Source organism: Ranitomeya variabilis, chromosome 4 (genome assembly GCF_051348905.1).
Source record: "Ranitomeya variabilis isolate aRanVar5 chromosome 4, aRanVar5.hap1, whole genome shotgun sequence".
Classification (NCBI taxonomy): domain Eukaryota; kingdom Metazoa; phylum Chordata; class Amphibia; order Anura; family Dendrobatidae; genus Ranitomeya; species Ranitomeya variabilis.
This window is the reverse complement of record NC_135235.1, coordinates 706636806-707790238: the sequence shown is the minus strand read 5'-3', so window position 1 is coordinate 707790238 and position 1153433 is coordinate 706636806. Positions and strand designations below refer to the sequence as shown.

Here is a 1153433-nt window from a genome sequence, read left to right as displayed (position 1 = left end):
GCGACGGGGTCTGTTCCGCAAGACTGGCGCATAGCAAATGTGGTGCCATTATTCAAAAAGGGCTCTAAAAGTGAACCTGGAAATTATAGGCCAGTAAGTCTAACCTCTACTGTTGGTAAAATATTTGAAGGGTTTCTGAAGGATGTTATTCTGGATTATCTCAATGAGAATAACTGTTTAACTCCATATCAGCATGGGTTTATGAGAAATCGCTCCTGTCAAACCAATCTAATCAGTTTTTATGAAGAGGTAAGCTATAGACTGGACCACGGTGAGTCATTGGACGTGGTATATCTCGATTTTTCCAAAGCGTTTGATACCGTGCCGCACAAGAGGTTGGTACACAAAATGAGAATGCTTGGTCTGGGGGAAAATGTGTGTAAATGGGTTAGTAACTGGCTTAGTGATAGAAAGCAGAGGGTTGTTATGAATGGTATAGTCTCTAACTGGGTCGCTGTGAACAGTGGGGTACCGCAGGGGTCGGTATTGGGACCTGTTCTCTTCAACATATTTATTAATGATCTGGTAGAAGGTTTACACAGTAAAATATTGATATTTGCAGATGATACAAAACTATGTAAAGCAGTTAATACATGAAGATAGTATTCTGCTACAGATGGATCTGGATAAGTTGGAAACTTGGGCTGAAAGGTGGCAGATGAGGTTTAACAATGATAAATGTAAGGTTATACACATGGGAAGAAGAAATCAATATCACCATTACACACTGAACGGGAAACCACTGGGTAAATCTGACAGGGAGAAGGACTTGGGGATCCAAGTTAATGATAAACTTACCTGGAGCAGCCAGTGCCAGGCAGCAGCTGCCAAGGCAAACAGGTTCATGGGGTGCATTAAAAGAGGTCTAGATACACATGATGAGAGCATTATACTGCCTCTGTACAAATCCCTAGTTAGACCGCACATGGAGTACTGTGTCCTGTTTTGGGCTCCGGTGCTCAGGAAGGATATAATGGAACTAGAGAGAGTACAAAGGAGGGCAACAAAATTAATAAAGGGGATGGGAGAACTACAATACCCAGATAGATTAGCGAAATTAGGATTATTTAGTCTAGAAAAAAGATGACTGAGGGGTGATCTAATAACCATGTATAAGTATATAAGGGACAATACAAATATCTCGCTGAGGATCTGTTTATACCAAGGAAGGTGACGGGCACCAGGGGACATTCTTTGCATCTGGAGGAGAGAAGGTTTTTCCACCAACATAGAAGAGGATTCTTTACTGTTAGAGCAGTGAGAATCTGGAATTGCTTGCCTGAGGAGGTGGTGATGGCGAACTCAGTCGAGGGGTTCAAGAGAGGCCTGGATGTCTTCCTGGAGCAGAACAATATTGTATCATACAATTATTAGGTTCTGTAGAAGGACGTAGATCTGGGAATTTATTATGATGGAATATAGGCTGAACTGGATGGACAAATGTATTTTTTCGGCCTTACTAACTATGTTACTATGTTCATTGCCCTCCACATCCATGGGCGTGGAGTGCAGTGAATATTAATTTCTCTTTAGCAGTGAGCACAGGAGTTAGCCACAGCAGCCGGCTCCAGCCTCCTGTGACCCGCTGCTCCCCCGATGGCACTCACCCACCTCCCCAACACAACCAGAGTCGGTACATCCAGACTATAATACGCACTCCCCATTTTCCTCCACTTTTTTTTAGAGGAAAAAGTGCATTTTATATTCCGAAAAATACGGTAAGTATTTGATCACTTACCAACCAGCAAGAATTCTCTCTCGCAGACCTGTTAGGTTTTTCATTAAGAAGCTCTCCTACTCTGCACTCATTACCTGTATTAATTGCACCTGTTTGAAATCATGACCTGTATAGAAGACCCTTGTCCCCACACTCAATCACACTCCAAGCTCTCCACCATGTCCAAGAACAAAAAACTGTCTAAGGACACCAGGGACAAAATTGAAGACCTGCACAAGACTGGGATGGGCTCCAGGGTAGACCTGCAAAAGATTTGCATGGGTTCCAGGACAATAGGCAAGCTGCTTGGTGAGAAGGCAACAACCCTTGGTGCAATTATTAGAAAATAGAAGAAACACAAGATCATTGTCAATCTTCCTCGATTTGGCGCTCCCTGCAAGATCTCTTCTCAAGGGGTAAGTATGATTCTAAGAAAAGTCAGGAATCAGCCCAGAACTAAATGGCAGGACCTGGTCAAAGACCTGAAAAGAGCTGGGACTACAGTCTCAAACTTACTGTCCGTAACATACTATGCTGTCATAGATTAATATCCTGCAGGGCATGCAAGTTCCCCCTGCTCACTCCGGCAAAAGTCCAGGCCCGTTGGAAATCTGTCAGTGACCATGTGGATGATCCAGAGGAAGCATGGGAGAAGGTCATGTGGTCAGATGAGAACAAAATATAACTTTGTGGTATAAACTCCACTCCGTGTTTTGAGTGAGAAGGTTGAGTACATCCTGTCATGATCTCTGCAGGCAGAGATCATAGCAAGCCTATAGAGGGACAAGCTCTCGGAAGATGGAACTATACTGACCATGAACTAAGCCTGCCGCGCAACTAGAAATAGCCAGGTAGCATTTCCTATTTATCGCTAGATGCCCAGCTCTGGCCTAAGACCTAAATAGCTAGCAGAGGGAAATATAAGACCTGGCTCACCTCTAGAGAAATATTCCAAAGAAGACAGTAGCCCCCCACATATAATGACGGTGAGTTCAGATGAAACAACAAACGCAGCAGGAAAATAGTCTTAGCAAATTTGAGGTCCGCTTACTAGATAGCAGAAGACAGATAGTATACTTTCATGGTCAGCAGAAAAACACTAACAAAACACCATCCAGAGATTACCTTAAACTCTGGCATTAACTCATAACGCCAGAGTAGCAATCCCTGATCAACGAGAGCTTTCCAGACACAGTAACAAAACTTCAGCTGTGAACTGGAACAAATAGGCAAAACAAAACATGGACAAAAGTCCAACTTATCTAGTAGTTGTCTAGAAGCAGGAACAAGCACTGAGAGGCATCAGATAACATTGTTGACCGGCAAGAAACCACCAGAGAAATGAGCTTAAATAGCGACACCCACTACTGATGGAATCAGGTGAAACAGGAAAGAGGATGACAAGTCCAATTCCACAAGCGGCCACCGGGGGAGCCCAGAATCCAAATTCACAACAACATCCCAACCATGAAGCATGATCGGGGAAACCTCATGGTGCTTTTCTGCGAAAGAAATCAGATGACCACCATATTGAAGGGAGGATGAATGGGGTCATGTATCATAAGATTGTGGCCAACAACCTCTTTTCCTCAGTAAGAGCATTGAAGGTGGGTCATGGCTGGGTCTTCCAGCATGACATTGACCCCAAACACACAGTCTTGGCAACTAAAAAGTGGCTTCATAAGAAGCATTTCAAAGTCCTGGAGTGGCCTAGCCAGTCTCCAGAAAAACTTTGGAGGGAGCTGAAGCTTAATGTTGCCCGGTGACAGCCCTGAAACCTGAACTAACTGGAGATCTGTATGGAGGAGTGGGCCAAAATCCCTGCTGCAGTGTGTGTGTAAACTTGGTCAATAACTATGGGAAACGTCTGACCTCTGTAATTGCAAACAAAGGTTTCTGTACTAAATATTAAGTTCTGTTTGACATGAAATCTACTATTGACATGAAATCCTCACCAGAATGTCACACAAAAAAAAATCTCATGATGGGTAAAACCAGTGAGCTGTCTCAAGACCTTTGCAACCTTATTCTTGCAAAATATGCTCATGGGATTGGTTACAGAAACATTTATAAACTACTGAAGGTTCTAGTGAGTACTGTTGTGGCAGTAGTCTGGTAATTGAAAGAACATTATTTTACCATAAACCGGCCATGACCAGGTTTTAGACAAAAAATTTTCCAAGAGCCAAGGATTACCCGAGGAGAGCTACAGACAGACCTGGAATGAGCAGCTACAATTGTTATAAAGAAAACTGTAAGGCATGCACTCAACCTCCGTGGTCTGTATGCAGGCTCACCACTCAAGGTTCCATTGCTGAACAAAAAGCAATTTTTTTTTTACAAAATTGCTTTCTATTGATTTTTAACATCTATAATTAAATAATAAAATTATATACACTTTGTTTACAAACTCTTAGATTTAGTTTCTTTTCTTCCATTTTCAAAATGAAAGGATCCCAAACGGAGTAATTGAAAAATAAAATAAACATATAATTCCCTAACTTCCTCCCTCCACCCAGACAGGCAGGCTATACTATTTATATTTCCAGTGTTCACTTCTATCATTCTCTTGACCACAGTAACCCCTCGGATGTTGCACTTCCTTATTTAACATTATATAGAGATTCTGTTAGCCGGTATCTCTCCCCCTTTTCCCTCCACATTTGGATCAATTATATTTAAGTTCCCGAATGTTCCACAAAAGTCTTCCAGTAAATACGAACTGGTCTGGTCAATGTGCCTCATGATTTTATGAAGTTCCTCCTTTTTATAATAACTGAGTACAAAGTCTTTCCACTTTATTAGAAGCAATTTTGCATATCTCTCGTCACGTTCTGCTTTCATCCTATGGATGGATGGATGGAATATGGCCGTCACTTGGCCGAATGTCTCTTTCCAATTTGGAATGGATTCAGGAAACTAATATTGTAAGAAGCCTCTTTTGGCAATTACACAGATTGTGTGGAATATTGGGGTTAGTTTTTCCTTCTCCAGTAATGGAAAAGAAATGGTAACAGATATAGAGGAACACTCGTATTTTCCAATATACGCTTTCTAGCTTTCCAGAATTCTTGTACTTAAGGGCAACTCCACAATCCATGTAGTAAGTTGGAATAAGTTTGCATTTTGGACAATGTGTCAGAAGATTTCTCATATTTTTGGATATTGGTATATTAAAGGCCAAGATTGCTCTTTGCATGATCCTAAACTATGCGTCCCTCCAAACCTCACTGAAAATGTTCTTCTGTACTACCTTCCACCCTACTAGGATTTTTTTCCCCAATTTCCTCTCCCTCTATTTGCCTATCATATGACCTAAATACAGTAGTGTTGAAAATAATAGCAGTGTGTTTAAAAACATGAGTTAATCACAAAATCTTCATACTAGTTTTGATTTCCAGCATTGGGAACATTGCACAGAGTTTTCAAATTCAAAACATGAAGAGAAATGTATATCATTTTTAACTACTTTACAGAAAATAACAAAAATTAACATTGCAAAAGATTGCTCATGTGATCTTACTATACTTGTTCTTTCCCTCTGGTCTCTCACTAGTATGATACCTAAGGGCGATACTCACCATTGTTTACGTCACCATTGATGATATAGACACTCTAATAATATGTGAACAAATATAGATATAACAGTAGGAAGTGCTACTTGTTCCTCCACAATTTGGCGCCCAGTGGCGACATCTGTCATCATTCACGTCACTTCCGGTGACATACTGTGATGCTACTAAGGAGGTGGAGCTAGAGTGGACCTTCTGGACTGTAGAAAAGACCTACCCCCGGGCGAGCTGACCTAGTGAGACCGACCCCTATACAGGGACCATCAGGAGCAGGCCCAGAGGTCACCAGACCACAGTAGTTAATACCGAGAGGGACGGCTCAGAAGGAGGGAAGGAATGAGACCAAAAACAAAGAAAGTACTAGGAACGGCAATACTGGAACCAGGACAACAGGAACAACAGCTACGAGAAGTACACGCACAAAAGTACTGGAACACAGGGAGGCTGGAACGAAGGTGGATCTGCAGGGAGAAGGAGCGAGAGAGCGAGGATTTAGGGAAACGGACGATAGGGAATGCTAACAGAGGCAGAGGAGGGCACAAACACAAAATAGCACAGGAAGAAGTGAATAGCACAAGGATGCCAGACACTGAGAACAGAGAGGCCAGAGACACAAGCAAAAAGCGAATGACGATCAGGTGCCACCATGCAGGGGAGACGGCCTGATATACCAGAGGAGCGCGCTGGGGACTGGAAGCAGGAAGAGCAGGCACCGCTGCAGAGGCACAGAGGACAGCACGCTGGGACCCTGGAGCAGAGCGGCAAGAACGCGCGGGGAGAGCTGCCGCAGAAGAAACAGGACGAGCGCACCGAGACCCAGAGGAGGAGCGATGGTGGTGAGTGGAAGCTGCGCCGCTAACAGCGGTGCTGCTAACACATACACATGCCTGCATCATGTGACTTTACAAAACGGAAGACTCAGCGCCCTTTCACAAGCATGCCTGTGCTTCTTCCTCAGCGCGGTTTGCTCTCTGCACAGTACTATACTGGTGAATAGCTGTTTGATTCCACCTGTTTACCAAGCATTGAGCTTTGGTTTGGACAGATTCGACCTGGGCTGTGTGACTCTTAGCAATCATTATTATTCTTCAGCTTTTACAGCAACTGTTACCTGCATTGACCCACTATCTGGTAAAGTTTTGTTCTCACCGTATTTAATTCTTTTGACTCTATATGCCCTTCTTTAGTTTTGGCTATATCCTCTATGTATTTACAATGTTGACAATCGATCTGGAGTTGCACTCCTAATTAGTGTTGAGCATTCCGATACTGCAAATATCGGGTATCGGACAATATTCGCTGTATCGGAATTCCGATACCGAGTTCCGATATTTTTGCGATATCGGAAATCGGGATCCATATTCATGTAAAAAATAAAGAATAAAAAAAAAATATGGATATACTCACCCACCGACGGCCCCTGGCTCTCAGCGGTGCAACCGGCAGCCTCCGTTCCTACGAATGCAGTGAGTGTAGGACCTGCGATGACGTCACGGTCTTGTGATTGGTCGCGTGACCGCTCATGTGACCGTGACGTCATCGAAGGTCCCTCACTCACTGCATTCTTAGGAACGGAGGCTGCCGGTTTCACCGCTGAGAGCCGGGGGGGCCGTCGGAGGGGTGAGTATATCCATATTTTTTATTCTTTATTTTTTACATGAATATGGATCCCAGGGCCTGAAGGAGAGTTTCATCTCCTTCAGACCATGGGAACCATCCAGGATCGCTCCCTATTACGTTCCGATATTTGTGTCCCATTGACTTGTATTGGTATCGGGTATCGGCAATATCCGATATTTTTTGGATATCGGCCGATCCAATCCGATACCGATACTTTCAAATATTGGAAGGTATCGCTCAACACTACTCATAATCTATTTTGCCTGCTACTTTCTGCTATGTACTATATAATTATCTCCTAGGCTCTCCAATTTTTCTACCTCTATAGTATATCGTATATGAGATTAGTTTCTATGTATTATGAACTATTGTATGCACCCTTATGACCAGGGCCGTTTCTTCAACAGGGCGGGCAGGGCGGCCACATGGGGCGCCGTGGGGCCGGGGGGCGCAGGAGAGGCCTCGGGCCCCGGTGGTCCCCTGCCCGCTGCTGCTGCTGTTTAAGGGCTGTCAGGGGCGCGGATGCCGCGCTCAGTGCTGAGCGCGGGCGCGCCCTGCCCGAACTCAGCTGCAAATCTGACAGCTGAGCGGTCAGATCATCGCCTCGCGTCGCCGCGCCCCCCCCCCCCCGCACCGCACATAATGGTTGCGGCCACCTCGGCGCCGCCACTCACCCATACCTCCCAACCGTCCCGATTTCAGCGGGACAGTCCCGCTTTGGCACCGGGGTCCCGCTGTCCCGCTTCGGGCATTTAAAATCCCGAATTTGCGGCCGCCGGTGAAGCCCCGCCCACTTCCGGGACGTAGAGAGAGCCTGTTTTTTTTTTTTTTTATATAAAAGCTGCCTCCTGACCGCCCGCGCAACACCCCCCCCCCCTCCCGCCCCCTGTGCGGCGCTGCCACGCTGAAGGAGAGAGCCTGCAGCAATCAAGAAGAAAGGTCAGCGATTCACTACCTCTGGCTGTGTGTGCACGGAGCTCCGGCTTCTGCTCTTAGCTGCTATCCCGGCAGAGAAGGAGAGACGGGGGAGGTGCCGGGATAGTGCAGAGCTGTGAGCAGGAGACTGAAGACTTCAGCAGAGAGCTGCACATGGACATCAGCCGCCCCTGCATCACAGAGGAGATTGTGTGTGTGTGATGTGTGTGATGGCTGCGTGTGTGTGTGTGTGATGGCTGGGTGTGTGTGTGTGATGGCTGTGTGTGTGTGATGGCTGCGTGTGTGTGTGTGTGATGGCTGCGTGTGTGTGATGGCTGCGTGTGTGTGTGTGATGGCTGTGTGTGTGTGATGGCTGCGTGTGTGTGTGTGTGATGGCTGCGTGTGTGTGTGTGTGATGGCTGCGTGTGTGTGTGTGATGGCTGCGTGTGTGTGTGATGGCTGCGTGTGTGTGTGTGATGGCTGCGTGTGTGTGTGTGATGGCTGCGTGTGTGTGTGATGGCTGCATGTGTGATGGCTGCGCGTGTGTGTGTGTGTGTGATGGCTGCGTGTGTGTGTGTGATGGCTGTGTGTGTGATGGCTGCGTGTGTGTGTGATGGCTGCGTGTGTGTGTGTGATGGCTGCGTGTGTGTGATGGCTGCGTGTGTGTGATGGCTGCGTGTGTGTGATGGCTGCGTGTGTGTGATGGCTGCGTGTGTGTGTGATGGCTGTGTGTGTGTGATGGCTGCGTGTGTGTGATGGCTGTGTGTGTGTGATGGCTGTGTGTGTGTGATGGCTGTGTGTGTGTGATGGCTGTGTGTGTGTGATGGCTGCGTGTGTGTGATGGCTGCGTGTGTGTGTGATGGCTGCGTGTGTGTGTGTGTGTGATGGCTGCGTGTGTGATGTCTGCGTGTGTGTGTGATGGCTGCATGTGTGTGTGATGGCTGCGTGTGTGTGTGTGTGTGATGGCTGCGTGTGTGTGTGTGATGGCTGCGTGTGTGTGTGTGTGATGGCTGCGTGTGTGTGTGTGTGATGGCTGCGTGTGTGTGTGATGGCTGCGTGTGTGATGCATTTGTGTCAAAGCTGCATGTGTTTGTGAGCTGCGTGCGTGTGAGCTGCGTGCCTGTGTGTGAGCTGCGTGCCTGTATGTCATTATACAGTATGGAGCATCATGTGTGGTCATTATACAATATGGAGCATCATGTGCGGTCATTATACAGTATGGAGCATCATGTGCGGTCATTATACAGTATGGAGCATTATGTGTGGCCATTATACAGTATGGAGCATCATGTGCGGTCATTATACAGTATGGAGCATCATGTGCGGTCATTATACAATATGGAGCATCATGTGCGGTCATTGTACAGTATGGAGCATCATGTGCGGTCATTATACAGTATGGAGCATCATGTGCGGTCATTATACAGTATGGAGCATCATGTGTGGCCATTATACAGTATGGAGCATCATGTGCGGCCATTATACAGTATGGAGCATCATGTGTGGCCATTATACAGTATGGAGCATCATGTGCGGCCATTATACAGTATGGAGCATCATGTGCGGTCATTATACAGTCTGGAGCATCATGTGCGGTCATTATACAGTATGGAGCATCATTTGCGGTCATACAGTATGGAGCATCATGTGTGTTCATTATACAGTATGGAGCATCATGTGCGGCCATTATACAGTATGGAGCATCATGTGGGGTCATTATACAGTATGGAGCATCATGTGCGGTCATTATACAGTATGGAGCATCATGTGCGGTCATACAGTATGGAGCATCATGTGTGTTCATTATACAGTATGGAGCATCATGTGTGGCCATTATACAGTATGGAGCGTCATGTGTGTTCATTATACAGTATGGAGCATCATGTGTGGCCATTATACAGTATGGGGCACTGTGTGGCCATATTTTTTTGTTTATAATTATTGTATATGAAACAGTGTGATCGGCAGTGCTAAATGGGTGTGGTTGGGATGTGGATATGGGTGTGACTAATTATGAATGGGTGTGGTCAGAGGCGTGGCCTAAAATTTGCCGCGGCGCGCAAAGCGCGCCGCAAACTTTGTCCCTCTTTCCCATCTTCAAAAGTTGGGAGGTATGACTCACCTCCGCTCCGCGCTGGATGAACAGCGAGAATGAACAGCCAGGATGAGGCAGCTCGGCCACTCCCACACTGATAGCAGGGGCGCCGCGCTCTCGGCTGAGCACGGGCGCTCCCTGAGACAGTGATCAAAGAGCTAAGCACACACACTATCACTGTCAGACTAGGCTGCCTGGCTGTTGCCAATTTCAATGCTGGACAGGACAGGCTGCAGTCTAGTCTGACAGTGGTAGCAGTATAGCAAAAATGCCCACCCCCTGCCTATGGATTAGTCCTTCCCTTCCCAGCAGCCCCATTTAGCAGTCTGAGCGCGCTCAGACTCAGAGGGCAGAGGGCACTGACACACTGAACAGGTGAGGGGGTCTGAGGGATGGGATGGGTTGGGCTAGCCTTTTTTTTTGGATGGGGACCCCCACACCTGCCCCCCCCCAACCACCCTTGGGGCATGCTGATTTGGCATGCCCCACAGCATGAAACCCGGGAGGGGGCCCAGCTGACTTACCTCATCTTTGGCAGTCTGGTGGCATCCTCACCCAGGCGAGAAGTGTTGGAAAGAGTTATGGCAGTAACTGTATACCTGGCAACCAATAATTTAGCTTTTCGAGGATCGTCAAATACATTGTTTACACCAAATAATGGACATTTCCTTGGGCTTATAGAGCTTCTTGGAAAATTTGAACCAGTAATGAGAGATCATTTAAAACGAATTACTTCCCAGGAAATCCATACACATTACTGTGGAAATTTAATTCAAAATGAAATTATCTGCTTGATGGCCTCTCAGGTGAAGAAATGTATTCTAGAAAAAGCCAAAAGATCTAAGTATTTTTCAATAATGTTGGACTGCACACAAGATGCAGGTCACACTGAACAGTTGTCATACACCTTAAGATTTGTTGATATAGATGATGATCACGTAGCAATAAAGGAACATTTTATTGGCTATCGTCCTGCTACTGATACATCTGGGGAAAGTCTCGCCAATCTCCTTTTAGAAGAGATTAGTAAATGTGACCTGGAATTAGAAAATGAACTGGCAGAAAAGCTGAATTATTCGGAAGCTATTAATGCTTTTGCAGCGGCTAAATCTAGAAGAGTCAGTTTCTCATAAATCTGCAACCTACAATTTTTAGGATCTGTTTCCAAAATAATTAATAGATATTATTTACCTACAACTTTGTTCTCACCGTTAATAATTAGCATACTTGTCCCTTTTCCCCAAGTTCTATATAAGTTAAAGGCAAATTATAATTTATTAAAAAAAGGGAAGATACAAGCCTGCTCTCTATTTATTACTCAAGCCCACAAAAATAATGTTTATTATTTTCGGTGCCGGGGGGGGGGGGAGAAATTTCCTACTCTCGCCCTGTGTCATTTTTGGGCTAGAAACTGCCCTGCTTATGACATTATATATATATATATATATATATATATATATATATATATATATATATACTGTATATATAAATAATTTTATTTATCTCTTGTATTTTAGTTCTAAAGAAGGCCAGTATAGGGCGAAATGTCAATTACATAAGTAGATTACTTCTTATGTGCAATAAATTTATATGATTACAGCATCTCATGCTGGAGTGCCAAATTCCCTTTTTTCTAGTTATGGAGTGGAACCCTATTTGAGCACCCTACAAGAGTGCCACACAGCCTTCTAGCACTCATTTCTATCTTTTTCTGACAATTGTAGAATTTTCTAAATTTACTTTTATTGAAGGTGAAGCCTAAAAATCTAACACAAATTTCTAAGAGATCTAATACTTCTGACAAATCTCTCCACATCTGCCATGTAAAGTATAATGTCATCCGCAAAATATGAGGCTTTGATCCTCATGACCCCTACTTTTATCCCTTCAAGTTCCCTCTGTTGTTCCAAGTAGTGTGCCAAGGGTTCAAGTGTTAAATATAAACGTTCACAAAGGACACTCCTAGAGGTTCAGAGGTTTTAATTTTTACCGTCGGATTTTTATACGAGACTCTTACAAAGTTTCTGAAATTACTTGTCATATCTACTTTGTCTAGTACCTGTCTTATCCAGTTCCACTTTACCTTATCAAACTCCTTCTCTGTGTCTAATGCAACTATCACTCTTATTCTCTCAACTTTTTATTACATCTAAGGGTAAGTTCACACAGCAAAACCTGATCATCTTGGCAGGAAAGAAGCTACACCAAAAACGCAGGTTTAGGTGCATTTTTTTCATGCTTTTTTTTTTTTCTCTTTGCGCATGCCAATAAAGTTGAGTGCACACAGAGATAAAAAACAACTTCCTGTAGATAGAATGAATAGATAAATTAATAAAATAGAATGAAATAATAGATATAATGAGTAGATAGATTGATAGAATAGATTGATGGAATAGATAAATTACCTGCTGTATCCTTTTTCCCGGCATTTTCCCACGGTGCAGAGGTTACCTCTGGTCAGGCAGTGAGGAAGCGCACGCTCGGTGACGTCACCGCTAGTTACTAAGCCTGCGCCCGCTCTGTCTCATTCATTCCCCAGTCGCTTACAGCCGGGAGTGGTCGCATTAGAAGCGTTCCCAGTTGTAAGCTTTATCTCCCCCAGATTCTGGGTGGGACACTCGATATATTGGACTACGACGGATCAGGGAGTATACTTTTGCTTTTTTTATTTTATTTTTATTACAGAAGATCGAGGGCTTCCCTTTTTAATCACAGAGCAATAAAAATATGGTCAAAACTGTGTGTTGTTTTATTTCATTAAAATACTTGTCTTAATAATGTCTTTATTTAACCCTTTAACCGCTATAGGATTACTAATGGATAGGTGTTTTATTGACGCCTCTCCATTACTAAGCCGGCTTAATGTCACCTTTCAATAGGAAGGCGACATTAACCCCTCATTACTCAGCTTGCCACAGCTACAGGGAACTTGGGAAGAGTCGGGCAAAGCGCCAGAATTGGCATCTAATAGATGCGCCTTATCTGGGTAGCTGTGGGCTGCTATTTTTAGGCTGGGGGGTGCCAATATCCATGGCCCCTTACCAGCCTGAGACTACCAGCCCCAGCTGTGAGGTTTAGCAAGGCTGGTTGTCAAAAATGGGGATCCCATGCCGTTTTTTTTAAATTATTTATTTAATTTTTTTTTTTTTTTTTTTAAAGCGTGAGGACCACTCTATTCTTGATAACTAGCCCACACTGGTTTTTTTTAAATTATTTATAGCACAGGAGCGGCAGATGAAAACTCCCATCTGCCGCTCCTGCTCTGACTGTCATTCGTAGCTGTAGGTGTCAGTCGATGGGTTCAGTAGTCCCATCAGCTGACACCATTGATTGGAGGTGAAGTTTACACCTCCGATCACAGCTGGGCGCTCCCCGCTGTCTTCTGACAGCGGGGAGCTGCAGCTCTCTGACCGGCAGGGAGGATTTCCCCGCCGATCAGAAACTGTGTTTGCCACGCTGTCATGCATATGCAGAGTAACTCTCGACTCGGCCCTGTCCTTCAAACCCCACGTCCAAACTCTTGCCACCTCTTGCCACCTCCTGTCACCTCAAACTCAAAAATATTTCCAGAATCTGTCCCTTCCTCAGCCCTCAATCTACTAAAACTCTTGTGCATGCTTTCATCATCTCCCGCCTCGATTACTGCAACACCCTCCTCTGTGGCCTCCCCGCCAACTCTCTTGCACCACTCCAGTCTGTCCTCAACTCTACTGCCCGACTAATCCACCTCTCTACTAGCTACTCCCCTGTTTCTCCCCTCTGAAAATCCCTCCACTGGCTCCCAATTCCCCAAAGAATCCAGTTCAAATTACTAACACTGAGCTACAAAGCCATCCACAACCTGTCCTCTCCCTATATCTCTTAACTAATCTCCCAATATCTTCCCTCATGTAATCTTTGATCCTCCCAAGACCTCCTACTCTCATCCACACTTATTCGTTCCTCACACAACTGCCTCCAAGATTTTTCCCAAATATCCCCCATCCTCTGGAATTCCACCCCTCAGCACGTCCGATTATCCACCACCCTCGGATCCTTCAGACAGAACCTGAAAACCCATCTCTTCAGGATAGCTTACAGCCTACAATAACCATTCTGCCGCCTCACCACCACCCGAGCTGCCGCCTCACCACCACCAGAGCTGCTGCACCCTCGACCTTCTGTGTTATGGACCTGGTGGTTAGGAGCACCCGGAATGACCTTATGAGTAAACTAGTAATCAGAACAAGCTCTGGGAAGTGGGAACTCTGCTGACCGCAAGCCCTACTCCTATCACACACACTAGAAATAGCCGTGGAGCGTACCTAACTCTCCCTAGACGCCTCTTCACAGCCTAAGAGCTAACTACCCCTAAAGATAGAAATAGAAGCCTAACCTTGCCTCAGAGAAATTCCCCAAAGGTAAAGGCAGCCCCCACATATATTGACTGTGAGTTAAGAGGAAAGTCACAAACACAGGAATGAAACAGGTTTTAGCAAAGGAAGCCAGACTTCACTAAATAGTCAGAGGATAGAAAAGGAAACTATGCGGTCAGCACAAAAAACTACAAAAACCACGCAGAGTATGCAAAAAGACCCCCACACTGACTCACGGTGTGGAGGTGTAACACTGCACCCCAGAGCTTCCAGCTAGCAAGGAAATATCATGATAGCAATCTGGACTAGAATTTAGCAGTACTAAGAAATATATTCAGGCAGCAGTAACAACAAATGAACTAGCAGGGACTTAGCTTCTGCTGCAGTAGACAGGTCCTCAGAGAAGTCCAAGAGAGATCTGAACCAATACTGAAACATTTACAGCTGGCATGAAGTAACGATCTGAGTAGAGTTAAATAGGGAAGCCAGCATAACAATAAACGAGGGCAGCTGATAAAGCAAACCTCAGAGACCAGCAGTTTCGCTCAAAGCCACCAGAGGGAGTCCAAGAGCAGAACTAACCAAAGTACCATTTATGACCACAGGAGGGAGTCCGAGAAATGGAATTCACAACACTTCTGTCTCTTCCTCATTGTCCCATAGAGTGTAAGTCCGCAAGGACAGGGTCCTCTCCCCTCTGTACCAGTCTGTCATTGTAAATTTGTTTACTGTAAATGATATCTATAACTTTGTATGTAACCCCTTCTCATGTACAGCACCATGGAATTAATGGCGCTATATAAATAAATAATAATGTCCGTCTAACATTTGTGACCGCACTTCTTTCTTTCAGAAAGCCCACCTGAGCTGATAACACTAGAGCTAGGAGTATCCCTGCCAACCTGTTTGCCATAAGTTTGGAAATTATTTTAATATACTGGTTTATCAGAGAGATAGGTCTATAGGAAGCTGGATCCTATGCGCTTTTCCCATCTTTTGGTATCAAGCTTTTATGAGCCACATTGGTTCCCCCAACAAGTCTACACCTTGTAAGTATCTCATTATACCATTTAGTTAGAATAGGAGCTATTTGCTGGGTTATGACTTTAAAGAAATCACCTGTGAACCCATCAGGACAGTGAGCTTTTCCTTCTGGTAGACCACCAATAGTGCTCTTCATCTCTTCTTCCGTAACAGGGACATTTAGCAAAGTCAAATATGTTTCTGTGAAATTAGGCATTGTAGTTTACTCAAAAAATCTCTGCTTCTGTCATCCCCCTGTGACTCATCTTAGTATAAGTTTCCATAAAAATCCCCCAGGATTCAGTTTATCTCTTTAGGATTATCCACTACTAGACCCTCTTTATTAAGTTTTAATATATATTTTTTCCCTTTCTTCCTTTTGCCAAATTTGCTAGTAGCCTGCCCACTTTATCCCCAAACCTCCTCAACTCAATGTCCATTTGTGTCTTCCTAAATATTCCTTCTTTTCTGCTCATTCTTTAACAATTGTTTGGGCCTCCTTCCAGTTTTCTCTGGCCTTTTCAGTTTTTTTGTCATCCGAAGACTACACATTGTTCTCTGTTTATTGCTAAACTCTTCTTATTTGATTGACTTTTTTTTAATGTATGCAAATAAGCTATTCATTTCTCTCTCAAAACTATCTTTCCTGCCTCCCAATAAGTTTGTGTCTTTAAATTATCTGAAGAAATGTGAAATTATTATTCTTCCCACCATTGTTACAAAATCACTTTAACCCCTTTCTGCCATCAGATGTATTATTCCATCCATGTGACCTGGGACCTAATTCCCATTGATGGAATAGTACATCCCATGCAATCAGCTGCGCTCATGGGGGAGAGCAGCTGATCGCAGGCGGGTGTCAGATGATTATCAGAGGTGACACCCGATACTAAGTGCCAGGAGCGGTCACGGACCACTCCCTGCACTTTATCCCCTTCCTGACATTACACGTTCTATCCTGTCGAGGTGGGCCCGTATGACCACCGACAGGATAGTACGTCATATGCGATCGGCCGCACTCAAGGGGGGGGAGCGCAGCCGATCACGGCCGGGTGTCAGCTGACTATCACAGCTGACATCCGGCACTATGTGCCAGGAGCGGTAACAGACCGCCCCGGCACATTAACCCCCGGCACACTGTGATCAAACATGATCGCAGTGTTGCGGCGGTATGGGGAAGCATCGCGCAGGGAGGGGGCTCCCTGCGTGCTTCCCTGAGACCCCCGGAGCAACGCGATGTGATCACGTTGCTCCGAGGGTCTCTTACCACCTCCTCCCTGCAGCAGGCCCGGATCCAAAATGGCCGCGGCATCCGTGTCCTGCAGGGAGGTGGCTTCACAGCGCCTGCTCAGATCAGGCGCCGGGAAGCCTCCAGGAGCTGTGCACGTCACATTGCCGATCTGACACAGTGCACAGCAAAGTGTCAGTTCGGCGATCTTACACTATAACATGATGCCCCCCCACCACCACCCCCGGGGCAATGTTATAGTGTAAAAAAAAATATTCACATGTGTAAAAAATAAAATAAAAAAATCCCCCCCCCCCCAATTTTTTTCTTTTAAATATATTGTTCCTATAAATAAATTTCTTTATCTAAATACAAAAAATACAATAAAAGTACACATATTTAGTATCGACGCGTCCGTAACGACCCAACCTATAAAACTGTCCCACTAGTTAACCCCTTCAGTGAACACCGTAAAAAAAAAAAAAAGAGGCAAAAAACAACGCTTTATTATCATACCGCCAAACAAAAAGTGGAATAACACACTATCAAAAAGACGGATATAAATAACCATGGTACCGCTGAAAACGTCATCTTGTCCCGCAAAAAACGAGCCACCATACAGCATCATCAAAGAAAAAATAAAAAAGTTAAAGAATAAAGCGATGCAAAAATAATTATTTTTTCTATAAAATAGTTTTTATCGTATAAAAGTGGCAAAACATAAAAAAAGATATAAATGAGGTATCGCTGTAATCGTACTGACCCGAAGAATAAAACTGCTTTATCCATTTTACCAAACGTGGAACGGTATAAACGCCTCCCCCAAAAATTCATGAATAGCTGGTTTTTGGTCATTCTGCCTCACAAAAATCAGAATAAAAAGCGATCAAAAAATGTCACGTGCCTGAAAATGTCACCAATAAAAACGTCAACTCGTCCCGCAAAAAACAAGACCTCACATGACTCTGTGGACCAAAATATGGAAAAATTATAGCTCTCAAAATGTGGTAACGCAAAAAAATATTTTTTGCAATAAAAAGCATCTTTCAGTGTGTGACGGCTGCCAATCATAAAAATCCGCTAAAAAACCCGCTATAAAAGTAAATCAAACCCACCTTCATCACCCCTTTAGCGGAAAATTAAAAAATTTAAAAAATGTATTTCTTTCCATTTTCCCATTAGGGTTAGGGCTAGGGCTAGTGTTGTGAATTCTGTTGTGGGTTCTGCTCTTGGGCTCCCTCCGGTGGTTATAAGTGGTAGTGCTGCTGTTTGTCCTTCACAGCAGTCATCAGGTGCGTCCACTTCGGACGGGGCTATTTAGTCTGGCTTCACCCTTTAGTGAGTGCCAGTTGTTCATTGTTTCTGGAGGATTCACATCCCTTCCTGGTCGCTCCTGCTTGCAGTTCATTTCTACAAGATAAGTTCTGCTTGTTGTTCTGCGCACATGTTGTGGGCCTCATTGTTCAGTGCATTGCATGTTTTTTCTTGTCCAGCTTTATCTGTGTAAGGATTTATGCAGCCAAGCTGGCATCTCTGGAGAGGCAGATTTACCCTCCATGTCTTTAGTTAGATGTGGAGTTTTTTGTATTATCTGTGGTGGACATTTCATAGTATTTTAATACTGACCGCATAGTTCTCTGTCCTATCTTTTCTATCTAGCTAGATTGGCCTCCTTTGCTAAATTCTGTTTTCAGCCTGTGTATGTTTTTTCCTCTCCTCTCACAGTCAATATTTGTGGGGGGCTGCCTATCCTTTGGGAATTTTCTCTGAGGCAAGATAGTTTTCCCTTTTCTATCTATAGGGTTAATTAGTCCTCCGGCTGTGTCGAGGTGTCTAGGATTGGTAGGTACATCCCACGGCTACTTCTAGTTGCGGTGTTAAGTCCAGGGTCTGCGGTCAGTACAGTTACCACATTCTCCAGAGTACGTCTCATGCCGCTTCTAGGCCACCGGATCATAACAGTACAACTGGCCAACAATGAGTTAACCGCATCTCAAAAGAAGGGAAAGAAAGTGCTGAGCCATTTTTTTTTCTGTACTCTGTTGTGTTTTTTTTTCTCTCTTTACCTCTGGGTGGCTCAGGAGTTAGGCGCTGACATGGATGTTCAGGGACTTGCTTCTCGTGTAGATCAACTTGCTGCTAGAGTACAGGGTATTTCTGATTATATCGTGCAGACTCCTGTTTTAGAGCCTAGAATTCCTACCCCCGATCTGTTTTTCGGGGACAGGTCCAAATTTTTGAGCTTTAAAAATAACTGTAAATTGTTTTTTGCTCTGAAGCCCTGTTCCTCTGGTGATCCCATCCAGCAGGTAAAAATTGTCATATCTCTGTTGCGTGGCGACCCTCAGGATTGGGCATTTTCCCTGGAATCTGGGAATCCGGCCTTGCTTAATGTAGACACCTTTTTCAGGCGCTTGGGTTATTGTATGATGAACCTAATTCTGTGGATCATGCTGAGAAAACCTTTTTGGCCCTGTGTCAGGGTCAAGAAGCGGCAGAATCATATTGCCAGAAATTTAGAAAATGGTCTGTGCTTACTAAGTGGAATGAGGATGCTTTGGCGGCAATTTTCAGAAAGGGTCTTTCTGAATCTGTTAAAGATGTTATGATGGGGTTCCCCACGCCTGCAGGTCTGAGTGATTCTATGTCTCTGGCCATTCAAATTGATCGGCGCTTGCGTGAGCGCAGAGTTGTGCACACTATGGCGTTGTCTTCCGAGTGGAGTCCTGAGCCTATGCAGTGTGATAGGATTGTGTCTAGAGCTGAACGCCAAGGATTCAGACGTCAGAATAGGTTGTGCTTTTACTGCGGCGATTCTGCTCATGTTATTTGTGATTGCCCTAAGCGTGCCAAGAGAATCGCTAATTCCGTTACCATCAGTACTGTACAACCTAAATTTCTGTTATCTGTGACCCTGATCTGCTCATTATCGTCATTTTCTGTCATGGCATTTGTGGATTCAGGCGCCGCTTTAAATTTAATGGACTTAGAATTTGCCAGACGTTGTGGTTTTCCCTTACAGCCTTTGCGGAGTCCTATCCCTTTGAGGGGCATTGATGCTACACCATTGGCTAAAAATAAACCTCAGTTTTGGACACAGTTAACCATGTGCATGGCGCCAGCCCATCAGGAAGATTGTCGTTTCCTGGTGTTGCATAATTTGCATGATGCTATTGTGCTGGGGTTTCCATGGTTACAGGTACATAATCCGGTGTTGGATTGGAAATCTATGTCTGTGACTAGTTGGGGTTTTCAGGGGGTTCATGATGACGTTCCTCTGATGTCAATTTCCTCCTCCCCCTCTTCTGAAATTCCTGAGTTTCTGTCAGATTTCCAGGATGTTTTCGATGAGCCCAAGTCCAGTTCCCTTCCACCAGATAGGGACTGTGATTGTGCTATTGACTTGATTCCAGACTGTAAGTTCCCTAAGGGACGACTTTTCAACCTGTCTGTGCCTGAACATGCCGCCATGCGGAGTTATGTTAAGGAGTCTTTGGAGAAGGGGCATATTCAGCCATCTTCTCCATTGGGAGCAGGTTTTTTTTTTGTTGCCAAGAAGGATGGCTCCTTGAGACCCTGTATTGATTATCGCCTCTTGAATAAGATCACGGTCAAATTCCAATACCCTTTGCCTTTGCTTTCTGATTTGTTGGCCAGGATTAAGGGGGCTAGTTGGTTTACTAAGATTGACCTTCGAGGGGCATATAATCTTGTTCGTATTAAACAGGGTGATGAATGGAAAACTTTGTTTAATACGCCCGAGGGCCATTTTGAATATCTTGTGATGCCATTCGGACTCTCTAATGCCCCATCTGTGTTTCAGTCCTTCATGCATGATATTTTTCGGAATTATCTTGATAAATTCATGATTGTATATTTGGATGATATTTTGATTTTTTTAGATGATTGGGAGTCTCATGTGAAACAAGTCAGGATGGTATTTCAGGTCCTTCGTGATAATGCCTTGTTTGTGAAGGGGTCTAAGTGCCTCTTTGGAGTACAGAAGGTTTCTTTTTTTGGGCTTCATTTTTTCTCCATCATCTATAGAAATGGATCCGGTTAAGGTTCAGGCCATTCATGTTTGGATCCAGCCCACATCCGTGAAGAGCCTTCAGAAATTTTTGGGCTTTGCTAATTTTTATCACCGTTTCATTGCCAACTTCTCCAGTGTGGTTAAACCCCTGACCGATTTGACGAGGAAGGGCGCTGATGTAACGAATTGGTCCTCTGAGGCTGTTTCTGCCTTTCAGGAGCTTAAGCGCCGATTTACTTCTGACCCTGTGTTGCGTCAGCCGGATGTTTCTCTTCCTTTTCAGGTTGAGGTAGACGCTTCTGAGATTGGGGCAGGGGCCGTTTTGTCTCAGAGGAATTCTGATGGTTCCTTGATGAAACCGTGTGCCTTCTTTTCTCGAAAGTTTTCGCCTGCGGAACGCAATTATGATGTCGGCAATTGTGAGTTGTTGGCTATGAAGTGGGCATTTGAGGAGTGGCGACATTGGCTTGAGGAGGCCAAGCACCGTATTGTGGTCTTGACCGATCATAAGAATCTGATTTACCTCGAGTCTGCCAAATGGCTGAATCCTAGACAGGCCCGATGGTCCCTGTTTTTCTCCCGTTTTGATTTTGTTGTCTCGTATCTTCCGGGTTCTAAGAATGTTAAGGCTGATGCCCTCTCTAGGAGTTTTTTGCCTGATTCCCCTGGGGTTCTTGAGCCGGTTGGTATTCTGAAGGAGGGGGTGATTCTTTCTGCCATCTCCCCTAATTTGCGACGGGTTCTTCAGGAGTTTCAGGCTGATAAACCTGATCGCTGTCCAGCGGGGAAACTGTTTGTTCCTGACAGATGGACTAGTAAAGTGATTTCTGAGGTTCACTGTTCTGTGTTGGCTGGCCATCCTGGGATTTTTGGTACCAGAGATTTGGTTAGTAGGTCCTTTTGGTGGCCTTCTTTGTCACGGGATGTGCGTTCTTTTGTGCAGTCCTGTGGGACTTGTGCGCGGGCCAAACCTTCCTGCTCCCGCGCCAGTGGGTTGCTTTTGCCTTTGCCGGTCCCTGAGAGGCCTTGGACGCATATTTCTATGGATTTTATTTCGGATCTTCCTGTTTCCCAGAGGATGTCGGTTATCTGGGTGGTCTGTGACCGGTTTTCTAAGATGGTTCATTTGGTACCTTTGCCTAAATTGCCTTCCTCTTCTGAGTTGGTTCCGTTGTTTTTTCAGCATGTGGTTCGTTTGCATGGCATTCCGGAGAATATTGTGTCCGATAGAGGTTCCCAGTTTGTTTCTAGGTTTTGGCGGTCCTTTTGTGCTAAGCTGGGCATTGATTTGTCTTTTTCTTCCGCATTTCATCCTCAGACAAACGGCCAAACCGAGCGAACTAACCAGACTTTGGAAACTTATTTGAGATGCTTTGTGTCTGCCGATCAGGATGATTGGGTGGCTTTCTTGCCATTGGCCGAGTTTGCCCTTAATAATCGGGCTAGTTCTGCTACCTTGGTTTCACCATTCTTTTGTAATTCTGGGTTTCATCCTCGTTTTTTTTCAGGGCAGGTCGAGTCTTCTGATTGTCCTGGGGTGGACTCTGTGGTTGACAGGTTGCAGCAAATTTGGGCTCATGTTGTAGACAATTTGGTGTTGTCTCAGGAGGAGGCTCAGCGTTTTGCCAACCGTCGTCGGCATGTGGGTTCCCGGCTTCGGGTTGGGGATTTGGTCTGGTTGTCTTCTCGTCATGTTCCTATGAAGGTTTCTTCCCCGAAGTTCAAGCCTCGGTTTATTGGTCCTTATAGGATTTCTGAGATTATCAATCCAGTGTCTTTTCGTTTGGTCCTTCCAGCCTCTTTTTCCATCCATAATGTTTTTCATAGATCTTTGTTGCGGAAATATGTGGTGCCCGTGGTTCCCTCTGTTGATCCTCCTGCCCCGGTGTTGATTGATGGGGAGTTTGAGTATGTTGTGGAGAAGATCTTGGATTCTCGTTTTTCAAGATGGAGGCTTCAGTATCTTGTCAAGTGGAAGGGTTATGGCCAGGAGGATAATTCTTGGGTTGTTGCCTCCTATGTTCATGCTGACGATTTGGTTTGTGCCTTCCATTTGGCTCGTCCTGATCGGCCTGGGGGCTCTGGTGAGGGTTCGGTGACCCCTCCTCAAGGGGGGGGGGTACTGTTGTGAATTCTGTTGTGGGTTCTGCTCTTGGGCTCCCTCCGGTGGTTATAAGTGGTAGTGCTGCTGTTTGTCCTTCACAGCAGTCATCAGGTGCGTCCACTTCGGACGGGGCTATTTAGTCTGGCTTCACCCTTTAGTGAGTGCCAGTTGTTCATTGTTTCTGGAGGATTCACATCCCTTCCTGGTCGCTCCTGCTTGCAGTTCATTTCTACAAGATAAGTTCTGCTTGTTGTTCTGCCCACATGTTGTGGGCCTCATTGTTCAGTGCACTGCATGTTTTTTCTTGTCCAGCTTTATCTGTGTAAGGATTTATGCAGCCAAGCTGGCATCTCTGGAGAGGCAGATTTACCCTCCATGTCTTTCGTTAGATGTGGAGTTTTTTGTATTATCCGTGGTGGACATTTCATAGTATTTTAATACTGATGGCATAGTTCTCTGTCCTATCTTTTCTATCGAGCTAGATTGGCCTCCTTTGCTAAATTCTGTTTTCAGCCTGTGTATGTTTTTTCCTCTCCTCTCACAGTCAATATTTGTGGGGGGCTGCCTATCCTTTGGGAATTTTCTCTGAGGCAAGATAGTTTTCCCTTTTCTATCTATAGGGTTAATTAGTCCTCCGGCTGTGTCGAGGTGTCTAGGATTGGTAGGTACATCCCACGGCTACTTCTAGTTGCGGTGTTAAGTTCAGGGTCTGCGGTCAGTACAGTTACCACATTTTCCAGAGTACGTCTCATGCCGCTTCTAGGCCACCAGATCATAACAGGCTAGGGTTAGGGTTTGGGCAAGGGTTAGGGTTGGGGCTAGGGTTAAGGCTACAGTTAGGATTGGGGCTAAAGTTAGGGTTAGGGTTTGGATTACATTTACGGTTGGGAATAGGGTTGTGATTAGGGTTAGGGGTGTGTCAGGGTTAGGGGTGTGGTTAGGATTACCGTTAGGATTAGGGTTAGGGATGTGCTTGGATTAGGGTTTCAGTTATAATTGAGGGGTTTCCACTGTTTAGGCACATCAGGGGCTGTCCAAACGCGACATGGCGTCCAATCTCAATTCCAGCCAATTCTGCGTTGAAAAAGTAAAACAGTGCTCCTTCCCTTCCGAGCTCTCCCGTGCGCCCAAACAGGGGTTTACTCCAACATATGGGGTATGAGCGTACTCAGGACACATTGGACAACAACTTTTGGGGTCCAATTTCTCCTGTTACCCTTGGAAAAATACAAAACTGGGGGCTAAAAAAAAAATTTTGTGGAAAAAAAAAAAGATTTTTTATTTTCATGACTGCGTTATAAACTGTAGTGAAACACTTGGGGGTTCAAAGTTCTCACAACACATCTAGTAAGTTCCTTGGGGGGGTCTAGTTTCCAATATGGGGGGTCACTTGTGGGGGGTTTCTACTGTTTAGGTACATTAGGGGCTCTGCAAATGCAGTGTGACACCTGCAGACCAATCCATCTAAGTCTGCATTCCAAATGATGCTCCTTCCTTTCCGAGCTCTGCCATGCGCTCAAACGGTGGTTCCCAGTCACATATGGGGTATCAGCGTACTCAGGACAAATTGGACAACTTTTGGGGTCCAATTTCAACTGTTACCTTTGGAAAAATACAAAACTGGGGGCTAAAAAATAATTTTTGTGGGAAAAAAAAAATATTTTTTATTTTCATGACTCCGCATTATAAACTGTAGTGAAACACTTGGGGGTTCAAAGCTCTCACAACACATCTAGATGAGTTCCTTAGGGGGTCTACTTTCCAAAATGGTGTCACTTGTGGGGGGTTTCAATGTTTAGGCACCCCAGGGGCTCTACAAAAGCAACATGGTGTCCCATCTCAATTCCTGTCAATTTTGCATTGAAAAGTCAAACGGCGCTCCTTCCCTTCCGAGCTCTCCCATGCGCCCAAACAGTGGTTTACCCCCACATATGGGGTATCAGCGTACTCAGAACAAATTGTATAACAACTTTTGGGGTCCATTTTCTCCTGTTACCCTTGGTAAAATAAAACAAATTGGAGCTGAAGTAAATTTTTTGTGAAAAAAAGTTAAATGTTCATTTTTATTTAAACATTCCAAAAATTCCTGTGAAACACCTGAAGGGTTAATAAACTTCTTGAATATGGTTTTGAGCACCTTGAGGGGTGCAGTTTTTAGAATGGTGTCACACTTGGTTATTTTCTATCATATAGACCCCTCAAAATGACTTCAACGGAGATGTGGTCCCTAAAAAAAAATGGTGGTGTAAAAATGAGAAATTGCTGGTCAAATTTTAACCCTTATAACTCCCTAAAAAAAAAAAATTGGGGTTCCAAAATTGTGCTGATGTAAAGTAGACATGTGGGAAATGTTACTTATTAAGTATTTTGGGTGACATATCTCTGTGATTTAATTGCATAAAAATTAAAAGTTGGAAAATTGCTAAATTTTCAAAATTTTTGCCAAATTTCTGTTTTTTCACAAATAAACGCAGGTAATTTCAAATTTTTTTTACCACTATCATGAAGTACAATATGTCACGAGATAACAATGTCAGAATCACCGGGATCCGTTGAAGCGTTCCAGAGTTATAACCTCATAAAGGGACAGTGGTCAGAATTGTAAAAATTGGCCTGGTCATTAACGTGCAAACCACCCTTGGGGGTAAAGGGGTTAACCCCTGGAACACTGCGATCAAACATGACCACAGCATTCCGGAGCTGGCAGAGGGGCTGACAGACCCTCTGCCTTTGGATCGGAGATTCCACGGCATGACACGGGGTCCCGATTGCTGCCATGGAGACTAGATGTCGTCATGACGACATCCGGGTTACTACTGCTGAGAGACTTCCGGTCGTGTGCAGTGATGACCAGGAAGTCTCTCAGGTCAGTGTCCAACTCCGTGCAGCACTGAAAGCTTCTATAGCATGCAGCTCTTCATGTTATAGAAGAGATCAGCCTGCACAAAATGAGTGTCTCATAGTGAGACACAGTGTAAAACTAAGAATTAACCCCTTCATGACCCAGCCTATTTTAATGACCTGGCCATTTTTTTAAATTCTGACCAGTGTCCATTTATGAGGTAATAACTCAAGAACGCTTCAACGGATCCTAGCGATTCTGAGATTGTTTTTTCGTGACATATTGAGCTTAATGTTAGTGGTAAATTTAGGTCAATAATTTTTGCGTTTATTAGTGAAAAAAACAGAAATTTGCTGAAAATTTAGCAATTTTCAAATTTTGAATTTTTATTCTGTTAAACCAGAGAGTTATGTGACACAAAATAGTTAATAAATAACATTTCCCACATGTCTACTTTACATCAGCATAATTTTGGAAACAATTTTTTTTTTTTTGCTAGGAAGTTATACAGGTTAAAATTTGACCAGCAATTTCTCATTTTTACAACAAAATTTACAAAACCATTTTTTTTTAGGGACCACCTCACATTTGAAGTCAGTTTGAGGGGTCTATGTGGCTGAAAATACCCAAAAGTGACACTATTTTAAAAACTGCACCCCTCAAGGTGCTCAAAACCACATTCAAGAAGTTTATTAACCCTTCAGGTGTTTCACAGCAGCAGAAGCAACATGGAAGGTAAAAATTAACATTTTAACTTTTTAGTCACAAAAATGAACTTTTAGCAACAATGTTTTATTTTCCCAAAGGTAAAAGGAGAAACTGGACCCTGAAAGTTGTTGTACAATTTGTCCTGAGTACGCCAATACCCCAAATGTGGGGGGGAATCACTGTTTGGGCGCACAACAGGGCTCGGAAGGGAAGGCGCACCATTTGACTTTTTGACACCATGTTGTGTTTGGAGAGCCCCTGTGCCTAAATATTGGAGCTCCCCCACAAGTGACCCCATTTTGGAAACTAGACCCCCCAAGGAACTTATCTAGATGCATAGTGAGCACTTTCAACCCCCAGGTGCTTCACAAATTGATCCATAAAAATGAAAAGGTACTTTTTTCCAGAAAAACATTCTTTTAGCCTCAATTTCTTCATTTTTTTCATGGGCTACAGGACAAAATTGGATCTTAAAATGTTTTGGGCAGGGGGCGCATGCGCGGACTCTGATGGAGCAGGAAGTGCTCGGCTGAGCTCCGCATCCCGAGGCTTGATTCCCCCCCGTTTAGATACCGGAATCGGGACTTTTTCACGGCGGTCTGCTTCCCCTCGCCTCCGAGAGCGCCGAGGTCCGCAATGCCCAGAAAAGCTGGCGCAGGACAGCCGGCTGGCCGCCCAATATCAGAACTCTTGGCGGGCGGCGGTGCGGGTAAAATGGCCGCCGCACCTGTCCCCACTCTCTCTCACATCCCGGCGCTGCAGCTCAGTGAAGGGGCAGATGATGAGGATCTGAATAATGGAGGGGACGCTGTTATTTCAACTGCTGCACTCACCAAATCCCTCCGGGAGACCTTCCGCACAGAACTTTCTGCAGCCATGACTGCAGTCACCGCCCAGCTACAAGATATCTCCCAGCGCACAGCATGCTTAGAGGAGAAAATGGAGGCCACAGCAGAGGCCCTTAGTGAAGATCAAGAGACCCTCACACTCCATGCTGACCGCATCATGGACTTAGAGCTGCGCAGTGAAGACCTAGAGAATAGGTCCAGAAGAGGTAATATTAGAGTGCGTGGCTTACCAGAATCCTATGTGACATTAAAAGAGACAGTCACTGCTCTATTTATTGCGCTCCTGCCGCAGGCAGATCCATCCTCATTACATATCACAAGAATCCACAGGGCTCTAGGCAGAACACGTTCCACAGACATTCCCAGAGACGTGGTCCTCAAAATGCAATATGAGGAATCTAGAGATTTAATTCTTAATGCTGCAAGATCTCTATCTACACTTCCTGGACTTCCAGATTCTGTGAAATTGTTTGCGGACATAGCACCTGCCACGCTGTTTCGTAGGAGAGCCCTTAAACCAATCACTATGGCACTACAGTCAGTACAAGTGAAATATCGCTGGGGATTCCCATTCTCTTTATCTTTTACACATAAGAATGAGCAGTATATTTGTCGTACACTGGATGAAGGCAAAAAGGTTCTAGAACAAGCTGGAATTCCGCTTCCTGATGTTATGCCTCCACTTCCGCAAAGAAGACCCAGACCAGCCAAAGAATGGCAGCAGGTTCCTGCGACCAGAAGCCAACGTTCACGAATTACTTGACTGTTTCCTGGATTCTCTGGATTTAAATTTTGAGCCGTGGCTTTACATAGACCCCATCGGTTGACTGCATTGAGTTATCTTCAGTTATCTGTTAATGATCATTAGACTGATCTATATTTTCCTGATTTCGAACTTTTCTGCATACGCCCATACCAATTTACTTTTCCTATTTAACGTGTTTATTATTTTTCTACCAGTTCTCCCATCCTCTCCCTCTCTCCCCCCCTTTCCTACCTCCCTTCTTCTCCCCTCCTCTTCCCTCCCCCCTACCCCCCTCTCCCCCCCTTTTGACTGGGCTAGTAATCATAACGGGTAAGGCCTCGGGTTTATTACATGTTGCCCTATTTTGGCGATTCTCGGTCTACTTTTAATATGGTATTCCGGATCTCCATCTTTTGTGAGGCTAGAACTCACATTATTGTTCTATTAATGTTATATGTGTATGTTTTCCCTTGTTTTGTTTCTCTCCCTTTGTTTTCTAGCAGATTTACCACACATTGTTCACTTCGCAGTTTCCAACGGTGGAGATTTGGCAGGACTGGTCGAGTGTCTGAGTCTGTAAGCATTACTTGTATCTTTACTAATGTGTAGGGTTATTTCACACAATGTAAAGGGTCTTAATTCACCCATTAAACGGAGGAGAGCGTTCATAGATTATCATAAACACAAGCCAGATATCTTGTGTTTACAAGAAACCCATTTCTCCTCTTCATCTTCTCCTAAATTTTTTGACTCGAGCTATTCCCGATACTTCCTTGCCTCTTGGGACAGAAAAACCAGAGGTGTTGCTATATTACTAAAAAATTCCTTTCCCTTCCATTTGACTGAATCATACTCAGACCCGGAAGGGAGGTTTTTAATACTACAGGGAACTCTACAGGGAAAAACAATCTGTATTATCAATAGTTATCTCCCTGCAAACACCCAGATCCGGGTTTTTAAATTAATATTATCAAAGCTATCTCAAGTCTCATACCACCACCTGATTTGGAGTGGGGATTTCAACATGGTCCTTGATCCAACTCAGGACAGTAGTGCAGTACAGAGGTCCGATGTTTCCAAGAGAGATAGGAAACAAATCTTGCACTTGATGAGGGAGAATAGATTGGTGGATGTCTGGCGGGAGATTAACGGGCAGGCAAGGGGCTTCACATTTTACTCACCAGTACACAAATCGTACTCGCGCATTGACTTACAGTTAACGACTGCAAATACTCTAGTATCAGCTTTGTACTCACGACATGTCCCATCAGCTTGGTCGGATCATGATTTTGTTCTGTCGGTCTTTAAATTTGATATTACCACGTCTGGCCTTTTTAAGTGGCGCTTAAATGAATCCCTGCTTACAGACCCCACTATATCTTCTCAACTTAAAGAAGATCTTAAACTTTTCTTTCAAACTAATGTAACTAATGACTCCTCACCTGGTAACATCTGGATGGCTCATAAAAAATTCATAACTGGCTCTATAATCAAGATAGCTTCCACCAGGAAAAAAAACAGGTCAGCCCTCCAAAATAGATTGGAAACCAAGCTGTTCAAGCTCGAACAGGCTAATCAGCTATCAACGTCTCGCTATCTAATAAAACAAATCTCAGATGTCAAAAAACAGCTGACCTCATTGCTCACTGTTAAAACGGAGAAAGCCCTCGCCTGGACCAGAGCCTCCTTTTACAAGCAGGCAAACAAACCTTCCAGAATGTTAGCACGCCAACTACGCGCAAGAGAGTACTTAAACTCTATACCCTCCATAAGGGATGGCTCTGGACGTATATCAGCCCATCCAGAGGGTATTTACAAAGTCTTTTATGAATACTATCAAAAATTGTACTCCTCCCCTCAAAACATTCCCTTGAAATCTCTGAACTCTTTTTTACAAGGTGTTTCCCTTCCAAAAATTTCTGAACCTGCCATACAGCAACTTCAGTCGGAAATCCTTCCTGAGGAAATTACTATGATAATCAAAAAATTAAAGTCGGGCAAGGCTCCGGGTCCTGATGGCCTGTCAGCCCTTTATTACAAAAAATTTGGAGATCTCCTAATGCCCCACATTAAAAATTTCTGCAATGCCCTTCTTTCTGGCTCCCAAATGCCCCCTGAGTTTTATTTTGCTCACGTAACTGTCATTCCTAAACCAAAACGAGATCACTTATTAGTTAAAAACTACCGTCCTATTTCTTTATTAAACGTTGATTTAAAAATTTTCACTTCACTCATCACTGATCGACTGAACAAAATACTGCCTTCGCTTATACATAAGGATCAGGTGGGTTTTATCCCGATGAGACAAGGACCTGACAACATACGTAGAAATCTCAACATTATCCACTCAGCGAACCGTACACAGAAGCCTTTGATGGTATTAGCTCTAGATATAGAAAAGGCTTTTGATACAGTTCTTTGGCCGTATCTTTTCTCAGTGTTAGATAAATTTAATTTCCCTCAAAAGCTGATTTCCTGTCTTCAACTAATATATGACAATCCATCAGCATACCTCAAACTCCCTTCCACTAAACCGTTATCTATAAATATTCAAAGAGGTACTCGTCAGGGGTGTCCCTTGTCCCCAGCATTATTTGCTTTAGCAATGGAGCCGTTGGCCGCAGCCATAAGAGAAAATCCAAACATATTAGGACCCTCAGACATGGGTGAAAAATACAAACTGAGCCTTTTTGCAGATGATCTTCTACTCACACTGTCCAACCCCTACTCTACTCTACCCAACCTATTTTCGCTTCTGCGTACATTTGAAAAAATATCAGGTCTCAGGATAAATGTTGATAAGTCAGAGGCCCTATTCATCAACACTCCTAAGGCTGATCAAGATAATTTAATTTCACAATTCGGCTTTACGAGAAAGGAACATTCCCTATCCTACTTAGGAATTAACCTTACGACCCATAAATCTTCCCTTTTCAAGTGGAACTATTCCCCTTTAATTGCAAAATTTAGGACTGACATAGCAAAATGGTCTCGTTTAAAAATTTCATGGCTTGGCCGGTTACACACTATAAAGATGGTTACTTTGCCGAGATTCCTATACCTATTTAGATCTCTCCCTATCGCGGTCCCTTTGAAGTGTCTCCGAGAGATTCAGTCAATTATTTCCAAATTTATATGGAATGGAAAGAGACCCCGTATCAAACAAAACATAATGTATTTACACAGAAAGTATGGAGGCATGTCAATGCCTAGTCTCTTGACATATTTCAAAGCAGCCCAAATAGCTCAATTGTCCAAACTATCCCCTAACAGTAATACTCCTAGGTGGGTGCAATTGGAATCTTACTTCCTGCAGCCTTATTCACTATGTGGCCTCTTGTGGTCCACGGTGAGACTCCCACCGGACATTCAGGTCATAGCTCCCTTTTCCGCTCTCTCTCTGATCATATGGAGAAAGGAGAGATTCAAGCACAATCTTCAATCTAAATTTTCACCCCTTACATCATTGTTTCGTAATCCTATGTTTCAACCGGGGCTAGAGCCTGCACTGTTCTCCTGGTGGATCGGGAAGGGGATTACCATGCTAAAACACCTTTGCTCCCCCTTCAATATTTTACTCACTAAGCAAGAATTTATACAATGTCATAGTCCCCCAACTGGGGAGGCTATGCGTATCAATCAAGTTTTTCATTTTGCCAGTCAGCACCTGTCACGTGGGACCCCTTTCCGGCTCACTGGTTTTGAACAAAGGTATTCTGGAAACCCTATGGGTAATGGGATAATCTCACTAATATATTCCACGATGAATGCCGCTCATACATCAGAGAAACTAAATTATATGCTGCAATGGGAGAATGACTTGGAGCTCGTCCTGCCCTTGGAGACGTGGCATAAATGCAGTGAAACCCTGTCTAGAGGTAGTCATCAAACGTCTCTGACTGAAACATCACTTAAGGTGTTACATAGGGCATATTATGTACCAACCAAATTACATGCCATTTGTCCGCACATCTCTAAGGACTGCTTTAGGGGTTGTAATATCCCTGGGGATATGCTCCACATTTGGTGGAAATGTCCGATCGTTGAGAAATTATGGCAAGAAGTTAATTCAATTATTATCCAATTATTTGGTAAACCAATTATAATGGACCCCACAGTATTCCTATTGGGAAAGATGCCACATGGATTCTCGAAGAGTCTTTGGAGATTAGCGAATACATTGTGCATGGCAGCTAAAATTCATATAGCTTCTAAATGGAGAACTCAGACACTGTCCATTTCAATGGTGAGAGACAGAATGAATGAAATTTTAATGTGCGAGAGAATCCAAGCAACTAGATGTGATGACATGGATGCCTTTTTTCGAATCTGGAGCCCTTGGCTCGATCTCGACTCTAGCACCCCCCTGACTCGAACCCTCCTACTGTCTCCATAAATTTCTTACATCTTATATCTGTACATTATTAGTATATTGCGACAAATCAGCACTCACCTAATTATCAACATCTGATGACATGACATGTTGGATTTCCCCCATAATTGGTAAAACGAAGTGATGTTACCCCCCTTGTTGTTCCTATCCCTAGTCTGTCTTGTCCTGTCTTTCTAGTTTGGTTTATATGATCGACCTTTATTGATATGGTTACTTTTGCATTTTTGTCATGATGCTATACAAATAACTATATCTTTTTTTTACATGGAAGGTCGTCTTTGTTATATATTGTTATGAAAACTTTAAATAAACATATTGAAACAAAAAAAAATGTTTTGGGCAATTTCTCCTGAGTACACCGATACCTCACATGTGGTGGTAAACCACTGTTTGGGCACACGGCAAGGTTCGGAAGGGAGGAGCGTCATTTGACTTTTTGAATGAAAAATTAGCTCCAATCGTTAGCGGTCACCATGTTGCGTTTGGAGAGCCCCTGTGTGTCTAAACATTTGAACTCCCCCACAAGTGACACCATTTTGGAAACGAGACCCTCCAAGGAACTTATCTAGATGTGTGATGAGCACTTTGAACCACAAAATGCTTCACAGAAGTTTATAACGCAGAGCCATGAAAATAAAAAATCATTTTTCTTTCCTCAAAAATTATTTTTAGCCCGCAATTTTTTATTTTCACAAGGGCAACAGGAGAAATTGGACCACAAAGGTTGTTGTCCAGTTTGTCCTGAGTATGCCAATACCCCATATGTGGGGGTAAACCACTATTTGGGCGCATGGCAGAGCTCGGAAGGGAAGTAGTGATGTTTTGGAATGCAGACTTTGATGGAATGGTCTGCGGGCACCATGTTGCGTTTGCAGAGCCCCTGATGTGCCTAAACAGTAGAAACCCACCACAAGTGACCCCATTTTGGAAATTAGACCCCAAGGAGCTTATCTAGATGTGTGATGAGCACTTTGAACCCCCAAGTGCTTCACAGAATTTTATAACGCAGAGCTGTGAAAATAAAAAATAATTTTTTTCCCCACAAAAATATTTTTTTAGCCCTCAATTTTTTATTTTTCCAAGAGTAACAGGAGAAATTAGACCCCCAAAATTGTTGTACAATTCTTCCTGAGTAAGCATATGACCCATATGTTTGGGTAAACCACTGTTTAGATGCACGTCGGGGCTCGGAAGGGAGGGAGCACCATTTGACTTTTTGAATGCAAGATTGGCTGGAATCAATGGTGGCGCCATGCCGTGATTAGAGACCCCCTGATGTGCCTAAACAGTGGAAACTAGGGTTGAGCAAAACGGGTCGGCCATTTTCAGAAGTCGCCGACTTTTGGCAAAGTCGGGTTTCATGAAACCCGACCCGACCCCTGTGTGGGGTCGGCCATGAGGTCGGCGATCTTCTGAATCTGGTATCGGAATTCCGATACCGAGTTCCGATATGTTTGTGATATCGGGAATCGGTATCGGAATCCATATTTAAGTGTTAAATAAAGAATCAAAATAAAAAATATTGATATACTCACCCTCGGACGCGCCCTGGTACTAACCGGCAGGCTTCCTTCCTAAGAATGAGTGCGTGAATGACCTGCGGTGACGTCGCGGCTTGTGATTGGTCGCGAGCGGTCACATGGAGAAGCCGCGACGTCATCTAAGGTCCTTCACGCGCTCATTCTTAGGAAGGAAGGCTGCCGGAAAGAAGCAGGGCACGTCCGAGGGTGAGTATATACCTAATAGGAATATACTCACCCTCGGATGCGCATATAGAGGGCAGCGGAGCACAGAACGGAGTGGAGGAAAGACTAACAGCAGTGGAATATCGCCGCTGTCAGTCGGTGGAGGGGTCAGATTGCAGTCTCCAGCCATGGCCGATGATATTGCAGCATCGGCCATGGCTGGATTGTAATATTTCACCAAGTTTCATAGGTGAAATATTACAAATTGCTCTGATTGGCTGTTGCACTTTCAACAGCCAATCAGAGCGATCGTAGCCATGTGGGGGCAAAGCCACCCCCCCTGGGCTGAAGTACCACTCCCCCTGTCCCTGCAGATCGGGTGAAATTGGAGTTATCCCTTTCACCCGATCTGCAGGGACGCGATACCTCCATGACGCCACATAGGTGTCACAGGTCAGATTGGCACCGACTTTCATGACACCTACATGGCGTCACAGGTCGGGAAGGGGTTAAATAAAAAAATGTAAATGATTGTAAAAATTTTAAAAAATTATAAATCAGTATTTATTCAATCAATAAACAAATATTTAAATAAAAAATCTACACAATAAATGTACACATATTTAGTATTGCCTCATCCGTAACGACCCGACCTACAAAACTGTCCCACTAGTTAACCCATTTAGTGAATGCCATAAAAAAAGTTAATAAAAAATGCTTTATCATCATACCGCCGAACAAAAAGTGTAATAACACACTATCAAAAAGTGATATAAATAACCATGGTACCGCTGAAAACGTCATCTTGTCCCACAAAAAATAAGCCCCCATAGAGCATCATCATCGGAAAAATATAAAAGTTATAGCTGTCAGAATAAAGTGAGGCAAAAATAATTATTTTTTATGTAAAAGTTTTTACTGTATAAAAACGCCAAAACATAAAAAAAGATATAAATGAGGTATAGCCGTAAGTGTACTAACCCGAAGAATGCTTTATCAATGGAGGAGTTACACAATATTAAAAAGAAATCCAAAAGGACGGTCAGCAACATGAATTCTCGCTGGTGTTCCAACGATGCTTTCTTTTCGTAAGCTTGAACATTCTGGTAGACATTCGAGCAGCTTCTTGGGTAGAAAGATCTTTACATGACTGCCGTTGCGATTTCCATGATCATCTTCTGGCTTGTTATCGGCAGCCATTTCCCCTCCGCGCACCACATCCACTCCTCTTCACCCAAAACTCACTCAGCTTTAATGCGCACAAACAATAATTACAAGCAAACAGGTCACAGGTGAGGATGTTCCCTTTAGTAGCCATTCAAACCCATTTGTGTCAACTTCTGCACATGTTATCAGGCCAAAATCACCATGGTATGTAAACATTTAATGAGGGTCATTTCGTTGTTTTGGGTTGTGATTATGATTTAAAGAGAGAAAACACAATAGTTTGACAATAAATGGCTTCACCCAACCACTAACCATGAGTGGAGAAAAAGCTTTGGTGTTATCATTCATATTCTCTAAAAAAAAAAAAGGCCAAAAAAGCAAAAATTCTGTCGGGGTTTGTAAACTTTTGAGCACAACTGTAGTATGCAATTGCTAAAAAAAAAAAAAAAAAAAAAGGTTTTTTGGTCCGAATTAGGTGCATAGACATTATTTACACTCATTTCCCCTTCATTCCCTTCTAATTTAACATTATGCATCACTCTTCTATATCCCGCTCTACCTGTTTGACTTTGTATGGAAACTTTTTGTGCAATAATTAATGTTGAGCGATACCTTCCGATACTTGAAAGTATCGGTATCGGATAGTATTGTCCGATATCTGAAAAATATCGCATATCACCGATACCCGATACCAATACAAGTCAATGGGACACAAGATTTGGAAGTGATCCTGGATGGTTCCCAGGGTCTGAAGGAGAGGAAACTCTCCTTCAGGCCCTGGGATCCATATTCATGTGTAAAATAAAGAATAAAAATAAAAAATAGGGATATACTCACCCCTCCGGCGGCCCCTGGACCTTAGCGCTGTAACCGGCAGCCTCCGTTCGTAAGAATGAGCGTGTTAAGGACCTTCGATGACGTCGCGGCTTGTGATTGGTCGCGTGACCGCTCATGTGACCGCTCACGCGACCAATCACAAGCCGCAACGTCATCGAAGGTCCTTCACGGGCTCATTCTTAGGAACGGAGGCTGCCGGTTGCAGCGGTTACAACCAGGGCGCGTCCGAGGGTGAGTATATCCATATTTTTTATTTTTATTCTTTATTTGATACATGAATATGCATACCGATTCCCGATATCACAAAAATATCGGAACTCGGTATCGGAATTCCGATACCTCAAATATCGGCCGATACCCGATACTTGCGGTTTCGGAATGCTCAACACTAGCAATAATATTAACGCTCCTGATTTTCTCCCCTCTCCTTCAGATCCGTATACCTCCCCACCCACAATTTTTTCATTTCTCAAATGTGTTTCCTGTATTACGGCAATATCTGCTTTCCACTTCTTTAAATGCCTTAAGACCAGCATTCTTTTTATTGGGGCTCTGAGCTGGGTTACATATTACACACCGACACCAAATGTTTCCTATTTAATTCCCTCCAACATTGTACTGTACCAACTCACACGAATGGCATTGGTGGGCCAGATGTTCCAGGGAGTGGTCTTGGCGGTGGAAACAATGGCCCATAGGAGAAGTTTTAAACATCTGGGAATCGTTGGAGCGGCCGTAGGCACCAATATCCACCGCTATGAATTTACAATGGGCATCCGCTATGGCCATAAGCACAATAGAAAATTATTTTTTGTAATTGTAGGATTCAGATCCTGATCCTGCAGGTTTAGCAATCCGTATATGCTTGCCATCCACGGCACCCAAGCAATTTGGGAAATGTCAACGTTTTTCAAAATTATCGGCACTCTCCAGCCACATGTCCATTGTTGGATTTGGTATGAACTCCTCGTGCAAACAATCCCACAGTGCTCGGCAGGTCTGTTTCACGATGCCAGAGACTGTTGAGATCCCCAGGCAAAACTGGTAATGAAGGGACGTAAGTGATTCTCCAGTTGCAAGGAATCTGTGGAAATACAAAATTATTATTACAAACTGCAAGCAACAACATTACAGTTTTAGGCTATTTTCCCACATAGAAGAATATTATGTTTATTTTTCAAAACCTTTTTTAAAAAAAAAAACATGTTAAACGCACTGCAGATGTTTTTTTTTCATTTTTTTTGGCAGATTTAAACCGGCGTTTTTACAGCTGCGGATTCCTATTATGGAGCAGGTGTTAAACGCTGTGGAATGGGCACAAACAATTGAAATGCTGCAGAAAATACAATGCAGAGTTTCAGCGCAGTATTTTCCGCAGCATGGTCACTGCAGATCTGGTTTTCCATAGGTTTACATGGTACTGTTAACACAAGGAAAAATGCTGCAATTACGCAGCGTCAATTCGCTGCGTACCTGCAGAAAAAATACGCAACATGTGCACATAATGAACAATCATAAAACTAAATAAATTTAAAAAAAAAGGTTTACCGCAGTGTCACCATTGGAGCGCCGGTGAGATGGAAAAACGCAAATAGGTGTCCTTTCTTCGAATTAAGTCCCCAACACGTTCCACCAAGATGTCAAAGTGTTCAGGTCTCATGCGCACGTAGCTGAAAAACTTGTCTGGGTTCTGCCTCAGCTCCATGTACAGCTTTGAATACACGCCATTGTTCAATCGCTGTGCGTTGATGGGATGTATCCAAAGGTGCCAGCAATGTCGCTGATGAAGAATCCGCTCTCTTGCTGCCTCCTTTTCACGAACTATGATTGCCAACCTATTGGCCTCAAATGCAAAATCAAAATAGATAGTAACAATCTTTGCTAGAATTCCTTCCATTTCTACCACTTGCTCTAAACCCTGTCAAAGATGGGGTGTTAAAACACTCAATATATAGGTTTCCCTTATTTTCCTGTAGCCAATCACATTTGGGAGACTCCCATTTTTAGGCATGGAAAACGGATCCGTAAAAAAAACGGATGGTAAAAACAGACAAGACGGATGCAACGGATCCAGTTTTTCGACGGAACCGTCTAGTGGATCCATCGAAATACTGTATGCGTTGCATCCGTTTTCCACTAGTTTTGACGCATCCGTCGATACGTCGCACCATCGCATTATGACGGCCGCCTGCCAACAGAAGTGTGAAAGAAGCCTTACACAGTTTGCTCTCCAGGAAAGGAGGCTTTCTAGAGTCAGTCTTTAGGGATTTCTAACGGGAAAACCCTCAGGTAAAAGAAAGTATCTGTTATTTCTTGTCTCTTGTTGTTTGTTTAGGTGCTGTTAACAATTGTTTTTGTTTCATGATGAAGTACAATGATTTTCCATCATTTGTTTTGTCTGTATCTATAATAAGGGCTCCGGTCTGTCTGATTGTAACGATATCAATGTTTGTTAATACTGTAAATATTGTAATTACATTGTCTTGATTCTGCTCTGCTTGTCCTATGTTTGTTCTATTGTATCTTTTTATTCTGCTTTTGGTTAGCTACTTCTGTTAGTTCAGTTTATTGGGGCCTTGTCAGTTGTTACTTGTTAAGTAGTACTGATAGAGCTGTGCTGAACTGTTCAGATTATACTGCGGTCCTGATATATTGCTGAATCTGTGTTGTGGGGTACTGAGCAGTACTGGTGATTAGGGTTGAGCGACTTTCACTTTTTTAGGATCGAGTCGGGTTTTGCGAAACCCGACTTTGTCAAAAGTTGAGTCGAGTGAAATCGTCCGATTATCGCCTAAAGTCGGGGATCTACCGAAACATGAAACCCAATGCAAGTCAATGGGGAAGCATAAATAAGAAAAAATATCCGGCACTCAAACGTAGATGCAAATGAGTTTTATTTAGATGCAATCCTAGATTTTATGTAACGTTTCGGTAACTTAGACCTTCTTCAGACTAGAATTGAAAAAGCAAACAAACGATAAGAAACAATATACATATTAATGCCTCAACAAAGTACAAAATCATAACAAAAAGTAAAATCAACACATGATACTGGAAGAGGCTATCAATATATAAACATAATCAACTGCCATGTGAAGTTATGTCTGTGGCAATTGCATCACTGTAAAAATGAATATCATTGAGGAGATATATTAATTCCAAAAAGAAGGGATAAACAAACATAAAGTTCAATGTGAATACTGGAACATATACATATTACAGGCAAGTGTAAACCGACACAGAGTAACGGAAATCCTGAGCATATAGAATGTATATAACAAAAGAATAAAAATAAACCGGCTGCACTGCCTTTCTATGTATATTTTCTTATAAAGAGTGTATTTTGGATACACTCCTTACAAAGTATGGAACCGAAAGGATTGAACCGAGAATATGACATTATGAGTTTATAGAGCTTTTTTACTGTGTATGTATTAGTATATGCATATTAATTTTATTCCATCTCTTGCAGTTCGCCCAGTCACATAACTGATTATCCTACTAAAGGGGTATGGAGTCTTTTTTCTAGCTTATTTTACATTTTGTCCCTGCTCTATTTTTATTATTTATTTTTCATGTTTTATTTTTTATTTTCATTTTTCATTTTTTCTTTCTGTTTTTCATTACTTTCCTAATTTTTTCAGGTATATTTTCTTTTTTCCAATTTTACAGCTCTAATTTTGTATATTTTTTATTCTTATTTTTCAATTTTATTTCATTTTTCATTTTCCTTATTTTTATTTTCTAATTTTGGTTCCCTTTTTTACCAGCGCTACTTTATTTTTTATTTTTTATTTTTTCATTTTTTATTTTTTCACTTTTATTACACTTTCCCCCTATTTCCCTATTAATTTCCGTCTTTCTTCCTATTAATCATTCATTTTTTCTTTGTTTACAGTTGCTGCCACCGTTCTGCACTTCAGCGCCGTTCTGACATGCGCACTAGATCTCCGCACACAGTGCGCTCCAACAGTGCGTTCCACCTTTGGCACCGCCTACCTGTACTGGACCGGCGCACCCAGCTACACGTCCTCACACAAGGACGTCACTTTCTATGCGCTCCACACCGCGTCACTCATTGTAGTGACATGCGCACTCACTAACAGGGGACGCCGGGTTGTGCTACGTCACTTCCGCTTCCGGTTGCGCGCTTCTCTCTGCCTCTATGGACACGTTCATTTAGACACTGTATTTAAGGTCGCCACAGCTCCTCCTCCATTGGCGCCTTTTTCTACACAGGAGCACATCCTTTACTACGTGCTGCCCATTCTGTATTGGAACCACCACAGCAATCTGGTAAATTTCACTATCACCATATTTCCTTTACCCATTACTACTTATTATGTTTGCTTTTTACAGGGACACTGTCTCAGTTAGTCCCTCGTTAGTTATTGCCCTTTGGGGGCTACGTTTTTTCCATGTATTTTTCCCCTTTTTTTTTTTATATTTTAGTTTTTTATTCTTGGTCACTTCTTATTTTGCATACACCCCTATTAATCCTCTTACGATGGCTCCTTAACCCCTTCACCCCCGGAGCTTTTTCCGTTTTCGTTTTTCGCTCCCCTCCTTCCCAGAGCCATAACTTTTTTATTTTTCCGTCAATTTGGCCATGTGAGGGCTTATTTTTTGCGGGACGAGTTGTACTTTTGAACGACATCATTGGTTTTAGCATGTCGTGTACTAGAAAACGGGAAAAAAATTCCAAGTGCAGTGAAATTGCAAAAAAAGTGCAATCCCACACTTGTTTTTTGCTTGCCTATTTTGCTAGGTTCACTAAATGCTAAAACTGACCTGCCATTATGATTCTCCAGGTCACTACGAGTTCATAGACACCTAACATGACTAGGTTATTTTTCACCTAAGTGGTGAAAAAAAATTCCAAACTTTGTAAAAAACAAAACAAAATTGCGCCATTTTCCGATACTCGTAGCGTCTCCATTTTTCGTGCTCTAGGGTCAGGTGAGGGCTTATTTTTTGCATGCCGAGCTGGCGTTTTTAATGATAGCATTTTGGTGTAGATACGTTCTTTTGATCGCCCGTTATTGCATTTTAATGCAATGTCGTGGCGACCAAAAAAACGTAAATCTGGCGTTTCGAATTTTTTTCTCATTACGCCATTTAGCGATCAGGTTAATGCTTTTTTTATTGATAAATCGGGCGATTCTGAACGCGGCGATACCAAATATGTGTAGGTTGGGGTTTTTTTTTATTGATTTATTTTGATTGGGGCGAAAGGGGGGTGATTTAAACTTTTATATTTTTTTTATTTTTTTCACATTTTTAAAAACTTTTTTTTTTTACTTTTGCCATGCTTCTATAGCCTCCATGGGAGGCTAGAAGCAGGCACAGCCCGATCGGCTCTGCTACATAACAGCGATCATCAGATCGCTGTTATGTAGCTAAAATGCAGGTGTGCTGTGAGCGCCGACCACAGGGGGGCGCTCACAGCCACCGGCAATCAGTAACCATAGAGGTCTCAAGGACCTCTATGGTTACAATGGAGGAGCATCGCCGACCCCCGATCATGTGACGGGGGTTGGCGATGCGCTCATATCCGGCCGCACGGCCGGATGCGGTAGTTAAATGCCGCTGTCTGCGTTTGACAGCGGCATTTAACTAGTTAATAGCGGCGGGTGATCGCGATTTCACCCGCCGCTATTGCGCACACATGTCAGCTGTAAAAAACAGCTGACATGTCGCGACTTTGATGTGCGCTCACCGCCGGAGCGCACATCAAAGCGGGGGTCCCGACATGTGACGTACTATTCCGTCACATGTCGGGAAGGGGTTAATCTATAGTGACATTGGCCTCGCTGCATTGAGACTTTTTTCTTATTTTTGTCCATGTATTAGTAATGACTGACATGTCTGTGACTATACATCATATACTGTACAGCCATTTTTTCCAAATTGCCCTACTTTTTCTTTGATTTAGGAACCTTGAGAAAAAATTCTTTCAGTTATAAGAAAATATACATAGAAAGGCAGTGCAGCCGGTTTATTTTTATTCTTTTGTTATATACATTCTATATGCTCAGGATTTCCGTTACTCTGTGTCGGTTTACACTTGCCTGTAATATGTATATGTTCCAGTATTCACATTGAACTTTATGTTTGTTTATCCCTTCTTTTTGGAATTAATATATCTCCTCAATGATATTCATTTTTACAGTGATGCAATTGCCACAGACATAACTTCACATGGCAGTTGATTCTGTTTATATATTGATAGCCTCTTCCAGTATCATGTGTTGATTTTACTTTTTGTTATGATTTTGTACTTTGTTGAGGCATTTATATGTATATTGTTTCTTATCGTTAGTTTGCTTTTTCAATTCTAGTCTGAAGAAGGTCTAAGTTACAGACCGAAACGTTACATAAAATCTAGGATTGCATCTAAATAAAACTCATTTGCATCTACGTTTGAGTGCCGGATATTTTTTCTTATTTATGTAAGGGAGTGGTACCCCGTTCCGTGCACCTACTTTTCACTGCAGATTGACGTGTATTAACCTTTTAAATGGGGAAGCATAGTCGGCAGTGAGTGGAGGCCAGGAAAACACCTACAGTGCCCATTTTAATGGCAAAAACATCCATTCTTGTTACTGAAGCTTGTCAATCTTAATTTACTTTATAATAATAGTTAGGCATTGAAAACTGGGGGTCATTTGGCTAAAGTTATGGGGGGTAGGGCTGGTTCAAGTTTTTAGTGGGCCCAAAAAACGTGGACTACGTCACGGCGGTGGAGCAGGGAGAGGTAAGTATTTCAACGTTGCAAGTGCTGTGATCCTGAGCAAGCAGGGGGGGGCCCACTCGTTCGCATTGGCACTGGCACAGGGCCCCTCAAAGGGGCCCTGTGCCAGTGACGTCGCCAACGAGTATGCCCCCCCCCCCACCTGATGAAGGAACCTGCACTTTCATCTGCACCTTCCTCTTTGTCCCCGTTTAAGGTGGTATAGTATGCGGAAGGGCAACCTGACTTTCAGCAGGGTCAGATTCTGGCTGTGTAGTGCAAGGGGAATGTAGTGGTCTGGGGCAATGTACCAGCAGACTCATGTAGCACTGGCTGGGCAATGGGCAGGATGAGGAGGAAACACAGATATAGGCCCAAATAATAAAGTGGGCTAAATGCAGTTCAAAATTGGTAACAGGACTAACCAGGCGGCATTGCTTTGTTCAGTGGAGGACAACTGTAATGAGAGTTTGAAACAGTGAGTAGGCCCAAATAAGTAACTAGGCTAAATGCAGTTCAAAATTGGTAACAGGAGTAACCAGGCGGCATTGCTTTATTCAGTGGAGGACAACTGTAATAAGAGGCTGACACAGTGAGTAGGCCCAAATAAGTAACTAGGCTAAATGCAGTTCAAAATTGGTAACAGGACTAAACAGGCGGCATTGCTTTGTTCAGTGGAGGACAACTGTAATGAGAGGCTGACACAGTGAGTAGGCCCAAATAAGTAACTAGGCTAAATGCAGTTCAAAATTGGTAACAGGAGTAACCAGGCGGCATTGCTTTGTTCAGTGGAGGACAACTGTTATAAGAGGCTGACACAGTGAGTAGGCCCAAATAAGTAACTAGGCTAAATGCAGTTCAAAATTGGTAACAGGAGTAACCAGGTGACATTGCTTTGTTCAGTGGAGGACAACTGTAATGAGAGGCTGACACAGTGAGTAGGCCCAAATAAGTAACTAGGCTAAATGCAGTTCAAAATTGGTAACAGGACTAACCAGGCTGCATTGCTTTGTTCAGTGGAGGACAACTGTAATGAGAGGCTGACACAGTGAGTAGGCCCAAATAAGTTACTAGGCTAAATGCAGTTCAAAATTGGTAACAGGACTAACCAGGCGGCATTGCTTTGTTCAGTGGAGGACAACTGTAATGAGAGGCTGACACAGTGAATAGGCCCAAATAAGTAACTAGGCTAAATGCAGTTCAAAATTGGTAACAGGAGTAACCAGGCGGCATTGCTTTGTTCAGTGGAGGACAACTGTAATGAGGCTGACACAGTGAGTAGGCCCAAATAAGTAACTAGGCTAAATGCAGTCCAAAATTGGTAACAGTAGTAAACAGGCAGCACTGCTTTGTTCAGTGGAGAACAGCAAGGAGCGGCAGACACCGTTAGTAGGCCCACCCAAACTAGTAGCCCAAATGCAGTTTAAAATTCTAAATACAGGCCGAAAGCCTGAAGAGTGAAGCTCAGCTTTGTAAAGTGGAGGAGAACACCAAGCAGCGGCAGACACCGTTAGTAGGCCCCAACCAAAGTAGTAGGCCTAATGCAGTGTTATATTAACAACTACTTAATGAGAGCCTGAAGATTAAAGCTCAAGAAAACCAAACAGGAGAAAACCCAGGAGCGGCAGACACCGTTACTAGGCCCCAACCAAACTAGTAGGCCAACTGCAGTGTTATGTTAACAACTACTTAATGAGAGCCTGAAGATTGAAGCTCAGGCAAGTAAACCTGGAGAACACCTTGGAGCGGCAGACACCGTTACTAGGCCCACCCAATCTAGTAGGCCAAATGCAGTTTTAAATTCTAAATACAGGCCGAAAGCCTGAAGATTGAAGCTCAGCTTTTTCAGTGGAGGACAGCGGGATTGAGTGGCACAGACAGACAAAGGTAGTATGTGTTAAATAAAAAAGCAGGCTCTATGCAGTTTTAAATTGATTACAGGGGTACACAGGCAGCATTGGTGTGGTCGGCGGAGGACGATTGCAAGGATGGACCGCAGACAGACTTCCTAGGCCTAAAATAAAGAAGCAGGCTCTATGCAGTTTTAAATAGGCTACAGGGGTAAACAGGCAGCATTGGTGTGGTCGGCAGGGGACGATTGCAAGGAGGGACCGCAGACAGACTTCCTAGGCCTAAAATAAAAAAGCAGGCTCTATGCAGTTTTAATTAGGCTACAGGGGTAAACAGGCAGCATTGGTGTGGTCGGCGGAGGACGATTGCAAGGAGGGACCGCAGACAGACTTCCTAGGCCTAAAATAAAAAAGCAGGCTCTATGCAGTTTTAAATAGGCTACAGGGGTAAACAGGCAGCATTGGTGTGGTCGGCGGAGGACGATTGCAAGGACCGCAGACAGACTTCCTAGGCCTAAAATAAAAAAGCAGGCTCTATGCAGTTTTAAATAGGCTACAGGGGTAAACAGGCAGCATTGGTGTGGTCGGCGGAGGACGATTGCAAGGAGCGACCGCAGACAGACTTCCTAGGCCTAAAATAAAAAAGCAGGCTCTATGCAGTTTTAAATAGGCTACAGGGGTACACAGGCAGCATTGGTGTGGTCAGCGGAGGACGATTGCAAGGAGGGACCGCAGACAGACTTCCTAGGCCTAAAATAAAAAAGCAGGCTCTATGCAGTTTTAAATAGGCTACAGTGGTAAACAGGCAGCATTGGTGTGGTCGGCGGAGGACGATTGCAAGGAGGGACCGCAGACAGACTTCCTAGGCCTAAAATAAAAAAGCAGGCTCTATGCAGTTTTAAATAGGCTACAGGGGTACACAGGCTGCATTGGTGTGGTCGGCGGAGGACGATTGTACCGAGGGGCAAACACAGTTAGTAGGGCCAAAAAAGTAATAGGCAAAATGCAGTTAAAAATCGGTTACAGGAGTACGCAGGCGGCCTAGCTTTGTTCAGTGGAGGACAACTGTAAGGAGTGTTTGACACAGTTAGTAGGCCAAAATAATAAAGTGAGGTTAATGTCTGGCAAAAAACAATTCACAAACAGGTGGCATACCTAGGTACAGGGGTGGGCTCTTCTGCTGACTTGCAGACAGTGGTAGTTGGCGCAAAGTATTAACTGGTGTAAATGTAGGACAGGGCCCCTGAATATTTTAACTAGCTTCAGTCATGTCAACAAATTGGTATTGGCAGTGCCATTGAAGGATTTAACAGCACAGACTAAACAGTGGTGGAGCAGTGAGAGGTAATTTTGGGCGGCGGTACTGGCCCAGGGCCCCTCATGTTACGACGGTGTGTCTGATGTTGGGTGTGCACCACCACCGCCAGAGACACTTCATTGTACTATGAGGGACCCTGTGCCGTCGCCCAAAAGTGGGCACACCCACCTGTTCAGCCAAACGGTACTCGCACGGGTGCTTGCGCCAAGTGGTGCCCACGGCCCCGTGGGGGGAGTCAGCCCATTTAGGGAGGTGTAAAAATGGCCTATGTGGACATACAGCAGCTGCAAATGGAGAAATTGGAGCAGTCAGTAAGACGAGTCCAAAAGCAAGATCTTTTTACAGGAAAGCTAGGTGTCAGCAGGGGAAGGTGGGGCAAAATAATTAGAAATCCATGATTGGTTCATTTTAATCAAGGTTAGATCATCAACATTTTGGGTAGCCAGACGAGTCCTTTTTTCTGTCCGTATTGAATCAGCAGCACTGAAGACTCTTTCTGATAGTTCGTAACCATACTTGACAAATGTCTCCTGTCACTTTGAATCGAGGCAGCAGTACCTGTCGTGTCTGCAGTCATTGCGAAATCACTCCAAACCTGGTCATAAAACCCATCTGTCCAACGCCACTTCTGATTTGTGCCCCTCTAACACCTCTTGCATGTTGCCCCCTGCAGCTCGTGTGAGAACCATCACCGCCGTCGTGTGCTGGGAATGCCTGAACCAAACGGTCTACAAGAGTTGCTTCTTTGGTAGCCAATATTTGCTCAAGGTTCTCATGTGGCATGATATTTTGCAATTTCCCTTTATAGCGTGGATCCAGGAGGCAGGGGGTCCCTTTTTAGGATACGCAAGGCATAATCAGCCATGTGGGCCAATGTTCCAGGTGTCAAATCAATGCTTGTGCTGGGTTGAGGAGCACTTTCTGGCAAATCCACATCACTTGTCTCCCGCAAAAAACCTGTACCTGACCTTGCACCACCAACACTTTCTATTCCCCCCTGAGAAGCTTGCTCCTCCCATAAATAATCATCCCCATCTTCCTCCTCCTCCTCTTCATCTGCAACCTCGTCCCCGAGACTTCCCTGAGCAGACAATGGCTGACTGTCATCAAGGCTTCCCTCCTCCTCGGCTGCAGACGCCTGCTCCTTAATGTGCGTCAAACTTTGCATCAGCAGACGCATTAGTGGAATGCTCATGCTTATGATGGTGTCGTCCGCACTGACCAGCCGTGTGCATTCCTCAAAACACTGAAGGACTTGACAGAGGTCTTGGAGCTTCGACCACTGCACAGCAGACAACTCCATGTCTACCATCCAACTGCCTGCCCGTGTATGTGTATCCTCCCACAAATACATGACAGCACGACTCTGTTCACACAGCCTCTGAAGCATGTGCAGTGTAGAGTTCCACCTTGTTGCAACGTTGATTAGTAGGTGGTGCTGGGGAAGCTTCAACGATCACTGATGGTTCTGCATACGGCTGGAGTGTACGGGCGAACGGCAGATGTGCGAGCAAAGACTTCGCACCTTCAGGAGCAGGGCTGGTAACCCTGGATAACTTTTCAGGAAGCACTGCACCACCAGGTTCAAGGTGTGAGCCAGGCAAGGTATGTGTATCAGTTCTGAAAGGGCTATGGCAGCCATAAAATTCCTCCCGTTATCACTGACTACCTTGCCTACCTCAAGATGTACACTGCCCAGCCATGACTGAGTTTCTTGCTGCAAGAACTCGGCCAGAACTTCCGCGGTGTGTCTGTTGTCGCCCAAGCACTTCATTTCCAACACAGCCTGCTGACGCTTACCACTAGCTGTTTCATAATGGGACACTTCGTGTGCAACACTGGCAGCTGCGGATGCGACTGCGCTCTGTGGACGAGCTCTCGCTTCTGGAGGAGGAGGAGGGGCGAACACCTACAGCCAACTGTTTCCTAGACCGTGGGCTAGGCAGAACTGTCCCACTGTGGCTGTCCCCTGTGGACCCTGCATCCACCACATTAACCCAGTGTGCCGTGATGGATACGTAACGTCCCTGACCATGCCTACTGGTCCATGCATCAGTTGTGAGGTGCACCTTTCTACTGACTGATTGCCTCAGTGCATGGAGAATGTGGTCTTTGACATGCTGGTGGAGGGCTGGGATGTGGTACTGCGTAGACCATCAAGGCTTTGAAAGCTTCACTTTCAACCAATAGGTAGGGCATCATCTCTAACGATACAAGTCTAGCAATGTGGGCGTTCAAACCCTGTGTACATGGATGAGAGGGTGAGTACTTTCTTTTCCTAATGAGAGTCTCTTGGAGGGTGAGCTGGACTGGCGAGGTGCATATGGTGGGACTTGCGGTGGTGGTGGTGGACATGGCGGATTGAGAGAGGGTTGGTGATGGTATTCTCGATGTGGGACTACATGCTGTGTTTCCTACCAATAAACTTGTGATTCCCTGACTGCTTTTCCCTAGCGATGACACCTCCACATTTGCTGCTGTTGTTGTTCTAACCGGTGGGCTTACAGTGAGGGAAGGAATGTAGCGTTGCTGACTAGCTTCATTGTGAGCGGGTGCAACAACGTTACGGGACGTTTGGTAGCTAGTCCAGGCTTGCAAGTACATGGTGGTTAAATGTCGACGCATGCAAGTTGTATTTAAGCTTTTGACATTCTGACCTCTGCTAAATGTCCTTGAGCATTTCTTACAGATCACTTTGCACTGATCATTCGGATCTTGGTTAAAAAATTGCCAGACTGCACTCTTCCTACTATTGAATACCTTTTCAGGCATTGCACACTGTGCTACTTTAACCGGATGGCCACACTGTCCGAAAAATGGTTTTGCCGAACTTTTTTGGCCAGAGACGGGCCTGCCAGATGAATGCAAATGTGATGTAGATGGCTGCTGCCGATCCTCCTCCTCCGCTTCTGAGCTACTGCCAGCGGCACCCTCTTCCCCCAATGGCTGCCAATCTGGGTCAACAACTGGGTCATCTATCACCTCCTCTTCAATCTCATGTTCAGCTATCTCTGTGTCACCGTGTAAGGTGCTATAAGGTTCGTGAATGGGCACCATCGTCTCATCAGGGTCAGTTTCTGGCTCAGTACACTGGGAGGGCAATGTAGTGATCTGAGTCGATGGAACAGCATGACAATCTAGCTGTGGCTGTGCATCAATGCACTCCATGTCCGAATCATCTTCTAGTGGGCTGTTAACTATTTCCCTTTTTAACCCTGGCACGGTATGTGTAAAGAGCTCCATGGAGTAAACTGTTGTTTCGCCTGACGCATCCTTCACTGTTGTTTTGGGGGAAGGACACAAGGAATCAACTTGTTCCTGACCAGGAGCATCCACCGACGACTGGCTACTTTTCAATTTTGAACTATCCGAAGAGGAGGCGAAAGAGCTAGAGGCAGAGTCAGCAAGGAAAGCCAAAACTTTTTCCTGCTGCTCCGGCTTTAACAGCGGTTTTCCTACTCCCAGAAAAGGTAGCGTTCGAGGCCTTGTGTAGCCGGACGATGACGCTGGCTCAACAACTTGAGACTTAGGTGCTATTTTGATTTTCCCTCTACCACCCGATGCTCCACCAGCACAACCACCACCAGCATTACCAGATGGCAATGACCGCCCACGGCCACGACCTCTTCCACCAGCCTTCCTCATTCTTGGGAAAATTTAACCAAACTAACAACCGTTATATGGTACAGAAAAACAAGGTAGAAGGTGTATGTTAACTTGTTGTGAATATAAATCTCCCTTTTTATGTGCGGGTGAGTGCTGAATAAATCAGGCCCAATGTATGACAGTATAGTTTCTGTGGCTGAAAATGACTGACAGAGATACCACAGACAGGACTGGCACAGATGCACAGATTTGGCAATATTAATCTCCCTTTATTAATTGTTTTTTATATGGGAGACTAGTGAATAAATCAGGCCCAATGTATGACAGTATAGTTTCTGTGGCTGAAAATGACTGACAGAGATACCACAGACAGGACTGGCACAGATGCACAGATTTGGCAATATTAATCTCCCTCTTTTTTTTTTTGTAAATGGGAGACTGGCAAATAAATCAGGCCCACTGTATTACAGTATAGTTTCTGTGGCAGAAAATGACTGACAGATACCACAGACAGGACTGGCACAGATGCACTGATTGGCAATATAAATCTCCCTTTTTAGGTGTGGGACAGTGCAGAAAAATACAGGCCCACTGTTTAACACTACACAGTTTCAGGGGCAGAAAGTGGCTTGAAGATATATATAAAAAAAAAAAAAGGGACTGTACTACAATTACTATCTCCCTACAATAATCTCAGAAAAGTATGGCAGGCAGCAATAAAAAGGACTGCTGCACACAAAAAATGAGGACAAACAAACAAGATCGCTGTGCAGAAAGGAAGGAGCAGCAGGATTTGTGCTTTGAAAAAAGCTGTTGGTTTGCACAGCGGCGTACAAACAGCAATGCAGCTATCAGTGAGCCTTCTAGGGCAGCCCAATAAGCTACAGAGCTGATGAAGAAAAATCTAGCCTCCACTGTCCCTGCAAAGAAAAGGTGGTGTTGGACAGTGGAAATCGCTACAGCACAAGCGGTTTGGGGGTTAATGTACCCTGCCTAATGCTATCCCTGCTTCTGACGAAGCGACAGCTACCTCTCCCTATGCTCAGATCGGCAGCAGTAAGATGGCGGTCGGTGGGTACGCCCCTTTATAGCCCCTGTGACGCCGCAGAAAGCAAGCCAATCACTGCCATGTCCTTCTCTAAGATGGTGGGGACCGAGACCTATGTCATCACACTGCCCACACTCTGCGTCCACCTTCATTGGCTGAGAAAAGGCGCTGAAAGCGTCATACGAAATGCGACTTTGGCGCGAAGATCGCCGACCACGTGGCCGATCCCACGCTGGGATCGGGTCGGGTTTCATGAAACCCGACTTTGCCAAAAGTTGGTGACTTTTGAAATTGTTCGATCCGTTTCACTCAACCCTACTGATGATGTATGGAGACTGAATGACGTGCTCAGTGTATAAATAGCCTTCTCATTAAAAGCAGTGAGCAAGATAAAACTCCGGTTAGTTGCTACTCGGTAAAAAGCTTGAGGAAGGTCCCGGGTCAGAGTTTGTAGTGAAGTGGGAAAGATCACGTGATGACAATTTATGTGAACATAAATGCTCATTTTTGTATACAATCCCGTACTCAGATAGGAAGTGAATTAGAGGATATAGTGAACCAAGTAAGAGATTCCACAGATAGATGTGATTTATGCTTTTGTCCAGTGGCATTAGAGCATTTTGATAAGATGTGGGGACCTAGAAAGTATAGATGGACTGCATGTATGGATGTGATTGAAAAATCAGACAAATGCTTCCCATGTGTGCACCACATGCTGTGTGAAAAGTGTCTATGTTCAGTTCACCAGTTTAGGCGCAGAGAATACTCTTTTCATATAGTAACTCACCCTCATGGATTGTTCAAAAGCTGGGTAGATATATTAGACTCTAGATGGTATATGCCAAGGACGCAAGATAATATCACGCATGAATATTATCTTATTGAACCCGGATTCAGGAATAGACCTTGAATATTCAGAGACTAGTGAGGACTCAGATCTAGATGTATGAGGAGTATATAGCACTTTTGGTCGGAATTGTGTTGTTCATAGTGATCTACTTTTTCAGGACAGTGTGCATCAGCATCAAGACAGAGCAGAGAGTTGTGGTCCAGCTTATTGCTTTCAAAGCAGGATTGCTGGCTATCATAGTAGACCAGTGGGATCCAGCTTATACATAACAGGGCTGAAGATAGGGGTCGCTATCTTTGACAGCTGTTATGGGTGCTAGGCTAACCAGGTCAGGACAGATTACGGATCCGAGATATAAGATAAAGGAGCTGGTGCATCTTAAGCAGGCAAATAAAGCAGATAAGAATACCGCTAAAAGGTAGGAATGCCAAGGAATGGATGTTTGGATGCTGAGAGATGGAAGCATTTAAGTAAGAAGCATGCCACATGGATTGATAAATCTGACTATGGGATGCCAGTTGAAGCATGGAACAGAACCTCTGAACGACATGGTCCATTTTTAAATACTGAGAATAAGGAATGTGGTGAAGTTAGAATGTGAGAATGTATGTAAGGTGATCTGCAGCATTACTGCAGGCACAAGCAGCCCCCCTTCACCAAGTCAGTCTGTGCGCATCGGCTAACCCTATGGGAGAGGGAGTGAGATCGCCTCCCATTCCAGCAGCAGCCTAGCAAAGAGTGAGGCTGCATGTGAAAAGGAAGCATCTTCGGCGTCCTCTGGGTCTGCAGCCTCGTCACCAGTACAATACCCTACTTGCCTGACTCATATAGCCTTATCTCCATCCCATCACTGTCATCCCCGATTGGACTTCCAGCACCAGGGCTCTGATTTGTGCAGACTCCGTGATATACCAACAGCCAGGGGCCCCATGGGTGTCGGTCACAGGGGTGAGGACTGATCCCCATGTCTCCATAGATGCAAACTAGCTCACTTGTATATGATGTTTCCCCACTCCATTATGCTTCTGCTCCTCTATACTCATTACCATGGGTTGCCACAGGGGTCCACAGACAGTTTCTCCACTCCAGTAAGGAATAGACCGAAATACAAAATTTAATTCCTATGGTGGGGAGAAATGAGGAAAGATTTCACTTACAGACAACCCTTACCCCTCATAACTATGATTTTAAAAACCCCAGAGAAGCCAGATTTCTAAAAAAGTGTTTCTGACAGGATTGAAAGAAGATCTAAAATGAGGGTACGACCAGAATGTATATACAATCCTTTCCCATGATACGGGGGCTAGAGGATCAGATTAACAGTAGGAAAGCAAAGATGCAGCAAAAGCCGACTCCTGTTATGGTGAATATACCTTCAGATGCATTTAATAATGCTGTGAAAACTGCGATGCAGGCGGAAGGTATATATCACAGGGGAACAAAAATAGCGGTTCCCCCACGGGATGGCTATAACTATTGTAAGAGGCTGGACCAGGGCAGTAGTCAGGGCCGTACACTCTGGTATATCTGTCCGCTGGCCCTCTATTACATGAAAACATTGTCCATGACTTTGTGTACCTGTGGCTCCATTCTGTGCACCGTCAGGGTCGCCTCTGTTTCGCTGTGGGTTCCCATCAGTCGGTGTAATAAAGATTGAAGTACAGTCCTTTTCAACTTTCAAATCAAGTTTAGAAAAAAGATTTACACTGGCGCCTCTCACCCAAGGAGGGAAAGGAGCAGAAACTCAGAAGCAGCTGGTGTTCAAACAGGTTCTGTGTTGATCCCTGTAAATAGTAAAATTTGGAAAGGGTAGTAGGGTTAAGGTACCGTCACACTCAGCGACGCTGCAGCGATATAGACAATGAGCCGATTGCTGCAGCGTCACTGTTTAGGTCGCTGGGGAGCTGTCACACAAACAGCTCTCTCCAGCGACCAACAATCAGGGGAACGACTTCGGCATCGTTGAAACTGTCTTCAACGATGCCGAAGTCCCAGTGCAGCACCCGGGTAACCAGGGTAAATATCGGGTTACTAAGCGCAGGGCCGCGCTTACTAACCCGATATTTACCCTGGTTACCATTGTAAAAGTAAACAAAAAACAGTACATACTCACCTTCTGATGTCTGTCACGTCGCCCGGCGTCCACAGGGTTACACGCTGCTGCTCAGAGCTTCCTGCACTGAATGTGTCAGCGCCGGCAGTAAAGTAGAGCACAGCGGTGACGTCACCGCTGTGCTCTGCTTTACGGAGCCCTCTGGTCTGGGCAGAAATCAATGGAAGAGCAGTGCGATGCTTGATAGACACCGACTCACAAGTGACCACCATGCCTGAGAGATATTTCCGCCATCACTTTACAGAGGCGCTACAGCCCGAATGGGGCCCTGTGATCAAACTTATGGCGGCCAATCACTTGCCCATCACTTGCCCATCCCGGTCGCAGGGGTGGTATGGATGAACATAGAGGTCTGCTGAAAAGACCTCGGGAGAAGAGGAGTGGTACTGGTGGATGGAGAGGTAGCTAAAGACCATACTGTGACCCTGGGCATGAATGTGTTAAAAGACCTCGGAAGCCTTGTTTTCAACGAGTTCCCGGAACAGTTCCTGCAACAATGGAGCGACCAAACCCCCCAGAGAAGGGTCTTTCAACAACTGATACGGACCGCCCAGGTCTGGGAAGCATACAGCAACGGAAAGGAGCTTGGCAAAGTCGTCGCCCCGCCTCAGTCAATCGAGTGTTGCTCCCCTGGGCAGACGGTGCTTCCCCTGCCTGTACGAGCTGGCATCCTGGTGGAAAGGGTCGAAGTCCAAATTGAGCCCAGCAGAGCTGACCAATATTGCCGTCAGGAATATTGGTCACACGGTCCCTGGCTACAGTGCGGGATGGAACTGTCCTTGTGCGCTGCATCAATTTTGGGGAGACAGATACAAGTTTGCCCCCTAGAAACAGTCGCTCAAGTCCTGGGCCTCCCAGATGAGTTGGTCCCCACTGAGGCGGTACAGCTGACAGCAAGACCAGAAGATCCGTGGCTGGTGACCATCATAGCGGAGGCAGCAAAGGACCCCAGATTACTGCAAGAAGAGTGCCAGATGCTGGAACGCATGAGGGCGGAGCTCTCAGAACTTACTCCGCAGCAGGTACCTCAGGTGGAAGCCGTATTGGAGAAATTTCAGGATGCGTTCGCCAAAGATGAAGATGACTTTGGATGTACCACGGCCATCACCCACGAGATACCCACCGGGGATGCGGCACCAATCCGGGAACAGTACCGCCAAATACCCCCACAGATGTACCAGGAGGTGAAGGGAATGCTGTCACACATGCTGAAGAAGGGAGTTATACGTGAGAGTCAGAGCCCATGGGCTGCCCCTATAGTCTTGGTGAGAAAGAAAGACGGGTCCCTGCGATTCTGTGTGGACTATCGCCGGCTCAACGCTTGCACAGTGCGGGACTCATACCCACTGCCCAGGATAGAGGAGTCCCTGACGGCACTAGGGAATGCCAGATATTTCTCCACGTTAGACTTGGCCAGTGGCTACTGGCAGGTGCCCATGTCTGAGCGAGACCGAGCCAAGATGGCTTTCATCCTTCCGATGGGACTGTATGAGTTCAACCGGATGCCCTTCGGCCTAGCAAACGCCCCAGGAACATTTCAGCGACTCATGGAGAGATGTCTGAGAGACCTGAAGTTTGAAGCCACTTTGATCTACTTGGATGATATCATCGTCTTTGCCCCCACCTTTGAGGAGCATCTGCAGAGACTAGAGCAAGTCCTGAGTCGGCTACAGAAGTATGGCTTGAAAGTGAAACCCCAGAAATGTCACCTCTTCCGTACCGAGATTGAATACTTGGGACACGTTGTCTCCGCTGAGGGGATGAGGCCTTCCCAGGAGAAGATCGCTGTGGTACAAGAGTGGCCAACTCCAAAAACTGTGAAAGATGTGCGTGCGTTCCTGGGACTCACAGGATACTTCAGACACTTTGTAAAAGACTTTACCCGCCTTGCTAATCCACTCCAGGAGTTGTTGAGGGGAGTGCCCTCTTGCGCCAAAAACAGGAACATACAGTGGGGGAAGCATCAGGAGGAGGCATTCTTGGCTTTGAAGAAGGCTTTGACGGAGGCCCCCGTGCTGGCCTATGCTGTCTTCACACAACTGTTCATCTTGCACACTGATGGGAACCTGCAGGGCCTCGGGGCTGTACTATCGCAGATGCAGGATGGGAAAGAGCGCGTCATCGCATACGCCAGTCGGTCTTTGCATGACTCGGAAAGGAATCCAGAAAACTACAGTTCATTTAAGCTGGAGTTGTTGGCGCTGGTGTGGGCAATGACTGAGAAGTTCGCGGAATATCTGACTGGCTCAGAAGTTCATGTACGCACCGATAATAATCCGTTGGCCCATCTCGAGAATGCCAAGTTAGGTGCCCTAGAACAACATTGGGTAGCCCGAATGGCCAAGTTCCGATACAGAATTTCGTATAAAAGAGGAGCTGAGAATATTCATGCGGATGCCCTCTCCCGAGTAAACTATCACAAGCCAGCACCCAGCCAGGATGAAGAACTGGAAGATGTGGAGGTTCCAGGTTTTGGAGAGACTGCCAGGATGGTGGCAGCGGCGTGGGAAATTGTACAGGAAGAGGCCTGTGTGAATTTGCTGGAGCAGCCCCGCGATGAGTGGGTCTGAGTGCAGCAGGAGGATCCGGAGCTAGCTCAGTTGAGAAGGTGGGCCGTGTCTGAACTAATGCCCAATCGGCACGAGAGGAGGTCCATGTCACCTGAAGTACTAAAGATGCTACGCCAGTGGGAGAGGCTCCAGTTGCGGGATGGTATCCTGTACCGGAAGGTATTATTGCAAACAGAACTCAGTCTTGTATGGCAGACGGTGATTCCCTCATCCTTGATAGACCAGGTGGCTAAGGAAGCACATGAGAAAGGAGCACACTTTGGGCCAGAAAAAACTTTCCAGTGGTTACAGCGCCTATTTTATCAACCCAACTTAAGGAACATTGTGGAGAAAGAATGTCAGCAATGCAGAAGTTGTGAGCTGGTCAAACCACCAGGACAACGAGCTCCCACAGAGACGGTGAGGTCTTCTGGCCCCATAGACCTACTGGCAATAGATTACTTGACAATTGGACCAGCACACCAAGGCTATGAGCATTGTTTAGCGATGATAGACCACTTTACTAAATTTGCAGTAGTGACGCCCACGTGGAACCAGACTGCCAAGTCTGCTGCTCACGCCATCTGCAAACACTTCATACAGGTGTACGGGTGTCCCAAGCGCATCGATTCTGATCAAGGGGCCTGCTTCCTCGGAAGAGTGATGGAGAAGCTGCACCAGCTGTACAAAATCGATAAGTCCCGGACCACCCCTTATCATCCACAGGGGAATGGGGCTTGTGAAAGATTTAACCACACTCTGATTCAAATGCTGAGGACCCTTGAAGAGCACCAGAAGGCGAAGTGGACTGAGTCCATCCCTGAATTGGTGTGGGCGTATAACAATCGGAAACACAGCACCACCGCATTCACCCCCTACTCTCTGTTCTTTGGCCGACCCGGAAAGGGACTGGCAGAGCTGGCGCTGGAACCCGAGGAGGACTACCCACGGACGGGGGTGTACTCCTGGGTTCAAGAACATCATCGTCGGCTGCGGATAATTCAACATCTAGTGCAGAACCGGCTGTAAGAATTGGAGCATCCCCAGGTAGCTCCTCAAAAAGGGACAGCCCTGCGGCCTGGAGTCTTGGTGAGGGAAAAGCGCCCACACAACAAACTAGAGTACCGGTGGGAGAAAAGGCCGTACCGAGTGAAGCGGCGGCTCGGCAACGACGGTCCCGTTTATGAGGTCCAGCCTGAAACGGAAGAGGGGACTCCCACCCGCACACTGCACAGGAATATGTTGCGTCCATGTTTGTCTCGAGATCCTTAATCAGTCTAATTGGCTCCAGCGCCCCCACCGGCTGCGCCAGTGATCAATGTAGATGTGTAAGACGAGGAAGACTCCCAATCTCTCCCAGGGAACCCAGGAACAGGGCTGGTGCCTGAAACTACCAACGTATAGGAGGAAGCCTCAACTCCTCCCACAGCAGTTGACACCACCGCCCCTGCTGGTTTGAGACGCTCTGAACGTTCAACAGCTGGTGTACCCCCTGTTCGCTACAATCAGGACGAGTTCATCTGGCAGCAGATTGTGCAAGGACTGGAAGATTACCAACAGGAACTCCTGAAGATCTCGCCCGTGGAATGGCGAGCAGAAAGAGGGGGGAATGTAAGGAGGTAAAACACAAGAAGAGTCTGGGGGCGGTTACCTTCTCGGCTCTGTGCCTGGAACCATTGAGCTGTGCTGCAGGTTCCCCAAGGGGCAGACTTAGAGACTGGGACAGGAAGGAAGCAGGCAAAGAGCGGGAAAGGCATGCGTGTAGGGGACAGAGCAGCGTGAGCAGCGGTCAGAGAAGGGTACAGCTGCGGGAGAGAGAGAGCTCCCGGTCTGAGGACAAATAGAGGGAGACTACCCAGAAAGACTGCATCTTGTGAGTACATGAAAGCGGACTCTGCTGTGACTGGAGAGGGGCGTTTTGAGACTCGTGTAGAGACATTGGCCCGTGCAGAGACTTCGACCCCCTGGTCCCCGCGGTATCAGTACAGAGCTCCTAATTCCTGGTATAGAGACTTAACAGTGCAGAGCCCCTGATTCCTGGTACAGAGACTTAACAGTGCAGAGCCCCTGATTCCTGGCTGTGCTGTAAAAGCTAAAGACTCAGAGCCTGTGCATACCACATTAACTCCCGAAACCTCAGGCAGCCGGCTCCTAGAGACTGCTCAGCCCACGGACAACAGAGGGACGACAAGTGCCGCTCTTTCTCGGCGCCTACATTGGAGAAGAAGACCCTTCAAGCAAGTCATCATCAGACTGATAAGTATTCTTTTCTCAAGAAATCTTGCTTACTTCGGTTACATTGTTTCACTCCCATATTTTTTTTGCACTGTTTTATTGCTAGTTATTTTCCAATGCTTCCTCCCTGCGAGGAGAACCTGATTCCTGTTATTAAACCCCTCAACTGTTGGTCTGTCTGTTCCGTGGTGACATACTCAGTACCTGCATACTATTACATGGTCATTGGTGGTTCAGCGCAGTTGCACGCAGTAGGGGGACAGTTTAGAGCTCATTGGCTCCCACTGATCACTGTGTGCGATGTACAAGGTGCTGGGGAGGTTGTCATCTAGTTTGGCGGTGCTGCTGGGGCGTCCGCAACGAATTGCAGGACAGCTGACACTTACTTCGCGCGCTCTGTCTGGTAGCGACGCATGCGGAAGCATCCGCATACAGTGGCACGACCTGCGTACCTATCTTTAACATTAGGCCGCATGCAGAAGTAGGCGGAGGTGCGGCCAAGGGTGGGCCTTCACGGAGGAAGTCTGCAGCCCTCCGCAGCTCCTCAAAACACTAATGTGAAACCGACCTTAGCTACGGTATATGACAAAGAACTGAAAATTGACAAAGATGAGGACATTCAGCAAATGCTTGAGCAAATATGAGCTACAGTATGGATAAAGAATAAGAGAGACGTTGGTTTGGGATAACACCAGTATCCATCAAATTGAAGCCAGGAACTGTACTGATGCATATTAAACAATATCCCCTGAGCAGAGAGCAAACAGGTATGTCTAATCGAAATAGATCCCTTGCTAATCTTTGTACCACGAAGAATGTAAGGTTTCAAAAGATACAGGAAAGACATATATCATGGTACCGTCTTAGCCAGTAGATAGAAAAATATTTAGAATCAAGAGTCCTCAGTGGGTGATACCTTTTAATGGCTAACTGAAAAGATGGTAACAAATTGCAAGCTTTCAAGACAACTCAGGTCTCTTCATCAGGCATAGACTAAAAGAAATCCTGCAGAATCACATACTGTATTTATGCACAACACACCTCAGAAAAAAATGCTGTAGATGAGACAGGTGACATGAAGCAGAATTACCATGAGTGATAAACAGTTATGTCCATAAATAATGGACTAGTTCTTTGTTATGACCTGGTGGTTAAGAGGCCACACCGATATGACCTGGTGGCTAAAACGCAACATGGGATGAGCTCTGAGGAGGTGCTATCTCTACTGACCGCAATCCCTAATCCTAACAACAACACTAGTAATAGCCGTGGGATGTTCCTGACTCTCCCTAGACACCTCTTCACAGCCTAAGAATTAACTACCCCTAAAGAAGGAAATAGAAAGCTATCTTGCCTCAGAGAAAACCCCAAAAGGAAAGATAGCCCCCTGTTGTGAACTCTGTTTCCGGGCTCCCTCCTGTGGTCATGAGTGGTACTGTGTGAGTTCTCTCTTTGGGCTCCTCCTGGTGGCTCTTTTTGTTATTTTGCAGGTTTCTGGCAGGATCAGCTGTCTCGTCATCTGCTAGTTAGGTTTCCTATTTAATCCACCTGGTCCTTCATTCCTTGCCTGTTGCCGTTGTATTCAGTGCTATTCTGATTGCTCCTGTCTACATCCGTTATCAGTCTCTCCAAGAGAAGCTAAGTTTTGTTTGCTTATTTTTGCTCATCTGTGTTCAAGATGTTTCCTAGTATATGATGAGTTTTTGCCAGCTTGCTAATATGTGATTTCCCTGCTTGCTGGTGCTCTGGGGTGCTGAGTTGCTCCCCCCACATCATTAGTTGGTGTGGGGGTTCTCGCATTCTCTGCGTGGATATTTTTGCATAGGGTTTTTTACTGACCGCACAGATCCCTTGCTATTTTCTGCTATCTAGCGTTAGCGGGCCTCATTTGCTTAACCTGTTTCATCTCTGCGTTTGTCTTTTCCTCTTAACTCACCGTTATTATTTGTGGGGGGTTTCTATATCTCTGGGGGATTTCTCTGAGGCAAGTGAGGTCTTTACTTTCTCTTTAGGGGTAGTCAGTTTCTCAGGCCGTGAAGAGACGTCTAGGATTTCAGGAAACGTTCCACTGCTGCCTATAGTGTGTGCGGTTAGGATCAGGTTTGCGGTTAGTCCAGTTACCACATCCCCAGAGCTCGTCCTATTATTTTCTACTTAGCTGGTTAGATTTGTGATCCTAAGCCACTAGGATCATAACAGCCCCCCACAAATATTGGCTGTGAGTGGAGAGGGAAATGACATACACAGAAATGAAATCAGTTTTCAGCAAAGGAGGCCAATACTAAACTTGATAGACAGAGAGAAAAGGATACTGTGCGGTCAGTATTAAAAACTACAAAAATCCACGCAGAGTTTACAAAAAATGAACTCCACACCGACTCACGGTGTGGAGGGACAAATCTGCTTCCCAGAGCTTCCAGCTAGCCTGAATATGACATAGTGACAAGCTGGACAAAAAGAGACATATTTGCAAAGCAATAATGTCCAAAGCAAATGGACGAACAAGAACTAGCAGAACTTATCTTTTGCTGACAAGGACAGGCCATATGAGAAATCCAAGGAGAGAACCAAATCCAACCTAAGACATTGACAGCTGGCATGAACTAAAGCCCAGAGCAGGTTTAAATAACAAACCCAGGCAAGGCGATCAGTGATGGCAGCTGCTACAGCTACCTAACGGAGCAGCAGTTCCACTTGAAACCACCAGAGGGAGCCCAAGGGCAGAACTCACAAAAATACCATTAGCAACCACAGAAGGGAGCTCCAGAACGGAATTCACAACAGTACCCCCCCTTGAGGAGGAGTCACCGAACCCTCACCAGAGCTCCCAGGCCGATCAGGACGAGCCAAATCGGCAGCATGAACATCGGAGGCAACAACCCAAGAATTATCCTCCTGGCCATAACCCTTCCACTTGACCAGATACTGAAGCTTCCATCTCGAAAAACAAGAATCCAAAATCTTCACCACATATTCCAATTCCCCTCAACCAACACCAGAGCAGGAGGATCAACGGAGGGAACCATAGGTACCACATATCTCCGCAACAAGGATCTATGGAACACATTATGAATGGAAAAAGAAGCTGGAAGGGCCAAACGAAAAGACACCGGATTGATAATTTCAGAAATCTTATAAGGCCCAATAAAGCGAGGCTTGAACTTAGGGGAAGAAACCTTCATAGGAACATGACGAGAAGACAACCAGACCAAATCCCCCACACGAAGCCAGGGAACAACACACCGACGACGGTTAGCAAAACGTTGAGCCTTTTCCTGAGACAACGTCAAATTGTCCACCACATGAGTCCAAATTTGCTGCAACCTGTCCACCACAGAATCCACACCAGGACAGTCAGAAGGCTCAAGCTGCCCTGAAGAAAAACGAGGATGAAAACCAAAGTTACAAAAAAAAGGCGAAACCAAGGTAGCAGAACTAGCCCGATTATTAAGGGCAAACTCGGCCAACGGCAAAAAGGTCACCCAATCATCCTGATCAGCAGACACGAAGCATCTCAAATAGGTTTCCAAGGTCTGATTGGTTCGCTCCGTTTGGCCATTTGTCTGAGAATGGAATGCTGAAGAAAAAGACAAATCAATGCCCATTCTAGCACAAAAGGACCGCCAAAACCTAGAAACGAACTGGGAACCTCTGTCAGACACAATATTCTCCGGAATACCATGCAAACGGACCACATGCTGAAAAAATAATGGAACCAAATCAGAGGAGGAAGGCAACTTAGGCAACGGTACCAAATGGACCATCTTAGAAAACCGGTCACAAACCACCCAGATGACAGACATCTTCTGAGAAACAGGAAGATCAGAAATAAAATCCATGGAAATATGCGTCCAGAGCCTCTAAGGAATAGGCAAAGGCAAAAGCAACCCACTGGCACGGGAACAGCAAGGCTTAGCCCGAGCACAGGTCCCACAGGTCTGCACAAACGAACGCACATCCCGCGACAAGGAAGGCCACCAAAAAGACCTAGCCACCAAATCTCTGGTACCGAAAATCCCAGGGTGACCAGCCAACACCGAACAAAGAACCTCAGAAATTACCCTGCTAGTCCATCTATCAGGAACAAACAGTTTCCCCACTGGACAGCGGTCAGGTTTATCAGCCTGAAACTCCTGAAGTACCCGCCGCAAATCAGGGGAGATGGCAGAAAGAATCACCCCCTCCTTAAGAATCCCAGCCGGCTCAAGAACTCCCGGAGAATCAGGCAAAAAACTCCTAGAAAGGGCATCAGCCTTCACATTCTTAGATCCCGGAATATATGAGACCACAAAATCAAAACGGGAGAAAAACAGAGACCACCGAGCTTGTCTAGGATTCAACCGCTTAGCAGACTCGAGGTAAATCAAATTTTTATGATCAGTAAAGACCACCACGCGAAGCTTGGCTCCCTCAAGCCAATATCGCCACTCCTCAAATGCCCACTTCATAGCCAACAACTCCCGATTGCCGACATAATTACGCTCAGCAGGCAAAAACTTTCTGGAGAAGAAAGCACATGGTTTCATCAAAGAGCCATCAGAATTTCTCTGAGACAAAACGGCCCCTGCCCCAATCTCAGAAGCATCAACCTCAACCTGAAAAGGGAGAGAAACATCTGGCTGACGCAACACAGGGGCAGAAGTAAAACGGCGTTTAAGCTCCTGAAAGGCCTCAACAGCCGCAGAGGACCAATTCATCACATCAGCGCCTTTCTTCGTCAAATCGGTCAGAGGCTTCACCACACTAGAAAAATTAGCAATAAAGCGGCGATAAAAATTAGCAAAGCCCCAAAATTTTTGAAGGCTCTTTACAGATGTGGGTTGAGTCCAATCATGAATGGCCTGGACTTTAACAGGGTCCATTTCAATAGCCGAGGGAGAAAAAATGAAACCCAAAAAAGAAACTTTCTGAACTCCAAAGAGGCACTTAGACCCTTTCACAAACAACGCATTAGCACGAAGGACCTGAAATACCATCCTAACCTGCTTCACATGAGACTCCCAATCATCAGAAAAAAACAAAAATATCATCCAAATACACAATCATGAATTTATCCAGATAATTCCGGAAGATATCATGCATAAAGGACTGAAATACCGATGGAGCATTAGAGAGCCCGAATGGCATCACAAGATATTCAAAATGGCCTTCGGGCGTATTAAATGCTGTTTTCCATTCATCACCTTGTTTAATACGCATGAGATTATACACCCCTCGAAGGTCGATTTTAGTAAACCAACTGGCACCCTTAATCCGAGCAAACAAATCAGAAAGCAAAGGTAAAGGGTACTGGAATTTGACCGTGATCTTATTGAGAAGGTGATAATCTATACAGGGTCTCAAGGAACCATCCTTCTTGGCAACAAAAAAAAATCCCACTCCCAATGGTGACGAAGATGGACGAATATGCCCCTTCTCCAAGGACTCCTTTACATAACTCCGCATAGCGGCATGCTCTGGCACAGACAGATTGAAAAGTCGGCCCTTAGGGAACTTACAGCCAGGAATCAAATTAATGGCACAATCGCAGTCCCTATGAGGAGGCAAGGAACTGGACTTGGGCTCATCAAATATATCCTGGAAATCCGACAAAAACTCAGGAACTTCAGAAGAAGGGGACGAGGAAATGGACATCAAAGGAATATCACTATGTATCCCCTGACAACCCCAACCAGTTACAGACATAGATCTCCAATCCAGCACTGGATTATGTACCTGTAACCATGGAAAACCCAGCACAACAACATCATGCAAATTATGCAACACCAAAAAGCGAATATTTTCCTGTGTGCTGGAGCCACGTACATGGTCAACTGTGTCCAGTACTGGGGTTTATTCTTGGCCAATGGCATAGCATCAATCCCCCTTAAGGGAATAGGGCTCCGCAAAGGCTCCAAGGAAAAACCACAGCGCTTGGCAAATTCTAAGTCCATTAAGTTCAGGGCAGCGCCAGAATCCACAAATGCCATAACAGAAAAGGACGACATTGAGCAAATCAGGGTAACAGACAAAAGAAATTTAGGCTGTACAGTACTAATGGTAACAGACCTAGGGACCCTCTTAGTACGCTTAGGGCAATCAGAAATAGCATGAGCAGAATCACCACAGTAAAAACACAGGCCATTCTGACGTCTGAATTTCTGCCTTTCTGCTCTAGTCAAAATCCTATCACATTGCATAGGCTCAGGACTCTGCTCAGAGGACACTGCCATATGGTGCACAACCTTGCGCTCGCGCAGGCGCTGATCAATCTGAATGGCCAAAGACATTGACTCATTCAGACCAGCAGGCGTGGGAAACCCCACCATAACATCTTTAAGGGCTTCAGAAAGACCCTTTCTAAAAATCACTGCCAGGGCATACTCATTCCATTTTGTGAGCACAGACCACTTTCTAAATTTCTGGCAGTATACTTCTGCTGCTTCCTGACCCTGACACAGAGCCAGCAAAGTTTTTTCTGCCTGATCCACAGAATTAGGCTCGTCATACAGCAATCCGAGCGCTTGAAAAAATGCATCAATATTGAGCAATGCATCAATATTGAGCAATGGATTTCCTGGCTCAAGGGAGAATGCCCAGTCCTGCGGGTCGCCACGCAGCAAAGAAATAACAATCTTCACCTGCTGAATGGGGTCACCAGAGGAACGGGGTCTCAGAGCAAAAAACAATCTGCAATTATTTTTAAAATTCAAAAATTTAGATCTATCCCCAGAAAATAAATCAGGAATAAGAATTCTAGGCTCTAATACCGGAGTCTGGACAACATAATCTTGGATACTCTGTACCCTTGCAGCGAGTTGATCCACGCGCAAGGACAGACCCTGAACCTCCATATCAGCACCAAAATCCTGAACCACCCAGAGATTAAGGGGAAAAAAAAGACAAAACAAGCTACAAAGGAAAAAAAAATGACTCAGAACTTTCTTTTCCCTCTTTTGAGATGCATTTAGCACATTGTGGGCCAGCTGTACTGTTATGACCTGGTGGTTAAGAGGCCACACCGATATGACCTGGTGGCTAAAACGCAACATGGGACGAGCTCTGAGGAGGTGGTATCTCTACTGACCGCAATCCCTAATCCTAACAACAACACTAGTAATAGCCGTGGGATGTTCCTGACTCTCCCTAGACACCTCTTCACAGCCTAAGAATTAACTACCCCTAAAGAAGGAAATAGAAAGCTATCTTGCCTCAGAGAAAACCCCAAAAGGAAAGATAGCCCCCACAAATATTGGCTGTGAGTGGAGAGGGAAATGACATACACAGAAATGAAATCAGTTTTCAGCAAAGGAGGCCAATACTAAACTTGATAGACAGAGAGAAAAGGATACTGTGCGGTCAGTATTAAAAACTACAAAAATCCACGCAGAGTTTACAAAAAATGAACTCCACACCGACTCACGGTGTGGAGAGACAAATCTGCTTCCCAGAGCTTCCAGCTAGCCTGAATATGACATAGTGACAAGCTGGACAAAAAGAGACATATTTGCAAAGCAATAATGTCCAAAGCAAATGGACGAACAAGAACTAGCAGAACTTGTCTTTTGCTGACAAGGACAGGCCATATGAGAAATCCAAGGAGAGAACCAAATCCAACCTAAGACATTGACAGCTGGCATGAACTAAAGCCCAGAGCAGGTTTAAATAACAAACCCAGGCAAGGCGATCAGTGATGGCAGCTGCTACAGCTACCTAACGGAGCAGCAGTTCCACTCGAAACCACCAGAGGGAGCCCAAGGGCAGAACTCACAAAAATACCATTAGCAACCACAGGAGGGAGCTCCAGAACGGAATTCACAACAGTTCTTACTTCTTAGATAAGGAATGGTTTATTGTCCTCTGATTATCGTCTGGTTCTGTTGTGATGACCCCACATGGTCTGAGGGGCAAATTCCTTAGTTCCTTAGTTGATGTAAAAAGACATAAATCCATGCAACACATTCATTCCTGCACTAAGAGTGTCAAAGGTCATCATCAGTTTATATTCCCAAACTCTTCTGTCTCTCTTAGATTTGAAATGACCCTTTAATACAAGTAATATCATTTCCATAATGTTATGATTGGGGAGGCAAAAATGTATTTCCACAGGTAGATCCATTCTTTTTTCTTTTATTGTGTGGCGATGAAAGTTCATTCTTGTTCGCAGTTATTGCCCTGTCTCCCCCACATACAGACCCCCAGTTGGACATTTAGTACAAATAATTAAATACATCACATTATAAGTGATGCAGCTGAAAGTACCTGGGATCTTGTAGTCCTTATGTGAATTGGGGATCTTTATCCTGTCTGTTTTCATTATAAATGGACAGGTTTTAAATTTTTTCTGATTGCAAGGAAAGGTTCCTGCAGCTGTTGGATAGAACAGGGAGCTTTTGACAATGATGCTTCTTAGATTTAGGGGCTGCCTAAAACACAGTAGTGGGGGTCTGGAAAAATGGATTGTAAGCGGGCATCTTTTTGTAGTAAAGGTTGTAATGTCCGTGCAGCTCCCCTTAGCACCTCTAGATTTGGATTGTAGGTGACTACTAGAGGTACCCGGTTATTTTCTTCTTTAGCTTTGTAATGTAGCAGATTATTCCTTGATATTCTGGTGGCTCTTGTGATCTGGTTTTCAATTGTTCTTGGATGGTAGCTCTGATTCAAAAAGGTATCTGATGGCCTGGCTGTAGACAATAGAGTTTTTTGTGTGTTTGAGATGGAAACTGTCCCATTTAAGGTATGTTGGCTTCTGATATAGGGATGTCTTTATTTTATTGTTCTGCAGCTTAATGATGGTGTCCAAAAAGTTAATTTCAGTACAGGAGTAGTTGAGTGTCAATTTGATGGTAGGATGAAATTGATTAAACTGTTCGTGGAACGTCTTTAGCTCAGACTCCGTCCAGATGATTAAAATGTCATCAATGTAGCGGTAGTAGGCCAGGGGCCTGATGGGACATGAAGACAAAAAGTCGCTTTCAAGCTTGGCCATAAAAAGATTTCCATACTGTGGGGCCATTTTACTTCCCATCGCTGTACCAGTCTCCTGTAGATAGATCTTGTTGTCAAATTCAAAGTAATTGTGGGTGAGGAAGAATTTTATAAATTTCACCACAGAATCCGCATCAGTCCCTGTGTTTTCCAGGAAGAATTTGCAGGCATTTAATCCATCCTGGTGTGGGATATTGGAGTATAAATATTCCACATCCATGGTGGCCAGGATGGTTCCTTCTGGTAGAGGATTAGGTTTCAAAAGATAAACTGCAAATAAAGGAAAAGCACTTCACAAAGAGAACAGCTGACCACACCACCAGCTCTGCAATCTGCAAACACTCCGGCTCATCAGCGTAAGCTGGCCAGCTGATATCGGGTGCCGACTCCAGAGAAAAAGCTGCCGTAAATCACATTGAGAAGAAAGCGGCCGCACTCACCAGTTGTTAAGATTTGAATCTGCGACCCTTTGTTTGCTAGTCTGTTCCTTTGCTTGATGAGCTATTTGGAACTTGCTTGACTTCTGCCTGAAACCATATGAACTTCGTCTGGGATAGAGATCATCACCTGCCCTGCTGATTTGTCCCCACCCTGACTGAGCTTGATTGGACCTGCTATATATACCTGGCCCTGTGCAGCTTCCTGTTGCTGAGTATTTTGTGTGCTCAGTCTAACTGAGTGAAGCAATCTCTGAGCTCCTGGTTGGAAGGTGTCTTGCTGGCATCTTCCTGCTTCTTATTGATATTCTGCTGCTACTATCCTGAACTCCTGCTGCTCACACGGACCTTGTGCACGTGTGTGATCCAAGCCGGCCCTTGCTCGGGCTGGTCCTTGCATCTGCAGATATATTGAACTGCCACTGCCATATATTGCATCTCCAGAGGTCTTTCCACGGTCCGGTCACTTGTATACATCTGCTTCGGCCACTGACCTTCAGTCCTGTATCGCCAGTAATGTGACAGGATACTCAGCCACCAAAAATGGAGGCCGCTGGGGCAGAAACTATGGAGACACGTGTCAGAAAACTGCAGGGTGCAATGTCCAATCTGCACGCTGCACAGATGGACGCATTTATTATACAAAACGACCATAATGTCCAGAATCTCCAACAAACTATCCAAGATTTGCAGAATACGGTACAGGTGTTGACTGTCCGAATTACACAGCTAGAAGGACAAGCATCCGTCTCAACGTCTGACAGGCCCCCCAAATTGCCACCGTTTCGTTTTGGAGGTGATCGAGATAAATTTCGTGGACTTTTGAACCAATGCTATCTGTTCTTCGATACACATCCTAATCAGTTCCCGACCGATAGGTCAAAGGTGTTATGCATCATTATGCTGTTAACCCACAAAGCGATTGCTTGGGCTAATCCTCTGATCGAGACTTGGGACGCACGTTTAGACAATTTGAATGAGTTTATTCGGGCGATGCAGCAGATGTTTGATGACCCAAATCGTGCAGCTACAGCTGAATCAACATTGCTGGCATTACGACAAGGCAAACGTCCCGTCGCAGAATATGCTATGGAGTATAGGAGGTGGGCCGTCGACACTGAATGGAATAATGCAGCAAAAGATACAGCTGATCTGATAATTTGCAATGTTTTTCGTCTCCACGGAGTGCCGGATGAAGTCGTCTCAGATCGAGGTGTGCAATTTACATCTAAATTTTGGCGCAGTCTGTGCTCAGCACTAGACATGAAGGTACGATTGTCAACCGCTTATCATCCGCAATCTAACGGTCAAACAGAACGTACGAATCAGACACTGGAGCAGTATCTCCGTTGTTATATTTGCCATCTGCAAGACGACTGGGTAGATTTGTTGCCATTTGCGGTGTTTTCATACAACAATTCACAGAATGCCTCTACGAAACAGACGCCATTTTTTGCAAATCTTGGATATCATCCAAACATCCTTCCCAAGAATCCTGTGGTGCCATTAATACCAGCAGTCGCAGAAAGAATCTCTCTCCTAAAGAAAAATCTGAATGTCCTGAAAGACACATTAAGGGAAGCCCAGGAGAGATATAAAAAAGCTGCTGACAGGTATCGTAGACCTACTCCCACGTTTAGGATTGGAGATCGAGTGTGGTTATCCACTAAGAATTTGAAATTGAAGATTCCTTCTCCTAAATTAGGACAGAAGTTTGTGGGACCATACAAAATCAATAAGATTGTGAGTCCATTGGCTGTACGTTTACAGCTACCAAAATCAATGAAGACTCATCCCGTATTCCACGTGTCTTTGTTGAAAGCCGCTACAGCCAATCCATTCCCAGAGCGATTCCCCCGCCTCCCGATTCAATTGAAGTGGACGGACAGGAGCAGTTTGTGGTGGAGAAGATCTTGGATTCTCGAATTCATAGAAATGGTTTACAATATTTGATCAAATGGCAGGGCTACGACACAGAAGAAAATTCATGGGAACCGGTAGGCAATGTCAATGCTCCCCGTTTGATTAGACAATCAGCGGTATCCTGCAAAGCCTGGGCATATAGCGTCCAGAGGCCGCCATTAAGAGGGGAGTATTGTTAGGATTTGAACCTGCGACCCTTTGTTTGCTAGTCTGTTCCTTTGCTTGATGAGCTATTTGGAACTTGCTTGACTTCTGCCTGAAACCATATGAACTTCGTCTGGGATAGAGATCATCACCTGCCCTGCTGATTTGTTCCCACCCTGACTGAGCTTGATTGGACCTGCTATATATACCTGGCCCTGTGCAGCTTCCTGTTGCTGAGTATTTTGTGTGCTCAGTCTAACTGAGTGAAGCAATCTCTGATCTCCTGGTTGGAAGGTGTCTTGCTGGCATCTTCCTGCTTCTTATTGATATTCTGCTGCTACTATCCTGAACTCCTGCTGCTCATACGGACCTTGTGCACGTGTGTGATCCAGGCCGGCCCTTGCTCGGGCTGGTCCTTGCATCTGCGGATATATTGAACTGCCACTGCCATATATTGCATCTCCAGAGGTCTTTCCACGGTCCGGTCACTTGTATACATCTGCTTCGGCCACTGACCTTCAGTCCTGTATCGCCAGTAACGTGACACCAGTCTTTATTGCAGGTATTTCTTTATTGCATAGTTATCTTCACGGCACTGAAGATAACTATGCGCCGTAGCAGCGCGAAACGGCCATCGTTTTGCTTCCACACTCCTTTTGTGTATACACCCCCGTGCCGTGAAGATAACTATGCAATAAAGAAATACCGTATATACTCGAGTATAAGCCGAGATTTTCAGCCCAAATTTTTGGGCTGAAAGTGCCCCTCTCGGTATATATTCGAGTCATGATCGGTGGTGGGGTCGGCGGGGTGAGGACTGTCATATACTCACCTTGTTCCGGCGTTCCTGGCGCTCCCCCTGCCCGTCCCACGGTCTCCGGATGCCGCAGCCTCTTCCCCTGAGCGATCACGTGGGACCGCTCATTAGAGAAATGAATAGGCTGCTCCACCTCCCATAGGGGCGGAGCCGCCTATTCATTTCTCTAATGAAACGGTGCCAGTGACCGCTGATAGAGGAAGAGGCTGCGGCACCGAAGACCAGCTGTCCGGGGGAAGGAGCGGGACGCCGGGAGCAGGTAAGTATGTCATATTCACCTGTCCTCGTTCCACACGCCGGGCGCCGCTCCATCTTCCCGGCGTCTCTCCGCACTGACTGTGCAGGTCAGAGAGCGCGATGACGCATATAGTGTGCGCGGCGCCCTCTGCCTGATCAGTCAGTGCAGAGAGACGCCGGGACGGGACGCTGAGGAGCTGCAAGCAAGAGAGGTGAGTATGTGTTTTTTTTTTTTATTGCAGCAGCAGCAGCAATGGCACAGATTTATGTGGAGTATCTATGGGGCAACGGTGCAGAGCACTATATGGCACAGCTATGGGGCAACGGTGCAGAGCACTATATGGCACAGCTATGGGGCAACGGTGCAGAGCACTATATGGCACAGCTATGGGGCAATGGTGCAGAGCACTATATGGCACAGCTATGGGGCAACGGTGCAGAGCACTGTATGGCACAGCTATGAGGCAACGGTGCAGAGCACTATATGGCACAACTATGGGGCAACGGTGCAGAGCACTATATGGCACAGCTATGGGGCAACGGTGCAGAGCACTGTATGGCACAGCTATGGGGCAACGGTGCAGAGCACTATATGGCACAGCTGTGGGGCAATGGTGCAGAGCACTATATGGCACCGCTATGGGGCAACGGTGCAGAGCACTATATGGCACAGCTATGGGGCAACGGTGCAGAGCACTATATGGCACAGCTATGGGGCAACGGTGCAGAGCACTGTATGGCACAGCTATGGGGCAACGGTGCAGAGCACTATATGGCACAGCTATGGGGCAATGGTGCAGAGCACTATATGGCACAGCTATGGGGCAACGGTGCACAGCACTATATGGCACAGCTATGGGGCAACGGTGCAGAGCACTATATGGCACAGCTATGGGGCAACGGTGCAGAGCACTGTATGGCACAGCTATGAGGCAACGGTGCAGAGCACTATATGGCACAGCTATGGGGCAACGGTGCAGAGCACTGTATGGCACAGCTATGGGGCAACGGTGCAGAGCACTGTATGGCACAGCTATGGGGCAACGGTGCAGAGCACTATATGGCACAGCTATGGGGCAACGGTGCAGAGCACTATATGTCACAGCTATGGGGCAATGGTGCAGAGCACTATATGGCACAGCTATGGGGCAACGGTGCAGAGCACTGTATGGCACAGCTATGAGGCAATGGTGCAGAGCACTATATGGCACAGCTATGGGGCAACGGTGCAGAGCACTATATGGCACAGCTATGGGGCAACGGTGCAGAGCACTATATGGCACAGCTATGGGGCAACGGTGCAGAGCATTATATGTGGCACAGCTTTATGTGGAGCATCTATGGGGCCATAATGAACGGTATGGAGTATCTATTTTTATTTTTGAAATTCACCGGTACCTGCTGAATTTTCCACCCTAGGCTTATACTCGAGTCAATAAGTTTTCCCAGTTTTTGTGGCAAAATTAGGGGGTCGGCTTATACTCGGGTCGGCTTATACTCGAGTATATACGGTACCTGCACTGATTGGTGAGTGCGGCCGCTTTCTTCTCAATGTGAAATAAAGGAAAAGGTTGTTTTCTTAGGTCACTGCATTTCTCCTCAGCAGAAGCATATAGCACCAGAAAGGAAAGAGGCCATAAGCCAAGCAATTGTGCTCATGTCCATCAGTACAGTGAGAACATTCCTGGGGCTGATCGGCTACTGTAGAGAATGGATTTCCTCTACATCACAAATCATGTAGACATCTCTTTGATGTCTTGTCAATGTGTAACATTGCTCAGCCATACCAACTGACCACAGAACCAAAAGAGGGTGTACAAGGACCTGAAGGAAGCCATTCTCTCAGCCCCAACACTAGGAATCCCAAGTTATGACCTCCCTTTCCGTTTGTACTGTTATGAATCAGGGGGGACATGTTAAGGGTGCGCTGTTTTTAACACAGCTACTTGCCAATGTGCAAGAGACACCAATCCCTAATGCAGGTCTAGAACTTTATGTAGATGGGTCACAGTTTTTCCAAGATAAAGTACCTCATACAGGTTATGCAATAGTTGATCAACATGAGGTGGTAACAAGTAGTGTTGAGCATTCCGATACCGCAAGTATCGGGTATCGGCCGATACTTGCGGTATCGGAATTCCGATCCCGGGATTCCGATACTTGCCGCGTATCGGATACCGGAATCGGAAGTTCCAAGATTCAAAATGCAGAAATTCAGCCAATGAGAATGATTCCAAGTGTGGGCACATCCTGTTTAGCATGGAGGGCATGAAACTACTGGCAAGGCTGTGATTGGCTGCTGAAATGATGTCATGATGCAGTTTAAAAGTCGCTGGCGCCATTTTGCGATCACTCTGCTGTGAATTCAGTTAGTGACAGGACGCTGTTTGCTGACTGAGGGACAGTTTTGAGATAGCGATTTGCTTCTTTGTGCTTTCCAAAGGCTAATTTAGCAACCGCTGTGTTCACCTACTATTCACCTTGCTTTTGCCTTGTAGCGCTGTTTTCACAGCGATCTGCAAGGTCTGTGTGTGTGTGTGAGTGCAGCCCACTCTCTAGTCTGAGTGCAGCCACATAGGCCATCCATAGGTGGTTGTATTCAGTTCAGGGAGGGTGGTTCATTGCCTCATACTGTTCTTTGTTTGTTTTTTGTTTTTTTGTTTTTTGAAGTAGTGCAGGCTGCTGCACATTTTTTTAAAAAATTCCTATTAGTGTCTTTCCACCCGTCTCCAGCTAATTTGTGGAAAAACACTACATAGGATAACGTAGAGGAGGGTTTTTGGGCCTTGCAGCGCCGTTTACGGCTGTCTGCACGGTCTCCGTGTGACTGCAGCTCGCCCTGTAGTCTGTTTTCAGCCATAGCCTGGTTGTCTCCAGCTCAGGGTTGTTCACTGCGTCATACCGTTAAATCAATTTTCCTTTTCTTTTAAGTAGTGCAGGCTGCTGCACATTTTTTTCAAAAAATTCCTATTAGTGTCTTTCCACCCGTCTCCAGCTAATTTGTGGAAAAACACTACATAGGATAACGTAGAGGAGGGTTTTTGGGCCTTGCAGCGCCGTTTACGGCTGTCTGCACGGTCTCCGTGTGACTGCAGCTCGCCCTGTAGTCTGTTTTCAGCCATAGCCTGGTTGTCTCCAGCTCAGGGTTGTTCACTGCGTCATACCGTTAAATCAATTTTCCTTTTCTTTTAAGTAGTGCAGGCTGCTGCACATTTTTTTCAAAAAATTCCTATTAGTGTCTTTCCACCCGTCTCCAGCTAATTTGTGGAAAAACACTACATAGGATAACGTAGAGGAGGGTGTTTGGGCCTTGCAGCGCCGTTTACGGCTGACTGCAGCTCTCTCTTTTGCCAGTTCAGCCCCCCAAAAAATAATAAATAATAAAGTTCACCAAACACACCAGTGACACCACTTTACATTTGTGTAGGCCACATTAGCTCATATTAAAGTCTAGTCCACACTTTAGAAAATTAGTGTTTCTTATACCTGTTAGGAGTTGTTCAGGAATAAGCACACAAAGCCGTTAGTACTTTTCTGCTTATCTTTATCAGTCAACCACGATGAAGAAGGCAGTGAGTAAGGCACGTGGGCGTGGGCGCGGAGCAGGGAGGGGACGTGGGGATTCTGTGCCTGCTGCGGGCACCGGTGACTCATCAGCACCCACTTTCACAAGGGAACAGTCGTTCATGCGCAGCTTTGTCGCCGAGCGCCGTACACCGCTGCTGCGTGAAGACCAAATTGAAGCCGTTGTGGGATGGATGGCAGCTAATGCATCAACTTCCATTAGTGCCACATCCTCTCAGACACAGAGCACTGGAGAGCAGCCATCTGTCTCTTCACCACCTGCAAAATTGCCCAGGCAGACAGAGATCCCAGGACAGGAGCCGTCTCTACTTCTGTTCTCTGAATCATCTCTTGGCTTGGAAACAGGGGGCCAGCCAAGCAGCATTGGAGAAATGGAAGAAGAGGCAGGGTGCAGTGATGCCCAACAGCTTTTTCTCTCTCCCTCTGAAGAGGCGGGTGGGCCAGTGCCTCCGGTCACTACATCGCAGGCCGCATCCGCTGATGATGACACTCAGGTGCCACTTACTGGTGCGTGCTCTGCTGCTGAGACTACCCGGGAGGAGCAGTTGGGGGCAGAGGGTAGTGTAGATGATGAGGTCCTTGACCCATCTTGGCGTGAGGGACAGGAAGGTGGTGGGAGCAGCTCTGAGGAAGAGATTCCCCGTACGGCCCAAAGAGGGAGAGGGAGGGGGAAGACTGCGGATCCTGCAGCCTCCGCTTTGGCACCCGTTAGGAGCATGTCTCTTCCAAAAGCCAAAAAGGGCGCTCCCAAGACTTGCAGTGCCTGGTCCTTTTTTGACACAGTTGCAGATGACATTTGCTATGTCAGATGCAAGGTGTGTCATCAAAAAGTCAAAAGAGGTCGAAATGTCAGCAACCTCAATACCTCCAACATGTGGAAACATGTGCGCAACAGGCACCCGGTGGAGTTAGAAAAACACACTGAAGAGCTAGGCCAACCAACAGCGGCAGCTACCACCTCTTCAGCTCATGTTGCCTCTTCCTCCAGCTCACACGCAGCTGGTTCGGCTTCCTCCCAGGATCGCCGTGGAAGAACCTCTGGCCCTGTTGTCCAGAGACCTGCTGTAATTCCACCCGCAGCACCACTTTCTCAGTCATCCACACACTCCCAGCCCAGTCTACAGCCATCGGTAGTACAGGCATGGGAGAAAAGGCGGCCTTTCTCGTCAAACCACCCACGAGCACAGGCTCTGACTGCAGGCATTGCCAAACTGCTGTCACTGGAAATGCTGTCATTCAGGCTGGTGGAGACTGACAGCTTCCGTGACTTTATGTCATTGGCAGTCCCACAGTACAATGTGCCCAGCCGCTTTTATTTCAGCAGGCAAGCCGTCCCTGCCCTGCACAAGCATGTAGAGGGACACATAAAACACGCGCTACTGAACGCCGTCAGTAGCAAGGTCCACCTCACCACCGATGCGTGGACCAGTCAACATGGACAGGGGCGATACCTTTCCCTCACTGCCCATTGGGTTAATGTCGTTGAGCCGGGTACAGACCGTGCGAGTGGCGCAGGACGTGTCCTGCCCACTCCAAGGATTGCAGGAATCCATTCTGTACGCATTGACTCCTCCTCTTACACCAGTTCCTCAGAATCATCGCTGCAGGAGCCGTCACGGTCCACCACCACATGGACCCGTGATGAACGTTTACCTGTTACGACCGACATGAGCACAGCCGTGGCCAAACGTCAACAGGCCGTCTTGAAATTAATATATTTGGGGAATCGAAGCCACACAGCGCAGGAGCTCTGGAATGCCATCAAGCAGGAGAGCGATGTGTGGTTTGTGCCAGCGAATCTCCAACCAGGCATGGTAGTGTGTGATAATGGCCGAAATCTGGTGGCAGCTCTGGGCCTCGGCAACCTCACTCACATCCCATGTCTGGCACATGTGCTCAATTTGGTCGTGCAGAGTTTTTTGAGGGACTATCCGGATCTTGATGCGCTGCTGCACAAGGTCCGCCTAGAGTGTGCTCACTTGCGGCGTTCCAGCACGGCAAAAGCGCGCATTGCGGCTCTGCAGCGCCGACACCACCTGCCTGAACATCGCATCATATGTGACCTACCTACCAGGTGGAATTCCACGTTACATATGTTGGAGCGGTTGTGTGAGCAGCAGCAAGCTGTAATGGAGTACCAGCTGTATCAGGTGCAAAGAAGTCGCACTCAGCGCCGTACAGACTTCACAACCACAGAGTGGGCCACTATGAATGACGTCTGCCAGGTTTTGCGTCCCTTTGATTATTCCACGCGGATGGCGAGTGCAGATGATGCACTAGTCAGCATGACTGTCCCCCTTATCTGCCTGCTTGAAAAATCACTGCAAGCGCTAAGGGATGATGTTGTGGAAGAGGTGGAGGATGAGGATTCACCACTTCCATCATCTTCTGGACAGTCAGCGCCACGTGGTTCCTCACAAACGCGTAGGCAGGGGACAGTTTGTGAGGAGGATGAGGAGGAGTCAATGGAGGAGGAAGACATCCGTCCAGAGGAGGGAGTTACCGAATTATCCAGTACTCAGTGTGTACAGCGAGGGTGGGGTGATGACGAGCGGGCAGAGATCACGCCTCCAGCAGGGGACAGCGTTTCTTGGGCAGTTGGCAGTCTGCAGCACATGGTGGATTACATGCTGCAGTGCCTGAGAAACGACCGCCGCATCGCCCACATTCTCAACATGTCTGAGTATTGGGTGTTCACCCTCCTCGATCCTCGCTACCGGGACAACGTAGAAAGCCTCATCACACCGTTGAACCGGGAGCGAAAAATGCGGGAGTACCAAGACACACTGGTGAATTCCATCATCTTCTCCATTCCAACTGAGAGAAGTGCTGCTAGTGCATTACAAAGCAGCTCAGTGCGTCGAGGCAGTGGTGGAGGCTCTGCACAAAGAGGGAGCAGAAGCAGTGCCTCTGCCCAAGGCAAGACCAGTATGGCCCAACTGTGGCACAGTTTTCTGTCCCCGCCACAAAAGTCTACACCATCACAGACGGCTCCAGTCAGCAGGAGGCAACGGTTCCGTCAGATGGTGACAGACTACATGTCTTGCCCTCTTGCTGTACTCCCAGACGGCTCTTCCCCTTTCAAATTTTGGGTCTCAAAGCTGGATACATGGCCAGAGCTAAGCCAGTATGCATTGGAGGTGCTGGCTTGCCCTGCGGCTAGTGTATTATCGGAACGCGTCTTTAGTGCTGCAGGTGGTGTACTAACTGACCGTCGCATGCGACTATCCTCCGATAACGTTGACCGGCTTACTTTCCTGAAAATGAACAAGGCCTGGATCTCGAAGGAATTTGCCACTCCTCTTCCTGATTAAATAATTAGGTGACTGTCTACGTTATCCAGGTCTCCTGTTGTGTTCATCTTTCAACCACCTGAACTTTAATTCCTGGGCTCCAACACCGCCAGTTGAGGCTCAGAAGTGCCGTCTGCACAGTCAAAACATACGACCCAGTGTTATTGGGTTTCAGTAACGTCAGCTGATCCCCAGCTGTGTAGCCGGCAATGTGTCCTGCGACCGCCACGCTGACACAACAACTGAAATGTAAGGGAACCTGTCCCCCCCCCCCCCCAAGGCGTTTGTTACTGAAAGAGCCACCTTGTGCAGCAGTAATGCTGCACAAGGAAAAGGTAGCTATTTTCATTATGCTCCTTGCACACGCAGAACTTAACACTTATAAAATGTGTCCACTGATACCGTAAAACCGTCCCGGAGGTGGGACTTTCCTTCGTAATATGACGCAGCACAGCTGTCATTCCTACCCCCTCGGCGCCGTGCCCCGGCTCCTCAGCGTTGTTTGATTCCGTCCCGGAGCCTGCGCTGTTATGTTATCCCTTGGCCAGGCACACTTAGCGCTGCCCATCTTCTGACATCATTTGGGGTCAGGCTGGCTGCGCCTGTGCGGCCGCGCTGGCCGAGAGCCCGCCTCGCAATGTCGTCTAATGTAATCCCACCATGGGCCTGGGATCCGTGGCCATGCGCAGTGCATATCCTCGCCTCTCGCTCCACTCCCTACGGCTTCTTCAGACTGTGCGGTGTCAGCTGATCCGTAATAGCATGCCACGGCCGTGACACCGCACAGTCTGAAGAAGCCGTAGGGAGTGGAGCGAGAGGCGAGGATATGCACTGCGCATGGCCACGGATCCCAGGCCCGTGGTGGGATTACATTAGACGACATTGCGAGGCGGGCTCTCGGCCAGCGCGGCCGCACAGGCGCAGCCAGCCTGACACCAAATGATGTCAGAAGGTGGGCAGCGCTAAGTGTGCCTGGCCAAGGGATAACATAGCGCAGGCTCCGGGACGGAATCAAACAACGCTGAGGAGCCGGGGCACGGCGCCGAGGGGGTAGGAATGACAGCTGTGCTGCGTCATATTACGAAGGAAAGTCCCACCTCCGGGACAGTTTCACGGTTTCAGGGGACACATTTTATAAGTGTTTAGTTCTGTGTTTGCAAGGAGCATAATGAAAAGAGCCACCTTTTCCTTTTGCATCTTTTGAGCTGCACAAGCTGGCTCTTTCAGCTACAAACGCCTTGGGGGGGGGTTAAAGGTTCCCTTTCTCCAATCAGGCTTCGGCCTACATTGTGTTCCTCTGCGTCTCCTGCTGTCCCTGGGCTCCAACACCGCTAGTTGTTGCCTGGTAGTGCTGTACGCACAGTCAACAGTCGCTCCTCTGTTATTGGGGTTCAGTAACGTCAGCTGTTCCCCTGCTGTGTGTGTGGCAATCCCTCCTAGCTCCTCCACCTCCTCCTCCTCCTGCCCCTGGGCTCCAACACCGCTAGTTGCAGTCCTGAAGTGCTGTACGCACAGTCCCAACAGTCCCTCCTCCGTTATTGGGGTTCAGTAACGTCAGCTGTTCCCCTGCTGTGTGTGTGGCAATCCCTCCTAGCTCCTCCACCTCCTCCTCCTCCTGCCCCTGGGCTCCAACACCGCTAGTTGCAGTCCTGAAGTGCTGTACGCACAGTCCCAACAGTCCCTCCTCCGTTATTGGGGTTCAGTAACGCCTGCTGTTCCCCTGCTGTGTGTGTGGCAATCCCTCCTAGCTCCTCCACCTCCTCCTCCTCCTGTCCCTGGGCTCCAACACCGCTAGTTGCAGTCCTGAAGTGCTGTACGCACAGTCCCAACAGTCCCTCCTCCGTTATTGGGGTTCAGTAACGTCTGCTGTTCCCCTGCTGTGTGTGTGGCAATCCCTCCTAGCTCCTCCACCTCCTCCTGTCCCTGGGCTCCAACACCGCTAGTTGCAGTCCTGAAGTGCTGTACGCACAGTCCCAACAGTCCCTCCTCCGTTATTGGGGTTCAGTAACGTCAGCTGTTCCCCTGCTGTGTGTGTGGCAATCCCTCCTAGCTCCTCCACCTCCTCCTCCTCCTCCTGTCCCTGGGCTCCAACACCGCTAGTTGTTGCCTGGTAGTGCTGTACGCACAGTCCCGACAGTCCCTCCTCTGTTATTGGGGTTCAGTAACGTCAGCTGTTCCCCTGCTGTGTGTGTGGCAATCCCTCCTAGCTCCTCCACCTCCTCCTCCTCCTGTCCCTGGGCTCCAACACCGCTAGTTGCAGTCCTGAAGTGCTGTACGCACAGTCCCAACAGTCCCTCCTCCGTTATTGGGGTTCAGTAACGCCTGCTGTTCCCCTGCTGTGTGTGTGGCAATCCCTCCTAGCTCCTCCACCTCCTCCTCCTCCTGTCCCTGGGCTCCAACACCGCTAGTTGCAGTCCTGAAGTGCTGTACGCACAGTCCCAACAGTCCCTCCTCCGTTATTGGGGTTCAGTAACGCCTGCTGTTCCCCTGCTGTGTGTGTGGCAATCCCTCCTAGCTCCTCCACCTCCTCCTCCTCCTGTCCCTGGGCTCCAACACCGCTAGTTGCAGTCCTGAAGTGCTGTACGCACAGTCCCAACAGTCCCTCCTCCGTTATTGGGGTTCAGTAACGTCAGCTGTTCCCCTGCTGTGTGTGTGGCAATCCCTCCTAGCTCCTCCACCTCCTCCTCCTCCTGTCCCTGGGCTCCAACACCGCTAGTTGCAGTCCTGAAGTGCTGTACGCACAGTCCCAACAGTCCCTCCTCCGTTATTGGGGTTCAGTAACGTCAGCTGTTCCCCTGCTGTGTGTGTGGCAATCCCTCCTAGCTCCTCCACCTCCTCCTCCTCCTGTCCCTGGGCTCCAACACCGCTAGTTGCAGTCCTGAAGTGCTGTACGCACAGTCCCTCCTCCGTTATTGGGGTTCAGTAACGCCTGCTGTTCCCCTGCTGTGTGTGTGGCAATCCCTCCTAGCTCCTCCACCTCCTCCTCCTCCTGTCCCTGGGCTCCAACACCGCTAGTTGCAGTCCTGAAGTGCTGTACGCACAGTCCCAACAGTCCCTCCTCCGTTATTGGGGTTCAGTAACGTCAGCTGTTCCCCAGCTGTGTGTGTGGCAGTCCCTCCTACCTCCTCCACCTCCTCCTCCTCCACCTGTCCCTGGGCTCCAACACCGCTAGTTGCCGTCCAGAAGTGCTGTCCGCACAGAGCCAAACACCTCGCCAATGTGTTAGTGGGGTTCAGCACCGGCAGCTGTTCCCCTGCTGTGCAGCCGGCATCGTGTCCTGCAAAAGCCACGCAGACACAAGAACTGAAATTGAAGGGAACCTGTCCCCCCTCCCCCAGGCGTTTGTACGTTTTACAGCCACCTTGTACAGCGGTAATGCTGCATGTGTGCAAGGTGGCTCAGAAACGTATTCTCCTCGCACATGTGGAACTGAAAACACGTCTGAAATGTGTCCTCTGTGTGACCATTTAACCGTCCCGGAGGTGTGACTTTCCTTTGTAATGACACGCTGCAACCCCCTTGGTAGCGCCGCCCGTCTTCTGGCATCATTGTTTGGCTGGCTGCGCCTCTGCGGCCGCCCTGACCCACACAACGCCCCTCGGTGTCTTATTTATTTGGACTGCGAGGGTGTGATTGATGGTCATGAGCAGTGCCTATGTTCGCCTGTCCCTCATCTCCTTCCGCCTTCTTCAGACTGTGCAGCTTCATGGCCGTGGCATGCGATAAGGGATCAGCTGACGCCGCACAGTCTGAAGCGGGTGTAAGGACCCGAGTGTGAGAGGCGAACATATGTACTGCGCCAGGCCATGAATCCCAGCCCCGCAGTGTTTTAACTATGTAAAGACACTGCGGGGCTGGGATTCATGGTCATCGCAAAGCGCAACGGCCGACATTAAATGAGGTCAGAAGATGGGCAGCGATAACAGCGCAAGGCCAAGGGATAGCACGACAGCGCAGACTCCTGTGCACCAAATAACGATGCTCAGGAGGCCGCGCAAAGCACCAAGGTGGCATTTTTGTCAGCTGTGCTGCGTCGAATTACGAAGGGAACTCACGCCTCCAACACAGTTTGACTGTATAAAGGGCTAAATGTTATACGTGTTCCATTCCGCGTGTGCAAGGAGAAAAATTATTAGAGCAACCTTTGACTTGTGCAGCACTACTGCTGCATAAGCTGTGGCTCTTCTAGTTTGTAACCCCTGAGGGGGGGTTAAAGGTTACTTTTAAAATCGGTTCAATTAGGCTTCGGCCTACACTCTGCTCCACCTGCAGAGCCCGGGCTCCAACAACGCTAGTTGCTGTCCGGAAGTGCTGGCTGCACAGAGCCAAACACCTCGCCAAGGTGTCAGTGGGGTCCAGCAACGCCAGCTGTTCCCCTGCTGTGTAGCCGGCAACGTGTCCTGCGACCGCCACGCATGCACAACAGACCCAAAGCTGCCGCCAGTGCAGGCTTCGGCCTACACTCCCCTCCCCCTGCTCCTCCTCCTCCTCCTGCTCCTCCTCCTCCTGCTGACCCTGGGCTCTAACAAACCGCCAGTTGGGGCCCAGATGTGCTAGCTGCACAGAGAAAAACACCAGCCAATGTGTCAGTGGGGTCCAGCACCGCCAGCTGTTCCCCTGCTGTGTAGCCGGCAACGTGTCCTGTGACCGCCACGCAGACACAAGAACTGAAATTGAAGGGAACCTGTCCCCCCTCCCCCAGGTGTTTCTATGTTTTACAGCCACCTTGTACGGCAGTAATGCTGCATGTGTGCAAGGTGGCTCGGAAACTTATTCTCCTCGCCCATGGGGAACCGAACAACACGTCTAAAATGAGTCCTCTGAGACCATTAAAACGTCCCTCAGGTGTGATTTTCCTTTGTATTGACACGCAACAAGCTCCTTGGGAGCGCTGCCCATCTTCTGGCATCATTGTTTGGCTGGCTGCGCCTCTGTGGCCGCCTTGCCCCACACAACGCCCCTCGGTGTCTTATTTATTTTGACTGCGAGGGTGTGATTGACGGGCATGAACGGTGCATTTCTTCGCCTATCCCTCATCTCCTTCCGCCTTCTTCGGACTGTGCGGCTTCATGGCCGTGGCATGCGATAAGGGACCAGCTGACGCCGCACAGTCTGAAGCGGGTGTAAGGACCTGAGTGTGAGAGGCGAACATATGTACTGCGCCAGGCCATGAATCCCAGCCCCGCAGTGTTTTAACTATGTAAAGACACTGCGGGGCTGGGATTCATGGTCATCGCAAAGCGCAACGGCCGACATTAAATGAGGTCAGAAGATGGGCAGCGATAACAGCGCAAGGCCAAGGGATAACACGACAGCGCAGACTCCTGTGCACCAAATAACGATGCTCAGGAGGCCGCGCAAAGCACCAAGGTGGCATTTTTGTCAGCTGTGCTGCGTCGAATTACGAAGGGAACTCACGCCTCCAACACAGTTTGACTGTATAAAGGGCTAAATGTTATACGTGTTCCATTCCGCGTGTGCAAGGAGAAAAATTATTAGAGCAACCTTTGACTTGTGCAGCACTACTGCTGCATAAGCTGTGGCTCTTCTAGTTTGTAACCCCTGAGGGGGGGTTAAAGGTTACTTTTAAAATCGGTTCAATTAGGCTTCGGCCTACACTCTGCTCCACCTGCAGAGCCCGGGCTCCAACAACGCTAGTTGCTGTCCGGAAGTGCTGGCTGCACAGAGCCAAACACCTCGCCAAGGTGTCAGTGGGGTCCAGCAACGCCAGCTGTTCCCCTGCTGTGTAGCCGGCAACGTGTCCTGCGACCGCCACGCAGGCACAACAGACCCAAAGCTGCCGCCAGTGCAGGCTTCGGCCTACACTCCCCTCCCCCTGCTCCTCCTCCTCCTCCTCCTGCTGACCCTGGGCTCTAACAAACCGCCAGTTGGGGCCCAGATGTGCTAGCTGCACAGAGAAAAACACCAGCCAATGTGTCAGTGGGGTCCAGCACCGCCAGCTGTTCCCCTGCTGTGTAGCCGGCAACGTGTCCTGCGACCGCCACGCAGACACAAGAACTGAAATTGAAGGGAACCTGTCCCCCCTCCCCCAGGTGTTTCTATGTTTTACAGCCACCTTGTACGGCAGTAATGCTGCATGTGTGCAAGGTGGCTCGGAAACTTATTCTCCTCGCCCATGGGGAACCGAACAACACGTCTAAAATGAGTCCTCTGAGACCATTAAAACGTCCCTCAGGTGTGATTTTCCTTTGTATTGACACGCAACAAGCTCCTTGGGAGTGCTGCCCGTCTTCTGGCATCATTGTTTGGCTGGCTGCGCCTCTGCGGCCGCCTTGCCCCACACAACGCCCCTCGGTGTCTTATTTATTTTGACTGCGAGGGTGTGATTGACGGGCATGAACGGTGCATTTCTTCGCCTATCCCTCATCTCCTTCCGCCTTCTTCGGACTGTGCGGCTTCATGGCCGTGGCATGCGATAAGGGATCAGCTGATGCCGCACAGTCTGAAGCGGGTGTAAGGACCCGAGTGTGAGAGGCGAACATATGTACTGCGCCAGGCCATGAATCCCAGCCCCGCAGTGTTTTAACTATGTAAAGACACTGCGGGGCTGGGATTCATGGTCATCGCAAAGCGCAACGGCCGACATTAAATGAGGTCAGAAGATGGGCAGCGATAACAGCGCAAGGCCAAGGGATAACACGACAGCGCAGACTCCTGTGCACCAAATAACGATGCTCAGGAGGCCGCGCAAAGCACCAAGGTGGCATTTTTGTCAGCTGTGCTGCGTCAAATTACGAAGGGAACTCACGCCTCCAACACAGTTTGACTGTATAAAGGGCTAAATGTTATACGTGTTCCATTCCGCGTGTGCAAGGAGAAAAATTATTAGAGCAACCTTTGAGTTGTGCAGCACTACTGCTGCATAAGCTGTGGTTCTTCTAGTTTGTAACCCCTGAGGGGGGGTTAAAGGTTACTTTTAAAATCGGTTCAATTAGGCTTCGGCCTACACTCTGCTCCACCTGCAGAGCCCGGGCTCCAACAACGCTAGTTGCTGTCCAGAAGTGCTGGCTGCACAGAGCCAAACACCTCGCCAAGGTGTCAGTGGGGTCCAGCAACGCCAGCTGTTCCCCTGCTGTGTAGCCGGCAACGTGTCCTGCGACCGCCACGCAGGCACAACAGACCCAAAGCTGCCGCCAGTGCAGGCTTCGGCCTACACTCCCCTCCCCCTGCTCCTCCTCCTCCTCCTGCTCCTCCTCCTCCTGCTGACCCTGGGCTCTAACAAACCGCCAGTTGGGGCCCAGATGTGCTAGCTGCACAGAGAAAAACACCAGCCAATGTGTCAGTGGGGTCCAGCACCGCCAGCTGTTCCCCTGCTGTGTAGCCGGCAACGTGTCCTGCGACCGCCACGCAGACACAAGAACTGAAATTGAAGGGAACCTGTCCCCCCTCCCCCAGGTGTTTCTATGTTTTACAGCCACCTTGTACGGCAGTAATGCTGCATGTGTGCAAGGTGGCTCGGAAACTTATTCTCCTCGCCCATGGGGAACCGAACAACACGTCTAAAATGAGTCCTCTGAGACCATTAAAACGTCCCTCAGGTGTGATTTTCCTTTGTATTGACACGCAACAAGCTCCTTGGGAGCGCTGCCCGTCTTCTGGCATCATTGTTTGGCTGGCTGCGCCTCTGCGGCCGCCTTGCCCCACACAACGCCCCTCGGTGTCTTATTTATTTTGACTGCGAGGGTGTGATTGACGGGCATGAACGGTGCATTTCTTCGCCTATCCCTCATCTCCTTCCGCCTTCTTCGGACTGTGCGGCTTCATGGCCGTGGCATGCGATAAGGGATCAGCTGACGCCGCACAGTCTGAAGCGGGTGTAAGGACCCGAGTGTGAGAGGCGAACATATGTACTGCGCCAGGCCATGAATCCCAGCCCCGCAGTGTTTTAACTATGTAAAGACACTGCGGGGCTGGGATTCATGGTCATCGCAAAGCGCAACGGCCGACATTAAATGAGGTCAGAAGATGGGCAGCGATAACAGCGCAAGGCCAAGGGATAACACGACAGCGCAGACTCCTGTGCACCAAATAACGATGCTCAGGAGGCCGCGCAAAGCACCAAGGTGGCATTTTTGTCAGCTGTGCTGCGTCGAATTACGAAGGGAACTCACGCCTCCAACACAGTTTGACTGTATAAAGGGCTAAATGTTATACGTGTTCCATTCCGCGTGTGCAAGGAGAAAAATTATTAGAGCAACCTTTGACTTGTGCAGCACTACTGCTGCATAAGCTGTGGCTCTTCTAGTTTGTAACCCCTGAGGGGGGGTTAAAGGTTACTTTTAAAATCGGTTCAATTAGGCTTCGGCCTACACTCTGCTCCACCTGCAGAGCCCGGGCTCCAACAACGCTAGTTGCTGTCCAGAAGTGCTGGCTGCACAGAGCCAAACACCTCGCCAAGGTGTCAGTGGGGTCCAGCAACGCCAGCTGTTCCCCTGCTGTGTAGCCGGCAACGTGTCCTGCGACCGCCACGCAGGCACAACAGACCCAAAGCTGCCGCCAGTGCAGGCTTCGGCCTACACTCCCCTCCCCCTGCTCCTCCTCCTCCTCCTGCTCCTCCTCCTCCTGCTGACCCTGGGCTCTAACAAACCGCCAGTTGGGGCCCAGATGTGCTAGCTGCACAGAGAAAAACACCAGCCAATGTGTCAGTGGGGTCCAGCACCGCCAGCTGTTCCCCTGCTGTGTAGCCGGCAACGTGTCCTGCGACCGCCACGCAGACACAAGAACTGAAATTGAAGGGAACCTGTCCCCCCTCCCCCAGGTGTTTCTATGTTTTACAGCCACCTTGTACGGCAGTAATGCTGCATGTGTGCAAGGTGGCTCGGAAACTTATTCTCCTCGCCCATGGGGAACTGAACAACACGTCTAAAATGAGTCCTCTGAGACCATTAAAACGTCCCTCAGGTGTGATTTTCCTTTGTATTGACACGCAACAAGCTCCTTGGGAGCGCTGCCCGTCTTCTGGCATCATTGTTTGGCTGGCTGCGCCTCTGCGGCCGCCTTGCCCCACACAACGCCCCTCGGTGTCTTATTTATTTTGACTGCGAGGGTGTGATTGACGGGCATGAACGGTGCATTTCTTCGCCTATCCCTCATCTCCTTCCGCCTTCTTCGGACTGTGCGGCTTCATGGCCGTGGCATGCGATAAGGGATCAGCTGACGCCGCATAGTCTGAAGCAGGTGTAAGAACCCAAGCGAGAGGCGAACATATGTACTGCGCCAGGCCGTGAATCCCAGCCCCGCAGTGTTTAAACTATGTAAAGACACTGCGGGGCTGGGATTCATGGGTATCGCGAACCGCACCGGCCGACATCAAATGTTGTCAGAGGACGGGCAGCGCTAACAGCGCAAGGCCAAGGGATAACACGACAGCGCAGACTCCTGTGCAACAAATAATGATGCTCAGGAGGCCGCGCAAAGCACCAAGGTGGTATTTTTGTCAGCTGTGCTGCGTCGAATTATGAAGGGAACTCACGTCTCCAACACAGTTTGACTGTATAAAGGGCTAAATGTTATACGTGTTCCATTCCGCGTGTGCAAGGAGAAAAATTAAAAGAGCAACCTTTGACTTGTGCAGCACTACTGCTGCATAAGCTGTGGCTCTTCTAGTTTGTAACCCCTGAGGGGGGGTTAAAGGTTACTTTTGAAATCGGATCAATTAGGCTTCGGCCTACACTCTGCTCCACCAGCAGAGCCCGGGCTCCAACAACGCTAGTTGCTGTCCGGAAGTGCTGGCTGCACAGAGCCAAACACACCTCGCCAATGTGTCAGTGGGGTCCAGCAACGCCAGCTGTTCCCCTGCTGTGTAGCCGGCAACGTGTCCTGCGACCGCCACGCAGGCACAACAGACCCAAAGCTGCCGCCAGTGCAGGCTTCGGCCTACACTCCCCTCCCCCTGCTCCTTCTGCTGACCCTGGGCTCTAACACCGCCAGTTGGGGCTCTAGGAAGACAAGCTTGAATAGGTCCCCATCCTGGTTCCAGTACCGTCAGCTGGTTCCGGGCAGAGCCTTTGGCTTAGGTGCCTCCCTCTGGGTATCCGAGTTCCACCAACGTCAGGTGGTCCTTGGTAGTGCTTTCAGGCACGGGTACCTCCTGCTTAGTAACCGGGTTCCAGTAACGTCAGCTGGTCCTCGGTAGTTCCATTGGCTCTTGGACCTTCGGCTACTCATCCGGGTTCCAGTACCGTCAGCTGGTTCTCGGCAGTGTCTTTTGCTCTTGTACCTTCTGCTCCCCATCCTGGTTCCAGTACCGTCAGCTGGTTTCGGGCAGAGCCTTTGGCTTAGGTGCCTCCCTCTGGGTATCCGAGTTCCACCAATGTCAGGTGGTCCTTGGTAGTGCTTTCAGGCACGGGTACCTCCTGCTTAGTAACCGGGTTCCAGTAATGTCAGCTGGTCCACGGTAGTTCCATTGGCTCTTGGACCTTCGGGTAGCCATCCGAGTTCCAGTTCCATCAGCTGTTTCTCGGCATTTTCTCAGCCTTCTTGTACCTTCTGCTACATTACCAAGTTCAAGACCCTAAAGACGATGACCCGGAAGACCACCCCTAAGATGATGACGACACCAGAGACGACAACCACCGAGATGACGACGACCCTGGAGACGATGACCCTGAAGACGACCCCGATGACGACGACCCCGATGACGACGACCCCGGAGACGACGACCCTGGAGACGACGACGACAACCTGGAAGACCGAGAAGCAGAAGAACAAGAGGCTGCAGAACAAAGAGCAGAAGAACATTAAGCATAAGACTAAATATCAGAGCAAAAGATATTATCTAAATTATAAGCAGAAGAAGACTAAGCAGTGTATGGGGGTGAGTCCGTTCCTCCTCGTGGTGCCCCTGGATAAAGCCTGATGCTGCAGGCCAAACTGAACGCGGACAAATGTAACTCTTTTGTGACAGGCAGAACGGAAGGTGTAATCTTCAAACTTTTATAGATAACAACTACGGGAATGCCTGTCACAAATAAGAATATGATGAAGAAGTTGAATATAAAAAAGATAATAGTTAAATAAAAAGAATATGAACAATGAAAAAAAAAAATAAAATTCTACGTAGAAGAAGAAGAAGAAGATGAATAAGGTGAAGATAGTTGATGTCAAAGAAGCTGATGATGAGGATAATGAAGAAGAAAGTGTGGGAGAAGTAAAAAAGAAGGTGAAGGACGTGGAAGTAGTGAAACATCAATATCTGACAAAATAAAAAAAAAAATAGTCAAAATCATTCTAACGCCAAACTTAATAAAAAAAAACAAAAAAACCTGCTATTCTATTTGTTTGGGCTAAACCTCTGTGCCTTTAATGTCTCCGCCACCTACCCCAATATATCCTACATTATTCTTAGTTGTTTTCCTTCATGTAGAATTAACCTACAAGGAAAGAAAGGGTTTATTTTAATTCCGATATTTTCGTCCCATTGACTTGCATTGGGATCGGGTATCGGATTAGATCCGATATTTTGACGGTATCGGCCGATACTTTCCGATACCGATACTTTCCGATATCGGAAGGTATCGCTCAACACTAGTAACAAGTGAAGCTTTACCTTTTAGGACGTCTGCTCGGGAAGCTGAATTGAAAGCACTCGCTGAGTCCTGTATAATGGCAGAGCATTTACTGATAGAGCCACACATTCGGCATTTTCCATGATTACAGTCCCATGTGGTAGAGCAGAAAGTTTATTGGTTCTTCTGGTAAACCCGTTAAAAATGCAGACTCGGTGGCTCAACTTCAAGTTGCTATAGTTAAGGTGCAAGCTCACACTACAGAGCGCACTACAGAAGCTGAAGGTAATAACTAAGCTGACATTGAAGCAAAAGCTGAAGCTTTGCTTCATCTCCCCGCAGAGATATACACTGTGCAGATGTCCAGGGGAATGGACCTACAACTACCTCCTGAGCCTGCAAGATCAGGCCTCTGCTCCAGAAAAAGTAGGATGGCAAAGGCACTCAGGTGCTAAAGAGGATGGACTGAGGAGAGTGGACAGTAACTACTGCCTGCCTCGGGCACTATTCTTTATTATGTGTGCCCTTTATCATGGACTGACGCATCAGTCTAAGGACACAATGGTAAGTCAGGTAAAAGCTAATTGGGTAGCTGTTATGACCTGGTGGGTACGGAGCGGTACTGAGATGACCTGGTGGGCAAAACCAATCATGAACTCGCTAAGGAGCAGCACTGAAATGACCTGGTGGGTAAAACAAAAATAGGACTAGCTCTGAGGAGGTGGTAACTTTACTGACCGCAATCGCTACTCCTAACACCAACACTAGAAATAGCCGTGGAGCGTTCCTATCTCTGCCTAGACGCCTCTGCACAGCCTAAGAACTAGCTACCCCTGAAGATGGAAACGGAAAGCTATCTCGCCTCAGAGAAACCCCCAAAGGAAGATAGCCCCCCACAAATATTGACGGTGAGTGGAGAGGGAAAATGACAAACTCAGAAATGAAACTAGATTTTTTAGCAAAGGAGGCCAATACTACCTAAATAGACAGAGATAGAAAAGGCTACTGTGCGGTCAGTATAAAAACTAAAAGTCCACGCAGAGTTTACAAAAATAACCACCACACCGACTCACGGTGTGGAGGGGCAAATCTGCGACCCCAGAGCTTCCAACTAGCCGGAATATTTCATAATGACAAGCTGGACAAAGGAGACATAAATTGAACTGAACAGAAGGTCATAAGCAGGGAAACACCCAAAAAGTAGCAGACTTATCTTAAGCTGAAAATGGACTGGCCAACAGAGAACTTCCAGGAAAGGACTGAATCCACAGGAAATACATTGACAGCTGGCATCCACTAAAGCCAAAAGCCCAGTTAAATAACAAGGCCAGGAAACCGATTAGTGAACGCAGCTGCTAAGTTCCACTTGAAACCACCAGAGGGAGCCCAAGAGCAGAACTCCCAAAAATACCATTCGCAACCACAGGATGGAGCCCAAGAACGGAATTCACAACAGGTAGCCCCAGAATTCCATTGTGCTGCTGCTAGATTCGTATAGGGATGTGTAATCTGTGTATGCCTAAATGTGGAAAAAGTCCACCGCCTGACCATTGTACCTGCTTCAGCTACCTCAAATTAATTTCATACAGCTAAAGGTAGGCATCTATGAATATGTGTTGGTATGCATCAACTAGATGACATTTCTGATAGTATAACCGATTATTTATTTGATGCTCTAAATGTTGAATCAGCCTACATGAAACAGCTTATAGTTATTATTACTCAGTGTTCCATCTATCTATATAATCGTCTAAGGGTCACTTCCATCTGTTTGTCTGTCTGTCATGGAAATCCCGCGTCGCTGATTGGTCGCGGCCGTCAGCGACGGGCACAGTCCAGTCAGCGCTCACACAGGGTTAATGGCTGTGTTACACCGCGTTATGCCGTCGTGTAATGCATTCCGTTAACGCTGCTATTAACCCTGTGTGACCAACTTTTTATAGTAAAAATATCTAATATTAAAAATAATAAACAAAATAAAAAATTATTATATTCTCACCTTCCGTCACCTTTCCCGCTGCTCCTCACGACGCTCTGGTCCATGCATTGCGGTCTCGCGAGATGATGACGTAACGGTCTCGCGAGACCACAATGCATTCTTCACAATGCATTCTTGGGACTGGAGCGTCGCGAGGAGCAGCGGTAAATGCCTGGGCTGGATCCGGGGGTAGACGGAAGGTGAGTATATGACTTTTTTATTTTAATTCTTTTTTTTAACAGGGATATGGTGTCCACATTGCTATATACTATGTGGGCTGTGTTAGATACTGCATGGGCTGTGTTATATACTACGTCTCTGTGCTATATACTACGTGGCTGTGGTATATATTACATGGCTGGGCAATACACTACATCGCTGTGCTCTATACTACGTGGCCTGTGTTATATACTGCATGGGCTGTGTTATATACTACATGGCTGTGCTATATACTACATGGCTGTGCAATATACTACGTGGCTGTGCAATATATTATGTGGCTGTGCAATATATTACGTGGTTGGGCAATATACTAAATGGGCTGTGTTATATACTGCATGGGCTGTGTTATATATTGAGTGGGCTGTGTTATATACTACGTCTCTCTGCTATATACTATGTGGCTGTGGTATATATCACGTGGCTGGGCAATATGTTACATCACTGTGCTCCATACTACATGGCCTGTGTTACATACTGCATGGGCTGTGTTATATACTATGTGGCTGTGCTATATACTACGTGGCTGTGCTATATACTACGTGGCTGTGCAATATATTACGTGGCTGGGCAATATACTACTTGTCTGTGCTATATACTACTGGGGCTGTGCTATATACTACGGGGGCTGTGCTATATACTATGTGGGCTGTGTTATATACTACGTGGGCTGTTATATACTATGTGGGCTGTATGCTACTTGGCTGTGCTATATTTCTCTGCTGTATCTGTGCATCATGAATCATGGTATGTGTTAAAGAGGGGGGCCCACTGAAACCCTTTCGCCCGGGGCCCTCAAAAACCTAGAGCAGGCCCTGGCTTCACTGATTGGTCACGCCTGGCCATGAACAATCAGTGACAGGCGCAGTCAGGCCGCGAATTGGCACGGAATTTGAACCACGCTTCGCTAATTGGTCGCGCCTAGCCGTCCGAATCCGGTGTATAAATTGCATTATTCTGAAAACTTCATGAATAAACTACATACATATTCTAGAATACCCGATGCGTTAGAACCGGGCCACTGCCTATGGGGGCTGCCTTATACTACAGAGTCTAATGGCACAGTAAAAGAAAAAAAGAAGGCACTCACCATTACCAAAAGTGGAAGTCTTTATTTCATGGATAAAAAAGCATAAGCTCGGGAGTAATGCAGAGAGTGCGCACAACGGCTGTTTCACTCTCCTGCGCTTCAACGGGTCCTCATGAAGGCATGAGTGCTTCCACTTTTGGTAACAGTGAGTGCCTTCCTTTTTTCTTTTACTGTGCCATTGGACTCTATATTCATACTGGATTGAGCACCCGTTCCTTGGGGTGTGTGGCATTAATATAGTGTGTGAATGGTCTCACGGTGGTGCAGCAGTGCCGAGTTTGTTTTTCTCTGTTTTGGACTTTATACTACAGAGTCTGCCTATGAGGGCTGCCTTATACTATAGAGTCTGCCTATGGGGGCTGCCTTATACTACAGAGTCTGCCTATGGGATGCTGCCTTATACTACAGAGTCTGCCTATGGGGGGCTTTTTTGTGCTATAGAGTCTGCCTATGGGGACTGCCTTGTGCTATAGAGTCTGCCTATAGGAAGTGCATTATACTATATGAAGGCCTATGGGCAGTGCATTATACTATATGAAGGCCTATGGGGAGTGCATTAAACTATATTGAAGACTATCTGGTGCATTATACTATAATGAGGCTATCTAGGGGGCCATCATACAGTGTGGGTGATACTATACAGTGAGGGGGGCATTATACTATGTATAGGAGAGCATCATACTGTTTATAGGGGAGCTGTACAGGAGGGAGACTTGGGACATTATTAAATGTAAAGCGGGCACTTATTGTTATAGGAGAACTTAGGTGACTGTGTCTATCAAAGGGGCGCACAGAGGGCATTATTACTTTCTAGGAGGCAAAATATGGGCACTGTTTTCTAGGGTACTTGCACCTGGTATTACTATGTTATAGAGGGGTGCTTCAGAATTTAGAGGGCACAGAGAAACACACAGCAGGTGCAGTAATAGGGACACATACGGAAGCAGCGGCTCAGTATTGAGATATCATCAGGATGAGGAGTTTGTGCAGGTTGGGAATAGATGGTGACGTGCTGAAAATATGAGAAGTGAAATGTGTTTTTGTTGTATTCTCTGCAGCCGAGTTGTGACTGGAAGAAGTTGTCATGTCGGTCTGGGCCAGATGGAAAAGATGTAAAAAGTTAATGATTCCATCAGATCATCAGCGGTAGGTAAGTCATTATCTGTAACTGTGCTGTAATCTCTTACATGTTCTATAGGGCTGGTATCTACCACTGACCATATGGCGATAATATCCATGTTGGTCTTTATATAGAGATTATCTTCAGTAACAGCGCGGTCATTTGCTAAGGTTCTCCTCCACTATTAGGGTGCGTCACCCAGTTGTAATCAAGGTTACCTGGCGAGGGGCTCACTCAGAAGCTTCGCCCTCCCTGAACCAAAACCCTAGCTATGCCTCTGGAAGGAAGGTAAGTAATGTTTTTTTTTTATCTTATCTGATGGGGCCACGGATACCAGGAATAGGATGGGGACAATCATACCAGCAACGAGATGGGGCCAATCAATCATAACAGGAAGAAATGAATATTCATTGCCCACCACGCCCATGAGCGTGGAATGCAGTACATATTAATTTCTCTTTAGCAGCGGGCACAGGAGTTATCCAGAGCCGCCGGCTCTTGCCTCTGTGACCCGCTGCTCCTCCGATACCACTCCCCCACATCCCCACCACAGCCAGAGCCAATACATTTGGAGTATAAGACACTCACCCCCATTTTGGGAGGAAAAAAGTGTGTCCAAAAATTTGGTAATTCTAATTTGTTGCTGAGACTCCTGGCATTAGTATACATCACTTTATGTATATCTCTGTACCTCTATTCTTTCTTAAATTATTAACTGTTCTAACTCCACCCCATGCTACCCCCAATTTCTTTATTTGTGCCCGGGTCACTATTTGCACTTAACATCCTATAAAATGAATACCCTCCCCCCAATCCCTGGTTTAAACACTTCTCCAACCTTCTAGTCATTTTCTCCCCCAGCACAAGTGCACCTTCCCCATTGAGGTGCAGCCCGTCCCTAGCATAGAGCCTGTAGCCAACTGAGAAGTCGGCCCAGTTGTCTTGCTTTAAGCTTGCAGCCTAATTCCCTGAAATCATCTTTAAGGACCTTCCACCTAACTCTCCCAATAATCTGTCTACCCAATCAGCGATGTGTCAGACTCGAGCGCCAGGCAGACAGCATACCGTTCGGTGATCTCTATCTTTGTGACAGATTGCCTCATCTGTTCCCCTAATAATTGAGTACCCCACAACCAGCACCTGTCTGGCCTGCCCTAGTCTCCTGTTTCCTCCCTTACTGGAGCAGTCACTCCTCCGGCTTTCAGAGGACATGCCTGGCTGCAGCAGTGCTACCTGTTGTGAATTTGGATTCTGGGCTCCCCTGGTGGCTACTGGTGGAATTGAACTGGTGTCTTCATCTTCTCTGTTCACCTGTTCCCATCAAGATGTGGGAGTCGCTATATTACCTTGCTGCTCTGTTAGTTGCTTGCCGGTCAACAATGTTATCAGAAGCCTCTCTGTGCTTGTTCCTGCTCCTAGACAACTACTAGATAAGTTGGACTCTTGTCCATGTTTGTTTTTGCATTTTGTTCCAGTTCACAGCTGTAGTTTCGTTACTGTGTCTGGAAAGCTCTTGCGAACGGGAATTGCCACTCTGGTGTTATGAGTTAATGCCAGAGTTTTAAAGTAATTTCTGGATGGTGTTTTTTGATAGGGTTTTCAGCTGACCATGAAAGTGTCCTTTCTGTCTTCTGCTATGTAGTAAGTGGACCTCAAATTTGCTAAACCTATTTTCATTCTACGTTTGTTATTTCATCTCAACTCACCGCCAATACATGTGGGGGGCCTCTGTCTCCTTTCGGGGTATTTCTCTAGAGGTGAGCTAGGACTAATATTTTCCTCTGCTAGCTTTATTTAGTCCTCCGGCTGGGCTGGGCATCTAGAATCAACGTAGGCATGCTACCCGGCCACTGCTAGTTGTGCGTTAGGTTTAGTTCATGGTCAGCTCAGTTCCCATCTTCCAAGAGCTAGTTCCTATATATGCTTATGCTATGTTCTCTTGCCATTGAGATCATGACAGTTTGACCGGCCCGCAAAGTGTTAATTATTTTGGGCTGAAGCAGGAGAAAAAGAAGTGTTGAAGGGAAATTTTTTTTTTTTTCCCCTCAGAGTTTTGCTGCCTAGCCCTTAATTGCTGTCTAGCTGCTTCTTACCTCCTCTTAACCCTTGAATGGCTCTGTGTCCACCTGTTTGTAATGGATCTTCAGAGTGTAACTGCAGGTTTGAATAATCTCGCCACGAAGGTACAAAATTTGCAAGATTTTGTTTGTCATGCACCTGTATCTGAGCCGAGAATTCCTTTGCCGGAATTTTTCTCGGGGAATAGATCCGGGTTTCAGAATTTTCGAAATAATTGCAAATTATTTTTGTCTCTGAAATCTCGCTCTGCCGGAGACCCTGCACAGCAGGTCAGGATTGTGATTTCCTTGCTCCGGGGCGACCCTCAAGACTGGGCTTTTTCATTGACACCAGGGGATCCTGCGTTGCTCAATGTGGATGCGTTTTTTCTGGCCTTGGGGTTGCTTTATGACGAACCTCATTTGGAGCTTCAGGCAGAAAAAACTTTGATGTCCCTATCTCAGGGGCAAGATGAAGCGGAAATTTACTGCCAAAGATTCCGTAAATGGTCTGTGCTTACTCAGTGGAATGAGTGCGCCCTGGCGGCGACTTTCAGAGAGGGTCTCTCTGATGCCATTAAGGATGTTATGGTGGGGTTCCCTGTGCCTGCGGGTCTGAATGAGTCCATGACAATGGCTATTCAGATCGATAGGCGTTTGCGGGAGCGCAAACCAGTGCACCATCTGGCGGTGTCCACTGAGAAGTCGCCAGAGAGTATGCAGTGTGATAGAATTCTGTCCCGAAGCGAGCGGCAGAATTTTAGACGGAAAAATGGGTTGTGTTTCTATTGTGGTGATTCTACTCATGTTATATCAGCATGCTCTAAGCGCACTAAAAAGCTTGGTAAATCTGTTTCCATTTGCACCTTACCGTCTAAATTTATTCTATCTGTGACCCTGATTTGCTCTTTGTCATCTATTACCACGGACGCCTATGTCGACTCTGGCGCCGCTTTGAGTCTTATGGATTGGTCCTTTGCCAAACGCTGTGGGTATGATTTAGAGCCTTTGGAGACTCCTATTCCTCTGAAGGGGATTGACTCCACCCCATTGGCTAATAATAAACCACAATACTGGACACAAGTAACTATGCGTATTAATCCGGATCACCAGGAGATTATTCGCTTTCTGGTGCTGTATAATCTACATGATGATTTGGTGCTAGGATTGCCTTGGCTGCAATCTCACAACCCAGTCCTCGACTGGAGAGCTATGTCTGTGTTGAGCTGGGGATGTAAGGGGGCTCATGGGGATGTACCTGTGGTTTCCATTTCATCATCCATTCCCTCTGAAATTCCTGAGTTCCTGTCTGACTATCGTGACGTCTTTGAAGAATCCAAGCTTGGTTCGTTACCTCCGCACCGAGAGTGCGATTGTGCCATAGATTTAATCCCGGGTAGTAAATACCCAAAGGGTCGTTTATTTAATCTGTCTGTGCCTGAACATGCTGCTATGCGAGAATATATAAAGGAGTCCTTGGAAAAGGGACATATTCGTCCATCGTCATCTCCCTTAGGAGCCGGTTTTTTCTTTGTGTCAAAAAAAGACGGCTCTTTGAGACCATGTATTGATTATCGGCTTTTGAATAAAATCACTGTTAAATATCAATACCCATTGCCGTTGCTGACTGATTTGTTTGCTCGCATAAAGGGGGCCAAGTGGTTCTCTAAGATTGACCTTCGTGGGGCGTATAATTTGGTGCGAATCAGGCAGGGGGATGAGTGGAAAACCGCATTTAATACGCCCGAGGGCCACTTTGAGTATTTAGTGATGCCTTTTGGTCTTTCTAATGCTCCGTCAGTTTTCCAGTCCTTTATGCATGATATTTTTCGCGATTATTTGGATAAATTTATGATTGTGTATCTGGATGATATTCTGATTTTTTCGGATGACTGGGACTCTCATGTCCAGCAAGTCAGGAGGGTTTTTCAGGTTTTGCGGTCTAATTCTTTGTGTGTGAAGGGTTCTAAGTGTGTTTTTGGGGTACAGAGGATTTCCTTTTTGGGATATATTTTTTCCCCCTCTTCCATTGAAATGGATCCTGTCAAGGTTCAAGCTATTTGTGATTGGACGCAGCCCTCTTCTCTTAAGAGTCTTCAGAAATTTTTGGGCTTTGCTAACTTTTATCGTCGATTTATTGCTGGTTTTTCGGATATTGCTAAGCCATTGACCGATTTGACTAAGAAGGGTGCTGATGTTGCTGATTGGTCCCCTGATGCTGTGGAGGCCTTTCGGGAGCTTAAGCGCCGTTTTTCCTCTGCCCCTGTGTTGCGTCAGCCTGATGTTGCTCTACCTTTTCAGGTTGAGGTCGACGCTTCTGAGATCGGAGCTGGGGCAGTGTTGTCGCAGAAAAGTTCTGACTGCTCCGTGATGAGGCCTTGTGCCTTCTTTTCCCGTAAATTTTCGCCCGCTGAGCGGAATTATGATGTTGGGAATCGGGAGCTTTTGGCCATGAAGTGGGCTTTTGAGGAGTGGCGCCATTGGCTTGAGGGGGCCAGACATCAGGTGGTGGTATTGACTGACCACAAAAATTTGATTTATCTTGAGACCGCCAGGCGCCTGAATCCTAGACAGGCGCGCTGGTCATTATTTTTCTCTCGGTTTAATTTTGTGGTGTCATACCTACCGGGTTCTAAGAATGTTAAGGCGGACGCCCTTTCTAGGAGTTTTGAGCCTGACTCGCCTGGTAACTCTGAGCCCACAGGTATCCTTAAGGATGGAGTGGTATTGTCAGCCGTTTCTCCAGACCTGCGGCGGGCCTTGCAGGAGTTTCAGGCGGAGAGACCTGATCGTTGCCCACCTGATAAACTGTTTGTTCCTGATGATTGGACCAGTAGAGTCATCTCTGAGGTTCATTCTTCTGCGTTGGCAGGTCATCCTGGCATTTTTGGTACCAGGGATTTGGTGGCAAGGTCCTTCTGGTGGCCTTCCCTGTCACGAGATGTGCGAGGCTTTGTGCAGTCTTGTGACGTTTGTGCTCGGGCCAAGCCTTGTTGTTCTCGGGCTAGTGGATTATTGTTGCCCTTGCCTATTCCTAAGAGGCCTTGGACGCACATCTCGATGGATTTTATTTCAGATCTGCCTGTTTCTCAGAAGATGTCTGTCATCTGGGTGGTGTGTGACCGTTTTTCTAAGATGGTCCATTTGGTTCCTCTGCCCAAGTTACCTTCTTCTTCCGAGTTGGTTCCTCTGTTTTTTCAAAATGTTGTTCGTTTGCATGGTATTCCTGAGAATATCGTTTCTGACAGAGGGACCCAATTCGTGTCTAGATTTTGGCGGGCATTCTGTGCTAGGATGGGCATAGATTTATCTTTTTCGTCCGCTTTCCATCCTCAGACGAATGGCCAGACCGAGCGGATTAATCAGACCCTGGAGACATATCTGAGGTGTTTTGTGTCTGCTGACCAGGATGATTGGGTTGCTTTTTTGCCATTGGCGGAGTTCGCTCTCAATAATCGAGCCAGCTCTGCCACTTTGGTGTCCCCGTTTTTCTGTAATTCGGGGTTTCATCCTCGATTTTCCTCTGGTCAGGTGGAATCTTCGGATTGTCCTGGAGTGGATGCTGTGGTGGAGAGATTGCATCAGATCTGGGGGCAGGTGGTGGACAATTTGAGGTTGTCCCAGGAGAAGACTCAGCTTTTTGCCAACCGCCACCGTCGTGTTGGTCCTCGGCTTTCTGTTGGGGATTTGGTGTGGTTGTCTTCTCGTTTTGTCCCTATGAGGGTCTCTTCTCCTAAGTTTAAGCCTCGGTTTATCGGCCCGTATAAGATATTGGAGATTCTTAACCCTGTTTCCTTCCGTTTGGACCTCCCTGCATCCTTTTCTATTCATAACGTTTTTCATCGGTCATTATTGCGCAGGTATGAGGTACCGGTTGTGCCTTCCGTTGAGCCTCCTGCTCCGGTGTTGGTTGAGGGTGAGTTGGAGTACGTTGTGGAGAAAATCTTGGACTCTCGTGTTTCCAGACGGAGACTCCAGTATCTGGTCAAGTGGAAGGGATACGGCCAGGAGGATAATTCTTGGGTGAATGCATCTGATGTTCATGCCTCCGATCTGGTTCGTGCCTTTCATAGGGCCCATCCTGATCGCCCTGGTGGTTCTGGTGAGGGTTCGGTGCCCCCTCCTTGAGGGGGGGGGTACTGTTGTGAATTTGGATTCTGGGCTCCCCCGGTGGCTACTGGTGGAATTGAACTGGTGTCTTCATCTTCTCTGTTCACCTGTTCCCATCAAGATGTGGGAGTCGCTATATTACCTTGCTGCTCTGTTAGTTGCTTGCCGGTCAACAATGTTATCAGAAGCCTCTCTGTGCTTGTTCCTGCTCCTAGACAACTACTAGATAAGTTGGACTCTTGTCCATGTTTGTTTTTGCATTTTGTTCCAGTTCACAGCTGTAGTTTCGTTACTGTGTCTGGAAAGCTCTTGCGAACGGGAATTGCCACTCTGGTGTTATGAGTTAATGCCAGAGTTTTAAAGTAATTTCTGGATGGTGTTTTTTGATAGGGTTTTCAGCTGACCATGAAAGTGTCCTTTCTGTCTTCTGCTATGTAGTAAGTGGACCTCAAATTTGCTAAACCTATTTTCATTCTACGTTTGTTATTTCATCTCAACTCACCGCCAATACATGTGGGGGGCCTCTGTCTCCTTTCGGGGTATTTCTCTAGAGGTGAGCTAGGACTAATATTTTCCTCTGCTAGCTTTATTTAGTCCTCCGGCTGGGCTGGGCATCTAGAATCAACGTAGGCATGCTACCCGTCCACTGCTAGTTGTGCGTTAGGTTTAGTTCATGGTCAGCTCAGTTCCCATCTTCCAAGAGCTAGTTCCTATATATGCTTATGCTATGTTCTCTTGCCATTGAGATCATGACAGCTACCCCTGTACTGGCACCCCCCTCATCTACCAACTTATCAAACTTATTGGGGTGAGACAGATCAGGACTAGCCTCCCTGGCACTCTTCCCTCTACCCTGCCTTCTGTCACCCAGCTTGCTGCTCCACAATCCTGCAGCTGCATCCTACCATCCCCCTCATCTATCCCATTGAGCATCTGCTCAGTGAGCAGAAGACTCCTTTCCATATTGTCTATGGATCTCAGTGTTGCCAGCTGCACATTTAGATCCAGAACCTGGGCTTCCAAATGCTCAACGTGCTCACATCTCGCACAGCAGTATGCACCCTCACCCGGCTGATCAAGGACTGCATACATGTGGCCAGATGTGCACTGGGTGGCATTAACAATAGTGGAGCACATTTCCTAATGGGGATTGCACCAGACAGAAAAGATAAGTAACCGAAATGTAGAGTATTAATAAAATGCAAACAGCAATTAAGTAATTCCTCCCTTGTAAACTCCCTGAATCCAAAGTCACTAAATCACAAGTCACACACTTACTGCCGTTCACACTTACACTCCGGAGACACTCAGCTCGTTCACACAGGAAGAAGATTTAAAGAGGTTTTTTTCCCCTTTAGCAGCAATCCAACCTACAGCTCAATGACTTCTGTATACCTCATACATCCGTACACACGCGGCTCCGCTCCGTACACACACGGCTCCGCTCCGTACACCTCGTACACACGCGGCTCCATTCCATACACCTCATACAAACGCGGCACAGCTCCGTACACCTCGAACACTTGCGGCTTCGCTCTGTACACTCGTGGCTCTGCTATATCCACAATGTAAACCCCTCCTGACCCCAAACATCCAACACCATAACAACCAGCACAGCAGAGTCCTGCATACACTGAGGCCCCTGATCATGTGACCCCTGACTCCTCCCCTCCTGTGACCTCATCACAGGTCCTGTGCGCACAGAGCAGCCATACAAGTGGCGTGCGGCTCTTCGGGTGGAGGTAGGTGCTGGAGTTTCCATTATTCTCTATGTGGAGTGCGGCTCTGCGGGTGGAGGTCGGTGCTGGAGGCCCCATTATTCTCTATGTGGAGTGCGGCTCTGCGGGTGGAGGTCGGTGCTGGAGGCTCCATTATTCTCTATGTGGAGTGCGGCTCTGCGGGTGGAGGTCGGTGCTGGAGGCTCCATTATTCTCTATGTGGAGTGTGGCTCTGCGGGTGGAGGTCGGTGCTGGAGGCCCCATTATTCTCTATGTGGAGTGCGGCTCTGCAGGTGGAGGGATGTGGAGATTCCCCATTACTGGAGGCATCTAGTGGGTTTGGATCAGGGAGAACCTTCTGAGTGGCCCCATAACCAGGTAACCCTGATTACACTATGGTGGTGCCCCCTTCACTCGGGTGACACCTGTAGACTTGTATGGAGGGCGAGTGATCTGAGCCTCGCTACCAATCCCAGAGAGTAACACGGGCCGAGTGCTGTGTGAGGTGTTATCGCATACCCCACTGCTGTGTTATACAGTAATGTGACTCCGGCCTTACGATACACTTTATTGATCCCGGTGGAAATTACGGTATTACAGCAGCAATACAAACAGCAGTACATAAAATATTAGGACACATAACTTGCACAAGTATACCAACATTACATTCTTACACCTTAGTAGGATTAGACACTGCTGAATGTGCTCTTCTGCTTCAAGAACAGCTCGTATAGTGGGTGTGTGTTATTGATCATTATAGCCCTACACTTCTTCTGAATCCTATCCTCCAATACCTCCTCAAGAGTCCAGATGGAGGCCACCGCTTGCCTTCTTGATAAGTTTCTTGAGCTTATGTGCATCAGCTACTCGCACACTACTGCCCCAGCATATGATAGCAAAAAAGATGGCGCTTGCTAGTGATGAGCGAATATACTCGTTGCTCGGGTTTTCCCAAGCACGCTCGGGTGGCCTCCGAGTATTTGTGACTAGGGTTGAGCGACTTTCGTTTTCTTAAGATTGAGTCGGGTTTTGTGAAACCCGACTTTGTCCAGAGTCGAGTCGAGTGCAGTCGGCCGATTATCGCTAAAAGTCGGGGATCGACCCAAACACGAAACCCAATGCAAGTCAATGGGGAAGCATAGTCGGCAGTGAGTGGAGGCCAGGAAAACACCTACAGTGCCCATTTTAATGGCAAAAACATCCATTCTTGTTTCTGAAGCTTGTCAATCTTAATTAACTTTATAATAATAGTTGGGCATTGGAAATTGGGGGTCATTTGGCAAAAGTTGTGGGGGGTAGGGCTGGTTCAAGGTTTTAGTGGGCCCAGGAAACGTGGACTACGTCACAGCGGTGGAGCAGGGAGAGGTAAGTATGTCAAGTTTGCAAGTGCTGTGATCCTAAGCAAGCAGGGGGGGGGGGCCCTCGGCATTGGCACTGGCACAGGGCCCCTCAAAGTACAGCGGTGTGTTTGCACGGCGGGGGTGCCTCCCACCAGCAGCGACACTTTTGCGTACTCTGAGGGGACCTGTGCCAGTGACGTCGCCAACGAGTATGCCCCCCCCACCTGATGAAGGAACCTGCACTTTCATCTGCACCTTCCTCTTTGTCCCTGTGTAAGGTGGTATAACATGCGGGAAGGGGAACCTTACTTTCAGCAGGGTCAGATTCTGGCTGTGTAGAGTGCAAGGGGAATGTAGTGGTGTAGGTCAATGTACCAGCAGACTCATCTAGCAGTGGCTGGGCAATGGGCAGGATGAGGAGGAAACAGATATAGAGCCAAAGAATAAAGTAGGCAAAATGCAGTTCAAAATTGGTAACAGGACTAAACAGGCGGCATTGCTTTGTTCAGTGGAGTAGCAAACCCAGGAGCAGCAGACACTGTTTTAAGGGCCCAAACACAGTAGTAGGCCAAATGCAGTTTAATATCTGCTACTGTAGGCCAAAAGCCAGAAGGTTGAAGCTCAGCTTTATTCAGTTGAGGACAAACACCAGGCAGGGGCAGACACCGTTAGTAGGCCCTAAACACCTATTTTTTTTTTTAAAAAAAAAGCTTAATAAGAGCCAGAAGGTAGAAGCTCAGCTTTATTCAGTTGAGGACAAACACCAGGGAGCAGCAAACAGAGGTATTAGGCCCCATCCAGCAATTTAAAAAAAATAAAAATAATAATAATAATTAGAGCCAGAAGGTGGAAGCTCAGCTTTATTCAGTTGAGGACAAACACCAGGCAGGGCCAGACACCGTTAGTAGGCCCTAAACACCAATTTTTTTTTTAAAAAAAAAGCTTAATAAGAGCCAGAAGGTGGAAGCTCAGCTTTATTCAGTTGAGGACACCAGGCAGGGGCAGACACCGTTAGTAGGCCCTAAACACCTATTTTTTTTTTAAAAAAAAACAGCACTTAATGAGAGCCAGAAGGTTGAAGCTCAGATTTATTCATTTGAGGACAACTTGAATTAGGGACTGCAGACAGACTTACCAGGCTGTCCCCTGTGTGGACCATGCATCCAATACATTAACCCATTGCGCCACAAAGGACAAGTAAGCTTCCGTGGCCATGCCTACAGGTCCATGTGTCTGTTGTCAGGTGTACCTTTGGAATTACAGATTGACAGAGTGCATGGACAATGCGGTCTTTAACATGCTGGTGGAGGGGTGGGATGGCTTTTCTCGCAAAAGAATTGTCAACTGGGTAGCTCATAGCGTAGTCCATCATGGCTTTATTAATATTAAATAAAATAAAAAAATAGGCTCTATGCACTCTAAAATAGGTTCCAGGGGTAAACGGGCAGCATTGGTGTGGTCAGTGGAGGAGGATTGCAAGGAGGCACCGCAGACAGGCTTACTAGGCCTAAAATATCTAACAATAGGCTCAAGGCAGTTTTAAATAGGTTTCATGGATACACAGGCAGGCAGCATTGTGGTCAGTGGAGGAGTATTGCAAGTAGGGACCGCAGACAGGCTAACAAAGGCCTAAAATAACAACAATAGGCTCATGGCAGTTTTACAACGGTTACATGGATACACAGGCAGCTTAGTGGTCAGCGGAGGAGGAGTATTGCAAGTAGGGACCGCAGACAGGCTAACAAAGGCCTAAAATAACAAACAATAGGCTCATGGCAGTTTTACAACGGTTACATGGATACACAGGCAGCATTGTGGTCAGTGGAGAAGGATTGCAAGGAGTGTCTGACACAGTTAGTACTCACAAAAAATAAATAGATGTTAATGTCTCGCAAAATAACCCCCCCCCAAAAAAAAGTGTGGCATACTTAGGTACAGAAGTGGGCTCATCTGCTGAGTTTCTGACAAAGTAATTTGGCAGTAAATTAGTATTTACTGGTGTCAATATAGGACACTGACCCAGACTACTTTAACTAGCATCATAGATGTCAACAAATTGGCATTGTTTGACAGTGCCAGGAATTGAATGAGGTCAGCGCATAGACTAAACATTGGTGGAGCTGTGCGAGATAATTTTGCACGTGGTAGAGCACATTTTGAGCTGGGGGTGGGGGGGGGACTCTCTTGTGGCCAGCGGTACCGCCCCAGGGCCCCTCATGTTACAACGGTGTGTCTGACGTTGGGTGCGTAGAGACACTACATTGTACTATGAGGGACCCAGTGGCAGTGCCGTCGACCAAAAGCGAGCACACCCACCTCTTCTGACAAACAGCACTGTAACTAACGGGTGCTTGCGCCAAGTGGCGAGACCACGGCCCCGTGGGGGCAGTTTTCCCATTGGGGGAGGTGTAAACATGTCGTATGCTGGTCAAACAGCTGCTGCAAATTAAGAGATTGGAACACTCAGTAAGACCAGTCCACAAGCAAGACCTTTTTATAGGAAAGCTAGGTGTCAGCCGGGAAAGGTGGAGCAAAATAATTGGAAATCCAGGAGTGGTTCATTTTAATGAAGGTGAGATTATCCACATTTTGGGTAGCCAGACGAGTCCTTTTTTTCGGTTAATATTGAACCAGCAGCACTGAATACTCTTTCTGATAGCACACTAGCTGCTGGGCAAGCAAGCTCCTGCAACGTATATTCTGCCAATTCAGGCCAGGTGTCTAATTTTGATGCCCAGTAATCAAATGGGAATGACGGTTGAGGGAGAACATCGATAAGAGATGAAAAATAGTTAGTAACCATACTGGACAAATGTTGTCTCCTGTCACTTTGAATAGATGCTGCAGTACCTGTCCTGTCTGCGGTCATTGCGAAATCACTCCACAACCTGGTCAGAAAACCCCTCTGTCCAACGCCACTTCTGATCTGTGCACCTCGAACACCTCTGCCATGTAGCCACCTGCAGCTTGTGTGAGAACCGTCACCGGCGCTGTGTGCTGGGAATGCCTGAATCAAACGGTCTACCAGAGTAGCTTGTTTGGTTGCTAAGATTTGTTCGAGGTTCTCATGTGGCATAATATTTTGCAATTTGCCTTTATAGCGGGGGGCAAGGATGCAGGCCAACCAGTAATCATCATCGCTCATCATTTTAATAATGCGTGTGTCCCTTTTGAGGATACGTAAGGCATAATCCGCCATGTGGGCCAAAGTTCCAGTTGTCAAATCTGCGGTTGTGCTGGTTGGAGGGGCAGTTACAGGCAAATCTACGTCACTTGTCTCCCTTAAAAAAACAGAACCCGGCCTTGCAACTCCACTAATTTCTGTTTGCCCAGGAGAAGCTTCCTCATTCAAAAAGTACTCATCCCCATCATCCTCCTCGTCCTCCTCCTCCTCTTCGCCCGCTACCGCGTCCTCTACACGGCCCTGACCAGACAATGGCTGACTGTCATCAAGGCTTTCCTCCTCCTCGGCTGCAGACGCCTGCTCCTTTATGTGCGTCAAACTTTGCATCAGCAGACGCATTAGGGGGATGCTCATGCTTATTATGGCGTTGTCTGCACTAACCAGCCGTGTGCATTCCTCAAAACACTGAAGGACTTGACACAGGTCTTGTAGCTTCGACCACTGCACACCTGACAACTCCATGTCTGCCATCCAACTGCCTGCTTGTGTATGTGTATCCTCCCACAAAAACATAACAGAACGCCTCTGTTCGCACAGTCTCTGAAGCATGTGCAGTGTGGAGTTCCACCTTGTTGCAACGTCGATGATTAGGCGATGCTGGGGAAGGTTCAAAGACCGCTGATAGTTCTGCATACGGCTGGAGTGTACGGGCGAACGGCGGATATGCAAGCAAAGTCTGCGCACTTTGAGGAGCAGGTCGGGTAACCCCGGGTAACTTTTCAGGAAGCACTGCACCACCAGGTTTAAGGTGTGAGCCAGGCAAGGAATGTGTTTCAGTTGGGAAAGGGCTATGGCAGCCATGAAATTCCTTCCGTTATCACTCACCACCTTGCCTGCCTCAAGATGTACAGTGCCCAGCCATGAATGAGTTTCATTCTGCAAGAACTCGGACAGAACTTCCGCGGTGTGTCTGTTGTCGCCCAAACACTTCATTGCCAATACAGCCTGCTGACGCTTGCCATTTGTCCCATAATGGCACACCTGGTGTGCAACAGTGGCAGCTGCGGATGGAGTGGATGTGCGACTGCGGTCTGTGGACGAGCTCTCGCTTCTGCATGAGGAGGAGGAAGAGGAGGAGGGGGGGCGAACGCCTACAGCCAACTCTTTCCTTGACCGTGGGCTAGGCAGAAATGTCCCAATATTGCTGTCCCCTATGGACCCTGCATCCACCACATTCACCCAGTGTGCCGTGATGGACACGTAACGTCCCTGGCCATGCCTACTGGTTCATGCATCTGTTGTCAGGTGCACCTTTGTAGTCACAGACTGCCTGAGTGCATGGACGATGCGGTCTTTAACATGCTGTTGGAGGGCTGGGATGGCTTTTCTAGAAAAGAAGTGCCGACTGGGTAGCTCGTAGCGTGGTACAGCGTAGTCCATCAGCGCTGTGAAAGCTTCGCTTTCAACTAACCGGTAGGGCATCATCTCTAATGAGATTAGTCTAGCAATGTGGGTGTTCAAACCCTGTGTACGCGGATGCGAGGATGAGTACTTCCTTTTCCTAACAAGAGTCTCATGTAGGGTGAGCTGGACTGGAGACCTGAAGATCGTGGAACTAGCGGTGGTGCCGGTGGACATGGGTGAGTGAGAGAGGGTTGGAGATGGTATTCTTGCCGGTGCCCTACATGCAGTGTTTCCTACTGCAAACCTGGTGATTCCCTGACTGCTTTGGCCTGGCGACAAAAGCTGCACAGATACTGCAGGTGGAGCGGGAAATGGTGGGTTTACAGTGAGGGAAGGGATGTAGCGTTGCTGAGTAGCTTCCTGCAAGGGTCCTGCAACCTTTAGGGACGTTTGGTAGATAGTCCAGGCATGCAAATGCATGGTGGATAAATGTCTATGCATGCAACTTGTATTTAGACTTTTAAGATTCTGACCTCTGCTTAAGATAGTTGAACATTTTTGACAGATGACTTTGCGCTGATCATTTGGATGTTGTTTAAAAAAATGCCAGACTGCACTCTTTCTACTATCGGATACCTTTTCAGGCATTGCAGACTGAGCTTCTTTAACCGGATGGCCACGCTGTCCTCCAACTGGTTTTGGTTTTGCCACGCGTTTGTGGCCAGATACGGGCCCGGTAGATGGAACCTCTTGTGATGTTGATGCCTGCTGCGGCTCCTCCTCCGCTTCAGAACTACTGCCGCCTGTACCCTGTTCCCCCAATGGCTGCCAATCGGGGTCAACAACTGGGTCATCTATGACCTCCTCTTCTATGTCGTGTGCAACTTCGTCTGTGTCACCGTGTAAGCCGGTGGTATAGCGTTTGTGACGGGGCACCATAGTCTCCGCTGGGTTTGATTCTGGCTCAGTACACTGCGAGGGCAATGTTCTGGTCTTAGTCAAAGGAACAGCATAGTAATCTGGCTGTGGCTGTGCATCTGTGCACTCCATGTCCGATTCAACTTCTAATGGGCATGGCCTGTTAACTGTTTCACTGTCTAACCCAGGAACGGTATGTGTAAAGAGCTCCATGGAGTAACCTGTTGTGTCGACTGACGCATCCTTCACTGTTGTTCTGGGTGAAGGACACAAGGAAGCGACTTGTTCCTGACCGGGAGCATCCACTGACGATGCACTGCTCTGACATTTGGCACTTTCCGAGGAGGAGTCGAAAGAGCTAGAGGCAGAGTCAGCAATGAAAGCCAATACTTGTTCCTCCTGCTCCGGCTTCAAAAGTGGTTTTCCTACTCCCAGAAAAGAGAGCGTTCGAGGCCTTGTGTAGCCAGACAACGAACCTGGCTCAACAACTCGAGACTTGGGTGCTGTACTGCTTTTACCACGACCACCTGATGCTCCACCACCACTACCATCATTACCAGCTGACAATGACCGCCCACGGCCACGACCTCTTCCACTAGACTTTTTCATGGTTTGCAAAACGTAACCAAAGTAATGCTATTTGTTACTGTAAAACAACTTATAAGGTGAACTCAAACTTCTGTAGGATTTATATATACCTTTTATCGGTGCCTGACACTGAAAGGAAAATCAGGCCCAATGTTACACACTAGGTTTTCTGTGCCCCAATAATTTGAGACAGATGGCACACACAGGACTGGCACGGAGGCAGACTTGCCAATATTTATCTCCCTGCAGTTATCTCAGAAAAGTATGGCAGGCAGCTATAAAAAGGACTGCTGCACACAAAAGTGTGGACAAACACACAAGATAGCTGTGCAGAAAGGAAGGAAATACAGGATTTGTGCTTTGAAAAAAGCAGTTGGTTTGCACAGCGGCGTACACACACAGGCACAGCAACGCAGCTATCAGGCTCAGGGAGCCTTCTAGGGCAGCCCAATGAGCGACAGCGCTGAGGGAAAAAAATGTAGCTTCCACTGTCCCTGCAAACAAAAGTTGGTATTGGACAGTGGAAATCGCTACAGCACAAGCGGTTTGCAGCTTTATGTACCCTGCCTATCACTATCCCTGCTTCTGACGAAGCGGCAGCAACCTCTCCCTACGCTCAGATCAGCAGCAGTAAGATGGCGGTCGGCGGGAATGCCCCTTTATAGCCGCTGTGACGCCGCAGAAAGCAAGCCAATCACTGCAATGCGCTTCTCTAAGATGGTGGGGACTGCGATCTATGTCATCACGCTGCCCACACTCTGCGTCCACCTTCATTGGCTGAGAAATGGCGCTTTTAGCGTCATTGAAACGCGACTTTGGCGCGAAAGTCGCGTACCGCATGGCCGACCCCCACACAGGGATCGGCTCGGTTTCATGAGATGCCGACTTTGCCAAAAGTCGGCGACTTATGAAAATGAACGATCCGTTTGGCTCAACCCTATTTGTGACTGCTCAGAGATTTAGTTTTTTTCGATGTAGCTGCATGATTTACAGCTGTTAGCCAACCTGAGTACATGTGGGGGTTGCCTCGTTCTTAGGGAATCCCCACATTTAATCAAGCTGTCTCAGCTGTAACTCATTCAGCTGCGGCAAAGAAAACTAAGTCTCCGAGCACTAACAAATACTCGGAGATCACCCGAGCAACGAGTATATTCGCTCCTCACTAGCGCTTGCCACAACGGACTGGTAGAACATTTCCAGCATTTTACTGCACACATTGAACGACCCGAGCTTCCGAAGAAAGTACAGTCTGCTCATTCCCTTCTTGTAAACCTTTTCTGTATGACACCTCCAAGTTTACCGTGAAGGTGAACCCCCAAATAAATGTAGCTCTCCACCTCCTGGCCAGCAATAGTTATCGGTAAGTAATCCTCCTTTTTCCTTCTGTAACTCACCACCAACTCCTTGGTTGTCTTTACATTTAGTTCTAGACAGTTATTCCGGCACCAATCCACAAAGTCAGAAACCATCCGTCTATATTCCTCCCCCCGCTGGCCCCCCACAATGCCCCCTACAATCACTGAGTCATCTGAGAATTTTAGGAGGTAACAAAAATCTGATTTATACTGACAGTCAGCTGTATACAATGTGAAGAGGAAGGGCGACAGCACTGTACCCTGAGGGGCTCCAACACTGCTCCGTACACTGCCAGATACCACCTCCCCCATCCTAACAAACTGCAGCCTGTCTGTCAGGTAGTCGTTTATCCAGTTCACCAACCCCTCATCTACCGCCATATCAGTCAGCTTATTACGTAGTAAGGGAGGCTGTAAGGTATTGAAAGCACTTGAGAAGTCAAAGAACATGGCGGGCAATGCAGTTCCATCATTGTCCAAGAATGAATGTACTGTGTGGATGTAGTAGAACCTCAGCAGATGACTGCGCTGTTACTGAAAATAATCTCTATACAGAGACCAGCACTGATATTACCGCCATATGGTGACATATAGTGATAGATCTCAGCCCGGCAGAACATGTAGGAAATTACAGCACAGTTACAGATGGTGACTTACAGCTGACGTCTTTTCCATCTGGCCCAGACCGACATGACAACTTTTCCAGCCAGAACTCCTCTGCAGAGATTACACCAGACATATCTGACTTCTCACATTTCCAGCCTCGTCCCCATCTATTCCCAACCTGAAGAGCCTCCTAATCGTGCCAATACCCCAGTACTGAGCTGCTGCTGCCGTATGTGTCCCTATTACTGCGCCTACTATGTGTTACTGTGTGCCCTCTAGATCAGGCCTGGGCAAAGTCCGAGACAGCCGTGGGCTGTAAATCAGAGGTTCACGGGCCGCACGGTGCCTGCCCGCTCGCTGTCTCCATGTGCGGCTCTGTGCTATACCCGCCACTGATTGCTTTGGTGGAGAGGCCTCCGGCCACTTCCTCCACCAATCAGCGTGTGAGCGGAGGCAGGGAGAGAAGCAGAGCACCAGGGAACGGGACCGAGGTGAGTATGTGGTGGGTTTTTTTTTCTCGTGTGTATGGGCTGTTTGGGTGGGCATGGGGGGCTATGGGGGTGTGACATGGTGCAGTACACATGGGGCGACATGGTGCTGCATATGGAGGCGACAATGCTGCACATGTGGAGGCTATGGGAGCGACATGCAGTATATGGGGAGGCTGTGTGGGACTCATGCAGTATATGGGGAGGCTGTGTGGGGGCTCATGCAGTATATGGGGAGGCTGTGTGGGACTCATGCAGTGTATATACGGAGGCTGTGTGGGGCTCATGCCGTATATGGGGAGGCTGTGTGGGGCTCATGCCGTATATGGGGAGGCTGTGTGGGGCTCATGCTGTATATAGGGAGGCTATGTGGGGCTCATGCAGTGTATATAGGGAGGCTGTGTGGGGCTCATGCCGTATATGGGGAGGCTGTGTGGGGCTCATGCTGTGTACGGGGAGGCTGTGTGGGGCTCATGCAGTATATGGGGAGGCTGTGTGGGGCTCATGCCGTATATCGGGAGGCTGTGTGGGGCTCATGCCGTATATATAGGGAGGCTGTGTGGGGCTCATGCTGTATATAGGGAGGCTGTGTGGGGCTCATGCCGTATATATAGGGAGGCTGTGTGGGGCTCATGCCGTATATGGGGAGGCTGTGTGGGGCTTATGCTGTATATAGGGAGGCTGTGTGGGGCTCATGCTGTATATAGGGAGGCTGTGTGGGGCTCATGATATATGTATAGGGAGGCTGTGTGGGACTCATGCTGTATATAGGGAGGCTGTGTGGGGCTCATGCCGTATATGGGGAGGCTGTGTGGGGCTCATGCTGTATATAGGGAGGCTGTGTGGGGCTCATGCCGTATATGGGGAGGCTGTGTGGGGCTCATGCCGTATATATAGGGAGGCTGTGTGGGGCTCATGCTGTATATAGGGAGGCTGTGTGGGGCTCATGATATATGTATAGGGAGTCTGTGTGGGGGCCATGCCGCATATAAGGGGTTGTTGGGGGCGCTCATACGATATAAAGTGGGCCTGTGCTCGGGTTCAAACAACATATATAGGGGGATATCAGCATTCTTAATTCTGCTCAATATTAAGTTATACAATTAATATCTATATAATTATTATATTATTGATAATTATATTAATATTAAGCAGAATTAATTTCGGCCTATTGGTTTGGCCTTTTACAATGGTCGCAGTCTCTCATGTGGCCCCTCAGGAAAATGAATTGCCCACCACTGCTCTAGATGGTAAACCAAACCTTTAGAATATAGTAATGCCCTCTTCTTGCCTAGAAAGTAATAATGTTCCCTGTGTGCCCCTCTGACACAATAACCAGAGTGCCCGTATAACAATAAGTGCCCACTTAACATTTAATAATGTCCCGAGTCTCCCCCCTGTTCAGCTCCTCTCTCCACAGTATGATGCTCTCTTAGGCTGGTTTCACATTTGCGTCTGTGCGCGCAGCGTTTCATCCGCATAGATCCGCATGTGTCGTGCATATATATATATTTAACATGGTGTACACAAGGACATGCGTTTGCATACGGTCACATGCTTTGTGTATGCTTTTGCTCATGCATCGTTTCATGGTGTGCAGCAGGGCGTTGCGAGTGCAACATGTTGTATTTTTGGAGGCGTCAAATATTGAGCAATTGTCTCCATGTGGACAATTGCAGATGATTGCGTAATAAACACATTACAGTCTATGGGAACGCATTGGTACGGAAGGACATGCGTACGTATGCATTCGAAACGCAATGCGTACTTCCCACTAATCATGTCCAGGAAACGATGTTACCACCTGCAAAATCACTGATGTATAAAAGGGGATGTGGAGACAGGTAGTCGTTTACTCTCAGGAGTCTGGACAGAAGCACAAGACTCTGGACAGAAGCACAAGACTAGTTGTCTCCTGATCTATATCCCCCTTGAGGAAGCGACAGTCACGCTCGCAAAACGCGCGTCGCGGTCAGTGGTCGCCGACTGGACTGAATCGGAGATACTATTGTAGGTAATTAACTCTTTATTTATTCTATGTTTTTTTACATTTCTCTGAACAGCGCTGTATTGTGAGAGACATGTGATCTCTTTTCAGTCTAGATTAGCCTTATGACCTGACTTGAATTACGCTGTTACCTTTGTCCCACTATATGTGGGGTATGTGCTTACGATTTCCTTACGGTTAAATTTAATGGCTATATATACTGACCATTTAGACATCATCTTCAGTGCTGCATCATATGTGTCCAGGTTGGTGGCCACTTAATATTGTCACCTTTAGGATCAAATTCTTATCCATATGAATGTAATATTTAATTGAAATTGTACTTATTTATTTATATATTTTTTCATCATGTTTTTGGTACTAATAAATAATATTGTTTTTAATATATGGAGACTCATATTCTCCTACTATATGGTGGCCCGATTCTAACGCATCGGGTATTCTAGAATATGTATGTATGTATGTATGTATATAGCAGCCACATAGTATATAGCACAGGCCACGTAGTATATAGAAGCCATGTCGTATATAGCAGACAAATACTACGTGGCCTGTGCTATATACTATGTGGTTAGTACATACATGCATACATACATACATACATACATACATACATACATACATACATACAGTAGAATAGCCGATGTGTTAATACAGGCCACGCAGTATATAACACAGCCCAAACAGTATATAACACAGCCCACGTACTATATAACATAGCCCACGCAGTATATAGCAGCCACAGGCACACAGGCGACGTAGTATATAGCACAGGCCACGCAGTATATAACCCAGGGCACGTGGTATATAGCACAGCCCACGCAGTATAGAACACTGCCCATGTAGTATATAGCAGCCACGCAGTATATAACACAGCCCACGTAGTATTTAGCAGTGTGGGCACCATATCCCTGTTAAATAAATAATTAAAATAAAAAATTAAAAAAGTTATATACTCACATGCCGGGATCCAGCAAAGCTCTGGCTATGCGCGCGCATCGTGAGACCGCTAAGTCTTCTGGGTAATTTCGCAATGCATCTCTGGGAACGGAAGATGGCGGCAGGCGCAAGCGCATCGTCGGACGACGGATGGTGAGAATAGCAGGTTTTTTTTTTTTATTTTTAACATAAGATCTTTTTACTATTGATGCTGCTTAGGCAGAATCAATGGTAAAAAGTTGGGGACACACAGGGTTAATAGCAGCGGTAACGGAGTGCATTACCCGCAACATAACGCGGTCCGTTACCTCTGGCATTAACCCTGTGTGAGCGGTGACCGGAGGGGATTATGGAGCGGGCTCCGGGCACTGACTGCGGGGGAGTAGGGAGGGACTACTCGAACTGTGCCCGTCGCTGATTGGTTGCGGCAGCCATGACAGGCAGCTGGTGAGACCAATCAGCGACGCGGGATTTCTGTGACGGAAGTTGCCGACAGAAAGACGGAAGTACCCCTTAGACAATTATATATATATAGATTTTTTTCAATAGTTGTCTCCTGGTGCTGGCGTTTCTCCTGGTGCTGCCGACTCTCCTGGTGCTGTTGCCCTGGTGAGGACAACACTGGCTATGTAAGTATAGAACCTTTGAAAATGTCTGTCTCTCTTATTATTATTTTTTTTTTTTTTGTTACTGGTTGTCTCTTAGTGCTGCCATCTGTCCTGATGCTGCAGTCTCTGGTGCTGCCACCTGTTCCTGTCCTGTGCTGACTGCTGTGCTGTTGGACTACAGCCTGTAATGTAAGTATTGGTGTCCTTTTTTGGGGGGGAGGGGACTACATTGTGTTTGGCTGTTTAAATTTAGTTTTATTTTTTTTTTCTGTAGTGTTCCACTTGACTGCTGCCTGCTCTTCAACCATGTCCTCAAGTGAAGAGATGACTGCTTCCCAGGGTGGACATGACACCGGTTATGTAATCACATTTGCTATACTGATTGGTATGTATTGACTGGCAATACTATACCTGTGTTAAATCATGTAATTTCTTTATAGGTACCTCGGGCTCATGTGTCTCAGGAGCAAATACGTGGTGGAAGTATTCTTTTCATCAGAGTTGTAATTGATTTTTGTTTCAGTTTTCCTTAAAATTATTTTGTTTTATTGGATCTATAGGTTCCACAACGGGAAGAAGCCAAACAGGACATTGTAAACCAGCAACTAATTCACCTTGTGGTACACCCGTCAGCACTCTGACATTGCTGTGATCCTAAACCCAGTTATTTTTTGGTTAAATAAATGTTTATTCTCTTTGCACAATATCTGAGTTTTCTTTGTCTCTTTGACCGCCGCCGCAAACATGTGTATTGTATTATGGAGGGAACTTGTAACGGGTGTTTTACTACAGGTATTTTATTTAATTCAGCAAACATTGCAGGTACATTTAGAATTTACAGGTACATTTAAACAATACAAACGGCGCCAGCACGGGAGTTGAGTATAGGGTTTTTTATTATAATCGGGGCCAAACATATTAATCAAGAAGGGGTTGTCTTATTGGACGCTGCCTATGGCCCAGCCTAATAGACCTTCGTACATTTCAGGCCCAGACACCATTATTAGGCATGTAAGTATTGTAGTAACTAGGCCACCCCATACTATCAAGATTGCCTTGCGCAGGCGTGTACTCCGGAGGACAGAGAATGAACTTCAATCCAATATTGCGGCCAGCATGCAGCCAGCGGGTAAGGAAAGGGTGAATCAAACACCCGAAAACCCCGCCGATATGACCCAAAACTGGTCCTGCTAAATTCAGGTGACAGGTTCCCTTTAACTCCCTCTGTCGGCCCTTTCTCCAGTGTTTCGGTTTTGATTCTCTGGTTTCTGACATGGCTTGTATTCAGATTCTCTTCTGCCTCCTGACTTTGTTTTATCCGCTTCTGACCATTGCTGAAACTCCTGGCTTATTCCTCACCACGTGTATTGCTGATCCCTTTAGTTCTTCTGCCTATTGTTGTTTTTTGACTCGGCTTGTTGGACCACTCTCTTGGCACTTGGTGCCTATGCTGCTGCTCTGCAGTGCTTCTCTGTGTACGCAGTCTCACTTCCCTCTCAAGCTCCCTCTGGTGTAGGTTGTGTTATACTGCACTGTAGCAGCATGACACTTATAAAAGCCTCAGACTTCTCTGTGTGACTCCGATATGAGATCTAATGTAATAAAAGATTACAGTGCGGGGAAGACTGGAATCATTCATATAGACGGCAGGTGGTGATGGAGTCAGTGACGGACTCTGGACAAATATTTTTCTAGAGCTGTAGTAGATGATGTCGTTCTCATCAAGAAGTAGTTATTTCTCATGTCACGTAATGAATATCTCCTGCAGTATTACAGGGTCGGTAAATGAGACGAGAATTAGCGTTATGGAAGATGAGTCTATGAGAATCGTATTCAGCGTATTCAGCTGCCGACTCCGAGGAAGAAACTGCTTGTTGTCTGCGGCCTAAAATACACTGCTCAAAAAAAATAAAGGGAACACTTAAACAGATTAGAACTCCATGTAAATCCAACTTCTGTGAAATCAAACTGTCCACTTAGGAAGCAACATTGTTTGACAACCAATTTCACATGCTGTTGTGCAAATGGAATAGACAACAGCTGGAAATTATTGGCAATTATCAAGACACACTCAAAAAAGGAGTGGTTCTACAGGTGGGGACCACAGACCACATCTCGGTACCAATGCCTTCTGGCTGATGTTTTGGTCACTTTTGAATGTTGGCTGTGCTTTCACAGTAATGGTTAGAGTTGAGCGACTTTTACTTTTTTCGTATCGAGTCGGGTTTCACTGTCGGGTGAAATCGGCCGATTATTGCATAAAGTCGGAGGCCGGCTGAAACACGATACCCTATGCAAGTCAATGGGGAATCAAAGTCGGCAGAGAGTGGAGGACAGGAAAACACCTACAGAGCCCATTTTAATGCCAAAAACATCAATTCTTATTACTGAAGCTTGTCAATCTTAATTTACTTTATAATAATAGTTATGCATTGAAAACTGGGGGTCATCTGGCTAAAGTTGTGGGGGGGGGGTAGCGCTGTCTCAAGTTTTTCGTGGGCCCAGGAAACGCGGAATACGTCACGGCGGTGGAGCAGGGAGAGGTAAGTATTTCAACTTTGGAAGTGCTGTGATCCTGAGCAAGCAGGGGGCGCCCACTCGTTGGCACTGGCACAGGGCCCCTTATAGTATGGCAGTGTGTTTGACGGCGGGTGGTGCCTCCCACCGGCAGAGACACATTTGCGTACTATGAGGGGCCCTGTGCCAGTGATGTCGCCAACGAGTATGCCCCCCCATCTGATGAAGGAACCTGCACTTTCATCTGCACCTTCCTCTTTGTCCCCGTGTAAGGTGGTATAGTATGCGGGAAGGGGAACCTGACTTTCAGCAGGGTCAGATTCTGGCTGTGTAGAGTGCAAGGAGAATGTAGTGGTCTGGGTCAATGTACCAGCAGACTCATCTAGCAGTGGCTGGGCAATGGGCAGGATGAGGAGGAAACACAGATATAGGCCCAAATAATTAAGTAGGCTAAATGTAGTTCAAAATTGGTAACAGGACTAACCAGCCGGCATTGCTTTGTTCAGCGGAGGACAATTGTAAGGAGTGGCTGACACAGTGAGTAGGCCCAAATAAGTAAGTAGGCTAAATGCAGTTCAAAATTGGTAACAGGACTAAACTGGCGGCTTTGCTTTGTTCAGCGGAGGACAATTGTAAGGAGTGGCTGACACAGCCCTAATAATAAAGGAGGCTAAATGTCTGAAATAACCAGGTGCCATAGCTAGGTACAGGGGTGGGCTCTTCTGCTGAGTAGCAGACAGTGGTAGTAGGCGCAACGTATTAACTGGTCTAAATGGAGGCCAGGGCCCCTGTATATTTTAACTATCATCTATCATTTCAACAAATTTTTATTGGCAGTGCCATTGAAGGATTTAACAGCACAGACTACACAGTGGTGGAGCAGGGAGAGGTAAGTATTGCAAGTGGTAGAGCACTGTTCGAGCTGGGGGGGGGGGAACACTCACTTGTGGGCTGCGGTACTGGCACAGGGCCCCTCATATTATGACAGTGTGTCTGACGTTGGTTGTGCACCACCACCATCAGAGACACTTCATTGTACTATGAGGGACCCTGTGCCAGTGCCGTAGCCCAAGAGTGGGCACACCCACCTGTCCAGGCAAACAGCACTCGCACAGGTGCTTGCGCCAGGTGGTGACCACGGCCCTGTGGGGGGAGTCAGCCCATTTAGGGAGGTATATAAATGGCCTATGGTGGACATTCAGCAGCTGCAAATGGAGGAATTGGAGAAGTCAGTAAGAGGAGGCCAAAAGCAAGACATTTTTCAGGCAAGCTACGTGTCAGCAGGGGAAGGTGGTGCCAAATAATTTTGAAATCCATGATTGGTTCATTTTAATGAAGGTCAGATCATCAACATTTCGGGTAGCCAGACGTGTCCTCTTTTCGGTCAGTATTGAACCAGCAGCACTGAATACTCTTACTGATAGCACACTAGCAGCAGGTCATGCGAGCTCCTGTAATGCATATTCTGCAAATTCAGGCCAGGTGTCTATTTTAGATGCCCAGTAATCAAAAGGGAATGACCTGTGAGGGAGAACATCGATAAGGGCGGAAAAGTAGTTCGTGACTATACTGAAAAATGCTGTCTCCTGTCATTTTGAATCGATGCAGCAGTACCTGTCGTGTCAGCGGTCGTTGCGAAATCACTCCACAGCCTGGTCATAAAACCCCTCTGTCCAACGCCACTTCGGATTTGTGCACCTCTAACACCTCTACGATGTTGCCCACTACGGCTCGTGTGAGAACCATCACCGCCGCTGTGTGCTGTGAATGCCTGAACCAAACGGTCCACAAGAGTTGCTTGTTTGGTAGCCAATATTTGCTCAAGGTTCTCATGTGGCATGATATTTTGTAATTTTCCTTTATATCGTGGATCCAGGTGGCAATCCAACCAGTAATAGTCATCGGTGATCATTTTGATAATGCGGGGGGCCCTTTTTAGGATACGCAAGGCATACTCCGCCATGTGGGACAATGTTCCAGGTGTCAATTCACTGCTTGTGCTGGGTTGAGGAGCACTTTCTTGCAAATCAACATCACTTGTGTCCCGCAAAAACCCTGTACCTGACCTTGCAATGCCACCAGTTTCTATTGCCCCCTGAGAAGCATCCTCCTCCCATAAATATTCTTCCCCATCATCCTCCTCCTCCTCTTCGTCCGTCACCTCGTCCAGGAGAGTTCCCTGAGAAGACAATGGCTGACTGTCATCAAGGCTTCCCTCCTCGGTTGCAGACGCCTGCTCCTTAATGTGCGTCAAACTTTGCATCAGCAGACGCATTAGTGGGATGCTCATGCTTATGATGGCGTCATCTGCACTTACCAGCCGTGTGCATTCCTCAAAACACTGAAGGACTTGACAGAGGTCTTGTAGCTTCGACCACTACACAGCAGTCAACTCCATGTCTGCCATCCAAGTGCCTGCCCGTGTATGTGTATCCTCCCACAAATAAATTACAGCACGCCACAGTTTTTTGGGTTATCAGGAGTTGTAGGCCAAAATCATCAGTATTAAATCAATAAAAGACCTGACAAATTTCAGTTGGTGGATAATGAATCTATAATATATGAAAGTTTAATTGTAATCATTACATTATGGTAAATAATGAAATTTAACACTATATGCTAATTTTTTGAGAAGGACCTGTAAACTTGTTGAGAATTTAAATCTCCCTTTTTATTTTGGGGAGACTGAACCACAACTCAGGCCCAGTGTATTTTACAATGCAATGTCAGTGGCAGCAAGTGGCTGGCTGATATACGACAAACTAAGGGGACTGAGGTATATCCACTTTGCGAGAATTTTAATCTCACTTTTTTCGGGGGGAGACTAAACCCAAACTCAGGCACAGTGTATAAAACAACGCAATGTGAGTGGTAGAAAGTGGCTGGAAGATATATGAAAAAATACAAGGACTGTAGTACAATTTCAATCTCCCTACAATGATCTCAGTACAAGTATGGCAGCAATAATAAGGACTGCTGCACACAAAAGTGTGGACAAATAAACAAGATAACTGTACAGAAAGGAGCAACAGGATTTTTGCTTTTAAAAAAGGAGTTGGTTTGCACAGCAGCGTGCAAACAGCAATGCAGCTATCAGGGAGCCTTATAAGGCAGCCTAATAAGCTACAGAGCTGATGCACAAAGATATAGCCTCCACTGTCCCTGCTAAAAAAAGGTGGTGTTGGACAGTGGAAATCACTACAGCACAAGCAGTTTCGGGGTTAATCTTCCCTCCCTAACTATGTCCCTTCTTCTGACGAAGCTGCAGCAACCTCTCCCTATGCTAAGATCGGCAGAAGTTAGATGGCGGTCGGCGTGCACGCCCCTTAATAGCCCCTGTGATGCCGCAGAAAGAAGCCAATCACTGTCATGCCCTTCTCTAAGATGGTGGGGACCGAGACCTATGTCATCACGCTGCCCACACTCTGCGTCCTCCTTCATTGGCTGAGAAATGGCGCTGAATGCGTCATACGAAACACGACTTTGGCGCGAAGATCGCCGACCTCATGGCTGATCCCACACTAGGGTCAGGTTTCATGAAACTAGACTTTGCCGAAAGTCGGCGATTTTTTTTTTTTTTTTTTTTAATTATTTTTTTTATTTTTTTTTTTATTTGTCCGATCTGTTTCGCTCAACCCTAGTCGTGATAGCAAGAGACGATCTCTACAACCCACATAAGTGGCTCAGGTTGTGCAGCTCATCCAGGATTGCACATCAATGTGAGCTGTGGCAAGAAGGTTTGTTGTCTCTCAGCATAGCCTCCAGAGGCTGGAGGCTCTACCAGGAGACAGGCCAGTACACCAGGAGATGAAGAAGGGGCTCAGCCTTTGTGCAAGGAGGAACAGGAGGACCCCTGCAAAATGACCTCCAGCAGGCCACAAATGTGCATATACACTCACTGGCCACTTTATTAGGTACACCATGCTAGTAACGGGTTGGACCCCCTTTTGCCTTCAGAACTGCCTCAATTCTTCGTGGCATAGATTCAACAAGGTGCTGGAAGCATTCCTCAGAGATTTTGGTCCATATTGACATGATGGCATCACACAGTTGCCGCAGATTTGTTGGCTGCACATCCCTGATGCGAATCTCCCGTTCCACCACATCCCAAAGATGCTCCACTGGATTGAGATCTGGTGACTGAGGAGGCCATTTGAGTACAGTGAACTCATTGTCATGTTCAAGAAACCAATCTGAGATGATTTTAGCTTTATGACATGGCGCATTATCCTGCTGAAAGTAGTCATCAGATGTTGGGTACATTGTGGTCATAAAGGGATGGACATGGTCAGCAACAATACTCAGGTAGGCTGTGGCGTTGCAACGATGCTCAATTGGTACCAAGGGGCCCAAAGAGTGCCAAGAAAATATTCCCCACACCATGACACCACCACCACCAGCCTGAACTGTTGATACAAGGCAGGATGGATCCATGCTTTCATGTTGTTTACGCCAAATTCTGACCCTACCATCCGAATGTCGCAGCAGAAATCGAGACTCATCAGACCAAGCAACGTTTTTCCAATCTTCTACTGTCCAATTTCGATGAGCATGTGCAAATTGTAGCCTCAGTTTCCTGTTCTTAGCTGAAAGGAGTGGTACCCGGTGTGGTCTTCTGCTGCTGTAGCCCATCTGCCTCAAAGTTCGACGCACTGTGCGTTCAGAGATGCTCTTAGGCCTACCTTGGTTGTAACGGGTGGCGATTTGAGTCACTGTTGCCTTTCTATCAGCTCGAACCAGTCTGCCCATTCTCCTCTGACCTCTGGCATCAACAAGGCATTTCCGCCCACAGAACTGCCGCTCACTGGATTTTTTTTCTTTTTCGGACCATTCTCTGTAAACCCTAGAGATGGTTGTGCGTGAAAATCCCAGTAGATCAGCAGTTTCTGAAATACTCAGACCAGCCCTTCTGGCACCAACAACCATGCCACGTTCAAAGGCACTCAAATCACCTTTCTTCCCCATACTGATGCTCGGTTTGAACTGCAGGAGATTGTCTTGACCATGTCTACATGCCTAAATGCACTGAGTTGCCGCCATGTGATTGGCTGATTAGAAATTAAGTGTTAACAAGAAGTTGGACAGGTGTACCTAATAAAGTGGCCAGTGAGTGTATCTGCACAAACGGTTATAAACCGACTCCATGAGGATGGTCTGAGTGCCCGATGTCCACAGATAGGGGTTGTGCTCACAGAAAAAAATTCAGTGTAAAAACTGTAGTTAAAAAAAATTACCTTTTAATTACGTCTTAACACAGTAAGGTGATATTAAGGACCACTACCACCATTTAAAAGATACCAGGAGGTGCCTGTACCCACTAAACTGAACTGTTCCTACCTACCAGCGGAGGTTGGCATCCTACACTTGCGCAATGGTGCCCCCACTTCCCATCGACTGTCCCTCCTACCCCTATTCAGCCCTGTGGGATGGGGAAAGAAATAGGAGGAGAGATAATGAAATGAGTTTGTTTGGACAATATACCACAATTATAGTAGGGGATTGATGTATTACTTTTTTATCATTACTGCCAAAATTTTATTGTTGGGTAGTAAACCACGTGACGTGAGTGAAAACATATTTAGATTTTCAAGTACCCAAGATAAAGGGGGTTGTAAAAGATAATATAGACTTGGTGAGGGGCCAAAATGAATTGAAGGGACCTTACCCTTATCTATCTCCTGCCTATCAGCGGAGGTTGGCACCCTATATGATATTTACGATTTTGTTGGTGCCCCCGCTCCAGACGGCTGTCCCTCCTAACCCTAAGACCATAAGATCATTTCCATATGAGGGGCAGTGAAGGGGTGAAGTCTAACAATGATGGCAATGATATGTTAGACTCAACAGTTTACTATCCAAAATTAACATACAAGTGAGCTCAAACTAATAAATGATCAATATAGTTCCACTTCCTCTTATAGGGCAAATAGTTATACTGTCTGTGTAGGAACTAAACAGATGGCCATAGTCATATATAAATATCATAGCCTGCATAAATATTGCACGATCCCAGGACATTCACCCCTTAACCCCAAGGGTGGTGTGCATGTTAATGACCGGGCCAATTTTTACAATTCTGACCACTGTCCATTTATGAGGTTATTGCTCTGGAACGCTTCAACGGATCCCGGTGATTCTGACAGTGTTTTCCCGTGACCTATTGTACTTCATGTTAGTGGTAAAATTTCCTCAACTTTTCATGCATTTATCTGTAAAAAAAAAAAAAAAAGGAAAATTTAAATTTTTTTCCCATTTTCCAACTTTGAATTTTCATGCCCTTAAATCACAGAGATATGTCTCACACAAAATAAGTAACATTTCCCACATGTCTACTTTACATCAGCACAATTTTGGAACCAAAATTTTTTTTTGTTAGGGAGTTATAAGGGTTAAAAGTTGACCAGCAATTTCTCATTTTTACAACACCATTTTTTTTTTCTTAGGGACCACATCACATTTGAACTCACTTTGAGGGGTCTATATGATGGAAAATACCCAAGTGTGACACCATTCTAAAAAACTGCACCCCTCAAGATGCTCAAAGCCACATTCAAGAAGTTTATTAACCCTTCAGGTGTTTCACAGGAATTTTTGGAATGTTTAAAAAAATAAAATGAACATTTCACTTTTTTTCACAAAAAATTTACTTCAGATCCAATTTGTTTTATTTTACCAAGGGTAACAGCAGAAATTGAACCCGAAAAGTTGTTGTCCAATTTGTCCTAAATATGCTGCTACCCCATATGTTGGGATAAACCCCTGTTTGGGCGTACAAGAGAGCTCGGAAGGGAAGGAGCATTGTTTTACTTTTTCAACACAGAATTGTCTGGAATTGAGATCGGATGCCATGTTGCGTTTGGAGAGCCCCTGATGTGTCTAAACAGAGGAAATCTCCCAATTCTAACTCCAACCCTAACCAGGACACACCCCTAACCCCAACACACCCCTAACTCTAATCCCAACTCTAACCACACCCCTAACTCCACCACACCCCTAACCCTAATCTCAACCATAATCCTAAGCACACCTAACCATGACACACCCCTAACCCTAATCCGAACCGTAAATGTAATCCCAACCCTAACTTTAGCCCCAACCCTTACTTTAGCCCTAACCCTAATGGGAAAATAAATACTTTTTTTTATTTTATTATTTTTCCCTAACTAAGGTGGTGATAAAGGGGGGTTTCATTTACTATTTATAGCGGGTTTTTATATTTGGCAGCTGTCACACACTAAAAAATAGTTTTTGCGTCACCACATTTTGGAAGCTATAGTTTTTTCCAAATCTTGGTCCACAGACTCACGTGAGGTCTTGTTTTTTTGCTGGACGAGTTGATGTTTTTATTGGTAACATTTTCGGGCATGTGACATTTTTTTTATCGCTTTTTATTCCTATTATTGTGAGGCAACATGAACCAAAACCAGCAATTCATGAATTCCTTTTTTGGGGGAGGCGTTTATACCGTTCCGCGTTTGGAAAAATTGATAAAGCAGTTTTATTCTTCGGGTCGGTACGATTACAGTGATACCTCATTTATATAATTTTTTTATGTTTTGACGCTTTTATACAATAAAAACTTCATATAAAAAAAAATTTTTGCATCGCTTTATTTTGAGGACTATAACTTTTTATTTGTTTCGCTAATGACGCTGTATGGCGGCTCGTTTTTTTTTGCGGGACAAGATGACGTTTTATAGCGGTACTATGTTTATTTATATCTGTCTTTTTGATCGCGTGTTATTCCACTTTTTGTTCGGCGGTATGATAAAGCATTGTGTTGTGCCTCATGATTTTTTTTTTTTTTTACGGTGTTCACTGAAGGGGTTAACTAGTGGGACAGTTTTATAGGTCGGGTTGTTACAGTCGGCGATACTAGATATGTGTACTTTTATTTTATTTTTTATTTACATAAAGTAATGTATTTATTGGAACAATATTTTTTTTTTCTTTATTTAGGATTTTTTTTTATTTTTTAGATTTTTACAGTTTTTTTTTTTTTTTTACTTTACCCCAGGGGGGACATCACTATATATTATCAGATCGCTGAGGTATATAGTGTATAGCATATTGTTAACAATAACTGAGGAATAAGCGATCTAGACTTACCTCACTATATGCCATAATTGGGTTATTGTCTCTATATAGGCACTGCGCATGAAACCAGTTTGTGGATAGGAAGCATTCTGTATACTATGTAAACTGTATTTGTCAAGTGATGAATTTTTATTCTTATTTGTTTATAAATAAATTATTGTTTGAACTGAACATTCTGTGGCCTGATTAATTATCTGGCAGGCTTGTTTTGGTGTATCATAGTTTTGAATGAGTTCTATGTAAACTTTTGGACTAATATGTATAAACCTCATCAGGAGTATGCCCAGGCTTGTAGGGAGGTCATACAGGCACAAGGAGGCAACACACACACACACACACAACCGAACATCATTTCCTTGTCTTGAGGTATTTCCACTGAAGTTGGATCAGCCTGTAATTTGATTTTCCACTTTGATTTTGAGTATCATTCCAAATCCAGACCTCCATGGGATATTCATTTTGATTTACATTGATCATTTTTATGTTTTATTGTTCTCAACACATTCCACTATGTAATGAATAAAAATTTGCAACTGAAATATTTCATTCAGTGATATCTAGGATGTGGTATGTGTTCCCTTTATTTTTTTTGAGCAGTGTATATAGGTTTTATTAGTAGATGTAAAGAAGAAAACTAAATACTGTAAAATAATCACTCATGTTTCCCTTATCTCCAGTAATTGTATTATTACACAGGATTCTTATGATGTTACATCGGCTCATCTTCTCATTCAGGTCTCTACAATATCGGATCCTCTCAGTGAAGATCTTCTATATAAGAGCATTTTCCTGATTTACCCATCAAAGATGGATATGGACAGAGACAAGATGGCGGAGAGGATATTACACCTCACCCTAGAGATCCTCTTCCGGCTTACTGGAGAGGTGAGAGATTCTGATGACTAGAGATGAGCAGTGTTCGAGTCGGACTGTTCGCCAATTTCAAATTCGAGCTGCTTTGGGCGGTGTTCGAGTCATTCGACGAACCCGAACAATTTGCTTAAAATTCGGCTGTTCGAGTTTCTGTTCGATAACTGTTCGTTCACCAAAAGCCGAGCTTCATTTGCACATTAAAACTGTTTATCATTGTTAATGGACTGTTTCAGTGTATAGTGGGTGGGGGGGGGGTTAGATCTGTGCTGAAATAACGCTGACCTCCATCTTCTGTTTTTTTTTTTGTTTTTTTTTTCCTTTCCCGCATTTACAGAGGGGCGGTGCAGTCTCTCAACCTATCAGCAGTGCGCACATACACAGCAAAGTGCATGTGATGCAGACAAGCAAGGGCATGTCACTCCTTGCCCAATGAGAACCAGCCATTTGCCCCGTCATCACCATTTCCTCACTGCTGCAGCTTAGTGTTAGACGGCACCGCTGCTGCTGTGGGCGCTATACAGTCAGTCTTTTTTTGCCAGCAAATTTTCTGAGAGATAGGTTTAGGGAGTCGGGAGTTGGGACTAGTTGTAATATCAGCCCTTTTCAGGGTAGGTTACAGCAGTTCATAGCACTGTTTGCCAGGCAGGTCTGAGCCAGTGCTGTGCAAGTGTTAGGGTACTGTCACACAGTGCAATTTTGATCGCTACGACGGTACGATTCGTGACGTTCTAGCGATATCGTTACGATCAGGGACCCTGCTGAGAATCGTACGTCGTAGCAGATCGTTTGAAACTTTCTTTCGTCGCTGGATCTCCCGCTGTCATCGCTGGATCGTTGTGTGTGACAGCGATCCAGCGATGCGTTCGCTGGTAACCAGGGTAAACATCGGGTTACTAAGCGCAGGGCCGCGCTTAGTAACCCGATGTTTACCGTGGTTACCAGCGTAAAAGTAAAAAAAACAAACCGTACATACTCACCATCTGATGTCTGTCAGGTCCCTTGCAGTCTGCTTCCCGCTCTGACTGTGAGCGCCGGCCGGAAAGTGAGAGCAGATCACAGCGGTGACGTCACCGCTGCGCTCTGCTCTCACTGTACAGCTGCACTCAGTCAGAGAGGGAAGCAGACGGCAAGGGACCTGACGGACATCAGATGGTGAGTATGTACGGTTTGTTTTTTTTACTTTTACGCTGGTAACCACGGTAAACATCGGGTTACTAAGCGCGGCCCTGCGCTTAGTAACCCGATGTTTACCCTGGTTACCAGCGAACCTCGGCATCGCTACAGCGCCGTGATTGCAAAGTGTGACCGCAGTCTACGACGCTGGAGCGATACTCATACGACGCTGCGACGTCACAGATCGTGCCGTTGTAGCGACGAAAATTGCACGGTGTGACAGTACCCTTAGTCACAGCATTTGGTGTAATCTAGCTCAGCCAATCCTTTTGGGCTAGTAGCATTGTCTGATAGTCATCTGAGTAGCCCGCCTGTGAAGCTAGCTACACCGCCTGTGTATCTCAGTTTTTACGGCATCTAACCCAGTAAATTGTTTTGGGCTTAGTAGCAGGGTCATTCCATGTCAAGTGGACCAGTGGTCCCCACTCGACCGTCTCCGATTTTGCTGAACATTTATAAGGATGTACATGTATGTTTGAAAAGAGGTTCTGTAAATTTTTAGGGCCAGATCTCAAATACATTGGGCACTGTTGACCTTTCACTGGAGGTTCCACCAAGCCTGCGGCTTCAGCTAAGAGGATTTTGCTAACTTTGGCACATAGCCATTAGAGTTCTATACTGGCTATGATGCTGAAATTTGGCATACTAGCTCAACTTGTGCTGCTAAACACGATAAAATTATTACCGGCTATGACAAAACAATATTTCGGCCGCAATTTTTTGTCAAAGTAGCTTGAAAAACGTGTCGCATAAAATTTATGCCAAACTTTGCCCCTATATAACTCAAGACCAAAAACCAATAGTAACTGGTGCTTTGCCCTGTACACCAAACATCTACATGACTTTGCATTGCTGCAATATCACGGTCAAAGCATATGTATTTGTGGAAATATTCACACCCACGTATGATGAAAAACTTAAAAAAAACGAATTTTACCTATTTTTAGGTCAAATTTCCCAAAAAGGGTACCCCTAAAATATATTAATTCTGATATCATTAGAAAGAGCACATTTTTCTCTACAAGGATCATTGGTGTTTTTTTTGGAGTCTCTCCGTTTAAGAAATGAAAAATGCCACTGAACGTGGTGTTATGTATTAATACGCAATGAATGGTAACTGCACTGTTCAAACCCTTGCGTTGGTCCATGGTGGTTATACCACAACCAATTCCCTAAGAATTGGTATTATAATCCCATTAAGCATTATAATAATGCTGTCTTTTGAGAATTGGCAGCACCATCGCCTAGGAGCCATGGCCGATAGCCGTGCAAGGCGAGCCTCGGGCGGTCTCTTTATCGCAGGTTCCGAAGCCTGAGGGTGGGTGTCTTTGCCTAGGATCCCAAGCCTAATATTGGGTATCTTTTGTTGGTTCCCAAGCCATAATGTTCAGTCTAAGTGGTCTGGAATTGTTGCTGAATTTGCAACATAATCGGTTCAGAGAAGCTGTATTGTCGGCCCATTGCTGTTGCAGCTGGTGCTGGACTTATTGCAATGATTGATGGCTCGGGAATCCAGCATGTATCATTTCTCACAGGCCAGTGAAAGAAGCTAGCTGGTCCATGAGGATGCATAAAATTTATTAATGCATCATGCTCGTCGACTGAAATTTCAGAAATATTTCCAATCCACCAGTTCCTATCGTAAATGCAGGCAATGTATTGCCCTGGCTGGAGGTTTGCAATTGGCACAAAAGGAATTTCTGATCTGACAGATCTATCTACATGGGCAATGAAAGATGATGGGTCATTTGACACCCTTGAAATGCGAATCTTTTGGTCATCAATTGGCACAAACTGGTGACTTTCTCTTGTTCCAGCAATTGTATGTCCATCTTTGAACCTTTCCTCTTGAACTACCCGTATTTCGTCAATTTTTTCTTTTGGAACAAAAAAAAAAAACTTGATTCCATGCAATTGCTCGTTGCAAAAGTTGAATAAATCCACCGGGGTCAGTATTTGGTTTTTAGTTGGGCACGAGCTGCCAACCTCTTTGCTGTCCCTCCAATCCCATCACAGGGCCACTTTCCATGACTGGTACCCAAAAAAATTTCATTCAGCGCTGATATTGAAATTAGCATTGTGGTGGCACAAGTTGAGAAAAATTGTGACATTTTTGTACTGGGCTGCAGATCCATCGCTGAAGTAGTGGATATGACGAATCCCATAGATGAGTCTTGAGATACTCCACAATTACTGTTAAGAAAGTGTGGACTGCAACTGTGTCATTATCCAATAGTAGTAGGGCCGCACCCTAAAATTACATAGTCTCTATGGACATAGAGGCGCAAGTCCTTACCGGGGGGTCCATCCCAGTCCACAAATCCAAATATAAATGAAGAAACAACAGCGCCACATCAGGATGTGAAGAAAGCAACTCACATTTTAATCTGCCTCCTGCGGCAACGTTTCGGTCCGAGGACCTTTATCAAGCAAGTGCTTGATAAAGGTCCTCGGACCGAAACGTTGCCGCAGGAGGCAGATTAAAATGTGAGTTGCTTTCTTCACATCCTGATGTGGCGCTGTCTTTTCTTCATTTATATTTGCAACTGTGTCATGTCGTGAGCAATCACTGATTATGCACAAGCCGATGTTCAGCGCAGCTTCACCATTTTACTCCTTGAAGTAAATTACAAATGGGTGTACTGTAGCTTGACTATTTTCCCAGTGGAAACCTTGAATGACATCTTGAACAATAAATTAGTAATTTTCAGCAAAGTCCATAAGGATCACAAGCTCTCCAGGTCTCACATTTTCCTTCAGCGATTTCAGATAGCAACTTTGATGCTTGGCGATGTAGTGATGGCTACAAAGTTTAGAAATTTTCAAAACCAATTCTTCAATGAAATCTTCTATAGTCAGTTGTTTGGTATCAAGCGTGTCTCGATCAGTGTGAATCCATTGTTTGAACTCAATAATATCTTCAGGGTCACTGTTGACAAACACATTGACTAGAAATTCTTTTAAAACTTCAGGACCCGGGCATTTATCACAACGGCCAAGCATACAGTCCTTGGATTCAATTCCACAGACCATTTTGCATATGAGCTCTTTGTAGTCATCATTGATTGGGCATGCTGCAAGCATTAGTTTGACATTTTGGTGAATGGTACACACACAAACGGAATGTTTTCCAGCAGATCCAACGGTTATGCACCACTTTGGCCGAAGCTCACAAAACTTGGAAAATCCAATTTCAGGGCCATTCCGATCCCGATAGGCAACAAACATTTCCCTCATATTGCTCAGTAATAGTTGCTTTTAATAATAGCGACTAATAGTCGCTAAGGCTATATCAGACAAATTTCGGTGTCTCTGAACGAATGGTTAAACAAGCTCGAAAGCTTAAATGTGAACATGGGATCTTAGCCTTACCTAGAATCAAGTGTGGCAAGAAACTTTCTGAGGAAGTGAAGAAAAAGGTGCAGGCATTTTTTGAGGATGATGAATTCAGTCGAATGTGCCCTGGTAAAAAAGACTATGTATCAGTGCGAATAGCTGGAGAAAAAAAGCAGATGCAAAAGTGACTATTACTGAGATTGGAGGGACAGCAAAGAGGTTGGCAACTCGTGCCAGTCTTCAACGCCCAACTGAAAACCAAATACTGACCCCGGTGGATTTATTCAACTTTTGCAACGAGCAACTGCATGGAATCAAGTTTTTTTTGTTCCAAAAGAAAAAATTGACGAAATACGGGTAGTTCAAGAGGAAAGGTTCAAAGATGGACATACAATTGCTGGAACAAGAGAAAATCACCAGTTTGTGCCAATTGATGGCCAAAAGATTCGCATTTCAAGGGTGTCAAATGACCCATCATCTTTCATTGCCCATGTAGATAGATCTGTCAGATCAGAAATGCCTTTTGTGCAAACCTCCAGCCAGGGCAATACATTGCCTGCATTTACGATAGGAACTGGTGGATTGGAAATATTTCTGAAATTTCAGTCGACGAGCACGATGCATTAATAAATTTTATGCATCCTCATGGACCAGCTAGCTTCTTTCACTGGCCTGTGAGAAATGATACATGCTGGATTCCCGAGCCGTCAATCATTGCAATAATTCCAGCACCAGCTGCAACAGCAATGGGCCGACAATACACCTTCTCTGAACCGATTATGTTGCAAATTCAGCAACAATTCCAGACCACTTAGACTGAATATTATGGCTTGGGAACCAACAAAAGATACCCAATATTAGGCTTGGGATCCTAGGCAAAGACACCCACCCTCAGGCTTCGGAACCTGCGATAAAGAGACCGCCCGAGGCTCGCCTTGCACGGCTATCGGCCATGGCTCCTAGGCGATGGTGCTGCCAATTCTCGAAAGACAGCATTATTACAATTCTTAATAGGATTATAATACCAATTCTTAGGGAATTGGTTGTGGTATAACCACCATGGACCAACGCAAGGGTTTGAATAGTGCAGTTACCATTCATTGTGTATTAATAAATAACACCGTGTTCAGTGGCATTTTTTGTTTCTTAAACGGAGAGACTCCAAAAAAAACCCAATGATCATTGTAGAGAAAAATGTGCTCTTTCTAATGATATCAGAATTAATATATTTTAGGGGTACCCTTTTTGGGAAATTTGACCTAAAAATAGGTAAAATTCGTTTTTTTTAAGTTTTTCATCATATGTGGGTGTGAATATTTCCACAAATACATATGCTTTGACCATGATATTGCAGCAATGCAAAGTCATGTAGATGTTTGGTGTACAGGGCAAAGCACCAGTTACTATTGGTTTTTGGTCTTGAGCTATATAGGGGCAAAGTTTGGCATAAATTTTATGCGACACGTTTTTCAAGCTAATTTGACACAAAATTGCGGCCGAAATATTGTTTTGTCATAGCCGGTAATAATTTTATCGTATTTAGCAGCAAAAGTTGAGCTAGTATGCCAAATTTCAGCATCATAGCCAGTATAGAACTCTAATGGCTATGTGCCAAAGTTAGCAAAATCCTCTTAGCTGAAGCCGCAGGCTTGGTGGAACCTCCAGTGAAAGGTCAACAGTGCCCAATGTATTTGAGATCTGGCCCTAAACATTTACAGAACCTCTTTTCAAACATACATGTACATCCTTATAAATTTTCAGCAAAATCGGAGACGGTCGAGTGGGGACGATTTTTAAAACTGGTCCACTTGATGTGGAATGACCCAGCAGTGTCTGCACGTCAGCAGAGTAGCCCGCCTGTGAAGCTAGCTACACCGCCTGTGTATCTCTATTTTCACTGCATCTAATCCAGTTGATATTTTTGGGCCTAGGAGCAGTGTCTGCACGTCAGCAGAGTAGCCCGCCTGTGTAACTAACTACATCGCCTGTGTATCTCAATTTTTACTGCATCTAATCCAGTTAATAGTTTTGGGCCTAGGAGCAGTGTCTGCACTGTCCGACGAGCCCTGGTGCAATACGTTATGACGTATAGCCTGGGCCAACGAGCTCAAGAGGTGGGGCAAATCACGCTGCAGGAGTGATCTCAGATCAGGGACCTATGTACCCTTCTGCACAGTTTTGGAATAGTAACGAAGATGTTTAGTGCTGATGATGCCATTATCAGCATGACCATTCCGGTGATATACATGCTGAAAAACACCTTACACAGTGTTCAGAGTTAGGTGGTGGAACAAGAGGAGGAGGAACAGGAAGAGTCGTATGCGGAAGGGATCATATCTCCAAGGTCAAGAAGGTTGGCAGCACCAAGGCGGCTGGCATTGGAGGCTGGGGGAGAGGGATTACCGAGGGCGCATGGTAGCAGCCAAACTGTTGAGGAAGGTGCAGGAGGCGAGGAAGAAGTGGAGGGCGAACTGGCGCTGGGCATGGAAGATTCATCAGATGAGGGAGACCTTGATCAAATTTCTGTTGTGCGAGGTTGGGGGCAGAGGGCAGACGAAGGAAGCATGATTCTCACCTCGCCACCACCAAGACAACACCACCTGTATGCGCAAGACACATGAGTGTCTTCTTGCTGCACTACCTGCAACATGTCCCTCGGATTGTCAGAATCCGAATTAATGCCAACTACTGGGTTGCCACACTCTTAGATCCCCGGTACAAAAGCAAATTTGGCGAAATAATTCCTGCCATAGAAAGGGATTCACTCATGCAGGAGTATCAGCAGAGACTGTTAGATTCTATAACATCTGCTTTTCTACAAAACACCAGTGGTGCACGTAGTCAATCTGAGTTCTAACTTGCCAACCGTGGGACTATCGAGTCATCACTCTAACCGTAACAGTAACATCGTATCTGGTGGTAACAGCAATTTGTTCCAATCGTTTCAAGATTTTTTTAGACCATCCTTTGCAAGGCCACAGGAGACAAGTCTGACCCACAGCCAACGCCTAGAGAGGATGGTACAAGAGTATCTCCAAGTTAACATCGATGCCATGACTGTGGAACTGGACCCTTGCTCATTTTGCGCTTCCAATCTTGAAAAATGGCCTGAGCTCGCCACTCACGCCTTGGACATCTTGTCGTGCCCCACAGCCAGCATTCTCTGAACGTGTGTTCAGCGCTGCTCGTGGTGTGCTGACAGATAAGCGCACGCGGCTGTCCAGTGACAATGTAGACAGACTAATGTTCATCAAGATGAACAAATCATGGATCCGCAAGGACTTTTCTACCCCTGTCACGTCCAAACATAGACTAAAGGTACCGTCGCACTCAGTGACGCTGCAGCAATATAGACAACAAGCCGATCGCTGGAGCGTCGCTGTTTTGGTCGCCATAGAGACGTCAAACACAGCAGCTCCAGAACGATGCAGGAGCGATCCAGTGACGTAACGGCGACTCACTTATCGTTCTCGCTGGTTGTTAGCTCCATGTAAAACATTGCTGACATCGTTGCTTTTGATGTCAAACATGACGATACACGCTGACCTGACAACGAAATAAAGTTCTGGACTTCTAGCTCCGACCAGCGATATCACAGCGGGATCCAGATCGCTGCTGCGTGTCAAACACAACGAGATCGCTATCCAGGACACTGCAACATCACGGATTGTTGTCATTCTCGTTGCAAAGTTGCTGAGTGTGACGGTACCTTAAGTGTGAACAGGTGCTGAACCTAGAGTCACCAACTCTTATATAGTCAAGCAAATAAGGCAGCACACTGCAGCGCTGAAACATGCAAACATGAAACACGAAAATTGAACTGCATTACTGCACTAGAAATATGAAAAATGAGAGCGTTTAGCGCATAAAAATGGCCAATTTTATGTGTACCTGGTAGCCACTTTACGGCATCTCTCTTATACCAGGTCCTATGCTGTAGCTACCAGGCACACATAAAATTGGCCATTTTGGCCTGGGATTCAGAGGTCTGCTACAAAGCTTCAGTGTCTGCTAGTCAGCAGAGTAGCCCAGCCACCCACTGCCTGTTTACCTAAGTACTATTTTTAACAGCATCTGGCTCAGGAAATCCTTTGGGGCCTAGTAGAATTTGGTGCTACTCAGCAGCGTACCCCACACATGAAGCAAGCTACACCGCCTGTTTACCTAAGTACTATTTCGTAACGGCATCTAGCCCAGGAAATCCTTTTGGGCCAAGAAGCAATTTCTGCTACTCAGCAGAGTACCCCACCCATGAAGCAAGCTACACCACCTTCTTTCTTTCTCAATCTAACCCCTCGGCTCTGGGGTGTTCACTCTCCCTCCAGCTTTCTCCTTCTCACAGGTGGACTACCGCGTGTTTTCACACTGTGGCGAATCTTTTGGGCCCAGGCATAAGAAGTCGTCGAGATAATGGATAATATGTGCCGCCTTACAAACGTAGATGACGACACATTCGAGGAAGCAACTAAACGCCTCAAATAGTGAGCAGGATATGGAGCACCCCATGGGCAAACAGCGATCTATGTAGTATGCTCCTTCACAGAAGCAGCCCAATGGGAGGACACTATTCGGAGGCACAGGTAGTAACCGGAACGCCCTCTCAATGTCTGTTTGGCCAGTAGGGTGCCGTTCCCAACTTCTTGACCCACCTGATTGCCTTGTCAAAGGAGGTACAGTACATAGTACTGTACTTGGTTCCGCGTCGATGTTGTCGTTTATTGACCTGCTCCTTGGATATGACAAATGGTGGATTAGTCTGAATGTATTGGGTTCATTTTTTGGCACAACTCCCAACAGGGGTACCACTACGTCTTCTAAGGAAGGTGTTCTGAATGGACCCGCCGCCATTCTACCTAAAGATATTTCTTTTCTTTTTTTTTGGTCAAGACTTCTGGGTGTTGGTAGAGTGAGTTTAGATTTTTTACTCCAGCTTTTCTTAACTTTAGAAAGGCATGACATGCCTATATCTGTGTCTCCTCCTCCTTTTACTCCACCTCTTTTCTTTTCGCATGACTATGTGTTTGTTGTGTCTTCTGAGCAGTTTGTCAGGTTTTGGACACCTTTTAAGGTGTTTTCCATGTGTTTGTATGTGTTTGTGTTTGCCTGCCATTGGTTTCAATGGGGTTCGACGGTGTTTGTCGAACAGTTCGGCGAATATCTCCCTGTTCGATGAACCGAACCTGAACACTGGGGAAGTGGCTCATCTCTACTGATGACGTCACATTACATCATTCTTATCTATGGGAATAACAGATGGACAGAACTAGAGAGTTGAGGACTCTTCTAATATCTATAGTGAAATTTATGAATTTGTCTCTCCATAACCAGGATTACACAGTAATGAAGAAGACCTCTAGTGAACACTGTCAGGACCCTGTGTCTGAGGGATGGAGAAGACCCCTGAGCCCAGTCACGGGGCCTCCACCTCACCTGATACATGAGGACATCAATAACCAGAAGATCCTAGAACTCACCTACAAGATGATTGAGCTGCTGACTGGAGAGGTGACACGGCTGGGAATGCTGGGACATTATACAGTAATGCTATGAAGGGATCGGGGGGATGACGGTATCATTGTGTGTGTCAGGTTCCTATAAGGTGTCAGGATGTCGCCGTCTATTTGTCCATGGAGGAGTGGGAGTATTTAGCAGGACACAAAGATGTGTACAAGGAAGTCATGATGGAAGTTCCCCAGCCCCTCACATCACCAGGTAATAGATAGGACTAAATACATACTGTCTTTAATTATCTGTATGTAAATAATGAATTCAGTCCCTGTATGTGTTTCCTCCAGTTCTATCCAGTAGGAGGACAACACCAGAGAGATGTCCCTGTCCTCTTCTTCCACAGGACTGTAAACAAGAAGATCCCAATGTTCCTCAGGATCATCAGGTAGATGGAGAGAAGGTGTTATGAGATCTCCCCTATGATGAGTAGACGGATGTGAAGGTCTTGTGCTCAGTCTTGTTTTATTCACCAGTATTATATGTTTTATACTTGTGTAATGAGAACGGTGCAGATGGCAGGCAGGGCTGCCACCAGGAATTTCGGTGTCCCATACTGGCAAAACCTTCGGGCCCACTTGGGACTCTGCCCAGGCTACACCCCCCCCCAGCTCCGCCTCCAACTCTCGAACCTTCCACAGTCCCACTGCCCACTCATAGAAAAACTCTGCATCTGTATAATGCATCCCATAGTCATATATAGTTGAATAATGCATCCCCTTAGGAGTATAATGCACCTCTGTAGTACTATAGTGCACCTCATAGTATAATGCACCCCCATAGTAGTATAATGCACCTCATAGTATAATGCCCTCCCATAGTGGTATGATGCACTTCATAGTATAATGCAGCCCCATAATAGTATAATTCACCCCCATAGTAGTATAATGCAACGTCATACTGCAGCTTTAGAAAAAAAAAATTTATCCTGACCTGGTTGAGGTCCAGCGGTGTCCTCCACCTGATACATCTGAGGCGTGTACCGTCATATGTGAGTGTCATTATACGCCGGCAATGTGCCCTCTGACATCAGCTGCCAGCTTGTCATCTCCCGCAAGGCAACAGATTTTAACTTGCCATGCGTCTGACAATGCATGATCAGTTGAGCCACTGGGGCCCGTAGAGGAGAGGCGGCTTGCTGCGGGCCCCCTCTGCTCGCCAGGCCCTATTCGCCAGTAGGGGCTGTAATGCTCTGATGGCGGAACTGATGGCAGGATTAGAGCTGATCATAGATGTGACTATCTTTTCTATTCATCTGTCTGTGACATTTACAATATTTGTTTCAGGGTGAAGATCTAACCCACATTAATACTACAGAGACATATGTGAGGGGTGATGAGTGGTGTAAAGAGGAGATTCCAACATACAACTACCCAGGTAAGTAGTATCCACTAAATGCAGAGAAGTCACAGATTCTTCTCAGTCATCGGCTATGGCTGCTTTATCGGTTGTATAGCCCGGTTTTATCACAATCGGGTGTTAACCATTTTACCTCTAGACCTCAACATTCTCCTCCATCCAAACTTTGAGACATCAGCTCTAAACTGTTATAAAAAAAAGTATTTGAATGTCTAATATTTCTTCTTGAAACTGATGTGACATCTACCATTGGTCCTGATAATAGTTTAGCTTGAAAGAGCCACTGAGCCCCATACTCTAATTACCCCAGAGAGGTTTCACCACTAGTTACTCATTTATTACTGACTAGATGGTGGCCCGATTCTAACGCATTGGGTATTCTAGAATATGTATGTAGTTTATTTATGAAGTTTTCAGAATAATGCAATTTATACACAGGATTCAGCCGACCGGCTGCGACCAATTAGCGAAGCGTGGTTCAAATTCCGCAGCAATTCGCGGGCGGACTGCACCTGTCGCTGATTGGTCACGCCCAGCCGCGATCAATCAGTGAAGCCAGGGCCGGCTCCAGGTTTTTGAGGGCCCCTGGTGAAAGAAGTCTAAGTGGAGCCCCCTCTTTAACACATACCACGATTCATGATGCACAGATACAGCAGAGAAATATAGCAAAGACAAGTAGCGTACAACACAGCCCACATAGTATATAACACAGCCCACGTAGTGTGTAGCACAGCCCACGTAGTATATAGCACAGCCCACGTAGTATATAGCACAGCCCACGTAGTATATAGCACAGCCCACGTAGTATATAGCACAGCCCACGTAGTATATAGCACAGCCCACGTAGTATATAGCACAGCCCACGTAGTATATAGCACAGCCACGTAGTATATAGCACAGCCACGTAGTATATAGCACAGCCATGTAGTATATAGCACAGCCACGCAGTATATAGCACAGCCACGCAGTATATAACACAACGATGAAGTATATTTCCCAGCCACGTAATATATACCACAGCTACGTATATAGCACAGCCCATATAGTATATATCACAGAGATGTAGTATATAACACAGCCCACGTAGTATCTAACACAGCCCACGTAGTATATAGCAATGTGGGCACCATATCCCTGTTAAAAAAATAATTAAAATAAAAAATAGTTATATACTCACCTTCCGTTGGCCCCCGGATCCAGGCGAGGCCTTCCTGATGCTCCTCGTGACGCTCCGGTCCCAAGAGTGCATTGCGGTCTCGCAAGATGATTATGTAGCGGTCTCACGAGACCGCTACGTCATCACCTCGCGAGACCGCAATGCATGGACCGGTCACCGGAGCGTCCCGAGGAGTGGGAAAGGCGCCGGAATGTGAGTATATAATGATTTTTTATTTTTTTTATTATTTTTAACATTAGATCTGTTTACTATTGATGCTGCATAGGCAGCATCAATAGTAAAAATTTGGTCACACAGGGTTAATAGCAGCTTTAACGGAGTGCGTTACACCGCGGTGTAACGCTGCCATTAACCCTGTGTGAGCACTGACTGGAGGGGAGTATGGAGCCAGCACTGACGGCTGGGGAGTAGGGAGGGACTAATTCTCGGCCGGACTGTGCCCATCACTGATCAGCGACGTGGGATTTACTGGACAGACAGACGGAAGTGACCCTTAGACAATTATATAGTAGATGAAGACTGTTGAGTTTGATCATTTAAGTAGATGTGTTATTATCTTAGGTCACAGTTTTTGACTACAGTAGTTACTGCTCAAATCCTCTGACTTAACCACTTCCCGCAGTCCTTTTTTGTTCCTAATCAGGACCCAATTTTTCGAACCTGATGTGTGTCACTTTGTAGTGATAACTTTGGAATTCTTCACAAAGGATAATAGGAAACAAATGGACCTTACAAATTATTTTCCAGCTTCTCTTGAATCTGACAGTACCCTATATACAATTGTACACTACTGTCTGGGCACATGGCAGGGTTAAGAAGTTATTTAGCTATTTGACTGCAGATCTTGCAGAAATAGTTTGCAGATACGATGCATTGGGGGCACTGTTCGTGGTCACCTGGCAGCTCAAAAGATGGCCACCATGAACAGACTTGGCGCTATCTACTCCATTTTACAGATCCCAGGGATTGCCTTGTTCACTTACTTTAACCCTTCTACTTGGGTCTGATCTTAGACAGAGACCCCTAGGCTTTGGCCATGGTGTTACCTTCTGTTATGTGATGCGAGATGTAGCAAGAATAGTCAGGTAACCGGGTCAGTACCAGGAGAGCAGAGAAAATACAAAATCAGAAGACACGAGTAGTCAGTAAGCGAGCCGAGGTCACAACAGGAAACAAATAAACAAGCTGGGAGAGGAGCACAGAGGAATTAACCAGAGGAGAATGCTGTATCTGACAGCTCCCAGCAATATGCTTCCAGCTATAGGAGGGCGTGGTGCTTTCCATCTGGCTGGAGCAGGGAACTGGACAACACATATCCATACTGCCAGACTGGATGGTACTACAAATCCCAGGCACCTAATCTCAGTGGCGTTGCAGAGCCTGCGTCGCCCAGAGCTTCTGGTTTCGATGTCTCCTCCATTTACCAGTGCCACCTGTAGAGTGAATAAGGTCGTGCCTGGTAACAGAACCAAACATCACAGGAGCAGATTCCAGAGGAGATAGGACATACCATATGCAGAAGCCCTAATATGAGAAAATGGCAGAAAACCAGAGCAGTAGAAATCCCCATAAATTGACTTCATTTTGGAAATTATAACCCTCAGGGGATTAACGTATTGTAGTAGTGACTATGTTGACCCCAGAGCCACTTTCCAGAAATTAGCACGCAGTGGATGTTGGAGAGTGAAAATTGCAAATATGCCATTTTATTACCCAACACACAGTGCCCAGATTGTGGTCCAGGAGACACACGCATTGTAAGTGGGTTCTTATCACTATAGTAATGCCAAATACATTATTATTTATTATCATTATTCATTTTTATAGCGCCATTTATTCCATTGGGCTTTTACACGTGCTTTATACATGGATGCTAAATATGGTTTGGGCACACTGCAAGGTTCAGAAGCGACGGGAAAATTTTACTTTGGGAGAGCGGATATTGCTGGATTGGTGTATGGAAGCCATGGTGCTTTTCAAGAGCCTTTGAGCCACTTGTAATGTAGAAACCTGTTTTTCACTGACAGATGATGGACCTGAGTGGGGACTTGTTTTTTTGGGAGATGAGTAGAAGGTTTATTGGTATAATTTTCCTCAACATAACATTGTTTGGTGACTTTTTACTCTATATTTCGGAGGCAGAATGGACAAACAGTTGAACACCATACTCTACTAGTTCATCATATGAGGTTTTCTACTAGACTGTGAGCTGTCATTGTCTTAGGCCGGTTTCACATTTGCGGTTGTGTCTGCAGCGTTTCTTCCACAAATATCCACATGCGTTGTTTATTCCTATATTTAAGATTAGGGACGCATGCATCTGCGATCGGTTGATTTTTGCCGCATGTGACGACGCATGCGTCGTTTCGGCATCTGTGGTTTGGCGCGGTAAACACTACATGTAGTAATTTTAGAGGCGTCAATTTGCCGCCTAGAAACGTATGCGGTCGATTGCGGAAGGAATGCGCCAAAAAAACTCTTTGCTGTCTATGTGAACGCATGCGTTCACAAGCACATACGTTTGCTTGCGTTTGTGAACGCATGCGTTATTTCCCAGGAAAACGTGTCTAGACACGGATTAGCCACCCCCCACATACAAAGGTGATAAATGGAGGGAGTGGACATTTGCAGGTCACTACTCAGCAGACAGAGAACCAGGCGAGACGCCGGCTACAACCTTGGAGGAAAACAAGACACTGAACAATGTGAGTATATCCTAGCCAATTCCTATATTTTCTATTTTCTGTCTCTACATATCCTAATTTCTGCCATTTCTTTCTTTCTGCATGCATCAGAATGTCATCTTCTTCTGATGAAGATCAAACACCTGGGCCTGCACAAGCGGAAAATGTCAGCGAAGTGAGTACTCACCTCCTCAGATTGGTAAGTATTCACTGTCACATCTGACAATTTTTTTGTATGTTTTTTCAGAGCACTTCTTCCACTGCAGCAGAGGCTGAGCGGGGTCACGGTCGGGTGGCACAGCGGCAGCGTGTACGTATATGTAGCTGGCTGTTTATTGTATCCTCACTTTCCAATTCTTAAATCTTCATTTCTTTACTTTTCTCTTTCTTTACATTTTTCTTCTGGAATCCTTTTTTTTTTTTTTTTTTTTTTTACTTTCAATATTCAAGCCATTTCTCTGCTTCTGTTTTCTTTCTTCCTTATGTTAATGTCTCCAACATTAATGTCCTTTTTATTTTTGGGTTCCAGAATGGGATGAGGACCTCATAGACAATGACCACCTCATCTCCCTGGTCCATGAGCGAGTCCCATTATGGGAAACCTGGATTCCGCAGCACTCAGACAACGTGACGATCCAGTGGCTATGGAATGAGGTGGCTAAAGCGATGGGTGGGACAACGCCCCGACTCGGGTCCGAACTGCATTTGGCAAGTATTGCAATGCAGTGTGAAGCAGCAGAGACCTTGGCCGTGCTCACACAACTGTGTGTGATGAGAGAAGCTCCTGAGAGTTTCTCTCATCACACACAGTTGTGTGAGCACGGCCAAAAGACCATTGTCTAACCATTATGTTTTGTTTTTACAACAGTGGGCAGAGTCAAAACACGTTAACGTTCGATGAAGGACTGCTTCAACAAGGACCTGAGTCAAGAGAGCCGGCTTCCTAGTGGTTCTGGAGCAAGGATTAGAAAATACAAATATCACCGCATCCTTGCATTTTTGAGACCGGTCCTTCCCAGATAACGTAAGTATATTTTTGGTGGAAAAAAAGATGTTTTGTATTGCATTAGGCTGCCATCACACTAGCAGTATTTGGTCACTATTTTACATCAGTATTTGTAAGCCAAAACCAGGAGTGGGTGATAAAATGCAGAAGTGGTGCATCTGTTTCTATTATACTTTTCCTCACATTGTTCCACTCCTGGTTTTGGCTTACCAATAGTGATGTAAAATACTGAGCCTACAAAACAGATCTATACTCATCAACTCAGGTGTCAGAAATATTGAATTCATGATGCACATCTAAATGCCTCATGGATTAATTATTTCTGACACATGTCCTGGTGAGTATAGATATGCCTTGTATGACCTCAATCGTACCTTTATATTTTACATCAGTATTTGGAATCCAAAACCAGGAGTGGGTGATAAATGCAGAAGTGGTGCATCTGTTTCGATTATACTTTTCTTCGGACTGTTGTGCTCCTGGTTTTGGCTTCCAAAGTCTGATGTAAAACTCTGACCAAATACTGCTAGTGTGACCTCAGCCTTAATCTGTATGTTTATATTCCTCAGGAGTTGGCGTTTTGTAAATGTTTGGTATTATTTTTTTTTCTTATTTTTTCACAGCACATGGAGCAGCACTGTTGGCCCAGGTTCTGGAGCGGTCCTTCAGACAGCCATGGACCCGTCCCAGCCACCCTCCAGCGCTGCAGCAAGTGAGCCTGCCACACTAACTGGAGACCAGTAAGCTGGTCCGTCAGGTGTTCCCCTTCCCCAGTCCTCTGCCTCTAGCCAATTTTTTAGGGGCTCCTCCCGGTAGCGGCAGAGGGCCGCGGACAGGTCACTCATGCCCGAGTTTTTGCACTTGAGCTCAGTTTTTCATGAGGGATTCAAGGCGATGGGTGACCGACTGGATACTGCGATTAGCCATATGAGTACACGTATCTAGGAGGTTACCACAGGCCTTGCCCAAGTGAAAGCCAACCTCCAGAGGCCAGCACATCATTTTTTAATCAGATAGAACAGGGCATTTCTGAACAGGAACACCTTACTCCCGATCTCCAGATTAATGTTATGCAGGCCCGCAAAGCTGCTTACGTGCAGGCTATGCAGCAGAATCGATATTTTCAGCAGACAGTGGGGGCATTTCCACCTGTGCCCACACTGTCACGCTTTACCTCAATGCCGACCTCTGCTGCATACCACTGCACGGCCACCTCCATTCCAAGCACTGCCGGACACCACTATAGCACCACCACCATGCCGAGTGCTGTTGGACAGCCCACCGCCACCACCATGACAACTGCTCCTGCTTGGACCTCCTCCACTGCCACCACCATGCGGTAGCTGCAGGACCACTACCATGCAGCAGCTGCCGGACCCTGGCCTGGCCTTCCCCGCCACCACAACAATGCAGCTGCCGGACCCTGGCCTGGCCTTCCCCGCCACCACAACAATGCAGCTGCCGGACCCTGGCCTGGCCTTCCCCGCCACCACAACAATACCGCTGCCGGACCCTGGCCTGGCGTTCCCCGCCACCACAACAATGCCGCTGCAACGGCACACGGACCCTGACAGGTCGGCCACCACGGCCAGGCCGATACCAATAAGCCCAACGAGGCTCCCCGGACCGCAGCGCCGATCCTAGAAAGGGAAAGGCAAAAAAAAAAACTAAAGAAGATAGCTATCCCTCCCCCCTCACCTCCCAATGTGTCTATAATGTCTGGTTTGTCTCACCCTTCCAGTGTGTCTCTGCCGTCTCATGTGTCTAGCCCAATCCCCAAATTTCCAGACCCCAGTAGTTTTATTGCACCTTCTCCAGCCACCCCTGCGTCGTCCACAGTTAGCCAGCCCTCACAGCTCCACACCCCCCATTTCCGTCAATCAACCCCAAGCAGGCGCAGTTAATTTTTTTTCGGTTTTGTTAAAATAAATAATCATGTTTTTTGCTCCCAATAAGGTTTGGTTAATTGTGTATTTCGCCGCCGGCAACACACACCGTGCGCCAAATAAAAAAAATGTGCCGCACACTTTATTTTTTTGCCACCTCCCTAGCTCCAGTAGTTAGTTAGTACAACAGTGGAGCTTTGTGTTTGTTTGGAATAGAGATATGAGGTGGCCCAAAAAAATAATACTTGTATTTTCTCCATAATCTCTTCTTTCTGTTTACTCTGTGACTTTGTGTCGCAGACTGAAGAGAAAATGGTGGTAATACACAGCAGAACTATACTCAACAGGTCATGTGTTCAAAAAATCATTAGTTATTACACCTGACCTGGTGAGTAGAGAAATTCCTTGTATTACCTCCATTTTATCTTCTGTGTACATAAAATCTATTTCACACAAAGTGAAGGGACGATGGAGTTTATACAAGGCATATCTATACTCACCACGACATGTGTCAGAAATAATGAATTCATGAGCCATTTATTTGTGCATCATGAATTTATTATTTCTACTTGATGAGTATAGATCTGTTTTGTAGGCTGTCGTCACACTCTCAGTATGTGCTCAGTATTTTACATCACTATTGGTAAGCCAAAACCAGGAGTGGAACAATGTGAGGAAAAGTATAATAGAAACATATGCACCACTTCTGCATTTATCACCCACTCCTGGTTTTGGCTTACAAATACTGATGTAAAGTACTGAACAAATACTGCTAATGTGACAGCACCAAACAGCCATCGTCTCTTTAGGCTGCGTCAAATAGATACTGGTGAACCGAGTCAGGACTCAATGACGTCAACAACCTAAGCCCAAAAAAACAACGTGGTTTGTATAGGAAATACATAGGAGACATGGTCAAGATAATAAAACACGTATTTTATTAACAACTAACATTAGTAACATTTAAAACATAACTGGTACAGACCCAAAGCCAACAGGACATTTTACACAATATTGTCCTGCCATGCCACATGTCCAATCTCAGAATCAAAAAAGGCAGCAAATTGGTTCCGCATGTGGCCAACTTCAACAGTTGACCGCAGCGTGTGGTGTCGGTAATCAGGCAAAGGGTTTGCAACTTGTTCATCAAGTTCAATGGTGGGTCGCTCCTTAGCCAGAATGTAATTGTGGAGAACAACACAGGCTTTGACCACCTCATCCACTGTCTCCATTTTTAGATTTATGGCTGTTGCAAGAATGCGCCATTTTGAGAGCATAATCCCAAAGGCACACTCTACTGTTCTGCGGGCCTTGGTTAATCTGTAGTTATAGATCTGTTTTGTGTGGTTCAAGTCTCGACTTGAATATGGCTTCAGTAGATTTTCACTCATATGAAAGGCCTCATCCCCAACCATAACAAATGGCATCGGTGGACCTTGAGTGTTGGAGAGAGGTCGTGGCTGTGGAAAATTAAAATTTTTGCCATAAACACGTTGGCCCATATCCGAGTTTTTGAAAGTCTGGGAATCGTTGCCACGGCCAAAAGCATCAATGTCCACGGCGATGAAGGAACACTCCGCATCAGCTATTGCCATGAGAACTACTGAAAAATATTTTTTATAGTTGAAGAACTCTAGATCCCGTTCTGGCTGGTTTGATAATCCGGATGTGCTTTCCATCCACCACATCAAAACAGTTGGGGAAATCACTCGCAGTCCAGAATTTATCAGCAATTCCCATCCACATGTCCTCGGTGGGTATGGGTATAAATTCTTCATGGAGAACGTTCCACAAAGCCCAGCAGGTGTCCAAAACTATTCCGGACAGGGTGGAAATTCTAAGCCGGTACTGGAAGTGGAGCGATGACAAGCTCTCTGCGGTTGCCAGAAATCTGTAATAAAATAAAGAAAAAATAAATTACAATCAATTCCATTTATGGTGTTATTCTGCTAAAATATCAGAACCTCTGTCTCCACGCAACGTAGCTGGCGTTGTAAGCGCCATCCATAGCGGCGGATTTTGTGCCGGCACCCAGTACAGCCTCTTCAGGAATATAGAGGCTTTCTGCCTCTTTCCTCTTGGTCCCGGTGTAACAGGCCAAAGTAACCCCGTCCCAGATTAACCCCGGGTATAATTTGGCCTAGGCCAGAGTATACCCCGGGGTATAAACTGGCCTAGGCCAAACTATACCCAGGCATAAAATGGCCTAGGCCAAACTATACCCCGGGGTGTAAAATAGCCTAGGCCAAACTATACCCCTCCAGGCCACATTATACCCCCCAGGGTTAAAGTGGCCTAGGCTACATTTAACCCTGGGTATATTTTGGCCTAGGCCAAACTATACCTAAGGATGTAAAACAGCCTAGGCCAAACTATAACAGGCCACACTATACCCTCAGGCCAGACTATAGCCTTTTACTGGTTGCTATGGGATTTTACATGGCCACTTTATCCTAGCAACGCCCTGGATACGGTTGGAAAAGGGGTTTATCTACCTTGGGGGGCACCCTCACAGCACTGCGGGGAAGCCGGGGAACCCTTTTACTGGTTGCTATGGGATTTTACATGACCAATTTATCCTAGCAACGCCTTGTATACGCTTGGAAAAGGGGTTAATCTACCTTGGGGGCACCCTCACAGCACTGCGGGGTGGGTGGGGATCCCTTTTACTGGTTGCTATGGGATTTTACATGGCCACTTTATCCTAGCAACGCCCTGGATACGGTTGGAAAAGGGGTTTATCTACCTTGGGGGCACCCTCACAGCACTGCGGGGAAGCCGGGGAACCCTTTTACTGGTTGCTATGGGATTTTACATGACCAATTTATCCTAGCAACGCCTTGTATACGCTTGGAAAAGGGGTTAATCTACCTTGGAGGACACCCTCACAGCACTGCGGGGTGGGTGGGGATCCCTTTTACTGGTTGCTATGGGATTTTACATGGCCACTTTATCCTAGCAACGCCCTGGATACGGTTGGAAAAGGGGTTTATCTACCTTGGGGGCACCCTCACAGCACTGCGGGGAAGCCGGGGAACCCTTTTACTGGTTGCTATGGGATTTTACATGACCAATTTATCCTAGCAACGCCTTGTATACGCTTGGAAAAGGGGTTAATCTACCTTGGAGGACACCCTCACAGCACTGCGGGGTGGGTGGGGATCCCTTTTACTGGTTGCTATGGGATTTTACATGGCCACTTTATCCTAGCAACGCCCTGGATACGGTTGGAAAAGGGGTTTATCTACCTTGGGGGCACCCTCACAGCACTGCGGGGAAGCCGGGGAACCCTTTTACTGGTTGCTATGGGATTTTACATGACCAATTTATCCTAGCAACGCCTTGTATACGCTTGGAAAAGGGGTTAATCTACCTTGGAGGACACCCTCACAGCACTGCGGGGTGGGTGGGGATCCCTTTTACTGGTTGCTATGGGATTTTACATGGCCACTTTATCCTAGCAACGCCCTGGATACGGTTGGAAAAGGGGTTTATCTACCTTGGGGGCACCCTCACAGCACTGCGGGGAAGCCGGGGAACCCTTTTACTGGTTGCTATGGGATTTTACATGGCCACTTTATCCTAGCAACGCCTTGGATACGCTTGGAAAAGGGGCTTATCTACCTTGGGGGCACTGTCGCAGCATTGCATGGAGGCTGGGGAACTCTTTTCCTGGTTGCTAAGCGATTTCAAATGATCAATCTAAGGTACTTACACCATGTAAAACCCTATAGCAAGCAGGGTGCCCCCAAGGTAGATAAACCCCTTTTCCAAGCATATACAAGGCATTGCTAGGATAAAGTGGTCATGTAAAATCCCATAGCAACCAGTAAAAGGGTTCCTCGGTGTAACAGGCCAAAGTAACCCTGTCCCAGATTAACCCCGGGTATAATTTGGTCTATGCCAGAGTATACCCGGGCATAAACTGGCCTAGGCCAAACTATACCCCGGGGTGTAAAATAGCCTAGGCCAAACTATACCCCTCCAGGCCAGATTATGTAACTAATCTGGGGTTAAAGTTGCCTAGCCCAATTTATACCTCTCAGCTCATATTATACCCCAATGAAATCATTTGCATTGAGTGATATACACAAGAATTACTTAATGCTTCAACATTTTATTGAGAAACCAAACTGACAATTCTTAAAGAGTACCTCCCACTATACAAAACTTTTGCCCATGGCAAAAGTAGTTGTAAAGGGGGGTATTTGTAATGCATATGCATTACAAATACCCCCCCATTTTATAGTTACCTTAGGGGGGCTGCCCGATTACCCCCCCTCGCTAACCGCCGCTGCCCGTCTCCTGGTAGACGGGGTCCCCCTCCTGCCGCTAGGTGGCGCTGCCTCTCCATGCGCCGACGTCACAGCCAGGCGCCATAGAGGAGAGCGGCACCTGGCTAGTGCCGTTGGAGCTTGTAGAAGCAGAGCCAGCACCACCTAGCGGTGGGAGGGGGGGCAATAATTTCTCATTAGCTATAAGTCACTTATCATGCAATGCAATTATCTGGGGCAACAAATCGCCCAACAGTCATTCTGTGTATTATGACATTTAGTCTAGCATGTCCTTGCTACCAAATTAACGTTTAAAGCTAAACACTGATAACAACATTGAAATGATCGTGCTTATTTTCAAGATACAGTGCATGTTCAGTTGTTGACTGCAGATTGAAGCTTGCAGGATATGTCAACCAATCCATGGAGTCACCGACGTTTGTGTAGATTATTATGTCGCAACTCAACAGATTCGCCGTGGTCATGATCTCTGCATCAGTTGCCCAGACTCCATCACGAGAGATTCCAGAGATGTTCACATATTCATTCACATTTTGGTTCAAGTAGTCCTGTAGTTTTTTTGTCAAGTCAGTTTTCATATGGTGGATGACTTTATCTCTGAGAAGGGAATGGTTGTCCTCTGTTCCTGTCAAGATGTAGCTGATGGCCCGGAAGAAGCAGTTTCCATCACCTTTGGTTTTATATGTACGCCGTGGTTGTTCAAGGTCTCGTCTGCATCCACAGTATACAACCTTACTAAACGTAAGGCCAAGAGTGGTGCTAAGATACTTCCTTCTTGAACTTGGTAGTAGGTTGAAAGCCTTAGTTTGCTTATTTTTCTGTGTGGCAGAGTCACTGGAATAATCATCATCGGATGGTGGAGAAGCCTCTTTATCCTGGTAAATCTTTAGGTTGCTGGTGTGGTATGTGTTGCTTAATATCTTGCCAGTTTTGTTGTTCTTAAGTTTTACTCGTCCCTTGGTCAAGGATTCCACAACTAAATAAGGTCCAATCCAGCGTGGTTCCATCTTTGAACCTATGCGTTGAATACGGCGCTGATTCTTGATATAAACTATGGTACCAGCAGTGATTTCTTTGTTGCTTTTGTGTCGGCGATCAAAGGCACACTTCTGGTGTTCTTGAGCAGAGTGGATGTTGGTACTGACGTCTGAGTGCAGCTTTTTAAGAATGCTTGACAGTGTATTTAGCACATCAGGGGTGGCATGATCTGAAATGGGCATGGGATCCACCGTATCATCTTTTGAGGGATTAAGGTCCATGGGAAGCTTGGCCTTCCGTCCATACATGACCTCAAATGGAGTAACCTTGGTTGAAGCATGCACAGATGTGTGATAGGCAAACAGAACACCAGGGATGAATTGATCCCAGTTGTTTCCTTGGTCATTGACAAGCTTACTAAGAGCTTCTTTAAGTGTCCGATTATCACGTTCCCGCTGGCCATTTGTTTGTGGGTGGTATGCAGATGAAATACGGTGATCTGTTTGAAAATGTTCCATCAGGTTGTCAATGATCGAGTTTACAAACTCTCGTCCCTGGTCGCTAATCAGAGTCTCCATACAGCCAAGGCGACAGATAACGGAGTACAAAAAATTTGCCACTGACTTGGCACTCTTATCTGGGACAGCTGTTGCTTCAGTCCATTTGGAGAAATTATCAGTGGCAGCAACTATATATTTGTTGCCATTTGATGTTTCCTGAAGAGGGCCAATCATATCAATCCCAACTAAGCTCCATACTTTTCCAGGCACTGATATACTGTTGAGTGGTGGAGCTTCCTTTGTGATTTTGGGATTTATAACAAAACATTTTTGACAGGCTTTCACATACTGGTGAACGTCATTTTTCATTCCCTTCCAGTAAAACCGGTCAGAGATTTTGGCTAAAGTTTTATCTCTGCCAAAATGGCCCCCAGATATTGGGTTGTCATGACAGGCCTTCAGGATATTTGGCAGTCGACTTTTAGTAAGAACCTCCTTTTCCCTATGATAAACAATTCCTCCTTGGGCTCGATATGGCTTTGCTGTTTGTCTAAACTGGGACTTGGCATTTGCACGTTTCTCAGGAGGTAGATCGTAGGTATACTGAGGGTACCTTTGTTCTGTTGCAGTGTAGAATCTCAAAAGCTGGTCATACAATTGATCTTCCATGGTTGTCAAAATTGGAAAAGATTTGGTGTCATAGAGAGCAGAGAGGTGTCATAGAGAACATACAAAACAAGTTATCATTAACTATGCACTGACAGGACAGCGCCATCTACTGTCAGTTCAGATCTGCACACTTTTCAACAAATAAGCAATAGGGTGAGAAAAACAGTGAAGTGATAACATTATGGCCTAGAGAAATACTATAAAAACTATTTTATACCCCCTGGTATAAAGTTTATCCCCCGGGGGTATACTATGGCCTAAGTCAGCTTTTGAATTTTTGTGCTGTTTCCTTCCTCAGTAAAAGGGTTCCCCGGCTTCCCCGCAGTGCTGCGAGGGTGCCCCCATGGTAGATAAACCCATTTTTTAAGCGTATCCAAGGCGTTGCTAGGATAGAATGGCCATGTAAAATCCCATAGCAACCAGTAAAAGGGTTCCCCACCCACCCCGCAGTGCTGTGAGGGTGCCCCCAAGGTAGATTAACCCCTTTTCCAAGCGTATACAAGGCGTTGCTAGGATAAATTGGTCATGTAAAATCCCATAGCAACCAGTAAAAGGGTTCCCCGGCTTCCCCACAGTGCTGCAAGGGTGCCCCCAAGGTAGATAAACCCCTTTTCCAAGCGTATACAAGCCGTTGCTAGGATAAAGTGGTCATGTAAAATCCCATAGCAACCACCTAAGGGGTTAACCACCTATCCTTAAGTGCTGCGAGAGTGCCCCCAAGGTAGATAAACCCCTTTTTCAAGCGTATTCAAGGCGTTGCTAGGATAGAGTGATCATGTAAAATCCCATAGCAACCAGTAAAAGGTTTCCCCACCCACCCGCAGTGCTGCAATGGTGCCCCCAAGATAGATAAACCCCTTTTCCAAGCGTATCCAAGGTGTTGCTAGGATAGAGTGATCATGCTATATCCCATAGCAACCAGTAAAGGGGTTCCCCACCCACCCCTCAGTGCTCGTCAGTGCCCCCTAGGTATACAAAGCCCTTTTCCAAGCATATCCAAGGCGCCAAGACAACGAGCTGGCACGAGCAGGGCTGAAGATTTCATGTCACATGTGACTATAGGGAGGGGGTGGGGCTTAGAAAGGGAGATCCCTGGCGTCACCAGAGGTGGAGGAGCTTGAAAAGGAGCAGTGCCCGATGGGAGGGGGAGCTGTGACCTAGAAGAATGAGCAGCTTTCCCTCAGCTTACCCTGGGGGGTATAATCTGGCCTGGAGGGGTATACTTTGGCCTAGGCTATTTTATACCCCGGGGTATAGTTTGGCCTAGGCCAAAGTATACCCGGGGTATAATCTAGCCTAGGCCACTTTAACCCCGGGTATAGTCTGGCCTGGGGGTATAATCTGGCCTGTTACACCGGGTTACCCAGCTCAGGCCTATCTGGCCTTGATATATCTACGTGCATTTTTCCAGTTTGATAAAAAGGAATTTCTGATGAAGGTCTGATGTATGGATCGAAAACGTTTATTCTTTAACTGGATGCACAAATAAAATGGAATAATTCATCTTGCAAATAATCTTCTGAGTGCCAAGTTATTTTGATTATTGGATTGACGGGCTGGAAACCTGACTTGAGCACCACATAGGAATCTTGAGTGCCGTGTGCATTTTCCTTATCTACCGTTATTCTGCTAAAGACATAAAGGAAAATACAAAGAATACATGTCAGACCAACAATAATTATGACTGGCATTATGACTGGCATTTGTTTAGAATTATTACATACCTTAAGGTAACCAGGAGACGTTCCTCTGCTGGAATCGCTCTACGGAGCTGGGTGTCCTGTCTCCGGATGACTCCTTGAACACGAGCAAGCAACCCCAAAAAAGAGTCTTGCGACATCCTGGTATATTCCAGGAATTTGTTCGGGTTGGCATTAAGCTCGCCATACAGCGTGTGATATGCTCCATGGCTCTCCCGGAGTTCTATAATGGGGTGTTGCCAAAAACACCTACGCCGTGTCCTTCTGTCTTTCACGGTTTCGGTGTTGCTCCCAAGCAAACGCACATACAAGAAAAAGCTTGATGCTTAGATCCAGGTTAAAGTAAAAGCTATCCATGCAAAGATCCATCATGACACAGGATACAGTAGCACACTGGTAAGATTCAGCAATCCTAGGGTCTATATATAGATATCCCATAATGCATGCCCTCTGTAGTCCCATTGGCGGCGTCTGGTTATCTAGATTTTTCTCCTGTAAAATTTTCCACCATGCACACAAAAAAACGCAAGCGCATGAAAAGCATGGAAACGCAGCGTTTTTAAACCGCATGCGTCTAAAAACCGCTGCGTTTGTATGCGCTTCTATGCGTTTTTTCCTGTACTTGCGTTTGCGGATTAAACGCTGCAGATTCTAACGCAAATGTGAAACTATTCTTAGTGAATAATTACGTATTCAACATAACTTGTCATGTAGATAGTTTACGTACAAATGTTAAAATATGTAAAATTCAAGGATTTTTTTATGAAAACTAATTGGTTTTATTTTTAACAGATGACTGCACCAGGCGATCAGAGGGGCAGCTGACATCTTCAGTTTTTAAATCAGATAATCTTGAGATCCCACAGGATACAATTGAAGTGAATGCCATTACTCCAGGTATACCATCCTCCCTTCACAGCAAAGATCTATCATCTGATCTTTTGAAACAGGTCCTGTCTTCTGATTCATTACCGACTACTAAGGAAAATCAAAGTCACAAAATAAGCATTAAAAAACAAATTGGTCCTGAAGTAAAGAAGCCATTTTCACTGTTAGAATATGGAAATCATTTTTCCCTCCAAGAATCTTTTCTTAAGCATCAAAAAATTCACACAGCAGAGAATAGATTTTCTTGTTCCAAGTGTGGGAGATGTTTTAACCAGAAGTGGAATCTTGTTAAACACCAAAGAACACACACAGGGGAGAAGCCTTTTTCATGTTCAGAATGTGGGAAATGTTTTAACCACAAATCAAATTTGGTTAAGCACCAGAGAACTCACACAGGTGAGAAGCCTTTTTCATGTTCAGAATGTGGGAAACATTTTAATCAGAAAGCACATCTTGATAGCCACCAGAGAATCCACACAGGGGAGAAGCCTTTTTCATGTTCAGAATGTGGTAAATATTTTACACACAAATCAAATTTTCTTGAGCACCAGAGAACTCACACAGGTGAGCAGTCTTTTTCATGTTCAGAATGTGGGAAATGTTTTAATCAGAAAGCGCATCTTGATACCCACCGGAGATTACACACAGGAGAAAAGCCTTTTTCCTGTTCAGAATGTGGGAAATGTTTTAACCACAAATCAAATTTGGTTAAGCACCAGAGAACTCACACAGGTGAGAAGCCTTTTTCATGTTCAGAATGTGGGAAATGTTTTAGCCGCAAATCAAATTTGGTTAAGCACCAGAGAATCCACACAGGGGAGAAGCCGTTTTCATGTTCAGAATGTGGGAAATATTTTAACCAGAAATCAGATTTGGTTAAGCACCAGAGAACTCACACAGGTGAGAAGCCTTTTTCATGTTCAGAATGTGGGAAATGTTTTAATCTGAAAGCGCATCTTGATAGCCACGAGAGAATCCACACAGGGGAGAAGCCTTTTTCATGTTCAGAATGTGGGAAATATTTTAACCAGAAATCAAATTTGGTTAAGCACCAGAGAATCCACACAGGGGAGAAGTCTTTTTCATGTTCAGAATGTGGGAAATGTTTTAACCACAAATCAAATTTGGTTAAGCACCAGAGAACTCACACAGGTGAGAAGCCTTTTTCATGTTCAGAATGTGGGAAATGTTTTAGCCGCAAATCAAATTTGGTTAAGCACCAGAGAATCCACACAGGGGAGAAGCCGTTTTCATGTTCAGAATGTGGGAAATATTTTAACCAGAAATCAGATTTGGTTAAGCACCAGAGAACTCACACAGGTGAGAAGCCTTTTTCATGTTCAGAATGTGGGAAATGTTTTAATCTGAAAGCGCATCTTGATAGCCACGAGAGAATCCACACAGGGGAGAAGCCTTTTTCATGTTCAGAATGTGGGAAATATTTTAACCAGAAATCAAATTTGGTTCAGCACCAGAGAATCCACACAGGGGAGAAGCCTTTTTCCTGTTCAGAATGTGGGAAATGTTTTAACTGGAAAGCGCATCTTGATAGCCACGAGAGAATCCACACAGGGGAGAAGCCTTTTTCATGTTCAGAATGTGGGAAATATTTTAACCAGAAATCAGATTTGGTTAAGCACCAGAGAACTCACACAGATGAGAAGCCTTTTTCATGTTCAGAATGTGGGAAATGTTTTAACCTGAAAGCGCATCTTGATAGCCACGAGAGAATCCACACAGGGGAGAAGCCTTTTTCATGTTCAGAATGTGGGAAATATTTTAACCAGAAATCAAATTTGGTTAAGCACCAGAGAATCCACACAGGGGAGAAGCCTTTTTCATGTTCAGAATGTGGGAAATATTTTAACCTGCAAGCGCATCTTGATAGCCACCAGAGAATCCACACAGGTTAGAAGCCTTTTTCATGTTCAGAATGTGGGAAATATTGTAATCGGAAATCAGATCTTGTTAGACACCAAAGAATTCACACAGCGGAGAAGCCTTTTCCTGTTCCTAATGTGGGAAATGTTTTACATGTTTATTAAAGAGTTGAATTCCATCAGAGAAGTTGCACAGGGGAGAAGCCTTTTTCATGTTCAGAATGTTGGAAATATTTAACCAAAAATTGTAACTTCTTAAAACAGTTGTCTTACTACTAGGACAACACCTTGTCATTCCTTATTTTATGTTATGGAAAAAGGCTACCCTAGGCATGTTTTGGAAACAGCTTATCAGGGTGCAACTAATAAAAGTAGACAACAGCTACTACACAAGCATGACATCTCACGGGAAAGAACAAAGGATGTGATCAGGATCATAGGGACCTATGATGATCATCAACATCATAAAGTGAGGGAAATTATAAATAGACACTGGGACATCCTTAAAATGGATCCGGACCTCAGGGATCTGTTAGGTCCTCACCCAGATATCACCTATAGAAGAGGAAAGTCACTAAAAGATGTATTGGTTCATAGCCACTACAGTAGACCAAGAGGTGGGGGTACGTGGCTTGATAACAATCCCTGTGTAAATGGATGAAACCCAATAAAGCCTTTGTGAGCTCCTCCACAGGAAAGGTCTTCTATCAGAGGGATTTTTCTAACTGCAGGTCCTCAGGGGTGGTATACATGGCCACCTGTCCCTGTTCAAAGGACTATATTGGCAAAACTAAGAGGGAGCTTCGTAGGAGGGTAGGTGAACATATGGGGGACATCAGAAATAACAGGGAAACCACTCTAGCGAGACACACGAGACTTCAACATCTGGGTGATATGATGAATGTCAGATTTATGGCCATTGAGGTTGTAAAACCCAACCCTAGAGGGGGTAATATGGATAAAAAGAATCTTACAGAGAGAATGTGAATGGACCTTTAGAATGGACGCAATGACCCCTTAGGGTCTGAATGAACAATTGTCCTTTGCTTGTTTCCTGTGGAGGCTTTATGTAAAGTGATTGCTATTTCTGGTCATTAAAGTGTTCCCCATTTCCTGTTAGCTGGGAGGGACTTGATGTATATCTCCATGAAGAAATTCTGGCTATGCTTTTACTCTAAAATTCATCCTTTGTTAGGGTGATTCATAGATTAGTATGATAAATATAACATACAATAGAAATCCTCTGACTTATGGGTCTTCTATGTTAAAGAAACGGGCTAATCTTATATATGTTGTTAGATCGTTAGATCATGGGTAAGAGATAGGGCCACGTATAAGTATGATCTTTTTGACATTAAGTGGTATTCAGAATAGTACATTTCAAAAGAATAAGATATGCATATCTATAACATAAGCGGCGACAATTTACATTCACAGTTATGCTGCCGGCAGGCACTGAATGGCTAAAATTTGCGATGCACAACCAGGAGTCTGCACAGAAGCATCTAGTTGGTGTTTATTGGGTGGAACGCAATCGATGCGTCCAATCTAGACGCAAGCGCAATAGCACACACCAGCATCGAAAGGGTAGGTGTGTTTTGGAAGGAGCATGCGCAATACACGGTTGGGTAACGCGAGATCATGAGTGCGTCCCATGGTGATTCTTCGCGGTGTGCTGTTTCTACGCAAGGTCGCAGAGGCGGACCTCTGGCTGAACCGGAAAAGAGACGGACATAGAACCCGGGCGGCCTTTTTAAATCAGAGATAATGTATCAAAGTTCATAGCTATCTGACACCATCGGAACACATGTTCTTAAATCGGGCCTCCTGATGAGCCGGAGAGGCGAAACGCGATGAGGCGGTACTCTGGAAAGGCGGACGGCATGCTTTGGCTGGATGAGTACTTTATTAATTTGTATCCGGATGTATACTCACCAGTATACTTACCTATATTTATGACAGCATATGTGCAGCACATCATATAGGGGCATTAACCACACAATTGAGTACATATTGAGGTCTCAAATCTGAAGGGCACAAAGCCCCATTAGAATGTGGAATGAGAGCCAGCATGCCGCATTGATCGAATTACCGTCCTAGACCTTTCTACATGTTCTCCATTGTTTTTATGGCAAGGTGTGGGGATTAGAATTCCTTAGACATAGGATTGTTCTGTGTATAGTGGTCAGGGGTACCCTCAGTTATATAATTGGGTAGAGGGACCCCAGGCATCCAATAGGGTTCATCAGGGACCCTAGGGCCAGCCGTCGTGGAGTGGGGGCACCACAATGTTCCCCCTAGGGCGCCAACCCCCGCAGACAGGCAGGTACCAGTTTAGGTATTAGTGTAGGAACACCTATCCCTATACCAGTTTGTTCACGGTGTGTTTTGTTTACATGGTATTACCACAGGGTTGGTGGTATTTTAATAATTTATAAATAAAAGTGGTTTTATGGGGTATTATATGATTTAGTACATTAATGGTTACCCTGGTTTAATATTAACTATTCAACAATATATTTGTCATTCCTTATGTTTGGCCTCATTAAAACAAAAATACTCATACACAGCTCCCTTGCCAGCGCCAATTCAGCGGTGTCAGGATTCATGTGAGGTTGTTACAGTACACAAGCCCTGTGCCCAATCTGTGCCGGCTTCACTGTCCCTGCCTTCGGAAGTAATGAACATAAACAGGAAACCAGAGCTGCGACTGCTCTCCTACTTCCTCCTATTGTTTGATTTTGAAGTTGGGGACAGTGACATCAGCTCTGATTGGCCACAGGGCTCACATGACGTGACAAACTCACATGAGCTTCATGAACGCAAGTGCTGACACTGCTGGAACTGCATCGGCATGGAAGTTTTGAATAATTATTTTTATTTTAACAGGATCAAACATAAGGCTTGAGAAGGGATTGTCCCAGTAGAGAACAACCCTTTTAAACATAAAAAAATTTAAAAAATCCCACACAGCGAGAAGTCAATATCATACCTAGAGTGTAAAGAATGAATTACTTGAAAATTGTATTTTGTTGACTGTCAAAACTAGCTCTGACCTGGAGAAAATATATACAATGGGGAAAATAACTATTGGATACTATACTGATTTTTGCATGTTTTTCCAGCTACAAAGAATGAAGTCTGCAAATTTTTTTTTTTTTTTGTATGTACACGTCAACTGTAAGAGACAGAATCTAAAAATAAAAGCCAGGAAATAACATTGTATGATTTTTGCATAATTAAATTGCATTTTATTGAATGAAATAACGTATTTTTCGTACTATAAGACGCACCGGACCATAAGACTCACCTAGGTTTTAAAGGAGGAAATTAGGGAAATAAAAGCTGAAGCAAACAATGTGGTAAAGTTTGTACTTAAAATTTCTTATCCTGGTATATGGTCCTCTCATCCACATCCTGATATAGATTGTCACGATTGTCATGGTTCCCAATGGCAGGGACATAGGCAAAAACAGGACCAGCTCTAGGAAGATGGAATCTAAGCTGACCGCGATGCTGAACCTCACGCACAACTACCAGTAGCCAGGGAACGTGCCTGCATTTTATCCCTAGACGTCTCGCACCAGCCGGAGATCTAGCTACCCCTAGTAGAGGAAACACAGACCTGGCTTGCCTCCAGAGAAAACCCCAAAGTGATAGTAGCCCCCAACATATAATGACGGTTAGTTAAGAAGAAAACACATACGTAGTATGAATACAGGTTCAGCAAAGAGAGGCCCACTAACTAGATAGCAGAAAATACAAAAGTGGACTTTGCGGTCAACTCAAAACCCTACAAAATACCATCCTGAAATGACTTTAAACTCCGGTATCAACTCATGACACCGGAGTGGTAATTTCAGTTCACTAGAGCTTCCAGCAGCAAGATTCATATAAATGCACGCTGGACAAAAGATACAAATGATCCAAATGAACGCTGGACAAAACATTCACAAAAGGTACAGATGATCCAACTTATCTGAATCAGCAGACTTTGGAGCAGGTAGCAAGTAACAGAGGGACTCTGGTAACATTGATAGCCGGCAAGTAAATGACTGAGAAGCCAGACTATATAGGAAACTCCCATTTCCTGATGGGAACAGGTGCACTGGAGATAAAAGACAGAAGTCAGCCAGTACCACCAGAGGGAGCCCACAAACAGAATTCACAACACACGATAATGTGAATATGCCATGTGTGAGTCTGCCTAGCTTTATAAGACACAGGCTGTTTGCTATTCCGACCCCCCCCCTTCTTTTCTCTGCTGGTTGCCTGTGTGTGTGTGAAGAAGAATTTTTATTACCCCCGGCAAATAGCAGTTTCTGCGAAGGCTGCTCACTCCTCCCATCTAGTACTAGTTGGAACTGGTGTAAGACATAAGTTTCTTTGTGCTATAAAAGTTGAATATCACGGCACCGATTTGGGCTGGAACACTACGAATAACATGTCTATCAATGAACGACCGGAATATATAGGCCACAAGAAAGAATGAGCAACTAGACGCTACGAGTGCAAATTCTGGATTTCTCCTTAAGTAGTTCATGTAATGGCTCCGTTTTTACACTTAACAGAATGTGTCATGATCTCAATGGCAAGAGATCATAGCATAAGCATATATAGGAACTAGCTCTTGGAAGATGGGAACTGAGCTGACCATGAACTAAACCTAACACACAACTAGCAGTGGCCGGGTAGCATGCCTACGTTGATTCTAGATGCCCAGCACCAGGCGGAGGACTAAATAATGCTAGCAGAGGAAAATATTAGTCCTAGCTCACCTCTAGAGAAATACCCCAAAAGGAGACAGAGGCCCCCCACATGTATTGGCGGTGAATTAAGATGAAATAACAAACGTAGGATGAAAATAGGTTTAGCAAATTTGAGGTCCACTTACTACATAGCAGAAGACAGAAAGGACACTTTCATGGTCAGCTGAAAACCCTAATCAAAAACACCATCCAGAAATTACTTTAGAACTCTGTCATTAACTCATAACACCAGAGTGGCAATTCCTGTTCACAAGAGCTTTCCAGACACAGTAACGAAACTACAGCTGTGAACTGGAACCAAAATGCAAAAACAAACATGGACAAAAGTCCAACTTATCTAGTAGTTGTCTAGGAGCAGGAACAAGCACAGAGAGGCTTCTGATAACATTGTTGACCGGCAAGCAACTAACAGAGCAGCAAGGTTATATAGCGACTCCCACATCTTGATGGGAACAGGTGAACAGAGAAGATGAAGACACCAGTTCAATTCCACCAGTAGCCACCGGGGGAGCCCAGAATCCAAATTCACAACAGTACCCCCCCCTCAAGGAGGGGGCACCGAACCCTCACCAGAACCACCAGGGCGATCAGGATGGGCCCTATGAAAGGCACGAACCAGATCAGAGGCATGAACATCAGATGCATTAACCCAAGAATTATCCTCCTGGCCGTATCCCTTCCACTTGACCAGATACTGGAGTCTCCGTCTGGAAACACGAGAGTCTAAGATTTTCTCCACAACGTACTCCAACTCACCCTCAACCAACACCGGAGCAGGAGGCTCAACGGAAGGCACAACCGGTACCTCATACCTGCGCAACAATGACCGATGAAAAACGTTATGAATAGAAAAGGATGCAGGGAGGTCCAAACGGAAGGAAACAGGGTTAAGAATCTCCAATATCTTATACGGGCCAATGAACCGAGGCTTAAACTTAGGAGAAGAGACCCTCATAGGGACAAAACGAGAAGACAACCACACCAAATCCCCAACACAAAGCCGAGGACCAACACGACGGTGGCGGTTGGCAAAAAGCTGAGTCTTCTCCTGGGACAACCTCAAATTGTCCACCACCTGCCCCCAGATCTGATGCAATCTCTCCACCACAGCATCCACTCCAGGACAATCCGAAGATTCCACCTGACCAGAGGAAAATCGAGGATGAAACCCCGAATTACAGAAAAACGGGGACACCAAAGTGGCAGAGCTGGCCCGATTATTGAGAGCGAACTCCGCCAATGGCAAAAAAGCAACCCAATCATCCTGGTCAGCAGACACAAAACACCTCAGATATGTCTCCAGGGTCTGATTAATCCGCTCGGTCTGGCCATTCGTCTGAGGATGGAAAGCGGACGAAAAAGATAAATCTATGCCCATCCTAGCACAGAATGCCCGCCAAAATCTAGACACGAATTGGGTCCCTCTGTCAGAAACGATATTCTCAGGAATACCATGCAAACGAACAACATTTTGAAAAAACAGAGGAACCAACTCGGAAGAAGAAGGCAACTTGGGCAGAGGAACCAAATGGACCATCTTAGAGAAACGGTCACACACCACCCAGATGACAGACATCTTCTGAGAAACAGGCAGATCTGAAATAAAATCCATCGAGATGTGCGTCCAAGGCCTCTTCGGGATAGGCAAGGGTAACAACAATCCACTAGCCCGAGAACAACAAGGCTTGGCCCGAGCACAAACGTCACAAGACTGCACAAAGCCTCGCACATCTCGTGACAGGGAAGGCCACCAGAAGGACCTTGCCACCAAATCCCTGGTACCAAAAATGCCAGGATGACCTGCCAACGCAGAAGAATGAACCTCAGAGATGACTCTACTGGTCCAATCATCAGGAACAAACAGTTTATCAGGTGGGCAACGATCAGGTCTATCCGCCTGAAACTCCTGCAAGGCCCGCCGCAGGTCTGGAGAAACGGCTGACAATACCACTCCATCCTTAAGGATACCTGTGGGCTCAGAGTTACCAGGTGAGTCAGGCTCAAAACTCCTAGAAAGGGCATCCGCCTTAACATTCTTAGAACCCGGTAGGTATGACACCACAAAATTAAACCGAGAGAAAAATAATGACCAGCGCGCCTGTCTAGGATTCAGGCGCCTGGCGGTCTCAAGATAAATCAAATTTTTGTGGTCAGTCAATACCACCACCTGATGTCTGGCCCCCTCAAGCCAATGGCGCCACTCCTCAAAAGCCCACTTCATGGCCAAAAGCTCCCGATTCCCAACATCATAATTCCGCTCAGCGGGCGAAAATTTACGGGAAAAGAAGGCACAAGGCCTCATCACGGAGCAGTCAGAACTTTTCTGCGACAACACTGCCCCAGCTCCGATCTCAGAAGCGTCGACCTCAACCTGAAAAGGTAGAGCAACATCAGGCTGACGCAACACAGGGGCAGAGGAAAAACGGCGCTTAAGCTCCCGAAAGGCCTCCACAGCATCAGGGGACCAATCAGCAACATCAGCACCCTTCTTAGTCAAATCGGTCAATGGTTTAGCAATATCCGAAAAACCAGCAATAAATCGACGATAAAAGTTAGCAAAGCCCAAAAATTTCTGAAGACTCTTAAGAGAAGAGGGCTGCGTCCAATCACAAATAGCTTGAACCTTGACAGGATCCATTTCAATGGAAGAGGGGGAAAAAATATATCCCAAAAAAGAAATCCTCTGTACCCCAAAAACACACTTAGAACCCTTCACACACAAAGAATTAGACCGCAAAACCTGAAAAACCCTCCTGACTTGCTGGACATGAGAGTCCCAGTCATCCGAAAAAATCAGAATATCATCCAGATACACAATCATAAATTTATCCAAATAATCGCGAAAAATATCATGCATAAAGGACTGGAAAACTGACGGAGCATTAGAAAGACCAAAAGGCATCACTAAATACTCATTCCACTGAGTAAGCACAGACCATTTACGGAATCTTTGGCAGTAAATTTCCGCTTCATCTTGCCCCTGAGATAGGGACATCAAAGTTTTTTCTGCCTGAAGCTCCAAATGAGGTTCGTCATAAAGCAACCCCAAGGCCAGAAAAAACGCATCCACATTGAGCAACGCAGGATCCCCTGGTGTCAATGAAAAAGCCCAGTCTTGAGGGTCGCCCCGGAGCAAGGAAATCACAATCCTGACCTGCTGTGCAGGGTCTCCGGCAGAGTGAGATTTCAGGGACAAAAATAATTTGCAATTATTTCGAAAATTCTGAAACCCAGATCTATTCCCCGAGAAAAATTCCGGCAAAGGAATTCTCGGCTCAGATACAGGTGCATGACAAACAAAATCTTGCAAATTTTGTACCTTCGTGGCGAGATTATTCAAACCTGCAGTTACACTCTGAAGATCCATTACAAACAGGTGGACACAAAGCCATTCAAAGGAGAGGAAAAAAAAAAAAATATATCAGCAGACTACTTATTTCTCTCCTTTCTCAGCCAAGGATTTTAACCCTTTAGTGGGCCGGTCAAACTGTCATGATCTCAATGGCAAGAGATCATAGCATAAGCATATATAGGAACTAGCTCTTGGAAGATGAGAACTGAGCTGACCATGAACTAAACCTAACACACAACTAGCAGTGGCCGGGTAGCATGCCTACGTTGATTCTAGATGCCCAGCACCAGCCGGAGGACTAAATAATGCTAGCAGAGGAAAATATTAGTCCTAGCTCACCTCTAGAGAAATACCCCAAAAGGAGACAGAGGCCCCCCACATGTATTGGCGGTGAATTAAGATGAAATAACAAACGTAGGATGAAAATAGGTTTAGCAAATTTGAGGTCCACTTACTACATAGCAGAAGACAGAAAGGACACTTTCATGGTCAGCTGAAAACCCTAATCAAAAACACCATCCAGAAATTACTTTAAAACTCTGTCATTAACTCATAACACCAGAGTGGCAATTCCTGTTCACAAGAGCTTTCCAGACACAGTAACGAAACTACAGCTGTGAACTGGAACCAAAATGCAAAAACAAACATGGACAAAAGTCCAACTTATCTAGTAGTTGTCTAGGAGCAGGAACAAGCACAGAGAGGCTTCTGATAACATTGTTGACCGGCAAGCAACTAACAGAGCAGCAAGGTTATATAGCGACTCCCACATCTTGATGGGAACAGGTGAACAGAGAAGATGAAGACACCAGTTCAATTCCACCAGTAGCCACCGGGGGAGCCCAGAATCCAAATTCACAACAAGAATGCCCCTGACGTGGGGAACATCATGAGCATCGTGTCGTACTTATGTGAGGTTCACACAGCAAATTATGCTTAAAAAATAGTTTTCATATTGTAGGAAAAGGGGAGGTTTCAGCCCCTAAGTGATGTCACCACAGGGGGAGTGTCTGGGCTTTAGGCAGGGAATATCTGTGTAAAGCAGGATTCTTGCAGTGTCTTTTGCTGGGGATTCAGCTACGACAGGCTGTGCAATCTAATGTGAGAATAAGTGGGGAAGGTCCCCTCCCCCAGCCAGCATATAGCATACCATTGAATGATCTAAAAGAATTGTAAGTCAATTTTCAACGTTAATCCCTTTTTATTGGTAATTGCGATATACACATGATTTGTCTTCTGATTGCTACACTCATCAGGAGGGCATTAAACTAGAAGAAGAGGGGACGGGAAGAAAAACATTAGACTCGAACAAAGAAGACCCAGGAAAACATACTCAGAAGGGAGGTAAGGACATTTTTAAAACAAGCCACAGCAAGGAGATTGGAACAAAACAAAATCCTCTACACTGCATGCTCGCAAACGCCAGAAGCCTGACAAACAAGATGGAAGAACTAGAAGCAGAAATATCTACAGGTAACTTTGACATAGTGGGAATAACCGAGACATGGTTAGATGAAAGCTGTGAATGGGCAGTTAACTTACAGGGTTACAGTCTATTTAGAAAGGATCGTAAAAATCGGAGAGGAGGAGGGGTTTGTCTATGTAAAGTCTTGTCTAAAGTCCACTTTAAGGGAGGATATTAGCGAAGGGAATGAGGATGTCGAGTCCATATGGGTCGAAATTCATGGAGGGAAAAATGGTAACAAAATTCTCATTGGTGTCTGTAACAAACCCCCAAATATATTAGAAATCATGGAAAGTCTACTTCTAAAGCAGATAGATTAAGCTGCAACCCATAATGAGGTCCTGGTTATGGGGGACTTTAACTATCTGGATATTAACTGGGAAACAGAAACCTGTGAAACCCATAAAGGCAACAGGTTTCTACTAATAACCAAGAAAAATTATCTTTCACAATTGGTGCAGAATCCAACCAGAGGAGCAGCACTTTTAGACCTAATACTATCTAATAGACCTGACAGAATAACAAATCTGCAGGTGGGCGGGTGTTGTGAATTCTGTTTTTGGGCTCCCTCTGGTGGCTACTGGTGGTACTGGCTGACTTGTCTTGTGTTTCCAGTGCACCTGTTTCCATCAGGAAATTGGGAGTTCCTATTTAGTCTGGCTTCTCAGTCATTCTAGTGCCGGCAATCAATGTTACCAGAGCACCTCTGTTGCTTGCTACCTGCTCCAAGTCTGCAATTCAGCTAAGTTGAATCTTTGGCATTTTTTGTGTTTGTTTTGTCCAGCATGCATTTATATTTCTTGTGCTGCTGGAAGCTCTAGTGATCTGAAATTACTACTCCGGTGTCATGAGTTGATAACGGAGTTAAGGTAATTTCAGGATGGCTGTTTAGGGTTTTGAGGTGACCGCGAAGTCCTCTTTTGTATTTTCCGCTATCTAGTCAGAGGGCCTCATTTTGCTGAATCTATATTCATACTGCATTTGTGTTTTCCTCTTACCTAACCGTTATTATATGTGGGGGGCTACTATAACTTTTGGGGTTTCTCTGGAGGCAAGCCAGGTCTGTGTATTCCTCTACTAGGGGTAGCTAGATCTCCGGCTGGCGCGAGGTGTCTAGGGATAAACGTAGGCACACCCCCTGGCTACTTTTATTTGCGTGTTAGGTTCAGCATCGCGGTTACCTGAGATACCATCTTCCTGGAGCTAGTCCGTTTTTGCCTGAGTCCCTGCCATTGGGAATCATGACAGTATTGCCGGCCCAAATGTATTAAAGGTATTGGCTGAAGAAAGAGAGAAAAAAGAAGTTTCTGACACTTTTTTTTTTTTTTTACTCAGAAGTTCTGTCTAGCCATAATTGCAATCTGCTGCTTTTTTCTCTCCTCTTAACCCCTGAATGGCTCAGATCTCAGCTGTTGAGAAATGGATATCCAGAGTTTAGCTTCAAACCAGAATACTCTTGCTTCTAAGGTTCAAAATATCCAAGACTATGTTATACATGCTCCTATGTCTGAACCCAAGATCCCTATACCTGAGTTCTTTTCTGGAGATAGATCTCGTTTTTTGAATTTTAAGCACAATTGTAAATTGTATCTTTCTCTGAGATCTCGCTCCGCTGGAGACCCCGCTCAGCAGGTTAAAATTGTTATTTCCTTGTTGCGGGGTGACCCCCAGAATTGGGCATTTGCATTGGCACCAGGGGATCCTGCGCTGCTCAATGTGGATGCGTTTTTTCTGGCACTGGGGTTGCTCTATGAGGAACCTAATTTGGAGATTCAGGCTGAAAAGGCCTTGATAGCCCTCTCTCAAGGGCATGATGAAGCTGAAATATATTGTCAAAAATTTCGAAAATGGTCTGTGCTTACTCAGTGGAATGAGTGCGCCCTGGCGGCGAATTTCACAGAAGGTCTCTCTGACGCCGTTAAAGATGTCATGGTGGGGTTTCCTACGCCCACAGGTCTGAATGAATCCATGACTATGGCTATTCAGATTGATCGGCGTTTACGGGAGAGCAAACCTGTGCACCATTTGGCGGTGTCTTCTGAGCAGGCACCGGAGATTATGCAATGTGATAGAATTCTGTCCAGAAGTGAACGGCAGAATTAAAGGCGTAAAAATGGGTTGTGCTTCTACTGTGGTGATTCTGCTCATGTTATATCAGCATGCTCTAAACGCACAAAAAAGGTTGATAAGTCTTTTGCAATTGGCACCTTACAGTCTAAGTTTATTTTGTCTGTAACTTTGATCTGTTCTTTATCATCTATTACTGTGGATGCCTATGTGGATTCTGGCGCTTCCTTGAGTCTTATGGATTGGTCCTTTGCCAGACGCTGTGGGTTTAGCCTAGAGCCTTTGGAAGTTCCTATCCCTCTGAAGGGTATCGACTCCACACCTTTGGCTAGGAATAAACCACAATTCTGGACACAAGTGACTATGTGTATGACTCCTGACCATCGGGAGGTGATTTGCTTCCTTGTGTTGCATAACTTGCATGATGTCTTAGTGCTTGGATTGCCATGGTTGCAAACTCATAATCCAGTCCTTGACTGGAAAACAATGTCTGTGTTAAGCTGGGGATGTCAGGGGGCTCATGGGGAAGTACCTTTGGTTTCCATTGCTTCATCTACTCCCTCTGAAATTCCGGCATTTTTATCTGATTTTTGTGATGTTTTTGAGGAGCCTAAACTTAGTTCTCTTCCCCCTCACAGGGATTGTGATTGTGCTATAGACTTGATTCCTGGCATCAAGTTTCCCAAGGGTCGTTTGTTCAATCTGTCTGTGCCTGAGCATGCTGCTATGCGAGAGTATATTAAGGAGTCTTTGGAAAAGGGACATATCCGTCCATCCTCATCCCCTTTAGGAGCAGGTTTTTTTTTCGTGGGTAAAAAAGATGGCTCCCTGAGGCCCTGTATTGATTATTGCCTGTTGAATAAGATTACAGTCAAATACCAGTATCCTTTGCCACTATTGACTGATTTATTTGCTCGTATTAAAGGGGCAAAGTGGTTCTCTAAGGTTGATCTTCGGGGTGCGTATAATTTGGTGCGGATTAAGCAGGGAGATGAGTGGAAAACTGCATTTAATACTCCCGAGGGCCATTTTGAGTATTTGGTAATGCCTTTTGGTCTTTCTAATGCCCCTTCAGTCTTTCAGTCCTTTATGCACGATATTTTCCGTAAATACCTGGATAAATTTATGATTGTGTATTTGGATGATATTTTGATTTTTTTGGATGACTGGGAGTCGCATGTTCAACAGGTTAGGAAGGTTTTTCAGGTTTTGCGGTCCAATTCTTTGTTTGTAAAGGGTTCAATGTGTATTTTTGGGGTTCAGAAGATCTCCTTTTTGGGGTATATTTTTTCCCCTTCTTCTGTTGAGATGGATCCTGTCAAGGCTCGGGCTATTTGTGATTGGATGCAGCCTACTTCCCTGAAGAGTCTTCAGAAGTTCTTGGGCTTTGCTAATTTCTATCGTCGATTTATAACTGGGTTTTGAAGTGTTGCTAAACCTCTGACTGATTTGACTAAGAAGGGTGCTGATGTTGCCAATTGGTCCTCTGCGGCTGTGGAGGCCTTTTGGGAGCTTAAGCGCCGCTTTTCTTCTGCCCCTGTGTTGCGCCAGCCTGATGTTTCGCTCCCTTTTCAGGTTGAGGTTGATGCTTCCGAGATTGGAGCGGGGGCGGTTTTGTCGCAGAGAAATCCCGATTGCTCAGTGATGAGACCATGTGCATTCTTCTCTCGAAAGTTTTCGCCCGCCGAGCGAAATTATGATGTCGGTAATCGGGAGCTCTTGGCTATGAAGTGGGCATTTGAGGAGTGGCGTCATTGGCTTGAGGGTGCTAGACATCAGGTGGTGGTCTTGACTGATCACAAAAATCTGATTTACCTTGAGTCCGCCAGGCGTCTGAATCCTAGACAGGCGCGCTGGTCATTGTTTTTCTCCCGGTTTAATTTTGTGGTTTCATACTTGCCGGGCTCGAAAAATGTGAAGGCAGATGCTCTTTCTAGGAGTTTTGAGCCTGACTCCTCTGGTGATTCTGAGCCTACGGGTATCCTTAAGGATGGAGTGATTTTGTCTGCTGTCTCCCCAGACTTGCGACGTGCTTTGCAGGAGTTTCAGACTGATAGGCCTGATTGTTGTCCGCCTGGGAGATTGTTTGTTTGTTCCAGATGAATGGACCAGTAGAGTCATCTCAGAGGTTCATTCTTCTGTGTTGGCAGGCCACCCTGGAATTTTTGGTACCAGAGATTTGGTGGCCAGGTCCTTCTGGTGGCCTTCCCTGTCTCGGGATGTGCGTACCTTTGTGCAGTCTTGTGATGTTTGTGCTCGGGCCAAGCCTTGCTGTTCTCGGCCTAGTGGATTGTTGTTGTCCTTGCCTATTCCGAAGAGGCCGTGGACGCACATCTCTATGGACTTTATCTCGGATCTCCCGGTTTCTCAGAAAATGTCCGTCATTTGGGTGGTGTGTGACCGTTTTTCTAAGATGGTTCATTTGGTACCCTTGCCCAAATTGCCTTCTTCATCGGAGTTGGTTCCTTTATTTTTTCAGAATGTGGTTCGTTTACATGGTATCCTGGAAAACATCGTTTCTGACAGGGGATCTCAATTTGTGTCTAGGTTCTGGCGAGCGTTCTGTGCCAGGATGGGCATTGAATTGTCTTTTTCGTCTGCAATCCATCCTCAGACTAATGGCCAGACGGAGCAAACTAATCAGACCTTGGAGAATTATTTGAGGTGTTTTGTGTCTGCTGATCAGGATGATTGGGTCGCCTTTTTGCCGTTGGCAGAGTTTGCCCTCAATAATTGGGCCAGCTCTGCCACTCTGGTTTCTCCTTTCTTTTGCAATTCAGGGTTTCACCCTCGTTTTTCATCTGGCCAGGTGGAATCTTCGGATTGTCCTGGAGTGGACACTGTGGTGGATAGACTGCACCGGATTTGGAGTCATGTGGTGGACAATTTGAAGTTGTCTCAGGAGAAGTCTCAGCAGTTTGCTAATCGTCATCGTCGTGTGGGTCATCATCTCCGTGTTGGGGACTTGGTGTGGTTATCTTCTCGTTTTGTCCCTATGAAGGTCTCTTCTCCTAAGTTTAAACCTCGGTTCATAGGTCCTTATAAGATTTTGGAGATTCTTAATCCTGTATCTTTTCGTTTGGACCTACCAGCATCTTTCACCATTCATAATGTCTTCCATCGGTCGTTGTTGCGGAGGTACGAGGTACCGGTTGTTCCTTCTGTTGAGCCTCCTGCTCCTGTGCTGGTGGAGGGTGAATTGGAGTATGTTGTGGAGAAGATTTTGGACTCTCGCATTTCCAGACGGAGACTTCAGTATTTGGTTAAATGGAAGGGATACGGTCAGTAGGATAATTCTTGGGTGACTGCCTCTGATGTTCATGCCTCTGATTTAATTCGCGCCTTTCATAGGGCGCATCCAGATCGCCCTGGTGGTTCTCATGAGGGTTCGGTGTCCCCTCCTTAAGGGGGGGTACTGTTGTGAATTCTGTTTTTGGGCTCCCTCTGGTGGCTACTGGTGGTACTGGTTGACTTTTGTCTTGTGTTTCCAGTGCACCTGTTTCCATCAGGAAATTGGGAGTTCCTATTTAGTCTGGCTTCTCAGTCATTCTAGTGCCGGCAATCAATGTTACCAGAGCACCTCTGTTGCTTGCTACCTGCTCCAAGTCTGCAATTCAGCTAAGTTGAATCTTTGGCATTTTTTGTGTTTGTTTTGTCCAGCATGCATTTATATTTCTTGTGCTGCTGGAAGCTCTAGTGATCTGAAATTACTACTCCGGTGTCATGAGTTGATAACGGAGTTAAGGTAATTTCAGGATGGCTGTTTAGGGTTTTGAGGTGACCGCGAAGTCCTCTTTTGTATTTTCCGCTATCTAGTCAGAGGGCCTCATTTTGCTGAATCTATATTCATACTGCGTTTGTGTTTTCCTCTTACCTAACCGTTATTATATGTGGGGGGCTACTATAACTTTTGGGGTTTCTCTGGAGGCAAGCCAGGTCTGTGTATTCCTCTACTAGGGGTAGCTAGATCTCCGGCTGGCGCGAGGTGTCTAGGGATAAACGTAGGCACACCCCCTGGCTACTTTTATTTGCGTGTTAAGTTCAGCATCGCGGTTACCTGAGATACCATCTTCCTAGAGCTAGTCCGTTTTTGCCTGAGTCCCTGACAGGCGGGCATCTAGGAAATAGCGACCACAATATTGTACAGTTTCACCTGTCTTTCACTAGGGGGACTTGTCAGGGAGTCACAAAAACACTGAACTTTAGGAAGGCAAAGTTTGATCAGCTTAGAGATGCCCTTAATCTGGTAGACTGGGACAATATCCTCAGAAATAAGAATACTAAATATTAATAATATATTAAATGGAAAATATTTAAGAACATCCTAAATAGGCACTGTAAGCGGTTTATACCTTGTGGGAATAAAAGGACTAGAAATAGGAAAAACCCAATGTGGCTAAACAAAGAAGTAAGACAGGCAATTAACAGTAAAAAGAAAGCATTTGCACTACTAAAGCAGGATGGCACCATTGAAGCTCTAAAAAACTATAGGGAAAAAAATACTTTGTCTAAAAATCTAATTAAAGCTGCCAAAAAGGAAACATAGAAGCACATTGCTAAGGAGAGTAAAACTAATCCCAAACTGTTCTTCAACTATATCAATAGTAAAAGAATAAAAACTGAAAATGTAGGCCCCTTAAAAAATAGTGAGGAAAGAATGGTTGTAGATGACGAGGAAAAAGCTAACATATTAAACACCTTCTTCTCCACGGTATTCACGGTGGAAAATGAAATGCTAGGTGAAATCCCAAGAAACAATGAAAACCCTATATTAAGGGTCAACAATCTAACCCAAGAAGAGGTGCGAAACCGGCTAAATAAGATTAAAATAGATAAATCTCCGGGTCCGGATGGCATACACCCACGAGTACTAAGAGAACTAAGTAATGTAATAGATAAGCCATTATTTCTTATTTTTAGGGACTCTATAGCGACGGGGTCTGTTCCGCAGGACTGGCGCATAGCAAATGTGGTGCCAATATTCAAAAAGGGCTCTAAAAGTGAACCTGGAAATTATAGGCCAGTAAGTCTAACCTCTACTGTTGGTAAAATATTTGAAGGGTTTCTGAAGGATGTTATTCTGGATTATCTCAATGAGAATAACTGTTTAACTCCATATCAGCATGGGTTTATGAGAAATCACTCCTGTCAAACCAATCTAATCAGTTTTTATGAAGAGGTAAGCTATAGGCTGGACCACGGTGAGTCATTGGACATGGTATATCTCGATTTTTCCAAAGCGTTTGATACCGTGCCGCACAAGAGGTTGGTACACAAAATGAGAATGCTTGGTCTGGGGAAAATGTGTGCAAATGGGTAAGTAACTGGCTTAGTGGTAGAAAGCAGATGGTGGTTATAAATGGTATAGTCTCTAACTGGGTCGCTGTGACCAGTGGGGTACCGCAGGGGTCGGTATTGGGACCTATTCTCTTCAACATATTCATTAATGATCTGGTAGAAGGTTTACACAGTAAAATATTGATATTTGCAGATGATACAAAACTATGTAAAGCACTTAATACAAGAGAAGATAGTATTCTGCTACAGATGGATCTGGATAAGTTGGAAACTTGGGCTGAAAGGTGGCAGATGAGGTTTAACAATGATAAATGTAAGGTTATACACATGGGAAGAAGGAATCAATATCACCATTACACACTGAATGGGAATCCACTGGGTAAATCTGACAGGGAGAAAGACTTGGGGATCCTAGTTAATGATAAACTTACCTGGAGCAGCCAGTGCCAGGCAGCAGCTGCCAAGGCAAACAGGATCATGGAGTGCATTAAAAGAGGTCTGGATACACATGATGAGAGCATTATACTGCCTCTGTACAAATCCCTAGTTAGACCGCACATGGAGTACTGTGTCCAGTTTTGGGCACCGGTGCTCAGGAAGGATATAATGGAACTAGAGAGAGTACAAAGGAGGGCAACAAAATTAATAAAGGGGATGGGAGAACTACAATACCCAGATAGATTAGCAAAATTAGGATTATTTAGTCTAGAAACAAGACGACTGAGGGGCGATCTAATAACCATGTATAAGTATATAAGGGGACAATACAAATATCTTGCTGAGGATCTGTTTATACCAAGGAAGGTGACGGGCACCAGGGGGCATTCTTTGCGTCTGGAGGAGAGAAGGTTTTTCCACCAACATAGAAGAGGATTTGTAACGGGGTCTACTGTGCTGTAGTATCTCTTTCAGTACCACCCCGTGGGTCAGGAGGTCCACTCTGCTTTGGCTGGAGTCTGAATGAAGGACGCTGGCAGGAATTTCTTGATTACATGAGAGCATATAAAAGCTGACTGCTCCACGTATTTCTAGTCTAAGAACACACTTTATTTACAGCACACAGAATATATAACACAGATACACAGGGCCGGCCAATAGAAAAACAAGCCAGACAAACATTACAATAGCTGCAGGGGGCCGGAGCCTGCCAATATTTACTGTGGTAATTACAAAGGTGAAGGTGGGGGAGGTCAGAAGGAAAATATCTTGTCCAGGAGCGCAGCCTGTGGACTGATGCATTTCACATGGAACCTATTATACATAATATATACTGCATAACATATTCTTGGTGCTGGGGGGTTCTGTAACAGGATTCTTTACTGTTAGGGCAGTGAGAATCTAGAATTCCTTGCCTGAGGAGGTGGTGATGGCGAACTCAGTCGAGGGGTTCAAGAGAGGCCTGGATGTCTTCCTAGAGCAGAACAATATTGTATCATACAATTATTAGGTTCTGTAGAAGGATGTAGATCTGGGGATTTATTATGATGGAATATAGGCTGAACTGGAAGGACAAATGTCTTTTTTCGGCCTTTCTTACTATCTATATCTTTTTAATATTTTTGTAAATACTGCCTATCTTTTATGGAGTAAAATTTATAATTTTACTAGCTTGTCTCTTCATGCTCTATACAACTGTGCGTCCTCTTAGCTGAATAACGCTACTGATTTGGGTTGGCTCTGGACCCGTTAACCTTTGATGAAAATCGGAGCTGATTGCAGCAACCTTGTTCTGTGCAATTGGGCATATTTGCAACGACCGGCGGAATTGATAATTATTGTTCCCGGCTGAGTGGGAGTAGTTATATCGTCCTCACTGCAGTGTGCCCAATAACCAGTACATAGCAGGCAGCCTTTCTGGGGACTAATTACCCTAGGTGCAGTACCTGATCTGACTTGAGGGTAAAGGGGGAGCCCGAGAGCTGCAAGTTCCAAACCGGAACTGGAAAGTGGGATGTAGCTAAATCCCCTTCGGAAGAAACCAGGGGAAATAAAAAAACCCGCTTGTTATCAAGGTATCCGTGATGCCTGACATATTGTTGGGATCCGTGACATATTGCTGGCAGCACGGTGGGAACTGTGACACACATGGTCCCCTCATCCCTACTCTGGTAAGCATGGCCCGCTCGTCCCTATCTTGGTATGCATGGATCCCTCATCCCTATCCTGGTAGGAATGGTCCTCTTCATTCCTATCCTGGCAGGAATGATCATCCTCATTTCTATCCTGGTATGCAGGGCCCCAATCTCATCCTAGTGTGCATGGCCTAATCCCTATCCTGGTATTCAGGGCCTCTATCTTGTCCTAGTATTCATGGCCCCAATCCCTATCCTGGTATGCAGAGCCCCCACCTCATCCTATTATGTATGGCCCCACCCCTAATCTGGTATGCAGGGCCCCCATCTCATCCTAGTATGCATGTTCCCAACCTTATTCTGGTATGATTGGCCCCCATCCCGGTCCTGGTATGCATGGTCCCAGTCTATCCTTAATGCAGCACCCAGGGTTGTCCATCTAGCTAATTGGTATTCAGACGTGTCCGCTCTTCACCAGTCATTACACTGGCTGCCCATTCATTATAGAATCCAACTCAAAGTACTTGTTCTCCCCCACAAAGCTCTCCACAGTGCAGCACCCCCTTACATCTCCCTCATTTCGGTCTATCGGCCTAACTGACCACTGCGCTCTGCAAATGACTTTTGACTAACCTCTGCACTGATCCGTACCTCCCACTCCTGACTCCAAGACTTCTCCCGTGCTACGCCAATCCTCTGGAATGATCTACCTCTAGATATTAGGACCATCTACAATTTACATAGTTTTAGGCGCTCCCTCAAAACACATTTGTTCAGAGCGGCCTATCACGTTCACTAATCAGTCATTTTATGTGTGTGTGTAGCCCATTCACTACTTCCATCTATCCCCCATCCCCTGAAGATGGCTGGACCATCATTGTAAATACACACCTGTACTTTGCATCTCCCCCACCTCATTGTAGATTGTAAGCTCTCATGAGTAGGGTCGTCTTATTTTGCTTTAATTATTGTATTGTTAACATTGTTACTTATGACTGTTGTGTTTAAGACTGTTAGACTGTAAAGCACTGCGGAATATGTTGGAGCTATATAAATAAATATTATTATTATTATGATTGGCCCCACCCCCATCCTGGTATGAATGGCCCCATCAGAAAACATAAAAAAAATAAATCATTTCACTTACATTCCCTGCGCCCCCTCGCAGCATCTTGTTCCGGTGCCAGCAGCTGCTTTATGCTTGTAAGCAGCGCATGACAGGGATGTCATGCGCAGCTCATAAGCAGAGCACAGCTGCCAGAATACTCACTGCTCTGCACGCCGGGTCTGTGTGCGCATAGAGCAGTGAGAATTTATTGCTCTTCAGTAGTGCAGTGTCAGCCAGGCCTTCCTGCTGCTGCCCGTGGTCACATGTGCAGCTGCTTAAGATAAATGAATATTCATTTCTCTGGGCGAGGAGAGAGGTGAGTATTCATTTCTCTTAAGTAGTGGCACACGTGGCTGCCCGGCAGCAGCAGAAAGCCGGCGGCTGACACTGCACGCTACTGAAGAGCAATGAATACTCACTGCCCACCACACACATAGTCCCGATGTGCAGAGCAATGAGTATTACGGCAGCTACCCTTCAGCTTGCAAGCAGCGCATGATGACCCTGCCATGCGCTGCTTACAAGCATAAAGCAGCTGCTGGCATCGGAACAAAATGCTTTGAGGGAGTGCCGGGAAGGTAAGTGTAATGATTTGGTTTTTTTTAATGTTTTCTGATGGGGCCATGCATACCAAGACCGGGCTGGGGGGCCAATCATACCAGAATAAGGATGGGGCCATGCATACTAGGACAAGATGGGGGTGGGGGCCATGCTTCCAAGACCGGGGCTGGGGGCCAATCATACCAAGATACTATTAAATAAATAAATATTAATTGCCCTCCACATCCATGGGCGTGGAATGCAGTGAATATTCATTTCTCTTTAGCAGCGAGCACAGGAGTTAGACACAGCAGCCGGCTCCAGCCTCCTGTGACCCACTGCTCCCCCGATGCTACTCACCCACCTCCCCAACACAACCAGAGCCGGTACATCCAGACTATAATACGCATTCCCCATTTTCCTCCACTTTTTTAGAGGAAAAATTGCATCTTATATTCCGAAAAATACGGTAAGTATTTGATCACTTACCAACCAGCAAGAATTCTGTCTCACAGACCTGTTAGTTTTTCATTAAGAAGCTCTTCTACTCTGCACTCATTACCTGTATTAATTGCACCTGTTTGAAATCATTACTTGTATAGAAGACCCTTGTCCCCACACTCAATCACACTCCAAGCTCTCCACCATGGCCAAGAACAAAAAACTGTCTAAGGACACCAGGGACAAAATTGAAGACCTGCACAAGAATGGGATGGGCTCCAGGGTAGACCTGCACAAGACTTGCATGGGTTCCAGGACAATAGGCAAGCTGCTTGGTGAGAAGGCAACAACCCTTGGTGCAATTATTAGAAAATAGAAGAAACACAAGATCACTATCAATCTTCCTCGATTTGGGGCTCCTTGCAAGATCTCTGCTCAAGGGATAAGTATGATTCTAAGAAAAGTCAGGAATCAGCCCAGAACTAAATGGCAAGACTTTATCAAAGACCTGAAAAGAGCTGGGACAACAGTCTCAAACTTACTGTCAGTAACATACTATGCTGTCATAGATTAAAATCCTGCAGGGCACGCAAGTTCCCCTTGCTCACTCCGGTATAAGTCCAGGCCCTTTGGAAATCTGTCAGTGACCATGTGGATGATCCAGAGGAAGCATGGGAGAAGGTCATGTGGTCAGAAGAGAACAAAATATAACTTTGTGGTATAAACTCCACTCCGTGTTTTGAGTGAGAAGGTTGAGTACATCCCAACCATGAAGCATGATAGGGGAAACCTCATGGTGCTTTTCTGCTAAAGAAATCAGATGACTGCACCATATTGAAGGGAGGATGAATGGGGTCATGTATCATAAAATCTTATGGCCAACAGCCTCTTTTCCTCAGTAAGAGCATTGAAGGTGGGTCATGGCTGAGTCTTCCAGTACGACATTGACCCCAAACACACAGTCTTGGCAACTAAAAAGTGTCCTCGTAAGAAGCATTTCAAAGTCCTGGAGTGGCCTAGCCAGTCTCCAGAAAAACTTTGGAGGGAGCTAAAACTTAATGTTGCCCGGTGACAGCCCTGAAACCTGAACTAACTGGAGATCTGTATGTAGGAGTGGGCCTAAATCCCTGCTGCAGTGTGTGTGTAAACTTGGTCAATAACTATGGGAAACGTCTGACCTCTCTAATTGCAAACAAAGGTTTCTGTACTAAATATTAAGTTCTGTTTGACATTAAATCTACTATTGACATGAAATTCTCACCAGAATCTCACACAAAAAAAATCTCATGATGGGTAAAACCAGTGAGCTGTCTCAAGACCTTTGCAACCTTATTCTTGCAAAATATACTCATGGGATTGGTTACAGAAACATTTATAAACTACTGAAGGTTCTAGTGAGTACTGTTGTGGCAGTAGTCTGGTAATTGAAAGAACATTATTTTACCATAAACCGGCCATGACCAGGTTTTAGACAACATTTTTTCCAAGAGCCAAGGATTACCTGAGGAGAGCTACAGACAGACCTGGAATGAGCAGCTACAATTGTTATAAAGAAAACTGTAAGGCATGCACTCAACCTCCATGGTCTGTATGCAGGCTCACCACTCAAGGTTCCATTGCTGAACAAAAAGCAATGTTTTTTTTTACAAAATTGCTTTTTATTGATTTTTAACATCTATAATTAAATAATAAAATTATATACACTTTGTTTACAAACTCTCAGATTTAGTTTATTTTCTTCCATTTTCAAAATGAAAGGATCCCAAATGGAGTAATTGAAAAATAAAATAAACAAACAAACATATAATTCCCTAACTTCCTCACGCAACCCAGACACGCAGGCTATACTATTTATATTTCCAGTGTTCACTTCTATCATTCTCTTGACCACAGTAACCCCTCGGATGTTGCACTTCCCTATATAATCTCTATACAATGTTCTGTTAGCCGGTATCTCTCCCCCCTTTTCCCTTCACATTTGGATCAATTATATTTAAGTTCTTCAATGTTCCACAAAAGTCTTCCAGTAAATACGAACTGGTCTGGTCAATGGGCCTCATAATTTTATGAACTTCCTCCTTTTTATAATAACTGAGTACAAAGTCTTTCCACTTTATCAGAAGCAATTTTGCATATCTCTCATCTCATCTGCTTTCATCCTATGGATGGATGGGTGGAATATGGCCGTCACTTGGCCGATTGTCTCTTTCCAATTTGGAATAGATTCAGGAAACTAATATTGTAAGAAGACTCTTTTGGCAATTACACAGATTGTATGGAATATTGGGGTAACAGATATAGAGGAACACTCGTATTTTCCAATATACGCTTTATGTCTTTCCAAAATTCTTGTACTTAAGGGCAACTCCACAATCCATGTAGTAAGTCGGAATCTTTAAGTTTGCATTTTGGACAATGTGTCAGAAGATTTCTCATATTTTTGTATATTGGTATATTAAAGGCCAAGATTGCTCTATGCATGATCCTAAACTATGCGTCCCTCCAAACCTCACTGAAAATGTTCTTCTGTACTACCTTTCACCCTACAAGGATTTTTTCCCCAATTTCCTCTCCCTCTATTTGCCTATCATATGACCTCAATACAGTAGTATTGAAAAAAATAGCAGTGTTCAAAAACATGAGTTAATCACAAAATCTTCATACTAGTTTTGATTTCCAGCATTGGGAACATTGCACACTGTTTTCTAATTCAAAACATGAAGAGAAATGTATATCATTTTTAACTACTTTACAGAAACTAACAAAAATTAACATTGCGAAAGATCGCTCATGTGATCTTACTATACTTGTTCTTTCTGGTCTCTCACTAGTATGATACCTAAGGGCTATACTCACCATTGTTTAGGTCACCATTGATGATATAGACACGCTAATAATATGTGCACAAGCATAGAAACAAATATAACAGCAGGAAGTGTTACTTGTTCCTCACCAATATGGCGCCCAGTGGTGAAATCTGTCATCATTCACGTCACTTCCGGTGACATACACATGCCGGCATCATGTGACTGGACAAAACCGGAAGACTCAGCGCCCTTTCACAAGCATGGCTGTGCTTCTTCCTCAGCGCGGTTTGCTCTCTCTGCACAGGACTATATTGGTGAATGGCTGTTTGATTCCACCTGTTTACCAAGCACTGAGCTTTGGTTTGGACAGATTCGACCGGGGCTGTGTGACTCATAGCAATCATTATTATTCTTTCAGCTTTTACAGCAACTGTTACCTGCATTGACCCACTATCTGGTAAAGTTTTGTTCTCACCTTATTTAATTCTTTTGACTCTATATGCCTTTCTTTAGTTTTGGCTATATCCTCTATGTATTTACAATGTTGACGATCGATCTGGAGTTGCACTTATAATCTATATATACATACACTCACTGGCCACTTTATTAGGTACACCTGTCCAACTTCTTGTTAACACTTAATTTCTAAGCAGCCAATCACATGGCGGCAACTCAGTGCATTTAGGCATGTAGACATGGTCAAGACAATCTCCTGCAGTTCAAACCGAGCATCAGTATGGGGAAGAAAGGTGATTTGAGTGCCTTTGAACGTGGCATGGTTGTTGGTGCCAGAAGGGCTGGTCTGAGTATTTCAGAAACTGCTGATCTACTGGGATTTTCACGCACAACCATCTCTAGGGTTTACAGAGAATGGTCCGAAAAAGAAAAAAAATCCAGTGAGCGGCAGTTCTGTGGGCGGAAATGCCTTGTTGATGCCAGAGGTCAGAGGAGAATGGGCAGACTGGTTCGAGCTGATAGAAAGGCAACAGTGACTCAAATCGCCACCAGTTACAACCAAGGTAGGCCTAAGAGCATCTCTGAACGCACAGTGCGTCGAACTTTGAGGCAGATGGGCTACAGCAGCAGAAGACCACACCGGGTACCACTCCTTTCAGCTAAGAACAGGAAACTGAGGCTACAATTTGCACAAGCTCATCGAAATTGGACAGTAGAAGATTGGAAAAACGTTGCTTGGTCTGATGAGTCTCGATTTCTGCCGCGACATTCGGATGGTAGGGTCAGAATTTGGCGTAAACAACATGAAATCTTTGGGATGTGGTGGAACGGGAGATTCGCATCAGTAATGTGCAGCCGACAAATCTGCGGCAACTGTGTGATGCCATCATGTCAATATGGACCAAAATCTCTGAGGAATGCTTCCAGCACCTTGTTGAATCTATGCCACAAAGAATTGAGGCAGTTCTGAAGGCAAAAGGGGGTCCAACCCGTTACTAGCATGGTGTACCTAATAAAGTGGCCAGTGAGTGTATATCTACTATATAATTGTCTAAGGGTCACTTCCGTCTGCCCTTCTGTCTGTAACGGTTATTCGTTCGCTGATTAGTCTTGCCAGCTGCCTGTCATGGCTGCCGCGACCAATCTGCGACGGGCACAGTCCGAAGAAAATGGCCGCTCCTTACTCCCCGCACTCATTGCCCGGGGCCCGCATACTTCCCTCCGCTCACCGCTCACACAGGGTTAATGCCGGCGGTAACGGACCGCGTTATGCCGCGGGTAACGCACTTCGTTACTGCTGCTATTAACTCTGTGTGACCAAGTTTTTTTACTATTGACGCAGCCTATGCAGTGCCAATAGTAAAAACATCTAATGTTAAAAAAAAAAAAATGATTATATACTCACCTATGCCGCCTTTCCCGCTCCTCGCTATGCAACGGCACGTTCCGGTGGCACGGATCGTCTGGCAGAAGGACCTGCCGCGACATCACGGTCATGTGACCGTGACATCATCACAAGTCCTGCGCGGAAAGGACCTGCCATGACGTCACGGTCATGTGACCGCGACTTCATGACGTCATCACACCCTGGGACCGGAAGATGCCGCCTGCACCCCACACAGGCGACAGAGCTTCAACGCTAAATAACCTAAAAGAATTTTCCGTGGCCAAACTGGAATTATCCCTCTAGGCCAATCATTTGAACCAACAATTGCTCAGAAGAGCAGCAAATGGATCCTCATATAAATGGTGTTAAACAGGAGCATTACCCTGTTTATAAGACATATATGTAGTGGATCTCAGAATAATTAGAAAGGGATTTATGCAATAGATGTAAATTTTATTAAATATAAATCATACAAAGATGGGACAAAAAAGTTTTTTCAAACAGAAAATAATTGATGAAAAACAGCTAAAAGATAGCCAGTACCAATAGGATGACAAAACTGATGCTGGCAATGAGAGAAATAAACATATCCCAGTAGGAACGGCGGCACACTATATCAGAGGTAATAAACCAAAAAGACCTGGTTATAAATTTGTCATATATACTGAGACAATCCTTGCTCAATCTATTGAGCCATCCGCTGCTATATTAGTTAGACACCATTGCCCGGTGAGCTCGGCAGCTGCTATGACATTATACTGACAATAGATTAAGTACAAAATTAAATGGTCTCAGCTAGATAAAAAAGAACCTTGCTATTAGCTGGGTGAGGAGAGCTGTAGTCCACCCTAATGTTTGCGCTCCCTATTGCACATAATCACCAAATGTGGCCCAGCTTACAATAGACTGACAATTAGTTACGTCCAGAGTCTTATAGGAAAGGTAGCAAATCATATCACTTTACCTTGGGACATAATGTGCCCAGCGTTCCGCTGTATCCGTGGGATGTGCGATGCCTCGACGCGCGTTTCACCGCCTACGGCTTCGTCAGGAGGCGTGGATAAAAACTAAGAGTCATGGGTATATGTATCAAAAAGCAAATCAGCGAATCGGCGCCTTGCCGAGCATGATGCACCGCCCCGTGAAGGGGCAGCTCAGCGCGCGGCGCCAGCGATGGGAGGGAGGACTGACGTCATCTCCTCCCATCACCGAGGCAAGGCACCCAAGCCTCCTCGACATCCGGCCGGTGCAGCGCATGCTCAGAGTGTGTCTGCGCCAAGATGCATAATTGAAGAAAAAAAGATATCTGAACAAAAGAGATTAGTCTACGAATCAATATGTCAGCCCGTACCCTGCACTGCCATGTGAGGAAACAGCCTGGTGAGCGCTGGTAAGGAGGGTGATGTGATCGCTGCGTGTCGCTATAGTTACGTATCCAAGCCTTCCTCAGCATTAGACAGGTACAGCGCATGCGCAACATATAACTAAGTTTAGTCTATAATAGTGTAACGGGCTGAATAACAGAAGGGTCGCATTGAAATTACAACCTATCAAGATGAACATCACATAGCGATCATTAGATATATATATATGCACTAGAGAAAAAACAATATTAGCATTTGAAAAAAGCTCTATATATACAGGGAGGGTATAGAAGAATTTATATAGACTAACGTAAGTAAATTGCTATACCACATATATAACATAAGAGCTGTAATGATGAAATCAGATCAAGTCCATGATATTTATCACAATAGATCCATTGTCCATGTATTCTGCCTTCTTGATGGTTTCTCCAAAGATTTTCTTGCACATAATATTGCATGTAACTAATCCTCATGGGGTAGGACATGATAAATGATATCGTGTCTAAAAGATGACTAGAAAATAGAAAACAGGAATAAGTAACAAGATAAAATGCATAACAAAAAACCATGACTCAATTAACATAGCGCTTAGCTGGAATTTAAAGAAAAAGCTTGAAACTGATGGCTTCATTCAGGCCGTAAGGTACCATGGTATTAAGTGTGACAATCCATCGTGTATCCTTTTGCAGGAGCTTTTGTTTTAAGTTTCCACCACGGATACCCATGTATACGTGATCGATACCTCGGGCTACCAGACCTTTAGGGTTGCATGCATGGACGTCCAAAAAATGTTTTGGAATGGTTTTCAGGAGATGTGGTTCTAAACATTGTGCTGCATTTTTAATGTCTCTAACGTGTTCTTGAATCCGAATTTTAAATGGCCTGGTAGTCATGCCAATATATATCAGCCCACAGGGGCAACTGATATGATAAACAATTGCCTCTGTGTTACATGTGATATGATGTACGATTTTATAGGTCTTATCTCCTTTGGAATTTAAAAATTCTTTTGTCCTTATAATGCTCCAGCATGCAGAGCAGTTTCCACAAGGGAAACATCCCCAAGGTGACCTTTACTGCTCCTAGAGAAAGGATTGGTCCTAGGGGGTATATAGTGGCTCCTACAGAGTGTATCGCCCAGAGTTTGCGATTTCCGCCATGTAATGGAAGGATAGGGTGTCAGATGTTTATGTAGGTCTCTGTCCGTTAATAGGACAGGCCAATGTTTTCTAAGAATTTGGTTAATCTCAGCCCAGTTAGAATTAAATTTTGTAATAAATCTTGGGTCTGTGTCTGCAGTTGAGGTCTTTTTACGTGGGGTTTGGAGAGAAGATCAGCTCTACTCTGTTGTGAAGCACGGAGATAACCCTTCGTTATATCCTTGATTGGGTACCCTCTGTTTCTAAATCTTCGCTCTAGATCTTTAGCCTGTTTATGGAAAGTCACATCATTTGAACAGATGCGACGAGCTCACAGAAATTGTCCTACTGGAATGGAACTTTTAAGTTTAGGTGGGTGTGACGAAGAGTAATGCAATAGGGCATTTGTAGCGGTAGTTTTTCTATAAATGTCTGTGCAGACCATGCCGTTGTTGGATTTTGATATTTGTAAGTCGAGGAAAACGATTGCGGTTTGACTGTATTTCCAGGTTAGTTTAATATTAAATTGATTAACATTAAGAAGGCCAAGGAATTGTTCGAGTTGCGACGTGGAGCCCTGCCAGATGAAAAATACATTGTTGATGTACCGCAGCCACGAGACGACGGAGCTGTGACCCGCTGTGTCAAGGACCGTATCCCTCTCCCACAGCCCCAGGAACAAATTTGCATATGAGGGTGCACAAGACGCCCCCATTGCTGTTCCCTGGAGCTGTAGGAAGGGGCGGTCCTTGAACACAAAAAAATTTTGTGTTGAAATTTTTGTTAAACTGGTCAGAGAAGATATAAATAAGTTGAATCCACAAGTTACTCAGGATAATTTGTCCCATCCATTAAGGAAGGCAATCAAAACTCTGAAGGACATGAAAGATGTAGTTATCAAACGTGCCGACAAGGGGGGAAATGTAGTTATCTGGCCGGTGGGGATGTACGAGACAGAAGTATTTAAACAACTTAGTAAACACGATTACTACCGTAAACTAGATACTTTACCATCTACAATTTTTAAACATGAACTCACTCACCTTCTGGATGAGGGAGTAGAAAATAATGTCATTAACAATAAAATGAGGGAGGCCCTATTACCAGAATTTCCTGTGGTCCCCACATTTTATGTGCTTCCTAAAATTCACAAAGACCCCCGATGCCCACCTGGTAGACCCATAGTCTCAGGCATCGGGGGTCTTTGTGAACCAGCATGTAGGTTCATAGACTTTTACCTGCAGAGGTGTGTGGAGACCCTGCCGTCCTTTGTAAAGGACACTACAGATGTCCTTAGAAGATTAGATGGTCTCATTCTGGAAGAGGACATGTGGATGGTGACTTGCGACGTGGAGTCCCTGTACACATCGATTGGCCACAGCCACGGGATGCGAGCTGCCAAATTTTTCTTAATATGACCAACCTTGACCCTGAGTTGATTCAGTTCATTCTTAATCTACTGTACTTTATACTTACTCATAATTTTTTTGTGTTCAAGGACTGCCCCTTCCTACAGCTCCAGGGAACAGCAATGGGGGCGTCTTGTGCACCCTCATATGCAAATTTGTTCCTGGGGCTGTGGGAGAGGGATACGGTCCTTGACACAGCGGGTCACAGCTCGGTCGTCTCGTGGCTGCGGTACATCGACGATGTATTTTTCATCTGGCAGGGCTCCACGTCGCAACTTGAACAATTCCTTGGCCTTCTTAATGTTAATCAATTTAATATTAAACTAACCTGGAAATACAGTCAAACCGCAATCGATTTCCTCGACTTACAAATATCAAAATCCAACAACGGCATGGTCTGCACAGACATTTATAGAAAAACTACCGCTACAAATGCCCTATTGCATTACTCTTCATCACACCCACCTAAACGTAAAAGTTCCATTCCTGTAGGACAATTTCTGCGAGCTCGTCGCATCTGTTCAAATGATGTGACTTTCCATAAACAGGCTAAAGATCTAGAGCGAAGATTTAGAAACAGAGGGTACCCAATCAAGGATATAACGAAGGGTTATCTCCGTGCTTCACAACAGAGTAGAGCTGATCTTCTCTCCAAACCCCCACGTAAAAAGACCTCAACTGCAGACACAGGCCCAAGATTTATTACAAAATGTAATTCTAACTGGGCTGAGATTAACCAAATTCTTAGAAAACATTGGCCTGTCCTATTAACAGACAGAGACCTACATAAACATCTGACACCCTATCCTTCCATTACATGGCGGAAATCGCAAACTCTTGGCGATACACTCTGTAGGAGCCACTATATACCCCCTAAGACCAATCCTTTCTCTAGGAGCAGTAAAGGACCACCTTGGGGATGTTTCCCTTGTGGAAACTGCTCTGTATGCCGGAACATTATAAGGACAAAATAATTTTTAAATTCCAAAGGAGATAAGACCTATAAAATCGTACATCATATCACGTGTAACTAGTGTTGAGCGATACCGTCCGATACTTGAAAGTATCGGTATCGGAAAGTATCGGCCGATACCGGCAAAGTATCGGATCTAATCCAATACCGATACCCGATACCAATACAAGTCAATGGGACTCAAGTATCGGACGGTATCCCTGATGGTTCCCAGGGTCTGAAGGAGAGGAAACTCTCCTTCAGGCCCTGGGAACCATATTAATGTGTAAAATAAAGAATTAAAATAAAAAATATTGCTATACTCACCTCTCCGACGCGCCCTGGACTTTACCGAGGGAACCGGGAGCCTTATTTGATTAAAATGCGTGCGTTTACTGCCTTTCGTGACGTCACGGCTTGTGATTGGTCGCGTGCCGCCCATGTGACCGCGACGCGACCAATCACAACAAGCCGTGACGTAATTTCAGGTCCTGAATGCCTAATTCTAGGCATTCAGGATTTGAAAATTACGTCACGGCTTGTGATTGGTCACGTCGCGGTCACATGGGCGGCACGCGACCAATCAGAAGCCGTGACGTAATTTCAAAATGCGCGCGTTTACTGCCTCCCGTGACGTCACGGCTTGTGATTGGTCGTGTCGCCCATGTGACCGCGACGCGACCAATCACAAGCCGTGACATAATTTTCAAATCCTGAATGCCTAGAATTAGGCATTCAGGACCTGAAATTACGTCACGGCTTGTTGTGATTGGTCGCGTCGCGGTCACATGGGCAGCACGCGACCAATCACAAGCCGTGACGTCACGGAAGGCAGTAAACGCGCTCATTTTAAGCAAAGAAGGCTGCCGGTTCCCTCGGTAAGGTGCAGGCTGCGTCGAAGAGGTGAGTATAGCAATATTTTTTATTTTAATTCTTTATTTTACACATTATATCGATCCGAATACCGATTCCCGATACAACAAAAGTATCGGATCTCGGTATCAGAATTCCGATACCGCCAAGTATCGGCCGATACCCGATACTTGCGGTATCGGAATGCTCAACACTACGTGTAACACAGAGGCAATTGTTTATCAAATCAGTTGCCCCTGTGGGCTGATATATATTGGCATGACTACCAGGCCATTTAAAATTCGGATTCAAGAACACGTTAGAGACATTAAAAATGCAGCACAATGTTTAGAACCACATCTCCTGAAAACCATTCCAAAACATTTTTTGGACATCCATGCATGCAACCCTAAAGGTCTGGTAGCCCGAGGTATCGATCACGTATACATGGGTATCCGTGGTGGAAACTTAAAACAAAAGCTCCTGCAAAAGGAGACACGATGGATTGTCACACTTAATACCATGGTACCTTACGGCCTGAATGAAGCCATCAGTTTCAAGCCTTTTCTTTAAATTCCAGCTAAGCGCTATGTTAATTGAGTCATGGTTTTTTGTTATGCATTTTATCTTGTTACTTATTCCTGTTTTCTATTTTCTAGTCATCTTTTAGACACGATATCATCTGTTGTGAATTAGACTTTTTGGCTCCCTCTTGTGGTCACTAGTGACATGACACTTTGATTGTCTTTCCCCAGCTTGGTACCCACCTGGTTCGTTAGTCCAGGGGTGTTGCTATTTAAACTTCCTGGATTCTCAGTCTGGTGCCTGGCATCGTTGTAATCAGTTCCTTTCTGTTTGCTCCTGTCTGCTGGTCCTGGTTCTTTGCTAAATAAGCTAAGTCCTGCTTCCTTATTTTTTGGTTATTTGCATTGTTCTTATTTTTGTCCAGCTTGTACTAAATGTGATTCCTGATATTGCTGGAAGCTCTAGGGGGCTGATATTCTCCCCCCGTGCCGTTAGATGGTTCGGGGGTTCTTGAATATTCAGCGTGGAAATTTTGATAGGGTTTTTGCTGACCGTATAAGTCATCTTCCTATATTCTGCTTTTAGTCAGTGGGCCTCTCTTTGCTAAAACCTAGTTCATTCTTACGTTTGTCTTTTCTTCTTACCTCACCGTTATTATTTGTTGGGGGCTTGTATCCAACTTTTGGGGTCTTTTCTCTGGAGGCAAGAAAGGTCTATCTTTTCCCTTCTAGGGTTAGTTAGTTCTCAGGCTGGCGCGAGACGTCTAGAACCAACGTAGGTACGTTCCCCGGCTACTGCTATTTGTTGTGCTAAGATCAGGTATACGGTCAGCCTAGTTACCACTGCCCTATGAGCTGGTTTTTTGTGTTTGCAGACTTGGTAATAACCTCTGAGACCCTCTGCCATTGGGGTCATAACAGTATGCCAGGCCTAAAGTGAATTGTTAATGCATTGCAGAAGTGGGATTATAAGAAAGGAAATTCTGAGTTTTTTTTTTCTTTCTTCCTCCCCTTTATCTCTGAGTGGCTTGAGCTTTGCTGCAGACATGAATGTCCAGACTTTGATTACTAGTGTGGATCAGCTTGCTGCTCGTGTGCAGGGCATTCAGGATTTTGTTACTAGTAGTCCTATGTCAGAACCTAAAATACCTATTCCTGAACTGTTCTCTGGAGACCGATTTAAGTTTAGGAATTTCAGGAATAATTGTAAATTGTTTCTATCTCTGAGACCTCGTTCGTCTGGAGACTCAGCTCAGCAAGTTAAAATTGTTATCTCTTTCTTGCGGGGCGACCCTCAGGATTGGGCCTTCTCTTGAGCGCCAGGAGATCTGGCATTGGCAAATGTTGATGCGTTTTTTCTGGCGCTCGGTTTGCTTTATGAGGAGCCCAATCTTGAAATTCAGGCAGAAAAAGCTTTGCTGGCTATATCTCAGGGCCAGGATGAAGCTGAAGTGTATTGCCAAAAATTTCGGAAATGGTCCGTGCTTACTCAGTGGAATGAGTGTGCTCTGGCCGCAAATTTCAGAAATGGCCTTTCTGAAGCCATTAAGAATGTGATGGTGGGTTTCTCCATTCCTACAAGTCTGAATGATTCCATGGCGCTGGCTATTCAAATTGACCGGCGTTTGCGGGAGCGCAAAGCCGCTAATCCTCTGGTGGTGTTGTCTGAACAAACACCTGATTTAATGCAATGCGGTAGAATTCAGACTAGAAATGAACGGAAAAATCATAGACGTCAGAATGGGTTGTGTTTTTACTGTGGTGATCCTACACATGTTATATCAGCATGCTCTAAACGCTTAACAAAGGTTGTTAGTCCTGTCGCCATTGGTAATTTGCAACCTAAATTTATTTTGTCTGTGACTTTAATTTGCTCATTGTCTTCCTACCCTGTTATGGCGTTTGTGGATTCAGGTGCTGCCCTGAGTCTTATGGATTTGTCGTTTGCCAAGCGCTGTGGTTTTGTTCTTGAGCCTTTGGTAAATCCTATCCCTCTTAGAGGTATTGATGCTACGCCATTGGCGGAAAATAAGCCGCAGTTTTGGACACAGGTAACCATGTGCATGACTCCTGAACATCGGGAGGTGATTCGTTTTCTTGTTCTGCATAAAATGCATGATTTGGTCGTTTTGGGTCTGCCATGGCTACAGATCCATAATCCAGTTTTGGATTGGAAGGCAATGTCTGTGTCAAGTTGGGGCTGTCAGGGAATTCATGGCGATTCCCCGCCGGTGTCTATTGCTTCCTCTACTCCTTCAGAAGTTCCTGAGTATTTGTCTGATTATCAGGATGTATTCAGCGAGTCCAGGTCCAGTGCTCTTCCTCCTCATAGGGACTGTGACTGCGCTATAGATTTGATTCCGAGTAGTAAATTTCCTAAGGGAAGATTATTTAATCTGTCTGTACCTGAGCATACCGCAATGCGTTCGTATATCAAGGAGTCTCTGGAGAAGGGGCATATTCGTCCATCCTCTTCCCCTCTTGGTGCAGGATTCTTTTTTGTGGCCAAGAAGGAAGGATCTTTGAGACCTTGTATAGACTATCGGCTTCTGAATAAAATCACTGTTAAATTTCAGTATCCTTTGCCTCTGTTGTCGGACTTGTTTGCCCGGATTAAGGGTGCCAAGTGGTTGACCAAGATAGATCTTCGTGGTGCGTACAACCTTGTGCGCATTAAGCAGGGAGATGAATGGAAAACTGCATTTAATACGCCCGAAGGTCATTTTGAGTACTTGGTGATGCCTTTTGGGCTCTCTAATGCTCCTTCAGTGTTTCAGTCCTTTATGCATGACATCTTCCGGAAGTATCTGGATAAATTTATGATTGTTTATCTGGATGATATTCTGTTTTTTTCTGATGATTGGGACTCCCATGTAAAGCAGGTCAGGATGGTGTTTCAGGTTTTGCGTGAGAATGCTTTGTTTGTTAAGGGCTCAAAGTGTCTCTTTGGAGTGCAGAAGGTTCCCTTTTTGGGTTTTATTTTCTCCCCTTCTGCTGTGGAGATGGACCCAGTCAAGGTCCGAGCTATTCATGATTGGACTCAACCCACGTCAGTTAAGAGTCTTCAGAAGTTCTTGGATTTTGCTAACTTCTACCGTCGTTTTATCGCTAACTTTTCTAGCGTTGTTAAACCTTTGACGGATATGACCAAGAAAGGTTCTGATGTTGCTAACTGGGCTCCTGCAGCCGTGGAAGCTTTCCAAGAGCTGAAGCGCCGGTTTACTTCGGCGCCTGTTTTGTGTCAGCCTGATGTCTCACTTCCCTTTCAGGTTGAAGTGGATGCTTCTGAGATCGGTGCAGGGGCCGTTTTGTCGCAGAGAGGCCCTGGTTGCTCTGTAATGAGACCATGTGCTTTTTTTTCTAGGAAGTTTTCGCCTGCTGAGCGGAACTATGATGTTGGCAATCGGGAGTTGTTGGCCATGAAGTGGGCATTTGAGGAGTGGCGTCATTGGCTCGAGGGTGCTAAGCATCGTGTGGTGGTCTTGACTGATCACAAAAATCTGATGTATCTCGAGTCTGCTAAACGCCTGAATCCTAGACAGGCCCGTTAGTCATTGTTTTTCTCCCGTTTTGACTTTGTTGTCTCGTACCTACCTGGTTCAAAGAATGTGAAGGCTGATGCTCTTTCTAGGAGCTTTGTGCCTGACTCTCCTGGAGTCTCAGAGCCAGCTGGTATTCTTAAAGAGGGAGTAATCTTGTCGGCCATTTCTCCGGATTTGCGACGTGTGTTGCAGAGATTTCAGGCTGGTAGACCTGACTCTTGTCCACCTGACAGACTGTTTGTTCCTGATAAATGGACCAGCAGAGTCATTTCCGAGGTTCATTCCTCGGTGTTGGCAGGGCATCCGGGGATTTTTGGCACCAGAGATTTGGTGGCTAGGTCCTTTTGGTGGCCTTCCTTGTCACGGGATGTGCGGTCATTTGTGCAGTCCTGTGGGACTTGTGCTCGAGCTAAGCCTTGCTGTTCTCGTGTCAGCGGGTTGCTTTTGCCCTTGCCTGTCCCGAAGAGGCCTTGGACACACATTTCCATGGATTTCATTTCAGATCTTCCGGTGTCTCAGGGCATGTCTGTCATCTGGGTGGTATGTGATCGTTTTTCCAAGATGGTCCATTTGGTGTCCTTGCCTAAGCTGCCTTCCTCTTCCAATATGGTTCCTTTGTTCTTTCAGAATGTGGTTCGTTTGCACGGCATTCCTGAGAATATCGTGTCTGACAGAGGATCCCAGTTTGTGTCCAGATTCTAGCGATCCTTTTGTGCTAGGATGGGCATCGATTTGTCATTTTCATCTGCCTTTCATCCTCAGACTAATGGCCAAATGGAGCAAACTAATCAGACGCTGGAGGCTTATTTGAGATGTTTTGTTTCTGCGGATCAGGATGATTGGGTGACCTTCTTGCCACTGGCTGAGTTTGCCCTTAATAATCGGGCAAGTTCCGCTACTTTGGTTTCGCCATTTTTCTGCAACTCTGGTTTTCATCCGCGGTTTTCCTCGGGTCATGTTGAACCTTCTGACTGTCCTGGGGTGGATTCTGTGGTGGATAGGTTGCAGTGGATTTGGAATCTTGTGGTGGACAACTTGAAGTTGTCACAGGAGAAGGCTCAGCGCTTTGCCAACCGCCGCCGCGGTGTGGGTCCCCGACTTCGTGTTGGGGATTTGGTTTAGTTGTCTTCTCGGTATGTCCTTTTGAAGGTTTCCTCTCCTAAGTTTAAGCCTCGCTTTATTGGTCCTTATAAAATTTTGGAAGTCCTTAATCCGGTGTCGTTTCGTTTGGATCTTCCGGTGTCGTTTGCCATTCACAATGTGTTCCATAGGTCTTTGTTACGGTGGTACGTGGTGCCTATGGTTCCTGCTGTTGAGCCTCCTGCTCCGGTGTTGGTTGAGGGCGAGTTGGAGTATGTGGTGGAGAAGATCTTGGACTCTCGTCAGTATTAGAGCATAGGTATAACTTGTCAAACTCAATTTGACAGGTGGACACGCCCCTATCAAAGTGTATCAAAGTGTGTAACCCCTCCTCCCCTCCCTGTCTGCTGACAGCAGCTGTGTGCCTGCTCCCCCCTCCCTTTTTTGATATAGTTTAATTTGTTAATGCAGTGAATGTTATCCCAGTAATTGTTTTATATTAGTTGTTTATATTCTGTATTAGGAGTAGTCTTATTTGATAATCCGCTGATAGGGAGAGTGAGGCTGTGTTTCTACAGTATTATTCTGCTGTGAGCTTGAATGATTCTAGTACTATAATTGCTAACAGCTGCTAAGAGTTTCTGTGATGGAGATACAAACATTCCACTTGCTAGCAGCTGTTAAAATGTATCTGTACTGACCACTAACTAGACAGCCAGGCTTTCTGTGTTGGAGATACAAACATTCCACACAAGCAGTGTTAAATAGACATCATACGGATACCGTAGTGAGTATAAAATGTATTAAATTGATTACTGATACGATTCCAACAAATTGATAATAAACTGCTATCAAAGTGACAGCAAAGTATATTAAATAGATAACAAACCAAAATCATAGTGTATCAAAGTGTATTATTTTATTTATAGTCCCAATAATATTTATTCTCTTTTATTGACATTTTCATAAACCTATAGTCCCAATAATATTTATTTGACCAGCAGATAATTAATTAAAATCGCATAAAGTGTGATAAATAGACATCATACGGATACCGTAGTGAGTATAAAATGTATTAAATTGATTACTGATAAGATCCCAACAAATTGATAATAAATTGTTATCAAAGTGACAGCAAAGTATATTAAATAGATAACACAACAAAATCATAGTGTATCAAAGTGTATTATTTTATTTATAGTCCCAATAATATTTATTCTCTTTTATTGACATTTTCATAAACCTATAGTCCCAATAATATTTATTTGACCAGCAGATAATTAATTAAAATCGCATAAAGTGTGATAAATAGACATCATACGGATACTGTAGTGAGTATAAAATGTATTAAATTGATTACTGATACGATCCCAACAAATTGATAATAAACTGCTATCAAAGTGACAGCAAAGTATATTAAATAGATAACAAACCAAAATCATAGTGTATCAAAGTGTATTATTTTATTTATAGTCCCAATAATATTTATTCTCTTTTATTGACATTTTCATAAACCTATGGTCCCAATAATATTTATTTGACCAGCAGATAATTAATTAAAATCGCATATAGTTCACTGATAATTGTTACAGTATTTTATTTTCCTGGTGCTACTTTTGTTCGTGTATTATCGGCGTCTTCTTCAGTTGTGATTCTTACCTTTTCTATATAAATATGGGTAAATGAATTGTCCAGTGCCAGCATAATTTTTCAGCGTGGCCAGGGGTTGTGTTTAACTATCCTTTTAGAGTGTCTAGTAGTTTTATATTCTTTGTCTGATATATTTCTACACAAAGCTTCAAAACTATTTTGTAATTTATAATGTATCACAGTAGTTTCATATGAAGTTACATCTTAGGCTCTGTTCAGACTATTGTAATATCTGTAGCTTAAAATAGAGCCAAATAGCTACTTTCAAATCCGGACACACACCATTGATTTTAATGGGGTCTAAGGGGATTCTATCAAGCATTTCCACATAATAGTTATGGAAAGAATAATGCTGCAGAATTGGCCGCTCCAGTTATAAAACAAAAATGATGAAAATTATCCTTGATGATAATGTGAAAAGGCTTATGCAGTGGTGTTATGGATCTCTACAATAAACACCATGTGTAGAAATTTGGTTCTAGAACTTGTTGGATTAGTGAATATAATAACGCTTGGCATATTTTATAACATACAGCTAATGATTCTTGCTTTTAACTTGTATGTAACTGGTTAACGTTACTAATACCCTCTAACATGGGGTCATAGTTCTGCATTTTCTGAAGAGCTGAGCATCATCTCCATCTTTCTTTAATTCTATATTATTTTATCACATATTAATTTCACAGCTGTCTGTGCTGGCTATTTACACACAGCCTTCTTGACTTCAATGTTTGTAGATTTTTCTGTCATGGAAAAAAAAAAACGTGTACAAAGTTAAAACATAATTAAAATAAAGAATAATGACCTAGCTGGTTGTTTGGATGATATTGTAAAATCATTTATTGTTTCTACTACTTAGCAATTGTTACACTCTGTTATTTTTATTTATTTATTTTTTTTTTATTTTTTTTTTCCTTGGATTTTGTTAGTCATTACAATTATTTTTGCTCCCAAGATAGGGTTTTAGAGTCACCAAGTAACATAAACGTGCAGACTCCTGAATATTACAATTACAAAACATTCAAAGTTTGTTTCTCCACTTTTTGCAGATAATAAATCTTAATTTATTTATAATTTGACTTTTAGTTATAGTTTGTTTCAGCTCTTTGTCGTTCTATGTATACCGTAAATTTTGCTTCCTTTCAGTGAATTATGAGACAAATTATTTTTATTCAAAGAAATCTAACTTATGTATACTTTTAAAGCTTTGTTACATTTCTATCCAGTCTACACCATGCTGTGTAACATAAATACATGTGGTCTTGTAGTATGGTGTTTGGTTTCTCTGAACTGCCGCAAACAAAACATATAAGGTAGTATGGCACAAGATGTGAGCGTACCTGCAGCTCACTGAGCATTACCGCTGCGCTCATGGCCAATTCTCTTTGCAGCTTCTGAATGTACACTATTCTCACCCATGGAGAGTTTTCCGTATGTTGTGTGTGTTTGTTGTGTGTGTTGCATGTGTTGTGTGTGTTCTGTATGTTGTGTGTGTATGTTTGTTGGGGGTGTTGCATGTGTTGTGTGTGTTCTGTATGTTGTGTGTGTATGTTTGTTGGGGGTGTTGCATGTGTTGTGTGTGTTCTGTATGTTGTGTGTGTATGTTTGTTGTGTGTGTTGCATGTGTTGTGTGTTCTGTATGTTGTGTGTGTATGATTGTTGTGTGTGTTGCATGTGTTGTGTGTGTTCTGTATGTTGTGTGTGTATGTTTGTTGTGTGTGTTGCATGTGTTGTGTGTGTTGTGTGTGTATGTTTGTTGTGTGTGTTCTGTATGTTGTGTGTGTATGATTGTTGTGTGTGTTGCGTGTGTTGTGTGTGTTCTGTATGTTGTGTGTGTATGTTTGTTGTGTGTATTGTATGTGTTGTGTGTCCATCTCCCTTCTGCAATTCTCCTCTCTCTTTACAGAACCATAAACTTATAATGGCAAAATGTTGATGCCTCCATCAGCACAAAGATGGATTTTTGCATGGAAAATAAAATACTGTAACATATGTAAAACATTATATTCAATAATATTCATATTTTTAAAGGAAAACTCTCCATGGGTGAGAATAGTGTACATTCAGAAGCTGCAAAGAGAATTGGCCATGAGCGCAGCGGTAATGCTCAGTGAGCTGCGGGTACGCTCACATCTTGTGCCGTACTACCTTATATGTTTTGTTTGCGGCAGTTCAGAGAAACAAAAAACCATACTACAAGACCACATGTATTTATGTTACACAGCATGGTGTAGACTGGATAGAAATGTAACAAAGCTTTAAAAGTATACATAAGTTAGATTTCTTTGAATAAAAATAATTTGTCTTATATTATTCACTGAAAGGAAGCAAAATTTACAGTATACATAGAACGACAAAGAGCTGAAACAAACTATAACTAAAAGTCAAATTATAAAGAAATTAAGATTTATTATCTGCAAAAAGTGGAGAAACAAACTTTGAATGTTTTGTAATTGTAATATTCAGGAGTCTGCACGTTTATGTTACTTGGTGACTCTAAAACCCTATCTTGGGAGCAAAAATAATTGTAATGACTAACAAAATCCAAGGAAAAAAAAAAAATAAATAAATAAAAATAACAGAGTGTAACAATTGCTAAGTAGTAGAAACAATAAATGATTTTACAATATCATCCAAACAACCAGCTAGGTCATTATTCTTTATTTTAATTATGTTTTAACTTTGTACACGTTTTTTTTTTTTTCCATGACAGAAAAATCTACAAACATTGAAGTCAAGAAGGCTGTGTGTAAATAGCCAGCACAGACAGCTGTGAAATTAATGTGATAAAATAATGTAGAATTAAAGAAAGATGGAGATGATGCTCAGCTCTTCAGAAAATGCAGAACCATGACCCCATGTTAGAGGGTATTAGTAACGTTAACCAGTTACATACAAGTTAAAAGCAAGAATCATTAGCTGTATGTTATAAAATATGCCAAGCGTTATTATATTCACTAATCCAACAAGTTCTAGAACCAAATTTCTACACATGGTGTTTATTGTAGAGATCCATAAACCCACTGCATAAGCCTTTTTCACATTATCATCAAGGATAATTTTCATCATTTTTGTTTTATAACTGGAGCGGCCAATTCTGCAGCATTATTCTTTCCATAACTATTATGTGGAAATGCTTGATAGAATCCCCTTAGACCCCATTAAAATCAATGGTGTGTGTCCGGATTTGAAAGTAGCTATTTGGCTCTATTTTAAGCTACAGATATTACAATAGTCTGAACAGAGCCTAAGATGTAACTTCATATGAAACTACTGTGATACATTATAAATTACAAAATAGTTTTGAAGCTTTGTGTAGAAATATATCAGACAAAGAATATAAAACTACTAGACACTCTAAAAGGATAGTTAAACACAACCCCTGGCCACGCTGAAAAATTATGCTGGCACTGGACAATTCATTTACCCATATTTATATAGAAAAGGTAAGAATCACAACTGAAGAAGACGCCGATAATACACGAACAAAAGTAGCACCAGGAAAATAAAATACTGTAACAATTATCAGTGAACTATATGCGATTTTAATTAATTATCTGCTGGTCAAATAAATATTATTGGGACTATAGGTTTATGAAAATGTCAATAAAAGAGAATAAATATTATTGGGACTATAAATAAAATAATACACTTTGATACACTATGATTTTGTTGTGTTATCTATTTAATATACTTTGCTGTCACTTTGATAACAATTTATTATCAATTTGTTGGGATCGTATCAGTAATCAATTTAATACATTTTATACTCACTACGGTATCCGTATGATGTCTATTTAACACACTTTATGCAATTTTAATTAATTATCTGCTGGTCAAATAAATATTATTTGGACTATAGGTTTATGAAAATGTCAATAAAAGAGAATAAATATTATTGGGACTATAAATAAAATAATACACTTTGATACACTATGATTTTGGTTTGTTATCTATTTAATATACTTTGCTGTCACTTTGATAGCAGTTTATTATCAATTTGTTGGAATCGTATCAGTAATCAATTTAATACATTTTATACTCACTACAGTATCCGTATGATGTCTATTTATCACACTTTATGCGATTTTAATTAATTATCTGCTGGTCAAATAAATATTATTGGGACTATAGGTTTATGAAAATGTCAATAAAAGAGAATAAATATTATTGGGACTATAAATAAAATAATACACTTTGATACACTATGATTTTGGTTTGTTATCTATTTAATATACTTTGCTGTCACTTTGATAGCAGTTTATTATCAATTTGTTTGGATCGTATCAGTAATCAATTTAATACATTTTATACTCACTACAGTATCCGTATGATGTCTATTTATCACACTTTATGCGATTTTAATTAATTATCTGCTGGTCAAATAAATATTATTGGGACTATAGGTTTATGAAAATGTCAATAAAAGAGAATAAATATTATTGGGACTATAAATAAAATAATACACTTTGATACACTATGATTTTGTTGTGTTATCTATTTAATATACTTTGCTGTCACTTTGATAACAATTTATTATCAATTTGTTGGGATCGTATCAGTAATCAATTTAATACATTTTATGCTCACTACGGTATCCGTATGATGTCTATTTAACACACTTTATGCGATTTTAATTAATTATCTGCTGGTCAAATAAATATTATTGGGACTATAGGTTTATGAAAATGTCAATAAAAGAGAATAAATATTGTTGGGACTATAAATAAAATAATACACTTTGATACACTATGATTTTGGTTTGTTATCTATTTAACATACTTTGCTGTCACTTTGATAGCAGTTTATTATCAATTTGTTGGAATCGTATCAGTAATCAATTTAATACATTTTATACTCACTACTATATCCGTATGATGTCTATTTATCACACTTTATGCGATTTTAATTAATTATCTGCTGGTCAAATAAATATTATTGGGACTATAGGTTTATGAAAATGTCAATAAAAGAGAATAAATATTATTGGGACTATAAATAAAATAATACACTTTGATACACTATGATTTTGGTTTGTTATCTATTTAATATACTTTGCTGTCACTTTGATAGCAGTTTATTATCAATTTGTTGGAATCGTATCAGTAATCAATTTAATACATTTTATACTCACTACGGTATCCGTATGATGTCTATTTAACACTGCTTGTGTGGAATGTTTGTATCTCCAACACAGAAAGCCTGGCTGTCTAGTTAGTGGTCAGTACAGATACATTTTAACAGCTGCTAGCAAGTGGAATGTTTGTATCTCCATCACAGAAACTCTTAGCAGCTGTTAGCAATTATAGTACTAGAATCATTCAAGCTCACAGCAGAATAATACTGTAGAAACACAGCCTCACTCTCCCTATCAGCGGATTATCAAATAAGACTACTCTTAATACAGCATATAAACAACTAATATAAAACAATTACTGGGATAACATTCACTGCATTAACAAATTAAACTATATCAAAAAAGGGAAGGGGGAGCAGGCACACAGCTGCTGTCAGCAGACAGGGAGGGGAGGAGGGGTTACACACTTTGATACACTTTGATAGGGGCGTGTCCACCTGTCAAATTGAGTTTGACGAGTTATACCTATGCTCTACTACTCTCGTCTCTCTAGACGGAGGCTTCAGTATCTGGTCAAATGGAAGGGCTATGGTCAGGAGGGCAATTCCTGGGTGGTCGCCTCTGATGTTCATGCGGCCGATTTGGTTCGTGCCTTTCACGCTGCTCATCATGATCGCCCTGGTGGTCTTGGTGAGGGTTCGGTGACCCCTCCTTAAAGGGGGGGTACTGTTGTGAACTATAGTTCTTGGCTCCCTCTTGTGGTCATTAGCGGTATGGCACTTGGAGTGTCTTTCCCCAGGTTGGCAATCACCTGCTTCGTTTGGCCTGGGTGTGCCTATATAAACTTCCTGAATACTCTGTATTGTGCCTGGATTCGTTGTTATCAGACCTTGTCTGTTTTCTCCTGTCTCCTGGTCTCCTGATTTTGCAAGATAAGCTAAGTCATGCTTTCTTATTTTTGCGCATTTGAATTTCCCTTATTTTGTTCCAGCTTTGTTTAAAATGTGATTCCTGTTTTTGCTGGAAGCTCAAGGGGGGCTGTTATCCTCCCCCCACACCATTAGTCGGTGCGGGGGTTCTTGGATATACAGCGTGGATATTTTGTAGGGTTTTTTGCTGACCGTATAAGTCATCTTTCTATTTTCTGCTATTAGTCAGTGGGCCTCTCTTTGCTAAATCTAGTTCATTCTTACGTTTGTCATTTCTTCTTACCTCACCGTTATTATTTTTTGGGGGCTTGTATTTTACTTTGGGGTTCTTTCTCTTGAGGCAAGAGAGGTCTTATTTTCTCTGAAAGGGTTAGTTAGTTCTCCGGCTGGCGCGAGACGTCTAGAACCAACGTAGGTACGTTCCCCGTCTGCTGCTAGTTGTTTGTGCTAGGATCAGGTATACGGTCAGTCAAGTTACCACTTCCCTATGAGCTGGTTTTTTGTGTTTGCAGACTTAGCTGGTACTCCTGAGATCCTCTGCCATTAGGATCATAACAGACACCCCTACCAGTTTTCCACAATTCAAAAGAGTAAGGGTACTTTCACATTTGCGTTTCCCTGATCTGCGGTACGGCTGCGGACTTCCTCCATGAAGCCCCGCCCTCGGCCGCACCTCCGCCGCTAGCTCCGCCTACTTCTGCATGCGGCCTGCGTACCTATCTTTAACATTAGGTACGCAGGTCGTGCGGCTGTATGCGGAGCTGTCAATTTTACAGCTGAACTTCAAAGCCTAGGTGAACACACACACCTATCTTAGTTCAAGCAACAAATCAGAGCATCCATGGATGTGACTCTTAAGGTACCTTCACACATAACGATATCGTTAACGATATCGTTGCAACGTCACGCTTTTGGTGACATAGCAACGATCCTGCTTAACGATCTCGTTATGTGTGACATCGACCAACAATCAGGCCCCTGCTGGGAGATCGTTGGTCGTAGGGAATGATCAGGACCTTTTTTTGGTCGCTGATCACCTGCTGTCATCGCTGAATCGGCATGTGTGACGCCGATCCAGCGATGTGTTCACTTGTAACCAGGGTAAAAAAAAAAAAAGTACATACTCACATTCCGATGTCTGTCACGTCCCCCACCGTCAGCTTCCATGCACTGACTGTCAGCGCCGGCCGTAAAGCAGAGCACAGCGGTGACGTCACCGCTGTGCTCTGTTTACGGCCGGCGCTGACACAGTCAGTGCGGGAAGCTGACGGCGAGGGACGTGACAGACATCGGAATGTGAGTATGTAGTGGTTTTTTTTTTTTTTAACTTTTACAATGGTAACCAGGGTAAATATCGGGTTACTAAGCGCGGCCCTGCACTTAGTAACCCGATGTTTACCCTGGTTACCCGGGGACTTCGGCATCGTTGAAGACAGTTTCAATGATGCCGAAGTCGTTCCCCTGATCGTTGGTCGCTGGAGAGAGCTGTCTGTGTGACAGCTCCCCAACGACCACACAACGACTTACCAACGATCACGGCCAGGTCGTATCGCTGGTCGTGATCGTTGGTAAGTCGTTTAGTGTAACGGTACCTTTATTCTGTGATCTGTGTTACTCTTATCATTATGAATTCTATGGAAAACTGGAGCTAAAAAAAACAAGTACCAGTAAATAACCTCATTTACTTCACAGGGGGCCTGATAGAAAACAGCAAACAACCAACAACTAAGGGTACCGTCACACAGTGCCATTTTCATCGCTACAATGGCACGATTCGTGACGTTCTAGCGATATCGTTACGATATCGTTGTGTCTGACACGCTACTGCGATCAGACATCACGCTGAGAATCGTACGTCGTAGCAGATCGTTTGGAACTTTCTTTCGTCGCTTGATCACCCGCTGACATCGCTGGATCGTTGTGTGTGACACCGATCCAGCGATGTGTTCGCTTGTAACCAGGGTAAACATCGGGTAACTAAGCGCAGGGCCGCGCTTAGTAACCCGATGTTTACCCTGGTTACCAACGTAAACGTAAAAAAAACAAACAGTACATACTTACATTCCGGTGTCTGTCCTCCGGCGTCTCAGCTTCTCTGCACTGTGAGCGCCTGCCGGCCGGAAAGCAAGCACAGCGGTGACGTCACCGCTCTGCTTTCCGGCTATGGTGCTTACACAGTGCAGAGAAGCAGAACGCCGGGGGACAGACACCGGAATGTAAGTGCAGCGCCCCAGAGTCCTGGTCGTTGCAGTACTGTGGCTTCGCCGCTATGGGGAGCTATGGTACGTCCGATGGCACTGAAGGAGTTCCTCTGATCAGGTATCACAGACACCAATATATTTCACAGTCGGGCCTCCAGGGGGAGCTAAGGGTTCTATTCACTAGGCCACTCCTCACATACTGGTAAAACTGGGGGTCAGGCAGGAAGTTAGGAAGAGAGCTGACTGGGTTGGAACCGAGCAACACCTTGTGGCAGGAGGTGTTGCGGGAGAAGATTTGGTAGGGTCTCTGTCAGGTTTGGGACCCTGATGGAGACCTGGCTACAGGAAAGAATGTAACGGGACCGTGCCTGCACAGAGATGCGGCGGTGCCCTAAGGAAGGAACAGAAGAGAGATAGATTGTGCTGAGTGAGAAACGAGATCAACGCAAAAGGAGAATACCAGTAGGGGTGATGCTGTGAGAAGGGGGCAACATCCTACTGAGGCGCACTACCGGTGGCCGGAACGCCGAGGGAGTATTTCAATAGACAGCTTCAAGCAATACTCTAAACAGCGGCAGGACAGTCAGTCTAAGGCGGGCTGTCTCACCTAAATCACCTATGCAGTCTTGGGGGGCAACTTGTGGAGAGGGGCGACTCTAGGGTCCCGGAAGAGCTCTGAGCCTACCCGTCAAACGGGTGCCGTCCTAACCGTAACAACAGGGAGGGACGGAGGATTAGCAGAAGATCAGTTAATCGAGTTGTTGTGAGGGAACTTAAGAAACAGACACAACAGTTGTGGGGACTTTCCGTAAGCACAGCAGGGAAGGACCGCAACACGCAGCGCTAGAAGGAAGGCACAGATTTCCACCTGTAAGGAGAGCTCTGGAGGTGCCATTGGACCGGCCGGACTTGCGCAGCCTGGTGATCTGGACTCTGGACTGAGGACCCGGAGATCTTCAGTAAAGAGGTAAAGAGACTGCAACTTGGTGTCCTCATTATTGACCGCGACTTGCACCCCACAACTGCACCATTACACCACCACTCATTGATCCGGACGTCCCCCACTGACCGGCAGGGCCACGGACCGGGTCCAGCTACCGTGACAACCCCCCAGAGCAGAGACAGAAGACATAGGGGCCCGGCTCCGGGTACCCCTCGGCCCCGCGGCGGTGTGGGGGCGCTCCAATTTGGAGTCACGAACAGGATCTACTTAAGCCTGAAGAATCAGGTCATGTGTGCCTTGGAACTGTGATTTATTGTGCTTGGACTGTGCTTTATTACAAGGACTGTGTGTTGCCACTTGCCGCCAGAAGTTCCCGCCAAAACCGCCGCCATTACAGCGCTAAGGAGAGCGCAGGAGAAGAAGAAGGGCATGGAAGTGGGCGTGAACAAGCTGAAGAGCGCGAAAGACAATGGCCGCCCAGTCTAAATATCTCGGCCCTTTGAGGACGTGTCCGTCAGCAGCCGAGATCTGCCTCCTGATCCTTAATGGTGGGCAGAGACAATGAAAACGAAACCACCCACGAAGAAGAGAGCGGGAAAAGGACCAGGAAGAAGAAGCGAGCAACATGGAGGACGCCATGGCCAGCCGCCCGGAGCGTGGGGTCGGAGCCGAGGACTCCCCCAGCTACCCGGAGAGGCACCGCAGCCAGACCTCCACAGTTGACGCTGACCTCCTGCAGACCGGAGCGGACGAGCTGATCCACCAACCCCGGCGGATGCAGCTGAGCACTGAGGCCGGGTGGAAGAAGACCATCATCGGGAGCCTCACCAGACGTCTGTCGGCAGCCTCGTCTGGTCCGGAGCAAGAAAGAAGTTCCAGCGCTCCAAAGCCAGAAAGCAAGGCCCTGCCGGAAAGCGAGGTGCTGCAAGCAGAGATGACAACGTCGCAGCACAAGGCCCTGCAACCAGCGTTCCAGACCCCAGCGCAGACAGAGCAGACCGGCACCGGAGGGACCGCATCTGAAGCAGGTATGAAGGACGACCCTGCCCTGATGACTGACACCACTCCCGTGACTGCTGGTGCCACAGCTGCTGACTCCGTTCCAGTGACTGATCTTGCAGCATCCGCTGCCTCTGCTGCCGCAAATGCCCCTACTCAAGCTGCGCAGACCTCCATCGCTGTGTATGACCTAACCGTACATGAGAGACGGATTAACGGCGTTTGTCCAGCACTGGGTGCAACCTTGGACTTCACCCTTCCTGGGCCAAGAGGGGTTAAGTGCCAGGTGCAGCCCTGGAAGCCGTCCAACTAAGCCTCGGAAACCTGAAACTGTAAATAGTTAACTGTTTATTTTTCTCCTGCTAAACCCGTCCAGGGTTAATTCTTATGGATCACTTTGCTGACAAGGGATCCCTATTGTTTTGTTTATTTTTCTCAAGTTTGCACAAAGTTTACAGAACTGCCGTAATCATGAACAGTGCATGATACAAACTTCCTGTATATAGTTTGCACCTTCTTAAAGGAGCTTCCTACTGGTTTTACTTAGAAAGAGACTCTTTGCGAAGATACCGTACCGGAGCCTTTGCTGAGTAAGGACTGGTAGCCTGAGAGGATATGCTACCTCATAAAAACTTGATCCCCTCTTAAAGGGGATGTTCAGTTGCTGCACTTGAGAGGATCATATTGCTTTAAGACTGACAAGAAGCAATAATGTCGTAAGGAAGTAATGATGATGATGGTGTTTACATGTAAAGTTATATGTATTTGATTAAGTTAATTGTAACCAAAATGCTGATAATGTTCTTTAGGAGAAGGTGTGAGAGCTGGAGGAAAGGTGTAGCAGGCCCGTAGGGGGTAGACATAGTGTCTCACATAGTTGCAAGTAAGAAAGTTGATAATGTTGATAGATAATGGGGAAAGAAGGTAAACCCTGAGTCCTCCGTAGAAAACCAGTTCATTGTAAAAGAGAGAGTTAATAATGTGTTACAAAGGACAGAAAGTGAGCCCGTAGGGGTTAGTCAGTGAGTCCTTTTTGGAGCCATATAGAGGTGGCTCGGTGCTCTTAAAATGAAAGTATGTTATGTTCTATACTGTGTATAGTAGTTGAAAAGACAGAAGGCTCGGGCTGAAAGGAGCGGTCCTGTAAGAAAGGAGAGGCAGTAGGTCTGGCGCCGTTAGGACAGGCAGTCCTGCAGATTATAGAAGGAGAATGTACAAGTTAAATTACCTTATAATGTGATTATAAGTAGGTCTTTGATGGGTTTAGAGTGTACATCCTGCAAAGGCAATGTTAAATTATTGTTCACCAAGTAGAATGCCCGGTTGGGTAAGAGAAGCTATTTATAGCATGTTGCTATATGTTTAACTATGTTTGTAACGTTCAAGTGTCCTCACCTCCCATAAAGGGAAGCCTGTTCAAGTATACTTATTGTTATTTGCACTCAACAAAATTGTATGTCTTTTTGCTTAACTGTATTGTTGTTTTCTTCCCAGTCCCGGAGTACTGGATTTAACTGGGGGGGAAGTGCAGCGCCCCAGAGTCCTGGTCGTTGCAGTACTGTGGCTTCGCCGCTATGGGGAGCTATGGTACGTCCGATGGCACTGAAGGAGTTCCTCTGATCAGGTATCACAGACACCAATATATTTCACAGTCGGGCCTCCAGGGGGAGCTAAGGGTTCTATTCACTAGGCCACTCCTCACATACTGGTAAAACTGGGGGTCAGGCAGGAAGTTAGGAAGAGAGCTGACTGGGTTGGAACCGAGCAACACCTTGTGGCAGGAGGTGTTGCGGGAGAAGATTTGGTAGGGTCTCTGTCAGGTTTGGGACCCTGATGGAGACCTGGCTACAGGAAAGAATGTAACGGGACCGTGCCTGCACAGAGAAGCGGCGGTGCCCTAAGGAAGGAACAGAAGAGAGATAGATTGTGCTGAGTGAGAAACGAGATCAACGCAAAAGGAGAATACCAGTAGGGGTGATGCTGTGAGAAGGGGGCAACATCCTACTGAGGTGCACTACCGGTGGCCGGAACGCGGAGGGAGTATTTCAATAGACAGCTTCAAGCAATACTCTAAACAGCGGCAGGACAGTCAGTCTAAGGCGGGCTGTCTCACCTAAATCACCTATGCAGTCTTGGGGGGCAACTTGTGGAGAGGGGCGACTCTAGGGTCCCGGAAGAGCTCCGAGCCTACCCGTCAAACGGGTGCCGTCCTAACCGTAACAACAGGGAGGGACGGAGGATTAGCAGAAGATCAGTTAATCGAGTTGTTGTGAGGGAACTTAAGAAACAGACACAACAGTTGTGTGGACTTTCCGTAAGCACAGCAGGGAAGGACCGCAACACGCAGCGCTAGAAGGAAGGCACAGATTTCCACCTGTAAGGAGAACTCTGGAGGTGCCATTGGACCGGCCGGACTTGCGCAGCCTGGTGATATGGACTCTGGACTGAGGACCCGGAGATCTTCAGTAAAGAGGTAAAGAGACTGCAACTTGGTGTCCTCATTATTGACCGCGACTTGCACCCCACAACTGCACCATTACACCACCACTCATTGATCCGGACGTCCCCCACTGACCGGCAGGGCCACGGACCGGGTCCAGCTACCGTGACAACCCCCCAGAGCAGAGACAGAAGACATAGGGGCCCGGCTCCGGGTACCCCTCGGCCCCGCGGCGGTGTGGGGGCGCTCCATAAGTATGTACTGTTTGTTTTTTTTATGTTTACGCTGGTAACCAGGGTAAACATCGGGTTACTAATCATACGACGTTGCGACGTCACGGATCGTGCCGTCGTAGCGATGAAAATGGCACTGTGTGACGGTACCCTAAAGGTACCGTCACACTAAGCGACGCTGCAGCGATAGCGACAGCAATGCCGATCGCTGCAGCGTCGCTGTGTGGTCGCTGGAGAGCTGTCACACAGACCGCTCTCCAGCGACCAGCGATGCCGAGGTCCCCGGGTAACCATCGGGTTGCTAAGCGCAGGGCCGCGCTTAGTAACCCGATGTTTACCCTGGTTACCAGCGTAAAAGTTAAAAAAACAAACAGTACATGCTCACCTGCGCGTCCCCCAGCCTCTGCATCCTGACGCTGACTGAGCTCCGGCCCTAACAGCAGAGCGGTGACGTCACCGCTGTTGCTTTCACTTTCAGTTTAGGGCCGGCGCTTTAGTGTCAGGAAGCAGAGGCTGGGGGACGCGCAGGTGAGTATGTACTGTTTGTTTTTTTAACTTTTACGCTGGTAACCAGGGTAAACATCGGGTTACTAAGCGCGGCCCTGCGCTTAGTAACCCGATGTTTACCCTGGTTACCAGTGTAAAATATCGCTGGTATCGTCGCTTTTGCTGTCAAACACGGCGATACACGGCGACCTAGCGACCAAATAATGTGCAGACCTTCTAGCAGCGACCAGCAATTTCACAGCGGGATCCAGATCGCTGCTGCGTGTCAAATACAGCGATATCGCCATCCAGGTCGCTGCAACGTCACGGATTGCTGGCGATATCGCCTAGTGTGACGGTACCTTAACAGATCCTGTTATCATTGCAATCACATTGCACCTCAGATAAGGCCCTTCTGCCTCCTGTCTGGTCCTCACTGGTCTATCAATACATTTAACTTACAAAAGAGCAAACATAGCAAATAGAAAAAGAGTAAGGGTACCGTCACACTCAGCAACTTTCCAACGATCACGACCAGCGATACGACCTGGCCGTGATCGTTGGAAAGTCCTTGTGTGGTCGCTGGAGAGCTGTCACACAGACAGCTCTCCAGCGACCAACGATGCCGAAGTCCCCGGGTAACCAGGGTAAACATTGGGTTACTAAGCGCAGGGCTGCGCTTAGTAACCCGATGTTTACCCTGGTTACCATTGTAAATGTAAAAAAAAAAAAACACATACTCACATTCCGGTGCCTGTCACGTCCCCCGGCATCCGCTTCCCTGCACTCCTCCTGCATCCTGTGTAAGCGCGGCCGTAAAGCAGAGTGGTGATGTCACCGCTGTGCTCTGATATACGGCCGGCGCTGACACGGGATGCAGGAGGAGTGCAGGGAAGCGGACGCCCGGGGACGTGACAGGCACTGGAATGTAAGTATGTAGTGTTTTTTTACATTTACAATGGTAACCAGGGTAAACATTGGGTTACTAAGCGCGGCCCTGCGCCTAGTAACCCGATATTTACCCTGGTTACCAGTGAAGACATCGCTGCATTGGCGTCACACACGCCGATGCAGTGATGTCAGCGGGTGATCCAGCGGCGAAATAAAGTTTCAAACGATCTGCTACAACGTACGATTCTCAGCGGGGTCCCTGATCGCAGTAGCGTGTCAGACACAGCGAGATCGTAACTATATCGCTGGAACGTCCCGGATCGTGCCGTCGTAGCGACCAAAGTGCCTCTGTGAGACGGGACCCTAAAAGAAACTAAAACAAAACAGACAATCAGAAAGGCCAGAAGCCAGACTGAAACTCTGAAAACTGAGTTTACATCAAGGCCTCACTAGCCTCCCTGGTTGTAATCGGCCATTTTGAGGAGTCTGCCCATGGCTGGGCACAGACTGAGAGAAAATGCCATTATGTCTGTGTAAATGCCTGTGCTCCTTGACAATATTGCTAGGCCCCTCACAATTACTTGTGCAGTAACAGTTCCTTGCAATATGTCCAAAGTGATCACATTTAAAACACTTCACAGAATGTTTCCTCTCCTTCATTGTACCCGGCCATTTGCAGTACCTGGCTATATGGCCGGAGCCAGCACAGGCATAACATCTAACACATGCCATGCCTGATTTAGGGGCCCGGACAGAACATACTTCCTTCTGTCTGGAACTTTTAAACTCTTCCATTACTAAGGATGCACTCTTAACAATGTCACGTTTGAACTTTGTAATTTAGACAGCACATACCTGTCCTTACATTTCTTTATTTGATCAAAATTTGATAAAATATTTGATCCCTCTCCTGTTCCTTCACTCCTCCCTTTTTGCCCTGCACAGGGCACAATTGGTCGGGGATCGGACCTTGTTTTCAGAGACAAAGAGAAGGCCGGCACCATATTTGAAAAATCATTGATGATATTTTTCAGACTAGTAATCAGTTGGGAGCTAATATCCAGCTCCACACTGCACTGACTTATAATGGCATCACTAGCTGCTGCCATTTCCTTCACAGCTTTGATCTCAGCCCCAGACTGAATCAGCTGGGCTTCCATATCAACACAATTTTTCATTTTCAGCAGTTGTGATTCAAGACTGGCAATCTGCTTTTCTCTGTCCACATTGTACTGATTGTTCTCTGCCAGTTGTGACTGTAAGGCACACACACTCTGCACATTAGCCGCACACACTGGCAGTGGACATTTGGGAAATCTGCATTACACAGGGATTCCTCATACACACAGATCAGTTTGGCTAACATTTGTAGTCGTTTACTTGATTTATTCAAGACCGACCGTCTCTCTATGCACATGCTGTCATGCCCACATGCTTGTTCCAATAGGGCAGACCACAGCAATTCTGCAGATATGGGTATAGTGGGAGTTACTGGATGAAATTTACTGTGCTTTGCTAATCTTTTAAGGGTTGATAAGTCCATACTCACTCTTCCTGAAGCCATCTTGGTTGTCCTCCTTGTCCCTTCTCTGCTGCTTGAAAAGGTCCTTTTACCTCTGGAACGCCTTTCCCTGACCAGCTGGACTTTACCTTCAGAACGACTATGACTCTTTGGAAGATTGGACTGGTAAAGATCACCCCAAACTCTCAAAGATTACCAAGCAAAGGAAAAAGAAAAAATGTTAAAAATCAGAAGACTGGTTCTCTGTTATTGATTTTATTCCATGTATAGCTTGTATTGAAAATCTGCATCACCCGTCTGAGCTATCAGCGCTCTGAACACACAGAATTACACAACAGGGCCCTCACCCTGTATTAATGGAATCTGTCCACGTCCCTACGGCCTGATCAGTTCACAGACGATGACCAGAAATGCAAACAGCAAAACCTGTTAAACAAAATCTAAACAGTGGGCCTGTAGCTTGCCATTGTATAAGGGTAGGGTTACCCAGGGCCGCCATCAGGGCATTACAGCCATGACTGGCGTATGGGGCCCGGTGGGCAGAGGGGGCTCGCATCGAGCCCCGTCTCATCTGCCCACCGGGCCCCTACCGGCAGCCGCAGGCTGAACGGGGCCCTTAGCTGCGGCCGGCGCTGCAGCGCTATTGACGTGCGGGCCCGCGCCCGCACGTCAATAGTTAACAGCCGCCAGCCAATCTGAGGCTGGCAGCTGACGTCAGCCGCAGCGTGCATGTCGCCGGCGTCTGACGTCATTGTCAGTCGCCGGCGAGTGCATGCTGCAGCTGCTTGGAGAAAGCAGGAGCGCGGGAGGTAAGTAGAGCTTGGTTTTTTTTTAATTGAGAGCGGCGATCCTGGGGGAGGGGGCCAGGGCAGAGCGCTGGACACAGGGGGGCAGAGCGCTGGACACAGGGGGGCAGAGCGCTGGACACAGGGGGCAGAGCGCTGGACACGGGGGGGCAGAGCGCTGGACACGGGGGGGCAGAGCGCTGGACACGGGGGCAGAGCGCTGGACACAGGGGGGCAGAGCGCTGGACACAGGGGGGCAGAGCGCTGGACACGGGGGGTAGAAAGCTGGACACAGGGGCAGAAAGGACAGGGGCAGAGCGCTGGACACGGGGGCAGAAAGCTGGACACGGGGGCAGAGCGCTGGACACAGGGGGGCAGAGCGCTGGACACGGGGGCAGAGCACTGGACACGGGGGCAGAAAGCTGGACACAGGGGGCAGGAAGCTGGACACAGGGGTGCAGAAAGCTGGACACAGGGGGGCAGAAAGCTGGACACGGGGGGCAGAAAGCTGGACACAGGGGGGCAGAAAGCTGGACACTTGGGCAGAAAGCTGGACACTGGGGCAGAAAGCTGGACACAGGGGGGCAGAAAGCTGGACACAGGGGGGCAGAAAGCTGGACATTGGGGCAGAATGCTGGACATTGGGGCAGAATACTGGACATTGGGGCAGAATGCTGCACACAGGGGCAGAAAGCTGGGCACAGGGGCAGAAAGCTGGGCACAGGGGCAGAAAGCTGGACACGGGCAGAACGCTGTACATAGGGGCTGAAAGCTGGACACGGGGGCAGAATGCTGGACATTGATGCAGAAAGCTGGGCACAGGGGCATGAAGCTGGGCACAGGGGCATGAAGCTGGGCACAGGGGCAGAAAACTGGTCATAGGGGCAGGAAGCTGGGCACAGGGGCAGGAAGCTGGGCACAGGGGCAGGAAGCTGGACACAGGGGCAGAAAGCTGGACACGGGCAGAAAGGAGAAACGGGGCATGATTGGAGACACGGGGCAGGATGACAGACATGGCGGCATGACTGGAGACACTGGGGCATGACTGGAGACAGATGGGGCAGGAATGGAAACATATGGGGCAGAATTGAGACACAGGGGCCATGATTGCAGAAATGGGGGCATGATTGGAGATGGGGCAGAATGGTGATACGGGCATGATTGGAGACACTGGAAGCAGGATTGGAGACAGATGGGGCAGGATCATGGGGCAGGATGGATACGATGGAGACAGATGGGGCAGGATGGGGAGATCATATGGGGCAGGATGGATACTCATGAGGGCAGGATGGGAGAACATATGGCTGACGCCAGGAATGAGACACACGGGGCCAGGATGGTGAATATTATTACCATAGGGGCTAATTAAGGGATATTATTACTGCAGTGATGTATTTATTTTATTTTTTGAGTATACTGTTTTAAATGGAGGGGCGGTCCTATTACTGTGTAGAGTGACACTATGTCGCCTTCTTCATGTGGTGTAATGTAGAAGTTGGGAAAATTAAGTAATGTGTTCTGGAAGTGGAACTCGAGATAACGGTGTTATTTCCTGCAGAAACGAGTCCTGGCTGCATGAAGTGATGGTGGTCTGTGCGGGATGAAAGATGAAGGACTTCACCTAGAGACGTCACTGGTGAGTCAGTGTGTTACCTATACACTGACACTATACACTGTATACTATATGCAGAGCTCCTGTGTATAATATCACCAGTGATCACTGGATTACCTATAGACTATATACAGAGCTCCTGTGTATAATGTCACTGGTGATCAATGTATTACCTGTACACAGACACTGCATACTAAGTACAGATCTCCTGTATATAATGGCACTGATGGTGATAGTATTGTGTTTTTTTTATTATTGATCAGTATTGTAGTATTCAGTCACTATGTGGTGGTAATATGTGGTCTGGTCATGATGTTGTGGTATTTGTTCCTTGTATTTGATATTATTCGATCACTGTGGTGGTAATATGTCATATGGTCATGGTGTGGCGGTATTTGTGCCTTGTAGATAGTATTATAGGTCACTGTGGTGATATGGTGTCTGGTCATGGTGCTGTGGTATTTGTTCCTTGTATGTGGTATTATAGGTTATTTTAAAAATTGAAAAATAAAAATATACCTAAAGTGTATTGCATATTTTAACAAATATTTAATAGGTTACAGTAGAGTAGGGCCTGGCCAAAAGTGTCTACCTTGTCATTTTGGTGGCTTAAAAAATCTTTTGGCCAAAACAAAAGCTGCCGGCTATATATGTGTGATCTGGTGGTGGGAACTGTCAATGTGTGATAGGTGAGAAGTGGAGTTTTTCCAAGAGAGAGCGGTGAGACTGTGGACAGTTTGAGGGGTGGAGCGTGGAAGCGGGGCTGGGGTGGAGCCTGGGCGGAGTCTCAAGGGGGCCCCTGAAATTTTGCCAGTATGGGGCCCCGAAATTTCTAGTGGCAGCCCTGGGGTTACCCCCTAATAATACTGAAACTTATGGGTACCAAAGGAGGACCCCACCTTAACCTCTAATGAGGTCAGATATCAACTATTAACCCCTTAAGCCCCGAGGGTGGTTTGCATGTTAATGACCGGGCCAATTTTTACAATTCTGACCACTGTCCCTTTATGAGGTTATAACTCTGGAACGCTTTAACGGATCTTGGCGATTCTGATATTTTTTTCTCGTGACATATTCTACTTCATGTTAGTGGTAAAATTTATTCTATATAACTTGCGTTTATTTGTAAAAAAAATGGAAATTTGGCGAAAATTTTGAAAATTTTGCAATTTTCCAACTTTGAATTTTTATGCCCTTAAATCACAGAGATATGTCACACAAAATACTTAATAAGTAACATTTCCCACATGTCTACTTTACATTAGCACAATTTTGGAAACAAATTTTTTTTTTCTTAGGGAGTTATAAGGGTTAAAATTTGACCAGAAATTTCTCATTTTTACAACACCATTTTTTTTTAGGGACCACATCTCATTTGAAGTCATTTTGAGGGGTCTATATGATAGAAAATACCCAAGTGTGACACCATTCTAAAAACTGCACCCCTCAAGGTGCTCAAAACCACATTCAAGAAGTTTATTAACCCTTCAGGTGTTTCACAGGAATTTTTGGAATGTTTAAATAAAAATGAACATTTAACTTTTTTTCACACAAAATTTATTTCAGCTCCAATTTGTTTTATTTTACCAAGGGTAACAGGATAAATTAGACCCCAAAAGTTGTTGTCCAATTTGTCCTGAGTACGCTGATACCCCATATGTGGGGGGAACCACTGTTTGGGCGCATGACAGAGCTCGGAAGGGAAGGAGCGCCATTTGGAATGCAGACTTAAATGGATTGGTCTGCAGGCGTCACGTTGCATTTGCAGAGCCCCTGATGTACCCAAACAGTACAAACCCCCCACAAGTGACCCCATATTGGAAACTAGATCTCCCAAGGAACTTATCTAGATGTGTTGTGAGAACTTTGAACCCCCAAGTGTTTCACTACAGTTTACAACGCAGAGCCGTGAAAATAAAACATCTTTTTTTTCCCACAAAAATGATTTTTAGCCCCCCAAATTTTTATTTTCCTAAGGATAACAAGAGAACTTGGACCCCAGAAGTTGTTGTTCAATTTGTCCTGAGTACGCTGATAACCCATATGTTGGGGTAAACCCCTTTTTGGGCGCACGGGAGAGCTCGGAAGGGAAGGAGCACTGTTTTACTTTTTCAACGCAGAATTGGCTGGAATTGAGATCGGACGCCATGTCGCGTTTGGAGAGCCCCTGATGTGCCTGAACAGTGGAAACTCCCCAATTCTACCTGAAACCCTAACCCAAACACACCCCTAACTCTAATCCCAACGGTAACCCTAACCACACCCCTAGCCCTGACACACCCATAATTCTAATCCCAACCCTAATCCCAACCGTAAATGTAATCCAAACCCTAACCCTAACTTTAGCCCCAACCCTAACCCTAACTTTACCTCCAACCCTAGCCCTAACCCCAACCCTAACTTTAGCCCCAACCCTAGCCCTAATGGGAAAATGGAAATAAATACATTTTTTTAATTTTATTATTTTTCCCTAACTAAGGGGGTGATGAAGGGGGGTTTGATTTACTATTTATAGCAGGTTTTTATATCGGATTTTTATGATTGGCAGCTGTCACACACTAAAAGACGCTTTTTATAGCAAAAAAGTTTTTGCGTCTCCACATTTTGAGACCTATAATTTTTCCACATTTTGGTCCACAGAGTCATGTGAGGTCTTGTTTTTTGCGGGACGAGTTGACGTTTTTATTGGTAACATTTTCGGACACGTGACCATTTTTGATCACTTTTTATTCCGATTTTTGTGAGGCAGAATGACCAAAAACCAGCTATTCATGAATTTCTTTTGGGGAGGCGTTTATACCATTCCGCGTTTGGTAAAATTGATAAAGCAGTTTTATTCGACGGGTCAGTACGATTACAGCGATACCTCATTTATATCATTTTTTTATGTTTTGGCGCTTTTATACGATAAAAACTATTTTATAGAAAAAATAATTATTTTGGTATTGCTTTATTCTCAGGACTATAAGTTTTTTATTTTTTTTGCTGATGATTCTGTATGGTGGCTCGCTTTTTGCGGTACAAGATGAAGTTTTCAGCGGTACCATGGTTATTTATATCCGTCTTTTTGATCGCGTGTTATTCCACTTTCTGTTCGGCGGTATGGTAATAAAGCATTGTTTTTTGCCTCGTTTTTTTTTTTTTTCTTACGGTGTTTACTGAAGGGGTTAACTAGTGGGGCAGTTTTATAGGTTGGGTCGTTACGGACGCGGCGATACCAAATATGTGTACTTTTATTGTTTTTTTTTTTTATTTAGATAAAGAAATGTATGGGAATATTTTTTTATTATTATTTATTTAGGAATTTTTTTTTTTTTTACACGTGGAAATTTTTTTTTTTTTACTTTGTCCCAGGGGGGTACATCACAGATCGATGATCTGATAGTGTGCACAGCACTCTATCAGATCACCGATCTCACTGACAGGGCTGCAGGCTTACCAGCGTCTGCACTGAGCAGGCACTCGGTAAGCCACCTCCTTCCCTGCAGGACCCGGATGCCGCGGCCATCTTGGATCCGGGACCTGCAGCGAGGAAGGAGGTAGGAGACCCTCGGAGCAACGCGATCACATCGCGTTGCTCCGGGGGTCTCAGGGAAGCCCGCAGGGAGCCCCCTCCCTGCGCGATGCTTCCCTGTACCGCCGGTACAGTGCGATCATGTTTGATCGCGGTGTGCCAGGGGTTAATGTGCCGGGGGCGGTCCGTGACCACTCCTGGCACATAGGGCCGGATGTCAGCTGCGATAGGCAGCTGACACCCGGCCGCGATCGGCCGCGCTCCCCCCGTGAGCGTGGCCGATCACGTATGACATACTATCCCGTCACTGGGAATTAAGTCCCAGGTCACCTTGACGGGATAGTACGTCAGATGGGATTAAGGGGTTAACGCCAAATTGACTACTAATAATTAATGTCCACTTAATACCACAACGTTATCTTTACCCTATACTATACACTAACTGTTATCTATTCCTTATACTATATACTAACTGAGACAAAACCGTGTATCAATAAAGGGTATTTATTTCACACACACAAGTCTGCAGTCTATAACATACATATATATTTATGCATTGCATAAGAAAGAAAGGAGGGCTTGACTTTGCTTTATTAAATGTTCATTAAAACATCATGGCCGGGAGAGTAAACAAGGAGCTCCTGTGAGCAGTGTGAAGACGACAGGTGTTTCGCGCTCTCACTGCGCTTCCACGGGTCTGTATGTGGAAGGATGCCGGGAGGGAAGATCATATGCTTCGGCCACGGCATACTCCTCCCATTCCTGGTTCCTCCCACCTGGCCATGAGATACAAATCACAACAAAACACTAAAACACAATTAAAACTGTGTGGAGCACCCATAAATCTTATACATTAACTAGTATGACCAGCACAAATAATGAGAACAACAATTATTCATTTTCTATCTACCCCAATTTCAATCTTTAATCCTGCGAATGAGTCATTAGTATAAAAAAAATATATACAGTATATATGCTCCTTCGTTACCAATGTCTGACGATGCCGCTACTAAACCCCTTTTGGTAATTACAGGAAAACCGACATGTCCAACTTATCGTTGAAACCCGTCGGTCCCATTACGTTAGTGCACATTATCCACTTTGACTCACATCTGAGGAGGAGCTTATTCCAATCTCCGCCCCACGCTGGTAAGCGGACCCTTTCAATGCCTGCAAAGGAGAGAACTCCCGGATTTCCCCCATGTACCTCTCTTACGTGCGTAATCAATCTTGGCACTCCTTTGCCCGTTCTGATTGACCTGTAATGCTCCCGGAAACGCACATACATGTGCTGGTTATACATGTGATCGGTTTGTGCTGGTTATACTAGTTAATGTATAAGATTTATGGGTGCTCTACACAGTTTTAATCGTGTTTTAGTGATTTGTATCTCATGGCCAGGTGGGAGGAACCGGGAATGGGAGGAGTATGCCGTGGCCGGAGCATATGATCTTCCTTCCCGGCATCCTTCCACATACAGACCCCGTGGAAGCGCAGTGAGAGCGCGAAACAGCTGTCGTCTTCACACTGCTCACAGGAGCTCCTTGTTTACTCTCCTGGCCATGATGTTTTAATGAACATTTAATAAAGCAAAGTCAAGCTTCAGATTGGTGAGTGCCCTCCTTCCTTTCTTATGCAATGCACTGATTTTCATGTGATTTCTGGAGGAGCACCCGGTAGCTTGTGGTGGAATTTGGACCGCTTTTCTGCATGAAAGCACTTGATGTGCACAGAGGCTGAAGGTCTCCAAGTGGAAGGTAGTGCCGTCCCTCTTTTTTCTTTTTCTTTTGTCAAAGAATACATATATATTTATATCCAAGCTGGCGATTATATATATATATATATATATATATATATATATATATATATATATATATATACACTCACTGGCCACTTTATTAGGTACACCATGCTAGTAACGGGTTGGACCCCCTTTTGCCTTCAGAACTGCCTCAATTCTTCGTGGCATAGATTCAACAAGGTGCTGGAAGCATTCCTCAGAGATTTTGGTCCATATTGACATGATGGCATCACACAGTTGCCGCAGATTTGTCGGCTGCACATCCCTGATGCGAATCTCCCGTTCCACCACATCCCAAAGATTTCATGTTGTTTACGCCAAATTCTGACCCTACCATCCGAATGTCGCAGCAGAAATCGAGACTCATCAGACCAAGCAACGTTTTTCCAATCTTCTACTGTCCAATTTCGATGAGCTTGTGCAAATTGTAGCCTCAGTTTCCTGTTCTTAGCTGAAAGGAGTGGTACCCGGTGTGGTCTTCTGCTGCTGTAGCCCATCTGCCTCAAAGTTCGACGCACTGTGCGTTCAGAGATGCTCTTAGGCCTACCTTGGTTGTAACGGGTGGCGATTTGAGTCACTGTTGCCTTTCTATCAGCTCGAACCAGTCTGCCCATTCTCCTCTGACCTCTGGCATCAACAAGGCATTTCCGCCCACAGAACTGCCGCTCACTGGATTTTTTTTCTTTTTCGGACTATTCTCTGTAAACCCTAGAGATGGTTGTGCGTGAAAATCCCAGTAGATCAGCAGTTTCTGAAATACTCAGACCAGCCCTTCTGGCACCAACAACCATGCCACGTTCAAAGGCACTCAAATCACCTTTCTTCCCCATACTGATGCTCGGTTTGAACTGCAGGAGATTGTCTTGACCATGTCTACATGCCTAAATGCACTGAGTTGCCGCCATGTGATTGGCTGATTAGAAATTAAGTGTTAACAAGAAGTTGGACAGGTGTACCTAATAAAGTGGCCAGTGAGTGTATATATATATATATATACATTCACTGGCCACTTTATTAGGTACACCATGCTAGTAACGGGTTGGACCCCCTTTTGCCTTCAGAACTGCCTCAATTCTTCGTGGCATAGATTCAACAAGGTGCTGGAAGCATTCCTCAGAGATTTTGGTCCATATTGACATGATGGCATCACACAGTTGCCGCAGATTTGTCGGCTGCACATCCCTGATGCGAATCTCCCGTTCCACCACATCCCAAAGATTTCATGTTGTTTACGCCAAATTCTGACCCTACCATCCGAATGTCGCAGCAGAAATCGAGACTCATCAGACTAAGCAACGTTTTTCCAATCTTCTACTGTCCAATTTCGATGAGCTTGTGCAAATTGTAGCCTCAGTTTCCTGTTCTTAGCTGAAAGGAGTGGTACCCGGTGTGGTCTTCTGCTGCTGTAGCCCATCTGCCTCAAAGTTCGACGCACTGTGCGTTCAGAGATGCTCTTAGGCCTACCTTGGTTGTAACGGGTGGCGATTTGAGTCACTGTTGCCTTTCTATCAGCTCGAACCAGTCTGCCCATTCTCCTCTGACCTCTGGCATCAACATGGCATTTCCGCCCACAGAACTGCCGCTCACTGGATTTTTTTTCTTTTTCGGACCATTCTCTGTAAACCCTAGAGATGGTTGTGCGTGAAAATCCCAGTAGATCAGCAGTTTCTGAAATACTCAGACCAGCCCTTCTGGCACCAACAACCATGCCACGTTCAAAGGCACTCAAATCACCTTTCTTCCCCATACTGATGCTCGGTTTGAACTGCAGGAGATTGTCTTGACCATGTCTACATGCCTAAATGCACTGAGTTGCCGCCATGTGATTGGCTGATTAGAAATTAAGTGTTAACAAGAAGTTGGACAGGCGTACCTAATAAAGTGGCCAGTGAGTGTATATATATATATATATATATATATATATATATTATTATCATTATTATTTATTGTTATAGCGCCATTTATTCCATGGCGCTTTACAAGTGAGGAGGGGTATACATAATAAAAACAAGTACAATAATCTTGAACAATACAAGTCATAACTGGTACAGGAGGAGAGAGGACCCTGCCCGCGAAGGCTCACAATCTACAAGGGATGGGTGAGAATACAGTAGGTGAGGGTAGAGCTGGTCATGCAGCGGTTTGGTCGATCGGTGGTTACTGCAGGTTGTAGGCTTGTCGGAAGAGGTGGGTCTTCAGATTCTTTTTGAAGGTTTCGATGGTGGGCGAGAGTCAGATGTGTATATATATATATATAGATGAAAAAAAGAAAGACAGCACAAAATAAAATAGAAAAAAGAGGGCTTTAATGCCTGAACGGCGTGGCGACGTTTCGGATATCTTTATCCTTTTTATATATATACACACACATATATGGATACTACAGCTCTAATACAGTAATCTCACTACAGTATACAATAATATAACAATATCACACAGTAAAAACCCACCCTGAATTACCTGTCTAAATTACCCAATCACACATACAATATCAGCCCTCCCACCTATGTCTCAGCTATCGCTGAGGCCTAGTATACTCAGCCATGTGTGTAAGTCCATCCTTGTCCCAGGAATCCAGCAAGGCAAGAGAGAGAGAACCACCTGGTCTTGTCCCTTATATGTGACCAACTAAATGAGGTGTGTCCAGCCCCACGTGTGGGGGATGAGGACACGGTCTATTGTCCACTAAGATACATCCCCTCAGTCCTAAATGAAACTTGTTTTTCTAGCTCATGGCAGCTTTGTTTTACAGCAGGCTGGAAGGGGGAGGCTTTGCTCCATGTGGCATACATGTATTTTTAAATGTGTATATACATAAAACAAGCACTAAACACCTCTCTAAATAGAGATATACATTTTGGGGCATTTCCCTTCTTCTACATTTGCATCAATAATTTGTTGAAATTTCATTGAATCCATTCTTCCCCCTACTCTGGAAATGTTCCTCGTGCTACTGGCTGCAACACAACCCAAAGCATGATTGATCCACCCCATGCATGGCTGGGTAGATGTTTCTTTCCTGAAGTTCTGTGCCCTTTCTCTCCACACATACCTTTGATCATTGAGACCAAGTAGTTCTATTTTAACCTTATCGGTCTACAGAACTTGTATCCAAAATGCATCAGGCTTGTTTAGATGTTCTTTTGCATACTTCTGATGCTGAATTTTATGGTGAGGACACAGGAGAGGTTTTTTTCTGATGACTCTTCCATGAAGGCTATATTTGTGCAGGTGTCTCTGAACAGTAGAACAACGTACCACAACATCGGAGTCTGCTAAATCTTTCTGGAGGTCTTTTACAGTCAAGCGAGGTGCAGATTTGCTTTTCTAGCAATCCTACAAACAGTTCTCACTAAAATTTAGCTTGGTCTTCCAGACCGTACCTTGACCTCCATTGTTCCTGTTAAATGCCATTTCTTAATTACATTTCGAGCTGAGGAAATGGCAACTTGAAGAAAACGCTTTGCTATCTTCTAACAGCCTTCTCGTGTATTGTGAGCCTCCACCATTTTAATTTTCAGAGTGCTAGGCAGCTGCTTAGAAGAACCCAAGGCTGCTGTTTTTTGGCACAAGGTAAGAGGAAGCTGGGTTTTATAAGGCTGGGAAATTTGCATCACCTGGCCTTTCCTAATCCTAACAATGATAGTTAACAAGCCATGACCCTAACAGGCTAATTAAGGTCTGAAACCTTGATCAAAGTTATCTGAGCAGACAAATCTTCAAGGGTACCCACACCCTATAGGCATTGGTCTATTTTCCTTTTTGTAATTTTTAAAATGTAAAAAATGACAATATATAATGTATTTTTTGCCTAAAATACAAAGGAAATGTGATATCTTTAACTTTAGGCCATTTAGAGATTTAGAGATCTTTCCATCTTCAACTTGCTTAATTGTTCACAATAACTAATTTTGACCAGGGGTGTCCAAACTTTTACCTGCCACTGTAAATGCTTCATCCAGTTGGTGTTCAATATTTCATAGGGTCTTGCTATAAAACTTAATGAAAGTTCCATGATTTTCTTTGAGCTGTTATTGCAAATATTTCCCAATTATTGATGAACTCCTGTTCCTCAATAAGAGAAGAAGGTCTCACACGTATCCGCAATCCTCTCAGGGTTAGTTGTTGGGGAAGATCATTTCCAGGAAAGCTTTGTTCCTCCAGGTTTTGGTTCGTATACAGAGTAGATTGTTCTATCAAAACGTTAAAATCCTTCCTACTCTGAGCCCCAGAGCCGCCAGTTGTTGTTGGTTTGTTATTGGAAACTGGATTTACGTGTCCGAGCCAAGACCGGTCCTGGGCTTTGTAGTCCATGGTCTTTAGCAAGACCCCTTGTGCGGAGCAAAGTATAATATTAGGAGGGAAAAAGACAAAAGACGATAATACTCAGATGGGAAAAATAGAGAGGAAATATTGGAGAACAAAATATGTGATATTCAGATGGATCAAATCACTGTTTTAGACAAAATCTACTTATTAAACGAACCAAAATATTGAACAAAGCTCGGCTCCGTACACACACTGCTCCACTACATACACCTCGTAACCACACGGCTCTGCTACATACACCTCATACACATTGCTTCTCTCCGTACACCCCGTACACACGCGGCTCCACTCTATACACCCCACACACACATTGCTTCTCTCCGTACCACCTCATACACACACGGCTCTGCTCCGTACACCTCGTACACACACTGCTCCACTACATACACCTCGTAACCACACGGCTCTGCTACATACACCTCATAACCACACGGCTCTGCTACATACACCTCATAACCACACGGTTCTGCTCCATACACCTCGTACACACACGGCTCTGCTCTATAAACCTCGTACACACACAGCTCTGCTACATACACCTTGTAATGACATGGCTCTGCTCCATACACCTCATACACACACGGTTCTGCTACATACACCTCATAACCACACGGCTCCGACTACATACACCTCATAACCACACGGTTCTGCTACATACACCTCACACACACACGGCTCCACTCTATACGCCCCACACACACATTGCTTCTCTCCGTACACCTCGTTGACACACGGCTCTGCTCCGTACACCTCGTCCACCCATGGCTCTGCGCCGTACATATGCGGCTCTGCTACATACACCTCGTACACACATGGCTCAGCTCCGTACACACACGGCTCCGCTCCCTACACCTTGTACACACAGCTCTGCTCCGTACACCTCGTACAGATTCCGTAAACCTCGTACACACGCGGCTCTGCTACATCCACACTGTTAACCCCTCCTGACCCCACACATAAACTTCCCCTCATCCAGCACCATGACAACCAGCACAGCAGAGTCCTGCATACACTGAGGCCCCTGATCATGTGACCCCTGACTCCTCCCTCCTGTGACCTCATCACAGGTCCTGTGCGGCTCTGCAGGTGGAGGCTCCACACATCAGAACTGTAGCAGGTAAAGACCCCAATATCCACAGGTGTCCCTTCTAATTGGGGGGAAACTATCACCTCTAATAATCCTCGGACAGTTCTGACAAACACAGAAAAGTGCCCCTTTATGGAGGTGACAGAAGTCTGTTTAGTCCCTTTAGCTCCATAGTATCAGCTCTAATCCAATGGTGAGAGAGCGATTTACCCTGAAGGGTCACAGATTGTGGGGTTGTAGCTAAATCCCAGTCGGCTGTAGGCCCAGGTCCTTCTGTGCACTGGGATTTCGCTTTCTCACACAGAGTCGGCTATTTCCCAGTCGGCAGAGGGACCAGGTCCTTTAGCCCAGAGGTCCCCAACTCCAGTCCTCAAGGCCCACCAACAGATCATGTTTTCAGGATTTCCTTTGTGTTGCACAGGTGTTGCAATTACCACCTGGGCAGGACTAAGGAAATCCTGAAAACATGACCTGTTGGTGGGCCTTGAGGACTGGAGTTGGGGACCTCTGCTTTAGCCGACTTGGATTTCGCCTGCTCTATATAAGAATGCTAAATCCCAGCAGATAGAAGGACCCTTATTGTATACAGATATATATGAATCCTGTCATGTGATTTTTTGCAGTAATATTGAGCCGCAGACTAGATATGACATCTGATTACACATTTATTTATATGTGACAATTATACACATGAATTTTCCCCGTAATCCCAGTGTGTACAATATTCTGCGCCAATCTCATCCGCGTCCCGTTTTATTTACTGGTGATCATTTTTGTAGATCACACAACCACAGATTTTTTTCCATGCATGCACCTAGGAGTGTTTTAACCCTCGGGTGATTTTCATTTTTTTTACATTTTTTTTCCTTCCCATAACTTATTTTTCCATCCACATCGCCATTGGGATTTGTTTCTTATTTTGGCGGGACGTTCTTATTGATACCATTTTGGCACGGATACCATGTTTTCATCACCTCTTATTTCATTTTATTGCAACGTTGCGGCGACCAAAAAAGTCATTATGGCGTTTCTAGTTTTTTTCTCGTTATGCCGTTTACTGATCAGATTATTTTACATTTTGATTGGTCAGACCTTTCTGAACATGTCAATTCCATATTTTCTTTTTTCTTTAACCCCTTTCCGACCTTTGACGCATACACTGCGTCATGAAAGTCGGTGCCAATCCGACCTGTGACGCAACGTATGCGTCATGGAGGGATCGCGTCCCTGCAGATCAGGTGAAATTGGTTAACTCCAATTTCACCTGATCTGCAGGGACAGGGGGAGTTGTACTTCAGCCCAGGGGGGGTGGCTTTGCCCCCACGTGGCTACGATCGCTCTGATTGGCTGTTGAAAGTGCAACAGCCAATCAGAGCAATTTGCAATATTTCACCTATGAAAATGGTGAAATATTGCAATCCAGCCATGGCCGATGCTGCAATATCATCAGCCATGGCTGGAAATCCTGATCTGCCCCCCCCCCCACCGCCGCCGATCTCCTCCCCAGTCCTCCGTTTTATCCCGTACTCCCCTCCGTCCGCCTGTCCGGTCCCCCGTCCTCCTGTCCGCTCCCATCCACCCCCCCCTGTACTCCGATCACCCCCCCTGTGCTCCGATCCACCCCCCCACCCCTTCATACTTACCGATCCTCCCGGTGTCGGTCCGTCTTCTCCCTGGGCGCCGCCATCTTCCATGTACATTTTGCACACTGTGATAAAACCTATCACAGTGATCAAAATAAAAAAAATAGTAAAGGAACCCCCCCCTTTTATCACCCCCATAGGTAGGGACAATAATAAAATAAAGAAAATATATATTTTTTCCACTAGTGTTAGAACTAGGGTTAGGGTTAGGGTAGGGGTAGGGTTAGGGGTAGGGTTAGAACTAGGGTTACCGTTAGAATTAGGCTATGTGCACACGGTGCGGATTTGGCTGTGGATCCGCAGCGGATTGGCAGCTGCGGATTCGTAGCAGTGTTCCATCAGGTTTACAGTACCATGTAAACCTATGGAAAACCAAATCCGCTGTGCCCATGGTGCGGAAAATACAGCGCGGAAATGCTGCGTTGTATTTTCCGCAACATGTCAATTCTTTGTGCGGATTTCGCAGCGTTTTACACATGTTCCTCAATAGGAATCCGCAGGTGAAATCCGCATAAAAAACACTGGAAATCGGCAGTAAATCCGCAGGTAAAACGCAGTGCCTTTTACCTGCGGATTTTTCAAAAATGGTGCGGAAAAATCTCACACGAATCCGCAACGTGGGCACGTAGCCTTAGGGTTGGAATTAGGGCTAGGGTTGGAAATAGGGTTAAGAATAGGCTTGTGGTTAGGGTTATGGTTAGGGGTGTGTTAGGGTTAAAGTTGTGGTTAGGGTTGGGATTAGGGTTAGGGTTGGGATTAGGGGTGTGTTGGGGTTAGGGTTGTGATTAGGGTTATGGCTAGAGTTGGGAATAGGGTTAGGGGTGTATTGGGGTTAGGGTTATATCTAGAGTTGGGATTAGGGTTTGGGGTGTGTTGGGGTTAGCGTTGGAGTTAGAATTGAGGGGCTTCCACTGTTTAGGCACATCAGGGGGTCTCCAAACGCAACTTGGCGCCACCATTGAGTCCAGCCAATCTTGCGTTCAAAAAGTCAAATGGTGCTCCCTCCCTTCCGAGCCCCGACGTGCGCCCAAACAGTGGTTAACCCCCACATATGGGGTACCAGCATACTCAGGACAAACTGGGTAACAATTATTGGGGTCCAATTTCTCCTGTTACCCTTGCGAAAATAAAAATTTGCTTGCTAAAACATAATTTTAGAGGAATGAAAAATTATTTTTTATTTTCACAGCTCTGCGTTATAAACTTTTGTGAAGCACTTGGGGGTTCAAAGTGCTCACCATACATCTAGATAAGTTCCTTGGGGGGTCTAGTTTCCAAAATGGGGTCAATTGTGGGGGGTTTCTACTGTTTAGGCACATGAGGGGCTCTGCAAATGCAACGTGACACCCGCAGACCATTCTATCAAAATCTGCATTTCAAAACGTCACTGCTTCCCTTCCGAGCCCCGGCATGTGCCCAAACAGTGGTTTACCCCCACATATGGGGTACCAGCGTACTCAGGAGAAACTGGACAACAACTATTGGGGTCCAATTTCTCCTGTTACCCTTGTGAAAATAAAAAATTGCTTGCTAAAACATCATTTTTGAGGAAAGAAAAATGATTTTTTATTTTCACGGCTCTGCGTTATAAACTTCTGTGAAGCACTTGGGGGTTCAAAGTGCTCACCAAACATCTAGATTAGTTCCTTGGGAGGTCTAGTTTCCAAAATGGGGTCACTTGTGGGGGAGCTCCAATGTTTAGGCACACAGGGGCTCTCCAAACGCGACATGGTGTCCGCTAATGATTGGAGCTAATTTTCCATTCAAAAAGTCAAATGGCGTACCTTCCCTTCCGAGCCCTGCCGTGCGCCCAATCAGTGGTTTACCCCCACATATGGGGTATCATCGTACTCAGGACAAACTGGACCACAACATTTGGGGTCCAATTTCTCCTGTTACCCTAGGGAAAATAAAAAATTCTGGGCTAAAAATCATTTTTGAGGAAAGAAAAATTATTTTTTATTTTCACGGCTCTGTGTTATAAACTTCTGTAAAGCACCTGGGGGTTATAAGTGCTCACTATGCATCTAGATAAGTTCCTTGGGGGGTCTAGTTTCCAAAATGGGGTCACTTGTAGGGGAGCTCCAATGTTTAGGCACACAGGGGCTCTCCAAACGCGACATGGTGTCCGCTAACGATTGGAGCTAATTTTCCATTCAAAAAGTCAAATGGCGTGCCTTCCCTTCCGAGCCCTGCCGTGCACCCAAACAGTGGTTTACCCCCACATATGAGGTATCGGCGTACTCAGGAGAAATTGCCCAACAAATTTTAGGATCCATTTTATCCTGTTGCCCATGTGAAAATTAAAACATTGAGGCTAAAAGAAATTTTGTGTGAAAAAAAAGTACTTTTTCATTTTTACGGATCAATTTGTGAAGCACCTGAGGGTTTAAAGTGCTCACTATGCTTCTAGATAAGTTCCTTGGTGGGTCTAGTTTCCAAAATGGGCTCACTTGTGGGGGAGCTCCAATGTTTAGGCACACAGGGGCTTTAGTAAAGGCGACATGATGTCCGCTAACGATGGAGATAATTTTTCATTCAAAAAGTCAAATGGCGCTCCTTCCCTTCCGAGTCCTGCCGTGCACCCGAACAGTGGTTTACCCCCACATATGAGGTATCAACGTACTCAGGACAAATTGGACAACAACATTCCTTGTCCAGTTTCTCCTTTTACCCTTGGGAAAATAAAAAAATTGTTGCTAAAAGATCATTTTTGTGACTAAAAGTTAAATGTTCATTTTTTCCTTCCATGTTGCTTCTGCTGCTGTGAAACACCTGAAGGGTTAATAAACTTCTTGAATGTGGTTTTGAGCACCTTGAGGGGTGCAGTTTTTAGAATGGTATCACTTTTGGGTATTTTCAGCCATATAGAACCCTCAAACTGACTTCAAATGTGAGGTGGTCCCTAAAAAAAATGGTTTTGTAAATTTTGTTGTAAAAATGAGAAATCACTGGTCAAATTTTAACCCTTATAACTTCCTAGCAAAAAAAAAATGTTGTTTGCAAAACTGTGCTGATGTAAAGTAGACATGTGGGAAATGTTATTTATTAACTATTTTGTGTCACATAACTCTCTGGTTTAACAGAATAAAAATTCAAAATGTGAAAATTGCGAAATTCTCAAAATTTTGGCCAAATTTCCATTTTTTCACAAATAAACTCAGAAATTATCGACCTAAATTTACCACTATCATGAAGCCCAATATGTCACGAAAAAACAGTCTCAGAACCGCTAGGATCCGTTGAAGCGTTCCTGAGTTATTACCTCATAAAGGGACACTGGTCAGAATTGCAAAAAACAGCCAGGTCATTAAGGTCAAAATAGGCTGGGTCATGAAGGGGTTACCGTAAATGGAGCAAAAGTGATATTTTTTTCTGATATTTTTATGATATATGATGTGAAGGGGTTAATACTATAATTATTGGCCAAATGGACCAGGTCCTTCTGCCAACTTGGATTTAGCCTGCTCTCTGTGAGAAAGCTAAATCCAAGTGGGATAAAGGACCAGGTCCCTTGGAGTGGTTTAATACCAGACTTAGTAAGCTAAAACACCAGGTCCTTCTGCCCACTTAGATTTAGCTTGCTGTATATAACAAAGTCTAGTGGGCAGCGCAGTCCACCAGTGATTCACCAATCTGATGCACTGTAATGATCCCACTGGTTCACTGTCGGACTTCCGTACTGTAGTGCCCCTGTGTCACGCAGGGGGCAGTCCGGCAATCCAACCTACTACAATGTTTCCGCCAGGTTATGCGTATTGCCGGTCACTGTGCTCCTTGAGTTCACCTCAAGTGACAGTTGACAGCTCAGAGGGTACTGTGATAACCGCAAACTGTAATCTCCAGTGACCTCAAAGGTGGCGGCTTCCATGCCGCCCTTAGTGTGTACGGCGGATACGGGGAGGGGTCACGTTTTATGATGTCACTGTGGCTTCTGTATGTATTGGACCCGGGGATCGTCTTGGGACCTTGATGTGGATTACGCTGGACCTTGTGGATCTCATTGAAGCTGCAGGTGGTTTTTTTTTTTGGTAAATGGGTGAAAGAGGGTGTCTGTTTTTATATTTTAATTACCGTACATGTTTTTAATCTGTGTTTCTTTATTTTTACTTACAGTGTTAGAGAGGTGTCTATGAAACACCCCGTTTACTATTACTAACCCTGGGCTTGATGTCAGCTGTGATTTTTGACAAATCACAGTTGTAATTATACTTACAGCCCTGGCAAAAATTAAGAGACCACTGCAAAATGTCCAGTTTGTCTGATTTTTCTCTTTATAGGTATATTTTTGAGTAAAAGTAAATTGTTCTTTTATTCTATAAACTTCTGACATGTCTCAGAATTTTCAAGCAATAAATTTCGTATTTTTTTCTAACAAAGAAAAATGGTCAAAATAAAAAAAAAAACAGCGCTTTCAGACCTCAAATAATGCAAAGAAAACAAGTTCATAATCATTTAGAAACAACAGTACTAATTTTTTAACTCAGGAAGAGTTCAGAAATAGGGATGAGTGAACGTGCTTGCCACTACTCGTTATTCGCCCGAGTATCGGGGTACTCGGCGACCAGCGAGCCTTTCTGGGATTATTCGGCGGTAACTGCAGTCTCCACCCAGAAGTTTTGGCGGACTTTAGAGACCCAATCACAGTGCAGGGATTGTCTGCCAGGCCATGAAACGCGGCAGCCATCTTTGTTTTGTCGTGCAGTGATTGGCTGGGCCACACAGCATCATCCCAAGTATAAGAGACCTGGCGCCACCCTGCCCGCGGCATTCTGTTCCTGATTCACCGAGAGTAGGGAGAGCTGCTGACGAGATAGGGTCGGAATCGTGGTTTTTAGAGTTAGTGTAGGTCTGCAACTCTTACATCCACAACTCCTCAGAAACCAAAAGTCCTTTTTAGGGCTAATTCGTGGATCCCGATATTGCAGCGGTAGGCAGGCAGGGCACAGCATATCCACATCAGTGCAAGGCCTGCAGGCACTGTATGTGCATCCATTGCTCCCACTCCTTCCCTCCCAAAGCTCCATAACTGCCTGCTGATGCAGCTTATTTACTGTCTATATAACTATTTTTCCTTCTTTTTTTTTTCCAAAAATCCCCCCCCCCCCAAAAAAAAAAAAATACAGTCTGTTCTGTCAGACTGAGGCCTGTTGAAAAGTTATAGTTTGTCAGGCATACGTAGCATAGTTGTGTGTGCAACCCTCGTGCCCCTTTTTTTTGTGTGTTTTAAATTCACCGAAAAAAGCCTCATATATCTGCGCGCTTCATATTTGGGCATTGGAGGCCGGTGTACTTATTTTTTGGCTGTGTGATACTCAAATTCTATACAGCACTATTTTGCATAAATTCACTTAACAGACTGTATTGAATTTTTTTTTTTTTTTAAATCAGGCTGGGGCCTGCCTGGTGTTTGGGTTTGAAAAATCGTAGATTTGCAGTAATACTGATCACATATATTATTTCGCTACTAATAAAGACATTTGTGATGAGCATTTGAAATAGTGCAGTAGTCCATTTAAAATGGTTAAGGCAAGGGGCAAGGGATGGGGAAGTGGACGTGATGCTGATAGTGCATCCGAGGATGAGGCCGTGGGCAAGGTGAAAGCGAGCAACAACAAAGACTCACATCTTCTCGCTCGACATTCCTGTCCCACTTTCTAGGGGACCAGAGCACACCTCTATTGAAGCTAGAGCAGTGTGTAACGGTTGTTGGTTGGATAGCGGATAATGCTTCCAGTCACTTATCCACAACCACCACCTTGTCTTCCACATGGTCAAGTCTGAGTAGCCATGAGTGTGGCCAGGATATTCTTTACCCTGAGACAACTGATCCCACACTTGGACACTCTGAAGAGCTGTTTAGTTTTCCATTTCAAGATTCAGAAATCTCTCCCAGTCAACTTGAAGTGGGGAAAGATGAGATCGCATGTAGAGCTGCCCAAAGCTTTGACCAGCCCCAGTCACACGAAGGCAATGGTGGGAAAGTGTCACAAGAGGTGGACCATGATGAGACACAATTGCTAGAAAGTCAGGAGGAGCAGGGTGCGGATGTGGAAGATGAGGTGGTGGATGACATAGTAACTGACCCAACCTGGCAGGAGGACATGCGTAGCGAGGACAGCAGCAGAAATGGGGAAGGAGGCATATCCCCCCAACAGACAGGAAGAAGCAGTGTGGTGGCCACAGACAGAAGGCATGCATCCGTTCCCCGTAACACCAACATGAGAGAAGTTGCCATTCCACCTGTGAGATCTTCCCGAGTCTGGCTATTTTTTAAAGACTCTGCCGATAACCCTAAAGAGGCCATTTGCAGCACCTGCTAGGCCCGCTTCAGCAAGGGTAGCAAAACAACCAGTCTGACCACCAGCATGATCAGGCACATGCAAGCAAAGCACCCGACTTTGAGGGCCAAACCCCAGGCTCGAGGACCACTGCCTGCTGGTCACACCACTGCTTCTTCCACTGTTTTGCATAGAAGCCAAGCCCCAGTACACCGTGCATGTGAAGATGCCTCTAGCCCTGCACCTGTTGTGGCCCACAGTTAAGCAGCAACATCAGCAAGCCCGTCCACGTCCTCGTCCCAGCACAGCGTTCAGTTGTCTATAACCCAGTCTTTGGAACGCAAGCAGAAATACCCAGCCAAAGCCCCACAGGCCACAGTCCTCAATTCTAATATTTTCTCTTTTGCTGCTTTTTAGGTTTGTTGAGACGGAAGCTTTCCGCAACCTGATGGGGGCGGTCGTCCCAAGGTACTCGGTCCCCAGTCACCACTATTTCACCCGGTGTCTCATACCGGCATTACACAAGCATGTGTCCCACATTACCCGTGCCTTCAACAATGCTGTTACCGGGAAAGTCCACGTAACCACGGACACGTGGACAAGTGCTTGTGGGCAGGGACAGTACATCTCAATCACGGCACACTGGGTTAACATAGTGGAAGCCGGGAACCAGTCGGACCTTGGGATGGAACACATCCTCCCCACGCTGAGAATTGCTGGCCCTATGTCAATCAGGGTTGCCCCCACAGACTACAGCTCCTGCACCACCTCCTCCTCCTCTTGATCCTCCATCTCTGAAATCAACACATCAGTCAGAAGCTGGAAGCACTGCAGCACTGCCTCAGCCAAGCGGCAACAGGCTGTGCTGAAGCTAATCTGCATAGGTGACAAACCGCACAATGCAGAAGAGTTGTGGACAGCGCTGAAAGAGCAGTCCGATGTTTGGATAACACCGCTGAACCTACAGCCAGGCATGGTCATGTGTGACAATGGCCGTAACCTGGTGGTGACTCTGAGGCAAGGTGAGCTCACACACGTACCTTGCTTGGCCCGTGTGCTTAACCTCTTTTTCAACGTTTTCTGAAAAGCTACCCGGAGCTGCCGGATCTGCTAGTGAAAGTACGCCATCTGTCTGCCCACTTTAGAAAGTCATCTACAGCTTCAGCCTGTTGTGAACTCCGTTTTCAGGCTCCCTCTTGTGGTCACAGATGGTATTGTGTGACTTTGGTTTTTTGGCTCCCCCTGGTGGTTTGGTTTAATATCCTGCGGGTCTGCTGGATCAGCTGCCTCGTTATTCACCAGGGAGGCTCCTATTTAGCTCTGCGTCACTTCCACTTGTTGCCGGCTGTCAATGTATTCAGTGCTATTCTGATTACTCCTGATTATCTCGTTTTCTGCCTCTTCAGGATAAGCTAAGTTCTGTTTGAATATTTTTTGCTCATCTGCCTGCAATATGATTTCTGTGTATGATGAGTCTAGTCCAGCTTGCTAACATGTGATTTCTTTTTGCTGGTAAGCTCTGGGGTACGGAGTTGCTTCCCCCGCACCGTTAGTTGGTGCGGGGGCTCGAGCAATCTCTGCGTGGATATTTTGAATAGGGTTTTTTATTGACCGCACAGTTTCCTTCCTATTTTCTGTGTTGTGAATTTGGATTCTGGGCTCCCCCGGTGGCCGCTTGTGGAATTGGACTTGTCATCCTCTTTCCTGTTTCACCTGATTCCATCAGTAGTGGGTGTCGCTATTTAAGCTCATTTCTCTGGTGGTTTCTTGCCGGTCAACAATGTTATCTGATGCCTCTCAGTGCTTGTTCCTGCTTCTGACAACTACTAGATAAGTTGGACTTTTGTCCATGTTTTGTTTTGCCTATTTGTTCCAGTTCACAGCTGAAGTTTTGTTACTGTGTCTGGAAAGCTCTCGTGGATCAGGGATTGCTACTCTGGCGTTATGAGTTAATGCCAGAGTTTAAGGTAATCTCTGGATGGTGTTTTGTTAGTGTTTTTCTGCTGACCATGAAAGTATACTATCTGTCTTCTGCTATCTAGTAAGCGGACCTCAAATTTGCTAAGACTATTTCCCTGCTGCGTTTGTTGTTTCATCTGAACTCACCGTCATTATATGTGGGGGGCTACTGTCTTCTTGGGAATATTTCTCTAGAGGTGAGCCAGGTCTTATATTTCCCTCTGCTAGCTATTTAGGTCTTAGGCCAGAGCTGGGCATCTAGCGATAAATAGGAAATGCTACCTGGCTATTTCTAGTTGCGCGGCAGGCTTAGTTCATGGTCAGTATAGTTCCATCTTCCGAGAGCTTGTCCCTCTATAGGCTTGCTATGATCTCTGCCTGCAGAGATCATGACAGTTTGACCGGACCAATAAAGTGTTAAAGACCCAGGTTGAGAAAGGAGAGTGATAAGAAGTCTGCTGGAATTTTTTTTTTTCTTTTTTTTTTTTTTTTTTTCCTCCAGTCTGCCTTGCTGCAGTCTTTTTTCTCTCCCTCCTCCTAATCTCTGTATGCTCTGTGTGCACCTGACAATAATGGATCTCCAGAGTGTAACTGCGGGTTTGAATAATCTCATCACGAAAGTACAAAATTTACAAGATTTTGTGGTACATGCTCCGGTATCTGAGCCGAGAATTCCTTTGCCGGAGTTCTTCACAGGGAATAGAGCTAGCTTCCAGAATTTCCGAAATAATTGTAAGCTTTATTTGTCCCTGAAGTCTCGTTTAGCTGGAGACCCTGCTCAGCAGGTTAGGATTGTGATTTCCTTGCTCAGGGGTGACCCTCAAGATTGGGCCTTCTCATTGCCAGCAGGGGATCCTGCGTTACGCGATGTGGATGCGTTTTTTCTGGCCTTGGGCTTGCTTTATGAGGAACCTCATTTGGAACTTCAGGCAGAAAAAACTTTGATGGCACTATCTCAGGGGCAAGACGAAGCTGAAGTTTTCTGCCAAAAATTCCGTAAATGGTCTGTGCTTACTCAGTGGAATGAGTGCGCCTTGGCGGCAACTTTCAGAGAAGGTCTCTCTGATGCCGTTAAGGATGTTATGGTGGGGTTCCCTTTGCCTGCAGGTCTGAATGAGTCCATGACAATGGCTATTCAGATTGATAGGCGTCTGCGGGAGCGCAAACCGGTGCACCATCTGGCGGTGTCTATGGAAAAGACGCCAGAAAGTATGCAGTGTGATAGAATTCTGTCCAGGAGCGAGCGACAGAATTTTAGACGGAAGAATGGATTGTGTTTCTATTGTGGGGATTCTACTCATGTTATATCGGCATGCTCTAGGCGTACAAAGAAGCTTGATAAGTCTGTTTCCATTGGCACCATTCAGTCTAAGTTTATTTTGTCTGTAACCCTGATTTGCTCTTTGTCATCCATTGCCACGGACGCCTATGTTGACTCTGGCGCCGCTCTGAGTCTTATGGATTGGTCCTTTGCCAATCGTTGTGGTTTTGATTTAGAGCCTTTGGATACTCTTATTCCTCTGAAGGGGATTGACTCCACCCCATTGGCTAATAATAAACCACAATACTGGACACAAGTAACCATGCGTATCAATCCGGATCACCAGGAGATTATTCGTTTCCTGGTACTGTATAATTTACATGACGATGTGGTACTGGGATTGCCATGGTTGCAGTCTCACAACCCAGTCTTGGACTGGAGAGCAATGTCTGTGTTGAGCTGGGGATGTAAGGGTATTCATGGGGACGTACCTTTGGTTTCTATTTCGTCGTCCATTCCCTCTGAAGTCCCTGAGTTCCTTTCTGATTATCAAGACGTCTTTGACGAACCCAAGCTTGGGTCGTTACCTCCGCACCGTGAGTGCGATTGTGCCATAGATTTGATACCGGGTTGTAAATATCCAAAGGGTCGTTTGTTTAATTTGTCTGTGCCGGAACATGCTGCTATGCGGGAATATATAAAGGAGTCTTTGGAAAAGGGACATATTCGTCCATCTTCTTCTCCCTTGGGAGCTGGGTTTTTCTTTGTCTCAAAAAAAGACGGCTCTTTGAGACCATGTATTGATTATCGGCTTCTGAATAAGATCACTGTTAAGTATCAATACCCATTGCCATTGCTTACTGATTTGTTTGCTCGTATAGAGGGTGCTAAGTGGTTCTCTAAAATTGATCTTCGTGGGGCGTATAATTTGGTGCGGATCAGGCAGGGGGATGAGTGGAAGACCGCATTTAATACGCCCGAGGGCCACTTTGAGTATTTGGTCATGCCTTTTGGTCTTTCTAATGCCCCTTCAGTTTTCCAGTCTTTTATGCATGATATTTTCCGCGATTTTCTGGATAAATTTATGATAATATATCTGGATGATATTCTGATTTTTTCTGATGACTGGGACTCTCATGTCCAGCAGGTCAGGAGAGTTTTTCAGGTTCTGCGGTCTAATTCTTTATGTGTGAAGGGGTCTAAGTGCGTTTTTGGAGTCCAGAAAATTTCCTTTTTGGGGTATATTTTTTCTCCCTCTTCCATTGAGATGGATCCCGTCAAGGTGCAAGCTATTTGTGACTGGACTCAGCCCTCCTCTCTTAAGGGTCTTCAGAGATTTTTGGGCTTTGCCAACTTTTACCGCCGATTTATTGCTGGTTTTTCGGATGTCGTTAAACCACTGACTGATTTGACCAGACAAGGCGCTGATGTTGCTAATTGGTCCCCTCATGCTGTAGAGGCCTTTCAGGAGCTTAAGCGCCGTTTTGCCTCTGCCCCTGTGTTGCGTCAGCCTGATGTGAATCTGCCTTTTCAGGTTGAGGTTGACGCTTCGGAGATCGGAGCTGGGGCAGTGTTGTCGCAGAAAGGTTCCGACTGCTCCGTCATTAGGCCTTGTGCTTTCTTTTCTCGCAAATTTTCGCCCGCAGAGCGGAATTATGATGTTGGGAATCGGGAGCTTTTGGCCATGAAGTGGGCGTTTGAGGAGTGGCGCCATTGGCTCGAGGGGGCTAGGCATCAGGTGGTGGTATTGACTGACCACAAAAATTTGATTTATCTTGAGACTGCCAGACGCCTGAATCCTAGACAGGCGCGCTGGTCTTTATTTTTTTCTCGCTTTAATTTTGTGGTGTCATACCTACCGGGTTCTAAGAATGTTAAGGCAGATGCCCTTTCTAGGAGTTTTGACCCGGACTCTCCTGGTAATTCTGAACCCACAGGTATCCTTAGGGAGGGAGTAATTTTGTCGGCCGTTTCTCCTGATCTGCGGCGGTCCTTGCAAGAGTTTCAGGCGGATAGACCAGATCGTTGTCCGCCTGATAGACTGTTTGTTCCGGATGATTGGACCAGCAGAGTCATCTCTGAGGTACATTCTTCTGCATTGGCAGGTCATCCCGGAATTTTTGGTACCAGGGATTTGGTGGCAAGATCCTTCTGGTGGCCTTCTCTGTCACGAGATGTGCGAGTCTTTGTGCAGTCATGTGACGTTTGTGCTCGGGCCAAGTCTTGTAGTTCTCGGGCTAGCGGACTGTTGTTGCCCTTGCCTATTCCTAAGAGGCCTTGGACACACATCTCGATGGATTTTATTTCAGATCTGCCTGTTTCCCAGAAGATGTCTGTCATCTGGGTGGTCTGTGACCGTTTCTCTAAAATGGTCCATTTGGTTCCTCTGCCCAAGTTGCCTTCTTCTTCTGAGTTGGTTCCTCTGTTTTTTCAGAATGTTGTCCGATTGCACGGTATTCCTGAGAATATTGTTTCTGACAGAGGTACCCAATTTGTGTCTAGATTTTGGCGGGCATTCTGTGCTAGGATGGGCATAGATTTGTCTTTTTCATCTGCTTTTCACCCTCAGACTAATGGCCAGACCGAGCGGACTAATCAGACCCTTGAGACATATCTGAGGTGTTTTGTCTCTGCTGACCAGGATGATTGGGTTGCTTTTTTGCCATTGGCAGAGTTCGCCCTCAATAATCGGGCCAGTTCTTCCACCTTGGTGTCCCCGTTTTTCTGTAATTCGGGGTTTCATCCTCGATTTTCCTCCGGTCAGGTGGAATCCTCGGATTGTCCTGGAGTGGATGCGGTGGTGGAGAGATTGCATCACATCTGGGGGCAGGTTATGGACAATTTGAAGTTGTCCCAGGAGAAGACTCAGCGTTTTGCCAACCGTCATCGTCGTGTTGGTTCTCGGCTTTGTGTTGGAGATTTGGTGTGGTTGTCTTCTCGTTTTGTCCCTATGAGGGTCTCTTCTCCTAAGTTTAAACCTCGGTTCATCGGCCCTTATAGAATATTGGAGATCCTTAATCCTGTTTCTTTCCGTTTGGACCTCCCTGCGTCCTTTTCCATTCATAACGTTTTTCATCGGTCGTTATTGCGCAGGTATGAGGTACCTGTTGTACCTTCAGTTGAGCCTCCTGCTCCGGTGTTGGTTGAGGGTGAGTTGGAGTACGTTGTGGAGAAAATTTTGGACTCTCGTGTTTCCAGACGGAAACTCCAGTATCTGGTCAACTGGAAGGGTTACGGCCAGGAGGATAATTCTTGGGTCAATGCATCTGATGTTCATGCTTCTGATCTTGTTCGTGCCTTCCATAGGGCTCATCCTGGTCGCCCTGGTGGATCTGGTGAGGGTTCGGTGCCCCCTCCTTGGGGGGGGGGTACTGTTGTGAATTTGGATTCTGGGCTCCCCCGGTGGCCGCTTGTGGAATTGGACTTGTCATCCTCTTTCCTGTTTCACCTGATTCCATCAGTAGTGGGTGTCGCTATTTAAGCTCATTTCTCTGGTGGTTTCTTGCCGGTCAACAATGTTATCTGATGCCTCTCAGTGCTTGTTCCTGCTTCTGACAACTACTAGATAAGTTGGACTTTTGTCCATGTTTTGTTTTGCCTATTTGTTCCAGTTCACAGCTGAAGTTTTGTTACTGTGTCTGGAAAGCTCTCGTGGATCAGGGATTGCTACTCTGGCGTTATGAGTTAATGCCAGAGTTTAAGGTAATCTCTGGATGGTGTTTTGTTAGTGTTTTTCTGCTGACCATGAAAGTATACTATCTGTCTTCTGCTATCTAGTAAGCGGACCTCAAATTTGCTAAGACTATTTCCCTGCTGCGTTTGTTGTTTCATCTGAACTCACCGTCATTATATGTGGGGGGCTACTGTCTTCTTGGGAATATTTCTCTAGAGGTGAGCCAGGTCTTATATTTCCCTCTGCTAGCTATTTAGGTCTTAGGCCAGAGCTGGGCATCTAGCGATAAATAGGAAATGCTACCTGGCTATTTCTAGTTGCGCGGCAGGCTTAGTTCATGGTCAGTATAGTTCCATCTTCCGAGAGCTTGTCCCTCTATAGGCTTGCTATGATCTCTGCCTGCAGAGATCATGACATTTCTGCTATGTAGTATTAGCGGACCTCATTTGCTAAATCTGATTTCATCTCTGCGTTTGTGCTTTCCCCTTAACTCACCGTTAATATTTGTGGGGGGCTATTCTATATCTTTGGGGTCTTCCACTGATTCAAGTGAGGACTTACTTTCCCTCCAGGAATAGTCAGTTTCTCAGGCCGTGACGAGACGTCTAGGATTTCCAGGTAACGTTCCACGGCTACCTATAGTTGTGTGCGGATAGGATCAGGTTGCGGTCAATCTAGTTACCACTTGCCCAGAGCTAGTCGTCTGTTCAGTTACTTAGCTAGTCCGACCTGCGATCCTTGCCACTAGGATCATAACAGCTGTGATCCCGGGAGACAGCAGGAGATCTCGTCACACCCCCTTTTGTTAGGCCACGCCCCTTCCCCTTCCCCATGTTCTGAGTTTCCCAGTGTCACTGTTCAGAGAGGGAGAGAGAGGGGACTCACTGAGTCACTTCTAGTTTGAGGTACGTAACACGTAACAGCCGAACACAGCCTGGGTGCCACTGCCGGCGGCAATGTAAGCAGCAGACCAGTGTGCTGTGTGAGTGGACTGGAGCTGCTAATTATTCAATAATTAGCAGCTCCAGTCCACTCACACACTGGTCTGCTTATATTCTGTCTCCAGTCAGTGCATTGATTTGAGGAGAAGGCTGAAGCTGCAGTTTCCTGGGAGAGGGTGACTACACGATCACGACGCTATTATTGTGACTGCTATTAATACCCCACGCATAAAAAGGGCTAAGCCAAAGCCCCTGGCCTGTGACAGTCTGTCTGACACTGTATCAGATCATGTGCTATATTCTCGTACAGACGTACACACACACACACACAAGCGGCTCCGCTCAGTACACCTCGCACACACACACGCGGCTCCGCTTGGTACACCTCGCACACACGGCTCCGCTCGGTACACCTCGTACACACACACAAGCGGCTCCGCTCGGTACACCTCGTACACACACACAAGCGGCTCCGCTCGGTACACCTCGCACACACACACGCGGCTCCGCTCGGTTCACCTCGTACACACACACGCGGCTCCGCTCGGTACACCTCGTACACACACACAAGCGGCTCCGCTCGGTACACCTCGCACACACACGCGGCTCCGCTCGGTACACCTCGTACACACACACAAGCGGCTCCGCTCGGTACACCTCGCACACACACACGCGGCTCCGCTCGGTTCACCTCGTACACACACACACACGGCTCCGCTCGGTACACCACGTACACACACACACGGCTCCGCTCGGTACACCTCGTACACACACACGCGGCTCCGCTCGGTACACCTCGCACACACGTGGCTCCTCTCGGTTCACCTCGTACACACACGCGGCTCTGCTTCGTACACACACGCGGCTCCGCTCGGTACACCTCGTACACACACACACGCGGCTCCGCTCGGTACACCTCGCACACACATGGCTCCGCTCGGTTCACCTCGTACACACACATGCGGCTCCGCTTCGTACACCTCGAACAAACACGCGGCTCCGCTCTTTACACCTCGTACACACACATGCGGCTCTGCTTCGTACACCTCGTACAAACACGCGGCTCCGCTCTTTACACCTCGTACACACACACACATGTGGCTCCGCTCGGTTCACCTCGTACGCACACACGCGGCTCCGCTTCGTACACCTCGTACACACACGCGGCTCCGCTCTTTACACCTCGTACACACACACACACGCGGCTCCGCTCGGTACACCTTGTACACACACGCGGCTCCGCTCTTTACACCTCGTTCACACACACAAGCGGCTCCGCTCGGTACACTTCGCACACACACGCGGCTCCCCTCAGTACACCTCGTACACACACGCGGCTCCGCTGTATAGATCAGCTGACGTGCTCAGTTCAGTGCGGGCTCAGCGCCGGAGCCCGCACTGAAACGGGTTTTATTACCTATGTCGTACTATTACGGCATAGGTTATAAAGGAGTTAAAGAACAGCACCAGAATGGGGGGGGCATATACCAAGATAAGGGATATATATATTACCAGGATGGGGATATATATACCAAGATGAGGCCCAGTATAAGGGACATATACCAGTGTGTATATAGATAGACTGGCTATTGAACCCGTTCTACGCCCGGGTGGCGAGCATTCATATTGCTATATGGTCTCCATCCTGGTATGTACTGCTTCCATCCTGCGTCCCAATCCTGTCATTTGCTCCCATCCTGCGCCCCCATTCTGTCATGCGCTGCTCCCATCCTGCGCCCCCATTCTGTCATGCGCTGCTCCCATCCTGCGCCCCCATTCTGTCATGTACTGCTCCCATCCTGGCCCCCCATCCTGTCATGCGCTGCACCCATCCTGCGCCCCCATTCTCTCATGCGCTGCTCCCATCCTGCGCCCCCATTCTGTCATGTGCTACTCCCATCTTGCGCCCCCATTCTGTCATGTGCTGCTCTCATCCTGCGCCCCCATTCTGTCATGTGCTGCTCCCATCCATATGCCCCGTATGCTGCTCCATGAAGGTTGATGGCCCCCATAAGATGCTCCATAGCATAATATGCCCCGTATGCTGCTGCGATAAAAAAAAAAATGGTTCAGGCCCCCGACACTTTCGAAATTCACCTGTCCACGTTCCACCGCTGTGCGCCAGTCTGTCTTCCGGGTCTCTGGCTGTGACTGTTCAGTCAGATGGCGCGCACTAAGCACGTCATCGCGCCCTCTGACCTGAACGTCACAGCCAGAGGACGCGGAGGCCGTAGCCCAGTGGTTGAACGGGGACAGGGGAATATCACATACTTGCCCTCCTGGCACGTCCGTGCTTCTCCATCAGAGATCTCAGTATGCGTTCCGTGCTTACACATACCGCGATCTCCGGGGCCACAATTCCCATCCCCGGATGCATAACTCTGTGGAGTCCAGACTGCGCAGGCGCTTGCTCAGTTTATAAAGGCTTCGGACACAGTGATGCTCCCAGTGTTATAGATAGATATGATGCGGGGGTCCGGTTCAAATCTTGCACCACAACCCATCACACTCTATTCATGCCACTGTTCTCGGTTGCTCTATGTGACTGTAGACATTTGATTTGAATCTTCACAGCGTTCACATCGCACGCTGTGAGGATTCTCCAGACACGGCAGCGGGCGGTTATATGACTTTGAGTATGTGACTTCCTTACTCCTTTAAACATTCTGACTAGACATGACCAATCTCAGTCAATACTCTTGCATTGATATAGTCCGCACCCATCTAGTCAGTACCTGACTGCATGTATGTAAATCACATACTTGTGGACACATGACTGTCCGCTGCCGGCACTGGAGAATCCTCCAACATGCAGTGCAGTTGTTGTCAGGAGTAGTGATGATGAGCGAATATACTCATTGCTCGGGTTTTCCAGAGCATGCTTGGGTGATCTCCGAGTATTTATTTATGACTGCTCGGAGATTTAGTTTTCATCACCACAGCTGAATGATTTACAGCTACTAGCCAGCCTGTGTACATGTGGGCATTCCCTAGCAACCAGGCAACTCCCACATGTACTTATGCTGGCTAACAGATGTAATTCATTCAGCTGCGGCGATGAAAACTAAATCTCCGAGCACTAAAAATTACTCGGAGGACCCCCGAGCGTGCTGGGGAAAACCCGAGCAACGAGTATATTCGCTCATCACTAGTCAGGATTCAAAAGTCTGACAAAAGTATTTCCCCTTGTAAATAAAAATACTCTAAAATACTCCACTCTCTTAGTATGCAGGCACCTGGTCTCCCAAGGCTCACGTGACGTTATGCCACGTGAGCACTGCAGCCAATTAGCAGCTGCTATTAGGGTTCGCTTTCACTGACTAAAGGTACCGTCACACTCAGCGACGCTGCGGCGATATAGACAATGAGCCGACCTAAACTAGATCGCTGGAGCGTCGCTGTTTAGGTCGCTGTAGAGATGTCAAACACAGCAGCTCCACAACGATGCAGGAGCGATCCAGTGACGTAACGGCGACTCACTTATCGTTCTCGCTGGTTGTTAGCTCCATGTAAAACATTGCTGGCATCGTTGCTTTTGATGTCAAACATGATGATACACGCCGACCTGACGACTAAATAAAGTTGTGAACTTCTAGCTCCGACCAGCGATATCGCAGCTGGATCCAGATCGCTGCTGTGTGTCAAACACAACGAGATCGCTATCCAGGACGCTGCAACGTCACGGATTGTTGTCGTTCTCGTTTCAAAGTTGCTGAGTGTGACGGTACCTTAAGAGGAGCCGGCTGCTACGTCGGTTACGTCAATATTATTGTGTTTGTATTGGTGATTTGCTTGCTGATTTTAATTATAGATTTGTTTGCCCATCATTTCAGCTTCAGAAATCCATGTTTCTATTCAGTAACCGTAAGCAGATGAAGACATGCGAGCTGGATCTTCTGTAGACCTAAAGTGAGACCCAAGATTGGTAATCAGGTAAAGCCATCACTCCTTTACTCTCTTAGTATCTTGGGGGGGGCCTAAAGGCCCCGTCTCACATAGCGAGATCGCTAGCGAGATTGCTGCTGAGTCACAAGTTTTGTGACGCAACAGCGACCTCAGTAGCGATCTCGCTATGTGTGACACGTACCAGCGATCAGGCCCCTGCTGTGAGATCGCTGGTCGTGTCGGAATGGCCTGGACTTTTTTTGGTCGTTGAGGTCCCGCTGACATCGCTGAATCGGTGTGTGTGACACCGATCCAGCGATGTCTTCACTGGTAACCAGGATAAACATCGGGTTACTAAGCGCAGGGCCGCGCTTAGTAACCCGATGTTTACCCTGGTTACCAGCGTAAATGTAAAAAAAAACAAACAGTACATACTCACCATCTGATGTCCGTCAGGTCCCTTGCCGTCTGCTTCCTGCTCTGACTGAGATCCAGCCGTACAGTGAGAGCACAGCACAGCAGTGACGTCACCGCTGCACTCTGCTCTCACTGTACGGCGGCACTGTCAGAGCAGGAAGCAGACGGCAAGGGACCTGACGGACATCAGATGGTGAGTATGTACTGTTTTTTTTTTTTTTGGTAACCAGGGTAAACATCGGGTTACTAAGCGCAGCCCTGCGCTTAGTAACCCGATGTTTACCCTGGTTACCCGGGTGCTGCAGGGGGACTTCGGCATCGTTGAAGACGGTTTCAACGATGCCGAAGTCGTTCCCCTGATCGTTGGTCGCTGGAGAGAGCTGTCTGTGTGACAGCTCCCCAGCGACCACACAACGACTTACCAACGATCACGGCCAGGTCGTATCGCTGGTCGTGATCGTTGGTAAATCGCTATGTGAGACGGGGCCTTAAGCCATTGCTCTTCCAGCCACTAGGCCCATTGTGTAGGTAGACCTAGTGGTGCCGTAACCACAGGGGGTCAGACATACAGTCACAGGTGGTGGGGCTTGGCCTCACAAAAAATACCTCCACCATTGCACAATTAACTTTAGAGGGGTGAGGTGTGTCCCTGCTTGATTGAAGAGCTGCTTTTGCGATTTTGCACTTTTTCTAACCCTAAAGCCTAAGTCACACTAAACGACTTACCAACAATCACGACCAGCGATACGACCTGGCCGTGATCGTTGGTAAGTAGTGTTGAGCGATACCGTCCGATACTTGAAAGTATCGGTATCGGAAAGTATCGGCCGATACCGGCAAAGTATCGGATCCAATCCGATACCGATACCCGATACCAATACAAGTCAATGGGACTCAAGTATCGGACGGTATTCCTGATGGTTCCCAGGGTCTGAAGGAGAGGAAACTCTCCTTCAGACCCTGGGATCCATATAAATGTGTAAAATAAAGAATTAAAATAAAAAATATTGCTATACTCACCTCTCCGACGCAGCCTGGACTTCAGCGAGGGAACCGGCAGCGTTGTTTGTTTAAATTTCGCGCTTTTACTTGGTTACGTGAAGTCCCGGCTTGTGATTGGTCAGGGCGGCCATGTTGCCGGGACGCGGACCAATCACAGCAAGCCGTGACGAAATTACGTCACGGCTTGCTGTGATTGGTCCGCGCCCCGGCAACATGGCGGCCATTAAACAATCACAAGCCGTGACGTCACGGGAGGCTGGACATGCGTGATTTTAAAAAGCGCGCGTGTCCAGCCTCCAGTGACGTCCCGGCTTATGATTGGTCACGGCGCCATATTGCCGGGAGGCGGACCAATCATAGCAAGCCGTGACGAAATTACGTCACGGCTTGCTGTGATTGGTCCGCGCCCCGGCAACATGGCGGCCATTAACCAATCACAAGCCGTGACGTCACGGGAGGCTGGACATGCGCGATTTTAAAAAGCGCGCGTGTCCAGCCTCCAGTGACGTCCCGGCTTATGATTGGTCACGGCGCCATATTGCCGGGACGCGGACCAATCACAGCAAGCCGTGACGAATCACAGCGGAATCCAGATCGCTGCCGCGTGTCAAACACAACGAGATCGCTAACCAGGACACTGCAATGTCACGGATCGTTGTCGTTCTCGTTGTAAAGTTGCTGAGTGTGAAGGTACCTTTAGTTTTCGGTCCGCTTTTTCCGACCCCACTTCCCCGCACCTCACAATGGGGCAGCGGATGCGCTGGAAAAATGCATCTGCTGCCCCTGTTGTGCGGCGGAGACAACGCTAACGTCGGGAACGTCGGCCCGACGCACAGCGACGGGCCGAGCCCCACGCTAGTGTGAAAGTAGCCTTATATAACACTACAGTCATTTACTTTTTTCATCATAGTACGGTATGTTCCACCCTCATTCTCTTTATCTCACGCCCCTATGCTAGATATCCGGCGGTCTCACTCAGCCTGACACTCGCTTGTCTATCCCAGTTTTTTATCTAGATGATCTAAATACCTCTTGTCATGGATGTGACATTTTGCATTGTATAACTTTGTGGTTCGCTGAACTATGTACATATTTTCTTTGCACATTATGTTTTCTTTTATTTGTGTGTATATATTTGTAAATAGCATTTTTCTTTATGTTCACATTTGTAGTAACTGATGAAGGTCCAGATATAGGACGTTTTTGGCTACTACGATTAAAATCTCACAAGCATTAAGTTGAGTGCCAGGTTCTTTCTTCTAATATTACATGGTGTGGGAACCTACCTGGGCACCACTAGTAGTAGTGCACACGGTTTTATCTTTGATATCCACACTGTAAACCCCTCCTGACCCCAAACATCCAACACCATAACAACCAGCACAGCAGAGTCCTGCATACACTGAGGGCCCTGATCATGTGACCCCTGACTCCTCCCCTCCTGTGACCTCATCACAGGTCCTGTGCACAAAGAGCAGCCATATATGTGGAGTGCGGCTCTGCAGGTGGAGGTCGGTGCTGGAGGCTCCATTATTCTCTATGTGGAGTGCGGCTCTGCGGGTGGAGGTAGGTGCTGGAGGCTCCATTATTCTCTATGTGGAGTGCGGCTCTGCGGGTGGAGGTCGGTGCTGGAGGCTCCATTATTCTCTATGTGGAGTGCGGCTCTGCGGGTGGAGGGATGTGGAGATTCCCCATTACTGGGGGCATCTAGTGGGTTTGGATCAGGGAGAACCTTCTGAGTGGCCCCATAACCAGGTAACCCTGATTACACTATGGTGGCGCCCCCCCTTCACTCGGGTGACACCTGTAGACTTGTATGGGGGCAAGTGAGCTGAGCCTCGCTACCAATCCCAGATTTTCACTGCCCCAGAGAGTAACACGGGGCCGAGTGCTGTGTGAGATGTTATCACATACCCCTCGGCCGTGTTATACAGTAATAATAATAATCTTTATTTTTATATAGTGCTAACATATTCCGCAGCGCTTTACAGTTTGTACACATTATCATCGCTGTCCCCGATGGGGCTCACAATCTAAATTCCCTATCAGTATGTCTTTGGAATGTGGGAGGAAACCGGAGAGCCCGGAGGAAACCCACGCAAACACGGAGAGAACATACAAACTCTTTGCAGATGTTGTCCAAGGTGGGATTAGAACCCAGGAATCCAGCGCTGCAAGGCTGCTGTGCTAACCACTGCGCCACCGTGCTGCCCGTAATGTGACTCCGGCCTTACGATACACTTTATTGATCCCGGTGGAAATTACGGTATTACAGCAGCAATACAAACAGCAGTACTTACAATATTAGGACACATAACTTGCACAAGTATACCAACATTACATTCTTACACCTTAGTAGGATTAGACGGCTCCTGAATGTGCTCTTCTGCTTCAAGAACAGCTCGTATAGTGGGTGTGTTATTGATCATTATAGCCCTACACTTCTTCTGAATTCTATCCTCCAATACCTCCTCAAGAGTCCAGATGGAGGCCAACGCTTGCCTTCTTGATAATTTTCTTGAGCTTATTTGCATCAGCTACTCGCACACTACTGCCCCAGCAAATGATGGCAAAAAAGATGGCGCTTGCTAGTGATGAGTGAATATACTCGTTGCTCGGGTGTTCCCAAGCACGCTTGGGTGGTCTCCGAGTATTTGTGACTGCTCGGAGATTTAGTTTTTGTCGAAGTAGCTGCATGATTTACAGCTGTTAGCCAGCCTGAGTACATGTGAGGGTTGCCTGGTTCTTAGGGAATCCCCACATTTAATCAAGCTGTAAATCATTCACCTGTGGCAAAGAAAACTAAAGGTACCTTCACACTCAGCAACTTTACAACGAGAACGACAACGATCCGTGACATTGCAGTGTCCTGGTTAGCGATCTCGTTGTGTTTGACACGCGGCAGCGATCTGGATTCCGCTGTGATATCGCTGGTCGGAGCTAGAAGTCCAGACCTTTATTTGGTCGTCAGGTCGGCGTGTATCGTCATGTTTGACAGCAAAAGCAATGATGCCAGCAATGTTTTACATGGAGCTAAAGACCTGTGAGAACGATAAGTGAGTCACCGTTACGTCACAGGATCGCTCCTGCATCGTTGTGGAGCTGCTGTATTTGACGTCTCTACAGCGCCCTAAACAGCGACGCTCCAGCGATCGGCTCGTTGTCTATATCGCTGCAGCATCGCTAAGTGTGACGGTACCTTAAGTCTCCGAGCACTAACAAATACTCGGAGATCACCCGAGCAACGAGTATATTCGCTCCTCACTAGCGCTTGCCACAACGGACTGGTAGAACATTTCCAGCATTTTACTGCACACATTGAACGACCCGAGCTTCCGAAGAAAGTACAGTCTGCTCATTCCCTTCTTGTAAACCTTTTCTGTATGACACTTCCCATCAAGTTTACCATCAAGGTGATCTCCCAAATATATGTAGCTCTCCACCATCTCCACCTCCTGGCAAGCAATAGTGATCGGTAAGTAATCCTCCTTTTTCCTTCTGTAACTCACCACCAACTCCTTGGTTGTCTTTACATTCAGTTCTAGACAGTTAGTCTGGCACCAATTCACAAAGTCAGAAACCATCCGTCTATATTCCTCCCCCCCGGCCCCCACAATGCCCCCTACAATCACTGAGTCATCTGAGAATTTTAGGAGGTAACAAAAATCTGATTTATACTGACAGTCAGCTGTATACAATGTGAAGAGGAAGGGCGACAACACTGTACCCTGAGGCGCTCCAACACTGCTCCGTACACTGCCAGATACCACCTCCCCCATCCTAACAAACTGCGGCCTGTCCATCAGTTAGTCTTTTATCCAGTTCACCAACCCCTCATCTACAGCCATATCAGTCAGCTTATTACGTAGTAAGGGAGGCTGTAAGGTATTGAAAGCACTTGAGAAGTCAAAGAACATGGCGCGCACTGCAGTTCCATCATTGTCCCAGAATGAATGTACTGAGTGGATGTAGGAGAACCTCAGCAGATGACTGCGCTGTTACTGAAAATAATCTCTACACAGAGACCAGCACTGATATTACCGCCATATGGTGACATATAGTGATAGATCTCAGCCCTGCAGAACATACTGTATAGGAGATTACAGCACAGTTACAGATGGTGACTTACAGCTGATGTCTTTTCCATCTGGCCCAGACCGACATGACAACTTCTCCAGCCAGAACTCCTCTGCAGAGATTACACCAGACATATCTGACTTCTCACATTTCCAGCCTCGTCCCTATCTATTCCCAACCTGAAGAGCCTCCTAATCCTGCCAATACCCCAGTACTGAGCTGCTGCTGCCGTATGTGTCCCTATTACTGCGCCTACTATGTGTTACTGTGTGCCCTCTAGATCAGGCCTGGGCAAAGTCCGAGACAGCCGTGGGCTGTAAATCAGAGGTTCACGGGCCGCACGGTGCCTGTCCGCTCGCTGGCTCCATGTGCGGCTCTGTGCTATACCCGCCACTGATTGCATTGGTAGAGAGGCCTCCGGCCACTTCCTCCACCAATCAGCGTGTGAGCGGAGGCAGGGAGAGAAGCAGAGCACCAGGGTACGGGGCCGAGGTGAGTATGTGGTGGTTTGTTTTTTTTTCTCATGTGTATGGGCTGTTTGGGTGGGCATGGGTAGGCTATGGGGGTGTGACATGTGTTGTGAATTCTGTTCTTGGGCTCCCTCCATTGGTTATAAGTGGTAGCGCTGCTGTCTGTCCTTCACAGCAGTTGTCGGGTGTATCCACTCTGGACTGGGCTATTTAGCCTGGCTTCACCCTTTAGTGAGTGCCAGTTGTCCATTGTTTCTGGAGGATTCACATCCCTTCATGGTTTCTCCTGCTTCCTGGTCTTTTCACCAAGATAAGTCCTGCTTGTTTTGCAGCCCACATTTTGTGGGTCTCATTGTTCAGTGCATTTCATGTTTTTTCTTGTCCAGCTTAATCTGTGTAAGGATTTATGCAGTCAAGCTGGAATCTCTGGAGAGGCAGATATACCCTCCATGTCTTTAGTTAGATGTGGAGTTTTAGTATTTTCTGTGGTGGATATTTCCTAGTATTTTAATACTGACCGCATAGTACTCTGTCCTATCTTTCCTATTTAGCTAGATTGGCCTCCTTTGCTAAATCCTATTTTTCTATTCGCCACGACAGCACCCACTGAGAGAGGGGATCCGCCCCTGGGAACAGGAAACCTACAGAGAGATAAAAGGGGCGGCCCCCCCTCGCTCCTCAGTTGGTTTCCTGTTCCTAGACGGGAACCAACAGAGAAGACTCTATGGAGTAACTATGAAGAGGAAGGCCCGCCTGGACTGCCGCCTGTACGACTCTGCTGAGCGGCAGGGGCTCCAGAGCGGGTAGACAGAGACGGGATGATCCTGCGGGCCACCCCTCATCTGCTGATGCTGCTGCAATGCCTGGTAGTTATCAACAGTCTCCCTGCTGGGACACCGTTGTATGAGGCTACCGACCTTCCTCGTCCAGCCGGACCTGGGTCAGGTAATATACTCCGGGGGTATGTGGAGCGTCCCCCCGGTGGGTTTTTTTCCCCTCCTGGTCCCTTCGGAGTGGAGGTATTGAATTGCTGGTGGCTGCAGGTGCAGCACTTACCATGGCGTCTTCCAGCGTGCAGCAGAGATGCGGGCGCATGCGCAGTAGCATCGGCGTGCCGGAAGTGCTGGGTTGAACTTCCGGGATCGCGGGGGCAGCCTGGGCTCGACTATAGGCGCCATTGTACCGGTAATTAGTGCAAAGCGTCTGCGGCTGGAGAAGGAGACTGCGGGCCACACACCAGGGCAAATCGCTAATCTCCCCTAATAATCAGGTACTGAAAAAAAAAAAAAGAGGAAGGAGTGTTTTCTCAGCTGTGGGCAAGCGGTGCTATATAAGGCAGTTCAGAGCACTCCTGGTTGCGCAACATGTCGTCCCAGGAGGATATCGAGCGCCCACTGGAGGATTCAATCCTGCCTAGTGGTGATGCCCAAAAAGGCAGTGGACACTCAAAGAGGAGTGACTCCACTGAAAAATCGGGGAAAAAGTCAGGCCGCTCTGCACCGAAAGCTGATCGTACAACCCGGCAGACGGTATTTAACCTTACTCCTGGGTGAATGCGTAGCTGGCTTTATGGGGGCTAATGGTAGTTTCTCCTACTTCTAGCTTATAGGGTAAGCGGACGGAGAAATCTAGGCACAAGCAGTGTGCGATGTGTAATGAGCCCCTGCCGGACTCCTATATTAAGAAATTGTGTCAGAGTTGCATAGATTACACCTTACAGCAGGAAAGTTCTGTCAGGATGAAAGAAATTTGTCTCATGATTAGGGAAGAACTTCAGTCCTTGGGAGGTGGTCCGGCGGTGATTGTTGAGAAAAGAGCCAGGAAAGCGCCTTCACCTGCAGCAGACACGTCAGCAGAAAGTGGGGAGGTCAGCTCAGACGTTTCTCAGAAATCGGGCTCCTCGGATGACGAGGATTACGTCTGTTTCCCTACAGACGGTGTAAATAATCTGATTAAATCAGTGAGAGGTACTATGGGGGTATCAGAGTCTAAAGAACCTCAGACACCTCAGGACGCTATGTTTGCTGGTCTTTCGCAGAAGAAAGGCCATGTGTTTCCGGTGAATCAGGCCATCAAGGACCTGGTTAAACGGGAATGGAGTAAAGGACAAAAGGGGTTTGTGCCAGTCTCGTGTAAAAGGCGGTACCCCTTTGATGATGAGGACTTGACCACTTGGTCCAAAGTACCTAAAGTAGATGCGGCTGTGGCATCCACCTCCCGCCGCTCCTCCCTACCAGTGGAAGATGCAGGTTCCTTATCAGATCCTATGGACAGGAAATCTGACACAATACTTAAAAAGTCATGGGAGGCCTGTGTAACTGCCTTTAAACCTGCAATTGCAGCCACATCTACTAGCAGGTCTATGCTTGTTTGGCTCGAACAGCTGGACCAAAACATCAAAACTGGGGTATCCAGGGAAAAATTGCGCTCTGCTATTCCTTTAATTAAGGGGGCTGCGGCATTTATTTCTGATGCCTCTATTGACTCACTCCGTCTGGCGGCCAGAACGGCCAGTCTTACTAATACGGCTCGTAGAGCCTTATGGCTAAAAAACTGGAAAGGAGATGCCCAGTCCAGGTCCAAATTGTGTGCCATACCCTGTCAGGGTGAGTACCTCTTCGGAACAGTATTAGATGAAATACTCACTAAGGCGGGTGAAAGGAAGAAGGGGTTCCCTAATCCCTTTTTTACTCTTCGCCACGACAGCACCCTACTGGAGAGAGGGATCCGCCCCGCAGGAACAGGAAACCTATTGAGAAATAAAAGGGGGCGGTCCGCCTCTCCTCCTCAGTTTAGGTTTCCTGTTCCTGCGGGAACGACAGGACTTCTGAATGAGAAAGCATACCTGGGCTTGCATGCCGCCTGCGCAGTATCCGAGAGAACGGCAGGGGCTGCGGCTCAGAAGCAGCGTCGGGGGAGTTCCGTTAGACGGCTCCCTCCTCGTCTGATGGAGCGGGCAGACGGCCGGGTCCGGGAAAGGCCGACCGGCATCCTTCCCAGCGTGCGGTACGGCAGCAGGAGCCGGGTAAGGTGACCTTCCATTGCGGCCCGGCGTTGAATCCCGGGCCGCACATGCGCCGACCGCCGCAAATACAGGCTACCCCGGAAGTGGATCTTGGACTTCCGGGGCGCCTAGGCCGGATCCAGGGCAGGGGAGCCGGCACTGGTCTGCGCATGCGCCAAAAAAAAACAAAAAAACAACGTTTTGGCGCTCTATTTAAAGCGCTCACTAACACTGAAACGGCGATGCAGAGATGTCATCCCCAGGTGCCATGGACCCCACAACCGGAGTTCCAGTACCCCCCGCCAAAGATCACGCCAGAGGATCCTCGGACACCGCTTGTAAAAGCGACGGTTCCAGAACAGGATCTCGGCCTTCTGATCCGGTATTGTTTGCTTCACTGGGTGAGTTGTGAACTCTGCCTATTAAGCTAACGCTGTCTCCCTATCTCTCTCTTTTCCCTTTCTCTCTCTACTTACACGCTTAGAGGAAAAAACGACAAAAAAACGAAGCACAGGGAATGTGCCTTGTGTAACCAGCCCCTCCCTGACTCATACCCCAAAAAACTTTGTGAGGACTGTTTTAAAGAAACAACACAGGGAGCAGCAGTGTCCATTACGGACCTACGGGCCATTATTAGAGAAGAACTAAAAAATATGACCCAGGAAAAACCGCGTAGTTCTAAATCTAAAACACCGACACTTGTGTCAGACTCCGACAGTGACCAACCGATACTGTCAGATGCCTCCCTATCATCATGTCCAGCGTCATCATCCTCATCAGAGATTGAGGGACGCTCATGTTTTCCTTTGGACAGTGTGGACAACTTGGTAAAATCTATTCGAAATACCATGGGGTGTGAGGAGTCTAAGGGTGCGCAAACCGCGCAAGAGATAATGTTCGCGGGTTTGGCAGACAGAAAGAGGAGATGTTTTCCGGTTATACCAGCAGTGAAAACATTAATTAAAAGAGAGTGGGAGAAGCAAGATCAGAGAGGTTTTCTACCCTCAGCGTCAAAACGTAAATATCCGTTTAGTGACGAGGAGCTTCTTACTTGGACCAAAGTCCCTAAGGTCGACGCAGCTGTAGCCTCTACCTCCAAACAATCCACTCTACCTGTGGAGGATGCGGGACTATTGGTCGATCCTTTGGATCGTAAGGCTGAATCATCCCTTAAACGTTCCTGGGAAGCGGCTACAGGAATATTCAAACCTGCAGCAGCCAGCACTTGCGCGGCCCGGTCAATGATCATCTGGATTGATCAGTTAGACCAGCAAATTGAAAAGAAAAGCTCAAGGGAAAAACTAAGAGCAGCCATCCCTTTAATACGAGGAGCAGCGGCCTTTCTGGCAGACGCCTCCGCCGACTCACTCCGTTTAGCAGCAAGATCTGCGGGCCTTGTGAATAACGCAAGAAGAGCCCTATGGATGAAGAGTTGGAAAGGGGACGCGCAATCTAAATCTAAAATATGCGCAATCCCATGTGAGGGTGAGTACCTCTTTGGTAAAACCTTAGATGAGATACTCAAAAAGGCAAAGGACAGGAAGAACGCTTTTCCTGAATCCTCTATTCCCTTTTACAGGAGAGCCTTTAAGAGGAGGCCGTTTGGCAAAAGGAGGCAAACGGATAGGTCTACAACATGGACCCCTAAGGACGACAAGCAGAGAGGTACCATGTTTAGAAGACCCAACCCCCCAAAAGACAAATACTGAGGACATACCAGTTGGGGGCAGACTTAAATTTTTCACCACCCAATGGGAGAAGATAACATCTAGCTCGTGGGTTTTAAATATAGTCCGAGATGGAATTAAATTAAAATTCTCTCGTGTGCCCCACGAGTCTTATATTATAACAACTCTCAGCTCGCCTATACAGCAACAGGCTTTAGAGCTTGAAATCCAAACCCTAATATCAAAACGGGTCCTAGTCCAAGTGCCGGTGGGACAGGAGGGTAGGGGATTCTATTCTCCCCTATTCCTAATCTCTAAGCCCGACGGTTCTTTCAGAACCATCATAAACCTTAAAAAACTCAATTCATTCATTGAAAATTATACATTTAAAATGGAGTCCATTAGGTCCACCATAAAACTCCTCTTCCCAAACTGTATGATGGGGGGGCATTGATCTAAAGGATGCTTACTATCATCTCCCCATTCATAACAGATACCAAAAATTCCTCAGAGTGGCGGTAAAAATCAACAACGAGGTTCGTCACTTCCAGTATGCGGCCTTACCCTTCGGCCTCTCAACAGCGCCGAGGATCTTCACCAAGATAATGCTAGAGGTGATGGCATACCTACGCCAGAAGGAAACTTTGATTGTGCCCTATCTGGATGACTTTTTGGTAATAGGAAATTCAGTTACTCAATGTGCTGATCGTTTAGCTCACGCAATTTCCTCTCTACAGGACCTGGGCTGGATAATCAATACCGACAAATCCAGACTCACTCCGCTTTCCCGTCAGGCGTTCTTGGGGTTCCAGTTAGACTCCATATCTCAAAAGTGTCTTCTGCCGCAGGTAAAGGTTCTACTGATCAGACACAAAGTCCTAGCTGCAATAAATAATCCGCATATATCCCTAAGACAAGCTATGTCGTTATTAGGGTCCCTTATCTCTTGTATACCAGCAGTGAGATGGGCTCAACACCATACTCGTACACTACAACATCAAGTTTTACAAGAGGATAGACGGTTATTTGGGCGCCTAAATGCAAAAATAACCTTGTCTCAGGAGGTTTTAACTTCCTTAGAGTGGTGGCTAGACTCAAACCATTTGATGAGTGGGGTTCCATGGGTAATAACGCCATCTCATACCATAACCACTGACGCCAGTCCTCATGGATGGGGCGCTCATATGGGAAATGATTATTGCCAGGGGTCATGGAGCATGGAGGAAAGCGGCAGCTCCTCTAACTTTAAAGAACTGAATGCTGTAAAATACGCCTTATATCATTTCCTCCCACAGCTTCGGGGGAAAGACGTCAGAGTCCTATCCGACAACACCACCACAGTGGCGTATCTAAATCGGCAAGGAGGTACGCGATCAGAGACTCTGATGTCTTCTGCTACAGAAATCCTAAATCTAGCAGAAAGTCACCTAACATCCCTTACTGCGCTGCACATAAGAGGAGCAAGCAATCAGCAGGCGGACTTTTTAAGCCGACACACCCTGAGACAAGGAGAGTGGTGTCTAAACCAGCAAATATTTCTGGACATAATATCTCTTTGGGGCCGTCCTCAGATAGATCTTTTCGCCACAAGGAAAAACAGAAAAGTCCGGAGATTTGCTTCTCTTTCTCCAGCGGATCACCTGGACATTCTGGACGCTCTCCAAGCCCCTTGGCAGTTCAGTCTGGCGTACGCATTTCCTCCGATCATATTGCTACCTCAAGTTGTACGCAAAATCAGAGAAGAAGGGGCGAGAGTTGTACTGATAGCTCCATTCTGGCCCAAGAGACCATGGTTCTCATGGCTACGGACCATGTCGGTCTCAGATCCTTGGGTCCTCCCCTCAACGCCCAACCTTCTCTTCCAGGGTCCGTTTTTCCACCCTCAGGTGGACAATCTCCACCTGACGGCCTGGAACTTGAGAGGCAGATGCTAAGATCGAGAGGATTCTCGGGGGGTTTAATTGATACGCTTCTCCATAGTAGAAAACCCTCCACCACAAAAATCTATACAAGAGTATGGAGAAAATGTTTTCAATTCCATACATCTACCAACACATCAGAGATTCCGATACATTCTATCCTGGAGTTTCTTCAAAAAGGGAGAGAACTAGGTCTAACTGTAAACACCTTAAAGGTTCATGTTTCAGCACTAGGAGCCCTCTATGGCCATAACATTGCGGGGGATAGATGGGTATCCAGATTTATTACGGCCTGCGAAAGAATGAATCCAGTTAACATACCTAGAATTCCACCCTGGGATTTAAATTTAGTCTTACAAGCCCTAACAGACTCTCCATTCGAGCCAATAGACTCAATACCAATTAAATGTCTATCACTAAAAACGGCCCTCTTGGTAGCACTGACTTCAGCTAGGAGAATCAGTGACATCCAAGCACTCTCTATAGATCCACCTTTTTTGTTAACCTTTCAGGATAAGTTAATTCTTAAACCAGACCCTTCCTACCTACCCAAAGTAGCGAAAAAATTCCACAGGTCACAAGAAATAATCTTGCCCACTTTCTTCAGTAATCCCTCCACTCCTGAAGAACAAAAATATCACACTCTAGACGTTAAAAGAGTAGTGTTAAAATACATTGAAAAGACCAGTAGCTGGCGACAGAGTAGGGCTCTGTTTATTTCCTTCCAGGGTGTCAAGAAGGGTCATGGAGTAACAAAAAGCACCTTATCCCGGTGGATCAGAGAGGCTATCAGACTGGCTTACTCCGCGAGGAAAGAAAACCCTCCGGAAGGCATAACGGCACACTCTACCAGAGCGATGGCATCCTCCTGGGCAGAGAGGGGAGACGTCCCGATTGAAACTATATGTAAGGCGGCAACGTGGTCAAATCCTTCTACATTTTATAACCACTATAGGCTAGACCTATCGTCAACTTCTGACCTAGACTTTGGCAGGACTGTCCTCAGCACGGTGGTCCCCTCCCTAGGTGATGGTCTCTGAAAGATCTCCAGTAGGGTGCTGTCGTGGCGAAGAGTAAAAAGCCGGATTACTCACCGGTAATGCTCTTTTAGTAAGTCCACGACAGCACCCTCTTACATCCCTCCCTATGTTAATATAATGCATATTATTTGAGTAAAATCCTTTTAATCATAAGCAAATAAGTTTAAAGAATGAAATAAATGATATTTGCCTAATATTGGCGGTCCTCCGGGTACTCTGAAATCAAAACTGAGGAGGAGAGGCGGACCGCCCCCTTTTATTTCTCAATAGGTTTCCTGTTCCTGCGGGGCGGATCCCTCTCTCCAGTAGGGTACTGTCGTGGACTCACTAAAAGAGCATTACCGGTGAGTAATCCGGCTTATTCCTTCTTACAGAAGGGCGTTCAGGAAGCCACCATTCGGCAAGAAGGGAGGCTTTAAAGACCGGTGGAATAGTAATAAAGAATTTAAACAAAAAGGAAATTTGTTCAATAAACGTCCCTTTAAGCCAGCGGATAAATTCCGTTGACCCAGTTCTGCCAGTGGGGGCTAGACTTCTAGAGTTTGCAGAGCAATGGAAGGAAATAACGGCCAATCCATGGGCCATCAATTTAGTATCTTCAGGCCTCGTTTTAGACTTCATCCAAACACCTCCGGATTCCTACCTTCTTACATCCTTAAGATCTAGGCCTCAGCAGGAGGCCCTTGAAACGGAAATTAAATCCCTCATATCCAAACACGTATTAATAAAGGTGCCACCATCCCAGATAGGGAAGGGCTTCTACTCCCCCCTGTTTCTAATTTCTAAGCCCGACGGCTCTTTCAGAACCATAATCAATTTGAGAAAATTGAATTCCTTTATAAAACCCAGAACATTTAAAATGGAATCTATTCGTTCAGCTATTAAAAATTTGTTTCCAAATTGTTACATGGTAGTATTGGATCTTAAGGATGCTTACTACCATCTCCCCATACACCAGTTACACCAACAATTTCTCCGGGTTGCAGTGGTTATAGATGGGCAGGTCTGTCACCTACAATACCGGGCTATGCCATTTGGTTTATCCATGGCTCCAAGGGTTTTTACCAAGTTACTATCAGAGGTAATGTCCTTCCTACGAGTAAGGGACACACTAGTAATTCCGTATCTAGATGACCTGTTGATTGTAGGTAGAGATTCCCTACAGTGTGAGAAGAGGTTGGGGGAAGTAGTATTTTCTTTGCAAAAACTGGGCTGGATTATAAACTGGGAAAAATCCAGGCTCCAGCCAGTGACATGTCAGAAATTTCTGGGGCTCCTATTGGACTCTGTTGGCCAGATATGTAGGCTTCCTGATGAGAAAAAGACCACCATAATACATAAAGTGAGTATAGCCATCAGTAAGCGTAGTATGTCATTAAGGAATGCCATGTCTTTATTAGGTTCCCTGACTTCTTGTCTTCCCGCAGTCCAATGGGCGCAATTCCACACTAGACAGCTACAGAAATTTGTATTACAAGAGGACATTAGGAAGGAAGGAGAACTGGATGACACAGTCGTTCTAACGTCAGATGTAATACACTCCCTTGCATGGTGGTTAGATTGGGGCAATCTATCTAAGGGAGTTTTATGGGTTATCACTTCATCCTCTAATGTTACCACGGATGCTAGTCCCGATGGCTGGGGGGCACACTTTCAGGATCAGATAGCCCAGGGTCTCTGGTCTTATGCAGAGCTTGAGAATTCCTCTAATGTAAAAGAGTTGAAAGCTATATTTTATTCCCTGCTCCACTTTCTCCCTCAGCTGAGAGGCTCTCACACAAGGGTCTTCTCCGACAACACAACCGCAGTGGCCTATCTGAACCGTCAAGGAGGTACTCGGTCAGAAAATCTTATGGGAGTTGCTTCGGACATCATGGAGCTAGCCGAAGGTCACCTACTATCCTTGTCGGCAGTTCATATCAGAGGCATAGACAACCTTCGTGCAGACTTCCTCAGCCGCCACACTCTGCATCAGGGGGAATGGATGCTCAACAGGGAAGTGTTCAAGTTAATAACAGCCAAATGGGGTGTACCCCAGATATACTTGTTCTCCACACGAGCAAACCGTCAGATGAGGATGTTCGCCTCTCTATGCAGAGAGGACAATCCGGACATATTCGATGCCCTCCATATAACATGGGCATTCGACCTAGCCTATGCATTCCCTCCATGGAATCTACTGCCTGTGGTCATAAGAAAGATAAGGGAAGAAGGGGCAAGAGTTCTGCTGATAGCCCCATTCTGGCCCAAGAGGCCATGGTTTTCGTGGCTCAGAGCGATGTCAATTTCAGACCCCTGGATTCTGCCTCAGACCAAAGACCTTCTATCTCAGGGGCCGTTCCTACATCCTCAAGTAAAAGGAATGAACTTGACTGTCTGGAATTTGAGAGGCAATTACTAGAGCTTAGAGGGTTCTCTAGGGGGTTAATAAATACCCTCATGAGGAGTAGAAAGCCTTCCACTACCAGAATTTATGTTAGGATTTGGAAGAAATTTCTTGAATTCCATACTGCACAACTCTCTTCGGAAGTTCCTATATTCTCAATATTAGAATTTCTACAGAAGGGTCTGGACTTGGGACTCTCGGTTAGCACATTAAAGGTCCAAATTTCGGCTCTAGGAGCTCTGTTTAATTCTGATGTTGCAGCCAATAGATGGATATCTAGGTTTATTTCCGCTTGCGAGAGATCAAAACCTATTAAGGTACCACAGATTCCTCAGTGGGATCTGACGTTAGTCCTGGATGCATTGACACAAAGCCCTTTTGAGCCTCTTCAGACAGCCTCTCTGAAGCATGTCTCATTAAAAACGATATTACTAGTGGCATTAGTATCTGCCAGAAGGGTGAGTGATCTCCATGCCTTATCAGTAGATCCTCCATTCCTATCAGTGACTTCTGACAGAATAGTTTTAAAAACAGATCCATGTTATCTCCCTAAGGTAGCCACTAGTTTTCATAGGTCTCAGGAGATCTTGTTACCTACCTTTTATGAGAACCACTCGACTCCAGAAGAAGCTAGGCTTCATACCCTAGACGTTAAAAGAGCTATTCTAACCTATATAGAAAGAACTAGGGACTGGAGGGAGAGTAGGGCTCTCTTTGTGTCTTTCCAGGGGAAAAACAGGGGATCCAGAGTCACAAAGTGCACACTGTCGCGCTGGATCCGGGATGCTATAATCTTGGCGTACAGATCTAAGGGAAGAGATCCTCCTCTGCATATCGGAGCACACTCCACTAGGGCCGTATCGACTTCCTGGGCAGAAAAAGCGAACGTGCCAATACACCTTATATGTAAGGCTGCAACGTGGTCTTCGCCTAATACCTTCTATAAGCACTGTAGACTAGACCTATCTGCTGCTTCTGATCTAACCTTTGGGGTATCGGTTCTCGGCTCAGTTATCCCACCCAATCTATAATCTCTGTAAATCTCTCAGTGGGTGCTGTCGTGGCGAATAGAAAATACCGGATTACTCACCAGTAATGCTCTTTTATAGAGCCCACGACAGCACCCATTCGATTCCCTCCCTTTTCTTTATTTAGTTGCACGTGGTGTCTTGTAGGGAGATGTATATAATAGAGTAAGATGATATGAAGTTGTAAATATGTATATATAACTAAACCTGTTAAACTAAAAAACCTGGCGGCGGTTCCTCCTTATTCTCTGTAAAACAACTGAGGAGCGAGGGGGGGCCGCCCCTTTTATCTCTCTGTAGGTTTCCTGTTCCCAGGGGCGGATCCCCTCTCTCAGTGGGTGCTGTCGTGGGCTCTATAAAAGAGCATTACCGGTGAGTAATCCGGTATTTCAGCCTGTGTATGTTTTTTCCTCTCCTCTCACAGTCAATATTTGTGGGGGGCTGCCTATCCTTTGGGAATTTTCTCTGAGGCAAGATAGAAAAGGGAAAACTATCTATAGGGTTAATTAGTCCTCCGGCTGTGTCGAGGTGTCTAGGATCAGTAGGTACATCCCACGGCTACTTCTAGTTGCGGTGTTAAGTTCAGGGTCTGCGGTCAGTATAGATACCACCTTCTCCAGAGTACGTCTTATGCTGCTCCTAGGCCACCAGATCATAACAGACATGGTGCAGTACACATGGGGCGACATGGTGCTGCATATGGAGGCGACAATGCTGCACATGTGGAGGCTATGGGAGCGACATGCAGTGTATATGGGGAGGCTGTGTGGGGCTCATGCTGTATATAGGGAGGCTGTGTGGGGCTCATGCTGCACATGTGGAGGCTGTGTGGGGCTCATGCAGTATATATAGGGAGGCTGTGTGGGACTCTTGCCGTATGTAGGGAGGCTGTGTGCATACCTCCCAACCGTCCCGGATCCCACGGGACTGTCCTGATTTTGACAGTCAGCCCCGGGATCCCGGACGGGACATTAGTTGTCCCGCACTACGTGCCTAGGGCGGGGACAATGCAGCAGGGGGCGGCATCTGAATAAGGTTTGTGGCTGTTTTATTTAAAAAAAAAAAAAAAAAAGCTGGGTCTCACCTCCCGACCGACCCCCGCCCCCTATGTGGCGCTGCCACGCTGAGCGAGAGAGCCAGCAGCAATCAAGATGAAAGGTCAGCGACTCAGCATACCTCCTTGTGTACGGAGCTCCGGCTTCTCCTGCTCTTATCTGCTATCCCGGCAGAGAAGGAGAGATGGGGGGAGGTGCAGGGACAGTGCAGAGCTGTAAGCAGGAAAAACTGAAGAGCTGCACATGGACATCAGCCGCCCCTGCACCACAGAGGAGACTGTGTGTGTGTGTGTGTGTGTGTGAGCTGTGTGATGCTGCATATGTGTGTATGAGGTATCTGGTGTGTGTGTGCTGGCTGCGTGTGTGTGTGTGTGTGTGTGTGTGTGTGTGTGTGTGTGCTGGCTGCGTGTGTGTGTGTGTGTGTGTGTGTGCTGGCTGCGTGTGTGTGTGTGTGTGTGTGTGCTGGCTGCGTGTGTGTGTGTGTGTGTGTGCTGGCTGCGTGTGTGTGTGTGTGCTGGCTGCGTGTGTGATGCATTTGTGTCAAAGCTGCATGTTTGTGATGCTGTGTGTGTGCTGCGTGTGTGTGAGCTGTGTGTGAGCTGCATGCCTGTATGTCATTATACAGTGGGGTTGTGTGTGTGTGTCATTATACAGTGGGGCTGTACGTGTGTGTCATTATACAGTGGCGCTGTGCGTGTGTGTGTCATACAGTAGGGCTGTGCGTATGTGTCATTATACAGTGGCGCTGTGCGTGTGTGTCATACAGTAGGGCTGTGTGTATGTGTCATTATACAGTGGGGCTGAGCGTGTGCCTGTCATACAGTGTGGCTGTGTGTGTATTATACAGTGGGGCTGTACGTGTGTGAATGTCATTATACAGCGGGGCTGTGCGTGTGTGTCATTATTCAGCAGGGCTGTGCGTGCGTTACCCCGCCGTACTTATTTAATTTTTCTTTTTCCCTGCAGCCTTCACCTGTCTCGGCTCCCCAGCCTCTCCGGTTTGACGTCCGTCTTCCTGGTCCTGAGGTTCGGTCCTGCCTTCCCGATTTTCCTATTTTGTTCTCCACCCTCCTTCGGCATTTTCCCCCTCTGTTCTTGTTTCCTCTCTCTAGAGCCGCCCCTCTTCGTACGGCTACTGCGGTTTTGGCTCCTCTGGGCTTGCCCCTGACGGTTCCTGTATAGGGGTCGGGTCCATAAGGTCAGCTCGCCCAGGGGTAGGTCTTTTCCGCGGTCCAGAGGGTCCACTCTCTTCCCTACACGTTCGCGCTACAGTAAAGGAAAATCGGGAAGGCAGGACCGAACCTCAGGACTAGGAAGACGGACGTCAGACCGGAGAGGCTGGGGAGCCGAGACAGGTGAAGGCTGCAGGGAAAAAGAAATAAAGAAGAACAAAATAAGTACGGCGGGGTAACTGAAAAAAAGCAACAAACACAGGGGCGAAGCAGGCAGGACAAGGACAATAGGCTCAGACTACGCAGTACACAAAAGACAGAGCACAGGTAGAGCGAACTGGCCAGATGCACAAGCGGAGGCTATATGACAATCAGGCATCGCAAAGCAGGAAGGTCAGCCTCTTATAGGAGAAGTCTTACCCGGATTGGCTGTCACTAGAGAGCTCCGGGGAAGAAGGAATAGCAGAGGAACGCATGCGTCCTTTGATTCCAGAGCGCCTGTGCAAACACCGGATGCCCCTAACGGAGCAAGATACCGGAAGTGAAGAGACGATCTGAGGACGAGCGCACTGTGACCTGGAAGAGGAGCGGCGGGGACTCGCAGCGGCAGGAAGATGGGACATTGCACCGGAAGAGAAGCTGGCGCGCTGGAACCTGGAGGAGGAGCGGCGGCGACACGCAGTGACAGGAGCGGTAACAGGGGCTGTGCGTGTCTGCCTGTCATTATACAGTGGGGCTGTGCGTGTGTGCCTGTCATTATACAGTGGGGCTGTGTGTTTGTGCCTGTCATACAGTGGGGCTGTGCGTGTGTGTGCCTGTCATTATGCAGTGGGGCTGTGCGTGTGTCTGTCATTATACAGTGGGGCTGTGCGTGTGTGTGTGTGTGTATGTCATTGGTGCATTCACTCTGTGTCATTCTATGTGACTGCAGACTTGTGCATCTCACGTTGCTCGCAGAGCTGTGGTTATTTGGCTGGTGTCTGGCTGCAAGTTTGTGATTTGCATACATGCAGTCACATGCCGACTAGACTTGCATGGCGAATGCAAATGTATTGAACAAGGCCCAAAACAGTCTAGTCGAAATGTGGCTGGGAATATATATATTGCATGCTTGTGGTCACAAGACCACCTGTTGCCGGCACCAGAGAATCTTTACAGCGCACAGTGCACACGATATGAGGATTCACACATAGTGACTGTAGACATGTAGCATAAGATCCGACAACCCCTTTAAGGATGAGCCGATACAGTATGGAGCATCATGTGTGGCCATTATACAGTATGGAGCACTGTGTGGCCATTATACAGTATGTAGCATCATGTGTGTTCATTATACAGTATGGAGCATCATGTTCATCCAATATACAGTATGGAGCATCATGTGTGGTCATCATACAGTATGGAGCATCATGTGTGGTCATTATACAGTATGGGGCACTGGGTGGACAGATTTTTTTGTTTATAATTATTGCATATGAAACTGTGATCAGCAGTGCTAAATGGGTGTGGTTGGGACATGGATATGGGTGTGACTAATTATGAATGGGTGTGGTCAGAGGCGTGGCCTAAAATTTGCCGCGACGCACTTTGCGCGCCGCTAACTGTCCCTCTTTCGCATCTTCAAAAGTTGGGAGGTATGGCTGTGTGGTGCTCATGCCGTATATGGGGAGGCTGTGTGGGGCTCATGGTGTGTGTGTATATATAGGGATGCTGTGTGGGGCTCATGCAGTGTATATAGGGAGGCTGTGTGGGGCTCATGCAGTATATAGGGAGGCTGTGTGGGGCTCATGCTGTATATATAGGGAGGCTGTGTGGGGCTCATGCCGCATATAAGGGGCTGTTGGGGGCGCTCATACGATATACAGTGGGGCTGTGCTCGGGTTCAAACGACATATAGGGGGATATCAGCATTCTTAATTCTGCTCAATATTAAGTTATACAATTAATATTAATAAAATGATCAATAATAATTATAATATATCGATATTAATATTGAGCAGAATTAATTTCGGCCTATTGGTTCGGCCTTTCACAATGGTCGCAGTCTCTCATGTGGCCCCTCGGGAAAATGAATAGCCCACCACTGCTCTAGATGGTAAACCAAACCCTTAGAATATAGTAATGCCCTCTTCTTGCCTAGAAAGTAATTATGTTCCCTGTGTGCCCCTTTGACACAATAACCAGAGTGCCCATATAACAATAAGTGCCCACATAACATTTAATAATGTCCTGAGTCTCCCCCCTGTTCAGCTCCCCTCTCCACAGTATGATGCTCTCTTAGGCTGGTTCCATATTTGCGTCTGTGCGTTCAGCGTTTCATCCGCATAGATCCGCATGTGTCGTGCATATATATATATTTAACATGGTGTACACAAGGACATGCGTTTGCGTACGTTCACATGCTTTGTGTATGCTTTTTCGCATGCATCGTTTCGCGGTGTGCAGCGGGGCGTTACGAGTGCAACATGTTGTATTTTTGGAGGCGTCAAATATTGAGCAATCGTCTGCATGCGGACAATTGCAGATGATTGCGTAATAAACACATTACAGTCTATGGGAACGCATTGGTACGGAAGGACACGCATACGTATGCATTCGAAACGCAATGCGTACTTCACACTAATCATGTCCAGGAAACGATGTTACTACCTGCAAAATCACTGATGCATAAAAGGGGATGTGGAGACAGGTAGTCCATTACTCTCAGGACTCTGGACAGAAGCACAAGACTATTTGTCTCCTGATCTACACTGTTACAAATTATTATGCAAATTGGATTTAAGTGTCAAAGATTTAATTGTTTTGTTTTTCAAATAAACTCATGGATGGTATTGTCTCAGGGCTCAATGGATCACTGAAATCAATCTTAAACACATGTGATAATTAGTTTTCCAGGTGATTCTAATTAAAGGAAAACTACTTAAAAATGATGTTCCACATTATTAAGCAGGTCACAGTTTTCAAGTAACATGGGAAAGAAAAAGGATCTCTCTGCTGCCGAAAAGCATCAAATAGTGCAATGCCTTGGTGAAGGGATGAAAACATTAGAAATTTCCCGAAAACTTAAGCGTGATCATCATAGTGTTAAGAGATTTGTGGCTGTATCTGAGCACAGATGTGTTTATGCTGATAAAGGCATAATGAGGAAGATTTCTGCCAGGCAAGTTCATCGGATTAAGAGAGCAGCTGCTAAAAAGCCATTACAAAGCAGCAAACAGATATTTGAAGCTGCTGGTGCCTCTGGAGTCCCTCGAACTTCAAGGTGTAGGCTCCTTCAAAGGCTTGCTGTAGTGCGTAAACCTACTATTCGGCCACCCTTAAACAGTGTTCACAAGTAGAAATGGTTGCATTGGGCCCACACATACATGAAGACTAATTTCCAAACTGTCTTGTTTACTGATAAGCGTTGAGCAACCCTGGATGGTCCAGATGGATGGAGTAGTGGATGGTTGGTGGATGGCCACCATGTCCCAACAAGGCTGCAACATCAGCAAGGAGGTGGAGGAGTCATGTTTTGGGCCAGAATCATGGAGAAACAGCTGGTAGGGCCCTTTAAGGTTCCTGAAGGTGTGAAAATGACCTCTGCAAAGTATACTGTATAGAGTTTCTGACTGACAACTTTCCTCCATGGTATAAAAAGCAGAAACGTGCCTTCAGGAGCAAAATCATCTTCATGCATGACAATGAATACCACTGAGTAATTGGCTGCTATGGGCATAAAAGGAAATAAACTCATGGTGTGGCCACCATCTTCCCCTGACCTCAACCCGATAGAGAACCTTTGGAGTATCATCGAGCAAAAGATCTAGGAGGGTAGGAGGCAGTTCACATCCAAACAGCAGCTCTGGGAGGCTATTCTGACTTCATGCAAAGAAATACAAGCAGAACCTCAATGGATGCAGGAATTGTGAAGGTGATATTAAAGAAGGGGTCCTATGTTAACATGTAACTTGGCCCGCCAAGATGTTTTGGAGTTAAATAGCTTTTTTGTTTAGTGAATGTGACCTCCTAATGCTGCAAATTCCACAAATGAGCATTTTCAGTTCTTTAAAACATATCAAATGTTTAGAAATTCTACTGTGCCTAATAATTTGGAACAGTGCATTGTGAGTTTTTATTCATTTTGGAGATTATACTGTTATCATTGGGAGGTTTCTTCAATAAAAGTCGATGTATACTCTAACTGGTAATGACTTTTATTAGACTGACTGTCATTTGCACCGACAATTTAGGAAAATCGGAGGAAAATGTCAGTTGCATAATAATTTGGAAGATAGTGTATATTTCCCCCCCCTTGAGGAAGCGACAGTCACGCTCGCAAAACGCGCGTCGTGGTCAGTGGTCGCCCCCTGGACTGGACTGAATCGGAGATAGTATTATGGGTAATTAACTCTTTATTTATTCTATGTTTTTTTACATTTCTCTGAACAGCGCTGTATTGTGAGAGACATGTGATCTCTTTTCAGGCTAGATTAGCCATATGACCTGACTTGAATTACACTGTTACCTTTGTCCCACTATATGTGGGGTATGTGCTTACGATTTCCTTACGGTTAAATTTAGTGGCTATATATACTGACCATTTAGACATCATCTTCAGTGCTGCATCATATGTGTCCAGGTTGGCGACCACTTAATATTGTCACCTTTAAGATCAAATTCTTATTCATATGAATTTAATATTTTATTGAAATTGTGCTTATTTATTTATATATTTTTTTTTCATCATGTTTTTGGTACTAATAAATAATATTGTTTTTAATATATGAAGACTCATATTCTCCTCCTAGATGGTGGCCCGATTCGAACGCATTGGGTATTCTAGAATATGTATGTATATAGCAGCCACATAGTATATAGCACAGGCCACGTAGTATATAGGAGCCATGTAGTATATAGCAGACAAATACTACGTGGCCTGTGCTATATACTATGTGGCTGATATATATAATATATATACTGTAGAATAGCCGATGCTTTAATACAGGCCACGCAGTATATATCAGTGGTCAAACAGTATATAGCAATATAGCACAGCCCATGTGCTATATAACACAGCCCACGCAGCATATAGCAGCCACAGGCACACAGGCGACGTAGTATATAGCACAGGCCACGCAGTATATAACCCAGGGCATGTAGTATATAGCACAGCCCACGCAGTATATAACACTGCCCATGTAGTATATAGCAGCCACGCAGTATATAACACAGCCCACGTAGTATTTAACAGTGTGGGCACCATATCCCTGTAAAAAAAAAATTAAAATAAAAAATAGTTATACTGTATACTCACCCGCTGGGATCCAGCGAAGCTCTGGCTATGCACGCCGCCATCTTCCGTTCCCAGAATGCATTGTGAAATTACCCAGATGACTTAACGGTCTCGCGCGACCGCTAAGTCTTCTGGGTAATTTCGCAATGCATCTCTGCGAGCACATTGTCGAACTACGGAGGGTGAGAATAGCAGGTTTTTTGTTTTTTTATTTTTAACATTAGATCTTTTTACTATTGATGCTGCATAGGCAGCATCAATGGTAAAAAGTTGGGGACACACAGGGTTAATAGCAGCGGTCACGTAATGCGTTACCCGCGGCATAACGTGGTCCGTTACCGCTGGCATTAACCCTGTGTGAGCGGTGACTGGAGGGGAGTATGGAGCGGCCGCCGGGCACTGACTGCAGGGGAGTAGGGAGGGACTAATCGGACTGTGCCCGTCGCTGACTGGTCGCGGCAGCCATGACAGTCAGCTGGCGAGACCAATCAGCGACACGGGATTTCCGTGATGGAAGTTGCCGACAGAAAGACGGAAGTACCCCTTAGACAATTCTATATATAGATTTTTTTTCAATAGTTGTCTCCTGGTGCTGCCGACTCTCCTGGTGCTGCCGACTCTCCTGGTGCTGCCGACTCTCCTGGTGCTGCCGACTCTCCTGGTGCTATTGTCCTGGTGAGGACAACACTGGCTATGTAAGTATAGAACCTTTGAAAATGTCTGTCTCTTATTTTTTTTTTTTTTTTTTGTTCCTTTAGACTGGTTCTCTCCTGGTGCTGCTGCTTCTCTGTGTATGCAGTCTCACTTCCCTCTTAAGCTCCCTCTGGTGAAGGTTGCGTTATACTGCACTGTAGCAGCATGACACTTATAAAAGCCTCAAACTTCTGTGTGTGACTCCGACATAAGATCTAATGTGATAGAAGATTACAGTGCGGGGAAGACGGGAAACCTTCATATAGAGGCCGGTGGGGATGGAGTCAGTGACGGACTCTGGACAAATATGTTTCTAGAGCCGCAGTAGAAGATGAAGATGTCGTCCTCATCATGAAGTAGTTATTTCTCCTGTCACGAGTAATGAATATCTCCTGCAGTATTACTAATGCCGATTCCAGTGTCGGTAAATGAGACGAGAATTAGCGTTATGGAAGATGAGTATATGAGAAACGTATTCAGCTGCCGACTACGAGGAAGAAACTGCTTGTTGTCTGCGGCCTAAAATACACTGCTCAAAAAAATAAAGGGAACACTTAGATTATAACTCCAAGTAAATCAAACTTCTGTGAAATCAAACTGTCCACTTAGGAAGCAACACTGTTTGACAACCAATTTCACATGCTGTTGTGCAAATGGAATAGACAACAGCTGGAAATTATTGGCAATTATCAAGACACACTCAAAAAAGGAGTGGTTCTGCAGGTGGGGACCACAGACCACATCTCGGTACCAATGCTAACTGGCTGATGTTTTGGTCACTTTTGAATGTTGGTTGTGCTTTCACACTCGTGGTAGCATGAGACGGACTCTACAACCCACATAAGTGGCTCAGGTAGTGCAGCTCATCCAGGATTGCACATCAATGTGAGCTGTGGCAAGAAGGTTTGTTGTGTCTCTCAGCGTAGTGTCCAGAGGCTGGAGGCTCTACCAGGAGACAGGCCAGTACACCAGGAGATGAAGAAGGGGCTCAGCCTTTGTGCAAGGAGGAACAGGAGGAGCCCTGCAAAATGACCTCCAGCAGGCCACAAATGTGCATGTGTCTGCACAAACGGTTATAAACCGACTCCATGAGGATGGTCTGAGTGCCTGATGTCAACAGATGGGGGTTGTGCTCAGAGAAAAAAATTCACTGTGTAAAAACTGTAGTTAAAAAAAAAATTACGTCTTAACGCAGTAAGGTGATATTAAGGACCACTACCACCATTTAAAAGATACCAGGAGGCGCCTGTACCCACTAAACTAAACTGTTCCTACCTACCAGCGGAGGTTGGCATCCTACATGATATTCACGATTTTGTTGGTGCCCCCGCTCCAGACGGCTGTCCCTCCTAACCCTAAGACCATAATATCATTTCCATATGAGGGGCAGTGAAGGGGTGAAGTCTAACAATGATGGCAATGATATGTTAGACTCAACAGTTTACTATCCAAAATTAACATACAAGTGAGGTCAAACTAATAAATGATCAATATAGTTCCACTTCCTCTTATAGGGCAAATAGTTATACTGTCTGAGTAGGAACTAAACAGATGGCCAATGTCATATATAAATATCATAGAGCCTGCATAAATATTGCACGATCCCAGGGCATTCACCCCTTAACCCCAAGGGTGGTGTGCATGTTAATGACCAGGCCAATTTTTACAATTCTGACCACTGTTCATTTATGAGGTTATTACTCTGGAACGCTTCAACGGATCCCGGTGATTATGACAGCGTTTTCTCGTGACATATTGTACTTCATGTTAGTGGTAAAAGTTCCTCAACATTACTTGCATTTATCTGTGGAAAAAAATGGAAATTTTTGAAAATTTCGCAATTTTCCAACTTTGAATTTTCATGCCCTTAAATCACAGAGATATGTCTCACACAAAATAAGTAACATTTCCCACATGTCTACTTTACATCAGCACAAAATTTTTTTTGTTAGGGAGTTATAAGGGTTAAAAGTTGACCAGCAATTTCTCATTTTTACAACACCATTTTTTTTTAGGGACCACATTACATTTGAAGTCACTTTGAGGGGTCTATATAATAGAAAATACCCAAGTGTGACACCATTCTAAAAAACTGCACCCCTCAAGATGCTCAAAACCACATTCAAGAAGTTTATTAACCCTTCAGGTGTTTCACAGGAATTTTTGGAATGTTTAAAAAAATAAAATGAACATTTCACTTTTTTCACAAAAAATTTACTTCAGATCCAATTTGTTTTATTTTACCAAGGGTAACAGCAGAAATTGGACCCCAAAAGTTGTTGCACAATTTGTCCTGAGTACGCTGATACCCCATGTGTGGGGGTAAACTACTGTTGGGCGCATGGCAGAGCTCGGAAGGGAAGGAGCATCGTTTGGAATGCAGACTTTGATGGCATGGTCTGCGGGTGTCATGTTGCGTTTGCAGAGCCCCTGATGTACCTAAACAGTAGAAACCCCCCACAAGTGACCCCATATTGGAAACTAGACCCCCAAAGGAACTTATCTAGATGTGTTTTGAGAACTTTGAACCACCAAGTTTTTCACTACAGTTTATAATGCGGAGCCGTGAAAATAAGAAATCTTTTTTTCCCACAAAAATGATTTTTAGCCCCCAAATTTTTATTTTCCTAAGGGTAACAAGAGAAATTGGATCCCAATATTTGTTGTCAAATTTGTCCTGAATAGGCTGCTACCCTGTATGTTGGGATAACCCCCTGTTTGGGCATACAAGAGAGCTCGGAAGGGAAGGAGCATTGTTTTACTTTTTCAATGCAGAATTGGCAGGAATTGAGATCGGATGCCATGTTGCGTTTGGAGAGCCCCTGATGTGTCTAAACAGAGGAAACCTCCCAATTCTAACTCCAACCCTAACCAGGACACACCCCTAATCCCAACCCTAACCCCAACACACCCCTAACCCTAATCCCAACTCTAACCACACCCCTAACTCCAACATACCCCTAATCCTAATCTCAACCATAATCCTAAGCACACCTAACCCTGACACACCCCTAACCCTAATCCCAACCGTAAATGTAATCCCAACCCTAACTTTAGCCCCAACCCTTACTTTAGCCCTAACCCTAATGGGAAAATTAATACTTTTTTATTTTATTATTTTTCCCTAACTAAGGTGGTGATAAAGGGGGGTTTGATTTACTATTTATAGCGGGTTTTTATATTTGGCAGCTGTCACACTAAAAAATAGTTTTTACGTCCCCACATTTTGGAAGCTATAATCTTTCCAAATCTTGGTCCACAGAGTCACATGAGGTCTTTTTTTTTTGCTGGACGAATTGATATTTTTATTGGTAACATTTTTGGGCATGTGACATTTTTTGATCGCTTTTTATTCCGATTTGTTGTGAGGCAACATGAACAAAAACCAGCAATTCATGAATTCCGTTTTTGGGGGGGTGTTTATACCGTTCCGCGTTTGGAAAAATTGATAAAGCAGTTTTATTCTTCGGGTCAATACGATTACAGCGATACCTCATTTATATAATTTTTTTATGTTTTGGCGCTTTTATACAATAAAAACTTTCATATAAAAAATAATTTTTGCATCACTTTATTCTGAGGACTATAACTTTTTTTATTTTTGTTAATGACACTGTATGGCGGCTCGTTTTTTGTTTGCGAGACAAGATGACGTTTTATAGCGGTACTATGTTTATTTATATCCGTCTTTGATCGCGTGTTATTCCACTTTTTGTTCGGCGGTATGATGATAAAGCATTGTGTTGTGCCTTTTTTTTTTTTTTTTTTTTTACGGTGTTCACTGAAGAGGTTAACTAACTAGTGGGACAGTTTTATAGGTTGGGTCGTTACAGTCGGCGATACTAGATATGTGTACTTTTATTTACATAAAGGAATGTATTTATTGGAAATGTATATATATATATAATTTTTTTTTTTTTTTCTTTATTTAGGATTTTTTTTTTTTTTATATTTTTACTTTGTCCCAGGAGGGGACATCACTATATATTATCAGATCACTGATCTGACATTTTGCTCGCAAGCCAACCTCCCTGCAGGACCTGGAAGGACCCCCGCGGCCATCTTGGATCTGGGGTCTGCAGGGAGGAGAACGAAGGAGACCCTTGGAAAAATGCGATCACATCGCGTTGTTCCGAGGGTCTCGGGGAAGCACGCAGGGAGCCCCCTCCCTGCGCGATGCTTCAATATGCCACCGGAACGCTGCAATCATGTTTGATCGCAGTGTTTCGGGGGTTAAAGTGCCAGGAGCGGTCACAGTGTCGGATGTCAGCTGTGATAATCAGCTGACACCCGGCTGCGATCGGCCGCCCTCCCCCTCTGAGCGCATCTGATCTGGTATAACGTACTATCCCGTCCATGGGAATTAAGTCCCAGGTCACATGGTCGGGATAGTACGTCCGATGGCAGAAAGGGCTTAAGCAATAAGCCCAAAAATATTCAAAACCAGATAAGGCTCAGCTGCATGTTAAAGAACAGGTACATGTCATCAAATCAAGAACTTATAAAACAAAAAAACAAAAAACAAATCTAAAGAGCTCTGAAACACACTCATTTCCCCTTTCAAGGTTCATCAGGAGTGAATAAAGTATACATAGTATAAAGAGACTACTTAGCTGCTGAAGAAATTGCTGTGACCAGCACAATAGCAGGGTTCAGAGTGCAAGCACATAAGGAAACGATACCCCTTCATAGTGTGCTACATGATACGGTGCATGTTCATCCATGTTGCTATTGTGCCGGTCTTAGCCATTTCTTCAATCACTATAATTGTGGTATACTGTCCAAACAAACTCTCATTTCAATATCTCTCCTCCTATTCCTTTCCCCATCCCACAGGGCTGGATAGGGGTAGGAGGGACAGTCGACAGTGATCGGGGGATCTATTGCGCAGGTGTAGGGTGCAAACCTCCGCTGGTAGGTAGGAACAGTTCAGATTAGTGATGGGTACAGGCACCTCCTGGTATCTTTTAAATGGTGGCAGTGGTCCTCATTATCACCTTACTGCGTTAAGACGTAATTAAAGGTAATTTTTTGAGTACAGTTTTTACACGGTGAATTTCTTTGTTCAATTTTTCTGTACAGGAACAATCTTATTCTAGCTGTGATTTCCTCATGGGTTGTGCTCACAGCCCAACACTGTGCAGGACGATTGGCGTTTGCCACAGAAGACCAGGATTGGCAAATTCGGCACTTGCGCCCTGTGCTCTTCACAGATGAAAGCAGGTTCACACTGAGCACGTGTGACGGAGTCTAGAGACGCCGTAGAGAGCGATCTGCTGCCTGCAACATCCTTCAGCATGACCAGTTTGGCAGGGGGTCAGTAATGGTGTGGGGTGGCATTTCTTTGGAGGGCCACATAGCCCTCCATGTGCTCGCCAGAGGTAGCCTGACTGCCTTTAGGTACCGAGATGAGATCCTCAGACCCCTTGTGAAACCATATGCTGGTGCAGTTGGCCCTGGGTTCCTCCTAATGCAGGACAATGCCAGACCTCATGTGGCTGGAGTGTGTCAGCAGTTCCTGCAAGATGAAGGCATTGAAGCTATGGATTGGCCTGCCCGTTCCCTAGACCTGAATCCGATTGAACACATCTGGGATATCATGTCTCGCATGATCCATCAACGTCACGTTGCACAACAGACTGTTCAGGAGTTGGCGGATGCTTTAGTCCAGGTCTGGGAGGAGATCCCTCAGGAGACCATTCGCCGCCTCATCAGAAGTATGACCAGGCTTGTAGGGAGGTCATACAGGCACAAGGAGGCAACACACACACACACACACACACACAACTGAACATCATTTCCTTGTCTTGAGGCATTTCCACTGAAGTTGGATCAGCCTGTAATTTGATTTTCCACTTTGATTTTGAGTATCATTCCAAATCCAGACCTCCATGGGATATTCATTTTGATTTACATTGATAATTATGTTTTATTGTTCTCAACACATTCCACTATGCAATGAATAAAAATTTGCAACTGAAATATTTCATTCAGTGATATTTAGGATGTGGTATTTTAGTGTTCCCTTTATTTTTTTGAGCCGTGTATATTGGTTTTATTAGTAGATGTAAAGAAGAAAACAAAATACTGTAAAATAATCAATCTCTTATGCTTCCCTTATCTCCGGTAATTGTATTATTACACGGGATTTTTATGATGTTACATTGGCTCATCTTCTCATTCAGGTCTCTACAATATCGGATCCTCTCAGTGAAGATCTTCTATATAAGAGCATTTTCCTGATTTACCCATCAAAGATGGATATGGCCAGAGACAAGATGACGGAGAGGATATTACACCTCACCCTAGAGATCCTCTTCCGGCTTACTGGAGAGGTGAGAGATTCTGATGACGTCACATTACATCATTCTTATCTATGGGAATAACAGATGGACAGAACTGGAGAGGTGAGGACTCTGGAAATGTCTGTAGTGAGATTTATTATTGTCTCTCCATTACCAGGATTACATACTAGTGAAAACTACCTCTAGTGACCGCTGTCAGGACCCTATGTCTGAGGGATGGGGAAGACCCCTGAGCCCAATCACGGGGCCTCCACCTCACCTGATACATGAGGACATCAATGACCAGAAGATCCTAGAACTCACCTACAAGATGATTGAGCTGCTGACTGGAGAGGTGACACTGCTGGGAATGCTGGGACATTATACAGTAACACTGTGAAGGTTTCGGGGGATGACGGTATCATTGTATGTGTCAGGTTCCTATAAGGTGTCAGGATGTCGCCGTCTATTTCTCCATGGAGGAGTGGGAGTATTTAGCAGGACACAAAGATGTGTACAAGGAAGTCATGATGGAGGTTCCCCAGCCCCTCACATCACCAGGTAATAGACAGGACTAAATACATACGGCCTATAATTATCTGAATGTAAAGAATGAATTCAGTCTCTGTATGTGTTTCCTCCAGTTCTATCCAGTAGGAGGACCACACCAGAGAGATGTCCCAATCCTCTTCTTCCACAGGACTGTAAACAAGAAGATCCCAATGTTCCTCAGGATCATCAGGTAGATGGAGAGAAGGTGTTTTGAGATCTCCCCTATGATGTGTAGACGGCTGTGAAGGTCTTGTGCTCAGTCTTGTTTTATTCACCAGTATTATATGTTTTATACTTGTGTAATGAGAATGGTGCAGATGGCAGGCAGGGCTGCTACCAGGAATTTCGGTGTCCCAGACTGGCAAAATTTCTGGTCCACTTGGGACTCTGCCCAGAATACACCCCCCCCCCCCCCAGCTCCGTCTCCAACTTTCGAACCTACCACTGCCCACTCATAGAAAAACTCTGCATCTGTATCTGTATAATGCATCCCATAGTCATATATAGTTAAATAATGCATCCCCTTAGGAGTAAAATGCACCTCATAGTATAATGCACCCCCATAGTGGTATAATGCACCCCCATAGTAGTACAATGCACCTCTGTAGTAGTATAATGCACCTCTTAGTATAATGTCCTCCCATAGTGGTATGATGCACTTCATAGTATAATGCAGCCCCATAATAGTATAATGCACCCCCATAGTAGTATAATGCAGCGTCTTACTGCAGATTTACATAAAAAAAAGTTTATCCTGCCCTGGTGAGGTCCAGCGGTGTCCTCCACCTAATACATCTGAGGTGTGTACCATCATATGCGAGTGTCATTATACGCCGGCAATGTGCCCTCTGACATCAGCTGCCAGCTTGTGATCTCCCGCAAGGCATCAGATTTTAACTTGCCGTGCATCTGACAATGCATGATCAGTTGAGCCACTGGGGCCCGTAGAGGAGAGGCGGCCTGCTGTGGGCCCTCTGCTCACCAGGCCCTATTCGCCAGTAAGGACTGTAATGCTCTGATGGCAGAACTGATGGCAGCATTAGAGCTGATCATAGATGTGACTGTCTTTTCTTTTCATCTGTCTGTGACTTTTACAATATTTGTTTCAGGGTGAAGATCTGACCCATATTAATACTACAGAGACATATGTGAGGGGTGATGAGTGGTGTAAAGAGGAGATTCCAACATACGACTACCCAGGTAAGTAGTATCCACTAAATGCAGAGAAGTCACAGATTCTTCTCAGTCACCGGCTATGGCTGCTTTATCGGTTGTATAGCCCGGTTGTATCACAATCGGGTGTTCACCATTTTGCCTCCTAGACCTCAACATTCTCCTCCATCCAAACTTTGACACATCAGCTCTAAACTGTTATAAAAAAAAGTATTTGAAGGTCTAGTATTTCTTCTTGAAACTGATGTGACATCTACCATTGGTCCTGATAATAATGTAGCTTGAAAGAGCCACTGAGCCCCATACTCTAATTACCCCAGAGGTTTCACCACTAGTTACTCATTTATTACTGACTAGATGGTGGCCCACATTGGGTATTCTAGAATACGTATGTAGTTTATTTATGAACTTTTCAGAATAATGCAATTTATACACCGGATTCAGCCAACCGGCCGTGACCAATCAGTGAAGCCAGGGCAGGCTCCAGGTTTTTGAGGGCCCCGGGTGAAAGAAGTCTAAGTGGAGCCCCCTCTTTAACACATACCACAATTCATGATGCACAGATACAGCAGAGAAATATAGCACAGCCAAGTAGCGTATAACAAAGCCAACATAGTATATTAGTATATAATATAGTATATAACACAGCAACGTAGTATATAGCATAGAGACGTAGTATATAACACTGCCCACGCAGTACATAACACAGGCCACGTAGTATAGAGCACAGCCCATATAGTATATAGCACAGAGATGTAGTATATAACACAGCCCACGCAGTATATAGCAATATGGGCACTATATCCCTGTTAAAAAAAAAAAAAAAAGAATTAAAATAAAAAATAGTTATATACTCACCTTCCGTTGGCCCCCGGATCCAGGCGAGGCCTTTACCGATGCTCCTTGCGACGCTCCGGTCCCAAGAGTGCATTGCGGTCTCACGAGATGATGACGTAGCGGTCATCGCAGACCGCAATGCATGGACCGGTCACCGGAGCATCCCGAGGAGCGGGAAAGGCGCCGGAATGTGAGTATATAATGATTTTTTATTTTTTTTATTATTTTTAACATTAGATTTTTTTTGCTATTGATGCTGCATAGGCAGCATCAATAGTAAAAAGTTGGTCACACAGGGTTAATAGCAGCGTTAACGGAGTGCGTTACACCGCAGCATAACGCGGTGTAACGCTGCCATTAACCCTGTGTGAGCGCTGACTGGAGGGGAGTATGGAGCCGGCACTGATGGCTGGGGAGTAGGGAGGGACTAATTCTCGGCCGGACTGTGCCCATCGCTGATTGGTCGTGGCCTGGCGGCCGCGACCACTCAGCGACGCGGGATTTCCTGGACAGACAGACGGAAGTGACCCTTAGACAACTATATAGTAGATGAAGACTGTTGAGTTTGATCATTTAAGTAGATGTGTTATTATCTTAGGTCAGTTTTTGACTACAGTAGTTACTGCTCAAATCCTTTGACTTAACCACTTCCTGCAGTCCTTTTTTGTTCCTAATCAGGACCCGATTACCTCATGTGTGTCACTTTGTAGTGATAACTTTGGAATTCTTCACAAAGGATAGTAGGAAACAAATGGACCTTACAAATTATTTTCCAACTTCTCTTGAATCTGACAGTACCCTATATACAATGGTACACTACTGTCTGGGCACATGGCAGGGTTAAGAAGCTATTTAGCTATTTGACTGCAGATCTTGCAGAAATAGTTTGCAGATGCAATGCATTGGGGGCACTGTTCGTGGTCACCTGGCAGCTCAAAAGATGGCCACCATGAACAGACTTGGCGCTATCTACTCCATTTTACAGATATACAAAAACAGAGGCTGAACACCTCACGATAAGAAGCAGTCCAAAATGTATATAAAAGGTATAAATTTTATTAGAGAATACATGGTGCAAAAGAATATAGCAACAACTATGAAAATACAAAAAAGAAGGGGTTAAAAGAAACGCTCTAAGGTCGGCAGAATTAGCTATTAGCTAATGTTCCATTTTACAGATCCCAGGGATTGCCTTGTTCACTTACTTTAACCCTTCTTCTTGGGTCTGATCTTAGACAGAGAGCCCTAGGCCTTGGCCATGGTGTTACCTTCTGTTATGTGATGCGAGATGTAGCAAGAATAGTCAGGTAACCGGGTCAGTACCAGGAGAGCAGAGAAAATACAAAATCAGAAGACACAAGAGTAGTCAGTAAGCGAGCCGAGGTCACAACAGGAAACAAATAAACAAGCCGGGAGAGGAGCACAGAGGAATTAACCAGAGGAGAAGGCTGTATCTGACAGCTTCCAGCAATATGCTTCCAGCTTTAGGAGGGTGTGGTGCTTTCCAACTGGCTGGAGCAGGGAGCTGGAGAACACACATCCATACTGCCAGACTGGATGGTACTACAACTCCCAGGCACCCTAATCTCAGTGGCAGGGCAGAGCCTGCGTCGCCCAGAGCTTCTGGTTTCGATGTGTCCTCCATTTACCAGTGCCGCCTGTAGAATGAATAAGGTCGTGCCTGGTAACAGAACCAAACATCACAGGAGCAGATCCCAGAGGAGATAGGGCTTCTGCATATGGTATGTCCTAATATGAGAAAATGGCAGAAAACGAGAGCGGTAGAAATCCCCATAAATTGACTTTATTTTGGAAATTATAACCCTCAGGGGATTAATGTATTGTAGTAGTGACTATGTTGACCTCAGAGCCATTTTCCAGAAATTAGCACGCAGTGGATGTTGGAGAGTGAAAATTGCAAATATGCCATTTTATTACCCAACACACAGTGCCCAGATTGTGGTTCAGGAGACACACACATTGTAAATTAAGTGGGTTCTTATCACTATAGTAATGCCAAATACATTATTTATTATCATTATTCATTTTTATATCGCCATTTATTCCATGGCGCTTTACACGTGCTTTATACATGGATGCTAAATGTGGTTTGGGCACACTGCAAGGTTCAGAAGCGAGGGGAAAATTTGACTTTGGGAGAGTGGATATTGCTGGATTGGTGTATGGAAGCGATGGTGCTTTTCAAGAGCCTTTGAGCCACTTGTAATGTAGAAACCTGTTTTTCACTGACAGATAATGGACCTGAGTGGGGACTTGTTTTTTTGGGAGATGAGTAGAAGGTTTATTGGTGTAATTTTCCTCAACATAACATTGTTTGGTGACTTTTTACTCTATATTTCGGAGGCAGAATGGACAAACGGTTGAACCCCACACTCTACTGGTTTATCCTATGAGGTTTTCTATTAGACTGTGAGCTGTCATTGTCTTAGGCCGGTTTCACATTTGCGGTTGTGTCCGCAGCGTTTCTTCCGCAAATATCCACATGCGTTGTGTATTCCTATATTTAACATTAGGGACGCATGTGCCTGCGATCGGTTGCTTTTTGACGACGCATGCGTCGTTTCGTCGTCTGCGGATTGGCGCGGTAAATGCTACATGTAGTAATTTTAGAGGCGTCAATTTGCTGCCTAAAAACGTATGCGGTTGATTGCGGAAGGAATGCGCCAAAAAAACCATATTGCTGTCTATGTGAACGCATGCGTTCACAAGCACATGCGTTTGCTTGCGTTTGTGAACGCATGCGTTGTTTTTTCAGGAAAACATGTCTAGACACTGATTAGCCACCCCCCACATACAAAGGTGATAAATGGAGGGAGTGGACATTTGCAGGTCACTACTCAGCAGACAGAGAACCAGACGAGACGCCGGCTACAACCTTGGAGGAAAACAAGACACTGAACAATGTGAGCATATCCTAGCCAATGCCTATATTTTCTATTTTCTGTCTCTACATGTCCTAATTTCTTTCTTTCTGCATGCATCAGAATGTCATCTTCTTCTGATGAAGATCAAACGCCTGGGCCTGCACAAGCGGAAAATGTCAGCGAAGTGAGTACTCACCTCCTCAGATTGGTAAGTATTCACTGTCACATCAACACGTATGACAATGTTTTTGTTTGTTTTTTTAGAGCACTTCTTCCATTGCGGCAGAGGCTGAGCGGTGTCACGGTCGGGTGGCACAGCGGCAGCGTGTACGTATATGTGGCTGGCTGTTTATTGTATGCTCACTTTACAATTCTTGAATCTTCATTTCTTTACTTTTTCTCTTTCTTTACATTTTTCTTCTGCACTCCTTTTTTTTTTTTTTTTGACTTTCAATATTCATGCCATTTCTCTGCTTCTGTTTTCTTTCTTACTTATATTAATGTCTCCCAACATTAATGTCCTTTTTATTTTTATGTTCCAGAACGGGATGAGGACCTCATAGAAAATGACCACTTCATCTCCCTGGTCCATGAGCGAGTCCCGTTGTGGGGACGATCCGGCGGCTATGGAATGAGGTGGCCATAGCGATGTGGGATGGCTGGGACAACGCCCCGACTCGGGTCCGAACTGCATATGGTAAGTATTGCAATGCAGTGTGAAGCAGCAGAGACCTTGCATTGCTCATACAACTGTGTGTGATGAGTGAAACTCCTGAGAGTTTCTCTCATCACACACTTGTTTGAGCACGGTCAAAAGACCATTGTCTAACCATTATGTTTTGTTTTTTCAACAGTGGGCAGAGTCAAAACACGTTGGCGTTCGATGAAGGACTGCTTCAACAAGGACCTGCATCAAGAGAGCCGGCTTCCTAGTGGTTCTGGATCAAGGATCAGAAAATACAAATACCACCGCATTCTTGCATTTTTGAGACCGGTCTTGCCCAGAGAACGTAAGTATATTTTTTGGTGAAAAAAAAAAAAAAAGATGTTTTGTATTGCATTAGTCTGCCGTCACACTAGCATTTTTTGGTCACTATTTTACATCAGTATTTGGAATCCAAAACCAGGAGTGGGTGATAAATGCATCTGTTTCGATTATACTTTTCCTCGGACTGTTGTGCTCCTGGTTTTGGCTTCCAAAATCTGATGTAAAACTCGGACCAAATACTGCTAGTGTGACCTCAGCCTTAATTTGTATGTTTATATTACACATGAGTTGGTGTTTTGTAAGTATTTGGTATTAATATGTTTTCTTATTTTTTCACAGCACATGGAGCAGCACTGTTGGCCCAGGTTCTGGAGCGGTCCTTCAGACAGCCATGGACCCGTCCCATCCATCCTCCAGCTCTGCAGCAAGTGGGCCTGCCACACTAACTGGAGACCAGGAAGCTGGTCCGTCAGGTGATCCCCTTTCCCAGTCCTCTGCCTCTGACCATTTTTTTGGGTGGCTCCTCCCGGCAGCAGCAGAGGGCCGCGGACAGGTCACTCATGCCCGAGCTTTTGCACTTGAGCTCGGTTTTTCACGAGAGACTCAACAATTCAGTGACCGACTGGATACTGCCATTAGCCGTATGAGTACACGTATCCAGGAGGTTACCACAGCCCTTGCCCAAGTGAAAGCCGACCTCCAGAGGCCAGCACATCATTTTTTTTTTTAATCAAATTGAACAGGGCATGTCGGAACACCTTACTCGCGATCTCCAGATTAGTGTTATGCAGGCCTGCAATGCTGCTTATGTGCAGGCTATGCAGCAGAGTCGGTATTTTCAGCAGACAGTGGGGGCATTTCCACCTGTGCCCACACTGTCACGCTTTACCTCAATGCCGACCTCTGCTGCATACCACTGCACGGCCACCTCCATTCCAAGCATTGCCGGACACCACTATAGCACCACCACCATGCCGAGTGCTGTTGGACAGCCCACCGCCACCACCATGACAACTGCTGCTCCTGCTTGAACCTCCTCCACTGCCACCACCATGCGGCAGCCGCAGGACCCTGGCATGGCCTTCCGCAGGGCCACTACCATGCAGCAGCTGCCGGACCCTGGCCTGGCCTTCCCCGCCACCACAACAATGCCGCTGCTGGACCCTGGCCTGTCGTTACCCGCCACCACAACAATGCCGCTGCCGGACCCTGGTCTGGCGTTCTCCGCCACCACAACAATGCCGCTGCTGGACCCTGGCCTGGCGTTCCCCGCCACCACAACAATGCCGCTGCAATGGCACACGGACCCTGACAGGTCGGCCACCACGGCCAGGCCGATACCAATGAGCCCAACAAAGCTCCCCGGACTGCAGCACCGATCCCAGAAAGGGAAAGGCAAAAAAAACTAAAGAAGATAGCTATCCCTCCCCCCTCACCTCGCAATGTGTCTGTAATGTCTGGTTTGTCTCACCCTTCCAGTGTGTCTCTGCCCTCTCATGTGTCTAGCCCAATCCCCGAATTTCCAGACCCCAGTCATTTTTTTGCACCTTCTCCAGCCACCCGTGCGTCGTCCAGTTAGCCAGCCCTCACAGCTCCACACCACCCATTTCCGTCAATCAACCCCAAGCAGGCGCAGCTAATTATTATTATTTTTTTTTTGGTTTTGTTAAAATAAATAATCATGTTTTTTTGCCCCCAATAAGGTTTGGTTAATTGTGTATTTCGCCGCCGGCAACACACACTGTGCACCAAATAAAAAAATGCGCCGCACACTTTATTTTTTGTGTGTTTGTTTGGTATAGAGATACGAGGTGGCCCAAAAAAATAATACTTGTATTTTCTCCATGATCTCTTCTTTCTGTTTACTCTGACTTTGTGTCGCAGGCTGAAGAGAAAACAACAAACACTAGTAACATTTAAAACCTAACTGGTACAGACCCAAAGCCAACAGGACATTTTACAACATATTGTCCTGCCAGATGTGTCCCGTTCTGGCTGGTTTAATAATCCAGATGTGCTTTCCATCCACCGCACCCAAACAGTTGGGGAAATCACTCACAGTCCAGAATTTATCAGCAATTCCCATCCACATGTCCTCGGTGGATATGGGTATAAATTCTTCACGGAGAACGTTCCACAAAGCCCAACAGGTGTCCAAAACTATTCCGGACAGGGTGGAAATACCAAGCCGGTACTGGAAGTGGAGCAATGACAAGCTCTCTCCGGTTGCCAGAAATCTGTAATAAAATAAAGAAAAAATAATTACATTCAATTCTATTTATGGTGTTATTTTGCTAAAGACATAAAGGAAAATACAAAGAATACATGTCAGACCAACAATAATTGTGACTGGCATTTGTTTAGAATTATTACGTACCTTAAGGTAACCAGGAGATGTTCCTCTGCTGGAATCGCTCTACGGAGCTGGGTGTCCTGTCTCCGGATGACTCCTTGAACACGAGCAAGCAACTCCAAAAAAGAGTCTTGCGAAATCCTGATATATTCCGGGAATTTGTCCAGGTTGGCATTAAGCTCGCCATACAGCGTGTGATATGCTCCACGGCTTTCCCGGAGTTCTATAATAAGGTGTTGCCAAAAACACCTATGCTGTGTTTTTCTCTCTTTCACGGTTTTGGTGTTGCTCCCAAGCAAATGCACACAAGAAAAAACTTGCTGCTTAGATCCAGGTTAAAGTAAATCTATCCATGCAAAGATCCATCATGACACAGGATACAGTAGCACACTGGTAAGATTTCAGCAGTCCTAGGGTCTATATATAGATATGCCATAATACACGCCCTTTGTAGTCCCATTGGCGGTGTCTGGTTATCTAGATTTTTCTCTTGTAAAATTTTCCACCATGTGCACAAAAAACGCAAACGCATGAAAAAACGCATGAAAAGCATGGAAAGGCAGCGTTTTTAAACCGCATGCGCCTAAAAACCGCTGCATTTGTACGCGCTTCTATGCGTTTTTTCCTGTACTTGCGTTTGCGGATTAAACGCTGCGGATTCTAATGCAAATGTGAAACTAGCCTTAGTGAATAATTACGTATTCAACATAACTTGTCATGTTGTGGACAGTTTACATATAAACGATAAAATATGTAAAATTCAAGGATTTTTTTATGAAAACTAATTGGTTTGATTTTTAACAGATAACTGCACCAGGCGATCCGAGGGGCAGCTGACATCTTCAGTTTTTAAATCAGATAATCTTAAGATCCCACAGGATACAATTGAAGTGAATGCCATTACTCCAGATATACCATCATCCCTTCACAGCAAAGATCTATCGTCTGATCTTTTGAAACAGGTCCTGTCTTCTGATTCATTACCGACTACTAAGGAAAATCAAAGTCACAAAATAAGCATTAAAAAACAAATTGATCCTGAAGTAAAGAAGCCATTTACACTGTTAGAGTATGGAAATCATTTTCCCCTCCAAGAATCTTTTCTTAAGCATCAAAAAATTCACACAGCAGAGAATAGATTTTCTTGTTCCAAGTGTGGGAGATGTTTTAACCATAAGTGGAATCTTGTTACACACCAAAGAACTCACACAGGGGAGAAGCCTTTTTCATGTTCAGAATGTGGGAAATGTTTTAATCAGAAATCTGATTTGGTTAAGCACCAGAGAACTCACACAGGTGAGAAGCCTTTTTCATGTTCAGAATGTGGGAAATGTTTTAGTCAGAAATCAATTTTGGTTAATCACCAGATAACTCACACAGGTGAGAAGCCTTTTTCATGTTCAGAATGTGGGAAATGTTTTAATCAGAAATCAGTTTTGGTTAAGCACCAGAGAACTCACACAGGTGAGAAGCCTTTTTCATGTTCAGAATGTGGGAAATGTTTTAGTCAGAAATCAATTTTGGTTAATCACCAGATAACTCACACAGGTGAGAAGCCTTTTTCATGTTCAGAATGTGGGAAATTTTTTTACAAGAAATCAATTTTGGTTAATCACCAGAGAACTCACACAGGTGAGAAGCCTTTTTCATGTTCAGAATGTGGGAAATGTTTTAATCAGAAAGTGAATCTTGATAGCCACCAGAGAATCCACACAGGGGAGAAGCCTTTTTCCTGCTCAGAATGTGGGAAATGTTTTAACATGAAAGCGCATCTTGATAGCCACCAGAGAATTCACACAGGGGAGAAGCCTTTTTCCTGTTCAGTATGTGGGAAATGTTTTAACGAGAAATCAAAATTGGTTAAGCACCACAGAACTCACACAGGTGAGAAGCCTTTTTCATGTTCAGAATGTGGGAAATGTTTTTACCAGAAATCAGATTTGGTTAAGCACCAGAGAACTCACACTGGTGAGAAACCTTTTTCATGTTCAGAATGTGGGAAATGTTTTACTCGGAAATCAGATCTTGCTAGACACCAGAAAAGCCACACAGGGTAGAAGCCTTTTTCATGTTCAAAATGTGGGAAATATTTAACCAAAAATTGTAACTTCTTAAAACAGTTGTCTTACTACTAGGACAACACCTTGTCATTCCTTATGTTATGGAAAAAGGCTACCCTAGGCATGTTTTGGAAACAGCTTATCAGGGTGCAACAGCTAAAAGCTAAAAGTAGACAACAGCTACTACACAAGCATGACATCTCACGTGAAAGAACAAAGGATGTGATCAGGATCATAGGGACCTATGATGATCATCAACATCATAAAGTGAGGGAAATCATAAATAGACACTGGGACATCCTTAAAATGGATCCAGACCTCAGGGATCTGTTAGGTCCTCACCCAGATATCACCTATAGAAGAGGAAAGTCACTAAAAGATGTATTGGTTTATAGCCACTACAGTAGAGCAAGAGGTGGGGGCACGTGGCTTGATAAAAAAAAACCCTGTGGCTTCTTTCGTTGTGGAGACTGTCAGATGTGTAAATGGATGAAACCCAATAAGGCCTTTGTGAGATTCTCCACAGGAAAGGTCTTCTATCAAAGGGATTTTTCTAACTGCAGGTCCTCAGGGGTGGTATACATGGCCACCTGTCCAAAGGACTACAGTCATATGAAAAAGTTTGGGCACCCCTATTAATCTTAAGCTTAATGTTTTATAAAAATTGTTTTTTTTGCAACAGCTATTTCAGTTTCATATATCTAATAACTGTTGGACACAGTAATGTTTCTGCCTTGAAATGAGGTTTATTGTACTAACAGAAAATGTGCAATCTGCATTCAAACAAAATTTGACAGGTGCATAAGTATGGGCACCCTTATCATTTTCTTGTTTTAAATACTCCTACCTACTTTTTACTGACTTACTAAAGCACTTTTTTTGATTTTGTAACCTCATTGAGCTTTGAACTTCATAGCCAGGTGTATGCAATCATGAGAAAAGCTACTTAAAGTGGCCACTTGCAAGTTGTTCTCCTGTTTGAATCTCCTCTGAAGAGTGGCATCATGCGCTCCTCAAAACAACTGTCAAATGATCTGAAAACAAAGATTATTCAACATAGTTGTTCAGGGGAAGGATACAAAAAGCTGTCTCAGAGATTTAACCTGTCAATTTCCACTGTGAGGAACATAGTAAGGAAATGGAAGAAAACAGGTACAGTTCTTGTTAAGGCCAGAAGTGGCAGGCCAAGAAAAACATCAGAAAGGCAGAGAAGAAGAATGGTGAGATCAGTCAAGGACAATCCTCAGACCACCTCCAGAGAGCTGCAGCATCAACTTGCTGCAGATGGTGTCACTGTGCATCGGTCAACTATACAACGCACTGTGTTTTTTTGCCGCCATGCACAACGCCTTTTTGCATTACCAAACAACTCAATCTTGGTTTCATGAGTCCACAGGACCTTCTTCCAAAAAGAAATTGGCTTCTCCAAATGTGTTTTTGCATACCTCAGCCATCTCTGTTTGTGGTGTGCTTGCAGAAACGGCTTCTTTTGCATCACTCTCCCATACAGCTTCTCCTTGTGCAAAATACGTTGTATAGTTGACCGATGCACAGTGACACCATCTGCAGCAAGTTGATGCTGCAGCTCTCTGGAGGTGGTCTGAGGATTGTCCTTGACTAGTGTTGAGCGATACCGTCCGATACTTGAAAGTATCGGTATCGGAAAGTATCGGCCGATACCGGCAAAGTATCGGATCCAATCCGATACCGATACCCGATACCAATACAAGTCAATGGGACTCATGTATCGGACGGTATTCCTGATGGTTCCCAGGGTCTGAAGGAGAGGAAACTCTCCTTCAGGCCCTGGGATCCATATAAATGTGTAAAATAAAGAATTAAAATAAAAAATATTGCTATACTCACCTCTCCGACGCAGCCTGGACCTCAGCGAGGGAACCGGCAGCGTTGTTTGTTTAAAATTTGCGCTTTTACTTGGTTACGTGAAGTCCCGGCTTGTGATTGGTCAGGGCGGCCATGTTGCCGGGACGCGGACCAATCACAGCAAGCCGTGACGAAATTACGTCACGGCTTGCTGTGATTGGTCCGCGTCCCGGCAACATGGCCGCCATTAACCAATCACAAGCCGTGACGTCACGGGAGGCTGGACACGCGCGCTTTTTAAAAAGCGCGCGTGTCCAGCCTCCAGTGACGTCCCGGCTTATGATTGGTCCGCGTCCCGGCAACATGGCCGCCATTAACCAATCACAAGCCGTGACGTCACGGGAGGCTGGACACGCGCGCTTTTTAAAATGGGCGCGTGTCCAGCCTCCCGTGACGTCCCGGCTTGTGATTGGTTGCGCCGCGGTCAACCAATCACAAGCCGGGAGGCTTGTATAATACATCAGCTGAGAGGTGATACATGGGAATGTGAGACACATCCTGCAAATTCGACCAAACTTATTATGCAACAATTGATGTTTTGACAACATTGGCAGTTTCCCCTTGTTTGGTTTAGTTCATCCTCACTCATTTTGTGCGCCGCGGTCAACCAATCACAAGCCGGGAGGCTGGACACACGCGCATTTTAAAATGGGCGCGTGTCCAGCCTCCCGTGACGTCCCGGCTTGTGATTGGTTGCGCCGCGGTCAACCAATCACAAGCCGGGAGGCTGGACACGCGCGCATTTTAAAATTTTAAAATGCGCGCGTGTCCAGCCTCCCGGCTTGTGATTGGTTGATCGCGGCGCAACCAATCACAAGCCGGGACGTCACGGGAGGCTGGACACGCGCCCATTTTAAAATGCGCGCGTGTCCAGCCTCCCGTGACGTCACGGCTTGTGATTGGTTGCGTCTCCCATGTGACTGCGACGCAACCAATCACAAAGCCGGGACGCAATTTTAAAATCCTTAAGGACCTGAAATTACGTCACGGCTTGCTGTGATTGGTTGCGTCGCCCATGTGACTGCGACGCAACCAATCACAACGCCGGAACGTAATTTTAAAATCCTGAAGGACCTGAAATTACGTCACGGCTTGCTGTGATTGGTTGCGTCCCGGTCACATGGGCGGCACGCAACCAATCACAAGCCGGGACTCACGTAAAGGAAAGAAAAGCGCGAATTTTAAACAAAGAACGCTGCCGCTTCCCTCGGTAAGGTGCAGGCTGCGTCGGAGAGGTGAGTATAGCAATATTTTTTATTTTAATTCTCTCTTTTACACATTTTTACATTAATGTTGTTTCGATACCGATACCCGATATCACAAAAATATCGGATCTCGGTATCGGAATTCCGATACAGCAAGTATCGGCCGATACCCGATACTTGCAGTATCGGAATGCTCAACACTATCCTTGACTGATCTCACCATTCTTCTTCTCTGCCTTTCTGATGTTTTTCTTGGCCTGCCACTTCTGGCCTTAACAAGAACTGTACCTGTTTTCTTCCATTTCCTTACTATGTTCCTCACAGTGGAAATTGACAGGTTAAATCTCTGAGACAGCTTTTTGTATCCTTCCCCTGAACAACTATGTTGAATAATCTTTGTTTTCAGATCATTTGACAGTTGTTTTGAGGAGCCCATGATGCCACTCTTCAGAGGAGATTCAAACAGGAGAACAACTTGCCAGTGGCCACTTTAAGTAGCTTTTCTCATGATTGCATACACCTAGCTATAAAGTTCAAAGCTCAATGAGGTTACAAAATCAAAAAAAGTGCTTTAGTAAGTCAGTAAAAAGTAGGTAGGAGTATTTAAAACAAGAAAATGATAAGGGTGCCCATACTTATGCACCTGTCAAATTTTGTTTGAATGCAGATTGCACATTTTCTGTTAGTACAATAAACCTCATTTCAAGGCAGAAACATTACTGTGTCCAACAGTTATTAGATATATGAAACTGAAATAGCTGTTGCAAAAAAAACAATTTTTATAAAACATTAAGCTTAAGATTAATAGGGGTGCCCAAACTTTTTCATATGACTGTATATTGGCAAAACTAAGAGGAAGCTTCGTAGGAGGGTAGGTGAACATATTGGGGACATCAGAAATAACAGGGACACCACTCTAGCGAGACACATGAGACTTCAACATCTGGGTGATATGATGAATGTCAGATTTATGGCCATTGAGGTGGTAAAACCCAACCCTAGAGGGGGTAATATGGATAAAAAAAAAATCTTACAGAAAGAATGTGAATGGACCTTTAGAATGGATGCAATGACCCCTAAGGGGCTGAATGAAGAATTGTCCTTTGCTTGTTTCCTGTATCGTGGGGGCTTTATGTAAAGTGATTTCTTTTTCTGGTCATTAGAGTGTTCCCCATTTCTTGTTAGTTGGGAGGGACTTGATGTAAATCTCCATGAAGAAATTCTGGCTATGCTTTTACTCTAAAATTCATCCTTTGTTAGGGTGATACATAGATTAGTATGATAAATATAACATACAATAGAAATCCTCTGACTTATGGGTCTTCTATGTTAAAGAAACGGGCTAATCTTATATACGTTGTACTCCTACCGTTAGATCATGCGTAAGAGATAGGGCCACGTATAGGTATGATCTTTTTGACATTAAGCTGTATTCAGAATGGTACATTTCAAAAGAATAAGATATGTATATCTATATCATAAGCGGCGGCAATTTACATTCACCGTTATGCTGCCTGCAGGCACTGGATGGCTAACATTTGCGATACACAACCAGGAGTCTGCGCAGAAGCATCTAGTTGGTGTTTATCGGGTGGAACGCAATCGATGCGTCTCATCTAGACGCAAGCGCAATAGGCACACACCTGAATCGAAAGGGTAGGTGTGTTCTGGAAGGAGCATGTGCAATACACGGTTGGGTAAAGCGAGATCATGAGTGCGTCCCATGGTGATTCTGCGCAGTATGCTGTATCCACGCAAGGTCGCAGAGGCGGACCTCTGGCTGAACCGGAAATGAGATGGACATAGAGCCCGGGCGGCCTTTTTAAATCAGAGATGGTGTATCACAGTTCATAGCTATCTGACACCATCGGGACACATGTTCTTAAATTGGGCCTCCTGATGAGCCGGAGAGGTTAAACGCGTTGAGGCGGTACTTTGGAAAGGCGGTTGGCATGCTTTGGCTAGATGAGAACTTTATTAATTTGTATCTGGATGTATACTCACCAGTATACTTACCTATATTTATGACAGCATATGTGCAGCACATCATATAGGGGCATTAACCACACAATTGAGTACATATTGAGGTCTCAAATCTGAAGGGCATAAAGCCCCATTTAGAATGTGGAATGAGAGCCAGTGTGCTGCATTGATTGAATTACCGTCCTAAACCTTTCTACATGTTCTCCATTGTTTTTATGGCACGGTGTGGGGATTAGGATTCCTTAGACATAGGATTGTTCTGTGTATAGTGGTCAGGGGTACCCTCAGTTATATAATTGGGTAGAGGGACCCCGGGTATCCAATAGGGTTCATCAAGGACCCTAGGGCCAGCCGTCGTGGAGTGGGGGCACCACAACGTTCCCCCTAGGGCACCAACCCCCGCAGACAGGCAGGTACCAGTTTAGATATTCATGTAGGAACACCTATCCCTATACCAGTTTGTTCACAATGTGTTTTGTTTACATGGTATTACCACAGGGTTGGTGGTATTTTAATAATTTATAAATAAAAGTGGTTTTATGGGGTATTATATGATTTAGTACATTAATGGTTACCCTGGTTTAATATTAACTATTCAACAAGATATTTGTCATTCCTTATGTTTGGCCTCATTAAAACAAAAATACTCATACACAGCTCCCTTGCCAGCGCCAATTTAGCGGTGTTAGTATTCATGTGAGGTTGTTACAGTACACAATCCCTGTGCCCAATCTGTGCCGGCTTCACTGTCCCTGCCTTCGGAAGTAATGAACATAAACAGGAAACCAGAGCTGCGGCTGCTCTCTACTTCCTCCTATTGTTTGATTTGAAGTTGGGGACAGTGACATCAGCTCTGATTGGCCGCAGGGCTCACATTACGTGACAAACTCACATGAGCTTCATGAACGCAAGTGCTGACACTGCTGGAGCTGCATCAGCAAGGAAGGTTTGAATAATTATTTTTATTTTAACAGGATCAAACATAAGGCTTGAGAAGGGATTGTCCCAGTAGAGAACAACCCTTTTAAACATAAAAAAATTAAAAAAATCCCACACAGCGAGAAGTCATTATCATACCTAGAGTGTAAAGAATGAATTACTTGAAAATTGTATTTTGTTGACTGTCAAAACTAGCTCTGACCTGGAGAAAATATATACAATGGGGAAAATAACTATTGGATACAATACCGATTTTTGCAAGTTTTTCCAGCTACAAAGAATGAAGTCTGTAATTTTTTTTTTTTTTTTTTGTATGTACACTTCAACTGTAAGAGACAGAATCTAAAATAAAAGCCAGGAAATAACATTGTATGATTTTTGCATAATGAAATTGCATTTTATTGCATTTTATTGAATGAAATAAAGTATTTTTTGTACTATAAAACGCACCGGACCATAAGACTCACCTAGGTTTTAAAGGAGAAAATTAGGGAAATAAAAGCTGAAGCAAAAAATGTGGTAAATTTTGTACTTAATATTTCCTATCCTGGTATATGGTCCTCTCATCCACATCCTGATATAGATTGTCACGATAATGTGAATATGCCATGTTTTAGTCTGTCCAGCTTTATAAGACACAGGCTGCGGGCTATTCTGACCCCCCCTTTTCTCTGCTGGTTGCTTGTGTGTGAAGAAGAATTTTTATTGCCCCCAGCAAATAGCAGTTTCTGCGAAGGCTGCTCACTCCTCCCATCTAGTACTAGTTGGAACTGGTGTAAGACATAAGTTTCTTTGTGCTATTAAAGTTAAATATCACGGCACCGATTTGGGCTGGAACACTACGAATAACATGTCTTCCAATGGACGACCGGAATATATAGGCCACAAGAAAGAACGAGCAACTAGACGCAACGAGTGCAAATTCTGGATTTCTCCTTAAGCAGTTCATGTAATGGCTCCGTTTTTACACTTAACAGAATACCCCTGACGTGGGGAACATCATGAGCATCGTGTCGTACTTATGTGAGGTTCACACAGCAAATTATGCTTAAAAAATAGTTTTCATATTGTAAGAAAAGGGGAGGTTTCAGCCCCTAAGTGATGTCACCACAGGGGTAGTGCCTGGGCTTTAGCCAGGGAATATCTGTGTAAAGCAGGATTCTTGCAGTGTCTTTTGCTGGGGATTCAGCTACGACAGGCTGTGCAATCTAATGTGAGAATAAGTGGGGAAGGTCCCCTCCCCCAGCTAGCATATAGCATACCATTGAATGATATAAAAGAATTGTAAGTCAATTTTCAACATTAATCCCTTTTTATTTGTAATTGCGATATACACATGATTCATCTTCTTTATAACATCTTTTTAATATTTTTGTAAATACTGCCTATCTTTTATGGAGTAAAATTTATAATTTTACTAGCTTGACTCTTCATTTTCTATACAACTGTGCGTCCTCTTAGCTGAATAACGCTACTGATTTGGGTTGGCTCTGGACCCGTTAACCTTTGATGAAAATCGGAGCTGGTTGCAGCAACCTTGCTCTGTGCAATTGGGCGTATTTGCAACGACCGGCAGAATTGATAATTATTGTTCCCGGCTGACTGGGAGTAGTTTTATCGTCCTCGCTGCAGTGTGCCCAATAACCAGTACATAGCATGCAGCGTTTCTGGTGATTAATTACCCTTGGTGCAGTACCTGATCTGACCTGAGGGTAAAGGGGGCGCCCGAGAGCTGCAAGTTCCAAACCGGAACTGGAAAATGGGATGTAGCTAAATCCCCTTCGGAAGAAACCAGGGGAAATCAAACAACCCCCTTGTTATCAAGGTATCCGGGATGCCTGACATATTGTTGGGATCTGTGACATATTGTTGGCAGCACGGTGGGAACCGTGACACACATGGTCCCCTCATCCCTACTCTGGTATGCATGGCCCTCTCGTCCCTATCTTGGTATGCTTGGATCCCTCATCCCTATCCTGGTAGGAATGGTCCTCTTCATTCTTATCCTGGCAGGAATGATCATCCTCATTTCTATCCTGGTATGCAGGGCCCCAATCTCATCCTAGTATGCATGGCCTAATCCCTATCCTGGTATTCAGGGCCTCTATCTTGTCCTAGTATTCATGGCCCCAATCCCTATCCTGGTATGCAGAGCCCCCATCTCGTCCTATTATGTATGGCCCCACCCCTAATCTGGTATGCAGGGCCCCCATCTCATCCTAGTATGCATGTCCCCAAACTTATTCTGGTATGATTGACCCCCATACCGGTCCTGGTATGCATGGTCCCAGTCTATCCTTAATGCAGCAACCAGGGTTGTCCATCTAGCTAATCGGTATTCAGACGTGTCCGCTCTTCACCAGTCATTACACTGGCTGCCCATTCATTATAGAATCCAACTCAAAGTACTTGTTCTCACCCACAAAGCTCTCCACAGTGCAGCACCCCCTTACATCTCCTCCCTCATTTCGGTCTATCGGCCTAACTGACCTCTGCTCTGCAAACGACTTTCGACTAACCTCTGCACTGATCCGTACCTCCCACTCCTGACTCCAAGACTTCTCCCGTGCTACGCCAATCCTCTACCTCTAGATATTAGGACCATCTACAATTTGAATGGTTTTAGGCGCTCCCTCAAAACACATTTGTTAAGAGCGGCCTATCACGTTCACTAATCAGTCATTTTATGTGTGTGTGTAGCCCATTCACTACTTCCATCTATCCCCCATCCCCTGCAGATGGCTGGACCATCATTGTAAATACACACCTGTACTTTGTATCTTCCCCCACCTCATTGTAGATTGTAAGCTCTCATGAGTAGGGTCGTCTTATTTTGCTTTAATTATTGTATTGTTAACATTGTTACTTATGACTGTTGTGTTTAAAACTGATAACTGTAAAGCGCTGCGGAATATGTTGGAGCTATATAAATAAATATTAATATTATGATTGGCCCCACCCCCATCCTGGAATGAATGGCCCCATCAGAAAACATAAAAAAATAAATCATTTCACTTGCATTCCCTGCGCCCCCTCGCAGCATCTTGTTCCGGTGCCAGCAGCTGCTTTATGCTTGTAAGCAGCGCATGTCAGGGAGCTCATAAGCAGAGCACAGCTGCCAGAATACTCACTGCTCTGCACGCCGGGACTGTGTGCGCATAGAGCAGTGAGTATTTATTGCTCTTCAGTAGTGCAGTGTCAGCCGGAGCCTTCCTGCTGCTGCCCGTGGTCACATGTGCAGCTGCTTAAGATAAATGAATATTCATTTCTCTGGGCGAGGAGAGAGGTGAGTATTCATTTCTCTTAAGTAGTGGCACACATGGCTGCCCGGCAGCAGCAGAAAGCCAGCGGCTGACACTGCACGCTACTGAAGAGCAATGAATACTCGCTGCCCACCACACACAGTCCCGATGTGCAGAGCAATGAGTATTATGGCAGCCACCCTTCAGCTTGCAAGCAGCGCATGATGACCCTGCTATGCGCTGCTTACAAGCATAAAGCAGCTGCTGGCATTGGTACAAAATGCTTTGAGGGAGTGCCGGGAAGGTAAGTGTAATGATTTTTTTTTTTTTATGTTTTCTGATGGGGCCATGCATACCAGGACCGGGCTGGGGGGCCAATCATACCAGAATAAGGATGGGGCCATGCATACTAGGACAAGATGGGGGTGGGGGCCATGCTTACCAAAATCGGGGATGGGGCCAATCATACCAAGATACTATTAAAGAAATAAATATTCATTGCCCTCCACATCCATGGGTGTGGAATGCAGTGAATATTCATTTCTCTTTAGCAGCGCGCACAGGAGTTGACCACAGCAGCCGGCTCCAGCCTCCTGTGACCCGCTGCTCCCCTGATGCCACTCACCCACCTACCCAACACAACCAGAGCCGGTACATCCAGACTATAATACGCACTCCCCATTTTCCTCCACTTTTTAGAGGAAAAAGTGTATCTTATATTACGAAAAATACGGTAAGAATTTGATCACTTACCAACCAGCAAGAATTCTGTCTCTCACAGACCTGTTAGTTTTTCATTAAGAAGCTCTCCTACTCTGCACTCATTACCTGTATTAGTTGCACCTCTTTGAAATCATTACCTGTATAGAAGACCCTTGTCCCCACACTCCATCACACTCCAAGCTCTCCACCATGGCCAAGAACAAAAAACTGTCTAAGGACACCAGGGACAAAATTGAAGACCTGCACAAGACTGGGATGGGCTCCAGGGTAGACCTGCACAAGACTTGCATGGGTTCCAGGACAATAGGCAAGCTGCTTGGTGAGAAGGCAACAACCCTTGGTGCAATTATTAGAAAATAGAAGAAACACAAGATCTCTGTCAATCTTCCTCGATTTGGGGCTCCGTGCAAGATCTCTGCTCAAGGGGTAAGTATTATTCTAAGAAAAGTCAGGAATCAGCCCAGAACTAAATGGCAGGACCTGGTCAAAGACCTGAAAAGAGCTGGGACTACAGTCTCAAACTTGCTGTCAGTAACATACTATGCTGTCATAGATTAAAATCCTGCAGGGCAGGCAAGTTCCCCCTGCTCACTCCGGCAAAAGTCCATGCCCGTTGGAAATCTGTCAGTGACCATGTGGATGATCCCGAGGAAGCATGGGAGAAGGTCATGTGGTCAGATGAGAACAAAATATAACTTTGTGGTATAAACTCCACTCTGTGTTTTGAGTGAGAAGGTTGAGTACATCCCAACCATGAAGCATGATAGGCGAAACCTCATGGTGCTTTTCTGCTAAAGAAATCAGATGACTGCACCATATTGAAGGGAGGATGAATGGGGTCATGTATCATAAGATTATGGCCAACAACCTCTTTGCCTCACTAAGAGCATTGAAGGTGGGTCATGGCTGGGTCTTCCAGTACGACATTGACCCCAAACACAGAGTCTTGGCAACTAAAAATTGGCTTCATAAGAAGCATTTCAAAGTCCTGGAGTGGCCTAGCCAGTCTCCAGAAAAACTTTGGAGGGAGCTGAAACTTAATGTTGCCCGGTGACAGCCCTGAAACCTGAACTAAATGGAGATCTGTATGGAGCAGTGGGCCAAAATCCCTGCTGCAGTGTGTGTGTAAACTTGGTCAATAACTATGGGAAACATCTGACCTCTCTAATTGCAAACAAAGGTTTCTGTACTAAATATTAAGTTCTGTTTGACATGAAATCTACTATTGACATGAAATCCTCACCAGAATGTCACACACAAAAAATCTCATGATGGGTAAAACCAGTGAGCTGTCTCAAGACCTTTGCAACCTTATTCTTGCAAAATATACTCATGGGATTGGTTACAGAAACATTTATAAACTACTGAAGGTTCTAGTGAGTACTGTTGTGGCAGTAGTCTGGTAATTGAAATAACATTATTTTACCATAAACCGGCCTTGACCAGGTTTTAGACAACATTTTTTCCAAGAGCCAAGGATTACCTGAGGAGAGCTACAGACAGACCTGGAATGAGCAGCTAAAATTGTTATAAAGAAAACTGTAAGGCATGCACTCAACCTCCATGGTCTGTATGCAGGCTCACCACTCAAGGTTCCATTGCTGAACAAAAAGCAATTTTTTTTTTACAAAATTGCTTTTTATTGATTTTTAACATCTATAATTAAATAATAAAATTATATACACTTTGTTTACAAACTCTCAGATTTTGTTTCTTTTCTTCCATTTTCAAAATGAAAGGCTCCCAAACGGAGTAATTGAAAAATAAAATAAACAAACATATAATTCCCTAAAGGTACCTTCACACTAAGCGACTTTGCAGCGAGAACGACGACGATCCGTGACGTTGCAGCATCCAGGATATCGATCTCGTTGTGTTTGACACGCAGCAGCGATCTGGATCCCGCTGTGATATCGCTGGTCGGAGCTAGAAGTCCAGAACTTTTGTCGCTTGATCACCAGCTGTCATCGCTGTATCGGCGTGTGTGACACCGATACAGGGATGTGTTCACTTGTAACCAAGGTAAACATCGGGTTACTAAGTGCTGGGCCGCGCTTAGTAACCCGATATTTACCCTGGTTACCATTGTAAAAGTGAAAAAAAAAACACTACATACTCACCTTCTGATGTCTGTCACGTCCCCCGGCGTCCACAGGGTTACGCGCTGCTGCTCAGAGCTTCCTGCACTGACTGTGTCAGCGCCGGCCAGCAGTAAAGCAGAGCACAGTGGTGATGTCACCGCTGTGCTCTGCTTTACTGCCGGTGCTGAAACTGGACCCTGAAAGTTGTTGTACAATTTGTCCTGAGTACGCCGATACCCCAAATGTGGAGGGGAATCACTGTTTGGGCGCACAACAGGGCTCAGAAGGGAAGGCGCACCATTTGACTTTTTGACACCATGTCGTGTTTGGAGAGACTCTGTGCCTAAATATTGGAGCTCCCCCACAAGTGACCCCATTTTGGAAACTAGACCCCCAAGGAACTTATCTAGATACATAGTGAGCACTTTCAACCCCCAGGTGCTTCACAAATTGATCCATAAAAATGAAAAAGTACTTTTTTTCCAGAAAAAAAAACCTTTAGCCTCAATTTCTTCATTTTTTCATGGGCTACAGGATAAAATGGATCTTAAAATGTTTCGGGCATTTTCTCCTGAGTACAACGATACCTCACATGTGGGGGTAAACCACTGTTTGGGCACACGGCAAGGTTCGGAAGGGAGGAGCGTCATTTGACTTTTTTAATGAAAAATTAGCTCCAATCAATAGCGTTCACCATGTTGCGTTTGTGTCTAAACATTTGAACTCCCCCACATGTGACACCATTTTGGAAACTAGACCCTCCAAGGAACTTATCTAGATGTGTGATGAGCACTTTGAACCCCAAAGTGCTTCACAGAAGTTTATAACGCAGAGCCATGAAAATAAAAAATCATTTTTCTTACGTCAAAAATTATTTTTTAGCCTGCAATTTTTTATTTTCACAAGGGCAACAGGAGAAATTGGACCCCAAAGGTTGTTGTCTAGTTTGTCCTGAGTATGCTGATATCCCATATGTGGGGGTAAACCACTACTTGGGCACATGGCAGAGCTCGGAAGGGAAGTAGTGATGTTTTGGAATGCAGACTTTGATGGAATGGACTGCGGGCGCCATGTTGCGTTTGCAGAGCCCCTGATGTGCCTAAACAGTAGAAACCCACCACAAGTGACCCCATTTTGGAAGTTAGACCCCCCCAAGGAACTTATCTAGATGTGTGGTGAGCACTTTGAACCCCCAAGTGCTTCACAGAATTTTATAATGCAGAGTCGTGAAAATAAAAAATCCCCACAAAAATAATTTTTTAGCCCTCAAATTTTAATTTTTCCAAGAGTAATAGGAGAAATTAGACCCCCAAAATTGTTGTACAATTGTTCCTGAGTAAGCTTATGCCCCATATGTTTGGGTAAACCACTGTTTAGACGCAAGTCGGGCTCGGAAGGGAGGGAGAACCATTTGACTTTTTGAATGCAAGATTGGCTGGAATCAATGGTGGCGCCATGCCTTGATTGGAGACCCCCTGATGTTCTTAAACAGTGGAAACCCCTCAATTCTAACTCCAACACTAACCCCAACACACCTCTAATCCCAACTGTAACATAACCGTAATCACAGCCCTAACCCCAACACACTTCTAACCACAACCCTAACCCCAACACACCCCTAACCCTAATCCCAACCCTAACCACAACCCTAATCCCAAAACACAACCAACCCTAATCCCAACCCTAACCATAAACCTAACCACAAGCCTAACCCTAACCTCAACACACCCCTAACCCAAATCTTAACCCTAATTTTAACCCTAACCCTAATTCCAACCCTAACTCTAGTTCCAGCCCTAACCCTAAGGCTATGTGCCCACGTTGCGGATTCGTGTGCAGATGTTTCAGCACCGTTTTTGAAAAATCCGCAGGTAAAACGCACTGCGTTTTACTTGCGGATTTATTGCGGATTTCCAGTGTTCTTGTGTGGATTCCTATTGTGGAACAGGTGTAAAACGCTGCAGATTCCACACAAAGAATTGACATGCTGCGGAAAATACAATGCAGCATTTCCGCACGGTATTTTCCGCACCATGGGCACAGCGGATTTGGTTTTCCATGGTACTGTAAACGTGATGGAAAACTGCCATGAAGCCGCAGCAGCAAATCTGCTGTGGATCCGCAGCCAAATCTGCACCGTGTGCATATAGCCTAATTTTAACCCTAACACTAATTGCAACACTAACCCTAATTGCAACCCTATCCCAATTCTAACCCTGGCCCTAACCCTAGCCCTAACGCTAGTGGAAAAATAAAAATAAATATATTTTAATTTCATTATTTTCCCTACCTATGGGGATGATAAGGGGGGCTTTATTTACTATTTTTTTTATTTTGATCACTGTGATATAACCTATCACAGTGATCAAAATGTACCTGGAACGAATCTGCTGGCCGGCAGATTCGGCGGGCGCACTGCGCATGCGCTCGCCATTTTGGAAGATGGCGGCGCCCATCGCTGAAGACGGACGGACACTGGGAGGGACACCAGGACTTGGTAAGTATGGGGGGTGGGATCGGACAGCGGGTGGGGGGGCGGAGGCAGGCAGTGGGGAATAGAGGGCAGCGGAGCACAGAACGGAGTGGAGGAAAGACTGACAGCGGTGGCATATCGCCGCTGTCAGTCGGTGGAGGGGGCAGATTGCAGTCTCCAGCCATGGCTGATGATAATGCAGCATCGGCCATGGCTGGATTGTAATATTTCACCAAGTTTAATAGGTGAAATATTACAAATTGCTCTGATTGGTTGTTGCACTTTCAACAGCCAATCAGAGCGATCGTAGCCACGTGGGGGCAAAGCCACTCCCCCCCTGGGCTGAAGTACCACTCCCACTGTCCCTGCAGATCGGGTGAAATTGGATTTATCCTTTTCACCCGATCTGCAGGGACGCAATACCTCCATGACGCCACATAGGCGTCACAGGTCGGATTGGCACCGACTTTCATGACGCCTACATGGCGTCACAGGTCGGGAAGGGGTTAAATGAAAAAATGTAAATAATTGTAAAAATTAAAAAAAAAAATTATAAATCAGTATTTATTCAATCAATAAATAAATATTTAAATAAAAATTCTACACAATAAATGTACACATATTTAGTATTGCCTCATCCGTAACAACCCGACCTATAAAACTGTCCCACTAGTTAACCCATTTAGTGAATGCCATAAAAAAAGGTTAAAAAAAATGCTTTATCATCATACCGCCGAACAAAAAGTGTAACAACACACTATCAAAAAGACAGATATAAATAAACGTGGTACCGCTGAAAACGTCATCTTGTCCCACAAAAAAACAAGCCCCCATACAGCGTCATCACCGGAAAAATAAAAAAGTTATAGCTGTCAGAATAAAGTGAGGTAAAAATTATTATTTTTTAAGTAAAAGTTTTTATCGCATAAAAACGCCAAAACATAAAAAAAGATATAAATTAGGTATAGCTGTAATTGTACTAACCCGAAGAATGCTTCATCAATGGAGGAGTCACACAATATTAAAAAGGAATCCAAAAGGACGGTCAGCAACATGAATTCTCGCTCGTGTTCCAGGGATGCTTTCTTTTCGTAAGCTTGAACATTCTGGTAGACATTCGAGCAGCTTCTTGGGTAGAAAGATCTTTACATGACTGCCGCTGCGATTTCCATGATCATCTTCTGGCTTGTTCTCGGCAGCCATTTCCCCTCCGCGCACCACATCCTCTCCTCATCGCCCAAAACTCACTCCGCTTTAATGCGCACACACAATAATTACAAGCAAACAGGTCACAGGTGAGGATGTTACTTTTTGGAGCCATTCAAACCCATTTGTGTCAACTTCTGTGCATGTTATCAGGCCAAAATCACCAGGGTATGTAAACATTTGATGAGGGTCATTTCATTGTATTGGGTTGTCATTATGATTTAAAGAGAGAAAACACAGTAGTTTGACAATAATGGCTTCACCCAACCACTAACCATGAGCGGAGAAAAAGCTTTGGTGTTATCATTCATATTCTCTGAAAAAAAGGCCAAGAAAGCAAAAATTCTGCCGGGGTTTGTAAACTTTTGAGCACAACTGTAGTATGCAATTGCTTAAAAAAAAAAAGGTTTTTGGTCCGAATAAGGTGCATAGACATTATTTACACTCATTTCCCCTTCATTCCCTTCTAATTTAACATTATGTATCACTCTTCTATATCCCGCTCTACCTGTTTGACCTTGTATGGAAACTTTTTGTGCAATAATATTAACGCTCCTGATTTTCTCCCCTCTCCTTCAGATCCGTAAACCTCCCCACCCACAATTTTTTCATTTTGAAAATGTCTTAATTTCTCCAATGTGTTTCCTGTATTAAGGCAATATCTGCTTTCCACTTCTTTAAATGCCTTAAGACCAGCATTCTTTTTGTTGGGGCTCCGAGCTGGGTTACCTATTACACAACTGCACCAAATGTTTCCGATTTAATTCCGTCCCACATTGTACTTCGGCATGTCTTCCCCTATAGCAAACACCCCCTTGCCCAATAACAACAAAAATAACAACAACCTAATCTTCTTTTCTCTCCACTTTGTTTCTTGTGGTTTCAGCCCAGTTATTACTTTTGTGAGGGGATGAAATCTGCCGGGGCTTTGTGGAGCTCTCTTCTCGCTCTCATTTGCAGCCAGTCCAGAACAGGAAGTCAGATTATTTATTTTATATGCAACAATAGAAATAATAACACCCAGAAGTTCATCTCCTGGACTAATCCCAATAGCTGGGGTCTCATTTTTACCTCCAACACCAGCAATTCTAGTATAGACTTCCTGGACCTCACGATATTCCTCTATGAAAATCGCATTCTAACAAGAAGATTCTTTAACCCCTTCACCCGAAGTCTGTTTTCACCTTCTTAGGAGAACAAGAGAAAGAGCCATGCATATAGAGTGCACTCCCAAAATATAATCAAATTACAAAAATGCAAAATTTATTGAAAAAGACAGAGAACACAATAAAAACATGTTAAAACACAAACAACAACACTGCTGGTCCCATAATAAATCAGCATATAAAGATGACCTTAAGGCACAATAATATAGAAATGATACCACTTATATGCACAAAAAATGGCTTCTTACATGAATATACACAAGTATTGTAGGTAGTGGTCAGTTAGTTGGTCACAAGTGGTCACAGGTGTGTGATGTCAAAGGGAGAGGCATAAGCCCACAATCATACCATAAAGATCCGGAAATAGAGGATACCAGTCGGCGCACGTGCAGAATCCAAAGGGTCAATGCAGGAGAGAAGTAAAGCCACTACTTAAGACCTCATGACTCCCTCCCTTACCACTTCCCCTGACGAAGCTGCATCCTGCAGTGATACGCGTGGGGCTCCCCCCACACTGTTTTGGTCCTGGGACTATTTCCCCCTCTATCTCTTGACGGCTGACGCCACGTACTGGACCGCCTGACATGGTGATCTCTTTTCTACATACAGCCTCTCGGCTTAACCCTTTGGCATAGGTTTTTTTCCCCCCTATTCCTTCATTTGATGGCACGTGAACCCTAAGCATCTCCATACTATTTATTGGACTGATATTTCTATTATATCTGTAGCCTTGTTTCCTCACACATAGGAGTCGCTTCTTAGATGGTTTATGCTTATTTTCTGCGGTTAAATTTTTTGGGGCTTTTTGGGTCCCTATAGCTAGCATTTACCCCCTTACCTATACAGGAGTACCCCTTCACTATATGGTTTTCTGGGGACGCCCAGACTATACCTATTGCCTTATCGTACATATTCATATAAGAACAAGCCATTTTTTGTGCATATACGTGGTATCATTTATATATTATTGTGCCTTAAGGTCGTCTTTATATGCTGATTTATTATGGGACCAGCAGTGTTGTTGTTTTGTGTTTTAACATGTTTTTATTGTGTTCACTGTCTTTTTCAATAAATTTTGCATTTTTGTAATTTGAATATATTTTGGGAGGACTTTTTTTTTTTAAATTCGTTTATTAATTACAGTATAAATCATACACACATTTGCTTGTAATCATTATTATCCATTAGGTACAAAGAATTACCATACATAACCATGTCTGGAGTATTGCAAAGGTGATAAGCAATGCATGTCAGTCATTTGTTCATAACCTATTTGAATTTTAACTTCATTAACTTCTAATAAAACCTCTAAAACTAACATACTGCCGCTTGGAGGAGAGTTCTAAATAGGTTCAACCCTGTAAGTAGATAATGTCCGCATAATTGTACACCCACTTCTTATGTAAATGCTGAGTTGTTTTGACCTAAACAGTATGGTAGGAGGAGTTCCATCTTCCCCATATTTTTTCAAATTTGGCCGGATTACCTCTATTCTGGTACAATGTCCGCTCATACGGAATAATTGAGTTCACCAAGTCAACACATGCTCTAAGAGTTGGACAAGAACCACCCATCCATCTCAGAGCCAACACCTTTCGTGCCAAAAACAGGGTCTCCCTCAGAAAAATTCCCGTATGATGATCCCAAGTCTCTGCCTCCCACACTCCAAATAAGCATACCAGGGGTTCAAGTGGGACCGGGATCAATACCAATGATGTCAACAACATCGTTACCTCACTCCAGTATTGAAAGACAACAGGACATTTCCATATCATATGGATGAAATCTGCATTACTATAATGACATCTCAAGCAGTCTGATGAATGTAGACGACCCATTTTAAAAAGACGAGTCGGGGTCAGATAAGATTGGTATATAATGTATAGTTGGGTCATCCTATTATTAACTGATGGGGAGACCTTAGTTGGAGATTCCAAGATTTCATCCCATTCCTCTCCCAGTGTGTCTGGAAGAAGTTGTCCCCATTTCCCCTTAATTGAATCTATGGTAGATCCTTCACCTATGGATAACAGATAGGTATATAAGGAGGAAATGAGTCCCTGGGGACCCTGCGAATTAAGGATACCTATTAACGGTAAATCTGAAATAGCTCGACCTGCACCCACATTCCGTACATGTGACTGAAAGGCTGACCTTAATTGTAAATAGCGGAAAAATTGAGATTTCGGTATGTTGTAGGTATTTTGCAATTGTTCGAAGGAAACAAAAAAACCCTGGTTATGTAAGTTACTCACTGTAAGGACACCATACGATATCCAGAATTCAGTGGATGGATGGCCCAATAATACCGGAAAATAACTATTATTCCACAATGGCATTTCAGTTGCTATATCGGTAAATCCTATTACCTTTTTTATTTGCCTCCATACTGATCGTGCCAACCGGAGCAAAGGAAGTAGACGAGAAACAGTAATTCTCTCCATCTCCAAAAACCCCAGCGGACAATCAATTTTAGCTGAGTGTAGAATATGACTTTCAGAGTTAGGAAGGGATTTCCCGGGCATCCACATATTCAACATTTTAGCTTGACCAGCAAGGTAATATAAATAGAAGTCTGGTAGTGCCGCCCCACCCCCTTGTTTGGGTCTTTGTAGGGTGGATAACTTAAGTTTAGGCCTAGCCTTTCCCCATATGAAAGATGTAGTGAGAGAATTCAGGGTTGCAAAGAAAGATTTAGGTATTATAACCGCACTGTGTTGAAAACAGTAGCTCAGCTTTGGGAGCAATATCATTTTTATGAGGTTGATACGTCCGGCCACAGATAGCGGAAGTTTGTCCCAGGTAGCAAATTTGGATTTAATCATATCCAGTAACGGAAATATATTAAGATGCAAGTCTAGGTGACTATGCTGGGACATATGTATTCCTAGATATTTAAACTTGGAGACAATGGGTAGCAGCGAGAGGGTTTCGAGGCAGGACATTGGGGTATGGGAGAGAGGTATCAGAGCAGATTTCTCCCAGTTTATATAGAGGCCAGAAAATTTACTAAATTTATCAATCATCGTTATTACTTTTGGTAATGTGTCTTCCGTTTGATCCATAAACACCAGCATATCATCAGCATAGAGACCGATGACGTCCACTCGATCAGCGATATGTATCCCTTTAATATCTACAGAGGACCTCATTCGTATTGCCAAGGCCTCTATCGCCAAGGCAAATAAAGCTGGGGAGAGAGGGCATCCTTGTCGAGTTCCTCTGTGTAAAGAAAACGGAGCGCCATTACTCACAGGAGCTTATCCTATACCACGCGCTATGTAAGCTGATACCTTTTCCTTCACAGCAATCCGTCTGAGGAAGGTCTAAGTTATTGACCGAAACGTCATATGAATGAATTTTGAATTGCATCTGAATAAATCTTAATTGCAGACGATTTTTTTGAGTGCCGGAGTTTTTGATTATATGTAGATAACGTTGGCCTCCGGATATTTTAAGGAGAAGCCTAGAGCCATACGGAGAATTGACATGTTGGCAGGAGGGGGGTTATAAATACATAACAATACATACTCTCGTGAGTTGATGAATGCATGCACAAAAATGAAACGACCCTCGGGATCACGTCTCGCCTCCTTGGCCTCCCATCTGACCTCCTTGTGTATCAATAGAGAGACCCCTCTTGAATAACTAGTGTGAAAGGCATGTAGGGACCACTGTACCCACGGTTTTTGCATACATCGAACCGTGTCCCTTGTTAAATGTGTTTCTATTAGTGCTACGATGTGAGGGTGGTACCTTTTTATCTGTGAAAATACCTTAATTTTCTTTCTAGGGGTTTTGATACCTCGTATATTCCATGTCATACATATAATTTCAGCCCCCATGTTTACTTTTAAAGGAAGAGTTAATGCATATCATTATTATTCGGGTGCATTTCGGCAGCATCATGCAGGGTAAAGAGTTAGTATCAGCGGCAGTCTTACTTAGTAAACAATCAAAACTGGTACATAAAACCAAATTAAACGAAAAAACTTGAACCGTAGGGGAGAGTATTTTCATACTCCCACAGTCAAATTGAAAAGGGGATACCCTCACTGGATTCAGTGTCCGGTATTGTTGACATTTTCCGCACCCATACGGAAAGCTCTAGGTATGTTGCCATTGGTCAAGGAACCCAGGCTAGGAATCTTCTACATTCGGTTCCCTGTGAGACCGCAGCCACTCAACCGCCTCCGCTGGGTCTGTGAAGAACAAGAAGGAGCCCTTATGGACGACACGGAGCCGGGCTGGATAGAGCATAGAGTATATTCTTATCTCTGAGTTGCTTCTTAACATCCATAAATCATACCCGTTGCTTTTGAAGATCCACGGAAAAATCTGGAAAAATCGATATGGTGGCATTATCAAATTTAATGAGGCCTTTCTGTCGCGCCAAGCGGAGGATGGCATCCCTGTCTCTGCAGTTAAGGAGACGTGCCAGGAAAGGTCGCGGTGGGGCTCCGGGAGGGAGGGGCCTCGTTGGTACCCTATGAGCCCTCTCCACCGAAAAAGTTGAGGAGAATCCATCCCCCAGTGAGGACTTAAGCCATTCCTCTAAGAATTGTTCAGGCCGCTGACCCTCCGACCGCTCCGGAAGACCTATAATTCGGATGTTTTTGCGACGTAGTCTATTTTCCAAATCATCTGCCTTTTGCTTCCAAGCATTTACGGATCCAGTAGCTTTAGTCAGTTTAGCCTCCATAGGAGTGATAGTGTCTTCTATATGAGACACCCTCGTTTCAACCTCAGAAATACGCCCCCTCATAGCTTGCATGTCATGTCTCAGGCGGCCCACCTCAGTATGTACATCTTCTATTTTCTCCGTAAGACATGATCTAGTGAGGGAGATAGCTTGCATCAACTGCTCCGATGCCTGTTTAAGAGTCAGTTCATCCTCTTCTCCCTCCCCAGTACCATCAGAGGGGCGACCCCCTGCGCTGAGATGATGCAGGGTTATTCCTAAGGTTGCGTACATTATCATGAGAATCATCCTTGGCATATTTTTTAAGTTTGTCAGCTGCCGCCGCTCCTCTGGGATGCTGCATGGCGGGTACACACAAGGGGATCCCACAAAGCGACTTCAGAGATAATTGTAAATAAGTTGTGCTCTGATTTTATGGTTATAGATGAATCAAACTCTGACCCCAGGTCCTGTATAGTACTGGACTGTGCTTCAAGTCTCCACAAATGTAACAAGTATTGATAATGAGAATCACAGGGTGGTTGTCTGAATGATTGCTTAGGCCCTATATGATTGGGCGGGCACTCAGTCCATGGACAGAAGGGAAGCAGCAGGGAGGGGGTTAATTCCCGATATTATAGTGCTATCAATGAAGTAACTGTATGGCAGGGGGGGCACAGGGCCCAATATTTCAGGGCACACACCGCACCGCCCCTCTAGTTCCTTATATGTTGGATCACCTCCAAAGCAGCACCGCAGGTATACAAGGCGCCGCTCCCTTTGCTGTTAGGGAGCGCGCTGTATTAATGGCCGCTGCTCCCCTTGAGCACCGCTATCCCCCTCAGGCCTCCCAGCTCCTGTGCACCGGCACAGCTCTCACCGCTGCGGTCCTGTCGCCGTCGGCTCCGGTGAGAAGAGAGTCCAGCTTCAGCAGAAGATGGTGGCGCCGCGTCCTGTGTCCTGGAGCGCACGCGCCGAAGATGGCCGCCGCTGCACGTGAGTCCTCCTCCTCCTGGCGTCTCTGTCCCCGCAGCTCCTGCCGCCTCGGATCACCGCAGCAGCCGTCCGGAGGGCTCACAAGATTCCCTAGGGTGAGGGGTTCCAGCCCCTGTCGGTAACGCCCGCTGAAGTACAGTATATGTGGCAGGATTATTTAAGGATCGATGGAGCTTCCATTTAGTGCGTCTTCCTTCTTCGGCTACATAGCCACGCCCCTCCTAAGGACTTATTTTTATTTTGTCGAAAACTAGTTTTACAGGTCATCCATCACAAACCAGAAATGGCAAACAAGCTGGAGATTGAGGAAAGACAGTCTCTTCAGGATCTCCTGGATCTCCTACATGAAAATGAGGGCGGGCCAGGTAGGAGGATATTTCCTTACAAAAACAAATCTATGTTTTCTCCATCATTTTCCCTGGTTCCCGCCATCAAGATTTTCTTTGAGCTTGCTAAGAGGGACATTATGTAATTAGCTCCATCTTCAGGGGTACCCTGCAATTTTACCCCTAGTGAAAAACGAGCACTTGTCTCCCTTAAAAATAACAAAGATTTTGTCATTAAGGAAGCGGACATAGGTGGTAATGTGGTCCTTTGGCCTGTCCACCTTTATACAACAGAAGTACATCGACAACTGAACAGCAGCAAATTTTATACCAAACTTCCCTCTGACCCTACTGAAATATTTTTTGCTGCCAAATACCATTCTCTAGTATGTCAAGCTTTTGACCATGGCATTAACAACAAAAGCACTAAACCGTATCTTCAGGTTGAATTCCCGGTTATTCCCACTTTTTATTTGCTCCCCAAGGTGCATAAATATGACTACACCTCCTGGACGCCTTAAAGTGTCTAGTATAGGAAGCCTGTGTGAGAAGGCCAATGTTTATATTGACTTCTTCCTGCAACTGCTAGCCACGTCTTTGCCATCTTACATTAGGGATTCGGCTCACTTTATTTCCACATACCGTGACATAGTTTGTCCGGAACAGGCGTTTTTAGTGACTTGCGATATTGAATCTCTATATTCAAATATCAGTCACCTTGATGGATCACAGGCAGTGGGCTTTTTTTCTCAATAAACAAAGCAATCCCGATCGTTTTCATGATTCTTTCTTGATTGATCTTCTCAATTTCATTTTACACCATAACTATTTTTTTTTGATCGATCTTTTTTTTCGGCAGGTATCCGGAGTGGCCATAGGGGCGCGATGTGCGCCGGCCTATGCTAATATCTTTTTAGGCTGGTGGGAGGAAACCATTATGTACGATTCCGTTCCCTTTAAAAGACATGTCCGGCATTGGCACCGCTTCATTGATGATGTCTTCTTTTTATGGACAGGTATGGCGCAGGAGTGTCTTGATTTTCTGGATGAATTGAACCACAACAATTTAAACATCATCCTTACACAATCCTTTTCCCCTGATTCAGTGACATTTTTGGATTTGAAAGTTTCCATCCGGGACAAAGGCCTGGTTACGGATCTCTACCGCAGGTCTACTCAGGTATGACAGTTTTCACCCCCTCCACACCAGAAGGTGTATTCCTACAGGACAGTTTTTAAGGGCTCGTCGTAATTGCACCTTGGATGAGGATTTTTTCCTACAAGATTCAGGCAGCGGGGTTACCCAAAGAAAACAATCTCCCGAGCTTTCCAAAGGACTGAATCAGGACCTGCTAATTTCATCCAGTAATCGCCATCAGGACAGAAGTGTCCGATTCATCACAGACTACAATGACCAATGGAACCGGGTGAGGAGTTGTTTTAGCATCCCATTGGAATATTCTTACAACGGACGTACAGACCTCCCGCTTGGTCACTTCACGCCCTGCCTTGACAGCCAAGCTCCTAACCTAGGGGACATTTTGACTAGAAGTCACTTCTCACGCCCCTCCATTAGCCTGAAACGAGGCATACGCTTGAGGGGGTCATTCCCTTGCGGGGAATGTAGTGTCTGTCAACATGTCCCAGTCACCAGAGATTTCTTTATCAATCCATTTGACTTTGATGAAGTCTTATCGGTTGACATCTTACATTAATTGTAAGATGGCTAATGTGATTTATGCCATCATCTGCCCCTGCAATGAGGTGTATGTGGGCCAGACCTCTCAGGAGTTTAGGAAGAGGGCACAAAAACACCTGTCCACAATACACCTGGCGGCCTCAGATATCAAAAAGGGCAAGACAGTTGTCATGCAAGTGCAGTGCAGTACAGCGCAACCTTCACTAGGGGGAGCTTTATAGGGAAGCGAGACAGCACACATTGAGCAGCTGAACAGATGCCACCTAGTGGCAAGAGAGTAGTCAGAAAAAGCCGAGTCAGGGCACCAGATAACACGTCAGTACAAAAAGGATTTAAACAGAAAGGATAGTCAGGATGTAGCAAGAGATCAGTAAACCAGGACGAGCAAAATACGGTACAATAGGGACAAACCAAAACAGAGTCAATAGCCAAGCCAGGAGGTCAGAATCAGAGAATCAAGCAGGACAAACGCAGGGAAAAGGCAGACAGAGGGAGGTAACAGACACAGGACAAGTCAGGGTTCACAGCTGGACAAACCAAGGGCTTCCAGAGTCAGGTTCACAAGCTGAAGACAGAACTTTAGCTGACACTGCCAGCAAGATTCATGGGAGCTAAATAGCAAACCTGAACCCAGAATGAGGCAGAGCAAAGTTAACCCTTGACATGATCCGTCCAAAAAAGGGCAGACACTAATAAACCCTGGAACGGATCATGACAGTACGTCCTCTCAAGAGGGGCCACCGGACCCCCAGGTTTCCCAGGATAACGTGCATGAAATGCCCGGATCAATCGATCAGCATGGACAGATCGTGCCAGGACCCAAGATCAATCCTCAGGACCATAACCCCTCCAATGGACCAAATACTGAAGTGAACTATGGACCATACGAGAATCCACAATCCGTTCAACTTCAAACTCGGTCTGACCATCCACAGAGACAGGAGGCAAAGGGGATGGAGGCCCAGCGGAAGATGGTACAGAGGACTTAAGAAGGGATTTATGGAACACATTGGGGATCCGAAGTGACTGAGGAAGGAGTAAACGAAAGGCAACTGGATTGACCAGCTCAATGATCTCGTAAGGACCGATAAACCTAGGACCAAGCTTAGCAGAAGGAATCTTAAAACGAATGTTCTTCGTAGACAACCACACTTTATCTCCTACCAGAAATATAGGTCCTACAGACCATCGCTTATCAGCAGAAAAGTTTGTTTTCCCTGAGCCTTCCCAATGTTCTTCTGGACCTCCCTCCACACCTCCCCCAACCGTTGTACTGCCGTATCAGCCCCTGGACATCCTGAATCCAGCCTAGAAAATTCACCAAAATGGGGGTGAAAACCATAGTTACAGAAGAATAGAGATGTGCCTGTGGACTGGTTAATCCGATTATTAAATGCAAATTCAGCAACGGGCAATAAAGAACACCAATCATCCTGCTGAGACGTAGCAAGACACCTCAAAATCTGTTCAAGTGACTGATTGGTCCTCTCCGTCTGCCCATTGGTCTCAGGATGGTAAGTGGAGGAGAAGGTCAAACAAATGAACAATCTTTTACAAAATGCCCTCCAAAATTTGGACACAAATTGTACCCCTCTATCAGAAACCACATTCAAAGGCACACCATGCAGCCGTACTACATACTCAACAAAGAATCTAGATAGTGTCTCAGCATTAGGCAATCCTGCCAGAGGTACAAAATGCGCTTGCTTACTGAATCTGTCAACCACTACCCAGATTACAGTTTTGCCATTGGAAGGAGGGAGATCAGTGATAAAATCCATGGACACATGAGTCCAAGGTCTATCTGGAATTGGCAATGGCACCAATTCCGCCGGCCGGTTATGGGAGCTCTTAGCATGGGCACAGGTATCACAAGCAGACACAAACACAATGATATCAGAGTTCATGGAGGGCCACCAAAACAGCCTAGCAATAGCTTTCCGGGTGGCAGAGATCGCTGGGTGACCACTAAGAGCATAATCGTGGAACTCCCGGAGAATCCTCAATCGGTACTGAACTGGGACAAAAAGCTTATTGTCAGGCAAAGAGGGAGGAGCAAGAGACTGAGCCTTTCGAATCTCCTGCTCCAATTCAGAGGATAACCCCACAACCACCACCCAGTGCTGAAGAATGGAGGAAGGAGGTTCGGGGGGTGATATCGGATCAAAACTGCGAGATAAGGCATCAGCCTTGACATTCTTGGAACCAGGCCGAAAAGTGATTGAAAAATGAAAACGAGAGAAAAAAAGCGACCACCTAGCCTGTCTAGGAGTTAACCGTTTGGTGGTTTCAATATAAGACAAGTTCTTTTGGTCAGTAATCACCGTGATCCGATGAACCGCCCCCTCCAAAAAATGACTCCATTCTTCAAAAGCCAATTTTATAGCCAATAACTCCCGGTTCCCAACATCATTGTTCCTCTCAGCAGAAGAAAACTCACGGGAGAAAAAGGCACATGGTCTTAAGTTGGTCAAAGTAACTGGTCCCTGAGACAACACCGCCCCTACTCCCACCTCTGATGCGTCCACCTCTACAATGAATGGTTTAGATGGATCGGGCTGAACTAATATAGGAGCAGACATAAAACTTTTTTTAATGTAATAAATGCTTCAACTGCCAAGGATGACCAAACTTTGAGATCAGCCCCCTTGCAAGTGAGATCGGTGAGTGGCTTGACTACCTGAGAAAACCCTTTGATGAATTTCCGGTAATAATTGGCAAAACCCAGAAAACGCTGCAACCCCTTGAGGTCTCTGGGTTGCACCCAATCAACAATGGCCTGTACCTTTCCGGGATCAATCCGAAACCCATTCGCAGAAAGAATGATCCCCAGAAAAGAAAGCTCCTGGACACAAAACAAACATTTCTCTGGTTTAGCAAACAAAGAATTTCCCCGTAACCGGCAAAGAACAGCACGTAAATGAGCAATGTGAGATTCCTTATCAGGCGAGAAAACAAGTATATCATCCAGGTATACAACCATAAAGCACCCAATAAAATCAGAAAAAACATCATTCATGAAGTTCTGAAACACCGCGGGCGCGTTTGTGAGACCAAAGGGCATGACCAAATTTTCAAACAGGCCCTCGGAGGTGAGAAATGCCATTTTCCACTCATCCCCTTCCTGAATGTGGATAAGGTTATATGCTCCCCTAAGATCGAGTTTGGAAAACCACTTAGCCCCAGACAATTGGTTATAGAGATCAGGAATGAGTGGGAGAGGGTAGGTATTTCTCACCGTAATTTTATTTAGTTCCTGGAAATCGAGGCATGGGCATAAAACACCATCTTTTTTCTTGACAAAAAAAATCCCACGGCCACAGGTGAGACAGAGGGACGGATGTGACCTTTGCGTAGACTATCAGAGATATAGTTTTTCATAGCAGTACGTTCCGGGCCAGAAAGATTGTACAAATGGGCTTTGAGCAATTTAGAACCCGGAATAAGGTTGATGGTACAATCATAAAGACAATGGGGTGGTAAGACCTCAGCCTCTTTTTCGGAGAACACATCACCAAAGTCCTTTAGGTACTCCAGAATACCTTCCGAACTAATGGCGGACACAAACACAGCAGAAAGACAACCATTGGAACAATTAGGACCCCATTTAACAATATCACGAGATCCCCAGTCTATAACAGGATTATGCCTCTGTAACCAGGGGTAAGTGAAAACACCGTGTGCACAGTCACTATATGGTGCATAGACTAGGTTCCCAGACCATCAATACAAATCAAAAAAGAAGTCTAGCACTCATCTTCAGCAAACGTGGAATAGATTTATTTGTAGCACTTGAAACGTTTCAGTCCAAAGGGACTTTCATCAGTCACGTGCTAATGATAGCCAGTAGGGCTGTGTTCATAGGGAAAGAAACAGTAGCCAATCAATGTACAAAGACGCCGCCACACTATAGGGCACAAAGGATAGGAGTAATATAACTTAGGCAGAGTGCTAGTATGGTGGGGCGATCACCACCTATAAAGTAAAACACCTGCAGTCTGAGGATGATGGTAACAGGAGAAAGAGAGGCACGGCCTCCAGACACGGAATCCACCGCAAGTCTATATATGTACCCACACCCATTGGTGGCATGTTTCTGTGAACGTCCTGAAAATTTGTGTTTGTAATACATTTAGTAAATTATTGAGTTGTTATCCATATGGTCTATTTTGGATTTAAAAACCCCCTCTTCTCTTTTTTTTTTTTTTCCCCCCACTGATTTTTTGGGGTTAACCCCGTTTATTTATGTGCATTTATTCTTATTTAACTCCCTCCTTCTTCTTTTTGGGATATGTAACCCAATCTAATTTACCCTTGTATGAATACATACTTGCTTACCATACACATCCTTGCCTCTCTGATTCCTTTACGGTGGTGTACCATAGCCAGCCTTGAGCGGCTGCCTCTTTGTATTCTCCACGCCTGCGCTGTACTATGGCACCGGGCTTTATGCTCTGTGCATGCGCGAGCTTTCATTTCTCCCTGTGCATTTGCGAGGCTAGGTATTTTCTATGCCTGCGCTATACTATGCCACCGGGAATTATGCTCTGCGCACGCTCGAGCTTCTACTCCTCCCCGTGAGCCTGTGCAGCTTGTGGGTTTACTTCTCTACTGCATTGACCCTTTGGATTCTGCATGTGCGCCGACTGGTATCCTCTATTTCCGGATCTTTATGGTATGATTGCGGGCTTATGCCTCACCCTTTGACATCACACACCTGTGACCACTTGTGACCAACTAACTAACCACTACTTAAGACCTCATGACTCCCCTCCCTTACCACTTTCCCTGACGAAGCTGCATCCTGCAGCGATACGCTTCCCCCACACTGTTTTGGTCCCGGGACTATTTCCCCCTCTATCTCTTGACGGCTGACGCCACGTAATGGACAGCCTGACATGGTGATCTCTTTTCTACATACAGCCTCTCGGCTTAACCCTTTGGCATAGATTTTTTTTCCCCCTATTCTTTCATTTGATGGCATGTGAACCCTAAGCGTCTCCATACTATTTATTGGACTGATATTACTATTATATCTGTAGCCATGTTTCCTCACACATAGGAGTTGCTTCTTAGATGGTTTATGCTTATTTTCTGCGGTTAATTTTTTTTGGGCTTATTGGGTCCCTATAGCTAGCATTTACCCCCTTACTTAGCATTTGCTCCCTTACCTATACAGGAGTACCCCTTCACTATATTAAGGTTGTCTTTATATGCTGATTTATTATGGGACCAGCAGTGTTGTTGTTTGTGTTTAAGCATGTTTTTATTGTGTTCACTGACTTTTTCAATAAATTTTGCATTTTTGTAATTTGATTATATTTTGGGAGTGCACTCTATATGCATAGTTCTTTCTCTTGCTCTCCTAGTACATTTTGCTGTTGTGCATCGGGTTGCACTCCTGCTCATATTTACCTCATAGGTTGTGATTGGTTTCTTGCCCATTGGTAATGCCCCCTGGCTCTTTTTTCTCTTTGTGATTACATGTTTTCACCTTCCTGACCAGGCCAATTTTTACAATTCTGACCAGTGTCACATTATGAGGTAATAAATCTGGAACGCTTCAACAAATCCCAGTGATTCTGAGAATGATTTCTCATGACAGATTGTACTTTACGTTAGTGGTAAAAAAAATTTCGATATGACTTACTTTTATTTGTGAAAAAAAGGGAAATTTGGCAAATTTTGAAAATTTTGCAATTTTCAAACTTAATTTTTATGCCCTTAAATCAGAGACTGATATCACACAAAATGGTTAATAAATAACATTTCCCTCATGCTTACTTTACATTGGCATAACTTTGGAAACATAATTTTTTTGTTAGGAAGTTATAAGGGTTAAAAGTTGACCAGCGATTTCTCATTTTTACAACAAAATTTGCAAAACCATTTTTTTAGGGACCACATCACATTTGAAATGACTTTGAGGGGTCTATATAACAGAACATACCCAGAAATGACACCATTCTAAAAACTGCACCCCTAAGGTACTCAAAACCACATTCAATAAGTTTATTAACCCTTCAGGTGCTTCACATTAATTTTTGTAATCTGGAAGGGAAAAATAAAAATTTTTGGTTTTCTTTCACAAATATTTTCCTTTAGACCTAATTTTGTTTTACTTTTGCAAGTGTAGCAGGAAAAAATTGACAATACATTTTGTTGTGCAATTTCTCCTGAGCATGCCGATAGCCCACATGTGGGGGAAATCTACTGTTTGGGCGCACAGCAGGGCTCAGAAGGGAAGGAGCGCCGTTTCACTTTTTTTTTTTAACCAATTAACTTTTTATTAGCAATAAAGAAATAAGTACATAAGTACATATAACATCCCCCGGAGGAGAAACAAAGAGGAAAAAGGTACAAGGGGAAGGGGGGAGAATACACAATGTTCAGAATCACAGCAATTCCAACAAAGAAATACAGAATTAACCATAACATCAATCGCAGCTTACAAAAGTTACTAAATGAGAGCAAGGGCAGACGGAGGTATGTGGACTGAGGAAACCCAAGGATCCCACCAGGAGAGCACTTTCTTTTTCTTGGAGAGGCTCTGTGCCATAATTGCTTCATAGGTAAAATGCAGGTTGATCTTGGAAATCAAAATAGCCATAGATGGAATATCTGAGGATTTCCAATGACCCACTATACATTGTCTAGCAGCGATCAGAATATTAGAGATTATTGGACGGAAAGGGGAGGGGAACCCCGCAAGGGAGACACCCAAAACAGCCAGACACCCAGTTAAAACAAAAGGAACCTGAATGACCTCCGCAATCAGAGTTTCAACTTGACGCCAGAAGACTTGAATCCGCGGACAGGACCACCAAATATGAGATCCGGAACCAATAGCCCCGCATCCCCTCCAGCAGAGAGGGGAAAAAGAGGGACCAAACCTGGTTAAGCGAGCAGGGGTCAGATACCATTGCAGCTGGATCTTTTTTGATTGCTCCAAGTGGCCTACACACGAGGAATATTTAGAGGGGTGCACCAACGCGAAGCGCCAGTCCTCTAGAGATGCATCAAAACCAAGAGAGGACTCCCAAGAAATCATAAAAGGAAGCTTAGCAGGAATATCATGGGATAAGAGGGCCTTATAGATAATAGAGATGCCATGGGGCACTAAAGTGGCCGGTCTAAAGAACCGGTGTGCTGAGTCCTCCGAGAGAGGCGGGGGGGGGCACCAAACAGCCGACGTGACCTGAGAAAACTGCGGAGTTGTAGATATTGAAAGAAATCTCTACCAGAGAGAAAATCTACCTGCAAGGACCTCAAACGACATTAAGCCATCCGAGCCAAATAGGTCAGCCACCCGGTGTACCCCCCGCGCCCCCCAGGAGGAGAGAGAGGTGTGCCCAATAGCATATTCCAGGGCCCGTAGGGAAACATAGTGATACATAAATAGGAATTGAGAAGAACAAACTGATGTCCACATTTTAGAGGCAGTCTTGATAGAGCGGAGAGTAGGGCCACGAGGAAAGACCTGGAGCAACCAAAGCTCCAAAAGTAATTGGAGAGAATTTCTGGGAGCGAAATGAGATTCAATGAGCACCCAGGGTAACCGCGAGTTCCCCTCCCACCAAAGCTTAAGAGGCTCCAAGATCGCCGCCCTATAATAAAACTGGATCGAGGGAGCACCCAACCCAGTACGGAAGGGACATTATTTGGCGCTTAATCCTATGTGGCTTGTTATTCCAAATAAACCGATCTATGATCGACTGGAAAGCCGAGATAAATTTGGAAGGTATGAAGAGGGGAAGGCACCTAAATAAATAGATAATTTTTGGGAGAAATAACATTTTAACGGTTTGTATACGTGCCATCCACGAGAGCGAAGAGCTCGATAGCTGATCGATGCCCCTCCTAATTTCGGTGATAGTTTCTTCGCAATTAGAACGAACGATGTTATCCAGCTTAGTTATCCGGACGCCCAGGTACGAAAACCCCATAAGGGCCCAAATAAACGCAAATTTAGATTGAATTTGAATTTGGAGATCGGCCAGAAGGAAAAGGGGGAAAATAATGGATTTAGTCAAATTAAGTTTGTAATATGAAACCGCCGAAAATTGGGATAAAATTGAGGTGATCGCGTTCAGTGAAGTTAAGGCCGAGGTACAAGTCAACACTATGTCGTCAGCGTAAAGTCCAATTTTGTGTTCAGTCTCTCCAACCCGCACCCCCTTAATATCAGGGCACTGTCTAATTAAGGCAGCCATAGGCTCCATGATCAGAGCAAAAATAAGGGGGGAGAGGGGACAGCCCTGACGGGTCCCGTTCAAAATCGGGAATGTCCGAGATTTAAAGCCGCCCGACCAAACCGACGCGCAGGGATTCGAGTATAAAGCCATAATGGCCCTGGAAATCAGTCCTGTGAGCCCAAACTTCCCGAGGGTAAGCTCGATGTATCCCCAGTGCACCCTGTCAAACGCCTTTTTGGCATCAAATGACAGGAATACACTGTGGAGACCCTCCCCCTCCACCACATCTAAGAGATCAATCAGTCGTCTTGTGCCATCTCTGGTCTGCCTACCAGGGACAAACCCAACTTGGTCGGGGTGTATAAGGCTGGGGAGCACCGCTATCAATCTATTGGCCCAAATTTTAGCATAGATTTTAACGTCGCAATTCAGGAGGGCTATGGGGTGAAAATTTCCCGGAGACGTTGTGGGCTTCCCCGGTTTGGGGAGGGTCGCGATGGAGGCCTCCAACCCCTCCGCCCTGATGCTACCAACAGACGCCCAGTTGTTAAATAAGCGAAGGAGAAAAGGGGAGAGGACAGAGAAGAATTGTGCATAGTAAATGTAGCGCCCCCCCACCGCCGCAGGGCCGAGGGGTACCCGGAGCCGGGCCTCTGAGTCTCTGCTCTGGGGTTGTCACGGTGGCTAGGCCCGGTCCGTGACCCTGCTGCTGAGGGGCGCCCAATAAAAGGATGACAGTTCGGTGGTAGTGGTGCGGTGTAGTGCCGGTCGCAGTAAATAACGAGGACACCAGGTTGCAGTCTCTTTACCTCTTTACTGAACGTCTCTGGGTCCTCAGTCCGGAATACGGTTCACCAGGCTGCGCAAGTCCGGCCGGTCCAATGGCACCTCCAGAGTTCTCTTTGCAGGTGGAAATCTGTGCCTTCCTGCTAGCGCTATGTGTTGTGGTCCTCCCCTGCTGTGCTTACGGGATAGTCCCCACAACTGTTGTGTCTGTTTCTCGTGTTCCCTCACAACTCGATTAGATGATGTTCTGCTAATCCTCCGTCCCTCCCAGGTGTTATGGTTGGGACGCACCCGTATGACGGGTAGGCTCGGAGCTCTTCCGGGACCCTAGAGTCGCCCCTCTCCACAGGTTGCCCCCTATGTCTTCTTAGGTGATTTAGGTGAGACAGCCCGCCTATGACTGACTGTCCTGCCGTTGGTTTGAAGTATTGCCTGAAGCTATATATAGAATTACTTCCTCGGCGTTCCGGCCGCCGGTTGTGCGCCTCAGTAGGATGTTGCCTCGGTCTTACAGCACGACTCCTACTGGTATTCTCCTTCTTGCTTTGATCTCGTTTCTCACTCAGCACAATATATCTCGCTTCTGATCCTTTCTTAGGGCACCGCCGCTATGCTGAGCAGGCACGGTCCCGTGACATTCTTTCTCGTTGCCAGGCCTCTGTCAGGGTCCCAAACCTGACAGGGACCCTACCGAATCATCCCCCACAACACCCTCTGCCACAAGGTGTTGCCTGGTTCCAACCCAGTCAGCTTTCTTCCTAACTTCCTGCCTGACCCCCAGTTTTACCAGTATGTGAGGAGCGGCCTAATGAATAGTACCCTTAGCTCCCCCTGGAGGCCCGACTGTGAAATGTATTGGTGTATGTGATACCTGGTCAGATGAACTCCTTCAGTGCCATCAGACGTACCATAGCCCCCCTTAGCGGCGGAGCCACAGTACTGCAACGACCAGGACTCTGGGGCGCTGCACTCCCCCCCCGGTTAAATCCAGTACTCCTGGACTGGGAAGAAAACAACAATACATGTCAGCAAAAAGACATACAATTTTTGTGAGTGCAATAACAATAAGCATATTTGAACAGAGCTTCCCTTTATGGGAGGTGAGGACACTTGAACGTTACAAACATGGTTAAATACTTTTAAATAACCTTACTATAAATAACTTTTCTTACCCAACCGGGTATTCTACTCAGTGCAAAATTTTTGAACAATAATTTAACATTGCCTTTAAGGACGTACACTCTAAATCCACTAAAGACCTTATAACACATTATAAGACTTAAGCAACTGTGCTACATTCTCCTACTTTACGTCTGCAGGACCGCCTGTCCTAACTGCTCCAGACCTACTGCCTCTCCTTTCTGTTACAGGACCGCTCCTTTCTGCCCGAACCTACTGTCCTTCCACTACTATACACAGTATAGAACATGTTTTTCTTTCAGTTCAAGAGCACTGAGCCATCTCTATATGGCTCCTAAGAGGACTCACTACTAACCCCTACGGGTTCACTTCCTGTCCTCATTCCTCTATTAACATTATTGAACATTTCTTACAATCAACTAATTGGTTACATTTAACTTTCACATATCAACATCATCAATACTTTCTTTTCAGGACATTATTGCCATTCAACCATCTTAAGGCAACACTGTTCATAAGTGCAGGATGCGAACATCCCCTTTAAGAGGGGACCAAGTCTCTATGAGGTAGTGCAACTTCTCAAGCTGCAAGTCCGTACACAGCAAGGACTCCAGTGCAGGTTCCAAGAACCGTATCTTCGCAAAGAGTCCGTCTTTATGTAAAACCAGTAGAGAACACCTTTAAGAAGGTGCCAACTATATACAAGAAGTTTGTATCATGCATTGTTCATGATTCAGCAGTTCTTTGATAACTTGTGCAAATGTAGAAAACAAACAAAAATAAGAAACCATAGGGATCCCGGGTCAACAAAGGGATCCCTTTAAGAGTTAACGCTGGATGGGTTTAGCAGCAACGTAGCAGAAAACAAACAGTTTGAAGAACTATTTACATATTCAGAGTTTTAAGATCATACTCTTGTGGTGCAGAAGGTGGTTTCCTTCCGGGCCTCACCAGACCAAAGGGTCGCGCTGCCGATCCAAGGAGCGGTTCCTGCCCCAGCAATGACAGGATCCCTCGCCGTGATGCCCTTCTCACTGATGGACCGGCACGCCCCCAAGGTACGTGGTGGGTCCGGGTTCCCCGCTGCTCCGCCGGGACAGGTTCCCTTGCCTTTTCAGCAGGAGGTTCGTCTTCTGATGTTCCGGCAGCGGCCTGGAGTGCGACGCACCGCTGGACGCCCCGAGCTATCCAGCTGACCTCCCTCCTTCATCTGGTGTAGGTCACAGCATCACCTGGCTCCAGGTCGTGAGCGAACCTTCCTCCACAGGGCTCCACTTCCTCCCAGTCTACACGGACCTGTAGCGGCTCCCCAATCTCCTGTATAACTCCCCTTCCGTGTCGGGAGTTAAAGGACACCACTACACCCCAGTGTGACGGCGGGGTTTCTTCCACACTGGTCAGGTCAATCTGGGCTGCAGGCTGGGGCCGGCTCCGCCACGCCGTCATCAAGCGCCGCAGGTGTTCGGCCTCCAGCATGATTCTCATGCCCTGTGTCTGCAGCGTACCTTCAGCCGCGGCCGGGTTGGGAGGAGCAGGGGACACCGGAGACAGGCAGACCTCCGTGGGCTGGCCCAGCCGAGCGAGCACGCGGGCATCAGCCTCCAAGCGGCGTGCTATCTGTCGGGCCTCGGCTGCGGCCACACACTCCTCGGACATTTGCCAGTTAGGTCGACCCATCGGTGGTTCCGTGAGGGCCAGTCCCCGCAACGATGGCGTCTCCGAGGCTGTGTCCGGTGATGCGGCTCCATGCCGAGTCAGGTCATCCCCACGCGGTGCTCCCGGCGTTGCCATCTTTATCTCCTCCCCAGCGTCTTCTTCCCGCGGTCTCTTTCGTGGGCGGCCCCATCTCCATGGTCTCCACCCTCGAAACAGGATCAGGAGGCGGACCTCGGCTGTTGACGGACACGTCCTCAGGACACAGAAATATTTAGACTGGGCGGCCATTGTCCTTCGCGCTCTTCAGCTTGTCTACGCCCACTCCACGCCCCTCTTCTTCTCCTGCGCTCTCCTCAGTGCTGTAATGGCGGATTTTGGCGGTAAATGGCGCGGCACAGTCTTTGCAATAAATCACAGTCCAAGTATAATAAATCACAGTTCCAAGGCACACATGACCTGATTCTTCAGGCTTAAGTAGATCCTGTTCGTGACGCCAAGTTGTAGCGCCCCCCCCACCGCCGCAGGGCCGAGGGGTACCCGGAGCCGGGCCTCTGAGTCTCTGCTCTGGGGTTGTCACGGTGGCTAGGCCCGGTCCGTGACCCTGCTGCTGAGGGGCGCCCAATAAAAGGATGACAGTTCGGTGGTAGTGGTGCGGTGTAGTGCCGGTCGCAGTAAATAACGAGGACACCAGGTTGCAGTCTCTTTACCTCTTTACTGAACGTCTCTGGGTCCTCAGTCCGGAATACGGTTCACCAGGCTGCGCAAGTCCGGCCGGTCCAATGGCACCTCCAGAGTTCTCTTTGCAGGTGGAAATCTGTGCCTTCCTGCTAGCGCTATGTGTTGTGGTTCTCCCCTGCTGTGCTTACGGGATAGTCCCCACAACTGTTGTGTCTGTTTCTCGTGTTCCCTCACAACTCGATTAGATGATGTTCTGCTAATCCTCCGTCCCTCCCAGGTGTTATGGTTGGGACGCACCCATATGACGGGTAGGCTCGGAGCTCTTCCGGGACCCTAGAGTCGCCCCTCTCCACAGGTTGCCCCCTATGTCTTCTTAGGTGATTTAGGTGAGACAGCCCGCCTATGACTGACTGTCCTGCCGTTGGTTTGAAGTATTGCCTGAAGCTATATATAGAAATACTTCCTCGGCGTTCCGGCCGCCGGTTGTGCGCCTCAGTAGGATGTTGCCTCGGTCTTACAGCACGACTCCTACTGGTATTCTCCTTCTTGCTTTGATCTCGTTTCTCACTCAGCACAATATATCTCGCTTCTGATCCTTTCTTAGGGCACCGCCGCTATGCTGAGCAGGCACGGTCCCGTGACATTCTTTCTCGTTGCCAGGCCTCTGTCAGGGTCCCAAACCTGACAGGGACCCTACCGAATCTTCCCCCACAACACCCTCTGCCACAAGGTGTGGCCTGGTTCCAACCCAGTCAGCTTTCTTCCTAACTTCCTGCCTGACCCCCAGTTTTACCAGTATGTGAGGAGTGGCCTAATGAATAGTACCCTTAGCTCCCCCTGGAGGCCCGACTGTGAAATATATTGGTGTATGTGATACCTGGTCAGATGAACTCCTTCAGTGCCATCAGACGTACCATAGCCCCCCTTAGCAGCGGAGCCACAGTACTGCAACGACCAGGACTCTGGGGCGCTGCATAAAGAAAAGGAAAACCGTCCGGGCCTGGAGAGGAACATTTATTAGAGTCCCTGACAATTTGGGAAAGCTCAGACTCAACAATAGGAAAATTCAGAAAGGAAAGCTGTTCCGCACTGACCGAGGGAAGATTAGCTCTCTCCAAGAACGCCATAATTAACTCCGGCGAGGGCTAAGGGACTCGGGTCAGAACTAAGATCATAGAGAGAGGAGTAGTACGAAGCAAACTCCTCAGCAATATGTATGGGATTGTAAACACGGGAACCATCAGATCCAAGCAGGAATGGAATCTTGGATTGAGCCTCTCTCCTCCTGACCCGCCTGGCAAGAACAGCACCCGCTCGATCCCCCATTGCATAAAATCTGGTCTTGGTTTTCCTCATGGCATTCTCAGCTCTATGTAGAAGTAATTGGCGGACCTTCATGCGAGTTTTAGAAAGGTCAGAAAAGAGAGCCGGGTTAGGAGACATCTTATGTGCAGACTCAAGACGAGCTAGTTCATCCAGGGCCGACTGCAGGGTCAAATTATATTTCCTCTTAGCTGTTGCAGCCATTTTAATAAAGCAACCCCTAGCAACCGCCTTGTGAGCAAACCAAAGGGTATCATCCCGCACATCTGGGGTATCATTGGAGGAGAAAAATTCTTGTAAGGCTCTCTCCATAAACTGGGAATTTAGTTGATTAGTGAGAAGATGAGTATTGAGACGCCAATGTGCGGGAGGCCTGACAGCAAGAGGGTCCCTCAAAGTAAGAGACACCGGGGCGTGATCTGACCACGTGATACTACCAATTTCTGCCGAGATGCAGTGAGGAAGAGCCACATCATTCACCAGCACATAGTCAATCCTACTATAGGAACCGTGCCTGGGAGACATGAATGTGTAATCTCTCTCGCCACAATGCAGATACCTCCATATGTCGTGCAGTTTATATGAATTGATTAGTGGCCCCGCCTCCTTCCTTGACAGGGGAGCGGAAGAGCAATCCACCTTAGACATTGGCACATTAAAATCCCCAGCAATCAGTTTGTGACCATGTTGGATGTCCTGCAAAGTTTGAAAAAAACCCTCTAAGAATTTAAGTTGACCGGCATTGGGAGCATAAACTGACGCAATGGTATAGGGGGCGTTATTAATCAGACAAATGACTACAATGAACCTGCCCATCGGATCCACAATGGAACGGATCAGTTGGAAGGCATTGGCTTTGCTAAAGAAAATCGCTACTCCCGCCTTCTTTGACGGACCATTTGCAAAGAATTGATGTGGATATAAACCTGAATACATTCTAACATTGTCACATTCCAATAAATGTGTTTCTTGAAGACATATAATGTCCCGACGAGATTTACCTAGATGCCTCCAGACAATCGACCTCTTGCCCGGGGAGTTGAGACCATTTACATTAATGGAATACAACGAAACACTCATGGTAAAACAGTATAAATAGACTTAGCCCATATTGAGCATCAATGAAATATGCACAAGAGTAAACAACAAGAGAGCTGCGGATCAGAACATGTGTAGGGGGGAACCAGGAGGGTGGGAGGGGGGAGGGAAAGACAAACAGAACATACTACACGAAGATTAGGACAACAAGGTCCATTCTGGCAAATCCTGAGTCCAGAAGGTGAAAATCAGAGAAAAACAGTTCACCTATGGGGCAAAAAACTGAAATGCTGCAAACACTCCCAAAGGAGACCAATACAGCATATGAAATCAGAGAAAAAAAAAAAAAGGAAAAGATGCAAACGTCAAGAGAGGGATAAAAAAGGAAAAAAAAATACCCAAATAGTGCGGGAAATAGTCAGGAACCAAAAGTTGTAAAATTCTTCAAGCGACCTCCCAGTCTGATGCAACACGGGCCTTGGGATTACGACCACTCCCAGACCCAGAGGGACCTCTCGAGACTGGGGAACCAGGAGCCTGCAGGCCCCATCCCGCCAGTGCAGACGCCACGTGAGACGGGGTCAGGCAGGTGGTGATGGATCCATCTTTGCGGATGAGAAGCCTAGTGGGAAATCCCCAGCGATATGGAATGCCTTTTTCCCTGAGAACAGCCGTGTAGGGACCAAAAGCTTTGCGGAGAGCCAAGGTACCCAGAGAAAGGTCCGGGAAAACTGTGATGGATGCAAATCTTTCAGGCAGGGCCGGATTCTTCCTCAAAGCTTGGAGAAAGTTCTCTTTCATTTCGTAGAAGTGTATGCGGGCGAGCACATCTCTCGGGACCGAAGGCCCCAGACCAGCCGGCTTAGGGATCCGGTGTATGCGATCAATTATAATGTCCTTTGGGGCAAAATGAGGGAGAGCAGCCGCAACAAAATCCTGCAAGAAAGCTTTCAAGTCTCCCGGAAGGATAGATTCTCCAATGCCTCTAAGTTTAACATTGTTCCTTCTGGATCTATCTTCCAAATCCATAGTCTTGGCGTGGGTTTTAGAGAGTAGGTCTTGCAGAGACTCTTGAGCGCCCCATAATTCATTATGAGAGGAGATCAGCTCCACCATCTTGCGCTCCAAACGATCCGTACGGTTCCCCAGCTCCACTACCTTTCAGTTCTGTCAGCATGGTGCGGATGTCTTCCTGAATGGAGGCCCTGAGATCTCCAAGCAAATCCTTAAGTAAAGCAGCAGTTACCGGGACGTCAGGAGAATGCGACGCTGCAGCGTCGCAAACCGCACCGCTGGAGAGTGAGGAAGCGCCCGAAAGCCACGCCTGAGCGTTGCGCTGCGAGGAGCGGGAAGCTCTGGGTGAGGACGGCGCCATCTTGGGATCCTGTAGCAGCTGAGGGGAGGCTGCAAAGAAATCTATAATCCGCCTGGACGGGTCGCGTGCACCGGCTCTGGACTTCCCCATACACTCACCGCCGCACCAGGGAGCGATACCGGTATTATAGGAGACAGAGAGTCCGCCGGGAAGAAGGTATGAGCTGCTTTAAGGTTCCTGGACATGGAGCTCCCGCTCTGTGCGACCTACTCCATCTGCAGCTAGGCCACGACCCCCGCCGTTTCACTTTTTGAATGTAAAATTTGCTCACATAATTAGCAGACACCATGTCATGTCAGGGAGAGCCCGGATGTGCCTAAACAGGAAACCCCAACAAGTGACACCATTTTGGAAACTAGACCCCTTAAGGCAGTGATTTTCAACCTTTTTTGAGCCGCGGCACACTTTTTATACTTAAAAAATCCCGGGGCACACCACCAACCAAAATGGCACAAAATGACACTAAAACAGTACATATTCTACATATAGTTAATAATATAGATTCTAAATGTATTTATACTCACTCAGTGTGAATATACAGCGTTTCCGCGCTGTATTTTCCGCACCATGTTCACAGCGGATTTGGTTTTCGATAGATTTACGTGGTACTGTAAACGTGATGGAGAACTGATACGAATCCGCAGCGACCAATCCGCTGCGGATCCGCAGCCAAATCCGCACCGTGTGCACATAGCCTAATTCTAACCCTAATTCCAACCCTAACCCTAATTCTAACCCTAGCCCTAAGTGCAACCCTAGCCCTAAGTGCAACCCTAGCCCTAAGTGCAACCCTAGCCCTAAGTGCAGCCCTAAGTGCAACCCTAGCCCTAAGTGCAACCCTAGCCCTAAGTGCAACCCTAAGCGCAACCCTAACCCTAAGTGCAACCCTAAGTGCATCCCTAACCCTACCCCTAACCCTACCCCTAACCCTAATGGAAAAACAAAAATAATTATATTTTACTTATCACAGCGACCAAAATGTATAGGAACAAATCTGCCGGCCGGCAGAGTCAGCGGGCGCACTGCGCATGCGCCCACCATTTTCCAAGATGGCGGCGCCCATGGAGAAGACGGCCGGACACCGGGAGGGACATCGGAGCTACGTAAGTATGGGGGGTGGGATCGAAACACGGGGGGGGGGAGCGGAGGACCGGGGGAGCGGACAGGAGGGAGGAGGGGAGCGGACAGGAGATCGGGGCAGAAAGGAGGGGGCACCATAGTTTGGGGAACTTTCCCCGCGGCACACCCGACCATGTGTCGCGGCACACTAGTGTGCCGCGGAACACTGGTTGAAAATCACTGCCTTAAGGAACTTATCTAGATGTGTGTTGAGCACCTTGAACCCACAGGTGCTTCACAGAAGTTTATAAAGTTAAGATATGAAAATAAAAAAAATCTGATTTTTCCCAGATAAATATTTTTAGCTCCAAATTTTGCATTTTCACAGACTTTACCTGCTATGGACCTGGTGGTTAGGTGCACCAGGAATGACCTGATAGTTAAACACGGAATCGGGACGAGCTCTGGGGAAATGGGAACTCTGCTGACCGCAAACCCTACTCCTATCAACACAACTAGAAATAGCCGTGGAGCGTGCCTGACACTGCCTAGACGCCTCTTCACAGCCTAAGAGCTAACTAACCATAAAGCAAGGAAACAAAGCCTCACTTGCCTCAGAGAAATTTCCCCAAAGGTAAAAGCAGCCCCCCACAAGTATTGACTGTGAGTTAAGAGGAAATCACAAACACAGGATGAAATAGGCTTTAGCAAAGAGAGGCCAGTCTAACTAAACAGATTGAGGATAGAAAAGGGATCTTTGCGGTCAACACAACAAACTACAAAAACCACGCAGAGTGTGCAAAAAATACCCCCGCACCGACTCACGGTGCGGTGGTGCCACTCTGCACCCCCAGAGCTTCCAGCTAGCCAGGCAGTTTCATGATAGCAAGCTGGACTAGAACTTAGCAAGAAAAACCATAAGTAACAAATGAACAAGCCGGAACTTAGCTTTTGCTGGAGTAGACAGGTCCTCAGAAAGATCCAGGAGAGATCTGAACCAGTACTAGAACATTGACAGCTGGCATTGAGTCACGATCTGAGTGGAGTTAAATAGAGAATCCTAGCCTAGCCCTAAACGAGGGCAGCTGGGGAAGGAATCTCAGAACCAGCAGCTTACCTCACAGCCACCAGAGGGAGTCCAAGGACAGAACTCACCGAAGTACCATTCATGACCACAGGAGGGAGTTCGAGAACGGAATTCACAACAGTACCCCCCCTTGAGGAGGGGTCACCGAACCCTCACCAGAGCCCCCAGGCCGATCAGGACGAGCCAAATGAAAGGCACGAACTAAATCGGCAGCATGGACATCAGAGGCAACAACCCAGGAATTATCCTCCTGACCATAGCCCTTCCATTTGACCATGTACTGAAGTTTTTGTCTCGAAATACGAGAATCCAAAATCTTCTCCACCACATACTCCAACTCCCCCTCGACCAACACCGGAGCAGGAGGATCAACGGAGGGAAACATAGGCGCCACATATCTCTGCAGCAACGACCTATGGAACACATTATGGATGGCAAAAGAAGCAGGAAGGGCCAAACGAAATGATACAGGATTAAGAATTTCAGAAATCTTATAAGGACCAATGAAACGAGGCTTAAACTTAGGAGAAGAAACCTTCATAGGAACATAACGAGATGATAACCAAACCAAATCCCCAACACGAAGTCGGGGACCAACACGGCGACGGCGGTTAGCAAAACGTTGAGCCTTCTCTTGGGACAAGGTCAAATTGTCCACCACATGAGTCCAAATTTGTTGCAACCTGTCCACCACAGAATCCACACCAGGATAGTCCGAAGGCTCAACCTGCCCTGAAGAAAAACGAGGATGAAAACCAGAATTACAAAAAAAAGGCGAAACCAAAGTAGCCGAACTGGCCCGATTATTAAGGGCGAACTCAGCCAATGGCAAGAAGGTCACCTAATCATCCTGATCCGCAGAAACAAAACATCTCAGATAAGTTTACAAAGTCTGATTGGTTCGTTCGGTTTGGCCATTTGTCTGAGGATGGAAAGCCGAAGAAAAAGACAAATCAATGCCCATCTTAGCACAAAAGGACCACCAAAACCTTGAAACAAACTGGGAACCTCTGTCAGACACGATGTTCTCTGGAATGCCATGCAAACGAACCACATGTTGGAAAAATAATGGAACCAAATCAGAGGAAGAAGGCAATTTAGGCAAGGGTACCAAATGGACCATTTTAGAGAAGCGATCACAAACCACCCAGATGACCGACATCCTTTGAGAAACAGGAAGATCTGAAATAAAATCCATGGAAACATGCGTCCAGGGCCTTTTCGGGACCGGCAAGGGCAAAAGTAACCCACTGGCACGAGAACAGCAGGGCTTAGCCCAAGCACAAGTCCCACAAGACTGCACAAAAGAACGCACATCCCGCGACAAGGAAGGCCACCAAAAGGACCTAGCCACCAAATCTCTGGTACCAAAATTCCCAGGATGACCAGCCAACACCGATCAATGAACCTCAGAGATAACTCTATTAGTCCATCTATCAGGGACAAACAGTTTCTCCACTGGACAACGGTCAGGTCTATCAGCCTGGAACTCCTGCAGCACCCGCCGCAAATCAGGGGAGATGGCAGACAGAACTACCCCCTCTCTGAGAATACCAGCCGGCCCAGGAACCCCAGGAGAATCAGGCACAAAACTCCTTGAAAGGGCATCAGCCTTCACATTCTTAGAACCCGGAAGGTACGAAACCACAAAATTGAAACGGGAGAAAAACAGCGACCAACGAGCTTGTCTAGGATTCAACCGCTTGGCAGACTCGAGATAAGTCAGATTCTTGTGATCTGTCAAGACCACCACGCGATGCTTTGCTCCTTCAAGCCAATGTCGCCACTCCTCGAATGCCCACTTCATAGCCAACAACTCCCGATTGCCAACATCATAATTACGCTCAGCAGGCGAAAACTTTCTCGAAAAGAAAGCACATGGCTTCATTACAGAGCAATCAGAACTTCTCTGAGACAAAACAGCCCCTGCTCCAATTTCAGAAGCATCAACCTCGACCTGAAAAGGGAGCGAAACATCTGGTTGACACAACACAGGAGCCGAAGAGAAACGACGTTTCAACTCCTGAAAGGCCTCAACGGCCGCAGAGGACCAATTCACCACATCAGCACCCTTCTTGGTCAAATCAGTCAACGGTTTAACAACACTAGAAAAATTAGCAATGAAGCGACGGTAAAAATTGGCAAAGCCCAGAAATTTCTGAAGGCTCTTCACAGATGTAGGTCGAGTCCAATCATAAATAGCTTGAACTTTAACAGGATCCATCTCGATAGTAGAAGGGGAAAAAATGAAGCCCAAAAAGGAAACCTTCTGAACTCCAAAGAGACACTTAGATCCCTTCACAAACAAGGAATTAGCACGAAGGACCTGGAACACCATTCTGACCTGCTTCACATGGGACTCCCAATCATCCGAAAAGACCAAAATATCATCCAAATATACGATCATGAATCTATCCAGATACTTTCGGAAGATGTCATGCATAAAGGACTGAAACACAGAGGGAGCATTAGAAAGGCCGAATGGCATCACCAGGTACTCAAAATGGCCCTCGGGCATATTAAATGCTGTTTTCCATTCATCGCCCTGTTTAATACGCACGAGATTATATGCCTCTCGAAGGTCTATCTTGGTGAACCAACTAGCCCCCTTAATCCGAGCAAATAAATCAGACAGTAGAGGCAAAGGGTACTGAAATTTGACCGTGATTTTATTAAGAAGGTGATAATCTATACAAGGTCTCAGAGAACCATCCTTCTTGGCCACAAAAAAGAACCCTGCTCCCAATTGTGACGACAACGGGCGGATATGCCCTTTCTCCAAGGACTCCTTTATATAACTCCGCATAGCGGCGTGTTCTGGCACAGACAAATTGAAAAGTCGTCCCTTAGGAAACTTGCTACCAGGAATCAAATTAATAGCACAATCACAATCCCTATGAGGAGGTAGGGCACTAGACTTGGGCTCATCAAATACATCCCGGTAATCCGACAAAAACTCAGGAACTTCAGAAGGAGTGGAGGAAGAAATTGACAACAATGAAACATCCCCATGTACCCCTTGACAGCCCCAACTGGACACCGACATTGATTTCCAATCCAATACTGGATTATGGACCTGCAACCATGGCAAACCCAACACGACCACATCATGCAGATTATGCAACACCAAAAAGCGAATATCCTCCTGATGCACAGGAGCCATGCACATGGTCAACTGGGTCCAGTACTGAGGCTTATTCTTGGCCAAAGGCGTAGCATCAATTCCCCTCAAAGGAATGGGATGCTGCAAGGGCTCCAAGAAAAAACCACAGTGCCTGGCAAACTCTAAGTCCATCAAATTCAGGGCAGCGCCTGAATCCACAAATGCCATAACAGAATAGGATGACAAAGAGCAAATCAGAGTAACGGACAAAAGAAATTTAGGCTGTACAGTACCAATGGTGACAGACCTAGCGAACTGCTTAGTGCGCTTAGGACAATCAGAGATAGCATGAGTGGAGTCACCACAGTAAAAACACAGCCCATTCTGACGTCTATGTTCTTGCCGTTCAGCTCTGGTCAAAGTCCTATCACATTGCATAGGCTCAGGCCTCTGCTCAGAGGATACCGCCAAATGGTGCACAGTTTTGCGCTCACGTAAGCGCCGATCGATCTGTATGGCCAAGGACATTGATTCATTCAGACCAGCAGGCGTGGGGAACCCCACCATAATATCCTTAAGGGCTTCAGAAAGACCCTTTCTGAAAATTGCTGCCAGGGCACACTCATTCCACTGAGTAAGCACAGACCACTTTCTGAACTTCTGGCAATATACCTCCGCTTCATCCTGACCCTGACACAAAGCCAGCAAAATTTTCTCTGCCTGATCTACAGAATTCGGTTCATCATAAAATAATCCCAGAGCCAGAAAAAACACATCTACATTACGCAATGCAGGATCTCCTGGCGCCAGGGCGAATGCCCAGTCTTGAGGGTCGCCACGCAACAAAGAAATAATGATTCTCACTTACTGAATAGGGTCACCAGAAGAGCGGGGTTTCAGAGCAAGAAACAGTTTACAATTGTTTTTGAAATTCAGAAATTTAGATCTATCCCCAGAAAACAAATCAGGAATTGGAATTCTAGGCTCCAACATAGGATTCTGAACTACATAATCTTGAATGTTTTGTACCCTTGCAGCAAGTTGATCTACTCTAGAGGACAGACCTTGAATGTCCATATCCACACCTGAGTTCTGAACCACCCAGAGTTTAAGGGGAAAAGAAAGGCAAAACACACTGCAGAGAAACAAAAAATGGTCTCAGAACTTCTCTTTTCCCTCTATTGAGATGCATTAACACTTTGTGGGCCAGCTGTACTGTTATGGACCTGGTGGTTAGGTGCACCAGGAATGACCTGATAGTTAAACACGGAATCGGGACGAGCTCTGGGGAAATGGAAACTCTGCTGACCGCAAACCCTACTCCTATCAACACAACTAGAAATAGCCGTGGAGCGTGCCTGACACTGCCTAGACGCCTCTTCACAGCCTAAGAGCTAACTACCCCTAAAGAAAGGAAACAAAGCCTCACTTGCCTCAGAGAAATTTCCCCCAAAGGCAAAAGCAGCCCCCCACAAGTATTGACTGTGAGTTAAGAGGAAATCACAAACACAGGATGAAATAGGCTTTAGCAAAGAGAGGCCAGTCTAACTAAACAGATTGAGGATAGAAAAGGGATCTTTGCGGTCAACACAACAAACTACAAAAACCACGCAGAGTGTGCAAAAAATACCCCCGCACCGACTCACGGTGCGGTGGTGCCACTCTGTGCCCCCAGAGCTTCCAGCTAGCTGGGCAGTTTCATGATAGCAAGCTGGACTAGAACTTAGCAAGAAAAACCATAAGTAACAAATGAACAAGCCGGAACTTAGCTTTTGCTGGAGTAGACAGGTCCTCAGAAAGATCCAGGAGAGATCTGAACCAGTACTAGAACATTGACAGCTGGCATGGAGTAACGATCTGAGTGGAGTTAAATAGAGAATCCTAGCCTAGCCCTAAACGAGGGCAGCTGGGGAAGGAATCTCAGAACCAGCAGCTCCCCTCACAGCCACCAGAGGGAGTCCAAGGACAGAACTCACCGAAGTACCATTCATGACCACAGGAGGGAGTTCGAGAACGGAATTCACAACATTTACCATTGGGCAGTGAAGAAAAAATAATTTAAATTTTTACCACCAAGATTGTGTGTTAGCCCAAAGTTTTACATTTTCACACTGGGAAATAGGTAAAAATGGCACCAGAATTTGTTCCACAGTTTCTGCTGAATGTAGAAATACCCCGTATGTTGCTGTACAGTACTACTTTGCCATACGGCGAGACTCTGGAGGTACGAAACGTTATTTGCATCCTGGAGCGCAGATTTTCCTAGATTAGTTTGCGGATTCCATATAAAGAGCCCCTACGTGCTAGAAAAGCAGAATCCCCCCTCAAGTGACCACATTTTGGAAATTATAACCCTTTGGGAATTTATCTACAGATGTAGTGATGATTTTGACTCCATGGGTGTTTTCAATAAACAGACAGCAGTGGATCTTGCTGAGTGAAAATTGCAAACTGCCGTTGTAGTGACCAGTAACGATGTAGTGACCAGTACATTGCAGTCATCAGTACATTATGCCCAGCTCATTCTTCTGGACACGCGCTGTTAGGGTTAGCGGAACGCACCAAGTAATAGGGTGATAGATACGAGGTGCGTTCGCAGCCCTGGGTCCACCGAGCAGAGATACCTGCTGCAAGTAATAGCGCATGGACACTGAGCTCACACGAGGGTTAAACTTCACCCCGTGTGAAATGAAAGCGAGCTCTGTTGCCTCACAGAGTCGTGCTGTACACAGGGACTAAAACCCTAACTAAAAGTTGTGCTTGCTCTGGAACTCTTCTGTGCTATCCGCACACATGAAGGAACCAGATGCTAAGCCAAGGCTAATTGCCCCCAATGACGCTAGCTGCCTGAGTATACAGCCCCAAGGATGAACAGACTCACACCACTTATATACAGTGTGGCAGAGCATCCACTGGCAACTGCCAAACACAAATGATACTAGCGCATGGCCATGCGGACATGCAAACCCTTTGTAGCTGTAGCAGTTCAGGACCTTGCTAGTGGTCCAATAGGAGCTGCTACAGGACCTGAGCGTCTGACCCCCGACCTCTAATGAGAGGTCTTCCCCTGGGCATGCTCAGGAGGGGAAAAGCAGGACTTAGTCCCAGGAGTGCCTGCTCGCCGCCGAACAGCACTAGTTATAATGGCTGAACCTGGAAGGGCAGCAGTAACCAAACGTGCAGTATCTGTCCTGGCCAGGCGCTGGGACCGACGTCTCTGCTGAGCAAGCTCCACTGTGGCTGGAGAAGAATGGGAGACTGCAGCGGACATGGCTCGAGATTTCCCCTGTGCAGTGGCAGGAGCTCGACGCCTAACACATGCACCTGTAAATTAGGCGGGCTCCCATCACTACAGAAATGGCAAACATGTGGTCACTAAATGTCATTTAAGCACATTGGGGCTCAGAAGGGAGATGGGATTTGGGAATAGAGAATTTGCTGAATTTCTTTTGGCAAGTGAGGAGCCATTTCGCTTTTCCAGAGCCTTTGTGATACCGGTAATGTGGAAGCCCAATATATTTGTTAGGGCTAGCGGAACGCACCGAGTAAATATAGATGTTTATTATTATTGATGCATTCGCAGCCCGGGGTCCACTGTGCAGGGGAACCTGCTGCTAGTAAGTGGTGGCACTATTTGGTGGTATAGACTAGCTCTGTTACCTCACAGAGTAGCCAAGAAAGGAAAGCTCTGCGCCCTGTTAGACTTCACAGCAGCACAGGTTAACTGCCCATCAGAGAGCAGTCAGTAGTCATGCAAACATACAATCTCCTCACCGGAGGTGCCGGCATTCTAGGGGCTTATTTCAGCCGAGTCCCTGAACACACATAAATGACCACACTGGCGCATGCACGTAACAGATTCAATACTAGCGCATGGCCGTGCAGTCATGAGAGCCTTAAATAGCTGCAGCAAGTACAGGACCTTCCTAGAAGGACCAATGAGAGGCTGCTACAGAGCCTGAGCACCTTCAGGACCTTCCTGGAGGACTAATGGCATAGCTCCCAACCGTCCCTCATTGTGCGGGATTGTCCCGGTTTTCAGCCTCTGCCCCACACTCCCGCATGGGACGCTCTAATCCCGTGGCGCAGACAGCAGGACCGACACTCCCCCTTGTATAGTTAAGCCATGCCCCGGGCCCTTACCCTTTTGTATGGCTGCCTGCTTTCTGAGCACAGGACCTGTGATGAGGTCACAGGAGGGGAGGAGTCAGGGGTCACATGATCGGCAGATCGGGACCTCTGTGGATTGCAGGACTTGCTGCCACCTTGCCACATGGTCTTGCAGGAGGTAAGTAATGCCTTGTATGGGGTCAGGAGGTATACAGTGTGGATGTAGCAGAGCCGTGTGTGTACGAGGTGTGCGGAGCGGAGCCGTGTGTGTACGAGGTGTGCGGAGCGGAGCCGTGTGTGTACGAGGTGTGCGGAGCGGAGCCGTGTGTGTACGAGGTGTGCGGAGCGGTGTGTGTCCGAGGTGTGCGGAGCGGAGCCGTGTGTGTACGAGGTGTGCGGAGCGGAGCCGTGTGTGTACGAGGTGTGCGGAGCGGAGCCGTGTGTGTACGAGGTGTGCGGAGTGGAGCCGTGTGTGTACGAGGTGTGCGGAGCGGAGCCGTGTGTGCGAGGTGTGCGGAGCGGAGCCATGCGTGTACGAGCTGTACGGAGCGGAGCCGTGTGTGTACGAGGTGTACGGAGCGGAGCCGTGTGCAAAGTGTACGGAGCGCAGCCCTTTGTGTAGGAGTAGCTATGTGTGGCCATTCTATGGTACGAAGTATCATGTGCGGCCAATATACAGTATGGAGCATCATGTGCGGTCATTATACGGTATGGAGCATCATGTGTGGCCATTATACAGTATGGAGCATCATGTGTGGTCATCATACAGTATGGAGCATCATGTGTGGCCATTATACAGTATGGAGCATCATGTGTGGCCATTATACAGTATGGAGCGTCATGTGCGGTCATTATACAGTATGGAGCGTCATGTGCAGTCATTATACAGTATGGAGCGTCATGTGCGGTCATTATACAGTATGGAGCATCATGTGTGGCCATTATACAGTATGGAGCATCATGTGTGGCCATTATACAGTATGGAGCGTCATGTGCGGTCATTATACAGTATGGAGCGTCATGTGCGGTCATTATACAGTATGGAGCATCATGTGCGGTCATTATAGAGTATGGAGCGTCATGTGTGGTCATCATACAGTATGGAGCATCATGTGCGGTCATTATACAGTATGGAGCATCATGTGTGGCCATTATACAGTATGGAGCGTCATGTGTGGCCATTATACAGTATGGAGCGTCATGTGTGGCCATTATACAGTATGGAGCGTCATGTGTGGCCATTATACAGTATGGAGCGTCATGTGCGGCCATTATACAGTATGGAGCGTCATGTGCGGCCATTATACAGTATGGAGCGTCATGTGCGGCCATTATACAGTATGGAGCGTCATGTGCGGTCATTATACAGTATGGAGCGTCATGTGCGGTCATTATACAGTATGGAGCGTCATGTGCGGTCATTATACAGTATGGAGCATCATGTGTGGCCATTATACAGTATGGAGCGTCATGTGTGGCCATTATACAGTATGGAGCGTCATGTGCGGTCATTATACAGTATGCAGCGTCATGTGTGGTCATCATACAGTATGGAGCGTCATGTGTGGCCATTATACAGTATGGAGCATCATGTGTTATGACCCCAATGGCGAGGGTCTCAGAGATATCAGCAAGTCTGCGAAGTACAAAAATCCAGCTCATAGGGCAGTGGTAACTGGGTTGACCATATATCTACTCCTAACGCCAACACTAGAAGTAGCCGGGGAACATGCCTACGTTGGTCGCTAGATGTCTCGCGCCAGCCGGAGAGCTAACTACCCCTAGAAGAGGAAAACAAAGACCTCTCTTGCCTCCAGAGAAAAGACCCCAAAAGTAGGATACAAGCCCCCCACAAATAATAACGGTGAGGTAAGAGGAAATGACAAACACAGAGATGAACTAGGTTTAGCAAAGAGAGGCCCACTTACTAATAGCAGAATGTAGCAAGATAACTTATATGGTCAACAAAAACCCTATCAAAAATCCACGCTGGAGATTCAAGAACCCCCGAACCGTCTAACGGCCCGGGGGGAGAACACCAGCCTCCCTAGAGCTTCCAGCAAGGTCAGGAAACAGATTATATACAAGCTGGACAAAAATGCAAACAAAAACAAATAGCAAAAAGCAAGAAAGCAGACTTAGCTTAATCAAGCAGGAACCAGGATCAGTAGACAAGAGCACTACAGATTAGCTCTGATATCAACGTTGCCAGGCATTGAACTGAAGGTCCAGGGAGCTTATATAGCAACACCCCTGACCTAACGACCCAGGTGAGAATACAAGGGATGAATGACATACCCAGAGTCAAATCACTAGTAGCCACTAGAGGGAGCCAAAAGGTAAATTCACAACAGTACCCCCCCCTTAGTGAGGGGTCACCGAACCCTCACCAAGACCACCAGGGCGATCAGGATGAGCGGCGTGAAAGGCACGAACTAAATCGGCCGCATGCACATCAGAGGCGACCACCCAGGAATTATCCTCCTGACCATAGCCCTTCCACTTGACCAGGTACTGAAGCCTCCGCCTGGAGAGACGAGAATCTAAGATCTTCTCCACCACGTACTCCAACTCGCCCTCAACCAACACCGGAGCAGGAGGCTCAGCAGAAGGAACCACAGGCACAACGTACCGCCGCAACAAGGACCTATGAAATACGTTGTGAATGGCAAACGACACCGGAAGATCCAGGCGAAAGGATACAGGATTAATGATTTCCAATATCTTGTAAGGACCAATGAAGCAAGGCTTAAATTTGGGAGAGGAGACCTTCATAGGAACAAATCGAGAAGACAGCCACACCAAATCCCCAACGCGAAGTCGGGGACCCACACCGCGGCGGCAGTTGGCAAAACGCTGAGCCTTCTCCTGTGACAACTTCAAGTTGTCCACCACATGACTCCAGATCCGCTGCAACCTATCCACCACGGAATCCACCCCAGGACAGTCAGAAGGCTCCACATGTCCCGAGGAAAAACGAGGATGGAAACCAGAGTTGCAGAAAAATGGCGAAACCAAGGTGGCGGAACTAGCCCGATTATTAAGGGCAAATTCAGCCAACGGCAAGAAGGTCACCCAATCATCCTGATCAGAAGAGACAAAACACCTCAAATAAGCCTCCAGAGTCTGATTAGTTCGCTCCGTTTGTCCGTTAGTCTGGGGATGGAAAGCGGACGAAAACGACAAATCAATGCCCATCCTACCACAAAAGGATCGCCAGAACCTGGAAACAAACTGGGATCCTCTGTCCGACACAATATTCTCAGGAATGCCGTGCAAACGAACCACGTTCTGGAAGAACACAGGAACCAGATCACAAGAGGAAGGCAGCTTAGGCAAAGGAACCAGATGGACCATCTTGGAGAAACGATCACATATCACCCAGATGACAGACATGCCCTGAGACACCGGAAGATCCGAAATGAAATCCATAGAGATGTGTGTCCAAGGTCTCTTCGGGACAGGCAAGGGCAAGAGCAACCCGCTGGCACGAGAACAGCAAGGCTTAGCTCGAGCACAAGTACCACAGGACTGCACAAACGACCGCACATCCCTTGACAAGGAAGGCCACCAAAAGGACCTGGCCACCAGATCTCTGGTGCCAAAAATTCCCGGGTGGCCTGCCAACACTGAGGAATGAACCTCAGAAATGACTCTGCTGGTCCATTTAGCAGGCACAAACAATCTGTCAGGTGGACAAGAGTCAGGCCTACCAGCCTGAAAGCTCTGCAACACACGTCGCAGATCTGGAGAAATAGCAGACAAGATAACTCCTTCCTTAAGAATACCCACAGGTTCAGCGACTCCAGGAGCATCAGGCACAAAGCTCCTAGACAGAGCATCGGCCTTCACATTCTTAGAACCTGGTAAATACGAGACCACAAAGTCAAAACGGGAGAAAAACAATGACCAGCGGGCCTGTCTAGGATTCAGGCGTTTAGCAGACTCGAGATACATCAGATTTTTGTGATCAGTCAAGACCACCACACGATGCTTAGCACCCTCGAGCCAATGACGCCACTCCTCAAATGCCCACTTCATGGCCAACAACTCCCGATTACCCACATCATAATTTCGCTCTGCCGGCGAAAACTTCCTAGAGAAGAAGGCACAAGGTCTCATAGTAGAGCAACCAGGGCCTCTCTGCGACAAAACGGCCCCTGCCCCAATCTCCGAAGCGTCCACCTCAACCTGAAAGGGAAGTGAGACCTCAGGCTGGCACAAAACAGGCGCCGAAGTAAACCGGCGTTTCAACTCCTGGAAAGCCTCCACGGCAGCAGGAGCCCAATTAGCTACATCAGAGCCTTTCTTGGTCATATCCGTCAGCGGTTTAACAACGCTAGAGAAATTTGCGATAAAACGACGGTAGAAGTTAGCAAAACCCAAGAACTTCTGAAGACTCTTAACTGACGAGGGTTGAGTCCAATCATGAATAGCTCGGACCTTGACTGGATCCATCTCCACAGCAGAAGGGGAAAAAATGAACCCCAAAAAGGGAACCTTCTGTACACCAAAGAGACACTTTGAGCCTTTTACAAACAAAGAATTTTCACGCAAAATCTCAAAAACCATCCTGACCTGCTCCACATGCGAGTCCCAATCCTCAGAAAAAACCAGAATATCATCCAGATAAACAATCAAAAATGTATCCAGATACTTCCGGAAAATGTCATGCATGAAGGACTGAAAAACTGAAGGTGCATTAGAGAGCCCAAATGGCATCACCAAGTACTCAAAATGACCTTCGGGCGTATTGAATGCGGTTTTCCATTCATCGCCCTGCCTAATGCGCACAAGGTTGTACGCACCACGAAGGTCTATCTTGGTGAACCACTTGGCACCTTTAATCCGGGCAAACAAATCTGACAACAGCGGCAAAGGATACTGAAATTTGACAGTGATCTTATTTAAAAGCCGATAGTCAATACAAGGCCTCAAAGATCCGTCCTTTTTGGCCACAAAAAAGAATCCCGCACCAAGAGGGGAAGAAGAAGGACGGATATGCCCCTTCTCAAGAGACTCCTTGATATATGAACGCATCGCGGTATGTTCAGGTACCGACAGATTAAACAGTCTCCCCTTAGGAAACTTACTGCCAGGAATCAAATCTATTGCACAGTCACATTCCCTATGAGGAGGCAGTGCATTGGACTTAGACTCGCTGAAGACATCCTGATAATCAGACAAATACGCCGGAACTTCCGAAGGCGTAGAAGTAGCAATAGACACGGGCAGGGAATCTCCATGAATTCCATGACAGCCCCAACTTGACACTGACATTGCCTTCCAGTCCAAGACTGGATTATGGGTCTGTAACCATGGCAAACCCAAAACAACCAAATCATGCATTTTATGCAGAACAAGAAAACGTATTACCTCCCGATGTTCGGGAGTCATGCACATGGTAACCTGTGTCCAAAACTGCGGTTTATTTTCTGCCAATGGCGTAGAATCAATACCCCTAAGAGGGATAGGATTTTCCAATGGCTCAAGAACAAATCCGCAGCGCTTGGCAAATGACAGATCCATAAGGCTCAGGGCAGCACCTGAGTCCACAAACGCCATGACAGGATACGATGACAGTGAGCAAATCAAAGTTACAGATAGAATAAATTTAGGTTGCAAATTACCAATGGCGACCGGACTAACAACCTTAGTAAGACGTTTAGAGCATGCTGAGATAACATGTGTAGAATCACCACAGTAGTAACACAAGCCATTCTGGCGTCTATGAATTTTCCGCTCATTTCTAGTCAGGATTCTATCACATTGCATTAAATCAGGTGCCTGTTCAGATAACACCATGAGGGAATTTGCGGTTTTGCGCTCCCGCAACCGCCGGTCGATTTGAATAGCCAGGGCCATAGAATCATTCAGACCTGTGGGAATGGGAAAACCCACCATCACATTCTTAATGGCTTCAGAAAGGCCATTTCTAAAATTTGCAGCCAATGCACACTCGTTCCACTGGGTCAGTACGGACCATTTCCGAAATTTTTGGCAATACACTTCAGCCTCGTCCTGGCCCTGAGACATAGCCAGCAAGGCTTTTTCTGCCTGAATCTCAAGATTGGGTTCCTCATAAAGCAAACCGAGCGCCAGAAAAAACGCATCAATGTCAGCCAATGCCGGATCTCCTGGCGCCAGCGAGAAAGCCCAATCCTGAGGGTCGCCCCGTAAAAAAGAAATAACAATTTTTACTTGCTGAGCGGAGTCTCCAGATGAACAGGGTCTCAGAGACAAAAACAATTTACAATTATTCCTGAAATTTCTAAATTTAAATCGGTCTCCGGAAAACAGTTCAGGAATAGGTATCTTAGGTTCTGACATAGGATTTCTGGTAACATAATCTTGTATGCCCTGCACACGAGCAGCAAGCTGGTCCACACTTGTAATCAAGGTCTGAACATTCATGTCTGCAGCAAACACAAGCCACTCAGAGGTAAAGGGGAAAAGAAAAAAAAAAAAATGAGAGAGAGAAAAAAAAAACTCAGAATTTTCTTTCTTATAATCCCGCTTCTGCAATGCATTTAACATTTAATACGGGCCTGGCAAACTGTTATGACCCCAATGGCGAGGGTCTCAGAGATATCAGCAAGTCTGCGAAGTACAAAAATCCAGCTCATAGGGCAGTGGTAACTGGGTTGACCATATATCTACTCCTAACGCCAACACTAGAAGTAGCCGGGGAACATGCCTACGTTGGTCGCTAGATGTCTCGCGCCAGCCGGAGAGCTAACTACCCCTAGAAGAGGAAAACAAAGACCTCTCTTGCCTCCAGAGAAAAGACCCCAAAAGTAGGATACAAGCCCCCCACAAATAATAACGGTGAGGTAAGAGGAAATGACAAACACAGAGATGAACTAGGTTTAGCAAAGAGAGGCCCACTTACTAATAGCAGAATGTAGCAAGATAACTTATATGGTCAACAAAAACCCTATCAAAAATCCACGCTGGAGATTCAAGAACCCCCGAACCGTCTAACGGCCCGGGGGGAGAACACCAGCCTCCCTAGAGCTTCCAGCAAGGTCAGGAAACAGATTATATACAAGCTGGACAAAAATGCAAACAAAAACAAATAGCAAAAAGCAAGAAAGCAGACTTAGCTTAATCAAGCAGGAACTAGGATCAGTAGACAAGAGCACTACAGATTAGCTCTGATATCAACGTTGCCAGGCATTGAACTGAAGGTCCAGGGAGCTTATATAGCAACACCCCTGACCTAACGACCCAGGTGAGAATACAAGGGATGAATGACATACCCAGAGTCAAATCACTAGTAGCCACTAGAGGGAGCCAAAAGGTAAATTCACAACAATCATGTGCGGCCATTATACAGTATGGAGCATCATGTGCGTCCATTATACAGTATGGAGCATCATGTGTGGCCATTATACAGTATGGAGCACTGTGTGGCCATTATACAGTATGGAGCACTGTGTGGCCATAGTTTTTTTGTTTATAATTATTGTATATGAAACAGTGTGATCAGCAGTGCTGAATGGGTGTGGTTGGGACGTGGATATGGGTGTGGCTAATTATGAATGGGTGTGGTCAGAGGCGTGGCCTAAACTTTGTCCCTCTTTCCCATCTTCAAAAGTTGGGAGGTATGCTAATGGATTTAGCTGCAGTACATGTGACCCTCGATCTCCACTGAGAAATCTAACTCTGGGCATGCTCAGAATGAGAAAAGCAGGACTTAGTCCCAGAAGCGTCTGCTCGCCGCTGCCCAGCACTGACTTCAATAGCAGAAACTAAAAAAGCAGCAGTAACCCTTTGTACAGAGTCAGACTGAGCAAGACATTGGGACTGACGTCTCTGCTGAGCAGGCTCCACTGCGGCAGGAGAAGAATGGAAGACCGCAGCGGAGATGGCCCGAGATTCCCCCTGTGCAGAGGCAGGAACTCGACCCCTAACATTACCGCCCCCCCTCCTTGGGCCTCGCTACGCTTGAAGGCAGCAATGAGCTGCGGAGCCTGAATGTGCTCAGCAGGCTCCCAGGACCTGTCCTCAGGACCATAACCCTTCCAGTCCACCAAATAAATTTTTTCGCCACGTACCACCCGATGTCCCGGCAGATGACTCAGAAAACCGGGACATGTATACGGGCTTAAAGGGAACCTGTCACCTGAATTTGGCGGCGGGACCAGTTTTGGGTCATATGGGTGGGGTTTTCGTGTGTTTGGTTCACCCTTTCCTTACCCGCTGGCTGCATGCTGGCCGCAATATTGGATTGAAGTTCATTCTCTGTCCTCCGGAGTACACGCCAGCGCAAGGCAATATTGCCTTGCGAAGGCGTGTACTCCGGAGGACAGAGAATGAACTTCAATCCAATATTGCGGCCAGCATGCAGCCAGCGGGTAAGGAAAGGGTGAATCAAACACCCGAAAACCCCGCCCATATGACCCAAAACTGGTCCCGCCAAATTCAGGTGACCGGTTCCCTTTAAGGAGGGACGAAAGGTGTTGGTGATGCCTAGGCGTGGAGGAAGGGCCAGACGGTAGACCACAGGGTTAACCTGTTCGAGGACCTTGAAGGGACCCAAGTAGCGAGGTGCAAACTTAGTGGACTCAACACGCAGCCTGATGTTACGGGCGGAGAGCCAAACTAAGTCGCCAGGAGCAAAGGTCGGAGCAGGGCGCCGATGTGCATCGGCGGAGGACCTCGTTCTCTCCTTGGAGGCCCGGATGGCATCCTGAGTGCGGTCCCAAATGTCTCGTGCCTCCACTGCCCAGTCTGCCACCCTGGAGTCAGCAGAAGACACGGGCATAGGCACAGGAACCCGCGGATGCTGGACATAATTAAGGAGGAAAGGAGTTTGACCGGTGGAGTCGGCTACAGCGTTGTTAAGCGCAAACTCCACCCATGGTAGCAAGGATGCCGAGTCATCCTGCCTGGCAGAGACAAAATGTCGCAGATATGTGACCAGGGTCTGGTTTGCCCTCTCTACCAACCCATTTGTCGACAAAGCTCCCTCCAGAATCGAGACGCAAACTGGGGACCCCGGTCACTGACAATTTTGTCCGGCATACCGTGTAGATGAAATATGTGTTTGATAAACAACGCCGCCAGAGCCCGTGCAGAAGGTAGCCGTGGAAGAGGCACCAAGTGCACCATTTTGGAAAAATGGTCGGTGATCACTCAAATAATGGTGCAGCTACGAGACTTGGGTAAGCCCACCACAAATTCCATCCCGACCATCTCCCAGGGCCTATCTGCCACCGGCAGAGGGTAAAGCAACCCAGCTGGCCGTTGACGAGGAGACTTGTTCTTGGCGCAGGAGACACATGCCCGAACATAATCTGCAATGTCACGGACCATATGAGGCCACCAATATGTCCTCGCCAGTAACGCAGATGTCCTTTTGGTCCCAAAATGTCCACCCACCCTAGACGAGTGAGCCCAAGAGAGAACCTCCGGACGCAAATTGGATGGTACAAAAGTCTTGCCCAGAGGCACAGACTCTAGCGAACCCGGGGCCACAGTTCTCAGGCTCTCGGAAGAGACAATAAGCCGAGACTCCTCTTCCTCCTCCTAAGATGATACCACGGAGCGAGAGAGAGCATCGGCACGAATGTTCTTCTCCCCGGAAAGAAAATGGAGGGTGAAATGAAACCGAGAGAAGAACAAGGACCATCTGGCCTGGCGAGAATTTAGCCGCTGGGTGGTCTGTACATAAACCAAATTCTTGTGGTCTGTGAATTCTTGAAAGGTAAAGCGAGCCCCCTCCAAGAGATGTCTCCACTCAGAGAAAGCCAACTTCATGGCTAGCAACTCCCTGTCCCCGATGGAATAATTCCTCTCCGCTGGTGTGAAGGTCTTGTAGAAGAAGCAATGATGATTCCGACCTTGAGCATCCTTTTGAAAAAGGACTGCTCCAGCACCAACGGATGAGGCATCCACCTCCATGATAAATGGCTTATCTACATCGGGGCGATGTAGCATGGGAGCGCTAGCAAAATGCGACTTAGTAGAAGAGAAGGCCTTGGAGACCTCTTCAGACCACAATTCGGGATTTGCTCCCTTCTTGGTGAGGGCTACCAAAGTGGAGAAGTGGGGAATGAACTGGCGATAGTAATTAATGAACCACATAAAGCGCTGCACCGCTTTAAGAGGATGGGGTTCTTGCCAGTCTATCACAGCCTGTAGTTTGGCAGGATCCAAAGCCAATCCCTGGGTGGAGATGATATAGCCCAGGAAAGGTAAAGACTCCTGCTCAAACATACACTTTTCCAACTTTGCATAGAGGGAATTTCCCGTAAGAGGTCGAAGACTCTGCCAACATCTCTCCGGTGGGAGTCAATATCTGGAGAGTAGATGAGAATATCATCCAGATAGACAACAACAGAAGTGGAGAGCATATCCCGGAAGATATCGTTAACAAAGTCTTGGAAAACAGCTGGGGCGTTACAGAGCCCGAAGGGCATCACCAGATATTCATAGTGGCCATCCCTGGTGTTAAAAACCGTCTTCCATTCGTCCCCCTCACGGATGCGAATCAGGTTGTAAGCACCCCACAGATCTAATTTTGTGAATACCCTTGCTCCCCGAAGCCTATCAAAGAGCTCCGATATCAGGGGCAGAGGATACTTATTCTTAACGGTGATGGCGTTAACACCCCTGTAATCTATGCATGGATGTAGTTCCCCGTTCTTCTTCTGTACGAAGAAGAACCCAGCCCCTGCAGGTGACACTGACTTCCTGATGAACCCTCTTGCCAGATTCTCTTGAATGTACTGAGACATTGCCTCCGTCTTTGGGAGAGATAATGGATAGACTCGACCCCGGGGAGGCTCAGCACCAGGCAAGAGATCAATAGGACAGTCATAGGGGCGGTGGGGCGGAAGGGTCTCCGCCGCCTTTTTGGAGAACACGTCCACATAGGGCCAATATTGCTTGGGGAGAGAGGATAGATCTGCGGGTACCTCAGTAGTAGCAACCTGAACGCATTCCCTCTGACACCTACCCCCACAAGATTCACCCCATCCCAGAATTCTGCCTGAGGACCACTCGATATGAGGAGAGTGGTACCGTAGCCAAGGTATCCCCAACAGGACCTCATCAATTCCCTCAGGAATGACGAGCAGAGATATAATCTCCTGATGGGATGGCAACATGGACAGAGTAAAAGGGATGGTCTGGTGTGTAATCTGTGAGGGCAGTGTCAACCCATTCACCACTCGTACCGTCACTGGCTGAGCTAGCATCACCAGGGGTATTGCGTGACGTTGGGCGATGGCAGAAGACGCTGATGTTTCCTCGACCGCTGGGAACATCTGGTGGCAAGATGTTGTGACTGCTGGCAAACATTTCAGACCTTGTGTGCACAAGCGGTCCGGGACTTAGATCCCGCTCGTGACACTTCCATGGCCTCATGTGACTCAGGGATCAGGACCGGAGATTCCAGAGGTTTGGCGAAGGTGGGAGCCAGCCGAAACCTCTGCCTACACTGGGCTCGCTCTAACCTCCGCTCGTTAAAACGGAGGTCAATATGAGTGGAGACAGCTATTAACTCCTCCAGTGTGGCGAGAATCTCCCTAGTGGCCAGAGCGTCCTTCACGTGGTCAGCCAGCCCCCTCCAAAATATGGGGATAAGGGCTTTTTCCGACCACTCCAGCTCAGATGCATGGGTACGGAAGTGGATGGCAAAATGGCTGACCAAGGACGAACCCTGAGTCAATGCCAGCAGTTGGAGCGCCATGTCATGGGTGACTCGAGGTCCTAAAAAGACCTGTTTCAGAGTGCTCAGAAACAGCGGAGCACTCTGCACCACATGATCGCCACGCTCCCACAGCGGCGTAGCCCATTTCAGCGCCCTGTCCGACAAGAGAGACACAATAAATCCCACCTTTGCCCGCTCTGTGGGAAAACGTGCAGCCAGGAGCTCGAGGTATATAGAGCACTGACTCACAAAACCCCTACAAGATTTACTATCTCCAGAAACTTTTTCTGGCAGCGGGAGGCGCGATAATGTCGGAACAGGGGTGGCAGTGGACAAGGTTGCTGCAGCCATGCTAGCAGCCTGTACAGCTACTGCGGTAACATCCACAGCTGAGGTTGTGCTCTCAAGAGCCGCCAACCTACCCTCCAGCTGCTGGATGTACCACAAGGATTGCTGAATGTCCGCCATTTACTAGCCAGACCCTGGTGCTAGTATTCTGTTAGGGCTAGCGGAACGCACCGAGTAAATATAGATGTTTATTGTTATTGATACGTTCGCAGCCCGGGGTCCACCGTGCAGGGGAACCTGCTGCTAGTAAATGGTGGCACTATTTGGCGGTATAGACTAGCTCTGTTACCTCACAGAGTAGCCAAGAAAGGAAAGCTCTGTGCCCTGTTAGACTTCACAGGAGCACAGGTTAACTGCCCATCAGAGAGCAGTCAGTGGTCATGCAAACATACAATCTCCTCACCGGAGGAGCCGGTATTCTAGGGGCTTATTTCAGCCGGGGCCCTAAATACATGCACTCAATCTCCTCGCCGGAGGTGCCGGCATTCTAGGGGCTTATTTCAGCCAAGTCCCTGAACACCCATAAATGACCACACTGGCGCATGCACGTAACAGATTCAATACTAGCTCATGGCCGTGCAGTCATGAGAGCCTTAAATAGCTGCAGCAAGTACAGGACCTTCCTAGAAGAACCAATGAGAGGCTGCTACAGAGCCTGAGCACCTTCAGGACCTTCCTGGAGGACTAATGGATATAGCTGCAGTATGTGAACATGTGACCCTCGATCTCCACTGAGAGATCTTACTCTGCGCATGCTCAGAACGAGAAAAGCAAGACAGTCCCAGAAGCGTCTGCTCGCCGCTGCCCAGCAGTGACTTCAATGGCAGAAGCTGGAAAAGCAGCAGTAACCCTTTGTACATAGTCAGACTGAGCGAGATGCTGGGACTGACGTCTCTGCCGAGCAGGCTCCACTGCGGCAGGAGAAGAATGGGAGACCGCAGCGGAGATGGCTCGAGATTCCCCCTCTGCAGAGGCAGGAACTCGACCCCTAACAATATTTCCATTAACAGATGACAAATCTGACAGTAATGAATATGCGGCTCCACCCCTATTGGAGTGGAGTCGGTCCATATTCATTACTGTAATGAGCGGTACCATGTGACTGCTCAATACAGGAAGAAGCTGTCAGCGCCTAGAGAACCAGGGACGTGCAGGGACTGCGTCAGGAGCAGATGAGTATTATTAGACAGCTGCTGCTCCCCCTCCCCTGCCGACCCATGGTAAAGATTCGAGTATAAGCCGAGAGGGGCAATTTCAGCCTAAAAATATGGGCTGAAAATCTCGGCCTATACTCGAGTATATACGGTAAGTTTTTGGTCACCTAAAAACATGCAAGATTTATGGCTCTCACAGACCTGTAACTTCTTCTTTAAGAGGCTCCTCTGTCCTCCACTCATTACCTGTAGTAATGGGATCTTTTTGAACTTGTTATCAGTATAAAAGACACCTGTCTACAACCTGAAGCAGTCACTCTCCAAACTCCACTATGGTGAAGACAAAAGAGCTGTAGTAGGACACTAGAAACAAAATTATAGCCCTGTACGAGGCTGGAAAGACTGAATCTGCTATAGGCAAGCAGCTTGGTGTGATATAATCAACTGTGAGAGCAATAATAAGAAAATGGAAGACATACAAGACCACTGGATAGGTGTGATTGAGGCATGTTTGAAGCATAAGGGGAAAACACCATTTGTTATTGATAGGTTGAAGAAATGGGTTAGAGTTGGGCTGAAGACTGTGGTGAGGTTTTGGATGAAGTAGGATGGGATCGGGTCAAGTGCACAGGTGGTGAGATGTGATCTCGAGAGTAAGGCGGAAAGTTGGGTTTCTATAAGTATTATTATAATAATTATTATTGTTATTATTATACCACCATTTATTCCATGGTGCTTTACGTATGAATTGGATATACATTATAAAAAACAAGTACAATAATCTTAAACAAGTCACCGACTGGTACAGGAGGAGAGAGGTCTCTGCTGATGAGGGCTCACAGTCTACAAGACATTTCATATATATTTCCTCACAACCACGCTATTTATATGAATAACCATCCAATTACAATTCTTTATAGTTATGTAGAGTCCCAGTACCTTCTCCTATCTGTTGCAAAATATAGTTATCAGGTGGTTAGTTACCAAAAACCTATGTCCTGTTCTGTGGTTTATTCAATATTCAATTGTCCTATACTGCCATCTACTATCCAAAGCGTAAATGTGCAAGAGTTTTGGTCACATGACACTCTCTCAGCTGGTTTTCTGCAGAAGCCTCTAGAAGCTGCTGAGTTAAAAGTCAGACAGGAGTTCCTGTCCTTCCAATGGGGCCTGTACTGCAAGCCACAGGCTATAGAGGGGAGGGCTACATGACCAGGATGTATGCCAGGCCCTAATAGGGGTTAATCAGAAGTAAACTTAAATGGACTTTTGGTGGGGGGAGGGAGAGGGTTAGGATCTAAAATGGTGGTATAAGGGTAGGAGGAGGGGTTTAGGTCCAAAGTAGGGTGGGAGATAGTAAAAGGGGGTGTGAATGGGGCCACTTGAGGGGGGTTAATTTGGTTAAGGGGACCAGGTATATTAGATGTTTAATCTTTGTAGATTTAACAGGATATTTGAGCGCTCGCCAACAGGATTTGATGAAAAAATATTGTATATACATATCCCCAATGATCGATGTGCTGTATTTCTACAGATATAGCATGGAGATAATACTTACTAGACGTGTGACTAGTAGGGGGGAATCTTTGTTGAAGTAGTCAGATCCTAAGGATTGGCTGTCATATGCCCCAGAATACTGTATAAACCAAATGCAGATAATACCCGTAGAAGCGCTCACAAGCGCGAAACGGCCGTCGGCCGTCATCCTCCACACCCCTCCCTGCTAAGTCTGTCCATGATTTGAATAAAGGATTGGAATTTTCAAGATTGGTGAGTGCGTTCCATTTTCCTTCTCTATTGCTGTGGGCAGATAATAAGTAGTCTGTATGAAAGGTTGAATATCCCCTGCCTGCCTGCTTGCAGTGAAGTGGGTCTAATCTATATTGATGGAGGACCCACTGTATAAAGCCTGTGCATTTGCAGGTGGTATTCCTGGGCTCTGCTGATATAAATCTGCCACCAGGGCATACGTAGTGGAGATAGTAACTAACATAGTGTAAATACTAGATGTCACTTACTTGTGTGGTCATTGGTGGTGCAGCGCAGTTGCACACAGTAGGGGGACAGTTTAGAGCTAGTTGGCTCCCAATGATCGCTGTGTGCGATGTACAATGTGCTGGGGAGGTTGTCACCTAGTTTGGCGGTGCTGCTGGGGCGTCCGCAACTAATTGCAGGACAGCAGACACTTACTTTGTGCTCTCAGACTGGTAGCGACGCATGCGGAAGCATCCGCATACAGCGGCACGACCTGCGTACCTAATGTTAAAGATAGGTACGCAGGCCGCATGCAGAAGTAGGCGGAGCTAGAGGCGGAGGTGCGGCCAAGGGTGGGGCTTCACGGAAGGAAGTCTGCAGCCCTCTGCAGCTCCTCAAAACGCTAATGTGAAACCAGCCTTAGCTACGGTATATGACGAAGAACTGAAAATTGACAAAGATGAGGACATTCAGCAAATGCTTGAGCAAATATCAGCTGCAGTATGGATGAAGAATAAGAGAGACGTTGGTTTGGGATAACACCAGTATCCATCACATTGAAGCCAGGAACTGTACCGATGCATATTAAGCAATATTTCCTGAGCAGAGAGCAAACAGGTATGTCTAATCGAAATAGATCCCTTGCTAATCTTTGTACCATGAAGAATGTAAGGTTTCAAAAGATACAGGAAAGATATATATATCATGGTACCGTGTTAGCCAGTAGATAGAAAAATATTTAGAATCAAGAGTCCTCAGTGGGTGATACCTTTTAATGGCTAACTGAAAAGATGGTAACAAATTGCAAGCCTTCAAGACAACTCAGGTCTCTTCATCAGGCATAGGCTAAAAGAAATCCTGCAGAATCACATACTGTATTTATGCACAACACAGCTCAGAAAAAATGCTGTAGATGAGACAGGTGACATGAAGCAGAATTACCATGAGTGATAAACAGTTATGTCCATAAATATTGGACCAGTTCTTAGATAAGGAATGGTTTATTGTCCTCTGATTGGGGTCTGGTTCTGTTGTGATGACCCCACATGGTCTGAGGGGCAAATTGCTTAGTTCCTTAGTTGATGTAAAAAGACATAAATCCATGCGACACATTCATTCCTGCACTAAGAGTGTCAAAGGTCATCATCAGTTTATATTCCCAAACTCTTCTGTCTCTCTTGAAATGACCCTTTAATACAAGTAATTTCATGTCCATAATGTTATGATTGGGGAGACAAAAATGTATTTCCACAGGTAGATCCATTCTTTTTTCTCTTATTGTATGGCGATGAAAGTTCATTCTTGTTCTCAGTTATTGCCCTGTCTCCCCCACATACAGACCCCCAGTTGGACATTTATTACAAATAATTAAGTACATCACATTAGAAGTGACGCAGCTGAAAGTACCTGGTATCTTGCAGTCCTGATGTGAATTGAAGATCTTTATCTTGTCTGTGGTCATTATAAATGGACAGGTTTTACATTTTTTCTGATTGCAAGGAAAGGTTCCTGCAGCTGTTGGATAGAATAGGGAGCTTTTGACAATGATGCTTCTTAGATTTGGGGGCTGCCTAAAACACAATAGTGGGGGTCTGGAAAAATTATTGTAAGCGGGCATCTTTTTGTAGTAAAGGTTGTAATGTCCGTGCATCTCCCCTTAGCACCTCTAGATTTGGATTGTAGGTGACTACTAGAGGCACCCGGTTATTTTCTTCTTTAGCTTTGTAATGTAGCAGGTGATTCCTTGATATTCTGGTGGCTCTTGTGATCTGGTTTTCAATTGTTCTTGGATGGTAGCTCTGATTCAAAAAGGTCTTTCTGAGGCGACCAAGGTGTTCATCCCTATCCATTGGGTTGGAACATATACGATTGTATCTGATGGCCTGCCTGTAGACAATAGAGGTTTTTTTGTGTTTTGGATGGAAACTGTCCCATTTAAGGTATGTTGGCTTCTGATATAGAGATGTTTTTATTTTATTGTTCTGCAGCTTAATGTTGGTGTCCAAAAAGTTAATTTCAGTACAGGAGTAGTTGAGTGTCAATTTGATGGGGTTGATGAAATTGATTAAACTGTTCATGGAACGTCTTTAGCTGTGGCTCAGAGTCCGTCCAGATGATTAAAATGTCATCAATGTAGCGGTAGTAGGCCAGGGGCCTGATGGGACATGAAAACAAAAAGTCACTTTCAAGCTTGGCCATGAAAAGATTTCCATACTGTGGGGCCATTTTACTTCCCATTGCTGTGCCAGTCTCCTGTAGATAGATCTTGTTGTCAAATTCAAAGTAATTGTGGGTGAGGAAGAATTTTATAAATTTCACCACAGAATCCGCATCAGTCCCTGTGTTTTACAGGAAGAATTTGCAGGCATTTCATCCATCCTGGTGTGGGATATTGGAGTATAAAGATTCCACATCCATGGTGGCCAGGATGGTTCCTTCTGGTAGAGGATTAGGTTTCAAAAGATAAACTGCAAATAAAGGAAAAGCACTTCACAAAGAGAACAGCTGACCGCACCACCAGCTCTGCACTCTGCAAACACTCTGGCTCATCAGCGTAAGCTGGCCAGCTGATATCGGGTGCCGACTCCAGAGAAAAAGCTGACGTAAATCACATTGAGAAGAAAGCGACCGCACTCACCAATCTTCAGTGCAGGTATTTCTTTATTGCATAGTTATCTTCATGGCACTGAAGATAACTATGCGCCGTAGCAGCGCGAAACGGCCGTCGTTTTGCTTACACACTCCTTTTGTGTATACAACCCCCCGTGCCTTGAAGATAACTTTGCAATAAAGAAATACCTGCACTGAAGATTGGTGAGTGCGGCCGCTTTCTTCTCAATGTGAAATAAAGGAAAAGGTTGTTTTCTTAGGTCACTGCATTTCACCTCAGCAGAAGCACATAACACCAGAAAGGAAAGAGGCCATAAGCCAAGCAATTGTGCTCATGTCCATCAGTACAGTGAGAATATTCCTGGGGCTGATCGGCTACTGTGGAGAATGGATTTCCTCTACATCACAAATCATGTAGACATCTCTTTGATGTCTTGTCAATGTGTAACATTGCTCAGCCATACCAACTGACCACAGAACCAAAAGAGGGTGTACAAGGACCTGAAGGAAGTATAAATTGCATTATTCTGAAAACTTCATGAATAAACTACATACCTATTCTAGAATACCCGATGCGTTAGAACCGGGCCACCATCTAGTGGTATATAATTATCTAACAGCCCCTCAAGGAGAATTCTGTAAGGTGGTAGGACCTGCCTGCTGCCACTATATGGATCCTAAAGGATTAATGACAGTTACCCATGATATAGAACAATTTGAAATGATAAAGGGAAGGGGTGCGAAAAGCTACAGTAATTCATTCGATGATTTACCCCTCCCTGAATGGCTTTCATGGTTAAATCCCTTGAACCTGTTCAAAGGAATAGGAGGATGGATATCAGGTGTAATTCATTTCCTAATTCAAGCAGTTTTTGTGATACTAATCATTGCAGTGATGATAAAGTTATTTATTATGCTTTTAAAGAAAATTCTCAGTTTTAATTGCAAATATTTTCCAGGTAAGCGTAAAGCTAAAATCGATACTGACTCTGAGATAAGGCAAACTCAAGTGATGACTACCTTGATAATAAAGCAGACCCAAATGATGACTACCTTGATAACCGCACTCCAACGTGGATACATATTCTGCAACAAGCAAACTTCAGTAGATTTGGCTGATTGCATTTATTGCGGAAGACCGAAAGTCAGATAAAAGACAAAGAACCCACAGAGAACTTACAAAGACTCATTGACAATATGGACTCTATGAATTATACTAACAAATGCAAACTAAATTCTAACACATATTTTAATATATTAATAAAAATGTCTATATTATATAATACAAAAATAGATCAATGGCCACATTTGTCTGTGCTAAAAACTAAGGAAATGTTAGTTTTTAGCACAGACAAATGTGGCCATTGATCTATTTTTGTATTTGACTTTTTTTGGCTACAAATTATTTATATATATATATATTGTTCGGTCAGTTGATCTATTTTACTATATACTATTTTCTGACTTGAACGTCCCGCCCTTCTCCAGGTTTTAATTACATCTCAACACAGTTGGTTCTGAGCCTCCTATATAAGTAGGCTTTATCCTGCTATTAGCCATAGGTAAGTGTTCACATTAGGCAGTCAGCTCAGATACCATAGGTAAGTGTTCACACCAGGCAGTCAGTGTAGTTACCCATTCGATCTGAGATTACCTTGACGTTTTGGTGAATGGGCTCACAACGTTTGCAAATCTTGTGCTAAAAATCTCATGTGTTTGTTCATAAAGTTCATAAGCCAGTATGCTATTCACATTTCACATTTCCTTAGTTTTTAGCACAGACAAATGTGGCCATTGATCTATTTTTGTATTTGACTTTTTTTGGCTACAAATTATTTATATATATATATATATATATATATATATATATATATATATATATATATATATATATATATATATATATATATATATATATATTGTTCGGTCAGTTGATCTATTTTACTATATTATATAATGTCATAAAAATATATCATCCCCTCATATTAAGCCCTTGATAGAAATAGGGTTAGAAGGAACAGAAGGTCTTACCCACAAGTATAATCTGAATGGATACACAGCAAGACTGGTATCCCATGATACACATAGGATAAGCCGTGTATTTTGTGATGTAGGGTTATCTTGCAGACCTGAGTAACAGGAAGGGATTAGCTAGGGCAATGTAGACCAGATGAAAAAAAGAGGTGAGTTGTTAAAGAAGTGGTTATTTTCTGTTCTGAATAAAATAGAAGAAAATAGTATTATGCAAGAATGGCCTAGGTTCCAGTTATCATCTGTCTACGTGCGGACATTCTTATGGCCAATGGTCAGTTCCTACAATTCCCAGAAATTTCAAATACATGTTGTTGTTTTCAATATGGTCTGTAATCACCCAAGAATTCTGTTTCTTCATCCAGATTCTCTTGAGAACTATAACTTTTGAACCAGAACACATTGAAATGCTGGAAGTACCCCCACATTCTCTTATGTAATTTATCTCATATCCCAGGATGTGTTTTACAACCCATTGTATAACTCATATTTCTGCCAGATTATTGTGTAATGCCTCATTTCCCTTTGATCTTGTACTATAAGAGAACACCCTAACTCCCCCCATGAAAACAGAAACTATTTGGAAAGACAACAGGCAGTGTGTCTCTCTGATTATTGCTTCATCGCTTGAGTACCTAAGAACACCTGAGTAGGTTAGGAATCACTTCTATAACACTACAGAGTCTGCCTATGGGGGCTGCCTTATACTACAGAGTCTGCCTATGGGATGCTGCCTTATACTACAGTGTCTGCCTATGGGGGCTTCATTGTGCTATAGAGTCTGCCTATGGGGTCCGTCTTATGCTGTAGAGTCTGCATATGGGAGCTGCCTTATGCTACAGAGTCTGCCTATGGGATGCTGCCTTATACTACAGAGTTTGCCTATGGGGGGCTTCCTTGTGCTATAGAGTCTGCCTATGGGATGCTGCCTTATACTACAGAGTTTGCCTATGGGGGGCTTCCTTGTGCTATAGAGTCTGCCTATGGGGTCTGTCTTATGCTATAGAGTCTGCCTATGGGAGCTGCCTTATGCTATAGAGTCTGCCTATGGGGTCTGTCTTATGCTATAGAGTCTGCATATGGGAGCTGCCTTATGCTATAGAGTCTGCCTATGGGGTGCATTATACAATATAGAGTAGGCCTATGGGGAGTGCATTATACTATATGAAGGCCTATGGGGAGTGCCTTAAACTATATTGAAGACTATCTGGTGCATTATACTGTATGGAGGCAATCTAGGGGGCCATCATACAGTGTGGTTGATACTATACAGTGAGGGGGCATTATACTGTGTATGGGAGAGCATCATGCTGTTTATATGGGAGCTGTACAGGAGGGAGACTTGGGACATTTTTAAATGTAAAGCGGGCACTTATTGTTATAGGGGAACTCAGGTAACTGTGTCTATCAAAGGGGCGCACAGAGGGCATTATTACTTTCTAGGGGGCAAAATATTATTACTATTATTATTATTTATTTATATAGCACCATTATTTCCATGGTGCTGTACATGAGAAAGGGGTTACATACAGAGTTATAGATATCATTTACAGCAAACTAATTTACAATGACAGACTGGTACAGAGGTGAGAGGACCCTGTCCTTGCGGACTTACATTCTATGGGCACTGTTTTCTAGGGTACTTGCACCCAGTATTACTATATTATAGAGGGGTGCTTCAGAATTTAGAGGGCACAGAGAACCACACAGCAGGTGCAGTAATAGGGACACATACGGAAGCAGCGGCTCAGTATTGGGGTATCAGCAGGATGAGGAGCTTGTGCAGGTTGGGAATAGATGGTGACGTGCTGAAAATATGAGAAGTGAAATGTGTTTTTGTTGTATTCTCTGCAGCCGAGTCCTGGCTGGAAGAAGTTGTCATGTCGGTCTGTGCCAGATGGAAAAGACGTAAAAAGTGAACGATTCCATCAGATCATCAGCGGTAGGTCATTATCTGTAACTGTGCTGTAATCTTTTACATGTTCTGTAGGACCGGTATCTACCACTGACTATATGGTGGTAATATCCATGTTGGTCTTTATATAGAGATTATTTTCAGCAACAGCGCGGTCATTTGCTAAGGTTCTCCTCCACTATTAGGGTGCGTCACCCAGTTGTAATCAAGGTTACCTGGCTAGGGGCCCGCTCAGAAGCTTTGCCCTCCCTGAACCAAAACCCTAGCTATGCCTCTGGGAGGAAGGTAATGTTTTTTTTTTAATCTTTTCTGATGGGGCCACGGATACCAGGACTAGGATGGGGCCAATCATACCAGCAACGAGATGGGGCCAATCAATCATAACAGGAAGAAATGAATATTCATTGCCCACCACGCCCATGGGCGTGGAATGCAGTGCATATTCATTTCTCTTTAGCAGCGGGCACAGGAGTTAGCCAGAACCGCTGGCTCCTGCCTCTGTGACCCGCTGCTCCTCCGATACCACTCCCCTACATCCCCACCACAGCCAGAGCCAATACATTTGGACTATAAGACATATGCCCCCATTTTGCTCCACATTTTGGGAGGAAAAAAGTGTCTTATAGTCCAAAAAATACGGTAATTCTAATTTGTTGCTGAGACTCCTGGCATTAGTATACATCACTTTATGTATATCTCTGCACGTTTATTCTTTCTTAAGTTATTAACTGTTCTAACTCCACCCCATGCTACCCCCAATTTCTTTATTTGTGCCCTGGTCTCTATCTGCACTATCTTACCCTCCTATAAAATGAATAACCTCCCCCCAATCCCTGGTTTAAACACTCCTCCAACCTTCTAGCCATTTTCTCCCCCAGCACAGCTGCACCTTCCCCATTGAGGTGCAGCCCGTCCCTAGCATAGAACCTGCAGCCAACTGAGAAGTCGGCCCAGTTCTCCAGGAATCCAAACCCCTCCTTACTACACCAATTCATGAGCCACTTATTAACCTCCCTAATCTCCCATTGCCTCTTTGGCGTGGCACGTGGTACAGGCAGTATTTCAGAAAATACCACGTTGGAGGTCCTTGCTTTAAGCTTGCAGCCTAATTCCCTGAAATCATCTTTAAGGACCTTCCACCTAACTCTCCCAATAATCTGTCTACCCAATCAGCGATGTGTCAGACTCGAGCGCCAGGTAGGCAGCACACTGTTCGGTGATCTCTATCTTTGTGACAGATTGCCTTATCTGTTCCCCTAATAATTGAGTACCCCACAAAAAGTGCCTGTCTGGCCTGCCCTGCTCTCCTATTTCCCTCCTTACTGGAGCAGTCACTCCTCCGGCTTTCAGAGGACATGCCTGGCTGCAGCAGTGCTACCCCTGTACTGACACCCCCCTCATCTGCCAACTTATGAAACTTATTGGGGTGAGCCAGATCAGGACTAGCCTCCCTGGCACTCTTCCCTTTACCCTGCCTTCTGTCACCCAGCTAGCTGCCTCACTGTCCTGCAGCTCCATCCTACCATCACCCCTCAGCTATCCCATTGAACTCAGTGAGCAGAAGGCTCCTTTCCATATTGTCTATGGATCTCAGTGTTGCCAGCTGCACATTTAGATCCAGAATCTGGGCTTCCAAATGCTCAACGTGCTCACATCTCGCACAGCAGTATGCACCCTCGACCGGCTGCTCAAGGACTGCATACATGTGGCAAGATGTGCACTGGATGGCATTAACAATAGTGGAGGACATTTCCTAATGGGGATTCCACCAGACAGAAAAGATAAGTAACCGAAATGTAGAGTATTAATAAAATGCAAACAGCAATTCAGTAATTCCTCCCTTGTAAACTCCCTGAATCCAAAGTCACTAAATCACAAGTCACACTTACCGCCGTTCGCACTTAGGCTACTTTCACACTAGCGTCGGGCCGAGGTTCCCGACACTAGCGTTGTCTCCGCCGCACAACGGGGGCAGCGGATGCATTTTTCCAGCGCATCCGCTGCCCCATTGTGAGGTGCGGGGAGGTGGGGGCGGACCGTCGGGAGCAAAAAACGTTACATGTAACGTTTTTTGCTCCCGACGGTCCGCCACAGCACGACGGTTGCGACGTGTGTCATTGCGTCGCAAATGCGTCGCTAATGTTAGTCAATGCAGAAAAAACGCATCCTGCAAGCACTTTTGCAGGATGCGTTTTTTCGGCAAAACGACGCATAGCGACGTAATGCAGTTAACGCCAGTGTGAAAGTAGCCTTATGCTCCGGACACACTCAGCTCGTTCACACTCCCTAAGGAAGAAGATTTAAGGAGATTTTTTTCCCCTTTAGCAGCAATCCAACCTACAGCTCAATGACTTCTGTACACCTCATACATACGGCTCCGCTTTGTACACACTCAGGCTCTGCTCCGTACACCTCGTACACTCGCGGCTCTGCTATATCCACAATGTAAACCCCTCCTGACCCCAAACATTCAACACCATAACAACCAGCACAGCAGAGTCCTGCATACAATGAGGCCCCTGATCATGTGACCTCTGACTCCTCCCCTCCTGTGACCTCATCACAGGTCCTGTGCGCACAGAGCAGCCATATCTGTGGAGTGTGGCTCTGCAGGTGGAGGTAGGTGCTGGAGGCTCCATTATTCCATAGCTCCCAACCGTCCCTCATTGTGCGGGATTGCCCCGGATTTCATGCTGTGCCCCGCTGTCCAGCGCAGGACACTGTGGTCCCGGACACAGAGCAGGAGAAACTCCGCCACGCCCCCTTTTGTTAGGCCACGCCCCTTCCCCATGTTCCTGAGTCTCCCAGCGTCACTGTTCAGAGAGGGAGAGAGAGGGGACACTTCTAGTTTGAGGTATGTAACAGCAGAGCCTGGGTGCCGGCGGCAATGTAAGCAGCTGCCAGCAGACCAGTGTGGACTGCTGATGATGCCTGCTAGTATAAATCGTGCGTGGAATGAGTCTGGGGCTGAGCAGGGAGGGATGGACACTCACAGCCTCCCTGTTTGCCTCGGCTGCTCAGTGCTCACAGATCGATGACTCACTGACACTCCAGTCAGTGCATTTCAGAGGAGGAGAGGGTGACGACGCTATTGTGGCTGCTTTTTTTCCCCACGCATAAAAGGGCAAAGCCAAAGCCCCTGTGACAGTCTGACACTATCATCATGTGCTATAATGAGACAGCAAATCATGGCACAATTAAGGTGTGTGTGCGAGGTGTATTTACGGAGCCGTGTGTGTGTGAGGTGTACGGAGCGGAGCCGTGTGTGTATGAGGTGTACGGAGTGGAGCCGCGTGTGTGTATGAGGTGTACAGAGCGGAGCCGTGTGTGTACGAGGTGTAGGAGTGGAGCCGTGTGCTTACGAGGTGTACGGAGTGGAGCCGTGTGCGTACGAGGTGTACGGAGTGGAGCCGTGTGGGTACGAGGTGTACGGAGTGGAGCCGTGTGGGTACGAGGTGTACGGAGTGGAGCCGTGTGCGTACGAGGTGTACAGAGTGGAGCCGTGTGCGTACGAGGTGTACGGAGTGGAGCCGTGTGGGTACGAGGTGTACGGAGTGGAGCCGTGTGGGTACGAGGTGTACGGAGCGGAGCCGTGTGCGTACGAGATGTACGGAGCGGAGCCGTGTGCGTACGAGGTGTACGGAGCGGAGCCGTGTGCGTACGAGGTGTACGGAGCGGAGCCGTGTGCGTACGAGGTGTACGGAGCGGAGCCGTGTGCGTACGAGGTGTACGGAGCGGAGCCGTGTGCGTACGAGGTGTACGGAGCGGAGCCGTGTGCGTACGAGGTGTACGGAGCGGAGCCGTGTGCGTACGAGGTGTACGGAGCGGAGCCGTGTGCGTACGAGGTGTACGGAGCGGAGCCGTGTGCGTACGAGGTGTCCGGAGAGGAGCCGTGTGCGTACGAGGTGCAAGGAGCAGAGCTGTGTGTGTACGAAGTGCAAGGAGCAGAGCCGTGTGTGTACGAGGTGTATGGAGAGGAGCCGTGTGTGCAAAGTGTAAGGAGCGCAGCCGCGTGTGTAGGAGTAGCTATGTGTGGCCATTATATGGTACGAAGTATCATGTGCAGCCAATATACAGTATGGAGCATCATGTGCGGCCAATAGACAGTATGGGGCATCACGTGTGGCCATTATACAGTATGGAGCACTGTGTGGCCATATTTTTTTGTTTATAATTATTTTATATGAAACAGTGTGATCAGCAGTGCTAAATGGGTGTGGTTGGGACGTGGATATGGGTGTGACTAGTTATAAATGGGTGTGGTCAGAGGCGTGGCCTAAAATTTGCCGAGGCGCGCGTTGCACGCCGCTAACTTTCTCCCTCTTTCCCATCTTCAAAAGTTGGGAGGTATGTTATTCTCTATGTGGAGTGCGGCTCTGCGGGTGGAGGTCGGTGCTGGAGGCCCCATTATTCTCTATGTGGAGTGCGGCTCTGCGGGTGGAGGTCGGTGCCGGAGGCTCCATTATTCTCTATGTGGAGTGCGGCTCTGCGGGTGGAGGTCGGTGCCGGAGGCTCCATTATTCTCTATGTGGAGTGCGGCTCTGCGGGTGGAGGTCGGTGCTGGAGGCTCCATTCTCTATGTGGAGTGCGGCTCTGCGGGTGGAGGTCAGTGCTGGGGGCTCCATTATTCTCTATGTGGAGTGCGGCTCTGCGGGTGGAGGTCGGTGCTGGAGGCTCCATTATTCTCTATGTGGAGTGTGGCTCTGCGGGTGGAGGTCGGTGCCGGAGGCTCCATTATTCTCTATGTGGAGTGTGGCTCTGCGGGTGGAGGTCGGTGCCGGAGGCTCCATTATTCTCTATGTGGAGGGCGGCTCTGCGGGTGGAGGTCGGTGCCGGAGGCTCCATTATTCTCTATGTGGAGTGTGGCTCTGCGGGTGGAGGTCGGTGCTGGAGGCTCCATTATTCTCTATGTGGAGGGCGGCTCTGCGGGTGGAGGTCGGTGCCGGAGGCTCCATTATTCTCTATGTGGAGTGTGGCTCTGCGGGTGGAGGTCGGTGCTGGAGGCTCCATTATTCTCTATGTGGAGTGCGGCTCTGCGGGTGGAGGTCGGTGCTGGAGGCTCCATTATTCTCTATGTGGAGTGTGGCTCTGCGGGTGGAGGTCGGTGCTGGAGGCTCCATTATTCTCTATGTGGAGTGCGGCTCTGCGGGTGGAGGTCGGTGCTGGAGGCCCCATTATTCTCTATGTGGAGGGCGGCTCTGCGGGTGGAGGTCGGTGCCGGAGGCTCCATTATTCTCTATGTGGAGTGTGGCTCTGCGGGTGGAGGTCGGTGCTGGAGGCTCCATTATTCTCTATGTGGAGTGCGGCTCTGCGGGTGGAGGTCGGTGCTGGAGGCTCCATTATTCTCTATGTGGAGTGCGGCTCTGCGGGTGGAGGTCGGTGCTGGAGGCTCCATTATTCTCTATGTGGAGTGCGGCTCTGCGGGTGGAGGTCGGTGCTGGAGGCTCCATTATTCTCTGTGGAGTGCGGGTGGAGGGATGTGGAGATTCCCCATTACTGGGGGCATCTAGTGGTTTGGATCAGGGAGAACCTTCTGAGTGGCCCCCTAACCAGGTAACCCTGATTACACTATGGTGGCGCCCCCTTCACTCGGGGGACTTGTATGAGGGCGAGTGAGCTGAGCCTCGCTACCAATCCCAGATTTTCACTGCCCCAGAGAGTAAAGGTACCGTCACACTGAACGATATCGCTAGCGATCCGTGACATTGTAGCGTCCTGGCTAGCAATATCGTTGAGTTTGACAGGCAGCAGCGATCAGGATCCTGCTGTGCCATCGTTGGTCGGAGCAGAAAGGCCAGAACTTTATTTCGTCGCTGGATCTCCCGTAGACATCGCTGGATCGGTGTGTGTGACACCGATCCAGCGATGTCTTCACTGGTAACCAGGGTAAACATCGGGTTACTAAGCGCAGGGCCGCGCTTAGTAACCCGATGTTTACCCTGGTCACCAGCGTAAACGTAAAAAACCCAAACACTACATACTTACATTCCGGTGTCTGTCCCCCGGCGCTGTGCTTCTCTGCACTGTGTAAGCGCCGGCCAGCCGGAAAGCAGAGCACAGCGGTGACGTCACCGCTGTGCTTTCCGGCTGGCGCTTACACAGTGCAGAGAAGCACAGCGCCGGGGGACAGACACCGGAATGTAAGTATGTAGTGTTTGGGTTTTTTTACGTTTACGCTGGTAACCAGGGTAAACATCGGGTTACTAAGCGCGGCCCTGCGCTTAGTAACCCGATGTTTACCCTGGTTACCAGGTGACTTCGCATAGTTGGTCGCTGGAGAGCTGTCTGTGTGACAGTTCTCCAGCGACCACACAGCGACGCTGCAGCAATCGGGATCGTTGTCTAGATCGCTGCAGCGTCGCTAAATGTGACGGTACCTTTAGGCTACTTTCACACTGATCCGTTGGTACGGGCCCATCGCAATGCATCGGGTCGACGGACGCTGCAAGACGTGGGCAGCGGATGCAGTTTTACAACGCATCTGCTGCCCATTCTGCAGTCTGGGGAGGAGGGGGCGGAGTTTCGGCTGCGCATGCGTGGTCGAAAATGGCGAACGCGACGCACAAAAAAAGTTACATAGAACTTTTTTTGTGCCGACGGTCCGCCAACATACGACGCATCAGTCGTGTTTTCTCCAAAACGACGCATTGCGACATACGTCACATGACGCTAGTGTGAAAGTAGCCTTACACGGGGCCGTGTTATCCAGTAATGTGACTCCGGCCTTACGATACACTTTATTGATCCCGGTGGAAATTACGGTATTACAGCAGCAATACAAACAGCATTACATAAAATATTAGGACACATAACTTGCACAAGTATACCAACATTACATTCTTACACCTTAGTAGGATTAGACGGCTGCTGAATGTGCTCTTCTGCTTCAAGAACAGCTCGTATAGTGGGTGTGTGTTATTGATCATTATAGCCCTACACTTCTTCTGAATCCTATACTCCAATACCTCCTCAAGAGTCCAGATGGAGGCCAACTCTTGCCTTCTTGATAAGTTTCTTGAGCTTATTTGCATCAGCTACTCGCACACTACTGCCCCAGCAAATGATAGCAAAAAAGATGGCGCTTGCTAGTGATGAGTGAATATACTCGTTGCTCAGGTTTTCCCAAGCACGCTTGTGTGGTCTCCGAGTATTTGTGACTGCTCGGAGATTTAGTTTTTGTCCATGTAGCTGCATGATTTACAGCTGTTAGCCAGCCTGAGTACATGTGGGGGTTGCCTGGTTCTTAGGGAATCCCCACATTTAATCAAGCTGTCTATCAGCTGTAAATCATTCAGCTGCGGCAAAGAAAACTAAGTCTCCGAGCACTAACAAATACTCGGAGACCACCCGAGCAACGAGCATATTCACTCATCACTAGCGCTTGCCACAACGGACTGGTAGAACATTTCCAGCATTTTACTGCATACATTGAACGACCCGAGCTTCCGAAGAAAGTACAGTCTGCTCATTCCCTTCTTGTAAACCTTTTCTGTATGACATCTCCAATCAAGTTTACCATCAAGGTGAACCTCCAAATATATGTAGCTCTCCTCCATCTCCACCTCCTGGCCAACAATAGTGATCGGTAAGTAATCCTCCTTTTTCCTTCTGTAACTCACCACCAACTCCTTGGTTGTCTTTACATTTAGTTCTAGACAGTTAGTCTGGCACCAATCCACAAAGTCAGAAACCATCCATCTATATTCCCCTTCCCCCCCAGCCCCCTACAATGCCCCCTACAATGACTGAGTCATCTGAGAATTTTAGGAGGTAACAAAAATCTGATTTATACTGACAGTCAGCTGTTTACAATGTGAAGAGGAAGGGCGACAACACTGTACCCTGAGGGGCTCCAACACTGCTCCGTACACTGCCAGATACTACCTCCCCCATCCTTACAAACTGCGGCCTGTCCGTCAGGTAGTCGCTTATCCTGTTCACCATCCCCTCATCTACCGCCATATCAGTCAGCTTATTACGTAGTAAGGGAGGCTGTAAGGTATGGAAAGCACTTGAGAAGTCAAAGAACATGGTGCACACTGCAGTTCCATCATTGTCCAAGAATGAATGTACTGTGTGGATGTAGAAGAACCTCAGCAGATGACTGCGCTGTTACTGAAAATAACCTCTATACAGAGACCAGCACTGATATTACCGCCATATGGTGACATATAGTGATAGATCTCAGCCCTGCAGAACATACTGTATAGGAGATTAGAGCACAGTTACAGATGGTGACTTACAGCTGACGTCTTTTCCATCTGGCCCAGACCGACATGACAACTTCTCCAGCCAGAACTCCTCTGCAGAGATTACACCAGACATATCTGACTTCTCACATTTCCAGCCTCGTCCCCATCTATTCCCAACCTGAAGCACCTCCTAATCCTGCCAATACCCCAGTACTGAGCTGCTGCTGCCGTATGTGTCCCTATTACTGCGCCTACTATGTGTTACTGTGTGCCCTCTAGATCAGGCCTGGGCAAAGTCCGAGACAGCCGTGGGCTGTAAATCAGAGGTTCACGGGTCGCACGGTGCCTGCCCGCTCGCTGTCTCCATGTGTGGCTCTGTGCTATACCCGCCACTGATTGCTTTGGTGGAGAGGCCTCCGGCCACTTCCTCCACCAATCAGCGTGTGAGCGGAGGCAGGGAGAGAAGCAGAGCACCAGGGAACGGGACCGAGGTGAGTATGTGGTGGTTTTTGTTTTTTTTTCTCATGTATGGGCTGTTTGGGTGGGCATGGTGGCTATGGGGGTGTGACATGGTGCAGTACACATGGGGCGACATGGTGCTGCATATGGAGGCGACAATGCTGCACATGTGGAGGCTATGGGAGCGACATGCAGTGTATATAGGGAGGCTGTGTGGGGTTCATGCAGTATATGGGGAGGCTGTGTGGGGCTCATGCCGTATATGGGGAGGCTGTGTGGGGCTCATGCTGTATATAGGGAGGCTGTGTGGGGGTCATGCCATATATGGGGAGGCTGTGTGGGGCTCATGCCGTATGTAGGGAGGCTGTGTGGGGCTCATGCAGTATATGGGGAGGCTGTGTGGGGCTCATGCCGTATATGGGGAGGCTGTGTGGGGCTCATGCCGTATATGGGGAGGCTGTGTGGGGCTCCTGCCGTATATGGGGAGGCTGTGTGGGGCTCATGCCGTATGTAGGGAGGCTGTGTGGGGCTCATGCCGTATGTAGGGAGGCTGTGTGGGGCTCATGCCGTATATAGGGAGGCTGTGTGGGGCTCATGCAGTATATAGGGAGGCTGTGTGGGGCTCATGCAGTGTATATAGGGAGGCTGTGTGGGGCTCATGCTGTATATATAGGGAGGCTGTGTGGGGCCATGCCGCATATAAGGGGCTGTTGGGGGTGCTCATACGATATACAGTGGGGCTGTGCTCGGGTTCAAACGACATATAGGGGGATATCAGCATTCTTAATTCTGCTCAATATTATGTTATACAATTAATATTAATACAATTATCAATAATATAATAATTATAATATATCGATATTAATATTGAGCAGAATTAATTTCGGCCTATTGGTTCGGCCTTTCACAATGGTCGCAGTCTCTCATGTGGCCCCTCAGAAAAATGAATTGCCCACCACTGCTCTGGATGGTAAACCAAACCTTTAGAATATAGTAATGCCCTCTTCTCGCCTAGAAAGTAATAATGTTCCCTGTGTGCCCCTCTGACACAATAACCAGAGTCCCCCTATAACAATAAGCGCCCACATAACATTTAATAATGTCCTGAGTCTCCCCCCTGTTCAGCTCCTCTCTCCACAGTATGATGCTCTCTTAGGCTGGTTTCACATTTGCGTCTGTGCGTTCAGCGATTCATCCACATAGATCCGCATGTGTCGTGCATATATATATATTTAACATGGTGTACACAAGGACATGCATTTGCGTACGTTCACATGCTTTGCGTATGCTTTTTCGCATGCATCGTTTCGCGGTGTGCAGCGGGGCGTTGCGAGTGCAACATGTTGTATTTTTGGAGGCGTCAAATATTGAGCAATCGTCTGCATGCGGACAGTTGCAGATGATTGCGTAATAAACACATTACAGTCTATGGGAACGCATTGGTACGGAAGGACACGCATACGTATGCATTCGAAACGCAATGCGTACTTCACACTAATCATGTCCAGGAAACGATGTTACCACCTGCAAAATCACTGATGTATAAAAGGGGATGTGGAGACAGGTAGTCCATTACTCTCAAGACTCTGGACGAAAGCACAAGACTAGTTATCTCCTGATCTATATCCCCCCTTGAGGAAGCGACAGTCACCCTCGCAAAACGTGCGTCGCGGTCAGTGGTCGCTCCCTGGACTGGACTGAATCGGAGATACTATTATGGGTAATTAACTCTTTATTTATTCTATGTTTTTTACATTTCTCTGAACAGCGCTGTATTGTGAGAGACATGTGATCTCTTTTCAGTCTAGATTAGCCATATGACCTGACTTGAATTACGATGTTACCTTTGTCCCACTATATGTGGGGTATGTGCTTACGATTTCCTTACGGTTAAATTTAGTGGCTATATATACTGACCATTTAGACATCATCTTCAGTGCTGCATCATATGTGTCCAGGCTGGCTGCCACTTAATATTGTCACCTTTAGGATCAAATTCTTATTCATATGAATGTAATATTTTATTGAAATTGTACTTATTTATTTATATATTTTTTCATCATGTTTTTGGTACTAATAAATAATATTGTTTTTAATATATGAAGACTCATATTCTCCTACTAGATGGTGGCCCGATTCTAATGCATCGGGTATTCTAGAATACTAGATGGTGGCCCGATTCTAACGCATCGGGTATTCTAGAATATGCATGTCCACGTAGTATATTGGCCATTTACGTAGTGTATTGCCCAGCTACATAGTATACAGCACAGCGACGTAGGATATTGCGCAGCTACGTTGTATATTGCACAGAGCCACGTAGTATATTGCCCAGCCTTGTAGTATACAGCAGAGCCACGTAGGATATTGCCCAGTGACGTAGTATATTACCGAGGCACGTATGTCACAGGGCCAAAAAATAAACATACTCACCTAACGATCCGAGGGCCCCTTGTAGTATATCATACTCACCATTCTTGTCGCTGCTCCTCGGCGTCCCGTGTCTCCTCTTCCTGGGATCCTGTGCAGATGGTAGTGCTTGGCTTCAGGAAAATGGCCGCGGGATGCCGCGCATGCGCAGATCGAGATCGCGGCGGCCATTTTCCTGAAGCCGAGTTCCATTGCAAGTGCCAGGGCTGGTGGGAGCAGGACCTATGAAGACGTCGCGGTCACATGACCGTGACGTCACGGCAGGTCCTTGCCGCACACCAGCCCTGGGATGGGACCGAACCGCAAGCTGACGGTTGTAATGGAGCGGTCCGGGGAGCGTGGCGAGGAGCGAGAAAGGCGGCGGAGGGTGAGTATAGCAGGTTTTTTTTTTTTATTTATTATTTTTAACATTACATTTTGTACTATTGATGCCGCATAGGCAGCGTCAATAGTACAAAGTTGGGGAAAAACAGGGTTAATAACAGCGGTAACGGAGTGCGTTACCCGCGGCATAACGCGGTCCGTTACCGCCGGCATTAACCCTGTGTGAGCTGTGTATAATGCGGGCGCGCCGGCAGTGAGTGCGGGGAGTAAGCGGCCATTTTTTCTGGACTGTGCGCGTCGTCGCTGATTGGTCGCGGCAGCCATGACAGGCAGCTGCCGAGACCAATCAGCGAACGAATAACCGTTACAGAAGGACAGACGGAAGTACCCTTAGGCAATTATATAGTAGATGTATGTATGTATATAGCAGCCACATAGTATATAGCACAGGCCACATAGTATATAGAAGCCATGTAGTATATAGCAGACAACTACTACGTGGCCTGTGCTATATACAATGTGGCTGCTATATACATACATATTGTAGAATAGCCGATGCTTTAATACAGGCCACGCAGTATATAACAGTGGTCAAACAGTATATAACACAGCCCACGTACTATATAATACAGCTCACGCAGTATATAGCAGCCACAGACACACAGGCGACGTAGTATATAGCACAGGCCACGCAGTATATAACCCAGGGCATGTAGTATATAGCACAGCCCACGCAGTATATAACACTGCCCATGTAGTATATAGCAGCCACGCAGTATATAACACAGCCCACATAGTATTTAACAGTGTGGGCACCATATCCCTGTAAAAAAAAATAAAAAAATATTTAAAATAAAAAATAGTTATATACTCACCCACCGGGATCCAGCGAAGCTCTGGCTATGCGTGCGCGGCTGCCGCCATCTTCCATTCCCAGAATGCATTGCGAAATTACCCAGATGACTTAACGGTCTCGCGAAACCGCTAAGTCTTCTGGGTAATTTCGCAATGCATCTCTGCGAGCACATCGTCGTACGACGGATGGTGAGAATAGCAGGTTTTTTGGTTTTTTTATTTTTAACATTAGATCTTTTTACTATTGATGCTGCATAGGCATCAATGGTAAAAAGTTGGGGACACACAGGGTTAATAGCAGCGGTAACGTAGTGCGTTACCCGCGGCATATCGCGGTCCGTTACCGCTGGCATTAACCCTGTGTGAGCTGTGACCGGAGGGGAATATGGAGCGGGCGCCGGGCACTGACTGCAGGGGAGTAGGGAGGGACTAATCGGACTGTGCCCACCGCTGATTGGTCGCGGCAGTCATGACAGGCAGCTGGCGAGACCAATCAGTGACGCGGGATTTCCGTGACGAAAGTTGCCGACAGAAGGACGGAAGTACCCCTTAGACAATTATATATATAGATTTTTTTCAATAGTTGTCTCCTGGTGCTGCCGACTCTCCTGGTGCTGTTGTCCTGGTGAGGACAAAACTGGCTATGTAAGTATAGAACCTTTGAAAATGTCTGTCTCTCGTTATTTTCTTTTTTTTTCTTTTTGTTCTTTTAGACTGGTTCTCTCCTGGTGCTGCCATCTGTCCTGGTGCTGCTGTCTCTGGTGCTGCCACCTGTCCTAATGTCCCTGTCCTGTGCTGACTGCTGTGCTGTTGGACTACTGCCTGTAATGTAAGTATTGGTGTCCTTTAACAAGTTTAAATTTTGTTTTTTTTGTTTTTTCTGTAGTGTTCCACTTGACTGCTGCCTGCTCTTCAACCATGTCCTCAAGTGAAGAGGTGACTGCTTCCCAGGGTGGACATGACAACGATTATGTAATCACATTTGCTATACTGATTGGTATGTATTGACTGGCAATACTATACCTGTGTTAAATCATGTAATTTCTTTACAGGTACCTCGGGCTCTTGTGTCTCAGGAGCAAATACGTGGTGTAAGTATTCTTTTCATCAGAGTTGTAATTGATTTTTGTTTCATTTTTACTTAAAATTATTTTGTTTATTGGATCTATAGGTTCCACAACGGGAAGAAGCCAAACTGGACATTGAAAACGAGCAACTAATTCACCTTGTGGTACATCCGTGATCGTCAGCACTCCGACATTGCTGTGATCCTAAACCCAGTTATTTTTTGGTTAAATAAATGTTTATTTTCTTTGCACCATATCTGGGTTTTCTTTGTCTCTTTGAGCGCCGCCACCGTAAACACATGTGTATTGTATTATTGAGGGAACTTGTAACGGGTGTTTTACTACAGGTATTTTATTTAATTCAGCAAACAATGCAGGTACATTTAGAATTTACAGGTACATTTAAACAATACAAACGGCGCCAGCACGGGAGTTGAGTATAGGGTTTATTATTATAATCGGGGCCAAACATATTAATCAAGAAGGTGTTGTCCTATTGGACGCTGTCTATGGCCCAGCCTAATAGACCTTCATACATTTCAGGCCCAGACACCATTATTAGGCATGTAAGTAGCGTAGTAACTAGGCCGCCCCATACTATCGAGTACTTTGGGTCGGAGGGCATTCAGCCAAACTCTGGCACACCTTCTTAGATGTCATGTTTGATTTTGGCATCAGCAAGTGGTTAAACTGCCAGGGCTTTGTTGTAGCCACCCCTGTGCCATCCCTGCAGTGTAAATCTATGATCTGGGGCCCAAATGAGTAAAACAAATGTTTAACGTGTCAACAAAAATAATTTTTAGTATGTTTTTTTATTTTTCCTGGTGTTTTTCCTGTAATGTAGGAAAGCCTAAGGCCAGAAATAAATCCCATAAAACACTGTACATGGAGACTTTGGGATCAGATAATTTCTGTCCGCTTTTTGCCATGATCCGTGCCAGGGTTTAATCCTGTCTGCCCTTTTTCCGGGGGGATCATGTCAAGTTAATTTTGCTCTGCCTCATTCTGGGTTCAGGCTTGCGATTTAGCTCCCATGCATCCTGCTGGCGGTGTCAGCTATAGTTCTGCCTTTGGCGTGTGAACCTGACTCTGGTAGCTCTTGGTTTGTCCTGCTGTGATCCCTGACTTGCCCCGTGTCTGTTGACTCCCTCTGTCGGCCCTTTCTCCAGCTTTTCGGCTTTGATTCTCTGGTTTCTGACATGGCTTGTATTCAGATTCTCTTCTGCCTCCTGACTTTGTTTTATCCGCTTCTGACCGTTGCTCAAACTCCTGGCTTGTTCCTCATCACATGTATTGCTGATCCCTTTAGTACTTCTGCCTATTGTTGTTTTTTGACTCGGCTTGTTGGACCACTCTCTTGGCACTTGGTGGTGCCTATGCTGCTGCTCAGTGCTTCTCTGTGTACGCAGTCTCACTTCCCTCTCAAGCTCCCTCTGGTGGAGGTTGTGTTATACTGCACTGTAGCAGCATGACACTTATAAAAGCCTCAAACTTCTGTGTGTGACTCCGACATGAGATCTAATGTGATAGAAGATTACAGTGCAGGGAAGACGGGAATCATTCATGTAGACGGCCGGTGGTGATGGAGTCAGTGACGGACTCTGGACAAATATGTTTCTAGAGCCGTAGTAGATGATGATGATGTTCTCATCAAGAAGTAGTTATTTCTCATTTCACGTAATGAATATCTCCTGCAGTATTGCTAATGCCGATTCCAGTGTTGGTAAATGAGACGAGAATTAGCGTTATGGAAGATGAGTCTATGAGGAACGTATTCAGCTGCCGACTCCGAGGAGGAAACTGCTTGTTGTCTGCGGCCTAAAATACACTGCTCAAAATAATAAAGGGAACACTTAAACAGAATATAACTCCAAGTAAATCAAACTTCTGTGATATCAAACTGTCCACTTAGGAAGCAACATTGTTTGACAACCAATTTCACATGCTGCTGTGCAAATGGAATAGACATCAGCTGGAAATTATTGGCAATTATCAAGACACACTCAAAAAAGGAGTGGTTCTGCAGGTGGGGACCACAGACCACATCTCAGTACCAATGCTATCTGGCTGAGGTTTTGGTCAGTTGGTTGTGCTTTCACACTCGTGGTAGCATGAGACGGACTCTACAACCCTACACAAGTGGCTCAGGTAGTGCAGCTCATCCAGGATTGCACATCAATTTGAGCTGTGGCAAGAAGGTTTGTTGTGTCTCTCAGCGTAGTGTCCAGATGCTGGAGGCGCTACCAGGAGACAGGCCAGTACACCAGGAGATGTGGAGGGGGCGTAGGAGGGCAACAACCCAGCAGCAGGACTGCTACCTCAGCGTTGTGCAAGGAGGAACAGGAGGAGCACTGCCAGAGCCCCGCAAAATGACCCACAGCAGGCCACAAATATGCATGTGTCTGCACAAACGGTTATAAACTTACTCCATGAAGATGGTCTGAGTGCCCGATGTCCACAGATGGGGGTTGTGCTCACAGAAAAAAAATCACAGTGTAAAAACTGTAGTTAAAAAAATTACCTTTAATTGCGTCTTAACGCAGTAAGGTGATATTAAGGACCACTACCACCATTTAAAAGATACCAGGAGGTGCCTGTACCCACTAAACTGAACTGTTCCTACCTACCAGCGGAGGTTGGCATCCTACACTTGCGCAATGGCGCCCCCGCTCCCCATCGACTGTCCCTCCTACCCCTATTCAGCCCTGTGGGATGAGGAAAGAAATAGGAGAGATAATGAAATGAATTTGTTTGGACAGTATACCACAATTATAGTGGGGGATTGATGTATTACTTTTTTGTCATTACTGCCAAAATTTTAATGTTGGGTAGTAAACCACATGAGTGAACATATATTTAGATTTTCAAGTACACAAGATAAAGGGGGTTGTAAAAGATAATATAGACTTGGTGAGGGGCCAAAATTAATTGAAGGGACCTTACCCTTATCTATCTCCTGCCTATCAGCGGAGGTTGGCACCCTACATGATATTTACGATTTTGTTGACGGCTGTCCCTCCTAACCCTAAGGGTACCGTTACACTAAACAATTTACCAACGATCACGACCAGCGATACGACCTGGCCGTGATCGTTGGTAAGTCGTTGTGTGGTCGCTGGAGAGCTGTCACACAGACAGCTCTCCAGCGACCAATGATGCCGAAGTCCCCGGGTAACCAGGGTAAACATTGGGTTACTAAGCGCAGGGCCACGCTTAGTAACCCGATGTTTACCCTGGTTACCAGTGTAAATGTAAAAAAAAAACAAACGGGAAGCAGACGGCGGGGGACGTTACGGACACCGAAATGTAAGTATGTACTGTTTGGTTTTTTTTACATTTACAATGGTAACCAGGGTAAACATTGGGTTACTATGCGAGGCCCTGCGCTTAGTAACCCGATGTTTACCCTGGTTGCAAGCGAACACACACACCGATGCAGCGATGACAGCGGGAGATCCAGCGACGAAATAAAGTTTCAAACGATCTGCTACGACATACGATTCTCAGCGGGGTCCCTGATCGCTGCTGCGTGTCAGACACAGCGATATCGTATGTATATCGCTGCAACGTCACGGATCGTGACGTCGTAGCGATCAAAGTGCCACTGTGAGACGGTACCCTTAGACCATAAGATCATTTCCATATGAGGGGCAGTGAAGGGGTGAAGTCTAACAAGGATGGCAATGATATGTTAGACTCAACAGTTTACTATCCAAAATTAGCATACAAGTGAGCTCAAACTAATAAATGATCAATATAGTTCCATTTCCTCTTATAGGGCAAATAGTTATACTGTCTGAGTAGGAACTAAACAGATGGCCAAAGTCATATGTAAATATCATAGAGCCTGCATAATTATTGCACGATCCCAGGGCATTCACCCCTTAACCCCAAGGGTGGTTTGCATGTTAATGATTGGGCCAATTTTTACAATTCTGACCACTGTCCATTTATGAGGTTGTTGCTCTGGAACGCTTCAACGGATCCCGGTGATTCTGACAGCGTTTTCTTGTGACGTATTGTACTTCATGTTAGTGGTAAAATTTCCTCAACATTTCTTGCATTAAAATGGAAAATTTCAAAAATTTCCAACTTTTAATTTTCATGCCCTTAAATCACAGAGATATGTCTCACACAAAATAAGTAACATTTTCCACATGTCTACTTTACATCAGCACAATTTTGGAACCAAATTTTTTTTTGTTAGGGAGTTATAAGGGTTAAAAGTTGACCAGCAATTTCTCATTTTTACAACACCATTTTTTTTAGGGACCACATTACATTTGAAGTCACTTTGAGGGGTCTATATAATAGAAAATACCCAAGTGTGACACCTGTTGTGAACTCTGTTTTTGGGCTCCCTCTTGTGGCTCTTTGTGTCTTTCTGCAGCTCTGAGGCGGATCAGCTGTCTCGTTATCTGTTAGCTGCTTTCCTATTTAGCTCACCTGGACTTTCAGTGTTTGCCTGCTGTCGATGTATTCAGTGCTATCTTGATCTCTCCTGAATTCCTTCGCTATCAGTCTCTTCAAGAGAAGCTAAGTTTTCTGTTTGGTTATTTTTTGCTCATTAGTGTTCAATATGTTTCTTGGTTATTTACTTGTCCTTGTCCAGCTTGCTAATATGTGATTTCCTTGCTTGCTGGTAGCTCTAGGGGGCTGAGTTTCTCCCCTCACACCTTTAGTTGGTGTGGGGGTTCTTGTATTCTCAGCGTGGATATTTTGTATAGGGTTTTTTACTGACCGCACAGTTCCCTGCCTGTCTTCTGTGGGCCTCATTTGCTGAATCTGTTTTCATTTCTACGTTTTGTATTTTCCCCTCACCTCACCGTTAATATTTGTTGGGGGCTTACTATCTCTTTGGGGTCATTTCTCTGAGGCAAGTGAGGTCTTACTTTCTCTATAGGGGTAGCAAGTTTCTCAGGCTGCGTCGAGACGTCCAGGAATTTAGGCACGTTCACCGGCTGCCTTTAGTGTGTTTGGTTAGGATCAGGTTTTGCGGTCAGTCCAGTTACCACCTCCCTAGAGCTCGTTCTATGTTCAGTAACTTAGCTAGTTCATTCTGTGATCCTCAGCCACTAAGGATCATAACAGTACAGCAGGCCATAAAGTGTTTAATGCATCGCAGAAGTGGGATAAGAGAAGTCCTGAGTACAATTTTTTTTTTTTTTCCTCTCCCTTTGCTGCAGTCTGTCCAGCTTCTCTCATCCCCTTAATCTCTGGGTGGCTTTGAGTTCAGCTGCAGACATGTATATTCAGAGTCTGACTTCTAGTGTGGATCATCTTGCTGCAAGGGTGCAAAGCATTCAGGATTTTGTTGTTCACAGTCCTATGTCTGAGCCAAAAGTACCTATTCCTGAGTTGTTTTCTGGAGATAGATCTAGGTTTCTGAATTTTAAGAATAATTGTAAATTATTTCTTTCTTTGAGACCTCGTTCCTCTGGTGATTCCCCTCAGCAAGTTAGAATTGTTATCTCCCTGTTACGTGGCGACCCTCAAGATTGGGCTTTCTCCCTGGCGCCAGGAGATCCTGCATTGCTGAATGTGGATGCGTTTTTTCTGGCGCTTGGTTTGCTTTATGAGGAACCTAATCTTGAGAACCAGGCAGAAAAGGCCTTGCTGGCTCTCTCTCAGGGCCAGGATGAAGCTGAGGTGTATTGTCAAAAATTTCGGAAATGGTCGGTGCTTACTCAATGGAATGAGTGTGCCCTGGCTGCAAATTTCAGAGAAGGTCTTTCTGAAGCCATTAAGAATGTTATGGTGGGGTTCCCCACGCCTGCAAGTCTGAATGACTCAATGGCTTTGGCCATTCAGATTGATCGGCGTTTGCGGGAGCGCAAATCTGCGCACCATCTGGCGGTGTTTTCTGAACAGAGACCTGAGTCTATGCAATGTGACAGAATTCTGACCAGAATTGAGCGGCAAAATCATAGACGTCAAAATGGGTTGTGCTTTTACTGTGGTGATTCAACTCATGTTATCTCAGCATGCTCTAAGCGCGTAAAAAAAATCGCTAAATCTGTCACCGTTGGTACTATACAGCCTAAATTCATTTTCTCTGTTACTTTAATTTGTTCTTTGTCATCCTACTCGGTTATGGCTTTTGTGGATTCAGGTGCTGCCCTGAACCTGATGGATTTGTTGTTTGCCAGGCGCTGTGGTTTTGTTCTGGAGCCTTTAGAATTCCCTATTCCACTGAGGGGAATTGATGCTACACCATTGGCTGAGAATAAGCCTCAGTATTGGACTCAAGTGACCATGTGCATGACTCCTGTACATCAGGAGGTGATTCGCTTTCTTGTGCTGCATAATTTGCATGATGTTGTCGTTTTGGGTCTACCATGGCTGCAGGCCCATAATCCAGTTCTGGATTGGAAAGCTATGTCTGTTTCAAGTTGGGGTTGCCAGGGGATTCATGGCGATGCTCCTTTGGTGTCAATTGCTTCTTCCACTCCTTCTGAGGTTCCTGAGTTTTTGTCAGACTACCAGGATGTATTTGATGAGCCCAGATCCGGTGCCCTGCCTCCTCACAGGGATTGTGATTGTGCTATAAATTTGATTCCTGGTAGTAAGTTCCCTAAGGGACGACTTTTTAATTTGTCTGTACCAGAACATGCTGCGATGCGGAGTTATATAAAGGAGTCTTTAGAGAAGGGACATATTCGCCCGTCCTCCTCTCCTCTTGGTGCAGGATTCTTTTTTGGGGCCAAAAAGGATGGTTCTCTGAGACCTTGTATAGATTATCGTCTACTAAATAAAATCACGGTCAAATTTCAGTATCCTTTGCCATTATTATCTGATCTGTTTGCTCGGATTAAGGGGTCCAGTTGGTTCACCAAGATAGATCTTCGTGGTGCGTATAACCTTGTGCGTATTAAGCAGGGGGATGAATGGAAAACAGCATTTAATATGCCCGAAGGCCATTTTGAGTACTTGGTGATGCCTTTTGGACTCTTTAATGCTCCTTCTGTGTTCCAGTCCTTCATGCATGACATCTTCCGAGAATATCTGGATACATTTATGATTGTGTATCTGGATGACATTTTGGTCTTTTCTGAGGACTGGGAGTCCCATGTGAAGCAGGTGAGGATGGTATTTCAGGTCCTACGTGCTAATGCCTTATTTGTGAAGGGCTCAAAATGTCTCTTCGGAGTACAGAAGGTTTCCTTTTTGGGTTTTATTTTTACTCCTTCTACTATTGAGATGGACCCAGTCAAGGTCCAGGCTATTCATGACTGGACTCGGCCTACATCTGTTAAGAGTCTTCAGAAGTTCTTGGGTTTTGCTAATTTTTACCGTCGCTTCATTGCTAATTTTTCTGGCGTGGTTAAACCCTTGACGGATTTGACCAAGAAGGGTTCTGATGTGACTAATTGGTCTCCTGCGGCCGTGGAAGCCTTTCGGGAGCTGAAGCGCCGGTTTTCTTCGGCTCCAGTTTTGTGTCAGCCTGATGTCTCTCTTCCTTTTCAGGTCGAGGTTGATGCTTCTGAGATTGGAGCAGGGGAAGTTTTGTCGCAGAGAAGCTCTGATTGCTCTGTGATGAAACCTTGTGCTTTCTTTTCAAGAAAGTTTTCGCCTGCCGAGCGGAATTATGATGTTGGTAATCGGGAATTGTTGGCTATGAAGTGGGCATTTGAGGAGTGGCGACATTGGCTCGAGGGAGCTAGGCATCGTGTGGTGGTCTTAACTGATCACAAAAATCTGATTTATCTCGAGTCTGCCAAGCGGCTGAATCCTAGACAGGCTCGTTGGTCGTTGTTTTTCTCCCGTTTCGATTTCGTGGTCTCGTACCTGCCTGGTTCGAAGAACGTGAAGGCTGATGCTCTTTCTAGGAGTTTTGTGCCTGACTCTCCGGGAGTTTCAGAGGCGGCTGGTATCCTCAGAGAGGGAGTGATTTTGTCTGCCATTTCCCCAGATTTGTGACGAGTGCAGCAGAAATTTCAGGCGGATAGACCTGACCGTTGCCCACCAGAGAGACTGTTTGTCCCAGATAGATGGACCAGCAGAGTTATTTCCGAGGTTCATTCTTCGGTGTTGGCAGGCCATCCTGGGATTTTTGGTACCAGAGATTTGGTGGCTAGGTCCTTCTGGTGGCCTTCCTTGTCGCGGGATGTGCGTTCCTTTGTGCAGTCCTGTGGGATTTGTGCTCGGGCTAAGCCTTGCTGTTCTCGTGCCAGCGGTTTGCCTTTGCCTGTCCCGAAGAGGCCTTGGACGCACATTTCCATGGATTTTATTTCAGATCTTCCAGTCTCTCAGAGAATGTCTGTCATCTGGGTGGTGTGTGATCGTTTTTCCAAAATGGTCCATTTGGTGCCCTTGCCTAAGTTGCCTTCCTCCTCCGATTTGGTTCCTCTATTTTTTCAGAATGTGTTTCGCTTGCACGGCATCCCTGAAAATATTGTGTCTGACAGAGGATCCCAGTTTGTGTCCAGATTTTGGCGGATCTTTTGTGCTAAAATGGGCATTGATTTGTCTTTTTCATCGGCCTTCCATCCTCAGACGAATGGCCAAACCGAGCGAACTAATCAGACCTTGGAAACTTATTTAAGATGTTTTGTTTCTGCTGATCAGGATGATTGGGTGACTTTTTTGCCATTGGCCGAGTTTGCCCTTAATAATCAGGCTAGTTCTGCTACTTTGGTTTCGCCTTTTTTCTGCAATTCTGGTTTCCATCCTCGTTTTTCCTCGGGTCAGGTTGAGCCTTCTGACTGTCCTGGGGTGGATTCTGTGGTGGATAGGTTGCAGCAGATTTGGAACCATGTGGTGGACAATTTGAAGTTGTCACAGGAGAAGGCTCAGCGCTTTGCCAACCGCCGTCGCGGTGTGGGTCCCCGACTTCGTGTTGGGGATTTGGTATGGCTGTCTTCTCGGTATGTTCCTATGAAGGTCTCCTCTCCTAAGGTCAAGCCTCGCTTCATCGGTCCTTATAAGATTTTGGAAATCCTTAACCCGGTGTCATTTCGTTTGGACCTCCCAGCGTCGTTTGCCATTCATAACGTGTTCCATAGGTCTTTGTTGCGGAGGTATGTGGTGCCTGTGGTTCCTTCTGTTGAGCCCCCTGCCCCGGTGCTGGTTGAGGGCGAATTGGAGTACGTGGTGGAGAAGATCTTGGATTCTCGTGTTTCTAGACGGAGGCTTCAGTATTTGGTTAAGTGGAAGGGCTATGGTCAGGAGGATAATTCCAGGGTTGTCGCCTCTGATGTTCATGCGGCCGATTTGGTTCATGCCTTCCATGTGGCTCGTCCTGATTGCCCTGGGGGTTTTGATGAAGGTTCGGTGACCCCTCCTCAAGGGGGGGTACTGTTGTGAACTCTGTTTTTGGGCTCCCTCTTGTGGTCACAAGTGGTACTGTGTGAGTGCTGTCTTTGGGCTCCCTCTGGTGGCTCTTTGTGTCTTTCTGCAGCTCTGAGGCGGATCAGCTCTCTCGTTATCTGTTAGCTGCTTTCCTATTTAGCTCACCTGGACTTTCAGTGTTTGCCTGCTGTCGATGTATTCAGTGCTATCTTGATCTCTCCTGAATTCCTTCGCTATCAGTCTCTTCAAGAGAAGCTAAGTTTTCTGTTTGGTTATTTTTTGCTCATTAGTGTTCAATATGTTTCTTGGTTATTTACTTGTCCTTGTCCAGCTTGCTAATATGTGATTTTCTTGTTTGCTGGTAGCTCTAGGGGGCTGAGTTTCTCCCCTCACACCGTTAGTTGGTGTGGGGGTTCTTGTATTCTCAGCGTGGATATTTTGTATAGGGTTTTTTACTGACCGCACAGTTCCCTGCCTGTCTTCTGCTATCTAGTATTAGTGGGCCTCATTTGCTGAATCTGTTTTCATTTCTACGTTTTGTATTTTCCCCTCACCTCACCGTTAATATTTGTTGGGGGCTTACTATCTCTTTGGGGTCATTTCTCTGAGGCAAGTGAGGTCTTACTTTCTCTATAGGGGTAGCAAGTTTCTCAGGCTGCGTTGAGACGTCCAGGAATTTAGGCACGTTCACCGGCTGCCTTTAGTGTGTTTGGTTAGGATCAGGTTTTGCAGTCAGTCCAGTTACCACCTCCCTAGAGCTCGTTCTATGTTCAGTAACTTAGCTAGTTCATTCTGTGATCCTCAGCCACTAAGGATCATAACAGACACCATTCTAAAAAACTGCACCCTTCAAGATGCTCAAAACCACATTCAAAAAGTTTATTAACCCTTCAGGTGTTTCACAGGAATTTTTGGAATGTTTAAAAAAAAAAAATGAACATTTCACATTTTTCACAAAAAATTTACTTCAGATCCAATTTGTTTTATTTTACCAAGGGTAACAGCAGAAATTGGACCCCAAAAGTTGTTGTACAATTTGTCCTGAGTACGCTGATACCCCATGTGTGGGGGTAAACTACTGTTGGGCGCATGGCAGAGCTCGGAAGGGAAGGAGCGTCGTTTGGAATGCAGACTTTGATGGCATGGTCTGCGGGTGTCATGTTGCGTTTGCAGAGCCCCTGATGTACCTAAACAGTAGAAACCCCTCACAAGTGACCCCATATTGGAAACTAGACCCCCAAAGGAACTTATCTAGATGTGTTTTGAGAACTTTGAACCACCAAGTTTTTCACTACAGTTTATAATGCGGAGCCGTGAAAATAAAACTATTTTTCTCAGTCGCCCATGACAGCACTACCAGAGAGAGGGAATCCGCCCTTCAGGGACAGGAAACCTACAGGATAAAAAGGGCGGTACCTCTCTCCTGCCTCAGTTTTGTTTCCTGTCCCCTGACAGGGGAACCCTCAGGATCGGTACCTGTGATCCGGAGCCGACCAGTGGAGGTATGACGGCGGGGAGGCCCCTGTCACCGCTGGTACGGTGTCCGACGCCGCCGCTTCTGGGTCCGATGGGGCTGCAGAGCGTGCGGAGGGGAGCGCGGCTGCCTCCCCGGATTGGGGTAGGGGCTTCAGAGACTTGGCGTGCCTTTGCAGCAGAGGCCTGGTCCGGAGCGGCGGCTCGGTGTGTGAGAGCACCAAGATGGCCGCCGCACCGGATATAGACGCTGTCTACTTCCGGGTCCCGGGGAGCGCGCGTGCGCACTGGGGACCAGCCCTTCCCTGCAACGCAGCCTGGAGGAGGGGTGATTGGCGCACTATTTAAAAAACAGCTGTGAGAGCGCCCTTTGCTGCATGCAGTCCCAATATGGCGGACAGCGATCAGCAGCTCCAGCCGGCGCAGCCCTTACAGCCACTGCCGCAGCAACAGCAGCGACACCACCGGCGCAAGCCAGGCGAGACAAAGAGAAGGACCTCTGCAGGCACCCAAAGTTCCCGCTTCAGGAGCCATTCCACAACGCAGAGTAAAGCCTCCAATATGGCCAGCCAGCCGACACCTTCTACTTTGGGTCTCATACAAGATCCTGTGCCTCCTCCAGAACTGGTACCTGTAGCTGCGCAAGATGGGTGATTGATCTTCGTGAAAGTTCACCAAATAATTAGGGTCCCCTTTTCCGTTTATTTTTTAGGCAAGAAAAAAAACGGAGAAAACTAAACATAGAGACTGTCCCTTATGTGGAGAACCCCTGTTACAGAACTGGGATAAGAAATTATGCGGTTCCTGTATAGGACAAGTCCTTTGTGAAGAAACCCCTAGTTTTGCCTCTGAATTACGTTCAGTAATAAGATCAGAGGTAGAAACGGTGTTCAAATCCCTTAAAGGGGAGGGGGTTAAGGAGAGAACACCTGTCCCCCTTTCTCACTCCGATCCTTCTAGTTCTGATGAGGATATATCAGACAGGAAAGGTTCCTCTTCCTCCTCAGACTCTGAGAGTGGAGGCCGTCACTGCTTCCCCTTAGACGAAGTAGATGCCCTTGTCAAGATCTACAATGGGTGTCCTAGACCCACGTCCTGACAAAACGGTACAGGACATTATGTTTGGAGGTCTGGGCCAGAAAAAACGTAGAGTTTTTCCACTTAACGAAAACGTGCAGGCCTTAATTAAAAAGGAGTGGGAGAAACCAGAAAGAAAAAATTCATTTGTACCCTCTCTTAAAAGGAAATATCCTTTTGCGGAAGATGATTCTACACCGTGGGACAAAGCCCCTAAACTTGACGTGGCAGTAGCTAAAGCGTCAAAGAAGTTTGCACTGCCCTTTGAGGACATGGGAACACTGAAAGACCCCCTTGATAAAAGAGCCGACACCTTCCTAAAAGGGGCCTGGGAGTCAGCGGGGGGATGTTTAAGGCCCACAATAGCAGCCGCTTGTACTTCTAGATCTCTAATGATTTGGATAAACAATTTAGAGAAACAGTTAAGAGATGGAGTATCCAGACAAAAAGTAATGGAATCAATTCCCATGATTAGGGGGGCGGCAGCTTTCTTGGCCGACTCTTCGGCGGATGCTATTAAACTCACTTCAAAATCGGCAGCCCTGTCTAATGCAGCTCGTAGAACGCTGTGGCTGAAAAACTGGCCAGGCGACCTACAGACAAAACAAAAACTCTGTTCAATCCCATGTGAGGGAAAATTTATATTTGGAGAAACCCTAGATGACATTCTACAAAAAGCAGGGGATAAGAAGAAGGGATTCCCTAACCTGGCCACGCCATACGTTAGGCGGCCCTTTCGGAACAGGAAGTTTTTCCACAGACGCCCCCCCTAGAGAACAGAACAGATGGGAGAAATAGGGATAGGGGCTTCCTCTTTGGCAATTCCCCAAGAAATAAAAAAAACCCTAAGTGACACCTCTCCCAGGGTGGGAGGGAGACTGTCTCAATAACTTCCGGCCTGGGAAAAAATCTCTTCCAGTACTTGGATTTTAAACCTAATAAAGATGGGACTTCAAATAAACTTTACCACCCTTCCTCCCCAACACTATGTGGTCACTCCATTGAAACCCTCATGGCGGCAACAACAGGCTTTGGAACTAGAGATCTCAAAGCTCATAGCCAAAGATGTGATCCGAGAAGTTCCCTTACTGGAAAGGGGGAAAGGATTCTTTTCCCCACTTTTTCTTATTCCAAAACCGGACGGTTCCTTCCGCACAATAATAAATCTACGGAAATTAAACAGTTATGTAAAGAATCAGACCTTCAAAATGGAATCGATAAAATCAACAATAAAAAACCTGTTTCCAAATTGTTTCATGGTAGTGTTGGATCTCAGCGACGCGTACTATCACGTCCCCATCCACAAAAACTCACAGAAATACCTCAGACTAGCAGTAGTCATGGAGGGAGTAGTAAAAGAATACCAGTACAAGGCCCTCCCATTTGGCATTTCAGTAGCGCCCCGTGTTTTTACCAAGGTGGTAGCAGAAATGATGGCCCACATAAGGGAAAAAGACGTTATTATAATACCATATCTAGACGACTTCCTAATTGTCAGCAACTCAGCCCAACACTGCCAACAACAATGCAGCAGAGTAATAAAAACTCTAACGGAATTAGGTTGGCTCCTAAACCTCCAAAAGTCAAAACTGGAACCGACCATGGTTGCAAGAGTTTCTGGGCCTAACTCTGGACTCGGTTTTACAGGAATGTCGCCTTCCAGACCAGAAGAAACAAAAAATATTAAGTATTGTGTCTGGAGCTCGCTCAAACCCTCATATGACCTTGAGAGGAGCGATGTCACTGCTGGGGTCCCTTTCTGCTTGTCTCCCGGCAGTACAGTGGGCTCAAGTCCACACGAGAGACCTCCAGTGGGATGTCCTGAAAAATCAGGTTACACTGAGGGGACACCTAGAAAGTCACATGACTCTAAGTTCAGACACTATTCGTTCCCTAGACTGGTGGCTAGATCCCAACAATCTATCAAAGGGAGTTCCGTGGGTGATAGATGCACATTGAGTAGTTACCACAGACGCCAGTCCCATGGGGTGGGGAGCTCACCTGGGAAACAGTGTTACTCAGGGGGTATGGACAGATCAAGAATACCAGGTATCCTCAAATCAAAAAGAACTCTGTGCAGTGAGCCATGCCCTGTCAATTTTTCTTCCCAAACTACGAGGTCATCATGTCCGGGTTTTTTCTGATTTTTTCGGACAATCAGGTAGTAGTAGCCTACCTGAACCACCAGGGCGGGACCAGATCCCAAGCCCTGATGAAAACTACTTCCCAAATCTTCGCCTTAGCCGAACATCAATTCCTATCCCTCTCGGCGTTGCATATAAGGGGAGTAGTGAACAAAAAAGCAGACTTCCTAAGCCGTACCCAGCTGAAACAAGGGGAATGGGCTCTGAACCAAAGAGTCTTTGATCAGATCACCAAAGTCTGGGGGGTCCCAGTAATAGACCCATTTGCCAGTATAGAGAACAGAAAAGTAAAGGAATTTTGCTCTCTAAACCACAGGGGAAACCCCCGTGCACTGGATGCATTCTGGATCCCCTGGACTCACGGTCTGGCATATGCCTTTCCCCCTCATATACTTATTCCGGCAGTTCTACGGAAGATAAGACAGGACAGGGCGAGAATCATCCTAATAGCCCCCTTCTAGCCCAAAAGGGCCTGGTTTTCCTGGCTGAGGATTCTATCGGTCACCGATCCCTGGGTCCTTCCGGATCTTCCGGACCTCTTATCACAGGGGCCGGTGTTCCACCCTCAGTCGGCAAATCTACACTTGACAGTGTGGAACTTGAGAGGTCACTGCTAAGGGCAAGGGGCTTCTCAGATAATTTAGTGTCCACACTATTAAAAAGTAGGAAGACAATAACAACTAAAATCTATGGTAAAACCTGGAAAAAGTTTCTGTCCACCTCTGGGGTAAAAATACAAGATGGGGTTCCAGTAGTCAAAATATTAGAATTCCTACAGAAAGGCTTGGATATGGGCCTATCGGTGAGCACCTTAAAGGTACAAGTAGCGGCCTTAGGGGCGTTATACAATGATAGTATTGCCACTAACCCATGGGTAACAAGATTCATTAAAGCCGCTGTACGTTCTAGACCGATAAAAATCAAAAGTCCTCCATCTTGGGACTTAAATTTAGTACTCTCAGCTCTGACAGAACCCCCGTTTGAACCCATAGATTCGATACCACTTAAAATCTTATCTCTCAAAACGGCCCTTCTTACAGCCCTAACATCTGCCCGTAGAATTAGTGACCTCCAGGCTCTATCTGCGAACCCTCCCTTCACACAAATCATGGAGGATAGGGTAGTATTGAGAACAGACCCTGCTTATCTACCCAAAGTTGCTTCCAATTTCCATAGATCCCAGGAAATAATCCTTCCTTCCTTCTGTCCAAACCCAAAAAATCAAAAAGAGGAAAAATTCCACACCTTAGATGTGAGAAGGTGTCTAATACACTACCTAGAATCCTCCCGACAGTGTAGGAAGGAAGGCTCTCTTTTTATCTGTTTTCAGGGACCTAGGAAAGGACTCAAAGCCTCCAAAAACACTATAGCTCGCTGGGTTACTGATGCGATAGCCCTGGCATACTCGTCCACGGGAAACGCAGTGCCTGAAGAACTCAAGGCACACTCTACAAGGGCTATGGCGACCTCCTGGGCCGAAAGGTCGGAGGTACCAATAGATAAAATCTGTAAAGCGGCCACCTGGTCAACACCTTCAACCTTCTTTAGGCACTATCGCTTAGACTTAGCCTCTTCGTCGGACTTCACCTTCGGAAGAAGGGTCTTGCAGGCTGTGGTCGCTCCCTAAAGCAATAATCTCTGCAATTCTCTCTGGTAGTGCTGTCATGGGCGACTGAGAATAGTGTAGTTACTTACCGATAACGGTATTTCTCAGAGCCCATGACAGCACCTGCTTATTCCCCCCCCTTATCACGTGTGCGATGAGCACCTTATTAAATGATATGTGTGTTTGATTTAGACACGGTGTAATCTTCATAAGTATTTTGCTAAAAATATGTATATTTCTTGTTGTCACTAACCTGGAGGACCTCTGATGCTCTGTAAACCAAACTGAGGCAGGAGAGAGGTACCGCCCTTTTTATCCTGTAGGTTTCCTGTCCCTGAAGGGCGGATTCCCTCTCTCTGGTAGTGCTGTCATGGGCTCTGAGAAATACCGTTATCGGTAAGTAACTACACTATTCCCACAAAAATGATTTTTAGCCCCCAAATTTTTATTTTCCTAAGGGTAACAAGAGAAATTGGATCCCAATAGTTGTTGTCCAATTTGTCCTGAATAGGCTGCTACCCTGTATGTTGGGATAACCCCCTGTTTGGGCGTACAAGAGAGCTCGGAAGGGAAGGAGCATTGTTTTACTTTTTCAATGCAGAATTGGCTGGAATTGAGATCGGATGCCATGTTGCGTTTGGAGAACCCCTGATGTGTCTAAACAGAGGAAACCTCCTAATTCTAACTCCAACCCTAACCAGGACACACCCCTAATCCCAACCCTAACCCCAACACACCCTTAACCCCAACACACCCCTAACCCTAATCCCAACTCTAACCACACCCCTAACTCCAACACACCCCTAACCCTAATCTCAGCCATAATCCTAAGCACACCTAACCCTGATACACCCCTAACCCTAATCCCAACCGTAAATGTAATCCCAACCCTAACTTTAGCCCCAACCCTTACTTTAGCCATAACCCTAATGGGAAAATTAATACTTTTTTTAAAAAATTTTATTATTTTTCCCTAACTAAGGTGGTGATAAAGGGGGGTTTGATTTACTATTTATAGCGGGTTTTTATATTTGGCAGCTGTCACACTAAGACGCTTTTTATTGCAAAAAATAGTTTTTGTGTCACCACATTTTGGAAGCTATAATTTTTCCAAATCTTGGTCCACAGTCACGTGAGGCCTCTTTTTTTCTGCTGGACGAGTTGATGTTTTTATTGGTTCCATTTTCGGGCATGTGACATTTTTTGATCGCTTTTTATTGCGATTGTGAGGCAACATGAACAAAAACCAGCAATTCATGAATTCCTTTTTTTTTTGGGGGGGGGGGTTAATACCGTTCCGCATTTGAAAAATTGATACAGCAGTTTTATTCTTCGGGTCAGTACGATTACAGCGATACCTCATTTATATAATTTTTTATGTTTTGGCGCTTTTATTCAATAAAAACTTTCATATAAAAAATAATTTTTGCATCGCTTTATTCTGAGGACTATAACTTTTTTTTTTTTTTTTTCGCTAATGACACTGTATGGCAGCTCTTTTTTTTGCGGGACAAGATGACGTTTTATAGCGGTACTATGTTTATTTATATCCGTCTTTGATCGCGTTTTATTCCACTTTTTGTTCGGCGGTATGATGATAAAGCATTGTGTTGTGCCTCATGATTTTTTTTTTTTTTTATGGTATTCACTGAAGGGGTTAACTAGTGGGACAGTTTTATAGGTCGGGTCGTTACAGTTGGCGATACTAGATATGTCTACTTTTATTTTTTTTAATTTACATAAAGGAATGTATTTATTGGAACAATATATATATTTTTTTTCTTTATTTAGGATTTTTATTTTTATATTTTTACAGTGTAATTTTTTTTTTTTTTTTACTTTGTCCCGGGGGGGACATCACTATATATTATCAGATCGCTGATCTGACATTTTGCTCGCAAGCCAACCTCCCTGCAGGACCCGGAAGGACCCCCGCGGCCATCTTGGATCTGGGGTCTGCAGGGAGGAGAACGAAGGAGACCCTTGGAACAACGCGATCACATCGCGTTGTTCCGAGGGTCTCAGGGAAGCAGACAGGGAGCCCCCCTCCCTGTGCGATGCTTCCCTATGCCACCAGAACGCTGCGATCATGTTTGATCGCAGTGTTTCGGGTGTTAAAGTGCCAGGAGCGGTCACAGTGCCGGATGTCAGCTGTGATAATCAGCTGACACCCGGCTGCGATCAGCCGCCCCCCCCCCTGAGCGCAGCTGATTGGGTATAACGTACTATCCCATCCAAGTCCCAGGTCACATGGTCGGGATAGTACGTCCGATGGCAGAAAGGGGTTAAGCAAGAAGCCCAAAAATATTCAAAACCAGATAAGGCTCAGCTGCATGTTAAAGAACAGGTACATCATCAAATCAAGAACATATGTAAAAAATAAAAAACAAACCTAAGAGCTCTGAAACACACTCATTTCCCCTTTCAAGGTTCATCAGGAGTGAATAAAGTATACATAGTATAAAGAGACTACTTAGCTGCTGAAGAAATTGTTGTGACCGGCACAATAGCAGGGTTCAGAGTGCAAGCACATAAGGAAACGATACCCCTTCATAGTGTGCTACATGATAAAGTGCATGTTCATCCATGTTGCTATTGTGCCTTTCTTAGCAATCTCTTCAATCACTATAATTGTGGTATACTGTCCAAACAAACTCATTTCAATATCTCTCCTCCTATTCCTTTCCCCATCCCACAGGGCTGGATAGGGGTAGGAGGGACAGTCAACAGTGATCGGGGGCGCCATTGTGCAGGTGTAGGGTGCAAACCTCCGCTGGTAGGTAGGAACAGTTCAGTTTAGTGATGGGTACAGGCACCTCCTGGTATCTTTTAAATGGTGGTCCTTGTTATCACCTTACTGCGTTAATTAAAGGTAATTTTTTAAGTACAGTTTTTACACGGTGAATTTCTTTGTTCAATTTTTCTGTACAGGAACAATCTTATTCTAGCTGTGATTTCCTCATGGGTTGTGCTCACAGCCCAACACCGTGCAGGAAGATTGGCGTTTGCCACAGAAGACCAGGATTGGCAAATTCGCCACTTGCGCTCTGTGCTCTTCACAGATGAAAGCAGGTTCACACTGAGCACATGTGACGGAGTCTAGAGACGCCGTGGGAGCGATCTGCTGCCTCCAACATCCTTCAGCATGACCAGTTTGGCAGGGGGTCAGTAATGGTGTGGGGTGGCATTTCTTTGGAGGGCCACATAGCCCTCCATGTGCTCGCCAGAGGTAGCCTGACTGCCATTAGGTACCGAGATGAGATCCTCAGACCCCTTGTGAGACCATATGCTGGTGCAGTTGGCCCTGGGTTCCTCCTAATGCAGGACAATGCCAGACCTCATGTGGCTGGAGTGTGTCAGCAGTTCCTGCAAGATGAAGGCATTGAAGCTATGGATTGGCCTGCCCGTTCCCCAGACCTGAATCCGATTGAACACATCTGGGACATCATGTCTCGCATGATCCATCAACGTCACGTTGCACAACAGACTGTTCAGGAGTTGGCGGATGCTTTAGTCCAGGTCTGGGAGGAGATCCCTCAGGAGACCATTCGCCGCCTCATCAGAAGTATGACCAGGCTTGTAGGGAGGTCATACAGGCACAAGGAGGCAACACACACACAACTGAACATCATTTCCTTGTCTTGAGGCATTTCCACTGAAGTTGAATCAGCCTGTAATTTGATTTTCCACTTTGATTTTGAGTATCATTCCAAATCCAGACCTCCATGGGATATTCATTTTGATTTACATTGATAATTGTTTTATTGTTCTCAACACATTCCACTATGCAATGAATAAAAATTTGCAACTGAAATATTTCATTCAGTGATATCTAGGATGTGGTATTTTAGTGTTCCCTTTATTTTTTTGAGCGGTGTATATTGGTTTTATTAGTAGATGCAAAGAAGAAAACTAAATACTGTAAAATAATCACTCATATGTTTCCCTTATCTCCAGTAATTGTATTATTACACGGGATTTTTATGATGTTACATTGGCTTATCTTCTCATTCAGGTCTCTACAATATCGGATCCTCTCAGTGAAGATCTTCTGTATAAGAGAATTTTCCTGATTTACCCATTAAGGATGGATATGGACCGATACAAGATGGTAGAGAGGATATTACACCTCACCCTAGAGATCCTCTTCCGGCTTACTGGAGAGGTGAGAGAGAAAAATGATGTAATGTGATGTAATCAGAATCTATGGGAATAACAGGTGGACAGAACTGGAGAGGTGAGGACTCTGGAAATGTCTGTAGTGAAATTTATGAATTTGTCTCTCCGTAATCTCCAGGATTACACAGTAGTGAAGAAGACCTCTAGTGAACGCTGTCAGGACCCTGTGTCTGAAGGATTGGGAAGACTCCTAAGCCCAGTCACGGGGACTCCACCTCACCTGATACGTGAGGACATCAATGACCAGAAGATCCTAGAACTCACCTACAAGATGATTGAGCTGCTGACTGGAGAGGTGGGAATGCTGGGACATTATACAGTAACACTGTGAAGGTTTCGGGGGATGATGGTATCATTGTGTATGTCAGGTTCCTATAAGGTGTCAGGATGTCGCCGTCTATTTCTCCATGGAGGAGTGGGAGTATTTAGCAGGACACAAAGATGTGTACAAGGAAGTCATGATGGAGGTTCCCCAGCCCCTCACATCACCAGGTAATAGACAGGACTAAATACATACGGTCTTTAATTATCTGTATGTAAATAATGAATTCAGTCCCTGTATGTGTTTCCTCCAGTTCTATCCAGTAGGAGGACAACACCAGAGAGATGTCCCAATCCTCTTCTTCCACAGGACTGTAAACAAGAAGATCCCAATGTTCCTCAGGATCATCAGGTAGATGGAGAGAAGGTGTTATGAGATCTCCCCTATGATGAGTAGACGGATGGGAAGGTCTTGTGCTCAGTCTTGTTTTATTCACCAGTATTATATGTTTTATACTTGTGTAATGAGAACGGTGCAGATGGCAGGCAGGGCTGCCACCAGGAATTTCGGTGTCCCATACTGGCAAAACTTTCGGGCCCACTTGGGACTCTGCCCAGGCTACACCCCAGCTCCGCCTCCAACTCTCGAACCTTCCACAGTCCCACTGCCCACTCATAGAAAAACTCTGCATCTGTATCTGTATAATGCATCCCATAGTCATATATAGTTGAATAATGCATCCCCTTAGGAGTATAATGCACCTCTGTAGTACTATAATGCACCCCCATAGTGGTATTATGCACCCCCATAGTAGTATAATGCACCCCCCATAGTAGTACAATGCACCTCCATAGTAGTATAATGCACCTCATAGTATAATGCCCTCCCATAGTGGTATGATGCACTTCATAGTATAATGCAGCCCCTTAATACCATAATGCACCCCCATAGTAGTATAGTGCAGCGTCATACTGCAGCTTTACAAAAAAAAATTTATCCTGACCTGGTTGAGGTCCAGCGGTGTCCTCCACCTGATAAATCTGAGGCGTGTACTGTTGTGAATTCTGCTCTTGGGTTCCCTCCGGTGGTTGTTGGTGGTAGTGCAGTTGTCTCTAGGTTGCAATCCGGGGCAGGTGTTTCTGCTGATTGCAGCTCTGACTGGGGTATTTAGGTGTGCAGGATCCATTAGCCCTTGCCAGTTGTCCATTGTTCTTGGAGGATTTGCATCTCTGTCTGGTTCCTCCTGCCCTGCTGCCAATTCAGCTAAGATAAGTGTCTGTTTTTTGTCTCTGCAGCACACATGCTGTGTGCTTTACAATTCAGTGCAATTCACTGTGTTTTTTGTCCAGCTTAGACTGTGTTTGGATTTTTTCAGTCACATTGGATTCTCAGGAGATGCAGATATACATTCCATGTCTTTAGTTAGATGTGGAGTTTTTGTATTATCTGCTGTGGATATTTTTAGGGTTTTAATACTGACCGCTTAGTATTCTGTCCTATCCTTTTCTATTTAGCTAGAGGTGCCTCTTTTGCTAAATCCTGTTTTCTGCCTACGTGTGTCTTTCCTCTTATACTCACAGTCAATATTTGTGGGGGGCTGCCTATCCTTTGGGGTTCTGCTCTGAGGCAAGATAGAATTCCCATTTCCATCTATAGGGGTATTTAGTCCTCCGGCTGTGTCGAGGTGTCTAGGATGTGTTAGGTGTTATGATCCGGTGGTAGGATCACCAAACTGACCTGATAGGTAAACCAGAATATTAGGACGAGCTCTGGGGATGTGGAAACTATACTGACCGCAACACTGAACCTATCCAAAACACACTAAAGGCAGCCGTGGAGCGTTACCTAAAAACCTAGACGCCTCGTCACAGCCTGAGGAACTAACTACCCCTAGAGAGAAAGCCAAGCCTCACTTGCCTCAGAGAAATGACCCCAAAGTTTAGACAGCCCCCACAAATAATAACGGTGATTTAAGGGGAAAATACAAACGTAGTAATGAAAAACAGGTTTAAGCAAATGAGGCCTGCTAACGCTAAATAGACTGAAGATAGCAAGGGATCTGTGCGGTCAGTACAAAAACTATCAAAAACTATCCACGCAGAAAATACAAGAACCCCCACACCGACTCACGATGTGAGGGGCGCACTCTGCACCCCAGAACTTCCAGCAAGCAAAAAATCACATATAAGCAAGCTGGACTGAACTCATCATATAATGAAACATATCTTCAAGAGAAAAATGAGCAAACATGAACTAGCAAGACTTAGCTTCTCCGGATGGAGACAGGTCACACGGAAGTCCAGAGAGATCAGAACCAGTACTGAATACAATGACAGCAGGCAACAAACAAAGGTGCAGGTGGAGTTAAATAGGAACCAGCATAGCAGGAAATGAGGCAGCTGAGCCCAGCTCCAGACCTGCAGTATCGCTAAAGGCCACCAGAGGGAGCCCAGACGGAATTCACAACAGTTAGGTACACCCCACGGCTACTTCTAGTTGCGATGTCAGTTTAGGGTTTGCGGTCAGTACAGGTTCCACCTACTCCAGAGAAAGTCTCATGCAGCTCCAAGGTCACCGGATCATAACAGTGTACCGTCATATGTGAGTGTCATTATACGCCGGCAATGTGCCCTCTGACATCAGCTGCCAGCTTGTGATCTCCCGCAAGGCAACAGATTTTAACTTGCCATGCGTCTGACAATGCATGATCAGTTGAGCCACTGGGGCCCGTAGAGGAGAGGCGGCCTGCTGCTGGCCCCCTCTGCTCGCCAGGCCCTATTCGCCAGTAAGGGCTGTAATGCTCTGATGGCGGAACTGATGGCAGGATTAGAGCTGATCATAGATGTGACTATCTTTTCTATTCATCTGTCTGTGACGTTTACAATATTTGTTTCAGGGTGAAGATCTAACCCACATTAATACTACAGAGACATATGTGAGGGGTGATGAGTGGTGTAAAGAGGAGATTCCAACATACGACTACCCAGGTAAGTAGTATCCACTAAATGCAGAGAAGTCACAGATTCTTCTCAGTCACCGGCTATGGCTGCTTTATCGGTTGTATAGCCCGGTTTTATCACAATCGGGTGTTCACCATTTTGCCTCTAGACCTCAACATTCTCCTCCATCCAAACTTTGACACATCAGCTCTGAACTGTTATAAAGAAAAGTATTTGAATGTCAAATATTTCTTCTTGAAAGTGATCTGACATCTACCATTGGTCCTTATAATAGTTTAGCTTCAAAGAGCCACTGAGCCCCATACTCTAATTACCCCAGAGAGGTTTCACCACTAGTTACTCATTTATTACTGACTAGATGGTGGCCCGATTCTAACGCAATGGGTATTCTAGAATATGTATGTAGTTTATTTATGAAGTTTTCAGAATAATGCAATTTATACACAGGATTCAGCCGACCGGCCGCGACCAATCAGTGAAGCTAGGGCAGGCTCCAGGCTTTTGAGGACCCCGGGTGAAAGAAGTCTAAGTGGAGCCCCCTCTTTAACACATACCACGATTCATGATGCACAGATACAGCAGAGAAATATAGAAAAGCCAAGTAGCGTATAACACAGCCCACATAGTGTATAACACAGCCCACATAGTGTATAGCACAGCCCACGTAGTATATAGCACAGCCCACGTAGTATATAGCACAGCCCACGTAGTATATAGCACAGCCCACGTAGTATATAGCACAGCCACGTAGTATATAGCACAGCCACGTAGTATATAGCACAGCCACGTAGTATATAGCACAGCCACGTAGTATATAGCACAGCCACGTAGTATATAGCACAGCCACGTAGTATATAGCACAGCCACGTAGTATATAGCACAGCCACGTAGTATATAATACTAGCCACGTAGTATATAACACAGGCCACGTAGTATAGAGAACAGCGATGAAGTATATTTCCCAGCCACGTAATATATACCACAGCCACGTATATAGCACAGCCCATATAGTATATAGCACAGAGATGTAGTATATAACACAGCCCACGTAGTATATAGCAATGTGGGCACCATATCCCTGTTAAAAAAAAGAATTAAAATAAAAAATAGTTATATACTCACCTTCCGTTGGCCCCCGGATCCAGGCGAGGCCTTTACCGATGCTCCTCGTGACACTCCGGTCCCAAGAGTGCATTGCGGTTTCGCAAGATGATTATGTAGCGGTCTTGCGAGACCGCTACGTCATCACCTCGCAAGACCGCAATGCATGGACCGGTCACCGGAGCATCCCGAGGAGTGGGAAAGGCGCCGGAATGTGAGTATATAACGATTTTTTATTTTTTTTATTATTTTTAACATTAGATCTTTTTACTATTGATGCTGCATAGACAGCATCAATAGTAAAAATTTGGTCACACAGGGATAATAGCAGCGTTAACGGAGTGCGTTACACCGCGGCATAATGCGGTGTAACGCTGCCATTAACCCTGTGTGAGCACTGACTGGAGCGGAGTATGGAGCCGGCACTGATAGCTGGGGAGTGGGGAGGGACTAATTCTCGGCCGGACTGTGCCCATCACTGATCAGCGACGCGGGATTTACTGGACAGACAGACGGAAGTGACCCTTAGACAATTATATAGTAGATGAAGACTATTGAGTTTGATCATTTAAGTAGATCACAGGTCACAGTTTTTGACTACAGTAGTTACTGCTCAAATCCTCTGACTTAACCACTTCCCGCAGTCCTTTTTTGTTCCTAATCAGGACCCGATTTTTCGAACCTGATGTGTGTCACTTTGTAGTGATAACTTTGGAATTCTTCACAAAGGATAATAGGAAACAAATGGACCTTACAAATTATTTTCCAACTTCCCTTGAATCTGACAGTACCCTATATACAATGGTACACTACTGTCTGGGCACATGGCTGGATTAAGAAGCTATTTCACTGCAGATCTTGCAGAAATAGTTTGCAGATACAATGCATTGGGGGCACTGTTCGTGGTCACCTGGCAGCTCAAAAGATGGCCACCATGAACAGACTTGGCGCTATCTACTCCATTTTACAGATCCCAGGGATTGCCTTGTTCACTTACTTTAACCCTTCTACTTGGGTCTGATCTTAGACAGAAACCCCTAGGCTTTGGCCATGGTGTTACCTTCTGTTATGTGATGCGAGATGTAGCAAGAATAGTCAGGTAACCGGGTCAGTACCAGGAGAGCAGAGAAAATACAAAATCAGAAGACACAAGAGTAGTCAGTAAGCGAGCCGAGGTCACAACAGGAAACAAACAAGTCGGGAGAGGAGCACAGAGGAATTAACCAGAGGAGAAGGCTGTATCTGACAGCTCCCAACAATATGCTTCCAGCTTTAGGAGGGTGTGGTGCTTTCCATCTGGCTGGAGCAGGGAGCTGGACAACACATATGTATACTGCCAGACTGGAAGGTACTACAAATCCCAGGCACCCTAATCTCAGTGGCGTTGCAGAGCCTGCGTCGCCCAGAGCTTCTGGTTTCGATGTCTCCTCCATTTACCAGTGCCGCCTGTAGAATGAATAAGGTCGTGCCTGGTAACAGAACCAAACATCACAGGAGCAGATCCCAGAGGAGATAGGACATACCATATGCAGAAGCCCTAATATGAGAAAATGGCAGAAAACCAGAGCAGTAGAAATCCCCATAAATTGACTTCATTTTGGAAATTCTAACCCTCAGGGGATTAGTGTATTATAGTAGTGACTATGTTCACCCCAGAGCCATTTTCCAGAAATTAGCACGCAGTGGATGTTGGAGAGTGAAAATTGCAAATATGCCATTTTATTACCCAACACACAGTGCCCAGATTGTGGTCCAGGAGACACACACATTGTAAATTAAGTGGGTTCTTATCACTATAGTAATACCAAATACATTATTATTTATTATCATTATTCATTTTCATAGTGCCATTTATTCCATGGCGCTTTATACATGGATGCTAAATGTGGTTTGGGCACACTGCAAGGTTCAGAAGCGACGGGAAAATTTGACTTTGGGAGAGCGGATATTGCTGGATTGGTGTATGGAAGCGATGGTGCTTTTCAAGAGCCTTTGAGCCACTTGTAATGTAGAAACCTGATTTTCACTGACAGATGATGGACCTGAGTGGGGACTTGTTTTTTTGGGAGATGAGTAGAAGGTTTATTGGTATAATTTTCCTCAACATAACATTGTTTGGTGACTTTTTACTCTATATTTCGGAGGCAGAATGGACAAACAGTTGAACACCACACTCTACTGGTTCATTCTATGAGGTTTTCTATTAGACTGTGAGCTATCATTGTCTTAGGCCGGTTTCACATTTGCGGTGTGTCTGCAGCGTTTCTTCCGCAAATATCCACATAGTTACATAGTTATTAAGGTTGAAGGAAGACTGTAAGTCCATCTAGTTCAACCCATAGCCTAACCTAACATGCCCTAACATGTTGATCCAGGGGAAGGCAAAAAAACCCCATGTGGCAAAGAGTAACTCCACCATGGGGAAAAAAATTCCTTCCCGACTCCACATACGGCAATCAGACTAGTTCCCTGGATCAACGCCTTATCAAGGAATCTAGTGTATATACCCTGTAACATTATACTTTTCCAGAAAGGTATCCAGTCCCCTCTTAAATTTAATTAATGAATCACTCATTACAACATCATACGGCAGAGAGTTCCATAGTCTCACTGCTCTTACAGTAAAGAATCCGCGTCTGTTATTATGCTTAAACCTGCTTTCCTCCAGACGTAGAGGATGCCCCCTTGTCCCTGTCTCAGGTCTATGATTAAAAAGATCATCAGAAAGGTCTTTGTACTGTCCCCTCATATATTTATACATTAACACAAGATCACCCCTTAGTCTTCGTTTTTCCAAACTAAATAGCCCCAAGTGTAATAACCTATCTTGGTATTGCAGACCCCTCAGTCCTCTAATAACCTTGGTCGCTCTTCTCTGCACCCGCTCCAGTTCAGCTATGTCTTTCTTATACACCGGAGACCAGAACTGTGCACAGTATTCTAAGTGTGGTCGAACTAGTGACTTGTATAGAGGTAAAATTATGTTCTCCTCATGAGCATCTATGCCTCTTTTAATACATCCCATTATTTTATTTGCCTTTGTAGCAGCTGCCTGACACTGGCCACTGAATATGAGTTTGTCATCCACCCATACACCCAGGTCTTTTTCATTGACGGTTTTGCCCAGAGTTTTAGAATTAAGCACATAGTTATACATCTTATTACTTCTACCCAAGTGCATGACCTTACATTTATCCCCATTAAAGCTCATTTGCCATTTATCAGCCCAAGCTTCTAGTTTACATAAATCATCCTGTAATATAAAATTGTCCTCCCCTGTATTGATTACCCTGAGGTTTAGTGTCATCTGCAAATATTGAAATTCTACTCTGAATGCCCCCTACAAGGTCATTAATAAATATGTTAAAAAGAAGAGGGCCCAATACTGACCCCTGTGGTACCCCACTGCTAACCGTGACCCAGTCCGAGTGTGCTCCATTAATAACCACCCTTTGTTTCCTATCCCTGAGCCAGCTCTCAACCCACTTACACATATTTTCCCCTATCCCCATTACTCTCATTTTATGTAACAACCTTTTGTGTGGCACCATATCAAAAGCTTTGGAAAAGTCCATATATACTACGTCCACTGGGTTCCCTTGGTCCAGTCCTGAACTTACCTCTTCATAGAAGCTGATCAAATTAGTCTGACATGAACGGTCCCTAGTAAACCCGTGCTGATACTGGGTCATGAGGTTATTCCTCTTCAGATACTCCAGCATAGCATCCCTTAGAATGCCCTCCAGGATTTTACCCACAGTAGAGGTTAAACTTACTGGCCTATAATTACCGAGTTCAGTTTTTGCCCCTTTTTTGAATATTGGCACCACATTTGCTATACGCCAGTCCTGTGGTACAGACCCTGTTATTATGCAGTCTTTAAAGATTAAAAATAATGGTCTATCAATGACTGTACTTAGTTCCTGCAGTACTCGGGGGTGTATCCCATCCGGGCCCGGAGATTTGTCAATTTTAGTGATTTTTAGACGCCGCTGTACTTCCTGCTGGGTTAAGCAGGTGACATTTAATGGGGAATTTTTATCACTAGTCATATTGGCTGCCATGGGATTTTCTTTTGTAAATACTGATGAAAAAAAGTCATTTAGCATATTGGCTTTTTCCTCATCCTCATCCACCATTTCACCCAGACTATTTTTAAGGGGGCCAACACTGTCATTTTTTAGTTTCTTACTATTTATATAGTTAAAGAATATTTTGGGATTATTTTTACTCTCTCTGGCAATGAGTCTCTCTGTCTCAATCTTTGCTGCCTTGATTTGCTTTTTACAGAATTTATTTAATTTTCTGTATTTATTTAATGCCTCCTCACTACCTACTTCCTTTAATTCTCTAAATGCTTTCTTTTTGTCCCTTATTGCGCCCCTTACAGCTCTATTTAGCCATATTGGTTTCCTCCTATTTCTAGTATGTTTATTCCCATACGGTATATACTGTGCACAGGTCCTATCCAGGATGCTAATAAACGTCTCCCATTTTCTTTGTGTATTTTTGTGTCTCAGGATATCGTCCCAGTTAATTGCACCAAGATCCTCTCTCATCCGTTGGAAATTTGCCCTCCTGAAGTTTAGTGTCCTTGTCACCCCCCTACTACCCATCTTATTAAAGGTTACATGAAAACTTATTATTTTGTGATCACTATTCCCCAAGTGACCCCCAACCCTTATATTTGATATGCGGTCTGGCCTGTTGGTTAATATTAGGTCTAGCAGTGCCCCCCTCCTTGTTGGGTCCTGAACCAGTTGTGAAAGGTAATTGTCTCTCATAGTTGTCAAAAACCGATTACCTTTGCTGGAACTGCAGGTTTCTGTTCCCCAATCTATTTCAGGGTAGTTGAAGTCCCCCATAATAATGACTTCTCCTTGAGTCGCAGCTTCATCTATTTGCTTTACGAGGATATTCTCCATTGCTTCCATTAGTTTTGGAGATTTATAACAAACCCCTATCAGTAATTTATTATTTTTTCCCCCTCCCCTTATCTCCACCCACAGAGACTCTACATTTTCATTAGATTCACCTATATTATCACGCAGGATGGGTTTTAAGGTCGATTTTACATACAGACACACCCCACCCCCTCGCTTATCTGTACGGTCATTTCTGAAAAGGCTATAGCCCTGCAAGTTAACAGCCCAGTCATGGCTCTCATCCAGCCACGTCTCAGATATCCCCACCATGTCATAATTATGCTCCAACAACATTAGTTCTAATTCATCCATTTTGTTGGCGAGGCTTCTGGCATTAGTATACATGCATTTGATGTTACTCTCTGTACCTCTATTCTTTCTTAAATTACTAACTGTTCTAACCCCACCCCCCATGCCACCGCCACCCCCAACTTCCTTATTTGTGCCCAGGTCTCTATCTGCACTATCTTCCCCTCCTATAAAATGAATACCCTCCCCCCCAATCCCTAGTTTAAACACTCCTCCAACCTTCTAACCATTTTCTCCCCCAGCACAGCTGCACCCTCCCCATTGAGGTGCAGCCCGTCCCTAGCGTAGAGCCTGTAGCCAACTGAGAAGTCGGCCCAGTTCTGCAGGAACCCAAACCCCTCCTTCCTACACCAATTCTTGAGCCACTTATTAACCTCCCTAATCTCCCGTTGCCTCTCTGGCGTGGCACGTGGTACAGGCAGTATTTCGGAAAATACCACGTTGGAGGTCCTTGCTTTCAGCTTGCAGCCTAATTCCCTGAAATCATCTTTAAGGACCTTCCACCTACCTCTAACTTTGTCATTTGTGCCAATGTGCACCATGACCGCTGGGTCCTCACCAGCCCCTCCCAGTAATCTGTCCACCCGATCAGCGATGTGTCGGACTCGAGCGCCAGGTAGGCAGCACACCGTCCGACGATCCCTGTCTTTGTGACAGATTGCCCTATCTGTTCCCCTAATAATTGAGTCCCCCACTACCAGCACCTGTCTGGCCTGCCCTGCTCTCCTTTTTCCCTCCTTACTGGAGCAGTCACTCCTCCGGCTTTCAGAGGACATGCCTGGCTGCAGCAGTGCTACCCCTGTACTGGCACCCCCCTCATCTGCCAACTTAGCAAACTTATTGGGGTGTGCCAGATCAGGACTAGCCTCCCTGGCACTCTTCCCTCTACCCCGCCTTCTATCTGTCACCCAGCTAACTGCCACACTGTCCTGCAGCTCCATCCTACCATCCCCCTCCTCATCTATCCCATTGAGCGTCTGCTCTGTGAGCAGAAGACTCCTCTCCATATTGTCTATGGATCTCAGTGTTGCCAGCTGCACATTTAGATCCAGTATCTGGGTTTCCAAATGCACAATGCACACATGCGTTGTTTATTCCTATATTTAACATTAGGGACGCATGCGTCTGCGATCGGTTGATTTTTGCCGCATGTGACGACGCATGCGTCGTTTCGTCGTCTGTGGTTTGGCGCGGTAAACGCTACATGTAGTAATTTTAGAGGCGTCAATTTGCCGCCTAGAAACGTATGCGGTCGATTGCGGAAGAAATGCGCCAAAAAAACTCTTTGCTGTCTATGTGAACGCATGCGTTCACAAGCACATACGTTTGCTTGCGTTTGTGAACGCATGCGTTGTTTCCCAGGAAAACGTGTCTAGACACGGATTAGCCACACACCACATGCAAAGGGGATAAAGGGAGGGAGTGGACATTTGCAGGTCACTACTCAGCAGACAGAGAACCAGACGAGACGCCGGCTACAACCTTGGAGGAAAACAAGACACTGAACAATGTGAGTATGTCCTAGCCAATGCCTATATTTTCTATTTTCTGTCTCTACATATCCTAATTTCTGCCATTTCTTTCTTTCTGCATGCATCAGAATGTCATCCTCTTCTGATGAAGATCAAACACCTGGGCCTGCACAAGCGGAAAATGTCAGCGAAGTGAGTATTCACCTCCTCAGATTGGTAAGTATTCACTGTCACATCAACACATATGACAATTTTTTTTGTATGTTTTTTTAGAGCACTTCTTCCACTGCAGCAGAGGCTGAGCGGTGTCACGGTCGGGTGGCACAGCGGCAGCGTGTACGTATATGTGGCTGGCTGTTTATTGTATGTTCACTTTACTATTCTTGAATCTTCATTTCTTTACTTTTCTCTTTCTTTACATTTTTCGTCTGGAATCTTTTTTTTTTTTTTTTTACTTTCAATATTCAAGCCATTTATCTGCTTCTGTTTTCTTTCTTCCTTATGTTGATGTCTCCAACATTAATGTCCTTTTTATTTTTGGGTTCCAGAATGGGATGAGGACCTCATAGACAATGACCACCTCATCTCCCTGGTCCATGAGCGAGTCCCGTTGTGGATCACCCGGATTCCGCAGCACTCAGACAACGTGACGATCCGGCGGCTATGGAATGAGGTGGCTAAAGCGATGGCTGGGACAACGCCCCGACTCGGGTCCGAACTGCATTTGGCAAGTATTGCAATGCAGTGTGAAGCAGCAGAGACCTTGGCCATGCTCACACAACTGTGTGTGATGAGAGAAACTCCTGAGAGTTTCTCTCATCACACACAGTTGTGTGAGCACGGCCAAAAGACCATTGTCTAACCATTCTGTTTTGTTTTTTCAACAGTAGGCAGAGTCAAAACACGTTAACGTTCAATGAAGGACTGCTTCAACAAGGACCTGAGTCAAGAGAGCCGGCTTCCTAGTGGTTCTGGAGCAAGGATTAGAAAATACAAATATCACCGCATCCTTGCATTTTTGAGACCGGTCCTTCCCAGATAACGTAAGTATATTTTTGGGGAAAAAAAAGATGTTTTGCATTGCACTAGGCTGCCATCACATTAGCATTTTTTGGTCACTATTAGTGTTGAGCGATACTTTCCGATATCGGAAAGTATCGGAATCGGAAAGTATCGGCCGATACCGTCACAGTATCGGAATCCAATCCGATACCGATACCCGATCCCAATGCAAGTCAATGGGACGAAAATATCGGAATTAAAATAAACCCTTTATACACTTGTAGGTTCATTCTACATGAAGGAAAACAACTAAGAATAATGTAGGATGTATTGGGGGACGTGGCGGAGACATTAAAGGCACAGAGGTTTAGCCCAATCTAATAGAATAGCAGGATTTTTTTTTTTTTTTTATGACGTTCGGCGTTAGAAAGAATTTGACTATGTTATTTTTTTTTTTTATGTCAGATATTGATGTTTCACTACTTCCACGCCCTTCACCTTCTTTTTTACTTCTCCCACGCTTTCTTCTTCATTATCCTCATCATCAGCTTCTTTGACATCAACTTCTTCACCTTCTTCATCTTCTTCTTCATCTTCTACCTATTATTTTTTGGGTTACATTGTTCATATTCTTTTTATTTTACTATTATCTTCATCATATTCTACTTCTTCATCATATTCTTATTTGTGACAGGCATTCCCGTAGTTGTTATCTATAAAAGTTTGAAGATTACACCTTCCGTTCTGCCTGTCACAAAACAGTTACATTTGTCCGCGTTCAGTTTGGCCTGCAGCATCAGGCTTTATCCAGGGGCACCACGAGGAGGAACGGACTCACCCCCATACACTGCTTAGTCTTCTTCTGCTTATAATTTACATAATATTTTTTGCTCTGATATTTTGTGTTATGCTTAATGTCCTTCTGCTCTTTGTTCTGCAGCCTCTTGTTCTTCTGCTTCTCGGTCTTCCAGGTCGTCGTCGTCTCCAGGGTCGTCGTCTCCGGGGTCGTCGTCATCGGGGTCGTCTCCGGGGTCGTCGTCATCGGGGTGGTCTTCAGGGTCATCGTCTCCAGGGTCGTCGTCATCACGGTGGTTGTCGTCTCTGGTGTCGTCGTCATCTTAGGGGTGGTCTTCCGGGTCATCGTGTTTAGTCTCTTGAACTTGGAAATGCAGCAGAAGGTACAAGAAGGCTGAGAGAATGCCGAGAACCAGCTGATGGAACTGGAGCTCAGATGGCTACCCGAAGGTCCAAGAGCCAATGGAACGACCGAGGACCAGCTGACGTTACTGGAACCCGGTTACTAAGCAGGAGGTACCCGTGCTGAAAGCACTACCAAGGACCACCTGACGTTGGTGGAACTCAGATACCCAGAGGGAGGCACCTAAGCCAAAGGCTCTGCCCGGAACCAGCTGACGGTACTGGAACCAGGATGGGGAGCAGAAGGTACAAGAGCAAAAGACACTGCCGAGAACCAGCTGACGGTGCTGGAACCCGGATGGGTAGCCGAAGGTCCAAGAGCCAATGGAACTACCGAGGACCAGCTGACGTTACTGGAACCCGGTTACTAAGCAGGAGGTACCCGTGCCTGAAAGCACTACCAAGGACCACCTGACGTTGGTGGAACTCGGATACCAAAGGGAGGCACCTAAGCCAAAGGCTCTGCCCGGAACCAGCTGACGGTACTGGAACCAGGATGGGGAGCAGAAGGTACAAGAGCAAGTGTCTGCGTGGCTTTTGCAGGACACGATGCCGGCTGCACAGCAGGGGAACAGCTGGCGGTGCTGAACCCCACTGACACATTGGCTGGTGTTTTTCTCTGTGCAGCTAGCACATCTGGGCCCCAACTGGCGGTGTGTTAGAGCCCAGGGACAGCAGGAGAAGGAGGAGGAGCAGGAGCAGGGGGAGGGGAGTGTAGGCCGAAGCCTGCACTGGCGGCAGCTTTGGGTGTGTTGTGTCTGCGTGGCGGTCGCAGGACACGTTGCCGGCTACACAGCAGGGGAACAGCTGGCGGTGCTGGACCCCACTGACACATTGGCGAGGTGTTTGGCTCTGTGCAGCCAGCACTTCCGGACAGCAACGAGCGGTGTTGTAGCCCGGGCTCTGCAGGGGGAGCAGAGTGTAGGCCGAAGCCTACTTGAACCAATTTCAAAGGTAACCTTTAACCCCCCCTCAGGGGTTAGAAAGTAGAAGAGCCACAGCTTATGCAGCAGTAGTGCTGCGCAAGTCAAAGGTTGCTCTTGTAATTTTTCTCCTTGCACACGCTGAATGGAACACGTATAACATTTAGCCCTTTATACAGTCAAACTGTGTAATGGAGGCGAGAGTTCCCTTTGTAATGAGACGCAGCACAGATGTCAAGAATCCCACCTTGGTGCTGGGTGCAGCCTCCTGAGCGTTGTTATTTGCTGTACAGGAGTCTGCGCTGTCGTGTTATCCCCTGGCCTAGCGCCGTTAGCGCTGCCCATCTTCTGACATCATTTAATGTCGGCCGTTGCGGTTCGCGATGACCATGAATCCCAGCCCCGCAGTGTCTTAACATTGTTAAAACACTGCGGGGCTGGGATTCAGGGCCTGGCGCAGCACATATGTTCGCCTCTCACACGCGGGTCCTTACACCCGCTTCAGACTGTGCGGCGTCATCTGATCCCTTATCGCATGCCACGGCCATGAAGCCGCACAGTCCGAAGAAGGCGGAAGGAGAGGAGGGACAGGCGAACTGATGCACTGATCCTGCCCATCAATCACACCCTCGCAGTCCCAATAAATAAGACACCGAGGGGCGTTGTGTGGGTCAGGGCGGCCGCAGAGGCGCAGCCAGCCAAACAATGATGCCAGAAGACGGGCAGCGCTACCAAGGGGGTTGCAGCGTGTCATTACAAAGGAAAGTCACACCCCCGGGACGGTTAAATGGTCACACAGAGGACACATTTCAGACGTGTTTTCAGTTCCACATGTGCGAGGAGAATACGTTTATGAGCCACCTTGCACACATGCAGCATTACCGCTGTACAAGGTGGCTGGATAACGTAAAAACGCCTGGGGGAGGGGGGACAGGTTCCCTTCAATTTCAGTTCTTGTGTCTGCGTGGCTTTTGCAGGACACGTTGCCGGCTGCACAGCAGGGGAACAGCTGGCGGTGCTGGACCCCACTGACACATTGGCTGGTGTTTTTCTCTGTGCAGCTAGCACATCTGGGCAAAAACTGGCGGTGTGTTAGAGCCCAGGGACAGCAGGAGGAGGAGCAGGAGGAGGAGGAGCAGGGGGAGGGGAGTGTAGGCCGAAGCCTGCACAGGCGGCAGCTTTGGGTGTGTTGTGTCTGCGTGGCTTTTGCAGGACACGTTGCCGGCTACACAGCAGGGGAACAGCTGGCGGTGCTGGACCCCACTGACACATTGGCGAGGTGTTTGGCTCTGTGCAGCCAGCACTTCCGGACAGCAACTAGCGTTGTTGGAGCCCGGGCTCTGCAGGTGGAGCAGAGTGTAGGCCGAAGCCTAATTGAACCGATTTCAAAAGTCACCTTTAACCCCCCCTCAGGGGTTAGAAAGTAGAAGAGCCACAGCTTATGCAGCAGTAGTGCTGCGCAAGTCAAAGGTTGCTCTTGTAATTTTTCTCCTTGCACACGCTGAATGGAACACGTATAACATTTAGCCCTTTATACAGTCAAACTGTGTAATGGAGGCGAGAGTTCCCTTTGTAATGAGACGCAGCACAGATGTCAAGAATCCCACCTTGGTGCTGGGTGCAGCCTCCTGAGCGTTGTTATTTGCTGTACAGGAGTCTGCGCTGTCGTGTTATCCCCTGGCCTAGCGCCGTTAGCGCTGCCCATCTTCTGACATCATTTAATGTCGGCCGTTGCGGTTCGCGATGACCATGAATCCCAGCCCCGCAGTGTCTTAACATTGTTAAAACACTGCGGGGCTGGGATTCAGGGCCTGGCGCAGCACATATGTTCGCCTCTCACACGCGGGTCCTTACACCCGCTTCAGACTGTGCGGCGTCATCTGATCCCTTATCGCATGCCACGGCCATGAAGCCGCACAGTCCGAAGAAGGCGGAAGGAGAGGAGGGACAGGCGAACTGATGCACTGATCCTGCCCATCAATCACACCCTCGCAGTCCCAATAAATAAGACACCGAGGGGCGTTGTGTGGGTCAGGGCGGCCGCAGAGGCGCAGCCAGCCAAACAATGATGCCAGAAGACGGGCAGCGCTACCAAGGGGGTTGCAGCGTGTCATTACAAAGGAAAGTCACACCCCCGGGACGGTTAAATGGTCACACAGAGGACACATTTCAGACGTGTTTTCAGTTCCACATGTGCGAGGAGAATACGTTTATGAGCCACCTTGCACACATGCAGCATTACCGCTGTACAAGGTGGCTGGATAACGTAAAAACGCCTGGGGGAGGGGGGACAGGTTCCCTTCAATTTCAGTTCTTGTGTCTGCGTGGCTTTTGCAGGACACGTTGCCGGCTGCACAGCAGGGGAACAGCTGGCGGTGCTGGACCCCACTGACACATTGGCTGGTGTTTTTCTCTGTGCAGCTAGCACATCTGGGCAAAAACTGGCGGTGTGTTAGAGCCCAGGGACAGCAGGAGGAGGAGCAGGAGGAGGAGGAGCAGGGGGAGGGGAGTGTAGGCCGAAGCCTGCACAGGCGGCAGCTTTGGGTGTGTTGTGTCTGCGTGGCTTTTGCAGGACACGTTGCCGGCTACACAGCAGGGGAACAGCTGGCGGTGCTGGACCCCACTGACACATTGGCGAGGTGTTTGGCTCTGTGCAGCCAGCACTTCCGGACAGCAACTAGCGTTGTTGGAGCCCGGGCTCTGCAGGTGGAGCAGAGTGTAGGCCGAAGCCTAATTGAACCGATTTCAAAAGTCACCTTTAACCCCCCCTCAGGGGTTAGAAAGTAGAAGAGCCACAGCTTATGCAGCAGTAGTGCTGCGCAAGTCAAAGGTTGCTCTTGTAATTTTTCTCCTTGCACACGCTGAATGGAACACGTATAACATTTAGCCCTTTATACAGTCAAACTGTGTAATGGAGGCGAGAGTTCCCTTTGTAATGAGACGCAGCACAGATGTCAAGAATCCCACCTTGGTGCTGGGTGCAGCCTCCTGAGCGTTGTTATTTGCTGTACAGGAGTCTGCGCTGTCGTGTTATCCCCTGGCCTAGCGCCGTTAGCGCTGCCCATCTTCTGACATCATTTAATGTCGGCCGTTGCGGTTCGCGATGACCATGAATCCCAGCCCCGCAGTGTCTTAACATTGTTAAAACACTGCGGGGCTGGGATTCAGGGCCTGGCGCAGCACATATGTTCGCCTCTCACACGCGGGTCCTTACACCCGCTTCAGACTGTGCGGCGTCATCTGATCCCTTATCGCATGCCACGGCCATGAAGCCGCACAGTCCGAAGAAGGCGGAAGGAGAGGAGGGACAGGCGAACTGATGCACTGATCCTGCCCATCAATCACACCCTCGCAGTCCCAATAAATAAGACACCGAGGGGCGTTGTGTGGGTCAGGGCGGCCGCAGAGGCGCAGCCAGCCAAACAATGATGCCAGAAGACGGGCAGCGCTACCAAGGGGGTTGCAGCGTGTCATTACAAAGGAAAGTCACACCCCCGGGACGGTTAAATGGTCACACAGAGGACACATTTCAGACGTGTTTTCAGTTCCACATGTGCGAGGAGAATACGTTTATGAGCCACCTTGCACACATGCAGCATTACCGCTGTACAAGGTGGCTGGATAACGTAAAAACGCCTGGGGGAGGGGGGACAGGTTCCCTTCAATTTCAGTTCTTGTGTCTGCGTGGCTTTTGCAGGACACGTTGCCGGCTGCACAGCAGGGGAACAGCTGGCGGTGCTGGACCCCACTGACACATTGGCTGGTGTTTTTCTCTGTGCAGCTAGCACATCTGGGCAAAAACTGGCGGTGTGTTAGAGCCCAGGGACAGCAGGAGGAGGAGCAGGAGGAGGAGGAGCAGGGGGAGGGGAGTGTAGGCCGAAGCCTGCACAGGCGGCAGCTTTGGGTGTGTTGTGTCTGCGTGGCTTTTGCAGGACACGTTGCCGGCTACACAGCAGGGGAACAGCTGGCGGTGCTGGACCCCACTGACACATTGGCGAGGTGTTTGGCTCTGTGCAGCCAGCACTTCCGGACAGCAACTAGCGTTGTTGGAGCCCGGGCTCTGCAGGTGGAGCAGAGTGTAGGCCGAAGCCTAATTGAACCGATTTCAAAAGTCACCTTTAACCCCCCCTCAGGGGTTACAAAGTAGAAGAGCCACAGCTTATGCAGCAGTAGTGCTGCGCAAGTCAAAGGTTGCTCTTGTAATTTTTCTCCTTGCACACGCTGAATGGAACACGTATAACATTTAGCCCTTTATACAGTCAAACTGTGTAATGGAGGCGAGAGTTCCCTTTGTAATGAGACGCAGCACAGATGTCAAGAATCCCACCTTGGTGCTGGGTGCAGCCTCCTGAGCGTTGTTATTTGCTGTACAGGAGTCTGCGCTGTCGTGTTATCCCCTGGCCTAGCGCCGTTAGCGCTGCCCATCTTCTGGCATCATGTAATGTCGGCCGGTGCGGTTCGCGATGCCCATGAATCCCAGCCCCGCAGTGTCTTAACATTGTTAAAACACTGCGGGGCTGGGATTCAGGGCCTGGCGCAGCACATATGTTGGCCTCTCACACTCGGGTCCTTACACCCGCTTCAGACTGTGCGGCGTCATCTGATCCCTTATCGCATGCCACGGCCATGAAGCCGCACAGTCCGAAGAAGGCGGAAGGAGAGGAGGGACAGGCGAACTGATGCACTGATCCTGCCCATCAATCACACCCTCGCAGTCCCAATAAATAAGACACCGAGGGGCGTTGTGTGGGTCAGGGCGGCCGCAGAGGCGCAGCCAGCCAAACAATGATGCCAGAAGACGGGCAGCGCTACCAAGGAGCTTGTTGCGTGTGTCAATACAAAGTCAAATCACACCTGAGGGACGTTTTAATGGTCACAGAGGACACATTTTAGACGTGTTCACTTCAACATGGGCAAGGAGAATAAGTTTCTGAGCCACCTTGAACACATGCAGCATTACTGCTGTTCAAGGTAGCTGTAAAACATAGAAACACCTGGGGGAGGGGGGACAGGTTCCCTTCAATTTCAGTTCTTGTGTCTGCGTGGCGGTCGCAGGACACGTTGCCGGCTACACAGCAGGGGAACAGCTGGCGGTGCTGAACCCCACTGACACATTGGCTGGTGTTTTTCTCTGTGCAGCTAGCACATCTGGGCAAAAACTGGCGGTGTTAGAGCCCAGGGTCAGCAGGAGGAGCAGGGGGAGCGGAGTGTAGGCCGAAGCCTGCACTCGAGCAAGTTGAAAGGAAACCTTTAACACCCCCCCCCCCCAGGCGTTTGTAGCTGAAAGAGCCATTGTGTACAGCACTAATGCTGGAAAAGGTAAACTTAGCTCTTTTAATTATGGTCCTTGTACATGCGGAACCAAACATTTATGAAATGTGTCTCCTCACAGCGTTAAACCGTCCGGTAGGTGGAACTTTCCTTTGTCGTGTGACGCAGCACAGCCATCATTTTTACCCCCTTGGCGCCGTGCGCCCACTCCTCAGCGTTGTTTGAATCTGTCCCGGAGCCTGCGCTGTTAGGTTAGCCCTTGGCCATGCACACATGTTGCGCTGCCCGTCTTCTGACCTCATTTGGTGTCAGGCTGGCTGCGCCTGTGCGGGTGCGCTGGCCGAGATCCCGCCTCGCAGTGTCGTCTAATGTAATCCCACCGCGGGCCTGTGATCCGTGCCCGTGCGCAGTGCATATCCTGTCCTCTCACTCCCCTCCCTACGGCTTTTTCAGACTGTGCGTTGTCACGGCCGTGGCATGCTATTAGGGACCAGCTGACATCGCACAGTCTGAAGAAGCCGTAGGGAGGGGAGTGAGAGGAGAGGATATGCACTGCGCACGGGCACGGATCACAGGCCCGCGGTGGGATTACATTAGACGACACTGCGAGGCGGGATCTCGACCAGCGCACCCGCACAGGCGCAGCCAGCCTGACACCAAATGAGGTCAGAAGACGGGCAGCGCAACATGTGTGCATGGCCAAGGGCTAACCTAACAGCGCAGGCTCCGGGACAGATTCAAACAACGCTGAGGAGTGGGCGCACGGCGCCAAGGGGGTAAAAATGATGGCTGTGCTGCGTCACACGACAAAGGAAAGTTCCACCTACCGGACGGTTTAACGCTGTGTGGGGACACATTTCATAAGTGTTAGGTTCAGCATGTGCAAGGAGCATCACGAAAAGAGGCACTTTTTCCCTTTGCATTATTACTGCTGCACAAGGTGGCTCCTTCAGTAACAAACGCCTGGGGGGGGGGGGGTCAGGTTCCCTTACATTTAACTTGTTGTGTCTGCGTGGCGGTCGCAGTACACGTTGCCGTATACACAGCAGGGGAACAGCTGGCGGTGCTGAACCCCACTAACACATTGGCGAGGTGTTTGGCTCTGTGCGTACAGCACTTCTGGACGGCAACTAGCGGTGTTGGAGCCCAGGGACAGGTGGAGGAGGAGGAGGTTGGAGGAGGTTGGAGGAGGTAGGAGGGATTGCCACACACACAGCAGGGGAACAGCTGACGTTACTGAACCCCAATAACAGAGGAGGGACTGTTGACTGTGCGTACAGCACTTCTGGACGGCAACTGGCGGTGTTGGAGCCCAGGGACAGGTGGAGGAGGAGGAGGTAGGAGGAGGTAGGAGGGATTGCCACACACACAGCAGGGGAACAGCTGACGTTACTGAACCCCAATAACAGAGGAGGGACTGTTGACTGTGCGTACAGCACTTCTGGACGGCAACTGGCGGTGTTGGAGCCCAGGGACAGGTGGAGGAGGAGGAGGTAGGAGGAGGTTGGAGGAGGTAGGAGGGATTGCCACACACACAGCAGGGGAACAGCTGACGTTACTGAACCCCAATAACAGAGGAGCGACTGTTGACTGTGCGTACAGCACTTCTGGACGGCAACTAGCGGTGTTGGAGCCCAGGGACAGGTGGAGGAGGAGGAGGTTGGAGGAGGTTGGAGGAGGTAGGAGGGATTGCCACACACACAGCAGGGGAACAGCTGACGTTACTGAACCCCAATAACAGAGGAGGGACTGTTGACTGTGCGTACAGCACTTCTGGACGGCAACTGGCGGTGTTGGAGCCCAGGGACAGGTGGAGGAGGTAGGAGGAGGTAGGAGGGATTGCCACACACACAGCAGGGGAACAGCTGACGTTACTGAACCCCAATAACAGAGGAGGGACTGTTGACTGTGCGTACAGCACTTCTGGACGGCAACTGGCGGTGTTGGAGCCCAGGGACAGGTGGAGGAGGAGGAGGTAGGAGGAGGTTGGAGGAGGTAGGAGGGATTGCCACACACACAGCAGGGGAACAGCTGACGTTACTGAACCCCAATAACAGAGGAGCGACTGTTGACTGTGCGTACAGCACTTCTGGACGGCAACTAGCGGTGTTGGAGCCCAGGGACAGGTGGAGGAGGAGGAGTTTGGATGAGGTTGGAGGAGGTTGGAGGGATTGCCACACACACAGCAGGGGAACAGCTGACGTTACTGAACCCCAATAACAGAGGAGGGACTGTTGACTGTGCGTACAGCACTTCTGGACGGCAACTGGCGGTGTTGGAGCCCAGGGACAGGTGGAGGAGGTAGGAGGAGGTAGGAGGGATTGCCACACACACAGCAGGGGAACAGCTGACGTTACTGAACCCCAATAACAGAGGAGGGACTGTTGACTGTGCGTACAGCACTTCTGGACGGCAACTGGCGGTGTTGGAGCCCAGGGACAGGTGGAGGAGGAGGAGGTAGGAGGAGGTTGGAGGAGGTAGGAGGGATTGCCACACACACAGCAGGGGAACAGCTGACGTTACTGAACCCCAATAACAGAGGAGCGACTGTTGACTGTGCGTACAGCACTTCTGGACGGCAACTAGCGGTGTTGGAGCCCAGGGACAGGTGGAGGAGGAGGAGTTTGGATGAGGTTGGAGGAGGTTGGAGGGATTGCCACACACACAGCAGGGGAACAGCTGACGTTACTGAACCCCAATAACAGAGGAGGGACTGTTGACTGTGCGTACAGCACTTCTGGACGGCAACTGGCGGTGTTGGAGCCCAGGGACAGGTGGAGGAGGTAGGAGGAGGTAGGAGGGATTGCCACACACACAGCAGGGGAACAGCTGACGTTACTGAACCCCAATAACAGAGGAGGGACTGTTGACTGTGCGTACAGCACTTCTGGACGGCAACTGGCGGTGTTGGAGCCCAGGGACAGGTGGAGGAGGAGGAGGTAGGAGGAGGTTGGAGGAGGTAGGAGGGATTGCCACACACACAGCAGGGGAACAGCTGACGTTACTGAACCCCAATAACAGAGGAGCGACTGTTGACTGTGCGTACAGCACTTCTGGACGGCAACTAGCGGTGTTGGAGCCCAGGGACAGGTGGAGGAGGAGGAGTTTGGATGAGGTTGGAGGAGGTTGGAGGGATTGCCACACACACAGCAGGGGAACAGCTGACGTTACTGAACCCCAATAACAGAGGAGGGACTGTTGACTGTGCGTACAGCACTTCTGGACGGCAACTGGCGGTGTTGGAGCCCAGGGACAGGTGGAGGAGGTAGGAGGAGGTAGGAGGGATTGCCACACACACAGCAGGGGAACAGCTGACGTTACTGAACCCCAATAACAGAGGAGGGACTGTTGACTGTGCGTACAGCACTTCTGGACGGCAACTGGCGGTGTTGGAGCCCAGGGACAGGTGGAGGAGGAGGAGGTAGGAGGAGGTTGGAGGAGGTAGGAGGGATTGCCACACACACAGCAGGGGAACAGCTGACGTTACTGAACCCCAATAACAGAGGAGCGACTGTTGACTGTGCGTACAGCACTTCTGGACGGCAACTAGCGGTGTTGGAGCCCAGGGACAGGTGGAGGAGGAGGAGGTTGGAGGAGGTTGGAGGAGGTAGGAGGGATTGCCACACACACAGCAGGGGAACAGCTGACGTTACTGAACCCCAATAACAGAGGAGGGACTGTTGACTGTGCGTACAGCACTTCTGGACGGCAACTGGCGGTGTTGGAGCCCAGGGACAGGTGGAGGAGGAAGGAGGAGGTAGGAGGGATTGCCACACACACAGCAGGGGAACAGCTGACGTTACTGAACCCCAATAACAGAGGAGGGACTGTTGACTGTGCGTACAGCACTTCTGGACGGCAACTGGCGGTGTTGGAGCCCAGGGACAGGTGGAGGAGGAGGAGGTAGGAGGAGGTAGGAGGGATTGCCACACACACAGCAGGGGAACAGCTGACGTTACTGAACCCCAATAACAGAGGAGGGACTGTTGACTGTGCGTACAGCACTTCTGGACGGCAACTGGCGGTGTTGGAGCCCAGGGACAGGTGGAGGAGGAGGAGGTAGGAGGAGGTTGGAGGAGGTAGGAGGGATTGCCACACACACAGCAGGGGAACAGCTGACGTTACTGAACCCCAATAACAGAGGAGCGACTGTTGACTGTGCGTACAGCACTTCTGGACGGCAACTAGCGGTGTTGGAGCCCAGGGACAGGTGGAGGAGGAGGAGGTTGGAGGAGGTTGGAGGAGGTAGGAGGGATTGCCACACACACAGCAGGGGAACAGCTGACGTTACTGAACCCCAATAACAGAGGAGGGACTGTTGACTGTGCGTACAGCACTTCTGGACGGCAACTGGCGGTGTTGGAGCCCAGGGACAGGTGGAGGAGGAAGGAGGAGGTAGGAGGGATTGCCACACACACAGCAGGGGAACAGCTGACGTTACTGAACCCCAATAACAGAGGAGGGACTGTTGACTGTGCGTACAGCACTTCTGGACGGCAACTGGCGGTGTTGGAGCCCAGGGACAGGTGGAGGAGGAGGTAGGAGGAGGTAGGAGGAGGTAGGAGGGATTGCCACACACACAGCAGGGGAACAGCTGACGTTACTGAACCCCAATAACAGAGGAGGGACTGTTGACTGTGCGTACAGCACTTCTGGACGGCAACTGGCGGTGTTGGAGCCCAGGGACAGGTGGAGGAGGAGGAGGTAGGAGGAGGTTGGAGGAGGTAGGAGGGATTGCCACACACACAGCAGGGGAACAGCTGACGTTACTGAACCCCAATAACAGAGGAGCGACTGTTGACTGTGCGTACAGCACTTCTGGACGGCAACTAGCGGTGTTGGAGCCCAGGGACAGGTGGAGGAGGAGGAGTTTGGATGAGGTTGGAGGAGGTTGGAGGGATTGCCACACACACAGCAGGGGAACAGCTGACGTTACTGAACCCCAATAACAGAGGAGCGACTGTTGACTGTGCGTACAGCACTACCAGGCAACAACTAGCGGTGTTGGAGCCCAGGGACAGCAGTAGAAGCAGAGGAACACAATGTAGGCCGAAGCCTGATTGGAGAAAGGGAACCTTTAACCCCCCCCCCCAAGGCATTTGTAGCTGAAAGAGCCAGCTTGTGCAGCTCAAAAGATGCAAAAGGAAAAGGTGGCTCTTTTAATTATGCTCCTTGCAAGCACAGAACTAAACACTTATAAAATGTGTCCCCTGAAACCGTGAAACTGTCCCGGAGGTGGGACTTTCCTTCGTAATATGACGCAGCACAGCTGTCATTCCTACCCCCTCGGCGCCGTGCCCCGGCTCCTCATCGTTGTTTGATTCCGTCCCGGAGCCTGCGCTGTTAGGTTATCCCTTGGCCAGGCACACTTAGCGCTGCCCATCTTCTGACATCATTTGGTGTCAGGCTGGCTGCGCTTGTGCGGCCGCGCTGTCCGAGAGCCCGCCTCGCAGTGTGGTCTAATGTAATCCCACCGCGGGCCTGGGATCAGTGGCCATGCGCAGTGCATATCCTCGCCTCTCGCTCCCCTCCCTACGGCTTTTTCAGACTGTGCGCTGCCACGGCCGTGGCATGCTATTACGGATCAGCTGGCACCGCACAGTCTGAAGAAGCCGTAGGGAGTGGAGCGAGAGGCGAGGATATGCACTGCGCATGGCCACTGATCCCAGGCCCGCGGTGGGATTACATTAGACCACACTGCGAGGCGGGCTCTCGGACAGCGCGGCCGCACAGGCGCAGCCAGCCTGACACCAAATGATGTCAGAAGATGGGCAGCGCTAAGTGTGCCTGGCCAAGGGATAACATAACAGCGCAGGCTCCGGGACGGAATCAAACAACGATGAGGAGCCGGGGCACGGCGCCGAGGGGGTAGGAATGACAGCTGTGCTGCGTCATATTACGAAGGAAAGTCCCACCTCCGGGACGGTTTTACGGTATCAGTGGACACATTTTATAAGTGTTAAGTTCTGCGTGTGCAAGGAGCATAATGAAAATAGCTACCTTTTCCTTGTGCAGCATTACTGCTGCACAAGGTGGCTCTTTCAGTAACAAACGCCTTGGGGGGGGGGGGGGACAGGTTCCCTTACATTTCAGTTGTGTCAGCGTGGCGGTCGCAGGACACATTGCCGGCTACACAGCTGGGGATCAGCTGACGTTACTGAAACCCAATAACACTGGGTCGTATGTTTTGACTGTGCAGATGGCACTTCTGAGCCTCAACTGGCGTTGTTGGAGCCCAGGAATGTAAGTTCAGGTGGTTGAAAGATGAACACAACAGGAGACCTGGATAACGTATACAGTGACCTAATTATTTAATCAGGAGGAGGAGTGGCAAATTCCTGCGAGATCCAGGCCTTGTTCATTTTCAGGAAAGTAAGCCGGTCAACGTTATCGGAGGATAGTCGCATGCGACGGTCAGTTAGTACACCACCTGCAGCACTAAAGACACGTTCCGATAATACACTGGCCGCAGGGCAAGACAGCACCTCCAATGCATACTGGCTTAGCTCTGGCCATGTATCCAGCTTTGAGACCCAAAACTTGAAAGGGGAAGAGCCGTCTGGGAGTACAGCAAGAGGGCAAGACATGTAGTCTGTCACCATCTGACGGAACCGTTGCCTCCTGCTGACTGGAGCCGTCTGTGATGGTGTAGACTTTTGTGGGGGGCACACAAAACTGTGCCACAGTTGGGCCATACTGGTCTTGCCTTGGGCAGAGGCACTGCTTCTGCTCCCTCTTTGTGCAGAGCCTCCACCACTGCCTGGACGCACTGAGCTGCTTTGGAATGCACTAGCAGCACTTCTCTCAGTTGGAATGGAGAAGATGATGGAACTGACCAGTGTGTCTTGGTACTCCCGCATTTTTCGCTCCCGGTTCAACGGTGTGATGAGGCTTTCTACGTTGTCCCGGTAGCGAGGATCGAGGAGGGTGAACACCCAGTAATCAGACATGTTGAGAATGTGGTCGATGCGGCGGTCGTTTCTCAGGCACTGCAGCATGTAATCCACCATGTGCTGCAGACTGCCAACTGCCCAAGAAACGCTGTCCCCAGCTGGAGGCGTGATCTCTGCCCGCTCGTCATCACCCCACCCTCGCTGTACACACTGAGTACTGGACAATTGTGTAACTCCCTCCTCTGGACGGATGTCTTCCTCCTCCATTGACTCCTCCTCATCCTCCTCACAAACTGTCCCCTGCCTACGCGTTTGTGAGGAACCACGTGGCGCTGACTGTCCAGAAGATGATGGAAGTGGTGAATCCTCATCCTCCACCTCTTCCACAACATCATCCCTTAGCGCTTGCAGTGATTTTTCAAGCAGGCAGATAAGGGGGACAGTCATGCTGACTAGTGCATCATCTGCACTCGCCATCCGCGTGGAATAATCGAAGGGACGCAAAACCTGGCAGACATCCTTCATAGTGGCCCACTCTGTGGTTGTGAAGTCTGTACGGCGCTGACTGCGACTTTTGTGCGCCTGATACAGCTGGTACTCCATTACAGCTTGCTGCTGCTCACACAACCGCTCCAACATATGTAACGTGGAATTCCACCTGGTAGGTAGGTCACATATGATGCGATGTTCCGGCAGGCGGTGTCGGCGCTGCAGAGCCGCAATGCGCGCTTTTGCCGTGCTGGAACGCCGCAAGTGAGCACACTCTAGGCGGACCTTGTGCAGCAGTGCATCAAGATCCGGATAGTCCCTCAAAAAACTCTGCACGACCAAATTGAGCACATGTGCCAGACATGGGATGTGAGTGAGGTTGCCGAGGCCCAGGGCTGCCACCAGATTTCGGCCATTATCACACACTACCATGCCTGGCTGGAGATTCGCTGGCTCAAACCACACATCGCTCTCCTGCTTGATGGCATTCCAGAGCTCCTGCGCTGTGTGGCTACGATTCCCCAAAAAAATTAATTTCAAGACGGCCTGTTGACGTTTGGCCACGGCTGTGCTCATGTCGGTCGTAACAGGTACACGTTCATCACGGGTCCATGTGGAGGTGGACTGTGACGGCTCCTGCAGCGATGATTCTGAGGAACTGGTGTAAGAGGAGGAGTCAATGCGTACAGAATGGATTCCTGCAATCCTTGGAGTGGGCAGGACACGTCCTGCGCCACTCGCACGGTCTGTACCCGGCTCAACTACATTAACCCAATGGGCAGTGAGGGAAAGGTATCGCCCCTGTCCATGTTGACTGGTCCACGCATCGGTGGTGAGGTGGACCTTGCTACTGACGGCGTTCAGTAGCGCGTGTTTTATGTGTCCCTCCACATGCTTGTGCAGGGCAGGGACGGCTTGCCTGCTGAAGTAAAAGCGGCTGGGCACACTGTACTGTGGGACTGCCAATGACATCAAGTCACGGAAGCTGTCAGTCTCCACCAGCCTGAATGACAGCATTTCCAGTGACAGAAGTTTGGCAATGCCTGCAGTCAGAGCCTGTGCTCGTGGGTGGTTTGACGAGAAAGGCCGCCTTTTCTCCCATGCCTGTACTACCGATGGCTGTAGACTGGGCTGGGAGTGTGTGGTTGACTGGGAAAGTGGTGCTGCGGGTGGAATTACAGCGGGTCTCTGGACAACAGGGCCAGAGGTTCTTCCACGGCGATCCTGGGAGGAAGCCGAACCAGCTGCGTGTGAGCTAGAGGAAGAGGCAACACGAGCTGAAGAGGTGGTAGCTGCCGCTGTTGGTTGGCCTAGCTCTTCAGTGTGTTTGTCTAACTCCGCCGGGTGCCTGTTGCGCACATGTTTCCACATGTTGGAGGTATTGAGGTTGGCGACTTTTTGACCTCTTTTGATTTTTTGATGACACACCTTGCATCTGACATAGCAAATGTCATCTGCAACTGTGTCAAAAAAGGACCAGGCACTGCAAGTCTTGGGAGCCCCCCTTTTGACTTTTGGAAGAGACATGCTCCTTACGGGTGCCAAAGCGGAGGCTGCAGGATCCGCAGTCTTCCCCCTCCCTCTCCCTCTTTGGACCGTACGGGGAATCTCTTCCTCAGAGCTGCTCCCACCACCTTCCTGTCCCTGACGCCAAGATGGGTCAAGGACCTCGTCATCCACACTACCCTCTGCCCCCAACTGCTCCTCCCGGGTAGTCTCAGCAGCAGAGCACGCACCAGTAAGTGGCACCTGAGTGTCATCATCAGCTGATGCGGCCTGCGATGTGGTGAACGGAGCCACTGGCCCACCCGCCTCTTCAGACTCAGAGAGAAAAAGCTGTTGGGCATCACTGCACCCTGCCTCTTCTTCCATTTCTCCAATGCTGCTTGGCTGGCCCCCTGTTTCCAAGCCAAGAGATTCAGAGAACAGAAGTAGAGACGGCTCCTGTCCTGGGCTCTCTGTCTGCCTGGGCAATTTGGCAGGTGGTGAAGAGACAGATGGCTGCTCTCCAGTGCTCTGTGTCTGAGAGGATGTGGCACTAATGGAAGTTGATGCATTAGCTGCCATCCATCCCACAACGGCTTCAATTTGGTCTTCACGCAGCAGCGGTGTACGGCGCTCGGCGACAAAGCTGCGCATGAACGACTGTTCCCTCGTGAAAGTGGGTGCTGATGAGTCACCGGTGCCCGCAGCGGGCACAGAATCCCCACGTCCCCTCCCTGCTCCGCGCCCACGCCCACGTGCCTTACTCACTGCCTTCTTCATCGTGGTTGACTGATAAAGAAAAGCAGAAAAGTACTAACGGCTTTGTGTGCTTATTCCTGAAAAACTCCTCCTAACAGGTATAAGAAACACTAATTAGCTAAAGTGTGGACTAGACTTTAATATGAGTTAATGTGGCCTACACAAATGTAAAGTGGTGTAACTGGTGTGTTTGGTGAACTTTATTATTTATTTCTTTTTTGGGGGCTGAACTGACAACGGATAGAGCTGCAGTCACACGGAGACCGTGCAGACAGACGTTAACGGCGCTGTAAGGCCCAAAAACCCTCCTCTACTTTATCCTATGTAGTGTTTTTCCACAAATTAGCTGGAGACGGGTGGAAAGACACTAATAGGATTTTTTTAAATTAATTAGCAGCAGACTACAGTACTTGAAAAAAAATTAAAATTGATTTGGCGGTATGACGCAGTTAACAACCCTGAGCTGGAGACAACCAAGCTACGGCTGCTCACAGACTACAGGGCGAGCTGCAGTCACACGGAGACCGTGCAGACAGCCGTAAACGGCGCTGCAAGGCCCAAAAACCCTCCTCTACTTTATCCTATGTAGTGTTTTTCCACAAATTAGCTGGAGACGGGTGGAAAGACACTAATAGGATTTTTTTAAATTAATTAGCAGCAGACTACAGTACTTGAAAAAAAATTAAAATTGATTTGGCGGTATGACGCAGTGAACAACCCTGAGCTGCAGACAACCAGGCTATAGCTGCTCACAGACTACAGGGCGAGCTGCAGTCACACGGAGACCGTGCAGACAGCCGTAAACGGCGCTGCAAGGCCCAAAAACCCTCCTCTACTTTATCCTATGTAGTGTTTTTCCACAAATTAGCTGGAGACGGGTGGAAAGACACTAATAGGATTTTTTTAAATTAATTAACAGCAGACTACAGTACTTGAAAAAAAATTAAAATTGATTTGGCGGTATGACGCAGTGAACAACCCTGAGCTGGAGACAACCAAGCTACGGCTGCTCACAGACTACAGGGCGAGCTGCAGTCACACGGAGACCGTGCAGACAGCCGTAAACGGCGCTGCAAGGCCCAAAAACCCTCCTCTACTTTATCCTATGTAGTGTTTTTCCACAAATTAGATGGAGACGGGTGGAAAGACACTAATAGGAATTATTTGAAAAAATGTGCAGCAGCCTGCACTACTTCAAAAAAAAAAAAAAAAAAGGACAGTATGAGGCAATGAACCACCCTCCCTGAACTGAATACAACCAGCTATGGATGGCCTATGTGGCTGCACTCAGACTAGAGAGTGGGCTGCACTCACACACACACACACAGAGAGACCTTGCAGATCGCTGTGAAAACAGCGCTACAAGGCAAAAGCAAGGTGAATAGTAGGTGAACACAGCGGTTGCTAAATTAGCCTTTGGAAAGCACAAAGAAGCAAATCGCTATCTCTAAACTGTCCCTCAGTCAGCAAACAGCGTCCTGTCACTAACTGAATTCACAGCAGAGTGATCGCAAAATGGCGCCAGCGACTTTTAAACTGCATCATGACATCATTTCAGCAGCCAATCACAGCCTTGCCAGTACTTTCATGCCCTCCATGCTAAACAGGATGTGCCCACACTTGGAATCTTTCTCATTGGCTGAATTTCTGAATTTTGAATCATGGAACTTCCGATTCCGGTATCCGATACGCGCCAAGTATCGGAATCCCGGTATCGGAATTCCGATACCGCTAGTATCGGCCGATACCCGATACTTGCGGTATCGGAATGCTCAACACTAGTGACTAGTGTTGAGCATTCCGATACCGCAAGTATCGGGTATCGGCCGATACTAGCGGTATCGGAATTCCGATACCGGGATTCCGATACTTGGCGCGTATCGGATACCGGAATCGGAAGTTCCATGATTCAAAATTCAGAAATTCAGCCAATGAGAAAGATTCCAAGTGTGGGCACATCCTGTTTAGCATGGAGGGCATGAAAGTACTGGCAAGGCTGTGATTGGCTGCTGAAATGATGTCATGATGCAGTTTAAAAGTCGCTGGCGCCATTTTGCGATCACTCTGCTGTGAATTCAGTTAGTGACAGGACGCTGTTTGCTGACTGAGGGACAGTTTAGAGATAGCGATTTGCTTCTTTGTGCTTTCCAAAGGCTAATTTAGCAACCGCTGTGTTCACCTACTATTCACCTTGCTTTTGCCTTGTAGCGCTGTTTTCACAGCGATCTGCAAGGTCTCTCTGTGTGTGTGTGTGTGTGAGTGCAGCCCACTCTCTAGTCTGAGTGCAGCCACATAGGCCATCCATAGCTGGTTGTATTCAGTTCAGGGAGGGTGGTTCATTGCCTCATACTGTCCTTTTTTTTTTTTTTTTTTGAAGTAGTGCAGGCTGCTGCACATTTTTTCAAATAATTCCTATTAGTGTCTTTCCACCCGTCTCCATCTAATTTGTGGAAAAACACTACATAGGATAAAGTAGAGGAGGGTTTTTGGGCCTTGCAGCGCCGTTTACGGCTGTCTGCACGGTCTCCGTGTGACTGCAGCTCGCCCTGTAGTCTGTGAGCAGCCGTAGCTTGGTTGTCTCCAGCTCAGGGTTGTTCACTGCGTCATACCGCCAAATCAATTTTAATTTTTTTTCAAGTACTGTAGTCTGCTGTTAATTAATTTAAAAAAATCCTATTAGTGTCTTTCCACCCGTCTCCAGCTAATTTGTGGAAAAACACTACATAGGATAAAGTAGAGGAGGGTTTTTGGGCCTTGCAGCGCCGTTTACGGCTGTCTGCACGGTCTCCGTGTGACTGCAGCTCGCCCTGTAGTCTGTGAGCAGCTATAGCCTGGTTGTCTGCAGCTCAGGGTTGTTCACTGCGTCATACCGCCAAATCAATTTTAATTTTTTTTCAAGTACTGTAGTCTGCTGCTAATTAATTTAAAAAAATCCTATTAGTGTCTTTCCACCCGTCTCCAGCTAATTTGTGGAAAAACACTACATAGGATAAAGTAGAGGAGGGTTTTTGGGCCTTGCAGCGCCGTTTACGGCTGTCTGCACGGTCTCCGTGTGACTGCAGCTCGCCCTGTAGTCTGTGAGCAGCCGTAGCTTGGTTGTCTCCAGCTCAGGGTTGTTAACTGCGTCATACCGCCAAATCAATTTTAATTTTTTTTCAAGTACTGTAGTCTGCTGCTAATTAATTTAAAAAAATCCTATTAGTGTCTTTCCACCCGTCTCCAGCTAATTTGTGGAAAAACACTACATAGGATAAAGTAGAGGAGGGTTTTTGGGCCTTACAGCGCCGTTAACGTCTGTCTGCACGGTCTCCGTGTGACTGCAGCTCTATCCGTTGTCAGTTCAGCCCCCAAAAAAGAAATAAATAATAAAGTTCACCAAACACACCAGTTACACCACTTTACATTTGTGTAGGCCACATTAACTCATATTAAAGTCTAGTCCACACTTTAGCTAATTAGTGTTTCTTATACCTGTTAGGAGGAGTTTTTCAGGAATAAGCACACAAAGCCGTTAGTACTTTTCTGCTTTTCTTTATCAGTCAACCACGATGAAGAAGGCAGTGAGTAAGGCACGTGGGCGTGGGCGCGGAGCAGGGAGGGGACGTGGGGATTCTGTGCCCGCTGCGGGCACCGGTGACTCATCAGCACCCACTTTCACGAGGGAACAGTCGTTCATGCGCAGCTTTGTCGCCGAGCGCCGTACACCGCTGCTGCGTGAAGACCAAATTGAAGCCGTTGTGGGATGGATGGCAGCTAATGCATCAACTTCCATTAGTGCCACATCCTCTCAGACACAGAGCACTGGAGAGCAGCCATCTGTCTCTTCACCACCTGCCAAATTGCCCAGGCAGACAGAGAGCCCAGGACAGGAGCCGTCTCTACTTCTGTTCTCTGAATCTCTTGGCTTGGAAACAGGGGGCCAGCCAAGCAGCATTGGAGAAATGGAAGAAGAGGCAGGGTGCAGTGATGCCCAACAGCTTTTTCTCTCTGAGTCTGAAGAGGCGGGTGGGCCAGTGGCTCCGTTCACCACATCGCAGGCCGCATCAGCTGATGATGACACTCAGGTGCCACTTACTGGTGCGTGCTCTGCTGCTGAGACTACCCGGGAGGAGCAGTTGGGGGCAGAGGGTAGTGTGGATGACGAGGTCCTTGACCCATCTTGGCGTCAGGGACAGGAAGGTGGTGGGAGCAGCTCTGAGGAAGAGATTCCCCGTACGGTCCAAAGAGGGAGAGGGAGGGGGAAGACTGCGGATCCTGCAGCCTCCGCTTTGGCACCCGTAAGGAGCATGTCTCTTCCAAAAGTCAAAAGGGGGGCTCCCAAGACTTGCAGTGCCTGGTCCTTTTTTGACACAGTTGCAGATGACATTTGCTATGTCAGATGCAAGGTGTGTCATCAAAAAATCAAAAGAGGTCAAAAAGTCGCCAACCTCAATACCTCCAACATGTGGAAACATGTGCGCAACAGGCACCCGGCGGAGTTAGACAAACACACTGAAGAGCTAGGCCAACCAACAGCGGCAGCTACCACCTCTTCAGCTCGTGTTGCCTCTTCCTCTAGCTCACACGCAGCTGGTTCGGCTTCCTCCCAGGATCGCCGTGGAAGAACCTCTGGCCCTGTTGTCCAGAGACCCGCTGTAATTCCACCCGCAGCACCACTTTCCCAGTCAACCACACACTCCCAGCCCAGTCTACAGCCATCGGTAGTACAGGCATGGGAGAAAAGGCGGCCTTTCTCGTCAAACCACCCACGAGCACAGGCTCTGACTGCAGGCATTGCCAAACTTCTGTCACTGGAAATGCTGTCATTCAGGCTGGTGGAGACTGACAGCTTCCGTGACTTGATGTCATTGGCAGTCCCACAGTACAGTGTGCCCAGCCGCTTTTACTTCAGCAGGCAAGCCGTCCCTGCCCTGCACAAGCATGTGGAGGGACACATAAAACACGCGCTACTGAACGCCGTCAGTAGCAAGGTCCACCTCACCACCGATGCGTGGACCAGTCAACATGGACAGGGGCGATACCTTTCCCTCACTGCCCATTGGGTTAATGTAGTTGAGCCGGGTACAGACCGTGCGAGTGGCGCAGGACGTGTCCTGCCCACTCCAAGGATTGCAGGAATCCATTCTGTACGCATTGACTCCTCCTCTTACACCAGTTCCTCAGAATCATCGCTGCAGGAGCCGTCACAGTCCACCTCCACATGGACCCGTGATGAACGTGTACCTGTTACGACCGACATGAGCACAGCCGTGGCCAAACGTCAACAGGCCGTCTTGAAATTAATTTTTTTGGGGAATCGTAGCCACACAGCGCAGGAGCTCTGGAATGCCATCAAGCAGGAGAGCGATGTGTGGTTTGAGCCAGCGAATCTCCAGCCAGGCATGGTAGTGTGTGATAATGGCCGAAATCTGGTGGCAGCCCTGGGCCTCGGCAACCTCACTCACATCCCATGTCTGGCACATGTGCTCAATTTGGTCGTGCAGAGTTTTTTGAGGGACTATCCGGATCTTGATGCACTGCTGCACAAGGTCCGCCTAGAGTGTGCTCACTTGCGGCGTTCCAGCACGGCAAAAGCGCGCATTGCGGCTCTGCAGCGCCGACACCGCCTGCCGGAACATCGCATCATATGTGACCTACCTACCAGGTGGAATTCCACGTTACATATGTTGGAGCGGTTGTGTGAGCAGCAGCAAGCTGTAATGGAGTACCAGCTGTATCAGGCGCACAAAAGTCGCAGTCAGCGCCGTACAGACTTCACAACCACAGAGTGGGCCACTATGAAGGATGTCTGCCAGGTTTTGCGTCCCTTCGATTATTCCACGCGGATGGCGAGTGCAGATGATGCACTAGTCAGCATGACTGTCCCCCTTATCTGCCTGCTTGAAAAATCACTGCAAGCGCTAAGGGATGATGTTGTGGAAGAGGTGGAGGATGAGGATTCACCACTTCCATCATCTTCTGGACAGTCAGCGCCACGTGGTTCCTCACAAACGCGTAGGCAGGGGACAGTTTGTGAGGAGGATGAGGAGGAGTCAATGGAGGAGGAAGACATCCGTCCAGAGGAGGGAGTTACACAATTGTCCAGTACTCAGTGTGTACAGCGAGGGTGGGGTGATGACGAGCGGGCAGAGATCACGCCTCCAGCTGGGGACAGCGTTTCTTGGGCAGTTGGCAGTCTGCAGCACATGGTGGATTACATGCTGCAGTGCCTGAGAAACGACCGCCGCATCGACCACATTCTCAACATGTCTGATTACTGGGTGTTCACCCTCCTCGATCCTCGCTACCGGGACAACGTAGAAAGCCTCATCACACCGTTGAACCGGGAGCGAAAAATGCGGGAGTACCAAGACACACTGGTCAGTTCCATCATCTTCTCCATTCCAACTGAGAGAAGTGCTGCTAGTGCATTCCAAAGCAGCTCAGTGCGTCCAGGCAGTGGTGGAGGCTCTGCACAAAGAGGGAGCAGAAGCAGTGCCTCTGCCCAAGGCAAGACCAGTATGGCCCAACTGTGGCACAGTTTTGTGTGCCCCCCACAAAAGTCTACACCATCACAGACGGCTCCAGTCAGCAGGAGGCAACGGTTCCGTCAGATGGTGACAGACTACATGTCTTGCCCTCTTGCTGTACTCCCAGACGGCTCTTCCCCTTTCAAGTTTTGGGTCTCAAAGCTGGATACATGGCCAGAGCTAAGCCAGTATGCATTGGAGGTGCTGTCTTGCCCTGCGGCCAGTGTATTATCGGAACGTGTCTTTAGTGCTGCAGGTGGTGTACTAACTGACCGTCGCATGCGACTATCCTCCGATAACGTTGACCGGCTTACTTTCCTGAAAATGAACAAGGCCTGGATCTCGCAGGAATTTGCCACTCCTCCTCCTGATTAAATAATTAGGTCACTGTATACGTTATCCAGGTCTCCTGTTGTGTTCATCTTTCAACCACCTGAACTTACATTCCTGGGCTCCAACAACGCCAGTTGAGGCTCAGAAGTGCCATCTGCACAGTCAAAACATACGACCCAGTGTTATTGGGTTTCAGTAACGTCAGCTGATCCCCAGCTGTGTAGCCGGCAATGTGTCCTGCGACCGCCACGCTGACACAACTGAAATGTAAGGGAACCTGTCCCCCCCCCCCCCCAAGGCGTTTGTTACTGAAAGAGCCACCTTGTGCAGCAGTAATGCTGCACAAGGAAAAGGTAGCTATTTTCATTATGCTCCTTGCACACGCAGAACTTAACACTTATAAAATGTGTCCACTGATACCGTAAAACCGTCCCGGAGGTGGGACTTTCCTTCGTAATATGACGCAGCACAGCTGTCATTCCTACCCCCTCGGCGCCGTGCCCCGGCTCCTCATCGTTGTTTGATTCCGTCCCGGAGCCTGCGCTGTTATGTTATCCCTTGGCCAGGCACACTTAGCGCTGCCCATCTTCTGACATCATTTGGTGTCAGGCTGGCTGCGCCTGTGCGGCCGCGCTGTCCGAGAGCCCGCCTCGCAGTGTGGTCTAATGTAATCCCACCGCGGGCCTGGGATCAGTGGCCATGCGCAGTGCATATCCTCGCCTCTCGCTCCACTCCCTACGGCTTCTTCAGACTGTGCGGTGCCAGCTGATCCGTAATAGCATGCCACGGCCGTGGCAGCGCACAGTCTGAAAAAGCCGTAGGGAGGGGAGCGAGAGGCGAGGATATGCACTGCGCATGGCCACTGATCCCAGGCCCGCGGTGGGATTACATTAGACCACACTGCGAGGCGGGCTCTCGGACAGCGCGGCCGCACAAGCGCAGCCAGCCTGACACCAAATGATGTCAGAAGATGGGCAGCGCTAAGTGTGCCTGGCCAAGGGATAACCTAACAGCGCAGGCTCCGGGACGGAATCAAACAACGATGAGGAGCCGGGGCACGGCGCCGAGGGGGTAGGAATGACAGCTGTGCTGCGTCATATTACGAAGGAAAGTCCCACCTCCGGGACAGTTTCACGGTTTCAGGGGACACATTTTATAAGTGTTTAGTTCTGTGCTTGCAAGGAGCATAATTAAAAGAGCCACCTTTTCCTTTTGCATCTTTTGAGCTGCACAAGCTGGCTCTTTCAGCTACAAATGCCTTGGGGGGGGGGGTTAAAGGTTCCCTTTCTCCAATCAGGCTTCGGCCTACATTGTGTTCCTCTGCTTCTACTGCTGTCCCTGGGCTCCAACACCGCTAGTTGTTGCCTGGTAGTGCTGTACGCACAGTCAACAGTCGCTCCTCTGTTATTGGGGTTCAGTAACGTCAGCTGTTCCCCTGCTGTGTGTGTGGCAATCCCTCCAACCTCCTCCAACCTCATCCAAACTCCTCCTCCTCCACCTGTCCCTGGGCTCCAACACCGCTAGTTGCCGTCCAGAAGTGCTGTACGCACAGTCAACAGTCGCTCCTCTGTTATTGGGGTTCAGTAACGTCAGCTGTTCCCCTGCTGTGTGTGTGGCAATCCCTCCTACCTCCTCCAACCTCCTCCTACCTCCTCCTCCTCCACCTGTCCCTGGGCTCCAACACCGCCAGTTGCCGTCCAGAAGTGCTGTACGCACAGTCAACAGTCCCTCCTCTGTTATTGGGGTTCAGTAACGTCAGCTGTTCCCCTGCTGTGTGTGTGGCAATCCCTCCTACCTCCTCCTACCTCCTCCTACCTCCTCCTCCACCTGTCCCTGGGCTCCAACACCGCCAGTTGCCGTCCAGAAGTGCTGTACGCACAGTCAACAGTCCCTCCTCTGTTATTGGGGTTCAGTAACGTCAGCTGTTCCCCTGCTGTGTGTGTGGCAATCCCTCCTACCTCCTCCTTCCTCCTCCACCTGTCCCTGGGCTCCAACACCGCCAGTTGCCGTCCAGAAGTGCTGTACGCACAGTCAACAGTCCCTCCTCTGTTATTGGGGTTCAGTAACGTCAGCTGTTCCCCTGCTGTGTGTGTGGCAATCCCTCCTACCTCCTCCAACCTCCTCCAACCTCCTCCTCCTCCACCTGTCCCTGGGCTCCAACACCGCTAGTTGCCGTCCAGAAGTGCTGTACGCACAGTCAACAGTCGCTCCTCTGTTATTGGGGTTCAGTAACGTCAGCTGTTCCCCTGCTGTGTGTGTGGCAATCCCTCCTACCTCCTCCAACCTCCTCCTACCTCCTCCTCCTCCACCTGTCCCTGGGCTCCAACACCGCCAGTTGCCGTCCAGAAGTGCTGTACGCACAGTCAACAGTCCCTCCTCTGTTATTGGGGTTCAGTAACGTCAGCTGTTCCCCTGCTGTGTGTGTGGCAATCCCTCCTACCTCCTCCTACCTCCTCCTCCTCCACCTGTCCCTGGGCTCCAACACCGCCAGTTGCCGTCCAGAAGTGCTGTACGCACAGTCAACAGTCCCTCCTCTGTTATTGGGGTTCAGTAACGTCAGCTGTTCCCCTGCTGTGTGTGTGGCAATCCCTCCTACCTCCTCCTTCCTCCTCCACCTGTCCCTGGGCTCCAACACCGCCAGTTGCCGTCCAGAAGTGCTGTACGCACAGTCAACAGTCCCTCCTCTGTTATTGGGGTTCAGTAACGTCAGCTGTTCCCCTGCTGTGTGTGTGGCAATCCCTCCTACCTCCTCCAACCTCCTCCAACCTCCTCCTCCTCCACCTGTCCCTGGGCTCCAACACCGCTAGTTGCCGTCCAGAAGTGCTGTACGCACAGTCAACAGTCGCTCCTCTGTTATTGGGGTTCAGTAACGTCAGCTGTTCCCCTGCTGTGTGTGTGGCAATCCCTCCTACCTCCTCCAACCTCCTCCTACCTCCTCCTCCTCCACCTGTCCCTGGGCTCCAACACCGCCAGTTGCCGTCCAGAAGTGCTGTACGCACAGTCAACAGTCCCTCCTCTGTTATTGGGGTTCAGTAACGTCAGCTGTTCCCCTGCTGTGTGTGTGGCAATCCCTCCTACCTCCTCCTACCTCCTCCACCTGTCCCTGGGCTCCAACACCGCCAGTTGCCGTCCAGAAGTGCTGTACGCACAGTCAACAGTCCCTCCTCTGTTATTGGGGTTCAGTAACGTCAGCTGTTCCCCTGCTGTGTGTGTGGCAATCCCTCCAACCTCCTCCAACCTCATCCAAACTCCTCCTCCTCCACCTGTCCCTGGGCTCCAACACCGCTAGTTGCCGTCCAGAAGTGCTGTACGCACAGTCAACAGTCGCTCCTCTGTTATTGGGGTTCAGTAACGTCAGCTGTTCCCCTGCTGTGTGTGTGGCAATCCCTCCTACCTCCTCCAACCTCCTCCTACCTCCTCCTCCTCCACCTGTCCCTGGGCTCCAACACCGCCAGTTGCCGTCCAGAAGTGCTGTACGCACAGTCAACAGTCCCTCCTCTGTTATTGGGGTTCAGTAACGTCAGCTGTTCCCCTGCTGTGTGTGTGGCAATCCCTCCTACCTCCTCCTACCTCCTCCACCTGTCCCTGGGCTCCAACACCGCCAGTTGCCGTCCAGAAGTGCTGTACGCACAGTCAACAGTCCCTCCTCTGTTATTGGGGTTCAGTAACGTCAGCTGTTCCCCTGCTGTGTGTGTGGCAATCCCTCCAACCTCCTCCAACCTCATCCAAACTCCTCCTCCTCCACCTGTCCCTGGGCTCCAACACCGCTAGTTGCCGTCCAGAAGTGCTGTACGCACAGTCAACAGTCGCTCCTCTGTTATTGGGGTTCAGTAACGTCAGCTGTTCCCCTGCTGTGTGTGTGGCAATCCCTCCTACCTCCTCCAACCTCCTCCTACCTCCTCCTCCTCCACCTGTCCCTGGGCTCCAACACCGCCAGTTGCCGTCCAGAAGTGCTGTACGCACAGTCAACAGTCCCTCCTCTGTTATTGGGGTTCAGTAACGTCAGCTGTTCCCCTGCTGTGTGTGTGGCAATCCCTCCTACCTCCTCCTACCTCCTCCACCTGTCCCTGGGCTCCAACACCGCCAGTTGCCGTCCAGAAGTGCTGTACGCACAGTCAACAGTCCCTCCTCTGTTATTGGGGTTCAGTAACGTCAGCTGTTCCCCTGCTGTGTGTGTGGCAATCCCTCCAACCTCCTCCAACCTCATCCAAACTCCTCCTCCTCCACCTGTCCCTGGGCTCCAACACCGCTAGTTGCCGTCCAGAAGTGCTGTACGCACAGTCAACAGTCGCTCCTCTGTTATTGGGGTTCAGTAACGTCAGCTGTTCCCCTGCTGTGTGTGTGGCAATCCCTCCTACCTCCTCCAACCTCCTCCTACCTCCTCCTCCTCCACCTGTCCCTGGGCTCCAACACCGCCAGTTGCCGTCCAGAAGTGCTGTACGCACAGTCAACAGTCCCTCCTCTGTTATTGGGGTTCAGTAACGTCAGCTGTTCCCCTGCTGTGTGTGTGGCAATCCCTCCTACCTCCTCCTACCTCCTCCACCTGTCCCTGGGCTCCAACACCGCCAGTTGCCGTCCAGAAGTGCTGTACGCACAGTCAACAGTCCCTCCTCTGTTATTGGGGTTCAGTAACGTCAGCTGTTCCCCTGCTGTGTGTGTGGCAATCCCTCCTACCTCCTCCAACCTCCTCCAACCTCCTCCTCCTCCACCTGTCCCTGGGCTCCAACACCGCTAGTTGCCGTCCAGAAGTGCTGTACGCACAGTCAACAGTCGCTCCTCTGTTATTGGGGTTCAGTAACGTCAGCTGTTCCCCTGCTGTGTGTGTGGCAATCCCTCCTACCTCCTCCAACCTCCTCCTACCTCCTCCTCCTCCACCTGTCCCTGGGCTCCAACACCGCCAGTTGCCGTCCAGAAGTGCTGTACGCACAGTCAACAGTCCCTCCTCTGTTATTGGGGTTCAGTAACGTCAGCTGTTCCCCTGCTGTGTGTGTGGCAATCCCTCCTACCTCCTCCTACCTCCTCCTCCTCCACCTGTCCCTGGGCTCCAACACCGCCAGTTGCCGTCCAGAAGTGCTGTACGCACAGTCAACAGTCCCTCCTCTGTTATTGGGGTTCAGTAACGTCAGCTGTTCCCCTGCTGTGTGTGTGGCAATCCCTCCTACCTCCTCCAACCTCCTCCAACCTCCTCCTCCTCCACCTGTCCCTGGGCTCCAACACCGCTAGTTGCCGTCCAGAAGTGCTGTACGCACAGAGCCAAACACCTCGCCAATGTGTTAGTGGGGTTCAGCACCGCCAGCTGTTCCCCTGCTGTGTATACGGCAACGTGTACTGCGACCGCCACGCAGACACAACAAGTTAAATGTAAGGGAACCTGACCCCCCCCCCCCCCCAGGCGTTTGTTACTGAAGGAGCCACCTTGTGCAGCAGTAATAATGCAAAGGGAAAAAGTGCCTCTTTTCGTGATGCTCCTTGCACATGCTGAACCTAACACTTATGAAATGTGTCCCCACACAGCGTTAAACCGTCCGGTAGGTGGAACTTTCCTTTGTCGTGTGACGCAGCACAGCCATCATTTTTACCCCCTTGGCGCCGTGCGCCCACTCCTCAGCGTTGTTTGAATCTGTCCCGGAGCCTGCGCTGTTAGGTTAGCCCTTGGCCATGCACACATGTTGCGCTGCCCGTCTTCTGACCTCATTTGGTGTCAGGCTGGCTGCGCCTGTGCGGGTGCGCTGGTCGAGATCCCGCCTCGCAGTGTCGTCTAATGTAATCCCACCGCGGGCCTGTGATCCGTGCCCGTGCGCAGTGCATATCCTCTCCTCTCACTCCCCTCCCTACGGCTTCTTCAGACTGTGCGATGTCAGCTGGTCCCTAATAGCATGCCACGGCCGTGACAACGCACAGTCTGAAAAAGCCGTAGGGAGGGGAGTGAGAGGACAGGATATGCACTGCGCACGGGCACGGATCACAGGCCCGCGGTGGGATTACATTAGACGACACTGCGAGGCGGGATCTCGGCCAGCGCACCCGCACAGGCGCAGCCAGCCTGACACCAAATGAGGTCAGAAGACGGGCAGCGCAACATGTGTGCATGGCCAAGGGCTAACCTAACAGCGCAGGCTCCGGGACAGATTCAAACAACGCTGAGGAGTGGGCGCACGGCGCCAAGGGGGTAAAAATGATGGCTGTGCTGCGTCACACGACAAAGGAAAGTTCCACCTACCGGACGGTTTAACGCTGTGAGGAGACACATTTCATAAATGTTTGGTTCCGCATGTACAAGGACCATAATTAAAAGAGCTAAGTTTACCTTTTCCAGCATTAGTGCTGTACACAATGGCTCTTTCAGCTACAAACGCCTGGGGGGGGGGGTGTTAAAGGTTTCCTTTCAACTTGCTCGAGTGCAGGCTTCGGCCTACACTCCGCTCCCCCTGCTCCTCCTGCTGACCCTGGGCTCTAACACCGCCAGTTTTTGCCCAGATGTGCTAGCTGCACAGAGAAAAACACCAGCCAATGTGTCAGTGGGGTTCAGCACCGCCAGCTGTTCCCCTGCTGTGTAGCCGGCAACGTGTCCTGCGACCGCCACGCAGACACAAGAACTGAAATTGAAGGGAACCTGTCCCCCCTCCCCCAGGTGTTTCTATGTTTTACAGCTACCTTGAACAGCAGTAATGCTGCATGTGTTCAAGGTGGCTCAGAAACTTATTCTCCTTGCCCATGTTGAAGTGAACACGTCTAAAATGTGTCCTCTGTGACCATTAAAACGTCCCTCAGGTGTGATTTGACTTTGTATTGACACACGCAACAAGCTCCTTGGTAGCGCTGCCCGTCTTCTGGCATCATTGTTTGGCTGGCTGCGCCTCTGCGGCCGCCCTGACCCACACAACGCCCCTCGGTGTCTTATTTATTGGGACTGCGAGGGTGTGATTGATGGGCAGGATCAGTGCATCAGTTCGCCTGTCCCTCCTCTCCTTCCGCCTTCTTCGGACTGTGCGGCTTCATGGCCGTGGCATGCGATAAGGGATCAGATGACGCCGCACAGTCTGAAGCGGGTGTAAGGACCCGAGTGTGAGAGGCCAACATATGTGCTGCGCCAGGCCCTGAATCCCAGCCCCGCAGTGTTTTAACAATGTTAAGACACTGCGGGGCTGGGATTCATGGGCATCGCGAACCGCACCGGCCGACATTACATGATGCCAGAAGATGGGCAGCGCTAACGGCGCTAGGCCAGGGGATAACACGACAGCGCAGACTCCTGTACAGCAAATAACAACGCTCAGGAGGCTGCACCCAGCACCAAGGTGGGATTCTTGACATCTGTGCTGCGTCTCATTACAAAGGGAACTCTCGCCTCCATTACACAGTTTGACTGTATAAAGGGCTAAATGTTATACGTGTTCCATTCAGCGTGTGCAAGGAGAAAAATTACAAGAGCAACCTTTGACTTGCGCAGCACTACTGCTGCATAAGCTGTGGCTCTTCTACTTTGTAACCCCTGAGGGGGGGTTAAAGGTGACTTTTGAAATCGGTTCAATTAGGCTTCGGCCTACACTCTGCTCCACCTGCAGAGCCCGGGCTCCAACAACGCTAGTTGCTGTCCGGAAGTGCTGGCTGCACAGAGCCAAACACCTCGCCAATGTGTCAGTGGGGTCCAGCACCGCCAGCTGTTCCCCTGCTGTGTAGCCGGCAACGTGTCCTGCAAAAGCCACGCAGACACAACACACCCAAAGCTGCCGCCTGTGCAGGCTTCGGCCTACACTCCCCTCCCCCTGCTCCTCCTCCTCCTGCTCCTCCTCCTGCTGTCCCTGGGCTCTAACACACCGCCAGTTTTTGCCCAGATGTGCTAGCTGCACAGAGAAAAACACCAGCCAATGTGTCAGTGGGGTCCAGCACCGCCAGCTGTTCCCCTGCTGTGCAGCCGGCAACGTGTCCTGCAAAAGCCACGCAGACACAAGAACTGAAATTGAAGGGAACCTGTCCCCCCTCCCCCAGGCGTTTTTACGTTATCCAGCCACCTTGTACAGCGGTAATGCTGCATGTGTGCAAGGTGGCTCATAAACGTATTCTCCTCGCACATGTGGAACTGAAAACACGTCTGAAATGTGTCCTCTGTGTGACCATTTAACCGTCCCGGGGGTGTGACTTTCCTTTGTAATGACACGCTGCAACCCCCTTGGTAGCGCTGCCCGTCTTCTGGCATCATTGTTTGGCTGGCTGCGCCTCTGCGGCCGCCCTGACCCACACAACGCCCCTCGGTGTCTTATTTATTGGGACTGCGAGGGTGTGATTGATGGGCAGGATCAGTGCATCAGTTCGCCTGTCCCTCCTCTCCTTCCGCCTTCTTCGGACTGTGCGGCTTCATGGCCGTGGCATGCGATAAGGGATCAGATGACGCCGCACAGTCTGAAGCGGGTGTAAGGACCCGCGTGTGAGAGGCGAACATATGTGCTGCGCCAGGCCCTGAATCCCAGCCCCGCAGTGTTTTAACAATGTTAAGACACTGCGGGGCTGGGATTCATGGTCATCGCGAACCGCAACGGCCGACATTAAATGATGTCAGAAGATGGGCAGCGCTAACGGCGCTAGGCCAGGGGATAACACGACAGCGCAGACTCCTGTACAGCAAATAACAACGCTCAGGAGGCTGCACCCAGCACCAAGGTGGGATTCTTGACATCTGTGCTGCGTCTCATTACAAAGGGAACTCTCGCCTCCATTACACAGTTTGACTGTATAAAGGGCTAAATGTTATACGTGTTCCATTCAGCGTGTGCAAGGAGAAAAATTACAAGAGCAACCTTTGACTTGCGCAGCACTACTGCTGCATAAGCTGTGGCTCTTCTACTTTCTAACCCCTGAGGGGGGGTTAAAGGTGACTTTTGAAATCGGTTCAATTAGGCTTCGGCCTACACTCTGCTCCACCTGCAGAGCCCGGGCTCCAACAACGCTAGTTGCTGTCCGGAAGTGCTGGCTGCACAGAGCCAAACACCTCGCCAATGTGTCAGTGGGGTCCAGCACCGCCAGCTGTTCCCCTGCTGTGTAGCCGGCAACGTGTCCTGCAAAAGCCACGCAGACACAACACACCCAAAGCTGCCGCCTGTGCAGGCTTCGGCCTACACTCCCCTCCCCCTGCTCCTCCTCCTCCTGCTCCTCCTCCTGCTGTCCCTGGGCTCTAACACACCGCCAGTTTTTGCCCAGATGTGCTAGCTGCACAGAGAAAAACACCAGCCAATGTGTCAGTGGGGTCCAGCACCGCCAGCTGTTCCCCTGCTGTGCAGCCGGCAACGTGTCCTGCAAAAGCCACGCAGACACAAGAACTGAAATTGAAGGGAACCTGTCCCCCCTCCCCCAGGCGTTTTTACGTTATCCAGCCACCTTGTACAGCGGTAATGCTGCATGTGTGCAAGGTGGCTCATAAACGTATTCTCCTCGCACATGTGGAACTGAAAACACGTCTGAAATGTGTCCTCTGTGTGACCATTTAACCGTCCCGGGGGTGTGACTTTCCTTTGTAATGACACGCTGCAACCCCCTTGGTAGCGCTGCCCGTCTTCTGGCATCATTGTTTGGCTGGCTGCGCCTCTGCGGCCGCCCTGACCCACACAACGCCCCTCGGTGTCTTATTTATTGGGACTGCGAGGGTGTGATTGATGGGCAGGATCAGTGCATCAGTTCGCCTGTCCCTCCTCTCCTTCCGCCTTCTTCGGACTGTGCGGCTTCATGGCCGTGGCATGCGATAAGGGATCAGATGACGCCGCACAGTCTGAAGCGGGTGTAAGGACCCGCGTGTGAGAGGCGAACATATGTGCTGCGCCAGGCCCTGAATCCCAGCCCCGCAGTGTTTTAACAATGTTAAGACACTGCGGGGCTGGGATTCATGGTCATCGCGAACCGCAACGGCCGACATTAAATGATGTCAGAAGATGGGCAGCGCTAACGGCGCTAGGCCAGGGGATAACACGACAGCGCAGACTCCTGTACAGCAAATAACAACGCTCAGGAGGCTGCACCCAGCACCAAGGTGGGATTCTTGACATCTGTGCTGCGTCTCATTACAAAGGGAACTCTCGCCTCCATTACACAGTTTGACTGTATAAAGGGCTAAATGTTATACGTGTTCCATTCAGCGTGTGCAAGGAGAAAAATTACAAGAGCAACCTTTGACTTGCGCAGCACTACTGCTGCATAAGCTGTGGCTCTTCTACTTTCTAACCCCTGAGGGGGGGTTAAAGGTGACTTTTGAAATCGGTTCAATTAGGCTTCGGCCTACACTCTGCTCCACCTGCAGAGCCCGGGCTCCAACAACGCTAGTTGCTGTCCGGAAGTGCTGGCTGCACAGAGCCAAACACCTCGCCAATGTGTCAGTGGGGTCCAGCACCGCCAGCTGTTCCCCTGCTGTGTAGCCGGCAACGTGTCCTGCAAAAGCCACGCAGACACAACACACCCAAAGCTGCCGCCTGTGCAGGCTTCGGCCTACACTCCCCTCCCCCTGCTCCTCCTCCTCCTGCTCCTCCTCCTGCTGTCCCTGGGCTCTAACACACCGCCAGTTTTTGCCCAGATGTGCTAGCTGCACAGAGAAAAACACCAGCCAATGTGTCAGTGGGGTCCAGCACCGCCAGCTGTTCCCCTGCTGTGCAGCCGGCAACGTGTCCTGCAAAAGCCACGCAGACACAAGAACTGAAATTGAAGGGAACCTGTCCCCCCTCCCCCAGGCGTTTTTACGTTATCCAGCCACCTTGTACAGCGGTAATGCTGCATGTGTGCAAGGTGGCTCATAAACGTATTCTCCTCGCACATGTGGAACTGAAAACACGTCTGAAATGTGTCCTCTGTGTGACCATTTAACCGTCCCGGGGGTGTGACTTTCCTTTGTAATGACACGCTGCAACCCCCTTGGTAGCGCTGCCCGTCTTCTGGCATCATTGTTTGGCTGGCTGCGCCTCTGCGGCCGCCCTGACCCACACAACGCCCCTCGGTGTCTTATTTATTGGGACTGCGAGGGTGTGATTGATGGGCAGGATCAGTGCATCAGTTCGCCTGTCCCTCCTCTCCTTCCGCCTTCTTCGGACTGTGCGGCTTCATGGCCGTGGCATGCGATAAGGGATCAGATGACGCCGCACAGTCTGAAGCGGGTGTAAGGACCCGCGTGTGAGAGGCGAACATATGTGCTGCGCCAGGCCCTGAATCCCAGCCCCGCAGTGTTTTAACAATGTTAAGACACTGCGGGGCTGGGATTCATGGTCATCGCGAACCGCAACGGCCGACATTAAATGATGTCAGAAGATGGGCAGCGCTAACGGCGCTAGGCCAGGGGATAACACGACAGCGCAGACTCCTGTACAGCAAATAACAACGCTCAGGAGGCTGCACCCAGCACCAAGGTGGGATTCTTGACATCTGTGCTGCGTCTCATTACAAAGGGAACTCTCGCCTCCATTACACAGTTTGACTGTATAAAGGGCTAAATGTTATACGTGTTCCATTCAGCGTGTGCAAGGAGAAAAATTACAAGAGCAACCTTTGACTTGCGCAGCACTACTGCTGCATAAGCTGTGGCTCTTCTACTTTCTAACCCCTGAGGGGGGGTTAAAGGTTACCTTTGAAATTGGTTCAAGTAGGCTTCGGCCTACACTCTGCTCCCCCTGCAGAGCCCGGGCTACAACACCGCTCGTTGCTGTCCGGAAGTGCTGGCTGCACAGAGCCAAACACCTCGCCAATGTGTCAGTGGGGTCCAGCACCGCCAGCTGTTCCCCTGCTGTGTAGCCGGCAACGTGTCCTGCGACCGCCACGCAGACACAACACACCCAAAGCTGCCGCCAGTGCAGGCTTCGGCCTACACTCCCCTCCCCCTGCTCCTGCTCCTCCTCCTTCTCCTGCTGTCCCTGGGCTCTAACACACCGCCAGTTGGGGCCCAGATGTGCTAGCTGCACAGAGAAAAACACCAGCCAATGTGTCAGTGGGGTTCAGCACCGCCAGCTGTTCCCCTGCTGTGCAGCCGGCATCGTGTCCTGCAAAAGCCACGCAGACACTTGCTCTTGTACCTTCTGCTCCCCATCCTGGTTCCAGTACCGTCAGCTGGTTCCGGGCAGAGCCTTTGGCTTAGGTGCCTCCCTTTGGTATCCGAGTTCCACCAACGTCAGGTGGTCCTTGGTAGTGCTTTCAGGCACGGGTACCTCCTGCTTAGTAACCGGGTTCCAGTAACGTCAGCTGGTCCTCGGTAGTTCCATTGGCTCTTGGACCTTCGGCTACCCATCCGGGTTCCAGCACCGTCAGCTGGTTCTCGGCAGTGTCTTTTGCTCTTGTACCTTCTGCTCCCCATCCTGGTTCCAGTACCGTCAGCTGGTTCCGGGCAGAGCCTTTGGCTTAGGTGCCTCCCTCTGGGTATCTGAGTTCCACCAACGTCAGGTGGTCCTTGGTAGTGCTTTCAGCACGGGTACCTCCTGCTTAGTAACCGGGTTCCAGTAACGTCAGCTGGTCCTCGGTCGTTCCATTGGCTCTTGGACCTTCGGGTAGCCATCTGAGCTCCAGTTCCATCAGCTGGTTCTCGGCATTCTCTCAGCCTTCTTGTACCTTCTGCTGCATTTCCAAGTTCAAGAGACTAAACACGATGACCCGGAAGACCACCCCTAAGATGACGACGACACCAGAGACGACAACCACCGTGATGACGACGACCCTGGAGACGATGACCCTGAAGACCACCCCGATGACGACGACCCCGGAGACGACCCCGATGACGACGACCCCGGAGACGACGACCCTGGAGACGACGACGACCTGGAAGACCGAGAAGCAGAAGAACAAGAGGCTGCAGAACAAAGAGCAGAAGGACATTAAGCATAACACAAAATATCAGAGCAAAAAATATTATGTAAATTATAAGCAGAAGAAGACTAAGCAGTGTATGGGGGTGAGTCCGTTCCTCCTCGTGGTGCCCCTGGATAAAGCCTGATGCTGCAGGCCAAACTGAACGCGGACAAATGTAACTGTTTTGTGACAGGCAGAACGGAAGGTGTAATCTTCAAACTTTTATAGATAACAACTACGGGAATGCCTGTCACAAATAAGAATATGATGAAGAAGTAGAATATGATGAAGATAATAGTAAAATAAAAAGAATATGAACAATGTAACCCAAAAAATAATAGGTAGAAGATGAAGAAGAAGATGAAGAAGGTGAAGAAGTTGATGTCAAAGAAGCTGATGATGAGGATAATGAAGAAGAAAGCGTGGGAGAAGTAAAAAAGAAGGTGAAGGGCGTGGAAGTAGTGAAACATCAATATCTGACATAAAAAAAAAAAATAACATAGTCAAATTCTTTCTAACGCCGAACGTCATAAAAAAAAAAAAAAAATCCTGCTATTCTATTAGATTGGGCTAAACCTCTGTGCCTTTAATGTCTCCGCCACGTCCCCCAATACATCCTACATTATTCTTAGTTGTTTTCCTTCATGTAGAATGAACCTACAAGTGTATAAAGGGTTTATTTTAATTCCGATATTTTCGTCCCATTGACTTGCATTGGGATCGGGTATCGGTATCGGATTGGATTCCGATACTGTGACGGTATCGGCCGATACTTTCCGATTCCGATACTTTCCGATATCGGAAAGTATCGCTCAACACTACTAGTCACTATTCTACATCAGTATTTGTAAGCCAAAACCAGGAGTGGGTGATAAATGCAGAAGTGGTGCATATGTTTCTATTATACTTTTCCTCACATTGTTCCACTCCTGGTTTTGGCTTACCAATAGTGATGTAAAATACTGAGCCTACAAAACAGATCTATACTCATCAACTCGGGTGTCAGAAATATTGAATTCATGATGCACAAATAAATGCCTCATGGATTCATTATTTCTGACACATGTCCTGGTGAGTATAGATATGCCTTGTATGACCTCAAACGTCCCTTCATATTTTACATCAGTATTTGAAATCCAAAACCAGGAGTGGGTGATAAATGCAGAAGTGGTGCATCTGTTTCGATGATACTTTTCCTCGGACTGTTGTGCTCCTGGTTTTGGCTTCCAAAGTCTGATGTAAAACTCTGACCAAATACTGCTAGTGTGACCTCAGCCTTAATCTGTATGTTTATATTCCACAGGAGTTGGCGTTTTGTAAATGTTTGGTATTATTTTTTTTTCTTATTTTTTCACAGCACATGGAGCAGCACTGTTGGCCCAGGTTCTGGAGCGGTCCTTCATCAGACAGCCACGGACCCGTCCCACCTCCTAGCTCCAGTAGTTAGTTAGTTCAACACTGGAGCTTTGTGTTTGTTTGGAATAGAGATATGAGGTGGCCCAAAATAATAATACTTGTATTTTCTCCATAATCTCTTCTTTCTGTTTACTCTGTGACTTTGTGTCGCAGACTGAAGAGAAAATGGTGGTAATACACAGCAGAACTATACTCAACAGGTCATGTGTTCAAAAAATCATTAGTTATTACACCTGACCTGGTGAGTAGAGAAATGCCTTGTATTACCTCCATTTTATCTTCTGTGTACATAAAATCTATTTCACACAAAGTGAAGGGACGTTGGAGGTTATACAAGGCATATCTATACTCCCCACGACATGTGTCAGAAATAGTGAATTCATGAGGCATTTATTTGTGCATCATGAATTTATTATTTCTGACACCTGACTTGATGAGTATAGATCTGTTTTGTAGGCTGTCGTCACACTGTCAGTATTTGCTCAGTATTTTACATCACTATTGGTAAGCCAAAACCAGGAGTGGAACAATGCGAGGAAAAGTATAATAGAAACATATGCACCACTTCTGCATTTATCACCCACTCCTGGTTTTGGCTTACAAATACTGATGTAAAGTACTGAACAAATACTGCTAATGTGACGGCACCAAACAGCCATCGTCTCTTCAGGCTGCGTCAAATAGATACTGGTGAACCGAGTCAGGACGCAATGACGTCAACAACCTAAGCCCAAAAAACCAAAGTGGTTTGTATAGGAAATACATAGGAGACATGGTCAAGATAATAAAACACGTATTTTATTAACAACAAACATTAGTAACATTTAAAACATAACTGGTACAGATCCAAAGCCAACAGGACATTTTACACAATTGTCCTGCCAGGCCACACGTCCAATTTCAGAATCAAAAAAGGCAGCAAATTGGTTTCGCATGTGGCCAACTTCAACAGTTGACCGCAGCGGGTGATGCTGGTAATCAGGCAAAGGGTTTACAACTTGTTCATCAAGTTCAATGGTGGGTCGCTCCTTAGCCAGAATGTAATTGTGGAGAACCACACCGGCTTTGACCACCTCATCCACTGTCTCCATTTTTAGATTTATGGCTGTTGCAAGAATGCGCCATTTTGAGACCATAATCCCAAAGACACACTCTACTGTTCTGCGGGCCCTGGTTAGTCTGTAGTTATAGATCCGTTTTGTGCGGTTCAAGTCTCGACTTGAATATGGCTTCAGTAGATTTTCACTCAAATGAAAGGCCTCATCCCCAACCATAACAAATGGCATCAGTGGACCTTGAGTGTTGGAGAGAGGTCGTGGCTGTGGAAAATTAAAATTTTTGCCATAAACACATTGGCCCATATCCGAGTTTTTGAAAGTCTGGGAATCGCCACGGCCAAAAGCACCAATGTCCATGGCGATGAAGGGACAGTCCGCATCAGCTATTGCCATGAGAACTACTGAAAAATATTTTTTATAGTTGAAGAACTCTGATCCCGTTCTGGCTGGTTTGATAATCCGGATGTGCTTTCCATCCACCGCACCCAAACAGTTGGGGAAATCACTCGCAGTCCAGAATTTATCAGCAATTCCCATCCACATGTACTCGGTGGGTATGGGTATAAATTCTTCACGGAGAACGTTCCACAAAGCCCGGCAGGTGTCCAGAACTATTCCGGACAGGGTGGAAATTCCAAGCCGGTAGTGGAAGTGGAGCGATGACAAGCTCTCTCCGGTTGCCAGAAATCTGTAATAAAATAAAGAAAAAATAAATTACAATCAATTCTATTTATGGTGTTATTCTGCTAAAGACATAAAGGAAAATACAAAGAATACATGTCAGACCAACAATAATTATGACTGGCATTTGTTTAGAATTATTATGTACCTTAAGGTAACCAGGAGATGTTCCTCTGCTGGAATCGCTCTACGGAGCTGGGTGTCCTGTCTCCAGATGACTCCTTGAACACGAGCAAGCAACTCCAAAAAAGAGTCTTGCGACATCCTGGTATATTCCGGGAATTTGTCTTGGTTGAATGCTCTCCCGGAGTTCTATAATGGGGTGTTGCCAAAAACACCTACGCTGTGTCCTTCTCTGTCTTTCACGGTTTCGGTGTTGCTCCCAAGCAAATGCACACGCAAGAAAAAGCTTGATGCTTAGATCCAGGTTAAAGTAAAAGTTATCCATGCAAAGATCCTTCATGACACAGGATACAGTAGCACACTGGTAAGATTTCAGCAGTCCTAGGTTCTATATAGATAACCCACAATACACACCCTCTGTAGTCCCATTGGCGGTGTCTGGTTATCAAGATTTTTCTCCTGTAAAATTTTCCACCATGTGCACAAAAAACGCAAAACACATGAAAAAAACGCATGAAAAGCATGGAAACGCATGCGTTCCCGCATGCGCCTAAAAACCCCTCAGTTTGTACGCGCTTCTATGCGTTTTTTCCGGTACTTGCGTTTACGGATTAAACGCTGCGGATTCTAACGCAAATGTGAAACTAGCCTTAGTGAATAATTACGTATTTAATTTAACTTGTCATGTTGTGGACAGTTTACGTACAAATGTTAAAATATGTAAAATTCAAGGATTTTTTTATGAAAACTAATTGGTTTTATTTTTAACAGATGACTGCACCAGGCGATCAGGGGGGCAGCTGACATCTTCAGTTTTTAAATCCGATAATCTTGAGATCCCACAGGATACAATTGAAGTGAATGTCATTACTCCAGATATACCATCATCCCTTCACAGCAAAGATCTATCGTCTGATCTTTTGAAACGGGTCCTGTCTTCTGATTCATTACCGACTACTAAGGAAAATCAAAGTCACAAAATAAGCATTAAAAAACAAATTGGTCCTGAAGTAAAGAAGCCATTTTCACTTTTAGAATATGGAAATAATTTTCCCCTCACAGAATCTTTTCTTAAGCATGAAAAAATTCACACAACAGAGAATAGATTTTCTTGTTCCAAGTGTGGGATGTGTTTTAACCAGAAGTGGAATCTTGTTATACACCAAAGAACTCACACAGGTGAGCAGTCTTTTTCATGTTCAGAATGTGGGAAATATTTTAATCGGAAAGCGCATCTTGATAGCCACCACAGATTGCACACAGGAGAGAAGCCTTTTTCCTGTTCAGAATGTGGGAAATGTTTTAACAACAAATCAGGTTTGGTTAAGCACCAGAGAACTCACACAGGTGAGAAGCCTTTTTCATGTTCAGAATGTGGGAAATGTTTTAATCAGAAAGAGAATCTTAAAAGCCACCAGAGAATCCACACAGGGGAGAAGCCTTTTTCTTGCTCAGAATGTGGGGAATGTTTTAAACTGAAAGCGCATCTTGATAACCACCAGAGCATTCACACAGGGGAGAAGCCTTTTTCCTGTTCAGAATGTGGGAAATATTTTAACCGCAAATCAAATTTGGTTAAGCACCAGAGAATCCACACAGTGGAGAAGCCTTTTTCCTGTTCAGAATGTGGGAAATGTTTTAACTGGAAAGCGCATCTTGATAGCCACCAGAGAATCCACACAGGGGAGAAGCCTTTTTCATGTTCAGAATGTGGGAAATGTTTTAACCAGAAATCAGATTTGGTTAAGCACCAGAGAACTCACACAGGTGAGAAGCCTTTTTCATGTTCAGAATGTGGGAAATGTTTTAATCAGAAAGCGAATCTTGATAGCCACCAGAGAATCCACACAGGGGAGAAGCCTTTTTCCTGCTCAGAATGTGGGAAATGTTTTAACCTGAAAGCGCATCTTGATAGCCACCAGAGAATTCACACAGGGGAGAAGCCTTTTTCCTGTCCAGAATGTGGTAAATGTTTTCACTGGAAAGCGCATCTTGATAGCCACCAGAGAATCCACACAGGTGAGAAGTCTTTTTCATGTTCAGAATGTGGGAAATATTGTAATCGGAAATCAGAACTTGTTAGACACCAAAGAATTCACACAGCGGAGAAGCCTTTTCCTGTTCCTAATGTGTGAAATGTTTTACATGTTTATTAAAGAGTTGAATTCCATCAGAGAAGTTGCACAGGGGAGAAGCCTTTTTCATGTTCAGAATGTTGGAAATATTTAACCAAAAATTGTAACTTCTTAAAACAGTTGTCTTACTACTAGGACAACACCTTGTCATTCCTTATTTTATGTTATGGAAAAAGGCTACCCTAGGCATGTTTTGGAAACGGCTTATCAGGGTGCAACTAATAAAAGTAGACAACTGCTACTACACAAGCATGACATCTCACGGGAAAGAACAAAGGATATGATCAGGATCATAGGGACCTATGATCATCAACATCATAAAGTGAGGGAAATTATAAATAGACACTGGGACATCCTTAAAATGGATCCGGACCTCAGGGATCTGTTAGGTCCTCACCCAGATATCACCTATAGAAGAGGAAAGTCACTAAAAGATGTATTGGTTCATAGCCACTACAGTAGACCAAGAGGTGGGGGCACGTGGCTTGATAAAAATCCCTGTGGCTTCTTTCGTTGTGGAGACTGTCAGATGTGTAAATGGATGAAACCCAATAAAGCCTTTGTGAGCTCCTCCACAGGAAAGGTCTTCTATCAAAGGGATTTTTCTAACTGCAGGTCCTCAGGGGTGGTATACATGGCCACCTGTCCCTGTCCAAAGGACTATATTGGCAAAACTAAGAGGGAGCTTCGTAGGAGGGTAGGTGAACATATGGGGGACATCAGAAATAACAGGGACACCACTCTAGCGAGACACATGAGACTTCAACATCTGGGTGATATGATGAATGTCAGATTTATGGCCATTGAGGTTGTAAAATATGGGGGGGTAATATGGATAAAAAGAATCTTACAGAGAGAATGTGAATGGACCTTTAGAATGGACGCAATGACCTCTAAGGGTCTGAATGAACAATTGTCCTTTGCTTGTTTCCTGTACCGTGGAGGCTTTATGTAAAGTGATTGCTTTTTCTGGTCATTAGAGTGTTCCCCATTTCTTGTTAGTTGGGAGGGACTTGATGTATATCTCCATGAAGAAATTCTGGCTATGCTTTTACTCTAAAATTCATCCTTTGTTAGGGTGATTCATAGATTAGTATGATAAATATAACATACAATAGAAATCCTCTGACTTATGGGTCTTCTATGTTAAAGAAAAGGGCTAATCTTATATATGTTGTACTCCTACCGTTAGATCATGGGTAAGAGATAGGGCCACGTATAAGTATGATCTTTTTGACATTAAGTGGTATTCAAAATGGTACATTTCAAAAGAATAAGATATGCATATCTATATCATAAGCAGCGACAATTTACATTCACCGTTATGCTGCCGGCAGGCACTGGATGGCTAACATTTGTGATGCACAACCAGGAGTCTGCGCAGAAGCATCTAGTTGGTGTTTATCGGGTGGAACGCAATCGATGCGTCCAATCTAGACGCAAGCGCAATAGGCACACCAGCATCGAAAGGGTAGGTGTGTTTTGGAAGGAGCATGCGCAATACACGGTTGGGTAACGCGAGATCATGAGTGCGTCCCATGGTGATTCTTCGCGGTATGCTGTATCTACGCAAGGTCGCAGAGGCGGACCTCTGGCTGAACCGGAAATGAGACGGACATAGAGCCCGGGTGGCCTTTTTAAATCAGAGATAGTGTATCAAATTTCATAGCTATCTGACACCATCAGAACACATGTTCTTAAATCGGGCATCCTGATGAGCTGGAGAGGCGAAACGCGTTGAGGCGGTACTTTGGAAAGGCGGACGGCATGCTTTGGCTGGATGAGTACTTTATTAATTTGTATCCGGATGTATACTCACCAGTATACTTACCTATATTTATGACAGCATATGTGCAGCACATCATATAGGGGCATTAACCACACAATTGAGTACATATTGAGGTCTCAAATCTGAAGGGCATAAAGCCCCATTAGAATGTGGAATGAGAGCCAGCATGCTGCATTGATCGAATTACCGTCCAAAACCTTTCTACATGTTCTCCATTGTTTTTATGGCACGGTGTGGGGATTAGGATTCCTTAGACATAGGATTGTTCTGTGTATAGTGGTCAGGGGTACTCTCAGTTATATAATTGGGTAGAGGGACCCCAGGCATCCAATAGGGTTCATCAAGGACCCTAGGGCCAGCTGTCGTGGAGTGGGGGCACCACAACATTCCCCCTAGGGCGCCAACCCCCGCAGACAGGCAGGTACCAGTTTAGGTATTAGTGTAGGAACACCTATCCCTATACCAGTTTGTTCACGGTGTGTTTTGTTTACATGGTATTACCACAGGGTTGGTGATATTTTAATAATTTATAAATAAAAGTGGTTTTATGTGGTATTATATGATTTAGTACATTAATGGTTACCCTGGTTTAACATTAACTATTCAACAAGATATTTGTCATTCCTTAAGTTTGGCCTCATTAAAACAAAAATACTCATACACAGCTCCCTTGCCAGCGCCAATTCAGCGGTGTCAGGATTCATGTGAGGTTGTTACAGTACACAAGCCCTGTGCCCAATCGGTGCCGGCTTCACTGTCCCTGCCTTCAGAAGTATTGAACATAAACAGGAAACCAGAGCTGCGACTGTTCTCTACTTCCTCCTATTGTTTGATTTGAAGTTGGGGACAGTGACAAAAGCGCTGATTGGCCACAGGGCTCACATGACGTGACAAACTCACATGAGTTTCATGAACGCAAGTGCTGACACTGCTGGAACTGCATCGGCATGGAAGGTTTGAATAATTATTTTTATTTTAACAGGATCAAACATAAGGCTTGAGAAGGGATTGTCCCAGTAGAGAACAACCCTTTTAAACATAAAAAAATTAAAAAAATCCCACACAGCGAGAAGTCATTATCATACCTAGAGTGTAAAGAATGAATTACTTGAAAATTGTATTTTGTTGACTGTCAAAACTAGCTCTGACCTGGAGAAAATATATACAATGGGGAAAATAACTATTGGATACTATACCAATTTTTGCAAGTTTTTCCAGCTACAAAGAATGAAGTCTGTAATTTTTATTTTTTTTTGTATGTACACTTCAACTGTAAGAGACAGAATCTAAAATAAAAGCCAGGAAATAACATTGTATGATTTTGGCATAATGAAATTGCATTTTATTGCATTTTATTGAATGAAATAAAGTATTTTTCGTACTATAAAACGCACCGGACCATAAGACTCACCTAGGTTTTAAAGGAGAAAATTAGGGAAATAAAAGCTGAAGCAAAAAATGTGGTAAATTTTGTACTTAATATTTCCTATCCTGGTATATGGTCCTCTCATCCACATCCTGATATAGATTGTCACGATAATGTGAATATGCCATGTTTGAGTCTGTCCAGCTTTATAAGACACAGGCTGCGGGCTATTCCGACCCCCCCCTTCTTTTCTCTGCTGGTTGCTTGTGTGTGAAGAAGAATTTTTATAGCCCCCGGCAAATAGCAGTTTCTGCGAAGGCTGCTCACTCCTCCCATCTAGTACTAGTTGGAACTGGTGTAAGACATAAGTTTCTTTGTGCTATTAAAGTTAAATATCACGGCACCGATTTGGGCTGGAACACTACGAATAACATGTCTTCCAATGGACGACCGGAATATATAGGCCACAAGAAAGAACGAGCAACTAGACGCAACGAGTGCAAATTCTGGATTTCTCCTTAAGCAGTTCATGTAATGGCTCCGTTTTTACACTTAACAGAATGCCCCTGATGTGGGGAACATCATGAGCATCGTGTCGTACTTATGTGAGGTTCACACAGCAAATTATGCTTAAAAAATAGCACACAGCAAATTATGCTTAAAAAATAGTTTTCATATTGTAAGAAAAGGGGAGGTTTCAGCCCCTAAGTGATGTCACCACAGGGGTAGTGCCTGGGCTTTAGACAGGGGAATATCTGTATAAAGCAGGATTCTTGCAGTGTCTTTTGCTGGGGATTCAGCTACGACAGGCTGTGCAATCTAATGTGAGAATAAGTGGGGAATGTCCCCTCCCCCAGCTAGCATATAGCATACCATTGAATGATATAAAAGAATTGTAAGTCCATTTTCAACGTTAATCCCTTTTTATTTGTAATTGCGATATACACATGATTCATCTTCTTTATAATATCTTTTTAATATTTTTGTAAATACTGCCTATCTTTTATGGAGTAAAATTTATAATTTTACTAGCTTGACTCTTCATTCTCTATACAACTGTGCGTCCTCTTAGCTGAATAACGCTACTGATTTGGGTTGGCTCTGGACCCGTTAACCTTTGATGAAAATCGGAGCTGGTTGCAGCAACCTTGCTCTGTGCAATTGGGCGTATTTGCAACGACCGGCAGAATTGATAATTATTGTTCCCGGCTGACTGGGAGTAGTTTTATCGTCCTCGCTGCAGTGTGCCCAATAACCAGTACATAGCATGCAGCGTTTCTGGTGATTAATTACCCTTGGTGCAGTACCTGATCTGACCTGAGGGTAAAGGGGGCGCCCGAGAGCTGCAAGTTCCAAACCGGAACTGGAAAGTGGGATGTAGCTAAATCCCCTTCGGAAGAAACCAGGGGAAATCAAACAACCCCCTTGTTATCAAGGTACCTGGGATGCCTGACATATTGTTGGGATCCGTGACATATTGTTGGCAGCACGGTGGGAACCGTGACACACATGGTCCCCTCATCCCTACTCTGGTATGCATGGCCCTCTCGTCCCTATCTTGGTATGCTTGGATCCCTCATCCCTATCCTGGTAGGAATGGTCCTCTTCATTCTTATCCTGGCAGGAATGATCATCCTCATTTCTATCCTGGTATGCAGGGCCCCAATCTCATCCTAGTATGCATGGCCTAATCCCTATCCTGGTATTCAGGGCCTCTATCTTGTCCTAGTATTCATGGCCCCAATCCCTATCCTGGTATGCAGAGCCCCCATCTCGTCCTATTATGTATGGCCCCACCCCTAATCTGGTATGCAGGGCCCCCATCTCATCCTAGTATGCATGTCCCCAAACTTATTCTGGTATGATTGGCCCCCATACCGGTCCTGGTATGCATGGTCCCAGTCTATCCTTAATGCAGCAACCAGGGTTGTCCATCTAGCTAATCTGTATTCAGACGTGTCCGCTCTTCACCAGTCATTACACTGGCTGCCCATTCATTATAGAATCCAACTCAAAGTACTTGTTCTCACCCACAAAGCTCTCCACAGTGCAGCACCCCCTTACATATCCTCCCTCATTTCGGTCTATCGGCCGAACTGACCACTGCTCTGCAAACGACTTTCGACTAACCTCTGCACTGATCCGTACCTCCCACTCCTGACTCCAAGACTTCTCCCGTGCTACGCCAATCCTCTGGAATGATCTATCTCTAGATATTAGGACCATCTACAATTTGAATAGTTTTAGGCGCTCCCTCAAAACACATTTGTTAAGAGCGGTATCACGTTCACTAATCAGTCATTTTATGTGTGTGTGTAGCCCATTCACTACTTCCATCTATCCCCCACCCCCTGCAGATGGCTGGACCATACACACCTGTACTTTGTATCTTCCCCCACCTCATTGTAGATTGTAAGCTCTCATGAGTAGGGTCGTCTTATTTTGCTTTAATTATTGCATTGTTAACATTGTTACTTATGACTGTTGTGTTTAAAACTGATAACTGTAAAGCGCTGCGGAATATGTTGGAGCTATATAAATAAATATTATTATTATGATTGGCCCCACCCCCATCCTGGTATGAATGGCCCCATCAGAAAACATAAAAAAAATAAATCATTTCACTTACATTCCCTGCGCCCCCTCGCAGCATCTTGTTCCTGTGCCAGCAGCTGCTTTATGCTTGTAAGCAGCGCATGGCAGGGATGTCATGCGCAGCTCATAAGCAGAGCACAGCTGCCAGAATACTCACTGATCTGCACGCCGGGACTGTGTGCGCATAGAGCAGTGAGTATTTATTGCTCTTCAGTAGTGCAGTGTCAGCCGGAGCCTTCCTGCTGCTGCCCGTGGTCACATGTGCAGCTGCTTAAGATAAATGAATATTCATTTCTCTGGGCGAGGAGAGAGGTGAGTATTCATTTCTCTTAAGTAGTGGCACACATGGCTGCCCGGCAGCAGCAGAAAGCCAGCGGCTGACACTGCACGCTACTGAAGAGCAATGAATACTCGCTGCCCACCATACACAGTCCCGATGTGCAGAGCAATGAGTATTACGGCAGCCACCCTTCAGCTTGCAAGCAGCGCATGATGACCCTGCTATGCGCTGCTTACAAGCATAAAGCAGCTGCTGGCATTGGTACAAAATGCTTTGAGGGAGTGCCGGGAAGGTAAGTGTAATGATTTGGTTTTTTTTATGTTTTCTGATGGGGCCATGCATACCAGGACCGGGCTGGGGGGCCAATCATACCAGAATAAGGATGGGGCCATGCATACTAGGACAAGATGGGGGTGGGGGCCATGCTTACCAAAATCGGGGATGGGGGCCAATCATACCAAGATACTATTAAAGAAATAAATATTCATTGCCCTCCACATCCATGTGCGTGGAATGCAGTGAATATTCATTTCTCTTTAGCAGCGCGCACAGGAGTTAGCCACAGCAGCCGGCTCCAGCCTCCTGTGACCCGCTGCTCCCCTGATGCCACTCACCCACCTACCCAACACAACCAGAGCCGGTACATCCAGACTATAATACGCACTCCCCATTTTCCTCCACTTTTTAGAGGAAAAAGTGCATCTTATATTACGAAAAATACGGTAAGAATTTGATCACTTACCAACCAGCAAGAATTCTGTCTCTCACAGACCTGTTAGTTTTTCATTAAGAAGCTCTCCTACTCTGCACTCATTACCTGTATTAATTGCACCTCTTTGAAATCATTACCTGTATAGAAGACCCTTGTCCCAACACTCCATCACACTCCAAACTCTCCACCATGGCCAAGAACAAAAAACTGTCTAAGGACACCAGGGACAAAATTGAAGACCTGCACAAGACTGGGATGGGCTCCAGGACAATAGGCAAGCTGCTTGGTGAGAAGGCAACAACCCTTGGTGCAATTATTAGAAAATAGAAGAAACACAAGATCTCTGTCAATCTTCCTCGATTTGGGGCTCCGTGCAAGATCTCTGCTCAAGGGGTAAGTATTATTCTAAGAAAAGTCAGGAATCAGCCCAGAACTAAATGGCAGGACCTGGTCAAAGACCTGAAAAGAGCTGGGACTACAGTCTCAAACTTGCTGTCAGTAACATACTATGCTGTCATAGATTAAAATCCTGCAGGGCAGGCAAGTTCCCCCTGCTCACTCCGGCAAAAGTCCATGCCCATTGGAAATCTGTCAGTGACCATGTGGATGATCCCGAGGAAGCATGGGAGAAGGTCATGTGGTCAGATGAGAACAAAATATAACTTTGTGGTATAAACTCCACTCTGTGTTTTGAGTGAGAAGGTTGAGTACATCCCAACCATGAAGCATGATAGGCGAAACCTCATGGTGCTTTTCTGCTAAAGAAATCAGATGACTGCTCCATATTGAAGGGAGGATGAATGGGGTCATGTATCATAAGATTATGGCCAACAACCTCTTTTCCTCACTAAGAGCATTGAAGGTGGGTCATGGCTGGTTCTTCCAGTACGACATTGACCCCAAACACAGAGTCTTGGCAACTAAAAAGTGGCTTCGTAAGAAGCATTTCAAAGTCCTGGAGTGGCCTAGCCAGTCTCCAGAAAAACTTTGGAGGGAGCTGAAACTTAATGTTGCCCGGTGACAGCCCTGAAACCTGAACTAACTGGAGATCTGTATGGAGCAGTGGGCCAAAATCCCTGCTGCAGTGTGTGTGTAAACTTGGTCAATAACTATGGGAAACATCTGACCTCTCTAATTGCAAACAAAGGTTTCTGTACTAAATATTAAGTTCTGTTTGACATGAAATCTACTATTGACATGAAATCCTCACCAGAATGTCACACAAAAAAAAATCTCATGATGGGTAAAACCAGTGAGCTGTCTCAAGACCTTTGCAACCTTATTGTTGCAAAATATACTCATGGGATTGGTTACAGAAACATTTATAAACTACTGAAGGTTCTAGTGAGTACTGTTGTGGCAGTAGTCTGGTAATTGAAATAACATTATTTTACCATAAACCGGCCTTGACCAGGTTTTAGACAACATTTATTCCAAGAGCCAAGGATTACCTGAGGAGAGCTACAGACAGACCTGGAATGAGCAGCTAAAATTGTTATAAAGAAAACTGTAAGGCATGCACTCAACCTCCATGGTCTGTATGCAGGCTCACCACTCAAGGTTCCATTGCTGAACAAAAAGCAATTTTTTTTTACAAAATTGCTTTTTATTGATTTTTAACATCTATAATTAAATAATAAAATTATATACACTTTGTTTACAAACTCTCAGATTTTGTTTCTTTTCTTCCATTTTCAAAATGAAAGGATCCCAAACGGAGTAATTGAAAAATAAAATAAACAAACATATAATTCCCTAAAGGTACCTTCACACTAAGCGACTTTGCAGCGAGAACGACGACGATCCGTGACGTTGCAGCGTCCTGGATAGCGATCTCGTTGTGTTTGACACGCAGCAGCGATCTGGATCCCGCTGTGATATCGCTGGTCGGAGCTAGAAGTCCAGAACTTTATTTTGTTGCTTGATCACCAGCTGTCATCGCTGTATCGGCGTGTGTGACACCGATACAGGGATGTGTTCACTTGTAACCAAGGTAAACATCAAGTTACTAAGTGCAGGGCCGCGCTTAGTAACCCGATATTTACCCTGGTTACCATTGTAAAAGTGAAAAAAAAAACACTACATACTCACCTTCTGATGTCTGTCACGTCCCCCGGCGTCCACAGGGTTACGCGCTGCTGCTCAGAGCTTCCTGCACTGACTGTGTCAGCGCCGGCCAGCAGTAAAGCAGAGCACAGTGGTGATGTCACCGCTGTGCTCTGCTTTACTGCCGGCGCTGAAACTGGACCCTGAAAGTTGTTGTACAATTTGTCCTGAGTACGCCGATACCCCAAATGTGGAGGGGAATCACTGTTTGGGCGCACAACAGGGCTCGGAAGGGAAGGCGCACCATTTGACTTTTTGACACCATGTCGTGTTTGGAGAGACTCTGTGCCTAAATATTGGAGCTCCCCCACAAGTGACCCCATTTTGGAAACTAGACCCCCAAGGAACTTATCTAGATACATAGTGAGCACTTTCAACCCCCAGGTGCTTCACAAATTGATCCATAAAAATGAAAAAGTACTTTTTTTCCAGAAAAAAAAACCTTTAGCCTCAATTTCTTCATTTTTTCATGGGCTACAGGATAAAATGGATCTTAATGTTTCGGGCATTTTCTCCTGAGTACAACGATACCTCACATGTGGGGGTAAACCACTGTTTGGGCACACGGCAAGGTTCGGAAGGGAGGAGCGTCATTTGACTTTTTTAATGAAAAATTAGCTCCAATCAATAGCGTTCACCATGTTGCGTTTGTGTCTAAACATTTGAACTCCCCCACATGTGACACCATTTTGGAAACTAGACCCTCCAAGGAACTTATCTAGATGTGTGATGAGCACTTTGAACCCCAAAGTGCTTCACAGAAGTTTATAACGCAGAGCCATGAAAATAAAAAATCATTTTTCTTTCCTCAAAAATTATTTTTTAGCCTGCAATTTTTTATTTTCACAAGGGCAACAGGAGAAATTGGACCCCAAAGGTTGTTGTCTAGTTTGTCCTGAGTATGCTGATACCCCATATGTGGGGGTAAACCACTACTTAGGCACATGGCAGAGCTCGGAAGGGAAGTAGTGATGTTTTGGAATGCAGACTTTGATGGAATGGACTGCGGGCGCCATGTTGCGTTTGCAGAGCCCCTGATGTGCCTAAACAGTAGAAACCCACCACAAGTGACCCCATTTTGGAAGTTAGACCCCCCAAGGAACTTATCTAGATGTGTGGTGAGCACTTTGAACCCCCAAGTGCTTCACAGAATTTTATAACGCAGAGTCGTAAAAATAAAAAATCCCCACAAAAATAATTTTTTAGCCCTCAAATTTTTATTTTTCCAAGAGTAATAGGAGAAATTAGACCCCCAAAATTGTTGTACAATTGTTCCTGAGTAAGCTTATGCCCCATATGTTTGGGTAAACCACTGTTTAGACGCAAGTCGGGCTCGGAAGGGAGGGAGAACCATTTGACTTTTTGAATGCAAGATTGGCTGGAATCAATGGTGGCGCCATGCCGTGATTGGAGACCCCCTGATGTTCTTAAACAGTGGAAACCCCTCAATTCTAACTCCAACACTAACCCCAACACACCTCTAATCCCAACTGTAACATAACCGTAATCACAGCCCTAACCCCAACACACTTCTAACCACAACCCTAACCCCAACACACCCCTAACCCTAATCCCAACCCTAACCACAACCCTAATCCCAACACACAACCAACCCTAATCCCAACCATAACCCTAACCACAAGCCTAACCCTAAACCCTAACCTCAACACATCCCTAACCCAAATCTTACCCTAATTTTAACCCTAACCCTAATTCCAACCCTAACTCTAGTTCCAGCCCTAACCCTAAGGCTATGTGCCCACGTTGCAGATTCGTGTGCAGATGTTTCAGCACCGTTTTTGAAAAATCCGCAGGTAAAACGCACTGCGTTTTACTTGCGGATTTATTGCGGATTTCCAGTGTTCTTGTGTGGATTCCTATTGTGGAACAGGTGTAAAACGCTGCAGATTCCACACACAAAGAATTGACATGCTGCGGAAAATACAATGCAGCATTTCCGCACGGTATTTTCCGCACCATGGGCACAGCGGATTTGGTTTTCCATGGTACTGTAAACGTGATGGAAAACTGCCATGAAGCTGCAGCAGCAAATCTGCTGTGGATCCGCAGCCAAATCCGCACCGTGTGCATATAGCCTAATTTTAACCCTAACACTAATTGCAACACTAACCCTAATTGCAACCCTATCCCAATTCTAACCCTGGCCCTAACCCTAGCCCTAACGCTAGTGGAAAAATAAAAATAAATATATTTTAATTTCATTATTTTCCCTACCTATGGGGATGATAAGGGGGGCTTTATTTACTATTTTTTTTATTTTGATCACTGTGATATAACCTATCACAGTGATCAAAATGTACCTGGAACAAATCTGCTGGCCGGCAGATTCGGCGGGCGCACTGCGCATGCGCTCGCCATTTTGGAAGATGGCGGCGCCCATCGCTGAAGACGGACGGACACTGGGAGGGACACCAGGACTTGGTAAGTATGGAGGGTGGGATCGGACAGCGGGTGGGGGGTCGGAGGCAGGCAGTGGGGAATAGAGGGCAGCGGAGCACAGAACGGAGTGGAGGAAAGACTGACAGCGGTGGCATATCGCCGCTGTCAGTCGGTGGAGGGGCAGATTGCAGTCTCCAGCCATGGCCGATGATAATGCAGCATCGGCCATGGCTGGATTGTAATATTTCACCAAGTTTAATAGGTGAAATATTACAAATTGCTCTGATTGGCTGTTGCACTTTCAACAGCCAATCAGAGCGATCGTAGCCACGTGGGGGCAAAGCCACTCCCCCCTGGGCTGAAGTACCACTCCCCCTGTCCCTGCAGATCGGGTGAAATTGGATTTATCCTTTTCACCCGATCTGCAGGGACGCGATACCTCCATGACGCCACATAGGCGTCACAGGTCGGATTGGCACCGACTTTCATGATGCCTACATGGCATCACAGGTCGGGAAGGGGTTAAATGAAAAAATGTAAATAATTGTAAAAAATTTTTAAAAAAATTATAAATCAGTATTTATTCAATAAATAAATATTTAAATAAAAACTCTACACAATAAATGTACACATATTTAGTATTGCCTCATCCGTAACAACCCGACCTATAAAACTGTCCCACTAGTTAACCCATTTAGTGAATGCCATAAAAAAGGTTAAAAAAAATGCTTTATCATCATACCGCCGAACAAAAAGTGTAACAACACACTATCAAAAAGACAGATATAAATAAACGTGGTACCGCTGAAAACGTCATCTTGTCCCACAAAAAAACAAGCCCCCATACAGCGTCATCACCGGAAAAATAAAAAAGTTATAGCTGTCAGAATAAAGTGAGGTAAAAATTATTATTTTTTAAGTAAAAGTTTTTATCGCATAAAAACGCCAAAACATAAAAAAAGATATAAATTAGGTATAGCTGTAATTGTACTAACCCGAAGAATGCTTCATCAATGGAGGAGTCACACAATATTAAAAAGGAATCCAAAAGGATGGTCAGCAACATGAATTCTCGGTCGTGTTCCAACGATGCTTTCTTTTCGTAAGCTTGAACATTCTGGTAGACATTCGAGCAGCTTCTTGGGTAGAAAGATCTTTACATGACTGCCGCTGCGATTTCCATGATCATCTTCCGGCTTGTTCTCGGCAGCCATTTCCCCTCCGCGCACCACATCCACTCCTCATCGCCCAAAACTCACTCCGCTTTAATGCGCACACACAATAATTACAAGCAAACAGGTCACAGGTGAGGATGTTACTTTTTGGAGCCATTCAAACCCATTTGTGTCAACTTCGGCGCATGTTATCAGGCCAAAATCACCAGGGTATGTAAACATTTGATGAGGGTCATTTTGTTGTAACGGGTTGTCATTATGATTTAAAGAGAGAAAACACAATAGTTTGACAATAATGGCTTCACCCAACCACTAACCATGAGCGGAGAAAAAGCTTTGGTGTTATCATTCATATTCTCTGAAAAAAAGGCCAAGAAAGCAAAAATTCTGCCGGGGTTTGTAAACTTTTGAGCACAACTGTAGTATGCAATTGCTTAAAAAAAAAAAAGGTTTTTGGTCCGAATAAGGTGCATAGACATTATTTACACTCATTTCCCCTTCATTCCCTTCTAATTTAACATTATGTATCACCCTTCTATATCCCGCTCTACCTGTTTGACTTTGTATGGAAACTTTTTGTGCAATAATATTAACGCTCCTGATTTTCTCCCCTCTCCTTCAGATCCGTAAACCTCCCCACCCACAATTTTTTCATTTTGAAAATGTCTTCATTTCTCCAATGTGTTTCCTGTATTAAGGCAATATCTGCTTTCCACTTCTTTAAATGCCTTAAGACCAGCATTCTTTTTGTTGGGGCTCCGAGCTGGGTTACCTATTACACAACTGCACCAAATGTTTCCGATTTAATTCCGTCCCACATTGTACTTCGGCATGTCTTCCCCTATAGCAAACACCCCCTTGCCCAATAACAACAAAAATAACAACAACCTAATCTTCTTTTCTCTCCACTTTGTTTCTTGTGGTTTCAGCCCAGTTATTACTTTTGTGAGGGGATGAAACCTGCCGGGGCTTTGTGGAGCTCTCTTCTCGCTCTCATTTGCAGCCAGTCCAGAACAGGAAGTCAGATTATTTATTTTATATGCAACAATAGAAATAATAACACCCAGAAGTTCATCTCCTGGACTAATCCCAATAGCTGGGGTCTCATTTTTACCTCCAACACCAGCAATTCTAGTATAGACTTCCTGGACCTCACGATATTCCTCTATGAAAATCGCATTCTAACAAGAAGATTCTTTAACCCCTTCACCCGAAGTCTGTTTTCACCTTCTTAGGAGAACAAGAGAAAGAGCCATGCATATAGAGTGCACTCCCAAAATATAATCAAATTACAAAAATGCAAAATTTATTGAAAAAGACAGAGAACACAATAAAAAAATGTTAAAACACAAACAACAACACTGCTGGTCCCATAATAAATCAGCATATAAAGATGACCTTAAGGCACAATAATATAGAAATGATACCACTTATATGCACAAAAAATGGCTTCTTACATGAATATACACAAGTATTGTAGGTAGTGGTCAGTTAGTTGGTCACAAGTGGTCACAGGTGTGTGATGTCAAAGGGAGAGGCATAAGCCCACAATCATACCATAAAGATCCGGAAATAGAGGATACCAGTCGGCGCACGTGCAGAATCCAAAGGGTCAATGCAGGAGAGAAGTAAAGCCACTACTTAAGACCTCATGACTCCCTCCCTTACCACTTCCCCTGACGAAGCTGCATCCTGCAGTGATACGCGTGGGGCTCCCCCCACACTGTTTTGGTCCTGGGACTATTTCCCCCTCTATCTCTTGACGGCTGACGCCACGTACTGGACCGCCTGACATGGTGATCTCTTTTCTACATACAGCCTCTCGGCTTAACCCTTTGGCATAGGTTTTTTTCCCCCCTATTCCTTCATTTGATGGCACGTGAACCCTAAGCATCTCCATACTATTTATTGGACTGATATTTCTATTATATCTGTAGCCTTGTTTCCTCACACATAGGAGTCGCTTCTTAGATGGTTTATGCTTATTTTCTGCGGTTAAATTTTTTGGGGCTTTTTGGGTCCCTATAGCTAGCATTTACCCCCTTACCTATACAGGAGTACCCCTTCACTATATGGTTTTCTGGGGACGCCCAGACTATACCTATTGCCTTATCGTACATATTCATATAAGAACAAGCCATTTTTTGTGCATATACGTGGTATCATTTATATATTATTGTGCCTTAAGGTCGTCTTTATATGCTGATTTATTATGGGACCAGCAGTGTTGTTGTTTTGTGTTTTAACATGTTTTTATTGTGTTCACTGTCTTTTTCAATAAATTTTGCATTTTTGTAATTTGAATATATTTTGGGAGGACTTTTTTTTTTTTAAATTCGTTTATTAATTACAGTATAAATCATACACACATTTGCTTGTAATCATTATTATCCATTAGGTACAAAGAATTACCATACATAACCATGTCTGGAGTATTGCAAAGGTGATAAGCAATGCATGTCAGTCATTTGTTCATAACCTATTTGAATTTTAACTTCATTAACTTCTAATAAAACCTCTAAAACTAACATACTGCCGCTTGGAGGAGAGTTCTAAATAGGTTCAACCCTGTAAGTAGATAATGTCCGCATAATTGTACACCCACTTCTTATGTAAATGCTGAGTTGTTTTGACCTAAACAGTATGGTAGGAGGAGTTCCATCTTCCCCATATTTTTTCAAATTTGGCCGGATTACCTCTATTCTGGTACAATGTCCGCTCATACGGAATAATTGAGTTCACCAAGTCAACACATGCTCTAAGAGTTGGACAAGAACCACCCATCCATCTCAGAGCCAACACCTTTCGTGCCAAAAACAGGGTCTCCCTCAGAAAAATTCCCGTATGATGATCCCAAGTCTCTGCCTCCCACACTCCAAATAAGCATACCAGGGGTTCAAGTGGGACCGGGATCAATACCAATGATGTCAACAACATCGTTACCTCACTCCAGTATTGAAAGACAACAGGACATTTCCATATCATATGGATGAAATCTGCATTACTATAATGACATCTCAAGCAGTCTGATGAATGTAGACGACCCATTTTAAAAAGACGAGTCGGGGTCAGATAAGATTGGTATATAATGTATAGTTGGGTCATCCTATTATTAACTGATGGGGAGACCTTAGTTGGAGATTCCAAGATTTCATCCCATTCCTCTCCCAGTGTGTCTGGAAGAAGTTGTCCCCATTTCCCCTTAATTGAATCTATGGTAGATCCTTCACCTATGGATAACAGATAGGTATATAAGGAGGAAATGAGTCCCTGGGGACCCTGCGAATTAAGGATACCTATTAACGGTAAATCTGAAATAGCTCGACCTGCACCCACATTCCGTACATGTGACTGAAAGGCTGACCTTAATTGTAAATAGCGGAAAAATTGAGATTTCGGTATGTTGTAGGTATTTTGCAATTGTTCGAAGGAAACAAAAAAACCCTGGTTATGTAAGTTGCTCACTGTAAGGACACCATACGATATCCAGAATTCAGTGGATGGATGGCCCAATAATACCGGAAAATAACTATTATTCCACAATGGCATTTCAGTTGCTATATCGGTAAATCCTATTACCTTTTTTATTTGCCTCCATACTGATCGTGCCAACCGGAGCAAAGGAAGTAGACGAGAAACAGTAATTCTCTCCATCTCCAAAAACCCCAGCGGACAATCAATTTTAGCTGAGTGTAGAATATGACTTTCAGAGTTAGGAAGGGATTTCCCGGGCATCCACATATTCAACATTTTAGCTTGACCAGCAAGGTAATATAAATAGAAGTCTGGTAGTGCCGCCCCACCCCCTTGTTTGGGTCTTTGTAGGGTGGATAACTTAAGTTTAGGCCTAGCCTTTCCCCATATGAAAGATGTAGTGAGAGAATTCAGGGTTGCAAAGAAAGATTTAGGTATTATAACCGCACTGTGTTGAAAACAGTAGCTCAGCTTTGGGAGCAATATCATTTTTATGAGGTTGATACGTCCGGCCACAGATAGCGGAAGTTTGTCCCAGGTAGCAAATTTGGATTTAATCATATCCAGTAACGGAAATATATTAAGATGCAAGTCTAGGTGACTATGCTGGGACATATGTATTCCTAGATATTTAAACTTGGAGACAATGGGTAGCAGCGAGAGGGTTTCGAGGCAGGACATTGGGGTATGGGAGAGAGGCATCAGAGCAGATTTCTCCCAGTTTATATAGAGGCCAGAAAATTTACTAAATTTATCAATCATCGTTATTACTTTTGGTAATGTGTCTTCCGTTTGATCCATAAACACCAGCATATCATCAGCATAGAGACCGATGACGTCCACTTGATCAGCGATATGTATCCCTTTAATATCTACAGAGGACCTCATTCGTATTGCCAAGGCCTCTATCGCCAAGGCAAATAAAGCTGGGGAGAGAGGGCATCCTTGTCGAGTTCCTCTGTGTAAAGAAAACGGAGCGCCATTACTCACAGGAGCTTATCCTATACCACGCGCTATGTAAGCTGATACCTTTTCCTTCACAGCAATCCGTCTGAGGAAGGTCTAAGTTATTGACCGAAACGTCATATGAATGAATTTTGAATTGCATCTGAATAAATCTTAATTGCAGACGATTTTTTTGAGTGCCGGAGTTTTTGATTATATGTAGATAACGTTGGCCTCCGGATATTTTAAGGAGAAGCCTAGAGCCATACGGAGAATTGACATGTTGGCAGGAGGGGGGTTATAAATACATAACAATACATACTCTCGTGAGTTGATGAATGCATGCACAAAAATGAAACGACCCTCGGGATCACGTCTCGCCTCCTTGGCCTCCCATCTGACCTCCTTGTGTATCAATAGAGAGACCCCTCTTGAATAACTAGTGTGAAAGGCATGTAGGGACCACTGTACCCACGGTTTTTGCATACATCGAACCGTGTCCCTTGTTAAATGTGTTTCTATTAGTGCTACGATGTGAGGGTGGTACCTTTTTATCTGTGAAAATACCTTAATTTTCTTTCTAGGGGTTTTGATACCTCGTATATTCCATGTCATACATATAATTTCAGCCCCCATGTTTACTTTTAAAGGAAGAGTTAATGCATATCATTATTATTCGGGTGCATTTCAGCAGCATCATGCAGGGTAAAGAGTTAGTATCAGCGGCAGTCTTACTTAGTAAACAATCAAAACTGGTACATAAAACCAAATTAAACGAAAAAACTTGAACCGTAGGGGAGAGTATTTTCATACTCCCACAGTCAAATTGAAAAGGGGATACCCTCACTGGATTCAGTGTCCGGTATTGTTGACATTTTCCGCACCCATACGGAAAGCTCTAGGTATGTTGCCATTGGTCAAGGAACCCAGGCTAGGAATCTTCTACATTCGGTTCCCTGTGAGACCGCAGCCACTCAACCGCCTCCGCTGGGTCTGTGAAGAACAAGAAGGAGCCCTTATGGACGACACGGAGCCGGGCTGGATAGAGCATAGAGTATATTCTTATCTCTGAGTTGCTTCTTAACATCCATAAATCATACCCGTTGCTTTTGAAGATCCACGGAAAAATCTGGAAAAATCGATATGGTGGCATTATCAAATTTAATGAGGCCTTTCTGTCGTGCCAAGCGGAGGATGGCATCCCTGTCTCTGCAGTTAAGGAGACGTGCCAGGAAAGGTCGCGGTGGGGCTCCGGGAGGGAGGGGCCTCGTTGGTACCCTATGAGCCCTCTCCACCAAAAAAGTTGAGGAGAATCCATCCCCCAGTGAGGACTTAAGCCATTCCTCTAAGAATTGTTCAGGCCGCTGACCCTCCGACCGCTCCGGAAGACCTATAATTCGGATGTTTTTGCGACGTAGTCTATTTTCCAAATCATCTGCCTTTTGCTTCCAAGCATTTACGGATCCAGTAGCTTTAGTCAGTTTAGCCTCCATAGGAGTGATAGTGTCTTCTATATGAGACACCCTCGTTTCAACCTCAGAAATACGCCCCCTCATAGCTTGCATGTCATGTCTCAGGCGGCCCACCTCAGTATGTACATCTTCTATTTTCTCCGTAAGACATGATCTAGTGAGGGAGATAGCTTGCATCAACTGCTCCGATGCCTGTTTAAGAGTCAGTTCATCCTCTTCTCCCTCCCCAGTACCATCAGAGGGGCGACCCCCTGCGCTGAGATGATGCAGGGTTATTCCTAAGGTTGCGTACATTATCATGAGAATCATCCTTGGCATATTTTTTAAGTTTGTCAGCTGCCGCCGCTCCTCTGGGATGCTGCATGGCGGGTACACACAAGGGGATCCCACAAAGCGACTTCAGAGATAATTGTAAATAAGTTGTGCTCTGATTTTATGGTTATAGATGAATCAAACTCTGACCCCAGGTCCTGTATAGTACTGGACTGTGCTTCAAGTCTCCACAAATGTAACAAGTATTGATAATGAGAATCACAGGGTGGTTGTCTGAATGATTGCTTAGGCCCTATATGATTGGGCGGGCACTCAGTCCATGGACAGAAGGGAAGCAGCAGGGAGGGGGTTAATTCCCGATATTATAGTGCTATCAATGAAGTAACTGTATGGCAGGGGGGGCACAGGGCCCAATATTTCAGGGCACACACCGCACCGCCCCTCTAGTTCCTTATATGTTGGATCACCTCCAAAGCAGCACCGCAGGTATACAAGGCGCCGCTCCCTTTGCTGTTAGGGAGCGCGCTGTATTAATGGCCGCTGCTCCCCTTGAGCACCGCTATCCCCCTCAGGCCTCCCAGCTCCTGTGCACCGGCACAGCTCTCACCGCTGCGGTCCTGTCGCCGTCGGCTCCGGTGAGAAGAGAGTCCAGCTTCAGCAGAAGATGGTGGCGCCGCGTCCTGTGTCCTGGAGCACACGCGCCGAAGATGGCCGCCGCTGCACGTGAGTCCTCCTCCTCCTGGCGTCTCTGTCCCCGCAGCTCCTGCCGCCTCGGATCACCGCAGCAGCCGTCCGGAGGGCTCACAAGATTCCCTAGGGTGAGGGGTTCCAGCCCCTGTCGGTAACGCCCGCTGAAGTACAGTATATGTGGCAGGATTATTTAAGGATCGATGGAGCTTCCATTTAGTGCGTCTTCCTTCTTCGGCTACATAGCCACGCCCCTCCTAAGGACTTATTTTTATTTTGTCGAAAACTAGTTTTACAGGTCATCCATCACAAACCAGAAATGGCAAACAAGCTGGAGATTGAGGAAAGACAGTCTCTTCAGGATCTCCTGGATCTCCTACATGAAAATGAGGGCGGGCCAGGTAGGAGGATATTTCCTTACAAAAACAAATCTATGTTTTCTCCATCATTTTCCCTGGTTCCCGCCATCAAGATTTTCTTTGAGCTTGCTAAGAGGGACATTATGCAATTAGCTCCATCTTCAGGGGTACCCTGCAATTTTACCCCTAGTGAAAAACGAGCACTTGTCTCCCTTAAAAATAACAAAGATTTTGTCATTAAGGAAGCGGACATAGGTGGTAATGTGGTCCTTTGGCCTGTCCACCTTTATACAACAGAAGTACATCGACAACTGAACAGCAGCAAATTTTATACCAAACTTCCCTCTGACCCTACTGAAATATTTTTTGCTGCCAAATACCATTCTCTAGTATGTCAAGCTTTTGACCATGGCATTAACAACAAAAGCACTAAACCGTATCTTCAGGTTGAATTCCCGGTTATTCCCACTTTTTATTTGCTCCCCAAGGTGCATAAATATGACTACACCTCCTGCACGCCTTAAAGTGTCTAGTATAGGAAGCCTGTGTGAGAAGGCCAATGTTTATATTGACTTCTTCCTGCAACTGCTAGCCACGTCTTTGCCATCTTACATTAGGGATTTGGCTCACTTTATTTCCACATACCGTGACATAGTTTGTCCGGAACAGGCGTTTTTAGTGACTTGCGATATTGAATCTCTATATTCAAATATCAGTCACCTTGATGGATCACAGGCAGTGGGCTTTTTTTCTCAATAAACAAAGCAATCCCGATCGTTTTCATGATTCTTTCTTGATTGATCTTCTCAATTTCATTTTACACCATAACTATTTTTTTTTTGATCGATCTTTTTTTTCGGCAGGTATCCGGAGTGGCCATGGGGGCGCGATGTGCGCCGGCCTATGCTAATATCTTTTTAGGCTGGTGGGAGGAAACCATTATGTACGATTCCGTTCCCTTTAAAAGACATGTCCGGCATTGGCACCGCTTCATTGATGATGTCTTCTTTTTATGGACAGGTATGGCGCAGGAGTGTCTTGATTTTCTGGATGAATTGAACCACAACAATTTAAACATCATCCTTACACAATCCTTTTCCCCTGATTCAGTGACATTTTTGGATTTGAAAGTTTCCATCCGGGACAAAGGCCTGGTTACGGATCTCTACCGCAGGTCTACTCAGGTATGACAGTTTTCACCCCCTCCACACCAGAAGGTGTATTCCTACAGGACAGTTTTTAAGGGCTCGTCGTAATTGCACCTTGGATGAGGATTTTTTCCTACAAGATTCAGGCAGCGGGGTTACCCAAAGAAAACAATCTCCCGAGCTTTCCAAAGGACTGAATCAGGACCTGCTAATTTCATCCAGTAATCGCCATCAGGACAGAAGTGTCCGATTCATCACAGACTACAATGACCAATGGAACCGGGTGAGGAGTTGTTTTAGCATCCCATTGGAATATTCTTACAACGGACGTACAGACCTCCCGCTTGGTCACTTCATGCCCTGCCTTGACAGCCAAGCTCCTAACCTAGGGGACATTTTGACTAGAAGTCACTTCTCACGCCCCTCCATTAGCCTGAAACGAGGCATACGCTTGAGGGGGTCATTCCCTTGCGGGGAATGTAGTGTCTGTCAACATGTCCCAGTCACCAGAGATTTCTTTATCAATCCATTTGACTTTGATGAAGTCTTATCGGTTGACATCTTACATTAATTGTAAGATGGCTAATGTGATTTATGCCATCATCTGCCCCTGCAATGAGGTGTATGTGGGCCAGACCTCTCAGGAGTTTAGGAAGAGGGCACAAAAACACCTGTCCACAATACACCTGGCGGCCTCAGATATCAAAAAGGGCAAGACAGTTGTCATGCAAGTGCAGTGCAGTACAGCGCAACCTTCACTAGGGGGAGCTTTATAGGGAAGCGAGACAGCACACATTGAGCAGCTGAACAGATGCCACCTAGTGGCAAGAGAGTAGTCAGAAAAAGCCGAGTCAGGGCACCAGATAACACGTCAGTACAAAAAGGATTTAAACAGAAAGGATAGTCAGGATGTAGCAAGAGATCAGTAAACCAGGACGAGCAAAATACGGTACAATAGGGACAAACCAAAACAGAGTCAATAGCCAAGCCAGGAGGTCAGAATCAGAGAATCAAGCAGGACAAACGCAGGGAAAAGGCAGACAGAGGGAGGTAACAGACACAGGACAAGTCAGGGTTCACAGCTGGACAAACCAAGGGCTTCCAGAGTCAGGTTCACAAGCTGAAGACAGAACTTTAGCTGACACTGCCAGCAAGATTCATGGGAGCTAAATAGCAAACCTGAACCCAGAATGAGGCAGAGCAAAGTTAACCCTTGACATGATCCGTCCAAAAAAGGGCAGACACTAATAAACCCTGGAACGGATCATGACAGTACGTCCTCTCAAGAGGGGCCACCGGACCCCCAGGTTTCCCAGGATAACGTGCATGAAATGCCCGGATCAATCGATCAGCATGGACAGATCGTGCCAGGACCCAAGATCAATCCTCAGGACCATAACCCCTCCAATGGACCAAATACTGAAGTGAACTATGGACCATACGAGAATCCACAATCCGTTCAACTTCAAACTCGGTCTGACCATCCACAGAGACAGGAGGCAAAGGGGATGGAGGCCCAGTGGAAGATGGTACAGAGGACTTAAGAAGGGATTTATGGAACACATTGGGGATCCGAAGTGACTGAGGAAGGAGTAAACGAAAGGCAACTGGATTGACCAGCTCAATGATCTCGTAAGGACCGATAAACCTAGGACCAAGCTTAGCAGAAGGAATCTTAAAACGAATGTTCTTCGTAGACAACCACACTTTATCTCCTACCAGAAATATAGGTCCTACAGACCATCGCTTATCAGCAGAAAAGTTTGTTTGCCCTGAGCCTTCCCAATGTTCTTCTGGACCTCCCTCCACACCTCCCCCAACCGTTGTACTGCCGTATCAGCCCCTGGACATCCTGAATCCAGCCTAGAAAATTCACCAAAATGGGGGTGAAAACCATAGTTACAGAAGAATAGAGATGTGCCTGTGGACTGGTTAATTCGATTATTAAATGCAAATTCAGCAACGGGCAATGAAGAACACCAATCATCCTGCTGAGACGTAGCAAGACACCTCAAAATCTGTTCAAGTGACTGATTGGTCCTCTCCGTCTGCCCATTGGTCTCAGGATGGTAAGTGGAGGAGAAGGTCAAACAAATGAACAATCTTTTACAAAATGCCCTCCAAAATTTGGACACAAATTGTACCCCTCTATCAGAAACCACATTCAAAGGCACACCATGCAGCCATACTACATACTCAACAAACAATCTAGATAGTGTCTCAGCATTAGGCAATCCTGCCAGAGGTACAAAATGCGCTTGCTTACTGAATCTGTCAACCACTACCCAGATTACAGTTTTGCCATTGGAAGGAGGGAGATCAGTGATAAAATCCATGGACACATGAGTCCAAGGTCTATCTGGAATTGGCAATGGCACCAATTCCGCCGGCCGGTTATGGGAGCTCTTAGCATGGGCACAGGTATCACAAGCAGACACAAACACAATGATATCAGAGTTCATGGAGGGCCACCAAAACAGCCTAGCAATAGCTTTCCGGGTGGCAGAGATCGCCGGGTGACCACTAAGAGCATAATCGTGGAACTCCCGGAGAATCCTCAATCGGTACTGAACTGGGACAAAAAGCTTATTGTCAGGCAAAGAGGGAGGAGCAAGAGACTGAGCCTTTCGAATCTCCTGCTCCAATTCAGAGGATAACCCCACAACCACCACCCAGTGCTGAAGAATGGAGGAAGGAGGTTCGGGGGGTGATATCGGATCAAAACTGCGAGATAAGGCATCAGCCTTGACATTCTTGGAACCAGGCCGAAAAGTGATTGAAAAATGAAAACGAGAGAAAAAAAGCGACCACCTAGCCTGTCTAGGAGTTAACCGTTTGGTGGTTTCAATATAAGACAAGTTCTTTTGGTCAGTAATCACCGTGATCCGATGAACCGCCCCCTCCAAAAAATGACTCCATTCTTCAAAAGCCAATTTTATAGCCAATAACTCCCGGTTCCCAACATCATTGTTCCTCTCAGCAGAAGAAAACTCACGGGAGAAAAAGGCACATGGTCTTAAGTTGGTCAAAGTAACTGGTCCCTGAGACAACACCGCCCCTACTCCCACCTCTGATGCGTCCACCTCTACAATGAATGGTTTAGATGGATCGGGCTGAACTAATATAGGAGCAGACATAAAACTTTTTTTAATGTAATAAATGCTTCAACTGCCAAGGATGACCAAACTTTGAGATCAGCCCCCTTGCAAGTGAGATCGGTGAGTGGCTTGACTACCTGAGAAAACCCTTTGATGAATTTCCGGTAATAATTGGCAAAACCCAGAAAACGCTGCAACCCCTTGAGGTCTCTGGGTTGCACCCAATCAACAATGGCCTGTACCTTTCCGGGATCAATCCGAAACCCATTCGCAGAAAGAATGATCCCCAGAAAAGAAAGCTCCTGGACACAAAACAAACATTTCTCTGGTTTAGCAAACAAAGAATTTCCCCGTAACCGGCAAAGAACAGCACGTAAATGACCAATGTGAGATTCCTTATCAGGCGAGAAAACAAGGATATCATCCAGGTATACAACCATAAAGCACCCAATAAAATCAGAAAAAACATCATTCATGAAGTTCTGAAACACCGCGGGCGCGTTTGTGAGACCAAAGGGCATGACCAAATTTTCAAACAGGCCCTCGGAGGTGAGAAATGCCATTTTCCACTCATCCCCTTCCTGAATGTGGATAAGGTTATATGCTCCCCTAAGATCGAGTTTGGAAAACCACTTAGCCCCAGACAATTGGTTATAGAGATCAGGAATGAGTGGGAGAGGGTAGGTATTTCTCACCGTAATTTTATTTAGTTCCTGGAAATCGAGGCATGGGCATAAAACACCATCTTTTTTCTTGACAAAAAAAATCCCACGGCCACAGGTGAGACAGAGGGACGGATGTGACCTTTGCGTAGACTATCAGAGATATAGTTTTTCATAGCAGTACGTTCCGGGCCAGAAAGATTGTACAAATGGGCTTTGAGCAATTTAGAACCCGGAATAAGGTTGATGGTACAATCATAAAGACAATGGGGTGGTAAGACCTCAGCCTCTTTTTCGGAGAACACATCACCAAAGTCCTTTAGGTACTCCAGAATACCTTCCGAACTAATGGCGGACACAAACACAGCAGAAAGACAACCATTGGAACAATTAGGACCCCATTTAACAATATCACGAGATCCCCAGTCTATAACAGGATTATGCCTCTGTAACCAGGGGTAAGTGAAAACACCGTGTGCACAGTCACTATATGGTGCATAGACTAGGTTCCCAGACCATCAATACAAATCAAAAAAGAAGTCTAGCACTCATCTTCAGCAAACGTGGAATAGATTTATTTGTAGCACTTGAAACGTTTCAGTCCAAAGGGACTTTCATCAGTCACGTGCTAATGATAGCCAGTAGGGCTGTGTTCATGGGGAAAGAAACAGTACCCAATCAATGTACAAAGACGCCGCCACACTATAGGGCACAAAGGATAGGAGTAATATAACTTAGGCAGAGTGCTAGTATGGTGGAGCGATGACCACCTATAAAGTAAAACACCTGCAGTCTGAGGATGATGGTAACAGGAGAAAGAGAGGCACGCCCTCCAGACACGGAATCCACCGCAAGTCTATATATGTACCCACACCCATTGGTGGCATGTTTCTGTGAACGTCCTGAAAATTTGTGTTTGTAATACATTAAGTAAATTATTGAGTTGTTATCCATATGGTCTATTTTGGATTTAAAAACCCCCTCTTCTCTTTTTTTTTTCCCCCACTGATTTTTTGGGGTTAACCCCGTTTACTTATGTGCATTTATTCTTATTTAACTCCCTCCTTTTTCTTTTTGGGATATGTAACCCAATCCAATTTACCCTTGTATGAATACATACTTGCTTACCATACACATCCTTGCCTCTCTGATTCTTTTACGGTGGTGTACCATAGCCAGCCTTGAGCGGCTGCCTCTTTGTATTCTCCACGCCTGCGCTGTACTATGGCACCGGGCTTTATGCTCTGTGCATGCGTGAGCTTTCATTTCTCCCTGTGCATTTGCGAGGCTAGGTATTTTCAATGCCTGCGGTATACTATGCCACCGGGAATTATGCTCTGCGCACGCTCGAGCTTCTACTCCTCTCCGTGAGCCTGTGCAGCTTGTGGGTTTACTTCTCTACTGCATTGACCCTTTGGATTCTGCATGTGCGCCGACTGGTATCCTCTATTTCCGGATCTTTATGGTATGATTGCGGGCTTATGCCTCACCCTTTGACATCACACACCTGTGACCACTTGTGACCAACTAACTGACCACTACTTAAGACCTCATGACTCCCTTCCTTACCACTTCCTCTGACGAAGCTGCATCCTGCAGCGATACGCTTCCCCCACACTGTTTTGGTCCCAGGACTATTTCCCCCTCTATCTCTTGACGGCTGATGCCACGTACTGGACCGCCTGACATGGTGATCTCTTTTCTACATACAGCCTCTCGGCTTAACCCTTTGGCATAGATTTTTTTTTCCCCTATTCCTTCATTTGATGGCATGTGAACCCTAAGCGTCTCCATACTATTTATTGGACTGATATTACTATTATATCTGTAGCCATGTTTCCTCACACATAGGAGTCGCTTCTTAGATGGTTTAATGCTTATTTTCTGCGGTTAATTTTTTTTGGGCTTATTGGGTCCCTATAGCTAGCATTTGCTCCCTTACCTATACAGGAGTACCCCTTCACTATATTAAGGTCGTCTTTATATGCTGATTTATTATGGGACCAGCAGTGTTGTTGTTTGTGTTTAAACATGTTTTTATTGTGTTCACTGTCTTTTTCAATACATTTTGCATTTTTGTAATTTGATTATATTTTGGGAGTGCACTCTATATGCATAGTTCTTTCTCTTGCTCTCCTAGTACATTTTGCTGCTGTGCATCGGGTTGCACCCCTGCTCATATTTACCTCATAGGTTGTGATTGGTTTCTTGCCCATTGGTAATGCCCCCTGGCTCTTTTTTCTCTTTGTGATTACATGTTTTCACCTTCCTGACCAGGCCAATTTTTACAATTCTGACCAGTGTCACATTATGAGGTAATAAATCTGGAACGCTTCAACAAATCCCAGTGATTCTGAGAATGATTTCTCATGACAGATTGTACTTTACGTTAGTGGTAAAAAAAAATTCGATATGACTTACTTTTATTTGTGAAAAAAAGGGAAATTTGGTAAATTTTGAAAATTTTGCAATTTTCAAACTTAATTTTTATGCCCTTAAATCAGAGACTGATATCACACAAAATAGTTAATAAATAACATTTCCCTCATGCTTACTTTACATTGGCATAACTTTGGAAACATAATTTTTTTGTTAGGAAGTTATAAGGGTTAAAAGTTGACCTGCGATTTCTCATTTTTACAACAAAATTTGCAAAACCATTTTTTTAGGGACCACATCACATTTGAAATTACTTTGAGGGGTCTATATAACAGAACATACCCAGAAATGACACCATTCTAAAAACTGCACCCCTAAGGTACTCAAAACCACATTCAAGAAGTTTATTAACCCTTCAGGTGCTTCACATTAATTTTTGTAATCTGGAAGGAAAAAATAAAAAATGTTGGTTTTCTTTCACAAATATTTTCCTTTAGACCTAATTTTGTTTTACTTTTGCAAGTGTAGCAGGAAAAAATTGACAATACATTTTGTTGTGCAATTTCTCCTGAGCATGCCGATAGCCCACATGTGGGGGAAATCTACTGTTTGGGCGCACAGCAGGGCTCAGAAGGGAATGAGCGCCGGTTCACTTTTTGAATGTAAAATTTGCTCACATAATTAGCAGACACCATGTCATGTCAGGGAGAGCCCGGATGTGCCTAAACAGAGGAAACCCCAACAAGTGACACCATTTTGGAAACTAGACCCCTTAAGGAACTTATCTAGATGTGTGTTGAGCACCTTGAACCCACAGGTGCTTCACAGAAGTTTATAAAGTTAAGATATGAAAATAAAAAAAATCTGATTTTTCCCAGATAAATATTTTTAGCTCCAAATTTTGCATTTTCACAGACTTTACCATTGGGCAGTGAAGAAAAAATAATTTAAATTTTTACCACCAAGATTGTGTGTTAGCCCAAAGTTTTACATTTTCACACTGGGAAATGGGTAAAAATGGCACCAGAATTTGTTCCACAGTTTCTACTGAATGTAGAAATACCCCGTATGTTGCTGTACAGTACTACTTTGCCATACGGCGAGACTCTGGAGGTACGAAACGTTATTTGCATCCTGGAGCGCAGATTTTCCTAGATTAGTTTGCGGATTCCATATAAAGAGCCCCTACGTGCTAGAAAAGCAGAATCCCCCCTCAAGTGACCACATTTTGGAAATTATAACCCTTTGGGAATTTATCTACAGATGTAGTGATGATTTTGACTCCATGGGTGTTTTCAATAAACAGACAGCAGTGGATCTTGCTGAGTGAAAATTGCAAACTGCCGTTGTAGTGACCAGTAACGATGTAGTGACCAGTACATTGCAGTCATCAGTACATTATGCCCAGCTCATTCTTCTGGACACGCGCTGTTAGGGTTAGCGGAATGCACCAAGTAATAGGGTGATAGATACGAGGTGCGTTCGCAGCCCTGGGTCCACCAAGCAGAGATACCTGCTGCAAGTAATGGCGGATGGACACTGAGCTCACACGAGGGTTAAACGTCACCCCGTGTGAAATGAAAGCGAGCTCTGTTGCCTCACAGAGTCGCGCTGTACACAGGGACTAAAACCCTAACTAAAAGTTGTACTTGCTCTGGAACTCTTCTGTGCTATCCGCACACATGAAGGAACCAGATGCTAAGCCAAGGCTAATTGCCCCCAATGACGCTAGCTGCCTGAGTATACAGCCCCAAGGATGAACAGACTCACACCACTTATATACAGTGTGGCAGAGCATCCACTGGCAACTGCCAAACACAAATGATACTAGTGCATGGCCGTGCGGACATGCAAACCCTTTGTAGCTGTAGCAGTTCAGGACCTTCCTAGTGGTCCAATAGGAGCTGCTACAGGACCTGAGCGTGTGACCCCCGACCTCTAATGAGAGGTCTTCCCCTGGGCATGCTCAGGAGGGGAAAAGCAGGACTTAGTCCCAGGAGTGCCTGCTCGCCGCCGAACGGCACTAGTTATAATGGCTGAACCTGGAAGGGCAGCAGTAACCAAACGTGCAGCATCTGTCCTGGCCAGGCACTGGGAACGACGTCTCTGCTGAGCAGGCTCCACTGTGGCTGGAGAAGAATGGGAGACTGCAGCGGACATGGCTCGAGATTCCCCCTGTGCAGCAGCAGGAGCTCGACGCCTAACACATGCACCTGTAAATTAGGCGGGCTCTCATCACTACAGAAATGGCAAACATGTGGGCACTAAATGTCGTTTAAGCACATTGGGGCTCAGAAGGGAGATGGGATTTGGGAATGGAGAATTTGCTGAATTTCTTTTGGCAGGTGAGGAGCCATTTCGCTTTTCCAGAGCCTTTGTGATACCGGTAATGTGGAAGCCCAATATATTTGTTAGGGCTAGCGGAACGCACCGAGTAAATATAGATGTTTATTATTATTGATGCATTCGCAGCCCGGGGTCCACTGTGCAGGGGAACCTGCTGCTAGTAAGTGGTGGCACTATTTGGCGGTATAGATTAGCTCTGTTACCTCACAGAGTAGCCAAGAAAGGAAAGCTTTGCGCCCTGTTAGACTTCACAGGAGCACAGGTTAACTGCCCATCAGAGAGCAGTCAGTGGTCATGCAAACATACAATCTCCTCGCCGGAGGTACCGGCATTCTAGGGGCTTATTTCAGCCGAGTCCCTGAACACACATAAATGACCACACTGGCGCATGCACGTAACAGATTCAATACTAGCGCATGGCCGTGCGGTCATGGTAGCCTTAAATAGCTGCAGCAAGTACAGGACCTTCCTAGAAGGACCAATGAGAGGCTGCTACAGAGCCTGAGCACCTTCAGGACCTTCCTGGAGGACTAATGGATTTAGCTGCAGTATCTGAACATGTGACCCTCGATCTCCACTGAGAGATCTTACTCTGGGCATGCTCAGATTGGGAAAAGCAGGACTTAGTCCCAGAAGCGTCTGCTCGCCGCTGCCCAGCACTGACTTCAATGGCAGAAACTAAAAAAGCAGCAGTAACCCTTTGTACAGAGTCAGACTGAGCAAGACATTGGGACTGACGTCTCTGCTGAGCAGGCTCAACTGCGGCAGGAGAAGAATGGAAGACCGCAGCGGAGATGGCCCGAGATTCCCCCTGTGCAGAGGCAGGAACTCGACCCCTAACATTACCGCCCCCCCTCCTTGGGCCTCCCTACGCTCGAAGGCAGCAATGAGCTGCGGAGCCTGAATGTGCTCAGCAGGCTCCCAGGACCTGTCCTCAGGACCATAACCCTTCCAGTCCACCAAATAAATTTTTTTGCCACGTACCACCCGATGTCCCGGCAGATGACTCAGAAAACCGGGACATGTATACGGGCTTAAAGGGAACCTGTCACCTGAATTTGGCGGCAGGACCAGTTTTGGGTCATATGGGCGGGGTTTTCGGGTGTTTGGTTCACCCTATCCTTACCCGCTGGCTGCATGCTGGCCGCAATATTGGATTGAAGTTCATTCTCTGTCCTCCGGAGTACACGCCAGCGCAAGGCAATATTGCCTTGCGAAGGCGTGTACTCCGGAGGACAGAGAATGAACTTCAATCCAATATTGCGGCCAGCATGCAGCCCCCACTCCCTCCAATGCGTACACGCACCTATCACAAAAGACAGAACAGGAGAGGGCGTTAAATTTGCAGGTAATCAATCTATCTGATATATCATCTCATCTCCTACACAAACTCGGGTGCTGGAGAAAGGTTTGTCCTTTGCACCATCAGCTAGATTCAACTATTTCACTATGGTGAAGGATCTTGAGCTCTTTGCCAGAAAACTATCTTTCAAAAAATTTTTCATTAACCAATCTAAAAATATCTCTCCTATCGATACAGAACAACAGGCCTTGGCGGACTTGGAGGCATTACTTGCTGAACAGGCTGTACCGGATGACCCGCGCTTTCCTACGTATCTGCACCCCAGATCGCAACATTTCCCCCCCCCAGGTACCTGCTCCAATGTGGATATTTTTTTGAAATTGGTGAAGAGGGACATGGAGCAAATTCCAGAGGATAGATTCTCCTATAATCTAACCTCCCTGGAAAATAGAGCTATTAGCGAATTTCGTAATCTTAAACAGGTGGTTATTAAACCTGCAGATAAAGGGGGAAATGTTGTGATCTGGCCATGCACTATGTACGAGCGTGAGGCTTTCTGACAGCTACATAACAGACAGTGTTATAGGAGACTTGACAGCAATCCATTGGCTCCGTTTAAGATGGAGCTCGATGACATGCTGCAGCGGGCTTGCCAAGAGGGTATAATTACGGGTAGAATGTTGGAAGGGCTGGTTACTGACATGCCGACGGTTCCAACATTCTACCTACTACCTAAAATCCATAAGGATAGGGATAACCCACCGGGTCGCCCTATCGTCTCGGGGATAGGGGGCATCAATGAGGCCATTTGCCGCTTTGTCGATTTTCATCTTCAGCGCTGTGTAGAAACCCTGCCTTCATTCATTAAAGATACCACGGATATTTTGACACGTTTAAACAACATACATTTGGAACGGGATATGTTCCTAGTGGCTTGTGACGTTGAGTCATTATATACATCGATATTCCACGACCATGGGATCACGGCATCGAGGTCCTTCTTGGAAATGACAAATTTATATGGTTATTTGGTTACTTTTATTTTGGACCTTTTGAGATTTGTTTTGACTAGGGTTGAGCGACCTTAGCTTTTTTAGGATCGAGGTGGGTTTTGTGAAACCCGACCTTCTCGGATGTCGGATCGTATGGAATCGGCCGATTGTACTGTAAAGTCGGGTTCCGGACCCAGAACACGAAACCCAATGTATGTCAATGAAATTATATTTTTTATTCTCTCTCTCTCTCTCTCTCTCTCTCTCTCTCTCTCTCCTCCGTGCAAGGCATATGTTATTTTTTGACTCCGGAAATTACTACGTCCGAAAACGTAACATAGCACTATGATGCCGCAGGAGCCGGAACCTATGTCATCACGCTGCCCACAATTAATTGGCTCAAAAAAATGGCGGGGAAGGCGTCATTCGAAACGCGACTTTGGCGCCAAGTTCGCGTTCCACGTGGCCGACCCACACTGGGATCGGATCGGGTTTCATGAGACGCCGACTTTCCCAAAAGTCGGCGACTTATGAAAATGAACGACCCGTTTCGCTCAACCCTAGTTTTGACTCATAATTTTTTTACATTCAAAGACAGATTTTTCCTACAGCTCCAGGGAACAGCGATGGGGGCGACTTGCGCGCCCTCATATGCTAATTTGTTCCTGGGGCTGTGGGAGAAAGAGGTGGTCTGTTATGACCCCAGTGGACAGGGTCTCAGAGGAACGTGTAAGTCTGCAAGATACAAAAATCCAGCTCATAGGGCTGTGGTAACTGGGTTGACCAAATAGCTACTCCTAACACCAACACTAGAAGTAGCCGGGGATCATGCCTACGGTGAACGCTAGATGACTCGCGCCAGCCGGAGAATCTAACTACCCCTAGGAGAAGAAAACAAAGACCTCTCTTGCCTCCAGAGAAAGGGACCCCAAAGCAAGATACAAGCCCCCCACAAATAATAACGGTGAGGTAAGAGGAAATGACAAACACAGAAATGAACCAGGTTCAGCAAAGAGAGGCCAGCTTACTAATAGCAGAATATAGCAAGATAACTTATCTGGTCAACAAAAACCCTATAAAAATCCACGCTGGAGATTCAAGAACCCCCAAACCGTCTAACGGTCCGGGGGGAGAACACCAGCCCCCTAGAGCTTCCAGCAAAGGTCAGGATACAGATAGGAACAAGCTGGACAAAAATACCAAACAAAACAAAAGCAAAAAGCAAGAAAGCAGACTTAGCTTGAAAAACAGGAACCAGGATCAGAGGACAAGAGCACAACAGATTAGCTCTGATTTCAACGATGCCAGGCATTGAACTGAAGGTCCAGGGAGCTTATATAGCAACGCCCCTGAACTAACGGCCCAGGTGAGGATATAGGAAAAGACAGACGCTCCAGAGTCAAATCACTAATGACCACTAGAGGGAGCAAAAAGCAAAATCACAACAGTACCCCCCCCTTAGTGAGGGGTCACCGAACCCTCACCACGACCACCAGGGCGATCAGGATGAGCGGCGTGAAAGGCACAAACTAAATCGGCCGCATGAACATCAGAGGCGACCACCCAGGAATTATCTTCCTGACCATAGCCCTTCCACTTGACCAGGTACTGAAGCCTCCGCCTGGAGAGACGAGAATCCAAGATCTTCTCCACCACGTACTCCAACTCGCCCTCAACCAACACCGGAGCAGGAGGCTCAGCAGAAGGAACCACAGGCACAACGTACCGCCGCAACAAGGACCTATGAAACACGTTGTGGATAGCAAACGACACAGGAAGATCCAGGCGAAAGGATACAGGATTAAGAATTTCCAATATCTTGTAAGGACCAATAAAACGAGGTTTAAATTTGGGAGAGGAAACCTTCATAGGAACAAAGCGGGAAGAAAGCCACACCAAATCCCCAACACGTAGTCGGGGACCCACACTGCGGCGGCGGTTGGCAAAGCGCTGAGCCCTCTCCTGTGACAACTTCAAGTTGTCCACCACAAGATTCCAGATCCGCTGCAACCTATCCACCACAGAATCCACCCCAGGGCAGTCAGAAGGTTCCACATGACCCGAAGAAAAACGAGGGTGGAAACCAGAGTTGCAGAAAAACGGCGAAACCAAGGTGGCGGAACTAGCCACTATTATTAAGGGCAAACTCAGCTAACGGCAAGAAGGTCACCCAATCGTCCTGATCAGCAGAGACAAAACACCTCAAATAAGCCTCCAAAGTCTGATTAGTTCGCTCCGTCTGTCCATTAGTCTGAGGATGGAAAGCAGACGAAAACGACAAGTCAATGCCCATCCTACTACAAAAGGATCGCCAGAATCTGGAAACGAACTGGGATCCTCTGTCTGACACAATATTCTCAGGGATGCCGTGCAAACGAACCACGTTCTGGAAAAACACAGGAACCAGATCGGAAGAGGAAGGCAGTTTAGGCAAAGGAACCAAATGGACCATCTTGGAGAAGCGATCACATATCACCCAGATAACAGACATGCCCTGAGACACCGGAAGATCAGAAATGAAATCCATGGAGATATGTGTCCAAGGTCTCTTAGGGACAGGCAAGGGCAAGAGCAACCCGCTGGCACGAGAACAGCAAGGCTTAGCTCGAGCACAAGTCCCACAGGACTGTACAAATGACCGCACATCCCTAGACAAGGAAGGCCACCAAAAGGATCTGGCAACCAGATCTCTGGTGCCAAAAATTCCTGGGTGACCTGCCAACACCGAGGAATGAACCTCGGAAATGACTCTGCTGGTCCACTTATCAGGCACAAACAGTCTGTCAGGTGGACAAGAATCAGGCCTATCAGCCTGAAATCTCTGCAACACACGTCGCAGATCTTGAGAAATAGCTGACAAGATAATACCATCCTTAAGAATACCAACAGGTTCAGCGACTCCAGGAGCATCAGGCACAAAGCTCCTGGAAAGAGCATCGGCCTTCACATTCTTTGAACCTGGTAAATACGAGACAACAAAGTCAAAACGGGAGAAAAACAATGACCAACGGGCCTGTCTAGGATTCAGGCGTTTAGCAGACTCGAGATACATCAGATTTTTGTGATCAGTCAAGACCACCACACGATGCTTAGCACCCTCGAGCCAATGACGCCACTCCTCAAATGCCCATTTCATGGCCAACAACTCCCGATTGCCCACATCATAATTTCGCTCCGCAGGCGAAAACTTCCTAGAGAAAAAGGCGCAAGGTCTCATAACAGAGCAACCAGGGCCTCTCTGCGACAAAACGGCCCCTGCTCCAATCTCTGAAGCATCCACCTCAACTTGAAAGGGAAGCGAGACATCAGGCTGGCACAAAACAGGCGCCGAAGTAAACCGACGTTTCAACTCCTGGAAAGCCTCCACGGCAGCAGGAGCCCAATTAACCACATCGGAGCCCTTCTTGGTCATATCTGTCAAAGGATTCACAATGCTAGAAAAGTTAGCGATAAAACGACGGTAGAAGTTAGCGAAACCCAAGAACTTCTGAAGACTCTTAACTGACGAGGGCTGAGTCCAATCAAGAATAGCTCGGACCTTGACTGGGTCCATCTCCACAGCAGAAGGGGAAAAAATGAACCCCAAAAAGGGAACCTTCTGTACACCAAAAAGACACTTTGAGCCCTTGACAAACAAAGAATTTTCACGCAAAATTTTAAAGACCATCCTGACCTGCTCCACATGCGAGTCCCAATTATCAGAAAAAACCAGAATATCATCCAGATAAACGATCAGAAATTTATCCAGATAGTTCCGGAAAATGTCATGCATAAAGGACTGAAAAACTGAAGGGGCATTAGAGAGCCCAAAAGGCATCACCAAGTACTCAAAATGACCTTCGGGCGTATTGAATGCGGTTTTCCATTCATCCCCTTGCTTCATGCGCACAAGGTTGTACGCACCACGAAGGTCTATCTTGGTAAACCACTTGGCACCTTTAATCCGGGCAAACAAGTATAGGATTTTCTAATGGTTCAAGAATAAAACCACAGCGCTTAGCAAATGAGAGATCCATAAGACTCAGGGCAGCACCTGAATCTACAAACGCCATGACAGGATAAGATGACAGTGAGCAAATCAAAGTTACAGACAGAATAAACTTAGGATGCAAATTACCAACGGTGACAGGACTAACAACCTTAGATATACGTTTAGAGCATGCTGAGATAACATGTGTAGAATCACCACAGTAGTAGCACAAGCCATTCCGGCGTCTATGAATTTTCCTCTCATTTCTAGTCAGGATTCTATCACATTGCATCAAATCAGGTGTCCGTTCAGACAACACCATGAGGGAATTTGCGGTTTTTCTATCACATTGCATCACATCAGGTGTCTGTTCAGACAACAACATGAGGGAATTTGCGGTTTTGCGCTCCCGCAACCGCCGGTCAATTTGAATAGCCAGGGACATGGTATCATTCAGACCTGTGGGAATGGGAAAACCCACCATAACATTCTTAATGGCCTCAGAAAGGCCATTTCTAAAATTAGCGGCCAGTGCACACTCGTTCCAATGTGTCAGCACGGACCATTTCCGAAATTTTTGGCAATACACCTCAGCCTCGTCCTGGCCCTGAGACATAGCCAGCAAGGCTTTCTCTGCCTGAATCTCAAGATTGGGTTCCTCATAAAGTAAACCGAGCGCCAGAAAAAAACGCATCAATATCAGCCAATGCCGGATCTCCTGGCGCCAACGAAAAAGCCCAATCCTGAGGGTCACCCCGTAAGAATGAAATAACAATTTTTACTTGTTGAGCAGAGTCTCCAGACGAACAAGGTTTCAGGGACAAAAATAATTTACAATTATTCCTGAAATTCCTAAACTTAAATCGGTCTCCTGAAAACAGTTCAGGAATCGGAATCTTGGGTTCAGACCTAGGATTTCTGGTAACATAATCTTGTATACCCTGCACACGAGCGGCAAGCTGGTCCACACTTGTAATCAAGGTCTGGACATTCATGTGTGCAGCAAGCTTAAGCCACTCTGAGGTAAAGGGGAAAAGAAAAAAAAAAAATGAGAGAGGGAAAAAAAAAACTCAAAATTTTCTTTCTTATAATCCCACTTCTGCAATGCATTAAACATTTAATACTGGCCTGGCATGCTGTTATGACCCCAGTGGACAGGGTCTCAGAGGAACGTGTAAGTCTGCAAGATACAAAAATCCAGCTCATAGGGCTGTGGTAACTGGGTTGACCAAATAGCTACTCCTAACGCCAACACTAGAAGTAGCCGGGGATCATGCCTACGGTGAACGCTAGATGACTCGCGCCAGCCGGAGAATCTAACTACCCCTAGGAGAAGAAAACAAAGACCTCTCTTGCCTCCAGAGAAAGGGACCCCAAAGCAAGATACAAGCCCCCCACAAATAATAACGGTGAGGTAAGAGGAAATGACAAACACAGAAATGAACCAGGTTCAGCAAAGAGAGGCCAGCTTACTAATAGCAGAATATAGCAAGATAACTTATCTGGTCAACAAAAACCCTATAAAAATCCACGCTGGAGATTCAAGAACCCCCGAACCGTCTAACGGTCCGGGGGGAGAACACCAGCCCCCTAGAGCTTCCAGCAAAGGTCAGGATACAGATAGGAACAAGCTGGACAAAAATACCAAACAAAAGCAAAAAGCAAGAAAGCAGACTTAGCTTGAAAAACAGGAACCAGGATCAGAGGACAAGAGCACAACAGATTAGCTCTGATTTCAACGATGCCAGGCATTGAACTGAAGGTCCAGGGAGCTTATATAGCAACGCCCCTGAACTAACGGCCCAGGTGAGGATATAGGAAAAGACAGACGCTCCAGAGTCAAATCACTAATGACCACTAGAGGGAGCAAAAAGCAAAATCACAACAGTGGTCTATGAAATGGGGGACTTCTCTGCCGTGGTCTCATGGTCCAGGTATATCGATGATATATTGTTTATATGGCAGGGTTCCGAGACATCACTGACTTCATTTATGACTGATTTAAATGATAATCCGTATAACATCAAACTTACCTATAAACGCCTCCAGGTCTTATAGGATCACACATCATATATCCTGTACTACGGATATGGTGGTGTATTATGCCTTCTGCCCGTGTAGATTAATATATGTCGGGATGACTACCCGACAACTGAGGGTCAGGACTCTGGAACATGCTAGGGACATAAGGAATGCAGGGACATAGCTATAGTAGGAATTAAAACATAACCTTTATTTATAAAAGATAAAAATTAAACCCCAAAAAAACAACAAAGTGTCACCTCAAAAGAGTACCAGATGATACGACCTGTATGGTAATGTACCAATAGATGGTACTAATAGGTTATAGTTTGAACACTAGTTATGCATACATAGTATGCTGTCCCAAACTTTCAAGATACCTATAGTCTGTAATAGAGGCACATAAAAGTGCAAAATAATTTTACAAGGTAATCTTGTCGTATAGGTATCAGCAGGTATCAAAATTAGATACAAGGCAGGCGGGATGAAAGCAGATGAAAATCATATAGAATATTTAAAACAGGAATGATCTCACCAAATGCCATAGACCAGGTAGGTGAAGCCCACGATTCGCTGGAGCGGAGAGTTCCATAGATCAGCGATGTCGGGAGACAATGCCCTGTCAATCCCTAAGGGGCTATCAACAAACCTGCGTCCCAAGCTCCCGCCCTTACAAGGGCAGTCCACAGCTACCCCTGAGCAATATCATGCCCTGCACTCTCCCTATTGAAGTGTCCCACTTCAATAGGGAGAGTGCAGGGCATGATATTGCTCAGGGGTAGCTGTGGACTGCCCTTGTAAGGGCGGGAGCTTGGGACGCAGGTTTGTTGATAGCCCCTTAGGGATTGACAGGGCATTGTCTCCCGACATCGCTGATCTATGGAACTCTCCGCTCCAGCGAATCGTGGGCTTCACCTACCTGGTCTATGGCATTTGGTGAGATCATTCCTGTTTTAAATATTCTATATGATTTTCATCTGCTTTCATCCCGCCTGCCTTGTATCTAATTTTGATACCTGCTGATACCTATACGACAAGATTACCTTGTAAAATTATTTTGCACTTTTATGTGCCTCTATTACAGACTATAGGTATCTTGAAAGTTTGGGACAGCATACTATGTATGCATAACTAGTGTTCCAACTATAACCTATTAGTACCATCTATTGGTACATTACCATACAGGTCGTATCATCTGGTACTCTTTTGAGGTGACACTTTTTTGTTTTTTTGGTGTTTAATTTTTATCTTTTATAAATAAAGGTTATGTTTTAATTCCTACTATAGCTATGTTCCTCTAAATATTGGTGGGATTTGTTGGAATATTCCAAATAGATATATATTGCTGTTTTTACATAAGGAATGCAGCAGTGGCCCATGACCTGTCCATCTTAAAAACTATACCTAAACACTTCCGTATCCACCACAACAGCAATCCTAAAATGTTCAAGGTGAAGGGCATAGATAGGGTGCAATTGGGCATTCGTGGGGGCAATTATAAAAAGGAACTTCTCAAAAGGGAAACCAAATGGATGGTCTGCCTCGATACAGTGGCCCCTAAAGGCCTCAATGAGGCATTAAGCTTCAAGTCCTTCATTTAAGGAGTAGGCGCAAATTTTAATGTGTTCTGTTGTGGTTTTTGATTTTAATTCTTTTTATTCTGTTTTTAGTCATACTGCATGATTATGTATCGTGGTTCACACATGTTTTGGACCCTTTGGCGGAGTTTATGGAGCCGAGGAGGCTTCTGTTTGAAACCATCGGATGGTCTTGGGACTCCTTGCAAGAGAATGTTTTGGACCAATTGCAGTCGAACATTATGGCCCAGTATAAGGACAGATTGCTTTTTGTGAAATATCTACTATTGCTTTGACAACACTGGGTCACACTGCATGATTATGTATTGTGGTTCACACATGTTTTGGACCTTTTGGCGGAGTCTATGGGGCCGAGGAGGCTTCTGGTTGGAACCATTGGATGGACTTGGGACCCCTTGCAAGAGAAGGCTTTGGACCAGTTGCATTTGAACATTAATGCCCAGTATAAGGACAGACCTCTTTTTGGGACACACCTATTATTGCTTTGACAACACTGGGGTGATTACCCTATTTGTAGTTGTTATTGTTCGGGGATTTGGCATGGGAACCAAGGAGTCGACACTGATACCACCTCAACCTCCTTGTATGGGTTATTGCTCTGAGGGTATATGATTTGCCTAGTACCATACGGAGGGTCTCCTATCATAACCAAATAGGTTGTTTCCGGGAGGTTCTGGCGGCCAGAGTGTATGGTCCACATTAATCTTTTTTGCTTCAGGGCCCAAAGATGACATACTTTTGTTCGTCTGTGGTCCCACTATCGGTAACCACCATAACGTATATTTGACTGTTTCCACACTTTTCATTCCATCTTTTCCTGCAGTATGTATGTTTACCTTCTTTTATCATGTTCCCGGCCAGAGCGCGCACCGCGCATGCGCTGCTTCGCGTGGTGGTGGGTGGCGCTCTATTGGGGTGACGCGTTACCATGGTCGCGGGTCCAGTCATCTGACCTGACCACGTGACGTGGTGACGCGCACCTTGAGCGCCGCTCTCCACGGCGTGTCGCATCATGGCGGAGGCGCGCCATACACGGCTGCTGGTAATCACATCATTTCTTCTTCAGTACTTAAGGGGATTCTCTTGCGACGCTTACTTACCTCCTGACGAAGCCATTGTTGTGGTGAAACGCGCGTCGAGGTGTTCTGCACGACGGGACCACACTGAGGCCATTATGACTGCAGGTATTATGTGTCTACCACATTAGTTGGATTTCATTGGGATTATTTTTGTTATTCGAGGCTATTTGGGCAAGTGCAATAGTAGGTTGGAGTGTAACCATTTAGTTGCTACAGTTATCTCTTTTGGGGATCCAGCTTAGACCTATTTAGGGCCTATTTGGTTACTTACTTGTACTGCCTGATATACACTCTGCACAATGGGTCCACTCAGGCCTTTCTTTGTGGTATTGCATCCTGTGCAATCGGATCTCTCATAATATGGTCTAGGTGTTCAGGTCCCGTTGTCTTTCTGTTTCTGCTGAAACCGGTTCATAGGTGGTTGTACCACCTGTATTGTATCTCTTGTGATTATTTCTACATTATTTGTATTATATGTGATTACTATTTTAGATCTAATAAAATTTGTTATATTGGGAATTGCTCCTTCTGGTGTCTCTCTTTTGGCATACACAGGGTTAACCTGTTCGAGGACCTTGAAGGGACCCAAGTAGCGAGGTGCAAACTTAGTAGACTCAACACGCAGCCTGATGTTACGGGGGGAGAGCCAAACTAAGTCGCCAGGAGCAAAGGTCGGAGCAGGGCGCCGATGTGCATCGGCGGAGGACCTCATTCTCTCCTTGGAGGCCCGGATGGCATCCTGAGTGCGGTCCCAAATGTCTCGTGCCTCCACTGCCCAGTCTGCCACCCTGGAGTCAGCAGAAGACACGGGCATAGGCACAGGAACCCGCGGATGCTGGACATAATTAAGGAGGAAAGGAGTTTGACCGGTGGAGTCGGCTACAGCGTTGTTAAGCGCAAACTCCGCCCACGGTAGCAAGGATGCCCAGTCATCCTGCCTGGCAGAGACAAAATGTCGCAGATATGTGACCAGGGTCTGGTTTGCCCTCTCTACCAACCCATTTGTCTCGGGATGATAAGCTGAGGAGAGATTCAACTCAATGCTGAGTAGACGACAAAGCTCTCTCCAGAATCGAGACGCAAACTGGGGACCCCGGTCACTGACAATTTTGTCCGGCATACCGTGTAGATGAAATATGTGTTTGATAAACAACACCGCCAGAGCCCGTGCAGAAGGTAGCCGTGGAAGAGGCACCAAGTGCACCATTTTGGAAAAATGGTCGGTGATCACTCAAATAATGGTGCAGCTACGAGACTTGGGTAAGCCCACCACAAATTCCATCCCGACCATCTCCCAGGGCCTATCTGCCACTGGCAGAGGGTAAAGCAACCCAGCTGGCCGTTGACGAGGAGACTTGTTCTTGGCGCAGGAGACACATGCCCGAACATAATCTGCGATGTCACAGACCATATGAGGCCACCAATATGTCCTCGCCAGTAACGCAGATGTCCTTTTGGTCCCAAAATGTCCACCCACCCTAGACGAGTGAGCCCAAGAGAGAACCTCCGGACGCAAATTGGATGGTACAAAAGTCTTGCCCGGAGGCACAGACTCTAGCGAACCCGGGGCCACAGTTCTCAGGCTCTCGGAAGAGACAATAAGCCGAGTGTTGTGAAATTGGATTTTGGGCTCCCCCGGTGGCCACTGGTGGAATTGAACTGGTGTGCATCATCCCCTCTGTTCACCTGTTTCCATCAGGATGTGGGAGTCGCTATTTAACCTTGCTCCTCTGTCACTTCCATGCCGGTCAACATTGTAATCAGAAGCCTTTCTGTGCATGTTCCTGCTGCTAGACAACTCCCAGCTAAGTTGGACTTTAGTCCTCATTTGTTTTTGCATTTTGTTCCAGTTCACAGCTGTAGTTTCGTTTCTGTGTCTGGAAAGCTCTTGTGATCTGAAATTGCCACTCTGATGTTATGAGTTAATACTAGAGTCTTAAAGTAATTTCAGGATGGTATTTTGATAGGGTTTTCAGCTGACCATGAAAGTGCCCTTTCTGTCTTCCTGCTATCTAGTAAGCGGACCTCAATTTTGCTAAACCTATTTTCATACTACGTTTGTCATTTCATCTAAAATCACCGCCAATATATGTGGGGGCCTCTGTCTGCCTATCGGGGAAATTTCTCTAGAGGTGAGCCAGGACTATATTTTCCTCTGCCAGGATTAGTTAGTCCTCCGGCCGGCGCTGGGCGTCTAGGGATAAAAAACGTAGGCAACGCTACCCGGCTACTGTTAGTTGTGCGGCAGGTTTAGTTCATGGTCAGTTTAGTTTCCATCCTTCCAAGAGCTAGTACTTATGTTTGCTGGGCTATGTTCTCTGGCCATTGAGAACCATAACAGTTTGACCGGCCTAAAAGGGTTAAATTAATTGACAGAGAAAGGAGAGAAAAGAGAAGTCTGCTGAAGATTTTTTTTTTTTTTTTCCCTTCCCTTCAGTTCTGAGTGTGCTTGTAATTGAATCTCTTGCAAGTCTGCCTATATTGCAGCCTTTCTCTCTCTCTCTCTCCTTCTAATCCTGGAATGGCTCTGTGTTCACCTGTTTAAAATGGATATTCAGAGTTTAGCTGCAGGTTTGAATAATCTCACCACGAAAGTTCAAAATTTACAAGATTTTGTTGTTCATGTTCCTATATCTGAACCTAGAATTCCTTTGCCTGAATTTTTCTCGGGGAATAGATCTTGCTTTCAAAACTTCAAAAATAATTGCAAGTTGTTTTTGTCCCTGAAATCTCGCTCTGCTGGAGATCCTGCTCAGCAGGTAAGGATTGTGATTTCCTTGCTCCGGGGCGACCCTCAGGATTGGGCTTTTGCATTGGCTCCAGGGGATCCTGCGTTGCTCAATGTGGATGCGTTTTTTCTGGCCTTGGGGTTGCTTTATGAGGAACCTCAGTTAGAGCTTCAGGCGGAAAAGGCCTTGATGTCCCTATCTCAGGGGCAAGACGAAGCTGAAATATACTGCCAGAAATTCCGTAAATGGGCTGTGCTTACTCAGTGGAATGAGTGCGCCCTGGCGGCGAATTTCAGAGAGGGTCTCTCTGATGCCATTAAGGATGTTATGGTGGGGTTCCCTGTGCCTGCGGGTCTGAATGAGTCCATGACAATGGCTATCCAGATCGATAGGCGTCTGCGGGAGCGCAAACCTGTGCACCATTTGGCGGTGTCTACTGAGAAGACGCCAGAGAATATGCAATGTGATAGAATTCTGTCCAGAAGTGAACGGCAGAATTTAAGACGAAAAAATGGGTTGTGCTTCTATTGCGGTGATTCAACTCATGTTATATCAGCATGCTCTAAGCGTACTAAGAAGCTTGATAAGTCTGTTTCAATTGGCACTTTACAGTCTAAGTTTATTCTATCTGTGACCCTGATTTGTTCTTTATCATCTATTACCGCGGATGCCTATGTCGACTCTGGCGCCGCTTTGAGTCTTATGGATTGGTCCTTTGCCAAACGCTGTGGGTATGATTTGGAGCCTCTTGAAACTCCTATACCCCTGAAGGGGATTGACTCCACCCCATTGGCTAGTAATAAACCACAATACTGGACACAAGTAACTATGCGGATTAATCCGGATCATCAGGAGATTATTCGCTTTCTTGTGCTGTATAACCTACATGATGTGTTGGTGCTTGGATTGCCATGGCTGCAATCTCATAACCCAGTCCTTGACTGGAAAGCTATGTCTGTGTTAAGCTGGGGATGTAAGGGGACGCATGGGGACGTACCTGTGGTTTCCATTTCATCATCTATTCCCTCTGAGATTCCTGAATTCTTGACTGAATATCGTGACGTTTTTGAAGAACCTAAGCTTGGTTCATTACCTCCGCACCGGGAGTGCGATTGTGCCATAGATTTAATTCCGGGTAGTAAATACCCTAAGGGTCCCCTGCTGCTGTGGAGGCCTTTCGGGAGCTTAAGCGCCGCTTTTCTTCCGCCCCTGTGTTGCGTCAGCCTGATGTTGCTCTTCCTTTTCAGGTTGAGGTCGACGCTTCTGAAATCGGAGCTGGGGCAGTTTTGTCGCAGAGAAGTTCCGATTGTTCCGTGATGAGACCTTGTGCCTTTTTCTCGCGTAAATTTTCGCCCGCCGAGCGGAATTATGATGTTGGGAATCGGGAGCTTTTGGCCATGAAGTGGGCTTTTGAGGAGTGGCGTCATTGGCTTGAGGGGGCTAGACATCAGGTGGTGGTATTGACTGACCACAAAAATCTAATTTATCTTGAGTCCGCCAGACGCCTGAATCCTAGACAGGCGCGCTGGTCGTTGTTTTTCTCTCGGTTTAATTTTGTGGTGTCCTACCTGCCGGGTTCTAAGAATGTTAAGGCGGATGCCCTTTCTAGGAGTTTTGAGCCTGACTCCCCTGGTAACTCTGAACCTACAGGTATCCTTAAGGATGGAGTGATATTGTCTGCCGTTTCTCCAGACCTGCGGCGGGCCTTGCAGGAGTTTCAGGCGGATAGACCTGATCGTTGCCCACCTGGTAGACTGTTTGTTCCTGATGATTGGACCAGTAAAGTCATTTCTGAGGTTCATTCTTCTGCGTTGACAGGTCATCCTGGAATCTTTGGTACCAGGGATTTGGTGGCAAGGTCCTTCTGGTGGCCTTCCCTGTCTCGAGATGTGCGAGGCTTTGTGCAGTCTTGTGACGTTTGTGCTCGGGCCAAGCCTTGTTGTTCTCGGGCTAGTGGATTGTTGTTGCCCTTGCCTATCCCGAAGAGGCCCTGGACGCACATCTCTATGGATTTTATTTAGGATCTTCCTGTTTCTCAGAAGATGTCTGTCATCTGGGTGGTGTGTGACCGTTTCTCTAAGATGGTCCATTTGGTTCCCCTGCCTAAGTTGCCTTCTTCTTCCGAGTTGGTTCCTCTGTTTTTTCAAAATGTGGTCCGTTTGCATGGTATTCCGGAGAATATCGTTTCTGACAGAGGAACCCAATTCGTGTCTAGATTTTGGCGAGCATTCTGTGCTAGGATGGGCATAGATTTGTCTTTCTCGTCTGCTTTCCATCCTCAGACTAATGGCCAGACCGAGCGGACGAATCAGACCTTGGAGACATATTTGAGGTGTTTTGTGTCTGCAGATCAGGATGATTGGGTTGCTTTTTTGCCTTTAGCGGAGTTTGCCCTCAATAATCGGGCCAGCTCTGCCACCTTGGTGTCTCCTTTTTTCTGTAATTCGGGGTTTCATCCTCGATTTTCTTCTGGTCAGGTGGAATCTTCGGATTGTCCTGGAGTGGATGCTGTGGTGGAGAGGTTGCATCAGATTTGGGGGCAGGTAGTGGACAATTTGAAGTTGTCCCAGGAGAAGACTCAGCTTTTTGCCAACCGCCGGCGTCGGGTTGGTCCTCGGCTTTGTTTTGGGGACTTGGTGTGGTTGTCTTCTCGTTTTGTCCCTATGAGGGTTTCTTCTCCTAAGTATAAGCCTCGGTTCATCGGCCCGTACAAGATATTGGAGATTCTTAACCCTGTGTCCTTCCGTTTGGACCTCCCTGCATCTTTTTCTATTCATAATGTTTTTCATCGGTCATTGTTGCGCAGGTATGAGGTACCGGTTGTGCCTTCCGTTGAGCCTCCTGCTCCGGTGTTGGTTGAGGGCGAGTTGGAGTACATTGTGGAAAAAATCTTGGACTCCCGTGTTTCCGGACGGAAACTCCAGTATCTGGTCAAATGGAAGGGATACGGTCAGGAGGATAATTCTTGGGTGACTGCCTCTGATGTTCATGCCTCCGATCTGGTCCGTGCCTTTCATAGGGCTCATCCTGATCGCCCTGGTGGTTCTGGTGAGGGTTCGGTGCCCCCTCCTTGAGGGGGGGGTACTGTTGTGAAATTGGATTTTGGGCTCCCCCGGTGGCCACTGGTGGAATTGAACTGGTGTGCATCATCCCCTCTGTTCACCTGTTTCCATCAGGATGTGGGAGTCGCTATTTAACCTTGCTCCTCTGTCACTTCCATGCCGGTCAACATTGTAATCAGAAGCCTTTCTGTGCATGTTCCTGCTGCTAGACAACTCCCAGCTAAGTTGGACTTTAGTCCTCATTTGTTTTTGCATTTTGTTCCAGTTCACAGCTGTAGTTTCGTTTCTGTGTCTGGAAAGCTCTTGTGATCTGAAATTGCCACTCTGATGTTATGAGTTAATACTAGAGTCTTAAAGTAATTTCAGGATGGTATTTTGATAGGGTTTTCAGCTGACCATGAAAGTGCCCTTTCTGTCTTCCTGCTATCTAGTAAGCGGACCTCAATTTTGCTAAACCTATTTTCATACTACGTTTGTCATTTCATCTAAAATCACCGCCAATATATGTGGGGGCCTCTGTCTGCCTATCGGGGAAATTTCTCTAGAGGTGAGCCAGGACTATATTTTCCTCTGCCAGGATTAGTTAGTCCTCCGGCCGGCGCTGGGCGTCTAGGGATAAAAAACGTAGGCAACGCTACCCGGCTACTGTTAGTTGTGCGGCAGGTTTAGTTCATGGTCAGTTTAGTTTCCATCCTTCCAAGAGCTAGTACTTATGTTTGCTGGGCTATGTTCTCTGGCCATTGAGAACCATAACAGCCGAGACTCCTCTTCCTCCTCCTAAGATGATACCACGGAGCGAGAGAGAGCGTCGGCACAAATGTTCTTCTCCCCGGAAAGAAAATGGAGGGTGAAATGAAACCGAGAGAAGAACAAGGACCATCTGGCCTGGCGAGAATTTAGCCGCTGGGTGGTCTGTAAATAAACCAAATTCTTGTGGTCTGTGAATTCTTGAAAGGGAAAGCGAGCCCCCTCCAAGAGATGTCTCCACTCAGAGAAAGCCAACTTCATGGCTAGCAACTCCCTGTCCCCGATGGAATAATTCCTCTCCGCTGGTGTGAAGGTCTTGGAGAAGAAGCAAGGATGCTTCCGACTTTGAGCATCCTTTTGAAAAAGGACTGCTCCAGCACCAACGGATGAGGCATCCACCTCCATGATAAATGGCTTATCTACATCGGGGCGATGTAGCATGGGAGCGCTAGCAAAATGCGACTTAGTAGAAGAGAAGGCCTTGGAGACCTCTTCAGACCACAATTCGGGATTTGCTCCCTTCTTGGTGAGGGCTACCAAGGGAGCTACCAAAGTGGAGAAGTGGGGAATGAACTGGCGATAGTAATTAATGAAACCCATAAAGCGCTGCACCGCTTTAAGAGGATGGGGTTCTTGCCAGTCTATCACAGCCTGTAGTTTGGCAGGATCCATAGCCAATTCCTGGGTGGAGATGATATAGCCCAGGAAAGGTAAAGACTCCTGCTCAAACATACACTTTTCCAACTTTGCATAGAGGGAATTTGCCCGTAAGAGGTCGAAGACTCTGCCAACATCTCTCCGGTGGGAGTCAATATCTGGAGAGTAGATGAGAATATCATCCAGATAGACAACAACAGCAGTGGAGAGCATATCCCAGAAGATATCGTTAACAAAGTCTTGGAAAACGGCTGGGGCATTACAGAGCCCGAAGGGCATCACCAGATATTCATAGTGCCCATCCCTGGTGTTAAAAAACGTCTTCCATTCGTCCCCCTCACGGATGCGAATCAGGTTGTAAGCACCCCACAGATCTAATTTTGTGAATACCCTTGCTCCCCGAAGCCTATCAAAGAGCTCCGATATCAGGGGCAGAGGATACTTATTCTTAACGGTGATGGCGTTAAGACCCCTGTAATCTATGCATGGATGTAGTTCCCCGTTCTTCTTCTGTACGAAGAAGAACCCAGCCCCTGCAGGTGACACTGACTTCCTGATGAACCCTCTTGCCAGATTCTCTTGAATGTACTGAGATATTGCCTCCGTCTCTGGGAGAGATAACGGATAGAATCGACCCCGGGGAGGCTCAGCACCAGGCAAGAGATCAATAGGACAGTCATATGGGCGGTGGGGCGGAAGGGTCTCCGCCGCCTTTTTGGAGAACACGTCCACATAGGGCCAATATTGCTTGGGGAGAGAGGATAGATCTGCGGGTACCTCAGTAGTAGCAACCTGAACGCATTCCCTCTGACACCTACCCCCACAAGATTCACCCCATCCCAGAATTCTGCCTGAGGACCACTCGATATGAGGAGAGTGGTACCATAGCCAAGGTATCCCCAACAGGACCTCATCAATTCCCTCAGGAATGACGAGCAGAGATATAATCTCCTGATGGGATGGCGACATGGACAGAGTAAAAGGGATGGTCTGGTGTGTAATCTGTGAGGGCAGTGTCAACCCATTCACCACTCGTACCATCACTGGCTGAGCTAGCATCACCAGGGGTATTGCGTGACGTTGGGCGATGGCAGAAGACGCTGATGTTTCCTCGACCGCTGGGAACATCTGGTGGCAAGATGTTGTGACTGCTGGCAAACATTTCAGACATTGTGTGCACAAGCGGTCCGGGACTAAGATCCCGCTCGTGACACTTCCATGGCCTCATGTGACTCCGGGACCAGGACCGGAGATTCCAGAGGTTTGGCGAAGGTGGGAGCCAGCCGAAACCTCTGCCTACACTGGGCTCGCTCTAACCTCCACTCGTTAAAACGGAAGTCAATATGAGTGGAGACAGCTATTAACTCCTCCAGTGTGGTGGGAATCTCCCTAGTGGCCAGAGCGTCCTTCACGTGGTCAGCCAGCCCCCTCCAAAATATGGGGATAAGGGCTTTATCCGACCACTCCAGCTCAGATGCATGGGTACGGAAGTGGACGGCAAAATGGCTGACCAAGGACGAACCCTGAGTCAATGCCAGCAGTTGGAGCGCCGTGTCATGGGTGACTCGAGGTCCTAAAAAGACCTGTTTCAGAGTGCTCAGGAACAGCGGAGCACTCTGCACCACATGATCGCCACGCTCCCACAGCGGCGTAGCCCATTCCAGCGCCCTGTCCGACAAGAGAGACACAATAAATCCCACCTTTGCCCGCTCTGTGGGAAAACGTGCAGCCAGGAGCTCGAGGTATATAGAGCACTGACTCACAAAACCCCTACAAGATTTACTATCTCCAGAAATTTTTTCTGGCAGCGGGAGGCGCGATAATGTCGGAACAGGGGTGGCAGTGGACAAGGTTGCTGCAGCCACGCTAGCAGCCTGTACAGCTACTGCGGTAACATCCACAGCTGAGGTTGTGCTCTCAAGAGCCGCCAACCTACCCTCCAGCTGCTGGATGTACCACAAGGATTGCTGAATGTCCGCCATTTACTAGCCAGACCCTGGCGCTAGTATTCTGTTAGGGCTAGCGGAACGCACCGAGTAAATATAGATGTTTATTATTATTGATACGTTCGCAGCCCGGGGTCCACCGTGCAGGGGAACCTGCTGCTAGTAAATGGTGGCACTATTTGGCGGTATAGACTAGCTCTGTTACCTCACAGAGTAGCCAATAAAGGAAAGCTCTGTGCCCTGTTAGACTTCACAGGAGCACAGGTTAACTGCCCATCAGAGAGCAGTCAGTGGTCATGCAAACATACAATCTCCTCACCGGAGGAGCCGGTATTCTAGGGGCTTATTTCAGCCGGGGCCCTAAATCCATGCACTCAATCTCCTCGCCGGAGGTGCCGGCATTCTAGGGGCTTATTTCAGCCGAGTCCCTGAACACACATAAATGACCACACTGGCGCATGCACGTAACAGATTCAATACTAGCGCATGGCCGTGCAGTCATGAGAGCCTTAAATAGCTGCAGCAAGTACAGGACATTCCTAGAAGGACCAATGAGAGGCTGCTACAGAGCCTGAGCACCTTCAGGACCTTCCTGGAGGACTAATGGATATAGCTGCAGTATGTGAACATGTGACCCTCGATCTCCACTGAGAGATCTTACTCTGGGCATGCTCAGAACGAGAAAAGCAAGACAGTCCCAGAAGCGTCTGCTCGCCGCTGCCCAGCAGTGACTTCAATGGCAGAAGCTGGAAAAGCAGCAGTAACCCTTTGTACAGAGTCAGACTGAGCGAGATGCTGGGACTGACATCTCCGCTGAGCAGGCTCCACTGCGGCAGGAGAAGAATGGGAGACCGCAGTGGAGATGGCTCGAGATTCCCCCTCTGCAGAGGCAGGAACTCGATCCCTAACAATATTTCCATTAACAGATGACAAATCTGACAGTAATGAATATGCGGCTCCACCCCTACTGGAGTGGAGTCGGGTCCATATTCATTACTGTAATGAGCGGTACCATGTGACTGCTCAATACAGGAAGAAGCTGTCAGCGCCTGGAGAACCAGGGATGTGCAGGAACCGCGCCAGGAGCAGGTGAGTATTATTAGACAACTGCTGCTCCCCCTCCCCTGCCGACCCCTGGTAACGATTCGAGTATAAGCCGAGAGGGGCAATTTCAGCCTAAAAATATGGGCTGAAAATCTCGGCCTATACTCGAGTATATAAGGTAGGTTTTTGGTCACCTAAAAACATGCAAGATTTCTGGCTCTCACAGACCTGTAACTTCTTCTTTAAGAGGCTCCTCTGTCCTCCACTCATTACCTGTAGTAATGGCATCTTTTTGAACTTGTTATCAGTATAAAAGACACCTGTCTACAACCTGAAGCAGTCACTCTCCAAACTCCACTATGGTGAAGACAAAAGAGCTGTCGTAGGACACTAGAAACAAAATTATAGCCCTGTACGAGGCTGGAAAGACTGAATCTGCTATAGGCAAGCAGCTTGGTGTGATATAATCAACTGTGAGAGCAATAATAAGAAAATGGAAGACATACAAGACCACTGGATAGGTGTGATTGAGGCATGTTTGAAGCATAAGGGGAAAACACCATTTGTTATTGATAGGTTGAAGAGATGGGTTAGAGTTGGGCTGAAGACTGTGGTGAGGTTTTGGATGAAGTAGGATGGGATCGGGTCAAGTGCACAGGTGGTGAGATGTGATCTCGAGAGTAAGGCGGAAAGTTGGGTTTCTATAAGTATTATTATAATAATTATTATTGTTATTATTATACCACCATTTATTCCATAGTGCTTTACGTATGAATTGGGTATACATTATAAAAAACAAGTACAATAATCTTAAACAAGTCACCGACTGGTACAGGAGGAGAGAGGTCCCTGCTGATGAGGGCTCACAGTCTACAAGACATTTCATATATATTTCCTCACAACCACGCTATTTATATGAATAACCATCCAATTACAATTCTTTATAGTTATGTAGAGTCCCAGTACCTTCTCCTATCTGTTGCAAAATATAGTTATCAGGTGGTTAGTTACCAAAAACCTATGTCCTGTTCTGTGGTTTATTCAATATTCAATTGTCCTATACTGCCATCTACTATCCAAAGCGTAAATGTGCAAGAGTTTTGGTCACATGACACTCTCTCAGCTGGTTTTCTGCAGAAGCCTCTAGAAGCTGCTGAGTTAAAAGTCAGACAGGAGTTCCTGTCCTTCCAATGGGGCCTGTACTGCAAGCCACAGGCTATAGAGGGGAGGGCTACATGACCAGGATGTATGCCAGGCCCTAATAGGGGTTAATCAGAAGTAAACTTAAATGGACTTTTGGTGGGGGGAGGGAGAGGGTTAGGATCTAAAATGGTGGTATAAGGGTAGGAGGAGGGGTTTAGGTCCAAAGTAGGGTGGGAGATAGTAAAAGGGGGTGTGAATGGGGCCACTTGAGGGGGGTTAATTTGGTTAAGGGGACCAGGTATATTAGATGTTTAATCTTTGTAGATTTAACAGGATATTTGAGCGCTCGCCAACAGGATTTGATGAAAAAATATTGTATATACATATCCCCAATGATCGATGTGCTGTATTTCTACAGATATAGCATGGAGATAATACTTACTAGACGTGTGACTAGTAGGGGGGAATCTTTGTTGAAGTAGTCAGATCCTAAGGATTGGCTGTCATATGCCCCAGAATACTGTATAAACCAAATGCAGATAATACCCGTAGAAGCGCTCACAAGCGCGAAACGGCCGTCGTCCGTCATCCTCCACACCCCTCCCTGCTAAGTCTGTCCATGATTTGAATAAAGGATTGGAATTTTCAAGATTGGTGAGTGCGTTCCATTTTCCTTCTCTATTGCTGTGGGCAGATAATAAGTAGTCTGTATGAAAGGTTGAATATCCCCTGCCTGCCTGCTTGCAGTGAAGTGGGTCTAATCTATATTGATGGAGGACCCACTGTATAAAGCCTGTGCATTTGCAGGTGGTATTCCTGGGCTCTGCTGATATAAATCTGCCACCAGGGCATACGCAGTGGAGATAGTAACTAACATAGTGTAAATACTAGATGTCACTTACTTGTGTGGTCATTGGTGGTGCAGCACAGTTGCACACAGTAGGGGGACAGTTTAGAGCTAGTTGGCTCCCAATGATCGCTGTGTGCGATGTACAATGTGCTGGGGAGGTTGTCACCTAGTTTGGCGGTGCTGCTGGGGCGTCCGCAACTAATTGCAGGACAGCAGACACTTACTTTGTGCTCTCAGACTGGTAGCGACGCATGCGGAAGCATCCGCATACAGCGGCACGACCTGCGTACCTAATGTTAAAGATAGGTACGCAGGCCGCATGCAGAAGTAGGCGAAGCTAGTGGCGGAGGTGCGGCCAAGGGTGGGGCTTCACGGAGGAAGTATGCAGCCCTCCGCAGCTCATCAAAACGCTAATGTGAAACCGGCCTTAGCTACGGTATATGACGAAGAACTGAAAATTGACAAAGATGAGGACATTCAGCAAATGCTTGAGCAAATATCAGCTGCAGTATGGATGAAGAATAAGAGAGACGTTGGTTTGGGATAACACCAGTATCCATCACATTGAAGCCAGGAACTGTACCGATGCATATTAAGCAATATTTCCTGAGCAGAGAGCAAACAGGTATGTCTAATCGAAATAGATCCCTTGCTAATCTTTGTACCATGAAGAATGTAAGGTTTCAAAAGATACAGGAAAGATATATATATCATGGTACCGTGTTAGCCAGTAGATAGAAAAATATTTAGAATCAAGAGTCCTCAGTGGGTGATACCTTTTAATGGCTAACTGAAAAGATGGTAACAAATTGCAAGCCTTCAAGACAACTCAGGTCTCTTCATCAGGCATAGGCTAAAAGAAATCCTGCAGAATCACATACTGTATTTATGCACAACACAGCTCAGAAAAAATGCTGTAGATGAGACAGGTGACATGAAGCAGAATTACCATGAGTGATAAACAGTTATGTCCATAAATATTGGACCAGTTCTTAGATAAGGAATGGTTTATTGTCCTCTGATTGGGGTCTGGTTCTGTTGTGATGACCCCACATGGTCTGAGGGGCAAATTGCTTAGTTCCTTAGTTGATGTAAAAAGACATAAATCCATGCGACACATTCATTCCTGCACTAAGAGTGTCAAAGGTCATCATCAGTTTATATTCCCAAACTCTTCTGTCTCTCTTGAAATGACCCTTTAATACAAGTAATTTCATGTCCATAATGTTATGATTGGGGAGACAAAAATGTATTTCCACAGGTAGATCCATTCTTTTTTCTCTTATTGTATGGTGATGAAAGTTCATTCTTGTTCTCAGTTATTGCCCTGTCTCCCCCACATACAGACCCCCAGTTGGACATTTAGTACAAATAATTAAGTACATCACATTAGAAGTGACGCAGCTGAAAGTACCTGGGATCTTGTAGTCCTGATGTGAATTGAAGATCTTTATCTTGTCTGTGGTCATTATAAATGGACAGGTTTTACATTTTTTCTGATTGCAAGGAAAGGTTCCTGCAGCTGTTGGATAGAATAGGGAGCTTTTGACAATGATGCTTCTTAGATTTGGGGGCTGCCTAAAACACAATAGTGGGGGTCTGGAAAAATGGATTGTAAGCGGGCATCTTTTTGTAGTAAAGGTTGTAATGTCCGTGCATCTCCCCTTAGCACCTCTAGATTTGGATTGTAGGTGACTACTAGAGGCACCCGGTTATTTTCTTCTTTAGCTTTGTAATGTAGCAGGTGATTCCTTGATATTCTGGTGGCTCTTGTGATCTGGTTTTCAATTGTTCTTGGATGGTAGCCCTGATTCAAAAAGGTCTTTCTGAGGTGACCAAGGTGTTCATCCCTATCCATTGGGTTGGAACATATACGATTGTATCTGATGGCCTGCCTGTAGACAATAGAGGTTTTTTTGTGTTTTGGATGGAAACTGTCCCATTTAAGGTATGTTGGCTTCTGATATAGAGATGTTTTTATTTTATTGTTCTGCAGCTTAATGTTGGTGTCCAAAAAGTTAATTTCAGTACAGGAGTAGTTGAGTGTCAATTTGATGGGGTTGATGAAATTGATTAAACTGTTCATGGAACGTCTTTAGCTGTGGCTTAGACTCCGTCCAGATGATTAAAATGTCATCAATGTAGCGGTAGTAGGCCAGGGGCCTGATGGGACATGAAAACAAAAAGTCACTTTCAAGCTTGGCCATGAAAAGATTTCCATACTGTGGGGCCATTTTACTTCCCATTGCTGTACCAGTCTCCTGTAGATAGATCTTGTTGTCAAATTCAAAGTAATTGTGGGTGAGGAAGAATTTTATAAATTTCACCACAGAATCCGCATCAGTCCCTGTGTTTTACAGGAAGAATTTGCAGGCATTTCATCGATCCTGGTGTGGGATATTGGAGTATAAAGATTCCACATCCATGGTGGCCAGGATGGTTCCTTCTGGTAGAGGATTAGGTTTCAAAAGATAAACTGCAAATAAAGGAAAAGCACTTCACAAAGAGAACAGCTGACCGCACCACCAGCTCTGCACTCTGCAAACACTCCGGCTCATCAGCGTAAGCTGGCCAGCTGATATCGGGTGCCGACTCCAGAGAAAAAGCTGACGTAAATCACATTGAGAAGAAAGCGACCGCACTCACCAATCTTCAGTGCAGGTATTTCTTTATTGCATAGATATCTTCACGGCACTGAAGATAACTATGCGCCGAAACAGCGCGAAACGGCCGTCGTTTTGCTTACACACTCCTTTTGTGTATACAACCCCCCGTGCCTTGAAGATAACTTTGCAATAAAGAAATACCTGCACTGAAGATTGGTGAGTGCGGCCGCTTTCTTCTCAATGTGAAATAAAGGAAAAGGTTGTTTTCTTAGGTCACTGCATTTCACCTCAGCAGAAGAACATAACACCAGAAAGGAAAGAGGCCATAAGCCAAGCAATTGTGCTCATGTCCATCAGTACAGTGAGAACATTCCTGGGACTGATCGGCTACTGTAGAGAATGGATTTCCTCTACATCACAAATCATGTAGACATCTCTTTGATGTCTTGTCAATGTGTAACATTGCTCAGCCATTCCAACTGACCACAGAACCAAAAGAGGGTGTACAAGGACCTGAAGGAAGTATAAATTGCATTATTCTGAAAAATTCATGAATAAACTACATACCTATTCTAGAATACCCGATGCGTTAGAATCGGGCCACCATCTAGTGGTATATAATTATCTAACAGCCCCTCAAGGAGAATTCTGTAAGGTGGTAGGACCTGCCTGCTGCCACTATATGGATCCTAAAGTATTAATGACAGTTACCCATGATATAGAACAAGTTGAAATGATAAAGGGAAGGGGTGCGAAAAGCTACAGTAATTCATTCGATGATTTACCCCTCCCTGAATGGCTTTCATGGTTAAATCCCTTGAACCTGTTCAAAGGAATAGGAGGATGGATATCAGGTGTAATTCATTTCCTAATTCAAGCAGTTTTTGTGATCCTAATCATTGCAGTGATGATAAAGTTATTTATTATGCTTTTAAAGAAAATTCTCAGTTCTAATTGCAAATATTTTCCAGGTAAGTGTAAAGCTAATATCGATACTGACTCTGAGATAAGGCAAACTCAAGTGATGACTACCTTGATAATAAAGCAGACCCAAATGTTGACTACCTTGATAACCGCACTCCATCGTGGATACATATTCTGCAACAAGCAAACTTCAGTAGATTTGGCTGATTGTATTTATTGCGGAAGACCGAAAGTCAGATAAAAGACAAAGAACCCACAGAGAACTTACAAAGACTCATTGACAATATGGACTCTATGAATTATACTAACAAATACAAACTATATTTTAACATATTTTAATATATTAATAAAAATGTCAATATTATATAATGTCATAAAAATATATCTATATCATCCCCTCATATTAATCCTTTGATAGAAATAGGGTTAGAAGGAACAGAAGGTCTTATCCACAAGTATAATCTGAATGGATATACAGCAAGACTGGTATCCCATGATACACATAGGATAAGCCATGTACTTTGTGATGTAGGATTATCTTGCAGACCTGAGTAACAGGAAGGGATTAGCTAGGGCAACGTAGACCAGATGAAAAAAAGAGGTGAGTTGTTAAAGAAATGGTTATTTTCTGTTCTGAATAAAATAGAAGAAAATAGTATTATGCAAGAATGGCCTAGGTTCCAGTTATCATCTGTCTACGTGCGAACATTCTTATAGCCAATGGTCAGTTCCTACAATTCCCAGAAATTTCAAATACATGTTTTTGTTTTCAATATGGTCTGTAATCAACCAAGAATTCTGTTTCTTCATCCAGATTCTCTTGAGAACTATAACTTTTGAACCAGAACACATTGAAATGCTGGAAGTACCCCCACATTCTCTTATGTAATTTATCTCATATCCCAGGATGTGTTTAACAACCCATTGTATAACTCATATTTCTGCCAGATTATTGTGTAATGCCTCATTTCCCTTTGATCTTGTACTATAAGAGAACACCCTAACTCCCCCCATGAAAACAGAAACTATTTGGAAAGACAACAGGCAGTGTGTCTCTCTGATTATTGCTTCATAGCTTGAGTACCTAAGAACACCTGAGTAGGTTAGGAATCACTTCTATAACACTACAGAGTCTGCCTATGGAGGGACTGACTTTATCACAGAGTCTGCCTATGGGGGCTGCCTTATTACAGAGTCTGCCTATGGGGGGCTGCCTTAAGGTACCGTCACATTAAGCGACGCTGCAGCGATCTAGACAACGATACCGATCGCTGCGGCGTCGCTGTTTGGTCGCTGGAGAGCTGTCACACCGACAGCTCTCCAGCGACCAATGATCCCGAAGTCCCCAGGTAACCAGGGTAAACATTGGGTTACTAAGCGCAGGGCCGCGCTTAGTAACCCGATGTATACCCTGGTTACCATTGTAAAAGTAAAAAAAAAAAAAAAAAACACTACATACTTACATTCCTGTCGCGTCCCTCGCCTTCAACTTCCCTGCACTGTGTAAGCGCTGGCCGGAAAGCAGAGCGGTGACGTCACCGCTGTGCTCTGCTTTACGGCCGGCCGGCGCTGACACTGGGGGACGCAGGGAAGCGGAGCGGACAGGAATGTAAGTATGTAGTGTTTTTTTTTTACTTAACAATGGTAACCAGGGTAAACATCGGGTTACTAAGCGTGGCCCTGCTCTTAGTAACCCGATGTTTACCCTGGTTACCAGTGAAGACAGCGGGTGATCCAGCGACGAAATAAGGTGCTGGCCTTCTAGCTCCGACCAACGATGTCACAGCAGGATCCTGATCACTGCTGCGTGTCAAACACAACGATATCGCTATCCAGGATGCTGCAACGTCACGGATCGCTATCGTTATCGTTGTTAAGTTGTTCAGTGTGAAGGTACCTTTATTACAGAGTCTGCCTATGGGGGGCTGCCTTACTACACAGTCTGCCTATGGGGGCTGCCTTATACTACAGAGTCTAATGGCACAGTAAAAGAAAAAAGAAGGCACTCACCGTTACCAAAAGTGGAAGTCTTTATTTCATGGATAAAAAAAGCATAAGCTCGGGAGTAATGCAGAGAGTGCGGACAACGGCCGTTTCACGCTCCTGCACTTCAATGGGTCCTCATGAAGCGCATGAGGGCTTCCACTTTTGGTAACGGTGAGTGCCTTCCTTTTTTCTTTTACTGTGCCATTGGACTCTATATTCATACAGGATTGAGCACCCGTTCCTTGAGGTGTGTGGTGTTAATATAGTGTGTAAATGGTCTCTGCAGTCTTGTTCAAGAGACCACGGAGGTGCAGCAGTGCCGAATTTGTTTTTCTCTGTTTTGGACTTTATACTACAGAGTCTGCCTATGAGGGCTGCCTTATACTACAGGGTCTGCCTATGGGGGCTGCCTTATACTACAGAGTCTGCTATGGGGGGTGCCTTATACTACAGAGTCTGCTATGGGGGGTGCCTTATACTACAGAGTCTGCCTATGGGATGCTGCCTTATACTACAGAGTCTGCCTATGGGGTCTGCCTTGTGCTAAAGTGTCTGCCTATGGGGTCTGTCTTATGCTATAGAGTCTGCATATGGGAGCTGCCTTATGCTATAGAGTCTGCCTATGGGGTGCATTATACAATATAGAGTAGGCCTATGGGAGTGCATTAAACTATATTGAAGACTATCTGGTGCATTATACTATATGGAGGCTATCTAGGGGGCCATCATACAGTGTGGGTGATACTATACAGCGAGGGGGCATTATACTGTGAATAGGAGAGCATCATGCTGTTTATAGGGGAGCTGTACAGGAGGGAGACTTGGGACATTTTTAAATGTAAAGCGGGCACTTATTGTTATAGGGGAACTCAGGTAACTGTGTCTATCAAAGGGGCGCACAGAGGGCATTACTTTCTAGGGGGCAAAATATAGGCACTGTTTTCTAGGGTACTTGCACCCAGTATTACTATATTATAGAGGGGTGCTTCAGAATTTAGAGGGCACAGAGAACCACACAGCAGGTGCAGTAATAGGGACACATACGGAAGCAGCGGCTCACTATTGGGATATCAGCAGGATGAGGAGTTTGTGCAGGTTGGGAATAGATGGTGACGTGCTGAAAATATGAGAAGTGAAATGTGTCTTTGTTGTATTCTCTGCAGCCGAGTTGTGGCTGGAAGAAGTTGTCATGTCGGTCTGGGCCAGATGGAAAAGACGTGAAAAGTGAAAGATTCCATCAGAAAGAACGTCAGCGGTAAGTCATTACCTGTAACTGTGCTGTAATCTCTTACATGTTCTGTAGGACCGGTATCTACCACTGACCATATGGTGGTAATATCCATGTTGGTCTTTATATAGAGATTATTTTCAGCAACAGCGCGGTCATTTGCTAAGGTTCTCCTCCACTATTAGGGTGCGTCACCCAGTTGTAATCAAGGTTACCTGGCTAGGGGCCCACTCACAAGCTTTGCCCTCCCTGATCCAAAACCCTTGGTATGCCTCTGGCAGGAAGGTAAGTAATGTTTGCTTTTTTTTTTATTTTTCTGATGGGGCCAAGGATACCAGGACTAGGAAGGAACCAATCATATCAGCAACGAGATGGGGCCAATCAATCATAACAGGAAGAAATGAATATTCATTGCCCACCACGCCCATGGGCGTGGAATGCAGTGCATATTCATTTCTCTTTAGCAGCGGGCACAGGAGTTATCCAGAGCCGCCGACTCTTGCCTCTGTGACCTGCTGCTCCTCCGATACCACTCCCCCACATCCCCACCACAGCCAGAGCCAATACGTTTGGACTATAAGACGCACCCCCCCATTTTGCTCCACATTTTGGGAGGAAAAAAGTGTGTTATAGTCCACAAAATACGGTAATTTTAATTTGTTGCTGAGACTCCTGGCATTAGTATACATCACTTTATGTATATCTCTGTACGTCTATTCTTTCTTAAATTATTAACTGCTCTAACTCCACCCCATGCTACCCCCAATTTCTTTATTTGTGCCCAGGTCACTATCTGCACTATCTTACCCTCCTATAAAATGAATACCCTCCCCCCAATCCCTGGTTTAAACACTCCTCCAACCTTCTAGTCATTTTCTCCCCCAACACAGCTGCACCCTCCCCATTGAGGTGCAGCCCGTCCCTAGCAAAAAACCTGTAGCCAACTGAGAAGTCGGCCCAGTTCTCCAGGAACCCAAACCCCTCCTTACTACACCAATTCATGAGCCACTTATTAACCTCCCTAATCTCCCTTTGCCTCTTTGGCGTGGCACAGGCAGTATTTCAGAAAATACCACCTTGAAGGTCCTTGCTTTAAGCTTGTGGCCTAATTCCCTGAAATCATCTTTAAGGACCTTCCACCTAACTCTCCCAATAATCTGTCTACCCAATCAGTGATGTGTGAGACTCGAGCGCCAGGTAGGCAGCATACTGTTTGGTGATCTCTATCTTTGTGACAGATTGCCTTATCTGTTCCCCTAATAATTGAGTACCCCACAACCAGTGCCTGTCTGGCCTGCCCTAGTCTCCTATTTCCTCCCTTACTGGAGCAGTCACTCCTCCGGCTTTCAGAGGACATGCCTGGCTGCAGTAGTGCTACACCTACACTGATACCCCCTCATCTACCAACTTAGCAAACTTATTGGGATGAGCCAGATCAGGACTAGCCTCCCTGGCACTCTTCCCTCTACCCCGCTTCCTAACTGTCACCCAGCTAGCTGCCTCACTGTCCTGCAGCTCCATCCTACCATCACCCCCTCATCTATCCCATTGAGCGTCTGCTCAGTGAGCAGCAGACTCCTTTCCATATTGTCTATGGATCTCAGTGTTGCCAGCTGCACATTTAGATCCAGAACCTGGGCTTCCAAATGCTCAACGTGCTCACATCTTGCACAGCAGTATGCACCCTCACCCGGCTGCTCAAGGATTGCATACATGTGGCAAGATGTGCCCTGGATGGCATTAACAATAGTGGAGCACATTTCCTAATGAGGATTGCACCAGACAAAAAAGATAAGTAACCGAAATGTAGAGTATTAATAAAATGCAAACAGCAATTCAGTAATTCCTCCCTTGTAAACTCCCTGAATCCAAAGTCACTAAATCACAAGTCACACACTTACCGCCGTTCGCACTTACGCTCCGGACACACTCAGCTCGTTCACACTCCCTAAGGAAGAAGATTTAACCCCTTAATCCCCGAGGGTGGTTCTGACCACTGTCCCTTTATGAGGTTATAACTCTGGAACGCTTCAACGGATCTTGGCGATTCTGACATTCTTTTCTCGTGACATATTGTACTTCATGTTAGTGGTAAAATTTATTCGATATAACTTGTGTTTATTTGTGAAAAAAAAACGGAAATTTGGCAAAAAAATTTAAAATTTCACAATTTTCCAACTTTGAATTTTTATGCCCTTAAATCACAGACATACGTCACGCAAAATACTTAATAAGTAACATTTCCCACATGTCTACTTTACATCAGCACAATTTTGGAACCAAAATTTTTTTTTGTTAGGGAGTTAGAAGGGTTAAATTTGACCAGCAATTTCTCATTTTTACAACACCATTTTTTTTTTAGGGACCACATCTCATTTGAAGTCATTTTGAGGGGTCTATATGATAGAAAATAACCAAGTGTGACACCATTCTAAAAACTGCACCCCTCAAGGTGCTCAAAACCACATGCAAGAAGTTTATTAACCCTTCAGGTGTTTCACAGGAATTTTTGGAATGTTTAAATAAAAATAAACATTTAACTTTTTTTCACACAAAATTTACTTCAGCTCCAATTTGTTTTATTTTACCAAGGGTAACAGGAGAAAATGGACCCCAAAAGATGTTGTACAATTTGTCCTGAGTACGCCGATACCCCATATTTGGGGGTAAACCACTGTTTGGGCACATGACAGAGCTCGAAAGCGAAGGAGCACCATTTGACTTTTCAATACAAAATTGACTGGAATTGAGATGGGACGCCATGTTGCGTTTGGGGAGCCCCTGATGTGCCTAAACATTGAAACCCCCCACAAGTGACACCATTTTGGAAAGTAGACCCCCCTAAGGAACTTATCTTGATGTGTTTTGAGAGCTTTGAACCCCCAAGTGTTTCACTACAGTTTATAACGCAGAGCCGTGAAAATAAAAATTATTTTTTTTTCAGAAAAATTATTTTTTAGCCCCCCAGTTCTGTATTTTCATAAGGGTAACAGGATAAATTGAACTCCAAAAGTTGTTGTCCAATTTGTCCTGAGTACGCTTATCCCCCATATGTGGGGGGGGAACCACTGTTTGGGCGCATGGCAGAGCTCGGAAGGGAAGGAGCGCCATTTGGAATGCAGACTTAGATGGATTGGTCTGCAGGCGTCACGTTGCATTTGCAGAGCCCCTGATGTACCCAAACAGTAGAAACCCCCCACAAGTGACCCCATATTGGAAACTAGACCTCCCAAGGAACTTATCTAGATGTGCTGTGAGAACTTTGAACCTCCAAGTGTTTCACTACAGTTTACAACGCAGTGCCGTGAAAATAAAAAATCCTTTTTTTCCCACAAAAATGATTTTTAGCCCCCCAAATTTTTATTTTCCCAGAGATAACAAGAGAACTTGGACCCCAAAAGTTGTTGTCCAATTTGTCCCGAGTACGCTGATGCCCCATATGTTGGGGTAAACCCCTGTTTGGGCGCATGGGAGAGCTCGGAAGGGAAGGAGCACTGTTTTACTTTTTCAACGCAGAATTGTCTGGAATTGAGATCGGACGCCATGTCGCGTTTGGAGAGCCCCTGATGTGCCTGAACAGTGGAAACTCCCCAATTCTACCTGAAACTAATCCAAACACACCCCTAACCCTAATCCCAACTGTAACCCTAACCACACCCCTAATTCTAGTCCCAACCCTAATCCCAACCGTAGATGTAATCCAAACTCTAACCCTAACTTTATCCCCAACCCTAACTTTAGTCCCAACCCTAATTTAGCTTGAACCCTAGCCCCAACCCTAACCCTAACCCTAGCCCTAACCCTAACCCTAGCCCTAACCCTAGCCCTAACCCTAGCCCTAACCCTAACCCTAGCCCTAACCCTAATGGGAAAATGGAAATAAATACATTTTTTTAATTTTATTATTTTTCCCTAACTAAGGGGGTGATGAAGGGGGGGTTTGATTTACTTTTATAGCATTTTTTATATCGGATTTTTATGATTGGCAGCTGTCACACACTAAAAGACGCTTTTTATAGCAAAAAAGTTTTTGCATCTCCACATTTTGAGACCTATAATTTTTCCGTATTTTGGTCCACAGTCATGTGAGGTCTTGTTTTTTGTGGGACGAGTTGACGTTTTTATTGGTAACATATTCGGACACGTGACAGTTTTTGATCACTTTTTATTCCGATTTTTGTGAGGCAGAATGACCAAAAACCAGCTATTCATGAATTTCTTTTGGGGGAGGCGTTTATACCGTTCCACGTTTGGTAAAATTGATAAAGCAGTTTTATTCGTCGGGTCAGTACGATTACAGCGATATCTCATTTATATCATTTTTTTATGTTTTGGCGCTTTTATACGACAAAAGCTATTTTATAGAAAAAATTATTATTTTTGCATCGCTTTATTCTGAGGACTATAACTTTTTTATTTTTTTGGTTATGATGGTATATGGCAGCTCGTTTTTTGCGGGACAAGATGACGTTTTCAGCGGTACCATGGTTATTTATATCCGTCTTTTTGATCGCGTGTTATTTCACTTTTTGTTTGGCGGTATGATAATAAAGCGTTGTTTTTTGGCTCGTTTTTTTTTTTTTTTTTTTCTTACGGTGTTCACTGAATGGGTTTTTTTTTTAGATAAAGAAATGTGTTTATGGGAATAATATATTTTTTTTTCTTCTTTATTTAGGAATTTTTTTTTTTATTTTTTTTTTACACACGTGGACATTTTTTTAAAAAACTTTTTTACTTTGTCCCGGGGGGGACATCACAGATCGCCGATCTGATAGTTTGCATAGCACTCTATCAGATCGGCGATCTCACTCACGTCGCTGCAGGCTAACAGAGCTGCAGCTGCAGCCTGCTCCTGACCCAGAAGTCCTCCCTGCAGGACCCGGATGCAGCCCCGCGGCCATTTTGGATCTGGGGCCTGCAGGGACGCTCAGTACAAGGTGAGTACATTCCCTTGTACCGATCGTCTCAGGGAAGCACGCAGGGAGCCCCCTCCCTGCGCGATGCTTCCCTGTACCGCCGGTACACCGCGATCATGTTTGATCGCGGTGTGCCGGGGGTTAATGTGCTGGGGGCGGTCCGTGACCGCTCCTGGCACATAGTGCCGGATGTCAGCTGCGATAGGCAGCTGACACCCGGCCACGCTCCTCCCGTGAGCGCGGCCGATCGGCTATGATGTACTATCCCGTCACAGGGAATTAAGTCCCAGGTCACCTTGACGGGATAGTATGTCATATGGGATTAAGGGGTTAAAGAGGTTTTTCCCCCTTAGCAGCAATCCAACCTATAGCTCAATGACTTCTGTACACCTCATACATACGGCTCTGCTCTGTACACACATGGCTCTGCTTCGTACACCTCGCACACACGCAGCTCCGCTCCATACACCTCATACACACGCGGCTCTGCTTCGTACACCTCGAACACTTGCGGCTTCGCTCTGTACACTCGTGGCTCTGCTATATCCACAATGTACTCAACTTAATGCTTGTGAGATTTTAATCGTAGTAGCCAAAAACGTTTCGGTCCTATATCTGGACCTTCAACAGTTACTACAAATGTGAACATAAAGAAAAATGCTATTTACAAATATATACACACAAATAAAAGAAAACATAATGTGCAAAGAAAATATGTACATAGTTCAGAGAACCACAAAGTTATACAATGCAAAATAGAGGCCAGTGTCAACGTATTGTTTTATGTATAATGTAGGCAAACGGAGACGTTATATAGATGATGTCTTCTGCATCTGGGGGGGCTCGTTGGAGTCCCTTGCCTCTTTGAATGGCTTAATGCATCATGGCAGTGGCGTAGGAAGGGGGGTGCGGGGGGGGCGGGCCGCCCCGGGCGGCACAGTGCGGGGGGGCGGCACAATGCGGCGGTGAGTCAGTGGCGTATCTGGGGGGGAGCAGCCGGCAGGGGGGCGCAGTCGGGCCGCCTAAAGCGGCGGTCCGCAGTGTCTCCCCCGGCGGCTGCATTCTGTCACCCCCCGCACTGGGAGTCAGCTGTTCTCTGTGCCGACTGTCAAGCTGACAGCCGGCACAGAGAAGCTGCGGCGCGCCGGCTCCCAGTGTTCAATTGTACTCATATCTGAGATGCGAGTACAATTGAAGCTCTGACTGCCGGGTCAGAGCGACGCCAGCAGCGTGATCAGGTCATGTGATCACGCTGCTGACGTCACTCACCTGCGCGGCAGAGCAGGAGCTGCAGATCGACCAGGAGATACAGAGCGGTGGAAAGTGCTCCAGTGGAGCTGAAGACACCGAAGGTGCAGGGGGGGATTTACTGTAAGTGGGAATGGGGGGGCATACATTGTGGGGGGGGGGGGATTTACTGTGAGTGGATGGGGGGCATATATTGTGGGGGGGGGATTTACTGTGAGTGGATGGGGGGCATATATTGTGGGGGGGGATTTACTGTGAGTGGATGGGGGGCATATATTGTGGGGGGGGGATTTACTGTGAGTGGATGGGGGGCATATATTGTGGGGGGGGGATTTACTGTGAGTGGGGATGGGGGCATATATTGTGGGGGGGATTTACTGTGAGTGGGGATGGGGGCATATATTGTGGGGGGGATTTACTGTGAGTGGGGATGGGGGCATATATTGTGGGGAGGATTTACTGTGAGTGGGGATGGGGGGCATATATTGTGGGGGGGATTTACTGTGAGGGGATGGGGGGCATATATTGTGGGGGGGATTTACTGTGAGTGGGGATGGGGGCATATATTGTGGGGGGGATTTAATGTGAGTGGGGATGGGGGGATATATTGTGGGGGGGATTTACTGTGACTGGGGGGGATTTAATGTGAGTGGGGATAGTGGGATATATTATTGGATTGGGGATTTACTGTGAGTGGAGATGGGGGGGATTTATTGTGGGGGGAGATTAAATGTGAGTGGAGATGGGGGATTGAATGTGTGTGGGGGGAGATTTGTCATGGGAATGGGGGGATTTAATGTGTGGGGGAGATCTGAGGACACAAAATGAAGAGCAAAGGGGGAGATGGGGGCATATATGAGGAAACAGTATGGGGGATGGGTGCAGACAGCTTGGGGTAAAACGGGGGAATGTATGCAGACACAGTATGAGTAGCGATGTGAAAAACGTATGTGGACAGAGTACGGGGAGTGAGGGTGTTGGGATGTGTGCATGCGTAGCATGGGAGACAGTGTAAGGGCACAGCCAGGAGGGGACAGTATACCAAGGAGGGGGAGTGTGATGAGAGAGTACAGTATAAATACTGGGCCCTATAGGGGGGACACAGTGTGAGAGGACAGTGTGAAGAGGGGGCCGGTATAGAAAGGAGAGGTCAGTGTGAAGAGCATGTACCATAAGAGGGACAGTGTGGGGGTCATATTTTGTGCAGACAATATAGTGAGGGGCAATTGTTCATTCAGGAGCATTATAATGACACTTGTATCTTTAAGGGCGTCATGTGGAGATTTTCTGCAAAAGAACAGAGAAGATGGAAGTCTGCAGAGACGGCTGTGGATGACAAAATTCATCATGGGGTCTGGATAAGATGAAGAAAAGGAGAACGACTCCAGAGACGACGCCATCTATCAGGTACCTGGATGTAAATGTTATTTGTGATACTGACTAACTCTCATGTTTTTATTTATGTTAGGAGCATTAAAGGGGATGTCCAGGTTTGTGATGAGTCTGCAGTCATTCTTTGTGACTGCAGACTTCTGAGTTCTCACAGTGCGCCCTGCACACTGTCAGGATTCTCTGGTGCTGGCGATTTACATACATGCGGTCACGTGCTGACTAGACACGTGTGGCCTCACTCTATGAAAATGAACTGAGCGAGGCCAGGCACGTCTAGTCGGAATGTGGTCAGAAGTATACAAATCGCATGCTTGTGCTGACATGACTGTCCACCGGCCAGGGAGAATCCTAAAAGTGTGCAGTGCATTAGTTGTGAGAATTCAGAAGCTGCGATGTCAGGATTCAGCTCTGCAGGTTCCAGTCGTCGACACATGGACACGTCACTCATATGCGATTTTCATACTCATGGTCCTGTAACAACGAGCTTCTCTTCTGCTTCTCTCAGTTTTTCACTGAACATTGGGAGCTTAAGGGCGAGGAGCTCGTCGGTACATGACTAAGTGTGAAAATCGCATACGTTCTGGGGGGGGGGGGCGCCAAACTCGGGAACAGCCCCGGGCGGCAAAAGCTCTAGCTACGCCCCTGCATCATGGCCAGGTATCTCTTCTACAATGTTGCATGATCCACATAGGATCAGTTTCTTAGACACCATGGTCATACTGAATCTGGATGGTTCACTCTCCACTGACCTGTACACGAAGAACACAGACCGCAATAGTCTACTATACAACACAAGCCTCCACCCCCCCTCTACTAAACGATCCATACCAAAATCCCAGTTCCACCGGGTTTCCAACATCGTCTCAGACATAGACCTCCGCTCTCAAAGGCTGAAAGAGATGACCTCTAAATTCTTAGACCGTGGTTATCCGACGGAGGTTCTCAACAATGCTAGTAGACCTTCTACGCCCAGACCCAACAGACCCTCGGCCCGTGTTCCGTTCATACACTCTTTCCATCCGTTTGCCTATATTATAACATTATACATAAAACAATACGTCGACACTGGCCTCTATTAGCCAGGGCACATCCGGATATCCCGGAATTCCAAGAACCCTTTTGCCCTGTTTTAGACGGGTCCCCAACCTGAAAGACTCGCTGGTAAAAGCGGACATTGGTACAAACAAATCGACACCTCGCCAATGATTTCTCCAAAATCCCAAAACAGGGACCTTTCCTTGCCTCCATTGTTCCCAGTGTAATAATGTCCTTAAGGGTACATCCTTCCATCATCCCCACTTGGGTAAGACTTTCAAGATTCCTGACTTCTTCACCTGTGAAACCTCCTGGGTCGTATACCTCATAAAATGCCCCTGTGGCCTGATGTACGTGGGGGAAACCACACAGCCCATCCGCGATAGAATTTCTAAGCACAAATCCACCATACGGTGACTCTTGCCAATCCCTCTACATTTTATAACTCAGGACCACAATCTCACCCAGCTTAAATTTCAGGTGATCGAACACATACCAGCACCCAGACGTGGGGGTAATAGGATTGCCATATTAAAACGTCGCGAGGCCTTCTGGATACACACCTTGGAAACCCTCCATCCCAGAGGCCTCAACAGAGACTATGATCTGGCATCCTTCATATAACCCAGCCCGGTCTCTGGACACTGAATTAGTGACCTCTCATGTGGCCCCCTGCTCTCGATTACAGAAGCTTAGACAATATGACATGGGTCCTGGGTATTGTGGGGTGATTTCCTCTTTATTCCATTTACTAATACCTCCGTGTTATGCTATGTGATGTCCTATTATAAGCCTCAATATGACGGGTGTTCCTGTATTCTCTGCTATATTAATCAGTTTCCGGTTGTACCAGCTTGTCCAATATATTTTCCCTATGGTTATGTATGTATTTATTTGCTGTTCAAGCCCCATTTCTAATTGCCTCCCTTTTCTTCCATAGAGCCGATTGTACTGATGTTATTGGGGTCTTCATATGTTCGCCACCACCCCTCCCTCCGGGGCTAGCACCTTTGGATCTCTTCATCTCCACGCGCTGTACTATAGATTCACCATCTGACAGCCGTACTGCTGTGAAAATCTCCACAGCTCTGGGAAGTCACTAGCACCTCCCTCCGCCAGGAACCTCTCAGCACATACCATCCCCCTACACTGTGACACGCAGACTGCAGCACAGCTGACACGCACAGCCTTCTTACTTCCGGCCACCTCATCTCTGGCTTCTCTGTGCGCGCCTTGGTTGCCAAGCGACGGAGTCCCGGCACCGCCCCCAGTTCATTTAAGGCGCGCACTTTCACTACACACCAGACAAGCGGGGATTCCGTGTCTGGACACAAGCACAGCACCTATCAGCGTGAATAAGGTAATACCATAGTCCCTGGCATGTCTCCACTTATAGTATGCCACTGGCGGCATCTTCAGCGCATGTATACCTAATGGTATACTATAGTTATGTTTATCTTCCTTCATCCACAGTCCATTCTGTGTGCCTAAACCTATCTGCGCCAATACCAGGTATGCTACTTCTCCCCCTCCCCTCTCCACAATACGTTCACACGTACCTATGCCATTGTAATCTCCTCTATATTACTACAGACGCAGACCACGCCGTCCCTTATATGGCACTACAGACGCAGACCACGCTGTGCCTTATATGACACTACAGACGCAGACCATGCTGTGCCTTATATGACACTACAGACGCAGACCATGCCGTGCCTTATATGACACTACAGGCGCAGACCATGCCGTGCCTTATATGACACTACAGACGCAGACCATGCCGTGCCTTATATGACACTACAGACGCAGACCATGCTGTGCCTTATATGACACTACAGACGCAGACCATGCTGTGCCTTATATGACACTACAGGCGCAGACCGTGCCGTGCCTTATATGACACTACAGACGCAGACCGTGCCGTGCCTTATATGACACTACAGACGCAGACCATGCCGTGCCTTATATGACACTACAGGCGCAGACCATGCTGTGCCTTATATGACACTACAGACGCAGACCATGCTGTGCCTTATATGACACTACAGACGCAGACCATGCCGTGCCTTATATGACACTACAGACGCAGACCATGCCGTGCCTTATATGACACTACAGACGCTGACCATGCCGTGCCTTATGACACTACAGACGCAGACCATGCCGTGCCTTATATGACACTACAGACGCAGACCACGCTGTGCCTTATATGACACTACAGACGCAGACCACGCTGTGCCTTATATGACACTACAGACGCAGACCACGCTGTGCCTTATATGACACTACAGACGCAGACCATGCTGTGCCTTATATGACACTACAGGCGCAGACCACGCCGTCCCTTATATGACACTACAGACGCAGACCATGCCGTCCCTTATATGACACTACAGACGCAGACCATGCCGTGCCTTATATGACACTACAGGCGCAGACCATGCTGTGCCTTATATGACACTACAGACGCAGACCATGCTGTGCCTTATATGACACTACAGGCGCAGACCACGCTGTGCCTTATATGACACTACAGACGCAGACCACGCCGTCCCTTATATGACACTACAGACGCAGACCATGCCGTGCCTTATATGACACTACAGACGCAGACCATGCCGTGCCTTATATGACACTACAGACGCAGACCATGCTGTGCCTTATATGACACTACAGGCGCAGACCATGCTGTGCCTTATATGACACTACAGACGCAGACCATGCTGTGCCTTATATGACACTACAGACGCAGACCATGCTGTGCCTTATATGACACTACAGGCGCAGACCATGCCGTGCCTTATATGACACTACAGACGCAGACCATGCTGTGCCTTATATGACACTACAGACGCAGACCATGCCGTGCCTTATATGACACTACAGACGCAGACCATGCCGTGCCTTATATGACACTACAGACGCTGACCATGCCGTGCCTTATGACACTACAGACGCAGACCATGCCGTGCCTTATATGACACTACAGACGCAGACCACGCTGTGCCTTATATGACACTACAGACGCAGACCACGCTGTGCCTTATATGACACTACAGACGCAGACCACGCTGTGCCTTATATGACACTACAGACGCAGACCATGCTGTGCCTTATATGACACTACAGGCGCAGACCACGCCGTCCCTTATATGACACTACAGACGCAGACCATGCCGTCCCTTATATGACACTACAGACGCAGACCATGCCGTGCCTTATATGACACTACAGGCGCAGACCATGCTGTGCCTTATATGACACTACAGACGCAGACCATGCTGTGCCTTATATGACACTACAGGCGCAGACCACGCTGTGCCTTATATGACACTACAGGCGCAGACCACGCCGTCCCTTATATGACACTACAGACGCAGACCATGCCGTGCCTTATATGACACTACAGACGCAGACCATGCCGTGCCTTATATGACACTACAGACGCAGACCATGCCGTGCCTTATATGACACTACAGACGCAGACCATGCTGTGCCTTATATGACACTACAGGCGCAGACCATGCTGTGCCTTATATGACACTACAGACGCAGACCATGCTGTGCCTTATATGACACTACAGACGCAGACCATGCTGTGCCTTATATGACACTACAGACGCAGACCATGCCGTGCCTTATATGACACTACAGACGCAGACCATGCCGTGCCTTATATGACACTACAGACGCTGACCATGCCGTGCCTTATGACACTACAGACGCAGACCATGCCGTGCCTTATATGACACTACAGACGCAGACCACGCTGTGCCTTATATGACACTACAGACGCAGACCACGCTGTGCCTTATATGACACTACAGACGCAGACCACGCTGTGCCTTATATGACACTACAGACGCAGACCATGCTGTGCCTTATATGACACTACAGGCGCAGACCACGCCGTCCCTTATATGACACTACAGACGCAGACCATGCCGTCCCTTATATGACACTACAGACGCAGACCATGCCGTGCCTTATATGACACTACAGGCGCAGACCATGCTGTGCCTTATATGACACTACAGACGCAGACCATGCTGTGCCTTATATGACACTACAGGCGCAGACCACGCTGTGCCTTATATGACACTACAGACGCAGACCACGCCGTCCCTTATATGACACTACAGACGCAGACCATGCCGTGCCTTATATGACACTACAGACGCAGACCATGCCGTGCCTTATATGACACTACAGACGCAGACCATGCTGTGCCTTATATGACACTACAGGCGCAGACCATGCTGTGCCTTATATGACACTACAGACGCAGACCATGCTGTGCCTTATATGACACTACAGACGCAGACCATGCTGTGCCTTATATGACACTACAGGCGCAGACCATGCCGTGCCTTATATGACACTACAGACGCAGACCATGCTGTGCCTTATATGACACTACAGACGCAGACCATGCCGTGCCTTATATGACACTACAGACGCAGACCATGCCGTGCCTTATATGACACTACAGGCGCAGACCATGCTGTGCCTTATATGACACTACAGACGCAGACCATGCCGTGCCTTATGACACTACAGATGCAGACCATGCTGTGTCTTATATGACACTACAGACGCAGACCATGCCGTGCCTTATATGACACTACAGACGCAGACCATGCTGTGCCTTATGACACTACAGACGCAGACCATGCTGTGCCTTATATGACACTACAGACGCAGACCATGCTGTGCCTTATATGACACTACAGACGCAGACCATGCTGTGCCTTATATGACACTACAGACGCAGACCATGCTGTGCCTTATATGACACTACAGACGCAGACCACGCTGTGCCTTATATGACACTACAGACGCAGACCACGCTGTGCCTTATATGACACTACAGACGCAGACCATGCTGTGCCTTATATGACACTACAGACGCAGACCACGCTGTGCCTTATATGACACTACAGACGCAGACCATGCCGTGCCTTATATGACACTACAGGCGCAGACCATGCTGTGCCTTATATGACACTACAGACGCAGACCATGCTGTGCCTTATATGACACTACAGACGCAGACCATGCCGTGCCTTATATGACACTACAGACGCAGACCATGCCGTGCCTTATATGACACTACAGACGCTGACCATGCCGTGCCTTATGACACTACAGACGCAGACCATGCCGTGCCTTATATGACACTACAGACGCAGACCACGCTGTGCCTTATATGACACTACAGACGCAGACCACGCTGTGCCTTATATGACACTACAGACGCAGACCACGCTGTGCCTTATATGACACTACAGACGCAGACCATGCTGTGCCTTATATGACACTACAGGCGCAGACCACGCCGTCCCTTATATGACACTACAGACGCAGACCATGCCGTCCCTTATATGACACTACAGACGCAGACCATGCCGTGCCTTATATGACACTACAGGCGCAGACCATGCTGTGCCTTATATGACACTACAGACGCAGACCATGCTGTGCCTTATATGACACTACAGGCGCAGACCACGCTGTGCCTTATATGACACTACAGACGCAGACCACGCCGTCCCTTATATGACACTACAGACGCAGACCATGCCGTGCCTTATATGACACTACAGACGCAGACCATGCCGTGCCTTATATGACACTACAGACGCAGACCATGCTGTGCCTTATATGACACTACAGGCGCAGACCATGCTGTGCCTTATATGACACTACAGACGCAGACCATGCTGTGCCTTATATGACACTACAGACGCAGACCATGCTGTGCCTTATATGACACTACAGGCGCAGACCATGCCGTGCCTTATATGACACTACAGACGCAGACCATGCTGTGCCTTATATGACACTACAGACGCAGACCATGCTGTGCCTTATATGACACTACAGACGCAGACCATGCCGTGCCTTATATGACACTACAGACGCAGACCATGCCGTGCCTTATATGACACTACAGACGCAGACCATGCCGTGCCTTATATGACACTACAGGCGCAGACCATGCTGTGCCTTATATGACACTACAGACGCAGACCATGCCGTGCCTTATATGACACTACAGATGCAGACCATGCTGTGTCTTATATGACACTACAGACGCAGACCATGCCGTGCCTTATATGACACTACAGACGCAGACCATGCTGTGCCTTATATGACACTACAGACGCAGACCATGCTGTGCCTTATATGACACTACAGACGCAGACCATGCCGTGCCTTATATGACACTACAGACGCAGACCATGCTGTGCCTTATATGACACTACAGACGCAGACCATGCCGTGCCTTATATGACACTACAGTCATTTACTCTTTTCATCATAGTACGGTATGTTCCACCCTCATTCTCTTTATCTCACGCCCCTATGCTAGATATCCGGCGGTCTCACTCAGCCTGACACTCGCTTGTCTATCCCAGTTTTTTATCTAGATGATCTAAATACCTCTTGTCATGGATGTGACATTTTGCATTGTATAACTTTGTGGTTCTCTGAACTATGTACATATTTTCTTTGCACATTATGTTTTCTTTTATTTGTGTGTATATATTTGTAAATAGCATTTTTCTTTATGTTCACATTTGTAGTAACTGATGAAGGTCCAGATATAGGACCGAAACGTTTTTGGCTACTACGATTAAAATCTCACAAGCATTAAGTTGAGTGCCAGGTTCTTTCTTCTAATATTACATGGTGTGGGAACCTACCTGGGCACCATAAGTAGTAGTGCACACGGTTTTATCTTTGATATCCACACTGTAAACCCCTCCTGACCCCAAACATCCAACACCATAGCAACCAGCACAGCAGAGTCCTGCATACACTGAGGCCCCTGATCATGTGACCCCTGACTCCTCCCCTCCTGTGACCTCATCACAGGTCCTGTGCGCACAGAACAGCCATATATGTGGAGTGCGGCTCTGCGGGTGGAGGTCGGTGCTGGAGGCTCCATTATTCTCTATGTGGAGTGCGGCTCTGCGGGTGGAGGTCGGTGCTGGAGGCTCCATTATTCTCTATGTGGAGTGCGGCTCTGCGGGTGGAGGTCGGTGCTGGAGGCTCCATTATTCTCTATGTGGAGTGCGGCTCTGCGGGTGGAGGTCAGTGCTGTAGGCCCCATTATTCTGCAGGTGGAGGTCGGTGCCGGAAGCTCCATTATTCTCTATGTGGAGTGCGGCTCTGCGGGTGGAGGGATGTGGAGATTCCCCATTACTGGGGGCATCTAGTGGGTTTGGATCAGGGAGAACCTTCTGAGTGGCCCCATAACCTGTAACCCTGATTACACTATGGTGGCGCCCCCCCTTCACTCGGGTGACACCTGTAGACTTGTATGGGGGCAAGTGAGCTGAGCCTCGCTACCAATCCCAGATTTTCACTGCCCCAGAGAGTAACACGGGGCCGAGTGCTGTGTGAGATGTTATCACATACCCCTCGGCCGTGTTATACAGTAATAATAATAATCTTTATTTTTATATAGTGCTAACATATTCCGCAGCGCTTTGCAGTTTGTACACATTATCATCGCTGTCCCCGATGGGGCTCACAATCTAAATTCCCTATCAGTATGTCTTTGGAATGTGGGAGGAAACCGGAGTACCCGGAGGAAACCCACGCAAACACGGAGAGAACATACAAACTCTTTGCAGATGTTGTCCAAGGTGGGATTAGAACCCAGGACTCCAGCGCTGCAAGGCTGCTGTGCTAACCACTGCACCACCGTGCTGCCCGTAATGTGACTCCGGCCTTACGATACACTTTATTGATCCCGGTGGAAATTACGGTATTACAGCAGCAATACAAACAGCAGTACATAAAATATTAGGACACGTAACTTGCACAAGTATACCAACATTACATTCTTACACCTTAGTAGGATTAGACGGCTGCTGAATGTGCTCTTCTGCTTCAAGAACAGCTCGTATAGTGGGTGTGTGTTATTGATCATTATAGCCCTACACTTCTTCTGAATCCTATCCTCCAATACCTCCTCAAGAGTCCAGATGGAGGCCAACTCTTGCCTTCTTGATAAGTTTCTTGAGCTTATTTGCATCAGTTACTCGCACACTACTGCCCCAGCAAATGATAGCAAAAAAGATGGCGCTTGCTAGTGATGAGCGAATATACTCATTGCTCGGGTTTTCCCAAGCACGCTTGGGTGGTCTCCGAGTATTTGTGACTGCTCGGAGATTTAGTTTTTGTCGAAGTAGCTGCATGATTTACAGCTGTTAGCCAGCCTGAGTACATGTGAGGGTTGCCTGGTTCTTAGGGAATCCCCACATTTAATCAAGCTGTAAATCATTCACCTGTGGCAAAGAAAACTAAAGGTACCTTCACACTCAGCAACTTTACAACGAGACCGACAACGATCCATGACGTTGCAGCGTCCTGGTTAGCGATCTCGTTGTGTTTGACACGCGGCGGCGATCTGGATTCCGCTGTGATATCGCTGGTCGGAGCTAGAAGTCCAGACCTTTATTTGGTCGTCAGGTCGGCGTGTATCGTCATGTTTGACAGCAAAAGCAATGATGCCAGCAATGTTTTACATGGAGCTAAAGACCTGTGAGAACGATAAGTGAGTCACCGTTACGTCACAGGATCGCTCCTGCATCGTTGTGGAGCTGCTGTATTTGACGTCTCTACATCGACCTAAACAGCGACGCTCCAGCGATCGGCTCGTTGTCTATATCGCTGCAGCATCGCTAAGTGTGACGGTACCTTAAGTCTCCGAGCACTAACAAATACTCGGAGATCACCCGAGCAACGAGTATATTCGCTCCTCACTAGCGCTTGCCACAACGGACTGGTAGAACATTTCCAGCATTTTACTGCACACATTGAACGACCCAAGCTTCCGAAGAAAGTACAGTCTGCTCATTCCCTTCTTGTAAACCTTTTCTGTATGACACCTCCAATCAAGTTTACCATCAAGGTGATCTCCCAAATATACGTAGCTCTCCTCCATCTCCACCTCCTGGCAAGCAATAGTGATCGGTAAGTAATCCTCCTTTTTCCTTCTGTAACTCACCACCAACTCCTTGGTTGTCTTTACATTTAGTTCTAGACAGTTAGTCTGGCACCAATTCACAAAGTCAGAAACCATCCGTCTATATTCCTCCCCCCCCGGCCCCCACAATGCCCCCTACAATCACTGAGTCATCTGAGAATTTTAGGAGGTAACAAAAATCTGATTTATACTGACAGTCAGCTGTATACAATGTGAAGAGGAAGGGCGACAGCACTGTACCCTGAGGCGCTCCAACACTGCTCCGTACACTGCCAGATACCACCTCCCCCATCCTAACAAACTGCGGCCTGTCCATCAGTTAGGGTACTGTCACACAGTGCAATTTTGATCGCTACGACGGCACGATCCGTGACGTCTCAGCGTCGTATGATTATCGCTCCAGCGTCGTAGACTGCGGTCACACTTTGCAATCACGGCGCTGGAGCGATGCCGAAGTCCCCGGGTAACCAGGGTAAACATCGGGTTACTAAGCGCAGGGCCGCGCTTAGTAACCCGACGTTTACCCTGGTTACCAGCGTAAACGTAAAAAAAACAAACAGTACATACTTACATTCCGGTGTCTGTTCCCCGGCGTTCTGCTTCTCTCCACTGTGTAAGCACCATAGCCGGAAAGCACAGCGGTGACGTCACCGCTGTGCTCGCTTTCCGGCTTGCCGGCGCTCACAGTGCAGAGAAGCTGAGACGCCGGAGGACAGACACCGGAATGTGAGTATGTACTGTTTGTTTATTTTACGTTTACGCTGGTAACCAGGGTAAACATCGGGTTACTAAGTGCGGCCCTGCGCTTAGTTACCCGATGTTTACCCTGGTTACAAGCGAACACATCGCTGGATCGCTGTCACACACAACGATCCAGCGATGTCAGCGGGTGATCAAGCGACGAAAGAAAGTTCCAAACGATCTGCTACGACGTACAATTCTCAGCAGGGTCCCTGATCGCTGCTGCGTGTCAGACACTGCGATATCGTAACGATATCGCTAGAACGTCACGAATCGTACCGTCGTAGCGATCAAAATGGCACTGTGTGACAGTACCCTTAGTCTTTTATCCAGTTCACCAACCCCTCATCTACCGCCATATCAGTCAGCTTATTACGTAGTAAGGGAGGCTGTAAGGTATTGAAAGCACTTGAGAAGTCAAAGAACATGGCGTGCACTGCAGTTCCATCATTGTCCAAGAATGAATGTACTGAGTGGATGTAGGAGAACCTCAGCAGATGACTGCGCTGTTACTGAAAATAATCTCTACACAGAGACCAGCACTGATATTACCGCCATATGGTGACATATAGTGATAGATCTCAGCCCTGCAGAACATACTGTATAGGAGATTACAGCACAGTTACAGATGGTGACTTATAGCTGACGTCTTTTCCATCTGGCCCAGACCGACATGACAACTTCTCCAGCCAGAACTCCTCTGCAGAGATTACACCAGACATATCTGACTTCTCACATTTCCAGCCTCGTCCCCATCTATTCCCAACCTGAAGAGCCTCCTAATCCTGCCAATACCCCAGTACTGAGCTGCTGCTGCCGTATGTGTCCCTATTACTGTGCCTACTATGTGGTACTGTGTGCCCTCTAGATCAGGCCTGGACAAAGTCCGAGACAGCCGTGGGCTGTAAATCTGAGTTTCACGGGCCGCACGGTGCCTGCCCACTCGCTGTCTCCATGTGCGGCTCTGTGCTGCACCCACCGCTGATTGCATTGGTAGAGAGGCCTCCGGCCACTTCCTCCACCAATCAGCGTGTGAGCGGAGGCAGGGAGAGAAGCAGAGCACCAGGGAACGGGGCCGAGGTGAGTATGTGGTGGTTTGTTTTTTTTCTCATGTGTATGGGCTGTTTGGGTGGGCATGGGTAGGCTATGGGGGTGTGACATGTGTTGTGAATTCTGTTCTTGGGCTCCCTCCGGTGGTTATAAGTGGTAGCGCTGCTGTCTGTCCTTCACAGCAGTTGTCGGGTGTATCCACTCTGGACTGGGCTATTTAGTCTGGCTTCGCCCTTTAGTGAGTGCCAGTTGTCCATTGTTTCTGGAGGATTCACATCCCTTCATGGTTTCTCCTGCTTCCTGGTCTTTTCACCAAGATAAGTCCTGCTTGTTTTGCAGCCCACATTTTGTGGGTCTCATTGTTCAGTGCATTTCATGTTTTTTCTTGTCCAGCTTAATCTGTGTAAGGATTTATGCAGTCAAGCTGGAATCTCTGGAGAGGCAGATATACCCTCCATGTCTTTAGTTAGATGTGGAGTTTTAGTATTTTCTGTGGTGGATATTTCATAGTATTTTAATACTGACCGCATAGTTCTCTGTCCTATCTTTCCTATTTAGCTAGATTGGCCTCCTTTGCTAAATCCTATTTTCAGCCTGTGTATGTTTTCTCCTCTCCTCTCACAGTCAATATTTGTGGGGGGCTGCCTATCCTTTGGGAATTTTCTCTGAGGCAAGATAGTTTTCCCTTTTCTATCTATAGGGTTGATTAGTCCTCCGGCTGTGTCGAGGTGTCTAGGATCAGTAGGTAATCCCACGGCTACTTCTAGTTGCGGTGTTAAGTTCAGGGTCTGCGGTCAGTATAGATACCACCTTCTCCAGAGTACGTCTTATGCTGCTCCTAGGCCACCAGATCATAACAGACATGGTGCAGTACACATGGGGCGACATGGTGCTGCATATGGAGGCGACAATGCTGCACATGTGGAGGCTATGGGAGCGACATGCAGTGTATATGGGGAGGCTGTGTGGGGCTCATGCTGTATATAGGGAGGCTGTGTGGGGCTCATGCTGCACATGTGGAGGCTGTGTGGGGTTCATGCAGTATATATAGGGAGGCTGTGTGGGACTCATGCCGTATGTAGGGAGGCTGTGTGCATACCTCCCAACCGTCCCGGATCCCATGGGACTGTCCTGATTTTGACAGTCAGCCCCGGGATCCCGGACGGGACATTAGTTGTCCCGCACTACGTGCCTAGGGCGGGGACAATGCAGCAGGGGGCGGCATCTGAATAAGGTTTATGGCTGTTTTATTAAAAAAAAAAAAAAAAAAAAAGCTGGGTCTCACCTCCCGACCGACCCCCGCCCCCTGTGCGGCGCTGCCACGCTGAGCGAGAGAGCCAGCAGCAATCAAGATGAAAGGTCAGCGACTCAGCATACCTCCTTGTGCACGGAGCCACGGCTTCTCCTGCTCTTATCTGCTATCCCGGCAGAGAAGGAGAGATGGGGGAGGTGCAGGGACAGTGCAGAGCTGTGAGCAGGAAAAACTGTAGAGCTGCACATGGACATCAGCCGCCCCTGCACCACAGAGGAGATTGTGTGTGTGTGAGCTGTGTGATGCTGCATGTGTGTGTATGAGGTATCTGGTGTGTGTGCTGGCTGCGTGTGTGTGTGTGTGTGTGCGTGTGCGTGTGTGTGCTGGCTGCGTGTGTGTGTGTGCGTGTGTGTGCTGGCTGCGTGTGTGTGTGCGTGCTGGCTGCGTGTGTGTGTGTGTGTGTGTGTGTGTGTGTGCTGGCTGCGTGTGTGTGTGTGTGTGTGCTGGCTGCGTGTGTGTGTGTGTGTGTGTGTGTGTGTGTGTGTGTGCTGGCTGCGTGTGTGTGTGTGTGTGTGTGTGTGTGCTGGCTGCGTGTGTGTGTGTGTGTGTGTGTGTGCTGGCTACGTGTGTGTGTGTGTGTGTGTGTTGGCTGCGTGTGTGTGTGTTGGCTGCGTGTGTGTGTGTGCTGGCTGCGTGTGTGTGTGTGTGTGTTGGCTGCGTGTGTGTGTGTGTGTGTGTGTGCTGGCTGCGTGTGTGTGTGTGTGTGCTGGCTGTGTGTGTGTGTGTGTGTGTGTGCGTGTGCTGGCTGCGTGTGTGCGTGTGTGTGTGCGTGTGTGTGTGTGCTGGCTGCGTGCGTGTGTGTGTGTGCTGGCTGCGTGCGTGCGTGTGTGTGTGTGCTGGCTGCGTGCGTGTGTGTGTGCTGGCTGCGTGCGTGTGTGTGTGCGTGTGCTGGCTGCGTGTGTGTGTGTGTGTGTGTGTGTGTGCTGGCTGCGTGTGTGTGTGTGTGTGCTGGCTGCGTGTGTGTGCTGGCTGCGTGTGTGTGTTGGCTGCGTGTGTGTGTTGGCTGCGTGTGTGCTGGCTGCGCGCGCGCGCGTGTGTGTGTGTGTATGTGTGTTGGCTGCGTGCGTGTGTGCTGGCTGTGTGTGTGTGTGTGTGTGTGCTGGCTGCGCGCGCGTGTGTGTGTGTGTGCTGCGTGTGTGTGTGTATGTGTGTTGGCTGCGTGCGTGTGTGCTGGCTGCGCGCGTGTGCGTGTGTGCTGTGTGCGTGTGTGCTGGCTGCGTGTGTGCGTGTGTGTGTGTGCTGGCTGCGCGTGTGTGTGTGTGTGTGTGTGTGCTGGCTGCGTGCGTGTGTGCTGGCTGCGTGTGTGTGGCTGCGTGTGTGTGCTGGCTGCGTGTGTGTGCTGGCTGCGTGTGTGTGGCTGCGTGTGTGTGCTGGCTGCGTGTGTGTGTGTGTGTGTGTGTGTGTGTGTGCTGGCTGCGTGTGTGATGCATTTGTGTCAAAGCTGCATGTTTGTGAGCTGCGTTTGTGATGCTGTGTGTGTGTGCTGCGTGTGTGTGAGCTGCATGCCTGTATGTCATTATACAGTGGGGTTGTGTGTGTGTGTGTCATTATACAGTGGCGCTGTGCGTGTGTGTCATACAGTAGGGCTGTGCGTATGTGTCATTATACAGTGGGGCTGAGCGTGTGCCTGTCATTATACAGTGTGGCTGTGTGTGTATTATACAGCGGGGCTGTGCATGTGTGTCATTATTCAGCAGGGCTGTGCGTTACCCCGCCGTACTTATTTAATTTTTCTTTTTCCCTGCAGCCTTCACCTGTCTCGGCTCCCCAGCCTCTCCGGTTTGACGTCCGTCTTCCTGTTCCTGAGGTTCGGTCCTGCCTTCCCGGTTTTCCTATTTTGTTCTCCACCCTCCTTCGGCATTTTCCCCTCTGTTCTTGTTTCCTCTCTCTCTCTAGAGCCGCCCCTCTTCGTACGGCTACTGCGGTTTTGGCTCCTCTGGGCTTGCCCCTGACGGTTCCTGTATAGGGGTCGGGTCCATAAGGTCAGCTCGCCCAGGGGTAGGTCTTTTCCGCGGTCCAGAGGGTCCACTCTCTTCCCTACACGTTCGCGCTACAGTAAAGGAAAATCGGGAAGGCAGGACCGAACCTCAGGACTAGGAAGACGGACGTCAGACCCGAGAGGCTGGGGAGCCGAGACAGGTGAAGGCTGCAGGGAAAAAGAAATAAAGAAGAACAAAATATGTACGGCGGGGTAACTGAAAAAAAGCAACAAACACAGGGGCGAAGCAGGCAGGACAAGGACAATAGGCTCAGACTAGGCAGTACACAAAAGACAGAGCACAGGTAGAGCGAACTGGCCAGATGCACAAGCGGAGGCTATATGACAATCAGGCATCGCAAAGCAGGAAGGTCAGCCTCTTATAGGAGAAGTCTTACCCGGATTGGCTGTCACTAGAGAGCTCCGGGGAAGAAGGAATAGCAGAGGAACGCATGCGTCCTTTGATGATTCCAGAGTGCCTGTGCAAACACCGGATGCCCCTAACGGAGCAAGATACCGGAAGTGAAGAGACGATCTGAGGACGAGCGCACTGTGACCTGGAAGAGGAGCGGCGGGGACTCGCAGCGGCAGGACTCGCAGCGGCAGGAAGATGGGACATTGCACCGGAAGAGAAGCTGGCACGCTGGAACCTGGAGGAGGAGCGGCTGCGACACGCAGTGACAGGAGCGGTAACAGGGGCTGTGCGTGTGTGCCTGTCATTATACAGTGGGGCTGTGCGTGTGTGCCTGTCATTATACAGTGGGGCTGTGCGTGTGTGCCTGTCATTATGCAGTGGGGCTGTGCACGTGTCTGTCATTGGTGCATTCACTCTGTGTCATTCTATGTGACTGCAGACTTGTGCATCTCACGTTGCTCACAGAGCTGTGGTTATTTGGCTGGTGTCTGGCTGCAAGTTTGTGATTTGCATACATGCAGTCACATGCCGACTAGACTTGCATGGCGAATGCAAATGTATTGAACAAGGCCCAAAACAGTCTAGTCGAAATGTGGCTGGGAATATATATATTGCATGCTTGTGGTCACAAGACCACCTGTTGCCGGCACCAGAGAATCTTCACAGCGCACAGTGCACACGATATGAGGATTCACACATAGTGACTGTAGACATGTAGCATAAGATCCGACAACCCCTTTAAGGATGAGCCGATACAGCATGGAGCATCATGTGTGGCCATTATACAGTATGCAGCATCATGTGCGGTCATTATACAGTATGGCGCATCATGTGTGTTCATTATACAGTATGGAGCATCATGTTCATCCAATATACAGTATGGAGCATCATGTGTGGTCATTATACAGTATGGGGCACTGGGTGGACAGATTTTTTTGTTTATAATTATTGCATATGAAACAGTGTGATCAGCAGTGCTAAATGGGTGTAGTTGGGACATGGATATGGGTGTGACTAATTATGAATGGGTGTGGTCAGAGGCGTGGCCTAAAATTTGCCGCGACGCACTTTGCGCGCCGCTAACTTTGTCCCTCTTTCCCATCTTGAAAAGTTGGGAGGTATGGCTGTGTGGTGCTCATGCCGTATATGGGGAGGCTGTGTGGGTCTCATGCTGTGTATATATAGGGAGGCTGTGTGGGGCTCATGTTGTGTGTATATATAGGGAGGCTGTGTGGGGCTCATGCCGCATATAAGGGGCTGTTGGGGGCGCTCATACGATATACAGTGGGGCTGTGCTCGGGTTCAAACGACCTATAGGGGGATATCAGCATTCTTAATTCTGCTCAATATTAAGTTATATAATTAATATTCATAAAATGATCAATAATAATTATAATATATCGATATTAATATTGAGCAGAATTAATTTCGGCCTATTGGTTCGGCCTTTCACAATGGTCGCAGTCTCTCATGTGGCCCCTCGGGAAAATGAATAGCCCACCACTGCTCTAGATGGTAAACCAAACCTTTAGAATATAGTAATGCCCTCTTCTTGCCTAGAAAGTAATAATGTTCCCTGTGTGCCCCTTTGACACAATAACCAGAGTGCCCCTATAACAATAAGTGCCCACTTAACATTAATAATGTCCTGAGTCTCCCCCCTGTTCAGCTCCTCTCTCCACAGTATGATGCTCTCTTAGGCTGGTTTCACATTTGCGTCTGTGCGTTCAGCGTTTCATCTGCATAGATCTGCATGTGTCGTGTATATATATATATATATATATATATATATATATATATATATATATATATATATATATATATATATATATATATATATATATATATATATATATATATATATATATTTAACATGGTGTACACAAGGACGTGCGTTTGCGTACGTTCACATGCTTTGTGTATGCTTCTGCGCATGCATCGTTTCGCGGTGTGCAGCGGGGCGTTACGAGTACAACATGTTGTATTTTTGGAGGGGTCAAATATTGAGCAATCGTCTGCATGCGGACAATTGCAGATGATTGCGTAATAAACACATTACAGTCTATGGGAACGCATTGGTACGGAAGGACATGCGTACGTATGCATTCGAAACGCAATGCGTACTTCACACTAATCATGTCCAGGAAACGATGTTACCACCTGCAAAATCACTGATGTATAAAAGGGGATGTGGAGACAGGTAGTCCATTACTCTCAGGACTCTGGACAGAAGCACAAGACTATTTGTCTCCTGATCTACACTGTGTTACAAATTATTATGCAAATTGGATTTAAGTGTCAAAGATTTAATTGTTTTGTTTTTCAAATAAACTCATGGATGGTATTGTCTCAGGGCTCAATGGATCACTGAAATCAATCTTAAACACATGGGATAATTAGTTTTCCAGGTGATTCTAATTAAAGGAAAACTACTTAAAAATGATGTTCCACATTATTAAGCAGGTCACAGTTTTCAAGTAACATGGGAAAGAAAAAGGATCTCTCTGCTGCCGAAAAGCATCAAATAGTGCAATGCCTTGGTGAAGGGATGAAAACATTAAAAATTTCCTGAAAACTTAAGCGTGATCATCATAGTGTTAAGAGATTTGTGGCTGTATCTGAGCACAGATGTGTTTATGCTGATAAAGGCATAATGAGGAAGGTTTCTGCCAGGCAAGTTCATCTGATTAAGAGAGCAGCTGCTAAAAAGCCATTACAAAGTAGCAAACAGATATTTGAAGCTGCTGGTGCCTCTGGAGTCCCTCGAACTTCAAGGTGTAGGCTCCTTCAAAGGCTTGCTGTAGTGCGTAAACCTACTTTTACTCTTCGCCACGACAGCACCCCACTGGAGAGAGGGATCCGCCCCGCAGGAACAGGAAACCTATTGAGAAATAAAAGGGGGGCGGTCCGCCTCTCCTCCTCAGTTTAGGTTTCCTGTTCCTGCGGGAACGACAGGATATCTATGAAGAGAATACCTGGGCATGCACGCCGCCTGTGCGGTATCTTTAAGAACGGCAGGGGCTGCAGTCCAGAGGCAGCATCGGGGGAGATCCGTTTGACGGCTCCCTCCTCGCCTGACAGAAGCCCCGGATGATGACCTGGTCCGGGTGAGGCCGCCGGGCATAATTTCCGAAAGCGGGTGGCAGAAGCAGGCGCCGGAATCCTCGCCGATCAGGTGAGGACAGCGTTCCGGAAGTAAGTCCGAGGCTGGATCCCGGACTGCGCATGCGCCGACCACCACCAATGATTTACCCGGAAGTATAGTTAGAACTTCCGGAGTATCCAAGCTGCGGCCAGCAGGCGGGGGGAGGCGCGGCCCCTTGCACATGCGCAATACGGAGGACGCTTAGGCGCCATATATAAATCAAAACAGCACCATTATTTGGCGATGCAAGATGTCATCCCCAGGTGCCATGGACCCTGAAACAGGAGACCAAGTACCCCCCGCCAAGGATCGTCCCAGCAAAGGATCTTCAGACACCGGTCATAAGAGCGGCTCGGTGGTCAGATCCAGGACAGGATCTCGGGCTTCTGATCCGGTATTTTCAGCTTCACTGGGTGAGTGTGAGTGACTCTACCTATTAAGCTAATGCTATTTCCTCTCTCTCTCTCTCTCTCTCTCTCTCTCTTCTCCTTCTCTCGTCAGCACACCTCGGGTCAGGTTAAAAAACGACAAAAAACAAAACATAGGGAATGCGCTTTATGTAGCCAGCCCCTACCCGACTCATACCCCAAAAAGCTCTGCCAGGACTGTATAACCGAAACCACACAAGGAGCGGCAATGTCCGTTACGGACTTGCGTACCATTATAAGAGAAGAATTAAGAGCTATGTCCCAGGATAAGCCTCCTAAAACCAAACCTAAAATACCAACACCCTTGTCAGATTCAGATAGTGACCAGGTTGTATGTTCAGACGCCTCCCTATCGTCATCATCATCTTCATCGTCTGAAATTGAGGGACGTCCTTGTTTCCCAGTAGAGAGTGTGGACAATTTAGTAAAATCGATACGAGACACTATGGGGTGTGAAGAGTCCAAAGGGGCACAAACCACGCAGGACATAATGTTTGCGGGCTTGGCGGAGAGAAAAAGGAGATGCTTTCCGGTCATACCGGCAGTAAAAGCATTAGTAAAAAGGGAGTGGGAAAAGCAGGATCAGAGAAGCTTTCTACCCTCATCGTCAAAACGTAAATACCCGTTTAGTGACGACGAGCTTCTTACATGGACAAAAGTCCCTAAAGTTGACGCAGCTGTAGCCTCTACCTCGAAGCAGTCAACCTTACCTGTAGAAGATGCGGGACTGCTCTCTGACCCTCTGGATCGGAAAGCCGAGTCCTCCCTTAAAAGATCCTGGGAGGCAACTACAGGAATATTTAAGCCAGCAGTCGCAAGCACTTGCACGGCCAGATCGATGCTCATATGGATCGATCAACTGGACCAGCAAATTGAGAATAAAATCTCAAGAGATAAATTACGGGCAGCTATCCCCCTGATACGGGGCGCAGCAGCCTTTATGGCAGACGCATCCGCGGACACCCTTCGGTTAGCGGCAAGATCTGCAGGTCTGGTAAACAACGCAAGGCGTGCACTATGGATGAAAAGCTGGAAAGGCGATGCGCAATCAAAATCTAAAATATGCGCCATCCCATGTGAGGGAGGGCCTTTAAAAGGAGACCGTTTGGCAAAAGAAGGCAAACGGATAGGTCTACAACATGGACCGCTAAAGACGACAAGCAGAGAGGTACCATGTTTAGAAGACCCAACCCCCCAAAAGACAACAAATACTGAGGACATACCAGTAGGGGGCAGACTTAAATTTTTTGTCACTCAATGGGAAAAAATAACATCTAGCTCGTGGGTTTTAAATATCATCCGAGATGGAATCAAATTAAAATTCTCTCGTGTTCCCCCACGAGTCTTATATTATAACATCTCTCAGCTCGCCTATACAGCAACAGGCACTAGAGCTTGAGATTCAAACCCTATTATCAAAACGGGTCTTAGTCCAAGTTCCGGTGGGACAGGAGGGTAGGGGATTCTACTCTCCCCTATTCCTAATTTCTAAACCCGACGACTCCTTTAGGACAATTATAAACCTTAAAAAACTCAACTCATTTATCGAAAATTATACTTTTAAAATGGAATCCATTAGATCCACCATAAAGCTCCTCTTCCCAAACTGTATGATGGGGGGCATTGATCTAAAAGATGCATATTATCATCTCCCTATTCATAACAGATACCAGAAATTCCTCAGGGTGGCAGTAAAAATCAACAACGAGGTTCATCATTTCCAATATGTGGCCCTGCCCTTCGGCCTCTCGACAGCGCCGAGGATCTTCACCAAGATAATGCTAGAGGTGATGGCCTACCTTCGCCAGAAGGAAACCTTGATTGTGCCCTATCTGGATGACTTTCTGGTAATAGGAAATTCAGCTACTCAATGTACCGACCGTTTAGCTCACACAATTTCCTCTCTACAGGGCCTGGGCTGGATAATCAATACCGACAAATCCAGACTCACTCCACTTTCCCGTCAAGCGTTCTTGGGGTTCCATTTAGACTCTATATCTCAAAAGTGTCTTCTGCCACAGGTAAAAATTCCGCTGATCAGACACAAAGTCCTAGCCGCAATAAACAATCCACGTATATCCCTAAGACAGGCTATGTCATTATTAGGGTCTCTTATCTCTTGTATACCTGCAGTAAGATGGGCTCAACACCACACTAGAACACTGCAACATCAAGTTTTACAAGAGGATAAACGGTTATTGGGTCACCTAAATGCAAAAATAACCTTATCTCAGGAGGTTTTAACATCCTCAGAGTGGTGGCTAGACTCAAACCATTTGATGAGTGGGGTTCCATGGGTAATAACGCCATCTCATACCATAACCACTGACGCCAGTCCTCATGGATGGGGCGCTCATATGGGGAATGATTATTGCCAGGGATCATGGAGCATAGAGGAAAGCTGCAGCTCCTCTAACTTCAAAGAACTAAATGCTGTAAAGTACGCCTTATACCATTTCCTCCCACAGCTTCGGGGGAAAGACGTCAGAGTCCTGTCCGACAACACCACCACCGTGGCGTATCTAAACCGTCAAGGAGGTACGCGATCAGAGACTCTGATGTCTTCTGCTATGGAAATTTTAAATCTAGCAGAAAGTCATCTAGCATCCCTTACTGCGCTGCACATAAGAGGAGCAAACAACCAGCAGGCGGACTTTCTAAGTCGACACACCCTAAGACAAGGAGAGTGGTGTCTAAACCAGCAAATTTTCCTGGACATAGTATCTCTTTGGGGCCGTCCTCAAATAGATCTCTTCGCCACAAGAAGAAACAGAAAAGTTCAGAGATTCGCCTCCCTATCTCCAGCGGATCATCCGGACATTCTGGACGCTCTCCAAGCCCCCTGGCAGTTCAGTCTGGCGTACGCATTTCCTCCGATCATATTGCTACCTCAAGTTATACGCAAAATCAGGGAGGAAGGAGCGAGAATTGTTCTGATAGCTCCATTCTGGCCCAAGAGACCATGGTTTTCATGGCTACAGACCATGTCGGTCTCAGATCCTTGGGTCCTCCCCTCAACGCCCAATCTTCTCTTCCAAGGTCCGTTTTTCCACCCTCAGGTGGACAATCTTCACCTGACGGCCTGGAACTTGAGAGGCAGATGCTAAGATCAAGAGGGTTCTCGGGGGGTTTGGTTGATACACTTCTCCATAGTAGGAAACCCTCCACCACAAAAATCTATACGAGAGTATGGAAAAAATTCCTACAATTCCATACATCTACCAACACGTCAGAAATTCCTATATATTCTATTCTGGAATTTCTTCAAAAAGGGAGAGAACTGGGTCTAACTGTAAACACCTTAAAGGTTCATGTATCAGCACTAGGAGCCCTCTATGGCTATAACATTGCGGGGGATAGATAGGTATCCAGATTTATTACGGCCTGCGAAAGAATGAATCCAGTTAACATACCTAGGATTCCACCCTGGGATTTAAATTTAGTCTTACAAGCCCTAACAGACTCTCCATTCGAGCCAATAGACTCAATACCAATTAAATGTCTATCACTAAAAACGGCCCTCTTGGTAGCACTGACTTCAGCTAGGAGAATAAGTGACATCCAAGCACTCTCTATAGATCCACCTTTTTTGTTAACCTTTCAGGATAAGTTAATTCTTAAACCAGACCCTTCCTACATGCCCAAAGTAGCGAAAAAATTCCACAGGTCACAAGAAATAATCTTGCCCACTTTCTTCAGTAATCCATCCACTCCTGAAGAACAAAAATATCACTCTAGACGTTAAAAGAGTAGTGTTAAAATACATTGAAAAGACCAGCAGCTGGCGACAGGATAGGGCTCTGTTTATTTCCTTCCAGGGTCCCAAGAAGGGTCATGGAATGACAAAAAGCACCTTATCCCGGTGGATCAGAGAATCTATCAGACTGGCTTACTCCGCGAGGAAAGAAATCCCTCCGGAAGGCATAACGGCACACTCCACCAGAGCGATGGCATCCTCCTGGGCAGAGAGGGGAGACGTCCCGATTGAAACTATATGTAAGGCGGCAACGTGGTCAAATCCTTCTACATTTTATAACCACTATAGGCTAGACCTATCGTCAACTTCTGACCTAGACTTTGGCAGGACTGTCCTCAGCACGGTGGTCCCCTCCCTAGGTGATGGTCTCTGAAAGATCTCCAGTGGGGTGCTGTCGTGGCGAAGAGTAAAAAGCCGGATTACTCACCGGTAATGCTCTTTTAGTGAGTCCACGACAGCACCCTCTTACATCCCTCCCTAGATCAATATAATACTGATTGAGTAAAATCCTTTTAATCATAAGCAAATAAGTTTAAAGAATGAAATAAATGATATATTTGCCTAACACTGGCGGTCCTCCGGGTACTCTGAAATCAAAACTGAGGAGGAGAGGCGGACCGCCCCCCTTTTATTTCTCAATAGGTTTCCTGTTCCTGCGGGGCGGATCCCTCTCTCCAGTGGGGTGCTGTCGTGGACTCACTAAAAGAGCATTACCGGTGAGTAATCCGGCTTATTCGGCCACCCTTAAACAGTGTTCACAAGTAGAAATGGTTGCATTGGGCCCACACATACATGAAGACTAATTTCCAAACTGTCTTGTTTACTGATAAGCGTTGAGCAACCCTGGATGGTCCAGATGGATGGAGTAGTGGATGGTTGGTGGATGGCCACCATGTCCCAACAAGGCTGCAACATCAGCAAGGAGGTGGAGGAGTCATGTTTTGGGCCAGAATCATGGAGAAACAGCTGGTAGGGCCCTTTAAGGTTCCTGAAGGTGTGAAAATGACCTCTGCAAAGTATACTGTATAGAGTTTCTGACTGACAACTTTCCTCCATGGTATAAAAAGCAGAAACGTGCCTTCAGGAGCAAAATCATCTTCATGCATGACAATGAATACCTCTGAGTAATTGGCTGCTATGGGCATAAAAGGAAATAAACTCATGGTGTGGCCACCATCTTCCCCTGACCTCAACCCGATAGAGAACCTTTGGAGTATCATCGAGCAAAAGATCTAGGAGGGTGGGAGGCAGTTCACATCCAAACAGCAGCTCTGGGAGGCTATTCTGACTTCATGCAAAGAAATACAAGCAGAAACTCAATGGATGCAGGAATTGTGAAGGTGATATCAAAGAAGGGTTCCTATGTTAACAAGTAACTAGGGCTGTTAGGATGTTTTGGAGTTAAATAGCTTTTTTGTTTAGTGAATGTGACCTCCTAATGCTGCAAATTCCACAAATGAGCATTTTCAGTTCTTTAAAACATATCAAATGTTTAGAAATTCTACTGTGCCTAATAATTTGGAACAGTGCATTGTGAGTTTTTATTCATTTTGGAGATTATACTGTTATCATTGGGAGGTTTCTTCATTAAAAGTCGATGTATACTCTAACTGGTAATGACTTTTATTAGACTGACTGTCATTTGCACCGACCATTTAGGAAAATCAGAGGAAAATGTCAGTTGCATAATAATTTGGAAGATAGTGTATATTTCCCCCCCCTTGAGGAAGCGACAGTCACGCTCGCAAAACGCGCGTCGTGGTCAGTGGTCGCCCCCTGGACTGGACTGAATCGGAGATACTATTATGGGTAATTAACTCTTTATTTATTCTATGTTTTTTTACATTTCTCTGAACAGCGCTGTATTGTGAGAGACATGTGATCTCTTTTCAGTCTAGATTAGCCATATGACCTGACTTGAATTACACTGTTACCTTTGTCCCACTATATGTGGGGTATGTGCTTACGATTTCCTTACGGTTAAATTTAGTGGCTATATATACTGACCATTTAGACATCATCTTCAGTGCTGCATCATATGTGTCCAGGTTGGCGACCACTTAATATTGTCACCTTTTAAGATCAAATTCTTATTCATATGAATTTAATATTTTATTAAAATTGTGCTTATTTATATATTTTTTTTTTCATCATGTTTTTGGTACTAATAAATTAATATTGTTTTTAATATATGAAGACTCATATTCTCCTCCTAGATGGTGGCCCGATTCGAACGCATCGGGTATTCTAGAATATGTATGTATATAGCAGCCACATAGTATATAGCACAGGCCACGTAGTATATAGGAGCCAAAGTACCGTAGTATATAGCAGACAAATACTACGTGGCCTGTGATATATATATATATATATATATATATATATATATATATATATATATATATATATATATATATATATATATATACATACATACTGTAGAATAGCCGATGCTTTAATACAGGCCACGCAGTATATATCAGTGGTCAAACAGTATATAACAATATAGCACAGCCCATGTGCTATATAACACAGCCCACGCAGCATATAGCAGCCACAGGCACACAGGCGACGTAGTATATAGCACAGGCCACGCAGTATATAACCCAGGGCATGTAGTATATAGCACAGCCCATGCAGTATATAACACTGCCCATGTAGTATATAGCAGCCACGCAGTATATAACACAGCCCACGTAGTATTTAACAGTGTGGGCACCATATCCCTATAAAAAAATATTAAAATAAAAAATAGTTATACTGTATACTCACCCGCTGGGATCCAGCGAAGCTCTGGCTATGCACGCCGCCATCTTCCGTTCCCAGAATGCATTGTGAAATTACCCAGATGACTTAACGGTCTCGCGATGCATCTCTGCGAGCACATTGTCGAACTACGGAGGGTGAGAATAGCAGGTTTTTTTGTTTTTTTATTTTTAACATTAGATCTTTTTACTATTGATGCTGCATAGGCAGCATCAATGGTAAAAAGTTGGGGACACACAGGGTTAATAGCAGCGGTCACGTAATGCGTTACCCGCGGCATAACGTGGTCCGTTACCGCTGGCATTAACCCTGTGTGAGCGGTGACTGGAGGGGAGTATGGAGCGGCCGCCGGGCACTGACTGCAGGGGAGTAGGGAGGGACTAATCGGACTGTGCCCGTCGCTGACTGGTCGCGGCAGCCATGACAGTCAGCTGGCGAGACCAATCAGCGACGCGGGATTTCCGTGATGGAAGTTGCCGACAGAAAGACGGAAGTACCCCTTAGACAATTCTATATATAGATTTTTTTCAATAGTTTGTCTCCTGGTGCTGCCGACTCTCCTGGTGCTGCCGACTCTCCTGGTGCTATTGTCCTGGTGAGGACAACACTGGCTATGTAAGTATAGAACCTTTGAAAATGTCTGTCTCTTATTTTTTTTTTTTTTATTTTTTTTTTTTGTTCCTTTAGACTGGTTCTCTCCTGGTGCTGCTGCTTCTCTGTGTATGCAGTCTCACTTCCCTCTTAAGCTCCCTCTGGTGAAGGTTGCATTATACTGCACTGTAGCAGCATGACACTTATAAAAGCCTCAAACTTCTGTGTGTGACTCCGACATAAGATCTAATGTGATAGAAGATTACAGTGCGGGGAAGACGGGAAACCTTCATATAGACGGCAGGTGGTGATGGAGTCAGTGACGGACTCTGGACAAATATGTTTCTAGAGCCGCAGTAGAAGATGAAGATGTCGTCCTCATCATGAAGTAGTTATTTCTCCTGTCACGTGTAATGAATATCTCCTGCAGTATTGCTAATGCCGATTCCAGTGTCGGTAAATGAGACGAGAATTAGCGTTATGGAAGATGAGTCTATGAGAATCATATTCAGCTGCCGACTACGAGGAAGAAACTGCTTGTTGTCTGCGGCCTAAAATACACTGCTCAAAAAAATAAAGGGAACACTTAGATTATAACTCCAAGTAAATCAAACTTCTGTGAAATCAAACTGTCCACTTAGGAAGCAACACTGTTTGACAACCAATTTCACATGCTGTTGTGCAAATGGAATAGACAACAGCTGGAAATTATTGGCAATTATCAAGACACAGTCAAAAAAGGAGTGGTTCTACAGGTGGGGACCACAGACCAATGCTAACTGGCTGATGTTTTGGTCACTTTTGAATGTTGGTTGTGCTTTCACACTCGTGGTAGCATGAGACGGACTCTACAACCCACATAAGTGGCTCAGGTAGTGCAGCTCATCCAGGATTGCACATCAATGTGAGCTGTGGCAAGAAGTTTGTTGTGTCTCTCAGCGTAGTGTCCAGAGGCTGGAGGCTCTACCAGGAGACAGGCCAGTACACCAGGAGATGAAGAAGGGGCTCAGCCTTTGTGCAAGGAGGAACAGGAGGAGCCCTGCAAAATGACCTCCAGCAGGCCACAAATGTGCATGTGTCTGCACAAACGGTTATAAACCGACTCCATGAGGATGGTCTGAGTGCCCGATGTCAACAGATGGGGGTTGTGCTCAGAGAAAAAAAATCACCGTGTAAAAACTGTAGTTAAAAAAAAATTACGTCTTAACGCAGTAAGGTGATATTAAGGACCACTACCACCATTTAAAAGGTACCAGGAGGCGCCTGTACCCACTAAACTGAACTGTTCCTACCTACCAGCGGAGGTTGGCATCCTACATGATATTCACGATTTTGTTGGTGCCCCCGCTCCAGACGGCTGTCCCTCCTAACCCTAAGACCATAAGGAAATTTCCATATGAGGGGCAGTGAAGGGGGTGAAGTCTAACAATGATGGCAATGATATGTTAGACTCAACAGTTTACTATCCAAAATTAACATACAAGTGAGGTCAAACTAATAAATGATCAATATAGTTCCACTTCCTCTTATAGGGCAAATAGTTATACTGTCTGAGTAGGAACTAAACAGATGGCCAATGTCATATATAAATATCATAGAGCCTGCATAAATATTGCACGATCCCAGGGCATTCACCCCTTAACCCCAAGGGTGGTGTGCATGTTAATGACCAGGCCAATTTTTACAATTCTGACCACTGTTCATTTATGAGGTTATTACTCTGGAATGCTTCAACGGATCCCGGTGATTCTGACAGCGTTTTCTCGTGACATAGTGGAAAAAAATGGAAATTTTTGAAAATTTCGCAATTTTCCAACTTTGAATTTTCATGCCCTTAAATCACAGAGATATGTCTCACACAAAATAAGTAACATTTCCCACATGTCTACTTTACATCAGCACAATTCTGTAACCAAAATTTTTTTTGTTAGGGAGTTATAAGGGTTAAAAGTTGACCAGCAATTTCTCATTTTTACAACACCATTTTTTTTTTAGGGACCACATTACAATTGAAGTCACTTTGAGGGGTCTATATAATAGAAAATACCCAAGTGTGACACCATTCTAAAAAACTGCACCCCTCAAGATGCTCAAAACCACATTCAAGAAGTTTATTAACCCTTCAGGTGTTTCACAGAAATTTTTGGAATGTTTAAAAAAATAAAATGAACATTTCACTTTTTTCACAAAAAATTTACTTCAGATCCAATTTGTTTTATTTTACCAAGGGTAACAGCAGAAATTGGACCCCAAAAGTTGTTGCGCAATTTGTCCTGAGTACGCTGATACCCCATGTGTGGGGGTAAACTACTGTTGGGCGCATGGCAGAGCTCGGAAGGGAAGGAGCATCGTTTGGAATGCAGACTTTGATGGCATGGTCTGCGGGTGTCATGTTGCGTTTGCAGAGCCCCTGATCTACCTAAACAGTAGAAACCCCCCACAAGTGACCCCATATTGGAAACTAGACCCCCAAAGGAACTTATCTAGATGTGTTTTGAGAACTTTGAACCACCAAGTTTTTCACTACAGTTTATAATGCGGAGCCGTGAAAATAAGAAATCTTTTTTTCCCACAAAAATGATTTTTAGCCCCCAAATTTTTATTTTCCTAAGGGTAACAAGAGAAATTGGATCCCAATATTTGTTGTCAAATTTGTCCTGAATAGGCTGCTACCCTGTATGTTGGGATAACCCCCTGTTTGGGCATACAAGAGAGCTCGGAAGGGAAGGAGCATTGTTTTACTTTTTCAATGCAGAATTGGCAGGAATTGAGATCGGATGCCATGTTGCGTTTGGAGAGCCCCTGATGTGTCTAAACAGAGGAAACCTCCCAATTCTAACTCCAACCCTAACCAGGACACACCCCTAATCCCAACCCTAACCCCAACACACCCCTAACCCTAATCCCAACTCTAACCACACCCCTAACTCCAACATACCCCTAATCCTAATCTCAACCATAATCCTAAGCACACCTAACCCTGACACACCCCTAACCCTAATCCCAACCGTAAATGTAATCCCAACCCTAACTTTAGCCCCAACCCTTACTTTAGCCCTAACCCTAATGGGAAAATTAATACTTTTTTATTTTATTATTTTTCCCTAACTAAGGTGGTGATAAAGGGGGGTTTGATTTACTATTTATAGCGGGTTTTTATATTTGGCAGCTGTCACACACTAAAAAATAGTTTTTACGTCACAACATTTTGGAAGCTATAATCTTTCCAAATCTTGGTCCACCGAGTCACGTGAGGTCTTTTTTTTTGCTGGACGAATTGATATTTTTATTGGTAACACTTTTGGGCATGTGACATTTTTTGATCGCTTTTTATTCCGATTTATTGTGAGGCAACATGAACAAAAACCAGCAATTCATGAATTCCGTTTTTGGGGGGGTGTTTATACCGTTCCGCGTTTGGAAAAATTGATAAAGCAGTTTTATTCTTCAGGTCAGTACGATTACAGCGATACCTCATTTATATAATTTTTTTTATGTTTTGGCGCTTTTATACAATAAAAACTTTCATATAAAAAATAATTTTTGCATCACTTTATTCTGATGACTATAACTTTTTTATTTTTGTTAATGACACTGTATGGCGGCTCGTTTTTTGTTTGCGAGACAAGATGACGTTTTATAGCGGTACTATGTTTATTTATATCTGTCTTTGATCGCGTGTTATTCCACTTTTTGTTCGGCGGTATGATGATAAAGCAGTGTTGTGCCTCTTTTTTTTTTTTTTTTTTTTTTACGGTGTTCACTGAAGAGGTTAACTAACTAGTGGGACAGTTTTATAGGTTGGGTCGTTACAGTCGGCGATACTAGATATGTGTACTTTTATTTACATAAAGGAATGTATTTATTGGAAATATATATATATATAATTTTTTTTTTTTTTCTTTATATTTTTACTTTGTCCCAGGAGGGGACATCACTATATATTATCAGATCACTGATCTGACATTTTGCTCGCAAGCCAACCTCCCTGCAGGACCTGGAAGGACCCCCGCGGCCATCTTGGATCTGGGGTCTGCAGGGAGGAGAACGAAGGAGACCCTTGGAAAAATGCGATCACATCGCGTTGTTCCGAGGGTCTCGGGGAAGCACGCAGGGAGCCCCCTCCCTGCGCGATGCTTCAATATGCCACCGGAACGCTGCAATCATGTTTGATCGCAGTGTTTCGGGGGTTAAAGTGCCAGGAGCGGTCACAGTGCCGGATGTCAGCTGTGATAATCAGCTGACACCCGGCTGCGATCGGCCGCCCTCCCCCTCTGAGCGCGTCTGATCTGGTATAACGTACTATCCCGTCCATGGGAATTAAGTCCCAGGTCACATGGTCGGGATAGTACGTCCGATGGCAGAAAGGGCTTAAGCAATAAGCCCAAAAATATTCAAAACCAGATAAGGCTCAGCTGCATGTTAAAGAACAGGTACATGTCATCAAATCAAGAACTTATAAAACAAAAAAAAAAACAAAAAAAAACAAATCTAAAGAGCTCTGAAACACACTCATTTCCCCTTTCAAGGTTCATCAGGAGTGAATAAAGTATACATAGTATAAAGAGACTACTTAGCTGCTGAAGAAATTGCTATGACCGGGACAATAGCAGGGTTTGGAGTTCAGACACATAAGGAAACGATACCCCTTCATAGTGTGCTACATGATACGGTGCATGTTGATCCATGTTGCTATTGTGCCGGTCTTAGCCATTTCTTCAATCACTATAATTGTGGTATACTGTCCAAAGAAACTCTCATTTCAATATCTCTCCTCCTATTCCTTTCCCCATCCCACAGGGCTGGATAGGGGTAGGAGGGACAGTCGACAGTGATCGGGGGCTCTATTGCGCAGGTGTAGGGTGCAAACCTCCGCTGGTAGGTAGGAACAGTTCAGATTAGTGATGGGTACAGGCACCTCCTGGTATCTTTTAAATGGTGGCAGTGGTCCTCATTATCACCTTACTGCGTTAAGACGTAATTAAAGGTAATTTTTTGAGTACAGTTTTTACACAGTGAATTTCTTTGTTCAATTTTTCTGTACAGGAACAATCTTATTCTAGCTGTGATTTCCTCATGGGTTGTGCTCACAGCCCAACACCGTGCAGGACGATTGGCGTTTGCCACAGAAGACCAGGATTGGCAAATTCGGCACTTGCGCCCTGTGCTCTTCACAGATGAAAGCAGGTTCACACTGAGCACGTGTGACGGAGTCTAGAGACGCCGTAGAGAGCGATCTGCTGCCTGCAACATCCTTCAGCATGACCAGTTTGGCAGGGGGTCAGTAATGGTGTGGGGTGGCATTTCTTTGGAGGGCCACATAGCCCTCCATGTGCTCGCCAGAAGTAGCCTGACTGCCATTAGGTACCGAGATGAGATCCTCAGACCCCTTGTGAAACCATATGCTGGTGCAGTTGGCCCTGGGTTCCTCCTAATGCAGGACAATGCCAGACCTCATGTGGCTGGAGTGTGTCAGCAGTTCCTGCAAGATGAAGGCATTGAAGCTATGGATTGGCCTGCCCGTTCCCTAGACCTGAATCCCATTGAACACATCTGGGATATCATGTCTCGCATGATCCATCAACGTCACGTTGCACAACAGACTGTTCAGCAGTTGGCGGATGCTTTAGTCCAGGTCTGGGAGGAGATCCCTCAGGAGACCATTCGCCGCCTCATCAGAAGTATGCCCAGGCTTGTAGGGAGGTCATACAGGCACAAGGAGGCAACACACACACACACACACACACACACACACACACACACACACACACACACACACACACACCTGAACATCATTTCCTTGTCTTGAGGCATTTCCACTGAAGTTGGATCAGCCTGTAATTTGATTTTCCACTTTGATTTTGAGTTTCATTCCAAATCCAGACCTCCATGGGATATTCATTTTGATTTACATTGATAATTATGTTTTATTGTTCTCAACACATTCCACTATGCAATGAATAAAAAATTGCAACTGAAATTTCATTCAGTGATATCTAGGATGTGGTATTTTAGTATTCCCTTTATTTTTTTTTTGAGCCGTGTATATTGGTTTTATTAGTAGATGTAAAGAAGAAAACAAAATACTGTAAAATAATCAATCTCTTATGCTTCCCTTATCTCCAGTAATTGTATTATTACACGGGATTTTTATGATGTTACATTGGCTCATCTTCTCATTCAGGTCTCTACAATATCGGATCCTCTCAGTGAAGATCTTCTATATAAGAGCATTTTCCTGATTTACCCATCAAAGATGGATATGGCCAGAGACAAGATGACGGAGAGGATATTACACCTCACCCTAGAGATCCTCTTCCGCCTTACTGGAGAGGTGAGAGATTCTGATGACGTCACATTACATCATTCTTATCTATGGGAATAACAGATGGACAGAACTGGAGAGGTGAGGACTCTGGAAATGTCTGTAGTGAGATTTATTATTGTCTCTCCATTACCAGGATTACATACTAGTGAAAACTACCTCTAGTGACCGCTGTCAGGACCCTATGTCTGAGGAATGGGGAAGACCCCTGAGCCCAATCACGGGGCCTCCACCTCACCCCCTGATACATGAGGACATCAATGACCAGAAGATCCTAGAACTCACCTACAAGATGATTGAGCTGCTGACTGGAGAGGTGACACTGCTGGGAATGCTGGGACATTATACAGTAACACTGTGAAGGTTTCGGGGGATGACGGTATCATTGTATGTGTCAGGTTCCTATAAGGTGTCAGGATGTCGCCGTCTATTTCTCCATGGAGGAGTGGGAGTATTTAGCAGGACACAAAGATGTGTACAAGGAAGTCATGATGGAGGTTCCCCAGCCCCTCACATCACCAGGTAATAGACAGGACTAAATACATACGGCCTATAATTATCTGATTGTAAAGAATGAATTCAGTCTCTGTATGTGTTTCCTCCAGTTCTATCCAGTAGGAGGACCACACCAGAGAGATGTCCCAATCCTCTTCTTCCACAGGACTGTAAACAAGAAGATCCCAATGTTCCTCAGGATCATCAGGTAGATGGAGAGAAGGTGTCATGAGATCTCCCCTATGATGTGTAGACGGCTGTGAAGGTCTTGTGCTCAGTCTTGTTTTATTCACCAGTATTATATGTTTTATACTTGTGTAATGAGAATGGTGCAGATGGCAGGCAGGGCTGCTACCAGGAATTTTGGTGTCCCAGACTGGCAAAATTTCTGGTCCACTTGGGACTCTGCCCAGAATACACCCCCCCCCCCAGCTCCGTCTCCAACTTTCGAACCTACCACTGCCCACTCATAGAAAAACTCTGCATCTGTATCTGTATAATGCATCCCATAGTCATATATAGTTAAATAATGCATCCCCTTAGGAGTAAAATGCACCTCATAGTATAATGCACCCCCATAGTGGTATAATGCACCCCCATAGTAGTACAATGCACCTCCGTAGTAGTATAATGCACCTCATAGTATAATGTCCTCCCATAGTGGTATGATGCACTTCATAGTATAATGCAGCCCCATAATAGTATAATGCACCCCCATAGTAGTATAATGCAGCGTCATACTGCAGATTTACATAAAAAAAAGTTTATCCTGCCCTTGTGAGGTCCAGCGGTGTCCTCCACCTAATACATCTGAGGTGTGTACCATCATATGTGAGTGTCATTATACGCCGGCAATGTGCCCTCTGACATCAGCTGCCAGCTTGTGATCTCCCGCAAGGCATCAGATTTTAACTTGCCGTGCATCTGACAATGCATGATCAGTTGAGCCACTGGGGCCCGTAGAGGAGAGGCGGCCTGCTGTGGGCCCGCTGCTCGCCAGGCCCTATTCGCCAGTAAGGACTGTAATGCTCTGATGGCAGAACTGATGGCAGCATTAGAGCTGATCATAGATGTGACTATCTTTTCTATTCATCTGTCTGTGACTTTTACAATATTTGTTTCAGGGTGAAGATCTGACCCATATTAATACTACAGAGACATATGTGAGGAGTGATGAGTGGTGTAAAGAGGAGATTCCAACATACGACTACCCAGGTAAGTAGTATCCACTAAATGCAGAGAAGTCACAGATTCTTCTCAGTCACCGGCTATGGCTGCTTTATCGGTTGTATAGCCCGGTTGTATCACAATCGGGTGTTGACCATTTTGCCTCTAGACCTCAACATTCTCCTCCATCCAAACTTTGACACATCAGCTCTAAACTGTTATAAAAAAAAGTGTTTGAAGGTCTAGTATTTCTTCTTGAAACTGATGTGACATCTACCATTGGTCCTGATAATAATGTAGCTTGAAAGAGCCACTGAGCCCCATACTCTAATTGCCCCAGAGAGGTTTCACCACTAGTTAATCATTTATTACTGACTAGATGGTGGCCCACATTGGGTATTCTAGAATACGTATGTAGTTTATTTATGAACTTTTCAGAATAATGCAATTTATACACTGGTCACGGCCGGTTGGCTGAATCCGATCAGTGAAGCCAGGGCAGGCTCCAGGTTTTTGAGGGCCCCGGGTGAAAGAAGTCTAAGTGGAGCCCCCTCTTTAACACATACCACAATTCATGATGCACAGATACAGCAGAGAAATATAGCACAGCCAAGTAGCGTATAACAAAGCCAACATAGTATATTAGTATATAATATAGTATATAACACAGCCCACGTAGTATATAGCACAGCCACGTAGTATATAGCATAGAGACGTAGTATATAACACTGCCCACGCAGTACATAAAACAGGCCACGTAGTATAGAGCACAGCCCATATAGTATATAGCACAGAGATGTAGTATATAACACAGCCCACGCAGTATATAGCAATATGGGCACTATATCCCTGTTAAAAAAAAAAAAAAGAATTAAAATAAAAAATAGTTATATACTCACCTTCCGTTGGCCCCCGGATCCAGGCGAGGCCTTTACCGATGCTCCTTGCGACGCTCCGGTCCCAAGAGTGCATTGCGGTCTCACGAGATGATGACGTAGCGGTCATCGCAGACCGCAATGCATGGACCGGTCACCGGAGCATCCCGAGGAGCGGGAAAGGCGCCGGAATGTGAGTATATAATGATTTTTTATTTTTTTAATTATTTTTAACATTAGATTTTTTTTGCTATTGATGCTGCATAGGCAGCATCAATAGTAAAAAGTTGGTCACACAGGGTTAATAGCAGCGTTAACGGAGTGCGTTACACCGCAGCATAACGCGGTGTAACGCTGCCATTAACCCTGTGTGAGCGCTGACTGGACGGGAGTATGGAGCCGGCACTGACGGCTGGGGAGTAGCGAGGGACTAATTCTCGGCCGGACTGTGCCCATCGCTGATTGGTCGTGGCCTGGCGGCCGCGACCACTCAGCGACGCGGGATTTCCTGGACAGACAGACGGAAGTGACCCTTAGACAACTATATAGTAGATGAAGACTGTTGAGTTTGATCATTTAAGTAGATGTGTTATTATCTTAGGTCAGTTTTTGACTACAGTAGTTACTGCTCAAATCCTTTGACTTAACCAATTCCCGCAGTCCTTTTTTGTTCCTAATCAGTACCCGATTTTTCGAACCTCATGTGTGTCACTTTGTAGTGATAACTTTGGAATTCTTCACAAAGGATAGTAGGAAACAAATGGACCTTACAAATTATTTTCCAACTTCTCTTGAATCTGACAGTACCCTATATACAATTGTACACTACTGTCTGGGCACATGGCAGGGTTAAGAAGCTATTTAGCTATTTGACTGCAGATCTTGCAGAAATAGTTTGCAGATGCAATGCATTGGGGGCACTGTTCGTGGTCACCTGGCAGCTCAAAAGATGGCCACCATGAACAGACTTGGCGCTATCTACTCCATTTTACAGATATACAAAAACAGAGGCTGAACACCTCACGATAAGAAGCAGTCCAAAATGTATATAAAAGGTATAAATTTTATTAGAGAATACATGGTGCAAAAGAATATAGCAACAACTATGAAAATACAAAAAAGAAGGGGTTAAAAGAAACGCTCTAAGGTCGGCAGAATTAGCTATTAGCTAATGTTCCATTTTACAGATCCCAGGGATTGCCTTGTTCACTTACTTTAACCCTTCTTCTTGGGTCTGATCTTAGACAGAGAGCCCTAGGCCTTGGCCATGGTGTTACCTTCTGTTATGTGATGCGAGATGTAGCAAGAATAGTCAGGTAACCGGGTCAGTACCAGGAGAGCAGAGAAAATACAAAATCAGAAGACACAAGAGTAGTCAGTAAGCGAGCCGAGGTCACAACAGGAAACAAATAAACAAGCCGGGAGAGGAGCACAGAGGAATTAACCAGAGGAGAAGGCTGTATCTGACAGCTCCCAGCAATATGCTTCCAGCTTTAGGAGGGTGTGGTGCTTTCCTACTGGCTGGAGCAGGGAGCTGGAGAACACACATCCATACTGCCAGACTGGATGGTACTACAACTCTCAGGCACCCTAATCTCAGTGGCAGGGCAGAGCCTGCGTCGCCCAGAGCTTCTGGTTTCGATGTGTCCTCCATTTACCAGTGCCGCCTGTAGAATGAATAAGGTCATGCCTGGTAACAGAACCAAACATCACAGGAGCAGATCCCAGAGGAGATAGGACATACCATATGCAGAAGCCCTAATATGAGAAAATGGCAGAAAACGAGAGCAGTAGAAATCCCTATAAATTGACTTTATTTTGGAAATTATAACCCTCAGGGGATTAATGTATTGTAGTAGTGACTATGTTGACCCCAGAGCCATTTTCCAGAAATTAGCACGCAGTGGATGTTGGAGAGTGAAAATTGCAAATATGCCATTTTATTACCCAACACACAGTGCCCAGATTGTGGTCCAGGAGACACACACATTGTAAATTAAGTGGGTTCTCATCACTATAGTAATGCCAAATACATTATTTATTATCATTATTCATTTTTATAGCGCCATTTATTCCATGGCGCTTTACACGTGCTTTATATATGAATGCTAAATGTGGTTTGGGCACACTGCAAGGTTCAGAAGCGAGGGGAAAATTTGACTTTGGGAGAGTGGATATTGCTGGATTGGTGTATGGAAGCGATGGTGCTTTTCAAGAGCCTTTGAGCCACTTGTAATGTAGAAACCTGTTTTTCACTGACAGATAATGGACCTGAGTGGGGACTTGTTTTTTTGGGAGATGAGTAGAAGGTTTATTGGTGTAATTTTCCTCAACATAACATTGTTTGGTGACTTTTTACTCTATATTTCGGAGGCAGAATGGACAAACGGTTGAACCCCACACTCTACTGGTTTATCCTATGAGGTTTTCTATTAGACTGTGAGCTGTCATTGTCTTAGGCCGGTTTCACATTTGCGGTTGTGTCCGCAGCGTTTCTTCCGCAAATATCCACATGCGTTGTGTATTCCTATATTTAACATTAGGGACGCATGTGCCTGCGATCGGTTGCTTTTTGACGACGCATGCGTCGTTTCGTCGTCTGCGGATTGGCGCGGTAAATGCTACATGTAGTAATTTTAGAGGCGTCAATTTGCTGCCTAAAAACGTATGCGGTTGATTGCGGAAGGAATGCGCCAAAAAAACCATATTGCTGTCTATGTGAACGCATGCGTTCACAAGCACATGCGTTTGCTTGCGTTTGTGAACGCATGCGTTGTTTTCCAGGAAAACATGTCTAGACACTGATTAGCCACCCCCCACATACAAAGGTGATAAATGGAGGGAGTGGACATTTGCAGGTCACTACTCAGCAGACAGAGAACCAGACGAGACGCCGGCTACAACCTTGGAGGAAAACAAGACACTGAACAATGTGAGTATATCCTAGCTAATGCCTATATTTTCTATTTTCTGTCTCTACATATCCTAATTTCTGCCATTTCTTTCTTTCTGCATGCATCAGAATGTCATCTTCTTCTGATGAAGATCAAACGCCTGGGCCTGCACAAGCGGAAAATGTCAGCGAAGTGAGTACTCACCTCCTCAGATTGGTAAGTATTCACTGTCACATCAACACGTATGACAATGTTTTTGTTTGTTTTTTTAGAGCACTTCTTCCATTGCGGCAGAGGCTGAGCGGTGTCACGGTCGGGTGGCACAGCGGCAGCGTGTACGTATATGTGGCTGGCTGTTTATTGTATCCTCACTTTACAATTCTTGAATCTTCATTTCTTTACTTTTTCTCTTTCTTTACATTTTTCTTCTGCACTCCTTTTTTTTTTTTTTTGACTTTCAATATTCATGCCATTTCTCTGCTTCTGTTTTCTTTCTTACTTATATTAATGTCTCCCAACATTAATGTCCTTTTTATTTTTATGTTCCAGAACGGGATGAGGACCTCATAGAAAATGACCACTTCATCTCCCTGGTCCATGAGCGAGTCCCGTTGTGGGGACGATCCGGCGGCTATGGAATGAGGTGGCCATAGCGATGTGGGATGGCTGGGACAACGCCCCGACTCGGGTCCGAACTGCATATGGTAAGTATTGCAATGCAGTGTGAAGCAGCAGAGACCTTGCATTGCTCATACAACTGTGTGTGATGAGAGAAACTCCTGAGAGTTTCTCTCATCACACACTTGTTTGAGCACGGTCAAAAGACCATTGTCTAACCATTATGTTTTGTTTTTTCAACAGTGGGCAGAGTCAAAACACGTTGGCGTTCGATGAAGGACTGCTTCAACAAGGACCTGCATCAAGAGAGCCGGCTTCCTAGTGGTTCTGGATCAAGGATCAGAAAATACAAATACCACCGCATTCTTGCATTTTTGAGACCGGTCTTGCCCAGAGAACGTAAGTATATTTTTTGGTGAAAAAAAAAAAAAAAAGATGTTTTGTATTGCATTAGTCTGCCGTCACACTAGCATTTTTTGGTCACTATTTTACATCAGTATTTGGAATCCAAAACCAGGAGTGGGTGATAAATGCATCTGTTTCGATTATACTTTTCCTCGGACTGTTGTGCTCCTGGTTTTGGCTTCCAAAATCTGATGTAAAACTCGGACCAAATACTGCTAGTGTGACCTCAGCCTTAATTTGTATGTTTATATTACACATGAGTTGGTGTTTTGTAAGTATTTGGTATTAATATGTTTTCTTATTTTTTCACAGCACATGGAGCAGCACTGTTGGCCCAGGTTCTGGAGCGGTCCTTCAGACAGCCATGGACCCGTCCCATCCATCCTCCAGCTCTGCAGCAAGTGGGCCTGCCACACTAACTGGAGACCAGGAAGCTGGTCCGTCAGGTGATCCCCTTTCCCAGTCCTCTGCCTCTGACCATTTTTTTGGGTGGCTCCTCCCGGCAGCAGCAGAGGGCCGCGGACAGGTCACTCATGCCCGAGCTTTTGCACTTGAGCTCGGTTTTTCACGAGAGACTCAACAATTCAGTGACCGACTGGATACTGCCATTAGCCGTATGAGTACACGTATCCAGGAGGTTACCACAGCCCTTGCCCAAGTGAAAGCCGACCTCCAGAGGCCAGCACATCATTTTTTTTTTTAATCAAATTGAACAGGGCATGTCGGAACACCTTACTCGCGATCTCCAGATTAGTGTTATGCAGGCCTGCAATGCTGCTTATGTGCAGGCTATGCAGCAGAGTCGGTATTTTCAGCAGACAGTGGGGGCATTTCCACCTGTGCCCACACTGTCACGCTTTACCTCAATGCCGACCTCTGCTGCATACCACTGCACGGCCACCTCCATTCCAAGCATTGCCGGACACCACTATAGCACCACCACCATGCCGAGTGCTGTTGGACAGCCCACCGCCACCACCATGACAACTGCTGCTCCTGCTTGAACCTCCTCCACTGCCACCACCATGCGGCAGCCGCAGGACCCTGGCATGGCCTTCCGCAGGGCCACTACCATGCAGCAGCTGCCGGACCCTGGCCTGGCCTTCCCCGCCACCACAACAATGCCGCTGCTGGACCCTGGCCTGTCGTTACCCGCCACCACAACAATGCCGCTGCCGGACCCTGGTCTGGCGTTCTCCGCCACCACAACAATGCCGCTGCTGGACCCTGGCCTGGCGTTCCCCGCCACCACAACAATGCCGCTGCAATGGCACACGGACCCTGACAGGTCGGCCACCACGGCCAGGCCGATACCAATGAGCCCAACAAAGCTCCCCGGACTGCAGCACCGATCCCAGAAAGGGAAAGGCAAAAAAAACTAAAGAAGATAGCTATCCCTCCCCCCTCACCTCGCAATGTGTCTGTAATGTCTGGTTTGTCTCACCCTTCCAGTGTGTCTCTGCCCTCTCATGTGTCTAGCCCAATCCCCGAATTTCCAGACCCCAGTCATTTTTTTGCACCTTCTCCAGCCACCCGTGCGTCGTCCAGTTAGCCAGCCCTCACAGCTCCACACCACCCATTTCCGTCAATCAACCCCAAGCAGGCGCAGCTAATTATTATTATTTTTTTTTTGGTTTTGTTAAAATAAATAATCATGTTTTTTTGCCCCCAATAAGGTTTGGTTAATTGTGTATTTCGCCGCCGGCAACACACACTGTGCACCAAATAAAAAAATGCGCCGCACACTTTATTTTTTGTGTGTTTGTTTGGTATAGAGATACGAGGTGGCCCAAAAAAATAATACTTGTATTTTCTCCATGATCTCTTCTTTCTGTTTACTCTGACTTTGTGTCGCAGGCTGAAGAGAAAACAACAAACACTAGTAACATTTAAAACCTAACTGGTACAGACCCAAAGCCAACAGGACATTTTACAACATATTGTCCTGCCAGATGTGTCCCGTTCTGGCTGGTTTAATAATCCAGATGTGCTTTCCATCCACCGCACCCAAACAGTTGGGGAAATCACTCACAGTCCAGAATTTATCAGCAATTCCCATCCACATGTCCTCGGTGGATATGGGTATAAATTCTTCACGGAGAACGTTCCACAAAGCCCAACAGGTGTCCAAAACTATTCCGGACAGGGTGGAAATACCAAGCCGGTACTGGAAGTGGAGCAATGACAAGCTCTCTCCGGTTGCCAGAAATCTGTAATAAAATAAAGAAAAAATAATTACATTCAATTCTATTTATGGTGTTATTTTGCTAAAGACATAAAGGAAAATACAAAGAATACATGTCAGACCAACAATAATTGTGACTGGCATTTGTTTAGAATTATTACGTACCTTAAGGTAACCAGGAGATGTTCCTCTGCTGGAATCGCTCTACGGAGCTGGGTGTCCTGTCTCCGGATGACTCCTTGAACACGAGCAAGCAACTCCAAAAAAGAGTCTTGCGAAATCCTGATATATTCCGGGAATTTGTCCAGGTTGGCATTAAGCTCGCCATACAGCGTGTGATATGCTCCACGGCTTTCCCGGAGTTCTATAATAAGGTGTTGCCAAAAACACCTATGCTGTGTTTTTCTCTCTTTCACGGTTTTGGTGTTGCTCCCAAGCAAATGCACACAAGAAAAAACTTGCTGCTTAGATCCAGGTTAAAGTAAATCTATCCATGCAAAGATCCATCATGACACAGGATACAGTAGCACACTGGTAAGATTTCAGCAGTCCTAGGGTCTATATATAGATATGCCATAATACACGCCCTTTGTAGTCCCATTGGCGGTGTCTGGTTATCTAGATTTTTCTCTTGTAAAATTTTCCACCATGTGCACAAAAAACGCAAATGCATGAAAAAACGCATGGAAAGGCAGCGTTTTTAAACCGCATGCGCCTAAAAACCGCTGCGTTTGTACGCGCTTCTATGCGTTTTTTCCTGTACTTGCGTTTGCGGATTAAACGCTGCGGATTCTAATGCAAATGTGAAACTAGCCTTAGTGAATAATTACGTATTCAACATAACTTGTCATGTTGTGGACAGTTTACATATAAACGATAAAATATGTAAAATTCAAGGATTTTTTTATGAAAACTAATTGGTTTGATTTTTAACAGATAACTGCACCAGGCGATCCGAGGGGCAGCTGACATCTTCAGTTTTTAAATCAGATAATCTTAAGATCCCACAGGATACAAATGAAGTGAATGCCATTACTCCAGATATACCATCATCCCTTCACAGCAAAGATCTATCGTCTGATCTTTTGAAACAGGTCCTGTCTTCTGATTCATTACCGACTACTAAGGAAAATCAAAGTCACAAAATAAGCATTAAAAAACAAATTGATCCTGAAGTAAAGAAGCCATTTACACTGTTAGAATATGGAAATCATTTTCCCCTCCAAGAATCTTTTCTTAAGCATCAAAAAATTCACACAGCAGAGAATAGATTTTCTTGTTCCAAGTGTGGGAGATGTTTTAACCATAAGTGGAATCTTGTTACACACCAAAGAACTCACACAGGGGAGAAGCCTTTTTCATGTTCAGAATGTGGGAAATGTTTTAATCAGAAATCTGATTTGGTTAAGCACCAGAGAACTCACACAGGTGAGAAGCCTTTTTCATGTTCAGAATGTGGGAAATGTTTTAGTCAGAAATCAATTTTGGTTAATCACCAGATAACTCACACAGGTGAGAAGCCTTTTTCATGTTCAGAATGTGGGAAATGTTTTAGTCAGAAATCAATTTTGGTTAATCACCAGATAACTCACACAGGTGAGAAGCCTTTTTCATGTTCAGAATGTGGGAAATGTTTTAATCAGAAATCAGTTTTGGTTAAGCACCAGAGAACTCACACAGGTGAGAAGCCTTTTTCATGTTCAGAATGTGGGAAATGTTTTAGTCAGAAATCAATTTTGGTTAATCACCAGATAACTCACACAGGTGAGAAGCCTTTTTCATGTTCAGAATGTGGGAAATTTTTTTACAAGAAATCAGTTTTGGTTAAGCACCAGAGAACTCACACAGGTGAGAAGCCTTTTTCATGTTCAGAATGTGGGAAATGTTTTAATCAGAAAGTGAATCTTGATAGCCACCAGAGAATCCACACAGGGGAGAAGCCTTTTTCCTGCTCAGAATGTGGGAAATGTTTTAACATGAAAGCGCATCTTGATAGCCACCAGAGAATTCACACAGGGGAGAAGCCTTTTTCCTGTTCAGTATGTGGGAAATGTTTTAACGAGAAATCAAAATTGGTTAAGCACCACAGAACTCACACAGGTGAGAAGCCTTTTTCATGTTCAGAATGTGGGAAATGTTTTTACCAGAAATCAGATTTGGTTAAGCACCAGAGAACTCACACTGGTGCGAAACCTTTTTCATGTTCAGAATGTGGGAAATGTTTTACTCGGAAATCAGATCTTGCTAGACACCAGAAAAGCCACACAGGGTAGAAGCCTTTTTCATGTTGAAAATGTGGGAAATATTTAACCAAAAATTGTAACTTCTTAAAACAGTTGTCTTACTACTAGGACAACACCTTGTCATTCCTTATGTTATGGAAAAAGGCTACCCTAGGCATGTTTTGGAAACAGCTTATCAGGGTGCAACAGCTAAAAGCTAAAAGTAGACAACAGCTACTACACAAGCATGACATCTCACGTGAAAGAACAAAGGATGTGATCAGGATCATAGGGACCTATGATGATCATAAACATCATAAAGTGAGGGAAATCATAAATAGACACTGGGACATCCTTAAAATGGATCCAGACCTCAGGGATCTGTTAGGTCCTCACCCAGATATCACCTATAGAAGAGGAAAGTCACTAAAAGATGTATTGGTTTATAGCCACTACAGTAGAGCAAGAGGTGGGGGCACGTGGCTTGATAAAAAAAAAACCCTGTGGCTTCTTTCGTTGTGGAGACTGTCAGATGTGTAAATGGATGAAACCCAATAAGGCCTTTGTGAGATTCTCCACAGGAAAGGTCTTCTATCAAAGGGATTTTTCTAACTGCAGGTCCTCAGGGGTGGTATACATGGCCACCTGTCCAAAGGACTACAGTCATATGAAAAAGTTTGGGCACCCCTATTAATCTTAAGCTTAATGTTTTATAAAAATTGTTTTTTTTTGCAACAGCTATTTCAGTTTCATATATCTAATAACTGTTGGACACAGTAATGTTTCTGCCTTGAAATGAGGTTTATTGTACTAACAGAAAATGTGCAATCTGCATTCAAACTAAATTTGACAGGTGCATAAGTATGGGCACCCTTATCATTTTCTTGCTTTAAATACTCCTACCTACTTTTTACTGACTTACTAAAGCACTTTTTTTGATTTTGTAACCTCATTGAGCTTTGAACTTCATAGCCAGGTGTATGCAATCATGAGAAAAGCTACTTAAAGTGGCCATTTGCAAGTTGTTCTCCTGTTTGAATCTCCTCTGAAGAGTGGCATCATGCGCTCCTCAAAACAACTGTCAAATGATCTGAAAACAAAGATTATTCAACATAGTTGTTCAGGGGAAGGATACAAAAAGCTGTCTCAGAGATTTAACCTGTCAATTTCCACTGTGAGGAACATAGTAAGGAAATGGAAGAAAACAGGTACAGTTCTTGTTAAGGCCAGAAGTGGCAGGCCAAGAAAAACATCAGAAAGGCAGAGAAGAAGAATGGTGAGATCAGTCAAGGACAATCCTCAGACCACCTCCAGAGAGCTGCAGCATCAACTTGCTGCAGATGGTGTCACTGTGCATCGGTCAACTATACAACGCACTGTGTTTTTTTGCCGCCATGCACAACGCCTTTTTGCATTACCAAACAACTCAATCTTGGTTTCATGAGTCCACAGGACCTTCTTCCAAAAAGAAATTGGCTTCTCCAAATGTGTTTTTGCATACCTCAGCCATCTCTGTTTGTGGTGTGCTTGCAGAAACGGCTTCTTTTGCATCACTCTCCCATACAGCTTCTCCTTGTGCAAAATACGTTGTATAGTTGACCGATGCACAGTGACACCATCTGCAGCAAGTTGATGCTGCAGCTCTCTGGAGGTGGTCTGAGGATTGTCCTTGACTAGTGTTGAGCGATACCGTCCGATACTTGAAAGTATCGGTATCGGAAAGTATCGGCCGATACCGGCAAAGTATCGGATCCAATCCGATACCGATACCCGATACCAATACAAGTCAATGGGACTCATGTATCGGACGGTATTCCTGATGGTTCCCAGGGTCTGAAGGAGAGGAAACTCTCCTTCAGGCCCTGGGATCCATATAAATGTGTAAAATAAAGAATTAAAATAAAAAATATTGCTATACTCACCTCTCCGACGCAGCCTGGACCTCAGCGAGGGAACCGGCAGCGTTGTTTGTTTAAAATTCGCGCTTTTACTTGGTTACGTGAAGTCCCGGCTTGTGATTGGTCAGGGCGGCCATGTTGCCGGGACGCGGACCAATCACAGCAAGCCGTGACGAAATTACGTCACGGCTTGCTGTGATTGGTCCGCGTCCCGGCAACATGGCCGCCATTAACCAATCACAAGCCGTGACGTCACGGGAGGCTGGACACGCGCGCTTTTTAAAAAGCGCGCGTGTCCAGCCTCCAGTGACGTCCCGGCTTATGATTGGTCACGGCGCCATGTTGCCGGGACGCGGACCAATCACAGCAAGCCGTGACGAAATTACGTCACAGCTTGCTGTGATTGGTCCGCGTCCCGGCAACATGGCCGCCATTAACCAATCACAAGCCGTGACGTCACGGGAGGCTGGACACGCGCGCTTTTTAAAATGGGCGCGTGTCCAGCCTCCCGTGACGTCCCGGCTTGTGATTGGTTGCGCCGCGGTCAACCAATCACAAGCCGGGAGGCTTGTATAATACATCAGCTGAGAGGTGATACATGGGAATGTGAGACACATCCTGCAAATTCGACCAAACTTATTATGCAACAATTGATGTTTTGACAACATTGGCAGTTTCCCCTTGTTTGGTTTAGTTCATCCTCACTCATTTTGTGCGCCGCGGTCAACCAATCACAAGCCGGGAGGCTGGACACACGCGCATTTTAAAATGGGCGCGTGTCCAGCCTCCCGTGACGTCACGGCTTGTGATTGGTTGCGTCTCCCATGTGACTGCGACGCAACCAATCACAAAGCCGGGACGTAATTTTAAAATCCTTAAGGACCTGAAATTACGTCACGGCTTGCTGTGATTGGTTGCGTCCCGGTCACATGGGCTGCACGCAACCAATCACAAGCCGGGACTCACGTAAAGGAAAGAAAAGCGCGAATTTTAAACAAAGAACGCTGCCGCTTCCCTCGGTAAGGTGCAGGCTGCGTTGGAGAGGTGAGTATAGCAATATTTTTTATTTTAATTCTCTCTTTTACACATTTTTACATTAATGTTGTTTCGATACCGATACCCGATATCACAAAAATATCGGATCTCGGTATCGGAATTCCGATACAGCAAGTATCGGCCGATACCCGATACTTGCAGTATCGGAATGCTCAACACTATCCTTGACTGATCTCACCATTCTTCTTCTCTGCCTTTCTGATGTTTTTCTTGGCCTGCCACTTCTGGCCTTAACAAGAACTGTACCTGTTTTCTTCCATTTCCTTACTATGTTCCTCACAGTGGAAATTGACAGGTTAAATCTCTGAGACAGCTTTTTGTATCCTTCCCCTGAACAACTATGTTGAATAATCTTTGTTTTCAGATCATTTGACAGTTGTTTTGAGGAGCCCATGATGCCACTCTTCAGAGGAGATTCAAACAGGAGAACAACTTGCCAGTGGCCACTTTAAGTAGCTTTTCTCATGATTGCATACACCTAGCTATAAAGTTCAAAGCTCAATGAGGTTACAAAATCAAAAAAAGTGCTTTAGTAAGTCAGTAAAAAGTAGGTAGGAGTATTTAAAACAAGAAAATGATAAGGGTGCCCATACTTATGCACCTGTCAAATTTTGTTTGAATGCAGATTGCACATTTTCTGTTAGTACAATAAACCTCATTTCAAGGCAGAAACATTACTGTGTCCAACAGTTATTAGATATATGAAACTGAAATAGCTGTTGCAAAAAAAACAATTTTTATAAAACATTAAGCTTAAGATTAATAGGGGTGCCCAAACTTTTTCATATGACTGTATATTGGCAAAACTAAGAGGAAGCTTCGTAGGAGGGTAGGTGAACATATTGGGGACATCAGAAATAACAGGGACACCACTCTAGCGAGACACATGAGACTTCAACATCTGGGTGATATGATGAATGTCAGATTTATGGCCATTGAGGTGGTAAAACCCAACCCTAGAGGGGGTAATATGGATAAAAAAAAATCTTACAGAAAGAATGTGAATGGACCTTTAGAATGGATGCAATGACCCCTAAGGGGCTGAATGAAGAATTGTCCTTTGCTTGTTTCCTGTATCGTGGGGGCTTTATGTAAAGTGATTTCTTTTTCTGGTCATTAGAGTGTTCCCCATTTCTTGTTAGTTGGGAGGGACTTGATGTAAATCTCCATGAAGAAATTCTGGCTATGCTTTTACTCTAAAATTCATCCTTTGTTAGGGTGATACATAGATTAGTATGATAAATATAACATACAATAGAAATCCTCTGACTTATGGGTCTTCTATGTTAAAGAAACGGGCTAATCTTATATACGTTGTACTCCTACCGTTAGATCATGCGTAAGAGATAGGGCCACGTATAGGTATGATCTTTTTGACATTAAGCTGTATTCAGAATGGTACATTTCAAAAGAATAAGATATGTATATCTATATCATAAGCGGCGGCAATTTACATTCACCGTTATGCTGCCTGCAGGCACTGGATGGCTAACATTTGCGATACACAACCAGGAGTCTGCGCAGAAGCATCTAGTTGGTGTTTATCGGGTGGAACGCAATCGATGCGTCTCATCTAGACGCAAGCGCAATAGGCACACACCTGAATCGAAAGGGTAGGTGTGTTCTGGAAGGAGCATGTGCAATACACGGTTGGGTAAAGCGAGATCATGAGTGCGTCCCATGGTGATTCTGCGCAGTATGCTGTATCCACGCAAGGTCGCAGAGGCGGACCTCTGGCTGAACCGGAAATGAGATGGACATAGAGCCAGGGTGGCCTTTTTAAATCAGAGGTAGTGTATCAAAGTTCATAGCTATCTGACACCATCGGGACACATGTTCTTAAATTGGGCCTCCTGATGAGCCGGAGAGGTTAAACGCGTTGAGGCGGTACTTTGGAAAGGCGGTTGGCATGCTTTGGCTGGATGAGAACTTTATTAATTTGTATCTGGATGTATACTCACCAGTATACTTACCTATATTTATGACAGCATATGTGCAGCACATCATATAGGGGCATTAACCACACAATTGAGTACAAATTGAGGTCTCAAATCTGAAGGGCATAAAGCCCCATTAGAATGTGGAATGAGAGCCAGCGTGCCGCATTGATCGAATTACCGTCCTAAACCTTTCTACATGTTCTCCATTGTTTTTATGGCACGGTGTGGGGATTAGGATTCCTTAGACATAGGATTGTTCTGTGTATAGTGGTCAGGGGTACCCTCAGTTATATAATTGGGTAGAGGGACCCCAGACATCCAATAGGGTTCATCAGGGACCCTAGGGCCAGCCTCGTGGAGTGGGGGCACCACAACGTTCCCCCTAGGGCTCCAACCCCCGCAGACAGGCAGGTACCAGTTTAGGTATTAGTGTAGGAACACCTATCCCTATACCAGTTTGTTCACGGTGTGTTTTGTTTACATGGTATTACCACAGGGTTGGTGGTATTTTAATAGTTTATAAATAAAATTGGTTTTATGGAGTATTATATGATTTAGTACATTAATGGTTACCCTGGTTTAATATTAACTATTCAACAAGATATTTGTCATTCCTTATGTTTGGCCTCATTAAAACAAAAACTCATACACCGCTCCCTTGCCAGCCCCAATTCAGCGGTGTCAGGATTCATGTGAGGTTGTTACAGTACACAAGCCCTGCGCCCAATCTGTGCCGGCTTCACTGTCCCTGCCTTCGGAAGTATTGAACATAAACAGGAAACCAGAGCTGCGACTGCTCTCTACTTCCTCCTATTGTTTGATTTTGAAGTTGGGGACAGTGACATCAGCTCTGATTGGCCGCAGGGCTCACATGACGTGACAAACTCACATGAGTTTCATGAACGCAAGTGCTGACACTGCTGGAACTGCATCGGCATGGAAGGTTTGAATAATTATTTTTATTTTAACAGGATCAAACATAAGGCTTGAGAAGGGATTGTCCCAGTAGAGAACAACCCTTTTAAACATTAAAAAAAAAAAAATCCCACACAGCGAGAAGTCATTATCATACCTAGAGTGTAAAGAATGAATTACTTGAAAATTGTATTTTGTTGACTGTCAAAACTAGCTCTGACCTGGAGAAAATATATACAATGGGGAAAATAACTATTGGATACTATACCGATTTTTGCAAGTTTTTCCAGCTACAAAGAATGAAGTCTGTAATTTTTTTTTTTTGTATGTACACTTCAACTGTAAGAGACAGAATCTAAAATAAAAGCCAGGAAATAACATTGTATGATATTTGCATAATTAAATTGCATTTTATTGAATGAAATAACGTATTTTTCGTACTATAAGACGCACCGGACCATAAGACTCACCTAGGTTTTAAAGCAGAAAATTAGGGAAATAAAATCTGAAGCAAAAAATGTGGTTAATTTTGTACTTAATATTTCCTATCCTGGTATATGGTCCTCTCATCCACATCCTGATATAGATTGTCACGATAATGTGAATATGCCATGTTTTAGTCTGTCCAGCTTTATAAGACACAGGCTGCGGGCTATTCCGACCCCCCCCTTCTTTTCTCTGCTGGTTGCCTGTGTGTGTGTGAAGAAGAATTTTTATTGCCCCCGGCAAATAGCAGTTTCTGCGAAGGCTGCTCACTCCTCCCATCTAGTACTAGTTGGAACTGGTGTAAGACATAAGTTTCTTTGTGCTATTAAAGTTAAATATCACGGCACCGATTTGGGCTGGAACACTAAAAATAACATGTCTACCAATGAACGACCGGAATATATAGGCCACAAGAAAGAATGAGCAACTAGACGCTACGAGTGCAAATTCTGGATTTCTCCTTAAGCAGTTCATGTAATGGCTCCGTTTTTACACTTAACAGAATGCCCCTGACGTGGTGAACATCATGAGCATCGTGTCGTACTTATGTGAGGTTCACACAGCAAATTATGCTTAAAAAATAGTACAGAGCAAATTATGCTTAAAAAATAGTTTTCATATTGTAAGAAAAGAGGAGGTTTCAGCCCCTAAGTGATGTCACCACAGGGGGAGTGCCTGGGCTTTAGGCAGGGAATATCTATGTAAAGCAGGATTCTTGCAGTGTCTTTTGCTGGGGATTCAGCTACGACAGGCTGTGCAATCTAATGTGAGAATAAGTGGGGAAGGTCCCCTCCCCCAGCCAGCATATAGCATACCATTGAATGATCTAAAAGAATTGTAAGTCAATTTTCAACGTTAATCCCTTTTTATTTGTAATTGCGATATACACATGATTCGTCTTCTTTATAATATCTTTTTAATATTTTTGTAAATACTGCCTATCTTTTATGGAGTAAAATTTATAATTTTACTAGCTTGTCTCTTCATGCTCTATACAACTGTTCGTCCTCTTAGCTGAATAACGCTACTGATTTGGGTTGGCTCTGGACCCGTTAACCTTTGATGAAAATCGGAGCTGGTTGCAGCAACCTTGTTCTGTGCAATTGGGCGTATTTGCAACAACCGGCGGAATTGATAATTGTTCCCGGCTGAGTGGGAGTAGTTATATCGTCCTCGCTGCAGTGTGCCCAATAACCAGTACATAGCAGGCAGCCTTTCTGGTGACTAATTACCCTAGGTGCAGTACCTGATTTGACTTGAGGGTAAAGGGGGAGCCTGAGAGCTGCAAGTTCCAAACCGGAACTGGGAAGTGGGATGTAGCTAAATCCCCTTCAGAAGAAACCAGGGGAAATCAAAAAGCACCCTTGTTATCAAGGTATCCGGGATGCCTGACATATTGTTGGGATCCGTGACATATTGCTGGCAGCACGGTGGGAACCGTGACACACATGGTCCCCTCATCCCTACTCTGGTAAGCATGGCCCGCTCGTCCCTATCTTGGTATGCATGAATCCCTCATCCCTATCCTGGTAGGAATGGTCCTCTTCATTCCTATCCTGGCAGGAATGATCATCCTCATTTCTATCCTGGTATGCAGGGCCCCAATCTCATCCTAGTATGCATGGCCTAATCCCTATCCTGGTATTCAGGGCCTCTATCTTGTCCTAGTATTCATGGCCCCACCCCTAATCTGGTATGCAGGGCCCCCATCTCATCCTAGTATGCATGTCCCCAACCTTATTCTGGTATGATTGGCCCCCATCCCGGTCCTGGTATGCATGGTCCCAGTCTATCCTTAATGCAGCAGCCAGGGTTGTCCATCTAGCTAATCGGTATTCAGACGGGTCCGCTCTTCACCAGTCATTACACTGGCTGCCCATTCATTATAGAATCCAACTCAAAGTACTTGTTCTCACCCACAAAGCTCTCCACAGTGCAGCACCCCCTTACATCTCCCTCATTTCGGTCTATCGGCCTAAGTGACCACTGCGCTCTGCAATTGACTTTCGACTAACCTCTGCACTGATCCGTACCTCCCACTCCTGACTCCAAGACTTCTCCCGTGCTACGCCAATCCTCTGGAATGATCTACCTCTAGATATTAGGACCATCTACAATTTACATAGTTTTAGGCGCTCCCTCAAAACACATTTGTTCAGAGCGGCCTATCACGTTCACTAATCAGTCATTTTATGTGTGTGTGCAGCCCATTCACTACTTCCATCTATCCCCCACCGCCTGAAGATGGCTGGACCATCATTGTAAATACACACCTGTACTTTGTATCTCCCCCACCTCATTGTAGATTGTAAGCTCTCATGAGTAGGGTCGTCTTATTTTGCTTTAATTATTGTATTGTTAACATTGTTACTTATGACTGTTGTGTTTAAAACTGTTAAACTGTAAAGCGCTGTGGAATATGTTGGAGCTATATAAATAAATATTATTATTATGATTGGCCCCACCCCCATCCTGGTATGAATGGCCCCATCAGAAAACATAAAAAAAATAAATCATTTCACTTACATTCCCTGCGCCCCCTTGCAGCATCTTGTTCCGGTGCCAGGAGCTGCTTTATGCTTGTAAGCAGCGCATGGCAGGGATGTCATGCGCAGCTCATAAGCAGAGCACAGCTGCCAGAATACTCACTGCTCTGCACGCCGGGACTGTGTGCGCATAGAGCAGTGAGTATTTATTGCTCTTCAGTAGTGCAGTGTCAGCCAGAGCCTTCCTGCTGCTGCCCGTGGTCACATGTGCAGCTGCTTAAGATAAATGAATATTCACTTCTCTGGGCGAGGAGAGAGGTGAGTATTCATTTCTCTTAAGTAGTGGCACAAGTGGCTGCCCGGCAGCAGCAGAAAGCCGGCGGCTGACACTGCACGCTACTGAAGAGCAATGAATACTCACTGCCCACCACACACACAGTCCCGATGTGCAGAGCAATGAGTATTACGGCAGCTACCCTTCAGCTTGCAAGCTGCGCATGATGACCCTGCCATGCGCTGCTTACAAGCATAAAGCAGCTGCTGGCATCGGAACAAAATGCTTTGAGGGAGTGCTGGGAAGTTAAGTATAATGATTTGGGTTTTTTTTTGTTTTCTGATGGGGCCATGCATACCAGGACCGGGCTGGTGGGCCAATCATACCAGAATAAGGATGGGGCCATGTATACTAGGACAAGATGGGGGTGGGAGCCATGCTTACCAAAATCAGGGTTGGGGGCCAATCATACCAAGATACTATTAAAGAAATAAATATTCATTGCCCTCCACATCCATGGGCGTGGAATGCAGTGAATATTCATTTCTCTTTAGCAGCGAGCACAGGAGTTAGACACAGCAGCCGGCTCCAGCCTCCTGTGACCCGCTGCTCCCCCGATGCCACTCACCCACCTACCCAACACAACCAGAGCCGGTACATCCAGACTATAATATGCACTCCCCATTGTCCTCCACTTTTTTAGAGGAAAAAGTGCATCTTATATTCCGAAAAATACGGTAAGTATTTGATCACTTACCAACCAGCAAGATTTCTGTCTCTCACAGACCTGTTAGTTTTTCATTAAGAAGCTCTCCTACTCTGCACTCATTACCTGTATTAATTGCACCTATTTGAAATCATTACTTGTATAGAAGACACTTGTCCCCACACTCAATCACATTCCAAGCTCTCCACCATGGCCAAGAACAAAAAACTGTCTAAGGACACCGGGGACAAAATTGAAGACCTGCACAAGACGGATGGGCTCCAGGGTAGACCTGCACAAGACTTGCATGGGTTCCAGGACAATAGGCAAGCTGCTTGGTGAGAAGGCAACAACCCTTGGTGCAATTATTAGAAAATAGAAGAAACAAGATCACTGTCAATCTTACTCGATTTGGGGCTCCTTGCAAGATCTCTGCTCAAGGGGTAAGTATGATTCTAAGAAAAGTCAGGAATCAGCCCAGAACTAAATGGCATGACCTTATCAAAGAGCTGGGACTACAGTCTCAAACTTACTGTTAGTAACATACTATGCTGTCATAGATTAAAATCCTGCAGGGCACGCAAGTTCCCCCTGCTCACTCCGGTATAAGTCCAGGCCCGTTGGAAATCTGTCAGTGACCATGTGGATGATCCAGAGGAAGCATGGGAGAAGGTCATGTGGTCAGAAGAGAACAAAATATAACTTTGTGGTATAAACTCCACTCTGTGTTTTGAGTGAGAAGGTTGAGTACATCCCAACCATGAAGCATGATAGGGGAAACCTCATGGTGCTTTTCTGCTAAAGAAATCCGATGACTGCACATATTGAAGGGAGGATGAATGGGGTCATGTATCATAAGATTATGGCCAACAACCTCTTCCTCAGTAAGAGCATTGAAGGTGGGTCATGGCTGGGTCTTCCAGTATGACATTGACCCCAAAAAAACAGTCTTGGCAACTAAAAAGTGTCCTTGTAAGAAGCATTTCAAAGTCCTGGAGTGGCCTAGCCAGTCTCCAGAAAAACTTTGGAGGGAGCTGAAACTTAATGTTGCCCGGTGACAGCCCTGAAACCTGAACTAACTGGAGATCTGTATGTAGGAGTGGGCCAAAATCCCTGCTGCAGTGTGTGTGTAAACTTGGTCAATAACTATGGGAAACGTCTGACCTCTCTAATTGCAAACAAAGGTTTCTGTACTAAATATTAAGTTCTGTTTGACATGAAATCTACTATTGACATGAAATTTTCACCAGAATCTCACACAAAAAAAAATCTCATGATGGGTAAAACCAGTGAGCTGTCTCAAGACCTGTCATGTCGGACGCCGTTCAGACCAGGTCGTCCGACAGACAGCGGTAGTTCCGCTTTTGACCACTATTTGCTCATTGGCGTCGGCTAGATTTTGTCTAGCTGTTCCGGGGTTAATTTACCTGATCCTCGGATTGGAAGCTGGGCCATGCCCATTGCCTTTAAATAGCTTTCCTGATCATTGGGCGTCGCCGATTATAGCTTCTGTCTTGCGTTGTTATCTCGGTCTGGAGTGGAGAGCTGGTTGTTGGAGAATCGTTGCTGGTGGTGTATTTTCCTTTGTCTTATTTACTCCTTCCTATATTTGTGTTTATTTTGCCCTGCACATTTATAGTGTATTCCTGAGTGACTGCGGCGTGGTGTATATTTTCCTTTATCCTTGTCTGTGCTAACTGTGGGTATTGGTGTATTGCATTCACCGGGTGGAGGGTGGAGGTTTTCAGCCTAGGGTTGTAACAGGAGGCAGGGTGAGGTTCGAGGCCTGGACATGCACACCATCAGTGTAAACTTCAGGTAGAGGGTCAGTCAGCATTTCCCTAGTCTGAGGGAAATTGCAGGGGCCCGGGTTATTAGCTCTCGCCCACCTAATTTCCCCGTGACAAGACCTTTGCAACCTTATTCTTGCAAAATATACTCATGGGATTGGTTACAGAAACATTTCTAAACTACTGAAGGTTCTAGTGAGTACTGTTGTGGCAGTAGTCTGGTAATTGAAATAACATTATTTTACCATAAACCGGCCATGACCAGGTTTTAGACAACATTTTTTCCAAGAGCCAAGGATTACCTGAGGAGAGCTACAGACAGACCTGGAATGAGCAGCTACAACTGTTAAAGAAAACTGTAACGCATGCACTCAACCTCCATGGTTTGTATGCAGGCTCACCACTCAAGGATCCATTGCTGAACAAAAAGCAATGTTTTTTTTACAAAATTGCTTTTTATTGATTTTTAACATCTATAATTAAATAATAAAATTATATACACTTTGTTTACAAACTCTCAGATTTAGTTTCTTTTCTTCCATTTTCAAAATGAAAGGATCCCAAACAGAGTAATTGAAAAATATAATAAACAAACATATAATTCCCTAACTTCCTCCTGCCGCCCAGACAGGCAGGCTATACTATTTATATTTCCAGTGTTCACTTCTATCATTCTCTTGACCACAGTAACCCCTCGGATGTTGCACTTCCTTATTTAATCTCTATACAATGTTAACCGGTATCTCTCCCCCCTTTTCCCTCCACATTTGATCAATTATATTTAAGTTCTTCAATGTTCCATAAAAGTCTTCCAGTAAATACAAACTGGTCTGGTCAATGGGCCTCATGATTTTATGAAGTTCCTCCTTTTTATAACAACTGAGTACAAAGTCTTTCTATTTTATCATAAGCAATTTTCCATATCTCTCCTTATCACGTTCTGCTTTCATCCTTTCCAGATGGAATATGGCCGTCACTTGGCCGATTGTCTCTCTCCAATTTGGAATAGATTCAGGAAACTAATATTGTAAGAAGCCTCTTTTGGCAATTACACAGATTGTATGGAATATTGGGGTTAGTTTTTCCTTCTCTTCCAGTAATGGAAAAGAAATGGTAACAGATATAGAGGAACACTCGTATTTTCCAATATACGCTTTTTGTCTTTCCAGAATTCTTGTACTTAAGGGCAACTCCACAATCCATGTAGTAAGTCGGAATCTTTAAGTTTGCATTTTGGACAATGTGTCAGAAGATTTCTCATATTTTTGGATATTGGTATATTAAAGGCCAAGATTGCTCTATGCATGATCCTAAACTATGCTTCCCTCCAAACCTCACTGAAAATGTTCTTCTGTACTACCTTCCACCCTACTAGGATTTTTTCCCCAATTTCCTCTCCCTCTATTTGCCTATCGCATATTGCCTAAATATAGTAGTGTTCAAAATAATAGCAGTGTGTTCAAAAACATGAGTTAATCACAAAATCTTCATACTAGTTTTGATTTCCAGCATTTGGAACATTGCACACGGTTTTCAAATTCAAAACATGAAGAGAACTGTATATCATTTTTAAGTACTTTACAGAAAATAACAAAAATGAACATTGCGAAAGATCGCTCATGTGATCTTAATATACTTGTTCTTTCTGGTCTCTCACTAGTATGATACCTAAGGGCGATACTCACCATTGTTTAGGTCATCATTGATAATATAGACACTCTAATAATATGTGAACAAATATAGAAACAATGTAACAGCAGGAAGTGTTACTTGTTCCTCACCAATATGGCGCCCAGTGGCGACATCTGTCATCATTCACGTCACACCCGGTGACATACACATGCCAGCACCATGTGACTGGACAAAACCGGAAGACTCAGCGCCCTTTCACAAGCATGGCTGTGCTTCTTCCTCAGCGCGGTTTGCTCTCTCTGCACAGGACTATATTGGTGAATGGCTGTTTGATTCCAACTGTTTACCAAGCATTGAGCTTTGGTTTGGACAGATTCGACCTGGGCTGTGTGACTCATACCAATCATTATTATTCTTTCAGCTTTTACAGCAACTGTTACCTGCATTGACCCACTATCTGGTAAAGTTTTGTTCTCACCGTATTTAATTATTTTGACTCAATATGCCCTACTTTAGTTTTGGCTATATCCTCTACGTATTTACAATGTAGACAATCGATCTGGAGTTGCACTCACAATCTATTTTGCCTGCTACTTTCTGCTATGTACTATTTAATTATCTCCTAGGTTCTCCAATTTTTCTACCTCTATAGTACACTATGTTCCAAATTATTATGCAAATGACATTTTTCTCGGATTTTCCTAAATGGTCGGTGCAAATGACAGTCAGTCTAATAAAAGTCATCACCCGTTAGCGTATACATCAAATTTTATTGAAGAAACCTCCCAATCATAACAGTATAATCTCCAAAATGAATAAAAACTCAAAATGCACTGTTCCAAATTATTATGCACAGTAGAATTTCTAAACATTTGATATGTTTTAAAGAACTGAAAATGCTCATTTGTGGAATTTGCAGCATTAGGAGGTCACATTCACTGAACTAAAAAGCTATATAACTCCAAAACCTCCTAACAGGCCAAGTTACATGGTAACATAGGAGCCCTTCTTTGATGTCACCCTCACAATTCTTGCATCCATTGAACTTGTGAGTTTATGGAGAGTTTCTGCTTGTATTTCTTTGCATGAAGTCAGAATAGCCTCCCAGAGCTGCTGTTTTGATGTGAACTGCCTCCCACCCTCATAGGTCTTTTGCTTGATGATACTCCAAAGGTTCTCTATAGGGTTGAGGTCAGGAGAAGATGGTGGCCACACCATGAGTTTATCTCCTTTTATGCCCATAGCAGCCAATGACTCAGAGGTATTCTTTGCAGCATGAGATGGTGCATTGTCATGCATGAAGATGATTTTGCTCCTAAGGCACATTTTCTGCTTTTTAGACCATGGAAGAAAGTTGTCAGTCAGAACTTCTATTTACTTTGCTGAGGTCATTTTCACACCTTCAGGAACCTTAAAGGGCCCTACCAGCTGGTTCCCCATTATTCCAGCCCAAAACATGACTCCTCCACCTTCTTGCTGATGTCGCAGCCTTGTTGGGACATGGTGGCCATCCACCAACCATCCACTACTCCATCCATCTGGACCGTCCAGGGTTGCTCGACACTCATCAGTAAACAAGACTGTTTGGAAATTAGTCTTCATGTATGTCTGGGCCCACTGCAACCATTTCTGCTTGTGAACACTGTTTAGGAGTGGCCGAATAGTAGGTTTATGCACCACAGCAAGCCTTTGAATGATCCTACACCTTGAGGTTCGAGGGACTCCAGACGCAACAGCAGCTTCAAATAACTATTTGCTGCTTTGTAATGGTATTTTGGCAGCTGCTCTCTTAATCCAATGAATTTGTCTGGCAGAAACCTTCCTCATTATGCCTTTATTTGCATGAACTCTGTCTGTGCTATGTTTCAGTCACAAATCTCATCAGAGTATGATGAGCACTCTTAAGTTTTCGTGAAATATCTAATTTTTTCATACCTTGTCCAAGGCATTGCACTATTTGATGCTTTTTGGCAGCAGAGAGATCCTTTTTATTTCTCATATTGCTTGAAACCTGTGACCTGCTTAATAATGTGGAACATAATTTTTAAGTAGTTTTCCTTTAATTAGAATCACCTGGAAAACTAATTATCACATGTGTTTAAGATTGATTTCAGTGATTCATTGAGCCCTGAGACACAATACCATCCACGAGTTTATTTGAAAAACAAAACAATTAAATCTTTATGACACTTAAATTTAATTTGCATAATAATTTGGAACACAGTGTATATAGCATATGAGATTAGTTTCTATGTATTATGAACTACTAGATGTTTCCAGCCAGCTAACGCTCGGCACGCTTATTGCTATCTAATTAATGCTGCTAGTGATTAAACTAAAGTAAATAATGACAACATTCAATAGCGCTTACGCAGGTGGTAAATTAACTTAAAATTAAGTTAATAACAATAGTGTGGTGATGTGTTGGGGGCGGGATTATGTGGTGATATGGAGGGGGGACGGGATTATGTGTGGTAATGGGGTGGGGGTGGGATTATGTGTGGTGATGTGTTGGGGGGCGGGACTATGTGTGGGGGTGGGATTATGTGTGGTGATGTGAGGGGGCGGAATTATGTGTTGGGATGGGGTGGGGGGCGGGATTATAATATTAATCTTTATTTATATAGCGCCAACATATTCCGTAGCACTTTACAGTTTAACAGCTTCAAACACAACAGTCATAGGTAACAACATTAACAATGCAATAATTAAGTAAAATAAGACGACCCTGCTCGTGAGAGCTTACAATCTACAATGAGGTGGGGGAGATACAAAGTACAGGTGTCTATTTACAATGATGTATTTACAATGATGGTCCAGCCATCTTCAGGGGGTGGGGGTAGATGGAGATAGTGAATGGGCTACACACACACAAACATAAAATGACTTTGATTAGTTAACGTGGTAGGCCACTCTGAACAAATAAGTTTTGAGTGAGCGCCTAAAACTATGGTTGTGGATGGTCCTAATATCTTGGGGTAGAGCATTCCAGAAGATTGGCGCAGCACGGGAGAAGTCTTGGAGCCGGGAGTGAGAGGTACGGATTAGTGCAGAAGTTAGTTGAAAGTCATTTGCAGAGCGCAGCGGTCGGCTAGGCCGATAGACAGAAATGAGGGAGGAGATGTAAGGGGGTGCCGCACTGTGGAGAGCTTTGTGGGTGAGAACAAGTGCTTTGAATTGTATCCTGTAATGAATGGGCAGCCAGTGTAATGACTGGCGAAGTCCGGATGCATCTGAGTAACGATTAGCCAGATGGACAACCCTGGCTGCCGCATTAAGGATAGACTGGAGAGGGGAAAGTCGAGTAAGGGGGAGGCCAATTAATAGGGCATTGCAGTAGTCCAGGCGGGAGTGGATTAGGGCGACAGTGAGGGTTTTTGTTGTCCATGGTGAGAAAAGGGCGGATTCTAGAGATGCTCTTTAGGTGTAAGCTGCACGAGCGGGCAGGAGATTGTAAGTGGGAGGTGAAGGAGAGATCGGAGTCAAAACATAACACCCAGACAGCGTGCCTGCAGCCGGGGTGTTATTATAGTGCCACCCACGGAGAGGGAAATGTCAGATTTATGGAGGTTAGTAGAAGGCGGGAGCAGAAGAAGTTCAGTTTTGGAGAGGTTGAGTTTCAGATAGAGAGCGGACATGATGTTGGAGACTGCAGACAGACAGTCAGTGGCGTTCTGTAGTACAGCAGGGGTAAGGTCAGGGAATGACGTGTATAGTTGTGTGTCATCAGCATAAAGATGGTACTGAAAACCAAATCTGCTGATGGTCTGTCCAATTGGGGTTGTGTAGAGGGAGAAGAGAAGGGGGCCAAGGACTGAGCCCTGAGGTACCCCAACAGTGAGAGGGAGAGGAGATGAAGTGGAGCCAGAGAACAGAACACTGAGCGGTCAGAAAGGTAGGAGGAGAACCAGGAGAGAGCAGTGTCCTTAATGCCTAGAGACTGGAGCCTAGATAGTAGGAGAGGGTGGTCAACAGTGTTGAAAGCTGCAGAAAGGTCGAGGAGAATGAGCAGAGAGTGGTCACCGTTACATTTTGCTGTCAGAAGGTCATTGGTCACCTTGATAAGAGCAGTTTCTGTCGAATGTAGGGGGCGGAAACCGGACTGTGAAGGGTCTAGGAGGGAATGAGTGGAGAGGTAACGGGTAAGGTGGGAGTATATCAGGCGCTCCAAGAGTTTTGAGATGAAGGGGAGATTGGAGACCGGTCTGTAGTTGTTTGTGCAGGATGGGTCGAGGGTGGGTTTTTTTAGTAATGGAGTAATCCTAGAGTGTTTGAAGGAGGAGGGGAAAATGCCACAGGAGAGGGAGAGATTAAAAATTGCAGTTAGGTGAGTTGTGACGATTGGAGAGAGAGACTGGAGGAGATGTGAGGGAATGGGGTCGGTGGTGCATGAAGTCGAACGAGAAGAGGAGCTTGGAGACTTCTGTGATGGGATCAAATGTGGAGAGTGAGCCAGGTGAGATGCAGGGAGGGATGGGAGTCATTGCACTTGGTGCCTGGGAGCGGATTTCCTGACAGATATTGTCTATTTTCTCTATAAAGTGGGAAGCAAGGTCATCAGCACAAATGTCTGTGATAGGGTCTTGTGCTTTTAACCTGAGGAGGGAGTGAAAGGTGTTAAAAAGTTTCTTGGGGTTGTTGGATAGTGAGGAGATCAGGGTGGTGTAGTAGGACTGTTTGGCGAGGTGAAGGGCAGAGTTATAGGTCCTTAACATAAATTTGTAGTGTATGAAGTCTTCTGGTGTGCGTGTTTTCCTCCATAAGCATTCAGCACTCCTAGAGCATCGCTGGAGAAATCGGGTTTGCGATGTGAGCCAGGGCTGTTTCACTCTGTGTTTGGAGGTTCTGAGGGTGAGGGTAGCTACTTGGTCAAGGGTGCTTCTAAGAGTGGCATTGTAGTGATGTACAGCCAGATCAGGACAGGAAAAAGAAGAGATTGGGTACAACAATGAGTGTATGGAGTCTGAAAGTGTATGAGGGTTAATGGCATGTAGATTTCTGAATGTGTGGTAGGTAGGAGAGTGCTGGGGTCGGCGAGGAATTGTGAGTGTGAAGGATAGAATGTTGTGGTCAGAGAGGGGAAGCGGTGAGTTATCTAGGTAGGAGATTGAGCAGAGCTGGACAAAGACCAGGTCCAGGTGTTACCGTTTTTGTGTATTTCAGAGGTTGAGAGCTGTGAGAGGCCTAGAGAAGTGGTTAGTGATAGAAGCTGGGATGCAGATGTGGAAGTGGGGCTGTTAATGGAGATGTTGAAGTCTCCCAGGATAAGGGTTGGGAGTTCTGAGGACATGAAGTGCGGCAGCCAGGCAGAGAAATGGTCCAGGAAGTGGGTGGGTGAGCATGGGGGCCGGTATATGACCGCTACTCTGAGGGAGAGGGGACAGAAGAGCCTGATGGTGTGGACTTCAAAAGAAGGGAATGAGAGTGATGGAACTGGGGGTATAACCTGGAACGTGCATTGTGGGGACAAGAGTATGCCGACTCCACCACCAGGTCTATTTGTGGGTCTTGGGGAATGGGAGAATTGTAAGCCACCATGGGAAATGGCAGCAGGGGAGACAGTGTCAGAGTCCTGGATCCAGGTTTCAGTGAGGGCCACCAGATTCGGAGAGTTATTCAGAAAGTAGTTGTGCAGGAAAGGAAGCTTGTTACATACAGACCATGGATTCCAAAGGGCACAATTGAAAGAGAGAGATGAGGGAGTGCAAGTAATATTAATAAGGATAGTATGGTTTTGATATGAGGTAGGGTAGCGGTTGGGGGATGGGGGACCGGGGTTGAGGGAGATGTCCCCCGAAATCAGTAGGAGTAGAAAGATAAAAAACAAGTAGTTTTTGGAAGTATATGAAGTTTTTTTGTGTTTGGGCAAGATGGGCTGAGGTTTTTCAGGAAGGTGAGAAGTGCATGGGAGCTGTACATGGGAGAGGGAAGGAGAGAGGAGCTGATGTATATGAGTCGCGGTGGAGGGGGGGATTGGGTGGTGAATGTGGATTGCAAGGGAGCATAGGAGTATAGGAATAAAGCACATGGATAGACATGAGTGCAGAGTGTGGGTTACCTGACTTCTGCCCTGACTAACTGCCATGGAATAACTGCTGTATCACGATGCTTATCTTCATGACGCTTTCCTTCTGGGACGCTTGCGTGCACCCCCACATGTGTTGTGTGGTGATGTGGTGGGTGGGAATATGTGGTGATGTGGTGGGCGGGCGGGAATATGTGGTGATGTGGTGGGCGGGCGGGAATATGTGGTGATGTGGTGGGCGGGCGGGAATATGTGATGTGGTGGGCGGGCGGTATTGTGTGGTAATGTGGTGGGGGGCAGGATTATCTGGTAATGTGGTGGGGGGCGGGATTATGTGTGGTAATATGGTGGGGGACAGGATTATGTGTGGTATTGTGGTGGGGGGGCGGGATTATCTGTGGTAATGTGTTGGGGGGCCGGATTATGTGTGGCAATGTGGTGGGGGGTGGGATTATCTGTGGTAATGTGGTGGAGTTGGGATTATCTGTGGTAATGTGTTGGGGGGCGTGATTATGTGTGGTAATGTGGGGGGCGGGATTATGTGTGATGTTGTGGGGGGTGGGATTACCTGTAGTAATGTGGTGGGGGGGCGGGATTATATGTGGTAATGTGGTGGGGGGCAGGATTATGTGTGGTAATGTGGTGAGGGAGGCGGGATTATCTGTGGTAATGTGGTGGTGGGGCGGGATTATCTGTGGTAATGTGGTGGTGGGGCGGGATTATGTGTGGTAATGTGGTGGGGGGCGGGATTATCTGTGGTAATGTGGTGGGGGGCGGGATTATGTGTGGTGATGTGGTGGGAGGGTGGGATTATCTGTAGTAATATGGTGGGGGGGCAGGATTATGTGTGGTAATGTGGTGGGGGGCGGGATTATGTGTGGTAATGTGGGGAATTATCTGTGGTAATGTGAGGGGGAGGGATTGTGTGTGGTAATGTGGGGGGGTGGGATTATGTGGGGTAATGTGGTGGGGGTGGGATTATGTGTGGTAATGTGGTGGGGGGCAGGATCATCTGTGGTAATGTGTTGGGGGCGTGATCATCTGTGGTAATGTGGGGGGTGGTATTATGTGTGGTAATGTGGTGTGGGGGATTGTGTGTGGTAATGTGGTGGGGGCGGGATTATGTGGTAATGTGGGATTTGTTGGGGGCGGGATTGTGTGTGGTGATGTGGTGCGGATTGTGTGTGGTAATGTGGTGGGGGCAGGATTGTGTGTGGTAATGGGGTGAGGGGCGGGATTATGTCAGGTGATGTGGTTGTTGGGCGGAGCTACTGTGCAGGGGGCGGGATTAGTGAGTAATCACGATGCCTCTTATATATATAGATTGTATGCACCCTTATGACATTATATCTATATATATATGAGGCATTGTGATTACTCGCTAACCCCGCTGTTGTGAATTCCGTTCTCGAACTCCCTCCTGTGGTCATGAACGGTACTTCGGTGAGTTCTGTCCTTGGACTCCCTCTGGTGGCTGCTGGTTCTGAGATTCCTTCCCCAGCTGCCCTCGTTTAGGGCTAGGCTAGGATTCTCTATTTAACTCCACTCAGATCGTTACTCCATGCCAGCTGTCAATGTTCTAGTACTGGTTCAGATCTTTCCTGGATCTTTCTGAGGACCTGTCTACTCCAGCAAAAGCTAAGTTCCGGCTTGTTCATTTGTTACTTATGGTTTTTCTTGCTAAGTTCTAGTCCAGCTTGCTATCATGAAACTGCCTGGCTAGCTGGAAGCTCTGGGGGTGCAGAGTGGCACCACTGCACCGTGAGTCGGTGCGGGGGTATTTTTTGCACACTCTGCGTGGTTTTTGTAGTTTGTTGTGTTGACCGCAAAGATCCCTTTTCTATCCTCAATCTGTTTAGTTAGACTGGCCTCTCTTTGCTAAAGCCTATTTCATCCTGTGTTTGTGATTTCCTCTTAACTCACAGTCAATACTTGTGGGGGGCTGCTTTTACCTTTGGGGAAATTTCTCTGAGGCAAGTGAGGCTTTGTTTCCTTTCTTTAGGGGTAGTTAGCTCTTAGGCTGTGAAGAGGCGTCTAGGCAGAGTCAGGCACGCTCCATGGCTATTTCTAGTTGTGTTGATAGGAGTAGGGTTTGCGGTCAGCAGAGTTCCCATTTCCCCAGAGCTCGTCCCGATTCCATGTTTAACTATCAGGTCATTCCTGGTGCACCTAACCACCAGGTCCATAACAGTACAGCTGGCCCACAAAGTGTTAATGCATCTCAATAGAGGGAAAAGAGAAGTTCTGAGACCATTTTTTTTTTCTCTGCAGTGTGTTTTGCCTTTCTTTACCCCTTAAACTCTGGGTGGTTCAGAACTCAGGTGTGGATATGGACATTCAAGGTCTGTCCTCTAGTGTAGATCAACTCGCTGCAAGGGTACAAAACATTCAAGATTATGTAGTTCAGAATCCTATGTTGGAGCCTAGAATTCCAATTCCTGATTTGTTTTCTGGGGATAGATCTAAATTTCTGAATTTCAAAAACAATTGTAAACTGTTTCTTGCTCTGAAACCCCGCTCTTCTGGTGACCCTATTCAGCAAGTGAGAATCATTATATCTTTGTTGCGTGGCGACCCTCAAGACTGGGCATTCGCCCTGGCGCCAGGAGATCCTGCATTGCGTAATGTAGATGCGTTTTTTCTGGCGCTGGGATTGCTTTATGATGAACCGAATTCTGTGGATCAGGCAGAGAAAATTTTGCTGGCTTTTTGTCAGGGTCAGGATGAAGCGGAGGTATATTGCCAGAAGTTCAGAAAGTGGTCTGTGCTTACTCAGTGGAATGAGTGTGCCCTGGCAGCAATTTTCAGAAAGGGTCTTTCTGAAGCCCTTAAGGATGTTATGGTTGGGTTCCCCACGCCTGCTGGTCTGAATGAATCAATGTCCTTGGCCATACAGATCGATCGGCGCTTACGTGAGCGCAAAACTGTGCACCATTTGGCGGTATCCTCTGAGCAGAGGCCTGAGCCTATGCAATGTGATAGGACTTTGACCAGAGCTGAACGGCAAGAACATAGACGTCAGAATGGGCTGTGTTTTTACTGTGGTGACTCCACTCATGCTATCTCTGATTGTCCTAAGCGCACTAAGCGGTTCGCTAGGTCTGTCACCATTAGTACTGTACAGCCTAAATTTCTTTTGTCCGTTACTCTGATTTGCTCTTTGTTATCCTATTCTGTTATGGCATTTGTGGATTCAGGCGCTGCCCTGAGTTTGATGGACTTAGAGTTTGCCAGGCGCTGTGGTTTTTTCTTTGAGCCCTTGCAGCATCCCATTCCTTTGAGGGGAATTGATGCTACGCCTTTGGCCAAGAATAAGCCTCAGTACTGGACCCAGTTGACCATGTGCATGGCTCCTGCGCATCAGGAGGATATTCGCTTTTTGGTGTTGCATAATCTGCATGATGTGGTCGTGTTGGGTTTGCCATGGTTGCAGGTCCATAATCCAGTATTGGATTGGAAATCAATGTCGGTGTCCAGTTGGGGCTGTCAAGGGGTACATGGGGATGTTTCATTGTTGTCAATTTCTTCCTCCACTCCTTCTGAAGTCCCTGAGTTTTTGTCGGATTACCGGGATGTATTTGATGAGCCCAAGTCTAGTACCCTACCTCCTCATAGGGATTGTGATTGTGCTATTAATTTGATTCCTGGTAGCAAGTTCCCTAAGGGACGACTTTTCAATTTGTCTGTGCCAGAACACGCCGCTATGCGGAGTTATATAAAGGAGTCCTTGGAGAAAGGGCATATCCGCCCGTCGTCGTCACCACTGGGAGCAGGGTTCTTTTTTGTGGCCAAGAAGGATGGTTCTCTGAGACCTTGTATAGATTACCGCCTTCTTAATAAAATCACGGTCAAATTTCAGTACCCTTTGCCTCTACTGTCTGATTTATTTGCTCGGATTAAGGGGGCTAGTTGGTTCACCAAGATAGACCTTCGAGGGGCGTATAATCTCGTGCGTATTAAACAGGGCGATGAATGGAAAACAGCATTTAATACGCCCGAGGGCCATTTTGAGTACCTGGTGATGCCATTCGGCCTTTTTAATGCTCCCTCTGTGTTTCAGTCCTTTATGCATGACATCTTCCGAAAGTATCTGGATAGATTCATGATCGTATATTTGGATGATATTTTGGTCTTTTCGGATGATTGGGAGTCCCATGTGAAGCAGGTCAGAATGGTGTTCCAGTTCCTTCGTGCTAATTCCTTGTTTGTGAAGGGATCTAAGTGTCTCTTTGGAGTTCAGAAGGTTTCCTTTTTGGGCTTCATTTTTTTCCCCTTCTACTATCGAGATGGATCCTGTTAAGGTCCAAGCTATTTATGATTGGACTCGGCCTACATCTGTGAAGAGCCTTCAGAAATTTCTGGGCTTTGCCAATTTTTACCGTCGCTTCATCGCTAATTTTTCTAGTGTTGTTAAACCGTTGACTGATTTGACCAAGAAGGGTGCTGATGTGGTGAATTGGTCCTCTGCGGCCGTTGAGGCTTTTCAGGAGTTGAAACGTCATTTCTCTTCGGCTCCTGTGTTGTGTCAGCCAGATGTTTCGCTCCCTTTTCAGGTCGAGGTTGATGCTTCTGAGATTGGAGCAGGGGCTGTTTTGTCTCAGAGAAGTTCTGATTGCTCTGTAATGAAGCCATGTGCTTTCTTTTCGAGAAAGTTTTTGCCTGCTGAGCGTAATTATGATGTTGGCAATCGGGAGTTGTTGGCTATGAAGTGGGCATTTGAGGAGTGGCGACATTGGCTTGAAGGAGCCAAGCATCGCGTGGTGGTCTTGACAGATCACAAGAATCTGACTTATCTCGAGTCTGCCAAGCGGTTGAGTCCTAGACAAGCTCGTTGGTCGCTGTTTTTCTCCCGTTTCAATTTTGTGGTTTCGTACCTTCCGGGTTCTAAGAATGTGAAGGCTGATTCCCTTTCAAGGAGTTTTGTGCCTGATTCTCCTGGGGTTCCTGGGCTGGCTGGTATTCTCAGAGAGGGGGTAGTTCTGTCTGCCATCTCCCCTGATTTGCGGCGGGTGCTGCAGGAGTTCCAGGCTGATAGACCTGACCGTTGTCCAGCGGAGAAACTGTTTGTTCCTGATAGATGGACTAATAGAGTTATCTCTGAGGTTCATTGTTCGGTGTTGGCTGGTCATCCTGGGATTTTTGGTACCAGAGATTTGGTGGCTAGGTCCTTTTGGTGGCCTTCCTTGTCGCGGGATGTGCGTTCTTTTGTGCAGTCTTGTGGGACTTGTGCTCGGGCTAAGCCCTGCTGTTCTCGTGCCAGTGGGTTACTTTTGCCCTTGCCGGTCCCGAAAAGGCCCTGGACGCATGTTTCCATGGATTTTATTTCAGATCTTCCTGTTTCTCAAAGGATGTCGGTCATCTGGGTGGTTTGCGATCGCTTCTCTAAAATGGTCCATTTGGTACCCTTGCCTAAATTGCCTTCTTCCTCTGATTTGGTTCCATTATTTTTCCAACATGTGGTTCGTTTGCATGGCATTCCGGAGAACATCGTGTCTGACAGAGGTTCCCAGTTTGTTTCAAGGTTTTGGCGGTCCTTTTGTGCTAAGATGGGCATTGATTTGTCTTTTTCTTCGGCTTTCCATCCTCAGACAAATGGCCAAACCGAACGAACCAATCAGACTTTGGAAACTTATCTGAGATGTTTTGTTTCTGCGGATCAGGATGATTGGGTGACCTTCTTGCCATTGGCTGAGTTCGCCCTTAATAATCGGGCCAGTTCGGCTACTTGGGTTTCGCCTTTTTTTTGTAATTCTGGTTTTCATCCTCGTTTTTCTTCAGGGCAGGTTGAGCCTTCGGACTGTCCTGGTGTGGATTCTGTGGTGGACAGGTGGCAACAAATTTGGACTCATGTGGTGGACAATTTGACCTTGTCCCAAGAGAAGGCTCAACGTTTCGCTAACCGCCGTCGCCGTGTTGGTCCCCGACTTCGTGTTGGGAATTTGGTTTGGTTATCATCTCGTTATGTTCCTATGAAGGTTTCTTCTCCTAAGTTTAAGCCTCGTTTCATTGGTCCTTATAAGATTTCTGAAATTCTTAATCCTGTATCATTTCGTTTGGCCCTTCCTGCTTCTTTTGCCATCCATAATGTGTTCCATAGGTCATTGCTGCAGAGATATGTGGCGCCTATGGTTCCCTCCGTTGATCCTCCTGCTCCGGTGTTGGTCGAGGGGGAGTTGGAGTATGTGGTGTAGAAGATTTTGGATTCTCGTATTTCGAGACGAAAACTTCAGTACTTGGTCAAATGGAAGGGCTATGGTCAGGAGGATAATTCCTGGGTTGTTGCCTCTGATGTCCATGCTGCCGATTTAGTTCGTGCCTTTCATTTAGCTCGTCCTGATTGGCCTGGGGGCTCTGGTGAGGGTTCGGTGACCCCTCCTCAAGGGGGGGTACTGTTGTGAATTCTGTTCTCGAACTCCCTCCTGTGGTCATGAATGGTACTTACGTGAGTTCTGTCCTTGGACTCCCTCTGGTGGCTGTGAGGGGAGCTGCTGGTTCTGAGATTCCTTCCCCAGCTGCCCTCGTTTAGGGCTAGGCTAGGATTCTCTATTTAACTCCACTCAGATCGTTACTCCATGCCAGCTGTCAATGTTCTAGTACTGGTTCAGATCTTTCCTGGATCTTTCTGAGGACCTGTCTACTCCAGCAAAAGCTAAGTTCCGGCTTGTTCATTTGTTACTTATGGTTTTTCTTGCTAAGTTCTAGTCCAGCTTGCTATCATGAAACTGCCTGGCTAGCTGGAAGCTCTGGGGGTGCAGAGTGGCACCACCGCACCGTGAGTCGGTGCGGGGGTATTTTTTGCACACTCTGCGTGGTTTTTGTAGTTTGTTGTGTTGACCGCAAAGATCCCTTTTCTATCCTCAATCTGTTTAGTTAGACTGGCCTCTCTTTGCTAAAGCCTATTTCATCCTGTGTTTGTGATTTCCTCTTAACTCACAGTCAATACTTGTGGGGGGCTGCTTTTACCTTTGGGGAAATTTCTCTGAGGCAAGTAGGCTTTGTTTCCTTTCTTTAGGGGTAGTTAGCTCTTAGGCTGTGAAGAGGCGTCTAGGCAGAGTCAGGCACGCTCCATGGCTATTTCTAGTTGTGTTGATAGGAGTAGGGTTTGCGGTCAGCAGAGTTCCCATTTCCCCAGAGCTCGTCCCAATTCCGTGTTTAACTATCAGGTCATTCCTGGTGCACCTAACCACCAGGTCCATAACACCCCGCCCCCTGCACAGTAGCTCCGCCGAACAACCACATCACCACACATAATCCCGCCCCCCACCCCATTACCAGACACAATCCCGCCCCCACCACCACATTACCACACACAATCCCGCCCCCCACCACATTACCACACATAATCCTGCTCCCAACACATCACCACACATAATCCCGCCCCCACCCCATTACCACATAATCCCGCCCCGCCACCACATCACCACACATAATCCCGCCCCCCACATAATACTCGCTAATCCTGCCCCCTGCACAGTAGCTCCGCCCCACCACATCACCACACATAATCCCGCCCCCACCACTTTACCACACACAATCCCGCCCCCCTCCACATCATCACACATAATCCCGCCCCCCACCACATTACCACACAATCCCGCCCCCCCACATTACCACAGATAATCCTGCCCCCACCACATTACCAAACATAATAATGTCCCCCCACCACATTACCACACATAATCCCGCCCCCCACCACATCACCACACATAATCCCGCCCCCCACCACATCACCACACATAATCCCGCCCCCCCACCACATCACCACACATAATCCCGCCCCCCCTCCACATTACCACATAATCCCGCCCCCCATAGCATCAACACACATAATCCCGCCCCCCCACATTACCACCGATAATCCTGCCCCCCACCACATTACCAAACATAACACCCCCCCACCACATTACCACACATAATCCCACCCCCCCACCACATTACCACACATAATCCCGCCCCCCACCACATCACCACAAATAATCCCGCCCCCCACCACATTACCACAGATAATCCTGCCCCCCACCACATCACCACACATAATCCCACCCCCCAACCACATCACACATAATCCCGCCTCCCCCACATTACCACACATAATCCCACCCCCTCACATTACCTCACGAAGCTCCGTCCCCACACACTACCACACGAGGCTGTTCCCTCACATTACCACATGAGGCTCCGTCCCCTCACATTACCACATGAGGCTCCGTCCCCACACATTACCACACGAGGCTCCGTCCCCACACATTACCACACAAGGCTCCGTCCCCACACATTACCACACGAGGCTCCGCCCCCCCACATTACCACACGCAGCACTTCCTTTCTATGTAATTCAACCACTTCAGCCAAGGTAAATGTACATTTAATTGCATCCGCATTCTCCCAAACAAAATTGAATGTTGTCATTATTTCATTTAGTTTAATCACCAGCAGCGTTAATTAGATAGCAATGAGCGTGCCGAGCGTTAGCTGGCTGGAAACAGCTAATAAATATATATATATATATATATATATATATATATATATATATATATATATATATATATATACACACAGACACACATATATACTGTATATATAAATAATTTTATTTATCTGCTGTATTTTAGTTCTGAAGAAGGCCAGTATAGGGCGAAACGTCAATTACATAAGTGTATTATTTTTTTATGTGCAATAAATTTATATGATTTCAGCATCTCATGCTGGAGTGCCAAATTCCCTTTTTTCTATTTATGGAGTGGAACCCTATTTGAGCACCCTACAAGAGTGTCACACAGCCTTCCAGCACTCATTTCTATCTTTTTCTGACAATTGTATAATTTTCTAAATTTACTTTTATTGAAGGTGAAGCCTGAAAATCTAACAACAATTTCTAAGAGATCTAAAACTTCTGACAAATCTCTTCACATCTGCCATGTAAAGTACAATGTCATTTGCAAAATATGAGGCTTTGATCCTCATGACTAGGGTTGAGCGAAACGGATCGGACAAATTCAAAAATCGCCGACTTTCGGCAAAGTCGAGTTTCATGAAACCCGACCCGATCCTAGTGTGGGATCGGACAAGAGGTCGGCAATCAGCATGCCAAAGTCGCGTTTCGTATGACGCTTTCAGCGCCATTTTTCAGCCAATGCAGGAGGACGCAGAGTGTGGGCAGCGTGATGACATAGGTCTCGGTCCCCACCATCTTAGAGAAGGGCATGACAGTGATTGGCTTGCTTTCTGCGGCGTCACAGGGGCTATAAAGGGGCGTGCACGCCGACCGCCATCTTACTTCTGCCGATCGTAGCATAGGGAGAGATTACTGTAGCTTCATCAGAAGAAGGGATATAGTTAGGGAGAGAAGATTAACCCCCAAACTGCTTGTGCTGTAGCGATTTCCACTGTCCAACACCACCTTTTTTTTTTGCAGGGACAGTGGAGGCTATATTTTTGTGTATCAGCTCTGTAGCTTATTAGGCTGCCTAATAAGCCTCCCTGATAGCTGCATTCCTGTTTGCACCGCTGCTGTGCAAACCAACTGCTTTTTTAAAAGCAAAAATCCTGTTGCTCCTTTCTGCACAGTTATCTTATTTGTCCACACTTTTGTTTGCAGCAGTCCTTTTTATTGCTGCCATACTTGTCCTCAGATCATTGTAGGGAGATTGAAATTGTACTACAGTCCTTGTATTTTTTCATATATCAGCCAGCCACTTTCTGCCACTTACATTGTGTTGTTTTATACACTGGGCCTGAGTTTTGGTTCAGTCTCTCCCAAAAAAAGGGACATTCAAATTCTCACAAAGTGGATATTTTTCCGTCCTGTTACTTTGTCGTATATCATCCAGCCACTTTCTGCCACTTACATTGCATTTTTTTATACACTGGGCCTGAATTTTGGTTCAGTCTCCCCCCAAAAAAAGGGAGATTCAAATTCTCACAAAGTGGATATATTTCAGTCCTGTTAGTTTGTCGTATATCAGCCAGCCACTTTCTGCCACTTACATTGTGTTGTTTTATGCACAGGGCCTGAGTTTTGGTTCTGTCTCCCCAAAAAAAGGGAGATTTAAATTCTCAACAAGTTTATATACACCTTCTACCTTGTTTTACAGTACCTTATAATGGTTGTTATTTTGGTTAGATTTTCCAAAAAATGAGGAAGTCTGGTGGAAGAGCCCATGGGCGTAGGTTGCCAGCTGGTACTGATGGTGGTGGTCGTGCATCTGGTGGTAGTGGCAAAAGCACAATAGCACCTAAGGCTGAAGGTGTTGAGCCAGCGTCACCGTCTGGCTACACAAGGCCTCAAAGGCTCCCTTATCTGGGAGTAGGAAAACAGCTTTTAAAGCTGGAGCAGCAGGAAAAAGTTTTGGCTTTCCTTGCTGACTCAGCCTCTAGCTCTTTCGCCTCCTCTTCAGAAAGTTCAAAATATAAAAGCAGCGAGTCATCAGTGGATGCTCCCAGTCAGGAACAAGACGTTTCCTTGTGTCCTTCACCCAAACCAAAAGTGAAGGATGCGTCAGGCGACACTACAGGTTACTGTTGTGAATTTGGATTCTGGGCTCCCCCGGTGGCTACTGGTGGAATTGAACTGGTGTCTTCATCTTCTCTGTTCACCTGTTCCCATCAAGATGTGGGAGTCGCTATATAACCTTGCTGCTCTGTTAGTTGCTTGCCGGTCAACAATGTTATCAGAAGCCTCTCTGTGCTTGTTCCTGCTCCTAGACAACTACTAGATAAGTTGGACTTTTGTCCATGTTTGTTTTTGCATTTTGGTTCCAGTTCACAGCTGTAGTTTCGTTACTGTGTCTGGAAAGCTCTTGTGAACAGGAATTGCCACTCTGGTGTTATGAGTTAATGACAGAGTTTTAAAGTAATTTCTGGATGGTGTTTTTGATTAGGGTTTTCAGCTGACCATGAAAGTGTCCTTTCTGTCTTCTGCTATGTAGTAAGTGGACCTCAAATTTGCTAAACCTATTTTCATCCTACGTTTGTTATTTCATCTTAATTCACCGCCAATACATGTGGGGGGCCTCTGTCTCCTTTTGGGGTATTTCTCTAGAGGTGAGCTAGGACTAATATTTTCCTCTGCTAGCATTATTTAGTCCTCCGGCTGGTGCTGGGCATCTAGAATCAACGTAGGCATGCTACCCGGCCACTGCTAGTTGTGTGTTAGGTTTAGTTCATGGTCAGCTCAGTTCCCATCTTCCAAGAGCTAGTTCCTATATATGCTTATGCTATGATCTCTTGCCATTGAGATCATGACAGTTTGACCGGCCCACTAAAGGGTTAAAATCCTTGGCTGAGAAAGGAGAGAAATAAGTAGTCTGCTGATATTTTTTTTTTTTTTTTTTTTCTCTCCTTTGAATGGCTCTGTGTCCACCTGTTTGTAATGGATCTTCAGAGTGTAACTGCAGGTTTGAATAATCTCGCCACGAAGGTACAAAATTTGCAAGATTTTGTTTGTCATGCACCTGTATCTGAGCCGAGAATTCCTTTGCCGGAATTTTTCTCGGGGAATAGATCTGGGTTTCAGAATTTTCGAAATAATTGCAAATTATTTTTGTCCCTGAAATCTCGCTCTGCCGGAGACCCTGCACAGCAGGTCAGGATTGTGATTTCCTTGCTCCGGGGCGACCCTCAAGACTGGGCTTTTTCATTGACACCAGGGGATCCTGCGTTGCTCAATGTGGATGCGTTTTTTCTGGCCTTGGGGTTGCTTTATGACGAACCTCATTTGGAGCTTCAGGCAGAAAAAACTTTGATGTCCCTATCTCAGGGGCAAGATGAAGCGGAAATTTACTGCCAAAGATTCCGTAAATGGTCTGTGCTTACTCAGTGGAATGAGTGCGCCCTGGCGGCGACTTTCAGAGAGGGTCTCTCTGATGCCATTAAGGATGTTATGGTGGGGTTCCCTGTGCCTGCGGGTCTGAATGAGTCCATGACAATGGCTATTCAGATCGATAGGCGTTTGCGGGAGCGCAAACCAGTGCACCATCTGGCGGTGTCCACTGAGAAATCGCCAGAGAGTATGCAGTGTGATAGAATTCTGTCCCGAAGCGAGCGGCAGAATTTTAGACGGAAAAATGGGTTGTGTTTCTATTGTGGTGATTCTACTCATGTTATATCAGCATGCTCTAAGCGCACTAAAAAACTTGGTAAATCTGTTTCCATTTGCACCTTACCGTCTAAGTTTATTCTATCTGTGACCCTGATTTGCTCTTTGTCATCTATTACCACGGACGCCTATGTCGACTCTGGCGCCGCTTTGAGTCTTATGGATTGGTCCTTTGCCAATCGCTGTGGGTATGATTTAGAGCCTTTGGAGACTCCTATTCCTCTGAAGGGGATTGACTCCACCCCATTGGCTAATAATAAACCACAATACTGGACACAAGTAACTATGCGTATTAATCCGGGTCACCAGGAGATTATTCGCTTTCTGGTGCTGTATAATCTACATGATGATTTGGTGCTAGGATTGCCTTGGCTGCAATCTCACAACCCAGTCCTCGACTGGAGAGCTATGTCTGTGTTGAGCTGGGGATGTAAGGGGGCTCATGGGGATGTACCTGTGGTTTCCATTTCATCATCTATTCCCTCTGAAATTCCTGAGTTCCTGTCTGACTATCGTGACGTCTTTGAAGAATCCAAGCTTGGTTCGTTACCTCCGCACCGAGAGTGCGATTGTGCCATAGATTTAATCCCGGGTAGTAAATACCCAAAGGGTCGTTTATTTAATCTGTCTGTGCCTGAACATGCTGCTATGCGAGAATATATAAAGGAGTCCTTGGAAAAGGGACATATTCGTCCATCGTCATCTCCCTTAGGAGCCGGTTTTTTCTTTGTGTCAAAAAAAGACGGCTCTTTGAGACCATGTATTGATTATCGGCTTTTGAATAAAATCACTGTTAAATATCAATACCCATTGCCGTTGCTGACTGATTTGTTTGCTCGCATAAAGGGGGCCAAGTGGTTCTCTAAGATTGACCTTCGTGGGGCGTATAATTTGGTGCGAATCAGGCAGGGGGATGAGTGGAAAACCGCATTTAATACGCCCGAGGGCCACTTTGAGTATTTAGTGATGCCTTTTGGTCTTTCTAATGCTCCGTCAGTTTTCCAGTCCTTTATGCATGATATTTTTCGCAATTATTTGGATAAATTTATGATTGTGTATCTGGATGATATTCTGATTTTTTCGGATGACTGGGACTCTCATGTCCAGCAAGTCAGGAGGGTTTTTCAGGTTTTGCGGTCTAATTCTTTGTGTGTGAAGGGTTCTAAGTGTGTTTTTGGGGTACAGAGGATTTCCTTTTTGGGATATATTTTTTCCCCCTCTTCCATTGAAATGGATCCTGTCAAGGTTCAAGCTATTTGTGATTGGACGCAGCCCTCTTCTCTTAAGAGTCTTCAGAAATTTTTGGGCTTTGCTAACTTTTATCGTCGATTTATTGCTGGTTTTTCTGATGTTGTTAAACTATTGACCGATTTGACTAAAAAGGGTGCTGATGTTGCTGATTGGTCCCCTGATGCTGTGGAGGCCTTTCGGGAGCTTAAGCGCCGTTTTTCCTCTGCCCCTGTGTTGCGTCAGCCTGATGTTGCTCTACCTTTTCAGGTTGAGGTCGACGCTTCTGAGATCGGAGCTGGGGCAGTGTTGTCGCAGAAAAGTTCTGACTGCTCCGTGATGAGGCCTTGTGCCTTCTTTTCCCGTAAATTTTCGCCCGCTGAGCGGAATTATGATGTTGGGAATCGGGAGCTTTTGGCCATGAAGTGGGCTTTTGAGGAGTGGCGCCATTGGCTTGAGGGGGCCAGACATCAGGTGGTGGTATTGACTGACCACAAAAATTTGATTTATCTTGAGACCGCCAGGCGCCTGAATCCTAGACAGGCGCGCTGGTCATTATTTTTCTCTCGGTTTAATTTTGTGGTGTCATACCTACCGGGTTCTAAGAATGTTAAGGCGGATGCCCTTTCTAGGAGTTTTGAGCCTGACTCACCTGGTAACTCTGAGCCCACAGGTATCCTTAAGGATGGAGTGGTATTGTCAGCCGTTTCTCCAGACCTGCGGCGGGCCTTGCAGGAGTTTCAGGCGGATAGACCTGATCGTTGCCCACCTGATAAACTGTTTGTTCCTGATGATTGGACCAGTAGAGTCATCTCTGAGGTTCATTCTTCTGCGTTGGCAGGTCATCCTGGCATTTTTGGTACCAGGGATTTGGTGGCAAGGTCCTTCTGGTGGCCTTCCCTGTCACGAGATGTGCGAGGCTTTGTGCAGTCTTGTGACGTTTGTGCTCGGGCCAAGCCTTGTTGTTCTCGGGCTAGTGGATTGTTGTTGCCCTTGCCTATTCCTAAGAGGCCTTGGACGCACATCTCGATGGATTTTATTTCAGATCTGCCTGTTTCTCAGAAGATGTCTGTCATCTGGGTGGTGTGTGACCGTTTCTCTAAGATGGTCCATTTGGTTCCTCTGCCCAAGTTGCCTTCTTCTTCCGAGTTGGTTCCTCTGTTTTTTCAAAATGTTGTTCGTTTGCATGGTATTCCTGAGAATATCGTTTCTGACAGAGGGACCCAATTCGTGTCTAGATTTTGGCGGGCATTCTGTGCTAGGATGGGCATAGATTTATCTTTTTCGTCCGCTTTCCATCCTCAGACGAATGGCCAGACCGAGCGGATTAATCAGACCCTGGAGACATATCTGAGGTGTTTTGTGTCTGCTGACCAGGATGATTGGGTTGCTTTTTTGCCATTGGCGGAGTTCGCTCTCAATAATCGGGCCAGCTCTGCCACTTTGGTGTCCCCGTTTTTCTGTAATTCGGGGTTTCATCCTTGATTTTCCTCTGGTCAGGTGGAATCTTCGGATTGTCCTGGAGTGGATGCTGTGGTGGAGAGATTGCATCAGATCTGGGGGCAGGTGGTGGACAATTTGAGGTTGTCCCAGGAGAAGACTCAGCTTTTTGCCAACCGCCACCGTCGTGTTGGTCCTCGGCTTTGTGTTGGGGATTTGGTGTGGTTGTCTTCTCGTTTTGTCCCTATGAGGGTCTCTTCTCCTAAGTTTAAGCCTCGGTTCATTGGCCCGTATAAGATATTGGAGATTCTTAACCCTGTTTCCTTCCGTTTGGACCTCCCTGCATCCTTTTCTATTCATAACGTTTTTCATCGGTCATTGTTGCGCAGGTATGAGGTACCGGTTGTGCCTTCCGTTGAGCCTCCTGCTCCGGTGTTGGTTGAGGGTGAGTTGGAGTACGTTGTGGAGAAAATCTTAGACTCTTGTGTTTCCAGACGGAGACTCCAGTATCTGGTCAAGTGGAAGGGATACGGCCAGGAGGATAATTCTTGGGTGAATGCATCTGATGTTCATGCCTCTGATCTGGTTCGTGCCTTTCATAGGGCCCATCCTGATCGCCCTGGTGGTTCTGGTGAGGGTTCGGTGCCCCCTCCTTGAGGGGGGGGTACTGTTGTGAATTTGGATTCTGGGCTACCACGGTGGCTACTGGTGGAATTGAACTGGTGTCTTCATCTTCTCTGTTCACCTGTTCCCATCAAGATGTGGGAGTCGCTATATAACCTTGCTGCTCTGTTAGTTGCTTGCCGGTCAACAATGTTATCAGAAGCCTCTCTGTGCTTGTTCCTGCTCCTAGACAACTACTAGATAAGTTGGACTTTTGTCCATGTTTGTTTTTGCATTTTGGTTCCAGTTCACAGCTGTAGTTTCGTTACTGTGTCTGGAAAGCTCTTGTGAACAGGAATTGCCACTCTGGTGTTATGAGTTAATGACAGAGTTTTAAAGTAATTTCTGGATGGTGTTTTTGATTAGGGTTTTCAGCTGACCATGAAAGTGTCCTTTCTGTCTTCTGCTATGTAGTAAGTGGACCTCAAATTTGCTAAACCTATTTTCATCCTACGTTTGTTATTTCATCTTAATTCACCGCCAATACATGTGGGGGGCCTCTGTCTCCTTTTGGGGTATTTCTCTAGAGGTGAGCTAGGACTAATATTTTCCTCTGCTAGCATTATTTAGTCCTCCGGCTGGTGCTGGGCATCTAGAATCAACGTAGGCATGCTACCCGGCCACTGCTAGTTGTGTGTTAGGTTTAGTTCATGGTCAGCTCAGTTCCCATCTTCCAAGAGCTAGTTCCTATATATGCTTATGCTATGATCTCTTGCCATTGAGATCATGACAGGTTACTCCATGGAGCTCTTTACACATACCGTGCCTGGGTTAGAAAGGGAAATTGTTAACTGCCCATTACAAGATGAATCGGACATGGAGTGCACTGATGCACAGCCAAAGCTAGATTATTATGCTGTTCCATTGACTCAGATCACTACATTGCCCTCGCAGTGTACTGAGCCAGAATCTGACCCTGATGAGACTATGGTGCCCCGTCCCGAACGCTATAGCACCTTACACGATGACACAGAGGAAGGTGCACATGACATTGAAGAGGAGGTGATAGATGACCCAGTTGTTGACCCAGATTGGTAGCCATTGGGGGAAGAGGGTGCCGCTGCTAGTAGCTCAGAAGCGGAGAAGGATGATCCGCAGCAGCCATCTACATTGCAACAGCTGTCTCCTGCAGGCCCGTATCAGGCTAAAAACGTTTGTCAAAAACAAAAACAGTTTTAGGACAGGGTGGCCATCTGGCGAAAGTAGCACAGCGTGCAATGCCTGAAAAAGTATTCCATAGTAGGAAGAGTGCAGTGTGGCAATTTTTTAACCAAGATCTGAATGGTCAGTGCAAAGTTATCTGTAAGAAATGCTCAAAGACCTTTAGCAGAGGGAAGAATCTTCAAAATTTAAATATAATGTGCATGCTTAGACATTTAACCAGCATACACTTGCAAGCCTGGACTAACTACCAAACGTCCCGTACCTTTGGTGCACCTGCTCAGAATGAAGGTAGTCAGCAACGCTACATTGCTTCCCTCACTGTAAGCCCACCGGTTAGGACACCACCAGCAACAAATGTGGAGGTATCGTCGCAAGGCCAAAGCAGTCAGGGAATCACAAGGTTCTTGGTAGGAAACACTGTATGTAGGCCAACATCAAGAATACCATCACCAACCCTCTCTCAATCCGCCATGTCCACCACATGCAGCTCTCCAGTCCAGCTCACCCTACAAGAGACTCTCGTTAGGAAAAGAAAGTACTCATCCTCTCATCCGCGTACACAGGGTTTGAACACCCACATTGCTATACTAATCTCGTTAGAGATGATGCCCTACCGGTTGGTTGAAAGTGAAGCTTTCAAAGACCTGATGGCCTACGCAGTACCACGCTATGACCTACCCAGTCGGCACTTCTTTGCGAGAAAAGCCATCCCAGCCCTCCACCAGCATGTCAAAGACCGCATTGTCCAAGCACTGAGGCAATCAGTCAGTGGAAAGGTGCACCTCACAACAGATGCATGGACCAGTAGGCATGGCCAGGAACGTTACATGTCCATCACGGTGCACTGGGTTAATGTGGTGGATGCAGAGTCCACAGGGGACAGCCATAGTGGGACAGTTCTGCCTAGCCCATGGTCTAGGAAACAGTTGGCTGTAGGCGTTCGCCATCCCTCCTCCTCCTCCTCCAGAAGCGAAAGCTCATCCACAGAGCGCAGTCGCACGACCACTCCATCCGCAGCTGCCAGTGTTGCACACGAGGTGTTCCATTATCGAACAGCTAGTGGTAAGCCTCAGCAGGCTGTGTTACAAATGAAGTGTTTGGGCGACAACAGACACACCGCGGAAGTACTGGCCGAGTATTTGCAGCAACAAACTCAGTCATGGCTGGGCAGTGTACATCTTGAGGCAGGCAAGGTAGTCAGTGATAACGGAAGGAATTTTATGGCTGCCATAGCCCTTTCAGAACTGAAACACATACCTTGCCTGACTCACACCTTGAACCTGGTGGTGCAGTGCTTCCTGAAAAATTATCCGGGGTTAACAGCCCTGCTCCTGAAGGTGCGAAGACTTTGCTCGCACATCCGCCGGTCGCCCATACACTCCAGCCGTATGCTGAACCATCAGCGATCGCTGAATCTTCCCCAGCACCGCCTAATAATCGACGTTGCAACAAGGTGGAACTCCACACTGCACATGGTTCAGTGGCTGTGCGAACAGAGGCGTGCTGTAATTAATTTGTGGGAGGATATACATACACGGGTAGGCACTTGGATGGCAGACATGAAGTTGTCTGATGTGCAGTGGTCGAAGCTACAAGACCGCTGTCAAGTTCTTCAGTGTTTTGAGGAATGCACATGGCTGGTAAGTGCAGACGACGCCATCATAAGCATGAGCATCCCACTAATGAGTCTGCTGATGCAAAGTTTGATGCACATTAAGGAGCAGGCGTCTGCAGCCGAGGAAGAGGGAAGCCTTGATGACAGTCAGCCATTGTCTGCTCAGGGAACTCTCCTGGACAAGGTGGCAGACGAAGAGGAGGAGGATGATGGGGATGAATATTTATGGGAGGAGGATGCTTCTCAGGGCGCAATAGAAACTGGTGGCGTTGCAAGGTCAGGTACAGGGTTTTGCGGGACACAAGTGATATTGATTTGCAAGAAAGTGCTCCTCAACCCAGCACAAGCAGTGAATTGACACCTGGAACATTGGCCCACATGGCTGAGTATGCCTTGCGTATCCTAAAAAGGGACCCTCGCATTATCAAAATGATGACCAATGACGATTACTGGTTGGCCTGCCTCCTGGATCCACGATATAAAGGAAAATTACAAAATATCAAGCCACATGAGAACCTTGAGCAAATGTTGGCTACCAAACAAGCAACTCTTGTAGACCATTTGGTTCAGGCATTCCCAGCACACAGCGGCGGTGATCGTTCTCACACGAGCCGTAGGGGGCAACGTGGCAGAGGTGGTAGAGGTGCACAAATCCGAATTGGCGTTGGACAGAGGGGTTTTATGACCAGGTTGTGGAGTGATTTCGCAATGACCGCTGACACGACAGGTACTGCTGCATCGATTCAAAGTGACAGGAGACTGCATTTGTCCAGTATGATTACAAACTACTTTTCCTCCCTTATCGATGTTCTTCCTCACAAGTCATTCCCGTTTGATTACTGGACATCTGAAAAAGACACCTGGCCTGAATTGGCAGAATATGCATTACAGGAGCTCGCTTGCCCTTCTGCTAGTGTGCTATCAGAAAGAGTCTTCAGTGCTGCTGGTTCAATACTGACCGAAAAAAGGACACGTCTGGCTACCCAAAAATGTTGATGATCTAACCTTCATTAAAATGAACAAATCATGGATTTCAAATTATTTTGCCCCACCTTCCCCTGCTGACACGTAGCTTGCCTGAAAAATGTCTTGCTTTTGGCCTCCTCTTACTGACTTCTCCAATTCCTCCATTTGCAGCTGCTGAATGTCCACCATAGGCCATTTTTATACCTCCCTAAATGGGCTGACTCCCCCCACAGCCGTTTTCCTGGACAGGTGGGTGGGTCCACTCTTGGGCGATGGCACTGGCACAGGGTCCCTCATAGTACAATGAAGTGTCTCTGACGGTGGTGGTGCACAACCAATGTCAGACACACCGTCGTAATATGAGGGGCCCTGTGCAAGTACCGCCGCCCACGAGAGTGTTCCCCCCTGCTCGAACAGTGCTCTACCACTTGCAATACTTACCTCTCCCTGCTCCACCACTGTGTAGTCTGTGCTGTTAAATCCTTCAATGGCACTGCCAATACAAATTTGTTGAAATGATAGATGATAGTTAAAATATACAGGGGCCCTGGCCTCCATTAAGACCAGTTAATACTTTGCGCCTACTATCACTGTCTGCTACTCAGCAGAGGAGCCCACCCCTGTACCTAGCTATGCCACCTGTTTATTTATGAACAATTTTTTGGCAGACATTTAGCCCACTTTATTATTTGGGCCTACTAACTGTGTCTGCCACACATTACAGTTTTCCTCCACTGAACAAAGCAATGCCGCCTGTTTAGTCCTGTTACCACATTTGAACTGCATTTAGCCTACTTTATTATTTGGGCCTACTAACTGTGTCTGCCACTCATTACAGTTTTCCTCCGCTGAACAAAGCAATGCCGCCTGTTTAGTCCTGTTACCACATTTGAACTGTGGATCGCCCCCAGAGTAGGTGCAATGGGGTACTCGGTACCGGGTCCTGCGGTCCAGGGGATGTGACGGTGGCTGACCCGGTTCGTGGCCCTCAGGGGCGTCCAGTAAAAGAGTTTATATATGGGCAAGGTGCAATAAAGAACGAGTAGACAGGTTTGCAGTCTTTTACCTTGTTTACTGAAGACTTCAGATGGTATCCTCAGCCCGGAGCGCCAGATGACAGGGCAGGCAGAGTCCGGTCAGTCTGAAGGCAATTCCAGAGTCCCCTTATCCAGGTGGAAATCAGTAGCCTTCCTACTAGTGCCTGGGTGTTGTAGTACCTCCCTGCTGAGCTTCTCGGTAAGGTCCTCACAACTCTTGTAGATGTTCTTGATGTTATGTCTTCCTCTCTGTCCCCCAGATGGGACAAACCCGTATGTCTAATGGCCTGAGGCTTGTTTATAGAGACGCCCCGGCCCCCACAGTTGCCACTGAGTCTTCTTAGGTATTAAGGTCGGACAGCCAACTTGGAATTGACTGTCCTGCCGGTCTCTGGAGCAAGGCTTAGAGACAGTTGCTCCCACGGTGTTCCTGGCTACCGGCTTCTGCGCCTCAGAAAGGTGCTCTGCTTTCCTGCACACTCTCTGCTGTATGTCTACCTTTTAGTGTCTTTTCCCAGGAGTTGCAGCCCTTCAGACCAGCAGAGCTCCTGTCATCCTGGCTGCCTGACAGGAACTGAACCCCTTTCCCTCCAGATCAGGATGTAAATATGGGAGTTCACCCTAAACAGGCTTAGAGCTCCCCCTTCTGGTCTGGAGTGTGAACATGTTGCATGTGTGTAATACCTGAATGTGGTTGTCTTTCATTGCCTTCAGACATGACATCACTTCTCCCCTGAAAGGATAATGACATCACTGTAATGACCAGGACACTGGGGCGCCGCAACTGCATTTAGGCTACTTTATTATTTGGGCCTATATCTGTGTTTCCTCCTCATCCTGCCCATTGCCCAGTCAGTGCTAGATGAGTCTGCTGGTACATTGACCCAGACCACTACATTCCCCTTGCACTCTACACAGCCAGAATCTGACCCTGCTGAAAGTCAGGTTCCCCTTCCCGCATACTATACCACCTTACTCGGGGACAAAGAGGAAGGTGCAGATGAAAGTGCAGGTTCCTTCATCAGGTGGCATACTCGTTGGCGACGTCACTGGCACAGGGCCCCTCATAGTACGCAAAAGTGTCTCTGCCGGTGGGAGGCGCCACCCGCCGTCAAACACACCGCCGTACTGAGGGGCCCTGTGCCAGTGCCAACGAGGGGGCCCCCCCTGCTAGCTCAGGATCACAGCACTTGCAAAGTTGAAATACTTACCTCTCCCTGCTCCACCGCCGTGACGTATTCCGCGTTTCTTGGGCCCACGAAAATCTTGAGCCAGCTCTACCCCCCCACAACTTTAGCCAAATGACCCCCAGTTTTCAATGCCTAACTATTATTATAAAGTAAATTAAGATTGACAAGCTTAAGTAATAAGAATTGATGTTTTTGGCATTAAAATTGGCACTGTAGGTGTTTTCCTGTCCTCCACTCACTGCCGACTTTGATTCCCCATTGACTTGCATTGGGTTTCGTGTTTCAGTCGGCCCCCGAATTTTCGCAATAATCGGCCGATTTCACCCGACTTTTGACAAAGTTGGGTTTCGCGAAACCAGACTCAATCCGAAAAAAGTAAAAGTCGCTCAACTCTACCTCTGATCAGAGTGTCGGTTTAACGTGATCCAATAATCTCACGAGAGAATCGGAGCACACTGAGAAGATGGAGGAAAAAATTCTCTGTCTTCTTTATCTTATCACTTTGTGGAAATCAGACTGCACTCAGATGCCATCTGAGTGCAGTCCAATGTTCTACCCGCACTCACTGATTTGAATGTTTGCAAGCCGTCCAACATACCCTGCTACTCAACATTCCATGATTTTTTTTCTCATGCCAATTCAGTATGAGAAGAAGACGCTAGTCTTCTAGAAATCCCATCCTCACTATGCTTCTCCCCTCCGCAATGTTATTTTAGCTGCAGTGCAGGTTTTGGGACTTCCGCATCACCACAGCATGTTCATGTCATGCTTTGGAGTTGGAAGAGATCTCCATCGGGTGAATGCGGGGAGAAGCCGCCCTGCACCCACTGCTGATCGTGAGTACAGGGTGGTCTCCCTGCGTTCACCCACGGGTTCCCACAGGTCCGGAGACACTGCTCCCAAGAAGCAGCCCCTCTAGATGCTGAGCACCTACCCTAAGGCTATGGTCACACACTGCATTTTTGTGTTTTCGCCCGTAGCACGCTGCAAAAACGCCGAAAAGAATTGGTGCTCATGCTTTCCAAATCGCAGCAAAACCTGCGCAGGTTTCACTGTCTGCAAATAAATAAATCCAATGTGCGTTCTCAGCTATAAAAAATGCAGGTTTAGATGAGCATAAAACCAAGGTAAAAATGCAGCAAAACCTTCCATGTGTGAACACAGCCTAAAGAGGAGAGAGTGGAGAATACGTGTTATATGCGGCTCCTTACTTCATTCATTGACCAATAGACCTGTCATAGGGGGGCACCAAAATCTCCTCATTTGCATTAGATGTAAACAATTTTCTCAGGAATTGTCCTGTTCTAGTCTGTATTTTACTGGAGGTGAGCCCCTTATACTACTACACTGTGTTCCAAATTATTATGCACATAGAGTTTAGGAGTGATAAGGTTAGAATTTTTTTGTTTGTCATTTAAACTCATTGATGGTGATGTGTGTCAGGGCTCTTTATATCACTGAAAGCAATTGCAGATACCTGTGCACATTAGTTTGGCAGGTGTGTCCAAATAAAGGCAAGACTACTTAAGAAGGCTGTTCCACATTATTAAGCAGCCTACATTTTTTTGCAAAAATGGGAAAGAAAAAGGATGTGTTGGCTGCTGAGAAGCAACAAATTGTGGAGTATTTAGGTCAAGGCATGACTACAATCAACATTGCCAAGACACTTCATCGTGATCATCGCACAATCAAGAAGTATGTAGCTGATCCCCAGCACACACGTGTGCGTGCTGATAAAGAAAAATTGAGGACTCTTTCCAACAGGCAATTGCATAAGGTTAAAAGAGCAGCTGCAAAAATGCCTTGTCATAGCAGCAGACAAGTTTTTGAAGCTGCTGGTGCCTCCAACGTCCCCAGAACAACAAGATGCAGGGTCCTTCAGAGGTGCATAAGCCATCCTGTCGACCACCTCTATCCACTGCACACAAGCAGAAACTGCTCCAGTGGGCCAAACGATACATGAAGACTGACTTCCAAACTGTTTTGTTCACCGATGAGTGCCGTGCAACGCTCGATGGTCCAGATGGATGGAGTGGAGGATGGACACCCCATGTAAACACGGCTAAGGCGCCAACAAGGAGGAGGTGGAGTAATGTTTTGGGCTGGAATCATGGGGAGAGAGATTGTCGGCCCCTTTATGAACCCTGAAGGGGTAAAGATGAACTCCATAATCTGTGGAGTTTCTAAAACAACACTTCCTGCCATGGTTCTAGAGGAAGAACCGTGCTTTCCGCAGCAAGATCATTTTCATGCATGATAATGCACCATCTCATGCTGCAAAAAACACATCTGCATCTCTGGCTGCTATGGGCATAAAAGAGGACAAACTTATGGTGTGGCCACCATCTTCCCCTGACCTCAACCCCATTGAGAACCTCTGGAGCATCATCAAAAGGAGTGTCTATGATGGCGGGAGGCAGTTCACATCTAAGCAACAGCTCTGGGAGGGGATTCTGTCCACATGCAAAACAATTGAAGCAGAAACCATCCAAAAACTGACAAATTCAATGGATGAGAGAATTCAGAAGCTTCTTTTGAACAAGGGGTCCTACGTGCAAATGTAACATCACCTAGAATAAAGTTTTCACTTGAAAACTGTTTGATTTCATTTTGTAATAAGCTGATAATGCTTATAACTTCACAACTGACCATTTTTTTGTTCAAAATAAAAAAAAAAGGTTGAAAACTCTGCTGTGCATAATAATTTGGAACATGCATTTTGAGTGTTTATTTTTTTTTTTTAAAAGATACTGTTTTCATAGGCAGTTTGTTCCAAAACATTGCAATTATACTAGAATAGTAGATGACTGGAAAATAACAATGACTGCAATTCAGATAGGTAATTTAGAGAAAATATGAGGAAATATTATTTGCATAATAATTTGGAACACAGTGTATATAGCAGCTTAATATGCATCTTGGGGGTCACTGACTTCCTTTTTACGTAGTGGTGTTACCTTTTTTTGGAATGTAGAAATTTGTAGGGGTTCAATACATTACGTGGGCCGGTGGGGTCTGGTGGGGCAATTAGAACTAATGCTATGGGGCACCATAATATCTATGAATGCCCCTGGTGCAGGATGCATTGCACCATTCACATATGTCTCTGCTGCAGGACTGACTGGTCATAACTTCCACACCACGTCCAATGTCGCCCCTTGGAACATACAGGCATCCAGCCATGTTTCTCCCGAGCGGCGGTTGGTCGGTGGTGCTCATCCTCCTTCCTGCTCTCACATCCCTCGCTCAACCCAATAGGAAGGCCCCTGCTATTAGCCCCGGACAGCACTGTGTGCGGCACTTGTGATTGGCTAAGCTTTCGGGACATTAAAGCTTGGTTTGTTGGAGAAGATGTGCCATTTTTTACCGATTCAAACATTTACTATAGGGGGGCGCCATTTTGCAGTTTGCCTCAGGCAGCAGGGAAGCTAGGTTCACCCCTGACTCGGTGGCTCTTGGCAATCTAAACTATCGTAAGGGCCAATATTTTCAATCAGGTGAGTTTCAAGAAGAAATTTTAGATATTTAAAAATAACCTTTTATAATACTGCAGAGCAGAGGTGCCTTAAAGAGCCACTGTCACCCCCCTCCAGCCATTATAAACTAAAAGAGCCACCTTGTGCAGCAGTAATGCTGCATTCTAACAAGGTGGCTCTTTTAGTTTTAGGTTCAAGCATACCCCAAATAAAACGTTTTTATACTTAGCCACAATTCCTGTCTCTAGCCACGTAGGCAGGTCCTCACTCCCCAGCTTGGCCAGCTCCTCTGCCGTCACTCACATCTTCCTGCGCTTTCGGCGCCGCCCCCTCAGCGCTGTTATCGTTTCAAATCCGGCGCCTGCGCTGTGTACTGGTGTCCTGCGCAGACGCAGTAAGCTCTGGCCGTCTGATGTAATGGCTGATACCAGAGAACAAAAGACATCCACAGAACACCAGGATGGATCGCTGCACAGCAAATAGCTGTAAGACCTGTGATGACGTCACTGCCATGTGATTGCCCTAATCACATGGCAGTGACATCATCGCAGGTCCTACAGCTATTTGCTGTGCAGCAGATCCATCCTGGTATAGCTGTAGGACCTGCGATGACGTCACTGCCATGTGATTGCCCTAATCACATGGCAGTGACATCATCGCAGGTCCTACAGCTATTTGCTGTGCAGCAGATCCATCCTGGTGTTCTGTGGATGTCTTTTGTTCTCTGGTATCACAATCTCTCGGTCCTCACAACTATTGTAGATGTTCTAGATGTTATTTCTTCCTCTATGTCCTCCGGAGTACACACCTGCTACTTGCGAAAACCCCGCCCATATGACCCAAAACTGGTCCCGCCAAATTCAGGTGACAGGTTCCCTTTAACATTCTATTCTTGGCTACATACTATTAACTATGTAAACATTATTACTATCTATTCAAGGCAACATTATCACTCTTAGGCAAAGTGCAACAAGTAAACATTCCCTTTAAGGGTGAACCCAAGTCTTTTTCTGACGTAAGGCAAAATAATCACATCATCAATATTCAAGTCAGTTTTAAAGGTGTCGTGATGCGAGATGAGGGACCCGTTACGAACCCCCGAACGTTGGTCTTGGGTGGGCTACAAGACGTGTAATCCTGACCCGGAATTCTGCGGCACCAAAGGGTTTTCCTTCAGGTCTGAAAGGCAAAGTTATTTTTACAGCATAATTAACAGCAGTTTCTGTTAAGAGGCAGTCTCTGTAAAAGCCTCCAATGTAAAACCAGTAGAAAGCACCCTTAAGAAGGTGCAAAGTATTTATAAGGACAGTTTGTGATCATGCAAGAGTCCATGATTCTGCAGTTCTTTGGTAAAAGTAAGAAAACTTGTGCAAAAACATTGGATCCCTTTAAACAGGGGATCCCTTTAAGAGTTAACCCTGGACGGGTTTAAGCAGCAAAAGAAACAGGAAAAAGTTTTTGAAACTATTTACAGTCTTTCGGTTTTCCGAGGTTTATTTGGATGGCTGCCAGGGCTTCACTTGGCACTGAATTCTTCCTGGCCCGGGAATGGTTGGATCCAGGGTTACACCAGGTGCCAAATAAAAGCCGTTAGTCTGTCTTTCATGAATAGTCATATCATGCGCAGCGATGGAAGTTTGTGTAGCTTGAGTATGAACATTCACTACAGCAGGGGCTGCGGTTGTTGTCTCAGCGGTAGTTGTGTTAGTCTGTGGGGTTGCGGTAAGATTGGTCACTGCAGCTGGGCCAGTAGCTGGGGCAGGAGCAGTCGCTGGACTGGTGTCGGTCATCAGGGCAGGGTCGTTCTTCATACCTGCTTCAGATGCGGTCCCTCCGGTGCCGGTCTGCTCCGTCTCCGCTGGGGTCTGGAACGCTGGTCGCAGGGCCTTGTGCTGCGGCGTTGTCATCTCTGTTTGCAGCATCTCGCTTCCCAGCAGGGCCTTGCTTTCTGGCTTCGGAGTGCTGGAACTTCTTTCTTGCTCCGGACCAAACGAGGCTGCCAACAGACATCTGGTGAGGCTCCTGATGAAGGTCTTCTTCCACCCAGCCTCAGTGCTCAGCTGTGTCCGCAGGAGTTGGTCATTGAACTCTTCCATGCTGGCCGGCAGGAAGTCAGGGCCAACGGGTGATGCCTGGCCACGGTGTCTCTCCAGGTGGCTGGAGGAGTCCTCTGCTCCGACCCCACGCTCTGGTCCCGGGCGGCTGGCCATGGCATCCTCCACGTGGCTGGCTCCTTCCTGGTCCTTTTCCCGCTCTCTTCTTCTGGGGCGGTTTCGTTTTCTTTGTCTCCGCCCGCCATTGAGGATCAGGAGGCGGATCTCGGCTGCTGATGGACACGTCCTCAAGGTACAGAGATATTTAGACTGGGCGGCCATTGCTCTTCGTGCTTCTCAGATCGTTCACGCCCACAACTCCACGCCCTTCTTCTTCTCCTGCGCTACTCGTGGCGCTGTAATGGCGGCGGGTTTGGCGGGAATTTTGGCGGCAAATGGCAATACACAGTCCTTAAGCAAATCACAGTTCAAATACAGTTCTGGTACAGTTCTTAGGCGCACATGACCTGATTTTTAAGGCTTAAGTAGATCCTGTTCATGACGCTAAAGTTGGATCGTCCCCCCACGTAAGGGCAATGGGGTACTCGGTACCGGGTCCTTCAGTGTTCTGCGGGGATGTCACGGTGGCCCGTCCGTGGCCCTTTGAGGGATGTCAGAATCCGGGCCGTGGACCTGCAGTGGATGCCGCGTCCTCTACCCCTGGATTCTGAGTGTTTATGACCGGCTATTTTTAGCCCTCTCTTCAGGAGCCTGAGATATCTCCTGTGTTGGACCGGCTAGTGTCAACCCTCCATGTATAAACTGCATTCCTTGCTACAACTAACATTTTGATACAAAACTCTATAATTTTTATGGGTGTACAATTTTACGCCTTGTGAACAATAGAGCACACTGATGAAGGTCTTTCGTTGACCGAAACGTTTGGAACTGTGAATCCTGTATGTATTAAAACACCCTCTTTTGCATCAGACATCATTCGGAGTGTGCTGAATATATTTCTATATTACGTCTTAAGGTCTGGGCACCTATTTTCATGCACCTCCTGTTGTGAATTCCGTTCTTGAACTCCCTCCTGTGGTCATGAATGATACTTCGGCGAGTTCTGTCCATGGACTCTCTCTGGTGGCTGTGAGTGGAACTGCTGGTTCTGAGGTTGCTTCCTCAGCTGCCCTCGTTTGCGGCTGGGTTGGCTTCTCTATTTAACTCCACTCAGATCGTTACTCCATGCCAGCTGTCAATGTATTAGCTATGGTTCAGATCTCTCTCTTGGATCTTTCTGATGACCTGTCTACTCCAGCAGAAGCTAAGTCCCTGCTAGTTCATTTGTTGTTCATTGTGTACTGAATATATTTCTTAGTACTTGCTAAGTTCTAGTCCAGCTTGCTAACATGATATTGCCTTGCTAGCTGGAAGCTCTGGGTTGCAGAGTGGCACCTCCGCACCGTGAGTCGGTGCGGGGGTCTTTTTGCACACTCTGCGTGGCTTTTTGTAGTTTTTTTGTGCTGACCGCATAGATCCCTTTCCTATCCTCAGTCTATCTAGTAAGTCTGGCCTCCTTTGCTGAAACCTGTTTCATCCCTGTGTTTGTGACCTTCCTCTTAACTCACAGTTAATATGTGGGGGGCTGCCTTTACCTTTGGGGAATTTTCTCTGAGGCAAGGTAAGGCTTATTTTCCTATCTTTAGGGGTAGTTAGCTCTTAGGCTGTGAAGAGGCGTCTAGGGAGAGTTAGGTATGCTCCACAGCTATTTCTAGTGTGTGTGTCATAGGATTAGGATTTGCGGTCAGCAGAGTTCCCACTTCCCAGAGCTCGTCCTGTCTTCTAGTTTAACCATCAGGTCATTCCAGGTGCACCTAACCACCAGGTCCATAACAGTACAGCTGGCCCACAAAGTGTTAATGCATCTCAATAGAGGGATAAGAGAAGTTCTGAGACCTTTTTTTTTTCTCTGCAGTGTGTTTTGTCTTTCTTTTCCCCTTAACCTCTGGGTGGTTCAGGACTCAGGTGTAGATGTGGACATTCAAGGTCTGTCCTCTTGTGTTGATCACCTCACTGCGAGGGTACTAAGCATTCAAGATTATGTAGTTCAGAATCCTATGTTGGAGCCTAGAATTCCAATTCCTGATTTGTTTTTTGGAGATAGATCTACATTTCTGAATTTCAAAAATAATTGTAAACTGTTTCTTGCTTTGAAACCCCGCTCCTCTGGTGACCCCATTCAGCAAGTAAAAATCATTATTTCTTTGTTACGTGGCGACCCACAAGACTGGGCATTCTCCCTTGCGCCAGGAGATCCTGCATTGCTTAATGTAGATGCGTTTTTTCTGGCGCTTGGATTACTTTATGACGAACCTAACTCTGTGGATCAGGCAGAGAAAATCTTGCTAGCTTTGTGTCAAGGTCAGGATGAAGTGGAGGTATATTGCCAGAAGTTTAGAAAGTGGTCTGTGCTTACTCAATGGAATGAGTGTGCCCTTGCAGCAATTTTCAGAAAAGGTCTTTCTGAAGCCCTTAAGGATGTTATGGTGGGGTTTCCCACGCCTGCTGGTCTGAATGAATCAATGTCCTTGGCCATTCAGATCGATCGGCGCTTGCGTGAACGCAAGGTTGTGCGCCATTTGGCGGTGTCCTCTGAGCAGGGGCCTGAGCCTATGCAATGTGATAGGACTTTGACCAGAGCTGAACGGCAAGAACACAGACGTCAGAATGGGCTGTGTTTTTACTGTGGTGACCCCACTCATGCTATCTCTGATTGTCCTAAGCGCACTAAGCGGTTCGCTAGGTCCATCACCATTGGTACTGTACAGCCTAAATTTCTTTTGTCCGTTACTCTGATTTGCTCTTTGTCGTCCTACTCTGTTATGGCATTTGTGGACTCAGGCGCTGCCCTGAATTTGATGGACTTAGAGTTTGCCAGGCGCTGTGGTTTTTTCTTGGAGCCCTTGCAGTATCCTATTCCATTAAGGGGAATTGATGCTACGCCTTTGGCCAAGAATAAGCCTCAGTACTGGACTCAGTTGACCATGTGCATGGCTCCTGCACATCAGGAAGATGTTCGCTTTTTGGTGTTGCATAATTTGCATGATGTGGTCGTGTTGGGTTTGCCATGGCTACAGGTCCATAATCCAACACAAAATCCCCTTACAATGTAACGGCACATATAACTGACCACGATACAATTACCACAAAAGAACAACCAGTATACTGTGCTATATTAAAAGATAATCTTTATTGAACAAAACTACAAATACCTGTAGCCACACTTACAATTCTTGTTAATCTCAGATACCAAATGGTATAATAGTGTATGTCACTACTTGATAGGTCTAGGAAAATACATCAACCCTGTATTGATCTACCATTTATATGAAAAAAGTGCTTAGTGCTATTTCACAGTGAGAACCCCAGGTGGCGCCCTGACAACATAGACACCTATGTAACCATGGGATGACGTAACCGCAATAAAATACACTTAAATAGCAGGGTAACCTTGACAGCGTGGTTTTCCTAAGCGCCCCAACGCGCGTTTCGTTCCTTCATCAGTTCGCCTCCTGATGAAGGAACGAAACGCGCGTTGGGGCGCTTAGGAAAACCACGCTGTCAAGGTTACCCTGCTATGTAAGTGTATTTTATTGCGGTTACGTCATCCCATGGTTACATAGGTGTCTATGTTGTCAGGGCGCCACCTGGGGTTCTCACTGTGAAATAGCACTAAGCACTTTTTTCATATAAATGGTAGATCAATACAGGGTTGATGTATTTTCCTAGACCTATCAAGTAGTGACATACACTATTATACCATTTGGTATCTGAGATTAACAAGAATTGTAAGTGTGGCTACAGGTATTTGTAGTTTTGTTCAATAAAGGTCCATAATCCAGTATTGGATTGGAAATCAATGTCTGTGTCCAGTTGGGGTTGTCAAGGGGTACATGGTGACGTTCTGTTGTTGTCAATTTCTCCTTCTACTCCTTCTGAAGTCCCTGAGTTTTTGTCGGATTACCGAGATGTATTCGATGAGCCCAAATCCAGTGCCCTACCTCCTCATAGGGATTGTGATTGTGCTATTAATTTGATTCCTGGTAGTAAATTTCCTAAGGGACGACTTTTCAATTTATCTGTGCCGGAACACGCCGCTATGCGGAGTTATATAAAGGAGTCCTTGGAGAAAGGGCATATTCGCCCGTCGTCGTCACCGTTGGGAGCAGGGTTCTTTTCTGTGGCCAAGAAGGATGGTTCTCTGAGACCTTGTATAGATTACCGCCTTCTCAATAAAATCACGGTCAAATTTCAGTACCCTTTGCCTCTACTGTCTGATTTGTTTGCTCGGATTAAGGGGGCTAGTTGGTTCACCAAGATAGATCTTCGAGGGGCGTATAATCTGGTGTGTATTAAACAGGGCGATGAATGGAAAACAGCATTTAATACGCCCGAGGGCCATTTTGAGTACCTGGTATGGCATTCGGGCTTTCTAATGCTCCATCTGTGTTTCAGTCCTTTATGCATGACATCTTCCGAAAGTATTTGGATAGATTCATTATTGTATATTTGGATGATATTTTGGTCTTTTCGGATGATTGGGAGTCTCATGTGAAGCAGGTCAGAATGGTGTTCCAGTTTCTTCGTGCTAATTCTTTGTGAAGGGGTCTAAATGTCTCTTCGGAGTTCAGAAGGTTTCCTTTTTGGGTTTCATTTTTTCCCCTTCTACTATCGAGATGGACCCTGTTAAAGTTCAGGCCATTTATGATTGGACTCAGCCTACATCTGTGAAGAGCCTTCAGAAATTCTTGGGCTTTGCTAATTTTTACCATCGCATCATCGCTAATTTTTCTAGTGTTGTTAAACCGTTGACTGATTTGACCAAGAAAGGTGCTGATGTGGTGAATTGGTCCTCTGCGGCCGTTGAGGCTTTTTGGGAGTTGAAACGCCGTTTCTCTTCGGCCCCCGTGTTGTGTCAGCCAGATGTTTCGCTCCCTTTTCAGGTCGAGGTTGATGCTTCTGAGATTGGAGCAGGGGCTGTTTTGTCTCAAAGATCTTCTGATGGCTCTGTGATGAAGCCATGTGCTTTCTTTTCTAGAAAGTTTTCGCCTGCTGAGCGTAATTATGATGTTGGCAATCGGGAGTTGTTGGCTATGAAGTGGGCGTTCGAGGAGTGGCGACATTGGCTTGTGGGAGCCAAGCATCGCGTAGTGGTCTTAACGGATCACAAAAATCTGACTTATCTCGAGTCTGCTAAGCGGTTGAATCCTAGACAGGCTCGATGGTCGCTGTTTTTCTCCCGTTTCAATTTTGTGGTTTCATACCTTCCAGGTTCTAAGAATGTGAAGGCCGATGCCCTTTCAAGGAGTTTTGTGCCTGATTCCCCGGGAGTTCCTGAGCCGGCTGGTATTCTCCAAGAGGGGGGTAATTCTGTCTACCATCTCACCTGATTTGCGGCGGGCGCTGCAGGAGTTTCAGGCTGATAGACCTGACCGTTGTCCAGTGGAAAAACTGTTTGTCCCTGATAGATGGACTAGTAGAGTTATCTCTGAGGTTCATTGTTTGGTGTTGGCTGGTCATCCTGGGATTTTTGGTACCAGAGATTTGGTGGCTAGGTCCTTTTGGTGGCCTTCCTTGTCACGGGATGTGCGTTCTTTTGTGCAGTCTTGTGGGACTTGTGCTCGGGCCAAGCCCTGCTGTTCTCGTGCCAGTGGGTTACTTTTGCCCTTGCCGGTCCCAAAAAGGCCTTGGACGCATGTTTCCATGGATTTTATTTCAGATCTCCCTGTCTCTCAAAGGATGTCGGTCATCTGGGTGGTTTGTGATCGCTTCTCTAAGATGGTCCATTTGGTACCCTTGCCTAAATTACCTTCCTCCTCTGATTTGGTTCCACTATTTTTCCAGCATGTGGTTCGTTTGCATGGCATTCCGGAGAACATCGTGTCGGACAGAGGTTCCCAGTTTGTTTCAAGGTTTTGGCGGTCCTTTTGTGCTAAGATGGGCATTGATTTGTCTTTCTCTTCGGCTTTCCATCCTCAGACAAATGGCCAAACCGAACGAACTAATCAGACTTTGGAGACCTATCTGAGATGCTTTGTTTCTGCTGATCAGGATGATTGGGTGACCTTGTTGCCATTGGCTGAGTTCGCCCTTAATAATCGGGCCAGTTCGGCTACCTTGGTTTCGCCTTTTTTTTGTAACTCTGGTTTTCATCCTCGTTTTTCTTCAGGGCAGGTTGAGCCTTCGGACTGTCCTGGTGTGGATTCTGTGGTGGACAGGTTGCAGCAAATTTGGACTCATGTAGTGGACAATTTGACATTGTCCCAGGAGAAGGCTCAACGTGTCGCCAACCGCCGTTGCTGTGTTGGTCCCCGACTTCGTGTTGGGGATTTGGTTTGGTTGTCGTCTCGTCATGGTTTCGAGAAGGTTTCTTCTCCTAAGTTTAAGCCTCGTTTCATTGGTCCTTATAAGATTTCTGAAATTCTCAATCCTGTGTCGTTTCGTTTGGCCCTTCCAGCTTCTTTTGCCATCCATAATGTGTTCCATAGGTCGTTGTTGCGGAGATATGTGGCGCCTATGGTTCCCTCCGTTGACCCTCCTGCTCCTGTGTTGGTCGAGGGGGAGTTGGAGTATGTGGTGGAGAAGATTTTGGATTCTCATATTTTGAGACGGAAACTTCAGTACCTGGTCAAATGGAAGGGCTATGGTCAGGAGGATAATTCCTGGGTTTTTGCCTCCGATGTCCATGCGGCCGAGTTGGTTCGTGCCTTTCATTTGGCTCGTCCTGATCGTCCTGGGGGCTCTGGTGAGGGTTCGGTGACCCCTCCTCAAGGGGGGGGGTACTGTTGTGAATTCCGTTCTTGAACTCCCTCCTGTGGTCATGAATGATACTTCGGCGAGTTCTGTCCATGGACTCCCTTTGGTGGCTGTGAGTGGAACTGCTGGTTCTGAGGTTGCTTCCTCAGCTGCCCTCGTTTGCGGCTGGGTTGGCTTCTCTATTTAACTCCACTCAGATCGTTACTCCATGCCAGCTGTCAATGTATTAGCACTGGTTCAGATCTCTCTCTCGGATCTTTCTGATGACCCGAGGTGTCTACTCCAGCAGAAGCTAAGTCCCTGCTAGTTCATTTGTTGTTCATTGTGTACTGAATATATTTCTTAGTACTTGCTAAGTTCTAGTCCAGCTTGCTAACATGATATTGCCTTGCTAGCTGGAAGCTCTGGGTTGCAGAGTGGCACCTCCGCACCGTGAGTCGGTGCGGGGGTCTTTTTGCACACTCTGCGTGGCTTTTTGTAGTTTTTTTGTGCTGACCGCATAGATCCCTTTCCTATCCTCAGTCTATCTAGTAAGTCTGGCCTCCTTTGCTGAAACCTGTTTCATCCCTGTGTTTGTGACCTTCCTCTTAACTCACAGTTAATATATGTGGGGGGCTGCCTTTACCTTTGGGGAATTTTCTCTGAGGCAAGGTAAGGCTTATTTTCCTATCTTTAGGGGTAGTTAGCTCTTAGGCTGTGAAGAGGCGTCTATGGAGAGTTAGGTACGCTCCACAGCTATTTCTAGTGTGTGTGTCATAGGATTAGGATTTGCGGTCAGCAGAGTTCCCACTTCCCAGAGCTCGTCCTGTCTTCTAGTTTAACCATCAGGTCATTCCAGGTGCACCTAACCACCAGGTCCATAACACCTCCACCTTGGGCTGTGCTGATCATCTACGCTACTGCACTTTCTTAGGATGCTGCCGCACGTGGGGCAGGCGCAGCTCCGTAGCCTTCTATCTAGGCCTCTGACAGGATCCCACCCCTGTCAGGGACCTCTCTGTCTGCAGCTCCGATGTTCCTCCTTCCCCTGTCTGCCTGACAGGTGTTGCCTGGGCAAAGCCCAGCCAGCTTCTGACTAACTTTCTATCCAGCCCACCAGTTTTACCTGATTGTGAGGAGTGCGCTAGTAGATAGGAGCAAGGCTCCCCCTGGTGGACTGGAGTGTGAAGTGTGGTGTATGGTTTGTGATACCTGGTATGAAGATCTCCTTTATTGCCTTCAGACGTAACATCACTCCCCCTGGTGGAAGAACGACATTACTGCAACAACCAGAACTCTGGGGCACTGCACCAACAGCATCATTACCCTCCGCTTTCTTTTACAGGCCCATCATAACATTTTTCTTCAAGTGATTTTCTCACTTGTCAGCACATTCTACGTACGCTGTTATTTGGCTTTGTAGCTTACAGATCTGACATATCTCACACGATTGCGATACGGCCAGACTACACCAACAATAAAGCAGCCACAGCCAGTGACTAAGAAGAATCTATGACAAGTTGTATTTAGTGGTTACTACTCACCTGGGTAGTCATATATAGGTATCTTGTCTTTACACCGCTCATCACTCCTCACATATGTCTCTGTAGTATTAATATGGGTCAGATTTTCACCCTGAAACAAATGTAAAAGTCACAGACAGATGGAGAAGTCACATCTATGATCAGCTCTAATCCTGCCATCTCCACCGTTCTCATTATACAAGATCTTCACAGCCATCTACACATCATAGGGGAGATCTCATGACTAGTGTTGAGCATTCCGATACAGCAAATATCGGCCGATACCCGATACTTGCAGTATCGGAATTCCGATACCGAGATCCGATACTTTTGTGGTATCGGGTATCGGTATCGAAACAACATTAATGTGTAAAATAAAGAATTAAAATATAAAATATTGCTATACTCACCTCTCCGACGCAGCCTGCACCTTACCGAGGGAACCGGCAGCGTTGTTTGCTTAAAATTCGCGCTTTAACTTCCTTACTTGAAGTCCCGGCTTGTGATTGGTCGCGCGCCGCCCATGTGACCGCGACGCGACCAATCACAGCAAGCCGTGACGTAATTTTAGGTCCTTCAGGATTTTAAAATTACGTTCCGGCGTTGTGATTAGTTGCGTCGCGGTCACATGGGCGACGCGACCAATCACAAGCCGTGACGTCACGGGAGGCAGGAGACGCGCGCATTTTAAAATGCGCGCGTGTCCTGCCTCCCGTGACGTCACGGCTTGTGATTGGTCGCGTCGCCCATGTGACCGCAACGCGACCAATCACAGCAAGCCGTGACGTAATTTTAGGTCCTTCAGGATTTTAAAATTACGTTCCGGCGTTGTGATTGGTTGCGTCGCGGTCACATGGGCGACGCGACCAATCACAAGCCGTGACGTCACGGGAGGCAGGACACGCGCGCATTTTAAAATGCGCGCGTCTCCTGCCTCCCGTGACGTCACGGCTTGTGATTGGTCGCGTCGCCCATGTGACCGCGACGCAACCAATCACAACGCCGAAACGTAATTTTAAAATCCTGAAGGACCTAAAATTACGTCACGGCTTGCTGTGATTGGTCGCGTCGCGGTCACATGGGTGGCGCGCGACCAATCACAAGCCGGGACTTCAAGTAAGGAAGTTAAAGCGCGAATTTTAAGCAAACAACGCTGCCGGTTCCCTCGCTGAAGTCCAGGCTGCGTCGGAGAGGTGAGTATAGCAATATTTTTTATTTTAATTCTTTATTTTACACATTAATATGGTTCCCAGGGCCTGAAGGAGAGTTTCCTCTCCTTCAGACCCTGGGAACCATCAGGAATACCGTCCGATACATGAGACCCATTGACTTGTATTGGTATCGGGTATCGGTATCGGATTAGATCCGATACTTTGCCGGTGTCGGCCGATACTTTCCGATACCGATACTTTCAAGTATCGGACGGTATCGCTCAACACTACTCATGACACCTTCTCTCCATCTAGCTGATGATCCTGAGGAACATTGGGATCTTCTTGTTTACAGTCCTGTGGAAGAAGAGGACGGGGACATCTCTCTGGTGTTGTCATCTTACTGGATAGATCTGGAGGAAACACATACAGGGACTGAATTCATTCTTCACATACAGATAATTATAGGCTGTGTGTATTTAGTCCTGTCTATTACCTGGTGATGTGAGGGGCTGGGGAACCTCCATCACGACATCCTTGTACACATCTTTGTGTCCTTCTAAATATTCCCACTCCTCCATGGAGAAATAGACGGCAACATCCTGACACCTTACAAGAACCTGACACATACAATGATACCGTCATCCCCCGATCCCTTCATAGCGTTACTGTATAATGTCCCAGCATTCCCAGCAGTGTCACCTCTCCAGTCAGCAGCTCAATCATCTTGTAGGTGAGTTCTAGGATCTTCTGGTCATTGATGTTCTCATGTATCAGGGGGTGAGGTGGAGGCCCGGTGATTGGGCTCAGGGGTCTTTCCCATCCCTCAGACACACGGTCCTGACAGCGCTCACTAGAGGTCTTCTTCACCACTATGTAATCCTGGTTATGGAGAGACACATTAATAAATCTCACTACAGACATTTCCAGAGTCCTCACCTCTCCAGTTCTGTCCATCTGTTATTCCCATAGATAAGAATGATGTAATGTGACGTCATCAGAATCTCTCACCTCTCCAGTAAGCCGGAAGAGGATCTCTAGGGTGAGGTGTAATATCCTCTCCGCCATCTTGTCTCTGTCCATTTCCATCCTTGATGGGTAAATAAGAAAAATTCTCTTATATAGAAGATCTTCACCGAGAGGATCCGATATTGTAGAGACCTGAATGAGAAGATGAGCCGATGTAACATCATAAAAATCCTGTGTAATAATACAATTACTGGAGATAATAAGGGAAACATATGGGGAGATTTATCATTTTACAGTATTTAGCTTACTTTTTAACAGCTATATTTATAAAGCAGAAACTCTGTGTGTGGTAGCCCGTGCAATACAAAATCAAATTTTTCATTTGGTTTGAGTGAAATTTTGCACGGCCCGTATTTAACACCAGACTAAAAATACTGCGAACATTAAAACTCAAAATATCCCCCCTTCATTATATTTGGACCTTAGAATTAAGAGTCTATAGAAATGAAGGAGAAAATGGGTGTCTATGTGTCAAATGCAAAATGACAGTTGTTGCCCAAAAGGTCCTAAAGATTTAGAGAGACAGCACCTAAAGAGTCGCTCTTAAAGGGGAAGCAACCATATCGTCACTAAGGTTGGGCAACCTGATAAGTCGCTCTAAAATCTGCAATTATGGCAACGGCAGAAGTAACTGGGGTCTCATTAATGAAAATTGCCTCAAAGTAAGATCGTTCTGGTTACCTATAGCAACAGAGTGCAACTTTCAGCATTGAAACTACTGTGATAAAGTGAAAATTGAGCTCTGATTGTTTGCTATGGACAACTAGAAAAGTCTGACTGGGACAAATATATCACAAAATAGGTTTGATGCTTCCTGTAGCAAATCAAGACCCAACATTTTTACAAATTTACTGTTTGGGAGATGAACAGACACAAGCTGATCCACACTGTGAAGTTATACCTGAGACACAAAAAGACATTGTTTTGAATTTGCAAAGATTTTCCCATCAACACAATCAGTTAGTAAACCTTTATAGTACAACCTTAGAAAGAATGCCAAGTGCGGAATATCAGGGTGTAATAAGAGCAGACAAGACACAAAAGGAGATTTACTTCTCCTGGTGTTAATGAAGTAGCTATTGTAATGGTTGGACGGGACTTTCTAAGCCGAGATATAATTATTCAGCGACGGAGAGAACATGTTCAGCTTATTACAGACACACATAGATCATATGATGCTCTGCAATATCCTATAATACTGTGGAATGGCCAAGATGGCGATCACTATAATCTAACACAGACTGATCCCAACACTGCGAGGCCGACCAATAAACCAACCAATAAACATATCAGCTATGGACTTCTACACCTACCAAATAAGGATCATATAACAATGGAGGCAACTTTCTCATCAGTGTGTAGTAGATCTGTATGCCAAGGTGGAGAGCGAGCGTCTTCTGTACATACAGCCGAACCAACAAACACTTACAGGGAGGCCATGCCAAAAGCGTGGTCTGATGGAAGATGGTCCACACTGGGACATGACATTGTAGGAGGCGTCCATCACTCGCTTTCCATCTCATCTTCTAAACCTGCTCCCTATAATACCTACAACCTGTGCACCTTCCAATCCCCGGGCTCTGTGGGACAAATACACAGAATATCCTAGAGGAGATATTCATACCTCCTGTAGAGGTAATCCGGACTTAGACATAAATGTCACTGCTGACAGATCCACCACAGTCCTCCTGACTCTAGAAGAAAGGAGCAAATGTATCAGTAGTATCCAGGGCCGGACTGGCCATCTGGCTATTCTGGCAAATGCCAGAAAGGCCTGTCTGGTCGTGGGCCACTTTGTCTGCTTCATTGTTGACAGAATTGGTGTTCTCAAGACTCCCATACTGTTAAGAGTTGTGATGGAGCACAAAGTCGCTGACTGCGTCACTTACCCCAGCAGGCCTCAGGAATCATTAGAAATATTGGTCTGGTGGTAAATCTTGCATTCCTCCATCCAGGGTAATATTAGTAATATATCCTATCTGGTGCTTGGGGACGGGTACCGCCTGGGCCTGTGTGATTTCAAATGCCAGGGCTGAATTTCAACCCCAGTCCGTACCTGGTAGTAACCCTCTAATAGCATCAGGTCACCGGCACCAGCTCCACCAGCCTTTGTGTTATGGGCAGAGATATTCTGGGAGAGAAAAGCCAGGATTTGGGAAAGATGAGAGGATTTGTCCCAGTAAATAAGTCTCTTCTGGTTGATGACCACAGATCGGGGGATTTAATAATAATAATAATTTTTATTTATATAGCGCAAACATATTCTGCAGCGCTTTACAAATTATAGAGGGGACTTGTACAGACAATAGACATTAGAACCTATAGAGAACACCGGAGTATGACGCCCCAAAGAATATATAACACTACACATAATATAGTGAAAAATACATGTAATTTTATTGATAGATACAAAACATCATAAAAACACAGTAGAATGGTGGAAAATTGGTGATGACAGAATAAACAACCAAGGCGATACCATAAAATGATTTAAGCGATCCAATAGAGGTATAGATCAGAGAAATGTCAGACCTCACTGAGAAGGTCTGACACACACATCTCATATAGACAAGTGTCCACCTAGCAGAGCACAGGGAAACCCAGTATCACAAAAAATGAGCAAAAATGCGTGTAATAGGCTACCAGGAGACCCATGTGCTACTACCCCAAAGTAAAGTGCCAAGTGCTTGAGATCTATACTATATAAGGTGCTTACCCATATAGGAATGGTACCCGCCAGGTATATAGCCCCGATGTACGTTTCGCTGTAATTCGCTTCCTCGGGAGGCCTCCTTCTGGAGTGGATGGGTAGCCAGTGTAATGACTGGCACAAGGTAGAGGCATCGGTGTAACGGTTGGTGAGGAATATGATCCTGGCAGCAGCATTCAGTACAGATTGGAGAGGGGAGAGTTTGGTAAGAGGGAGGCTGATTAGTAGAGCGTTACAATAGTCCAGACGAGAATGAATAAGTGAAACAGTAAGAGTTTTTGCAGAATCGAAAGTAAGAAAATGGCGAATTCTAGAAATGTTTTTGAGATGCAGATAAGAAGAGCGAGCCAGTGATCGGATGTGGGGGGGGGGGAGGGTGAATGAATCAAAGATGACCCCAGGGCAGCGGGCATGTTGCTTTGGAGTAATGGTGGAACCGCACACGGAGATGGCAATGTCAGGCAAAGGTAGGTTAGTAGAGGGAGAGAACACGAGGAGTTCAGTTATTTGGCAATTATGGCTCAGATTCCAGGTGGGAATAGGAGACAGTTTTCTTGATGCCCCAGGAGGTTCCGGTAAAACATTCTTATTAATTTGCTGCTCTCAGAAATTCCCTCCATCAATAACATTGCTCCGGCCGCTGCATCGTCTGGGGTTGTGGCCGCTCTCTTAGATGGAGGCGCACGGCTCAGTCAGCACTAGGATTACCCCTGAATCTAGCGCTCTTGGAATCTCCCGTCTGTATTATCACTAAGATCTATGAAAGATCTGGGGGGATCCAATCACTTAATGGGGGAATTGTTCTACTTTTTGCAACGTTACCTGTTCTTAAAGGAGCAGCACCAGCAGACGAGCTGAATACACTGAGGCCCCTGATCATGTGACCCCTGACTCCTCCCCTCCTGTGACCACATCACAGGTCCTGTGCGCACAGAGCAGCCATATATGTGGAGTGCGGCTCTACGGGTGGAGGTAGGTACTGGAGATTCCCCATTACTGGCGCATTAATACTAGAAATATATTGCACAGGCGATATCGCAGCCAATTCCCACAAGAAAAATCCTGGAAACATCGACTCATCTTCTCATTCAGGTCTCTACAATATCGGATCCTCTCAGTGAAGATCTTCTATATAAGAGAATTTTCCTGATTTACCCATCAATGATGGATATGGACAGAGACAAGATGGCGGAGAGGATATTACACCTCACCCTAGAGATCCTCTTCCGGCTTACTGGAGAGGTGAGAGATTCTGATGACGTCACATTACATCATTCTTATCTATGGGAATAACAGATGGACAGAACTGGAGAGGTGAGGACTCTGGAAATGTCGGTAGTGAGATTTATTAATGTGTCTCTCCATAACCAGGATTACACAGTAGTGAAGAAGACCTCTAGTGAGCGCTGTCAGGACCCTGTGTCTGAGGGATGGGGAAGACCCCTGAGCCCAATCACGGGGCCTCCACCTCACCCGCTGATACATGAGGACATCAATGACCAGAAGATCCTAGAACTAATGTACAAAATGATTGAGCTGCTGACTGGAGAGGTGACACTGCTGGGAATGCTGGGACATTATACAGTAACACTGTGAAGGGATCGGGGGATGACGGTATCATTGTGTGTGTCAGGTTCCTATAAGGTGTCAGGATGTTGCCGTCTATTTCTCCATGGAGGAGTGGGAGTATTTAGAAGGACACAAAGATCTGTATAAGGACGTCATGATGGAGGTTCCCCAGCCCCTCACATCACCAGGTAATAGACAGGACTAAATACACACGGCCTATAATTATCTGTATGTAAATAATGAATTCAGTTCCTGTATGTGTTTCCTCCAGATCTATCCAGTAAGAGGACAACACCAGAGAGATGTCCCCATTCTCTTCTTCCACAGGACTGTAAACAAGAAGATCCCAATGTTCCTCAGGATCATCAGGTAGATGGAGAGAGGTGTCAGGAGATCTCCCCTATGATGTGTAGATGGCTGTGAAGGTCTTGTGCTCAGTCTTGTTTTATCCACCAGTATTACATGTTTTATACTTGTGTAACACAGGTCAGCAAAAAAATATTCTTTGTAATTATCGCAGTGACATTGTACTTTTCTGAATCATCTTTCTGTCCTGATTTTAAAAATGTGTATAGTTTTTCTGTAGCACGTATAGTTTCCATGGAGCAGCGTCATTATTATAAGGTATAGGAAATATACCGGCAACATTAAGAAAACAGTAATCTACATATCAGAAAAAAATGCTTCACATTACAAAACAGTTCTTATTGAACCAAAATAATTTCATATGCAAAATAGAAACCAAAATATGAGCAGAAGTTAAAAGTACTTGACATTAGACTGTTGATACGATTTTTCAGGGTTGTCCCTATATAACATCCAAGAGTAATCTGCCACCATTGAGTCATTCCCAAAACCCTGGTAAAGGTGTTCTATTACTTTAATGTCCTGGTGAAACCGCTTGTTCATCGCTTACATCCCCAAGATAATGAGGGAAGAAATCTGAATGTGAAAGCAAAAAGTGCATTGTCAGAGGCATGCGACATCCAAGACACTGGTATGCATTTAGCAGTTCCTCAACACCTTCAACATATTCTGGAGATTTTTGTTTTCCTAACAAGTTTTCACAGATCCACTTGAAGCTTTTCCAAGATCTCAATTCCTTATCATTTAGAGTTCCGTAAAAAAACACATCATCTCTCATAAGCTCTCTGATCTGAGGACCAACAAATACCCCTTCCTTCAGTTTAGCTGGTGAAATGCTGGAGTATTTCTGTGAAATGTACTGGAACGTTTGTGAATTTGTCTTTGCCATGGCTTTCACAAAGCTTTTAATCAATCTCAACTTATGTAGTGGGGGAAGAAATATTTTGTTGGAGCAACTAAAGGATTATGCTGAACATTGTCTGTACCTGGAGCATAGATGTTTCTCTGTTCCCAATCACGACGAACATAATGCTCTACTGTATTTCTACTGTCCCATAAACACAAGAAACAACAATACTTTGTGAAACCTCCTTGCATTCCCATTAGCAGACCAATCCCTTTCAAATCTCGCGAGATATTCCATTGGTGATGCTTATACTGTATAGCATCCAAAACAACTGACAGATTTTCATAACTTTCTTTTAGATGACATGAGTGGGCAATAGGGATTGATGGTTTCATATTTCCATTGTGAAGCAACACTGCTTTCAAACTTCTCTGGGATGAGTCAATAAACAATCGCAAATCTGTAACAAAATTCTCTTGATTCAGTTCTTCAAAGAGGCCATTCACATTGTTACAGCACACCATTGGTCCGTCAACTGTGAAAAATTGTGTTAAAAAGTTACTTCTGTTTTGGTAATAACACACTTTGACATCATCATGAAGAAGATTCTTCTGTTTCAACCTAGATGGAAGAAGTTCAACTTTATCTTTTGACAATGAAAGGTCTCTGATGAGATCATTTAATTCATGTTGAGTACAGCGTTCTGGCTGCTCGGCTGCTCCATCAGGTACAAATTCATCTTGACTTGAGGTCTCCATGTCTTCTCCAGTAGCTTCAGCTTCATAGTCTTCATATTCTATTTCATTTTCATCCAATCCAGACAAAGGTGGTACAGGAACTGGCAAGGTACCATCATGTGGAACTGGCCTAATCGCAGATTGAAGTTCAGGGTAATTAATCTTATGTTTGTTCTTTTTAGAAAAGCCCTTCAGTTTGACAAAACAAAAGTAGCAGTCATCACTATGATTTTTGTGTTCTCTCCAAATCATGGGAAGAGCAAATGGCATTGTCACTTTCCTCATATTCAACCAGTCACGAAGACCATTTGAACACCTTGAGCATATCACATGAGGGGCCCAGCTTTTGATTTGATCACCGAGTGGACACTGAAAGTACATCCGGTATATCTTTTTAATATCATGAGTGATTGAACGTACTTGTTCTTTTTGGTAATAAAGAAAGAACCACACACATAGCAGAATCTGTTCAGATGTCAGGGCATTTTTCTCCTTTAAATCAGATCAAACAGTAGAGTAAGTTCAGTTCAATGGTGGTGACAAACTAAAAAAAAAATGCGATGAGCCGACCTACTATACAGCTCTGTCAAAAAATTAATAGACCACTGCAAAATGTTCAGTTTGTCTGATTTTTCTCTTTATAGGTATATTTCTGAGTAAAATGTAATTTTTTTTTAATTCTATAACCTACTGACTTGTCTCTGAAGTTCCAAGCAATACATTTTGTATTTATTTTCTGAAAATCAGAAATGGTCAAAATAACAAAAAAATGCATTGCTTGCAGACCTCAAATAATGCAAAAAAGACAAGTTCATAATCATTTAGAAACAACAATGTTAATATTTTAACTCAGGAAGGGTTCAGAAATCAATATTTTGTAGAATAACAATGATTTTTAATCACAGCTTTCATGCGCCTTGGCATGTTTTCCACCAGTCTTTCACCCTGCTTTTGGGTGACCTTATGCCACTCCTGGTACAAAATTGTAAGCAGTTCTTCTTTGTTTGAGAAAACCTCTGGAATGTAATCAAGAGGAAGATGGATAGTCACAAGCCATCAAACAAAGAAGAACTGCTTACATTTTTGTACCAGGAGTGGCATAAGGTCACCCAAAAGCAGGGTGAAAGACTGGTGGAAAGCATGCCAAGGCGCATGAAAGCTGTGATTAAAAATCATGGTTATTCCACAAAATATTGATTTCTGAACTCTTCTTGAGTTAAAACATTAGAATGCTGTTTCTAAATGATTGAATGATATGAACTTGGTTTTTTTTTTTTGCATTATTTGAGGTCTACAAGCAATGCATTTTTGTTTTATATTATTTTGACAATTTCTCATTTTCAGAAAATAAATACAAAATTTATTGCTTGGATCTTTGGAGACATGTTGTCAGTAGCTTATAGAATAAAAGAGCAACTTATATTTTACTCAAAAATATACCTATAGAGAGAAAAATCAAACTGAAAATTTTGCAGTGGTCTCTTACTTTTTGCCAGAGCTGTAGGTAGATATTTCCCCAGAGATGACAGAGGCAGCTTGTATTTAGAGCTGACTTTACTGGAGGTAATCTGGTAGATAACTATATACAGTTGTGAGGTAAATGGGTCAGCCTATTCCTTACAGATGAACATTTGCAGACAGGCAGTTTCTCAGTATGATATTGGCTGCTTTCAGGTTCTCTCTCTGTGGAGACCCTCACTCAGTTAAAGCTCAGTGGCTGTGGCGTTTTCTTCCTTCTGAGGTGAATTGCCCTCCCAGAAATGCAGTGAAAATCCTCTCACAATGGCGGCTGCCTTCCCTTTTCTAACTGACTCAAATCTTACCACCTCATAACAGTTAGCTTTTCCCCATAACATGTGACTTTCCGAGAAGCAGTCATTGGTTGACTGCACTGTCAATACTCCTTCCCATAAAACTTACTAAAACCTTTACTGATGATGTACCTGTAAGAAAATTCACAATTAAGTAAGACAAGCAAAGAAATGGGAATAAGGCTACTTTCACACTAGCGTTAACTGCATTCCGTCACAATGCGTCGTTTTGCCGAAAAAACGCATCCTGCAAAAGTGTTTGCAGGATGCGTTTTTTCGCCATTGATTAACATTAAGCGACGCATTGTGACGGATTGCCACACGTCGCACCCGTCGTGCGACGGATGCGTCGTGCAGTGGCGGACCGTCGGGAGCAAAAAACGCTACATGTAACGTTTTTTGCTCACGACGGTCCGCTTTTTCCGACCGCGCATGCGCGGCCGGAACTCCGCCCCCACCTCCCCGCGCTTCCCTGCACCTCACAATGGGGCAGCGGATGCGCTGGAAAAATGCATCCGCTGCCCCCGTTGTGCGGCGGAGACAACGCTAGCGTCGGGAACGTCGGCCCGACGCACCGCGACGGGCCGAGCCCGACGCTAGTGTGAAAGAAGCCTAACATAGAAAAAACACATACACTGAAAATGCAGAAATAACATAATAACAAAAATACTTCTATCTCAGAAACTTTGCGATAGAGCAAAACTAAGCATATTTTTGGAATCAGCACATCAAACTCCATAAAACAGACATGTTACCTTTGCTGATTTTTTTTCGTGTTGACCAGTGTAATGAGAACGGTGGAGATGGCAGGATTAGAGCTGATCATAGATGTGACTTTTCCATCTGTCTGTGACTTTTACAATATTTGTTTCAGGGTGAAGATCTGACCCATATTAATACTACAGAGACATATGTGAGGGGTGATGAGCGGTGTAAAGAGGAGATTCCTACATATGACTACACAGGTGAGTAGTGACCACTAAATGCAGAGAAGTCACAGATTCTTCTCAGTCACCGGCTGTGGCTGCTTTATCAGTGGTGTAGTGTAGCCGCTCCAGAGTCGCCATTTTCCTTCTAGACCACGGCATAGTCAACCACCCAAAACTGTTCACATTACTTTGGGTATTGAATGCCCTTTCCTTAAGAACTTACAACCTGGTAGATCCAACTGAAATAAAAAGACGCTGACCATTACATGCCCAGATCTGTAAACTGCTAAGCCAAATGACAGCGTACATAGAATGTGCTAACAAGTTAGAAAATCACTTGAAGAAAAATATTATGATGGGCTTGCAATAGAAAGCGGAGGGCAATGATGCTGTTGGCTTCCTAGATCCCTTTCTAGCCAATCTTCAGTTTTATGATTGAATGTCCAGTGAGGGCTAAGTGTGAATTTCTGTACAATGACAACAAAGTTTCCCTTTATCCTGACTTTTCAATGTGTTTTAAAACTGACACACAGTAGCTCCAAAGGTCCACCATAAATAAGTGCAACTGCGGTTTAGTGTTGGAGCTCTCCCCAAAACATTATTCTGGGTGGGTTTTTTTTTGCATTTTACAGGTTCATTCTGTATGGTATGATTGATGATGTGGGATCAGGCTGCCTCACTTATGTGAATCTGTAACTCTCTGGTAGTCTTTAAAAAAAGGTCTCCATCTTCCAAATGCCCGAGATCTACATTTAGGACTCCTCAGCTCTACAGTATTATAAAAAGTTCTCTTCGAATGTCTTGAAGCTCATCTGTCAGAAAATATTGGCCCTTACGATAGTTTAATTGCCCAGAGCCACCAAATCCCATATTCTAATTACCTCAGAGAGGTTTCACTACTGGCTACTCATTTGTTAATGATGAAGACTGTTGAGATTGATAATTTAAGTAGATGTGTTATTGTATATAGTCAGTTTTTGACTACAGTAGTTAGTGCCCAAAATCCTCTGATTTAATCACAGCCAGTTTTGTGTTCCTAATCAGGACTCATTTTTCAAATCTGACGTGTGTCACTTTATGTGACGATAACTTTGGAATTTTTTCACAAAGAATAATAGAAAACAAATGGACCTTACAAATGTTTTTCCAAATTCTCTAAGGTTGTACAGTACAGTCTGGGCACATGGCAGTTTAAGCAGGTAAGGAGAGCCATGTAGCTATTTGAATGCAGATCTACCTGGAATAGTGTTCAGAAACAATGTATTGGGGCACTGTTTGTGGTCACGTGGCACCTCAAAAGATGTTTAACACCAACATGCTTGGCACTATCTACTCCATTTTTCCAGATCACAAGGATTTCCTTGCTCATCATCCTTTAATCCCTCTACATGGATCTGGACTTACACAGAGACCCCTAGGCTTATGTCATGGTGTTACCTGCTGTTCTGTGGTGTGAGATGGCAAGAATAGTCATATAGCTGGGTCAGAACCAAGAGAACAGAGAAAATGCAAAATGCAAATATACCATTTTATTACCCACCACATAGTACCCAGATTGTGCTACAGGAGATGCCTACACCGTAAATTAAGTGAGTCCTTCTCACTATAGTACCGTATTCTTCGCTTTGTAACACGCTGTGGATTATAAGACGCACCCCAAATTTTGAGTAGAAAAATAGAGAAAAAACTTTTTTTTAATAAATTGGTGGTGCTTCTTATAATCCATGCGTCTTATTGCTTACCGGGGGGTGGTGGCTGCGGTGAAGCGGGGTCCCAGGGTCGCTGCTGGAGGTGGCAGGCTGGGATGAGGGGGTATGCAGGTGTCCTGTGCTGCAGGGGGGCTCCTGTGCTGCAGGGGTGTCTTCTGTACTGCAGGGGTGTCTTCAGTGCTGCAAGGGGGTCTCCGGTGCTGTGGGGGAGTCTCCGGTGCTGTGGGGGGCTCTGCCGACATTTTGTGAAAGGCCAGAGCTCCCCGGCAGTTTGTCCATGCTTTCCAGTGTGGTGGACTTCGGGAAAATGGCCGCTGGGAGGCGGCACATGTGCAGATGGAGATCTTAGGACCAAGATCTCGAGAGATGAGATGTCAGCACTAAAATCTCATCTCCCGAGATCCTGGCGGCCATTTTCCCAGAGTCCGTCACACAGGAAAGCATGGACGAACTGCTGGGGGGCTCTGGCCTTTTCACAAAATGTCAGTAGAGCCCCCTGCAGCAGCGGAGACTCCAGCATCACCCTGGGCAGCAGCGGACAACCTGAGCAGCAGCAGTGGCGGAAGACACCCCCTCATCCCAGCCTGAAATGGTAACGGCATAGCTCCCAACCGTCCCTCATTGTGCGGGACTGTCCCGGTTTTGAGCCTTTGCCCTGCTGTCCAGCACGGGACGCTCAGATCCCGCAGACAGCAGGAGATTCAACCGACACGCCCCTTGTGTTAAGCCATGCCCCGGGCCCTTACCCTTCCGTATGGCTGCCTGCTTTCTGTGCACAGGACCTGTGATGAGGTCACAGGAGGGGAGGAGTCAGATGATCGGGACCTCCGTGGCTTGCAGGACTCGGCTGCCTGTGCTGGTTGCCAACTTGCCACATGGATGGTGCTGCAGCCGCAGGATAAGGTAAGTAATGCCTTGTGTGGGGTCAGGAGGTGGACAGTGTTGATGTAGCAGAGCCGTATGTGTGCGAGGTGTATGGAGCGGAGCCGTGTGTCCGAGGTGTATGGAGCGGAGCCGTGTGTGTACGAGGTGTATGGAGCGGAGCCGTGTGTGTACGAGGTGTATGGAGCAGAGCCGTGTGTGTACGAGGTGTATGGAGCAGAGCCGTGTGTGTATGAGGTGTATGGAGCAGAGCCGTGTGTGTATGAGGTGTATGGAGCGGAGCCGTGTGTGTATGAGGTGTACGGAGCAGAGCCGTGTGTACGAGGTGTATGGAGTGGAGCCGTGTGTGTACGAGGTGTATGGAGCAGAGCCGTGTGTGTACGAGGTGTATGGAGCGGAGCTAAATGTGTACGAGGTGTACGGAGCAGAGCCGTGTGTGTATGAGGTGTAAGGAGCGCAGCCGCGTGTGTAGCAGTAGCTATGTGTGGCCATTATATGGTATGAAGTATCATGTGCGGCCAATATACAGTATGGAGCATCATGTTCGGTCATTATACAGTATGGAGCATCATGTGTGGTCATTACAGTATGGAGCTTCATGTGCGGCCAATATACAGTATGGAGCATCATGTGGGGTCATTATACAGTATGGAGCATCATGTGGGGCCATTATACAGTATGGAGCATCATGTGTGGTCATTACAGTATGGAGCATCATGTGCGGCCAATATACAGTATGGAGCATCATGTGGGGTCATTATACAGTATGGAGCATCATGTGTGGCCATTATACAGTATGGAGCATCATGTGCAGTTATTATACAGTATGGGGCATCATGTGCGGTCATTATACAGTATGGAGCATCATGTGTGGCCATTATACAGTATGGAGCATCATGTGTGGTCATCATACAGTATGGAGCATCATGTGTGGTCATCATACAGTATGGAGCATCATGTGTGGCCATTATACAGTATGGAGCACTGTGTGGCCATATTTTTTTGTTTATAATTATTGTATATGAAACAGTGTGATCAGCAGTGCTAAATGGGTGTGGTTGGGACATGGATATGAGTGTGACTAATTATGAATGGGTGTGGTCAGAGGCGTGGCCTAAAATTTGCCGTGGCGCGCGTTGCGTGCCGCAAACTTTGTCCCTCTTTCCCATCTTCAAAAGTTGGGAGATATGGGTAACGGTAAGTGGTATATCCGTTTTGTAAGACGACCCCCATTTCCCCTCCAAATTTGGGGGAAATAAAGTGCGTCTCACAAAGAGAAAAATACAGTAATTCCAAATATATGGATGCCAAATGTGGTGTGGGTGCACTGCAAGGCTCAGAAGTGAGGAGGAGATATGACTTTTGGGAGAGCGGATATTGCTGGATTGGTTTATGGTTGCTATTCAGGAGCTTTTGAGCCACTAATAATGTGGAAACCTCTGTTTTTGCCTGGAGACATGATGGACCTTAGTGGAGACTTGTTTTTTGTCAGATGTGTAGAAATTTTTATTGATATTATTTTTGCCTATAGAACCTCTCCCCTGACAGCACCAGCTGAGATAGTGTATCTGCCCATCAACTGACAGGAAACCTACTGAATAAAAGGGCATTACCTCTCCTTGACAACAGTTGATTTCCTGTCCTTGAGGTAGCCGAAGGAAGAGCGGTACTCTAAAGATATTCCTTGGTCCGGAGCATGTCCAGGGACCGGATGCCGGATAAAGAGAAACAGGGAGCACCACTAATGGGCGTAAAAATAGCTGGAGTCATATATATAGGGGTGCTGCACAATGCACAGGATAAAAGCAATGTATAAAAAAAGAGGAAAGAACCATGCATATTAGGCGCACACCCAAGATATTGAAGAAAAATATATGCAAAGTTTATTAGTAGACAAACCCTCAATAAAAACATTTAAAAGACAAAACACATCACTTGTAGTCCCATAACACTATAGTGTATACAATATCATATTCAAATGACACCCCATATACATACAATAGTTGCATGAAATAGACAAAACCCTGTTCTGGGCATCCCCAGAAAACCAGATAATGGAAAAAAAACCTTCTGAAAGGCCATAATAAGCCTATTTAATGCTGTGGGGAAACTAACATAGATATCCCATTGAAGTAAGAAGAAAAAAACGGGATGCCTTCCAGATGGGGTATACATCCACTGGCCAGGGCATCGGTGCAGGCAGAGACCTCTTGGTTAAAGTCTCCTGCTGACAAGAGGTCCCTGGTCTGCGTACGCCGGGGCTGCCGGAACATGCCATGCTAAGTGAACCAGAACATGCTTCAGGGGCTGCGCACGCAATGATGAGCACACTGGAAAGCACGGCATGCCTCTTCATACGTTGTGAGACTTTCTCCAAGGTGGCCTTAGTGTCACTCCATACTTTTGAGAATTCCCCTGTAAAGGTTGTCAGCTGCAGGGACGCCAGAAGACCCAGAGATGTGGAGAGGAAACCCATGAAGATGGAAGATATGCTGTATGAAATGGTCAGCAAGCTCAGGAGCAGATGGAAGATTGGGTAACGGAACAAAGTGAGCCATCTTCGAGAAACGATCCACCACTACCCAGATGACAGTACAGCCAGAAGAGACGGGAAGATCAGTAATGAAGTCCATCGCGATGTGCTGCCAGGGAGGTGAAGAAATAGAGAGAGGTAAGCATCTGCCCTCTGGGCATTTATTAACAGTCTTGTTGCGGGCACACGAAGGACAGGCAGCAATATATTCCTGGACATCTTTGCCCATGGTGGGCCACCAGTAGTAACGGGAAATTAGTTGCAGAGTCTTTTTCAGACCGACATGGCCAGTCAACTTAGAAGAGTGACCCCACCAGAGGACACGGCTCTGATCCGAAGTGGATACAAGAGTTTTACCTGGGGGAAGTCGAGCAAAATTCACTGCGGCTACGGACACAAACCTGGATGATTCAATGATGTGTTGCGATTCTTCCTCAAAATCGGGAGGCAGGAACGCTCTAGAGTGCATCAGCTTTAACATTCTTATCAGCTGGATGGAAATGAAGAACAAAATTAAATCGGGGAAAAAAACAAGGCCCAGCGAGCCTGACGAGGATTAAGTCTTTGTGCAGATTGGAGATAAGAGAGGTTCTTATGATCAGTGAAGATGACAACCTGATGGGCTGCTCCCTCGAGGAGATGTCACCACTCTTGCAAGGCTAACCTGATTGCCAATAATTCCCTATCTCCCATGGAATAGTTCCTTTCTGAGGTAGAAAAGACCTTCGAGAAGAAACCACAGGTGACCATCCGACCGGAGGATGACTTCTGGGTGAGAACCGCACCAGCACCTATGGAAGCAGCAAAAGAATGTGGGTTACACGGACCCAAAAACAACGACCAGTAGTTCCAAGTATGACAATGTATGTAAAATAAATAACTTTATTTCTTCACAAAATTCATATCAATTCCATAACATACATTATATAAATAAGGTGCAGGTGAGTATCAGGTGCTACAAGGTGTGCCAAAGCACCGCATTAACATAAAAACAAGCAGTTAAGGGGCGCACGGGACCCAGGACATATACACCCATCATAATCAAAACCTGTGCCGACAAGGGGTTAATGAATGAATACATGTATTGCACATAGTAGGCTATAAGAGCCCTTATTGGGACTTGACAGAACGTCCTCTTAGTGCAGATAGCGGTGATAGCTATCATATAAAGAAAGATCCATTCCCCTGAGGAAGGTGTTAAACCGAAACGTGCGTCGGGGAGGACGCACGGTCCCTGTGGACATCCCACCCTGCTCTCTACTTAGAGGTAAAGTATACTCATATTAACTGTGCCTTGAATGGATCTTTCTTTATATGATAGCTATCACCGCTATCTGCACTAAGAGGACGTTCTGTCAAGTCCCAATAAGGGCTCTTATAGCCTACTATGTGCAATACATGTATTCATTCATTAACCCCTTGTCGGCACAGGTTTTGATTATGATGGGTGTATATGTCCTGGGTCCCGTGCGCCCCTTAACTGCTTGTTTTTATGTTCATGCGGTGCTTTGGCACACCTTGTAGCACCTGATACTCACCTGCACCTTATTTATATAATGTATGTTATGGAATTGATATGAATTTTGTGAAGAAATAAAGTTATTTATTTTACATACATTGTCATACTTGGAACTACTGGTCGTTGTTTTTGGGTCCGTGTAACCCACATTCTTTTGCTGCTTCCAATTAGCGACTTGTTCCGTATTATAGTCCTGTTAGGTTTTCTCATAGCTTCAACTCCTGGCTAGTCTTTTCGGCTTCCATATTTACATCTGTTTTAGCTATGTGTTTTTTCGTTGTTTTTCTGTTTATTCAGCACCTATGGAAGAAGCGTCCATCTCTAGCAAGAACTGTTTCCCTGAATCCGATCGATGAAGAACGGATACAGAGGAGAAGGTCTGTTTAAGAGAAACAAAGCCTCCTCTGCCTCAAAAGTGCAATCCTTGGCATTTGCGCCTTTCTGGGTCAAGACCGAGCTGGGTGCCACACGGGTGGAAAGATGGTTAATAAATAAATGGTAATAGTTGGCGAACCCCAGGAACCGTTGCATGGATTTCAGACCGGATGGGCGAGGTCACTTAAGGATGGCAGATACTTTCTCCGGATCCATCTTTAATCCTGTGGACGAGACAATATAACCAAGGAAAGGCAGAGAGGATTGTTAGGAAAGGCAGAGAGGATTGTTCAAAAATACATTTTTCAAACTTAGCATAAAGTCTGTTCTCCCGGAGCCTTTGCAAGACCAGACGAACTTGTCTCCGGTGGGAGGCTAAATCTGCAGAGAAGATCAGAATGTCGTCCAGGTAAACAACACATGAATAGAGCAGATCTCTGAAAATATCATTTACGAATTCCTGAAAAACTGCAGGTGCATTACTTAAACCAAACGGCATAACCAGGTATTCGTAGTGTCCGTCCCAGGTGTTAAAAGCGGTTTTCCACTCGTCTCCTTTACAAATACGTATAAGGTTGTAGGCCCCTCTGAGGTCCAGTTTGGTGAAGATTTTAGAACCCCTGAGACAATCAAACAACTCTGAAATAAGTGGCAACGGATACCTGTTCTTTACCGTGATCTGGTTCAGCCCTCTGTAATCAATACAGGGCTGAAGAGATCCATCTTTTTTCTTCACGAACAAGAATCCTGCTCCAGCTGGCGAGGAAGACCTCTGGATAAATCCTCTGGCCAGGTTCTCCTGAATGTAGTCCGACATGGACTGAGCCTCTGTTTGAGAAAGAGGATAGATTTGCCCCCGAGGAGGGGACTTTCCGGGGAGCAGATCAATTGGGCAATCATACGACCTGTGTGGAGGTAATTTCTCTGCCTCCTTTTTCTCGAAGACGTCTGCAAAGGCCCAGTAAGATGAGGGTAGACCCGGCAGAGCAGTGGGCTGAACTGGAGGATGAATAGGTTGAACCAGAATGAAACATCTATCCAAGCAGGAGTCACCCCAGCGCAGAACCTCTCCCGTCTTCCAATTAAAGATTGGTTCATGCGTCCGAAGCCAGGGTAGGCCTAAAAGCAAGGAGTGAGGGGAACCAGGCAGGACATAAAGCAAATTCTTTCTGAATCCATTAAACCTACCCGGAGCTCCACTGGCAGTCTGGAACAAAATGGACTTGGACAGGGGCTTGCCATCCATGGATGTCACCTGCAATGGTTCTGGAAGGCATTGAACTGCTATGTGATAACGATCCACGACCGCCTGCTGAATGAGATTTCCAGCAGCTCCAGAGTCCACGTGACAGAGTTCAGAAAATTTTACCTTGCCAAAGACCACGAAAACTGTTATTTGCAGTGGTGGAGAGAAATTATGCTTACCAAGGGCTGCCTCTCCTACAGACCCTAGGCACTGGATCTTCCCGACTTCTTTGGAATTGCCTAAACAGCTCTCCTCCTGTCGATGTGCCTCCTGGCGGCGATTACCCAAGCTTACCCGATCTACTTCCATAGCCACAGTCAGGTGAACGAAGTCGGGGAACTCGCTGTACTAGCAACAGGGTGGTAGGAAGCTTTTTCCACATATGATCTCCCTGGATTGTTCTTGAAACCGTAAGTCAATCCAGACTGCCAGGGAAATTATAGGTCATCCAGTGTTGTAGGCATGTCCCGTCCTACCAGCTCATCCTTAATTGTTCCATAAAGACTTTCCCAGAAGATAGCCACCAAGGCCTCATTGTTCCAGGATAGTTCAGACAAGAGGGTACGGAACCGCACTGCATACTGAGCCACAGTAAAAGCCTCCTGGCGTAGTCGAAGAAGTGCAAAAGTCGTCAACGTAGCACGACCAGGTTCATCAAAGATCCTGCGGAATACCTCAAGAAAAGACTGAAGATTAGTTACTAGAGGGTCCATTCTCTCCCACAGCAGATTCAGCCAGGCGAGAGCCTCTCCGTCAAGGTGAGACATGATGAAGCCCACCTTGGCCCGATCAGAAGCAAACATATGCCCCAGGAGTTCAAAGTGCAGCGTGCACTGATTAATGAACCAGCCGACACTAAACGGGGTGGCCACGGAAGCGAGTGGGAGCCGCCAAGTGAGGACCTCTACTTACTGTGCAGCTAGATACCTGGATGCCAGTGGCAGAGTCGGATGCAGGCAAAGAGACCAGGGATTCCATGCGAGTACACCAGTTGTGCAGAAAAATCGTGAGCTTGTCCTGTTGACTCCTCAGATGGGTAACCTCTATGGCCGATGGTTCCTGGGATCCAGCGGGTTCCATTGCCGGAGCAATCTGTAACGAATGGAAATGGAGGCACAGATGGTAAGTTCACATTCATTTTATTGTAATAGAGCGTGGAACCTCTGGACCATGGTCCGGGGGGCTCCGAAGGGGGCATGACTACGTGAGCCCCAGACACACGTAGTAAGACCCCTCTAACAGGGTCGGAATGGGACACCTGGGGGACACGGGTACTACCTCCAGTTAGACCCCGGACTCATGGTAGCTGACCCAGCGGGACAGATGGACAAACAGGGTTAGCAGGTGACGTAGAGCTAACCGGTGGATACCAGGGGTACGGGTAGAGACTGGTTCCAGTGTTACCGACGTTGTCCTGAGGTTCAGGTGACTGAATGGCGGGACGAGACGGAACCAGAGTAAGCAGGCTGGAGATCGTCCACTATAGCCAGGTAACAGGTAGCAGATAGTCTGTGGAGACAAACAGTGTAAGCGAAGCACTGACAAAGACTTCAGAACAGAAACACATGCTAGCAGGAACAGGAAGTTAGCAACTGAGGATACTTGTTGCTCCGGCACCCTCCCTATGGTGAAGGAACTAGAAATAGCAGTCATTCACACGCCATTGGTCAGAAGCACCTTTTGGAAAATGTGCGCTGTCTCTTTAAGAGACCGGGAGCGAGTGCGCACAAGACCTAAGCACACAGCACGAGAGGACCTGCTGGCTGCACGCCAGGGAGCACAGGAGGGAGGAGAAGCAGAGGTCCCATCCGGACATCGTGGAGCCGGCACATAGCGGGAGACCCCGCGAAGGTACGGGAACCGGACCGGGTGTAACATTCGCCAACGAGCGAAACAAAAAAATGGAAAGCTTGTGCTCTCTGAATCCGAAGGAAAGTACCTATGCAGTGGATGCATTACACATTCCCTAGAACTTCAACCTAGCCTATGCCTTCCCCCCTGTTAAATGTTGATTCCTTCAGGAAGATTCAGGAAGAGAGGGCAAGCTAATTGCTTCTTTTTGGATCAAGAGACCATGGTTCATGTGGATGAGCGTGATTTCTGTGTCGGATCCTTTTGTCCTCCAAGATATCCTGGATCTCCTCAGGCAGGGCCCAGTTTGTCATCCTCAGGAGTCTGAACTGCATTTGATGGCCTGGAGTGTGAAAGGTCGCTATTAATCCAAAAGGGCTTCTTCTTGGCCTTAGTCTCTACCCTGCTTCATAGCAGGAAACCAGTAACAACTAGAGTGTTAGGTAGAACTTGGGCAAAATCATGATCTAGTTCAGGACAATCCTTAAAATGAAAAATTCTAATAAAGGCCATTTAGGCACCTGGTTCCCAGCGACGAGAGGTGAGTATGTCATTTTTTTTTTTAATCACAGCAGCAGCATACAGGGCATATTATTCTGTGGAGCATCTTATGGGGCCATCAACCTTTGTGCAGCATTATATGGGGCATAATATTCTATGGATCATCTTATGGGGCCATCAACCTTTGTGCAGCATTATATGGGGCATATTTTAGTATGGAGCATCTTATGGGGCCCATCATGAACTTTATGGAACATTATATGGGGCTCCTGATTCAAAATGGATATTCAAAAACACTTAACCTACTGATGTCTCAATTAATTTAACTTTTATTGGTATCTATTTTTATTTTTGAAATTTACCAGTAGCTGTTGCATTTCTTCCCACCCTATGCTTATACTCAATAAGTTTTCCCAGTTCTTTGTGGCAAAATTAGGGGTCTCGGCTTATACTCGGGTCGGCTCATACTCGAGTATATAGAGTAATTATAAATTAGTGGCAGATAGGTGAATAATTAGATACATTATGTAATGTGATAGGTCTGTACTGATACCAGCCCCAAGAATGCCTCCTTGGGATCTAAACCTGGTCTTGGGGGCGTTAACGAGATCTCCCTTTGAGCCCATAGACAAATTACCTTTCAAGATACTCACCCTAAGGGCTCATTTCCACATGCGAGTCACACGTCCGTATCTCGCATGTGGAAACCAAGCTGTGGAGCCGGCACTGAGGAGCGGAGCGTGCGGCCGCATAGGAACACATGGAGCTGCACAGCTCCGCTCCAAAGTGCCGGCACCAGGGCTTGGTTTCCACATGCGAGATACGGACGTGTGACTCGCATGTGGAAATGAGCCCTTACAATGGTAATATTGGTCGCCTTAAGATCAGCCCTCAGAGTCAGTGACTTACAGGCACTATAAATTAACCACTCGTTTACGCAGATCACGGAAGGTAGTTACCGTATTTTTCGGATTATAAGACGCTCCAGACACACCCCAAATTTTGAGGAGAAAAATAGAATTTTTTTTTAAATAAAATGGTGGTGCTTCTTGTAATACATGCGTCTTATTGCCTACCGGGGGTGGTGGCTGCGTAGCCTGGGAGGAGGGGTGTTCCAATGTGCGGCACGCTGCTGAGCATGTCCGGTGCTGCTTCAGGTGTCCGGTGCTGCTGCAGGGGCCCTGCTGACATTTTGTGAAAGGCCGGCGCTCAGTCAATGCAGGAAGCGGACGCCGGGGGATGCGAAGGTGAGTATGTACTGTTTGTTTTTTTTACATTTTACACTGGTAACCAGGGTAAACATCGGGTTACTAAGCGCGGCCCTGCGCTTAGTAACCCGATGTTTACCCTGGTTACCAGTGTAAAACATCGCTGGTATCGTTGCTTTTGGTGTCAAACACGATGATACACGCCGGTCTGACGACCAAATAAAGTTCTGAACTTTGTTCAACGACCAGCGATATCACAGCAGGATCCTGATCGCTGCTGCGTGTCAAACTAAACGATATCGCTAGCCAGGACGCTGCAACGTCACGGATCGCTAGCGATATCGTTTAGTGTGACGGTACCTTAAGATATTTCCATTGGCAGATGATGGACCTGTGTGGGGACTTTTGAGAAGAAACTTTTGTTGGTATTATTTTTGCCTACATAACATTGTTGGCTTTTTATTCCTTGTTTTGGAGGCAGAATGAACAAACAGTTGTATATCGCTCCACTTGTTCATCCTATGAGGTTTTCTATTAGACTGCGAACTTGGTAAATAATTCAATATTTTCACATAACTTGCTATTTTTATGGACCGTTTAAGTAGAAATGTTAAACAATAAAAAGATCACGGATATTTTATAAAAAAAATTATAATTCATTTTATTCTTGGCAGATGACTGTACCAGGAGATCAGAGGGACAGCTGACATCTTCAATTTTTAAATCAGATGATCTTGAGATCCTACAGGACACAGTCGAAGTGAATTCCATTACTCCCAAAATACCATCATCCCTTCATAGCAAAAATCTGTCACGTGATTCATTACCGTCAACTAAGCAAAATCAGAGTCACAAAATAAGCATTAAAAAACTAATTGCTCCTAATGCAAAGAAGCAATTTCCTCATTCAGAATATGGAAATGGTTTTCCCCTAGAAAAGTCTTTTCTTAAACGTAAAAAAAAACACACAGCAAAGAATAGATTTTCTTGTTCTAAGTGTGGGAAGTGGTTTAACCACACATCAGATCTTGTTAATCATCAGCGAACTCACACAGGGGTGGAACCTTTTTCCTGTTCAGAATGTGGGAAATGTTTTAGACAGAAATTAGGGCTTACCAAACATCAGATAACTCACACAGGGGAGAAGTCTTTTTCATGCTCAGAATGTGGGAAATGTTTTAGCCGCAACTCAAATCTTGTTCGTCACCAGCAAACTCACACAGGGGAGAAGCCTTTTTCATGTTCGGAATGTGGAAAATGTTTTAACCAGAAATCCAATCTTGTTAGTCACCAGAGAACTCACACAGGGGTGAAGACATTTTCATGTTCAGAATGTGGGAAATGTTTTAGACAGAAATTAGGTCTTATCAAACATCAGAGAACTCACACAGGGGAGAAGCCTTTTTCATGTTCAGAATGTGGGAAATGTTTTAACCAGAAGTCAAATCTTCTTAGTCACCAGATAATTCACACTGGGGAGAAGCCTTTTTCATGTTCAGAATGTGGGAAATGTTTTTTATGGAAATCAAATCTTGTTAGTCACCAGAGAACTCACACAGGGGTGAAGCCTTTTTCATGCTCAGAATGTGGGAAATGTTTTTTATGGAAATCAAATCTTGTTAGTCACCTGCGAACTCACACAGGAGGGAAGCCTTTTTTATGTTCAGAATGTGGAAAATGTTTTAACCTGAAATCAGATCTTGTTAGCCACCAGCGAACTCACACTGGGGAGAAGCCTTTTTCATGTTCAGAATGTGGGAAATGTTTTAGACACAAATTAGGTCTTATCAAACATCAGAGAACTCACACAGGTGAGAAGCCTTTTTTGTGCTCAGAATGTGGGAAATGTTTTAACCACAAATCAAACCTTGTTAGTCACCAGCGAACTCACACAGGGGAGAAGCCTTTTTCATGTTCAGAATGTGGAAAATGTTTTAACCAGAAATCAAATCTTGTTAGTCACCAGCGAACTCACGCTGGGGAGAAGCCTTTTTCATGTTCAAAATGTGGGAAATGTTTTTTATGGAAATCACATCTTGTTAGTCACCAGCGAACACACACAGGAGTGAAGACATTTTCATGTTCAGAATGTGGGAAATGTTTTAGACAGAAATTAGGTCTTAACATACATCAGATAACTCACAAAGGGGAGAAGCCTGTTTCATGTTTATAAAGTAGGAAATGTTTTGTAGATAAATCAACTCTTGCTACACATAAGAGAACTCACACAAGGAGAAGCCTTTTTCCTGTTCAGAACATGGGAAATGTTTTAGCCGGAAAGCAAATCTTGATATCCACCAGCGAACTCACACAGGGGAGAAGCCTTTTTCCATTCAGGGAGATGTTTTATACAGAATTTAACTCTTTTTTTATTCTTTTATTCTTTTTATTGAAAGATTCCACAGGATAAGGTTACAAACACATAACAGTGCAGTGTAAGGTCAGAATGATCCATACAGTCACCTTACATAATAACATGGATGTAACATCACATTCTCAATAATAGAGTAAACAAATAAAGAAAAGCGAACAAACAGAATAGAACATAGCATATTGAGACAATTTCCATTACAAAGCATTGCACACTCAAATTAACAGGTTCTTTATCAGAATTCACTCGTACCAATTCGGGTCATAATAAAAAAAACCACACTCCTTAAGTCTACATATACCATCACTTTCATATACTGGAAGGGATATACATCAGGGTTCGTGTCGTGAGATAGATGAAGTCATGGCATTAGGAGATAGGTGCATTAAGGGTGAATCACACCATCTCTCCCATATCTTATGGAATTTCTGGGGACATCCTCTATATCTATATAATATATTCTCATATGGTATTATATCATTCACTAATTTTTTTTCCACTGTTTAATAATAGGAGGCTTCCCCCCCCATCAACCTTAATGCTATTGCTTTTCTAGCCATAAATAGAACTTCATGGAGAAATACTCTGTCATAATGCACCCACTATTCTTCATCTACAATTCCCAAGATAATCATTTCTGGACTACCATCAATTGGTATCCCAAATATCTGTCCTAATGTAGTTATCTCTTCACTCCAGTATCTTCGTACTATCCCACAATTCCAAATAAGATGCCAGAAATCTGCTCCCGATTCCCCGCACCAATGACATTCATCAGTTACCGGTCTGCCAAATCCATGTAGTCTACCCGGGGTCAGGTAGGATTGGTGAAGTATATATAGTTGAATTAATTTATTATTTGCGTCTGACGACACCATCGTATTTGTCTCTAGAGCATCATTCCACTGATCATCAGTGATAAAGGGGATTAATTGCCGCCATTTACTCTCTACAGCAAGTTGAGTAGAGGCAATTCTGGAGTTTAGTAGAGCGGTATATATTGCGCCCATGGCTCCTTAAGTTGATAGCACTCATATCAAAGGATATCTTGATATTAGCATCCTAGGATATGGAAACTGGTGCATTATGGCATGTCTCATTTGCAAATATCTATAAAAATCACTATGGGGGATTCCAAACTTTATATGAATTTGTTAAAATGATAATAAAATTTCATTTTCAAAAACCTGATTAAGCGCTGCTATTCTGTACTGCTTCCAGAAACTTGGGTCTTGCAAATTTTTGAGGTGTGGAAATTCGGGATGATCCCATTTGAGTTTCTCCTACTTGATCAGTGAATTTCATAATAAGCTTACTTTCTCGCCACACCTGTAATGCCAAACTGTGTGCAAATAATAAACCGTGTGATGGTCTGTAGGAATCCTCTAATATTGCCCATTGTGCATGTCCACCCAAAAAGTGTATGAGATGCGCTTCTGCACTAGATAGCTTGTCAACAACTATCCAATGCTTTAAATAACATTGTTGACCAGCTAGATAATAAAAAAATAGGTCAGGTACTGCATATCCATCCTGATTTTTGGGTCCCTGCAGGGATCCAATACTTAATTTAGGCCTTGATGAACCCCATATAAATGCCGCCATCATGCCATGCAATTTCCTAAAAAATCCTTTGGAGACCTTAATTGATGAAGGTTCCAGTACATATAAACACTTTGGAAGAATTATCATCTTGATTAAACCAATTCTGCACGCCACCGATAGGGATGGCTGAGACCAGACCTCAAATCTTTTTTTTCATCATATCACCTAAGGAAAATACATTGTTCCTAAGTTCTTTAATTGCAAACATCACAGGTTCAGCTATGTTATCTATAAGTGGCATGATCACAGATTTGCTCCAATTCATTTTGAGACCTGACAATTCTCCAAAACAGTTAATGAGGTCAATTCCTCTTGAGAGAGATTGTTCCACTCTATTTAGGAAAAGTACAAGGTCATCCGCATATAATCCCACTTTGTCTATTCTGGAATTTATATTATACCCTCCACCAAAGGGTCCTGTCTAATCTTAAGCACAATAGGCTCTATCGCTAGGGCAAAGATCATCAGGGACAGAGGGCAGCCTTGGCTGGTTCCTTTACCTAGATGAAAGTACTCCGACAGTATTCCATTTACAAGGATATTAGCTTTCGGCATGCAGTAAAGTAATTTAATCCACTTGCAAAATTTGTCAGAGAAACCAAATTTCAGAAGCACACACTGCAAAAAATTTCCACTCCAAGGAATCGAAAGCCGTTGCCGTGTCTAAAGAAGCTATCGCCCAGGGTTCCCCATATTTGTGACCTATCTGCGTCACAACCTGCACTCTTCTCATATTTGAGGAGGTGGACCTTCCTGGCATGAAGCTGGATTGATCCTCATGTATAATGCTTAATATTACTGTTTTCAATCTGTTAGCTATACGTTTTTTAAGTATTTTGTAATCCGTGTTAAGTAAGGATATGGGGCCATAAGAACCACACTCTTCAGCTGGTTTATCTGGCTTTGAAATTACCACTACCGTGCCATCGTAGAAGGTTTGCAGGAGAACAGGGCCTATCTGATCTATATATCTTTTGTATAATTCTATGGCCATGCCATCAGGTTAGAGCGAGACATGGCTGCTTCACAAATTTTTTCCAAAGTGATATCTCTTTCCAAGAACGCCTGGATTTCACAAGAAAGTTTGGGAAATTCTATTTGGTTTAAATATTCATAAACTTCTTCAGTATGATTTAATTGGGAGCTATACAGCTCTCTAAAGTATTCTTCAAATTTACCTGCAATCTGATCTAAGTAGCCGATTTCCCACTCTTGTATTAATGGCCAAAATTGATGGGGACATTTGATTTTGTTGGACTATGTATGCCAAAAATTTACTCGATTGGTTACCTAATTCAAACTAAGTCTGCATAGAGAAAAAAAGTATTCTCTGCGCTTTTTCCTGTCAATTAATCAGGTATTCCCTCCCTTTCCCAAGACAATTATGTAAAGAGTTATCAGAGGGGTTATTAATATACTCAGCTTCTAGCGATTTACATTCCTCAGCAAACTTCTGTTCCCCAGTAGAGGACTCACTTTTATTATATGAAATCGTAGACCTGACACATCCTCTCAAATATGCTTTAAGTGTGTCTCACACCACCAATATATCAAGGAAATCACCATGATCTGGTATTCTATCATGTTCCCCTATAAGGGATAACCAAAACGGATGTATGCGGAATCTCTTTGGTCTGTTTGGGTCCCCTAGATGAAGGCATACCACCAATGGAGTATGATCTAACACTGCCTTAGGGGAATATTCCATTTTATTCAGATCTGAAAATACAGCATTATTCCCAAATACATGCTCTATCATAGATAAACGTCGAGTGGCTGGAAAATTCTTTCTTAAGTGGATGCTGCTGCCTCCACAAATCAATCCAGCCCATCTCTGTTATGAAAGTATGAAATGCGGTGGGGTCTTGATTACCAGGCCTAGAATTTGCCACGCTCATTCTATCCAAATGTACATTGAGAACCATATTAAAATCACCCATATATAACATCTTGGCATCAGGGTACTGTGATACAATAATCGCTGCCTGCTGGAGCACATCCATCTTGGCTGGTGGTGGGTTGTAAATACCACACTCACTAGTAATGAACTGCATCTTCTATCAAGGGGCCTTAACTTTGTACCAACAAATAAATACAACTGCTTTGAGTGGATAAAAGATCTCAATTTATTCTGTAGGAAACTCAAATGGAAGAAATTCTTTCAACATAACAGCCGGGAGGAATGTTACCAACATGGCCTCAGTGATGAAGATATGGAGGGTTATCAGGAACTTAGAGATCTCCTCTGTGAGAATGATAGAGCCCCTATAGATGGAAAAGGTCCATTCACCACCTTAAAAAATAGAAGCGTAAAAATGCCACCACAAGGAGACACTGGTAATATAAACATTTTTGCATTGTTGGTTGAGAGGGACCTTAAAAAATTTAACAACTTCGAATGGGAGAGAGGGGAAAATTTGTCAGAGGATGAGCGAATAGCTTTAGAGACCCTAAAGAAAAATTACCAGGTAATAATAAAACCCTCCGATAAAGGAAGCAACCTTGTGATTATGAATCACTTAGAATATCACACAATGTGCAATTCCATCCTACATGATAAAATGACATATAAAGTACTGGTCTGTAACCCATTGGGGACGTTTAGTGAAGAGCTAAAAACACTCCTGGAGGGGGCACTTTTTCTTGGCCTTATCTCTAAAACTGAGTTTGAATTTTTGTTCCCCAAGTTTCCGCTGGTAGCAATGTTCTATGCTCTCCCCAAAATTCATAAGGGGCTTGACCCTCTGAAGGGATGACCTATAGTGTCAGGGGTGGACTCTTTATTACAAAATTGTGGCATTTACATAGATCAAATTTTACGCCCTTTTGTTGTTTCTATTCCATCATATTTGAGAGATACGGCGGACTTACTACTTAAACTTGAGGGGATCCACTTGGAGGAGGATAACTGGCTGGCATCCATTGATATAGAGGCTCTATACAGCAGCATACCACATCAAGCAGGGATCAGGGGTGTGGAATACTTCTTACAACAGAGATCAGTGGCCTGTGGTGAACATAACATCTTTGTTTTGTCTCTCCTTGAGTTCACGCTTACCCATAACACCTTCACCTTCGATGGCAAACACTACCACCAGCTCAGGGACACTGCGATGGGGAGTCCCTGTGCCCCATCGTATGCAAATTTGTTCCTGGGCTGGTGGGATGAAACAGTCGTATTTGGAGGTGACACAAAATGGTGGCAAGATCTTATATCTGTATGGTATAGGTTCATAGATGACGTGTTCGTAATATGGACAGGGACGAGAGACAGTTTTAGTGAATTTCTCAAGGAGCTGAACCATAATGAGATAGGCCTTAGATTTACCTCAGAGATCCAAAAGGAAGAACTGACATTCCTGGATGTGAAAGTAAGAAAGGAGAATAAGGGAAGTGTTTCCACTAGTATCTATCGGAAGCCGACAAGTACAACAGTCTCCTGCACTGGCAAAGCCACCATCCGGTCCCCCTTAAAAGGAAGATTCCCAAAGGCCAATTCCTTAGGTGGAGAAGGAACTTCTCCAGGAATGACCTTTTTGATAGACAAGCAGGTGACATGTATAAGAGATTTAGAGAGAAGGGGTATCCGGAGCATGTCCTTGATACTGCATATGAGCATGCTAAGAAAGCAAATAGACAGCAACTTCTACAGAAACGTACTGACAAGGATCCCACGGAAGGTATTAGGATTAGTGGAACATTTGACCTCCGACATCAAGAAGTCAGAAAAGTCCTTATGAAACACTGGGATATTTTAAGATTGGACCCAGATCTGAAGGATATAGTGGGGGAACACCCCAGTATTACCTTTAGAAAAGGGAGGTCAATAAGGGACATGTTGGTACATAGTCAGTACAGGAGACCGGCAACTAGTGGAACATGGTTAGATAGAAAACCATGTGGGTTTTTCAAATGCGGTAATTACAGCATGTGTAAATGGATGGAACCAGGAAAATCATTTCGTAGTTCGACTACGGGGAAGGTTTTTCATCAACGCAACTTCTCTAATTGCAAGACCACAGGGGTGGTATATATGGCAAAATGTTCCTGCACTAGGGACTATATAGGTAAAACTAAAAGGGAGTTTAGGAGGTGAGTGGGGGCGCATATGGCAGACATTAGAAACAACAGGGATACCCCACTGGTAAAACATATGCAGACCTTCCATGGAGGTAATTTGTCCGAAATTAAATTTACGGTAATTGAGGTGGTAAATGTGAACCCGAGATGGGGAAATATGGACAAGACCATTCTAAGAAGGGAGTGCGAATGGATGTTCAGAATGGAGAGCCTTGAGCCAAAAGGGATAAATGAACAGTTGTCCTTTGCCTGTTTCTTATAGTCAGGCTGAGAAAGAGAAAAATATTTATGAGGACTTTTTGTGTTTTTTTTTAAATACTGGTATTAATTCCATTTTTTGTCAAGTCTCCTTTTAAAATGGGAGCTTCATAGATCACTATGTGAGATTTACCATGTGGTAATCTCGCCTCCTTATACCTACCATAGAAATTTGCCCCACAGGATGAAATACCCCTTTCCCCCGTATCATATATACTGTATATATATATATATACTGTATATATGTATGATGAGGGATATATCAGGTACTGTATATTCGGGGGTATCGGCAGTTACATAAACCAGGTGGATGTGTCTAGATATAGTAGATTTGATAGGTCTATACAAAAAGTGGACATGCTTAGGTTTCTATATATAAAGAGGTATTGAAGTTTTTATATATGTACAACTATCTAATTTATAGATGTATGGATATGGTGATGTTAATCCATCCGAGTGTGTGCTGTTAATAGTACTGTGGCGCCTGCAGAGGAACCTTAATCTGATCAGGGTCCGCGCTGTGAGGGCTGATGCTGCGCACATGGGGTAAGCCTGTATTTCCATGGAAACTGACCGGGTGGAGGCCAAGTTCTGGGCATGCGTAATATGTTGGTATCAAGTACTGCAATATTTTAATGGGGCCGGGATTACGCTGCAGGCTGGAGATAGTGAGGCATGACAGCAGGTTTGCGTTCCACAGTGTGTGGCTGGATGACTTGAGCATGCGCTGTGGGTTGGCGCGAAAATGGAGTCATCCCTACCTGGAAGCGGAACTTAGGTGCGGAAGCATTGGAGACAGCATTGCTGTAAACTATCCGCTGCTGATGGATTGGCCGCTGTATGTGTGCGGTCCAACTAGAGCATGCGCCCTTGAATGTCAGGGTGGATCTGTTGTCGTGGCTGGCAGGCGAGGATTGAATACTTCTCCTGAATACAGGTATGGCGGTAGGTTTAAAATGGAGGGTGCATCATGACTAGTTAGCTACTACACCGCATCGGGATACATGATATCCTTAAATCAAGCCTCCTGATGAGCCCAATGGGGCGAAACGCGTTGAGACGCTGAAAATCCACTTGGCAAATAGCGGGTGAAGGAAGATAAGTGTGCAGACTTAACTATCTATGATATACCTCTTGGTTTCTTATCTGATGTCTGAATTGTGTTTGATTTATGGAACTTTGAAACCGGGTGGCCGGAGGAATTTATGTAGATTAGGGGCATTCAAATTCAATTGCCCTTGCCCTTTGTATGAGATACTAGCAGGTGTGTCTTAGGATGTCTCAAAGGAGAAGGAGATAATATGGTTGGAATATCTTGGTCTGTTTGTTAAGCCAACCTGATGTATACTGAATTAATCTTACATTAAGTGCTGTATATATACAAGAAGTTATTTGTGCTTTGATTCCCTCACCAGTGTGCCATGATTATGCCTTATGTGTTCTACAGATACTATTGTTTTTAATGTGTGGGGGCCTAGGGTTCCTTTAGCGCAGTAAATATCTTTGTTCATCGCTAATGGTACCTTTAGATTGTGGGTAGGGGGATTCCCTAGTGGCAGTAGGGTGTAACAGGGTCCCTAGCGATAGCCATCCTGGAGGGGGGGGAGCCGCAACGCTCCCCCCTAGGGTGCCAACCTCCGCAGTTAGGTAGGTGTGAGTTCAGTGAACACACCAAGGACACCTAGTACACCCCATTTTTAATAGGTGTTTATGTGTGAGCACAATAACTTGTGTGTATTTAGTCAATTTTGTGGTGTGAACCAATTTGTGGGTTCTATTTAGCAATAAAGATTTGTTTGGATAGGGATTATTATGATAATGATTTGAGACCCTGATTATATATTTATTTTTTCTAAGTTTTGTAAATAATAAGCAGTACATAAGGCACCATATCTATAATGCATATATAGAAATAAATCTACCCTCCAGGTCTTTTTTGATCACTTGAACCAACCATCTCAATGACTTACCATATTTTTCGGACTATAAGACGCACCGGACTATAAGGCGCACCCAGGTTTTAGAGGTGGAAAATAGGGAAAAAATATTTGAAGCAAAAAAATGTGGTAAAATATTTAATAACATAACTAACATACTATTATATGTGGTGTTATTATATATAATAGTATGTTATTATGTTGGAAGCTGCGGGACCAGTGTGGTGTCTGTGAAGTACTATATGAAGATGCTGGAGGGTGAGTATAAGAATGGGGGCACAGGTCTTATATTGAAAGCACCACTCCAGCACTGCAAAATAACACTCGAGTGCTGCTTTAAAATCCCATGGGAGAACTATAACTCTCAGCATGTCCTGCAGATCCTATGACATGCTGGGAGTTATAGTTCACCAAAGGAGTGGTAGAGTGCTATATTGTGTGTTGTAAAGACTAATCTCTTAATTGTGGCAGTCAGCCAGCCACTGTGGTGGGGTAAAAGCATCCCATGACTGCACACACAGAGCCCTCCCTGCCTCTCCACAGCACAGGTTATAAGAGGAAGCCAGCAGATTCTAGTGGAAGTCTGAAGGACCTGTGATGATGTCAAGAAGAGGGAGGGCTCTGAGCTGCCATGTGATGCTCCAGCCCGCTCACTTCTGACATCACACAGGTCCTCCTTGTGCACAGCACTCAGTGTCCAGCCCAGGCAGGTATGCAGGGATCTCCTCTCCCCTGGCCCCTGCTGCCTCCTCCTGCCCCGGACACACAGATCTCCCCAGCTGCAGCAGGAATCCAGTGCTGAGGAAACCATGTGTGTCCCTGCTTAAGTGGAGTATTAATTTCCTGCTCCCCGCTCAGCTGATAGGTGGGTGGGGAAGCAGCTAATGAATATTCACTGCACTTAATCATCGGGACCACATGGTTTCCCCAGCGCTGATTCCGGGCAGCGGGGACATTATTCTGCCTCCTGAAGTGGGATAACAGTGCGATCCCACTCGCTGCCCCCCTCCCCACATGCTACATCCCTACCATAAGACGCACCCACACTTTCCTCCCAAAGTTGGAGGAAAAAAAGTGCGTCTTATGGTCGGAAAAATACGGTATGCACCATAGTGACTACCCCTCTAGAATAGGAAATGTGTGTGGCATGCTTTTGCCATTGTAACCAAGGTTTACTCATTCTGGAAATAGCATCTGGTGTTAAGTGGGTTTCTGAAGGCATATTATCTGTGCCTGCGATTTACGTATCTGGGAAAATACCATATAACATTTCCTGGCATTTCCCAACCCCCTAATGTTCCATGAAAGAAGTTTAAGTGACACCATATAGACTCCATATAAAATTTTGATATAGGATACCATCCCCCCCAGAGAGTGCTTAAATTTATCGTTTGCAGACCGCCCTTGGACGATGAAGTATAAGTGCAATGCTCATATTCAACTGAAATTACAATTGGATCTAGAACCATTGACCAATATTGGCCATAGAAATACAACTGGGGATGCCTATAAACTTCCCAAAACTTAAGTATAGGCGTTAATAGAAATTCTTATATTCTTGTCTATCCAAGACACTGATAACAACTATAATAGATTCAATGTATATATCTTACATAGTTCTTCCAAAAGGCAACTATAGAATTATTGGTCTGACAACCCGTTTTTTGGTGAACCCAAAAGGGTAACCAAGTCCCCAGGCCAGGGATTGAGGCGCAGGCACCCGCAGAAATGTGTACCTCGCCACCATCCCATTTTGGATCTTCGATAATCTCCATCAGCCTTTTCTGAAAGCACTAACATAGGGGTCTATAATCTAAGCATGAGTGTTGCCCCCTTCAATATAGACTGCCTCCTTTCCTCCTAGCTAACCAACACAGGGGAGGTAAAACATCATTTAGTTAACCAATATATGAACAGTTCATCAAGCCCATACAAGTATAAACGCTATTTCGATAGTCAGATATCAAATTCAGAGAGGTATTTCAATTGGTTATTCTGATAACCCCACACAGAGATAAACATAGCCATTGCCAAGCATTTTGATCAGTAACCTGCGGGGTTCAAGTTGATGACCTCTATCTGAAACAGATAATTCAGTGTTAATATAATAAACTTTCATATTGACCTGCACTGTCAGTTCTGCCTCTGGCACCTCTCTCCTGGAAATCCACTCCTCTGCTTCCGCCGGATTCCAGATTCTGAAAGAAAATTACCCTCTCGCCATCTACTACCTCAGCCTGGCTGGGTACGCCATTGAAGAAATCACATTGGAACTCTTCAGGCATCTCCTGATCGATATAAATGAGGCTCTTTGTTTCTGCAAAAAAGATGAAAATTCAGGAAACATTTCAGTGACATTTTCATGTTTAATCACTTGGGCCTTCCGTGCCAGTTGCAGGATATAATCTCTGCCTCTCCAATTAAGAAATCTGCCTAGTAGGGGTCTTGAAGGAGCTCCCTGAGGATCCGGTTTCCCAGGTACACGGTGTGCCCTCTCCACCACATATGTGGCAGAGAAGGTGGCTCCTGGGAATAGCTCACGTATCCATTTGTAATAATTATAGGGGATAACTCAGGAGACTCTGCGTGGAACAAGACAACTACAGGACACAGTTTTATAAGTGGTAAAGTCTATATTATCACATGGTGATTCAAACAGGTGCAGAGAGAAACTCAAGACCACAACACTTGATGTAAATATTAAATGCAGCTTTGCAGTCTATAGGAAACTTCAGAGGAAAATGCAGTCAAGCAGAAAGTCTATGAAGCACAGTTATTCTTGAGGATACTTGACACGAATAAATCCTTGTCTTAGTCCAGACACAGATAGATATGCTTATTAGGCAGTTCAAATCATATCTTAGCTCAACCAGGGAGGCCTGGTTAATAGTCTCAGGTTATTGTAAAGCAGAAACAGCTTACATGTCCAGCAAATGCAGATGGAAGTAAACACGAACAGCAGATGAAGGAGGATTACTGGAAACTGGTGTATGCAGCAGGAACTCAGAGCTGAGTAGCAGGATCACCACACAGGTTCACACATGAGCATTGTTCTGGCATACAGGTACATATTATACACAATCTTGTGTTATCTGGTACCGTTCATAGGGCATTTCATAATTATCCAGTTACCCATATGGTTCTGTGTTCGCTCTTGGCACAAATATTTATTGCTCATTTTTCTAACCCGGGGGGGGAGGGATGAGCTGGTTGGTAATTTGTGCATTAAGGGACGGGGTCACTTTTGATATTGTATCATATCCTGTCTACCGTGTATTGTATTGTATTTATGAAAGATATATACCTTCTTGACCCCTGTTATTCTGGCAGGATCACCATGGGGTTGATGGGATTTTTTTAGATGTTTTTATATTTGTAGTGTCAATAAAAGTTTGCCTTTTATATTTATACTGAATAGTGGTGTGCATTACTTTGGAGTGGTTTCTTTTGTTTTTCTTTTTTGTACTCTGAAGCAGGTATCTGTGCAACTGCTAACTGCCATCCAAAGCAGCACAGCTTCCCTGACTGGGAAAATTGAAGCGGTTAAAACTGACGAATGATTGCACGCCCTTCGGGTGCACGTTGTGATTACGAATCACGCAATGGTGTGTAACTACGCAGCAGACTGACCTCGCAATGGGGTGTGCCCACGCACCAGACTGGCGTATGTGCAGACTAATGGCAAACATAAATACCCGGTATACCTCTCCTGCCACTCCTACCTTGTGTATGAAAACGCTCTTCAGTTAATACTGTTCAGGTAGAGCTATCCAATAGCGCTATCCATGAAGAAAATGAACGGGTAGAGCTATCCCATAGCGCTATTCCTAAAGGAAATGAATGGGTAGAGCTATCCCATAGCGCTATTCCTAAAGGAAATGAACGGGTAGAGCTATCCCATAGCCCTATTCCTAACGGAAATGAACGGGTAGAGCAATCCCATAGCGCTATTCCTCAATGTTCCTGAGTTTGATGTTACACACTTAGGGCAATTGGAGTTGTCACATTTATTGTCCATCCACTGTCCCCATATGGGAATGGAAGTGGATATGTCATTGCATCACACTGTCTGTGAAGAAAGCTGATTTGAACAGTTTGTTTTTCACTTTTGAGGTGAACTCTGATGTCCCTATTAAATGGGGTTCACCCATTGCATTTTGATAAATTATAGCTACATCATTGCACCTTGGTGCATTGTGGCGCCTCTGGTCATCATTGTAGTCATTTATAATTGACATTGTTATTTCGAGTGGATCGTGATTTTCTAATTCAGCAATCCTCTCTTCCTCTATTACAAATTCCCTCATCATTGTGAAGGCTCTTGCGAGTGGGTTAACTGCTTTCATTTTCTCTCCAAGAGATGATAGCCGTGCTGGGAGGCACTTTTTATTTGCTTGACTTCTTGTACTTAGAAAACGTTATATGGTATTTTCCCTGATACATAAATCACAGGCACAGATAATAGGCCTTCAGAAACCCACTTAACACCAGATGCTATATCCTTGCCGTCTGACTGAGCACTCCGCCTCTTAGCTGCAGGTGTTTTAATCGCAACAGGTCCATTACCTGTCCACAGAGAGAGAGAATTTTAGTCTAAGAAGAGGTTTCACAGGTACCCATTCAGATGAAGACGTTTATTCTCAGCAAGGAAAGGAAAGTGTAGGACCTGGTATATGAGAGATGTCCTAATGTGGCTACCAGGTTCACATTAAATTGGCCATTTTTATGCGCTAAACGCTCTCATTTTTCATATTTCTAGTGCAGTAATGCAGTTCAGTTTTCATATTTCATGTTTGCATGTTTCAGCGCTGCAGTGTGCTGCCTTATTTACTTCACTGTATATGAATTGGTGACTCTAGGTTCAGCACCTGTTCACACTTAGTCTATGTTTGGATGTGACGGTCAGTTTTTTGAAATGTATTCTTTAGCCTTCTGACCGAGCACTCCGCCTCCTAGCCACAGGTGTTTTAATCGCAACAGGTCCATTACCCCTCCACAGAGAGAGAGAATTTTAGTCTAAGAAGCGGTTTCACAAGTACCCATTCAGATGAAGTCATTTATTCTCAGTGAGGAAAGGAAAGTGTAGGACCTGGTATACAAGAGATGTCCTAATGTGGCTACCAGGTACACATACAATTGGCCATTTTTATGCTCTAAACGCTCTCATTTTTCATATTTCTAGTGCAGTAATGCAGTTCAATCTTCATGTTTCATGTTTGCATGTTTTAGCGCCGCAGTGTGCTGCCTTATTTATTTGACTATATGCGAGTTGGTGACGCTAGGTTCAGCACCTGTTCACACTTAGTCTATGTTTGGATGTGACGGTCAGTTTTTTGAAATTTGAAAATTGGGAAGTGTTTGTGTCAGGGGGGAAAGACATGCCCCCCTGACAAACTTCAGGTATGAGGGGCACATTGTAAAAATGATTATTGTAGCGTTTGCAGGGACCCGAACTAAAAGAGCCACCTTGGCAGAATGCAGCATTAGTGCTGCACAAGGTGGCTCTTTTAGTTAAAAACATCTGGGGGGGGGGTGACAGGTTCCCTTTAAAGTTAAAACTTTTTTGCTGAACAATGTTCTCATTCTCATATTACGTCCATTTTGCTTATTATGACTTTCAGATGTGACCTAACTTCCAAACTCAAATCAGCCTACCTGACATTCCCATTGCTCAGATGCTTCCACATGCTTTGATTCAGCCTGTCTCATCCATTTCTTTTCAAGCCAGGGCTCACATTGTTCACTTGTCTCAGCTGTTTGAGAAGGTTTACTTTCTGAGCTTTTGGATTAACTTGGCCAATAGAAGGTCGTTTTTGGGGCAGCATTTTAAAAATCAGTTCTTAGTGTTATGACCCTTAGTAATCAGGCCACACTGATTAGAGATCTAATAGGTGAATCTATATATATAACGCAGAAAATGTGTGACTGCCTCCCAGTCAGACTGTTCTAGATGTGCATAGCAACCAATCAGAGCTCAGCTTTCACTTTACCTCAGCAGCTTCAGTGCTGAAAGCTGCACTCTGGTTGCTATAGGTAACTAGAACGATCTTACTGTGAGGAAATTCTCATAAATGAGGCCCCAATTACTTCTGCAACAGCTGCTGCTATAATTACAGACGTTAGAGCAACTTTTCTGGTTGCCCCACCTTAGCGACTCTATGGTTGCTGTCCCCTTTAAGAGCGACTCTTTGGGCGCGGTCCCTCTAAATCTTTAGGACCTTTTGGGCAGCAACTGTCGTTTTGAACTCAACACACAGACGCCCATTTTCTCCCTTTATTTCTATAGAGTCTTAATTCTGGGGGCCAAATCTTGTGAACAGGGCCGCCATAGGGCATCACTGCCCTGACTAGCGTATGGGGCCCGATGAGCAGAGGGGGCCCACATCGGGCCCTGTCTCTGCTGCTCATCGGGCCCCAGTGGCAGGCTTCTGCCAGTGCAATAACTGAACCTGAGTCCGGGCCCGCACGGCAATAGTTAAAAGCCGCTAGCCAGTCGGAGGCTGGCAGCTGTCGTCAGCGCACACGTCGCCGGCATATGACATCATTGTCTTTCGCCGGCGAGTGCACGCTTGAACTGCATGGAGGGAGCATCGCCGCCGGAGCGTGGCCAGGTGAGGAGAAAGGTTTTTTTTATTGAAAGCGACACGGGGCAGGACGAGAGACACAGGGGGAAGAATGGAGACACGAGGCAGGATGGAGAAACGGGGCAGGATGGAGACACAGGAGGCAGGATGGGAGACACGGGGGGCAGGATGGAGACAGATGGGGCAGGATGCGAGACACGGGGGCAGGATGGGAGACACGGGGAAGAATGGAGACACAGGGGGAAGAATGGAGACACAGGGGGAAGAATGAAGACACAGGGAAAAGAATGGAGACACAGGGAAAAGAATGGAGACACAGGGAAAAGAATGGAGACACAGGGAAAAGAATGGAGACACAGGGGGAAGAATGGAGACACAGGGGGAAGAATGGAGACACAGGGGGAAGAATGGAGACACCGGGGGAAGAATGGAGACACCGGGGGAAGAATGGAGACACGGGGAAGGATGGAGACACGAGGCAGGATGGAGAAACGGGGCAGGATGGAGACACAGGAGGCAGGATGGGAGACACAGGGGGCAGGATGGAGACAGATGGGGCAGGATGCGAGACACGGGGGCAGGATGGGAGACACAGGGGGAAGAATGGAGACACAGGGGGAAGAATGGAGACACAGGGGGAAGAATGAAGACACAGGGAAAAGAATGGAGACACAGGGAAAAGAATGGAGACACAGGGGGAAGAATGGAGACACCGGGGGAAGAATGGAGACACCGGGGGAAGAATGGAGACACCGGGGGAAGAATGGAGACACCGGGGGAAGAATGGAGACACAGGGGGAAGAATGGAGACACAGGGGGAAGAATGGATACACGAGGCAGGATGGAGAAAAGGGGCAGAATGGAGACACAGATGGTAGGATGGGAGAAATGGGGGCAGGATGGGAGACACAGGGGCAGGATGGGAGACACAGGGAGAAGAATGGAGACACAGGGAGAAGAATGGAGACACAGGGGGAAGAATGGAGATACAGGGGAAGTATGGAGAAATGGGGCAGGATGGAGACACAGGAGGCAGGATGGGAGACAGGGCAGGATGGGAGAAACGGGGGCAGGATGGAGACATGGGGCAGGACAGGAGACAAGGGAGCAGGATGGAGACAGATGGGGCAGGATGCGAGACACGGGGGCAGGATGGGAGACACAGGGAGAAGAATGGAGACACAGGGGGAAGAATGGAGACACAGGGGAAAGCATGGAGACACAGGGCAGGATGGAGACAGGATCATAGGACAGATGGGGCAGGATCACGGGACAGATGGGGCAGGATCGCCATACAGATGGGGCAGGATCACGGGGCAGGATCACATGACAGATGGAGCAGGATGGGACATCACATGGGGGCAGAATGGATGCTCATGAGGGCAGGATGAGAGAACATATGGGGCCAGGATAGGAGAACATATGGCTGGAGCCAGGAATGAAACACAGGGGGCCAGGATGGGGGATATTATTACCATAAGGGCTAATTAAGGAATATTATTATTACAGTGATGTATTTATTTTATTTTTTGAGGATACGGTTTTAAATGCGGGAGGCGGTCCTGTTACTGTGCAGAGTGACACTGTATCACCTTTTTTTCTTCATCTGGTGTAGTGTAGAAGTTGGGAAAAATTAAGTAATGTGTTCTGCAAGCGGTGCTCTAGCTAACTGTTATTTCCTGCAGAGATGAACCCTGGCTGGAAGAAGTGATGGTGGTCTGTGCCAGATGAAGATGAAATGCAAAGATGAAGGACTTCACCTAGAGACATCACTGGTGAGTCAGTATGTTACCTGTACACTGACATTATACAGTGTATTCTATATACAGAGCTCCTGTGTACAATATCACCAGTGATCACTGTATTACCTTTACACTGACGCTATATACAGAGCTCCTGTGTATAATGTCATTGATCACAGTATAACTGTGGTGAACTGTGCCAGTGCAAGTGTAGTACTGGATGTAGCAGAGCTGGCTGATTCCCCTGCTGACACTTGCAGCTCCTCCCCTAGTCTCTGGCTGTGTGTGCAGCTTGGTTAACTGTGGGAGAGGAAATATCCCTCCACCTCCCCGACGGGACTACATCCTCCTCCATGTCAGCCAGGGGACTATATTTTGAACCCGGTGAGTGATTTTGCTGCAGGGAGGGACCCAAGGATCCCATACTCACTGCGGGTGGAGAGCGAAACTCCGCTGGAGGTGTCCGGGTCACAAGGGGCAATACACCATCCGCGGAGATCCGGCTGGTAATGGAGGTCTCAGTGCCCTCCTTGCTGCTCCGGTCTTCTGTGAAGTAAAACTCCAGCTTTCCTTGGTTCTTCTGCTTTCTTCTACCTCAGGTCATGAAGGAGGGTGTTAGATGAGAGGGATGAGCCATAAAAAGTAGAATGAGCGCTGCCTACGTTGCTAACCTGGCTCTGGGGGAGAGGGAGCTCAGTACTCAGCCATTTTAGTCAGATGCCAGGCCACGTCCGATTCGCTACAAAGTATTAAACATGAACATTTTATTTATGGTAAAGATAATTTGACCAATTACTTTCGAGCCCCTGAAATGAGAATTTGTAGAAAAATTCCTAAACTTTTCACAGGATTTTTTTTTTTCAACCTCTTTAATTAAACCTGAAAGTCTCCACTTCAATTGTATCTCAGTTGTTTCATTATAAATCCACATTAGTGTCCTGCAGAGCTGAAATCACGGAGATTCAGTCACTGTCCAAATAGTCCTGGACCTAACTGTGTTCATATATTTACACTATAGAGCCAAATATTACATCTCTTGCCCCCCGACCCCAAAAACAAATCCAAAAATGTCCTCCTGCCCCTTTTCCTAACTCCCAATCCCAGAATAGACAATGACATTCAGAGTTGCCAATCCTCCCTCTCCTGTAGCCTTCTGGAGATAAAGCATCTTCAGCCGTGGCTCTTTACCTCTCCTACAGACAAAATGGGGGAAACAAAACACTTTTATTAATCAGTTATGTTTTATGAAGGGAAATTACAGTGAAGTGTCCCAATCCCTTTTCCTTTCCCCCAATTCAGAATGCTGGGGTGGGATTATCTCTCCAGAGACCCCTGTACAGGAATATTAGACCCCCAGCTCCATGCCCCATTATACTGAAGAATAGCGTGATCTCCATAGTTCTTACACAGGACACAGAGATCAGACAAGGTCTCATATTCAGGCTCCAGCGCCATGCCCCATTATACAGGAGAATAGCGCGATCTCCATAGTTCTTACACAGGACACACAGATCAGACAAGGTCTCATATTCAGGCCCCAGCGCCATGCCCCATTATACAGGAGAATAGCGCGATCTCCATAGTTCTTACACAGGACACACAGATCAGACAAGGTCTCATATTCAGGCCCCAGCACCATGCCCTATTATACAGGAGAATAGCGTGATCTCCATAGTTCTTACACAGGACACAGAGATCAGACAAGGTCTCATATTCGGGCTCCAGCGCCATGCCCCATTATACAGGAGAATAGCGCGATCTCCATAGTTATTACACAGGACACCGAGATCAGACAAGGTCTCAAACTCAGGCCCTAGCGCCATGCCCCATTATACAGAAGAATAGCGCTATCTCCATAGTTCTTACACAGGACACAGGGATCAGACAAGGTCTCATATTGAGGCCCCAGCGCCATGCCCCATTATACAGAAGAATAGCGCGATCTCTATAGTTCTTACACAGGACACAGAGATCAGACAAGGTCTCATATTCTGGCCCCAGCGCCATGCCCCATTATACAGAAGAATAGCGCGATCTCCATAGTTCTTACAGAGGACACAGAGGTCAGACAAGGTCTCATATTCGGGCCCCAGCGCCATGCCCCATTATACAGGAGAATAGCGCGATCTCCATAGTTCTTACACAGGACACCGAGATCAGACAAGGTCTCATACTCAGGCCCCAGCGCCATGCCCCATTATACAGAAGAATAGCGCGATCTCCATAGTTCTTACACAGGACACAGGGATCAGACAAGGTCTCATATTCAGGCCCCAGCACCATGCCCCATTATACAGAAGAATAGCGCTATCTCCATAGTTCTTACACAGGACACAGAGATCAGACAAGGTCTCATATTCAGGCCCCAGCGCCATGCCCCATTATACAGAAGAATAGCGCTATCTCCATAGTTCTTACACAGGACACAGAGATCAGACAAGGTCTCATATTCAGGCCCCAGCGCCATGCCCCATTATACAGGAGAATAGCGCGATCTCCATAGTTCTTACACAGGACACAGATCAGACAAGGTCTCATATTCAGGCCCCAGCGCCATGCCCCATTATACAGAAGAATAGCGCTATCTCCATAGTTCTTACACAGGACACAGATCAGACAAGGTCTCATATTCAGGCCCCAGCGCCATGCCCCATTATACAGAAGAATAGCGCGATCTCTATAGTTCTTACACAGGACACAGAGATCAGACAAGGTCTCATATTCAGGCCCCAGCGCCATGCCCCATTATACAGGAGAATAGCGCGATCTCCATAGTTCTTACACAGGACACAGAGATCAGACAAGGTCTCATATGTATATCCTTAAAAAATTTCATCAGACCAAAGAATTATTTTGTTCAATAAAATATAATTTTATTAACATAAGATAACAATAATCATTAATATCACCACATTTATATGTAGAAATCTTATATTTATTAAAAATTATATAAATATTACATATAATAATAAACTGTATATAAAAATTATATAAAAAATATACAAACAGATGAATTATTCCCCTGAAATAGAGGTTTTACCAAGAATATTAAATTTAAAAATCAATATAGAGAAACCACGTGTGTGCAGGACAGGGCAAGCCCAAGCTGATCAGCACTTCTAATTAATATGCAGCAATATATATGTTTAAAAAAACCATAACAAAAATAGTGATACAGATACACATATGTATATATATACACATATATGTATCAAAAATGAAAAAATAAAAAATAATAAATCGTGAGTAAAATCAATCAGATAATATAATTTATATAATTGTGCAATCGTGCAAACAAAGTGAAGTCACCAAATCAAATTATATGCAAAATTAAATCAGACAATGAATAAACTCACAAATCCATCACCATAATGTGATTAATTCTTACCATAATGCTGCCAATAATAAAGTGACATGTGCCAAAATATATTACAGTACTAACCAGCAAAGGATCGCCACTGCCCCGCACACACCACTCCAACGCACGTTTCGCTCGCCGCTTCGTCAGGGAGTGGTGTGAGTGGGGCATAAGGCCTTTATATAGTAAAATAACAGCTGCCCAGTATATTCAATTACGGAACGCTATAATTATATGGCGCCGAGATACCGCATACAAACGCCGCCGCCGCCATGACCGGAAACCGGAACTACGTCACCAAGAGCGTCATCTGACACTGTTAGTAACCCAGACCCCGGAGTCAAGCCACAGGACGGAAGCGGTGCATGCGCACATCGGCGCTCAGCATCCCCACAGCCATTTTAGAGAGGGGCAAAAGAGCCAGAAACAATGAACCAGAAAAATTGCAAATACTATACAATGATATGAATGATAATGCGATTATAACCAACTTTATTAGCACACCTAATCTAAGAATAATACTGGTGAATACACACCAACCATTTAAATTCAATATTAAATCCTAATGTGTTTAATGGACACCAACACATACTCACATACACATGTATACAACTCATATATCCATAAACATGTGAATCACTGTGTACTCATAACCCATACATACCATATATATCTGAATGACACACTAAAAATATGTTAATTGTGTGTGGAAAATGTAAATAAACAACGCTTATAAAAATAAATGCATATATAATTTATGTATACCCAAAAAAATGTGCACCTATGTACCCATTCTTACAATACCTACACATGATCCAACACTATATATGTAACTACCACCTATGTTTTCATGATTTGACCTAATGACTACCCAGCCCACTCTCATGTATACTATATAGGCATAATAATAGAAAAATAAATAAAAAATATAAAAAATAAAAATATAAATAAATATAAATCAAAATATAAATAAATATAAATAAAATAAAATAAAATACAAAATCATAAATGAAAAATATTAAAAATTAATAAAAACTATTACTTAAAGCCCCCCCACTCAGAATCCCAAACCTCAATCCATATACACACACATGCTAACCCATGTATATACACATGTGTATATATATACACATATATATATGTGTAAAATTAACACACATATATACTAAAACATGTGTGTAAAATAAGGGGGTTGTAAACCCACACATCAAATAAATTATATTATAAAAGGAAATAATTCACCTACAAAAAACTAGAAAAACCCCATTGTTCATTGAGACCCTTGGGATTCATACTTTGGAGGAGTGTGATCCATCTGCACTCTTTTTGTGCTAAAATACGATTATAATCTCCTCTCCTATTTCCCAAGTGGACTCGATCAATGCCTCTGATTTTTAATAAGTGAGATCCCTGAGGATGACAGTAGCGAAAATGTCTAGCTAGCGGTTTCAGTTTATTAAATTTCTCCTTATCCTCAATTTCAACATTATCAGCAGCCTTAATATCCTTAATGTGTTCCAGAATTCTGACACGTAACTCACGGGTAGTCATTCCCACGTATATCCGATTACATGGACATGTAGCCTGATAGATTACCATTGATGTACGGCAATTTATAAAGTGCAAAATTTTATATTCCTTTAATTTATCAGAATCATAGAAGACATCAGTTTTTACCACATACTGACAAGCTTTACATGTACCACAACTATATGATCCCCATTTTGGACCCTTCGAATCAAAAATGAAACGTGACATCGGGGGTACGTAATGACTACGAACCAATGATTCACGCAAAGTTTTATTACGTTTTGCGACAATCATTGGTTTCTCTGGAAGTATCTTGCATAAACCAGGATCCTGCAAAAGAATAGGCCAAAATTTGGAGATAATATCTGTCATCTCCCGCCATCTAGAATGATAATTAGTGACAAAACGAATATGTCCATCAGAACCACCACTTTTCTTCTTGTTTTTATTTACTAATAGAGACTGTCGATCTTCATCTTTAGATCTAAGGTAGGCTCTATGAACGACCTCCTGCTTGTATCCACGTCTCATAAATCTTTCCGTAAGTTCTTTGGCCTGTTCTTCAAAGGTGTCTTTCTGATCACAAATTCGTCTTGTCCTTAAGAATTGACCTGTTGGAATTGCACGAATGACATGAGCTGGATGCGCTGACTTGGCATGTAATAGTGAATTAACACTTGTTTCCTTTCGATAGATGGACGTATGCAGTAGTCCACGTGCATCAACATCTATCTTCAAATCCAAGAAATTTGCCGTATTCCTTCCAATATTCCAGGTAAGTTTAATATTCATAGTATTCTGATTCAGGTGTTGTAAGAATTTTTCCAAATCCATCCGTGACCCCTGCCAGACAAACAAAGCGTCATCAATGAATCTCATCCATAATAACACAGATGCTGTCACTACTGATTCATGATTCTGGATGTATTCCTGTTCCCAAAATCCCATGAAAAGATTTGCGTATGACGGCGCAAACGCAGCCCCCATCGCCACGCCTCTCCTTTGTCTATAGAAGCGATCCTTAAAAACAAAATAATTGTGATACAAAGCATATTCCAATATCTTTATCAAAAAATTTACCAGATCAGAGTCCAGATGACGGTTAGACAGATATCGCTTAATTGCAAATATCCCATGTTCATGTGGTATAGATGTGTACAACGATCCCACATCACAAGTTATGATGTGCATATCGCTGTCTACATGTATACCATCCAGGCGTTGTAATGCCTCGGTACTGTCTTTAATATAAGAAGGTAATTCCATGACAATTGGTTTCAAATAATAATCCAAAAATTTGGAGACGGGTTCAATTAGACTGCCATTTCCAGAAATAATAGGACGTCCTGGAGGTTCCACCAAACTTTTGTGAACCTTTGGCAGTAAATACAATGTAGGGACTCTTGGTGAATTATCTCTCAAACCCTCCCAAATTTTTTTTTTTTTAGAAATAACCCCTTCATCCAAAGCCGAATCCAAAATATCAAATAATTTTTTCTGATAATCCATGGTTGGGTCCTGTGGCAATCTCTCATAACAGGATGAATCATTTAGCTGTCGAAACGCCTCTTTTTCATATTGAGTGTATGGCCACACTACAATATTACCACCTTTATCAGATGGTTTAAAAACTAGGTCTTTCATCCTACTCAATTCACCTAGGGCTATCCGTTGTCCATGATTTAAATTGTCATACGATCTTTTAGATGATAGTTCTCGTATGTTATCACAAACCATTTTTACAAAAATTTCCACAGAGGAGTTCAATGTTATAGAAGGGAAACTTTTGGATTTTTTTCCAATTTTTTCCGGAAATTTACCTGGTGTTTCTTCTTGTTCAGCTAATAGATCTTCTAATGCTTGAAGTGCCGCCATTTCTTCTTCTGTTGAAAAGAGATTACCACAAGATATTTTGTCAGTATGATATTTTTTCAAAAGTAACTTCCTTGCAAAGAGGAATGTATCTTTAATTACCGTAAATTGGTCTATTTTTGCTGTAGGACAAAAACCCAAACCCAAAGATAAAACAGAAATTTGATCAGGGGTTAACTGTACAGTAGATAAATTTATTACCTTTAACGCACCATCATTATTCGATTCCTGTTCCTGATAATTGAAGCCCTTCCGTTTATTGGTTTTAAACCTTGTATTATATCTGTTATAAACTTCCATGGAATCAGCCTCAGGAACGCTTATTGAACCCACAGAACTGGTACTAGCCATTGAACTTACTGATGTCGTTCTTTTTAAAGATGATCTACCACGCCATTTATAAATCTTATTTGTTTGATAGTCTTGTAGATCTCGCTGAAACTTTGACACTTTCATTTTTTGAATCTCTGATTCCCACTTAATAAAAGATGCATTTAGTTCTTCATCAAATTTTGTCAATTGTTCATTCGTAAGGTTTTTCTGCAATTTTTCTTGTAACATTTTTATATCAGTCTCAAAACATTCTATATTCTTTTTATCAACTTCAATCAAGATTTCCATAAAAGTACGGGAACATAAATTACAGGCATCCTCCCATCTCTTTAGCAATATTGCATCCTCCAGTGGGAAAGAGGGAAATACCTGAATTCGCAGGCCACGTGGAACCAAATTTCTTTGCAGGTATTGTTCTAATGAATTTTTATTCCACCAGGATTTGGTCCTTTTAAATAATACATTCTTCAGAGACATCTTCTCCTCCTGGTTACTTATATTAGTCTCCTTTATCCCACTAAGGCCGACATCTTTAAAAATGGTAGATATTTGTGATAACCAATTAGCATCACGATTTTTATAATCCATTATACTGGTCCTTTCCACTCAGAAACAAACAAAATCCTATATAGAAAAAGATACCAGAGGTAACACCTTGTACGGTCAAATGAAAACAACTCACAAGAATATATCCTTAAAAAATTTCATCAGACCAAAGAATTATTTTGTTCAATAAAATATAATTTTATTAACATAAGATAACAATAATCATTAATATCACCACATTTATATGTAGAAATCTTATATTTATTAAAAATTATATAAATATTACATATAATAATAAACTGTATATAAAAATTATATAAAAAATATACAAACAGATGAATTATTCCCCTGAAATAGAGGTTTTACCAAGAATATTAAATTTAAAAATCAATATAGAGAAACCACGTGTGTGCAGGACAGGGCAAGCCCAAGCTGATCAGCACTTCTAATTAATATGCAGCAATATATATGTTTAAAAAAACCATAACAAAAATAGTGATACAGATACACATATGTATATATATATACACATATATGTATCAAAAATGAAAAAATAAAAAATAATAAATCGTGAGTAAAATCAATCAGATAATATAATTTATATAATTGTGCAATCGTGCAAACAAAGTGAAGTCACCAAATCAAATTATATGCAAAATTAAATCAGACAATGAATAAACTCACAAATCCATCACCATAATGTGATTAATTCTTACCATAATGCTGCCAATAATAAAGTGACATGTGCCAAAATATATTACAGTACTAACCAGCAAAGGATCGCCACTGCCCCGCACACACCACTCCAACGCACGTTTCGCTCGCCGCTTCGTCAGGGAGTGGTGTGAGTGGGGCATAAGGCCTTTATATAGTAAAATAACAGCTGCCCAGTATATTCAATTACGGAACGCTATAATTATATGGCGCCGAGATACCGCATACAAACGCCGCCGCCGCCATGACCGGAAACCGGAACTACGTCACCAAGAGCGTCATCTGACACTGTTAGTAACCCAGACCCCGGAGTCAAGCCACAGGACGGAAGCGGTGCATGCGCACATCGGCGCTCAGCATCCCCACAGCCATTTTAGAGAGGGGCAAAAGAGCCAGAAACAATGAACCAGAAAAATTGCAAATACTATACAATGATATGAATGATAATGCGATTATAACCAACTTTATTAGCACACCTAATCTAAGAATAATACTGGTGAATACACACCAACCATTTAAATTCAATATTAAATCCTAATGTGTTTAATGGACACCAACACATACTCACATACACATGTATACAACTCATATATCCATAAACATGTGAATCACTGTGTACTCATAACCCATACATACCATATATATCTGAATGACACACTAAAAATATGTTAATTGTGTGTGGAAAATGTAAATAAACAACGCTTATAAAAATAAATGCATATATAATTTATGTATACCCAAAAAAATGTGCACCTATGTACCCATTCTTACAATACCTACACATGATCCAACACTATATATGTAACTACCACCTATGTTTTCATGATTTGACCTAATGACTACCCAGCCCACTCTCATGTATACTATATAGGCATAATAATAGAAAAATAAATAAAAAATATAAAAAATAAAAATATAAATAAATATAAATCAAAATATAAATAAATATAAATAAAATAAAATAAAATAAAAAATCATAAATGAAAAATATTAAAAATTAATAAAAACTATTACTTAAAGCCCCCCCACTCAGAATCCCAAACCTCAATCCATATACACACACATGCTAACCCATGTATATACACATGTGTATATATATACACATATATATATGTGTAAAATTAACACACATATATACTAAAACATGTGTGTAAAATAAGGGGGTTGTAAACCCACACATCAAATAAATTATATTATAAAAGGAAATAATTCACCTACAAAAAACTAGAAAAACCCCATTGTTCATTGAGACCCTTGGGATTCATACTTTGGAGGAGTGTGATCCATCTGCACTCTTTTTGTGCTAAAATACGATTATAATCTCCTCTCCTATTTCCCAAGTGGACTCGATCAATGCCTCTGATTTTTAATAAGTGAGATCCCTGAGGATGACAGTAGCGAAAATGTCTAGCTAGCGGTTTCAGTTTATTAAATTTCTCCTTATCCTCAATTTCAACATTATCAGCAGCCTTAATATCCTTAATGTGTTCCAGAATTCTGACACGTAACTCACGGGTAGTCATTCCCACGTATATCCGATTACATGGACATGTAGCCTGATAGATTACCATTGATGTACGGCAATTTATAAAGTGCAAAATTTTATATTCCTTTAATTTATCAGAATCATAGAAGACATCAGTTTTTACCACATACTGACAAGCTTTACATGTACCACAACTATATGATCCCCATTTTGGACCCTTCGAATCAAAAATGAAACGTGACATCGGGGGTACGTAATGACTACGAACCAATGATTCACGCAAAGTTTTATTACGTTTTGCGACAATCATTGGTTTCTCTGGAAGTATCTTGCATAAACCAGGATCCTGCAAAAGAATAGGCCAAAATTTGGAGATAATATCTGTCATCTCCCGCCATCTAGAATGATAATTAGTGACAAAACGAATATGTCCATCAGAACCACCACTTTTCTTCTTGTTTTTATTTACTAATAGAGACTGTCGATCTTCATCTTTAGATCTAAGGTAGATTTTTGGATTATTATTTGAAACCAATTGTCATGGAATTACCTTCTTATATTAAAGACAGTACCGAGGCATTACAACGCCTGGATGGTATACATGTAGACAGCGATATGCACATCATAACTTGTGATGTGGGATCGTTGTACACATCTATACCACATGAACATGGGATATTTGCAATTAAGCGATATCTGTCTAACCGTCATCTGGACTCTGATCTGGTAAATTTTTTGATAAAGATATTGGAATATGCTTTGTATCACAATTATTTTGTTTTTAAGGATCGCTTCTATAGACAAAGGAGAGGCGTGGCGATGGGGGCTGCGTTTGCGCCGTCATACGCAAATCTTTTCATGGGATTTTGGGAACAGGAATACATCCAGAATCATGAATCAGTAGTGACAGCATCTGTGTTATTATGGATGAGATTCATTGATGACGCTTTGTTTGTCTGGCAGGGGTCACGGATGGATTTGGAAAAATTCTTACAACACCTGAATCAGAATACTATGAATATTAAACTTACCTGGAATATTGGAAGGAATACGGCAAATTTCTTGGATTTGAAGATAGATGTTGATGCACGTGGACTACTGCATACGTCCATCTATCGAAAGGAAACAAGTGTTAATTCACTATTACATGCCAAGTCAGCGCATCCAGCTCATGTCATTCGTGCAATTCCAACAGGTCAATTCTTAAGGACAAGACGAATTTGTGATCAGAAAGACACCTTTGAAGAACAGGCCAAAGAACTTACGGAAAGATTTATGAGACGTGGATACAAGCAGGAGGTCGTTCATAGAGCCTACCTTAGATCTAAAGATGAAGATCGACAGTCTCTATTAGTAAATAAAAACAAGAAGAAAAGTGGTGGTTCTGATGGACATATTCGTTTTGTCACTAATTATCATTCTAGATGGCGGGAGATGACAGATATTATCTCCAAATTTTGGCCTATTCTTTTGCAGGATCCTGGTTTATGCAAGATACTTCCAGAGAAACCAATGATTGTCGCAAAACGTAATAAAACTTTGCGTGAATCATTGGTTCGTAGTCATTACGTACCCCCGATGTCACGTTTCATTTTTGATTCGAAGGGTCCAAAATGGGGATCATATAGTTGTGGTACATGTAAAGCTTGTCAGTATGTGGTAAAAACTGATGTCTTCTATGATTCTGATAAATTAAAGGAATATAAAATTTTGCACTTTATAAATTGCCGTACATCAATGGTAATCTATCAGGCTACATGTCCATGTAATCGGATATACGTGGGAATGACTACCCGTGAGTTACGTGTCAGAATTCTGGAACACATTAAGGATATTAAGGCTGCTGATAATGTTGAAATTGAGGATAAGGAGAAATTTAATAAACTGAAACCGCTAGCTAGACATTTTCGCTACTGTCATCCTCAGGGATCTCACTTATTAAAAATCAGAGGCATTGATCGAGTCCACTTGGGAAATAGGAGAGGAGATTATAATCGTATTTTAGCACAAAAAGAGTGCAGATGGATCACACTCCTCCAAAGTATGAATCCCAAGGGTCTCAATGAACAATGGGGTTTTTCTAGTTTTTTGTAGGTGAATTATTTCCTTTTATAATATAATTTATTTGATGTGTGGGTTTACAACCCCCTTATTTTACACACATGTTTTAGTATATATGTGTGTTAATTTTACACATATATATATGTGTATATATATACACATGTGTATATACATGGGTTAGCATGTGTGTGTATATGGATTGAGGTTTGGGATTCTGAGTGGGGGGGCTTTAAGTAATAGTTTTTATTAATTTTTAATATTTTTCATTTATGATTTTTTATTTTATTTTATTTTATTTATATTTATTTATATTTTGATTTATATTTATTTATATTTTTATTTTTTATATTTTTTATTTATTTTTCTATTATTATGCCTATATAGTATACATGAGAGTGGGCTGGGTAGTCATTAGGTCAAATCATGAAAACATAGGTGGTAGTTACATATATAGTGTTGGATCATGTGTAGGTATTGTAAGAATGGGTACATAGGTGCACATTTTTTTGGGTATACATAAATTATATATGCATTTATTTTTATAAGCGTTGTTTATTTACATTTTCCACACACAATTAACATATTTTTAGTGTGTCATTCAGATATATATGGTATGTATGGGTTATGAGTACACAGTGATTCACATGTTTATGGATATATGAGTTGTATACATGTGTATGTGAGTATGTGTTGGTGTCCATTAAACACATTAGGATTTAATATTGAATTTAAATGGTTGGTGTGTATTCACCAGTATTATTCTTAGATTAGGTGTGCTAATAAAGTTGGTTATAATCGCATTATCATTCATATCATTGTATAGTATTTGCAATTTTTCTGGTTCATTGTTTCTGGCTCTTTTGCCCCTCTCTAAAATGGCTGTGGGGATGCTGAGCGCCGATGTGCGCATGCACCGCTTCCGTCCTGTGGCTTGACTCCGGGGTCTGGGTTACTAACAGTGTCAGATGACGCTCTTGGTGACGTAGTTCCGGTTTCCGGTCATGGCGGCGGCGGCGTTTGTATGCGGTATCTCGGCGCCATATAATTATAGCGTTCCGTAATTGAATATACTGGGCAGCTGTTATTTTACTATATAAAGGCCTTATGCCCCACTCACACCACTCCCTGACGAAGCGGCGAGCGAAACGTGCGTTGGAGTGGTGTGTGCGGGGCAGTGGCGATCCTTTGCTGGTTAGTACTGTAATATATTTTGGCACATGTCACTTTATTATTGGCAGCATTATGGTAAGAATTAATCACATTATGGTGATGGATTTGTGAGTTTATTCATTGTCTGATTTAATTTTGCATATAATTTGATTTGGTGACTTCACTTTGTTTGCACGATTGCACAATTATATAAATTATATTATCTGATTGATTTTACTCACGATTTATTATTTTTTATTTTTTCATTTTTGATACATATATGTGTATATATATACATATGTGTATCTGTATCACTATTTTTGTTATGGTTTTTTTAAACATATATATTGCTGCATATTAATTAGAAGTGCTGATCAGCTTGGGCTTGCCCTGTCCTGCACACACGTGGTTTCTCTATATTGATTTTTAAATTTAATATTCTTGGTAAAACCTCTATTTCAGGGGAATAATTCATCTGTTTGTATATTTTTTATATAATTTTTATATACAGTTTATTATTATATGTAATATTTATATAATTTTTAATAAATATAAGATTTCTACATATAAATGTGGTGATATTAATGATTATTGTTATCTTATGTTAATAAAATTATATTTTATTGAACAAAATAATTCTTTGGTCTGATGAAATTTTTTAAGGATATATTCTTGTGAGTTGTTTTCATTTGACCGTACAAGGTGTTACCTCTGGTATCTTTTTCTATATAGGATTTTGTTTTTTAAGGTCTCATATGTAGGCTCCAGCGCCATGCCCCATTATACAGAAGAATAGCGCGATCTCCATAGTTCTTACACAGGACACAGAGATCAGACAAGGTCTCATATTCTGGCCCCAGCGCCATGCCCCATTATACAGGAGAATAGCGCAATCTCCATAGTTCTTACACAGGACACAGAGATCAGACAAGGTCTCATATGTAGGCTCTAGCGCCATGCCCCATTATACAGAAGAATAGCGCGATCTCCATAGTTCTTACACAGGACACAGAGATCAGACAAGGTCTCATATTCAGGCCCCAGCACCATGCCCCATTATACAGAAGAATAACGCTATCTCCATAGTTCTTACACAGGACACACAGATCAGACAAGGTCTCATATTCAGGCCCCAGCACCATGCCCCATTATACAGAAGAATAACGCTATCTCCATAGTTCTTACACAGGACACACAGATCAGACAAGGTCTCATATTCAGGCCCCAGCTCCATGCCCCATTAGGGTACCGTCTCACAGAGGCACTTTGGTCGCTACGACGGCACGATCTGTGACGTTCCAGCATCGCTTGATTATCGCTCCAGCGTCGTAGACTGCGGTCACACTTTGCAATGCACGGCGCTGGAGCGATAATTTCATGACGTATTTGCGATGTAGAAGCCGTTGGTTACTGTGCACACATCGTATACAATATCGTGCACACCTTTGTCACACGATGCAATCATGCCGCCACAGCGGGACACTTGACGACGAAAGAAAGTTTCAAACGATCTGCTAAGACGTACGATTCTCAGCGGGGTCCCTGATCGCAGTAGCGTGTCAGACACAGCGATATCGTATAGATATCGCTGGAACGTCACGGATCGTGCCGTCGTAGCGACCAAAGTGCCACTGTCAGACAGTACCCTTACTGTATACAGAAGAATAGCGCAATCTCCATAGTTCTTACACAGGACACAGAGATCAGACAAGGTCTCATATTCGGGCTCCAGCGCCATGCCCCATTATACAGGAGAATAGCGCGATCTCCATAGTTCTTACACAGGACACAGGGATCAGACAAGGTCTCATATTGAGGCCCCAGCGCCATGCCCCATTATACAGAAGAATAGCGCGATCTCTATAGTTCTTACACAGGACACAGAGATCAGACAAGGTCTCATATTCTGGCCCCAGCGCCATGCCCCATTATACAGAAGAATAGCGCGATCTCCATAGTTCTTACAGAGGACACAGAGGTCAGACAAGGTCTCATATTCGGGCCCCAGCGCCATGCCCCATTATACAGGAGAATAGCGCGATCTCCATAGTTCTTACACAGGACACCGAGATCAGACAAGGTCTCATACTCAGGCCCCAGCGCCATGCCCCATTATACAGAAGAATAGCGCGATCTCCATAGTTCTTACACAGGACACAGGGATCAGACAAGGTCTCATATTCAGGCCCCAGCACCATGCCCCATTATACAGAAGAATAGCGCGATCTCTATAGTTCTTACACAGGACACAGAGATCAGACAAGGTCTCATATTCAGGCCCCAGCGCCATGCCCCATTATACAGGAGAATAGCGCGATCTCCATAGTTCTTACACAGGACACAGAGATCAGACAAGGTCTCATATGTAGGCTCCAGCGCCATGCCCCATTATACAGAAGAATAGCGCGATCTCCATAGTTCTTACACAGGACACAGAGATCAGACAAGGTCTCATATTCTGGCCCCAGCGCCATGCCCCATTATACAGGAGAATAGCGCAATCTCCATAGTTCTTACACAGGACACAGAGATCAGACAAGGTCTCATATGTAGGCTCTAGCGCCATGCCCCATTATACAGAAGAATAGCGCGATCTCCATAGTTCTTACACAGGACACAGAGATCAGACAAGGTCTCATATTCAGGCCCCAGCACCATGCCCCATTATACAGAAGAATAACGCTATCTCCATAGTTCTTACACAGGACACACAGATCAGACAAGGTCTCATATTCAGGCCCCAGCTCCATGCCCCATTAGGGTACCGTCTCACAGAGGCACTTTGGTCGCTACGACGGCACGATCTGTGACGTTCCAGCATCGCTTGATTATCGCTCCAGCGTCGTAGACTGCGGTCACACTTTGCAATGCACGGCGCTGGAGCGATAATTTCATGACGTATTTGCGATGTAGAAGCCGTTGGTTACTGTGCACACATCGTATACAATATCGTGCACACCTTTGTCACACGATGCAATCATGCCGCCACAGCGGGACACTTGACGACGAAAGAAAGTTTCAAACGATCTGCTAAGACGTACGATTCTCAGCGGGGTCCCTGATCGCAGTAGCGTGTCAGACACAGCGATATCGTATAGATATCGCTGGAACGTCACGGATCGTGCCGTCGTAGCGACCAAAGTGCCACTGTCAGACAGTACCCTTACTGTATACAGAAGAATAGCGCAATCTCCATAGTTCTTACACAGGACACAGAGATCAGACAAGGTCTCATATTCAGGCCCCAGCGCCATGCCCCATTATACAGGAGAATAGCGCTATCTCCATAGTTCTTACACAGGACACAGAGATCAGACAAGGTCTCATATTCAGGCCACAGCGCCATGCCCCATTATACAGGAGAATAGCGCGATCTCCATAGTTCTTACACAGGACACAGAGATCAGACAAGGTCTCATATTCAGGCCCCAGCGCCCTCCCCATTATACAGAAGAATAGCGCTATCTCCATAGTTCTTACACAGGACACAGAGATCAGACAAGGTCTCATATTCAGGCCCCAGCGCCATGCCCCATTATACAGAAGAATAGCGCTATCTCCATAGTTCTTACACAGGACACAGAGATCAGACAAGGTCTCATATTCAGGCCACAGCGCCATGCCCCATTATACAGGAGAATAGCGCGATCTCCATAGTTCTTACACAGGACACAGAGATCAGACAAGGTCTCATATTCAGGCCCCAGCGCCATGCCCCATTATACAGGAGAATAGCGCTATCTCCATAGTTCTTACACAGGACACAGAGATCAGACAAGGTCTCATATTCAGGCCACAGCGCCATGCCCCATTATACAGGAGAATAGCGCGATCTCCATAGTTCTTACACAGGACACAGAGATCAGACAAGGTCTCATATTCAGGCCCCAGTGCCATGCCCCATTATACAGGAGAATAGCGCGATCTCCATAGTTCTTACACAGGACACAGAGATCAGACAAGGTCTCATATTCAGGCCCCAGCGCCCTCCCCATTATACAGAAGAATAGCGCTATCTCCATAGTTCTTACACAGGACACAGAGATCAGACAAGGTCTCATATTCAGGCCCCAGCGCCATGCCCCATTATACAGGAGAATAGCGCGATCTCCATAGTTCTTACACAGGACACAGAGATCAGACAAGGTCTCATATTCAGGCCCCAGCGCCATGCCCCATTATACAGAAGAATAGCGCGATCTCCATAGTTCTTACACAGGACACAGAGATCAGACAAGGTCTCATATTCAGGCCCCAGCGCCATGCCCCATTATACAGGAGAATAGCGCGATCTCCATAGTTCTTACACAGGACACAGAGATCAGACAAGGTCTCATATTCAGGCCCCAATGCCATGCCCCATTATACAGAAGAATAGCGCGATCTCCATAGTTCTTACACAGGACACAGAGATCAGACAAGGTCTCATATTCAGGCCCCAGCGCCATGCCCCATTATACAGAAGAATAGCGCTATCTCCATAGTTCTTACACCGGACACAGAGATCAGACAAGGTCTCATATTCAGGCCCCAGCGCCATGCCCCATTATACAGAAGAATAGCGCTATCTCCATAGTTCTTACACAGGACACAGAGATCAGACAAGGTCTCATATTCAGGCCCCAGCGCCATGCCCCATTATACAGGAGAATAGCGCGATCTCCATAGTTCTTACACAGGACACAGAGATCAGACAAGGTCTCATATTCAGGCCCAGCACCATGCCCCATTATACAGAAGAATAGCGCTATCTCCATAGTTCTTACACAGGACACAGAGATCAGACAAGGTCTCATATTCAGGCCCCAGCGCCATGCCCTATTATACAGAAGAATAGCGCGATCTCCATAGTTCTTACACAGGACACAGAGATCAGACAAGGTCTCATATTCAGGCCCAGCACCATGCCCTATTATACAGAAGAATAGCGCTATCTCCATAGTTCTTACACAGGACACAGAGATCAGACAAGGTCTCATATTCAGGCCCCAGCGCCATGCCCCATTATACAGGAGAATAGCGCGATCTCCATAGTTCTTACACAGGACACAGAGATCAGACAAGGTCTCATATTCAGGCCCCAATGCCATGCCCCATTATACAGAAGAATAGCGCGATCTCCATAGTTCTTACACAGGACACAGAGATCAGACAAGGTCTCATATTCAGGCCCCAGCGCCATGCCCCATTATACAGAAGAATAGCGCGATCTCCATAGTTCTTACACAGGACACAGAGATCAGACAAGGTCTCATATTCAGGCCCCAGCGCCATGCCCCATTATACAGAAGAATAGCGCTATCTCCATAGTTCTTACACAGGACACAGAGAGCAGACAAGGTCTCATATTCAGGCCCCAGCGCCATGCCCTATTATACAGGAGAATAGCGCGATCTCCATAGTTCTTACACAGGACACAGAGATCAGACAAGGTCTCATATTCGGGCCCCAGCACCATGCCCCATTATACAGAAGAATAGCGCGATCTCCATAGTTCTTACACAGGACACAGAGATCAGACAAGGTCTCATATTCAGGCCCAGCACCATGCCCCATTATACAGAAGAATAGCGCGATCTCCATAGTTCTTACACAGGACACAGAGATCAGACAAGGTCTCATATTCAGGCCCCAGCGCCCTCCCCATTATACAGAAGAATAGCGCTATCTCCATAGTTCTTACACCGGACACAGAGATCAGACAAGGTCTCATATTCAGGCCCCAGCGCCATGCCCCATTATACAGAAGAATAGCGCTATCTCCATAGTTCTTACACAGGACACAGAGATCAGACAAGGTCTCATATTCAGGCCCCAGCGCCATGCCCCATTATACAGGAGAATAGCGCGATCTCCATAGTTCTTACACAGGACACAGAGATCAGACAAGGTCTCATATTCAGGCCCAGCACCATGCCCCATTATACAGAAGAATAGCGCTATCTCCATAGTTCTTACACAGGACACAGAGATCAGACAATGTCTCATATTCAGGCCCCAGCGCCATGCCCCATTATACAGAAGAATAGCGCTATCTCCATAGTTCTTACACAGGACACAGAGATCAGACAAGGTCTCATATTCAGGCCCCAGCGCCATGCCCCATTATACAGGAGAATAGCGCTATCTCCATAGTTCTTACACAGGTCACAGAGATCAGACAAGGTCTCATATTCAGGCCCCAGCGCCCTCCCCATTATACAGAAGAATAGCGCTATCTCCATAGTTCTTACACAGGACAGAGATCAGACAAGGTCTCATATTCAGGCCCCAGCGCCATGCCCTATTATACAGAAGAATAGCGCTATCTCCATAGTTCTTACACAGGACACAGAGATCAGACAAGGTCTCATATTCAGGCCCCAGCGCCATGCCCTATTATACAGAAGAATAGCGCGATCTCCATAGTTCTTACACAGGACACAGAGATCAGACAAGGTCTCATATTCAGGCCCAGCACCATGCCCTATTATACAGAAGAATAGCGCTATCTCCATAGTTCTTACACAGGACACAGAGATCAGACAAGGTCTCATATTCAGGCCTCAGCGCCATGCCCCATTATACAGAAGAATAGCGCAATCTCCATAGTTCTTACACAGGACACAGATGTCAGACAAGGTCTCATATTCAGGCCCCAGCGCCATGCCCTATTATACAGGAGAATAGCGCGATCTCCATAGTTCTTACACAGGACACAGAGATCAGACAAGGTCTCATATTCTGGCCCCAGTGCCATGCCCCATTATACAGGAGAATAGCGCTATCTCCATAGTTCTTACACCGGACACAGAGATCAGACAAGGTCTCATATTCCGGCAGTTTCTATTTTACTCCAACCCTCTTTATATGACCAAGATCAGAGTCTCATTATACCGAGTAGCTCCCGGGACAAAGACCCTTTCTGGTCCTAACACCCTGGGGGCCCGGAGTATACAGCCCCGGGGCCCGGATTCTCTCATTTGTGGCCCCAGCGTTTCTTGTAGAATAAATCCCTTTCTCATACAGTCCTGTAGTAATGACTTTGTTCTCACGTTTTGTAGGAGGGTTCGTCTGACTCCATCTTATGTTATCAGTAGATGTGTGAGAGACGAGAGGCCGACGGCCGCAGTGTTACCGTGTGTGTCCGGGGTCAGTTCTACAGGGGGATAGAGAGCTGAGGGGTCTGTGACCGAAGCTGTGGGGACACGGGTGTATGCAGCGTACACGGGGGGTGTGCGGCCGAAGCTGGGGGTTATGCAGAGTACACAGAGGGGTCTATGACCGAAGCTGGGGGATACAGTGTATACAGCGTACAAAGGGGGGTCTGTGACTGAAGCTGGAGGTATACGGGTGTATACAGCATACACAGAGGGGTCTGTGATCGAAGCTGAAGGTATACGGGTATATATAGTGTACACAAGGGGTCTGTGACCGAAGATGGGGGTATATGGGTGTATACAGTGTACACAGAGGGGTCTGTGACAAAAGCTGGGGGTTTGTGGGTGTATACAGCGTTCACAGGGATGTGTGGCTAAAGCTGGGGGTATACGAGTTTATACAGTGTACACGGGGGGGGGGGGGTCTGTGACCGAAGCTGGGGGTATACAGGTGTATACAGTGTACACAGAGGGGTCTGTGATCGAAGCTGAAGGTATACGGATCTATACAGTGTACACAGAAGGGTCTGTGACCGAAACTGGGGGTATACAGGTGTATACAGTGTACACAGAGGAGTCTGTGGCCGAAGCTGGGTGTATACGGATGTATACAGTGTACACAGGATCCCATACAAACAGGGCTACGCTCAGTACACACCCGGCTCTGCTCAGTACACACACGGCTCCGCTCCGTACACCTCGTAGACACGGCTCCGCTCCGTACACCTCGTACACACACGGCTCCGCTCCGTGCACCTCGTACACACACGGCTCTGCTCAGTACACACACGGCTCCGCTCCGTACACCTCGTAGACACGGCTCCGCTCCGTACACCTCGTACACACACGGCTCTGCTCCGTACACCTCGTACACACGGCTCCGCTCTGTACACCTCGTACACACACGGCTCCGCTCCGTACACCTCGTACACACACGGCTCCGCTCCGTACACCTCGTACACACACGGCTCCGCTCCGTACACCTCGTACACACACGGCTCCGCTCCGTGCACCTCGTACACACACGGCTCCGCTCCGTACACCTCGTACACACACGGCTCCGCTCCGTACACCTCGTACACACACGGCTCCGCTCCGTACACCTTGTACACACATGGCTCTGCTCCATACACCTCGTACACACACGGCTCCGCTCCATACACCTCGTACACACACGGCTCCGCTCCGTACACCTCGTACACACACGGCTCTGCTACATCCACACTGTAAACCCCTCCTGACCCCACACATAAACTTCCCCTCATCCAGCACCATGACAACCAGCACAGCAGAGTCCTGCATACACTGAGGGCCCTGATCATGTGACCCCTGACTCCTCCCCTCCTGTGACCTCATCACAGGTCCTGTGCGCACAGAGCAGCCGTAGAAATCTCAGGCCTCGGTGGTCTCCCCCAACTTCTGCTCTTTCTCCTTCTTTTCTTGCAGGGGCCGCAGTGGATTTCATCCTGGATCCATAGAGCCGAGTAGAGGAGCGATGTTCCTTCAGTCTGAGGGGAATTGATGGTGATATTTGTCCAGCGGCCACTGTACCGAGTAAATCCCACCAGGACTGTAGCAGGTAAAGACCCCAATATCCACCGGTGTCCCTTCTAATGGGGGAAAGTACCAAAGAAAACCATCATATCCTGAGAAAGAGAAACCCCGTACATGGAGACATCGGCCTCAGATATCTCCGGTCTTGTTCTTACCAACAATCTCCTATATAAGCCTCAAACTTCTGTGTGTGACTCAGAGCTGAGATCTAACGTGATAGAAGATTACAGTGCGGGGAAGACGGGAAACCTCCATATAGAGGCCGGTGGGGATGGAGTCAGTGACCGACTCTGGACAAATCTGTTTCTAGAGCTGCAGTAGGAGATGAAGATGTCGTCCTCATCATGAAGTCGTTATTTCTCCTGTCCCGTGTAATGAATATCTCCTGCAGTATTGCTAATGCCGATTCCAGGGTCGGGAAATGAGACGAGAATTAGCGTTATGGAAGATGAGTCTATGAGGAACGTATTCAGCTGCCGACTCCGAGGGAGAAACTGCTTGTTGTCTGTGGCCTAAATATATAGGCTTTATTAGTAACAAAATACAGATTCAAAAAGCATAGAAAAATATTCTCAGCCAGAAGCATTGCTATGCCTACTTCTCCATCAATAATGTTGAAAGAATCAGAAAATAGTGGACAAATATACCATACCACCAAAAGATGAGTACAAAGTACTCACAGACCACTATAACACTATCAATATAAAATCAATAAAGTTTATTGAATATACATCTAAAACACATATTATACCAAGTGAGGATCTCAAAAAGACTCAGTCCAAATTCCATATATAGCAGTGGTAATATATCAGCACCTATCACATAGCATTGTAAATTTATATATATAAAAGTGCTTATCCCATATGCGGCTCACAAAACATCTTTTAAGGTCATCATTTAATATATTGGTGCCCGGATGATGGGAACTTTAACATTAGGGAAACCTTTGTAAAATTGTTAGAAATAAATCAATGCTTACCCATTCTTAGAGTACCACTGCAAGGAACGCCCCGACGTGCGTTTCGTCCACGTGCTTTCTCAAGGGGAGTTTATTAGTAGATGTAAGAAGAAAACTAAATACTGTAAAATAATAAATCTCATATGTTTCCCTTACTATCTCCAGTAATTGTATTATTACACAGGATTTTATGATGTTACATCGGCTCATCTTCTTCTCATTCAGGTCTCTACAATATCGGATCCTCTCAGTGAAGATCTTCTATATAAGAGAATTTTCCTGATTTACCCATCAAGGATGGATATGGACAGAGACAAGATGGCGGAGAGGATATTACACCTCACCCTAGAGATCCTCTTCCGGCTTACTGGAGAGGTGAGAGATTCTGATGACGTCACATTACATCATTCTTACCTGTGGGAATAACAGATGGACAGAACTGGAGAGGTGAGGACTCTGGAAATGTCTGTAGTGAGATTTATTAATGTGTCTCTCCATAACCAGGATTACACAGTAGTGAAGAAGACCTCTAGTGAGCGCTGTCAGGTCCCTGTGTCTGAGGGATGGGGAAGACCCCTGAGCCCAATCACGGGGCCTCCACCTCACCCCCTGATACATGAGGACATCAATGACCAGAGGATCCTAGAACTCACCAAGATGATTGAGCTGCTGACTGGAGAGGTGACTCTGCTGGGAATGCTGGGACATTATACAGTAACGCTATGAAGGGATCGGGGGATGACGGTATCATTGTATGTGTCAGGTTCCTATAAGGTGTCAGGATGTCGCCGTCTATTTCTCCATGGAGGAGTGGGAGTATTTAGAAGGACACAATGATCTGTACAAGAACGTCATGATGGAGGTTCCCCAGCCCCTCACATCACCAGGTAATAGACAGGACTAAATACACACGGCCTATAATTATCTGTATGTAAAGAATGAATTCAGTCCCTGTATGTGTTTCCTCCAGTTCTATCCAGTAAGAGGACAACACCAGAGAGATGTCCCCGTCCTCTTCTTCCACAGGACTGTAACCAAGAGGTTCCCAATGCTCCTCAGGATCATCAGGTAGATGGAGAGAAGGTGTCATGAGATCTCCCCTATGATGTGTAGACGGCTGTGAAGGTCTGGTTTTGGGATAGTCAAAGTCAAATGAACCAATGAATATTACCACTAGATTGTTAATTCTTTTGAGAATTTGTTCTTTGGTAATACTATGTTAGAGGATGCAAAATGTGAAGAAGAAAAATTGTATAAATTTTAGTTAGTTTTTTTTTTAAATTAATTTTCAAAGTTGTGGAAATAATGCGAATTTCTGGGAGAAACACCTTTCAACTCAGAACTGGGCAGGCTTTCAACAGATATGTCACAAGAGTATCTTTGTTAATATTTTACCCATGCAGAATCAAACGCAAAATTTAAAAACGCATTTTTGAAAAATCATTCTGAATTAAAATGAGCAAAAATCCACATGTGCCTCCGATGCTCCTAGCCACATCTGTACCAAAAATCATGTTGGTCTCTCAATGGGACCATATTTAAATAAAACCCCTATATAAACAGCATCAGTTTGAAAATCTTGAATTCAGATCTGTTGAGCCTGTGGTCTAAGGCTGGAGGCACACCTAACATATAAAACTACGGTCCGTTATTTACAGGCAAGATACGGAGAAACGTTCCCTGAACAGTGATCCGTATGTCATCCGTTGGCAAGGTGTGGCTGCATTTTTTTGCACATGTAAACCTCTGTATGGCATCCGCATAGCGTTTTTTTTTCCTCACCGGCTTGCAAAATGGACATATAACGGATCCATGGGCTCAAATATTCGTGAAAGCATATATACAGTCATATATATATTTATGTTTCATACAGAGCTAGATAGCAGAACAGCCGGTAATTCAATTGTCGGCTTTTGCTACATCATTACCGAAACCGACAGGATATGAGACATGGTTTACATGCAGTAAACCATTGTATATCCGTTATATTTTTACATATTCCTCACTAGTAATGTTAGAAGTGTTTGTATGTAAAATTTGGGAGCTGTAGGTGTTAAAATAAAGGGTTAAATCATGGGAAAAAATGGTGTGGGCTCCCACGCAATTTTCTCCGCCAGAGAGGGAAAGCCAGTGACTGAGGGCAGATATTAATAGCCTAGAGAGGGACCATGGTTATTGCCCCCCCCCCACTAGCTAAAAACATCTGCCCCCAGCCACCCCAGAAAAGGCACATCTGTAAGATACGCCTATTCCGACACTTAGCCTCTCCCCACTCCCATGTAGCGGTAGGATATGGGGTAATGATGGGTTAATGTCACCTTGCTATTGTAAGGTGACATTAAAGGGCCACTGTCACCCCCTCCAGCCGTTCTAAACTAAAAGAGCCACCTTGTGCAGCAGTAATGCTGCAGTCTAACAAGGTGGCTCTTTTAGTTTTTGATTATGCATGCGCACTGCGCTGTTTAGACGCTCCCCAGCTCAGACGCTCCCCCAGCTCAGACGCTCCCCCAGCTCCCCCGCCTTCCCAGGAACCCCAGCCCCGCACTGTACATAAAGAATAACACAGTGCGGGGCGGGGATTCAGCAACAGGGTGGCCGCACTGCCCGCACAGGTGCAGTCAGGCACCCGGCATCTGAGCTGTGACTGACAATGAACACTGCGCAGGCCCCAGGCAGGCACGTACAGCGCAGGCGCCGGATTTAAGAAGAAACAGCGCTCAGGGGGCGGCGACCATCGCCCCTGAAGAGAAGAGTGACGGCAGTTGGGAGATTCATAGAGGACGATTCGGACCGCCTCCAGGTACAAAATCTGGTATTTGTGGCCAATTTTTAAAACGTTTTATTGAGGTAATAACTGAATCAAAAACTAAAAGAGCCACCTTGTTAGACTGCAGCATTACTGCTGCACAAGGTGGCTCTTTTAGTTTATAACGGCTGGAGGGGGTGACAGTGGCCCTTTAAGCCTGGTTAATAATGGAGAGATGTCAATGAGACACCTATACATTATTAATCCAATGGTAGGAAAGGGTTAAAAATACACACACACATTAATAATAAAGTATTTTATTGAAAGAAAGAAACACACAGTTTTTTAATATGTTTATTGTACACTCAATCCAACTGAAGACCCTCGTTCTCCTGTAAAAAAAAAAATAATCCAAAATAAAAAAGCAACAATATCCCATACCTGTCCGCCGTACAGTCATGTCCCACGCAGTAATCCATCTCAAGGGGTTAAATTCATTTACAACCAGGAGCGGTGCTAATGTGACCGCTCCCAGCTGTAAAAGACTGGGGAGTGAATGAAAATTGCGCTGGAGCCCACGACAGTTTTTTCCGTGATTTAGGCTATGTGCACACGTTGCGGATTGCATGCGTTTTTGCCGAGTTTTTTCGCAGCAAAAACACATGCACAACACTTCCCACTGAATTCAATGGGATTCCCCAATGCTATGCTAATGCTGCTTAATTTTCCGTGGCAGAATCGCATCGCGGAAAAATATGCAGCATGCTCATTCCGCACGCATAGGAATGCATTGATCCGCATGGGGCTATGCGCACCATGCGGGAAATAAGCGGATCATGTGCGGATGGTACCCGTGTGTGGAGGAGAGGAGACTCTCCTCCAACTACTGGGCACCATATCGCTGTTAAAAAAGGAATTAAAAATAAAAAATACTTACCTTCTGGCGGCCGCCGGATCCAGCCCAGGCCTTAGCGATGCTCCCGCCATCTCCTGTTTCCAGGGATGCATTGCGCAAATGACCTGTGATGATGTAGCGGTCTCGCGTGATGCTAAGTCATCAGCGTTTTTTTTTCGCAAGGCATCACTGGAAACGGAAGCTGCCGGGAGCATCGCGAGGAGCTGGACAGCTGCGGGCGACCCCGGAAGGTGAGAATATCACGATTTTTAATTTTTTTTAATTATTTTGAACATTATATCTTTTTACTATTGATGCTGCATTGGCAGCATCAATCGTAAAAAGTTGGTCACACTTGTGCAACACTATGTTTGACAAGTGTGACCAACCTGTCAATCAGTTTTCCAAGCGATGCTACAGATCGCTTGGAAAACGCTAGCATTCTGCAAGCTAATTACTCTAATTAATTCTGCATGTGTATTTCCCGCGACAGGGATCACGAAATTGCCGCCGAAATTTCCACGGCAATTCCGCAACGTGTAAACATAGCCTATACCGTTTATTTTAACATCTACAGCTCCCAAATTTTACACACAAACACTTCTAACATTATTAGTGAGGGATATGTAAAAATATAACGGATATGCCATGGTTTACTGTGTGTAAACCATGTCTCATATCCTGTCGGGTAATGATTTAGCAGAAGCGGACTATTGAATTACCGGCTTTTTTTGCTATCTAGCGCTGTAAGAAATATATATATATATATATATATATATATATATATATATATATATATATATATATATAATGTATATGTAGACATTTACTTGATCTATTCTATACTAATCTGTCAGTGTGATTTTATAGGACACCGGTGCTTATTTCTCGTAAGTGGTCCGTGTGCAGTCCGTATTTTTCTCACCCCCATAGACTTGCATTGGCGTATTTGTGGAGGAATACGCTGACAATCGCAGCATGCTGCGTTTTTCTCAGGCCGTAAAATACAGCCGAGAAATATACGGCTGATGGGAGCTGCCCCATAGAGAAACATTGGTCCGAGTGCAATGTGTTGTTTTTGCGCCTCTCAATTGTCCGTATTTCTCTCTAGTGACCCCGGCCTAATAGTGTAGCGTCTATGTTTTCCAAATAAAAAAATCATGTTTTTTTTAGATATTGGGAGGGATGGTTCGGCTGCTCCTTCACAAGATGAACAGCTGACTGGACCGTTAGATGAGCTTTCTAAACACTCAAATCTTCCCGCTTAAACTGCTCTCCACCAATCCAGTCACATCTCCCCGATCTGCCCAGTAGCGGATACAACCTGAGCAGATTCTAGAAAGGCGAGTACCACAAGCACACCCTAGAACGGGTGTGGAGTATAGCAATAATTAAAATAAAAAGAACTAATGAATAAATACCCGATGGGGAAATTAACCCCTTAGCGACCTTTGACGCATACGCTGCGTCATGAAAGTCGGTGCCAAAACGACCTATGACGCAGCGTATGCGTCATGGAATGATCGCGTCCCTGCAGATCGGGTGAAGGGGTTAACTCCTATTTTACCCGATCTGCAGGGAGAGGGGGAGTGGTGCTTCAGCCCAGGGGGGGTGGCTTCACCCCCCCGTGGCTACGATCGCTCTGATTGGCTGTTGAAAGTGAAACTGCCAATCAGAGCGATTTGTAATATTTCACCTAAAAAACTGGTGAAATATTACAATCCAGCCATGGCCGATGCTGCAATAACATCGGCCATGGCTGGAAATACTAAAGTGCCCCCCCCCACACCCACCGATCGCCCCCCCAGTGCTCCGTTAGTCCTCCGGTCCCCTCCGTCCGCCTGCCAGCTCCCCCGTCCTGCTGTCCGCTCCCTCCTTGCTCAGATCCCCCCCCCCTGTGCTCCGATCACCCCCCCTGTGCTCCGATCCACCCCCCCACCACCCCTTCATACTTACCGATCCTCCCGGTGTTCGGCCGTCTCCTCCCTGGGCGCCGCCATCTTGGAAAATGGCGGGCGCATGCTCAGTGCGCCCGCCGAATCTGCCAGTCGGCAGATTCCTTACAAGTACATTTTGATCGCTGTGGTAGGTTCTATCACAGCGATAAAAATAAAAAAAATAATAAATAACCCCCCCCCCCTTTATCACCCCCATAGGGACAATAATAAAATAAAGAATTTTTTTTTTTTTTTTTTCCACTAGGGTTAGGGTTAGAACTAGGGTTAGGGGTAGGGTTAGGGTTACGGGTAGGGTTAGGGGTAGGGTTATGGCATGTGCACACAGAGCGGATCAGCCGCGGATCTGCAGCGGATCCGCAGCGGATCGGCCGCGGATCTGCAGCGGATCCGCAGCGGATCGGCAGCGGATCGGCAGCGGATCCGCAGCGGATTGGCCGCGGATCCGCAGCGGATTGGCCGCGGATCCGCAGCGGATTGGCAGCGGATCCGCAGCGGATTGGCAGCGGATCCGCAGCGGATCCGCAGCGGATTGGCAGCGGATCCGCAGCGGATTGGCCGCGGATCCGCAGCGGATTGGCAGCGGATCCGCAGCGGATTGGCAGCGGATCGGCAGCGGATTGGCCACGGATCGGCAGCGGATTGGCCACGGATCCGCAGCGGATTGGCCGCGGATCCGCAGCGGATCGGCAGCGGATTGGCCGCGGATCCGCAGCGGATTGGCCGCTGCGAATTCGAAGCAGTTTTCCATCAGGTTTACAGTACCATGTACACCTAAGGAAAACCAAATCCGCTGTGCCCATGGTGCGGAAAATTCCGTGCAGAAACGCTGCGTTGTATTTTCCGCAGCATGTCAATTCTTTGTGCGGATTCCGCAGCGTTTTACACCTGTTCCTCAATAGGAATCCGCAGGTGAAATCCGCACAAAAAAACACTGGAAATCTGCTGTAAATCCGCAGGTAAAACGCAGTGCCTTTTACCTGCAGATTTTTCAAAAATCGTGCGGAAAAATCTCACACGAATCCGCAACGTGGGCACATAGCCTTAGGGTTAGGGTTGGAATTAGAGTTAGGGTTGGAATTAGGGCTAGGGTTTGAAATAGGGTTAAGATTAGGCTTGTGGTTAGGGTTACGGATAGGGTTAGGGGTGTGTTGGGGTTACAGTTGTGGTTAGGGTTGGGATTAGGGTTACGGTTGGGATTAGGGTTACGGTTGGGATTAGGGTTAGGATTAGGGTTGGAATTAGGGTTACGGGTGTGTTGCGGTTAGGGTTGTGGTTAGGGGTGTGTTGGGGTTAGGGTTGTGATTAGGGTTATGGCTACAGTTGGGATTAGGGGGGTGTGTTGGGGTTAGTGTTGAAGTTAGAATTGAGGGGTTTCCACTGTTTAGGCACATCAGGGGTCTCCAAACGCAACATGGCGCCACCATTGATTCCAGCCAATCTTGCGTTCAAAAAGTCAAATGGTGCTCCCGCCCTTCCAAGCCCCGACGTGCGCCCAAACAGTGGTTTACCCCCACATTTGGGGTACCAGCGTACTCAGGACAAACTGGGCAACAACTATTGGGGTCCAATTTCTCCTGTTACCCTTGCAAAAATAAAAAATTACTTGCTAAAACATAATTTTTGAGGAAAGAACAATTATTTTTTATTTTCACGGCTCTGCGTTATAAACTTCTGTGAAGCACTTGGGGGTTGAAAGTGCTCACCACACATCTAGATAAGTTCCTTCGGGGGTCTAGTTTCCAAAATGGGGTCACTTGTGGGGTGTTTCTACTGTTTAGGCACATCAGGGGCTCTGCAAATGCAATGTGACGCCCGCAGACCATTCCATCAAAGTCTGCATTTCAAATGTCACTACTTCCCTTCCGAGCCCTGACGTGCGCCCAAACAGTGGTTTACCCCCACATATGGGGTATCAGCGTACTCACAACAAACTGGGCAACAAATATTGGGGTCCAAATTCTCCTGTTACCCTTGTGAAAATAAAAAATTGCTTGCTAAAACATCTTTTTTGAGGACAGAAAAATGATTTTTTATTTTCACGGCTCTGCGTTGTAAACTTCTGTGAAGCACTTGGGGGTTGAACGTGCTCACCACACATCTAGATAAGTTCCTTGGGGGGTCTAGTTTCCAAAATGGGGTCACTTGTGGGGGGTTTCTACTGTTTAGGCATATCAGGGGCTCTGCAAACGTAACATGATGCCCGCAGACCATTCCATCAAAGTCTGCATTCCAAAACGTCACTACTTCCCTTCCGAGCCCCGGCATGTGCCCAAACAGTGGTTTACCCCCACATATGGGGTATCAACGTACTCAGGAGAAACTGGACAACAACTTTTGGGGTCCAATTTCTCCTGTTACTCTTGCAAAAATAAAAAATTCTGGGCTAAAAAAATATTTTTGAGGAAAGGAAACACATTTATTATTTTCACGGCTCTGCATTATAAACTTCTGTGAAGCACTTGGGGGTTCAAAGTGCTCACCACACATCTAGATAAGTTCCCTTGGGGGTCTAGTTTCCAAAATGGAGTCACTTGTGGGGAGTTCCTACTGTTTAGGCACATCAGGGGCTCTGCAAATGCAACATGATGCCCGCAGAGCATTCCATCAAAGTCTGCATTTCAAAACGTCACTACTTCCCTTCCGAACCCCGACGTGTGCCAAAACAGTGGTTTACCCCCACATATGGGGTATCAGCGTACTCAGGAGAAACTGGACAACAACTTTTGGGGTCCAATTTCTCCTGTTACTCTTGCAAAAATAAAAAATTCTGGGCTAAAAAAATATTTTTGAGGAAAGGAAACACATTTATTATTTTCACGGCTCTGCATTATAAACTTCTGTGAAGCACTTGGGGGTTCAAAGTGCTCACCACACATCTAGATAAGTTCCCTTGGGGGTCTAGTTTCCAAAATGGAGTCACTTGTGGGGAGTTCCTACTGTTTAGGCACATCAGGGGCTCTGCAAACGCAACATGATGCCCGCAGAGCATTCCATCAAAGTCTGCATTTCAAAACGTCACTACTTCCCTTCCGAACCCCGACGTGTGCCAAAACAGTGGTTTACCCCCACATATGGGGTATCAGCGTACTCAGGAGAAACTGGACAACAACTTTTGGGGTCCAATTTCTCCTGTTACTCTTGCAAAAATAAAAAAATTCTGGGCTAAAAAAATATTTTTGAGGAAAGGAAACACATTTTTTATTTTCACGGCTCTGCGTTATAAACTTCTGTGAAGCACTTGGGGGTTCAAAGTGCTCACCACACATCTAGATTAGTTCCTTGGGAGGTCTAGTTTCCAAAATGGGGTCACTTGTGCGGGAGCTCCAATGTTTAGGCACACAGGGGCTCTCCAAACGCGACATGGTGTCCGCTAATGATTGGAGCTAATTTTCCATTCAAAAAGCCAAATGGCGTGCCTTCCCTTCCGAGCCCTGCCGTGCGCCCAAACAGTGGTTTACCCCCACATATGGGGTATCATCGTACTCAGGACAAACTGGACAACAACATTTGGGATCCAATTTCTCCTATTACCCTTGGGAAAATAAAAAATTCTGGGCTAAAAATCATTTTTGAGGAAAGAAAAATTATTTTTTTATTTTCACGGCTCTGCGTTATAAACTTCTGTGAAGCACCTGGGGGTTATAAGTGCTCACTATGCATCTAGATAAGTTCCTTGGGGGGTCTAGTTTCCAAAATGGGGTCACTTGTAGGGGAGCTCCAATGTTTAGGCACACAGGGGCTCTCCAAACGCGACATGGTGTCCGCTAACGATTGGAGCTAATTTTCCATTCAAAAAGTCAAATGGCACGCCTCCCTTTCCGAGCCTTGCCGTGCACCCAAACAGTGGTTTACCCCCAAATATGAGGTATCGGCATACTCAGGAGAAATTGCCCAACAAATTTTAGGATCCATTTTATCCTGTTGCCCATGTGAAAATGAAAGAATTGAGGCTAAAAGAAATTTTGTGTGAAAAAAAAGTACTTTTTCATTTTTGCGGATCAATTTGTGAAGCACCTGGGGGTTTAAAGTGCTCACTATGCCTCTAGATGAGTTCCTTGGGGGGTCTAGTTTCCAAAATGGGGTCACTTGTGGAGGAGCTCCAATGTTTAGGCACACAGGGGCTTTCCAAACGCGACATGGTGTCCGCTAACGATGGAGATAATTTTTCATTCGAAAAGTCAAATGGCGCTCCTTCCCTTCCGAGCCTTACCATGTGCCCAAACAGTGGTTTACCCCCACATGTGAGGTATTGGTGTACTCAGGAGAAATTGCCCAACAAAATTTAGGATCCATTTTATCCTGTTGCCCATGTGAAAATGAAAAAATTGAGGCTAAAATAATTTTTTTGTGAAAAAAAAGTACTTTTTCATTTTTACGGATCAATTTGTGAAGCACCTGGGGGTTTAAAGTGCTCACTATGCTTCTAGATAAGTTCCTTGGGGGGTCTAGTTTCCAAAATGGGGTCACTTGTGGGGGAGCTCCAATGTTTAGGCACACGGGGGCTCTCCAAACGTGACATGGTGTGGGCTAAAGATTGGAGCCAATTTTTCATTCAAAAAGTCAAATGGCGCTCCTTCCCTTCCGAGCCCTGCCGTGCGCCCAACCAGTGGTTTACCCCCACATATGAGGTATCAGCGTACTCAGGACAAATTGGACAACAACGTCCGTGGTCCAGTTTCTCCTTTTACCGCTGGGAAAATTAAAAAATTGTTGCTAAAAGATCATTTTTGTGACTAAAAAGTTAAATGTTCATTTTTTACTTCCATGTTGCTTCTGCTGCTGTGAAACACCTGAAGGGTTAATAAACTTCTTGAATGTGGTTTTGAGCACCTTGAGGGGTGCAGTTTTTAGAATGGTGTCACTTTTGGGTATTTTCAGCCATATAGAACCCTCAAAATGACTTCAAATGTGAGGTGGTCCCTAAAAAAAATGGTTTTGTAAATTTTGTTGTAAAAATAAGAAATCACTGGTCAAATTTTAACCCTTATAACTTCCTAGCAAAAAAAAAAAATGTTTCCAAAATTGTGCTGATGTAAAGTAGACATGTGGGAAACGTTATTTATTAACTATTTTGTGTCACATAACTCTCTGGTTTAACAGAATAAAAATTCAAAATGTGAAAATTGCGAAATTTTCAAATTTTTTGCCAAATTTCCGTTTTTTTCACAAATAAACTCAGAAATTATCGACCTAAATTTACCACTAACATGAAGCCCAATATGTCACGAAAAAACAACCTCAGAATCGCTAGGATCCGTTGAAGCGTTCCTGAGTTATTACCTCATAAAGGGACACTGGTCAGAATTTCAAAAAACGGCAAGGTCATTAAGGCCAAAATAGGCTGGGTCATGAAGGGGTTAAGGGGTCAATACTGACAGATGAAAAGTATTATTTTAAAAGCAAGAGAGGCAAAGGAGAACCCATGTGCTGACGTGCCTGGACCTGTGCCGTCTTGCTGAGTTAAACCAAGAGTAGTCTCAAACTGCGGTGAGCAGGAGAGATACTGTGGTGTGTGCTCCTCAGATGTGACAGGTCTTATCTCCTGGGAGTAAAGGAGTGTTATCTACCCCAGCAATCGTATTCACAGATGCATAGCTCCCAACTGTCCCTCATAGTGCGGGACTGTCCCGATTTTCAGGCTTTGCCCCGCAGTCCCGCACGGGACTCTGCTTCTCCCGCACACAGCAGTAGAAGCAGCTGACACGCCCATTGTGTTAGGCCACACCCCTTCCGTATGTTCTTCCAGTGTGCGGTACAGCCCCGAGAGGGTGAGAGAGGGGACAATTTGAGGTACGTGTCATGGGATGTGTGTAGGTGCTGAAATCTTTGCCTGCATTGTAAGCAGAGCTGCTGGGAGTGAGACACATCTACAGCCGGGAGCCCTGACTGTACACTTGCATCTAACACCAGGACTTACCTGCCGGACACAGCCTGGGTGCCAATGTAAGCAGCAGTGGAGCTAATGCCTGGCTAATCCTGCGTGGAATGAGTGGGGCTGAGCAGGGTGGGATGGACACTCACAGCCTCCTCTGGCCTCGGCTGCTGTGATTGCAGAGCGATTTATCAGGTATGGAGAAGTCTTTGCAGTGCTAGGAGGTGTACGAGGTGAGCGGAGCCGCGTGTGTACAAGGTGTACGGAGCGGAGCCGTGTGTGTACGAGGTGAGCAGAGCCGCGTGTGTCTGAGATGTACGGAGTGGAGCCGCGTGTGTCCGAGGTGTACGGAGCCGACTTGCGTGTGTATGACGTGTACGGAGTGGATCCTCGTGTGTACGGAGCGGAGCCGCTTGTGTACGAGGTGTATGCAGCGGAGCCGTATGTGTACGAGGTGTATGGAGCGGAGCTGCATGTGTACGAGGTGTATGGAGCATCATGTGGGACCATTATACAGTATGGAGCATCATGTGTGGCCATTATACAGTATGGAGCACTGTGTTGCCATTATACAGTTTTGAGTCATATTTTTTTGTTTATGAAACAGTGTGATCAGCAGTGCTAAATGGGTGTGGTTGGGGTGTGAATATGGGTGTGACTAGTTGTGAAATGGATGTGGCCAGAGGTGTGGTCTAAAATTTACCGCCTTCAAAATGGCCGCCATGGTCATCACCCATCTTGAAACTTTTTCCTCCTCCCATATACTATCCTCCCATATACAGTATGGAGCATCATGTGAGGCCATTATACAGTACTGAGCATCGTGTGTGGCCATTATACAGTATTGAGCATAATATGGGGCCATTGTACAGTATGGAGCACTGTGTGGCCATTATACAGTATTGAGCATCATGTGTGGCCATTATACAGTATGGAGCATCATGTGTGGCCATTATACAGTATTGAGCATCATGTTTGGCCATTATACAGTATTGAGCATCATGTGTGGCCATTGTACAGTATGGAGCACTGTGTGGCCATTATACAGTATAGAGCACCATGAGTGGCCATTATACAGTATGGGGCACTGTGTGGTCATTATACAGTATGGAGCCTCATGTGAGGCCATTATACAGTATTGAGCATCATATGGGGCCATTATACAGTATTGAACATCATGTGTGTCCATTATACAGTATTGAGCCCCATGTGTGGCCATTATACAGTATGGAGCACTGTGTTGCCATTATACAGTATTGAGTCATATTTTTTTGTTTATAATTATTGTTTATGAAACAGTGTGATCAGCAGTGCTAAATGGGTGTGGTTGGGGTGTGAATATGGGTGTGACTAGTTGTGAAATGGGTGTGGCCAGAGGTGTGGCCTTAAATTTACCGCCTTCAAAATGGCCGCCATGGTCATCACTCATCTTGAAACGTTTTCCCCCTCCCATATACTATCCTCCCATATACAGTATGGAGCATCATGTGAGGCCATTATACAGTACTGAACATCGTGTGTGGCCATTATATCGTATTGAGCATAATATGGTGCCATTGTACAGTATGGAGCACTGTGTGGCCATTATACAGTATGGAGCATCATGTGTGGCCATTATACAGTATTGAGCATCATGTGTGGCCATTACACAGTATGGAGGACTGTGGCCATTATACAGTATTGAGCATCATGTGTGGCCATTATACAGTATGGAGCACCATGTGTGGCCATTATACAGTATGGAGCATCATGTTTGGCCATTATACAGTATTGAGCATCATGTGTGGCCATTGTACAGTATGGAGCACTGTGTGGCCATTATACAGTATTGAGCATAATGTGTGACCATTATACAGTATTGAGCATCATGTGTGGCCATTATACAGTATGGAGCATCATGTGTGGCCATTATACAGTATGGAGCATCATGTGTGGCCGTTATACAGTATAGAGCACCATGAGTGGCCATTATACAGTATGGGGCACTGTGTGGTCATTATACAGTATGGAGCCTCATGTGAGGCCATTATACAGTATTGAGCATCATGTGTGGCCATTATACAGTATTGAGCATCATGTGTGGCCATTATACAGTATGGAGCACTGTGTTGCCATTATACAGTATTGAGCCATATTTTTTGTTTATAATTTTTCTTTATGAAACTGATCAGCAGTGCTAAATGGGTGTGGTTGGGGTGTGAATATGGGTGTGACTAGTTGTGAAATGGGTGTGGCAAGAGGCGTGGCCTAAAATTTACCACCTTCAAAATGGCCGCCATGGTCATCACTCATCTTGAAACGTTTTCCCCCTCCCATATACTATCCTCCCATATACAGTATGGAGCATCATGTGAGGCCATTATACAGTATTGAGCATCATGTGTGGCCATTATACAGTATTGAGCATCATGTGTGGCCATTACACAGTATGGAGGACTGTGGCCATTATACAGTATTGATCATCAGGTGTGGCCATTATACAGCATTGAGCATCATGTGTGGCCATTATACAGTATGGAGCATCATGTGTGGCCATTATACAGTATTGAGCATCATATGGGGCCATTGTACAGTATGGAGCACTGTGTGGCCATTATACAGTACTGAGCATCATGTGTGGCCATTATACAGTATTGAGCATCATGTGTGGCCATTATACAGTATGGAGCATCATGTGTGGCCATTATACAGTATGGAGCATCATGTGTGGCCATTATAGAGTATAGAGCACCATGAGTGGCCATTATACAGTATGGGGCACTGTGTGGTCATTATACAGTATGGAGCCTCATGTGAGGCCATTATACAGTATTGAGCATCATGTGTGGCCATTATACAGTATTGAGCATCATGTGTGGCCATTATACAGTATTGAGCATCATATGTGGCCATTATACAGTATGGAGCTCCATGTGTGGCCATTAAACAGTATGAAGCACTGTGTGGCCATTATACAGTATTGAGCCATATTTTTTGTTTATAATTATTGTTTATGAAACTGTGATCAGCAGTGCTAAATGGGTGTGGTTGGGGTATGAAATGGGTGTGGCCAGAGGCGTGGCCTACAATTTACCGCCTTCAAAATGGCCGCCATGGTCATCACCCATCTTGAAACGTTTTTCCCCTCCCATATACTAATGTGCCACAAACAGGAAGTTGATATCAGAAACCATTCCCATTTTATTTAGGTGTATCCATATAAATGTGCAAGAAACATGAATTCCAGCGGGAAAACAGGGATCTTGTTAAAAATTCAATATTTATTCATGCAAAATTAAAATATTATCCCATAAGGTACACCACAAAAAATATTTTAAACTCTCTGTTACAACACCATGCACAACATTGCGTTTAGGCACAGCATATGCTTATATATGCTGTGCCTAAACGCAATGTTGTGCATGGTGTAGTAACATGGGATAATATTTTAATTTTGCATAAATAAATATTGGATTTTTAACAAGATCCCTGTTTTCCTGCTGGAATTCATCTGTTCCTTGCACATTGGACTGGTTGCTCAGCCTTTTCCGTGCGGGAAGGAATGAGGAGTAATCCAGACAACAGATGAGCTGACTACTGTTTTCTATCCATATAAATTGCCCACCCTGTAGAACTGTATCTTTTCGTTGGCATTTTCCCTCATATCTTTACACTTCGGGTGACTTCAAACACTATATGACTGGTTGGTGGGAGACTTTCACAGAGGATAACCTGGAACACCTAGACGATATCAACTTATTCTGGGCCACTGCTAAGATGGTGCTTAGGGGACATATTATCTCCTTTGTGCACCAGAAAAAAAAGAAATTTGTCCTCCCTGCTGCCTCTCTTAGACCGGCTTATTCAATCATATAGAGATAGTAAATGACATAATACTCCCTCCTTCAGAGAGGCTTACCTTACGGCTAAACAGAACTTAAACACCCTATTGCATGAACAGGCACACAATCCGTTAGCTTATCAACGCAATTGATATTATCAGTGGGTCTTTTGGCATTCCTAATGAAGCCATTCAAAGCGGCTACTAGTCTCTAATATTGCATTACCCGATGGCTCTATCACCCGTGATCCGACTCAAATCTGTGCGGTCTTTAGAGATTTTTACGCAGACCTTTTATGGCGCATCCCTAGACTCCCGGGAGGATGGATACAAATTTTTACATAAGGTTGATCCGCCAAAACTTTCTGCTTCCCAAAGGGAAATTTTAAATCGTCCGATTTCTCCTGGGGAGGTGGGATCAGTCTTCAAATCTTCAAAGCTACTTTTAAAGCACCTGGCCCAGATTTTGAGTTTTCGAGTGAATTTTATAAACTGTTACAACCTTTACTCACTCCTCACCTTACTTCTCTTTTTAATCATATTATTGATTCGGGTTCTATGCCTGACCAATTCAACGAAGCTTGTTTATCTTTGTTGCTAAAGCCAGGCAGGGACCCACTTCTCCCTGCCTCGTACTGTCCGATCTCCCTCCTAAACGTTGATTTTAAATTGCTTACCAAAATCATGGCTAATAGACTTCAGTCTATAATTTCTGATATTCTCACCTCATCCCAAATGGCTTTTGTTCATGGTCGGTCTATCACTTATAATATCAGGACGGCATTGGCTGCCATTATACAGCTAAAGCCAAGCAGCATACATTGGTCAGCCTTGATGCTGATAAAGCCTTTGATCGAGTGTCTTGGTTTCACCTTATTCAAACCCTTAAGTATAGATTGTTTGGCTTTACCTTTTTAAACTTTAATAATAGCAAAGTTGATAAACACATTTTCATGCACCGACAAAAAATTAATGCCGTATTCTTTGCGCAATCATAAATGTCTCGTATGCATGTATGTCAGGACATTAATCGGGGAAACTGCCAAAATTGCATATTAAAGAACCTCACAGACTTGCAGTCAAAAGTCCCATAAAACATGAAAATGTATTAAATATTCAATAAAATAGAGTAATACAAAAAAGAACAGATAAATGGATAACAGAGGGAAACAAATTAAGCACTATGTGGCGGTACAAAATACCCAAGGACTCGTGACCACATCACTGCAGCACTAGTAACACCATACCATGTAGAAAGCCTATGGCCATATAAATACTAGGATAAATATCCCCTTATATTACTGATAATATCATCATACCAATTATGGCCAAAACACCCTTATATGCATACTAACTACCTGGTGGTGTCGCAGTAAGAAGTCCAGAGTCCATCCCGACGCGCGTTTTGGAGCGCTAAGCTCCTTCCTCAGGGCGCACCAGGTAATAGTAAGACATATCGCTCTTTATAGTACTTTACCGGAAATACCCATACACATGCGGCACGCCGACCGCTGAATCTGCCGCGCCCAGCGCTCACATCGCCAGCCGAGCAGGAAACACGTGGGGCCCCACGTGATCCTCCATCAGGTAGCCAAGGAGACGCTAGACCAGGAAGAACGCGGGCGGTGTGCATGCGCGGCACAGCCGCGGCCATATTGGAAGATAGAATGTTAAAAATAATTAAAAAAATAAAAAAATGGTTATACTCACCTTCTGATGGCTCCCGATCTCCTCAGCGGCTTCCGTTCCTATAGCTGCTAGGTGTGCAGGACCTTCGATGACGTCACGTGCTCGCGACGTCATCGCGGTCATGTGACCGCGATGTCATCGCAGGTCCTTCACACAAAGCATCTATAGGAACGGAAGCGGCAGCGTGCACCGCTGAGAGGCGGGAAGACTCCGGGGCCATCAGAGGGTGAGTATATCACGATTTTTTATTTTAATTCTTTTTTTTTTTTTAACAATTATATGGTGCCCAGTCCGTGGAGGAGAGTCTCCTCTCCTCCACCCTGGGTACCAACCGCACATTTCCCGCATGGTGGGTATAGCCCCATGTGGGAAGTAAGCAGATCAATGCATTCCTAGGTGTGCGGAATCCCCGCTCAGGAAAACAACGCAGCATGTGCACAAAAAATGCGGATTGCATTCTATTAAATAGGATGCTTAATGTGAGCGGGTTTTTTTGCGTTTTTATAGCGAAAAACCTCAAAAAATCTGCTATGTGTGCACCCAGCCTTACTCAATTTAGACATTATGTAGGCTCGGTACTGCGGGATATGCTGGACAACGTTAGAGTGCACCCTCTAAACTTAATCTCCATTAAAGCCCATGCAGGGAATTACACTTTGAGTTTTGTATACAAGTCACTGAAACCTTCCATACAGTGGTCAGACTCTTCACCGGGCCCAGAGAGATGGGTATCTCAACTGACTGTCAGGTAAAAGACCTCTTGAAAGCCACATTACGTATTAACTCTGTGTTACCGTATGGTAGTTACACAACCATGACTCTCATGATATTCCATAGAGCATATATCTCCCCAGAGGTTAAATCTAAAATGTCCCCCTCAGGTGATTTTCCCTGTCCTAAATGCTTACATTCTCCAGCTGATATTTTTCATTGTTTCTGGGACTATCCAAAAATATGGAAGGTTTGGGATAAACTCTCGCAACATCTCACTAATACCTTTGCTGTATCTATCTCTCTTTCTTCGGAGTGGGCCATGTTCAACATTTTCCCACAAGATCAGTTGGTGAGTCTTTCTGTTCAGCAGCGCCGTATTTTATTCATCTGGGCGGCAGCCACCCGCAAAAGTATCCTACATCTATGGGCACAAGATAAGCTTAATTACTATGAAGGTAGCCTATCTCTTCAAGATGGACTGGATAGAATCCATATTGAATAAGGAAAAATACACCGAATGTTTTTTCCTTACATGGTCTTCTTTTATTAATGCCCAGACATTATCTATACGCCGGGCGATCCACGGTTGCTTCCAATTTACAGACTGGTACATGAGAGAGCAAATTGACGGCAGAATTCCTGTTGGGCTTGACTGATATTGTGCTATGAAGTTGTGGATGTGTGCCCGGGGGTGGGGGGGGTGTGAGGGGAAGTTGGTTATAGTTATAATACACTGTCTAATGTTCGAAGTACTGTAAAACTCTATTTACCAGATCTTTTCTAATGCTGCTAAATAATCTATGAATCCTATGTTTATTGTTCAAAAAAGATGGTTTTATAAATAAAAAAAACAAAATATAAAAAAAACAACAGTAGTCTCTACACAGGCATCAGGTGAATCCGTGTACTACAATCCGGCTTGGTGTGTTCACTTTCAGTGCATTTGTATTAATAGTTTAATGTTTTTATATTTGTATTAATACTGACTTCAAGTAAAACTGTAACTGCACAGTGTAGAGTACTGAAAAACTCCATTTTTATTACTGTTACTATAGAGCACACCTTGACCTTGAGAGCCACAATCTGCTCCGAGCGAGGCTTGTGAGCCACACCCAGCTCTCGCGTCGCTCACAGTAGTGACACCCAGAGCCCCATTACTGGTATAATGACAGCCAAAGCTTGCCCACAGAAATCACACTGAGGCAGTATACCAAGATCCAGGGGTTCCTACCTTCCCCTCTCCGATCTGCACTACTATGAGGGGCTACTCACAAAAGTCACTATCTGGAAACCTACTCTTCATAGCTGATTGGTAGACCTGGTGCTAATGCACCATGCTGGCTGACAGCCGCGAGCCACACATCATGTGCCCGTGAGCCACAAAAGACTCCCGAACCGGAGTTTGGGCTCTTCTGCTATAGAGCATACAGTATTGCCGATCAAAATTTTTAATTTGACTCCTCAAAAACAAAATATTATCAAACATAATCTTGTGACATATCAAATTAAAGCCTGTACAGTTCTAAACAAAATGGTGCATCTCCAATCTCTTTATCTTCTTTCTATCCCGAGATATTATTACAATTCTAACATCATACAAGCCCAAAATTCAGACTTTTTAAAAACTTTAGAAATCTATAAAAATTATCTAATGAAGATAAAAATGTAAAACTTTTATTTTGTAATTTACTAAAGTAGCACTTAAAAAAATTGTTTGGTTAAGCACCAGAGAACCCACACAGGGGAGAAGTCTTTTTCCTGTTCAGAATGTGGAAAATGTTTTATACAGAAATCAGATTTGATTGAGCACCAAAGAATTCATGCTGGGGAGAAGCCTTTTTCATGTTCTTAATGTGGGAAATGTTTTAAATGAAAATGTATTTTCCTAAAGAGGGTTGTGAACTACTATGGCAGCCCCTTGTCATTCCTAATGTTTGACTTCGATAGAAGGAAAAAAAATTGTACTCTTCTTCCATGCCTGTGACATTCAGGACTCATGACATAAAAACCTTACATGAGCCCCCCCCGAATTGCTGGAACCACGACGACATGGGAGGTTTATATAAGTGTTTTTTAACAGGACCAAACATGTGGAATGAGAAGGGGTTGTCCAAGTAGTGGACAACCCCTTTTAAACATCAAAAATCCCACACAGAGGAGAGAAGCCATTATCATACCTAGAGTGCAAAAAATGAATTACTGGAAAATGGTATTTTGTTGACCATCAAAAATAACTCAGACTATATACGTTATTGACAAATTGTACAAAATTATATAACAGACAGACGTACAGTACAGACCAAAAGTTTGGACACACGTTCTCATTCAAAGATTTTTCTGTATTTTCATGACTATGAAAATTGTACATTCACACTGAAGGCATCAAAACTATGAATTAACACATGTGGAATTATATACTTAACAAAAAAGTGTGAAACAACTGAAAATATGTCTTATATCTAGGTTCTTCAAAGTAGCCACCTTTTGCTTTGATTACTGCTTTGCACGCTCTTGGCATTCTTTTGATGAGCTTCAAGAGGTAGTCACCGGGAATGGTCTTCCAACAATCTTGAAGGAGTTCCCAGAGATGCTTAGCACTTGTTGGACCTTTCGCCTTCACTCTGCGGTCCCGCTCACCCCAAACCATCTCTATTGGGTTCAGGTCTGGTGACTGTGGAGGCCAAGCCATCTGGCATAGCACCCCATCACTCTCCTTCTTGGTCAAATAGCCCTTACACAGCCTGGAGGTGTGTTTGGGTTCATTGTCCTGTGGAAAAATAAATGATGGTCCAACTAAATGCAAACCGGATGGAATAGCATGCCACTGCAAGATGCTGTGGTAGCCATGCTGGTTCAGTATGCCTTCAATTTTGAATAAATCCCCAACAGTGTCACCAACAAAGCACCCCCACACCATCACACCTCCTCCTCCATGCTTCACGGTGGGAACCAGGCATGTAGAGTCCATCTGTTCACCTTTTCTGCGTCGCACAAGACATGGTCGTTGGAACCAAAGATCTCAAATTTGGACTCATCAGACCAAAGCACAGATTTCCACTGGTCTAATGTCCATTCCTTGTGTTCTTTAGTCCAAATAAGTCTCTTCTGCTTGTTGCCTGTCCTTAGCAGTGGTTTCCTAGCAGCTATTTTACCATGAAGGCCTGCTGCACAAAGTCTCCTCTTAACAGTTGTTGTAGAGATGTGTCTGCTGCTAGAACTCTGTGTGGCATTGACCTGGTCTCTAATCTGAGCTGCTGTTAACCTGTGATTTCTGAGGCTGTTGACTCGGATAAACTTATCCTCAGAAGCAGAGGTGACTCTATGTCTTCCTTTCCTGGGGCGGTCCTCATGTGAGCCAGTTTCTTTGTAGCGCTTGATGGTTTTTGCAACTGCACTTGGGGACACTTTAAAAGTTTTCCCAATTTTTCAGACTGAAAGTAATGATGGCCACTCGTTTTTCTTTACTTAGCTGCTTTTTTCTTGCCATAATACAAATTCTAACAGTCTATTCAGTAGGACTATCAGCTGTGTATCCAGCAGACTTCTGCACAACACAACTGATGGTCCCAACCCCATTTATAAGGCAAGAAATCACACTTATTAAACCTAACAGGGCACACCTGTGAAGTGAAAACCATTCCTGGTGACTACCTCTTGAAGCTCATCAAGAGAATGCCAAGAGTGTGCAAAGCAGTAATCAAAGCAAAAGGTGGCTACTTTGAAGAACTTAGAATATAATACATATTTTCAGTTGTTTCACACTTTTTTGTTAAGGATATAATTCCACATGTGTTAATTCATAGTTTTGATGCATTCAGTGTGAATGTACAATTTTCATAGTCATAAAAATACTGAAAAATCTTTGAATGAGAAGGGGTGTCCAAACTTTTGGTCTGTACTGTATAATTAAATGAGAAAGGGAAAATATGTCAGAACTTACCGTATTTCTTGGATTATAAGACACACTTTTTTATAATTGGAACATTTTTATTAAGAAAATCATACAATAAAATTTTCACAAATAGACATCAGTAGAACAAAGATATTTTCAATGTTACATTGTATCATAATATATTATTGTTATACGTAAAATACAATAAAGTTGTCATCTTCTTCCAAGGATTCAATATTGTTGATTCAAGCAAGCTAATACAACCTCCACCCCACCCGTTAGCACTCCAGAGAAATCTGTATTCATAATATATATATATTTCTCCTCCGCCTCATTGGGGGACATAGGACCATGGGTGTTATGCTGCTTGCCACTAGGAGGACACTAAGTAAACACATAAAAAATTAACTCCTCCTCTGCAGTATACACCTCCTCTCTGGCCAGTAATGACCCAGTTCTTGCTTAGTGTCTGTAGGAGGCACTTGGGTCTGTTTTCAGACCCCAACGCTTTTTATTTATTTATTTTTTCATTTTTTATTCTATTTTTTCTTTAACGGAGTGAAGGGGGCGACGGATTCCTTTTAGGGTCCGCTCTCCCCCGAAACATCAACAGGCGAGATCGTGGAGTATACCTCCCCTTATCCTCTCCTGCGACACATGGGGCACACCAAAAGCTTCCTCAGGGCGACAGTTCCTTCACGGTCCCGATCTCTTCATTCCTGTATCACGGCGAGCACATGTTGGCCCACCTTCATGTTCCTCTCCGGGTAAACGACAGCTGAGGATGGACTGCTTATGGTGTCACAGTCTTGGACGCAGGACGCACAGCAGCGCAGGCCCACCAATGGCGTCAATAGCCACACTATTGCGGAGGGTACTCTCCATCTCCCGCTTAGGGACGATGGATTGAGCATTTACCCTCAGGATCCAGAGGGCACAGCAGCAGCAGCCTCCATGAGTATGAAGCCCTGCGCTCCTGCCTTTCGCGTCCCCCTGCTATGGAGGTGCGGGTCCTTGTCCCTGGGGAGAAGCAGCCGCTGTGTTTTTACCAGCGGCGGTCGGCCGGCGCATGCCTGCTACATGGGAGGCGCCGCTCGTTACTCACTTTCAGCCGGCGCCCATCGCCGGCAGGGTCTAGGAAATATAGCCGCCGGCTTTCTGCCGGACTAGGCCCCATTTCCTTGGCGCCGCCAGAGCTCCAGCCACGCTCCTGGCGCTTTTCGGCCTGAACTAGAGGTGCCACTGGTAATCTCGGGGGACATATTGCCTGCCAGCATCTGCGGTGGACTCAGCTAAAAAAGCCTCTCCTAGTGGTCTTCCTTCTGCAACCCCACATCTATTACAGAAGCACCGAACCTAGCCATTTTCTGCCCTGGGGACACAGGCACAGGACCGTGGGTAAGCTGCTTCACCTCCAGTAAAAAGCTTAACCCCTTCTCTGCACTCATAGCCCTGCAGTTTATTGGAGAGAATAGACTTACACTATGTCTCAATCTAAGGAGGCCAAAAGGAGGAACAAAAAACACACTGTGTTTTTTACTTCATGTGCCACTTGCAATTCTACTTTGCCACGTGCGCACAATACTCCTTTGTGCACAAACTGTGACCCGGCCTGTGCGCAGCCGCCTTCCGCCACCACCCCTAATGTCCCCACCGACCCCGCTGAGCCTAACCCTCCGGAGTGGGCTGCTTCCTTGTCGCGATCTATGGATTCCTTGGCTAAGGCATTAGACTCTCTCCGGGGATCCTCCCTAAGTCAGATCCCCCGTCGACCGCGGCGGAATCTGGTGCCGGTACGGAGCTGTCCAACCACAGGGGGCGTACTACGTCACGGAAGGCTTCGGGGTTCCAGGAAAAGAACCCATGCCTCACCCCCTGTACACGCTTGAACTTCGGCATCTGCGAGCTCAACCTCTCGCTCCCCATCCCCGAGGGTCGCAGCGCACATAACTCGGAATACGAGTCAGAGGAATCTTTAACCCAAGCCTCCTCGATCGGTCAGGAGACGCTTGACTTCCTTATTGAGGCAGTCAACAAGACGCTGATGGTGGACGAGGAATCCATATCCACTCAGGAACACGTCGTGTCTTTTAAAAAGACTAAACGCGTCCAAAAGATATTTGCCAATCACCCTGAGTTTAAGGACATTGTCCAAAAACACAGGGAACACCCAGATAAGCGATTTACAGCTCAAAAAGCTATGGAAGCCAAATATCCTTTCGCCACAGACCTAATGAAGGAGTTGCTGAACTCTCCTTCTGTGGATCCTGCCGTATCGCGACTCGCATCCAAAACAATCCTGTCTCTGACCAACGGTTCATCAGTCAAAAACCCTACTGACCGTCAAATTCACTACCTGGCTCGCTCAATCTTTGAAGCCTCAGGAGCAGCACTCCTTCCATCTTTCGCTGCTACCTGGGTGGCTAAGGCAATGGTCGCCTGGGCAGAGGTGTTAACCTCTACCGTGCATGACAGTAATCTTCCCCCGGAAGCGGCCAGACTCGCTAAGCAGATAGCTCAGGCCGAGGACTTCGCAGTTAACGCTTCCATAGATGCGGCTAATTGCGCAGCGCAAGCGGCCGCAAACGCAGTCTCCATCAGGACGGCCCTGTGGCTCCGGGATTGGTGAGAAGATTCTGCTTCTAAGAAGTCGCTGACTTCTTTACATTACCAAGCTGGTCATTTATTTGGAGAGAAACTAGACCAAATCATTTCTGACGCTACTGGAGGGAAGAGTAAATTTCTTCCCCAGCAAAGACCTACCCGGCCTTTTCGGAATCAACAACAGTCTCGGTTCCGGCCCTTTCGTAACAACTCTAGTTGGTCCTCCACTTCCTTTGCTTCTGGTTCAGGACGGTGGGGAGACAGAAACTCCCAGGTCTCATACAGACCTAACCGTTCCTGGAAACCCAGACCGAGGCCTTCTGTCCTTAAGGGACCCAGATCCCTTAAATCTTCTACGCAATGACTCGTCAATGTGTCCGGCGGACACCGACACAGTAGGCGGACGCCTTTTTTCGTTCCGTCAAGCTTGGCTCTCGGTCGTTCACGACGAGTGGGTCAGAGAGCTCGTGTCCTCCGGATACAAGATCGAGTTTTCTTCCCTTCCCCCCACACGTTTCTTCCAGTCCTCTCCCCCCAAATCAAGGGCATCAGGTTTTCTTCAGGCCGTACAGGCGCTTCGAAGTGACGGTGTCATTATTCCGGTCCCTCAAGACTAAAGGTTCAGGGAGTTTTACTCAAACCTATTCGTGGTCCCAAAGAAGGACGGGACTCTACGGCCCATACTAGACCTCAAGCTGTTAAACAAGTTCGTACGGGTTCGACACTTCATGATGGACTCGCTCCATTCCGTTGTCGCGTCCCTGAAAAAAGGAGAGTTCCTAGCATCCATAGACATCAAGGATGCTTATCTCCACATCCCGATTTTTTTCCCTCTCATCCGCAGTTCCTACGCTTCGCATTCCGGGACGAACACTTCCAGTTTGTGGCCTTGCCCTTCAGCCTCGCCACCGCCCCCAGAGTTTTCACCAAGGTCATGGCAGCTGTCATGGCCATTCTTCACGCTCGAGGAGTGGTAGTTCCGTATCTGGACGACCTATTAATCAAAGGTCCGTCCCATTCTGCCTGCGAGGAGTCTGTAATTATCAATGTGGATTCTTTCTCACCTGGGCTGGAAAATCAACTTCGAGAAATCATCTCCAGTGCCGGCCCAGCAAATTTCCTTCCTGGGCATGATCCTGGACGCTTCCCGCGGGTTAGTCATTCTCCCTCCAGAGAAGGTCTTGTCCTTACAACAGGGAGCGCGCAGGCTCTCCCGCCCAGTCCCTCACTCCATTCGTTTCACTATGTGCATCCTCAGGAAAATTGTTGCAGCGATGGAAGCTGTTCCATTCGCGCAGTTCCATCTCCATCCCTTGCAACAGGTTCTGCTGTTGGCCTGGGACAGGAGCCCGTTCTCCCTCTACCGTTGCTTCCGCCTGTCCCCACAGGTCAGGCAGACCCTCAGGTGGTGGACACTGAAAGCTTCTCTGAACCATGGGAAATCCTTCCTCCCGGTGTTCTGGTTAGTGGTGACCACCGATGCCAGCCTTTTGGGCTGGGGTGCAGTTTTCAAGCACCACATGGCACAGGGTCATTGGTCCACACCAGAGTCACGTCTCCCAATCAATGTCTTGGAAATTCGAGTGATCAGACTTGCCTTACGCAATTTTCACCACCTTCTCGCAGGCCATCCCATCAGGATCCAATCCGACAACGCCACAGCGGTGGCATACATCAACCGGCAAGGGGGAACCCACAGCAGGGCGGCCATGCGCGAAGTCAGTCACATCCTACGTTGGGCCGAGACCAACCATTCGCTCATCTCGGCAATCCACATGCCAAGTGTGGATAATTGGGTGGCGGACTTCCTCAGTCACCAAGTTCTCGCCTCGGGCGAGTGGTCCCTCCATCCGGAAGTCTTCCAGCAGATTTGCCTTCGCTGGGGGACTACGGATGTGGATCTCATGGCCTCAAGGCTAAACAACCAGGTTCCCCAGTTCATTGCTCTATCCCGCGATCCACGTGCCATCGGAGCAGATGCTTTGGTTCTGTCATGGCATCGGTTCTAGCTGCCGTACATCTTTCCTCCTCTTCCCCTGCTCCCGAGCGTCATCAAGAAGGTCAGGGCAGAGGGGATACCGGTGATCCTTGTTGCGCCGGACTGGCGAGCATGGTTTGCAGAACTCGTCCAAATGGTCGCCGACGCCCCCTGGCGGCTTCCTGATCGCATGGATCTTCTATCACTGGGCCCGATTTACCACCAGAACTCTGGGGCCCTGTCTTTGATGGCGTGGGCATTGAATCCTGGATTTTAGCCCAAGCCGGATTCTCTCCAGGGGTGTCTTCTACCATGATTAGTGCTAGGAAACCCGCATCCATGCGCATTTATCATCGAACCTGGCGCATTTTCTTCTCATGGTGCAATGCACATGGACGTTCTCCTCTGGTATTTTCCTTTCCGTCCATCTTGGAGTTCTTCCAAACAGGTTTAGAGTCAGGTCTTGCCCTAAGCTCGCTCAAGGGACAAGTGTCCGCATTGTCAGTTCAATTCCAATGAAAAATCGCTTCCAGGCTGCAGGTTAAAACGTTCATTCAAGGAGTCTCCCGTGTGGCTCCTCCCTATAGAATGCCGTTGGCTTCATGGGATCTGAACTTGGTTCTCGGAGTTCTTCAAGAGGCCCCTTTCAAACCATTGCAGGACATCTCGCTGACCCTTTCATGGAAAGTGGTCTTTCTAGTGGCGATTACGTCAATCAGGCGAGTCTCGGAGTTGGCGGCTCTCGCCTGCCGATCCCTTTTCTGATTTTTCACCCAGACAAGGCAGTTTTGAGGACTTCCCCCTCTTTCCTGCCTAAAATTGTTTCCTCTTTACACCTAAATGGGGACATTGTCTTGCCTTCATTCTGCCCGGCACCAACCCATCCTATCGAGAAAGCTCTCCATATTCTTGATGTAGTTAGGGCTCTTCGGCGGTACATATCTCGGACGGTTCCCTTCCGTAAGTTGGACTTCCTCTTCGTGCTCCCGGAGGGACATAGGAAAGGTCTAGCTGCCTCTAAGGCCACTCTAGCCAAGTGGATTCGCTCAACTATCCAGGAATCCTACCGCATCAGGAACACTCCTGTCCCAGCAGGGATTAAGGCGCATTCGACTCGGTCAGTGGGCATTCGGCACCAGACGTCAGCACAACAGCTTTGCAAAGCTGCGACTTGGTCCAGTCTGCATACTTTTACGAAGCACTATCACATTCATACCCAATCTTCGGCAGACACGGCCCTTGGCAGGCGCATTCTGCAGATGGCAGTATCTCAGTAAGCCAGTGGTACATGGGGTTTTAGCAGTTCAATTGCTCCCCACCCAGGGACTTCTTTAGGACGTCCCATGGTCCTGTGTCCCCCAATGAGGCATAGGAGAAAAGGAGATTTTTGTGTACTCACCATAAAATCTTTTTCTCCGAGCCAATCATTGGGGGACACAGCACCCACCCTGTTAGCCTATTGGCTTGTTGCTTGTTCTTTAAGTTTTGACATAGTTTATTTGTCTTGGTTTTTCATACTCCTACTGCTTTGCTACCGAACTGGGTCATTACTGGCCAGAGAGGAGGTGTATACTGCAGAGGAGGAGTTAATTTTTTTATGTGTTTACTTAGTGTCCTCCTAGTGGCAAGCAGCATAACACCCATGGTCCTGTGTCCCCCAATGATTGGCTCGGAGAAAAAGATTTTACGGTGAGTACACAAAAATCTCACTTTTTTATGATGTATATACATTAGAATATATGCCATTCAGCTATAATAATTAGTTAGCATGTGTAATGACCATACCTCTATAATTTAACCTGGAATGATCATACCACGAGTGTTCCTGAAGCCAGAAATTGCCATTTGTTATCTCAGGAGTGCTCCAGATGGTAGGCCTGGAACATTCAACCAGGGTCCCCAGATGTTGTCAAATTCCTTGATTTGCTTTTCTCTTTCTAAATACCCATTTTTCCAACCAAATAATATTGTTTAGCTTTTTTATTAACTCATTAACGGTCGGTGGTTGGGCGTCTGGCCATTGTTGTGCAATAAGTTTGTGTTGAAAGACCTACAGTCATCGGTGATGGATTTGAGATCTATCGATTCTCCCAAATATCCCAATATGCATATTTTGGGGTCTGCTTGGATTCACACACCAAATACCCTTTTTATTATAGATATTGTGTTTTTCTAGTAGAAGCCCAATCTCTTGCACTCCCAGAACATGTGTAACAAATGTGCATCTCCAGTTCCACATCTAGTAAATAATTTTTCTGTATATCTGGTGCCGCAGCGCTAAACTGAGTCAGATACGCATGCCTAAGTTGTAGGTATCGAAAGAAGAAACCGTGAGGCAATCCAAACTCTTGTTGCAGTTTGTTTAAAGTAGTATTCAATTTCCTACTAACTGATCCTGAACTGTGTCCCCATTCTTGCCCTTGACTGGCCCCATGTTCAAACACAGTCCACCACTGTAAAAAAAAAACAAAAAAACAGGGTCCGTGATAAGCTGAAAGAAAGGGAGGGGGAGACTGTCCTCAGATGGACCAGGGTCACGTGGCCCCTCACATAGGGAAAAAAAAAGGACGGTTGGGTCTGAAAACGGCACACTGCAAAGACTGTGGCCGCCTGTGTTAAAGGGATGGAATAATATTGCACGCCCCACTTTTCAGTTTTTGAATTTCCACAAATATTTAAGATAGCCAATAAATTTCGTTCAACTTCACAATTGTGTTCCAGTTGGTGTTGATTCTTCACCAAAAATTTTACATTTGGTATCTTTATGTATGAAGCATAATATGTGGGAAAAGGTTGAAAAGTTTCAGGGAGCCGAATACTTTCGCAAGGCACTGTATATGTGTGTGTATGTATATATATATATATATATATATATATATATATATATATATATAATATTATAATTTTTTTTTTTTCACATGAAACCTTTTTGTACATTCTTTTAAAACATCTTTCATCAGTGCGATCCTACAACATCCAAGCCTGTGATGGCTCCGGTGATGCCCTGTACTACTGTAGTGCCGGGTATCATCACTGCTTTCAGTGTAATACTAACGGCCCCATACACATGAGATAAGTGTTGGCTGAACGGTCATTTGGCAGACGGCCATCTCTCCCGACTCCCCCATACACACAAATATTCCAGCTTTCCTGTGGTCTGTATGAGAGAGTCGCCTCCAGACTCCTCTAGCGGAGGATTATCTACAGGAAGAGCAAACGGATTAGTCTCTGAAATTCAGGATGTCAGATCCTTCTCTGCCCTGACATCATCTGTCAGGAGGCCCCCAAATACATTATATGGTCATCCAAACCCCCGAAATCAGTGCTCTCATGGAACTTTAGTCTAATGTGTATGGGGGCGTGAAAAGGTAACTTATTGGACGCTGCCTCTGGCCCGGCCTAATAAACCTTCATACATTGCAGCCCAGACACCATTATTAGGCATGTAAGCAATGTAGTATCTAGGCCGCCCCATACTATCGAGTACATGGGGAGGAGGGCATTCAGCCGAACTCTGTCACACCTTCTTAGATGCCATGTTTGCTTTTCACAGCAGCAAGTGGTTAAACTGCCAGGGTTTTTGTTGTAGCCGCCCTTGTGTAGTCCTTGCGGTGCACATCTATGTTCTGGTGCCCAAAAGGGTTAATTTTGTTTTAAAACAAATATTTAACAATAATAAATACCTCCTGCAGTATTACTAATGCCGATTCCAGGGTCGGTAAATGAGACGAGAATTAGCGTTATGGAAGATGAGTCTATGAGGAACGTATTCAGCTGCCGACTCCGAGGGAGAAACTGCTTGTTGTCTGTGGCCTAAATATATAGGTTTTATTAGTAGATGGAAAGAAGGAAACTAAATACTGTAAAATAATAAATCTCCTCATATGTTTCCCTTATTCTCTCCAGTAATTGTATTATTACACAGGATTCTTATGATGTTTCATCGGCTCGTCTTCTTCTCATTCAGGTCTCTACAATATCGGATCCTCTCAGTGAAGATCTTCTGTATAAGAGAATTTTCCTGATTTACCCATCAAAGATGGATATGGACAGAGACAAGATGGCGGAGAGGATATTACACCTCACCCTAGAGATCCTCTTCCGGCTTACTGGAGAGGTGAGAGATTCTGATGACGTCACATTACATCATTCTTATCTATGGGAATAACAGATGGACAGAACTGGAGAGGTGAGGACTCTGGAAATGTGTGTAGTGAGATTTATTAATGTGTCTCTCCATAACCAGGATTACACAGTAGTGAAGAAGACCTCTAGTGAGCGCTGTCAGGAACCTGTGTCTGAGGGATGGGGAAGACCCCTGAGCCCAATCACGGGGCCTTCACCTCACCCCCTGATATATGAGGACATCAATGACCAGAAGATCCTAGAACTCACCTACAAGATGATTGAGCTGCTGACTGGAAAGGTGATACTGCTGGGAATGCTGGGACATTATACAGTAAGGCCATGTGCACACGTTCAGGATTTTATGCGTTTTTTTCGCTATAAAAACGTGATAAAAACGCGAAAAAAACGCTTACATATGCCTCCCATTATTTACAGGGTATTCCGCATTTTTTGTGCAAATGTTGCATTTTTTTCCGCAAAAAAATCGCATCGCGGAAAAAAAAGCAACATGTTCATTAAAAATGCGGAATTGCGGGGATTCCGCACACCTAGGAGTGCATTGATCTGCTTACTTCCCGCACGGGGCTGTGCACACCATGCGGAAAGTAAGAAGATTATGTGCGGTTGGTACCCAGGGTGGAGGAGAGGAGACTCTCCTCCACGGCCTGGGCACCATATAATTGGTAAAAAAAAAAGAATTAAAACAAAAAATAGTCATATACTCACCTTCGATGGCCCCTGAGTGTTCCCGCCTCTCACCGCTGCATGCTGCCGTTACCGTTCCTATAGATGGTGTGGTTCAGGACCTGCGATGACGTCGCTGTCTTGTGATTTGTCGCGTGACCGCTCATGTGACCGCTCACGCGACCAATCACAAGCCGCGACGTCATCGAAGGTCCTGAACCACACCGGCATCTATAGGAACGGACGCCGCTGAGCAGATTGGCTGTCTGCAGAGGGTGAGTATAACCATTTTTTTATTTTTTTTATTATTTTTAAACATTCTCTCTTTTACTATAGATGCTGCATAGGCTGCATCTATAGTAAAAAGTTGGTCACACTTGTCAAACACTATGTTTGACAAGTGTGACCAACCTGTCAGTCAGTTTTCCAAGCAATGCTACAGATCGCTTGGAAAACTTTAGCATTCTGCAAGCTAATTACGCTTGCAGAATGCTAAAAAAAACCGCGAAAAAAAAAACGGAAAAAAAACGCAAAAAAAAAAATGCGGATTTCGTGCAGAAAATTTCCGGTTTTCTTCAGGAAATTTCTGCAAGAAATCTGGACGTGTGCACATACCCTAACACTATGAAGGGATCGGGGGATGACGGTATCATTGTATGTGTCAGGTTCCTATAAGGTGTCAGGATGTCGCTGTCTATTTCTCCATGGAGGAGTGGGAGTATTTAGAAGGACACAAAGATCTGTACAAGGACGTCATGATGGAGGTTCCCCAGCCCCTCACATCACCAGGTAATAGGACTAAATATACACGGCCTATAATTGTCTGTATGTAAAGAATGAATTCAGTCCCTGTATGTGTTTCCTCCAGTTCTATACAGTAAGAGGACGGTGTTATGAGATCTCTCCTGTGATGTGTAGACGGCTGTGAAGGTCTTGTGCTCAGTCTTGTTTTATCCACCAGTATTACATGGTTCATTCTTGTGTATTAAGAACGGTGGAGATGGCAGGATTAGAGTTGATCATAGATGTGACTTTAACAATATTTAATTCCGGGTAAAGATCTGATCCATATTAATACTACAGAGACATACAGTGCCTTGCGAATGTATTCGGCCCCCTGGAACTTTTCAACCTTTTCCCACATATCATGCTTCAAACATAAAGATACCAAATGTAAATTTTTGGTGAAGAATCAACAACAAGTGGAACACAATTGTGAAGTTGAACGTAATTTATTGGTTCTTTAAAATTTTTGTGGAAATTCAAGAACCGAAAAGTGCGGCGTGCAATATTATTCGGCCCCTTTACTTTCAGAGCAGCAAACTTATTCCAGAAGTTCATTGTGGATCTCTGAATGATCCAATGTTGTCCTAAATTTCTAATGATGATAAATATAATCCACCTGTGTGTAAACAAGTCTCTGTATAAATGCACCTGCTCTGTGATAGTCTCAGGCTATGTGCACACTTTGCAGATTCCACTGTGGATTTTTCCGCAGCGGAATTCCAAAATCCGCAGTGAAAACCCGTCGCGGTTTTTACTGCGGATTTATTGCGGTTTTTACTGCGGATTCTTCTGTGGTTTTTCATCTGCATTTTCCTATTGGAGCAGGTGAAAATCCGCAGAAAAGAAGTGACATGCTGTGGAATGTAATCCGCTGCGTTTCCGCGCGGTTTTTTCCGCAGCATGTGCACAGCGTTTTTTGTTTCCCATAGGTTTACATTGTACTGTAAACTCATGGGAAACTGCTGCGGATCCGCAGCGGTCAAATCCGCTGCGGATCCGCAGCAAAATCCGCAAAGTGTGCACATAGCCTTAGGGTTCTGTTTGAGGCACAGAGAGCATCATGAAGACCAAGGAACACAACAGGAAGGATTGTGATACTGTTGTGGAGAAGTTTAAAGCCAGATTTAGATACAAAATGATTTCAAAAACTTTAAATATCCCAAGGAGCACTGTGCAAGCGATCATATTGAAATGAAAAGAGTATCATACCACTGCAAATCTACCAAGACCCAGCCATCCCTCTAAACTTTCATCTCAAACAAGGAGAAGACTGATCAGAGATGCAGCCAAGAGGCCCATGATCACTCTGCATGAACTGCAGAGATCTACAGCTGAGGTGGGACAGTCTGTCCAGAGGACAACAATCAGTCGTACACTGCACAAATATGGCCTTTATGGAAGAGTGGCAAGAAGAAAGCCATTTCTCAAAAATATCCATAGAAAGTGTTGTTTAAAGTATGCAACAAGCCACCTGGGAGACACACCAAACATGTGGAAGAAGGTGCTCTGGTCAGATGAAACCAAAATCGAACTTTTTGGCAACAATGCCAAATGATATGTTTGGAGTAAAGGCAACACCGCTCATCTTCCTGAGCACACCATCCCCACTGTCAAACATGGTGGTAGCATCATGGTTTTGGCCTGCTTTTCTTCAGCAGGGACAGCGAAGATGGTTAAAATTGATGGGAAGATGGATGGAGCCAAATACAGGACTATTCTTGAAGAAAACCTGTTGGCGCGCTGAATTTGCAGAATGGGCAAAACAAAAATTAGAACGGGACCCTCGGTTTACACAGAACATTATGTTCAGTGATGAGGCAAACTTTTTTGGGTGGGCCATTTATATGGATACATCTAAATAACATGGGAATGGTGACAATTTTCTTGCATAGGGTGTCTTGCATTGAAATGTGCTGCAATGACCCAGGTACTGCGTTCACCAGACAGCAATACAATTTCTATCCGCTCCTCATGTGTTAACCTCTGTGACATGTCAATGGCTGTTAACAAAGAGAAACTTGTCAATACCTCATTAAAGAATAAAGTTACTTTAAAACCAAGCACACTTAGTTATTGAGCATTTGGCTAAGGCTATCCGAGTTAATGACAGTATCTCAGGGATTCAGGTTGGAAACTCCATAACCATAAACCATAAAACGGCCCTATTTGCCGACGACATCCTCCTCTTTGTCTCTAACCCAGTCGTCTCTTTTCCAGTGCTTATGAAGGAGTTCGAATCCTTCGGGGATTTAAGTAACTTCAAGATTAATTACTCCAAAACTGAGGTCCTAAACATTTCTCTATCTTCTTCCGTGGTGGCTTCCTTGAAGCAGGCCTTCCCCTTCAGATGGCAACGGGATCAGATTTCATATCTCGGGGTGAACCTCACCTCGGATCCTCTTCAATTATTTTCTTTGAACCATCAGGTCATTTTGAACAAGGTGGGATCCCTTCTGAAGTCTTACGGCCCATTGAGGCTGTCGTGGCTCGGTAGGATTCAGGTGGTAAAGATGGATATCCTGCCGAGATTTCTTTATATCTTTCAGGCAATTCCCATTTGGCCACATAACTCGTTTTTTATTAAAATACAGTCCTTGATTTCCCGTTTTATCTGGAAGGGGAAAACACCGAGGGTGAGTTACAAGGTTTTATCTAGGCCACGCCAGTTTGGTGGGGTTGGTCTACCCAACCTCCGAAACTATTGCAGGGCGGCCATATTAGTTCGCCTCTTGGACTGGAAATATAAAATTAAATTTAAAAAATGGGTAGAGTTGGAACAAGAATGGTCCGATTTGCCTCTTCAGTATCTTCAGTGGATCCCAAAGCAATATGCTCTTCAACGGGGGAGATTTTCCTTCTTAACCTCAGAGGCTATGAGGGCATGGCACTGCAGTGGGGTGAAGGGGTCCGCTCCTTCTGGGGCCAGCCTTCTTACACCTATTTTTTGCAACCCGGCATTTCCTCCGGGCATTCACAGGAAAGCCTTCATGGGATGGAAATACGAGGATGACATACGGGTTGGTGATATCTTACAGCGTGGCGAGATTCCCACCCTCTGTTCCCTCCAAACCCAATCTCTCTCCACTAAACTTCTATGGTGGGAGTACTTGCAGGTCCGGTCTTTCCTGGCCTCTTTGAATTTGCCTAGGGGTTCGAACTGTAGACTCTCTCCCTTGGAACTGTTGTTTGCCGGTGGTGACGCCCCGAGCAGGGGAATCTCTTCCCTCTACTCAATTTTTTCAACACCTGACTCTGACGCAAGGCTCTATTTCCAGTCTGCTTGGGAGAAGGATTTAGGGCGGACTCTGTCGGATGAGGATTGGGAGCGTTGCTTCCTGATGAACCATAAACTCCCGAGTTCCAGTGAGGCCTCGGAGAAGGGGTATAAACTGCAATATTGGTGGTACCTCACACCTGACAGGTTACACAAATTTTCTCCCTCAATTTCAAACTGCTGCTGGAGGTGTGGAAATGGCATTGGCTCCCTTTTGCATATCTGGTGGGACTGCCCCTTGATTAGAACATTCTGGGACCAAGTGTTCCGAAATTATGGTTTGATCACAGGCAAGCACATCACCGGTACTCCGGAGATGGCATTGCTCTCCATGATTCCCGGTTCGGTGAGATCCCAAAAAAAGGACATCCTTAAATTTTGCCTAGCAGCTGCAAGAACGGTCATCCCCCGCCGATGGCGAGACCCGGTTCCCCCCGATGTTGTGGAGTGGTTTTCAGAATTTGAAACCATCTTTAGGATGGAGGAAATTGAAGCAGACCTTTCAGACAAGGGTCTCCTTCTTAGGTACCTGGACTGAATGGATTCTATTTAAAGATTCTGCTCGTTTCCCTGACCTGTTTACCTGAATACACCTGTCTATTCTACAGTCGATTACTAAGCTACTCTTCCTTTCTTTTCATGTTCTCATTTTAAATATCTTTTCTTGAGCCCCACCTAATTGGGCTCCCCCCTCTATTTTTTCTTCTTTCTATCTCCCCCCTGGGTGAGCTGTTCACCTTCCACCAGCTCGGTGTGATAGGTCTGTACCATGATTCACCAGTTACTTTTATAATGATACCATCTGCGTGCATGTCTCGCTTTAGGGGACATGGGCGAACTGATTTTAGGTATGCTTTACTTTATTTACGGTAATGAAAGTCCTCGCCTGTTGCGGGGGCAAGGAGTCATTGCTTATATGTTAAAGATACCGTAGTCATTCTTGAGGGTTTACTCCCTCTAATTTTTTTTTTTTTCTCTCTTTTTTGTAAGATTTATGCAAGGTTTGTGAATGAGTGTTTTTTTGTGTTACTCTTCTCGAATTGTATATTATAAGAAAAAGTACTTTGATCATTGACGTAGTTTTCAACTACTGTTTTTCTTGTAAAATTCTCTTCTCTTTAATAAAAATATATTTAACCACATAAAACCAAGCACACCATTGTTATTCTTGTGAAATTCCGAATAAGTTTGTGTCACATGACCCTCTTCCCATTAGAAAAAATAAAGTTTGATCCAAAATGGCCAACTTCAAAATGGCCGCCATGGTCACCACCCATCTTGAAAAGTTTTCCCCCTCCCATATACTAATGTGCCACAACCAGGAAGTTGATATCACCAACCATTCCCATTTTATTTAGGTGTATCCATATACATAGCCCACCCTGTACATTTACTCTCAACTTCATCCTTTAACCAATATACATTATTCTGGACTTACACAGGAAACCCTAGTTTTGGGCCACAGTGTTATATGCTGTTTTGCGGTGTGAGATGGGAAGAAGAATAGTCAGGTAGCTAGGTTAGAACCAGGAGGATAGACTAAATATAATCAGAAGGCATGAAAGTAGTCCTTTAACTGGTCGGTATCACAACAATAAACAAATACACAAGCCGGGAGCTGAGCACAGAGAACTGAACTAGAGAATAAGGCTGTATCTGGTAGCTTCCAGCAATATGCTTGAAGCTGTAGTAGCTATATGTGACGTCAGTGACTTCTCAGTCAGAATAGTCAAGGAGTCCCAGGTCAGAAGCCAGGAGGGTACGTCATAAATAGAAGGAAGAGACAAAAGCGTGGTCAGGTAGCGTTCAGAATACCAGGAACATTACAGATCAGAGCAGAAGAGGTTAAACAGATGGATGGTCAGAACGAAGTCCAAGGTCAGGCAATAAAAGATCAACCATACAGAACTCAAGGCACAGGGAACACAAACCTCACTAGCTGAATGTATCTCTGGCTGAGGTCTGGGAGAAACAGCTCAGTTAAGTAACATGGCAATGTCCTGTGATAAAGAAACACTTGGAGACAGTCGACACATCCAGGTCTTAAATTGTATAGCGAGGCTGTCAATCAACACACTGAAAGCTCAGCACGCCCCTGTACCAGATAGGATGGCTGAGCTGTCAGTAACTGCATCCCAGAGACACTGAGGACCGCACATCCCAAAATTCATATGATCTAATTTATCTAAAGCCTCTAGGCAAAAATTTACAAACTGAACATGAAGCTCTTAATTTAACATTCTGATCTGACTGTATGAACCGCAATGCCACGTCACGGTAAACCTCTCAGTGGGTTTCTACCCTAAAAGTTGCAGCGTTGTGTGCTATCCACCATCATAGTGACAGCGCACCAGTACACTGAATCTTCATGACTCCAGGCCTCGCGACCCCACAGGCACTAAACCACAGCAACAATGGCCTCCACACAACACCAACACCAGGTGAATAGATGTAAAAACTCATCTTGCACAAGCTCTCAGACTGTGAACTGAGGGGAAAAATAGGCGGAACCCCTCTTGCAGTCTCCTGCTGTTGAATAGAGCTTTTTCTACAGTTATATCTTTGTGGTTTAATAGGGTGTGGTGCTTTCCAATTGACTGAAGCAGGGAGCAGAGTACTTCAGCTGGACAACACACACCCCGATACTGCCAGACTGGAGGGCACTACTGGTCCCAGGCACCCTAATCTTAGTGGCTGGACAGAGCCTGCACCACCCAGAGCTCCTGGTTCCAACATCTCCTCCATTACCAGCGCTACCTGTAGAATAAATAAGACGGCACCTGGGGTCAGAATCGGATATCGCAGGAGTAGATCCCAGAGAAGATGGGACACACCATTTGCAGAAACCCTAATGACAAAATGGCAGAAAACTAGAGAGTAGAAATTTCCATAAAGTAACTCAGTGTTGGTAATTATAACACTCAGTGAATGAATCACTCAATGAATGAATCTATAGGAGTAGTGACTACTTTCACTCCACAGACACTTTCCTGAAATTAGCACACACTTGATGTTGGAGAGTGAAAATTGCACAGTTGCCATTTTATAACCCAACACATAGTGCCCAGATTGTGCTCCAGGAGACACACACACACACACACACACACACACCGTAAATTAAGTATTTTTTTCTCACTATAGTAATGCCAAATACATGTATGCTAGATGTGGTTTGGGCACACTGTAAAGCTCAGAAGTGAGGGAGAAGATTTGACTTTGGGAAGGCGAATATTTCTGGATTGGTTTATGGAAGCCATGTTGTTCTCCAAAAGCATTTGAGTTCCCAATAATGTGGACACCTCTGTTTTTCCATTGACAGATGATAGCCTTGAATGAAGACTTGTTTTTTGTAAGATGAGTAAAGGCAGAATGAACAGATGGTTGATCACCATGCTCTACTGGTTCATTCTATAACAACTGTCATTGTCTTAGTGAATAACAATTTTGTTGCATAACTTGCCATTTCTACAGACATTTTAAGTAGAAATGTTCAAAAATATAAATCTCATTTTATTAAAAAATAATTGGTTTTATTATTGGCAGATGACTGTACCAGGAGATCAGAGCTGACATCTTCAATTTCTAAATCAGATGATCTTGAGATCCCACAGGACACAACTGAAGTGAATTCCATTACTCCAGATATACTATCAACTGATCCGATGGAACAAGTCCTGTCTTCTGATTCATTACTGACTACTAAGGAAAATCAAAATCACAAAATAAGCATTAAAAATCAAACTGCTCCTAAAGCAAATAGGCCATTTTCACGTTCAGAATGTGGAAATTGTTTTCCCCTCGAAAGGTCTTTTCTTAAACATCAAAAAATTCATACAGCAGAGGACAGATTTTCTTGTACCAAGTGTGGGAGATGTTTTAACCATAAATTAACTCTTCTTAAGCACCAGAGAACTCACACAGGGGAGAAAGCATTTTCATGTTTAGAATGTGGGAAATGTTTTAACATGAAAGCGCATCCTAATTGCCACCAGAGAACTCACACAAGGGAGAAGCCTTTTTCATGTCCAGAATGTGGGAAATGTTTTGTAAAGAAATCATGTCTTCTTAGGCACCAAAGAATTCACACAGGGGAGAAGCCATTTTCATGTTCAGAATGTGGGAAATGTTTTTTATGGAAATCAAATCTTGTTATCCACCAGAGAAATCACACAGAGGAGAAGCTATTTTCATGTTCAGTATGTGGGAAATGTTTTAACCATAAATCAGATTTTGTTAAACACCAGAGAATCCACACAGGGGAGAAGCCTTTTTCCTGTTCAGAATGTGGGAAATGTTTTAACCAGAAATCATATTTGATTAAGCACCAGAGAACCCACACAGGGGAGAAGCCTTTTTCCTGTTCAGAATGTGGGAAATGTTTTACCCGGAAAGAGCATCTTGATGGCCACCAGAAAACCCACACAGGGGAGAAGCCGTTTTCCTGTTCAGAATGTGGGAAATGTTTTAACCGGAAACAGCATCTTGATGGCCACCAGAGAACCCACACAGGGGAGAAGCCTTTCTCCTGTTCAGAATGTGGGAAATGTTTTACCCGGAAATCAGAATTGGTTAAGCACCTAAGAACCCACACAGGAGAGAAGCCTTTTTCCTGTTCAGAATGTGGGAAATGTTTTAATCGGAAAGGGCATCTTGTTGGCCACCAGAGAATCCACACAGGGGAGAAGCCCTTTTCCTGTTCAGAATGTGGGAAATGTTTTAACCAAAAAAAGCATCTTGAGGGCCACAAGAGAACCCACACTGGAGAGAAGCCCTTTTCCTGTTCAGAATGTGGAAAATGTTTTAACCAAAAAAAGCATCTTGTTGGCCACCAGAGAATCCACACAGGGGAGAAGCCCTTTTCCTGTTCAGAATGTGGGAAATGTTTTAACCAAAAAAAGCATCTTGAGGGCCACAAGAGAACCCACACTGGAGAGAAGCCCTTTTCCTGTTCAGAATGTGGGAAATGTTTTAACTGTAAATCAGATTTAGTTAAGCACCAGAGAACCCATACAGGGGAGAAGCCTTTTTCCTGTTCAGAATGCAAAAAATGTTTTAGCCAGAAATCATATCTTGCTAAGCACCAGAAAACTCATACAGGGGAGAAACCTTTTTCCTGTTCAGAATGTGGGAAATGTTTTAACCGAAAAGAGCATCTTGAGGGCCATCACAGAACCCACACAAGAGAGAGACCTTTTTCCTGTTCAGAATGTGGTAAATGTTTTAACCGTCAATATGATTTGGTTACGCACCAGAGAACCCACACAGGAGAGAAACCCTTTTCATGTTTAGAATGTGGGAAATATTTTAACCGAAAAAAGCATCTTGAGAGCCACCAGAGAACCCACACAGAGAAGAAGCCTTTTTCCTGTAGAGAATGTGGCAAATGCTTTAGCCAGAAATCATTTCTTGTTAAGCACCAGAGAACCCACACAGGGGAGAAGCCTTTTTCCTGTTCAGAATGTGGAAAGTATTTTAACCATACATGGAGTCTTGTTATACACCATCAGAGAACCCACACAGGGGAGAAGCTTTTCTAATGTTCAGAATGTAGGAACATTTTTGTGAAGAAATCAGTTCTTGGTCACCAATCAATTCACACAGGGGAGAAGCCTTTTTATATTCTTAATGTTGGAAATGTTTTACATGTAAATGAACTCTTAATAATTAATCATCAGAGAAGTTACACAGGTCAGAAGCCTTTTTCATGTTCAGAATGTTGGGAATGTTTTAACTGAAAATTGTATTTTCTTAAAGAGGTTGTCTATTACTATGGCAACCCTTTGTCATTCCTCATGTTTGGCCAGCACCATTCCAGCGTTATTGGCGCTCCCGTTCACGGTGCTCCTGTGAGGTTGTTACATAACACGAGCCCTGCGCCCAATCAGCCACAGCTTCACCGTTCCCGCCTTCGGATGTATTGAGCATTAACAGTAAGCCAGGCTGTACTCTGATTTCCTCTTCTTGTTCGATTTGTCCGAAAATGGGGACAGTGATGCCAGCTCTGAATGGGCGCAGGGATCACATTACTTAATAACCTCGCATGAGCACAAGTGCCGACACTGCTGGAACGGCACTAGCATGGGAAGTTTGTATAATTGTTTTTATTTTTTAATAGGACCAAACATGAGGAATGAGAAGGGGGTGTCCAAGAAGTGGACAACCTTTTAAACATCAAAAATACCACACAGAGAGAAGCCATTATCATATATAGAGAGTGAAAAATGAATTACTGGAAAATCGTATTTTGGTGACCATCAAAAATAACTCAGATGGGAAGAAACTATATATGTTATTGACAAATTGTAGAAAAACATAACAGTCGTGTAATTAAATGAAAATATGAAATTACTTTAGCACTTACTGTATTTCTTGGACACACTTTTATCAAGAAAAAATCTTGCTAATAGAGATGAGCAAACCTTTCAAGGTTCGGTTCGGATTCGTCAAACGGACCAATGTTTGTCAAATGTAACCAAACCTCATTCAATTCAATGATAGACAATCCAAACGCATAGACAACCCCTTCACGGGATGGGGGGTGAAGTTGCCCAAAATGCCCAAATTACGGGCAGACACCTGGCAAAATGGTATCAATTGACCCACAGTACACATTTGATAATGGTACAGCAGCAGCCATCCGTGGGCCATCCATGGGCATTGGGGTCTGGGTCAGCATTTACAAATTTGAATTTAAGTTTAAAGTAAGATGAGGTGGGTGTGGGACCAGTTGCACAGGCACACTCAGGTGGTTCAAATATCAGCTTGGTAGGCCACAAATGTTATAAAAATGTAAAGATAGTAACACAGGTAGTTGACTGAAACTAAGTGCAGGCATGCCAGTCTGGGAGCCCTACTGCTACAGGCAACACACATGATGGAGACCCAACTTTGAGTCCAAAAATTATGAGCAGACCCCAGGAAAAGTGTCACAAATTGACCCACACTTGAAATTTTATATTGGCGCAGCAGTCAGGCAGTGGCCATGCATGAGACAGGGTCTGTTCCAGCAGTTACACCTTTTGAAATTAAGTTGACATTAAGAGGTGTGTGAGGGACCAGTGTAGGCCTGCTGTGCTAGGAGCCCTGACAAATTCAGGCAACACACGTGAAGGAGACCCAACTTGGAGTCCAAACATTTCCAAAAATTAGGGGCCAACACCAGGAAAAGTGGCATTAGTTGACCCACAGTAAAAAAAATTATAATGGCACAACAGCAGTCAGCCATGTGCATACATGAGGGATCAGGGTCTGGACCAGCATTTACAGCTTGAAATTGAAGTTTCAATGAAGACAAGGTGGGTGAGGGACCGGTGTAATCCTTCTTTGCAGAGAGTCCTGATGCCTCATGCAACAGCTTAAATGTGATTTTTGATCAGCCACACTCAGGTGGCACAAATATCAGCTTGGTATACCAGAAATGTTATAAAAATTTAAGTATAGTAACACAGGTAGTTGACTGAAAGTAAGTACAGGCCTGCCGGTATGGGAGCCCTACTGCTAGAGGCAGCACACATGAAGAAGACCCAACTTGGAGTACAAATATTTCCCAAAATTGACATACACCACTAAAGTGTCATCAATAGTGTTGAGCGATACCGTCCGATACTTGAAAGTATCGGTATCGGATAGTATCGGCCGATACCCGAAAAGTATCGGATATCGCCGATACCGATACCCGAGACCAATACAAGTCAATGGGACACCAAGTATCGGAAGGTATCCTGATGGTTCCCAGGGTCTGAAGGAGAGGAAACTCTCCTTCAGGCCCTGGGATCCATATTAATGTGTAAAATAAAGAATAACAATAAAAAATATTGATATACTCACCTCTCCGACGGAGCCTGGACATTACCGATGTAACCGGCAGCCTCCGTTCCTAAAAATGAGCGCTTGAAAGACCTTAGATGACGTCGCGGCTTGTGATTGGTCGCGTGGCGGTCATGTGACCGCTCACGTGACCAATCACAAGCCGCGACGTCATCTAAGGTCTTTCAAGCGCTTGAAAGACCTTAGATGACGTCGCGGCTTGTGAGTGGTCGCTCCGTCGGAGAGGTGAGTATATCAATATTTTTTATTTTTATTCTTTATTTTACACATTAATATCGATCTCGATACCGATTCCCGATATCACAAAAGTATCGGAATTCCGATACCGCAAATATCCGCCGATACCCGATACTTGCGGTATCGGAATGCTCAACACTAGTCATCAATTTCCCAAAGTAGAAATATTATAATTGTGCAGTTTTTTGGAAACTTCTATTACTGTACTGTCTACTCCACTCCCTTTCTTTGGCAGCCGCACAGCTGTATTATTATTATTTATTGTTATACAGCCATTTATATGAAAAGGAGTATATATAATAAAAACAAGTACAAAAATCTTAAATAATACAAGTCACTGACTGCTACTGGAGGAAAGAGGACCTTGCCTGTGAGGGATCAAAGTCTACAAAGGATGGGTGAGTATACAATAGGTGATGGTAGAGCTGCTTGTGCAGCGGTATGGTGGAGCCATGGTTAGTGTAGGTATATTTCCCTTGTCAGAAGAGGTATTTCTTCCGGTTCCTTTTGAAGGTTTCCGTGGTGAGAGTATGATATGTTGGGGGTACACAGTTCCATGGTAGATGGGATCTACGTGAGAAATCTAGTATGTGGTTGTGGGTAGAACAGATAAAAGGTGTAGTGCAGCAGGGTTGGTGCAGTGCAACAAATAGGCAGGGACCACATAAAAGTTCAAAGCAAACGTCTTTTAATGTCCAAAGAAACTCACAACTGGAAAACAAATGGTATCCTCCAGATCGAAGCCGGGATGTCAAGACAGTCAATCTCTGAGACCGGTTGCCATGGGTGACTGCACCACCGTGTAATGGTGAGGGGGCGCCAGGTGTTCGCATCCCTTGGCTCTGTGTTACTGTACACCTAAGCCAGATGTTGCAGAGCCACCTGCTCTGCAGTTTGCAAACCAACACAGACACACCCAACCTTTTGCTGCAGGGTTTTTAAATGGAATCTGTGGCCATGGGCCTCTTGTAAGACCCGGCCTGGAGGGAGCAAACTGCCCCACTACCATCCTGTAGTTCACTCTAAAAATAGAAGCCCATGCCGGGTTTTCTTAAATCTGCCTTGGACAAACAGCTTGTCCAAGACCAAACTCACTTTTATTCTGCATTGCAACCACCGCTATATCTGTGACTGCAATGCACTCCAGCGGTCTAAATACGCTTCTATGTGCATCCTGGGGAACACATAGCAACCCTCATATATAACACCTGTCACTGCGTCACATACGCCCCTCTGTTCAAACTTGTGGGGTTGAACATTTGTCACCATACATGGGGCCCGTGACAGGGCATCCGCATTTCCATGAGACTTCCCTGCGCGAAGTTCCACTGTCAAATTAAAATTCTGCAATGATAGAAACCATCTGATGACCAAAGCATTCCTCTGCTTGGCATTTCTCATCTATACCAAGGGTGAATGATCTGTCACCAAGCGAAATGGCTGAACAAGTAAATAATAGCGTAGGGATTCCAAGGCCCACTTAATGGTGAGACACTCCTTCTCCACTACGCTAAAATTTTTCTCGGCCAGGGTGAGTTTCCGACTTAGGTAGGTGACCAGATGTTCCTCCCTGTTCACCTCCTGCAACAGGACCGCTCCTAGGCCCACGTTAAAGGCATCTGTCTGCATGATGAAGCGTTTCTGGAACTTGGGGCTAATGAGAATGGGCTGTCTGCACAGCGCCACCTTCACGGATTCAACGAAACTGGGAAAGAAAGCACAATAGGGTCTTAACTGGTAGCAAAAAGGTGACAGGAAAGGGATACACTCACTTTATACAGTTGCTACAAAGCAATATGTATCTGGCATGACATACATATCAGCTGCTGCAAGGACATCGGTCACTAGAAGGACCAAACAATACAAAACGGTTGGGAGGTAGCTGTCACCTTTGCGCTGCTGCTGAAGAATACACAATGGTTTCCAACAGATAAAATGTATTCATAGAAATAGGTTTACAGGGTCAACTCGTTTCAAGGCCGCACCGGACCTCTTTATCAGGACAGAAACCTAGTGTCGAGGAATTGTGGTTCTCTTATACTGTATACTTTTGAAAAACCCCGCCAAACCGGGCACATGACAGTGTCAAAGTTCAGCAGAGTCACATGACGACTGTTAGTTGTAGATCTAAAATAACAATAATTTATCACCTGTATTCCACACCTTAAATGAACATGAAAAGTAAAATATCAATGACAAAATTTATTCTTTGAAAGCATTGGAATAAATGGCTTATGAAAATATATGTGTCTGTGTAACAGGGGTGATAGAAACTCAAAAAACAGCACATACAGGCTGTAGAGCCCGAATCATGACATTGACCATTGTGCTATCGTAGAGATGCTCTTAACTTTATGATCAGAGAAACAAACAGGGAACTGCTGCATCATAACCAATATATCTTGGGAGATGTCTGGTAAAGCCAACATTGTGAAGAACTACTTCACACTGGCATCTCTCTGGGATGTGAGCGGAGGAAGGAATTTCATTATAAGATGCAGAGAATTTAGAAATAGTGTTGTGTCTGAAGCGCTGTGGTTCCACATCAAGAACAGTGAATTTTACCACCCCAGTTCCCTTGACAGATGTGTGGGTGAGTGCTTAAACCAGAAGCTGAAGGGAGGGAGACTAAAGGTACCTTCACACTAAGCGACTTTGCAGCGAGAACAATGACGATCCGTGACGTTGCAGCGATCTGGATAGCAATATCGTTGTGTTTGACACGCAGCAGCGATCTAGATCCCGCTGTGATATCGCTGGTCGGAGCTAGAAATCCAGACCTTTATTTCGTCGCTTGATGACCCGCTGTCATCGCTGTATTGGCGTGTGTGACGCCGATACAGCGATGTGTTCACTTGTAACCAGGGTAAATATTGGGTTACTAAGCGCAGGGCCGTGCTTAGTAACCCGATATTTACCCTGGTTACCATTGTAAAAGTAAAAAAAAAAAAGTACATACTCACCTTCTGATGTCTGTTACGCGCTGCTGCTCAGAGCTTCCTGCACTGACTGTGTCAGCGCCGGCCGGCCGTAAAGCAGAGCACAGCGGTGACGTCACCGCTGTGCTCAGTTTTTGCCGGCACTGACATAGTCAGTGCAGGAAGCTCTGAGCAGCAGCGCTTAACCCTGTGTACGCCGGGGGACGTGACAGACATCAGAAGGTGAGTATGTAGTGGGGGGTTTTTTACTTTTACAATGGTAACCAGGGTAAATATCGGGTTAACCCGATATTTACCCGGGTGCTGCAGGGGGACTTCGGCATCGTTGAAGACAGTTTCAACAATGCCGAAGTCGTTCCCCTGATCGTTGGTCGCTGGAGAGAGCTGTCTGTGTGACAGCTCCCCAGCGACCTAAACAGCGACGCTGCAGCGATCGGCTCATTGTCTATATCGCTGCAGCGTCGCTTAGTGTGACGGTACCTTAAGGAAAGAACATGCTGATGGAATTTGGCTCAGTGGAATCGAGGACACAGTGAGAGATAAAAAGATGTGAGATATGGGTTCAAGACCGGGTAAGTGTATGTGTCTGTTAGAAACACTTTTGATGACCTTCAGGTAAAGAAAGAACTTCCATTTGTTGATAAGTGAAACTGAGGGAGCAAAGAACAATCCCTGTTTGTTGCTAGGTGAACATGAGGTCCACAAAGTGAACTGATATGAATATACAAGGGAAAATAGTTACCAAATAACTTGTGTGAGAAATGAAGGGGATTATAGGAAAGTACCCGTGATTTCATTCAGACCATTGGGAGTGAGTGTGCCCAGTTTATATAGCCAATAAATCTAATTGTTCTATACGATTGTGCACATTTAGTGGAATCTCCTCTATTGGGAATATTCTTAACTCTTTGCAATCTTTGTTGTGTTTGGTGGTACAGTGCCGTGACAGACCATGTTTTAGGAACCCTTTTAGTATATTGGACCTATATGAATTTAACCGTTTGTGGAGGGGTTGGGTGGTCCTCCCCACATAGAATTTTTGACAGCTGCAAATAGTAACATAAACAATGAAAGAATTACAGGACATGGGGCTTCTAAAGTAAACAGTCTCACAGGTTTGTGGAATGGTGAATTGTGATAGACCAGCACAAATAGCGTGACAACACAAGCAAATTCTGTTTGCAATTGTGATCTTATTTGTCCTGATGATTACTGACTGCATGCTGATCCTTTTCACTGATTTTGATAGAAGCCAGAACATTTTTTAGTGTGGGGATTTTCTGAAAGTAAGAGGAGGATTTTTTGGTTGTAGTTTTGTTAGAATAGCATCATTCCATATAATGTGCCAGTGATCCTGAATCACTTTTTGGACATTTTTATGTTGATTATTTTAAGTGGTGATGAAGTTCTATTAAAAACTATTATGTTTTTCTATCTTTGCTTATTCCAAAACAGATTCTTGTTCAATATTTCTGGAATTATTATAGGCACATCTGATAAATTTACTCGGGTATTTTTGTTCAACAAATCTTTTTTTTTAATAATATCAGTTTCTAAAGTGCAATTCCTCCTAATCTTTCTAAATTGGTTTTGGGGTATGTTGTACAGCCATTTGGAGTAATGTCCACTACTGACGTGAATGTATCTGTTTGCATCCACTTTTTTAAAAAGGTTTTTTGTACAGATACGGTTGAAAACTGATGGATCCAAAGAATCTATAGATATCTAGTCTATTTTTGAGGAGAAAGAAAGACCTCAATTGTTAGAATTGAGCTCTTTAACGAAAACCTCCACATCGGACATGGAATTGACCCAAATAATAAATCATCTATATATCTTTTATACAGAATAAGGCTGCCGTCACACTATCAGTATTTGGTCAGTATTTTACATCCTTATTTGTAAGCCAAAACCAGGCATGGAACAATTAGAGGAAAAGTATAATAGAAACATATGCACCACTTCTGCATTTATCACCCACTCCTGGTTTTGGCTTACAAATACTGATGTAAAATACTGACCAAATACTGATATTGTGACTTCAGCCTAATATTCTTTTTATAGGGTTCTTTGTTAACCCCTTAACCCCCAAGGGTGGTTTGCATGTTAATGACCGGGCCAATTTTTACAATTCTGGCCACTGTCCCTTTATGAGGTAATAACTCTGGAACGCTTCAACGGATCCCGGTGATTCTGACATTGTTTTCTTGCGACATATTGTTCTTCATGTTAGTGGTAAAATTTCCTCGATATTACTTGCGTTTAGTTGTGAAAAAAATGGAAATTTGGTGAAAATTTTAAAAACTTCGCAATTTTCCAACTTTGAATTTTTCTGCCCTTAAGGGTATGTGCACACGTCAGGATTTTGTCAGGATTTTTCATCAGGTTTTGTAGCCAAAACCAGGAGTGGGTGATAAATGCAGAAGTGGTGCATATGTTTCTATTATACTTTTCCTCTAATTGTTCCACTCCTGGTTTTGGCTACAAATCCTGATGAAAAATCCTGACAAAATCCTGACGTGTGCACATACCCTCAATCTTTTGTTAGGAAGTTATGAGAGTTAAAAGTTGACCAGCAATTTCTCATTTTTACAGCACCAATTTTTTTTAGGGACCACATCACATTTGAAGTCACTTTGATTGGTCTATATAATAGAAAATACCCAAAAATGACACCATTCTAAAAATTGCACCCCTCAAGGTGCTCAAAACCACATTCAAGAAGTTTAGTAACTCTTCAGGTGCTTCACAAGAATTTTTGGAATGTCTAAAAAAAAATGAACATTTAACTTTTTTCACAAAAAATTAATTCAGATCCAATTTGTTTTATTTTACCAAGGGCGACAGAAGAAATGGGACCCCAAAAGTTACTGGACAATTTGTTCTGAGTACAGCGATACTCCATATGTGGGGGTAAACCACTGTTTGGGCACATGACAGAGCTCGGAAGGGAAAGAGCGCCGTTTGACTTGACTTGATGCAAAATTGGCTGGAATTGAGAGAGGACGCCATGTGGCTTTTGGAGAGCCACTGATGTGCCTAAAAAATAGAAACCCCCCACAAGTGACACAATTTTGGAATGTAGACCCCCTAAGGAACTTATCTAGACATGTGGTGAGCACTTTGAACCCCCAAGTGCTTTACAGACGTTTATAATGTAGAGCCGTAAAAATAAAAATCATATTTTTTCACAAAAATGATCTTTTCGCCCCCAATTTTTTATTTTCCCAAGGGTAACAGGAGAAATTTGACCCTAAAAGTTGTGCAATTTGTCCTGAGTACGCTGTTACCCTATATTTGGGGGTAAACCACTGCTTGGGCGCATGGCAGAGCTCGGAAGGGAAGGAGCGCCGTTTGACTTTTCAATGCAAAATTGTCTGGAATTGAGATAGGACGCCATGTCACGTTTGGAGAGCCCCGGATATGCCTAAACAGTGGAAACCCCCACAAGTGACACCATTTTGGAAAGTAGACCCCCTAAGGAGCTTATCTATATTCCAAGTCCTGCAGGAACAAAAAAGTGGAATAACACGTGATCAAAAAGACAGATATAAGTAACCATGGTACCGCTGAAAACGTCATCTTGTCCGGCAAAAAACGAGCTGCCATACCGCATCATCAGCAAAAAAATAAAAAAGTTACAGTCCTCAGAATAAAGCGATGCAAAAATAATTATTTTTTCTATAAAATAGTTTTTATCGTATAAAAGCGCCAAAACATAAAAAAATGATATAAATGAGGTATCGCTGTAATCGTTCTGACCCGAAGAATATAACTGCTTTATCAATTTTACCAAAGGTGGAAAGGTATAAACGCCCCCCCAAAAAAAGAAATTCATGAATAGCTGTTTTTTGGTCATTCTGCCTCACAAAAATCAAAATAAAAAGCGATCAAAAAATGTCACGTGCCCGAAAATGTTACCAATAAAAACGTCAACTCGTCCTGCAAAAAACAAGACCTCACTTGACTCTGTGGACCAAAATATGGAAAAATTATAGGTCTCAAAATGTGGAGACGAAAAAATTCTTTGCTATAAAAAGCGTCTTTTAGTGTGTGACAGCTGCCAATCATAAAAATCCGCTAAAAAACCCGCTATAAATAGTAAATCAAACCCCCCTTCATCACCCCCTTAGGGAAAAATAATAAAATTAAAAAAATGTATTTATTTCCATTTTCCCATTAGGGTTAGGGCTAGGGTTAGGGTTGGGGCTAGGGTTAGGGTTGGGGCTAAAGTTAGGGTTAGGGTAGGGGCTAAAGTTAGGGTTAGGGCTACAGTTAGGGTTGGGGCTAAAGTTAGGGTTTGGATTACCTTTACAGTTGGGATTAGGGTTAGGGGTGTGTTGGGGTTAGGGGTGTGGTTGGGGTTAGGGGTGTGGTTAGGATTAGGGGTGTGTTTGGGTTAGGGTTTCAGTTAGAATTGGGGGTTTCCACTGTTTAGGCACATCAGGGCTCTCCAAAAACGACATGGCGTCTGATCTCAATTCCAGCCCATTCTGTGTTGAAAAAGTAAAGCAGTGCTCCTTCTCTTCCGAGCTCTCCCGTGTGCTCAAACAGGGGTTTACCCGAACATATGGAGTATCATCGTACTCAGGACAAATTGGACAACACAGTTTCTCTTGCTACCCTTGGGAAAATTAAAATTTGGGGGGTTAAAAAACATTTTTGTGGGAAAAAATTTTTTTTATTTTCACGGCTCTGCGTTATAAACTGTAGTGAAACACTTGGAGGTTCAAAGTTCTCACAACACATCTAGATAAGTTCCTTGGGGGGTCTAGTTTCCAATATGGGGTCACTTGTGGGGGGTTTCTACTGTTTAGGTACATTAGGGGCTCTGCAAACTCAATGTGATGCCTGCAGACCATTCCATCTAAGTCTGCATTCCAAACGGCGCTCCTTCCCTTCCGAGCTCTGCCATGCGCCCAAACGGTGGTTCCCCCCATATATGGGGTATCAGCTTACTCAGGACAAATTGGACAACAACTTTTGGGGTCCAATTTCTCCTGTTACCCTTTGGAAAATACAAAACTGTGGGCTAAATAATAATTTTTGTGGAAAAAAAAGAATTTTTATTTTCACGGCTCTGCGTTATAAACTGTAGTGAAACACTTGGGGTTGAAAGCTCTCACAACACATCTAGATAAGTCCCATAGGGGGTCTACTTTCAAAATGGTGTCACTTGTGGGGGGTTTCAATGTTTAGGCACATCAGTGGCTCTCCAAACGCAACATGGCGTCCCATCTCAATTCCAGTCAATTTTGCATTGAAAGGTCAAATTGCGCTCCTTCTCTTCCGAGCTCTGCCATGTGCCCAAACAGTGGTTTACCCCCACATATGGGGTATCGGCGTACTCAGGACAAATTGTACAACAACTTTTGGGGTCCATTTTCTCCTGTTACCCTTGGTAAAATAAAACAAATTGGAGCTGAAATTAATTTTTTGTGAAAAAAGTTCAATGTTCATTTTGTTTTTTTTAAACATTCCAAAAATTCCTGTGAAACACCTGAAGGGTTAATAAACTTCTTGAATGCAGTTGTGAGCACCTTGAGGGGTGCAGTTTTTAGAATGGTGTCACACTTGGTTATTTTCTATCATATAGACCCCTCAAAATGACTTCAAATGTGATGTGGTCCCTAAAAAAAATGGTGTTGTAAAAATAAGAAATTGCTGGTCAACTTTTAACCCTTACAACTCCCTGACAAAAAAAAATTTTGGTTCCAAAATTGTGCTGATGTTAAGTAGACATGTGGGAAATGTTACTTATTAAGTATTTTGTGTGACATATCTCTGTGATTTAAGGGCATAAAAATTCAAAGTTGGAAAATTGCGAAATTTTCAAAATTTTCGCCAAATTTCTTTTTTTTTCACAAATAAATGCAGGTAATATCAAATAAATTTTACCACTATCATTAAGTACAATATGTCATGAGAAAACAATGTCAGAATCATCAGGATCCGTTGAAGTGTTCCAGAGTTATAACCTCATAAAGGGACAGTGGTCAGAATTGTAAAAATTGGCCCGGTCATTAACGTGCAAACCACCCTCGGGGCTTAAGGGGTTAAGCACTCACCCACACCTCTGTCAAGGGCCACTGGTGTTGTAAAACTCAATGTTCCTGATGCGGAACCACAGCACTTCAGACACAACACTATTTCTGAATTCTCTGCATCTTATAATGAAATTTCTTCCTCCACTCACGTCCCAGAGATATCCCAGTATAGTCCTTGCTCTTTTTCTTGTCTTGTCTCCTTTATGGCACACATGAAACGTCATTCTTCACCTTGATCATACATTTTTCTTCACAATGTCGGCTTTACCAGACATTTTCTAAGATATATAGGTTACAATGCAGCAGTTTCCTGTTTGTTTCTCTGATCATAAAATTAAGAGCAACACTGCAATGGTCCATGTCATGATTTGAGCTCTACAGCCTGTATGTGCTGTTTTTTGAGTTCGTATCCCCTCTGTTACACAGACACATGTATATACACAATCTATTCCAAAGCTTTTAAATAATACATTTTATCACTGACAATTTATTCTTCACTTTTATTTAGGTGTGGAATACAGGTGATATTGCATAATAATTTATTAAGTGTCATTTTAGATCTACAACTATCATTCATCTGCATGTCTATTGCTCCATTCCCTGACAGCAAGCGGCTTGGATGGTAAACATATCATTCATTCCCTGAACTGAACTATCCTGCATGTCTATTGCTCCATTCCCTGACAGCAAGCGGCTTGGATGGTAAACATATCATTCATTCCCTGAACTGAAATATCCTGCATGTCTATTGCTCCATTCCCTGACAGCAAGCGGCTTGGATGGTATCTGAGTCATTCTATCTTCGGCATTGAATCCTGCATATGTCTATATATGTTAGTCATCTTATTATGCATTTGTTTGTGTTTATAGATATTTAACTCACTTTTGCTTGTCCCTATGTAGAGAGATCACATAACTTTTTCAAAGGGGTTTATGATCCATGCAGACCTGGACATTTGTTTATCTGATCACTACATTTATTGTGTCCTGCTGTCTCAACTGAGGTAGATTGATTGGTAACAAGAGGGGGAGAAACACCCTTTTCCAAAAAAAAAAGTGAGATCTAAGAGCTAGCTTTCTATAAATGTAGACATAACTTGGGGATGCATTCATGCAGGGGTGCATTCGTGCACTATTATTCGTGTATTTTTTTTTCCAAAGTATATTTTTTTCTAAGTATGATGCAGTTATAACATGGCAGTTAGACAGGGCAGGAGACAGGTAAGACAATCTACACCTACTCCCTATTCACTTGAAACAGAACAAATACACACCATATGTATCTGTATAATCTATATCCTGGCTGCTGCATTCACTCACCGCCCTTGCACTAACTCTTTACACTCCATCCATATCGGCCCCTCTGTCCTTGCCTCTCCTATGTATAGCACTCATGCTCTGTTCACATTGCTTAACAGCGCAGATCCACACAGTCCCACCATCCAACACAAAAGACGCTCTCACAAATCACTTAACCATCTGCTCACTCTTTCTATCCTCCTTCTCCTAGTCGCTGGAGACATCTCTCCAAACCCCGGCCCCCCATGTTATAGCCAGTCAAACCTCCCAACTGCTACACCCAGAAACCCCTCTAACCTTATTAATATTCCATGCATGCCTTCTGTCTCTTTCAATTGTGCTCTTTGGAATTCTCGCTCTGTGTGTAATAAACTCTCCTTCACCCATGATTACTTCCTTTCTAACTCTCTTAATCTCCTGGCTCTTACTGAAACCTGGATCCAGCAGTCAGACACAACCGCTGCTGCTGCTCTCTCCTATGGTGGACTACACTTTTCTCATACCCCAAGATCAGACAACAGAGCAGGTGGAGGCGTTGGGCTGCTCCTTTCACCCAAATGTACCTTCCAAGTTATCCCCCAAGTACCCTCACTTGTATTCCCTTCCTTTGAGGTCCATGCTGTCAGACTCTACGTCCCCTTCTCCATGCGAGTGGCGGTGGTGTATCGTCCTCCTGGCCCCTCTCATCAGTTCCTGGATCACTTTGCCACCTGGCTTCCACACTTTCTCTCCTGTGACACCCCCACCCTTATCATGGGTGATTTCAACATCCCCATTGCTTCTCCCCTTTCCCCGTCTGCTTCTCACCTTTTATCTCTAACCTCCTCTTTCGGCCTCTCACAGCATACTAACTCTCCAACGCATGAAGATGGAAACTCCCTTGACTTGGTCTTCTCCCGACTTTGCTCAGTGGATGATTTCGCAAACACCCCTCTCCCGCTCTCTGACCACAACCTTCTTTCATTATCTATCAAGAACTGCCATCCCGCTCAGGTCACCCCCACTTTCCACACTTATAGAAACATACAGGCCATTAACACCCAGAAACTTATGAAGAACTTGCAGTCCTCATTGGCCCCAATCTCCTCCATCTCATGTCCTGATTCTGCTCTGAACCATTACAATGAAACCCTGCAAAGTGCCCTGGATGAAGCTGCTCCTCCTATACATAGAGCAACTCGACACAGACGGCGACAACCATGGCACACGCTGCAAACACACTTCCTGCAGCGATGCTCCAGGTGCGCCGAACGTCTGTGGAGAAAATCTAATCTACCCGAAGATTTCATCCATTATAAGTTCATGCTAAAAACATACAACTCTGCCCTTCACCTCTCCAAACAAACCTATTTCAACACCCTCATCACCTCACTGTCCAATAACCCTAAACGTCTCTTCGACACTTTCCAGTCCCTACTCAACCCAAGAGAGCAGGCCCCAACCACAGATCTCCGCGCTGACGATCTGGCCAATTACTTCAAAGAAAAAATTGACCACATTCGACAGGAAATCATCTCCAAATCTCTTCATACCAGGCACTGTCCTCCCTCCCCCACTGCATCTAGTTCACTCTCTGACTTTGAACCAGTTACAGAAGAAGAAGTAAGCAGGCTCCTTGCATCTTCTCGCCCGACCACTTGCACCAGTGACCCCATTCCGTCACATCTCCTCCAGTCCCTTTCCCCGGCTGTCACCTCTCACATAACAAAAATATTCAACCTTTCCCTCACTTCCGGTATTTTTCCCTCCTCATTTAAGCATGCCATCATACATCCATTACTTAAAAAACCCTCCCTCGACCAAAATTGTGCCGCTAATTATAGACCTGTCTCTAATCTTCCCTTCATCTCTAAACTCCTGGAACGCCTGGTCCACTCCCGTCTTACCCGCTATCTCTCAAATAACTCTCTTCTCGACCCTCTTCAATCTGGCTTCCGCTCTTTACACTCTACTGAAACTGCCCTCACTAAAGTCTCTAATGACCTACTAACAGCTAAATCTAATGGTCACTACTCCATGCTAATTCTATTGGATCTTTCCGCAGCATTCGACACTGTGGATCATCAGCTCCTCCTCACTATGCTCCGCTCCATCGGCATCAAGGACACCGTTCTCTCTTGGTTCTCCTCCTATCTCTCTGACCGATCTTTCACTGTATGTTTTTCTGGTTCCTCCTCCTCTCCCCTTCCCCTTACTGTTGGGGTTCCTCAAGGATCAGTCCTAGGCCCCCTCCTCTTCTCTTTGTATACTGCCCCTATTGGACAAACAATCAGTAGATTTGGTTTCCAGTAACATCTCTATGCTGACGACACCCAATTATACACCTCTTCTCCTGCTTTCACTCCGACCTTCTTAGAAAACACCAGTGATTGTCTTACCGCTGTCTCTAACATCATTTCCTCCCTCTATCTGAAACTGAACCTATCAAAAACTGAACTCCTCGTGTTCTCTCCCTCTACTAACCTACCTTTGCCTGACATTGCCATCTCCGTGTGCGGTTCAATCATTACTCCAAAGCAACATGCCCGCTGCCTTGGGGTCATCCTTGATTCCGAGCTTTCATTCACCCCCCACATCCGATCACTGGCTCGCTCTTCTTATCTGCATCTCAAAAACATTTCTAGAATTCGCCCTTTTCTTACTTTCGACTCTGCAAAAACTCTTACTGTTTCTCTTATTCATTCCCGTCTGGACTATTGTAACTCTCTACTAATCGGCCTCCCTCTTACCAAACTCTCCCCGCTCCAATCTGTCCTGAATGCTGCTGCCAGGATCATATTCCTCACCAACCGTTACACCGATGCCTCTACCTTGTGCCAGTCATTACACTGGCTACCCATCCACTCCAGAATCCAGTACAAAACTACTACCCTCATCCACAAAGCACTCCATGGCTCAGCACCACCCTACATCTCCTCTCTGGTCTCAGCCTACCACCCTACCCGTGCCCTCCGCTCCGCTAATGACCTCAGGTTAGCATCCTCAATAATCAGAACCTCCCACTCCCGTCTCCAAGACTTTACACATGCTGCGCCGATTCTTTGGAATGCACTACCTAGGTTAATACGATTAATCCCCAATCCCCCCAGTTTTAAGCGTGCCCTAAAAACGCATTTGTTCAGACTGGCCTACCGCCTCAACGCATTAACCTAACTATCCCTGTGTGGCCTATTAAAAATAGAAAAAAAAAAAAAACACATAATCAGGTTCCTTGCATCGTGTTCTCATATACTTTATGCAGTTAATAGCACTCTGTGTCTGTACTGCTACATACTTAGGCTGTTAACTGGTTCATGCAGCTTTACATGAACACCCGAGCCTTACACTATGGCTGGTCCAAATAACTAAAGCAATTGTTACCATCCACATCTCGTGTCTCCCCTTTTCCTCATAGTTTGTAAGCTTGCGAGCAGGGCCCTCATTCCTCCTGGTATCTATTTTGAACTGTGATTTCTGTTATGCTGTAATGTCTATTGTCTGTACAAGTCCCCTCTATAAGTTGTAAAGCGCTGCGGAATATGTTGGCGCTATATAAATAAAAATTATTATTATTATTATTCATCCTGTGACTCTGCTGAACTTTGACACTGTCATGTGCCCGGTTTGGTGTTTTTTCTTTTTCAAAAAATACAGTTTAAAAAAGAAAGTACAACCATTTCTGACAGTCACACCAGGTTTTTGTCCTGATGAAGAGGTTCCATGCGTCCTCGAAACGCATTGACCCTGTAAACCTGTTTTTATGAATAAATTTTATCGATTGGAAACCATTGTGGATTTTTCAGAAGCAGCACAGGAGTGACATCTCCCTCCCGATCATTCTGCATTGTTTGGTCCTTCTAGTGGCCGATGTCCTTGCAGCAGCTGATATCCGTGTCATGCCAGTTCATGTTGCTTTGTAGCAACTATATAAGGTGAGTGGATCCCTTACCTTGCCACCTTTTTGTTACCAGTTAAGACCTTATTGCGCTATCTTTTTTTCCCCAGTTTCATTGTTATTTATTTGTAGAGTAGATAAGGGTGGCAATCTAGTACTTCTCACTAGAGAATACTATATCACAGAGGCTCTGAATGATGGGAATAAAAGATCCTACACATAAATTTAAAAAAAATTAAGATCATTACTAAAAAAATATGTTGAAAATAGCATGTTATCAAAAAGAAAAGCAGAGAAATTATTACCAGAATACCCTATAAAACCATATTGGTATAGTATCCCCAAGATACACACTGTAAGTCATTAACATCACCACCATGTCACCCCATAATTTCGGGCATTGGTACATTAACAGAACCAATTTCCTATTATTTAGATTGATTACTTAACCCCTTTACCACTGAGGGTTCTTTGCACGTTAATGACCTGGCCAATTTTTACAACTCTGACTACTGTCCCTTTATGAGGTAATAACTCCGGAACACTTCAACGGAACTTGGCAATTCTAAGAATTTTTTCTCGTGACATATTGTACTTCACGTTAGTGGTAAAATTTCTTCGATATTACTTGCGTTTATTTGTGTAAAAAAATGGAAATTTGGCGAAAATGTGGAAAATTTTGCAATTTTCAAACTTTTAATTTTTTTCCCTTAAAACAGAGGAATATATCACACAAAATAGATAATAAATAACATTTCCCACATGTCTACTTTACATCAACACAATTTTGGAACCAGATTTTTTTTTTCGTTAGGGAGTTATAAGGGTTAAAATGTAACCAGTGATTTCTCATTTTTTACAACAAAATTTACAAAACCATTTTTTTAGGGACCACCTCACGTTTGAGGTCACTTTGAGGGGTCTATATGGAAGAAAATGCCCAAAAGTGACACCATTCTAAAAACCGCACCCCTCAAGGAACTCAAAACCACATTCAAGACGTTTATTAACCCTTCAGGTGTTTCATAGGAGCAGAAGCAACGTGGAAGGAAAAAATGAACATTTATCTTTTTAGTCACAAAAATGATGTTACAGCAACAATTTTTTTATTTTCCCAAGGGTAAAAGAAGAAAATGGACCACAAAAGTTGTAGTCCAATTTCTCCTGAGTATGCTGATACCCCACATGTGGAGGGGAACCACTGTTTGGGCGCACGGGAGAGCGCGGAAGGGAAGGAGCGCCGTTTTACTTTTTCAAGTTAAAGTTGGCTGGATTTGAGATTGGACGCCGTGTCGCATTTGGCGAGCCCCTGATGTGCCTAAACAGTGGAAACTCCCCACAAGTGACCCCAATTTGGAAGCTAGACCCCCTAAGGAACTTATCTAGATGTGTGGTGAGCACTTTGAACCCACAAGTGCTTCACAGAAGTTTATAACGCCCGGGCGTAAAAATAAAATATCATATTGTTTCCACAAACATGATCGTTTAGTCCCCAATTTTTCAATTTACAAAACCATTTTTTTAGGGACCACCTCACGTTTGAGGTCACTTTGAGGGGTCTATATGGAAGAAAATGCCCAAAAGTGACACCATTCTAAAAACCGCACCCCTCAAGGAACTCAAAACCACATTCAAGACGTTTATTAACCCTTCAGGTGTTTCATAGGAGCAGAAGCAACGTGGAAGGAAAAAATGAACATTTATCTTTTTAGTCACAAAAATGATGTTACAGCAACAATTTTTTTATTTTCCCAAGGGTAAAAGAAGAAAATGGACCACAAAAGTTGTAGTCCAATTTCTCCTGAGTATGCTGATACCCCACATGTGGAGGGGAACCACTGTTTGGGCGCACGGGAGAGCGCGGAAGGGAAGGAGCGCCGTTTTACTTTTTCAAGTTAAAGTTGGCTGGATTTGAGATTGGACGCCGTGTCGCATTTGGCGAGCCCCTGATGTGCCTAAACAGTGGAAACTCCCCACAAGTGACCCCAATTTGGAAGCTAGACCCCCTAAGGAACTTATCTAGATGTGTGGTGAGCACTTTGAACCCACAAGTGCTTCACAGAAGTTTATAACGCCCGGGCGTAAAAATAAAATATCATATTGTTTCCACAAACATGATCGTTTAGTCCCCAATTTTTCATTTTCCCAAGGGAGAAATTGGACCCCAAAAGCTGTTGTCCAATTTGTCCTGAGTACACTGATACCCCATATGTGGGAGAAAACTACTGTTTGGACACACATCGGGGCTGTGATGAGGGAAAAGCCGCGATCTTGGATATGGGGCATAATGCTGGCTGTTATGACCTGGTGGTTAAGAGGCAACATGGGACAAGCTCTGAGGAGGTGGTATCTGTACTGACCGCAGTTCCTAATCCTAACACCAACACTAGAAGTAGCCGTGGGATGTTCCTGTCACTCCCTAGACACCTCGTCACAGCCTGAGAACTAACTACCCCTAAAGATGGAAACAGAAAGCTATCTTGCCTCAGAGAAAACCCCCAAAGGAAAGATAGCCCCCTCACAAATATTGACTGTGAGTGAAGAGGGAAATGACATACACAGAATGAAAACAGGATTTAGCAAAGGAGGCCAAACTACCTAAATAGACAGAACAGGAAAGGATACTGTGCGGTCAGTATTAAAAGCTAAAAAAATCCACGCAGAGTTTACAAAAATAATCTCCACACCGACTCACGGTGTGGAGGGCAAATCTGCTTCCTCAGAGCTTCCAGCTAAGTTGAATATATCATACTGAAAAGCTGGACAAGAAAAAACATAACATGAGCTGAGCGATTAAGTCCACAGCAGGTGGACAACCAAAAGAACAAGCAAGGACTTATCTTTGCTGAAATGGACAGGCAATCAGAGAAATCCAAGGAGAGATCTGAATCCAACCAAGAAACATTGACAGCTGGCACTGGCTGAAGCCCAGAGCCAGGTTAAATAGCAGAGCCAGGAGAGACGATCAGTGGAAGCAGCTGCTAATGCTAAACCCAAGGAGCAGCAGTTCCACTCAAAACCACCAGAGGGAGCCCAAGGGCAGAATTCACAAAAGTGCCATTTACAACCACCGGAGGGAGACCAAGAACGGAATTCACAACAGCTGGCCTCCTATCTGAGATTGGTCTGACTCCATTTTGTCTCATATCAGAATTCACCTTGTCACACGTCTGCAAGGACATGAGCACTCCTAGCCACCACCTTTTTCCTACCTGAATGAAGACCCTTTAGTATTGTAATGGACTAGACCAGTGTAGCAGGCAGATGGCACTTCAAAGATGGAATGAGGAAGCCACACCAGCAGGGAGCAAGGAGGTGCCTGGGGGCTCAATTAAAGCATATATGTCAGGTGGCTACAGGAGGACACGGCTATTGTCTTCCCAGCCGGACCATCTACAACATGAAATTGTGAATTATGGACGCATCTTCCGAGGTACAGGCTCAAAAAATATCCTCATAGTCCTGAAGAAATTGCGCATCTGACAGTGAACCTCCTGGGTCAGTGAGAGTTCTGGAAACTGAGATATAGAGATCAGCCTCCCACAGTGATCGAATGGGTCCAGGTTTGGTCCCTTTACGACCGGCAGAACAAACCACATGCGCTGGTACCACCCGTGTACTGATCCGATCATCCTGTGAGAACTTATTCCATTTATTAGTTATTGGGAATAGATTCTGCAGGGAAGCTGAAGGGTGGAGATTCTTAGCCCACCCAGGTACAGGGGGGAGGGACACAGAAGGATTAAGAGCTGAGGACACATGGAGAGTCAGACACAACAGAAGATTATGATGAAATAAGGAACAGGGCATATGCCAGCCAGAGGGGAGCAAGCACATGCTTTTTGGGGGCTGCTCGGCAACTAGAAGTCTTATACCTGTGGAACGCAGAGCTCCCCGGCCTCCACAAGCGACCTTCAAGCTGGTAAATTGACCTCCAGCTTTATACCTCTAAGCCTTGTGCTATTATTGTTATATTTTACTCTGACTGTAACTCTTGGTATATTTTAACTGTATATTTCTTGTAATTATCTTAAGGCAATTAAACCATAAATTAATTTTGGGCTGATCCTTTTATTCTGATTGTGAATCTTAGAATACCCAGCGTGGGTAACAGGGCAGTCTCCCCGGCGGCCATTTGCTCTAGGTGCAGGTCCCTTATTGACCTGAGAGACAAAGGGGGCGCCGGAGAGCTGTGCCTGTGTAGTTACGTCATGGATTGGTGACGTGGGAGGAACCAGTTTCCTTCACAGGGGCTCAGAAGGTAAGTAATGACGTTTTGGAATGCAGACTTCGATAGAATGGTCTGCGCATATCATGTTCCTTTTGCAGAGACCCTGATGTGCCTAAACAGTAGAAACCCCCCACAAGTGACCCCATTTTGGAAACTAGTCCCCCTAAGGAACTTATCTACGTGTGTGGTGAGAATTTTGAACACCCAGATGTTTCACTAAAGTTTATAATGCCCGAGCGTGAAAATAAAGAATCCTATTTTTTAACCACAAAAATGTTATTTTAGTCCCCAATTTTTAATTTTCCCAAGGGTAACAAGGGAAATTGAACCCCAAAGGTTGTTGTCCAATTTGTCCTGAGTACGCTGATACCCCATATGTGGGAGAAAACTACTGTTTGGGCACACGTCGGGGCTCGAAAGGAAAGTAGTGACGTTTTGGAATGCAGACTTTGATGGAATGGTCTGCGGGCGTCATGTTCCGTTTGCAGAGCCCCTGATGTGCCTAAACAGTAGAAACCCCCCACAAGTGACCCCATTTTGGAAACTAGTCCCTCTAAGGAACTTATCTAGATGTGTGGGGAGAACTTTGAACCCCCAAATGTTTCACTAAAGTTTATAATGCCTGGGCGTGAAAATAAAAAATCCTATTTTTTAACCACAAAAATGAGCCCCTGAAAATTAATAGATTCCAGTGACAGGACGGTCGACCAGTTAAACTGTTTCATTTCAACTCATCCAGAACCCCAAAATCTTGGCCTATTCTGGGATACCCTAAAGGCATACTTAAGAGGATGCTTGTCCTCCACAATCTCTTATATCAAAAGGATAACAGCAAGGGAGGATGACGAGATAGAGCAGCAATTGAAAAACTCGGAAGCTGCATATATAGCTAATCAAACTAGCGGTAACAGGGTTGAATGGCTTATGCTCAGCACGCAGACGTTAAGTCGAAACGCAAATTATTTTTTACCCGTCAATCCTACTTTGAACTGGGGAATCAGGCCAGCACGCTTCTGGCTTTCTTAGTACGCCAACATAATGCCTCTAACACAATACTGCAGATTTGTGCACCTGATGGCTCATTAGTATCTTCCACTGATGAGATACTTCGGTGTTTTCATGATTACTATAAATCATTATATGAATCTAGTAGTGCTCTTGATGTTTCTGAATGTTTAGATTACTTATCAGATATAGTGTTTCCCTCATTAACCCCAACCCAGCGGGCCTTTATGGATGCCGAGTTTACTTTGGAGGAAGTAGAACACGCTATAGCAGATATGGCTACTGGGAAGGCCCCGGGACCTGATGGGTTTCCTATTGAGCTGTATAGGAAATATCGAGATAAACTGGCACCACTTTTATTGAAGGTACTTAGGGGAATATGGGAGAGAGGGTCTATACCCGAAACATTCTATGATGCAAACATTATTGTGCTTAGGAAAGAGGGGAAGGACCCTTTGGACTGTGGATCGTATCGACCCATATCCCTAGTAAACGTAGATTATAAAATTTTTACTAAAATTCTGGCTACTAGGCTGAATACGATTATACTGGACCTTATACATCCAGACCAAACGGGTTTTATGTCTGGAAAAAGCACTTCCATCAATGTCAGGCGGGTTCAGTCAGTCATTCAATACAGCTCTCTAGAACCAGATAATAATTGGGCACTGGCATCACTGGACGCGGCTAAGGCTTTTGATTCTCTTGAGTGGCCCTTTCTCTCTGCATGTTTGCGGAAATACGGTTTTGGGGAGAAATTTCTGAGAGGGATAGATATATTATATATGAAACCCAGGGCACGTATGGTTGTGAATAAGTCTATTTCTGAGCCTTTTTCCTTGCACAGGGGAACTCGTCAGGGATGTCCTCTATCCCCGGCTCTATTTGCCCAAGCGATAGAGGCTTTGGCAATATGTATACGATCTTCCATTAATATTAAGGGCATACATATCGCGGATCGAGTGGACATTATTGGTCTTTATGCTGATGATATGGTGATATTCATGGATAAAACAGAAAAAACGCTGCCGCAAGTAATAACGACTATAGATAAATTTAGTAAATTCTCCGGTCTTTATATAAACTGGGATAAATCTGCTCTGATGCCCCTTTCTCATACCCCAATGTCATGTCTTGAAACTCTCTCGCCGCTGCCCATTGTTTCTAACTTTAAATATCTAGGTATCCACATGTCTCAGTATAGTCAGTTGGATTTGCAACTTAATATTTACCCATTATTGGATCTGGTCAAATCTAAATTTGCAACCTGGGACAAACTCCCGCTCTTTGTTGCCGGTCGTATTAATCTAATCAAAATGATATTACTCCCCAAGTTAAGCTATTGCTTCCAACATAGTGCTGTGCCAATACCTAAATCCCTCTTTGCAACTTTAAACTCCTTAATTACGTCCTTTATATGGGGGAAGGCTAGGCCTAAACTTCAGCTATCTGCTCTGCAGAGACTGAAGCAGGGGGGTGGGGCGGCTCTGCCGGACTTTTACCTATATTATCTTGCCAGGCAAGCAAAGGCGATAAATAAATGGATGCCCAATGGTTTTTTACCTAACTCTGAAAGCCATCTGCTCTCTGCTATCTTCTCTCGGTGGGTAATGTACATAACCAGGGGGTCTTCATATCCTTTGAACAAATACAAAACACTTATAACATCCCGATATCTCAATTCTTCCGTTATCTACAGCTAAGATCAGCTTTCCAATCGCACATGCGGAATGTGGGTGCAGGTCGAGCTATTTCATCTTTACCCTTAATAGGAATTCTCAATTCGCAAGGTCCCCAAGGATTTATTTCTTCTTTATATACTTATCTGTTATCCATAGGTATGGGGCCTACTATAAACTCTATTAATCAAAAGAGTTGCCATATGAATTGAAAATCTAGTCCAGACATTGACAAGGTTTGAAAAAAAGATTTTTATTTGAAATAATAATTTTCTGCTTCAAACTTTGCTTTCGTCAAAGAATGCTCCCTTTGCAGCAATTACAGCATTGCAGACCTTTGGCATTCTAGCAGTTAATTTGCTGAGGTAATCTGGAGAAATTTCCCCCCATGCTTCCAGAAGCCCCTCCCACAAGTTGGTTTGGCTTGATGGGCACTTTTTTGGTACCATACAGTCAAGCTGCTCCCACAACAGCTCAATGGTGTTGAGATCTGGTGACTGTGCTGGCCACTCCATTACAGATAGAATACCAGCTGCTTGCTTCTTCCCTAAATAGTTCTTGAATAATTTGGAGGTGTGCTTTGGGTCATTGTCCTGTTGTAGGATGAAATTGGCTCCAATCAAGCGCTGTCCACAGGGGTTGGCATGGCGTTGCAAAATGGAGTGATAGCCTTCCTTATTCAAAATCCCTTTTACCTTGTTCAAATCTCCCACTTTACCAGCACCAAAGCAACCCCAAACCATCACATTACCTCCACCATGCTGGACAGATGGCGTCAGGCACTCTTCCAGCATCTTTTCAGTTGTTCTGCGTCTCACAAATGTTCTTCTGTGTGATCGAAACTCCTCAAACTTGGATTCGTTCGTCCATAACACTTTTTTTCCAATCTTCCTCTGTCAACAATGTCTGTGTTATTTTGCCCATATTAATCTTTTCCTTTTATTAGCCAGTCTCAGATGTGGCTTTTTCTTTACCACTTTGCCCTGAAGGCCAGCATCCCGGAGTCGCCTCTTCACTGTAGACGTTGACACTGGCATTTTGCGTGTACTATTTAATGAAGCTGCCAGTTGAGGACCTGTGAGGCATAGATTTCTCAAACTGCAGATTCTAATGTACTTGTCTTGTTGCTCAGTTGTGCAGCGGGGCCTCCCACTTCTCTTTCCACGCTGGTTAGAGCCTGTTTGTGCTCTCCTCTGAAGGGAGTAGTACACACCATTGTAGGAAATCTTCAGTTTCTTGGCAATTTCTCCCATGGAATAGTCTTCATTTCTAAGAACAAGAGTAGACTGGCAAGTTTCATATGAAAGTTCTTTTTTTCTGGCCATTTTGAGAGTTTAATGGAACCAACAAATGTACTACTCCAGATTCTGAACTAGCTCAAAGGAAGGTCAGGTTTATAGGTTCTCTAATCAGCCAAACTGTTTTCAGCTGTGCTAATATACTTGCACAAGGGTTTTCAAGGGTATTCTAACCATCCATTAGCCTTCTTACACATTTAGCAAACACAAAGTACCATAAGAACACTGTAGTGATGGTTGTTGGAAATGGGCCTCTATACATCTATGAAGATATTGCCTTACAAACCAGAAGTTTGCAGCTAGAATAGTCATTTACCACATTAACAATGTATAGAGTGTATTTCTGAATCATTTAATGTTAGCTTCATTGGAAAAAACTGTGATTTTCTTTCAAAAATAAGGAAATTTCTAAGTGACCCTAAACTTTGGAACGGTATTGTATATATATAAAATGGGCTGATGCAAGTGTTTAGGCACCCTGAATGGTTAGTAACTAGTAACACCCCCTTTTGCAAGTATCACAGGTTGTAAATGCATTTTGTTGCCAGACAAGAGTCTTTCTTTTTTTTTAAGGTATTTTCATCCAATTTTCCTTGGAAACCATTTCCAGTTCTGTGAGATTCCTGGGTCGTCTTACATCCTCTGCTATTTTGAGGTCTAGCCACAGATTTTCAATGATGTTCACATCAGGGGACTTTGAGGGCCATTGTAAAAGCTTCAGCTTGTGCCATTTGAGGTAGTCTATTGTGGATTGTGACGTGTTTAGGATCATTATCCATTTGTAGAAGTCATCCTCTTTTCACCTTTAGCTTTGTTACAGATGGTGTTATGTTTTCATGAATAATTTGTTGAAATTTCATTGAATCCATTATACCCTCTACTCGGAAAATGTTCCTCGTGCTATTGGCTGCAACACAACCCAAAGCATTATTGATCCACCCCAGTCATGGTTGGGTTCTTTTCCTGAAATTCTGTGCCCTTTCTCTCCACACATACCTTTGATCATTGAGGCCAAATAGTTCTATTTTAACCTTATCGGTCCACAGAACTTGTATCCAAAATGCATCAGGCTTGTTTAGATGGTTTTTTTTGCATACTTTTGATTCTGAATTTTATGGTGAGGACGCAGGAGAGGTTTTTTTTTTGTGATGACTCTTCCATGAAGGCTATATTTGTGCAGTTGTGTCTCTGAACAGTAGAACAATGTACCACAACATCGGAGTCTGCTAAATCTTTCTGGAGGTCTTTTACAGTCAAGCGAGGTGCAGATTTGCGTTTCTAGCAATCCTACAAACAGCTCTCTCTGAAATTTTGCTTGGTCTTTCAGACCGTACCTTGACCTCCATTGTATCTGTTAAATGCCATTTCTTAATTACATTTCGAACTAAGGAAATGGCAACTTGAAGAAACCGCTTTGCTATTTTCTAACAGCCTTCTCCTGTTTTGAGAGCCTCCACCATTTTAATTTTCAGAGTGCTAGCCAGCTGCTTAGAAGAACCCAAGGCTGCTGTTTTTTGGCACAAGGTTGGAGGAGGCTGGGTTTTACAAGGCTGGGAAATTTGCATCACCTGGCCTTTCCTAATCCTAAAAATGATAGTTAACAAGCCATGACCCTAACAGGCTAATTAAGGTCTGAAACCTTGCTCAAAGTTATCTGAGCAGACAAATCTTCAAGGGTACCCACACCCTATAGGCATTGGTCTATTTTCCTTTTTGTAATTTTTAAATTTAAAAAATGACAATATATAATGTATTTTTTGCCTAAAATACAAAGGAAATGTGATATCTTTAACTTCAGGCCTTTTAGAGATTTAGAGATCCTTCCATCTTCAACTTGCTTAATTGTTCACAATAACTAATTTTGACCAGGGGTGCCCAAACTTTTACCTGTCACTGTAAATGCTTCATCCAGTTGGTGTTCAATATTTAATAGGGTCTTGCTATAAAACTTAATGAAAGTTCCATGATTTTCTTTGAGCTGTTATTGCAAATATTTCCTAATTATTGATGAACTCCTGGTCCTCAATAAGAGAAGGTCTCACACGTATCCGCAATCCTCTTAGGATTAGTTGTTGGGGAAGATCATTTCCAGGAAAACTTTGTTCCTCCAGGTTTTGGTTCATATAAAGAGTAGATTGTTCTATCAAAACGTTAAAATCCTTCATACTCTGAGCCCCACAGCCACCAGTTGTTGTTGGTTTGTTATTGGAAACTGGATTTACGTGTCCGAGCCAAGACTGTTCCTGGGCTTTGCAGTCCATAGTCTTTAGCAAGACCCCTTGTGCGGAGCAAAGTATAATATTAGGAAGAAGGAAAAAGACACAAGACAATAATACTCCGATGGGAAAAATAGAGAGGAAATATTGGAGAACAAAATATGTGATATTCAGATGGATCAAATCATTGTTTTATACAAAATCTACTTATTAAACGAACCAAAACATTGAACAAAGCTCGGCTCCGTACACACACGGCTCCACTACATACACCTCGTAACCACACGGCTCCACTACATACACCTCGTAACCACACGGCTCTGCTACATGCACCTCGTAACCACACGGATCTGCTCTATACACCCCACACACACATTGCTTCTCTCCGTACACCTCGTACTCACACGGCTCCGCTCCGTACACCTCGTACTCACACGGCTCCGCTCCGTACACCTCGTACACACACGGCTGTGCTCAGTACATCTCATTGACACGCGGCTCCGCTACATACACCTCGTACACACAGCTCTCCTACATCCACACTGTAAACCCCTCCTGACCCCACACATAAACTTCCCCTCATCCGGCACCATGACAACCAGCACAGCAGAGTCCTGCATACACTGAGGCCCCTGATCATGTGACCCTGACTCCTCCCCTCCTGTGACCTCATTACAGGTCCTGTGCGGCTCTGCAGGTAGAGGCTCCACACACCAGAACTGTAGCAGGTAAAGACCCCAATATCCACAGGTGTCCCTTCTAATTGGGGGGAAACTATCACCTCTAATAATCCTCGGACAGTTCTGACAAACACGGAAAAGTGCCCCTTTATGGAGGTGACAGAAAGTCTGTTTAGTCACTTTAGCTTCATAGTATCAGCTCTAATCCAATGGTGAGAGAGCGATTTACCCTGAAGGGTCACAGATTGTGGGGTTGTTATAAAATGTTATATTTAGGGGGGTTTGTGTTGTCTCCTTATAAGAATCAAACACAAAGAAAATGGGAGACGTTTATTAGCATCCTGGATAGGACCTGTGCACAGTATATACCGTAAGGGAATAAACATACTAGAAATAGGAGGAAACCAATATGGCTAAATAGAGCTGTAAGGGGCGCAATAAGGGACAAAAAGAAAGCATTTAGAGAATTAAAGGAAGTAGGTAGTGAGGAGGCATTAAATAAATACAGAAAATTAAATAAATTCTGTAAAAAGCAAATCAAGGCAGCAAAGATTGAGACAGAGAGACTCATTGCCAGAGAGAGTAAAAATAATCCAAAAATATTCTTTAACTATATAATTAGTAAGAAACTAAAAAATGACAGTGTTGGCCCCCTTAAAAATAGTCTGGGTGAAATGGTGGATGAGGATGAGGAAAAAGCCAATATGCTAAATGACTTTTATCATCAGTATTTACAAAAGAAAATCCCATGGAAGACAAAATGACTAGTGATAAAAATTCCCCATTAAATGTCACCTGCTTAACCCAGCAGGAAGTACAGCGGCGTCTAAAAATAACTAAAATTGACAAATCTCCGGGCCCGGATGGGATACACCCCCGAGTACTGCAGGAACTAAGTACAGTCATTGATAGATCATTATTTTTAATCTTTAAAGACTCCATAATAACAGGGTCTGTACCACAGGACTGGCGTATAGCAAATGTGGTGCCAGTATTCAAAAAAGGGGCAAAAACTGAACTCGGTAATTATAGGCCAGTAAGCTTAACCTCTACTGTGGGTAAAATCCTGGAGGGCATTCTAAGGGATGCTATGCTGGAGTATCTGCAGAGGAATAACCTCATGACCCAGTATCAGCACGGGTTTACTAGGGACCGTTCATGTCAGACTAATTTGATCAGCTTCTATGAAGAGGCAAGTTCAGGACTGGACCAAGGGAACCCAGTGGACGTAGTATATATGGACTTTTCCAAAGCTTTTGATACGGTGCCACACAAAAGGTTGTTACATAAAATGAGAGTAATGGGGATAGGGGAAAATATGTGTAAGTGGGTTGAGAGCTGGCTCAGGGATAGGAAACAAAGGGTGGTTATTAATGGAGCACACTCGGACTGGGTCACGGTTAGCAGTGGGGTACCACAGGGGTCAGTATTGGGCCCTCTTCTTTTTAACATATTTATTAATGACCTTGTAGGGGGCATTCAGAGTAGAATTTCAATATTTGCAGATGACACTAAACTCTGCAGGGTAATCAATACAGGGGAGGACAATTTTATATTACAGGATGATTTATGTAAACTAGAAGCTTGGGCTGATAAATGGCAAATGAGCTTTAATGGGGATAAATGTAAGGTCATGCACTTGGGTAGAAGTAATAAGATGTATAACTATGTGCTTAATTCTAAAACTCTGGGCAAAACCGTCAATGAAAAAGACCTGGGTGTATGGGTGGATGACAAACTCATATTCAGTGGCCAGTGTCAGGCAGCTGCTACAAAGGCAAATAAAATAATGGGATGTATTAAAAGAGGCATAGATGCTCATGAGGAGAACATAATTTTACCTCTATACAAGTCACTAGTTCGACCACACTTAGAATACTGTGCACAGTTCTGGTCTCCGGTGTATAAGAAAGACATAGCTGAACTGGAGCGGGTGCAGAGAAGAGCAACCAAGGTTATTAGAGGACTGGGGGGTCTGCAATACCAAGATAGGTTATTACACTTGGGGCTATTTAGTTTGGAAAAACGAAGACTAAGGGGTGATCTTATTTTAATGTATAAATATATGAGGGGACAGTACAAAGACCTTTCTGATGATCTTTTTAATCATAGACCTGAGACAGGGACAAAGGGGCATCCTCTACGTCTGGAGGAAAGAAGGTTTAAGCATAATAACAGACGCGGATTCTTTACTGTAAGAGCAGTGAGACTATGGAACTCTCTGCCGTATGATGTTGTAATGAGTGATTCATTAATTAAATTTAAGAGGGGACTGGATACCTTTCTGGAAAAGTATAATGTTACAGGGTATATACACTAGATTCCTTGATAAGGCGTTGATCCAGGGAACTAGTCTGATTGCCGTATGTGGAGTCGGGAAGGAATTTTTTTCCCCATGGTGGAGTTACTCTTTGCCACATGGGTTTTTTTGCCTTCCCCTGGATCAACATGTTAGGGCATGTTAGGTTAGGTTATGGGTTGAACTAGATGGACTTACAGTCTTCCTTCAACCTTAATAACTATGTAACTATGTAAATCACAATGGTTTTGTTCATTTTCCGCTGATAGATACAAACGACCCAACTGTGAAAGACGGGAACCAAGGAAACATGTATTACTCTCATAGTACGGGACCTCCACACAGTGTAATGTTCCCACAGTTCCTCCATTCCCCCACACAATATTCTACCACCTAAGCCACTAGATAATAAATCTTCACTTATCCCCATTCTTGATACATGACAGTGCCTTAGTACAAGATGAAGATGTCGTCCTCATCATGGAGTCGTTATTTCTCCTGTCACGTGTAATGAATATCTCCTGCAGTATTACTAATGCCGATTCCAGGGTCGGTAAATGAGACGAGAATTAGCGTTATGGAAGATGAGTCTATGAGGAACGTTTTCAGCTGCCGACTCCAAGGGAGAAACTGCTTGTTGTCTGTGGCCTAAATATATAGGTGTTATTAGTAGATGTAAAGAAGAAACTAAATACTGTAAAATAATAAATCTCCTCATATGTTTCCCTTATTATCTCCAGTAATTGTATTATTACACAGGATTTTATGATGTTACATCGGCTCATCTTCTTCTCATTCAGGTCTCTACAATATCGGATCCTCTCAGTGAAGATCTTCTATAGAAGAGAATTTTCCTGATTTATCCATTAAGGATGGATATGGACAGAGACAAGATGGCGGAGAGGATATTACACCTCACCCTAGAGATCCTCTTCCAGCTTACTGGAGAGGTGAGAGATTCTGATGACGTCACATTACATCATTCTTATCTATGGGAATAACAGATGGACAGAACTGGAGAGGTGAGGACTCTGGAAATGTCTGTAGTGAGATTTATTAATGTGTCTCTCCATAACCAGGATTACACAGTAGTGAAGAAGACCTCTAGTGAGCGCTGTCAGGACCCTGTGTCTGAGGGATGGGGAAGACCCCTGAGCCCAATCACGGGGCCTCCACCTCACCCCCTGATACATGAGGACATCAATGACCAGAAGATCCTAGAACTCACCTACAAGATGATTGAGCTGCTGACTGGAGAGGTGACACTGCTGGGAATGCTGGGGCATTATACAGTAACGCTATGAAGGGATCGGGGGATGACGGTATCATTGTATGTGTCAGGTTCCTATAAGGTGTCAGGATGTCGCCGTCTATTTCTCCATGGAGGAGTGGGAGTATTTAGAAGGACACAAAGATCTGTACAAGGACGTCATAATGGAGATTCCCCTGCCCCTCACATCACCAGGTAATAGACAGGACTAAATACACACAGCCTATAATTATCTGTATGTAAAGAATGAATTCAGTCCCTGTATGTGTTTCCTCCAGATCTATCCAGTAAGAGGACAACATCAGAGAGATGTCCCCGTCCTCTTCTTCCACAGGACTGTAAACAAGAAGATCTCGATGTTCCTCAGGATCATCAGGTAGATGGAGAGAAGGTGTCATGAGATCTCCCCTATGATGTGTAGACGGCTGTGAAGGTCTTGTGTTCAGTGTTGCTTTATCCTCCAGTATTATATGTTTTATACTTGTGTAATGAGAACGGTGGAGATGGCAGGATTAGAGCTGATCATAGATGTGACTTCTCCATCTGTCTGTGACTTTTACAATATTTGTTTCAGGGTGAAGATCTGACCCATATTAATACTACAGAGACATATGTGATGGGTGATGAGGGGTGTAAAGAAGAGATTCCTACATATGATTATCCAGGTGAGTAGTAACCACCACTAAATGCAGAGAAGTCACAGATTGTTCTCAGTCACCGGCTGTGGCTGCTTTATCGGTGGTGTAGTCCGGCTGTATTACCATGATCACCATTTTGCCTCCCGACCATTCTGCTCCACCCAAAACTGTTCTAATGACTTTGGACATTGAAAGCCCTTTTCTATAGAACTTACAACCTGGAGAATCCACCTACCTCCTGGGATTAGATGACACTAACCCTTTCCTGCCCAGATCAATAAACTACAAAGCCAAATGACAGCGTACGTAGAATGTGCTCACAAGTTAGAAAATCACTTAAAAAAGTATTATGATGGGTCTGTAAGAGAAAGCGGAGGGTAATGATGCTGTTGGCTTCCTAGAACCCTGTTATCTTATTGGATGAATCTCCCTTCTCTCCCTTCTGAGCTGCTGAATGTGCTCATATGGTCCCTACAAGACCAGGTCCAGTCTTTCTGGCCAAACTTAGCCTTAATGTTGTCGATCATAAAAGCAATGTGCACACGTCAGGATTTCTTGCACGTTTTTTTGCCGATTTTTCACTTTTTTTTCTCCGGAGCAATGCAATAATATAGTGGGAAATCCTCAAAAAATCTGCAAAATTAATGAACATGCTGCGTTTTTTACTGTGATGCGTTTTTTTCTCGGAAAAAACTCAACATATGCTCAACAATTGCGGAATGCATAATAAATGATGGGATGCATATGGATGCGTTTTTTAAGCGTTTTTATCGCGTTTTTATAGCGAAAAGACGCAAAAAATCTGGAACGTGTGCACATAGCCTAAATGTGCAGTGAGGCCAAGTGTGAATTTCTGTACAGTAACAACAGAGTTTCCCTTTATCCTGAGTTTTCAATTTGTATTAAAACTAACTAATTTCAAGGAAGATTGTGATAAACTACATAAAAATCATTACACCTGTGCCATGTTATATCTCTAAGCTGTGAGTAGCTGATGGCTGTAATATACATTTATTCACGCCTGCAGGAGATATGTTGGCTCGAGTCCTGGTGTCATGGATTCACTCCACCTCATAAATGACATTAGGTTTTCGATCCTAAGGAATTCAGATTACTGCACAATCTCTAATGAAATGGGGGCGCTAATACTTTCTCTACTCTTCTGGTCAGGACTCACAGTAGCTCCAATAGTCCACCATAAATTAGTGCAGCTCTGGTTTACTGTCGGAGTTCTCCCCTCGTACATACGTTGTTGTTGGGAATGTAACTTTTTTTATTCTATGCCTTTTTTTTACCTGTTCATTCTGTATGATAATTTGATTGTGGTGGGATCGCTCTGCATCACTTATGTGAGTCTGTAACTCCCTGATAGTCTTATAAAAAGCTCTCCATCTCCTCTTCCAAATACCTGAAATCTAAATTTAAAGGGAACCTGTCAGCAGGATTGTGCACAGTAACCTACAGATAGTGTCAGGTCCCTTCCTTTATACTCAATACAAAACTCAAAAAACCTATAGTCAATTTGTGGCCAAGAGTAGATTAGTATACCTCTCCCAGTATTACTGTCCAAATCTGTAGGACAAATCAGGAAACTCCAAAATACATATTGAACAAGAGAACGGAGTATAAACATCCCAACAATCATATTAATAAAATATACATTTTATTATGACCCATAGTGTCGAATTACAAATACAATAATAGCACATATGCTCAAACAAGGTGTGGAGGAAACATATGGTATGCTGAGGAGCAAAAGGAGAAATACATTACATCCCTGGTGCTGCTTATGATGCATCAAAGTAATAGAGACTTATGAGGTAGATCCTATAATCCTATGTATGTCCATGGAGTAAAGTGCCATAGTGCATACTAACATAATAACAATCATATAATGACATCATGCTCTTACCCATATGTATGGATGATTCTCCCTGTTCCACAAGCGGCCCCCTGACACACATTTCGCGGTCAGCTTTCTCAAAAGGGATTTGACTATTGATCGCTCTCACAGGTTTAAATCGGGTACATACCGGAAATGTACTCGGCTTGTCAGCGCACGCGCCCCTAGGACCAAGCTCCAGTGTCTCCGGCGGCCATCAAAGCAGCGCGCGCATAGGGCGGAAGTCCGACAATTGACATCACATAGTATGCGCGCGCAGCTGCAATTGATAGCTGCCTGGGAACAAAGAAGTGAGGGATCCGAGACGCGCGTGCGCACAGCCTGCAGCCATCCCACCGAAGACCATAGAAGTCGCCATCTTGTCGGGGATAATAGAAATCCGAGTGATGCAACTCAGAGATACCACCGTGAATACTTAGAAGAGTAAAAAGGCAACAAGCCTTAACCTAATAACGATATAATGGACAATACATAGGATAACTAAAGTGAAAAACAGGCAATAGGTTAAAAAATTTGCCCATAAAGTGCACATGTGCATAAAGGTGCATAAATAGGAAAATCACCATAATAATAATACATAATTGATGACGCGATAGAAGAATTCTTTTCATCCATAAATGAGTGTAAGCCCAAACAATCCGACAGACTGGTCTCATAGTGATAGGCAAAAACCGGTATTGCGACCCCATATAACTGTAATAACTATGGAACAAAACAAACAAAAATTAAAAACAATATAAATAATAAAATCAAGAGCATAAAGGAGAATCAATGGGGAGAGGATATAGCCAGATAAACACTAGTATAGAAATTACATCCATACTATCAATCTGAACCGAAGTCACACAACAGAGGGCGAAGAGGAAGTGGAACATGACAATTTTAATCCCAAGCCCGGGACAATATATCATAAGAAGGGGACAAAACTTAATTGTTCGTTTAATCCCTTGGGGGACATAGTGTCAAGGGTGACAATCCACCTGCACTCACATTGTGCAAGTAGTTGTTTTACCCCTGATGCCCCCTGGATTTTATCAATCCCCCTTACCTCCAAACCACTGGGATCGGATCCATGATACGTCCGGAAGTGTCTCGGCAAAGTTTTTAATGTGGAAACATCCAATTCATCCCTTGCAGCCACAATGTCACGGACGTGTTCGCAAGTCCTAACTTTCAACTCCCTAGAGGTAAGACCGATATAAATAAGGGAGCAGGGACAGGTGGCATAATATACCACATAAGTGGTATTATAAGAAATATATTCACGGATTTTATATTGCCTGCTCCCATCAGATGATTTAAAAGTCCTACATCTTAGGATGTTAGGACACGTGACACACGACCCGCAGGGGAAGTAGCAAAGTTTGGGGTTGGCTTTGTTCAAAAAAGTATTGTGTTTGGCCACATAGTGGCTCTTCACCAAACTATCTGTAAGGTTCCTTCCCCTGCGTTGTATCATACATGGGACTGGAGACAAATGTTTTGCCAGGACACCATCCGTCAATAAAACCGGCCCATGCTTGGTCAAAATATCACGGATCCGATCCCAGCGGCAATTGGCAGTAGAAATGAATCTTGTCTCAGAATCTCTTGACCTACTAGTTTTCCTAGATGGTATTAATAAGTCTTCTCTACGGGTCTGTTTAGCCCGTTTGTAGCGTGCCCTAATGCACCGGTGACTGTACCCCCTGGCCTTAAACCTATCAGAGAGGGTCGCCGACTGCCCCTCGATGCGGGCCTCCGTAGAGCAAACACGCCTATTCCTTAAGAATTGGCCAACTGGAATGGCCTTGATCACTGAATAATTGTTTGCCGAGGAGGCGTGAAGTAGGGAATTGACCGATGTCTCTTTCCGATAGAGATCTATCTTAATAGAGCCATCACCGGCCACACTGAGAGTAATGTCCAAAAAATTAATCCGAGTTCTATCCCAAAGATATGTGAACTTTAAATTAAAACAATTTTGGTTCAGGTCCTGCATAAACTTGGTCAGGCTGGCCTCGTCACCATTCCAAATCATGAGTACATCATCGATGTAACAAAACCAGCCCACCACCTGGTCCGCGGCATGTGCCCCGTCGGCCTGGAAGATGGTTTTCTCCCAGTACCCCAAAAATAAATTAGCATAAGACGGGGCACATGCCGCGCCCATAGCAATCCCCTGTGTTTGCAAAAAAAACTTATCCTTAAACACAAAAAAATTGTGCGTTAAAATAAATTCTAATAGTTCCAAAATAAAATCCAAAAATTGTCCATCCCAGTTAGCCGTCACAAGGAAGAAGCGTGTTGCTCTCAGGCCATCACCATGCTTGATTGAGATATAGAGCGACTCTATATCGATCGTAACTAGGAGTGTCGGGGTCGTAAACGACAATAAACTCTCATTCACCAGTCATTCCAAATTAAACTATAAGCATGTGGTACCGGGTAAGAATGAGTCAGACAGGTAGCTGGTTCAATCTCAGTGCATGCCCATGTGACTATATGTCAGCCACAGTCACAGCAACAACTGACTTTATTCTAAAATACACAATACTATATTGAGTGTTAGGGGAAGGCGTGCATTAGGCGGGGTTTAAGCTAGCATTCAGTCTTTCTGATTTGTTCTGACGTCTTCTGGTGGATCCTCCTTTTCTTCACATTCCTTAAGTTTCGATTTCCAAAGAAATGACTTAACCCTTCGGTCACTAAACTGAGGTGAAGAATGAACACTGGCAGCCATCTTTAGATACAATTACATATGCATTAGCTAGCAGATAGGAAAAACTTATTGTTTTACAGTATAAGATATAAAAGTACAAAAAGTATATAAGGAAATATATTTTCACCTTGACAATCCCCCCTAAACACTAAGTTTTTCCCTTAAAGAAAGATCCTTCGAGACTGTCCATGTGATGGGGAAAGGGGAGGTGGATTTCTTCATCCAGACACCTCAGAAACTCTCCCCTAGCGAGAGGCCTCCAGGCAGCTGAACCCTTCACTAACCTCACATGGAGTTCTCCCACTGTCCCTAAACTAAATCTCTTAGCATCATCTGAGAATGGGGGATTTTGTCTACTCTCTTGAGGGGAATGTACTTAGGGATCTCCCCTGGATCAGTACCATTGTACTCTGGTGGGTCTACTTCTTGATTGAGGAAGGTGCCAGTCAGGATTGCTTTGGCAATGACCTTTTTATACAAGGGAATAACACAACAGAGGATTATTGATCCAATTACAAGGAGGGCAATCAATACCAGACAGGCTTGTTGAAAGAATCCCTTGATCTCACCTAACCAACTGGAGAAGAAAGATGTGTCTATTCCAGCATACATGACACATCGTCTTATTGTCCTAATTCGTTCAACTTCTTTAGAAACCTTCAGGTCTTTTGGATCTTCATTTCGCCATTCAGGTCTGGCTGTCTATATTTCGTATCGTAAGTCTTTGGTCATACCGTCAATGAATGTATTTACCAATACTCTAACATCAAGTGGGTTTATGGGACTGTACTCCATGTCTTCCCATTTCAGCTGTAACCGTCCAAAGTATAGCTCTACACTCTCTCCTTTGTCACATCTGTAAAAAGTCTTAATTTGCATCCTAGCACGTCACCTGTTTTTGTGCTCACTAACTACCTAGGCCTGCCCAGGTGTACTTATACGTCCATCATATTGTCTTTATTTGTTTGTAAAATGAGAAAGGTTGGTTCTCAGGGTCAGGCAATTGTTTTTGCATAGCTAGCTAGTCAGAGGGCCTCCAGGGATAATACTCCTGTATCTGTCTTACCCTACCTGATGTGGTTGGTTCTCTGGTGGTGGGGGCGACATGACATGCTGGTCTACAGCTCCTTCCCAAAAGGATTACTGTCAGCCTACTCCTAAAAGTTAATGTCCCCAGTATCCACCAACCACAATCCTGTATCAGCTTCTTATATCACTGCATGTGATCTTGTCTGGACAGGATTCAGTGTAATTCTCTTAGGTCGGGTTGCAGCACGGGTCATACAAGTGTTAGGGCCCAAGCCCTCAACTATATCCTGAAAGGCATCACAGCTATAATTGACAAATCTTTGTTCACTGTAATATATATATATTTGATCCATTCAACATTTTTATTAATCTGCACTTGTGGGATTATAGAAGCAATGCCGGCATAGACCTGGTTCTGGGCTTTAAACTGGTCAGGCACCCCCCTTGGCACCCCAATGGCATCAATATATACCTGTGGATCTTCTTCATAACTCATGTGGAGCTGATCAAAACTTCTCCTCTTTCTGGTAGGTTCATCAGGTATCTTTGGTGTACATATATTGTGTATGTTTAATTAGAAAATCAGTATCTAAAGAACTGTTCTCCTTGCAGAAACCTGTCTCAAAAATCCCTACTAGTGTACCTGTGGTGTCGTGGGAATTGTAGCAGGTGTAATTGTCAGCTAATACGGTTACTTCTCCTAGGACCTTTAGTCTGGGTTCCTTATGAAATAGTGGGACATAATCTGGGCAATCAGTGGACTTCAAACCTTTCAACAGATTCATGACACAGGCAGTGGTGTTGTCATCAGGAAAAAGCAATGCATATGTGTATAGATGCGTATTCGCAGCAGCACAAGCAATACATCCTACAAAGATATTCTGGACTCTTACATTGTATCTCACCCATTCTAACCATAGGTTTTTCCTTGGGGCTGTTTGTGTTTCTATGGAGAAAACCTCTTGCCAACTGAGACCTGGAATGGGGATCACTTCATTAACTACATTTTGCAAACGCTCACCTAGGCTTGTTTTAGGTGTATTGGTAACAGGGGCTTTGGTTGGTCTGAAACTAATATCCTGGAGCTGTATATGGCCTAAATTCCCATGGTATCCACTACTAAATACATAATTATAATGCCTTCCCAAAACAAATGTCTGCAGGTCAGCAGATTGGGGGCTTTCGAGATTTAGGAGGAGGGGGTGACAACTTTTACCCCATTTACAGCCCCTAAGTGGTTGCAGAAGGGCTGTTAGATGCATTCTCTCACGAAGACTCCGACCCATCCTATCCTTGGGAACATGGCTTCACTAGGTTTATATCCCCAATCATTCCCCGTACTCCAGGCAGCATCGGTCCAATAATGACAATTATTGTTGTATTGTCTGGTAACACACATATAAAACTGGATGATTCCCTCTACCACCCGTTCAGTCTCAAGGCACTTGACTACATCACAGAAATCAAATCGCCAGATATTCACCGGGGCTGTCAGATTTACCCAGAGAATAGTGGGACCAGAATTCTTATTTACAATAGGGGCCGAAGAGGTAGGGGCGAGGATGGCCCTCAGTTCCAGGATCAAAAACAATAGCAACATTTCCCTTCAGTCACTACTGTGACTAAACACTGGTTCGGTCTCTTTTACAGTGTGAAGCATGGATCCAGGTGCTCTTTCCTTCAAGTTTTACTGCAGTGGGGGTAACCAGGATCACTGTGTGGGGTCCTTCAAATCTTGGCTGGAGACAGTCTCTGCGCACAAACTTTTTCACATACACCAGGTCTCCTGGCACAAAGGGATGGTGTCCAGGAACCTTGTCTGGGTCTGGAAGAGAACTGAAGACAGTTAAATGCACTTTGGCAAAGTGTCCATGTAAGGCCTGCACATAGCTAGTCAAGTCCTGGTACTTGAGCTGCAACTGTTGTGGAAAGAAACATTCAAGATTGGGGCTCCTGTCAAACAGAATCTCATACGGTGAGAGTAGAGGAAGGCATTCTGTCCATGGTTTACCAGTCTCTGCCATTGCCTTCTGGATTTTAAGCTTAAGAGTTCCATTTAGTCTCTCCACTTTTCCACTACTCTGTGGATGGGGTATGCAATGCTTGACTTACCCCCAGTGCTGCCATTACCTCTGACATGATCTCTCCAGTAAAATGGGAACCCTGATCGCTTTCAATGACTTCAGGAACTCCATACCTGCATATGATCTCAGCCATCAGTTTCTTCACCGTTGTCTTAGCCGTAGCTTTGGCAACTGGGTAGGCTTCTGGCCAACCTGAAAATAAATCAATGCAGACCAACACATACTCATACGTCCCTACCCTGAGTAACTGAATATAATCAATCTGCAGTCTCTGGAATGGGTAAAGGGCCGGGGAGTGTGTTTGAATGGAGTTTTCACTGTCCTACTCTGATTATGTGTGGCACATATCATGCAGCTCTGTACCTGCCTTTCTGCGCAGGTGGAAAACCCCGGGGGCAATCCATTGTCTCTGTAGGGTGTCACACATGGCCGTCTTCGGGTGGTGCACATTCCCGTGCAGAACCTGTGCCATCATTGGGTACAGTACCTGTGGTAGGCAGACCTTTTCACCCCTCCCCCATAGTCCAGTGACGGTATCAGAGCAAGCCCCTATCCTTTGCCACCTATTTTTCTCCTCCTTACTTGCCTGTTCTTGTAACCGGGCTAAGATGTCTTTCAACACAAGTGGAGATGGTGGGGTGTCCAGGTGATGTACTCTAGAGGCTACTGGAGTGCTTGCTGCTTTCTTGGCAGCCTGGTCTGCCAGTGCGTTACCCTTTTGTCCGTCCATCAGTGCCTTTGGTATGTGCCTTTACCTTTATAATGCCTGCTTGCTTGGGTGGGAAGCTGTAGTGCATTCATAAGTTGCTAGACTGCCTCAGCATGTTTAAAGGGGTGGCCATTTGCTGTCAGAAAAGCCCTGGCTCTCCAGATAGGCCCATAACCGTGTGCAATGCCAAAAGCATACCTGGAATCAGTGTAGATATTTACAATCTTACCTTCTGCTAGTTCGCTCTGCTTCTTGTGCAGACATATGAGCTGGCATTGACTCTGCCTTGATTACCTCATGTTCTGAGACCACAGCATATCTGGTACAGTAGCGTCCTTGGTCATCTTGGTGACGGGATCCATCTACAAAAAGCTCAAAATCAGCATTAGAATAGGCACACTAGAGACTAGCCGTTTCCTAAGACATTAATTCTAGACAATCATGTGGTTTGGAAACCTAATCTTGTTCCTCTGGATCCATTCTAGAAAGAAAAAGAGTGTCCTTTTTTCATGTCACCTTCATGTCACCTTCATGTCACCTACTCCTCCCCCCTTTGGATCCATAGGAACTAGGAGAAGAGTAGCGGGGTTTAGAACAGTGCACCTTTTCAAAATCACATTAGTAGGCATGAGAATAGCACACTGAAGTCGCAGCTGTCCAGCCATGGACATGTGGCTAGGTTGTACTTGGTCAGGGATACTATATACATCGTGTGAGGTGTGGACTATCAGTGGGAGATCCAAAACAATCTCTGAAGATTTGTGTAGCAACAACTGGACAGACACCACGGCCCAAACACAGGAGGAACTTCCTCTTGCCACCGTATCCAGGCGCGCTGTAATAAGCAACAGGTCTCTATTTGTCTCCATGAAGCTGAGTCAGCACACCTGTAGCATGTCCTGCATAGGTGAGCTCTGTCTGCAAGGCAGTCTGCAATACTGTACGGCAGTGTTCGGGTGTCTTGTAATCATATACGGGGCCTGCAGTGTGTAGCACTATATCACAGGGCAAATTCCCTCTTTGGGTGGACATAGCGTCTCCTGGATGCAAGGGGCCATAAGTGGCAAAATAGGCCTGACACTCTTGGGCTATGGCTGGGCTTCCCTTTTTAGCTATCTGTTGGGCCAAACAACCTCTATGTGACAGGGTAGAGTTGACTGGGTTCACTATGGCTCCTGCCTGGTGGGTAATTATGTCCCCATACCCCTACTGAGAAAAGAACTTGGGAACTCTGAGGTGTGAAAGTTTCACGAGAAGAGGAGGTCTAGGGGCCTTTCTGGGCTGGGATTAAAACAAGCTCTTGGTCTGAGAATTGACATGACGAGGCTTGAGAGATAGTGAAATTCCCATACGGGGTTAAAGGCGTATTGGAATGTGAAGCTGGACTCACGTGTACGAAGGGAGGAGGCAGAAACTAGAGTCTGTTACGTAGACAGTAAGAAGCGCTGCTGATTTAACCCCTTTCCTTTCCTGCTGGACTAAATTCTTTTGAAAACCTTTTACTATTTGCAATGCATCATCCGGAGTGGAAATCTCAATATCGGGTCTACTACAAAAAGGTATGAATGGGCTTTTTATTACAGTGAAAATCCCAGATCTTCAAACACTACCATAAGACGCCCATTGAACTTCTCGGCAATCCAGGATATATATTGCTGCCTTGGGGTTAAGGGGCATAGGGCTTACAGTCGGGAGTAGAGGCTTAATTTCCTGGGGAGGGACCATATTATCCAGCAGGGAGACCCCCCCCCTATCCCAAATTTTATAATTGCTTGCTTTACTCAACTCTTTTACCAATCTTTCAATTACACTGGTACAAATTTCCTTATAAAACCAGGCACTATATTTCACTTTCAAATTCCAGATTATAATATTTCTTCATACTTCAAAACAATGTTGTCGCTTTAAACCAGACACAGATCTACCAGAGAAAATACAGAGAACACAGTTACAGTATGTGCTCTCTCCATTCCAAGGACACAGAGATAAGAGAGATCACAGCATTCCTCTACACAGAGAAAAGAGACAAGCAATAGCGCAGCTACGCATGTGTCCCCTCCCTACTAGAAACAGCACAGAATTCCTCAGCGTACAAGGGAGAATATTGAGCCCAGCTCTTTGCCCCCCCTCCTTCTCCGGCACGTAGCGTAGATAAGGAGAAAAGAGGAGAACTGACAAAGAAATCTCGCAGCGGTGCGCTCCGCCCCTCCCATGTCCTACAAAGTAACAAATTGCAGCAGTTTTCAGACTTAATTTCTACAAAACTTTCCTATGATTCTCCGTGGTCTGGGCGGAGCCCCAAGGACGGCCCGTACGCACACACACAGCAGGTTTCCACCCAGGTTGGATTCTGCACAACACAAACAGGACACACCTACGCTTCTGGAAAGCTGTTTCCGCCGCCATTACAGGGCGCTGGCTGAGACTGCATTTTCATCATCAGTGGCACGGCGGCCATTTTACAATCTGTAAAATCACAGTTCACAGGCATTTTATAACCAAACACGGGCTCTACATTGTCTGATCCTTCCTCTCCATCAACCTATTTTCATCCTTTGTTCTTTAAGCCTCGCGCAACTCGCAGATAAGCTTCTTGACTGTCTCTTGCCCTCCCGTGACCATTGTCTTGACTTCCACAGCATCCTCATCTAACTTGTGGGGCACAGACTTCTTTTGCTGTAAGATACGCAGCTTGGCTCCCAGGATACTATGGCCTCCTGCAGTAGGCCACTGGCAGCGATCTTCAACACTGAGTTCCACAGTACGGAGCCTCACGTTCGACGTACTAGGAAAAGAGCCTCGCGCTCAATATTTCCTGTCCCTAAACTAGAACAACAGTGATTAACAGACTATCCTGCCACGATATCCCAAACAGTCGGGAGGCGGTCTCCTAGTGAGAGCCCTCCACAAAAATATAGGTGGTCCCCTCACGGAACGTCTTAGGTTACCTATCAGCACAGGTGGTCCCCTCTCGGAACGCCTTAGTTACCTGTCTGGACAGGTGGTCCCCTCTCGGAACGTCTTAGTTACCTGTCAGCACAATATCACAGAGGCTGCGTCTCCTATCCCTTTCTCTAAGCTGCCCCACAATCTACAACTAGCTCAATTTATCACTCCACTTCACTACTAGACAATAGTCACGGGTAGGGTGGTTGAACGGAGTACAATGACCGGTGGAGGAGGTGTGGTGTACAGAGGACGCACAGAATGCAACGTCTCTCAGTTGCTGGTTCAGAGCGTGGCACAGGATCGCGTTCGGTCTCACCACTCGACCGGTCACCTCCCCAGACCCAAAGAGACCACAGATAAACCAATAACGGCTGAGACACTAGCAAGTGTGACACATACAATGTATATGATCGCCACTTACCGTGTGCGGAGGGTGATCAGTCCTCGAGGTCAGCCACTACGGGTATCATCCACAGACATCCAGGCATGGGTCCAGGGGGTCTCGGATCACTGGCCACGCCCCACGTTGGGCGCCAAATTGTCGGGGTCGTAAACGACAATAAACTCTCATTCACCAGTCATTCCAAATTAAACTATAAGCATGTGGTACCGGGTAAGAATGAGTCAGACAGGTAGCTGGTTCAATCTCAGTGCATGCCCATGTGACTATATGTCAGCCACAGTCACAGCAACAACTGACTTTATTCTAAAATACACAATACTATATTGAGTGTTAGGGGAAGGCGTGCATTAGGCGGGGTTTAAGCTAGCATTCAGTCTTTCTGATTTGTTCTGACGTCTTCTGGTGGATCCTCCTTTTCTTCACATTCCTTAAGTTTCGATTTCCAAAGAAATGACTTAACCCTTCGGTCACTAAACTGAGGTGAAGAATGAACACTGGCAGCCATCTTTAGATACAATTACATATGCATTAGCTAGCAGATAGGAAAAACTTATTGTTTTACAGTATAAGATATAAAAGTACAAAAAGTATATAAGGAAATATATTTTCACCTTGACAGGAGCATGCCCGCCTTGAGGGACAGGCCATCGACCCTTGTAAGCACATCAGTAGTGTCTCTGACATAGGAGGTGAGTGTCTCCACAAGTGGTTTGAGATAATAGTCAATGAACTTAAAGACATTATCACATAGCCCCCCTATGCCAGAGACAATTGGTCTGCCAGGGGGATTAACAGCATCCTTGTGCACTTTAGGCAGTAAATAAAAGGTGGCAATTTTTGGGAATTTAGGTAGGAGGCCATCGAGTACCTTCTTAGGGACAATCCTCCATTCGTTAGCATATGATAATATAGATTCCAAATCCCTAGCAAAGGACTGTATGGGATTATGGGGTAACATCCGATATGTGGTTTTGTTTCTTAGTTGGCGGAACGCCTCTTTTTCATACTTGTCGGTTGGCCAGATGACCACGTTCCCTCCCTTGTCCGCTGGTTTAAAGACCACTGAATCCAGTGATTGCAATTCCCTCAGGGCTTTTCTCTGTATTCCTGTAAGATTATAATTACATATAAATTTTGGTATTTTCTTAAGATCTTCCGTGACAAGTCTACAAAAAATCTCCACCTGTGGACAAAGGGACAAGGGAGGGAACGAAAGAGATCTTGACACAACCGACGAGGGAAAATTACCTACGGATTCAGATTGTTGTTCCCTCAGTAGATCTTCCAATGCTTCTAGGGCTTCACGCTCCACATCCATAGATGAACCTTGGTTTGACTCCTTCTGGCTATGTAACTTCTTTAATATCAACTTGCGACAAAATAGATGTGTGTCTTTTAAGACTGTAAAAAAATCAAAGTTGTTACAGGGTACAAAATTTAAACCCAATTTTAGCAAATCCAATTGTGTTTCTGAAAGGGAATGGGAAGACAAATTAATTACCTCTAAATTAGAGGTTTGGGCTTTATGGTCGTATACCGCTGGAGGTGTGAACTTTCTTTTATTAGTATATCGTCCCTTTGCAGCCCTTCTAGGTTGTATCTTTCTAGTTATTTGTCTATCAGTAGATCTTGATTGATCGGATGCCACACTTGATTCATCCATTGAGGTTAATGATGAGATGGAGCCAGATCTTGACTGGGGTGGGAGGCGTACCTTTTTGTTATTATTATTTCTCCACCGGTACACCTTGTTGTCTTGATAATCAGAATTATCTCTTAGTAATTTTTTAGTTTTAACTGCACCTATTTCTTGTTCCCATTTAGAGAAGTCTTTCTCTAAATCCCCATTCAATTTTTCGAGGGCCTCTGGTGTCAAGTCATCCTTAATTAGTGTCTGGAGATTATCGATATCTTTCTCGATCTCCCGCAGTTTTGTCTCATCCAATCCCATCAATAATTCAATAAAGCCCCTAGAACATTTAGTAGCCAAATCCTCCCACTTCCTTTTGAATGCCTCGTCGTCAACTACAATTGATGGGAATATCTGGATTCTTAGGCCCCAGGGATCAAATTACGGGCCAGGTATTGTCCCAAGGAAGCCCTGTTCCACCACAACTTCGTCCTCCTGTATAACAGTAATTTCAATCTAGCAATCCTCTCCCCAGAGTCTCCTCCGTCTGAGGTTAAAATACCACCAGTATCCTCCTTAAACACCTCCTGTAGCCGGGATAACCAGGTTTGGTCCCGGGTACGAAAATCCATTTGTTTAGAGTTTGACGCTGTGAAAGACACAGAAAAATTAGACTCAATACAAAACTCAAAAAACCTATAGTCAATTTGTGGCCGAGAGTAGATTAGTATACATCTCCCAGTATAACTGTCCAAATCTGTAGGACAAATCAGGAAACTCCAAAATACATATTGAACAAGAGAACGGAGTATAAACAAACCAACAATCATATTAATAAAATATAAATTTTATTATGACCAATAGTGTCGAATTACAAATACAATAATAGCACATATGCTCAAACAAGGTGTGGAGGAAACATATGGTATGCTGAGGAGCAAAAGGAGAAATACATTACATCCCTGGTGCTGCTTATGATGCATCAAAGTAATAGAGACGTATGAGGTAGATCCTATAATCCTATGTATCTCCATGGAGTAAAGTGCCATAGTGCAAACTAACATAATAACAATCATATAATGACATCATGCTCTTACCCATATGTATGGATGATTCTCCCTGTTCCACAAGCGGCCCCCTGACGCACGTTTCGCAGTCAGCTTTCTCAAAAGGGGTTAGACTATTGATTGCTCCACAGGTTTAAATAGGGTACATACCGGAAATGTACTTCGCTTGTCGGCGCAGGCGCCTCTAGGACCAAGCTCCAGTGTCTCCGGCGGCCGTCAAAGCAGCGCGCGCATAGGGCGGAAGTCCGCCAATTGACGTCACATAGTAATCACGCGCAGATGCAATTGATAGCCGCCTGGGAACAAAGAAGCCAGTGATCCGAGACGCGCGTGCGCACTGCCTGCAGCCATCCCACCGAAGACCATAGAAGTCGCCATCTTGTCGGGGATGATAGAAATCCGAGTGATACAACTCAGAGATACCACCGTGAATACTTAGTTAAATCAGAGAGTTACATTAAACAAAATAGTTAATAAATAACATTTCCCACATGTCTACGTTACATCAGCACAATTTTGGAAACAAATTTTTTTTTGTTAGGACGTTATAAGGGTTAAAAGTTGACCAGCGATTTTTTTTTTTTTCATTTTTTCAACAAATTTTAGAAAACCATTTTTTTGAGAGACCACCTCACATTTGAAGTCACTTTGAGGGGTCTATATGAAAAAAAAATACCCAAATGGTGACACCATTGTAAAAACTGCACCCCTCAAGGTGCTTAAAACCAAATTCAAGAAGTTTATTAATCCTTTAGGTGCTTCACGGGAATGATTGGAATGTGGAAGGAAAAAATAAACGTTTACTTTCACAAAAATTTTCCTTTAGACCTAATTTATTTTTACTTTCACAAGGGTAACAGGAGAAAGTGGACTATACATGTTGTTGTGCAATTGTGCTGAGCATGCTGATACCCCATATGTGGGGAATACTACTGTTTGGGTGCACGGCAGGGCTAAGAATGGAAGGAGCGCCATTTGACTTTTTGAATGTAAAATATGCTGGAATAATTTGCGGTTGCCATGACGCGCTTGGAGAGCCCCTGATGTGCCTAAACAGTGGAAACCCCCACAAGTGACACCATTGTAGAACTTATCTAGATGTGTATTAAGCACATTGAGACCACAGATGTTTCACAGAAGTTTATAGCATAGAGCCGTGGAAATAAAATAAAATCACATTTTTCCCAAACAAATCTATTTTAGCTCCATATTTTGCATTTTCATAAGGGTAAAAGGTGAAATTGCTCCATACAATTTGTTGTGCAATTTCTCCTGAGTACGCCGATACCCCATATGTGGGGGAATACTACTGTTTGACCGCACGGCAGGGCTCAGAAGGGAAGGAGCGCCATTAGACTTTTGGAATGCAAAATTGGCTGGAATCGATAGCGGACGCCATGTTGTGTTTGGAGAGCCCGTGACTTGCCTAAACAGTGGAAACCCCCAACAACTGACCCCATTTTGGAAACAAGACCCCTCAAGGAATTTATTTAGATGTCTGGTGATCACCTTGAATCTCCAGGGGCTTCACATAATTTTATAATATAGAGCCATCAAAATAATAATTAAAAAAAAAAAACATTTTAACCATAAAAATGCTATTTTAGTCCCCACTTTTTTATTTTCACAAGGGTAGCAAGAAAAAATGGACCCCAGAGTTTGTTGTGCAATTTCTTATGAGCATGACAATACTCAGTATGTGGCAGAAAACTACTGTCTGGGAGCACGGCAGGGCATGAAAGGGAAGAAGCGCCATATTGCAGAGCAGATTTTGCTGCATTGGTTTGAGGGGGCCATATTACATTAGCAGAGCCCCTGAGGTGCCAGAACAGCAGAACCCCCCGTAAGTGACCCCATTTTACAAACTCTACCTCTGAATGAGTTCATCTAGGGATGCAGTGATCATATTGACACCACAAGTGTATCACAGAATTTGATACCATTGGGCAGTGAAGAAAAAATAATTACATTTTTTACCACAAAAAAATTGTCTTAGCCCTAGATTTTACACTTTAACACTGGGAAATTGGTAAAAATGGTGCCAAAATGTGTTACACAATTTCTTCTGAACTTGGCAATACCCCATATGTGGCCGTACAATACTGCTAGCCACACAGCAAGACTCTAAGGCAGTGTTTCTCAACTCCAGTCCTCAAGACCCACCAACAGGTCATGTTTTCAAGATGTCCTTAGTATTGCATGGGTGATGGAATTAATGCTTGAGCAGGTGATGAAATTATCACCTGTGCAATACTAAGGATGTCTTGAAAACTTGACCTGTTGGTGGGTCTTGAGGACTGGAGTTGAGAAACACTGCTCTAAAGGGACGGAGCGCTATTTGACTCTTGTAGAACAAATTAATATAGAATAGTTTCCAGATTCTATATAACGAGACCCTAAATGCCAGAAAAGCAGAATCCCCCTCAAGTGACCCCAGTTTGGAAATTATACCCCTTTAGGAATTTATCTACAAATGTAGTGATGATCTTGATTCCATGTTTTTTTTCCAGAAACACGCAGCAGTGGATGTTGCTGAGTGACACATGCAAACTGCCTTGTAGTGACCAGTACGCTGTAGTGACCAGTTTGTTGCAGTCATCAGTACGTTACGCCCAACCTGTGCTTCTGGATACATGCACCCATAAATTAGGCAGGCTCTCATCACTACAGAAATGCCAAACATGTGGATGTTATATGTGGCTTAGTGTTGTGAATTCCGTTCTCGGGCTCCCTCCTGTGGTCATGAGCGGTATTGTGTGAGTTTGTTCTGGGGCTCCCTCTGGTGGCCTTTAGCGATATGGCTGTCTTGTTTGGGCTCAGTTTCTTCATTTCCTGCTATGCTGAGGCCTATTTAATTCACCTGGCCCTTCATTTGTTGCCTGCTGTCGGTGTATTCAGTCCTGTTTCTGAGAGCTCCTGAATATTCCTTGTGACCAGTCTCCTGCTGGAGAAGTTAAGTTTGTTTGTTCATTTTGCTCATTATTTCCTTGAAAACGTTTCTCTGTATATGATGAGTTCAGTCCAGCTTGTTTATATGTGATTTTTCGCTTGCTGGTTAGTTCTGGGGTGCAGAGTGCGCCCCTCACATCGTGAGTCGGTGTGGGGGTTCTTGTATTATCTGCGTGGTTTATTTTTGATAGTTTTGTACTGACCGCACAGACTCCTATCTATTTTCAGTCTATCTAGTGTCAGCGGGCCTCATTTGCTAAACCTGTTTCATTTCTACGTTTGTCTTTTCCCCTTAACTCACCGTTATTATTTGTGGGGGGCTGACTGAAACTTTGGGGTTATTTCTCTGAGGCAAGTGAGGTCTTTACTTTCTCTCTAGGGGTAGTCAGTTTCTCAGGCTGTGAACGAGGCATCTAGGATTTTAGGTACGCTCCACGGCTGCCTTTAGTGTTTGTGAATAGGATCAGGATTGCGGTCAGTATAGCTTCCACCTCCTCAGAAATTCTGGTCATATGTGTCAGGTCAGTTTTGAGATCCTACCACCGGATCATAACAGTACAGCAGGCCCGAAAGTGTTAATGCAGCAGAAGAGGGAGAAGAGAAATCCTAAGGTCATTTTTTTTTTTTTCCTCTGCACTGTGTTTAGCCTCTCTCCTCCCCTTAATCTCTGGGTGGTTCTGAATGCGGTTGCAGATATGGACATTCAGAGTCTGTCTTCTAGTGTGGATCATCTCACTGCAAGGGTGCAGGGCATTCAGGATTATGTAGTCCACAGTCCTATGTCAGAGCCTAAAATACCAATTCCTGAACTGTTCTCCGGAGATAGATCTAGGTTTTTGAACTTTAAGAATAATTGTAAGTTATTCCTTTCTCTGAGACCTCGCTCCTCAGGTGACTCTGTTCAACAAGTTAAAATTATTATTTCTTTGTTACGTGGTGACCCTCAAGATTGGGCATTCTCTCTGGCGCCAGGAGATCCTGCATTGCTAAATGTGGATGCGTTTTTTCTGGCGCTTGGAGTGCTTTATGAGGAACCAAATCTGGTGGACCAAGCAGAGAAGGTTTTGCTGGCTCTCTCTCAGGGTCAAGATGAAGCAGAGGTTTATTGTCAGAAGTTTAGGAAGTGGTCTGTGCTCACTCAATGGAATGAGTGCCCCCTGGCGGCGATTTTCAGAAAGGGTCTTTCTGAAGCCCTTAAAGATGTTATGGTGGGGTTCCCCACGCCTGCGGGTCTGAATGAGTCAATGTCTTTGGCCATTCAGATTGATCGGCGTTTGCGGGAACGCAAACCTGTGCACCATCTGGCGGTATTTTCTGAGCAGAAACCTGAGCCTATGCAATGCGACAGGACTCTGACCAGAGTTGAACGGCAAAACCACAGACGTCAGAATGGGTTGTGCTTTTACTGTGGTGATTCTGCTCATGTTATCTCAGCATGCTCTAAGCGCACAAAAAGGTTCGCTAAGTCTGTCACCATTGGTACTGTACAACCTAAATTCATTTTGTCTGTTACTTTGATTTGCTCTCTGTCATCCTACTCAGTTATGGCTTTTGTGGATTCAGGTGCCGCCCTGAATTTGATGGATTTGTCATTTGCCAGGCGCTGTGGTTTTATCTTGGAGCCTTTACAATTCCCTATTCCACTAAGGGGAATTGATGCTACGCCATTGGCCAAGAATAAACCTCAGTACTGGACTCAAGTGACTATGTGCATGGCTCCTACACATCAGGAGGTGATTCGCTTTCTTGTGCTACATAATTTACATGATGTTGTCGTGTTGGGTCTGCCATGGCTGCAAGCTCATAATCCAGTCCTGGATTGGAAAGAAATGTCTGTGTCAAGTTGGGGTTGCCAGGGAATTCATGGCGATGCCCCTTTGGTGTCAATTGCTTCTTCTACTCCTTCTGAAGTCCCTGATTTTTTGTCGGACTACCAGGATGTATTTGATGAGCCCAAATCCAGTGCCCTACCTCCTCATAGGGATTGTGATTGTGCTATAAATCTGATTCCTGGTAGTAAGTTCCCTAAGGGACGACTTTTTAATTTATCTGTACCAGAACATGCCGCTATGCGGAGTTATATAAAGGAGTCCTTGGAGAAGGGGCATATTCGCCCGTCCTCGTCCCCTTTGGGTGCGGGGTTCTTTTTTGTGGCCAAGAAGGATGGTTCTCTGAGACCCTGTATAGATTATCGCCTTCTAAATAACATCACGGTCAAATTTCAGTACCCCTTGCCACTGTTGTCCAATCTGTTTGCCCGGATTAGGGGGGCCGGTTGGTTCACCAAGATAGATCTTCGAGGAGCATATAATCTTGTGTGCATAAAGCAGGGCGATGAATGGAAAACAGCATTTAATACGCCCGAAGGCCATTTTGAGTACTTGGTGATGCCTTTTGGGCTTTCTAATGCCCCCTCTGTGTTTCAGTCCTTCATGCACGACATATTCCGAGAGTATCTGGATAGATTTATGATTGTGTACCTGGATGATATTTTGGTCTTTTCTGATGATTGGGAGTCTCATGTGAAGCAGGTCAGGATGGTATTTCAGGTCCTGCGTGCCAATGCCTTGTTTGTGAAGGGCTCTAAATGTCTCTTCGGAGTCCAGAAGGTTTCCTTTTTGGGCTTTATTTTTTCTCCTTCTACTATTGAGATGGATCCAGTCAAGGTCCAGGCTATTCATGACTGGACTCAACCTACATCTGTGAAGAGTCTTCAGAAGTTCTTGGGTTTTGCTAATTTTTACCGTCGCTTCATCTAAAATTTTTCTGGCATGGTTAAGCCTTTGACGGATTTGACCAAGAAGGGTTCTGATGTGACGAATTGGTCTCCTGCGGCCGTGGAGGCCTTTCAGGAGCCGAAACGTCGGTTTTCTTCGGCTCCTGTCTTGCGCCAGCCCGATGTCTCTCTTCCCTTTCAGGTCGAGGTTGATGCTTCTGAGATTGGAGCAGGGGCTGTCTTGTCACAGAGAAGCTCTGATGGCTCTGTGATGAGACCATGTGCTTTCTTTTCTAGAAAGTTTTCGCCTGCCGAGCGGAATTATGATGTTGGTAATCGTGAGTTGTTGGCAATGAAGTGGGCATTTGAGGAGTGGCGACATTGGCTTGAGGGAGCCAAGCATCATGTGGTGGTCTTGACTGATCACAAGAATTTGACTTATCTCGAGTCTGCCAAACGGTTGAATCCGAGACAGGCTCGATGGTCGCTGTTTTTCTCTCGTTTCAATTTCGTGGTTTCATATCTTCCGGGTTCGAAAAACGTGAAGGCTGATGCCCTTTCTAGGAGTTTTGTACCTGACTCCCCGGAAGTTTCTGAACCGACTGGTGTCCTCAAAGAGGGGGTGATTTTGTCTGCCATCTCTCCTGATCTGTGACGGGTGTTGCAGGAGTTTCAGGCCAATAGACCTGACCGTTGTCCACCGGAGAGACTGTTTGTCCCGGACAGATGGACCAGTAGAGTTATTTCCGAGGTTCATTCTTCAGTGTTGGCAGGTCATCCTGGGATTTTTGGTACCAGGGATTTGGTGGCGAGGTCCTTTTGGTGGCCTTCCTTGTCGTGGGATGTGCGTTCCTTTGTGCAGTCCTGTGGGATTTGTGCTCGGGCCAAGCCTTGCTGTTCTCGTGCCAGTGGATTGCTTTTGCCTTTGCCTGTCCCGAAGAGGCCTTGGACGCATATTTCCATGGATTTTATTTCGGATCTTCCTGTCTCTCAGAGGATGTCTGTCATCTGGGTGGTTTGTGATTGTTTTTCTAAAATGGTCCATTTGGTACCCTTGCCTAAGCTGCCTTCCTCCTCCGATTTGGTGCCACTGTTTTTTCAGAATGTGGTTCGTTTACATGGTATTCCGGAGAACATTGTGTCTGACAGAGGATCCCAGTTTGTGTCCAGATTTTGGCGGTCCTTTTGTGCTAAGATGGGCATTGAATTGTCGTTTTCATCGGCCTTCCATCCTCAGACGAATGGCGAAACCGAAAGAACTAATCAGACCTGGGAAACTTATTTGAGATGTTTTGTTTCTGCTGATCAGGATGATTGGGTGACTTTTCTGCCATTGGCTGAGTTCGCCCTCAATAATCGGGCTAGTTCTGCTACTTTGGTTTCACCGTTCTTTTGCAATTCTGGTTTTCATCCTCGTTTTTCCTCGGGTCAGGTTGAGCCCTCTGACTGTCCTGGGGTGGATTCTGTGGTGGATAGGTTGCAGCAGATTTGGAACCATGTGGTGGACAATTTGACGTTGTCCCAGGAGAAGGCTCAGGGCTTTGCTAACCGCCGTCGCTGTGTGGGTCCTCGACTTCGTGTGGGGGATTTGGTATGGTTGTCTTCTCGTTATGTCCCGATGAAGGTTTCCTCTCCTAAGTTCAAGCCTCGTTTCATCGGTCCTTATAAGATTTTGGAAATCCTCAACCCTGTGTCATTTTGTTTGGACCTCCCAACATCGTTTGCCATTCATAATGTGTTCCATAGGTCATTGTTGCGGAGATATGTGGTGCCTGTGGTCCCTTCTGTTGATCCTCCTGCTCCGGTCTTGGTCGAGGGGGAGTTGGAGTATGTGGTGGAGAAGATCTTGGATTCTCGTATTTTGAGACGGAAGCTTCAGTACTTAGTTAAATGGAAGGGCTATGGTCAGGAGGATAATTCCTGGGTTGTCGCCTCCGATGTCCATGCGGCCGATTTGGTTCGTGCCTTTCATTCGGCTCCTCCTGATCGGCCTGGGAGCTCTGGTGAGGGTTCGGTGACCCCTCCTCAAGGGGGGGGTACTGTTGTGAATTCCGTTCTCGGGCTCCCTCCTGTGGTCATGAGTGGTACTGTGTGAGTTTGTTCTTGGGCTCCCTCTGGTGGCCCTTAGCGATATGGCTGGTCTTGGCTGGGTTCAGCTGCTTCATTTCCTGCTATGCTGGGCCTATTTAATTCAGCTGGACCTTCACTTGTTGCCTGCTGTCGGTGTATTCAGTCCTGATTCTGAGCTCTCCTGAATATTCCTTGTGACCAGTCTCCTGCTGGAGAAGCTAAGTTTGCTTGTTCATTTTGCTCATTATTTCCTTGAAAACGTTTCTCTGTATATGAGTTCAGTCCAGCTTGCTTTAATGTGATTTTTCGCTCGCTGGTTAGTTCTGGGGTGCAGAGTGCGCCCCTCACATCGTGAGTCGGTGTGGGGGTTCTTGTATTCTCTGCGTGGTTTATTTTTGATAGTTTTTGTACTGACCGCACAGATTCCTATCTATTTTCTGTCTATCTAGTGTTAGCGGGCCTCATTTGCTAAACCTGTTTCATTTCTACGTTTGTATTTTCCCCTTAACTCACCGTTATTATTTGTGGGGGGCTGTCTAAAACTTTGGGGTTATTTCTCTGAGGCAAGTGAGGTCTTTGCTTTCTCTCTAGGGGCAGTCAGTTTCTCAGGCTGTGAAGAGGCATCTAGGTTTTTAGGTAACGCTCCACGGCTGCCTTTAGTGTGTTTGGATAGGATCAAGATTGCGGTCAGTATAGCTTCCACATCCCCAGAACTTGTCCTATATTCTGGTTATATGTGTCAGGTCAGTTTCGAGATCCTACCACCGGATCATAACAGGTGTACACGACTCTGGCTGCAGCCATTTCTGGACCAGGTGCAACAGATCAAACATTTGAGAGCGAGGCGGTTTGTCCCGGTGATAGGCCCAGCTGTGAACTCGCTGTGCCCTGACAGTCAGTGTCACCCCCAAACGTGCGAGAATCTCGACTTTCAATTTGTGATACTCTTTGGCATCCTGCAAGGTCAAATCATAGTATGCCTTCTGGGGTTCTCCCGTCGGGTATGGCGCCAGTACCTCTGCCCACTGCTCTGGCGGGAGTTTTTCCCTCTCAGTGACCCTCTCAAACACCGTCAGGAAGGCCTCAACATCATCCACGGGGGTCATTTTCTGCAATGCGCGTCTTACCGTCTTCCGGACGTGGGTGTCATCAGCCAAACCTGGGGTTGGGGCACTCGTCTTGCCCTGGATGGCTGTTGCCAGAAGCTGCATCTGCTGCCGTTGCTCCTGCTGGTTCTGTTGCATCTGCTGCATCAACAGCCTGTTGGTCTCTTGCTGCCGTTGCTCCTGCTGTGACTGCAACTGGACCAAGTGTTTCAGCAGGTCCTCCATTTTCCCCGGCAATGCTTGCTGGCTTACAACAGACTTGACCCAGGACATCCAATAACAGACTCTTCGTCTCCGCTGGGAACGCTGCCCGCACGTCTACCACCAATTGTAGGGATTTCACTCACTCAGGTGCGATGGCTGACACTTCAGGAGGCACGTTCCTTTAAAAGTTCATAGGTTTATTACATCATAAACCAAGTGGCAAAATAACAGCAAACAAATAGCCTTTAGTTCAGGAAAAGGAAAAACAAAGTGTCCAGTCTTTCAGGCTCAGACCTAGAACCTTAACACACTCTGGAGGCTAGCAGCTCCACACATATCTCTTGTGTTAAGCATTTGCCTGTCTTATATAGAGCTAACCACACCCAGTAACCCATCACATGATTAGCCATGTGGTCTGACATCACCACAGGTCCTGGAACACACATATATACATGGTTATATACAACAAAGAAATACTCCGGACTACATTACAGCAACAAGGCACTTATATGGCACATACCTCCCGTCGACTACACACCCTTTAGCCATGCTACAATATATATATATATATATATACAAATATACGGATATTACAACTCTGATACAGTAATAGCACTCCAGTATACAGTGATATCCCAGGAAGCAAGAGGTAAGAGAGCGAACCACCTGGTCTTGTCCCTTATATGTGACCAGCTAAAAGAGGTGTGTCCAGCCCCAGGTGTGGGGGATGAGGTCATAAGTTTATTGTCCACTGTCAAAGGTACATCCCCTCAATCCTCAATGAAACTTGTTTTTCCAGCTCATGGCAGCTTTGTTTTACAGGAGGCTGGAGGGGGGACCTTTGCTCCATGTGGTATACATGTGGGGGATATACCCATAACATGCACTAACATATCTCTATATAAAGATATACATTTTGGGGCACTTTCCTTCTACATTCCCCCTGTTGTCGAGAACACAACAATGACATTTGAGGGAAGTGTTGTGCTGGGATTTATTTGCCAATTTAACCCCAAATATTGTGACAATTCAGGATGGAATGAAGTATAATACTGCACTTAGGTACCTAGACCTCATCCACATGTCCATCTGCTCTTCCCTGCCATTCACCGTAACCCACATCTCTATCCACAGAGTACACCATCTTCTTCTTTCTTGAGTCTTTTGTTATCAAAGTCTTTTTGCTATGTCTTTTCTCTGTGGTCGTTACCGGTCTTCAGGTGTCGGCCTATCCCAATGTCATCTTTCTCCAGTTGTGACCGGTGAGTCTCTGGAACGGATTCACTTTCACAGTCCATAGGTCAGTCAACATCATCCTGTGTGCACCCATCACCCTGCCAGACTTCACGTTACTCTCCTATAGCTTGATTCAGCAGGATTTTGAGTATGTCTGGCAAGATGAGACTGCTGGATGTCACAGGTTGTTTTTTTTTGGCCTCGCGGACTCAGGCACTGGAAACGAATGGACTCAGGCACTTGAAACGACTTTCATCAGACATGCATCAGACACGACTTCCATCAGGCTCTTCTGTAATCTTGATTGAAGATTGTTGATGAGGTTCCCCCATGGACAGATACGCAGATCTTTACTAGGCAGGTCAGAATTTCTTAAGTAGGGAGTGATGTCATAATACCTAAGTGGACTGCGGGAAATTACACCGTCTAATTCTAACCGACATTCAATCCAACCCTTACGAACTTCACCATTGCTAGGGTTAAAGTGGCAAATACCTTAGATGAGGGGACCTGTCCCTAGAGAACCTTACTCTTTTCCCCATTCACACAAAATACATATTACAATTCCATAATGCATATAGAGACTTAAGCTAAAATAGCATGGCTACTAATGTTCCATAATGCACATGTAGATCATTGACCCATGTAAAGTTGGAATTATCTACCGGCGGTAAGTGCATGAACACCCTCACATAAACACACTTAATGTATGTACATGTAAAGGTAGTCCTGCTCTTTCACCTAAAGTGTCTACATGCACACATATTGAGTTACTACACAGTAACATGACAATGAATATAACATAGTATACTTATATACAATATATATTGGATTCGGGGTAAAGGACTGGATTTCTCTTATGTCCTTAACTCCCTTCTCCGGCTGAGTTAATGGTGCTCAGCCTGACTTCCGTGCAGTTGGGTGTCCAGTCTTTTGGTCCTCCTGCAGATCATTAACAGTCCAATATATATATAAAATAATGGCCAGGAAGAAAATGACAGGAACAGATAGCTTTGGGCTTTATTATGGTTTCCTCCTCATGGCTGAAATCTGAGAGGAGATATTTTTTTAGCTCGGCATCACTAAGACGGGTATTCTGGAGTCTCTCAGGGGCATCTGGGCAAAGGTCAAGACTTCTTCTTTGGAGTGATAGGTGCTCTTCTACATAGATACCTAAACTGGACAAAGGGAACAATATTCCCTGGGAGATCTCCCAGTGCAGTTAATAAACATCCTTATTTGATGCTTCCCTGTCCCACCAAACTCACTCATTCTATACTTCAGGGTGACCTCCCCCTGTTAACCTTTCTTGAGCTGCCCAGTAATTAGCTAATGCCTCAACTGTCCTGAACCCCACAAAATTAATGCAATTTTCTTTTAGTACGATCCTAGTCAATTGCTTCTGTTTTCTATACAGACACCCCTACCAGTTTTCCATAATTCAAAAGAGTAACATACAACCCTCGCAGCTACTTAACACCCTTAGGAAAACTAAACGTAAAACTAAGGTTCATTCACTATAGTTGTATCCTGCATCACGTTTTAAACAAAACCATGTTATCCGTCCAAACTTCAAGGTCTAAAGCACACAGTATAACACGACACTCCATCGTGTACGTCTGTTATCTGTCCATGCTTCTTCGCCTGTCTTAGTTCATGTAACAACACCCTTTATCCAATCTAAGATGCACAGGAAAACAAACTAACTAAGTCAGTTAACCACTGAACTTCAAGGCCTAGGTGAACACACACACCTCCCTACCTATCTTAGTTCAAGCAACAAAATCAGAGCATCCATGGATGTGACTCTATTATCCGGCGATCTGTGTAAAGGTACCTTCACACGAAACGACTTTGTAACGATATCGCTAGCGATCCGTGACGTTGCAGCGTCCTGGCTAGCGATATCGTTTAGTTTGACACGCAGCAGCGATCAGGATCCTGCTGTGATGTCGCTGGTCGCTGAATAAAGTTCAGAACTTTATTTGGTCCTCCGATCGCCGTGTATCGTTGTGTTTGACAGCAAAAGCAACGATACCAGCGATATTTTACACTGGTAACCAGGGTAAACATCGGGTTACTAAGCGCAGGGCCGCGCTTAGTAACCCAATGTTTACCCTGGTTACCAGTGTAAAATGTAAAAAAAACAAACAGTACATACTTACATTCGCATCCCCCGCCATCTGCTTCCCACACTGACTGAGCGCCGCAAAGTGAAAGTGAAAGCACAGCACAGCACAGCGGTGACGTCACCGCTGTGCCCTGCTACTGCCGGCGCTCAGTCAGTCAGTCAGTGCAGGAAGCGGACGCTGGGGGACGCGAATGTAAGTATGTACTGTTTGTTTTTTTACATTTTACGCTGGTAACCAGGGTAAACATCGGGTTACTAAGCGCGGCCCTGCGCTTAGCAACCCGATGTTTACCCTGGTTACCCGGGGACCTCGGCATCGTTGGTCGCTGGAGAGCGGTCTGTGTGACAGCTCTCCAGCGACCAAACAGCGACGCTGCAGCGATCGGCATCGTTGTCGCTATCGCTGCATCGTCGTTTCATGTGAAGGTACCTTAACTCTTATCATTATGAATTCTATGGAAAACAAGCTAAAAATACAAGTACCAGTAAATAACCTCATTTACTACACAGGGGGTCTGATAGAAAACAGCAAACAGCCAATAACTAACAAATCCTGTTATCATTGCGATCACAATGAACCTCAGAAAAAGCCTTTCTGCCTCCTGTCTAAACCTCACTGGTCTAACAATTGATTTCAATGACAAAAGGGCAAACTTAGCAAATAAAAGAAGAATAAAGGAAACTAAAACAAAACAAACAATCAGAAAGACTAGAGGCCAGATTGATAAACTGAGTTTACATTAAGGCCTCACTAGCCTCCCTGGTTGTAATCGGCCATTTTGAGGAGTCTGCACAAGGTTGGGCATATGAGACAGAGAGAATGCCATTATGTCTGTGTAAATGCCTGTGCTCCTTGACAATATTGCTAGGCCCCTCACAATTACATGTGCAGTAACAGTTCCTTGCAATATGTCCAAAGTGACCACATTTAAAACATTTCACAGAATGATGTTTCCTCTCTCTCCTTGTACTTGGCCATTTGCAGTACCTGGCAATATGGCCGGAGCCAGCACAGGCATAACATCTAACACATGCCATGCCAGATTTAGGGGCCCTGGCAGAACATACTTCCTTCTGTCTGGAACTTTTAAACTCTTCCATTACTAAGGATGCACTCTTAACAATGTTACGTTTGCATTTTCTTTGTAATTTAGACAGCACATACCTGTCATTACATTTCATTATTGGATCAAAATTTGATAAAATATTTGATCCCTCACCTATTCCATCAGTCCCCCCTTTTGGCCCTGCACAGGGCACAATTGGTCGGGGATCTGACTTTGTTTTCAGAGACAAAGAGAAGGCCGGCACCGCATTAGAAAAATCATTTATGATATTTTTCAGACTAGTAATCAGTGGGGAACTAGTATCCAGCTCTACACTGAACTGATTAATAATGGCATCACTAGCTGCGGCCATTTCCTTCACAGCTTTGATCTCGGCCCCAGACTGAATCAGCTGGGCTTCCGTATCAACACAATGATTTTTCATTTTCAGCAGTTGTGATTCAAGACTGGCAATCTGCTTTTCTCTGTCCACATTATACTGATTGTTCTCTGCCAGTTTTGTCTGTAAGGTACATACTCTCTGCACATTAGTCACACAACACTGGCAGTGGAAATTTGGGGAATCTCCATTACACAGGGATTCCTCATACACACAGATCAGTTTAGCTAACATTTGTAGTCGTTTACTTGATTTATTCAAGACCGACCATCTCTCTATGCACATGCTGTCATGCCTGTTATGATCTGGTGGCCTAGGAGCAGCATGAGACGTACTCTGGAGAAGGTGGTACCTGTACTGACCGCAGAGCCTGAACTTAACGCCGCAACTAGAAGTAGCCATGGAATGTACCTAACACTCCCTAGACATCTCGACACAGCCGGATGACTAAATACCCCTAGAGATAGAAAAGGGAAAACTATCTTGCCTCAGAGAAAATCCCCCAAAGGATAGACAGCCCCCCACAAATATTGACTGTGAGAGGAGAGGGAAATAACATACGCAGACTGAAATCAGGTTTTAGCAAAGGAGGCCACTCTAGCTAAATAGAAAGGATAGGACAGAGTGCTATGCGGTCAGTATTAAAACACTAGAAAATATCCACCACAGAAAATACAAAATCTCCACATCTAACTAAAGATATGGAGGGTATATCTGCATCTCCAGAGATACCAGCTTGGCTAAACAAATCCTTATACAGACCAAGCTGGACAAGACAAAACATGGAAAAGAACTGAACAATAAGGCCCACAGCATGTGGACAGCAAAAATCCAAGCCAGAACTTATCTTTGTTGAAATGAACAGCAAAGCAGGAGAGACCAGGCAGGGATGTCAATCCTCCAGGAACAATGGACAACTGGCACTGACTAAAGGGTCAAGCAAGACTAAATAGCCCAGTCAGAATAGCCCTAAGTGGACACACCTGATGAATGCAGCGATCCAAAGACCGCAGCGCTACCACTTATAACCACAGGAGGGAGCCCAAGAGCAGAATTCACAACACACGCCCACATGCTTGTTCCAATAGGGCAGACCACAGTAATTCTGCAGATATGGGTGTAGTGGGGGTTACTGGATGAAATTTACTGTGCTTTGCTAATCTTTTAAGGGTTGATAAGTCCATACTCACTCTTCCTGAAGCCATCTTGGTCGTCCTCCTTGTCTCTTCTGTGCTGCTTGAAAAGGTCCTTTTATCTCTGGAATGCCTTTTCCTGACCAGCTGGACTTTCACCTTGAGAACGATTATGACTCTTTGGAAGAATGGACTGGTAAAGATCACCCCAAACTATCAAAGATTAGCAAGCAAAGGAAAAAGAAAAATGTTAAAAATCAGAAGACTTGGTTCTCTGTTATTAATTTTGTTCCGTGTATAGCTCGTATTGAAAATCTGCGTCATCCGTCTGAACTATCAGCACTCTGAACACACAGAAGTACACAACAGGGCCCTCACCCTGTGTCAATGTAATCTGTCCACGTCCCTCCGGCCTGATCAGTTCACAGATGATGACCAGAAATTCACACAGCTAAACATGAAAAACAAATCTAAACAGTGGGCCTGTAGCTCGCCATAGTAAAAAGGATGGGTTTCCCCCCCAAATACTAAATTTATAGTTATGAAAGGTGGAAGTCTCCCTACACCTCTATTGAGGTGCGATATTAACTATTATCGCCAAACTTGACTATTAATAATTAATATCCACTAAATATGCCTCAACGTTATCTTTTCCTTATACAGTTATATATATATATATATATATATATATATATATATATATATATATATATATATATATATATATATATATATAATAAATCCCACGTGCTCCTGCCCAAGAAACTATATAGGAAAAACTTAAAGGGAATTTAGAAAGAGTGAGTGAACATCTAGGAGACATTAGAAAAGATAGGGATACCCCCTTGGCCTGACATATGAGGTTAGTCCATCAAGGAGATTATTGAGGTAGTAAAACCGGGCCCCAGAGGAGGTGACCATGATAGGACCATTCTTAGAAGGGAGTGTGAATGGATATTTAGACTTGACTCCCGGCAACCCAAAGGAATAAATGAGCAGATGTCTTTTGCCCGTTTTGTCTAGACTACCCTATTGATTTTTGGATACTGAGAAATTAATTGACTAGCCAATTACTATTTCTCTGCGATTAGGAATGCATAAATTTCTATGTATTAATACCATTGATCCATTTCTGCAAATGGTCTGCCTTGCCTCGTAAGGATTTAATAATATATTTATATGAATTTTGGGAGGTCATTTATAGGACCGGTTAAATTCATAATATTGAATAAATTATACCTATATTACTGAAACAGCAAGACACTAATGTAATACCCATCTATTGATTTACGATCTGAAAAAGGAAAAAATACATTGCTGGTGACCTGGGCTATTGATTCTTTTATTATGTGGTAGTGCAATATATGATTCTTTGCTCCCAAAAAAATAGGGCCCAATCGGTTTGTCTATTGCTCTCGCCTGGTATGCGCAGTGTGAGTTACAGTCTTTTGCTCATGCGCAGACGGATATGATGCAGGACACTTTGAACCGGAAGTTATTTTACATGCTTCCGTGCAATCCACATGAGGCATGCGCAGACCGCTCATCGGAAGACATTACTTACTTCCGTTTGCTCCAGATTGAAACGCACGCGAGTTATGCTTTGATGGGCAGATCATGGTGCGGGGTGATATCCGGCAGAGGTAATAGCGGGCTATTTAAGCAGAGGTTTATATCATTTGGTTCACATCACCTTCTATCAAGACGCACTATATGGCAGCAGGCCTCCTGATGAGCCACAGAGGCGAAACGCGTTGAGGCAATGGCGGGCGGGTGGCTGTGACTTCAGATGAGTATTTGAATCCATTATCATTGTGGACATTGATCCCTTACATTTCTATTAGAGATATAAATATATTTTTATCTCTCCAAACTGGTATATGTGCATATGCCAATTATAATATATAAGTTGGATGTTATCAGTGGTAACCACATGATGTGCATTGATGGAGAGTTGGAGACTTGTTGTTCCGTTTTTAACAATTTTTGGCCAGTGACATGTGTCTATCAGTACTCTATGTCATGTATGGATATTTAAAAGGACATGAATCAGATTTGTGACTTCTGATCCATTGAAATTAAAATTTTGATTCATGAAATACATATTTTGTTTGATCTGTCTGATACAAATTTATGGATATTTAATCGTACTCTGTTTGAGCCACCAGGCCAGCATATAATAATTTTTAATATTTCTGGTCCCTTTATTGACAGGTGTGATCTATGTCTAGAGACAGTGGTTCCCTATTGAGGGTTGGTGGCATTATCAGATATAGGGCACATCTAGGGAATAACAGGGACAGCGGCTGATGAGCGGGGGCGCCACAACGAAAATCCCCCTAGGGTGCCAACCCCCACTGTAAGGCAGGTATCGGCATAGTTCAATATTAGTGAACTGCAGCAAAAAAAAAAACCATAAAGGATTTTTGGTTATTGTTTTTTGGGTATACACAGTGTTTTTATTTTTTTTTGGTGAGCACATACCACCTCGTGGATTTTTTTTTTTTTAACTTTAATTAAATAAAGGTTATCTTTTTAATAGAGTTTTTCATGATTTCATGTCTCTACTGATACCCTAGGTTCAATACCTAATTCAAATTAATTTCCTGGAAGCTTTTATTGGTAACATTTTACATAACGTTTGGGATCACAGTTATCCGGCGCTCTACGCTGAGCACTTACTTTGGGGTTTCTATCTAAATCTCTTAGTGACCTGACAGATGAAACCCAGGATCCATTCACTATAATGAGGCAGCAGAGTTCCTCTGGACTCCGTCTGGCCTCTGTTGAGCAATGTCCTTCCTTTCTCCAATCACCTTCCACGACAGCATCATCGGAGGATGTCTCCCCGCCCTAATGGGGGCCAGGAAACAGAAGAGGTTAAATACCCCTCTCCTTCCTACAACCTTCAGTGTTTTTCCTGTCTCCTATGGGGCATGAAGAGGTTTTCAATGGTGCTGCCGTGGATCTGGAGCACCCCACGTAACCTTTCAATGCTGGGCCAATTGGACCTGGGGGGAGCACAGAATGACGCTGAGACCTCAGTTTTGCTTAAAATCCTGGTCGAGGTTGCCGCCCGGTAAGACTCATTGTCTATGTTCCTGTGACTGGACACACTGACATGGACTGCGACAAACCCTCCCTATCTGCGACTGAAGAACCCAGCGTTCCCCCTCCTACTGTAAGTAGTGGGTGATGGTTCCCTGCTATCCAGGAACTTGTAACCCATGGGTTACTTAGTATACCTTCTCTCTCTTGTTAGGGAGAAAAGGTCCCAAGTCGCAAGTGTGGTATGTGCGTCTCCAGGCTCCCTTCCACACATAAGAAAAAGCTTTGCCAGCCGTGTACGGATGAGGTGTTATGTACGGAGCAGCCCCCCACCTGGATAGCATCAAGACCCTCATAAAACAGGAGGTCCAATCCTCTATGGCTCCTTTTTCCCAGGCACCAGTACCACAAACCCCTCCACCTAAGATAAGGAAGATAGTACCTGGGGAATCTGACTCAAACTCGGGCGAAATTTGTACCTCGGATTCAGAGGATTTTTGGGAGAATGAGGGCTCCACTTCCATCCCTAAGTCAGAAAATAAGAAATATTACTTTTCTTCCAAAGATATGGAAGAACTAATTAGTATGATGAGAGGCACCATGGGGGTTGAAGAGAAGGAAGTAAGACACTCGGTACAAGACAAGATGTTTGAAGTGGCTGAAACCCAAAAATCAGAAGGGGTTTCCTATACATGAGAATGTGCAGAACCTTATCCTTCAGGAGTGGGGCCTCCCTGTAAAAGGTCTTGCTGTCCCTTTGGAGCTAAAAAATAATTTCCCCCTGGATGGGGATGGTTCCTTATGGGAAATTCCTAAGGTGGATGTGCAAGTGTCTAGGGTAGCCAAAAAGACGGCTCTTCCTTTTGAGGATTCTTCCCAGCTCAAAGATCCTATGGACCGGAAAATCGAGACCTTGTTAAGGAAATCCTGGGACACCTCCACCAATCTGCTTAAAAGGAATGTGGCCTCAATATGCGTTGTCAGATCTCTATTCCTCTGGCTACACACGTTGGAAGTTCACCTTACTCAAGGTACTTCTACAGAAGGCAATAGGGTTCCTGGCTGACTCTTCTGCTGAGTCTGTCCGGGTGGTGGCGAGATCTGCTGTCCTCTCCAATTCATCCAGGAGAGCACTATGGCTAAAGTCTTGGGGGGTGACTTTAATTCCAAATTTAAACTGCACTATTCCCTTTCAAGGCCGCTATGTGTTCGGCCAGGTCCTGGATGATATCCTAGATAAGGCTACAGACAAAAATAAATCCCTTCCCATGCAGAAAAGTTATAGGAGGTGTTTTTTTCGCCCCTCAAACCTCCCCGGACCAACCCTCGCAGAGGGAGTTTAGGGGAAGGGCAAAAGAGGGCGATGAAGTTACCTCAAGGGTGGCAAGGGTAAGAACATTCTGGTGCCCCACCACCAACAAACCCCGGACAAACAATGACTGCTCTCCGGTTGGGGTTGACTCTCGCGTTTCCTCACCCAGTGGCAATCCATCTCCACAATCCAATGGGTTTTCGGTACCAAATGGGAAAGTCTGACGTTAGAATTCGAGAGTCCTCCCCTCAATGCCTAAGGATTACCTCCCTGCAGTCTCCACATCTCCAAGAATCCCTGCTGTCAGATTTGCAGGATCTCCTTCAGATGGAGGTGATCTCTCAAGTTCCACTGCAGGAGATAGGCAGAGGCCATTATTCTCATCTGTTTTTCATAACAAAACCCTTGGGGAAACATCGGGTTATCATTATTCTAAAATCCTTGAATCAAGTTGTCAGATGCAGATGATTCAATCAGGTCAGCAATCCCGCTCATCGGACAGAATTGGGTAATGGCTACACTAGATCTGAGGGATGCATACTATCATGTGCCGATCCATCCGGACCACAGAAAGTTCCTCAGATTTGCAGTTTCCTACTGTCATCGGGTCAGCCATTTTCAGTTAAACGTCCTACCCTTCGGCATCTCATCAGCACCGCGGGTGTTTACCAAAATGATGGCGGAGGCAGTGATCTTCATCCGACGCTAAGGAGTGTGCTTTATCCTGTATCTAGACGACTTTCTTATAGTCACATCATCTATTCCTCATCTGAACCTAGATGTGGCAAAGACCCTGGAAATCCTGAAATCCCTGGACTGGATCCCAAATTTAGAAAAATCGGATCTTCATCCTGCCACAAGGAAGAAGTTTCTAGAAATCCTTCTAGATTCAGAGATGAAGACATCTTTCTTACCCAGGGATCATCAACTCGACCTCGTCCAAAAAATTTCCAGATTCAGGGACAAGAGGTCACCTACCTTAAGGGATTCAATGTCCGTCCTGGGATCCCTGACTGCATGTATCCAGGCGGTATTCTGGGCTCAAGCTCGTACACGAGTCCTACAATCTCACGTACTTCTGTATTCAAGAAGACATCAGGGTTCACTGATCAAGACAATTCCACTTCCCAGTCATGTGAAATCGGCCCTGTTGTGATGACTGGACTACCAAAACCTTCAGCGGGAGATCAGCTTCCCCTGAAGATACTCCTTTCGGATGCCAGTGAGAGGGGCTGGCGTGCAGTAGTAGAAGGATCCTAATTCCAGGGGTTGTGGTCCCTAAATATCATCAAATTTGGGAGAGATGAAAGCAGTGAAGGAAGCATCAAAAGCCTCATCTGCCCTGATTCAAGATCACTTCGGGTGTGTCTATTCAGACAACATGACCACAGTGGCCTACCTCTGACACCATGGGGGCACAAAATATGCCAGTCTAAAATCAATCGCTGCAAGGATTTTTTTCTTGGGCAGAAAAACATCTACTGTCCATAACGGCAGTACATCTAAAAGGATCAGACAATATTCAGGCAGACTTCCTCAGCAGGAAAGACGTGCATCCGGGTGAGTGGTGCCTGGACTAAGTGGTGTTCTTGTCCTTGACTTCAAGATGGGGGAGTCCCGACGTAGACCTGTTTTCCAATGGCCAAAATGCAAAAGTGAAGATGTTCTTTTCCCTTTGTCCCGCAAGCTTTCACAGAGGTCAGGATATTGTGCTACCCTCATTCTGCCCAAATCCTTCCAACACAAAGGAAGAAATCCTTCACACCCTTGATGTCCGCAGGGTGGTCCTATATTACCTCCAACAAACAGAAAATTGGAGGATTGACCAAAACCTATTCATTCAGTTTGTGGGACGGAACAATGGCAAGAAGGCGGCAAAGAATATGATTGCTAACTGGATCAAGCAAGCTATCTGTCTGGTGTATTCATCACAGAAACTTTCTCCTCCTGCTTCCCTAAAGGCTCATTCTACGCGTGCAGTATCTACATCTTGGAAAGAGAGAGGGAACGCATCTTCTGAGCAGATATGCAGAGCCGCTACCTGGTCGTCTGTCCACTAAATTTCAATAGGGATTTAACATTTGGCAGATGAGTTCTGCAGGCTGTAATCCCTCCCTAAAGAAATTAATTGTTGGTATGCTGTCGTAGAAGGTGACTGGAGAAAATAGAATTAGTCTTACTTGTAATTCGGTTTCTAGGAACCTTCCACGACCGCACTAATTTCCCTCCCTATCTGATGTACCTATTGGATGATTCCTGCACCTTGGTGGTAAATATACATGCTAAGGTATCCAGAAAAAATACTGAAGGTTGTAGGAAGGGGAGGGGTATTTAACCTCCTCTGTTTCCTGCTCCCCATTAGGGCGGGGAGACATCCTCCAATTATGCTGTCATGGAAGGTTCCTAGAAACAGAATTACCGGTAAAACTAATTCTATTTTTAGAGGTGCACAAAACTGGCTGACTGCGTTTTATGTATGACTAAAAAGACAGACACCGCCAGATCACAGGTCTTATGACGTCCACAGTGTCTCCATCTGCCTCATTATAGGGAATCTTCAGCCAGAGGTTCCGTCTGAATCACCTATTTCAGAGATTTATACGGAAACCCCTTGTGTAAGCGCTCAGTGCAGAGCGCAGGATAAATGTGCACCGAGCCTTACTACGATCTTTGGGAGGCAGAATGAAAAAATCAACAGCATGTGAAGAATTGGTTTTATTATTTTTTTATGCCGTTCTTCCTGCGGTATAAGTGATTAGCCGACTTTCTTCTTCGTGTCGGTGCAATTACAGCGATACCAGATGTATATCGGGTTTTTATGTTTGGCAGCAGTCACACACTAAAAGACGCTTTTTTTGCAAAAGCAAGTTTTTGCATCACCATATTTTGAGAGTTATAATTTTTCCATATGTTGGCCGACAGTCATGTGACAGTTTGTTTTTTCTGGTCGAGCTGACGTTTTTATTGGTACCATTTTCGTGCACATGACATTTTTTATCGCTTTCTATTCTGATTTTTAGGAGACAGAATGATCAAACACCAGGAATTCAGGAATTTTAATGACGTTCCGTGTGTAGTAAAATTAATAAGGCAACTTTATTCTTTGGGTCAGTACGATTACAGTGATACCACATTTATATTTTTTTAAAGTTTTGCAACTTTTTCACGATAAAAACTATTTTAGGTTATGTGCACACGTTGTCTGAAAAAGCTGTGACCACCAATGAATAATATAGTAAAAAAGCAGGGTGCGATTCTAGATTAATAATTAACTTTTAATAAACTCGTTAAAAAATGGTAGACCCAAAATAATCAAAACACATAAAGGACTCACAATACGTCACATTTCAAAAGAAGAAATGCCAATGTCACAAATAAATCGAACTGCCTCAGACCTCAATAACACAAAATCCCCATGAATAAATCTATCATGGAAACATGAAGGTCCGATATCAACTGGCAGTGCGGAAAAATATCAAATTTCACATCACCTGGTCATTTGGCAGATCAGACCACACATGCTCTCTATATACAGGTCCTTCTCAAAAAATTAGCATATAGTGTTAAATTTCATTATTTACCATAATGTAATGATTACAATTAAACTTTCATATATTATAGATTCATTATCCACCAACTGAAATTTGTCAGGTCTTTTATTGTTTTAATACTGATGATTTTGGCATACAACTCCTGATAACCCAAAAAACCTGTCTCAATAAATTAGCATATTTCACCCGTCCAATCAAATAAAAGTGTTTTTTAATAACAAACAAAAAAACCATCAAATAATAATGTTCAGTTATGCACTCAATACTTGGTCGGGAATCCTTTGGCAGAAATGACTGCTTCAATGCGGCGTGGCATGGAGGCAATCAGCCTGTGACACTGCTTAGATGTTATGGAGGCCCAGGATGCTTCAATAGCGGCCTTAAGCTCATCCAGAGTGTTGGGTCTTGCGTCTCTCAACTTTCTCTTCACAATATCCCACAGATTCTCTATGGGGTTCAGGTCAGGAGAGTTGGCAGGCCAATTGAGCACAGTAATACCATGGTCAGTAAACCATTTACCAGTGGTTTTGGCACTGTGAGCAGGTGCCAGGAAGCATGAAGTGCTCCAAAATCTCCTGATAGCTAGCTGCATTGACCCTGCCCTTGATGAAACACAGTGGACCAACACCAGCAGCTGACATGGCACCCCACACCACTGACTGTGGGTACTTGACACTGGACTTCAGGCATTTTGGCATTTCCTTCTCCCCAGTCTTCCTCCAGACTCTGGCACCTTGATTTCCGAATGACATGCAAAATTTGCTTTCATCAGAAAAAAGTACTTGGGACCACTTAGCAACAGTCCAGTGCTGCTTCTCTGTAGCCCAGGTCAGGCGCTTCTGCCGCTGTTTATGGTTCAAAAGTGGCTTTACCTGGGGAATGCGGCACCTGTAGCCCATTTCCTGCACACGCCTGTGCACGGTGGCTCTGGATGTTTCCACACCAGACTCAGTCCACTGCTTCCTCAGGTTCCCCAAGGCCTGGAATCGGTCCTTCTCCACAATCTTCCTCAGGGTCCGGTCACCTCTTCTCGTTGTACAGCGTTTTCTGCCACATTGTTTCCTTCCAACAGACTTACCATTGAGGTGCCTTGATACAGCACTCTGGGAACAGCCTATTTGTTGAGAAATTTCTTTCTGGGTCTTACCCTCTTGCTTGAGGGTGTCAATGATGGCCTTCTTGACATCTGTCAGGTCGCTAGTCTTACCCATGATGGGGGTTTTGAGTAATGAACCAGGCAGGGAGTTTTTAAAAGCCTCAGGTATCTTTTGCATGTGTTAAGAGTTAATTAGTTGATTCAGAAGATTAGGGTAATAGGTCGTTTAGAGAACCTTTTCTTGATATGCTAATTTATTGAGACAGGTTTTTTGGGTTATCAGGAGTTGTAGGCCAAAATCATCAGTATTAAAACAATAAAAGACCTGACAAATTTCAGTTGGTGGATAATGAATCTATAATATATGAAAGTTTAATTGTAATCATTACATTATGGTAAATAATGAAATTTAACACTATATGCTAATTTTTTGAGAAGGACCTGTATATGCATCTATTGTTAGCAATGACCGCTCAGGTGGTGTGTGAAAAAAGTGAACAGTTTCACCCTATTGTTACATATAACAGGTTAATGACCGTTTTTGACTGGTGTAAAGACTGGGGAGATGGCACATCATTCTCCATACAAATACCCCATCATAGAATATCACCAGTTTTTATATAGTGACCCCCAATATAAAGTAACGAAAAGGTATACTTTGGGAAGTATACCTTTTCGTTCTACTACTACTATAGTTCTACTGAATAGACTGTTAGAATTTGTATTATGGCAAGAAAAAAGCAGCTAAGGAAAGAAAAACGAGTGGCCATCATTACTTTAAGAAATGAAGGTCAGTCAGTCCGAAAAATTGGGAAAACTTTGAAAAAGTGTCCCCAAGTGCAGGGGCAAAAACCATCAAGCGCTACAAAGAAACTGGCTCACATGAGGACCGCCCCAGGACCGCTCTTAGGTGCCTTTACCCAGGAGAGTGGGACAAGTCATGGATGTGATTAACAAGGTTGTACACCTGTTTTATCATTACCAATTGATGTCTAAATGCATATTTTTCAATGCATTCTCTATCTATATTTATGCACTGCACTTTATGTGATGAATAATTCCTGAATCACTGTCTGCATTTTATGCATGTCAATTATAATGTAAATGCATGCTTTTACAATGATGATTAATGCAAATGATTATAATTATGTATACTCTTTATATACCTGGCACTTTCACATGTTCACTGCTTGAGAAAGGTTTCTGTTGGGACCGAAACGTCGCTTTCTGGGCTGATTAAACAGCTTCTTTTCATTACAAACGGTTTGCTGCCTCCCAATTTTTCTGGATTTAGATAGATAGATAGATAGATAGATAGATAGATAGATAGATAGATAGATAGATAGATATACACTGTGTGCAGAATTATAAGGCAAGTTGTATTTTAGAGGATTATTTTTATTATTGATCAACAACTATGTTCTCAATCAATCCAAAAGACTCATAAATATCAAAGCTTAATATTTTTGGAAGTTGGAGTGGGTTTTTTTAGATTTGGCAATCTTTGGAGGATATCTGTTTGTGCAGGTAACTATTACTGTGCAGAATTATTAGGTAACTTAATAAAAAACAAATATATTCCCATCTCACTTGTTTATTTTCACCAGGTAAACCAATATAACTGCACAAAATTTAAAAATAAACATTTCTGACATGCAAAAACTAAACCCCAAAAAATTAGTGACCAATATAGCCACCTTTCTTTATGATGACACTCAACAGCCTTCCATCCATAGATTCTGTCAGTTTCTTGATCTGTCTATGAGTCGCCCCGCGGGCAAGAGGTTACTCTGTACCGGGTCCAGTACTTCACAGGGGGGTGTCAAGGCGGCGACCCGGTCCATAGCCCTGGGCGCCCATGTGAAAGGGAAAGGTCTTTAAAGGGATAAAGTTTGTGTTTGTGATACCTGTGATACCTGTGGTATTCGGTCAGGGTGACCGACGCTGCTTTAAGGGGTCCGCTGGGGTGATGTTATGGCAGCTAGATGGTATACCTTCCCACAGGTGAAGTATGTCCCCAGGGCTTCCCAACTAAGTAGATGGTGGATGGTAAGAGGTGCAGTGAAGAACGAGGACACAAGGTTGCAGTCTCTTTACCTTTACGTAAGACTTCAGCATTCACAGTCCAGGGCACCAGACCACAGGGTGGGCAGAGTCTGGGCGGTTTGGAGGCAAGTCCAGAGTCCCCTTGTCCAGGTGGAAATCAGTAGCCTTCCCTTGCGCTGCAGTGGTGTAGTCCCTTACTGCCTATGGCTTCACATAAGGGTCTCACAGATGTGATGTTTCTCTCTCTGTCCCCCATATAGGATAGGACAAAACCCGTATGAATGGTGACTTGAGCCTGTTTATAGGGTCTCTTAGATAACCCGGCTCTGTGGGGTGTCAACGTGCCTCCTGGGTATAAGTGCGGACAGGTAAATTGCAATTACCTGTCCTGCCGGTCTCTGAAGTAAGGCATAGAGGTCCTTACTCCCTCGGTGTTCCGGTTACCTGAGCGGGGCTGGTCCCCTTCTGGTATCCTCTCCTTTGCTTCGACTTCCTTCACGCTCATTGCAATACAGTTCTCCTTCAAAATGTCTCTTTCTGGGAGCTGCAGCTCTGAGGGCATGCACAGCTCCGTGGACCCTCTGTCCTCATCAGACTACTATCTGGAACTCTCTCTCTCTGACTTTCCCTACAGACTACCACCAGTGTTTTATTTATTTTTATATATATATATATATATATATATATATATATATATATATATATATATATATATATATATAAAGGGAGTGACCTAATAAATAGGAGCAGAAGCTCCCCCTGGTGACCTGGAGTGTGAAATGTGTTGCATGTTTGTGATACCTGGATGCAGTTATCCTTCTTTGCCTCCAAACGTAGCATCACTCTCCCCGAGAGGAAAGCGACACCACTGCGATGACCAGGAACCTGGGGCGCCGCATCTACAATCAACATTGCGTGCAGCAGCCACCACAGCCTCCCAGACACTGTTCCGAGAGGTGTACTCTTTTTCCCTCCCTGTAGATCTCACATTTTATGAAAGACCACAGGTTCTCTATGGGGTTCAGATCAGGTGAACAAGGGGGCCATGTCATTATTTTTTCTTCTTTGAGACATTTACTGGCCAGCCACACTGTTGAGTAGTTGGAAGCCTGTGGTGGAGCATTGTCCTGCATGAAAATCATGTTTTTCTTGAACGATACCGACTTCTTCCTGTACCACTGTTTGAAGAAGTTGTCTTTCAGAAACTGGCAGTAGGTCTGGGAGTTGAGCTTCACTCCATCCTCAACCCGAAAAGGTCCCACAAGTTCATCTTTGATGATACCAGCCCATAACAGTACCCCACCTCCACCTTGTGGCATCTGAGTCGGAGTGGAGCACTCTGCCCTTTACTGATCCAGCCTCTGGCCCATCCATCTGGCCCATCAAGAGTCACTCTCATTTCATCACTCCATAAAACCTTTGAAAAGTCAGTCTTAAGATATTTCTTGGCCCAGTCTTGACGTTTTACATGTTTCTTGTTCAAAGGTGGTTGTTTTTCAGCCTTCCTTACCTTGGCCATGTCCCTGAGTATCACACACCTTGTGCTTTGTGTTACTCCAGTAAAGTTGCAGCTTTGAAATATGGCAACACTGGTGGCAAATGGCATCTTGGCAGCGTCACGCTTGATTTTCCTCAATTCATAGGCAGCTTTTTTGCCCAATATGCTTCTTTGACCCTGTTGGCTATTTGCCATGAAACGCTTGATCTTTTGGTGATCACGCTTCAAAGGTTTGTCAATTTCAAGACTGCTGCATCCCTCTGCAAGACATCTCACAATTTTGGACTTTTCAGAGCCCGTCAAATCTCTCTTCTGACCCATTTTGCCAAAGGAAAGGAAGTTGCCTAATAATTAAGCACACCTTATATAGGGTTTTGATGTCATTAGACAACACCCCTCCTCATTACAGAGATGCACATCTCCTGATTTACTTAATTGGCAGTTGGCTCTCAAGGCTGAACAGCTTGCAGTAGGCCAACATGGATAAAAAATCATGAGATCAAAATACAACTTGCCTAATAATTCTGCACACAGTTTTTATATATATATATATATATATATATATATATATATATATATATATATATATATATATATATATATATATATATATATATATATATATATACATATATAGAGATAGATATATATATATATAGAGAGAGAGAGAGATATAGATATATGTATGTGTGTATATATATATATATCTATATATATAATTGTCTAAGGGTTTTTCTGTCTGTCCTGGAAATCCCGCGTCTCTGATTGGTCGAGTCCGCCTGGGCCTCGACCAATCAGCGACGGGCACAGTATCGACGTAGAAATACCGCGTCTCTGATTGGTCGAAGCCGCCAGGCCTCGACCAATCAGCGATGGGCACAGTATCGACGTAGATGTCATAATGGTTGCCTTGACCAATCAGCGACGGGCACAGTCTGCCGCGAATTCTGGAATCATCATTGTCCATATACTACGGGGACATGCATATTCTAGAATACCCGATGCGTTAGAATCGGGCCACAATCTAGTATATGTATATATATATATATATATATATATATATATATATATATATATATATAAAAATATTAAACAAATATATGTATCATGAGCGCTGCGAGACCACCAACCATAGAGAAACGTCGGCGCTGCACAAAGCCCTGCTAGGGCCAACGGTTATCTACCGTTAACGGTCACAGAGCGAATAATGAGATTCTCAGGTGACAGGTGTACTAAAATGGTGCAGTACCAGAGAGCCCTTGTATCGGACTTACTAAAAAAATTCCCATCTGAGAACGCTGGCAGCAGACGTCAGAGTTTGTTGTACAACCAAGGAGTCCAAGCGAGAGAGACAGAAGTACAATCCAGCACAGGCAGGGGTACAATGGCAAAGTTCTGGGACAGTTTTCTCAGACCCTCCCATCGTACCGCCACAGAGGCAAGGGGTGCTGTCACAAGAAGTGCTGAGGGAGTACTTTGCTGATCATACAAAAGTCCTCCGTGCCTTTTAACTATTGGGTATCCAAGCTTGACACGTGGCATGAACTGGCTCTCTACGCCTTGGAGGTCCTGGCCTGCCCTGCTGCTAGCGTTCTGTCAGAGCGGGTTTTTAGTGCCGCTGGTAGAATTATAACAGATAAGCGCATCCGCCTGTCAACTGAAAATGCTGACAGGCTGACTCTTATAAAAATGAACAAGGGCTGGATTGGGCCAGACTTCTGTACACCACCGAATGAAAACAGTGAAACATAACCTCAAATACATTGTCTTTTTTGGGGAGGTGTATCTCCAGCACACATGGGTATACGCTTCCTGATTTGGTCTGTTTGGTGTTATCCTCCTCCTTAGGCCGGCGTCACACTAGAGAGAAATATGGACGAGGTAGAGGCGCAAAAACAACACATTGCACACGGACCAATGTTTTTCTATGGGGCAGCTTCCATCAGCCTTTTATTTCTCAGCCACGATTGTCAGCGTATTCCTCCAAAAATACGCCAATGCAAGTCTATGGGGGTGAGAAAAATATGGATTACACACTGACCATGCGTGTGACTTGCGAGAAATACGCAAGACTTTTCCAGGTGACAGGAAATGGGCCAAGCCATTATCAGGAAGCTTAGACATGCTAATTAGCTCAAAACGCTCCACACATCCCGGAAGAATGCCTCCGTGGAGTTCTGCAGCATGTCCTCCTTCATAAACATGGAGATGCTTCTTGTTCTGGTCCTGAAAGGCCAGAAATATGGGACAAGAGGGATGCACACTACTCCAACCGGACCAGAAAAGAGGCGGCATGGAGGAGGATATGTTGGCTTCTATTTTCGGATTTTACAGACCGTCCACATGAGGGACAGCAACAAATAAGTAAGTTCACTCATGTTTTGAAAATAATATTTGGAACTGCACTGAATAACAGGTTTTCACACTATCCCCTTAAATCATAGTATGCTGTTTTGTATCCTCTTATTATTAATGAAGATTATGTTTAAAAAAATACAGCTTACTTGGCCACATGACTATGTCAAATCTCACTAAACTTGTTGATCCACTGTGCGCAATGTCCTTATACATTATTTTATTGTCTGTCATTGCAGTGGAAGATGTTATGAGATGCTGGCGCTGCATCCGCGATCAGTATAGGTGGGAACGACAGCAGCGGGCCAGGAGTGGTGCTTCCGCATCAACAAAGCGGAATTACATTTATTATGATCGCCTTGCTTTTCTTAATCCCAGTATGGATCTCGGACCGTAAGTTCATACATCACACCATATTACACATATGTATTTATGGTCATATGTTTTATATTTTTTTTATTTCAAACTTTCATAACAGAACCCAGTCCAACCTCACTGAGAGGGAGACAAGGTCTGATTCTGAGGCCATTATCGATCCGGTCGGGGAAGGTAAAGAGATGGCTGGCACATCTTCTCAGCCTTCCAGCTGCATCCCTCCAGGTCCTCCTGCACCAGCACTAGAAGGTCCTCCCGCATCAGGCCCAGAAGCTGCACTAGCACCCTTCAGCCTGGAAGATCCAGGACAAGGCAGCAGCCTTACTGTTCCTCTGGAGGCCTCCCCACAGCCTGCTGTGATATCCCACCATGGGCGACGAAGGAGAGAGAACCCTACAACAGATACCAGGAGGCATGTTGATACGGGGGTTCTGAATTATCTGTCCAGGGCTGCCCAGGATGAGGGTGAGGAAGCATACTCATGCAGTCTGGCCCGGTACCTTCGTCCCTTACCCCGTGAGGTGAGGCTACGTGTGAGAGGGTGTATTCATATCCTTATTGATGCATGCACACCCCCCAATACCCCATATGAGATCTTTTAATTCTTGGAGAGGTGGCAGCTGTCACTCCGTAACCTCATAAGACTTCCAACAAACCCACAAGTGCATGGTCAACAGTGATCTGATGCACCTCCACGTGTGCCTACACCTCAACCCATTCCCCCCAAAACAAACCATGGCCACCACAGGCACAAATGGCATCCTATAACCAACCTGCCCAATATGGCCACTTGTACAGACCCAGTGTTGGAGGCTGATCCCAACCTGGGTTTGGACGACATGGCCATATTGGGGGGTATGAGTCACGTGGATTCCATAATCCCCATGAGTCACATGTCCAATACCCATATGGTCACTTTGCTAGTCTCCAATCTGACCATTGCCAAAACATACAGTATGGCCTAGAGTATGTACCCACACAGGGTGAAGGACAATTTGGCCAACAAAGCCAGCTAGAGAGAGAAACTGGACTGCCACCATCACCTCCACCAACTTTTCAAAATCTTTAATTTTGGTTTTCTACTGTATTTTGCTGTTGCAAAATAAGTTTGGTTTATGCTTGTAATTAGTGATGAGCGAGTATACTCGTTACTCGAGATTTCCCGAGCACGCTTGGGTGTCCTCCGAGTATGTATAAGTGCTCGGAGATTTAGTTTTCATCGCTGCAGCTGAATGATTTACAGCTACTAGCCAGCATAAGTACATGTGGGGGTTGCCTGGTTGCTAGGGAATCCCCACATGTAATCAAGCTGGCTAACAGATGTAAATCATTCAGCTGCGGCGATGAAAACTAAATCTCCGACCATTAACAAATACTCGGAGGACACCCGAGCGTGCTCGGGAAATCTCGAGTAACGAGTATACTCGCTCATCACTACTTGTAATGTTTAAGTACGTGTTACAAAGTCTATGGCCAAATTTCTATGGCCACAAAAGCCATATGACTTTAATATGGTTTGGCTTACTATAAAAGGTTTTTTTGGCGTTATAAAAAAGTTTTAAAAGCCAATTTATGTCTCTTCTTACAATAATTAATACAACATACCAAATTATATAAAAAAATCTCTTAAATAAATAAAATCAACTCGCACAGTAACTTAAATGAAAACATGATATTTATATAGACAAAATGTTTTAACTTATAACATAGAGACAGCATGCTCTTGCCAGGGAGTAGCACCCTGAGGTGTAACAAAATAATTAGTAAAGATATCACGGACTTTCAGTCCTGAAAGTGGACGACGCTGAGGGATGACATGTGGTGTAGGCCTACCCACATTGCCCAACACACCTTCAGCACCATCAGATGAGGAGCATTCATGAAGTCGGGTGAAATTATGAAGGACCACACAAGCTTTGATGACCTCATTTATGTTGCCTTCACTCAGCTGAATGGCTGACTGGAGGACCCGCCATTTGGCACAAAGAATGCCAAAGGCGCACTCCACCAGTCGCCATGCGCGTGATAGACGGAAGTTAAATATCCTATGCCAGAGCGGTTTAAACTCCCACTTAGGACCTACTTCTCATACTTACAAATCCGCCACCTGTCCTTAACTTTACATAAAAACACAACGTTCTCCACCCCCACTCCCTTCGAGCGACTCTGTAAAGGGAATCCCTCTACAAAGGGTTTGATCACGGACATTTATAGTATACTGTTCACTCCGCCATCAGACCCCCCCTCCTAAACATGCTTACATGATAAAGTGGGAGAGATACCTGGGGAGGGAACTTCCGCTTCCTATCTGGCAGGTCATATGGTCTAAGGCAGCTAAATCGTCACCATGCATAACACAAAAGGAAAATCAGTGCAAGATACTAATGCATTGGTATCACATGCCGGAGGTTTTACATAATATTTACTGTTGTGAATTCCGCTCTTGGGCTCCCTCCGGTGGTTGTAAGTAGCACTTTTGTGAATTCTGCTCTTGGGCTCCCTCCTGTGGTTTTGAGTGGTATAGCTGCTTCTTGGATTTAGTATCAGCAGCTGCTTCCACTGATCTTCTTTCTGCTCGGCTATTTTAGTCTGGCTTTATCCCTCAATCAATGCCAGTTGCCAATTGTTCTTGCCTGGAGGCACGGCTCTTGGATTTCCCTGACACTCTGACCCGTTCAGCTAAGTTAAGTCCTTGCTTGTCCTTTTGCAGTCCACTTGTAGTGGACTTATTGTTCAGCGCATTTATGTTTTGTTCATTTGTCCAGCTTATCAGTATGTATCTATTTAGCTAAGCTGGAAGCTCTGGGCTGCAGATTTTGCCCTCCACACCTTTAGTCAGGTGTGGAGATTTTTGCATATCTCTGCGGTGGACTTTTTCTAGTTTTTATTACTGACCGCACAGTGTTTCTTTCCTTACTGTCTATCTAGCTAGAATTGGCCTTCTTTTGCTGAATCTCGTTTCATACTACGTATGTCATTTCCTTCTCCTCTCACAGCCAATATTTGTGGGGGGCTGTCCTATCCTTTGGGGATTTTCTCTGAGGCAAGATAGCTTTCCTGTTTCTACCTTTAGGGGTAGCTAGTTCTCCAGCTGTGACGAGATGTCCAGGGAGTGACAGGAACATTCCACGGCTACTGCTAGTGTTGTGTTAAGATCAGGGACTGCGGTCTGTATAGTTACCACCTGCCCAGAGCTAGTCTCATGTCGCTCCTAAATTACCAGTCCATAACAGTGCAACTGGCCGAGAATGAGTTGAATGCATCTCAAAAGAAGGAAAAGAAAAAGAGTTCTGAGCCATTTTTTTTTCTTTAGTCTGTTTTGTCTTTTTCCTTCCTCTTAATCTCTGGGTGGATTTGGGTGCAGACATGGATGTTCAGGGTTTGTTTTCTCGTGTGGATCAGCTTGCTGCAAGAGTTCAGTGTATCCAAGATTATGTTGTTCAGACTCCAGCCTTAGAGCCTAGAATTCCTACTCCAGATTTGTTTTACGGGGATAGATCTAAGTTTTTGAACTTTAAAAATAACTGCAAATTGTTTTTTGCCCTGATACCCCGTTCCTCTGGTGACCCCACTCAGCAAGTTAAAATAGTTATTTCTCTGCTGCGTGGTGACCCTCAGGACTGGGCATTCTCCCTTGAGTCAGGGGATCCGGCATTGCTTAATGTAGATGCATTTTTTCAATCGCTCGGGTTATTGTATGACGAACCTAACTCGGTAGAGCATGCTGAGAAAACACTTTTGGCCCTGTGTCAGGGTCAGGAAGCGGCAGAATTGTACTGCCAGAAATTTAGAAAATTGTCTGTGCTCACTAAATGGAATGAAGATGCTCTGGCAGCAATTTTCAGAAAGGGTCTTTCAGAAGCCCTTAAAGATGTTATGGTGGGGTTCCCCACGCCTGTTGGTTTGAGCGAATCTATGTCCCTAGCCATTCAGATTGATCGGCGCCTGCGCGAGCGCAAAGTGGTGCACCATATGGCAGCGTCCTCTGAACAGAATCCTGAGCCTATGCAATGTGATAGGATTCTGACTAGAGCGGAACAGAGGGGATACAGACGTCAGAATGGGCTGTGTTTTTACTGTGGTGATTCTGCTCATACTATTTCTGATTGCCTTAAGCGTATTAAGAGGGTCGCTAGGTCTGTTACCATTAGTACTGTACAGCCTAAGTTTCTCCTGTCTGTGACCCTGATTTGCTCATTGTCATCTTTCTCTGTCATGGCATTTGTGGATTCAGGCGCTGCCCTGAATTTAATGGACTTAGATTTCGCCAGGCGCTGTGGCTTTTCTTTGCAGCCTTTGCAGAGTCCTATTCCCTTGAGGGGGATTGATGCTACACCATTGGCCAAGAATAAACCTCAGTATTGGACTCAGCTGACTATGTGCATGGCTCCAGCACATCAGGAAGATTTTCGTTTTCTGGTGTTGCATAATTTACATGATGTTGTTGTACTGGGTTTTCCATGGTTACAAGTACACAATCCAGTGTTGGATTGGAAATCGATGTCTGTGACTAGTTGGGGTTGTCAAGGGGTACATAGTGACGTTCCTTTAATGTCAATTTCCTCTTCCCCCTCTTCTGATGTTCCTGAATTTTTGTCAGATTTCCAGGATGTATTCGATGAGCCCAAGTCCAGTTCCCTTCCTCCTCATAGGGACTGTGATTGTGCTATCGACTTGGTTCCTGGCTGTAAGTTCCCTAAGGGCCGACTCTTCAATCTGTCTGTGCCAGAGCATGCCGCTATGCGGAGCTATGTTAAAGAGTCTTTAGAGAAGGGGCATATTCGGCCGTCTTCATCACCATTGGGAGCAGGATTCTATTTTGTTGCCAAGAAGAATGGCTCCTTGAGACCCTGTATTGATTATCGCCTTCTTAATAAGATCACGGTCAAATTCCAATACCCTTTACCTTTGCTCTCTGATTTGTTTGCTCGGATTAAGGGGGCTAGTTGTTGACCTTCGAGGGGCGTATAATCTTGTTCGTATTAAACAGGGTGACGAATGGAAAACTGCATTTAATACGCCCGAAGGCCACTTTGAATACCTGGTGATGCCTTTCGGGCTTTCTAAGGGTATGACTCCACGGTACGGATGGGCGGCGGTATCGCCGCAGCGGCGAAGCCGCTCGGCGCTAAGCCCCGCCCCCTTAATGGGACGCGATCATGCCGGATGTGTTAACTCTTCACATCCGGGATGATCGCTCTGTCCCATAGGGCCCTGTGATATGCCTTGCGGGGACGCTGCGTCCCCGCAAGGTGTACGGGCATGCTGCGATCTGAAAAGACGCGCAGCATGTCCGTAGTCGCAGGGCCGCCGCGTGCGGGTTTCCACGCATAGTGGAGACGGGATTTCATCAAATCCCCTCCACTATGCTGGAACATCTGGACGCTGCTTGTTTGACGCTGCAGCGCTGCGCAGCGTCAAACAAGCAGCGTTTCCTGAACGTGGAAACATACCCTAATGCTCCTTCTGTATTTCAGTCCTTCATGCATGATATTTTTCGCAATTATCTTGATAAATTCTTGATTGTGTATTTGGATGATATTTTGATTTTTTCCAATGATTGGGAGGCTCACGTGAAGCAGGTCAGGATGGTATTCCAGATCCTTCGTGATAATGCTCTATTTGTGAAGGGGTCTAAATGCCTATTTGGGGTCCAGAAGGTCTCTTTTTTGGGGTTTATTTTTTCTCCTTCGTCTATAGAAATGGATCCTGTTAAGGTCCAAGCCATTCATAACTGGGTTCAACCCACATCTGTGAAGAGCCTTCAGAAATTTTTGGGCTTTGCTAATTTTTATCGCCGTTTCATTGCCAACTTCTCTAGTGTGGTTAAGCCCCTGACCGATTTGACGAAGAAGGGCGCTGATGTGGCAAATTGGTCCTCTGAGGCTCTGGAGGCCTTTCAGGAGCTTAAGCGCCGATTTACTTCTTCCCCAGTCTTGCATCAGCCTGATGTGTCTCTTCCTTTTCAGGTTGAGGTTGACGCTTCTGAGATTGGGGCAGGGGCTGTTTTGTCACAGAGGAATTCTGATGGTTCCTTGATGAAACCATGTGCCTTTTTCTCCCGAAAGTTTTTGCCTGCGGAACGCAATTATGATGTCGGCAATCGGGAGTTGTTGGCTATGAAGTGGGCATTTGAGGAGTGGCGACATTGGCTTGAGGGAGCCAAGCACCTCGTTGTGGTCTTGACCGATCATAAGAATCTGATTTACCTCGAGTCGGCCAAGCGGCTGAACCCTAGACAGGCTCGATGGTCCCTGTTTTTCTCCCGTTTCGATTTTGTGGTCTCGTATCTTCCGGGATCTAAGAATGTTAAGGCGGATGCCCTCTCTAGGAGTTTTTTGCCTAATTCTCCTGGAGTTCTTGAGCCGGTTGGCATTCTTAGAGAAGGGGTGATTCTTTCTGCCATCTCCCCTGATTTACGGCGGGTGCTTCAGGAATTTACAGGCTGATAAACCTGACCGCTGTCCTGTGGGGAAGCTGTTTGTTCCTGATAGATGGACAAGTGTTATGACCTGGTGGTTAGGAGCACCCGAAGTGACCTGATGGTTAAAACAGAAAACCTGGGACAAGCTCTGAGGAAGTGGTAACTCTACTGACCGCAATCACTAATCCTATCACACACACTAGAAATAGCCGTGGAGCGTACCTAACTCTCCCTAGATGCCTCTTCACAGCCTAAGAGCTAACTACCCCTAAAGATAGAAATAGTAGCCTACCTTGCCTCAGAGAAATTCCCCAAAGTAAAGGTAGCCCCCCACAAATATTAACTGTGAGTTAAGAGGGAAGTGACAAATACAGGAATGAAACAGATTTTAGCAAAGGAGGCCGAATCTTCTCTAGAAAGACAGAGGATAGGAAAGGGAACTATGCGGTCAGTATAAAAAACTACAAAAACCAGGCAGAGTGTGCAAAAAGACCTCCACACCGACTCACGGTGTGGAGGTGCAGCTCTGCACCCCCAGAGCTTCCAGCTAGCAAGGAAATATAATAGCAGGCTGGACTGAAACATAGCATGTACTGAAAAATATATTCAAAAAACCAATGAACAGCAAATGACTAGCAAGGACTTAGCTTCTGCTGGAGTAGTCAGGTCATCTGAGAATTCCAAGAGAGATCTGAACCAGTACTGAGACATTGACAGCTGGCATGGACTAACGACCTGGGCAGAGTTAAATAGGGAAGCGAGCAGAAGCAATAAACGAGGGCAGCTGAGAAAGCCAACCTCAAAGATCAGCAGTTCCACTCAAAGCCACCAGAGGGTGTCCAAGGACAGAACTCACCAAAGTACCATTCACGACCACAGGAGGGAGCCCGAGAATGGAATTCACAACAGTACCCCCCCCCCTTGAGGAGGGGTCACCGAACCCTCACCAGAGCCCCCAGGCCGATCAGGACGAGCCAAATGAAAGGCACGAACCAAATCGGCAGCATGGACATCGGAGGCAACAACCCAGGAATTATCCTCCTGACCATAGCCCTACCATTTAACCAGGTACTGCAGCTTCCGTCTTGAAATACGAGAATCTAAAATCTTCTCCACCACATACTCCAACTCCCCCTCAACCAACACCGGAGCAGGAGGATCAACGGAAGGAACCATAGGCGCCACATATCTCCGCAACAACGACCTATGGAACACATTATGGATGGCAAAAGAAGTTGGAAGGGCCAAACGAAACAACACAGGATTGATAATTTCAGAAATCTTATAAGGACCGATAAACCGAGGCTTGAACTTAGGGGAAGAAACCTTCATAGGAATATGACGAGAAGATAACCAGACTAAATCCCCCACATGAAGCCGAGGACCAACACAGCGACGGCGGTTAGCAAAACGTTGCGCCTTCTCCTGAGACAACGTCAAATTGTCCACCACGTGAGTCCAAATTTGTTGCAACCTGTCCACCACAGAATCCACACCAGGACAGTCAGAGGACTCAACTTGCCCTGAAGAAAAACGAGGATGAAAACCAGAATTACAAAAAAAAGGCGAAACCAAAGTAGCAGAACTAGCCCGATTAATAAGGGCGAACTCGGCCAATGGCAAGAAGGTCACCCAATCATCCTGATCAGCAGAAACAAAGCATCTCAGATAGGTTTCCAAGGTCTGATTGGTTCATTCGGTTTGGCCATTTGTCTGAGGATGGAACGCTGAAGAAAAAGACAAATCAATGCCCATCTTAGCACAAAAGGACCGCCAAAACCTAGAAACAAATTGGGAACCTCTGTCCAACACAATGTTCTCCGGAATGCCATGCAAATGAACCACATGCTGAAAAAATAATGGAACCAAATCAGAGGAGGAAGGCAATTTAGGCAAGGGTACCAAATGGACCATCTTAGAAAACCGATCACAAACCACCCAGATGACAGACATCCTTTGAGAGACAGGAAGATCAGAAATAAAATCCATGGAAATATGTGTCCAGGGCCTCTGCGGGACAGGCAAAGGCAAAAGCAACCCACTGGCACGAGAACAGCAAGGTTTGGCCCGAGCACAAGTCCCACAGGACTGCACAAAAGAACGCACATCCCGTGACAAGGAAGGCCACCAAAAGGACCTGGCAACCAAATCTCTGGTACCAAAAATCCCAGGATGACCAGCCAACACTGAACAATGAACCTCAGAAATAACCCTACTAGTCCATCTATCAGGGACAAACAGTTTCTCCACTGGGCAGCGGTCAGGTCTATCAGCCTGAAACTCCTGCAGCACCCGCCGCAAATCAGGGGAGATGGCAGACAGAATCACCCCCTCTTTAAGAATACCAGCCGGCTCAGGGACGCCCGGAGAATCAGGCAAAAAACTCCTAGAAAGGGCATCAGCCTTCACATTCTTAGATCCCGGAAGGTATGAGACCACAAAAACGAAACGGGAGAAAAACAGTGACCATGGAGCCTGTCTAGGGTTCAACCGCTTGGCGGACTCGAGTTAAGTCAGATTCTTGTGATCAGTCAAGACCACCACACGATGTTTGGCTCCCTCAAGCCAATGTCGCCACTCCTCAAATGCCCACTTCATAGCCAACAACTCCCGATTGCCGACATCATAATTACGCTCGGCAGGCGAAAACTTTCTAGAAAAGAAAGCACACGGCTTCATCAAGGAGCCATCAGAACTTCTCTGAGACAAAACAGCCACTGCCCCAATCTCAGAAGCATCAACCTCGACCTGAAAAGGGAGCAAAACATCTGGCTGACGCAACACAGGGGCCGAAGTGAAACGACGTTTAAGCTCCTGAAAGGCCTCAACGGCCGCAGGGGACCAATTCACCACATCAGCGCCTTTCTTCGTTAAATCAGTCAAAGGCTTAACCACACAAGAAAAATTAGCGATGAAGCGACGGTAAAAATTAGCAAAGCTCAGGAACTTCTGAAGACTCTTCACAGATGTAGGTTGAGTCCAATCATAAATGGCCTGAACTTTGACAGGATCCATCTCGATAGTAGAAGGGGAAAAAATGAAGCCCAAAAAGGAAACCTTCTGAACTCCAAAGAGGCATTTAGAGCCCTTCACAAACAACGCATTAGCACGAAGGACCTGGAACACCATCCTGACCTGCCTTACATGAGACTCCCAATCATCCGAAAAGACCAAAATATCATCCAAATATACGATCATGAACCTATCCAGATACTTCCGGAAGATGTCGTGCATAAAGGACTGAAACACAGATGGAGCATTAGAAAGCCCGAATGGCATCACCAGGTACTCAAAATGGCCCTCGGGCGTATTAAATGCTGTTTTCCATTCATCGCCCTGTTTAATACGCACAAGATTATACGCCCCTCGAAGGTCAATCTTGGTAAACCAACTAGCCCCCTTAATCCGAGCAAACAAATCAGACAACAGAGGCAAAGGGTACTGAAATTTGACCGCGATTTTATTGAGAAGGCGGTAATCTATACAGGGTCTCAGAGAGCCATCCTTCTTGGCCACAAAAAAGAACCCTGCTCCCAACGGCGACGAAGACGGGCGAATATGCCCTTTCTCCAAGGACTCCTTTACATAACTCCGCATAGCGGCATGTTCTGGCACAGATAAATTGAACAGTCGGCCCTTAGGGAACTTACTACCAGGAATCAAATTAATAGCGCAATCACAGTCCCTATGAGGAGGTAGGGCACTGGACTTGGGCTCATCAAATACATCCTGGTAATCCGACAAAAACTCAGGGACTTCAGAAGGAGTGGAAGAAGAAATTGACATCAAAGGAACATCACCATGTATCCCTTGACAACCCCAACTTGACACAGACATTGATTTCCAATCCAGTACTGGATTATGAACCTGTAACCATGGCAAACCCAACACGACAACATCATGCAAATTATGCAACACCAAAAAGCGGATATTTTCCTGATGTGCGGGAGCCATGTACATGGTCAGCTGTGTCCAGTACTGAGGTTTATTCTTGGCCAATGGCGTAGCATCAATCCCCCTTAAGGGAATAGGACTCTGCAAAGGCTTCAAGGAAAAACCACAGCGCCTGGCAAACTCCAAGTCCATCAAGTTCAGGGCAGCGCCTGAATCCACAAATGCCATAACAGAGTAGGACGACAGTGAGCAAATCAGGGTAACAGATAAGAGAAATTTAGGCTGCAAAGTACTAATGGTGACAGACCTAGCGAACCTCTTAGTGCGCTTAGGACAATCAGAGATAGCATGAGAGGAGTCACCACAGTAAAAACACAGCCCATTCTGACGTCTGTGTTCTTGCCGTTCAGCTCTGGTCAAAGTCCTATCACATTGCATAGGCTCAGGCCTCCGCTCAGAGGACACCGCCAAATGGTGCACAACTTTGCGCTCGTGCAAACGCCGATCAATCTGAATGGCCAAAGACATTGACTCATTCAGACCAGCAAGCGTGGGGAACCCCACCATAACATCCTTAAGGGCTTCAGAAAGACCCTTTCTGAAAATTGCCAGGGCACACTCATTCCATTGAGTAAGCACAGACCACTTTCTAAACTTCTGGCAATATACTTCTGCCTCATCCTGACCCTGACATAGAGTCAGCAAGATCTTTTCTGCCTGATCCACAGAATTAGGTTCGTCATAAAGCAATCCAAGCGCTAGAAAAAATGCATCCACATTAAGCAATGCTGGATTTCCTGGCTCAAGGGAGAATGCCCAGTCTTGCGGGTCACCACGCAACAAAGAAATAATAATCTTTACTTGCTGAATGGGATCACCAGAGGAGCGGGGTTTCAGAGCAAGAAACAATCTGCAATTATTTTTGAAATTCAAAAATTTAGATCTATCCCCAGAAAACAAATCAGGAATTGGAATTCTAGGCTCTAACATCGGATTCTGAACTACATAATCTTGAATACTCTGTACCCTAGCAGTGAGTTGATCCCCACAAAAGGACAAACCTTGAATATCCATATCTACACCTGAGTCCTGAACCACCCAGAGGTTAAGGGGAAAAGAAAGACAAAACAAGCTGCAAAGAAAAAAAAAATTGACTCAGAACTTCTCTTATCCCTCTTTTGAGATGCATTAACACTTTGTTGGCCAGCTGTACTGTTATGACCTGGTGGTTAGGAGCACCCAAAGTGACCTGATGGTTAAAACAGAAAACCTGGGACAAGCTCTGAGGAAGTGGTAACACTACTGACAGCAATCCCTAATCCTATCACACACACTAGAAATAGCCGTGGAGCGTACCTAACTCTCCCTAGACGCCTCTTCACAGCCTAAGAGCTAGCTACCCCTAAAGATAGAAATAGTAGCCTACCTTGCCTCAGAGAAATTCCCCAAAGTAAAGGTAGCCCCCCACAAATATTAACTGTGAGTTAAGAGGGAAGTGACAAATACAGGAATGAAACAGATTTTAGCAAAGGAGGCCGAATCTTCTCTAGAAAGACAGAGGATAGGAAAGGGAACTATGCGGTCAGTATAAAAAACTACAAAAACCAGGCAGAGTGTGCAAAAAGACCTCCACACCGACTCACGGTGTGGAGGTGCAGCTCTGCACCCCCAGAGCTTCCAGCTAGCAAGGAAATATAATAGCAGGCTGGACTGAAACATAGCATGTACTGAAAAATATATTCAAAAAACCAATGAACAGCAAATGACTAGCAAGGACTTAGCTTCTGCTGGAGTAGTCAGGTCATCTGAGAATTCCAAGAGAGATCTGAACCGGTACTGAGACATTGACAGCTGGCATGGACTAACGACCTGGGCAGAGTTAAATAGGGAAGCGAGCAGAAGCAATAAACGAGGGCAGCTGAGAAAGCCAACCTCAAAGATCAGCAGTTCCACTCAAAGCCACCAGAGGGTGTCCAAGGACAGAACTCACCAAAGTACCATTCACGACCACAGGAGGGAGCCCGAGAAAGGAATTCACAACAGACAAGTAAGGTAATTTCTGAGGTCCATTGTTCTGTGTTGGCCGGTCATCCTGGGATTTTTGGTACCAGGGATTTGGTTGCTAGGTCCTTTTGGTGGCCTTCCTTGTCGCAGGATGTACGTTCTTTTGTGCAGTCCTGTGGGACCTGTGCCCGGGCTAAGCCTTGCTGTTCCCGCGCTAGTGGGTTGCTTTTGCCTTTACCTGTCCCTGAGAGGCCCTGGACTCATATTTCCATGGATTTTATTTCGGATCTTCCTGTGTCTCAGAGGATGTCTGTTATCTGGGTGGTTTGTGACCGGTTCTCTAAAATGGTCCATTTGGTACCTTTGTCTAAATTGCCTTCCTCCTCTGATTTGGTTCCATTGTTTTTTCAGCATGTGGTTCGTTTGCATGGCATTCCGGAGAATATTGTGTCTGACAGAGGTTCCCAGTTTGCTCCAGGTTTTGGCGCTCCATTTGTGCTAGGATGGGCATTAATTTGTCTTTTTCTTCGGCGTTCCATCCTCAGACAAATGGCCAAACTGAGCAAACTAATCAAACCTTGGAAACCTATGTGAGATGCTTTGTGTCTGCTGATCAGGATGATTGGGTGGCTTTCTTGCCGTTGGCCGAGTTTGCCCTTAATAATCGTGCCAGTTCGGCTACTTTGGTTTCGCCTTTTTTTTGTAATTTTGGTTTCCATCCTCGTTTTTCTTCAGGGCAGGTTGAGCCTTCTGATTCTCCTGGTGTGGATTCTGTGGTGGACAGGTTACAGCAGATTTGGGCTCATGTTGTGGACAATTTGACGTTGTCTCAGGAAAAGGCTCAGCGTTTTGCTAACCGCCGTCGGTGTGTTGGTCCTCGGCTTCATGTGGGGGATTTAGTCTGGTTATCTTCTCGTCATATTCCTATGAAGGTTTCTTCCCCTAAGTTCAAGCCTCGGTTTATCGGTCCTTATAAGATTTCTGAGATTATCAATCCAGTATCTTTTCGTTTGGCCCTTCCAGCCTCTTCTGCCATCCACAATGTTTTCCATAGATCGTTGTTGCGGAGATATGTGGTACCTGTGGTTCCCTCTGTTGATCCTCCTACCCCGGTGTTGGTTGAGGGGGAATTGGAATATGTGGTTGAAAAAATTTTGGATTCTCGTTTTTCGAGGCGGAGACTTCAGTATCTTGTCAAGTGGAAGGGTTATGGCCAGGAGGATAATTCTTGGGTGGTTGCCTCCGATGTCCATGCCGCCGATTTGGTTCGTGCTTTTCACTTGGCTCGTCCTGATCGGCCTGACGGCTCTGGTGAGTGTTCGGTGACTGTTATGATCCTTAGTGGTTGAGGATCACAAATTACTCCAGCTAAGTAACATACATAGGACAAGCTCTAGGGAGGTGGCAAACTGGACTGACCGCAAATCTGAACCTATCCAAACACACTAGAAGTAGCCGGTGAATGTGTCTAAAAATCCTAGACGTCTCGAGCCAGCCTGAGGAACTAACTACCCCTAGAGAGAAAGAAAGACCTCTCTTGCCTCCAGAGAAATAATCCCCAAAGATATAGAAGCCCCCAACATATAATAACGGTGAGGTAAGAGGAAGGCACATACACAGGGGTGAAAACAGATTTAGCAATTGAGGCCCACTAATACTAGATAGCAGAAAATAGTAAAGGGGTCTGTGCGGTCAGTAAAAAACCCTTACAAAATATCCACACTGAGATTTCAAGAACCCCCGCACCAACTAACGGTGTGGGGGGAGAAACTCAGTCCCCTGGAGCAACCAGCAAGCGAGGAAATCACATTTTAGCGAGCTGGACTAAAAACATAATAAATGCTGATAATCAAAAAATGATCAAACAAAAACTTAGCTTGTCTTGGAGAGACTGGGAGCAAGGTAGTCACAAGGAATCTGAAGAGCACTGAATACATTGAGAGCAGGCAAGGAACTGAGTATCCAGGTGAGCTAAATAAGAAACCAACCAAGGATAACGAACCAGCTGATGCTGCCAACCTGCAGAAAGACAACACTACACAGTACGGCTTGTGACCACTAGAGGGAGCCCAAAAACAGAGTTCACAACAGTACCCCCCCCTTGAGGAGGGGTCACCGAACCCTCATCATGACCCCCAGGGCGATCAGGACGAGCCGCGTGGAAGGCACGAACCAAATCGGCCGCATGAACATCAGAGGCGACAACCCAGGAATTATCCTCCTGACCATAGCCCTTCCACTTCACCAAATACTGAAGCCTCCGTCTAGAGATACGAGAATCCAAAATCTTCTCCACCACGTACTCCAATTCGCCCTCGACCAGCACCGGAGCAGGAGGCTCAACAGAAGGAACCACAGGTACCACATACCTCCGCAACAAGGACCTATGGAACACATTATGAATGGCAAACGATGCTGGGAGATCCAAACGAAAAGACACCGGGTTAAGGATTTCCAAGATCTTATAAGGACCGATGAAGCGAGGCTTGAATTTAGGAGAGGAGACCTTCATAGGAACATACCGAGAAGACAGCCACACCAAATCCCCAACACGAAGTCGGGGACCCACACCGCGGCGGCGGTTGGCAAAGCGCTGAGCCTTCTCTTGTGACAACCTCAAATTGTCCACCACATGGTTCCAAATCTGCTGCAACCTATCCACCACAGAATCCACCCCAGGACAGTCAGAAGGCTCAACCTGACCCGAGGAAAAACGAGGATGAAAACCAGAATTGCAGAAAAAAGGCGAAACCAAAGTAGCAGAACTAGCCCGATTATTAAGGGCAAACTCGGTCAATGGCAAAAAAGTCACCCAATCATCCTGATCAGCAGAAATAAAACATCTCAAATAAGTTTCCAACGTCTGATTAGTTCGCTCGGTTTGGCCATTAGTCTGAGGATGGAAGGCCGACGAAAAAGACAAATCAATGCCCATCTTAGCACAAAAAGTCCGCCAAAACCTGGACACAAACTGGGATCCTCTATCAGACACAATATTTTCAGGAATGCCGTGCAAGCGAACCACATTCTGAAAAAATAGAGGAACCAAATCGGAGGAAGAAGGCAACTTAGGCAAGGGCACCAAATGGACCATCTTGGAAAAACGATCACACACCACCCAGATGACAGACATTTTCTGAGATACCGGAAGATCCGAAATAAAATCCATGGAAATGTGCGTCCAAGGCCTTTTCGGAATAGGCAAAGGCAAAAGCAAACCGCTGGCACGAGAACAGCAAGGCTTAGCCCGAGCACAAATCCCACAAGACTGCACAAAGGAACGCACATTGTTGTGTATCCGCTTTTTGGGCTCCCCTGGTGGTTGCTGGTGGTACTGGTGACTTGTTTGCACTTTGCTGCTTCTGTTCACCTGCTTCCATCAGCGTTTGGGAGTTTCCTATTTAGCCTTGCTCTCCAGTCATTTCCTTGCCGGTCATCATTGTAACCAGAGCCTTCGGTTGCATGTTCCTGCTACTAGTCTGCTGATCAGCTAAGTGGACTTTGTCCTTTTGTTTTGTATCTTTAGTCCAGTTTGCAGTTTTTGTAATTCTCTGTAGCTGGAAGCTCTTGCGGGCTGAAATTGCCACTCCTGTGTCATGAGTTGACACAGGAGTCTTAAAGTAATTTCAGTATGTTTTTTTTAAAGGGTTTTCAGTTGACCGTGAAGTCCTCTTTTGTATCCTTCTGCTATCTAGTAAGTGGACCTCTCTTTGCTAAATCTACTTTCATACTGTGTATGTCTTTTCCTCTTATTTCACCGTTATTACATGTGGGGGGCTGCTATCATCTTTTGGGGTATTTCCCTAGAGGTAAGCCAGGTCTGTTTCTTCCTCTACCAGGCTTAGTTAGTCCTCCGGCTGGCGCGTGGCATTTAGGAAGCCGTAGGTATGCTCCCTGGCTACTATTAGTTGTGTGGTAGATTTAGCTCACGGTCAACTCGAGTTTCCATCACCCGAGAGCTCGTTCGTTATTTATATGTTTCTTACGTTCCCTTGCCATTGGGAACCATGACAGTATGACCGGCCATGTGTTAAACTTATTGGCAGAAGAAAGGAGAGAAAAAGGAAGTCTGTAAAAAAATTTTTTTTCTTTTTCCCTATGCTACTCCATAGTTGGATCAGTTGTATTTCAGCTCTAATTACTGCCTTTGCCTTTCTCTTCTTATAATCCTTGAATGGCTCTGAGCTCACCTGTTTAAAGATGGATCCTCAGAGTTTGGCTGCAGGTTTAAATAATCTTGCTACGAAGGTTCAAAATTTACAAGATTTTGTTATGCATACTCCTATTTCTGAACCTAAAATCCCTACACCAGAGGTGTTTTCCGGAGATAGATCTCGGTTTCTGAATTTCAAATATAATTGTAAATTAGACCTCACTCCTCAGGAGATCCTGTCCAGCAGGTTAAGATTGTAATTTCTTTGCTGCGAGGTGACCCTCAAAATTGGGCATTTTCATTGGCACCAGGGGATCCTGCGTTGCTCAATGTGGATGCGTTTTTCCTGGCTTTAGGGTTGCTTTATGGGGAACCTAATTTGGAGATTCAAGCTGAAAAAGCTTTGATAGCCCTATCTCAAGGGCAAGATGAAGCTGAGATATACTGCCAAAAATTTCGTAAATGGTCTGTGCTTACTCAGTGGAATGAGTGCGCCTTAGCGGCAAATTTCAGAGAGGGCCTTTCTGATGCCGTTAAAGATGTTATGGTCGGGTTCCCTGCGCCTACAGGTCTGAATGAGTCCATGACAATGGCAATTCAGATTGATCGGCGTTTGCGGGAGCGCAAACCCGTGCACCATTTGGCGGTATCTTCTGAAGAGACGCCAGAGAAAATGCAATGTGACAGAATTATGTCCAGAAGCAAGCGGCAGAATTATAGGCGTAAAAATGGGTTATGCTTCTATTGTGGTGATTCTGCTCATGTTATATCGGCATGCTCTAAACGTACTAGGAAGGTTGACAAGTCTATTTCAATTGGCACTTTACAGTCCAAATTTATTTTGTCTGTAACCTTGATTTGTTCATTATCAGTTATTACCGTGGATGCCTATGTGGACTCTGGCGCCGCTCTGATTCTTATGGACTGGTCCTTTGCCAGGCGCTGTGGGTTTGATTTAGAGCCTCTGGAAGTCCCTATACCTCTGAAGGGTATTGATTCTACACCTTTGGCTTGTAATAAACCACAGTTCTGGACGCAAGTGACTATGCGTATGACTCCAGACCATCAGGAGGTGATTCGCTTCCTTGTGTTGTACAATTTAAATGATGTTTTGGTGCTTGGATTACCATGGTTACAGTCTCATAACCCAGTCCTTGACTGGAAAGCTATGTCTGTGTTAAGCTGGGGATGTCGGGGGGCTCATGGGGACACTCCTATGGTGCCCATTTCGTCATCTATTCCATCTGAGATTCCGGCATTTTTGTCTGATTATCGTGATATTTTTGAAGAGCCTAAGATTGGTTCACTCCCTCCTCACAGGGATTGTGATTGCGCCATAGATCTGATTCCTGGCAGTAAATTTCCAAAGGGTCGTTTGTTTAACCTATCTGTACCTGAACATGCTGCTATGCGCGAGTATATTAAGGAGTCCCTGGAAAAGGGACATATTCGTCCTTCTTCATCACCTTTAGGAGCCGGTTTTTTCTTTGTCTCTAAAAAGGATGGCTCTCTGAGGCCTTGTATTGATTATCGACTCCTGAATAAAATTACAGTCAAATATCAGTATCCGTTGCCTTTGCTGACTGATTTGTTTGCTCGCATAAGGGGGGCTAAGTGGTTCTCTAAGATTGATCTTCATGGGGCGTATAATTTGGTGCGAATTAAGCAGGGGGATGAGTGGAAAACCGCATTTAATACGCCTGAGGGCCATTTTGAGTATTTGGTAATACCTTTCGGCCTTTCTAATGCACCTTCTGTCTTTCAGTCCTTAATGCATGATATTTTCCGTGAATATTTGGATAAATTTATGATAGTGTACTTGGATGATATTTTGATTTTTTCTGATGACTGGGAGTCTCATGTTCAGCAGGTCAGGAGGGTTTTTCAGGTTTTGCGGGAGAATTCTTTGTGTGTAAAGGGTTCAAAGTGTGTTTTTGGGGTTCAAAAAATTTCCTTTTTGGGGTACATTTTTTCCCCTTCTTCTATTGAGATGGACCCTGTCAAGGTTCGGGCTATTTACGACTGGACGCAGCCTACTTCTCTGAAGAGTCTCCAGAAATTCTTGGGCTTTGCTAATTTTTATCGTCGATTTATAGCTGGTTTTTCTGGCGTTGCTAAACCTCTGACGGATTTGACTAAAAAGGGTGCTGATGTTGCCAATTGGTCCCCTGCTGCCGTGGAGGCCTTTTGGGAGCTTAAGCGCCGCTTTTTGTCTGCCCCTGTGTTGCGCCAGCCTGATGTTTCCCTTCCCTTTCAGGTTGAGGTCGATGCTTCCGAGATTGGAGCGGGGGCGGTTTTGTCGCAGAAAAGTCCCGACTGCTCAGTGATGAGACCTTGTGCATTCTTTTCGCGAAAATTTTCGGCCGCCGAGCGAAACTATGATGTTGGTAATCGGGAGCTTTTGGCCATGAAGTGGGCATTTGAGGAGTGGCGTCATTGGCTTGAGGGTGCCAAACATCAGGTGGTAGTTTTGACTGATCACAAGAATTTAATTTATTTGGAGTCTGCCAGGCGCCTGAATCCTAGACAGGCACGTTGGTCGTTGTTCTTTTCCCGGTTTAATTTTGTGGTCTCGTACTTACCGGGTTCTAGGAATGTGAAGGCAGATGCTCTTTCTAGGAGTTTTGAGCCTGACTCTCCTGGGAATTCTGAACCTGCTGGTGTCCTTAAGGATGGAGTGGTTTTGTCTGCTGTCTCTCCTGATTTGCGACGTGCTTTGCAAGAATTTCAGGCGGATAGACCTGATCGTTGTCCGTCTGGTAGACTGTTTGTTCCTGACGAGTGGACCACTAGAGTCATCTCGGAAGTTCATTCTTCTACTCTGGCAGGTCATCCGGGAATTTTTGGCACCAGAGATTTGGTGGCTAGATCCTTCTGGTGGCCTTCCCTGTCTCGAGATGTGCGTGTTTTTGTGCAGTCTTGCGATGTGTGTGCTCGGGCCAAGCCTTGTTGTTCTAGGGCTAGTGGGTTGTTGTTGCCCTTGCCTATTCCGAAGAGGCCTTGGACGCACATCTCTATGGACTTTATCTCGGACCTCCCTGTTTCTCAGAAGATGTCTGTCATCTGGGTGGTGTGTGACCGTTTTTCTAAAATGGTTCATTTGGTGCCATTGCCTAAGTTGCCTTCCTCATCTGAGTTGGTCCCTCTGTTTTTTCAAAATGTGGTTTGCCTGCATGGTATTCCGGAAAACATCGTTTCTGACAGGGGTACCTAGTTCGTGTCTAGATTTTGGCGGGCATTCTGTGCCAGGTTGGTCATTGATTTGTCTTTTTCGTCTGCATTCCATCCTCAGACCAATGGCCAGACGGAACGAACTAATCAAACTTTGGAGACTTATTTGAGGTGTTTTGTGTCTGCGGATCAGGATGATTGGGTTGCCTTTCTGCCGTTGGCGGAGTTTGCTCTTAATAATCGGGCTAGTTCTGCCACTTTGGTTTCTCCTTTCTTTTGCAATTCAGGGTTTCATCCGCGTTTTTCATCTGGTCAGGTTGAATCTTCGGATTGTCCTGGAGTGGATGCGGTAGTGGATCGGTTGCATCAGATTTGGGGACAAGTGGTGGATAATTTGGAATTGTCCCAGGAGAGGACTCAGCAGTTTGCTAACCGCCGTCGTCGTGTTGGCCCCCACCTTCGTGTTGGGGACTTGGTGTGGTTGTCTTCCCGTTTTGTCCCTATGAGGGTTTCTTCTCCTAAATTTAAGCCTCGGTTCATCGGTCCTTATAGGATTTTGGAGATTCTTAACCCTGTCTCCTTTCGTTTGGACCTCCCGGCATCTTTTGCTATCCATAATGTGTTCCATCGGTCGCTGTTGCGGAGATATGAGGTACCGGTGGTTCCTTCTACTGAACCTCCTGCTCCTGTGCTGGTGGAGGGTGAATTGGAGTACGTGGTAGAAAAGATCTTGGACTCCCGTATTTCCAGACGGAGACTTCAATATCTGGTTAAATGGAAGGGCTATGGTCAGGAAGATAATTCTTGGGTAACTGCCTCTGATGTTCATGCCTCGGATTTGGTTCGTGCCTTTCATAGGGCTCATCCGGATCGCCCTGGCGGTTCTTGTGAGGGTTCGGTGCCCCCTCCTTAAGGGGAGGGTACTGTTGTGTATCCGCTTTTTGGGCTCCCCTGGTGGTTGCTGGTGGTACTGGTGACTTGTTTGCACTTTGCTGCTTCTGTTCACCTGCTTCCATCAGCGTTTGGGAGTTTCCTATTTAGCCTTGCTCTCCAGTCATTTCCTTGCCGGTCATCATTGTAACCAGAGCCTTCGGTTGCATGTTCCTGCTACTAGTCTGCTGATCAGCTAAGTGGACTTTGTCCTTTTGTTTTGTATCTTTAGTCCAGTTTGCAGTTTTTGTAATTCTCTGTAGCTGGAAGCTCTTGCGGGCTGAAATTGCCGCTCCTGTGTCATGAGTTGACACAGGAGTCTTAAAGTAATTTCAGGATGGTTTTTTGAAAGGGTTTTCAGTTGACCGTGAAGTCTTCTTTTGTATCCTTCTGCTATCTAGTAAGTGGACCTCTCTTTGCTAAATCTACTTTCATACTGTGTATGAAAGTATTTCACCGTTATTACATGTGGGGGGCTGCTATCATCTTTTGGGGTATTTCCCTAGAGGTAAGCCAGGTCTGTTTCTTCCTCTACCAGGCTTAGTTAGTCCTCCAGCTGGCGCGTGGCATTTAGGAAGCCGTAGGTATGCTCCCTGGCTACTATTAGTTGTGTGGTAGATTTAGCTCACGGTCAACTCGAGTTTCCATCACCCGAGAGCTCGTTCGTTATTTATATGTTTCTTACGTTCCCTTGCCATTGGGAACCATGACAGCACATCCCGCGACAAGGAAGGCCACCAGAAGGACCTAGCCACCAAATCTCTGGTACCAAAAATCCCAGGATGACCCGCCAACACCGAAGAATGAACCTTGGAAATAACTCTGCTGGTCCATCTATCCGGGACAAACAGTCTCTCTGGTGGACAACGGTCAGGTCTATCCGCCTGAAATTTCTGCAGCACTCGTCGCAAATCTGGGGAAATGGCAGACAAAATCACTCCCTCTCTGAGAATACCAGCCGGCTCAGAAACTCCCGGAGAGTTAGGCACAAAACTCCTAGAAAGTGCATCAGCTTTCACGTTCTTCGAACCAGGCAGATATGAGACCACAAAGTTGAAACGGGAGAAAAACAACGACCAACGAGCCTGTCTAGGATTCAGGCGCTTGGCAGATTCAAGGTAAATCAGATTTTTGTGATCAGTCAAGACCACCACACAATGTTTAGCTCCTTCGAGCCAATGTCGCCACTCCTCAAATGCCCACTTCATAGCCAACAACTCCCGATTACCAACATCATAATTCCGCTCGGCAGGCGAAAACTTTCTTGAAAAGAAAGCACATGGTTTCATCACAGAGCCATCAGAGCTTCTCTGTGACAAAACAGCCCCTGCTCCAATCTCAGAAGCATCAACCTCGACCTGGAAGGGGAGAGAGACATCTGGCTGACATAAGACTGGGGCTGAAGAAAACCGGTGCTTAAGCTCCCGAAAGGCCTCCACGGCCGCAGGAGACCAATTAGTCACATCAGAACCCTTCTTGGTCAAATCCGTCAAAGGTTTAACCACGCTAGAAAAATTAGCGATGAAACGACGGTAAAAATTAGCAAAACCCAAGAACTTCTGAAGACTCTTAACAGACGTGGGCTGAGTCCAGTCATGAATAGCCTGGACCTTGACTGGGTCCATCTCCACAGTAGAAGGAGAAAAAATAAAACCCAAAAAGGAGACCTTCTGTACTCCGAAGAGGCAATTTGAGCCCTTCACAAATAAAGCATTAGCACGCAGGACCTGAAACACCATCCTGACCTGCTTCACATGGGACTCCCAATCATCAGAAAAGACCAAAATGTCATCCAGATAAACAATCATAAATTTATCCAGATATTCTCGGAAGATGTCATGCATGAAAGACTGAAACACAGAAGGAGCAATAGAGAGTCCAAAAGGCATCACCAAGTACTCAAAATGGCCTTCAGGCGGATTAAATGCTGTTTTCCATTCATCTCCCTGCTTAATGCGTACAAGGTTATACGCACCACGGAGATCTATCTTGGTGAACCAACTGGCACCCTTAATCCGAGCAAACAAATCAGACAATAGTGGTAAAGGATACTGAAATTTGACTGTGATTTTATTCAGAAGACGATAATCTATACAAGGTCTCAAAGAACCGTCCTTCTTGGCCACAAAAAAAAATCCTGCACCAAGAGGGGAAGAGGATGGGCGAATATGTCCCTTCTCCAAAGACTCCTTTATATAACTCCGCATCGCGGCATGCTCTGGTATAGACAGATTAAAAAGTCGTCCCTTAGGGAATTTACTACCAGGAATTAAATTTATAGCACAGTCACAATCCCTATGAGGAGGCAGGGCACTGGACCTGGGTTCATCAAATACATCCTGGTAGTCAGACAAAAACTCAGGGACCTCAGAAGGAGTGGAAGAAGCAATAGACACCAACGGAGCATCGCCATGAATTCCCTGACAACCCCAACTTGACACAGACATAGCTTTCCAATCTAAAACTGGATTATGAGCCTGCAGCCATGGCAGACCCAAAACGACAACATCATGCAAATTATGCAGAACAAGAAAGCGAATCACCTCCTGATGTACGGGAGTCATGCACATGGTCATTTGCGTCCAATACTGAGGCTTATTCTCAGCCAATGGCGTAGCATCAATTCCCCTCAGAGGAATAGGAAATTCCAAAGGCTCCAGGACAAAACCACAGCGCCTGGCAAACGACAAATCCATCAGATTCAGGGCAGCACCCGAATCCACAAAAGCCATAACCGGGTAGGATGACAAAGAACAAATCAAAGTAGCAGACAAAATAAATTTAGGCTGCATAGTACCAATGGTGACAGGTCCAGCGATTTTTTTTAAGCATTTAGAGCATGCTGAGATAACATGAGTAGAATCACCACAGTAAAAGCACAACCCATTTTGACGTCTATGACTTTGTCGCTCAATTCTGGTCAGAGTTCGGTCACATTGCATAGACTCAGGTCTCTGTTCAGAAAACACCGCCAAAGGATGAGCAGATTTGCGCTCCCGCAAACGCCGATCAACCTGAATGGCTAAAGCCATAGAATCACTCAGACTTGTAGGGGTGGGAAACCCCACCATAACATTCTTAACGGCCTCAGAAAGACCTTCTCTGAAATTTGCAGCCAGGGCACTCTCATTCCATTGAGTAAGCACCGACCATTTCCGAAATTTTTGACAATACACCTCTGCTTCATCCTGACCTTGAGAGATAGCCAGCAACGCTTTTTCTGCCTGATTCTCAAGACTAGGCTCCTCATAAAGCAATCCAAGAGCCAGAAAAAAATGCATCTACATTAAGCAATGCAGGATCTCCTGGCGCCAAAGAGAAAGCCCAATCTTGAGGGTCGCCACGCAACAAGGAGATAACAATTTTAACTTGCTGAGCGGAATCACCAGAGGAACGAGGTCTCAGAGATAGAAATAACTTACAATTATTCTTAAAGTTTAGAAACCTAGATCTATCACCAGAAAACAACTCCGGAATGGGTATCTTTGGTTCTGACATAGGGCTACGAATAACAAAATCCTGAATACTTTGCACCCGTGCAGTCAGATGATCCACACTAGAAGTCAGAGTCTGAACATTCATGTCTGCAGCCGAGCTCAAAACCACCCAGAGTTCAAGGGGATGAAAGAAGCTAAACAGACTGCAGCAAAGGAAAAGCGGGAGGAAAAAAAAAAATGTACTCAGGTCTTCTTTTTATCCCACTTCTGCGATGCATTAAACACTTTTGAGGCCTGCTCTACTGTTATGATCCTTAGTGGTTGAGGATCACAAATTACTCCAGCTAAGTAACATACATAGGACAAGCTCTAGGGAGGTGGCAAACTGGACTGACCGCAAATCTGAACCTATCCAAACACACTAGAAGTAGCCGGTGAATGTGTCTAAAAATCCTAGACGTCTCGAGCCAGCCTGAGGAACTAACTACCCCTAGAGAGAAAGAAAGACCTCTCTTGCCTCCAGAGAAATAATCCCCAAAGATATAGAAGCCCCCAACATATAATAACGGTGAGGTAAGAGGAAGGCACATACACAGGGGTGAAAACAGATTTAGCAAATGAGGCCCACTAATACTAGATAGCAGAAAATAGTAAAGGGGTCTGTGCGGTCAGTAAAAAACCCTTACAAAATATCCACACTGAGATTTCAAGAACCCCCGCACCAACTAACGGTGTGGGGGGAGAAACTCAGTCCCCTAGAGCAACCAGCAAGCGAGGAAATCACATTTTAGCGAGCTGGACTAAAAACATAATAAATGCTGATAATCAAAAAATGATCAAACAAAAACTTAGCTTGTCTTGGAGAGACTGGGAGCAAGGTAGTCACAAGGAATCTGAAGAGCACTGAATACATTGAGAGCAGGCAAGGAACTGAGTATCCAGGTGAGCTAAATAAGAAACCAACCAAGGATAACGAACCAGCTGATGCTGCCAACCTGCAGAAAGACAACACTACACAGTACCGCTTGTGACCACTAGAGGGAGCCCAAAAACAGAGTTCACAACAGGTGACCCCTCCTCAAGGGGGGGGTACTGTTGTGAATTCCGCTCTTGGGCTCCCTCCGGTGGTTGTAAGTAGCACTTTTGTGAATTCTGCTCTTGGGCTCCCTCCTGTGGTTTTGAGTGGTATAGCTGCTTCTTGGATTTAGTATCAGCAGCTGCTTCCACTGATCTTCTTTCTGCTCGGCTATTTTAGTCTGGCTTTATCCCTCAATCAATGCCAGTTGCCAATTGTTCTTGCCTGGAGGCATGGCTCTTGGATTTCCCTGACACTCTGACCCGTTCAGCTAAGTTAAGTCCTTGCTTGTCCTTTTGCAGTCCACTTGTAGTGGACTTATTGTTCAGCGCATTTATGTTTTGTTCATTTGTCCAGCTTATCAGTATGTATCTATTTAGCTAAGCTGGAAGCTCTGGGCTGCAGATTTTGCCCTCCACACCTTTAGTCAGGTGTGGAGATTTTTGCATATCTCTGCGGTGGACTTTTTCTAGTTTTTATTACTGACCGCACAGTGTTTCTTTCCTTACTGTCTATCTAGCTAGAATTGGCCTCCTTTGCTGAATCTTGTTTCATACTACGTATGTCATTTCCTTCTCCTCTCACAGCCAATATTTGTGGGGGCTGTCCTATCCTTTGGGGATTTTCTCTGAGGCAAGATAGCTTTCCTGTTTCTACCTTTAGGGGTAGCTAGTTCTCCGGCTGTGACGAGATGTCCAGGGAGTGACAGGAACATTCCACGGCTACTGCTAGGGTTGTGTTAAGATCAGGGACTGCGGTCTGTATAGTTACCACCTGCCCAGAGCTAGTCTCATGTCGCTCCTAAATTACCAGTCCATAACAATTTTCCCTGCCACATCGGATAAATGCTGGAGATGCCGGGGGGCTGTGGGCTCATTGCCACATATATTCTGGGATTGCCAGACTATATCCCCATTCTGGAAGAGAGTACAGGGGTTGATTTCTCAGGTGTTAGATGTAGAGATTCCTATGGATCCTGTGACTTTTTTGCTTAATGTTCCCCCCGTGCCCATAACAAAGGGCCCTGCCAGGCTGCTCCTCCATGTCCTAACATCGGCGAAGTGTCTATTAGCCTCATACTGGAAGAAAAGATCAGCTCCCTCCATGAAAAAACTCTGGATTAAGATTAAAGAAATGAGACGTATGGAGAATCTTACGGCCTGTATTAATAATCAACTTGATTTGTTCAATCGCATCTGGGCTCCATGGGATGACTATGTAACTAAACTAACCAACTGATGTTACGTGCCTTTTTTCTTTCTTTCTGTGTCTTTTCCCCTCCCTGACTTTTTCCCTATCCCTTCCCTGTACCCCACCTACTCTTAGATGATGCATTAGATGTTTGCCCTAAGTTTAGTAGGAGCAGCAGTGCTGTGCACTGTGCCACTGGAAGAAACATCTAAAATGTTTTGCATTGTTTTGCTTAATTTTGCTACATTTATACTTATGTTTATGATGTTATTTGAATGAGATAAAGGAAAAATTTTCAAAAATAAACAGTTTAAAAAAATATATATATCCTACGCCGATGGTCCAGGTTTTGACGGGAATATGGCCTCATTACATGACTGGTTAACTGGAAGGCCTCATCTGCCACAAGGACATATGGCACAGATTCTTGATTGGAACCTGGAAGTTGACGTGGTGGTAGTAGGTCCAACTGGTTATTGCGCAGCCGCCGACCCATAATGGAAGAATTGAAGACTCTAGAGTCTCCAGTTCTCCCATAGGCCCCAATATCTGCAATTATAAACCTGCAGTGACTGTGAACCACAGCCAACAACACTACCGAAAAATATTGTTTATAATTATAGAATTGGGACCCTGAATTTTGCAGCTTACGCACACGGATGTGTTTGCCATCAAGGGCTCCAATACAGTTTGGAAATTGACAATGCTCCTGAAACCCATAGGCAATCCACATCCAGTCCTCGATCTTGGGCACAGGCATGACCAGTTGATGAAGTTTGGACCAGATTTCCACACAGGTAGGCAGGACTATGCCGGAGATAGTAGACCTCCCAATCAAAAATTCAAGATGTAGGGCAGCATACGAAAAGCCAGTTGTCAGGAAGCTGAAAGCAGACAAAAATAACAATTACAAGGTTTGAATGATTTAGAACATTCCTATAGAGCACAAGTACTGTGTGAAACTAACAAGCCAGGCTAGCAGTAAATTCAAAAATTAACACTGGCTATGTGAATTTAACATATTCTTACTACTAATTTAGTAGAGTTTTTACATATATCAATAATAAATTTACATCAGCTGCTAAGCATAACTAAATAACACATTTAATAGAGACACATCATCAACATAGAGTATGTGAGGAGGAGGAATACATACTGTAAAGTAAGGAGAAGACGCTCCTCTGCGGATATACATTTCCGCATCCTGGTGTCCTGAAAGGTTATCCCAAGGTGCACTGTCTCCAACAAAATATCAAAGGTGGCAAGACTCATGCAACAATATTGGAAACATTTGTTGGGATGTGTCCTCAGAGATGAATATAAATGGTGGAAATGGCCTTTAGTGAGGTGTTGCCTCAAAAGTGAATGGACCCACATTCGTCTCCTCCTCCTCGGATCCACTATCACTGGGTATGGCTGGCCAAAGCGGCGTGACAAAACCCAGTTGTATAAGACTAGCTCAGTTGGGGTGAAATGAAGTAGGACTGACATGTTGCCAGCAAACCACCAACAGAAGCACAGCAACAAAGTACTGCAGTGCGCAGGTGCCGGGCCTCTTGACCTTTCCCGGCACCTGCGCACTGCAGTACTTTGATCTGCCCTCAACAGGGTAGACAAAGTACGCCTGCGCCGGAGCCGCAGCATGACTACAAGAAGAGGATGTCATTGTAAGAAGATGGGAGGCCCCCAGACCGGACCATGACGCCTATCGGACCACAGCGGGACCGCCCCTGGGTGAGTATAGTCTAACCTCTTTTTCTCATCTTTCAGGATACATCGGGGGCTTATCTACAATATTCCAGAATGCTGTAGATAAGCCCCTGATGCTGGTGGGCTTAGCTCATCTTTGATTTTGGGGGTGACAGGTTCCCTTTAAAAGGACCCCCGTGGGGGATCGCGGTAAACATACTCGGATTTCCCATAGACTTACATTGGGCTGGTTGCTCGGGTCGAGTACCCGAGTATTCCAATTTGCTTGACCCGAGCAACGTGCACCCGAGCATTTTAGTGCTCGGCCATCACTAGTTATAATCTATAGGAGAAGTGTATATTTTGACTCCACAGCCACTTTCCAGAAATTAACACGCAGTGGATGTTGGAGATTGAAAATTACACATTTGCTATTTTATTACCCAACACATAGCGCCCAGATTGTGCTCCAGGAGACACAGACCGTAAATTAAGTGGATTCTTTTCACTATAATATTGCTAAACACAGGGATCCTAAATGTTGTTTGAGCACACTGCAAGTCTCAGAAGTGAGAGAGGATTTCGCTGGATTGGTTTATAGAAACCCCCTTGCTTTTCAACAGCCTTTGAGCCACTAATAGTGTGAGAACCTCTGTTTTTTTCATTGACAGATGATGACCTGAGTGGGGACATTTTTTTTTACATAGCTTGCCATTTGTATGGACAGTTTAAGTAGAAATGTTCACAAATATAAAACTCAGATATTTTATTAAAAAATAATAATTGTTTTTTCTTAGCAGATGACTGTACCAGGAGATCAGAGGGACAGCTGACATCTTCAAATTTTAAATCAGATGATCTTGAGATCCTACAAGATGCAACGGAAGTGAATGCTATTACTCCAGATATACCATCATCCCTTCACAGCAAAGATATGTCAGCTGATCCTATGAAACAGGTCCCATCTTCTGATTCATTACCAACTACTAAGGAAAATCAAAGTCACAAAAGAGACAATAAAAACCAATCTGCTCCTAAAGCAAAGAAGTCATTTTCATGTTCAGAATGTGGAAAATATTTTAATTGCAAATCAAGTTTTGTTACTCACCAGAGAACTCACACAGGGGAGAAGCCTTTTTCCTGTTCAGAATGTGGGAAATGTTTTGCACAGAAATCACATTTTGTTTCCCACCAGAGAACTCACACAGGGGAGAAGCCTTTTTCCTGTTCAGAATGTGGGAAATGTTTTAAATGGAAAACAGATCTTGGTCGCCATCAACGAACTCACACAGGGGAGAAGCCTTTTTCCTGTTCAGAATGTGGGAAATGTTTTAACAATAAATCAGATTGTGTTAATCACCAGAGAATCCACACAGGGGAGAAGCCTTTTTCATGTTCAGAATGTGGAGAATGTTTTAAATGGAAAACAGGTCTTGATCGCCATCAGAGAGCTCACACAGGGCCGAAGCCTTTTTCCTGTTCAGAATGTGGGAAATGTTTTAACAATAAATCAGGTTGTGTTAGGCACCAGAGAATCCACACAGGGGAGAAGCCTTTTTCATGTTCAGAATGTGGGAAATGTTTTAAATGGAAAACAGATCTTGATCGCCATCAGAGAACTCACACAGGGGAGAAGCCTTTTTGCTGTTCGGAATGTGGGAAATGTTTTAACCAGAAATCGGTTCTTGATCGCCATCAGAGCGCTCACACAGGGGAGAAGCCTTTTTCATGTTCAAAATGTGGGAAATGTTTTAAATGGAAAGTAAATCTTGATCACCATCAGAGAACTCACACAGGGGAGAAGCCTTTTTCATGTTCAGAATGTGGGAAATGTTTTAAATGGAAAATAAATCTTGATCGCCATCAGAGAACTCACACAGGGGAGAAGCCTTTTTCCTGTTCAGAATGTGGGAAATGTTTTAAGTATAAATCAGATTGTGTTAACCACCGGAGAGTCCACACAGGGGAGAAGCCTTTTTCCTGTTCAGAATGTGGGAAATGTTTTAACCGGAAACGTAATCTTGTTAGACATCAGAGCAGTCACACCAAGGAAAAGCCTTTTTCATTTTCTTAATGTGGGAAATATTTAGCTTGGAAATCAACTGTTAATAAACATCAGAGACGTCACATAGGGGAGAAGCCTTTTTTATGTTCAGAATGTTGGAATCATTTTAACCAAAACTGGATCTTCTTAAAGGGTTCTCTCTTTATTAATTACAAATGTAAAACTATACCCATAATTCACCCCCCAAAGGTTAGTCAGAAAGTGATTAATGGATAAAACATGTACCCCACTGTAGGGGTACTCACTCAGGTTCGACAGGAGGAAAACAGGTGGCACGTTCCTTTAAAAGTTCATGTGGGTTTATTGCTTCATTATCCCAGAAGTAAAAACAGAAAGTAAACAGCATTTAGATCAGGCAAAACAAAACACAAAATGTCCTTAGCAGGGCTCTGCTACAACAGGCCTGTGGGCACACAGGCTGGGGTAATGTAAAATGCTCAGGCTTGGGCTGCAGCCACACACAGGAGGCCTTCTCCCTTCCAACACACAGACCATGTGCCAAGCAGCCTCCATTATGTAGGCTGTAACCACAAAAAAGAGCCACCTTGTGCAGAAAGTAATGCTGCATTCTGACAAGGTGGCTCTTTTAGTTCTGGGTGCTGTAACTGCCGAAATAATCAGTTTTATAATTTGTCTAAAATACCTTGTGTTCAGTCAAGGAGGCCGGCGTTTCCCCCCTGCTGCAGACGCCACACAGCCGTCACTCAAATCTTCTTGGCGCCGGGCGCCGCCTCCTCACCGCTGTTTTGAACTGATTCGGCGCTTGCGCTCTTTTCTCCTGCCTTGGGCAGGCGCAGTGAGCGCTGCCTGTCCGTCCTCATATGCAGTCCAGCTGACTGCGCCTGTGCGGATGCCCTGCCTGTGAATCCCAGCCCCACAGTGTCTTCTTATTTATTCATACTACGGGGCTGGGATTCACAGATTTGAGTGACGACTGTGTGGCGTCTGCTGCAGGGGGGAAACGCCTGCCTCCTTGACTGAAGACAAGGTATTTTGGACAAATTATAAAACTGATTATTTCAGCAGTTACAGCACCCAGAACTAAAAGAGCCACCTTGTCAGAATGCAGCATTACTGCTGCACAAGGTGGCTCTTTTAGTTAAAAATGCCTGGGGGGTGACAGGTTCCCTTTAAATGCTCCATGAGCTGTACATACTGTATTTTCACATACTACCTATTCCTAACACTGGAGTGGCTTAAAAACTTATGAAGTACAGTATATAGTTTGAAGTCTGGGGTCTGCCAATATGAGTTGAACTAGATGACCTTTAAAGTCTTCCTTCAACCTCAAAAACTATGTTACGATGTTATATATGGCTAGCTTTCTGACTGTTTGGAATAACATGATACATGATTTTAGGGTTTTCGTCTAGTCTCACTTGAATGTAGGTCAATATTAAGTAGTCTCCTGATGAGTCGTCTTTGAGGACCATGAAACCCGTAGAAATGAGAGGCTTGGAGAGTGAGTGTGTATACGCCACCACACCCTATATACTGAGACGTGAGGTACATGTTTTTTTTCTATTACTCACCTGGCTAACCTTCAGGGGGTGAATTATGGGTATAGTTTTACATTTGAAATTAATAAGGTTTAGTTCTATCCTTTTGTCAGTGAATCTTCTAATCAAGGGATAATTTTATATATAATTATATATTATAATTTTTTTCTCAGTAAACTCATTCCTCATGTTTGGCCTTAATAAAATATAAACATTCATACTTCGTCTGCCGGTTCCTCTTCAGCTGTGTCGAGACTCACTGTCCCGGTGTTTATATGCGTTTGTTACATCACACGAGCCCTGCACCCAATCAGCGGCAGTTTCACCATTCCCACCTTCAGACGTATTGAACATCAACAGGAAGCCAGGGCTGTGTCTGCTGTCTGACTGCCTCGTGATACTGGATTTGTCTGAAGGTGGGGACAGTGACGCCACCACTGAATGGGCGCAAGGCTCACATAATGTGAAAACCTCAAAAGAGACCCAAGAATGCAAGTGCTGACACCGCTGAAACGGTGCCAGAATGGAGGGTTTATATAAGTGTTTTTATTTTAACAGGACCAAACATGAGGAATGAGAAGGGGTTGTCCAACTAGTGGACAACTTTCTTAAACATCAAAAATCCTACACAGAGAAAAGTAATTATCATATCTAATGTGTGAGAAATGAATTACAGGAAAATCGTATTTTGTTGACCATCAATAATAACTCAGACGGCAAGAAACTATATGTTACTGACAAATTGTACAAAAACATGATGCGCGCAGTGTGCGTTCAAGGATGGAATATTATATGGCAGTTTAATAGAATAAACCAAATACCAACAGAAAATAAACTGGTGAAACGCGTAGAGGTCACATGGCATCTAATTGATAAGTACCCCTCTGACTATTCCTTATTCTATATCGTACTGATGTATTCAAGGGCGGTTCATAAATATGGACATTGGTTTTGGTTACTATCTAATATCCTGTTGAGGATTGAGCCTTTGGTTATATCTATAGATATCTAAATCAGTAAAGAATTGTTTGATATTGCATTTGTGGATTAGCATTTGATCATATAAATTGTGTTGGCACCCACAAACCCTCTGTCTCCAGATAATATATATGGTATATCTTTTGCAATCCCTGTGGTTATTGGTCTATTAGGGCTTCCTAGGGATAGCCGCCGTGGAGCGGGGGCGCCATATCCGCTGACCAGTAGGGTGCCAACCTCTGCTGTGTAGGCAGGGCACAGTGTAGATATAGTACAGAGGGGTTATGCAGTCTGCATCGAATAATCTTTTTCATCACTGTGCATGACGGGCCACCATCCCTGACCTTGTATACACCTTCCTGCCTTTTTTCGCTGTCCCTTCAGCAATCAGTTTGACTGTGTGGTCCCCTTTGGACATCTTAGTTGTGTATTGGTCACTTATGTGGAGGAACACACAGGATAGTAGGGTCAGCCGCCGGTGAGCGGGGGCGCCATTCTCGTATTTTCTTATAGGGTGCCAACCTCCGCTGGTAGGTAGGTGATAGGTTTAGGGACTATTGGTAGGGTGGACCTAGTATGCACTTTTTGTATGGTGCGTCTCAATACATTTTGTTTGTCCCCTTTTATGATTTAATAATAAAGGTTTACCTTTTTATCTGTCTTTAATGAGGTTTTTTATGATAGCCACAGAAAATAAACTACCCAAAACAAACATTTCTCAGTAAAAATAACTCTTCTTTATTACGTAAACTATAAAAAAACATACGATTAAAAACAGAGTTTAACCCCTTAACCACCAAAGGTATTTTTGGTTTTGCATTTTCATTTTTTGCTCCTCTTCTTCCCAGAGCCATAACTTTTTTTATTTTTTGGTCATAATCATGTGTGAGGGCTTGTTTTTTGTGGGATTAGTTGTACTTTTGAACGACACCATTGGTTTTAACATAACGTGTACTGTAAAATAAGAAAAAAATTCCAAGTGCTGTGAAATTGCAAAAAAGTGCAATCCACAGTTGTTGTTTTTTTACCATGATAGCTAAATACTAAAACTGACCTGCCATTATGATGTTCCAGGTCATTACGAGTTCATAGACACCAAATATGTAGCTACCCGTAGCGTCTCCATTTTTCATGATCTCGGGTTGGGTGAGGGCTTATGATTTTTGTGATGAGCTGCCATTTTTAATGAATACTATTTTGGTGAAGTTACGATCTTTTGATCGCCCATTATTGCATATTAATGCAATGTTGCGGCGACCAAAAAAACCATAATTCTGCCTTTTTGACTTTATGATTACGCCGTTTAGCAATCAGGTTCATTCTTTTTCTTTATTGATAGATCGGGCGATTCTGAAAGTGGCAATAACAAATGTGTATGTTTGATATTTATTTTGTTATTATTTTATTTTTAATGGAGCAAAAGGGGGTAATTTTAACTTTTATTTTTTTATATATTTTTAAAAACATTTTTATTTATTTATTGCATTGTGAAGATGTTACAGGGTGGTATACCGTATATTAATTATTAATATCAGGCTCATCTATTATTAATCAATATTCGGCTACTACCTGACCTGTTACTAATCAGATTCCTATGCACTATATTCTACAACGGCGACTAACTGAGACAAAACAAGTATATCAATAAAAGGTATTTACCACACACACATCTACAGTTATATGCTACTAAATTATCACACTAAGGGCTTGTTTCCACTTGCGAGAAACACGTCCGTGTCTCGCATGTGAAAACCAAGCTCTGGCGCCGGCACTTGGGAGCGGAGCGTGCAGCTCCATGTGTTGCTATGCAGCCGCATGCTCCGCTCTGGAGTGCCGGCGCCACAGCTTGGTTTTCACATGCGAGACACGGACGTGTTTCTCGCAAGTGGAAACAAGCCCTAACACCGTATACAATAACACACAATACTAATAAAACTAAACCCAATATCCTAATTATCCTTCGCACTTACTTAACTAAAACATGCACACATTAATTACAGCTCACCCAGCTATTACTAATTATCCCTATGGGAGATAAAGGGTTAATTGTGATACTTAGCCAATCCTGCAGCTCCTTGGTGGTTGAGAGATATAGAGCAGGTTGCTGTGGAGGGTGCCGAGCTGAAGCTGGCTGCAGGAAAAGCAGTCAGCGGAGATATTTGGTGAGTGAGGGAGGTGAGTAGCAAAGGGTGCTGCTCTGGGTGGACGTGGAGAACAGGGCAACTATGGAGCAGAGGAGAACAGCAGCAGGGCTGATGCTGGAGAGGGGGAGACACATGGGGCTGGAAGGGGACACGTGGGACTGGGACAGAAGAAGAGGACAGGGACTCTGTGGCAGGGGGTAGGAAAAGTGAGGGACCGAGAGCCACCCCTTGATATTTAAGATCCCGTGGGGCGCGCTCCCTTTTGGCCATCATCCCCCCTGCCTGCACACAAGGACAGGGTGCTAGCTTTACAATCCCTTCACAAGCATGTCCCTGCTCGCACCCTGACATGGAGGCGGGGTGCTTTGAAGTGCTTATATCAGCGCTGGTGCTTGGACCCCTGCTGCAGAACAAAGGAGTTTATTGATCCTTTTGTCGTGATAGTGTGGCCACCTACTGACATGGTAATTAACCATGTCAGCATATAGCTACAAACAACAGATGACCATCTACTTTTGACATACCCAAACATTTCTGTCCAGGGCTTGTCTGTATTGCCTAAGGCCATGTTCACACGCTGCGGGTTCCTCTGCGGGTTAATCCCGCAGCGGAATTGAAAATCTGCAGGGCAAAACCGCTGTGGTTATCCCTGCAGATTTATCGCGGTTTGTTCCGCGGTTTCCGCTGCGGGATTACTCCTATACTATTGATGCTGCATATGCAGCAATATGCAGCATCAATAGTAATGTAAAAAATAATAAAAATTGGCTATACTCACCCTCTGACGTCGCGATCTCCCCGGCGCTGCAAGCGGCTGTGCCGACAAGGACCTTCGTGACGTCACGGTCATGTGACCGCGGCGTCATCACGGTCATGTGACCGCGACGTCACCACAGGTCCTGTTCGGCACAGCAACTGAGACCGGACGGCCGCGGGCAGCGCTGAGAGGTGAGTATAGCTTCATTTTTTATTTTAATTCTTTTTTTTACACTATTTTATGGTTCCCAGGGCCTGGAGGAGAGTCTCCTCTCCTCCACCCCGGGTACCACCCGCACATTATCCGCTTACTTCCCGCAACGTGGGCACAGCCCCATGCGGGAAGTAAGCGGTTCAATGCATTCCTATGGGTGCAGAATCGCAGCGATTCTGCACAAAGAAGTGACATGCTGCGGGTTGTAAACCGCTGCGTTTCTGCGCGGTTTTTCCCGCAGCATGTGCACTGCGGTTTGCGGTTTCCATAGGGTTTACATGTTAATGTAAACGCTATGGAAACTGCTGCGGACCCGCAGCATCAAAATCGCGGCGGTTCCGCGGTAAAAACCGCAGCGTGTGAACATGGCCTAAGGGGGATACATTGCCACATATGGGGACATTATAAGGGGGAATATTTAAATATGGGGAAATATTATATATATATATATATATATATATATATATATATATATACATGTGTGGCTAGCATGCAAATACATAAATAAATGTACAACCTGGGGCACTTCCCTTCTACAATCCCCCCCTGTTGTCGAGGACACGACAATGAAATTTGAGGGAAGTGTTGTGCTGGGATTTATTTGCCTACTCAGCCCCAATTATAACTAGTGACAGTTCAGGATGGATTGAAGCATAGTTCTGCACTTAGGTACCTAGACATCACGCAGTCATCAGCTCTTCCCTGCCATTCAGTGTAACCCAACATTTCCATCCACAGAGTACACCTTCTTTTTCTTATTGCTGTCTTCAGTCTCTTTGTTCCGGTCTTTTGTGTGTTCATGTCATTGTCAATCTTCTGGTATCTGCCTATCCCAAAGCCATCTTTCTCCCAATTGTGACTGGTCAGACTCTGGAACAGCTTCACCCTCACAGTCCATAGGTAAGTCAACATCATCCTGTGTGCACCCGCCACCCTGCCAGACTTCACGTTACTCTCCTATAGCTTGATTCAGCAGGATTTTGAGTATGTCTGGCATGATGAGACTGCTGGATGTCACAGGTTTTTTTTGTGGGGGGGGTTCGCGGACTCAGGCACTGGAAACGACTTTCATCAGACATGCATCAGACACTACTTCCATCAGGCACTTCTCCTGTAGTCTTGATTGAAGATCGTTGATGAGGTTCTTCCATGGATAGATATGCAAATCTTTACTAGGCAGGTCAGAATTTCTTAAGTAGGAAGTGATGTCACAATACCTAAGTTAACTGCGGGAAAGAACACTGTCTAATTCAAACCGACATTCAATTCATCTCTTACGAACTTCACCATTGCTAGGGTTAAAGTGGCACATACCTTAGAAGGTGAGCGGAGCTGCCCCTAAAGGACTTTACTCTTTTTTCCACATTCACACAAGAAAACCCAAAAATAAATGTTCATACCTCCCACACAACACATCTACAGTAAACAATAGTTACAATGCTCTGGGTGTTCAGGACAGAGTTGAGGTCATGTCCTGAACACTCATAAAACCAGAAAAACAATATACAATTCATTAGGTTTCAAGACTTTTGATGTTAGGTCTTGAACCTTTGTCGTCTGTTGCATTCATGCACTCTTGTCTGGTTTTCTTGTATCTGGTCGGCAAGTCTCTTTACCCTCCGGTAAACTAAGCACAGTCCAAGGTACATCACAGTAACTAGGATCAGAAGGACTATCACTGGATGGATAAGAAAGTTGAAAAATGAGGTGGCTGTCGGGCCAAATAAACTCTCCCACTAGGAAACTTTTGAGTGTTTAGCTAAAGCATTGGTAATCCCTATGATCTTTTTCCTATCATGTTAAAGCTATATGGTATCTTGATCCTCAGCCTCCCCTCCCCCTCACCCAACTCTCTTTGTAAAGATATTATTGAGTTGGGGAGGCTCGGGTGGCCTTTGCTTGGTCGATGTGGATCCAAAAGGTTTCCTGTCGTCTATGGGATTTCTTTTTTATTGTCATTGGCCTCTGTACCCGTATCATGGTGTCACCCATTACTTCAAGGACCTGGTAAGGTCCTTCCCAGTTTGCATCCCATGGTCCAGATCGGCAAAAAATTTCCATCATTACCTTTTCACCTACATAGGGCGTTGGTGTCTGCCCCTGTAGGTACGGTTTGTGCAACTGTAACGCAACATGGGGCAGCTACTCCTTCAGGTTCTGTTGAACCTGTTGGAGGAGTTGGAGGAACATGTCTCTGACAATGGCACTTTTCATGGGCTCAGACACTGGGGGCTCATTGGGTAGACACAGTAGCATTTTACGTCGTCATCAGCTCGAGTGGAGTGATACCGGTACTGGTTGCCTCTGTTGCACGGATACCCATTAGCACTGCCGGAAGCGACATTACCCATGAGGAACCCCTCTCCAAAAGTGCTTTAGAAAGCTGTGTTTTGTGGGTATGGTTCATTCTTCCACAATACCTGCTGACTGAGGGTAGTAAGGGACATGGAACCTCTGCTTTATGTCCAGAAGTCCACGATGAGCTTTCATGACCTTACCCATGAAATGTGTCCCTCTAATTCTATCACTCTGGGGATACCCCATCATGATAGAACCTGTTCCCAGAGAACCCGGGCAGTGGTGGTTGCCGAATCATTAACAGTGGCGATTGGCTTCTACCCATTTGGGGACGACATCCACCACTACAGCGTGTAATGGCAGTTACGACTTCCTGCTGGTAATGGTCCAATGTAATCAATTTGGATTGTGGACCATGGACCCTCTGCTGGCGGTACTTGGTGCAGCTCTGGCTTCAGAGCCGATACCCTTAGGTTAACCTGAGCACATAGCAGGCATTGTTGGGTGACTTCCTCTATCGTTTGGAACATACCAGACCAGTATAGTTTGTCCCTCAGGAGGGACAGTAGCTTTTCCCGGCCAAGGTGTCCAAACAATTGGTGGTTTAGTCTGGTCAGCTCTGACTGTAGATGCTGAGGGACTACTGGTAGAGGAAGTTGTTGTGTACCATTATGATAACACAGGATCCCCTGACTTATTGTTTAGGGATGCTTTGGATCTGTGAGGTGTGTCGCTAAAAGAGGAGCTTTAGCCTGTTGCTCCTCAAATGACACAGGTCCATGCTTGAGTCTGACCTGTCTCACTGCAATCTGGAATACAGAAATCTGTTCAGTACCTGGTTTACTGCTGCAAATTTAGCCAATTCATTAGCCTTGTTATTCCCCAAGGTCAAAGACTGCTCTCCTTTCTAGTGTCCTGGAACTTTAATAATTGCAGCCTTTGCTGGATGTGCCATGCCCCATTCCCACAATTCCTTCAGGACAGTTACATGGGCTAGAGTTTTTTTCTGGCTGTCCACAAATCCTCATCTCTTCCATGTGTCCAGGTGGAAGGTGAGGGATTGAGCTACGTATGAACTGTCGCTATATGTAGTTCGATTCCCTGAAGGTTGAAGGAGAGCCTCCTTGACAGCCTCCAGTTCAGCCGTTGTGCTGACATGTGACCTGGCAACCTAACGAGACTCTGTGTACCTGTGATCTCATCCAGCACAGCAAACTGTGTAACATAGATGCCATCCAGACAAAATCGAGAGCCATCAGCAAAGATGACCCTGTCTTCCAGATGGCTGTTGGTTCTGAACATTTGTGTTTGGGCGATCTGTGGTAATTCTCCAGTCATGTTCAACAACTGGGACAGAACATACTTCACCTTGTGGTCCACTTTCAGATTACGGCCACTGAGGTCCATGAACCACTTTCCAAATCTGTTGGAAGACTCCAGGAAGTGTATCTCTGAGCAGAAGGACCAAAGGGGAATGCAGAGTCTGTAAAGTCAGGGGTCTGAAGCCTACAATATGCTCAGTGGTTTTAACAGCATAATGTATGGCATTCAGTTGTTTGGCACATTCGTCTAACTCTCGTTCGACAGGTGAGAGGAGCTGGGAAAAGTATCCCAGTGGTCTATTATCGTGTCCTATCCTCTGTAGAATGACAACTGAAATAGACTCAGTCCCAGCATGGCCTGAAATGGCCATTTCCCCATCTGAATTGGGGGTTGCCAGTACAGCAGCAGAGGACAAGTCTCTTTTCAGAGTTAAAAAGGGCCTCTTCCTATGGTTTTGACCAGTCCTTAAGTGAGGGTTCTTCTCCTCTGAGGAGTTCATAAAGGGGTTCCACTTTGGCAGCAAAATCCTCTACAAACTCCCTCATGAAATTGGCCACTCCCAGGAACTTTTGCAAGTCCTGCAGAGAGCCAGGCTGAAGTAACTTGAACATGGCTTCCACTCGGGCCACTGCAACTCCTTTTGTTCCAAATGAAACTGGACCCCAAGAAATATTACCTCTGCCCTGGCCAAATTTGCTTTGTGAGGACTCAGTTTGAGCCCAGATTTGGCTAGGAGTTCCAGCAGCTCCCTTAACAGAACCAAGTGTTCTTCCATGGTTTCTGTGTGAAGGAGTAAGTCATCTACACATTGCAGGAGACATTCTGGCCGATAAAACACACTCAGTACAACTGCCAATGCCTGGTGAAAATACGTAGGACTGCTGTGGAAACTCTGGGGAAGTACATGTTTTGTTAAGGTTCAAGGAATTGTGATGAATAAAATAAATGCTCACACAAAAATTGAATAAACAAAAATGAATTTACTTAATAAATGATAAGATTAAAATAAATACAAAGCATTATTCATACATTACACTCTCAAGGTAGTAGTCCCATAGTAGTCCCCCTCTGATCGTCCAGGAAGCAAGAGACCCTCAAGCACATGTCTTGTCTCTTTTATCTCTCCAGGTAAAAAAAGGTGTGTCCAGCCCCACATGTGGGGAATGATGTCACAAGTCTATTGTCCACTAGCAAAGGTACATCCCCTCAATCCTCCATGAAACCTGATTTACCAGCATATAGCAGCTGGAGGAGGGGGCCTCATGTGGGACACTTGGCAGAAATTCAGCAGCTGGAGGAGGGGCCTCTGAGTATATGTGGGGGATTATATATATTTGAAACCATAACAATATCTCATTAATTAGTATTAATTACTTGGATGGTTAAAATCATTTAAAAATATAACATACTACACATTCCACCCCTGATTTCAATCACTTTCATTAATTATCCTACCTATAAACTATGCAAATTCTTTCATAAACCATTTTTACATTGTTCCCTATACATTTATTTGTTTGCTACCAATAGTAAACCACTTTAGTACAAAAACATTTGACATATAAATCAAAAACCAAAACAATGGACCAAAAGGTACTGGAATATGAAATGTCTTGCAGAAAATCTTCTTTTGTTCGTATCTTCTTAGACCATAAATCTAAATTGGTCTCTGGTGCAGGGAAAGCAAACATATTATTATGCCCTCATCATCTTAATTGCCAAGATAACATCACTACTCTCCCTGGTTAGCAAAAGAACAGGCTCATAAACGTCATCTGTCCCTGTCCATATGATATTAACCCCTCATTTCTTCAAAGCAATGGGTGGGGGGTGCAAGTGCCCATGGCTGAACATAATCTTCTATTGCTGCAGCTGGTCAGGGCCTCACTTTATACGCCATTTAGATTCAGGCAGAAGCTTCTAGGGTTAGTTCTCCCTTTGTCATCAGCTGGAGGTTCTGAGGTTCACTCTGGTGACGGTTTAGCAGCATCTGGGCTCGGTCTCAGCACTCAATTGGACATTTGCAGCATATGCACAGATACAGCCTGCACTGTGGGAAAAGTGAAATTCAAAGTCACACTTGAAAAAAGTTCCAAAATCCAGGCAGAGGTAAACTCAGTCCAAAGCAACAGTCCAAGATGTATTAACTTGGTCCAAGATAATTCAGTCCATTAGAAATTCAAATTTCTGGTCCTGGTGGCTTGTTTCTCCACCCCTTCATCAAATGAATAAAACAAAATTACTTGGACTAATTTATTATGCCCAAAACGACCTTTGAAATTTTCTATGGTAGGAAACAGATATTTCTAATCTAGATCATAACTATCTACTTATCTAGATCGTAACTATCTACTAAATAAAACATGTGTACCATATATAAATCATATATGTCTTGACTTATACACTGAAATATATCATACCTCCAGAATATCAAACATCAGTTATCAAATGCATAAAATTCATATCAATCAAATTTGCATAATAATGATTATCATAATTACTAGTATAATCGTGTCAATCAAAATTACAAAACTATGTTAATACTAATCAAAATCAGTAAATATTTCCACATTTTTTCAAGAAAAACATAACCTAAACCAATATGCTTTTAACCCAGTTCTAGCAAATTTTTACATCAATAACAAACACTTTATATCCACACACTGTCCCTGACTTCAGCAATGCATTCATTGTTATGGACCTGGTGGTTAGGAGCACCCGGAAAGACCTGATGGTTAAAATACAAGACAAGCTCTGGGAAGTGGGAGCTCTGCTGACCGCAACCCCTAATCCTATCAACAAACACTAGAAATAGCCGTGGAGCGTACCTAACTGCCTAGACGCCTCTTCACAGCCTAAGAGCTAACTACCCCTAAAGATAGAAAATAAAGCCTACCTTGCCTCAGAGAAATTCCCCAAAGGAAAAGGCAGCCCCCCACAAATATTGACTGTGAGTTAAGATGAAAAGTCACAAACACAGGAATGAAACAGGTTTCAGCAAAGGAGGCCAGACTTGCTAAACAGACTGAGGATAGAAAAGGAATCTTTGCGGTCAGCACAAAAACCTACAAAAAACCACGCAGAGTGTGCAAAAGAGACCCCCGCACCGACTCACGGTGCGGAGGTGCCACTCTGCATCCCAGAGCTTCCAGCTAGCAAAGCAATATCATGATAGCAAGCTGGACAAGAAAACTATGATAAACAAATAAACTAGCAGGGACTTAGCTTCTGCTGGAGTAGACAGGTCCTCAGAAAGATCCAAGAGAGATCTGAACCAGTACTAGGACATTGACAGCTGGCATCAAGTAACGATCTGAGTGGAGTTAAATAGAGCAGCCAGCCTGGGACTAAACGAGGTCAGCTGATGAAAGAACCTCAGAAGCAGCAGCTCCACTCACAGCCACCAGAGGGAGTCCATGGACAGAACTCGCCGAAGTACCATTCATGACCACAGGAGGGAGTTCGAGAACAGAATTCACAACAGTACCCCCCCCTTGAGGAGGGGTCACCGAACCCTCACCAGAGCCCCCAGGCCGATCAGGACGAGCCAAATGAAAGGCACGAACTAGATCGGCAGCATGAACATCAGAGGCAACAACCCAGGAATTATCTTCCTGATCATAACCCTTCCACTTGACCAGGTACTGAAGTTTCCGTCTCGAAATACGAGAATCTAAAATCTTCTCCACCACATACTCCAACTCCCCCTCAACCAACACCGGGGCAGGAGGGTCAACGGAGGGAACCATAGGCGCCACATATCTCCACAATAACGACCTATGGAACACTAAAATTATACTTGGCACTCAGGAGACATTTGTTGAAGATCCAAAAGTAGATTTTATTTTAGTGCATCCAGCTCAACATATAAACGTTTTCGGTCTCGACAACTGAGACCTTCATCAGATATAGTTGTCAACGCTGGAGACCATGGGTAATGTGTGTGAATTGCACACTGGGTGTATAGCCAGGGAGCAGGAGCGCGAGGCGCCTGAGACACTGAAGGGCAGTATGCGGCGCTTAGACAAAGCGAGGTACTCGCAGGGATGAGGAGCGCTGAATGGTGCCGCTGCCAGGGGTGGAGTGGACGCTGCGCTGCTGTGCAAGGAGGCGCTCCCGGGAGCGCCTCCTTGCACAGCAGCGCAGCGTCCACTCCACCCCTGGCAGCGGCACCATTCAGCGCTCCTCATCCCTGCGAGTACCTCGCTTTGTCTAAGCGCCGCATACTGCCCTTCAGTGTCTCAGGCGCCTCGCGCTCCTGCTCCCTGGCTATACACCCAGTGTGCAATTCACACACATTACCCATGGTCTCCAGCGTTGACAACTATATCTGATGAAGGTCTCAGTTGTCGAGACCGAAAACGTTTATATGTTGAGCTGGATGCACTAAAATAAAATCTACTTTTGGATCTTCAACAAATGTCTCCTGAGTGCCAAGTATAATTTTAGTTGCTATTTACGGGTTGGATCCCCAACTTGAGCACCTCCCAAGAATCCCTGAGTGCCGTGGTCACCACTTGACCTATGGAACACATTATGGATGGCAAAAGAAGCTGGAAGGGCCAAACGAAATGACACAGGATTGAGAATTTCAGAAATCTTATAAGGACCAATGAAACGAGGCTTAAACTTAGGAGAAGAAACCTTCATAGGAACATAATGAGATGACAACCAAACCAAATCCCCAACACGAAGTCGGGGACCAACACAGCGACGGCGGTTAGCGAAACGTTGAGCCTTCTCCTGGGACAATGTCAAATTGTCCACTATGTGAGTCCAAATTTGCTGCAACCTGTCCACCACAGAATCTACACCAGGACAGTCCGAAGGCGCAACCTGCCCTGAAGAAAAACGAGGATGGAAACCAGAATTACAGAAAAAAGGCGAAACCAAAGTAGCCGAGCTGGCCCGATTATTAAGGGCGAACTCAGCCAAAGGCAAGAAGGACACCCAATCATCCTGATCAGCAGAAACAAAGCATCTCAGATAGGTTTCCAAGGTCTGGTTGGTTCGTTCGGTTTGGCCATTTGTCTGAGGATGGAAAGCTGAAGAAAAAGACAAATCAATGCCCATCTTAGGACAAAAGGACCGCCAAAACCTTGAAACAAACTGGGAACCTCTGTCCGACACGATGTTCTCCGGAATGCCATGCAAACGAACCACATGCTGGAAAAATAATGGAACCAAATCAGAGGAGGAAGGCAATTTAGGCAAGGGTACCAAATGGACCATCTTAGAGAAGCGATCACAAACCACCCAGATGACAGAAATCCTTTGAGAGACAGGGAGATCTGAAATAAAATCCATTGAAATATGCGTCCAGGGCCTTTTCGGGACCGGCAAGGGCAAAAGCAACCCACTGGCACGAGAACAGCAGGGCTTAGCCCGAGCACAAGTCCCACAGGACTGCACAAAAGAACGCACATCCCGTGACAAGGAAGGCCACCAAAAGGATCTAGCCACCAAATCTCTGGTACCAAAGATTCCAGGATGACCAGCCAACACCGAACAATGAACCTCAGAGATAACTCTACTAGTCCATCTATCAGGGACAAACAGTTTCTCCGCTGGACAACTGTCAGGTCTATCAGCCTGAAACTCCTGCAGCACCCGCTGCAAATCAGAGGAGATGGCGGACAAAATTACCCCCTCTTTGAGAATACCAGCCGGCTCAAGAACTCCCGGAGAATCAGGCACAAAACTCCTTGAAAGGGCATCAGCCTTCACATTCTTAGAACCCGGAAGGTATGAAACCACAAAATCGAAACGGGAGAAAAACAGCGACCATCGAGCCTGTCTAGGATTCAAACGCTTGGCAGACTCGAGATAAGTCAGATTCTTGTGATCCGTTAAGACCACCACACGATGCTTGGCTCCTTCAAGCCAATGTCGCCACTCCTCGAATGCCCACTTCATAGCCAACAACTCTCGATTGCCCACATCATAATTGCGCTCAGCAGGCGAAAACTTTCTAGAAAAGAAAGCACATGGTTTCATCACCGAGCCATCAGAACTTCTTTGAGATAAAACAGCCCCTGCTCCAATCTCAGAAGCACCCACCTCGACCTGAAACGGGAGCGAAACATCTGGCTGACACAACACAGGGGCAGAAGAAAAATGACGCTTCAACTCCTGAAAAGCCTCAACGGCCGCAGAGGACCAATTGACCACATCCGCACCTTTCTTGGTCAAATCAGTCAATGGTTTAACAACACTAGAAAAATTAGCGATGAAGCGACGGTAAAAATTAGCAAAGCCCAGGAATTTCTGAAGGCTCTTCACAGAAGTAGGCTGAGTCCAATCATAAATGGCCTGAACTTTAACAGGGTCCATCTCGATAGTAGAAGGGGAAAAAATGAAGCCCAAAAAAGAAACCTTCTGAACTCCAAAGAGACATTTAGACCCCTTCACAAACAAGGAATTAGCACGAAGGACCTGGAACACCATTCCGACCTGCTTCACATGAGACTCCCAATCGTCCGAAAAGACCAAAATATCATCCAAATATACAATCATAAATCTATCCAGGTACTTTCGGAAGATGTCATGCATAAAGGACTGAAACACAGACGGAGCATTAGAAAGCCCGAATGGCATCACCAGGTACTCAAAATGGCCCTCGGGCGTATTAAATGCTGTTTTCCATTCATCGCCCTGTTTAATACGCACAAGATTATACGCCCCTCGAAGATCTATCTTGGTGAACCAACTAGCCCCCTTAATCTGAGCAAACAAATCAGACAGTAACGGCAAAAGGTACTGAAATTTGACCGTGATTTTATTGAGAAGGCGGTAATCTATACAAGGTCTCAGAGAACCATCCTTCTTGGCCACAAAAAAGAACCCTGCTCCTAACGGTGACGACGACGGGCGAATATGCCCTTTCTCCAAGGACTCCTTTATATAACTCCGCATAGCGGCGTGTTCTGGCACAGACAAATTGAACAGTCGGCCCTTCGGAAACTTACTACCAGGAATTAAATTAATAGCACAATCGCAATCCCTATGAGGAGGTAGGGCACTGGATTTGGGCTCATCAAATACATCCCGGTAATCCGATAAAAACTCAGGGACTTCAGGAGGATGGGAAGACGAAATTGACAACAATGGAACATCACCATGTACCTCTTGACAACCCCAACTGGATACAGACATTGATTTCCAATCCAATACTGGATTATGGACCTGTAGCCATGGCAAACCCAAAACGACCACATCATGCAGATTATGCAACACCAAAAAGCGAATATCCTCCTGATGTGCAGGAGCCATGCACATGGTCAATTGAGTCCAGTACTGAGGCTTATTCTTGGCCAAAGGCGTAGCATCAATTCCTCTCAATGGAATAGGATACTGCAAGGGCTCCAAGAAAAAATCACAGCGCCTGGCAAACTCCAAGTCCATCAAATTCAGGGCAGCGCCTGAATCCACAAATGCCATAACAGAATAGGATGACAAAGAGCAAATCAGAGTAACGGACAAAAGAAATTTAGGCTGTACCGTACCAATGGTGGCAGACCTAGCGAACCGCTTAGTGCGCTTAGGACAATCAGAGATAGCATGAGTGGAGTCACCACAGTAAAAACACAGCCCATTCTGACGTCTGTGTTCTTGCCGTTCAGCTCTGGTCAAGGTCCTATCACATTGCATAGGCTCAGGCCTCTGCTCAGAAGATACCACCAAATGGTGCACAGTTTTGCGCTCACGCAAGCGTCGATCGATCTGAATGGCCAAGGACATAGACTCATTCAGACCAGCAGGCGTGGGGAATCCCACCATAACATCCTTAAGGGCTTCAGAAAGACCCTTTCTGAAAATTGCCGCCAGGGCACACTCATTCCACTGAGTAAGCACAGACCACTTTCTAAACTTCTGACAATATACCTCTGCTTCATCCTGACCCTGACACAAAGCCAGCAACATTTTCTCTGCCTGATCCACTGAATTTGGTTCATCATAAAGCAATCCAAGCGCCAGAAAAAACGCATCTACATTACGCAATGCAGGATCTCCTGGCGCAAGGGAAAATGCCCAGTCTTGAGGGTCGCCACGTAACAAAGAAATAATAATTTTTACTTGCTGAATGGGGTCACCAGAGGATCGGGGTTTCAAAGCAAGAAACAGTCTACAATTATTTTTGAAATTCAGGAACCTAGATCTATCCCCAGAAAACAAATCAGGAATTGGAATTCTAGGTTCTAACATCGGCTTCTGAACTACATAATCTTGAAATCTTGCAGAAAGTTGATCCACACAAGAGGACAGACCCTGAATGTCCATATCTACACCTGTGTCCTGAACCACCCAGAGATTTAGGGGAAAAGAAAGACAAAACACACTGCAGAGAAAAAAAAAATGGTATCAGACCTTCTCTTATCCCTCTATTGAGATGCATTAACACTTTAAGGCCAGCTGTACTGTTATGGACCTGGTGGTTAGGAGCACCCGGAAAGACCTGATGGTTAAACTACAAGACAAGCTCTGGGAAGTGGGAGCTCTGCTGACCGCAACCCCTAATCCTATCAACAAACACTAGAAATAGCCGTGGAGCGTACCTAACTCTGCCTAGATGCCTCTTCACAGCCTAAGAGCTAACTACCCCTAAAGATAGAAAATAAAGCCTACCTTGCCTCAGAGAAATTCCCCAAAGGAAAAGGCAGCCCCCCACAAATATTGACTGTGAGTTAAGATGAAAAGTCACAAACACAGGAATGAAACAGGTTTCAGCAAAGGAGGCCAGACTTACTAAACAGACTGGGGATAGAAAAGGAATCTTTGCGGTCAGCACAAAAACCTACAAAAAACCACGCAGAGTGTGCAAAAGAGACCCCCGCACCGACTCACGGTGCGGAGGTGCCACTCTGCATCCCAGAGCTTCCAGCTAGCAAAGCAATATCATGATAGCAAGCTGGACAAGAAAACACTGATAAACAAATAAACTAGCAGGAACTTAGCTTCTGCTGGAGTAGACAGGTCCTCAGAAAGATCCAAGAGAGATCTGAACCAGTACTAGGACATTGACAGCTGGCATCAAGTAACGATCTGAGTGGAGTTAAATAGAGCAGCCAGCCTGGGACTAAACGAGGTCAGCTGATGAAAGAACCTCAGAACCAGCAGCTCCACTCACAGTCACCAGAGGGAGTCCATGGACAGAACTCACCGAAGTACCATTCATGACCACAGGAGGGAGTTCGAGAACAGAATTCACAATATTCATTCAGTAAGCAGGAAAGTTTCTCATTTACATATAAACAAAGAAAATCACACTTTGGGTAGCCCACACATTTGTATTGCATTCTAATTCTGTAGTCAAGTGTAGATGCAAATCATAAACAAAGACTGATATTTCACTAAAATCATTTCTTTTTAACATATACATTTTTCAAAACCCAATATGAACAGGAGCTCCAAAAAAATATAAACCGGGAAAAACTCAAAAAATAAGTCACTTCTAATTTTAAGTAGGTGGATTCCTGATTCAGTACTACAGAAACAAAAAACTATTTACAGTGCACACATCTTAATTAGATGGCCAAGGTCTCTTCTTTCACTCCTGCAAACAAACAAAAGGATAATTACACACCCCCTGTCATGTCCCACGACTTGGGAAATCATTCAATGTTTGCATTGCTTGTGTTCTATCCTTCTTTCTAGGCAGAAGTTTGCTTTTCCCTGTATTTTGTCCCAACTCTCTCACTGTAGTCCTGTGATGTATGTTTGTTCACGCCCTTATTCTCCATTTTGTTATCATTCCTCCATCTGTATGCATCCTACTACATGTCCTCTGTTGAATATTCCTTTTTACCTGCTACTTTCATCATAATACAAGAATTTCGGTTAAAGCAATCCTCTTTTCCTGGAGTCTTCTTACATGAGAACGTGGCTGAGTTAAGCTATCTGATAAATCGGTATGAACGTGAGTACAGGTCAATACGGAAGCGCCCAAAAGAAAGGCCTATCCAGGCACCACTGCGTTCTACATATCCATGAGTCAGAATAGTAAAAAGGAATATCCTGCCTTCAGAGACAGTAACTCAAGGTCTGTGCTGAACCTCAGTGGAAAAGGACATTTCCCAGATACACAGTAACCCAGTTCCCAGCCAGACCCCAGCGTGCATAGAAGCACACACTGCAGATAAACAGTGAGAAGTATAACCCTCATCATCCACTCTTCCTGCCTGCAAACAAATCATGTCTGAAGCGAGGTATACAATGTCCCTACCAGACTTACAAACACAGGAAAGAGACCTAGATCCCCATCCACCAGCTAGTGAAAGGGGAAAACGTACAGTCAAACCTACAAGTCATGGAGAATTTAGAGACTGCAAAAGGTGTCGTATATCGTGACCACTGTGGGAGAAAGTGCTGAGTCACATAGACACTGTATCAAAGCCTGCTTCTCATGAGTTACCACTTGAGGGAGCCCTAGAACAATTATGCACAGCATACCAAATGTATATGGAGAAGACTGACCAATACATTATTCTCCTGGAAAAACTGAATCTGCCAGAGACTTTAAACGAATTGCAAAGTTTCCAGCAGCTTAATTCTGAAAGAGACTACACCGTACGCGACATTAAGACAAAGATAGAGGCTAAAATTGCACGGACACCAGATGCATCATCTCGCTCATCCAAATCGTCTAAGCACTCAAAACGCTCATCTAGGTCAAGTTCATCAAAATATTCCACTCTCAGCCAGCAGCTTATAAGGGCACGTGCTAAGGCAGAAACGTCTAAGATACAAGCAGCCTTTGCGCAAAGGAGAGCAGATATGGATGCAGCCACAGCACAAAAGAGAGCAGAAATGGATGCAGCCACAGCTGCGCATGCAGCACGCAAGGAAGCTCTGGAGAAGGAATGTGAGCACGCAACAGCCATGGCGGAGTTAAGGATCCTGGAGCGAGCTATCAGTGGGAGTCAAAGAGACAGCATCAGTTTGTGTGAAGTGGAGGCAGAGGACCCTATTGAACGCACAAGAGACTACGTGCTAAGCCAAAATGGCGAACCGCAGATCATCACTAACACTCCTGATGGCGTTCATGCTTCTCCAGGGCACCAGGATGCCGATCCACTTACAGAACCCTACACTCAAGGTCAGTACAATGCTCCCAAACTTGAATTTCCTTCGTATTCCGGTATGTGCCAAGACCCTGCATCTCATCAAACTCCACAGGCTATTATCTACACGCAATCTAATATACCGGCAGGTCATTATACTTTCAACAACCGCATAGTGCCAGCTCCGCATGTAGCAGAGACTATACCCACCAAACCGGTTGCTGGACTAAATGCATATGCCACTCCATACTTACCCACGTTTCAAGGCCAAGACATCTCCACCCCTATGTACAGCACTGCTCAACCTACATTCGTGCATCCTTAAGGCCCCGTCTCACATAGCGAGATCGCTAGCGAGATCGCTGCTGAGTCACAAGTTTTGTGACGCAACAGCGACCTCCATAGCGATCTCGCTATGTGTGACACGTACCAGCGATCAGGCCCCTGCTGCGAGATCGCTGGTCGTGTCGGAATGGCCTGGACCTTTTTTTGGTCGTTGAGGCCCCGCTGACATTGCTGAATCGGTGTGTGTGACACCGATCCAGCGATGTCTTCACTGGTAACCAGGGTAAACATCGGGTTACTAAGCGCAGGGCCGCGCTTAGTAACCCGATGTTTACCCTGGTTACCAGCGTAAATGTAAAAAAAAACAAACAGTACATACTCGCCTTCTGATGTCCGTCAGGTCCCTTGCCGTCTGCTTCCTGCTCTCACTGACTCCCGGCCGTACAGTGAGAAGTGAGAGCACAGCAGTGACGTCACCGCTGCGCTCTGCTCTCACTGTATGTACGGCCGGATCTCAGTCAGAGCAGGAAGCAGACGGCAAGGGACCTGACGGACATCAGAAGGCGAGTATGTACTGTTTGTTTTTTTTTACATTTACGCTGGTAACCAGGGTAAACATCGGGTTACTAAGCGCGGCCCTGCACTTAGTAACCCGATGTTTACCTTGGTTACCCGGGTGCTGCAGGGGGACTTCGGCATCGTTGAAGACAGTTTCAACGATGCCGAAGTCGTTCCCCTGATCGTTGGTCGCTGGAGAGAGCTGTCTGTGTGACAGCTCCCCAGCGACCACACAGCGACTTACCAACGATCACGGCCAGGTCATATCGCTGGTCGTGATCGTTGGTAAATCGCTTAGTGAGACGGGGCCTTAAGTCAGAAAGAACAGACATGTCCGACTTCGCAAGGTACATGATTCGCCGCGAACTTACTAAAACCGGTCTCACAAGGTTTGACGACCAACCTGAAAATTACAGAGGTTGGAAAAATGCCTTTAGAACCGTAACTAGTGACATCGGCATCACTGCTGCCGAAGAGCTGGACCTGCTAATCAGATGGCTAGGACCACAATCCACCGAGCGTGTCAAGAGACTCAGGTCTGTACATATCAGTAATCCAACGGCTGGTCTCATGGCTGCATGGGAAAGACTAGAGAAAAACTTTGGCAGTCCAGAAGCCATAGAGGACGCACTGTTCAAGCGATTACAGAGTTTTCCAAAGATATCAAGCAAAGACAGTTCAAAGTTCCTGGAGCTCAGTGACTTGCTGTTAGAGCTCCATCTGGCCAAGGCAGACACCCACCTACCTGGCCTCAGCTATCTGGACACTGCTTGTGGAGTAAATCCCATTATCTCCAAGCTACCGTACAAAGTGCAAGAAAAGTGGACTACACTAGGGTCAAAATACAAGAAAGACCATCAAGTGTCATTTCCTCCATTCTCCTACTTCTGTGAGTTTATAAAAGATGTGGCAGAGCGCAAGAACGACCCAAGCTTTTCTTACCAAGAATCCAGTGGCCCAGCTTCACCTCCTTCTAAATACGTCAGCGCACGCTCGAACGACAGAAACCGCAGGGGTCCAGTGTCAGTGAAGAAGACGGATATTCTTCCCTTACCAACATCAGCCCCAGGCAAGAGTAACAAGGGTGAAAAGATAGAGAACCCAAATCGTGAATGTCCCATCCACAAGAAGCCACATCCCTTAAAAAAGTGCATCGGCTTCAGGAAGAAACCGCTCCAAGAACGCAAGGAGCTTCTAAAGAAGTTCGGGGTATGCTACAGATGTTGTGCTTCTACCGAACACCTTGCTAAAGACTGTAAAGCTACAATTAAGTGCATGGAGTGTGACAGTGAGGACCACGTACAAGCGCTCCACCCATTCCATCCTGACTCTACACTTACTCCTTCCCCCACCACGAGCCATGGCGGGGAGGACGCAGCTCAAACTGCAAGCCATACCACAATATCTTCTTCATGCACAGAAGTCTGCGGAGAAGACCTCTGGGACAAGTCCTGTGCGAAGATTTGCCTGGTGAACGTATATCCCAACGGTCACCCAGAGAAAGCCGTGAAGGTGTACGTCCTTCTGGATGATCAGAGCAACCGATCACTTGCAAGGTCAGAACTCTTTGATATGTTTAACTTAAAGGGAAATGCTTACCCTTACACCTTAGGTACCTGCAGTGGTGTTACAGAGGTTTATGGGAGAAGGGCCAGTGGTCTTACAGCGACATCTCTCGAGAACACCGTCGAGATACCGTTACCTACACTGGTCGAGTGCAACCAGATTCCATCCAATCGAGAAGAGATCCCAACGCCAGAGGCTGCTCTTCATCACCAACATCTCAAGGGGATAGCAAACAAGATACCAGCCCTCAACAACAGTGCAGATATCCTGATTCTGCTTGGCAGAGACATTCTCCGGCTGCACAAGGTGCGTCAGCAAATTAACGGACCACACGATGCACCATTTGCCCAACGCTTAGATCTAGGCTGGGTAATCATAGGCAATGTTTGCATACATAAGATGAAGAGACCTAACAACATCTCCTCTTACAAAACACACATCTTGTCAAATGGTCGCAGCACTCATTTCCAACCATGCCCACATCACTACTGGGTGAAAGAGAAAGTGAGCAACACCAAGTGGCAACAGGAATCCTTCAACAACATGAACACACTCCAGTCCTGGGAAGAAAACCTCGGGTCATCAGTGTTCGATTCCACAAGTAATGACAACAAGTTGGCACCCACAAGAGAAGATAAAGAATTTATAAAGGTTATGGATAAAGAATTTGTTCAAGACGACTCCAACAGTTGGGTAGCTCCTTTACCCTTTCGTTTCCCAAGAGTGAGGTTGCCGAACAACCTGCAGCAAGCAACTGCAAGGTTCTCATCCTTAAAGTGTACCCTAAAGAGGAAACCAGAGATGGAGAAGCATTTCATTGACTTTATGCAGAACATCTTTGACAGAAATCATGCTGAACCTGCGCCACCACTGAGGGAGGGAGAAGAATGTTGGTATCTTCCATCCTTTGGTGTCTATCACCCTCGCAAGCCTAACCAGATCAGAGTGGTGTTTGACTCCAGTGCTCAGTTTGAAGGCCTCTCTCTCAATAACCTGCTCCTAACTGGGCCCAACCTGAACAACAGCCTCCTTGGAGTATTGATCCGCTTCAGACAAGAACCTGTTGCCATAATGGCTGACATTCAGCAGATGTTTCATTGCTTCATTGTGAAAGAAGACAACAGAAACTATCTTAGGTTCCTATGGCACAAAGACAACAATGTCAACAATCAGGTCATAGACTACCGGATGAAGGTCCATGTCTTCGGCAACAGTCCCTCACCTGCTGTGGCGATCTATGGACTGAGACGGACAGCCCAGGAAGGTGAGAGAGAGTACGGTTCCGATGCTCGGCAATTTGTAGAGAAGAACTTCTACGTGGACGATGGGCTCAAGTCCTTGCCCACAAGCGAAGATGCAATTGACCTACTCTCCAGAACACAGGAAATGCTATCCACATCAAACCTCAGACTCCACAAGATTATCTCTAACAGTCAAGAGGTAATGAACGCGTTTCCATCTGAGGACCATGCCTCAAACCTAAAGGACCTCAACTTGGGTTCCGATGTTCCTCCAACACAGCGCAGCCTTGGTCTACTGTGGGATATCAAACGGGACACCTTCACTTTCCAAGTGTCACCCTATGACAAACCCTTTACCAAACGAGGAGTCCTATCTGTCATAAATAGCATCTATGATCCTCTCGGGTTTGTAGCACCCATCACTATTCAAGGCAAGATACTGTTAAGACAGCTTACGGCCGAGAACACGGATTGGGACACCCCGCTCCCAACTCAGAAACAGCAAAGGTGGGAGGCGTGGAAGAAGTCTCTGAAGTTCTTAGAGCAACTCCAAGTCCCACGTTGTTATTCTCCAAGATCACCTTTGACTGCAATCAGAAGAGAAGTTCATATTTTCTCTGACGCATCTACAGAAGCCATAGCCGCAGTAGCTTATCTGATGACCTTAGGAGCTAACAAGGTACACTGTGGTTTCATCCTGGGTAAAGCCAAGTTAACTCCAAAGCCTGCACACTCTGTACCCAGACTTGAGCTTTGCGCTGCGGTATTGGCAGTAGAAATTGCTGAAGTTGTACAAGACGTAATGAACGCGTTTCCATCTGAGGACCACGCCACAAACCTAAAGGACCTCAACTTGGGTTCTGATGTTTCTCCAGCCACACTTCTCACACAGAAGATTGGAGCTGCTACAGTTCCGCCTGGGAACTTCGATAATAAGGACATTTACAGACGTCAGTGGAGGCAAGTACAACACCTGGCTAACGTGTTTTGGCATCGATGGAAGACCAAATATTTATACTTGCTTCAAAACCATCACAAATGGCAGACGCCCAGTCCCAATCTCCAAGAAGGAGACCTTGTTCTCTTAAAGGATACAGAGGCTCATCGTAATGACTGGCCAATGGGACTTATCACCAAGGTCCTACCCAGTGAGGACGGAAAGACTCGTAAGGTAGAAGTTAAGGTGACAAAAGGGGGCTCTACCCGAACCTTCTTCCGCCCGGTCACTGAACTCGTGTTGCTTCTACGAAAGGAGGACATCACATGAACTGAACATGCTCCTGGACGTTGTTCACGGCGGGGAGCATTCCTCCTCATCCCCCAGTTTATTGAATGTTGACATTTTCCATTGGATTGAACCCTTAACATTCCCATTGGATTCTGGGTTGGTGGAAGAGTTTGCATGTTTGCGGCTTCCCCAATCTGAAGATGGGTTTTATATACTTGAACTTATCTTTCGGTGTGATCTACGGGTCAACAACAACGAGTTGGACTTAAAAATCTTTTATGTTTATTATTGCATGCATGTTTTCTTCCTCTTGTTTTTTCAGGTTCGAACGACTTCGAAGAATTACGGACATCGTGAAATCCAAGGATTTCAGACGGGGAGTGTCATGTCCCACGACTTGGGAAATCATTCAATGTTTGCATTGCTTGTGTTCTATCCTTCTTTCTAGGCAGAAGTTTGCTTTTCCCTGTATTTTGTCCCAACTCTCTCACTGTAGTCCTGTGATGTATGTTTGTTCACGCCCTTATTCTCCATTTTGTTATCATTCCTCCATCTGTATGCATCCTACTACATGTCCTCTGTTGAATATTCCTTTTTACCTGCTACTTTCATCATAATACAAGAATTTCGGTTAAAGCAATCCTCTTTTCCTGGAGTCTTCTTACATGAGAACGTGGCTGAGTTAAGCTATCTAATAAATCGGTATGAACGTGAGTACAGGTCAATACGGAAGTGCCCAAAAGAATAGGTCTATCCAGGCACCACTGCGTTCTACATACCCATGAGTCAGAATACCCCCACCCCCAATCCAACATTTGGTGGGCTGAAAGAAGAAAATTGTACCTTTTAAAAAACTAATCACTGTACAAACAAAATTAAAAGAATGAGCTCATAAAAAAATAAATTAAAAAAAACCTCGTGGATTTTCTCTTTGGCTATGAACCAATTTAAAGAAAGGATATCCATGACAAATACAAGGGTTTGTACAAACAACATACATTGACAAACATGTAACAAATAAATATTTAAGTCATCTATTACTTCAGTCAACCCCCGTAATATTATCAGTCATCTTACTAGTCTTAAATTCATTAAGTAATTTTACTCCCTCTTTTCCTTGTATGCTTCTCTCACAATGGCTTCAACATGCAGAGTCATCTTGCAGCTGTTGTGGTCTTTTGCCATTTAAAAACATCAGGGTCTAGCACCAAGTGACAGCGGACTGTCAGCTGGAAGGTATTACAAACCCTCAAATGAGAAAGTGCACATTTAAGCATCACCAAAATGAAACCCAATTCATCATATCAGCCAGCGCATACATCATAGTATGCTCACATGAATATTTCTCTTCGTACAAACTATTAAAACAAAAACAAACATCATTAGATATTAAAAAAGATGGCAAAACTGTTCAATCACAATTCTCATGGAATGTTCCACAACTTTTGTCTAAACATCTGTATTAGATTAGTCCATGAGGGAATAAGGACATGTTATTGGAGGAGTGAAAGGGGCGGGTACAGTATGGACTTTGTCATCAGGTGTCCCACCTCTATCTTTCCATCCTCCTATTTCATTTGTCGCCACCCTCCTGGGCCTGGTAATCTGCAATGTGCCTTTTCTCCTCAGGTCTTGCCATCTTCTGAGCAGGTCACATGTAGAGATCCCATCTATCTACTGGAATAGGACTCCACTAGCTATCAGGTCACAAAACAGCTCCTTCCTGCTCTTTCTAACTTGGATATTATCCCCTTTCCTTCTCTCTTGATCTACTCTCTCTACTGTGCAATTCCTTAATACTTTTGCCTTCTCTAGAGCAGATAACTGGGAAATTAAACTGCATGCTGTATAGACAGTGGTGGAATTTCCCCTAAGCGCACTGAACATAGTAAATAATGGGGATTTGTAAGCAGCTGGGGCACCTTCTATGAACTTTTTTTCATCATGACTGTTATCACTGCAGCATCTGGCCCCTTCCAATCCTCAACAACAGCAAAGTGATCATTCAAACCTGGCAAAGGATTGCGAGTTATACCACCTATGCACACGATTTCTCTCAGTCTCTGAACTCCATCTGGAAGAGACTCCCATCATGTTTGTGGTATTAATTCAATAGGAGAGTCATACACTTGTGCCACAGAATCCCTCACCAAATGGAATAGGGAAAATGATCTGCAGTGACCCTTGTACATCTCATTTTTAGACGCACCATGGGATCAATACAAATACTAGCAATTCCTATCCCCTCAAGATGATTCAAAATTTTAGTATCTGTGCCATTATCCCATAACCTGAGAGTCCATGTTAACAAATGCTCTCCTGCTTGCTGCCTGTATCTGTTGGCTAATTCTGTTAGCTCTCCTGCTGTATAACCCCTAGATTCCTCTATCATTGTTGCTTTTGCTCCAACATCTGCATCTCCTGCATCCATCCTATCTCCCTTGAGAGATCAAATTTGGTAGCTACATCCTGGGGATTTGGTAAACGCTGGCACTCCATATATTTATTAAATTCCTTTGCCATCGGGGTCCACGTTCCTGATAGCACCCATTCTAGCAAGGATCTGACACTCTCAACTGCTAGTCTTAGCAAACTTATTCAATTTTGCAATTTTATTCAAAACAATCCATCCAACTTCTGACACCACTTTGTTTTGTTAAAGATTCAAGGAATTGTGATGAATAATAAATGCTCACACAAGAATTGAATAAACAAAAAAATAATTTACTTAATAAATAATAAGAAAATAAACAGTCACTAAAAGCAGTAAAATAACATTACATACATTATATCATTATGGTAGAAGTCAATCAGGCTCGTCTCTATCTTCCATCTCTCTTCCATTTCCATGTGTGTGTGTGTCTGTCCCTCATCTCTGTTTCATGTGTGTGTCTTTTATATCTTATACTGTCCAATGTATCTCAGTAAAAAACTTTGATGGTCATTGGAATGCCAGGAATAAACCCCCTTAAACTGACAACAAGTAGCTGGTGAGTTATTAACAACACTTAGATTTACTAATAACAAATAACTGGTCATTTACCAAACAACAAATGACCTTCTGCTAGGTGGGTCATCTGGTTGGACATTTAAACTTCAATGACCTTCTGCGAACTCCATAAAAGTAAATATATATTATAACTGATTGAAACCATATCAATAATTAGTATTAATTGGAGTGTAGAAACCATTTTAACATAACTTACTACACAGAGGCAAACGTCATGTCAGCTAGGAGGAGTCACAGGTCATGTCATTTAGGAATGAGGCACAAGTCATGTCAGCTAGTAGGAGACACAGGTCATGTCATTTAGGAATGAGGCACATGTCATGTCAGCTAGTAGGAGTCACAGGTCATGTCATTTAGGAATGAGGCACATGTCATGTCAGCTAGTAGGAGTCACAGGTCATGTCATTTAGGAATGAGGCACATGACATGTCAGCTAGTAGGAGTCACAGGTCATGTCATTTAGGAATGAGGCACACGTCATGTCAGCTAGTAGGAGTCACAGGTCATGTCATTTAGGAATGAGGCACATGTCATGTCAGCTAGTAGGAGTCACAGGTCATGTCATTTAGGAATGAGGCACATGTCATGTCAGCTAGTAGGAGTCACAGGTCATGTCATTTAGGAATGAGGCACATGTCATGTCAGCTAGTAGGAGTCAGAGGTCATGTCATTTAGGAATGAGGCACATGTCATGTCAGCTAGTAGGAGTCACAGGTCATGTCATTTAGGAATGAGGCACATGACATATCAGCTAGTAGGAGTCACAGGTCATGTCATTTAGGAATGAGGCACACGTCATGTCAGCTAGTAGGAGTCACAGACCATGTCATTATGAATGAAGCACACGTCATGTCAGCTAGTAGGAGTCACAGGATATGTCACTTAGGGATGAGGCACATGTCATGTCAGCTAGTAGGAGTCACAGGTCATGTCATTTAGGAATGAGGCACACGTCATGTCAGCTAGTAGGAGTCACAGGTCATGTCATTTAGGAACGAGGCACACGTCATGTCAGCTAGTAGGAGTCACAGGTCATGTCATTTAGGAATGAGGCACACGTCATGTCAGCTAGTAGGAGTCACAGGTCATGTCATTTAGGAATGAGGCACATGTCATGTCAGCTAGTAGGAGTCACAGGTCATGTCATTTAGGAACGAGGCACATGTCATGTCAGCTTGTAGGAGTCACAGGTCATGTCATTTAGGAATGAGGAAAATGTCAAGTCAGCTAGTAGGAGTCACAGGTCATGTCATTTAGGAACGAGGCACACGTCATGTCGGCTAGTAGGAGTCACAGGTCATGTCATTTAGGAACGAGGCACACGTCGTGTCCGCTAGTAGGAGTCACAGGTCATTGTTGTGAATTCTGTTCTTGGTCTCCCTCCAGTGGTTATAAGTGGTAGCGTGTTATGGACCTGGTGGTTAGGTGCACCAGGAATGACCTGATAGTTAAACACGGAATCAGGACGAGCTCTGGGAAATGGGAACTCTGCTGACCGCAAACCCTACTCCTATCAACACAACTAGAAACAGCCGTGGAGCGTGCCTGACTCTGCCTAGACGCCTCTTCACAGCCTAAGAGCTAACTACCCCTAAAGAAAGGAAACAAAGCCTTACGTGCCTCAGAGAAATTTCCCCAAAGGTAAAAGCAGCCCCCCACAAGTATTGACTGTGAGATAAGAGGAAATCACAAACACAGGATGAAATAGGTTTTAGCAAAGAGAGGCCAGTCTAACTAAACAGATTGAGGATAGAAAAGGGATCTTTGCGGTCAACACAAAAAGCTACAAAAACCACGCAGAGTGTGCAAAAAATACCCCCGCACCGACTCACGATGCGGTGGTGCCACTCTGCACCCCCAGAGCTTCCAGCTATCCAGGTAGTTTCATGATAGCAAGCTGGACTAGAACTTAGCAAGAAAAACCATATGTAACAAATGAACAAGCAGGAACTTAGCTTGTGCTGGAGTAGACAGGTCCTCAGAAAGATCCAGGAGAGATCTGAACCAGTACTAGAACATTGACAGCTGGCATGGAGTAATGATCTGAGTGGAGTTAAATAGAGAATCAGCCTAGCCCCAAACGAGGGCAGCTGGAGAAGGAATCTCAGAACCAGCAGCTCCACTCACAGCCACCGGAGGGAGTCCACGGACAGAACTCACGAAGTACCATTCATGACCACAGGAGGGAGTTCGAGAACGGAATTCACAACAGTACCCCCCCCTTGAGGAGGGGTCACCGAACCCTCACCAGAGCCCCCAGGCCGATCAGGATGAGCCAAATGAAAGGCACGAACTAAATCGGCAGCATGGACATCAGAGGCAACAACCCAGGAATTATCCTCCTGACCATAGCCCTTCCATTTGACCAAGTACTGAAGTTTTTGTCTCAAAATACGAGAATCCAAAATCTTCTCCACCACATACTCCAACTCCCCCTCGACCAACACCAGAGCAGGAGGATCAACGGAGGGAACCATAGGCGCCACATATCTCTGCAGCAACGACCTATGGAACACATTAACCCCCTCTCTGAGAATACCAGCCAGCTCAGGAACCCCAGAAGAATCAGGCACAAAACTCCTTGAAAGGGCATCAGCCTTCACATTCTTAGAACCCGGAAGGTACGAAACCACAAAATTGAAACGGGAGAAAAACAGCGACCAACGAGCCTGTCTAGGATTCAACCGCTTGGCAGACTCGAGATAAGTCAGATTCTTGTGATCTGTCAAGACCACCACGCGATGCTTGGCTCCTTCAAGCCAATGTCGCCACTCCTCGAATGCCCACTTCATAGCCAACAACTCCCGATTGCCAACATCATAATTACGCTCAGCAGGCGAAAACTTTCTCGAAAAGAAAGTGCATGGCTTCATTACAGAGCAATCAGAACTTCTCTGAGACAAAACAGCCCCTGCTCCAATTTCAGAAGCATCAACCTCGACCTGAAAAGGGAGCGAAACATCTGGCTGACACAACACAGGAGCCAAAGAGAAACAACGTTTCAACTCCTGAAAAGCCTCAACGGCCACAGAGGACCAATTCACCACATCAGCATCCTTCTTGGTCAAATCAGTCAATGGTTTAACAACACTAGAAAAATTAGCGATGAAGCGACGGTAAAAATTGGCAAAGCCCAGAAATTTCTGAAGGCTCTTCACAGATGTAGGCCGAGTCCAATCATAAATAGCTTGGACTTTAACAGGATCCATCTCGATAGTAGAAGGGGAAAAAATGAAGCCCAAAAAGGAAACCTTCTGAACTCCAAAGAGACACTTAGATCCCTTTACAAACAAGGAATTAGCACGAAGGACCTGGAACACCATTCTGACCTGCTTCACATGGGACTCCCAATCATCCGAAAAGACCAAAATATCATCCAAATATACGATCATGAATCTATCCAGATACTTTCGGAAGATGTCATGCATAAAGGACTGAAACACAGAGGGAGCATTAAAAAGGCCGAATGGCATCACCAGGTACTCAAAATGGCCCTCGGGCGTATTAAATGCTGTTTTCAATTCATCGCCCTGTTTAATACGCACGAGATTATACGCCCCTCGAAGGTCTATCTTGGTGAACCAACTAGCCCCCTTAATCCGAGCAAATAAATCAGACAGTAGAGGCAAAGGGTACTGAAATTTGACCGTGATTTTATTAAGAAGGCGGTAATCTATACAAGGTCTCAGAGAACCATCCTTCTTGGCCACAAAAAAGAACCCTGCTCCCAATGGTGACGACGATGGGCGAATATGCCCTTTCTCCAAGGACTCCTTTATATAACTCCGCATAGCGGCGTGTTCTGGCACAGACAAATTGAAAAGTCGTCCCTTAGGGAACTTGCTACCAGGAATCAAATTAATAGCACAATCACAATCCCTATGAGGAGGTAGGGTACTAGACTTGGGCTCATCAAATACATCCCGGTAATCCGACAAAAACTCAGGGACTTCAGAAGGAGTGGAGGAAGAAATTGACAATAATGAACCATCCCCATGTACCTCTTGACACACCCAACTGGACACCGACGTTGATTTCCAATCCAATACTGGATTATGGACCTGCAGCCATGGCAAACCCAACACGACCACATCATGCAGATTATGCAACACCAAAAAGCGAATATCCTCCTGATGCGCAGGAGCCATGCACATAGTCAACTGGGTCCAGTACTGAGGCTTATTCTTGGCCAAAGGCGTAGCATCAATTCCCCTCAAAGGAATGGGATGCTGCAAGGGCTCCAAGAAAAAACCACAGCGCCTGGCAAACTCCAAGTCCATCAAATTCAGGGCAGCGCCTGAATCCACAAATGCCATAACAGAATAGGATGACAAAGAGCAAATCAGAGTAACGGACAGAAGAAATTTAGGCTGTACAGTACCAATGGTGACGGACCTAGCGAACCGCTTAGTGCGCTTAGGACAATCAGAGATAGCATGAGTGGAGTCACCACAGTAAAAACACAGCCCCTTCTGACGTCTATGTTCTTGCCGTTCAGCTCTGGTCAAAGTCCTATCACATTGCATAGTGGCATATTTTGCACATTGCCAAATGGTGCACAGTTTTGCGCTCACGTAAGCGCCGATCGATCTGTATGGCCAAGGACATTGATTCATTCAGACCAGCAGGCGTGGGGAACCCCACCATAACATCCTTAAGGGCTTCAGAAAGACCCTTTCTGAAAATTGCTGCCAGTGCACACTCATTCCACTGAGTAAGCACAGACCACTTTCTGAACTTCTGGCAATATACCTCCTCTTCATCCTGACCCTGACACAAAGCCAGCAAAATTTTCTCTGCCTGATCCACTGAATTCGGTTCATCATAAAGCAAACCCAGCGCCAGAAAAAACGCATCTACATTACGCAATGCAGGATCTCCTGGCGCCAGGGCGAATGCCCAGTCTTGAGGGTCGCCACACAACAAAGAAATAACGATTCTTACTTGCTGAATAGGGTCACCAGAAGAGCGGGGTTTCAGAGCAAGAAACAGTTTACAATTGTTTTTGAAATTCTGAAATTTAGATCTATCCCCAGAAAACAAATCAGGAATTGGAATTCTAGGCTCCAACATAGGATTCTGAACTACATAATCTTGAATGTTTTGTACCCTTGCAGCGAGTTGATCTACACTGGAGGACAAACCTTGAATGTCCATATCCACACCTAAGTTCTGAATCACCCAGAGTTTAAGGGGAAAAGAAAGGCAAAACACACTGCAGAGAAAAAAAAAATGGTCTCAGAACTTCTCTTTTCCCTCTATTGAGATGCATTAACACTTTGTGGGCCAGCTGTACTGTTATGGACCTGGTGGTTAGGTGCACCAGGAATGACCTGATAGTTAAACACGGAATCAGGACGAGCTCTGGGGAAATGGGAACTCTGCTGACCGCAAACCCTACTCCTATCAACACAACTAGAAACAGCCGTGGAGCGTGCCTGACTCTGCCTAGACGCCTCTTCACAGCCTATGAGCTAACTACCCCTAAAGAAAGGAAACAAAGCCTTACTTGCCTCAGAGAAATTTCCCCAAAGGTAAAAGCAGCCCCCCCACAAGTATTGACTGTGAGATAAGAGGAAATCACAAACACAGGATGAAATAGGTTTTAGCAAAGAGAGGCCAGTCTAACTAAACAGATTGAGGATAGAAAAGGGATCTTTGCGGTCAACACAAAAAGCTACAAAAACCACGCAGAGTGTGCAAAAAATACCCCCGCACCGACTCACGATGCGGTGGTGCCACTCTGCACCCCCAGAGCTTCCAGCTAGCCAGGTAGTTTCATGATAGCAAGCTGGACTAGAACTTAGCAAGAAAAACCATATGTAACAAATGAACAAGCAGGAACTTAGCTTGTGCTGGAGTAGACAGGTCCTCAGAAAGATCCAGGAGAGATCTGAACCAGTACTAGAACATTGACAGCTGGCATGGAGTAACGATCTGAGTGGAGTTAAATAAAGAATCAGCCTAGCCCCAAACGAGGGCAGCTGGAGAAGGAATCTCAGAACCAGCAGCTCCACTCACAGCCACCAGAGGGAGTCCACGGACAGAATTCACCGAAGTACCATTCATGACCACAGGAGGGAGTTCGAGAATGGAATTCACAACAGTAGCGCTGCTGTCTGTCCTTCACAGCAGTTATCAGGTGTGTCCACTCTGGACTGGGCTATTTAGTCTGGCCTCACCCTTTAGTCAGTGCCAGTTGTCCATTGTTTCTGGAGGATTCACATCCCTTCATGGTTTCTCCTGCTTCCTGGTCTTTTCACCAAGATAAGTTCTGCTTGTTTTGCAGCCCACATTTTGTGGGCCTCATTGTTCTGTGCATTTCATGTTTTTTCTTGTCCAGCTTAATCTGTGTAAGGATTTATGCAGTCAAGCTGGAATCTCTGGAGAGGCAGATATACCCTCCATGTCTTTAGTTAGATGTGGAGTTTTTTGTATTTTCTGTGGTGGATATTTCCTAGTATTTTAATACTGACCGCATAGTTCTCTGTCCTATCTTTCCTATTTAGCTAGATTGGCCTCCTTTGCTAAATCCTGTTTTCAGCCTGTGTATGTTTTTTCCTCTCCTCTCACAGTCATAATTTGTTGGGGGCTGCCTATCCTTTGGGAATTTTCTCTGAGGCGAGATAGTTTTCCCTTTTCTATCTATAGGGTTAATTAGTCCTCCGGCTGTGTCGAGGTGTCTAGGATCAGTAGGTACATCCCACGGCTACTTCTAGTTGCGGTGTTAAGCTCAGGGTCCGCGGTCAGTACGGATACCACCTTCTCCAGAGTACATCCAATGCTACTCCTAGGCCACCAGATCATAACAGTACAACTGGCCAACAATGAGTTAACCGCATCTCAGAAGAAGGGAAAGAAAGTGCTGAGCCATTTTTTTTCTGTACTTTGTTGTGTTTTTTTTCCCTCTTTACCTCTGGGTGGTTCAGGAGTTTGGCGCTGACATGGATGTTCAGGGACTTGCTTCTCGTGTGGATCAACTTGCTGCTAGAGTACAGGGTATTTCTGATTATATCATTCAGACTCCGGTTTTAGAGCCTAGAATTCCAACTGCTGATCTGTTTTTTGGGGACAGGTCTAAATTTCTGAGCTTTAAAAATTACTGTAAACCGTTTTTTGCTCTGAAGCCCCGTTCCTCTGGTGACCCCATCCAGCAGGTTAAAATTGTTATATCTCTGTTGCGTGGCGACCCCCAGGATTGGGCATTTGCCCTGGAACCTGGGAATCCGGCGTTGCTTAATGTAGACACCTTTTTTCAGGCGCTTGGGTTATTGTATGATGAACCTAACTCTGTAGAGCATGCTGAGAAAACCTTGTTGGCCCTGTGTCAGGGTCAAGAAGCGGCAGAATCATATTGCCAGAAATTTAGAAAATGGTCTGTGTTGACTAAATGGAATGAGGATGCTTTGGCGGCAATTTTCAGAAAGGGTCTTTCTGAATCCGTTAAAGATGTTATGGTGGGGTTTCCCACGCCTGCTGGTTTGAGTGATTCTATGTCTCTGGCCATTCAAATTGATCGGCGCTTGCGTGAGCGCAGAGTTGTGCACACTATGGCGTTGTCTTCCGAGCGGAGTCCTGAGCCTATGCAATGTGATAGGATTGTGTCTAGAGCTGAATGACAAGGATTCAGGCGTCAGAATAGGTTGTGTTTTTACTGCGGCGATTCTTCTCATGTTATTTCTGATTGCCCTAAGCGTGTCAAGAGAATCGCTAGTTCTGTTAACATCAGTACTGTACAACCTAAATTTCTGTTATCTGTGACCCTGATCTGCTCATTATCGTCATTTTCTGTCATGGCATTTGTGGATTCAGGCGCCGCTTTAAATTTAATGGACTTAGAATTTGCCAGACGTTGTGGGTTTCCCTTACAGCCTTTGCAGAGTCCTATCCCTTTGAGGGGCATTGATGCTACACCATTGGCTAAAAATAAACCTCAGTTTTGGACACAGTTAACCATGTGCATGGCGCCAGCCCATCAGGAAGATTGTCGTTTTCTGGTGTTGCATAATCTGCATGATGCTATTGTGCTGGGATTTCCATGGTTACAGGTGCATAATCCGGTGTTGGATTGGAAATCTATGTCTGTGACTAGTTGGGGTTGTCAGGGGGTTCATGATGACATTTCTTTGATGTCAATTTCCTCCTCCCCCTCTTCTGAAGTTCCTGAGTTTTTGTCAGATTTCCAGGATGTTTTTGATGAGCCCAAGTCCAGTTCCCTTCCGCCGCATAGGGACTGTGATTGTGCTATTGACTTGATTCCAGGCTGTAAGTTCCCTAAGGGCCGACTTTTCAACCTCTCTGTGCCAGAACATGCCGTCATGTGGAGTTATGTTAAGGAGTCTTTGGAGAAGGGGCATATTCGGCCATCTTCTTCTCCATTGGGAGCAGGTTTCTTTTTTGTTGCCAAGAAGGATGGCTCCTTGAGACCCTGTATTGATTATCGCCTCTTGAATAAGATCACGGTCAAATTGCAATACCCTTTGCCTTTGCTCTCTGACTTGTTTGCCAGGATTAAGGGTGCTAGTTGGTTTACTAAGATTGACCTTCGAGGGGCATATAATCTTGTTCGTATTAAGCAGGGCGACGAATGGAAAACTGCGATCAATACGCCCGAGGGTCATTTTGAATATCTTGTGATGCCATTCGGACTCTCTAATGCTCCATCTGTGTTTCAGTCCTTCATGCATGATATATTTCGGAATTATCTTGATAAATTCATGATTGTATATTTGGATGATATTTTGATTTTTTTGGATGATTGGGAATCTCATGTGAAACAAGTCAGGATGGTATTTCAGATCCTTTGTGATAATGCCTTGTTTGTGAAGGGGTCTAAGTGCCTCTTTGGAGTACAGAAGGTTTCTTTTTTGGGCTTCATTTTTTCTCCCTCATCTATAGAAATGGATCCGGTTAAGGTTCAGGCCATTCATGATTGGATCCAGCCCACATCCGTGAAGAGCTTTCAGAAATTTTTGGGCTTTGCTAATTTTTATCGCCATTGCATTGCCAACTTCTCCAGTGTGGTTAAACCCCTGACCGATTTGACGAAGAAAGGCGCTGATGTGATGAATTGGTCCTTTGCGGCCGTTTCTGCCTTTCAGGAGCTTAAACGCCGATTTACTTCTGCCCCTGTGTTGCGTCAGCCGGATGTTTCTCTTCCTTTTCAGGTTGAGGTTGACGCTTCTGAGATTGGGGCAGGGGCCGTTTTGTCTCAGAGGAATTCTGATGGTTCCTTGATGAAACCGTGTGCCTTCTTCTCTCGAAAGTTTTCGCCTGCGGAACGCAATTATGATTTCGGTAATCGTGAGTTGTTGGCTATGAAGTGGGCATTTGAGGAGTGGCGACATTGGCTTGAGGGGGCTAATGTCATGATCTCAATGGCAAGAGATCATAGCATCAGCATATATAGGAACTAGCTCTTGGAAGATGGAAACTGAGCTGACCATGAACTAAACCTAACGCACAACTAGCAGTGGCCGGGTAGCATGCCTAAGTTGATTCTAGATGCCCAGCACCAGCCGGAGGACTAAATAAAACTAGCAGAGGAAAATATTAGTCCTAGCTCACCTCTAGAGAAATACCCCGAAAGGAGACAGAGGCCCCCCACATGTATTGGCGGTGAATCAAGATGAAATAACAAACGTAGTATGAAAATAGGTTTAGCAAATTTGAGGTCCACTTACTACATAGCAGAAGACAGAAAGGACACTTTCATGGTCAGCTGAAAACCCTATCAAAACACCATCCAGAAATTACTTTAAAACTCTGGCATTAACTCATAACACCAGAGTGGCAATTCCTGTTCACAAGAGCTTTCCAGACACAGTAACGAAACTACAGCTGTGAACTGGAACAAAAATGCAAAAACAAACATGGACAAGAGTCCAACTTATCTAGTAGTTGTCTAGGAGCAGGAACAAGCACAGAGAGGCTTCTGATAACATTGTTGACCGGCAAGCAACTAACAGAGCAGCAAGGTTATATAGCGACTCCCACATCTTGATGGGAACAGGTGAACAGAGAAGATGAAGACACCAGTTCAATTCCACCAGTAGCCACCGGGAGAGCCCAGAATCCAAATTCACAACAGTACCCCCCCCTCAAGGAGGGGGCACCGAACCCTCACCAGAACCACCAGGGCGATCAGGATGGGCCCTATGAAAGGCACGAACCAGATCAGAGGCATGAACATCAGATGCATTCACCCAAGAATTATCCTCCTGGCCGTATCCCTTCCACTTGACCAGATACTGGAGTCTCCGTCTGGAAACACGAGAGTCTAAGATTTTCTCCACAACGTACTCCAACTCACCCTCAACCAACACCGGAGCAGGAGGCTCAACGGAAGGCACAACCGGTACCTCATACCTGCGCAATAATGACCGATGAAAAACGTTATGAATAGAAAAGGATGCAGGGAGGTCCAAACGGAAGGAAACAGGGTTAAGAATCTCCAATATCTTATACGGGCCGATGAACCGAGGCTTAAACTTAGGAGAAGAGACCCTCATAGGGACAAAACGAGAAGACAACCACACCAAGTCCCCAACACGAAGACGAGGACCAACACGACGACGGCGGTTAGCAAAAAGCTGAGTCTTCTCCTGGGACAACCTCAAATTGTCCACCACCTGCCCCCAGATCTGATGCAATCTCTCCACCACAGCATCCACTCCAGGACAATCCAAAGATTCCACCTGACCAGAGGAAAATCGAGGATGAAACCCCGAATTACAGAAAAACGGGGACACCAAAGTGGCAGAGCTGGCCCGATTATTGAGAGCGAACTCCGCCAATGGCAAAAAAGCAACCCAATCATCCTGGTCAGCAGACACAAAACACCTCAGATATGTCTCCAGGGTCTGATTAATCCGCTCAGTCTGGCCATTCGTCTGAGGATGGAAAGCGGACGAAAAAGATAAATCTATGCCCATCCTAGCACAGAATGCCCGCCAAAATCTAGACACGAATTGGGTCCCTCTGTCAGAAACGATATTCTCAGGAATACCATGCAAACGAACAACATTTTGAAAAAACAGAGGAACCAACTCGGAAGAAGAAGGCAACTTGGGCAGAGGAACCAAATGGACCATCTTAGAGAAACGGTCACACACCACCCAGATGACAGACATCTTCTGAGAAACAGGCAGATCTGAAATAAAATCCATCGAGATGTGCGTCCAAGGCCTCTTAGGAATAGGCAAGGGCAACAACAATCCACTAGCCCGAGAACAACAAGGCTTGGCCCGAGCACAAACGTCACAAGACTGCACAAAGCCTCGCACATCTCGTGACAGGGAAGGCCACCAGAAGGACCTTGCCACCAAATCCCTGGTACCAAAAATGCCAGGATGACCTGCCAACGCAGAAGAATGAACCTCAGAGATGACTCTACTGGTCCAATCATCAGGAACAAACAGTTTATCAGGTGGGCAACGATCAGGTCTATCCGCCTGAAACTCCTGCAAGGCCCGCCGCAGGTCTGGAGAAACGGCTGACAATACCACTCCATCCTTAAGGATACCTGTGGGCTCAGAGTTACCAGGCGAGTCAGGCTCAAAACTCCTAGAAAGGGCATCCGCCTTAACATTCTTAGAACCCGGTAGGTATGACACCACAAAATTAAACCGAGAGAAAAATAATGACCAGCGCGCCTGTCTAGGATTCAGGCGCCTGGCGGTCTCAAGATAAACCAAATTTTTGTGGTCAGTCAATACCACCACCTGATGTCTGGCCCCCTCAAGCCAATGGCGCCACTCCTCAAAAGCCCACTTCATGGCCAAAAGCTCCCGATTCCCAACATCATAATTCCGCTCAGCGGGCGAAAATTTACGGGAAAAGAAGGCACAAGGCCTCATCACGGAGCAGTCAGAACTTTTCTGCGACAACACTGCCCCAGCTCCGATCTCAGAAGCGTCGACCTCAACCTGAAAAGGTAGAGCAACATCAGGCTGACGCAACACAGGGGCAGAGGAAAAACGGCGCTTAAGCTCCCGAAAGGCCTCCACAGCATCAGGGGACCAATCAGCAACATCAGCACCCTTCTTAGTCAAATCGGTCAATGGCTTAGCAATATCCGAAAAACCAGCAATAAATCGACGATAAAAGTTAGCAAAGCCCAAAAATTTCTGAAGACTCTTAAGAGAAGAGGGCTGCGTCCAATCACAAATAGCTTGAACCTTGACAGGATCCATTTCAATGGAAGAGGGGGAAAAAATATATCCCAAAAAGGAAATCCTCTGTACCCCAAAAACACACTTAGAACCCTTCACACACAAAGAATTAGACCGCAAAACCTGAAAAACCCTCCTGACTTGCTGGACATGAGAGTCCCAGTCATCCGAAAAAATCTGAATATCATCCAGATACACAATCATAAATTTATCCAAATAATCGCGAAAAATATCATGCATAAAGGACTGGAAAACTGACAGAGCATTTGAAAGACCAAAAGGCATCACTAAATACTCAAAGTGGCCCTCGGGCGTATTAAATGCGGTTTTCCACTCATCCCCCTGCCTGATTCGCACCAAATTATACGCCCCACGAAGGTCAATCTTAGAGAACCACTTGGCCCCCTTTATGCGAGCAAACAAATCAGTCAGCAACGGCAATGGGTATTGATATTTAACAGTGATTTTATTCAAAAGCCGATAATCAATACATGGTCTCAAAGAGCCGTCTTTTTTTGACACAAAGAAAAAACCGGCTCCTAAGGGAGATGACGATGGACGAATATGTCCCTTTTCCAAGGACTCCTTTATATATTCACGCATAGCAGAATGTTCAGGCACAGACAGATTAAATAAACGACCCTTTGGGTATTTACTACCCGGGATTAAATCTATGGCACAATCGCACTCTCGGTGCGGAGGTAACGAACCAAGCTTGGATTCTTCAAAGACGTCACGATAGTCAGACAGGAACTCAGGAATTTCAGAGGGAATAGATGATGAAATGGAAACCACAGGTACATCCCCATGAGCCCCCTTACATCCCCAGCTCAACACAGACATAGCTTTCCAGTCGAGGACTGGGTTGTGAGATTGCAGCCAAGGCAATCCTAGCACCAAATCATCATGTAGATTATACAGCACCAGAAAGCGAATAATCTCCTGGTGATCCGGATTAATACGCATAGTTACTTGTGTCCAGTATTGTGGTTTATTATTAGCCAATGGGGTGGAGTCAATCCCCTTCAGAGGAATAGGAGTCTCCAAAGGCTCTAAATCATACCCACAGCGTTTGGCAAAGGACCAATCCATAAGACTCAAAGCGGCGCCAGAGTCGACATAGGCGTCCGTGGTAATAGATGACAAAGAGCAAATCAGGGTCACAGATAGAATAAACTTAGACGGTAAGGTGCAAATGGAAACAGATTTACCAAGCTTTTTAGTGCGCTTAGAGCATGCTGATATAACATGAGTAGAATCACCACAATAGAAACACAACCCATTTTTCCGTCTAAAATTCTGCCGCTCGCTTCGGGACAGAATTCTATCACACTGCATACTCTCTGGCGATTTCTCAGTGGACACCGCCAGATGGTGCACTGGTTTGCGCTCCCGCAAACGCCTATCGATCTGAATAGCCATTGTCATGGACTCATTCAGACCCGCAGGCACAGGGAACCCCACCATAACATCCTTAATGGCATCAGAGAGACCCTCTCTGAAAGTCGCCGCCAGGGCGCACTCATTCCACTGAGTAAGCACAGACCATTTACGGAATCTTTGGCAGTAAATTTCCGCTTCATCTTGCCCCTGAGATAGGGACATCAAAGTTTTTTCTGCCTGAAGCTCCAAATGAGGTTCGTCATAAAGCAACCCCAAGGCCAGAAAAAACGCATCCACATTGAGCAACGCAGGATCCCCTGGTGTCAATGAAAAAGCCCAGTCTTGAGGGTCGCCCCGGAGCAAGGAAGTCACAATCCTGACCTGCTGTGCAGGATCTCCGGCAGAGCGAGATTTCAGGGACAAAAATAATTTGCAATTATTTCGAAAATTCTGAAACCCAGATCTATTCCCCGAGAAAAATTCCGGCAAAGGAATTCTCGGCTCAGATACAGGTGCATGACAAACAAAATCTTGCAAATTTTGTACCTTCGTGGCGAGATTATTCAAACCTGCAGTTACACTCTGAAGATCCATTGCAAACAGGTGAACACAGAGCCATTCAAAGGAGAGAAAAAAAAAAAAAAAATTTCAGCAGACTACTTATTTCTCTCCTTTCTCAGCCAAGGATTTTAACCCTTTAGTGGGCCGGTCAAACTGTCATGATCTCAATGGCAAGAGATCATAGCATCAGCATATATAGGAACTAGCTCTTGGAAGATGGAAACTGAGCTGACCATGAACTAAACCTAACGCACAACTAGCAGTGGCCGGGTAGCATGCCTAAGTTGATTCTAGATGCCCAGCACCAGCCGGAGGACTAAATAAAACTAGCAGAGGAAAATATTAGTCCTAGCTCACCTCTAGAGAAATACCCCGAAAGGAGACAGAGGCCCCCCACATGTATTGGCGGTGAATCAAGATGAAATAACAAACGTAGTATGAAAATAGGTTTAGCAAATTTGAGGTCCACTTACTACATAGCAGAAGACAGAAAGGACACTTTCATGGTCAGCTGAAAACCCTATCAAAACACCATCCAGAAATTACTTTAAAACTCTGGCATTAACTCATAACACCAGAGTGGCAATTCCTGTTCACAAGAGCTTTCCAGACACAGTAACGAAACTACAGCTGTGAACTGGAACAAAAATGCAAAAACAAACATGGACAAGAGTCCAACTTATCTAGTAGTTGTCTAGGAGCAGGAACAAGCACAGAGAGGCTTCTGATAACATTGTTGACCGGCAAGCAACTAACAGAGCAGCAAGGTTATATAGCGACTCCCACATCTTGATGGGAACAGGTGAACAGAGAAGATGAAGACACCAGTTCAATTCCACCAGTAGCCACCGGGGGAGCCCAGAATCCAAATTCACAACAGGCTAAGCACCGTATTGTGGTCTTGACCGATCATAAGAATCTGATTTACCTCGAGTCTGCCAAACGGCTGAATGCTAGACAGGCCCGATGGTCCCTGTTTTTCTCCCGTTTTGATTTTGTTGTCTCGTATCTTCCGGGTTCTAAGAATGTTAAGGCTGATGCCCTCTCTAGGAGTTTTTTGCCTGATTCCCCTGGGGTCCTTGAGCCTGTCGGCATTCTGAAGGAAGGGGTGATTCTTTCTGCCATCTCCCTTTTAAGACGGGTTCTTCAGGAATTTCAGGCTGATAAACCTGACCGCTGTCCAGTGGGGAAACTGTTTGTTCCTGATAGATGGACTAGTGATTTCTGAGGTTCACTGTTCTGTGTTGGCTGGCCATCCTGGGATTTTTGGTACCAGAGATTTGGTTGGTAGGTCATTTTGGTGGCCTTCTTTGTCACGGGATGTGCGTTCCTTTGTGCAGTCCTGTGGGACTTGTGCGCGGGCCAAACCTTGCTGCTCACGCGCCAGTGGGTTTCTTTTACCTTTGCCGGTCCCTGAGAGGCCTTGGACGCATATTTCTATGGATTTTATTTCGGATCTTCCGGTTTCCCAGAGGATGTCGGTTATCTGGGTGGTTTGTGACCGGTGTTCTAAGATGGTTCATTTGGTACCTTTGCCTAAATTGCCTTCCTCTTGTGAGTTGGTTCCGTTGTTTTTTCAGCATGTGGTTCGTTTGCATGGCATTCCGGAGAATATTGTGTCCGATAGAGGTTCCCAGTTTGTTTACAGGTTTTGGCGGGCCTTTTATGCTAGGCTGGGCATTGATTTGTCTTTTTCTTCCGCATTTCATCCTCAGACAAATGGCCAAACAGAGCGAACTAACCAGACTTTGGAAACTTATTTGAGATGCTTTGTGTCTGCCGATCAGGATGATTGGGTGGCTTTCTTGCCATTGGCCGAGTTTGCCCTTAATAATCGGGCTAGTTCTGCTACCTTGGTTTCACCTTTTTTTTGTAATTCTGGGTTTCATCCTCGTTTTTCTTCGAGGCAGGTTGAGCCTTCTGATTGTCCTGGGGTGGACTTTGTGGTTGACAGGTTGCAGCAAATTTGGGCTCATGTTGTGGACAATTTGGTCTTGTCTCAGGAGGAGGCTCAGCGTTTTGCTAACCGTCGGCAGCGTGTGGGTTCCCGGCTTCGGGTTGGGGATTTGGTCTGGTTGTCTTCCCGTCATGTTCCTATGAAGGTTTCTTCCCCTAAGTTCAAGCCTCGGTTTATTGGTCCTTATAGGATTTCTGAGATTATCAATCCAGTGTCTTTTCGTTTGGCCCTTCCAGCCTCTTTTTCCATCCACAATGTTTTTCATAAATCTTTGTTGCGGAAATATGTGGTACCCGTCGTTCCCTCTGTTGATCCTCCTGCCCCGGTGTTGATTGATGGGGAGTTGGAGTATGTTGTTGAGAAGATCTTGGATTCTCGTTTTTCAAGGCGGAGGCTTCAGTATCTTGTCAAGTGGAAGGGTTATGGCCAGGTGGATAATTCTTGGGTTGTTGCCTCTGATGTTCATGCTGACGATTTGGTTTGTGCCTTCCATTTGGCTCGTCCTGATCGGCCTGGGGGCTCTGGTGAGGGTTCGGTGACCCCTCCTCAAGGGGGGGTACTGTTGTGAATTCTGTTCTTGGGCTCCCTCCGGTGGTTATAAGTGGTAGCGCTGCTGTCTGTCCTTCACAGCAGTTATCAGGTGTGTCCACTCTGGACTGGGCTATTTAGTCTGGCCTCACCCTTTAGTCAGTGCCAGTTGTCCATTGTTTCTGGAGGATTCACATCCCTTCATGGTTTCTCCTGCTTCCTGGTCTTTTCACCAAGATAAGTTCTGCTTGTTTTGCAGCCCACATTTTGTGGGCCTCATTGTTCTGTGCATTTCATGTTTTTTCTTGTCCAGCTTAATCTGTGTAAGGATTTATGCAGTCAAGCTGGAATCTCTGGAGAGGCAGATATACCCTCCATGTCTTTAGTTAGATGTGGAGTTTTTTGTATTTTCTGTGGTGGATATTTCCTAGTATTGTAATACTGACCGTATAGTTCTCTGTCCTATCTTTCCTATTTAGCTAGATTGGCCTCCTTTGCTAAATCCTGTCTTCAGCCTGTGTATGTTTTTTCCTCTCCTCTCACAGTCAATATTTGTGGGGAGCTGCCTATCCTTTGGGAATTTTCTCTGAGGCGAGATAGTTTTCCCTTTTCTATCTATAGGGTTAATTAGTCCTCCGGCTGTGTCGAGGTGTCTAGGATCAGTAGGTACATCCCACGGCTACTTCTAGTTGTGGTGTTAAGTTCAGGGTCCGCGGTCAGTACAGATACCACCTTCTCCAGAGTACGTCCAATGCTACTCCTAGGCCACCAGATCATAACTGGTCATGTCATTTAGGAACGAGGCACATGTCATTTCAGCTAGTAGGAGTCACAGGTCATGTCATTTAGGAATGAGGCACACATCATGTCAGCTAGTAGGAGTCACAGGTCATGTCATTTAGGAATGAGGCACACGCCATGTCAGCTAGTAGGAGTCACAGGTCATGTCATTTAGGAGCGAGGCATACATCATGTCAGTTAGTAGGAGTCACAGGTCATGTCATTTAGGAACGAGGCATACGTCATGTCAGCTAGTAGAAGTCACAGATCATGTCATTTAGGAATGAGCCATACATCATGTCAGCTAGTAGGAGTCACAGATCATGTCATTATGAATGAGGCACATGTCATGTCAGCTAGTAGGAGTCACAGGTCATATAATTTAGGAATGAGCCATACGTCATATCAGCTAGTAGGAGTCACAGGTCATGTCATTTAGGAGCGAGCCATACGTCATGTCAGTTAGTATGAGTCACAGGTCTTGTCATTTTGGAATGAAGCACACGTCATGTCAGCTAGTAGGAGTCACAGGTCATGTCATTTAGGAATGAGGCACACGCCATGTCAGCTAGTAGGAGTCACAGGTCATGTCATTTAGGAGCGAGGCATACATCATGTCAGTTAGTAGGAGTCACAGGTCATGTCATTTAGGAACGAGGCATACGTCATGTCAGCTAGTAGAAGTCACAGATCATGTCATTTAGGAATGAGCCGTACGTCATGTCAGCTAGTAGGAGTCACAGATCATGTCATTATGAATGAGGCACATGTCATGTCAGCTAGTAGGAGTCACAGGTCATGTCATTTAGGAATGAGCCATACGTCATGTCAGCTAGTAGGAGTCACAGGTCATGTCATTTAGGAATGAGGCACATGTCATGTCAGCTAGTAGGAGTCACAGATCATGTCAGCTAGTAGGAGTCACAGGTCATGTCATTTAGGAATGAGGCACTGTACTAATAACTGTATAATAGCCACTCAATACTGTATAATGGCTCTACATGATGCTCCATACTGTATAATGGCCACACATGATGCTCAATACTGTGTAATGCCCACATATGATGCTCCATGCATACTTTATAATAGCCCACCCCCCCCTCCCTGTATGCGTGGCCCATCTCCCCCTCCCTGTATGCATGGGTGGCTCAGTCATCTCCCCCCCTCCCTGCATGCGTGGCTCATCTCCCCCTCCCTGTATGCATGGGTGGCTCATCTCCCATCCCCCCCTGTATGCGTGTCTCATTTCCCCCTCCCTGTATGCATGGGTGGCTCTGGCTCATCTCCCATCCCCCCCTGTATGCGTGGATCATTTCCCCCTCCCTGTATGCATGGGTGGCTCTGGCTCATCTCCCATCCCCCCTGTATGCGTGGCTCATTTCTCCCTCCCTGTATGCATGGGTGGCTCTGGCTGATCTCCCCCCTGTATGCGTGGCTCATCTCCCCATCCCTGTATGCATGGGTGGCTCTGCCTCATCTCCCTTCCCCCCCTCTGTATGCGTGGCTCATCGGCTCCCATCTTGCATGGCTCGTCATCTCTCCCCCTGGCTGGCCCCCTCCATGCATGGCTCATCGGCTCCCCGCCGCTCCCATCTTGTATGGCTCGGCTCCCCGTCCACGGTCCTCCTTCATCCTCCCCCATCCTCCCTGGCTGTCATCATACTCACCTCACACCGCGCAGAACGGAATCCTCCACCTCTGTCCCGGCGCAGCACCCTCGTCCTGTGTGAGCGGTCAGGTGGTACCGCTCATTAAGGTCATGAATATGCGTCCATATTCATCACCTTAATGAGCGGTACCATGTGACCGCTCACACAGGACGAGCTGCAATCGCTGAGAGCAGACCAGGCATCGCTGGGGCAGGTGAGGTGAGTATGAATCAATCATACTGTATGATGTTTCCAAGGGGGGCAAGGAGGCAGCGGCAGGCGGGCGGCAGGCGGGCGGCCGGGGGGGTAGCGGGGGGGCTTAATGTGACCCCGGACCGGACCCCGCCCTAGGCACGTGCCCTCAAGTGCCTAGTGGCAAATACAGCCCTGATTATACCCAGTCCTCCTGTAAATTAGCTTTATTAGCATGATGGATCTATGTGACCTGCGGTAACTCCTGTGCTTCATGCTTCACAATGATTTTCCACCTATGCTGTAATTGGCTTAGAGCTATTTAACAGTTCACTCAGAATATCCTGCCATATCTGATGACTAAGGCTAGGTTCACATTAGCGTATATGTGCACAGCGTATCATCTGCATACGCAAATGCATGCCAAAACGCATGTTTACACAGCGTTTTTTATCCGCATCAGCTTACGTATGACGCAAAAAAAGTGCTGCGTGTGCATGCGTTTGTATGCTTTTTTGTTTGTGTTTTTATGCGCATGCGTTCATTCTTTCCAGGAGGGTGTGTTTCAATCAGTTCCTGGACATGCGCAGTCCAAAGTATGCAAGTGCATCGAACGCATGCGTAAGCAAGGACATGCGTACGCATGCGTTCCCATAGATAGTAATGCGTTTTTTTAATGCACTCATCCGCATGTCTGTGCATATTTGATGGATTTTTGACACCTCCAAAAATGCAACATGTTGCGTTTGACGAACCCCGCCGCACACCGCGAAACGATGCATTCGAACGCATGCAAACGCACATGCCCAAGCGTACACCATGTTAAATATATGGACGCATGCGGATGTATGCGGATCAAACCCTGGGCAAACAGATGCAAATGTGAACAGCCTAAGGGCGCTAGGAAGCCAGAAACTCATCAGGTTTTATATATATATTTTGGATGCCATGTTTTTAATGTATCTTTAATAAAGCATGAAATTATTTGTAGGACAGATGTGCCGATCATTTCCTCTTGTCCTTGAATCTTTGGCTGAACTTCACCAGCAGGAACGGCACTGGACACACAGATCTCAACACCGGATGACATGGCGTGGTGAGCTCACAAACCCCCTCTATCAGACTATGAATATCTCTACAGCAAGTGCACTCCCCTGCAGCTGAATACATTGTCCACAGCTCCACCATTTCCCTACACCGAGAACAACCTCAGCTTCTTTGTGCTGTTCTTCATTTTTGGGGCTGGAGAGACAATATGCGGTTCGGGTCTTGAAACGCACGGCTCATCTCCTGAAACTCCCTGTACAAAACTTCTCTATAAACAATTAATTTAACACTTAATTTTTCAAATTATTCAATAAAATAATTGAATTAACCCCACAAAGCTCTTTTTGCATTCTGTTCATTTGTATACTTCACTCTGCGGTCCAGCTCACCCCAAACCATCTCGATTGGGTTCTGGTCTGGTGACTGTGGAGGCCAGGCCATCTGGCGTAGCACCCCCTCACTCTCCTTCTTGGTTAAATAGACCTTACACAGCCTGGAGGTGAGTTTGGGGTCATTGTCCTGTTGAAAAATAAATTATGGTCCAATTAAACGCAAAGCAGATGGAATAGCATGCCGCTGCAAGATGCTGTGGTAGCCATGCTGGTTCAGTATGCCTTCTATTTTGAATAAATCCCCAACAGTGTCACCAGCAAAGCACCCCCACACCATCACACCTCCTCCATGTTTCTCGGTGGGAACCAGGCATGTAGAGTCCATCCGTTCACCTTTTCTGCGTCGCACAAAGACACGGTGGTTGGAACCAAAGATCTCAAATTTGGACTCATCAGACCAAAGAACAGATTTCCACTGGTCTAATGTCCATTCCTTGTGTTCTTTAGCCCAAACAAGTCTTGTCTGTTTGTTACCTGTCCTTAGCAGTGGTTTCCTAGCAGCTATTTTACCAGGAAGGCCTGCAGCACAAAGTCTCCTCTTAACAGTTGTTGTAGAGATGTGTCTGCTGCTAGAACTCTGTGTGCATTGACCCGGTCTCTAATCTGAGCTGCTGTTAACCTGCGATTTCTGGGGCTGGTGATTCGGATAAACTTATCCTCAGAAGCAGAGGTGACTCTTGTTCTTCCTGTCCTGGAACGTCCTCTTTTGCGCCAGTTTCTTTGTAGCGCTTGATGGTTTTTGCAACTGGACTTGGTGACACTTCCAAAGTTTTCCAATTTTTCGGACTGACTGACCTTCATTTCTAAAAGTAATGATGGCCACTCGTTTTTCTTTACTTAGCTGCTTTTTTCTTGCCATAATGCAAATTCTAACAGTCTATTCAGTAGACTATTCAGTCTATTCAGTAGACCAGACTTCTGCTCAACACAACTGATCCCAACCCCATTTATAAGGCAGGAAATCCCACTTATTAAACCTGACAGGGCACACTTGTGAAGTGAAAACCATTTCCGGTGACTACCTTTTGAAGCTCATCAAGAGAATGGCAAGAGTGTGCAAAGCAGTCATCAAAGCAAAAGGTGGCTGTAACAACCCTGCGGCTGTAACAACTGATCCCAACCCCATTTATAAGGCAGGAAATCCCACTTATTAAACCTGACAGGGCACACTTGTGAAGTGAAAACCATTTCCGGTGACTACCTTTTGAAGCTCATCAAGAGAATGGCAAGAGTGTGCAAAGCAGTCATCAAAGCAAAAGGTGGCTGTAACAACTCTGCCGGCATCACTTCATGGCCTTCCATACCCCACCTGCCTGTTACATCAACTCACTCACCCAGTGCCATGCTGTGAGATCTGTCTGCTGCCAGCTCCATGCCGTGTGCTTCATGGCCGCTTGCTCTGTGTACACTTTCTGTCTGTGCGCATGGGGGGCGGCGCCAGCAACTCCTGTTCAGTTCAGTCTGTGTGCACCTCCCTAAGGTGGCTCTGGCCAATAGCCTAGAGGCATCTGATTCTTAAGGTGTCCTCACCCATTGGAGGACGCCGGAGAAAACTTTTCCTCAGTCAGTACTTTGCTGCTGAGGTGTCTGGTTCGGTCTCTGTGTCCGCCACCCAGTGGGGCGTAGTACCCTGGTCTGTGTTTGCCTCCCAGTGGGGCATCGTACCTTGGTCTGAATCTGTGTTCTGTTACTTCTGTGTCTGAACTCTGGTCTATGTCCGTTCCTGTCTATACTCTGGTTTAAGTCTGTTCCTGTTCCTGCTTTGGTTGCTGCCATTCCCGCTCTGCTGTGTGTATCTCTGCACTATCTCTCTGCTCTGCTTGCCACTCTCTGTGGTTCTGTGCTTTTCTGCTTTGCTCGCCACTACAACCTGGGGCTCTGTGCCTTCCCTCTCTTGGCTCCGCCTCCAGCGTCTCAACTCTTGGCTCCGCCTCCAGCGTCTCCACTCTTGGCTCTGCCTCTGGTGTCTCCTTAGCTCCTCCCTCTCCTCTGCCTTCTCCCTCTTTACTTTTATCGCTTCCTTCCTCTTCTCTGCTCTTAGCTCAGTCTTCTCCTCTGCTCTTCTCTGCATTTCAGTTCTTGGCTCCGCCTCCTGCTCCTAACTCCACCTCCTGTGGTTCTGTTTAGCATCGGCTCTTGCGGCCTTGCTCTATCTCTGTTCTGCAACTTGCCATACAGGATCTTACCTGTCTCCATACTCCGGCCTGTCTGCCAGAGTGCCTGCCGTGCCCGCTTGTCTGCCAGAGTGCCAGTCGTGCCCGCCTGTATCTCCGTCAAGCCAGTCTGCCCATCAGGGCCTCTGCCGTACCGTCCGTCAGCCAGTGTCACAGCCGTGCCTGCCTGCCTGTCTCTTGTCCCCCGGTGGGATCAGCATCCACAGTCAAGACTCCACCCTGGAGTGGTACCTGGTAGCTACTTGCCGCACAAGTCTGACCTCACCATCAGAGGCTCCAGCGAACACCTAGGAAGCTACTTAGTTATGCCCTTTCCAGGGAAGTCTGGTCTGTGGTCCAGTGGGGCCACACCCCTGCACGCCCGCGCCAACCAGTCTGGGTGTGAGCGTTACAGTGGCTACTTTGAAGAACCTAGAATATAAGCCATATTTTCAGTTGTTTCACACTTTTTTGTAAAGTATATAATTCCACATGTGTTAATTCATAGTTTTGATGCCTTCAGTGTGAATTTACAATTTTCATAGTCATGAAAATACAGAAAAATCTTTAAATGAGAAGGTGTGTCCAAACTTTTGGTCTGTACTGTATATCATCTATATATCTATACCATGTGAGGGCATTCTGTTGGACAATGGAATTAGGGTACACGTGTTCTTGTTCAAAGCGATCCATATAGAGAGTTGCATATGCCGGAGCTACGTTGGACCTCATTGCGGTCCCGCATGTCTGTATAAAGAAATCATCCTCGAAAAGAAAAAAGTTTTCCCTCAGGACAAGGTTAAGTAGATCCAGGCATAGTTCCTGGGACCCCCTGTCAATGTTTGCTTCCTGAAGAGTGAGATATACTGCTTCAATTCCTTTGTCGTGGACAATGGATGTGTATAAACTTTACGCCTAAAGTGCATAGAGTGCATTCAGGTGGAATATTCTTAATGCCACGTATCTTGTTCAGGAAATCGCCTGTATCTATGTATCTAGGATAAATGATCTTGTTGAATGGGTATATGGTGTGAGTAATTTTTCAAGAAAAATAGATAGGGGGTTGAGAATGGAGTCAGTGGATGCTACTATTGGACGTCCTGGTGGATTGTGGAGATTTTTATGTATTTTAGGAAGGATGTATAGTATAGGTGTTATGGGATGGTGGTTTAGTAGGTATGTCCTTGTTTTGAGATCAATGGTTCTAAGTTCAAGATGTTTATCCAAGACTGTATTGATTTTGTTGCGTATGAAGTTAGTGGGATCCACCTGAACTTTTTTAAAATGTAGTTGTATCGGAGAGTTGTCTCCTGGTCTTGGCTACATCTGCGGGTTTCATGCTCTTGCGTCCCCATGGCAACACATAAACATCCCACACAGAAGGTACGCACCACCAGGAGGAATTTCTTCCTCACTGCGCATGCGCCAGCGGTGTACGTCACCTCCGGTCACCTGACCGGCCAGCGCTTTATACAGCGGCGGGATAGGTAATAACTTCCTTCACCCTGACATGTTTTTCGATTTTATGTAAAATATATTATGCATAAGGATTCACTGTATATAATGTGTATATTATATATATTTTTTTCATCTTTTACAGCGACATTGTTATCAAGGTCATACTGTGGCCAAAACGCTATATTGCCTGTCGCTCATCACCTCTTAAAGGGAACCTGTCACCCCGTTTTTTGAAGATGAGCTAAAAATAGCGTTAAATAGGGGCAGAGCTGGGCGTTACATTAGTGTCTTTGTGTGCCTTTATTACCCACCTATGCTGCCGAAATACCTTTGTAAAGTCGCCGTTTTCTGCTGTCACTCACGCTGGTCTGGTCCTATGGGCGTGGTGACAGCGCTGTTTCTCCCCCAGAATCCTGCTCATCATTACGTTGGTGGCGTAGTGGTGTGCGCATGTCCAAAAGGCTAATCCACTGCCCAGGTAATGAAAAACAGCGCGATCTGCGCTATTCAGCTGTTTACCCGTGGGCGCGGCCATCTTTCCTGTGGCCGCGCGTGCGCAGATGGAGTGCTCTGCTGCCCGGGGCTTCAGGAAAATGGCCGCCGCGATCTCCATCTGCGCACGCGCCGAATCCCGCGGCCATTTTCCTGAAGCCCCGGGCAGCAGAGTGCTCCATCTGCGCACGCGCCGCCACAGGAAAGATGGCTGCGCCCACCGGTAAACGGCTGAATAGCGCAGATCGCGCTGTTTTTCATTACCTGGGCAGTGGATTAGCCTTTTGGACATGCGCACACCACTACGCCACCAACGTAATGATGAGCAGGATTCTGGGGGAGAAACAGCGCTGTCACCACGCCCATAGGACCAGACCAGCGTGAGTGACAGCAGAAAACGGCGACTTTACAAAGGTATTTCGGCAGCATAGGTGGGTAATAAAGGTGCAGCGCCCCAGAGTCCTGGTCGTTGCAGTAATGTCGCTCTGCCACTAAGGGGAGTGATGTTACGTCTGACTGCACTAAAGGAGTTCACCTGACCAGGTAACACTCACACTACACTTCACACTCCGGCCACCAGGGGGAGTGGTTCTATCTAGTAGGCCACTCCTCACACTCTGGTAAAACTGGGGGTTGGACAGGAAGACAGAGAGAAGTTACTGGGAAGAGCTAGAGAGAGGACCTGTCAGAGATGGGATCCTGGCAGATTCTTAAGAACAGCGCAAACCAGTGAGTAACGGGAATACAGCAAAGAGGCAATAGGACCAGAAGGAGTCATGCTGTAACATCGAGGCAACATCCTTCTGAGGCGCAAACAGTCGGTGGCCGGAACGCCGAGAAAGTAAGAGACTTTAAGCATACTTCAAACCACGGCAGGACAGCCAATTATAGGTTGGCTGTCTCACTGAAACACCTAAGCAGACAACGGAGGCAGCTGTGGGAGAGGGGCGACTCTAGAGTCCCGGAAGAACTCCAGGCCTACCCCGTCATACGGGTGCGTCCTAGCCATAGTATCTGGGGGACGGAGAGAACGAAGATCAGAGACAGACACAGCAGTTGTGAGGACTATCCCGGGGTGCTCAGCAGGGAAGGACTACAACACACACAGGCGCTTGTCATGATTCCCCAATGGCATGGGAACATCAGAAACACAAAATATCAGACTAGCCCTCGGGTGATGGAAACTCAAGCTGACCGTGACCTAAATCTACCACACAACTAACAGTAGCCAGGAAGCATTCCTACGGCTGCCTAGATGCCACGCGCCAGCCGGAGAACTAACTACGCCTGGAAGAGGAAGGAACAGACCTGGCTTACCTCTAGTGAAATTCCCCAAAGATGATAGTAGCCCCCACATATATTAACGGTGAGTTCAGAGGAAAAGACATACACAGTATGAAGGTAGATTTAGCAAAGCGAGGTCCACTTACTAGATAGAGGAAGGATACAAAAGAGGACTTCACGGTCAGCTGAAAAACCCTTTCAAAAACCCATCCTGAAATTACTTTAAGACTCCTGTGTCAACTCATGACACAGGAGTGGCAATTTCAGTCCACAAGAGCTTCCAGTAACAGGAAATGACAAACTGTAAACTGGACAAAAAATACAAAACAAAAAGGACAAGAGTCCACTTAGCTGATCAGCAGACTGGTAGCAGGAACATGCAACTGAAAGACTCAGGTTACAATGATGACCGGCAAGGAAGTGACTGGAGAGCAAGGCTAAATAGGGAACTCCCAAAACTGATGGAAGCAGGTGAGCTGAGGCAGAAAAGAACACACAAGTCTCCAGTACCACCAGCCACCACTGGGGAGCCCAAAAAGCGGATCACAACAGTACCCCCCCCTTAAGGAGGGGGCACCGAACCCTCACAAGAACCGCCAGGGCGACCTGGATGAGCCCTATGAAAGGCACGAACCAAATCCGAGGCATGAACATCAGAGGCAGTTACCCAAGAATTATCTTCCTGACCATAGCCCTTCCATTTAACCAGATACTGGAGTCTCCGCCTGGAAATACGGGAGTCCAAGATCTTCTCTATAACGTACTCCAATTCACCCTCAACCAGCACAGGAGCAGGAGGCTCAGCAGAAGGAACCACCGGCACCTCGTATCTCCGCATCAACGACCGATGGAACACATTATGGATAGCGAAAGATGCCGGGAGGTCCAAACGAAAGGAAACAGGGTTAATAATCTCCAAAATCCTATAGGGACCGATGAACCGAGGCTTAAATTTAGGAGAAGAAACCCTCATAGGGACAAAACGGGAAGACAACCACACCAAGTCCCCAACACGAAGGCGAGGACCAACCCGACGCTCTCCTGGGACAAATTCAAATTGTCCACCACTTGTTCCCAAATCCGATACAACCGATCCACCACAGCATCTACTCCAGGACAATCCGAAGACTCCGCCTGACCAGAAGAAAAACGGGGATGAAACCCCGAATTGCAAAAGAAAGGGGAAACCAAAGTGGCCGAACTAGCCCGATTATTAAGAGCAAACTCCGCCAACGGCAAAAAGGCAACCCAATCATCCTGATCCGCAGACACAAAACACCTCAAATACGTCTCCAAAGTCTGATTAGTTCGCTCCGTCTGGCCATTAGTCTGAGGATGGAAGGCAGACGAAAAAGACAAATCAATGCCCAACCTGGCACAGAATGCCCACCAAAATCTAGAAACGAACTGGGTACCCCTATCAGAAACGATATTTTCAGGAATACCATGCAAGCGAACCACATTTTGAAAAAACAAAGGAACCAACTCAGACGAGGAAGGCAACTTCGGCAATGGCACCAAATGAACCATCTTAGAAAAACGGTCACACACCACCCAGATAACAGACATCCTCTGAGAGACAGGAAGATCAGAAATAAAGTCCATCGAGATGTGCGTCCAAGGCCTCTTCGGGATAGGCAAGGGCAACAACAACCCGCTAGCCCTAGAACAACAAGGCTTGGCCCGAGCACACACATCACAAGACTGCACAAAAACACGCACATCTCGAGACAGAGATGGCCACCAGAAGGATCTAGCCACCAAATCCCTGGTACCAAAAATTCCAGGATGACCCGCCAGCGTAGAAGAATGAACCTCCGAGATGACTCTACTGGTCCAATCATCAGGAACAAACAGTCTACCAGGTGGACAGCGATCAGGTCTATCCGCCTGAAACTCTTGCAAAGCACGTCGCAGATCTGGGGAAATAGCGGATAATATCACCCCATCCTTAAGGATACCTGTAGGTTCCGAATCACCAGGGGAATCAGGCTCAAAACTCCTAGAAAGGGCATCTGCCTTCACATTCTTAGAACCTGGTAGATATGAGACCACAAAATTAAACCGAGAGAAAAACAACGACCAGCGCGCCTGTCTAGGATTCAGGCGCCTGGCAGACTCAAGATAAATCAGATTCTTGTGATCAGTCAAAACCACCACCTGATGTCTAGCACCCTCAAGCCAATGACGCCACTCCTCAAATGCCCACTTCATGGCCAAAAGCTCCCGATTACCGACATCATAATTTCTTTCGGCGGCAGAAAATTTTCGAGAAAAGAACGCACAAGGTCTCATCACTGAGCAATCGGAACTTTTCTGCGACAAAACCGCCCCCGCTCCGATCTCGGAAGCATCGACCTCAACCTGAAAGGGGAGAGAGACATCAGGCTGGCGCAACACAGGGGCAGACGAAAAGCGGCGCTTAAGTTCCCGAAAGGCCTCCACTGCGGCAGAGGACCAATTGGCAACATCAGCACCCTTCTTAGTTAAATCCGTAAGAGGCTTAGCAACACCAGAAAAACCAGTTATAAATCGACGATAAAAATTAGCAAAGCCCAAGAACTTCTGAAGACCCTTTAGAGAAGTAGGCTGCGTCCAGTCACAAATAGCCCGAACCTTGACAGGGTCCATCTCAACAGAAGAAGGGGAAAAAATGTACCCCAAAAAGGAAATCTTTTGAACCCCAAAAACACACTTAGAACCCTTTACACACAGAGAATTCTCCCGCAAGACCTGAAAAACCCTCCTGACCTGCTGAACATGAGACTCCCAGTCCTCAGAAAAAATCAAAATATCGTCCAAATACACAATCATAAATTTATCCAGATATTCACGGAAAATATCATGCATAAAGGACTGAAAAACTGAAGGTGCATTAGAAAGGCCGAAAGGCATTACTAAATACTCAAAGTGGCCCTCAGGCGTATTAAATGCGGTTTTCCACTCATCCCCTTGCTTAATTCGCACCAAATTATACGCCCCACGGAGATCAATCTTGGAGAACCACTTAGCCCCCCTTATGCGAGCAAACAAATCAGTAAGCAGCGGCAACGGATACTGATATTTGACAGTAATTTTATTCAGGAGTCGATAATCAATACAAGGCCTCAGCGAGCCATCCTTTTTAGAGACAAAGAAAAACCCAGCTCCTAAAGGTGATGAAGAAGGACGAATATGTCCCTTTTCCAGGGACTCCTTAACATACTCTCGCATGGCAGCATGCTCAGGTACAGATAGGTTAAACAAACGACCCTTTGGAAATTTACTGCCTGGAATCAGATCTATGGCGCAATCACACTCTCTGTGGGGAGGGAGAGAACCAATTTTAGGCTCTTCAAAAATATCCCCAAAATCCGACAAAAATGCCGGAACCTCAGAGGGAATAGATGACGAGATAGAAACCAAAGGTATGTCCCCATGAGCCCCCCGACATCCCCAGCTTAACACAGACATAGTTTTCCAGTCCAGTACTGGGTTATGAGATTGCAACCATGGTAATCCAAGCACTAACACATCATGTAAATTATGCAACACGAGGAAGCGAATCATCTCCTGATGGTCTGGAGTCATACGCATAGTCACTTGCGTCCAGAACTGTGGTCTATTACAAGCCAGAGGTGTAGAATCAATACCCTTCAGAGGTATAGGAACTTCCAGAGGCTCCAAATCAAACCCACAGCGCCTGGCGAAGGACCAATCCATGAGACTCAGAGCGGCGCCAGAGTCCACATAGGCATCCACGGTAATAACTGATAATGAACAAATCAGAGTTACAGACAGAAGAAATTTAGACTGTAAAGTGCCAATAGAAACAGACTTGTCAACCTTCCTAGTACGTTTAGAGCATGCTGATATAACATGCGCGGAATCACCACAGTAGAAGCACAAGCCATTTTTGCGCCTATAATTCTGCCGCTCGCTTCTTGACAGAATTCTGTCACATTGCATTTTCTCTGGCATCCCTTCAGAAGATACCGCCAAATGGTGCACGGGTTTGCGCTCCCGCAAACGCCGATCAATCTGAATCGCCATTGTGATGGACTCATTCAGACCTGTGGGCGTAGGAAACCCCACCATGACATCCTTAACGGCATCAGAAAGGCCTTCTCTGAAAATTGCCGCTAGGGCACACTCATTCCACTGAGTAAGCACAGACCATTTACGAAATTTTTGGCAGTATATCTCAGCTTCATCTTGCCCTTGAGACAGGGCTATTAAAGCTTTTTCAGCTTGAATCTCCAAATTAGGTTCCTCATACAGCAACCCTAAAGCCAGAAAAAACGCATCCACATTGAGCAACGCAGGATCCCCTGGTGTCAATGAAAATGCCCAATTTTGAGGGTCACCTCGCAGCAAAGAAATCACAATCTTAACCTGCTGAACAGGATCTCCAGAGGAGTGAGGTCTGAGAGAAAGGAATAATTTACAATTACATTTGAAATTCAGAAACCGAGATCTATCTCCGGAAAATACCTCTGGTGTAGGAATCTTAGGTTCAGAAATAGGAGTACGTATAACATAATCTTGTAAATTCTGAACCTTCGTAGCAAGATTATTTAACCCCTTCCCGACCCATGACGCCACATAGGCGTCATGAAAACCCGTGCCAATCCGACCCATGACGCCTATGTGGCGTCATGGAATGATCGCGTCCCTGCAGATCGGGTGAAGGGGTTAACTCCTATTTTACCCGATCTGCAGGGAGAGGGGGAGTGGTACTTCAGCCCAGGGGGGGTGGCTTCACCCCCCCGTGGCTACGATCGCTCTGATTGGCTGTTGAAAGTGAAACTGCCAATCAGAGCGATTTGTAATATTTCACCTAAAAAACAGGTGAAATATTACAATCCAGCCATGGCCGATGCTGCAATATCATCGGCCATGGCTGGAAAACCTGAAGTGACCACCCCCCACCCCACCGATCGCCCCCCCACCGCTCCGTTATGGGGTCCGGTCCCCTCCGTCCTGTGCTCCGCTGCCCCGTGCTCCTGCCCGCTCCCCCGTCCTGCTGTCCGCTCCCCCCGTACTCCGATCACCCCCCCTGTGCTCAGATCCACCCCCCCACCACCCCTTCATACTTACCGATCCTCCCGGTGTCCGGCCGTCTCCTCGCTGGGCGCCGCCATCTCCCAAAATGGCGGGCGCATGCTCAGTACGCCCGCCGGCCGGCAGATTCCTTACAGGTACATTTTGATCGCTGTGGTAGGTTCTACCACAGCGATCAAAATAAAAAAAATAATAAATAAACCCCCCCCTTTATCACCCCCATAGATAGGGACAATAATAAAATAAAGAAAATTTTTTTTTTTTTTTTTCCCACTGTGGTTAGGGTTAGAACTAGGGTTAGGGTTAGAACTAGGGTTAGGGTTACGGGTAGGGTTAGGGTTATGGCATGTGCGGATTTGGCAGCGGATCCGCAGCGGATCGGCCGCGGATCCGCAGCGGATCGGCCGCGGATCCGCAGCGGATCGGCCGCGGATCCGCAGCGGATTGGCCGCTGCGAATTCGTAGCAGTTTTCCATCAGGTTTACAGTACCGTGTACACCTATGGAAAACCAAATCCGCTGTGCCCATGGTGCGGAAAATTCCATGCAGAAACGCTGCGTTGTATTTTCCACAGCATGTCAATTCTTTGTGCGGATTCCGCAGCGTTTTACACCTGTTCCTCAATAGGAATCTGCAGGTGAAATCCGCACAAAAAAACACTGGAAATCTGCTGTAAATCCGCAGGTAAAACGCAGTGCCTTTTACTTGCAGATTTTTCAAAAGTCGTGCGGAAAAATCTCACACGAATCCGCTACGTGGGCACATACCCTTAGGGTTAGGGTTGGAATTAGGGCTAGGGTTGGAATTAGGGTTACGGGTGTGTTGCGGTTAGGGTTGTGGTTAGGGGTGTGTTGGGGTTAGGGTTGGGATTAGGGTTATGGCTACAGTTGGGATTAGGATTAGGGGTGTGTTGGGGTTAGTGTTGAAGTTAGAAATGAGGGGTTTCCACTGTTAGGGCACATCAGGGGTCTCCAAACGCAACATGGCGCCACCATTGATTCCAGCCAATCTTGCATTCAAAAAGTCAAATGGTGCTCCCTCCCTTCCAAGCCCCGACGTGTGCCCAAACAGTGGTTTACCCCCACATTTGGGGTACCAGCGTACTCAGGACAAACTGGGCAACAACTGTTGGGGTCCAATTTCTCCTGTTACCCTTGCAAAAATAAAAAATTACTTGCTAAGACATAATTTTTGAGGAAAGAAGAATTATTTTTTATTTTCACGGCTCTGCGTTGTAAACTTCTGTGAAGCACTTGGAGGTTGAACGTGCTCATCACACATCTAGATAAGTTCCTTGGGGGGTCTAGTTTCCAAAATGGGGTCACTTGTGGGGTGTTTCTACTGTTTAGGCACATCAGGGGCTCTGCAAATGCAACGTGACGCCCGCAGACCATTCCATCAAAGTCTGCATTTCAAATGTCACTACTTCCCTTCCGAGCCCTGACGTGTGCCCAAACAGTGGTTTACCCCCACATATGGGGTATCACTGTACTCACAACAAACTGGGCAACAAACATTGGGGCCCAATTTCTCCTGTTACCCTTGTGAAAATAAAAAATTGCTTGCTAAAACATCTTTTTTGAGGAAAGAAAAATGATTTTTTATTTTCACGGCTCTGCGTTGTAAACTTCTGTGAAGCACTTGGGGGTTGAATGTGCTCATCACACATCTAGATAAGTTCCTTGGGGGGTCTAGTTTCCAAAATGGGGTCACTTGTGGGGTGTTTCTACTGTTTAGGCACATCAGGGGCTCTGCAAATGCAACGTGACGCCTGCAGAGCATTCCATCAAAGTCTGCATTCCAAAACGTCACTACTTCCCTTCCGAGCCCCGGCATGTGCCCAAACAGTGGTTTACCCCCACATATGGGGTATCACCGTACTCAGGAGAAACTGGACAACAACTTTTGGGGTCCAATTTCTCCTGTTACCCTTGCAAAAATAAAAAATTCTGGGCTAAAAAAATATTTTTGAGGAAAGGAAACACATTTATTATTTTCACGGCTCTGCGTTATAAACTTCTGCGAAGCACTTGGGGGTTCAAAGTGCTCACCACACATCTAGATTAGTTCCTTGGGAGGTCTAGTTTCCAAAATGGGGTCACTTGTTAGGGAGCTCCAATGTTTAGGCACACAGGGGCTCTCCAAACGTGACATGGTGTCCGCTAATGATTGGAGCTAATTTTCCATTCAAAAAGCCAAATGGCGTGCCTTCCCTTCCGAGCCCTGCCGTGTGCCCAAACAGTGGTTTACCCCCACATATGGGGTATCATCGTACTCAGGACAAACTGGACAACAACATTTGGGGTCCAATTTCTCCCATTACCCTTGGAAAATTAAAAAATCCTGGGCTAAAACTCATTTTTGAGGAAAGAAAAATTATTTTTTTATTTTCACGGCTCTGCGTTATAAACTTCTGTGAAGCACCTGGGGGTTATAAGTGCTCACTATGCATCTAGATAAGTTCCTTGGGGGGTCTAGTTTCCAAAATGGGGTCACGTGTAGGGGAGCTCCAATGTTTAGGCACACAGGGGCTCTCCAAACGCGACATGGTGTTCGCTAACGATTGGAGCTAATTTTCCATTCAAAAAGTCAAATGGCACGCCTCCCCTTCCGAGCCTTGCCATGCACCCAAACAGTGGTTTACCCCCACATATGAGGTATCAACATACTCAGCAGAAATTGCCCAACAAATTTTAGGATCCATTTTATCCTGTTGCCCATGTGAAAATGAAAAAATTGAGGCTAAAAGAAATTTTGTGTGAAAAAAAAGTACTTTTTAATTTTTACGGATCAATTTGTGAAGCACCTGAGAGTTTAAAGTGCTCACTATGCTTCTAGATAAGTTCCTTGGGGGGTCTACTTTCCAAAATGGGGTCACTTGTGGGAGCGCTCCAATGTTTAGGCACACGGGGGCTCTCCAAACGTGACATGGTCTCTGCTAGCGATGGAGATCATTTTTCATTCAAAAAGTCAAATGGCGCTCCTTCCCTTCCGAGCCTTACCATGTGCCCAAACAGTGGTTTACCCCCACATGTGAGGTATCAGTGTACTCAGGAGAAATTGTCCAACAAATTTTAGGATCCATTTTATCCTGTTGCCCATGTGAAAATGAAAAAATTGAGGCTAAAATAATTTTTTTGTGAAAAAAAAGTACTGTTTAATTTTTACGGATCAATTTGTGAAGCACCTGGGGGTTTAAAGTGCTCACTATGCTTCTAGATAAGTTCCTTGGGGGGTCTAGTTTCCAAAATGGGGTCACTTGTGGGGGAGCTCCAATGTTTAGGCACACGGGGGCTCTCCAAACGCGACATGGTGTCCGCTAAAGATTGGAGCCAATTTTTCATTCAAAAAGTCAAATGGCGCTCCTTTCCTTCCAAGCCCTGCCGTATGCCCAAACAGTGGTTTACCCCCACATATGAGGTATCAGCGTACTCAGGACAAATTGGACAACATCGTTCGTGGTCCAGTTTTTCCTTTTACCCTTGGGAAAATAAAAAAATTGTTGCTAAAAGATCATTTTTGTGACTAAAAAGTTAAATGTTCATTTTTTCCTTCCATGTTGCTTCTGCTGCTGTGAAACACCTGAAGGGTTAATAAACTTCTTGAATGTGGTTTTGAGCACCTTGAGGGGTGCAGTTTTTAGAATGGTGTCACTTTGGGGTATTTTCAGCCATATAGAACCCTCAAACTGACTTCAAATGTGAGGTGGTCCCTAAAAAAAATGGTTTTGTAAATTTTGTTGTAAAAATGAGAAATCACTGGTCAAATTTTAACCCTTATAACTTCCTAGCAAAAAAAAAATTTGTTTCCAAAATTGTGTTGATGTAAAGTAGACATGTGGGAAATGTTATTTATTAACTATTTTGTGTCACATAACTCTCTGGTTTAACAGAATAAAAATTCAAAATGTGAAAATTGCGAAATTTTCAAAATTTTCGCCAAATTTCCGTTTTTTTCACAAATAAACTCAGAAATTATCGACCTAAATTTACCACTAACATGAAGCCCAATATGTCACGAAAAAACAATCTCAGAATCGCTAGGATCCGTTGAAGCGTTCCTGAGTTATTACCTCATAAAGGGACACTGGTCAGAATTGCAAAAAACGGCAAGGTCATTAAGGCCAAAATAGGCTGGGTCATGAAGGGGTTAAACCTGCAGCCAAACTCTGAGAGTCCATCCTTAAACCGGAGAGATCAGAGCCATTCAAGGATTAGAAGGAGAGAAAGGCAAGGCTGTAAATAGAGCAGAAATACAACTGAGCCAACTAAGTAGCAAACATGAGGAAAAAAAAAAAAAAAATCTACAGACTTCTTTTACTCTCCTTTCTTCTGCCAATTACTTTAACAGTGGCCGGTCATACTGTCATGATTCCCCAATGGCATGGGAACATCAGAAACACAAAATATCAGACTAGCCCTCGGGTGATGGAAACTCAAGCTGACCGTGACCTAAATCTACCACACAACTAACAGTAGCCAGGAAGCATTCCTACGGCTGCCTAGATGCCACGCGCCAGCCGGAGAACTAACTACGCCTGGAAGAGGAAGGAACAGACCTGGCTTACCTCTAGTGAAATTCCCCAAAGATGATAGTAGCCCCCACATATATTAACGGTGAGTTCAGAGGAAAAGACATACACAGTATGAAGGTAGATTTAGCAAAGCGAGGTCCACTTACTAGATAGAGGAAGGATACAAAAGAGGACTTCACGGTCAGCTGAAAAACCCTTTCAAAAACCCATCCTGAAATTACTTTAAGACTCCTGTGTCAACTCATGACACAGGAGTGGCAATTTCAGTCCACAAGAGCTTCCAGTAACAGGAAATGACAAACTGTAAACTGGACAAAAAATACAAAACAAAAAGGACAAGAGTCCACTTAGCTGATCAGCAGACTGGTAGCAGGAACATGCAACTGAAAGACTCAGGTTACAATGATGACCGGCAAGGAAGTGACTGGAGAGCAAGGCTAAATAGGGAACTCCCAAAACTGATGGAAGCAGGTGAGCTGAGGCAGAAAAGAACACACAAGTCTCCAGTACCACCAGCCACCACTGGGGAGCCCAAAAAGCGGATCACAACAGGCGCTAGAAGGTAGACACTGATTCCCACCTGCAAAGGGAACTCCTGATGTGCCTTTGGACCGGCCGGCCTCAGACAGCCCTGTTAACAGTGCTCCGGATTGAGCACCTTGAAGCCTTCAGTAAAGAGGTAAAGAGACTGCAAACTGGTGTCCTTGTTATTTACTGTGACCTGCACCGCACCACGACAACACTACCATCCTCTACCTTTATTGTACGCCCCTCAGTAGGGTCACGGACCGGGTCTAGCCACCGTGACAACCCCAGAACAGAGACTCAGAGGCCCGGTACCGGGTACCCCTCGGCCCTGCGGCAGTGGGGGCGCTACAAAGGCACACAAAGACACTAATGTAACGCCCAGCTCTGCCCCTATTTAATGCTATTTTTAGCTCATCTTCAAAAAACGGGGTGACAGGTTCCCTTTAATAAACCATTCACTTGAAGCAAACTCCTTCATTTGTATGAGTGCAGTTATTGCAGACTTCACTAATTATGGGATCATTGGTTCCGTTCACTAGCACCATCAAACCAACTAGAAGTCGTGTGCTAGCCTCTCGTCTCTCCTGTGTCTCCCCATCGTATGCTGTGAAGATCTGAGGTTGTGGGTTGTAATAATCACTTACGAAGGTTAACGATGCAACTATTTGTTATTCCTAACATCCATGGTTTTACCACAAGTCCAGGTAGATGGCTGAAATACATTGTCCACAAACTACAAGAGTTCCTCCCCTGGGCCAATCGTCCCATTGCCTCCATACCAGGCGATACTCACTATCTCCCAACTTTTAGTTGGCCCACAGATTTCGTATCTCCCACCAGTATAGTGTGCAGACACAGCGACCCTTACAGATCTGCAATATAAAATGGCAGCCACCAGTGGCTGCATTAAAAATGTTTTTTTTTTTTAATTAAACACAATATAGTCAAGCTTAGGTTAAAAAAACTGTAATTTTTTTTATATACAAAATAAAAAATCAAGGCCCCTTCCTTTCAAGGGTTCTTTACAGCTAGAGCCGTCAGACTGCGGAACGCCAACCACAAGAAATAGTAATGGCCGACACTATCTTTAAAAAGAGGGCTGGATGATTTCCTCAGTACACAAAATTATGGGATATAGATAATTTAGTGACAAAAATGTATAATTGGTGGAGAAAGGGTGAACTTGATGGTTGAACTTGATGGACCTACAACTTTTGCAACATCCCATGTTTCAGTATGGCGACCTCCACCCCAGGACATTCAGAACTTACCATAAAAAATTCACAAATTGGGGGAAAAAAACATAATTAAAAAAATAATGATAATGAACTGATTCATCCGACTGTTAAAAGCGACCTGAGCAAGAGGTAAGAATGAAGAGCAGTCCTCCTGCTGAGTCCAACAAAACACCTTAAAATGTGTCCCAAAGATTGGTTTGTCCTTTCTGTCTGACTGTTGGTTTCAGGGTGTAGGCAATGACAAGTCACTCCCCAGTTTTTTATGAAGCGCTCTCCGGGATTTGGAGACAAATTGTATTCCATTATCAGACGCAATGTTAAGAGGAATTCCACGTAATCTCACACCATGAGAAACAACCTGGAGAGGGTCAGCATTAGGTAACCCTGACAAAGGAACAACCTGAGCCTGTGTACTGAATCACCCCCCGAATAACAGTCTTCCCACCAGACATGGATGAAATACATGGACAGATAAGTTTATTGTCTTTCTGGAATTGGCCAAGGCAAACTTATGACAAACTTTAGCGCGTGCACAAACTTCTCAAGCAGATACAAAATCTTTAATATCAATATTCATAGATGACCACCAAAAAAGCCTAGTAATAGCTTTCTGCATGGATGTGACCCCACTCAAGATGCAATCATGAAAATTCTGTAACAGACACAATCTAAGATACACATCTACATAATATATTATAATTTGGACCTAGGAGTGGCGGAAGGAGCCAATAACTGGACTTTATGGCTTTCTGCTTCAAATTCTGAGGATTTACCGAAATCACAATGTGGAGCGCCCCAGAGTCCTGGTCGTTGCAGTAATGTCATTCTTCCACCAGGTGGAGTGATATTACGTCCAAAGGTAATAAAGGAGTCCATCCTTCCAGGTGTCAACAAACATACACCACACTTCACACTCCAATCCACCAGGGGGAGCCATGCTCCTATCTAGTAGGGCACTCCTCACAGAAGGGTAAAACTGGTGGTTTGGATAGAAAGTTAGTCAGACGCTGCCTGGGTTTGACCCAGTGAGTACCTGTCAGGCAGACAGGGGGAAAAGGAGGAACATCTGAGCTGCAGACAGAGGGTCCCTGTCAGGGGTGGGGTCCTGACAGAGGCCTAGCGGGATAGAAAGCTACGTAGCTGCGCCTGCCCCACGTGCGGCAGCATCCTAAGAAAGGACACGAAGAGAACTGTGTTGTAGAGAGTGAGAAACGAGATCACAGCACAAGGAGAAAACACCGGGAGGAGTTCTGCCCTGTAAAGGCTGCCTCCTTCTGAGGCGCGTAGCCGGTGGCCGGAACAGCGAGGGAGTAATTGTCTCTATGCATTACTTCAGAGACCGGAAGGACAGTCAATTCCAAGTTGGCTGCCCGACCTAAATACCTATGAAGACACAGGGGCAAATTGTGGGAGTCGGGGCGTCTCTAGGGTCCCTATAAACAAGCCTCAGGCCATCAGTCAAACGGGTTTGTCCTATCCATACCACCTGGGGGACAGAGAGGAAGAAATAACATCTAGAACATCCACGAAAGTTGTGAGGGCCTTACCGAGTTGCTCAGCAGGGAGGTACTACAGCACACAGGCGCTAGTAGGAAGGCTGCTGATTTCCACCTGGATAAGGGGACTCTGGATTTGCCTTCGGACCGGCCGGACTCTGCCTGCCCTGTGGTCTGTACCCTGGACTGTGGATGCTGAAGCTTCCAGTAAAAAGGTAAAGAGACTGCAACCTTGTGTCCTCGTTATTCACTGCGTCTTACATATTCCACCATCACCATCTACACTTCTGGGAAGCCCTGGGGATACACTTCACCTGTGGGAAGGTATACCATCTTGCTGCCATAACATCACCCCAGCGGACCCCTAAGTAGCGTCTGTCACCCTGACTGAATACCACAGGTGGCGTCACGAACATCATTCAATTTTCCTTTTCATTGGATGTCCCTCAGAGGGCCACAGACCGGGTTGGGCCACCGTGACATCCACAGAACCGAGAAGGACCCGGTGCCGAGTACCCCATTGCCCTACTCTGGGGGTGATCCAAATGCCCTTAGTGAGAATGGAGGATGGAGGTTCTGGAGGAGAAACTGAACCAAGACTGCGTGATCATGGATATCATGCATCCCCCTTCACATTCTTCGACCCGGCCTGAAATTCATAGAAAAATTGAATCTAGAGAGAAACAAGGGCCATCTTGCCTGTCTAGGAGTTGGCCGTTTAGCTGATCAATATACGCTAAATTTCTGTGGTCAGTGACCACAGTGATTTGAAGAACTGCCCCCTCCAGAAAATGTCCGTTCTTTCAGATGAAAATTTTCTGGAGAAAAATGCAAATGACCGCAAATTGGTCAGAGTTTTGGAACCCTGAGATAAAACAGCCCCAACCCCGACCTTTGAATGATTCACCTCCACAATGAATGGCCCTTAGAGATCGGGTTGGATTATAACAGGAGCAGAAATAAAATCACAACAAATCTTCCAATGTAATCAGAGAAAATATCATTCAGAAAGTTGTGAGATCCTGTTGGAGCAATGGAGAATCCGAATGGAGGATGAGATTTACGAATAATCCTCAGACAGTTTAAACGCTGTTTTCCTCTCATCTGCTCCGCTCCGTACACCTCGTACACACACGGCTCCGCTCCGTACACCTCGTACACACGACTCTGCTACATCCAAATTGTAAATCCCTCCTGACCCCACACATAAACTCATCCAGCACCATGACAACCAGCACAGCAAAGTCCTGCACACTGAGGCCCCTGATCATGTGACCCTGACTCCTCCCCTCCTGTGACCTCATCACAGGTCCTGTGCGCACAGCCATATATGTGGAGTGCGGCTCTGCGAGTGGAGGTCGGTGCTGGAGGCTCCATTATTCTCTATGTGGAGTGCGGCTCTGAGGGTGGAGGTCGGTGCTGGAGGCTCCATTATTCTCTATGTGGAGTGCGGCTCTGCGGGTGGAGGTCGGTGCTGGAGGCTCCATTATTCTCTATGTGGAGTGCGGCTCTGAGGGTGGAGGTCGGTGCTGGAGGCTCCATTATTCTCTATGTGGAGTGCGGCTCTGCGGGTGGAGGTCGGTGCTGGAGGCTCCATTATTCTCTATGTGGAGTGCGGCTCTGCGGGTGGAGGTCGGTGCTGGAGGCCCCATTATTCTCTATGTGGAGTGCGGCTCTGAGGGTGGAGGTCGGTGCTGGAGGCTCCATTATTCTCTATGTGGAGTGCGGCTCTGCGGGTGGAGGTCGGTGCTGGAGGCTCCATTATTCTCTGTGTGGAGTGCGGCTCTGCGGGTGGAGGTCGGTGCTGGAGGCTCCATTATTCTCTATGTGGAGGTCGGTGCTGGAGGCTCCATTATTCTCTATGTGGAGTGCGGCTCTGCGGGTGGAGGTCGGTGCTGGAGGCTCCATTATTCTCTGTGTGGAGTGCGGCTCTGCGGGTGGAGGTCGGTGCTGGAGGCTCCATTATTCTCTATGTGGAGGTCGGTGCTGGAGGCCCCATTATTCTCTATGTGGAGTGCGGCTCTGCGGGTGGAGGTCGGTGCTGGAGGCCCCATTATTCTCTATGTGGAGTGCGGCTCTGCGGGTGGAGGTCGGTGCTGGAGGCTCCATTATTCTCTGTGTGGAGTGCGGCTCTGCGGGTGGAGGTCGGTGCTGGAGGCTCCATTATTCTCTATGTGGAGGTCGGTGCTGGAGGCTCCATTATTCTCTATGTGGAGTGTGGCTCTGCGGGCGGAGGTCGGTGCTGGAGGCTCCATTATTCTCTATGTGGAGTGCGGCTCTGCGGGTGGAGGTCGGTGCTGGAGGCTCCATTATTCTCTATGTGGAGTGCGGCTCTGCGGGTGGAGGTCGGTGCTGGAGGCTCCATTATTCTCTATGTGGAGTGTGGCTCTGCGGGCGGAGGTCGGTGCTGGAGGCTCCATTATTCTCTATGTGGAGTGCGGCTCTGCGGGCGGAGGTCGGTGCTGGAGGCCCCATTATTCTCTATGTGGAGTGCTGCTCTGCGGGCGGAGGTCGGTGCTGGAGGCTCCATTATTCTCTATGTGGAGTGTGGCTCTGCGGGCGGAGGTCGGTGCTGGAGGCCCCATTATTCTCTATGTGGAGTGCTGCTCTGCGGGTGGAGGTCGGTGCTGGAGGCTCCATTATTCTCTATGTGGAGTGCGGCTCTGCCGGTGGAGGTCGGTGCTGGAGGCTCCATTATTCTCTATGTGGAGTGTGGCTCTGCGGGCGGAGGTCGGTGCTGGAGGCTCCATTATTCTCTATGTGGAGTGCTGCTCTGCGGGTGGAGGTCGGTGCTGGAGGCTCCATTATTCTCTATGTGGTGTGCGGCTCTGCGGGTGGAGGTCAGTGCTGGAGGCCCCATTATTCTCTATGTGGAGTGCGGCTCTGCGGGTGGAGGTCGGTGCTGGAGGCCCCATTATTCTCTATGTGGAGTGCGGCTCTGCGGGTGGAGGTCGGTGCTGGAGGCCCCATTATTCTCTATGTGGAGTGCGGCTCTGCGGGTGGAGGTCCGTGCTGGAGGCTCCATTCTCTATGGAGTGCGGCTCTGCGGGTGGAGGTTGGTGCTGGAGGCTCCATTCTCTATGCTGCCTATCATCCTGCAACATTCCCTTCAATGGAGATATTATCTTGTGCAAGGAGGTGTTAAGGTACCTTCACACTAAACGATATCGCTAGCGATCCGTGACGTTGCAGCGTCCTGGCTAGCGATATCGTTTAGTTTGACACGCAGCAGCGATCAGGATCCTGCTGTGATATCGCTGGTCGTTGAATAAAGTTCAGAACTTTATTTGGTCGTCAGACCGGCGTGTATCGTCAGGTTTGACACCAAAAGCAACGATACCAGCGATGTTTTACGCTGGTAACCAGGGTAAACATCGGGTTGCTAAGCGCAGGGCCGCGCTTAGTAACCCGATGTTTACCCTGGTTACCAGCGTAAAAGTAAAAAAAACAAACAGTACATACTCACCTGCGCGTCCTCCGCGGTCCGCTTCCTGCTCTGACTGAGCACCGGCCCTAAAGTGAAAGTAAAAGCACAGCGGTGACGTCACCGCTCTGCTGTTAGGGCCAGCGCTCACACAGTGCAGGGAAGCGGACGCCAGGGGACGCGCAGGTGAGTATGTACTGTTTGTTTTTTTTACTTTTACGATGGTAACCAGGGTAAACATTGGGTTACTAAGCGCGGCCCTGCGCTTAGCAACCCGATGTTTACCCTGGTTACCCGGGGACCTCGGCATCGTTGGTCGCTGGAGAGCGGTCTGTGTGACAGCTCTCCAGCAACCAAACAGCGACGCTGCAGCGATCGGCATCGTTGTCGCTATCGCTGCAGCGTCGCTTAATGTGAAGGTACCTTTAGAGCATATGGTTGTAGCTCAGTGCCTTTGATCATGTATCCTCTCCTGGGGTGTTGGCCAATTGCTAATTTATCCCCAATCAGGTCCCACAATCCCTATCACCTGATCCTTTACTGAGTCCTATAAATTTAGTAGCATCTTAAGGGGTGCACGCATGTGGGGTCAGGCAAGCTAAGCATAGAAACGCCGCAGTTATTTCAACGGCAGGAGTCAGAACTCCACTCTATTTATCTCTCTTTTGAGTATGTCTGCTGAATAGGCACTTCTTATTACTTGGACCTAGCTTTTCTATTAACCCATCTTACTCCATAATGTTTACATATGCCTTTGCAGTGCTTGCTCCACTAATCCTCTCTCTCCTTCGCTATCCACAAACCCCAGCACCCTCTAACAAATAATCATCTCCACTGCACTTACCTCCCCACCTGTCCTCCTCTACTGACCTGCTCCTCAACCTCAAATCTGTCCTAATAAAACAAGTCGCCCACTCTCTCCCACCTGCTCTCCCTTTCTCTGCTTCTCACTGGTGGCGACATATCTCTCAACCCTGGACCCCCACAGCTCATACCTCCCATGACTACCCCCTCCTATCGCTCCCTATCTGATACGAACTACCGCAATCTTTCCAACATAAGACCCACCCCTCTGCTCCCACACTGGAGCACTCTGGAATTCACGCTCAATCTGCAATAAGCTTCATGTGATTCACGACCTTTTTCTCTCTCACATGATTGCCTTCCTTGGCCTCACAGAAACATGGCTAACACCCTCTGACCCCGCCCCCCTGCTGCGCTGTGTTACGGCGGCCTCCACTTCACCCACACCCCTCGTCCTGGCAACAGACATGGTGGAGGAGTGGGTTTTCTCCTTTCTTCTAACTGCACCTTTAACCCAATCCCACCTCTACCCTCCCTTATCCTACCCTGTTTTGAAGTCCACTCTGTCCGCATCTACTCTCCCTCCAACCTCCAAGTGGCCGTCATATACTGACCTCCAGGCCCGGCCACTGCCTTTGTTGACCAATTCTCCACCTGGCTTCTTCACTTTCTCTCTGTTGACATTCCCACCATCATCATGGGTGACTTCAACATCCCCACTGATACACCTCAGTCAACAGCCTCCTAACTTCTGACCCTTACTTCATCTTTTAGACTTACTCAGTGGTCCTCTGCAGCCTCCCACATAGACGGACATACCCTAGACCTGGTCTTCACTCGTCTCTGCTCTCTATCTGTCACCACCTCCCCTATCCGACCACCGTCTGCTCACTTTCTCATCCCTGTCCTCCTCACCGGTCACCCATGTTTAGCAACATGCGCACCCCCGCAGAAACCTTGCACACCTAGACTCCCACACGCTCTGACGTTATCCTACCACTGGCATCCATATCCTCACTCCACGACACAGACACTGCCACTGCTTTGCGAGAGTGGCATTGTAGCCACTCTCTCATCAGCTATTGACATGGTTGCCCCTCTCGTTCAAGGCAGAGTGCGATGTATCAATAGACAACCCTGGCACAATAACACCACTGTAAAGCTCCAGCAACTGTCCGGGGTTGCAGAGCTTCATTGGAAGAAAACACATTCGCAAGACAACTTCACTGCATTCAAACAGGCAAAACTCGCTTTTAAATCTGCTCTCACCTCTGCTAAACAGGCCTACTTCAGAACCCTTGTATCCTCCCTATCCTACAACCCTAAACAGTTATTCAAAACCTTTAACTCCCTCCTCCGCCCCCCCACTGCCCCATCCAACCTCCCTCATCTCTGCTGAGGACTTTGCCACACACTTTAAAAATAAGATCGACCAAACAAGGCAAGTCTTCATTGTTCAACCACCACAACCCCTTTGTATACCAGAAAAATGCCCAAACCCCATAACCTCCCTCTCCAATATCACTGAAGGGGGCTTAATTGTCTCCACTCCAAATCGCACCTCACCACCCGTGCTCTCGACCCCATCCCATCCCACTTCCTCACCACCACACTTATCCCATCCCTATCCCACCTTTTCAACCTATCACTAACTTCTGGCACCTTGCCTTCTGCTTTCAAACATGCCACAATCACGCCTATCCTTAAAAAGCCAACCCCCGACCCAACAGCTATGTCCAGCTATCGCCCAATATCGCTGCTCCCATTCGCTTCCAAACTCCTGATGAGCACGTCCACGCTGAACTTTCCTCCCACCTGTCATCTAACTTGCTCTTTAACAATCAACAATCTGGTTTCCCCCCATCACTCAACTGAGACCGCCCTGATCAAAATCACTAATGACCTACTTACAGCCAATGCTAACAGACAATACTCTGTACTCCTTCTAGACCTGTCCTCTGCTTTTGACACAGTTGACCACTGCCTCCTAATACAGATGCTCTCCTCCTTTGGCATCAAATACCTCGCCCTATCCTGGATCTCCTCATACCTTTCCAACCGCACATTCAGCGTCTCCCACTCCTACACTACCTCATGCCATCCTCTCTCTGTTGGAGTCCCCCAAAGCTCTGTTCTAGGACCCCTACTCTTCTCAATCTACACACTTGGCCTGGGACAACTCATAAAGTCCCATGGATTCCAGTACTACCTTTAAGCTGATGACACTCAGATCTACCTTTCTGGCCCAGACATCACCTCTCTGCTGTCCAGAATCGCGGAGTGTCTATCAGCCTTATCCTCCTTCTTCTCCTCTCGCTTCCTCAAACTCAATGTGGACAAATCTGAACTCATCTTCTTTCCTCCATCTAATAGATCTTCCATACTTGGCCTATTGCAATTTACGACATCACGCTTTCCCCCGTAACGGAAGACCCTTGACTCTGCCCTGTCCTTCAAACCGCACATCCAAGCTCTTTCCACCTCCTGTCACCTCCAGCTCAAAAATATCTCCAGAGTCCGTCCTTTCCTCAACCGTCAATCTACTAAAATGCTTGTGCATGCCCTCATCTCCCGCCTTGACTACTGCAACATCCTTTTTGTGGCCTCCCTGCTAACACCCTTGCACCTCTCCAGTCCATCCTTAACTCTGCTGCCCGACTAATTCATCTCTCTTCTTGCTACTCCTCCACTTCCCCCCTCTGCAAATCTCTTCACTGGCTCCCATTTCCTCATCTTATTCTGTTCAAATTACTAATACTGACCTACAAAGCCATCCATGACCTGTATCCTCCATATATCTCTGAACTAATCTCCCGATATCTTTCCTCCCAAGACCTCCTTCACTCCGCCACACTTATCCGCTCCTCACCCAACCGCCTCCAAGACTTCTCCAGAATATCCCCCATCCTCTGGAATTCTTTGCCCCAACACATCCGACTATCAACCACATTCGGATCATTCAGACGGAACCTGAAAACCCACCTCTTCAGGAAAGCCTACAGCTAGCACTGACCCTGCTACCTCCTCACCACTACTGAAGCTACCGCCTCACCAACACCGGAGCTCCCACAGCCCTCAACCTATTGTCTCCATCGCCACCATCCTGTAGAAGGTAACCCCGCAAGAGCAGGGTCGTCACCCCTCTGTATCAGTCTGTAATTGTTAGTTTACTTACTGTAAGTGATATCTGTAATTTGTATGTAACCCCTTCTCATGTACAGCACCATGGAATCAATGGTGCTATATAAATAATAATAATAGAATGTGGCTCTGCGGGTGGAGGTCAGTGCTGAAGGCTCCGGTATTCTCTTTGTGGAGTGTGTCTCTGCAGGAGGAGGTAGGTGCTGGAGGCTCCGTTATTCTCTATGCAGAGTGCGGCTCTGCGGGTGGAGGTCGGTGCTGGAGGCTCCATTATTCTCTATAGAGAGTGCGGCTCTGTGGGTGGAGGTCGGTGCTGGAGACTCGATTATTCTCTATATGGAGTGCGGCTCTGCGGGTGGACATAGAGAATAATGGAGCCTCCAGTACCTACCTCCACCCGCAGAGCCACACTCCACATAGAGAATAATGGAGCCTCCAGCACCTATGTGGAGTGTGGCTCTGCGGGTGGAGGTAGGTACTGGAGGCTCCATTATTCTCTATGTGGAGTGCGGCTCTGCGGGTGGAGGTCGGTGCTGGAGGCTCCATTATTCTCTGTGTGGAGTGCGGCTCCATTATTCTCTATCTCCACCAGCAGAGCCACACTCCACATAGAGAATAATGGAGCCTCCAGCACCTACCTCCACCCGCAGAGCCGCACTCCATATAGAGAATAATGGAGCCTCCAGCACCTATGTGGAGTGTGGCTCTGCTGGTGAAGGTAGGTGCTGGAGGCTCTGTGTACCCCTGGGGTCCAGTCCAGAGGTGTGGTATCCCACTCTCAGATAAGGAGTGAGCACTACCCAGGACTCTAACACTCACATCCAACACACACCAGTTCAGTCGGGGCAACTGGCCATACCCTGAGGGAGGATGGCCTTATCCCAGGCTGGATAGGAATGGGTGGTGGGAGTGCGTGGGGTAGGTAGGAAAAAAGGGCAGGAGCTTACTAGGTGGGAAAAACAGTTCAATAGAGCAGCAGTTGGTCCTAGGAGACCAAAGGAGAAGGAGTGAGCGAACAGAACAGAAGAGAATATTGAAAGGGAGAGACAGAAGGAAGCTCCCGGGAGGAAAGAAGGGGTCCTAGGGGCATTGGAAGTGTAGAAGCCACCTGTGGGGCCCGTATCCAGACATGGAGGGACCAGGTTGCAGTTAGGGACCGGCCCCAACTTAGTGGAATACTTCAAGTTCAGCTAAGAAACCGGAGGCTGTGGCTTTGCAAGAGTCACAGCCACATCCACCCATACTTCACCAAATAGGCAGCTGTATAGAATCCAGGGGACTGAGAAGACGTCGCCTGACAAGTTTCGTGGTTGCTGGCTTGGAACACTGTGGGTTAGGCTCTGGGCATTAGAAGTGGAAAATGGCGTAGTGAGACGGCCAGAGAAAGGCATACGAAAGGAGTCCTGGAAAGGTGCATCCCAATCTACCTGGGAGTTTGCTGGACCGCTGACCCGGAGAACACAGCATCCGGCTGGTGTTTGTGGACGGGAGAACTGTGAGTAAAAGTGGAAACTGCACCTTACTGTGTCCTTTGCTTTATTTCTGCAACACCTGCCCAGCCTAACACAACCACCATCATCTTAATCAGCACTACATCTGCCCAGGGGTTAGCTCTACCCTTGGGGAGCCACACCATCCTTGCTGCGCTACCATCACCCCAGAGGATCTGACTGCAGCGTCGGATAACACCTTTATTGCCGAACACCACAGTTGTTGTCACAAGCATTTTCTCAGTCTCCCATGACAGCACCACGGAGAGAGGGGATCCGCCCTTTGCGATTCTGACATTGTTTTCTCGTGACATATTGTACTTCATGATAGTGGTAAAATTTCTTCGATATAACTTGCGCTTATTTGTGAAAAAAAAACGGAAATTTAGCAAAAATTTTGAAAATTTTCGAACTTTGAATTTTTATGTCCTTAAATCACAGAGATATGTCACACAAAATACTTAGTAAGTAACATTTCCCACATGTCTACTTTACATCAGCACAATTTTGGAACCAAAATTTTTTTTTGTTAGGGAGTTATAAGGGTTAAAAGTTGACCATCAATTTCTCATTTTTACAACACCATCTTTTTTTTAGGGACCACATCTCATTTGAAGTCATTTTGATTGGTCTATATGATAGAAAATACCCAAGTGTGACACCATTCTAAAAACTTTGATTTTGTCAAAACCGTTTGACTTGTCAATGCAAAATTGACTGGAATTGAGATGGGGAACACAGCTAAAGTAGGAATTAAAACATAACTTTTAATTAATATTAATAAAAAATGTGCAAATGGGTGTCACCAAAGACAAATGTCAATAAAAGTACCACTAGGTATGTACAAAATTAGTATACCAAAATAGAAAAAGGTACAAAAAGGGATTTCTATAGGAACACTGGCAGTGATCCAGAATTCCAACAATTAGACCAAGGAACCTGGTTAAATGACAAAAGGCCAAAACCAATGGTACATGACAAATACCCAGACCAATATGTGCCTTGGTTGCATTAATATTAGCAGTCAATCATTTACTGAAAGAGAAACAATGATAAAGAGGGATATACATAATTGGGAGGGTAATAATAAAGGAACAATCTCACCAATTTGTAGAAGGTAGGAGAGCTGAAACCCCAGTGGTGCTTCTCTGGAATAATCCGTTTATCGCACGACTTCAGGAGACAATGCCCTGTCAAATCCCTGCGGGGCTATTAATGAGCTCAATCCCCAAACTCCTGCCCTTACAAGGACAGTCCACAGCTATCCCTATAATATCATAAGCCCTGCACTCTCCCTGTTAGAAGGTCCCAACGCGTTTCTTTGCAAGCAGGATCATCAGGGGACTAGCTTGCATGGGAGATAAAGTGCTTTAGTGCTAAAGATAAAGCTGCCACCCTCTATGCTGGACTGCAGAGAGTGGAAGGAACCGTTGCTTTCCAAATATATAGTGTGCAAAAGGGCTGGAAATAACCAATCTCCTGTCAAACAGGAGTCATGTGACCGATAAGACCGGTCTAATAGGTCAAATGTTATATGCAGCGCTAGTAACCAAAAGACGCTTCTAAATAATTTCATAGAACGAGCAATGGAAAAATATACCCCATCATAAACATATTCAGCCCGTCCGATGCTCCTTTGCTCATTAGAAGGCACCATACAGCTCCATGATTCAACTAAGACGGGTATTTCCTCCGGCCACCGGAAGTGACCGTTGCCATGACCACAGTGCGCTGACAAAAAGCATACTAAGAAAAAGGGATCAACACCAAAAAATATAGTTTGAATATTACTGATGTGTACCCTAAATAGAGAAATCATCATATTCGTACAAAATGTACAGCCGAAACATAGCAAGAATGAACCTCCGGTGATAACCGGATGTCACTGTTACCAAGGTGACTGGCCGCAAACAACCGGAAGACACCATTAGCGTAATATAATAGCGCTGGAAGAATTTATAAAGTAAAACAAGGATCGACATACCTGGATTACATTGCCAGTGGGCAGTGGTTACTGATATGTAACCAGACAAAAAAACTCCTGAAGTGCGCGTATCTAAAGATGTTGCCGATAGGCGGTAAGAATCAACATCCGGTAAAAAACCGGATGTTGTTGTAGCCATGGCGACGAAACGCCGGGAAAGGCCAGATAAATGTCATCGCACTAATAAAGAGCGATTCAGCGTCTTTAACCATTAAATAATGGTGGCCATATGAAAGGATGCCATGAGATTGTACAAGGAGCATTATACGGTAAAGAAAATAAATAATAAATAGTGGGGACATTTCATAAACCATGTGTCTACTTTAAGAAAATAATACAAAAAACCGCATTAATAAAACAGATGGGCAGATATCCCAGTAGGGAGGCTGCCCGTATTAGTTGATCATATGTACTTAAGTCGGCCATGCAAAGGTGGCTGAACCAAAACAGATCGGCTAAAAGATGTTATATAGGAATGCTATGTGTAACTAAGTAGCATTGGCTATACTCACATAGCTGAAAAACATCGCCTCAACTGCAAAGTGTTATATAGGAATGCTACCATAAATTAATAGCGCTATGGACCAACTCACTATTACTGCAGGATGTTGAAAAAATGCTCTATAAGTGAAAAACATATAAACATTTGAACCCTGTGATGTAAATAGTAGAAATAAGTTAATACTAACATGCCCCCAATGCCGTGATGTTTATATGTTTTTCACTTATAGAGCATTTTTTCAACATCCTGCAGTAATAGTGAGTTGGTCCATAGCGCTATTAATTTATGGTAGCATTCCTATATAACACTTTGCAGTTGAGGCGATGTTTTTCAGCTATGTGAGTATAGCCAATGCTACTTAGTTACACATAGCATTCCTATATAACATCTTTTAGCCGATCTGTTTTGGTTCAGCCACCTTTGCATGGCCGACTTAAGTACATATGATCAACTAATACGGGCAGCCTCCCTACTGGGATATCTGCCCATCTGTTTTATTAATGCGGTTTTTTGTATTATTTTCTTAAAGTAGACACATGGTTTATGAAATGTCCCCACTATTTATTATTTATTTTCTTTACCGTATAATGCTCCTTGTACAATCTCATGGCATCCTTTCATATGGCCACCATTATTTAATGGTTAAAGACGCTGAATCGCTCTTTATTAGTGCGATGACATTTATCTGGCCTTTCCCGGCGTTTCGTCGCCATGGCTACAACAACATCCGGTTTTTTACCGGATGTTGATTCTTACCGCCTATCGGCAACATCTTTAGATACGCGCACTTCAGGAGTTTTTTTGTCTGGTTACATATCAGTAACCACTGCCCACTGGCAATGTAATCCAGGTATGTCGATCCTTGTTTTACTTTATAAATTCTTCCAGCGCTATTGTATTACGCTAATGGCGTCTTCCGGTTGTTTGCGGCCAGTCACCTTGGTAACAGTGACAACCGGTTATCACCGGAGGTTCATTCTTGCTATGTTTCGGCTGTACATTTTGTACGAATATGATGATTTCTCTATTTAGGGTACACATCAGTAATATTCAAACTATATTTTTTGGTGTTGATCCCTTTTTCTTAGTATGCTTTTTGTCAGCGCACTGTGGTCATGGCAACGGTCACTTCCGGTGGCCGGAGGAAATACCCGTCTTAGTTGAATCATGGAGCTGTATGGTGCCTTCTAATGAGCAAAGGAGCATCGGACGGGCTGAATATGTTTATGATGGGGTATATTTTTCCATTGCTCGTTCTATGAAATTATTTAGAAGCGTCTTTTGGTTACTAGCGCTGCATATAACATTTGACCTATTAGACCGGTCTTATCGGTCACATGACTCCTGTTTGACAGGAGATTGGTTATTTCCAGCCCTTTTGCACACTATATATTTGGAAAGCAACGGTTCCTTCCACTCTCTGCAGTCCAGCATAGAGGGTGGCAGCTTTATCTTTAGCACTAAAGCACTTTATCTCCCATGCAAGCTAGTCCCCTGATGATCCTGCTTGCAAAGAAACGCGTTGGGACCTTTCTAGCAGGGAGAGTGCAGGGCTTATGATATTATAGGGATAGCTGTGGACTGTCCTTGTAAGGGCAGGAGTTTGGGGATTGAGCTCATTAATAGCCCCGCAGGGATTTGACAGGGCATTGTCTCCTGAAGTCGTGCGATAAACGGATTATTCCAGAGAAGCACCACTGGGGTTTCAGCTCTCCTACCTTCTACAACTTGGTGAGATTGTTCCTTTATTATTACCCTCCCAATTATGTATATCCCTCTTTATCATTGTTTCTCTTTCAGTAAATGATTGACTGCTAATATTAATGCAACCAAGGCACATATTGGTCTGGGTATTTGTCATGTACCTTTGGTTTTGGCCTTTTGTCATTTAACCAGGTTCCTTGGTCTAATTGTTGGAATTCTGGATCACTGCCAGTGTTCCTATAGAAATCCCTTTTTGTACCTTTTTCTATTTTGGTATACTAATTTTGTACATACCTAGTGGTACTTTTATTGACATTTGTCTTTGGTGACACCCATTTGCACATTTTTTTTATTAATATTTATTAAAAGTTATGTTTTAATTCCTACTTTAGCTGTGTTCCCTATAAATTTGGTAGGATCATGTAAATTGTATCATCATTTATTGCTGTCTTCGTGGAATTGAGATGGGACACCATGTCGAGTTTTGAGAGCCCCTGATGTGCCTAAACATTAAAGCCCCCCACAAGTGACACCATTTTGGAAAGTAGTCCCCCTAAGGAACTTATCTAGATGTGTTTTGAGAGCTTTGAATCCCCAAGTGTTTCACTACAGTTTATAACGCAGAGCCGTGAAAATAAAAAATCTTTTTTTTTCCCACAAAAATGATTTTAGCCCCCCAAATTTTTATTTTCCCAAGGGTAACAAGAGATCTTGGACCCCAAAAGTTGTTGTCCAATTTGTCCCATATGTTGGGGTAAACCCCTGTTTGGGCGCACGGGAGAGCTCGGAAGGGAAGGAGCACTGTTTTACTTTTTCAACGCCGAATTGGCTGAAATTGAGATCGGTCGCTATGTCGCGTTTGGAGAGCCCCTGATGTGCCTAAACAGTGGAAACTCCCCAATTTTAACTGAAACCGTAATCCCAACGGTAACCCTAACCACACCCCTAACCCTGACACACCCCTAATTCTAATCCCAACCGTAAATGTAATCCTAACCCTAACTTTAGCCCCAACCCTAACTTTAGCCCTAACCCTAGCTCTGACCCTAGCCCTAGCTCTAACCCTAGCCCTAACCCTAACAGGAAAATGTAAATAAATACATTTTTTTTAATTTTATTATTTTTCCCTAACTAAGTGGGTGATGAAGGGGGGTTTGATTTACTTTTATAACATTTTTTATAGCGGATTTTTATGATTGGCAGCTGTCAAACACTAAAAGACACTTTTTATAGCAAAAATGTTTTTGCGTCTCCACATTTTGAGACCTATAATTTTTCCATATTTTTGTCCACAGAGTCATGTGAGATCTTGTTTTTTGCGGGACGAGTTGTCGTTTTTATTGGTAACGTTTTCGGGCATGTGACATTTTTTGATCGCTTTTTATTCCGATTTTTTTTGTGAGGCAGAATGACCAAAAAACAGCTATTCATGAATTTCTTTTGGGGGGAGCGTTTATACCGTTCCACCTTTGGTAAACTTGATAAAGCAGTTTTATTCTTTGGGTTAGTACGATTACAGCGATACCTCATTTATATTTGTTTTTATGTTTTGGCGCTTTTATACGATAAAAACTATTATAGAAAAAATAATTATTTTGGCATCGCTTTATTCTGAGGACTATAACTTTTTCATTTTTTCACTGATAATGCTGTATGGCGGCTCATTTTTTGCAGGACAAGATGACATTTTCAGCGGTACCATGGTTATGTATATCTGTCTTTTTTGATCACGTGTTGTTCCACTTTTTGTTTGGCATTATGATAATAAAGCGTTGTTTTTTGCCTCGTGTTTTTTTTTTTTTTTTTTTTTTTTTTTTTACGGTGATCACTGAAGGGGTTAACTAGTGGGACAATTTTATAGGCCGGGTCATTATGGACATGGCGATACTAAATATGTGTACTTTTATTGTGTTTTTTTTTTTTTCTTTATTTAGATAAAGAAATGTATTTATGGGAATAATATATATATTTTTCTTTTTCTTTATTTAGGAATTTTTTTTACTTTCTTACTTTGTCCCAGGGGGACATCACAGATCGCTGATCTGACAGTTTGCACAGCACTCTGTCAGATCACCGATCTGACTTACAGTTCTCTTTGCTTACCAGTGCCTGTTCTGAGCAGGTGCTTGAAAGCCACCTCCCTGCAGGACCCGGATGCAGCCCCGTGGCCATCTTGGATCCGGGCACCTGCAGGGAGAGGAGGTAAGAGACGCTCGGAGCAACGCGATCACATCCCGTTGCTCCGAGGGTCTCAGGGAAGCCCGCAGGGAGCCCCCTCCCTGCGCGATGCTTCCCTATACCGCTGGAACACTGCGATCATGTTTGATCGCAGTGTGCCGGGGTTAATGTGCCGGGGGCGGTCTGTGATCGCTCCTGGCACATAGTGCCGGATGTCAGCTGTGATAGTCAGCTGACACCCGGCCGCGCTCCCCCCTGAGCGCGGCCGATCGCATATGACGTACTGTCCTGTCACTGGGCATTAAAGGGAACCTGTCACCACGTTTTTGGAAGATGGGATAAAAATAGCGTTAAATAGGGGCAGAGGTGGGCGTTACATTAGTGTGTGTGTTATGCGTTTATTACCCACCTAAGTTGCCGAAATAACTTTGCAAAGTCTCCGTTTTCGCCTGTCAATCAGGCTGGTCAGGTCACATGGGCGTGGTGTCTTCACCCAGATTTGGCGTAGTTTTCCGTTGGTGGCGTAGTGGTGTGCGCATGCCCAAAGTCCGGAATCCTCTTCCAGGGGATTTAAAATAGCGCGGTGTTCGTTATTGCATTGGTGATCGGTGGGCGCGGCCATCTTCCTTTGGCCGCGCGTGCGCAGAAGCGGCGCTCTGCTGGCCGCGGCTTCAGGAAAATGGCCGCGGGATGCCGCGCGTGCGCAGATGGATATCGCACGGCCATTTTCCTGAAGCCGCGGCCAGCAGAGCGCCGCTTCTGCGCACGCGCGGCCAAAGGAAGATGGCCGCGCCCACCGATCACCAATGCAATAACGAACACCGCGCTATTTTAAATCCCCTGGAAGAGGATTCCGGACTTTGGGCATGCGCACACCACTACGCCACCAACGGAAAACTACGCCAAATCTGGGGGAAGACAACGCCCATGCGACCTGACCAGCCTGATTGACAGGCGAAAACGGAGACTTTGCAAAGTTATTTCGGCAACTTAGGTGGGTAATAAACGCATAACACACACACTAATGTAACGCCCACCTCTGCCACTATTTAACGCTATTTTTATCCCATCTTCCAAAAACGTGGTGACAGGTTCCCTTTAAGTCCCAGGTCACCTTGATGGGATAGTACGTCATAAGGGATTAAGGGGTTAAAAGGGCGGTACCTCTCCCTCTCATCAGTTGGTTTCCTGTCCCTGAAGGGGAAACTTCAGTTTCGTGGTACCTTAATTGTAGGACGCCGTCTGATGAAGATCTGAATGATCCAGGGCCGACCAGTCCGGGTCCTGGCAGCGGGGAGGCCCCTGCCACAGCTGGTGGGATACCTGAAGCCGCCATCGCTGGGACTGGGGGGTCTGCAGGGTGAGCTGGGAGGGAGGAGGAGTGTGGCCGCCATTCCGGAAAGGATGCAGGGGCTCCAGGTTCACGAAAGGTGTACACACAGATAGTGTGGAACCTGTTGATGCGGCAGGGTGGCCGCCGCACCGGAAATAAAGAACTTCCGGGTTCGGGTGGGTGAACGCGCAGTGGAGCGTGGGTGAACCAAGATCGTCACCAACCTGGATGTAATGAGGTCTTTCCAGGCCCCAGTGGGTGCATGCCCCCGACTGATGGGGAGGGAGGTGACGTCATGCGCGGTATATTTAAAACCTGCTACAAACAAGACATCCGTTGCTGAATACAGTCCCTCAGGATGGAGGACAGCTACCAGCAGCAGGAGCAGCAACGCAGCAGCCGCCACAGCTTAGGCAGCAGCCGCAGCAACATAACTGCCTCAAGCAGTCAGATGTGCAGAATCAAGGATGGAGGAATCGGTCCAGTAGCCATTCCACGCAGCACAGCAAATCTGCGGTAACAAGCAAGTCTCCTTCCGTGGATGATCCTCTCCGAGACCCTATCCCTCCTCTAGATTCGGTACCTGTGACCGCTTCCACTGGTGAGTGATCTTCGAGAAAGGTCACTATTGTAATGTGGGTCCTTATCTTCCCTTTATTAGGGAAGGAAGACACTGGGGAAAACAAAAAACAGGAGTTGTCCCACCTGCGACAGAGCCTTGCGAATCCTGGATCAAGAATCTCTGCGACTCTTGTACACAACAAATTGTTTGTGAGGAAACCCCGGATTTTTTCTTCGGAACTCAGATCTGTAATCAGGTCAGAGGTTCAGAGTGCCCTTTCATCCCTAAAACAGGGAGATAAAGCCAAAAAGAAAAACCCCATAACATATTCTCAATCTGACACTTCTACCTCTGGGACTATTGACTCAAATATGTCAGACTCTTCCTCCGCATCCTCTGACGAGTAGATGGGCCGGCCTTATTGTTTTCCCCTTGATGAGGTAGACTCACTAGTAAAAGCAGTGAAATCTACTATGGGGGTGGTGGACCCTTGTCCTGATAAATCAGTACAATATATCATGTTTGGGGGATTAGGACAAAAGAAACGCAAAGTGTTCCCTCTTAATGAAAGTATCCAGGCTCTAATAAAAAAAGAATGGGAGAAGCCAGATAGGAAAAATTCCTCTGTACCTTCCCTTAGAAGAAAATACTCCTTTGAAGAGGAGGCATCGACATCTTGGGACAAAGCACCTAGACTGGACGTTGCTGTAGTTAAAGCCTCGAAAACATTTGCCCTCCCCATTGAGGACATGGGTACACTTACAGACCCCTTGGATAAAAAAGCTGACACATTTCTTAAAGGGGCCTGGGAGTCAGCAGGGGGAAACCTGAGGCCAGCTATAGCAGCGACATGTACTTCCAAATCACTAATGGTATAGGTAGACCAGCTGGAAAAACAACTAAGGGAAGGGGCACCCAGAAATAAAATCTTGGAATCCATTCCCATAAGAGGTGCAGTGGCCTTTTTAGCAGGTTCATCAGCTGACTCTGTCCGTTTAACATTAAATCTGCAGCCCTCTCAAATGCAGCCCGGAGAACCTTATGGATTAAATGTTGGCCAGGGGACCTACAAACTAAACTTAAATTGTGCTCGATCCCATGTGAGGGCCAATATTTATTAGGTGAAACTTTGGATGATATCCTCCAAAAAGCCAGGGACAATTAAAAGGGATTCTCGAACCTAGGGCCTGTGTCATTTAAATGGTCCTTTTGGAGCAAAAAGTTTTTTCGTAGGAAACTCCCGGGAGGTCAGAATAGATGGGATGAAATGAGAAGGAAAAACAGAGGGTACCTCTTTGGCAGTTCTTCCCAAGACAAAAAAAATCTTCAAAGTGACAGTTTGCCCAGAGGGAGGGGAAGATTAACCCTTTTCCTTCTGGCCTGGGAAAAAATTTCAGGCAGCCCTTGGATATTAAATCTAATCAAATCAGGCTTACGGATAGACTTCCTTTCTCTCCCCCCTAAAAACTATATGGTGACTCCCCTAAGATCTTCTGTAGAGGAACAAAAGGCCCTAGAATGCAAAGTCTTGAACCTAGTAGAGAAATCAGTCCTTCAGAATGTTCCCCCTCAAGAGATGGGAAAGGGTTTCTACTCCCCGTTATTTCTAGTATCGAAACCAAATGGCACTTATCGGACAAAAATAGATTTACGGAAACTGAATGGATATGTCAAAAATTCAAGATGGAGTCAATAAAATCCACCATCAAAATACTATTCCCAAACTATTTTATGACCGTCTCGTATTCAGCGACGCGTACTATCAGGTCCCCATCCCCAAACAGTCTCGGAAATTCCTCAGACTAGCAGTTTCCATAAAAAGGGAGATAAGAGAATTCCAATACAGGGCCCTTCCTTTAGGAATCTCTATAGCCCCCGCGTGTTCACAAAGCTAGTAGCAGAAATGATGGCTCATCTGAGGGAACAAGACATCCTTATAATTCCCTATTTGGACGATTTTCTTAGTGAGCGACTCGGCCCAACACTGCAGAGAGCAGAACATGGGTTGGCTTCTAAATCTAGAGAAGTCAAGGCTAGAGCTCAGCAGAATACAAGAATTCTTAGGGATACTGTTGTACTCCCAAAAACAAGAATGTCGCCTTCCAGCCCACAAAAAAAAAATTAATATAGTAACAAAAGCCTTAAAGAACCCCTCCATGACACTGACGAAAGCCATGTCACTACTGGGCTCCCTATCCCCCTGTCTACTGGCTTCCACAGTGGGAGCAACTACACACAAGAAACTTCCAGTGGGAAATATTAGAAAATCAGTGGATACTAAGAGGTCATTTAGAAGGTCATACAGTATAACTGTAAATTCTACTACTATGGAATAGGGAGGATATCAGCAATCTATCCAGATGGAGCCCCTGGGTAATAAGACCATCCCACATAATTACTACCGACTCAAGCCCTACGGGATGGGGGCCCACATGGACATACGGATGACTCGGGGGTGGGGGGGGGTGGGTGTTGAGTGGGAGAGCCAGGAATTAGCAGCTTCCTCGAACCAGAAAGAACTCTGGGCTGTAGGTCACTCTCTTTCAAACTTTCTTCCCTTTATACGGGGACATCACGTCCGCATATTTTCGGACAACCAGGTAACAGTGGCTTACATAAACCATCAGGGGACCAGATCCCAAGCTCTAATGGACACATCCGCCAGAATCCTCATCTTTGCGGAGGAAAACCTTCTATCCCTTTCTGAACTACATATTCGGGTGGTGCAAAATCAAAAGGCAGATTTTCTGAGCCACACTCAGTTAAGACAAGGCGATAGGGTTTTAAATCAGTCCATTTTCGATCAGATTGTGAAGATGTGGGGAACCCCGGAGATAGATTTATTTGCAGATTTCAACAACAGAAAAGTAGAGGCATTTTACTCCCTGAACCCCAAGGAAAATACTTGGGCCCTAGATGCCTTCACACTTCCATGGACCCACACCTTAACATGTCTTTTCCCCGTTCATACTCATTCCAGCAGTTATACGGAATGTCAGTGAAGACAAATCAAGGATGATACTTATTGCCCCTTTCTGGCCAAGAAGAACTTGGTTCTCCTGGCTGATTATGCTATCGATCTCCGACCTCTGGATTCTACCGGACGTTCTGGACCTTCTATCTCAAGGCCCAGTGTTACATCCGCAGGTGACAAACCTTCATTTAACAGCATGGATTTTGAAGGGGTGCTGCTGAGAGATAGGGGTTTTTCGGAGAACTTCGTTTCTACTCTATTAAGAAGTAGAAAACTAGTGACTACAAAGGCTTATGGTAAAGTCTGGAAATAATTCCTATCCACCTCCAAAGTAAAAGTTCAGGATGGGATCCCAATTGTGGAAATCCTTGAATTTCTACAAAAAGGTCTGGAGCAAGGCCTGGCAGTCAGTACTTTGAAGGTACAAGTGTCAGCCTTGGCGGCATTATACAATCAACACATTGCGGTGACCCTTGGGTAATGCAGTTCATTAAAGCCGCAGCAAGATCCAGGCCGGTAGTTAGCCCAAAAACTACCTTCCTGGGATCTAAATTTGTTACTTTTGGCACTAACAGGTCCCCCATTTGAATCCATAGATGCAGCCCCTCTCAGGATATTATCCTATAAAACTGTCCTACTGGTAGCTCTAACATCGGACCCCAGAGTGAGTGATATTCAGGCCCTATCTGCGGGTCCTCCTTTTATGAAAATTCTAGATGATAGAATTATACTAAAGCCTAAAAGCCTAAAGCCTGACCCAGCCTACCTTACAAAGGTCGCATCTCGATTCCATAAGTCCCAAGAGGTAGTCCTTCCTTCCTTTTGCTCAAATCCTAAGAATAGGGAAGAGGAAAGATTTCACACTTTAGAAGTTAAGAGATGTCAGTACCTAGAGTCCACCCAGAAATGTAGGAAGGAAGGCTCTCTTTTTGTGTGTTTCCGGGGACCTAGAAAGGGACTCAAGACGTCTAAAGAGTACTTTAGCAAGGTAATAATAATAATCTTTATTTTTATATAGTGCTAACGTATTCCGCAGCACTTTACAGTTTGCACACATTATCATCACTGTCCCCGACAGGGCTCACAATCTATATTCCCTATCGTATGTCTTTGGAATGTGGGAGGAAACTGGAGTGCCCGGCGGAAACCCACGCAAACATGGAGAGAACATACAAACTCTTTGCAGATGTTGTCCTTGGTGGGGTTTGAACCCAAGACTCCAGCGCTGCAAGGCTGCTGTGCAAACCACTGCGCCACAGTCCTGCCCAAGGTGGATAAGAGATGCGACTGAAAGGGACTGAAAGCTCATTCCACAAGGGCCATGGCGACCTCATGGGCGGAGAGGTCTGAGGTATCAATAGAACAAATCTGTAAAGCGGCCACCTGGTCATCACCTTCAACCTTTTTTAAACACTATCGCCTAGATCTAACCTCCGAATCTGACTTAACCTTCGGAAGAAGGGTTCTTCAAGCTGTGGTCCCTCCCTAAACTACAAAATCTCTGTAATTCTCTCCGTGGTGCTGTCATGGGAGACTGAGAAAAGCATAGTTACTTACCGATAGTAGTATTTCTCAGAGCCCATCACAGCACGTCTGCGGTGAGCACGTTTTACTGTTCGAAGCGTGATTTATATAGGCACGGTGTTTCTTCTGATAAGCAACATTATAATGTGTATATATTTCTGTTATTAACCTGGAGGTCCTCCGATGCTCTGTAAACTAACTGATGCCAGGGAGAGGTACCGCCCTTTTAATCTGTAGGTTCCCTGTCCCTGAACGGCGGATCCCCTCTCTCCGTGGTGCTATCCTGTTGTCTGAGAAATGCCGTTATCGGTAAGTAACTATGCTTTTCTCCCATAAACTTTATTTTTCCCTTTAATTACAATGTCACCCCTTTAATTGGACACCCAGGGCCACGGACCGGGTCACCGCTGCCATGACACATCCTCTTTAAGAACTGTCCGACCCGGATCGCGTAACCCACGGCCCTTGGGGGCGCTCCAGCTCCATTACTCTCTATGTATAGTGTGGCTCTGCGGGTGAAGGTCGGTGCTGGAGGCCCCATTATTCTCTATGTGGAGTGCGGCTCTGTGGGTGGAGGTTGGTGCTGGAGGCTCCATTATTCTCTATGTGGAGTGCGGCTCTGCGGGTGGAGGTTGGTGCTGGAGGCTCCATTATTCTCTATGTGGAGTGCCGGTGGAGGTAGGTTCTGGAGGCTCCATTATTCTCTATGTGGAGTGCAGCTCTGCGGGTGGAGGTCGGTGCTGGAGGCTCCATTATTCTCTATGTGGAGTGCAGCTCTGCAGGTGGAGGTCGGTGCTGGAGGCTCCATTATTCTCTATGTGGAGTGCAGCTCTGCGGGTGGAGGTCGGTGCCGGAGGCTCCATTATTCTCTATGTGGAGTGCGGCTCTGCGGGTGGAGGTCGGTGCTGGAGGCTCCATTATTCTCTATGTGGAGTGCGGGTGGAGGTCAGTGCTGGAGGCTCCAATATTCTCTATGTGGAGTGCGGCTCTGCAGGTGGAGGGTCCACACCAGAATTGTAGCAGGTAAAGACCCCAATATCCACATGTGTCCCTTCTAATTGGAGGGGAAGCTATCATCTCTAATAATCCTCGGACAGTTCTGACAAACACGGAAAAGTGCCCCTTTATGGAGGTGACACAAAGTCTGTTTAGTCCCTTTAGCTCCATAGTATCAGCTCTAATCCAATGGTGAGAGTGCGATTAACCCTGAAGAGTCACAGATTGTGGGGTTGTTATAAAATGTTATATTTAGGGGGTTTTGTGTTGTCTCCTTATAAGAATCACAATGGTTTTGTTCCTTTTCCGCTGATAGATTCAAATGACCCAACTATGAAAGACGGGAACCAAGGAAACCTGTATTACTCTCATAATACGGGGCCCCTTTATTGGCCTCCACACAGTATAATGTTCCCCAAGTATCTTCCACACATTATGATGGTACAAGAAGCCCCACACAATCTGCTACCAACCAAACTACTAGGTGCTAAATCCTCCCTTATCCTCATTCTTGATGCCTTAGTGCCACGTTCTTAGTTCCCCCAGTACATCCATGCTCAATTTTATTTTATTTTTTGTGTCTTTCATGTAATACCATATATATACTCGTGTATAAGCTGAGTTTTTCAGCACATATTTTTTTTTTTTGTGCTGAAAACGCCCCCCTCGCCTTATACACGAATCGTGGTCCCAGAAAGCCGGAGGGGGAGCGGCGGAGCAGCGGGTCACAGAGGCAGGAGCTGGCAGCTGTGGCTAAAGCCTGTGCCGCTGCTGTAATATCTCACAGTGCCAGCCGCAGCCACTGGCTTTCAGCCACATATCATATTCATCTACCGGCATGCCCTCGGTGCTGACACTGCATCTCATGCCAGCCGCCTACACCTGGAGCTCTTCCTGCCAAGCGATCACGTGGCACCGCTCACTAAGATAATGACTATGCTTGCCTTTCCACTCCCATAGGTGTGGGCGCATAATCATTGACTTAATGAGTAGGGCCACGTGATCGCTCAGTACAGGAAGAGCTCCAGGCTCCGGTGGCCGGAACGATGCAGGCACGCAGGTAGGTGAGTGGGATGTGTTGTTTTGTTTGTTTTTTTTTAAAACAGGAATCATGCATGGGGATAAGGAGCCATGCATACCAGGACAGGGACTGGGGAGCCGTGCACACCAGGACAGGGACTGGGGAGCCGTGCACACCAGGACAGGGACTGGGGAGCCGTGCACACCAGGACAGGGACTGGGGAGCCGTGCACACCAGGACAGGGACTGGGGAGCCGTGCACACCAGGACAGGGACTGGGGAGCCGCGCACACCAGGACAGGGACTGGGGAGCCGCGCACACCAGGACAGGGACTGGGGAGCCGCGCACACCAGGACAGGGACTGGGGAGCCGCGCACACCAGGACAGGGACTGGGGAGCCGCGCACACCAGGACAGGGACTGGGGAGCCGCGCACACCACAATAGGGATGAAGGGACAATGTATACCTGGCTTATACTCGAGTCAATAAGCTTATCCAGTTTTTCGTGTCAAATGTAGGTGCCTCAGCTTATACTCGAGTATATACGTTATATGGAATCCAAAGCAAAAATGCTAAGAAAACAAAAAACAAAAACCTATCCAGAAAAAAAACACTGCGCACGAAAACATTGGCATTAGATAACTCCTGTCTTGTTGTTCTTGCAAACTATCTTTTATAAAAGCCTCAAACGTCTGTGTGTGAATCAGACCTGAGATCTAACGTGATAGAAGATTACAGTGCGGGGAAGACGGGAAACCTTCATATAGACGGCCGGTGGTGATGGGAGTCAGTGACCGACTCTGGACAAATATGTTTCTAGAGCCGTAGTAGAAGATGAAGATGTCGTCCTCATCATGAAGTAGTTATTTCTCCTGTCACGTATAATGAATATCTCCTGCAGTATTGCTAATGCCGATTCCAGGGTCGGTAAATGAAACGAGAATTAGCATTATGGAAGATGAGTCCATGAGGAACGTATTCAGCTGCCGACTCCGAGGGAGAAACTGCTTGTTGTCTGTGGCCTAAATATATAGGTTTTATTAGTAGATGTAAAGAAGAACTAAATACTGTAAAATAATAAATCTCCTCATGTTTCCCTTATTATCTCCAGTAATTGTATTATTACACAGGATTCTTATGATGTTACATCGGCTCATCTTCTTCTCATTCAGGTCTCTACAATATCGGATAATCTCAGTGAAGATCTTCTGTATAAAAGAATTTTCCTGATTTACCCATCAAGGATGGATATGGACAGAGACAAGATGGCGGAGAGGATATTACACCTCACCCTAGAGATCCTCTTCCGGCTTACTGGAGAGGTGAGAGATTCTGATGACGTCACATTACATCATTCTTATCTATGGGAATAACAGATGGACAGAACTGGAGAGGTGAGGACTCTGGAAATGTCTGTAGTGAGATTTATTAATGTATCTCTCCATAACCAGGATTACACAGTAGTGAAGAAGACCTCTAGTGAGCGCTGTCGGGACCCTGTGTCTGAGGGATGGGGAAGACCCCTGAGCCCAATCACGGGGCCTTCACCTCACCCCCTGATATATGAGGACATCAATGGCCAGAAGATCCTAGAACTCACCTACAAGATGATTGAGCTGCTGACAGGAGAGGTGACACTGCTGGGAATTCTGTGCTGGGACATTATACAGTAACAATATGAAGGGATCGGGGGGATGACAGTATCATTGTATGTGTCAGGTTCCTATAAGGTGTCAGGATGTTGCCGTCTATTTCTCCATGGAGGAGTGGGAGCATTTAGAAGGACTCAAAGATCTGTACAAGGATGTCATGATGGAGGTTCCCCAGCCCCTCACATCGCCAGGTAATAGACATGACTAAATTCACACGGCCTATAATTATCTGTATATAAATAATGAATTCAGTCCCTGTATGTGTTTCCTCCAGATCTGTCCAGTAAGATGACAACACCAGAGAGATGTCCCCGTCCTCTTCCACAGAACTGTAAACAAGAAGATCCCAATGTTGCTCAGGATCATCAGGTAGATGGAGAGAACGTGTCATGAGATCTCCAACATCATGTGTAGACTTTGAAGGTCTTGTGCTCAGTCTTGTTTTATCCCCCAGTATTATATGTTTTATACTTGTGTAATGAGAACGGTGGAGATGGCAGGATTAGAGCTGATCATAGATGGGACTTCTCCATCTGTCTGTGACTTTTACAATATTTATTTCAGGGTGAAGATCTGACCCATATTAATACTACAGAGACATATGTGAGGGGGGATGAGTGGTATAAGGAGGAGATTCCTACATATGACTACCCAGGTGAGTAGTAAACACTAAATGCAGAGAGGTCACAGATTCTTCTCAGTTTCCGGCTGTGGCTGTTTTATCGGTGGTGTCGTCCGGCAGTATCACAATTTTGTGATCACCATTTTGCCTCTAGACCATCACATTCTCCTCCACACAAAAATGTTCAAATCACTTTGGGCATCAAAAGCCCTTTTCTATAGAACCTATAGCATGGAGGATCCACCTACTCCCCTTGGTTTAGGAGACACTGACTCTTACCTGCCCAGATCTGTAAACTACAAAACCAATTGACAGCTTACGTAGAATGTGCTGACAAGTTAGAAAATCACTTAAAGAAAATTATTATATTGGCCTGTAAGAGAAAGCGGAGGGTAATGATGCTATTGGCTTCCTAGATCCCTGATATCTTATTGGATGAATCCACCTTCTGTGCCGCTGAATGTGCTCATATGGTCCCTACAAGGCCAGGTCCAGTCTTTCTGGTCAAACTTCACTTTTATGATCGACAGCATTAAATGTGAAGTGAGGCCAAGTGTGAATCTCTGTACAATAACTACAATGTTTTACCCCTCGTCATGACAACACCCACTAGAGAGAGGAAACCTACAGAAATAAAAAGGGCGGCCAACCTCTCCTCCTCAGTTGGTTTCCTGATCCAATGGGAACCGAAGCATGGACACCTACGGAAGAAAGAAGAGATATCTGGGCCAATTCATGCCTCCTGTGCGGTTTCCGTGGGAACGGCAGGGCTGCGGTCCAGAAGCTGCGTCTGGGTAGCTCTATCAGCCTCCCTCCTCGTCTGGTAAGGAGTCCGTGTGTACTGGGTCTGGGGAAGGCCGCCTGGTACAACGTGGATACGCGGCGCGTGGTCGGGTCGGGGTCCGGGTGAGGCCGCCCCGACACGCTCAACACTACGGGGAGCATCCAGTCCAGATTCCGGCCGCCTCCACTAGTATCGGTTCCATGGAGTGAGCAGGGCGGCTGGGGAACGAGCGGCATTATGCCGGGAAGAGGCGGGGTTAGCCAACTGGAACCACACCAAATTCAAATATAAGAACGAAAACATGGGAGAATGGTGTGCTAGGATGTCGTCCCCACATGAGAACGTGCACCCACCAGAGATGGACCCTCAGGCGCAGAGTGCTGGATCCAGGCAGTCCAGCAAAGGTTCCGCTGGCAGGAGTCGGAAAGGTGATATGGCAGATGCACCTATGACTCGGACTGTACCTCATCCTCCAGAACCGGTATTGTATAAGCTTCACTGGGTGAGTGTATAGAACTCTACCTGTTAGGCTGACTTTTTCCTCTTGCTATATATCTGTTTCATACTAAAAAGAGACCGAAAAGAAAACATAAAGATTGTGCCAGAGGCGTAGCTAGGGTTTCAACTTAGGGGGGGCGAAACATCTGAGTGGGCCCCTAACCAGTTAACGCTGATTACAGTTACGGTTGCGCACTCTAATTATGAATATAGTGGAACCTCAGAATATGACCGCTCTGTTATTGAAAATAAATCTATATACAAAAACGAATACTGATTTTACCGCCATATTGTGACGATATGCAACCTTGATGGTCGCAATACTCTGAGTGCCCCTATAACAATACAGTAGTGCCCACTTTACATTTAATAATGTCCCCTAAGTTCCCCCATGTACTGCTCCATTATACACAATATGGTGAGCTCAAAGCTTCCCTATACACAGTATAAGGCCCCCACAGCTCCCCTATACACAGTATGATGATTCTATAATTCCCCGATACACCGTATGATGTTCTCACTGCTCCCCTTTACACAGTATGATGCTGACAGAGCTCCACTATAGAAAGTATAATGCCCCCCCAGAGATCCCCTATATACAGTGTAATGGGCCAACAGCTCCCATATGCACAATATGCCTTCACAGTTCCCTATACACAGTATGGTGGGTCCACAGCTCCCTTATAAACAGTATGATGGGCCTGTAGCTTCCGTCAAACAGTATGATGTCCCTCACAGTTCCCCTGTACACAGTATGATGGGGCCACAGCTTCCTTATACACAGTATGATGAGCCCGCAGCTCCCTTATACACAGTATGATGGGCCTGCAGCTCCCTGTCATGATTTGGCAGTCTGCAGTCACATAAAGTGACTGCAGACATTTATTTCAAGCCTTTATCAACTTTATAGTGCTAAATAGCTTATTAAATTATTAAAGCACCACTCTAGCAGGGTTTTTTTTCCACCGCTGGAGTGGTGTTGCGCAAGTCCCCTGCCCTGGTCATTTACTCATCCTCCGGCGTATTCAATATTTTGTGGCACTACTGCAGTCCCACGGCTCAAACTTGTGAACGCAGCTTCTGACTGGCCAGAAGTGAGAAGCTATGTCACAAGCGCTCAATGTAAGACTATGAGGCTATGTGCACACGTTGCAGATTCATGTGCGGATTTTTCAGCACTGTTTTTGCAAAAGCCACAGGTAAAATGTGCTGCGTTTTACCTGTGGATTTACCGTGGATTTCCTGCGTTTTTTGTGAGGATCTCGCCTGCGTTTTTACACCTGCGAATTCCTATACAGGAGCAGGTGTAAAACGCTGCGGAATCTGCACAAAGAATTGACATGCTGCAGAAAATACAACGCAGCGTTTCCGCGTGGTATTTTCCACACCATGTGCACTGCAGATTTGGTTTTCCATAGGTTTACATGGTACTGTAAACCAGATGGAAAACGGCTATGAATCCGCAGCGGCCAATCCGCACCGTGTGCACATAGCCTGAGAGTGAGAACGAGGCCAGAACGAGGCTCCCACAGACTCACACTGATTAGTGACCTCTGCGCTGCTCCATGAAACACTGGAGCCTCGGACAGGCCACAAACTGCAGGAGACGGAGCCGAGCGGAGACTAAAACAGATGAAAACGCCAGAAGGTGAGTATCAGACAGGGGGTAGGGGACTTGGATTTTCAGCACCGCTCCAGCAGTGAAATAAAAAATAATGCTGGAGTGGTGCTGTAAATGTGATGCAGCTCTTGGTTACTATATGGGGGCTTCTTATACTAATACTCATAAAGACCCAGGTGGTACGTATCAAAAGCCCCCTACCCCCCATCTCCAGCCTCCCCAGACAGCAAATATTACATGATGGAGCACATATAATATCAGAACAAAACATTATAATAATATTCAGCCCCCAGTGACCTGTCCCCCTCCCCCACTTCAGCCTCAATACCCCCATCATCTCACATACACCCCCTCAGTGCCCTGTCCCACCTCACCCACCTTCAGCCCCCACAACACCCCCATGGTCTCACATTTACCCCCAGTGCCCTGTCTCCCATCCCCCACTTCAGCCCCAATGCCCCCATCAACTCACATCCACCCCCTCTGTGCCCTGTCCCCCCTCACCCACAATACCCCAATGGTCTCACATTCACATCAGAGTGACATACCCGAATTTAATAAACCTAATAAGTCCCATCCCCACTTACTGATAAAGTTTGCACTGCAGGCAGCACCAGGAAGTGTCTAGGTGAAATGCAAGGTGGGCACTAGGACCCAGCGTGCCTGAGCCAATCCCAGCGTGCACAGAGTGAAGAAAAACTGCAGCCAGGAAAAGCTTCATGATCAGGTCAGACGGGCGAAACCATTCACTGCAGGAGGGAGACTGCAGCCGCCACTGTGCTAATAGCGTCAGACGTCAGACGGGAGCAGACATTATACTGCTCTGCTCCTATGCGGTGCTCTGCCTCGTCACAGAAGTGGCCCTGGCTCCCAGTGGGCCCCTTCATGTGACAGGGCCCGGGGCGATGGCCCCCTCTGCCCCCCCAGTAGCTACGCTACTGGATTGTGCCCTATGTACCCAGCCCCTCCCTGACTCCTACCCCAAGAGATTGTGTCGGGATTGTATTAGTAAAACAATGCAGGAGGAGGCGGTGGTGTCATCAGTAGACGTCCGCATGATGATAAGGGAAGAGCTGCAGGCACTGAACCAGACCAGTATACCCGAGAGGCACAGGAGCAAGAGGAAGGAAATATCCCTCATCCTCAGTTCGGATTCCGACAGTGACATTAAGGAAGCCTCACTTTCATCTTTGTCATCTCTCTTATCAGACATAGAAGGACGCTCGTGCTTTCCTTTAGACAGTATCGACAATCTAGTTAGATCGGTTAGGAATAGCAAATACCAAGGAGGCCCAAACACCGCAAGAAATAATGTTTGCAGGACTAGCAGAAAGTAAGAGAAGAGCCTTTCCCTTAATCCCAGCAGTAAAATCCCTAATTAAAAGGGAATGGGACAAACAGAATCAGCGGGGCTTGCATTCCTCAGCGTCTAAGAGGAAGCATCCGTTTAGTGACGAGGAGCTACTGAACTGGTCTAAGGTCCCTAAGGTAGACGCAGCTGTAGCCTCTACTTCCAGGCAGTCGGTTCTACCTGTAGAAGATGCAGGCATGTTGGCAGATCCACTTGATCGCAAAGCAGTATCTTCACTTAAAAGGTCGTGGGAAGCCACTACAGGAGTGTTTAAACCAGCCATAGCCAGTATATATATGGCTAGGTCCATGCTGGTGTGGATTGATCAGCTGGAGCAGCAAATTCAGCAGAATGTGTCTAGAGACCAATTGCTATCTGCCATTCAGTTAATCAGAGGGGCTGCAGCATATATGGCCGATGCTTCGGGTGACTCTTTATGCCTGGCAGCCAGGTCGGCGGGCCTGATTAATAATGCAAGACGCGCTCTATGGCTCAAAAGCTGGAAGGGGGACCAGCAGTCTAAATCAAAACTCTGCGCTATCCCCTGTCAGGGTGAGTTTCTCTTTGGAAATGTCCTAGATGAAATTCTCACCAAGGCAAATGTAAGAATGAAAGGTTTCCCTAACCCATATTTCCCATTCTATAGGAGAACATTTAGGAGACGTCCATTTAATAGGAGGGGGACGTCAGAAAGACAGAGCCATTGGTCTTCAAGGGAAGACAAGCAAAAAGGTACCATATTTAAAGGGTCTTCCTTACGGAAAGGTGGCGGATACTGATAATCCTGATCCTCCAGTAGAAGGAAGTGCAGCGCCCCAGAGACCTGGTCGTTGCAGTGACATCGCTCTGCCATTAAGGGGAGTGGTGGTACGTCTGATTGCACTGAAGGAGTTCACCTGACCAGGTATCACAGGCACCAATACACTTCACAGTCTGGCCTCCAGGGGGAGCTAAGGGTGCTATGTATTAGGCCACTCCTCACAATCTGGTAAAACTGGGGGTTGGATAGGAAGTTAGAGAGAAGCTGACTGGATTCGATCCAGGCAACATCCTGTGGCAGAGGGTGTTGCAGGGGAAGATTCAGGGGGGTCCCTGTCAGGGGTGGGATCTTGACAGAGGCCTAGCGAACAGAACGTTACGGAACCGCGCCTGCACTGATTTGCGGCGGTATCTTAAAGGACAAGAAGCGAGGTTTATTGTGAAGCAATGAGAAACGAGATCACAGCAAAAAGGAGAACACCAGTAGGAGTCGTGCCCCGAGATCGGCAACATCCTGCTGAGGCGCGTCGCCGGTGGCCGGAACGCCAAGGAAGTATTGGGCTCCACGCATTACTTCAAACAGCGGCAGGACAGTTAATTATAGGTTGGCTGTCTCACCTAAATCACCTAAGCAGACATAGGGGGCAATTGTGGGAGAGGGGCGTCACTAGGGTCCCGGAAGAACTCCAGGCCTACCCGTCATACGGGTGCATCCTAGCCATATCATCTGGGGGACGGAGAAGAACATCAGAATAGAGTTGTGAGACAGAACATCAGAAACAGACACAACAGTTGTGAGGACTATCCCGTGGTGCTCAGCAGGGAAGTACTACAACACACAGGCGCTAGAAGGAAGGCACTGATTTCCACCTGCAAAGGGAACTCTGGATGTGCCTTCGGACCGGCCGGTCTCAGCCAGCCCTGTTAGCAGTGCTCTGGATTGCGGATCCTGAAGCCTACAGTAAAGAGGTAAAGCGACTGCAACCCTGTGTCCTCGTTATTTCATCGAACCACCACCTTTAATTGGATGCCCCTTAGCAGGGTCACGGACCGGGTCAGGCCACCGTGACAACCCCAAGACCGAGACTGAGAGGCCCGGTACCGAGTGCCCCGTGGCCCTGCGTCTGGGGGCGCTCCAGAAGACTAAAAAATTTTTCCCAAAAATGGGAAACAATAACAGCGAGTACCTGGATCTTGAACATAGTTAAAGAAGGACTGAGGTTGGCTGGTTGCTAGGGAATCCCCACATGTAGTTTATGCTGGCTAACAAATTAAATCATTCAGCTGTGGCAAGAAAAACGAAAATTCCGAGCACTAAAAAATACTGTGAGGACCCCAGAGCATGCTCGAGAAATCTGGGGGGGTAGCACGGTGGCGCAGTGGTCAGCACAGCAGCCTTGCAGCGCTGGAGTCTTGGGTTCAAACCCCACCAAGGACAACATCTGCAAAGAGTTTGTATGTTCTCTCTGTGTTTTCGTGGGTTTCCTCCAGGTACTCCGGTTTCCTTCCAAAGACATACTGATAGGGAATTTAGATTGTGAGCCCCAACAGGGGACAGCGATGAGAATGTGTGCAATCTGCAAAGCGCTGCGGAATATGTTAGCACTAAGATTATTATTTATTATTAAGTAACGAGTATATTCGCTCATCTACTATATAATTGTCTAAGGCAGTGTTCCCCAAGTCCGGTCCTCAAGAGCCACCAACTGGTCATGTTTTCAGGATTTCCTTAGTATTGCACAGGTGATAATTGTATCACCTGGCCAGGCAAGCATTCAATCACCTGTGCAATACTAAGGAAATCCTGAAAACATGACCTGTTGGTGGCTCTTGAGGACCGGAGTTGGGGAACACTGGTCTAAGGGGTACTTCCGTCCTTCTGTCTGTCTGTCTGTCCCGTTTATTCATTCGCTGATTGGTCTCGCCAGCTGCCTGTCATGGCTGCCGCAGCCAATCAGCGACGGCCACAGTCCGATTAGTCCCTCCCTACTCCCCTGCAGTCACTGCCCGGCGCCCGCTCCATACTCCCCGTAGTCACCGCCGCTCACACAGGGTTAATGCCAGGGGTAACGGACCGCATTATGCCGCGGGTAACTCACTCCGTTACCGCCGCTATTAACCCTGTGTGACCAAGTTTTACTATTGACGCAGCCTATGCAGCGTCAATAGTAAAAGGATCTAATGTTAAAAATAATTAAAAAAAAAAAAAAAATCATTATATACTCCCCTTCCGCTGCCTTTCCCGCTCCTCGCCACCCTCCGGTAACCGCTCTGTCAAGCGGCAGGTTCCGGTACCAAGGATCGTATGGCAGAAGGACCTGCCATGACGTAACGGTCATGTGACCGTGACGTCATCACAGGCCCTGCGCGAGTAGGACCTGCCATGACGTCACGGTCATGTGACCGCGACGTCATCACACCCTGGGACCGGAAGCTGCCGCCTGTACCGCGCACAGGCGACAGAATTACAAGTATGGTGAGTATGTTAGAACTACAAGGGGCCCTCGGATCGGAAGGTGAGTGTTTATTTTTTATTTTTTAACCTGTGACATACGTGGCTGGGCAATCTACTACGTAGCTAGGCAATATACTACGTGGCTGGGCAATATAGTACATGGCTGGGCAATATACTACGTGGCTCTGTGCTTTATATTACGTCGCTCTGCAAACGTCACTGGGCAATATTCTACGTGGCTGGGCAATATTCTACGTGGCTGGGCAATATACTACGTGTCTGGCCAATATACTACGTTGGCTGTGCAATATACTATGTGGACATGCATATTCTAGAATACCCGATGCGTTAGAATCGGGCCACCATCTAGTCACTAATAATTATCTAAAAAAGTATGCATTAGATCCTTATAAATACCTGACACTACCCCTTTTGTCCCCCCCTCTGCACAGACATAATCAAGCAATATATCCTTGTTAATCTCCATATTCATCATCCTACTCTGCATGACATAAGCATGCCTAAACAGCCAATATTGAAATCTGCAGACCTCCGGTAGCTCATAATCCTCCTGCAACTTTCCAAAGGGCACCAATCCCTGAATGTCCTGAACCTGAACTATGTACTGTATTCCCAATCTCATCCAATTTTTAAATTCTCTCATTTTAACAAATTCCGGTAGAGTTTCGTTTTGCCATATCGGGGAAAAATGTGTAAAGTGCTCCAAACCCCTAATCTTTTTAATTGCCTCCCAGACTTTATGCATCAGCGCTAAAGTAGGATACATCAAACCCATCTTCCTAAAACTTCCTGCCTCCAACCCCTGAACCAAAGGATCCCTCCCCATTACCTGGACCAAGACCCTTTGTATTGAATCAGCCCCAGACACATCCCTCCACCCCTTCATCTGTTGGCCTTGAGCATCTAAGTAATAAATCCAAGGGTTCGGAAGCATCAATCCCCCTCCATCCTTGGGCCTCTGCAATATCTCAAGTCTGATCCTCGGCTGTTTTTTTTCCCCACACATTATCCCTAAATAGAGTCTATAATACGAAACCACCGCCTAGGGAACCATATAGGGGCATTGTGCAAGACGTACAGCAGTTGGGGCATCACGATCATCTTAATCAAATAAATTCTAACCACTACTGAAAGATACAGTTTACACCACACCCCTACTTTACTAAACTTAGGCTACTTTCATATTTGCGTTTGGAGCCGCTGCGGAGGGCTGTGGACTTCCTCCGTGAAGCCCCACCCTCCGCCGCTAGCTCCACCTATTTCTGCATGCGGCCGGCATGCGGCCTGTGTACCTATATTTAACATTAGGTACGCAGGTCGTGCCGCAGTATGCGGATGCTGCCGCATGCGTCGTTTTGACAATGCGGAGACTAGCGTAGGACGCAGCTCGTAGCATTTTTTTTTTCTCCGCATCGTCAAAACGACGCATGCGGCAGCATCCGCATACTGCGGCACGACCTGCGTACCTAATGTTAAATATAGGTACACAGGCCGCATGCCGGCCGCATGCAGAAATAGGCGGAGCTAGCGGCGGAGGGCGGGGCTTCACGGAGGAAGTCCACAGCCCTCCGCAGCGGCTCCAAACGCAAATGTGAAAGTAGCCTTACTTAGCAGTGGAATCAGATTCAAATCTACTGTACAGAGCAAAAGTTTGGACACACCTTCTCATTTAAAGATTTTTCTCTATTTTCATGACTATGAAAATTGTAAATTCACACTGAAGGCATCAAAACTATGAATTAACACATGTGGAATTATATACTTAACAAAAAAGTATGAAACAACTGAAAATATGTCTTATATTCTAGGTTTTTCAAAGTAGCCACCTTTTACTTTGATGACTGCTTTGCACAATCTTGGCATTCTCTTGATGAGCTTCAAGAGGTAGTCACCGGAAATGGTTTTCACTTCAAAGGTGTGCCCTGTCAGGTTTATTAAGTGGGATTTCTTGCCTTTATAAATGGGGTTGGGACCATCAGTTGTGTTGTGCAGAAGTCTGGTGGATACACAGCTGATAGTTCTACTGAATAGACTGTTAGCTGCATTTTTTCTTGCCATAATACAAATTCTAAGTAAAGAAAAACGAGTGGCCATCATTACTTTAAGAAATGAAGGTCAGTCAATCCAAAAAATTGGCAAAACTTTGAAAGTGTCCCCAAGTGCAGTTGCAAAAACCATCAACCGCTACAAAGAAACTGGCTCACACGAGGACCGCCACAGGAAAGGAAGACCAAGAGTCACCTCTGCTTCTGAAGATACGTTTGTCCGAGTCACCAGCCTCAGAAATCGCAGGTTAACAGAGGCTCAGATTAGAGACCAGGTCAATGCCACACAGAGTTCTAGCAGCAGACACATCTCTACAACAACTGTTAGGGCTCATTTCCACATGCGAGGCACACGTTCGTATCTCGCATGTGGAAACCAAGCTGTGGAGCCGGCACTCCAGAGCGGAGCGTGCGGCCGCATAGGAACACATGGAGCTGCACAGCTCCGCTCCAAAGTGCCGGCGCCAGAGCTTGGTTTCCACATGCGAGATACGGACTTGTGCCTCGCATGTGGAAATGAGCCCTTAAGAGGAGACTTTGTGCAGCAGGCCTTCATGGTAAAATAGCTGCTAGGAAACCACTGCTAAGGACAGGCAACAAGCAGAAGAGACTTGTTTGGACTGAAGAACACAAGGAATGGACATTAGACCAGTGGAAATCTGTGCCTTGGTCTGAGGAGTCCAAATTTGAGATCTTTGATTCCAACCACCATGTCTTTGTGTGAAAAGGTGAACGGATGGACTCTACATGCCTGGTTCCCACCGTGAAGCATAGTGGAGGAGGTATGATGGTGTGGGGGTGTGTTGTGAATTTGCTTTTTGCTCCCTCTAGTGGTTACTAGTTTTTTGACTCTGGTTTTTCTGTCATTCCTTTTATCCGCACCTGGGTCGTTAGTTAGGGGTGTTGCTATATAAGCTCCCTGGACCTTCAGTTCTATGCCTGGCAACGTAGTTATCGGAGCTAGTCTGCTGTGCTCTTGTCTACTGATCCTGGTTCCAGTTATATCAGCTAAGTCTGCCTTTTGCTTTTTGCTATTTGTTTTGGTTTTGTATTTTTGTCCAGCTTGTTCCAAATCTATATCCTGACCTTTGCTGGAAGCTCTAGGGGGGCTGGTGTTCTCCCCCCGGACCGTTAGACGGTTCGGGGGTTCTTGAATTTCCAGTGTGGATTTTGATAGGGTTTTTGTTGACCATATAAGTTACCTTTTTTTATTCTGCTATCAGTAAGCGGGCCTCTCTGTGCTAAACCTGGTTCATTTCTGTGTTTGTCATTTCCTCTTACCTAACCGTCATTATTTGTGGGGGGCTTCTATCCAGCTTTGGGGTCCCCTTCTCTGGAGGCAAGAAAGGTCTTTGTTTTCCTCTACTAGGGGTAGCTAGATTCTCCGGCTGGCGCGTGTCATCTAGAATCAACGTAGGAATGATCCCCGGCTACTTCTAGTGTTGGCGTTAGGAGTAGTTATATGGTCAACCCAGTTACCACTGCCCTATGAGCTGGATTTTTGTATTCTGCAGACTTCCACGTTCCTCTGAGACCCTCGCCATTGGGGTCATAACAGGGGTGCTTTGCTGGTGACACTGTTGGGAATTTATTCAAAATTGAAGGCATACTGAACCAACATGGCTACCACAGCATCCTGCAGCGGCATGCTCTTCCATCCGGTTTGCGTTTAGTTGGACCATCATTTATTTTTCAACAGGACAATTACCCTAAACACACCTCCAGGCTGTGCAAGGGCTATTTGACCAAGAAGGAGAGTGATGGGGTGCTACGCCAGATGACCTGGCCTCCACAGTCACAAGAACTGAACCCAATTGAGATGTTTTGGGGTGAGCTGGACTGCAGAGTGAAGGCAGAAGGGCCAACAAGTGCTAAGCATCTCTGGGAACTCCTTCAAGATTGTTGGAAGACCATTTCCGGTGAATACCTCTTGAAGCTCATCAAGAGAATGCCAAGAGTGTGCAAAGCAGTCATCAAAGCAAAAGGTGGCTACTTTGAAGAACCTAGAATATAAAACATATTTTCAGTTGTTTCACACTTTTTTGTTAAGTATATAATTCCACATGTGTTAATTCATAGTTTTGATGCCTTCAGTGTGAATGTACAATTTTCATAGTCATGAAAATACAGAAAAATCTTTAAATGAGAAGGTGTGTCCCAACTTTTGCTCTGTACTGCATATAGCTTGAAATTGGAAGTGCCACCTGAATGCCCAGGTATTTAAACTGTCGGATCACCGCCAACCTACTACCCTCCCCCGACACTGGCAAATCAACAACACAATCATCAACAACACAATCATCTACAACCATGATAGTGGATTTTTCCCAGTTAATTTCTAGTCCCGATATAGACCCAAATGTTTTAATAATATCCATTGCTCTCAACAACGACTCTCCGGAATCCTCCAAAAAAAGCAACACATCATCTGCATACAGGGATACTTTTTCTTCTACCAAGTCATATCTAAACCCTTTAACCGAGGCCGTCCTCCTAATTGTCTGCTCCAAGGGCTCCACTGCCAAAGCAAAAAGTAGCGGGGACAGCAGACACTCCTGTCTAGTCCCCCTATGAAGCGCAAAACTACCAGACACTTGACCATTAACTCTAACCCTAGCGGTCGGGGAAGTATATAGCAACCATATCCATGAAATAAAGGTCGGCCCAAAACCAAAGAATTCCAACACCCTCCAAAGATACTGCCACTCAACACTATCAAACACTTTACGAACGTCCAATGGTACCACAACCCTACTGCCCCTGTTGTCCAAAGGCAGCTGCAAATTCAGAAAAGGTCTACGCAAATTAATCGCCGTAGATTTATTTGGCATAAATCCGGATTGGTCTGGATGAACAGGATCCTGAACCACACTCGCCAAAATTTTAGCCAAAATCTTTACATCCACCATCAGCAACGAGATGGGCCTGTAAGATTCCGCCAACCCCGGATCCCTTCCCTCTTTCGGAATGACCACCGCCTCCCTCTTGGATGCCAGTAATTCACCCTCCCGTAGAGCCTCTTCAAAAACCTTTTGCAATCTGGGTGTTACCATCTCAATTAATTGTTTATAAATTTCTCTCGGGATACCATCTGCCCACGAGGCCTTATTATTTGCCATGAATATAATAGCTATTTCAATCTCTTTTTGTTATGGGCACCTCCAATCTCCCCCTATCACTTCCTTTAATACTCGGGAGTCCTGCTTCCTCAAGAAAACACTCTGTCACCCAATGAGTCCCCCAATCCCGAATAATATAACTGATTATAAAACCGTCTAAATTCCCCCAAAATACACTGTGTTCCCCACCTCCCTTCCTTCATCAGTCTTCAATTTATATACATAAGACGATTCCCTCTGCGCTGCTACCACTACTGACAACAGATGCCCCAGTTTTTCACCTTCAGCATAAAATTGTGTTTTCTGAAAGGCCCTCCACATCTCCACCGGAAGCCAGACCTGAGCGACGGAAGGTATGAGATATTGTTTTTTTTTTTTATTTTTCCTTTGTTACAGGACGAGGATCTTCAGGTGGATTACCAGTATAATAAAATATTACAACACCCTGTGTCTTTATTTCATTAAAATACTTTTAAATAATGTGTGTGTGTGTTTTATTAATCATTTTGTACTATTGTATTAATAATGGATAGGTGTCATAATTGACGCCTCTCCAATATTAATCTGGCTTAATGTCACCTTCCAATAGCAAGGTGACATTAACCCTTCATTACCCCATATCCCACCGCTACACGGGAGTGGGAAGAGAGTGGCCAAGTGCCAGAATAGGCGCATCTTCCAGATGTGCCTTTTCTGGGGTGGCTGGTGGCAGATGTTTTTAGCCAGGGGGTGCCAATAACCATGGACCCTCTCTAGGCTATTAATATCTGCCCTCAGTCACTGGCTTTAACACTCTGGCGGAGAAAATTGCGCGGGAGCCCATGCCAATTTTTTCCGCCATTTAACCCTTTATTTTACAAGCTACAGCGCCCAAATTTTGCACATACACACTACTAAGATTAGTAGTGTGGAATATGCAAAAAAAAGGGATATGAGATGGTTTACTGTATGCAAACCATGTCTCATATCCTGTCGGGTTTGGGAAGGAGAAATGAAAAGCCGGAAATTGAATTGCCGGCTTTTCACATATCTCGCACTGAATTAAATATAAGTACAATGTATGTATGTATGTATGTATGTATGTATGTATGTATGTATGTATTTTATATATATATATATATATATATATATATATATATATATATATATATATATATATATATATATATATATATGTATGTATGATATATATATATATATATATATATCTATATCTCTTACATACATATATATACATACATACATACATACATACATACATATATACCTATACACATACATACATATACCTATACACATACATACATATACCTATACATATATTACTGTATATATGTTTTAACGAACATTTGAGCACATAAATCCATTAGATGTCGGTTTTGCAAGCATGCGAGAAAATATCGCAGTACGGATGCCATACGGATTACATACGGAGGATGCCATGCGCAAAAGACGCTGCCACACCCTGCCTACGGAGGACATACGGATCACTATTTTGGCAACATTTCTGCGTATTACGGCCGTAAAAAACGGACCGTATTTTCATACGCTGAGTGTGACGCCGGACTTAGAAATAGTCTTCAAAAGTAAGACAACAGTGGCTGCACTAGAGGATTTGTTTATTCACCATGATGATCGGTCCTTTTGCACTGAATAAACAGCATTAATATCCAATACGGGGTGCTCAGCAAAGAAAATACAAGTCTGTTCTTTGTGTGAAGAAAAGTAACGCGGCCCTCACCAGATGGACTGATCATTCCAAAGTCTTTTTTATTTCATCCAAGTGAACAAGAGACTTTGTGTGGGATGCGCAGGGAGCGCGCAGATGGACGATGGCCGTTTCGCGCAGGCAGCGCGCAGATGGACGACGGCCATTTCGCGCAGTGAGCCCTTCATCGGGTCCAGGCGTGTGAGGGGATGGGGTCATTTCCTTTTTGAAGGATTTAGACACAGTTACATGTGAACAAAATCAAGGTATGCATATTTCAATTCAATAGATAAAAACCTTAACTCACTTAATACATATCTTGCAGCACTGCAGCAAAAAAACTCAATTTTTCATTATTATAAGCAGACAGATAAATCTACCCTGTCATTTAACCCTAAAGGACCCTGTGCATTCGTCTTCAGGATCCATTTGGCTTCGCTCTTTAGCAGAATTTTATGATCTCCCCCCTTGTGGTGGATAAGGGATGGTTTCTAGACCAGCGAATCTTCGTAATTCTGGATTTGCATGATGTTTTTCTTACGGTTGATTAACCCCTTCATGACCCGAGGTATTTTCGTTTTTTAGTTTTCGTTTTTTCGCTCCCCTCATTCCCAGAGCCATAACTTTTCTATTTTTCCATCAATTTGGCCATGTGAGGGCTTATTTTTTGCAGGACAAGTTGTACTTTTGAACAACATCATTGGTTTTAGCATGTCATGTACTAGAAAACGGGAAAATAAATCCCAAGTTGCAAAAAAAGTGCAATCCCACACTGGTTTTTTGTTTGGCTTTTTTGCTAGGTTCACTAAATGCTAAAACTGTCCTGCCATTATGATTCTCCAGGTCATTACGAGTTCATAGACACCAAACATGTCTAGGTTATTTTTTATCTAAGTGGTAAAAAAAAATTCCAAACTTTGCTAAAAAAACAAGTGCCATTTTCCGATACCCGTAGCGTCTCCATTTTTTTGCGATCTCGGGTTGAGCGAGGACTTATTTTTTGCGCACCGAGTTGATGTTTTTAATGATACCATGATGGTGCAGATACGTTCTTTTGATTGCCCGTTATTGCATTGTAATGCAATGTCGTGGCGACAAAAAAACCTTATTCTGGTGTTTTTTAAAAAAAAATTTCTCGCTACGCAATCAGATTAATGCTTTTCTTTATAGATAGATCGGGTGATTCTGAACACGGCGATAACAAATATGTGTAGGTTTAATTTTTTTTTTGTTTTATTTTGAATGGGGCTAAAGGGGGGTGATTTAAACTTTTTTTTTTTTTTTTTTCATATTTTTTAAAACCTTTTTTTTTTTTTACTTTTCCAATGCTTCAATAGCCTCCATGGGAGATTAGAAGCAGGCATAGCCTGATCGGCTCTGCTACATAGAAGCAAAGCTCAGATCGCTCCTATGTAGTAGAATTGCTGTATTGCTATGAGCGCCAACCACAGGGTAGCGCTCACAGCAATCTGGCATCAGCAACCATAAAGGTGTTCAATAGACCTCTGGATGTCATGCTGACGCATCGCTGACCCCTGATCACATGACGGAGGTCGGCGATGCATGCATTTCCGGCCCCATTGCCGGAAGCGCTAGTTAAATGCCGCTGTTGGCGTTTGACAGCGGCATTTAACTAGTTAAAAGCGGCGCGTGAATTGCAATTCCACCCGCCGCTATTGCGGGCACATGTCAGCTGTACAAAACAGCTGACATGTCCCGGCTTTGATGCAGGCTCACCTCCGGAGCCCGCATCAAAGCGGGGATTCTGACCTCGGAGGTACTATCCCGTCCAAGGTCAGAAAGGGGTTAAACACATACAAATCTTTCCAGAAATTATTGAAGAATAATGTTCCCTAATCTCTTAGTTAGTGGTCTAATAGTCTTCCCTATATAGTAGAAGGAGCAGAGACAGTAAATAATACATACTACACACTGTGTGTCATGCAGCTGCAGTGCAGTACAGCGCAACCTTCACCAGAGGGAGCTTTATCGGGAAGCGAGACTGCACACACTGAGCAGCTGAACAGATGCCACCAAGTGGCAAGAGAGTAGTCCGAAAAAGACGAGTCAGGGCACAAGATAACACGTCAGTACAAAAAGGAGTAAAACAGAAAGGATAGTCAGGACGTAGCAAGAGATCAGTAAACCGGGACGAGCAAAATACGGTACAAAAGGGACAAATCCAAACAGTCAATAGCCAAGCCAGGAGATCAGAATTAGGGAATCAAGCAGAACAGACAAACGCAGGGAAAGGGCAGATAGAGGGAGATAACAGACACAGGACAAGTCAGGGTTCACAGCAGGACAAACCAAGGATTTCCAGAGTCAGGTTCACAAGCCTAAGACAGAACTATAGCTGACACTGCCAGCAAGATTCCTGGGAGCTAAATAGCCAACCTGAACCCAGAACGAGGCAGAGCAAAGTTAACCCTTGACATGATCCGTCCAAAAAGGGCAGACACTAATAAACCCTGGAACGGCTCATGACACTGTGATTTACATGAAATGAAGTCCCTGACCACATGTGCTATTGGTCCTATGCGTAGACAACGATCGGTAACGTGGAGGTGGGAACTGGCGCAATTTCTACACTTATAATTCCCTCTTCATAACTTTTTCCTTAGCCAAATATTTGTTTCTGCCGGTTTTAACCTATTACGAACCAGAATGTCTCCTATATTTTTAGATCTACGATATGAGAACAGAGGGGGATTAGAACTTATTTTAAGTAAATCTTTGTCTCTAAAATATGCCAATGCTTATGAATTGATGAATGGATGATATTCTCTAATATGGTGTGTTTAAAATAGAAAATAAATCTTTGCGTTTTATTTTCATACATTTTTTCTTTATTTTTATTTCTATAGAGTACACCCTTTTGTGAAATTTTTTTTGCTCTATCATAAGCATTGTCCAATATCAATTCCGGATAACCCCTTTCTCTAAAACGACATTTTAAAGGGAATCTGTCACCTCATTTTCCGCATATAAGCTGCGGCCACCACCATTAGGGGCTAATCTAGAGCATTCTGTAATTCTGTAGTTAAGCCCCCGATGTAACCTGAAAGATGAGAAAAAGAGGTTGGATTATACTCACCCAGGGGCGGTCTGGTGCGTTCCGGGTTCTATGGGCGTCGCAGGTCCGGCTCCTCCTATCTTCATGCGATGACGTCATCCTTCTTGCTTAGTGTCGCGGCTCCTGCGCAGGTGTACTGATTTGCCCTTTTGAGGGCAGAGTAAAGTATTGCAGTGCGCAGGCGCTGGGCTTCTCTGAGCTTTCCCGGTGCCTGCTCACTGCAGTACTTCGATCTGCCCTCAACAGGGCAGAGAATTACACCTGTGCAGGAGCCGCGACAGAAGCAAGGTGGAGGACGTCATCGCATGAAAATGGGAGGTGCCGGACCCGAACCTGCGACGCCCATTGGACCCGGACCTCACCGGACCGCCCCTGGGTGAGTATAATCTAACTTGTTTTTCTTATCTTTCAGGTTGCATTGGGGGCTTATCTACAGCATTACAGAATGCTGTAGATAAGCCCCTAATGGCGGTGGCCGCAGCTTATATGCGAAAAATGAGGTGACAGATTCCCTTTAATGATTCAACCTGCTGTTCAAAACTACTGTTGTTGTTAATTTTTTGCAAACGTAACAGGTCCAGTCTTTCTGGTCAAACTTCACTTTTATGATCGACAGCATTAAATGTGCAGTGAGGCCAAGTGTGAATTTCTGTGCAATAACAGCAGAGTTTCCCTTTATCCTGACTTTTCAATTTCTTTTAAAACCGATTAACTTCAAGAAGGATTGTGATAAACTACATACAAAAAATTACACCTGTGCCATGATATATCTCTAAGCTGTGTGTGGCTGATGGCTGTAATATACATTCATGCCTGCAGGAGATGTGCTGTCATGGCTCGAGCCCTGGTTTCATGGATTCACTCCACATCATAAATTACATTATGTTTTCGATCCTCAGGAATTCAGATTACTGCACAATCTCTCCTGAAATGGGGGCACTAATACTTTCTCTACACTTCTGTTCAGGACTTATAGTAGCTCCAATGGTCCACCATAAATGAATGCAACTCTGGTTTAGTGTTGGAGCTCTCCCCTCATACATACATTGTTGTTGGTGATGTATTAGAATAAAAAAATATGTATTTTCTTTACCTGTTCATCTGTATGATAGTTTGTGGTGGGATCGCCCTGCCTCCGTTATCTGAGTCTTTTACTCCGTGGTAGTCCTTTAAAAAAAGGTCTCCATTGCCTCTTCCAAATGCTTAGGATCTAAATTTATCAGACATCAGCTCTGCACTGTTATAAATGGTTCTATTTAAAAGTATATTTCTTGTTGAAACTCATGTGATAGAAAATGTTGGCCTTTACGACAGTTTATATTGCCAAGAGCCATCGAGACCCACACTAATAACCCTGAAAAGGTTTTACCAGTTATTAGTTGTGTTTTTGTTTTTTTCATACTTAAAAAGACTGTTCAGCTTGATTATTTCAGTAGATGTTATTGTCTATAGTCACAGTTTTGCCCATCATTCTTTAACCCCTTAAGCCCCAAGGGTGGTTTGCACGTTAATGACCGGGCCAATTTTTACAATTCTGACCACTGTCCCTTTATGAGGTTATAACTCTGGAACGCTTCAACGGATCTTGGCGATTCTGACACTGTTTTCTCGCGACATATTGTACTTCATGTTAGTGGTAAAATTTATTCGATATAACTTGCGTTTATTTGTGAAAAAAATGGAAATTTGGCGAAAATTTTGAAAATTTCGCAATTTTCCAACTTTTAATTTTTATGCCCTTAAATCACAGAGATATGTCACGCAAAACACTTAATAAGTAACATTTCCCACATGTCTACTTTACATCAGCACAATTTTGGAACCAACATTTTTTTTTTTGTTAGGTAGTTATAAGGGTTAAAAGTTGACCAGAAATTTCTCATTTTTACAACACCATTTTTTTTTAGGGACCACATCTCATTTGAAGTCATTTTGAGGGGTCTATATGATAGAAAATACCCAAGTGTGACACCATTCTAAAAACTGCACCCCTCAAGGTGCTCAAAACCACTTTCAAGAAGTTTATTAACCCTTCAGGTGTTTCACAGGAATTTTTGGAATGTTTAAATAAAAATGAACATTTAACTTTTTTTTCACTCAAAATTTATTTCAGCTCCAATTTGTTTTATTTTACCAAGGGTAACAGGAGAAAATGGACCACAAAAGTTGTTGTACAATTTGTCCTGAGTACGCTGATACCCCATATGTGGGGGTAAACCACTGTTTGGGCGCATGGCAGAGCTCGGAAGGAAAGGAGCGCCATTTGACTTTTCAATGCAAAATTGACTGGAATTGAGATGGGACGCCATGTTGCGTTTGGAGAGCCCCTGATGTGCCTAAACATTGAAACCCCCCCACAAGTGACACCATTTTGGAAAGTAGACCCCTTAAGGAACTTATCTAGATGTGTGGTGAGCACATTGACCCAACAAGTGCTTCACAGAAGTTTATAATGCAGAGCCGTAAAAATAAAAAATCATATTTTTTCACAAAAATGATCTTTTCGCCCCCAATTTTTTATTTTCCCAACCGTAAGAGAAGAAATTAGACCACAAAAGTTGTTGTGTAATTTGTCCTGAGTACGACGATACCCCATATGTGGGGGTAAACCGCTGTTTGTGCGCATAGCAGAGCTCGGAAGGGAAGGAGCGCCATTTTACTTTTCAATGCAAAATTGACTGGAATTAAGATGGGACGCCATGTTGCGTTTGGAGAGCCTCTGATGATTAAAACCCCCCACAAGTGACACCATTTTGGAAAGTAGACCCCCTAAGGAACTTATCTAGATGTGTTTTGAGAGCTTTGAACCCCCAGGTATTTCACTACAGTTTATAACGCAGAGCCGTGAAAATAAAAATTATTTTTTTTTTTCACAAAAATGATTTTTTAACCCCCAGTTTTGTATTTTCACAAGGGTAACAAGATAAATTGGACCCCAAAAGTTGTTGTCCAATTTGTCCTGACTACGCTGATACCCCATATGTGGGGGGGAACCACCGTTTGGGCGCATGGCAGAGCTCGGAAGGGAAGGAGAGCCATTTGGAATGCAGACTTAGATAGATTGGTCTGCAGGCATCACGTTGCATTTGCAGAGCCCCTGATGTACCCAAACAGTAGAAACCCCCCACAAGTGACCCCATATTGGAAACTAGACCTCCCAAGGAACTTATCTAGATGTGTTGTGAGAACTTTGAACCCCCAAGTGTTTCACTATAGTTTACAACGCAGAGCCGTGAAAATAAAAAATCTTTTTTTTCCCACAAAAATGATTTTTAGCCCCCCCCCAATTTTTTTTTCCCAAGGATAACAAGAGAACTTGGACCCCAAAAGTTGTTGTCCAATTTGTCCCAAGTACGCTGATACCCCATATGTTGGGGTAAACCCCTTTTTGGGCGCACGGGAGAGCTCGGAAGGGAAGGAGTACTGTTTTACTTTTTCAACGCAGAATTGGCTGGAATTGAGATCGGATGCCATGTCGCGTTTGGAGAGACCCTGATGTGCCTGAACAGTGGAAACTCCCCAATTCTACCTGAAACCCTAATCCAAACACACCCCTAACCCTAATCCCAACGGTAACCCTAACCACACCCCTAACCCGGACACACCCCTAATTCTAATCCCAACCCTAATCCCAACCGTAAATGTAATCCTAACCCTAACTTTAGCCCCAACCCTAACCCTAACTTTAGCCCCAACCCTAACTTTAGCTCCAACCCTAACCCTAGCCCTAACCCTAGCCCTAACCCTAATGGGAAAATGGAAATAAATACATTTTTTAATTTTATTATTTTTCCCTAACTAAGGGGGTGATGAAGGAGGGTTTGATTTACTTTTATAGCGTTTTTTATATTGGATTTTTATGATTGGCAGCTGTCACACACTAAAAGACGCTTTTTATAGCAAAAAAGTTTTTGCGTCTCCACATTTTGAGAGCTATAATTTTCCATATTTTGGTCCACAGAGTCATGTGAGGTCTTGTTTTTTGCGGGACGAGTTGACGTTTTTAGTGGTAACATTTTCGGACACGTGACAGTTTTTGATCGCTTTTTATTCCGATTTTTGTGAGGCAGAATGACCAAAAACCAGCTATTCGTGAATTTCTTTTGGGGGAGGCGTTTATACCGTTCCACGTTTGGTAAAATTGATAAAGCAGTTTTATTCTTCGGGTCAGTACGATTACAGCGATCTCATTTTTATCATTTTTTTGTTTTGGCGCTTTTATACGATAAAAGCTATTTTATAGAAAAAATAATTATTTTGGCATCGCTTTATTCTGAGGACTATAACTTTTTTTATTTTTTTGCTTATGATGCTGTATGGCAGCTCGTTTCTTGTGGGACAAGATGACCTTTTCAGCGGTACCATGGTTAATTATATCCGTCTTTTTGATCGCGTGTTATTCCACTTTTTGTTCGGCGGTATGATAATAAAGCGTTGTTTTTTGGCTCAGTTTTTTTTTCTTACGGTGTTCACTGAAGGGGTTAACTAGTGGGACAGTTTTATAGGTTGGGTCGTTACGGACGCGGCGATACTAAATATGTGTACTTTTATTCTTTTTTTGGTTTTTTTAGATAAATGTATTTATGGGAATAATTTTTTTTTTTTTCTTTATTTAGGAATTTATTTATTTATTTATTTTTTTTAGACATGTGGAAATTTTTTTTTTTACTTTGTCCTGGGGGGGACATCACAGATCGCCGATGTGACAGTTTGCACAGCACTCTGTCAGATCGGCGATCTTACTTCCAGCACTGCACGGCTTACCAGCACCTGCTGTGTACCCGGAAGTACTCCCTGCAGGACCCGGATGCAGCCCCTCGGCCATTTTGGATCCGGGGACTGCAGGGAGGAGACGCTCGGTACAAGGTGAGTACATCGCCTTGTACCAATCGTCTCTGCGAAGCACGCAGGGAGCCCCCTCCCTGTGCGATGCTTCCCTGTACCGCCGGTGCACTGCGATCATGTTTGATCGCAGTGTGCCGGGGGTTAATGTGCCGGGGGCGGTCCGTGACTGCTCCTGGCATATAGTGCCGGATGTTAACTGCGATAGTCAGCTGACACCGGGCCGCGATCGGCCGCGCTCCCCCCGTGAGCGCGGCCGATCACCTATGACGTACTATCCCGTTGGTGGGAATTAAGGCCCACCCCACCTCGAAGGGATAGTACGTCATATGGGATTAAGGGGTTAACTTCTTTAACCCCTCTACATCTGGCCTTGTACACAGACCCCTAGGTTTGGGCCACGTTGAAACTTGCTTTTCTGTAGTATGAGATTACAAGAATAGTCAGGTAGTCTGGCTACAACCGAGAGGGCAGAGAAAATACAAAATCAGAAGACACAAGAGTAGTCAGTAAACAGGCCAGGGTCACATCAGAAAACAAATGCACAAGCTGGGAGCTGAGTACAGAGGACAGAACCAGAGGAGAACAAGCCTGTATCTCTCAGCTTCCAGCAATATGACTTGAGCTTTAGTAGGGTGCGGCGCTTTCCAATTGGCTGAAGTAGGGAGCAGATTACTTTAACTGGACAGCGTACACACCCAAACTGCCAGAATGGATGTTACCACAGTGTCGCAGGCACCTTAATCTTAGTGGCTGAACAGTCTGCACCCTCCCAGAGCTTCTGATTCTGATGTCTCCTCCATTATCAGCGCCACCTGCAGAATGAATAAGCAGACGTCCTATCCCAGAGGAGATGGGACACAGCATTTGTAAAAGCCCTAATATGACAAAACGTCAGAAAACCAGAGCAGTAAAAATGCCCATAAAGTGACTCCATTTTGGACAGTCTAACCCTCAGTGAGTTAATCTATAGCAGTAGTGACAATTTTGACTCCACAGCCACTTTCTGGTAATTAGCGCGCAGTCGATGTTGGAGAGTAAAAATTTAAAATATACCATTTTAATAACCAAGACATAGTGCCCAGATTGTGCTCCAGAAAACACACTCACCGTAAATTAAGTGGGTTATTCTCACTATAGCAATGCCAAATACATTAAAAATGGTAGAAATCCGGCACACGATAGATATATTTTTAACATTTTATTGTGGTGAAACAAGGAAATACACAATTTTGAATAATAGACCCATATGAATACAGATGTGTTTAAATCCTCAACGTTTCGGCGCGAATCTGCCTTTCTAAAGATACATCTGTTTTTACATGTTCGGGGTCCCCAGGTGATGGTGTAAGGTGTCCATGTGCCACGTGGAACCCAATGCACATGTGTGACGCCCCAGGGTCCTGGTTGTCAGTGGCATTCCTTTCCTCACGGGGAGAGTGATGTCACGCTTGGAAGCAAAGGAAGATCTCTTCTATCAGGTAACCACAAAGCACACAACATGTTAACACTCTAGGCCAGAAGGGGGAGCTCTGAACCTGGTTTTCAGGGGAACTTCCCTATAAATAGATTCCGGCTTGGCGGGAAAGCAGCTAGTCTGTCAGAGGACAGATAAGATAGCAGTCAGACAGTGAATGTCGGAAGGACTGAAGGGCCCGTGCAATCAGAGTTGCTGCAGCTCCTGGATAGCGAGATACTGAACGAAGAACAATGTTTAGTGAGCGAGCAGGAGAGCGAAGCACAGGCGAGTGACACCTGGGGAGGACAGCTGTGACTGGGCTGCCTCCCTGACAGAGCTCAGACACCAGTAGCCGGAAGACCGAGGTTGTGTCGAACTCTACGAGGCACAGCAGAAACCGGCAGGACAGCTGAACTACATGTAACCTGTCCACCCTAATACCCAGGAGGCACAGTGGCACATAGAGCCCGGGTTGTGATAGACACCCTATAAAAAGGCTCGAGCCACCTGCCATACGGTTTTGTGTCCTAACCTCCATAGAGGACAGAAAGAACTGTGAGGAACTTGCCAGAAGCCATAGGCAATAGGGCCATAGGGACTACAATACCACCGTGTTAATAGGAAGGCTTCTAACTCCACCTGGTAAAGGGGACTCTGAATTTGCTTTGAAGCCGGCCGGACCCTGCTTGTACCCGTGATCTGGTGCTCTGGACTGCGGTTGCCTGAAGCCTACAGTAAACCAGGTAAAGAGACTGCAAACCTGTGTCCTCCGTATTTTACTGCACCACTCACCATCCTCCATCTACACACGGGAGCCCTGGGGACCTACTTCACCTGTGGGAAGTTATACCATCTATCTGCCATACCATCACCCCAGAGGAACCTTTTAAGCAGCGTCAGTCCCTACTGATCGAATACCACAGGTGGCGTCACGAACAAACTTTATTCCTAAAACCCCCTTAAGGACATTCCCTTTAACATGGGCACCCAGGGCCACGGATCAGGTCGCAGCCACCGTGACATCCCCCTGTGAGTACCGGACCCGGTACCGAATACCCCACTGCCCTGGCGGGCGTTCCACATGGACACCTTACTCCACCACTCGGGTACCTTGAACCTGTAAAAACATGTATCTTGAGAAAGGCAGATTCGCACCGAGATGATGATGATTTAAACACCTCTCTATTCATATTGGTCTATTATCTGAAATTGTGGATTTTCTTGTTTCAGCACAACAAAATAGATAAATTTTTATCTTGTGCCGGCGTTCTACCATTTTGATCTATTGACTTTTTACTCCAGAGCACCCACTCAACAGTAAGCACCCCATTTCTTGACTGTAAATGCCAAATACATTGATTCTAAATGTGGTTTGGGCACACTGCAAGACTCAGAAGCGAGGGAGAAATTTCACTTTGGGAGAGCCGACTTTGCTGTATTGGTTTATGGAAGCAATGTTGCTTTTCAAGAGCCCTTGAGCCACTATTAACGTAGAAACTTCTATTTTTCCTTTGACAGATGATGGACCTGAGTGGGGACTTGTTTTTTATGTAAGATGAGTAGAACTTTTTATTGGTTGTATATTTTTTTTGTACATAACATTGCTTAGTGGCTTTTTATTCCATAGTTAGGAGGCAGAATGAACAAACAGTTGAACACCATGCTCTACTGGTTCATCCTAATGAGGTTTTCTATTAAACGGAGAACTGTCATTTTCTTGGTGAATAATTCAAATTTTTTACATAACTTGCCATTTTTATTGACAGTTTTAATAGAAATGTTCAAAAATATTAAGTTTGAGGATATTTAATTGAAAAATAATTGGTTTTATTTTTGGCAGATGACTGTACCAGGAGATCAGAGGGACAGCTAACATCTTCAATTTTTAAATCAGATAATCTTGAGATCCCACAGGATACAATTGAAGTGAATGCTATTACTCCAGATATACCATCATCCCTTCACAGCAAAGATCTGTCATCTGATACTTTGAAACAGGTCCTGTCTTCTGATTCATTACCGACTACTAAGGAAAATCAAATTCGTAAAATAAGCATTAAAAAACGAACTGCTCCTAAATCAACTTCAGAATATGGAAATAGCTTTCCCCTTGAAAAGTCTTTTGTTAAACATCAAACCATTCCGACAGTAGACAACAGATTTTCTTGTTCCAAGTGTGGGAAATGTTTTAACCAGAAATCCGATTGTGTTAGACACCAGACAATTCACACAGGGGAGAAGCCATTTTCCTGTTCAGAATGTGGAAAATGTTTTAACCGGAAATCACAACTTGTTAGTCACCACAGAATTCACACAGGGGAGAAGCCTTTTTTCTGTTCCGAATGTGGAAAATGTTTTAACCAGAAACATGATTTTGTTAGACACCAGAGAATTCACACAGGGGAGAAGCCTTTTTCCTGTTCAGAATGTGGGAAATGTTTTAGCCAGAAATCATATCTTGCTCTACACCACAGAATTCACTCAGAGGATAAGCCTTTTTCCTGTTCAGAATGTGGGAAATGTTTTAGCCATAAATCATATCTTGGTATACACCAGAGAATTCACACAGGGGAGAAGCCTTTTTCCTGTTCAGAATGTGGGAAATGTTTTATCCGAAAATCTGTTCTTGATGACCACCAGAGAATTCACACAGGGGAGAAGCCTTTTTCCTGTTCAGAATGTGGGAAATGTTTTAGCCAGAAATCATATCTTGCTATACACCACAGAATTCACTCAGGGGATAAGCCTTTTTCCTGTTCCGAATGTGGTAAATGTTTTAATGGCAAATCAGCTCTTGCTATACACCAGAGAATTCACTCAGGGGAGATGCCTTTTTCCTGTTCAGAATGTGGGAAATGTTTTAGCCAGAAATCATATCTTGCTATACACCACAGAATTCACTCAGGGGATAAGCCTTTTTCCTGTTCCGAATGTGGGAAATGTTTTAATGGCAAATCATATCTTGCTATACACCAGAGAATTCACTCAGGGGAGAAGCCTTTTTCCTGTTCAGAATGTGGGAAATGTTTTATCCGAAAATCGGTTCTTGATTACCACCAGAGAATTCACACAGGGGAGAAGCCTTTTTCCTGTTCAGAATGTGGTAAATGTTTTAACCGAAAATCGGTTCTTGATTACCACCACAGAACCCACACAGAGGAGAAGCTTTTTTCCTGTTCAGAATGTGGGAAAGGTTTTAACCAGAAATCAGATTTCCTTAAGCACCAGAGAATTCACACAGGGGAGAAGCCATTTTCATGTTCTTAATGTGGGAAATCTTTTAAACTGAAATGGTATTTTTCTAAAATGGGTTGTTATCATGTTTGGCCTTGTTAAAATATAAAAAAAATCATATTCACCTTCTGTGCCAGTGCTGTTCCAGCGGTATTGGCAATCGCGTTCCTGGGGCTCATATGAGGTTGTTACATCGCATGAGCCCTGTGCCCAATCAGCCCCAGCTTCACGGTCTCTGCCCTCCGACGTATTGAACATCAACAGGAAGCCAGGGCTGTGACTACTTTGACTTCCTCTTATTGTTGGATTTTGTCTGAAGGTGAGAACAGTGAAGCTAGCGCTAATTGGACGAAGGGCTCAGGTGACATAATAACCTGAGCCCCCAAAATGTAAGTGCTGACACTGCTGGATCGGCGCCAGCATGGGAGGTTTATATTAGTTTTTTTATTTTAACAGGAACAAACATGAGGAATTAGAAGTCAAAATCCCACACAGAGGAGTTATCATACCTAGAGTGTGAAATATTATTTACTGGAAAATCGTATTTTGTTGACCATCAAAAATAACTCTGAGAAGCAATATACGTTATTGACAAATTGTACAAAAACATAGAAAAGCCAGACGTATTATTGAATGAGAAAGGGAAATTAGAATTAGAACTTCAGAACTTGCCATTTTTCTTGGACTGTAAGACACACCTTTCCATTATGTCCCTCCAGACAGCACCATAGAAGTAGTCCTTCCTTGCCCTGTAGCGGGACAGGATTGCAGAGAGGTTAAAAGGCCCCTCTCTTCTCCACCCTCCAGTGTTTTTTCCTGTCCCTACAGGGGATGGTTGTATGAGAGGTTGCTCCTAGAGTGAAGATAGTCCATACAATGTCCACAGGCTAAGGGGGATCTCGGCCTTCCCTTCCCCCTGCCAGTCCCACGTTGCTGGCATCCGTGTACAGCACAAACGGTTGGTCATATTCTGGGTAGGCCAGTACCTCATCTCCCGTGAGAGCCATCTTCAACCGAGCAAAGGATCCCTCCAGCCTGTGGTTCCAGTCAAATGGGGTATTCTTAACCTTGGTTTTCTTAGATTGGCCCAATAACAGGTCTTGCAGTGGTGCGGCTATCTTGGTGAAGTCTTTAACCCCTTCACCCCCAAGGGTGGTTTGCACGTTATGGACCGGGCCAATTTTTACAATTCTGACCACTGTCCCTTTATGAGGTTATAACTCTGGAACGCTTCAACGGATCTTGGTGATTCTGACATTGTTTTCTCGTGACATATTGTACTTCATGATAGTGGTAACATTTCTTTGATATTACCTGTGTTTATTTGTGAAAAAAATGTAAATTTGCAGAAAATTTTGAAAATTTTGCAATTTTCCAAATTTGAATTTTTATGCAATTAAATCACAGTAATATGTCACACAAAATACTTAATAAGTAACATTTCCCACATGTCTACTTTACATCAGCACCATTTTGGAACCAAAATTTTTTTTTGTTAGGGAGTTATAAGGGTTAAAAGTTGACCAGCAATTTCTCATTTTTACAACACCATTTTTTTTTAGGGACCAAATCTCATTTGAAGTCATTTTGAGGGGTCTATGTGATAGAAAATACCCAAGTGTGACACCATTCTAAAAACTGCACCCCTCAAGGTGCTCAAAACCACATTCAAAAAGTTTATTAACCCTTCAGGTGTTTCACAGGAATTTTTGGAATGTTTAAATAAAAATGAACATTTAACTTTTTTTCACACAAAATTTACTTCAGCTCCAATTTGTTTTATTTTACCAAGGGTAACAGGAGAAAATGGACCCCAAAAGATGTTATACAATTTGTCCTGAGTACGCCGATACCCCATATGTGGTGGTAAACCACTGTTTGGGCGCATGACAGAGCTCGGAAGCGAAGGAGCGCCATTTGAGTTTTCAATGCAAAATTGACTGGAATTGAGATGGGACGCCATGATGCGTTTGGAGAGCCACTGATGTGCCTAAACATTGAAACCCCCACAAGTGACACCATTTTGGAAAGTAGACCCCCTAAGGAACTTATCTAGATGTGTGGTGAGCACTTTGACCCACCAAGTGCTTCACAGAAGTTTATAATGCAGAACCGTAAAAATAAAAAATCATATTTTTTCACAAAAATGATCTTTTCGCCCCCAATTTTTTATTTTCCCAAGGGTAAGAGAAGAAATTGGACCCCAAAAGTTGTTGTACAATTTGTCCTGAGTACGATGATACCCCATATGTGGGGGTAAACCACTGTTTGGGCGCATGGGAGAGCTCGGAAGGGAAGGAGCGCCGTTTGACTTTTCACTGCAAAATTGACAGGAATTGAGATGGGACGCCATGTTGCGTTTGGAGAGCCACTGATGTGCCTAAACATTGAAACCCCCCACAATTGACACCATTTTGGAAAGTAGACCCCCTAAGGAACTTATCTAGATGTGTGGTGAGCACTTTGACCCACCAAGTGCTTCACAGAAGTTTATAATGCAGAACCGTAAAAATAAAAAATATTTTTTCACAAAAATGATCTTTTTGCCCCAATTTTTTTATTTTCCAAAGGGTAAGAGAAGAAATTGGACCCCAAAAGTTGTTGTCCAATTTGCCCTGAGTACGCTGATATCCCATATGTGATGGGGAACCACCGTTTGGGCGCATGGGAGGGCTCGGAAGGGATGGAGCGCCATTTGGAATGCAGACTTAGATGGAATGGTCTGCAGGCGTCACATTGCAGAGCCCCTAATGGACCTAAACCGTAAAAAAAAAACCACAAGTGACACCATTTTGGAAAGTAGACCCCCTAAGGAACTCATTTAGATGTGTTGTGAGAGCTTTGAACCCCCAAGTGTTTCACTACAGTTTATAACGCAGAGCCGTGCAAATAAAAAATATTTTTTTTTCCACAAAAATTATTTTTTAGCCCCCAGTTTTGTATTTTTCCAAGGGTAACAGGAGAAATTGGACCCTATATATTGTTGTCCAATTTGTCCTGAGTACGCTGATACCTGATATCTGGGGGGGGAACCACTGTTTGAGCACATGGCATAGCTTGTAGGGAAGGAGCATCATTTGCAATGCAGACTTAGATGGATTGGTCTGCAGGCGTCACATTGCGTTTGCAGAGCCTCTAATGTACCTAAACAGTAGAAACCCCCCACAAGTGACCCAATATTGGAAACTAGACCCCCAAGGAACTTATCTAGTTGTGTTGTGAGAACTTTGAACCCCCAAGTGTTTCACTACAGTTTATAACGCAGAGCCGTGAAAATAAAAAAATTAAAAATTTCCCCCCAAAATTATTTTTTAGCCCCCAGTTTTGTATTTTCCCAATGGTAACAGGAGAAATTGGACCCCAAAAGTTGTTGTCCAATTTGTCTTGAGTACGCTGATACCCCATATGTGGGGGGAACCACCGTTTGCGCGCATGGGAGGGCTCGGAAGGGAAGGAGCGCCATTTGGAATGCAGACTTGCGTTTGCAGAGCCCCTAATGTACCTGAACAGTAGAAAACCCCCACAAGTGACACCATTTTGGAAAGTAGACCGCCTAAGGAACTCATCTAGATGTGTTGTGAGAGCTTTGAACCCCCAAGTGTTTCACTACAGTTTATAACGCAGAGCCATGCAAATAAAAAATATTTTTTTTTCCACAAAAATTATTTTTTAGCCCCTAGTTTTGTATTTTCCCAAGAGTAACAGGAGAAATTGGACCCCAAAAGTTCTCCAATGTGTTCTGAGTACGCTGATACCCCATATGTTGGGGTAAACCCCTGTTTGGGCGCACAGGAGAGCTTGGAAGGGAAGGAGCACTGTTTTACTTTTTCAACGCAGAATTGGCTGGAATTGAAATCGGACGCCATGTCACGTTTGGAGAGCCCCTGATGTGCCTAAACAGTGGAAACCCCCCAATTATAACTGAAACCCTAATCCAAACACACCCCTAACCCTAATCCCAATGGTAACCCTAACCCTAAACCCAACCGTAAATGTAGCCTTAACCCTAGCCCCAACCCTAGCCCCAACCCTAACCCTAACCATAGCCCTAACCCTAACCCTAGCCCTAACGGGAAAATGGAAATAATTTTTTTTAATTTTTCGCTAACTAAGCGGGTGATGAAGGGGGGTTTGATTTACTTTTATAGCAGGTTATTTAGCGGATTTTTATGATTGGCAGCCGTCACACACTGAAAGACGCTTTTTATTGCAAAAAATATTTTTTGCGTTACCACATTTTGAGAGCTATAATTTTTCCATATTTGAGTCCACAGAGTCATGTGAGGTCTTGTTTTTTGCGGGACGAGTTGACGTTTTTATTGGTAACATATTCGGGCATGGGAGATTTTTTGATCGCTTTTTATTCCGATTTTTGTGAGGCAGAATGACCAAAAACCAGCTATTCATTAATTTCTTTTGGGGAGGCGTTTATACCGTTCCGCGTTTGGTAAAATTGATGAAGCAGTTTTATTCGTCGGGTCAGTACGATTACAGCGATATCTCATTTATATCTTTTTTTATGTTTTGGCGCTTTTATACGATAAAAGCTCTTTTATAGAAAAAATAATTATTTTGGCATCGCTTTATTCTGAGGACTATAACTTTTTTATTTTTTTGCTGATGATGGTGTATGGCGGCTCGTTTTTTGCGAGACAAGATGACATTTTCAGTGGTACCATGGTTATTTATATCCGTCTTTTTGATCGCGTGTTATTCCACTTTTTGTTTGGCGGTATGAGAATAAAGCGTTGTTTTTTGCCTTTTTTTTTTTTTTTTTTTTTTACGGTGTTCACTGAAGGGGTTAACTAGTGATATAGTTTTATAGGTGGGGTCGTTACGGACGCGGCGATACTAAATATGTGTACTTTTATTGTTTGATTTTTTTATTTAGATAAAGAAATGTATTTATGTGAATAATATTATTTATTTATTTATTTAGGAATTTTTTTTTTATTTTTTTTTTACACATGTGGACATTTTTTTTTTACTTTTTTACTTTGTCCCAGGGGGGAACATTACAGATCGGTGATCTGACAGTGTGAACAGCACTCTGTCAGATCACCGATGTGACTTAGAGCAAAGCAGGTTTACCAGCGCCTGCACTGAGCAGGCACTCGGTAAGCCACCACCCTCCCTGCAGGACCCGGATGCCGCGGCCATCTTGGATCCGGGACCTGCAGCGAGGAAGGAGGTAGGAGACCCTCGGAGCAACGCGATCACATCGCGTTGCTCCGGGGGTCTCAGGGAAGCCCGCAGGGAGCCCCCTCCCTGCGCGATGCTTCCCTATACCACCGGTACACCGCGATCATGTTTGATCGCGGTGTGCCGGGGGTTAATGTGCCAGGGGCGGTCCGTGACCACTCCTGGCACATAGTGCCGGATGTCAGCTGACACCCGGCCGCGATCGGCCGCGCTCCCTATTCCATCCTTAGGAATATACTATTCCGTCCTTAGGAAGTAGGGCCCACCCCACATGGACAGAATAGTACGTCCAATGACAGAAAGGGGTTAATAAATCTTCTGTAATAGCCTACCAACCTTAGGAACTGTCGGACTTTCTGGATGTTGTTGTGCTTTGGCCAGTCTCTGATCACGGTGACCTTGTCAGGGTCTGGTGCCACTCCTTCAGAGCTTACCACATGGCCCAGGTACTGTACCTTGGATTTCAACAGGTGACATTTAGATGGTTTTACCTTTAGGCCAAAGTTGGACAGAGCTTCGAACATCTCAGACAGGTGCTTCAGGTGGCCTTCATATGTCTTGGAGAAGTCCATGACATCGTCCAGGTACAGCAAGATGGTTTTGAAATTCTTGTACCCGAGACAGCACTCCATCATCCTTTGGAACATTCATGGGGCGTTGCACAGTCTGAACGGCATGTATTTGAATTCTGAGAGACCCATCGGTGTTGTGAAGGCCGTCTTCTGCCAGCCAGGTGAGATCCAAGGTGGAAAAGTCATTGGCAGATTTTAAAACAGCCAAGGATTCTTCGATCCTAGGCAACGGGTATGCATCCTTGTGTGTTATGCGGTTTATCTGCCTGTAATCAACACACATGCTCATTGTGCTGTCCTTTTTCCTGACAAGGACTAATGGAGCTGCCCAGGGGCTACAACTATCTCGAATTACTCCAGCCTCCTTCATCTCTCGTAGCATACGTTTGGCACACTGATAATGAGCTGGAGGTACAGGCTGGTACCTCTCATTAATGGGTGGATGACTTCCCGTTGGGATATGATGTTGAACCCCTTTTACCTGCCCAAAATCTAGTGGGTGTTTGCTGAATATCCGTTCATACTCATGGACTACCCGGTAAGCTCTATGTTTCTTGTGTGATGGGGAAGAATCTGTGCCCACGTGTAGCTTCTGGCACCAATCCTCTAATTGTCCTGCAGAGCCATGGTCCTCCACCTGGATGGACGTGACCAAGGGTTCTGTTGCCTGTATCACATTATTATCAACAGTAAACAGTTTGGCAAGTGTGGCATATCTGGTTAAGTGGACCTCTTTCTCTCCACAGTTAAGGACACGTACTGGTACGCTCCTTTTGCGGACTTCAACCACCCCTCTGACTGTCAGGATTGTGGGCCTCCTGTCTGAATACACAGGTTCTACCAGGGGCTGGTAATCTTTACCTCTAAGGCCTATTGCTGCCCGACACCATATCATCATTTCACTCCTGGGGGGTATTGCAATGGGGATTGGATCACTCACTGTGATTTCTCCACCAGACATTTCTACCTGCTGTCTCTGCACCAGAGCTCTGATTTCCTTTTGTAAGACTCTCTGCTCACTGGAACCAGCAGTCTCGGCCACCTGTTGTAACAAGATAATAACCTCGGCAAGACAATTTTCAATAACATTAGTACCAATGGTCATCATAGGGTTACATTCACGTAGGTCAATATCAACATTCAGCATTCCTTGGGCGTTTAATTCTATCCGCCACACCTTAATGGTGACCTCCTTGTACCCCACCTGTGGCAAAGGCTGACCATTACTGGGTACTATTGTTAGATCACTATCTGGGCCACAGGTAATGTCTGTGTCAGACCAATAACGTTTAGAAAGAATGTAAGGCATAGTTGTAACCTGAGAACCTGTGTCCAACAAAGCGTTCATCGGGATTCTGTCGATCACAATGGGGAGGACAGTTCATCCTCCGACGTACTTGTCTTGCCAATTTTGTGGGCCTGGTCATCCTATTCCTGGGGGTTGGCCTTCTGCCCCAGGTGTCACTCATTTAAATGACCGTACCTTGCAATATGTCCTGTCTGGTTGCAGCGGCGGCAGATGGGTCGTCCGTCCTGATGATAGCGGTCATTGTCTCTTCCTCTGGTCATCGGGATCCTCTTCGGTCTTCACCAGGGGACATCCTCCGGGCTGGCAGCCAACCTGATCTTTTCCTTTGGGGGTTCCTGTAGGGACTGCATGGTCCTGGCTAGTGCAGCTACACTTTTCGTCAGTTCCTGCACCTGAAGATGTAGTCCTGTGGAAGGATCATCATCTAGGATCTGTGCGTCGGTCTCAATGGGCACCTGAGGATACGATGCCACCTCCTGGTGGTACGTGAGGGCTGGACGCCTAGGGGGCACTGTGCGGCTGGGCTGAGGTTCGTGCAGCACCCAGATGGCCTTGTCTTCAAATTGTGCAAAGTCCAGGTCAGGGTTTTGCAAGGCCAGGATGCATAGCTGGGTCCTGTGGGTGCTGGACAGGAGGACGAGATAGTACAAGGCCAGGGTCCGGGTGAGGCACCAGCCACCTGAATCTGCGGTAAGGTCATTAATGCACCGCGGTGCCGGGGAAGAGAAAAGCCGGGTCGCGCATGCATGGTGGGCCAGTGAGCATTCCGTGCCCCGGAAGTGACTTGGATGGCTACGGGGGCCTATGGAGGTGGCACTGTCAGCACAAGGCCGGGAATCAACCACGCATGCGCAAAAAAAAGTCCTGGGTAACTATATATAGCGGTAATTACAGATCCGCCGATATGCTAAACATGTCATCCCCAGGTGAACATGAGGTGCACCTTCAGGCGCATAGTGTGGGCAAAGAGGGTGGACTCTCCAGAGAAGGAGGCTTCACAGACAAGAGTGAGGGGTGGAACATTGCACCCACCCATGACTTGGACTGTATCTTTACCTCCAGAACTGGTACTGGGTGAGTGTGCTGGGCTCTACCTATTAATCGAACTTCCCTTCTTTCTGTATACCTCCCTCTTTCAGACCAAGAAAACAAAAAAATCCAAACATAAAGAGTGCACTATGCAAACAGCCCCTTCCTGACTCCTACCCCAAGAGACTGTCAGGGTTGTATTAGTGAAACACTACAGGGGGAGGCGGCAGAAACATCAATGGACATTCATATGATAAGAGTGGAGCTTCAGGCTTTAGGCCAGACCAAAATACCTAAGCCATACGTGTAAAAGAAAAAAGGTGTTCCCCATTTCCAGTTCAGACTCTGATACTGACCAAGGAAAGGCTTCTGACTCCTCGCAGATGTCTTCGTCATTTCTCTCATTTGAAGTAGAAGGGCGTTCATGCTTTCCTATAGTATCAACAATTAAGTCAGTCAGGAAAACTATGGGGTGCACGGATGCAAAAGAAGCCTTAACAACATAGGACATAATGTTTGCAGGGCTTGCTCAGGGGAAGAGAAGAGCCTTCCCTGTTATTCCGGCGGTAAACAACCTAGTAAAGAGGGAATGGGACAAACCAAACTAGCGGGCTTCCTTCCCTCAGCTTCTAAGAACAAATATCCATTCAGTGATGAGGAATTGTTAACCTTGGCCAAAATCCCTAAAGTAGACACGACGGTAGTCTCCACATCTAAATAATCTACTCTGCCAGGAGAGGATGTGGGGTTGTTATCCGACCCGCTTGATCGCAGAGCAGAAGCCTCACTTAAGAGGGTGTGGGAATCCTCTACAGCAGCGGTTCTCAACCTGGGGGTCGCGACCCCGAGGGGGGTCGAACGACCAAAACACAGGGGTCGCCACCTCTCTCACCTCCCCATCCACCTTCCCCCGTATGCCTGGACTGCTAGCTTTACTCCCGGCATAGCTTTGGGATCCCCGCAGGAAAATGAATCGATCGCGCATCGGATCTAGGGAGATACCAACTTCCGACGTCCCCCCTTCTTGTTTGGTGCAGCCAGGACAGATCCGGAATCTGTGGCACGTATCTGGCAACGGAATCCAGGGATGCAGGAAGAACGCGGCTGCCGGCATCGGTAATCGGCTTGAAGGGCTGACGTCACACGCTGCTCCACTTCCTCATTCCGGAGCAGAGAGAGCAGCGTGCTGTGTGTCACGCGGGGGTGGACTGCAGATGACGGAAGAGCAGGGTGAGTCTCTCCCCTCTCCGGTGATCCCATCTGCTGAGTTGTTTGTAATCCTCTCCTGTGCGATGCTGTGTGCTGAGCCATGTATCTAATCCTCTCCTGTGCGATACTGTCTGCTGAGCTGTGTATCTAATCCTCTCCTGTGCGATACTGTGTGCTGAGCCATGTATCTAATCCTCTCCTGTGCGATACTGTCTGCTGAGCTGTGTATCTAATCCTCTCCTGTGCGATACTGTGTGCTGAGCCATGTATCTAATCCCCTCCTGTGTGATACTGTGTGCTGAGCCATGTATCTAATCCTATCCTGTGTGATACTGTGTGCTGAGCCATGTATCTAATCCTCTCCCGTGTGATACTGTGTGCTGAGCCATGTATCTAATCCTCTCCTGTGCGATACTGTGCTGAGCCATGTATCTAATCCTCTCCTGTGTGATACTGTGTGCTGAGCCATGTATCTAATCCTATCCTGTGTGATACTGTGTGCTGAGCCATGTATCTACTCTTCTCCTGTGTGATACTGTCTGCTGAGCCATGTATCTAATCCTATCCTGTGTGATACTGTGTGCTGAGCCATGTATCTAATCCTCTCCTGTGTGATACTGTGTGCTGAGCCATGTATCTACTCTTCTCCTGTGTGATACTGTCTGCTGAGCCATGTATCTAATCCTATCCTGTGTGATACTGTGTGCTGAGCCATGTATCTAATCCTCTCCTGTGTGATACTGTCTGCTGAGCCATGTATCTAATCCTATCCTGTGTGATACTGTCTGCTGAGCTGTACATCTAATCCTCTCCTATGTGATACTGTGTGCTGAGCCGTGTATCTAATCCTATCCTGTGTGATACTGTGTGCTGAGCCGTGTATCTAATCTTATCCTGTGTGATACTGACTACTGAGCCGTGTATCTAATCCTATCCTGTGATCTCATCTGCTGAGCTGTATCTAATCTTATCCTGTGTGATACTGTCTGCTGAGCTGTGTATCTAATCTTATACTGTGTGATACTGTGCTGAGCCGTGTATCTAATCTTATAGTGTGTGATACTGACTGCTGAGCTGTATCTAATCCTCTCCTGTGTGATACAGTCTGCTGAGCTGTGTATCTAATCCTCTCCCATGTGATTAGCTGTATCTCATTCTCCCCTGTGTGACCCCATCCGGTGGGCACTGTGGTATAACCCTTCTCGCTGTTTCAGGTTGGGTGGTCTTGGAGGTCATCGCTTTTGCTGTTCTTTTCTTCTGACTGGGGGCGATGGATGAGCAGGTGGAGGCAGAAGGCAGATCAGGCGGGCGAGCAGGGTGAGTGTCTATGCCATAACTAATAAAATTACAGTTTTAAAGTAGCCACCAAAATTATTTTTTGGGTTGGGGGTCACCGCAACATGAGGAACTGTATTGCGGGGTCACGGCATTAGAAAGGTTGAGAACCACTGCTCTACAGGGACCTTTTAAGCCAGCCATATTCAGCATGTGCATGGCAAGATCCAATGTTGGTATGGCTAGACCAGCTAGAGCAACAAATCGAGCAGAATGTGCCCAGGGACAAATTATCTGCCATTCCATTAATCAGGGGAGAGGTGGCTTTCCTGGCGGATTCGTTAAGATTAGCAGCTAGATCAGCTGGTCTAGTTAAGCCGCTCGACGCGCTTTGTGGCTTAAGAGTTGGAAGGGAGGTACGCAGTCAAAAACAAAACTCTGCGCCATCCCATGCCAGGGTGAGTTTCTCTTCGGAAGTGTACTGGATAAGATACTCACCAAAGTGGGAGAAAGGAAAAAGGTTTTCCCTGATCAAGCTCTTCCAATATATAGGAGAGCATTTAAAAGACTTCCATTCAACAAAAGGAAGATGTCGGAAGGCCGAGACCGTTGGGCTACGAAGGAGGTCAAACAAGAAGGGCTATGCGTAAAGGGCCTTCTTCCCAGAAAGGTAGTAGATTCCAATAGCCCAGATCCTCCAGTAGGAGGCAGACTAAAAATGTTTCACCAAAGATGGAAGAAGATAACAGCAATTACCTGGGTCCTGAACCTAGTGAAGTTCGGATTGGAATTCTGAATTCCCCAATATTCATTTATTTTGACATCACGTAAGTCACCAGGACAACAAATAGCTCTTGAATCAGAAATTCTGAACTTGGTGTCCAAAAATGTCCTAGTAGAAGTTCCAGTGGGTCAGGAAAGAAAGAGATTTTATTCCCCTTTGTTCCTGGACTCTAAATTGGACGGGTAATTTAGGAGCATTATAAATTTAAAGAAGTTAATCACCTTTCTTTACAATCATAAATTCAAGATGGCCGGATTGGATCTAAAAGATGCATATTATCCTCCTATACATGTCAAATACCAGTGGTATCTTAGGGTGGCAGTGATCTTGGCAAGGAGAGTCTGCCATTTCCAGTTCGCATCAATGCCCTTCGTTCTTTCTATGGCACCTCGAGTATTCACGAAACTAATGTTGGAGGTGATGTATTTTTTTCTGGTAGTAGGAAACTCAACCTCCCAATGTAGTAACAGCCTTGCTGACACAATTTCATCTCTACAGGCATTGGGATGGATTATCAATTTTGAGAAGTCCATGCTGGTGCCACAGACCCTTCAGACTTTCTTGGGTCTTCATCTGCATTCCACAAGTCAAAAATGTCTGCTTCCAGAGGTAAAGAAGTTAATCATAAAGGTGAAAGTTAGGACAGCAATCGACAAACCTCGGATGTCCTTAAGAGAGGCTATGTCCCTTCTAGGATCTCTTACCTCCTGTATTCCGGTGGTCCAATGGGGACAGTACCATACCCGGGGGTTGCAGCATGAGGTCCTCCACATGGAAGAAAGTTTGCGGGGTCATCTGGAGGGAGTAATAACCTTGTCTACAGAAGTGTTAACCTCCCTGGCCTGGTGGTTGGATGATACCCATCTTTCTAGAGATGTCCCATGGGTAATAAAACCATCCAGTATAATCACCACTGATGCTATTCCTGAAGGATAGGGCACCCATATAGGGGACAACCTATCCCAGGGACAGTGAAACATAGAGGAGATGCAGGACTCATCAAACTTAAAAGAGCTGAACGTGGTCAGTCATGTATTACATCATTTTCTTCCACAGCTTGGAGGTTCGCATGTAAGAATCCAGTCAGACAACACCATGGCGGTTGCATATGTGAACCGACAAGGCGGAACACGATCAAAGAAGCTGATGTCTTCCATGGTACAAATTTTCAGTTTAGCCAAGACCCATCTACTTTCTCTCTCAGCGGTCCATATCAAGGGAAAGGACAACTCAAAAACAGACTTCCTGAGCCGTCATGTGCTACGTCAAGGAGAATGGCGTCTCAACCGCCACATATTCAGAAAGATCGTAGAATTATGGGGTCATCCTCAAATAGACCTTTATACCACAAAGAAGAACAAGCAGGTGCGGAGATTTGCCTCCCTGAATACAGCAGATCATCCAGAGATATTGGATGCCCTTCAAGCTTCTTGGCAGTTCAAACTAGCATATGCCTTTCCGCCAATAATGCTGCTACCTCTGGTCATCAGAAAGATCAGGGAAGAGAAAGCAAGGATAATCCCCATCGCACCATTCTGGCCCAAGAGGCCTTGGTTCTCCTGGCTGCAGGTGATGTCCATGACCGACCCATGGGTCTCCTCCCATCAATCCCGGATCTACTCTCTCAGGGTCCATGCCTTCATCCTCAAGTGGAGAGCCTCCACTTGATTGCATGGAACTTGAGAGGCAGTTATTAAAATTAAGGGGATTTTCGGAGGGCTTAATTAACACACTCCTGCAGAGTAGGAAAGAATCTACAACAAAAAATTATAGTAAAGTATGGAGGAAGCTCCTAGAATTCCATACATGTACCCTCTCAAGGGAGGTTCCAATCACACCTATTTTAGAATTTCTGCAAAGAGGTAGAGAACTGAGTCTGTCCGTTAGTACACTAAAGGTCCAGATATCTGCCTTAGGGGCCCTTTATGATTATAATATGGCAGGAGATAGGTGGGTCCCTCGATTCATTGCAGCTTGTGAACGAAGAGACCAAGTTCACATTTCTAGAGTTTCTCCCTGGGATCTAAATTTAGATCTGGAGGCCCTGACAGGTTCCCCATTTGAGCCATTAGAGTCCGTTCCCCTGAAATACATATAATTAAAAACAGCCCTTTTGGTAGTATTGACTTCAGCCAGAAGAGTTAGCGATATCCAGGCTCTTTCCATAGATCCTCCCTTCCTGTTAGTATCTCAAGACAAGATTATACTGAAACTAGGTCCATTATACCTACATAAGGTGGCAGCAAAGTTTCACAGGTCACAGGAGATCATTCTTCCCTCCTTTAGTAATTCTTCCACTCCAGCGGAAGAAAAGTTTCACACCCTAGATTTGAGGAGGGCTGTCCTAAAATATATAGATAGATCTAGGGCCTGGAGACTAAGTAGGGCTCTGATTGTATCCTTCCAGGGCTACAGAAAGGGGTACAGGGTCACAAAGGGCACCTTATCTTGGGCATTCAGCGCGAGCAGTTGCATCTTCTTGTGCTGAGAAGGCAGACATCCCAATTGAGCTTATATGTAAGGCTGCAACATCTCAATCTACCTTTTATAACCACTATAGACTGGATCTTTCTTCTTCTTCGGAGCTAGCCTTTGGGAGAGCTGTTCTCAGCATGGTGGTCCCTCCCTGGATATGGTTCTCTGAAAATCTCTCATGTGGGTGCTGTCGTGGCGAAGGGTAAAAAGCCGGATTACTTACAGGTAATGCTCTTTTAATGAGTCCGCTATAGCACCCACTCACTACCCTCCCTAAGTTAGATATAAGTAGAGCACTTAATGATGGTTGTGTTGTGTGTGTGTGTGTGTATATATATATATATATATATATATATATATATATATAATATACGGTAGGTTATCAAAAAAAAAAAGCAAAAAATTTTTTCCAAATACTTGGGCGGTTCCTTTGGTACTCTGAAATCCAACTGAGGAGGAGAGGTGGACCGCCCCCTTTTATTTCTGTAGGTTTCCTGTTTCTATGGGCGGATCCCTCTCTCATGTGGGTGCTGCCATGGACTCAATAAAAGAGCATTACCGGTAAGTAATCCAGCTTTTTTTTTTTAGTAAAATGTACATTGTTGTTTTATTCTATAAACTACTGACAACATATTTCTGAACTTTAAAGCTAAAAATTTTGTATTTGCAGGAAATGAGAAATCGACAAAATAATAAAGAAACCGTGCTTTCAGACCTCAGGTATTGCAAAGAAAACAAGTTCTTATTCATGTAGAAGCAACAATACTAATGTTTTAACTCAGGAAGAGATCAGAAATCAATATTTGGTGGAAATGCCATGATTTTTAATCATAGCTTTCATGCATCTTGCTTGGCATGCTTTCCACCAGTCTTTCACACTGCTTTTGGGTGACCTTATGCTAATCCTGGTACAAAAATTTAAGCAGTTTTCTTCGCATGATAGGTTGTGACTATCCATCTTTCTCTTAAATACATTCCAGAGGTTTTCAATGAGGTTCAGGTTAGGAGATTGGGCTGGCCATGACAGGGTCTTGATGTGGTGCTCCTTCCTCCACACATTGATTGACCTAGCTGTGTGGCATGGCGCATTGTCCTGCTGGAAAAAGAGTAATCAGAGTTGGGGAGCATTGCCTGAGTAGAAGGAAGCAAGTGTTTTTCAAGGATAACCTTGTATGCAGCTTGATTCATACGTCCTTCGTAAAGATTAGCCTGCTCAATTCCAGCCTTGCTGAAGCATCCCCAGAACATCACCGATCCACAACCAAATTTCACAGTGGGTGCGAGACACTGTGGCTTGTACGCCTCTCCATCTACCCATTAGATGACCAGGTGTTGGGCAATGCTGAAAATTAGACTCATCAGTGAAGATTACCTTACTCCAGTCCTCTATGGTCCAATCCTTATGGTCTTTGGCAAATGTCAACCTGGCTCTCCTTCTTATTGATGAAAGGCTTTTTTCTAGATTTACACGACTTGAGGCCTGCCTCTAGGAGCCTGTTACGAACTGTTCTTGCAGTGCACTTCACCCCAGCTGCCATTTGCCATTCCTTTTGTAGGTCACTTGATGTCATCCTGCGGTTGCTGAGTGGCATTCGAATAAGATGACGGTGATCCTGGTCAGTGGAGAGTTGCTTTCGCCCTCTGCCGGTTTTGTTGTCCCCAATGTCTCCTGCTTCTTGACCTTGTTGTAATAGACTGCCGTTTTTAGAAATTTTAAGGATGGAGAGAACATGACGCTCACTGTATCCCTCTGCTAGTAAAGCCAGAATTAAGCCCTCCTTTTCCTCACTGAAGACTTTTCTTTTCAACTCCTTTGACATGGTTAAAAGTTATTTTCTCATTCAAATTAATTTTGGGCTATTCCTTGCACTTGTTTGGCCATCCAGCTTGTCCTATTGCAAGAGGATTGTGAAGACCACAGCAATGTTTTATACTTTCGCTCGTTAAATAATATTAGGTTCAGGTGATCACCTAATCAGAAGCACATTAATTAGAATGAGGTGTACTTTGGTTGGAATTCAACTGACACTGGAATGGAATGACTGCCAGACATGTAGAGATGGTGATTTTTATAAAACTGTGCAGTGGTCTCTTAATTTTTGCTAAAGCTGTATATCAGACACTCACTACAATGATTTATGTTTTTTGATTTCTTTAGATATCTGTATTTCTTTAGATCTTTCAGATCATTTCTATATCTAGCCCGGTTCTTGCCTTGGACTTTGGTCCTTGGGCTTCTGTACCCACCCTGGGAACTTTTCTTTGGTATTCTCCATGGTGCTGTCAGGAGGGACATAATGGAAAAAGGGAATTAGATCTAATTCTGTTTCCAGAAGTCCCTCAGGACAACACCATTATTGCCCTCTCTTATGTTTGTCTTTAGACATACACAAGATCGATCTCCCGGCAGATCGTTCATCTAACAAGTTGCCTTGGCTCAAGACTGAGATGGAGCTGTTTAAGGGTTTCTTACATATGCGTTTGTAAGAGCGTGTTATTATTATTTATTTAGCACCATTAATTCCATGGTGCTGTACATGAGAAGGGGTTACGTACAAAGATAGATATTTACAGTAAACAAATTTACGATGACAGACTGGTACAGAGGGGAGAGGACCCTGTCCTTGCGTACTTACCTTCTACGTTTAGACTATTTCCATCCATCCTTCTGTGGAACTTTGAAAAAACACTGGAGGGTGGAGGAGGGCCTTTCAACCTCTCTGTGATCCTGTCCCGCTGTAGGTCAAGGAAGGACTACATCCAAGGTGCTGTCCTGAGGGACTTCTGGAAACAGAATTACCAGTAGGTCGAATTCCCTTTTTTTAATATAATCATTTTATTAAAATTACAGTTTTTACATAGAGACATCAGTAGAACAAAGATATTTTGATATTTTCAATGTTACATGGTAACGTTATACATTATTGTTATACATAAAATATGATTAAGTTGTCACCTTCTTCCAAGGATTCGATTTTTTTTTTCTTTCAAACTAATAAAAAAAACCTCCCCCAATAACACTCCAGAGAAATCTGTATTCATATTAATATTTGTATGATGTGTATACTTTAGAATATCTGCAATACAGTTATAATAATTAGTTTGCATGTGTACTGGCCCTGCTTATATCATGTAACCTGGTTTGATCATACCACAAGTGTTCATGAAGCCAGAAATCGCCATATGTTATTTCTCAGGAGTATTCCAGATGGTAGGCCAGGAACATTCAACCAGGATCCCCAGATGTTGTCAAATTTCCAACCAAATAATAATATTGTTTTGCTTATTTATTAACTCATTAACTGTTGGTGGTTGAGCATCTGGCCAATGTTGTGTAATAAGTTTGCGAGCTTGAGACGATGTTCGCGAAAGAGATTGGGGATTCAAAACTTCCATAAGTCTCACATCTGCTTCCTATTTTAATATAGCTGTCAGGGGATGGTCTCCCATGCGAAACTGAGAGTTAAACCGGTCATGAATTTTGCCGCCGTTACTGAGTCTAGTAAATATTTTTTTCTGTATATCCGGTGCCGCAGCGCTAAGCTGAGTCAGATATACATGCCTAAGTTGTAGGTATCGAAAGAGGCCGTGAGGCAATCCAAACTCTTGTTATAGTTTATTAAAGCTTTTAAATTTTCTGTTTTCTGATCTGAAGTCTGAATTCACCTTTATTCCCAACTTCTGAAACCAGTAAATTTATCAAACTCCACCAGTCGCTGATTTTTCCATAATGGGGTAACATTAGAGTATTCCCTAATCCCGAAAAGTCTTTTTCCCTGTCCCACATGTTGGACATCATTGCTAAGGTCGGTCTCTCTATCTGTACTTAGTGCCCACCTCCAGCACATATATGGGTGACACACACATTTTTTGTCTTGAAGGACATGACAACCATTCTTGCGTAGACTATTTTTCCCACCCATGAAAACGTTGTATCTGCAAAGCCATGAAATAGATCCATGGATCTGGAATCTCCAAACCTCCCTCAGTTTTGTCCCTTTGAAGTGACGCCAGTTTTCTCCTTGCATTTTGCTTGCACCATATCAGGTCTCTGAACACTGACTGCACCTTTTGGAAAACGGGAGGAGGGATCCAACATGGGGAATTGTGAAGAAAATACAACAATTGTGACCTCAAAATCACTTTAATGAGATTCCCCCGACCTATTACAGACAGGAAATTTGCACCACACATTTATTTTAGATCTAAATCTCTCTAGTAAGGGGTTAATGATTAACACTATATAGTCTTTAAGATTAGACCTGACCACCACACCGATATATTTAATCTGTTTTAAATTAATAAAATTAATTATTTAATTTATTTAATTATTAATTAAATTAATTAATTTAATTATTTAATTAATTATTACATTAAAAAATGTAATCCTCTCCTCCACGCTTATTCGCTCCTCACCCAATCGCATCCAAGACTTCTCCCGAATATCGCCCATCCTCTGGAATTCAGTGCCCCAACACATCCGGTTATCCACTACTTTTGGATCCTTCAAAAGAAACCTGAAAACCCATCTCTTCAAAGAAGCTTACAGCCTGTAAAGACCACACAGCCACCTCAACACCACTGGAGCTACTGCAACCCTCGACCTACTGTCTCCTTCCCCATAATCCTGTAGATTGTAAGCCCGCAAGGGCAGGGTCCTCTTCCCTCTGTACCAGTTTGTCGTTGTTAGTTTTGTTTACTGTAAGTGATATTTGTATTTTGATGTAACTCCTTCTGATGTACAGCACCATGGAATTAATGGTGCTATATAAATAAATATAATAATAATAATCTGTTCCACCACTTGTGTCCGAGCTGGTGCAATTGTTTCCATATGTGGGAGAGGGTCAGTGGGAATATAGATGACATCCTAATTGATGTTTGTCTGATGTCGGACCAAACTCCTTTTATATCTGTCATTATTGGCCTACAGATGACTCTATATCGCCAACATACAGTGGCGTCATCGGCACAGACTCACCTTCTTCATGATGTTATTACACGTAAAACCAATGAAGTCCTTGGAATCTCTCAGTTTACATGCCAGCGGCTTGTTGCTAATTTAAATGGGAGAGGTGAGAGAGGGCGCCCCTGTTGTTCATCTCTTGCTTCCCGGACTCTACACCGGCTGAGGAATAATGATGGGGACAGAACAATCACTAATAGATCAATCTGTCCCCATACAGTATCATGTTATCATGTCCTCCAGTATTACGGCCACCACGTATTCACTGACTGACTGATTTGAAAAATAAATAACTGCAATTCTCTCCTCCTCGTTCCCCGGTGCACTGTGGCTCCTCACCTTAGCAGCTCCATGGCTGCATCAGATGCAGAGGGGAATTGATGGGAGAGGGAGTGTCATGTGACGCTCTCTACTTCATCATTGCCTTCAACTGTATTGGGATCGTAGATCCGTCCTCTGTGTAAACCCTGCAGTACGATGCATTCAGCCTGAGGATCCAGTGAGCTTCACAGTTCAGCAATGCTTGTCTGTGATCTCCTCTTCTGGATGAACAATTTACCCTTTCAATGCCACAAAACTGAAAGTCCTTTAAGTCACCATTGTGTTGTCTTAGAAAATGTTTAGACACATTGGAGGGGTTAATGGCCTCTGGATTAGTGGGGTCTCCTATGTGCTCCTTAATTCTCTGCTGTAATTTACCGGTGGTGCAGCCAACAGATCTGACATTACCTCTGTGTAGTAAGTTATTTTTAAATGGTTTCAACACTCCAATTAATTAATACTAGCTCCTGATATATTGATTTGGTTTCAATCAGTTATAATATATATTACACTTTCAGGGAGGTTAGCAAAAGGTCATTGAAGTTAAATGTTCAACCAGATGGTCAACTGAACAAGGAATGCAAATGGCCGGTCATTTAGTTGTTAGTAAATGTACTTGTTGTCAGTAACTGACCAGTATTTGTTGTTATTAGCAAATATATTTGTTGTCGGTAACTGACCGGTATTTGTTCTTTAGGGTATGTGCACATGTTGCGGATTTGGCTGCGGATCCGCAGTGGATTTGACCCTGTGGATCCACAGCAGTTTTCCATGTGGTGTACAGTACCATGTAAACATAAGGAAAACAAAAACCGCTGTGCACATGCTGTAAAAAATTCCACACAGAAACCCAGCGGTTTATTTTCCACAGCATGACAATTCTCTGAGCGGAAATGCAGCGTTTCTGAACCCATTGACTATACACTGAGTAAGGCAAATCCGCACATCAAAAAACGCAAGACAATCCGCAACAAATCCGCATCAATTACGTATTAAATCCGCAACCATTTTGGCCTTAGTTTTCTGCCAAGAGATGCGGATTCTGTACGGAAAAATCCGCAGCCAAATCCACAACGTGTGCACATACCCTTAAAGCCGGTTTCACACGTCAGTGATTCCGGTACGTGAGGTGTCAGTTTTCTCACGTACCGGAGACACTGATTTTAATGTGTCTACGTGAGTCAATGTGTCTCTGCACATGTCAGCATGTTTTCACGGACAGTGTGTTCGTTTGGAAAACACGGAGACATGTCAGTGTTCGTGGGAGCGCACGGATTACACGGACCCATTAAAGTCAATGGGTCCGTGTAAAACACGTACCGCACACGGATGTTGTCCGTGTGTCGTCCGTGTGCCGTGCTGGAGACAGCGCTTACAGTAAGCGCTGTCCCCCCTGTGTGGTGCTGAAGGCTTAATTCATCTCTTCTCCCCCGCAGCGTTCGCTGGAGAGAAGAGATGAAAGATCAATTTTTTCTAATATTTTGTTAAAAATAAACTTTGCTGGTGTCCTCCCATCCCAGGTGCGCCGCCCGGCCCCTTGCAGATGCAGAGAAATACTCACCTAGCTCCCGCGATGTCTCCTCTCTCCTCTCCACGCCGCTGCTTCTCCTGTATGAGCGGTCACGTGATGAATATGCGGCTCCACCTCCCATATGGCTTCCGCACGTGTGCCACACGGATGGCCTACGTGAGCTCACGGACACGGATAACTCTGGTACCGATTTTTCCGGTACCGGAATTATCTGGACGTGTGGGGCAGGCCTAAGGAGGTTTCTCCCTGGCACACCAATGAAGATCAAACCTTTTAGCTGAAATACATTGGATGCATTAGGATATAAAAGAGAACTGAACTTTTTAGAGGGGACACACAGATACAGAGGAGAGAGAGAGCCTGATGACTTCTACCATAATAATGTAATGTATTAATAATGTACTTTATTGTTTAATCCTATTATTAAGTAAATTCAATTATGTTTGCTCAATTCTCGTGTGAACATTTATTTATTCATCACAATCTGTGAATCCATTACAAAACAATCTCCCACACACAGAATACAATATACTCCAAATTTTCTAAAAAGTGATAAATTGTGTAATGAAATGTTTTTATTAATGTGAATAAATATATATATATATATATATATATATATATATATATATATATATATATTTTGTTTCTCATATTTACAAGGTGAACATTTTATCACTGCCACATTTGTGAGAACCCATAGGGGTGAGCCGGGTTCTCTTATTTGTTTCTCTTACTAGTAAACTAGGAGATATAAAACCCACAAGAAACAAAATGAGCAAAAACCCTGCTGTAACTAGATAAGTAAAAAGTAAAAGTGCATTTAAATAACAGAGTTCCTAGTAATACTGTTTTTGATCAAAAATAGCATAAAAGCCATTCCAACGTCGACAAGGTGACCCTGATCGGGACGGTCCTACACTGTCTAATATTAAAAACCTTACCATGTGTCAGAGTTGACCTCAGTGTGTGTATAAGGGCAGACAAAAGGACTGGGTCTGGGGAAGTCTTTAAATGTAATTTCCAGCTCAGGAGAGGGAAACCACACCCCGGCTTGCACAAAATGGAAAAATACAAAGAAAAAATACAAAAATTGACCTTGGTATGCATGCAGCACATAAACTCATGTTCACATTGGCCATAAAATATACAAAAACTAAACTAGGAGACAGGAGTTGTGGAAAGGTCGGGGGTTTGTGGCCGAGAACAAACAACCATCTCGTAATATCCGATGTAGTCGGCTGTCACTGTACCACATGGGAAGAGATTTGTTAATAATTTCTAATTTGTTAATAATTTAATTTAGTTATTGCAATAAATTTCTGGTAACTTATCGTAAGATCTGATTCTCACCACCCCAGACACAATAAATTGGGGATTCCTGTGGGTGAAATGATCCATGCAAAAAGACATTGCTCAGAACAAGAGCAATGTAGTAAGGAAAGAGACACCATTTATAATAGACTCCAAAAAATCCGTTTATAATAGACTAAGTAGGCTAAAAATGAACAGGTGTATATTATCCTATAGGTGGGTCAGACTTGGAAACTAATAATAATAAGCGGTGTATGTTATTATCCTATAGATCAGAGGTGTCAAACTGCATTCTTCGAGGGCCGCAAACAGGTCATGCTTTCAGGATTTCCTTGTATTGCACAGGTGATAATTTAATCACCTGCACAGAATGATTCCAGCACCTTGTGGAATGCTAAGAAAATCTTGAAAACACTCATGGTTTGAGGCCCTCGAGGAATGCAGTTTGACACCCCTGCTATAGATGGGTCAGACTTGGAAACATTTTGCAGTGGTCTCTTAATTTTTGCCAGAGCTGTATATACACTGCTCAAAAAAATAAAGGGAACACTTAAACAACAGAATATAACTCCAAGTAAATCAAACTACTGTGAAATCAAACTGTCCACTTAGGAAGCAACACTGATTGACAATCAATTTCACATGCTGTTGTGCAAATGGAATAGACAACAGATGGAAATTATCGGCAATTATCAAGACACACTCAATAAAGGAGTGGTTCTGCATGTGGGGACCACAGACCATATCTCAGTACCAATGCTTTCTGGCTGATGTTTTGGTCACTTTTGAATGTTGATTGTGCTTTCACACTCATGGTAGCATGAAACGGACTCTACAACCCACACAAGTAGTTCAGGTAGTGCAGCTCATCCAGGATGGCACATCAATGCGAGCTGTGGCAAGAAGGATTGCTGTGTCTGTCAGCATAGTGTTTAGAGGCTGGAGGCGCTACCAGGAGACATGCCAGTACACCGGAGATGTGGAAGGGGCTGTAGGATGGTAACAACCCAGCAGCAGGACTGCTACCTCAGCCTTCTTTTGTGCAAGGAGGAACAGGAGGAGCACTGCTAGAGCCCTGCAAAATGACCTCCAGCAGGCCACAAATGCGCATGTGTCTGTACAAACTATTAGAAACCAACTCCATGAGGATGGTCTGAGTGCCCATCGTCCACACATGGTGTTTGTGCTCACAGCTCAACACCATGCAGGATGCTTGGCATTTGCCACATAAAACAAGGAATGGCAAATTTGCATCTGGCGCTCTGTGCTCTTCACAGATAAAAGCAGGTTCACACTGAGCACATGTGAAAGATGTGACAGAGTCTGGAGATGCCGTGGAGAGCGATCTGCTGCCTGCAATATCCTTCAGCATGACCGGCTTGGCAGTTGGTCAGTAATGGTGTGGGGTGGCATTTCTTTGGAGGGCTGTACAGCCCTCCATATGCTCGCCAAAGGTAGCCTGACTGCCATTAGGTACCGAGATGAGATCCTCAGACCCCTTGTGAGAACATATGCTGGTGCGGTTGGCCCTGGGTTCCTCCTAATACAGGACAGTGCCAGACCTCATGTGGCTGGAGTGTGTCAGCGGTTCTTGCAAGATGAAGGCATTGAAGCTATGGACTGGCCCACCCGTTTCCTAGACCTAAATCCAATTGAACATATCTGGGACATCATGTCTCGCTCCATCCACCAATGTCACATTGCACCACAGACTGTCCAGGAGTTGGCGGATGCTTTAGTCCAGGTCTGGGAGCCGATCCCTCAGGAGACCATCTGCTGACTGATCAGGAGCATGCCCAGATGTTGTAGGGAGGTCATACAGGCATGTGGAGGCCACACACCACTGAGCATCATTTCCTTGTCTTGAGGCATTTCCACTGAAGTTGGATCAGCCTGCAATTTGATTTTCCACTTTGATTTTGAGCATCATTCCAACTCCAGACCTCCATGGGAAATTAGTTGTGATTTAAATTGATCATTTTTAGGTTTTACTGTTCTCAATGCATTCCACTCTATAATGAATAAAGATTTACAGCTGGAATATTTCATTCAGTGATATCTAGGATGTGGTATTTTAGTATCCCCTTTATTTTTTTGAGCAGTGTATGTGTGTGTATATGTATATATGTATATATATATATATATATATATATACTAGATTGTGGCCCGATTCTAACGCATCGGGTATTCTAGAATATGCATGTCCCCGTAGTATATGGGCAATGATGATTCCAGAATTCGCGGCAGACTGTGCCTGTCGCTGATTGGTCGAGGCCACCTTTATGACATCATCGTCATCATGGCAACCATTATGACATCTATGTCGATACTGTGCCCGTCGCTGATTGGTGGAGGACTGGCAGCCTCGACCAATCAGAGACGCGGGATTTCTACGTCGATACTGTGCCCGTCGCTGATCGGTCGAGGCCCAGGCGGCCTCCACCAATCAGAGACGCGGGATTTCCAGGACAGACAGAAAAACCCTTAGACAATTATATATATATATATATATATATATATATATATATATATATATATATATATATATATATATACTTGAGTATAAGCTGACCCGAGTATAAACCGAGGCACCTAATTTTGCCATGGAAATCTGGGTAAGCTTATTGACTCCAGTATAAGCTGGGTATGAATTGTCCCCTCATCCCTGTCCTGCTATGCGTGGCTCCCCCGTCCCTGTCCTGCTATGTGTGGCTCCCCCATTGCTGTCCTGGTATGCGTGGCTTCCTCCATCCTGTCCTGGTATGCATGGCTCCCCCCATACCGTTGTATGCATGGCTCCCTTTACCGTTGTTGTATGCATGGCTCCTCCATCCTATTGTTGTTTGCATGGCTCACCCCCTCCCATCCTCGTATGCATGCTTCCTATTACAAAAAGAAAAACATAATACTCACCCTCCTCCAGCATGCTCTTGCAGCATCTCTGTTGGGGCTGGCTCATTAAGGTAATGAATATTCCCTCCACGCCTATGGGAGTGGAGACGTGTGCATATTCATTACCTCAATGAGTGGTCCAGCGTAATCGCTCAGCTGCCGGCATCAGGACCAACGGAGATGCAGCGACTGCGCGAAGGAGGGTGAGTATGATGTCTTCTGGAAGCCAGCGGCTGCAGCTGTCATTGCTATAAGAGAAAAGAATATACAACCGCAGCCCGCTCCTCCCCCCGGCTTTCTGGACAATGACTTGTGTGTAAGCCGAGGGCGGCATTTTCAGCACAAAAAAGTGCTCAAAAACTGGGCTTATACAAAAAACATATACCCCACATCTCAGTATATAGGGTGAGGTGACGTATAGACACTTACTATCCAAGCCTCTCATTTCTACGGGTTTCATCGTCCTCACCAAAGGCGACTCATCAAGAGATTATTTAATAATGACCTACTGTATTTTTTCAGACTATAAGGTGCACTTTTTTAACAAAAAGTTTTAGGGGAAAATGGGGTGCATCTCATAGTCAGAGTATACTTACAAATATTGTGGCGGCAGCAGGAGTTGGGCGATTTTGCGACTGTCCTGGTCCGACGCTGCAGGGCGATGATCACACTCCCTTCCCAGGCTGGTGCGGCAGGTTCGGCGGTGGTGCTCTGTGGTCTCATTACCGAGATCTTAATCTGAGCATGAGCTGCCCCCGGCGGCCATTTTCCCAGAGGACACCGCATCACATCAATGGATGTGCGGGTGCCTACAGGCTTTCACAGAATTATATAGAAAAAGAACACTGAGTCATAGCTAATTAAGGAAAATACAAAAACACCTTTATTTAAACTGTACAACACACAAAGCGGACAAATGTATAAAAAGGGCACGTGTAAGACAATCACATGGACTAAAAAATATACACTGGGTATGTGATCAAAGAATCCCAAGTTACTGGGTGCCAGCTGCAGAGCAATGCATCATGGGTATATGAAAGCTAGATGTGTCACCATATAAGTGATAATGTGGAAACAGGCAGGATAAGGGGCCTCTAAAAGCAAACAGTTGCTGTAAGTGCAGATTGCTAGATATATCGAAATCCCTATACTGCTTTCATGTCTATAGCTAACCAGTAAATAATGGCGACACAAGATAGCATGGTGTAAAAGATCACATTCCAATTACATTATCCGTCATGGTGCAGAGCAATGGAGCCGGGACCAGTTCCCCAACGCACGTTTCAGTACAAGATGACCTTCTTCTTCACCCCCTGAAGAAGGTCATCTCGTACTGAAACGTGCGTTGGGGAACTGGTCCCGGCTCCATTGCTCTGCACCATGACGGATAATGTAATTGGAATGTGATCTTTTACACCATGCTATCTTGTGTCGCCATTATTTACTGGTTAGCTATAGACATGAAAGCAGTACAGGGATTTCGATATATCTAGCAATCTGCACTTACAGCAACTGTTTGCTTTTAGAGGCCCCTTATCCTGCCTGTTTCCACATTATCACTTATATGGTGACACATCTAGCTTTCATATACCCATGATGCATTGCTCTGCAGCTGGCACCCAGTAACTTGGGATTCTTTGATCACATACCCAGTGTATATTTTTTAGTCCATGTGATTGTCTTACACGTGCCCTTTTTATACATTTGTCCGCTTTGTGTGTTGTACAGTTTAAATAAAGGTGTTTTTGTATTTTCCTTAATTAGCTATGACTCAGTGTTCTTTTTCTATATATTGCTAGTTTTGAGTCGCTAACTCACAATATGCAATTAGCATATAGATGTAGACTTGCACATCGCATTACCTAATTGTAATAATGGCTTGGAGAGGTTATGTATTATTTAGGCTTTCACAGAATGCCAGCCGAGCCCCCAGCACCACAAAGCACCACCACCAAACCTGCTGCACCAGCCTGGGATGGGATTACCCTGAGACCTCCGCACCTGCTGCACCAGCCTAGGATGGGAGTCATATTGCTGGACCACCGAACACCCCCTTGTGACCCCGCTCCACCAGCGCTGCCACTCCCTCTTCCCCTGGTAAGCTGAATTTGAACTGTAAGACGGACCCCCTTTTGATACACTAATTTTTTTCCCTATTTTCCCTCTGAAAATTTGTGGCGCGTCTTATGATCCGATGCATCTTAAAGTCTGAAAAATATGGTATATTCAAACAAGACTAGACAAAACCCTAAAATCATGTATCATGTTATCGAAAACAGTCAGAAAACTAGCCACATATTGGGAGACCTCAGACTTCAAACTATATACTTCGTAAGTTTATATGTCACTCCAGTGTCAGGAATAGATAGTATGTGAAAATACAGTATATACCGCTGAGGGAACACTTAACTTTCAGATATCATTTCCATATTCATAGTAAATAATGGCACAGATCTGCCAGACATTATGGTTTCACATATCCCTAGTCTTTATAACGATATTGCACTCATTCCTTGACAGACTGCAGCATGGCCATTAGTTACAAGCTGCTATTGATCTTTGGAGCAGGTAAGTTTCCCTGAGTGGTATATATTGGGCCGTCTGAAAACTGAGTTCAGTCTAGGACAATTTCTCTGCACTACTAATTAACAGCTGTTACAATACAAAACTAGTGCAGTCCCTATAGGAGAAAAAACAACAATTATACTGTACCTTCACATACGTTCTATTCCTGACACTGGAGTGGCTTATAAACTTACGAAGTATGTAGTGTGAAGTCTGGGATCTGCCTATATGTGGCTAGTTTTCTGACTGTTTCAAATAACATGATTTTAGTCTTTTTTGTCTAGTCTGGCTTGAATATAGGTCAATATTAAATAAAGTCTCCCAATGAGTCGTCTTTGGTGAGGAAGATGAAACCGGTGTAACAGGCCAGATTAACCCCCCCCCCCTGCCCAGAATATACCCGGGGTTAAAGTGGCCTAGGCCAGATTATACCCCTCTAGGCCAGATTATACCCCGGGTATATTCTGGCCTAGCCCAAACGATACCCCGGGGTACAAATTGGACTAGTCCAGATTGTACCCCTCCAGGTCAGAATATACCCCAGCTGCTGTAGATCAGATTTTTCAGCCTTTTGAGAACATTGAGTGATATAATCAATAACGGAGCCCAAGGCAGCGCACAAGGCCCCAGGCAGCGCACAGGGCTCCAGGCAGCGCACAGAGGCCTCAGGCAGCGCACAGGACCCCAGGCAGCCCACAGGGGCCCCAGGCAGCACATGGGGCAACAGGCAGCAGAGAGGGGCCCCAGGAAGAGCACAGGGGCCACAGGAAGTGCACGGGGCCCCAAACAGCGTAAGGGGCCCCAGGCAGCGCACAGGACCCCAGGCAGCCCACAGGGGCCCCAGGTAGCCCGCAGGGCCCCAGGAAGCGCACAGGGGCCCCAGGAAGCCCACAGGACCCCAGACAGCCCACAGGGGGTCCCAGATAGCGCACAGGGGGGCAGAGACAGTGAGCAAGGGGGTAAGAGATAACACGCCAGGGGGGAAATAGACAGAGCGCATGTCCCCTGTGCACTGTGTGGGACCCCCTGTGCGCTATCAGGGGCCCACTGTGTGCTGTCTGGGACCCCCTTTGCGATGTCTGGGGCCCTGCTCTTGAGTATATCACTCAATCCTGTAAGGCTAGTTTCACATTTGCGTACAGCCGTGCGCATGCGTACGCTCTCAGTGAAGCCTTGACCACTGCTGCGCCCCGCCGGTTAAGCTCCGCCCACGTTCTTTTGACGGTGCTGCAACCCGCGGCGAAGGCAACAAGTTGGATTTTCTTGCATTCACCGAATCATCAAAACAACGCAAGCGGACGCAAACGCAAACATCCACAGGGCCTGCGGACCCAATGATAAAGATAGGGTACGCAGGCTGCATGCGTACCTGGGTGGAGCTTAACTGGTGGGCGCGGCAGTGGGCGGAGCTTCACTAAGAGCGTATACAGCCGTGCGCAAATGTGAAACTAGCCTAAGATGTCTAGGGCCCCTGTGCGATGTCTGGGGCCCCTGTGAGATGTCTGGGGCCCCGTTCTTGAGTACATCACTCAATGGTTCTCATAAGCGTGAAAAATCTGATCGACAGCAGCAGGGGTATATTCTGGCCAGGAGGAGTATAATCTGGCCTAGGTATAGTATACCCATGGTCTATACTCCTCTAGGGCAGAATATTAGTGTGTTTTTGCAGCTGTAGTGCTACAGTATATATAGATGCACATACACAAACCATATACCATTTCATGCGGCTTTTGTCAGATTTTCATGCAGTCTGCAGCAGATTTCCCTCTTCCACGTGACACGGAGAAATCTGCTGTGCTTCTGCACAAAAAAATCCACATCATTGGGATGCGGATTTTGATGCAGATTGACTGCTGATTTTTTCCCTGTTGGGTGGACTAGACTTATAGCATGTGTTGGAGGCATTACATTGAACTGACAGTAGATGGTGCAGTTCCATCAGTGCATAGTTAATGTTATGTGTTGTAACTTGCTATGTATGTTTCTCCCTGCTCTCTATGATATGCACCTTAAGTTCTCCAGTGTGAGTTCCTATTCTATCCTGATAAGGTATATAAAGTGAACTTGGAACACCTCCGACAAAAAAAAAGTTTTCCAATTTTGACAACAATGGAAGACCAACTATATGATCAGCTTTTGAGATTCTACACTGCAACAGAACAAAAGTACCCCCAGTGGATCTATGATCTACCTCCAGAGAAACGTTCAAATGCCAAGTCCCAGTATAGACAAACATCTAAGCCATATCGAGTAGAGGAAGGGATAATTTACTATGGAAAAAAGGAGGTTCTCACTAAAAGCCGACTGCCAAATATCCTGAAGGCCTGTCACGACAACCCAACTTCTGGTGGCCATTTTGGCAGATGTAAAACATTTGCCAAAATTTCTGACCGTTATTACTGGAAGGGAATGAAGAATGATGTTTACCAACATGTCAAAGTCTGTAAAAAATGTTTTGTCACATGTCCCAAAATCAGCAAAGAAGCTCCACCACTCAACAGTATACCAGTGCCTGGAAAAGTATGGAGCTTAGTTGGGATTGATATGATCGGTCCTCTTCAGGAAACATCAAACGGCAACACATATATAGTTGCTGTCACTGATCATTTCTCGAAGTGGACTGAAGCAACAGCTGTTCCAGACAAGAGTGCCATGCCAGTAGCAAAATTTTTGTACAACATTATTTGCCGCTTAGGCTGTATGGACACTGATTAGCGACCAGGGAAGAGAGTTTGTGAACTCGATCATCGACAACCTGATGGATTATTTTAAAACAGATCACCGCATTTCATCTGCCTATCACCCACAAACAAAAGGCCAGCGGGAACGTGACAATCGAACACTCAAAGAATCTCTTTGCAAGCTTGCCAATGACCAAGGAACCAACTGGGACTAGTTCATCCCTGGTGTTTTGCTTGCCTATCACACATCTGTGCATGCCTCAACCAAGTGCACTCCATTTGAGGTCATGTGTGGACGAAAGGCTAAGCTTCCTATTGACCTCAATCCATCAGCAAATGACACTGTGGATGTCATGTCTCTTTCAGATGATGCCAACCCTGATGTGCTAAATACCCTCACAACCATTCATAACAGGATCCTCTAAACTGTAAGTACCAAGATCCATTCTGCTCAGGAACACCAAAAGTGTGCCTTTGATCGCCGACACAAGAGCAACAAAGAAATCACTGCTGGCACCATTGTTTATATCAAGAATCAATGTCGTATTCATCGCATGGGTTCAAAGATGGCACCACGCTGGGTTGGACCCTACTTAGTTGTGGAATCCTTAACCAAGGGACGAGTAAAACTTAAGAACAATAAGACTGGCAATATACTAAGCAACAACTACCATGCCAGCAACCTTAAGATTTACCAGGATGAAGAGACTTCTCTACCACCCCAGTCCCCTGATGACTGTCCCAGTGACTCTGCCACACAGAAACACCAGCAAACCAAGACTTTCAACCCACTACCAAGTTCAGGAAGGAAGTATCTTACCACAACTCTTGACCTTACGTTTAATAGGGTTGTGTACTTTGGAGGCACAAGAGATCTTGGACAACCACGGGGTACATATAAAACCAAAGGTGATGGGAACTGCTATTTTCGGGCCATCAGCTATTTCCTGACAGGAACAGAGGACAACTACTCCCCTCCTCAGAGCTAAAGTCATCCACCACATGAAAACTGACTTGTCCAAAAAACAACAGGGTTGCTGTAATTAAGATGTGAATGAATATGTGAACACCTCTGGCATCTCTCGTGATGGAGTCTTGGCAACTGATGCTGAAATCATGGCCACAGCAAATCTGTTAAGTTGTGACATCATCATCCACACCAAAGTTGGTGACACCATGGATTGGTTGACTTATCCCGCAAGCTTCAATCAGCAGTCAACAACAGAACATGCACTTTATCTTGAAAACAATCATGATCATTTTAATGTTATCAGTGTTTACTAATCATTTTAATGTTGCTATCAGTGATTACCTTTGAACGTTTATATTGTAGTGTCCTGTCACCAGCCATGTAAAAGTACCTTTATAAGTTGAAGTTTCAGATATATTTTATTATATCCTGAACAGTTTTTTTTATGAACAGTCAAGGTTTTCAGGTTGAAGTATAAAAAAGTCTGCGCTGCCTGGAGCCCTGTGTGCAGCCTGGGTCCCCGTTCACGGTCTCTTCTCCCCTTGCACGCTGTCTCTTCCCCCTCCCTTGTGCACTGTCTCTGCCACTCCGTGTGCTGCCTGGGGCCTCGTGTTCTGCCAGGGACCCCTGTGGGCTGCATGGGGCCTTGTGCACTGCCTGGGACCCTGTACGTTGCCTGGAGCCCTTGTGCGCTGCCTTGGGCCCTTGTGCGCTGTCTTGGGCCCCTTTGCACTGCCTGGAGCCCTGTGCGCTGCCTGGGGCCTCTGTTTGCTGCCTGGGGCCCCGTGCACTGCCTGGAGCCCTGTGGGCTGCCTGGGCCCTGTTCACTGTCTCTTCCCCCTCCCTTGTGCACTGTCTCTGCCACTCCGTGTGCTGCCTGGGGCCTCGTGTGCTGCCAGGGACCCCTGTGTGCTGCCTGGGGCCCCATTGTCTCCGCCCCGTGTGCTGCCTGGGGCAATGTACTTTGCCTGGGGCCCTTGTGCGCTGCCTTGGGCCCATTTGCACTGCCTGGAGCCCTGTGCACTGCCTCGGCCCCCTGTTTGCTGCCTGGGGCCCCGTGCGCTGCATGGGGCCCTGTGAGCTGCATGGGGCCCTGTGGGCTGCCTGAGTCCCCTGTGGGCTGCCTGGGGTCCTGTGCGCTGCCTGGGGCCCCTGTGCGCTGCTTGGGGCCCCGTGCGCTGCCTGTGGCCCCTGTGCTCTGCCTGGGGCCCCATGTGCTGCCTGTGGTCCCTGTGCGCTTCCTGGGGCCCCTGTGAGCAGCCTGGGGCCCCTGTGGGCTGCCTGGGGCCCCATTATTAAGAATGTCACTCAATGGTTTTCAAATGCCTGAAAAATCTGATCTACAGTAGCTGGGGTATATTTTGACCTGGAGGGGTATAACCTGGACTAGTTCAATTTGTACCCAGGGGTATAGTTTGGGCTAGGCCAGAATATACCCGGGGTATAATCTGGCCTAGGCCACTTTAACCCCGGGTATATTCTGGGCGGGGGGGTTAATCTGGCCTGTTACACCGGTAGAAATGAGAGGCTTGGAGAGTGAGTGTGTATACGTCACCTCACCGTATATACTGAGATGTGGGATATATGTTTTTTCTTTTATAGTCACCTTTTGACTAACCTTCAGGGGGTGAATTATGGGTATAGTTTTACATTTGGAATTAATAAAGTTTAGTTTTATCCTTTTGTCAGCAAACATGAGGAATGGCAAGAGACAACCCCTTTAAGAAGATCCCTATTTGGTTAGAATGATTCCTATAGTCTCAACATAAAAAAGGCTTCTCCCCTAGGTGACATTTCTGATGTTTATTAACAGTTGATTTCAAAGAAAAATATTTCCCACATTAATAAAATGAGCAAGGCTTCTCCTCTGTGTGACTTCTCTGATGTCTAATAAGGCTACTTTCACACATCAGGTTTTTGGCGTCATGCCGATTCCGATGTCGCGCGGGAGCGACTGATCCAACGTAAATTGTGGAAAACTGATGAAACGGATCAGTTTTTTTGCCGGACCCAACTAGCGGATCTGGTGAAAAAACGGATCCCTTTTATCAGTTTTTCATTCCTGTTTTGACGGATCCGGTTTTTAAAAGCGCCCATGGGAGGCTCCCATGATTGGCTACTGAAAACCTATACACACAGTGTTCCTACAGCCCACCTTTGACAGGTTGTAGAGGAGCAAGTGGCGAAGACGGAAGGTGTGATGGCAAACATTCTGAAGATTAATGTGGATTTTACTGTGGAGGCGAATCGTTTGAAAACAATTGTTCTGGAGAAGGAGCGAGAGAGACAGCGCATCATGCGTCTGCGCCGACGGCATTTGTGGATCCACCCCATCACTGCACAGCAGGGCCGTATTTAGAGTTTCTGCTGTCCTAGGCACTTTTCGTGCTGCCTCCCCCATTGGTTTGACTAATGCAGATACTGTCGGCAGAGACTTAGGCTACTTTGACATCAGCAATTTTTGCTATTTGTGGCAGATCCAGCAGTTTTTCTGCATCTGCCACGTAACGGATCACTTACGGCAACACTGTGTTCGGCCTCATTCGTTCAGTATGGGACTTGCGGACATGTGCGGCACTTGCCATGATCCGGCTAGCAGCGTTTTTTTGTCTCACCACAAGTGCAAAACTGCAAGTGCCGCACATGTCCACAAGTAGCCATCACTACCTGTCTCTGCACCTTGCTAGCTCATCCCCAACCATCCCTCTGATCTAAAACTACACTATAAAGCTTTAGAAAAAAAATAATTATTAACTGACATATTCCTCTGATAATGAGGGCTCCAGGCTACGGCGTAGACTGGGACGGGCAGTCTCTGAGTCTCCCCCTCGCTGCTCTTATCACGCCCCGCTGGGCGTTATTTTTTCTTTTCTCGCCCCCCCATGTTAAAATTACCGCCTCCTCCTCATAGTATGACGCGCAGCCGGATGTCAGTTCCGGTCCGGAGCATTGTGGGGGCTTATCAGGTGTACGGGCCAGCTTCAATATGAGCATTGCGCGTGCGCCTGGACCCAGACCGTACAGCCCATACACCCGCAGGGGTATGTTAGGGGCAGCTGGAGAATCCTGCACCTTGGGGTACACAGGCTCCAGAGACACCAGCAGCTTTAAAAATGTTTAATCTTTCTAATGGTATTTTAGCAGCAGCTCTCTTAATCTGATGAATTTGCATGGCATAACTGAGTATAGCTAGGAGAGTCTCCCTTATTATTAAAACATAACTTTTAATACAACACTAAAATCATGGACAAAAAGACACAAAGAAAACCACGTGTATAAAGTGCTAGTGCATACCAGTGCTCAAGATAAAAAATGGTTGGTCTCACCATTGTAGTAGACATTTTCATAGGAAGGGGAGGGATAGGACTGAAATAATTCTCTGACTCCCTGTCGTGCTGCTGTCTCCTGACACTGTGGGAACTGCAGCTCTCTGACCGGCGGGGACGATTTCACTGCCGATCAGAAGCGGTGTTTGCTGCGCTGTCATGCTCTGACATGCTTGATGACAGGCTGCATGGACGCATCATGCAGCCTGCCATCTGGAGGTAGCAGAGCCGAGTGTGAGGTCACATCCGGCTGTCCTTGACTTTTATGCAGCACATACGCTGCAAGAAAAGTCAACCTGCGTATTTGCAGCATTTTTTCACCATCCATTCAGTCAGTCAATGGGTGAAAAACGCTGAAAGAAGTGACATGCTCTATGCCAAAAAAAGCACAAAGTGCTGATCACACAAAAAACCAATGTGTGTGCATGAGATTTCTGAAATCGCATAGGCTTTGCTGGTACTGCAAAAAAACAGCTGAAAATTAGCATAAAGAAGCAGCAAAAAAACGCAGCAAAAAAACCGCAGCAAAAACACCCAGTGTGAACTTACGCTAAAACATTACTAATAAGGCTGTGTTCACATGTTGTATTTTTGCAGGGGTTTTTGCTGCTTTTTTTATGCAAGTTTTAAGCTGCGTTTTACAGTATCAGGAAAGTGTATGAGATTTCAGAAATCTCATGCACACACTTTGGTTTTATTTCCCTGACTGATTTGGAAAACTACGGTACTGTGTTTTTAAAAACTGCAACATGTCACTTTCAGCGGTTTTTATGCCTTTGTTTAAAAAGACAAAAAAAAATGCTGAAAGTAACATGCAGCGCTTTTTAAAAACACAGCAGAAATCTCAAGTAGCAGTTTTTGGTGCAAAAACCTGAGAGTTAAATCAGACTTTTTTGGGGAGGTGGAGGGGCAGAAAACTTTATCAACATGCACGAGAGACAACAAAAACTGCTTTTTGTAAGCAGCTTAAATGCAGCTTTAAATTTGCATTAAAAAAAATGCAATATGTGAACATAGACTAACAGTGCCATACATCCCGTCCCCACTATGTACAGCGCTGCCTAAAAGAAAATAGTAGAGAAGCTGCTAAGTATCAGAAATGTCACATTAACAATCAGTCATAAATGCTGACAACCCCACATGTACAGTCATGGACAAAAATTTTGAGAATGAGACAAATATTAATTTATCCAAAGTCTACTGCTTCATTTTTTCTAATGGCAATTTGCATATACTCCTGAATGTCAGAGTGATCAGCTTAACAGCAATTACTGTACTTGCAAAGTCAATATTTGCCCAGAAAATGAACTTTTTCCCCCAAAACACATTTCAACATCATTGCAGTCCTGCCTTAAAAGGAGCAGCTAACATTGTTTTAGTGATTGATCCATTAACACAGGTGTGGGTGTTGATGAGGACAGGGCTGGCGATCAATCAGTCATGATTAAGTAAGAATGACATCACTGGACACTTTAAAAGGAGGCTGGTGCTTGGTATCATTGTTTCTCTTCAGTTAACCATGGTTATCTCTAAAGAAACACGTGCAGCCATCATTGCACTGCACAAAAATGGCCTAACAGGGAAGAGTATCACAGCTACAAAGATTGCACCTCAGTCAACAATCTATCGCATCATCAAGAACTTCAAGGAGAGAGCTTCCATTGTTGTCAAAAAGGCTCCAGGGCGCCCAAGAAAGACCAGCAAGCGCCAGGACCGTATCTTAAAACTGTTTCAGGTGCGGGATCGGACTACCAGCAGTGCCGAGCTTGCTCAGGAATGGCAGCAGGCTGGTGTGAGTGCTTCTGCACGCACTGTGAGGCGGAGACACTTTGAGCAAGGCCTGGTTTCAAGGAGGGCAGCAAAGAAGCCACTTCTCTCCAGAAAAAACATGAGGGACCGACTGATATTCTGCAAAAGGTACAGGGAGTGGACTGCTGAGGACTGGGGCAAAGTCATTTTCTCTGAAGAATCCCCTTTTCGATTGTTTGGGACATCTGGAAAACAGCTTATTGGGAGAAGAAGAGGTGAGCGCTACCACCAGTCTTGTCTCATGCCAACTGTAAAGCATCCTGAAACCATTCATGTGTGGGGTTGCTTCTCAGCCAAGGGAATCGGCTCACTCTCAGTCTTGCCTAAAAACACAGCCATGAATAAAGAATGGTACCAGAATGTCCTCCAAGAGCAACTTCTCCCAACCGTCCAAGAGCAGTTTGGCGCCCAACAATGCCTTTTCCAGCATGATGGAGCACCTTGCCATAAAGCAAAGGTGATAACTAAATGGCTCATGGAACAAAACATAGAGATTTTGGGTCCATGGCCTGGAAACTCCCCAGATCTTAATCCCATTGAGAACTTGTTGTCAATCATCAAGCGACGGGTGGACAAACAAAAACCAACAAATTCTGGCAAAATGCAAGCATTGATTATGCAGGAATGGACTGCTATCAGTCAGGATTTGGTCCAGAAGTTGATTGAGAGCATGCCAGGGAGAATTGCAGAGGTCTTGAAGAAGAAGGGTCAACACTGCAAATATTGACTTGCTGCATTAACTCATTCTAACTGTCAATATAACCTATTGGTACTCATAATATGATTGCAATTATATTTCTGTATGTGATATAAACATCAGACAAACACTAATAAAAACCAGAGGGCAGCAGATCATGTGAAAATATAATTCTGGTGTCATTCTCAAAACTTTTGGCCATGACTGTAGGTGCAGACCGTATGCCAGGGTAGTGTCAGTGCCATTCTGGATGGCAGGGCTCATATTGGAGCTGTCTATGACCTTCTAGAGACCACCTAGTGTTATCCCCCATAGTGACCCCTACATGACAGGCGGCGGCAGACCATCTGCTGACAGCACAGTGACATGATGAAGGTGCCAGGACTTGCAGGCATTGCTGGAACCATGGCATCCCCTGGAGGTGCACAGAGCAGTATCAGCCCCCAGTATCAGACTCCTTTGATCAGTGTGAGTGCTCCCCGGCTATATCGCCCCATCACAGAGCAGCCCCGAGCCCCTGCCGTGCACTTACACTATCCACGTCCCGGTAAAGAGAAGGCTGGCAGCGTGATGGGCAGGATCACCCAGCCTGGATTCCTGGAGAGAGGCATGCAGGTGCCAAGGCTGCGCTGCCGTGCTGACCGCTGTCCTGGGCTTCAGCACTTCGCAGTACATTGCCGGGATCCAGGTGGAGGCTTCTCCCAATAACTCCAGAAGTTTCAGCTGCTCTTCCCCCACCGCCAGCCGCTCGCAGGTCCTGATGGGCAGAGGGCTTCAGCCTTTCCGATCCACGGGTCAAGGCACCAGCAGTCCGGCCGGGGTACAGCAGAGGGACGTGATCCCCAGCAGCCAAAATACTGAGGTGGGCGGGTGGACTGTCAGGCAGAAACTGAACTTGGCGCCTCAGCGAGGAGGGGGCGGGGCCTATGATGTGATGTGTTTCCGCTTCTGGCTCCCTGTGCAGTACATTTAACTGCGTGGAATCCGAGACCTGCAGCAGCCAGAAGATGTAGGTGGCAGGAGGGAGATGTTAGATGGGCGGGCAAGCCCCGTTCCATTGAAAAAAAAAAAAAAAAAGAAAGGAAAAAAAAAAACCTTGTTCAGGTGCCGCCCCCCCGCATCCTGCCGCCCTAGGCACGTGCCCTCAAGTGCCTAGTGGTAAATACGCCCTGCTGCACAGGGAATGACGTGGGTGTATTCTACACTGTACATGGAGCTACGTGGAAACCCAGAGAAATTATTCTCATTCGTGGATGAAAGCGGAGAACTGTGATCTATTGGTGGACCGAATTGGACATTTCATACGAAGGAGTGACACATATTGCTGATTCTCCATTTCACCGGCGGAGCGTCTGATGGTGACTCTTCAGTAAGCCATCTTTATTGTATCTCCTACTGTTAAAGCACCCTTATAACTGTAATGTTTTTGCTGGTATTTTTTATGAAATATTTTTATTGCATCTCCTACTGTTAAAGCTGACTTATAACTGAAATGTTATTGCTGGTATTTTGTAATAATTTTTACCTTGCTTTTTTTCACAGATTCCTTGCAACTGAAGAATCCCTGTCGTCACTACATTTTCAATTTAGACTTGGAATTTCCACCATATCGGGAATTGTGAAGCACACCTGACGTGCATTGTGGGACTATTTACATGGCGAGTTTATACCACATCCCACAACGGAGAGCCCGGCCGGCTGCAACCAATCAACAATATTGGGGAGGGATTTAAACACTTCACTTTTTACTATTGATGCTGCCTATGCAGCATCAATAGTAAAAAGATATGTTAAAAATAATAATAATTTAAAAAAAGCATTATATTCTCACTTTCCGGCATCCGCGCCAGCCTTTTCCCGCTTCTTGCGGCACTCCGGTCCCAAGAATGCATTGCAGAAATGACCCCAGATCACGTAGCGGTCTCACGAGACCGCTACATCATCACGGGTTAATGCCGCAAGGCATTACTGGGAACGGAGCGTCGCAAGGAGCATCGCTAAAGGCCTGGGCTGGATCCGGGGCCGCCGGAAGGTGAGTATATAACTATTTTTTATTTTAATTTTTTTTTCCACAGGGATATGGTGCCCACATTGCTATATACTACATGGGCTGTTATATACTATGTGGGCTCTGCTATATACTACATGGGCTCTGCTATATACTACGTGGCTGTGCAATATACTACGTGGCTGTGCTATATACTACGTGGCTCTGTTATATACTATGTGGCCTGTGTTATATACTGCGTGGGCTGTGCTATATACTACGTGGGCTGTGTTATATGCTGCGTGGGCTGTGTTATATACTGCGTGGGCTGTGTTATATACTGCGTGGGCTGTTATATACTGCGTGGGCTGTGCTATATACTACGTGAGCTGTGCTATATACTACGTGGGCTGTGCTATATACTACGTGTCTGTGCTATATACTACGTGGCTCTGCTATATACTATGTGGGCTGTGTTATATGCTACGTGGGCTGTCAGACATTTTTGCCCGGGGCCCTCAAAAACCTGGAGTTGGCCCTGGCTTTACTAATTGGTCGCGCCCGGCTGCGAACAATCTGCGACAGACGCAGTCCGCCCCCGAATTGGCGCGGGATTTGAACCACGCTTTGCTGATTGGGCGCGCCCGGCCAGCCGAATCCTGTGTATTCATTGCATTATTCTGAAATCTTCATGAATAAACTACATACATATTCTAGAATACCCGATGCGTTAGAATCGGGCCACCATCTAGTATATATACAGTGGGGCAAAAAAGTATTTAGTCATTCAGCAATAGTGCAAGTTCCACCACTTAAAAAGATGAGAGGCGTCTGTAATTTACATCATAGGTAGACCTCAACTATGGGAGACAAACTGAGAAATAAAAATCCAGAAAATCACATTGTCTGTTTTTTTATCATTTTATTTGCATATTATAGTGGAAAATAAGTATTTGGTCAGAAACAAACAATCAAGATTTCTGGCTCTCACAGACCTGTAACCATACCTCCCAACTTTAGGGGAAGGGAAAGAGGGACAAAGTCAGTGGCGCGCGTAGCGCGCCGCGGCAAATTTTAGGCCACACCCATTTCACAACTAGCCACGCCCCAACCACACCCATTTAGCACTTCTGATCACAATGTTTCGTTAACAATAATTATGAACAAAAAAATATGGCCACACACGACGCTCCATACTGTACAATGGCCATTGGCCACATTATGCTCCATACTGTATAATGGCCCCACATGATGCTGCGTACAGTATACTTGCCCCACGTGATGGTCCATACAGTATAATGGCGCCACATGATGCTTTGTACAGTATAATGGCCCCACACGATGCTGGGTATAGTATAATGGCCACACAATGCTGGGTACAGTATAATGGCCCCACACAATGCTGGGTGCAGTATAATGGCCACACATGGTTACCCCACCTGTCATGATTCTCAATGGCGAGAGAACATAGCCCAGCATATATGAGAACTAGCTCTTGGAAGATGGAAACTATACTGACCATGAACTAAACCTGCCGCACAACTAGAAGTGGCCGGGTAGCATGCCTACGTTTTTTATCCCTAGATGCCCAGCGCCAGCCGGAGAACTACCTAATCCTAGCAGAGGAAAAGACAGTCCTGGCTCACCTCTAGAGAAATTTTCCCAAAAGGCAGACAGAGGCCCCCACATATATTGGCGGTGATTTTAGATGAAATGACAAACGTAGTATGAAAATAGGTTTAGCAAAATCGAGGTCCGCTTACTAGATAGCATGAAGACAGAAAGGGCACTTTCATGGTCAGCAGAAAACCCTATCAAAACACCATCCAGAAATTACTTTAAGACTCTAGCATTAACTCATAACACCAGAGTGGCAATTTCCGCTCACAAGAGCTTTCCAGACACAGTAACGAAACAGCAGCTGTGAACAGGAACAAAATGCAAAAACACACAAGGACAAAAGTCCAACTTAGCTAGGAGTTGTCTAGTAGCAGGAACATGCACAGAAGGCTTCTGATTACATTGTTGACCGGCAAGAAACTGACAGAGGAGCAAGGTTATATAGCGACTCCCACATCCTGATAGGAGCAGGTGAACAGAGGGGATGATGCACACAAGTTCAATTCCACAAGTGGCCACCGGGGGAGCCCAGAATCCAATTTCACAACAGTACCCCCCCCTCAAGGAGGGGGCACCGAACCCTCACCAGAACCACCAGGGCGATCAGGATGAGCCCTATGAAAGGCACGGACAAGATCGGAGGCATGAACATCAGAGGCAGTGACCCAAGAATTATCCTCCTGACCGTATCCCTTCCATTTGACCAGATACTGGAGTTTCCGTCTGGAAACACGAGAGTCTAAGATCTTTTCCACAACGTACTCCAACTCACCCTCAACCAACACCGGAGCAGGAGGCTCAACGGAAGGCACAACCGGTACCTCATACCTGCGCAACAATGACCGATGAAAAACATTATGAATCGAAAAGGATGCAGGGAGGTCCAAACGGAAGGACACAGGGTTAAGAATCTCCAATATCTTGTACGGGCCGATGAACCGAGGCTTAAACTTAGGAGAAGAAACCCTCATAGGGACAAAACGAGAAGACAACCACACCAAGTCCCCAACACAAAGCCGAGGACCAACACGACGACGGCGGTTGGCAAAAAGCTGAGTCTTCTCCTGGGACAACTTCAAATTGTCCACCACCTGCCCCCAAATCTGATGCAACCTCTCCACCACAGCATCCACTCCAGGACAATCCGAAGATTCCACTTGACCGGAGGAAAATCGAGGATGAAACCCCAAATTACAGAAAAACGGGGACACCAAGGTGGCAGAGCTGGCCCGATTATTGAGGGCGAACTCCGCCAAAGGCAAAAAAGCAACCCAATCATCCTGATCCGCAGACACAAAACACCTCAAATATGTCTCCAAGGTCTGATTAGTCCGCTCGGTCTGGCCATTAGTCTGAGGATGGAAAGCAGACGAAAAAGACAAATCTATGCCCATCCTAGCACAGAATGCCCGCCAAAATCTAGACACGAATTGGGTCCCTCTGTCAGAAACGATATTCTCAGGAATACCATGCAAATGAACAACATTTTGAAAAAACAGAGGAACCAACTCGGAAGAAGAAGGCAACTTAGGCAAGGGAACCAGATGGACCATCTTAGAGAAACGGTCACACACCACCCAGATGACAGACATCTTCTGAGAAATAGGCAGATCCGAAATAAAATCCATCGAGATGTGCGTCCAAGGCCTCTTCGGGATAGGCAAGGGTAACAACAATCCACTAGCCCGAGAACAACAAGGCTTGGCCCGAGCACAAACGTCACAAGACTGCACAAAGCCTCGCACATCTCGTGACAGGGAAGGCCACCAGAAGGACCTTGCCACCAAATCCCTGGTACCAAAGATTCCAGGATGACCTGCCAACGCAGAAGAATGAACCTCAGAGATGACTCTACTGGTCCAATCATCAGGAACAAACAGTCTACCAGGTGGGCAACGATCAGGTCTATCCGCCTGAAACTCCTGCAAGGCCCGCCGCAGGTCTGGAGAAACGGCAGACAATATCACTCCATCTTTAAGGATACCTGTGGGCTCAGAATTACCAGGGGAGTCAGGCTCAAAACTCCTAGAAAGGGCATCCGCCTTAACATTCTTAGAACCCGGTAGGTACGACACCACAAAATTAAACCGAGAGAAAAACAACGACCAGCGCGCCTGTCTAGGATTCAGGCGCCTGGCAGACTCAAGGTAAATTAAATTTTTGTGGTCAGTCAATACCACCACCTGATGTCTGGCCCCCTCAAGCCAGTGACGCCACTCCTCAAAAGCCCACTTCATGGCCAAAAGCTCCCGATTCCCAATATCATAATTCCGCTCGGCGGGCGAAAATTTACGGGAAAAAAAAGCACAAGGTCTCATCACGGAGCAGTCGGAACTTCTCTGCGACAACACCGCCCCAGCTCCGATTTCAGAAGCGTCGACCTCAACCTGAAAAGGAAGAGCAACATCAGGCTGACGCAACACTGGGGCGGAAGAAAAGCGGCGCTTGAGCTCCCGAAAGGCCTCCACAGCATCAGGGGACCAATCAGCAACATCAGCACCCTTCTTAGTCAAATCAGTCAATGGTTTCACAACATCAGAAAAACCAGCAATAAATCGACGATAAAAGTTAGCAAAGCCCAAAAATTTCTGAAGACTCTTAAGAGAAGAGGGTTGCGTCCAATCACCAATAGCCTGAACCTTGACAGGATCCATCTCGATGGAAGAGGGGGAAAAAATGTATCCCAAGAAGGAAATCTTTTGAACCCCAAAAACACACTTAGAACCCTTCACACACAAGGAATTAGACCGCAAAACCTGAAAAACCTTCCTGACCTGCTGGATATGAGAGTCCCAGTCATCCGAAAAAATCAGAATATCATCCAGATACACAATCATAAATTTATCCAAATAATCGCGGAAAATGTCATGCATAAAGGACTGGAAGACTGAAGGGGCATTTGAAAGACCAAAAGGCATCACCAAATACTCAAAATGGCCCTCGGGCGTATTAAATGCGGTTTTCCACTCATCCCCCTGCTTGATTCGCACCAAATTATACGCCCCACGGAGATCAATCTTAGAGAACCACTTGGCCCCCTTTATACGAGCAAACAAATCAGTAAGCAGTGGTAACGGATATTGATATTTAACCGTGATTTTATTCAAAAGTCGATAATCAATACACGGCCTCAAAGAGCCGTCTTTCTTAGACACAAAGAAAAAACCGGCTCCTAAGGGAGATGACGAAGGACGAATATGTCCCTTTTCCAAGGACTCCTTTATATATTCTCGCATAGCAGCGTGTTCAGGCACAGACAGATTAAATAAACGACCCTTAGGGTATTTACTACCCGGGATCAAGTCTATGGCACAATCGCACTCCCGGTGCGGAGGTAGTGAACCAACCTTGGGTTCTTCAAAAACGTCACGAAAGTCAGACAAGAATTCAGGAATCTCAGAGGGAATAGATGATGAAATGGAAACCAAAGGTACGTCCCCATGAGTTCCTTTACATCCCCAGCTTAACACAGACATAGCTCTCCAGTCGAGGACTGGGTTATGAGATTGCAGCCATGGCAATCCCAGCACCAAAACATCATGTAGATTATACAGCACCAGAAAGCGAATAACCTCCTGGTGATCCGGATTAACATGCATAGTCACTTGTGTCCAGTATTGTGGTTTATTACTAGCCAATGGGGTGGAGTCAATCCCTTTCAGAGGTATCGGAGCCTCCAATGGCTCCAAATCATACCCACAGCGTTTGGCAAAGGACCAATCCATAAGACTCAAAGCAGCGCCAGAGTCGACATAGGCGTCCGCGGTAATAGATGACAAAGAACAAATCAGGGTCACAGATAGAATAAACTTAGACTGTAAAGTGCTAATTGAAACAGACTTGTCAGGTTTCTTAGTACGCTTAAAGCATGCTGATATAACATGAGTTGAATCACCACAATAGAAGCACAACCCATTTTTTCGTCTAAAATTCTGCCGCTCGCTTCTGGACAGAATTCTATCACATTGCATATTTTCTGGCGTTTTCTCAGTAGACACCGCCAAATGGTGCACAGGTTTGCGCTCCCGCAGACGCCTATCGATCTGAATAGCCATCGTCATGGACTCATTCAGACTCGCAGGAACAGGGAACCCCACCATAACATCCTTAATGGCATCAGAGAGACCTTCTCTGAAAATCGCCGCCAGGGCGCACTCATTCCACTGGGTAAGCACAGACCATTTGCGGAATTTTTGGCAGTATATTTCAGCTTCATCTTGCCCCTGAGACAAGGACATCAAGGCCTTTTCCGCCTGAAGCTCTAAATGAGGTTCCTCATAAAGCAACCCCAAGGCCAGAAAAAACGCATCCACATTGAGCAACGCAGGATCCCCTGGTGCCAATGCAAAAGCCCAGTCTTGAGGGTCCCCCCGGAGCAAGGAAATTACAATCCTGACCTGCTGTGCAGGGTCTCCGGCAGAGCGAGACTTCAGGGACAAAAACAATTTGCAATTATTTTTAAAATTTTGAAAGTGAGATCTATTCCCCGAGAAAAATTCAGGCAAAGGAATTCTAGGCTCAGACATAGGTGCATGAACAACAAAATCTTGCAAATTTTGTACCTTTGTGGCGAGATTATTCAAACCTGTAGCTACACTCTGAAGATCCATTTGAAACAGGTGAACACAGAGCCATTCAAGGATTAGAAGGAGAGAAAGAGAGGAAGGCTGCAGCATAGGAAAACTAGCAAGTGATTCAATTAAGAGCACACTCAGAACTAGAGGGAAAAAAAAAAAAAAAAAAAAAAAATTGTAGCAGACTTCTTTTTTCTCTCCTTTCTCAGCAGTAATTTAACCCTTTTTGGGCCGGTCAAACTGTCATGATTCTCAATGGCGAGAGAACATAGCCCAGCATATATGAGAACTAGCTCTTGGAAGATGGAAACTATACTGACCATGAACTAAACCTGCCGCACAACTAGAAGTGGCCGGGTAGCATGCCTACGTTTTTTATCCCTAGATGCCCAGCGCCAGCCGGAGAACTACCTAATCCTAGCAGAGGAAAAGACAGTCCTGGCTCACCTCTAGAGAAATTTTCCCAAAAGGCAGACAGAGGCCCCCACATATATTGGCGGTGATTTTAGATGAAATGACAAACGTAGTATGAAAATAGGTTTAGCAAAATCGAGGTCCGCTTACTAGATAGCATGAAGACAGAAAGGGCACTTTCATGGTCAGCAGAAAACCCTATCAAAACACCATCCAGAAATTACTTTAAGACTCTAGCATTAACTCATAACACCAGAGTGGCAATTTCCGCTCACAAGAGCTTTCCAGACACAGTAACGAAACAGCAGCTGTGAACAGGAACAAAATGCAAAAACACACAAGGACAAAAGTCCAACTTAGCTAGGAGTTGTCTAGTAGCAGGAACATGCACAGAAGGCTTCTGATTACATTGTTGACCGGCAAGAAACTGACAGAGGAGCAAGGTTATATAGCGACTCCCACATCCTGATAGGAGCAGGTGAACAGAGGGGATGATGCACACAAGTTCAATTCCACAAGTGGCCACCGGGGGAGCCCAGAATCCAATTTCACAACACCCACCCCCATCATTGCCTTCTCCATCAGTACACACAAACACCTTTCACCGCGCTCCCTTGCAGCAGCCGGCAGCTTCCACTCCCACGGCGCTGAATGGTGTCATCCAGCTGCGCCGCTGACTGCTGTATCCAGCATTACAGCTCAGTCCCCATAGAATGTAATACAGCACAGCCCCATAGAATATAATGCTGCACAGCCCCCATAGAATGTAACGCAGGCAGGTGGCAGCCCCCATAGAATGTAACGCAGGCAGGTGGCAGCCCCCATAGAATGTAACGCAGGCAGGTGGCAGCCCCCATAGAATGTAACGCAGGCAGGTGGCAGCCCCCATAGAATGTAAGGGGTGCTGCACCAGGTTGGTGGAGAATCCGATGGATGGGTACCAGGGGGAGAGTGGGAGAGGGGTGCGCGCACCATGGGGAGACAAAGTTTAGTTTGTCAGTCCTCCTATGCTGTCAGAGTCTCTGCTGTAACCGCAGCAGGGCAGCGCTGCATGGAGAGGGGGAGAGACACATACATTCACTTACAGTCTGGAGATCCCCTCGCTGCTCCCGCGGTCACACAGACACGGAGTGTCTCACAACTCTGCCCCCGTGCCAGAAACCAGTCCGGGTGCTGCCGCTCTGTCCTCAGAGTCCGCCCACGTCTATAGTTGAGGAGGAAGCCGGAGGCGGGCGGTGAGGCAACTCAAGGGGGCGTGGCTACAACGCAGTCCCAGGGAACGGAACGAACAGCGGGTACTAATCGGGCTGCGAGTTTTGACTTCGCAGGTTGATTGTGTTGTGGGCGTGTCAGGGGAGTGGCAGTCTTCGTGAGCTGCAGCGCTGATTGGTTCATCAGGCTGCATGAAGGCGGCGCATTTAGGAGCGCGCTCTGCTCCTGAGACAGGCTTGCAATATGGAAGGAGCACAGCCACATTCAGGAGCGCGCATTTCTGGCGACGCGCAATTCCCGCATTTCTGCCGGCGCGCATTCAGGAGCGCGCATTTATGCCTTTCGGCGCGCATTTCGAATGTAAGGAAGCGCGCATTCAGGATCGCGGATCCCTATCCTGCCTGTAGTAATCTGTTGTTTATTCCCAGCGGATCCGTAATTCTGCCTGTAGTGAATTGTTGCGTTTATTCCCAGCGGATCCCTATCCTGCCTGTAGTAATCTGTTGTTTATTCCCAGCGGATCCGTAATTCTGCCTGTAGTGAATTGTTGCGTTTATTCCCAGCGGATCCCTATCCTGCCTGTAGTAATCTGTTGTTTATTCCCAGCGGATCCGTAATTCTGCCTGTAGTACAGGCAGAATTACGGATCCGCTGGGAATAAACAACAGATTACTACAGGCAGGATAGGGATCCGCTGGGAATAAACGCAACAATTCACTACAGGCAGAATTACGGATCCGCTGGGAATAAACAACAGATTACTACAGGCAGGATAGGGATCCGCTGGGAATAAACGCAACAATTCACTACAGGCAGAATTACGGATCCGCTGGGAATAAACAACAGATTACTACAGGCAGGATAGGGATCCGCGATCCTGAATGCGCGCTTCCTTACATTCGAAATGCGCGCCGAAAGGCATAAATGCGCGCTCCTGAATGCGCGCCGGCAGAAATGCGGGAATTGCGCGTCGCCAGAAATGCGCGCTCCTGAATGTGGCTGTGCTCCTTCCATATTGCAAGCCTGTCTCAGGAGCAGAGCGCGCTCCTAAATGCGCCGCCTTCATGCAGCCTGATGAACCAATCAGCGCTGCAGCTCACGAAGACTGCCACTCCCCTGACACGCCCACAACACAATCAACCTGCGAAGTCAAAACTCGCAATCGGGCTCTCTCTCTACGTCCCGGAAGTGGGCGGGGCTTCACCGGCGGCCGCAAATTCGGGATTTTAAATGCCCGAAGCGGGACAGCGGGACCCCGGTGCCAAAGCGGGACTGTCACGCTGAAATCGGGATGGTTGGGAGGTATGCTGTAACTTCTTCTTTAAGAGTCTCCTCTTTCCTCCACTCATTACCTGTAGTAATGGCACCTGTTTAAACTTATTATCAGTATAAAAAGACATCTGTGCACACCCTCAAACAGTCTGACTCCAAACTCCACTATGGTGAAGACCAAAGAGCTGTCAAAGGACACCAGAAACAAAATTGTAGCCCTGCACCAGGCTGGGAAGACTGAATCTGCAATAGCCAACCAGCTTAGAGTGAAGAAATCAACAGTGGGAGCAATAATTAGAAAATGGAAGACATTCAAGACCACTGATAATCTCCCTCGATCTGGGGCTCCACGCAAAATCCCACCCCGTGGGGTCAGAATGATCACAAGAACGTTGAGCAAAAATCCCAGAACCACGCGGGGGGACCTAGTGAATGAACTGCAGAGAGCTGGGACCAATGTAACAAGGCCTACCATAAGTAACACACTACGCCACCATGGACTCAGATCCTGTAGTGCCAGACGTGTCCCACTGCTTAAGCCAGTACATGTCCGGGCCCGTCTGAAGTTTGCTAGAGAGCATTTGGATGATCCAGAGGAGTTTTGGGAGAATGTCCTATGGTCTGATGAAACCAAACTGGAACTGTTTGGTAGAAACACAACTTGTCGTGTTTGGAGGAAAAAGAATACTGAGTTGCATCCATCAAACACCATACCTACTGTAAAGCATGGTGGTGGAAACATCATGCTTTGGGGCTGTTTCTCTGCAAAGGGGCCAGGACGACTGATCCGGGTACATGAAAGAATGAATGGGGCCATGTATCGTGAGATTTTGAGTGCAAACCTCCTTCCATCAGCAAGGGCATTGAAGATGAAACATGGCTGGGTCTTTCAACATGACAATGATCCAAAGCACACCGCCAGGGCAACGAAGGAGTGGCTTCGTAAGAAGCATTTCAAGGTCCTGGAGTGGCCTAGCCAGTCTCCAGATCTCAACCCTATAGAAAACCTTTGGAGGGAGTTGAAAGTCCGTGTTGCCAAGCGAAAAGCCAAAAACATCACTGCTCTAGAGGAGATCTGCATGGAGGCATGGGCCAACATACCAAAAACAGTGTGTGGCAACCTTGTGAAGACTTACAGAAAACGTTTGACCTCTGTCATTGCCAACAAAGGATATATTACAAAGTATTGAGATGAAATTTTGTTTCTGACCAAATACTTATTTTCCACCATAATATGCAAATAAAATGTTAAAAAAACAGACAATGTGATTTTCTGGATTTTTTTTTCTCAGTTTGTCTCCCATAGTTGAGGTCTACCTATGATGTAAATTACAGACACCTCTCATCTTTTTAAGTGGTGGAACTTGCACTATTGCTGACTGACTAAATACTTTTTTGCCCCACTGTATATATTATATATATATATATATATATATATATATATATATATATATATATATATATAACGTAAACATGGCAAAAAATAAAAAAAGGGAGCATCATCATTAAAAACAAAAACAAAAAAGTGTATTTAACTCACAGCGCTGACGACACGGGGGAGGGCTCCCAGAAGAAGTCATAGATACAACTGGCTGCTGTCAAGGTGTGGCTGGCTGGTTGCTGGCATACTCTGGCTGGCTGGTGGCAGGTTCAGCTCTTGTGGCAGGTCTCTTGTGTGTGTGCAGTGTGCATGTATGCAGTGTGTGCATGTGCAGTGTGTATAGTGTGTGTGTGCAGTGTATAGTGTGTATACAGTGTGCGTGTGCAGTGTGTGTGCAGTGTGTGTTAGCACAGTGCTTGCAACATGCCTTTATTTTTATGAATTATAATCTTATACAGCGCAAAAACACATCATAGCACTAATTGAGAAAGGACATGTACAAAAAACGTCACATATTAGAAAGTAATACATGTTAAGACTACAACAGAGTAGCAGAGGGGCCCTGTTCACAACAGCTAACAATCTGAGGAAACAGCACTGCTAAAAACAGTCTGTACTGCTTCACTAGATACTTATACAGGTGTGTAATGAGGCCCTCACTGTACAGGCAAAGAGCGGGAACCATGACTGTTGAAAACGTATTTCTATTTTAAAAAAAAGAGCCAGACTGCCCATCACTACTAGGACCTGTGATGAGGTCACAGGAGGGGAGGAGTCAGGGGTCACATGATCAGGGGCCTCAGTGTATGCAGGACTCTGCTGTGCTGGTTGTCATGGTGCTGGATGAGGGGAAGTTTATGTGTGGGGCCAGGAGGGGTTTACAGTGTGGATGTAGCAGAGCCGTGTGTGTACGAGGTGTACGGAGCGGAGCCGTGTGTGTACCAGGTGTATAGAGCAGAGCCGTGTGTACGAGGTGTATTATTATTATTATTATTTATTATATAGCACCATTAATTCCATGGTGCTGTACATGAGATAGGGGTTACAAACAGAGTTACAGATATCATTTACAGTAAACAGGTTTACAATGACAGACCGGTACAGAGGGGCGAGGACCCTGTCCTTGCGGACTTACATTCTATGGGATAATGGGGAAGAGACAGAAGGTCAGGGGTGCAGCAGCTCGGGCGGTGGTGAGGCGGCAGAATGGTTATTGCAGGCTGTAGGCTTTCCTGAAGAGATGGGTTTTCAGGTTCCATCTGAAGGATCCGAGGGTGGTGGATAGTCGGACGTGTTGAGGCATGGAATTCCAGAGGATGGGGGATATTCGGGAGAAATCTTGGAGGCGGTTGTGTGAGGAACGAATAAGTGTGGAGGAGAGAAGGAGGTCTTGGGAGGATCGGAGATCACGTGAGGGAAGGTATTGGGAGATTAGTTCAGAGATATAGGGAGGGGACAGGTTGTGGATGGCTTTGTAGATCAGTGTTAGGCCGGGGACACACACAACGTATAAAAAAAGGTCCGTTTTTCACGGACGAGAATCGCACAAATGTATCCAAAACAGTGATCCGTGTGCAGTGCGAGGATGCGATTTCCTCGCATCAAATGATCCTTTTGACATCCGTGTGACATCCGTATGGCATCTGTATGCCGAGATTTTCTCGCAGGCTTGCAAAACCGACATCTAATGGATTTATGTGCTCAAATGTTCGTTAAAACATATATACAGTATATATATATATATATATATATATATATATATATATATATATATATATATATATATATATCATTGAGACACATATATATATATTCTGTATTTATATTTAATTCAGCGCGATATATGTGAAAAGCCGGTAATTCAATTACCGGCTTTTCTCTAACACCGCTGCGTATTTCTCGCAATGCACACGCATGGTCCGTGTGTAATCCGATTTTTTCTCGCACCCATAGACTTGCATTGGCGAGTCTCGGACGAGATACGCTGACAATCACAGCATGCTGCGATTTCAAAAAAGGAGAAAAGCATCAAGCTATATAATAGGGACCACCACTAATTATAATGCAAAATTTTTATTTGTCAACCAAAAGCAAAAAACATCACACAATTAAAATCACTTAAAAATTCAATACAAGTATAACATGGGTTCCACAACGGGAATCACCCCCCCTGGACATAGTTGATAGAAAAAAGATGCACATATAATATGAACACTATAAAGGGTAAATAGTGGTAAACTGTGACTATTACACTAATATGTCTATCCCATACAGCAAAACATCCTATAATAGTACAAAACATGGCACAGCTCGCTGCATAATGACCAGAAATGAGTGTATGTAGATATTTACCCAAACAATACAGGCAAGTTTAGACAGTATGAACACTATAGGATGGACATAGATGATATACACAATAGGATTTAACCAGCACTGCAGTCTTCATACATATGAGGAGATGCACCAATGTCATACATAAAGATCTGATCACAGTTGGACTAGGTGCTAACACATCCTACGTCTCAGCCCCCTGGACCTCTGGGTTATGGTGGTATTATGGTGGTAATGGTCATGTTCTCACAGCAGGCTACTTTCCCATTACTAGTGGTGTTGGCTTCATTTTAGCCCACCACTTTTTGCACAGGTTCGGTCAGCTCTTTCCCTTATGCACCAGCGTATATTATTGCATGTAGGGCTGTTAAACGTAGGATGTGTTAGCACCTAGTCCAACTGTGATCAGTTCTTTATGTATGACATTGGTGCATCTCCTCATATGTATGAAGACTGCAGTGCTGGTTAAATCCTATTGTGTATATCATCTATGTCCATCCTATAGTGTTCATACTGTCTAAACTTGCCTGTATTGTTTGGGTAAATATCTACATACACTCATTTCTGGTCATTATGCAGCGAGCTGTGCCATGTTTTGTACTATTATAGGATGTTTTGCTGTATGGGATAGACATATTAGTGTAATAGTCACAGTTTACCACTATTTACCCTTTATAGTGTTCATATTATATGTGCATCTTTTTTCTATCAACTATGTCCAGGGGGGGTGATTCCCGTTGTGGAACCCATGTTATACTTGTATTGAATTTTTAAGTGATTTTAATTGTGTGATGTTTTTTGCTTTTGGTTGACAAATAAAAATTTTGCATTATAATTAGTGGTGGTCCCTATTATATAGCTTGATGCTTTTCTTCTTTTTTGGTCGCACTTTGTCTTTATCAAGCTTTGGTTGACCCCCTATTTCATAAAAAACATTTTTTCGCTATTTTGTGTGGATGGTGCCCTCCACCTTTGTGTGTGTGTATGCTGCGATTTCACTCGGATCCTGAATACGGTGGAGAAAATATCGGATGATGGGAGATGCACCATAGATTAACATTGGGCCGAGTGCCATGTGATTTTTTATCGCATAGGACTCGTCCGTATTACGGTCTAGTGTGACCCCGGCCTTAGTAGTTTGAACTGGATTCGTTGGGGAATTGGGAGCCAGTGGAGAAATTTGCAGAGGGGAGAAGCAGAGGAGTAGCGAGGAGAGAGGTGGATTAGCCGGGCAGCAGAGTTGAGGACAGACTGGAGTGGTGCAAGAGAGTTAGCGGGGAGGCCACAGAGGAGGGTGTTGCAGTAGTCGAGGCGGGAGATGATGAGGGCATGCACAAGAGTTTTGGTAGATTGTGGGCTGAGGAAGGGACGGATTCTGGCAATATTTTTGAGTTGGAGGCGACAGGTGGCAAGAGTTTGGACGTGCGGTTTGAAGGACAACGCAGAGTCGAGAGTTACCCCGAGGCAGCAGATTTCAGGTGCGGGAGAGAGCGTGATGCCGTTTGCCATAACAGATAGGTCAGGTAGGGGGGATACGTGATGTGAGGAAAGATGATGAGTTCGGTTTTGTCTACATTGAGTTTAAGGGCTCATTTCCACTGGCGAGAGACAAATCGGTCCGTAACCTGGACCGAAAAAACGGATGTAACATATGCGATTGTCATGCGAGTGCAATGCGATTTTTAATCGCATCATCCGTATGGCATCCGTATTACTGTCCGATTTGTACGCATCGGTGTCCTTTGAAAAGCCGGCAAATCAGTGCTGTGTACAGTAAAATCACACTGACAGGTTAGAATAGAGTAGATATATACACATAGAATAGGTATATATACATATATATATATGTCAGTGAGACACCTATATATGTATATTTATATTTAATGCAGCGCTAGATAGCCTAAAAGCCGCTAATTCAATTGCCGGCTTTTCATTTCTCCTTCCCATACCCGACAGGTTATGAGGCATGATTACATACAGTAAACCATCTCATATCCCCCTTTTTTTTGCATATTCCACACTACTAATGTTAGTAGTGTGTATGTGCAAAATTTCGGCGCTGTAGCTATTAAATTTAAGGGTTAAATCACGGAAAAAATTGGCGTGGGCTCCCGCGCAATTTTCTCCGCCAGAGTGGTAAAGCCAGTGACTGACGGCAGATATTAATAGCCAGGAGAGGGTCCATGGTTATTGCCCCCCCCCCCCCCCGTGGCTAAAAACATCTGCCCCCAGCCACCCCAGAAAAGGCACATCTGGAAGATGCGCCAATTCTGGCACTTGGCCACTCTCTTCCCACTCCCGTGTAGCGGTGGGATATGGGGTAATGAAGGGTTAATGCCACCTTGCTATTGTAAGGTGACATTAAGCCAGATTAATAATGGAGAGGCGTCAATTATGACACCTATCCATTATTAATCCAATTGTATGAAAGGGTTAAAAAAACACACACATTATTAAAAAGTATTTTAATGAAATAAACACACAGGTTGTTTTAATATTTTATTGCTCTCTCAATCCATCCGGAACACCCTCGCTTGGAAAAATAATAAACCAACAATATACATACCTTCAGATGACCTGTCACGTCCCACGAGGTAATCCATCTGAAGGAGTTAAAATATTTTACAAGCAGGAGCCCTGCTAATGCAGCTGTGCTCATGCTTGTAAGCCCCGGGGAATGAAGGAAATGTAGGTCAATGACCTATAGTTACCTTCAGTCGCGGTGATGCGCCCCCTGCTGGTTGTCCTCATATGACCTCGAGCGTGGGAAAAAGTTCCCAGGCTGCTGTTCATGAGGACAGCCAGCAGGGGGCGCATCACCGCGACTGAAGGTAACTATAGGTCATTGACACATTTCCTTCATTCCCTGGGGCTTACAAGCACGAGCACAGCTGCATTAGCAGGGCTCCTGCTTGTAAAATATTTTAACCCCTTCAGATGGATTACCTCGTGGGACGTGACAGGTCATCTGAAGGTATGTATATTGTTGGTTTATTATTTTTCCAAGCGAGGGTGTTCCGGATGGATTGAGAGAGCAATAAAATATTAAAACAACCTGTGTGTTTATTTCATTAAAATACTTTTTAATAATGTGTGTGTTTTTTTAACCCTTTCATACAATTGGATTAATAATGGATAGGTGTCATAATTGACGCCTCTCCATTATTAATCTGGCTTAATGTCACCTTACAATAGCAAGGTGGCATTAACCCTTCATTACCCCATATCCCACCGCTACACGGGAGTGGGAAGAGAGTGGCCAAGTGCCAGAATAGGCGCATCTTCCAGATGTGCCTTTTCTGGGGTGGCTGGGGGCAGATGTTTGTAGCCAGGGGGGGCCAATAACCATGGACCCTCTCCTGGCTATTAATATCTGCCGTCAGTCACTGGCTTTACTACTCTGGCGGAGAAAATTGCGCGGGAGCCCACACCAATTTTTTCCACAATTTAACCCTTAAATTTAATAGCTACAGCGCCGAAATTTTGCACATACACACTACTAACATTAGTAGTGTGGAATATGCAAAAAAAAGGGGGATATGAGATGGTTTACTGTATGTAACCATGTCTCATATCCTGTCGGGTATGGGAAGGAGAAATGAAAAGCCGGCAATTGAATTAGCGGCTTTAATGCTATCTTGCACTGCATTAAATATAAATATACATATATAGGTGTCTCACTGACATATATATATGTATATATACCTATTCTATGTGTATATATCTACTCTATTCTAACCTGTCAGTGTGATTTTACTGTACACCGTGCTGAATTACCTGCTTTTCAAAGGACACCGGTGCGTAAAAATCGGACAGAACTCGCATGGTGTGAGTGCTGTGCGATTTTTTTCTCGCACCCATTGACTTGCATTGGCGAGTCTCGTCCGAGAATCGCAGCAATACGCAGCATGCTGCGATTTTTTTCTCAGCCGATCCAGATTTTTCTCAGTCCGATTTCGGCTGAGAAAAAAATCGCAAATGAAAAGACACCTATTGAATAACATTGGTCCGAGTGCAATCCGATTTTTTATCGGATTGCACTCGTCCGTTTTCCTCGCAAGTGGAAAGGGGCCCTTAGGAAGAGAGAGGTGAAAAAGGAGGATATGGCTGACAGACACTTCGGGATTCTGGACAGCAGAGAGGTGACATCTGGGCCAGAGAGGTAGATCTGAGTGTCGTCCGCATACAGGTGGTACTGGAAGCCAAGGGACTTTATGAGTTGTTCTAGGCCAAGGGTATAGATGGAAAAAAGTAGGGGCCCTAGGACAGAGCCTTGAGGGACTCCAACAGAGAGAGGGCGGGATGAGGAGGTGGTGTGGGAGTGGGAAACACTAAATGTGCGGTCGGAAAGGTATGAGGCAATCCAGGACAAGGCAAGGTCCTTGATGCCAAGGGAAGAAAGAATCTGTAGCAGTAGGCAGTGATCGACTGTGTCGAAAGCAGAGGACAGGTCAAGAAGGAGGAGGATGGAGAACTGTCTGTTAGCTTTGGCTGTGACTAAGTCATTAGTAATTTTGGTCAGAGCAGTTTCGGTGGAGTGGTGGGGGCGGAAGCCAGATTGGAGGTTGTCAAGGAGAGAGTTAGATGAGAGGTGGGAGAAAATTTGAGCATGGACATGCTGCTCAAGGAGTTTCGAAGCAAACGGGAGCAGTGATATGGGGCGGTAGCTGGGCATAGCAGTTGGGTCAAGGTTAGTTTTTTTGAAGATGGGTGTGATAGTGGCATGTTTGAAGGCAGAGGGGAAGGTACCAGAAGATAGCGATAGGTTGAAGAGATGGGTTAGGGCTGGAATGAGCATGTTAGTGAGGTTGGGGAGCAGGTGGGAGGGGATGGGGTCAAGTGCACAGGTGGTGAGGTGCGATTTGGAAAAGAGGCGAGTAAGCTCTCCTTCAGTGATGTTGGAGAGGGAGGTTATTAGGGAAGGGCAGAGGTCTGGTATATGGAGTGGTTGGGGTGGTGGAACAGTTAGGGTTTGCCTTGTTTGGTCGATCTTGTTTTTGAAGTAGGTGGCAAAGTCCTCGGAAGAGATGAGGAGAGTTGGAGGTGGCAGTGGTGGGAGGAGGAGGGAGGTAAATGTGCTGAATAGTTGTTTTGGGTTGTAGGATAGTGAAGATACAAGGTTAGTGAAATAGGTCTGTTTAGCGGAGGTGAGGGCTAATTTGAAGTCAAATGTAGCTTGTTTGAAAGCAGTGAAGTCGTCTGGCAGGTGTGTTTTCTTCCAACGCCGCTCCGCAACCCTGGATGCTTGTCGAAGTTTTTTTGTGAGATTGTTATGCCAAGGTTGACTATGGTGTATGGAGTGGAGCCGTGTGTGTTCAAGGTGTATGGAGCGGAGCCGTGTGTGTATGACGTGTACGGAGCGGAGCCGCGTGTGTATGAGGTGTATGGAGAGGAGCCGTGTGTGTGCCAGGTGTACGGAGCGGAGCCGTGTGTGTATGGGGTGTACAGAGTGGAGCCGTGTGTGCACGAGGTGTATGGAGCGGAGCCGTGTGTCTGCGGGGTGTGCGGAGCAGACCGTATATAACAGAAGTACTGGGTGTATGCTGTGCACAGAGCGGAGCCAGGTGTGAGGCTTCGGGTATATAGGCCGCAGTGCAGACACTTGCTGAGTGTGAGGAGCGAGTGGAGTGGGATCCCAGTGATAAGAGAATCTCCGCTGCTCCCTCCATTGATGCCGTACACAGTGCGCAGCAATGATAAATGTGATCGTGCTCCTTGGATCTGAACATCGTGACGTTTCGGTGTAATGACCTTTCTCAGACACTCGCTGGCTGGGGGCGCTGTGCGCAGGAATATCTTATAGGACGCTGCACAATTTATAAAGCAATTTCTGGAGAATGAGGCGACCCCCGGAATGTGGCAGGAGATCTCGCTTCCGCGGCTTCGGAGGGAAGAATCACTGTTTGGTTCTTGAATTGTACATTTGTCTGGAATAATGTGCAGCTGCCAGAACAGCGACCCCCCCTCCCCCCAAAGTGACCCCATTACAGATCGACAGTCCTCAGGGAATCCATCTGGGTGTGGGGGGCATTTTCTTCCCACCATTACATCATAGATGTTTATATTTCTGGGTCGTGGAAAAGAAAAACACTGTTTTTTTTACACTGAAATGTTTTAGACTCATATTTTTCAATTTCACAGAGCAAAATGGAGCCACAATTTATACAGAAATTTCTCCCAAACCTGAGGTCAGAAATGACTGCACACAGCCGGGCTCCAATGACGAGAGTCACTGTTTTGCTTTTGGAGCAGTAATTTGGCAGTCCTCGCTTGTGGGGGCCAATGACAAAGCCCCCGAGGTATGTGAAGACGTATAACCCCCTAAAGTGACCCGATTTCGGACACTGTACCCACCAGGGAAGTCGTCTCAGGGTGTAATGGGCATTTTGATCCCACAGGCCTTTCATTGGTTTCTTTATCACTCAGCTGTGAAGATTTATTCCGAGACGCAGCGAGGGGATGACTGTGATGCCGCAGTTATTATATGTGTTACATAATTCCCCTATTTGGTTTCCACAGTGTAGGTTTCGCAGGATAAAATCATTATTTGGTGAACCAGTGTGGGGTGGGGAGAGTCCGAGACTCAAACAGGAAATACTGCAGAGACCGAAGGAGGACGGGGGTCTTGCACTCCCTAATCCCCATATATATTTCCTATCAGCACAATGTCAGCACCTCAAAGATTGGGGGGAGATGTCAGGGCAGGGGCGGATACCTAGTAGTTTGAGGTATCGGATTAAGACCTTGCCGTTGAGTATGGGTCTGGAGGCGGGACTTTTCAAAAAATTGGGATCACCGTACCATACCATTAGTCTTATCCATAAGGTATGGCAGAAGATTTAACAGATTAGGGGGTAACGGGCTTCACCAGGTTTTCGCTATCTGGGATAACAGTCTTTTCCAGGAGTTTAGCCATATGGAGGGTTTTGGTGAGTGGATGGAGGTGGGCATTAGGTTGATAGGTCAATTGATTCACTGGGGAAAGCATAAATCATACAAAATGTTGCCAGAAGAATTTCAGTTCCCAAGGTTAAATCTTTATCAGTATAGAAGGTTTCAACATGCATTTCAGTCTCAATGTAGAACAGGGTCCATAGAGATACAAACGGATCTCACGTTGGATCTTGTGCTCAAAAATAGTGGAACGAGGGGAGCAAATATTGGAAGTATATAGTGACCTGTTACACTCTTCGCTTTCTTGGGAGATCATCCTATTAAAGCTGAAAGGAAGCGGGACATAGACGATGATAGTTGGGAATCTATTCTAAAATACGTACCTAAGATATCCATGAGTGAACCTGGGAGACTGTCACAATTGTATGTTATTATTATTATTATTATTATATATTTCTATAGCACCATTAATTCCATGGTGCTGTACATGAGAAGGGGTTACATCAAAATACAGATATCACTTACAGTAAACAAAACTAACAATGACAGACTGATACAGACGGAAGAGGACCCTGCCCTTGCGGGCTTACATTCTGCAGATCTATGTGATCCATAGGGTGTATAGAACCCCTGATATGTTATTTAAAGCTGGGCTAATGTCTAACTCTGACTGCCTAAGGTGTTCACAATCTCAGGCAGGCATATTACATATGCTCTGGCATTGTCCCAGACTGTCAGCCTTCCGGATTGTAGTGCTGAACCGTATTTGAGTGTTGTATGTGTGTAGTCCCTAGGGATCCGCTGGTATGTATACTGGGGTATGTAGAGGAAATAATAACTGACAATACGACCAAAATTGCAATTGCAAAAATATTGTTTATTGCAAGGAAATTGATTCCAAAATTTTGGGTTAGAGAGGAGCCTCCGTCCAGATGTGAATTTATTGCTCAAACAGACCACATAATTCAACTGGAAAAAAAGTATTTACACCAAGAGAAACAGGCTGGATCTATTTCACAAACTATGGCAGCCGTGGTTGGACAAGACTTATTAATGTTGCACCAGTATACAGGAATGTATTAAATTTACGGCGAACTGAACCAATATTTCTCATTGTAAACTATGGTCGAGATGTTGTCTGCTCCTGGAATGGTGGGGGGAGGGGTAATTTACTATAAAAAAATGTAAAATGAGTATTGATATGTGATATCGGTTTCTAATGTTCTTATGTTCAATAACAAAATTATCTGATTTAAAAAAATAATAGTGAAAGCAGGATCGACTGATGGGAGTATTCAACAGCCGACTCCTGAGCCATAAATAATTAAAGAAAAAAAAAACAGCGTGGGTTCCCCTGTACTTTTGCTAACCAGCCAGGCAAAATGCACAGCTGTGGACTGCAATCCTCAGCTTCAGCAAGGCTAGTTATCAAGAAAAGAGGGGTCCCCACTCCGATTTTTTTTTTTTTTAAATAATGAAAAAAATTGGTGTGGGGTCCCCTCATTTTTGATAACCAGCCTTGCTAAAGCAGACAGCTGGGGGTTGGTATTCTTAGGCTGGTAAGCAGCCTAAAAACAGCAGCCTGCAGCCACCCAGAAAAACGCATCTATTAGATGTGTCAATTCTGGTGCTTTGCCCAGCTCTTCCCACTTGTCCTGTAGCGGTGGTAAGTGGGGTTCATATTTTGTGAGGTTGATGTCACCTTTGAACTTTAAAATAAAATTCACGGATTACTAATGGAGAGGCGGCTATAAAACATCTATCCATTACTAATCTTATAGTTATACTGTATGATAAATAAACACACAGCCAGAATTAAAGAAGTTGTCCACTACAATAAACATTTTTTTTTTTCATAAATCTTGCTATTATGGGCCACTGAAAACATCCACTGTGTTTATTTTAGCAATATTACCTTTTATCATGCTGTAGCAGCACAACTTCAGTGCTGGATCCAGCTCTCATGGGGTTAATCGACAACTTCCTTTCTCCTGACTTACTGTGCTCTAATACTATAAGTTCCATGATGCATTGCACTCGCCTGTAACCCTGCACCTGGCACACCCACTCCAAAACACACCCAAACCCCTCCCTCCTCTCCCCCCTCTATCTTCAGAAAGATTTGTGATGTCATTTCTGTCCAACCTCCTCTTTTACATTTGTCCAACCCACACTCCATTACACACAGATGGATAGACATACCTCCCAACCGTCCCGGATCCCGCGGGACTGTCCTGATTTTGACAGTCAGCCCCGGGATCCCAGACGGGACATTAGTTGCCCCGCATTACGTGCCTAGGGCGGGGACAATGCAGCAGGGGGCGGCATCTGAATAAGGTTTGTGTCTGTTTTTTTTTTTTTTTTTTATAAAAGCTGGGTCTCACCTCCCGACCGACCCCGCCCCCCCCCCCCCGCCCCCTGTGCGGCGCTGCCACGCTGAGGGAGAGAGCCAGCAGCAATCAAGATGAAAGGTCAGCGACTCACTACATCCTGTGTGTGCACGGAGCTCCGGCTTCTCCTGCTCTTATCTGCTATCCCGGCAGAGAAGGAGAGACGGGGGAGGTGCAGGGACAGTGCAGAGCTGTGAGAAGGAAAAACTGAAGAGCTGCACATGGACATCAGCCGCCCCTGCACTACAGAGGAGATTGTGTGATGTGGGTGTGTGTGAGCTGTGTGATGCTGCATGTGTGTGTGTGTGTGTGTATGAGGTATCTGGTGTGTATGTGATGGCTGCGTGTGTGTGTGATGGCTGCGTGTGTGTGTGATGGCTGCGTGTGTCTGTGATGGCTGCGTGTGTCTGTGATGGCTGCGTGTGTGTCTGTGATGGCTGCGTGTGTGTCTGTGATGGCTGCGTGTGTGTCTGTGATGGCTGCGTGTGTGTCTGTGATGGCTGCGTGTGTGTGTGATGGCTGCGTGTGTGTGATGGCTGCGTGTGTGTGTGATGGCTGCGTGTGTGTGTGTGATGGCTGCGTGTGTGATGGCTGCGTGTGTGTGTGATGGCTGCGTGTGTCTGTGATGGCTGCGTGTGTCTGTGATGGCTGCGTGTGTGTCTGTGATGGCTGCGTGTGTGTCTGTGATGGCTGCGTGTGTGTCTGTGATGGCTGCGTGTGTGTGTGATGGCTGCGTGTGTGTGTGTGATGGCTGCGTGTGTGTGTGTGATGGCTGCGTGTGTGTGATGGCTGCGTGTGTGTGTGATGGCTGCGTGTGTGTGTGTCTGTGATGGCTGCGTGTGTCTGTGATGGCTGCGTGTGTGTCTGTGATGGCTGCGTGTGTGTCTGTGATGGCTGCGTGTGTATCTGTGATGGCTGCGTGTGTGTGATGGCTGCGTGTGTGATGGCTGCGTGTGTGATGGCTGCGTGTGTGTGATGGCTGCGTGTGTGTGTGTGATGGCTGCGTGTGTGTGATGGCTGCGTGTGTGTGTGTGATGGCTGCGTGTGTGTGTGTGATGGCTGCGTGTGTGTGTGATGGCTGTGTGTGTGTGTGATGGATGCGTGTGTGTGTGTGATGGCTGCGTGTGTGTGTGATGGCTGCGTGTGTGATGCATTTGTGTCAAAGCTGCATGTGTTTGTGAGCTGCGTTTGTGATGCTGCATGTGTATGTGTGATACTGCGTGTGTGTGTGTGATGGCTGCGTGTGTGTGATGGCTGCGTGTGTGATGCATTTGTGTCAAAGCTGCATGTGTTTGTGAGCTGCGTTTGTGATGCTGAATGTGTATGTGTGATACTGCGTGTGTGTGTGTGTGATGCTGCATGTGTGAGCTGCATGCGTGTGTGAGCTGTGTGTGTGAGCTGTGTGCCTGTGTGTGCTGCGTGTGTGAGCCGTGTGTGTGAGCTGTGTGCGTGTGTGTGAGCGTGGGTGTGAGCTGCGTGCCTGTATGTCATTATACAGTATGGAGAACTGTGGCCATTATACAGTATGGAGCATCATGTGCAGCCAGTATACAGTATGGAGCATCATGTGCAGTCATTATACAGTATGGAGCATCATGTGCAGCCAGTATACAGTATGGAGCATCATGTGCAGTCATTATACAGTATGGAGCATCATGTGCGGTCATTATACAGTATGCAGCATCATGTGCGGTCATTATACAGTATGGAGCATCATGTGCGGTCATTATACAGTATGGAGCATCATGTGCGGTCATTATACAGTATGGAGCGTCATGTGCAGCCAGTATACAGTATGGAGCGTCATGTGTGGTCATCGTACAGTATGGAGCATCATGTGTGGCCATTATACAGTATGGGGCACTGTGTGGCCATATTTTTTTGTTTATAATTATTGTATATGAAACAGTGTGATCGGCAGTGCTAAATGGGTGTGGTTGGGACGTGGATATGGGTGTGGTCAGAGGCATGGCCTAAAATTTGCAGCGGCGCACTTCGCGCGCCGCAAACTTTGTCCCTCTTTCCCATCTTCAAAAGTTGGGAGGTATGGGATAGATAGATATGGGATGGATAGATAGACAGATAGATAGATAGATAGATAGATAGATAAATACAGATATATCTATGTCTATTTCCATAGACATGTCCATAACCATGTTTATAAACCCCTTCACTCCTGGAGCTTTTTTTCGTTTATCGCTCCCCTTCTTTCCAGAGCCATAATTTTTCCGTCAATATGGCCATGTGGGGGCTTATCTTTTGCGGGACAAGTTCTACTTTTGAACGACACCATTGGTTTTACCATGTCGTGTAACAGAAAATGTGAAAAAAAGTCAAAGTGCGATGAAATTGCAAAAAAAGTGCAATCCCACACTTGTTTTTTGCTTGGCTTTTTTGCTAGGTTCCCTAAATGCTAAGGCTGTGTGCACGCATTGCGGATCTGACTGCAGATCTGCAGCGTTTTTTGCCGCACACAATTGCATCAAATCCGCAGTGTAGTGCACAACCATTGTAAGTCTATGGGAGCCGCAGACTTGTTGTGCACATGCGGCAGAAAAGGCCGCACCGAAACGCAGCTTTTTTTTCTCGCAGCATGTCACTTCTTTTGTGCCAAACTGCAGCGTTTATGCACCCATAGACTTTCATTGAGTCGGGCACATCCGCAGCAAAACCACAGATGTAAAAAAGATCTGCAGTTTAGATGCGGATGTGGGTCTGAGAAACGCTGCAGCTCGGGAGGAGGGAAGTGTGTGGGCAGTGACGGTGTGCGTTTATGTGTGTGCGGACGGGGTCTGTGGGCTGTTCGGATGTGTGCGGTGCTGTGCGGGACTGTTCAGGTGTGTGTGGGGTCTGCGGGCTGTTCGGATGTGTGCGGGACTGTTCAGGTGTGTGCGGGGTCTGCGGGCTGTTCGGATGTGTGCGGCGCTGTGCGGGACTGTTCAGGTGTGTGCGGGGTCTGCGGGCTGTTCGGATGTGTGCGGCGCTGTGCGGGACTGTTCAGGTGTGTGCGGGGTCTGCGGGCTGTTCGGATGTGTGCGGGGGGTCTTTTGGGGTGTGTGTGTGCAGGCATCATCCGATGGGACTACAAGTACGCAGCATCCAATCTGCAGCTAATTCGGATGTAATCCGGACAGTGGACACGCACCCTACACTATCCATACATCTATCAATAGATATATCTATCCAGATATATCTATAGATAGATATAGGAATAGGTAGATGTATGCATCTATAGATCTATCTATATGTAGATCTGTCTATCCATCTCATCTATCATCTATCTGTCTAGCTGTGTGTGTAATGGAGTGTGGGTTGGACAATAATGACATCACAAATCGTTTTTTTTTGTTCAATAATACATCTTTATTTAGCTTTCAAAAACGCATACAAAAACGCACAAAAAACACGCAAAAACCGCAACAAAAACCGCACCAAGAACTGCATCAAAACCACACAAAAAACCTGCATCAAAACCGCGCAAAAAACATGAAAAAAACGTGAAAAAATGCATCCAAAATGCAGCTGCGTTTTCTGCAAGGAGATGCAGATTTTGTGCAGAAAATTCTGCACCCAAATCTGCAACGTGTGCACACAGCCTAAAACTGACCTGCCATTATGATTCTCCAGGTCATTACGAGTTCATAGACACCAAACACGTCTAGGTTATTTTTTATCTAAGTGGTGAAAAAAAATTCCAAAGTTTGCTAAAAGAAATAAAATAATTGCGCCATTTTCCGATACCCGTAGTGTCTATATGTTCTGAGATATCGGGTTGTGTGAGGGCTAATTTTTTGCGCGCTGAGCTGACGTTTTTAATGATACCAGTTTTGTGCAGATACGTTCTTTTGATCGCCCATTATTGCATTTTAATGCAGTGTCGCGGCGACCAAAAAAACGTAATTTTGTCTTTTGATTTTATTTCTCGCTATGCCATTTAGCGATCATGTACATTTTTTTTGTTGTATTGAAAACAGCTGACATGTTGCGGCTTTGAAGTGGGCTCACCGCGAAGCCCACCTCAAAGCGGGGGATACTGCCAGCTGACGTACTATTCCGTCAGCTGGCAGAAAGGAGTTAATGAACAATATGTTTCAGTTTAAAAAAAAGAAAAAAAAAATGGTGTGGGCTCCCGCAAAATTTTCTGCGCCAGAGGGGGAAAGCCGACGGCCGGGGGCCAATATTTGTAGCCTGCTATGAATATCAGCCCGCAGCTGTCTGCGTAGCCTTTACTGGCTATTAAAATAGGGGGATCCCCCAAAAAAAATGACGTGGGGTCCCTCTATATTTTATAGCCAGAAAGGTTACGCAGACAGCTGCGGGCTGATATTCATAGCCTAGAGAGGGGCCATGGATATTGGTCCCCCCCCCGGCTACAAATACCAGTCTTTAGCCGCCCCAGAAATGGCGCATCTGTAAGATGCGCCAATTCCGGCACTTAGCCCCTCTCTTCCCACTCCCATGTAGCGGTGGGATATGGGGTAATAAGGGGTTAATGTCACCTTGCTATTGTAAGGTGACATTAAGCCGGGTTAATAACGGAGTGGCGTCAATAAGACGCCTATCCGTTATTAATCCAATACTAATAAAGGGTTAATAAAACACACACCCATTAGGAAAAAGTATTTTATTACTCTTCATTTAACCATACTTACCATACTTCAGCGCCTGCAAAAAATGTAAAATAATAAACCGCATACTACCTGTCCGCCGTAGTCCAATTAATAACGAGTGTCCCACGACGATCTCCCCTATAGAACAGTGACATCGGGTGATGTCACTGCTCTATAGGACCTTCAGTGACACACTGACAGGAGGCAATGGCTCCTGCAGTGCATCACTGAGGTGACTATAGTTCAAAGTCTCACTTTATGGCAAAAAGCTGCGTGGGAACTTTCTCATACAGCAATGCCATAAAGTGAGACTAGGGACTATTTTTTCACAGAGGCGTAGGAATACATTGTGGGGAATACATTGTGGAAGGATACCTTCCTCCCCTCATTGTGTTCCTGGAGCCCCTGGAGAACAGTCGCATCAGCTGATGCTCCTGCTCTCCACGGGAGATCGTCAAGGGACACTCGTTTTAATTGGATTTCTGCGGATCAGGGAGTATATTGTTTGTTTATTATTTTAATATTTTTTACAGATAACAATGGCTTCGGGGAACAAAGTGACAAGTGATGGTGAGTATGTACTCTATGTTACATGTACTGTATGTCTATATGTATGTTGTATGTATGTACTGTATGTGGCATGTTGCATGTTGTCACATGCTGCATGTCGTCGGATGGCGCATGTCGTTGCATGGCGCATGTCGTCGCATGGCGCATGTTGTCACAAGTCGCATGCTGCATGTCGTCGCATGTCGTTTCATGTCGCATGCCATGCTGCATGGCGCATGTCGTCGCATGGCGCATGTAGTCGCATGCTGCATGTCGTCGCATGGTGCATGTCGCATGGTCATGTCGCAATGCGCATTTCGTCGCATGGCGCATGGCGCCGCATGTTGTCTCATGGCGCATGTTGTCGCATGGCGCACGTCGTCGCATGGCGCACTTCGTCGCATGGCGCATTTTGTCACATGTCGCATGCTGCATGTCGTCGCATGTCGCATGGCGCCGCATGGTGCATGTCATGGCATGTCATGTATGTGTGTTCTATGTATGTATGTACTGTATATGTGTGTGTTTTTGGTTTTTTTTTACATTCAACACATTAGCCGGATGATGGGACTGCTACTGTCCCATCATTGGCTAATGTGTCACTCACTGTCACTGTAGGAGGCAGAGCCCGATGGGACTTGTAGTCCCATCGGACGATGCCTGCAAACAGACGACGACGCGACCACCACCGCACAGCCACACTCCAGCACAGGCCACCACCACCGCATCGGCCGCCGCCACGGCACCGGCAGCCGCACGGGCCCCCGCAACGAACTCCGCCGCACCCGCCGCACATGAGCTCAGCCGGCCAGCAGATCCCAGCACAGCCCCGCCCGCCCCCAGCACAGCCCCGCCTGCCCCCAGCACAGCCCCACAGGCAGCCCACAGCCCCGCCCACAGCCCAGTCACTCTTGAGTGACTGCAGACTGTGCGGCTAGGACACTCCTGTTGCTGACGTCACGTCAATTTCCAGAGTCTGGAAATTGACGTGATGTCGGCGGAAATTAGCGGTGGCTGCAGCCTGGGCGTCACGTGACCCGGACTCAGCCGCCGCCATAGCGCCATTCACAGGCGAAAACGGCAACAGAAGGTATTTATAAAATTCATTAGGGGTCCCTGGGGGATACATTGGGGGGTTAACTGAAAGTAGAGGACAACCCCTTAAGTCCTTTATTAAAAATAAAACACACTTTTACTTTGTTATTTAAAAATATCAGTTATACTCCTCTAATGCGTAATTCCACTGAATCCCTCGTCTCCCATAATGCAAAAGTAAAAAACAACAATATCTCTCACCTGTCCATCATTCTGTCCAATGGCATAATACACGTCTGGGGGAGAACCTCTGATGAATGAGCTGCTACAAACACAGCCTCAGTGACTAGTGTTGACGTCATCGATCTTACCTCCGGTTACCAAAGTTGCGTTCCCAGCCGGGCTGAACTGCGGTGACTTCGGTGAGATCTCATGGTACAGAGGCGACTTCACCGCAATTCACCGGGAGAATTTCACTGCGGTGAATTTGAACTGCGATGTACTTGCCTATGCACTATGAGACTTTCTCACGGTGCTAGAGGGGATCTCACTGAGGTCACCGCAGTTCAGCCCAGCTGGGAATGCAGCCTCAGTGACCGTAGGTAACCACCGCTAGTCACTAAGGTTGGGCTTGCAGCAGATAATTCATCGGTGATTCTCAGCCTGGACGGTCACATCTTGGCACCGTCCAGGTTGAATACTGTTTATCCCCCAGACGTGGATTATGCCGTTGGACAGAACGACAGACAGGTGAGGGATATTGCTTTTTATTTTCTTACAGGAGACAAGGGATTCAGTGGAATTAGGTGTTAGGTGAGTACAAGGCCGGGGTCACACTAGCGAGTTTTACGGACGTATAAAAGGCGCAAAAAATACGCATTGCACACGGACCAATGATTCTCTATGGGGCAGCTTCTATCTGGCGTATATTGCGCATCTGTATTTTACGGCCGTACAAAATCGCAGCATGCTGCCTTTGTCAGCGTATTGAGCAAAAAATCCGGCAATGAAAGTCTAAGGGGGCGAGAAAAATACGGATTACACAAGGACCATCAGTGTGACTTGCGAGAAATACGCACCGGTGTTCTAGAGAAAAGCCGGCAATTTAGTGCGGTGTGCAGTAAAATCACATGGACAGGTTAGAATAGAATAGATAAAATAAATGTATACACATAGTATAGGTATATATATATATATATATATACAGTGGCATGTAAAAGTTTGGGCACCCTGTTGTGAACTCTATTTTTGGGCTCCCTCTAATGGTCACAAGCGGTACTGTGTAGTGTTGTCTTTCTGCAGGTTGGCAGCATCAGCTGGTTCGTTATCCTTGGTTGGTTTCCTATTTAGCTCACCTGGATACTCAGTTCCTTGCCTGCTATCAATGTATTCAGTGCTCTTCAGATTCCTTGTGTCTACCTTGCTCCCAGTCTCTCCAAGACAAGCTAAGTTTTTGTTTGATCATTTTTTGATTATCAGCGTTCATTATGTTTTTAGTCCAGCTCGCTAAAATGTGATTTCCTCGCTTGCTGGTTGCTCTAGGGGACTGAGTTTCTCCCCCCACACCGTTAGTTGGTGTGGGGGTTCTTGAAATCTCAGAGTGGATATTTTGTAAGGGTTTTTTACTGACCGCATAGATTCCCTTTTCTATTTTCTGCTATCTAGTATTAGTGGGCCTCATTTGCTGAATCTGCTTTCACCCCTGTGTATGTGCCTTCCTCTTACCTCACCGTTATTATTTGTTGGGGGCTTCTATATCTTTGGGGATTATTTCTCTGGAGGCAAGAGAGGTCTTTCTTTCTCTCTAGGGGTAGTTAGTTCCTCAGGCTGGCTCGAGACGTCTAGGATTTTTAGGCACGTTCACCGGCTACTTCTGGTGTGTTTGGATAGGTTCAGATTTGCGGTCAGTCCAGTTTGCCACCTCCCTAGAGCTTGTCCTATGTTTGTTACTTAGCTGGAGTAATTTGTGATCCTCAACCACTAAGGATCATAACTGTATAGCAGGCCCAAAAGTGTTTAATGCATCGCAGAAGTGGGATAAAAAGAAGACCTGAGTACATTTTTTTTTTCCTCCCGCTTTTCCTTTGCTGCAGTCTGTTTAGCTTCTTTCATCCCCTTGAACTCTGGGTGGTTTTGAACTCAGCTGCAGACATGAATGTTTAGACTCTGACTTCTAGTGTGGATCATCTTACTGCACGGGTGCAAAGTATTCAGGATTTTGTTATTCATAGCCCTATGTCAGAACCAAAGATACCCATTCCTGAGTTGTTTTCTGGAGATAGATCTAGGTTTCTAAATTTTAAGAATAATTGTAAGTTATTTCTATCTCTGAGACCTCGTTCCTCTGGTGATTCCGCTCAGCAAGTTAAAATTGTTATCTCCTTGTTGCGTGGCGACCCTCAAGATTGGGCTTTCTCTCTGGTGCCAGGAGATCCTGCATTGCTTAATGTAGATGCATTTTTTCTGGCTCTTGGACTGCTTTATGAGGAGCCTAATCTTGAGAATCAGGCAGAAAAAGCGTTGCTGGCTATCTCTCAAGGTCAGGATGAAGCAGAGGTGTATTGTCAAAAATTTCGGAAATGGTCGGTGCTTACTCAATGGAATGAGTGTGCCCTGGCTGCAAATTTCAGAGAAGGTATTTCTGAGGCCGTTAAGAATGTTATGGTGGGGTTTCCCACCCCTACATGTCTGAGTGATTCTATGGCTTTAGCCATTCAGGTTGATCGGCGTTTGCGGGAGCGCAAATCTGCTCATCCTTTGGCGGTATTTTCTGAACAGAGACCTGAGTCTATGCAATGTGACCGAACTCTGACCAGAATTGAGCGACAAAGTCATAGACGTCAAAATGGGTTGTGCTTTTACTGTGGTGATTCTACTCATGTTATCTCAGCATGCTCTAAACGCTTAAAAAAAATCGCTAAACCTGTCACCATTGGTACTATATAAAGCCTAAATTTATTTTGTCTGTTACTTTGATTTGTTCTTTGTTGTCCTACCCGGTTATGGCTTTTGTGCATTCGGGTGCTGCCCTGAATCTGATGGATTTGTCGTTTGCCAGGCGCTGTGGTTTTGTCCTGGAGCCTTTGGAATTTCCTATTCCTCTGAGGGGAATTGATGCTACGCCATTGGCTGAGAATAAGCCTCAGTATTGGACGCAAATGACCATGTGCATGACTCCCGTACATCAGGAGGTGATTCGCTTTCTTGTTCTGCATAATTTGCATGATGTTGTCGTTTTGGGTCTGCCATGGCTGCAAGCTCATAATCCAGTTTTAGATTGGAAAGCTATGTCTGTGTCAAGTTGGGGTTGTCAGGGAATTCATGGCGATACTCTGTTGGTGTCTATTGCTTCTTCCACTCCTTCTGAGGTCCCTGAGTTTTTGTCTGACTACCAGGATGTATTTGATGAGCCCAGGTCCAGTGCCCTGCCCCCTCATAGGGATTGTGACTGTGCTATAAATTTAATTCCTGGTAGTAAATTCCCTAAGGGACGACTTTTTAATTTGTCTATACCAGAGCATGCCACGATGCGGAGTTATATAAAGGAGTCTTTGGAGAAGGGACATATTCGCCCATCCTCTTCCCCTCTTGGTGCAGGATTTTTTTTTGTGGCCAAGAAGGACGGTTCTTTGAGACCTTGTATAGATTATCGTCTTCTGAATAAAATCACAGTCAAATTTCAGTATCCTTTGCCACTATTGTCTGATTTGTTTGCTCGGATTAAGGGTGCCAGTTGGTTCACCAAGATAGATCTCCGTGGTGCATATAACCTTGTGCGCATTAAGCAGGGAGATGAATGGAAAACAGTATTTAATACGCCCGAAGGCCATTTTGAGTACTTGGTGATGCCTTTTGGACTCTCTAATGCTCCTTCTGTGTTTCAGTCCTTCATGCATGACATCTTCCGAGAATATCTGGATAAATTTATGATTGTTTATCTGGATGACATTTTGGTCTTTTCTGATGATTGGGAGTCCCATGTGAAGCAGGTCACGATGGTGTTTCAGGTCCTGCGTGCTAATGTTTTATTTGTGAAGGGCTCAAAATTAGGGTTGAGCGAAACGGGTCGATCATTTTCAAAAGTCGCCGACTTTTGGCTAAGTCGGCGTCTCATGAAGCCCGATCCGACCCCTGTGCTTGTCGGCCATGCGGTACGCGACTTTCGCGCCAAAGTCGCGTTTCAATGACGCGAAAAGCGCCATTTCTCAGCCAATGAAGGTGAACGCAGAGTGTGGGCAGCGTGATGACATAGATCCTGGTCCCCACCATCTTAGAGAAGGGCATTGCAGTGATTGGCTTGCTGTCTGCGGCGTCACAGGGGCTATAAAGGGGCATTCCCGCCGACCGCCATCTTACTGCTGCTGATCTGAGCTTAGGGAGAGGTTGCTGCCGCTTCGTCAGAAGCAGGGAGAGCGTTAGGCAGGGTCCACTAACCACCAAACCGCTTGTGCTGCAGCGATTTCCACTGTCCAACACCACCTTCGGTGTGCAGGGACTGTGGAAGCTATTTTTTTTTTTTTTCCCCTCAGCGCTGTAGCTCATTGGGCTGCCCTAGAAGGCTCCGTGATAGCTGTATTGCTGTGTGTACGCCACTGTGGAAACCAACTGCTTTTTTCAAAGCACATATCCTCTTGTTCCTTCCTTTCTGCACAGCTATCTTTTTTGTTTGTCCACACTTTTTATTTAATTTGTGCATCAGTCCACTCCTATTGCTGCCTGCCATACCTGGCTTAGATTACTGCAGGGAGATAGTAATTGTAGGACAGTCCCTGTTTTTTTTTTGTTTTTTTTGTGGGAGATTAAGATTGGCATTTCTGCTACAGTGCCATCCCTGTGTGTGCCATCTCTCACTGAGTGGGCCATAGAAAGCCTATTTATTTTTTCCGTGATTTGTGTTCTAAATTCTACCTCAACACAAAAACACTACATCAATCAGTGGGAGAAAAATATTGGCCTCAGTCAGGGCTTGTGTGCCACTACTGTGTGTGCTATCTCTCATTCAGTGGGCCATAGAAAGCCTATTTTTTTTTTTTTTTTTTTTTTTAATATTATTTGGTTTCTAAAGTCTCCCTGAAAAAAAAAAAAAACCTAAAAAAACAGTGGGAGAGTAATATTGCCCTTTCAGCTTGTGTGCCAGTCTTGACTCCTGGGTGTGCCACCTCTCTCTCTCATTCAGTGGGCCATAGAAAGGCTATTTTTTTTTTTTGGTTTTTTTAATATTATTTGGTTTCTAAAGTCTCCCTGAAAAAAAAAAAAAAAAACATAAAAAAACAGTGGGAGAGTAATATTGCCCTTTCAGCTTGTGTGCCAGTCTTGACTCCTGGGTGTGCCACCTCTCTCCCTCTCATTCAGTGGGCCATAGAAAGCCTATTTTTTTTTTTTTTAAATATTATTGGGTTTCTAAAGTCTCCCTTAAAAAACAAAAAATACATAAAAAAACAGTGGGAGAGTAATATTGCCCTTTCAGCTTGTGTGCCAGTCTTGACTCCTGGGTGTGCCACCTCTCTCCCTCTCATTCAGTGGGCCATAGAAAGCCTATTTATTTTTTTTTTTAAATATTATTGGGTTTCTAAAGTCTCCCTTAAAAAACAAAAAATACATAAAAAAACAGTGGGAGAGTAATATTGCCCTTTCAGCTTGTGTGCCAGTCTTGACTCCTGGGTGTGCCACCTCTCTCTCTCATTCAGTGGGCCATAGAAAGGCTATTTTTTTTTTTTGGTTTTTTTAATATTATTTGGTTTCTAAAGTCTCCCTGAAAAAAAAAAAAAAACATAAAAAAACAGTGGGAGAGTAATATTGCCCTTTCAGCTTGTGTGCCAGTCTTGACTCCTGGGTGTGCCACCTCTCTCCCTCTCATTCAGTGGGCCATAGAAAGCCTATTTATTTTTTTTTTAAAATATTATTGGGTTTCTAAAGTCTCCCTTAAAAAACAAAAAATACATAAAAAAACAGTGGGAGAGTAATATTGCCCTTTCAGCTTGTGTGCCAGTCTTGACTCCTGGGTGTGCCACCTCTCTCTCATTCAGTGGGCCATAGAAAGCATTTTTTTTTCCTTGATTTGTGTTCTAAAATCTACCTCAACACAAAAACACTACATCAATCAGTGGGAGAAAAATATTGGCCTCAGTCAGGGCTTGTGTGCCACTGCTGTGTGTGCTATCTCTCATTCAGTGGGCTATAGAAAGCCTATTTATTTATTTATTTTTTTTCTTATTATTTGGTTTCTAAAGTCTCCCTGAAAAAAAAAAAAACAACATAAAAAAACAGTGGGAGAGTAATATTGCCCTTTCAGCTTGTGTGCCAGTCTTGACTCCTGGGTGTGCCACCTCTCTCCCTCTCATTCAGTGGGCCATAGAAAGCCTATTTTTTTTTTTTTTTAAATATTATTGGGTTTCTAAAGTCTCCCTTAAAAAACAAAAAATACATAAAAAAACAGTGGGAGAGTAATATTGCCCTTTCAGCTTGTGTGCCAGTCTTGACTCCTGGGTGTGCCACCTCTCTCCCTCTCATTCAGTGGGCCATAGAAAGCCTATTTATTTTTTTTTTTAAATATTATTGGGTTTCTAAAGTCTCCCTTAAAAAACAAAAAATACATAAAAAAACAGTGGGAGAGTAATATTGCCCTTTCAGCTTGTGTGCCAGTCTTGACTCCTGGGTGTGCCACCTCTCTCCCTCTCATTCAGTGGGCCATAGAAAGCCTATTTATTTATTTTTTTAAATATTATTGGGTTTCTAAAGTCTCCCTTAAAAAACAAAAAATACATAAAAAAACAGTGGGAGAGTAATATTGCCCTTTCAGCTTGTGTGCCAGTCTTGACTCCTGGGTGTGCCACCTCTCTCTCTCATTCAGTGGGCCATAGAAAGGCTATTTTTTTTTTTGTTTTTTTTAATATTATTTGGTTTCTAAAGTCTCCCTGAAAAAAAAAAAAAAAACATAAAAAAACAGTGGGAGAGTAATATTGCCCTTTCAGCTTGTGTGCCAGTCTTGACTCCTGGGTGTGCCACCTCTCTCCCTCTCATTCAGTGGGCCATAGAAAGCCTATTTTTTTTTTTTTAAATATTATTGGGTTTCTAAAGTCTCCCTTAAAAAACAAAAAATACATAAAAAAAACAGTGGGAGAGTAATATTGCCCTTTCAGCTTGTGTGCCAGTCTTGACTCCTGGGTGTGCCACCTCTCTCCCTCTCATTCAGTGGGCCATAGAAAGCCTATTTATTTTTTTTTTAAATATTATTGGGTTTCTAAAGTCTCCCTTAAAAAACAAAAAATACATAAAAAAACAGTGGGAGAGTAATATTGCCCTTTCAGCTTGTGTGCCAGTCTTGACTCCTGGGTGTGCCACCTCTCTCTCTCATTCAGTGGGCCATAGAAAGGCTTTTTTTTTTTTTTGTTTTTTTAATATTATTTGGTTTCTAAAGTCTCCCTGAAAAAAAAAAAAAAAACATAAAAAAACAGTGGGAGAGTAATATTGCCCTTTCAGCTTGTGTGCCAGTCTTGACTCCTGGGTGTGCCACCTCTCTCCCTCTCATTCAGTGGGCCATAGAAAGCCTATTTTTTTTTTTTAAATATTATTGGGTTTCTAAAGTCTCCCTTAAAAAACAAAAAATACATAAAAAAACAGTGGGAGAGTAATATTGCCCTTTCAGCTTGTGTGCCAGTCTTGACTCCTGGGTGTGCCACCTCTCTCCCTCTCATTCAGTGGGCCATAGAAAGCCTATTTATTTATTTTTTAAAATATTATTGGGTTTCTAAAGTCTCCCTTAAAAAACAAAAAATACATAAAAAAACAGTGGGAGAGTAATATTGCCCTTTCAGCTTGTGTGCCAGTCTTGACTCCTGGGTGTGCCACCTCTCTCTCTCATTCAGTGGGCCATAGAAAGGCTATTTTTTTTTTTGGTTTTTTTAATATTATTTGGTTTCTAAAGTCTCCCTGAAAAAAAAAAAAAAAACATAAAAAAACAGTGGGAGAGTAATATTGCCCTTTCAGCTTGTGTGCCAGTCTTGACTCCTGGGTGTGCCACCTCTCTCCCTCTCATTCAGTGGGCCATAGAAAGCCTATTTATTTTTTTTTTTAAATATTACTGGGTTTCTAAAGTCTCCCTTAAAAAACAAAAAATACATAAAAAAACAGTGGGAGAGTAATATTGCCCTTTCAGCTTGTGTGCCAGTCTTGACTCCTGGGTGTGCCACCTCTCTCTCATTCAGTGGGCCATAGAAAGCATTTTTTTTTTTTTCCTTGATTTGTGTTCTAAAATCTACCTCAACACAAAAACACTACATCAATCAGTGGGAGAAAAATATTGGCCTCAGTCAGGGCTTGTGTGCCACTGCTGTGTGTGCTATCTCTCATTCAGTGGGCTATAGAAAGCCTATTTATTTTTTTTCTTATTATTTGGTTTCTAAAGTCTCCCTGAAAAAAAATAAAATAAAATAAAAAAACAGTGGGAGAGTAATATTGCCCTTTCAGCTTGTGTGCCAGTCTTGACTCCTGGGTGTGCCACCTCTCTCTCTCATTCAGTGGGCCATAGAAAGGCTATTTTTTTTTTTGGTTTTTTTAATATTATTTGGTTTCTAAAGTCTCCCTGAAATAAAAAAAAAACTTAAAAAAACAGTGGGAGAGTAATATTGCCCTTTCAGCTTGTGCGCCAGTCTTGACTCCTGGGTGTGCCACCTCTCTCTCTCTAATTGTGGGCCATAGAAAGCCTTTTTTTTTTTTTTTTTTTTTATATTATTTGGTTTCTAAAGTCTCCCTGAGAAAACAAAATAAATAAATTAGGTGGGAGATTAATATTGACATTAGTGCTTGAGTGACAGTCCTGCGTGTGTGTCATCTCTGTGATTTTGTGCCACAGAAAACAGAGTGTGTAACATTGTGCCTGATTTTCCTTGTGGTCTCACCAACCTGTTAAGGGATATTGAAATCATACTGAAGTTATAGCTCACCGTGTAAGTTGTTTGACAGCAACAAATAAAGTTACTTTGGTTAAGATTTTAAAACAATGAGGAAGTCTGGTGCAAGAGGTCGTCGTGGGCGTTCATTGTCAGCTGGTAATGATGGTAGTGGTAGTGGAGCATCAGGTGGTCGTGGGGATAAAAATATTCCACCTAAGTCTGGAGCTGTGGAGCCAGTTTCGTCGTCAGGCTACACAAGGCCTCGAACGCTCTCTTTTCTGGGAGTAGGAAAACCGCTTTTAAAGGCGGAGCAGCAACAGCAAGTTTTGGCTTACATTGCAGACTCAGCCTCTAGCTCTTTTGCCTCCTCTTCCGAAACTGGTAAATGTAAAAGCAGCGCGTCGCTTGTGGATGTTCACGGTCAGGGACAAGTCGCTTCCTTGTCCTCCTCAGCAAAAACTACAACAAGAGAGAAGGATGCAGCAGGCGACACAACGGGTCACTCCATGGAGCTCTTTACACATACCGTCCCTGGCTTAGAAAGTGAAACATTTAACAGGCCATGCCCATTACAAGTATATTCTGACATGGAGTGCACTGATGCACAGCCACAGCCAGAGTACTATGCTGCTCCTTTGACTCAGACCACCACATTGCCCTCTCAGGGTACAGATCCACAATCAGACCCTGATGAGACTATGTTGCCCCGCCACGAACGCTATACCACCGACCGACACAGTGACACAGACGAAGTTGCACACGAGCTCGAAGAGGAGGTAATAGATGACCCAGTTATTGACCCCGATTGGCAGCCATTGGGGGAACAGGGTGCAGGCGGCAGTAGTTCAGAAGCGGAGGTGGAGGAGGGGCCGCAGCAGGCATCAACATCGCAACAGGTTCCATCTGCCGGGCCCGTATCTGGCCCAAAACGCGTGTCAAAGCCAAAACCTGTTGGAGGACAGCGTGGCCATCCGGTTAAAGCTCAGTCTGCAATCCCTGAAAAGGGATCCGAGTCTAGGAAGAGTGCAGTCTGGCATTTTTTTAAACAACATCCAACTGATCAGCGCAAAGTCATCTGTCAAAAATGTTCAACTAGCTTAAGCAGAGGTCAGAATCTGAAAAGTCTAAATACTAGTTGCATGCATAGACACTTAACCACCATGCATTTTCAAGCCTGGACTAACTACCAAACGTCCCTTAAGGTTGTAGCACCCTCGGCCAATGAAGCTAGTCAGCAACGCAACATCCCTTCCGTCACTGTAAGGCCACCATTTTCCGCACCACCGGCAGTATCTGTGCAGGTTTCTTTGCCAGCCAAAAGCAGTCAGGGTCAGGGAACCACCAGTTTTGTAGGAGGAAATATTGCATCTAGGGCACCGGCGGAAACAATACCGTCTCCAACCGTCTCTCAGTCTGCCATGTACACCGGCACACCCGAAAGTTCCACGATCTCCAGCTCTCCAGTCCAGCTCACCCTACATGAGACTCTGGTTAGAAAAAGGAAGTACTTATCCTCGCATCCGCGTACACAGGGTTTTAACGCCCACATAGCTAGACTAATCTCGTTAGAGATGATGCCCTACCGGTTAGTTGAAAGCGAAGCTTTCAAAGCCCTGATGGAGTACGCTGAACCACGATACGAGCTACCCAGTCGACACTTTTTTTCCAGAAAAGCCATCCCAGCCCTGCACCAGCATGTTAAACAGCGCATCGTCCATGCACTCAGGCAATCTGTGAGTACAAAGGTGCACCTGACTACAGATGCATGGACCAGTAGGCATGGCCAGGGACGTTATGTGTCCATCACGGCACACTGGGTGAATGTGGTGGATGCAGGGTCCACAGGCGACATCAATTTAGGGACAGTTGTGCCTAGCCCACGGTCTAGGAAACAGTTGGCTGTAGGCGTTCGCACCCCCTCCTCCTCCTCCTCCTCGTCCTCCTGCAGAAGCTACAGCTCTTCCACAGAACGCAGTCTGCCAACCACTCCATCGGCAGATGACACTGTTGCACACCAGTTGTCCCATTATGGGCCAGCTACTGCCAAGCGTCAGCAGGCTGTATTGGCTATGAAGTGTTTGGGCGACAACAGACACACCGCGGAAGTTTTATCCGAGTTCTTGCAACAAGAAACGCAGTCGTGGCTGGGCACAGTAGATCTTGAGGCAGGCAAGGTAGTGAGTGATAACGGAAGGAATTTCATGGCTGCCATCTCCCTTTCCCAACTGAAACACATTCCTTGCCTGGCTCACACCTTAAACCTGGTGGTGCAGTGCTTATTGAAAACTTATCCTGGGTTCTCCGACCTGCTCCTCAAAGTGCGTGCACTTTGCTCACATATCCGACGTTCGCCTGTACACGCCAGCCGTATGCAGACCTATCAGCGGTCTTTGAACCTTCCCCAGCATCGCCTAATCATAGACGTTGCAACAAGGTGGAACTCAACACTGCACATGCTTCAGAGACTGTGCGAACAGAGGCGTGCTGTTATTTATTTGTGGGAGGATACACGGGCAGGCAGTAGGATGGCAGACATGGAGTTGTCAGGTGTGCAGTGGTCTAAGATACAAGACATGTGTCAAGTCCTTCAGTGTTTTGAGGAATGCACACGGCTGGTTAGTGCAGACAACGCCGTAATAAGCATGAGCATCCCCCTAATGCGTCTGCTGATGCAAAGTTTGACGCACATAAAGGAGCAGGCGTCTGCACCAGAGGAAGAGGAAAGCCTTGATGACAGTCAGCCATTGTCTGGTCAGGGCAGTGTACAGGACGAGGTAGCGGGCGAAGAGGAGGTGGAGGACGAGGAGGATGATGGGGATGAGTATATTTTTAATGCCGAACCTTTCCCGGGGGCACAGGAAATTGGTTGCGTGTCACGGTCGGGTTCTGGTTTTTTGAGGGACACAAGTGACGTAGATTTGCCTGCAACTGCCCCTCAACCAATCACAACCGGAGATTTGACAACTGGAACTTTGGCCCACATGGCGGATTATGCCTTACGTATCCTAAAAAGGGACACACGCATTACGAAAATGATGAACGATGACGATTACTGGTTGGCCTGCCTCCTTGATCCACGCTATAAAGGCAAATTGCAAAATATTATGCCACATGAGAACTTGGAACTAATATTAGCAACCAAACAATCAACTCTTGTTGACCGTTTGCTTCAGGCATTCCCAGCACACAGCGCACGTGATCGTTCTCACACGAGCTCCAGGGGGCAGCAGACTAGGAGTGTTAGGGGTGCACACATCAGAAGTGGCGTTGGACAGAGGGGTTTTCTGACCAGGTTGTGGAGTGATTTTGCTATGACCGCAGACAGGACAGGTACTGCTGCATCAATTGAAAGTGACAGGAGACAACATTTGTCCAGTATGGTTACTAACTATTTTTCATCCCTTATCGATGTTCTCCCTCAACCGTCATTCCCATTTGATTACTGGGCCTCCAAATTAGACACCTGGCCAGAATTGGCAGAATATGCATTGCAGGAGCTTGCTTGCCCGGCAGCAAGTGTCCTATCAGAAAGAGTATTCAGTGCTGCAGGTTCAATATTAACCGAAAAAAGGACTCGTCTGGCTACCCAAAATGTTGACGATCTAACATTCATTAAAATGAACCACAACTGGATTTCGAAATCTTTTGCCCCACCTTGCCCGGCCGACACCTAGCTTTCCTATGAAAAGCTCTTGCCTGTGAATTACTTTTCTAATGTCTAATTTGCTGCAGCTGATTGTACAGCATATGACATGTTTACACCTCCCTAAATGGCAAAACTCCCCACACGGGGCCGTGGTATCGCGACTTGGCGCAAGCACCCGTGAGACTGCTGTTTGTCTGAAGAGGTGGGTGTGCTCGCTTTTGGTTGACGGCATTGCTACTGGGTCCCTCATAGTACAATGTAGTGTCTCTGGCGGTGGTGGTGCGCACCCAACGTCAGACACACCGTTGTAACATGAGGGGCCCTGGGGCGGTCCCGCCGGCCTCAAGAGAGTTCCCCCCTACCCCAGCTCAAAATGTGCTCTACCACGTCCAAAATTATGTCGCACAGCTCCACCAATCTTTAGTCTATTCGCTGACATCATTCAATGTCTGGCACTGACAATACAAATTTGTAGACATCTATGATGCAACTTAAAGTAGTCTGTGTCTGTGTCCTATATTGGCACCATTAAATAGTTACTGCCAAATTACTATGTCAGAAACTCAGCAGATGAGCCCACCCCTGTACCTAAGTATGCCACCTTTTTTTTTGTTTTGGCTGTTTTGCGAGACATTAACATCTATTTATATTTTGGGAGTACTGGGACAGACACTCCTTGCACTACTCCTCCACTCACCACCAAGCTGCCCGTGTATCCATGTAACCGCTGTAAAACTGCCATGAGCCTATTGTTTGTTATTTTAGGCCTTTGAAGCCTGTCTGCGGTCCCTCCTTCCACTAGTCCTCCACTGACCAGACCACTGCTGCCCGTGTACCCCTGGAACCAATTATAAAGTGCCTACAGCCAGCCCATTTTTTTATGTTAGGCCTTTGAAGCCTGTCTGCGGTCCCTCCTTCCACTAGTCCTCCACTGACCAGACCACTGCTGCCCGTGTACCCCTGGAACCAATTATAAAGTGCCTACAGCCAGCCCATTTTTTTATGTTAGGCCTTTGAAGCCTGTCTGCGGTCCCTCCTTCCACTAGTCCTCCACTGACCAGACCACTGCTGCCCGTGTACCCCTGGAACCAATTATAAAGTGCCTACAGCCAGCCCATTTTTTTATGTTAGGCCTTTGAAGCCTGTCTGCGGTCCCTCCTTCCACTAGTCCTCCACTGGCCAGACCACTGCTGCCCGTGTACCCCTGGAACCAATTATAAAGTGCCTACAGCCAGCCCATTTTTTTATGTTAGGCCTTTGAAGCCTGTCTGCGGTCCCTCCTTCCACTAGTCCTCCACTGACCAGACCACTGCTGCCCGTGTACCCCTGGAACCAATTATAAAGTGCCTACAGCCAGCCCATTTTTTTATGTTAGGCCTTTGAAGCCTGTCTGCGGTCCCTCCTTCCACTAGTCCTCCACTGGCCAGACCACTGCTGCCCGTGTACCCCTGGAACCAATTATAAAGTGCCTACAGCCAGCCCATTTTTTTATGTTAGGCCTTTGAAGCCTGTCTGCGGTCCCTCCTTCCACTAGTCCTCCACTGGCCAGACCACTGCTGCCCGTGTACCCCTGGAACCAATTATAAAGTGCCTACAGCCAGCCCATTTTCTTATGTTAGGCCTTTGAAGCCTGTCTGCGGTCCCTACTTTAAATACTCCTCCACTGACCACCAAGCTGCCTGCCCGTGTATCCATGTAACCGCTGTAAAACTGCCATGAGCCTATTGTTTGTTATGTTAGGCCTTTGATAGCCTGTCTGCGGTCCCTACTTTAAATACTCCTCCACTCACCACCAAGCTGCCTGCCCGTCTATCCATGTAACCGCTGTAAAACTTCCATGAGCCTATTGTTTGTTATGTTAGGCCTTTGATAGCCTGTCTGCGGTCCTTACTTTAAATACTCCTCCACTCACCACCTAGCTGCCTGTGTATCCATGTAACCGCTGTAAAACTGCAATGAGCCTATTGTTTGTTATTTTAGGCCTTTGATAGCCTGTCTGCGGCCCCTACTTGCAATACTCCTCCACTGACCACAATGCTGCCTGGAGTGCCTGCCTGTGTATCCATGTAACCGATGTAAAACTGCCATGACTGCCTACTGTTTGTTATTTTAGGCCTTTGATAGCCTGTCTGCGGCCCCTACTTGCAATACTCCTCCACTGACCACAATGCTGCCTGGAGTGCCTGCCTGTGTATCCATGTAACCGATGTAAAACTGCCATGACTGCCTACTGTTTGTTATTTTAGGCCTTTGATAGCCTGTCTGCGGCCCCTACTTGCAATACTCCTCCACTGACCACAATGCTGCCTGGAGTGCCTGCCTGTGTATCCATGTAACCGATGTAAAACTGCCATGACTGCCTACTGTTTGTTATTTTAGGCCTTTGATAGCCTGTCTGCGGCCCCTACTTGCAATACTCCTCCACTGACCACAATGCTGCCTGGAGTGCCTGCCTGTGTATCCATGTAACCGATGTAAAACTGCCATGACTGCCTACTGTTTGTTATTTTAGGCCTTTGATAGCCTGTCTGCGGCCCCTACTTGCAATACTCCTCCACTGACCACACCAATGCTGCCCGTGTACCCCTGGAACCTATTTAAAAGTTCATAGAGCCTAGTTATATATTTTATTTACTATTAATAAGGCCATGATGGACTACGCTGTACCACGCTACAAGCTAACCAGTCGACACTTCTTTTGCGAGAAAAGCCATCCCAACCCTCCACCAGCATGTAGAAGACCGCATTGTCCATGCACTCTGGCAATCTGTGAGTACAAAGGTGCACCTGACAACAGACGCATGGACCTGTAGGCATGGCCACGGAAGATTACGTGTCCATTACGGCGCAATGGGTTAATGTGGTGGATGCATGGTCCACAGGGGACAGCCTACTAAGTCTGTCTGCAGTCCCTAATTCAAATTGTCCTCCACTGTCTAAATCGGAGCTTCCACCTTCTGGCTTTCGGCCTATAGTATCAGAAATTAAACTGCATTTGGCCTTCAACTTTGGTTAGGGCCTACTAACGGCTTCTGCCCCTCCCTGGTGTTGCCCTCAACTAAATAAAGCTGAGCTTCAACCTTCTGCTCCAAATTACCATTTTAAAAAATGCAATAGGCTTTTCCGGCCTACTAAAGGTGTCTGTCTGTGTGCCCCTGCCTGGTGTTGTCCTCAACTAAATAAAGCTGAGCTTCAACCTTCCGGCTCTCATTAAGTGGTTTTAAAAAAAAAAAATGGTGGTTAGGGCCTACTAACGGCTTCTGCCCCTCCCTGGTGTTGCCCTCAACTAAATAAAGCTGAGCTTCAACCTTCTGCTCCAAATTACCATTTTAAAAAATGCAATAGGCTTTTCCGGCCTACTAAAGGTGTCTGTCTGTGTGCCCCTGCCTGGTGTTGTCCTCAACTAAATAAAGCTGAGCTTCAACCTTCTGCTCCAAATTACCATTTTAAAAAATGCAATAGGCTTTTCCGGCCTACTAAAGGTGTCTGTCTGTGTGCCCCTGCCTGGTGTTGTCCTCAACTAAATAAAGCTGAGCTTCAACCTTCTGCTCCAAATTACCATTTTAAAAAATGCAATAGGCTTTTCCGGCCTACTAAAGGTGTCTGTCTGTGTGCCCCTGCCTGGTGTTGTCCTCAACTAAATAAAGCTGAGCTTCAACCTTCCGGCTCTCATTAAGTGGTTTTAAAAAAAAAAAATGGTGGTTAGGGCCTACTAACGGCTTCTGCCCCTCCCTGGTGTTGCCCTCAACTAAATAAAGCTGAGCTTCAACCTTCTGCTCCAAATTACCATTTTAAAAAATGCAATAGGCTTTTCCGGCCTACTAAAGGTGTCTGTCTGTGTGCCCCTGCCTGGTGTTGTCCTCAACTAAATAAAGCTGAGCTTCAACCTTCCGGCTCTCATTAAGTGGTTTTTAAAAAAAAAAATGGTGGTTAGGGCCTACTAACGGCTTCTGCCCCTCCCTGGTGTTGCCCTCAACTAAATAAAGCTGAGCTTCAACCTTCTGCTCCAAATTACCATTTTAAAAAATGCAATAGGCTTTTCCGGCCTACTAAAGGTGTCTGTCTGTGTGCCCCTGCCTGGTGTTGTCCTCAACTAAATGAAGCTGAGCTTCAACCTTCTGCTCCAAATTACCATTTTAAAAAATGCAATAGGCTTTTCCGGCCTACTAAAGGTGTCTGTCTGTGTGCCCCTGCCTGGTGTTGTCCTCAACTAAATAAAGCTGAGCTTCAACCTTCCGGCTCTCATTAAGTGGTTTTAAAAAAAAAAAATGGTGGTTAGGGCCTACTAACGGCTTCTGCCCCTCCCTGGTGTTGCCCTCAACTAAATAAAGCTGAGCTTCAACCTTCTGCTCCAAATTACCATTTTAAAAAATGCAATAGGCTTTTCCGGCCTACTAAAGGTGTCTGTCTGTGTGCCCCTGCCTGGTGTTGTCCTCAACTAAATGAAGCTGAGCTTCAACCTTCTGCTCCAAATTACCATTTTAAAAAATGCAATAGGCTTTTCCGGCCTACTAAAGGTGTCTGTCTGTGTGCCCCTGCCTGGTGTTGTCCTCAACTAAATAAAGCTGAGCTTCAACCTTCCGGCTCTCATTAAGTGGTTTTAAAAAAAAAAAATGGTGGTTAGGGCCTACTAACGGCTTCTGCCCCTCCCTGGTGTTGCCCTCAACTAAATAAAGCTGAGCTTCAACCTTCTGCTCCAAATTACCATTTTAAAAAATGCAATAGGCTTTTCCGGCCTACTAAAGGTGTCTGTCTGTGTGCCCCTGCCTGGTGTTGTCCTCAACTAAATAAAGCTGAGCTTCAACCTTCTGCTCCAAATTACCATTTTAAAAAATGCAATAGGCTTTTCCGGCCTACTAAAGGTGTCTGTCTGTGTGCCCCTGCCTGGTGTTGTCCTCAACTAAATAAAGCTGAGCTTCAACCTTCCGGCTCTCATTAAGTGGTTTTTTTAAAAAAAAATGGTGGTTAGGGCCTACTAACGGCTTCTGCCCCTCCCTGGTGTTGCCCTCAACTAAATAAAGCTGAGCTTCAACCTTCTGCTCCAAATTACCATTTTAAAAAATGCAATAGGCTTTTCCGGCCTACTAAAGGTGTCTGTCTGTGTGCCCCTGCCTGGTGTTGTCCTCAACTAAATAAAGCTGAGCTTCAACCTTCCGGCTCTCATTAAGTGGTTTTTAAAAAAAAAAATGGTGGTTAGGGCCTACTAACGGCTTCTGCCCCTCCCTGGTGTTGCCCTCAACTAAATAAAGCTGAGCTTCAACCTTCTGCTCCAAATTACCATTTTAAAAAATGCAATAGGCTTTTCCGGCCTACTAAAGGTGCCTGTCTGTGTGCCCCTGCCTGGTGTTGTCCTCAACTAAATAAAGCTGAGCTTCAACCTTCTGCTCCAAATTACCATTTTAAAAAATGCAATAGGCTTTTCCGGCCTACTAAAGGTGTCTGTCTGTGTGCCCCTGCCTGGTGTTGTCCTCAACTAAATAAAGCTGAGCTTCAACCTTCCGGCTCTCATTAAGTGGTTTTTTTTAAAAAAAATGGTGGTTAGGGCCTACTAACGGCTTCTGCCCCTCCCTGGTGTTGCCCTCAACTAAATAAAGCTGAGCTTCAACCTTCTGCTCCAAATTACCATTTTAAAAAATGCAATAGGCTTTTCCGGCCTACTAAAGGTGTCTGTCTGTGTGCCCCTGCCTGGTGTTGTCCTCAACTAAATAAAGCTGAGCTTCAACCTTCTGCTCCAAATTACCATTTTAAAAAATGCAATAGGCTTTTCCGGCCTACTAAAGGTGTCTGTCTGTGTGCCCCTGCCTGGTGTTGTCCTCAACTAAATAAAGCTGAGCTTCAACCTTCCGGCTCTCATTAAGTGGTTTTTAAAAAAAAAAATGGTGGTTAGGGCCTACTAACGGCTTCTGCCCCTCCCTGGTGTTGCCCTCAACTAAATAAAGCTGAGCTTCAACCTTCTGCTCCAAATTACCATTTTAAAAAATGCAATAGGCTTTTCCGGCCTACTAAAGGTGTCTGTCTGTGTGCCCCTGCCTGGTGTTGTCCTCAACTAAATAAAGCTGAGCTTCAACCTTCCGGCTCTCATTAAGTGGTTTTTAAAAAAAAAAATGGTGGTTAGGGCCTACTAACGGCTTCTGCCCCTCCCTGGTGTTGCCCTCAACTAAATAAAGCTGAGCTTCAACCTTCTGCTCCAAATTACCATTTTAAAAAATGCAATAGGCTTTTCCGGCCTACTAAAGGTGTCTGTCTGTGTGCCCCTGCCTGGTGTTGTCCTCAACTAAATAAAGCTGAGCTTCAACCTTCCGGCTCTCATTAAGTGGTTTTTAAAAAAAAAAATGGTGGTTAGGGCCTACTAACGGCTTCTGCCCCTCCCTGGTGTTGCCCTCAACTAAATAAAGCTGAGCTTCAACCTTCTGCTCCAAATTACCATTTTAAAAAATGCAATAGGCTTTTCCGGCCTACTAAAGGTGTCTGTCTGTGTGCCCCTGCCTGGTGTTGTCCTCAACTAAATAAAGCTGAGCTTCAACCTTCCGGCTCTCATTAAGTGGTTTTTAAAAAAAAAAATGGTGGTTAGGGCCTACTAACGGCTTCTGCCCCTCCCTGGTGTTGCCCTCAACTAAATAAAGCTGAGCTTCAACCTTCTGCTCCAAATTACCATTTTAAAAAATGCAATAGGCTTTTCCGGCCTACTAAAGGTGTCTGTCTGTGTGCCCCTGCCTGGTGTTGTCCTCAACTAAATAAAGCTGAGCTTCAACCTTCTGCTCCAAATTACCATTTTAAAAAATGCAATAGGCTTTTCCGGCCTACTAAAGGTGTCTGTCTGTGTGCCCCTGCCTGGTGTTGTCCTCAACTAAATAAAGCTGAGCTTCAACCTTCTGCTCCAAATTACCATTTTAAAAAATGCAATAGGCTTTTCCGGCCTACTAAAGGTGTCTGTCTGTGTGCCCCTGCCTGGTGTTGTCCTCAACTAAATAAAGCTGAGCTTCAACCTTCTGCTCCAAATTACCATTTTAAAAAATGCAATAGGCTTTTCCGGCCTACTAAAGGTGTCTGCCCCTCCCTGGTGTTGTCCTCAACTGAACAAAGCTGAGCTTCCACATTCTGGCTTTCGCCCTATACTATCAGATATTAAACTGCATTTGGCCTACTAGTGTGGTTAGGCCCTTGAAACAGTGTCTGCTGCTCTTGGGTTTGCTACTCCACTGAACAAAGCAATGCCGCCTGTTTAGTCCTGTTACCAATTTTGAACTGCATTTAGCCTACTTTATTCTTTGGCCCTATATCTGTTTCCTCCTCATCCTGCCCATTGCCCAGCCACTGCTAAATGAGTCTGCTGGTACATTGACCTAGACCACTACATTCCCCTTGTACTCTACACAGCCAGAATCTGACCCTGCTGAAAGTAAGGTTCCCCTTCCCGCATGTTATACCACCTTACACAAGGACAAAGAGGAAGGTGCAGATGAAAGTGCAGGTTCCTTCATCAGGTGGGGGGGCATACTCGTTGGCGACGTCACTGGCACAGGGCCCCTCAGAGTACGCAAAAGTGTCGCTGCTGGTGGGAGGCGCCCCCGCCATGCAAACACACCGCCGTACTTTGAGGGGCCCTGTGCCAGTGCCAATGCGAACGAGTGGGCCCCCCCCTGCTTGCTCAGGATCACAGCACTTGCAACGTTTAAATACTTACCTTTCCCTGCAACACCGCCGTGACGTAGTCCGCATTTCCTGGGCCCACGAAAAACTTGAGCCAGCCCTACTCCCCCCACAACTTTCCCCCAATTCCCTATGCCCAACTATTATTATACAGTTAATTAAGATTGGCAAGCTTCAGAAACAAGAATGGATGTTTTTGGCATTAAAATGGGCACTGTAGGTGTTTTCCTGGCCTCCACTCACTGCCGACTATGCTTCCCCATTGACTTGCATTGGGTTTCGTGTTTCGGTCGATCCCCGACTTTTAGCGATAATCGGCCGACTGCACTCGACTCGACTCTGGACAAAATCGGGTTTCCCAAAACCCTACTCGATCTTAAAAAAATGAAAGTCGCTCAACCCTACTCAAAATGCCTCTTCGGAGTACAGAAGGTCTCCTTTTTGGGTTTTATTTTTTCTCCTTCTACTGTGGAGATGGACCCAGTCAAGGTCCAGGCTATTCATGACTGGACTCAGCCCACGTCTGTTAAGAGTCTTCAGAAGTTCTTGGGTTTTGCTAATTTTTACCGTCGTTTCATCGCTAATTTTTCTAGCGTGGTTAAACCTTTGACGGATTTGACCAAGAAGGGTTCTGATGCGACTAATTGGTCTCCTGCAGCCGTGGAGGCCTTTCGGGAGCTGAAGCACCGGTTTTCTTCAGCTCCAGTCTTATGTCAGCCAGATGTCTCTCTCCCCTTCCAGGTCGAGGTTGATGCTTCTGAGATTGGAGCAGGGGCTGTTTTGTCGCAGAGAAGCTCTGATGGCTCTGTGATGAAGCCATGTGCTTTCTTTTCAAGAAAATTTTCGCCTGCCGAGCGGAATTATGATGTTGGTAATCGGGAGTTGTTGGCTATGAAGTGGGCATTTGAGGAGTGGCGACATTGGCTCGAAGGAGCTAAACATCGTGTGGTGGTCTTGACTGATGACAAAAATCTGATTTACCTTGAATCTGCCAAGCGCCTGAATCCTAGACAGGCTCGTTGGTCATTGTTTTTCTCCCGTTTCAACTTTGTGGTCTCATACCTGCCTGGTTCGAAGAACGTGAAAGCTGATGCACTTTCTAGGAGTTTTGTGCCTGACTCTCCGGGAGTTTCTGAGCCGGCTGGTATTCTCAGAGAGGGAGTGATTTTGTCTGCCATTTCCCCAGATTTGCGACGAGTGCTGCAGAAATTTCAGGCGGATAGACCTGACCGTTGTCCACCAGAGAGACTGTTTGTCCCGGATAGATGGACCAGCAGAGTTATTTCCGAGGTTCATTCTTCGGTGTTGGCGGGTCATCCTGGGATTTTTGGTACCAGAGATTTGGTGGCTAGGTCCTTCTGGTGGCCTTCCTTGTCGCGGGATGTGCGTTCCTTTGTGCAGTCTTGTGGGATTTGTGCTCGGGCTAAGCCTTGCTGTTCTCGTGCCAGCGGTTTGCTTTTGCCTTTGCCTGTTCCGAAAATGCCTTGGACGCACATTTCCATGGATTTTATTTCGGATCTTCCAGTATCTCAGAAAATGTCTGTCATCTGGGTGGTGTGTGATTGTTTTTCCAAGATGGTCCATTTGGTGCCCTTGCCTAAGTTGCCTTCTTCCTCCGATTTGGTTCCTCTATTTTTTCAGAATGTGGTTCGCTTGCACGGCATTCCTGAAAATATTGTGTCTGATAGAGGATCCCAGTTTGTGTCCAGGTTTTGGCGGACTTTTTGTGCTAATATGGGCATTGATTTGTCTTTTTCGTCGGCCTTCCATCCTCAGACTAATGGCCAAACCGAGCGAACTAATCAGACGTTGGAAACTTATTTGAGATGTTTTGTTTCTGCTGATCAGGATGATTGGGTGACTTTTTTGCCATTGGCCGAGTTTGCCCTTAATAATCGGGCTAGTTCTGCTACTTTGGTTTCGCCTTTTTTCTGCAATTCTGGTTTCCATCCTCGTTTTTCCTCGGGTCAGGTTGAGCCTTCTGACTGTCCTGGGGTGGATTCTGTGGTGGATAGGTTGCAGCAGATTTGGAACCATGTGGTGGACAATTTGAGGTTGTCACAGGAGAAGGCTCAGCGCTTTGCCAACCGCAGCCGTGGTGTGGGTCCCCGACTTCGTGTTGGGGATTTGGTGTGGCTGTCTTCTCGGTATGTTCCTATGAAGGTCTCCTCTCCTAAATTCAAGCCTCGCTTCATCGGTCCTTATAAGATCTTGGAAATCCTTAACCCGGTGTCTTTTCGTTTGGATCTCCCAGCATCGTTTGCCATTCATAATGTGTTCCATAGGTCTTTGTTGCGGAGGTATGTGGTACCTGTGGTTCCTTCTGTTGAGCCTCCTGCTCCGGTGCTGGTCGAGGGCGAATTGGAGTACGTGGTGGAGAAGATTTTGGATTCTCGTATCTCTAGATGGAGGCTTCAGTATTTGGTTAAGTGGAAGGGCTATGGTCAGGAGGATAATTCCTGGGTTGTCGCCTCTGATGTTCATGCGGCCGATTTGGTTCGTGCCTTCCACACGGCTCATCCTGATCGCCCTGGGGGTCTTGATGAGGGTTCGGTGACCCCTCCTCAAGGGGGGGGTACTGTTGTGAACTCTATTTTTGGGCTCCCTCTAGTGGTCACAAGCGGTACTGTGTAGTGTTGTCTTTCTGCAGGTTGGCAGCATCAGCTGGTTCGTTATCCTTGGTTGGTTTCCTATTTAGCTCACCTGGATACTCAGTTCCTTGCCTGCTATCAATGTATTCAGTGCTCTTCAGATTCCTTGTGTCTACCTTGCTCCCAGTCTCTCCAAGACAAGCTAAGTTTTTGTTTGATCATTTTTTGATTATCAGCGTTCATTATGTTTTTAGTCCAGCTCGCTAAAATGTGATTTCCTCGCTTGCTGGTTGCTCTAGGGGACTGAGTTTCTCCCCCCACACCGTTAGTTGGTGTGGGGGTTCTTGAAATCTCAGAGTGGATATTTTGTAAGGGTTTTTTACTGACCGCATAGATTCCCTTTTCTATTTTCTGCTATCTAGTATTAGTGGGCCTCATTTGCTGAATCTGCTTTCACCCCTGTGTATGTGCCTTCCTCTTACCTCACCGTTATTATTTGTTGGGGGCTTCTATATCTTTGGGGATTATTTCTCTGGAGGCAAGAGAGGTCTTTCTTTCTCTCTAGGGGTAGTTAGTTCCTCAGGCTGGCTCGAGACGTCTAGGATTTTTAGGCACGTTCACCGGCTACTTCTAGTGTGTTTGGATAGGTTCAGATTTGCGGTCAGTCCAGTTTGCCACCTCCCTAGAGCTTGTCCTATGTTTGTTACTTAGCTGGAGTAATTTGTGATCCTCAACCACTAAGGATCATAACAGCACCCCTTGTCAAAATAACTTTTATTGTGAACAATTTAACAAGCTGAAGATAAAATGATCTCTAAAAGGGCTAAAGTTAAAGATGACACATTTCCTTTGTAGTTTAGGAAAATATACATATATTGTAATATTTTTACATTTTAAAAATTACAAAAAGGAAAATGGGCCGATGCAGAAGTTTGGTCACCCTGCATGGTTAGTACCTAGTAGCTCCCGCTTTTGAAAGTATCACAGCTTGTAAATTGTTCTTGTAGCCAACCAAGTGTCTTTCAATTCTTGCTTGAGGGATTTTCATCCATTCTTCCTTGGAAAATTTTTCCAGTTCTGTGATATTCTTGGGTCATCTTACATGCACTGCTATTTGAGATCTAGCCACAAATTTTCAATGATGTTCAGGTCAGGGGACTGTGAGTGTTATTGTAAAACCTTCACCTTGCACCATTTGAGGTAGTCTATTGTGGATTTTGACATTTGTAGAAGCCATCCTCTTTTCAACTTCAGCTTTTTTTACAGATTGTGTTATGTTTGCATCAAGAATTTGTTGAAATTTCATTGAATCCATTCTTCCCTCTACCAGTGAAATGTTCTCCGTGTCTTTGGCTACAGAACAACCCCAAAGCATGATTGAGCCACCCTCAAGCTTATTGGTTAGAGATACATTTTTTCCTGAAATTCAGTGCTTTTTTTACTCCACACAAACCTTTAATCATTGTGGCCAAAGAGTACTATTTTAACCTCACCAGTCCACAGGATTTGTTTTCAAAATGCATTAGGTTTGTTTAGATGTTCTTTTGCATACTTCTGATGCTGAATTTTATAGTGAGGATGTAGGAGAGGTTTTCTTCTGAAGGCCATATTTGTACAGGTGTCTCTGAAAAGTAGAACAATGTACCTCAACTCCAGAGTCTGGTAAATCTTTCTGAGGGTCTTTTGCAGTCAAGAAGGTGTTCTGGTTTGCCTCTCTAGCAATCCTACCAGCAGCTCTCACTGAAATTTTGCTTACTTTTCCAGACCTTATCTGGACCTCCACTGTTCCTGATAACTGCCATTTCTTAATTTCATTTCAAACTGAGAAAAGAGCAACTTGAAAAAGCTTTCTATCTTCTTATAGCCTTCTCCTGCTTTGTGGACCACCACCATTTTCATTTTCAGAGTGCAAGGCAGCTGCTTAGAATAACCCATGACTGTTGTATTTTGGCACAAGGTCAGAGGTGGCTAGGTTTTTATAAAGCTGGGAAATTTGCATCAACTGCCCTTTCCTAATGATGATAGTAAACAAGCCATAACTCTAACAGGCTAATTAAGGTCTGAAACCTTGGTCAAAGTTATTTTAGCACAGAAATATCCTAGGGTGCCCAAACCTTTGCATAGGCCCATTTTCCTTTTTGAATTTTATAAATGTAAAAAATGACAATATATTTTATTTTTTTGCCTAAAATACAAAGGAAATGTATCATCTTTACCTTTAGGCCTTTTAGAGATCATTTACTCTTCAACTTGCTTAACTGTTCACAATAACAGTAATTTTGACCATGGGTGCCCAAACTTTTACATGCCACTGTATATATATATATATATATATATTTATATTTCATACAGCGCAAGATAGCAGAAAAGCCGGTAATTCAATTACCGGCTTTTGCTATCTCCTTCCCAAACCCGACAGGATATGAGACATGGTTTACATATAGTAAACCATTTCATATCCCTTTTTTTGGCATATTCCTCACTACTAATGTTTGTAGTGTGTGTGTGCAAAATTTGGGGTCTCTAGCTGTTAAAATAAAGGGTTAAATTGCAGGGGAAAAAAACTGGCGTTGGCTCCTGCGCAATTTTCTCCGCCAGAGTGGGAAAGCCAGTGGCTGAGGGTAGATATTAATAGCCTAGAGAAGGACCATGATTATTGGCACCCCTGGCTAAAAACATCTGCCCCCAGCCACACCAGAAAAGGCACATCTGTAAGATGCGCCTATTCTGGCACTTAGCCACTCTCTTCCCACTCCTCTGTAGCAGTGGGATATGGGGTAATAAAGGGTTAATGTCACCTTGCTATTGTAGGGTGACATTAAGCCAGGTTAATAATGGAGAGGTGTCAATAAGACACCTATCCATTATTAATCCAATAGTAGGAAAGGGTTAATAAAACACACACATTAGGAAAAAGTATTTTAATGAAATAAAGACACATAGTGTTGTAATAGTTTATTATACTCTCAATCCATCTGAAGACCCTTGTCACCTGTAACAAAGTTAAAATAAAAAAACAACAATATCCCATACCTTCCGTTGTTCAGTCTTGTCCCACGCTGTAAATCCATCTGAAGGGGTTAAATAATTTTACAGCCAGGAGCCTGCTAATGCAGCTGTGCTCCTGACTGTAAAATCTGGGGAATGAATGGAAAGCAGGGGAACGTGGCTACCTAGACTTGCGGTACTGCACCCCCTGCTGGTATAAACCCATATGAACTCTAGGGTGGGAATTTTTCATAATATTTTCTCACGCTAGAGTTCATATGAGTTTATACCAGCAGGGGGCGCAGCACCGGAAGTCTAGGTAGTGTAAGAGTATATGTAAGAGTCATGTCGGTCTGGTAGTCGGGGGCAGGTATATCTCGCCCAGGTATTTGTCCTATGTGAATTAGGCCGCTCAGTATCTTCAGGATACCGAGGGGTTAATAAGTGCAGGAATAAAGGCTGACCAGCTGGAGGTTTCGGGTGTCAGCCTGGGGCACACAGAATGCCTGTCTGTGTGAGACAAACGTGAGTGGGAGCTGTGCTGATGCACTGTGTAATGTTAGCTGGGTGGGAGAAGCCCTCCAGTTGTTAGTTAGGAACGTGCTTGTTTAGTTAGCGCCGGACAGGCTAGGATTTATGTTTATGTTTTGTTTTATATTTGCTTTCACTTTAATAAACCTGACTTGAGGTCAGTTAACTTGGAAACCTGCTGTCGCCTCAGAGTTCAATGCACAAACCACGTGGCCTTTGACCCCAGCAAAGGCGATCCCGGAGTGTTTTGTCACATTGTGGTGAAGAATGCGGGCAACACGTGGCACAGGCGACAGTATGGAAGACGTGGTGAAAGCCCTAGTACAGGCCACTGCGGCACAGCAGGAAGCTAATCGCTTGATGGCCGCACAGCTGAGGGAGTTACTGGACATGACGGCTGCAGACCGCCAGCTTCTCCGACAGGTGGCGCAGCGCCTGGTGAGCATGCCTGGGGCTGACCCAGAAGCAGAGTCTAGAAAGATCCATGTGAGTCGATACTGGCAAAAGCTGACCGCAGAAGATGACGTCGAGGCGTACCTGACCACGTTTGAGCGGACGGCGTTGAGAGAGAAGTGGCCGAAGGCACGATGGGCCGATTTGATTGCTCCGTTCCTCTCCGGCGAGGCCCAAAAAGCTTACCATGACTTGGCCTCGGAAGTCGCTCAGGACTTTGAGAAGCTGAAAACTGAGATCCTGGCCCGGCTCGGTGTGACGACGGCTGTCCGTGCACAGAGGGTGCACCAGTGGACCTACCAGCAAGATAAACCGGCGCGGTCTCAGATGTTCGACCTGATCTACTTAACAAAGAAATGGCTGCAACCTGAGGAACTGACAACACCCGAACTAATTCAGCGGATTGTCCTGGACAAGTATCTGAGAGTGCTACCTCCAGCGCTGAAAAGGTGGGTAAGCCAAGGAAATCCCACGACAGCGGATCAACTTGTGGAGTTGGTCGAGCGTTATTCCATGGCAGAAGGACTTCCCGACGAAACCGCTAGCACCCGGTCTGTGCCTTCTCCTCGTGGAACCGGTAAGACTGTTCCAGCGACTACGGGTGAAGGAAAATCGCCAAAAACTGTGGGGGAGGAACCCGGGACTGCTCGCACTCCGAGACCGAGAGTATGGGACGGTGGTCTCAGTAGGGGGCCTGTTAGGTGTTTCCGCTGCCGTGAGAAGGGCCATGTTTCTGCAAACTGTCCTGTTACCGCTGAACCCATGCAGTGCGATGTTATAGACTCTAAGAAACGCATGTCTTTGGTTACACGGCTGGTGAATGTGAATGCGGGTCAAAATGATGTAGCAAAACACCTGTGTGAATTATCGGTTGATGGGAAAAGTGTTGTGGCGTTACTAGACTCTGGAAGTGTGGTGACTCTGGTGAAAGCTAGTCTGGTGGCACTTCCGTCTGGTTCGTCTGACAAATTCTCTGTAACGTGTGTGCATGGTGACACGTGCTCGTACCTAACAGCGGTCATACCGATTTCCACTCCCTATGGGTCTGTGCAACACAAAGTGGGACTTGTTCCCGCATTGTTACATGATATAATCCTGGGTAGGGATTTTCCCCATTTCTGGCAGTTATGGGAGAATCAGTTGCTCCTTCACGGTAGCTGTGAACCTTCCCCCATGCCATCTGGAGGTCCCGAACTCTTAGAGGAGGTCCCACAGGAAGACGTTGCTGGGGAGGTTATTGAGTCTAACCTTCAGTACCCCTTCTCAGTTCTGGCGGGGGAAATTGAAGAAACTGAGGAAACTCAGCGAGAGGCGGAGGCAGACAGCCATCCCGCACCCTGCCTACCAGATTTGGGAGTCCAGTTGGATGACTTCCACAGCGACCAAATGAAAGATCCTACCCTGACTCAGGCTAGGAAAAATGTAAAAATGATAGATGGCGTACCCGTAGAACCTGACACTAGGCTAGCGTACCCGTACATGGTTCTTGAAAATGATTTACTCTACCAGGTAGAAAAAAAAGGGGAAGACACTGTGCAGCAGCTAGTGGTACCCAAACCTTATCGGCGGAAGGTACTGGACCTGGCCCATGGACATATAATGGGGGGACATCTGGGGGTACAAAAAACCACAGAAAGAATATTGCATTGTTTTGTGTGGCCTGGAATACACAATGATGTGCGTAACTATTGTGAGTCCTGTCCAGAGTGCCAAATCTCGGCACCTAAACCTCGGTACTGTAGCCCTTTGGTACCCCTCCCAATCATTGGGGTCCCTTTTGAGAGAATTGGGATGGATTTGGTTGGGCCCCTTCCCCGGTCCGCACGTGGGCACCAACATATCCTCGTCATCATGGACTATGCCACTCGCTACCCGGAAGCCATCCCTTTGCGTAACACTGCTACCAAAACGATCGCCAAAGAGTTGGTGCAAGTGTTTAGTCGGGTAGGAATTCCAAAACAGATACTCACCGACCAGGGGACTCCCTTTATGTCGAGGGTAATGAAGGAGCTCTGCAGACTCTTACAAATAGATCCGTTGCGTACATCTGTCTATCATCCTCAAACAGATGGGTTGGTTGAGCGTTCAATAAAACCTTAAAACAGATGCTCCGGAAGGCGATAGACAAAGATGGGAAGAACTGGGATTACTTGTTACCCTATTTGCTGTTTGCCATTAGGGAAGTTCCCCAGTCTTCCACAGGGTTCTCGCCTTTCGAGCTATTATACGCCCGTCGTCCCCGTGGACTGTTGGACGTCGCAAAAGAAACCTGGGAAGGTCAAGTCACTCCCTTTAAAACGGTGATAGACCATGTAACGCAAATGCAGGACCGTATTGCTGCTGTCATGCCCATTGTTAGGGAACATATGTTACAGGCCCAGGGAGCCCAGAGGCTAAGTTATGATAGAGGCGCCAAGGTCTGTACGTTTGCACCCGGGGATAGGGTGTTGATCCTAATCCCTACGGTGGATAGTAAATTTCTGGCGAAATGGCAGGGCCCCTTTGAGGTCATGGAACGAGTTGGAGAAGTGAACTATAAAGTGCACCAGCCTGGTAAGAGAAAACCAGAACAGATTTATCATGTGAATCTGATAAAACCCTGGAAAGACCGCGCTGCCCTAACAGCGGATCTGCCCCGTCCGGTTTGCTCACCCACCATACCGGAGGTGCAGATTGCCGAGACTCTCTCTGAACGACAAAAATCTGAGGTTAAGCAGTTTTTGTTACAGAACCAACAGTTTTTCTCGGAAAAACCTGGCCAGACTAGGCTAGTGAAACATGAGATTGTCACAGAGCCTGGTGTCACAGTTCATGTGAAGCCGTACCGGATTCCGGAAGCACGCCGTGAAGCCGTCTCCCGGGAGGTGAAGGCAATGTTGGACTTAGGAGTCATTGAAGAGTCGCACAGCGCCTGGTCCAGTCCAATCGTGTTGATACCTAAGCCGGATGGCTCTATACGGTTTTGCAATGACTTTAGGAAACTGAATGCGGTTTCTAAATTTGATGCCTACCCTATGCCCTGGGTCGATGAGTTGATCGATCGGCTGGGTAAAGCCCGATACATTACGACCCTGGATCTAACAAAGGGGTACTGGCAGATCCCTCTGGCCGAGGCGGCCAGAGAGAAGACGGCATTTGCTACACCGGAAGGGCATGAGCAGAGGTATGCCGTGGTTGAAAAAGAGTGCCTAGCCATTAAATGGGCTCTCGACTCCCTCGAATATTACCTGGCAGGTAGGAAGTTTAGGCTGGTCACGGACCATGCCCCTCTCAAGTGGATGCATCTCCACAAGGACCGTAATAGTCGGGTAACCCGGTGGTTCCTTGCCCTGCAGGCTTACTCTTTCACGGTGGAGCACCTCCCCGGGGTGCAGATGGGGAACGCTGATGCCCTGTCCCGAGTACACTGTTTCGAGAGTATTCTTGCTCGACCTGAGTGGTCTGAGCAGGGGGGGAGGATATGTAAGAGTATATGTAAGAGTCATGTCGGTCTGGTAGTCGGGGGTAGGTATATCTCGCCCAGGTATTTGTCCTATGTGAATTAGGCCGCTCAGTATCTTCAGGATACCGAGGGGTTAATAAGTGCAGGAATAAAGGCTGACCAGCTGGAGATTTCAGGTGTCAGCCTGGGGCACACAGAATGCCTGTCTGTGTGAGACAAACGTGAGTGGGAGCTGTGCTGATGCACTGTGTAATGTTAGCTGGGTGGGAGAAGCCCCCCAGTTGTTAGTTAGGAACATGCTTGTTTAGTTAGCGCCGGACAGGCTAGGATTTATGTTTATGTTTTGTTTTATATTTGCTTTCACTTTAATAAACCTGACTTGAGGTCAGTTAACTTGGAAACCTGCTGTCGCCTCAGAGTTCAATGCACAAACCACGTGGCCTTTGACCCCAGCAAAGGCGATCCCGGAGTGTTTTGTCACAGTAGCTATGTTCCCCTGCTTTCCATTCATTCCCCAGATTTTACAGTCAGGAGCACAGCTGCATTAGCAGGCTCCTGGCTGTAAAATTATTTAACCCCTTCAAATGGATTTACAGCGTGGGACAAGACTGAACGACGGAAGGTATGGGATATTGTTGTTTTTTTATTTTAACTTTGTTACAGGTGACAATTGTCTTCAGTTGGATTGAGAGTATAATAAACTATTACAACACCATGTGTCTTTATTTCATTAAAATACTTTTTCATAATGTGTGTGTATATTTTATTAACCCTTTCCTACTATTGGATTAATAATGGATAGGTGTCTTATTGACATCTCTCCATTATTAACCTGGCTTAATGTCACCTTACAATAGCAAGGTGACATTAACCCTTTATTACCCCATATCCCACCGCTACAGGGGAGTGGGAAGAGAGAGGCTAAGTGCCAGAATAGGCGCATCTTCCAGATGTGCCTTTTCTGGGGTGGCTGGGGGCAGATGTTTTTAGCCAGGGGGGTCCTATAACCATGGTCCCTCTCTAGGCTATTAATAGCTGCCCTCAGTCACTGGCTTTCCCACTCTGGCGGAGAAAATTGCGCAGGAGCCGACGCCAGTTTTTTCCGCGATTTAACCCTTTATTTTAACAGCTAGAGACACCAAATTTTGCACACACACACTACTAACATTAGTAGTGAGGAATATGCCAAAAAAAAGAGATATGAAATGGTTTACTGTATGTAAACCATGTCTCATATCATGTCGGGTTTGGGAAGGAGATAGCAAAAGCCGGCAATTGAATTACCGGCTTTTCTGCTATCTTGGGCTCTATGAAATATAAATATATATATGTGTCTCACTGACATATATACTGTGTGTGTGTGTGTATTTATATATATATATATATATATATATATATATATATATATAAAATATTGCAGTACGGATGCCATACGGATTACATACGGAGGTTTACATGTGCAAAATACGCAGCCACACCTTGCCTACGGATGACATACGGATCACTATTTTGGGAACATTTATGCGTATTACGCATGTAAAATACTGACCGTATTTCCCTACGCTGAGTGTGACCCCGGCCTAAATGTGTTGTTATTTTTAAATAAAAAAGTAAAAGTGTGTTTTATTTTATTTCTAATAAAGGACTTAATTCTGGCTGTGTGTTTACTATAGAATTAGTAATGGAGAAGTATCTTTATAGAAGCCTCTCCATTACGTGGGCTTGATGTCACAGGAAAATACAAAGGTGACCAACTACAAAAATATAAAACCCACTTGCCACCGCTACAGGGCAAGTGGGAAGAGCCAGGCAAAGCACCAGAATTGGTGCATCTAATATTTTTAGGCTAGGGGGCCAATATACATGGCCCCTTTACCTGAGAAAACCAGCCACCTGCTGTCTGCTTTAGCAAGGCTGGTTGTCAAAAATGGGGACCTTACGCTTTTTTTTAATTATTTATTTAAATAATTAAAACAAACGGTGTAGAGACCCCTGCATTCTTGATAGCCAGCCTTGTTGAAGCTGACAGCTGAGGATTGCATCCCCTAGCTATCAGATGTCCCTGGCTGGTTATCTAAAACATGGAGGAACCCATGCCGTTTTTTTTTTAATTTATTTATTTACAGTGCAGGAGCTGGCTGATGAATACTCCCATCAGCCGCTCCTGCACTCACTGTTATTAGCGGCAGCAGGTGTCAGCTGATGGGAGCAGTAGTCCCATCAGCTGACACCAGTGACTGAAGGTGAAGTTTATACCTCCGATTACAGCTGCGCGTCACGCTGTCTTTTGACAGTGTGGGAACCATGGCTCTCTTACCAGCAGGGATGATTTCACCGCCAAGCAGAAGCATACCCGAACCGTTACTTTTTGTAACTGTTCGGCTGAAACCACCAGACCCGAACATCCAAGTGTCCTCCCATCTCTAATTACAATGTGATTTACTGTTTTTTTATTTTTAGATTCTATGTCTCACAGTTGAAGTATAACTACAATAAATTACAAACCTCTCCATTCTTTGTAGGAGGGAAAACCTGCAAAATCTGCAGTGCATCGAATACTTATTATCCCCACTATATAAAGATTACCCCATTTTGTGGTTCCTTCCATGTCATGTGATTGATTACATGATCTGAAAATTCCTTGAGCTAGTCAGGTGGAAAGTTCTTCAGCTGCTCACTCATGACATGCAGCATCTGTGGAGGTCTTGGCACCTTCCTCTCCTGCTCTGCACCAATCAGTTAGATAAGTGTGGAGCAGGAGGAGAGAGTAAGGGTACTGTCTCACTGTGGCACTTTTGTCGCTACGACGGTACGATCCGTGACGTTCCAGCGATATCCATACGATATCGCTGTGTCTGACACGCAGCAGCGATCAGGGACCCTGCTGAGAATCGTACGTCGTAGCAGATCGTTTGGAACTTTCTTTCGTCGCTGGATCTCCCGCTGTCATCGTTGGATCGGTGTGTGTGACACCGATCCAACGATGCGTCCGCTTGTAACTAGGGTAAACATCGGGTTACTAAGCGCAGGGCCGCGCTTAGTAACCCGATGTTTACCCTGGTTACCATCGTAAAAGTAAAAAAAACAAACCGTACATACTCACATTCCGGTGTCCGTCAGGTCCCTTGCAGTCTGCTTCCCGCTCTGACTGACTGCCGGCCGGAAAGTAAGAGCAGAGCACAGCGGTGACGTCACCGCTGTGCTCTGCTTTCACTTTACGGCGGCACTCAGTCAGAGAGGGAAGCAGACGGCAAGGGACCTGACGGACACCGGAATGTGAGTATGTATTGTTTTTTTTTTTTTACTTTTACGATGGTAACCAGGGTAAACATCGGGTTACTAAGCGCGGCCCTGCGCTTAGTAACCCGATGTTTACCCTGGTTACCCGGGGCCTTCGGCATCGTTGGTCGCTGGAGAGCGGTCTGTGTGACAGCTCTCCAGCGACCACACAACGACTTTCCAACGATCACGGCCAGGTCGTATCGCTGGTCGTGATCGATGGAAAGTTGCAGAGTGTGACAGTACCCTAATTCTCTCAGTGATAAGAAAGGACACTGTTTCAGTGTTCTCCTCTGTCACAGGAGCTGCTTCCAGTCTATAAGACACACTCACTTATTAGCAAGATTGTTTTTTGCTAAAAGTGTGTCTTATAGACCAAAAAATATGGCAAGTTCTAAAAAAATGTAACTTTCTCATTTAGTTATAGAACTGTGTTATATCTGTTTGTACAGTTTGTCAATAACATATAGTTTCTCCCAGTCCAAGTTATTTTTGATGGTCAACAAAATACGATTTTCCAGTAATTCATTTTTTTCACAATCTAGGCATGATAATGACTTCCCTCGGTGTGGGATTTGTGATATTTAAAGGGGTTGTTAACAACTTGCTCAAACCCTTCTTATTTCTCATGTGTGGTCCAGTTAAAATAAAAACATTATATTCACCTCCCAATCATGCGCCATTACAGCGGTGTCAGCACTTGCGTACCCGGGGCTCATGTGAGGTTGTAAAATCATGCGAGCCCTGTGCTGGTATCACTGTCCCCTCCTTTGGACAATAAGAGGAAGTCTGAGAGCAGCCACAGCAGCCCTGGCTTCCTGTTGATATTCAATACATCAGAAGGTGGGGATATTGAAGCCGGCAGTTCCAGAGCTCAGGGCTCGTTTAATGCAAGAACCTCACGTGAGCCCTGAGAACGCGAACCCCAACACTGCTGGAGTGGCATCGGCATGGGAGCTTAGTATGAGTGTTTTTATTTTAATGAGAGCCAACAAGAATGACAACGGGTTGTCCAAGTAGTGGAAAACCCCTTTAAGAAAATATAATTTTCGGTTAAAACATTTTCAACATTCTGAACATGAAAAAGGCTTCTCTCCTATGCGACTGCTCTGTTGACTATGAGGAGATGATTTCTTAGCAATACTTTTTTCACATTCTGAACAGGAAGAAGGCTTCTATACAGTGTGTATTCTCTGGTGGGTTTTAAGATGTGATTTCTGGTTAAAACATTTCCCACATTCTAAACATAAAAAAGGCTTCTCCCCTGTGTGAATTCTCTGGTGCTTACCCAAATCTGATGTCTGGTTAAAACATTTCCCGCATTCTGAACATGAAAAAAGCTTCTTCCCTGTGTGAGTTCTATGATGACTAAGAAGCTACGATTTCTTCAAAAAACATTTCCCACATTCTGATCATGAAAAAGGCTTTTCCCTTGTGTGGATTTTTTTGTGGCTATCAAGATGCGCCTTCAGGTTAAAACATTTCCCACATTCTGAACATGAAAAAGGCTTTTCCCCTGTGTGGTTTTTTTTTGTGATTATCCCACATTCTGAACATGAAAAAGGCTTTTCCCCTGTGTGGGTTTTTTTGTGATTATTAAGATGCGCCTTCAGGTTAAAACATTTCCCACATTCTGAACATGAAAAAGGCTTTTCCCCTGTGTGGGTTCTCTGGTGCTCACCCAACGCTGATTTCTGGTTAACACATTTCCCACATTCTGAACAGGAAAAAGGCTTCTCCCCTGTGTGAATTCTCTGGTGCCTAACATAATTTGATTTCTGTGTAAAATCTTTCCCACATTCTGAACAAGAAAAAGGTTTATTTCCTGTGTGAGTTCTTTGGTGTATAACAAGAAGTGATTTCCGGTTAAAATATTTTCCACATTCTGAACAGGAAAAAAGCTTCTCCCCTGTGTGACTTCTCTGGTGCCTAACCAAATGTGATTTATGGGAAAAACATTTCTCACATTCTGAACAAGAAAAAGGCTTCTCCCCTGTGTGAATTCTCTGGTGTATAACAAGATTCCCTTTGTGTTTAAAACATTTCCCACATTCTGAACAGGAAAAAGGCTTCTCCCCTGTGTGATTTCTCTGGTGTCTAAAAAGATCTGATTTATGGTTAAAACATTTCTCACACTTGGAACAAGAAAATCTGTTCTCCACTGTGTGACTTTTTTATGTTTAACAAAAAACTTTTCATGTTCTAAATGTGAAAATGGGTTCCTCGCCTTAGGAGCATTTTGCTTTTTAAAGCTTATTTTGCAACTTTGATTTTCCTTAGTAGTTGGTAATGAATCAAAAGACGGGACCTGTTTCAAAGAATCAGATGACAAATCTTTGCTGTGAAGGGATGATAAATCTGGAGTAATGGAATTCACTTCAGTTGTATCCTGTGGGATTTCCAGATCATCTGATTTTAAAATTGAGGCTGCAAGCTGTTGCTTTGATCTCCTGGTACAGTGATCTGCAAAGAATAAAATAAATTATGATTTTTGAATAAAAAGTCTTTGAATTTTATGATTTTTAACATTTATAGTTAACCCCTTACTGACCTCGGACGGGATAGTACATCCGAGGTCAGTTCCCCTGCTTTGATGCAGGGCTCCGCGGTGAGCCCGCATCAAAGCCGGGACATGTCAGCTGTTTTGAACAGCTGACATGTGCCCGCAATAGCGGCGGGTGAAATCGCGATTCACCCGCCGCTATTAACTAGTTAAATGCCGCTGTCAAACGCAGACAGCGGCATTTAACTACCGCATCCGGACGGGCGGCCGGATATGACGTCATCGCCGACCCCCGTCACATGATCGAAGGTCGGCGATGCTGCATAATAGTAACCATAGAGGTCCTTGAAACCTCTATGGTTACTGATCGCCGGTAGCTGTGAGCGCCACCCTGTGGTCGGCGCTCACAGAACACCTGCATTTCTGCTGCATAGCAGCGATCTGATGATCGCTGTTATGTAGCAGAGGCGATCGAGTTGTGCCAGCTTCTAGCCTCCCATGGAGGCTATTGAAGCATGGCAAAAGTAAAAAAAAAAAGTAAAAAAAAATGTGAAAAAAATAAAAAAAATATAAAAGTTTAAATCACCCCCCTTTCGCCCCAATCAAAATAAATAAAAAAAAAAATCAAACCTACACATATTTGGTATCGCCGCATTCAGAATCGCCCGGTCTATCAATAAAAAAAAAGCATTAACCTGATCGCTAAACGGCGTAACAAGAAAAAAAAATCGAAACGCCAGAATTACGTTTTTTTGGTCGCCGCGACATTGCAATATAATGCAATAACGGGCAATCAAAAGAACGTATCTGCACCAACATGCTATCATTAAGAACGCCAGCTCGGCATGCAAAAAATAAGGCCTCACCCGACCCCAGATCACGAAAAATGGAGACACTACGGGTATCGGAAAATGGCACTTTTTTTTTTTTTTTTTTTGCAAAGTTTGGAATTTTTTTTCACTACTTAGGTGAAAAATAACCTAGTCATGTTAGGTGTCTATGAACTCGTAGTGACCTGGAGAATCATAATGGCAGGTCAGTTTTAGCATTTAGTGAACATAGCAAAAAAGCCAAGCAAAAAACAAGCGTGGGATTGCACTTTTTTTGCAATTTCACCGCACTTGGAATTTTTTTCCCGTTTTCTAGTACATGACATGGTAAAACCAATGATGTCTTTCAAAAGTACAACTCGTCCCGCAAAAAATAAGCCCTCTCATGGCCAAATTGACGGAAAAATAAAAAAGTTATGGCTCTGGGAAGGAGGGGAGCGAAAAACGAATACGGAAAGACGGAAAATCCCAAGGTCATGAAGGGGTTAAACAATTAGTAAAAATTGCAAGTTATGTAAAAATATTGAATTATTCCCATAGACAACGAGAGTTCACAGTGTAATAGAAACCTAAACATGCAATAAAAAACCATACATTGTTATGTAGGCAAAAACAATACCAATAAAAACTTCTACTCATCCCACAAAAAATAATTCCCCACTCAGATATGTCATCTGTCAATGGAAAACAGGTATTTTTGTGTACTCACTGTAAAATCCTTTTCTCAGAGCCACTCATTGGGGGACAAAGAGCATGGGTAGTATGCTGCTTGCCACTAGGAGGCTTACACTAAGTTAACACAAAAAAAGTTAGCTCCTCCTCTGCAGTATACACCCTCGTGCTGGCTCCCAGAGAACCAGTTCAGTGCAAAAGCAGTAGGAACAAATAGTAACAACATAGACGAGTACAAGATGTCAACTTAAAAAGAACAGGCAAAAGCTGTATAAGCCGATAGGCTAACAGGGTGGGTGCTGTGTCCCCCAATGAGTGGATCGGAGAAAAGGATTTTATGGTGAGTACACAAAAAGCCCTGTTTCTCCTTCGCCTCATTGGGGGACACAGACCATGTGACGTCCCAAAGCAGTCCCTGGGTGGGAAAACAACACAAAGGATTAGGCTTCATGCAACAACTGTCTAAATGTGCGCCACCGCTGCCTGCAGAATTCTTCTGCCCAGGCTCACATCCGCTAAAGCCTGAGTGAATATTATAGTGCTTTGCAAAGGTATGTAAATTGGACCAAGTTGCAGCTTTACAGACCTGCTCCGCCGTCGCCTGATGCCGAATGGCCCAAGAAGCCCCCACTGCCCAAGTGGAGTGTGCTCTGATCCCCGTTGGGATGGGCTGACTTCTGACTCGGTACGACTCCTGGATGGTGGAACAAATCCACCTGGCTATCGTGGCTTGAAAAGCTGCAAGACTGAATGGTGTGGCTTCCTAGGAAACCGAACAGAGCATCTCTTCCTCTGAATGATGCCATCCTTGAGACGTACCTTCGCAAAGCTCTGACCAGGTCCAGAGTGTGGAGAGCTCTTTCAACTCTGTGAATAGGGGCCGGACAAAAGGAAGGAAGAACAATGTCCTCTTTAAGATGGAAGGACGAAATGACCTTTGGCAAAAAGGACGGTGATGGCCTGAGGGCAACCTTATCCTGATGGAAGATAAGGAAAGGCGCACGGCAGTATAAGGCGGCTAATTCCGAAACCCTTCTGATCGATGCGATCGCCACAAGGAAGGCAACCTTCCAGGACAGAAATACCAGCGAAATGTCCTGAAGCGGTTCAAAGGGAGGTTCCTGAAGGGCACTTAGCACCAAGTTGAGGTCCCAAGGCCCTAAAGGCATGCGATAGGGAGGAACGACATGTAAGACCCCCTGAAGAAAAGTCTTAACCTGAAGTCTTTTCGCAATGCGTCTCTCAAATAAGACCGACAGAGCCGAGATTTGGCCCTTGAGAGAGCTTAGTGCCAGCCTGGAGTCCAGACCAGCTTGTAGGAACTCTAAAATGGTGGGAACTGAGAAGTCGAGAGGAGAAAGACCACAATCCTTGCACCAAGCAAAAAATGTCATCCAGTTACAATGATAGATGCGTACCGATGAGGGTTTACGGGCACTAACCATTGTGGAAATGACCTGTTGAGAAAACCCTGCCTGGGTTAAGACCCAGGATTCAACGGCCACGCTGTTAAACACAGGGCCCCTGAGTTCTGTTGGTAAATGGGGCCCTGGGAGAGCAGATCTATCCGCTCCAGCAGTCTCCAGGGAATGTCGGCGACGAGGCGTACCAACTCTGCGAACCACGCATGGCGAGGCAAATCGGGAGTCACCAGGATCACTGGTACGCCTTCTGCCTGGATTTTCCTAATTACTCTGGGGAGTAACAGTAGAGGAGGAAAAATGTACGGAAAGCGGAATTTGGCGCCATGAAAGATCCAGAGCGTCGACACCGATGGCTCTTGGATCTCGAGACCTCGCTATAAACTATAATTGGCCATTTTTATGCGCTAAACGCTCTCATTTTTCATATTTCTAGTGCAGTAATGCAGTTCAGTTTTCATATTTCATGTTTGCATGTTTCAGCACTGCAGTGTGCTGCCTTATTTACTTGACTGTATACGAGTTGGTGACTCTAGGTTCAGCACCTGTTCACACTTAGTCTATGTTTGGATGTGACAGTCAGTTTTTTTAAATGTATTCTTTAGCCTTCTGACCGAGCACTCCGCCTCTTAGCCACAGGTGTTTTAATCGCAACAGGTCCATTACCCCCCCACAGAAAGAGAGAATGTTAGTCTAAGAAGAGGTTTCACAGGTACCCATTCAGATGGAGACGTTTATTCTCAGCAAGGAAAGGAAAGCGTAGGACCTGGTTTACAAGAGATACCCTAAAGTGGCACCAGGTACACATAAAATTGGCCATTTTTATGCGCTAAACGCTCTCATTTTTCATATTTCTAGTGCAGTAATGCAGTTTAGTTTTCATATTTCATGTTTGCATGTTTCAGCGCTGCAGTGTGCTGCCTTATTTACTTGACTGTATACGAGTTGGTGACTCTAGGTTCAGCACCCGTTCACACTTAGTCTGTGTTTGGATGTGACGGTCAGTTTTTTGAAATGTATTCCTTGTTACTTAGTCAGTACGTACATAATGGTGGACTATAGATTGTTTTACTGTGAACTAGTGTAATTTGTATAACATTTACATATCTCTGTATTTCTTGATTTTTTTAAAAAACCTTTTTCCATAACATGATATAATATCTAGTCTATTTCAGCTTACAGGATGCAGATTAGTCTATGGCAGCTGGAATTTCTGGGGATTCATCAGAATATTGCAATATTTTTACAGACAATGGTATATGATGGCTTTTTGTATAATCTTCTGTTTATTATACACAGTCCTCCTGTAAATTAGCCTTATTATCATGATGGATCTACGTGACTTGTGGTAACTCCTGTGCTTCATGATTAACAATGATTTTCCACCTATGCTGTAATTGGCTTAGAGCTATTTAATAGTTCACTCAGAATATCCTGCCATACCCGATGACTAAAGGCCCCGTCTCACTTAGCGACGCTAAAGCGATCCCGACAACGATACGACCTGTCAGGGATCGTTGCTGCGTCGCTATGTGGTCGCTGGTGAGATGTCAAACAGTGAGATCTTCCCAACGATCGCTGCTGCGATCTCACTGTTTGACATCTCACCAGCGACCTGTAGCGACCTGTACAACGATGTCACATGGGAGCTATTATGACGATTCAGTGTCTGAGTCGTCAACGAGGTCGTTGGTAAGGTGTCAAACACAGCGATGTGTGCTACCCAGCGGGACCTCAACGATCAAAAAAAGGTCCAGGCCATTCCGACACGACCAGCGATCTCACAGCAGGGGCCTGGTCGCTGCTACATGTCACACATAGCGAGATCGCTACTGAGGTCGCTGTTGCGTCACGAAACTTGTGACTCAGCAGCGATCTCGCTAGCGATCTCGCTTAGTGAGACGGGGGCTTAAGGGTGCTAGGAAGCCAGAAATGCGTCAGGTTTTACATATATCTTTTACATTCCATGTTTTTAACCCCTTCTGTTATGATCCTAGTGGCAAGGATCGCAAGTAGGACTAGCTAAGTAACTAAACCGACTACAAACTCTGGGGAAGTGGTAACTGAATTGACCGCAACCTGATCCTATCCGCAAACAACTATAGGCAGCCGTGGAACGTTACCTGAAAATCCTAGACGTCTCTTCACGGCCTGAGAAACTGACTATTCCTAGAGGGAACGAAAGTCCTCACTTGCCTCAGTGAAATGACCCCAAAGATATAGAATAGCCCCCCACAAATATTAACAGTGAGTTAAGGGGAAAGCACAAACGCAGAGATGAAATTAGATTTAGCAAATGAGGCCCGCTAACACTAGAAAGCAGAAAATAGAAAGGGAACTGTGCGGTCAATTAAAAACCCTATTCAAAATATCCACGCAGAGATCGCTCGAGCCGCCGCACCAACTAACGGTGCGGGGGAAGCAACTCTGTACCCCAGAGCAAACCAGCAGAAGAAATCACATATTAGCAAGCTGGACTAAACTCATCATACACAGAAATCATATGGCAGACTGATGAGCAAAAAATAATTAAACAGAACTTAGCTTCTCCTGAAGAGACTGAAACCGAAGATAATCAGGAGTAATCAGAATAGCACTGAGTACATTGACAGCCGGCAACAAGTGGAAGTGAAACAGAGCTAAATAGGAAACTCCCAAGTGAATAAAGAGGCAGCTGATCAGCCACAGACCCGCAGGATAACAAACAAAGCCACCAGGGGGAGCCCAAAACAAAAGTCACACAATACCACCTGTGACCACAAGAGAGAGCCTGAAAACAGAGTTCACAACAGTACCCCCCCCTTGAGGAGGGGTCACCGAACCCTCATCAAAACCCCCAGGGCGATCAGGGTGAGCCACATGGAAGGCACGAACCAAATCGGCCGCATGAACATCAGAGGCGACAACCCAGGAATTATCCTCCTGACCATAGCCCTTCCATTTAACCAAATACTGAAGCCTACGTCTAGAAATACGAGAATCCAAGATCTTCTCCACCACGTATTCCAATTCTCCCTCAACCAGCACAGGGGCAGGAGGCTCAACCGGAGGACCCACAGGCACCACATACCTCCGCAACAACGACCGATGAAACACATTATGAATAGTGTTATGACCCCAATGGCGAGGGTCTCAGAGGAACGTGGAAGTCTGCAGAATACAAAAATCCAGCTCATAGGGCAGTGGTAACTGGGTTGACCATATATCTACTCCTAACGCCAACACTAGAAGTAGCCGGGGATCATTCCTACGTTGATTCTAGATGACACGCGCCAGCCGGAGAATCTAGCTACCCCTAGTAGAGGAAAACAAAGACCTTTCTTGCCTCCAGAGAAGGGGACCCCAAAGCTGGATAGAAGCCCCCCACAAATAATGACGGTGAGGTAAGAGGAAATGACAAACACAGAAATGAACCAGGTTTAGCACAGAGAGGCCCGCTTACTGATAGCAGAATAAAGAAAGGTAACTTATATGGTCAACAAAAACCCTATCAAAATCCACACTGGAAATTCAAGAACCCCCGAACCGTCTAACGGTCCGGGGGGAGAACACCAGCCCCCTAGAGCTTCCAGCAAAGGTCAGGATATAGATTAGGAACAAGCTGGACAAAAATACAAAACCAAAACAAATAGCAAAAAGCAAAAGGCAGACTTAGCTGATATAACTGGAACCAGGATCAGTAGACAAGAGCACAGCAGACTAGCTCTGATAACTACGTTGCCAGGCATTGAACTGAAGGTCCAGGGAGCTTATATAGCAACACCCCTAACTAACGACCCAGGTGCGGATAAAAGGAATGACAGAAAAGCAAATTCACAACAGAATAGCAAACGATGCTGGGAGGTCCAAACGAAATGACACAGGGTTAAGGACTTCCAAAATCTTATAAGGACCGATAAACCGAGGCTTGAACTTAGGAGAGGAGACCTTCATAGGAACAAAGCGAGAAGACAACCACACCAAGTCCCCAACGCGAAGTCGGGGACCCACACAGCGACGGCGGTTGGCAAAGCGCTGAGCCTTCTCTTGTGACAGCTTCAAATTGTCCACAACATGATTCCAAATCTGATGCAACCTATCCACCACAACATCCACTCCAGGACAGTCAGAAGGCTCCACCTGACCCGAGGAAAAACGAGGATGAAACCCCGAATTACAAAAAAAAGGAGAAACCAAAGTAGCAGAACTAGCCCGATTATTAAGGGCAAACTCGGCCAATGGCAAAAAAGTCACCCAGTCGTCCTGATCAGCAGAAACAAAACATCTCAAACAGGTTTCCAAGGTCTGATTAGTTCGTTCGGTTTGGCCATTCGTCTGACGATGGAAGGCCGACGAAAAAGACAAATCAATGCCCATCTTAGCGCAAAAGGTCTGCCAAAATCTAGACACAAACTGGGATCCTCTGTCGGAAACAATATTTTCAGGGATCCCATGCAAACGAACCACATTTTGAAAAAACAGCGGAACCAACTCTGAGGAGGAAGGCAACTTAGGCAAGGGCATCAAATGGACCATCTTAGAAAAACGATCACACACCACCCAGATGACAGACATTCTCTGAGAGTCAGGGAGATCCGAAATAAAATCCATGGAAATGTGCGTCCCAGGCCTCTTTGGGACAGGCAAAGGTAACAGCAAACCACTGGCACGAGAACAGCAAGGCTTAGCCCGAGCACAAATTCCACAAGACTGCACAAAGGAACGCACATCCCGCGACAAGGAAGGCCACCAAAAGGACCTGGCCACCAAATCTCTGGTACCAAATATTCCAGGATGGCCCGCCAACACCGAAGAATGAACCTCGGAAATAACTCTGCTGGTCCATCTATCCGGGACAAACAGTCTCTCCGGTGGACAACGGTCAGGTCTATCCGCCTGAAACTCCTGCAGCACTCATCGCAAATCTGGGGAGATGGCAGACAAAATCACCCCTTCTCTGAGAATACCAGCCGGCTCTGAATCTCCAGGAGAGTCAGGCACAAAACTCCTAGAAAGAGCATCAGCCTTTACATTCTTCGAACCAGGCAGGTACGAGACCACGAAATCAAAAAGGGAGAAAAACAACGACCAACGAGCCTGTCTAGGATTCAGCCGCTTGGCCGACTCGAGATAAATCAGATTCTTGTGATCAGTCAAGACCACCACACGATGCTTAGCTCCCTCGAGCCAATGTCGCCACTCCTCAAATGCCCACTTCATAGCCAACAACTCCCGATTACCGACATCATAATTCCGCTCGGCAGGCGAAAACTTTCTTGAAAAGAAAGCACATGGCTTCATCACAGAGCCATCGGCGCTTCTCTGTGACAAAACAGCCCTCGCTCCAATCTCGGAAGCATCAACCTCGACCTGGAAAGGAAGAGAGACATCTGGCTGACATAAGACCAGAGCCGAAGAAAACCGGCGCTTCAGCTCCCGTAAGGCCTCCACAGCCGCAGGAGACCAGTTAGTAACATCAGAACCTTTCTTGGTCAAATCCGTCAAAGGCTTAACAACACCAGAAAAATTAGCGATGAAGCGACGGTAAAAATTAGCAAAACCCAAGAACTTCTGAAGACTCTTAACAGATGTAGGCTGCGTCCAGTCATGAATAGCCTGAACCTTGACTGGGTCCATCTCAATAGTAGAAGGAGAAAAAATGAAACCCAAAAAAGAAACCTTCTGGACTCCAAAAAGACATTTTGAGCCCTTCACAAATAAAGCATTGGCACGCAGGACCTGAAACACCATCCTGACCTGCTTAACATGGGACTCCCAATCATCAGAAAAAAACAGAATATCATCCAGATACACAATCATAAATTTATCCAGATATTCGCGGAAGATGTCGTGCATAAAAGACTGAAAGACAGAAGGAGCGTTAGAAAGTCCAAAAGGCATCACCAAGTACTCAAAATGGCCTTCGGGCATATTAAATGCAGTTTTCTATTCATCACCCTGCTTAATACGCACAAGGTTATACGCACCACGAAGATCTATCTTGGTGAACCAACTAGACCCCTTAATGCGAGCAAACAGATCAGATAACAATGGCAAAGGATCCTGAAATTTGACCGTGATTTTATTTAGAAGGCGATAATCAATACAAGGTCTCAGAGAACCATCCTTCTTAGCCACAAAAAAGAACCCCGCACCAAGAGGGGAGGAGGAGGGGCGAATAAGTCCTTTCTCCAAAGACTCCTTTATATAACTCCGCATGGCAGCATGCTCCGGCACTGACAAATTGAAAAGTCGTCCCTTAGGAAACTTACTACCAGGAATCAACTTTATAGCACAATCACAATCCCTATGAGGAGGTAGAGAACTGAGTTTGGGCTCATCAAATACATCCTGGTAGTCTGACAAAAACGCAGGGACTTCAGAAGGAGTGGATGAAGCAATTGACACCACAGGAGCGTCGCCATGAATTCCCTGACAACCCCAACTTGACACAGACATTGCTTTCCAATGCAGGACTGGATTATGAGTCTGCAACCATGGCAGACCCAACACGACAACATCATGCAAATTATGCAGCACAAGAAAGCGAATCACCTCCTGATGAACAGGAGTCATGCACATGGTCACTTGTGTCCAGTACTGAGGTTTATTCGTAGCCAATGGCGTAGCATCAATTCCCCTTAGTGGAATAGGGAATTTTAAAGGCTCCAAAACAAAACCACAGCGCCTGGCAAATGACAAGTCCATCAGACTCAGGGCAGCACCTGAATCTGCAAAAGCCATAACCGGGTAAGATGACAAGGAACAAATCAGGGTAACAGACAAAATGAACTTAGGCTGTAAAGTAGTGACAGATTTATCAACCTTTTTTTTGCGCTTAGAGCATGCTGAGATAACATGAGCTGAGTCACCACAGTAAAAGCACAACTCATTTTGCCGTCTATAATTTTGCCGTTCACTTCTGGTCAGAATTCTATCACATTGCATAGACTCAGGTGTCTGTTCAGAAGACACCGCCAAATGGTGCACAGGTTTGCGCTCCCGCAAACGCCGATCAATCTGAATGGCCAGAGTCATTGACTCATTCAGACCTGCAGGCGTAGGGAACCAATCTTGAGGGTCACCACGCAAGAAAGAAATTATAATTTTAACTTGCTGAACGGAATCACCAGAGGAACGAGGTTTCAAAGAAAGAAACAATTTACAATTGTTCTTAAAATTCAGGAACCTAGATCTATCTCCAGAAAACAACTCCGGAATAGGTATTCTAGGCTCCGACATAGGACTGTGGACAACAAAATCCTGAATACTTTGTACCCTTGCAGCAAGATGATCTACACTGGAGGCCAAACTCTGAATATCCATATCAGCAGCTGAGTTCAGAGCCACACCAAGATTAAGAGGAGGAGAGAAGCTAGACACACAGCAGCTAGACACACGGCAAAAAAAAAAAAAAAATCTCAAGACTTCTTTTCTCCTGCTTCTGCCATGCAATTAACACTTTACCGGCCGGCTGTACTGTTATGATCCTAGTGGCAAGGATCGCAAGTAGGACTAGCTAAGTAATTAAACCGACTACAAACTCTGGGGAAGTGGTAACTGAATTGACCGCAACCTGATCCTATCCGCAAACAACTACAGGCAACCGTGGAACGTTACCTGAAAATCCTACACGTCTCTTCACGGCCTGAGAAACTGACTATTCCTAGAGGGAACGAAAGTCCTCACTTGCCTCAGTGAAATGACCCCAAAGATATAGAATAGCCCCCCACAAATATTAACGGTGAGTTAAGGGGAAAGCACAAACGCAGAGATGAAATTAGATTTAGCAAATGAGGCCCGCTAACACTAGAAAGCAGAAAATAGAAAGGAAACTGTGCGGTCAATTAAAAACCCTATTCAAAATATCCACGCAGAGATCGCTCGAGCCCCCGCACCAACTAACGGTGTGGGGGAAGCAACTCTGTACCCCAGAGCAAACCAGCAGAAGAAATCACATATTAGCAAGCTGGACTAAACTCATCATACACAGAAATCATATGGCAGACTGATGAGCAAAAAATAATTAAACAGAACTTAGCTTCTCCTGAAGAGACTGAAACCGAAGATAATCAGGAGTAATCAGAATAGCACTGAGTACATTGACAGCCGGCAACAAGTGGAAGTGAAACAGAGCTAAATAGGAAACTCCCAAGTGAATAACGAGGCAGCTGATCAGCCACAGACCCGCAGGATAACAAACAAAGCCACCAGGGGGAGCCCAAAACAAAAGTCACACAATACCACCTGTGACCACAAGAGGGAGCCTGAAAACAGAGTTCACAACACCCTTCATGACCTTGGGATTTTCCGCTTTTCCGTGTTCGTTTTCTGCTCCCCTCCTTCCCAAAGCCGTAACTTTTTTATTTTTCCATCAATATGGCCATGTGAGGGCTTATTTTTTGCAGGACGAGTTGTACTTTTGAACGACATCATTAGTTTTACCATGTCGTGTACTAGAAAACGGGAAAAAAATTCCAAGTGCGGTGAAATTGCAAAAAAAAGTGCAGTCCCACACTAATGACCTGCCATTATGATTCTTCAGGTCAGTACGAGTTCATAGACACCTAACATGACTAGGTTATTTTTTATCTAAGTGGTGAAAAAAAATTGCAAACTTTGCTAAAAAAAAAAAAAAAAATTGCGCCATTTTCCGATACTCGTAGCGTCTCCATTTTTCATGATCTGGGGTTAGTTGAGGGCTTATTTTTTGCATGCCGAGCAGGCGTTTTTAATGATAGCATTTTGGTGCAGATTCGTTCTTTTGATCGCCTGTTATTGCATTTTAATGCAATGTCGCTGCGACCAAAAAAACATAATTCTGGCATTTCAAATTTTTTTCCCGCTGCGCCGTTTAGCGATCAGGTTAATGCTTTTTTTATTGATTGGGCGATTATGAACGCGGTGATACCAAATATGTGTAGGTTTGATTTTTTTTTTAATTGATTTTGATTGGGGCGAAAGGGGGTTGATTTAAACTTTTATATTTTTTAAATTTTTTTCACATTTTTTTTTACTTTTTTTTTTATTTTTGCCATGCTTCAATAGCCTCCATAGGAGGCTAGAAGCAGGCACCACTCGATCGGCTCTGCTACATAGCAGTGATCTGATGTTCGCTGCTATGTAGCAGAATTGCAGGTGTGCTGTGAGCGCCGACCACAGGGTGGCGCTCACAGCTGCCGGGGATCAGTAACCATAGAGGTCTCAAGGACCTCTATCTTTACTATTCTGAAGCATCGCTGACCTCCGATCATGTGACGGGGGTCGGCGATGCGATCATTTCCGGCCAGAAGCCGTAGTTAAATGCCGCTGTCTGTTGGTTATGTTTTTCTTGAAAAAATGTGGAAATATTTACTGATTTTGATTAGTATTAACATAGTTTTGTCATTTTGATTGACGCGATTATCCTAGTAATTATGATCATCATTATTATGCAAATGTGATTGATATGAATTTTATGCATTTGATAACTGATGTTTGATATTCTGATATTCTGAGGTATGATATATTTCAGTGTATAAGTCCAGACATATACGATTTATATATGGTACACATGTTTTATTTAGTAGATAGTTATGATCTAGTTTAGTAGATAGTTATGTGTTGTGAATTAGACTTTTTGGCTCCCTCTTGTGGTCACTAGTGATATGACTCTGGGATTGTCTTTCTTCAGTTTGGCACTCACCTGGGTCGTTAGTCCAGGGGTGTCGCTATATAAACTTCCTGGATCCTTAGTCCAGTGCCTGGCATCGTTGTAATCAGATCCTTCTGTTGCTCCTGTCTGCTGGTCCTGGCTCTTGCATAATTAAGCTAAGTCCTGTTTCTTTGTTTTTTGAGTTACTTGCTTTGCTTCTATTTTTGTCCAGCTTGTACTAAATGTGATTTCTGACTTTGCTGGAAGCTCTAGGGGGCTGGTGTTCTCCCCCCGGCCGTTAGACTTCGAACTTCGGAAGTTCCTGAGTATTTGTCTGATTATCAGGATGTGTTCAGCGAGTCCAGGTCCAGTGCTTTGCCTCCTCATAGGGACTGTGACTGTGCCATAGATTTGATTCCAGGTAGCAAATTTCCTAAGGGAAGACTGTTTAATCTGTCTGTACCTGAGCATACCGCAATGCGTTCGTATATCAAGGAATCTCTGGAGAAGGGACATATCCGTCCTTCCTCTTCCCCTCTTGGTGCGGGATTCTTTTTTGTGGCCAAGAAGGACGGATCTTTGAGACCTTGTATTGACTATCGGCTTTTGAATAAAATCACTGTTAAATTTCAGTATCCTTTGCCTCTGTTGTCAGACTTGTTTGCCCGAATTAAAGGTGCCAAGTGGTTCACCAAGATAGATCTTCGTGGTGCATACAACCTTGTGCGCATTAAGCGAGGAGATGAATGAAAAAACGCATTTAATACGCCCGAAGGTCATTTTGAGTACTTGGTGATGCCTTTTGGGCTCTCTAATGCTCCTTCAGTGTTTCAGTCCTTTATGCATGATATTTTCCGGAAGTATCTGGATAGATTTATGATCGTTTATCTGGATGATATTCTGTTTTTTTCTGATGACTGGGACTCACATGTGGAGCAGGTCAGGATGGTGTTTCAGGTTCTGCGTGAGAATGCTTTATTTGTTAAGGGCTCAAAGTGTCTCTATGGAGTACAGAAGGTTCCCTTTTTGGGGTTTATTTTTTCCCCTTCTGCGGTGGAGATGGACCCAGTCAAGGTCCGAGCTATTCATGATTGGACTCAACCCACGTCAGTTAAGAGTCTTCAGAAGTTCTAGGGTTTTGCTAACTTCTACCGTCGTTTTATTGCTAATTTTTCTAGCATTGTTAAACCTTTGACGGATATGACCAAGAAAGGTTCTGATGTTGCTAACTGGGCTCCTGCAGCCGTGGAGGCTTTCCAGGAGTTGAAGCGCCGGTTTACTTCGGCGCCTGTTTTGTGCCAGCCTGATGTCTCACTTCCCTTTCAGGTTGAAGTGGATGCTTCTGAGATTGGGGCAGGGGCCGTTTTGTCGCAGAGAGGCCCTGGTTGCTCTGTGATGAGACCTTGTGCCTTTTTCTCGAGGAAGTTTTCGCCTGCTGAGCGGAATTATGATGTTGGCAATCGGGAGTTGTTGGCCATGAAGTGGGCATTTGAGGAGTGGCGTCATTGGCTCGAGGGTGCTAAGCATCGTGTGGTGGTCTTGACTGATCACAAAAATTTGATGTATCTCGAGTCTGCTAAATGCCTGAATCCTAGACAGGCCCGCTGGTCATTGTTTTTCTCCCGTTTTGACTTTGTGGTCTCGTATTTACCAGGTTCAAAGAATGTGAAGGCTGATGCTCTTTCAAGGAGCTTTGTGCCTGACTCTCCGGGAGTCGCAGAACCGGTTGGTATTCTTAAAGAGGGAGTTATCTTGTCAGCCATTTCTCCGGATTTGCGACGTGTGTTGCAGAGATTTCAGGCTGGTAGACCTGATTCTTGTCCACCTGACAGACTGTTTGTTCCTGATAAGTGGACCAGCAGAGTCATTTCCGAGGTTCATTCCTCGGTGTTGGCAGGGCATCCGGGAATTTTTGGCACCAGAGATCTGGTGGCTAGGTCCTTTTGGTGGCCTTCCTTGTCACGGGATGTGCGGTCGTTTGTGCAGTCCTGTGGGACTTGTGCTCGAGCTAAGCCTTGCTGTTCTCGTGCCAGCGGGTTGCTCTTGCCCTTGCCTGTCCCGAAGAGGCCTTGGACACACATTTCCATGGATTTCATTTCAGATCTCCCGGTGTCTCAGGGCATGTCTGTCATCTGGGTGGTATGTGATCGCTTTTCTAAGATGGTCCATTTGGTGCCTTTGCCTAAGCTGCCTTCCTCTTTCGATCTGGTTCCTGTGTTCTTTCAGAATGTGGTTCGTTTACACGTCATTCCTGAGAATATTGTGTCTGACAGAGGATCCCAGTTTGTTTCCAGGTTCTGGCGATCCTTTTGTGCTAGGATGGGCATTGAGTTGTCGTTTTCGTCTGCCTTTCATCCTCAGACTAATGGACAAAGGGAGCGAACTAATCAGACTCTGGAGGCTTATTTTAGGTGTTTTGTTTCTGCGGATCAGGATGATTGGGTGACCATCTTGCCGTTGGCTGAGTTTGCCCTTAATAATCGGGCTAGTTCCGCTACATTGGTTTTGCCTTTTTTTTGTAACTCTGGTTTCCATCCTCGTTTTTCCTCGGGACATGTGGAGCCTTCTGACTGTCCTGGGGTAGATTCTGTGGTGGATAGGTTGCAGCAGATCTGGAATCATGTGGTGGACAACTTAAAGTTGTCACAAGAGAAGGCTCAGCGTTTTGCCAACCGCCGCCGCGGTGTGGGTCCCCGACTTCGTGTTGGGGATTTGGTATGGCTGTCTTCTCGATTTGTTCCTATGAAGGTCTCCTCTCCTAAATTTAAGCCTCGCTTCATCAGTCCTTACAAGATATTGGAAATCCTTAATCCTGTGTCCTTTCGCTTGGATCTTCCGGTGTCGTTTGCCATTCACAACGTGTTCCATAGGTCTTTGTTGCGGCGGTACGTTGTACCTGTGGTTCCTTCTGTTGAGCCTCCTGCTCCGGTGTTGGTTGAGGGCGAGTTGGAGTACGTGGTGGAGAAGATCTTGGATTCTCGTCTCTCCAGGCGGAGGCTTCAGTATCTGGTCAAGTGGAAGGGCTATGGTCAGGAGGATAATTCCTGGGTGGTTGCCTCTGATGTGCATGCAGCCGATTTAGTTCGTGCCTTTCACGCTGCTCATCCTGATCGTCCTGGTGGTCTTGGTGAGGGTTCGGTGACCCCTCCTTAAGGGGGGGGGTACTGTTTTGAATTAGACTTTTTGGCTCCCTCTTGTGGTCACTAGTGATATGACTCTGGGATTGTCTTTCTTCAGTTTGGCACTCACCTGGGTCGTTAGTCCAGGGGTGTCGCTATATAAACTTCCTGGATCCTTAGTCCAGTGCCTGGCATCGTTGTAATCAGATCCTTCTTTTGCTCCTGTCTGCTGGTCCTGGCTCTTGCATAATTAAGCTAAGTCCTGTTTCTTTGTTTTTTGAGTTACTTGCTTTGCTTCTATTTTTGTCCAGCTTGTACTAAATGTGATTTCTGACTTTGCTGGAAGCTCTAGGGGGCTGGTGTTCTCCCCCCGGCCATTAGAAGGTTCGGGGGTTCTTGAATATCCAGCGTGGATATTTGAATAGGGTTTTTGCTGACCATATAAGTTATCTTACTATATTCTGCTATTAGCTAGTGGGCCTCTCTTTGCTAAATAGCTAGCTCATTCTTATGTTTGTCTTTTCCTCTTGCCTCACCGTTATTATTTGTTGGGGGCTTGTATCCAACTTTGGGGGTCTTTTCTCTGGAGGCAAGAAAGGTCTTTCTTTTCCCTTCTAGGGTTAGTTAGTTCTCCGGCTGGCGCGAGACGTCTAGAACCAACGTAGGCACGTTCCCCGGCTACTTCTATTTGTGGTGCTAGGATTAGATATATGGTCAGCCCAGTTACCACTATCTATGAGCTGGTTTTTTATGTTTGCAGACTTGGTATTTATTCCTGAGACCCTCTGCCATTGGGGTCATAACAGTTATGATCTAGATTAGAAATATCTGTTTGCTACCGTAGAAAATTTCAAAGGTCGTTTTGGGCATATTAAATTGGTCCAAGTAATTTTGTTTTATTTATTTGATGAAGGGGTGGAGAAACAAGCCACCAGGACCAGAACTTTGAATTTCTAATGGACTGAGTTATCTTGGACCAAGTTAATACATCTTGGACTGTTGCTTTGGACTGAGTTTACCTCTGCCTGGATTTTGGAACTTTTTTTTCAAGTGTGACTTTGAATTTCATTTTTCCCACAGTGCAGGCTGTATCTGTGCATATGCTGCAAATGTCCAATTGAGTGCTGAGACCGAGCCCAGATGCTGCCAAACCGTCACCAGGGTGAACCTCAGAACCTCCAGCTGATGACAAGCAAGGGGAGAACTAACCCTAGAAGCTTCTGCCTGAATCTAAATGGCGTATAAAGTGAGGCCCTGACCAGCTGCAGCAATAGAAGATGAAGGGACTCTTATGTTCAGCCATGGACACTTGCACCCCCTCACCCACTGCTTTGAAGAAACGAGGGGTTAATATCATAAGGTCAGGGACAGATGACTTTTATGAGTCTGTTCTTTTGCTAACCAGGGAGAGTAGTGATGTTATCTTGGCAATTAAGATGACGAGGGCATAATAATCCCCTTGCTTTCCCTGCACCAGAGACCAATTTAGATTTAGGGTCTAAGAAGATATGAAGAAAAGAAGATTTCATGGACATTTTAAGACATTTCATATTCTAGTACCTTTTGGTCCATTGTTGTGGATTTTGATTTATATGTCAAATGGTTTTGTACCAAAGTGGTTTACAATTAGTAGCAAACAAATAAATATATAGGGAACAATGTAAAAATGGTTTATGAAAGAATTTGCATAGTATATTGGTAGGATAATTAATTAAAGTGATTGAAATCAGGGGTGAAATGTGTAGTTTGTTATATTTTTTAAATGATTTTAACTGTCCAAGTAATTAATGCTAATTATTGAGATATTGATATGGTTTCAAATATATATAATCCCCCACATATGCTCAGAGGCCCCTCCTCCAGCTGCTGAATTTATGCCATGTGTCCCACATGAGGCCCCCTCCTCCAGCTGCTATATGCTGGTAAATCAGGTTTCATGGAGGATTGAGGGGATGTACCTTTGCGAGTGGACAATAGACTTGTGACATCATTCCCCACATGTGGGGCTGGACACACCTTTTTTTACCTGGAGAGATAAAAGAGACAAGACGTGATTGAGGGTATTTTGCTTCCTGGACGATCAGAGAGGGACTACTACCTTGAGAGTGTAATGTATGAATAATGCTTTGTATTTATTGTAATCTTATCATTTAATAAGTAAATTCATTTTTGTTTATTCAATTTTTGTGTGAGCATTTATTTTATTCATCACAATTCCTTGAACCTTAACAAAACATGTACTTTCCCAGAGTTTCCACAGCATTCCTACGTATTTTCACCAGGCATTGGCAGTTGTACTGAGCGTGTTTTCTCGGCCAGAATGTCTCCTGCAATGCGTAGATGACTTATTCCTTCACACAGAAACCATGGAAGAACACTTGGTTCTGTTAAGGGAGCTGATGGAACTCCTAGCCAAATCTGGGCTCAAACTGAGTCCTCACAAAGCAAATTTGGCCAGGGCAGAGGTAATTTTCCTTGGGGTCCAGTTTCATTTGGAACAAAAGGAATTGTAGTGGCCCGAGTGGAAGCCATGGTCAAGTTACCTCAGCCTGGCTCTCTGCAGGACTTGCAAAAGTTCCTGGGAGTGGCCAATTTCATGAGGGAGTTTGTAGAGGATTTTGCTGCCAAAGTGGAACCCCTTTATAAACTCCTCAGAGGAGAAGAACCCTCACTTAAGGACTGGTCGAAACCACAGGAAGAGGCCCTTTCAACTCTGAAAAGAGACTTGTCCTCTGCTACTGTACTGGCAACCCCCAACTCAGATGGGGAAATGGCCATTTCAGGCACGTGCTGGGACTGAGTCTATTTCAGTTGTCATTCTACAGAGGATAGAACACGAGAATAGACCACTGGGATACTTTTCCCGGCTCCTCTCACCTGTCGAACGAGAGTTCGACGAATGTGCCAAACAACTGGCTGCCATACATTATGCTGTTAAAACCACTGAGAATATTGTAGGCTTCAGACCCCTGAATTTACAGACTCTGCATTCCCCTTTGGTCCTTCTGCTCAGAGATACACTTCCTGGAGTCTTCCAACAGAGATTTGGAAAGTGGATCATGGACCTCAGTGGCCGTAATCTGAAAGTGGACCACAAGGCAAAGTATGTTCTGTCCCAGTTGTTGAACATAAAAGGGATCGAACATGACTGGAGAATTACCACAGATCGCCCAAACACAAATGTTCAGGACCGACAGCCATCCGGAAGACAGAGTCACCTTTGCTGATGGCTCTCGATTTTGTCTGGATGGCATCTATGTGACAGGGTTTGCTGTGCTGGATGAGACCACAGGTACACAGAGTCTCGTTAGGTTGCCAGGTCACATGTCAGCACAACGGGTGAACTGGAGGCTGTCAAGGAGGCTCTCCTCCTTCAACCTTCAGGGAATCGAACTATATATAGCGACAGTTCATACGTAGTTCAATCACTCACCTTCCACCTGGACACATGGAAGAGACGAGGATTCGTGGACAGCCAGAAAAAAACTCTGGCCCATGTAACTGTCCTGAAGGAATTGTGGGAATGGGGCATTGCACATCCAGCAGAGGCTGCAATTATTAAAGGGAACCTGTCACCACGTTTTTGGAAGATGGGATAAAAATAGCGTTAAATAGGGGCAGAGGTGGGCGTTACATTAGTGTGTGTGTTATGCGTTTATTACCCACCTAAGTTGCCGAAATAACTTTGCAAAGTCTCCGTTTTCGCCTGTCAATCAGGCTGGTCAGGTCGCATGGGCGTTGTCTTCCCCCAGATTTGGCGTAGTTTTCCGTTGGTGGCGTAGTGGTGTGCGCATGCCCAAAGTCCGGAATCCTCTTCCAGGGGATTTAAAATAGCGCGGTGTTCGTTATTGCATTGGTGATCGGTGGGCGCGGCCATCTTCCTTTGGCCGCGCGTGCGCAGAAGCGGCGCTCTGCTGGCCGCGGCTTCAGGAAAATGGCCGCCGCGATATCCATCTGCGCACGCGCGGCATCCCGCGGCCATTTTCCTGAAGCCGCGGCCAGCAGAGCGCCGCTTCTGCGCACGCGCGGCCAAAGGAAGATGGCCGCGCCCACCGATCACCAATGCAATAACGAACACCGCGCTATTTTAAATCCCCTGGAAGAGGATTCCGGACTTTGGGCATGCGCACACCACTACGCCACCAACGGAAAACTACGCCAAATCTGGGTGAAGACACCACGCCCATGTGACCTGACCAGCCTGATTGACAGGCGAAAACGGAGACTTTGCAAAGTTATTTCGGCAACTTAGGTGGGTAATAAACGCATAACACACACACTAATGTAACGCCCACCTCTGCCCCTATTTAACGCTATTTTTATCCCATCTTCCAAAAACGTGGTGACAGGTTCCCTTTAAAGTTCCAGCACACTAGAGAGGAGAGCAGTCTTTGACCTTGGGGGATAACAAGGCTGATGAATTGGCTAAATTTGCAGCAGTAAACCAGGTACTGAACAGATTCCTGCATTCCAGATTGCAGTGAGACAGGTCAGACTCAAGCATGGACCTGTGTCATTTGAGGAGGAATAGGCTAAAGCTCCTCTTTTAACGACACACATCACAGATCCAAAGCATCCCTAAACAATAAGTCAGGGGATCCTGTGTTATCATACTGGTACACAACTTCCTCTACCAGTAGTCCCTCAGCATCTACAGTCAGAGCTGACCAGACTAAACCACCAATTGTTTGGACATCTTGATCGGGAAAAGCTACTGTCCCTCCTGAGGGACAAACTATACTGGTCTGGTATGTCCAAAACGATAGAGGAAGTCACCCAACAATGCCTGGTATGTGCTCAGGTTAACATAAGGGTATCGGCTCTGAAGCCAGAGCTGCACCAAGTACCGCCAGCAGAGGGTCCATGGTCCACAATCCAAATTGATTACATTGGACCATTACCAGCAGGAAGTCGTAACTGCCGTTACGCGCTGGTAGTGGTGGATGTCGTCTCCAAATGGGTAGAAGCCATCCCCACTTAATGATTCGGCTACCACCACTGCCTGGGTTCTCTGGGAACAGGTTCTATCATGATGTGGTATCCCCAGAGTGATAGAAGCAGAGGGACACATTTCACGGGTAAGGTCATGAAAGCTCATCGTGGACTTCTGGACATAAAGCAGAGGTTGCATGTCCCTTACTACCCTCAGTCAGCAGGCATTGTGGAAGAATGAACCATACCCACAAAACACGGCTTTCTAAAGCACTTTTCGAGAGGGGTTCCTCATGGGTAACGTTGCTTCCGGCAGTGCTGATGGTCATCCGTGCCACAGAGGCAACCAGTACCGGTATCACTCCATTCGAGCTGATGACTGCACGTAAAATGCTACTGTGTCTACCCACTGAGCCCCCAGTATCTGAGCCCATGAAAAGTGCCATTGCCAGAGACATGTTCCTCCAACTCCTCCAACAGGTTCAACAGAACCTGAAGGAGTAGCTGCCCCATGTTGCGTTACGGTTGCACAAACCGTACCTACAGGGGCAGACACCAATGCCCTCTGTAGGTGAAAAGGTAATGGTGAAAATTTTTTGCCGATCTGGACCAAGGGATGCAAACTGGGAAGGACCTTACCAGGTCCTTGAAGTAATGGGTGACACCATGATACGGGTACAGAGGCCAATGACAACAAAAAAGAAATCCCATAGACGACAGGAAACCTTTTGGATCCACATCGACCAAGCAAAGGCCACCCGAGCCTCCCCAACTCAATAATATCTTTACAAAGAGAGTTGGGTGAGGGGGGGAGTTGGTAGGTCGAAGGTGGATTCCCAAGTCATCATTCAAGAATATTCCTCTTGGTATTGGTCGCAAGCTCAAGTGTCTCTTGTTAGATTTCAGTCAAGAGGATGATATGCTCAGAAATCTTTAAGAGGCTGAGGATCAAGCCACCATACAGCTGGAACATGATAGGAAAAAGATCATAGGGATTACCAATGCTTTAGCTAAACACTCAAAAGTTTCCTAGTGGGAGAGTTTATTTGGCTACAGCTCGACAGCCACCTCATTTTTCAACTTTCTTATCCATCCAGTGATAGTCCTTCTGATCCTGGATATTGTGATGTACCTTGGACTGTACTTAGTTTACTGGAGGGTAAGGAGACTTGCCGACCAGATACAAGAAAACCAGACAGGAGTGCATGAATGCAACCGACGACGAAGGTTCAAGACCTAACATCAAAAGTCTTGAAACCTTATGAATTGTATATTGTTTTTCTGGTTTTATGAGTGTTCAGGACATGACCTCAACTCTGTCCTGAACATCCAGAGCATTGTAACTATTGTTTACTATAGATGTCTTGGGTGGGGAGGTATGAACATTTATTTTGGGGTTTTCTTGTGTGAATGGGGGAAAAAAAGAGTAAGGTTCTTTAGGGACAGGTCCGCTCACCTCCTAAGGTATTTGCCACTTTAACCCTAGCAATGATGAAGTTCGTAAGAGATGAATTGAATGTCGGTTTGAATTAGACGGTGTTCTTTCCCGCAGTTAACTTAGGTATTGTGACATCACTCCCTACTTAAGAAATTCTGACCTGCCTAGTAAAGATTTGCATATCTATCCATGGAGGAACCTCATCAACGATCTTCAATCAAGACTACAGAAGTGCCTGATGGAAGTAGTGTCTGATGCATGTCTGATGAAAGTCGTTTCCAGTGCCTGAGTCCGCGAGGCCCCCCCCCAAAAAAACCTGTGTCATCCAGTAGTCTCATCATGCCAGACATACTCACAATCCTGCTGAATCAAGCCATAGGAGAGTAGCGTGAAGTCTGGCAGGGTGGCGGGTGCACACAGGATGATGTTGACTGAGCTATGGACTGTGAGGGTGAAGCTGTTCCAGAGTCTGACCAGTCACAATTGGTGAAAGATGGCTTTGGAATAGGTGGATACCAGAAGATTGACAATGACATGAACGCACAAAAGACCGGAACAAAGAGACTGAAGACTGCAATAAGACTCCAAGAAAGGTGTACTCTGTGGATGGAAATGTTGGGTTATGGTGAATGGCAGGGAAGAGCTGATGACTGCGTGGATGATGTCTAGGTACCTAAGTGCAGAATTATGATTCATTCCATCCTGAACTGTCACTAGTTATAATTGGGGCTGAGTAGGCAAATAAATCCCAGCACACTTCCCTCAAATTTCATTGTCATGTCCTCGACAACAGGGGGATTGTAGAAGGGAAGTGCCCCAGGTTGTTGTCACAATTCACACCATGACCGTCACCCCTACGTCACGGATCGGGGTGACTTTAGGCCAACAGACGGCTTTCACATGTGCAGGGGGCTTATCTTAGTTATCCCTCCACTGCTATAATGTGATGAAAAAACACACACAAGGCTATTGACCTCTTAGTTTTCAGCAGGGGCTTATTTTAGTTATCCCACTGCTCTTCAATATACCACGAACTGCAGGGATTTATATATATCCCGCTTTACAGTTCCGCTTGAAATTGCAGCTCTCTGACGCCCCCTTACCCTCAGGTCAGATTAGGTACTGCACCTAGAATAATTAGTCGCCAGAAAGGCTGCCTGCTATGTACTGGCTATTGGGCACGCTGCAGTGAGGCGATATAACTACTCCCACTCAGGCAGGAACAATAATTATCAAGCCGCAGTCGCTACAACGACTCCCAAAGGCACAGAACAAAGGTATGCTGCCACCAGCTTCGATTAAACGGGTCTGAAGCTAACCCAACACAGTAGCATAATTCCCTTCAGAAGACTTAGGATACATTTTAGAACAGGAGAACGAATCTAGTATTTTAAATATTTTACTCCATTAAAGATTAAGGCAGTGTTTATAAAAAGGTATAAAATATGATACAATATGAGACAATTGAAAATATGTACAAGGTAATTATAAAAATAACAGGGGTTAAATGAGAAATTAACACTTACATGTGTTCAGGTCATTTCAGGCAACCAGGCTAGTGAGTGGAGTTCCATTATGTCCCAGTTCATCAGGGCTAGCAGTTAGGGCTCCTCAGGTAAGGCTCAGACAGACTCTGAAGGTTGGGTAAAGTGGAGTCACTTAAATAACCACAGCCTTGTGACATCACTAACAGGTCTGGTTTCCTCAGACCCTCCTATCTCTTCAGTCTTAGTAAATTTCACACAAGTTTGTCTAATGCCTGTATCTCCGCTACAGAACATGTCAGAATCATAACACACCCAGAATTCATCTTGTATTAACATTGGCGTTCTAATGAGACCAAATTTGGGCTTGATGGGATGCATAGTTCCAGAGAAATCCATACTCTGTCCCTGTTGGAAGTAAAAGCCCGCGCTTACCGTGGCTGATAAATCCGTCGATGGAGATTCACAAACTGGACTTATTATTTTCCTAGCCTAAACCGTTGGCACAATATCTCACTATAATGGAACAAAGGAATTCTTGCCTTTAAATAAGGAGATCAGACCAGTTTCTGCTGGAGGAAGAGTTGAGCCGACACAAGCGATCGTAAAAATTCTTTTGGGAGGGGCATGAGGAGTAAGTTGCTCAAAGTCAGGAATTTGCAGCAAGAAGCAATAAAAGCTCTTCTACACCCACTGAAAAGAAAAGCTAAACCCTGAAGTAAAGGGGGTCAACGCCCACCCTATAGGTGCTGGCAATGAGAGACTAAAACTTATATTATATTTCATACAAGATCGTGACAGTTGTATATTTATTTATGTATTTGCATGCTAGCCACATATATATATATATATATATATATATATATATATATATATATATATATATATTTCCCCATATTAAAATATTCCCCCTTATAATGTCCCCATAGGTGGCAATGTATCCCCCTTAGGCAACACAGACAAGCCCTGAACAGAAATGTTTGGGCATGTCAAAAGAAGATGGTCATCTGTTGTTTGTAGCTATATGCTGACATGGTTAATTACCATGTCAGTAGGTGGCCACACTATCACGACAAAAGGATCAATGAGCTCCTTTGTTCTGCAACAGGGGTCCGGGCACCAGCGCTGATATAAGCACTTCAAAGCGCCCCGTCGCCATGTCAGGGTGCGAGCAGGGACATGCTTGTGAAGGGATTGTAAAGCTCGCACCCTGTCCTTGTGTGCAGGTGGAGAGGATGATGGCCAAACGGGAGTGCGCCCCGCGGGATCAAGGGGTGGCTCTCGGTCCCTCTCTTTTCCTAACCCCTGCCAGAGTCCCCATCCCCTTTTCTTCTGTCCCAGTCCCATGTGTCCCCTTCCAGCCCCATGTGTCTCCCCCTCTCCAGCATCAGCCCTGCTGCTGTTCTCCTCTGCTCCATAGTTGCCCTGTTCTCCACATCCACCCAGAGCAGCACCCTTTGCTACTCACCTCCCTCACTCACCACATATCTCCGCTGACTGCTTTTCCTGCAGCCAGCTTCAGCTCGGCACCCTCCACAGCAACCTGCTCTATATCTCTCAACCACCAAGGAGCTGCAGGATTGGCTAAGTATCACAATTAACCCTTTATCTCCCATAGGGATAGTTAGTAATAGCTGGGTGAGCTGTAATTAATGTGTGTATGTTTTAGTTAAGTAAGTGGGAAGGATAATTAGGATATTGGGTTTATTTTTATTAGTATTGTGTATTATTGTATACGGTGTTAGGGCTTGTTTCCACTTGCGAGAAACACGTCCGTGTCTCGCATGTGAAAACCAAGCTGTGGCGCCGGCACTCCAGAGCGGAGCGTGCAGCTGCATAGCAACACATGGAGCTGCACGCTCTGCTCCCAAGTGCCGGCACCAGAGCTTGGTTTTTACATGCGAGACACGGACGTGTTTCTCTGAAGTGGAAACAAGCCCTTAGTGTGATAATTTAGTAGCATATAACTGTAGATGTGTGTGTAATAAATACCTTTTATTGATATACTTGTTTTGTCTCAGTTAGTCGCCGTTGTAGAATATAGTGCATAGGAATCTGATTAGTAACAGGTCAGGTAGTAGCCGAATATTGATTATTAATAGATGAGCCTGACATTAATAATTAATATACGGTATACCGCCCTGTAACATCTTCACAATGCAATAAGTAAAAAATAATGTTTTTAAAAATATATAAAAAAATAAAAGTTCAAATTACCCTTTTTTGCTCCATTAAAAATAAAATAATAACAAAATAAATATCAAACATACACATATTTGTTATTGCCGCTTTCAGAATCGCCCGATCTATCAATATAGAAAAAGAATTCACCTGATTGCTTAACGGCATAATCATGAAGTCAAAAAGGCAGAATTATGGTTTTTTTAGTCGCCGCAACATTGCATTAATATGCAATAATGGGTGATCAAAAGATTGTAACTTCACCAAAATAGTATTCATTAAAAATGTCAGCTCAGCACACAAAACATAAGCCCTCACCCAACCCGAGATCATGAAAAATGGAGACGCTACGGGTATCGGAAAGTGGCGCAATATTTTGTAACAAACGTTGGAATTTTTTTTCAACACTTTAAGCAAAAAGAAGCTAGACATATTTGGTGTCTATGAACTCGGAATGACCTGGAACATCATAATGGCAGGTCAGTTTTAGCATTTAGCTAACATGGTTAAAAAAAAACTGTGGGATTGCACTTTTTTTTGCAATTTCACTGCACTTGGAATTTTTTTCTCATTTTACAGTACACGTTATGTTAAAACCAATGGTGTCGTTCAAAAGTACAACTAATCCCACAAAAAACAAGCCCTCACACACGGCCATTTTGACCAAAAAATAAAAAAGTTATAGCTCTGGGAAGAAGGAGCAAGAAATGAAAATGCAAACCCCAAAATACCTTTGGTAGTTAAGGGGTTAAACTCTGTTTTTAATCGTATGTTTTTTTATACTTTACGCAATAAAGAAGAGTTATTTTTACTGAGAAATGTTTGTTTTGGGTAGTTTATTTTCTGTGGCTATCATACAAAACCTCATTAAAGACAGATAAAAAGTTAAACCTTTATTATTAAATCATAAAAGGGGACAAACAACATGTATTGAGACGCACCATACAAAAAGTGCATACTAGGTCCACCCTACCAATAGTCCCTAAACCTATCACCTACCTACCAGCGGAGGTTGGCACCCTATAAGAAAATACGAGAATGGCGCCCCCGCTCACCGGCAGCTGACCCTACTGTCCTGTGTGTCTCTCCACATAAGTGACCAATACACAACTAAGATGTCCAAAGGGGACCACACAGTCAAACTGATTGCTGAAGGGACAGCGAAAAAAGGCAGGAAGGTGTATACAAGGTCAGAGATGGTGACCCATCATGCAGTGAAAAAGATTATTCGATGCAGATTGCATAACCCCTCTGTACTATACCTACACTGTGTTCTGCCTACACAGCAGAGGTTGGCACCCTACTAGTCAGCGGATATGGCGCCCCCGCTCAACGGCGGCTATCCCTGGGAAGCCCTAATAGACCAACAAGCCCAGGGATTGCAAAAGATATACCATATACATTATCTGGAGACAGAGGGTTTGTGGGTGCCAACACAATTTATATGATCAAATGCCAATCCACAAATGCAATATCAAACAATTCTTTAATGATTTAGATATCTATAGATATAACCAAAGGCTCAATCCTCAAATAGGATATTAGATAGTAACCAAAACCAATGTCCATATGTATGAACAGCCCTTGAATACATCAGTAAGATATAGAATAAGGAATAGTCAGAGGGGTACTTATCAATTAGATGCCATGTGACCTCTACGCGTTTCACCAGTTTATTTTCTGTTGGTATTTGGTTTATTCTATAAAACTCCCACACACACTGCACGCATCATGTTTTTGTACAGTTTGTCAATAACATATAGTTTCTTGCCGTCTGAGTTATTTTTGATGGTCAACAAAATACGATTTTCCTGTAATTCATTTCTCACACACTAGGTATGATAATTACTTTTCTCTGTGTAGGATTTTTGATGTTTAAAAAGGTTGTCCACTAGTTGGACAACCCCTTCTCATTCCTCATGTTTGGTCCTGTTAAAATAAAAACACTTATATAAACCCTCCATTCTGGCACCGTTTCAGCGGTGTCAGCACTTGCATTCTTGGGTCTCTTTTGAGGTTTTCACATTATGTGAGCCTTGCGCCCATTCAGTGGTGGCGTCACTGTCCCCACCTTCAGACAAATCGAGTATCATGAGGCAGTCAGAGCAGACACAGCCCTGGCTTCCTGTTGATGTTCAATACGTCTGAAGGCGGGAATGGTGAAACTGCCGCTGATTGGGTGCAGGGCTCGTGTGATGTAACAAACGCATATAAACACCGGGACAGTGAGTCTCGACACCGCTGAAGAGGAACCGGCGGACGAAGTATGAATGTTTATATTTTATTAAAGCCAAACATGAGGAATGAGTTTACTGAGAAAAAAATTATAATAATATATAATTATATATAAAATTATCCCTTGATTAGAAGATTCACTGACAAAAGGATAGAACTAAACCTTATTAATTCCAAATGTAAAACTATACCCATGAAGGTTAGCCAGGTGAGTAATAGAAAAAAAACATGTACCTCACGTCTCAGTATATAGGGTGTGGTGGCGTATACACACTCACTCTCCAAGCCTCTCATCTCTACGGGTTTCATGGTCCGCAAAGACGACTCATCAGACTACTTAATATTGACCTATATTCAAGTGAGACTAGATGAAGAAAACCCTAAAATCATGTATCATGTTATTCCAAACAGTCAGAAAACTAGCCATATATAACATCGTAACATAGTTTTTAAGGTTGAAGGAAGACTTTAAAGGTCGTCTAGTTCAACTCATATTGGCAGACCCCAGACTTCAAACTATATACTGTACTTCATAAGTTTATAAGCCACTCCAGTGTCAGGAATAGGTAGTATGTGAAAATACAGTATATACAGCTCATGGAACATTTAAGTGCTCCAGAGATGATTTCCATATTCATACTAAATAATTGCTCTTCCAGACATTACTGTTTCACATATCCCTTGTCTTTATATTGATATTGCGCTTATTCCCTGAATGACTCTAGCATGGCCATTAGTTAGAAGCTGGTAATGGTCTTTGGAGCAGGTATGTGTTCCCTGAGTGGTACATATTGGGCCGTCTGAAAACTGAGTTTAGTCTGGGACAATTTGTCTGCACTACTAATAGACTGCTGTTACAATACAAAACTAGGGCAGTACCTATAAGAGAAAAAAAAAACAATAATATATATATATATATATATATATATATATATATATATATATATTTATACTGTACCTTCACATACGTCCTATTCCTGACTGACCACCACTGGAGTGGCTTATAAACTTATGAAGTATATAGTTTAAAGTCTGGGATCTGCCTATATATGGCTAGTTTTCTGACTGTTTCGGATAACATGATACATGATTTTAGGGTTTTTTTTGTCTAGTCTCGCTTGAATATAGGTCAATATTAAATAGTCTCTTGATGAGCCGCCTTTGGTGAGGATGATGAAACTAATATAAATGAGAGGCTTGGAGAGTGAGTGTGTATATATACCACCTCACCCTATACTGTATATTGAAATGTGGTATAAGGAGGCTGGTGGCCATGTAGTAGATGGGAGGTATGTGTCACAGAGATGGCTGCTCTTTGTGATGTAACCCAGAGTATTTTTTTTAGTACACGTAAGCACTAGGAGGATCGTTTGATGCACCTGGGTCCGGGTTGCGGGTAGCTATGAGAGATAGGTGGATCTGGCTAGCCACATACCTCACCTCTAGGTGTGGTTACAGCCTACATAATGAAGGCTGTTTGGCACATGGTCTGTGTGTTGGAAGGGAGTAGGCCTCCTGTGTGTGTAGCTCCAGCCCAAGCCTGAGCATTTTACATTACCCCAGCCTGTGTGCCCACAGGCCTGTTGGAGCAGAGCCCTGCTAAGGACATTTTGTGTTTTGTTTTGCCTGATCTAAATGCTGTTTACTTTCTGTTTTTACTTCTGGGATAATGAAGCAATAAACCCGCATGAACTTTTAAAGGAACGTGCCTCCTGTTTTCCTCCTGTCGAACCTGAGTACATGTACATGTTACATCCATGTACATGGTACATGTTTTATCCATTAATCACTTTCTGACTAACCTTGAGGTGGTGAATTATGGGTATAGTTTTACATTTGTAATTAATAAAGAGACAACCCCTTTAAGAAGATCCACTTTTGGTTAAAATGATTCCAACATTCTGAACATAAAAAAGGCTTCTCCCCTATGTGACGTCTCTGATGTTTATTAACATTTGATTTCCAAGTAAAATATTTCCCACATTAAGAAAATGAAAAAGGCTTTTCCTCGGTGTGACTGCTCTGATGTCTAACAAGATTAGCTTTCCGGTTAAAACATTTCCCACATTCTGAACAGGAAAATGGCTTCTCCCCTGTGTGGATTTTCTGGTGGTTAACACAATCTGATTTATAGTTAAAACATTTCCCACATTCTGAACAGGAAAAAGGCTTTTCCCCTGTGTGAGTTCTCTGATGGCGATCAAGATTTATTTTCCATTTAAAACATTTTCCACATTCTGAACATGAAAAAGGCTTCTCCCCTGTGTGAGTTCTCTGATGGTGATTAAGATTTACTTTCCATTTAAAACATTTCTCACATTTTGAACAGGAAAAAGGCTTCTCCCCTGTGTGAGCGCTCTGATGGCGATGAAGAACCGATTTCTGGTTAAAACATTTCCCACATTCCGAACAGCAAAAAGGCTTCTCCCCTGTGTGGATTCTCTGGTGATTAACACAACCTGATTTATTCTTAAAACATTTCCCACATTCTGAACAGGAAAAAGGCTTCTCCCCTGTGTGAGTTCTCTGATGGCGATCAAGACCTGTTTTCCATTTAAAACATTCCCCACATTCCGAACATGAAAAAGGCTTCTCCCCTGTGTGGATTCTCTGGTGATTAACACAATCTGATTTATAGTTAAAACATTTCCCACATTCTGAACAGGAAAAAGGCTTCTCCCCTCTGTGAGTTCGTTGATGGCGACCAAGATCTGTTTTCCATTTAAAACATTTCCCACATTCTGAACAGGAAAAAGGCTTCTCCCCTGTGTGAGCTCTCTGGTGGCCATCAAGAACCGCTTTCTGGATAAAACATTTCCCACATTCCAAACAGGAAAAAGGCTTCTCCCCTGTGTGAGTTCTCTGGTGAATAACAAAATGTGATTTCTGTGCAAAACATTTTCCACATTCTGAACAGGAAAAAGGCTTCTCTCCTGTGTGAGTTCTCTGGTGAGTAACAAAACTTGATTTGCAATTAAAATATTTTCCACATTCTGAACATGAAAATGACTTTTTTGCTTTAGGAGCAGTTTGGTTTTTATTGTCTCTTTTGTGACTTTGATTTTCCTTAGTAGTTGGTAATGAATCAGAAGTTGGGACCTGTTTCTTAGGATCAGCTGACATATCTTTTCTGTGAGGGGATGATGGTGTATCTGGAGTAATAGCATTCACTTCCATTGCATCTTGTAGGATCTCAAGATCATCTGATTTAAAATTTGAAGATGTCAGCTGTCCCTCTGATCTCCTGGTACAGTCATCTGCTAAGAAAAAACAATTATTATTTTTTAATAAAATATCTTTGAGTTTTATATTTGTGAACATTTCTACTTAAACTGTCCATACAAATGGCAAGCTATGTAAAAAAAAACAAGTCCCCACTCAGGTCATCTTCTGTCAATGGAAAAACAGAGGTTCCCACACTATTAGTGGCTCAAAGGCTGTTGAAAAGCAAGGGGGTTTCTATAAACCAATCCAGCAAAATCCTCTCTCACTTCTGAGACTTGCAGTGTGCTCAAACAACATTTAGGATCCCTGTGTTTAGCAATATTATAGTGAAAAGAATCCACTTAATTTACGGTCTGTGTCTCCTGGAGCACAATCTGGGCACTATGTGTTGGGTAATAAAATAGCAAATGTGTAATTTTCACTCTCCAACATCCACTGCGTGTTAATTTCCGGAAAGTGGCTGTGGAGTCAAAATATTCACTCCTCCTATAGATTATAACTAGTGATGGGCGATCACTAAAATGCTTGGGTGCACATTGCTCGTGTCAAGCAAATTGGAATACTCGGGTACTCGACCCGAGCAACCAGCCCAATGTAAGTCTATGGGAAATCCGAGTACGTTTACCGCGATCCCCCACGGGGGTCCTTTTAAAGGGATCCTGTCACCCCCAAAATCAAAGAGGAGCTAAGCCCACCAGCATCAGGGGCTTATCTACAGCATTCTGGAATGCTGTAGATAAGCCCCCGATGTATCCTGAAAGATGATAAAAAGAAGTTAGACTATACTCACCCAGGGGCGGTCCCGCTGTGGTCAGATAGGCGTCACGGTCCGGTCCGGGGGCCTCCCATCTTCTTACGATGACGTCCTCTTCTTGTAGTCACGCTGCGGCTCCGGCACAGGCGTACTTTGTCTACCCTGTTGAGGGCAGTGCAAAGTACTGCAGTGCTCAGGTGCCGGGAAAGGTCAAGAGGCCCGGCGCCTGCGCACTGCAGTACTTTGCTGCTGTCCTTGTGTTGGTGGTTTGTTGGCAACATGTCAGACCTACTTCATTTCACCCCAACTGAGCTAGTCTTATACAACTGGGTTTTGTCACGCCGCTTTGGCCAGCCATACCCAGTGATAGTGGATCCGAGGAGGAGGAGGAGACGAATGTGGGTCCATTCGCTTTTGAGGCAACGCCTCATTAAAGTCCATTTCCACCATTTATATGCATCTATGAGGACACATCCCAACAAGTTTTTCCAATATTGTTGCATGAGTCTTGCCACCTTTGATATTTTTGTTGGAGACAGTGCGCCCTGGGATAACCTTTCAGGACACCAGGATGCGGAAATGTATATCCGCAGAGGAGCATCTTCTCCTTACTTTACAGTATGCATTTCTCCTCCTCACATACTCTATGTTGATGATGTGTCTCTAATAAATGTGTTATTTAGTTATGCTTAGCAGCTGATGTAAATTTATTATTAATATATGTAAAAACTCTACTAAATTAGTAGTAAGAATATGTGGTTAATGTTAAATTCACATAGCCAGTGTTAATTTTTGAATGTACTGCTAGCCTGGCTTGTTAGTTTCACACAGTACTTGTGCTCTATATGAATGTTCTAAATCATTCAAACCTTGTAATTTTTATTTTTGTCTGCTTTCAGCTTCCTGACAACTGGCTTTTCGTATGCTGCCCTACATCTTGAATTTTTGATTGGGAGGTCTACTATCTCCGGCATAGTCCTGTCTACCTGTGCGTAGTAGGTAGTGTTGTTGGCTGTGGTTGACTGTCACTACAGGTTTATAATTGCAGATATTGGGGCCTATGGGAGAACTGGAGACTCTAGAGTCTTCAATTCTTCCATTATGGGTCGGCGGCTGCGCAATAACCAGTTGGACCTACCACCACCACGTCAACTTCCAGGCTCCAATCAAGAATCTGTGCCATATGTCCTTGTGGCAGATGAGGCCTTCCAGTTAACCAGTCATGTAATGAGGCCATATTCCCGTCAAAACCTGGACCACCGGCGTAGGATATATATATTTTTTTAAACTGTTTATTTTTGAAAAATTTTCCTTTTTCTCATTCAAATAACATCATAAACATAAGTATAAATGTAGCAAAATTAAGCAAAACAACGCAAAACATTTTAGACGTTTATTCCAGTGGCACAGTGCGCAGCACTGCTGCTCCTACTAAACTCACACACACATACATATATATATATATATCTCTATATATAAGTCAAAATTGGAACAGCATCACATATTACCGCAGTTGTCGTGCAGCGCTTTCCCAACCAAAGTTCAATTGGCCTCCAGTAATAAAGATAAAAAAAGGAAAACAGCACAAAAATTAAAGAAGCTTGAGAAAGGATACTATATCCGAAACGTTGCCACGCTGTTCAGGCATTAAAGCCCTTGTTTTTCTTTAATTTTTGTGCTGTTTTCCTTTTTTTATCTTTATATCTCTCTCTATATATATCTATCTATATATCTATCTATCTATCTATCTATCTATCTATCTATATATATATATATATATATATATATATACCCTGTGTGCAGAATTATTAGGCAAGTTGTATTTTGATCTCATGATTTTTATCCATGTTGTCCTACTGCAAGCTGTTCAGCCTTGAGAGCCAACTACCAATTAAGTAAATCAGGAGATGTGCATCTCTGTAATGAGGAGGGGTGTTGTCTAATGACATCAAAACCATATATAAGGTGTGCTTAATTATTAGGCAACTTCCTTTCCTTTGGCAATATGGGTCAGAAGAGAGATTTGATGGGCTCTGAAAAGTCCAAAATTGTGAGCTGTCTTGCAGAGGGATGCAGCAGTCTTGAAATTGCCAAACTTTTGAAGCGTGATCACCAAACAATCAAGTGTTTCATTGCAAATAGCCAACAGGGTCAAAGAAGCATATTGGGCAAAAAAGGCGCAAAATAACTGCCCATGAATTGAGGAAAATCAAGCGTGAAGCTGCCAAGATGCCATTTGCCACCAGTGTTGCCATATTTCAGAGCTGCAACTTTACTGGAGTAACACAAAGCACAAGGTGTGTGATACTCAGGGACATGGCCAAGGTAAGGAAGGCTGAAAAACGACCACCTTTGAACAAGAAACATAAGATAAAACTTCAAGACTGGGCCAAGAAATATCTTAAGACTGACTTTTCAAAGGTTTTATGGACTGATGAAATGAGAGTGACTCTTGATGGGCCAGAAGGATGGGTCAGAGGCTGGATCAGAAAAGGGCAGAGTGCTCCACTCCGACTCAGACGCCAGCAAGGTGGAGGTGGGGTACTGTTATGGGCTGGTATCATCAAAGATGAACTTGTGGGACCTTTTCGGGTTGAGTGAAGCTCAACTCCCAGACCTACTGCCAGTTTCTGGAAGACAACTTCTTCAAGCAGTGGTACAGTAAGAAGTCGGTATCGTTCAAGAAAAACATGATTTTCATGCAGGACAATGCTCCACCACATGCCTCCAACTACTCAACAGCGTGGCTGGCCAGTAAATGTCTCAAAGAAGAAAAAATAATGACATGGCCCCCTTGTTCACCTGATCTGAACCCCATAGAGAACCTGTGGTCCTTCATAAAATGTGAGATCTACAGGGAGGGAAAAACAGTACACCTCTCGGAACAGTGTCTGGGAGGCTGTGGTGGCTGCTGCACGCAATGTTGATTGTAGATGCGGCGCCCCAGGTTCCTGGTCATCGCAGTGGTGTCGCTTTCCTCTCAGGGAGAGTGATGCTACGTTTGGAGGCAAAGAAGGATAACTACATCCAGGTATCACAAACATGCAACACATTTCACACTCCAGGTCACCAGGGGGAGCTTCTGCTCCTATTTATTAGGTCACTACCTATATATATATATCTACTATATAATTGTCTAAGGGTACTTCCGTCTTTCTGTCGCAGTTATTCGTTCGCTGATTGGTCTCGGCAGCTGCTGCCGCGACCAATCAGCGACGCGCACAGTCCGGAAAAAAATGGCCGCTCCTTACTCCCCGCACTCAATGCCCGGCGCCTGCATACACCCCTCCGGTCAGCGCTCACACAGGGTTAATGCCGGCGGTAACGGACCGAGTTATGCCGCGGGTAACGCACTCCGTTACCGCCGCTATTAACCCTGTGTGTCCCCAACTTTGTACTATTGATGCTGCCTATGCGGCATCAATAGTACAAAATGTAATGTTAAAAATAATAAATAAAAAAAAAAACCTGCTATACTCACCCTCTGTAGTCCGCTGAGCCGCTCGCGCCACCCTCCATCTTCCGTTACAGGTTGCGGTGGCAAAGATCCTATGGCAGAAGGACCTGCCATGACGTCACGGTCATGTGACCGCGCCGTCGTGACAAGGCCTGCGCGGAAAGGACCTGCCGTGACGTCACGGTCATGTGACCGCTACACGGTCATGTGACCGCGACATCATCACAGGTCCTGTGCTCAGGCCAACCCTGGGACCGGAAGCTGCCGTGGACTACAAGGGGCCCTCGGAGAGGTGAGTATAGGTTTATTTTTTATTTTTTAACCTGTGACAAACGTTGCTGGGCAATATACTACGTGACTGGCCAATATACTATGTTACTGGGTGCTATATACTACTTCGCTGTGCAATATACTACGTGGCTCTGTGCTGTGTACTACGTCACTGGGCAATATACTACGGCACTGAGCAATATACTACGTCGCTGGGCAATATACTACGTCGCTGGGCAATATACTACGTGACTGGGCAATATACTACGTAGCTGGGCAATATACTACGTCGCTGGGCAATATACTACGTTGCTGGGCAATATACTACGTGGCTGGGCAATATACTACGTGGCTGGGCAATATACTACGTAGCTGGGCAATATACTACGTCACTGGGCAATATACTACGTGGCTGGGCAATATACTACGTGGCTGGGCAATATACTACGTGGCTGGGCAATATACTACGTGGCTGGTTAATATACTACGTCGCTGGGCAATATACTACGTCGCTGGGCAATATACTACGTGGCTGGGCAATATACTACGTGACTGGGCAATATACTACGTAGCTGGGCAATATACTACGTCACTGGGCAATATACTACGTGACTGGGCAATATACTACGTGGCTGGGCAATATACTACGTGGCTGGGCAATATACTACGTGGCTGGGCAATATACTACGTGGCTGGTTAATATACTACGTGGCTGGGCAATATACTACGTGGCTGGGCAATATACTACGTGGCTGGGCAATATACTACGTGGCTGGGCAATATACTACGTGGGCGGGCAATATACTACGTGGACATGCATATTCTAGAATACCCGATGCGTTAGAATCGGGCCACCATCTAGTATATATATATATATATATATATATATATATATATATATATATATCTGGTAGTCTGTAGGGAAAGTCAGATAGAGTTCCAGACAGTAGTCTGATGAGGACAGAGGGTCCACGGAGCTGTGCATGCCCTCAGAGCTGCAGCTCCCAGAAAGAGACATTTTGAAGGAGAACTGTATTGCAGTGAGCGTGAAGGAAGTCGAAGCAAAGGAGAGGATACCAGAAGGGGACCAGCCCCACTCAGGTAGCCGGAACACCGAGGGAGTAAGGACCTCTATGCCGTACTTCAGAGACAGGCAGCACAGGTAATTGCACGTTACCTGTCCGCACTTATACCCAGGAGGCACGTTGACACCCCACAGAGCCGGGTTATCTAAGAGACCCTATAAACAGGCTCAAGTCACCAGTCATACGGGTTTTGTCCTATCCTATATGGGGACAGAGAGAGAAACATCACATCTGTGAGACCCTTATGTGAAGCCATAGGCAGTAAGGGACTACACCACTGCAGCGCAAGGGAAGGCTACTGATTTCCACCTGGACAAGGGGACTCTGGACTTGCCTCCAAACTGCCCGGACTCAGCCCACCCTGTGGTCTGGTGCCCTGGACTGTGGATGCTGAAGTCTTAAGTAAAGGTAAAGAGACTGCAACCTTGTGTCCTTGTTCTTCACTGCACCTCTTACCATCCACCATCTACTTACTGGGAAGCCCTGGGGACATACTTCACCTGTGGGAAGGTATGCCATCTTGCTGCCATAACATCACCCCAGCGGACCCCTTAAAGCAGCATCGGTCACCCTGACCGAATACCACAGGTGGCGTCACAAACACAAACTTTATCTCTTTAAAGACCTTTCCCTTTTACATGGGCGCCCAGGGCTATGGACCGGGTCGCCGCCGTGACACCCCCCTGTGAAGTACTGGACCCGGTACAGAGTAACCTCTTGCCCATGGGGCGACTCATAGACAGATCAAGAAACTGACAGAATCTATGGATGGAAGGCTGTTGAGTGACGTCATCATAAAGAAAGGTGGCTATATTCGTCACTAATTTTTGGGGTTTAGTTTTTGCATGTCAGAAATGTTTATTTCTAAATTTTGTGCAGTTATATTGGTTTACCTGGTGAAAATAAACAAGTGAGATGGGAATATATTTGGTTTTTATTAAAGAAGTTGTCCACTACTATAACCTTTTTTTTTTTTCATAAATCTTGCTATTATGTGCCACTGAAAACATCTACTGTGTTTATTTTAGCAATATTACCTTTTATCATGCTGTAGCAGCACATCTTTAGTGCTGGATTCAGCTCTCATGGGGTTAATCGACAACTTCCTTTCTCCTGAGTTACTGTGCTCTAATACTACAAGTTCCATGATGCATTGCACTGCTACTAAGCACAAACCTACCACACCCACTCCAAAACACACCCCAACCCCTCCCTCCTCTAGCTTCAAAAAGATTTGTGATGTCATTTCTGTCCAACCTCCTCTTTTACATTTGTCCAACCCACACTCCATTACACACAGATGGATAGATAGATAGATAGATAGATAGATAGATAGATAGATAGATAGATAGATACAGATATATCTATATATCTATGTCTATTTCCATAGGTATGTCCATATCCATGTTTCTAAACCCCTTCACCCCTGGAGCTTTTTTGTTTTCGTTTATCGCTCCCCTTCTTTCCAGAGCCATAATTTTTCCGTCAATATGGCCATGTGATCTTTTGCGTGACAAGTTCTACTTTTGAACGACACCATTGGTTTTACCATGTTGTGTAGCAGAAAATGTGAAAAAAATTCAAAGTGCGATGAAAGTGCAAAAAAAGTGCAATCTTACACTTGTTTTTTGCTTGGCTTTTTGGCTAGGTTCACTAAATGCTAAGGCTGTGTGCACACGTTGCGGATCTGATTGCAGATCCGCAGCGTTTTTTGCCGCACAGAATTGCATCAAATCCGCAGTGTAGTGTACAACCAATGTAAGTCTATGGGAGCCGCAGACTTGTTGTGCACATGCTGCGGAAAAAGCCGCACCAAAACCACACCAAGAACTGCATCAAAACCGCACCAAAAACTGCATCAACACCGCACCAAAACTGCAAAACTGCACCAGGTTTTGATGCAGTTTTTGGTGCAGTTTTGATGCAGTTTTTGGTGCAGTTTTGATGCTTTTTTTTGTGCGGTTTATGCGCGGTTTTAATGCCGTTTTTGGAAATAAGTAAATAAACGGAAAATGTGCATGATTTGAATGGAAACATGCATGAAAAAATGGATTTCAAGGCCGGATTCATCATTTCACAGCTCAGTTTCATATGTTTTTTTGCCGGATCCGTCGCTGTGCGTTTTTTCGCAGGACAGAAAAAACGTTCCTCTGTATGTGTTTTCCATCCGGCGGAAACAGCTTTTTTGACGGATCCGGCAAAAAACGGATGAAACTCTATGAGAAAAAAAACAGATCCGGCGGAAAAAAATGGATCCGTTTTTTTCAAAACTCGCCGGATTGTGCCTCACGGCAAAAACCTGATGTGTGAAAGCAGCCAAATATATGGATAGATACATCTATGTATCTATAGATATATCTATCTATAAATATATCTATAGATAGATATATCCATAGATACATAATAGAAAGGCCGATGTTTCTAAGGCCTCTTTCACACTAGCGCCGTGCACTGCACATCGCAATGCGTCGTTGTGGAGAAAAAACTCGTCCTGCAAAGTTGTCTGCAGGATGAGTTTTTTCTCCATAGACTTTTATTAGCGACGCAGCGCGACGGCCCCTTACCGATGCTAGTGTGAAAGCAGCCTAAGGCTACTTTCACACTTGCGTTTTTAGTAATCCGTCTTTTTGGGAAAAAAACGGATCGTGCAAATGTGCTCGCAGGATGCGTTTTTTACCCATAGACGTGTATTAGTGAAGGATTGCGATGGATGGCCACACGTCGCGTCCATCGTGCAACGTGTTTTGGCGGACCGTTGGCACGTCCGTCGCGTCTGCCATTTTCTACCGCGCATGCGTGGCCAAAACTCCGCCCCCTCCTCCCCGGACTTCAGAATGGGCAGTGGATGCGTTGAAAAACTGCACAAATTTCACAACGTGCGTCGGTACGTCGGCCCAACGCATAGCGATGGACCCGTGCCGACGCAAGTGTGAAACAGGCCTTAATGAGCGTTTAATTTAATAAAAAATGGAAAAAAACGGCGTGGGCTCCCGCGCAATTTTCTGCGCCAGAGGGGGAAAGCCGACGGCCGGGGGCCAATATTTGTAGCCTGCTATGAATATCAGCCCGCAGCTGTCTGGGTAGCCTTTACTGGCTATTAAAATAGGGGGACCCCCCCAAAAAAGACGTGGGGTCCCCCTATATTTTATAGCCAGAAAGGCTACGCAGACAGCTGCGGGCTGATATTCATAGCCTAGAGAGGGGCCATGGATATTGGTCCCCCTCCGGCTACAAATACCAGTCCGCAGCCGCCCCAGAAATGGCGCATCTGTAAGATGCACCAATTCCGGCACTTAGCCCCTCTCTTCCCACTCCCGTGTAGCGGTGGGATATGGGGTAATAAGGGGTTAATGTCACCTTGCTATTGTAAGGTGACATTAAGCCAGGTTAATAACGGAGAGGCGTCAATAAGACGCCTATCCGTTATTAAAACAATACTAAAAAAGGGTTAATAAAACACACACACATTAGGAAAAAGTATTTTAATATTCTTCATTTAACCATACTTACCATACTTCAGCGCCTGCAAAAAACGTAAAATAATAAACCGTATACTACCTGTCCGCCGTAGTCCAATTAATAACAAGTGTCCCACAACGATCTCCCCTATAGAACAGTGACATCGGGTGATGTCACTGCTCTATAGGACCCTCAGTGACACACTTACAGGAGACAATGGCTCCTGCAGTGCATCACTGAGGTTACTAAAGTTCACTGGTCTCACTTTATGGCAAAAAGCTGCGTGGCAACTTTCTCATACAGCATGCCATAAAGTGAGACTAGGGACTATTTTCTCACAGGGGCGTAGGAATACATTGTGGGGAATACATTGTGGAAGGATAACTTCCTCCCCTCATTGTGTTCCTGGAGCCCCTGGAGAGTGGTTGCATCAGCAGATGCTCCTGCTCTCCACGGGAGATCGTCGAGGGACACTCGTTTTAATTGGATTTCTGCGGATCAGGGAGTATATTGTTTGTTTATTATTTTAATATTTTTTACAGATGACAATGGCTTCGGGGATCAAAGTGACAAGTGATGGTGAGTATATACTCTATGTTATATGTACTGTATGTCTGTATGTCTGTATGTATGTATGTACTGTACAGTATGTCTATGTATGTACACGTACTGTATGCGCATGTCGTCGCATGGCGCATGTCGTCGCATGCATGTCGTCGCATGCAGCATGTCGTCGCATGCTGTATGTCGTCGCATGCAGTATGTCGTCGCATGGCGCATGTCGTCGCATGTCGCATGTTCTGTATGTGTTCTATGTATGTATGTACTGTATATGTGTTTTTTTTTTTCTTTGTTTTTTTTTTACATTCAACACATTAGCCGGATGATGGGACTACTACTGTCCCATCATTGGCTAATGTGTCATTCACTGTCACTGTAGCAGGCAGAGCCCGATGGGACTTGTAGTCCCATCGGACATGCCTGCACACAGAGACAACGCCGCTGCCACCACCACCGCACAGCCACCTTTAGCACCACGCAGACCCCCGTCGTCGCACCGGTCGCCGCCGCCGCCACGGCACCGGCCACCGCGGCGGGACCGGCCGCCGACGCATCAGAAAGTTTCCCCAATTTTTCGGACTGACTGACCTTCATTTCTTAAAGTAATGATAGCCACTCGTTTTTCTTTACTTAGAATTTGTATTATGGCAAGAAAAAAGCAGCTAACAGTCTATTCAGTAGGACTATCAGCTGTGTATCCATCAGACTTCTGCACAACACAACTGATGGTCCCAACACCATTTATAAGGCAAGAAATCCCACTTAATAAAGGGAAACTGTCACCCCCCCAGGCGTTTTTAACTAAAAGAGCCACCTTGTGCAGCAGTAATGCTGCATTCTGACAAGGTGGCTCTTTTAGTTCTGGGTGCTCTAACTGCCGAAATAATCAGTTTTGTAATTTGTCCTAAATACCTTTTCTTCAGTCAAGGAGGCAGGCCTTTCCCCCCTGCTGCAGACGCCACACAGCCATCAATCAAATCTTCTTGGCGCCGGCTCCTCATCGCTGTTTTGAAATGAGCCGGTGCCTGCGCTCTTTTCTCCTGCCTTGGGCAGGCACAATGAGCGCTGCCCGTCTGTCCTCATATGCAGTCCAGCTGACTGCGCCTGTGCAGACGCCCTGCCTGTGAATCCCAGCCCCGTAGTATGAATAAATAAGAAGACATTGCGGGGCGGGGATTCACAGGCAGGGCGTTCGCACAGGCGCAGTCAGCTGGACTGCATATGAGGACAGACGGGCAGCGCTCACTGCGCCTGCCCAAGGCAGGAGAAAAGAGCGCAGGCGCCGGCTCATTTCAAAACAGTGGTGAGGAGGCGGCGCCCGGCGCCAAGAAGAATTGATTGACGGCTGTGTGGCGTCTGCAGCAGGGGGAAAAGGCCTGCCTCCTTGACTGAAGAAAAGGTATTTAGGACAAATTACAAAACTGATTATTTCGGCAGTTACAGCACCCAGAACTAAAAGAGCCACCTTGTCAGAATGCAGCATTACTGCTGCACAAGGTGGCTCTTTTAGTTAAAAACGCCTGTGGGGGGTGACAGGTTCCCTTTAAACCTGACAGGGCACACCTGTGAAGTGAAAACCATTCCCGGTGACTACCTCTTGAAGCTCATCAAGAGAATGGCCAAGAGCGTGCAAAGCAGTCATCAAAGCAAAAGGTGGCTACTTTGAAGAACCGAGAATATAAGACATAATTTCAGTTGTTTCACACTTTTTTGTTAAGTATATAATTCCACATATGTTAATTCATAGTTTTGATGCCTTCAGTGTGAATGTACAATTTTCATAGTCATGAAAATACAGAAAAATCTTTAAATGATTTTAGATATATATATACACACACATACACACACATACATACATATATACACACACGCAAAAAGTACACATTTGATATAGCGATCCAACCCATAAAACGGTCACACTTGTTCACTCATTAAGCGCACACCGTAAAAAAAATAAAGAGAGCAAAAACCTTTGCTTTTTCATCATTCCACCAAACAAAAAGTAGAATAAAACGAGATCAAAAAGTCATATCAAAATAAAAATTGTACAAGGCTATGTGCACACGTTGCGGATTTACTGAGGATCCACAGCGTTTTTTTCCATGCAGAAACGCTGCAGATCCGCAAGTGATTTACAGTACAATGTAAATCAATGGGGAAAAAAATGCTGTGCTAATGGTGTGGAAAATTCCGCACGGAAAACGCTGCGGATTAAAAGAAGCAACATGTCATTTATTTGTGTGGATCTGCAGCGTTTTTGTACCCATTCCATTATAGAAATCCGCAGGGGTAAAAACGCATGAAATCCGCAGAAAATCCGCATAAAAAACACATCAAATCCGCACCTGTGTTTTCTGCCAGGAGATGCAGAATCCGCACAGAAAATTCCAGACGCAAATCTGCAATGTGTGCACATACCCTAAGGCCTGTCCCACACGTCCAGATAATTCCGTTACCGGAAAAATCGGTACCGGAGTTATCCGTGTCCGTGTGTCCGTGTGTCCGTGAGCTCACGTAGGCCATCCGTGCGGCACACGTGCGGCAGCCTTGTGCCGCCCGGGTACCACACGGACCGTGCAGGAGAGACAGTGCTACAGTAAGCGCTGTCCCCCCCGTGTGGTGCTGAAGGCTGCATTCATCTCTTCTCCCCCGCAGCGTTCGCTGGAGAGAAGAGATGAAAGATCAATTTTTTCTAATTTTTTGTTAAAAATAAACTTTGCTGGTGTCCTCCCATCCTCAGTGCGCGGCCCGGCCCCTTGCAGATGCAGAGAAATACTCACCTAGCTCCCGTGATGTCTCCTCTCTCCTCTCCGTGCCGCAGCTTCTTCCTGTATGAGCGGTCACGTGGTGCCGCTCATTACAGTTGATGAATATGCTGCTCCACCCCTATGGGCAAAACGTTAAAAAAATATAAATGTGGTATCACTGTAATCGTACTGACCCAAAGAATAAAGTTGCCTTATTAATTTTACTACACACGGAACATCATTAAAATTCCTGAATTCCTGGTGTTTGATCATTCTGTCTCTCAAAAATCAGAATAGAAAGCGATCAAAAACGTCATGTGCACAAAAATGGTACCAATAAAATGTCAGCTCGACCAGCAAAAAACAAACTGTCACATGACTCTGTCGGCCAAAACATGGAAAAATTATAACTCAAAATATGGTGATGCAAAAACTTGTTTTTGCAAAAAAAGCGTCATTTAGTGTGTAACAGCTGCCAAACATAAAAACTCGATATACATCTGGTATCGCTGTAATTGCACCGACACGAAGAAGAAAGTCGGCTAATCACTTATACCGCAGGAAGAATGGCATAAAAAAAAAAATAAAACCAATTCTTCACATGCTGTTGATTTTTTCATTCTGCCTCCCAAAGATCGTAGTAAGGCTCGGTGCACATTTATCCTGCGCTCTGCACTCAGCGCTTACACCGGGGGTTTCCGTGTAAATCTCTGAAATAGGTGATTCAGACAGAACCTCTGGCTGAAGATTCCCTATAATGAGGCAGATGGAGACACTGTGTACGTCATAAAACCTGTGATCCGGCGGTGTCCGTCTTTTTAGTCATACATAAAAGTGCACTCAGCCAGTTTTGTGCACCTCTGAAAATAGAATTAGTTTAACTGGTAATTCGGTTTCTAGGAACCTTAAGACTAATTCTATTTTCTCCAGTCACCTTCCACGACAGCATACCAACAACTCATTTCTTTAGGGAGGGATCACAGCCTGCAGAACTCATCTGCTAAATGTTAAATCCCTATTGAAATTTAGTGGACAGACGGTAGCGGCTCTGCATATCTGCTCAGAAGATGCTTTCCCTCTCTCTGCCCAAGATGTAGATACTGCACGCGTAGAATGAGCCTTTAGTGAAGCAGGAGGAGAAAGTTTCTGTGATGAATACACCAGACAGATAGCTTGCTTGATCCAGTTAGCAGTTGTATTCTTTGCCGCCTTCTTCCCCTTGTTCCGTCCCGCAAACTGAATTAATAGGTTTTGGTCAATCCTCCAATTTTCTGTTTGTTGGAGGTAATATAAGACCACCCTGCGGACATCAAGGGTGTGAAGGATTTCTTCCTTTGTGTTGGAAGGATTTGGGCAGAATGAGGGTAGCACAATATCCTGACCTCTGTGAAAGCCTGAGACTACCTTAGGCATAAAGCAGGAATCTAACCTAAGGATAATACTGTCTGTAGTGATAGTTAGATAAGGTTCCTGTATCGACAGGGCTTGTAACTCTTCTATGCGCTAACGGTAGTAATCGCAACTAAGAAGATGGCTTTGAGGGTCAGGTTCTTAAAGGTCATGGATGAAAGAGGTTCAAATGGATCTCGGGTTAGACTATTCAGGACTATATTCAAATCCCAAGGGGGATCTGACTACAGAGCCTAGGATAAATTCTAGCTGCATAGGTCATGAAGCGTTTAACCCAGCGGTGGCCAGCTAGGTCTTGATCAAAGAAAGAGCTAAGAGCAGATACCTGCACTTTCAGTGTACTGGGTGTAAGTCCAAGCTCCAACCGCTTTTGCAGAAAGTCTAAAATCTGCGCTATGTTGGGATGGAAGGGAAACACCAGGATGAGAATCGTTTCCAGACATTGACATAGACGGCATTAGTTACTGGCTTTCTACTTTTCTGGAGAGTTTGGATTACCTTATCCATGAGTCCTTTAGCCTTTAAGATTTGGGCTTTAGTAGCCAGGCCGCAAGGTTCAATTTGCCTAGATCCGGTTATAGAAGGGGACCCTGGTGAAGGAGGTCGATCTTCTGAGACAGAAGCAAAGGACCCTCCTGAGCCATGTCCAGCAAGGCACCGTGTCAGCTTCTCCATGGCCACATGAGAGCGACTAAGATCATAGTGACTTGATCTATTCGAATCTTCTGTAGTGTTCTCGCCAGCATGGGTATTGGCAGGAAGGCGTACACCAGGCTGAAGCTCCAAGGATGGAAGAAGGCGTCGATTCCCTGTGCTCCGCTTGCGGGACAGAGGGAAAAGAACATCTTCACTTTTGCATTTTGGCCATTGGCAAAGAGGTCTACGTCGGGACTCCCCCATCTTGAAGTCAAGGACAAGAAGACCGCTTAGTCCAGGCACCACTCACCCAGATGCACGTCTTTCCTGCTGAGGAAGTCTGCCTCAATATTGTCTGACCCTTTTAGATGTACTGCCCTTATGGACAATAGATGTTTTTCTGCCCAAGAAAAAAATCCTTGCAGCGATTGATCTTAGACTGGCATATTTTGTGCCCCAATGGTGTCAGAGGTAGGCCACTCTGGTCACGTTGTCTGAATAGACACACACGTGGTGATCTTGAATCAGGGCAGATGAGGCTTTTAATGCTTCCTTCACTGCTTTCATCTCTCTCAAATTTGAGGAGCTGGAGCTGATATTTAGGGCCACAACCCCTGGAAGTAAGATCCTTCTACTACTGCACCCCAGCCCCTCTCACTGGCATCCGAAAGGACCATCTTCAGGGGAAGCTGATCTCCCTCTGAAGGTTTCGGTAGTCCAGTCATCACAACAGGGATGATTTCACATGACTGGGAAGTGGAATTCTCTTGATCAGTGGACCCGGATGTCTTCTTGAATATAGAAGTACGTGAGATTGTAGGACTCGTGTACGAGCTTGAGCCCAGCATACCGCCTGGATACATGCAGTCAGGGATCCCAGGACGGACATTGAATCCCTTAAGGTAGGTGACCTCTGGTCTCTGAATCTGGAAATTTTTTGGACGAGGTCGAGTTGACGATCCCTGGGTAAGAAAGATGTCCTCATCTCTGAATCTAGAAGGATTCCTAGAAACTTCTTCCTTGTGGAAGGATGAAGATCCGATTTTTCTAAATTTGGGATCCAGTTCAGGGATTTCAGGATTTCCATGGTCTCTGCCCATCTAGGTTCAGACAAGGAATAGATGATGTGACTATAAGAAAGTCGTCTAGATACAGGATAATGCACACTCCCTAGCGTCGGATGAAGATCACTGCCTCCGCCATCATTTTGGTAAACACCCGCAGTGCTGATGAGATGCCGAAGGGTAGGACGTTTAACTGGAAATGGCTGACCCGATGACAGTGGGAAACTGCAAATCTGAGGAACTTTCTGTGGCCCGGATGGATCGGCACATGATAGTATGCATCCCTCAGATCTAGTGTAGCCATTACCCAATTCTGTCCGATGAGCGGGATTGCTGACCTGATTGATTCCATTTTGAATCGTCTATATCTGACAACTTGATTTAAAGGTTTCAGATTTATGATAACCCGATGTTTCCCCGAGGGTTTCGTTATGAAAAACAGACGAGAATAAAGGCATCTGCCTATCTCCTGCAGTGGAACTTGAGAGATCACCTCCATCTGAAGGAGATCCTGCAAATCTGACAGCAGGGATTCTTGGAGATGTGGAGACTGCAGGGAGGTAATCCTTAGGCATTGAGGGGGAGGACTCTTGAATTCTAACGTCAGACTTTCCCGTTTGGTACGGAGAACCCAGTGGTTTGTGGAGATGGATTGCCACTGGGTGAGGAAACGCGAGAGTCAACCCCGACCGGAGAGCAGTCATTATTTGTCCGGGGTTTGTTGGTGGTGGGGCACCAGAATGTTCTTGCCCTTGCCACCCTTGGGGTAACTCCATCGCCCTCTTTTGCCCTTCCCCCCTAAACTCCCTCTGCGAGGGTTGGTCGGGGGGGTTTGGGGGGTGAAAAAAACACCTCCTATAACTTTTCTGCACGGGAAGGGATTTATTTTTGTCCGTAGCCTTATGTAGGATATCATCCAGGACTGGGCCGAACACATAGTGGCCTTGAAAGGGAATAGTGCACAGTTTAGATTTGGAAGTAAAGTCACCCCCCCAAGACTTTAGCCATAGTGCTCTCCTGGATGAATTGGAGAGGACAGCAGATCTCACCACCACCCGGACGGACTCAGCAGAAGAGTCAGCCAGGAACCCTATTGCCTTCTGTAGAAGTACCTTGAGTAAGGTGAACTTCCAACGTGTGTAGCCAGAGGAATAGAGATCTGGCGACGCATGTTGAGGCCACATTCCTTTTAAGCAGATTGGTGGAGGTGTCCCAGGATTTCCTTAACAAGGTGTCGATTTTCCGGTCCATAGGATCTTTGAGCTGGGAAGAATCCTCAATGGGAAGAGCCGTCTTTTTGGCTACCCTAGACACCGGCACATCCACCTTAAGATTTTCCCATAAGGAACCATCCCCGTCCAGGGGGAAATGATTTTTTAGCTCCGAAGGGACAACAAGACCTTTTTCAGGGAGGCCCCACTCCTGAAGGATAAGGTTCTGCACATTCTCATGTATAGGAAACCCCTTCTGATCTCTGGGTTTCAGCCACCCCAAACATCTCGTCTTGTACAGAGTGTCTTACTTCCTCCTCCTCAACCCCCATGGTTCCTCCCACCATACTAATTAGTTCTTCCATATCTTCGGAAGAAGAGTAATATTTCCTATTTTCTGACATAGGGGTGGAAGTGGAGCCCTCATTCTCCCAAAAATCCTCCGAGTCCGAGGTACGGATTTCACCCGAGTTTGAGTCAGATTCCACAGGTACTATCTTCCTTATCTTAGGTGGAGGCATTTGTGGTACTGGTGCCTGGGAAAAAGTAGCCATAGAGGATTGGACCTCCTGTTTTATGAGGGTCTTGATGCTATCCAGGTGGGAGGGCTGCTCCGTACATAACACCTCATCCGTACACGGCTGGCAAAGCTTTTCTTATGTGTGGAAGGGAGCCTGGAGGCGCATATACCACACTTGCGACTTGAGACCTTTTCTCCCTAACAAGAGAGAGAAGGTATACTAAGTAACCCATGGGTTACAAGTACCTGGATAGCAGGGAACCATCACCCACTACTTACAGTAGGAGGGGGAACGCTGGGTTCTTCAGTCGCAGATAGGGAGGGTTAGTCGCTGTCCATGTCAGTGTGTCCACAGTCACAGGGGAACATAGACAATGAGTCTTACCTGGCGGCAACCTCAACCAGGATTTTAAGCAAAACTGAGATCTCAGCGTCATTCTGTGCTCCCCCCAGGTCCAATTGGGGGGGGGAACGACTAGGAGTGTGCCCCACATGGCCGCTGATTCCAAAGACCTGGCACCTGCCAGCGCGCGCGTGCGTTCCAGCATGGAACGCAGAGGAAGTGGACTGGAAGTTCAGACCAACGTCACTTCCGATGCACACAGACCCACGGAATCAGCAGCATGGAGGAGGAGGATGCCGGGTAGCTACAGTAGGACCTTGGCAGCACATCACCGCCCCGCTTTACCCCTTGAGGGAGCACAGGAGGGCCAGGAAGGTCCCGAGTTACACGGAACACGTGGAGACGGAAGCAGCCACCGGAGGAGAGCAGAGCCCCCGACCTCAGCTGCCTGGCATTGAAAGGTTACGTGGGGTGCTCCAGATCCACGGCAGCACCATTGAAAACCTCTTCATGCCCCATAGGGGACAGGAAAAACACTGAAGGTTGTAGGAAGGAGAGGGGTATTTAACCTCTTATGTTTCCTGTCCCCCATTTGGGCGGGGAGACATCCTCTGATGATGCTGTCGTGGAAGGTGACTGGAGAAAGGAAGGACATTGCTGAACAGAGGCCAGACGGAGTCCAGAGGGACTCTGCTGCCTCATTATAGTGAATGGATCCTGGGTTTCATCTGACAGGTCACTCAGAGATTTAGATAGAAACCCCAAAGTAAGTGCTCAGCGTAGAGCGCCGGATAACTGTGATCCCAAACGTTATGTAAAATGTTCCCAATAAAAGCTTCCAGGAAATTAATTTAAATTAGGTATTTAATCTAGGGTATCAGTAGAGACATGAAATCATGAAAAACCCTATTAAAAAGATAACCTTTATTTAATTAAAGTTAAAAAAAAACATCCACGAGGTGGTATGTGCTCTCCAAAAAAACAAACAAACACTGTGTATACCCAAAAACCAATAACCAAAAACCAATTATATATTTTTTTTGCTGCAGTTCCCAAATATTGAACTGTGCTGATACCTGCCTTACAGTGGGGGTTGGCACCCTAGGGGGATTTTCGTGGTGGCACCCCCGCTCATCAGCGGCTGTCCCTGTTATTCCCTAGATGTGCCCTATATCGGATAATGCCACCAACCCTCAATAGGGAACCACTGTCTCTAGACATAGATCACCCCTGTCAATAAAGGGACCAGAAATATTAAAAATTATTATATGCTGGCCTGGTGGCTCAAACAGAGTACGATTAAATACCCATAAATTTGTATCAGACAGATCAAACAAAATATGTATTTCATGAATCAAAATTTTAATTTCAATGGATCAGAATTCCCAAATCTGATTCATGTCTTTTTAAATATCCTTACATGAGATAGAGTACTGATAGACACATGTCACGGGCCAAAAATTGTTAAAAACGGAACAACAAGTCTCCATCATTGCACATCATGTGGTTACCACAGATAACATCCAACCTATATATTATAATTTGTCATATGCACATAAACCAGTTTGGAGAGATAAAAATATATGTATATCTCTAATAGAAATGTAAGGGATCAATGTCCACAATGATAATGGATTCAAGTACTCATCTGAAGTCACAGCCACCCGCCCGCCATTGCCTCAACGCGTTTCGCCTCTGTGGCTCATCAGGAGGCCTGCTGCCATATAGTGCATCTTGATAGAAGGTGATGTGAACCGAATGATATAAACCTCTGCTTAAATAGCCCGCTATTACCTCTGCCGGATATCACCCCGCACCATGATCTGCCCATCAAAGCATAACTCGCGTGCGTTTCAATCTGGAGCAAACGGAAGTAAGTAATGTCTTCCGATGAGCGGTCTGCGCATGCCTCATGTGGATTGCACGGAAGCATGTAAAATAACTTTTTCAAAGTTCAAAGTGTCCTGCATCATATCCGTCTGCACATGAGCAAAAGACTGTAACTCACACTGCGCATACCAGGCGAGAGCAATAGACAAACCGATTGGGCCCTATTTTTTTGGGAGCAAAGAATCATATATTGCACTACCACATAATAAAAGAATCAATAGCCCAGGTCACCAGCAATGTATTTTTTCCTTTTTCAGATGGTACATCGATAGACGGGTATTACATTAGTGTCTTGCTGTTTCAATAATATAGGTATAATTTATTCAATATTATGAATTAAACCGGTCCTTTAAATGACCTCCCAAAATTCATATAAATATATTATTAAATCCTTACGAGGCAAGGCAGACCATTTGCAGAAATGGATCAATGGTATTAATACATAGAAATATATGCATTCCTAATCGCAGAGAAATAGTAATTTGCTAGTCAACTAATTTCTCATTATCCAAAAATCAATAGCGCAGTCTAGACAAAACAGGTAAATGACATCTGCTCATTTATTCCTTTGGGTAGCCAGGAGTCAAGTCTAAATATCCATTCACACTCCCTTCTAAGAATGGTCCTATCATTGTCACCTCCTTTGGGGCCCAGTTTTACTACCTCAATAATGTCCTTGATGGACTACCCTCATATGTCGAGCCAAGGGGGTATTCCTATCATTTCTAATGTCTCCTAGATGTTCACTCACTCTTTCTAAATTCCCTTTAAGTTGTTCCTATATAGTCTGTTGGGCAGGAGCACGTGGGCTTATAGACAACCCCTGAATTTTTACAATTTGAAAAGTGTAGAAGAAGGGAAGTGCCCCAAAATGTATATCTTTATATAGAGATATGTTAGTGCATCTTATGGGTATATCCTCCACATAAATACCACATGGAGCAAAGCTCCCCCCTCCAGCCTGCTGTAAAACAAAGCTGCCATGAGCTGGAATAACAAGTTTCATTAAGGATTGAGGGGATGTACCTTTGCCAGTGGACAATAGACTTGTGACCTCATCCCCCACACCTGGGGCTGGACACACCTCTTTTAGCTGGTCACATATAAGGGACAAGACCAGGTGGTTCACTCTCTTACCTCTTGCTTCCTGGGATGGACACACATGGCCATGGCTGAGTATACTCTACTTACTAGGCCTTAGGGATAGATGAGCCATAAGTGGGAGGGCTGATATTGTATGTGTGATTTGGGTAATTTGGGCAGTTAATTATGGATTTTTATATTGTGTGATATTGTTGTGATATTACTGGTTATTGTGGGTTATTACTGCGTGATACTGTTGGGATATCATTGTATAATGGAGTGCTATTACTGTATCAGTTGTAATATCCGTATATTTGTGTATATATATAAATATATATATATATATATATATATATATATATATATAGTCGCCAGCTTGTGTATAAATATATATGTATGTTATAGACTGCAGACTTGTGTGTGTGTGTAATAAATATCCTTTATTGTTACACTGTTTTGTCTCAGTTAGTATAAAGTATAAGGAAAAGATAACGTTGAGGCATATTTAGTGGATATTAATTATTAATAGTCAAGTTTAGCGATAATAGTTAATATCGGACCTCAATAGAGGCGTAGGGAGACTTCCACCTTTCATAACTATAAATTTAGTATTTGGGGGGAACCCGTCCTTTTTACTATGGCGAGCTACAGGCCCACTCTTTAGATTTGTTTTTCATGTTTAGCTGTGTGAATTTCTGGTCATCATCTGTGAACTGATCAGGCCGGAGGGACGTGGACAGATTACATTGAAACAGGGTGATGGCCCTGTTGTGTACTTCTGTGCGTTCAGAGCGCTGATAGTTCAGACGGGTGACGCAGATTTTCAATACGAGCTATACATGGAACAAAATCAATAACCGAGAACCCAGTCTTCTGATTTTTAAAGTTTTTCTTTTTCCTTTGCTTGCTAATCTTTGATAGTTTGGGGTGATCTTTACCAGTCCATTCGTCCAGAGAGTCATAATCGTTCTCAAGGTGAAAGTCCAGCTGGTCAGGGAAAGGCGTTCCAGAGGTAAAAGGACCTTTCCAAGCAGCAGAGAAGGGACAAGGAGGACGACCAAGATGGCTTCAGGAAGAGTGAGTATGGACTTATCAACCCTTAAAAGATTAGCAAAGCACAGTAAATTTCATCCAGTAACCCCCACTATACCCATATCTGCAGAATTACTGTGGTCTGCCCTATTGGAACAAGCATATGGGCATGACAGCATGTGCATAGAGAGACAGTCGGTCTTGAATAAATCAAGTAAACGACTACAAATGTTAGCCAAACTGATCTGTGTGTATGAGGAATCCCTGTGTAATGCAGATTCCCCAAATTTCCACTGCCAGTATTGTGTGACTAATGTGCAGAGAGTGTGTGCCTTACAGACACAACTGGCAGAGAACAGTCAGTATAATGTGGACAGAGAAAAGCAGATTGTTAGTCTTGAATCACAACTGCTAAAAATGAAAAATCATTGTGTTGATATGGAAGCCCAGCTGATTCAGTCTGGGGCTGAGATCAGAGCTGTGAAGGAAATGGCAGCAGCTAGTGATGCAATTATTAATCAGTTCAGTGTAGAGCTGGATACTAGTTCCTCACTGATTACTAGTCTGAAAAATATCATCAATGATTTTTCTAATGCGGTGACGGCCTTCTCTTTGTCTCTGAAAACAAGGTCAGATCCCCAACCAATTGTGCCCTGTGCAGGGCAAAAAGGGGGGAGTGAAGGGACAGGTGAGGGATCAAATATTTTATCAAATTTTGATCCAATAATGAAATGTAATGACAGGTATGTGCTGTCTAAATTACAAAGAAAATGCAAACCTAACATTGTTAACAGCGCATCCTTCGTAATGGAAGAGTTTAAAAGTTCCAGACAGAAGGAAGTATGTTCTGTCAGGGCCCCTAAATCAGGCATGGCATGTGTTAGATGTTATGCCTGTGCTGGCTCCGGCCATATTGCCAGGTACTGCAAATGGCCAAGTACAAGGAGAGAGAGGAAATATCATTCTGTGAAATGTTTTAAATGTGGTCACTTTGGACATATTGCAAGGAACTGCAATTGCACAAGTAATTGTGAGGGGCCTAGCAATATTGTCAAGGAGCACAGACATTTACACAGACATAATGGCATTCTCTCTGTCTCATGTGCCCAACCTTGTGCAGACTCCTCAAAATGGCCGATTACAACCAGGGAGGCTAGTGAGGCCTTGATGTAAACTCAGTTTATCAATCTGGCCTCTAGTCTTTCTGATTGTTTGTTTTGTTTTAGTTTCCTTTATTCTTCTTTTATTTGCCAAGTTTGCCCTTTTGTCATTGAAATCAATTGTTAGGGTACTGTCACACAGTGCAATTTTGATCGCTACGACGGCACGATTTGTGACGTCGCAGCGTCGTATGATTATCGCTCCAGCGTCGTAGACTGCGGTCAAACGTTGCAATCACGGCGCTGGAGCGATGCCGAAGTCCCCGGGTAACCAGGGTAAACATCGGGTTACTAAGCGCAGGGCCGCGCTTAGTAACCCGATGTTTACCGTGGTTACCAGCGTAAAAGTAAAAAAAAACAAACCGTACATGCTCACCATCTGATGTCCGTCAGGTCCCTTGCCGTCCGCTTCCTGCTCTGACTGAGATCCGGCCGTACAGTGAGAGCAGAGCGCAGCGGTGACGTCACCGCTGTGCTCTGCTCTCACTTTCCGGCCGGCAGACAGTCAGAACAGGAAGCGGACGGCAAGGGACCTGACGGATATCAGATGGTGAGCATGTACGTTTTTTTTTTTTTACTTTTACGCTGGTAACCACGGTAAACATCGGGTTACTAAGCGCGGCCCTGCGCTTAGTTACCCGATGTTTACCCTGGTTACCAGCGAACGCATCGCTGGATCGCTGTCACACACAACGATCCAGCGATGACAGCGGGAGATCCAGCGACGAAAGAAAGTTTCAAACGATCTGCTACGACGTACGATTCTCAGCAGGGTCCCTGATCGCAGTAGCGTGTCAGACACTGCGAGATCGTAACGATATCGCTAGAACGTCACGAATCGTGCCGTCGTAGCGATCAAAATTGCACTGTGTGACAGTACCCTTAGACCAGTGAGGTTTAGACAGGAGGCAGAAAGGCTTTATCTGAGGTTCATTGTGATCGCAATGATAACAGGATTTGTTAGCTGTAGGTTCTTTGCGGTTTTCTATCAGACCCCCTGTGTAGTAAATGAGTTAATTTACTGGTACTTGTATTTTCAGCTCCAGTTTTCCATAGAATGAATAATGATAAGAGTAACACAGATCGCAGGATAATAGAGTCACATCCATGGATGCTCTGATTTGTTGCTTAAACTTAGGGTACCGTCACACTCTGCAACTTTCCAACGATCACGACCAGTGATACGACCTGGCTGTGATCGTTGGAAAGTCCTTGTGTGGTCGCTGGAGAGCTGTCACACAGACAGCTCTCCAGCGACCAACGATGCCGAAGGCCCCAGGTAAACAGGGTAAACATCGGGTTACTAAGCGCAGGGCCGCGCTTAGTAACCCGACGTTTACCCTGGTTACCATTGTAAATGTAAAAAAAAACATACAGTACATACTCACATTCAGGTGTCCGTCAGGTCCCTCGCCGTCTGCTTCCCGCACTGACTGAGTGCCGGCCGTAAAGTGAAAGCAGAGCACAGCGGTGACGTCAGATTGGATAAAGGTTGTTGAATAAGATAGGCAAAGAAGCATTGACAACAGATAACGGATGTACAAGAGGGAGTGTTGTGTTATACTGTGTGCTGCTAAGACCTTGAAGTTTGGACAGATAACATGGTTTTGTTTAAAACATGATTGTCACGGATCCCTTCTCCATGGTGTCACTTATCGTCTCGTGGCAGCTCTCACACGTGACTTGGGGTTGTGCCTGCAAGGGTTAATCTATCTCCCCACTCTCAGTCCAGCATTCAACCTCTGTCCTATGCTGTAATGGGAGCATAAATCACACACCGACCCAGGCCACACACCCGCTCATACACGCTGCCACCACTCACCGAACACACGGGCGATGAGTCCCGGAAATAATAATACTAATAAAAATATGTCTATCACTCATAAGGCTCACACACCTTAGGCTATGGATTCTTTTAGTACATTCAAGGTTCAACTTGTAAAGTTTTATACTTTATTAACAAAAGGTTCAATGCTTACAATAAGAAAAAGGTATAAAAATATGATAATAAAAAGACATAAAACTTATGCAAAACAGTATCAAAATAAACAGGAGAAACTTACAGAAATTATCTAACTGGTAGTTGCTTTCTGCTCCCTGAGGGTAGGACGAATGTAGATTGGATCACACCAGCTTCTCAGGCTGCCCCATTATGTGAACACAATTCTCTGTCTGCAGCCTAAATTTATAACTATGGTCTGGAGGTCAGGTTTCTAGACCAGCCCCTCAAGTTAATATCATAATTGCTGGCTTGTTGATTGGCCACAGCCGCGCTACTAATGAATATATTATTTTTCTCTTGAGACACTTGTGAAAAGGTTCTCAGGAATAGATGCCCTCAGGCCGCAATTAACATTTCCCCTCCAAGACCTAGGAGGTGCCAAATGTTACGTTTCCTCTTGGCCCTAGCTAGACCTCCTGGTGAGATATGGAGACACAATTTCTACTAGTCCCAATGAAGTACCTATTAACACCTAGGTGCGACTTGCCATCCGGACAGATGTTACATTATCACCAGTCACACATATAATCCTAGACATATGTCACTATACACATATAGATTATATATATATATATATATATATATATATATATATATATATATATATATTACACACACACACATATTTCACCACAATGATGCAGGAAACAACTAAAGTCAGTGTACCTTAGTTTTACTTTTAGCTTTCCTAAGGTTGTTAATGTTTTTCTGGTTCCTTTAATAATAGAGCCACATCCATGGATGCTCTGATTTTGTTGCTTGAACTAAGATAGGTAGGGAGGTGTGTGTTCACCTAGGGCTTGAAGTTCAGTGGTTAATTGACTTAGTTCACGTAACAACACCCTTTATCCAATCTAAGATGCACAGGAAAACAAACTAAGACAGGCAAAGAAGCATGGACAGATAACGGACGTACACGATGGAGTGTCGTGTTATACTGTGTGCTTTAGACCTTAAAGTTTGGATGGATAACATGGTTTTGTTTAAAATGTGACGCAGGATACAACTATAGTGAGTGTACCTTAGTTTTACGTTTAGTTTTCCTAAGGGTGTTAAGTAGGTGCGAGGGTTGTATGTTACTCTTTTGAATAGTGGAAAACTGGAAGGGCTGTCTGTATAGAAAACAGAAGCTATTGACTTGGATTGTACTAAAAGAAAATTGCATTAATTTTGTGGGGTTCAGGAGAGTTGAGGCATTAGCTAATTACTGGGCAGCTCAATAAAGGCTAACAGGGGGAGGTCACCCTGAAGTATAGAATGAGTGAGTTTGGTGGGACAGGGAAGCATCAAATAAGGATGTTTATTAACTGCACTGGGAGATCTCCCAGAGCATATTGTTCCCTTTGCCCATTTTAGGTATCTAGGTAGAAGAGCACCTATCACTCCAAAGAAGAAGTCTTGACCTTTGCCCAGATGCCCCTGAGAGACTCCAGAATACCCGTCTTACGTTTGGTGCCGAGCTAAAAAAATATCTCCTCTCAGATTTCAGCCATGAGGAGGAAACCATAATAAAGCCCAAAGCTATCTGTTTCTGTCATTTTCTTCCTGGTCATTATTTTATATATATTGGACTGTTAATGATCTGCAGGAGGACGAAAACACTGGACACTCAACTGCACGGAAGTCAGGCTGAGCACCATTAACTCAGCGGGAGAAGGGGGTTAAGGACATAAGAAAAATCCAGTCCTTTACCCCGAATCCAATATATATTGTATATAAGTATACTATATTATATTCATTGTCGTGTTACTGTGTAGTAACTCCATATGTGTGCATGTAGACACTTTAGGTGAAAGTGCAGGACTACCTTTACATGTACATACATTAAGTGTGTTTATGTGAGGGTGTTCATGCACTTACTGCTGGTAGATAATTCCAACTGTACATGGGTCAATGATCTACATGTGCATTATGGATCATTAGCAGCCATGCTATTTTAGCTTAAGTCTCTATATGCATTATGGAATTGTAATATGTATTTTGTGTGAATGGGGTGTGAATGGGGAAAAGAGTAAGGTTCTCTAGGGACAGGTCCCCTCATCTAAGGTATTTGCCACTTTAACCCTTGCAATGGTGAAGTTCGTAAGGGATGGATTGAATGTCGGTTAGAATTAGACGGTGTAATTTCCCGTAGTCCACTTAGGTATTGTGACATCACTCCCTACTTAAGAAATTCTGACCTGCCTAGTAAAGATCTGCGTATCTGTCCATGGGGGAACCTCATCAACAATCTTCAATCAAGATTACAGAAGAGCCTGATGGAAGTCGTGTCTGATGCATGTCTGATGAAAGTGGTTTCAAGTGCCTGAGTCCATTCGTTTTCAGTGCCTATGTCCGCGAGGCCCCCCAAAAAAACCTGTGACATCCAGCAGTCTCATCTTGCCAGACACTCAAAATCCTGCTGAATCAAGCTATAGGAGATTAACGTGAAGTCTGGCAGGGAGATGGGTGCACACAGGATGATGTTGACTGACCTATGGACTGTGAGGGTGAAGCCGTTCCAAAGTCTCACCGGTCACAACTGGCGAAAGATGACATTGGGATAGGCCGACACCTGAAGACCGGTAACGACCACAAAGAAAAGACATAGCAAAAAGACTTTGATAACAAAAGACTCAAGAAAGAAGAAGAAGGTGTACTCTGTGGAGATAGAGATGTGGGTTACGGTGAACGGCAGGGAAGAGCTGATGGTCGTGTGGATGATGTCTAGGTACCTATGTGCAGTATTATACTTCATTCCATCCTGAATTGTCACAATTTATATTTGGAGTTAAATTGGCAAATAAATCCCAGCACAACACTTTCCTCAAATGTCATTGTCGTGTTCTCGACAACAGTGGGAATGTAGAAGGGAAGTGCCCCAAAATGTATATCTTTATATAGAGATATGTTAGTGCATGTTATGGGTATATCCCCCACATGTATACCACATGGAGCAAAGCTCCCCCCTCCAGCCTGCTGTAAAACAAAGCTGCCATGAGCTGGAAAAACAAGTTTCATTGAGGATTGTACCTTTGCCAGTGGACAATAGACTTATGACCTCATCCCCCACACCTGAGGCTGGACACACCTGTTTTAGCTGGTCACATATAAGGGACAAGACCAGGTGGTTCGCTCTCTTACCTCTTGCTTCCTGGGATGGACACACATGGCCATGGCTGAGTATACTCTACTTACTAGGCCTTAGGGATAGATGAGCCATAGGTGGGAGGGCTGATATTGTATGTGTGATTTGGGTAATTTGGGCAGTTAATTATGGATTTCTATATTGTGTGATATTGTTTTGATATTACTGGTTATTGTGGGTTATTACTGTGTGATACTGTATATATATATATATATATATATATATATATATTTATTTATAGTCGCCAGCTTGGATATAAATATATATGTATGTTATAGACTGCAGACCTGTGTGTGTGTAATAAATATCCTTTATTGTTACACTGTTTTGTCTCAGTTAGTATAAAGTATAAGGAAAAGACAACAATGAGGCATATTGAGTGGATATTAATTATTAATAGTCAAGTTTGGTGATAATAGTTAATATCGGACCTCAATAGAGGTGTAAGGAGAGTTCCTCCTTTCATAACTATAAATTTAGTATTTGGGGGGGGAATTCCCATCCTTTTACAAAAAGTCTCTCTGATAAAAACACTTTCCTGTCGAGGAACTCTCGATCTCGGATTGAGCCACCAGGCCAGCATATAATAGTTTTTAATATTTCTGGGCTGCAGGGACCCTTTATTAACAGATGTGATCTATGTCTAGAGACAGTGGTTCCCTATTGAGGGTTGGGGGTATTATCAGATATAGGGCACATCTAGGGAAAAACTGGGACAGCCGTTGATGAGCGGGGGCGCCACAAGAAAAATCCCCCTAGGGTGCCAACCCCTGCTGTAAGGCAGGTATCAGCACAGTTCAATATTAGTTAACTGCAGCAGAAAAACCCACATAAAGGGTTTTTTGGTTATTGTTTTTGGGTAAACAGTTTTTTTATTTTTGGTGAGCATATACCACCTCGTGGGTGGTTATTTAACTTTAATTAAATAAAGGTTATCTTTTAATAGGTATTTTTCATGATTTAATGTCAATAAAAGCTTCCACTCAATGCACAAAAAAAATAAGTCCTCACTCAGGTCCATCTGTTAAAGGAAATATAGGGGGCTTCCACGTTACTGCTAGTACAAAGGCTTTGGAAAAGTGTTATGGCTACTCACCCCCCTAAAAGAAATTCTGCGCTCCCAAATTCAAATGCCCTCCTCCCTTCTGAGCCCCACAGTGTACCTAAGCCACATATATCATCCACATGTTTGGCATTTCTGTAGTGATGAGAGCCCGCCTAATTTATGGGTGCATGTATCCAGAAGCACAGGTTGGGCGTAACGTACTGATGACTGCAACATACTGGTCACTACAGCGTACTGGTCACTACAAGGCAGTTTGCATTTTTCACTCAGCAACATCCACTGCTGCCTGTTTCTGGAAAAAAAACATGGAATCAAGATCATCACTACATTTGTAGATAAATTCCTAAAGGGGTATAATTTCCAAACTGGGGTCACTTGAGGGGGATGCTGCTTTTCTGGCATTTAGGGGCACTTTATATGGAATCTGGAAACTATTCTATATTAATTTGTTCTACAAGAGTCAAATAGCGCTCCGTCCCTTTAGAGCAGTGTTTCTCAACTCCAGTACTCAAGACCCACCAACAGGTCAAGTTTTCAAGGTCATGGCTTTTCAAGATATCCTTAATATTGCACAGGTGATAATTTCATCACCTGCTCAAGCATTAATTCCATCACCCATGCAATACTAAGGACATCTTGAAAACATGACCTGTTGGTGGGTCTTGAGGACTGGAGTTGAGAAACTCTGCTTTAGAGTCTTGCTGTGTGGCTAGCAGTATTGTACGGCCACATATGGGGTATTGCAAAGTTCAGAAGAAATTGTGTAACACATTTTGGCACAATTTTTACCAATTTCCCAGTGTTAAAATGTAAAATCTAGGGCTAAAACAATTTTTTTGTTGTAAAAAATTTAATTATTTTTTCTTCACTGCCCACTGGTATCAAATTCTATGATACACTTGTGGTGTCAATATGATCACTGCACCTCTAGATGAACTCAATCAGAGGTGTAGTTTGTAAAATAGTCTGTCACTTACGGGGGGGTTCTGCTTTTCTGGCACCTCAGGGGCTCTGCCAATGTGATATGGTCCCGTCAAACCAATGCAGCAAAATCTGCTCTGCAATATGGCGCTCATTCCCTTTCATGCCCTGCCGTGCTCCCAGAAAGTAGTTTTCCGCCACATACTGGGTATTGGCATACTCATAAGAAATTGCACAAGAAACCTTGGGGTCCATTTTTTCTTGCTACCCTTGTGAAAATAAAGTGTTGGCTAAAGAGGGGCCTGGATCTCAGACAGGCAAGACGTGCCTCGGTGCAGCTCCCGCTGCCAGCCACAAAAATCATCCTTTTGACCCCAGTGAGAACGGCTAAAAGCCCCTTACAAAAAGCGTGGCTTAGGGGAGAAGTGAAGGGACGGCGGTGAAGAGCAGAGAAGTCGCTGCTTTTTACACAGGCGCCGGGACATTCAGCAGCCTCGAGGCAGGTGCCTTGGCGCCATCAGGTGACGGATGCCATCTTCCCATCTCTCCCCGGTGCCTACCGAAATCGCCTCGCCGGATGAGTCCAGCGTCCGGTGTCCCTGCAGATAGAGCCTGAACAGCGGACCATGGGTGGTCCTCTGCGGCGACCGAAGGTCCGTGACTCGTGGTGAAGGAGCGGTCGTTGGGTGAAGAGCGTGCTCTTTCGCCGGAGGAGAGGGAAGTGAGCCCGACGCACGCACACTTGGGAGGACGCCGAGGATCAGCAGCGACGCCTGACAGGCCAGATTGTCTGGTCTGGTAAGCGGGCGGCGGATAGATCACTGCACGGCTCTAGCGTCCTGTCTGTGGAGCTTGCTGTGGACGCTCCTGTTGCACGCAGAGACGTGCATTAGAACTACCTGCGGCTGCGGGACCTAGTTGGCGGCGGTCCCCTGTCTCACTGAGTGGGGCGTTTGCTTAAGCCGGGTGTGAACTTTCATCTGGGGGTGATGCTTTCTCCTCTTTGAGGCGCTGTGGCCTGGTCGGATTTGAGCCACAGGGGAGGGAGACATCCCATCTAGCGCATCACACCATAACGCTAAAACCGCCCTATCCCCAAGGATATCCACATATGTCAGCTCACCATCTTTAAGGCCGCATGGGGTTATTTCTGAATGTGAGCATGCATTAATAGACTTTTCCCAAATGCACGAGTGGTGATTCAAACGCACGCTAAAATCGCAAAGAATGGTCAAACCTAATAACGAGCGTGCTAAAACTTTAGCTACAGGCGTATATCAAGGGAAACAGAGTGAGATGGAAAAATTTCTGAAACATAAATCAGTGTCAGCTAGGTCTACGCCTAAAAAACTTCACTCAACTGCTGCTGCAAAAGACCATGTTGAGGAATCTGAATCTAGCGATGAAGCTTCGGGCTGCGATATTACCCAATCGGACTCAGGGAAACTATCCAGATCATTTTTCAAAAAATTACTAGCTCAAGCTATAAAGCCATTGGTCACTGAGATATCTGGTATGAGAACAGACTTATTACATATAGGTAATAGAGTGGAATCATTGGAATCATCCCAAGCCTCTCTCATTAGCTACTCTAACACTATGAGAGATCATTTGGACTTCCACAGAGTGCAGCTTAACAACTCTTTTCTTGCCTTAGAAGATCAGGAAAACCGGAGTCGCAGGAAAAACATAAGAATAAAAGGTCTGCCCGAAAGTCTATCTGCAGAAATACTAGAAAAATACACGAAGGAGATCTTTGCCCTTCTAATCCCACAAGAAAAATGCGACCAAATCGTAATAGAAAGAGTCCACAGGTCACTCAGACCCAAACCAAAGTCTTCAGAACCCCAGAGGGATGTGATCTGCGGCTTATTGAGCTACTTAGACACCAATACCATTCTGTCTGCCTCCAGAGATGCTAAAAACCTTTCCTACGAAGGAACTTCTATCCAACTATATCAGGACATAGCACCATCGACCCTTGCAAAAAGAAGAGTCCTAAGACCCCTCCTAGAGGTATTACGCTCACGAAAAATCCTTTATAAATGGCTGTTCCCATTTGGATTATCAATACATGGAGAGGTCAAACAAGTAACTGTAAAGAGCCCCGAGGACTTATCCAAAGGTGTGGGACACCTATGATATCACACCTATTGACATCCCTTCATGGCTACCTTTAGACATGGATCTTCACACGCCTCCCCCTATCAATACCTATGTTGGATGACAGGGAGACTGGTCTTCAGTAAAGAGACACACGTCCCCCAAGCAAGGAAGATCTGGAGTGAAGAAAAAATTACCTCCCTGAGCTTTTTTTTTTTTCATTATTTCTAGCTGTATTTCATTTGATATGTCTTAAACCATTTGGATTTAGCGCATTGGCCATTTGCTTACGTGTTATTGGTCTACTTTAACTGTAATATAAGCTAAAATGTACCACTCGTGTATTTGTAATGTGATCTCTCGTCTGCTATGGGAGGAATGTTCGACCCCCTACCTCTGCTGCAGACGGGTATTCTATTTCTGTTATATATAAGTTGTTTTATTTTGGTAGTTTTCAGGGTTTCTGTTACCCCTGGTAGATTGTTGGCATGGAGCACGCATACGACCCCATCATTACTCCCTCTATTAAAATATGGGTGATAATACTGACTCAGCCACTATAGTAGTGGCCTCATACAACATAAAGGGCTTAGGCTCCTCGTGCAAGAGGAGTCAGGTAATGAACCTTTTACACTCAAAACAGTCTAATATAGTTTTCCTACAAGAAACACATTTTAGAAAGGGAAGAGTCCCAGATATGTCCAGATCTCGTTACCCGACCTGGTACCATAGTACAGGCGGTTCGGCGTCCAGAGGAGTGAGCATTGCTATAAAAAAAAAAATGTACCTTTTGTACTGGATGATTGTCTATCAGATTCAGAAGGCAGATACCTTATAATAAAGGGCCTTTTAGCTAACACTAAAGTTACCCTGTGTAATCTATATGCACCAAACAGGAATCAAATTGGGTGGCTATGTAAAACGATAAATACCCTTAAACTATTCACTGAGGGTCTTTTGATATTAGGTGGGGACTTTAATGTGCCACTCAACCCATTCCTAGACACGGGCAGGTCAGCCCTCTCCCAAAGGGCATTGAGAAAACTTCACCTTTCCTTGCAAAAGCTAAATTTGCTAGATCCCTGGAGAACGCTCTACCCTACAGGCAGAGATTACACTTTCTACTCCCACCCCTGCAATAGCTACCACAGAATTGATTATCTACTGACACAAACAGCTAATCTTCCACTAGTTAAAACTGCAACAATAGACATCATCTCTCTTTCGGACCACGCCCCCATTTTTCTTGAAATAAGCATATTAACTCTGCCGCGGTCAGCCAAGTCATGGTCACTAAAGGAGACTTTATTAGACTCAGACTTTCACATATCAAAACTGTCAGACACTCTTGATTTCTTTTTTCAAAATAATCTAAATTCAGGCCCACCCTTACCTATGGTGTGGGAATCACATAAAGCAGTTGTGAGGGGGGAATTCATAGCTTTGGGCTCCCATCTTAAAAAAGAAAGGGCGAAACAGACTGTGTCTACATTGCATCAAATTAATTCCCTTGAGCGATTGCACAAGAGATCTCAAGTAAATAAGATACAAACAGAACTGACTGAACTTAGGAACTCATTAAAAAATCTTTTAAATATTCAATCGGCCAAGACCTATATGAGAAGCAAACAGAGATTCTATCTCCACGGCAATAGAAGCAGTAAACTTATGTCATCACTGCTTAAGAAACAAAAAGATAAGACGTTCATCAGACAACGTAAAGCTTTGGACGGCTCTTCAATCTTTGAGACCGTGGAAATTGCCGAGGAGTTTAGATCCTTTTATGAAAAATTATACAACCTAAACATACCCGATAGCCTTCAAGACCCAACAACGGCTATAGATAAAATCAAAGAGTTCCTGATTCCACTAAAACTCCCTAAAATCACCTTAGAAGGCCATCCTCTGTTAATTGCTCCGGTTACCCCTAAAGAAATTCTAGACACTCTCTCCACCATCCCAAACGGAAAGGCCCCAGGCCCAGATGGCCTCCCCATTATAGATTATAAAAAGTTTATAAAACCACTACTACCCCACTTCGTGTCCCTATTCAATTCGTATTTAGAGGGCCAGCCCCCCCCCCCCCCTAGGCAATCCTTGGAGGCCTTCATCACAGTTCTCCCGAAGGAAGGTAAAGACCCCAACTTGTGCGCCAGCTACAGACCAATATCATTGCTTAATGCAGACACTAAACTGTGGGCTAAAATTCTGGCGGACAGAATGAGCAACTTTTTACCTAAATTAATCCATGATGATCAGGCGGGCTTTGTACGGGGTAGGGAAGGGAAGGACAATTCTACTAAGGTCATACAGTCTATAGTGTTTGCCAAGACCCAAAATGTTCCTTTGTTACACTTGTCAACAGATGCCGAGAAGGCATTCGACAGAGTGAGCTGGAGGTATATGGAACAGGTGATGATTAAGTTTGGCTTTCCTCCTCAATACATATCAGCAGTCCTCTCCCTCTACTCTCAACCGACAGCCAAAGTCAGGATTAACGGCACCCTGTCAAACAGCTTCGGTATTAACAACGGGACCAGGCAGGGATGCCCTCTGTCGCCATCTCTATTCATTTTAGTTATAGAAACTTTGATACAGAGCATCAGACAGGAACAGCGCATAAGGGAGTTGGCGGTGGGTCGGGGGTCACTTAAAACATTAGCTTTCGCAGACGATTTGCTCTTCCTTATTTCCAATCCGTCTCAGGCCTTCCCAGTCATTCTTCAGATTTTTCATCAATTTGGCCTCCTCTCTAACTTTAAAATTAACATAACAAAATCTGAAGCTTTAAATATTACCCTCCCACACTCTCAAATTTCCTTCATCTGCACTCAGATCCCCTTCTCATGGGCTACCAATTCTATAAAATATTTGGGAATATTAATCACTAGAGATCCTAACAATTTATTTCAAAGTAACTTCACTCTTCTAATTAAAAAGGTCGAAAATTTGATGCATAAATATAATTTACCCACACTATCCTGGATGGGACCCATCAATGTGTTCAAAGCTTATATAATGCCTGTCATATTATACACCATGAACATGGTCCCGATACAGTTACCCCAGACCTTTTTCGGATCATTAAAATCATTAATAGGCAAATTTATCTGGAAATCAAAACCGGCTAGATTGCCATACAGGCTCCTTTCCTTTCCTATCCTGTCTCCTCTGGGGGATTGGGGGTCCCAGACCCCCTTCTTTATTACAAAGCTATATGCAGCGCCCCAGAGTCCTGGTCGTTGCAGTACTGTGGCTCCGCCACTATGGGGAGCTATGGTGCGTCTGATGGCACTGAAGGAGTTCATCTGATCAGGTATCACAGACACCAATACATTTCACAGTCGGGCCTCCGGGGGGAGCTAAGGGTTCTATTCACTAGGCCACTCCCCACCATAGTGGGTAAACTGGGGGTCAGGCAGGAAGTTAGATCAGAAAGCTGACTGGGTTGGAACCAGGCAACACCTTGTGGCAGAGGGTGTTGTAGGGGAAGATACAGTAGGGTCTCTGTCAGGGGTGGGATCCTGACAGAGGCTTGGCAACTTGAACGAACGTAACGGGACCGTGCCTGCTCCGGGTAGCGGCGGTGCCCAAGGAAGGATTAGAAGAGAGATAGATTGTGCTGAGTGAGAAACGAGATCACGCAAAAGGAGAAATACCAGTAGGAGTCGTGCTGTAAGACCGAAGCAACATCCTACTGAGGCGCACTACCGGTGGCCGGAACGCCGAGGGAGTATCATAACATTCAGCTTCAAGCAATACTCCAAACAGCGGCAGGACAGTCGGTCTAAGGCGGGCTGTCTAACTTTAATCACCTATGCAGTCTTGGGGGGCAACTTGTGGAGCGGGGCGACTCTAGGGTCCCGGAAGAGCTCCGAGCCTACCCGTCAAACGGGTGCCGTCCCAACCAGAACAACAGGGAGGGACTGAGGATTAGCAGAACATCATCTAATCGAGTTGTGAGGGAACTTAAGAAACAGACACAACAGTTGTGGGGACTTTCTGTAAGCACAGCAGGGAAGGACCACAACACATAGCGCTAGAAGGAAGGCACCGATTTCCACCTGTGAAGAGAACTCTGGAGGTGCTATTGGACCGGCCGGACTTGCGCAGCCTGGTGAACCGTGTTCTGGACTGAGGACCCAGAGATCTTCAGTAAAGAGGTAAAGAGACTGCAACCTAGTGTCCTCGTTATTTACTGCACTGCACCACTACAGCCTCATCACCACCATCTACATAATACCTATCACTGTACGCCCCTCGGCAGGGTCACGGACCGGGCCTAGCCACCGTGACAACCCCAGAGCAGAGACTCAGAGGCCCGGTACCGGGTAGCCCCTACGGCGGTGGGGGCGCTACATATACATCTTAGCAGATGGTTAAAGGTGGGGCCTTGTTCTGAGGGCAGGGAGGGTGACAGTATTGACTTGGCCTTATTGGGCTCGGGAGGTTTGCCTTATCTCTGGACTAAAGCTAAACCACCAATTACTCTCGAAGAGATAACTTCAACTATATTGCGTATTAAAAGATTAATGTTTGGGGAACTCCCGGTGGACACTTTTCCCTCTACATTGTCACCGATATGCTCGCTATAATTTCTGGTGGACTTAGATTTTCAGGATCCATATAATATATGGTCTACCTTACCTAGAGAAACGTTGAATAGTTTTTATGGCAATAACATATTACAAGGAGGTGTTTGGCCACCAAATGCTTTAACTCAACCAAAAAATTTTCTTCAAAGACTCCACATTCGACACATACTCTTACAATTCAAACAAAAATTTCCAACTAAGTCCAATTGGTCCTGGTTGGACATCATGACCAAACTTCCACTCCCACGGCATAAAATTTTATCCCGCATTTATTCGCATCTCATCACCCCAAACGCACAATTTAAACCCTCGTTTATCTATTCCTGGGAACTGGAACTTAATACTACATTCACAGAGGACCAAATATCTAGAATATTGTCCAATGCCCGTGGTTTTCCAGGTGCATATTCCTACAGGAAAATTCCTATAAAATATTAACCAGGTGGCATCTGACTCCAGCAAAGCTCTTTCATCTGGGTCTTGCCGATAATGATACTTGTTGGAGATCCCTCAAACCCGGGGGTCACCATTCACATATATTCTGGGACTGCCCAAAATTAAGAAATTACTGGGAGGGTATTGGGTCAGTCCTCAAAAAATTACACCTGATGACTACAAATCTTAGAGCAATGGAAGTTCTCCTTTCATGGACGTCTAAAAACTTTTTGCCAAAAAAACATGGTCTCCTCCCGTTGATGCTAAGTGCTGCGAAACACCTAATTGTTATGCATTGGAAGGATGCAGCTCCCCCCACTATAGTGGAAAGGCACAATAAGATAAATCAAATTTCTCATCTTGAGGAGTTGTCCAGTTGGGAGAATTTCAGTCACAATTCTTATGTGTCAGTCTGGGCCCCTTGGAAAAAATATCTGGAAGACATTGTTTCTTGAGAGGAGCCCACTACTAGCTTAAGCCTCCCATTGCCTGAAACCCTCTATGCAAGACCATTTAGCTCCATTGCGCTTTTTTGAAAGATTACTCATGTTATTTCATAAGCTTAATCATTGAGTGCGTGAGCCTATGCCATTTGTTAGTTTGTTGTTACTGATTTACTGTTATGTACCCCCCCTCTTTTTCCTTACCCCTACCCATCGCCTTTCCCCTTCCCCTCATTCCCTTTTCATCCCAATTCAACCCTATATCTATAGTTGCCTGATTTGTGTGAAAAAAAAGGTGTTGTGTTTAATTTGTGTCTGCTAAATTTGAAAATAGAGAATTTGGAAAAAAAAAAAAAAGTGTTGGCTAAAATACCATTTTTGTGGTAAAAATGTTTTTTTTTATTATTATTATTTTGACAGCTCAATATTATAAAATTCTGTGAAGCCCCTGGAGTTTCAAGGTGCTCACCAGACATGTAGATAAATTCCTTTAGGGGTCTAGTTTCCAAAATGGGGTCACTTGTTGGGGGTTTCCACTGTTTAGGCACATCAGGGGTTCTCCAAACACAACATGACTTCCGCTATTGATTCCAGCCAATTTTGCATTCCAAAAGTCAAATGGCGCTCCTTCCCTTCTGAGCCCTGCCGTGCGCTCAAACAGTGGTTTAGCCCCACATATGGGGTATCGGCGTACTCAGGAGAAATTGCACAACAAATTGTATGGAGCAATTTCACCTTTTACCCTTATGAAAATGCTAAACATGGAGCTAAAATATATTTATTTGGGAAAATATGATTTTTTTTTTTTATTTCCACAGCTCTACGCTATAAACTTCTGTGAAGCACCTGTGGTCTCAATGTGCTCAATACACTCTAGATAAGTTCCAAAATGGTGTCACTTGTGGTGGGTTTCCACTGTTTAGGCACATCAGGGGCTCTCCAAGCGCGTCATGGCAACTGCTAATTATTGCAGCATATTTTACATTCAAAAAGTCAAATGGCGCTCCTTTCCTTCTGCTCCCTGCCGTGTGCCTAAACAGTAGTATTCCCCCACATATGGGGTATCTGCGTGCTCAGGAGTAATTGCAAAACAAAATGTATAGTTCATTTTCTCCTGTTACCCTTGCGAAAGTAAAAAAAATTAGGTCTAAAGAAAATTTTTGTGAAAGAAAAGTAAATGCTTATTTTTTCCTTCCACATTCCATTCATACCTGCGAAGCACCTGAAGGGTTAATAAACTTTTTGAATGTGGTTTTGAGCACCTTAAGGGGTGTAGTTTTTAGAATGGTGTCACTTTTGGGTATTTTCTGTCATGTCCACCCCTCAAAGTGACTTCAAATGTGAGGTGGTTCCTAAAAAAATGGTTTTGTAAAATTTGTTGAAAAAATGAAAAATTACTGGTCAACTTTTAATCCTTATAGCGTCCTAACAAAAAAAATTTGGTTCCAAAATTGTGCTGATGTAATGTAGTGTGGGAAATGTTATTTATTAACTATTTTGTGCGATAGAACTCTCCGATTTAAGGGCATAAAAATTAAAAGTTTGAAAATACGTACGCTACTTACCTGGTAGCAGTGTTTTTTCAGGAGCCATGACAGCACAACGAGAGAGGGGATCCGCCCTTCAGGGACAGGAAACCTACAGACATAAAAGGGCGGTACCTCTCCCTCGCATCAGTTGGTTCCAGAGCACGAGAGGACCCCCTTGGTTAGTAACACAGAAAACAGCATATACTTTGATACAATTTATTAAGTTAGTGAATATATCTTTTTAGAAGAGGAAAATAACGAAAGCGTTTGAGCTGTCCGAAAAAGAATAGGGTAGGGAATATAAGGGTGCTGTCATGGCTCCTGAAAAAACACTGCTACCAGGTAAGTAGCGTACGTATTTATTCAGTTGCCATGACAGCACAACGAGAGACTTTCAGAGAAATAAGAAACATTAGGGAGGGATAACAGCCTCAAGAACCCTTCTCCCAAACGTGAGGTCAGAGGAGCTACCCAGATCTAGCCTATAGTGTCTCAGAAAGGTAGAAGGAGAAGACCATGTGGCCGCCTTACATATGTCTTCAATCGACACCTCGGATCTCTCCACCCAGGACGATGCTACAGCTCGAGTAGAGTGAGCCTTTATACCTTCTGGGATTTCAACGCCACCTGCTGTATAAGCGAGAGAAATCGCCTCCCTGATCCATCTGGCTAAAGTATTTTTGGATACTCTACAACCCTTTCTAACCCCTTGATAAGATATAAAAAGGGAATTATCTTTTTTCCAGGGATCTGTAACAGAAATGTATTTAAGGAGGCATCTTCTCACATCTAAGGAATGAAAATTACGTTCTTTATCATTAGTGGGATTGGAACAGAAAGACGGCAAAACCACCTCCTGTAACCTATGAAATTTTGTAGCTACTTTAGGAAGATAAAGGGGATCAGGTTTCATAATAACTCTATCTTCTCTAAACTGCATGTATGGTGGTTGTCTAGATAAGGCTTGTAGATCACTAACCCTTCTTGCAGATGTGAGAGCAACTAAGAGAGCTGTCTTAATCGACAGGATTTTAACTGAAATAGTATCAATAGGCTCAAATGGGGTTTGTGTTAAAGCTGAAAGAACCAGATTTAGATCCCATGGCACTATGTTTTGCTTAATAACAGGCCTGGATCTAGTAACCGCCTTGAAGAATCTAGAAATCCAGTAATTGCTGGCTAGGTTAGAATTGTACAGCGCTCCTAGAGCAGACACTTGGACTCTAAGAGTGCTAGTGGCTAAGCCTAATTCTAAACCCTTTTGTAGAAATTCTAGAATTTGATTTGAGTATTGGGCCTTGAGAGAGGAGATTCGGTAATTCTGGGAGAATCCATGGCTGAGTGACGGACATCTTCCTCAGCCAAGGAAACCATGACCTTCTGGGCCAGAACGGGGCTATCAAGATTACGCGGGCCCCGTCTTCCCGAATCTCCCTCAGAACTATCGGTATTAAGTTTAGAGGGGGAAAAGCATATGCGAGCCTGAAGCGCCATGGTATTAGGAGAGCGTCCACTGCATACGGGTTGTCTCTTGGATTTAGGGAGCAGAATTGGAGTAGTTTTTTGTTTTCTTGGCTGGCAAAAAGGTCTATCTCTGGACATCCCCATAAGTGTACGATCTGATTGAAGATGGTCGGGTTTAGGGACCAATCCCCGTCGGAGCTTGTTGCGGCTTAGATAGTCGGCCATGGTGTTGAGCTTTCCTTTTATATGAAGTGCCGTGAGGGAAAGTAGGTGTTTCTCGGCCACCTGGAAAATACGATCCGCGACCTCCATTAATGAACTGGACCGCGTTGACCCACATGCAGCCTTTAAATAACTCCCCCAACAGGTACCACCCCCGGATGGGGGTCAGCAGGGAGAGGATGTGGCGAGACCGGTACCTCCAATAGGGTCCGCTCTTTACCCCCGGGCTCCGCCCCCGCTGTCATCGCCGCAACCGCCGCCCCTCCCGGGATCCAGCCGGCCGAAACACCGGAGCATCGCCATCAGCCAGGAAGGACGCCACTGCGCATGTCCCGACGCGTCCTCAAGCCGCGCCGCCCAGCCGCGTCACTTCCGGTCGCGGCTGCAGCTAACACAGCGAGACGCGGTCGAAGACGCCAGCGGTCCCCAGGCCGACGCACACACCTCCCGGAAGGAGCGGATGGATCGCAGAGGCCCAGCAGACGCGGCTACCCAGGAGGAGCCCCCATACTTACCAGGTACGCGACTCGTAGACCACCAAAAGAAGTAAGCCCCTTGACCTGTAGGCTTCTTCCTCCTGCTGACACCGACACTGACAGTTCCCCTGCCGTGTGGTGCTACCGGCCTCCTGACCAAGCCGAGGTGGGGGACCCCCGCCACCTGAATCGGCCTGTCAGGAGTGGGATTTCTTCCTAGTCTTCAACCTTCTTCATAAGGCCTGCCTGAAGAGGTTCCGCTGTCAGGAACAGGAAACCAACTGATGCGAGGGAGAGGTACCGCCCTTTTATGTCTGGTTTCCTGTCCCTGAAGGGCGGATCCCCTTTCTCGTTGTGCTGTCATGGCGACTGAATAAATTGTGACATTTTCAAAATGTTTTGCCAAATTTCCTTTTTTCCACAAATAAACTCAAGTAATATCAAAGATATTTTACCACTAACATGAAGTACAATATGTCACGAGAAAACAGTGCAAGAATCCCTGGGATCCATGCAAGCGTTCCAGAGTTATAACCTCATAAAATGACAGTGGTCAGAATTGTAAAAATTGGCCAGGTCACGAAGGCAAAAACAGGCCCGGGCACGAAAGGGTTAACTGAAAACTACAAATAAAGATTAAACAACAACCACCACAAGATGGATTTCATCACCAGGTATCAATGTAATCAGTATAAGGGCGCTGACCTGACACTGTGTGTAGGTTACTGTGCACAATCCTACTGACAGGTTCACTTTAAATTTAGATCTTCTGCATTTGGAAGAGGAGATGGAGAGGTTTTTTTAAGACTATCAGGGAGTTACAGACTCACATAAGTCAGGCAGGACAATCCCACCACAATCAAACTATCATATAGAATGAACAGGTAAAAAAAGGCATAGAACAAAGTTACATTCCCAACAACAACATATGTACGAGGGGAGAAGTCTGACAGTAAACCAGAGTGGACCATTGGAGCTATTATGAGTCCTGAGCAGAAGATTGAGAAAGTATTAGCGCCCCCATTTCAGGAGAGATTGTGCAGTAATCTGAATTCCTTATGATCAAAAACAATGTAATTTATGACGTGGAGTGAATCCATGAAACCAGGGCTCGAGCCAACACATCTCCTGCAGGCGGGAATAAATGTATATTACAGCCATCAGCCACGCACAGCTTAGAGATATATCACGGCACAGGTGTGATGTGTTTATGCAGTTTATCACAATCCTCCTTGAAGTTAGTTTAAATACAAATTGAAAATTTAGAATAAAGGGAAACTCTGTTGTTATTGTACAGAAATTCACACTTGGCCTCACTGCACATTTAATGTTGTCGATCATAAAAGTGAAGTTTGGCCAGAAAGACTGGACCTGGTCTTGTAGGCACCATATGAGCACATTCAGCAGCACAGAAGGGAGAGAAGGTAGATTCATCCAATAAGATATCAGAGATCTAGGAAGCCAACAGCATCATTACAGTCCGCTTTCTCTTACAGACCCATCATAATACTTTTCAAGTGATTTTCTAACTTGTCATCACATTCAACGTACGCTGTCATTTGGCTTTGTAGTTTACAGATCTGGGCAGGTAACGGTCAGAATCTTCTAACCCCAGGGGGTAGGTGGATCCTCCAGGTTGTAAGATCTATAGAAAAGGGCTTTCAATGCCCAAAGTCATTTTGGTGGAGGAGAATGTTGTGGTCTAGAGGCAAAATGGTGATCATGGTAATACGGCCGGACTACACCACCGATAAAGCAGCCACAGCGGGTGACTGAGAAGAATCTGTGACTTCTCTGCATTTAGTGGTCACTACTCACCTGGGTAGTCATATGTGGGAACCTCCTCTTTACACCACTCATCACCCCTCACATATGTGTCTGTAGCATTAATATGGGTCAGATCTTCACCCTGAAACAAATATTGTAAAAGTCACAGACAGATGGAGAAGTCACATCTATGATCAGCTCTAATCCTGCCATCTCCACCGTTCTCATTACACAAGTAAAAAACATAATACTGGGGGATAAAACAAGACTAAGCACAAGACCTTCACAGCCATCTACACATCATAGGGGAGATCTCCTGACACCTTCTCTCCATCTACCTGATGATCCTGAGGAACATTGGGATCTTCTTGTTTACAGTCCTGTGGAAGAAGAGGATGGGGACATCTCTTTGGTGTTGTCCTCTTACTGGATAGATCTGGAGGAAACACATACAGGGTCTGAATTCATTCTTCACATACAGATAATTATAGGTCGTGTGTATTTAGTCCTGTCTATTACCTGGTGATGTGAGGGGCTGGGGAACCTCCATCATGACGTCATTGTACAGATCTTTGTGTCCTTCTAAATACTCCCACTCCTCCATGGAGAAATAGACGGCGACATCCTGACACCTTATAGGAACCTGACACACACAATGATACCGTCATCCCCCGAAACCTTCACAGTGTTACTGTATAATGTCCCAGCATTCCCAGCAGTGTCACCTCTCCAGTCAGCAGCTCAATCATCTTGTAGATGAGTTCTAGGATCTTCTGGTCATTGATGTCCTCATGTATCAGGGGGTGAGGTGGAGGCCCCGTGATTGGGCTCAGGGGTCTTCCCCATCCCTCAGACACAGGGTCCTGACAGCGGTCACTAGAGGTCTTCTTCACTACTGTGTAATCCTGGTTATGGAGAGACACATTAATAAATCTCACTACAGACATTTCCAGAGTCCTCACCTCTCCAGTTCTGTCCATCTGTTATTCCCACAGATAAGAATGATGTAATGTGACGTCATCAGAATCTCTCACCTCTCCAGTAAGCCGGAAGAGGATCTCTAGGGTGAGGTGTAATATCCTCTCTGCCATCTTGTCTCTGTCCATATCCAGCCTTGATGGGTAAATCAGGAAAATTCTCTTCTATAGAAGATCTTCACTGAGAGGATCTGATATTGTAGAGACCTGAATGAGAAGAAGATGAGCCGATGTAATATCATAAAATCCTGTGTAATAATACAATTACTGGAGATAATAAGGGAAACATATGAGGAGATTTATTATTTTACAGTGTTTAGTTTTCTTCTTTCCATCTACTAATAAAACCTATATATTTAGGCCACAGACAACAAGCAGTTTCTCCCTCGGAGTCGGCAGCTGAATACGTTCCTCATAGACTCATCTTCCATAACGCTAATTCTCGTCTCATTTACCGACCCTGGAATCGGCATTAGTAATACTGCAGGAGATATTCATTACACGTGACAGGAGAAATAACGACTTCATGGTGAGGACGACATCTTCTACTACGGCTCTGTAATGCATCAAGAATGGGGATAAGTGAAGATTTATTATCTATTGGTTTAGGTGGTAGAATATTGTGTGGGGGAATGGAGGAACTGTGGGAACATTACACTGTGTGGAGGCCCCGTACTATGAGAGTAATACATGTTTCCTTGGTTCCCGTCTTTCACAGTTGGGTCGTTTGTATCTATCAGCGGAAAAGGAACAAAACCATTGTGATTCCTATAAGGAGACAACACAAAACCCCCTAAATATAACATTTTATAACAACCCCACAATCTGTGACTCTTCAGGGTAAATCGCTCTCTCACCATTGGATTAGAGCTGATACTATGGAGCTAAAGTGACTAAACAGACTTTCCGTCACCTCCATAAAGGGGCACTTTTCTGTGTTTGTCAGAACTGTCCGAGGATTATTAGAGGGGATAGTTTCCCCCCAATTAGAAGGGACACCTGTGGATATTGGGGTCTTTACCTGCTACAGTTCTGGTGTGTGGAGCCTCCACCAGCAGAGCCAAACAGGACCTGTGATGAGGTCACAGGAGGGGAGGAGTCAGGGTCACATGGTCAGGGGCCTCAGCTTATGCAGGACTCTGCTGTGCTGGTTGTCATGGTGCTGGATGAGGGGAAGTTTATGTGTGGGGTCAGGAGGGGTTTACAGTGTGGATGTAGGAGAGCCGCGTGTGTACGAGGTGTATGTAGCAGAGCCGCGTATGTACGGAGCGGAGCCGTGTGTCAATGAGATGTATGGAGCACTGCCGTGTGTGTACGAGGTGTACGGAGCAGAGCCATGTGTGTGTGGGGTGTACGGAGCGGAGCCGCGTGTGTACGGGGTGTACGGAGAGAAGCAATGTGTGTGAGGTGTATGGAGTGGAGCCGTGTGGTTACGAGGTGTATGTAGCAGAGCCGTGTGAGTACGAGGTGTATGTAGCAGAGCCGTGTGGTTACGAGGTGTATGTAGTGGAGCCGTGTGGTTACGAGGTGTATGTAGTGGAGCCGTGTGTGTACGGCGCCGAGCTTTGTTCAATGTTTTGGTTCGTTTAATAAGTAGATTTTGTATAAAACAGTGATTTGATCCATCTGAATATCACATATTTTGTTCTCCAATATTTCCTCTCTATTTTTCCCATCGGAGTATTATTGTCTTTTGTCTTTTTCCCTCCTAATATTGTACTTTGCTCCGCACAAGGGGTCTTGCTAAAGACTATGGACTACAAAGCCCAGGAAAGGTCTTGGCTCGGACACGTAAATCCAGTTTCCAATAACAAACCAACAACAACTGGCGGCTCTGGGGCTCAGAGTATGAAGGATTTTAACGTTTTGATAGAACAATCTACTCTTTATACGAACCAAAACCTGGTGGAACAAAGCTTTCCTGGAAATGATATTCCCCAACAATTAATCCTGAGAGGATTGCGGACACGTGTGAAACCTTCTTCTCTTATTGAGGACCAGGCGTTCATCAATAATTGGAAAATATTTGCAATAACAGCTCAAAGAAAATCATGGAACTTTCATTAAGTTTTATAGCAAGACCCTATTAAATATTGAACACCAACTGAATGAAGCATTTACAGTGACAGGTAAAAGTTTGGGCACCCCTGGTCAAAATTAGTTATTGTGAACAATTAAGCAAGTTGAAGATGGAAAGATCTCTAAATGGCCTAAAGTTAAAGATATCACATTTCCTTTGTTTTTTTAGGCAAAAAATACATTATATATTGTCATTTTTTACATTTTAAAAGTTACAAAAAGGAAAATAGGCCAATGCCTATAGGGTGCGGGCACCCGTGAGGATTTGTCTGCTCCAATAACTTTGATCAAGGTTTCAGACCTTAATTAGTCTGTTAAGTTGGGTTCACACTGCGTTACAGCAGCCCGTTCAACACATACGTTAAACGGGCTGCTGTAACGCAAGTGCCGACTTTGGCGCATCTGCTAGCTCTATCTGCGGTAGCAGTGACGGACCTGGAAACGCTGCAGCCCGCGTCTCAGGGTCCGTCACTCAATGACGGCACATGGCTAGCGCACACCCATTGTGGGCGTGCGCTAGCGATGCGTCCGACATTGGAGTTAATGGCAGCGTTAGCGGACTACGTTACACCGCATTATGCCGCGGTGTAACATAGTCCGTCTAACGGACTGCCATAGCGCAATGTGAACCCAGCCTTAGGGTTATGGCTTGTTATCTATCATTGTTAGGATTAGGAAAGGCCAGGTGATGCAAATTTCCCAGCCTTATAAAACCCAGCCTCCTCTTACCTTGTGCCAAAAAACAGCAGCCTTGGGTTCTTCTAAGCAGCTGCCTAGCACTCTGAAAATTAAAATGGTGGAGGCTCACAATACACGAGAAGGCTGTTAGAAGATAGCAAAGCGTTTTCTTCAAGTTGCCATTTCCTCAGTTCGAAATGTAATTAAGAAATGGCATTTAACAGGAACAATGGAGGTCAAGGTACGGTCTGGAAGACCAAGCAAAATTTTAGTGAGAGCTGTTTGTAGGATTGCTAGAAAAGCAAATCTGCACCTCGCTTGACTGTAAAAGACCTCCAGAAAGATTTAGCAGACTCCGATGTTGATGATCAGAAAAAAACCTCTCCTGTGTCCTCACCATAAAATTCAGCATCAGAAGTATGCAAAAAAACATCTAAACAAGCCTGATGCATTTTGGATACAAGTTCTGTGGACCGATAAGGTTAAAATAGAACTATTTGGCCTCAATGATCAAAGGTATGTGTGGACATTAATTATTAGTAGTCAATTTGGCGTTAATAGTTGATATCTGACCTCATTAGAGGTTAAGGAGGGGTCCTCCTTTGGTACCCATAAGTTTCAGTATTATTAGGGGGTAACCCTACCCTTATACAGTGGCGAGCTACAGGCCCACTTAGATTTTGTTTAACAGGTTTTGCTGTTTGAATTTCTGGTCATCGTCTGTGAACTGATCAGGCCGTAGGGACGTGGACAGATTCCATTGATACAGGGTGAACTGTTGTGTAATTCTGTGTGTTCAGAGCGCTGATAGCTCAGACGGGTGACACAGATTTTCAATACAAGCTATACATGGAATAAAATCAATAACAGAGAACTAGTCTTCTGATTTTTAACGTTTTTTCTTTTTCCTTTGCTTGGTCATCTTTGAGAGTTTGGGGTGATCTTTACCAGTCCAATCTTCCAAAGAGTCATAGTCATTCTCAAGGTAAAGACCAGCTGGTCAGGGAAAGGTGTTCCAGAGGTAAAAGGACCTTTTCAAGCAGCAGAGAAGGGACAAGGAGGACGACCAAGATGGCTTCAGGAAGAGTGAGTATGGACTTAACCCTTAAAAGATTAGCAAAGCACAGTAAATTTCACCCAGTAACCCCCACTGTACCCAAATCTGCAGAAATGTTGTGGTCTGCCCTATTGGAACAAGCATGTGGGCATGACAGCATGTGCATAAAGAGACTGTCGGTCTTGAATAAATCAAGTAAACGGCTACAAATGTTAGCTAAACTGAAAACGGCTACAAATGTTAGCTAAACTGATCTGTGTGTAATAGGAATCCCTGTGTAATGCAGGTTCCCCAAATTTCCACTGCCAGTGTGTGCGACTAATGTGCAGAGAGTGTGTGCCTTACAGACATAACTGGCAGAGAACGATCAGTATAATGTGGACAGAGAAGAGCAGATTGTCAGTCTTGAATCACAACTGCTGAAAATGAAAAATCATTGTGTTGATATGGAAGCCCAGCTGATTCAGTCTGGGGCTGAGATCAAAGCTGTGAAGGAAATGGCAGCAGCTAGTGATGCCATTATAAGTCAGTGCAGTGTGGAGCTGGATACTAGCTCCCAACTGATTACTAGTCTGAAAAATATCATCAATGATTTTTCAAATATGGTGCCGCCCTTCTCTTTGTCTCTGAAAACAAGGTCCGATCCCCGACCAATTGTGTCCTGTGCAGGGCAAAAAGGGGGGAGTGAAGAAACAGGTGAGGGATCAAATATTTTATCAAATTTCGATCAAATAAAGAAATGTAATGACAGGTATGTGCTGTCTAAATTACAAACAAAGTTCAAAGGTGACATTGTTAAGAGTGCATCCTTAGTAATGGAAGAGTTTAAAAGTTCCAGACAGAAGGAAGTATGTTCTGTCCAGGCCCCTAAATCAGACATGGCATGTGTTAGATGTTATGCCTGTGCTGGCTCCGGCCATATAGCCAGGTACTGCAAATGGCCAGGTACAATGAGGGAGAGGAAACATTCTGTGAAATGTTTTAAATGTGATCACTTTGGACATATTGCAAGGAACTGTTACTGCACAAGTAATTGTGAGGGGCCTAGCAATATTGTCAAGGAGCACAGGCATTTTCAGACATAATGGCATTTTCTCTCAGTCTGTGCCCAGCTATGGGCAGACTCCTCAAAATGGCCGATTACAACCAGGGAGGCTAGTGAGGCCTTGATGTAAACTCATTTTTCAGAGTTTCAGTCTGGCCTCTGGTCTTTCTGATTGTCTGTTTTGTTTTAGTTTCTTTTACTCTTCTTCTATTTGCTAAGTTTTCTCTTTTGTACGTGAAACGTATTGATAGACCAGTGAGGACCAGACAGGAGGCAGAAGGGCCTTATCTGAGGTGCAATGTGATTGCAATGATAACAGAATTTGATAGTTGTTGGTTGTTTGCCGTTTTCTATCAGACCCCCTGTGAAGTAAATGAGGTTTATTTACCGGTACTTGTTCTTTTTAGCTCCTGTTTTCCATAGAATTCATAATGATAAGAGTAAAGGTACCGTCACACTAGGCGATATCGCCAGCAATCCGTGACGTTGCAGCGACCTGGATGGCGATATCGCTGTATTTGACACGCAGCAGCGATCTGGATCCCGCTGTGAAATTGCTGGTCGCTGCTAGAAGGTCTGCACATTATTTGGTCGCTAGGTCGCCGTGTATCGCCGTGTTTGACAGCAAAAGCGACGATACCAGCGATATTTTACACTGGTAACCAGGGTAAACATCGGGTTACTAAGCGCAGGGCCGCGCTTAGTAACCCGATGTTTACCCTGGTTACCAGCGTAAAAGTTAAAAAAACAAACAGTACATACTCACCTGCGCGTCCCCCAGCGTCTGCTTCCTGACACTAAAGCGCCGGCCCTAAACTGAAAGTGAAAGCAACAGCGGTGACGTCACCGCTCTGCTGTTAGGGCCGGAGCTCAGTCAGCGTCAGGATGCAGAGGCTGGGGGACGCGCAGGTGAGCATGTACTGTTTGTTTTTTTAACTTTTACGCTGGTAACCAGGGTAAACATCGGGTTACTAAGCGCGGCCCTGCGCTTAGCAACCCGATGTTTACCCTGGTTACCCGGGGACCTTGGCATCGCTGGTCGCTGGAGAGCGGTCTGTGTGACAGCTCTCCAGCGACCACACAGCGACGCTGCAGCGATCGGCATTGCTGTCGCTATCGCTGCAGCGTCGCTTAGTGTGACGGTACCTTAACACAGATCACAGAATAAGAGCCACATCCATGGATGCTCTGATTTGTTGCTTGAACTAAGATAGGTAGGGAGGTGTGTGTTCACCCAGGCTTTGAAGTTCAGCTGTAAAATTGACTTTGTTTGTTTTGCTGTGCATCTTAGTTCACGTAGCAACAACCTTTATCCAATCTAAGACAGGCGAAGAAGCATGGACAGATAACGGATGCACACGATGGAGTGTCATGTTATACTGTGTGCTGCTAAGACCTTGAAGTTTGGACGGATAACATGGTTTTGTTTAAGACCTGATGCAGGATACAACTAAAGTCAGTGTACCTTAGTTTAACGTTTAGTTTTCCTAGGGTGTTTAGTAGCTGCGAGGGTTGTATGTTACTCTTTTGAATTGTGGAAAACTGGTAGGGGTGTCTATATAGGAAACAGAAGCAATTGACTAGGATCAAACTATAAGAAAATTGCATTCATTTTGTGGGGTTCAGGAGAGTTGAGGCATTAGCCAATTACTGGGCAGCTCAAGAAAGGTTAACAGGGGGAGGTCACCGTGAAGTAAAAGTGTAAAGAATGAGTGAGTTTGGGGGGACAAGGAAGCATCAAATAAGGATGTTTATTAACTGCACTGGGAGATCTCTCAGAGCGTATTGTTCCTTTTGTCCCATTTTAGGTATCTATGTAGAAGAGCACCTATCACTCCAAAGAAGAAGTCTTGACCTTTGCCCAGATGCCCCTGAGAGACTCCAGAACACTCCTCTTATGTTTGGTGCCGAGCAGAAACATCTCCTCTCAGATTTCAGCCATGAGGAGGAGACTGTAATAAAACCCAACTCCACTTCGTCCTGTATTTTCCTCCTGGTCATTATTTTATATATATATGACTGTTTATGATCTGCAGGAGGACAAAAGACTGAACACCCAACTGCACGGAAGTCAGGCTGAGCACCATTAACTCAGTCGGTGAAGGGGGTTAAGGACATAAGAAAAATCCAGTCCTTTACCCCGAATCCAATATATATATATTGTATATAATAATGATGTTGTATTCATTGTCATGTTACTGTGTAGTAAATTCCATATGTGTGCATATAAACACTTTAGGTGGAAGTGCAGGACTACCTGTACATGGACATACTCAGTAAGTGTGTTCATGTGAAGGTGTCCATGCATTTACAGCCAGTAGAGCTTAAGTCTCTATTTGCATTATGGAATTGTAATATGTATTTTGTGTGAATGGGGAAAAGAGTAAGGTTCCCTAGGGACAGGTCCCCTCATCTAAGGTATTTGCCACTTTAACCCTAGCAATGGTGAATTTCGTAAGGGATGGATTGAATGTCTGTTAGAATTAGACAGTGCAATTTTCCCGCAGTCCACTTAGGTATTGTGACATCACTCCCTACTTATGAAATTCTGACCTGCCTAGTAAAGATCTGCGTATCTCTCCATGGAGGAACCTCATCAACAATCTTCAATCAAGATTACAGAAGAGCCTGATGGAAGTCGTGTCTGATGAAAGTCGTTTCAAGTGCCTGAGTTCAGTCTTTTCCAGTGCCTGAGTCCATGAAAAAAGAAAAAAAAAAAAAAAAAACCTGTGACATTCAGCAGTCTCATCTTGCCAGACATACTCAAAATCCTGCTAAATCAAGCTATAGGAGAGTAACGTGACGCCTGGCAGGGTGACGGGTGCACACAGGATGATGTTGACTGACCTATGGACTGTGAGGGTGAAGCCGTTCCAGAGTCTCACTGGTCACAACTGGAGAAAGATGACATTGGGATAGGCCGACACCTGAAGACCGGTAACGACCACAGAGAAAAGACATAGCATGTCTGTTATGATCTACTTAAAAATCTTTTTTATATAGAAATCTGAAAACAAAAGAATAGCGCCACTGGGTGTTTTTTGGTGCTTGTTTACATATTGTGATAAATTATATATAATAATTTTTTACACTTCATAGCACTAGGCACTTTACTGTTTTACTGATCATTGTACAACTTTCAGATAGCCTATGGGTCATTAATTAGGTAGTTTTTTCAGACGGATGCAAATGAAATTAATGTGATGGATAGCATATAGATTAACCTCTTTTTATCCAGTACCTTTGTTTCTCAATTTTAGTACTGTTTCTTGAATGAATGAATAAAAATTTGTATTTATAAGGAATTTTTTGTCACTTCAATTTATTTTTTGTCCTCAATAGATAATATCTTAGGGGGTACACAAAAAATACAGTAGCTTTATGTATGTAAGAAGTGCTGCCCGCATGTGATGGGTTAATGTAAACTGTAAGGACTTTTTGTCTTGATTTAATTGCTTATGCTGTTTTTTGAACAGTGAGTCCAAATGGATTTTAAAGCCAGGGAGAGTTCCTGGCTGGCTAAAGCAACGGATATTTTCAGAAAAGGTACTGGCACGAAAATACATCAATATTCTTTTTCTAATCAAGAAACTCTGAAAAAATATAAAACTCTACTTTACAAAAAAACAAAAATATAGTGGTGAGCAAAAAATTATACCGCGTGGTTTGAGGATTCAAACGTTCCCCACTTTTGAACTTGAGGATGGCATTTTGATAGAGAGATGGATTAAGGCGGCCCACAGTTGCTCTATGGAATTCATCCAAATCATTATAGAAAAAAAAAGATAAATCTATGAAAAAAACAGAGCAAGATATTGATGGCCTAAGTAAAGATTTACAAAATAACATGAAAGCAGATGAATATAAAGAAGCCCTTCTAAATTTTGATAAAGATTTCGAAAAATGGGAAAAGATAATCTGTGCAGACAAACAAAAAAAATATGAACGGGATCTAAATGATTACCAAAATCAGAAAATATTTTGATGGCAAATGAGAAAACAAGAGAATGGTGGAAGGATTTCAAGAAGCTCATCTATCCAATCCTTATCATCAGTGGGAGAAAGCAGAGCCTCACTCTCAGAACCGGAGAGACCAAGAACACGTCAATATTACAAGAGAGATTATGAAAAAAATATTTTTTTCAATAAAGGATATCGTGATGACTCTTTGAAGGTAATCAACCTCTCTTCACATATTTTATCTACAGCACAAATAACTCTGTTACAAAAAAGCTTAACATTTTCTTCCTCATCTCAAATAGACACGTTTTCGGCAATAAAGGATGTTCATTTATTTGCACGAAAATTGATTCTGAAGAAATTACATTACAAACATGATCTATATGAAATGTTCCCAACTAAAGAAGAAAGACAAACATTGGAAATTCTGCAGTCCTTGATAGATGAAAATGAGGAGGATGGAAACAGTTTTCCGTTACAATTGGTCCCGACTTCAAAGAAATTCCCAGCACTTTCATTGGTACCAGCTGTTGAAGTATTCACCAAAGTGGTAAGTAATCAAATAGAAAACTTATCAACGAAAATTAAAAGTAGATCCAATTTAAATAATGAGGAGAGAAAAGCTCTCAAAGAAATGGAGCAATGGGATGATGTAGTATTCAAAAACGCCGATAAAGGCGGAAATACTGTCATATGGCCACAAGAGATGTAGGAACAACAGGCGTTAAAATTGTTGAATGATTTAAGATGTTACAAACAATTAAAGGGAACCTGTCACCTGAATTTGGCGGGTCTGTTGTGGATTCTGTTTGTGGGCTCCCTCTGGTGGTTACTGCTGGTACTGGGTGACTTTGGTGGGTTGCGGCCTTTTGTTTCCACCTGTCCATCAGAGGCTGGGTGTTTCCTATTTTACCTGGCCTTTCTGTCATTTCCCTTGCCGGCTATCAATGTATTCAGATGTGCTCTGTTTGGTTCCTGCCTACCTGCTCCCAGATCTTTCAGGATAAGCTAAGTGCTGATTTTCAGTTGTTTGGTTTTTTGTCCAGCTTGCTTATTATGTCTCTATGCTAGCTGGTAGCTCTAGTGGACTGAGGTTCTCCCCATGTGCCATGAGTTGGCACATGGGTTCTTGTAATCTCAGGATGTTTTTTTTGATTAGGGTTTTTTGCTGACCGCTCAGTCCCCTTTTGTATCGTTCTGCTTTCTAGTTTACAGCGGGCCTCAATTTGCTAAAGCTATATATATCATCTCTATGTGTGTGCCTTCCTCTCATTTCACCGTCAATACATGTGGGGGGCAACTATATCTTTTGGGGTTCGTTCCTCTGGAGGCAAGTGAGGTCTTTATTTTCTCTGCAGTACTAGTTAGCTCTTAGGCTGGTGCGTGGCGTCTAGAACCAACGTAGGCACGCTCCCTGGCTATCTCTAGTTGCGTTTGTCAGGCGTAGGGCAGCGGTCAGCCCAGGTTCCATCACCCTAGAGCTCGTCCGTCATTTATTTGTACTTTGCTTGTCCTGTGCTATCCCTAGCCATTGGGGATTCATGACAGTATAGCCGGCCCACAAAGTGTTAATTGTTTGGGCTGAAGCAGGAGAAAAAGAAGTGTTCAAGGGAAATTTTTTTTTTTCCCTTCAGAGTTTTGCTGCCTAGCCCTTAATTGCTGTCTAGCTGCTTCTTACCTCCTCTTAACCCTTGAATGGCTCTGATCTTAGCTGTTTAACATGGATGTCCAGAGTTTGGCTTCCAGCCTGAGTAATCTCGCGGCAAAAGTTCAAAACATACAGGATTTTGTTGTTCACACTCCCATGTCTGAACCTAGAATTCCTATTCCAGAGTTTTTTTCTGGAGATAGATCTACCTTCCTGAATTTCAGGAACAATTGTAAATTGTTTCTTTCTTTAAAATCTCGCTCCTCTGGAGACCCTGCTCAACAGGTCAGGATTGTCATATCTTTCCTGCGGGGCGACCCTCAGAATTGGGCATTTACATTGGCACCAGGGGATCCTGCATTGCTCAGTGTGGATGCGTTTTTTCTGGCATTGGGATTGCTCTATGAGGAACCTAACCTAGAGATTCAGGCTGAAAAGGCTTTATTAGCCCTCTCTCAGGGGCATGATGAACCGGAAATATATTGTCAGAAATTTCGGAAATGGTCGGTGCTTACTCAGTGGAATGAGTGCGCCCTGGCTGCAAACTTCAGAAATGGTCTTTCTGAGGCCATTAAGGATATAATGGTGGGGTTCCCTACGCCTACAGGTCTGAATGAGTCTATGACTATGGCCATTCAGATTGATCGGCGTTTACGGGAGCGCAAACCCGTGCACCAGTTGGCGGTGTCTTCTGAACAGGCACCTGAGATTATGCAATGTGATAGAATTCAGTCCAGAAGTGAACGGCAAAATTATAGGCGGAAAAATGGATTGTGTTTTTATTGTGGTGATTCAGCTCATGTTATATCAGCATGCTCTAAACGCACAAAAAGGGTTGATAAATCTTTTGCCATTGATACTCTGCAGCCTAAGTTCATTTTGTCTGTGACTCTGATTTTTTCACTGTCTTCCATTTCCGTCGATGCCTATGTGGATTCGGGCGCTGCCCTGAGTCTTATGGATTGGTCATTTGCTAAACGCTGCGGTTTTAGTCTGGAGCCTCTGGAAGTTCATATTCCTCTGAAGGGAATTGACTCTACACCATTGGCTATGAATAAACCGCAGTATTGGACACAAGTGACCATGCGCATGACTCCCGTTCATCAGGAGGTGATTCGCTTCCTTGTACTGTATAATTTACATGATGTACTAGTGCTTGGTCTGCCATGGTTGCAAACTCATAATCCTGTCCTGGACTGGAAAACAATGTCTGTGCTAAGCTGGGGATGTCAGGGGGTTCATGATGATGCACCTCCGATTTCAATCGCTTCATCTACTCCTTCTGAGATCCCTGCGTTTTTGTCTGACTATAGGGATGTTTTTGAGGAGCCTAAGCTCAATTCGCTCCCTCCTCATAGAGAGTGTGACTGTGCTATAGAATTGATTCCTGGCAGTAAGTTCCCTAAGGGTCGTTTATTTAATCTGTCAGTGCCAGAGCTGTTGTGAATTTGGATTCTGGGCTCCCCCGGTGGCTACTGGTGGAATTGAACTGGTGTCTTCATCTTCTCTGTTCACCTGTTCCCATCAAGATGTGGGAGGCGCTATATAACCTTGCTGCTCTGTTAGTTGCTTGCCGGTCAACAATGTTATCAGAAGCCTCTCTGTGCTTGTTCCTGCTCCTAGACAACTACTAGATAAGTTGGACTCTTGTCCATGTTTGTTTTTGCATTTTTGTTCCAGTTCACAGCTGTAGTTTCGTTACTGTGTCTGGAAAGCTCTTGTGAACAGGAATTGCCACTCTGGTGTTATGAGTTAATGCCAGAGTTTTAAAGTAATTTCTGGATGGTGTTTTGATAGGGTTTTTAGCTGACCATGAAAGTGTCCTTTCTGTCTTCTGCTATGTAGTAAGTGGACCTCAAATTTGCTAAACCTATTTTCATACTACGTTTGTTATTTCATCTTGATTCACCGCCAATACATGTGGGGGGCCTCTGTCTCCTTTCGGGGTATTTCTCTAGAGGTGAGCTAGGACTAATATTTTCCTCTGCTAGTTTTATTTAGTCCTCCGGCTGGTGCTGGGCATCTAGAATCAACGTAGGCATGCTACCCGGCCACTGCTAGTTGTGCGTTAGGTTTAGTTCATGGTCAGCTCAGTTTCCATCTTCCAAGAGCTAGTTCCTATATATGCTGATGCTATGATCTCTTGCCATTGAGATCATGACACAGAGCATACTGCTATGCGGAATTATATTAAGGAGTCCTTGGAAAAGGGACATATTCGTCCATCTTCGTCCCCTCTGGGAGCAGGGTTTTTTTTCGTGGCAAAAAAAGATGGTTCCCTGAGGCCTTGTATAGATTATCGCCTTCTGAATAAGATTACAGTCAAATATCAGTATCCATTGCCATTATTAACTGATTTGTTTGCTCGCATTAAGGGGGCTAGGTGGTTCACTAAGATAGATCTTCGCGGTGCGTATAATCTGGTGCGGATAAAACAGGGTGATGAGTGGAAAACCGCATTTAATACGCCTGAGGGCCATTTTGAGTATTTGGTAATGCCTTTTGGACTCTCCAATGCTCCGTCAGTCTTTCAGTCCTTTATGCACAATATTTTCCGTGAATATCTGGATAAGTTTATGATTGTGTATTTGGATGATATTTTGGTGTTTTCTGATGACTGGGAGTCTCATGTTCTACAGGTCAGGAAGGTGTTTCAGGTTCTGCGGGCCAATTCTCTGTTTGTGAAGGGCTCAAAGTGTCTCTTCGGAGTCCAGAAGATTTCTTTTTTGGGGTACATTTTTTCTCCTTCTACTATTGAGATAGATCCCGTCAAGGTTCAGGCTATTTGTGACTGGACACAACCTACATCTGTTAAGAGCCTTCAGAAGTTCTTGGGGTTTGCTAATTTTTATCGTCGGTTCATTGCTAATTTTTCCAGTATTGTTAAACCTTTGACTGATTTGACCAGAAAGGGTGCTGATGTTGCTGATTGGTCTACTGCGGCCATGGAGGCCTTTCGGGAACTTAAGCGCCGGTTTTCTTCTGCTCCTGTGTTGTGCCAACCAGATGTTTCACTTCCTTTTCAGGTTGAGGTTGATGCTTCCGAGATTGGAGCGGGGGCGGTTTTGTCACAGAGAAGTTCTAATGGCTCGGTGATGAAGCCATGTGCTTTCTTCTCTAGAACATTCTCGCCCGCCGAGCGCAATTATGATGTGGGTAATCGGGAGCTTTTGGCCATGAAGTGGGCATTTGAGGAGTGGCGTCATTGGCTTGAGGGTGCTAAACATCGTGTGGTGGTCTTGACTGATCACAAGAATCTCATTTACCTTGAGTCTGCCAGGCGTTTGAATCCTAGACAGGCTCGTTGGTCGTTATTTTTTTTCTCGTTTCAATTTCGTGGTTTCATACCTGCCAGGTTCAAAGAATGTGAAGGCAGATGCTCTTTCCAGGAGTTTTGTGCCTGACTCTCCTGGAGACACTGGGCCTACTGGTATCCTTAGGGATGGGGTAATATTGTCCGCCGTATCCCCAGACTTGCGACGTGCATTGCAGGAGTTTCAGGTGGATAAACCGGATCGATGTCCACCAGAAAGACTGTTTGTTCCGGATGATTGGACCAGTAGAGTCATCTCCGAGGTCCATTCTTCTGTGTTGGCTGGTCATCCTGGAATATTTGGTACGAGAGACTTGGTGGCCAGGTCTTTTTGGTGGCCTTCCTTGTCTAGGGATGTGCGTACATTTGTGCAGTCTTGTGAAGTGTGTGCTCGAGCTAAGCCTTGCTGTTCACGGGCCAGTGGGTTGTTGTTATCTTTGCCCATCCCAAAGAGGCCTTGGACGCACATTTCCATGGATTTTATTTCTGATCTTCCGGTTTCACAGAAAATGTCCGTTATCTGGGTTGTGTGTGACCGCTTTTCTAAGATGGTTCATTTGGTGCCCTTGCCTAAGTTGCCCTCCTCCGAGTTAGTCCCTTTATTTTTTCAGAACGTGGTTCGTTTGCATGGGATTCCGGAGAATATCGTTTCTGACAGGGGATCCCAGTTTGTGTCTAGATTTTGGCGGACGTTTTGTGCCAAGATGGGCATTGATTTGTCTTTCTCGTCTGCATTCCATCCTCAGACGAATGGCCAGACGGAGCGAACTAATCAGACCTTGGAAACTTATTTGAGGTGTTTTGTTTCTGCTGATCAAGATGACTGGGTTGCTTTTTTGCCACTGGCCGAATTTGCTCTTAATAATCGGGCTAGTTCTGCCACGTTGGTCTCTCCTTTTTTTTGTAATTCGGGGTTTCATCCTCGTTTTTCCTCTGGTCAGGTGGAGTCTTCGGATTGTCCTGGAGTGGACGTGGTGGTGGACAGGCTACATCAGATTTGGAATCAGGTGGTGGACAATTTGAAGTTATCTCAGGAGAAGACTCAGCAGTTTGCTAATCGCCGTCGCCGCGTGGGTCCCCGACTTCTTGTTGGGGATTTGGTGTGGTTGTCTTCTCGTTTTGTCCCTATGAAGGTCTCTTCTCCTAAGTTCAAGCCTCGGTTCATCGGTCCTTATAGGATCTCGGAGATTCTTAACCCTGTATCTTTTCGTTTGGATCTCCCAGCATCGTTTGCTATTCATAATGTGTTCCATCGGTCGTTGTTGCGGAGGTATGAGGTGCCCGTTGTTCCTTCGGTTGAGCCTCCTGCTCCGGTGCTGGTGGAGGGAGAATTGGAGTATGTTGTTGAAAAGATCTTGGATTCTCGTGTTTCCAGACGCAAACTCCAGTATTTGGTTAAGTGGAAGGGTTATGGTCAGGAGGATAATTCCTGGGTGGTCGCCTCCGATGTTCATGCGACTGATTTGGTCCGCGCCTTCCATAGAGCTCACCCTGATCGCCCTGGGGGTTCTCGTGAGGGTTCGGTGACCCCTCCTCAAGGGGGGGTACTGTTGTGGATTCTGTTTGTGGGCTCCCTCTGGTGGTTACTGCTGGTACTGGGTGACTTTGGTGGGTTGCGGCCTTTTGTTTCCACCTGTCCATCAGAGGCTGGGTGTTTCCTATTTTACCTGGCCTTTCTGTCATTTCCCTTGCCGGCTATCAATGTATTCAGATGTGCTCTGTTTGGTTCCTGCCTACCTGCTTCCCAGATCTTTCAGGATAAGCTAAGTGCTGATTTTCAGTTGTTTGGTTTTTTGTCCAGCTTGCTTATTATGTCTCTATGCTAGCTGGTAGCTCTAGTGGACTGAGGTTCTCCCCATGTGCCATGAGTTGGCACATGGGTTCTTGTAATCTCAGGATGGTTTTTTTGATTAGGGTTTTTTGCTGACCGCTCAGTCCCCTTTTGTATCGTTCTGCTTTCTAGTTTACAGCGGGCCTCAATTTGCTAAAGCTATATATATATCATCTCTATGTGTGTGCCTTCCTCTCATTTCACCGTCAATACATGTGGGGGGCAACTATATCTTTTGGGGTTCGTTCCTCTGGAGGCAAGTGAGGTCTTTATTTTCTCTGCAGTACTAGTTAGCTCTTAGGCTGGTGCGTGGCGTCTAGAACCAACGTAGGCACGCTCCCTGGCTATCTCTAGTTGCGTTTGTCAGGCGTAGGGCAGCGGTCAGCCCAGGTTCCATCACCCTAGAGCTCGTCCGTCATTTATTTGTACTTTGCTTGTCCTGTGCTATCCCTAGCCATTGGGGATTCATGACACGGGTCCTTTTTTGGAACATATGGGCAGTGTTTTCGGGTCTTTTATTAACCCCTTTTTTCCCCGCTGGTCGCGAAATTGACTTGCCGTTGATTCGCTTTCCTCCCTAGTTAACGCGTGCGCAAAGCAATCTTGCCTTGCGCAGTATGCTTTGCACAACTGCGGGCAAAGCCGAAAACCATTAGTGCGCATGCGCCGGCGCACTATGTCCTGGAAGTATTTTGCTGTGTTCCGGGACATAGTGCTCCGGCGCATGCGCACTAATGGTTTTCGGCTTTGCCTGCAGTTGGGAAAAGCATACTGCGCGTGCGCAAGGCAAGATTGCTTTGCGCACGCATTAACTAGGGAGGAAAGTGAATCAACGGCAAGTCAATTTCGTGACCAGCCTGCGGCCAGTGGGAAAAAAAGGGGTTAATAAAAGACCCGAAAACACCGCCCATATGACCCAAAAAAGGACCTGCCAAATTCAGGTGACAGGTTCCCTTTAACATTCAACCCCACAACACAGTATCAGGAAACACTTGTGAAGATTTTATCTAAGGCATTTGAACAGGGCATCATTCCCAAGAGACTATTGGATCTCTACAAAAAATTGAATCCAAAACTGGCGACATTCTACCTAATTCCAAAAATACACAAAGATGCGGAGAATCCTCCAGGGAGACCAATAGTCTCTGGGAATGATAGCCTCTGTGAAATGATATGCAAAGTGGTGGATCACTATTTAAAACCTTTAGTATCTGAGTTACCATCACATGTAAAAGATACCACGGCAGTTCTTGGTCATTTAGATCATATGATTTTGGGAGAGGAAATGCTGTTGGTTACTGCAGATGTAGAAACATTATACACCTCCATTGTACATCAAGACGGATTGGAAGCTGTAAGTTGGTTTCTCCAAGCAAGCAGCATGGATAAGTTTTTGAGTGAGCTCCTCATTATTTTGTTGAAATTCATTTAACACACAATGCTTTTACATTTAATAAATTTTTTTATCTACAACAACAAGGTACAGCCATGGGGGCAGCTTGCGCCCCCTCATACGCAAATTTATTTTTGGGGTACTGGGAGCGTAGAATTTTTCAAAACGAATCCACTTCTGGTATTGAGAAAATCCAGAAGTGGATTCGCTATATTGATTTTTTTTCATTTTTGAGGGCAATGTAAAAGAATTGGCGGATTTGATGGGAAAGCTAAAAATGGGCTAGACCCCTTACTTTGCAGTCTCCTGCTAATTAAAATCACCTGAGCCAAATGGGAGGAGTGCTGGTCCAAAAAAAGACAAGTACATGCTTTGTGCAAAAAGAAAAAAAAAATGTATGAAGCCCACTACGAGGTTTGCCGTGAAGTGGCAGTGGGCTTCATACAGTCTGATCAGAATGTTAAACTGAAAACCTCATGTTCAGTATTTAAATTTTTGCCTAGCGGCTTTAGAGCAACGTATGATTTTGGGATGTGCGGTTCATGCTCTTTTTTTTCTTTTTGCACATAGCATGTACTTGTCTCTTTTTTTGGACCAGCACTCCTCCCATTTGGCTCAGGTGATTTTAATTAGCAGGAGACTGCAAAGTAAGGGGTCTAGCCCATTTTTAGCTTTCCCATCAAATCCGCCAATTCTTTTACATTGCCCTCAAAAATGAAAAAAATATCAATAAGCCCATTTTGGCTCTCACTGAAGAGCTGGAGGAAGGTGAGTTTAAATTCTCCCTTCATTTTGGTGCTGGTGCTGTGTGGCGGCCATTGTTGCTGTGGCTTTGTGCTGGTGGGGCGGCGCGGTCTGGAGTCTTGGGGACTCAGTCTCGCAGCATAAGTGCTGTGGGGCAACAGGTCGTCCGCCCTGCTGGTGCATGGCCGCTGCGGCGGTGGTTGCCGCTCGGCTCTGCTCTGTTAGGGCGTTAGGACCCACTACGAGGTTTGCCGTGAAGGGGCAGTGGGCTTCATACAGTCTGATCAGAATGTTAAACTGAAAACCTCATGTTCAGTATTTAAATTTTTGCCTAGCGGCTTTAGGTCAACGTATGATTTTGGGATGTGCGGTTCATGCTTTCTTTTTGCACAAAGTATCAAAAAAGGTTTTCAACGAGCGAAACATTCATCACGCAACTTTCTGTTATATAAAAACAGTTCAAAGCTTCAAAAAGAAAATACTGATGGAGAGGTACGTCTGATTACAAATTATCATTCACAGTGGCATAGCTTTAAGCAGATCATTTCTGATCACTGGAACATTCTGTCTACTGATCCTATCCTGAAAAGAATTTTGCCTCCTTATTCGTCTATTATGGCAAGACGCTCAAAAAATCTACGGGATCGCCTTGTTCAGTCACTATGAACCATCTAAACAACAGGGAAATAAAAGTGGAAAAGAAAATAATGGCTTCTTCCCATGTGGTATCTGCAAAACCTGCGCAAATTTGGTTAAAGGTAAGAAATTTGCTAATCATGATGGTTCAAAAACATATGAAATAAGGAAACACATCACATGTAGCTCGAAAGGTATCATCTATATAGCAGAATGTCCTTGTAGAAAAATCTATGTGGGTCTCACCAGTAGAGAACTGAAGGTGAGGACCAGAGAACACTGTCTAGACATAGAAAAAGCTAAAACAACAATGACTCAGATCTAAAAACAATTCCTAGGCATTTTAAACGATATCATCAATGTAATCCTAACCTGTTAAAAATTCGTGGCATAGATTTAGTTTCTTTGGGCTTCAGAGGAGGTGACTTGAGCAACCAATTAGCAAAGAGAGAAAGCTGGTGGATTTATCAATTAGGGGCCTTAACACCACAAGGCCTTAATGAGCCGGTTTTGGGGCATTTTTGTAACTGTAGAGTTTATAAGTTGAGTTCAGTGTTTTGGATTAGTTTTTTTTAAAACGAATTTTTTAGATACAATTTTATTTGCATATAATGTTTGGATTTTAACATTATTGATTCTATCAATTTCAGTATCTATCGGTGGTTTGACCTTTGTGAGGGATGATTTATCGGAGTCCTAGATCTATTCACCAAAAATACACTGAGAGTGCAAAACCAATGAAGATATGGACTAGACTGACAATGGAAAGAGGAAGAAACTGCGGAATGCTTCATAATGTGTTATTCAAGGCAGTAATACATTTTGTATATATTTGCTAGATGTAATTTATTTAAAATATAATGTGGTCATGTAATGAAGTGTATTAAGCTCAATATATTATAGATCGACGGTTTACCTATTATTATGATATTATAATGTATCTAATTTCACTATCACATATTATTTCAGATATATAATTATTCGGTTATTCTTTATGACCCTTCATATTTGCCACTACACTAACAGTAGACACATTTATTGTTATATTGCACATCACATAAAATATAAATGTAAAAATTATTAAATATTAAACACACTATTTTCACATTTTTTCTTTCTTATTATATTTAATTTTGTTGCAAATTGTTTAGGGGGGGGGAGGTATTTTATATAATTCCGGAATTTTACGTATTTTCGGTGTGTAATTTTTGTATTTTATTCAATGTGTGCAATATATCGGATATGGGGTCAGTATGCGTCCCTCAAGTATGTGTTCGTCATATTCCAGTGGCAGTAGATCAAAAAGTGATCACCATCTTCCCTTTCCGCATTAGGGAGTGAGAGGGAGAGATGACGTTTTACGGGATCACTGAACATATTACTGGAGATATGCGTCAACAATGATCGATATTTATACTTGTAAGTATTATATGGTAAGCGAATATATACTTGTAAATGAAAGCGTTAGGAAATTGTGTTATATTTGAGATTTGTTGCTATACTTATCGGCATTATATAAATTAGTTATTATAGTGCTTTGGAACAAAGCACTATACTGTTATTCCACCGTGGTAAACTTCTTATTATAGTGCTTTGGAACAAAGCACTATACTGTTATTCCACCGTGGATAACTTCTTCTTATTATAGTGCTTTGGAACAAAGCACTATACTGTTATTCCACCGTGGTAAACTTCTTATTATAGTGCTTTGGAACAAAGCACTATACTGTTATTCCACCGTGGATAACTTCTTCTTATTATAGTGCTTTGGAACAAAGCACTATACTGTTATTCCACCGTGGTAAACTTCTTCTTATTCTTATTATTCAGTCCGCACGTAATGCGGCCCGAACCGCTAAACTCACAGACTCCAGTGAGGTGTCATTTCGAAGCCAGCGTTCCTGAGAGGTGTGCTAAGTATTTTTCGTGTCGATCGGATTTGTAGTTTTTGCGCAATTTGTGTTTGAAAAAAGTCTTTCAATGCGTTTCAATGGAGAAATTTTCCTATACGTTTATAATGGGCTGGTTTCTGAGGCAATTTCTAAAAATAACTGCCACCTGGCTGATTAGCTCATTGATATGCGCAGTCAGACACAGTTACTATGCCAACTCCTATGAAATCTACATCAGCTCACCAGGTCACAAGTTTTGTCAGATAATATCAGCTCTTAAAGTGACAGTACAGCACAATTCCAAACCACTATCCGTAGTCTTATGATTATTAGACTGTGGCCCGATTCTAACTCATCGGGTATTCTAGAATATGCATGTCCACGTAGTATATTGCACAGCCACGCAGTATACAGTGCAGAGCCGTGCAGTACACAGCGCAGAGCCGCGCAGTACACAGCGCAGAGCCGCGCAGTACACAGCGCAGAGCCGCGCAGTATAAAGCGCAGAGCCGCGCAGTACACAGCGCAGAGCCGCGCAGTACACAGCGCAGAGCCGTGCAGTACACAGCGCAGAGCCGCGCAGTATAAAGCGCAGAGCCGTGCAGTACACAGCGCAGAGCCGCGCAGTACACAGCGCAGAGCCGTGCAGTACACAGCGCAGAGCCGCGCAGTACACAGCGCAGAGCCGCGCAGAGCCGCGCAGTACACAGCGCAGAGCCGCGCAGTACACAGCGCAGAGCCGCGCAGTACACAGCGCAGAGCCGCGCAGTATAAAGCGCAGAGCCGCGCAGTACACAGCGCAGAGCCGCGCAGTACACAGCGCAGAGCCGTGCAGTACACAGCGCAGAGCCGCGCAGTTTAAAGCGCAGAGCCGTGCAGTACACAGCGCAGAGCCGCGCAGTACACAGCGCAGAGCCGTGCAGTACACAGCGCAGAGCCGCGCAGTATAAAGCGCAGAGCCGTGCAGTACACAGCGCAGAGCCGCGCAGTACACAGCGCAGAGCCGCGCAGTACACAGCGCAGAGCCGCGCAGTATAAAGCGCAGAGCCGCGCAGTATAAAGCGCAGAGCCGCGCAGTACACAGCGCAGAGCCGCGCAGTACACAGCGCAGAGCCGTGCAGTACACAGCGCAGAGCCGCGCAGTATAAAGCGCAGAGCCGTGCAGTACACAGCGCAGAGCCGCGCAGTACACAGCGCAGAGCCGTGCAGTACACAGCGCAGAGCCGCGCAGTATAAAGCGCAGAGCCGTGCAGTACACAGCGCAGAGCCGTGCAGTACACAGCGCAGAGCCGCGCAGTACACAGCGCAGAGCCATGCAGTACACAGCGCAAAGCCGCGCAGTATAAAGCGCAGAGCCGCGCAGTATAAAGCGGAGAGCCGCGCAGTACACAGCGCAGAGCCGCGCAGTACACAGCGCAGAGCCGCGCAGTAGACAGCGCAGAGCCGTGCAGTACAGAGCGCAGAGCCGCACAGTATAAAGCGCAGAGCCACGCAGTATACCGCGCAGAGCCGTGCAGTACACAGCGCAGAGCCGCGCAGTACACAGCGCAGAGCCGCGCAGTACACAGCGCAGAGCCGCGCAGTACACAGCGCAGAGCCGCGCAGTACACAGCGCAGAGCCGAGCAGTACACAGCGCAGAGCCGCGCAGTACACAGCGCAGAGCCGCGCAGTACACAGCGCAGAGCCGCGCAGTACACAGCGCAGAGCCGCGCAGTATACAGTGCAGAGCTGCGCAGTACACAGCGCAGAGCCGCGCAGTACAGAGCGCAGAGCCGCACAGTATAAAGCGCAGAGCCGCGCAGTACACAGCGCAGAGCCGCGCAGTACACAGCGCAGAGCCGCGCAGTACACAGTGCAGAGCCGCACAGTACACAGCACAGAGCCGCGCAGTACACAGCGCAGAGCCGCCCAGTATACAGCGCAGAGCCGCGCAGTACGCAGCGTAGAGCCACGCAGTATGCAGCGCAGAGCCGCGCAGTATACAGCGCTGAGCCGCGTAGTATACAGCGCAGAGCCCCGCAGTATACAGTGCAGAGCCCCGCAGTATACAGCGCAGACACGCGCAGTACACAGCACGGACACGCGCAGTACACAGCGCAGAGCCGCGCAGTACACAGCGCAGAGCCGCGTAGTATACAGCGAAGAGCCACGCAGTATATAGCGCAGAGCCGCGCAGTACAAAGCGCAGAGCTGCGCAGAGCTGCGCAGTATACAGCGCAGAGCCGCGCATTATACAGCGCAGAACGCGCAGTACACAGTGCAGAGCCGCGCAGTACACAGCGCAGAGCCGTGCAGTACACAGCGCAGAGCCGCGCAGTACACAGCGCAGAGCCACGCAGTATACAGCGCAGAGCCGCGTAGTATACAGCGCAGAGCCGCGTAGTATACAGCGCAGAGCCACGCAGTATACAGCACAGAGCCACGCAGTATACAGCGCAGAGCCACGTAGTTATACTGCCCAGTCACGTAGTATATTGTCCAGTCACATAGTATACTGCATATCCCTGTTAAAAAAAAAAAGAATTAAAATAAAAAAGTTACATACTCACCTCCTGGAGCGGCCGGTATCTGATGGTTGTTGCACCTCCTAGAGCGGCCGGTACACGATGCTTGTTGCACCTGGAGTGGCCGGTACCCGATGCTTGTTGCGCGCTCCGGTCCCAAGAGTGCATTGCGGTCTCACGAGATGATGACGTAGCGGTGTTGTGAGACAGAAAGACGGAAGTGCCCTTAGATAATTAGATAGTAGATTACCCCGCTCACCAATTCGGAACCCGAGAGGCCCGGCCCACCAAATCGGACCCCGAGGGGCCCGGCCCACCAAATCGGACCCAGAGTGACCCCGCCCCCTAAATCAGACCCAGAGTGACCCCGCCCACCAAATCGGACTCAGAGTGGCTCCGCCCACCAAATCGGACCCAGAGTGACCCCTTCCACCAAATCAGACCCAGAGTGACCCCTTCCACCAAATCGGACCCAGAGTGACCCCTTCCACCAAATCGGGCCCAGAGTGACCCCGCCCACCAAATCGGACCCAGAGTGACCCCACCCACCAAATCGGACCCTGAGGTGCCCAGCCCACCAAATCAGACCCTGAGGTGCCCAGCCCACCAAATCGGACCGAGTGACCCCACCCACCAAATTGGTCCCTAAGGTGCCCCGCCCACCAAATCGGACCCAGAGTGGCTCCGCCCACCGAATCGGACCCAGAGTGGCCGCGCCCACAGAATCGGACCAAAAGTGACCCCGCCCACCGAATCGGACCTAGATTTACCCCGCCCACAAAATCAGACCCAGATTGACCCAACCCACCAAATCGGACCGCCTGAGGGGCACCCAAGTGTGAAAGTCTTGCAGGGGCAGCCCGGGCACCATTCCAAAGCACTATCTGTAGTTCCTTCAGGAAATACCCATCTAGTTATTATTATAGTGCTTTGGAACAAAGCACTATACTGTTATTCCACCGTGGATAACTTCTTCTTCTTATTATAGTGCTTTGGAACAAAGCACTATACTGTTATTCCACCGTGGTAAACTTCTTCTTATTCTTATTATTCAGTCCGCACGTAATGCGGCCCGAACCGCTAAACTCACAGACTCCAGTGAGGTGTCATTTCGAAGCCAGCGTTCCTGAGAGGTGTGCTAAGTATTTTTCGTGCCGATCGGATTTGTAGTTTTTGCGCAATTTGTGTTTGAAAAAAGTCTTTCAATGCGTTTCAATAGGGAAATTGTCCCATACGTTTATAATGGGCTGGTTTCTGAGGCAATTTCTAAAAATAACTGCCACCTGGCTGATTAGCTCATTGATATGCGCAGTCAGACACAGTTACTATGCCAACGCCTATGAACTCTACATCAGCTCACAAGTTTTGTCAGATAATATCAGCTCTTAAAGTGACAGTACAGCACAATTCCAAACCACTATCTGTAGTCTTATGATTATGATGGAGGCCCGATTCTAACTCATCGGGTATTCTAGAATATGCATGTCCACGTAGTATATTGCACAGCCACGCAGTATACAGTGCAGAGCCGCGCAGTACACAGCGCAGAGCCGCGCACTACACAGCGCAGAGCCGCGCAGTATAAAGCGCAGAGCCGCGCAGTACACAGCGCAGAGCCGTGCAGTACACAGCGCAGAGCCGCGCAGTATAAAGCGCAGAGCCGTGCAGTACACAGCGCAGAGCCGCGCAGTACACAGCGCAGAGCCGTGCAGTACACAGCGCAGAGCCGCGCAGTATAAAGCGCAGAGCCGTGCAGTTCACAGCGCAGAGCCGCGCAGTACACAGCGCAGAGCCCCGCAGCATACAGCGCAGAGCCCCGCAGTATACAGCGCAGAGCCCCGCAGTATACAGCGCAGAGCCCCGCAGTATACAGCGCAGAGCCCCGCAGTATACAGCGCAGAGCCCCGCAGTATACAGCGCCCACCAAATCGGCCCTTGAGGGGCCCCACCCACCAAATCGGACCCAGAGTGGCTACAACTACCAAACCAGCGCCTGAGGGGCACCCAAGTGTGAAAGTCTTGCTGGGGCAACCCGGGCACCATTCCAAAGCACTATCTGTAGTTCCTTCAGGAAATACCCATCTATTTCTCTCTGTTATCAGCCATTCCCCGTACTGCTGTCAGTCTATTTCTCTCTGTTATCAGCCATTCCCCTGTCCTGCTGTCAGTCTATTCTCTGTTATCAGCCATTCCCCGTCCTGCTGTCAGTCTATTCTCTCTGTTATCAGCCATTCCCCTGTCCTGCTGTCAGTCTATTCTCTCTGTTATCAGCCATTCCCCGTCCTGCTGTCAGTCTATTCTCTCTGTTATCAGCCATTCCCCTGTCCTGCTGTCAGTCTATTCTCTCTGTTATCAGCCATTCCCCGTCCTGCTGTCAGTCTATTTCTCTCTGTTATCAGCAATTCCCCTGTCCTGCTGTCAGTCTATTCTCTCTGTTATCAGCCATTCCCTTGTCCTGCTGTCAGTCTATTCTCTGTTATCAGCCATTCCCTTATCCTGCTGTCAGTCAGAGTGACCCGGCCCACCAAATCGGACCCAGAGTGACCCGGCCCACCAAATCGGACCCAGAGTGACCCGGCCCACCAAATCGGACCCAGAGTGACCCGGCCCACCAAATCGGACCCAGAGTGACCCGGCCCACCAAATCGGACCCAGAGTGGCCTCATCCCTTTAGGGGCTACAACTACCAAACCAGCGCCTGAGGGGCACCCAAGTGTGAAAGTCTTGCTGGAGCAACCCGGGCACCATTCCAAAGCACTATCTGTAGTTCCTTCAGGAAATACCCATCTATTTATCTCTGTTGTCAGCCATTCCCCGTACTGCTGTCAGTCTATTTCTCTCTGTTATCAGCCATTCCCCATCCTGCTGTCAGTCTATTTCTGTTATCAGCCGTTCCCCTGTCCTGCTGTCAGTCAGAGTGACCCGGCCCACCAAATCGGACCCAGAATGACCCGGCCCACCAAATCGGACTGAGTGACCCGGCCCACCAAATCGGACCCAGAGTGACCCGGCCCACCAAATCGGACCCAGAGTGACCCGGGCCACCAAATCGGACCCAGAGTGACCCGGGCCACCAAATCGGACCCAGAGTGACCCGGGCCACCAAATCGGACCCAGAGTGACCCGGGCCACCAAATCGGACCCAGAGTGACCCGGGCCACCAAATCGGACCCAGAGTGACCCGGGCCACCAAATCGGACCCAGAGTGACCCGGGCCACCAAATCGGACCCAGAGTGACCCGGGCCACCAAATCGGACCCAGAGTGACCCGGGCCACCAAATCGGACCCAGAGTGACCCGGGCCACCAAATCGGACCCAGAGTGACCCGGGCCACCAAATCGGACCCAGAGTGACCCGGGCCACCAAATCGGACCCAGAGTGACCCGGGCCACCAAATCGGACCCAGAGTGACCCGGGCCACCAAATCGGACCCAGAGTGACTCGGGCCATTAAATCGGACCCAGAGTGACCCGGGCCACCAAATCGGACCCAGAGTGACCCGGGCCACCAAATCGGACCCAGAGTGACCCGGGCCACCAAATCGGACCCAGAGTGACCCGGGCCACCAAATCGGACCCAGAGTGACCCGGGCCACCAAATCGGACCCAGAGTGACCCGGGCCACCAAATCGGACCCAGAGTGACCCGGGCCACCAAATCGGACCCAGAGTGACCCGGGCCCACCAAATCGGACCCAGAGTGACCCGGCCCACCAAATCGGACCCAGAGAGACCCGGGCCACCAAATCGGACCCAGAGAGACCCGGGCCACCAAATCGGACCCAGAGAGACCCGGGCCACCAAATCGGACCCAGAGTGACCCGGGCCACCAAATCGGACCCAGAGTGACCCGGGCCACCAAATCGGACCCAGAGTGACCCGGGCCACCAAATCGGACCCAGGTGACCCGGCCCACCAAATCGGACCCAGAGTGACCCGGCCCACCAAATCGGACCCAGAGTGACCCGGCCCACCAAATCGGACCCAGAGTGACCCGGCCCACCAAATCGGACCCAGAGTGACCCGGCCCACCAAATCGGACCCAGAGTGACCCGGCCCACCAAATCGGACCCAGAGTGACCCGGCCCACCAAATCGGACCCAGAATGCCCCCGCCCGCCAAATCGGACCCAGAGTGGCGCCGCACGCCAAATCGGACCCAGAGTGGCGCCGCCCGCCAAATCGGACCCAGAGTGGCGCCGGCCGCCAAATCGGACCCAGAGTGGCGCCGCCCGCCAAATCGGACCCAGAGTGGCGCCGGCCGCCAAATCGGACCCAGAGTGACGCCGGCCGCCAAATTGGACCCAGAGTGGCGCCGGCCGCCAAATCGGACCCAGAGTGACCCGGGCCGCCAAATCGGACCCAGAGTGGCACCGCCCGCCAAATCGGACCCAGAGTGGCGCCGCCCGCCAAATCGGACCCAGAGTGGCGCCGCCCGCCAAATCGGACCCAGAGTGGCGCCGCCCGCCAAATCGGACCGAGTGGCGCGGCCCGCCAAATCGGACCCAGAGTGGCGCGGCCCGCCAAATCGGACCCAGAGTGACCCGGCCCGCCAAATCGGACCCAGAGTGACCCGGCCCGCCAAATCGGACCCAGAGTGACCCGGCCCGCCAAATCGGACCCAGAGTGACCCGGCCCGCCAAATCGGACCCAGAGTGACCCGGCCCGCCAAATCGGACCCAGAGTGACACGGCCCGCCAAATCGGACCCAGAGTGACCCGGCCCGCCAAATCGGACCCAGAGTGACCCGGCCCGCCAAATCGGACCCAGAGTGGCGCCGCCCGCCAAGTCGGACCCAGAGTGGCGCCGCCCGCCAAGTCGGACCCAGAGTGGCGCCGCCCGCCAAGTCGGACCCAGAGTGGCGCCGCCCGCCAAGTCGGACCCAGAGTGGTGCCGCCCGCCAAGTCGGACCCAGAGTGGCGCCGCCCGTCAAATCGGACCCAGAGTGACCCGGGCCACCAAATCGGACCCAGAGTGACCCAAGCCACCAAATCGGACCCAGAGTGACCCGGGCTACCAAATCGGACCCAGAGTGACCCGGGCCACCAAATCGGACCCAGAGTGACCCGGGCCACCAAATCGGACCCAGAGTGACCCGGGCCACCAAATCGGACCCAGAGTGACCCGGGCCACCAAATCGGACCCAGAGTGACCCGGGCCACCAAATCGGACCCAGAGTGACCCGGGCCACCAAATCGGACCCAGAGTGACCCGGGCCACCAAATCGGACCCAGAGTGACCCGGGCCACCAAATCGGACCCAGAGTGACCCGGGCCACCAAATCGGACCCAGAGTGACCCGGGCCACCAAATCGGCCCCAGAGTGACCCGGGCCACCAAATCGGCCCCAGAGTGACCCGGGCCACCAAATCGGACCCAGAGTGACCCGGGCCACCAAATCGGACCCAGAGTGACCCGGGCCACCAAATCGGCCCCAGAGTGACCCGGGCCACCAAATCGGGCCCAGAGTGACCCGGGTTGACCAAATCGGGCCCAGAGTGACCCGGGCCACCAAATCGGGCCCAGAGTGACCCGGGCCACCAAATGGGGCCCAGAGTGACCCGGGCCACCAAATGGGACCCAGAGTGACCCGGGCCACCAAATGGGACCCAGAGTGACCCGGCCCACCAAATGGGACCCAGAGTGACCCGGCCCACCAAATGGGACCCAGAGTGACCCGGCCCACCAAATGGGACCCAGAGTGACCCGGCCCACCAAATGGGACCCAGAGTGACCCGGCCCACCAAATGGGACCCAGAGTGACCCGGCCCACCAAATGGGACCCAGAGTGACCCGGCCCACCAAATGTGACCCAGAGTGACCCGGCCCACCAAATGTGACCCAGAGTGACCCGGCCCACCAAATGGGACCCAGAGTGACCCGGCCCACCAAATGGGACCCAGAGTGACCCGGCCCACCAAATCGGACCCAGAGTGACCCGGCCCACCAAATCGGACCCAGAGTGACCCGGCCCACCAAATCGGACCCAGAGTGACCCGGCCCACCAAGCCTCAACCCTGAGGGGCTACAACTACCAAACCAGCGCCTGAGGGGCACCCAAGTGTGAAAGTCTTGCAGGGGCAGCCCGGGCACCATTCCAAAGCACTATCTGTAGTTCCTTCAGGAAATACCCATCTAGTTATAGTGCTTTGGAACAAAGCACTATACTGTTATTCCACCGTGGTAAACTTCTTCTTATTCTTATTATTCAGTCCGCACGTAATGCGGCCCGAACCGCTAAACTCACAGACTCCAGTGAGGTGTCATTTCGAAGCCAGCGTCCCCAAGAGGTGTGCTAAGTATTTTTCGTGCCGATCGGATTTGTAGTTTTTGCGCAATTTGTGTTTGAAAAAAGTCTTTCAATGCGTTTCAATGGAGAAATTTTCCTATACGTTTATAATGGGCTGGTTTCTGAGGCAATTTCTAAAAATAACTGCCACCTGGCTGATTAGCTCATTGATATGCGCAGTCAGACACAGTTACTATGCCAACTCCTATGAAATCTACATCAGCTCACCAGGTCACAAGTTTTGTCAGATAATATCAGCTCTTAAAGTGACAGTACAGCACAATTCCAAACCACTATCCATAGTCTTATGATTATTAGACTGTGGCCCGATTCTAACTCATCGGGTATTCTAGAATATGCATGTCCACGTAGTATATTGCACAGCCACGCAGTATACAGTGCAGAGCCGTGCAGTACACAGCGCAGAGCCGCGCAGTACACAGCGCAGAGCCGCGCAGTATAAAGCGCAGAGCCGCGCAGTATACCGCGCAGAGCCGTGCAGTACACAGCGCAGAGCCGCGCAGTACACAGCGCAGAGCCGCGCAGTACACAGCGCAGAGCCGCGCAGTACACAGCGCAGAGCCGCGCAGTACACAGCGCAGAGCCGAGCAGTACACAGCGCAGAGCCGCGCAGTACACAGCGCAGAGCCGCGCAGTACACAGCGCAGAGCCGCGCAGTATACAGCGCAGAGCTGCGCAGTACACAGCGCAGAGCCGCGCAGTACAGAGCGCAGAGCCGCACAGTATAAAGCGCAGAGCCGCGCAGTACACAGCGCAGAGCCGCGCAGTACACAGCGCAGAGCCGCGCAGTACACAGCGCAGAGCCGCGCAGTACACAGTGCAGAGCCGCACAGTACACAGCACAGAGCCGTGCAGTACACAGCGCAGAGCCACCCAGTATACAGCGCAGAGCCGCGCAGTACGCAGCGTAGAGCCACGCAGTATGCAGCGCAGAGCCGCGCAGTATACAGCGCTGAGCCGCGTAGTATACAGCGCGGAGCCCCGCAGTATACAGTGCAGAGCCCCGCAGTATACAGCGCAGACACGCGCAGTACACAGCACGGACACGCGCAGTACACAGCGCAGAGCCGCGCAGTACACAGCGCAGAGCCGCGTAGTATACAGCGAAGAGCCACGCAGTATATAGCGCAGAGCCGCGCAGTACAAAGCGCAGAACGCGCAGTACACAGTGCAGAGCCGCGCAGTACACAGCGCAGAGCCGTGCAGTACACAGCGCAGAGCCGCGCAGTACACAGCGCAGAGCCACGCAGTATACAGCGCAGAGCCGCGTAGTATACAGCGCAGAGCCGCGTAGTATACAGCGCAGAGCCACGCAGTATACAGCACAGAGCCACGCAGTATACAGCGCAGAGCCACGTAGTTATACTGCCCAGTCACGTAGTATATTGTCCAGTCACATAGTATACTGCATATCCCTGTTAAAAAAAAAAAGAATTAAAATAAAAAAGTTACATACTCACCTCCTGGAGCGGCCGGTATCTGATGGTTGTTGCACCTCCTAGAGCGGCCGGTACACGATGCTTGTTGCACCTGGAGTGGCCGGTACCCGATGCTTGTTGCGCGCTCCGGTCCCAAGAGTGCATTGCGGTCTCACGAGATGATGACGTAGCGGTGTTGTGAGACAGAAAGACGGAAGTGCCCTTAGATAATTAGATAGTAGATTACCCCGCTCACCAATTCGGAACCCGAGAGGCCCGGCCCACCAAATCGGACCCCGAGGGGCCCGGCCCACCAAATCGGACCCAGAGTGACCCCGCCCCCTAAATCAGACCCAGAGTGACCCCGCCCACCAAATCGGACCCAGAGTGGCTCCGCCCACCAAATCGGACCCAGAGTGACCCCTTCCACCAAATCAGACCCAGAGTGACCCCTTCCACCAAATCGGACCCAGAGTGACCCCTTCCACCAAATCGGGCCCAGAGTGACCCCGCCCACCAAATCGGACCCAGAGTGACCCCACCCACCAAATCGGACCCTGAGGTGCCCAGCCCACCAAATCAGACCCTGAGGTGCCCAGCCCACCAAATCGGACCGAGTGACCCCACCCACCAAATTGGTCCCTAAGGTGCCCCGCCCACCAAATCGGACCCAGAGTGGCTCCGCCCACCGAATCGGACCCAGAGTGGCCGCGCCCACAGAATCGGACCAAAAGTGACCCCGCCCACCGAATCGGACCTAGATTTACCCCGCCCACAAAATCAGACCCAGATTGACCCAACCCACCAAATCGGACCGCCTGAGGGGCACCCAAGTGTGAAAGTCTTGCAGGGGCAGCCCGGGCACCATTCCAAAGCACTATCTGTAGTTCCTTCAGGAAATACCCATCTAGTTATAGTGCTTTGGAACAAAGCACTATACTGTTATTCCACCGTGGTAAACTTCTTCTTATTCTTATTATTCAGTCCGCACGTAATGCGGCCCGAACCGCTAAACTCACAGACTCCAGTGAGGTGTCATTTCGAAGCCAGCGTTCCTGAGAGGTGTGCTAAGTATTTTTCGTGTCGATCGGATTTGTAGTTTTTGCGCAATTTGTGTTTGAAAAAAGTCTTTCAATGCGTTTCAATGGAGAAATTTTCCTATACGTTTATAATGGGCTGGTTTCTGAGGCAATTTCTAAAAATAACTGCCACCTGGCTGATTAGCTCATTGATATGCGCAGTCAGACACAGTTACTATGCCAACGCCTATGAAATCTACATCAGCTCACCAGGTCACAAGTTTTGTCAGATAATATCAGCTCTTAAAGTGACAGTACAGCACAATTCCAAACCACTATCCGTAGTCTTATGATTATTAGACTGTGGCCCGATTCTAACTCATCGGGTATTCTAGAATATGCATGTCCACGTAGTATATTGCACAGCCACGCAGTATACAGTGCAGAGCCGTGCAGTACACAGCGCAGAGCCGCGCAGTACACAGCGCAGAGCCGCGCAGTACACAGCGCAGAGCCGCGCAGTATAAAGCGCAGAGCCGCGCAGCACACAGCGCAGAGCCGCGCAGTACACAGCGCAGAGCCGTGCAGTACACAGCGCAGAGCCGCGCAGTATAAAGCGCAGAGCCGTGCAGTACACAGCGCAGAGCCGCGCAGTACACAGCGCAGAGCCGTGCAGTACACAGCGCAGAGCCGCGCAGTATAAAGCGCAGAGCCGTGGAGTACACAGCGCAGAGCCGCGCAGTACACAGCGCAGAGCCGCGCAGTACACAGCGCAGAGCCGCGCAGTATAAAGCGCAGAGCCGCGCAGTACACAGCGCAGAGCCGCGCAGTACACAGCGCAGAGCCGTGCAGTACACAGCGCAGAGCTGCGCAGTTTAAAGCGCAGAGCCGTGCAGTACAGAGCGCAGAGCCGCACAGTATAAAGCGCAGAGCCGCGCAGTATACCGCGCAGAGCCGTGCAGTACACAGCGCAGAGCCGCGCAGTACACAGCGCAGAGCCGCGCAGTACACAGCGCAGAGCCGCGCAGTACACAGCGCAGAGCCGAGCAGTACACAGCGCAGAGCCGCGCAGTACACAGCGCAGAGCCGCGCAGTACACAGCGCAGAGCCGCGCAGTATACAGCGCAGAGCTGCGCAGTACACAGCGCAGAGCCGCGCAGTACAGAGCGCAGAGCCGCACAGTATAAAGCGCAGAGCCGCGCAGTACACAGCGCAGAGCCGCGCAGTACACAGCGCAGAGCCGCGCAGTACACAGTGCAGAGCCGCACAGTACACAGCACAGAGCCGCGCAGTACACAGCGCAGAGCCACCCAGTATACAGCGCAGAGCCGTGCAGTACGCAGCGTAGAGCCACCCAGTATGCAGCGCAGAGCCGCGCAGTATACAGCGCTGAGCCGCGTAGTATACAGCGCAGAGCCCCGCAGTATACAGTGCAGAGCCCCGCAGTATACAGCGCAGACACGCGCAGTACACAGCACGGACACGCACAGTACACAGCGCAGAGCCGCGCAGTACACAGCGCAGAGCCGCGTAGTATACAGCTAAGAGCCACGCAGTATATAGCGCAGAGCCGCGCAGTACAAAGCGCAGAGCTGCGCAGTATACAGCGCAGAGCCGCGCAGTATACAGCGCAGAACGCGCAGTACACAGTGCAGAGCCGCGCAGTACACAGCGCAGAGCCGTGCAGTACACAGCGCAGAGCCGCGCAGTACACAGCGCAGAGCCACGCAGTATACAGCGCAGAGCCGCGTAGTATACAGCGCAGAGCCGCGTAGTATACAGCGCAGAGCCACGCAGTATACAGCACAGAGCCACGCAGTATACAGCGCAGAGCCACGTAGTTATACTGCCCAGTCACGTAGTATATTGTCCAGTCACATAGTATACTGCATATCCCTGTTAAAAAAAAAAAGAATTAAAATAAAAAAGTTACATACTCACCTCCTGGAGCGGCCGGTATCTGATGGTTGTTGCACCTCCTAGAGCGGCCGGTACACGATGCTTGTTGCACCTGGAGTTGCCGGTACCCGATGCTTGTTGCGCGCTCCGGTCCCAAGAGTGCATTGCGGTCTCACGAGATGATGACGTAGCGGTGTTGTGAGACAGAAAGACGGAAGTGCCCTTAGATAATTAGATAGTAGATTACCCCGCTCACCAATTCGGAACCCGAGAGGCCCGGCCCACCAAATCGGACCCCGAGGGGCCCGGCCCACCAAATCGGACCCAGAGTGACCCCGCCCCCTAAATCAGACCCAGAGTGACCCCGCCCACCAAATCGGACCCAGAGTGGCTCCGCCCACCAAATCGGACCCAGAGTGACCCCTTCCACCAAATCAGACCCAGAGTGACCCCTTCCACCAAATCGGACCCAGAGTGACCCCTTCCACCAAATCGGGCCCAGAGTGACCCCGCCCACCAAATCGGACCCAGAGTGACCCCACCCACCAAATCGGACCCTGAGGTGCCCAGCCCACCAAATCAGACCCTGAGGTGCCCAGCCCACCAAATCGGACCGAGTGACCCCACCCACCAAATTGGTCCCTAAGGTGCCCCGCCCACCAAATCGGACCCAGAGTGGCTCCGCCCACCGAATCGGACCCAGAGTGGCCGCGCCCACAGAATCGGACCAAAAGTGACCCCGCCCACCGAATCGGACCTAGATTTACCCCGCCCACAAAATCAGACCCAGATTGACCCAACCCACCAAATCGGACCGCCTGAGGGGCACCCAAGTGTGAAAGTCTTGCAGGGGCAGCCCGGGCACCATTCCAAAGCACTATCTGTAGTTCCTTCAGGAAATACCCATCTAGTATTATTATTGTAATCCGAACGTGGAAATCTTATTATTCAGTTTTTTTCTGCAATTAATGCGGCCCGAACCGCTGCACGCACAGACTCCAGTGAGGCGTCATTTCGAAGCCAGCGTCCACGAGAGGTGTGCTAAGTATTTTTCGTGTCGATCCGATTTGAAGTTTTTTTTAAAATTGCATTTTAAAAAAAAAAAATTCCCATAGGAAATAATGGCGAACTTTCCATTACCCCCAACTTGACCTTCCAAAGATGGCAGCTATGCAAATGTATGGTGTCCATTTTAGAACATGATCATTTATCAAAGTCAAACATCAGAATAAAGTGACTATGACACCCTCTCGTCCCGTGTGTGAAAAGTAAGTGCACAGAGTGGCCCCGCCCACCAAATCAGACCCAGAGTGACTCTGCCTACCAATCGGACCACCTGAGGGGCACCCAAGTGTGAAAGTCTTGCAGGGGCAGCCCGGGCACCATTCCAAAGCACTATCTGTAGTTCCTTCAGGAACTCTTTTATTTATAAAAAATACAAAACACAAACAAAAACAGAAATACACAACATATCTTACAAAAATAAAACCAGCATTTAAGAAGTCTTTCTTTTCCCACGCCTCTTAGAGTCTCTTAACTTCGCAGCTTTAGGAAACCCCCAGCAGGAAAATCATCACATCCATTTTTCCTAACCAATAGACAAATATAAAGTAAAGAAAAAACTCATTCGCACATACACTCACACATACACTCACACTCCCCACTATTTAATTACATATATACATATAAAACTAGAAAAGAAAATCTGGCCCATGCTGCCCAAAAAATAAAAGAAAAGGCCAACCTAGCTATACAAACTTAACACTCTATAACAGTCTATAACACTCTAAACACAGCAAATTCTTTTTTTTTTTTTATTTATTTATTTATTTTTTTTATTTATTTATTTTATTTTTATTTTTTTTTTATTTTTTTATTTTTTATTTTTTCCCCTCCACCCACACTGCCACCACGGGTCCATGCAAGTTCATGCCCTCTGAAAAATACACCACACTTTTTTCCCCCGGGTCCATGAAAGTTTCCATGCCCTTATATTGTTTCCAGGGTCCATATGCCCTTATGCAACCCCCCAACAAACACCCCCCACCCAACCTAAACTACACCCCCCACAACATACTAACTATACATACCACAAGATAAAATACAGACATACAAAAATTTTATTTACAGATCATAACTTTACTAACACAACATCAAAATACCACAATACCAAAACAACAGCTTTTAACCTGTAAGGCCCAAGTTCGGCACCTTCAAGCCCGATATCCATTAATTCTACCAGAACAAAACAAAAAGGCTAAGCGTGCCACACATCAGCCCACCACCAGGGAATAGGAGTCTGAAGAGGCCCTGACCCTAACA

General features: G+C 45.7%; 6 protein-coding genes and 1 long non-coding RNA gene across 12 annotated transcripts; 6 read left to right on the top strand and 1 right to left on the bottom strand.

Moving 5' to 3' along the window:
- Positions 1–113838: 113838 nt before the first annotated feature.
- LOC143766546 (uncharacterized) lies at positions 113839–115490 on the top strand. Of its 2 annotated transcripts, none has more exons than XR_013213588.1 (3): positions 113839–114979; positions 115065–115150; positions 115231–115490. It is a non-coding gene; the product is annotated as an uncharacterized LOC143766546 (long non-coding RNA). The 2 variants fall into 2 exon arrangements; XR_013213589.1 differs by having other exon boundaries at positions 115065–115175; positions 115351–115490.
- Positions 115491–125336: 9846 nt separating this feature from the next.
- On the top strand, positions 125337–158670 carry LOC143766499 (uncharacterized). The gene is made up of 6 exons (XM_077254233.1): positions 125337–126289; positions 136115–136291; positions 136375–136498; positions 136582–136679; positions 137578–137668; positions 153338–158670. The coding sequence occupies exons 1-6, from the start codon at positions 126212–126214 to the stop codon at positions 155344–155346; spliced, it is 2577 nt and encodes an 858-aa protein (XP_077110348.1). The 5' UTR covers positions 125337–126211; the 3' UTR covers positions 155347–158670.
- Positions 158671–222414: 63744 nt separating this feature from the next.
- LOC143766490 (uncharacterized) lies at positions 222415–713658 on the top strand. 4 transcript variants are annotated; one of them, XM_077254207.1, is made up of 9 exons: positions 512475–512574; positions 542586–542735; positions 542863–543042; positions 673035–673158; positions 673242–673339; positions 702407–702556; positions 702686–702865; positions 703917–704040; positions 710855–713658. In XM_077254207.1, exons 2-9 carry the CDS (start codon positions 542658–542660, stop codon positions 712846–712848), a joined length of 2928 nt encoding a protein of 975 aa, XP_077110322.1. In that variant the 5' UTR covers positions 512475–512574; positions 542586–542657; the 3' UTR covers positions 712849–713658. The 4 variants fall into 4 exon arrangements, with proteins under 4 accessions (XP_077110327.1, XP_077110322.1, XP_077110325.1 ...); XM_077254210.1 differs by lacking the exons at positions 512475–512574; positions 542586–542735; positions 542863–543042 and adding exons at positions 671108–671338; positions 672497–672646; positions 672776–672952; XM_077254212.1 differs by lacking the exons at positions 512475–512574; positions 542586–542735; positions 542863–543042; ... (4 more) ...; positions 703917–704040; positions 710855–713658 and adding exons at positions 222415–222469; positions 242031–242130; positions 273473–273622; ... (3 more) ...; positions 275233–275323; positions 283164–285397.
- Positions 359071–446643, top strand: LOC143766518 (uncharacterized). 2 transcript variants are annotated; one of them, XM_077254268.1, is made up of 9 exons: positions 369298–369356; positions 369414–369618; positions 369699–369758; positions 389201–389350; positions 389483–389659; positions 389733–389856; positions 389940–390037; positions 392523–392613; positions 442108–446643. In XM_077254268.1, exons 4-9 carry the CDS (start codon positions 389273–389275, stop codon positions 443469–443471), a joined length of 1932 nt encoding a protein of 643 aa, XP_077110383.1. In that variant the 5' UTR covers positions 369298–369356; positions 369414–369618; positions 369699–369758; positions 389201–389272; the 3' UTR covers positions 443472–446643. The 2 variants fall into 2 exon arrangements, with proteins under 2 accessions (XP_077110384.1, XP_077110383.1); XM_077254269.1 differs by lacking the exons at positions 369298–369356; positions 369414–369618; positions 369699–369758 and adding an exon at positions 359071–359121.
- On the top strand, positions 613889–634949 carry LOC143766507 (uncharacterized). The gene is made up of 6 exons (XM_077254249.1): positions 613889–614153; positions 614283–614462; positions 614545–614668; positions 614752–614849; positions 619116–619206; positions 631669–634949. Exons 1-6 carry the CDS (start codon positions 614073–614075, stop codon positions 633165–633167), a joined length of 2073 nt encoding a protein of 690 aa, XP_077110364.1. The 5' UTR covers positions 613889–614072; the 3' UTR covers positions 633168–634949.
- Positions 671131–820156, top strand: LOC143766501 (uncharacterized). The gene is made up of 9 exons (XM_077254237.1): positions 671131–671283; positions 743743–743892; positions 744022–744201; positions 744284–744407; positions 744491–744588; positions 744787–744877; positions 789462–789615; positions 789701–790062; positions 818366–820156. Exons 2-9 carry the CDS (start codon positions 743815–743817, stop codon positions 819637–819639), a joined length of 2361 nt encoding a protein of 786 aa, XP_077110352.1. The 5' UTR covers positions 671131–671283; positions 743743–743814; the 3' UTR covers positions 819640–820156.
- Positions 820157–1071617: 251461 nt separating this feature from the next.
- LOC143766523 (uncharacterized) lies at positions 1071618–1117954 on the bottom strand. Its single transcript, XM_077254278.1, has 6 exons — positions 1117745–1117954; positions 1117436–1117615; positions 1117230–1117353; positions 1117049–1117146; positions 1116762–1116852; positions 1071618–1073910 (listed from the first exon to the last, which is right to left on the bottom strand). The coding sequence occupies exons 1-6, from the start codon at positions 1117814–1117816 to the stop codon at positions 1072637–1072639; spliced, it is 1839 nt and encodes a 612-aa protein (XP_077110393.1). The 5' UTR covers positions 1117817–1117954; the 3' UTR covers positions 1071618–1072636.
- Between the last annotated feature and the right edge of the window lie 35479 nt (positions 1117955–1153433).

Coding starts and splice junctions, on each gene's coding strand:
- LOC143766499 (XM_077254233.1), top strand. CDS start 126,212: ATGGATATGGACAGAGACAAGATGGCGGAGAGGATATTACACCTCACC. Junction 126,290..136,114: donor TCTTCCGGCTTACTGGAGAG/GTGAGAGATTCT, acceptor CTCCATAACCAG/GATTACACAGTAATGAAGAA. Junction 136,292..136,374: donor TTGAGCTGCTGACTGGAGAG/GTGACACGGCTG, acceptor TGTGTGTGTCAG/GTTCCTATAAGGTGTCAGGA.
- LOC143766518 (XM_077254269.1), top strand. CDS start 389,273: ATGGATATGGACCGATACAAGATGGTAGAGAGGATATTACACCTCACC. Junction 390,038..392,522: donor ATGTTCCTCAGGATCATCAG/GTAGATGGAGAG, acceptor TATTTGTTTCAG/GGTGAAGATCTAACCCACAT. Junction 392,614..442,107: donor TCCAACATACGACTACCCAG/GTAAGTAGTATC, acceptor TATTTTTAACAG/ATGACTGCACCAGGCGATCA.
- LOC143766490 (XM_077254207.1), top strand. CDS start 542,658: ATGGATATGGCCAGAGACAAGATGACGGAGAGGATATTACACCTCACC. Junction 673,340..702,406: donor ATGCTCCTCAGGATCATCAG/GTAGATGGAGAG, acceptor CTTCTCATTCAG/GTCTCTACAATATCGGATCC. Junction 702,557..702,685: donor TCTTCCGGCTTACTGGAGAG/GTGAGAGATTCT, acceptor CTCCATAACCAG/GATTACACAGTAGTGAAGAA.
- LOC143766507 (XM_077254249.1), top strand. CDS start 614,073: ATGATGGATATGGACAGAGACAAGATGGCGGAGAGGATATTACACCTC. Junction 614,463..614,544: donor TTGAGCTGCTGACTGGAGAG/GTGACACTGCTG, acceptor TGTGTGTGTCAG/GTTCCTATAAGGTGTCAGGA. Junction 614,850..619,115: donor ATGTTCCTCAGGATCATCAG/GTAGATGGAGAG, acceptor TATTTGTTTCAG/GGTGAAGATCTGACCCATAT.
- LOC143766501 (XM_077254237.1), top strand. CDS start 743,815: ATGGATATGGACAGAGACAAGATGGCGGAGAGGATATTACACCTCACC. Junction 789,616..789,700: donor CCCAGTATGGATCTCGGACC/GTAAGTTCATAC, acceptor CTTTCATAACAG/AACCCAGTCCAACCTCACTG. Junction 790,063..818,365: donor CAGGGCTGCCCAGGATGAGG/GTGAGGAAGCAT, acceptor TTTTCTTAGCAG/ATGACTGTACCAGGAGATCA.
- LOC143766523 (XM_077254278.1), bottom strand. CDS start 1,117,816: ATGGACAGAGACAAGATGGCAGAGAGGATATTACACCTCACCCTAGAG. Junction 1,117,616..1,117,744: donor TCTTCCGGCTTACTGGAGAG/GTGAGAGATTCT, acceptor CTCCATAACCAG/GATTACACAGTAGTGAAGAA. Junction 1,117,354..1,117,435: donor TTGAGCTGCTGACTGGAGAG/GTGACACTGCTG, acceptor TGTGTGTGTCAG/GTTCCTATAAGGTGTCAGGA.